Source organism: Halichoeres trimaculatus, unplaced genomic scaffold (assembly GCF_033239565.1).
Source record: "Halichoeres trimaculatus isolate MK-OKI-2021-1 unplaced genomic scaffold, fHalTri1.1 fHalTri1_scaffold_6, whole genome shotgun sequence".
In the NCBI taxonomy this organism is placed as follows: domain Eukaryota; kingdom Metazoa; phylum Chordata; class Actinopteri; order Labriformes; family Labridae; genus Halichoeres; species Halichoeres trimaculatus.
The window spans coordinates 7,836,121-8,846,144 of NW_027437184.1; the positions used below are offsets into that span (position 1 = coordinate 7,836,121).

The 1,010,024-nt window shown below is 39.8% G+C and overlaps 23 protein-coding genes and 3 non-coding genes across 38 annotated transcripts in view; 12 read left to right on the plus strand and 14 right to left on the minus strand.

Annotated features, from left to right (window-relative positions):
* Positions 1-437, minus strand: part of rad51d (RAD51 paralog D) — a 57,700-nt gene extending 57,263 nt beyond the window's left edge. Inside the window, exon 1 of the mRNA XM_074672175.1 lies at positions 342-437. Within this exon, the coding sequence (XP_074528276.1) occupies positions 342-391 (50 nt within the window). The 5' untranslated portion in view covers positions 392-437. The remainder of the gene's footprint in view (positions 1-341) is intronic.
* A 10,995-nt stretch (positions 438-11,432) lies between these two features.
* Positions 11,433-624,393, minus strand: tmem132e (transmembrane protein 132E). 2 transcript variants are annotated; one of them, XM_074671622.1, is made up of 9 exons: positions 623,165-624,393; positions 209,767-210,733; positions 122,514-122,654; positions 107,929-108,121; positions 93,031-93,174; positions 74,041-74,246; positions 55,899-56,178; positions 26,645-26,839; positions 11,433-15,382 (listed from the first exon to the last, which is right to left on the minus strand). In XM_074671622.1, exons 1-9 carry the CDS (start codon positions 623,223-623,225, stop codon positions 14,309-14,311), a joined length of 3,261 nt encoding a protein of 1,086 aa, XP_074527723.1. In that variant the 5' UTR covers positions 623,226-624,393; the 3' UTR covers positions 11,433-14,308. The 2 variants fall into 2 exon arrangements, with proteins under 2 accessions (XP_074527723.1, XP_074527722.1); XM_074671621.1 differs by lacking the exon at positions 623,165-624,393 and adding an exon at positions 211,300-212,012.
* Positions 624,394-661,198: 36,805 nt separating this feature from the next.
* On the plus strand, positions 661,199-683,552 carry dtx2 (deltex 2, E3 ubiquitin ligase). Of its 2 annotated transcripts, XM_074672910.1 has the most exons (9): positions 661,199-661,766; positions 662,450-663,038; positions 665,902-665,960; positions 671,048-671,290; positions 674,501-674,568; positions 674,799-674,966; positions 677,411-677,572; positions 678,445-678,534; positions 682,113-683,552. In XM_074672910.1, exons 1-9 carry the CDS (start codon positions 661,457-661,459, stop codon positions 682,374-682,376), a joined length of 1,953 nt encoding a protein of 650 aa, XP_074529011.1. In that variant the 5' UTR covers positions 661,199-661,456; the 3' UTR covers positions 682,377-683,552. The 2 variants fall into 2 exon arrangements, with proteins under 2 accessions (XP_074529011.1, XP_074529012.1); XM_074672911.1 differs by lacking the exon at positions 671,048-671,290.
* A 4,809-nt stretch (positions 683,553-688,361) lies between these two features.
* Positions 688,362-731,290, minus strand: gtf2ird1 (GTF2I repeat domain containing 1). Its single transcript, XM_074672251.1, has 27 exons — positions 730,871-731,290; positions 721,209-721,338; positions 720,825-720,966; positions 718,471-718,647; positions 718,139-718,322; positions 715,867-716,177; positions 715,397-715,489; positions 714,117-714,200; positions 713,263-713,446; positions 709,999-710,024; positions 707,598-707,724; positions 705,001-705,044; positions 704,660-704,740; positions 702,760-702,921; positions 700,654-700,707; positions 700,283-700,363; positions 699,912-700,095; positions 697,703-697,764; positions 696,914-696,985; positions 696,475-696,742; positions 695,264-695,292; positions 695,105-695,152; positions 694,943-695,020; positions 694,346-694,538; positions 693,983-694,020; positions 693,795-693,904; positions 688,362-691,356 (listed from the first exon to the last, which is right to left on the minus strand). The coding sequence occupies exons 2-27, from the start codon at positions 721,332-721,334 to the stop codon at positions 691,288-691,290; spliced, it is 3,027 nt and encodes a 1,008-aa protein (XP_074528352.1). The 5' UTR covers positions 721,335-721,338; positions 730,871-731,290; the 3' UTR covers positions 688,362-691,287.
* A 939-nt stretch (positions 731,291-732,229) lies between these two features.
* Positions 732,230-784,840, minus strand: clip2 (CAP-GLY domain containing linker protein 2). Of its 2 annotated transcripts, XM_074672060.1 has the most exons (18): positions 784,131-784,840; positions 781,367-781,591; positions 769,951-770,441; positions 761,049-761,173; positions 759,222-759,435; positions 754,929-755,126; positions 754,736-754,839; positions 754,584-754,644; positions 750,804-750,854; positions 747,883-748,221; positions 747,166-747,741; positions 747,027-747,084; positions 746,531-746,614; positions 744,363-744,519; positions 738,301-738,460; positions 737,357-737,545; positions 735,545-735,604; positions 732,230-735,453 (listed from the first exon to the last, which is right to left on the minus strand). In XM_074672060.1, the coding sequence occupies exons 2-18, from the start codon at positions 781,479-781,481 to the stop codon at positions 735,442-735,444; spliced, it is 2,994 nt and encodes a 997-aa protein (XP_074528161.1). In that variant the 5' UTR covers positions 781,482-781,591; positions 784,131-784,840; the 3' UTR covers positions 732,230-735,441. The 2 variants fall into 2 exon arrangements, with proteins under 2 accessions (XP_074528161.1, XP_074528162.1); XM_074672061.1 differs by lacking the exon at positions 750,804-750,854 and having other exon boundaries at positions 784,131-784,837.
* A 3,963-nt stretch (positions 784,841-788,803) lies between these two features.
* cldn2 (claudin 2) lies at positions 788,804-798,050 on the plus strand. 2 transcript variants are annotated; one of them, XM_074672313.1, is made up of 3 exons: positions 788,804-789,027; positions 791,264-791,842; positions 795,252-798,050. In XM_074672313.1, the coding sequence occupies exon 3, from the start codon at positions 795,299-795,301 to the stop codon at positions 796,118-796,120; it is 822 nt and encodes a 273-aa protein (XP_074528414.1). In that variant the 5' UTR covers positions 788,804-789,027; positions 791,264-791,842; positions 795,252-795,298; the 3' UTR covers positions 796,121-798,050. The 2 variants fall into 2 exon arrangements, with proteins under 2 accessions (XP_074528414.1, XP_074528415.1); XM_074672314.1 differs by lacking the exon at positions 791,264-791,842.
* A 1,711-nt stretch (positions 798,051-799,761) lies between these two features.
* On the minus strand, positions 799,762-799,833 carry trnad-guc (transfer RNA aspartic acid (anticodon GUC)). The gene has a single exon. It is a non-coding gene; the product is annotated as a tRNA-Asp (tRNA).
* A 646-nt stretch (positions 799,834-800,479) lies between these two features.
* Positions 800,480-800,551, minus strand: trnad-guc (transfer RNA aspartic acid (anticodon GUC)). Its single transcript has one exon. It is a non-coding gene; the product is annotated as a tRNA-Asp (tRNA).
* Positions 800,552-801,390: 839 nt separating this feature from the next.
* Positions 801,391-801,462, minus strand: trnad-guc (transfer RNA aspartic acid (anticodon GUC)). Its single transcript has one exon. It is a non-coding gene; the product is annotated as a tRNA-Asp (tRNA).
* Positions 801,463-802,112: 650 nt separating this feature from the next.
* uimc1 (ubiquitin interaction motif containing 1) lies at positions 802,113-814,427 on the plus strand. Of its 5 annotated transcripts, none has more exons than XM_074672967.1 (23): positions 802,113-802,166; positions 802,446-802,542; positions 803,831-803,961; positions 804,146-804,233; positions 804,430-804,548; positions 804,627-804,786; positions 804,881-805,047; positions 805,170-805,853; positions 806,488-806,542; positions 806,672-806,784; positions 807,064-807,173; positions 807,257-807,413; positions 808,618-808,722; positions 808,915-808,973; positions 809,231-809,415; positions 809,754-809,830; positions 810,273-810,387; positions 810,494-810,808; positions 810,908-810,995; positions 811,444-811,546; positions 811,917-811,965; positions 812,299-812,332; positions 812,419-814,427. In XM_074672967.1, exons 2-23 carry the CDS (start codon positions 802,503-802,505, stop codon positions 812,588-812,590), a joined length of 3,126 nt encoding a protein of 1,041 aa, XP_074529068.1. In that variant the 5' UTR covers positions 802,113-802,166; positions 802,446-802,502; the 3' UTR covers positions 812,591-814,427. The 5 variants fall into 5 exon arrangements, with proteins under 5 accessions (XP_074529068.1, XP_074529073.1, XP_074529071.1 ...); XM_074672972.1 differs by having other exon boundaries at positions 803,831-803,928; XM_074672970.1 differs by having other exon boundaries at positions 802,446-802,533.
* A 2,308-nt stretch (positions 814,428-816,735) lies between these two features.
* Positions 816,736-834,028, plus strand: LOC141791460 (hexokinase-2-like). Its single transcript, XM_074671968.1, has 11 exons — positions 816,736-816,784; positions 821,383-821,493; positions 828,747-828,909; positions 828,986-829,134; positions 829,235-829,354; positions 829,468-829,563; positions 830,041-830,140; positions 831,350-831,533; positions 831,631-831,786; positions 831,874-832,107; positions 833,605-834,028. Exons 2-11 carry the CDS (start codon positions 821,383-821,385, stop codon positions 833,801-833,803), a joined length of 1,512 nt encoding a protein of 503 aa, XP_074528069.1. The 5' UTR covers positions 816,736-816,784; the 3' UTR covers positions 833,804-834,028.
* A 279-nt stretch (positions 834,029-834,307) lies between these two features.
* LOC141791221 (neuronal acetylcholine receptor subunit alpha-10-like) lies at positions 834,308-858,081 on the minus strand. The gene is made up of 6 exons (XM_074671491.1): positions 857,944-858,081; positions 841,250-841,395; positions 841,017-841,171; positions 840,692-840,938; positions 840,329-840,614; positions 834,308-837,418 (listed from the first exon to the last, which is right to left on the minus strand). The coding sequence occupies exons 1-6, from the start codon at positions 857,999-858,001 to the stop codon at positions 836,688-836,690; spliced, it is 1,623 nt and encodes a 540-aa protein (XP_074527592.1). The 5' UTR covers positions 858,002-858,081; the 3' UTR covers positions 834,308-836,687.
* Positions 858,082-864,361: 6,280 nt separating this feature from the next.
* siah2l (seven in absentia homolog 2 (Drosophila)-like) lies at positions 864,362-885,276 on the plus strand. The gene is made up of 3 exons (XM_074671846.1): positions 864,362-864,924; positions 881,858-882,037; positions 882,133-885,276. The coding sequence occupies exons 1-3, from the start codon at positions 864,493-864,495 to the stop codon at positions 882,502-882,504; spliced, it is 984 nt and encodes a 327-aa protein (XP_074527947.1). The 5' UTR covers positions 864,362-864,492; the 3' UTR covers positions 882,505-885,276.
* A 432-nt stretch (positions 885,277-885,708) lies between these two features.
* Positions 885,709-889,023, minus strand: rbmx2 (RNA binding motif protein X-linked 2). Its single transcript, XM_074671845.1, has 6 exons — positions 888,920-889,023; positions 887,596-887,711; positions 887,448-887,499; positions 887,234-887,363; positions 886,888-887,074; positions 885,709-886,730 (listed from the first exon to the last, which is right to left on the minus strand). Exons 1-6 carry the CDS (start codon positions 888,922-888,924, stop codon positions 886,030-886,032), a joined length of 1,191 nt encoding a protein of 396 aa, XP_074527946.1. The 5' UTR covers positions 888,925-889,023; the 3' UTR covers positions 885,709-886,029.
* Positions 889,024-889,273: 250 nt separating this feature from the next.
* Positions 889,274-899,679, plus strand: ap4m1 (adaptor related protein complex 4 subunit mu 1). Of its 2 annotated transcripts, none has more exons than XM_074673172.1 (16): positions 889,274-889,506; positions 890,248-890,309; positions 890,513-890,598; positions 890,786-890,892; positions 891,237-891,333; positions 891,764-891,874; positions 891,980-892,057; positions 892,674-892,736; positions 893,241-893,307; positions 893,457-893,510; positions 894,484-894,590; positions 894,691-894,782; positions 895,810-895,854; positions 896,125-896,175; positions 898,297-898,414; positions 898,582-899,679. In XM_074673172.1, the coding sequence occupies exons 2-16, from the start codon at positions 890,252-890,254 to the stop codon at positions 898,771-898,773; spliced, it is 1,326 nt and encodes a 441-aa protein (XP_074529273.1). In that variant the 5' UTR covers positions 889,274-889,506; positions 890,248-890,251; the 3' UTR covers positions 898,774-899,679. The 2 variants fall into 2 exon arrangements, with proteins under 2 accessions (XP_074529273.1, XP_074529272.1); XM_074673171.1 differs by having other exon boundaries at positions 890,251-890,309.
* A 3,097-nt stretch (positions 899,680-902,776) lies between these two features.
* LOC141791291 (arrestin red cell) lies at positions 902,777-934,126 on the plus strand. 4 transcript variants are annotated; one of them, XM_074671612.1, is made up of 17 exons: positions 902,777-903,009; positions 920,105-920,135; positions 920,895-920,955; positions 921,153-921,197; positions 922,800-922,897; positions 923,003-923,101; positions 924,323-924,382; positions 925,785-925,852; positions 925,966-926,101; positions 926,236-926,320; positions 926,416-926,488; positions 927,474-927,611; positions 927,707-927,790; positions 928,204-928,227; positions 929,357-929,433; positions 929,764-929,818; positions 930,496-934,126. In XM_074671612.1, the coding sequence occupies exons 1-17, from the start codon at positions 902,987-902,989 to the stop codon at positions 930,581-930,583; spliced, it is 1,245 nt and encodes a 414-aa protein (XP_074527713.1). In that variant the 5' UTR covers positions 902,777-902,986; the 3' UTR covers positions 930,584-934,126. The 4 variants fall into 4 exon arrangements, with proteins under 4 accessions (XP_074527713.1, XP_074527712.1, XP_074527714.1 ...); XM_074671611.1 differs by having other exon boundaries at positions 902,778-903,009; positions 930,493-934,126; XM_074671613.1 differs by lacking the exon at positions 928,204-928,227 and having other exon boundaries at positions 902,779-903,009; positions 930,493-934,126.
* Positions 934,127-934,482: 356 nt separating this feature from the next.
* On the minus strand, positions 934,483-938,449 carry taf9 (TAF9 RNA polymerase II, TATA box binding protein (TBP)-associated factor). Its single transcript, XM_074671615.1, has 7 exons — positions 938,337-938,449; positions 937,842-937,923; positions 937,580-937,716; positions 936,183-936,317; positions 935,995-936,076; positions 935,616-935,729; positions 934,483-934,887 (listed from the first exon to the last, which is right to left on the minus strand). The coding sequence occupies exons 1-7, from the start codon at positions 938,370-938,372 to the stop codon at positions 934,730-934,732; spliced, it is 744 nt and encodes a 247-aa protein (XP_074527716.1). The 5' UTR covers positions 938,373-938,449; the 3' UTR covers positions 934,483-934,729.
* Positions 938,450-942,245: 3,796 nt separating this feature from the next.
* Positions 942,246-950,314, plus strand: cdx1b (caudal type homeobox 1 b). The gene is made up of 3 exons (XM_074672987.1): positions 942,246-942,741; positions 949,761-949,909; positions 950,060-950,314. Exons 1-3 carry the CDS (start codon positions 942,246-942,248, stop codon positions 950,312-950,314), a joined length of 900 nt encoding a protein of 299 aa, XP_074529088.1.
* A 17,808-nt stretch (positions 950,315-968,122) lies between these two features.
* LOC141791909 (histone H2B 1/2-like) lies at positions 968,123-968,696 on the plus strand. The gene has a single exon (XM_074672612.1). The coding sequence runs from the start codon at positions 968,140-968,142 to the stop codon at positions 968,509-968,511; it is 372 nt and encodes a 123-aa protein (XP_074528713.1). The 5' UTR covers positions 968,123-968,139; the 3' UTR covers positions 968,512-968,696.
* Positions 968,697-970,278: 1,582 nt separating this feature from the next.
* LOC141791921 (histone H2A-like) lies at positions 970,279-970,760 on the plus strand. The gene has a single exon (XM_074672631.1). It carries the CDS (start codon positions 970,297-970,299, stop codon positions 970,678-970,680), a length of 384 nt encoding a protein of 127 aa, XP_074528732.1. The 5' UTR covers positions 970,279-970,296; the 3' UTR covers positions 970,681-970,760.
* A 1,067-nt stretch (positions 970,761-971,827) lies between these two features.
* On the minus strand, positions 971,828-972,166 carry LOC141792009 (histone H4). Its single transcript, XM_074672755.1, has one exon. The coding sequence runs from the start codon at positions 972,157-972,159 to the stop codon at positions 971,848-971,850; it is 312 nt and encodes a 103-aa protein (XP_074528856.1). The 5' UTR covers positions 972,160-972,166; the 3' UTR covers positions 971,828-971,847.
* A 4,024-nt stretch (positions 972,167-976,190) lies between these two features.
* LOC141791885 (histone H2B 1/2-like) lies at positions 976,191-976,639 on the plus strand. The gene has a single exon (XM_074672585.1). It carries the CDS (start codon positions 976,192-976,194, stop codon positions 976,558-976,560), a length of 369 nt encoding a protein of 122 aa, XP_074528686.1. The 5' UTR covers position 976,191; the 3' UTR covers positions 976,561-976,639.
* A 16,896-nt stretch (positions 976,640-993,535) lies between these two features.
* LOC141791920 (histone H2A-like) lies at positions 993,536-993,955 on the plus strand. The gene has a single exon (XM_074672630.1). It carries the CDS (start codon positions 993,552-993,554, stop codon positions 993,933-993,935), a length of 384 nt encoding a protein of 127 aa, XP_074528731.1. The 5' UTR covers positions 993,536-993,551; the 3' UTR covers positions 993,936-993,955.
* Positions 993,956-994,717: 762 nt separating this feature from the next.
* Positions 994,718-995,042, minus strand: LOC141792128 (histone H4). Its single transcript, XM_074672936.1, has one exon. The coding sequence runs from the start codon at positions 995,034-995,036 to the stop codon at positions 994,725-994,727; it is 312 nt and encodes a 103-aa protein (XP_074529037.1). The 5' UTR covers positions 995,037-995,042; the 3' UTR covers positions 994,718-994,724.
* A 3,058-nt stretch (positions 995,043-998,100) lies between these two features.
* On the minus strand, positions 998,101-999,041 carry LOC141792066 (histone H3). The gene has a single exon (XM_074672832.1). The coding sequence runs from the start codon at positions 998,628-998,630 to the stop codon at positions 998,220-998,222; it is 411 nt and encodes a 136-aa protein (XP_074528933.1). The 5' UTR covers positions 998,631-999,041; the 3' UTR covers positions 998,101-998,219.
* A 3,645-nt stretch (positions 999,042-1,002,686) lies between these two features.
* On the minus strand, positions 1,002,687-1,003,360 carry LOC141792051 (histone H1.4-like). The gene has a single exon (XM_074672813.1). The coding sequence runs from the start codon at positions 1,003,345-1,003,347 to the stop codon at positions 1,002,739-1,002,741; it is 609 nt and encodes a 202-aa protein (XP_074528914.1). The 5' UTR covers positions 1,003,348-1,003,360; the 3' UTR covers positions 1,002,687-1,002,738.
* Between the last annotated feature and the right edge of the window lie 6,664 nt (positions 1,003,361-1,010,024).

Sequence of the window (1,010,024 nt, forward strand, 5' to 3'; positions counted from 1 at the left end):
ATGTGTCAGTGAATGCAGCTTGTTTTGATGCTGCCTCTTTACTGGCAACCCCCGACTGTATTTGAGCTATTCCCCAACAAACAAATTGATTTCAGTCCCAAAGTACAGCCTCGCCGTGTCAACGCTGATAATTGTAGTCTGGTTAGGATTACTTCCACGTGGTCTATGTTCGGCCCTGAAGGTCTGAGAATAAGTTCTTAATGTCCAGAGAGAAGGAGCTGATTCTGTTAATTTAGTATTTGTTTTTAACCAGAAACAGCCTTCTAAAAACTGAACAAATCCTGTCCGGTTATCTTTTAAGGTGAAAACAGAACACATAAGGAAAAAGAAGTTTGTGTTACCTGTCAGCAAAAACAATGAAAATTCGGTTCTCGTAGAAGGTCCTCAGCATCCTTCGCAGGGTATCAGTGAAGTGCCTGAAAACTCCTGAAGGGAGATAATCCAACAAAACAACAACAAACAAACAGGAAAGAGACAATCTTGTACATGCTTCCTGTTGTTCTTTGCTGAAAATGTGTACACTGCCACCTAGTGGGATGGGGTGCTTACCTGATACCTGTCTTTAATGATGTCTGCATTTAAACCTCAAGTGAAGACATGGTTTTAGGAGGGAAGTTTTATTAACAATGTGTGCAACGTTTTTCCCAAAACTCCCCCCATAGCTAAGGTTTCCAACAGTCCTAGTAGACATTTCCCAGCTTCAGTGTCAACAGATGTCTTTAATTCGTCAGATATTCTTTTAAATGTTGTCCAGAAACAAAGAATTATGCATTTGTCCTTTATTTTTATTTTTCCACTGGCAGCTCATATTTGTGTTTTTGATCCTCTGCAGGATTTCATCTTGTATTTTTCATCTCCACTTTGTGGGATGTCTTCTTTTTGAAATTAAGTAATGTGTTTCCTTCTCTTACTATGTCTTCCAAAGAATTAAGCAAATGTTGCCATACTCAAAATTGATTATAAAAGTTTTCAAGCTTGCCAGTTCCCTTCAAGTTAGCCAGAACTTTTTTCAAACAGCAGAGCATTGCTTAGCCTTGGTGTCAAGGCTCCATACTTCATCACAGATGAACTGAAATTTAGGAGTGATGAGATGATATCTTAAACCTAGGATAGTAGAAGCCTGCAGGTGGATGGTTAGATGGTTGGATGTTGGTGAAGTTAAGACCTTGAATGGTGCAGGAAAGCAGTGGGGTTGGCAAAATAGAATGAAAATATTCTTAAAAAACAAAAGAGTTAATGGCTTTTTAAAAGTAATATTTCTTGGAGGAAACAATAATTAAAACATCAAATATAAAACAAAGATACCAAATCAGAATTACCCATTTTAATCCCTGGTATGCCCTCAGCTGCTTCACTCTGTAGCGCGTAGGTAGATTTTATTTTTTGAGACTTTTAGCTCTTGAGCAAACTTTTTTATGCCCTCAGCAGCTGTCTTAAGATTTTCTAAAACTATTACAATAGGTTATATTTCTCTCTCCTTTCTGCCTTTTCTTTTGCTCCTTTTCTACTTCCTTTCCCGTCCATCACCTATTTGTCTCATCAAACCGTTTTTAGTCATAACTTCAACTTCTTGTTATTCCTCTGCCATAATTTCTTTGTTAATTTTTACAGAATTTTATTAACAAATTGTGTTGTGGAAAAAAAAGAAAGAATCTTGTTATCAAACCCTACACTTGAAGTTTACTATATCATCAAATGGTGCAAAGTTGAATTGAGCTTATTATGATGATTTATCAGTAAGTAAGTAAATTCCATTTAGTATTGCACCTTTCATAGAACAAAATCACGGGAAAGATATAAAATAAGATCATAACAGCACAAGAAAAGAAAACGTCAAGAATTTCATCAAAAACAATAAAAGAAACAAAAAAATAGAAAAAATCAAACATTAATTTGTACATGGAGATTCAAATGCCTGCTTAAATAGACGTGTCTTAAAAAGCGTTTTAAAAATCACCACAGAGGCAGCTGAGCGGATTCTTAGAGGAAGATTTTGTGATGGAGCCACCACTTCAAAAGCACGCGGTCTTTAAACGGTCTAAAGGACAACCAGTAAACCTTGGTCAGAAGACCTGAGTGACCTACTGGTGAGGTTCAGGACCCTGACCATGGAGAGCTCTGTACAAAAAGACAAGAACCTTGAAATTAATCCTTTTTTTGGAGTATAAGCCAATATAGGGAGGCTGAAATTGGCATGACACGAGTAGTCCAGCTGGACCTGGTCAGGTTGAGGATTTACTGAGGCTGGTAAAAAGTGAATTACAATAATCCAGACAGGATGAAACAAAGGCATAAATGATCAGCTCAGAATGAGATACAACAAACCTAAGTTTAGAAATGTTTTGTAAATGGAAGAAACATGACCAGGACGACTGTTTTATGTAGAGATCGAAAGACATGGACTGGTCAAATATAACAAAAAGATTTCTGAGTTTGGTTTGGACAGCAGAAGAGAGGGAACCAAAACATCGAGAGACCTTGGAAGCTACAGTATCGGAGCCAAGAATGAGGCATCCGTCCTGTCAGCGTTTACCTATAAGAAGTTATGAGCCATCCAGTCCTTTATGTACTCAAACATTAAAGTTTCAGTTTGTCTGTGTCACCAGGCTTAAATGACACATACAGCTGTATATCGTCTGCGTAACAGACATTGCGTTTACATGCAGTCAATAGTCCTTTCATATGTGGAATACCGGCTGTGCAAGGGCCATGCAAACACCAATAACCCTTTTGAAAAACTGGAATACGCTCATATTCCGTTTTTTGTTAAAACCCCTAAAACACCCTTGGGGTACTCCTTTTCTAACCTGAAGATTTGGTCATGTTTACGCCATTGGAATTCCCCCATCAAAAGGAACATTAATTTGAGTTCTGCACATGTTCTGATTGCAAGAAATCTTGGTCTTTTGAGTACAGGAAGTCAGCCACGCAGCTGCTGTTGTTGTTGCTATGGATACAGCAAGACGAAGCAGATAAGACGCGAATTGCGTCATGACGTTTTCCATGCATTGAGATGTTGCACGTGCGTCGATTGGGATACCATGTAAACAGGCAGAACTCTGTTTGCTCATGAATGTAAACAGGTTATTCCAAACGTTCCAGAAACTGGAATAAAGACCTTGACCCGAAGATTGACTGGATGTAAACATAGCCAGTGATAAGATACACCTTTGAATGATAATGTGACTCAAGGGCGATAAAAACAAAGCAAATTAAACAGGGCCCAAAACAGAACCATGAGGAACACCACAAGAAAGAGCAGCAAACCCTGACATCTATGGACCAGCTGATGGCAAAAATGAAGAATAGTACAGTCATACACTTTCCTGCCACAGTCTAAACTACAAGCTCTTGAAATGTTCACCTTTAACAAGAGTGTAGTTTAAAACTTGTAAAAAGTTTAACAAGTCCTGAATTTTACTTTTTTTTTTTTTTTTTGGCACAACAGCTTTCCTTCCCTTCCTTTTCAAACTTCCTCACCAGAGAACGCGCTCCAACCTACCAAAACATTTGTATGGATGCAGAGATGCAAACGACACAGCTTGAGCAAGACTTTCATCAGCCACATAAAAAAAGTTGTGAGCCTTCCCAGAAATGCAACATGTCTTTTCTCAGCAGTGCATTGTGGTCTATGGAGGCTGCTGTCAGTGTGTAGCTGTTATCTGTGCCTCTCCTGTGATGGATTTCTCCCCGCACGATTGCTGAAGGCTTGTGAAAATGGTAAGTCTGAAAAGAAGCCTCTCTCTTTGATTCGAAGGGACTGACACAGAAACCTGACATTTAATGTTGAGGCTTTATATAGTTAAAGATATTCCTGCTGTCAAGCTTCATTGTGGCTGCTCTGGAAATATCTTGACACCAGATCACTGTCTTCATGACTGGGCTGTTATCCACAGGAATGGAATAAAAAGATGACAATACAAGAAAGGGGGCTAGCAAAATAAGAAATATCATCTCAGGATGCTTGTCTCAGCACTTTGAAGGAATTTAAAGCTGTTATCATTTTTATTATACTCATCACTCTTCTGTTCTCTTAATGACAAATATCAGCCATCTCAAACTGCCCCTCACATCTCTGGTCAAACAACGAAACAAGAATTTCCTCACAAGTCTTTTGACACTTTTCTTTTTCTCCTCAACTTTTAAGTGCTTCTGATTTCTGCACCTTGCATCTGCATGTAAATCTCCTCACACCATGAGGCCTCCCCCATGAGTGGCTTTCTGCTAACAATAACCATATAACAATATTTCAGGAGTTAAGACAAAGATGGTTGCCAGGCTCACAGACAGCCTGCAGACTGATGCAATCCGAGTCACCTCTGCACTCAAATGATCTCGCAGCTGAGTCCATGCTGAAATGTCAGTGACATGGTTTCAGAAAAATGATATGTTAAAGCAGATGTTTCTGTTATTTCCAGATCTGTCTGCTCATTGTAAGTGCATCAGTTGGAGGAGATTGCCAGTGGAGTAGGAAATGTCAAGAGTGAGAGATTTATTGTTTAGATTTGTGTAAAGTACATTCAGTGCTTTCCTCTTAGCCTGACCAGCCGACTACTGCACAGACCGAAGAGTCATGGCCTGATGGGTTCTACCGCTTATGTTGTGTTTGCCATATATTTATTATTTATATCATAATTATATGTCATTGCTGTACCACAGTTTGTCTTTTTGAGAAATACTTAAGTTTTTATTATTTAGTTTAAAGCCCTTTTCACACAGTATCAGAACTACCAGTGGCCCAATAATCTGTGATGAATAAAGGATATCATTGATTTTCATCCTGTATAAGTTGTCTATTTATTTACTTTGTAAGGATTGATTCTAAGATAAACTAAAAACCTCTGATCATTTTAATATAGCATGTATCAGCAGCAATTTGGGATGATAGTTTTTTTTTAAATCAAATAAGTAATTGAGGCCTTTTCTGTTCCCATGTTGGTGAAAAATAATATTATCTAAGGATTTAACAGAATTTTATGTAAGGTTTTCATAGTTTCATAACTTGGCTAATTAATTGTAGCTCTGTTGTTTTAATTTAACATTTTTGTATTTTTAGTGCTTTTATCTATCTCCAAGTTTGAACCTGTTAGTCATTTTATCCAAATTATTTATAATTGTATCTATATTTAAATATTCTTATTTTTAAGCTTTAATACTGTTTTAATAGGAATGAGACTTTGTGAAAAGTACAATTAAAAAATTACAGAAAAACTGTAGCATTAAAAAAAATTAACACATTTTAATGCAGTTTATGTTATTATTACAGGCTCAGCTTAAGAATTTCAAAAATGTTCTTAAAAACTTAAATTTGTTCGTTAAGCCTAGCAAACATTACATTCCAGTGTCAAATATTGACATGCTATTGAAAAGCGATGAATTGAAATCAATTAATTACAAAACAAATTAATTGATTTTTTTTTTTTTGAGTCTGATTATTTTTGGCCGAGGATATTTTATTTGACATTTCATCATTGTTTGCATTCCTAAAGAATGTACCTGAAAATACTGTTTTACGAGTTTAAGGTTTACAAATGTCCTCAAAAAATGAAGATTCATTAGTTAAGCTTTGTGAACATTACCTGCAAATAATAGTGTAACATACCTTTATATTTAAAAAGAAAATAAGATTGAAAATAAATATGTTTTTGTTGTTTAAGCTTTTTTTGTCTTTTTCTTAATTCAATCATTTCCTAAAAAACATCTGAAATGAAAAATGTTGCTTCTAGAGTCGAATATTGGTATGTGATTAAAATGTGATTAATTACTAGAGCCCAACTAATTACATTATTTTTCAAATCAAAGTCCCACTACCATTTTTTGACATTATTCTACCTTATTTTTATTTTTACTACATTTGATTTTTTTTAATACAAAGAGTGCCCTACAAATAAAAGTTAGTTGATTTTCAGTTTAAATTCAGCTAAATATCTCACTGTTTGAGGACCCGTTAGCAAAAAGAACACACTAAAAATCCATTAAAAGAAAAAAACAGATGCTGGAGAGTGATTAGCTAGAGGACTGGCTTTTAAGTGCTTTCAGTATGTGAACATTAAGCCCAATTTAGTCGACAAAACACAAGGTGAAACATTTTGCATTTCAGAAACTAAAGAAAAGCGGCAATCTAAAAACAGTATAACTCCACTCAAGTCAGTTTTTCTGATGACTGAAAATGTGCTAATGTTTGGGCTGAATACAAACTGATACATTGTTGCTTGTGAACATTATATGGCATGAAGCATTTTTTGCTGAGGCTAAGTGTCACCTGACCTGACCTCTTCCCCTCGATGTCAGCGTTCAGCGTAGCATCAGGCTCTGCTGGAGAAGTTGAAGAGCGGCAGCGAGTGTAGATGAGTTATTTCTCCCTGAACTTCTTCCAGATTCACTTTTTTTTAGGTCAATAAGACAAGATGTTTAGCAAAGCGCAGCAGTCTGAAGCAGCCCAGTCCTGTCCTGTACTGTAAGGATGAAGTTTACAGTAACTGCTGTCAGGAGGCTCCGTGGTACGACCGCTGCTTATGAAGCACGGACCCCTCCAGCACTTTCACTCACACATGCAAATGAATTCAACTTGGCAGCTCCTCTCTGGCTTGGCTGCAGTTTTCTGTTCCAAAATGTTTTTACTCTTCAAGAAGAAAATGTTACAACTTGTTCTTGATATATATATCTTTATATTGCTGTCATGAAATGTGCTATGTGGAGGCAGCTGTAGCAGCTTTTAAAGGTGAGCTTCAACCCACTCCTGTCTGCTGTTGTTTACTGGCTGTGGTGGCATTATAGCTTGTCATAGAAAACAACAAAACAAAAGAAAATTGCTTGAAAACTGCAATATAGTCCAATAAAAGTCATGATTTCATCATCCATAGGATATGTGCTTAACAAAGTTTTGAAAAACAAGCCTTTTCACCTGAAAAACTCTTTTTTTTTTTCCTTTGTAGAAAATGGATGGACTTGTTTCTGGGGAAGAAGGGGAAAATATTAATATGGTTGGAGAAAATCTTGGCAATGAAACTATCCCTTTGTTTTAGCTATACCTTGTCTCCCCTTCTATAACACATTTTTATTACCTCCTTCATGGTGGTTATGTTATTGGCAGAGTTTGTCTGTCTGTCTGTGAATAACATAACTGAAAATCTAACAAACAGATCTGGATGAAATTCTCAGGAAATATTTAAAATGGAATAAGAAAGAAGTGATTAAATTTTGAGGGTGAACGGATCACCGTCTGAACCATAGACTGTAAAAAAAATGGGCGTCCGCTTGCTTGAACTCGATGTGAGGTCTCCACAAAAACTGCTCCCCCTGGTGGCTGGCTGCAGTATAGGTTAAAAAGTCAGGCTTTTCAGCCATTCCAGATGGGCTGTGGTCAAACTTTAAAAAGTTAATGCTCCTCGTAGAAATGTTTCTCACGTCCGATTATTTGGCTGTCTTGTATCCAGGTCCTCTTTTTTCTGAAAAGTTTAGTTTTCATTAGTTATAAGAGGTTAAAAACTAGGTTTTATGTAACGTTTGACGATGACTGGCAGCTGCTGTTCTCATGTACTTTTTTGAGGATTGTAAAATATGTCGGGAGGTAGAGTCAAGCGGTGATAAGACGCTCGAAAGAAAAAAGATGATTATTATTTTTGTCACCCAGGTCCACTCAGGTTCTCCCAGAATCCCTCATCGTCTCTACTGCGCAGACTCTGGCTGCAAAATGCTACAATGGCTGCGCCTGTGACATGGGTATTTTGGTATTTTTTGGGTATATTTGGGTATATACGCTGTCCACTCTATATACAGTCCATGGTCTGAACCCAGGGCTATTTTCAAAGGATTCTTTATCATTGTGAGATAGGGCAGTTTTCCCAATATATGTATATAACTCCACCATAAATGGTTGGATTGCTTTGCAAAACAATACAAGACAAGGTCACCATAACTTCTGACAGATGTAAAAGTATGATTGAGATCCTGGCAATACTCTGGATACCAAGATCTGGAATATGAAATATGTACTGGGTCATCATAATTTTCAACACTGTCAGGTTAGAAATTATGGTACAAACCTGCAACTAACACCAAATTGTAGCAGACAGTCTGCTGAAAGGGAGTATAACATTAAAGTAGGACTAAAGTGTTGCATAACAATCACAATATGCTTGACGAAGGTCTGCGCTCTCTGAGTGCTTTTCTAGTTTTTGATACTTTTGATTTACAATAAAATCATGCATTTGTGGTTATTTCCTAAACATGACATTGCATGTTTCAAAGAGCAGTTTCAAAGAGCAGTATTCGCCTTTCTGCTGCATCACACTCTTTCCTATCAGGTGTCAGCATCTGTCTGCTCAGCGTCGACCTGAGAGTTTCTGATCCCAGCTGCCCAAATGAAGTGAACTACAGCTGTAAACACTCCGACTCCAGCTCCAAGTATAGATTTTTTCGAAGGGGAGCTGCTGGATGAGTACACACACAGAACAGTAGCTTTACACACTCATCTCTCTGCAGGATCTTGCAGAGAACTGCCAGAAAATATGAGCGAGGAGAGCCTTCCGACTCTGCACAGCGAGGGGAGAATGGCAGCGATCCACAGACTTCAAACACACAAAGAACTGGAGCCAGAATCAGATCAACCCTGGCAGTGACACAAGCAGTGGGAGCGACGTCAGATGTGAGCTACGAAGTGCATAGTTAGAATTCATATAATATACATCCTCTCAACCTCGTCACTGAATCTGTTGAGTAAATAAGTTATGCTGTCTAATTGTCAAGAGATGAGTAGATGTTATATAAGTGAGTTTAACTGCAGCTGAAATCTATTCTCAAAATGTATGAATCTCTCAGTTTTATCTCTGCTGTAAACTGAACATGTCTGAATTCTGCTCCAGTCCTCTTGTGAGACATTAGGCACCTAATGAGTCAAAACCTCTCAAGGTCAGAGTGGTCCTTCATATATGAAGCTACCGAGGCTGAAGTAATGATCAAATCCCCACAGACTTACAGCACATAAACAGAGGTGAGAGGTGTCAACAAATAGGTCTACTTTCCTAATGTACTTAAAGTTATTTCTCTGCAGCTGTCGTTCACTTCGGCGCTTATTTTTTACAACTTTCAGGAACAAATATCTCAAGATTAAAGATCAAATACTTATTGCCATGTTGACACTGTCAATTGGAATTTGTTTCAGTGGGCATAATGCACTGACAACACTCACACATTAACAATAAAGACAAAAAAAAAGATAAAATCCACCTGTTATATAAAACAATCTAGTAAACATGATCAGAATGTGAGATATGTTAAATAAAACTAAGGAGGTAAATACGCCCTCTTGTGACAAAATTTAGCACAAGTGAGATACAATAAAATTGCCCCTAAATAGAGATATATAAAAAAATAAATATATGAATGAATAAATAAATTAATAAATTAATGGTCAAATGTATGAATAAATGAATAAAAAAATATATAAATAAATAAATAAATATTGTGCATTTAAAAAAGTCCCAAACTTAAATGAATATCTGTACTAATACCTTTGGATTTTTCCATATGAGCTTGTTAAAACTTTGTGCATTGAAGATGAATAAATGTTAGTTAAGTTTTGCATCAGTGCACACCATCTGACCAACACCAAGACTTTTTTTTAACCAAAACAAATCCTATATCTATTAAAGCATATCACTAACAACAGACATAATTTTACAGAAAGATGCACTACGTTGCAAAAACTCAAATCCTAGCAAATGTAGCTGGCCTTTGCGCACACTGACATGCAGAGCCCAGATAGAAATCCTGTTTTAAGATAATTTCAAGCTCTTAAAAGACACGTATAAGGCCTGATTTGCTTGCAACAAGCAGGTGGTCTACAAATTCAATAAGTAAAGTTTACTTTACCTTGCTTTCCTTGTTTGGCATCCTGGTTAAAGATGTCTTGTACGAAGAAAAGTTGTGTAATGAAGAAGATCTGGCCTCTAAAACGGCATACACGCTTTGCCAAGAGTCACATTCTTACAACAGTTGGTAAAGGTGCTCATTGGATACGCAGTCTTTATCTTAGAAAAACACAAGGGCTGTTTTCCAAACCGCCTACTACACTAGTAGTGCCTACTACTTTGGCCAAAACACATTATGTAGTAGGTAGTATCAAAAAAACTTGCAAAATCTGCAGTATGACAAACATCCCCGGATGTCCTAATGATCCAGGAAAATTTCTCAGTACGCGACAGACCAGTCTACCTGGCATACTGTTTCCACAATGCACAGGGCTAACACTGTTTGTCCATGGGGTGGTAGGTTTTGGTGAATTACCGCCATCTACTAGAATGAGTCTGAATTACAACTACAATACAACAACACTAACTTAGATGGTGCGTGAGATAGAAGTGAAGTGATGTGAAAGAAACGCAAGTAAATCTTGTTACTTCCAGTAATAAAAGAGATGTTTACCTCTACAAATTCACTAAAGCCCATATAAACCAATAATTCACTTTTTTTAAAACCATACGTAGATTATACAGAAGTGTATTTTTATCAGCTGTAAAAATAAAAATCCCTTTCAGATGTATTTTTGGCAAACCATATAACTTTTTATATCAGATTAAAAATCAAATATGATTATTCTGCTGTGATATGAGTAACAAAATAACTTAAGTTTGTTTTGTTTATTTATAATGAAGGCAAAATAAAACCCATCACCCTTAGCCCCATTTCTGAAACTAAAAACCAGAGTAGTATGGTTTGGAAAACAGCCAATAGATTTTCTGTTAAGTCCTCAAGTCCTCAAAGTGCAAGTAAGATTTAACAGATTTCCAAACAGCGTTAGTCAGACTGTGTAACTGAAAATTCTCCTTTTGTTAGGACAGCCCAAACAAGTCGATGCAAATAGATGAGTGTGAATGTATTCATGTGATGTCTTTTCCTGAGGAAAGCGCAGTACCCACAATGTAAATGTGTTAATTTGTTTTCCTTGCTTTTTCTCTTGAGGAAAATCACTATAAATGGTTTTAATGCAAAGAAAATCCTCAGAGGGGGTTTTGAATCAGACCTGGCAACCCTGCTTTTGGCACCATCTGCCAAAAGGAGCTGCTGCAACACTAACGCCATACATTTTTTGACATCCTGGGAACACACAATGAAGTGATAATTAGTATTCATCCAACAGTGGTGATGAGTAGAGCTTTGCAGGTAAAGTTGCAGGTATGCAAGGTCTTTTTTTTGTCCTTAAAAAAATTGCTTTTGAACACATTTCGTCTTCATGGCTGATACTAGAACAGGAATAGTAAAAATATTTTCTGTTCAACCAAGGCTTTACAAGCTACATGAAACCTTTTTTTACACAGGTGTCTGCGTATTTGCGTAAAGACTGAGTGAACTCAAAGGACTCTCAGAACATTCAGGCGCTCCTCTTCAGCAGTCTTGGTGTGTGAAGAAATAAAAGGACACGTTGTCATTAGTATATCGCATTTTCTTTAGTACTTTACATATAACGGGAAAATACAAGGGTTTGATCTCAAGAGAATACAGGAAATTTAACAGTGCTCTGTACAATAACACATTTTTGTGAGTGTGGCGGTTGCTTGGCACAGCTGGCAGAGCCGTGCACAGTTTTCCCACGAGGGGGGTTGGGGCAGGGGGGCATAAAGGTTCGATTCAAGATGGTCGATTCCATGTTGGAGGAAGTTTCTATTAGCAGCTTGAAGGAAATACAAATGAGCAACATGTGCACCTTCACCAAAGCAGCACCACGGAAAAGAAAGACATTAAGGATGGTGTAAAAAATCAAGTTGCATCACTTCCTGGGCAACTATTTACATACAGTGATTAGATCAAGGAATAAAGTAAAACAACATGAAAAGGGTGAGTTAAGCTGCTATTAGATACTTGATCTTTTATATTATCTTACTGGGCTGACCATATTAACACTAAACAGCCAGGTTTAGTAAAGACTCCTACATTCATCCTGAGAAACCATCACGTGAAATCCTAACTGGGTCTCTCCCACCTCGACGCTGCCTCTCCGAGTGTCGTGGTGAGTCATGTTGATGCTGCGGCTAAAGATCTGCGGGCTCAGACTGTCAAAGAATTACATCCCATCTTCTCTTTAGATGTTCGCACAGAGTCATTACAAACCAGAATCAGGTCGATGTTTAATTCAACCACATGGTACAAAGAGAGGGCATGCAGAAACCAGACCCTTAAAGTCCCAATCCAGGATTCATGAATTTATCCACTTCATCTATTTACATGTTTTTAACGGTGGTTCCCTCAAGAAAAATAATCTCATGTCGACTTCAGGATCAAAATGAACGCGCTGGTATTTACAATGTTGTTGTAATTAGACCGTTTTCATCTCCCGATCACATTTAACACGTTTGATTCATGAATGAGGATCAAAGCAAATCAATTCAGTGTGTTTGTAGATGCGAAGGTGTGCTTTTGAATCAGGAGGATTAATCTGGATTGGGTCTTTAACGAAGGTGACAATGAAAGCTTCGAAACGCTCATCATCACATCAGATTTCTCGGCTTAAATAAATCAACACCTAAAAAAAAAAGGAAAAATAAGATCCAAGCCCTTAGATGCATTTCAGAATTAAAGGAATGTGACGCAGTTTTTTGATCATGTGGTTGATTCGTTAGTTGGTCTCTGAAGGGAACTTGTTTCATGAAATCAGAGGAAACTTTTCATAAAAGTCACCCACTTCAGTCCCGAAACGCAAACACGATGAAAACATTGTCGTCTTTCTTTCTGGGTCCAGAAATCTCACTTCTTTTAAAACTTTCCTGCTTTTTATGTTCAAAACTTATGTCGGGAACTTCTCATAACTTCTGCCATCTGAGCTGATTTGTGTCACTTTGATTTGACGGTGAAGCCGCTCAGCATCCTGAGTTACATGTCACACTCACGTTATCCACACAGCCCCCAGGCTAAAAGCCTCTCCTCAGCACATTGTACATCTGTGACTCCATCTCACTTAAACAAAAAAAAAGGGATCACATACATCAGGGAGTGTGTCCTAAAAACAGCATGACAACACGAGATGGTCGCGATCTGAAGATGACGAAGCAAAGCCCATAAATGATTCAGAGATTTTGGGTGGATGGCATTTCCTGCAGAGATCCTGTGTTCAGTAAAAGATTTTCTCAGAGGCTGTCGTGGACAACGTTACTTGAGGAATTCATCAAAAAAAGATCTGATGCATAGCAAATCCGTCTGTTAAAAAGCTACAGTTCTGCTCCACAACCTTCTACTGGACGAGACTCGAATCAGCTGTGCGCTCTTCTAGCTTGGAGTAAACCACTTGTGGGATGTCGGTGCGGGAGGCGACTCTGGCTCTACGCGGTATTTACATATACGAGCGTGGAATGTCTGCGCGTATGTATGCCTGACATGGCATGCGTGTAACTCATGATAACATATTTACTTTTATTATGTGTATGAATGGTTATATAATTACAATACAAACATCTACAAATTTGGAAAAAAGTTGCTGATTGTGCCTCCAGATCCCCGTCCATGCAAAGAACGATACACAAGCTCCTCTCATGCTCGAGATCAGTCTCAGTGTTTGAAATCTTACTACGCTGTCTCTAGCCGTGGTGAGAAAACAGGGTGTCTGCGTTGATATAAGAAGTGAGAGTGTGACTGTTTTATAAGGCATTAGATTTATCCAGGACCAGGACGACTAGTTGAAGGGCACTGCTGTAGACTACCTATGAAATGTAGAAAAATGCACGGGATTAACATGAGTACAAATCATGAGTGTGCTGCACCAAAAAAACAACAATGAAGAAAGTTTCGCCGTTAAAAGAACACTTTTCCTACTTTGGCAAAACAAAATGAGTTTAAACGTAGCTTTCATTAGAGTCTTTGACAGTTTTTTGTTCATCAAAGGCCTCTTTGTTTGAAGTAAGTACAGTACAGCAGGATCCGACCGAGCCAGAAACAACACAGCCAACAGCACACCTCATCGACGTTCCTGTCTCTATCAGGCGCTCTCTGGAATCCTGAATAATAAGCTGGAGCAGCTCTCATGTTTGGCCATGGCTCAGCTTCCTGGTGAAACATGTTTCTGATAGCCAAGATTTACAGATTCCTCCAGTGACTGAGATCCTCTGGTCAAGTCTTTGGCTTCCTTTGCGTTCTCTTCTGTGTGAGCGTGTATGAGATTACAGCACTGTGCAAACTAAATGGAACACACTCTAACAGAAACAACAGTTGGCCTTTTAGTCTGTGAAAAGTTAGCTTTCACTCAGGTGAAAAAGAGAAAAATAGAAAGGAACATTTCTTTAGAAAGCTGAGAGCGTTGGTCCACGCTGCGCCTCTTATCTCAGGCTATTTCTTTTATTCTGCGCATGTAATCGTGCAGTTCCTCGGGGTCTTGAAAGCCCATATCCTGGCAGACCCACTGAATGTCCTCTTCATCTGCTATGGGGATGGAGTTGTAGGGCAGCTCTTCTGTGGGGAGGGTGGTAAAGGTGGTGAACTTGACTCTCTTGCGCTTGGAGGTAGGGGAACTGGCCTCCTCGCCGTTCTCCTTCGTCGAGCCCCCGGAGCTGCCGTCACCCCGACCGTGCACCTGGCTCTGAACGCTAGTCTGGGAACTGCCACTGCTGTGATGGTCCCCGTGGCAGCAAGTCTGTACGCCCTCCAGAGGGTTACTGGGGCTCTCTACCTGCTGTGGGGACAGATCGCACTGGGCCCTCAGTGGTTGGCCGTTTCCCAGAAACACCCAGTGGTGGGAATGGTCCATGTTGGCCTGCCCCTCGGGTGGGATCCGTTTATGTCGGTATTTGAGCACAAAAACAATGCAGTTGATGAGAAAGACTAAAATGGCCAGACAGAAAACTCCCAGGAGCGCGTACATGCCAATCTCAAGGTCGGTCATGTTACGAGGCGAATGCACAAAGTCACCTTCCTCCTCCTCCTCGTCACTCTCAGTCGGCCTCTCTTGGTTGCTAATGGTAGGGAAATTGGTGTAATCAATGGGAACACTGGCAGGTTGCTCATTAGATGTCTCATAAATTCTTCCGCTAATGTTAGGATCAATGATAGGACGCCTGGTGGCAGGAGCCAGCTCGATCTCGCCCTCCGTGGTCGCCTCTTCCTCAGAGTCCTCCTCGGGGCCAAAGCGAACCTTAACATAAACTGAAGCAGATGCGATGACGCTTTTTCGTTTGGTCTTCTGACAGGCCTCACAGATGGTCATCTCTAAACGCACCATCTCGCCAGATCCCTCGCCTTCTGCCACCACCACAGGCCACCGTTGCTGAGGCTCCTGGGATACCGACACAACTTTGTCATCCAGCGTGGAGGCATTGAGGTTGTAGTCTTTGGGATCAAAGTAAGACAGAGTGGCGGCTGTGTTGTCACTGAAAAGCATCCAGATGGACAAACTGGCCTCCTGTCAGAGAGGGAAGGAGACAGACAGATTAAGATTGGTTAGTCCAGTTGCTCTGCAGAAGAGTTGAGCAGAGTTCAGTTTAGTTTGATGCAACTTTCTGAAAATATTTATCATCAAGATAGAGGTTCACCCAACTGTCTGTCTTTCATTTGATAGCAATATATAACCAAGCATATTGTGATTGTCACACAACTCTTTAGTCCTACTTTAATATTATACTCCCTTTCAGCAGACTGTCTGCTACAATTTGGTGTAAGTTGCAGGTTTGTACGATAATTTGTTTCCTGACAGTGTTGATACTTATGAAGACCCAGTACATATTTCATATTCTGGATCTTAGCATCCAGAATATTGCCAGCATCTGGATCGTACTTCCAAAATTTGATCACTTCTTCCTTATCCCATTTTGAACATTTCCTGAAAACTTCATCAAGATCTGTTCATTACTTTTTGAGTTATGTTGTTCACTGACAAACAAACAGACAAACTCTTCCAAAAACATACCGTTCTTGGCAGGGGTAAAGATTAAATACAAATGCTTTAACATTAAGCAATAATTGAGTCAAAATAATTATCTCACTCATAAGAAAAGTTATAAAATTTATAAAGATTAAAAAACAGCAGAAAAGGAAAGAGTTACTGCAACCGCTTGATTTTTCTAGACACATAAAAAGACAAAATGTGAATTTGTGACAAATTCTTGGACTGGAAGTCAAATATATCATGAGATTATTGCAGTTGAAGGCTCTGTCATTGTTTGTCTGTCGGTCAAAATGGATAAGGACCATCTGTGCTCCTAAATAAATGAGCAGATTCACAGATTCTTGAGTCTTAAACAGAGAAATATATCCAAGACTTAAAACTCAAAGATGGCGTCTGAATGACATAAAACTAACAGCAGTTAATTAAAATGTGAAGCAGGAAACCAAAGATGGATATGACCACTGATAACAATACCATCCCCAAACTGCAGCAGTTAGAAAGAAGTTGATCCCTAAGGAAACAACAAGCTGCATGAATATAAAAGCTCCAAAAAAAGTCTAAAAAGTGACTCTGCCTTGTTTGTATCTCCCCAAAGAATGTCTCAGCCGTTCAGATCCAATTCTTTCATGGCATTGACCATCATTTGAAAAGCTTTTCCCAGCTGAGCCTTTTGAAGTTCTGGACTTTCTTCAATCCCCCAAAATCTCCTGAGCTTTTTGTGAACATGTGCAGTACCCATTGCTCAGCGCGAGCTTTGACATGCACACAGACGGCGTGCCTCTGATGTGCACACCAGCAAGCCACTTTCAAGCACAAAAAGGAGGACAGGGTGGCAGGAACGACTGCGGTGTCCTGAAGACTGTAGCACCGCTTGGCTCACACAGATAAGGTTCATACAGCAGAGCGCTCCCCGCGATGAGCTGCAGCCTGTGTGCCCATGCTGGTGTATGTGTGTGATCTTCTCATTTTGTACCTTTTATCACTCCATACTCCCTGATGGAGAAAACGCCTCCACGCTGGTTACCTGATGACATTCATCTGCCAGGGAACAAACCACAACACTGGTGTCCATGTAATCAAGGCTCCTCTCGACAGTCCGCTCTGCTCACAGTGCGCTTTAACATCAGCAACCAACCATGCAAAGCTGACATGGGAGGAAAGTGTTTTCTCTGAAACAGAGTCCGACAGTTTTAGGCCTCTTCTCCTTCTTCTCTTGTCGTCTTTTTTATTTTTTTTTGCAAAGGGCAGCCAGTTTTTTTCAGGACACACATCCCTTTGGTGCATTTTGAAACAAGAGTGCTATGTTTTGATGATATTCCACCATGAGCCAAACCTCTATCATCTCAGCATGACAGAAAGGAGACAGCCTTTGATATGGATGATTTAAATAATACATTGAGTGTGGCATTTCTGTTTTTAGGGGCTGACTCTGCGAGGAAAAAGGCTGAAACCAGGGGAAAAGGGGCAATAAGTGGGCGCTTTGACAGTGATAGAACATTTTGAAGGTGCCTGTTTCTGCTAGCAAGAATCAAAAAGTTATGCATGAAGAGGAGGGGTTTTATTTTAAAGAAAGGGAAAAGTTTTAAGGAGGAACGGGCAACTTGGACATCAAAGACAGGATACAACCCAGAGGGACGTCTGCACTCTGTTGATATTATTCCATACATCCAGCTCGGTTTCAGCTATTCTCCAAGCTCCAAGATGTAAGTTTTACCAGTATATAAAACAGTCCCAGCGGAAAAAAATTAAAAACTTGTTCCTACAGTTTCAAAACCTAGTTAGTGCAACAAAGTGCGACAAGTTATTTGGCTGCAGTCGCTGCCATTAAGTGCAAGAACAATTTTTTTGTTCGTGTAGAATAATGTAGCCAACAACTACGATTAATTGCTGCAACAATATACTTCAACCTTCACGATGATCTGAGTCTTAGACCTTCTGACTCCTTGAGGACAAAGAGGAGAAGGTTCAGATTAAGGGTCTAAGTGTTCCCTGAACAGATGAGTCTCCAGACATCTTTTAAAGTAGAAAGAGACTCTGCAGATCGTGTAGAGTTGGATAATTAATTCCACTATTTGGGCACAACAGAGGAGAAAAGTCTGGCTAGAGATTTAGAGCCACACTGGGCTGGGAGCACCAGGTGTGTTCCTCTGTGAGGACTCCAGCAATGTGTAGTTTCAGTGCAGATGTGCAGCAACATCCGCTGCCATCACCCTGCCAGCTCCTTACACAGTAGTTGAGCTCAGCCTGCATTGATGGTTTTAACCATAGACTGTATAATTAATGGATGTAGTCTCACACGTCTGTTTCTGAAACAGACTTTTAAAGTAGATCGGTTATAGCAGCCATACTGGAAGTGACAGGGGCTTGGAGTACAGCCAAAGAAAAAAATTCATCCCCTGCACAGTGTATGCCAATAGTGCCATTAGTGATTCAGAAAAGTGAGTTTTTTTGAACCAGGCTGTAAATTGGTTAATTTCTGCTGTAAAAATGGCTTTATTAGGCTTGGTGTTTATTGACTTCCAGGACCTCAGGAGCCAGCCTCAAGTGGACACTCGAGAAACAGCAGATTTTAGTACTTCTTTTCATTGTCTCATATTCTTAGACTGGAGGTTGCTGCTTGGTTTTAAGGTGCAGACAACCCAGTGTTGTTGACAGATCCAACAAGATTTGCGCTATCGCCCTCTACTGAGCATGATTGGTCTGAAATTGAAGAATCTTTCCACAAGACATAATCTTGTACCTAAACACAAGAAACCCCCCTAAACCCCCCCCAAGTCAAAGACAAGAACACAGACCGCTGTGTGTTAGACCACGCCAATGTAAAGGATCCAGAAAACTGTGAAGAGAACTGCACCAAATGCATCAGAATAGTTTGATATTATTCCATAGTTTTACCTTTGGTATCAATTTAAACTTCTTGTTATTATTTGTTCTCCATGTTGAATCGTAATTGTTGTATTTGATCATAACCTTGGCTCCAAACCAACTTTTTTTAACTTCAGAAAGTAAAGTATTCATAGTCAAACCTGGTTCACTGAAGTTGGATATAGAGCACATCAAATAGCTCACGGCCACAAATATTTCTGGTGTTTCAGTGTAAATTGTGCCCATATTAATAGGTGACTGTTGCCACAAATCATATGCTCAGCTGAAGGTCTCCAGTTAGCATGGTCACGCTAAACTCCAAAACACCAGTTGCTCTGTTATGGTCCTGATTTTTTAAAAATTCAGTAGAACATGAAGCTCCACAGTGGAGTACCATCGTTTGCTAACTTGTCTAAAAAAATGCTGCTAAACGCCATCTCTCTTTCCAAAATACGTGCCCATCTAAATGATGATGTCGGTTGTGAAGGGGTCCATTGGTAATTTGGGTATGGGATAGAGCTCACCTTTTTGCAGCTAAATAGATAAGGTATGGTTGTTACACTTTTTGCTTCAGCACCTCTAACACTGAATTTTTAAGTCAGAGTTCACACATTTGTTGACTACAAATGGCACCAATTCAAACCTCTGCAAGAAAATCACAGAGCTCACCAGATGATGCCAAAAACATGGTGGTCTTTTGTTGCAACTTACCCCACTACGGGGGTAGATTGTAACACATGCTGGGGTAAGTTGTAACAATGAAATTAAAAAAAAGCAAAAACAGAGATCACGCCCCTCATAAAGAGGTTTATTGAAATAGAACAATCCAGAACATTGTCTCTCTCTATGTAGAGAGAGAAAATCTTGCTGCTGCTCCAGTATGCTTTCTTAAAAACATCTAATGGCACACCCCCGTCATTATTAAAATCAAGAAAATATTCCTAATTGTACAAAAAAGGATGGTTGTAACACTTTTTAAAGATGTGTTACAACCCACCCACCCCTGTCAGCCAGTGTTTAGCTAGCTATATTAGCATAGTGGATGGAAATTAGCATGGGAAAACTGCATCATATTTTGCCTGAGAGACTGCAGTTTATTCTGAAAAAAGTCAAATGTTTTTTTTATCTAGAATAGTTTAAGAACTAAACTAAATATAGTCTCAGTCAAATAAATTACTTTCTAACCTAGTTAAGACCTAGGTTTTTTTTCTGTAGTATCTTATTCCTGAATGGTGGAATTGGTAGTGTTGCAACTCCCTCCATGTTACAGCTGTACCCAGTCTCCCCTACTTGTTATGCCATATCCGTATTTCAATGATTGATAATTAGAGTGATTGTTGAATGACAGTACAACATGGTTACCTTTGCCAGCAACATGTTTGAGATGAATTATTAATCATGTCCTGAAGAAAAAGAATTGATTGAAGCATTTTGAATCATGATTTTCTTCACATCACAACAGAATTCATAATAAAAACTAGCCAATTGCATTTTATATAATGTCATTTATGGTGGAAAAACCTGTTATTAAATTACTCGACTGCAGCCGCAGTGATCAAACTGCCTGCAGTGTCTGCAGACGTCATTAAGTAGTATCTATAATTGGCCTTGTGAGCGCAGGGATCAGCTGATGACAGTAATTTCAAAAGCTATTAATCAGGCTAAGCGTTCAATCAGTCTATCTGTAATGAAGAGTGCTTCTTATACAGTGACTTTTATGGTAATGTAATCTATGCATTCCTGTTAAATAATGTTCATTAGGATGAGGTCTCATACACACACACACACACACACACACACACACACACACACACACACTCTGATTTCTGCTTTATGGCATTTGGGAATGTGCATGGATGTCCATTAAGCATAAATATCTTCAACATTAAAATATAGATATGCATAGAGACACTCCCCTAAAAAAGATAAATCTCATACATTTGCATCAACTTGAGATGCAATAACACTCTGGGATTGATAAAAACCTTATTTGAAGAGCTCATTTAAGCAGAAACAGCGGGTAAATCACAGCAGCAGAATAAGCTTTATGATGGACCTTGGAGCGCCGAAGCCTCTCAGTTGTAGAATTTGGTCAAGCGTAAAAGAGAACGATGCAAAGAGTCCTTGATTGTCCAACTCCCTCCATCCATAGTTTATGTGTTTCATTCATTTCCAGAGTAATAGAGGACATTTGGAAAGTTTTCCTGTGAAACAGAATCAAATGGCTTGAAATAGCTGCAGCGCTCCTCTGAGAGCTTTGCCGGCAGAGGAATTGGCTGCCTTTTATGGCCTGGCCTTGGAGAGCACTTAGGACAATACATTACAATAATTAAATTTCAAGGTGGCCAAGAAGCAGAAAGCAAGAAAAATTGGAATTTAATGCTTCTCTCCCACCCATGCTTGGTGAGGTTGTGGTTGCATTTTTAGCCACTAACTGACCAATGAGAGGGCAGGATGGAAGGAAAAATAACACACACACACACACTGATGTACTATACATGCACATCTCCTCAGGTAGAGGAGAGCTGCAAATTAATTCCCTGCACAGAATTGGAGACATCATTACTTCCTCTCAAAGAGGCAGACTCACAGAGAAAGCATTATTTCCTGATTCTTTTCAACCCGACGTGTCTTCACTCCCTTCTGTGAGCAATAAAACACGTTTCGGGGGGAAATATATGGGCACTTCAGACGTGTTTTGCCAGGCTTGGCTAATATGGAGGTTGTGATAAAAAGCAGCATCAAGGATACTTCTTAGTTCACTGCTGCTGCCTTTATCTGGTGTCCTTGCTAACAATGCAGTCTGGGGCTTAAAAGACTCATCTTAAGAATATTTCTTTCTTCTCTGAAATGAAACTTGTGCTGTTTGTTGATATGGGCTGAGGAGATTTGCAAATAAACTTAATTTCACAGCCCTTGACACTAAAGTAAGGAAGAAGAATCAGAATATATGTGGAGCCTGAACATTACTCAGACTTCAGCTGCTAATTGGTAATTGGCTCATTGCCAGTCTTATGTCTTTATCGATATGTTTGCCTATTCTGTGCTCCCTGAGCGTAGGTGTTTGGTTTGGAAGGTAAAATGCATAGATTTTTGAGAAATATGAGCGTTCTTCTTGATTTCGCTGTTTATTTAGACCCCCACATGGACATGGATAAGTCTTTTTTCATTCATATTGGGCTGTAAAACCTCAAACCTGTTGACTCCTGGTCTGGCTCCGCTCATTATGTCTATTTGTCATCGTAGTCAAGCTAAATACAAACTGATTTTGACACAATCTGTGTTATTTTGAAAGTCACTGGGTGTTTTTAGGTAGTTTCCGCTCATGATATCCGGTCCCGCTTGATCTCCCCTACACTGGATTTATGCATCACAGCTCTGCATCTGTCAAAAAAGGATGGCTGTATATTACCTGCAACATGACGGAGCAGCAGAGATGGCAAGTAACAAAGTATAACTATTTTGTTACTGTACTAAAGCAGCTTTTTCAGGTACTTTGTACTTTTAGAAGTATTTATTTCTCTGAACATTTATTACTTTTACTCAATTACATTTTCAACATAAATACTGGTACTGGTACTGCCACACTGCCCACACATGTTACACCACTAGCGTTGGAGCAGCTGCACGAAATGGACAACGGTGAGGGTCCCACACAGGAGCAGAACCCATGGCCTAATTCAAAAGAGCTTTTTGAGATTGTTGGTGCTAAAAACAACTCCTGTCGTATGCGCTGCATCTTGTGCAAATCAAAACTCCAGGAAGTATTGGCGTAAAAGAACAGTCATCAAGTACACTAGGACAGTAGGCAGGTCGTGTTTGATCAAGCAATAACTTTCCTAAACAAGTTTCCATATAAATTATCCTGTGTTTACAGTCAGTAAATCGTGCAATAGGAATACATTTTACTTCTAAAAGCACTTTTGTGTACATTTCAGAGTCTGTACTTTTTACTTTTTACTCGTGTAGATATTTGGACCAGAACTTTTTACTTTTAGTCAAGCTGATTTTTTACATGGGTATTTTACCTCTACTCAAGTAAGGAATCCAGGTACTTTTGCCATCTCTACAGAGCAGCCACGCAGACGTACTGCAACAGATTGGATCAGTGTAAGTTGACAGATTGACTTGAATGGCAATCGAATTGATCCGTTTGCCGTGACATAGTGGAGACGCACTGCATTTCACCTGTAAGCCAGTGAATGACCAGCATAAGCCCCTAAGTGACCAATATAAGCTGCTAAATGACTAGCATAAGCCCCTGAATGACCAAGATAAGCCACTGAGCAACCACTAAATAATGCTGACAACCAGCATAAGGTGCTGAGCTACCGACATGAGCTCAAGAGCCATTAGTGGCGTAGCATGAGCTACTTTTGGACATGGTGACACTACAGGCCTGGTATCAAACCTGGTATCGATTGGGAATGTCCCGATTCAGATTTTCTGACTTCTGATCCGATCTGACATCGATACCTACATTTTCAGACCCTTAAAGTAATGAAACTAGTATTACATACCGATCTTTTTTTATTTTGCTTTATAAAATGAACAATATTGTAATGAACTTGCTCTCTTAACCAGGTTGTAATAAAGAATGAAATAACAATAATACTAATTAAATAAATAACATAAATCCTGAAAAGTTCAAAATCAAAAGCCATAAATCAACTCAATTTTATAAAAGAAATAAAAAAAGTCAATAGATTAAGAAAAAAAACCTTTAAAAGTGCTGGTGCAAAACTTTGTACACCAAAATACTGACCAAGAAAGTGCAGAGTACTGGGAGATTTACAGCAGCCGTAAAGCGTGACGGTGCTGAAAATACATGAAAACTGGATCGGTCCTGATTACGTAATGAAATCTGATGCTATCCGATCCTCCAAAAATAGCCACCTTGGGCATTGATACTGATTGGTGATTGAAAGCCTATGCTCTGCCTCTGATAGGCCTTCAGAGGGCCGGCCAATCAGAAGGAAGTGGGTTCGTAGAACGAGGAATCTTAAAGAGACAGCAGCTTAACCAAAGCGCTTCAAATAGAGGCTGCATGTAGCTTAAAGTAGCCGAGTGGCTACACTTTATAAGTTAGCAGGGGGCGCCATGGAGCGCCATGATTGTTCAAAATCACTGGATTCATACATTTTTTGCAATGACAATTTCTGGCTAAGTTTGAAGACTTTTGGACAACGCTGAAGGCTCTCAGTTTGGGGTCTACTGCAGACCAGAAAGGTGATCGATCTGAAGGACTGTGTTTATCCCTCTCGGATCATTTAACACCAGCGAAGAGCAGAAATTCAATAGAAAACAGTTCAGATAGATTCAAAACAATGTACCACTCTGTGCGTTAATATCATCCTCATATTAATTCACCTGAGCTTTGAAAAGATTTTTTTATTCTTTGAATTTAAGTGTAACTTCAGGAAAAAGATATTCTGTTTCAAAATGTGTGCATAATATGATTTATTCTACCAGAACAATAACAGTAAACAAGACCTTTTGGGAAAGTCCCCAATTAGGATGAATTTCACAAGCAAAACAGTCCCAGCGTCAGAGGCATCCTTCGATATCTGTGCTGTGGAAGAAACACTAATGCTTGTTATTTACCTCAGGTACACTGCTGCTAACTTCACTGTCTTCCCACAAAGAGACTCCATAAATATGTAGCACTGTTTTGGTGCCATGTGCATATTTTTATTATACTGTTGTGTGTTTTGAAAACTAAAATGCAGCATGAATATTTCAGAAATCTTTGCACATGTTGGAGTCAAAGACTGTCTCTGTTGTGTGGGATTTTATAGAAACATCTAAAGGTGGTGTGTGAACAAGTTCAGCTGTTTGCAGCACACAAACATACACACTTAAATGAACTAGAGGGGAATTTAAATAGCATGATGCATGAAGTGTTCAATAGCTCTACAAGTGATTAACATGTCATCAAACTAGAAATTCATTGGTTTATATCATAGAGTGTTTTCTGATGCTTATAACATAATCTTGATAACATCATGTCTGTTAGTTTATAGATACTATCAGGAGGTCTCAAGGTGGGAGGCATAGTTGGACAGTTTACTGTGCTTGGGAAGTTGTCATGAAGCTCACAGGAAGTTGATCCATGAAAACAGTTTAACTTAATTTGTTAAATTTGGTTTAAGGAGGATCCGTTTTAATTGCACTCGCTCACCACCTTGTAGCCCGAAGTCTCCGCACACTGTCGTAAATTACTTTTTGTGAGGCGTGTGTTTGTTTTGGAATTAAATGGAGATCAAATCATAGCAAGTTTTCTTTGTTCAAGACAACTTTTTACTGCATACAATGCACAGAGGTAAGGGACTTATCAGTACATTTATGTAGTGCTACGGTTAGAAACATGACATCAAGAAAACGTTGTAGCAGCCAGCTGTATCTGTTGGCTGATGTGACAAGTTAACACTGTCAGTTTGTGAGTAGTTTAGTAGCTGTTTATATTTAGCGCAGCTGGCAGTCTAATGCTGTGAGACGTGTCAGTTATGTGTAACGTTAGTGAATCCTGGTTAGATATGTCCTACCAGTCATCTACCAATCAGAGCTAACGTAACCTCACTCTTTATTTTATTGATAGACTCTCAAGTTTGAACAGACCACTGCAGAATAACTGCTGACTGTGGGTTGGAATCATAGACTGTAAAAAAAAATGGACGTAATCTTGCTTGGCTCAAAGTGAGGTCACTACAAAAACTGCTCCCCCTGGTGACTGGCTGCAGTATAGGTCAAAAAAATCGGGCTTTCCAGTCATTCCAGATGGGCTGTGGTCAAACTTAAAAAAAGTAATACACCTCGTAGAAATGTTTCTCACATCTGATTGTTGTGGTGATTTGAAGATACCATTTGGCTGTTTTGTATTCAAGTCCTCTTTTTTCTGAACTGTTCCGTTTTCTTTAGTTATAGGAGGTTAAAAATGAGGTTTTACATCTTGTTTAACGATGACTGACAGCTGCCGTTCTCGTGTATTTTTTGGGGGGATTGTAAAATATGTTGGGAGATAGAGTCAAGAAGTGATTAGACTCTTGAAAAAAAAAAAAAAAAAAATGTCATCCAGCTCCACTCAGATTTTCCCAGAGTCCCTCACAGTCTCTACTGCGCAGACTCTGGCTGCAACTGCTGCCAATGGCTGCGCCTGTGACGGGGGAATTTTGCTTTCAAAACCATACAATGGTAAATGGTGGAGCCACGCTGTTTACTCTATATAGTCTATGGTTGAAATGAACATTATCACACACAGTTTAGCCCCTGTATCACTTTCCTGTTTAGCTTTCATCTGCTCTTCTGTCCTTTTTCTGTCTGACAGTTAGGCTCCTGTGTATACCACCACTATACAATTAGTCACAGATCTCTGTGTTTTATCTAAGCGGCAACCTCTGGTCTGAGAATATGAGACAATGCGGAAGTGCTAAAATCTGCTGTTTCTTGAGTGTTCGCTTGAGGCTGGCTCAGGAAGTAGCGGAAGTCACATACACACCAAGCCACAAAAAGCCATTTTCAAAGCAGAAATTAACCTATTTACAGCCTTGCTCAAAAAACGTCTCCTGTCTGAGTCGGTAATTTTACTACCGGCTCCCACTGTACGGGTTTTTTTTGTTCAAAAATCATAAATTTACAAAAAGAGCAGCATGAGAGGAATGATAAAAAGTTGTCACTTTCTTGTTGTATAAAAACTGACTTGTTTTTGCAACCTCCAGAGTTGCTCCCTGTTGGCCTTTACTGAGAGTTTAGGCAAGACTTTCGAATAGAGGCTAAGAGTAATCCAGTTTCCCCTTTGGGTCTGCATTTATAAAAACCTATATTATTCTTAAAACCAAGCTACTCTTCACTTGTTTACGTGTGAATCTGAGGGAGTGTGTGGATTACTGTGAGAGTGTCTGAGCGTAATCACTGTACCTGCTTGAGAGCGGTGAGTGTTTGGGCTCCTGTTGCCTTGGCCACCATGGTGTGACTGTTTCCAGGGCTGGGCTGCAGCGACAGGGTCAGACCTGAAACAGCTTGAACCCGCATCTCGGTGATGGAGACCTTTTCATCCGTCACAGAGAACGCCGACTCTCCTAACACCGCGTCCACCGCCAGCGGAGACTCCACCTGCAGAGAGAAGATACTCCTTTATTGTTTCTCCACATGACAGAGGGACATCGTTTAAGACCAGAATAGACAACAGCTTTATTGTTTTTTTTCTGCAGCTCATAAAGCCCTGACAGGCCAATTTTGGATTATAGTGCTTTGTGCTGTTGTGTGTCTGCGTCTTGGGTACGTGTCAATGCCTCTCTGTCCGTCATAGTGAAAAGACAAACCAAAAAACCTCGCCTGAGATGGTATCCATCAGCAGCCAGACAAGAAGTTAAAATGTGCAGCAGCTGCTCTCAAAGTGACGGTTAGCAGAAACACTCGTGCCCATCTAAGTGTCACCACATAAAACATCACAAGCATTCGAGGCTGCTCTTGTCTGTTCGGGTAATCCGGGACTGCTGACAGGCCTCTGCACCCGCTACTTTGAGCACTTTTAAAAGATCGTCATTTCACTTTGCAATCTCAAGCAGAGGTCAGGAGGGACTTGAAGAAAGTTAAGAGCCATCGAGCAGAGCAGCAGCCTTGTCCTTTAGAGTCAGATGGGGAAATCTTTTCCACCTTCATGTCGAGCATTTTCCAGCTGCAGTGGGCATCAAATAAAGCGTGCCGTGCTCGAGCGGTGAAGGGTTTGGTGCTCTGACAAGCTTCTCCAATCATCATCAAGTGAAACCTTGAAACAGCAAGATAAGTGCATCACTTCTGCAACAAGCTCTGCTTCAAATAAACAGAGAGAGGAAGAGAAAAGAGAGGAAAGTCTCGTGGTATCAGGCTGATTTGTAATTTAATGTGACATGATCATGGTTTGAAAACACAGTTCAGGGGTTGATGTTTGGAGTGTGAAGTGATTTAAATATTAGGTGGTGTGTCAAGCTTTTTGCTTTCATTGTGAGAAACATGAGACAGGATCATCTTGTTATTTCTGACACATTTCAACCTTAATGTTTCCTCGTTCCTGCATCATTTGAAGAGGTTGTGATTACTTGTTTGGCTCTTACTCATGCATTTATGCAATATTCATAAACATCACCAACTTATCAAACAGTGGTTGTGCAATACTTAACTCCTGCCTTTTGATGGATTATTTGGAATTTAAATTTTTGTTGAACTTTGAAGCTTTTTCACATTTAATTTCAAGATGGCTCGAATGAGGAATTTAATGATGCTTTTTCTTTTTTTGCATCACTCAAAATCTCTAAGATCTGTCTTCAGACTCACATATTCAACCTCCTTTCCTCTCTTTTTTAAAAAACTTTTCTACTTCTTTATAAATATGTTTCCTATTAGTGGCAGTCAGAACAAGCACTAAAGAAAGAAACCAAACGTTGAATTTCTCTTTTAATACCTCTACATCTCTGCGATTGCATCTTTTTCCCCCTCGCCTGATGTCTGCAGAATTTCTACCCCAATATTTCTTCCCCTGCCTTCAGCTCAGCCTCATAAATTGCTGCTATAATTTGTCATGCAACTTGGAGCAGTGTGATTTGTCATGCAAAGGCTTGGGTCATATCATGTGCAGAAACATGCATCTGATCGTGCCTGGTTCAATAAATTTGGTGCCAACATGTTTTTAATGAAACAGTCAATCACGTACTCTTTCTCAGTTCCTTTTAACTCAACAACCTGTAGCTTGTTATCTTCAGACAAAGATGAATTATATTTTTCTGTTATTACATTTTTGGATGAACTAAAATTTGGACAGAACAAAAGTCACGACAAAATCCTAGACAAAGATTTTCTGTCTAACCTTCCTTGGATTTCTACTTGATGATTAGTTACTTGTTACTTGTACAGAAAGCGAAACTGACAGACTTCAGATCTGTTGACCTCTGGCCTGGCTCCACTTTGTCGTTGCAGTCAAGATTATCTGGTTTTGAGATGGTTTTGCTCTTCGTAAATTGACGTCACAGCTCCTTCAAAACGAGAAGTCTTGCGTCTGATGCGGGGGCTCTGACTTGCTGGAGCAGGAGCACAGTGGATCCAGTGTGAGTCGACACACTGGCTTGAAAAGAAACCTGCCTGATCGGTGATGTGTTGGAGCAGAAATGCTTCCAGTGTTTTTTGGCTGTCATGGGCTTTTTCAGCGCTCTAGGAAGAAAGCGTTTTAAGTTGGAGCTCCTGAAACTTAAAATTTGGTACAAAAAATGAGCCTGCAGATGCTTTGATCCCATTTGACCAAATATTATTCATTTGAACTGTTTTAGCTAACTGATTTTTTCTCCCTTTATGTTTTATTTTATTGTTCTAACTGTAGCCATCATCATTATCATTTTTATTAGTTCACTCTGATTATTTAACTAAACTTAAAATTATTATTGTTGCTAATTTAATTTTTGTCTTTTAATATTTTAAGCATAAATTTTATCCACTTATTTATTTATTCATTTCTTGTTCTTATTCTTCGCGACATTTTTCTTTTCATCTTTTAATGACTTTCCTTTGATCCTCATTTTCTCAGTCTGTATTGTTTGGTTCTCTCGTCCTGCTTTTGGATTTTGATGTGTTTGCTATTCATTCTGAGGTTGTGGCCCTTAAATAGGTTTTACTATTTCAGAGTTTAATTGCTTGCTTTCATTTATTTTGTTCTAGGTAAAGAAGTTATTATTACCATTTATGACCTTGTAATCTAGGTTATGTTGATTTTTATTATTATTATTATTATATATTTTAAATCATGTGTTGTACATTTGAATCTTTAATGGAAAGTGCTGCTTCTGGTCTTAATCCTGACTTGCTCGTAAATAATAATGAATAAATATAATAATAATAATAACAATAATAATAATAATAATAATAATAATAATAATAATAATAAAAATAATAATAATAATAATAATAATAATAATAATAATAATAATGATGATGATGACGATAATAATAATAATAATAATAATAATAATAATAATAATAATAATAATAATAATAATAATAATAATAATAATAATGATAATAATAACCTAACATATAGCACCTTTTAAAACAGAATCGCTTTGACAACAAACAGGAACACGCAGACAACAAAGCACAGGAAAACAAAATCAAAAGGCTCGGTTCCAATCAGGCACTCTCACGGAAGGACACGAGGCACAAAGACCCTAGCAAGGGGCAAATATCAAAGAAACCCACACAATACAAGAAACATGCAACATAAAATAAAGACAATGAGGACTGAAATAAAAACTAAAAACATAAAGTCTGTAGGAAAAAGAAAGAAGGACTTAAAAGGTGGTTTAAAACAAAAAAGCAGGACAGCAAATGTGAAAAAATTAAATCCTAATGATGATAAAATAACAATAATAATAATTATATGGCAACATAATATGTCTAACAGGGAGAAAAACAGACATCCAACAAGGAGGTCAAGCTGTTACTAATGAGTCTCCCTTCCAACCTGCCAACACCTGCTTTCAACACCTTGATCATCACTGATCTCTTGTCCATGCAATGTCATCTCAATGCTCATTCATCAACTCTTCTGAGCTTTGGTTTTATCTCTATGACAACACTTTGACATCATAGCTGTAACCAATTAGATTTGTCTCTTTTCAGCACTGCTCCCTCATGTCCTCCCAGCTTACAGAGGTTAATGGCTGGAAACAATTAAGTGCTGCTGTCTGCTATGAAAAAGTTGCTCTGTATCTGTGTGTGCATATGTTCCCCCTACAGCACCTCGACCTCCTCGCCCTTCATACTTATCCAATAAATCCCTTCACCACACGCTGTGTGAGCTGTATTTCTTTATGTGCCGCATTAATAAACCAGACTGAGAGTTAAGAAGTTGGAGAAGTATTATTGAAATTCCTACGTGGGCAGTTGTAGTAAATGCTTAAGGGCAGATATTTGGAGGAAACTTTTCAAATTCTCAAGCCAGACTCCCCCTTGGTTTGCATATTGCTCGTGTGTGATAGATTAATGTGCCAGAAAGGAGAGTTATGGTCCAGTGGCAGCTACATAAACACATGAACATGCAAACTCACACACACATGCACACACAAACACAAGCATACATACAAAACCCTAAGGCATGATAATAAATGAGTGCATAAATAAGCTGATGAAGTTTTCATGAGGACGGCTCAGATTCACTACGGGAGATTTTTCTGCCACAGCTCAAACTTCTCTCTTTGCTCGATTTGAAAGTTGTTTTTTTATTAGCGGGGACAGATTCAGTCTAAGAGGAGAGTCAATGGAGGCAAAGACGATAAAAAAAAGAAGTAAAAAAGAAACATAAATTCCTCTGAGGTCGTACTGAGAACGACTCCACCAGTGAAAAACTGTTTGCTTCTTATCGATTCTCTGCTTTTTCCACACTCTTTTCTGCTGCGCCTGATATTTTCACATGCCAATTAAAGAGACTAAAAGAAAATCTAACGCTATTGAAATCAATACCTGCGACTTTGTGCAAATGTCACAACACAATTCAAAGATACAGCTCGTTGTACATTGATTGTCTGAACTAAAGAATTTAATCACATAGGTTAATCATGTTGGAGGTTGTGATCCTTGCTGAAAACACAGGTTGTGTAATCACTTACTCTCAAACCATCATGTTTCAGGGACAGATCAGCTGCAGAAGTGCAAGTTTGTGATCAAACTCCAACCTTAATTATGTATTTAATGCAGGTTAATGTCAGGTTTGACTTCTTGCAGATCTACCTGACTCAGAGTAACAATGATAATAAACAAATCTTGTTTAAATCAATTCACTGCCAAGCACGCGTTCCTGGATGTGAGTGTTCCTCAGCTGTATTTATAGATGACGGCTCATTGGAGTTCACACCAACAAGTGTCAAAACATGACAGAAGCTTGCTCGTGAAGGAAACACTGAGAGAGCAAATAATAAGAATTCAGTGATGTGATTTATGTGTATTAGACTTACAGCTGCAGCCTCCTTTGTATCAGAGCACTTGCTGCTGGCAGCACATTTACAACTTCATGCGCTGTATAATTTGAGATAAGTAGGAACAGAAGTTTTCTACCTCAATATTCAAGAGCAACAATTGATAAAGATGTTTATTTAGATTATACATCCTCTGGTTTGAGATGTTATCTTGCAATCATGATGGTTGTATTGTTTTAAAATTTGGATTCTCACTTCTGTCCCATCCCACTTTTGGTAAAATGACACCCACTTCTGTACTGCCCCCATTTTTTTCCCTTCTGTTAGTTTTTAGGCAATACATTGAATTTGATTAAATTTTCTCCCCATTTTTTTTTTCAATTTTTTCAAATTATTATTTTTTTTTAGATTACTTTGTGTTGTGCAGCTTTATTTCAAAAGATAAGACAACAGGTTCAGTTCATCTGTGGTAAAATTAGGAGCCATTATTGCCTCAATCCAAACAAAAATGCCTACTTTCGTGTGATAAACCCAAACATATTAAGTTCATTTTACTAATTTATTGACCAACTTTTACCATCAAGCATTGAAAATAGCAATATTTCAGACTTCCCAGCCAGTTCAGTCAGCTTAATAGATAAGTTCTTGCTTCTTACTATGTGTTGCAGAACCATTTTGTAGCACATCAGAGTCCACGCCAGTGTTTACTCCCTTCATTGCTGTTCTTTTTTGAATTCCAGGGGAAGACTGCAGCTGGGAGCACCACTGGCTTCTGGGAAGTGTAGTTCTTTTCATTTTCTTATTGGAAATAAACTACAAGATGGCAGCGCATGTCACAATACTTTATCTTCCTGATAGGTTCCACCTCCTGTCTGCTTCCATTAACTTTTTATCCTGAACCGTCCCAATCTTGTGGTTAATAGTAAAGTTGACTCCTATCCAAGGGCAACATCCGGTAAGTAAAAATGAAGCCTATGCAGAAGTGTTAAAAGAATCCGCTTGAGGTTGGCTGCTGAAAGAAGTCACGTACACACCCAGCCATGAAAACAGACTTTTACAGCATTAAAAAGTATATTTACAGCCTGGTTCAAAAAACGGCTTGGGTCTTAAACACTGATTTCACTATCAGCACCTACTGTATGGTGAGAGAGTTTTTTTCTAACTCGGTGGTTTAGAAGTTATTAGGATCATTTCATTTTTCCAATCAGAGGCACAGCTCATGTCACATGAAAAGCGGGCCTCATTTGTTTTGTTAACCGTTTCTTTTAGTGATTTCTCATCACCAAGTGTGGTCAAACATCCTTGTGTCATCATCACAGGCTGATGACATTAAACCTCACCTATCCCTCAGGTATCTTGATACCAGATGATCGTGCTGCGTAAACATTAGCAAACTCTGCCTTTGACCAAGTGAAATGTTCTCCATTAGGGGGTGACTTGGGGGAAAATATGTCAGGATGTTTTCATGGCAGGATCAGGATCTGGATTTTCTCAGGATTGTCTCTCATATTCAGACTACTTTGACTCGCATTTTTATTTCTTATCCTGTATTCTCTACATCTTTTCTTCACCATTTCACAACTTGAGTCTCATCCATTGTCCTCTGGTGAGTTTTTTGAACTCTCACATTTTCACATCATAAAGAATCCAATCATTTTAAGACGTGAGCTGTAAGAGTTGTTGAGTTTCTACAGAATGTACAGAGCTTTAGCTTTGTACAAGTAGCCTTTGGACAGTCCAAATTTAGTTGTTTTTTTTCCTGAGGTTTTGCAAGGTAGACTTTAGTTTGATTTGCTCACTTGACAGAAAAATGTAAATGTACACAAAATTTGACACTAGATTGGGGCCATATGAAAATAGACCACGGGTCACGATTGGGAGTACTTTACAAGGGTGCATTTTGAAGATCTCTTACTTGCCCTCTTACTCCAGTCTCATATTCAGACAAAATTATTCAAAACTGTATTTTAAGACCAGCCAAAATTATAATGTAGAATATCTCAGTCAAGTTCATTTTGAATTAATGGATTTGAACATACTTTTTATAGTCATATGTTGTGAGATGTAGCTACTGGAGAGTCAACACCAACATTTCCAGATGACGGCTACTTGCATGTAGCTGCAGGCTGTGCCATCTTTAATCAAACATGATGCTTTTAATCAATCCAACAGTTGTTTGGATATTCATAAAATAGGTTCGATTCAGTAAACGGGAAATCAGGCCCAGTTCTTCAAACTCGCACACCCAGATGAGAAGAGCATTGATTTTTGAAGAGGAGAAGAGGAACTGATTGATCAGATATTTTGAAGCTTTTTAGCTGTAAAAATAATCACCAATTTTCCCATCATGCTTTGGTTTTTAAGGCAGAGTTTCCTGAGGGTATTCACCCTGAATTAATTTCTTCCATCATCTACCTCGGTTGGTTTTTAAACAGGTTTCTGTTCTTCAGTTTAGATGTTCGACTCTTCAGATCTTTTCATTTTTCCCTGAGGTTGTGTAAAGCACCTTGAGGGATCTGAGAGTTTATATTCGGTCACAAATAATTTGAAGATATGATCTGAAAATGTTTCAGATTTGACTGAAGGGCTGAAGCAGGAAAAGTTTTGGTTTTCTTGCGAGTGAAAAAGCAGTTTGAAAAGTACTAATGATTAGCTCAGAGGAGACACTTCAGGTCAGAGAGCGAAGAGATCACTTGTTAAAAAGGTCTTTAAAAAATATGAGCCAATCTAAGTCACAAGTTCTGTGCCTCAGAACAATTATACCAGTTCACTGTGCTCACAATAATCATTTCTCCTCTGTCTTCTGTTTCTAAAATACCCCTCGTGTGGAGAGCTGTAGGCACTTGCAAAGGGAAATAATGCTTCAGACAAGCTGTTGTCACATTAAAATGAAAACCCAGGAGAACATTTTCTCTTCAACTGTTATCAATTTGCGATGTTTGTGATGAGTGCCGGGGCGTACTCGCTGATGAAGTGCAGCAATTTGGTTCTTGTCATTTTCCCTCAGATTGGCTCATTTCCGTTTAGCACAGTAGCTGATTTTCATAGATTCCCCATAAAGTCTGAGAAAAATCCCCCGCAGAAGATCCTGGGAGGCTGTTTCTAGTAGGTGTGAGTGGCTTTGTTGAAAAGCTTGAAATTAGGATTCAAAATGAAGCGTTGAGTGCTTGTGTTAAAATCTGCTGCATTTAGGGAAAGTTGTCTTTTTTTTCTTGTATGATGTAAAAATTTCATAAAAATCTGATCCAAACAGTCACTGAAATTCAGTATAAGAGACAGAAACAATCTCTAATAATCTTATTTTGCTATGTGGGTCATGAAGAGGCATCAGTTTAAGAGCGAAACAGTTTCCAAACCAGTTAAAACTCCTCTCGGTGCCTCGGAGCCTCTGTCTAAATAATGCCGACCTTCTCTCTGGGACATTTCAACCTGAAACTGTTGTGTTAGATAAATGCATAACCACACGGTAACCTCAAGGAATCACAACATCAGGAGGCTGAAAATAGGAACACAATGCTGACATTTTGTCTCTCGGGGGACTCAGACCTTGATGGGTTTAAGGCCTGACCTGTTTCACCCACCTGTCACTCCAGATCAACACCTCTGGTGGAGATTATCATTGGCTCTGCTTTCTTATCCAACTTCAGACGTATCGAATGGTTGGAAAACTTTCTCACTTAGTGTTGGAAGTAGACTCAAAACTATGTGTTTATGACCAATAATAGTTTACAACTTGTCTTGAAAGCCAGTTTCCTCTGAGTAAAAAGACAGCGATCATAGTGAGACTCAACCAAATAAAATAAAGTAAAATAAAAAAAAAATGTAGGAAGAATATTGCTCCTGCAACAGGAAAATAAAAATCAAGATTTAAGTTTCTCCACCATGAAGGGGATTAGATACAGATTCAGTGACCCAGGACAGGGGTTCCCTTCTGTTCCTGCTACATGTTTTGAAATATACACCATTAAAAGTGAACGCCAGTGAAACATATTAGGTTATAACAGACAACTTATTGCTCAATGACGTTATACAGGTTTTTGTTACACTTTAGACTACCCAATTCTTTTTTTAAATTAATATTATTTTAATGCGTATCTTGTTTTTTCTAATGTGTGTGTCTACCTACCATTTTTTATTTTCATTTTTTATATTTATGTCAGGTCTCCCATTTCTTTTGAATTTAATTTTAAATTTATATCTAGTCTCAATTTTTCTATTTTTTTCAGTGAGTCTACCTATTTTAAATCTATTTTATTTTGAATATTTTTTTATGTGTGTTGATGCTTGAATGTAATTTATTTATTTACTAATTTAATTATTTATTCATTTATTTATTTATCTCAACTCAACTTTATAAAGCACTTTAAAACAACCACAGCTGAAACAGAGCGCCGTACATAAGAGTAGTATTTATTTATTTATTTGAAGTCTCCTTTTTTAATTTAATTGATTTTTTTTTGTTACAATTTTTTAAAAAATCAGCAAATTTCCTTTTTTCCCCTTTTCTTATTTATTAATTTAATTATTTACTAATTTATTAATCCATTTATTTATTTATTTATTTATTTATCTTAACTTGACTCAACTTTATAAAGCACTTTAAAACCACCACAGCTGAAACAGAGTGCTGTACATAAAAGTAGTATTTATTTATCTATTTATTTATTTATTTATTTATTCAAATTCTAATTTTTTAATTTAATTGAATTTTTATTGTAACTTTTAAAAATTTATTCAGAAAATTTCCTTTTTTTCTGTTTCAATTTCAAGTCTCATTTTTTTGTTTGTCAACTCACCCTATGTCTTTCCACATATTCTTGTAATGTTAAGTCCTTCCAACCTAAATTAATAAAGGAAGATTTTACATGTCTATAAACCTATTTTTTCTCTTTTATTGCCTTTGTATAGTAGAGAGAACAGTGGATAGAGATAAAACAGGGTGAGAGTGAAAAGTGACATGCAGGGAAGAGGCCATAGACTGGATTCAAACCCAGGCCGCAAGGGCAGACCTCACGGAGCGTGACCTAAACCACTAAGCCATCTTGGTCTCATATATTTTTCATACTAGAGTCAAGTCTCGCTCTTTTTTTTCTGTATAAGGCTAATATTATTAGAACTCCCTTTTTCTTTGTTAACCAGGAGGAAAAATGCTTCCATTACAAAATGTAAAGTTCTGAAGGAAAAGATCTGAGTCGCTGGAGTTTTTTAGGATATTTCTGAGTCTGTGACAAAACTGCTACAAAGGAAACTATTTCCAGACTGTGTCTACCTTTTTTTACCTTAAAAACTTTTTTCCACTTCTTACGTGGGTGACTAACACAAGAGAAGAAAGCATCTTACATCCAAAAGTAAACAGAGCTATTCTGAATGGACATAACAATGTGGAGTAAATATAGACTCCAGGCTGTGCTCGGTAATGAATGATAAATGTGTCCCATGTCTATCTGCGAGGAAAGGTCAGTTGTAGTCGTGTCTCTCCTTCCAGCACGGCTCCCAGTTGAATTTGTCATCGCTGCTGCAGGCACTGGAGGTGAAGTGAAGCAGGAAAGTAGTTACACTTTACATGTTCCTGAACTAGGAGCTCCTCCATCAGTCACCGCTGCACACTCGGTTGTGTGTAGCTGTGCGTGGCTTCACGTTGGCAGCTCTCATAGAGTGTTTCATTGATTCTTAATGCAAACAGAAGATCAATGAGGAGTCCGGGCACCGGACTGACACTGACCGGCGCGTGCTTCTGCACCAAACGGGCCTGAGACTCACTCCTGCACACTGCATTATCCTCTCCTCGCAACACTCCACATCGGTCTTTAGCAACCTTGTGTCCAATAAATCAAACATTTATTGAGCACGGCAACAGAATATCTCAGAGGAAGATTTGTTTGTGAGAGCTGTAGATTTCATGGTTATTTAAAACGCACCTGAGGAACACAAAGCATCTTTCAGGCACCAAAAAACAAAGTCTTTAAAATCTCTGGAAAATGTCGAATATTGCTTTGTGTAAACTGAACGGCACTCTCGGCAGGTCTTAAGAAGAGAGCAGAGTCTACACTGAAAAGCACATGCTTTAAGAGCTGTGTGTTTAAACATAAATCACACCTCAGGCGTCTGCAGGATTCATCTGAAACCTTCAGTCAGATGATCTTTGTCATGCGGCTGGTTCAAAGTTGTAAGTTTAGTATAAAAATCCACCCTAATCAGACGTATGCAGACGGAGTTTGTCATTCCAGTTTATGACATTATAGATTCATACTGGATGACCACACGTGACGTCTTCTCTGATTGGGAGCCTGATGGGGAGGTTTTTCAAACAGAATCTGACATCACATAACACCAGCGTGCTGACAGCACTCCATGTTTTCTAAAATTCAAACTTTCTTCTGTTTTTTTTTTTTTTTCTTGAAACCATTTGGGAACGTGCAGACGGAGTGATTTCATCTTTGTTTTTAAGAAACACACACAGAAATGCAAGCAGCTAGTTTTTTCCCTTCGGTGTGGTATTGGAATATGTTTTAAAGGTCCCATATTATGCAAAAAAAAAATCACTTTATTAAGTCTTTTAGTGAAATATGTGGGTCTTTGGCTTACCTCCTGGCCCACAAAATGTGATATCTAATTACAAAACCTGTACTTAGTAGTGCTTGTGGATGTAAAATCCTGACCTAAAATGAGCTTCTTGGATTTTGGGGATTTGCTGATGTCAGTGATTCCCTTTTTTGGAGGAGAGTGCCGAAATTGAAAATCCATCACTGTTTTGTTTTGGCTGTAAGCAGCCACATAGTTCCATGCTCAAGCTTCCCAACTCGGAAGAAGACAAGACTAAGTGTCTAGAGTTCATTTATCAAGCCAGCTACACTTAGTAAAACTGTGCATGTGTGTGCTAGTCATATCACAGCTGACTGCTTTTCCAACTTTGGACAGTACAACAGAGGGCTAGTGAATTGACTGATCCTGAATCCAGGTGCATTACCAACCATCCACCAACAAACCTTGGCCCCTGGAAATGTGAGTATTTTAAATGCTGTGTGCTGTGGAGCAGATGTAAGAGCTTTTCCTCAGTGTCCCCCTGTCTCTGTGTTAGCTTCAGGATGCTAACTGTAGCTGCGGTTAGCCTGTTGTTTTAGCCTGTAACGTTATGGTAAACAAGCTTTGCTGTTTTCTAAACATTGTGCACTCGGAGCTTGTGGTGCTGCTCCCAGTGACGCGGGCGGTATCAGGTATCAGGTGGCTCATTTACATTTGAAGGCCACGCCCACTAAATCAGAGCGTTCTGAACAGAGGGGCTATGAGAGCCTGGAAACAATGCTGCTGTGCTTGATTTATTGGCTTTTTGGACCAAAACATGTTACTACCATTTCATGAAGACGTCAATGATCCATATTAAACTGCAGAAAAGGAGCATAATATGGGACCTTTAATGCATGGGGTAAGTGAATTCTTTCTTTTTTCTTAACCTTAGAGGAAAGAAGCAGAAGCTTTGGGCCCAGTTTTATCGTGGTTTTGGCAAGAAGAGACTGCGAGCTTGTGTACAATGGCAGAACATGAAGAGATCAGCTTGGATGCAGCTGCAGCAGCAGTTTGATCAGAGCTTCAACGTGTGACTTTACTTTCTAAAAAGGTCAAGAATCATGTATTGACATAAGAAAAGCTGCCTGTTATGGGACAAAACTAGAATGAAGCAGAACACGTCTGACCTGAGAAATTTCAAGTGGTATCCAATAGACCAAGTAATACTCAAAGTAAAAGGTTAGCATCACGTAAGTGTGGGTCATCCTCCAAGCACCGTGGTATTCATTTTAAACCTTCAGTCTGAAAAGGTCATGGTGAATTTCAGAGACGTCAACTGTCAATGAATCTCACTCACCCACTGATGTAAACCACTTCAGAGGGATTTTGAACGACAAAATGTGAAAAAGGTTTAAAACGAACTTTATCTTCAAAGTGTTTTGATGATCCATCAATCAGAGATGAAGATTCGTCTTCTCTAAATCTGCTCTTCAATCAGGACAAGATGAGAGTTAAGAGGGTCACTATGATTCATCCTGTGGGCACCAGAAGCGTCTGAGCCTTCACTCTGTTGATAGGGCTTGAAATATTTACTATGTCTTCATAGCAGATTCAGCAGTCTTTTAATCATTTAATCATTTTATATTTGTGCAGGAATACGAATCTCATTGAAAAAATGTGAAAAACTGAAACAGCTGAGCAGCCGAAATCCTGCATCGAAGGACAACGGGACATCACTTTCAGTACGACAGAAATTGTTCTGCTGGATTCTTAAATATTTGTGAGGAGTTGTCAGAAAAGAAGTGAAAATTTAATCCACTTGCAAACATTAATGAATGTTTAAAGGGGCTGTGAGGAGTTTGAAAGTGATCTTGAAAAAGTCTCCCTTCTAGATTTATGCCTGATTGTAATCCACACTTTAAAATGAGATTATCAGCACCAATATAGGTTAATTCGAAATGCTACTTCTAGGGATGGGTACCTTTTACATTTGAACAGTACACAGTACAGATGCCCGGTATCTTGTAATTGGTACCCGTACTCAACGATGCCAATTTTTGGTACTTTTTGCTTTTCTGTGATAAAAAATGTAAATTCATTTAATGATAAAGATTTTTTTTTTCAATTCAACATTTTTTCTTCAACATACAGCCTTGCAATGCTGTGTTTATGTCCAGCATGGAAAAAAAGCCTACTCTTCCACTCCCTCAGTCACAAGGGTGGATTTAGGTACCTAAACATGGTACCTTTTGATTTACGTGAATTGGTACTCTGTACTTTTGACAGGAATCGGTCGGTACCTTTAAAAATACCCATTCCTAGGTACTTTGTAGCTTCCCAGTCAGGTCGAGCACGACTGGATTGATTTAAGGCACGTCCAAGCCTCTACGGCAACACCACGCTGGCTGATGAAGTTTAGAAGTGAGAAGAGAGGTCTGTGTTTTTCTCTGCTGAAAACAATTTCTGTGACTAATTTTGTAGTGATGGTGGACACAGGAGTCTAACTGTCAGACAAAAAAAGGACAGAAGAGCAGAAGAAAGTTAAACGGGAGAGCTCTGTTTTTAAAGAAGTTATTTAGTTGCCATTTTTTAAAATCACGGTTCTATTTTTATGAAAGTTGAATGTTTTACCCTTCTAAATCATTTGGACTTGTGTATCATGTATCTCAACATCAGATGACAGCGTAAGAGGGGGGCTGAACTTGATAAGCTTTGCTTCCTTCAGCCTCTTCTCTAACTTGCACTTTGTCATGGTGTGTCATTTTTTCCCTTTACACTGACGGTTTGTTTTTATGCATGTGCTTGTTTGAGACAAATGAAAATCAAATAAAATCAAATACAACCCGAGCTAAAGGCCAAGACAGGGGCTAATGCCACCAAAAGACAGCAGTTATTCTGCAGTGGTCTGTTCAAACTTGAGAGTCTATCAATAAAATGAAGAGTGAGATTACGTTAGCTCTGCTTGGTAGGTGACTGGCAGGACATGACCAGGATTCATTAACAATACACATGGACAGTTACTAAACTACTGTATTGTTGTATTCAGTAAAAAGTTGTCTTTAACTAGGGATGGATACCGAATAAGGTACTTTTATCGGTACCGACCGAATTCTGTCAAAAGTACCGGGTACCGATTCACATAAAACCAAAAGGTACCATGTTTAGGTACCTAAATGCATCCTTGTGACTGGGAGGGAGTGGAAGGGTAGGTGATTTTCCATGCTTGACATAAACACAGCATTACAAGGTTATATATTGAAGAATAAATATGCTAAGTTGAATTTTTTTTATGTTTTATTATTAAACAAATTGATATTTTTTACCACATAAACACAAAAAATGTACTAAAAATTGGTACCGTTGAGTACCGGTACCGATAGCCAGGTACCATGCATCAGAACCGTATCGTTTCAAATGTGAAAGGTACCCATCCCTATCTTTAACAAAGACAATTGTTCCAAAACCAACACATGCCTGATTAAAAGTCACATCATTGTGACAGTGTGTATTAGACTCCGGGCCAGAAGGTGGCGAGGTAGTCCAATCAAAACAGATCCTCCTCACAGCATCTTTAATATTGGCTGTGCAGAGTTAACTAATGCCACATTATTACATGCATGCCCTTAGAAAAGCAGAGGCATTAAATAGAAACACAACAACAGTCCACATCTGCAGCAGGCAACAATCTCTCTTGGACTATTCAAACTCCAATCATATTTGATGTTATATCAAAGCAGAAGACGTCACTCAGAGGTCAATAACATCAATCAGATCAGCTTGATAGCTCCACTACCAGATTTTTGTTTAAATATGCAATGTGAATCAATCACATGACAGACAGCATCCGTGCAGGATGTCAGAGAGTATGTTTGAGATAAAAAAAGACAACTTTCATCCAAACTTGATTTACTCTCCAGATAAAAAGCTGCAGCAACCATAAAGCTTTCTTTTAGTGTCCTTAAAGTGACAGATCAATTAAGTCTGGTTATGCTTTGACTCGTACAAGCTCCAGCCTCATCGTGGTGAAATGATGGACATTTTTCATTATAATCTCCATCAGTGTAATTAACACTGACGAGCACCGAGATGTCTCCATGCCTCTACATTCTGGTTTGCACACAACATAGAGTGTTGCTCTTTTCCGAAGAGGATGGACTGATGAAACACGAATGTAATCCTCTTTGAAACACTGTGAAAAATGAAAACATGACCCTGGCTTTCACCTTTCACCGTCATGTAAGCTCTCAGGCAATTACACAGTTTACCATGATGCAACAGCAGCAGCAGAAAATGCATCCTCTCCTGCAAGGCAAGGCTTTCCTCGAAGTCTCATGGAAAAACGAGGAACTGGTTCACAGACTACTTAACGTGACAATAAGACCAGAGGCATCTTATAGTTCCTAAACACATGCAAAGAGTTAAATTTACCAAAGCTGAGCAGCAGAGAGAATATCATCTCTGTGTGCCTATGCTGCATGCACAACAAGCCATTACGTATTCATTGGGGAAAAATTGACTCTTTTCTATGCAAATCAGCTCATTGAAAAAAAAAAACCTCCCAACAAACAAACAAACAAAGTTTCCTGACAAACACTATCACTTGTACGTGCTGGGAGTGCCAGAGGCTGCAGATTTAGTCAAATGTCAAAAGTGACAATTCACAGGGTCCAACCATATTTTTGGTGTCCATCCCTGTCTGTCCGTAGACACTCTCACCTGCTACTCTTCATCTACAAATCTGTTCTTGGGCTGCTTCGGTCTTATTTGACCACAAGTTTGCTAGGCGCCGCCCATTTGGCTATGGCTGCCTTTTGCAGCAGCTCTGTCTGCCCTGTCCGTTTCTTGTAATTTTTTTGCGTAATCTTTGTATTTGGAGTGAATCATTACTTTGTATGGCTCATTTGTTGGTCATGGCCACCAAACTTTTTGTGGCTTCAGTGATATTTTAACTACTTTTTCTCCTGTGTTTGTCTGGAGATCCTACATGTAACCATGGCCACATTGTTTACATGTGAACTCAGCTGTTAGCAGCCTGTAGCATGTCAGTGCTAACTGGTGTAAGGCCTAATGTCTTCCCACAAGGTGATGTCGACGTGCTGGTTCTCAGGTGTGAGCTAAGAAGTGACGACATTGACCTGTCCTTCCATCCATCGTTATTGGGAACGTAAGATCTATCTCCAATAAGATGGAAAAGCTAGCCATGCTAACCCAGCAACAGAGGGAATACCAGAAGGCAGAGTAGCATCATGTCATTCACAGATATGACTAACAGAGCTAACATCAGACACCAACGGCATGTTGGAAGAGCTTCACCTGCTGTGAGCAGACAGGATCCAGGAGACAGAGACTGAACAGACTGCTGAAGAAGCTCAGTCCTGGACCCTGTGGAGGTGGAGGCTGGCTGAACTGGACAATGATGGACAAGCTGTCAGCATCTATTTTCTTATGGACTTTTTTGCACTTTCTATACACTTTCTTACTTTTGTTTTCTTGATTGCTGCTGTGACTTCAATTTCATTGTACTTGTTACAATGATAATAAAGTTCTTTTCTATTCTATTCTATTCTATATTTGATTAGTTCTAGTAATTGTCGTGGACTGCGCTCACAGGATTTTATTAAAATGTTTGTCCTAGAGTCAGAACAGAACTGGGAAAGACAGCCTTTAGATATGCCGTCCCCACTACATGGAATAGTCTCTCGGTGGATTTTGGACTAACAGGACTGGTCACTGTTGGTGAATTTAAGACTTTAAGGGACCGGGAGAGAGTTAGCCTTGGACAATGTGACTGTTTTAATTCTTGACTGCTTCAAATTTTGTTTTTGATTGGTGTTTCAATGCGCTTTTTGTTATTTTTATTGTGCAACTGTCTGCTGCTGCCATGCCAGGTCCCTCTTGAAAAATTGATTTCCAGTCTCAATGATAAGATAAGACAAGATAAGATAAGATATACTTTATTGATCCCCGGAGGGAAATTCATGTTGTTTGGGCTCTCTTCCAAGCAAAGAATTGTACACTCTGATGGCTGCAGGGAGGAACGATCTTCGGAACCTCTCGGTCCTGCAGCGCACAGAGGTAAGACGTCCAAATGAGGCTATTATCTGGTCTAATAAAGGATAGGATAATAAAATATTGATATAAAACATAAATATTTGTGATGTATAATATAACTGTTTGTAGTGTCAAACTGCATTTTTTCCCCTGGTAAATCATTCCCAGGAACTAAAAGGTACCCGTGGTCCCTTGTTTGTGTTCCCACAATGGACCACAGAACCAAATAGAGTAAGGAGAAAATATAAAAGTAACTGTACTACACTGCTAGACCAGTAGAGGGCAGGATGGTAATGACAAAGGCCATTTAGCAAAATGACACCACAGTTAGCCTGTTAGCATGGAGGATATTCAGCCTGTGCTGCCTTTGATTTTGCTTTATCGCCCTGCAGATGGATTTTCCCGTTGATTGATGACTGTCTGCTCAACGCACCTTTCTCAACCGGCTTCAGATTGTCATGTAACACCAATGCTTGCAGACCTCACCCTTAAGTCCATAGACATCTGGAAAGTACCAGCCCCCAGGCAGGGCTGTATTCAAGTGTAAGTTTATCAGCCCAGAACTAAATTTAGCATCTAGTTCCTGCAGTGTAAAAGCATCTTTAAGGAGAGATTTTAGAGTTTAACTGTAATCCTGACCCACCCAAACCTGATCATAACCAGGTTATGAGACGCAGTATTTATGCCACACACTCCAAATGTCCAATTATTACATTGTTTGAAAAGACATATCTAAGTGTTTGAAGGTGACTGTCCTGTTTTTTTGCCGCCTCAGATGCCTCAGCTTCTTTACATCAACCATCTAAGTCAAAATGTAAATAGAGTTCACACTATGGAGATAAATTTCATACTGTTTATTAATCAAATTGTAAATATTGAACCATATTCCCCACTGAGACTGAAGATTTTGCAGATAAGACTTAAATCTGCTTCTTTCCTGCTGTCTGTCTTTGGTGGATGTTTGCAGACATTAATTAAATAACGTCTCAGAGGCCCAACAGTGAATGCTCTCCAAGTGGAGCTCCTCTCACTGCGGAGCAGCTCATTGTTGAGTAATCCTTGGGATTAAACCCTCGTTCCCCCCAGGTTTGGTAAATTCTTGGAAAGTCATCATGCTTCTATATAATCACAGGACAGACAGAGCTTCAATGGTAGAGCTGAGTTCTGTTATCTCTATAGTTTAACCCTTGAACCTCCAATATTTCTTTTTGTTTCCCCAATAAAACCCAACTATCCAAATTAACATAGAAATACTTTGTAATTCATGCAGTAATCCTCCACCATCCTCCCAAAAAGGCAAGAATCAAATAGATGTCTGGAACATTGCAATAAGTGGACAAAAGCTGCTCTCTTTCTTTATCCATATTCATGAGCTGGTGGACAATTTGAATCAGTCTCTGAAGACTCGAGGACTCATTCAAATCCTTCAACAGACGAAGAATTTCAGTAAGAGGGCCATTGTTGAGCAGTGCGCTGTTCATCTTCAGAAAATCTGCATAATAATTCCTCTGTTCATCGTTAAATAGTCTGCACCAACCGGGGATCTTTACTGTGGCTGCTTTGTTGGTGTGGTGAATCTGCTGCGCTCTGGGAGCGCTCCTCTCCTTCCCCCTCCCCTCCCTGTTCCTCTCTCCCGCGGCTGCAGCCGGCACAGCTGCAGCGGATTTGCAATCAGGCGCCGGCTACTTAAGACGCTCTTCAGGTGTGGACCGGCGCCAGTGGATTCCGTCTTGCTTCGTGGTAGTTTGGTCTCCTTCGTGTTGAGTATACTGACCTCACATCGTTGTGTATCTTTTTCTGTGAGTTTTTGCTGATCCTGTCTTTGTGCTGCTTTGTCCTAGTGCCTCCCTCGAGCTACTGCTACAGCCCTTGCCACCTGCCACAGCCACAACTCTCGGTGCCCAGCGCTCTCAGGAGAGAGCTGCTACAAACCGGACTCTCATTCTCACTTACTCCCTCTGTGCAATAAAAACCCTTAAACTGCTTCCTTGCCTCCGCCTCGCTTTTGGGTCCAGCGTGTACCTTGCTAGTTCTGCCCAGAACTGTAACAGAATCCACTGGCCAAGAAGTATGGATCCAACCTCTCCAGAGGAGTTTAAGGAAGCCCTCACCCACCAAGGCATGCTGCTTGGAAGGCACGACAAGATGCTACAGGGGATTTTGGAGACACTACAGGGCCTGCACCTCCAGATCAACCAGCTCACCCCGCAGGCTTCCTCCAGTGAGGTTAGAGTGCCCTCTGCTGACAGCAGTCCTGTACAGCCTGCCCCCCAACCCTCTGGCACTGTTAGAGAGCCTTATGTTCCCTCTCCCGAGCCTTTTTCAGGTGATTTAGGAGCTTGTGCTCAGTTTTTGTTAAACTGCTCTCTAGTTTTTGATTTGCAGCCCTCCAGCTATCCCAGTGATAAAGCTAAGGTAGCATATGTAATTAATTTACTTCGCGGCCGGGCCGCTAAATGGGCTACTGCCCTTTGGCACAGTTCTTCACCTGTGCTTTCTTCTTTTTCAAGTTTTTCCTCTGAGTTAAAGAGGGTATTTGATCACCCGGTTAGGGGGAGGGAGGCTACCAGGAGACTCCTAGCGTTAACTCAGGGTTCTCATTCTGTTGCCGACTACTCCATAGAATTCCGTATTCTAGCCAGTGAGTGTGGGTGGGACGAGTCAGCCCTGATGGGGGTTTTTGCTAAGGGTTTATCTGATCAGTTAAAAGATGAGTTGGCTACCAGGGACGAACCAGTCTCCCTGGAGGATTTAATTTCGCTCGCCATCAGGATTGATAATAGACTGAGAGAGAGGGTTAGAGAGCGGGGTGCTAGACCTCGCAGACCAGCCCTTCTAGGTGAGCCTGCAGCCCCAGAGATCCCGTCCTCAGCCTCCCCGGTCAGGCCACCTAATCCCCAGCCCCCAGAGGAACCCATGCAGCTGGGCAGAGCCCGCCTTCATCCACAGGAGCGCAGGAGGCGCATGAACAACAAGTTGTGTATTTACTGTGGCGAGGCCGGCCACTACATTGCCTCCTGTCCTTCATCGGTAAAAGGGGAGGCTCACCGCTGAGAGAGGGGATCACGGTGAGCCAGATCTCTACCCCTGCCAGTTCCATTCCTCGCATGTTGGTACCTGCTCAGATCCTGTGGGGACAGGAGTCCTCTTCTCTTCAGGCTCTTATTGACTCTGGTGCGGATGACAGTTTCATCCACGAAGGACTGGTTCAACAGCTCAGGTTGTCACAAGTTCCCCTTCCCGAGCCCAAGAGAGTCACCGCCCTGGATGGTCGTCTCCTCGCCACAGTGACTCACCAATCTGAGCCCTTCACCCTCATCATCTCTGGGAACCATAGAGAGACTTTTCAGCCATTCATTATCCACTCCCCCACTACTCCTCTGATCCTCGGTTACCCCTGGCTGAAATTGCATAACCCCTCTATAGACTGGTCTACATTATCCATAACAGGCTGGAGCGCTTCCTGCCATGCTAACTGCCTTCAATCTGCCGTCCCTGCTACCAGAGCTCCTCCGTCTTCCTCTCCACCTCCGGACCTGTCTGCTGTTCCTCCCGAGTACCACGATCTCGCGCCTGTCTTCAGTAAGGACCGTGCCCTGTCTTTGCCACCTCATCGCCGGTATGACTGTGCGATCAACCTTCTCCCTGGTTCACCTCTCCCTTCCTGTAGACTGTACAATCTCTCTCGCCCCGAGAAACACGCCATGGAGGCGTATATCAAGGACTCGTTGGCCTCTGGATTCATCCGACCCTCCTCTTCCCCTCTCGGAGCTGGATTCTTCTTTGTCAAGAAGAAGGATTCAACCCTGCGACCCTGCATTGACTTCCGGGGGCTCAACGACATAACCATCAAGGATAAGACCCCACTACCCCTTATCGACCCCTCGTTTGAGCCTCTGTGTGAGGCGCGGGTCTTCTCTAAACTGGATCTACGCAACGCCTACCATCTGATCCGCATCCGGGAGGGAGATGAATGGAAGACAGCGTTTAACACACCTCTGGGACATTACGAATACCAAGTAATGCCATTTGGCCTCACCAACGCCCCCGCTGTCTTCCAGACCCTGATGAATGATGTTCTGCGTGACATGCTGAACCGCTTTGTCTTTGTCTATCTGGATGATATACTGATCTTCTCCCGCGATCTTCAGGAACACAAGCAGCATGTCCGTTCTGTCCTCCAGCGTCTCCTTGAGAACAGGCTCTTCGTCAAACCAGAGAAGTGCGAGTTTCACGTTTCCTCTGTGCACTTCCTGGGCTATATCATCGCCCAAGGTAAACTTCAAGCGGATCCTGCTAAGATCCAAGCGGTTGCCGAGTGGCCCCCTCCCTCCACTCGTAAGGAGTTACAGCGTTTTCTGGGATTCGCTAACTTCTACCGGAGGTTCATCCGCAATTTTAGCCTGGTGGCTAGCCCGCTCACCCGTTTGACCTCTACCTCCTCTCCCTTCCTGTGGACCCCTGAGGCTGAGACAGCCTTCAACCAGCTGAAGGCGCTGTTCACCAGCGCACCCATCCTCCGCCATCCTGACCCTTCTCTCCAGTTCATTGTGGAGGTGGATGCTTCAGACACAGGAGCAGGAGCTGTGCTCTCCCAGCGGGATAAATCCACCCAAAGGATTCATCCCTGTGCCTTCTTTTCACGACGCCTCTCTCCAGCAGAGCGCAATTACGACGTGGGTAACAGAGAGTTGCTGGCTGTGGTATGGGCTCTGCAGGAGTGGAGGCACTGGCTGGAGGGGACTGCCGTCCCCTTCATCATATGGACGGACCACAAAAATCTTTCTTACCTTCGCTCAGCCAAGAGACTCAACCCCAGACAAGCTCGGTGGTCCCTTTTTTTGAGCAGGTTTGAGTTCACCCTTTCCTACCGACCTGGCTCCAAGAACACCAAACCTGACGCGCTCTCTCGCCTTCATTCCCCCTCTATGGATTCAGAGGACCCGGAGTTCATCCTTCCCTCCTCCTGTTTCGTGGGAGCAGCTCAGTGGGAGATCGAACAGGAGGTTAAAAGAGCCCTCAAGGCCCAACCGGATCCAGGGACAGGACCCAAAGATCGGCAGTTTGTTCCCGAGTCCGCCCGTGCCAAAGTCCTCCAGTGGGGACACTCCTCGAGGCTGGCCTGCCACCCCGGAGTGACCCGCACTCTCGAGTTTCTACAGCAGCGTTTCTGGTGGCCCAACATGAGCAAGGACACACGGGAGTTTGTCCTTGCGTGCTCTGTCTGTGCCAGAGGCAAGGCTTCTCACCACCCGCCTGCTGGTTTGCTGCGCCCCCTCCCTGTGCCTAGTCGACCCTGGTCTCATATCGCCCTGGATTTCATCACTGGTCTGCCCCCCTCCGAAGGTAACACAGTTATACTCACCATTATTGACAGATTTTCCAAGATGGTTCATTACATTCCCCTGCCCAAGCTCCCTACTGCTCTAGAGACTGCCAACCTCCTTGTCCTCCACGTTTTCAAGCTTCACGGTATCCCAGCTGACATAGTGTCTGACAGAGGACCCCAGTTCATCTCCCAGGTTTGGAGGGATTTCTGCTCTTCGGTGGGCGCAGCAGCCAGTCTCTCCTCGGGATACCACCCTCAAACCAACGGCCAGACAGAGCGGGCCAACCAGAATCTCGAGTCTGCGCTCCGGTGTGTGGCGGCCCAGCATCCTGCCTCTTGGAGCACCTGCCTGCCGTGGATTGAATACTCCCACAACTCCCTCACCAGCTCGGCCACAGGTATGTCCCCCTTCATGGTCTGTAACGGTTTCCAGCCCCCTGTGTTTCCAGAGCAGGAACAGACTGTGGCCGTGCCGTCGGTGAGGGAGCACCACCGTCGTATCAGGACCATCTGGCGGGAGGCGCGGGCGGCGCTCCTCAGAACGGCTGACCGGAATAAGCGTCTGGCTGATGCTCATCGCTCTCCTGCTCCCATGTATCAGCCAGGACAAAGAGTGTGGCTTTCCACCCGGGACCTCCCCCTTCTCTCGGATGCACGTAAGCTCTCGCCACGATTCATCGGACCCTTCCCAGTGGTAAAGGTCATCAACCCCTCCTGTGTCAAGTTGAAATTGCCTGCCTCTCTTCGGATTCACCCCACTTTCCATGTGTCATTAATAAAGCCTGTCTCCTCCAGTGACCTTAGTCCTCCAGCCGTCCCCCCCCCTCCCCCCCGGATCATCGATGACCATCCGGCCTTCTCTGTCTCTCGGATTCTGGACGTCCGTCCCCGGGGGAGGGGATTCCAATTCCTGGTGGACTGGGAGGGCTATGGTCCGGAGGAGAGGTCCTGGATTTCCCGTAAGTTGATCTTGGACAATTCTCTGGTTGATGACTTTTACCGTGCCAACCCTGGGAAGCCTGGTAGGACGCCAGGAGGCGTCCGTTGAGGGGGGGGTACTGTGGTGAATCTGCTGCGCTCTGGGAGCGCTCCTCTCCTTCCCCCTCCCCTCCCTGTTCCTCTCTCCCGCGGCTGCAGCCGGCACAGCTGCAGCGGATTTGCAATCAGGCGCCGGCTACTTAAGACGCTCTTCAGGTGTGGACCGGCGCCAGTGGATTCCGTCTTGCTTCGTGGTAGTTTGGTCTCCTTCGTGTTGAGTATACTGACCTCACATCGTTGTGTATCTTTTTCTGTGAGTTTTTGCTGATCCTGTCTTTGTGCTGCTTTGTCCTAGTGCCTCCCTCGAGCTACTGCTACAGCCCTTGCCACCTGCCACAGCCACAACTCTCGGTGCCCAGCACTCTCAGGAGAGAGCTGCTACAAACCGGACTCTCATTCTCACTTACTCCCTCTGTGCAATAAAAACCCTTAAACTGCTTCCTTGCCTCCGCCTCGCTTTTGGGTCCAGCGTGTACCTTGCTAGTTCTGCCCAGAACTGTAACAGTTGGAGGACTTTTGTAAGCCATCATTCATTTATGTTCAATGCACAGAGATTCTGCAGGGATCTGTTCTGACATGAGAGTTCAAGGTGCTTTAATTTGCAGATTTTATTAATTCCATCACACCTGCAGGGACTGAAGCAGCAGGAGTTTCAATTTGGACTCAGAGACCAGTGATCATTTGACTTAATGAAGTGATGGCCTGCTGCTAAATCTGATTCATGACCTAGAAAATGAGAAATGGCGTCCACCGTCCGGCTGAAAACACGTATCAAATGTCTTTACTTTAGACGACCGTGTGGACCATTTCTGCTGCAGGTTTGTCCATGTGAAAGTTTAAACTAACAAATGGACTTTAACTTTGTCCACTGGTAATTGAAGATTATGACATTCATGGTCCCCTGATGATCTGACGCAAAAACATGTGACTACAATTTCTTATGTTATATCCAGGAATTCAAGTCTTACAAGTTGTGCTGAAAAATCTCATTGTCAGCTCAAAGTTCAGTTTACATTTCATTTGGCATTCATTGTCTTCAGAGGTTGAATCACAAATGATCTGGTTATCGAGTTTTGTTCGAGAGATGTCTGATTTAATTCATGGTGTCCAGAGAGTGAACTTTGGAATCTTAACTAATGTCTTTAGCTGTTATTTTTCCACTGGAAGATCAAAATTTCACCTATTTGTTGAAATATTTACATCCCTGCTAGATGAAAACAGCAGTTTGTTTATTTGCCAGATAACAGACCCAAAGAAAAATGGTGATGCCCAAGTAACCAAGGAGAAATATCATCTTGTGATTGGAGTTTGATGTCATGACAGATATTATGTTGACTATCAGCGGTGTTTTCCATCTTCACTTTACAAACTTTCAACAGGTTGACACCATAGACATTCACGATACACAGAAGATGAACAAAATCAACATAATTAGCATGTGGCTGTGCAGTTGCATGTTAAATGCACTCACGGCAGAGAGAATGCTAACAGTAAAGAGCCATCAGTGTAAGCTAATCCTATTCCAACATATTCACACACAACTCAACAACAAGGGGAGCAACTTGGGGTTCATTGCCTTGCTCAAGAACAGTATGGCACCTGACTGCAGGAGCTGGGATCAAACCCCTAGGCTCATGATTGACAGATGACGGCGACTCTACCACTGAGCCCCAGCCGCCCTAAGACCAGGGCCTCCTGTTTGCACGACAACATATCATCTTAAAATGCTGAAAGTCAGTGAAAAAGTTTGCGTTTACACAGGGAGGGACTGAAAGTGCTGTATTAAGCATGCCAGGACTGTAGTTGGCGCTATAACTGTCATGTCCAGAAGCCACTTTCAGTTGATCTCCACAGAAGTAGAGTTGAGCCGATCATCTGGTGTATTGGCGAATGCTAAGTGCAGAAGTGGAGCAACGCCCACTTACTGTTTACGCAGCAAAAGTGTCGGCAGCATTTCAGAAAAATTCCACTCCGGAGGACGTTTTCAAAAGTTTGCTTTTCAGGTCAGCTAAAACGCCCTTTCTGTGTAAACATGAGGCCACAATGCTAGAATACTTTTGCGTTTCACCCTAAAACCATTGTTGCGTAAAAGGCCCCTTAATTAGATATTTCACATGGTTTGAAAACTGAGAAACTTATTGACTGACTGCTATGAACCTTTTAAAAGACACTCATTGTAAATTATCTGGATCTTACTGGGCCGCGTAGTGAACTTCTGGGGCAGTTAGCAGATCAAATCATTAAATAATTTTTGAATCTTTCCTGTTTTATCCAGTGGCATCAGCAGGCGAAACTTCACTCTTCCAAAGATTTATCTCAGTTCCTGATAGATGTGTGAGCACAAGGTGTGTCAGATTCCAGAGCTGAAGACTCTGGTAAACATATGATTCCCAAAAGATTAACTTTAGTAGTTCTGACTGAGGTGTTTGATAATGTTTCTATTTGTGCTTAATGGTCAATTTAGCAAATTAAGCTCACTGAAGTAGATACACCTGGGTTTTTTCATTGTGAGCCCACAGTGACTGTTACCCATGGTTTCCTGTTCACAATGACACATGAATGCCTGCTATTGTTTTATTTACATTGATAGGATAAGAGTTTGAACACCATGTGACAAAAGACTCATTCTTTTCTTTCTTGATCACCTTTACACTTGTCTCTGAGTAGCCCAACTTCTCCAAACCAGCTCAGACATATTGTTCAAGATCAATCCCAGATAGAGCCGTTTGATGGATGAAATCATTCAATTAAATTTATTTATTTACAATCACCATGAGCCAGGGTGGCAAGTTCTGTCTGCTGGTAAATGGATGAATAATTATTCATACCTTTCAGCAGATTACAAATGATCCATTGCTCATTTAAAATGATGGATTAGAAACTCAAATCTTTCCTCTCTATTTTTCCATCATCAGACGCATCCATCAGGCAACTGTTCCTTCTCCTGACAGGCTGAAACTATGATCTCTCACTGCGATCAAAACTCTCACCAAGCGTTTCTTCTCTGCGTCCTCATAAATGACCGGTGAAGCGTCTGTAAATCACTGCCCAGGAGTCATAACTTTGAGCCGCTTCTTTTACTGCGACTTCTGAACCTGCCTCGGTTGATGCATTTATATGAGCCTTACGTCAGGGAGCTCTTTAACATGAAGAAGTGGACATCAACAGCTGCATACACTTATTTAAAGACCAAAAGGTTTATGTTGTGTAAAAGTGATGCCCTATTTGAGCTTAAGGTATAAATCAGTCTCATGATCTCTTGGATAACTTCAGTGGTGAACACCTCAAAGTGATCTTTAAGATAAGGTCACATGAGGATCCCTCATCAAGCCAAACATTCAAGGAGGAAACAAAAATGAACAATGACATTAATATAAAAAGACTATCGCAGCTGTCCACCAGCGTTAATTCAACAGAATGAAGGATTTTTTCAGAAAGTTCAGGGGTACACATTCTGAATAATCTTCACCAGCTGATTTTTTTAATCTAATCTGGCTTTGTTGTGGAAACGTCCCCCTTTTCCAATAGTCCCCCAGTTTACAGCCGAGTGAGACCAGAATGGATCACTCTATAGTAAAAACCAAGCTCCAATCATGTGCTCCAGCTTCCATGAAGGTCCCTTAAAGGTTAGCCCTGGTGTGAGTTGACCCATAAGTGAATGAACATTCTTAGAAACCATCTGGAATCCATGTTGAGTAATTGATTATTGCACTAATCACGGGCCAATGTTTGAAGACTTAAAGAGGCTGTGAAGAGTTTGAAAGTGATCTTGAAAAAGTCTCCCTTCTAAATATATATGCCTGATGGTAATCCACGCTTTAAAATGAGATTATCAGTGCCAATATTGCTGGTTACGGGCTATATTAAATGGCAACTTCTTTGCTTCCAGGACGGGTCGTCCAGGACCGGATTTATTTACGGCACATCTTAAGGTCTTTGCACACTGTGTCCATTTTTTTTGTCCAAAACTTTCATTCCGTCATTATTTTTTTCAGAACAGGTTTGATTTCTTGCATTTTTTTGCATCCCCCCAGCTCGTTTCCAAGGTAGTTTGACTATTCAGAGATGCTGTAGGCCACTGACAACATCTCATTTTCACATTTTCTGACCTCCTTTCTCTACAAATTTTGAGAGATCCCTAGTTGATGAATGAAGACTTGTGTATATGTGTGTGTGTGACAGTGTGTCTGCACCTGCCGCACATACCTCAAACATACAGACAGCTACTGCTCAGAATCAGTTGCTTGATGATTCCATTTTTCTCATACTGCGAGTTTTCGCAATTAATACAAAATTAAAGCATCGGATTCAGTGTGCAAGGTGTCTCCGCGTGACATTTTTTTTTCCAGATTACGGATCCAAAAAACGCATCTGAAAAAGAAACAGTCAGTGTGCAAAGACCTTATGTCTCTATGACAACGCCAGCTGACGTTTAGTAGTGAGAAGAGATAAAACATACAGATCTGTGTTTTTTTCCGCTAAAAACAATTTATGTGATTAATTTTGTGGTGGTGGTGGACACAGGAGCAGTTATTCTGCAGTGGTCTGTTTAAACGAGTGAAGTTACATTAGCGCTGCTTGGTAGATGACTGGCACGACATAACCAGGTTTCACTAACATTACACATTACAGACATGTCTTAGAGCACTGGGCTGCCAGCTGCGCTAAATATAAACGGCTACTAAACTACATACAAACTGACAATGTTTACTTGTTGTCATGTAGCCTACAGATACTTTGGAGCACCAGGCTGCCGATAGCTCTACATATAGCCGACTGCTACAACGTTTGCTTGATGTCACATTTCAAACCATAGCGGTTGGTCAATGCATCGTATTCAGTAAAAATGTGTTTCAATTCCATCTCCATTACATTCAAAAATAAACACACGCCTCATTAAAAGTAATTTACAACTGTGTGCGGAGACTCCGGGCCACAAGGTGGCGAGGGTAGTGGAATTAAAACAGATTCTCCTCACAGCATCTTTAAGCTATTAAATGAAGTTGTCAAAACCTGCGTTTCCTTTCAGTCAAGCCATGAAACTGAAAGCACACCTTTGTTTGGCCACCAAAGCAGTCTGAAACTCAGAGGTAATACATTTATCTAAAAGAGTAATGAGCACAAAGTTTGAAATCTCTCTTGCTCATCTCTTAAACTCATTTTCATTTTGTGATGGAGCTGGTGAGGGCAGGTCCGAAGAACACCATGCCTCCTTTTATGTTCCTCACTCAGACATTTCATTTGTCATCACAGGACAGGTAATTTATCACTCCTGGTTTGTGTTAACTCTCAGCTCTCAGGCACAAAAGTTTACCTTCAGAACGGTGGCTCCCAGCTCCAGACCCACCAAGACTGTACGGTCCACCAGCTCGGCTATCCTGGGGTCGGCCACCTTCAGGGAGTCCTGGACCAGGTCAGTTACATCCACCTGCCAGTCTGGCCCAAGCATGGTGATGACCTGGTCTGTTCCCTCTGTGGAGGTGGTGTGGAACTGGGTCAGCACCTTGACCATGGCTCGCTGGTACTGCAGGGTGCAGCCTCGGCTAACACGGCGCTCGTCGTCTTCTTCGTCTGCATCACTATCTCTGGTGCTCCTGTGGGTGAAGGAAATGAGGCAAACAATCATTAGGGGGATGAAAAAAACCCAACACCCCTGCAAGTGCTAACGCTGTGCAGCTGAAGAGCTGTCTTGCAGGAAGGCTGTTTACGTTCAAACCCCAAAAGCTTCATTTGCCAACATTTGGCAAAGTTTCCTGGAACCAGCCACCAAAAAGATTAACCACCCTCCATAAAACTGTTAAAAAAAGCTTGAAACGATCACCAATCATCGCTTGTCATGCCTTTAAAGTGAGCAGCTGCTGCTAAATTATCCCCAGCGCTGTGCCATGATGCGACGTCTCAATTTGTGCCTTCTGTTCTGAAGGGTCTCCACTCATTTCATAATTTGACATCACAACACTGATGAGAAACTCGGCACCACTCCACACGGATTCATGGCGTTGTGTGTTCTGATGTGTGGGGATGAGGAAAAAGTCCTTCAGGCCAGCAGGGAATGGGATAACAGGCACCAAAAAGCAGAAAGTTGGATGTTCGCCCTTTCTATTTCACAGGAGCCTGCATGGTGGGGTTAAACATGCCAGGTGCATCCCCCACCGAGCGCAATCTGCTCCACAATGAGATGTATGAGAAACCCCGGCAGCCTCAGCAGGCTTGACAATCTTCCAGTTACTTAAAAGTCACTCTCCGGCATAATCTTTGCTTTGACTTAACTATTTAAACCACTTAAGATTCGAGAGATTCAGCCTCTGACCAAGACTGAAGATGAGGCTGTGCATCCACACTTTGCTCCAGCAGGTATAGCTGATGTTTAAGCATGAAGCGGCCTCTCATACGGCTCTCATGGGTCAATGGAGGCACCTGTGCTTATCATTGTTCATTCAAGCAGCTCATGAACCTCTTTTACCCCGATTAAACCCGGGTCATGGACTTTAACGTGTTGGGTTGCACGGTTTGATGAATGTATTGCTTTATGAATAAAAAATGCTTTCATGGTTAATGTGTGCTTTAACACAACAAGGAAAAATCCACATGTATAATTCAGGACCAGAAAATACAATGCGAGTTATTCCCTTGACAATAAAAACTGCAGAGGTTGGAAAGCTACTGTCTGATCTTATTAGACAGAAAACTGTGTGCTGTGTGATTTCTGCATGTGTACAATCAGTAAATCAACCTGTGTCTGTAAACATCAGTACACCAGCAGCACATCCTCACTTTGGTTTGATATTATTTCACATTTTCAAACATCACCTCACAGCGAGATGAGGTCAATATTTTTTAAAATAATAAAAATGATCCTGCACAGCTCATTATGTTTGATTTAATTTAATTGGAAAGTTTCTGTCTGAGTAGTCTTATAAACATTAAAGTTGCATACTTGTAAAATGCATGTCCTCTAATAGGTTTTTGAATCTCTGAGTCTGACTTTAAAAACACCTTAAGAAAGCTGAGCACAGTTTTAAAACACATCATTAATGAAGAGTCTGAAGTATTTAGTGCAGAGAGAAAAACACTTTCAGAGGAAAGGTCCAAAGTCCATTTTCATACTGCCCCTCGCTTTTATCTTACAACTTATTAAATAATTAATACATATACATTTTCTGTTGAGTGCACAACAAACTGTGCATAGGCTACTTGTATAAAGCTAAAGATCTTTACATTCTAGAGAAAATTAACAACTTTTACAGCTGGATGGGATGTGAAAATGTGAACGTTTAGAAAACAAGATTGAAGTTACCAAACCTTGCAAGAAAACAGTTCAGGGTGCAGGAACAGAAATATCTTTGTTTACAATATTGTTTGCGGGTCAAGATAGTCTGAGTATGAAAAAAAAATCATGGATGGCCCCATCAGGTTTTTTTTACCCCGTAGTTCGAGTCCAAGTCGTTTCATTTTGAGTATCTGCCAATACTGAGTCCTGCTTGGATTCTTCTACTCTGATACATCCCAGTCCCAGTTTAAAGTTCCCGTCACATTTTGCTCCACTTTAAAACATTCAACCAATCATGTCACTATTGTGATGTCATACCCTGCATTGTTTCCATGAGGAGTTTAGGCGATCTGACTCTGTACCATAGAAACGAGAAACAACTTCATATATACACATATATATATATATATATATATATATATATATATATATATATATATATATATATATATATATATATATATATATATATATATATATATATATATATATGTATGTATGTATGTATATATATATATATATATATATATATATATATATATATATATATATATATATATATATATATATATATATATATATATATATATATATATATATATATGTGTATATATTAGGGATGTTCGATACCACTTTTTATGCAGACTGATACCAGTACAAGTACTCCCTCTGATAGTACTAGTACTTTGATAGATACAATTTCAATTAACAGTGACAGATCGTTTTGATCAAAGACAACAGTCACTCTGCCATTAAGTCCAAATAAAACACAAACAAATCCCTCTGAGTTTAAAATGTTTTAGATACATATTAAAAAAATAACATTAAAAGTGCACAATAAAACTAACAACTGTCAGAGTTTTTGCCTTGAGTATCTGAAGCCTTCACAAGTACTGATACCTTGAAAAAAGACTGGTATCAGCCCGGTACCAATACCTGGTATTGGAACTCGCCCATCCCTAATATATATATATACATATCTATATATATGAAGAGTGCACTGCTTTCACCAATAGTAGTTTATGAGCATGATTTTTAATGACAAACTATGCCAGGAAATACCCCCACTGAAAAACATTGTTTACATCTATAGACCCAGTAAATGGTTACAATCGAACTGACGTCTATAGACGCCAATGGCAGCGAACAAGGACATTTTTATATTGGCCAGTTGAAAAAAAAGAGTGGATTTTCAAATCTTCTCTTCTTTGTGTTTTCATTTGATTGGTCATGCACTGCAACTTTGTAATATCCTAGAATTCAAAATCTTTATTTAGGGACTTAAAGCAGACATGATATTAAAGTGTGATTAATTAGATTAATTAATTACAAATCATGATATTAATTAGGTTAATTTTTTAATCACCTGACATCAATAATATATACACATCCTAATCAGGATGTCATGTGTAATTTTGATCGAATCTGTAGCCATGTGATTGGCCCCAGTTTCCGATCATGTGATCTGATCAGGATATCCCTATTAAAAAAAATAAAATAATAAAAAAACAAATTCTGACATATTTTCCCCATTTAGCCTCCAATGAGGAAATATCTTATTTGAGAAGAAGCAGATTTTTTTGTCGCTTGTGCAGCACGTAACACTGAAGAAAAATGACCTCTTATCATCTGGTATCAAGAGACCATTGAGGGACAAGTGAGGTTTGACTCTCACAAGTCTGTGATGATGGCACAAGGATGTTTGACCTCACTTAGTGAGGAGAATTCACAAAAAGAAAGATTAACAAATTGTTCTTGTGTTCCTTTCACAGTTAATAAATATGTTAGTAATAGCTGCTGGCTCTCTTTTAAAAAAAGATTTTTTACTTTATTTCTTTTTCATGAGTACCTTTAAAATTGGTTCAAAAGAAGAAAGGTGGCTCTTCATCCAGTTGATGTCAGCTTTGTGTCTTTAATAGTTTTCTGGACTTTATAATCTGACTCTTTATGCATCAGAGAAAGACCGAGTAGCTTCAGGACATGCATTCGCTGCTGTATTTAGTTACAGGAGTTAACTCCACAGCAGACTGCACATCATTTTGTTAAAGCAGGAGAAAAGCCATGTGAGACATTAATGCGCTCTCTGTCAAGGAGTTTCACAACTTCTGGCTCAGGTCAGTGAAAGTTTACCTCCCTGAGTCTGCACCTCAAAATAGAGTTGATATTTTTCCTCTTCCAGAAGATTGTTGTCTGTTCTTATTAGAGTCTCTGATACAAAGGTACAAGATGAAGCTTCATTGCACACGGGCTGCCCGCCCGATTACACTCCCCCTCCTTTTTTTAGAGCATGTTTCTGGATAATGCAGCCAGTGAGCAATTCTGCAGCTCTGTTGCAAAGGCCCACTGCAGGCCAGGGGACCTTGGTGTGCATGAAGATTCAGAATGTGTCATGTTGCAGAAGTGAGGAAATGTAGGATGGAAAGACTGCAACGGAAGGAATAAATAAAAGAGTTAAGGAGGCGAGAGGGGGCGTGTGAAGGGTTAGAGGTTATATGAAGGAGAGTCAGAGGGATATTTCTGGAGGAGGAAATAAGGCGGGGAGAGAGGGAGTGATGGGAGGACTGAGAGGAGTTAATGAAAAGACAATAACTCAGGCGAACAATCACAGGGGAAAGCAGCTTTAGAAAAGTCTAGAGCTAATAATCACGGTTACTGGAGTGTGTTTGAAATGACTAACAAGCAGCATTAACATTGTCCTGACAACATTTCCCAGCTTATTCTCAAATATTATTTATAACACTTTGAATCCCATTGACAACACCATCTAATTCATTCTTACACCACCCCATTACATCTGTCAACAAACAACACTGAGGTGGAGACATTTAATATCTCATGCCAAAGCAACTGTCAGCGCACAAACTTCAGCTGATGTCTCATAAACTCTGTGTTCTGCCTTCCTGGCATCTCATGGCTCTGGACTTGGACTGGCTGTGTGCAGCTGTTGGCAGAGCTCTGTTATTTGCTGATATGAAGGTTGTCGTTTTGCAAAACACAAAGTCATCAAAAGTGACGTCGAGTCTGGAGTTAACTTTGTTTGAGCTCCTGATGAGTCAAACTGGAGTTAGAGGGATGTCACAGTCATGTCAGTTAATGTTTATTTCAAGAGAAACTTTATTTTAAGGAAAAAAATGCTGAAATAATAACCATCTTTCAAGGGGCTGAGGGGAACAGAATATTTAAACTAGAGGGATGTCAGATGATTTCTTAAGTAGTTCTGAAATCATGAATATAAGAGAAAAATAACTTGTGAAATAAAAGAATTACAAATTTGTGTTGCAATATCGATAAAACATTAATACCCAAGACATCTTACATCATTTCATCCACCTGAAATTAGGGAGATGATGAAAGTAAAATAAAGCCAGTGGATTTCACAAAATTCACACTTTCTCAAGTTTTGGCCTTCCAGTAACAATAAAAGACATTTTACACATAATGAATGGCTAAACAATCCCCCAAAATAAAAGTAGTTAAAGAAAAAAGTATTGCAGAATTTTATTTTTACCACTAGGGGAGCCCTTGGATCATTGAAAAGACAAAGATAAGGCTCTCAGGGCAGGAGTTCATCTCCTGGTCCTATGGTGCGTTCCATTTGTGCTAAGAACTGGGAAGTTGGGAGTGGGAATGATGTCATCTCCGAGTTAAAGCGTTCCAGTTGCCAAGTCGGAAAAACTTGCCATGACAGCAATATCTGTATATAAAACGTGAATAATACCGTGTATATGGCTGATTTATTGCGACAAACAATAGTCAGAGATTTCTGTTTACCCCTGAAGTCGGAATTTCCTACTGGGAACTCGGGGTGGTGTGGTGCTCCAACTTCCGATCCCGACCTGGGGGGGCGTTCCGGTTGGGTGTTCCCACTCGGAACTCGCAAATTCCAACTTCTGACTACAGATGGTACGCACCACTAAGTCTTTTGGGGTCAGGTGGTCCAAATACATCCACAGGTTGTTTGACTAACCAAAACAAAGGTGGCAAGGAACTGAAATAATCATAATTTACAACAATTTCTCACAGATTGGGTTTGTTTTTGGAGACACAGGGTGCGGGTAGCAGCGGTTATGAAGTACTTGAAAGACATACTTGATCAAAAGTACATATATGTCACTTGAAATCTATTCAAAAGTGAAAGTCATTCATCCATCCATTTTCTTAACTGCTTATCCTGTTTGGGTCGCAGGTGGCTAGAGCCTATCCCAGCTGTCATTGGGTGAGAGGAGGGGTACGCCCCGGACTGGTCGCCAGTCAATCGCAGGGCTGACACAGAGACAGACAACCATTCACGCACACACTCACACCTAGGGACAATTTAGAGTGACCTATTAACCTGGTGAGCATGTTATTGGACTGTGGGAGGAAGCAGGAGGACTTGGAGAGAAACCACGCATGCACAGAGAAAACATGCAAACTCCACACAGAAAGGCCCACAGGCCAAACTGGAAATCAAAACGGTGACCTTCTTGCTGTGAGGCTGCAGCGCTAACCGTTGCGCCACTGTGCAGCCACAAAAGTGAAATTCACCTACTAAAAAAAAACAAATCAAAACAAAACAAAAAAATCACTTGAGTAAAAATCTTAAAGTAGCTCAAATTAAAAGTACTTAAGTATCAAAATTAAAAGTACAATGAAACAAAATAGCTAGAAATAGTTGCACTTCTGAAAGTTAAGATCAATAAAGCTTGAGTTTTATTAAGATTAAGTTTCTCTCCCTCGCTCAACTCCCTTCTCCTCTTGCTACTTTTTTTTTTTAATTTGACAGTGAGTTTTGGAACGCCTACATTTCATTGTTTTTCAGCAAACACTGGAGGAACTTCATCCTGTAGGGCTGATAATCCAGACATGATGAGACATTTATACTCACATTTTATTTTGTAGCGAGTAACCATGGTGACCATGTAAAAATAGTGAAGAAAAAGTAAAATTTTTTCCTTTTTAATGTAGTGACGTTAAGGTAAAAGCTGATATATATATAAAAACTCAAATAAGGTATAGATCCTCCCAAAACCTACTGAAGTACTGTTTTGCTTAGTTACTTCACACCACTGCCGGGCAGTCTGTAGTAAGACATTAAACTTCTCTTCATTGACAGTTTAAACCACTCATTTCTGGCCTTGTTACCTCTCGTTTGCAACACACAGAGGTGCAACTGTAGGGAGAGCTCTGTCCAGTGCTGATCCACAGTGAAGTAAGAGCTGAGGCTTATCAGAGGAGGAACTGTGACTCTGTGGGCAGGCAGAGCTGTGTGTCTGTGCATATGTGAGTGTGACTGTTTATGAGTATTATGCTTCTGCAACACTGTGATGCAATGATCACACACACAAGGCTCACCAGTACTGCTCCACAGTGGATTAACTGCAGAAAAACAAAGGGGTTAAAACTCTGTTGAAGTGAAGTTACAGACTTTAAACATGTAAGACGCTTCATCGTCAAGAGGACACTCACTTTGACACAAGTATTATGTTTGTTTTGTTAGACTGAGGCCGTTCTATGAATATCCTATGGATATTTTCACATCTGATGACTCATATCTAATATGTGAAATGAATGTTTACGACAAGTACCTGTGTATGGATCTCTTCCATGTGATAGATGTGCATCTTTATGGGTTAGTTATTGCTTCTCCAGGCTTTACCTGTAGTGATGGATGTCTCCTGAACTGAGACTCTGGCGTCATGCATTTGGGACTTAAGCAAACAAATACAATCCATAAATCAAGACATAAGCATGGGCATGAAGGGATTTATTTCCTGTCAAGAGTTAAGCTTTTATTTTTGTTGTGTACTTTGAGTGGTTGTTAATATTTGATGCTAAATATGAAGTGAAATAACACAAAGTGAGTGCTACCCTGCTGTGAAACAAATGAAGAGAAGAAGAAGAAGAACAAAAAACTAAAAAAAAAAAAGGTATAAAACATAAATCAGAGGATGAGTCCAGCAGCAGTGATATCACTAAAAAACAAAGACTCCTGAGGGAAGGCCAGTCTAGTCGGTATCAGCAGCTTCAATAGCCTGAGTTTGGCACCGTAAAGAATGATGGGAGCTGCCTTTGTGTGCAGTTCCCCGATGCTGCTAGAACTATAGGGAAAAGAAAATTACATAGACTCTGTAAATCCAAATGACAGCATGCAAGACAGAAATGCTCAGCTGCAGTGAAATGAATTCCTGCGGCCTGGTTGCGTGGCAATCATAGCAACCTCAAATAACTCACAAGGGGTCTTTGATTACAGTTTTCACGAAGCCACGGGGGGCGTTATATGCATAGAGGATGCATCCAGGAGTACGTACTTTAGTCGAACAAACTTTAAAACCACGCCAATTTCCTTGCCCACCTATTGATATTTGTTCCACTATGAATAACAAAGCGAACATTGTTATGCAACAGTTATAACTTCAGAAGCTGACTGCAAACTCTTGGGTGCACTTAACCCTGGACAAACAGCAAACACCATTCAAAATAATGAGCCCTGAACATCTCACAAATCTGATAAAAAGCACATATACCATCCCTCATCATAAGGGCTCCACTTTAATAAGCTAGTCCTGTTACAGTGAATGAATACACCATATGAGTGGTGCTAAAGTGGGGATATAAGACACATTCTGCATGTCAGAATAATGCACCATCTTCCGCCTGTTATAGCCCATCAGGGATCTGTGAGAAACGATGCCATGCAAGATGTTTTCCAAGCACTCTAGGTCATTCCAAATACCTTAATTCTTCAAACAAGTCCTTAAATGCACCATTTGTATTCAGGGTGGGTCGGAGCAGATTCAGTCTGTGGTGATGTACTCCAGCAGCGACGACAGCAGCCACCCGAGAGAGTGTTAATGCTCCCATTAAACATTTCCTAAATGAAGGGTTGCAGGCCTGTTTGTTACCGCTCCATGCATGACAAGAATGCGGGAATATTTTAACGAGCCGGGGTTCCTTAACCTCAGACGACATTTTTCATCAGGTCCTGGCTCCAACACCCTTAATCTCCCACAGGTGCCACTTTATCAGCATTTAAAGTTGTTTTATCTCTGATGCCCGTGGCAACAGCTCAGACGATTTTTTCCATTACCTGCTTGACTCTTTCTACTGACAATAGCTGCAAGTGTAAACCACTGATGTGTGGAAAAGCAGGCCCGCTCTGTTTCACCTCACCGGATAGAGTCTTGGGTAACCAAAATATTTTTATCCCACTCAAAACAAACTTTAAACGACAGTTATTTTCATCTGCGAAGCAAAAGTATGTCAACAAAGTCATTCACAAGAGGTGAAATAAAAGTTTCAGGACGAAATCAATAAATCATAAAGCAGCTTGTGTTGTTTGCAAACAGTAACCTGAAATATTTTAAAAACAGCATATTTTCCTTTTCTTCACATATCTTTTTAAAATGTTAGACCCAGTGCTGTACTCAAGAAAGAGTGAAAGTTCAAAGCATCATGTGCAGGGGACTGCAACCTTTCCTTTCATAGGAGCCATTTTGCCTCAGTTTACCTGGATTAAAGTCATTTAGGAGCCAAAAAATCTCCTTTCTCTTCACAATGAAGACAAAAAAGTGCATAAAAATCTATAAATAGTAAATTCTAGTAAATAATTATCCAAACAAGACAATTTTTTAATTTATAAAATTGAACATGAACATTGTAATGTCTTACTTTTTTATTTCTTAAAATTCTGCAAATATTAAAAAAACTTTGAAATTTATTTTTTTTAATTAAACTGTAATAAATTTGAAAAAAATTTGCAATTCAAAAAAGTTGCAAAATTTTATATTAAAAAAAATACAAATAAATTATTTTTTTTATATATAAAAATATGCTATTTTAGTATTTTTTTTTATCAAAAATTGCAAAAATCTAAAAAATTAAAGTTTCAACATTTTTGGAACAATACTTGTTTTGATATCATATATATTTAATTTTGCTCAACAGATTATTTATCTAATGGTAAATGTTGACAAATGATATTTTGAGTCAATGTCTTGACTCTTTAATTATCAATACCCTTTGAAGGAAAAAAAAAATTCTTTATTCCAATAATTCCTTTATAAGCCATGAGGAGCCACTGCAAAGGAGTCAAAGAGCTGCATGAGGCTCCAGAGCCACAGGTTGCAGACTCTTGATCATGTGAGTGAATCAAGTGAATCCAGAACTCTTAGAGCTCCCCCTGCTGACTGGCTGCAGTACAAGTCAACACCCTGCCTTCCTTGCTAAAGCAAAACCAACAGAGTTTAAAATTAAAAAACACCTCAAGTTGACTTTTCTGACAATTTAGTTTATTATTATCATCCTGATTTATGTCTGAGTGATCATGCATCATCAATCCTGCAGTCAGATCATTTCTGCGCACATTTTGACTTTATAACTAAAATAAGTCAGTGTTTAATGATGTTGTATAAATAGCTTGTAGACGAGGGGAGATAGAGCATGTTATCCATTGCATCTACACTCAATCTGATGGTTGAAAAATGTCCTTGAGAAGTAGAACACTCATGGTGCATTAGGCTGCTTGTTGCCATTATTATCCAGTCTTCCGGTACTAGGCTAATTTCCTGTCTTGGCTTTTCTACTTGAGGATAATTCTGGCTATATGAAGGACGTTAATGGACGGAAGCTTCTTGATTGAGTCGTGGCTTTTAACAGTGGGATAATAAGCTGTACGTCAAATGTGGGAGTTGGATGAAAATGCTTGTGGCTTTAGTAGAAAAACTGCACAAGTTTTTCCTCCATACCAAGCGTGTCAAACTCATTTTCACCAAGGACCACATCAGCGTATGGTTGCCCTCAAAGGGCCAGATGTAACTGTAAGACAGTATAAAATGTAACTAAATGTGATGTAAAAATATGCAACTTTCTAGCTAGCTTTCACTGATGCGTTGTTTTTTGTTTTGGCTTTCTTGAACACATCCTACTGTGATTGCAGTTTGCATTTTAAATCTTGCACTATTTGTTGATTTTCTTGAAGGCTCACTTTGGCATACTTTGCTCCATGTTTGGTGTCAAAATGCAGACGTAGATTGCAGAGCCAAACCGATTAATCGGGCCAATTACAGCCTGTCACCGATTAATCAATATCGGCCAAAATGTTGCCGATTATAAACATTTTTGCTCTGCTGAGATTCTGTCGCTCCTGCTCCTGTGTGTTAATTAATATAAGGCTACTACACAGCGTCTCACTTCATAATGCCATGCAGGATTAACATGGGCTTATAAATTCACAAGTTATTGTCTTTGTTGAAATAAATTTTAAAAATATTTCAATGTATTTTGTTATAATTGTATCTATTGCATGTTTTGAAAGCAGCTACATTGTTACTTAAAATCTAGTTTAGTCCCATGCATTAAATGGAACTTTTCAATAGCTAGTAATAATTTGTGTTCATATACAGTATTTATCATGTGTATATCAATGAATTTATTGTATATATCAGTCGATATATCAGATATTGGCTTCTTTTTGCCCCAAGTATCGATATCGGCCCCAAAAATCCCATATCGATCGGGCTCTAGTAGATTGTTCTCCTTGGCAAACGCCACGGCCTCATAACACAAAAGATATACTGGTGTTTCTCCTTGAAGCACAAAATCATATTTGCCTTACTGTCTTTCTTGAAACTGTCTTCTATCTGCATCAACTTTTCTTTTCCTGGACATTTTGGGATAAATGTTTTGTTGCTCAATTCCACAAGTTGACAACTCGGTAGGCATTATGGGAAACGTAGTTTATGGTCAATGCACCCTTTTGACTTACCTATCCTAAGACAATCAGACCTTTTAAGCTCTCATGGCCATATTAAATGGCATGGCGGGCCACATTTAGCCCTCAAGCCTTGAGTTTGACACATGTGCTCTACACGATCAAAAAAAAAAAAAATAAATAAATAAATAATAATAATAAATTACTCCCTTAGTTGAATTTAGAAAAAAAAAAAAAAAAAAACTAAAGCGTCTAATGCTTCATTTGTGGGCCTGGTCTCCAAATACAAGAAATTACAACCAGCATTGAGGGCCACCTTTTGGGCAGCAGTAGCTACTAAAAAGTGCAGAAGCTGAGTGACAAATTGCTTTTAACACAGATTTGGACCATAAAGAGACGAAGAAAGAGACAGAGAGGGCCTCATTTGTGCGAAATTTGAAACACTATAATGGGAAGAGAAGCGAGTAATATTCACAGAGACTGTTAAAAGCTGAATTAATATTAATAGCGCGGTTCGTTCTGTGCGGAGCTTTAGTCTCACTCGTTTTTTCAGTCACTGTTATCCTTTCACACTTTAACACGCAGGCTGATATCAACATACATGTACAAACATGATGATCTGCATCTGCACCACAGATGATGCAATTCAGTCTCTAGTATGAATATTAACACTGTGTTTTCCAGAGTATGAAGCTCAGTTTTTGGAGATTTATGTTTGATATGACTGAAACATTGAGCTGCTGAAACATTGAGCTGCATTTTTAAGACTGTTGCATCTTTTCAGAAGTTCAACACTAAGAGGACTGCGCATGCGAGTCTGCAGAGTCTGTTAAAAAGCTCCTGGTAAAAACGTGTTTGTGCAGCTGCAGACTAAAGCATATGACTGAGCTGTGTGAGGAAAAATTAACATACTAAATTATTTAAAATCTGCATTCCCTGGGTTTGAAACGATTCAACACAGCAGTTTGAATCAGCGCTGAATCTTGCAGTGCAGACGTAAGCTGGCACTGGTTGCTGTAACTATTGCCTCATGCTCCCCACCTTAACTCTTTCCCTTGAGCAGCTTTTCTAGAAATCAGCAGCGGGTGCAGTTTAACTGACAAAGGGGCAGCAGATCTTATTTACCCACTGTGATAGTGACATATGAACACTCTATTTAACTTTTTCTGTCACCAGTCATTAAGTGTTGCCTATCATACTGTTACAGATTTATGAAAACAACCCTCACCTGTCCCTCAGGTGTCTCTTTATACCAAATAAGTGCTCAGTTTTCTGCAGTGTGACATGCTGGGTCAACATCAGCAAACTCAGGATGTGGATTTTCTCAGGATTGTTTTTCATATCCAGACTGTTTTGACCTCTAAAAACATTTTTATCCCCCTAAAATGTCCTTTTCTACATTCTGAATAATTTTTTACACACCAACTCTTCTGCACCATTTCATAACTTTAATCTGGTTTTGTGTCCTCTAATGTGTTTCCTGAACTCTGGATATTCATAAAGAACATTTTCACATCCTGATATCTAAAAGAATTTACATTTTTGTGTGAATTGACAAGAGATTTTTTGGTACTTTTTGAAACCTGAGGGCTACGTGACACTACAAACAGTCTTACAGCTTCTTGGAAATCACTGTTAATTTTGGCAGCAAATTCTGATTTAGTCTTAGACTTTTTGAATAACACACCATTGAGTTTAAGTCACTTTTTAGTCATCTGTAACCTTTTAGTTTTAATCAAGTTTTAGCTGACTAGTCTTGCTTGTTAGTCTAGCTTTATGGGGTGTCGGTTGTAAAGTTGCACACACTACAAATGACATTTCTCCACATTTAGCTCTGAAACATGACTTTTTATGCAGATTTAGAGAAACATTATTGAATTATATTTGTCAAATATTATATATAAATTGTGTTTTTTTTTTAATCTAAATGTTTAATATTATCCAAAAATGTCATAGATAAATGTCACAATTCTAAATATTTATTCTAATATACTAAGATTTCAGTTTTCATTCTAAAGGTTTAACTAGGATTTCTTTATCTTAAGCAAAGATTTTTAAATATTTGCTATGGTTTCCTGATATTTTGTCAAGATTTTTTAAATCTTTTGCAAAGATTTTCAAATCTTGAGCAACGATTTCTAAATTTTTTTTGCCCCATTGTCTTAAATGTTTTAGTCGTAGCTGAGTTTTAGTTGGCCAAATATTAGCAGATTTTAGTCAAATCTAATGCAAACAACCTAACTCTGTGAAGTTCTGCAAACTGTTCTTGGTTCTCCTCCTGTGTAACTGCTGCTGCTGCAGAGGGGCTTTAGATGAAGACCTTCAGCTATTGATTTGGCATCACGTCATACTATTATTTAAACCAACACCATTCTGTTACAATGATACATAATGCATAAACTTGGACAATGGTTTGCATGCTATGTTTTCTTTTCCATCTTGCCCTACCCATTTCATTCTCTCCATCTGGAGTTTCTTTGTCATCCTGCGGGCTCATCTTCATGAAAAAATTTGGGACGTGGTGGCGTCAGACTGTGATGCTTTTCTTTTGTTATTTCTCGTCTTTTCAGCTCCACCCTTGCTCTTCTTACTTTCTATATTCTTGTGTTTGCGCCATAGAATGTGTAATAATAAAGGTTTGTACTCATTCTCATGATCCTCTGACAAGCACTGCTACATGTGTGCATACATGGACATATTGTCAAGGCTGCGTATGAGATAAAAATAGAGCTGCTGGTGCAGGTGACCCAGGAACTGCATCAGTGATACATTTCAACCCAGCGCCACTCTGGGCCTGCGTTCCTCCCTAACATTTTGGTCTCAACTTTATTCATTGATGAAAGTGTCTGTTAAATTTCGTCACAGTCTTCATCATCATGTCTGACTTTTTTTTTTTAGCTTTTATTTAGTTTTTATCCATGAAAAAGGTTTTTTGACTACTATTTTTTTCTCGACATAGTCTTTGTCAATGAAATTAATACTGTTAGAAATAAGACGTCTTTTGACTCAGGCCACCACTCTGAGTGCTCACCAACAATAACACCTAAAACTACCTGCTTGTTAGTCCAGGAACACTGTTTTCTATCTGGGAGGACATCTTATATTCACTCTCTGTGAAGGTACTTCAAGTTACATTAAGCCTGAGTCTTGGTCTTGTTGTGAAAAGTGGCTTCAGATGAGTATGACACAGCCTTGTAGCTCAATCTGCACTTGAGAGCCTCATTTTTGTGGGATGCTTCTACCCAAAGCACCTGAGACGGAGCATCTAATTGGAGCAAAACAAGCGGCAACACATGAAAATCCAGGACGACAGAGGAAGACTGCAAGGCTCCATGCTCTTTGGATAATGAGTCCTCTGGTGCACATGTGCAAAAATAAGACATCTGAAACACAAATGCATGGCTTTCTGCTGATTCTGGTGATTTTACCAAAGGGTAACAAAGACAAGGAAACAGAGCAAGGAGGCTTTCTAATCCCTCATTGAAATTACATGACACACTGAGTGTGTCAGAGCTTATTTAGGTCAAGGTGTACCTGGACATGAAAGGAGTACTCAGGTGCATGGGTTCTTGAGGAAGTCAAAAGGTGTTTTTTGATATTGACAGGTTGACAATCTCCTACCTGCGTATGTTTGACAGGCTGATAAACCCAGTGACCCACAGTGAGTGTGCATCCTCTGCAGTATGTCCAATGAAAGCTCTTGTTTTTGTCAGTGGCAGGCTCATAATGTGATCAGATCCAGACAAAGATAGGCTTTCTGATGTGAGCTGCTGTTTTCCAGACAGAAATGGACTGTTATATCACGCCTTGCCACCGAACTTCGCAGCCTTGATGACTTGGTTAGCAGAGCTGATGTGTAACTTTGGTGTTTTAATAGCTTGTTTAAGAAAACACACACATACACACACACACACACACACACACACACACACACACACACACACACACACACACACACACACACACACACAAACACACAAAGGTTTTTGTTCACAGAGTTTGGCGGCTTTGAAAAGGATGATGTAACAGTCTTCCTCTGGATTTCAAGAAACTCGTCTTCCTCTTGAACAAAAATCCTATCCCTGTGCTCTTCCCTTATGGAACTGTTTGTCACACACAAAGAAAAACTGAGCATTAAGTCAATAAAATTTAATTTAATTTAATTAAATTTAGTATATAGTAAGATGATTCTTCTGACCAGAATGATTTCAGTTTTACTGCGACAAGTTTCGACAACAAACTTCCTGCGGTTTCCCTAAGAGGGTCACATGATGGTGCGGTGACTTCTCTTTCTGCTGACAGAAACATGGAGCACGCACACTTGGAAGGAACCAAAAAGCTGTTCAAGAAAGTTAAAATAAACCATATCATACCACTTCAGAGTGAAAACCAGAGTCACCCTCTAGTGGACATTTGTGGAACTGCAGCTTTTGCCCTTCTAACCAAGCTCCTCCTGAAGTTAGTGGTGTGAGGTTTTAAAAAGCTGCATTTTTCCATCTTGGAAGTTAAACATGAGTTTTTCAAAAGTTAAATGTCTGAAAGATGCTCACGTACGGTGGGTGGTAGGTGTCAGCCAATTTGCAAAAGCAACAACACAAATGCAAGAGATTAGAAGACATTTATCTTAAAGTGATACTCCGGGATGGAACAAGTTGGGTCCTATCACAAGGTTTAGGGCAGAAATTACCCCTACAGCAGTGTTTTTGTGCAGCAGAAGCCCAGAGTGCACGCACCAAACACCCCCTCCCTGCTCCTCTGCCGGTTTCCTCTGCACTCAGACGGGGCCATATACAACTTGACCAAAAACACAAATAAACAGACTCCCACCAAAAAAATCTGATATCAGTCTGCATTCACGCTTTATTTAGAGAATTTTCAGCGCGTTACTCTCACAGAAAAACACGGCTAAATAAGGCTCTAGTTCTCATCGTGTCTTTTTGTCCTGGCAGACTACCTGCATTTGTTTATATCTGGCACGCCGCGTGCGGACAGATACACTAAGCGGCGAGCGCCTCGTAGCCAGCTGTGGCTCTGCAGCGGAGGTAGCGCCGTTTTACGACACAATGAGAACTAGAGATATCAGATTTTTTCAGTGGGAGTCCTTTTATTTGTGTTTTTGGTCAAGTAAAAAATTGCCCCGTCTGAATGCAGAGGAAACCAGCAGAGGAGCAGGGAGGGGGTCTTTGGTACGTGCACTCTGGGCTTCTGCTGCACAAAAACACTGCTGTAGGGGTAATTTCTGCCCTAAACCTTGTGATAGGACCCAACTGGTTCCATCCCGGAGTATCACTTTAGAGGACACAGAAAAGTTTTGAAAGTAAGTAAATGATTGTTTTCTTTTTTACCTTCAGTTATTGTAAATACAGCTCTAATGCTTACGTTATTGACTCATAGAGCTAAACATAAGATGATGTACTTTTCTGTTAAACAAAAAAAAATATACAAGTACTATAAAGGAGAATACAAGGTGAGGCCCCTACAAAGCTTCTATTATCATAAATGAAGTAAAAAAAAGGTTATCATTTACTCACTTTCAAATCTTTTCTGTGTCTGTTGGGATAACTAACCTCTTTTAACTTCTATTGTGGCTGTGCTTACGTTATGTTGTCACATTTTGCCTTTGTGTTTTTGCTCTTGCATTCATGTTGTGGCTTTTGCAAATCGTCCCCCCCTTTTTTCCTCACAGCATCTCAAGTATAAAACAATTCAACGTTAAAGCAGATGGTTTTGTGAAAAATACAACTTATCTTTCAGGTTGTTTCTATGTTCAAAATGTTTTTTCTTTCCTTCAAGCATAATTACGCAAGTTAAGACAAAGCCACCAAACTCCTAGAGACAAATTCCGTTTTGTCGCTTTTATATAGAATGCAACAGCAGAAAAAGTATGCTATTCAAAATCTTTAGGTATTTGGTGGTACTTGAAACCAAAGCACATTTAAATCAAGACGACGTGTCTCTGTCTCACATGAGCTCAAAAATTTAGTGTGGATGGAAGTGCAAAAAACTTGAGGCTTGCCATTAAACTCCTAAAAATTCCTTGGGGGTTATTTAATGCTCATAGTTGCTGCCAAATTTAAGACTTTTAATCAATGACACACAATCAGTTGTGTTCTCTAGTTTTTTTACACAGTTGTAGAAACTGTATGGTGTTAATTTCCTGTTTTATAAACTCTTCTTTATGATTATATCAACACAAATGACCGAACTGAGAGAGAGGCCCATTGTTGTTTGCAAGGAAGCCATAGATTTGCCCACTTTTCCAGTTCTTCAACTAGATTTTTTTCTAGATTAGCTGGAGTGGGATTTACAGCAGAGGAAACCGCATTTTTTTTGGTCTCACAACAGCTCCTCACACGCCGATATGAGACACCGCTGAGATTTATACGATCTCTGGCTCCACAGTGTGTGATAAATGACGACCCAACCATGAACCTACTGCTTCCTGCCAGCAGTAAACCTGTGTCCTGACAGTATCTCTGGATATTTGACCCTTACCTTCGGTCAGGCAGGATGGGAACCCTCCAGCCTTTGATGAAGCTCAGGTTGTTGTCAGACAGTTCCACCTGCAGGGGCAGTTTGGGCACCCAGACGGTGAGCTCCAGCGGCGCGCTCAGGTGCTCGTAGCTGAAGATGACCCTTGCATTCATGGATCCTCGCGTCTCCTTCCCGTTCACGAACACATAGTCGCAATTCATGGACACCTAGGACAGATCAGGGTCACAAGTCAGACCATCTTTATGGTAATGGTCGAGTCAGCGGCTGTGGATTAAAGTGATGTGTTGTGATATACTGGACTGTATGGATGCAGCTGTCAGAGCCGCAGTTCATCACGCAGCATTTCAAGGTTGACACCCTCAGCACAGCAAATATCAAGAATCTCTCAGGCTGGTGAGTGTGACGGGAAAGTTCAGGGCACAAACCCTCTCTGCCAGTACATTTTGTCTGGGCTCTCACCCAGAACCCAAAACCATGGCTGCAGCTCTCCTGTTGTGGCCTCTTTACTCTGGCACCTGGTTCATTTAGGGACAGATTTGAAACTTAACTCATAATGTAATGCGTCTGATCTCTTCAAACTATATATACAAAGACCACAGGAGGACATAGCCTTTACTATGAAGGCTATTAAACCTGAAATGACCCTGCAAAGCTTACATCTGCTGGTCTAATTCAGTCTTTTATGTTCCCGTCCTGGCTTTGGAGAATTACTAAGATATGTTTTTTTCTTTATTTTAAGATGTTTTCTTAATCTTATTTAGCTTATGCTTTGTTGTTAATCTTTATTTCTTAACTCTATAATTTTGCTGGCTTCAAAGCACTTTAGAATGATAATTCATCAATAGTGGTGGAAAAAAAGCAGAAGTGGGGCTAATAAGCAAGTAGCATCAAGTGCTTGTTAGTATCTCAATGCTTGTCATGTCACCATTTTTTTCTTACTATTTTTGTGCTTGTAAAATCAGGAGTCAAAGCGTACCATGTTGGAGTTGGACCTAATAAACGTCATACAGCAGTTGATCATAATCCAATCTGAGGAGATTGATGACCAGCTGACCTTTCAGGTTCATGTGGCCTCGATTGCTCAGTCGTGTCGATCTGCCCTCTATAACATCAGGAGGATCAGACCCTACCAGACACAACAGGCCACACAGCTTTTGGTACAGGCCCTTGTGATTTCATGCACTGACTACTGCAGCTCTCTCCTAGCAGGCCTCCCTTCGTGTAAATTTAAACCTCTGCAGGTGATCCAGAATGCAGTAGTACGTCACCTCACTGTTAATCTCTCTTCACTTGCTTCCAGTAGCAGCTCCAATCAAATTCAAAGCTCTTCTTCTGGCTAACATAACATTGACAAGAACAGCTCCTTCCTACCTGGAGTCACTCATCCAGGACTACACTCCTTCTTGCCCACTACACTCTGCTTGTGAAAGACACCTGGTGCTCCCAGCCCAGCGCGGCTCCAAATCTCTAGCCAGACTCTTCTCCTCTGTTGTTCCCAAATGGTGGAATGAATTACCTAACTCTATACGATCCAGAGAGTCCCTTTCTACTTTAAAGAGAAGTCTGAAGACTCATCTGTTCAGGGAACACTTAGGCCCTTAATCTGACCTTTCTCCTCTTTGTCTTCAGGGGTAGAATAAGTCAAAATTCTTGCTTGTGTAGTACGTCACTCGGGACAAAAGCGCCTGCTATAGAAACTGTAGAACTATAGAGAGGGAAACAATGCCTGCTGAATCAGTGTACATAATGGATACCATTAATGTTGTGAAGCTGGAAATATTAAGCTACCAAGTAGACCAATCACAGAGCTTGCAATATGCATACTTGATATTTTGAGGTGCACTTAAGGCTACGTACATCAGCTTCTGCATAAACACAAGGCTACACAAATGTACTGCATATTAATCAGGCTAAATTAATCCTGTTAATTATGTCATTCATCTTCAAGAAAAACCTTTGAAGTCATGCTGAGTGCAATCACACAGATTAGTTTAGTCTATTTATAGAAACCAAGTAAACCTGTTGCCTTAAAAAATAGTACTAAACAAATTTAAATAGTGAGTCTGTGAGTAGAATTCTTCACACAACGAATCTATACCTGAGTAGATTTAGTTAATAATCCTCAGTTACTGTCTCAAATCAAGATGAATTCAATCTGCTTATAATTTCAGGACACAAAAGCCTTAAACGAGTCCATCTATCATCTTAACTGCCTTTTGATCAGCCTTATCCAGATGTCTTCAGGCACAGGTAGGGGAACACCCTGGACAGGTCTGCAGTCTGCCACAGAGCTAACAAATAGAGACAGACAACCATTCACAATAACACACACACTTAATGGTATTTAGAGTGACTAGTCAACCCAAGCATGCTTTCATACTATGGGGGGAAGCTGGACCCAGAGTGATCCTTGTTCCAGGATTAGGGCTAGGTATTGCTAAGAACCTCACGATTCGATTCGATTTTGATTCTTTAGGTTGCGATTCGATTCGATATCAATTTGATCAAAATTGATTTAAATGCTTCGATTATTCATTTTCATGCCCTATTTGAACATATGTGGTAGGTCACCTCACGTTTTGGAGCAATAAAAGAACCCAAACGCCAGACTTTACAGCTAAAGGATCAGGCTTTATGCTGTTGCTGCTGCTTTGGCTGACATTTTTATTGTTTTTCTGATCTCTAATGGCCCTCGTCCATACAATGCAAATAACATTCACAGTCCCCCTCACTGGCCTGGAGATTAATCAATTCAGAGGATTTGCTGAATGGATATTGAATTGGGCGGGGAAATATTTCAATGCATCGATTCATCAATATTTTTACCCACCCCTAGTAGGGTACCGAGTTAGGTACTTTTATAGGTACCAACCAAATTCTGTCAAGAATACTGGGTACAGATTCATATAAAATCAAAAGATACCATGTTTAGGTACCTAAATGCATCCTTGTGGCTGTGAGAGAGTGGGAGAGTAGAAGATTTTCCATATTGGACATAAAAACAGCATTGCAAGGTTATATATTGAAGAAGAAATATGTTAAGTTGAAAAAAATATATATTTTATTATTAAACAAATTGATATTTTTTACCACATAAACACAAAAAAGTACTGAAAATTGGAAATGTTGCGTACCCGTTATGATTGCCAGGTACCGGGCATTGGCACCAGATCGTTTCAAATGTGAAAGGTACCCATCCCCAAACTTGAATGTGCAGCAGGTTTACATCTGTAAAAAGCTTCTTTAAATAAAAAGGAAAAGTAAGTATGCCAAGATCAATCTGTCATTGGTATTTCTATCAATTTCTAACAACTACCACACAGAGAAATGATATTAGCTTCAGATATCTCATTTCCAGGAAGTGTTCCACTTCAGGGACAGAGGACATTATGTGCATCTTATTTGAGTCTGAATAGCCTGTAAAATACTGTTAGACTGTTTGTTAACAGAGCCCAGAGTGGATAAGTATTTTTTTATTCTTGAACTGCTGTGGCTCCAGAGTCTGCAGGCTTTCATTCCACCCACAGACTCTCCAGTCTTGATGGCTAAGTGCTGAGAACCACTGCAGCTAAACAGTGCTTATAGGCAGTGGGCTGCTCTTTAATCTAATTTGCATCTTTTATGTAGTCGAACGTTGAATTAGTGCTTCTAAGTAACGCAGACTTGGTTAAGCATGTACAGGGCAAATTAGGCATGCACGCCACGTCCTCACCCCAGCAGCCCTCCTGCCCACCCCCAGCATAATGATCTATGCACAATTACACAGACTCCTAATATGCCAACAGAAGCTTTTAGGCAAACACATAATTCATAAGACATGAAGGCTGACAGCAGCGTGACATTTCACATGAACTTTAGATCATAACACCTACATGGCACATTAATAAACATATCCACACACTTCACCTTTCTCAGGACAGTCGTGTAAAGCGGTTTAATTTCTGCCCCAGCTGTGGAGCAGAGTATGAATTCGATACATAGACATTTCTAAATTTAAGTCCGGGCAAATGCCATTTTTAACTTAAACCCATTCTTTAGATTTCCCATCTAGTCAAAAAGCTCCAGCTCCATTTGAATTACCATAAATACTTGTCCCCCTCTAACAATAAATTATTAACTGCAATGGATCTGGAGGGCTTTGCTTTTGGGCTCCCATGGAAGATTTATCTAGTGGTGGGAGGTAGCTGGCATTGTAATCAGAGGATCTAATCTTCTGCAAATGGAGGTCGGGCTGGCCAGTCTTCTCAGGGCTGGGAATTCATCATAACTGGGAGGAGGTCTGGGTAATATAATTCCCCTCCGTGCAGACAGACAGGAGAGTGTGTGGGGGGCCTTTTTAAGATGTCAGTGTTTTCCCCTGGTTCAGTTAATGCAGTTTTGCAGCGTTTGACCTTTTAGGCTAACACAGTTTCCCGCTCATGTGTGTTTATTCTGTTTGGAGCATTGTTAGCATTAAAGAAGCTTCCGCAGGAATAGTTTGCAAACTAGAAGCTGCTTCACTCCAGGTGAGTTTTAAATACAGCAGAGCAACACACAGTGCATTATGGCAAAAGCTTGCTTGATCTTGATTATCAGAATGAATACAGACTGTGAAAGTGGGGCCTAACCCCTAATTCACACATTAAGCGTGGGTGCCTTGCAGCGCCCCGCACTACGCCGTACTTAGAAACCGCTCCAGTCAACCATTGCATTCACACAACATGCGCAAATCTCTTCATTGGTTATCAAAATCAGTCACTGGCACATGGCCAGAAGTCATCAGCAGATCAGATCCAGAGGAAATCCGATGTATTGGACGAGGAAAAGTGAATCTTGGAGGTGGGGACCTTCAGACATCCTTTCTCTAAGGACGGAAAGAAGAAGACATGGACTGAAATTGCTAAAGTTTTGGGAGGGCCAGGTGATTTTAACATACTAATTAATTACTAAGCAAGTATGTTGTCATGGGTGGGACTCCTACAGAAATGCGGTTCTCCTGTGATCTTATGATCTCAGCTGCTATGGGCACTGTGTAGCGCTCCAGAGGCACATCCGACATCCACAAAAAATGGTGCTGTGCAGCATTGCTTTAACACTTTATGTGTGAATTAAAGGTAATGGTCATTCTGATTGGTTTTAAGCAGGGGATGCCAGGAAAAAGTTACCTTCTCATAACTGAATTAAAGCTGTGGAGAAGAAAATACGTTATGTGGCCTTTCATGGCGCTGATTGGAAATTTTATAAACTTTGTTGCAGCTGTCCTGTCCAGAATGGAAGTTAAAAGGGGACTTGTTTTAATTTCTGAATGTTTTTACCTTGTTATAATGAGGTAAAAGTGGTTTAAAAAGCATTACAAGGAAAATGGATCTAAATTTCCCAAGTCCTGTTATACAACTTTACACAACTTTCTTCTGGTCTTCAGTTCAGCCCCCTTACAGATTTTAAATGGGATTGAAGCCAAGGCTTTAGCCAGTCATCAACATTTATTCTAGTTTCCTGGAGCTGGTTCTTCACCAGGAGCCATGTATGTTTTGGCTCATCATGTTGGAAGACAAAGCCAAGACCCAAACCCAGTTTTGCTGCCGACTGCTTGAGGTTGATGTCTCAAGATGACATCTCTCCCTTCTTTCTCCAAACATAAAAAAAAATCTCTTTGGCTCTCCAATCATCTGACCAAAGAAGACTTTGGCTGCTTCCAGTCTGAGCAATCCAACTCCAGATTCTACTTAGTGATTTTCAGTATGTTGGATTGAGGGACTCACAAACTTGTGTAGTTTGGTAGTTTTTCTGGAGTCTTTAGAGGTACACATATCTCTAGTTTCACCAGTTTCCTCACCAGTCTTTGAAATCTTTGTCTTCCTGCCTTTGCCAGACTTGTTCTGTACTGCGTGGCTCTCTCTTTGAATTTCCTGATGATACTTATCGCTCCACTTCTTGACACTTGGTAAGGCTGTGATCACTTTGTACACCCTAACCCTTCTTTGTAAGAATCAACAATTCTTTTTCTTGAGTCTGAACTGATTTCTTTTGTTTTTGGCATGATGCTTTCTCAGTGACAGCTCAAAGCCTGAGCTGAGGTTTTTGTAGTGTGTGTAAACAAGCTGTGAACATTACAAAGTTAAAGCACATGATTAAAGCAAAACACTGGGTTGTGCTTTGGCTCAATGGAAAGGTCAGTTCTTGGGGGGGCTGATGGTTTGACCCTGGTAGTTTCTAGGGTTCTTTGGAGAAATCATGTTGATTCTGTGTAAGCATCCAAAAATAAAACTGCGATGTTTGGGAAAGCTGTGTTAAAAATTGAATGAGGTATTTAATAGCATTTTGGGAAATTTTTGAAAAAAATGTAAATTTTTATTGGTGGGAAGGTAAATGGAAATCATGGAAACAAGTTACAGACATCCAAGGTGGGTAAAGGAAAAACATGCCAAGGTGAGTAGCCATAGTCTTTTTCTTTCCTTTCCTTTCCTTTCTTTTTTTTACACATTATTCACAATAAAGCAGTACAACAGTGTTTATTAATAGGTACTGGCATAGGGAACAGTTTATTCTGCCATATGAAATACATTAAAGCACAGAACGTCTCTGTGCATATCAAAACAATTTTATTCAGATTGAATTTGATGCATGTGCATGCACGTCTTGATGGGATCACTGTAATCAGTTTAAATCTCCAATTTAAATGATTTGCATTCATCAGAAGAAAAACATGTACATGTAAACACGGCTGTGGCAGAAGAAGTTCATGATAAATACATGCAGGCCATCTGTACGCCATCTGGGGTTAGATAACTGCAAAAGGTGCATGAGTAAGGCCGAGTTTTTTTGTTCCTCAGGCTGAAATTGAGAGTTATATCCATGTCAGTGCAGACAGCTTTTCTTGCCCTTCGACATATGCCCTCCACAAAGATCAGAAATGCCGTGTCCAAATAACAAACATAAAACCCTGATCCTTCAAATAATTCTTTCTCTTAAAAGTATTTTTGCAACATAAACTATCATGCAACTGTGAATATGGGTTAAGTCTTCCTCCAAGCACAGTCTGGCTACATGTCGTCCAATCAGCATTTTATTTTCAGCTCTCACAAGCTCTTACAGACACAACAAAAGAGAAGAAGAAGTAGTAGCTCAACCCATTGACCCCGGCCACCTTGATTAATCACAGCGAGGCTACCGCCATGAGAGTGAGTCGGGAACATCTGCCTGACATGTACTCCCTCCTTCCCTACAGCCACACACAACTTCACAACACACACGCTGAAAAAACACCAGCTAGAGCTGCGGTGTTGCTTCTGCTCCTGCGGCTATTGCTGCTGATAAACTTGGCCGGCTAATTGCAAGTCAAAAGCTGTTAGCGGCTGTGGGTATCAGTGGCCCTGTGGGGGCCTGCTGGGGAGGGCTTTCACATACTGAGTCGCCACATGCCGCCGCACTGCTGCTAATGTGCTGTGGCATCTTCCATGGTGCCAGCAGATTGCCTGGGTGGAGACTGATCATCAGAACAAGTGTCGCCTGCATCTGGTAGTGCTGTGGTCACATGGTGCTCAGCTAAAGACCGCTGAGGTTAATAAAGGTGAAGAGAACCAAGGGCCTCTCACACATTTATTCCATAACATTAACTGAATTAATTTCCCAAACGGTTCCAGTGAAGGAAGCAGCTCCTGTCCTTCAACTCAGCGTTTTATTACATACAGAATGTGAGGTTTCACACCACTAACACGGCCAACTCTGTGTTCTTTCACTTTCTGCATGAACAGCAGTAACATAAATCTACACCAAGTTCAACCTTAACCATGATTTTATTAAATCTGGAGCAGTTCTGTTATTAATTAATGACCTTTACATCCACCAATTATTCACACATGACTTCGGCTATTTACCACCAAATTAAGGATGACTTGAAATGAAACAGATAATTAATGGTCAAGTTAATGCAGCAGAGTCAGTCACCTGACCTTTAGTCAAGAAAAATGGGTAAGAAAAAACAAACAAAACCCAGAACACTTGATTCCCACAAAACCCTCCTGGTAAGTTCTTAGTACTTGTCTTTTCTCAGTGGTAAACACAACATCACTGTCTTACACTGATCTGTCATCAATCATCCGCCCCGTTGCCATCCTTTTTGCTAGGTAGCCAAGATTGTCAAGAGTGAGAACTGCTCAGTGCCAGCTAAGAAATCAAAGTGCATTGCGTTTTTCCATACTGTCAATGCAAACGCATTCGAACGACCTTCATAACCATGATTGCAATGTATACTCACAAGCTCAGCTGTTAACAGCATCTAGCATGTTGATGCTAACTGTTGGCCCAGCTTGGCCCAGTGTTCCCCACAAGCTAAGGAAGAGGAGGTGCTGGCACTGAGGTGCAAGAGACCTGCCCTTCTAACTATCATTTTCGGGAATGTAAGATCTATTTCCAATAAGATGGACAAGCTAGCTGTGCTAACCCAGCACCAGATGGAATACCGGCAGAGCAGCATCATGCTATTCACAGAGACATGGCTAACAGAGCTAACGCTGTACAGGAATGCCAGGAGAATTATGGCCAAGCTGTCATCTCTGATGGACACGTCTTAACTCTTTCACAAGACATTTTACCTTTATGTCATCAGTCTGTGCTCATTTCATACCTGTATGTTGGTCCTTTACATATTTTGTGTGCTTAAATAGTCCTGTATACTTTTTTTTTTTCTAGGTTACATTTACTAAATTATTCTTTGTATTTTATTATTTTAAGGTTTGCACTTTGCACTTTCTCTGCTGTAACTCTAAATTTCCCCATTGTGTGACGAATGATAGGATATCTTATCTTTTATGACTGAAAAAATGTGCCAATGAGGTAGGAAAAATGTACTTGCCGTTTGGTTATAGGATGACAGTACCAAATAGCATCACTAGGTGTTGCTACCTTCCTGTTTTGGTTTGTGTTCAGAGACGTCAGTGATTGTCGTGTCGCCGACAGGTAAAGGACTTTCTTCAGTGACAATTTAATGAAGGCTATCTGTATTTTTCACTTCTTATGTATAAAAAGTGAATATAATGTCATGAAGACCTGGTTTTGGAAGGTTTATGTCAGGCGCCTTTTTTAATCTTATTACGATTAATTACTTGAAGTAAGATGTTTTCTGGATCTGTCAGGTGAATGTAACTCAATTAAGTCCAATAAGATGGTTATTTCTGAAAAATAAATAATGAGCACCAGCTCATATTTCAGTTTTTGCTATAAAGCTTCAAGAAATGTGCAGTAGCAATTGAGAAAAAAAAAGTAATTTTCAGCCAGGTAAGTTGTTTATAAGCCTATTCTTTAATGTTTACCTATCAGATACTATGGTTATGACGTGTTTTTGAGGTAAGGAGTGATTTTGTGGGCTTAGTCTTGGTCCCAATCGATGTTCTCTCTGCTTTTCTGTTCTGGAGGTGAGGACAGGATGCTCATGTGCTCTGACAGCACAGTATATATTTTTACATTTACAGAGGACACTGGACACTTGGCTTTTATTTGACAGCAGTAAAGGTCAGGACAGAAAGGGGAAGACACGCAACATACCGGACCAGAGCCCCTGTTGCCAGGGTTACGTGTTGTGAGTTGCAGCTCTGCAAGCCACCTGGTTACCCTGCAGCGAAAGAAAAGTCCTTACAAATACAGCAAAGGAAGACAAATAAATAATAAAACCGCATGAGGACTAAATATTCAGAGTCCTCCTGTGCTGAAGTCCACAGTTGGTGAAAATAAATTCTCCGCTTGGCCTTTAAAATATGCTTTTATCCAATTTCTGCGCTCAGGGTGCATCAAACATATGACAGAAAAACATGTTTCACTGCCAAAGACAAACACGAGCGTAACCCGAGCAGATTCCTTTGCATATTCATGCTGTTTGGCACATGTCTCCAAACTGAAACCACATTCACACCAAATTTAAATATTCCCAAAAATGAATCACCACATGGTGTGCCAAACTCTGGTTATAGATGACACACAAACTAAATGAACAGTGAATGGAAGCTGACATTATGGCGAGCATCACCGCTTTTGTGACTTAAAGCATATTGTGGAGCGTTTCTTTGTGTGATAAATGTTTGCTGGCTTCAAGAGCAGTGCAACCAGTGAGTTCATTTAGCTCTGTTAGCTAAATGAGCCAGCTCCCATTAGCCTGTTGTTGCTGGATTAATAGTGTTGAGGGTGGAAATGAGCTGATGTTATGAAAATGCTGGGACTTCAGAGCCTTTTTGAAACACTTAAATGTCCTCGTATTTTTATCTGACATTGCAAAGCAGCTCTTTTTTGTACTCCCAAGGGGTCTAAATTATTCAGGTATCACAAAATGAACCATCTTTGTTATTCAGATGAAATTTATTCTGATTTGTAGAACTCTCAAGGAAAGACATCTTCACATGTAAAAACAAGCCGAAGACTGAAGACTAAACTTGACAAGCCACTTCATTTCCAAACATCTCATCTTAACCACACACACCCTGACCTGCAACCACTCTCACAGGGGAGATCCCCATAAGATTTGGGATTCTGCTATTAAGAATTTGGCTCAACCCAGTCACAAGAGGATTAATGAGGTCCAGCACTGATGGAGGGTGATAACGCCGTCCGAAGTCTGGACTTCAGTTCATTCACAGAGCTCCATTGGTGAGATGAGTCATCTCTCTTCCTGGAGTTTGAAGACAGATGGTTTAAAAATGTCCACGCCTCACTAAAGAGAGACTATATATGAGTTTTGTCCCTGACTCATCCGGAAAATCTCATTCTTGTGGAAACACAAAATCCCCCGTCACACTGTCAAGATCTGGGATTCTTCTTTTGACCAATGATGTTGGTCAATTAAAAAATACTCTGGAAGAAAAGGGTTTGTACCATAAGTAACATATGGATATCTGTCATATCTCCTTGTTAACCATTTCTTTTAGTGATTTCTGTAAAATCAAATCAGTCATTGAGTGTGTTCAAAAATCCTTTTTCCAACAATACAGATTTGTGATATCAAACCTCCTACTGCATAAACATCAGCAAACTCTGCTTCTTCTCACAGAAAATGTTCTCCATAAGGGGGCAATATAGGGAAAATATGTCAGGATTTTCATATTCAGACTATTTTGATCTGAAAACATCATTTTTAGCCCAAAAAAAATTCTTATCCACCAAATTTTCTGCACCGGTTTGAAACTTTAATCCAGCCTTGTGTCCTCTTGTATGTTTACTGAAGTCTCACATTTTCCCGTCATGATAAATACAATGATTTAAACACGTCAGCTGTGAGAGTTCTTTAGTTCCTGCAATCTGCCATCTTTACCCATGCACAGCCCAAATGTTGTTCAGTGAGACGTTAAGAGACATACTTTAGTTTTGTTTTTTGCACTCGACAGAAAATGTAAAAGTACACATAATTCAGACTGTGAGTCATTTCCTCTTCATATGAGGAGGCTTTATGCAGAAAGCAGGAAATGTTCTTTTCTGATCTGCTCAGGCGGATGGAAAGCAGCTACGTCAAACACATCCAACAACATCATACTTAAAGTGGATGGAGATGAACATGTACTTCCTGTATCACAATGTGAATAAAAAGCAAGGTATCATCAGGTTATTACGTAAAAATGTAGGACATAGTGATGAAATGGTGTGCTTTAGTCCCTTCTTTTTATTAAGCTTTGCTGGCTGTTGTGTTGATTTGTGTTCTTCTGAATCCGATCTGACCACAGGTTCTCGGAAACAGCATGGAGAAATGAGACTATTTCAGGATCACTTTTCATATTCTTAATTTTTATTGTATTTTGTTTTTATTTTGTTTAATTTTATTTTATTTTAGTACCTCTGACAAGGAGGTTATGTTTTTGGGAAAGTCTGTCTGTCTGTCTGAACAACTTTACTTAAAAAGTAACAAACAGATCTTGATGACATTTTCAGGAAATGTTCAAAATTGGATAAGGAAGGAGTGATTAAATTTTGCAGGTGATCTGGATCACCGTCTGGATCCAGGACTGTTTTAAAGGATTCTTTATCATTGTGAGATAGGGCTGTTTTCACCATATGTGTATATAACTCCATGATAAATGGTCAGATTGCTTTGCAAAACAATACAAGACAAGGTCACCATAATTTCTGACAGATTTGAAAGTATGATCTAATTCCTGGCAACATTCTGGACACTAAGATCCAGAATACAAAATATGTACTGGGTTATCATAATTTTCAACACTGTCAGGAAACAAATTATCGTACAAACCTGCAACTAACACCAAATTGTAGCAGACAGTCTGCTGAAAGGGAGTATAACATTAAAGTAGGACTAAAGTGTTGCATGACAATCACAATATGATTGGTCTGCGCACTCTGAGTGTTTTTCTAGTTTTACTTTCTTTTATTTTATTTCATTTTGTATTTTTTATTTAGAGCCATACTGAAGGTAAAAGCAGCACCCTTGAATAGGAGCTGGACATTATGGAAAGAGCCTTCAGTCAGGTACAGTATGAGAGCAGAATGACCAGAGGCATTCACATGATGTGCCGACACAAGGCCTTATCTCTACCTTCAGATGGCTTCTGTGAGTCACAGTGCCAGGGGGGGAGGATAATCAGTGGGGGGATGCAGGTTTGGTCTCCGTTGTTTATGATGGCTGGCATGTCCCCCCTACCCTGTGACACAATCTCACAGCCGCCTTTTCCCATCCTTACAGCCATGTGCATGGAGGGTGCTTTAATAACTCCTCCTGCATGCGTTCACAGACACACATAGAGGGTTGGCTTATCTGCTATAGGCTCCTGACGCACTCTGCAGCTTATTTATTTCCACAGAACAAAGTCCTAAAGAAATAAATAAGAGTTGAGGTGAAGAAAAATGACAGCATCTCACCTAGTTCTTCTCTAAAAAAGAAAAAAGTGCCTGTAGGCTGGCAAACATTCCAATGAGAAGAATGCTGGTGTGAAAATAAAGCTTTATTATCTGGAAAACACTTTAGTTTAAATGCTGTTTGAGCTGCAGCATCAAGTCACGACACTCACTGCAAGAAGTTACAGGAAAAGATTCATGCTGTATGTATTCTGCAACACTCATCTGTGGTGCTCAACGAAAGACAAAACAAAACCAGAACCAGCGTGCCGCAATGAAAACAAGACAATCTGATTAAAATAGATCCCTGCGACGTGTGCCATGACAGTTTTGTGTAAAAACAATAACAAAAACACAAAATCATGGAGTGCTTCCCGTTTGTTCACTGTTCTGCAGGATGTTTCATTGAACTGTCATGACTCGTGTATTTCCTTCGCCTGAAGGGTTCATTTTAAATTAGCCTCCAACGTTCAATGGCAGGAGCGCTGAAGCAAACCCACTCGATATCACATGGCCCAACGCCTTGTCTTTAATGGATAATGAAACATGATAAACGACGTGCAGCACTGGGAGAGCCATCCCAATGCAACACCTGTTCCAATCTATTGACATTGCAATGCAATACAACATAAGTGATATTCAGCCTAAGCATCCACACAGGACGCTCATTGATCTGTGCTCTGCTTTGTGTTTAATTCATAGTTTAATTTGTATCTCTGCTGCGATAGAGTCTATTTCTTCCCACCAATTTGTGTACGAGAGAAGAGCGTGAGTCAGAGCACATTAGAGACAGATCCATACATCAGAGTGAAAATATATTGGACAGATACTGGTCTTTTAATAAGAACTGATATTGGCCAGTCAGGACCAATATGATTGAAGTCAGTATCTGATTCAGCTTTATGGCTCCACGGCCTCAGTCTGTTAAATCTACTATCAAACCTGCCGTACCTGACCTTGAGGAGCTGCTCAGCCGCTTTCATTAGCCTGAATTGATGTATTAGTTTCACTATTCAATGAACAAAAGGATTTCTCAGCACAGACTGGAGTTGGTGTTGTTCAAATATGAGGAATTAATGTGCTCCAACTTAAAGATTTCTGTTACAGGGAGACAATTTACAACCCAGGGAAGTCAAATTTGATCATCCTGCGAGTCACGTCCAGCCTGCCTCTCCCTGAGTGTCTGTTTCCCTCTGAGTGCTGTAGATCCACATGCGCCTGTTACTGCATGCAGATAGATTTTCAATAGCCCAGCAGCCTTTGCACCATAAAAGGGAGTTTGATAAAGAGTAAACTGTTTTATGTTGGCTAAATCTTCATCTTCATCTTCATCTGGGGAGGGAGGTCAAAACATCCTGGAGGTTTTCTTTTAGATGGAGGAGATGACTTACACTTTGAGAAATCTTCATGCTGTATTTTTTTAAAACGATGACTCCTGAATGAAAAACAATAACGCAGGTTGATCTCACTTGAAGCTACACACAAACTGCATCTTTTTTCAGTGTCATCAGTGTACAGGAAGTTGAGTTTTAGATCAGGCACATCCAACAATGGAACTGAAACCAATCATGCTCTAAATTAAGTCAATATTTACAATATCTGTCAAGTGCACAAACAAATCCAAAGTTTATCCATTAAAGTCTCAGTAAACTACATTTGGACCGTGTACAGGCTACTTGTATAAAGCTAAAGCTCTGTACGTTCTGCAGAAACTCAACAACTCTTACAGCTGACATCTTTAAGTGAACGTATTTATCATTATGTGAAAATGTGCAAGAACAAAAGAAACATATTATAGGACACAAGACTAGATTCTGGCCCGGAGTCTCCACACACTGACGCAAAAATTACTTTTAGCAAGCTGTGTGTTTGTTTAAGGATTAAGAGGAGATTGGATCGCAACAAACTTTTTGTTTCGAAGACAATTTTTACTGTATACAACATGCAGAGGAAAGGTATTTATCAGTGCAGTTATGTAGCGTTACGGTTTGAAACGTGACATCAAGTAAACATTCTAGTGGCCAGCTATATGTACTGCTATCGGGCGCCTAGTGCTCCAACGTATCTGTAGGCTTACCTGACAACAAGTTAACACTGTCAGTTTCTATTAGTGAATCCTGGTTAGCCAAACTACAAAACACTGAAATCTTAATAAGTGTTTTTTTTGTCTTGCCTTCACTAAAAATTGTCTTGTATACTTGATATGAGTCACATTCAACTGGTCAGCCCAAAAAATGTCTTGTTTCAAGTTGTTTAAAGACAAAAATAAGGCCTGAATTACTTGCAACAAGTCAAAAACAATCAGCCAATGGAATAAGTAAAATGTGCTCGAAAATTTGCTTGAAACTCGAATAATGCCTCAATTAGAGTAAATTTTCCCTTGTTCCATTTGCAGATTTTTTTAAACTTGTTTCAAGCAATTCAGGCCTCATCTTTGTCTTTAAATAACTTTAAACAAGACATTTTCCCAGACAGGTCAGGCTAATGAAGCTCATATGAAATCCAAAAAGGCATTTTCTACAGAAAATAAGACAAAAACACTTCATAAGTTTACATTTTCTAGTGTATGTCCTGCCAGTCATCTACAAAGCAGAGCTAACATAACCTCACTCTTCATTTTACTGATAGACTCTCAAGTTTGAACAGACCACTGCAGAATAACGGCTGACTGTGGGTTGGAATGAACATTATCACAAACAGATTAGCTCCTGTGTTAGCCTTAGGCTTGGTCTGTATCACTCTCCTGTTTAGCTTTCTTCTGCTCTTCTGTTCTTTTTCTGTCTGACAGTTAGGCTCCTGTATCCACCATCACTACAAAATTAATCACAGAAATTGTTTTTAGTAGAGAAAAACACAGATCTCTCTTCTCACTACTGAACTTCGTCAGTTACTGTGGTGTTGTCATAGAGACCTAGATGTGCCAAAACAATCTGGTCCTGCTTGACCCGATCGGGAAACTAAGAAGTAGAATTTTTTTGAATGCCTGTAACCAGCAATATTGGTGCTAATAATCTCATTTTAAAGTGTGGATTACAAACAGGCATATATCTAGAAAGAAGACTTTTTCAAGATCACGTTCAAACTCCTCACAGCCCTTTTAAAGCCATGAAATGGGGAAAAAAAAGTGGTGCAGAATAAGAAGTTTTGGATTCAAAATAATCTAAATATGACAATCAATCCTGATAAATCTCCTAAGAAGATGAATGTGTCTATGTGCAGATGTATATTTGAACGTAAGTGCTTACACTACACAGTGTTTACCTCATCTAAGGTCACATCCACACTCACTCCATAACTTTTTATGTGATCAACAGAACACAGCACAGTGACACTCCACTTCGATGCCTATACAAATTATGCAATCTGCCTATAGAGCGATCCATTATGATGCTAATTGACTGGAGAAAATAATAACTGTGTAATCACAGCCTCTAATGTGCTCTGCAACTTGTTTTGATCCCTCTTTAATTTATTTAATCAGTAAACCAGACCTGGTGTTGTGCTCTAAGCTTCCCTGTGAGTCTGAGCGGTGATTGTGTTCCCTGATAGCCCGGGATGCTGGAGTTATATCTGTCTGCCGTGATCGCACCTAAAGCCTTTGGAAACTTGGCATGGAGTAAAAATATGTATCTATTATATCAAAGCAGAAAGTTACCGTTAACATCCGGTGAAGTTTTAGCATCTTGGAAGTAGAATACACAATGGTTTGTTGAGCTATACAAGGAGGTTTACCACCAAAAACCTCAATTTATACCTAAATATCTCACTTCAAAAGAAGAGGTGATAACCCCCAGCTTCATGTGAAATCATTGAATGAATTTATGACATCAGTAAGTAGACAGATTTTCACAAGACACGTTTTCAGTGTAGAAACCCAGCCTGTACCAGAAAGGGGTTTAAACACACAAGTCACTTGATGCCAATGACTAAATTATATGTGAATATGTTCAAGCTGTGAAGTAGGCTTTTTTCCAAACTGTCTACTACACTAGCTACTACAGATTCAGTATGTAGAAGGTAGTATATGAAAACTTGCAAAATCTGCAGGATGTTCTTATGATCCAGGAAAATTTCTCAGTATGCAACGGTCCAGTCTACCTGGCATACTGTTTACCACAATACATGGCACTACTGCTGTTTGTCTGTGCGGTTGGCAGATTTCGGTGAATAATGGCCATCTACTGGATTGAGTCGGTATTATAACTACAATACAACAACGCTAATGTGGGATGGTCCGTGAAACAGAAGTGAAGTGATGCGAAACAAACACAAGTAAATTTTGTTAATTCCAGTTTTAAAGATAAATTTAATTCTACAAATTTATTTAAGCTCATATAAATCGCTAATTCACTTTTTAAACCATACATGGATTATATAGAGGTGTTTTTTCCATCAGCTATAAAAATAAGAATCCCTTCCAGATTTATTTTTAGTCAATGATATAACTTTTGGTGTAAGATTAAAAATCACATATGAAGTTTCTGCTGTGATATGATTAACAAAATAACTAAAATAACAAAATCTTCTCAAACTTTGTGTCGTACATTTATAATAAAGGCAAAATAAAATTCATCGCCTGTAGCTCCATTTACTGAAACTGAAAACCAGAGGAGTATGCTACAAAACAGATCCAACAGGACTGTCATACTACATACTACATGCAAAGGCATTCACATGTAGTATATAGTAGTTGGTTTGGAAAACAGACATAGACTTGACAATAAACCAGAGACCTTCCCAGACTGCACACAGACTACTTGGAGACCCGTGTTATAATAAAGGAGTCAAAAACTACATCCAGAAAAAGAACTACACTGAATATGACATAAGTTTTAGTTAATCATTATTTAAACTTCCTGTTATCATTTCCTCTCCATATTGAGTTCTGAGTGCCGTATTTGGTTATAATCTTGGCTCCAAACCAACTTTTTCCTTAGCTACACAAAGTAAAAACTGGATTTAGGGTTTCTGCAGTTAAGCTAACTTATATACAGTCAAACCTGTTTAATCGTGGTTTATATAGATTTTTCACAGCCACATACATTCTTGGTGTTTCAGTGTTTCACAGTGACCCTGTTAACTGGTGACTGTCGGCAGAAAATCACTGACACATTTGGCTGAGAAGGTCACCAGTTACTATGGTCACTCTAAGCTTCAAAACACCTGTTGCTCTGTAACCGTTGTGATCCTGTCAGAATTCAGTAGACCTTGAGTCCACGGTGGAGTATAGTTTCTGACAACCAATCATGAAACAACACCTTAATAAATGGGGCATTACCAAATTGTGTGTGCATCTTGAGAATGACGTAGGTTGTAAAAGGGTCTGTAGGGATGTGGCAGATACTACAAAATCTGAAAATATTATCAGTTAGTTAGCAGTCAGCATAAACATGCACCTTAAGCTACTATACCCCTTGTTTTGATCCAAAGCTGTGCTGCAGAACTAAATGACAGCTCCGTAGAGTTAGATAATGATATATCATTATGAAGCCAAACTCCCTGAGGTGACACTTACATGAGAAGATAGGTTATCTGACTTAATAAGATGAGCTCTGTGGTCAACACTTGACTCTTGCTGCGATAAATACACCCTACAGGTCAATGCCTGCACAGCTACAACTGGTTTGCTGATTTCTTGAACAGTTTTTAACACAGATGTCTAAGTTTGAACACAATATCCCAAAAGGTTTCAGACTGACAGATAGTCTGGCTGATAACCTCGAGCACATCACGTATGCAGAAGTCTGTGAGCACAGTATCTGTTAGACGGTGACAATATTATACCTGAAAAGCATGATGGAGCTTTTACTGCTCCCTTGTAACCATATTGATTTATTCAGAGACTTTTGTGCCTGTGGTCATCCATCCATTGATTTTATCTGAGCTATAAAGCAAGAATTAAATCACGAGTACATACAGAGTAGTTTTCAGGCCTTTCTGATGTTATGACTGCAGTGCCGGGCCACTCTCGACATCAGCGGAGGAGTAAAGGGATTACATTTTCTAAAATGACATCTCCTCCCAGATGCAGACATCGAGGAAATCTGGTTTGCTGCACCTTAACAAGGTCTTCATTGGAGAAGTTGCACTGTACAGCGGCTGAGAGGCCGGCTCCTGCTCCATTCGTCTTTATAGAGAGCACTTTGACAGACACAGAGATTGAAGAAATCAGGTTCACTGTACCTTAACAATGTCTTCATTGGACGACTTGCACTGCACAAAGGCTGAGACATCAGTGACAGCTCCATTCATCTCTATGGAGACCATTTTGACAGGAATGGCCACGGTGCGGCCGGTGAGAATGGCCGTGTTGATAATTTCAGTGTCCTGAGGAGAGAGGAAATAGATATGATATTCATGAAGCAGCAGGGACAGGTGAAGAGCGAATCCTTCATATTTCATCTGTGTTACCGATGTCCACATTTAACACCATTACTACTGAAGCTCCCGTGATACTCTCAGTGGCAAACCAAAACTCATTTTACCGACATGTCTTTCTCTGAGTTTCATCAACTGAGATTTTCATTTCAAGAGGGATGATATCCCAGTGAGCAGCTGGGAGTAATTCGAGAAGGGGATGAAATGGATAGAAATGAAAGAACAGTGATAATCTGACTCTCAGAGTAATTTAGGAAACATGTGGCTCAGTGTCCTCTTTCCAGGTGAATCACAGCACTGAGCTTTGATGTCAAGACACATAAGAGGCATGAGAGTTACTGTACTATTACAAAAAGCCTGACGGAAGTGGCCCACATGTACGACATGGGGTTGAGCATATCAAAGGAGATGTGACTGGATGTAAGAGTCACATCTGGGGAAAGAAGACCACAAATACCACCAAGATTTCTCATGATTTCACCCTTTTCCACGAATCCTTTTCATACAGGGCATTGTAAAAAAAGAGAAAAAGAAAGCCTTGTTTAAGAAGTGAGGTGTGCTTCGGAAGCATCTTGAACCTGGAGGTTTTATAGAAGTCTGTAAGAGAATTTACCCAACTCCTCACTTAATTTATAGCCTCAGTAAAAATCCACCAACATGTTTATGGTCTCAATTACTGCAGTCAGCTCTTATTTAATACAGGATGATGCTTATTTTCTGAGTCATGGTCATATTAAATGGCTGATAAAAGAAGGGCTCAGCTGTCTCATGATAATGACAGTTAGCTGCACAAAGACAATCTGTCAACCCAAATGATGGGAGGAATATCTGTTTACTAACATGTTTTATCATTTTAACTTGAACTATTCATTATATTGACACTGATTAAATAAAAAGGAATTCCTCCAACAATGATCAATGAAAACTGATGATAAACTTGTTGTTAAATCTTCATTTAAATCATTCCTGTGAGCATCCAGCTGTGTCATGATACTTGGCGATGAAGTAACCGTCTTACCGGAGGATACATCAGAGGGAACACCAGAGATTAACAGCTGTTTAAAACTTCTTTTAATCACATTTGAAATAAAAACATGGAGTTATGTTAGTATTGGGTCTCAGTGGCTCAGTGAGTGATATATGATAGACATTCCATCTCTCCATCTCCTACTCAGGTTTTCTGCTCTTCCTGGATGTAAAACTCCCAAACTTGTTCCCATTTAGTTCTGCAGTTTTCAACATGAACTAATAACACAAAACTTATCTTTTGCAAGTTATTTTGGCTAGCTTGTTTGCTGCTTCTATGATGCACTGTACAGATGTTGAAAGCAAATACAGCCAGAAAAATTTGACCATTGTCTACTTAAAAAAAAATTAAGGCAACAAAGTGACACTTAATATAACTGAAAAGATTTAAATTACTTCAACTTTTATCAAAAACTATTGACTTAATGAAATAAATTCATTTTTCAATTCAATTTTTTCAATAATTGAATTTTTAAATTCAATTACTTCTGTGTATTAAATATCTTGAGGATACAGATTCATATTTACTTATTTTCTGGGTGAAATTGCAGCTAAATCTCTTAATATCTGGATTAGAATGATTTGGATTAAATAAATAGTTAAAACAAGTGTAATCAACTTTAAATTGGTAAAACATGGCTTCAAATCTATTTTATGTTATTAATTGTCATTTAGTTGCCATAATATTTCTTTGTTAAATCTACTGAAAAGCCTGCCCTCTGTTGCAAGCATTTACTAAAAGTAAGCAAGTAAATTACATAACATGAAATAACTGCAGGTAAACATTATCTACGTTATCTAACACTACTTGGTGATTTTCTTATATAATTCAAACAAAATAAGCAAATGCTGTTGACAAATGATTCAAATTTATTTAAATCAGCACAATAATATATTTAATTTAATTTAATTTAATTTAATTTAATTTGACTTAGTATTACAAACATAACATGTAACTGCACGCAGCCATTCTCTTATGGAAAAGTTAGAATTTATTGAAATATGATGCTGAATTATTGAATATTACTTTAGTAATTTATGTGAATATTAATTTAGCCTAGTCACACTTTTTTAGAGTGTATACTCAATATCTGTTTTTGCCAAATGATCAACCATGGTACTACTAATACTACTACTACTAATTATAATAATAATAAATATCACAATTATGATAATAATCATAATTACTATAATAATCATAACAATATTGAGTGCTGTATTTGGTTTTTAATAAATAAAAAGCTGGATTTTTTCCTCTGCATCTTCATCTGGCTGAAACACTATTGAGTCCAGCTGGTTGTTCACTGTTTGATAACAAGTAATCCTTTTATTTAGATAAACTACAGCAATTAACAAGAGGACACTATCATTCCATCCACCTCATCTAATGAAATCACAGCCAATTAAAACTCATGCTGGGCTTCCACTGAAGGTTGCAATCATTCAATTTTGTTTTTATTCCTTTCTTTGAGGTTATGCTGAAAAAAGCTCATCTTGTTTTATGATGTTCAGAGACAAACAGCCTGGAGGAGAGATTGGGTCCAAATGGATCACAACAGTATACAGATCCTCTTTTAGTCTTAATAAGAGTGTTCGCAATGAGAGTCTCTTCTTCTCCTATCCTATTAACCCCCAGTTAATGCACAGCCCTGAATTGTTTCCTTATTGAGATAATATTTAACACAGATACTGCACTGACTTTTCCTTTTCCTGCATTCAACAAATATTAAAGGTATTTTGATCTAAAGTGTCCTCAACAATGACACTGAACATCATCTCTAGAGGATATTTAGGTATTAAAGACTGTGCTAATTTACCTGATCCTACTGCCCTTAAGTTAACACACTCTTTACAACCTTGTTTTACACAAGAGGTCGAGTCAATGCAAAAATACATAACAGAGAAAGACGAGTAAAATCTATATTAGCATAATTGATAATGAGAGGCAATTATCAGGAGAGTCATTTTATAGATGCTGCAGCTCTCATCTCTCCCGCAGGCTACACTAGAAAACACTGAGGCTCCATTGAAACTGAGCTGAACAACTTTGGAGATGAAAATGTAGGCTGACAGCAACTTTGTATCACGATTAGTAAAGTTTGAGCTCTAAGCAGGAGCCACAACACAGCTTCTTAGATTTCTAACAGTGTCCAAAACATGTGTTACAAGACTTCAACACACCCTACAGTTAGTTTTGCCTTGAGGTGTTGCTGACAAAGCTGAGGGAACTGTATAGTTGCATAAACATTGATTCAAGCAAAAAGGAAAGAAAGACAAAAAAAAAAGGACCCGGTATGAGACCTTGTGGAACTCCATTATACTGATATTGAACTGTAAACCTAAACATAGTGAAATATCTCTTTGTCCAACAAGCTTCAATAGATGAATGTTTAAGGCCGCAGAGACAATCAATATCACCATCACAACCACAATGATAGAAAGAGTACAAACTCCAAAAACCATGAGAGTGCCTTGACAAGTTGTGGGATAAATGAATGTTATTATTAAAGAAATTGACAGTCTCAAACAGCCGGAGGACATACTGAAAAGATTTAAGTTTTGAGTAGACTGGAAGTTAAAGTATTGGAAGGAATAGAGAGAAATAAACCTGCAGCCTTGACCATGAGGCCTTCAGTATGACTCATGACCTGACTTTTAAGGCACAACTTTTCCACTTTTAAGTCAGGGCTCATTCATGTGTTTGCCTGCATCTGACAACAGACGTCAAAGCAGGAGTGGTCAAGAAAGCCAACAGTCAATAACTTAACTGTTACATAGCTAATTATAATGTTAATATCTATTCTTTTGTTAATGCAAATTCAGCAGAATGAACATTTCAACCTCACCAACTCTGCATTTCGTTTGATCAGGAATATATATATCATTTCAATGAAGTCCAGAATCCCTGTTATTTATTTTGCTGAGACCAAAGCGAGGCAGAACAGCTCTGATTCTTTCTCCAGTTCTTTGTTATCTCATTTATTAAACATGGCCAATTTATGGGAAGCGAAGCACGGCAGACCTCTGTGGATAATTGTCTGGACTCTGGGGTGAAGTCCTAATTGAAAGACATCCTCCCTGAGCTCTCTTTGCTGTTTTGGCATCTGGTCAGTATTACACTACACCAGACACTTTTACAATTGCATGTGTGCTTCTTTGGGAGTTCTAATTATCTTTACCTGGTTTCGGCTTGGAACAGAAATCAGTCATCACCGCACAGAGCTATCATTTCACTTAATTACCATGTTTCAGGATGAAGCACCAAAACAGTCATTAGATACTACCTTCAACAGGAGAACAGAAATATTGTGGTTTGAGTGTAATGATATAGTGAATTGGCTTTGTTTTGACTCTATTGGATTAACACTACAGTGAAATTAATGCACTGTAAAGCAAACTTCACAGGGCCTGTGCACTATGCAGAAATAATTTCTCAATTCAAATACAACTTACTACAGACTCAGCAGCACTATGAGGATGAGCCTGCAGCATGATGGGAAGAGTGAGCTTCAGTCTGAACAGCATTCTCCTCCTGGTTGCGGCCTTCCTGAGTTTTTTCTGACATCTCAGTGCAGATTTGTTCCTTTGCTGTACTTTGGGCCAAAAGGAGCCGTGTGTTGTGGTGTTTCTTGGCAATAAGGTTCAAGAACTTTTAGCTCCTGGTACTACATTACCGAGAACTACAGGATTCCTGTGGCACACTGTCTACATTTACACCACAGCACTGAAAACCTGGGTGGATTACACAAATTAAGCCTGTGACTTCTGTAAAGAAAATAAGTTCAGTTGTAAGACATTGCTAGATCAGTGGAGGGCAGAAAAACAACTGACCACTACTAATACTACTGAAAACTCTGGCTTACTGTTAACATGGCAATGGTAGCGGCAGTGTTTCAGAAAAATTCCACTCTGGAGGCCATTTTCAAAAGTTTTCGTGCAGGCCAGCAAAAATGCCGTTTCCGTGTCAGTGCCAAACAGAAACGCAACAATACTTTTGCGTTTCACTGTAAAACCATTGTCGTGTAAATAGCCCCTATGAGAAAGGCCACTCAGGAAAATGACACCATATAAAGGAGACAGACAAGCTGGCATTAAAAGACAGAGGGCAAGTGACAAAGCTTTTACGAGTCCAAGTTGTTTCAAAGAGCAGTTTCGACCCGTGAAACCATGGAACGCTCATCTGTTTCATCTTAAAAACAAACCTGTTGAGTGACAACTTTCATCAGGATGCAACCTTCTTAAACAACTCTAGATCACTATTAAAAACTAGGGTAAAATCCAGAGGACTTCTGTGTTTTTAATGGCTGTTGTAAACAGGTTGTAGCAGGTTTAATGTGGTTAAAGAAGGCAGGGTGCCAGTCAGAGTCAGGTCTGACAAATAATAAATATCACTTTGAAATAAAATAGTTCAGTCATACAATCTGAAACCATACAGCAAACATACATATGATCTATATATAATCAACAAAAATCAGCACAGCCAGAATAACAAGACCACAACTCAATTCAATTTTCGCTGAGTGTATTATACAATTTGTGAGGGAAAAAAAAAAAATTCCACAGTCTCAGAGTTCGATCCAGGTTCTTCACAAGCCAAACACAACTCAATCCAGTCCAAAAAGGCACACAGAAAGGCAACTCCACTCCAGGGTTTACCGTGGACCCCCACAAACAAGTCAAAACGGGAAAGCGAAACTGCAATAGAAGCATCTGTGTTCACAAGACAAATACCAAGGCTGTTCAAAACACATTTATTTGTTTATCTTTTATTTGATTTGGATCCCCATTTGCTGTACCTTGGAGCACAGCTAGTCTTCCTGGGGTCCAGGCTATTTACCAGGAACTCATGTACACCAGTGAGTCACAGTATCGTGAGTCTACCAGGGGTCACAGTTGGTCAGACTTAGCTCCGGCACTCCTGGAAACCCTCTGAATGGACTAATATACATCTACTGGATAACTTCTCCTCCAGGTACAGACTTCAGACATTCAGGATTGGATGTGAGGCAAGACGACCTGGAACATGTCTGTCCAACATGAGTCTGGTTCAGTCCGCGTTTTCTGCCCGTTAAAGGAAAGTTTTTCCTTGCCATTGTAACTTGCTAATTGCTGCAAAGTGCTGTACTCATGGTGAGATAAGATGAAATAAAACACCGTATCTTGTCTTGATGTTGGGTCTCTGTTATTAAAATTTTTAACATTTACGGGTCTAGACTTGCTAATGTTTTTGTAAAGTGTCTTGAGATAATATTTGTTATGATTTGGCGCTATACAAATAAAGACTGATTGATTGATTGAACATCTGACTGGTGGTTCTGCATTATGCTGTGGCCACACCGGACGGGAATTCACATCGATGCACATGGAGAATTTATACAAAGTCAATGCGAAGATGTGTTTGGACGCAGATTCGCCCCAGCAGGTGCGTCCAGTGCATTTGGGGCATCAAAGGCCTCTATGCTCGAGTTGAAAATATCAAATTTTTGACGCAAAGTTGCGTGAGGCTGTGCCGCGGCAGCAAATCAGCGATGACATCGCCCCCTCCGATTTGATAACATGTGACGCTCCCGCCATCTCATTAAGTATTGCCAGAGTGTCATTGTCAGCGCCTCGCCCTTTAGCTTGACATAGTCCAGTGTCCAGCCTGGGGTGTTCAAATTCGCCAATTTGTTTCCAGTGTGGCCGCAGTATTAGAACAACAGACTTCCCCCAGGTCAGTTATTCACTTTCCTGGTCACCGGTAACTGTGATTGGGGGACTGAAAGACAGTGGTGTTAATGATGACAAACCTGAATGAACTCTTTGATTGTTAAGTGGCAATGTCAGTTTTACTGTTGGTCGCTACAACTTTCAGCTGAAGGTCTCCAGTTTACAGGGTTGCTCTTTAAAATATGATAATCAGAAAAATAAACGTATTACTCTGGTACTAGATTTAGACCCTGGTTCCTGTGGTCAAAAAACACCTTTCCTCAAGTAGTGAGCAGCTGTGTAACTGTCTTTGAAACTTATCAGGAAGAGAACATTGGTATGAGCTGTGATGGGATTCTTCACTTTGCCGTTAAAGCACAAGCACCTTGTATTCCTCTCCCAAAGAAAAAAAAAAGATGCAGATACTTATTCTAAGTTTATTTTTTCATTCTGAGGAAAAAGTTAAAAACTTATAAAATTCTTCATGTTACCTGTTGATTCTTCTACAACCTGACACATATGCTCAAAAAAAACGTATCATTGTGTGGGTGTTGCATACATCCTTAATATCTGCTCTGCTTTCAGTGGCATCATGCAGGTTTTATGAGTCACTTCTCCACGGTGCAGGTAAAACACTGTCTGGTTAAATCACATCATCACTCATGCTCATGTTAGCTTTGGTTAGAAACATTAGTGCGTGTTTGTGTAATCTCAGTCCAACTGCTTGCATGGTTTACAACAAATGTTCCTCCTTTTGTCTGAGCCGTGTTTACAGATTACAGACAGCAATTTGCTTGTGGTTATTGTCATCCCAAATGTAATCCATTACAGCGGAGCCTCGCTGGAATTGCCCACAGCGTCTCGCTCTAACAAGCGCTGAGGCGAGGTTACTTTGCATGTGAGACTTAAATGCTCTCTACAACATCCACCTTCTCCGCTCCACTTCTGTACGGTGGAAACAATACATTAGGGTGGATGTGTTTTGATGAGTGCACAAAGACATACATGTAGAAATGTATTTCATGCGACACACAACATCATTTCTTATTTAGCATCTTGAAGCTCCCGCAGCACAGAGCAGCTAATGGGGCTGGGAATCTGGTGCAGCCTCGATGTCCTGCTCTGCTTTATCTTTCCTGTTTGGCCTCTTGAAGTGATGTAAGTGTCCTGTGAATGAGGGCTGCTATGGCTTTGTGCTAATAGTGGCCTAAACTGTGTAATAAGCCTCAGGGATGATTTAACCTTCCCACTCTGGAATAGTGTCTCCCTTCACATTGTAAATTCACTCGTAACTCTGCCCTTCTCCTCCGCCTTCCTCCTCTTATCCGCAGTAGGTCAGCTGTAGCTGGCACACAATCTGTGCTCTGCCAACCATAAAAACACTTCTCCTTTCTTTTTACTGTTGCTTTATCAGCTCTTCTTTCTTAGTTTTCTCCTTTCTTCTTCAATCCATCCTGAGTCAACAGATAGGGCTCCACCCGAGCTTTTAGCTTTCTTCTTTTTTCAACAGAATGCATCATGTTGGTATTTTGTCGACAGAAACACCTCCCACTGCTTTAGATCAGCAGTTTCTGAAAGTGCTGATCTGTTCCACAAGCTGTCAGTGGGAGTATGACACCATCTGAAAAGCCGTGGTTGCTTTGAATCTGCCGCTAACCTTAAAATAAAAGCAAAAGGAGCTGAAGCACGTTTGGCTCCACAGCTCGTCTTTTGTTTAAACGTTATTCTTTCTCCTTGGCTATCGCACCTTTCGACACTATTCATCTAAAAGCTTTCACTCCCTGACCAGAGCGGCTCAGACAGCTCATAAAAGCACTTGAGACGTGCTGGTTGATTTGATGAATACGCGGTGGCCGCGCTCTCTGTGTTAATTATAGGAAGTTCTGGTGTTTAACATGAAAACATCACTTTAGCACCGCAGTGCGCTATTGTCTTCTTATGAAGGGCTGAGAGATAAGCACCTGCTGCAGCGTCCAATCCAGCCTTTACTTTAAAGCCTGAACAGCAGTTAATAGTGCTCCACAGTGTAACAATCAATCATGGTCATTAATTTATTCACATCACATTTAAAGAGCCTGAGGAGAAGTTTCAGAGCACAATATGCTGCAGAGGTTAATTATAAGTGGTGTGTATAAAAGAAAAGGTGTAAGGAGGAGAAGTGAAAACATGCTCTGTGTGTGTGTCAGTAGATATCTGGCACTGTGGTGCTCTTCATGTGAAGAACAATGATAGACACTTTTCTTGCATTTCAAGGTCAAAACAAAGACTGATAATGAAGTAAGGAAAAAATGACATTAGATTAGAACTTAATCTCACACAACTACAAAGCCACTCTCATGACAACTGAGAAAAATAATCATTAGTGGCCGCAAAATAGCTTTAATCTTGCAAGTCCAAGTTATATCACTGAAATGAATCATGTTCCAAATTATGTGAACATATACATTTTTGTCAAGGTCACAAACAAAACTGAATAATCTTTAGAAACATGTCATTAAACTACATTTGGACCATGTAAAGTCTAATTGTATTGAGCTAAATCTCTGCACTTTTAGCAGAAACTCGGCAACAGCTGACATGCTTAAATTAAAGTTCCATCATGTTTTAAAAAATGCAAGCACTAAAAACAAACAAAACAAAACATTATGGGACACAAGACAGACGCCTGGTGCTTCCAGCCCAGCGCGGCTCTAAATCACTAGCCAGACTCTTCTCCTCTGTTGTTCCCAAATGGTGGAATGAAATACTTAACTCTATAAGATCCACAGAGTCCCTTTCTACTTTTAAGAGATGTCTGAAGACTCATCTGTTCAGGGAACACTTAGGCCCTTAATTTGACCCTTTTCCTCTTTGACCTCAGGGGTAGAGTGAGTTGGAAGGTCTAAGATCCAGCTCTTAGTGAATTTTCAGCACTGATTATTGAATGTTGTTGAAGGGTGAATTACATTGTTGCAGTATTTAATTGTGGCAAGCTTTGGCTACATTATTATCAAAGTGAAAAAAGCACTTCTTCTGATACTTAATGGTGGGGATGAGTACTGATTTAGATACCGTCCAAATTCTGTCTGAAGTAACCAGTACTGATTCACAAAAAATCAAACGGTACCATGTTTAGGTACCTAAACAGATCCATGTGGCTGTAAGAAAGTGGAAGAGTAGGTGATTTTCTATGCTGGACACTAACACAGCATTGGAAGTTTATATATTGTGATATAAATATGATGAATTGGAAAACTTTGAGATTTTATTATTTAACAAATAAATATTTATCACCACATAAACACACACAAAAGTACAAAAAATTGGTGCCGTTGAATACCGATACCTATTGCCAAGTACCAGACATTGGTACCATATCGTATGTAAAAGGTACCTATCCCTAAATAACTGCATCACCTGTGGCCAAATAACTTGTAGCACTTTGGTGCACTGTCTAAGAATTTCCCTTCTGTCTAAGTTCTTGCCTGTGTTGTACGTTGCTTTGGACAAAAGTGTCTGCCAAATAAAATGTAGAATTGTACAGTTAAAATGATGAAATGGTGCAAAAAGGGGATAAATAGTGCAGGATAAGAAACATTTGGGCTAAAAATGTTGTCTGCAGGTCAAAATAGTCTGAATATGAAAAAACATTCCAGATCCTGATCCTGAAATAAAAAAAATCCTGATATATTGCCTTCTAATGGAGAACATTTCCCTTGGTCAGAGATTGTTTCATAAGTCTGTAATGATTGACACAAGGATGTAAGTTAGAGCTGCTGGCCCATTTACACCATTCCACAAAATTGAATGCTGCCCTCATTCAAAAACAAAACAAAACAAAATAAAAAACAAAACAAAACAAACACCCCTGCTTTAGTTGCTTTTAGACTAATCTAAGTAAGTGAGCTGATTTTTAATTCAAATCTGACAGTTTTGACCTAATCGTTTTCCAAACTGTAACTCAAAGAGAGCCATACCAATCCTGCTTTTACATCACGGCTCCGACAGATGAGACCTCCAGATAAGTAAAAAGTTACAATATTCAGAAGCAAACTTTACCTCCAGTACTTTTAAGGGTTGTTAATTTTAACACCTGTTTCTTTTAGTGTGTATTTTGGATAATAATGGATCTTATTTGGGTTGTTAAAGTAAACCCTGATCATTCAGTGATACCGTAGCTGAAGACACCATCCCATTAGCTCTTCATCAAGCTGACATTATGATAAAGTTCTTCTGTCCTGTCTGCTCTGATAAAACTTCCTGTTTTCACTTCATCAATCACTTTTTCTTTGTGTTGCCGTTGTTTTCCTCGTGGGAACTGGAATGTCCACTTCTTCTTTTGATATGATTTACAATCCAATTAGTCCCCACAACTGAAATGATGGATTAAACCTCCAGTTTCAAAGCACCACAGGAGCTACCTGCTGGACTCTGCCTCAGATTTGAAAATCAATAGATGATGTCGGATGGGAAAAGTTTTCGGGACTCAGAATTTTCTCTCTTTTTTTATGTTCGCCAGGAGTCAGAAAACCTTCTTTCTGTGCCTCTTGGCAGCTCACAGAACAAAATGAGCAGGTTGATTTGATCTAACTTGGGCTGAAATTCTGTTCTGGTGAGCAGTAATTTTGCTGAACATGTTTGTGAAACTTGAAAGTCTAATTGGAAGCATGGACTGAAATCCCAGTGTGTGAAAACTTTCTGAACAGCTCCAGCCTGTCTGGGCTTCATGTGTTACCAACCATTTTCTTTTCTTTTCATTTTCAAACAAATGAAGCTGGGTCTACTTCATCTGTAACAGAGGAGACCACGGCAGCAAGAGATATTCAAGAAATGAGAACGGCAGCTTGTTTTTACGTCCTGTGTCCTGTGTTTGATGAGAGCGGCTAGAGAGCATGAAGCAACATCACTATTAACACAGAAATCCAAATACCAAGCGATACAAGCGCAGAGGTGAAAGACATCAACAGAAAAAGCACGGATAGCTCCTGCCATGGAGCTTCAGAATGTTAATTTTAACAAGGGGAAGTCACACAGGCAGAAATCTAATTTTGCAACGCAGCTAAACACATCTGGGTACAAGAAGCACGCTAATCCCAAATTACAAGGGGACCAGAGATATTAAGTAAACCTTCTGCTACAACAGATGTGCAGAGCACAAAGTCACAACTGCGGCTCAAGTATATTTAATGGAGCTTGAGGTGAGGAACGGGTTTAATTATGCAAATGTAACAGATAACCAAGACTTATCGCTCTGCCAACAGCGTACAGGCCTTCAGAGTTTACTCTGCAAAAACTCAAACCTTACCAAGTGTTTCGGATGTTTTTTTTTAATCAAATCATGTCATCACATTTTACATAAGCCACATTTACCTCGCAAATTAAAATATAAAAATTATTGCAGGATATTTCAAATCAAAAATAAGGATTTGACTGGCTGTATGGGGAAAAAATGGATGCTCATTTGCCAAAAAATAAAAAGTTCTGCATCACTTTCTGGAAACATTTTTGCTCCATGAAATCAATTAGGTCCTTATCTTTAGCTTGGAATATCTGGGAATGAGATGTTTCATCTCAAACTGTCAGGTAAATGTGGATTACACAAAGATAACGGAGTTATTTGAGCTAAGATTAGAGGAAACTTGGTATTATTTTTTTTTTTTATTTTTTTTTTTGCGGTATGCATTGAAAACAATGTTGATTTCTCTGACAGCAGTATTATGCATGGATGAATTAACTCATTTAGGCTAGAAGCAACATTTACTGATTTGATTTGGTAAAATACAAGTGGTGGGAGTGGAAAGTTTGTGTTATTTTTGTTTTTTGTTATGACCAGCTTTTTGACATTGCATCGGGTCTTTTGTATAAAGGTAAATAGTTTGCATGCATGGATTAGCGATAGGCATGAAATAACATGAATCCCGAAGAGTTCTAGTCCGTGTGGATGACCTTTGACCAAGGTTATAATAGTTAACTAAAACAAAACTAAAAACGAAAACTAAAATTTAAAACACATTGCAGTTAACTCAAACTAATAAAATCTAGAAAAGAAAACAAAAACGATAAGTAAACTAAAACTGTATCTTGTGTTCATAAAACTAACTGAAACTAACTAAAATTATTCACAAAATATCCTTAGTTATAGTTTTTGATAATATTAATATCCTTTAGGATTTAATTTAATCTGACACAAATTTCCCAACCAATTTTGCGACAGTTTAAGGCAGTTGTCAGTGCCGTACTGCACCATCATAGCGACGTACTGGCTGTGTGCTGTGCTGCGACGAAACAGCACAGCAGCCAACCCTTCAGTATCAGAAGTGACTGAGCAGTGAGCACTATGTTGGACTTGAAAATAAACAGTATGACAAAATATTTACTCTGACCTTTTTGAATCCTGCACCTGGCAAATAAGGTATGAAAAAACTAAAACTAAACTGAAACTAAACTAAAACTAAACTAAAACTAAGCCGTGTTGCAAAAACCAAAACTAAATAAAAACTAGAATGCCCGCTCTAAAACTCATTAAAACTAAACTGTAATGGAAATACAATGTTGAAACTAACTAAAGCTTAACTTTAATGACAAATCAAAAACTATTATGACCTTGCCTCTGACAACCAACACCAAAAGAGAAACCTCCCCATTTTCCTACTTCTACACTTAACCTCTATCCAGCCTCCTTTTTCTTCAAATCTCAAGCAAAGCTGAATTAGCAAGAACCGTATATGTGTGTTTTATTTTGACTGTGTTTCACTACAACAAACAAGCAGGGCCACCACAGAAAAATCAACACAGCTAAAAGACCTGTGTGCCTTTTACTTGATTAATATCCCTTTGTCCCCATAATCTGGTTTCTAGCCGCACTAATTGCCACCTTTCACAAGGCCTCTGGTTCAAAGAGTAATGGACACTTCAGAGCTCTGGGGTCGGTTTACTTTCTTAACAACCACAGAAAGTCTGTGCAGAGAGAAGGCGTTGATGAGAGGACAAAATACACGTCTGGTTTTATGAAGCTGTAGCACTTTGAGATCTTTGGATAAAAAGGGAAATGTATTATTGTACTATTATTATTATTATTATTATTATTATTGTTGAAAAAGGTGTTTAAACATTGAGAATACAGTAAGACATTTGGAGCCTGTTTTTTCGTTCGCACCAGTCCAAACAGGTTTCAGGCTCCTCAGGAGTCTTGAGCTGATCCAAGCACTTCTTCAGGATCATTAACTCATGTTTATTGTTTGCTTAAGTTACGGCAGCTGCCTGACACATCTAAACCCTGAATCATTTTGGTTTATGCCCTGGATTGGATACATGTGGCCTATGTAGGAGTCTTGATGTACAAAATAAATGACAAATACATGACTAAAAAAAAAGAAAAATAAATATCTGGAAGTGAGTCTTTGTCAGGTTCATTATGCTCCACCATGTCACTCAGCAACAAATGGAAAACGCAGGTTGGCTCCCTTTAAGTTCTCAGATATAGTCTGTTTTACATAAACCAATCAAAATGATTATTTAACAATTAATAATAATAACTGATTATTTCACAGTAAAAAATAAATAAATGAATAAATAATAATAATAATAATAATAATAATAATAATAATAATAATAATAATAATAATAATAATAATAATAATAATAATAATAATAACAGTTGAGAACATACTGTACAAAGTGTCTTATGATTAAAGACCTGAATTGGTCGTTTCTTATTTTTATAAAATGGTTATATTTTTGTATTTCTTATAGATTGTTGGTGAATTCTCAACTCAGATAGTTCTTTTTTTTTATAATGAATAAAATGTTAGAGATACTAAATTTGTCAGTCTGTGTTCTTGGAAACAAAAGTTCATACCCTTTAATGTTTGATCTTAAACCCAAAATAACCCCCAAATTCTCTTTGATCGAAGAGCTTTTGTTCTCAAACTAGGATTTCAGAATGTTGTTTTTTTGTATTTAAGGATCAATGGTGTGTTAAAATAAAATGGAATTTATTCTGCCACTCACCATAGCCAGAGGAATGATGGCCTGAATGTCGCGCTGCACGACTGTCAGCTCCGTCACGACCTTCTCAGAGTCAGGAGGCGGGTTTTGTCCCTTGTAGTCGATGTTCCAGTTGATCCGTCTGGTCACGGAGAGGCTGGTGAAGTTCTCCATCTCAAAATCCAGCTGCATCACCTCCACATTCCCCAACACCTCCCTGTCAGAGCAGAGAAACAAACATGAAACAGAGCCAGAGTTAAAGGCAGGTGTCGGCTTCAGAAACGTGTCTGCGATTGGAGAAGGAATCCTGGTGACTCATCCATTTCTGGTAATTAAACTGATGACAGGATAGTTTTTGATGATTAACAATGCTATTAAGGGAGCTGTCAACACTCTGCGCAAAGTTTTCCAAGTTAGCTCTGGCAATGGAGAAATAATTGATGTTTTCATTAAAGAAGGAGGTACTGAGCTTTTTTTTTTTTTTTTTTTTAAGACATCACGCTGTCCCTCTGGTGCCCCTGTAGAAGCTTTACATAATTTACAACTGAAATAATCCCTATTTTTCCCATATTGGTGTTTGGGAATAAAATTGTTTCAGCATGTCTGAAATGTTTTGATTTAGCTACTGTCTCTTTAAGGCTGCCTACTCAACAAACCCCCTTATATCTGATTGGCCAGCTCTCTGGAGTTTTGTAGGGGGCGGAGCTATGGGCAGACCTTGGTGTTAAATGATTTACCCTATAACCATTTTAGATGTGGATTTGACACCTGTTCACATCATTTTCAGACATTTGTAAACATCTGTGTCAGCACCCATTTTAGCTGTAAGATGTGTAAAAATGATCACTGTATCATCAATGCACAACATTTTCAAACTGTGTACGAGACCTGCATTGAGACAGTCTCTACCTGATGAGAAAGTGACACTTCTTTAAGTTGGATTGAGTCTTCTTCTGCATGAACTAATCCTTGATTTTCCATCTAAAAAACTGCGAAGCTCTTGTCAATAAACAATCACTGCCCTCTAATCTCTTCTGTTTCTATCCTGAAGTCTGAGAGAAGAGCTGCTGCAAGGAGATTGCAAATTTGGTTCAGCCTCTTGATTTCAAATGAGTGTAATTGAGGCAGCCTTTGACAAGTTGATAGCTTTTGGTGGCTCACCTGGTGGTGGTTCAGCTCTGGAGGCCACATGTCAACATTTTAGCATCCTCGCCCTGCAGCTTGGGATCATAGTTTTACTTTCACAAATATGTGTGGAGTGATAACAGTCGCGCTGTTATTAAAATTCAGCTTGTTTAGCTTGTAATAGTCGGGTTCAACAAGCCTTACATGGAACTGTCTCACTGGTGGTGAAGGGGCAAATTAAATCTTTGTCTACCCGTGACAAGAAGCATCCTCCCCAAACTGGATGTACACCTGACAGTGAAACAGTCGCCGTCCTTCCTGAACAAGAGCAGAGACCTGTCCCACCAGTCAGTCTGAAAGGCTTTTAATGAAAGCTGGATCAAACTCCCCGTACGAGCCTCCACCCACTAAAGGTTCCTCTCAGGAGCGCTGTGATGAGATCTCGGACGATTTGTCTCGACATCACTCACCGAAAACAAACACCCCCATTCGTCCGTGACACACTGAAGCTGTCATCAATACAGCCCGCTGGAGTGAGCACATGTGCGGCCGCTCGATATAGTGTCGACTGTTACCCTGCTGCAGGGGAGCAAAAATGATGTTCACGACACACGGATACAGGTTGGAAGGCAGGCTGCTTTATCAGAGTGAGGGGTAGGTGGAACAATAGTTAAGTGAAAGCAGCAGCTTGTCAGCCACAGAGCTTCAGATACCGCTGGGACTTTGGTTCCTCAGAGGTTTTAGACTTTTTAGCTTTCAAATTTCTAACACCTGCTTCACTTTTTGTAAAAAGAAATGAACGGATAACCTCACATGAATAGAGCACAAAAAATATTGTATACATACTTAATTAAAAAAAACAAAAAAATATTTTTTACTAACATACTTGACATCCTGGTTATACTTGGTCTTTGGATAAAGGGTGTGGACATAGAGCCTGTATATACAGATTAAAAAATATATATATATTATTATTATATATAGTGCTTACAGGTGATTAAAAAAATAATAACAATGTAATTATTCACATGATTTGTAATTTATTAATTTATTTAATCCCATAAACATAAAAATATAATATATATACATATATATACACACACACACACACACACACACACACACACACACATATATCTATATATATATATATATATATAAATATATATATATATATATATATATATATATATGTATATATATATATATATATATATATATATATATATATATATATATATATATATATATATATATAATTTTAACCTCCTATCTACTTAAGGTCCCTAAAAAAGAATTAGTATTCTATGACATTATGAAATTGTAGTCATGATTTATCAAATGAATACAGGAAGAAGAGAAGATTAATAAATCCACATTTTTTTGTCGGTGGTTGAATTAACTAGGCATTGTTTCCCCCAAAAATTATATTCTATGATATGTCAGGGTGATTAGAATTTTTTTTTTTTTACCTAAACTACAAGTAACCTTGTTTCTGTTTAGTGTCCTGCCTTTAAGTTTTTTTTTCCCTTTTTTTTTTTTTTTTTAATAAAATTGCCGTTTAAAGGCCCTAAGCAAAAATTTACTAGCCTCACTTGCAATCGCCATCTCCAATTCTGTTGTCACCTCCATTTTGTTTGGTGTAACTAGCGAGGCATGTGTAAAGTGAAGTGCCACTGCCTTATACGGTCCTTTAACTTGCCAATATTAAAATGTCAGTGTGCTATAACCAACCTTGGATTAATTTTTATAACGCATTAAATTGCGGTGTAATTAATTAATCTTATTAACACTTTAAAGTGACAGCCCTAGTAATGTTAATGGCATTTCACTTGCAATTTATCAATAGTGTTACAAACCCTAGAAAATTGAAAACAGAAAATAATGATACAGTTTTAGTAACTTATTTCTACCACTAGGGGAGCTCTTGGATCATTGAAAAGCCATATACAGGTTTCAGAGCAGGGGTTTGTTACCCTGAAGTAATTTTTTTGGTCAACTGATCCAAATGTTTTTGCTAAATGATTAATTGATAAAAACAAAGATTAAATACTTCTGCTCTTTACGTATGACTACATGTGTACAAAATCACAAAAGAAATATCAAAACACAAACCTGTTCACTCACTCAAACAAAATCTCAATCAGGGGACACTCTTGTTTCTTTTAAGATGAAAGGAGAGGAGCCTTAAGAGTCTGATGATCAAACAAGTGAAATGTGCTGTATTGGATCTTTATGCTTAAAGTCAATCATATCTTTGAAACAATCATCAGCCAAAATGACAGTCCCAATCTATTCTCATCCAAATGTGGCCACCGTGTTTCTAAAAGCAGAAAGACGGATAGCCAAAATGCCAAACTTTAAAGACAACTTAAAGACAAGGTAGTCCTCAAACTGGTGTGAAATCCTCTCTTAGTACTTTAATCAGAGGATGTTTTTCTCTCTGCTGCTCTGCTAGTGTTTGTATCACAGTATATCTTATTACAGTTCTCTGGAGACGTCTCAACGAAATTATAGTGTGACCTTTTCATCCAAAACTAAATTATGTATGTGTTGGCTAATTAATGTCTGCTTCCTTAAAAAGCCTGCATGATGTCAGGAGAATGGAGGGAGATGTGGAGATCTAATTTTTTTCTCTTTGTCTTCTATTATTAAAACAAACAATGTCAATCAGCTGCATTATTATTCAGGACATCTTTTTTATCTCAGATTTCAACCATGAGGAAAAAACATCCCTGTTGGACAAACACATTTCAACATGCAAGTCTTTTAGGGGAATTAATGGGCAGTGAAAACTTAAATGTGTGTCTTCAGGGGAAGAAAACGGAGAGATGAACACGACTGAAGGAAGTCCAGCCTTTTTCCCTTTAAGTTAATGATGCACCGTCTTTGCAGCACAAAGTATATGTTGAAAAGATGTAGCTTTGGGCCTTTTTTTTTTCCAACTCAGGGGGATTTCATTCTTTGATCAGAGGTCTGTTTGAACTGATTAACAGGGAGAGTTCATAGCATCAAAGCACTTCAGGGCTGAGTCACTACAGCGGGAGAAGAGAGACAGAACAGAGGGAATGGACCGTCTTTAAGTCTATACTTTATAGTCTAGAGCTCTTTTAGTCTATAACACTGAGTTTTACAAGCAATTAAGCAATCGTACAGGGACCTTCTATAGAAGTAAAGTCATCAAAGAATACACCTGCTTGTTGGATTTTTTAGGCCTGGTCTGGTTTAAAGACAGGAAATGGGTAATCAGGTAACCTGGGGTACCCTGCCACAGAAACAGTAGATACTTGGGAGATAGTAAAAGTGATGGAATCTGCCCAGGGTTACCCCCCCAACACTTAGATTTTTGCATGAAAGAGAAAAATAGTTTCAATATCGAATGTGATGCACGGGTCTAGAAAAGGTGGCGGTTCCCAGCAACCTTAGATAAAACAACATTTGTCCATTTTTGAAAAGGAAATATCACTCTGAGAGCTCACACTGTTTCTCGCACCACTGATTCTTGGGTTTTCACGAGTAGGGGAAACTGGATCATGGGATTGACGGATGCGTCAGTGCAGCATCAGCGGTTCTGAACTGCCTGAAGGCAAAGCTTTCAATTCACCAGTCCCTTCACGTCCCCGCCCTTCACCTGTGAGCATGAGCTCTGGGTAGTGACCCAAAGATGAGATCACAGATACAAGCAGCTGAAATTAGTTTCTCCAAAGGGTTGCTGAAACCCAGTCTTCAAGAGAGGGGGAACTGGGAGCAGACATGCTGCTCCTTTGCATTGAAAGGAGCCAGTTGAGGTGGTTGGGTCATCTGATTAAGATGCCCCAAAAGACGTCAAACTGGGAGGAGAGCAGAGGTGTACCCAGAGCTTGCAATTGCTGCAGGGATTACAGTATTTATCCCTTGTGGCTTAGGAACACACAAAGTGCTTGAAGTGGAGCTAGGGGAACGGAGGCATCGCCTGATATTCCAGTTTCTGGGTGATTCTTCAATTAAGGAAGTACTGTGACTGTCCAGGGTAGATTTCCAAAAAGATTTTTATTTATTTTTTAATGTAAAAGCCTTTGCACACCAAAGGCAAAGCAGCTATTCTCCTCCAAATAATGTCTTTGTAGTTTTTATGTCTTTTGTCGTAAAGAACCGGGTGCTGGGACACAATCAATTCTGAATGTTTTGGTATGTACCTTGTCAACAACAAGCATTTTGACTGGTCGGATGTGTACTTGTCGCAAGCGAAACTTTGGAAAAATTGATCTTGGTCCAAAAAAAATAAAAGCTGCAATTTCGCTCAGCAAAATAACGTTGCTGGTGCTCAAAATAAATAAAATATTCACACGAAAAATACTTATCTGGTGCGCAAAGGGCTTAAGGGTTAGGTTGAAGAAGTTATGAAAAAAGTAACTGTGTCTCAATGATGATATTTTAAAACTTTTTCTGTGTGATGAAAATTCAGATGTGCAAGATTTCCCCTGTTTTGTGCTTGTCACCTGTGTGAAAGTAAAGACAAATTTCACTTTTTTGCAGAAAATGTTGGTTAAGTTTTTGACTTGCTAAGCTAACAGGTTAGCTAGCATACACTGTACACAAAAATATGTAAATAAAGTAAAATTTCCTACCAATTGATTAAAGTATTCAAATAGTAGCGTGGCCCTGTGATTGACTGGCGACCAGTCCAGGGTGTACCCCGCCTCTCACCCAATGACGGCTGGGATAGGCTCCAGCCACCCGCAACCCTGAGCAGGATAAGCGGTATTTTGAATAAATGAAATAGTATCTTGCTTGTTTGGTAAGAATGGGGTCCCTCATCCAGGTCTACACTCCTTCTCGTTCACTATGCTCTGCTTGTGAAAGATGCCTGGTGCTCCCAGCCCAGCGCGGCTCCAAATCACTAGCCAGACTCTTCTCCTCTGTTGTGCCTGGATGGTGGAATAAATTACCGAACTCTGTACAATCCACAGAGTCCCTTTCTACTTTTAAGAGATTTCTGAAAACTTGTCTACTCAGGGAATACTTGTGCACTTAAGCTGATTCTTCTCTTTGTCCTACGGGGTAGAATGAGTCAGAAGGTCTAAGACTCAGCTCTTATGATTTTTCAGCACTACTACTGAATGTTGTTGAAGATTGAAGTATACTGTTGCAGCAATAAACTGTAGCACTGTTGTCGCACTAACTAGGTTTTTCCTTCTGTCTAAATTCTTGCTTGTGATGTACGTACTTTGGACAAGAGCGTCTGCTAAATGAAACTGTACCTATACGGACAATGTCGGTATTTTTTTTGAAAAACTTAATTAGTCTGTAAAATGTTGAGTGTGATGGTAATGACGCAAGTATAAGGGGCAGCAAAATGTAACTATAGATTAATTGCAAATGGAACAAATATAAATTATATAATATATCTTTTTTAAGTTGTTATGAGAAAATGTAAAGTGAAGATTTAAATGAATTTAGCACTTTTATTCCCCCAAAACAATGCCCAAAACAGTGAAATTCTTTCACATTTAGATTTTATAGACACAGAAAAGTATTAAAATATTATCATTGAGGCTCGGTTATTTTTTCATAGCTACTTCAACCTCTTACAAATACAATATTTGTTTTGGTAAAAAAAACTTTTTTTTCTTGGAAATATACCTTTGGGACGTAATTGAAGACTCATCCTTCTACACCCTTGCCTTTAAAAGTTGTTGACAATGTTGGAACATAATGGCGGCATCTTGTAACTGTGATCAAAATGTGCTAAATTATCTTTTGTTGTTCTTCTATCTACCTGATGATAGATTGGTTAGTTCTGTGACAAGTGACCAAGTAACAAGGAAGTGTAGTAGTGATCCTCTAAAGAAAGCTCTCATCTCATCTGTGTCCAAAAGATGCTGATCATCCTATCATCCCCCCATGTATTGACCCACTCTTTCAAAACAGTTTTTAAAATGACTTAAGGACAGAGTTTTGCATTGAAAAGACAGATCACACAACTGTGAAGTGCTCAAACTGGGTATTTTTCAAGCCTTCCTGATGTCTTGTCGTTTTTGGCTGCCAGGCTGCCCCACAAATTGTGTGAAAGCTGTTTTTGTAACCTCACTTCCCATTTCCTCTTCTTTTATTTCCACAAACAGCCGTGATGTGGGAGCAGCTTTGAAAGCGGTGATTGTCAGTTTGTTTTCCTGCTGAAGTTCTTGTCAGGTCTCCATATTGGCTCTGAAAAATGTGCTCTGGCTCCGCTTCCTCCTTCACCTCTTGTTTAACGCTGAATTATTCAGACCACAAAAGAATGAACCAAAGAAGCGTTGTATTAAAATGATCGGTTGTTTCTGCTGTCCCGCCTGTGACAGTGGAACTGCCGCAGCATTTTCCAGAACATTATTCATTTGAAACCCATTGACCGCGATCAATAATGCATTGCTTCATGCGGTGTTATCAACGAGCCGCTGTCAGAACGGGACCGTAACTGATGGAGGGCAACAGAAGAATAAATATCTTGAATAATTCCAGCACTGACTAAAGTGTGATCTGATAAAGAGAGAATCTGAGATAAGAAGAGAATAATAAAGAGAGGGGAGTGATGAAGAGATCAACAACACGGCCCTGCAGGGAAAACACTGTCACCCCATTTCCTCAGTTTCAGGTAATTTTGAGTAAACAAAAGCAGATGTTCAAACAGAACTGGTACTCAGATGTATTCACAATGAGATGCAAAGTGAGACTGGTGTGTGTGTATGTGTGTGTTTGTGTATGAAGATGATGGATCTTAAATAGTAAGCAGCTAGATGTTTGCTGCTTAAATCTTGCACAAAAAGACAAATGAATGAGAACAATTATTGAACTTAGAAAACATATTAGAGTGCTCCTTATTACAGTGTGGAGCGGGGTAATTAGGGGAAGAATTGTCTGGAGAATTCATGTATTTTTGGGCTCATTACCGCAAAGTCTGTGAGTTTTAGCCCACTGCTGCTGCTGCTGCTGCTGCACAGTTTTGTCCTGCAGTCAAAACTCATCCACTCAAACAAGAGAGAAACTAGAGCTGGGAATACTTTCCTGGTAAAACTAAGAAATAATCAAAAGGATCACTAGAAGAAATATAAAGCAAGGTGCTGAGAGTCTGTTTACAGGAGCTTACAAAAGATATTGTAGCATTAACAACCAATGAGTAGGAAGTCTGTCTTTGACATATGAAATTTAGCAGCAAATTTTGATTAACTTTTGTGAAATACTGTAAAGATATGAATATAAGTTACATACACAAGACAGTTTGTTTTGAGGGCTACAAGAGGGGAAATAAGATTAAACTGTCTCCTCATGTGTAGGTCTCTTTTGTGTTCAGCAATGTGTAGTTTCTGTGCAGAAGTGTAGCTTTTTCTAGTTCCACCTGCTCTCTACCACTTGAGCTCAGTAGAGATAACATTTGAAGTTGTGACACACAGGGTGAATCCAAAAGCTCAAAATGCTGCTGGGAGGACGGAGAATCGAGGTGAGAAGAGGGATAAGAGAGGAGACGTGAGGACAGCCTCTTCTGAAGTCTTTTTCGACTTCTTTGAAACCTCACATCACCAAGGGTGAGCCCTGATCGTAAAAATCCTAAAGCTAGGATAAAGAAAGTGTTAGAATTTAGTTCTAACCTCAAAAATCCTGAAGAAAACATTTTAAAAATCAATAAATCAGAGGAACACTGCAGAGTTTTTAATTGTTGTTGTCAGATTGATCATCTAAAATAATTAATGCCGTGCAAAAAAACTGAGATAGAATAAAATTCTTCATGATCAGTTATTTCTCTTTTCATTTTGGTTCTCTTCTCTTTCTTCATGAAGAGAATTAAAATTCAGAGACAACAATTTGGTAGCAAAAATTGCTTTTTATATTTCCTTTAATGTTCATAAAGTTTTATTTATGAGCATGGCGTTTGAAAAGAATAACATGTTTTCTATTCTCCCTGAATTTGACCCTAAAAATCGAATAAATAACTTATATCTAGTGTTCCTGAGACAACAAAAACTAGATTATATAAATAAGATTTGGAGTTCACGGCCAGCTAGCACTGAGCTTGATAATTAACAAGTAATTTAATAATGATGCATTTTCAACGGTGCAAACTTTGAGGGTACTGGTGCTTTAACTTTCAAAAGTTCAAGCATTAAAGAGTGTATGCATGATCACAAAACCAGAAGAGTCAAAGTATTCACATTCATTACACAAATAAAAGTATAGATTCTCGGGTTAAGAAAGATTTTTGTAGAAGTTGAAGTTTCAACTCAAGCTTTTTACTTAAGTAGAAGAGTAAAAGTACTGGTTTCAAAACTACTGAAAGTATAAAAGTAAAAGAAATCAGCCCGAAATTTTATGAAAATTTGGTGAAAATTAGCACATAACTTCTGGCCAGATACTGTTTTGCAGTGCACCTGTACTTGCAGTGTCTATCACAATCAGGTAAGGCCAATTTACAACCCCACTCTTGGTGAATATCACATCTGAAGTCTTCAGTTGTATCATGTAAAACATTATAGGCCTAATCCAGTGGCGGCTGCTGGTCAGTCAAGGAGGGAAGCATTTTTTTCTGGGCTACATCATGAATTTGTTTATTTATTTAAACGTAAATTCTACCCTCCGTTCCTTTTAAAGAAAATGATCTGTGACCCCATCGTACCAACCAGAGTTTTTTTTCCCAGGGATTTTACCAGTGTTCTCTCAATGGCCAGCAGAGCTAGACTGCTTAAACGGCCTTGGCCCATTGTGTTGCGGGTGTAAGACTTGCTTTAAACAGGAGAAGCTCCTCTCTACAGAAGATGCTCCGGTGTAGGGTTACACTTCAAGATCGCTGACTGGCTCATTTCACTGTCAATCAAAAAGGGATTCAGCCTCAGACAGATCATCCAATCATCATGCAGAAGCCCAGCGTCCAGGCCAACCCACTGCCCCATGGATCCTAATACATCATGAGAACGAGGTCCAGCCAGTTACCTGTGATAGGTGGCTGATTCTGATAACATTGTTTTGCACTAAATAGTTATGTTAGACCAATGTAAAGCCACAAACCTGCACTGCTGAGACATTTATTTACACAAAGTTAGCATCTTTTGTTTCGAGCCAGAAAAAGAAATCTTCCTCATGGTAAATTTCCTCTGACAAAACCGAATGCTCCCAATGTTTTAGTACCAGTGACATAAAATGGAGCAGATCACACATTTCTGTCGTGATGTCTCGTTGGAATTTATTACCAAATCTTTCCAAATCCCCCAGTCCGTTATGATACAAATAAGGACTTCATACAGGCATCCAAACAAGTATTACAAACCAATTTCACAACAATATATTCCCATGAGAAAGTCTCAGGAGGCAGAACTGCTCCTGATATAAAAAGATTTCATGCTCAGGTTCAATCAGATTGAAGTGAAAGAAGCAATAAAGCTTGAATCCTTCCGTGACTCCAATCTGCGGATCTTTACATGCTTATTGTTGAGCTGTTTGGCTTCAGGTGCTCTAGAATTGACTGGGTTTCTGATAAAATGCAGCATGACGCGTTGTTTTTCTATCTATGCTTGACCCCCTACTGGACATGTCCCACATGGTGACAGGGTGGCAAAAATTACATGACATGGGTCACTAAATATAGCAAGGAAAGCTGCCAAGAAAGAGCTAAGAGGTAAACAAGAAATGTAGGATTTCTCATTCAGGGGAGGCCACTCTCTGCCTCTGCTGTCACTCTCGTCAGCTATAATGGAGTCCTATAGGTGGGCTGAGATTTAGACCTGCAGCTATGGTGATAACAAGCCTGACTCCGAAAGCAGCTTCATCACACATAAAGACACCGAACATGTTCATATTTAGTGGCTTCCCTTTCGTGGAATTAGCTCAGATGTAGGACAAACTGAGCTTATGTAATAGCAACGAATAAGCTTGAATGTAAAACACTCAAGCTTGCAGATGGTGTTAATTTAATGTAGAAAGAGAATGAAATTGTCAGAGCATCATAAGAATTACTGATAAATTCTTCAATACTTAGAAATCCAGAGAGATATAAACACTATATATTATATATCAGCTAAATAAAACATATAATTTGCTTTAGATCAAATTGTAATTGCATCTAACTTGTCTTATTCTCTGTCGACTGAAATAAAGAGATATTTGACTATGCTGCCAGGCTTTGTTGTACTCCACATTTTCTTAATTAGTTTTATGACTCACTTAAATGGTTTTTCTCAGCTATTACAAAAATTTGATAGTGCTGTTCATGCAGTTTAGGTTGTACTTAAAGAATGTTAGATAATGACAGACTATTGAAGAAGATTGAACGGCTCCCTGAAGCCAAAACTTTTAGAGCTCCCCCTGGTGGCTTGCTATATTACAGGTTCTGGAGTCTGCCTCCTCCATTTGAAGAGTTATAATTTTAAAAAAGTCAAGAAAAATCCCCTCAAATATTTTTTCTGTTACAATGGCTTGTGTCCATCTTGCAAATTGTGCCTGAAAGATCATTTATTTTTAAATTGTTAATTTGATGCTTTAATAAAAGAAGAAGTGTGACATCATAACTGGCAGCTGCATTGATAAATGTTGGCTTCTGAAATGATCTTTGATGGATTAGCTGAGAAGAGAAATACCAGCGAGAGAAAATGTAACAGACACCAACAGGAGAATGATGTCCAATGAGGCATCAGTGATTTTATGTGTTTATGAAATGTGGGTGTCACATGGCACTACCTGCAAGATCACCTCGGTACATGCCCAACTAAGAATAAGTCGCCAATACACATATTACTGTTAACTGCAGAGACATTTTGGCTTCACTTTTACCTTCTGCAATGATAACAGACAAAGCAGCAACCTCTTGGTCTAAAGATATAAAGCCAATACAAAAGGGCTAAAAACCTGCAGTACTTGGAACATCCACTAGAGGCTGGCTCTAGAACCATTGAAAACTACACACACATCAAGCCAGAAAAATAATTTTACAGCCTGGTTGAGAAAACAGTCTGAATAGTTTATTTCTCTATCCATGCACACTGAATAACGGTGGCAAATTGCACTCACCTTAAAAAAAAAAAGGATTCCCTCCATTTTTATAAGAAAGTATCTTGTAAAAACAGAAATATTTCTCTAAAATTTCCTGAGATGATGATCAATTTTCAGATTCTGTTTATGAGATAATATCTCATGAATACAGGAGACTCAAAGATAAATATTTTCTGATTTTACAAGATACTATCTTATGAAAACAGATTTTTTTTCACTCTATTTTTAGAATTTTCTATTTTATGACATAAGATCTTGTAAAAAAGAAAATATATATATTTTTTTAATTTCCTGAGATGATGATCAATTTTCAGATTCCTGTTTATGAGATACTATCTCATAAAAACAGGAAAACCAAAAACAAATATTTTCTGTTTTTACAAAATAGTATCTCATAAAAACATGGTAATAAAATAAATTTAAAAATCCTGTTTTTACGAGATACTATCTCATTATAATAGGAGGATTTTTTTTTCCCCAGGGGAAAGCAGTACATCAATGTCTTGTACAGAGGTCTGTATTTTTTTTTATGGCTGACTTGACTGACAGGTGAACAACCTGTAGCTGTCTGCAATAAGGCTAAAAAGCCACCTTACCTCATGCTAACTAGAACAATGGTAGGTTGGTTTCAACAGTTCCAGTATGGCATCGGCTGATGATTAGCTTCAAAACTCAGCTTCAGAAACAGGCGTGGGAAATCAAAGACACTTTTTTAATGTTTTAAACAGCCTCTGGAGGAGATGGAGGTGTGTGGCCCATACTTACATAAGGCTTACAACAGAGGTTCTCAATATGTCTGGCTTCATCTTACCCTCCATCACCCACTGATGACAAGCCACGGCCGAAAATCCACTTCTTGTGTTTGCATTGTCGTGCTTACATTAGGACATGAAAGCAAACTTTGCAGGTCTTCTATACTGGGAAATAGCAGGTGTCAGCATTAAAGAGCATTAATGCACCTACTGTTAAGGATTGTGAATAGATGGCACCCTACTGCATAGAAAGACCCCTTTAAAATAAAGCAAAGCTTTTTTCACAGCATTTTTTGTTGTTTGGACAAAGGTCAGCCACCCGCTTTTGGGTCACATCCATCGACTGTATACAGAGTGCACAGCGTGGCTTCGCCATTTACTATTGTACGGTTTTGAAGCCAAAATACCCCTGTTACAGGCAATGCCATTGGCAGCAGTTGTTTTTCTTCTATTCTTTCAAGAGTCCAATCATTTTTTGACTCTACCTCTTGACATATTTTACAATCCCAGAAAAAAATCAACAAGAACAGCAGCTGTCAGTCATCGTTTAATGTGACGTAAAGCCTAATTTTTAACCTCTTATAACTAATAAAAACAAAACTTTTTAGAAAAAAGAGGACGAAGGCAGCCAAATGATATCTTCAGGTGTACAAGGTGTATTAATTTTTTAAAGTTTAACCACAGCTCATCTGGAATAACTGGAGAGCCAGATTTTGACCTATACTGCAGCCAGCCACCAGGGGGAGCAGTTTTTGTAGCGACCTCACTTCAAGCCAAGCAAAATGACGTCCATTTTTTTTACAGTCTATGTTCACAACCCACTTGTTGAGAACCCCTGGTTTAGAATACAGTAGGCTTGAATGAAACTATCACAAACATTTTGGAGAAAAAAATAAAATCAAGCACAGATTTTGCCCTGGTTGCCTTGGATTTCAAGAAAAATGTACCTTGATTATGAGTTAGAAGATAAAGTATTATTTGTTAGGGGATGCATTATTTGTAGTGCAAGGCAATAGCTTTCAGAGTTTAGCACCCACTGTGAAGCTTAGACAGTTGGTTATAAAGTAGTTACAACCTAGAGACCTACGCCTCGAGATAATTTAACCCTAAGAAATTAAAGAGGAAAAGGGTTTCACGGGTTCATTTACAGGCTGTGCTCCATTTGGACTGCACTGAGTTTTAAAATCCCTCAGCAGTATTTTTTTTTATCACAACAAGTTTCATTTACAGCAGAATCTGCCCAGACAGACTCCACTCCAGTCTGCAGACAGTCACTCCCACCCTGTGCCTTGTTGTTTAACTCTTTCAGGAAGTTAGTGTAATGACTGCGTTTAGTCAAGATCTCATCCTGAAAGTATTTTAATGCCTGCAGTCAAAGTCGTCCACCCCATCACTCCACATAGGCTGAATTAACAGCAGATGTAGTGAGACCAAGCTGATATCATCTCCCTCATTTAGCTCTGAGCTATAAAGCGCTGGATGCTTTAGTCTCTGCTGAGGGCCAAAGCTATATTTTATCTTCTGCAGCTCCTGAGGCATTTACAGAGAACAGTGAATGCCTTTAAAGGCTGCCTTTAATCAGAGAGTGAACTATGACTGGAACATGCAAAGAAACGTTTTGTTGCTGATTGTTAGGAAGGAAAAATATGGTTGCAGTAGCGAGAGCAGGAATCACCCTCTGCAGCTGCAGTCGTTTGTGAGACAGACGGAGTGTGTTTAGGCCCCGGGCTGTTGACTTACCCCTGTTTGACTGCTTTGTTCTTGTTCACATCGATGGTGGTGATGGAATGCTTGGCGCCCGAAACCACCTCCCACTCCACCTTCCACTGGGCGTTCTTGGACTTGGTGTGGATTAGGTTCACCCCCTTCTTTGCTTTGACCCTGCAGGAAATGGAGAGGGGAGAGAAGCAAGGATGAGTGTATTTTATTAGACGGGATGATTTATGGGCAGGGTCAGAGGTCGGCACCCTCTGTGTGCAGCAGACCTCCTTCTCGCATTGCGTCATGGCAGAGGCAATCCCGCAGATGAATCAATAACAGAGATGAATGGGGATGGCAGTGTGATGATACATGAGGCCAGAAGGCGAGGACTGCTCCAGGTCACGGTGTTCACTAACGCTTTCTATGAAATCAAATCCACCAGGATTTACACTGGACCCGCTGGACATTTACACCATCTTTTTACCCACTGACTTAAAAACCCTACAGTTTTACAGTTCACAGTTTCAACACCCATCCTTTAATTCATATTTACCATAAATAAACTTTATTAAGACACAGTATACGAAGGCTTTGCCATAAATTCTGAGGTGACATCCTTATCCTAGAACCCTCAGCGAGAACAGGCTGTACGGCTTTGTCAGGGTAACTTAAAGAACAGGGAGTCCAGAGATGCACGGACTGCACATTATTTACTCAAGGGCACTTCAACACACAGGACTACCTGTACTTCCTGGCTGCTTCTCTTTTATCTCTCTAGTATTCACATTAAAAAGAAAAAGCAGCGTCTGAGCTACACTGAAAAGAATAAACATTTTCACATATACACTATATACATATACCTGCAGCATAAGTCAGTGTATCTATATCCTCATACACAGAAATATCTGCATCCACACTACTTTACTGCACAGTTTAAACCAACCACTTCCAGCATTATGAAAGGAAATCTATCCTCAGAGTTGTTAAATCTTGGGGCAAATTTTCAACTAAATACTTCTCCATGACTAAGCTATAATATTCACTATTTCTTTAATTTGGTCTCATTTGTAACATTAATTTTATTTAGTCTTCATTGATTTTTTTTTTTACCCACTTTTTATCATTTATTCCCCTACTTCATTGTTTGTCTTCACTGTTTAATTGCTTTTCCAAAACTTTTGAATTGCTGTGTAATTAAAATCTGCTATTTGAACAAAGCTGCTTCTTTGTGCAGCACAATGTTGGTGGGTAGGGGCCTGAGTTCATCTCCTGAGTGCTGCCAAGATGCCCTGAAAGGTGTGTGTAGCATGACAGAAAGCATCGACCCCCTATAGGGGTTAGTGAATTACATATTCTTCTCTTAAAGGTCACACACAAAGTTTATCCAGGTTCTTCAGTTAGTAGAGTCAACTCAAACAAAGCTAATCCTGATAGATTCTTCAACTCAGGTCATTGATACTCAACTTGGACTCAGGTAGGGACTCAAATTAGACTCATATAACCCTTGAACTGGCATCATAACCTCACAGTTTACTTGTTTTAGACACCATTTTGCAGCATCAAAAACTCTGATTTTTTTTTTAGACCATATATGCAAATTCGCCTCACCGAAAAGAGTTTATTACTCCAGTTATATCCACTTGGTGGCACTGCTGTACAGAAACATTACTGTCAAAAAAACTATCAGAAAAAAATGATGTAGTATGTAGTGGCGCAGCTTATCAAAAATGTCATCCACTTGGTTGAGTAGCCAGTTTAAGCAGCCATTGTATAGCCTAGCTAAAGTTGCATTTCGTTAATTCTGTACCAATTTACAAACCATTGCTAGTCATTGAATTTTTAAGCTTCACAGACAAAATGGAATCAAAACGTTTGCCTACTTGTAAACACATTACAGATGTGGAATGGACTTGGTATTTATAACACGAAGCATGAAAAGCCGACAATCTCAATCACATCAACAATCCTGGAGACTGTGTGGACATGTTTTGGAAGTGTCCAAAAATCCAGACTTTTTGGGTTAATGTTTGTGTTACTTTAGAACAGATTTTTGGTTATGAATTGCTTTACAAATTAAAGTTCCTGTATTTTAGTTTGATAAGTGAAAATCTCGTTGTGCAAAAAGTCATATCTGTGAGATCCTGCTCATGGCCTCTAAAAATTGTATAACAAAGAGATGGGAAATACTTGGCCTCCAAATCTCAATGAATGGGCAGAAACAGTGACAGGAATGTACAAAATGGAAAAGATGACTTTTTCTATGAGACTAAGAGGAGCATTCTTTCCTCTTTCTCAAGGAGGAAGGACACTATCTTCCTGGGACCTATTTGTGAACTCCAACAAGAAAAAATCTTCTTCAAATTTGATGTGCCCCACTATTTTGTTTTTTTACCTTTTGTTTCTGTTTTTGTCCTGTTATTCAATATAAACTTGAAATTTCAATTACAAAAAGTATCAAATGAAAAAAACAACAACAGAAAGATAGAAAGAAAGAAATGGACTTAGTAGAGTTTTCAAAGAAATTCCACCTTCCCTTCCAAGGACTTCTTTAGTTCTGGACCAAGCAACAAACAATTCGCCTCGCAGTGTCGACACTGCCAGTGAGTCACACAGAAGAGCAAGCAGTGTTGTTAATGTAGTCTAAAAGTAATTAGCGTCATTCTGAGCTTTTGCCCTTGCTTGTGATACCTGCACATCAATAATGAAACTACTACTCTACGTCAAGGCCCCCAAAACAGCATTTGCTTCTGGCCAGGGACCCCTCTTTTGGAAAAAGATGCTTTTAAAATATGGAAGGAAATATCAACTTTAAGAATGTATTTTCTAACTTTTGTTCATTTTTCAATAATTATTACATTTGTTTAGAACAGGAAGTTAATAAAAAACAAAAGCCAAACTCACAGAAGGCATTCAGGGCTCTGTCAGGACACTCCTTTCTAATATATAGTCAGTGGTTAGACAGGGGAAAAGCCTCAAAGGTCAGTTCAGTTCAGTTTTTAAGATAGCTTAATAACAGGCGCAAACTGCCAGGTTGACATCGTTCATGACATCATGATGCCAAAGTTGCAGCTGTCACCCAAGGTGAGGTTAGGTACAATAAGAAACTTGGGAATTTAGCGATTATGGCTCTTGTTGTGTTGTATGTTCAGGACAAATGGTTCTACAAATAAAATGAAATATAAAAAGTAATAATGAGATCCTATTTTTCCCTTCTCCACAATTTTCTGAGCCCCCCCCTGAAGCAGAAGCTAATATCAGAGAGGACCATCAGTGGTAACTTGTCCCATTTACATCATGCAATCACATACTGCTGACCGTGTCATAGGCTGAAATTTGCAGTTTGGTTTCTTGCCAAAGAAGACCCGGAGATGTTTTTATGCATGTATCTCATTTATTGATGCCCCCATCTCTGACTCATGTTCTTATTAGTGCACTATATAGTGCTTATTTTCTTGTTTTTGTATGTATATATCTTTGGATTGAGTCTGTGAGAATGTAGTAAAAAGTGATAAAATATCAGAGAGGCCTAAAAAGTTTGTGCAGCTTTCAGGCTCTTAAGAGATACACCAAACATAGGATTAGAGTCTTTTCAAGGAAAACTTTCTACCCGCTTTGCTTTTAATGTGAATCTTGATGACAGAGCTGCTTTCTACCTTAAAACCAAGAGCCAGGAGACTCTTCACATCAATGACGAATAATTAGATTTTTCAATCAGCTGGGTAGAAAACCGGTTTTGGCAGCTGTCCTCTGTGACTTTTCCTAGACGTGCTATTAAGGCGTACACAGGCAGAATACCAAACAGCAGAAAAAACACACAAAAACAAAAGCACTCCATGCACTCCAGTTATTGTGATGCTGGTCATTTGAGCCCAGGGCCACGCCCGACTCCTGCAGGATGGAAACAAACAGATCATCCACAGACATGCAGTCAATGGAGGTTATTGATCTGATGGTTTTATTTCCATGAAACGAGAGACAGAGATGAATTATTAACACATTTTTGGCTATTGTTTGTCTGCCATCGAGACAACTACATCAACATTGGCTTTAAGACTGCAGCTGAAGATCAGATGCTTCTGGAAATATGAAAGCAGAATCCTGATTTCCTGCTTGCAGAACTTTGTGGATCTTGATGAATTTGGCGTGTTTACAGAACATCACACTGTTGTTTTTCTCTGAGACCACTGCTTCCCTCAGACAAACAAAAGCTCAGTCTGGACAAACTCACTGAGAGCATTACCCAAATCCTCTTTCCCTTCCCTCAAGTGTCTCATCTGCATATGAGTGAAAGTTTGAGGCTCAGGTGACATCTTCTATATCATCCCATATATTTCTTTGACAGATAAAAATCCCGTAGTCCCGCCGAGGTGTTTCCATTTGCTACGCTAACCTGCGCCCAGAGCAGCGACCACTCATCCATGATTTGTGAAGCAATTGACTTTCAGCTGAGAGGTGTCCTCTTCTTCAGACAGAAACAGGCTCACAGCTCAGAGTCTGTATTTTAATGACCACAGCCCTTCATTTGCAGCTTGAAAAGTGATAAGTAGAAAATATGCATGTTAATTAGAAGCATTAATGTATAATTAGCTGATGAATAATCAACAATTTGCTTCTCTAATGATCTGAACCTGCCTAATAGACACCCTGCTCACAACACTGTTTCATAAATCTCATAAAACTCAAACAATCTGTTCAGTCTTTTGTCATTAAACTGTCCAAAACAATAATTATCTTCGTTCCCTGATCAGATGCTGCTATCAGCAAACCTTTCATCAAAGGCTTCACAAGAATTCATTTCCAGCTCAAAGCTTAGCAAACTACGATAAAGACAGAAATCATTAGTCCAGCCACACGGTAGATGGTTTTAAGGAAAACACAGATATGGACGTTAAAGACATCACAATTCTTGAATCACAAGTGCTACATGATTGCAGACAACCACTAAACCACGCACTGAATGTTTCCAGCAATGATTCTAGAGACACTTGAGTCAGAGATGAATAAAAATGGAAAGGCATCAACAACTTTCCACATCCTCTTAGCTCTGGGTAGAGTTATTCCTGTGCCATGTGCTGTTGATGGAAAGGAGATTGAGGTTGTACACCGTTACAAATACCTCGGCATATTGATTGCTCACTTGTTGAATAGTAAATCACTTGTACTTTGCCTTGTGAAAAAGCTGAGGCTAGTACTGGGTTTTTATTTCAGAAACAGGTTGTGTTTTGTGTTTTGTTGCAACTTTTTTACCTGTTTTAGATCATGGAGATCTTTTATGTACATGCATGCCTCTGCACAGTGTCTCCATATGGTTAATACTGCCTACCATGCTTCCTTGAGGTTCATAATGAACTGTAAACCTCTGACCCACCATTGTGAGTTGTATTCTCAGGTTAGATGGCCTGCTTTGGTGACCCACAGACTCACGCATCAGTAGACTTTTATCTATTTGGCAGTCCTTGGTCTGCTTTCCCATTATTTATGTGTTTTTATAATGCAGAAAAGTACCGGACAGTACTCTCAGTCAGTTACAGAACGACTTGAAGCGCTAGGAGTTGGAGCCTTTGAATGTTTTTAAATCTAAAATGATAGACATGGAGGCAGGTTCAATAAGATGTCAGTGTTTTTGCTCAGTTGTTTGAATAGTTATTTCCTAAAACTAGGGATGGGTACCTTTCACATTTGAAGCGATACAGTACCGATGGACGGTACCTGGCCATCAGTACCAAAACTCAACGATACCAATTTTTTGTACTTTTTTGTGTTTATGTGGTAAAAAAAACATCAATTTGTTTCATAGTATATATATTTTTCTCAATCTTACATATTTATTCTCTAATATATAACCTTGCAATGCTGTGTTCATGTCCAGCATGGAAAATCTCCTTCTCTTTCACTCCCTCACAGTCACAAGGATGCATTTAGGTACCTAATCATGGTACCTTTTGATTTTACATGAATTGGTACCCAGTACTTTTGATAGAATTCGGTTGGTACCTCAAAAAAGTACCTAATTTTTTTTTTTTTAATCTCAAACTACGCCCCCTGTTGGGAATAGTCTGGAATTGAACTTTTTTTCCCTCTCTTCTCCCAATGTTGTTTTTTTTCATATCTATTGCAAAGGGGCGCTGGGTAGCTGGCAGCTCCTAGGTTCATCTCATTTCTGTGTTTCCCCATGGTTTTCTCATATGTCTTGAAAGGGATGTAACTGAAATCAAATTTCCCCTCGGGGATCAATAAAGTATTCTGATTCTGATAATTCGGTACCCATCCCTACCTAGAACCCAATTTCAATCCATAATCTTGTGTTTTATTGACCGTGCTTTGTCGCTTTTGTGCTTCCTGTCTGTAAGTTTGTGTTTTACTGCTGCCTGTCTAGGCCAAATCTCCCTTGAAAAAGAAGTTTTTAATCACATTGGGACCAACCTGGTTAAATAAAGGTTGGATAAATTAGTAAACAGTTTTGTATACATTCGCTGCCATCTGGAAAGTCCACTGTGCACACACAGTCAAACTATAATTCATGATATAACATTATAGGAAATGCAAAAAAGCCAGTGGACGATGCTTCCCAGTCTGCTTGTTCTGTCACAGGCAGTCCAACCTGGAATTGCTAATTTTAAACATGTTAGGTACGCCTCAAATGAATAATTGGTTACTACAAGCCCTGAATCAGGTAATAGACAAGACTTTGTCTTGTGTGATGATCCTAACATAATGAGGTAGGCAGGGCTTTTCTCTTTTTTCCCACAGGCCTCGAAGGGAATGGGGAGCAGGATTGGTCACAGCTGGCTTTGATGTCGGGACAACACAGAAAAAGAAAACCAGTTCGGCTTCAACAACAAGGCTTATTGGATTAAACACAGAGGTGAGATTCCCCACAAGAGTCACATCCAGCCCCACGCCAATCCTGCTCTCCGTACCCTTCTGATGAGAAGTGAAGTGAATATTTTTCTCAGTATAAACCTAAGTACAAGTAAAATACAAAGAATTAAAGGTCCACAAAAACCAAGTCAGTTTTTTTCATGATAGCGGATTAAACTAGTTACTTGCACCCCTTTCTAAAAGCCTTAAAAAGTTGGTTAAGGTTACTCGAGTTGACAAGGAATGTTACCCAAATCTTTGCTTTTTTTCCAGCTTATTATTTGGTTAGTCAAATAAAACTTGTAAACTGGGATTGGCTGGATCAGAGCTGGGACACTGACACACTGACTCAATCTTTAAATCCATGACTTGCGCCTTTGCATCCCCTCTCTTCAGCACGCTGTCTCTGCTGCAAATCCTCCCATCAGAAAAAAATGTTTTCCATTTTTCCAATTAGTCTGAAGCCAACAGAAGCTGTATCTCTCACAGGTTGCAGCTTTTGCAAACATTATTTCTTGTTATTGCAGCTCTCATTGTCTTCCTTTCATCAAACCTTGCACATGAGAGGGAATACAGTAATTATCTGACACGGCACGTGTCGGCGATGAAGCTCAGATATGTAATGTTGAGGAAATCATCCTGATCAGGCGTGCTGGCTTTGATGTGAGCTGAAAAGATAATTCCCTCAGACTCTGACTGAATGAGGTGACCTGGTTTACTTCATTACTGATTTTTCAGAGCTGATCATGACATTTTATCGACAGGTGAAATTGTTTCCATGTAAAGATACACTCCTCATGTGTGGTGTTCGTGGTATTCTTCACCTTCTCTCATCAACACTGAATATTCCACACAAGAGCGTTCACATTGTGCAGAAAGGTTACTTTTAATCAGACGGCCCCTTTTCACCCACTCAGCTTCATTTTGGCTCCACAAATGAGAGAGGAAGGAGCGTTACCCAGGGGAGCGCCACATGAATCGGGCTCCTCGTCGAATAGTGCTAATGCTGATTAATGAAAGAGCATTGCGAATGGAAAATCAGAGCAAAATTAATACATGTTCGAATTCTCAGAATTTCTCAGAGAGCCCTGCTGCTCCTGCTGCTGCCGCTGCTGCCGAGCAGCGAGAAGAGAGATTGGTGGAGCTGTTTGAGCCACTCCAGCTAAGACAGAGCTATTACTTAGTCATTCCACACAGATTCCTTCTGCCATGGCAACACCTATTAGACCCTGAGCTGGCTGACGGACTGCTAAACAGGGGAGTTTTTGGTCAACACACTTCAGGCCAGGTTTCTGAGCTCAGCTCAGCTGCCTGCTCTTTATCTGCTCGGGTAATTTAGTTTCTTTCTCTTTTAGTGGCTGAAACTTAGGCACGGGTGATAACAGAAAACAGGAGTAACTCATGCCATCAGCTGCTGGAATTTTGAACATTAATACTTTTTATTTTCCAAAAGTTTAAGATGCAACTGAGAAGAATACTTTTTCTGATTTGCGTAGTTGTGTTTTAAGCTTCAACATCAGCAGAATGGATTAAAAGTAAGGTCTCAGGACCCTCTATGTCTTTTTTTGCCCTCAAAGTGGAAAAAGGTTAAAAAAAAAAAAAAAAGGTAAAAAAAAAAAAAAGAAAAAAATTCTGCAAACTGCAAAAAAAATAAAATAATAATAATAAAAAATGAAAATAATACTAATACTACTTCTACTACTACTACTACTACTACTTCTACTACTACTACTACTACTACTACTAATAATAATAATAACAATAATAATAATAATAATAAAATGAAAAAAAAAAGAGATAAAAGTTGTAATACCCATTCTCTCCACAAGGAGCAGACATGCATGTTGGCAACATAATCCATCTACTTCCCAAACCTATTTTTACATTAAGAAACAACAATTTGAATAAATTTACTGGTTGACATCATTTTTTAACTTGAACACCTTCACAAATGTAAATCAGGAACTTTTAGAAATGATGCAAGAAAAACAGTTTTATTTCTACCTTGGTCATGGATAATGAGGTAAGAAGTTAGAAAGATGGTGTTGCCAAATAGGACAAAAAAAAAGAAAAGAAAGAAAGATAGAAAACAACATATTTTGGAGCGAAAAATAAAATCCACAAAAAACTTTTTTCCACTTTGCTTTTCAGTCTTTCATTGAATCTTCAGCCTGAGCACAGTCTGAACTCGTATTAGCTGCTTTTAAAGGTCAAGTGAAAGCCTAACTCGCATGTTTGCCGAATGAAATCTTAAAACCTTTTCTCATTACTCTGCATGGCCTCTTCTCTAATTACAGCCTCCTGGTCTCTCCTTCGCAGTTTGCAGAGTCTCCATGGTGTGCTCACATCCCTCCTCTGTGCTCCGAGCCTCACGTCCACATGACCCAGTTCTGACACTTTCAGCCAGAAATCATGTCCACTGCTCACCACACACACACACACACACGCGCTCACACTATCTTTTCCATTCAAACTGGCCACAGTTACTAAATAAAAGATGCAAACCAGGATTAAATCAATTCATGGCTCCCAAGACTTTAATTTTTCTTTAATGGCCCTTTTAAAGAGTCTTTATCGAGCATATTTGAAGAGAGTGTCTCAGAGAGCAGAGCAGTCACAAAACTGGGCTCCGTCTATGACATAATGAGACTGTATGTGAAAAATCGACTGTGAAAGCTAATCAATTTAAATCTCTACAATGAAATAAACTTTAATGGCTCAGATGAGAGCTCAGCAGAGAAGTCAGGGTACAGTAGCTCATATGTTCAAAGTCAAGGAGCAAACAGGACAAAATCAGGCACATGGACATCGATCACTTTGGTAAAGTATCTACTCACATACTTGGTCTTTAAATTAACCCTTAAACTTGCTGTTTAACAGTTTATTAGGGCTTTTTTAAATTTGCTATATTTCAGTAAAAATATATTGAACAGAGTAAAACCTTATTGGGTAATCTCTATGGATTGAAATAACTTTTTTTTTTTTTTTTAAATTTTGTGGTTTCTGATCTTCTTTCTCCAAAAACATAAATACACTTCAAAAAACTGAGATCTTATCAAGTGTTTTTGTCTAATTTTAAGCAAAATCTTCTCGTTTTACTTGATATGAGCCACATTCACCTGATCATTCCAGATAAATGTCTTCTTTCAGATTATTTAAAGACAAAAATTAGGTTTGAATTACTTGTAGTGAGTAAAACAAACAACAAAAACAAAAAAAAAACAACCAATGGAACACGAAAACTTTGTGTAAAACTAGAATAATGTCTTAAAAGTGTAATTTTCTCTTGTTCCATTTGCTGATTTTTATTTTTATTTTTTACTTGTTACCAGCAATTTAGACCTATTTTTTGTCTTTAAATAACCTGAAATAAGACATTTCTCTAGACTGGTCAGGTGAATGTGGCTCATATTAAGCTTAAAAAACTTTTTTTTTAACTGAAAATAAGACAAAAACCCTTAATAAGAGTTCATGTTTTTTCAGTGTACAAAAATATATATAAATTTATTTTTATTTATTTTTTGAATGAAACATTAAAAAGTTAAAATATGAAATATAATTTATATTCCTTGTATTTGGAAAGTAAGGGGTTCTTAAAACCATTTTAGACCACGGACCCCTTCAGATGTGACATTGTTCCAAGGGTCGTAACACAAATTAGCATAATATTGATACTATTTAATAAAGAATTATCTGGTACTTTGCAACGACAGGATTTGGCTACATTTATACTTTCCAAGCAATTCATTTTGTAAACTTTGAGAAAATGTTGGCCCCAAGGTGTTTTTTATTATTAATTCTTTTTTTTGTGTTTCTTCTTTTATTGTTGCCCCCTATCAATAGACATGCCGTGATTATATCAATATTAATCCCATGGCACAAAACTAAACTGGGAAGGAGCCACTGGAGAAATAGAAGATTTTATTGGTACAAGAGATCCCAGTTTCTTGACACGCTTTTTCAGTGATTTTTACAATAATTCTGAAAATATACCACGGACCTCCGAGCTGTGGTTCGCTGACCTCTCACTTTGAGAAAGATGTGATAGGAGCGAAAAAAATGACCAATTTTGAGCAATTTGTCGTGTATCACTGACTTCTGACAAAATACATTTTTGTCTTCGTATGCCATTTTTCAGGGATCTAAAATCTGTTTCTGCAGCAGAATGTGAATCCACTCCCCTGACATCTTCTCCCTCACAGTTGTTACAAGAACTCAAATTTACATTTTGGAAATTGTCAATCTTGTCGCTGAGCTCTTACTTGTTTTTGAAGTTCATAAAAGGTCATCACTCTCATTTCCAGTCTGTATGAGACACGGCAAAAAACTCCTCACAGACGCTTTAATGAAAGTCTGAGTCTGTCAGAGGCAGATAAAGTGGTTTCAGTGGACTGACTTTGATTTGTAAATTTGAAAGATCGCAATGAAGCCAAACTTTGCTGCTATCGGCCAGAGGAATCTCCAAGAGGGGATCCGAATCTTTGATGTCCATAAGACATTCAGAGCAAAAAAATCAGCTGATTTTTAGAAGTCTAAAGGTTTGAAGATACAGAGTTTTCCCTTTAATCAGTCTGAGTGGTTGGGTTTGTGGAGTTTTTTGTGTGTTGTGTCCACTTCAAATTTAAACTAAGACTCAATAACACTTTTATCAAACATTGAATCATCTAAACTTCAACTTCATTACTGGATCTGTCACTGGATTATATCTTTACACATTGTGGTATCTACAAAGTTACTGTCCATCAAACCAGACTTATGCACTATTTTACAGCAGGAGGAGGTTTCTGCTCATTCAGTGTCCCTGAATAACCCTGAGAAGGAGAAATAGGACACTGGCCACCATCTTCCCCTGGAAATACTCGTCCTCGCACAGTCTGCCTCTTTCTTTTCAGGTTGCTTTCCCTAAAAAATATCAAACTCACTCACAAATTTCACAGACACTGTAATGGCTTCAGCGACTCTCCCGAGACAAACACGGCCTCACTCCTGCATATCAGGCGGCAATCTTATCAATCATCTCAAGCACTGCTGATGTTTATCTCCACAAGTTAACAGCTTTGAGGTTTGCTCGACAGCAGCGCCGAGCCGTACAGCTGGAAACCCAGACGATGGGGACAGACCTGCCAGGGACACACTTTTTTAATGGGAGGCGCTGAAAATTAGAATATGAAGCTGGGGAAATATCACGGAGCAGATTACACATCTGAAACTGCAGCTGCTGGCTCGCAAAATCTGATTTATTTCTTGTAGGTGAAAATGAGCCTTGCAGCACAGTGCAGGGGATAAATATGGCTCCCAAAAAAGTCGAGTTAACAACAGCACGTTGAGAGTTTTAACTGCCACAAATCCTGAGAAAACAAGCAGGCTGAATCCCAACCATAACTGTTTGGCTTTCATGTAGCATCAGCAGCACTTTGTTCCAGCTCGCAGTGCTCTGTAATTAATACAAACAATGAAGAGTCGAACTCCGACGGAAAAGATGAGTAAGCCAGATAATTATAGCACGGCTCCAACAAAAACATCCAATGCTGAGGTAAGATATTACAACAGAGAGCCAAAAACTGCAATTACCAAACTGCTTTGTCATTCCCTTGGATGTTTTACCCTCAATGTGTTTGCGATGCATTTAGCTCCTGGACAGGTCTGTCCTTCATTTCTTTGCATCGTTCCTCAGTGTGAGTTAAATCTGAAGGGTACAAAGAGGCCTGCTTTCGAAATGTCTGTTTAAAAAAGAAAATAAAACTGCATCCAAAAGGACAGCATTAAGCATCACTGTTTTCATTTTTTGGATAAAATATCAGTAGCAGAGTTGGGGAAGACGACGAAGCGAAGGCTGAAAGCTGGGGTCAAACTTGTGTCTGCTATGACATGGACTTCAGCCACTTTGATGGGGCAAGTGCTTTTGAGCCCTTTGTCAAATCAGCGGCTCATGTGTTGGCATATTCCAGAAAAACAAGACCTTCTGCCGTTCAATTGCTTCCAGAACAAATGCACACCTTGGCAAGAGTCTTCTCACAGACTTTAACAGTGATGGAATTAACGTCGTTAAAAATAACACCATTACTAACCCTGTTACTTTCCCCAGTAATGGGTAATCTAATTTATTACTACTTCAAGCGTTATAATGACATTGCTGTTACTATTACTGACAATGAAATGAGGCCCAGACAGGTATAAGAGAGGAGCTGCAAATACAATATGGAAAAATGTGCGCAGACACAGAAGTCATAATGAGTCTAATCATGTTGGTGCGTCTTTAGCAAAGAGCTGATGCTTCAGTTAAATTTTCAGCAACAAATATCACACAGCTACCTGTGTGCGTCTGTGTGACCCACAGTCAGAGAAGATCTCCTGCAACGTCTTTGGATCAAACCAACTCGAGGGAGAGGGGTGGATGCTTTTTTGTGGTTTGAATGTAAGGCACAAGTAGCTGATATGTTTTGACTTGAAAAATAATATCAGAAGACTGTTACATGCTCTCTCTCTTTACTCTCTGGCTGATTAGCCTCACTTACTCTGTTTTTTTACACAGGTGTGGCTGAGCAGTGATTAGGAGCTGTGAAGAGGGGAAAGACTGCAGCTCTCTCTTGATCACATTCTTCCAACACAGCAGCAGCTGCAGGAGCGGCTAAGAGAGCAGAGGGCGGTTTCTGTGTGACCTTAAGTAGTTTTCTTTTCTCTTTAATTTCTGGTGGGTCCAGTGGTCCAGTTTTCGGTTTTATTTTTATTGGTTAAATATTTAGGGGTTTTCTTTTAGGTAGAAGGGAGAATCCTGTTCCGCCGGCCCTCACATGGGCTGGACAGCGATGGCTCCCTTTCTTTTGTTCCTTTTAGCTGGCCCACCAGCATTTTGTTAGTTTCTTTTCTGGGGTATTTGGTTGGGAAAATAATTATGGTGTTTATTTTTATTTGATTTGGTCACCAAACCTGTTTTTTTTCTTGCCGATAAAACAATAATACGGTAATTCTTGACTGTTTTTAACTATGTTTGTGTCTCCTTGATGCGAGCCGTTTTGGGGACCGTAACAAAGACACAAACATACTTGAAACTAAGGGGGTAATCAAGAGGAATGACAAGTCGGGAGTGGAGCAAGAGACAGGGTCAAAAAGCGAAAGAATCCCTCCAAAACTGGGAGTGTTAGCAGGTCTATCTGACCTGGCTCGCTCAGCAAGACACAGGAAAGGAGCTGGGAATTCAATACGTGCAAGTCTGGAAGAATTTGTGGGGTTAAAACAGGCATTTTCAGGATGGAAGTTTACAGACACTACTTCAACCTCATAGATGTAAAAGCATAGACTATGTAAAACATGGACGTAGCCTCTGCAACGTTACCCATCTGTTCCTTAAATTGTGAAATGAAGCAAATCCATGGACGCAACCACGTTTGCTATGATGCCGGCTGAGAGCTTCCTTTCTAACACCTATAAGGTGCCCACCAGTCACGTGACCTGTGATGTGGCTCTGATTGGACAATAAAACGATCCTAGTAACTTCTGAACTGCAAAGTCAGAACAAAACTCGCTCACCGTACAGTGTGTGCCAAAAATGAAATTAGCGTTTTAGACACCAGCTGTTTTTTGAACCAGGCTGTAAATATGCTTTTTAATGCCGTAAAGTCTGTTTTTACAGCTGGGTGTGTAAGTGCCTTCCGGTCTTTCTGCAGCCAGCCTTAAGCGGATTCTCAATGAACAGTGACTTATAGTACTTCCACGTAGGCTTCATTTTTGCTAACAGGATGTTGCCCCTTGTGTAATGTCCCAAAGCAAAACCTGCTCAAAAATTGAACATCTTTTGCAAAATTAAAGGTTTTTCAAAAAAGTAACTCAAGAATTAGTCTTCCTGGTAACTAATTACTTTTATGATGGAGTAATTCTGTTGCTGATTCAATTACTTTTTGGGGAAAGTAATGAGAAACTAAAACTAACCAGGCTCAGGCCCTGACCCTAATTACTTTTTTAGAGTTATTTGCCCAACATTGGACTTTAAAGATTCATTATATCAAAGGAAGTTGTTGATGGAAAAGAAAATTCATGAACCTTTCTGAAAAACAAATTTAAAATCCAGAAATCTCAGCTCCTGATGAAGTCATCTTTGAATTACTGGCACTAATCAATAACTATCAAACTGAACAGACGCTGTGAAATCATCACTGAGAAGTTAAATTGGCCGCACTGCCCCTTTAAGTGGGTATTTACCGGCTGGTGTTGTGGTTCATTTCTCCCTGCCTGTGAATATCTTCAGAGGGCCTGAGGGAGCACGGAGGCAGAAAATGAAGAGCATTGTGATGCTGCATGCCTGAACACGGCTTTATCTCCCTCTATCTTCATCACATTCAGACTCTGCCCAAACATGTGTGACAGAGATGCACAAGGGGAGGACTTTTATTCTCTGCTGGATTAAACACCAGCTGCTTTTCAAACATTTTCTCTCTCTGCCTTTGAACTACAGAGATGCTCCCACAAAGCCCGGGCCTCGAATCTCTGAGGAACACGTCCTGACGAAGAGCTGCAGATCATCAGAGTTCACGTCCCAAACTCTTTATTTTAAGCATTAGCAAATAAATAACTGCTGATGTGTGCTTCCATCCTTTTATTAACACTGAGACACAAAAATAAGAGGTTGGTGTGTAAACCAATTAAAACTCAATTCTTTGCTCGGTTTACTTCAATCAGAAACACTTAAAAGCATCTCGCTCGGCTCTCTAACCTCTCTGGCGGCTTTGTTAATAACTCCACACTGATGAAATGTTTTTTGAAAAATTAAATATAAAGTAGTGCTTTTTAAATTCTGGTCTGTTCTGCTTTCATCACACCAAATTAGAAATAATGACTGACTAATATTGCAGGGATCCAAAGAAACGTCCGGACTGATGATAGAACTTTATTCCTGGTGGACGAGGATGTTTTCACTTTCTTCTTGCTTAGATTTTGACGAAAGCTGCAAGCAACGTTTGATTTCACCTCCAGTATCAAGGTTTCATCCCTTTCTGACCCTCTTAGAGGTATCACAGTTGATATCATGTATTGTTCCCCCTGATGAGTCACATGACCAGCTGCACGGAACTCCTGATCAGTTTGTGACATCATCAGCAACTGCTACTCTGTGATGAGTGAAATTCACAAAAGTTTTAGAAACAACTCCTCATAGATGTCACAATTTTGACCAAATCTCTTTAGAAAATATGACATTTTGTAGGAAATTTTGTCATGAATCCATCCATGTCATTTTTATAGCTGTACAACTTTTAATTTTTTGTCTAGAGGCCCAAATGTTGCAGCTTGCGTGGAGCTGATCCATCTACTCCCATTCATTCTAAGGGGGTTAGCTGAGAGGGCTACTTTGGGGTTCACTGACTTTGAGGGCTATTCATTCAAAAACCATTTAAGAAATAACAACTTCTATAGGAACTTTTGTAAAGCAGAGTCCTCTCAGCAAATTTCAAGCTCACCCACTGCGCAATGTGACGTTGACATGATGTACATTTAACGTAATTTTTGACATCCAAATCAGGTCTCCTGAAGGTGCAGAATTAAAGTTTTTATTACGACTTTTTCAGACTTCGTATTGAAGTCAGATTAGTATCTAAAAAAAATGACGTTCAAATGCTGAACGTCATATCAACGCCCAGAAAAAGGTCAGGTTTAGATTCCAAAATTTGCACCCATTTTGCACATTGCTCTGATGTCTAGATATGGTCTTCGATGGACCGACCCAATACTGGCGTGATCTGCATGTCTTTCCGACGTCCGAAGTTTGGTAGGCACACCATTTAAAGCTTCGGAAGAGGTCATTTTTGTAGAAAGGGTAAAAACTTAAGGAAATCTTATTTTGAAAGGGAAATTGATGGCTTCCTGTGCAAGATAGTGCCTAGGTGTCTCAATGAGACAAACATTTTGATATTGGTTTCATCCCTTTATGACATTCCTACTGCCTGTTGGAGCCATTTTAGTGTTTTTTTACTACCTAGGTGGCGCTAGAGAGAAAAATTATGGGATGTTGGGGGGTCAAGTTTGGTATCATATAAAAAAAAAATCTGATTGTGAGATGTGTGCCAATTTTGGTGATTTTTAGAGCTGATAAGGGGGTAAAATTAGAGCTCACAGGCTAGAGTAAGAAGAAAGAAACGAAGCAAAAAATTAATCAATTACATGTTATATTCTATAATGCAAAACTAATTTACTGATGTAGATTTGTGTTTCATTGATTTTTTTGCCAATCTGGTTTAATTTCATTATACATGCCATGTTTGATGGTATGAAGTACGACATGGCTAATGAGAGACTAACACATCTTGGATGAAGACGTTGGTTTAATTTCTTTTCCTGTCGAGCTCCATCCCATCGTTTATCCTCATGGGTCCAATATTTGTCTCGACAGCTTGATATCATGTTCGAGTTATTCATAGAAAATCCAAAACACGATTGTAGTTCTGTTAAAATGAACAACACAGATGGTACCAACACTCCTGGTTCTTATCTTGAAATATCCGCCTGATTATTTTAAGATAAGAAAAGAAGCTTTTCATAACCCTTGCCAACAAATTTGTGACATTTTTACAGCACTGATAACAGAGAGCTGGTGCCAGGAACACTGAAAATGTCCCTCCTCTTGGGGTGAAAATCAGTCACTAATTACAACCCCCCCTCCATGAGTGAGCTACCACCTTATCGTGGTGGAGGGGTTTGCGTGTCCCAATGATCCTAGGAGCTAAGTTGTCGGGGGCTTTATGCCCCTGGTAGGGTCTCCCATGGCAAACAGGTCCTAGGGGAGGGGCCAGACAAAGTGTAGCTCACACAGACCCCTTATGATGAGTACAAACAATGGTTCAGCGTTTCCCTTGCCCGGACGTGGGTCACCGGGGCCCCCTCCTGGAGCCAGGCCTGGGGGTGGGGCTCGATGGCGAGCGCCTGGTGGCCGGGCCTGTTCCCATGGGGCCCGGCCGGGCACAGCCCGAAGAGGCAACGTGGGACCCCCTTCCCGTGGACTCACCACCCGCAGGAGGGGCCATAGGGGTCGGGTGCAGTGTGAGTTGGGCGGCAGCCGAAGGCAGGGACCTTGGCGGTCTGATCCTCGGCTGCAGAAGCTAGCTCTAGGGACGTGGAACGTCACCTCTCTGGCGGGGAAGGAGCCTGAGCTGGTGAGCGAGGTTGAGAAGTTCCGGCTAGACATAGTCGGCCTCACCTCAACGCACAGCAAGGGCTCTGGATCCAGCCTTCTCGAGAGGGGTTGGACTCTCTTCTACTCTGGAGTTGCCGATGGTGAGAGGCGGCGGGCTGGGGTGGCGATACTCGTTGCCCCCAGGCTCGGTGCCTGTACGTTGGAGTTCACCCCGGTGGACGAGAGGGTAGCCTCCCTCCGCCTTCGGGTGGGGGGACGGATCCTGACTGTTGTTTGTGGCTATGGTCCAAATAGCAGTTCAGAGTATCCACCCTTTCTGGAGTCCTTGGAGGGAGTGCTTGAGAGTGCTCCATCTGGGGATTCCCTCGTCCTACTGGGGGACTTCAACGCTCATGTCGGCAATGACAGTGAGACCTGGAGGGGCGTGATTGGAAGGAACGGCCCCCCCGATCTGAACCCGAGTGGTGTTTTGTTGTTGGATTTCTGTGCTCGTCACAGGTTGTCCATAACGAACACCATGTTCAGGCATAAGGGTGTCCATATGTGCACCTGGCACCAGGACACCCTAGGTCGCAGTTCGATGATCGACTTCGTAGTCGTGTCATCGGACTTGCGGCCGCATGTCTTGGACACTCGGGTAAAGAGAGGGGCGGAGCTGTCAACCGATCACCACCTGGTGGTGAGTTGGCTCCGATGGTGGGGGAAGATGCCGGTCAGACCTGGTAGACCCAAACGTATCGTGAGGGTCTGCTGGGAACGTCTGGCAGAATCTCCCGTCAGAGAGAGCTTTAACTCCCACCTCCGGGAGAGCTTCAACTGTGTTCCGGGGGATGTAGGGGACATTGAGTCTGAATGGACTTTGTTCCGTGCATCCATTGTTGAGGCGGCTGATCGGAGCTGTGGCCGTAAGGTGGTTGGTGCCTGTCGGGGCGGCAACACCCGAACCCGCTGGTGGACACCAGTGGTGAGGGATGCCGTCCAGCTGAAGAAGGAGTCCTATCGCGCCTTTTTGGCGTGTGGGACTCCTGAGGCAGCAGACAGGTATCGACAGGCCAAGCGGAATGCAGCTTCGGCGGTCACTGAGGCAAAAACCCGGACATGGGAGGAGTTCGGTGAGGCCATGGAGAACGACTTCCGGACAGCTTCGAAGAGGTTCTGGACCACCATCCGGCATCTCAGGAGGGGGAAGCAGTGCACTGTAAACACTGTGCTCAGTGGAGACGGTGCGCTGCTGACCTCGACTCGGGATGTTGTGGATCGGTGGAAGGAATACTTCGAAGACCTCCTCAATCCCACCGGCACGTCTTCCTTGGAGGAAGCAGGGTCTGGGAATGATGGGGTGGGCTCGTCCATCTCTGGGGTCGAAGTCGCCGAGGTGGTTAAAAAGCTCCTCGGTGGCAGGGCCCCGGGGGTGGATGAGATCCGCCCAGAGTTCCTTAAGGCCCTGGATGTTGTGGGTCTGTCGTGGCTGACACGACTTTGCAACATCGCGTGGACATCGGGGGTAGTGCCTCTGGATTGGCAGACTGGGGTGGTGGTCCCCCTTTTTAAGAAGGGGGACCGGAGGGTGTGTTCCAACTACAGGGGGATCACACTCCTCAGCCTCCCTGGTAAGGTCTATTCGGGGGTACTGGAGAGGAGGGTCCGTAAGATCGTCGAACCTCGGATTCAGGAGGAGCAATGTGGTTTTCGTCCTGGCCGTGGAACTGTGGACCAGCTCTATACCCTCAGCAGGGTTCTTGAGGGTGCATGGGAGTTTGCCCAACCTGTCCACATGTGTTTTGTGGACTTGGAGAAGGCATTCGACCGTGTCCCTCGGGGAGTCCTGTGGGGGGTTCTCCGGGAGTATGGGGTGTCGGGCTGCTTGTTACGAGCCGTCCGTTCCCTGTACGACCGGTGCCAGAGCTTGGTCCGCATTGCTGGCAGTAAGTCGGACTCGTTTCCAGTGAGGGTTGGACTCCGCCAGGGCTGCCCTTTGTCACCGATTCTGTTCATAACTTTTATGGACAGAATTTCTAGGCGCAGCCAGGGTGTCGAGGGGGTCCAGTTTGGTGACCTCAGGATTGGATCACTGCTTTTTGCAGATGATGTGGTCCTGTTGGCTTCATCAAGCTGTGACCTTCAACTCTCTCTGGAGCGGTTCGCAGCCCAGTGTGAAGCGGCTGGGATGAGAATCAGCACCTCCAAATCTGAGTCCATGGTCCTCAGCCGGAAAAGGGTGGACTGCCCTCTCCGGGTCGGGGATGAGATCCTGCCCCAAGTGGAGGAGTTTAAGTATCTCGGGGTCTTGTTCACGAGTGAGGGAAGGATGGAGCGAGAGATCGGCAGGCGGATCGGTGCGGCGTCCGCAGTAATGCGGACTCTGCACAGGTCTGTTGTGGCGAAGAGGGAGCTGAGCCGGAAGGCGAAGCTCTCTGTTTACCGGTCGATCTTTGTTCCCACCCTCACCTATGGTCATGAGCTTTGGGTAGTGACCGAAAGAACAAGATCGCGGGTACAAGCGGCCGAAATGAGCTTCCTCCGTAGGGTGGCCGGGCTCTCCCTTAGAGATAGGGTGAGAAGCTCGGCTATCCGGGAGGAGCTCGGAGTAGAGCCGCTACTCCTCCGCGTTGAGAGGAGCCAGATGAGGTGGCTCGGGCATCTGATGAGGATGCCTCCCGGACGCCTCCCTGGTGAGGTGTTCAGGGCACGTCCCACCGGGAGGAGACCCCGGGGCAGACCCAGGACACGCTGGAGAGACTACATCTCTCGGCTGGCCTGGGAACGTCTTGGGATCCCCCCGGAAGAGCTGGCCGAAGTGGCTAGGGAGAGGGAAGTCTGGGCTTCCCTGCTTAGGCTGCTGCCCCCGCGACCCGACCCCGGATAAGCGGAAGAAGATGGATGGATGGATAATTACAACCCGTCCCTCCTCTCAGCAAGAAAGGTCAAACTGGAGCGTGTGCTTGTCAGCATACAAACAGAATGTTCATTTTGATGAGAATCTGAACACTCCCCTGCTCTTTTCCCTCTGAGACAAAACTCCCCGCTGAGGTTTGAGCATCTCGTCACGACTGGACTACAACTCCCATGTTGCAGTATCAAATGCAGCAGCCTGGACCTTTCTCTGCGAGTGCCAGCCCCATTTGGCATTCAACAGCAGCACATTTTACTGCAGAGTGGGACTTTGTGCACAAACATTTCATCGCCGATGGTTGCAGCCCACAGGACACTTGCGGAGCCACCAATGGTGAGCAAAAGCCCTGATGGATGGACTCAGGCCTTGCAGATGTCCCTTTAGCGATGCACGCGTAGAGCAGAAAAGTAAATAAACAACTAAAATGTCAGCACTTGAACGTCTCGGAGGCATTAGCTGCACTCCCTCTGCATTACAGCAGGAGCGAGGTCTCTACCCAGCAGCTAAATTTGGTCGGCAAAGTCATTTTTCCCGCACTCATCTGCAGGCAGAAGCTCCATTAGCTCCTCTGAGGGGGCACTTTGCAGACGACTTTGCCGTCCGTGCTTCTGCAGACACAACAAATTTCATCCCATAAAGATATGTATAATTCAGAATAAGTGCAGATTTTTATTTGTCCTTGGCCACTCGTGGAAAAGGCTGCAGTGCTTTTATGTTTCCAATGACATGAGATCCAGTTGCATTCTCTGCTGCGCATGGTGGTAGATGCTGTGCTGTGATGTGTTTACAGGGACGGAAAGAAGAATAAATACTTAAGAGGGGAATCTAAGATACATAGTGTGAATGTGTCTGCGACCTTCAGCTGAACGTGTCAGTGGATATCCAGTTTACAACAGCTGTTGAGACACAGAAGAAGTCTTAGGGGAATGCGTCCTAGTTTAGTTTTATATATGTGTCATAACTTCTTCATCAGATAAGTATTTCATGATGATCAAAAGCTGTTTGAAGAGGATGCATCCTGCTAGAAGTTAGCAACAGACAACAATGAGCCACAGAAACCATGTAGCTCCTGGAAATGTTTTCCTTAGAACTAAAAACGAAAAACACCTCATGGCTATGGTCAAACAATTTGTCACATTCCTATTTAAGTGATATGACCCCAAGATATCTGACAGTCACATTAAGAGCTGTTTGAATACTCCAATTAGGAGCTTTATTAATATTTCTATTACCTTCATAAAGGTACTTTTATAGGTACCGATTGAATTCTGTCAAAAGTACCAATTCATGTAAAATCAAAAGGTACCATGTTTAGGTACCTAAATGCATCCTTGTGACTGTGAGAAGGTGAACGAGTAGGCAATTTTCCATGCTGGACATGAACACAGCATTGCAAGGTTATACATTCAAGAATAAATGCGTTAAATAAAAAAAAAATACTTTATTATCAAACAAATCTGTATTTTTTACCACATTAACACAAAAAAGTACCGTTGAGTACCGGTACCGATGCCAGGTACTGGTTATCGGAACCTTATCGTTTCAAATGTGAAAGGTACCCATCCCTAACGGTACTGGTACTGGTACCAATTTTCAGTACTTTTTTGTTTTTATGTGCTAAAAAGTATCATTTTTTAAATCATAAAATATAAACATTTTTCAATTAAAAATATTTATTCTTCAATATATAACCTTGCAATGTTGTGTTCATGTCCAGCATTGAAAAAATTGCTGACTCTTTCACCTTCTCACAGTCACAAGGATGCATTTAAATACCTTAACATGATACCTTTCGATTTTACGTGAATCGGTACCCGGTACTTTTGACAGAATTCGGTTGGTACCTATAAAAGTACCTAATTTGGTACCCATCCCTAATATGGATATTACATTTCTGCCTCTAAGACCCATGATACTCCATTTTTCTAAACTTTGACCTTTTAGCATTTATGGGCACTGGCCACATCATTTTCTGGTGAAATCACAAAAACACACCCATTTAAGTGAAAAAAGCCCAACATATTTAAGTACAATAACACTAAAAACAAACAACTAATAGAGAATTCAAAACAGACCGTACAAAAACCAAGTTTAGAAATCATACTTATTTGGTCTTACTTATCCCAAATAGCAAGGTGAATTAAAAATTGAACACAAAACACAAAGCTTGGGTCTTGACAGGTTAAGGAAGGAGATGAGAGAAAATGAACCTTCCTTTAATCAAACTTCTTCTGTTTTTGTTTAAAGACAAACTTAAAGATCCTGGAGGTCGCAGCTCTGTTTGCAAACTCCAATCCGGCTCCCTCTGACATATTTTGGATTGATTACAATAATTTGGAATAACACAAATTTCAAGTTTAACTCAGAGCGAAAATAATCTGTTTCCCAACAGAGGACCCAAAAATACCATATAGAAACAATAGATGATCAACAGGAAAAGCAGAAATAACAATGTCACTGTAATTGCTATAGCATGGTGACATTTTGACGAGCGTTTGACAGCTGACAGAATCTTTAAATTAGACACAGTGCAGGAACAGATATTGGTGTTAATAAGAGCTCACCATGAATGACAGAGAGAACCTGCTGAACCTGACTCCCACAGCTTTAAAGAAAGGATATTTTTAAAACAGTTAAACTTTGTGGATTTTGTATGCATGTTGACAAATGGAGCACCTCATGGGTCCCTTAGATCCCTACTCAGTCTCACTGATTCAACGTCAGCGCACAGCAAAAGAAAGCTCACGCAGCGTGCTCATCATTACGGCCCTGAGACAACAGAGGTGTCAGTGTCAATATGGGGGCTGCACAACATCGCCAGGCACGAAGACAGAGCAGCACATCCCCACAGATGTTCACTTGGCAGAGTGATGCAAAATGCCACAAAAAGACCCGAATGCTCATTACGAGAGTCAGCCGAGAGACCGCCCGTGTCACAGTAAACAGAGCGGCGGGGCCATGCGAGAGGGCTCGGCCGGCCGGCGGGGACATCATCAGCACACGCAGTAATTCAGTCGTTTCTGAGTGGAATAAAAAAAGACAACAATGTGCAGAGCTGCACGGCTCAGTAGACAGGGCTTTTGGGTCCTAATGTGACAATTCAGTGGAGGAGAAAAAAGCAGAGGGAAGCAGGAAAATCATTTAGTTGTTTTGATGAGAGGCTTTTCTTAAACTGCATGGATAGGCACTTAAACTAGTGATCTAATAACGCTGCATTTAGACACTTTTCTGTTCATGCAGAGAAGACACTGAGGAGGGAAAAGACAAGAAAGTGCGTTAAAGAGGAAAGCAGATTCTTTTTGAAGGCTAAATAAATATTTGCAGCCGCAGGGGAAGATCCCAGTGATGTCTGTTGCTATGGAAAAGACCTAGACAATATAATTACAGTGTACAGGAGAGGGTTTAAAGAGGCTCAGCGCTCTCTTCTTAAGTTTAGCTAGCTTAGAAGTTGAAAATCTCAGTCATGCTCTCACTCGCTTTGACTGGGTTCTGGCTTCTTACTGCAAAACAGAGGCTGTTTGTGTCTGCAGCAGATGAAAGGACATTTTTGAATCTTGTGGTGGGTTTTCCCAGAAAAAAAGGGTTGAAAGGTTTAAAAAGTCTCCCCAAGGTAAATCCAAGCTCCTGTGTGCAATCTGTGGATGTGGATCACAGGCAGTGTGGGCAATCATTTGCAGAGTTTGAACCGCCGTTGCTGCATGCACTGATTTGGGAGACTGTGTGCATTTTTCTGTCCCCGATAAACAAATGCAAATGAGACAGACAGGTAAAACCAGGACAAGACACAACATCAAGAAATTATGCCCTATGCTGCCGTGCATCCAGGACCAAAGAGCCACCGAGAATAGAAATATTTCTCATTCCAAAGACGACAAAAAGAGGAGACAAAGAAATACAGGAAACAACTTGGCTCGTGTTCTGCCTCAGAGATAAAAATGTGTTTGGACTGGTCAGAACCTGCGTGACTGTCCTGAAAACTCACATTTATTCATGCTTCCAAATACAAACCTGCAACGGCAGACAACAACAGTCTTCATCCAACAATAGTCTAGTCTGTAAAACAGAAAATATTCTTCAGAGCAGGGAAACAGAAACTGTCTGAAATCAACAGAAGCTGCAGCTTGACATCAGTTGATACTGGATTCAAACATTTACCGATATTTTTCGTCACATGATGGATGGAAACACATGACCCGCTACATGTAAACTGATACCGTGTACAAATACAAGCAGGCATCATGTTTATCTGCTGCTTTCAGCTCGGTGTGCTCTGGTCGTAACTGGATGTGACCTTGGCAGACGTTCTGTCTATAGTGCTCAGGTTGTCTGGAAGTAAAACAGATTAAGCCATGTTTAATTTAATTCTGCAGGGATGTGTCTGAAGTGAGGATGCAGCCGGACCAAACACTGGAGGAAAGCCTCAGAAAATCTCATCCAATTAAGCTGAATGACTGGCTGCTATTGATCCACTCTGGGGTTTTTAACCTGTTCAACTTTTGTGTGAGACCAGAAAATAGTGAGTTATGCAACAGTTACAATGAGATTTAAGCTGCTTTATGTCATTAATCTGTGTCTAAACTCAAGTATACAATCAAGTAAAATGCTGAGCACCAAACATCGTACATTTAAAAGTCTGGATCATAAGTGGTCAGTTTTCTGCCGTGTTACATGCTGCGTAAACATCAGCAAAATCTGCTTCTTCTCAAGGAAAATGTTCTCCATTAGGGGGGATGTGGAAAAGTATGCCTGAACCGTTCCTGCAATATTTCAGTGTTATAATTATTAATTTGTCTCTTGCGCTATTGTATATCTCCCTTTTCATTTTAAATTGCTTCCCACTGGAACCAGGTTGCTGAAGTATGGGGAGATGGTCACAAGGGGAGTTGGCAGAGTATGAGTGTCAGGTTTGTTTTTTTGTAAATATTAAGAAAGTTTTAAAGTAAGATTTAAAACTTGTATTGTAAAAAGTAATTGTATGAATTGTAAATATGAGGAAATGGTATCTAAATTCGTTAGTTTTGACCTAGTAGTCAAGTTTTCAGTTATAGTTTATGGTATTTAGAAATTGGTTTTGCTGTTTTGGGCCCAATTTACATGACAACATTTCATCCCAATAAAAACGAAAACGCAGTGAAAAAAAATTGCATTTACAAAGAAATGCTGTGGTAAGCATGCCAGGCCTGTAGTTGGTGCTATAACTGTCTTGTCTAGAAGCTACTTTCGGGAGATCTCCACCAAAGCAGAGTTGGGCTGATCATCTGGTGTATTGGTAAATGCTAAGAGCAGAAGTGTAGCATTAGATGCTCATTTTGTTGAAAGACAGTCAGCAGATTCAGAAGACTGAGCAACACAAGCACAACATGGTAGTCTGTGACGATCGTAGCAATGGTACGGTTGCACTGTTGTATGCGCCTTTGTGATGTCAGAGTTTCCACTGAAAACGCCGGCTTACTGTTTACAGGGCAATGGTGTCGGCAGCGTTTCAGGAAATTTCCACTCCTAAAGCCGTTTTCAAAAGTTTGCGTTGAAGGTCAGCTGAAACACCATTTCAGTGTAAATGTTAGGCTGAAACGCTACAGTACTTTTGCGTTTTACCCTGAAACAGTTGTAACGTAAAGGCCCCTTGGTGTACTCCTTTTTTTATTTTGTCTTTGCAGGGTGCTGCTGGGCAGGCTATTTAGTTCCTGCTCTCCGTTCCACTTATGGCGTGGGGCGTCGGTGGCTTTGCACTATTTCTGTTGTTTCATGTTCTTTGCATTTATCTGAGGGAAAAATAAACCTTTTACGAACTGTTTCCTCTGTGCATTATTTGTTTTTGTCAGGCCTCGAGATCCGGGTTGTGACACACTGTAAGATGAAAGCAAGAGGCTGTATTAAAACAGACCCCAGGGCCTGACTTTGAGACCCCCAAATGACATCAGCAGCTCTAGCCTTGACAGTAACCTGAACATCACAAATTGATGTAGAGACCCAGCCACCTCCTGAGAAGTGGTTGGTTATTACATGGACCCCTTTCAGGTCAGACACTTTTCCAAGGAGCACCTTGTTATCGCAACAATGAGTAGCTTCATATTAATACTCTGCAATAATTTACTATGTAGTATTTTGCAATGATAAAATGAGGCACATTTATACTTTCCAAGCAACTCATTATGTAAACTTTGAGTAAACAGTATTTCAGAGGCAGGAGTGTGCGCTCCACTGCATCAAGATGTGTTTTGTTTTGAGTTTTTTTTTTGTTGTTGTTGCTCAATATGAAGTGAAAAACATGCCATAATCACATTAGAATTGATTTCATGGCACAAAACCATGAAGTATCAGAAAAAATAGCCGATTTTATTGGTGCAAGTGATCCTAAACTTTGTATGCTTTTCAATGATATAGAACATTTTTAAAAGCATTTCTGAAATTATTCTGCGGACCCCCTAGCTACAGTTCCCAGACCCATGGAGGTCCTGGGACTCCGCTTTGAGAAACAGTGGGTTATTAACATCAAAGCAGACCAGTAAACTTTCTTTCATCACTGAGGGTGGTTGATATTGGGACATAAAGTATAAAACACACATTCAGGGTCTGATGGACCGGCCGTGTCCTACTGAGGTCAGCTGATTTTAGTCAAAGGGCAGCGATTTTTAAAAATTTTTTGCAGAGTCTCTGTTGAATTCATATTTCCACATGTACAGATCAGAGTAAAGGAAGCACAAAAAGAAAATTTTGAAAGTGCTGCCAAGGTAAAAATCATGTTCCCTTTGCTGCACAACTAACTGACCTGGCCTTTCAGATCTTCAATAACAAGGCAGTGCCAGACGTGAATGCATTAAACACAAATCCTGACACATAACCTTAGAGGTAAATTCCCCGTCTTCTCTCCCCCTCACTCACACACACACACCTAAAGGATGCACATGCAGCAGTATGGAGGCGACAGCAGTGGCTGGGAAGGCGTCCTTTTGGAGGACAATTATTCTAAGTAGTTTTCCCATCAGCTAGAGCCACGAGCAGAAGACCCTCCGGTGAGCCAGAACCTTTGTGAGGAAGCAATCGGGGAAATAGCCACTGTCCAATTTATTTGATAAGGCGAGTGGAGCTCAGACCTGCCAACAGATGCAGAGAGGAATAAAACTGGGCTGTGCTGCAACAAAGCTGCTGACATTTTCTGAGTTCAAATCACTATGCATACATTGTGATTATGATAATATTGCAGCCAGAGTTCAGGGTGGATAGTCAGAGTTCAGAGTGCAATCTGTTTGCCTTTAACTGGCGAAGGTTTGAGTTTCTACTCACTGGAGCATGAGATAGAAGAGCTGCTGCTTGTGAGCAGCAGTGATTACACTATAGTGAAAGTGGGCAACTGAGCTTCCCTTCAAGATGCCGACAAAAGGAGATTAAATTCACAGATCTTTTCAAGCAAGGGAATGGTGTCAGTGCTCCCATGTTCTCAACTTTTCCCCCGAGGAACTTCTGTTTCAAATTGGACAGCTCGGAGTAAAACTAGCCATCTCTGGGGATCCTCACCCACACAGAAGCCAGTGCAGAAGAAATCCCATCCCTCTCCAGGGAAACACACACACACACACACAAACACACACGCCATGGTCCTATTCAGCCAGTAATAAAGATAACGCTTCAACATGAAATGAATATAAGATCACAAAGGATGGTCTGCATCATCTTGTCATCTGAAGCTTTGAAGTTATGTGTTTCACTTCTCAGACTCGTTTTGATATCAACAAAAAATGAGCATTATGTGTTGCCAAACTGAGTTTGAGAAGTTTGAGATGTACAGTTACATCATAATGAATGAATTAAGTCAGAATAGGTGGATTGAAGCTTTTCAGAAAAAGCATCTTAAGAAATATGAGTTGCTTCATGTTGTTGCCACTAAATGACATTTGAAAGATGACGCCCTATGCTGTAATAACAATCACCATTTATGATCAATTTTTTGTTATTGTCTCAAACGATGTTGCTCCACCCATTAAAAAATGTGTTTTACTAACAATCAACCACTAAAAATCAACAACAACAAGCTTCGACCTTTTAGAAAACTGAGTAAAAACCAAAGCGGGGACCTCCTGTCTTGAAAACTGAAGCTAATTTGGATGTGCAGTTCATCAAGTGTCCACTTGGGGCTGGCTTCAAAGCTCAAGAAGCCATGTACAAACTTATACTGAGAAATCCATCTTTGAAGCAAAATTAAACGTGCTTACAGCCTGGTTCAAAGGTAAAATTTTTGTCTAGATAGCCATGTTTCTATCCCCATATACTGAAAAAAAGGATGTCAATCTGGACAGACCAATCTACATCAAGCTAAGGTACGACGTAGCTTATGTGTGCAGCTGCTGAGAAACAATAGACGAACAACTTCAGGAACACGAGAAACAGCTGTGATTATGGCGAAAGACGACCGCTGCTGTTTTTACAAAGTTAACTCAAGAATCAAAGGAACGCTGACAAGTACAAAAGTCTGCTGACGTCACGTCTGCTTGTCACGTCAGCTGCTCCCGCCTCTCTTCCCTGATTGGGCCAGTTAGAATTTAGCTAAGTAAAATCGGTGGCCAAAGGTGCCTGGCAAGATGGATTCTCAGGATTTCAGAAACTACAGCAGGCACATCCATCTGCTCTGCAAGGTTAGGCGCCACAGGTGGACCCAGAAAAATGCAGTCAAAGCATTCTTGCTTCATTTGTCACAGCTGGAGGTTCCCACTTAAAATGCACCCATGTTTTACAAAGGTTTTAGGAAAATAGTGCAAATGCAGATGCCATTTGAGGTGCAATGAGTCTTGATTTTCCCAAAAATTAAGTAAAAAGAAGTCAATCTTGAAAGATTGGAGTTGGGTTGCTAAATATCTGACTTTGTTGCCCTTTTCTATGAGTGCCAGAAAATATCTCTGAAAACATTGTTCTGTAAGAAATCTTTGTTCAGCGTCTCAAACAAAATTTACAAGAAAAAAAAGGCAGTGTAAAGTCAATGACACAAGTTTCCAGAGAGATGGTGAAGAGTTTACTAAAATCTGCAACACTTAACAGTTAAGTATTCTGGAGTCAAACTGAAGGACGTCTCACAACAAAAGTTCACGTCCAGTAATTTGGGCCAACTTGAGCTTTTCAGAGATACAATGACTCTTGATGTGAGGACATTTGGACGTGATGAAGAGGACTATCGTGGCATCTCAATGAGTTTGACTTCTGACTCTGAAAGTCATACATTTTCAGTAGTTGAAGGGAAATATCTGTCCTCTCATTAATGCTGTTAGCTAAAGTTCACAACAAGTTGTACACGTTGAGAAGGTAAAGCTTTTTGGCCACTGTGCCTTGAAAGTCACTTCACACGCTGAGGTGCTCTTTCAAGTAATGTATCTCTAAAAAAAGGTAACCCTGTTTGATGATAGATGTCCTTTCAGGCCATGTTTCTGACAGGATGAAAAGCAGTCAGGATAAGAAGAATCACAGCAGACTCTTATTGAACCTGCAGCTCCACCTACGGCCAGGTACGACCATCTGTCTCTGAGTCACAACGCAGTAAGCAGCCAGCTTTCTTCTGCCTTTCCTTCAATCGATTTTCAAAACATCTTCTGTAATCGGAGGCAAACAAAGCGCTGGCAGCAGCCCCCCTGAATGATGTCAATTATCCTGCAACAAATGACAGCAATACACCTGGGAACAGCTCGGAGCTATCTGACATACCCTTACCTTGCAGAGCTGGCTCTTTCAAATGCAAATCTGTCTTTATTTCCCCAAGGCAAAGGAATTCCTCCCTGAACGCCTACTGTATATCGAGCTGCGAGAAAAAGAGACTGAGACCTGAAGTTTAAAAAAAGCATGAATATATAGCCTATAAAGTCCCAAATAATCTGCCCAAGACACAGAGCAGAGCCCCGTCATAGAGCGTCACCGTGAAGTCTTTGAGCCTGTCGGAGCTGCCTGGGCTCTGAACAGATCGGAAGAAAAGGAATTCTCTGTGAGATGAGTGAAACCTTCCAGACGGCCCTCCACATGGAGCTTAAATGAATATAGGAGACATTCTGAAATGGCATTTCTGGGAATACGAGATTAAAAAGACATCAAACGCCCTATAGCTGTTGCTACCTGCCAAACGGTATACGCTGGCCTGCTTCCAGGTAGACCTGCAGTCTGTGGAAGTGGTTTCCTGGCAGGGAATACATCTGTGACTGTTGGTTCCTTTTACAACCTTGTAAATGTATAACCTCTTCTATAACAGCCCACACACTGCACAAGGGTCTTGCTTCAACATGAAAAACTCTACATGTCCTCAATACCCTTGAGTACAAGTTCACCAAAAGTTTACCAAGTCCAGGCAAGGACTTCTCTTTACTCTGTGGCTTTGTTATTCCAAGGAATCTGATAAAACCATGGGACCAAGACTGCACAAAGAAGACCCTACTCTTTTTAAAAAAACACTTTTTTTCTCGTAAGGATAATTCCTGACATTCCAGTTTGTAGTTAGTTAAAAATTCTGCAGGGTATTTTTTATTCATCATGATCCGACGTCTGTCTTGACAGAAAAAATCCACATTAATGCCGTTTTTGTCCTGATCAAAGCCTTCACTCATCGCCCCCTAAAGAGATCCAGTCCTGATCAGACACTTTAATCAGCCTCACCTTCAACTCAGTTCCAGCACGTCCAAAGAGGAACACACGGATTTGCAAAATGCATTGAAGCAAACGTTGGGCGAGGTGCAGAATGAATGAAAACTACCCTGAGGCGGGTTTGAGTGATGATTCAGAATACCTGAAAATATCACAGATATCATCAAACAAGAGTAAGAACTGACAACTGAGTGAAACACGTACAGATCCACTACAGCCCATAAATATGTTGATCAAACGGTTAGATTTTCATTTTTTACACATCATGCGAGCACTCTTCGTTTATATGACAAGGCAGCGAAAGCATCAGAGCCTCAAAGGTCACAGGACTGTCTTTTCAAACCAGACAGACATTTTGGATCGTACAGTCCCAGCTCTACACCATTCATCCTACATCAAAGCTACAGTGCGTAGAAAGGTGACTCTCAGGGATTTCTACCGTTCAGATTCCCCTCTCACCAGGGAAGGCACATTGGGCCTGTAAGAACAGAAAGCGTCTGTGTTGCATAATAAGTATGAGCCTTCGTTTGTCAAGTTTTGGCCATCAGGACCATAAAAGGATACAAATTATTTTAAACACAACACCAATTCTCTTCAGGCTGTGCCTCAAGCAATCAGAGACGACCTGGGTGACATTATTCAAGGATAGCAACAGAGTAGTAGAAACACAGCTTCCCAATTTTTCAATAAGCCCTAAGGACACACTCAAATGAACAGAAACAAGTAATTTTCTTGTTGTTTGAAATTCAAATCTCAACAAAATAAGTTAAGAAAGGAATAAAATTCTTAGAAAACAGTCAAACTTGAGCACAGCATTAAAGCTAACAAAGCATGATCGGTTTGCAGAGTGTGGCTACCATTAACAGAGCTAGCACCACCAGTCTTAAGTCCAGCATACAGGTTAATGTCCTCATTTTGGGTAGATATATTCCACTTTAATCAGGCACTAGATATAACTTGATCTCCACTCAGTGGAATAATAAAATTCCCACTGAAAACCATTACACGACAAAATACCATCTGCCATCTCTGCTTGTTTACATCTGGGTGGTAGAGCATTTTAGCAGTTAGCCCTAAGGACACACTCTAATGAACAGAAACAATTAATTGTCATGTTGTTTGAAATTCAAATCTCAACAAAATTACCTGAGAAAAGAAGAAAATTCTCAGAAAACAGTCAAACTTGAGCACAACATTAAGACAAACAAAGCACAATCGTTTTGCAGAGTGTGGCAAACATTGACAGAGCTAGCACCACCAGTCTTCATTCCACTTTGCAGGTTAATTTCGGTGGATATGTTCCAGTTTAACCAGGCCCTGCCTACATTTAAACTGATCTCCACTTAATACGCTACAAAATACTGATCTGCCATCTCTGCTTGTTTACATCTAGGTGGTAGAGCATTTTAGCATCATGGCTGTAGCTAATGGAATGTGGTCCCTCTACAGCTTTAAGATGATATTTGAGCTGCATTTAAGGCATATAGTAACAAAAGTATTACTTATTCATTTAACCAATTGGTAATTCTAGGGCTGACTGATGAAGGTGAAGTTGATAGACTGTAAATCTTGAGGAAACACTGCATTTACTTGACTCATATCTTTAAAAAATGTAATGTATATAATGTCAAAATAGACCCAACCTGACATATGAATTGTGTGTTGACAGTCATCCAGGCACAGCTACACAAAGACTTTTAATGTCTACCTTTGACTGACAAGCACTGCAGAAAGTTTCTGCTCGACTGAGATCAACTTTTCCAGCCACTGAGCCAGGATTTAGATTCATTGTCTCAAACAACCACAGCAGTGCAGTGTAATGTTTAATTATTACCTCCTTAACTATGCTGAGCAGCCAATCTACTCCTCCTGTTGTGCTTTTTAAGCCACTGCCTCTGTTTACTCTCCCTCTAATGATTCAGTAGCTAATATTTAGACTGTGTTGTATTTAAAGACACCCAAACTGCTTGCTAATGAGCTGAATGAAAATCACCTTCCTTACTTACAGTGTGTTCAAGATGTTCACCCAGTACAAAGGGATATAAAGACTACAACATAACGGGTAATGGAGTTTTGAGGAGTGCAGTTGTCACTTCAGAGGCAGTGCTTTTTTTTGCAGTAAGAGGCCGGGCCGTAAAGGACCACCTCCACTGCTGTAAATGAGTTTTTTTTGGATTGTTGGGAGTTCAGCAGTAATCCATAACTTCTAACTCCTAAAGTCAATTGGGGGCGAAGCTGTTCCCACATACAGTACAGGATGCTTAAGATGACTCCCTGTGGACAACTCATTAAAATGCAAATAGTGTGATTGTGTACCACTATCTCCCAAAAAAGGCATCGTGCTCTCCCTCCACGATGTGGTTTGTTATCTGAATTCATGCATAATGATCAAATTATCTGTTGCTGGCTAGGTCCAATCTGTAAAGATTTATGCTATGAGAATTCAAGTGCTTTCACATACACAGCTCTCAGAGCAGAATAACTACTTTTGGGTTGTTCTGTTAATTAAGTCGGGCACTGTTCCCACACTGAACTTTACCCAAAGCTCAGAGCAAACAGTCCGTTACTGTAGCCATAAACATCCTCCAAGTATGGCTCTGATTTACGCACTGGCAACTCAACCACTAAAACCAAGCCTCTGGATATAAATCGACACATTCAATATTGATCGGACATTGGCTTTAATTTTGGATAATTAATGCACATTTGGGCATCACTGAAAGCTGAAGAGGTAGAATTGGCCTGGTGTATAAACCATACATCCAGTATAAGGAAGTTATAGGTTAGTCAAAGGTTGGATATGGGTTGAGATTCTTGCCAACACAAACTAAATTTGATTATATTGAATATGAAAACTTTGATCTTAAATGTAATTTTTTTTAAGTAAAATGTATTTGCTTTGAACTTGTTAAATTGAAACTCTAAAAATTATATTATTAATTAGCTCCCAAAAAACGGTGGCATATTGCAGTCAAACAAACTAACAAACAAAAAACAAACAAAGACCTCTTGTTTTTACGGCATAACTATCTCATAAAAAAATGAATGTTTTTATTTTAGACTTTCCTGCTTTTACAAGATACTATAGATACTATAGATACTATGGATACTATTAAAACTATATCATTAACTAGCCCCTAAAAAAAGGCGGCATATTGCATTCACTAAAAAACAATTAAAAAACATACAAACAAAAAAAACAAAAAAACAAAAACAAAGAAAAACTCCTGTTGTTATGACATGAATATTTCATAAAAAAGGAATGTATTTATTTTAGAATTTCCTGTTTTTACAAGATACTAAAGATACTATGGATACTGTAAAAACTATATTATTAACTAGCCCCCCAAAAGCGTTGGCATATTGCATTCACAAAAAGAAAAAAAAAGAAAAAAAAGAAAAAGAAAAACTCCTGTTTTTACAACATGAATATTTCATAACAAAAGGAATCTATTTGTTTGACAACTTCCTGTTTTTACAAGATACTTTCTTGTAAAACCATGAATTCATTTATTCATGTTTTTTTCTGTTTTTACGAGATTCCATCTTGTAAAAACAAAGGCATGGGGTCAATAGAGGTAAGGTAGGCTTTTTAATGTGTTTTATTTAACAGTTACATGTTTCTTTATCAAGGTGAGGGTTAAAGATTTTCAGGAATTCCTTTACTTTTCAGATCCCTGTGTTTACAAGATAGTATCTCATAAAAACATACTCATAAATATAGAATGCTGTTTTCATGGGATAGTTATGTTGTATGTGGTAAAAACAGGAGAATGTTTTATTTTTTATTTTCAGGCAAATGCAACATGCCACCATACAAAAGCTACAGAAGTGCTCAAGCTTCTTCTTCTTTTTTTTTTTTAAACAATGCATGAAGACAGATACAAGTCCTATTAAGTTTCACGTAAACCCGATTAATCAGTGTCTGGTCTTAAGCCGTCGTGGAAGTAGCACTATCTCGGTTCGGCCCACTCAGTGCAGCCACAGATGTATCAGTAGAGGTTGAGGATTTCTATGAATGTCAGGCTGAAAAGCTGAACCTGAATTGTGAGAACTGAAATTGAATTTTCTATCTTTGAATTTAAGGAATATGGGGAGCTGAAAAAAGTTAAATCAGATTTAAAATCACACTTTTCAAATTCAATACAGTAATTCAGATTTAGTGTCGAGTGGCACAAATCTCAGTTGAACTTTCAGCCAGACTTTGCTGCATGTGAAACCTTACTTTCTTCTCCCAAACTGTCTCTCTGCAGCTGCACCAGTGACGGAAAAATTCCTTAAGAGGATTGATGATATGTTACAAGACAAAAAGCTCCTACGAGGAAGAGCACTGATGTAAAAAAGTGGGATTCAACTAAAGTTAATTCATAAATTTAATGGATGTTGATTTATTTTCATCTAAATCTAGACAATTAAAACGTGTGAAGAAAAGTGCATCTCTGGGACTTTTTTGACTTTGTTTAACTCAAAAAATAATTCTTTCTATTTTTCCATCTCTTTTTCCTTTCTTGCTCTGACTTGTCGTTGCCCCAAAAAGAGACTGAATGTTTGAACTAATTCCTCCATAGGCCTTCAGCTCCCTCCACCTTCAGGGGAGGAGGAAAACTGATGAATTTAGCTGTTCAGCTATGAAAAAAAGCACAATTTTCCTCTCAAATCAATCACTCTGTCTTTCTTTCTGTGTCTTTCTAGCTGAGAAATCAAGTGAGCAGACTCAAACCAAAGCTGACCTGGTGACACTACGGCATGAAACAGAGAGCAGAAGCTGGCAATGTACCCAGTAACAGACTTGTTGTTTGCACTAATTACGCAAACATCTCGAACTCAGTGTTGGAGCTGATTTATAGATGTCACATCCTATAAGCTGCATGTGCTGTTTTATTTCTTCCTAAAGCCATCTGTGCATCATTTCTACTCCATATGGATGCCTCCTGAGCCTCCACTCAATCTGGATGTTCCATCTCGCTTTCTCATAGAGTCGTCTTAACCATAAGAAATTATTCTCCGGCTGCTGTTGACAGCTGAGGACATGAGGGAGCTGCCTCCCTGTGGCAACTTAGGTTTGATGAAAACGGCGTTGTTTTGTGCAGTTTATGTAACTTCTGCATGCGGTGGCCTCTCACTTCTCTGCCCTTTCACCAAAGAGCAGAAAGAATGATGCAAGATTAATTTCGAAAAGATATAAATGTCAGGTTGAGCACTTCTAGAAATCGATGAAATATCACGTATACTTCTCTGCATACCGAGTAAAGTGAAGGATAGAGAAAAAAAAAGATTGAATAAGAATGTTTTCATGTAAGACACATACTTGATGCCTCTGCAAGGACGTTGATGAGTGCACGCCGACGTCCTCATGGTATTTACATGCAGGAAATTAAGATGAAATAATGCAGGTATAAGCAGTCCCAGCTGGTATCATTTCCATACAGTCTCCCCTCACAGCACAGCATATTTTCACTTTTACTCTCCATTTACCTTCTCTGTCTTGCTCCAGTGCACTTCCCATTCCAACATGCAACATTTAATTAAACCCCTACCAGACACAGCTGAAGGCTTCCCCGTGTAATCAGCACATGATTGGGAGAGTAAGCACGGACTCACCGGCCTGCTAAAACACAGCCTTTGAAGTAAATGTGGCTTGAAATGCTGTTGCTTTTTGTTCACAGCCTGTACTGACCGGTTCCTACGTCATTAATGATTTATTTGAGCCCCAAAGTTACGTTAGGCCTTCTCTCTGCAGGGACAGAACATGCACAAACAGTTCCAGCACATCCTTTAATGTAATGTTGGTTTTTTTCAGCTCCATAACATGCAGGCCACCTGTGGATGGAACGCAGCCTCCTCCAGAGTGGGAGCTTAAGAAAAGAGGGGATGATGTTTGTGTGTTAGTTCTTTATAATGAAGTCAGCCTTTTAGCTGGTAATTAAATGCTTGTGCCTGTTTTGAAAAGAGTGGAGCATTTTTACTCGAAAGACGGGTTACTATGCTCGTTTTCGGATTCTACACTTCACCTCTTTCACCACGTTAACATGATTTAAACTCATATCAGTTTTGAGTCTTCAAAAACCTCATGTCATCCTGTGTCTAAAATGCTCGTAGTAACTACTGTCTCTTTAATGCTGCTACAAATCTGCAACAAATCATGTGATGTAGTGCCATGCAGCAGTATTTAGCTGTCAATAACTGTTTTTATGATAAAAATCATCCACTTGATAAAGGGAAGAGGTGATAACAGATTTAACTGACCATCTGCAGCACAAGCTTCTCGCTCGGCTGTTTCTGAAAAAGCTGAAGCAAAGCAGCAGTCATCATCTTATAGATCTTGCTCCAGTTCTAAATGTAGGACTTTGATTGGTCCGGGGTATCTGAAGTCAGCCAGAAGTATAACAGAAATTTGCCCACCTGTCAGAAATTTTAAGAGAACTGACTGATTGGTCTGTTGATGCCAGGTAAAGGCTGCCCCTTTACAAGACCACTTTCACTATAAAGGAAAGCAATTACCAGAAGCCTCCTCCACTGTTGCCATACTGTAAAGCTGTAAATTTTACAAAAGAGGATTAGGGCCACTGAAAAATAAAAACGTCCAGTTTTTTTAAATTATTTTTCTGAGAAAAAAAAAAAGAAATCTGATTTTTTTTTTCTCATAAAAAAAAATTAGAATAATTTTTTTTTTTTTTTTTTTTTTTTTTTTTTTAGTGGCCCTAATCCTTTCACATAGAATTTGGACCCTAAAACTGACATTTTTTTTTTTTTAGAAAGTCCTCAGCATCCAAGACAATCGAAAGCTGTTTCTTTTTAAACGTTAACATTTACTAAGTTCTTTTAAATAAGTTAAAGACCTGGTACCGTCACAAATTGAGCAAATCTTCCGATCCAACTTCATTTGTCAAGCACTTTAAAAACAGACACTTTTGACCGAAGTGCTGTACAAAATAAATAGATAAATAAATACATAAATAAATAAATAAATAAATAGATAGATAAATAAAGAAATAAATATATAGGAACTAACATGAGACAAAATCAAACTACATCTAAAGTACAAAAACATTAAAAAAAATAATTTAAAACTATCAATGTAGTTTTCATAACAAAGACGTCCTCAAACAATGTCAGCTTTCCTTAAAGATTGACATAATTGACTAAATGACACTTAATGACAACATTTATAGACATGTCATGAGGCCTACTTCAACTTAGTGACAGATGTCATGTCATGTTAATGACAGTATCTCGCATTCTTTTGTATACTCCTTCAAATAAAGTGTTACTGAAATGTTTAACCGCAGTGTGACTTTGATTTGTCTTACAGGCTCAAACTTGGACTCCAGAAGGCCCAGAGCCTGTAAGGAGAAGAATCTGAGAGTTCACTTGTAGTCTTCATTGGAAGACTTGTGTTTTTTCTTCATGTGCCCTTTACAAACCTAGACTTGACCTGAGAGTGGACTGAGCAGCTCTGCTCACAGCGAAGTTTTATCCTCATGTTTTCAACCTCTTCAACTCAGAAGACTTTATGCTAAATGAGGAGAAAAAAAGTTTGTTTGCTATTTGCCATATTCTGCCACAAGAAACGAATGAGACATCTACAAACACAAAAAGTCACACTCTGAATCCTAACTTTTTTTTTTATGTCAGCCCTACAGAAGAACCAAACACAAGAGAAACTCACTTATAAATATTTGAAAGTAGAGAGAAAACTTTGAGGAATGTTTTTCTTTCGAACGCTACTCTCTCTTCATCTCTTTTTCAGCGACATGGTGAGTCATTTCTCGACTTTCTCATGGAAGCAAATAACGTAAGCTTCCCAATAAAGCCTGTGTGGAGTGAAACAAAAACAAAAAAAAAGTAAAGTTTATCATCTGAAGACACACTGAGCACATTCTCATTACAGCTCTACCTCTACATGACGGCTGGGATACTCATAGACCTGTCCTCACGTCTACCCCACCTTAATGTACTTCCCCGGGCTCCATTTAAATCACTCCGCTCCAATTCCCTTCATCCTGCAGACTCTTACCCCCCATCCCTCACGATGTCTCCATCTCGTTTGTTCTCTCGCTCTTCCTCTTCCGTCGCCCTCACCCAGCCACTCTAATTGCCTTGCTTTGCCAAATGAGCCAACCGATTGTGCCTCCAGTTAAAAGCTGATGAGGAGTCTGCCCTGTCGGTCTCTGCAGCTCGCTGGGCTTAGAAAGCTAAATAAAGAGTGGAGAGATGAAAGGTGCTGGCTTCTCCATGCTGACGCCGTCTCCTCACCTCTCACAACCACAGCCTGGTGGTTTTCTGCAAACCTTGACACAAAGACGGGAAATCAGAAGGAACCAGCTGCACATAGCTTCTGAGACTCAAGACGTCTCACTTCAATCAGTGCATCGAACGAACCTCTCCCACTCCTTTTCTCTGATCACCTGCAGTAGAGCCTGAGTAAGGCCCTGCAGGTGATCGGAGGTGAGGGCAGAGAGTGTGGGGAGCTCATCCAAACCAGAGGTTGGCAAAGTGAGGGTCTTGGTCCTCTAGAAGGTCATGAGACAACAACGAGGGGGTCTTGATATGCCTTCTATAACAGATTTTTGTATTAAAATAAATAATGAAATGAATAAAAACATTTGAAAAATAACATAAAATTTAATTAAATAATAACAATAAAAACAATTTAGATGATGATGATGATGATGATGTAACAGCATCAGTTTTAACAAGTCATAGCACAGGTAACAAAGTGACAACCTTGTTTTCTGTGAATGAAAATGCTTGATCTTTAAACTAAACCTGCACATTTTCTAACCTCTCCATAGTCACAGAAATCCCTGAATCTGTCTGTAAACTCATCAAAACTGTCTGTCCTAAAAATAGCTTGAGATCTTTACCAGATTATTTTAGACTTGCTGAAACAAGGTCATCGCAAAGGGATCAGGTTCATGACACGTTGAAAGGGTTGGGCCTCCAACACTAAGGTCTGCCTATAGCTTTGCCTCCAACCTGAAGAGGAATGACCAACCAAGGGTTGTGAAGGGAAGGAGGTTTGTGCAGTGACAGCAACATAAAATGCAACATCTCAGTGACTGAAAGACTGGTTTTCCAAACATCAGTGTGAATGAAATAATTTGTTTGAGATGTAAATCAAATAGAGCTATTAAGGGGATACTAAAGGGACAGCAGAGACAGAAGATTACTGCTACTTTTTGGGATGTTCAAATCCTACTTTTGGATAAGACAGAGGGTTTGCATTCTAACACCATTATTTTGGCGTCTTACGGGCGAGTAACAACTGCACAAGTGTTATGCAAACTTAATCGCAAGCAGGATAGGATGGGTAATAACTTGAAGAAGTTGTCAGCTCGGCTCAGCTGTAATGGGCCACTAAATTAGGTCATTTGGATGGCCACAGAGATGACCAGTAAAATTCTAAAGCAGATGGAAAATGTTACAGTCTGCCTGACCCAAACAATTCTTATCTCTCTTTTGGCTCCTCCTCGTCAGCTTCAGTAGGCTGATAAGTGCTCTACTCTCCTGGATGGAATTCACACAGATGCTCTTACCATGTCTGAGCTTGTCTTCTTATATGGCTTGGAGGGGATGTAACTAAAATGAAATTACCCCTTGAGGATCAATAAAGTATTCTTATTCTGATGTCTTGAGATACTTTAAACTTAAGTTAACAAGCTGGAGCTGCAGTTCTGCTGGTGTCCACTTGAGGCTGCATACAGAAGCACAAATACCAATGTTTACAACAAAGGGTTCTCTATAAGGGTTGGTTTACACACCAACAGTTTTATGATGAAACTCAAAAGTATTGTTGCATTTCGGCCTCTCACTTACATGGGAACGGCTTTTAGCCAATTAAAAAGCCAATCAAGAACAGAGACAACTCTATTTCGGTGGAAAGCTAACAAAAGCTGCTTCTGGACAAGACAGTTGGAGTGCCAGCTACAGGCCTGGCATGCTTACTACAGCATTTTCAGTGCCTCAGCGTTGCCATATAAACACAGATTTTTTCACTGCGTTTTTCACATTTTGGGGTGAAACATTGTGTAATTGGGGCCTAAGTCATTGGGTACGTAATGGTAAGTCCAAGATTTGTAAAAAGTTAGGGAGTGTCTGGTTTCCAAAGGCTTCAAAACTCTGCTTCCGAAACCAGCAAGTGGGGACTAACACTTGTACCCAGGGCTTGGCATTAACACCGGCCAACAGGCCAAATGCCGGTGGATTTCGGCAGTGGCTGGTAACACCACCGCTCCCACTGGCCACTTTGGCCGGTTGAATTTTATCTCAAACATGGAGCAGAGAGACAAGCAAAAAGATGACTCTGATGATGAAAGCTCTGAGGAAATTTAATTTACCTCTCCTTCATTGTCATTCTCATGAAAAAAGAAATGATTTTCTAATTACAATCGTTAATAAATATTTAAGCAGACAGTGTCTCTTGCTGAGTTTTTATCAGTTCAATTAATCCCCTTTACCATTTTATTATAAGCAATAACAAACTACTATTTTAATTACTATGTCTTAAAAGACTGCATATTTTCATATGAAAGGAGCACAACTTTATCAGAGCTGAATACCTGATTAAGGACCTGTGGATTTTAACATTGATGTAGTCTTGTTTTGAGTGTGCATAGGGGTCATTTACATTTAAAGAGGTTGTAAATCTTTTTAAAGTAAACTTCAGCATTTCATCATTGGCTTTAATCATATTGAACATAATTATCCAACAACAAATTGTGGCCAGTGAAAATACTGAGTGGCTAGTAACTCAGGGATACCACTAGCCACAGTGGCTGGTGAGCAAAAAAGTTAATGTCAAGCCCTGCTTGTACCTCTGACCTTCACATCCACCCTCACCCAAAAAGCAGCTTAGTAGGAGTGCTTCCCTTTACTAATGAAGGACAATAGAATTAGAATTACTTGTTAAGCAGCCGTCTCATGCTTTACTGAAAGATTGAATTAAGGGAGTCTCTAAAGCAATTTTGTGTTCCAAAACAAATGTTCTCAGATAATAAACCCCACTTTAATTTATTATGAAAATTATTGAATTCATAGACAGAATTAATCATCTGAATTAGTTTAGAATTACAGCTGCTCCTCTGCTTCATCCATTGTTTATGAAGCAGCTTAAACACACTTGTCGGACTTTATTTAAAGACATACAGATTTTATAAGGCGAGTATTATTGTCTTTCCTCACACAGATTTCTGTTTCAGTTCTTGCTGAGTTTGAAATGGCAGTAACCAACCAGCCACTGCACATTTTTATGGTCTTATTTTACACACACAAGCTGCAGCTGTGCTGTTTACCCACTTCACCCTGCAGAGGTGTCCTCCTTTATGAAGTCAGGCTGGTGGCAGCCCCGAAGCTCCAGAGCAGCTCTGAGCAGGTGGCTACCGAAAAGTTGATCTTTTTAAGATGAGCCCATAAAGAAAGAACGGGAGGATACCTCCAAAGCATGTTTCCAGCAACTGAATAAATGTTTCACACCTGCCTCTGAGTTCAAATCAGATTTGGACAAACATCTGATGGTGATCCAGCTCTCAAGTCAAAGCTTAAGAATCCTCCTACATTGATCTTTAAGCACTGCACTAAAATGAGGTACAAGAGATCTGACAAACATTTCAATCCGTGTGTTCCCACTCCTCACCTGAAATGCTTGCATGGGTCAAAATATAAAGAGGTACTGTAAAAAAAAATTTCAGCTTCTTAGCTGTCAAATATATCGAACAACAACCTTGTGACCTGACTTGTTCAGGAAAAACTTTTACAGCCTTGCAAACAACCAGCAGAGAGTAAAAACAGAATGAGACAGGTCAGACCGCTGGCTCCAACATGGCTGAGAATCCACCTGAGAGATTCGAGCACAACAGGAAGCTTTTACGACAGGAAACTTATTGGATGTATCGTGTTACTTCCCATGTGGCTTAAAAGAAGAGCAGCTATCCTGTACCCTACAATTTCAACAAGCAGAGCTGAAATTGGTATTGATCTTTCTCTCACTCTGGGTAAGACACCAGAGAGATGGATTGGAACAAAAATGCTGAACTGCTCCTTTAGCCACTCTGAAGATTGGGCATGAAGGAATTAAAAAAAGGTTGTTGTATTACACTGAGCATCCAACAAACATGGATACAAGAGTGGTGTTCATTATCAATGGACTGAGTGGGCAGTAGAGCTGCACGATTTGGGGAAAAGGTGCGATTTGCGATTAGGTGGACAATATTGCGATTGCGATTGTGCTTGCGATTTAATAAAAAAAGTTGTGTCATGATGAGTCTACACGCTTGCTTGGTTATCATGGAGAAAAATCTGAATTGCATGTGCTGACGTTGCGATTGCGATTGCGATATCCTCTTTTGCGATTACATAATTGCGTGTGCTGACATTGCGATTGCGATTGCGATTGCGATAATCGTGCAGCCCTAGTGGGCAGGGCATATTCTTGTGTGCCTGGCTCCGCCCACTGATGCAGAAAATATGACACAGCACAGTTCAATTGTTTTTAGTAAGAAACTCAATATGATAGCTTGTTTTTATCCATTTCATAGTAGACAGCTGACTTATGAGTGAATTAAAATCTAAAATAAAAAATCAATTCAGTCATCAATGTAGGGGTTGTTTTTGTACCTGATTTTTCATATAATTTAAAAAATTTTAAAGACACAAAACAATGCAGTTTCTCAGGCTACTTGCATTTAGTTAGCTAAAAAATAAAGTTGTTCACTATGAAAGCTGGCCAAAATGATGACCTGAGCTCATACTCTCCTCTCTTCTCTATCCTTCCATGTAGTATTTACTGATTGAATATGTATCAGCTATAGACTGTATAATATATGGACTTCTCCCATCTATTCCTGAACAGAGTAATGAAGCCTTTCATCGCCAGGGGCCACATTAGAATTGCTAACTCGAGAAGCAGGCTTTGAGCCTCCACACTAACAGCTACAGGGTGCAAGACCTATCTATCACATGAACTGCACCTCTGATTGGACAAACTTTTGATCCTTATATCTTCTGAACTGCTTAGTTATATGTTTATAAACTAGGCTGTTAATTTGTTTTTAATGCTGTAAAGTCTTGGAGTGTGTGTGGTTTCCAGTCTTGATATAGCCATCCTTGAGTGGACATCCAGTCCACTCCTTATGTAGATTTAAAAGGTTTATTCTAAGTCAAAACCAAACAATATGACTGAAATAATTCTGAGATATATTGAATACTACGATGGCATATTTTTTATATTTTGCAATATCTCTTTTCTTTCTACTTAAAGAGACTTAGGCTGTGTCCAAAATCACTCCCTTGTCACTATAGGGTGAATACCCCGTTTTGTAGTGCTATCCGAAATCTGAGTGAGCATGGTCTTAAAGTATATAGTGCACTCAATGTATCCCACAATGCATTTTGAAAAGTAGTGTAATAGCTATTCTCACTATGTGAGCAATATATACCATCATGCATTGTGGTTCAAAGAGAAGAAATTGCTGACAACATTATTACTGATTACATGAAACAACATTAACATAACACTGAGCTCTAGGGATAAGTACCGACTTCGGTACTTTTATAGGTACTGATCAAATTCTGTGAAAAGTACCGGGTACCGATTCATGAAAAATCAAAAGGTACCATGTTTAGGTACCTACATGCATTCTTGTGACTCTGAGGGAGTAAAATAGAGGCGATTTTCCATGCTGGACATGAACACAGCACTATAAGTTTTTTTTTTGTTTATTGAAGAATAAATATGTTAAACTTTTTAACATAACATTAACATAACATTAACACAACATAACATTTTATTATTAAACAAATTTATATTTTTTACCACATAAACACAAAAAAGTACCAAAAATTGGTACCGTTGAGTACCGATACCGATTGCCAGGTACCGAGCATCGTTAAACTTTAACCTCTCATAACTCTGAGCAGAGAAACACACAAATCTGTCTGAACTGTCAGTCGCGGGTGATGCATTCAGTAGACCTAGTAATTCTCAAACACAGCACAAGTTGCTGTGCAAATATAGGGTTTAAAAAACAAAAACAAAACAAAACATATGATAAAGGTTTTTGTTGTGTTTGGCTGTTGCAGAAAAAACGCCAAGTAAAATATTGGTTAACACTGAAATCAATGCTGTTTTGCAGTGTTTGAGAGAAATTAAACTATAAATACCCAGACGTCCAAGGGTGGTGCAAGTGTAATTATTTCACTGTCGGCGGCTGGCAAGAGGGTGAGTAGTGTCCAAAATGTTGTTTTAATTTAGCTGACTGAGTGGATTTCAGACATAACCTTAGATTTCCTTCAGAAGGTGGCTGGCGTTGGTTTTGAAAAAGAAGAGAAGAGCAGCCCCTTTGCATTCTTGCTTCAATCACATCCCTAAACCAATTAACAGTAAATAAACAAACTTCACACTCCTCACACCTGATATCATGTTGTTTCCAAAAACTTGAAATAACACAATTTCAAACTTACAAAAGGTCATGTTACTAAAATCTGGTTAAGATTGTCCTACAGTTTTTATGAATTCAGTTCCTGACCGTTCCCTCCTTTATGTCTGAGTCCTCATTTGATATGTCATCATTATTGCACTGAGGTGTTCTTGTAATAAGTGTAGCAGTGAGTGACACAGATGTTCATAAAAGGTGTGCAATTACAGGTGAATCCAGGCTGCACACTGGACGATATTCCTCATTGTGCTCTCACTCGGGAGTCCTGATGCTCTGTGAGGCAGAGGATGACAATGTGTGTGTGGTTGGAGGCATGAGGTTTGTGTAATGAATTATACAAAGTAAAATGTTTCTACAACCTCCAGCTCGGCTTTCACAGCAGGAAAACAGGACTGACTCATTATTCGAGTCCCTCCGGTCTCTTCCACCACAAAATGAACTTGAATGAGTTGGAGCATTTGAGCGGAAATAAAATTATTTGTCATTCTGACTGCAGCATCATAATCAGTGTGTGTGTGTGTGTGTGTGTGTGTGTGTGTGTGTGTGTGTGTGTGTGTGTGTGTGTGTGTGTGTGTGTGTGTGTGTGGTGTGTAATCTGTGGTGTGACAGAGGAGAGGAGATGATTACAGGATAGATAAGGGGAGAGGAGATAACGGTAGATGGAGGTGAAAGGGAGTAAAGACAGGCACAGGTGAGGAGTGATGGGAAACACAACGATACATCAAAAAACCTTTTTAGTGTTGGGCAGACTTTGATACCTGAAGAGTGTAAACAATTTGGGCTGATAAATGTGTGTTTTTGAGAGCGAGACAGAGACAGAGCATCCTCCACAGAAATAAAAATCAGAAACTGACACTTTAGAAATGAGATGAAATCACTCAGCAACAAGTTTAAGAGGATTTCCTTCATTCATCAATGAAACTAACAGCTTTGTAGCTGCAGTGATAGAATTGTTCTTTAAATCCATCAATGTTTCCTGCAAATGATGGTGTACTTGGGTGTTGATGAGAGATATATCTCTTTGGACGAAATTAATAAACCTGGAAATAAAACTTTGCTGTAAGTGAGTCTAAAAAAAACTGTCCAGGTCTAATATAAGGAGAGTGAAAGATGGCGTGACATCAACAAGCTTGATGAAAGTAGAACCTGATTTCTTTAAGTAACTCAAAACATCATGAATGCTGTATCAGGAAAAGTATTACATTTTAGTGACTCTGACCTCATTATCTCATCATCTTAGAAAATTTTAAAGGTGATGTGAGGACAAACAGTTTGGCATTGACTGCAGTGACACCTGTGGCCAGAATCAGTACTTTTTTTCCAAAATAAAGACGTGACGTGACTCTTGCCAAGGCGTGCATGAGTTTTGCAGATCAGATCAGATCTTCTTCATAAATCAACTTTTCTTTGTTTGAGACAACATTTCCCAGGGTGCAAAGCGACGAGGTAATCTTTTAATTTGTAGTAATGCAGCTTATGACAACAGTCAAACCTTGTAATCTCAGTTTGTATAAAACAGCCTGTCTGGCTGCCATGTTAGCCGCAAGCATGACTGCAAATAATTGGCTAGTTAACCAATACCACCACAAAAGAGACGCAGGTCTAGATTATGTCATAATTAAGGGGAACCTCCTGGAAAATCTCATCCAACAAAGTTGAACTGCGCATGCCTACCACTCATAAACAGCAACAAACCTGGCAAACGGTTATAGTGCAACTGAGACAAGATCAAGAAAAACAATTTTTAGAAGAAGAAATGGACACAAGCTTGAATACACATGGACGAACAGCGGTTATCAGTGAACCAATCAGGTAAACAAAGAGAAAGAGAAAGTTTGGTGGTCTTGAAAGGAGTAAATATAACTCTTAAAGCAGTTTATGATCTCTAACATTTCTTTACACACATCTTGGAAGGACCCAGACATATAAAAGCAAAGAGGGAATCAAACTTGTAAATTAAGAGCAGCAAGCCTCGCCTGTTAGAGATTTCAATTGTCTCCCTTATCTCAATGGTTTACTGAAAAAATGTTGGGTCTCCTAAATCTAAATTTGCTGTATGGCTACACATCGCCACCTTTTCAAAGGGTTATCCACTGTCTTGGTATATTTTGTCACAAACGGTAACGCATTGTGCAATGTCTACCTTTCAACAGCCAAACAGGTGAGGTACTCCTGCTGTTAGCGCCCGTAATTGGGGGGTCTACCTCTATTAAATTTAACGCTCTTTTGGGTCGTTAACCTGGCTCATGTTAACCAATTTTTTTTTTTTTTGTTGCTGTTAGTACAACCATTCCGTTTTCCCTGTTAATGGCTGGTCATGCATATGGGCCCAGAAGGTGAGCAAACTATCTGTTCAGTGTTACTCACAGTCCTGTGCTCTGGGAGGTGTCCGTATCGTGTAGCGTAAGTGAATCCTGGTTATGTCCTACCAGTGCTCATCTACCAACTCCAACCTTACCAAGCAGAGCTAACGTAACCTCCTCTCAAGTTTGAACAGACCAGAATAACTGCTGACTGTGGGTTGAAATGGACATTATCACAAACAGCTGAACCCGTGTTGTAGCTTGTGCTCTACCACTCTCCTGTTCAGCTTTCTTTTGCTCTGATGTCATTAACACTAGCTCCATCTTGGCTCCATTACGGCACCAGATCAGATAAGGTTCTATTCAAAACAATGTGTCAACTCACACTAAGGCCCCATTTTTGTTGGATGCTGGAGTTGTGATGTGTCAATTTACAAGCAGATTGAGCGGTATAGAAAGTTCTGCACAGAAACCACATAAACACTTGACTTCGACATGAATGAAGAGGAGATCATCAGAGGGGTTGGACTCAAGAGAACTACTCAGTCTGTGACTCCAGCTGTCTGGCGGTCCTGCATGAACATGCAGCTGGTGTGAATTGATGGACGAGAGCACACAGTCAACATGCAACAGAGTAGAGCCAGCACAGAGATGCATCTGGTGTATTCTGGGCGTTACTACAAAAAAAAAAAAAAAAAAGAAAATCCAATATTATCAAATCTCTCCAGCAAGACAAGTCCAAACCCAGTGGTCCTTTGGGTTTAAGGATCAGTTTTCATTATCAACACAAAGGCAGTCATTAAGGACAGACTCAAACACAAATCAAAGTCAATCGATGCTGGAAGAAAAGAGGATGGACTTGTTTCATGTTTTATTCATCAAGTATGATGGTGAAGGATTTTTTTAATCATTTTTGCCCCAACTTGAAATATGAGTGCCTTCCTAAGACTCAAACCCAGATCTAAATATCACATAACAAGCACATTATCAAGGATAAGATAAAATATCTAGGGGGCGAGAATATCTTTATTTATTATTTCTCATCTGCAGCCTAATCTAAATTAGTTTAGGTCTGCAATTCCAAACTCAAAGCATCCCAGAGGCTCCGAACCAAGTTGCATTTGCTTGAAGAGAGGCAAAGTGGATGTAATTGTAACTGACCCTGATGATGGGAGTGATTGCTGGTCATTAAACCGTAAAATACCAGCCTGGCTAGGAGATAATAAATCTCAGACAGGGACGTGAAATTCAGCAGAATCAGCCAAGGCCGGGACTGTAACGACTCTGAGGGGTTTGGTGGAGGGCCGGGTGTGAATTTCAATCATGCATGGCCCTGAACGTCCAGCTAACACACATGTACACACTAAGAATGGCTTTTGTTGGAAGCCATTTCTTCACACATTGCTTCTGTGTCTCGCACCAGTATGTGTGCATAAAGCGTTTGGATATTAACAGTGACAGTGACAGTAACAGCGTCCCTTCAAAGCATGGAAACATGCAGGCAGTGAGCCGAGAGAACATCCCAACACCATCACCAATCATCGCAGCCACAGCCAGGACAATCTGAGGTCTTTGTTCCATCCAGCACTCACCTACTGCTTTGAAACTTGGCAACTAGTGGCCCGACATTTACTTTTCACACAAGAGAGCTGTACTTTTCAGACATTGGGTGCAAAAATAGAACACCACAGTCTTTGCTCTACTCAGACTTCTGTCAAAGACAAGTTCGTGTCTCCTTTTCCTTTCACTCCTACAAAGCACAGTCAACCAGATGAAAGGTACAGGTAAAAATGAGTGTCTGGTGTCCTGACAGGGGGGTCATGCAACACTTGTCTGAGGTACTGTGCGTCACGAGTCGTGGTACAGTAATGTAGAACTCTGCTGCAAGCTTGTTAACACATAAAAAAAGCTGTGACTGTAAACTGCTGCAGAATACATGAAAGGCAAAACAGTGCCAGAAAGACGAGGCAGGGCTGGGAGAACGGTGGCGAAAGTGTCACAGCTGTTTTTTTCCATTTAATGATTCGCCCTCACACCTTGTTTCCACCAATATGTGTGACTGATGTCTACAGATGTGTAAATAACTAGATGTTACCGTTGGCGTCTCTGTGGATAGGCAGAAAACTGTTAGACACTACATGTAGCCAAGGCGAGAGGTGATATTTGTTTGATTACTCGTGAAGTAACTACCTTCTCAGTATGCAGTGACATTAGGCGTACAGTTTTAGGTGACAAGACAAAGAGGGGGTGGTGTTGAGCTCCAGAAAAAGGCAGCTACTTCCTCATTACGTGGAAAAACAGCACCGATTTTTCAGGACCTCAGTGACATCAAAGATAGCCTTTTGCCAGGAAAAAAAGTGCTGAACAAAATGCTAAACAGGATCCATCTCTACAAGCAACACATTGTAGGCTGTGCTGGTAGCTGGTGGCTAATGGGGTGGTCAAAATGATGGTGCCAGAGACTGGTGACACCGGTGTGAAGCGTGAATAATCCTTTCCAACTGTAGGATTAGAACATAATCAAACATAGTGGTAATACACAAACCCCTTCTTGCTGATTAGCCAGCCCCCTGGAGGCCTGTTGGGGGCATAGCTTTGGGCAGACCAAGGTGTTTGTAGCCGGCCCCTCCAACGTGCTCATTAACATTTTAGCAAGATCTCGTAGGTGGAATGTTTTGAGCAGTTGACAGTCAGACTTAGGGTTTTTTCAACAGATGAATATGTTACAGTTTGAATATCTGTCAGCATGTGATCAGGATGTTACTTTGAAAAACTATGGTATGGCAATTAACCGCGATACTTAGACTTGTGAAAAAATATCAACATTTCAACTCTTGATATTGATCTTCCTATTAAAATCAAAAATTATACTGAAGGTGAGTTGGAAGTTTAGTACCTCTTCCGCACCTCCACTGCAGTAGATGGCGCTGAAGAGATACCACAATGTGTGTTGCCCATTAACTGTGAAATAAATAAAATGTCAAACTATACTCACAATATTTTATTCCTAAACTTGATGTTGTGGGTTTTGAGGCTAAAAACATCAATGTATTCTCACTATTCTTGGGTCAGTTAGCTTAAAATCATTTTAAATTTATTTTCACAGTGTAGTAGACAGATAAAATAATAATCATAGTCATGATTTGCGCAATATTATATTTTTTTTATGTGTAATGTTGGTTACACCAAATGACATTTACCAGTTTCACCTACTGACCGTGTCTTTTAATCAATACTTTCTTTTGCAAAGTTAGCTTAATGTCACAGTAGTTTAAGTCGGTGGTTTTTAAAGTAGGGGGGCCGCCAGGGAGCACAGAAAATTGGAGGAAAAGGGCAAAATAGAATAGTATTGTTATTATCATTATTATTATTATTATTATTTTTCTTCATTTATTATTATTATTTTACTATTATTATTATTATTATTATTATTATTATTATTATTATTATTATTATTATTATTATTATTATTATTATTATTATTATTATCAACAATAATAATAATAATCAATTGTTTTTTATTTTTTTTTATATACATAAACATTTGTCCTGAACATACAAAATGTAAAGTGCCGTAATCATCAGATTCATGTTTTTCCGATTTTACCTAACTGCACCCCGTGAGTCTGGCTTTTGTTTGTTAATAGTTTTCTTTTCTAAACAAATCAAATAACTATTGAATGGCAAATAAAAGTAAATAAAATACATTTCTAAAGTTGACATTTCTTTACATATTCTAAGGTCTATTGGTTTCCAAAGAGGGTCCCCAGCCAGAAGTAATTGGGGGGCCTTGGCATAGTGAAGTTTGGAAACCCCTGGTTCAAGTGACAAACTTGACACACTTTATATTTTCAAGTTACGTGTGTATATGAAACATGGCATGTGACTTTTATTATATTAACCACAATACAATAGAAAAGTTGTTCAATAATTAACTGTGTAGAATATCGCAATATATCAGAATATTGTGACATTATCATATTGTGACCCAAGTGTCGTGATGCTTATATCGTTAGATTCTTGCCATCACTCACCACTCCTTTGCTCTTGAGAATAAGACTAAGGTTTCAGCCAATCAGACTACTTTGGAAACCAGAGAGGAAGTAATTACCATTATTGTACACTGTTTGTTTATTGTGCAGCTCAAATTACTGCCACAGAGTTTAATCATGATTCACTCAAACACTAGAAAACTCTTTACATCAGGCTCATTATGCCATGACACAGTCTTAAAAGCTATAGAAAGGCTGTGCAGTTCAATTCTATACCTCTATTCATGATCAGTCTGAGTTTCTTTCCATCACACTCAGGAATAAAGAACAGTTCAGCTTTGTTTCCAAGTATGATGAGAAAATTAGCTTTCAACTCCAATTTCAAGCACACTGCTACAAGGATGGTGAGCTCTTTTCATCTTTTTTTTGCAAAGCAAAGAAAAACAAGTTCACCTGAACATAAATGAAACTAAAAAAAAGAACCAGTGAGAGAAACTTGTTTGAAATAGTTTGAAAGAGTTTGGAGCTGATACTAAAAAAGAATACTTTTACTTTTCATGTTCTGAGAAACATCAACATGTTTTTTCTGTTTCATTTCCCGAATGAAGACTCTTTTTTTTTTTTAGGTTTCCTGAAAGCAGCCAAATAAGATATTTGTTTGCAGTAAATACAGTCTGAAACAGAAAAAGAGACAGCGCTAAATAAAAGCTGCTTTCCGTGCCATTCTCTTCCTCTTGATAGTTTTTGAAAAGTTTTGGTTTGTGACAAGAGATGCACAAAGAATTGATGATTAGCGGAAAGCAACATAAAAGCACTGATGGCAAAGTTTACCGGCAGGTTTTTGGTTTTAATCCCAGCACTCTCCATTTTTTGAGTTTGTGTGTTCTTAGCGTGCATGAGTGGGTTTTCTTTGACTTTCTTCTTGAACATAATAGCGTCACCAGAAAGACCATGGAGTTTCAATGTTTCCTGTTGCAATGTTGAATCTCTTCATGTTCATGTTGCACTATTAAACCTTGAACCTGATCACTCATGACCTTGCTGTGCTCATTATATGTTGTTGACAGGGGTTGGTTTTCTTTATTCTATAGCCTGGCTCACGCTACAGGATTTTAAAAATCTTAAAAGACTCTGAAATCGGGTTGTATCACACACATGAGGAGAATCTTCACAGATCATCTTTTCTTAAATCTCAAGCATGCACAAACTACAAGATTGGAAAATAACGACCAGCACACACTGCAGGATTTCACCAAGATCATTTGACCAGAGAGAGTGATGCACCACATGTGTTCAGTTGTTTGATCTGATGTTTTTAGCGCACTGGTGGGACACGGGGCGAGAGCAGTGGAGCTGTCTTCAGCGGTGCCTTCCATCCATTAGGCGCGGGTTCAGAGGGGCATACATGAAACTGTCGCTGAATCAGTCAATAATAGTGTTATTTTAAAGGCATTATTATTATTTAACTGGCTCGAGTGGGCTAGTAGAGCACGCAGTCAGCTGACCTGGAGCCTTTCAGCTGCACTTTGAGCCTGGCGAGCAGACCAGTTATAAAGTCGAGCTCTGATCTCAGAAGGAAGGAAAAAGCACTAAACACAGAGATGCAATGGCTGTAGCTATTTTTTGCAATGAGAAAAATAAAAAGAGACAAAATGCATCTAGATGAAGATGTGGTTAGCGGACAACATGAGCTGTCTGTGCAGTTGTTGTCTGTTGTACGGTCTCTTGTAATAGGAGCTCTCTTTGATTGGCTGTTGTCATCCTCAGTGAGAATGAATGCCGTAATCATCCCGATAAATATCAAACATCAATCAACACATGAATCATGGGGCTTAAAGGCTGGTACACATTACAGGATTCTCCAAAACGTTCCACATTTAGAGACCACACACTTGATAACAAAAGACAGATTGCACCAGATTTCTCTCTCCTGATCTTACAGTGTGTGGTCTGCACTCCGAGGACACCTCACACTGACAGATTCTTCAGCAGAGCTTCAGCTTCTTTACACTCGATATTCCAAATCTTGTGTAATAAAATGTGACTGCGGTGTAAACAAACATGACAGACGTACAGGAAAAACCAAAGATGTTTGTTTTCGGACTTTAGAACTTTGAAAAAGCACAGAAAAGAAAAAGGATTATGGAAAAGGTTGTGGAGGTGGTGAAGATATGGGCTGTATGAACAACAATGTGAGTTGTTGGTGAGTAAAGTCGTTTAAGTATTACAGATAGATTTCTTACTTCCTCTTTGGTCAGTCAGCTGAGTCAGCTCGCGTCTTGATTGGCTTTGCTCCGGTACACGTGACATTACATTCTGTACCTGCTCAGCTCCCGGAACAAATATTTAACATGCTCATTATCTACAATCTCTGAGTCGGAGGCCTTCCAAGCGGCTCCGACCAGAAGAAATCACTCTTAACACACCCCACACCACAGGAAAATCACACATGATGTCATTAGACAATTGGGCCTTTGCTGGCTTTGATAGTAAGGGGGAGATCGGGGCAAAAATCGGCCTGATTGTCCTGTAGTGTGTACCCGCCTTAAGATCAATCTGTCACCCGCCAACACTAGAAGATAATCTGGACTGAGCATCAGGCCCGACTTTTGTCCTGGATCAGATTTCTCCAACAACTGTCAGGAGGGCTGGATCAGGGTTAAATCAGCCCAAGAATCCTGTAGTGTGGCTTAAGTGGTCTCCGTACACAACTTCCTGTCCTGCTCAATCTGCTCTTTGGAAATTGTTGTTTCATTGCTCCAGCATCCAGTAGAAAAAGTAAACTTCCACATCAGATCAGATCGGGAGGAGGACCCTGACCTGCTGGAGCTGAGACCCAGCCAGACCTCGACAGAGGGAAGCCAGTGTGAGTCGACACATTGACTTGAACTGAAACCCATCAGGTCCAATTCCAAGACAGCTGTAAATCTGCTTCCTCCTGACTTCAGCCTACATGTCTGCTTCAAACTAGGTTTGTTTTAGCACTCATGCTTTTGCAGGACACAAAAAGAAATAATGGTTGGTTACATGAATTCCACACCAGTCCCAGGAGAAGTGTATCTTTCTGGTCTCCCGGTGTGTCCGCTCTTGCTGCCGGCTGTATTTCCACATAAAACTCTGGCTCAGTGAAGCCTTACCTCTGTAAAACATGATAGGCAGCAGACACACACAGTACCCAGGTGTTCAGGCTCTGTAAACACAAACTATCCCCCCTTCTCCTTCTCCACACCAGATAATGCCAAACCCCGAGGGGAGCAGCACACAACAGCAACGACACCGAGAGCTGGGGGTGGAGGGTGTTGGGGACCTGTTGTCAGTTCCAATTGGCTCCTTTTCCCACACCGAGCTCTCCGAGGTCCGCCGAGGTAGCCACACGGAGTGCCTGCTTGGTTTAGCGATAAAGAAAAAGCATGCGTGAGAGGCTGAGGAGCCTCCACATCCTCTTCCTCTGCTTCAGCGCCGTTTTCATTAAGCTTCAATTAAAGACAGCGAATGATAAGAGCAGCATTGATGCTGCTTAACAACTTAATGCACATGCTGTGTTCTTCAGAGTGCCTCAGTTAGTGTAACAGATGACGCTGCTTCTGCACTCTGCAGCAAAAGACTCACTTCGCATCACAGGACACTTTGGCGTCACAGATCATGTTCCTCAATACTCACTTGTGACGGCAGTCGAGCACCAGAATGGCATTAGCTGCACAGAAGAGACTCTGTGAGGTACCGGGCAGCGAGAGCAGGGAGAGAGTCTCCACACGAGCCATCACTGAGGCTGAGCCAGAGCATGAGCTGAAGCCAAACAATCCACTGCTGCTCGCTATGAATTCCAGTTCAACGTGTCAGGTTTCAGCAGGAGAGAATAATTAAACCCTCCTTTGTCTTATTTATCTTAACATGAAGCCATTTCTTTAAGTAAATGAAGTGCTAATATTCTGAACAAATGCATTCGGGCACCTTGCTGGGCTTAGGCTTGTTGCCTGGTAACAGTGTTTTATAAAAGAACAGTTAATCCTGATTTGATCTGGTGTGTTTTTTAGATTTATAATCCCATATCATCTGATAACATGAGCGGTCCTATTCCTTGTCTGATCCTATCATAGATTACATACTGTATATGGATTATATGACTCATTTTAATGGTATTTGAGATGGATAATACAAAACATTTACTGTAGGTAATTTCACCCTCTGGGCTTTGGTTTCTGAATTCAGGCATTTTTGTTAGCCTGTACCAGTCACTTTTCTGTATCATTGGATTTTTGAGGTATGGGCCCTTGAATAAAATAATAATAATAATAATAATAATAATAATAATAATAATAATAATAATAATAATAATAATAATAATAATAATAATAATAATTATTATTATTATTATTATTATTATTTTTATTATTATTGTTGTTATTATAATTATTATTATTAACTTGCTTAAAATAATTAAAACAAACAGTGAAGAAAAATAGAAAACAGAAGTAAAAAAAAAATAGGTTAAAGAGAAATGTGAGGAAAAAAGGCTGAGAACCACCACCAAATAAAGGAAACGAAACATCTCCAAATTAAAAGTAATAAAAGATTAAGACACTAAATACAACAAAAGGTAAAGGCTTCGAAATCCTGCCATGAAACTGTCCAAGAAAAAAAGTTGAAAATAAAAGAAAATCAGTATTGTGATGATTAATACAAACTAAACTCAATTACATCATTAAAAATGTGTTTTTAAAATGATTTAAATTCACCTAGATGTGTTGGGTATACCTTTAAGCATATAGATTTTAATTTTCAGAACAAAAAGGAATCAGGAGAGTCTCCTGAACTGTCACTGCTTATTAAGGTTTGCACCTTCTATGTTGTTCCTTCTCTCCTTATCTACCCCTGTTTATTTATTAGTCTGGTTTTATTTGTTCTTCATTTAATTTCCCCGTTAAGACTAATTCTCCTGTTTTGTTTCTTTATTTTAAAGGCCTTTGAGCTTCTTCTCTTGTGCGAAAGGTGCTTTGTAAATAAAGTTTTATTATTGTAGTTATGAGTAAGAAAGCAGCGACTTAAGCATTCCCATGAGTGCACTTTTTATGCTCCATTTTTCATTAAAATTTGAGCCTTCAGCTCTTCTCCTAAAAAAAAGATTTGAGTAAAAATAAAGTAGGAATCCCAGAGAGGAAAATAAAACTAAACAGGGGAAAAATGAGCAGGATTCAGCTGCAGTTGTTGGATAGTAAATCCAAAACCCTGTTTGTTGCAATCTGACTTTTACAGCTCCTCACATTCTGATCTAAGTTTCTTTCTTCGTGTCTAAAAAATGAAGCTCCTTCTTCACAAACCTCTCTGCGTTTAAAGGTTAGAACAGCTGATCTGACTCCAGCAGTTCGCTGTAACACTCAGCTGTTTGACTCTCTATCACACTGTGTCACCTACTCAGCACAACTTACTAAAAATACTTCTTTAAGTACGAGTCGCTCTCTTGCCTGGCAGATGATTTTCTTGTCAGGATGATTTTTTCGGCGCTGTAAATGTGACACAGCTGTCTGATCTCCAAACTTGGATCTGAAGGATTAAAGGGTTGATGCAAATAGGGTTAAGCTATCGGCTTTCGGAAGCAGTGTCAGGTATTGTGTAAGTGAATGACAAATCACATGTCAGGTTAGCGTGTACGGGGCTGGAGGGGGTTTGAGGGAGGTGGTGGAGAGGTTATACAGAGAGCTGGATCCCTTGAGGAGTTTATACTGGATCACATATCATAATTACTGCCATTACATAGAGTTTCCCATCAGTTATGAAATGTGTCAGATCTGGGCAGGGAACAAGAACACACAAAACCCCCTGAGCTACATGATGGTGGAGGATATTCAGCCTTGGCTGGGGCTAGTGAGCATGCGTGAGCATGCATCGATCAGAGACATTCAAAACAGCCCAAAAAGATTCATTTTAAGCACCAGGACAGCAGAGTCCAACCAGTGTTGATGTCTTTCAGCGGGCTAAATCCTTCTCAAGTGGTTTCAGAATATCATAATATACTTATCTGATGAGGAAACTATAATTTATACCTAAAACCAAACTAGAGTATATTTTCGAGGACTTCTGCTTCTGTGTTTCAACAGCCGTTGTAGACTGGATATCCACTGACATGTCAAGCTGAAGGTCTCCAGTTTACAGGGTCACTCTTTCAACTGTAACACCGGGAGCTGACAGAGACACATTCACACCATCAGGCTCAGAGAAGACCAGTGTTTAGGAGCAAAGGTCTCCAACTTGTGGCTCTGGAGCCTCATGCGGCTCTTTGACTCCTTTGTGGTGGCTCCTTAAGCTTTTTAAAAATATTAAAATAAAGATTTTTTTTCTTTTCTTGCAGAAGAGATTTATGATTTCAGACATGGACACTAAATAAAACCATAGAATTTTGTTGAACTAAATATGCATCACATTTGTCAATAAAGCCTGCCACTGCTCTACTTCACCTCCTACAACATTAACAGCCCACCAACTTTCCATGAACACGTGGCTACCCTCAAGTTTTCCAGCCCTGGTAGGAAAACTAAATCTACAAAAAGACAAATCTAGAAGAAAATACAGATTTAATTCTGTGTAGGTGGATTCGTTTAACTGACAATGTACCAGCTTAATATACATGCTTGATATGTGGCAAGACAAAAGCGCACAACAAAAAATGATTAGTTGAGTGACATCATCGATGTCATGATAATGTTGAACACGATAAATTTCAAAATTCTGCTAATTTGTGAAATTTCAAAATTGTGCGAATTTTTTAAAAAAATTGAAGTTAAATTATTTTTTAATCTTTTAAAATTTCCCTATTTTTTATTTTTTATTTTTTGCAATTTTATGAAATTTCAACATTTTATATTATTATTATTATTATTATTATTTATTTATTTATTTTTATTATTCATTTATTTATTTTTATTTTTTTTTACAAATTTATTGAAAATAATAAACTTAGACATCACATGTGGATCAATTTCATAAATTCAAATTATTTTTTTAAAATAATTTTTTCACTAGATTTTGACTGAGTATAGAATTTTATACATTTTATAATCATTATTGTGAAGATAAAGTCGATTTTGTGGCTCTGGCATAACTTAAATACAGGTGTGCTGAGGTAAAATGGCTCTTATTGAGTAAAGGTTGCAGACCCTACGTTAAAGAGTTATCAAACCAAGTCAATGACAGCTGGGCGTGGAATTTTATCGTAGACAGAGGCTACTCCACAAATCAGAAACTTTCAGCATGTAGCTAACACCCACCAAAGTTCGTGAACCACTGGAGTGCACTGCCCTGTTTTCAGGGTTAAATTTGTTTTCTCTGACTGTGAATCTTTGTCACTTTGTCAGATGTTTGCTCTTGTATTTCATTAAGATATATCTTAATTTATTTCCTTCCGTTTATAGCCAGCTGGAAAGTCCTCACAAGGGCTGTAATGAACTTTAACTGAGAGACCGTGCTGTGCTTCACTCTTAGACTCTACACCCACCAGAGGGGAAAACAATCAGCAGCACAACGTGGGACCAAAGGCTTGAATACAAAAAGAAAGGCCTGTGGTGAGACTAAATGTTATAACACTATGATCATCATACTCCATCATCTCACAGAAATCTGGACTTTTGAATAAATAATAAGGCAAGATCTTTCAACTGAGATAGAAAGTGGTATTGGTACATTTTTTCCCAGAGTGCTCATCTGGCCATTTGGTAGGTTTAATTCTCCAATAAGAGTTAACTGCTCATGTAGCATGGATCTGTTATTACGCCTTTTTATTAGATTCCTGAAATTGCTCAAAGGCAGCGCTTAAACTGTTGACTGATCAGGGTAATTGATGTGTTCTCACCCATGACTTAAACAAAGAAGGTAACCAATCAGAGGATGGTATTCTTTACAGCCATAACTAAAGATGTTCACCTTTAATATGATATAAAGAAAGCTATGTAAATGATATTAGAGACGTGACACCATGTTTAATCTTTCAGTGAGCTCACACCAAACCCTCATTCTGACTTTATCATGCATTACATGACTGATAACAGGATGGATGTTGTATTAGCTGCTGCAGTTTTGCTTCCTGTCTCAGACTTTGAAAAGATTTCTGCATCCACTGTTGAGAAAACTCTAAGCACTGCAACGCCTGAACCTTTGGAGGTGTAAATCTCGGGTCGGAGTCGAAATTTATTTGGAATAGCCTCAGCTGTTAGGGCTGTAATACCCAGTGATTATTGCAGTCCTTAAGTGTTGCTTTGTGGGTGGGTGGCGAGCTAATGAAGGCTATCTTGATGGAGAAGTAATTAACTGTAGTCAATACAAATACTAAGTAGCTGAAAACTTCCTCCAGCAACTTTCTTACAAAGCACTCATGCTGATGAAGGATGAGGGTGGAACACAGCAGCTAACGGCGTCTAAATTTGGGTTTTCCTCTGTACCAATGTGAATTTCACTGTAACAGAAGCATGTCATAAGGAACCACTACTGTACTTTGTGCAGAAGACATACAAACCCATATACTGGCTGTCTTCAGAGGCAGAACTGCGGATTTCAGCAGAATTTGAGTGCTCTTGGGGTGTATTTCCTGCAGCACAGATGAAACTGAATGATCATAGAGGTACGGTAGAATTGTGTCTCCGTGATCCTCCGTGCTTCACTCCCTTTGATCATGAAAGTGACATCCTTCTCTGGAGAGTGTATAGGCTACGGTTCAGTATATACATTACAAACTGGAGGGGTATTGTTGGGAGAATGCAGGATTAAGAGGAAAAGGCACATTTGGGAAAGCTGACAGCTACTTCAGCACCACAGACATTGATTTATCAATGCACAGCACAGCTGGGCTGTTGGTCCTATAGAGCCATGCACAGGACCATGGATTCGAACTTGTGCAAAGCTCTGTTGGATAAAGGATCGATGAGATGGATAGAGTAGACAGACAACTTCACCGCTTTTCTCTGCACTCTCTAACTCTGGAGCTGTATTCACACATGCACAAACTCGCCAATATTTTCTGCACGTGGGAACACAAACAGCAGATTTTAAATAAGTCATTTTGGGACTTTTTACAGAAATTAAAATAATGATAATAACTTTACTTATATAGCATCAACAAATATTTAACACATGACTCAACAGATATAAGCATTGCAGAGATTCAAAGGGGCTACATGATAAGACAGAAAGAGATAAGCAGTCAAAGTGTGATTAAACCATAGACTGTAAAAAACATGAATGTAGTCTCCGTGATGTCACCTATCTGTTCCTGATACCGTAAAATAAAGCAAATCCACAGATGAAGCAACATCAGTTATGACGCCGGCTTTTAGCTTCCTTCCAAACATCTACAGGACCTGTCAGTCACATGAGCTGAGCTACGTCTCTAATTGGACAATCAAACAATTCAAATATCCTCCAAACCGCTGAGTTCAGCGATTTTAGACCAAAGCCTTTTTTTTTAACCAGGCTGTAAATATGCATATTAATGTCGTAAAAGTCAGTTTTTTTGGCTGGGTGTGTATACGATTTCCATTCTGCTCAAGCAGATTCTCAACTACCCGGACGTTGCCCCTTGGATTAAACAAGTGGATGCGCAACATAAGACAAAAGGGGGGTGTGAAGTTTTACACCTTTAGGTAGGACAGATTAGGAAACAGGGTAAAGGTGGGGACTGACATGTGGAAAAGGGGTCGCATGTTAAACCCAAACCCCTGCTGATCACTAAAGAGTTAACTTCATGGGATGCACGACTTAACCGCTTCAAAACAGCTGCAGTATTTTCTTTGTTTTTTTCCCCGCCAAGAAAAATTTCTGTCGTAATTTCTCCAAGACGCTTTGAGTAAACTGATGTGAAACCAGAGTGGGAAATAGTTCACACATTTCTATCATGTCGCTACTGCAAATGAAAACTAAAAGCATCTTGAGGTTGAAGAAGGAGAAACATTTTAGAGATGAGTCATGTCTTTATATCCATCTGTTTACATGTGGCCTTGATATATAAGACACTGTGAGGATTTTCTTTTTTTTTTTTACCAGACTCTGTGTCCCATGAGAACTATCGCCACTGTTTTGAGGATGTGACCCTTGTTTATGAAGCAAATTAATAGTAAGCGGATCAAATGAATAAAAAAAAAAAAATTCTTCAGGAAAAAGGACAGTTCTTGCTTCTCCTGGCTAAACTTAGTTGGCCAGAGTTGTCAAAAGCCACGTTTCCACCAAGCAGTCCGGTTTGCTTCAGTACAGTTTGGTACAGTTAAGCCTGATCCCATTTGCGTTTCCACAGCAAACTGTGCCCTCTTGTGGTAGGCTGTGTGTAAGCTGGATGCTGAAAGTCGCAGCTGTTAAATGATAGCATGACGCCGTAACAGCCCCACACAGCGTACCCTGCTGATAAATCCAATGAATAAGAAAAACGCGACACAGTAAACAAAGAGCATAGATGGAAGACATGCAGCATTTCGTCTTCTCTGTGATTGGCATGTAGCCCTTTGATACAAAGTGCAATCGGGCTTAGTGTCAGGGTAAACTGTGTGCCGCCAGGAGATATGCAGCTGCTGTGGGGTTAGTGATGATTCTTTCAACCAATCAACGGTCTGCAATGTTGTTGCTCCACCTTCCGAGAGCGGATCGGTTCAGTGTGGCACCCATACGAAAGGGTCCGAAAAAGTGGGGACGGCTCGCCTGTGTTTTTTGGGGATCTGTCCCAGGAAAAGTCAGTTGAAATGCCACAAAATGCGCACCGTACAGAGACGAACCAAACCGAACAGGTCTGCTTGGTGAAAACGCGTCCCGCACAGAGTAACTGAGAAATGACATTTAGAAATCGACTAATTTAGCACTGATTGAGTCTTTTTGAATCCTGAATTGTAAACAGACAAATTTATAAAAGTGAGGCTTTTTCAAAACCACTTACAGGTTTCCTCACAGGGCTTTTAATGCAAAAACTGCCGTTACAGCATGGCAAGTATGTATCTGTATTACTCAATTGGTAGCTTTCAGTAAAAGCGACTACTCTTAATGTTTTGTTTCTTTTCCCTGAAAGAAAAAGGAAGAAAACCGCTGACAGTTTCTGCCCTACGCCCGCTTCAAAATGCCTTCCTCTAAATCTACATTAAAAAATCCTGCAGTTCCAGAAACAGGATGAAGTCTGTGTCAGAATCATTTCTGGCCCTCCAATTACGACCTCTGCTATCAGGACTCCATTTATCTGCACTCCTGTGTCTTCATGCCTTCGTAATCATCTAACAGTGAAAACAAGATTTATTTTGTCAAAGATTTTTTTTTCATTTTCTGTTTTAAAAAACACAAAACTGGGAGAGATGCTCGCAGCCTGAGCCTGAAATAACAACCCTGTTCTCCATCTCTCTCAGTCCCTCTGCTGTGGGATGCTTTCTAGTGCAACAAGACCAATTGCTTTCTTAAACAAAACATTTCCCACAGTGGAATAAACAAAGACAACCACACTCTCTAAACCCCAGCACTGTGGGGATTTATTTTCCTTGAATATGGTTACTATTTCTCTTCACACTGAATATTAGAAAAGGAAAATGTCATGTATGCCCATTTTAACTGGGTTGCTCGATATTATCGAACCCTGGTGTGATTTAAGGATGCACTGCCTGTATTCTTCCTTAAATTGAAAAGAAAGAAAGTGATAAATGTGAAAGTTCATGACTCGGAGCAGACTGTGAGGCTTGAGTGCGGCGCAGCCATTAAAGAGCATGGGAGGGCATCGCAAATGGCCGTGACAAATCTGGCCTAGATTGCTGTGAGGCATCAAATCTGAAGAGTGTGCTCAAAATGAAATCAGACTAATGTAATGACCTCGCAGCGGCAGGAACACGACCCCACTCGCGAGGCCCGCTCCTCACCTAGAAGAACAAAGGAAGCAGATGAAAGAGGAGAAAGGTTTCACACGTGTTGGTGTGAGGAGCTGGGCTAGAAGAAGAGGAGGAGGAGGAGGAAGGATACATGTGGGTGTGTGGATGGAGTCTGACCAGCTGCATGCAGCCTGAGAAGCAATTACACTGTTCTTGGAGATGATACTGATCACATAAAGATGCAATTTGTTGATGTGGGATGTCACACCAATACTGTTCAAGATATAGCCACAGGCAAAGAGCAGCGTGATGTGGGGCACCCTTTGAACTCTCTTTAACCCTCCTACATGAGCGAACACACACATAACCATAAACATGTTAATCAAAGAAACTGCTAACACTAAAGTAAAAGCACATACTACATTAAAGTACAAAGAAAGGAAGAATATTAATTCAGTTGGACGACTCATGCTCAAAACATTTATCACAGCAGCAGAACATTATTTGCATTCAATGTAAAAGCTCATCTACCAGTTTTACATGCACTAATCTGCTAAGTGATGAGATAATATCTCAAACCACTGAGCTAGAGTCTGCAGATGCATGCTGGGAAGGTAAAGCTACTGAAAAATTATGCAGGGCTGGTGCAGAGCAGCTGAGGCAATGATAAAGCAAGGAGGAGGACCAGGAATCCAGCAACTTTAAAAGTCAGATGGTGAATTTGGAGGGTTTCTGAAATGTGATCTAGTATCAACAGTCTTATTCTGATGTTTTAAAGTTTGTTTTTTTTGTGTCTGACTTTTTGTTTGGCTTGTAATGCATTCCATTTACATGAGAACTGGGAAAAAAGGAGTGGGAAAGACGTCATCTCCGAGTTATTAGCAGTTGTTAGCATGCCCTGTAGTAGTAGTAGTGTAGTTTGCACATACCACATGAAGAATGTAAATAACACAACAGCAACTTTTCCAAAAACATCAAACAATACTATGTTTAAGGCTGATGTAGTGTGACAAACACTAATCAGAAACGGTAAAAAAAAACAGATTATTTTCAGTTTATACCCAGGGAAGCCATCCTTTTTGTGAACCTGGGGTGGTGTGGATCCGCTGACTTCCCAGTAGGAAATTCAGACATCAGGGGCTATCCCAATTGAAATTTTCCCACCAGATTGCTGGAGCTGAGATGGAGCAGAATGTAACAGAACAAAGCCAGAAGAAGCTCACACACACAGACACACTGGCCAGACTGAGTTGTACAATGGGAATTCTCCATTGGGTCAAGAATCATAAAGTGCTTTTTGACCAGAAGGTCCAGGAACTTTTACTTGCCAGTTCAAAATTCTCAGAACTACATGGTTCCCTTGATCCATCATTTGCCTGTGGTGAAACACCAACACCCTCTGCCATTTAAAGCATGACTGGCATTTTAGCATGAAAAATTAGCCTACTGAAGATGAAGGTCTCAGACAGCGATACATTCACACCATCAGGCTCAAAGAAGATCATTGTCTAGGAGTTATCAAATCAAGCTACCAGCTAGTTGTCATCTCTAGACGCGTTTACACCAAGTGGTTTAGTTTGGTTCGTCTTGGGACGGCACGCATTTGTGGTCTTTCCACTGCCTAATCCCAAGGACAGATCCCCAAATAACCGAGACGAGCTGTCCCACTTTTTGGGAGCCTTGTGTTGGGGTGCCAGACTAAACCAATCTGATTCCAGAGGGTGAAGCTACAACACTGCAGACCATTGATTGGTTGAAAGAATCATCACTTAGTGTGCGACAGCGGCTGTATTTCTTCTCCCAGCACACAGCCTTCTCTGAAACAAAGCTTGATTGAGCTTTGTATCAAACAGCCACATGTCAATCACAAAGAAGACAAATTCCTGAATGTCTTCCATTGCTGCACCGATTACAATGTCACGTTTTTTTTTTCTTCGTTAGATTTATTAGCGATGTACACTGTGTCGCATTGCTATGACGTCACGCTATTATCCAACTGACATGGCTTAACCGAGCCAACCAGTACCAAATCGAACTGACCACTGGGTGGAAACAAGGCTTTATCTTGGAACAAGGGGGGAGTAAAAACACTGTGGGTGCTCCACCAATCAGAAACAAAGTCAGAAAGTTCCTGGACAGCCAAAAGACACTCCAACCTCAAAAGCTAACTTGGTGAAAACAGTCTCATTCAATCTTTTGGTATTAATAACAAAAGTCATTGTAATATTCTTTCATAACTTGCACCGATGTCTTCACTCAATACGTTCAGTCTTCTGCTCTGTATCTGCTGTTATTCTATTTCCTTTTACTGTTTTTAGTTACTTTAGCGAATAACTCTTTTGTATTACCTGTATGATGGTTTCATGGTGCTGCTAGCTGTGAAAAACCTGCCCCTCGGGGATAACGAAAATATCCTTGATGCTTGATTTTGCACTACATGTGACTCCACAAACTGTCCAGACTCGTTTCTCCAAACTCTTTCTGGTGTTCTTCTGAGAAAACATCCATAAAGGAACAGCAGTAATATCAGTGCAGACTCCAGCCGCCCAGCAGAGGAGTGATATTTACCCACAGCTGGCATTCACAGAAACACAGACCTGGCCTATCTCTTAGCTGCAGGTTGGTCCTCCTGGGAAATATTGCAAAGTGATGGGTGGAGTCGCTGGGAGCAGTTTCTCAGCCAGCTAAAATCTGCCTTCCCTTTCAGATTGTAGATGATTACTGAGGACCTTCATTTAAAATTCTCCAGCGTGGATCCAAGTGTCTGTATGCCAACTGGAACTCAAAGTTTCTGGGAGAAAACACAACTGAGAGCCAAATTCCACCAGGCTGAAAGAGATGCAGCTTTTTCTGTTCAGTCAAATGGCAGCGACATCAAACTACTGTCATTTTGTGAGACAGGGAATTTGAATTTCAGGGGATGTGAGTACCCACGTGATTGTCTGCCAGAACACTTGAACAATATGCCACACTCGCAGGCAGAGAGGGCTATACAATGAGTGAAAGCACGGCTGAGCACTGCCCTGTTAGAAATGACAGCATGGAGAGGGTAGGAAATGTGACGAGGCACATCATGCATATTGCTCCGCTAGAAGGGAGCGGAAAAATTCAATTCAAGCATTTACAATCCCTCGATAAGACATCCTGGAAGGCTGCCATCTTTTATGAATATGCATACACCTAATCATGTCTCTATCAGATTCCTTCCATTTAGATTGGCAAGCACTGCGTATGCTCTCAACCTATTAACTTACTCATTATTCATTTATCCGTTGCTTCCATTATGCTTCGTAAAAGGCAAAGCATTTCTGCCAAGGTACATTTGTTTATTGGCATAGAGCAGCTTTTCTTTCATGAAATAAGCCTGACTACTGTCACTCCTGAGCTCTGTTATGACTTCCAGCCAGTTGCTGTTTACAGTCAACACAAGGCTGCAACAACACGTGTAACCTCACGTTGTCCGAACCAACATCTGAACCACCAAGGGTTTCAAGACTGAAGGCAAGGTTTATGGCAGGGCCATTCAATTACCTCCACCAAGGAGGTTATGTTTTGGGGAGAGTTCATCTGTCTTTTTTTGTTTGTCTGTGAACAACATAACTCAAAAAGTAACAAACAGATCTTGATCAAAAATTTAGGAGGTGATCCAGATCGCAGTCTGAATCCAGGATGTTTTTAAAGGATTCTTTATCATTGTAAGTTAGGACCATTTTCACCATATGTGAATATAACTCCACCATAAATGGTCGGATTGCTTTGCAAAACAAGACAAGACAAGGACACCATAATTTCTGACAGAAGTAAAAGTACGATCCAGATCCTGGATATATTCTGGATACTAAGATCTGGAATATGAAATTTGTACCTGGTCACGGTAAGAAATTATCGTACAAACCTGCAGCTAGCACCAAATTGTAGCACACAGTCTGCTGAAAGGGAGTATAACATTAAGGTAGGACTTATGTGTTGTGTTAAACTCACAATTTGCTTGGTGGAGGTCTGTGCTCTCTGAGTGCTTTTCTAGTTAAAAATTTGGCTAGACCAGATTTTCAGACTAAGGATATGCGCTGGGCTGCACAGTTTTAGGTGCCAAGTGAAGTTGCTGTGGCCCTCTCCTAAGGTTTGCAACTCTGCTTTACTGTAGTACAGCTCTGGTTGTCAGATGCAGTAAAACTCAAAATTTGAGCCGCCCCCTCATGAGATCCCTCTGGAAAGTTTCTCTAGAACGTAGCATGTTTTGAAGTGTGGTGCCTTCGGACATTATATTCTTTCAGCACTGCAACGCGCTCATTGCACAGCAAATACATTGGTTTGGTTTTGGACTTGGTAGTAAAATAAATACCTAAATACTTTCCAGTCCACTCAGGGTTAACTGATGATTATCTGTACTGATTTTTCGTTTTAGGGTAGAAAGAGACGTGCTATTTTCACTCGTGTAGGACTGCTGTTAACTTTTCATACGCACCTGCTCAATGACACAATGCATTGGGCTAGTTGCTAGGTTACACTAGGTGTTGCAGTCAGTAGTTGTAATAATGTTGGAATTTTTGTAGGAACTTGTCGTTAAAAGATGTTTTTCTCATCAGACCCAAATTCTAATCACTTGGCCGCTGCTTTCGGGCCACTAACTGAATAACGCTGGTTTAAGGTATTGTATTGAATCATTGAAGTGTGGTAATGCTAAGCATCAGTATGGATGTTTGTGATTCGATGTTTCTTTTAAGACTTCTTTTGGAAGTAGGTGAAGTCTAAAAAGAAACATTTGTTGTTATATTTTAAATGTTGTCGTTTTTTCCCACCCTGAATATACATATCTTATTCAAAACAACATAACACCTTCATTTATCACACCTTTACAGCGACTACAGTCATCACTTGGTACTTTGAACAAGGTGTTAATTCAAACTGAACTTGCAATTTAAAACAGAATTTAACCAACAGAAGAATAAGACTCAACCCTTCTCTATTTCAAAACCCCAGAAGTGCATCCCATTTAGGTATTTGAGCATCCGGCAGATGTTACCTCTTCTTGTAATTGGGAAAGAGAAAAACAAAGTCGTAACACTAAAGTTTCAAACACGCAGAAGACACCTGAGGGATACCTGAAAAGGCCGCCAAAGTATATTTGAAGCTGCCAAGGTGTTTTATTAAAGTTTTATTCTTAAGTTTATATGAGAAGGCCATTCACAAGCAATAAACAAGAAGATTTTCTTCTGAGATCTGTACTGCTGCTGCTTGTGGTGGCTGACAGATGCTCTGGTGCAGGTGATCAGACAGAGAGAGTAAACCTACAAGTCTCATCCTTACATAGATCTCCTGCTCTGTTGACGCAATAAAACAGAACAAAATGAGAGCTGTGTTATTCGGGAGTCTTTATAAACTGGGCAACTGAGGAGTTCTGTGGAAAGGTCAGAGCGGAGAAAAAACAGGAGGCAGGGTGGGAAGGTGGACAAATTCAGGTGGTTTGTACTCTACAATCTCTATCTGAAAGATGCTATGAGGAGCATCTGTTTTAATAGGACAGCCTCGCCACCTTCTGGCCTGGAGTCTCCGCACACTGTCGTAAATTACTTTTAGTGAGGCGTGTGTTTGTTTTGGAATTAAATGGAGATCATATTGAAGCAAATTTTCTTTGTTTAAGACAACTTTTTACTGGATACAACGTGCCAAGGTAAGGTATCTATCAGGACAGTTACATATAGTGATACAGTTTGAAACCTGACATCAAGCGAAGTAGTCGACGGCTATATGTGGTGCTATCCGCAGCCTGGTGCTCCGACGTATCTGTAGGCTAACGTGACAACAAGCAAAGTAGTAGCTGTCTATATTTAGTGCAGCTGGCAGCCCGGTGCTTTAAGACATGACTGTAGTGTGTAATGTTTGTTAATCCTGGTTAGCTATGTCCTGCCAGTCATCTACCAAGCAGAGCTAACGTAACCTCACTCTTCATTTTATTGATGGACTCTCAAGTTTGAACAGACCACTGCAGAATAACTGCTGACTGTGGGTTGGAATGAACATTAGCACAAACAGTTTAGCTCCTGTGTTAGCCTGTAGCTTGTGTCTTAGCCTTTAGCTCGGGCTGTATCGCTCTTTTGTTCAGCTCCCTTCTGCTCTTCTGTCCTTTTTCTGTCTGACAGTTAGGCTCCTGTATCCACCATCACTACTAAATTAATTACAAAAATTGTTTTCAGCAGAGAAAAACACAGATCTCTTTTCTCACTACTGAACTCCATCAGCCGGCGTGGTGTTGTCAAAGAGGCCCAGACGTGCCATAATCAAACTCTCCACAGTCCCTTCAAGCACCAACCTGACCAACTCAGAAACAAGTAAATAAAGATATTATGAGGTTACACCTTGTTATGGTTTATTTCTGAATGGAATGTAGCAAGTAGTGACCATCCAGAAGTGAGAGTCTCGCTCTCTGGGCAGTGAAAACTCTGCATCTTTTGATCTTTGTGGACAGGATTTGATGTCCATCTTTGCAAATAACAGCTGCGAAGAACACTCACTCGTGGCGGAGAGAGTACATCATTAAAATCAAAAAGTTAAGTCGCGGTGGCAAGATGCAACTTCTCTACACCACTGCCTCCTTTGAAACTGCAGCCTACTGGGCAGTTCAATCCTTCACGCTGGCTAGAGCTGTGTCTATTACTACAGATTGGCTCAGCAAATCTCTTGGCAGGCATCGTGAAGAAAAAAAGCAGAGAGAAAGAAGAAGGGAGGGAGGGAGAGATAGTAATAAAACCTCACCAATTTCTGTCTGCGACAACATGAAAGAAGAAGGGACAGGTAAATGGAGGCTGCCTGCAGAGGAAATATGGCTTATCTTAGTGTTGTCGCCAAAAACCCTAAAGGTTTGAAGATAACCGCGTAAGGGGATGTGTGTTGGAGGAGGGTGGCTTTGTAGGGAGGAAATTATCTAATGGAGGAGGATGGGGGGATAGATATTTGCTACTGACAGAAATAAGATAACCTCTGAGGGCAGACGCCTCACTACCTGCCTATCAAACTACACATATCCCCTCGTCTGAGTTCCAACAATATTGCCTTTCCCCTCACTTAACGTCATCTGATCACGAAACCATAATCTGCTACAAGATGAAAAGCATCAGATACTGAGCGCTTTCTGTCTCTCAGTTCTTTAGGGGATAAAAGTTATGCACCAACTGTTCCAGCAACAGTCTAAAAAGCCAATACTTTTCATGAATTTAAAAAAGTGGTTGCAGCATATTTAGCTGGAGAGGCTGCAGCCGAAAAAAAACTCCTTGATGAATTAATCAGTTGTTTCCAGACGTGTGGGGTAATTTGGTCCACTGTTAATGCTGAAAGGCTGTAAATCAAGGTTTATGAGTATAAACAACTTATTTGTTTTTCCTTTAAAGTTAATCTTGTGACTGATCTGTCCATTGAGAGCTGCTTTAGACACACTTTTTTAGAAACTCTTTTAAGTATTCATTTTGCCTTGAAAAAAAAACAGCTACTATGTCAAGAACACAGAGAAATGTGCACTGCTTTTTTGCCATTTGAACCTTAGCAAATATTTGCAAAGGGTTAAGTGCTTCACAAACCACACTACAGGGCAAACAGTGTCATGTGCACCAGTGGTGTTTACATGATCAAAATACCTCCATGTAGGGGAAGTAAGACCTATTCCTATGTAGATTAAAACCCAGCATGTGAGTACCAACTGGACATAGTTTTGGCTCTTGGGGCCACTTTGGTTGTAAAAAGGGAGACTGATTTTTATAGAAATCTATGAAAGAGTTATCATTGTTTTTATTGGACTTCTTGCCTCAAGGAAATTCTCCTGACTAATTAATGGATTCAGTTGGTGCTTTCAAACCTTCTTCACAACAGCTGACACTTTATTTCACATCACCTGTTTCCTATTTAGAGAAGAGCCCATAATAAAGCTTCAAGCTGTGGCTACAAGTGATTGACAGCTCGCTCTCACAGCAAACTGGCACTCAGGATGGAGGTGTACGACAATTAGTATCCACCCTCTCAGCCAAATATAACTGCTTTTGGCACCAAAGATGCAAAATGGCACAGATTCAAGACAAAACGCCAAACCTGAGGACTGAAATGAATGAGGGGGCTGCAGCTATGTCCACTTCACCAGTTAGTGAACACAAATATTTTTTCTGGAGTATTAGAAGACAGTTGAGTTTTTTTGTACTTTCTCATCAGGTTACTTTTGCAGATGTTTTGGGTTCTCATATCTTTCTTCTTATTAAGGTGAATTAACCTCCTTTTTAGATCCCATTTATGTCTTTAAGTTTCAATCATTTAGAACAGAACAAAACAAAACAAATAAAAACACCAGATAATTGCTGACTGAATCAGAGGTCTGGTCAAATTCAATTTACAGTCAGGTGCAGGTGTCAATCATTCAAACACAGCATTTACATTTTCTGGAAGAGGGGGTGCTGCACTTATTTTAGGCTTGTTAGGGCCCAAAATGAAACAAAGACCCAAAATGCACCTAAAAAATGTAATAAAACTCAAATTGTAATGACCAACCCAAAATGTGACAAGTTGTCACATTTTGGGCAAAAAGTGAACGCATTTCAGGTTTTACTACATCTTTCCATTTGACGTTGTTTGTTACATTTCAGGCCCTAACAATACTTGAGACCAAGGGTCAGCAACCTGTAGTTCTGAAGCCTCATGCTGCTCTTTGACTCCTTTGCAGTAGTTCCTTGTAGCTTTAAAAAAAAAAATTATCGAAATAAAGATTTTTCAATTTTTCTTACAGAGGGTATTGATGACATCATGACACATAAATATAATCATGGGTTAACATTTTGCTGAACTAATCAGGCATCACCTCTTGCACTAAGGCTATGTATTTATTTATTTATTTTCATCTTTGCAATTTTTTCACATTTTTTATTCAAATATCTAAAATGTTTGAAGGTTTTGAAAAACTTTTGTAAACTTCAAAAAATTTTGGGACTCCTGTACATTTTTGCTATCAATTTATATTTAATTTTTTTAAATTGCAAATATTTGAAATTTTTATTAATTTCTTGAAAAAACAGCTAAATTTTGAAATAAAATGTTTCATTTATTTTTTGCTCATTTTTGAAAAAAATTGCAACTTAGTGAAACTTCATGAATTTTTGCAAATTTATGAAATACACTAAATAACTTTTTTTCAGTATTTGCAAACTAAAAAAAAGACAAACTTCACATGTACATTTTCAAAACACAAATTCTCATTTTGACAATTATTCACTAGATTTTTACCATGTTGTGAATTTTATACACTTTTTGTCTCAATTGTGAAGATAAAGTAGATTTTGTGGCACCTGAATGACTTAAATCCAAGTAAGGCAAAATGGCTTTTATGAAACTAAAGGTTGCAGACCCCTGCTTTAGACTGTCCTTCTGATACCCCTGTACTAGCTTTAAATGAATAATCTTCTCATGAAGATCTTGTGAAGATCTCATAAAATCTCGAGCAAGTTCTTTTTTTTTGTCATAAAAGACAGTTTTGATCATTTTACAGACAAATTCAGGGATTTGTACAACATATGAACATGTAGTGGTTTGAAAACTGCACACGTTTTAATATGAACATCCAGCAGTGTCACGTTATGTTTGAATTGCTATAAAGCAGGGTACCCCCTCTTTAAGTAGGGTAACATGGCCAGAAACACAAACCCAACCTCCAGTCAAAAAGTAGTCAATGGGATTGGAAGCATGATTGTCTCAATCTTTTCTTTATCTGTGTTCCCGTCTTTATGATCGTTGGATTGCCAGCAAACATGTCTTGGGACATCGCTGCCGGGAAGAGACTGACTGATCTACAGACATAATTGAAGTAACGTTCTGAAACTAGAGAAACAACCCGCAAATATAAACTTCTCTTCAGTCTACACTCCTGTGCTTAGACCCGGCACAATATTTCACAGCTTGAGCGGCAGCACAAGCAAACACATTTTGTGGGAGGCTAAGACGGAACATAAACCTGTCGAGATGAAAACAAAGAAATGTGTTTTGGAAAGTGAACAAACCCATTTGGCGATCGAACGATTTGCAGTTTCATTTGAGGCATGGGGAAATGAATTTACAAAGATAAAGCAGTTAACATAAGCCTGTGCAGTCAAATGAAAAAAAACACTTTTTTTTACCTGAGGCCTGCTTGTTTGATTGCCTTGCAGACCGAGGAAATGAGGAGTTCTGAGCTTTTGTCAATTTGTCTCTCAAGCTCCTTCTATAAACCAACAGTCTGCAGGAGGATCTGCAATATTCAAATTTGCTCCAGGAAAACTGGAAAAGTCTGTCTTTGTGTCTCCATCTGTCAGACCAACAAATATCAGATCATCTGACCTCTTCAAGCATGAGACCTACACACGAGTTTAACATATAGATGTACATGACAGAGGCTGAACGTTACAGGCAATATCCCAAAATGAATGCAACAAATCACTCAGCCAAACACACAATGACATTTTAATAAGAGCGATGGATTCAAATGGAAAATTAATGCTTTACATTTCTGCAGAGACAGAGCTCCGGTGGCCAATTTTTAGATTAACTCAAGATGAAGGGGATTTAAAACCAAACCTGTGCATAAAAACAGAGGGAGAGAAGAGCAGAGAGCCTGAATGGAAAGCACTCAGTACTTTTCCTTATACATTAATTTAAAAGGATTTATGAAGACCCCTTAAACTATGCAAGAGCCTGTTACTGAGCTAAAGAAGGAGAAGATAGAGGGAAACTGTGTGACTCTCTTCAAACACTGAGTTTTAAAATCAATGTGATCAGGTTACAAAATATGTGAAATATTTCTGACAAAGCCTGGAAACATCAGAAACTTTCATGATGTCAGAAACAACTCAGTTAAACAGGCAGTTAAATAGCTACAATGGATTATCTCTGTCGTGAGTTTAAAAAAAATCCAGGTTTTCAGCCTTGTGTAAAACAAAGGTCAACTCTGAGTCAGTCTGGCACCTTTCAGTAGTCGTCTGACGACAGCAAGCGTCTGGGAGCACCAGTGTATTTGTCTGCTCATTGTTTACAGTCTGCTAAGCAACTTTGAAGATGACACAGATTTAGATGGAGAGAGATAACGTCCAGGATTCAACTGAAGGTTGTTAACCGTTTCCTCACAGATACATTCCCTTCATACTAATGTCAAATAAAGCAGTCAGACAATATCACCTGGACTGCAGAAACCAGCAGGCTTGGGACGTTAAAAAACCTTTTACTCTTCCTTCAGTTTATGGGATTATTGCAGTGACTCAGAAGAACTACAGCTAAGCTCACTTGGGGCGGAGTGCTGATTGACAGATCAAACAATAAGGACTTAAACATAAGGCCATGGTTCTAGTCCTGTGTGAAAATAAGTCAACTTAAGATACCATCCTTCACTCCATGATGTTATTCGCAAACTTCACTTTTTACCGAATAAAAACAAAGAACTTGGCTAGAAAAGAGACAAAAAGGAATTTTTTCAAATGGAAGATCCAGGGTAAATTTGTTCCTGGTAAACCATTCCCAGGAACTACATGGTATCCTGTCACCCATTGTTTGTCTGCATGTCCATCACAAGCCAAAGACCAGGGTAGATTATACAAATCATGTCAGTGACATGTCCGAAAAACAAAAGTAATAGCAGCACATCACTATACCAGCAGGGGGCAGCAAGACAACAACAAAGGCCATTTGGACCATCAACCTGTGCTGGTTTTGATCGTGCTTTATAGCATGGCCAATGAATATGGCACTTAAAAGGGGACAAGCGCAAGTGACAAAGCCGACACTGATAGAAGGCATTTCAAAAAGCCCCAAACTGCATCAAGCAGCATGAAGACTGCAGGGATTGACCAGTATTTCAACTTTTCACCTCAACTCACATCTCAAACAGCCTTGAAATACATATCTAATAAGATTTTGACACTTATAAAACTAGGCTAGGATGCATTCCTGAGGACTTCCTCTGTCTTTCAACAGCTGTTGTAAACTAGATAACCACTGACATGTTCATCTGAAGGTCTCCAGTATACAGGGTCCCTGGTAAGTACCAACTATAACTTGATATAGACATTGGTTCCTCTGCTCAAAAATAATCAGAAGAACCAGAAAAGCATTAATTCGCCAAGTATCTCAAGAATACAAGGTACAATACAAGGAATACAAGGAATTTGACCCCGGTTTAACCCCGCTCTCTCTGCACAATTACTGTAAATACACAATAAATATTACAAAAATAGAAAAAAAATTGAGCTTAAATAGTAAGAAAAAATAAAAACAAAATACAAAAATTAAAATAATAATAATAATAGTAATAATAATAATAATAATAATAATAATAATAATAATAATAATAATAATAATAATAATGATGATAATAAATAACTTTGTACAGATAGGGAAAAAATATATACTCATTTAAGTTAAAATAAAAATAAATATAACGGTGTCAAAGAAATGTTTAATTTGCAAAATAAAAAAGAAACATGAATGTGCAGAGAGAAACAGAAAGACTGTAACAGGTGGTTTTTTAGTTTACAGGGTCCCTGGTAAGTACTATCCAGAACTGGATTTGGACCCTGGTTCCTCTGCTCGAAAAGCAATAAATGATTAATTTGCATAAAGAAAGCTGTAATTTGAATCATTGAATAAGAGGTCAGTCTGACAAAGTTAAACACATTTATTTAATGAGGTCACTAGCGGTTCAAACAGGGTTAAATAAGTTAATGAATAAGAGCTGGAGTGACTTTCCATAGTCATAGTGCAAAAAAAAGTGAATAATTGTAAGTGTAATACATCATCACCTTGTTTACAGAAGTAAATATAGCCAAACTGTACAGATAGGGTGGAAAATAATGAATATTCAGATTGAGTTTGTGAAAACAGCTAATGAGTTTACAGCTCTACACTGGACTGAGGTGAACTTTGTGGGTTTTGGTTGAGATAGACAGAATGTCTTCATTAACTGGCTGTGCCGGGGTCACTGCTGGTCTCCAAACCAAGCCGAAAAACTCAATTACATGCTGAGCTAACCAGAGACGCCTCAGTACATGCGGTTTTAAAAGAAGAATCCTCCGAGCAGTTATACCAGAATTACCCAAATAACGTTACTCAGCCGACCTATTCAAGGTTAAAAAAGAGATGAATTACTCCGGCGGTAGCCAAGCGCTGGAATAAACCTGCATAAATATCTTCTTTTCGGCGGCTGGAGAGAGCTGACACATGCAACTTTCTGTAAGCATTAAAAACTAACTTGAGCACAAAACAGCCTATTTCATTAAAATCTTGGCACATACTGTATATCCCCCCTTTGTGCTTTGTGCCAACGGCCTTTAAGAGGAGATCCACACAGATTAAAGTTCACAATGGCAAACGCTTTCCCCCCTGCAGCTTGACCTCAAAAAGCCTGGTCACAGCCCAAAAAGGAAAACAGAAAGGAGGAGAGGAGGAAAGGAGCGAGGAGCAGTGCTGCTCAGTTTGGCCTAATCACTGTTTTTATCCCGTCATTATGATCGCGGAGGAGCTTCCCCTGACCTCCTTCTCTGATATCAGACATGAGACGCTGATAAGCAGCGGTTCCCCATGTCACCCAGTGTGTCGTGACAAGACAGCCCACGGCGGAGTCATCACTACCCGAGTCATATGATCTGAACATGCATACGCTCCGCAGTGAGAGGTGCTGACATTTCCCATCAAAGCGCCGAGAAAAGACGAGCTGACACTGACAGTGACAGGGAGGCGTGGGACACGGAGCGCAGCAAGACCGCGGAGCTGGCAGGAAGCAGAGGCTGAGGTCAGGAAGTTTCCGTGTTTCCTATGAGGCGCGAGCGACCATCTAGCTGCCGGGGATGAAGCCACTGCTGCTGAATGTGGGTCACTCTCTCTGGCTTCCACTGCACTGTCTCCGCTCCAGCCTTTATTTGGAGCTGGGGCATTTGAATACTGCATGTTTTACCCAGGGCTCAGGAGTGCTGCAGTGCTTCCAGGAGCCTGGAGCCATGCACGTAGAGGAGGATGAGCGTTTACTCCTGTGAAAATGTCATTGACTCATTACAGTCTCCATTGACAACTCATCATGGAGAAAACCTACATGTATGTCACGACCTGCCTGCAGTCAAAAGTGTTCTTCAGGTTAAGCAACATATATGACTCTTTCCCGTCCTTCAACTTGCAAATAAACCAGAAACCTCAATATTTCTTACTTCATACAAGCACTAACTTTTTGAAACAACAAGGCAAGAAGAAAAAATAAGCCATTAGAATGACTCATAGGTTTTGAGTGCACATCAACCATAAGTGACCTTGTTTGTACAGAATTTAACGTCCTTTTCACTGTCTGAGTTTTACCGCCTCTAAAACCTTCCTCTCTGCTTCAACAAAGTACAGCCTCAAAAAACCCGCTGACCTCAAGATGCTCCTCATTTCCAGACATACTCCCCCATTTCTCGCTGAGTTTCAGCATATAAACTCACCCACACACACTCAGGTCATCACCCGGCTGCTTGATCACCATTGGGTCTCAGGCAAGCTGCAACCTGTGGCCAGTTTTGCCAACTCTTCAGTGAGAAAAGTAGATATTGGCTGCCTTAAAAGTTGCTAAATGAGGTCATCACCAAAGTGCATCTAATGTAAGGGACGCTGCAGGAGAAAGGAAGAACTACAAATCAATTTGAATCAGGATGGGATCAGCTAGCGTTGAACGTACAGAGGTGAAAATCCCTTGCTCTGACTACAGCAAAAAATAAAAAATAAAAAAAATAAAAAACAGAAAGATGGGCCTAAAAAGTCACTGCATAGTTCCCGAAGAGTCCACTCAAGGCTGGCTGCAAAAAACTACACACCACTTTGATCAAAGCTAGTTTAAGTTTAGCATTTTCAATTTGGCGCCTGATGTCTATAGACTTTAGAACTCTGCTCTATAAACAGATGGGTGACTTCATAGAAACTATGTACACATAAAACACTGTCAATGGTCTAGAGCAGGGGTGTAAAACTCATGTTCACTGAGGGCCACATCAGCATAATGGTTACCCTCAAAAGGCCAGATGTAACTGTAAGACAGTATTAAATGTCTTTCAGTATAAATATAAAAAAGTCTTTCTTTGGCCACCATAAAGCTGGCTTTGAATGCTTTTGGTTGTGGCTTTCTTGAACACTGAGATGTACTTAGCTCCATGTTTGGTGTCAAAATGCAGATGCAGATTGTACTCTTTGACAACCGCCACCACGGCCTCATAACACAACAGACACCCTCTTTTTCTCCTTGAAGGACAAACACATAATCACCTCCCCATCTCTCAAAACAGCCTCCCATCTGCATCAACTTTTCTCTTCCTGGACATTTTGGGATCATTGTTTTATTTCTCAGTTCCTCTTTGGAAAATGGCACTGATGTGAAAACACTGTAATCTAGCAGGATGATGCCATCACTTAGCGGGCAACATAATCAGTAGGTGGCTTGGGAAACATAGTTTATAGTCAATGCAGCCTTTTGACTTATTTATTATAAGACAATTAGACCTTTAAAGATCTTGCCGGCTACATAAAATGGCCTAGCAGGCCACATTTGGCCCACGGACCTTGAGGGGCTGTTTACATGACAATGGTTTTAGAGTGAAACGCAAATGTTTTGCTGCGTTTCAGCCTCGTGTTGACACAGAAACGACTTTTTAGCTAACCTTAAACGCAGACTTTTGAAAACAGCCTCCAAAGTGGAATTTTACTGAAACACTGCCAACACCATTGCCGTGTAAACACTAAGACAGCTGAGCTCTACTTCAGTGGAGATCTCACTACAGCGGCTTCTGGACAAGACAGTTACAGTGCCAACTATGGGCCTGGCATGCTTACTGCAGTGTTTTCAGTCCCTCTGTGTTTCCATGTAAACACAGTTTTTTTCACTGCTTTATAGCTTTTTTGGATGAAAAGTTGTTGTGTAAACGGGGTCTGAGTTTGACACATGTTGTCTAGAGCCTTTGACTCTGGTCTCAGGAACTTCCTCCCAGGAGTCAGCCGTGCCATTGACCCTCTATTTTTAAATCCTACCTGAAAACACATCTTTCTTTCTGTATTGTTACTACTTTTAAACTATGCCTTAGGCAACCTTGAGTGATTTGAAAGGTCCCTTTAAATAAATTAGTGGTAGTAATATCCTCCAAGCTAGCAGCATGCAAACCAACCCAGCTTTTTAAGGTCTATTGGAAAGTGGCTGACCTTGACGGAGAACAGGGACCTCCTGCTGAGGGAATACACTAAAAGGTAAATCCAAAACAAACAGAAAATAGCCTCAGATTGTGCTGGTTTAAGTCACCTTTGGGGTCTTGTGGCAAGCTAATTCCAAACTTCTCTTTACAAATTTTGGAAGTTTTAATCTAAAGCAGATTCCCTTTATTGTTTTCCTTCATATTTCTGTTTTTAACTTTGTGAGACTGGGGACAAGAGCAGCTCTTGGTTTATGCTCCATCGATACAGTTTATGATGATGTGCCGAGCACCTGTCATGACCCCAGTATTGATAGACGGAGGTATTGATATTCAAGCAGTAAATCAGTCTGTGCTTCTAGGTAGAAAATACTGCAGATCATTAAAGATGTGATTTTAAAATGACATTTAAAACAGGAAAGAAACTCATCTGGAGAAGTAATATGATTCTGCAAAATGCCAAGCACCCCATGCTGGATAACATTAAACACAGACACGCACATTTTTTATTGTATCGCCATGGCAACTGAATTTGACACATCACTACTCCCTTTCCCAATGCATGAAATGTACCCATGCGAGCACACATTTCTGACAGCGCTGGGGAAAACTAGGGCAGATTCCACAAGTGGCCAGGCTGTGGCCTCTGTCCGCCTGCCGTGCCATCTTCTGCAATAACAAGTCAAAGAGCTTCAAAGCCGGGCCACTGTGAAAGAGGAAAATTGGAAGAAAGGATGGAGAGCCAGAGGAGGAAAGAGAGAGGGAGGGGGGTCCTCTGATTCATCTTTAAAGATGCTCCTTACTGCATCTTTAATCAGCTTCCTCGATGCGTGGGTATGACTCCACAGTTGGCTTTCAGAACTGTTGAATTCACAACCTATTGAGTGGAGTCACTCAGGAAGCTCAAACTGGGCTTTCTTCTCCCTGCTCCCTTCTCTTTTTTTAACCCTCCTGTTTTATCTCTCCTCATTTCCATCCCAGCGAGGGGCACAAAGAATCTGCCTGCCAAAGAGCTGTGATGCTGCACTGATGCTAACATGGTCAGCTAAATGTTTTAAGAGGCGGGGGATAAGACAAAGATTTCCCCTTGTACTACAAAGCCCTACTGTAACTCTGTCGCCCCACGCCTTGACGGACAGATTCCCACTGCGGCTGTTTTCTCTGATTCAATGAATCTGTTTTGTAATACAGATTTCAGACAAAAGGCATACATCAGTGGAAGTGAAGAGCACTGTCAGGGAGAGGCTCTGTGTTATGGAGGACTTTGTGAGAACAGAATAATATGACTGACACTGCATGATATATTTTACAGGAGATGACGTTAGGGAGTGAAAAATGTTGTTGTGGAGGAGTTCAGGAGGAGGCTTTAGATTCCTGCAGGTTTGGACTCTGGTGAAGTCACATACACAACCCTAAATCCTAATCTGAGTCCAGGTTTCAGCCAACTCAACACAAACAAAACAAACAAAAAGCTATATTACTTAGTTCATTCAGACGATTTTTCCTAAATTAGACTCATTATACTGTGACAGCCTATGATTAAAGCAGAAGCTCGTAATCTTAGGGATCTTTTCGGAACCCCTAAAGTAGATTCTTTTGTTTATGGGGTCTGTTAAGTCAACATTGCAGCCTCTTTGTATTGCTTTCCCAACAAGGAAGCCTACACTCATAGCCTGATGTGCATTTCCTCCCAGATGTAACTACACCTGCGATGTGTAAGCCCTAGGACATTGCAGGTGTCAGAGTAAGATCTCAATGAAAAAGCATCAGGTTTGCAGAAATCCTCCTCAGTGTCTCAGCCTTCAGCCAAAGCTGCCTCAAACTAAACAGGCAGAAGAAGAAGAGAGAAGGAAAAAAAAGCATATACAACCCTACATGTATTATACAGTAGGAAGAAGATCACAGCTAAAACCCTAAAACCTCAACATTTTAGAGCTGTTTAAAGAATGAGCCTAAGGACGACAGTCAAATTGAGAGATATAAATCACAAGTTTGTTTAAAAGAGCGTCAGCTTAGGGCAAATTATAGTGATTTCCAGAAGCGCCTTACAAATAACTTGTTATTTGTATTATTACCTAAACTTTTATTACTTGAACGACTACGCTGAACATGCAGGTTTACTGGCGACAAGCAACTTACACACACTAACCCCTAGTTGCCGCCATTGCTAATTTCAATATAAATAAAAGCCCTGTACATGTTTTATTCTTTCTTTTCTGAAGTAGCTTAGTTTGAGGGACTTTGGTCTTAGGTCTGACAAACAACAGAGGATCTTTCTGACACCTTACTCTGAGACCTGAGGATGTCTGTACTGCTGGGCGGCATTGTGATTCCTATATTTACAACTAGGGGTGCACCAATCACAATATTCTGGCCTATCATCGATCACCTATCTTTAAAAAGTCTGACTTGTCGATACCAATTTCGGCCGATACCGATTTTTATTTTTTATTTCTTATAAGTGACAGCATATACCTTCAATGTTCCAATCTAATTTTATCGAAAATCATAGATCGATATCTGTGAAACAACAAAATCTTTGTGTTTTAACTTAAACAACCAATAAAGTGTCCTGAGTTTTAGGTCTCAGAGCAAAAAGCAACAATGGCTGGCTGTCAGACCTTCCTGGAGGTATATAAGATCAGTTTCATTTGTAAGGATGGGCCGATCACCGATACCTGATCACTGATCACAGATCCCCCAAAACTAAGGAAAATCGGCACTGATCGATCAGTTCATGTCTATTTACAACATTTCTGGAATCACCGTACACCAGCTTAGCATACCACTACCTCTCCCAGGGGCAGCTTTGTGGGTGGGCCCAAGGGTCCCTGGCCCACTCTAAACTTTTTAAAATAATTTTTATATTTTCAAATCAGTTTTAAAAAGCATGGTGAAAAAAATTGTCTCTTCATGTTCATTTTGTTGGGGTTAAATGTTCCGTCTTTGTAAAATGAGCCATGTTTTTTTCTGGATTTTTTTTTTTTTTAGTTATGAAACATTCAACTTCATGTAGGCGGAATCAGAACATTATTTCAGAAAGACTGTAGATTTTTTTTTTTTTTTTTTTTTTACTGTGGTTTATGTCCTGCTTTTCCATCTTATAATGCAAAAATGCAAATTAAAGGTCAAAAAAGCTTCCAAATTAGCTTTAAAACCACACATAGTGTATATTGCCAGTCACTTTTTATTGATTAAATTAATGATCTACAAACTTTTGCAACTTAAGGCCCAACTAAAATTTGTCTGGCCCACCCAGAACTAAAATCCTGACTCCGTCTCTGACCTCTTCTCTCTGCCTCCCTTCTCTTAATAACTGCTTTATGATCATGCATCATGTATAAGCTCCAATAAAACATAATACACATGAAATTGCTGTTAATAAAAATAAATAATTAAGTAAAAAAAGCAAGACCAGAAACAGGCAATCTGACCACTTAAGATACCACAATGCTCACAATGCACAGATGTATACACTGGACCTGAGAGATATGAGTGACTTTGGTCCAGTTTTTGAACCCTGTTGAAGAGCTGGGTAAAACAGTGGACTAAGAGGAGAAGTTTCTGGGCTCTGTGCCTGTGGAGGAGTTTTACACACATACCTTTTTAATCTAATCTTGATTAAAATTTAAAATTTAAGGGTCGTAACCTTTAAAGCCCCTCATGCTGAAAGATATAGAGCACCTATAAATAAATGATTTCCAGAGGGAGAAATTTAACCGGCGCTCTCTTGGAGCTTAATGAGTTATTGAGGCTTAATTAACACCCAGAAAATCTCTGAGATTAGGTCTGAAAGAGATTCAGCTGTGATTACTGCCGTCATATTTACAGTGTGTTTCATCATCACTCCTGTGATTCTTATTTCCTCATGTTTCACTCCCTCCTGATGCCTTCGAGAAAGAATTATTTTCCTACTGCGGCGTCAAAAGCAGATAATCATTTATTCTCTAACCCTGCCTGTTGCACTGACAAGCGAGGGAAGAAGTGCAAAGACTGGAGAGGTGAGCCAAGCTGAGCTGAGCCTCCTGCTCCCTCTGCTCCATCTCGATAGGCAGAGGGTCAAGCACAGGAACTTAACATTGGCAAACAGTATTTACTCTCACATTATAGTCCTTTGGAGAGAGTTTTAATGTCAGAGTATGTTAAAGTGAATACTGTTGCTGTGGAGAAACAGAAAGACCTGTTTAGCTGAGATTTAAGGATGCTAGAGGTGTCTAAACTGTGAAAAAAGCAACAGAAAACATGCTTTGATTGTCAGACGCTTCCCTTACACTTGAATTATTTGCTTTTGCGGGATGTGATGAGTCAAAACCTCTTTTAGCTGATATAACATCAGTCACGTTTATACTAATTTCTCCTCAAGTGTTTGAGGAAATAAAAAAAATCAACCAGATCCTCCTGCAGAGCTGAAATGAGAAATAATGGATCTTAAAGCATATTAACCACAGCTTCATTATTGCATCTCACTCTTGATGCTCTCACAGACACCGGAGCAAGTGTCTGATTTCAGAGAAAGAGCTCTGAAGAGCCTTGTTCTTTACATTCAGCAACTTGAGACTCAGATATTTCCATCAAGAGGATGGAAGAAACCAAGAACAGAGCTGTTGGAGTTTGCAATATTAATTTAAAGGGGATTAATGTAATGAGAGAGGGTTTCAGGGGATGAGGGATCACGCAGCTGTTTTATGCCATTTGGGCCCCTGTGAGGTTGTCCTAACCTTGGTGGGATTCCTTGGAGCACATCTGTTTCCACCAAGTGGGCCTGATCAGTTTCCACAACTGTTTGTGTTTCCACTTCAAAAGCTGGAAAAAGGCACCAAAATAACCTTCCCCCAGCATCCTACTCTTGAAGCAACTTTCTGTTTTATCCTTTTTCCACTTCATCGGTCCTGGTGCTTATCCAGAAATGGTTCAACTTGAGAATAGACTGAGAGCCAGCCTGCTTTTCTCCAGGAAAGCGCCACATAAGAGTCATTGCGCCAGGAATCACTTGCATACCTGCTTTAATTTTCGTGCTAAATTAATGTTGCTTGAAGTATTGTAAGTCAGACTCAGTTCAACAAATAATACTAGAGGCAAAGTGCAAACAAACTTTACAAACTGCAGAGTTATTAATAACCAGAAGTTGGTAGGATGACTTCTAACATATTACCTCACATTTAGCTCAGACAGCATCTTTATTAATTCATTACCTCCGCCAAAGTTATGTTTTTGGGAGGGTTTGTCTGTTTGTGAACAACATAACTCAAAAGTAACGAACTGATCTAGATTACATTTTCGGGAAATGTCAAAAATGGGATAAGGAAGAAGTGATTAAATTTTGGAGGTGATCCAGATCACTGTCTGGATCCAGGATATTTTTTAAAGGACTTTTTATCATTGTGTAATAGGGCTGTTTTCACCATATGTGTTTATAACTCCACGATAAATTGTTGGATTGCTTTGCAAAACAACACAAGACAAGGTCACCATAATTTTTTGACGGATGTCAAAGTATGATCCGGATCCTGTCAACATTCTGGTTACTAAGATCCGGAGTATGAAATATGTACTGGGTCATCATAATTGTCAAAACTGTCAGGTAACAAATTGACAAACCTGCAACTAACACCAAATTGTAGCAGACAGTCTGCAAAAGCAAAGTATAACATTAAAGCAGGACTAAAGCGCTGCATGACAGTCGCCTTGAGCCAGGCAATGCCACAAAACATGGAAGTTGCTTCACTCCAAGAAAAGTAAAAGTAACCTTTTAGCCAAGTTACCACTGGTCAAAAAAGCCAACTTTGCACTCTGTGGCTATATCTTGGGAGAGTTAGGAAGTTATTTTGCAGTTTTCCTAAAAAGGCTACTCATCACTGCTCCTCTGAGAGCAAAAAGAGCTTTGAACCACTCCTCATCAGGAAGCTGCTGCAGGGTGAGGACAGTGCATTGTTGATCCTGTCTGACCAAGTTGATGGAGGAAGGACACTGTAAGTGATCAAAATCATTGTTGCCAGCACTGCACACTCCTTTCTCCCTCCTTTAGAGAAACACAGCATGAACCTGAAATCCTGCTCTGTAGTGAGGCATTTAATACCTGATCCTCCACCATTACCTGTTCAAACAGAGCAGGCCTTGTGCCTCTAAACACAATCTGCTTCGAGCAGCAGTTCACTGCAAATTATTCATACAGTCCTTCCCTAAGAGTAAAAACAAAAATCACCGGATGTTAATCCACCACTTTAAAAAGGTGAACCACGCAGTCTGCTCACAGTTTAACCCTGTCGCCTCCTTTTTATCTTACCTGGATTTAATTACACCTGACACATCACTTGGCTCAGTGAGGGGGAAATTAATGGGAAGGATGAAATGTGTGATTACATGCTCATTTGGCTCTTACAGACCTAAAATGAGCATAAATGGTGAAGCATCATGAGCTGGAAAGCCGGAGACAAAAGTGTTGCATGGTTTGTGGTTACATAATGTTGGCCACACTTACATGCACAAAGTGATCCAACGGCGTCATAAAATGCTGCGATTAATTTCGAGGTTATGCAAAACCTTTACCTCATTATGCTGCTCAGAATGGGGATGATTAGCAGGTCTGTAATGGAGACTGTGATAATTGTTCTGTTAATGGAGGGGCTGTATGGACATGTAAATCCTATATGTCCTTTATGCATGCCCACTGGGGGCCTTGTAAGATGCAGCATCCACAGTGCTGAGCTCTCTTACATGCAGCCTTAAGCCTAAACCGTGGACAAATTGCAGGCTATTATCTACGTGCATAATTATAAAGGGAGATATTAGAGTGCAGTTTATGACAGGATGGGAATGACTTATGTTTGCAGAGGTCTGCTGGGAAGCAGGCAGATAAACCATTCATCAATAATTCTTGTGTACATGATTGCAGGGAAACAGCAACATTCACAAAATGAGCTTCTGCTGTGCATGTAAACAACCTGATCATGTTTTTTTTCCGAAGGGTAAATGTGTGAATATAAACACATTAAATGTGGCAATCCAGGAAGGAAACTGCATGAATGTGGAAGAAATCAGAACAACACAGTTTGGCATCTGTATACATTTGAAGAAGACTTACTTGAGGGTGAATTGTTCCACAGTGGAGTTGGGCATCAAGTAGAGGAAGATTTTCAGGGTCTCTCCAGGCTTCAGGGGCTTCTCCGGCAGCCTGAGGAACATGTTCTTGTCCAGCTGCTTGTCCACCAGCAGCTGCTCCTGGCTGGCCTGGTACAAGCTGATGCTCCCAATGCGCAGTAGAGGGTGCTGTGACAAAGGTTCTCCCCTGGAAGCACCGGCACCCCTATGACCAGAGCCTTCACTGCACTCCCCATCTGGGTTAGGACCATGCAGTGTGTAGTACAGCTCAGCCTGGAGGGTCTCACTGGTTAGCCCATCCAGGAGCCCATCATTGGAGCCTTTTCTCCGTCCCAGAGGGGCCACATTGGTGTTAAACCAGGACGGAGGCAGCTCTAACTGAGCCAAGCATTGAGCAAGGTTGCCTTTCATGCGGCAGGATGTTTTTATTTCTCGGACATCCCTGAAGGCGTGTAGACGGACGCAGGGCAGCTTGTCCTGAGCCTTGAAGTCATCCCAGTCCCGACCGGCAATGTAGAAAAACACCTGAACTGTGGGGTTGTTGGAGAAGACCCGCGCCTGGACAATGAAAGCCCGTACCTTCCAGTTGACAGTTAGCTGCCCGGGGATATCCAGAGGACTGGCTGGCTGCAGCAACTCCTTAGACAGAGCCTGGTCCTGTGCGAAAGGCCCAAAGCTGACGTTGATGGCAGGGAGGTCTTTTGTCTGGAAAACCACAAAACTCTCCGAGCGCTGCAGCGGGTGTCCCGTGCTGGGACTGCTGCTGCTGCTCCTGCTGCCGCCAACTGTTTGTCCTGTGATCTGAGCTTCCCGCAAGAAAAAGGCCAGTTGTGCATTGGACATTTTGAAGTTGGCAGGGAGGTACACATTGGGTGGCGACAGGCTGGCTGTCATTGCCGAGGAACTGAGGAGGGCATCAGAGCTGGTTGGAGAGATTTTACCTGCAAGAGCTGCAAAAGAGGAAGAAGAGAAGTGGTTAAAGCAGTGTTTCATCTGCTGTTAACTGCACAATAATTGAGTGCTAAAAATGCAGGAGGAAGAAAGGGGTGAGTCAGGGGTGTGAGATGTTAGATGAGAGAAAAACAGGGAGTCACAAAGGTCTGATCCACTCAGTCAGCCGTAAAGAGGAAAGAGGAGAAGGTCAGCTCACACTGATTACGCGATAACTGCTGAACACTTGTCAAGCAAGCAGAGCACAAAAACATGATGTGAGAATCATCATCAAAGTGCCACACAGGTGGTGGATGTCAGGGCCACAACAAAACCCTCAATCAATCAATTATTCCGTGTGTGTTTGGTCATTTAACAGTTTGAACTGAAAGAGGCGCCGTCAATAAAATGTTGAAACATGAAGGTAACTCTCAGAGGAAGCATGAAATAGAAGCAGCGCTGTTTGAAAGAGTTGTTATCAGATGCTCCCGACTGCACTTGTTGAGAAAACCAAGTCAACACTGCTCAACATCTGACTTATTACAGAGAAAATCAGCTGAGAGGAAACAGAATAAATGTGACATACTTATCAGAATTACCCAGAGCCGAGCACAGAAACATAGTAGCCTGTCCCCATGGTCCAAATCAGAGATTAAAAGTCCCATATTCCAAATGGTTTTGTCAAAGAAATCTCATCCTTTAAATCTGGAAAAATCAAGCGAGATCTTTTTGAAAGGAAAGCCTCTTCAAAGGTTGTGTGCCTCAGTGGGCACTCCACAGAAGTTTGGGCTTCTTTTCTGCCTTCTCTGAAGAAAATCTCTCTCATGAGTTGCAAAAGCAGAATAAATGGGGGGTGGAAAAAACAAAAAGAAAACAGCAATATCTCCAGCAGTTCTTCACTTAGTGGTCAGGCTCTTGTTGTTACTGGCTACAAAGATCCTTCAGAGCTTCTTGAACTTGTGCTTGTCTAATTCCCCGTGGTTCAGGTCCTGGTGTAAAAAGTAGTTCAACCCCACGCAGCGGCTCTTTCAATCCCAGACTGTGCATGGCTCCGGGACAGACTCTGATAGACAGGCTGAGCCTCCTCCCGGTTGGTGGGCTGTACGGGAACTATAGACAAAGCCTTTGACGCCGCCCCGTCTTGCCACACCTAGTCTCTACTCTATAATCACCATTTTAGCTCCCGGTCAGAGCTGAGACACACAAATCCTCAGAGGACTCCAGCACACACACTCTCACACAGCGGCACACACATGGAGGAGAAAGAAATAACACTCTCCAGCTCGATTCATCCTCTCCCCCTGGACGTGTTCAGGCAGACTCACATGTGTGTGTATAGGAGCTGGGAGTGTGTGTGAGAGCGAGTGTGTGAGGTGGGGCGGGGGATGGATGTATTGCTTGAATGCCTCCAGGCTGAGAGAGAGGGAGAGTGCGGGAGTGAGAGGGAGAAGGGGAGAGGGAGGGATTAAGCAAAGATTATTGATGAATTAGCCTAGCGCTCCTTCCTTCTCCTCCTCCTTTTCCCTCCTCCTTCTCATCCTCCTCCTTCTTCCTCCCGCCCCATTTCGTCTGCTTTAGACCCCATGAGAAACCCATGAGAGTAAGGGGGATACCGGCAACAGTGGGGGGAGGGGTATCTGAGCTGCCTCCCTGCTTCACTTACATGTGCTTGGAATTCCCATAATAAAAGGGAGAGGAATCCATGGATGTGTTGAGAATGTGTGTGCACTTGTGTGTGTGTGTGTGGGCCCCATAAACTGAATGGCAAACAGTGGGGGCAACAAAAGATGAAGCCACAGCCGGGGAAACATCCCGCACTTACAAATGAGCAGTTGTCGCTATAGAGAAGGCTGCAGGAACTATAGTGATGAGAGAAGCTACTAAGAGTCCGTCTAGTCTTTATCGACCAAAGGCTTCTCTATACCTCCCAGGAATGTGTGTGCTTGTGTGTGTGTGTGTGTGTGTACAGAGCTCTTGCCTTGATCACCATTAAAAGCGACAAATACACAACAGCAATCCACAAACTTCCCTCAAGGGCTCCTGCACCAGAACACCATCTGCTTCATCCTTCTGGGTTCAGGATGTAAAGCTTCCATTCAGAAACTACACGTGAGCTGATTTTTAGTGATCTTAACAGTTTTATACTATAAACAGCAAAAGATCTTGAGTCAATAATAGAGTTATGTAATTGTTAGTCAAAAAAGTGTTTTTCAAATTGGGGGCAGCCAGGGAGCACAAGTGGGCCTCAGAAAATTGAAGGGAAAGGGAAAATAGATTCTTCTTACTTAGCTACACCTTGCTAGTACCGGGTTGGACCCCTTTTTGCCTTCAGAACTGCCTTAATCCTTTGTGGCATTCAATTCCTCAGAGAGTTTGGTCCATATTGACATGATAGCTTCACACAGTTGCTGCAGATTTGTCGTCTGAACATCCATGATGAGAATCTCCCGTTCCACCACATCTCAAAGGTGCTCTATTGGATTGAGATCTGGGGACTGTGGAGGACATTTGAGTACAGGGAACTCATTGTCATGTTGAAGAAACCAGTCTGAGATGATTCCAGCTTTATGACATGGAGCGTTATCCTAGTGGAGGCAGCCATCAGAAGATGGGTACACTGTGCTCATAAAGGGATGGACATGGTCAGCAACAATACTCAGGTAGGCTGTGGACTTAAAACCATGCTCAGTTGGTACTAAGGGGCCCAAAGTGAGCCAAGAAAATATCCCCCACACCATTACACCACCAGCAGCAGCCCGAACCGTTGATACAAGGCAGGATGGATCCATGCTTTCATGTTGTTGATGCCAAATTCTGACCCTACCATCTGAATGTGGAGCAGGAATCCAGACTCATCAGACCAGGCAACGTTTTTCCAATCTTCTATTGTCCAGTTTTGGTGTTGCTGTGTGAATTGTAGCCTCAGTTTCCTGTTCTTAGCTGACAGGAGGGTCACCCGGTGTGGTCTTCTGCTGCTGTAGCCCATCTGCCTCAAGGTTGGACGTGTTGTGTGTTCAGAGATGATCTTCTGCAGACCTCGGTTGTAACCAGTGGTTATTTGAGTTACTGTTGCCTTTCTATCAGCTCCAACTAGTCTGTCCATTCTCCTCTGACCTCTGGTATCAACAAGGCATTTTGACCCACAGAACTGCCGCTCACTGGATATTTCCTCTTTTTCTGACCAATCCCTGGTTGATGGTTGATGGTTGTGCGTGAAAATCCCAGTAGATCAGCAGTTTGTGAAATACTCAGACCAGCCCGTCTGGCACCAACAACCATGCCACGTTCAAAGTCCCTTAAATTACCTTTCTTCCCCATTCTGATGCTCGGTTTGAACTGCAGCAGATCATCTTGACCATGTCTACATGCCTACATGCGTTGAGTTGCTGCCATGTGATTGGCTGATTATAAACTTGCGTTAATGAGCAGTTGGACAGGTGTGCCTAATAAAGTGGCAGGTGGGTGTAGATTCATATGTTTTTTATACATAACCTTTTTTTTTGAACATACAACGAGTAAGGGGCCATAATCATCGGGCTCACATGTTTCCCAATTGTACCTAACTGCACCTTGCGTGACAGGTGCAACTTAGATGTGATGATGTCTTGATCTGTGTGGAACTGGCGGTTTGCACCTGTCATTCAGCTGTTTAAAAATCTGAATTGAACTTTGAGGCACTTTCTATGTCTAACTACTGGCTAAATGTAAGACAGGAATATCTCACCTTGGCTGACAGAGCCCTGAAATGCCTTCTTACGGTGGCCCTGAGAGCTCACAGTGCTGCAATTTAAGAAAACACATGCATAAAAAGACAAAGCACAAGCAAACTAAGAAAACATTTTCATCACAAGTCACAGCACTGTGAGCTCTCAGGGCCACCATACCTTCTCCTTTTTGCGACAATCTACTTGTGTGAGTCTGCCTTTTGTTTGTTAATAGTTTCCTATTTTTAACAGAATGTAATAACTATTGAAAAGTGAATAAAAGTAATAAAATGAAATTTGAATTGAACATTTCTAACGTTTTCTGAAGTCTGTTGGTTTCCAAAGGGGGTCCCCAGCCAGAAGCAAATGCTTTCTGGGGGGCCTTGGCATAGTATAATTGGGAACCCCTGAGTTAAAATACAATGTTGATACTGTAAAATATACAACAACTTTTTTAGAGTGTATACTCCAGCACTCATTGGACAACATTACACAATTTAGAGACTAATACCAATCTTAGCCTCAGGAGGATGCAGGATATTGGCCACACAGATGAGGGTGTAAACCTTGTAAGCTTGCCAATGCTAATAAGAAGGAGGCACCTTCCTCTCATAACATCTTGAAGCTGTTTATGATTTAATTTCCCTGTTTAAAAGGGAAGTCAGTGCAGCAGCATTACAGACCACTTTGCTCCTTGCATCTCAGTAGCCTCGAGCTCACACAAACCTTGAATCTCCCAAACCTGCTGGGACACTCAAAATTAAATGTGTAATGTTTCTCCCCTGCCTCCAAAACTACTGTCAAGGTATCCTTGAGCAAGGCTCTTAAAGTAATGCGTCTCTGTGTGCTTCAAAAGCACCTGCTGCTGGCCAAACAGCCCAAACAAAATGGTTTCCAGCTTGCTGCTGTTTTTTAAATGGTAATTCGGTTTGGGAAGCAGCTTGCTCCACACTCTGTACTGGTGACTGCTCCTCCTTCCTGCATCTGTTCGCTTAGTCGTGGGGAGGCTGCAGGGCCGCATCAGGGAGCGCAAGGTAGAAGTGTGACTCCTAACAGCTTGCTGACATTATTTGAGGATGTGATGGCTAACGAAACACAACATGACTTTTCTGTATCATCAGTGATGTGAGATACAACCAAGCTGTTGGATTGACTCCTACATGGTGCAGCAGGAGATGAGAGGAGGTGAACTGGAGGTTACAATTTAGCAATGTGAGGCCATTACCTCAGTGACTGGTGCATTGAATTCAAAGGGAGAAGCTTTCTCCACAGCAGACTGTTGCACACTTTTTACAGTTCAGCTGTTGTATCTACTAAAATAAAATAAACTCTGACCGTGATTCAAACAAACTCTTATACTTTGATCATCCTGGAAATCTTTTTTTCAAGTGTGTGGGTGTCAAAGTTTAGTTATTTGCTTTGCATATTTCTGGGTTTTCTTGTGTTTGTCTTCTGGTGTTTCTTGGCATTCTGTGCTTGTCCTGTGTTTCTGTGTCACCTGTTTTAATCTTAGTTATTCTTGAGTGTTCTGTGCTTCCGTTTTTTTGTCCTTGGTTTGTGTCCCTTGCGGTTTTGATTTGGTTCTTGTCATGTGTATGTCTTTCTGTGGTTGTCTTTGGTGTTTCAGTGTCTTTTATGTATTTGGTCTCTGTCTGAGTTTCCCTGTGTTTGGTTTGGTTCTCCATGTGTTTCCCTCCTTGTTGATTGCTCCTAATGTGTTTCACTTATGTCTTGTTTCACACCTGTGTTAATCACTCCCCTGTGTATAAAGTCTCCACATTTACATTGTTCTCTGATGGGTCATTGTTGCTGTCACTCTGGCTGTCCCGCGTCATGTCTTGTGTGCTCCTGTGTGCTCCTGTCCGCCTCTAGGTTTTGTTCAGTAAGTTTTGTAGCACATTTTTTAGTTCATCTGCATTTGGGTCCTCCTGTCTTGTTTTTCCTGGTATTTATGACAGTGGGCCTGCATACATAAAGCCTAAGTTAAAGATTCTTATGACATGACAACTTTCTGAAGTCCCATGCTCCCCCGTCTTTACATACTGATGGAGTAAAACATCAAGCTTGTTTCTTAAGTGCAAAACACTGCAGTTTCTTGTGTGTCCACTGGCAGATGAATACAAAAGCCAATAAGTCCAAGTAAAGACTGAGTTCAAATGTGCAGAAAGATTTGCTATCAGTGAGTGGTGCATGGATTGGTATTTTGAAACCAAAACACGTATTATGCAAGTTGAAGACATGTTACCATTGGAGCTATTTCCAAAGCTGTGTGCATTTTGACCATCAAAACAAAGGGTCTAAGTTTAGTTTTGGGCTTCCTGTAAAGGCTTCGACTGGCAACGGCTTTGTCAGCATAGACTGTAAACAGAGTGGGCAGCGTGGCTTCGCCATTTACCATTGTATGGTTTTGGAGCCAAAATACCCCCGTCACAGGTGCCTCCATTAGCAGCTGTCATCCACCCAGAGTCTGCTCAGTAGAGGCTATGAGAGAATCTGAGTGGAGCCGGGTGACAAAAATAGTAATCACTTTTTTTTCTTCCAAGAGTCTAATGTCTCCTCAGCTCTTCCTCACGACATATTTTATATCCCTGAGAAAAAAAAAAACACTAGCGGCAGCTGTCAATCATCATTAAATGTGACGTAAAGTCTCGTTTTTAATCTTTTACAACTAATGAAAATGAAACATTTCAGAAGAACAAGGACTTAAATACAAAGCAGCCAAACAATACCTTTAAATCACCACACCAATCAGATGTGAGAAACATTTCTATGAGGTATATTCGTTTTTTAAAGTTTGACCACAGCCCATCTGAAAAGACTGGGGAGCCAAATTTTTGACCTATACTGCAGCCAGCCACCAGGGGTAGCAGTTTTTGTGGTGACTTCATTTCAAGCCGAGCAAGATGATGTCCATTTTTTTTTAAAGTATGTGTTTGCCACTAACACTTATCTCCTTTCATGAGTCAACAAATCTGCAAATGCAAAATCAAAACTAGCACATGCCAAAGATCCTCCATGCTAACAGGCTACACATTACAAAGCCAGCTTATCTGTCTCCTGCTTTGACGTCATTTTTGCTGAATGGCCTTTGTTGTTGTCCTTCTGCCCTCTACTGGTCTGTCACTGTGTTGCAATAGCATTTTTCTTCTCCCTACATCACTGGCCTGATTAACATAATCTACCTGGGTTTTGGACCTGTGTCTGAAACACAAATAAACAATGGGCCACAGGAACTTTGTGGTCCCTAGGTATGTTTCACCAATTCCTGAAATTTCTTGGACCCTCTGGTTTAAAAGCACCTTTAGTGACTTCTTGTTGTTGGGGACTTAGGATATAAGACAGGATGGTCAGTATTTGTATACAAAATGGCATTATCAAGACACCATGGGTTCATTTTGTGTCTGTTTTCCCTTGTATCTGCTGAAAACACATTGAAATCCTCACTGTCCCCACAGCATCTCATCTCTTCCTGTAAACCCCCTGCTATTACTCCCACTACCTAAACAGCAGTGGGAAGACTTGGTCCAGCCATCATGTCTCTGTGACATTCATGAGGTGTAAAAACTGTGACAAAAGCTAGTGTGTAATAAACAATATTTCCCTGTAGTCCACAGTTGTGGTGAGTTTGATGTCTCTATAAAGTTTATACAGTAGTAGCTGTCTCCTCTTTGAAGATCTCTTTTGATGCTCTGTGACAAAGCCTTGTGTCAGCGTACAAATGGAGCATTCCAGCAGAGACACATGATCTGAGAGGGAACTCTCATGTTTAGCCTGAAGGTCACCTGGCTGTGGCCCAGGAGTCTCCTAATCCCTTTAAAATGCGATGAAACTGTACAATGACAATACACACTCTGAAAGCCATCAAACAAAACAAACCCTTGCCCCGTCCGCTCCACCCCGAGGCCTTCTGGTGTCATTTGAGGAGGTGATTACTGCCTACAATGCATCAGGGTGCTCTTGTCTCATTTCACTCTAACAACATCAGTGGTAGGTGGGTTTGAGAGGGAGCGCGGACACAGATGGGCTTCCAGTGTGAAACCCTATCGCCTTCCTCTTCCACTTGATGTCCTATTAGACCTCGGGCTAAATTGAATTGAATTCTCTTCCTGTTGTGCTCCCATTACGTGAAACATCTGCTCCGTGTGTGTGGCTGGGATTGAGTGGGTGTCTAGTCTAAGGGCTCTTTGCATTCATCAGATTACTTTGTCTGATGTCAATTAATGAAGTATCGGGGCCACTTTGAGGCTGCGGTTGTGCTGTTCGACTTCTACTGTTAAGCCAATTACAGTCTACAAAGAAAAGCATTCTTAATTAGAAAAAAGCAAATGATTCAAAGCACAAAAAGGCCAATTTAATTCAGTGGAAAATTTAATCATCAATCCACTTGTCAGAGTTTTATTGTGTTTTTGAATTAAATTAACTTAAAAGCAAGTCCCCAAAAAATGCTTCGCTTTTCAGAAGCTGGTGCAGCACAGTTTTTTCAATATATCCATCATCATTCTCACACAAAGAGAGATTGTTGAATTTTTCTTTTGAGTCTTTTTGTGTTAAAATAATATTACTGTAAAGTGGACCAAAGCGCACAGCTGCCCAGGGCTGTGTCCTGATGACACAGTCTCTTTTTTCCACTGGATGGACCAAATGTCATGTGTATTGATTTTGCTTTGCATCGTGGGAGGTCAGCTTCAGGATGACAACAAATATTGGCCAGTTAACCCACCAATCGCTTGGAGCATTGGAGGTTGACTTAGGGGTCAGACACTGCAGTGATATTTGGGCAGATGAGCCAACTTGACAAATGCTGGACACCACTCAGAGAAACACCCCCTGCTTTGAAAACAACCAAAACAAAACTAACAAAGTTTGACTTCAAGGCAGCGTTCAAGATAGTATGCAGACTTGTAGTTTGCAAGGACAAGTCCATAAAATATATCTAAAAATTGCATTCCATTAGCCACCAGGAGACAACTCCGATGGTTGATCAAGCCTAACAGAAGGTGGATCTGCTCGTCCACTAGCAGATCACGATTTCTCTGATGATACTGTGCTTTAAATCCTGGATCAAAGTCTTTGACAGAAAGGATCAGGAAATTATTCCACAATTAGGGCCTGATTGGCAACTTGCTGTCAAGGCAACTCAAAGGAACTATTCATTTGGTGTTAATGACAGTGACACCTTTGGCCAGAATCTGTGGTGTTGCTCCAGGAAAAAGACTAATTTTTCCATGAACACAAACTTCAGCTGTTATAAAGATGTGGCTCTTGCCAAGTCGTGTATTTTTACATGCTGCAAAGTGACAAAGTAACGTACTGATTTGTAGTTGTGTAGAGCCATTGTCTGAAACAACCCATTTTGGAGTTAATAACTAGTGCTGTCATGAAATAAATCCAATTAATTACAGGATTTGCAATTAATTAGTCTAATTAATCACATTTTAAGCTCATATCTGCTTAGGGTCCCTAAATGAAGAATTTGTATTCTAGGACATTACAAAATTGGAGTGCATGACTAATCAAATGAATACACAAAGAAGAGAAGATTTGCAAACCCACATTTTTCTCAACTGGCAAATATAAAAATGTCCTTTTTCACTGCTATTGATGTTGTGCAACCGTTTACTTCGTCTATAGAGGTAACTTGTGTTTTTCAGCGAGGGGTGGTCTGGTGGAGCTTGTCAATCAAAATCATGCTACTGTGGATGAGAGCGGTGGGCTCTTTGGATGAGAGATCCGCATGGATATGAGGAGAAGATGTGAGATGACAGAGACATAGCAAGACGCTGCAAGTCAGAAAAGTTCAGGCAGCTCACGCTTCAACTGAGGATGTGTCGCGGTAGTTCAGAGAGAAAGAGCATCGCTATCGTGAAAAAAGACGACTGAGATCATGGTGAGGATTAAAAGATAGAGGGCCTGAAATTAATGCGATCAAAAAAAGTATGTTTTGTCAGTTTTTTGGATCAAAAACAGGAAGAGAGACATCAAAGAAGGGAGTCCACTCTTCTTAGGTAGTTTTGGTGTTTACATAGTCATAGAAAACAATATTATTTGGGTCTTAAAAGATTGTTCAAGATGCACCGAAAATAGCTGGCAGCCAATGAGTTAATTGCGTAAATGCATTAATTTGCGGTGTACTTAATCAATCTACTGCTTTGAAGTGACAGCCCTAATAATAACCTTATCTTAAATCTTGGATTATGAAAAGGTAAATATATAAAAGCTAGACTATTTCAAGATGACTTACAGAGTCCTCACTGGCCCTTTAAAGCATCACTGATTTTGTCCACCTTAGTCACCTCTCTAGTTTCTTAAGCAGTGATGAAATAGTTGGCACACATATACCTGTGAAATAAAGCATTTATGGCTGGACATCAACCAACCAATTCCACTCTAAATAATTCACTTGAACTCAGCCATCATCTTCAATACAACTAGCTAGATTCAGATTTAGAAGGGCCTGGTGCCTGATGTGCTGCCGTTTAGTCTCCCTGAAAGCACGCAGCAGGCTGAGTCTGGAAGGCCTTGTCCTGCAGTCAAACAAAACACGTAACTGTGTCTTGCTTTCTAATACAAAAGCTGTCAGACATAAAAGCCGGCTGCCAAGTCGAAGGGAAATATATAGAGAGGATGTCAAAAGGAGGGCAGACATTTGATCTTGAGAATCAGAAGTGCATGAATGTCTCTTCAGCTAAAAAGGTCAGGAGAAATTGTTGAGAGGGTTTCCAGAGACATTGAGCATCCTCACAGCATCGCTAATGTTCCAGTGCAGAGGGTTTCCCTATCGATCTTTATATTCGCCTTCATCCTCTCCATCTTTTTACTGCCTGGAGTTTCACCAAACTGCTATTGCATTCAGAATGGTGAAATTATACCTTTCGGCTGAGCCCACCAAGCACGAACCCATCCCTCTGAGTTATCGTCTGAGATTCTCTGAACAAACACAGTTAGTGCACTTTTTCTTGTCAACTTTTAAGTTCAGCACTCTTTGCTCAGATTAAATTTTTGCTGAGACAAATAAAGAGCCAAATCTAAAGTGGTTCACATTATCATTCAATTAGCTATGAATGCAACACAAAGAGGAGATGAAAAGACACACTAGCCTGAGGATGAAGGCTGTATTAGCACTTGAAACGCTGGTAGAGGCCTATTTTTCACCTCATCGCATAGGAAGTCTACTTCCATCTCAGTCAGACATGGATTACCTCTGCTAACGGACTGCAGCCAGATTATTAAACATGCTCCCACTGTGTGTGGATTCCTACTCATCAGGGTTCATCTATATACATAGGGAAACTCAAATATCAGGTTTGTCCACTCTGTGTGTTTGCATCAGATCAGATCACTTAGACTCAAGTAAAGCTACTCAGTCATTCTAGCGGCTGTACTTGTGTCGTATATCTTGCTACATAATATGTCGCCTGAAACATGGACACCCATCTCACACATTTCCATCAGATTAAACATCTAAGATGAGTATGAGCATGTCAGGAAACATCATGAGCGTCAGAGAAGGCAATGAAGCAGAAACATGGGTGCAAAGTACAGTCAGGGCCGTCAAACACATTTCCAGCCTTTGTGTTGTCAGATTGAGCAATGTCACCAAGCAATGTTTACAGGTACTGATCCAGGTCCCTGGAGGTCTTTTTTCCCCCTATTTGATACACTATTGGATGAGCAATAAGTGAACAAGAAGGTGTAAAAAGTACAATGTCCACAAAGATCATGTCCTCCCACAGTCACTGAATTCAGCAGGGAAGAAAATACAGAAGCACATTTCAGTTCAACCCTTAAGAGCACAGGAAAACGTGTGATTAGAAGCTCAGCAGGGGGACTTGTTTCAAAAGGTTAAAGATATTGAAGTATTATGTCTAATTCAGATTTCCTCTGTGAAAAAGAGTGACGTGACATATACAGTCAGTTCAACAGATAATTAAAGCACTCAACCTGTTTTTCGCCTTAAAATTCAAATGCTTTAGAGACTGTGATGACATTTTTTTTAATGTTGAGGCTTTTAACTGCACATCCACAGTGAAGTGTCCTCACTTAGCAAAGTCACCATCACATCTAAGTGAAAAACAAGGATGCACGGCTTCTTTAGGTACCCTACCCTTCTATGGTAGCTATGTTTGCTGACCAATGAGCAGCGCCTCCTCCTTAAAACAAATGTCAGACACAAGGTCAGTAGTAATTGTGTTCAACCTCTTTAATTTAGTTTTATCCAAAACAGAGCTATGTTGGCCTTTGTGATGTGGTTGATTAGCTGCACCTGCATGCTTAGCTCAAAATCTGATAGATTTTCTAATGTCATTTCCCACAATCTGCAGATCAATTGCACTTACTAATAAACTCATCTGAACCGAATATGCAACCAGAAATTCAGTAGCATCTTTTTTGCAATGATAGTAGTGATTGAAAGTAGAGGGACACTGCAGCAGCACTCAAGCAAACCGACACTGTGAGCAAGTGTGTTTTAGGTAATGACTCATTTATCTTTACGGCCACAACACACAGATTGCGTCTCCGATCCACCTTGTCTGCGTCACTGCACCAGCTCAGACAGGTTTTGATTCAAGTCAGTGTGTTGACTCATACTGGATCGACTGCGTTGCAATGAACCAGACTGTGTAAGCATCTGTTGTATATGTGCCGTTAGTCCAAGCAGACTGTGGTTTAGACTCATAGCCAAGTATCAACAGAATATACTGCTGGTTCAGCGATGAACATATTTCTGACAGTTTTAAGTAAAAATCCTCATTTTTCATGTTGTTAAAAAACATTTTTCTGAAACAATTGCTTCAGCAAAAGGCTTTTTTTGAGTATCAGTGTTTACAGTTAAAGGGACTAAACCTCAGCATCAGGTCAGGTTGTGGGAATACCAAGCTTGAAAGTGTTTCAACAGTTGACTTGGTTGTATTGTGTCGGAAATGATTCAAATCAGGTGACCGTGGCTCTGTCAGATGGGTATTGATCATAGACTGTAAAAAAAAAAAAGACGTAATCTTGCTTGGTCTGAAGAGAGGTTGCTACAAAAATTGCTCCCCCTAGTGGTTGGCTGCAGTATAGGTTAAAAAAATCCATCTTACCAGCCATTCCATATGGGCCGTGGTCAAACTTTGAAAAATGAATACATGTTTCTCACATCCGATTGTTGAGGTGATTTAAAGATCTTATTAGGCTGTAGAGGTGGGTAAAAATATTGATGAATTGATGCATCGAAATATTGCCTCGCCCAATTCAATATCAGATTCAGCAAATCCTCTGAAACAACAAAAAAAGGGCAGCCAAAGCAGTAGCAGAAGCATAAAGCCCGATCCTTCAGCTCAAAAGTCTGACGTTTCAGTTATTTTATTGCTCCAAAAGGTGAGGTGACCTACCACAAATGTTCACATGGGGCAAGAAGATGTATAAGCAAAGCATGTACATCAATATCCAATCCAATTTATATCGAATTGAAGCTAAAGAATCAAAATTGGATCGAACCATGAGGTTCTTAGCAATACACAGCTGCCTTGTATTCAAGGCCTCTTTTTTCTAAAAGGCTTCATTTTAACTAGTTATAAGAGGTAAAAAAACGAGGCTATACATCACATTTAACAATAATTAACAGTTGATGTTCTTGTGTATTTTTGAGGGGATTGTAAAACATGTCCGGAGGGAGAGCCAATAAGTGATTAGACTCTCAAAAGAAAAAAAAAAGAAAAAAAAGTCACCCAGCTCCACTCAGATTTCCTTATATCCTCTACTGCATAGACTCTTGCTGTACAGCATTTGCCAATGGCTGCGCCTGTGACGGGGGTATTTTGGCTTCAAAACCTTCCAATGGTAAATGGCGATGCCATGCTGTCCACCTATATACAGTCTATGGTATTGACTGTACAAATAATAACCCCTACCATTTGTAGCTCAGATGATTTAATGATAAACAGATTTCATTTCTGACTTTTTTTCAGTGTATCTGTCATGTTGAAAAACAATTACTCTGAAACAGTTAGACAAAATACATTCTGTAAATTTAAACAAGGAAGAAAAAATATTCAGATTACACCGCTACTTAAGTCATCGTTCTCTATTCTGAGGCAGAAATATGAACCTTGCATCACATCTTCTCACACAAATAAATAAAGAAAAAAATATACCAATATAGATTTAAGGCCATATTGTCCATCCCTATTCACACATCCAAAGGTTTTTCTAAACCATAGACTGTATATAGAGTGGACAGTGTGGCTCCACCATTTACCATTGGAAGGTTTTGAAGCCAAAATTCCCCTGTCACAGGCACCGCCTTTGGCAGTAGTTATGCAGCCAGAGTCCGCGCAATGGAGACTGTGAGATTTTCTAGGAGAATCTGAGTGGAGCGGGGTGGAAAAAACAATGTATATATTTTTCTTTCCAGAGTCTAATCACTTCTTGGCTCTACCTCCTGACATATTTTACAGTCCCTGAAAAAAATACACAAGAACCTCAGCTGTCAATCATCGTTAAACGTGACGTAAAACCTTGTTTTTAACCTTTTATAACTACTGAAAACGAAAGTTTTCAGAAAAAAGAGGACTGGATACAAGGCAGCCAAATGATATCTTTAAATCCCCATAACATTTGGACGCGAGAAACATTTCTATGAGGCGACCTCACTTCGAGCTGAGCAAGATGACTTCCATTATTTTTACAGTCTTTGCTCTAAACACACATCTTTGCTTCTTAATGTGTAAAATATCTATGCTATCTACAATTCACCTTGCAGTCTTCTTCATCACCTTGATTTTTTTAAGAAGTCCCTGATGAGACGACCTAATGAATATTTTTCCTTCTCTGTATTCACACACATAGCCTGACCTTTACGAATGGCATTTAATCTTTTGTCTACTTGAGTGGAGTTTTGTAGGGGGTGTTAAGGTGTATATGTCTAAGAGTGTCCTGCTCTCATTGGAAACAGTATCATTAAGACACTTCTTCTACAGCACAAACACTGAAAGATGAACTTACTGCTTTGAAGCCCTGACTGATACTTGATACCAAAGGGTAATGAAAGGAAGTGAAGGGTTAATGACCCAAGACTGCTGAGTCCAACTTCCCCTGACTCAAACAATCCCCCTGAGGGGTTCAGGTGCCAGTTTGAAATGTGCCACTATTTAAAATCAATCACTTCCTGTGGGCAAAGAAAATCTGGAAAAAAAAAGATGCAATTTTGTGAATCTACAGGGTCTCAATTAGCGGAAGAGGAATGTTTTCTCTGTTAAAGTCACTCTTTATAAATTAGGCTGATAAGAGCAGAGTATTTCCGTATTAAATTCACAGTGCGGCTTTAATGAGGCATAATTCTCAGATTAAAACGGAAGAATATATAACCAGTGTGACACCATCAGTGGGAAATGGAACATTTCATCATTGATCCTTTATATGCACTCGTAAAATCATCCATAAATTATTTTATCAGCCGCCCTGATCTGCTGCAGCAGAGGCTGTTTTTGAAGAAGCAACAAAGATGTGATGTCGTGGTCTCCTGATTAAAGATCTGCAGAAAATCTATCATTTAGTTACGTCACCACTTCTGACGAGCAGAGCGGATACTAACACAACTGTTCGACATCAAATATTTACCGAGCAATTATACAAAAGCTGAGCTTAGGCGGAGAGGAAGAGATCAGGGCTAGGGATGAGGCATGAGTCTTTGAGGAGACAAAAAAATCAGCACCCACACCTTTACTTTTATTCTCCTCTTTTCTTGTTTTCACCATGAGAGGAGTCGTGAGTGTGCAGAGCTTAGTCTATAGAAGAAGCCCAAACGTTCAAACTCTTAACCTTGTGGCTAATGATTCGCAGTTATCTCAGCTGGTTTATAATGCAATCTAGACTTTAGGTATAACCCCCCGTGCTTAGAAATAAATCTGAATCTCTTCCTTTCATCATTGATTTCAGGTCTTCGTGCTCTCGGCTGAATAGGACTTAAAACAACTTGTGAAATAATCGTGATGACACATGGATGCCCTTGTACAATAAGCCAAAGAACAGCTACTTCTCAGAATGACAAAACCTACAGCATTTATTAAACAAAACTTATTTCCTCTCTGAACTAAAACAGTAAAAGTCTGAAGCTTGAGCCAAAACTTCACCATGCAATACTCTGCCTTTTGCAACTTCTCAGAACAGCTAAAAGTACAGTTCACACTTGTCTGCCTCACCTGTTAGCTGCCCAGAGAGAAAAACTCAAGCCCTGAAAGTAACACGCATACAACTATTATTTGTTGGCTGAATTTTTGGCTTAAGGCTCAGATTTTAACAGCCAAAGCACACTGGGAAAATTTGCTTCTTAAAAAGACATGCGTGAACATCCCTTTTAATGAGAAAGTGACTACAATTCTGGACAAACAAGCACAATAATTAAAGCATCCTCCATTCTTATGAAGCTACACCTCATTAAAATGTTACCCTTGTGTCCAATATGTGTCAAGATCTTGGTTTGTTTGTAAAAGTTCACCGAATATTCACAAGAACAGGCTTCAAAAGTGCTGCTTTGCTGCCTTTCTCATTTTTCCAATGGCAAATTTTATTTTTCTGTAGACCCTGTGAGGATCAGATGCTTTTGTGGAATAAATAAAATGAATATTGTAACCTAAAGTAGTAAATATTGTTGAATTTAATTTTCAAATTTATGTTATTTTTTGATTATTTGTCAGTGTTAACTGAGTTGTATTACCTGTATTGCCGCAAGCCCCCACCAGGGAGTGATTGTTGCTCACTGGCCACTTCATTAGGCACACCTGTCCAACTGCTCGTTGAAGCAAATTTCTTATCAGCCAATCACATGGCAGCACCTCAATGTAGACATGTTCAAGACAATCTACTGCAGTTTAAACCAAGCATCAGAATGGGGAAGAAAGGTGATTTAAGGGACTTTGAACGTGGCATGGTTGTGTGTGCCAGACAGGCTGGTCTCAGTATTTCAGAAACTGCTGATCTACTGGGATTTTAACCCACAACCATCTCTAGGGTTTACAGAGAATGGTCCCAAAAAGAGAAAATATCCAGTGAGCAGCAGTTCTGTGGGCCAAAATGCCTTGTTGATGCCAGAGGTCAGAGGAGAATGGACAGACTGGTTGGAGCTGATAGAAAGGCAACAGTAACTCAAATAACCACTGGTTACAACCGAGGTCTGCAGAAGAGCATCTCTGAATGCACAACACGTCCAACATTGAGGCAGATGGGCTACAGCAGCAGAAGACCACACCGGGTGACCCTCCTGTCAGCTAAGAACAGGAAACTGAGGCTACAATTCACACAGCAACACCAAAACTGGACAATAGAAGATTGGAAAAACGTTGTCTGGTCTGATGAGTCTGGATTTCTGCTCCACATTCAGATGGTAGGGTCAGAATTTGGCCTCAACAACATGAAAGCATGGATCCATCCTGTCTTGTATCAACGGTTCAGGCTGCTGGTGGTGTAATGGTGTGGGGGATACTTTCTTGGCTCACTTTGGGCCCCTTAGTACCAACTGAGCATGGTTTAAAGTCCACAGCCTACCTGAGTATTGTTGCTGACCATGTCCATCCCTTTATCAGGACAGTGTACCCATCTTCTGATGGCTACTTCCAGCAGGATAACGCTCCATGTCATAAAGCTGGAATCATCTCAGACTGGTTTCTTCAACATGACAATGAGTTCCTTGTACTCAAATGTCCTCCACAGTCCCCAGATCTCAATCCAATAGAGCACCTTTGGGATGTGGTGGAACAGGAGATTCTCATCATGGATGTTCAGCCGACAAATCTGCAGCAACTGTGTGATGCTATCATGTCAATATGGACCAAACTCTCTGAGGAATGTCTCCAGTACCTTGTTGAATCTATGCCAGAAAGGATTAAGGCAGTTCTGAAGGCAAAAGGGGGTCGAACCCGGGACTAGCAAGGTGTACCTAATAAAGTGGCCAATGAGTGTATGAATGGAAGTTGAGCTGTCCACCACCGTCAAATGCAGTGTTGAAGGTTGTGGAGAACACCGGTAGGAGAAAGGCCAATTGAATATATTTCAAGCTTAGAAAATACTACTGTAAAAGAGCCTTAAGAGGGGAGTTGATGCAGGAAAGCTCAGCTTTGATGAAGAATGGACTGATAAGTCTGTATTCATGGTGCAAACTTTTAGAAAAGCTGTTCCTCTGTGCCTCATTTGAAACCAAACTGTTGCTGCTGCTAAAGAAAATGATCTCAGGCAAAACATGTGAGCTTCAAGGGGTTATATCCTGAACAGTCAGAGGCCCTTTAGTGAGAGAAACATTTCTACTTTGAAATCCCAATACTCCCATACAAGAGGAATCATTAACTCAACTTAAACTGAACAAGAAAAGGAAACAAGTATTCTGACTGAGCTGATTTTAAGGAATTTACTAACCCTTTATTTATCAGATCCGGCAGCTTAAATTCTTTTGACTTTATGTCTTTGGCAACATCAGAATTACTTTTTCAAGCTTGAAATAATACACATCCTGTTTCTCTATTTATACTTAAAGAATGTATGTTTAAAACGTGTAATGCTAAAATACACATGAACTCTGGGTGTGTGTCAGTTTTGGGAGTTAAAATAAGGAAGCGCCTCAGAGATGAGTTAAAAACGTCTAGTCCTTAACCGACACTATGTTCTTATTCCTTCTTGAGAGTTGAGCTGATTAGATCACCACTCACTAAATGTTTATTTTATAGCATTCAGGGTTCTCTGCTTAAATCTCTGATATGAGTCAAAGGTTGAGATTTTAATGAAGCATTTTCTTCAAATGGGCGAGGAAGGCTGTTAGCATTTTCCTGGTGGAGTTTCTCAGTTAGAAGGTCAACCAGTGATAAGCAGAGGAAGACCCTTCATTAGAGAATACCACGCAAACATATATGGTAAAATAAAAGCAAGGAGATAAAAAAAGAGTATTGACTTGTGTAAGAGATAAACGGAAAGAGTCAAAGCTGATGCTTCAACACAAGTCCACTGTGGCCTGACACAAACTGCACTGTGGAGTGTGTCATCTAATTCATATTTACAGATTAAAGGACACTTTCAAAGACTAATAATTCAAATTTTAACACCTGCAGGTATTTTTCTATGCTGTGTGGCCATCCAGCCAAACCCTCTGCAGGAACCTTGATCCTTGATCCTCCTTCTTTTAAGTCTTGTTTCTGTTTTTCTTCCATTACTGCCTGCAGTCTCCTGGAGACCTTATTCTGACACTCGGTATTCAGCGACTACATTTGAGCGCTGAAGAGGTCAACAAAGACGCTTTGGAATTCAAATTACATTGGCATGGGATACACAAACAATCTCAACAAGTGTGAAGAGGAGAGCAAAACATGCAAGCCAGAGGAGAAAGGCAGCCCTGCAACCATAATCCCACCACTGAGCTGACCTGTGAAGCTGCACATGTTCATTATGTGTGGTTAGAGTGTGCCTCAGCCTGCAGCTTCCATCACGGCCCCTCCTGCCTTCTGTTTCTTTGCTACCAAATGGAGTTTGGTCGGCTCAGCCACCGCATGCATTAGTGGTGTATTGATAAAAGGATGCAAATGCCTCAGGGCAGCATGATCTGTGCCTCAATACCATCTGAGGTTGACGCAATCTATAGGACCCAGGACAACAGGCTTTCCCATAGGGGGACTCCGTGTGAGGTAAACTGTGCCTCATTATAATATTCAGCAGTAAGAAAAGGATTTACGCAGAAATGGTCTATACGAGGGGATTTAGTTTATTACGTGTCGCTTGAACCCTCAGCTCTTCTGTGGCAGTTTTTCTTTTTGAATTAGCTTCTTTTTATTAGCTTAATTAACTTTCAGCCTGATTAATAAACACAATACAGTTATTCACCCAGCTGGGTTGCATGCTTGATTCTTATTGGTTGATTTCTTAAACCAGCGAGATACTCAGAGACACACAAGAGACGGCTCAATAAAAGGACCTCAACTGAGTTGAAGAAAACAGCATTAACCAAACCACAAACCACAACACAGCATGGGCTTTTTCAGAGTTACAGAAGAAGAAAATGCCAACAGAAAAGTTTCAGGAATGAGGTTCTCACACAGGTGCTGCTATTATTTTTACACGTGTTCAGTATGCCAACAGAAGAATGAAACTAAATGTGATTTATAACAGTATCAGAGGCTAAAGATAGGACTTTTTCTTCCCTAACAATTATTTTAGGAGGTTTTATTTGACAGGACTAGGGATGGGTAGTGAATTAGATACTTTTATAAGTACTGAATTCTGTCTATAGTACCAAGTACTGATTCACATAAAATCAGACAGTTCCAATGTTTCAATACCTTTCGATTCCTTTTGAAGGGAATTGAAAAGTATCTAAGAAGTAGAGGTAAATATGTTGAATTTAAAAACTTTGAGCTTTTATTATTAAAAAAATATAATAATAATATTTATCACCACATAAGCACACACAAAAGTACCAAAAATTGGTATCATTGCCAGGTACAGGGCATTAGTACCATATTGTTTCAGATGTTAAAAGTACCCATCCCTAAATCCCCTAAAATCCCCAAATTGTGGTACAAGAAACTGGTGACATCCTACCAGAGGGTACCAAAATGATCAAAGATACTGAATTTAGGTGGTCAGTAGAAAAATTTGTGCTTTTTCCTAAATCAATCTCCTGCCACACATGGAAAAAACAGATCAAACTTTTTCTGTTTGCATGGTTTGTATAAAGTTGAACCTCTGTTTCTGTTTATATTTTTACACTAAAGGATGATACATGCAACTGTTTTTTGATTTTGGAAGTTATGTTGCGACCTCTTCCATCAGAGTTTTTTGACCCCGTCTTTGGGGACCACTGCACTAAATCAGGCCAGGACCAGGAATCAATTATACGACCACTGTGGCCAGAACTAAAACATATGTTAAGGGACACAAGCCCTACAAACTGTGCCAAACTGCTGCCCCATTAATTAGTGAAAATGCTTCTTTCCCCCAAGTGGGCTGGTTTGATTTCTATTGACATATTTTTTCTGCATCAATGCACTAGTTTTTAACCAATAAATCATCTCTGGATCAAAAATGTGTGTCATATTGTTTACATCTTTTGTTGATATCTGAGTGATGGGTAGGAGAATGTATAGTGAGTGGGTTATTGCACAGAACAGGGTCCTTTCAGGGTGGAAAACACCTAACACATCTCCCCTTCCTGTCAGGCTCACCCTGTTGAAATTATACTTAACATGACAACCCATCCACTTTATCTCAACTCAGTGATTTGTAGATTTCTCATCACCAGCAGAGTATGACTTGTGTAACCAACTTATCTATGGTCGAGTTGATGCTGATACACTTTCAGTCCCTAAACTTAGCCTCACTCCACCTCTCAGTACCATAACTTCAAAAGCTGCAAGAACTTTATTTCCCGTAGTGATCAATAAAGCCCTAACTTGTCTTTTTTATGGCGCAGTATAGACATTTTAATCCAAACTGATGAAATGTCTGTAAAAAAACTACTAAAAATGCCACAGGTCCACGAAGGCTCACGGGGAAAAGAGGACCCATAGTGATTTAAATGTGAGAAAATTTATCAAGTTACATCTATAAAAGTGAGGAAGCTTCTTGCATTACACTCAATTTACCTCCATTTTACACCATCAATTTGACCGATCTGTCAATGGCTTTGCCCGCAGGACTGCAAGGACAACGCTGATGCATGCAGTTCCCCCAACGAGGCTCTCACATTAATCGGCGTATCATTCATAAAGTGAAGCTTACTACAAGCGAATGTATCCTCACTTTCTAAACCTCTCAGCTTTGTGTCTCCTTGGCAGGGCCTTTAATTGTAACCACTGTGAGTCTAATTAAGGCAACATTATGCTGATTTGTAGGTTTTACATTGGCACTCTTTCATTGTATTTGACCGGATTCAGCACTGTGCCTCTAATTGCTGCCCTAAGGGAATAATAGAGAGCGGCTGAACATTGTAACAGGATACAACAGTGGATACAGCTACTTTTTATTACCATATATGTTTTCAGCCCTCTGGTGTTGTCCATTAATAAGTCTTTGCAATAAATGTTAACTCTTTCATTAGCACGGACAGGAAAAACAGTAGAAGAAATAGATATGATTCCCTAAAGGAGGAATGCTCAATAGATGATATTGTAATGAGAATAAAACACAATATATTCTGATTTTAAAAACCCACTTAAAATACATCATCTCAAGTGGCATATACAGGATATTCACAGTAGATTACCGTAAACCAAAAGGTTAGCATGGTTACACCCTGGGGGGGATTCCATTTAGCATAGCAACCTGCTAACTTTGCACAACCTGCTCATTAGTCAGCTGTCTAACCTTGAAGGTTAACAGCTCATCCATCATGACACCCGGATACCACGCAGACTAAGTGGGAATGAATTCAGTTGATCTAAGTCAGATATTGATCTGACGTTGAACAGCTGGACTGACAAGGCACTCAGACTCAAACATGTTGCGCTGAGGCTGCAGTTACCCCACTCGGCAATTTAATGGTAGAACAAGACGCAGCTAACTCTTTGCTCAATAAAAGATTCAGAGACTGAAACCCTTTTTTTTTAATCTTCATGACAAAGATTTCCACTTTTTCTGCATGTTTGTGTAATAAAATAATTCACTGTGGGATTTAAAAATAATACAAATTATTCAGGTCAGAACAGAAAACACAAAACAACCATTTTGTCCACAGGGGGTGCCATAATCACACCAGATTTAAAGTTCCTGAAAGGAGCTCCAAGTTCATTTTGATGCACGTTTGATTATTTAGATAAATGGAGTATGTTTGTGAGTTTTCAAAGCTGCAGAAAAACGTCAGCATGACTGATTATAGATACAAGACAAAAAGACTATGAACAAAGAATTGATGACTTTAGTTTACTTAAAAATTTTGAAGAAACCGGTCGCCTTAAAAAAAAAGAAGTAATATATTATAAAAACTTGAGTGTATTTAACCTTACGGGTTTTTTTTTTTACTACAACAAACTAGATGCCAAGTTTATTTAACTTAAAATCTTTTGCATAGGCAATCCTTTGCATAATTATTACACTTATAACTTTAGGTCCATTGCACTAATTTACAAGTTGATTTAACTAAAACAGTTAAATTAAGTCAACTTAATATTTTCAAAATTTTGTACGACTGCTGAGCTGAAGAAAATTCTAATTAGCCCAAAAAGTAAATAAAGTTATTTTTTTATTCTGTTTTATTTCATTCAACTTTAAACAGAAACCTTGAGAAGTCAACAAAAAATAGGCCATGCTTTAAAAGTCCCTGCAAGTATTTACATTGTTAACCTTTTTATTTAAGACAGTTACCACTGATTCACTCATGATGAGTGTGTCTTCTCAAGGCAAAGGAGATAAAACTAAAACTTTGTATTTTAAGGGCATTTATCTTAAATCCATTCACACTTTTGACTATGTCTGCAAAAAAAGGAGAAAATACTTAGTATTTTAAAGTAATGGAATCAAACTTAAATCATTTAAGTAAATTGTAATAAACCTTTTTAATTAGATACAAAGACTAGGTTTACAGTGCAGAATCACAGGCCAGATTTTATAATATTGATCTTTTGGATTGTTTCAAGCTTTTATTTTCAAAATTGTAAATCTTATAGCAAGCTTTCCTGAGCACTGAGCGTTTTAAATGTTCACCACTCTTTGGTTACATTATAAAAGATCTGCTGCGATTATTAAGATGATGCTTGCCATCTAGTTTGGTGAAGGACGAGTCAGAGGCCTTTTTTTTTTTTTTTTTTTACAAAAGTCTTTTTTCTTTCCTCTAATCACAAAAGACTCTTTCAAAGTTGTTTTTTATCAGGTTGAAAGAAGTGCCGACCGCCTCCCTGAGATACATAAGTCTGGCCTCAACTCTTTAAAGTGGTTCTCAGGTAAAGCTTCATGCTAATGACATGTTTAATTGTCATTAGTATGACAGACAGAGAATAATTACAACGAGGCAGAAGACAAATAAATAAATAAATAAATAAATAAATAAATAAATCACAACAAAACTATTGTATTGTATTATGTGCTTTTTAACACTTCAAAAGAAATTAAGCACAAATCTCAGGGAGTTCAGTTTGCTACCTTGCAATCAGGTCCATTTAGTATTGTTATCATGGTGAGAAAACCAAAATCTTTCTTTCCAACACGGTTGAACAAGAAAGAACAAGTTAATTGTAAGAGGAGATCAGGTGTTATGCACCCTTTGCCGTGAAAGTGTGGTATATCGAACAACAAGTGTGCTGGGTCTTTTTGAGACCAAACATGGAAAAAAAAAATGTCAGAGATGAGACAAATTAGGGTCAGTAAAAACAGTGTTAGCAAAGTGTGCTAAACATAGTAACACATTCAAAACTGTTAAAAGAAAAAACAGGTAACAGAGGGAAGTTATACCATTTCTCTGCACAGCGAAGTTCGGAAAAACATTTGCTGACAGGGAAATCATAAAGAAGACTTTCCTACTAATTGCCGACGTTGAGTGTGGCTCTGGATAAAAGTGTGAACGTCCACAATGCCCCACTCTTGCCCATTGTGGCGAGCTGCGATGGTGTAAGACAGATGAGGGAGGAACTCTGCTGTTGTGCAACTTGAAATGCTGCAAAAACAGATAATTTACAAATGATTTTATGAAGGAAGTAGCTATCAGCACTTTGGGCATGAGTGTATTTTAAAGCAAGTTGTAGAAAAGGTTGCCTACCTCTGATTTGTAGTTAATTTAAAACCAATGAAAACCAAGACGCTGGAGGATCTCTATGCTAACTACATTCCACACTAGTTGTATTAGTACTGTTGGGTAAGCATCTGAATTATGCATGTTGTATACATCTTATTTTCAACTCTGATAAGCTCAAATCAAGTTCACTGTGAATTACAGATGTGTTGGTGAGCTTTGATCGAAAAATTCCACCCTTCACTTTTGCACATCTTCTATTTTTTCTTCAGTAATGGCAGAATGAAAATGAGACCTTGTTTGAGCTCCCTGGGAAAAAGCTGTGAGAAGAAAATGTGATTGGTTTAGAGTAATAGTTGCCATTGGCTCCAGGGAGACATGGTGCTGGATATTTCCTCTCTACTTTTGATTTCCTGCCTTCTGATCATTAAATTCCTTTGCCAGCGGGGATACTCGTCATGCCCTCACTGGTATGTGTTTAATGTAGTCACAGTATTCACATTTTTGTAACCTCTGTTTGTTCATGAATGTCATTAGCAGGGCTGCATGCCTGTGGCCTGCCTTTATCCTATTATACACCTGAGAGTCACCTAGTGTGAACACAGTCATAGTCTTCTTGTTGACAGCAGAGCAGCGGGGGAGTCAGTTCCTCGCTTGAGGCACCTTGACAGCGGTTACTTGGAAAGGCAGAGATAGAGGTATTCCCTCATCCACCCACATGGGATCTGAAATGGGACCTTGCAGCATGGTTTCCCCAGACTGTGGAGGCGTATATTACAGAGCTGACTTAGGGAAAGACTTTTGAAGGTTTGTCATGCTGTGCTGTCGACTCACCAAATTAAAATCTGGCTTTAGGATAAAAGACAGACTGTGCCCTCAGGTACATCTGAAATTGTTACAAACTACTAAACTGCAGCAGCATAATGATGTTTCACTATGCTTTTGTCTTTTTTGTACTGTGACCTTGGATGGCTTGAAAGGCGCCTCAAAATGAAATGTTTTATTATTGGTTATGACAGGATAATTTGTCCCTATTAATCCAATTAAAATATACAGAGATGTGGCTAAGTTACATATTTTTCAGGTCTGAACATATTCATCATGAAAATGTTTAAAGCCAACAAAATCAATTCCTTTCAATTTCTGCCTTTGGCTGCCAAACCATGACTGATCTATTTTTTATTCACAGGCCATGATCAAACTTGTGCTTCGTATAGAAAGAGTCCAAATTGACCTTTAGGTTGAGACATGAACATCTAAAGAGGTAGAGATGTTTAAAGAGGTAATGTAGTGCATTTTTTCTTAAAATTTGTACTGTTTCTCTGGTGCCCAAGCAGTAGCTTGACATGATTTACAACTCAAAAAAATCATATTCCTCTCACCCTGGTGTCTTTGAAAACCTTTATTTCAACCTAGCTACTGTCTCTTTAAAGGCACGGTCACACTGCCTACATCATCCTGAGCTCAAAGTGAGGTCCCCACGAAAACTGCTCCCCCTGGTGGGTGGCTGCAGTACAGGTAAAAAAATCCAGCAATCCAGTCATTCCAGATGAGCTATGGTGAAACTTCAAAAAATTAATACATCTTGTAGAAATGATTTTCACGTCCGATTGTTGTGGTGATTTTAAGATAACATTTGGTTGCGTTTTATTCAAGTCCTCTTTTTTTCTGAAAAGTTTCGTTTTCAGTAGTTATGAGGTTTAAAACAACTCTTTTACGTCGCGTTCAACGATGATTGACAGCTGCTGTCCTTGTGTATTTTTTTCAGGGATTGTAAAATATGTTGGGAGGTAGAATCAAAAGAGTTATTTTTGTAACCCGGCTTCACTCAGATTCTCCCAGAATGCCTCACAGTCTCTACTGTGCGGACTCTGGTTGCACAACTGCTGCCTATGGCTGTGACGGGGGTATTCTGGCTTCAAAACCATACAATGAAAAATGGCAGAAGCACACTGTCTGCTTTGTATACAGTCTATGGGTAAAATCTGCTGTTTCTCAAGTGTCCACTTGAGGCTGGAGTACCAGAATTCACATACACACCAAGCCAAAAAAGCCATTTTCACAGCAGAAATTGACCTATTTACAGCCTGGTTCAAAAAACATCTCCTGTCTGAATCGCTAATTTACTATCGGCACACACTGTAGGAGGGTGAATTTTTTCTAACTCTGCAGTTACTGAGATATTAAGATCATGGGCTCGTCCAGTCAGAAGCACAGCTCAGCTCACGTGACTGACGTGCGCCTTATGGCTGTACTTGAAGCACCAGTCACTTCCAATATGGCTGTGATAGCCGATATGCTTCAAAAGACCGTTCCAGAAAGAGACGGGTGACGTTGGGGAGACTGTGTCCATTAATCCTACAGTCTATGGTCCGACACACGTCTCTGACACCCAGCTACTGTTTAAGCCTCACCCCTCTAAATATTAAACTGTTAGGAAATATTGTGTAACAACCTCATCATTTCAGGTAGTCTTGTGAAGATCTCATGAGGATCTTGTGCTTTTTGAACGGGCCAAGCTCTCTGACTGTGGGACATCTGTGACCTTTGTGAATTAGAGGGGGGAGTGATCAATGCCTTAAAAATACATCTGTTCATTTGCTTTCTTGGATGACATGAGAAAGCTGGCATGGTCTACCTTCTTCATCTTAAACATGAATTCACAGAGAGTTCAGACTCTTTTCTTTTGTCCTCTAAAACTTGAACAGACACTCCTCAAGCCTCTTCTCCCACTTTGGTAAAATATTTTCACATGACATCACTCTCTCTTGATTTCCAGGTCAAGAGACTCTCCCTAAACGAACATTCACCTCTCTCCTCTCAGGACCCACGTGACACTGCAGTCCCACAGCTTATCCACTACTTGTGATGCTTTTCAAATGAAAAAAACAGCAGCAGCAGCAGGCTGCGGTCTCTTCTGGAGGAGCTCTTTTGTCCAGCAGTCCTTCAGAGTGTCATGGCCACCTGCATCCAGAGAGGAGCTCATTGAGTGGAGCCCATCAAAGCTCTCGGGAAAAAGAAAAGGATATCTTTGTTTCAAATTTCCTTCATATCACTGTCACACAAACACACAGCTTTTGGTTGTTTTGTTCTCATGGTGATGGGTTACACAACTCTCTGCCAAATCACCATAACAACAAGCTCAAAAGGGGCGTCAGGGAAAGCACTCGTTCGTGCACAAGGAGAGGTTTGAGCACAGGAGCTTCATGCCAGCAGCACACAGCCTATTCTCCAGTGGTGGATTAAAGAGACTGATCAGTACTCAGATTTAGTCTTTAGAGCCATCAGGGCCCATTTAAATGATTTTGTGAAGTTTGCTCTTTTGTGTCTGTTTCTTTTACAAAACAGGAATAAACAAGTAGAGTTCAGATTTAACCAAACTGGGAAAAGGAAAAATAAGTCACTATTCAAGGTGCTAAAGCTATTTGCATGGCCATTAAAGATTTGGCTTCATCATATGTACAAATAACAATGTCAAAGAACAAGTCCCCCATAATTCTCATATACAAAATAATTAAAGAAATGAAAAAAAAAAGTTATATAAAAAAAAGTACCCCTCCAATGAGATCAAACCTATGGAAGCCCATTTCCACCAGTAAAAAAAAGGCAAAAAAAAAGTCAAAACCATGAAAAAACAAAGTCAAGTTATAAGTTAAAAAGATAAAAAAAAAAAAAAAAAACTATAAGAGAAAAAAGTCATAGTTATTAGATAAAAAGTCAAAATTATGAAATTAATGGACACAATAATGAGATAAAAAGTTGAAATTTGGAGATACATGTGCTCCTGCTTGCGTAAAAGTCTTTGCATCACCTTCTTCACCACATTACCCCACTTGCCCAGATGGGAAAAATTTGCAACATAAAACAAGGTGATTTATTCCACCAACTGAATAGAAATATGAATATTAGAGTCCCCCATAACTCTTGTATCCAAAAAAAAAAAAAAAAAAAAAAGGAAAAAAGAAAAAAAGAAACTACTCCTCCAATGAGATCAAACCTATGGAAGCCCATTTCCACCAGTAAAAAAAAAAAAAAAAAGAAAAAAAAAAGACAAAACAAATCGAGCGTGATTGATATTTGTGTCTTTTAATCTGCTGTCATCAGAACTAAACTCATTACATTACTATTATAATGTGTTTACTTTTAATCTCATAATTATGACTTTTTATCTCATAATTTCAACTTTTGTTTCATCTAATAATTATGACTTAATTATTTCATAATTTCAACTTTTTATTTCATAATGTTGACTATTTATGTCATAATTATGATTTTTTTTTATCTCATTATTTTAACTTTTTGTTTAATTTATCTTATATCTTTTTTTCTAATTGGCGGTAATGGGCTTCCATATAAACGTATTGATCCATTCCTTACAGACCAACCAAACCACTGGCTCTGCTGTGTTCGCTTCAGCCCTTCTTATTGTGACTACGTATTGAGCTTCATGACCACATGGATCATCGGTGTTTACTTCTCGATGGTAAACTCAACCACTGAACATCAGCCTTTCTGTAAAGGTCAGAAACCACACGTTGCTGTGTCAGGGTTATACACTCGGCTCAGTGAATCTAACCGCCATCTCCAGGAAATCTGTCTGGATTAACCCAACGACCCCTTCCAGCTATGTAAGAAACATGTGGGATGACCTGTTCACCTGTGATACTCTGCACCAGGACTTTTCAGATCAAAACCATCCGCAGGTCTTACATTACAGCTCAGAAGTCTTGGTTCACAGGTCTCCTATGAGTAGCAGTATTGGAGCAGTGTTAGTCCAATAAACAGATTGTTCTTCAACAATTTCTTGATGCAAATGATTTGAAGGGAAGACTTTGTTGGACCCATCTTTAAGTCAAAATGGTGTCACCACTTTAAAACAGATATCAATTCTGTAAAACTGGAGCTTAGACACACCCTTTATGATGCAGTATGAGGATGTCACCTTTCCTTCATTTGTCTTTTGGTACCAGATGATCAGTGGTCAGTTTTCTGCACTGTTACATGCTGCGTAAACATCAGCAAACTCTACTTCTGACCAAGGAAAATGTTCTCCATCAGGGGTCAATGTGAGGAAAATAGGTCAGGATTCTTTTGTAGCAAGATCAGGATCTAGATTTTATAGTAAGACTGTTTTGACTTGCAAATAACATTTTAAATCAAATATTTCTCATCATGCATTCTAAACTATGCACAGTCCAAATGTATTTTAATGAGACGTTACTAGATAAACTTTAGTTTTGTTTGTACACTTGACAGAAAATGTGAATGTACACAGGATTTTAGAACATGAATATGCTCAGTGTCATCGTAAGATAAAAAGCATGGAGCTGAATGAATATGGATCTCAGACTCTGAGTACCTCGCTGAGAGACTGAAACAAGGAGATCAATACCTGGTCAAATACATCTTTGACCACAGCAGGAAGGAGAGGAAATCAGACATCTGGGTTTATGTTTTATTCCAACAGACTCAGGCTTTCACCATAAAATAACTCCATACCACTGAGCTTTTTAAGGCACTGCATTTTTCAGCTGAGACACAACAGTTATTCCAAAGATCTGATCTGAATGAGACACACTGGAGCGTGATGATTTTTGTTATTATCTTGACACTGTTTAACTTCACCTAAAAAGAGCCGGATACTTATTTCACATTCCTCTTTTTCTTTTTTTTAAGCTTAAAGGGGAATTCACTGAAGACAAAGCTGATTTATTATGTGCATAATATCACACACACTCCAAATCTGTGAACACTTTTGAATTTATTTGTTGTGGCACTCTGAATGAGCCCAACAAAAATGTAATCTGGAGGCCATATTTCCCTTGTAGTGTTTAATATACCTCAGCCAAATTTGGTGTAAACAGGATTAGCATAGCCTGAAGCTCTGGTGAAAGGGAACAATGTGGAAACAAGTTGGTGCTTATTTGTGTTGTCAAAATTTGTTTGCACTTTTGCGTCAGTATAATAATAATATCATATTATATTATTATAATCATAATTTGGATCAAGCATCTTTGAGAGACCCAAGGATGATTCAAGTGAGACAAAAAGAGATATTAATAATCACGGTGTGCCATCCTGCATCAGATCTACAGTCATTCGATATCACAATGGGAGAGTACACCCATAATGAATAAACCAAGAGACCAAATGCTGAGAGTGAATAATGTATTCATAACAGTGCACAGAGACGGAGTGCACATTATCATTTAGGACTAATGACGACACTGGAATCATGGTTTGATTAACAGTGAGTGGCATGGCGTTTGACTTAATCTGCTTTCCATAGGCTAACATGAAAACAAAGAGGTGTCATAATGTGTAGATAATTAAAGGCATTAAGGTCTCATCAATACAGCTGATTGACAAGATACAGCCTGTGCTAGAAGTGGGGCAGAAGATAAATAATTGTTATAGACTACAAGGCCGAAGGAGTGTCTTAATGGTCTTTCTAGTGGACCCCCTCTGAACTGGTTTGCTTGGAGTTTTCATGGCTAAATCTATGCTCGATTACTTTTCCTCACAACATTTTCATACACTTATGGTATGGTTTATTTTCAGCATGGTCGATGTTTTCTGGGGTTGTTGCTGTCCCATGATGTCATCTTCAAGGCTCCCCCTACCTCTCTTGAATTCAGCTGCCCACTTTTTCACATTTGATAATAATAATACATATTATTTGTGGGCGCCATTCAAGACACTCAAGGTCACCTTACAACTTAAAACCCAGAATGGTAACAGTTGATTTAAAATATACTGTCAGAGATGCTGGCATGAAGCTGAAGCATCATCCCCTGATGTAGCAACCATGTCGACGTGGATGTCCTTTGGGGTTAACCCCTTTTTCCTGCAGATATGTGATTGCACCACAGTTTCAAAGACCTTAAACACTACATCAGCGTCAGTTGATCTGAAAGTAAACTATACCATAAGTGTCAGAAAATGTAATTTGATGCATGCCAAGTTACATCACAATGGCGTAATTCCTATGAAATTTTCAGCTCTCCCTTGTAATTCAAATTTAGTTTCCAGTGGCACAAACCTCAGCAACTTCAAACCAACACTGATCTAATATTTAAAATGGTATTACCAGGGCTTGACGTTAACTTTTTTGCTCACCAGCCACTGTTGCCAGTGGTTTCCCAGAGTTACTAGCCACTCAGCCTTTTCACTAGCCACATTTTTTTTTTGGATAATTATGTTTAATATGATTGAAGCAGATGATGACATGCTCAAGTTTACTTGAAATAGATTTACAAACTTTATAAATGTAAATGACCAATAAATAAGTCAACCCCCCAAAGTGGCTAGTAGGAGTGACCGTGTTACCCGCCACAGCTCAAATTCACCCACATTTGGCGGGTTGGTGGGTATTAATTCTAAGACCTGGGTATTACCTCTGTTGCAAATTACTAATGAATGAAAAGAAATATCTAAAATAATTAAAATTTTTTGGCTTGTTTCAATGTTTGCGTAAGAAACATATGCTTGTTTTCCCATCTCTTTCATACCACCATCTGGTATGCACAGCATTCATTAGATGATCTGCGATGGAAACATACAGCAGGCGATATAAGAGGTTAGATGCCCAGGACAAAAGCGCTTCCAACAAGGATCTTCAATCCCTTTGTGACTTGTGGTTCATTGTTTCCTCTCTCTTAATGGAGCGTATGAAAGGAGACAATCCCGAGTCACCCACTGGGAAAGATTTCTTGATTTTCCTTCAGTGATTTGGAAGGGTAAAAGCAAACAAGCGGCAGAATCAAATATTCAGGAACACGTGGAAGCGTATGATTTATTGATTGAGCGAAGAACAATAGAGTCTCAGGTTTGATGTTAAAAGCATTTAGAAAGTGAATGGAAGTTTTACGCACTAAAAACCTCTAAAAACAGGAAATGTGACAGAGTTCTCCCTCCTGAGCCATTTCCCTGCCACGGTACAGAGGCTGAGGTTAACTCTCTGCTCCAGAGGCTAATGGAATACACTGGAGCTCTCCACTTACCGTAGAAGCATGGATGGGGTAGCGCTCACCGTCTGGGGAGATATTATGGCTTTGGGTTTGAAAAATGAATAGGAGGGTTAGACGGCTGTTTGTTTAGGGATCAAACAGCCGAGACAAAGGAACAGGGGGATGACAAAGAGCTGGATGCTGGTAAAGTGGAGGTTGTGAATGTTAGATGGAGCACTGTTCTCTAATGGACCTTGTGTGGAAGATATCAGAGTGTTTTTTGTTTTCAGACTGTTTAATGGAGTACGGCCTACCTGAGTGGCTCCACTACAGATGATAAAGACACTAATGGTTACTTTGCTGGAGGAGGAATCCAATGAGGGGAAATCTCAGAGAGGGGAATTCCTTCGATGGGCTGTTTGGTTTGAGCTGTGGGAAGACTCCAGGTCTAATCCATGAACAAACACGTGCTCTCAAACTGTTTAATTCACAGGCACAGATCACACAGCATGCCAAGAACATACTGTAAGTGATTACGATCGTAGTGAGTTATTTTCACCCACATCTGGGGAAATGTCTCTTGTTGTTATGTTTATAACCTCGTTTCAAAGATGGAAAGATGCAAGGGTAACTCAGACTATTTGTGTCTAAGCTTTGAACTTTTGTCACTTTTTAGCAGCCACACTGGTTACAAACTTGTTCAAGTCTTTTAAGATTTTCAGATTAGACCATGATTGTAAAACATAACGACCAAATCGCACCAGGTTTGTCTCTGTTCCAGGGATGGAATGGTTTATGAAAAAAATCTGAACTCATTCGGCTCGCGGTAAATGTGCTCCCTTCAGTTTTGTATTTTCTTTTTCTCCATTTTACTACCCAGTTTTGAGCTGGTATGTAGCTCCTATTGAACGCATGGGCAAGTCAAGGCAAAGGAGTACAGCAGGACACTTTGTGGGGGAGCGAGTGTGTTGTTGGGAAGACAGGGTGTACATGAGATGTTAAGTCGTTCTGCTGTCTGAGAGCACTTTAGATCAGTGTGAGCTCTGATGACGGCGGTAAGAAAGTGGAGGATAAAACCAAGACTTAGTGTTGCCAACTTAGAGACTTCTTGCTACATTTGGTGACTTTTAAGACCCCTCTGATGAGTTCTTGCAACTTTTCTGGAGTTTGAAGAATCTGATGTGAAAGTGAGTGTTTGATCTCCTTAATGGCCAGCGTCCAAAACACAGACACAAGCTGTGTCCCAATTCAGGGGCTGCAGCCTACGGAGGCTGGATTTGAAGACCGATTACATCACAGCGGTGCGGAGGCTCCTCCAAATGCGGTCGACAAAGTTTCGGGGGCCGTGAAGGACGGGTTCGGTGAATTCTTCATAGCCTCACATATCCCAAGATTCATTGCACATGAATGCTGAACATGATGGACACGGAACTCCAAATGGATGGAACACCAAATGGATGGAACACCAAAAGGAGTCCTGTTTTATCCAGATATGAAAGATATCAGGTAACAAAAATGTGATTGTGTTTCTAAAACATCAAAGAATATTTTGTTTTTCTGTGTTAAAATGTGCCGTTTGGGCTCTTTTCAAGTAATATACTGGTGAAAAGAGTTCTTTATAAATCTTCTCATTATTATATAAAAATATGTTAATAAATGTAAATTCTCTTGAGAAAAAAACTTACTTGGTGTTTTTTTTTTTTAAATTATTATTATTATTATTTTTACAGGGAATTCAAAAAAAGACATGAAATCATTTCAGCAGCTTGTATTTTATAATTTTTTATGTATCATCCCCCCAGCACTTGATCAAATGTTGAAAATGTACGTTGTCACCTTACTCTCATATAAATGGTGGTTCTATACTATATCAATAGGGATAATAATAATAATAATGATAATAATAATAATAACTCAAAGTAATAATAAGATAGTAAAAATCATCCTGTTTTAAATGTTAGGTTTTGGTTTACGTGTTCAAGAGTAATGTAAACCTGACAGGTAAGGGCGGCGCTGTGTGACGTCAAGGGTGACAAACAGGAAATGCTTCGTAGACCAGACCATCTCAATTCAGTTCGGCCTTTGCGGTCTACACAGGCTACAAAGGTCGGGTCTTCCGAAGGCTACAGCCTCTGTAGGCTGCAGTCCCTGAATTGGGACACAGCTAGAGAGTCCTCCTCACTCACAGCAGTCTCCTCCTGCTGAGCAGACAACTGCATTCAATCATTAAAAAAAACAAGAATGGACAGAAGAAAGTTAATTTGAAGTTATAAACATATTTATGATGTTGTGTTTTACCTTCCTTCTGTCTCTCCCACGTTATTTCTCTCTCCTACAGAGTCCATGAAAATTACATGCAAATGGTTTATTCTGCAAATTAGACAGCAGCGTCATTTAGTGGCTTTTAGTGACTCCTGAGACAACCAATAGTGACTTTCCTTTCTGAGGAGTTGGCATGTTGTAACTAGCAATGCTTCGCTCAGTTTTGTTGATGACTGAAATAAGAAACAGCCTCATTCTTCCAGGTTTTTATGACTAAACATAATGTACTTGATTAAAAAATAATCTGTTAATGGTGGATTATTAGGGTATATGGTCATCTGGGGTGTTAAAAACAACAGCAATGTACACCAAACCGAACTGAGCTGAAAACCAGGACCACAAAACCATGACAACAACTGAGCCATGTTTTTTGTGAATCATTACATCCCTACTCTGTTATAGCACAGCTTTGGACCAGACATGAAATGACTTAATTTTTGCTGGATGCCAGAGCAATTTACACTGAGTAGATCGAGTAGGAAAGAAAGTTATGCCCTGAAAAAAGACTAAAAAAGACTAAAACATCTGGTGACTTTCACAAGATAAAATAAACCATATCAAAACCAGATCGTACTTAATTTGACTATGACAACAAATTGACATAATGAGCAGAGCCAGGATATGAGTAAACAAGTTTGAGGTTTGACAGCTCGACATGAACGAGGAGAGTCTCCTGACTCCTGACTCTGGCAGTCTGGGGGACCTGGAGTGAGCCAAACTAGACACACAGCCAGTGTGAGTTCAGTTAAAATGAATGGAGTGGAGACAGAACAGTCCCAGATTTGGTGTGAGTCCAGCATTACTCCTCTATGGGTTTTTATTGAGAGCTGAATCACAGACAGAAGTATCCTTGGCCGAAATCTTTATGATTTTATAATCTTTACAATCTTTAAACTTTATAATCTTCTTATAAATTCTCAGACAAAGGAGACTTTCAAGCATAGCTGCTGCAGCCTCTCTTGGTGCATGGTCAGTTTTGTCTCTATGCAGTCCATCAGTATTATTTAACTAGAAAATCACTCAGAGAGCACAGACCTCCACCAAGCATATTTTGATTGTCACCAACACTTTAGTCCTACTTTAATGTTATACTCCCTTTTGGCAGACTGTCTGCTACAATTTGGTGTTAGTTGCAGGTTTGTATGATAATTTGTTACCTGACAGTGTTGAAAATTGGTGGAGTTATGTACACATATGGTGAAAACGGCCCTATCTCACAATGATACAGAATCCTTTGAAAAAAAATCCTGGATCCAGACGGTGATCTAGATCACCTCTAAAATTTAATCACTTTTTCCTTATCCCATTTTGAACATTTCCTGAACAGATTCAGCAACCTCCTTTTTACCAGAACAAACTAACCAGGTGATCCAAACCAGCATAAACACTGACTGAAGAGGTATCAGGCATTCTTACATCTTCAAAAGCTGACTCTATCCTGTCACTACCTTCTGCTCAGCCTCCTTCGCTTTTAACTTGGGTTGAAAAAAGTCTAAATTAAAATGCAACACAAGAATCTGAAAAGGTATTCAACAAAAAGTGTCTTCTGTTCAGCCAAATGCTGGTATCACAGAAACAAGATTTTAACAGGTGTCTCTGGGAAAGTGAAACTAACGGAGGTGGATATTTCAGTCCAATGAGGCTCTGGTTCAAAAGGAGGAGAACAAATAGTTGAAGCTTTTGGGGACTGAAATGTCATTTTCTCTGGAGCTGGATTGGACCCAAAATAGAGCCACATATTTACTCTGAAATTCCTCAAAGCTGATTGACTCTAACACAAAACAAGATTCATTTGGGCACAGTAAGAAAAAAGTGACATCACAGTCTGTCTCTAAGCCTCACTTTGGGGACAATGAATCAAGATGTTTCCACCCAAGATGACAGCACCCTGCCAAAAACCAATACGTCATTACAGAAGCCAAGGATAAAGCAAAAGAGAAAATGTCGAGGCTGCTGCTGTTCACTGAAATGTGTCAAGGTTGCCAGTGTGCGCTTCCTGTTCGCGATATGAAGCGTCTCTGCTGTGCTGCAGTCAAAGGCGTTGAATAAACAGAGCTTGCAATTTTGTCAGAAGGATTACTCTGGCTGCGGAGGGCTCTATCACAACTCCCCCCTGTCATGGTGATAAAACATGTGAATGGGAGATTAGTGGTGGCACTGTTGCTTGTCTGCAGCCATCGAAGAGAGCTGGCAGAAGGAATGAAGGGAAGCAGAGCAGCCAGATGCTGTGAACATCCAGGAATCTGTATTGTTTGAGTTCATTTCAAGACCACATCATTTTTTTTATGTAGCTGTGAATTCTTATCTAATTTTCCCCCACTTTCAACGAATCCCAGTGACTCTGTTTTAACTCTTTGCTCAGTAAAGATGCTTGAAAGGATTTTTTTGTTTTCATAGCAACACCAGGCAGCCAGTTCATGCAGGTAACTTGAGCTGCACTGATTTCACACCTGACTTGCGTTATTCTGACACCCACATGAAAAACGTATCTTCTCAATTTGGCAGTCTATTCAAGCTGCAAGAATACCAGTCTCTGCCTCGGCTCCGCTGATGCCCTGCACCACCTGCATTTTCTGTCGCGAGGTTAAAGATATTACCTCGCCACTTTTCAATTTTCTGCATGTAAAATAAATCAGCCAGGAGTGGGGAGCTCGGACTTCAAACGCTGAACACAAAAAATGTTAAGCTGCTGCAATAACCGTTTACAAACAAGGAAATAAAACTGAGAGTACCTCACAAACCCAAATCAGTCTGCTGATCCAAAAAGCCTCAATTATTTCTCTCCATTATCCCTCAGTATACTGGCTCCAGTTAGTGCTCTCTGGGTAGTAACAGTGGAACGAGCAGCTGAGTCGACTCATGGAGTCAGGTTCTGGGTTTGTAGTACTGAGCACACTCAGCAGTGAGTGCTAACAGCTACGTTAAGCCCCAAGGCAAAACAGAATTCAGTCAGTCACCACCCACACTGCTTAAAGCAAGCTGTCACACAGTACTGAGCAATTTTGTAACACTATTTAAGGTGCTGCCATTTATAAGGCTGACAGTTAGGTAATTTATAAAAGCTGAGTCGGTGGGCAAAGCCGGGAGCTTTTGTCAGAGCAAACTGGGGAGAGCAGGACTGTTTCCTGAAGGTGGGAGAAACTCAGGAAGTCCCAGTGTGAAATAAACTTGGGCGATTTGAGGGAGTACAGCAACTTTACCGCTCACTCTTCATTGGTTTTGCCTCAAACAAATTGTCTTGACCCTTTTATGGCTGGTAATGAAACCAAATATTGTTTTTACTGCAAGTCAAATAAGGTTTAATCAGCCGATGCTCTTGCAGGCTCCAATCTGAGACCCCCTCTACCGTCAGAAGGAAGTGACGTCAGAATAAGAAACAAAAAAATACAAACTAAAACCGAGATCGTTATCTTCCGTTTTTTCCTGCATTGCCATTACCCCAGTTAACCTGATTCCTCAATAGAATTACATTGAAAAATCAAAGTATAAAATGCATGTCATCAATAAGTCAACATAAATTGGGAACCTAATCTTGACTGTCTTCATTTCCTCCAGAGGGACACAATTGTTTCAATATGATATAAGGCAGTGAATATATTCATTGAAGTCTAATTTTACTAGTGCTGAGGATGTAAATGTAACAAAGAACTGGACTTTCACTCAAATATACATAGTGACTTTCCATCCATGTGATTCTGCATAAGGTAAAACATCTCCCACCAATTTATGATGAGTTACTAGTTATGTGCATTTTATACATTTTTTTTTTTTTAAAATCTTGACGTCACTTCCTTCTGACAGTGGAGGGGATCCCAGAGTGGAGCCTTCAAGAGGGTCGGCTGAGAGAGGAGGTCTGCAGCTGGAGGTTTTGTATACTCAACTTCTTTTGTTAAAATCAGCTGTTGAGCATATTGCCGTGTTGCCAGATAAGAAATGTAGAATTATTGTACCAGAGACTCAAAATTATTGTTTGTTGGGTAAAATTATTGTACGCCCATTATAACCAAAACAACAACCTTACTTTTGTCCAATAGTCAAATACAGCCACAGAATGGTCATTCATCACCCACATCTGATGATTGACCTTTTTGTTGCTAGAATTTTTTCATTGTCTTTGTATCTTTTGGATTTTATGTGGGGTTTTTAGAACTGTAATTTCATCCACTAGCTCTGTGTTGCGACACCAACAAAAGGCTTAACTGTCAGGCTCAGAGCCCACAACAGATCTCAACCATGCATCCAAATTAAACCCCCTTTCAAACTGTTTTTTATAATTGTGGTGGCAATGCTGCTGACTCATTCCCTGCCCATCATTCATCACCCCTGTCCTCTACAGTTGCGCCAATTTTCTTCAATTCAACTTCCTTCCGACTTCTCATGGAGCGTGATTGGCTGTCAATCATGCTAGTTGTTCTGAGACAAACATTACTCGTATCCCACACATCAAACAACCAAGACTGTCTGGAAACATCACGTGGTAAAATATGCCTTCAGGGTTCACAAACAAATCATACAAATACAACAATTATTGTACATCAGGCAACCCTGGCATATTGTTATTCTAATCAGTGAGCAGTTTGTAGATTTTAAACTGAGTTGAGTTTCAATTGGGAACATCTCAAACTTTAAACAAATACTTAATGCAGTAGTATATCCAGCTTACTTCCTGAGGCAAGCAAAAAAAAAAAAAAAAAAAAAGCAAAAAAAAAGAAATAAAAAAAAAAAAGTATATATACATATATAAATGTATATATATATATATGTATGTATATATATGTATGTATATATATATATATATATATATATATATATATATATATATATATATATATATATATATATATATATATATGTATATGTATATATATATGTATATATATATATATATATATATATATATATATATATATATATATATATATATATATATATATATATATATATATATATATATAATTAGAAATAAATAAATGGCAATAAATAAATAAATAAATAGAACAAAACCCAGTTGTGTGTAACATCAAAGCCTAAGTTCAGCTCTGACTGATTCAATCTGTAGAGTGGAAAACTACATCTTGGTGTAATATAAGCATGAGCTCAAATGCTATTACCACCAGCTCTGAGCAAACAGTGAAAATTTTATCTGCCTAAGGCTTTTAGCAAAGGTATATCTGAATTTGATGGTTGTTTTGCAATTAGTCTCATTTGCATATAAATGCACATTTTGCAGTAAGTGAATGCATAATGGCGCTGTAAATGGCTTCTCTATACACCAATCTGTGGGGCATTTATGATATCACACATGTTGTATGAATTAGAAAACGTCTTTCTGGCATCTGTGCACAGAAAGCCAGCAGCAGCTCATCAGGCCTTCACAAGACCTACCTATCTAGATATCCAATCACTTTTCATGTAAGGCTAATTTTTCTTATTTATTTGTGTTCAGCTGAATAAAGCAAGCTTGAGTAGTATAAATCCATCTGCAGCACTCTTTCTCAGTCTTTCTCTTTCTGTTATTTGTGAGTGTGTGTAGGAGAAGGATTCACTTTGTAGAGACTTTGAATAGTATCTCAATATGCTCAATGAATCTATCAGAGAATATCAAAGGCAGCCCTTTGATCCTCCACTATCTGGTTGTGCTCTTGCTGGTAGTGGCCTTCAATGATCCCTCATCTTTAAAAAATCTTTATTCAGGGACTAGAATTTCTGTGACTTGCAGCCAGGTTGCTTTTGGAGTCTTTTTAACAAAGTTTTCAAAGTGTGTTCAGGAAGGTAAACATTTCCTGGAAAGAGAACAGAGTGCGGGATCCACCATGAGGAAAATTTGGCAGCAACAGCCAAAATTTGGTGGCTCTTGGCACATTCTTTTTCCACTACTCGATCATGTTGACTGGTTTTTATTGCATGTTTCATCAAGTTTGTGTACCAAGTTTTTGACATCAATCAGTTTATGACAGAGACGAGTTATGAGCCTTGTTGCTCTTGCCCACACAGTCGAAGGATTTGGACAAATAGCTGCTGATATAAATGAGATATCGGGTGTTTGGTTGACAGCTGGGAACTCTGGCAGGTGAAGTAGGCAGACATGAACATTTCATTCTCCTAACAAGAGGCTGGCAACCTTCCTCAAGTCAGCTACTGAAGTTTGCATATTTAATTGTCAGTTTCAATTTATTTGGTATCATGGCTGTTATGAGGGGAACACTGGCTTTAAAGCTGGTGTTTTATATGAAGGATTCAACATTAAAAGGAAGTTCGCAGTATAATTCCAGATCATACTCAGGCTGCTCTTGCCTGCAGCAACAACTGTTTTCATGGACGACACAGTCCTAATACAATTAGAGAGACCATAAGGCCCATTATCATTCATTGTGTTGTCAAAATGGGACAGATTTCATTGACTGTATTCCTGCTGTCATCACGCACATCACTGGTCTGTTTGGCAAACTCTTTTGTCCACTTTGAAATAATTAATTGATTTCATCCCAAAGTAATTTTCTCTCATGGATCAATTAGCCCACTCCGCCTGCACACACACACTCACACACAGTTTTCTGAGACTGAGCTGGAGGCTGAGCGAGTAATACTCTGCACAAGGTCATAGAGCTGTTGCCTTCGCACTTTGCAAACAATAATTTTGCTCCTGTTATGCAAAAAACTGCTTTGCAAGCTTAATCTACTTGGTCATGGAAAGATTAGCCTCTGCTGTTTCCCCTGCTCATGATAATGAAAACTGTAACACCCGGCGAGCCAGAAGCGCTGAATGAGAATGAGATGAGAAAGCACTGTTAGACTAACTGACCCAAATTTGTCCCCTTACGAACCAATCTCCAGGCAAGTAAATAAATCTGTCTCAACACTGGTATCTTTTGTTACAGTTAAATCAAGCCCATTTCTCAGCCTGCTGTATGGCAATTTTCACTTCACCTCTTCTGCATAAATCTGTCATTTTCTTTGTTCAAAGAAGAAGTGAAGCCAGACTGAGTCTGCAGTGAGTATTTGACTTCATTTATACGATCTGGGAGAACTGGTTGGATTAAAATGCAGTCAAATTTGAGCTCTTTGTTAAAAACGCTTCTCTGGGGCGCAGATAGCCTAGCGGTTAGGTCACATCCCATGAGATTCACCCTGGAAAATTGAGTGGTGTAAATGAATGAAATAAAAGTACAGTACAGTACAGCAACTTTCACTTTCACTTTGCTACATTGAAAAAAAAGAAATGTTACTTTCACTCCCCTACTTTTACATTGTCACCGTTACTCGCTACAAAATTAAATGTATATAATTGTCTCATCATGTCTGGGTTACTGGGACAGTGTGTTCTTGGGGAGTTACTGGCGCTCTTATATCAGGCACCATCAAGCTGAGACTTATCTCAGCACCACCACAAACAGGCTGGCAATATACGGCAAGCTGGTTTAACATGGAAACACTAGACTGGATATGCAATGAAGATATCTAAAATTCATTTTACCCTAGACAAAAACAACATTTCAGAACATTTAGATATAAAGAGACAGAATTAGAATTACTTTTTTTTTAAGAAAAAAAAGATATCTGTAATTCTAATTCTGTCTAGTCAAAATGTTTTTAGAGATATCTTGAAATGGAATAACAGGTATCCACAATTCATTTGCAGATATCCACAATTCATATTTTGACGTAGTAGATATCTTGCACTGGAAACAATAAAAATGAGGTCTGAATTGCTTGAAACAAGCTTAAAAAAATCTGCCAGTCGAACAAAAGAAAAGTTATTTGTATTAAGACAGTATTCTAGTTTTAAGCAAATTTTCTAGCATTTTTTTCTTGTTTCATTGGCAGATTTTTTTTTTTTACTTGTTTCAAGCAATTTAGACCTCATTTTTGTCTTTAAACATCTTGAAACAAGACATTTCTCTGGACTTGTTAGCTAAAAGTGGATCATGTTAGGTCTAAAAAGACATCTTCTACTGAAAATAAGACAAAAACACTTGATAAGATATCCATTTTTTGCAGTGTATGAGAAAGCACATATATCTGCATTGCATATACAGTCTAGCTTTTGAATGTCAAAACGGCTAGCCATAGCACTATTCCACAATGTCTACAGCATGATAGAGGCAACCTTGTCTACTGGCAATAGTTGAGACACCGCCAAACCACCACCACCACCTTCTAGTTTTGCTTTAGAACAGGGATCTCAAACTCGTGCCATGGAGGGCTGAGAGGTTGCAGGTTTTCTTTCCAACCAAAAACTCTAACAGCTGATTTCATTGATTTAGTCCCTGCTCTCTGCTTGAAGGTGAGGTAATCAGTGAAATCAGCCGGTGGAGTTTTTGGTTGGAAAGAAAACCTGCAGCCTCTTAGCCCTCCATGGCACGAGTTTGAGATCCCTGCTTTTGAAGAAGAAGGACACCTGTCTATACCTAAAAAAAATTCTGGCTTTTGTCTGGATTAAAGGTTCATCCCACGGGATGTAGTGCCTCCTGCATTTGCTGTAAAACAAAAATAAAGTGATGGTGTTCCAAATCTCACCGTCAAACCTAAAAAAAAAAGGGAGCAAGAGGAGAAAGAATGAGAGAGGAAGCAGGAGGTAAAGGGAGCTGAGGAAGGAGGGAGAATTAATCATAATATAGCTTGTGAGAGAAACAGCTATTTCTTTTTTTTTTTCTCTTTATACTTTTACTTTTGATTCTTAAACAGTTTTAATTTAAGACTTTTACTCAAGTGATTTTTGGTGGGTAACTCCCACTTCTACAGGAGTAGATTTTAAGTGAGATATCATTACTTTTACTTAAGTTTAGCTTTCAAATACTTGAAACACCACTGCTAAAATTATGAGCATGTGTGAGGCCAAAAATCCTACATTTACTCCCAGACTGACTCATCCTAAAGCTGAAGATCAACCCTCTATTAAAAGTTTCTTTGGAGTTATGACATGGAAGCAGTGTGTTACCATTGCTCTTGTTCATTGTTTCTTTTTAGTGTTTTATATTTTACTGTTTTTACTCAACATCTCTGGTATTTTCTTTTCATGTTTTTCCCCTCTAGGCATGTGTTTAGAGAATCCTGTTGAATGTAGTGTATTGTTTCACCATTAATTAAAGTGGAACCTCAGACTTTAGCTAGCACTCTGCTGCTGTTAAAGCTGTGTTTACACCTGTGCTTAGCTAGTAGCTCTAAAATACACAGAGGATGAAGAAGAGGCAAAAACTAAAAGGGAAGAGCGTTTGTGCAAGATGACAGGTTTTTGGAGAGGAGCTACACTCCTGAAAAAAAATCTTAAAACCACAGAGAAAATGACAAGAATTTGCACTTTGCACTGGTGAATTTTAAGCAGGTTGTGAGTCGAGCTTTGAAATGCAAAGAGAAGAAACAAGAGCAAAAGACGAAAAATATAGAGAGTCAGCATCTTTTTTGAAAACTGCATTAAAACTCAAACAGGCTGTTCATCAGCGGATCAAAAGTTTGCGCTCATAACCTCAAAAAGTCAAAATCTGCAGAGGAATCTCTGTCCTGTCATTTTCAGTTTTAGTTTCCACACTGTCATGGCCTCCTGATAGCAAAAGCAAAAGGCTCTCAATCTTCAAGGTGTCAGGATTACAGAGCTACACAAGTAAGGCCTCTTGCAACACGCCAAGGATTGACGCAGTAAGACAGTTGGTTTACATTTTTACAAGAGTTATTGGACAAAACAGTAAAGTGGAAGACTCAAAGATTTCCCCAGCACCTGAGTGTATAATCCATCTTCCCTCTCTCAATGTCAGTGTGAGATCTTTGCCAAAATGAGATAATCCCTTGTTAGTCCCACAACAGTTACAGCAGCAAAAACAAGAAAATGTACAGTGTAAACATTACAATAAGAATATATCAAAAGTGTAACCTAGAAAAACATATTCAGGGCTTATTAGACCACATTAAATATGTAAAGAACCAATACAAAAGTATGAAATGTGCACATACTCTTAACATAAAGGTAAACAGTCTTCAGAAAGAGATGGGACATATTGTCCATCAGAAACAGCTTAGCCATCATTCTCCCATCAGGCTCCACCTCCAGGGGTCCAGAGGGCTGCCAAGGACTGAGCTGGACTTCACCCCTTTGTACAGTCTTGCTTTCCTTTGTTCTTATCCCCCATGAATGGTGAAATCCTTCTAATGTGGCATCGGTATCTGGTGTTAGCTCTGTTAACCATGTCTCTGTTAATGGCATGATGCTACTCTGCCCTCTGGTATTCACGTTAGTTCTGTGTTAGCACTGCTAGCTCTTCCATCACATCGGAGATAGATCTTGTATTCAATATCATTTCCCAGTAGCCCGAGCATGGCGTCGTTGCCTCTTTCTCTTCAGCTTGGGGGGAACATTGGGTCTAGCACTTGTGACAGCTAATCTCATGTTTAAACAATGAGTCCATGGTTACACCGAGGATCCCCGGACACAAAAGTAGATCAAAAGTAGTTGAAACACCACTGCAGTGACACCATTTTGGTGTTCATGACCAACAAAAGAGTCACAAAAGTCACACAGGCTCCAAATACAGAGAACTGAAAAAGGAAGAAGGAATGTAGAAAAAAGGTCAAGGAAGAGAGGGCTACTGCAATGAATGACCACACAAGTGGTGCAAATAACAACATCTAGATAAAAAAGATACATAAAATGGATAAGCTAACAGGACTAACCAGGAGTCAGATGGAGTTTAAGGAATGCAGTATGGTGTGTCTTAAGATCTGTTTCCACCAAGCAGTCCAGTTTAGATCTGTACGGTTTGCTACAGGTTGGCTCGGTGAAGCCTGGTTCTGTTTGCGTTTCCACAGCCAACCCTGTCCCCCTCGTGGTAGGTGGCGTGTAAGCCAGATGCCGATACTTGCATCAGTTACATAAAAGCGTGAAGCCATAGCAGCGCGACACATTGTACCCCACTAATAAATCCAACATGAGAAGACATCCAGCAACTTATCTTCTTTGTGATTGGAATGTAGCTTTTTGTTACAAAACGCAATCAAGCTTGGTTTCAGAGAAGACTGTGTGCCATGAAGAGAAATACAGCCTCTGTCCCACAGTAAGTGATGATTGTTTTGACCAATCAATGGACTGCAGTGTTGTAGCTCCACCTTCCCGAATTGGATTGGTTTAGTCTGGCACCCCTACGGAAGGGTTCCCAAAAAGTGGGATGGCTCGTATCGGCTTATTTGGCGATCCGTCCCAGAGATGTGGTTGCATCAGGATACTACCAACCGCAACGTCACCATCAATGGCTTCCAGTCTTTCCTGAGTGATTGCAAAACAGATTCACTGTCTGGAAATTAAACTGTTAGCTGAAGGACCCTTACATTTCAATCTCATTTATCATAATTCTGGCTGTTTTCATCCCAACTCTGCAAAATGGACAACTGCAACTGAGATTTTACATTTTATTTTTACTTTTGTCCCCAAAATAAATAAAGTATTTCCCACTCTAATTCTGATCTTAGTGGAGTAAGGGCCCAGATTGCCAAATTATATGCTGATCAGAGTCATCAAGACTTGGCTAATCCGTCCTACTTCTGTGTCGATTTCTCAACGCAAGACTGGATATTACACCATGATCTTGACTCAGAATGTTTACAACACCAACCGCCTGTGTTCTCATACAAGTACATTTCACAATGCATGCAACTGGTGGAGTAAAGAACAACTGTTAGAGCTGTTATACAACACTTTATTCTTAGTGAGCAGCTGGAAAGAAGCACGATATGCTGAGCAGTCAAATGTGGAAGTGGCACTACTGCATATGGCTGCCTCACTATAGCCCTGACTGAAGTGATGTTAAAGGGTTAAATATGCAAACCCATCACCAAGCTGCCTTTAATCATAACCAGGCGGCAATAACAGCTTAACACATATGGAAGTGAGTAAAACTTGTGTGCCATCTGGGCACTGGGATCCAAACTGTCTCTCTTGCCATCAATTCAAGTGGAAATGTCCACAAGTTGTATCATCTATTGTTTTACTAATTGCATTTTTTCCCGGCACTCACCTTCCCGCTCCGGTTCAATCATAGAAATTTACCTCCTTCTGCAACGCCAAATGCAACTGACACAACAATTACGGCCCTCCACCTTTCACAGTTAAACAGCTGTTGCATTGTCTCAGGAGGAAAAGAAGGCCTCAATTTGTCCCCGCCTTTCAGAACTTTATCTCTATATTGATCCTTTTGTAGGAGAGGAAACTAGTTTTCAGGCAGCACAAAGCCGTCAGTAATCTCCACCATGAGGGATTGGTATCGATGGTGCTCCAGGTGGGACAGGTACAGACAGTGCAGCTGGAGGTGCTTGCTCCAGTTTGTCCTCACGTCGTCATGTCAGAGGCCCTCTCTGCTTCAGCGACGAGCAGATGGGAACAAAAGAAGTAGCTGTTTGTTAGAATTACAGAGAAGCTCTCATTGATAATCTCAAAGGATAAAGAAGTTGGAGGCAGGGCTGGAGGAAGACGAGGCTGCATCAATAATTTATGAAAGTGGCATCAAACAGCCACAGAAGTTAATTCAAGTTTGGAGTGTCTGTGAGCATTTTGAGGCGGCGTTCTGCTGCGACCTTACATCACATCAGAATTCCACATTTAATCAGAGCAGGGATGTATCTGAAAAGTGTGTAATCAGGCTACAGTTGCAGATGATTTCCACTAGGCATGTCACCATCAGTCGACATCACGCTGCTGCTTCAGCCTGATGCAGATGCGAGGCGCTCTGATCACTTTTACAAAGAAGTCTTTTGCTTTGTGAAGCAAATTTATGGCGCACCAACAGGAAAACGGGTCTCACCTCAACGTCGAGTCTACTGAGGCTTCTGTGTCATACAGCAGATGTTATTCACTGCGAGATTACAGTAAAATGGCTTGTATCATCCAGTCACCAGACAGAGTACTAAAGCGGTGTCACACACAGCACTGAACCAAATAAATACTCCACACTAAACACTTTTTGCTGTCAAACTGGGTGCAAAAGTACAGACTTATGTCATAAGCTCCTGTGGGTATTGCCAATTAGTTTTGTGACTAATGCCACGAGCGTAATCCTGACGCAGCCTAATATGGAGAAGTGGCTGCAGTGGGATGAATGCTCTCTTAGGAGGAGGAGGAATACATTAGCAGCAGGTGGACTTGGGGCGAGCTTCAATTTGGCTAATCACATCAGCTCCACTCATATCCTTTAAAAGCAGCAGACAGTTGCCAAACGGGCCAGGATAAGACCCGGGGCCTCTTCTCTGTGACGAAAATAGTTGTCGAGGAGGTGACGAGTCCCAGAACGTCACTTTGCTGCACCACAAATATGATTCAGAGAACTTCAAGATTACAGTACAGGAAATATTTATAATCACCAGCACAAGATGGATGTTTGTGTGTGTTGACATTACAGATATTTCAAACCCAGAAAAAACACTGCAATCAACTATTCACAGCTGTTAAACATTATCTTTGTGCGATAGAGAAGATGCTCTTTTCAAAATAAAAACCTTAAAATGATTTTTAGGCTCAGACTGTTCGCACACATTAAAAATTCAGACTTATAGAGTGATGCTGAAATGAAGATGATTGGCTGGGAAAAACAAATATCAAACACAGCACTGTACTAAGGATGCACCAATACCAGTGGGAAGAGATCCATGTTGCCTGGCAAACAGCTTTGAGCCATTTTTTTTTCTACCAGCACTCTTTGCTACTTGATTTGAAATGTTGCCTCTGATGCACCTGCTTTGTTTTTTGATGCATTGCCAATCAATGGAGTATAAAAGTTTACATTTGAAAAGAACTTGTTTAAATTCTGAAGAATTGTTTTGATGGCAAACATTTAAATATTTTATAGTTTAAATTAATGTAAACTTCATTAATTCCATATACTCATATTTTGCCTTTTACCCAGAACATTACCAATCTTATCTCACAGTAGGGCGTGTAAGTAATTATTTAACACTGGTATTGGATTGGTAGCGGTCGATACCAAAGCCCAGGTATTAGTATCAGAACCACAAAAGTTGGATCAGTGCATCCCTACACTGTAGCTCATAGGTCGTTATTGAATATTCTTTATTAACATGGACATTGATGTTAACACTGAAAATAGAGACTGGATGGATACAAAAAAATTAAAACCACGTCAACTTTAAAAATAACTGAATATTTGTTAAAAAATAAATAACTTTATTATAAATGAAGACTTTGATTGTACATAAAAATAAAAAATAACTTGCAATGTCTTTTTTTGGATCATACTAAAGTGCTGCTCCCAAGCTGGAATTTGAATGAATTAATGAATAATGAATAAATAAATAAATAAATAAATACATTTTATAAATACATATTTTTTCTAATTAAAACAAAAGAAAAAAAAAGAATAAAAGTTTTGCTAAAAATAAAAATGCACCTGAAGATGTGCTTGCTTCATGCTACTGTTGGCTAATTTCTCCCTGCGGATTAAAAAATATATAAATAAATAAAATAAATACTAACTTGGATTGGGATGTAAATCCCTTCACATTGTACTCTTTGAAATACTGACAAAATTTTACTTGCTCTGGTTTTGCCTTCTTTGACTTCAGTCCTACAGTGTTTTCAGCAATATTGCTGCTTCTCTTCAGGCACGGCGCCATTATTTGTGTTGTCATGGCAAAAGCCAACCTGTGTCTATAACCTAGACTGTGAAAAACATGGATGTAGCCTCCGCAACGTCACCCGTCTGTTTCTGAAACCGTGAAATGAAGCCAATCCGCCGACGAGCCACATTTGCTATGACGCCGGTAGTGAGTTTTCCTTCGGTCAGTTACAGGGCGCTCGCCAGTCACGTGACCTGAGCAGTGCCTCTGATTAGTTGCAAATGATCCTAATAACTTCTAAACCACTGAGTTAGAAAAAAATTCACTCACAGTGCAGTGTATGCCGATAGTGAAATCAGCGTTTCAGACCCAAGACGTTCTGCAGCCAGCCTCAAGCGGATTCTCGACGGACAGCAACTTGGATGCTATCTTCCAAGTATATTCATTTAAATCTCACATACATCCTGGAGCGCTCTGGGAAAACACATACCCCAATTTGAGGATTGTTGGTCTTCAGTATGTGATAAAGGTTAAATTTGATGTCACCAGGATTTAGACCCAAAAGCCACAGCACCACTAAACAAAATCTTCCACTTCTCCTCAAAGTTATCAGGAATAATGTCAAGAATATCAAAGCCTTAAACCAAACATTTTTGCTCCAATCAAAATAACACAAAATGATTGTATAAGGCATAAAGTTTCAGTTGCATCATCAAAGAATCTTGTTAAGAACATCCAGAAACAAGCTTGTGCTTTTACTTTGAGCTGTATTTATCAGATGCAGCAGTTGTTTTCTCCATTTTTATAAAAGTGTATGAAATTAGTTTTCATTAAGTCATATTCTGTTTCCTCTTTTGGTGAAGTTTCTCCTCTGAGTTCTATCTAAGATAACACACAGTGACAGCTCTCTTCAAATGTCTATTTTTAACAAAAAATATTCTGATTATTCAGGAAAATCTGTGTGCAGTTTGGCATGAGAGTAAAAGCCTGAATAGATTTTTCCAACAGATCCAGTCTGTTAAAATAACTCTGCAGCACCTGATCTGCATAATTAACACCTCAGCAACACATCTCTGCACATTTGGACCGAGCAGGTTTTTACTGTTCATTGCCACAGGGCTGGTTATCTTTGTTCCTGAAGTAATCCATAAAACCCTGTACCTACTTTCCAGATCATTAAGAAGTACAATATGAGAAGGTTTAGTCCATATGTCTGATCAACTCGTCCCAAACTCACAAAGCCAACTCCAGCCACTCAAAGTCTTGCTCACTTGTCTCAGCTTCGTCCTCTCCGAGTAGGAAAAGACTCCAATATTTTCAAAAGCACCAACTGCCTCCATCATTTAAGCCAGTGCTCTTCTGTGGAGCAGAGGACATCCAAGGACCAGATCAAAACCTCTCCGCAAGATCTGCCACTCCATCTGTCCGAGAGGGAGACGTGGTCACAGTTTATTCGGCCTGGCAGCTTGTCTGTCAAGACACGGTCCAACACTCGAGGAGAGGCAAGGACACAGACAGAGGATACTTTACGCGGACTTATTGGTTGTATCCTGAATTCATAAACCTGAAGAGATGACTTGTTTCTGTTGAAAAGGGGCACCCACAATTCCCCATCTTTATTAGACCTGCTATATGTTTTCTATATTTCTGCTTTCTTCCTTTAGATTCAAAAGAGAAAATCCATGTTAACAGCATTAATCCTGCCTCTTCTCTGAATCACCTTCACCTTTCCTCCTTTACTGAAAACAGCAGCATGTCCCCCCTGCCTCCTCTTGTTTCTCCACGGCTGTGATCTTTTGACCGTACTCATCAGCAGTGTGCTTTTCACAGAAGCTCAAATACCACAACTCCTGTCATCGAATGTTTCACTCAATGTTCAGTGACCACAAAAGATGATCTGTGTGTGAATGAGCTGTGAGAACACCAGCAGTGTGAGAGGGTTACATCGAACATGAGACATTGACCTCAATCTTTACACCAACAAAGGAGACAAAGTAAAGAATGTCCTTTTAAGTCTGACCACCAGTAGAGCATGCACTGAGGCATTCACAAGCCATTCAATGAGGAGGCATGAAGTGAGGGTGGGTTATTTAGTTATTGATTCTAGAAAGTGATAAAAACATGTATACAGAGTGTGTCAATAAATATATCTGATCAGCCTGCCCAGGCCTGCTTTATGTGTGGGACACATGGTGCTGTGGCAGCTGCAGTTGGTGTTCTCGCCATAGTGTTATCTGTGGTGTGTAGTCACTCACACACCAGACAGGTAAGGCAGGGATGGGCAATGATTTTCAAATATTCAAGTAACTGATGTGATCTTTTTTATCCTGTCTGCTGCAGATCCCAGTTTTATGCAGGATGCCGGAGCAGTTATGTATCAGTTTCTCAAAAAGCAGGTTGAGCAGGACAGGAAGTTGTACATGGAAACCATCTAAATTACCCAATGACTTTCAAAATAAAACAAACTGAATCCAAAACCAGGTCGTGTTTAACCTGACCACAGCAACAAACTGACACATTGAACGGAGCCAGACCAGAGGTGAACAGGCTGGAGGATTTACAGCCAAAACAAGAACAAGGAGACGTGTTGCGCTGTCCGCAATCAACAGTGTTTGTTTTCGTCACCCAAAGAAGTAAGTTTGATAATCAATGTTATGAGCGGATATCAAATTGCTCTTTTGCTGGAAATACCCATCCCTGATATAAGGTCACACATGATATAAGCTTGTGATGTTAACGTGTCAAATACACAAAATTTGAAAAAGTAAATAAAAAACTGTATCAGTCAAATTTTAAGACTGAGTGATTTCTCAAGTGTCTAAAGCGGGGAGACCACGTTGAGTATGAATCCAAGTTTGTGTTGGTTTTAGCTCAGACTCAAGTTCAATGTCCAACTCAAGCCCTCATCTCAGTTTGATGGCGATAAACAGAGATGATCTGGCTTGACATTGGACCACACTTCAATTTTTTGAAATGTCATTTCAATCAGTCCGTGGATTGGCTTCATTTCACCATTCCAGTCACAGGCCGGCGATGTTGCAGAGACTACACTCATATTTTATACAATCAATCGGTGACAGAGATTTGCAACCTCCTGATGTAGGAATACATTAATAGACCAATCCAAAAAAAAAAAAAAAGCAATCAAACAAAAGACCTGAGATACTTCAATCATCTGAGCAGTAGAATAATCAGCCAACCTATGTTCACTTATTGCTGTGTTTCCTTAATAAATCTGCCCCCTTTGATTTCCTTGTTCTCCTGGTTTAATCGCCTCAGAAATCTGGAAAAGAGATCAAGCATTTTCTACTTGCATGGTTTTATATAAAATGTTACCACTGTTATTGTTCACACTTTTACAATATCTGTATCTGTATAAAATAAACACCCCCCACCCCCGTTCTCAAACCCGAGACTCAGACTGTTATACTAAAGTAATACACAGGAGTTTCAGTGCCCTAATGGTGCCACCCCAGCCACAATGTTTTAACACACCCCTGCATCGCATCTCAAAGAAACTATAAAAGACCTTGAATGCTGTTTGGCTCCAAAGTCTGCTCCAAAGAAACACTTCTTGTTAGAGTTTTTTTAAGAACTAAAGAAAAAAAAACTAGTACTGTTACCAGTAGAAGAGATTTTAATGGTCAGCCATACTATGTACCACTGAATCAACAAAGTGAAGGAAAAGTTGCAGCACTGAATGTATAGAAGAAAACAGTGAAATGTGATAAAAATGAACGTCTGTCTTCTGTCACTCACAGGATATTATGGTACATCCTATTAATATAGCAACAAACCTACAGAAGAATGTTTGGACATCTCCTCTGCCCACGTCTGTAAACACTGGAACATGATTATATAATTAGACGTCTCCTCCTCTCTTTCAGTGCAGCTGCTTGACACTGCCATCTCCTGATGTATGATCATACTGATTAAGGTATTTGATTTGAAGTTTTCCATGTAATTTGATGGGTGTGTGTTTTGCTTTTGTGCCTCCTGTCAGAGGCATGCTGGGAGGCACAAATGCTAATATACTGTCACATAAACTTCAGATGTGTACAGATGGTGTTTTAACAGAGCTTTTTAGAGCTTCCTGTACTCCACCTTGCACCACTCATCAGTGAAACTAATTTAGCAAAGCTTCAGGTTGCATACGATATTAGGATACCTAAGAAATCTTGCTTAAATTGCCAAGATGGGTGAGTGGCCTTGTTTGTCAAGTCATGTCATTTTCCACCGCTTATCCAGGTCCAGGTCCCAGGGGCAGCAGTGCCATCAGCGAAGATCAGCGGCCCCTGTCCCCAGCCACTTCCACCAGCTTCTCTGAGGGGATACCAAGGTGTTTCCAGGCCAGACTAAAGATATAATCTCTCCACCATGTCCTGGGTCTACCTCGGGGTCTCCTCTCAGCTGGACATGCCTGAAACACCTCCCGAAGGAGGCATCCAGGAGGCATCCTCACCAGATGCCTGAACCCCCTCATGTGGCTCTTCTCGATGCCAAGAAACAGTAGCTCTACTCTTGTTCTTGGTCACTACCCACAGCTCAGCAACGGCCATAGGTGAGGAATATGGAGTTGCCTGTTGTTATGGGCTACTCAAGCTCTGTATTTCTGGAGTGAGAGCTTGGTCTATATTGCCAACAGTAAGTCCATCTCGTTCACAGTCAAGATTGGACTCTGCTAGGGCTGCCCTTTGTCACGGATTCCACTCATTACTTTTTTGGACAGGATTTCTAGACGCAGTCAGGTGGTGGAGGGAGTAAGGTTTGGGGGTCCCAGGATCACATCTCTGCTTTTTGCAGAGATGTGGTCCTTGTTTTTGCTGTTGGCCTTATCGAACACTGACCTCCAGCTCACACTGGGGTGGTCTGCAGCCAAGTGTGAAGCAGCCAGGTTGAAGATCAGCGCCTGTAAGTCCGAGGCCATGGTTCTCTGTCAGAAAAGGGTGGACTGCCCACTCCGGGTCGGGAGAGAGTCTTGTGAGAGGAAAATGGAGCAAGAGTTGACAGACAGATCGGTGCGGCGTCGGCAGTGATGTGGGCGCTATGCAGTTACGTTGTGGTGAAGAGAGAGTTGAGCCAGAAACCAAGGCTCTCTATTTACCGATGTATCTATTCTGACCCTTGCCTATGACCACAGGGACCTTGTATGAATCTGTTAAAAGTGGCCTCAAGGAAAACCAAAATTCAGAAATGTGGATGAAGTGTAAATCGCCATCAGATAAGGAAGATGGCAGTCAGGGATGCAACTGGTGTGTGAAGATGGTCTAAAGATGCTCTCTGTCACTCAAGATATCTTGAACAGGCTGGAAAATATAAGCAATCTGCCTGAGCCCATCTGCACATCGGCTGTCTAAGCCCCGTAAATATCTGCCATCTCCTGAATGAATCCACAGATCATATCAGCTATTCATACATTCAGTGTGAAAGGGGTTTTTGATGCAGGTGTGGTATTAGCAGGAAAGGCAGATTCCTCTGGAATGTATTTGCAAACATGTGCATTAGTCTAATTTGCATGCATATTAACACTATTGGTCTTTTTAGGGAGTCAAACAGATGCAGCTGATGGCTCCCTGCTGCCTATGATGATCATTCACAGGGCTGGCTCTCATTTCAATTATTGACAGATACAACCATCCATCCACGTCTCCCCTCCCCCACCATCCTCTCTACAGACTGTGTGGTTGTTTGCCAATACACTGGGTTTCCTGTTAATTAACTGTGGGAATGTTGCCACTTATTTTTTTTTCCTCCAACAGCTTGCTGGAGTGAGGGCTGGTGATGCAGGATGCACTCTTCTCTCTTTAGTGTACCTTAAACCGCAAAGAGACAAGTCTTCAGCCCCAAACGTTCCACTCTGCATTCACTGATATACAAGGATTTAAGGAATGTATGAATTTAAAGGCCAAGAGGAATTAAAGTTAATTCTTTTAGAGGCATCAGTGATTTCAGTATTACGGACTCTAATCTTTATTCTACCTGCTGCCATTTCAATGCTGTCACTGCGGAGCTACAAATTATAAAGCTTTTCACATAAATGTCCTTATTAATCATAACCCGAGTCAAGTTTCATCCACAGTGAAGGGATGTGGTCTTTATACCCATTAATTTCACTCTGAAACGGTGTTAGAATTTGGCTGCTGTTGCGTCATGAAAGACACATTTTAATCAGGAGCTGGCAGCTCGCAGGTTTACACAGGCTTAAAGAATACGTGACCGAAAGGGTAAGTACTCCTGCCTTCCACTCACAATGAAGCACATTTGTTTTAATCATCTCTTTTTGGCAATGAGGACACTTTGTGGGATTGTTTGCTTTTGAAATTGAAGGTGAGGAACTTGGTTTAATAATGCTATGCCTGTAATCCTTGGCTGAGGTTGGATATGCAGAGCTCAGAGCAAGTTTTACAGCAAGTTTGGATGTAAAGCAGCTTTCATACAGGGCTTTAAAGCTTCAAACCAACAAAGGGATTTGATTGTTGATCGACCTGGGAGCGTAGTTTTGGCGTATTAAATAATGGTCTTGGTCAGCTGAGGCTCCACCAACCAAATCGATTTGAGGCATCCCTCAGCTCAATTACAGCAACATATTAGAGCTCAATAACATGGTACTGTGAAGGCAACTGAGTCTAACCAGAGATGGCAAAAGTACCCAGATTCTTTACTTGAGTGAAGTAAAATGCTTACAGTGGAGAAAATAAGAATTGAATGCGTCAACTTTTTTCTCATTGCATTTATTTCCGAAGCTGCAATTCAAACGAAATTTCTACCAGACATTGGCATTAACTCAAATAATCCACACATGAAAAGAAATCACAACATTCAGGTCCATAAATAATGATTATGTGGAATTAAGTAGGATAAAAAACAGGGAAAAAGTATTGAATACGCCATGGAAAGGCAGTAAACTTTGGCAAGGAAATGCAACATACCACCTGAAATCTGTCAGTAATTATTACTTGAACTTACAATTAGTACAAACCAACATCAGCTGGGCTAGAGCAAATTGATGGTCCTATAAAAAAGGTAGTTTTTTCACCAAGCAGTTAAATACAACACACCTAATGATGGGTAAAGGCAAAGAGCTCTCTGAAGACATTCACAACCTGATCTTTGCCCAGCATCAGAATGGAACTGGTTACAGACTTATATCAAAGCACCTGAATATTCCAGTCAGCAGTGTTGGGGCCATTATTCGCAAGTGGAAGAAGCACCACCTTACCATCAATAGGCCACGCACAGGAGCTCCTTGTAAGATTTCTGACCAGGGAGTCAGATAGATTGTCAGAAGAGTACTCAACGAGCCAAGGACCACCCTGAAAGTGCTCCAGAAAGACTTGGAGGCAGCAGGTACAATTGTTACAGAGAAAACAATAGGTAATGCACTCCACCACCATGGCCTCTAAAAAAAGAAAATCAATCTGTTAGAATGGCCGAATCAATCACCTGACTTAAATCCAATTGAACATTTGTGGAAAGAACTAAAGAAACGGGTTCACCAGAGGGCACCAAAGAATATTCAAGATTTATAGACCATCTGTGCAGAGGAATGGGCCAAAATCACACCTGAGCAGTGTGGGCCATTAGTTAAAACATACAAGAAGCGTCTGGAAGCTGTCATTGCAAACAAAGGCTTCTCCACTAAGTATTAGATGAGTCTCAGTTGGCGTGTTCAATACTTTTTTTCTGTGTTATCACACTTAATTCCACATAATCATTATCTATGGACCTGAACGTGATTTCTTTTCATGAGTTGATTATTTGAGTCAATACTGATGTCTGGCAGAAATTTTGTTTGAATTGCATTTTGGAAATAGTTGTGATGAGAAAAAAGTTGGCGTGTTCAATACTTATTTTCCCCACTGTAGTCCTTAAGGCATTTGTATTTAACACTCAAGGTTAAAACATCACACTTCTGAACACTGAATTCTGGACCAGGATTAGCTTCTACACTATGGTGTAACAAATCATGCTCATACACCCAGCTCTTAATCAACCTTTTAATTGTGTGTCATTGTGAGTGACACACCCAGGGACTACAGATGACCCGCTCTGACGCACATGCCACATGCACGCAATACACATAGACAGCCGTGTCTCCTCCTGTGTCTTTGAAAATTCAAAACAGTTGATGCACATTGGTGTTGCGGCACACAAAAAAAATGAGAGAACTATAAAAAGTAAAGAAAGAAACGAAGAGAAAAATGATAAATAAATGAAAATAGTACTAAGTACCTGAAAAATCTACTTAAGTACGTTAACGGGGTAATTGTACTTTGTTAGTAACCTAACCTGAACCCAAAATAAAGTGGTCAAGCATTACTCTACCTTTCATAAAAGCTAAAGTTCAAGCCTAATTTAAAGAGATTCACTGTCACATTAAAACACTTACGCAGAGAGAGAAAACTGCACTTTATTTTTATTGCATAAATAATCAAAGATGATGCAAAGACTTGATTATGTTAAGGTATCGGACAGATGTGGTGAGTGCTGTATGATGCAGATGTGAAGTTTGCAACGGTTTCCAACCTACTTCACTACCTGCTAATTTTCAACTTGACATTAGCTTGCTTTTCCAGTGTGAGTTATTATTTTTCAAGAGCTGGTAGTGGCTCTTATGCTCGAAGCTCCTCTAAACAAATGTGATGCCTAAAGAGGGGACAAGAGATCCTTGTGCAACTGCAGCAAAGGTTTATGGGATTTTTTTTCCCCCCTAGCAAGAGCTGGTGATATTGTGAGACTGTAAATATTTATCAGAAAAGCAGACAAATAAAGACCAGATGAAGTCTATGAACTTAAATATGCGTAATGTCTGATTCTGTATCTCTGCTTTTTGCTTCTCATCATCTGCAGCTGAAAATACATGCAATTTCAGTGCCGCTGCTGGAGAAGTCGATATAGTCTACATGTTTCAATAAAGAAGGCAATGCAAAGAGAGACTACATTGGTTGCGTCAAACAGCAGACTCCAGTGCTTGCAAATGAAATAAACATAGAGGTGCAGTTCCTGTAGTGTCCACTTCAGGCTGGCCTTAAAAGACATGATGACCCCATCAACATCAAAGTTACAATGATAATGAGAATTAGAGAATTAAACAGCAGAAATAACCGTGTTTTCAGCCTGAATTGACTTTCTGTTTGGTGTTGATTGCAGTGACACCAGTGGTTGGAATTGGTATTGTTTTTCCAGGATGAGGCGCCAAATCTTGTTTCAAGCTTTTTTTGAAGAGTTATGGAGTTGCTAAACACCTTGCTGTAGTAGGTTTTTTTGTTTGTTTGTTTTTTTGTTGTTGTTATTATGAATTTGAATGGCTGAAACGCAAAACCTCCTATCTGCAAAATTCACTTTTTTGCGAAAACTAAAAAAACATACTGTTTTCTTGCAGAATACTATTTGTTAAGGATACTCAATGCACGACACACTGATTTTAGACTATGTTATGATATTCATTGCAGACTGAATGTGAGCAGCATTTCTTCTTCTTATCATCCAGAGTGAAATCAGCAAATCTGAAAATTTTTGATAGGAGGCTTTGTGTTTCAGCCATTGTTGTTTTATCTACATTCATGAATAACACTACTTGAAGCTACTTACTGATAACAAATTGGTGCATAAAGAGTCTCCTACAAGCTCAATTATATCCAGAGTACTTTAAACATTTTGGCAAGGAAAGAATCAGAAAAGACCTTCTTTGAAAATGAATTCCACCTGAAATTTTGGAGAAATTGATTGAGACTGGTTGAGTGTTTTTAGAGGACCGGTTTGTGATGAAAAATTGTAGGAAGTGCCCTGGGAATCTATTTACAAATTATAGACACGGCTGATTTGCACTGGATTAAAAACACAGACATCCTCTGCAATTATTACAAATTATAAGCGATTTCCAGGTGATAGTTATTGAATCACAAATTGGGCTGTAATCACTTTCCAAAAGCTGAGCCTGTTTGAGTTTGTATGGGAAAGTACAACAAGGCTTCTTTTGTAGAGAAAATAGTTTTTATCTTATAATTATTTTGAATATTGTGTAGCTTAAACTGACATTCCCTTCATAACCTTACTGCCAAGAGATAGGTGGTTTAATTACACTACCCTCCCTGTATGTAGACTGAGTAAACAACAGTAATATCATAAGCATATTGGTCCTGGTGACAGTGCAGGAGCCTCATTATCCACAGTCACAGTAAGGAATGCCCTGTCGGATATTAATGCTAAAATATGAAAATTGAGTGTACTGCCCTCTGGACAACCAATATGCACCTAAAAAATTGAAACATGACTGTGTTTGGCTTTCACACTTAAAAGGCTTTGCATACATATGCAAGTCTCTCTGTAAGTACCTCGCGGCAGTCCACTACTTTAATTTAGGATTCTGGGGAGCTCAGCTAGAGAGAGACATCACTTAGGAGGGCTCTGAAAATAATTTTCCACATTAAAATAACATCCCATATGATTCCTTATTGATCAAATTAGGCAGCAGGAATCCCCGCTAGGGTGTGGGCACGACGGGCAGATATGATTAAGATCACTGCAAAAGATAGTCCTGTTTTAAATAACAGAAATAATGTTTCTGGATATTTTTGATTTAGCAATAAAAGACTTTGTTCTCAAATGAGCCCCAAGACAATTTTCTTTCCACTACAGTGCTCCTGCTATAAAAGTATAACACCTGATGGCAATCTACAGTGAACCCTGCTATGGATTGTGAATATGATTATAGCTACGTTTCAGACGATAAAACAGAGCCGAAGCGCCACAATAGTCATGTTAAACAAGGATCTCACTGCTGGTATACTTATACTCTTTTCTCTCCTCTGTGTGAGGATGGCTGTGCTTTGTGTAAACACATTTTTGTTGCAGTGACACTGAGCTGGTGTGATGTCTTATTGTCTCACAGCAGAAATGTGAGACTGAGAAGAATGTGTTCATGTTAATAAGCTGAAAGTACAAGTATTAATTCATAAAATCCAGCATTTATGACCTACAGATGCATGCCGTTGCATTTGGCAAATTGGTTCACCTTCAGAATCTGCCAATTCACGTGCAGCTGCTTCACGTGCTCCAACAGCACATTGCAGAGAGCTCTGGAAAAGCCAACACTTCACTTCAACAAGACAGGATGGACTCAGATGTTTCACTGTGTGTTGCCAAGCTCAACAACAACCTGGGAAAAAAAAACTGTCAGAAAAGTGCCAGAGAGCTTGCAGGAAGCCACCAAACACATGTATCTGTGGGAACTGAGGATGAGGAGAACAAGGCCGGTCTTGGCTGATAGGATCCTTCCTCTCCACAGAAATGTTTGAAAAAAGCTTCTACCTCACCTCACTCTGACAAGCAGGATGAGGGACGCCCTCGTTCCTCTGCTGCCCCAAGACAGCAAACAGCTTGAACCTGCTCACAATTTTAAGTCATGTTATGGCACATACTCCAAGTTCAAACCTAAAAATGAGTAGCATCTGGTGCTGAATGTGTCGTAGTGATAAAAGCAGCAGATAAAGAGCCTCATAGTCTTTTAAAACAATTATTTCTGTAGTTTTCTGATAGTTATGCTCAATTCTTCTATTGTATTCTTGGATAATTAACCACTTTTATAACATCCAGCCCTGCTTTGACAGCTCGTGCATCATCCAGAGTCTGTTTTAAGGTTCCCTCCAGCTGAAATTCTGAAGTTATAATCTTTGTGTAATTTTCAAATAACTCTTTTTATGTATTACAAAAGCTTTAGAGCCTGTCAAGCTCTGTTTCAGAGAACACATTAATATTAGCTGGATGACTTTTTCATTGTGCATCCTAGAGTCTGTTAGCAGGTTACAATTTCTAATCCAGTTTAACACCTTTTTAATTATCTTTGTAGTAATGTTGAGCATCTATTTCACGGAACCTCCAACACACCATCAATTATCCTCTCAAAGTTTTTCATGGTGCAAAAGAAAACACTTTAATTTTGTGTGTCTCAAAAAACTACATTTCTGCAGAAACTCAACAACTCTCACTGCTGACCTCTTTAAATGAATGGATTTATCATGATGTGAAAATGTGAGAGTTCCAAAAATACATAAGAGGACACAAGACAAGATTTAAGTTGTGAAATAGTGCAGGAAAATAGTCAAGCAACCAAGATTAAAAAGGGCTATAAATGCTGTTAGCATGTCAAAACAGTCTGTGTCTGAAAAACATCCAGAGAAAATCCAGATCCTGCCCCCCAAAATCCTGAAATGTTGGGTGAACTCGTGATCTTAAAATCTTCTTAGCTGCAGAGTTAGAGAAGAAAATTCACTCCCTGTGCAGTGTGTGCCAATAGTGAAATTAGCGACTCAGACAGAAGACGTTTTTTGTACCAGGCTGTAAATATGTTCATTTCTGCTGTAAAAACAGTTTTTTGGCTTGGTTTGTATGTGACCTCTGATTAGGGGTGGGTAAAAATATCCATGAATCGATGCATCGAAATATTGCCCTACCCAATTCAATATCGATTTAGCGAATCCTCTGAATCGATTAATCTCCTGGCAAATGGGGGGAGTGTGCGTTATTCCTGTTGTATGGACAAGGGCCACGAGGGACCAAACAACAAAAAAATGGCAGCCAAAGCAGCAGCAGAAGCATAAAGCCAGATTCCTTAGCTTTAAAGTCTGATGTTTGGGTTGTTTTGTTGCTCCAAAAGGTGAGGTGTTCACATGGGACATGAAAATCGATAATCGAAGCATTTAAATCATAGACTGTATAAAACATGGACATAGTCTCGCCGACGTCACCCATCTGTTTCTGAAACGGAAAATGAAGCACATCAGCTATAGCGGCCATATTGGTAGTGGCAAGGGCTTCACCTACAGCCATAGGGCGCCTGTTATGCCTCTTATTGGGGGAGCTCGCCATCTTAATGTCCTCCGAACGTCCGAGTTGGATAAAAATTCACCCCCTGTACAGTGGGTGCTGATAGTAAAATTAGCGACTCAGACAGGAGACGTTTTTTGAACCAGGCTGTAAATAGGTTAATTTCTTCTTTGAAAATTGAATTTTTTTGGCTCGATGTGTATGTGACTTCTGCTACTTCCGGAGCCAGCCTCAAGCGAACACTCGAGAAACAGCAGATTTTAGCACTTCTGCATTGTCTCATATTCCCAGACCGGAGGTTGCCGCTTGATTTAAATCAATAACGAATTGAAACACAAGCTAAAGAAACTAAATCAAATTTGAATTGTGAGTATAATTGGATACCCTCTGGCCAAAGTTGAGTACCTTTTGATAGCCTGTTTGGGAACCTTTTAGGGTCTTTGAAGTGTTTTGTTACACTATCTAAGGTTGTGTTGACGTACCCTTAAAGCCTGATTTATCCATTACCTGAAGTAGTTGTCTGATGGTTAATTAGGTCTGGGCAGTAAATGAGTAAAGAAAGTAAGTAAAAAAAAAAACAAATTAATAAATCTTACTTAACACACAGTGCTTCTTGACTTAATCCTTAGTCTTCAGCCGAAAGCTGTTTTTCATTCATCATTTTCGACTGCCGTCCTAAGTGGACTCCATCTTTTATTCTGCTGGCTGCCGCCTCCCTCAGCCTCAGGTGAGACCTCAAATAGGCTCATGATTAAGTGGGTTTTATTTGAAATATAGTGCATTACTTTTTGCAGGTACAAGTATGAAAAGTGAATGAGAAACAGCTTCCCCAAGGAGTTAGTGATTTCCATTATTTCCCATAGTGTCGGACTGAGAAAAGAACAGAAATACATATTCATAGCCGCACACTGCGGTTAAATTTTTCAAAAAGCTCTCCTTTAAATTTTGATATCTGATGTATTCAGGTGGAGTTTTGTCCAGGACTTAAGTGTAGGACAGACGGGGTGATGGGAGGAAGGAGCAGCCAGTGTTGTCCTCCTCGGGCCGGACCGCTAGCAAGTCAGAGAACACAAGAAGTAAATTCTGCTTCACTTGTTCCCTGCATGAAGATGACCCTCAGTTAAAAGTAGATTTCTGCTACAGAGTTTAGTTCTGCTGACAGTGACTCAACAGTCAGGCCTCTGGAGGAGGGATGGCAGCATGGCCGAGTGTGCAAAGAATAACTTTGACACTGCACAAAGTCTTCAAACTGTGGACATGTGCTTTGACCCAGACCGGGTATTTTGAGCTGCTCAGACCAGACCAGATATAATAACAGAGATGGAAAGTCATGAAAACTGGCTCTGGGTTGTTTGGCCCTTAGACTGGACATGAGGTTTTCAATGTTGAGTTAAAATTTGAAAAGTGTGGTTGTGCTTTAACAGAAAAATACACTAATAGGGTGTCAGGAAAAATAAAACAGCATTTTTTTTAATCAACCATGAAAGTAACATATGTCACAAAGTGTGGTCCGACATCATTGTGCCATCATAACAGACTTATGAAATCAAACCTCACCTGTCCCTCAGGTGTCTCTTAACACAAGATAATAAGTGGTCAGTTTTCTGCAAAGCTACATGCTGCGTTAACATCAGCAAACTCTACTTCAGGATTCTTTTTATGGCAGGATCAGGATCTTAATTTTTTTTCCAGACTATTTTGACCTGTAAACAACATTTTTAGCCCCAGATGTTTCCTATCTGGCATGTTGAACTATTTTCCCGCACTATTTCATAACTTAAATCTTGTCTCGTGTCCTCCAATGTATTTCTGGAACTCTCACATTTTCACATCATGACAAATAGGTTCATTTAAAGATGCCAGCTATAAGAGTTATTTCTGAATGTACAGAGTTTTAGCTTTCTTTTAGTAGCCCATGCACAGTCCAGATGTAAGTAAATGAGATGTTACTAGATGTATAACACAAGCAAGAATTTAGACAGAAGGAAAACCTAGTTAGTGTGACAAAAGTGCTACAAGTTAATCGGCAGCAGATGTTGCCATTAGGTGCAAGTTTTTTTTTTAATAATATAGAATAATCTAGCCAACTAAGAATAACTAATTGGTGCAAGAATACACTTCTAACCTTCAACAACATTCAGTAATTGGTGATGAAAATTCACTAAGAGCTGAGTCTTAGACCTTCTGACTCATTCTACCCCTGAGGACAAAGAGGAGAAGGGTCAAATTAAGTGCTTAAGTGTTCCTGAACAGATGAGTTGTCATACATCATTTAAAGTAGGAAGGGACTCTGCGGATCATATAGAGTTAGGTAATTCACTTCACCATTTGGGTACAATAGAGGAGAAGAGTCTGGCTAGAGATTTGGAGCCGCACTGGGCTGGAAGCACCAGGCGTCTTTCACAAGCAGAGTGTAGTGGGTGAGAAGAAGTATAGACCAGGATGAGGGATCCCAGGTAAGCAGGAGCTGTTCTTGTTGATGTTTTGTAAGCCAGAGGAAGACCTTTGAATTTGATTTAAGCTGTCACTGGAAGCCAGTGAAGAGAGATTAACAGCGTCTATCATCGCCGTCAAGGACATCTCACATAGGGCGCATAACTTATTCACTTAAGCAGATGGTGATTAAACCAGTTTACACTCAATCAGGTTTTGTTCTGTTGCTATTCTCTGAGAAAAAAAAACACAATCCTTCCACCACACAGCCTTTTTCCCTCGCATGACAAAAAGTTTCAAGCCCGTTGTACAAAGTGTCTCCTGAGCTAATGTTCTGAGCTCACTAATGTCGTCTTGTAAAATGAAATGTTGGTGCAGTCGTTGGGCTTTCAGCAACTCCCCTCTGCGCTGACAGCCGAACACCTGACAGACTGTCTCTGGGAGCAGAGGGGGAATCTCTTCGGGTACACTGAGATGTGCTCAACACTCTCCCACTACATCTTACAACATCTCTGGTAATGTCACACCAGTCTGTTTCTAACAAGTCAGGACATGGATACACTAAAGATAACCTGTTTTTTGTGTCGCACTGAGAGTTTCATGAGAGAGATGATGACTGAATTATAACATGAGCTTCTCTTCCTGTTGAAACAACCAGGAGACTGAAAATCTGATATTCATGTCAGCACAGACATAAAAAGTTCTTTAAACAGTAAAGAACGCCTTATGTGTAACTCACACTCACATGGTCTTTTGTCATATCAATTACACATGTGCTACTTTACATATAACAGGAGCCCAAATGAAAATAATTCACTGTGATATTCTGCAGCGATGTCTGTCCCGTATTTCCTTGTTACCACGGCTCTGTCATCACCTGAGGACCTCTCATTATTGGTAATTACTGCGTGGGTTGTCTTTGATCTTAATCCTTAGCAAATCTAGCGTGCGCGCTGATTGCAAGGTTTTAATTCTGCTGAAAATTATCAACCTTTTCCACAAAGACAGAGGTCAAGTCGTGCAGCCAGATTTCATTTGTCATGCTTCTAATCTGCTTATTTTATGATCAAGATTTGTGGTTGCATTTTAAAAATAGAGAAAGTTTTGACTGGGTGCACATTGGATGAGTTTCATCTTGCTATTTTTCAAACAGACTGTCAACGCAAACAAGTTTAAATCGCTCAAACGACCAAAACTAACATTAAGTGTCTCTGAAAGATGAAAGCAGGCGGCAGAGTTTGTTTGAAAGTCTGTTGCAGGTAACAGCACACAGCAAAGCAGAGGAGCCACCCAAGCCACCTCACACCTTTTCTAATGAGAAAAAAAAAGAGTATATTGGGTATTTCGATGTTTCGAGATGTGCAGTTTACTCTGCGTGTTCAATTTTATCAAAACTGAAAGCCTGATGACCAGCGCTACAAAATCTGATTTGGACCCGAGGTGTAAAAAGTGGACAGAATCATTCCTCCACACCGTCTGATTGGCTCGGAGCTACAGAGAGCGCTGTCTGATGAGGCCACCAGCAGCCCGATAAGGAAGCATCAGCACGACCAGATTGCTCCCACAGAGCCGCGGGGCTCCCTGGCTCCTCACGCTCCTCATCCTTAATGCAGCTCCGTGTCATGGCTCCTTGACTCTGAAAAAGCTGCTCTGGACAGATGCTCTGGCAGCCATGCGCCATTAGGCCTCTTTCTCCTGCATCACCTGGGATGGGATGGTGTGATCCGTTGAGATGAAGGTCAGAGAAAATCGTACAGATCATGATGGAGGAGATGGGATTGATTCGAAGTTTGCGTCACAGTTTAGGAAGAAGAGTAAATTGGTCCAGAGTATGACGGATTGCACATGCTCACAGATGATAATGTGTGGTTCATTCTTTTGATTTTATACTGCAGACACCAAATACTGATGATTTATGACATGAGAGTTTCTCACAGGCATTAACGAATCTTTCTTTCTTTACTTGTTTGTCATGGTATTATACTTTCTTTTTGAACTGAGGATCATTTTCTCCTTTCTTTAATCAGCTTCTTCTTCATCCTAACTGTCATCTAGGTTGGGTTTCTTTTCTTCTCCAAAAGGGTCTTGTCTCTTTTCTCCCACACGCTCCGCATTCTTGTCGTGCATGCTTTTTCTTAATTCTTCTGTTCTTATAAATAACTGCACATTATGCAAACATCTCAAAACAAGTGAGACATCCCCGTTTTTAATTTGTTTGATCTTCCAGTGGTAGCAGACAGAGATCCTGCCCAGCATCCTTCTCCTGTTTTTTTTGCATATTTATAGAGGAGCATCCAGCGTCTTCCAGCAGCTGAAAATTCTCTTTGCATTTTTGATAGAAATGTGTACTTTGGATGTTAGAAGTCTTAGATGTGGGAGTGAGCAGCCCTGCTCTGGTCCTCGATAATATGTTGTATCCTGACTCTCCCTTTGTGCTAGCTGCCAAACTGTACTGTTGCATCTTCGAAGAGACCAAAATGTTTGGAGGACTGCCAAATCTGAAGCTGGCATCGCAATATAAAGTGAGGAAAATGAAGGCTAACAAAACCCCAACGGCAAGTTAAGTGCACAGGAAGTCTGATCAACCCTGGATATCAAACATCATAGAATCTCTGTTTGGATTTGCACCAAACATTTTTCCATTTTTTTCCCCAAATTTCATTGAATGATCAAAAATATGGTAAAACATGCTCAATGAAAAGTAATTAATAAATGTTTAACTGCATATAGCCAGGGGAACTTAAACATATCCTCCAAAGCTTAACACCTCAGTATGTATTTACACACCTGTGTATACACGTTTGTCTCATTAGTCACCACCTGTAGGGATCAGCCAACAGCTTATGACAGCTCTAAAGCTCTCCTAATTCATGTAAGTGACAGAAGATTAAGATGCTTGATAAACTACTTTCTCTGCTAAGCCTCCAAATGAAACCAAACATACAGTATGTCACGCTCTTACTGCAGGAGTGACTTCCTAATGTGGAGGGATTAGTGTTCTGCCTGTAGTGTGATATCTTGACCCGACAGGGGTAAACTTCTAGCTCTTGATTCTTGTGTGTGTATCTTTGCTTGAAAAAAATGATGGTACGAGTCAGCTCATGTTTTAAATACGATCCCATTTTACATGAGAAGAGCAGACAGTATAAAACACAGGGGTTAAAGACCAGGGGCCGACATGTTACACTGTATGCAGTACATTGTTATGTTGTTGTGTTGTATGTAGTGTTACGCAATGTTTTGATACGCTACATTTGGTAATGTTACATCACATGACTAAACATTGCACTACAGTACATTACATTAGATTCCATTAGGCCACATTTCATGACATTACATTTTGTGACATTTGATTACATCATGTTACATAACCACACCTCACCTTGTGTTACATTTTTTTTAGTATATTAAATTACATTATGTTACTTAACATTAAAAACTGCCAAGTTACTCTACATTAGATTATAAGACAAAACACAAAATTTTATTATGTGACATTACATCAAATCACATTATCTAATGTTACTCCACATTAAATTATGCTAAACATGTTAAATTATGCTACTTTATGTTATGTTACCCTAGTTTTATGCTACATTATACCATGTGACAATGCATTTTGTTACAATACCCCAGGCTGGATTACATTACATTATGTTACATAACGTTAAAATATGATACATTACGTCAAGTTAACTTACGATTTCAATGGGTTATGGTAGGTTGCAACACAATATGCTTATATATGAGTTGATATGATAGGACCAGGCTGTGAACATGTTAGTTTTTGCTGTAAAATTCCTCCTCTTTGAACTGATGCGTGAGTGGCCACCAGGGGCGGGCTGGCCATTGTGAAATTTCGGGACTTTTCCCGAATGGCTGGTCTTTGCGTGACCTTGACCTGGTCTTTTTTTTAAATTGTTGGCGTCAGGGGCGGACGTCATCTTGACGTTCTGGAGAATACCAGAACAGCTGGTGCACAGGAGGTGCTGCCGGTCTACTGATGTGTCCCGTTGTTGTGGCTGGGCCGAGTCAAAGTCCCGGGCTGTTTTTCCAGTCCCAGTCCGCCACTGGTGGCCAATCTAGAAACTGCATATTTAAGCACTCAGCTCAACCGCTTTAATTCTTGCAGCCAGAGGTTGCTGCTTTGGGTTAGCCCACTTTAATAACCAGTTATATAATATGCATGTTAAGAGGTAGCTGACCTTAACATTTATACATTTATGGTTTTCAATGAAACCTTGAAACTGGTAAAATATTTTTAAATTTGATAACTGACAATTAAAAAAACAAAAACAAAACAAAACAAAACAAAACAAAAACAAGGAAGAACCAATTGAAAATCCAGAGGTTGACGTGAAGAAAATGGAGCATGATATTAACAAAAAAAAAAAAAAGAAAAAAAAAAGAAACACTGCATATCTGCAGATATTCTGTGGCACAATCGACCTACACATATCCATCCACACAAAGTCAGATGGTCCCTAAGAACATTTCTTATCAATGCTAAAAAAGAAAATAAGCAGAATTCAGCAGTTATTACTGAATCACCCCAAGTTTGTACAGCACTTCACTTTCCTTTCAAGAATACTTTTATAAAAAAATAATCATTTCTCACTGCAGATGTACAAAGCTGTGTCAAGACCCCAGACAGCATTATGGAAGTTCATTAGGAAGTTAGTCTTGTTGGACCCCTGTCTATTCTTTCAAAGGAGAGGGGGGCACATTGAATTAACTTGCTAGGACCCCCCTCTGTGTGTATACTCTGTAGAATATTTCTCTGCTGGAACCCTGAAAGCCCCAGGTCTGCATCGCTTTCACATGTTTAAATACTATTAATTAAGGAACCCCCCTTGAACACTGGCACAAGACAAGCTGACATAATGAACATCTTAGCAGTAGATTTTGATATAAGACCCTCTTTCAGACGGCGCCAGAAGATGAGGTAATCTAATGGGCACCTTGGGGCACTTACCACACCAGCTGATAGGGTGCTTTAGTGCTGGGTATTCCCAAATTCCCAAGAAAAGGACCAGTTAATCAAATTATCATAAACTAATTGCCACACAGTGAACCTGGGGATTTTTGGGGTCCACTGGGGGTCTGTATGGGGCCACAAGACAGATCCCTGCATCACAGTCGGGAGCTTAAAGCTGTGGGAGGTTAGAATGAAGATGTATGTGATGAGTTTGAACAAGCTGGTGCTTAACTTGAGATATGTCGCCCTCCACTCCTCACAGCAGGGGGCGTAGAGATGAAACTGTGAATTCAGGTTGGAAGGAAGTGTGTTCAATCAGGTGAATCAGGGACTTAAATGTGTCATGTATGCAGTTTTCAGACCAAGGTTACAAAGTACCAAAGATCTATTCAAGCCCCACTTTAGCCTCTCTTGGTAATGCCTGTTAAATCCTGGTTTAAAACCTTTTTTTTCTTCTGCCTTCCTAACAAGCAGTAACATGTTGAAGACAGGAAACGTGTGTGCCTTTTTGTCTTTATACTGTCCCTCTGGTTCTTTGTTGTAGCCATGTGTGATTAACAGCTTAAAAAATTCCTTATTTTTTGCAACTCCAGTGTTTGAGAAAACCCTTATTTCAGCCTCTGTCTGACACACTTTGTTTTAGCTGCTGTCTCTTTAAGACTCCTCACTCCACCAACACCCTTCCCTCTTATTAGCTAGCCTTCTTGAAGCTGTTAGGAGCAGGGTTAGGGGATCTTTATGCAATGACTTCACCATATATATATATATATATATATATATATATATATATATATATATTTTTAACTGTTGAGTGTTTTTATTGCGGATGTTCTCTTTTATTGCTGTGTTGAACTTTTAAACTATTTAACTACTTAGCTATAAATAAAGTTGACAATGACATTGACAAATTAGCAGGTCTTGTGAAAATCTTGTTGAGATCTTGTGCTATTTTCACAACCGAGCAGATTACAGACAGATTTTGGAACCTCTTCAACTAGGGTTGTTACTTTAACCTGTAAATTAGATTAATTAATTACACCGCAAATTAACGGGTTATAAAAAATAATGTGATAAACTCATTGGCTGCCAGCCATTTACAACGCATCTTGAATGATCTTTCAAGAATCAAATAATATTGTTTTCTATGACTATACACTAAAACTACCTAAGAAGATTGGACTCTCTTCTTTCATGTCTGTTTTCCTGTTTTTGACCAAAAAAACAGCCAAACCGTACTTTTTTAATTGTTTGTCTCAGGCGCTTCATCATTTGATCCTCTCCATGATCTCTGTCGCCTTTTCTCACGATTGTGCTGCTCTTTGCCTCTGAACTACCGCGACAATTCAGTTGGAGTGTGAGCTGCCTGAACTTTTCTGACTTGCAGCATCTCGCTTTGCCTCTGCCATCTCACATCTTCTCCTCATATCCATGCTGAGCTCTCATCCAAAGAGCACACCGCTCTCACCCACAGTAGTTTACGAGCATGATTTTGATTGACAAGCTCTGCCAGACCCTGCCTATAAAGATGTCAATGGCAGTGAACACAGACATTTTAAAACTGGCCAGTTGAAAAAAAATAAAGATGGATTCACAAATTAGTCATGCACTACAATTTTGTAATGTTCTAGAATTCAGATTCTTTATTTGGGGACCTTGAGGAGATTAATTAGATTTAGAATTAGATTAATTAATTACAAATCATGTAATTAATTAAACTGATTTTTTAATCGCCTGACAGCACTATCTTCAACATATGATGAATATGTAGCAGTTTGCAAATTTGCACACATTCAGTGTGAACATCCAGCATAGTTATTCCACATCCATGTTTGATGTCTGATTCAGCCTCCAACAGCTTCTCTTTAGGAGAAAAAGGAAATTTATTTCAGTGTTAATTTCACATTCCATAAGTCTTTTAAGTCATGTTGACTTTTTGTTTCAAATAAGATTTAACCTCTGGAGCCTTGGGCTAAAATCCAGGAGTCTTTGACCCAGTTATGGCTGTCAGTGTTTTCCACATTTAGCCTCTACCTAGGTGGGCCTCGAAGTAAAAAGCTGAGCACTTTTACGTTTTTAACCTGTAAGAGCTCACTAGTCACTATCAATCATTCAGACAACTTCTCATCACTCCCTGACCTTGTTGTCACATAAACTAGAGCACCTGGGTAATAAAACTAGGTAGGGCAAAAAAGTTGTGTAAATTAAAGTTTTTCAAGTTTTTTTTTAAGTTCACTCACTTTTTCCAAGCCTTAGCACCTGGGAATCAACTTGCTGTAACCTGTTTATATACAATGAATGAGCAGAGCCATTACTCTGACACATGTATCCTCACAGAACATGACACTTCTGCTCAAAGATGTGAAGAACTCTGTGTTTTCTGTTCGTCTCCACATGAAGGATCTATTATACATACAAGAACATGTACATCACTCCCTTTTAATGATTCAACAATATGAAAAAAAAGAAAACTCTTGAAAGCCTTGTGTTGAATGGCGCATGCAACACAAAGCTGCTTTTGATGTTTTTCGTTGCACCATCTGGAATACTGATGAAACAGCATTCTCTAAATAGGTCATCTTGAAAGTCACAATCATGAACAATGCACATTTGTAAGGGAAACTGAGCAGCATCTACATGTTAGCCCTGAAAACACGTTTTAAAATAGAACTGATGAGGCTCAGCTTTGCAGGATTCCCAGGGCTTCGGCACCTCTGACTGCAGTACAACGTGTGCCTGAGAAGTCAGCAGCTGACTGCAACAGGAAGATTTGTTTCACACACTCACACACCAGGTCCCATTCACAGCAACATTTGGGTCTACTGTCTTGCCCGAGGACACTTCAGCAAGTGGAGCTGGAATTGAACCCCTAAACTTGCAAGAATAGAGATAAGTTTGACTCAAATAACCGCTGTGCCTCAGCTGCCTCTAATATCTATATGATACCACTGCAGACACACTGAATGAACCCATTCAGAGCTGAAATGAAACCTTTCTGCTTCAGAAAACATTCCTGCTGTCAACACCCCTCTGCGTGACTTCAGTATGTCTCTAACAATGCAGTGAACTCTGTCAGATGATAATGCCTCTCCTGGTATCTACCTGCTGCTGCCAGGCTCATGAGCGTAAGTGGAGGAAGTGTAAGGTCTCTGAACGACAGAAAGAGAACACTCGACAAAACAGCCTCTTTAAACGGTAAAGTGCATGAATACCTATATCTGTTTACTTCTATGGAGAAACCACGGTGGCCCTGAGAGCTCACAACACTGCAACTTGAGCAAATACATTCCAAAAAGACAAAACACAAGCAAATCTTCATCAGTTTGACAACACCTTGACAACACATTAGAAAAACACGCTGCGAATACACCACAACAGAAGTGTTTCCAGAGGACACTTAAAAGTGGTGCACACGTCCAGACATGCTTGTTGTTGATGCGGATTTTCGGTCACAGCCATAGACTGTAAAAAAAAAAAATAGATGCCATCTTGCTCAGCTTGAAGTGAGGTTGCCACAAAAACTGCTCCCCCTGGTGGCTGGCTGCATAGGTCAAAAAATCCATCTCCCCAGTCATTCCAGATGGGTTGTGGTCAAACTTTAAAAAATTAATACACCTTGTATAAATGTTTCCTACATCCAATTGTTGTGGTGATTTGTAGATATTATTGGGCTGCTTTTTATTAAGGTCCTCTTTTTTTCTGAAAAGTTTTGTTTTCACAAGACAAAACATAGGACAACATTGAAAAGTGGAAGTGTTGTAAGAAGCCTTGCGTTGGCTCTTTGGGACTAGAAACAAAAATCCTGGAACATGTCAGGGTTCTGCATTCACTCTTAATTTCCACATCACTTAAATAAATATGATCTTTTGTCTTTATAATGGTTTGGTTGGAGCTCATTTGAAGCTGAATAATATCACACAGCCCAGGTATAAACACAGTGATAGTCAGATTTAAGATGCAGACAGAAGAACTTCAGTGTCAAAGTCAGACACACAAAGTCAGACACTTGGCTGACCCAGCCGACACCCTGACCTCTTTTCTAAGAGCCGCTGCAGTCACGCTACATCTGCCTTTGCTTATGGGTGACAACAGCCATTCTTCTCCCGGACTTGTCATAAGGATTTAAAAATAGACAGCATTAAATGGAAGTGAGTGAACAAAGGACTAACGCTGTGGCCTGCAAGAGTCAGACATAGACAGAACTCTGGTGCAGCAAGCCCCAGGACAAAGATAATACAGGGATGACCATAAACTGAGGATATGAAGCAGTGTCCATAACTCAAAGTATGGAGAACACAAAGGAAATTTCAAAGCAAATTGATTTCTGTATTTAATTTTTGACTGCCAACAGGGGGGCTTGGTATCATCTGTTATATCAGTGAGTGTATCTTTATAAAAAAATGAATCTCTGATGAAATGTGTGAAATAATAAGCTCAGGTGATAGCTGCTCCAGGGAACTCAAATGATTGTTGGAATATCATTCATGTGTTACAGTCATTTTGCAAAACTTTGTGCAGCTTTTATTAAGACCCCCTGTCATTTATTTCACAACTGCACATTCAAAAACTGTTTAATCTGTACAATATGTAAGGTAAATACTAGGGACACACCAATCCAACCTTTAAAATGACTTTGTTATTGACTGATAACAATGCTGAACCACACCAATACCAGTATTAAATTTACAATCTCTGCTCCTTAGTATAAGGATGAGACAAAGAGTGATGTTTTGAGAACTTGTGAGGAGTGATCTTGAAAAAGTCTCCCTTCTAGATATATGCCTGATTATAATCCACACTTTAAAATGAGATTATCAGCGCCAATATTGCTGGTTACAGGTTATTTTTAATTGCTACTTCTTGTCTTCCTAATTGGGTCGGGCAGGACCTTACTGATTCACGGCATATCTAGGTCTCTATGACAACACCAACTGATGAAGTTAAGTAGTTAGAAGAGAGATCTGAAGTTTTCTCTGCTGAAAATGATTTCTGTGATTAATTTTGTAGTGATGGTGGACACTGGAGCCTGTCAGACAGAAAACGGACAGAATAGCATAAAAAAGCCAAAAAGAAGAGTGATACAGCCTTAGCTAAAGGCTAACACAGGAGCTAATCTGTTTGTGAAAATGTTCATTCCAACCCACAGTCAGCAGTTATTCTGCAGTGGTCTGTTCAAACTTGAAAATCCATTAATAAAATGAAGAGTGAGGTTAAGTTAGCTCTGTGTGGTAGATGACTGGAAGGACGTAACCAGGATTGCCTAACGTTAGACATTACAGACATGTCTTAGGGCACAGGGCTGCCGATAGCACTACATATAGACAGCTACTACATTTGCTTGATGTCATGTTTCAAAACATATTGCTGTGTAATTGTACTGATAAATACCTTACTTCAACATGTTGTATCCAGTAAAAAGTTGTCTTAACAAAGGAAATTTGTATCAATCCAATCCCCATTTAACTCCAAAACAAACACACACCTCGCTTAAAGTAATTCATGACAAGCATCTTTAAAGCTTTTCTAGCTTGAGTTGAATGGATGATGGATCCCTCTGGATCTGCCCAGCCCTTCTTTGTCACCAATATCTGATCCAGGTTTTTGAGTCTATATTGGACTGATTCTTGATACCAGGACTGCATCCCTGCATCCTAAATAAATACATAAGAAATTATACTGAGGAGTTTTCAGATAAAGTGGTTTTATCAGCACAAGCAAAGAAAAGAAAAGAAAAGAAAAGAAAAGAAAGTCACCGACTCTCCAGCTGACACTCGTGGGTGTATGTCAACATACTGCATCTACCTCACGCTGCTTCATTATGACAGTGACAGACAGAACTGAGAGCATCATCTCCTCAAGAATCAACCAACAGGCAGCAAGCCGAGCTCTGTTTTATTGAGGGCTGGACGTTGGGTTCAAAGGTCTCTTTCTCTGCCATTACATGTTATTTTCAATGATGGGCTATTGCTCTTATGCAACACCTAGTGACATTTACAAAGTCTTCAGAAATGTCTTTGAATAGGGCCTTTAAAGTGACTTCTAAGGAGCGGCAGCCCATTGAAATCTGTCAATATTCTTAACTGTAATTGCCTGTGAATTTCAGCCTCTGCAACATCTGTCTCAGCCTTTATTCCCACATGGCCGACATTATTGATCACGCTCCCTGTCACTGAATCACATTACCCTCCATCTTTACATTTCCCCTACAGCCTGGTGCGAGCTCACTGGAAGGTCAATGAAAATATGAGGTCATTTTGAAGAAAAATCTCAACCATCTGGCTGGAATTTGTTTTTACTGGCAGGATAAAGCCAAGCTACAAGGAAAGGGTGACCAAGTAACCCTCTTGCTGTTGTGGTTGTGACCAGTGGGAAGCACTGTGTACTGTTTGCAAAGATTCTGAGACAGTATTTATATTTTTGCCCAAGAGAAATATATTTGAACAAAGGGGTACCACTCTTTTTCTTTGTATTTCAACATGTTATGAGGCTATTTATATTTGTATTAAAAAAAAATAACTCCAAACTAGTTATCTCTACCCAGTGGGATGTTTTTTCAAGACTGTAATTGGTTGCATTATTGCTTTTTTCTCTCCCAGTGAGTTAAGTAAATAGGTTTGATATCATGTGTCAAGTGTGGGTTTTGAAATTTGTATTTAAAATGAATTACATCAAACTCAGTCAAGGTTAAAGACTCAGAGGAAAACTTACCTTGGTCAGATTTTGGGAGACATGAATTATTATTAATTGGACATGGTCATTACTATATCTGACAATGGCTTCATCATTTCTATCTGACATTTTTTAGATAACTATAATGTGAGCTGGAGATCTGGAAAACACAAATTTGATGACTCACTCTGTAGTGTATCAACAGGCCTTCAACAGAGGCTCACGGTAGGGTGAGCTGGTAGCTAGGTGAGGAAGAGCATTAACAAGTGTAGGGGTGCTGGAATAGGACATAATCTATGCCACAAAAACCTTTGGATGCAATCAGTGGTGTTTCTCCAAGATAAAGACATTGGTTATGTTTACATGTCAATATTTGTGTTTCGGAAACATTTGGAATAACCCGTTCACATGCATGAGCAAACAGGGTTATTCCTGTTTACATGGTATCCCGATCAAAACAGTGACGCACAGACAACATCTCCACCCACGGAGAATGCCATGATGCAATGCACGTCATTTCCACTTCTACAACAACAGCAGTAGCTAGCAGCTAGGACTTTCTGTCCTCAAAAGACCAAGATTCCTCGTGAACAGAACATGCGCAGATCACAAATGAATGTTCCTTTTGATGGCGTTATCTTGATAGGTGTATACATGACCAAATATAGGGGTTGGAAAAGGATGTGAGCATATTCCAGTTTTTAAAAAGGGGTTATTGATGTTTACATGGCTGTGCCTAACCAGGTTATTGCTAATATTTCAAAAATGAAGGAGTTAATGACTGCTCGTAAACGTAGTGATTGTTTCTCAAGAGCACTCTTACCGACTTCTGCACTAAAGACGTGACTCTCAGGCTAGCAAATGTATTAGGAGATTTTCTATTTAACCCTATGTTTATTCATTCAAGACAACTTGTTCCAGCATGCAAATCAACAAGGTAATGTATTTATTTATAGTTACGTAGAGCTATTGTTTTAAACATGAAAACGACCAAACTTTGTAAACTCAGTGTGTAGTATAGTTAATTGTAGCCTACAGGAAGTAAGCAGACCATCTTTTCAGTGTCACTGACAGCCTGGGGGTGTGAGACATATCTTTAACTTTTAATGTTAGATAGATTCTTATTTATGTGATATTTAGGTGGAAACAATAGATTCAGGGGCCGTTTACAGGACAACAGTTTTAGGGTGAAGCGCAAAAGTATTGCTGCATTTTGGCCAAGCATTTACATGGAAATGGCGTTTCAGCTGACCTAAAACGCAAACTTTTCAAACCAGCCTCCAGAGTGGGATTTTTCTGAAATGCTGCTGACACGATTGCCGTAGAAACACTGACGTCATGCTCCTTCACAGTCTGCTGACTGTCTTTCCAAAAAATTTTCCACTTCTGCTCTTAGCATTCGGCAATACATCAGATGATCAGTCCAACTCTACTACAGTGGAGATCTATCAAATGTGGCTTCTGGACAAGATAGTTATAGCGCCAACTACAGGCCTGGCATGATTACTACAGTGTTTTCAGTCCTGCATTTCTGTGCAAACACAGATTTTTTTCGCTGGTTTAAAGCATTCTCGGATGAAACATTGCTTTGTTAGAAAATCTCAGAAATAAACATCAACCACAGTTTTCTGGGGAGCTATTTTGAAGGTCAGTGATGGTGGACGCCATATTGGAAACACTGCCCCAACAAATGAAGACAAAGCCTCAGCCCTCACCTGTCAGTCACACAGCCATGACCCTAATCATGTGAATTTATGCAGAACTCCTGGACCTGAGTCAAATTTCAGCCTTTTGCACCTCTGCATTGGCTTTGTTTTTTCACCGATGGAGGTTGAAGCATGCTTTTAAAACAATGCTTCTCCTCAAGACAGGGCCTCTGGATCATGGGTAAAACTGCTCACTTGCTTCGCTGCATTTTCCATCTTGAAAACCAAGACACAAGTGACCATTTTGGACATGTCAAAGCAGGAAAAGAGGGTTGCACATCTTTGCCCCAGATGTGCTCAGAGGGACTCAAATGTGGTGACTCAAATAAAAAAGGAGCACCACTCCCGCCTCCCTCTCTGTGGCTCTCCTCCCTCTTCTTGCTCCTTCCTCCACCACTCTTATCCTCCCTCTGCTGTCAGGATGAGTGTCGGGCTCTCTGCTCTCCCAGATGTTAGCTTGCAGGAAGAGGCTGAATGTCTGTCATCAGTCAGAACAAGTGACAGCCATGTCGACGGCCCGTCACAGCTGCCGCTCCTCAGGTCGCTGAAGGTGTTGCTATCAAGCAGCAAACGCCATGACCCTGCAGACTGAGCGGAGAGGAGGAGAGCTTCTGGTGTTTACAGTGAGCCAGGAGGGAGGGTGAGGCTGCATAAACATCTTATTTACACAGCCGTAACATTTTGTACCGGTCAAACTTCAGAGATACGATACATAACTCATCTATTCAAATGTCTGTGACACAAGGTGCACTCTCTCTAGGAGCTTATGCAACATTCAGATTAAAATAATCTTCAAATGCCAGGAGAATGGATGACATTTCCATGCACATATATGTAAACACGACTCGGACATGACAGCATCTTTTTCCAGGTGTTCCCCCAAAGTAACAACAAATTCATGCAGACAGCGCCATACACACACCATGCACACCCACACACTGATGTCAGCTGGGGCGTGTGAATACACTGTACAGTAAGACACCACACGTTTCAGCCCGATCCTGCGGGGCTTTGAAGAAGACATTATTTTAAACAGGGTTACATCACCAGGAAGGAAATGTTGTGACCTAGTTTGACTGCGAATGAATCATGAACTATCTTTGAGCAGCTTATGAAAAAAAGATTTCAATATCGTGTGCATCTTAAATTTCTCCTCAGATGACCTCTGAATAAACCTGAAGACAAACCTCATCTTTCCACAAACCTCTCCCCTTTCCCCCTCTGTTCTGTTTCCTCTTAGAAACAAATAACTGCTCTGATGTAAAGATTACAGTCCGAACCATCAGACAAGAACTTTGTTTTGGAGGGTCTTTGAAAATGTGTTTCCCTTATGCTTTTTTAAACATGCACAGACATGTCTGAAGGGTCTCTCTGCACTTTTGAACCCCTATCAGTCCAGTTTAGTAGAATAAAATTCAATAAAAATGACAAATTGAATCTATTTCTTCAGGAGACTTGGAAGAGTATGTTAAGCTGCAAAATTGGTGGATAATTTTGCTGTAGGTCTGTTTTGATCTTAGGTCTCAGGGGCAGGGCCAGGGGTGGCCAGAGGCTGCCAATGCCCCCCCCCCCCCCCGTTCAATAATTCATGACTTGTTTTATTAAAGATGGTAGTTGAGTTGAGAATAAACTATTTTGACCAACATATTGCTCGTCTGTACTTGAGGTTTTGACTTTGACAAATAATCTAAAATTCAGTTCTGAAAGATTCAAGCCAGTTGTTGTTTTTTCCAAAACAGTGTCTTTACTTTTTTTACTTTTAAAAGAAAGATTAAAAGTAAAAAAAAAATCCTCCTTTGGATTCTTTCATTTTAGCAGTTAAAGTATAAAAAGTAGTGACAGAAGGGTTAAACAAATGCTATTCATCATGTGAGCACACATACTTAACACTACCCCTGGAGACCTTAGTGTCCTAATTTGGCTACCCAACTCAAAACCCGACAAGTGGGATGATCCGAACTTTAACCCTTTTAAGTCCAAGAAGGGCATCTCCAACTCCCCCACGCTGTCCAGGCCCTCCTATAACTTTGACACGGATAACTTTGACGACTCTATAGATTGGTCTAAGTCCCCCAACAGGATGGCCAACTCCCCTACTAAAACCTCCGCCTCATTCGAGCTGTCGTCCAATGACTTGGACAACGAGAATGAGGACGACAACATCACAGAGCTGGAGGACCAAAACCAGAACAAACCCGCCAAGAAAAAGAAGACGCCCATCAAATCTAATACTTTCACATACTTCTCACCCCCTCTCATTGAAGTTTTTTATTAACTGTCATCAACTGAAGCAGGACATGTAGTGTCAATCATCTGCTCTCATGACTTCTCCAACCACTGCTATACTGATGACACTCAGCTTTTCCTGTCTTTTCCACCAGGCGACACAACTGTCTCGGCTCGGATATCAGTGTGTCTGGCTGATATCTCCACATGGATAAAGGAACGCCACTTTCAGCTAAATCTGTCCAAAACTGAGCTCAATGTCCTTCCTGCTTATACCTCAGTTCAACCACAAATCAGTGTCCTGCTTGATTCCAATCAACTTCTGCCAGAAATCTTGGTGTCCCGATTGATGACCAGCTGAGCTTTAAGGTTCATGTGACCTCGATTGCTCAGTTGTGTCGGTATGCCCTCCATAACATCAGGAAGATCAGACCCTACCAGACACAACAGGCCACACAGCTTCTGGTACAGGCATCAACTTCTGCAGATCCCTCCTTGCACGCCTCCCTGGGTGTACATTTAAACCTCTGTAGATGATCCAGAATGCAGCAGCACGTCTGGTCTTTAAAAAGCCCAAAACAGCACAGGTCACCCAGCTGTTAATCTTTCTTCACTGGCTTCCAGTAGCAGCTCCAATCACATTCAAAGCTTTTCTTCTGGCTTACAAAACATTGACAAGAATGGCCCCTTTCTACCTGGGGTCCTTCATCCAGATCTACAGTCCTTCTTGCCCACTACACTCTGTTTGTGAAAGAGGCCTGGCGCTCCAGCCCAGCATGGCCCCAAATCTCTAGCCAGGCTCTTCTCCTCTGTTGTTTCCAAATGGTGGAATGAATTACCTAACTCTGTACACTCCACAGAGTCCCTTTCTACTTTAAGAGATGTCTGAAGACTCATCTGTTCAGGGAACACTATAGCACTTAATCTGGCCCTTCTCCTATTTGTCCTCAAGGGTAGAATGAGTCAGAAGGTGTCAGACCCAACTCTTAGTGAATTTTCAGCACTGGTCATTGAATGTTGTTGAAGGTTGAAGTATATTGTTGCAGCAATTAATTGTGCACTTAATGGCAGCACCTGAAGCCAAATAACTTGTAGCACTTTGACCCAAGAAGTAGATTTTCCCTTCTGTCTAAATTCTGGCAAGTGTTGTACGTCACTTTGGACAAAAGCGCCTGCTAAAAGAAACTGTAGAACTGTAGATATCGGTGTATGCTATTACACTATTACAGTCATGAGCATGAAGCTAGCACATTGCTGAGAGATGTGTAACATATTAAATGTATGAATATGGATCTTTTGAGGAAGTAATGTACTTTTCTTTGTATGCTCAGTTTTACGGTAGGTTTTGAGTAACAATTGGGAAACTTTTATCGATATGCTAAGCTACAATAGCTGGGGCATAATACTTACATCTTGGGTTTCACCCTGACAGGTCAGTTTGAGTATTGGTGTAAAATTTGCAGGTGTTTCTATTTTCAAAAACAGTCCAGTTTATCTTAAATGCTTTTCTTTCATAGCTCTATAAGGAGAGCGGGATCTGTATCTTGGTCCTGTGCAGACCTCCAACACCTGGGCATTAAATGATATGGGTGTATGTGTCAAGTCAACTTATTAAATGTCATCATCTTTTCTAGTTAGCACCAGATTTTTATGGTAGTTACGGAAATCACTAAACTTTAATGATCGTCGGCCTGGGAGGGAAGCCATGTGTGTAGTTGAAACTGTAGTGCTGCAACCCCCCACAGCCAGGGCTGTTGCGTCTGTTAATGGCTGCTACAGCGATGCTATAACACAACTGAGCAGATGTCAAGAAGCACATGACAACTATGAAATAAGTAGCTTTAAAACATCTCTAATTACAGCTGTTTACATAGTTCTTTTTACACACAGCTGCATCTCCAAAGTTCACACTTCCTTCAGTTTGAACACAGAATATGAAAGTACAGTAACATGGATTTGCAGCATTTAATGGCACAGTGGGGGCGTTGAAATATGAAATAGCTTCTTCTAATTGCTGCCACTTCAGAACTTAAGCTGTGCAAAACCAATTTTTGCTGAGAGATTTATGTCTGAGAACATCCACGACAACACAGGGAAATGACCAGACATGCAGCGGCTCATTCCAGAAGTGCTCAGATGATGACATGACTCAGAGTCTCCTGAAACTCAAGCAGCATCTTACTGTCATGGAGGTGGATTGGAGAGAACAGTAATACAGGACTCTAAGTCTGCATAATCTTTGAATTGAGGAAGAATGCCACTAAAAGGGAAGTTCAGCAGTTTGGAAAGAAAGGAAAGTGAAGAATTAACCACTCGTGCTCAGGTCATGTCCCAAAAACTGAGAGTGGTAGAAGTAAACTTTCTGACAGATCTTTTGTTTTGGGGCTGGTTTAAGATTATTTACTTCCTCACAAAGGTCGTGTTAGCAAGGTTTCTTTTCATCTTTCTTCAATTTACTGAGCTTGCAGATAAAACTCTGGTGCTTCCTTGTATTTGTTGTGTGTGTGCTTTTCCCTCGTTCTCTGTGGACTGAGCACAAACATGTCTGAAGGTGTGTTTGTATTCCCCGAAGACAATAAGAGGAGAAATATACGGATCACTGCACCGAGGTTGAGGTCGGGAGTCAAAGGCAGCGGAACAACAAGGTCGACTTTGACTTTCTTTGACTTCTTACTGCGACCTTAACTTCCCAGTACACAGGGGCTAAAATTAACGACTCTGATCACCTGAAGTGTAAAAGAAATGATTCAGAGACAATGTTTGAATGGTTATTATGTAACACACTACTGTTATATAACACAGAGCTGACTTTCAAATCATCAACCGCCCACCTGCACATCGTGAAAGAAATTTATGATTAAAGACAACGAGAACAAAAACACGCCAACATGTCAGGTGGATGTCAAAGTGCAGACAATCCCAATTACTGAATGCTGCGCAGTATCGGGTTTGGCTTCACAGTTTGTTTAAAAAAGTGCAGGACAAACAAGCTCAGCCTGAGCAGAGTGAAAAACTTGGCCGAAAAGTGAACTTTGATTCAAATGAGGAGCTATTGTGTGATGAGTTTCGACAATGCTTATTTGATTGGTGCTCCAGGGTTCGCTAGAACTTTCCAAGCACACAAAAAAACCGGAGGATGTTCAGAAAAACGCAAAAATCAGCGATGAAATGTTTTCCCACGATGACAGGAAAAAGCAAATAAAAGATCTGGAAGCTAAGCCAGAGGTGTCAACACTAAAACTGTCCATACTAATTACTTCCCAGAGGGAGTTTCCACTTTATTCCTTCCTCGTCCGCAGAGACAATTCAAGAGCTGGAAAGCCGTCACACTTCCACTCCCGGGGAACGCTCAGTATCCCATTTCCATCCTGATTTACAGTCAATGTATAATACCGCCTTGTCTTCTATTTAAATGTAAAACATGACACTATTCAAGGCGTGCGCTGTATGTATGGAGCTACACTCAAGATGCTCTCCACAGACACTAATCAGGAACAATGTACCTGCAGGGGAGCGCTGACACCCCGCTTAAAACAATCCGATTATATTGATGTGTTTATTTATTGAATGTGCTCAGGGTTATCATAACTCATGCTTGTCATTCCTGCACCCTCAGCGTGCTTCATCTTCACTCCAATTTTCTCCCTTTTTGTTGCCGACCCCACCTCCTCCCCTTCCCCCTCCTTCTGTTAGCAGTTTTTCCTTCTCTCTTCATCCCAGCCTTCATCAGTCATGCGCTCGTTGCTGTTCTCATTGTCGTTCTCATCTCTCCCTCTTCCCTCCCATCCTTTCCGTTCAGATCACTCAGCTTCCTCCTCCTCCATTTGGATCATCTCCTTTTCTTTCTTCCATCCTCTCATCTCTGAGAAGCGGTGGACCAAGGACGTGACGGCTGCACGTCCCGGGTTCTGCGCCACCTTACTCTCCTGTCAGACTCGTAACAAACAGCCTCTGCTCCCGCTGATACATGGCTAACACCTCCAAAAAGTCGAATACATCACATTAACTATCACGGCACAGTATGAAGGGTAGCCGTGATATGTGTGCGTGTGTGTGTGTGTGTCTCTGTGTGTACCAGGATCACTGGAGTAAGGTAGTGTCTGCTGTCTCAGCAGACTGACATCTGGGTAATGAAGTCCTGATGATCTTTCGGGAATGAAAGTGGCTCGACTGGAAATAGATGCATGCTGCCATAACTTTTCGCTGCTCCTCCAATGAATGGCTCGCTGATTGCCTGCAGGCTTGTTGGGATTGTAACTGTCACTTCAGGTTAAAGTGGAATCTGAAACAGGACTCAGACACTGGTTAACCCACTTTCTGGGTGATAATATTGTCACTGGATTGTGTGCAAGGGCAAAAAACGGAAGATTTGCTCAATTGAGCCACCAACAGAAGTTGTTCATTTCTATATTTGAAAAATATGTGTCCAGTTTTCATTTTCTATTGGGTCTATTGCACTATTTGAGCATCATTTTAGTTGGTTTGCACTGTTCAATGTAAATTCTTTCTGTGTGCAAATTAGATGTAAAGGGCTGTCTCAAAATTGTATGTTAGGTCAAAAAATACATTTTGTTCTAACACCAACACAAGTTATCTTGATTAAATAAGGTGTCTTGTGTCAATCCTTGCCTTAGTTTTGTTGATTTAGGCTTGTTAGTTAACTTTTTCAAGTATTTGTTTGAAATAATTAATCTAACAATCTAAACCTTTTAGTTAAGTTAACCTTTCATTTTTATTTATTTAAACTATAGTTGCTAGTTAATGTAACTTCTTGTTGTTTGACATTATGAACCTATTTCACAGACAAATGGCTTGTGTCATGGAGCTCAGAAACCTGGTTTGTGCTTTAAGACACAGTCACATTGGCCATATCACGAAAACTGAACAGTAAACCTGTGCCACATCACTCAAACAGTTTAAATCCACCTGCAAAGCTCTTAAGTGCCTTATGCTCATAGCGTACGCTCTGTACTAGAGGAGACAAAAAATTGTAATTCACAAATGCATTCCGGGTTTTAACTAAGGGGCAACCCCTGGTCATCGAATATAAGACAATGCGGAAGCGTTAAAATCTGCTGTTTCTCGAGTGTCCACTTCAGGATCTGGAAATCCTGGAAGTCACATACACGCCAAGCCAAAAAAAGCTGTTTTCTCAGCAGAAAGTAATCTATTTACAGCCTGGTTGAAAAAACTTCTCCTGGCTGAGTCGCTAATTTTACTATCGGCTCACACTGTAGGGGGCTGAATTTTTTTCTAACTTGGCAGTTCAGAGGATATCAAGATCATGAGCTCACCCAATCAGAGGCACAGCTTAGCTCAGGTGACTGACGAGCGCCCTATAGCTGTACTCAAAGCCACTGTCCATTCCAATATGGCCGCTGTAGCCAATTTGCTTCAAAAGTCAGTTTCAGAAACAGACAGGTGACGTCGGGGAGACTACGTCTATCAATTTTATAGCCTTTGGTTTTAACTTGGAAGCTGTTAATTAACAAAACAGTTCAAGGCTCTCATACCCACTGGGCTACCACCTCGCTCACGACAGGTCTCAATTCACAAAGGCATTCTGCATTCTGGGTAATAACTTGAAAGCTGTAGCTTTACTAAACAGCTAGGAGGGGCTAAGGTGTATGGAAAATCAGGAAATAAAGTGCAGCAGCAGCAGCAGCAGACCCCTGACAGAGACCCTCAGCTGTTGTATTTGACCAGTAGAATAGAATAGAATAGAAATAGAATAGAAAATACTTTATTTATCCCCGAGGGGAAATTCAGGAGTCACCGCAGCATTTAAGAAAACAAAAGCAAGAAAGAGTATAGAAAGTGCAAAAATGTCCATAAGAAATTAGATGACGACATCCCGTCCACCACTCGTCCACCACTCTCCAGCCCAGCCAGTCTCCACCTCCACAGGGTCCAGGACCAAGCCTCCCCAGCAGTCTGTTCAGTCTCTGTCTCCTGGATCCTGTCTGCTCACAGCAGGCGAAGCTCCTCCAATGTGGGGCCAGCGTCCGATGTTAGCTCCGTCAGCCACGTCCGTGAACAGCACGATGCCGCTGGGTTAGCACAGCTAGCTCGTCCATCCCCCGGAGCGAGATCCCACGTTCCCAACAACGATGGATGGAAGGACAGGTCCACGTCGTCACCTCCCAGCTCACATCCGAGAACCAGCACGTCGTCCTCACCTCCTCCTCCTCACCTCGAGGGAAATCATCAAGCCCTACACTAGTTAGCATTGACATGCTACAGGCTGCTAACGGCTAATTTCGCATGTAAACAATGCAGCCATGGTTACATGTAGGATCTCCAGACAAACACAGGAGAAAAGTAGTAAAAAATATCGCCGAAGCCACAAAAAGTTTGGTGTCCGTGACCGACAATGAACCATACAGAGTGATGATCCACTCCAAATACAAAGATAACGAAAAAGAGACGAAGAATTACAAGAAACGGACAAAGACGAGAGAGCTGCTGCAACAGGCAGCTACTTGGGTAGCGCCTAGGATCATAGGCAGGTGTTAATAAGTAAGCTCTATTTTTAAAAAAAGAGTTAATTACTTACATGTGGATCCACCAATAGGCAAACAGTTCAACCCAAGACACACTCAGAACTGCCCCATTTGAATATTATTTTCTGCTGTATTTCATACAGTGTCTGCCACAAAAAAAAGAAAAAAGAGAGAGAGTAGAGTGCTTTTATTAAATTATTTATTTATTGAAAATTAGTACATCTATTTTACTTTTATTTTTTTTTTATTTACTTATGTATATGTTTTTGTAATTATTTTTGGTTTCATTTTCACTTTTATTTATTTTCAATTTTGGCAGCTTTGGTCCTCCATAGCTAACAGTTACAGAAACGTGATGGTGTAGGCGTTTTTAATCCCACCTCAACCCAAATTCCTTCGTTGTCAAGTCGACATGCATTACTGATTTGTTTGGACATGGATTTTCAAGTTCAATATATAGTGTGGTTGAGACAATGCCAACTTATTATTAAGAGTTATCACAAAAACTTCAGTAATATTTTATCATATTGGCATAGAATGGTATGCTAGTGTAACAAACATGCAAAATGACATTTTACTGTGTGAACATAAAAGTTTGGGATGTAAGGGTTTCAATGATGTACAGCAAAAGCTTCACGCAAACAATGACACCACAGTATGTGAAAATGTAAAGATTTGTTCTGATAGACTTGGTATTGTAGGTCATACATGGTTATTGTGTGAAAACACTTGAGGAATTAAGATAAGTAAACATCTCCTATCACCTCATCTCTTAACTCCTGCACATTCAAAACAGAGTAAATGTTAAAAATCTCACGCTGAACTGGCACAAAAAAAGGAGAACAGAGTATTTACAGAAGAACGTTTTTCCATCCTGTACTTGATGTGTCGACTTGTGACTACACCAAAGAACATCCAGTCACAACGGGTACAAAATGAATAACCTGCCGGGTTACATTTTAACATGACAATGTTCCCTGAAATGGTTCTCTATGAGCTGTGAGGGAGAGGAAAAAAACAGGTATATCTCTGCCTGTAATAATGCAAAATAAAGTGAACAATGACAGAATGACATTATCACATCCAGGCTGTTCACATTCAACACTAAATATTCACAGCGAGCTTCACGACAATAGGTAGAATAATTACTTTCTGCTACGCTGGTCAGATGTGTGGTTTGTCAGCGCAGTCGGATCAGAGCTGCTTTTCAATGACAGCAAAGCAAATGAGATAAGGCTGAAAACACCCTTTGTTTTTCAGAGTGTAATAAACCACGCTAAAACTGATTTCCAGTTTTCATATTCAGACGCACGTCGTTCCTGTTACAGTCCACCTCGTTCTCCTCACATGTCGATTTTCCTCAGCTGTGATGATGAAGACCGTGTGCTTCCTCACTTGTTTTCTCATGAATGATGCCAGCAGAGTGATTTTCTGGGGGATGTTTTGAGGGATTTAATGGACTTCCTTTTTGTGCGAAGACATGTGAGGCTCTTCTGACTGGATATTGTTTGGCTTTTCTTTCATGACGCTCAATTTTGCTGTTTTCCACCGTTTCTGATGGACCAAATCAATGTGACAGGAGCACTCACTCCCTTGTAGGTAGAAAATTTTACACTGTCAGTGAGGAATTTTTTGTTCTCTCGGCAAACAAAGGAAAAGTGGCTGACAACGAGGGCAGAGCAGCCACATGAAATGTTTGCAATCAGACTGTGGGGGACACGGAGGATGACAAGGCGAGGGAGAAACACTGCAGTTAGAAAAGAAGTGCTGCTGTTTACCATATGTGCACAAAGAGTGATAAAACAGTGTCACAGAAACATCTGGCTTCTAACATTAAAGTAAGACTTGAAATTTATTTACTCCTGGTGTCACAGCGCAGAGGATTAAGCCAGCATGTTTTTTTACATCCAGCAGTAAGCCCGTGAGGTTGCACCAGGAGTTGACGCTGCAGGAGAACAAAGCTGCTACCCAGCCAAGGGGTCACAAGTCTTTGTAGCTCCCCGCGCATGCAGACAGAGCAAAGAGGAGGAGGTGTGCCCCCGCTCTGCTGCCCTGCGCTTGAAACACATCAGTAAAGTCAATGTTTATCCTAGAGCCTGCTTAGACAGAGCTCCATCCGGCAACCCTGAGCTCAGAGGTAACTCGGGGGCAACTGCATGGCATGAAAATACAGCTGGAGAGAGTCTGCCTTTCTGACTCTCTCCCCAGTCCTCCCAAGTCTGTGGTAAATGCTCTGTTTGTCAGAAAGCAGCCTTGAAGTATTTAGCAGAGGCTTTTCCTACCCTGACCTGACGAGTCAGAGAAAGAAAACAACTTCTCGACAGCTCAATTATTCTTCAAAGGAAGCATTTATTGGAAGAAACATCAAAATCACACTTAATGATACCGAGGTGTGGGGCCACAGAGAACAGAATTACTGGGTTTTACTGGAAGTCTTGAAGCTAGGTCACACCTGGATCAGGTAACAACAGCTTCCAGACCTTAACCAGTCAAAAGATGTTCTGTTTTAAAACCAGCAGTTTGGTATTCAAGGAAAAATATGCAAAAACCAGGAGGGCTTTGGGCTCTTAACGCTAAACTGCGACAAATCTTGAGCTTATGTCTTTTAAAGTATCACTTTGTCAGGCTTTGTTAGCAGCTTTTCTCTGCTCCGGCAGACCAAAAGAGATTCATTTACTACAAACAAATGTGTATGTGTCAGGCTGGTTGATTTAACAATTCGTCACATTATGAAAATAATAGCCTAAGTCATTTATTGATGAAAATGAGTTTTAAATCATCTCTTGATAATGCTGGCCATCTCTGGTAAAATTGCTAAAAGCTTTAGCTAAAAAGGGTCATGCTTTTTAACCCCCCTATAGGACAATGGCCTATGTCAAGAGGGTGACTTATGTCATTTTATTTCTAGCCTGATTCAAAATTTTGGATTATTTAGGACAAAATGTGTAAATTGAGCATTTTAACAAGCTTTCATAATGGCGGCTGCTTCAAGAAGAAATAGAAACTTAAGTGCAGAAGAAGCTGTAAACATGATTCTTGAATCAGTTTCAACTGATGAGTGATTCGGTTCACCATCATAAAGGCCAGGCTATAATGTTGTGTGGTAATTTAGTCTAAACTTCACAAATTATAGTTTAACTACAAATTAAGCTACTAGCTAGCTACCTATTCCTGGCTAACCCACTTATTCCTGTAACCAAACACAAATGAGCACAAGGCAATATTTATTTATTTATTGTTTAAGTTAAAGAGATGTTTTTGCTTTATAGTAGAAGATGTATGAGTATGCCTGCTCAGCCTAGGATTTATCTGACATTTATTCAGTTTAGGTTGGAATTATTTACGTTTTGAGTTTGCTTTATGGAATTAAAGGACATTTAATGGTCAGGTTTCAAATTTGTCAATGCAGGATGTTGGAAATAGGTTAAGTTCAATTAAAAAAAACAACAAAGAAGACCTTAAAAAGTGAGGAAAGGAACTGCCTTTGCACTGTAGAATGAAAGGGCATTTCAAACCAGGTTTAAAGTTGCCTATTCTTTAATGTTATATGATTGACACAAAATGTTCTCTGGAAGTCAACAGTCATCCACTGTGAAGGCCTTTTTGATTGAAATAATTAATAAATGACATATGCTCTTTATTTGGTAAAGTTTTCTGTGTTTTCCCAAAAACTTGAAAAAAATTACTTAGGCCATTATTTCAATAGGGTGGCGAATTATAATATCAGTACATTTAATTAATCAAAGTCAGTGATTAAAGGGAAATAAATAAAGAGGACCATGATCAAATGCATGACACTGTCTTTTTACAACTTTACGGCTCAGCCTTCTGGTGTGAAACTAACTAACTTTTCAGCATCAGTTAAAAAAAATCATACTAAAAACATACTAAAGATGGATGTACAATCAAATAAGTAGCTTTCACTTGTATTTTCTGACAGGTTGAAAAGACAGCCGAGCTTTTCAAAGCTCTGATTGTTGAACCGGGTGCTGCTGCGGGTCAGCGGTTATGAATGTGGTCAGGACGACCATTAATCACAACTCAATCAAAGCGCACCTAATGGTTCTGCAACCTCACCCCAATCGATCAATTTTCCACTAGTGGATCATTCTCCTGTAGACCCTGAAGATCCTACAAATCATGCTTTTACTATGAGGAGATTCACAGGTTGAAGTTCATGTGTGTTTGGACCAAAAGACGAGCTGAGTAACTGAATTGAATAGTTAGTTATGAGTAAATATATCTGTGAAAGATGAAAAGATTGCTCTACAGAGAAAAAAAAATCACCTCACGACTTCAGGGGACCTCTGTCAGAAACAGAGCACTGGGGGTTATGTATCTTTGAGTTCGTAGCTTTGAATGTGGTGCAGTTACTCCTCCATTATCTGAGACTCATAAAAAACGTTTATAGTGTAGTTGATCCAAACAAGTTGAATAGCTTCTGCTAAAGTTTAGGCAGCTCCATGTTTCCATATCAGCTAATAACCCGAGAGGTAAGGTAATTCACTGGCCATTTATCAGTTCAGTTTAATTTGCCAGTTTATTTTCTCGTGTTGAAGAATACAGAGGCTATGAATAACTTCAGTATAACACCTCTGGGTGCTGAAGACGAAGAAATATGCCCAACAGGAAGAGAAACACACATTATCCTTTACTTATAATGAGCACTTTACTCCCTGAATTATGAAGAAAGCAATGGAAATAAAAATGAGTAGCGATCGTTTTCCACCATATAAGTAACCTCGAAATTGTCTCACCTTAAAAATTTGCTGGGTCATAACCCCCCAATATAAAATGAGATTATCAGTTGGTCAGATTGGATATTTGTAATGTTATTTTTCATCGTCCATGGACCAAAAGTCCCTTTGACAAGAGCTCGTGGGTTGGCAAAGTTTGGCAGGTTATGAGTCATAGCCATCCCTTTTCTTAAAGATGCTATAAGGAGGATCTGTTTTAATCGGACTGCCCTGCCACTTTCTGGCCCAGAGTCTCACTGTCATAAAGATGTGACTTTTCACCAGGTGTGTTTGTTTTGGAACTAATTTTCTTTGTTCAAGACAACTGTTAACTGGATAAAACACAACAGATTAGGTATTTGTCAGTACAGTTATGTAGCGCTGTGGTTTGATGCGTGACAACAAGCAAACTTTGTAAGTTTGTCCCATACGTCAGTAGTCAGCTATATGTAGCGCTACTAGCAGCCCTGTGCTATGACATATCCATAAGCTAATGTATCAACAAGCAAACGGTCTGTTCATACAGTAGTTTAGTAGCTGTTAACGTTACCTTTGGTGAATCCTGGTTATGTCCTGCCAGTCATCTAGCAAGCAGAGCTAACGTAACCTCACTCTTCATTTTATTGATAGACTCTTAAGTTTGAGCAGACCACCGCAGAATAACTGCTGACTGTGGGTTGGAATTAACATTATTACAAACAGTTAAGCCCTTTTAGCCTTTAGGTCGGGCTCTATCACTCTCCTGTTTAGCTTTCTTCTGCTCTTCTGTCCTTTTTCTGTCTGACAGTTAGGCTCCTGTTCCCACCATTACTACAAAATTAATCATAGAAATAGTTTCCAAGCAGGGAAAAAACATTGTGAGCAGGCTTGGTGTTGTCATAGAGACTTAGACTTGCTTGACCTGATAGGGAAACTACAAAGAACCTACAAAGTAGCATTTCAAAATAACCTACATGGGCACTGATAATCTCATTTTAAAGTGTGGATTAGAATCAGGCGGAAAGGGAAGGGAAGGGAAACATTTCCAAGATCACTTTCGAAACTCCTCACAGCCCCTTAAAGAAAAAAAAAATCTATAGATTCATTTTGTGGTAGTGGAAAACACTGGAGCTGGACTGCCAAAAATAAAAGAACGTCTTAACAGAAGAAAGCTAAACAGGAGAGTGATAAAGTAGCTTTCTGCAGCAGTCTATTTAAACTTGAGTCTATCATTAAGTGAACAGCCAAACTATGTTTGCTCTGCTTGGTGAGGTTAGAGTTGGTACATGAGCACTGGTGGGATATAACCAGGATTCACTGATGTCACACATTTCAGACACGTCTCAGAGCGGTGAAAAAGAAATTCTTCCTTCCACTGTAAGGAACACTAAACGAATAGTCTGCTCACCTGCTGGACTCTAAACTACGCAACAAACTGAGTTTACTAAGTATGCTTTCGTCAAGTATGTCACATCACACATTCTTGTAAAATATGGTCTTAAACTAAGAAAAGTACCATTAAAAAGGAAATCTGCTCTTCAAAACAAAAGCATGCCTTGGCAAGAGTCACATCCTTTCAACAGTGTGTAATGGTGCTCATGGGAAACAGAGTATTTATCTTGGATTAATAACACAAATGTGATAAATAACAGTATAATGTAATCACACAGAGACTAGCATGAAATGCCCCTGACTCCAACTGGCACCTGTCCAGGCGCTAATCCACATCTTTGTCAACCTATTCAAGCTGGAACAGAGCCACCTGTCAGTCCTGAACCAAAGCTACAATGGACCAAGAAACTGATGCCTCATTTGTACCCCTATAAAAATATTTATGTAAAACAGAAGCTAATATGACGGTTTCTTTAATATTACTACCATCCAGATTGAGTGTTCCACTGGAAAAAGCCAAGCTTAAAAATAACCATCAATCTGCTTCTTGACTCCACATGTTCAGATTATATGGACCACATGAATTATTCATAGATCAGCTCTTAAGTCCCATGCGCCATTTACTACATGCTTCATTACTATGCTAGGCTCAGCTGGTGCAGAGCCCCTTCTTTAATATTAGCCACAGCACTAGTTGACATTCATGTGAGCCTCCACTAAACCAAGGGCACGAGGCTCTAAATCACTGTCGGAGCTGGACACAGAGCTGCACACATAACTTCTGACTCGACTCTGTTGGTTAGGAGCAAGAGCAGATGATCTGAGCTTAAGCTAGACAAATAACTCCCCTCCACTCCCGCCCGGCGCTCAAATCTGCTCCAGGCTGCTTTAGTCAATATCCGGTTCTTCTTTTTTTCTGCTTCTCATTGCATCCCTCCTTCCTGCTCAGCTCTTATCTCTCTTTGTTTTGTGTTGGCCTCTTCATCTCAAGGCTGCGGGATGGATTGAAAGGGGGGTCACTATGGCTGATACAGTCTGGCAGTGTCCAGCATCAAAGCCCATTATTTGATTGTGGAGTTTTAGTCAAAGACAAATTGAAAATCTTTTCATTCAGCCAACTATCTCTGAAACCTAATCAACTGTGTTTTGCATGATCCTGTCAAAATGACCGACCAAACTGACCACTGCTGTCTGTCAGCTGCAGCCCTGCTTCCCCATATCAGGCTGAACACACACACACACACACACACACACACACACACACACACACACACACACACACACACACACACACACACACACACACACACACACGGAGTCACTGAAGCACCAACACGTCAGCATAATGAAATTAGACAGCCCAGTTTGTGACGCCGCATTGTCCTTGTTCATTGGTGGCACCATTCCCACCACACACGGCCTCTTCACCCCATCCAGAGCCCAGCGACCAGGATATTGCTAATCGCTCACAATAGAGGGATTAGCAGGGGAGGACAATGGAGGTCTAAATGTCAGAGCCCAGCACCTGCCCAAAGCCCTCTCTGTCGGACAACAGTTAATGGGCAGCAGGCGGCTGGCAAACGGTGAAATGCTGCACGTCAATAACTGCGCGGAGGGTAGGAGGAGAATGGGGGCCTCTGGGGTAAACGTATATACACATACAGCTCAAGCCACAAGTCTCTCCGTGCACGGTGTTCTCTTAATCTGGACATGGTACTTATCTCATCAAAACGGTGCTGTCAGGATTAGAAAAGCGAGGGCAAGAAATATCATGCTTCAATAGTTTCTATAATTAAAGGTAAACATCAAAAAGGTGTCAGACTGAGTACAGGTTCATAAAAGTGACCCCAGAGTGGGTTTCTAATTAAAAAAAATGAGGATAATCAATTTTAATACTTCAAATTTGACTAGATTTGTTCAAAAAAGGGCTAAATATGAAGTTACCAGAGGAAATACCAGCCTGTTACAGCAGTTCTCTCTTCCTTTTCTGTTTCTTGTATTTTTTTTTTTGTCTTTTTTCATCATTTTTGCATTTGGAGTGGATCATCACCATACTTTATATGGTTCATTTATTGGTCGTGGACACCAAACTTGTTTTGTCTTCAGTGATATTTTTACTATTTCTGCTCCTGTGTTTGTCTGGAGATCCTTATATGTAACCATGGCTGCATTGAAATCAGCTGTTAGCAGCCTGTAGCATGTCAATGCTAACTAGTGCAAGGCCTGATGTTTCTCACAAGGTGAGGAGAAGGAAGTGAGGACGACATGCTGCTTCTCAGGTGTGAGCTAAGAAGTGACGACATGGACCTGTCCTTCCATCCATCATTACTGAAAACGTAAGATCTATCTCCAATAAGATGGATGAGCTAACTGTGCTAACCCAGCAACAAAGGGAATACCAGATGGCAGAGTAGCATCATGCTATTCACAGACATGGCTAACAGAGTTAACACTGGGCATGAACACCACATTGGAAGAACTTCTCCTGCTGTGAGCAGACATGATCCAGGAGACAGAAACTGAACAGACTGCTGAAGAAGCTCACTCCTGGACCCTGTGGAGGTGGTGGCTGGCTGAACTGGACAATGATGGACAAGCTGTCAGCATCTCTTTTCTTATGGAGCTTTTTGCACTTTCTATACACTTTCTTACTTTTGTTTCTTGACTGCTGCTGTGACTCCTGAATTTCCCCTTGGGGATAAATAAAGTGTATTTTGTTCTATTCTATTCTATTCTTAAACAATATTTAGTAAAGCCATTCAAATCAAAACTGACAGGTCTCCAAGTAAAATGTAATATGTTGGTACCTATCCCCCTCCAAAACTTCTAATGCCAGAGTAGTTTGTAACTTGTTTGTAATCCAAGCAGAACCGACTAATCACAACTTAATAGACTTTGTTTGCATGCAAGAAAAACATCCCCAGTATCAATAAAAGTAGAAAGTGTTTGCTGAAATGCGACCCATGGAGTCACCAGCTCGGAACGACAACACCTTTCCGTTTATCTCCGGAACAAAGAAAACTGCAGATAAGTGCAGAAAAGTACAGAGTCACACACACACCACTTCTCAGCTCTTACTTCTGTCTTTGGTTTGGAGTTTGTGCTTAGACTGTGAAGTTCTGATCCAGGTGAGTACAGGACACTGGACCAAGGAGAGACAAGGGGGACCTATCCAATCCAGATTCCGCACCTCAGGTACAGGGATCGAGATTTATGTGTCAACTATGATGCCATAGTATCAGACTTACTCTTGAGCCTTGTATACTTCTTGTTCAGTGAGTCCTCGTTGCTGCGCAATACTCCTCCAAAACACATTGGGGCAGCGTGGTCTGTCTGATCGTCAGATCGCTTTTTCTGGTCCCGCTATGTAGAATAAAACTTAATAACTTTCTGCTCATTGTATTTCTATTAAACCTTCAGAGTAAAACAAGTTCTTCAAACATAGTTCTTAAGGTGTAACAAAGTCCATCTGGCAACCTTCAGAAACTATTCCAGGGCCGAGGTGCAGGAGAAAAAGCCCTGATCGTGGCCTTGTGGAGAGATCTGTTAACATTTTGAGGAATTTCAAAAGAGTTCTGAAATAAACAGAGAGCAAATGAAGGACAAAACAGGTGATGGTGATGTGGAGGCTTTTCTTTGACCTTGGTATTGACCGGACTGCAGCATTTTAAATTAGCTTTTACTTTTTTCTTCCTGATAGCATCAAGAAACACAATGGAGGATTTAGGTAAAAGTATTGTTGATTTACTTAGAGAACACAAAAGTTTAGATTGGTGGCCAATTGGAAACAGAGACAAGAAGCGTGTGAAACAAGAGGGGATAAAATCATCCTGATTGGCTAGGACAAAAGACTTTGATGTCGACTTCTGCATCGAATTGGAGGCTTACCCTATGTCGAAGGTTTTTGGAAGCAGAGGCCTGTGGTGCACCTCCTCCCAAATGTAACTATACACCAAAAATAATATAACAATTGTAAATCAGATTTATACAGCATTTTTTAAAGATACCCAAAGACACTTTGCAAAAAGATATCTGTACATAACAGATATAAGAAAAACAGAGCAAAAAGCGAGATTATGTTAATGGGTGTCAGGTCTTTAATGCTGTCTGGAAAAGAAGGGTTTTGAGTTGGGTTTTGACAGGGAGGAGTGAGCGTAAGTTTTGGAAGTTCAGTGGAAGGGAGTTTGAAAGGGTTGGGGCTAGGGATGGGTACCTTTCACATTTGAAAGGACACGGTACCAATGCCCGATACCTGGCAATCTGTACTGATAATCAACGGTACCAATTTCCAGTACTTTTTTTGTGTTTATGTGGTAAAAATATCAATTTGTTTAGTAATGAAGTATAAGAATTTGATAGGTACCTAAAAAGTACCTAATTCGGGACACATCCCTAGTTGGGGCAGCAGCTGTGAAGGCTCTATTGCCAACAGTGCGGTGCATGGTTCTAGAGATGGGGGTCAGAAGGTTGGTGTCCTATGATCTCAGATGGTGGCTGGGGGAAAGACAGTAAAAGAGGTCTGCAGGTTATGGGGGAGCCAGGTTATTGAGAGCTTTGTAGTTGGTGAGCAGGATCTTGAAGATGATTCGATGCTGTACAGGAAGCCAGTGGAGAATAGGTGTGATGTGTTCACGGGAGTGGGAGTGAGTAAGATATCAAGCAGCTGAGTTTTGAACATACTGGAGTTTTTGAAGGTCTTAGGAGGGGAGGCCATAAAGGATGCTGTTGCAATAGTCCAGTCTTGAGGTTATGAAAGCATGAATAAGAGTTTCAGCGGCAGAGAAGGAGAGGGTAGAGTGGAGGCATGCAATGTTGCAAAGGTGGAAGAAGGATGTTTTTTGCCATGTTCCTGATGTGTGATAGGAAGTTGCTGTTCATCCAGGTCCTTATGTTGATGATGCAGTTTGTGGTGGTGGACAGAACTACGGGAGTGATGTTTTTGCGGAAATAAAGATTTGGGTAAACAGGGAGCAAGCCCTGATTGGTTGGCTGAGTGGAACGTGCCTCCTGTATTGACAACATATCCAGAATCGCCATCAGCTGTGTATATCCCCTCCTCTAAAACGTCCCTCTGTCATCCGTAGTAATAGTTGCTGGATGATCAACTGCAACATGTATTAGCTTTAATGTAACATCAAGTTACATGTCTGTTAGATAAATGAAATTATACAAATTATAGTTAAGATTAGAGTAAGACACATCCCAACAGGAGTTCATGATAAGTTGACTTTCTCCTTGTCTGTTTAAAGATACATTTTTCTCTCTTCTGCTGGCTTTATTTTTGCCCCAGCTACTGCAGCTCCTTTAATTTGTAGCTTAGCCTTCAGCCAAACAAAACACTACCACTGCTACAATTTAATAGGGAAGGAGCAGAACTTGAGAAAGCAAATCTTTCTCAGTGTCACTGGTATAAAAATCATTGCCTCATAATCGCTAAGTCTCTGGAGAAAGCTGCTATTCTTCACCAAACAGCTTTTTTTCAAAGCAAGGGCAAAACTGTTTTCAGAAAAACTAAACTGAGTGTTTTTCATGCCATGCATCCCTGCAGCAAAGGACTTTTAAAGACGCCACACTTGTGTTTTTCCTCCTCACATCTCCCTGCATATATTTTCATGAGCTCGCTAACCCCGGCCTTGGCTTGTGATGCTAATTGTCTCAGCGATGCCATCCCCGGCACTCCAGACTGATCCCCCTTGCTGCTTCGCTTATAGTGCAGAGCGAGTACTGCATGTCTTCCTGCTCAGCAATACTCAGCCTAATCTTATCACGGCACGCAGCTCTCAACACGCCAGACACCCTCAATGCCAGCTTTCACCTTCTGATCAATGAAGATCAGTCCTGGGAAAATATAGAAAGATCCAAGAAAGTCTGTTATCAGCTGAAGGTGATACAAGATGGGCTCTGGAGTGGAATACCTATAGAGTTATTGAACACTCAGCACAGGGTGACAGCCCAGACAGGTAGAGGAGAGTTTATAAAGTCATTCTTATTTGTTAACGGTCGATTAATAAAAGTGAAGATAAAAAATTATGCCTCCTGTGGCTGTGACCCCAGGAAAGTTTGAGCTATTTCATTCCACATTACTGTAATAATAGTTTTGGGAACAGCACCTTCAATACCTAAGAAATAGGCACTAAAGCACCATCCATCTTCATGTCAGGGAAAAATAAGTTTCTTATTAAAGACCTTCAAACCAGAGAGTCAGTCAACCTTGTTTTACCTTCTCTGACTGTAAGCAACTTTCTCTCCAGATTATCGTACAGCACAGTGAAACACACACAAAATAAATTAAATGTTGATCCCAAACAATGCAGCCTTGCTCTCGTAGAACTTGTTGTTTCTGTACAGGAAAAAACAAAAACAAGAACTCTAAACCAAGAGCAGGACATGTCGTGATGAGCCAAGACTACTGGAACCTAAGTGGGAACCTTTGAGATTCAGAGATGTCATGGTAACACATAACTGGGTGTTGTTCAGATTTGATTACATGATGTTTCCTGCAGTAATCTAAATATAGTACTGTCACTTTCTTATGGCGTACGATTGGGGTGAGTATTGGCAAGAACCTCTCAATACCATACACATCCTGATACTTGGGTCAGGATATGACAATATCACATGTATCACAACATTGTGATATGTTGCAATATTCTACACAGTTAACCATGTTAACCAAGTCAACCCAAAAAATAAAGATGACCTAAATGTTAATCAAAATATAGCAAAAATGTAAAAGGATGAAGGAAAGCATTGATGTCGATGGCATACTGACTCTTTCAGTACAACAACCCACATTATCAAGTTCAGAAATTAAATGTTTTTAATATACTTTTAGATGATACTTTTGCAATTTATGGCTAAAATTCAGGGTATTAACTTTTCAGTGCCATCTACCACAGTGGAAGTGTGGAAGTTGTAATTTACTTCCAACTCGGCTGAACTATTACATTTTGTTTTTACAAAAATATCAATAATAAAAGTCGGAATATCAATATTGTATTGGAGGTCAAAGCATCACAATATATTGCCGTATCCATATTGTTTTCAAACCTCTAGCACAGGGATATCAAACTCGTGCCTTGGAGGGCCAAGAGGCTGCAGGGTTTCTTTCCAACCAAAAACTCCGCCGACTGATTTCACTAATTAGTCCCTGCTCTCTGCATGAAGGTGAGGTAATCAGTGAAATAAGCTGGTGGATTTTTTGGTTGGAAAGAAAACCTGCAGCCTCTTGGCCCTCCGTGGCATGAGTTTGAGATCCCTGCTCTAGCGTACGAGGTAGATAAACTAATGATTTAGATCTTTACTCGTTTGACTCTATGAATGCTGCTCTGTCATGTCACAGGTAGTATACAGCCATCATATTTTGCCAGACGCGGAGCTGTGACACATAAATTCAGTGCAGACTGAGCAAGACAGGAAGTAGTGACTGAAAACTACCTAAAATCGCCCCGTGACTTTCAAAATAAAGCAGACCGGGACCAGGAATCAACAGGTTTGAGGTTTTACACCCCAACATGAATGAAGAGAGACTCATCAATGGAGTAGGAAGTGCGGGAATTTCTCAGTCTGTGACTCCAGCTGTCTGTCAGTCATGCAGCTTGTTGGACTGACCACGCAGCCGGTGTAAGTTGACAAACGCAGTCAAGACGCAGCACAATGGAGTCATGCTCCAGACGTATATGATGATGAGGCATTAGAAAGAAATTCACTCCCCATACAGTGTGTGCCGTTTTTGAACCAGGCTGTAAAAATGTTTTGTAATGCCGTAAAAAGTCTGTTGTTGTTTTTTTTTTTTTGTTTTTTTGTTTGGCCTGGTATGTACGTGCTTCCTGGTCTTTCTGCAGGCAGCCTCAAGCAGATTCTCAAAGAACAGAAACTTTTAGCACTTCCTCATCAGCTTTATTTTTCAAACCTGATATTGCCCCTGAAACATGGTGAGAACATTTGTTATTCCAGCAAGGGACTGTTGAGTGATTGAAAAACCGTATGATACTATCACAGAGCAAACAAACACGTGACCTCTGATCCCGGGGTGGAGCCTATAAATAGCCAGTGTTTACTACACTGGGACAAAAGAATTACCAAAGGAGTTTGATATGAAATTATCTTCCCTGTCACATGCCAGAGTCAAGTGATGTCATTGACAATCATTGACTTTTAATTATCCACAGAGTCTAAGTGAAGCTGACACCTTGATAATGAGCTCATGTGTCCTGGGAGCTCATTTGACACAGTGATAATATGTCTGCATAATATGATTAGCTGTCTAAACAGTCACCTGTCAGTCAATCTGACAGATTTGCATCCAAGTGTCCCACTGGGTTCGCTCTACAGTAGACTTTAGAGTCATCTAAAAATAGTCAATGCTAATATGCTAACCAGGAGAGGAACATCTATTAAAGACTTGAATAGAAGTGTTAATAAGAGGCAGTCAAAGGAAAACAGATGGAGCGAAGGATTATGGGGGGTGTTTTCAGGGTGGGCAAACAAAGTTGACATACTAAATCATAATGCAAACACACTCTTCTATTCTTAGCAAAACTCACTCTTTATATATCAGAGGTGATCAATCCAACCTCACACACCATCTGACAAATTGACATAAAAGAGCAAGGCTGAGGAGAAGCCTGACTGATGGGTGACATAGCCCCCCAAATGTTTCCACACATGGACTTAGGAGGGTGCCAAGAGTTGTGTGATATTACTGTCATCTGCCTTTTGTAGTTTGACTTGGGAAACATGTCCCAGCTTTGCCTCAGCCCTGTCTGCAGGGTCTTACTTCTCCGTAAAGAGAAAAAAAAAAAGAGAGGAGAAGAGAGGCTTGCTGGGCTTTAGTTCCAGGCAGATGTCAGATGCACCTCACTTCCTGCTATAAACTGGGATGAGTCTGCAGCTTGCAGGAGAGAGAAAAAAAAAGGTCATTTGGCAGCGCTCTCGGCATTTCACAGCAATATTTCTTGCGTATGAAGTGGTAAATGGGGGCCTTAACTCACAGATGGCACGTACTCTGGTGAGAGTCATAAACCGCCTGCTTCCCATGAGGGATTTGTTTGTGTCAAGCACCTGATACACATCCAGGGTGTCTTTGATAAATCCTGACAGTGGCCGGCGAACTCAAAGTGCTCATGCATGACAGCGAGGTAGACGTGTGAGCAAACATGCCAAACAACACAAGGTTGTTTGTCTCAGATACAGACAATAAAGAATCATTTGTGTACGGGAGCTGACAGGGAGCTGTTTTTGTTGTTCCTGAATGACTCTGCATCTCTTCACAGTCTGATGCAGGCTTAAAAAATATGCTTAAACATTCTAGAGAATATAATCCACAAAGGCTGATCAGTACAGCAAAGCATGGCCAATGTGATTAGAGACCAAAATTTATCAGATTACCGTTGTAATCAGGGCATGACCTTGACACCCACCAACCTGGGGACGAGGACACGGCCACTCTCACTAACCTCTAATAAAATACACTTAACTTTTAACTAGCGCTGTCAGGGGATTAAAATAATTAATCTAATTAATTACAGGATTTGTAATTAATTAATCTAATTAATCACATTGTAATCTCATATCTGCTTAAGGTGCCCAAATAAAGAATCTGAATTCTAGGACATTACAAAATTGTAGAGCATGACTCATCAAAAGAATACACAAAGAAGAGAAGATTTATAAATCCACATTTTTTTCCAACTGGTCAGTATTAAAAAGTCCTTGCTCCTTGCGCAACTGTTAAGTGCATCTGTAGAAGTAAATTCTGTTTTTCAGCGGGGGGAGGCGGGTCTGGCAGAGCTTATCAATCAAAATCGTGCTCGTAGACTACTATGGGTGAGAGCGGTGTGCTCTTTGGATGAGAGATCAGCATGGATATGAAGAGAAGATGTGAGATGACAGAGACATAGTGAGACGCTGCAAGTCAGAAAAGTTCAGGCGTGCTCATGCTCCAACACGCTGATCATGGAGAGGATCAAAGGATGGATCGCCCAAAGTGAGCGTGATCAGAAAAAGTACATTTGTCTGTTTTTTGGATCAAAAACAGGAAGACAGACATAAATGAAAAGAGTTTTGGTGTTTACATAGTCACAAAAAACAATATAACTTGGGTCTTGAAAGATCGTTCAAAATCTAAAAATAGTCAATGCTAATATGCTAACCAGGAGAGGAACATCTATTAAAGACTTGAATAGAAGTGTTAACAAGAGGCAGTCAAAGGAAAACAGATGGAGCAAAGGATTATGGGAGGTGTTTTCAGGGTGGGCAAACAGAGTTGACATACTAAATTATAATCCATTAATTTGCAGTGTAACTAATTAATCTAATTAACATCATTAGATGCTTCTTTATCAAAAACTGAAGGTGTTTGTGTAGGAAGTGAAGCCAGACACACATCAGATCTATGTCCCCTCCATTGTGTGTCAACTCTGTGATCTCACACCTGGCAGCAACTGCAGTCATGAGACCAAGGAGTTTCCACGCTTCCCACGCCAATGATGATCTTCTTGTTCATGTTGGGGTGTATAACCTCTGACCTGTTCAGTCCTAGCCTGAGTCTGCTCATTATGTTTGTCATTACACATACAGGGCCATTAGTCATAACGAACTGTGGTGGATCGGCCTATTTTGCTGTAGCATTAACTGCATGTACAACTGCCAAAAATTGGCCAATTAACACATTTTACAGTGAAGGCAAGGTAGGTACAAAACATAACATGTCTGGGTAACTTCCTGGATAACCTCTGTACAACAAATTTGAATTGTGCATCTGCACTCCACATAAACAGCCATAAAAAATGTTATGTAGCTTAATTTTTAACTTGCTGTATATCTCGACATTGACATACTTTTCTAAATTATTCATTTCATCCCTCAATATCCATTTCCTTCACATTTTTTGTCTAAAACGGTAACGGAAGAGTACAAAATCTGTGTCTTCAAAACAGCTGGACAGGTGTGGTGATCCTGCCATGACATCAATGGTGGGGTCTACCACCATTAAATGTAATGCTCTGTTGAGGTATTAGCCTGGCTCATGCATACTGCTAATCCATGTTCTTTTCATTACTGGTACAAATGATCTGTTTTCATCACTAATGGCTGGATGTGCATATGGGCCCTGGTGCCAACACAGTTTCTTTTATTTTGAAAGTCAGTGGGTGTTTCTTTGTGGTTTCATTGCCTGACTTCCTGTTCATCTTGATCTGCTCTTAGGAACATTTGCTCTTTGTCTGCTCTATTTTTTTTATTTATTTTTTACCGTTTTTGCTCCTGTGTTTGTCTGCAATTCCTAAATATAACCATGGCCGATTGTTTGCATGTAAAATCGGCTGTTAGCAGTCTGTAGTATGTCAATGCTAACTGGTGCAAGGCCTGATGTTTCCCCACAAGGTGAGGAGAAGGAGGTGAGGACGACGTGCTGGTTCTCAGGTGTGAGCTAAGAAGTGACAACATTGACCTGTCCTTCCATCCATCGTTATTGGAAACGTAAGATCTATCAGTAGTAAGATGGAAAAGCTAGCCATGCTAACCTAGCAACAGAGGGAATACCATAAAATAGAGTAGCATCATGCTTTTCACAGACATGGCTAACAGAGCTAAAACATGGGACACCAACGCAACATTGGAAAACTGGAAGGACTGAACAGAGTGCTGAAGAAGCTCAGTCCTGGACTCCTACTGAATTTCCCTTTGGAGATAAATAATGTGTTTTCTATTCTATTCTGTTCTATTCTATCCTAAATTGGTGCATTATTGCTCCGGTATCTGTCACAAATTGAAGTCTTGCAGAGTGAGTTGAAATTTGGTGTGTTCTGGCTGAGAAATGCGCAAAGGATCATGGTAGGGAACTGAGCCATTAACCTAAGGACTGCATTAAAGCTTCCTGACTAACAGACATCCTTGATGTTTAATTCAAAACTTAATTTTGAGCACACGTTTGTCATAAGTAAACAACTTCTGGTTCAAAAAGCTCTTGCTTGAGTAAGACCAAGGTGTGACGAATACAGCAAGTATATTCATGCTTCTGTTTTTTTTTTGTTTTTTTTTTTGCCCTATTAAAATCTGAATGAAAACAAAAAAGGACTCTTGAAGATTGAGAAGTTTATTTCCTGGAAAATAGAAATAGGTATTTTTCAGCCAGTTGCTGCTTATATCAGTGCTTTCACATCCGGCTGCCTTTCACCATCACCTGCCTCTCATTTCAACAAAGAGTCCCCGGATACTGAATAGAATAATAAAAGTGAAGGTATCAGGTATGAATAGGACTGGAACACCTGCGGAGCCAGATGGGAGCTATTTCTGAATGCCATCTCTTTCTCTACCAACAGGTTTGACGGTAAAAACAGCGCCCGCTATTTGAGCGATAAACCAAAAATGCAGACTCATTGAGATGTTTTACGCCTACTCTTGCTGCTACATCTTCAACCATCCCTCAAAGTATGGATCCTCACTATTTACGCATGATATTTTGAGATCACAAGTGTGTTTACCCTCGTAATTATGTCAAAATGCAGGGCCCTATGATTTCCCTGATTATGCACAAGATGTCTAAATTCAGTATCCTGACACTTGAAAACCTCTATTGAAGCTGTATTGATGTTGTAGCGGAAGGGGCGGGCATGTCGTCAGTGCAGATGGCAGCATGTTTTCCACATCTGTGCGAAGCAGGGGGCTAACAAAAGGAAGTTAATGCTTCAGTTTATTTTTATTCATTCGCCGATGAGGAGATGAGAAAATGAGAAAATGAGAAAATGAGGAGAGACAGCCTGCAGGTTTGTTCCTGTTGCTCGGAATAGCTTCTCATCAACAGGAAGATCCAGAATCAAACCCTCCTTCACTTTCATCTCTGGCTGACCCTGACCTTTGACCTTCCCCTGGAGGGCAGCATCAATTGAAAGCTGTCCTCCATCAATAACAGATCAAATTTCTGGTTTTACGAGAGACCGTAAATTTGCCTCCACCTTGCCATCTATGTCTTCTTTTCCAATCAGCGGGCCAAGCCTCAACACTTACACCAATCCACTGGAGTCTCCCGGAGTCAAGATTCATGCACTTAACCCTGGTTTCTGTATTCTAGTTCAAGTCCCTCAGCTCCTCAATGAGACACTCAAAGAGGGGTTTCTTCAGCCGAACTGTGGAGGTGGACAAATTAGAAATCAAGAGAGAAAAAATAAAAACAAGCCCCGAGCAGTGAGCCGAGATCTTGAATTATGCAGAGGGCTGGTTTTGAGGGGAGCCCCGGCTCAGACCACAGAGATGTGAAATGAGAAGAGGAGCCTCAGTTAATGGTGGGAGCCGGTGGATTGAATTTCAGGCGATTCAAAGGCACGGGCTAACAACTCTGGCTAAAATAATCAATAAAAAAATGTGGCTTCATTTTAGTGTGCTGCTGTGTGAGAGGGTAAACCTGCACTGACTCATCAGAGTCAGAGAAACATGACTGTAACCAGGGATTGCATTTTGTTTTGAAAGGATATCTTGAAAAGTTCCCTAAAATGTGGTTCAAGGGTTGAAGAGTCCACCCTTAAAATTTAAATTAGGGTTGTTATTTAATATTTATAACGTATAAGAGACCAAGATTGAACACTTTATCTTCTTCTCAAGGCCGGATTTAGCAGAGGGCAACACATTATCAGAACTCACTGACCTTGGACTTGATGGTAAGAATAATGTTTAATTTTCTCTGATCAGATAGAAAATATTCTCACAGTTTTTGCTGAACTCAACCCAATTAAGTGTTTTCATTATTTTAAAATACATTCGACCTGAAGTGGAGAGGTGAGTACAATGGAGCGATTTAGATGTTATATCTTGACCTTCAGTGAGACGTTAAAAAAGGTCAGATTTAATGGGAAAATATTCTCATTAATAAAAGAGGGTTCATATTAGAGCAGCCCACGCTGACCTGAGGAAGTTACATTTCTTTATATGAAAGGGCAAATTAAGGCTTATCATTTTATCTCTGTGTTTGAAGAAATGCACAGGGTGAATCCCAATGTTAAATATAGCTTTCTGTTTGTAACTCTAAAATACTTTAAAAGATGAGACATAAAAGCAAAATATACACTGCATTTGTTTTACTTTTCACTAGAGTCCTTATCTACATATTTAAAGCTGACTAAGCATTCACTACAGCTTTAAAACAAAAATAGATGCAAGAACAACACTCCACTTTCTTAGAAAGCAAATTCATCTTCTCTTTGTTATTTTTTATTAAAGCAGGCACAGGAAACCCTTTAAACAACTCTATGTAACTTTATTCACTTTATTTACCTCTCCAACTGCTGCAAATAAACTCTGAAAACCTTCATATGATATTCTAGCTGTACAATATTCTCTAACGCCTTCTATCTCATTTTTTACTTCTGTGTTTAGAGTCCTTGTGAGCATTTTATAGTTGCTTATGAAACAGACTGATATTACAGGTGATGCCTTTTTAAAGCCTCCCAAAGAAAGCAAGAGTGACAACTTGCATATATGAATAATAAAAAGAACTGAGTCTCAGATGTAATAAAATACCTTTTTTCAACTTTCCCACGTTAAATATTGACAGTGAGTGATACATACGGCTATAAAAAGACACAGAGAGGGGATTTTTGTATGAAAATATGACTGACATATGAACAGGACAAGATTCAGTATATCCACTACAAAGCTGCAAAGCTGCATACTAGTTGACCAATCAGCATGCGAGGTTCGGATTGGTCCGTGAGTCCATCCAATCCCCTGTCTCCCTTGCCTCACACCATCATGCCCATGGTCCCACCTCATCCTTCCCCACTACCCCTCTCACGTCAGCTAGCTGCTCAGCTACTGAAGCATCATGGAGCCAGAGAAGACCAGGAAGCTGTTGCTGTTATCCTCCACAGGGACAGGAAGAAAACGAAAGAGTTTCAAGGAAAAGGCTGAAGCAAGGAAGAATTATGAGCGATACAGGTGCCAACAGAGACTGAATATTGGAGAAATATACAGTGGAAAAAGCTGCAGAGGGATTTGGGACTGAAGACTGACGCAGAGACAGCTGAATTTCTGTTCAACAGGTAAAGACTCTGTGGGAGATGGAGATGGAGATGGAGATGGTTAGTCTGTGCCTGTACTGGCTAATGACTGGACGCTGCTGGTCGGAACGGGTCCCGTTTGTCAATAGACTGTAGCATAAGTTAGCCACACATCTTTAGCATTGTATACTGACCCCTGTGGATGAACTGATCCCCATCGATATATGTTAAACCAGTGTTGCCAACTCTGTAGTCAGGAAATCACCTCTTGGTTTTCCTGGAAGTCACTGAATGATGTCATCATCCCATTTGCATAATTTTATGTTTAAATGTAATTTTGTTGGACGCTGTAGGAGGGGGGAATGTTGCAGAAGAAACAAAAAAAAAAAGATAAAAAATTAAACAGTCTAGCTAAGAAATTTCCTTCTCCTTTTTTTTTAGAATGTCAACACATGAAATTAAAATTATATTTGATCAATAAAGTTTTATGAATCTAAATCTACCTCTTACTGACAGATGTATTTCACAGATTATCAGGCATGCTAACAGGATTAAAAATTGCTGTTACCGGATGCTTATTTGGCCTTAACGTGCTACAGTGTACATATAGCAGAGTGATGACAGTGCTTTTGGGTAACACTTTATTTTAAAGGGGTATAAATAAGACTCAAATCACACTGCCATTACCATGACATGACATCCGTCATTAAGATGTAAGAGGCCTCATGCACGCTTACTAATGTTGTCACCTCTCATGCAAAGCTGACACTGTTTGGGATGTCTTTGTCACAACAACTTGACATCAACCAAGATAAAATAACACAACAGTGTCTTTATGATGACAACTTGATATAAACATGTCATAACAGGCCTGATTAGCAAACTTAGAGAAACTATTTAGCTATTAGCAATACATTAACCAGTCATGTGTGGTTAGTGTTGACTTTGGCTTTTATTACACCATTATAACAGTAGAATGGAAGTTGTCATCGGCCTCAAGTAACGTGAGACACTTTGGACCAGTAATTAGTATGTAATGAATTGCTATTACACAGACAAGTGATAGTAAATTAATATCTTAACAAAAGCAACAAGAGTAAAGAAAGACAATGACAGGTTCTTTTGTCTTGGTTCATGTCAAGTTGTCAAAATAAAGACATCCCAAACAGTGTCAACTCTGCATGAAAGGTGACACAAATGACCGAATGACACTTAATGACAACATTCATAAGCACGTATGAAGCCTCCCTCATCTTGATGACTGTGTTTTTCACATCCTGTTGTTATGAAGGCAGTACAATCTATCAAAAATGAATGGACATGATATCCCTCCTTAGTGTTTGATAATGTACTTCTACCCGTTTGTCAAGTCCATAAAAAAGTCCTGCATATGAAAATCTGTTGGCCCAATCTCATACAAACCTAAAAGAAAGTATTTTTCTTCTTGGGATCCTGAGTTTGGCTTCAATCAAAATATGCCAGGCTGGACTTTCATATACACAAAGTTACTCTAAATTCATTTACATACAAAGTAACTTCTGAATGTCACTTGAAACTCAATAAAGCAACACTGACAACTGAACTACCCAAACAATCCTGAATATATGATATAAAGTTGAGGTATGGGTGTTATTCCAGGTTTTTATCTCTCCAACAGCAGTTTGTAGAAAAGTAAAACTCCATGCAACTAGAAATATTACTGTGTGACAGTACAGTGTCTTCTGCTCAACAATCCATCACTGAGTTTTATTTTTGGGCTCCTTAAATGGAGTGGGAAAGAGGGTGAAGTACTACTAAAGGTGGAAGGAGACGCAGAGCAAGCATCAGTCCCTAATGGCTCTTACGTAGTGTTTCAAGGAGGGGAGAGTAGGAGCCTGGAGCCCCCCGGGGCCTGGCTGCAGGGTAAACACTCTGCAGGTAATGGCACTGACACGACTGAGTGGTTTCTTTATCATCGCTCTTCGTCTTCTTCGCTGAAGCATCGTAGTAGTGTCTGATAACTGAGACAGCTGCTGCAAAGCTGTCATGATAATGATGAGAGGAGGGGGAATGGAAACTAAGTGACATCCTCATTCGCAACACAATGTAGTTTTTGATAGTTATTTTTGAATCATTGGTCAGAGGTCAAGACAACTACTGCAGTCATCTTGAAAGTACAAAAAAATAAGTTTTTCTTTTTTTTCATTTTCTGATTTAAAGTGGCATCTCTGCCGGAGACTCGGGGATGGCAGCCATGCTAAGTAGAGGTCAATAAATCTGATGCTTTTTCTAGAAAATGGAAATAAATAAGTGAGTAGAACAAATGTTGTTGTGATGAACTTAGAGTGACTTACATGCTGTCTTTGCTTCGCCTGTGCTCTTATTTCGCATGACGAGACTTTGCTGACTTTCTCAAGAATTGTGACATTTTAAAAGCCTTGCCCTCGTGTTGGTTGCACGATGGTCATTTGCCCATGAAATGAAGGACAAACAGGGACCTCTTTTCTCTCTATGAAAAGCATGGTCATGCACTTTGTTTCTCCTCAATGAATCCAAAGGTTTCAATCACAACAGAGTTCTCTTATCTGCCATTTAGGAGCTGGATGGCCAATCATTCTGTCAAAAGAACAAACTCTTTCAGACTGAAGGAGCGGTGATATTCTTTCAATCCTGATAATAAACCACAAACACTTCTCTCTAGACAACTCAGATCTCAGAGCCTGGGACTGACAGGATCCTTTCACCCTTCTTCTCTGACAGAAAATTTAAATATAAATACAAAATAAAATGCGATGTATCAAAGTTGCTACTTCAAAGAGGAGGTACTCTGCTTTCCCACATTATCAACATGGATATACAGTAGCAAAGCTGGACATTTAGACCAAACATGCAGGTTTTCAAACCTATACTTATTCAAATGTTGAAGAAATCCCTAAATCTGTCTGTAAACCCAAGAAAAACCACAAGATCTTCATGAGACTGGCTGAAACGATGAGGTCATCGTATAACAATCTTTTTGTAAATCATGTAAAGCTACTGCAGGGGCACCTGAAGGACATTAAAAGCTTTAAAAAGCACAATACCCCCTTCCCACTAAAGGGCCAAGGAATGATGGGACCAATAAAACTGGGGAACTATTTTGAAAAAAAAAAATGTTGACTTAGATTTTTATGCTGATTAAAACTAAATTTGGCATGCTGATTCCAAAATTGTCCAGTCAGTTTTTTTCGAGCACTTCAAGTTTTTTCTCCACAGCCTACCCTCCAGATAAGCAAAACTCGCTGTAGCAAGACTTGCCAGCTGATTACGACTGGACTCCAGCACAGCTCCCAATAAGTCGGTACTATCAATATTTCCAACAGAAAGCTGGCGTAGTAGGAATTAAGAGGATTTATGCTGCTTTTCTCTTAACCTTGTAACCATGGGCATACCATTGTAAATTCTATTTGTTTTATGCTGTTTTTTTTCTTTAGTTTTCAAACATACATAGGTATATATTCTCTTTGTTACAGATCATGTCTGCTCCTGTAGCTCCTCCAGTAGCCATATCCTTTGTAAAATCATAGTAGTGGTAAATAAACATTACAGTCATTACCTGCTTCTTTCATGTATTTCAATATTTGAAGATTTTTATAAAATAAGCACATAAGAAGATATACTTTATTAAGCCCCTTGGGGGAAATTCTGTTTTTTTTTATACACCTTGAGTCATGCTATATATACACACACACACACATGAACTGCACTTTTTTGCACAGAAGCATGCAACGACTTGAGAGTGATGGCGCTGCACTATCGGTATGCACTTCAGCAGTTGGGGGATTTTGGTGCCTTGCTCAAGGGCACCGGACAGTGCCCAAGTTTGTAAGCTTCCCCAGATATAAGCCCAATTCACAATACTGGTCTGCACCAGTGACCCTCTAATCAACAAACCAAGCTCCCACGAACTGAGCCACTGCTGCCCCCAAACATCTGTTGACTATGCTATCTGTTAATAAAAGTATTTTTCATATTTTCTTAGGAAAACAGGATCTTTTAGTTCAAAAACTTGATGTGATACAGAAAAACTGAGATCAGTTGTAGATTCAGCACCTAAAAATTGGTTAAAACAGCTTTCAGACCTAACTCAGCAAAAATTGTGTTCCACAGAGTAATTTACGGCCTGAGATCTGAGGTCCATTCAGAAACAAGCTTAATACCAGAATCTTAACTGCTTGGTTCCTGATTGTTTGAACTCAAAAACACAAGACACAACAGTGGTCAGTAGGTACCAGAAGTTTAAGAGAGTCAATAGCAACAGCAGGACAAGCTTGTTTGGCATTGGCAGAGAAGATATATATATATATATATATATATATATATATATATATATATATATATATATATATATATATCAAGCTTAAATGTGAATTAAACTTTGCCCTCCACTTGTATAAAAAAGGAAAATTTTACTTGACTTACTCCTCATTATATTTACATCAACCATTGTAAGAAGGATATTAATCTGTGGGGAACTTACACAGGCATTTGTAGCCAAAGATTTTTCCTCAAAAAAGCTCTGGTGACCTTTTGTTTTTTGTTTTTTTTTTCACTTTTGGATGGACAGTGCACAAGACTGATCTCTGGTAAAATTACTCTAAAAACTCAGCTCTTTAAAACAAGTTTTCAATAAAGATGATTTTTTACCGACTAAAATTGCAGAGCATAAGCGTCAGCATCTCTAAATAGCTTTTATTGACCATTAGGAATAAGCGCATATTGCTATTATTGATGCAACACAATACAGTACAACATTAAGTATCCTGTGTTTTGCATCATGATTTCCTGTCAGCATAAACATTTGAGTCCTGAGATGCTCCCTGCCACAGAGAACTGTAACAAAGATGGAGAAGAGCAATAAAAGTGAAGTATAACAAAAGGTCTGTGTTCAGCACTGAGATTTGGTCATTAACGCGAGAAGCATTCATGTGTATCTTTAATGTTACTTTTTATTGCAGATTAGTTGTGTTTTCTCTCCTTTCCCAGTTCGTCTGGTGACTTTATGGATTCAGTTCAGCCCGCGGCTACGTGCTGTTTCAAGGTAGACAGCTAATCAAGATGAATGTCGGGGCAGGACCGGGATGAACCGAGTGGGAAGAGGTGCACACAATACACTTCCTGTCTGAGGAAGAAAAGGATGCATGCTTTATTCGTAAAAGGGTCAGCACACACAAATAAGGAAAAATAGCTTTCGTTTTCAGCACGGCGGCTTCCTTTTTATGAGAAAGGAGGAAGAGGTGAAGGTGTGAGTGGAGTGTGCTGCTCTGGGTTTTGTTTTGGTGTGCAGGCTTTACCAAACATCAGGTGTGGGAAGAGTTTGTGAGAAAGAAATCAGCTAATTTGAAGGAGAAACGTCGAAGAGAACTTGGAAATCATAAGTCCTGTTTTGTTTTTTTTTGTTTTTTTCTATAAGTAAATATATCTTATACTTTAGACAAATGTAAATCTTTACTGTGTCAAAACAAACCAAATCATGTGCAGGTGGTGTTATGATGGGACCTGTCATGTTACAATATTTCATGCAATATATTCTTGTTATAAATGGTAATGTGTGACTTCCTAATGTATCACATCATGTTTTATCACACTGACAAAATATGAATTTAATTATATTGCATTCTATCATATGACATGTTGTCATGTTAAACCATTTGTCAGAGCTAGTTTCACCTGTCAGTTCCAGGATTACATGAGAAAGAAGGCAACAAAAGGTTAATTATTTTGGTTAATAATTTGTTTTTAGTCATATGAAAAATCCCCTTAGTAGAAAACTTTAGCGTTTCATGTCAAATATTATATATCCTGGAGTAAGTAAGAAGTAGCCACATACCCTCACTCATTTAGTAAAAGTTGGTTTAATTATTTAAATTAATTTTTAATTTAATGAAAATTATGAGTCAGGGGTAAAAGAGTTAAATTAAAGTCCCAATCAAAATTACAATTAAAATAAAAAAAAGAAAAAAAAATAATAAAAAAATTAAATTGATTTGGTAGTAAATGAATCATTTACTCTTTTTTGTTCCTTTTTTAACTCTGTCATTGTGTTGTTTAATTTTGTTTCTAATTTGTTTGCGTTGCCAATAAAAGGAAATTTTTATGGTCAATGCAGTCTTTTTCACAGGTGTCTGAGCTCATAAAAAAAATTGAAAAGCCTCATGCCTGAAATATGCTTCAATAAAGGGTAAGATATTGTGCTAGTTATATAAAAAAAAATCACAAAAAAAAAAAGTCCAGATGTCGGTTCAATTTTTGGCATTATCCCTTAGATCTAATATGCTTAAAGACTTTAAGTAAGAAGAAAATTGAGATGTTCATCGGTTAAAAAACGATGATTACCCAGACAGAGTCCAAAATGTGTCCACCTCTTAACAAATGCCACAAATCCAGATTTATCATCCTTATCAATGTAGGACTCCCACATCAAAGCTTTCATCATGTTTTTCTTTTCAATACTGATTCAGGTCAAAATCTTGTTTAATGTGTGAAAACATACAGTGTTCCTCAGATATATTTTTATTCTTCTACTTTTAATGTCCTTGTTACATCAATTTTTTAGACTTGAATCAAGTTTTCTGTTGTTTGAAGGTTTTAAAAGAACATGATAATAAGTGCAAAAACAGTCTGTACTTCCTTTATACAGCTTATTGTATTCTGTGTTGGAGTGTCCCCCCTCAGTCTCTAATGTCTTATTATAATGCACAATGTCAGCTCTGACATCCCTTCTATTAGAAAGACTGAATACGATGAATAAATTAAAGCTGTTCTGCAAAATATTTTTTGAAGAGGATGTCTTCTTTTTAGATTCATGGTTTCTTCTCTTAAGATCTGTTCTTTGATAGACTCAGCAGCTCCCACTGTAAACTGATCTGAAAAAATAAAACCTTTTATTTTCTTATTTTGGGACAAGTGTGGGAAGAGTATTGGAGAGTTTTAGAGTTGTTGCATCATCCTCAATTTCACCCGCATGAACCCAAAACATGTTCCCCTGCTGATGCGATTCTGTCTCATAACCTCATCTTTCACTGTGTCAGCACTTTCTGTAGGAGCTCAGAGAGAGAAATGCACAGACCATCCCTGACTGGGGACTCGTTTCTGTGGCATAAACAGAACAATGAATGCAACGAACCGTGTTATATATTTTCAGGGCTAATAGCGTCCTTTTTTTCTGGTACACAGAGAGAGGTTCAGCTTAGATGGAGTATTTGCCATATGCATTCAGGTTTGTCTGAGGGAAGTCTCGCAGGATGCAGCAGCATGGGTACACTTACTGTACAGATGCATTAATGCTTTGAAGACAAAATATCAGTTTGTTTCTTTTTTTTTTTCTTCTCATCACCAATGCTTCTTGTCCTCTGAGGCCTCTGTCTCTTCACCAGCAGCAGTGGATGAGCATTTTTGTCTCTTATCTGTCCACCAGACATCACCAAATATTCCCATTTCAACTTGCTGCACCTTTAAACTGCAGTTTTCAACATCATCTGACAGAAGCTCAAAGCCCTGAAGAATGTATTCAAAGTAGGATATAGAAACTTTTTCAATCATGCTCCTCTTCTTTTGGATGAACTCCTGCAGCATGCTGAGAATATTTCATCTGTAAACAACATTTTCTACCTTCACTGATTCACAGTATATGGCTTTTTCCTATTTTCTAAGGTCCCTGGAGTTGAAGAAACATTTTAAAGATCAGTTTCTGGGCTGTCCTGTGCTTTTATGTAGCATGGAAAGAGGAGGAAACGGAGAAGAGAGCGTCGTCAAATCGGTGCCATTATACCTATACTCTAAACTATGTAGATTTTTGTTTGATTTTTGCACTTAGAGCAAAACAAAATTAAGGAACTTTGTGTCCAGCAGATTATTTCTTGTATTTCTTATTGTAACACTGCTTCATTACAATAAATTTAACACCATTACAAATTGTGTTTATTTCCTTCTTAAGTAGTGCCATATTTAGGATGAGTAGCAGAGCTAAGGATGTTGGTTGCAGCCATGAAAAATCTTTTCCGTCGATGCCCAACAGCTTTCTCTACCACTGACTCTTCTTCAAAGTTGTTTGATGGGTTGGATAATTGAAGCCTGTAGCCAACACCTGCTGCTGTTATTGTTATCATAATTTTTTCGAATTTATTTATATATATTTTTTTGTTACATCGAATCTTGTTTGTTCTGTCGTCACTCTGATCTGGATGCAATCAGACTGCTGGAGACTCCTGGCCTGGCACTGCTCACTTCGATGGTTTGTGGTAGTAATGTTTATACGATCTAGGATTGATCACGGTATCTTATTTTTAAAGTCATCCTGTTTAAGGTTATTTTGGTGACTTTCTGCCCAGTCTGACCTGTGCCAGTGTTTGTTCAACAAAAATTACGTTATATGAGGGTTATAATTATGATTTATGATCTTTAACTTCATATCATCATAACAACATATGTTTTCCACTCTGGCTTAAAAGCACTCATCATTCTTACTCTGTCGTGTAAGCCGTGAGCCTCACCCCAATTCAGAACAACCCATAGGTGGACAAGTCCTCCTGGCTCACGCAGCAGTCCCTCCCTGCTGCAGCCAGAGCAGAGGATTGCATGCACATGAATCACACATGCTTGCTGCAGCTAGACTGTCTTTTTTGCTGGCCCCAAGCCTAGATGCAGGAGGAGTCTTGATATTATCAGATAAGAATTAACTAAGAATCTGCAGGAGAACGTTCATTTATAGTTCTGAACAAATTTACAACGTTTTTTAACAAACTTTTTGTGTCTCTATGATGTTTTTCTCTCTCCTACAGCATCTATGACATTTACACAATTTAAACAATGATGCCATTTAGGGACTTCTGGAGAAATCCAGGACAGTCAATAGCCACTTTTCTTACTGAGAAGTTGGCATCAGTTTTTTTTTTTGTTTTGTTTGTTTTTTCTTTGGTATCTGATCTGGAGGACTTCGAGCTGCCAGATCTGACACGCAGCCAAAGCAAAACAGAGTGAAGCTGGTGTGAGTTAACACATCCACTATAAATGAAATTCATCAGATCCAGGGCCATGGATCTGATGTAATTTGGGAAAATGTGTATCAAAAATAATCAGTGTCAGAATCATTCATGGCCAGCTAAATGAAAAAAGACTGAAGTAGAGTGACAAATATCACAAGAGACTGACAAACAAAATTTCAGTATTACTGCAGTTGATACCAGTTAGAAGAGCTGTCATTTCACCTCATTGGGTCAGCTGTCAGTGTGTTTTATTCTGGCCTCACATCAATTCACGTTTTTACAAAATGTACAAAATGTACACAGATATGTACAGGTTTTAAATGCTGTTCACCAAAGCTCAATCATTCTAGTTGTGCTCAAAAGAGAAGTTAGTTTCTGACAGACTAAACATTGATTGTTTTCTGTTATTAAACATCAGGGTCAGTTGGCACATTAACACATAACTTGTGCCTACTTTGTCTAATTCAGGGGTGTCAACCTCATTTTCACTGGGGGCCACATCAGTATAATGGTTTCCCTCAAAGGGCCAGATGTAACTTTAGACAGTATAAAATGGAACTAAATTTAATGTTAAGTGCAACTACTGTTTCAAAAATGCACCCTTTGGAAAAAGACTTTGCAGCGCTGGCAATTTCTTTAGCCACAGTAAAGCTAGCTTTCACTGCTGTGATGTTTTTGGTTTTGGCTTTCTTGAATGCTTCCTACTGTGATTGCAGTTTGCATCTTAAATCTTGCTCTATTTGTTGTTTTTCTTGGAGGCTCACTTGGCTGTACTTAGCTCCATGTTTGGTGTCAAAACGCGGACATACACATTTTTCTCCTTGAAGCGCAAACACATTTTCACCTACCCATCTTTCTTGAAACAGCCTTCCATCTGCATCAACTTTTCTCTTCCTGGACATTTTGGGACCATTTTTTTATTTATCAATTACACTAGTTTGGAAAATGGCATTTTTAATCTCTTTTTTAAATTGTTTTGTACCTATGTTTTTTTTCCCCTTTTTTTGTTTAATATATATTGTGAGGTGTCCTTGAGTGTCCTAAAAAGGCTCCATTTATATAAATGTATTATCATTATTAAACTCCATCAGGAACAAAGATTGAATTTTATAGAATCGCCTTGATGAAACATAACACTTGTCCATATCAGGAAAAATCACAGCCTGTAAGTTGAAGTGTGTTGATTAAAAAGACAGAGTAAAAAAAAGATCCTGAGATTTACTTTTTTTTTTTTTTTTTTTTTTTTCCTAGAACTCATCAAACAACACAACAGGTCTGTAAACGTCATTATAAACTATTGATCTGGAGACTCTGAATGACTGTTACTGTGTTTACTCAATCATGCACGGACAGAGAGGTTACAGCTCATCATCCCGAGTGCACTTAGGTCGCCATTATTGCGCAGGTATTGTGAACATCCACTGGCAGGGTATCGTATTGCATGAGCAGTCTTCATTATCAGATAACAATGGCTGGTAAATGGTAACAAATAGAGAGCCCTGAGAGTGGAGATGAGGCCGGATAAGATATAATAAAGTTATATAGGCTATGTGCATTCCCCACTGATTCAATTACAGTCTAATGTTCTAGATTACCCAGACTGTGATCAAATAAAACAGAAGTACCGCTTTCACATAAAAGTACACCTAGTGTTTGTAATTGCTATGCATTCACTGTCACTGTAATTAAGCCTACATAGTTAAACGAGGCGGTGAGCAATGAGCTGCCTATAGCTTGAGCAGCAGTGTAATGACAGACAGAAGCAAAGCGAGAGGCACGCTTTTGTTCTGCTGTTGTTGGAGAGCAGAAATGGAAATCTTGCCAATATCCTCCACATTGTTCATGCAGCTCGTGTCGGGCACGGGCTCACGCAGCCTTCAGTTGTGTAAATTCCATTAGATTGATGGGAGCGTGTGTGTGTGCAAATGAAAATGTGAGTGAATTGTCGAGTGTGCGAAGGAGTGCATCAAACCATGCTGCCGTCTACAGAGTACAGAATCCATAGATGGCTGCCGACGCTGATACAGGATTATCCTCTGGTGGATTTGCACATTATACATCTCATCTCCTCCTGCAGAAGCCATATTGCACAATAGCAAGCTCAGGCTAAGCAAACTAAACAAAATTGCTCAAGCATGGATCCCAGGAGCTGGATAACCATCTCTTTATCCTATTTTTATTCCCCCCTCTCTCACAGCAGCTCTGAGGCATCCTGACACTATGTCTACAGTCAATAACTCGGCATTTATTCATCCTGAATAAAGATTTATCAATTATGAGTCCAAACACCCAAGGAGTGGCAGAATAAGCATTTCAGTCACTTACTGAAGGAGTAGTCATCTCAAAAACCGACTGCTATCTTCTCCTTAAAGCTCTGATAAATCAATATGTTTATGGAAACAACAAATCATGTGACTGAGGAATGTAAAAAGTATCCTAAACCTAACAAAGCTGAACAAATGTGTCTGAATACTTGTATGTCTTCAGCTCCAGAGCTTGATAAACACTCCCATAAGATATCAGCCTCCAGTCTCGTGATACTGAGGCTTAATAATACAACTTCTTCATAGATTTCATGTCCTTGAGAAACATTATTTTAATTTTTTTCTCATTCAAAGTTTTTGTTTTGTTTCATTTTCTATGAGGTTGTAATAAAGCTCACTACAGCCACCCATGACCAACTATAAAGCTAAGTTTTATGCATGTCGTCTCATACCAAAAATAACTAAATAACCAGATAATATTTTGCAGTTGTGGCTCCTTTACAGCTGAGTCATGGTTATTTTACAGCACCTGCAAAGTCAACTTTATGGGTAGATTAGTTATTTTTCATTTTCACTGGATGGAAAGTTAATTCTCAGTGATTTAGTAACTTCCTGATACATGGACGGCACTCATAGCTGCATGATTCTGATTGGGTAAAATGTTGCAAGCTTTCTTTTTATGTTAAAAAATGTTAAAATTTCACATAAACATGATCATATTAAGTGCTCATTAAAAAAGTTACTACTATTAGTTTGTATCAAATGTGGCGCCCTCTGTTGACAAAGTGGTCCCTTCTATGTCTTCGCTGATCTCCTCCTGTCCCAGCCAGACTTTTTTGACTGAGGTGGCATGAAGTTTGTTTGAAAGATGAAATGTATTTTTTTCCTTATTCTTCATACCTTAACTATCTGTTGGTTATCCTTTTTCAATTTTCCATTTTGTGGACACTGACCGAGAATTGAGGTATAAACCTGGAGAGATTGTCAGCCTATCACAGAGCTAACAAGGTGCCGACCAAGTGGCTTGTCTGTTTCTTGTAATTTGTTCATCCCTTTTTATGTCATCCTTATATTTGGTCATTACTTTGTATGGTTCAATTGTTGGTCATGGACGCCAAACTGGTTTTGTCTTCAGTGATATTTTTACTATTTTTGCTCCTGGGTTTGTCTGGAGATCCTACATGTAACCATGGCTGCATTGTTTACATATGAGATCAGCTGTTTGCAGCCTGTAGCATGTAAGTGCTAACTGGTGCAAGACCTGATGTTTCCCACAAGGTGAGGAGAAGGAGTTAAGGATGACGTGCTGGTACTGAAGTGTGAGCTAAGACGTGATGACACTGACCTGTCCTTCCATCCATCGTTTTAGGGAACATAAGATCTACTCAATAACATGGACAAGCTAGCCGTGCTAACCCAGCAACAAAGGGAAGTAGAGTAGCATCATGCTATTCACAGATATGGCTAACAGAGCTAGCACTTGACATGAAGAAGAAGCTCAGTCCTGGACCCTGTGGAGGTGGAAGCTGGCTGACTGAACAATGATGGACAAGCTGTCATCATCTATTTTGTTGTGGAGCTTTCTGCACTTTCCATACACTTTCTGACTTGTTTTCTTGTATTGCTGCTGTGACTGTCAATTTAACTCCATTAGCTGACCTGATATTGCACTTCAGTGGACGGTCACAATTAAAAAGGATAAATATATATTTATATATATTTTTGTATTTTTTCATTAATGAGAACATTCACAAGATTTCACCAAACAAAGCACCAAAACAAACAAACTTGAAGGTGTGGAGGAAGATACTGAAGCAGTTCAGTCTGATGGTGTTCACTCCACGAGATGTTAGAGTAGCTCCTACACCAGCTCTGGGATCTCTGAGCCTGCTGCTTGTTAACAGATCTCTGGTTTAAAAAACATTGATCTCATTATATTCACTTCTCACCCCTCTCCAGTTTCCTACACCTCTGATTAAGTTCGAAGTCCTTCTAAGAAGCCGTCCTCTGAGAAGCGCTACACTTGAAGCCCTTTCCCAGGATCCTCTGAAGAGTTGAAATGTTCTAACCTGTACGTATTTCTGGGAAGTGATTTATATATCATCCTAAACCCAGCATTCGTATCTTCTTACACAGACGTATGTGAGGACACCTGCACGGATGCTGCTGCTTGATTACAGGTGTCTCAAGGGATGAGAAATGCACATGATGTTTTATTTGAAAACCAGAAGGTATTCTCCAGGGAACTGCCTGAAGGAATGTTTTATTCTATTTTGATCATTTTACCCAGGAATCATAGCTCTTTATTGTCACCATGAGTCTCTCTAATGCTTTATGAGCTCAGGGTGAAAAGTCGTTCAACCCATCGGTTTATATAAAAGGTGTGAAAAGGCTATCTAGACTCAGACTATAAAGGTGCATTAGTCCTGGATAAGGCGGTTTCATAAACCAAAATGCAGACAGACAGAAAGAAGAGTTCCTTCTGCACACAGTGCTGAAAGACAGTAGCTTTGCTCACATTCTGTGCCACATTTCCCTGAAACCTAACCATGTGCATCCATGCCAACTGCAGCTGCCATACTCCAGAAAGAAAGCAATGTACAGCAGCAAGCAGATCAGCGCTGGCCCTTAAAAGCCTGCACAGCATTCATGACAAGATGCAGTTAATCTGTCACAACTGACTGACAGACAGAACATCAGCTGCTGAAGGAAGGAAATAATGACGGTGGGGAGGAGAAACAGTCAGCTGGTTTATTTGCTGCATGTTTGAAATGAAGGGAAACTGTGAAGTCCTCTGGAGTCTGAGTGCTGTTCCCTTTTCAAAGCACACTCTTTAAGTGACTGAACCAGCATGACCACGTCAACCTGAGCTGCTGAGGAAACACTGCTGCTTGGCTGGTGTTCAGGATTTGGCATCCATGATCAAATCACTGTTTTGCATTCATGCAAGGGTGTATCGTCATTAAATTAACTCAAAATGTAATCTATTTAAGTCTTAATAAGCGATGACCATGTGACAGTGAGCCAAACCAAAGCTGCTAAGTGGAATTAAGCCACCAACATTACTACTGCTGTGTTTTTAATCCAAGCATTCAGCACAGGATCACATCCTTCTTTCATGTCAGCCTGAACATAAGACTATGGATAATAATGTTAAACACAAACAAACACTGAAATGAGGGGAAAGGGAAGAGTTTAAGATATGTTTGTATTTAACAGGCAGAATGTGTGATGAGATTATATCCTTGGCATTAAATCTAATTCAGCTAAACAAGCAAGCCAAGACCACCAAGAAAAGAGGTCTCAGTTTGCTTCTTGTCAAACTCCACAGGTTCTGCAGTGAGAACTCAATCAAGAGTAACTGGAAAGAAAACTTGCTTTTCTCTCATTGTTTCCAGCTGGAGTGACACCAGCAGGAGAGCTGTCACAACATCACAGGACACACCAACATCTGCTTGTGTCAACTACGGGTTTAGGCCATGTCCACACATTTCTTTATTTTCGTATGTTTACGCCTGTCATCCGCACCAAACCACAGCTTTATGTCACAAAAAATGATGTTTTCTGAAAACTCTGGCCAAAGTGAAGATTTTGGAAAACTGTGTTTACCAAAACCTACGCAAAACCATGAAACCAGAATTTTTGGTTCTCGACATCACAGCTGAATGATGTGGGGTTGATTCTGATTGGCTAGCATAGGTTTTACATCTGAAAAACACTACTAAATATGAGTTTGGCATGCCTTGAGCCGCACTTATCAGCAGATTTGCCCACTGCAGGTGGACAAAAGTATTTAAAAAAAAAAGAATGATAGGGGGGGGGGGGGGGGGGGGGGGGCGGGGGATGTCTTTCGGAACCCTCGGGCTATGTTTTGTGGAGTAACGGCCCTCTTGGTGAAAGGCTAAAAACAGGCCTATTTCACCCTAAAAATAGCCTGTAAAATACAGAGGTTTTTTTTTAAAGTTGAAACACGGTTGTGAAAAAACCCGCTGGGGACGCTCTTAGGGACCTGACAGGGGCACCCCAGAAGTTTCGGAGCCCTTGGGCTACTCTTTGAAGAGTTATGGCCCATTTGGTGAGAGGCCAAAAACAGACCTATTTTGCACTGAAAAATGGCCCGCAAAATACTGCGTTTTCCTGAAAGTTGGACCTGAAACCTGGTTTTGAGAAAACACTGGGGATGGTCCTAGGGACCTCACAGAGGCACCCTAATAGTTTCAGAACCATCGGGCTATGTTTTGTAGAGTTACGACCCATTTGGTGAAAGGCTAAAAACAGGCCTATTTTGCCCTCAAAAATAGCCCGCAAAAGACTGCATTTTTCCTGAACCATATGTTTGGAACAATATGGTTTGTGTTGTGGCCTGTTTTACAGTTTTGCAATGTGAACGACACAAGATAAATATTCCACGATGCATCATTTAAAGAGGCTGTGAGGAGTTTGAGAGTGATCTTAAAAAAGACTCACATCTAGATGTATGCCTGATCGTAATTCACACTTAAAATGAGATTATCAGCGCCAATGTATGTTATTTTGCAATACTACTTTGTTGCTCCTTTGTAGCTTCCCAGTCAGGTTGAGCAAGACTGGATTGAGTCTTAATTACAACACCATGCCAGCTGAGAGGTGAGAAAAGAGTTCTATGTATTTCTCTGTTGAAAACAATTTCTGAGATTAATTTTGTAGTGATGGTGGACACAGGAGCCTAACTGTCACACAGAAAAAGGACAGAAGAGCAGAAGAAAGCTCAACGGGAAAGTCATGCAGCCCAAGCTAAAGGCTAAACTGTTTGTGCTAATCTTCATTCCAACCCACATGCTGCAGTTCTTCTGCAGTGGTCTGTTCAAACTTGGGAGTCTATCAATAAAATGAAGAATAAGGTTATGTTAGCTCTGCTGGGTAGATGACTGGCAGGATGTAGCCAACCAGGACACTAGCTGGCTGCTAGTAGTGCTACATATAGCCGCTACAGACATGCAGTTACTTTTGCTTGCTCTCACTCTCCAAACAAAAGCGCTGTACTGATAAATACCTTACCTCGCCGCATTGTATCAGTAAGAAGTTGTCTTTCACAAAGTTAATTAGTTCCAAAACAAACACAAACCTGGTTAAACATCACATCTTGAGACTCCAGGCCAGAAGGTGGCGAGGCAGTCCAATTAAAACAGATCCCCCTCATAGCATCTTTAATCAACTGAATCAAAACAAAGCAAATGGGCTACAGGTGTGACAGCAGCCTTAGTTTCCACTGTAGACAAGTAAAAAAGTCTGTTATCAGTGATTGGTCACTGGAGGAAATATGTCAGAGGAGACATCCAAGATTTAAAGGGGAGAGTGAAAGTTTAGTGATGATGATGTATGAAAAAAGCTTCAACCAGGTTATAACTGGTACTGCCGTATCTTGTTGTGTTACAGAAATGAAAAATCATCTAATTTTTCTGGAGCCTTTCCCAGCTGTCATGAGAAGCAAGGCAGACTACACCATACAAAAATCGAGATGGGAGTTGAACTAGGAAACATCTTGTTGTTTGGCATCAGTGCTAACCACTGCACCAGTGTGCAATTCCATTTTAAGGCTCACAGTCATTTCATAAGATCAAACTGTCAGCTCTAAGCATACTTTCAGAAAACAATGCTGTAAGTATAGAAATAAAGAAAGGGCAAACAAATATCTCAAATGTCACCTGAGACCTGATTACCTTTTAGTTCAATTCTTCCACGCGTCCTCTGTACTTTATCTTACAGTCTATATGAAGCGAAAATATAAACAAAGAAGATCCCAAAGGTCAGGAGCTCTTCCCTTCTGTTACAAACAAACAAACAACACAGCAGTAAAAATTACAGACATCTATTCTTGAGAGGGGAAAGGCATCTTCCGAGTGTCAGTGTGCAGCAAGGTTAAAGAACAGCATCGTATTATCCTTTCAGATTTGTGAGCACTGTAAATAAGGAAACACTGATGCACCAGAGCTGCAGGAGGAGATGAGGAAGGCATATTCACACTGCCCACATCGTACCATCAAATTTTTGTACCTGCCCACAAAGCTCAGCTCCTGTCTGTAAACAAGACCGCCTCCTCATCCCCTCCGGAGGCTCATTAAAATTTGAGTACCGGCTCCCCTTGTCAAACACAGAGTGCTTTTGCTTTGGAGGGCTAACAGTCTAATAAACATGATGAACCTCAGCTGGAGTGACCTGTGCAATGTAGCAAATGGCTCTGTGAGAACTGAAATGGGAGAGAGGGAGAGACTAGACCACTGGCTTGTCTCTGTGCACCATTATTCAAATTTAAAGCCTTATTTTTTATCAAACAGAGAGATCACAGCTCATCATATTCCTTTCACTCATCATTTAGCATTGCAAAGTGAGAAGAGGAATCTTTATATTTAAGTTATTTTCTTGTGCATGCTCTTTGGTCCAGACTTGGCACATTTCCACTCCATCTGCGTTTTCAAACATAAAGACATGCTCAACTCATGACTGGTGGGATCCTGAGAGCTTTCATTTCTCAGAGGCCTTGACATTTTGCACTCATAGATAGTCCATACAACCCAGTCATTTCTCATTTTTGCACCAGTATTTGCACATTTCATTTCCATGTTTTTCAAATGAATGAATATTCAGTGTTCAATCAAACAGAAAAAAATAAATCAAGTGAGGAAAGCCATGAAGTGTAAGTGGCTGTTTGAGGCAAAGACTATAAAACAAGGATGCAATCTCAGTGAGGCTGCGCTGTAATTGTCCACGCAGCCATGAGCTCTGAAACATCTGTGTCGATGTTTCTGTGTTGCTCTGCAGTACACCTCCGAAACATATGAGGGCAGTGCTGTTTGGATGACTGTCAGATCTTCTGTTTCTGGTCCTGCTGTGTTTTCTACCTGCTTTTCATATTGATTTTTAGAATTTAATGTTAAATTCAAAGTTCATACAAGTTACTGTTCATCAAAAAGCAACAATTATAAGCAAGGGTAGAGAGGTGATTAAATATAAGGCCAATGTGTGGCTGATCTTTTTTTCTCATTTAACTTTTTTTTTTCTGCAGTAACCTACTGAGAAAGGTACGGTGGCCCTAAAGGCCAATGGGCATGAATATTTAAAAAGTGCCAAATTAACTTCAGAAGGACTAATGCATGTCACCAACCACAAATATATCTCAAAAACTCAAATACATTTCACAAGTTTCAATTATCTAAAATAAATTTTACTGATAAAAAAATAAATTTCATGAAACTGGAAAGGGTAGGATCATTCCACTTGTCTCCGATTGGCTTAATTGAAACATGTTCGTCACATCAGACATTTATCATTTCCTGTTTACATTGGATACCAGCTGTAGCAGAGCCAGTGCCAAGCTTCAAGCGCATACCAGGATTGCGATTGGTAAGATTTATTTTGTGTTAGGTGAAATTTATTTCGAGATGAGTGAAAATTATTTTCTGATTGGTGAAATATATTTCGTGATCTGTGATTTTGATTTGCGTTCTGCAAAATGTATTTGAAATATTCATTCCCATTTGCCTTCAGGGCCACCATACTATAGTCTTTATGGTATATTGTTTTAAACAGTTAACGATTGAAGGACAAAAAATGCAATAATGTAACTGTAAATTAAAATACCGTAATGATACTTTAAATACTTTCCCAGCAACATTTGCTACCGTTAAGTTTCTAAAATGTACAGCAAGTTTTTCACAGTGTAGGCAAATAGATGGCTTTTGAGGCTTCTGGTAAAAACAACAAATGTACAAACCACCAGAAGCAAAGATTGAATTTCTGAGACCAAAGATTTGTTTTTTGCAATTACACATTGACACAATCCCCCCATCCATTGTTTTTAAAATAACTTGTTGGAGGCAGTTTTGCATTAAACAGAGAGAAATGCTTTAGGGAGAAAATGGAGAGTAGATCAGAGAGGCCATACAGCAAAGGGTCATGGGTGGGAGTTTGACCAGTGACCACTGCTATGAAGACGTTAGCCTTTAACTGCCAAACCGCCTGGATCCCTGCAGGTCAAACAGTGCCAAAGTTGAGTTGAACTACAAGTCACAGGGCACACAACTTCCTTTCTTCTTTAAACCTTTAAGTCATGTACCATATTTTCACAGAAAAAAAATCAAATTTTTTGATTTTTTAATTGATTTTTTTTACATTTGGTCAAAACTTAGACGAGGTCTGCAAAACAACCTTAGGATGGAGCAGAATGAAACAGTGATGTTGACTTCTGCTTTTTCCTTGGTGAAAAAGGGAGGGAGGTTTCTGGTGGAAACTCCATCAGGCTCCCTGGGTGTTTAATTCTTGCCACCTTCAAGTTATATAACTGTGCTGGCTGATAATAAAAAGCTCCCACGTGAGGCAATTAAAATACATTAGTTTGAAATCTGTTCTTACTGGCAGAATAAAGGAACCTCTATTCAAGACATATACATCCCTCTACGTCTTCAGTGAGAGCCATGAGACTGAGCTGGAACACGTCGTACTTTGACCATAAAGCTCCAACACTGTACCTCTACCTTCACTGAACAGACAAAACACTGTGGAGACTCATTGTTCCCTGTGTCTCTCTCCAGAGTGTGAAGACTAAAATAAAATGTGGCCTTTTGCCCACGAAGATGCACCAACGTGACCCTGTGCTTTCTCATCTCCATCGCAGTCTGCCCCCTTATTACACGCACATGTGCAGCGCTACTTCAGAAACATGTTCCAGCAAAACAAGCCTTTCATTACCTCTCCTGATCACATGGGCATGACCCCTCTATAATATATCCCCTCTTTTCCGCAATCTACAACGCAAAGACTGAGTGTGTGTGTGTGTGTATAGGATTGTGAATGTGTGTATATATGGAGGTCATCCAGTCCATTATGTATCTCCACATGAAGACATTTCAAATGCGTGGGTAGTTGTCAGAAATTGATTGCATGTTTATGACTTACCTATATGATGAAGGCGCCATCAGTAACCAGGAGTCGGCAGCATGGGGAGAGAAGAAAGAGAAAAAAAGAGTATGTTATTAATAGCAGTAAAAAGAGACTTTGAGTTCAACCTTCCACACAGTGAAGAGATTCACGCTCCTCAGGAGAACAGGATTGCCATCTTGAGAGGGGCAATAATCACACACTCGCCTCCTCCATCATACAGTTCTTGAGGCACTCTGTGACTCAGTGGAAAGAAACCACTCAGTTCCACCCCAAACTCAGCCAGTCTGCATGGACCTGAGAGTGTGTCCCTCCAAAAGCATCCATCTGTGAGCAAAGACACGGCTGAAACAGTAGCTCAGCATGAATCATTATTTAGTGGTTATTATAAAGTGAGTGGCTAAACTTCAGGAGATGGTCACCCTGTGCCTCTAACAACAACAACACTTTTATTTTAAGCTCTGACTCAGACAGGCAGCATTTAAATCTAAAATCTGTTTACAGACTTATTTAAGTGGCTATATCAACACAGCTTTCACAACGTGCAGCCAACACTGGCCAGTTTCTATTTTATATTCACAAATGATGGCATTCAGAAGCTCAGTCAGCAGAGACTTGGACATTGCACACATGCCTTGAGCAAGGAACCAAATTCTTTACTGCTTAGACCGTTCACTTGACATCTTTCAACTGGTCACATGATCCTGTTGGTTAATTTATCAGCCAGTGTCTTTGTAGCATGTTAAATAACAAGATCCCTTGATTTCAAAAATTAAATGATAAAATAGAATCTCATAAGTCTTTGTGCACTGTAATGCAGTAAGAGAAGCCATTGTCTTTCAGAATCAGAATCAAGTTTTATTGCCAAGTACATTTGCACATACAAGGAATGTGTCTTGGTGTGTTGGTGCTAACAGTTAACAAGAAAATAATGAAAATGCAAGATAGAATATAGAAAAAGTGAAGCTATAAAATATACAAGTATACAAAAATACATATCAAGAAAACACAAAAAATTAAAACAATAAAATAAAAATAAAATGAAATAAAATAAAATAGAATAAAATAAAATTAAACAAAATTAAATTAAATTAAATTAAATTAAACAAAATTAAATTAAATTAAATTAAATTAAAAATTAGGAATATTTACAGAAGAATTTTTGGATGTATATGTTGCATCTGTAATTATTTATGCATTTTTGGGGAGCTCACAGCAATGTACAGCAAGGAAATTGAAGTAATGATTTTAAGTTATTATAATGTTAATATATATGTTGTAAAAACTCAAGTCAGTTGACCAACTTCAGTTCTCAACTTTTCTTTATTTGCACTGTGTGCAGCAGGGGTTTATTAAAGAGGGTCAGCAAGAATGTTCCGTTTATTAGCCATTTCAGTTAATAATTGTTCTTCACTTGTGTCAACATTACAGACTAATGAAATCACACCTCACCTGTTCCTCAATTGTCTTTTGATACCAAATAATAAGTGGTAAGTTTTCTGCAGTGTTATGTGCTGCTCAAACATCAGGAAATATGCTTTTTCTGAAGGAAAATGTTCCCCATTAGGGGGCGATATGGGGCAAATATGGCAGGACAATTTTAAGGCTGGATCAGGATCTGAAATTTATCAGGATTACTTTTTATTCCTGGACTATTTTGACCGGAGAACAACATTTTTGGCCCAAAATATTTCTCATTAACCATTTTCTGCAACACATCATAACTTTTATCTCGTCTTGTGTCCTTAAATGTGTTTCTAAAACCCCCATTTGGATATAATTTGGTTTTGTTTCTGACAGAAATTGTAAATGTACCAGTGTAAAACTTTAAAAACTCATCTCTGCCATTGACATATGACAGACTCAGACCTGTGGTGCAGGTTGGACTTAAAATGGGTGCAACTGGAGCAGGGATAATAAAACTGGCAACCATTCCGGAGGCAGCACAAGAGCGAGTCTTTTAAAATTGGTCCACAGGTGCTTCCTGCCAAAAGGTTAATGTGGCTTGATACTTTGTGAGGGAGTAATTAGAAAAGAGGAGACTGCACATTAATGTTTGGAAAGCAGAGGGAATCGGCTTCAGAAGTACAGCCAAAGAGAATCAAAGGGATCACACGGTGGAGGAACAAAAAAAAAAAAAAAAAGAGAAAACATGTTTAAATCTTTAAGTGAGTGGTTGTCTTTCTTTAAAAAAAAAAATCAGTTTTGATCAATTTGGGACACTCGCTGAAGTCCACCAAGTCTATACTGCACTATACTGCACATCTCTCATCTTTCCCTCTCAGGATTAGTAGTTTTGGAGTCAAGTGTATGGAATCAGTAACAACCCCTGATAAAATCTCTCTTAGAGAACAGTGAGTGTAACAAAAAGACAACACCACAGGAGTATCACTGCTCCATGTGAATAGTTTGAGGTGTGGCTATGCTGTTTCCAACTGAACAGACAGAAAAAGGACTGACACTTCTGTCCGCATCGCTTCTGTAGATGCAGCTCATGTGAAGCCCATTCACAATGTAACTCAATGGGCAGTAATAAAAAGGAACTTTGCCGCAACACTGGTGACAGGGTGTGAATAGAGGATGACGGAGCTGTCAGTTCATAAAAAGCATCTGCAGAGCCTTTGCTGGAGAAAAAAAGGACATATCTGAGGGAAAAGTTATGAGGATATAGATTTAGAAACAAACAGACTCACTGTGTCTTCAGAGTAAAAATAGAACATTTCCATTGTTAAGAAATTTCTGTGGCACAGCCATTTAGTATCAGCATTCATTTGTCTGTGATAGTAATTGATTTATCGAGTGTTTTAAGACCATTCTGGGTTTCCTCTTGCTGGTCAGCCTGAAAGACTTTTAGTCTTTCTTTTAAGACTGCATCAAATCATAGTTATTTTGGCTTCCTTTTTGACTGATTTATTGCAAGTTAATGGTCTGAAAAACTTGACATTCTGACCATCGGTTCTACAATATGGACACCAATCTCTGTGACATCACCCATTTGTTTCTTATAGAGTGTTTTTGAGCCCATCATCACTGGGGGCCATATTGAAACGATAACTCCACCTAACTTTGGTCTAGTATGGATAAGGTAAAGAAACAGGACTTTTTCCTCTTAGCAGAAAGCGACAAGGCACCCACTTGTTGGCCAAGTCAGCCATGGGCAAAACTAATTTAATAACTTTAAAAAAAGTAAGCTTGAAAAAAAAAGTTTAAAATAAAAAAGTGACCTCTGAACAGTTTGTGCCAATTGATAAATGAGCTATTCTGACCCAAACAGTATTTAGAAGCAGGCTGTAAATGTTACTACCGATATGTAAAGTTCTTCTGTTATTAGCTTGGTGTGTATGTAGTTTTGGATTTTGTCATATTTTTGTTCAACCCCTAAATGCAAAATATACCCCGTTTCATTCTTTGAATAACACGAGGGAAGCAGGGGTAGGCACCAGCCACCCCTGGAATCTGGTTGGCCACCCCAAGCAGAGCTGTCAATCAGTTTCAAAACCTGAACCTCATGGAGTTTTAGAAGACCCAATAAGGAGAAAACACATGTCAGATGGTTTGCAAAAGCTACAACATAAATGCAAAAGCCACAACACGCAAACAAGAGTGAAAAGTGAATGCAAGAGCCACAACACAAATGCAAGAGCAAAAAACACAAATGTAAACTCCACAATAAAACGGAAGCACTGCCAAAATGGAAGTTAAAAGATGATGCTTATCCAAACGGACACAGAAAAGTTGTAAAAGTAAGTCAATTATTAACTTCATCTTTGATAAATATAGCTTCGAGGGGGTGTTACCTTGTGCTATCCTTTCTAGTACTTATATTTCTTTATTTACTTTAGCATTAGGGTTATATTTATCATAGCTTAAGTTATAAAATAGTCATTGACTTTCTTTGACAACTTTTGTGTGTCCGTTAGGCAAACTGTCCACTTAACCCCTGTTGTTGTGCTGTGGCTTTTGCATTCACGTTGTGATGTTTGCATTTGCGTTGCTGTGTTTGCATTCATGTTGTTGCTTTTCCTGTCAACTATCGGTCACCAAGAGTCAGTAAAGTTTACTTTTGATCTAAACTTAATTTCACATGAAATGCTCAATTTTTTTTTTTTGTTAACTCCCCCATAGTTTAACTTGTTTGTCATTGCAATCATTTCCACTGGTGATTTGAAATATCAGATAAGAGTCATCTATTTTAAAGGAAAACAGGTTTCATCTTTCAAGAGTGGCATTGAGACACGCTGACTCTATAAAGGTATCAGGTGGGATGATGGGTAATTTTAATTTGTTTAACCTGCAGCAACTCAGTCTGGGAACATTTGGTGCTTGGCAGATGGTAATGCTGGTCCTTGGCTTTAGTCCGTCAAAGTGCAAATGTCTCAGACAGTGAAATTCATTTTAGAACCACAGGACAGCATCCCATACGGTGGAGTCGGACAGCAGCCTGAAGCCTGGTTCATATAATCATTATTTTTATAATTCATTCATTTTATCAGCTTTGTTTTGAGGAATTAAAAAAACTGCATTTTTTAAGACAGTAAAAAGTATCACATTATGAATAAGACATTTTTGACTTTGACACTAAAGAGTGATGGATAGATTCTGTCTTTAAAAATCTGGATTTTAAAGAAATTATTTTCAGACTGTTTATAAACTTATTTTGGTGAAATAATATCAGGCAGCATTCCCTTTGCCACTGGCTTCCTTCAAACTCTTGTGACTTTTTCACCTTGACCACGAAGCTTTGTGCATGAATTTCCATTTCTTATCTTTTCTTTATTCTTTCCCACAGATCAAATCCAGTGACTCCACTTCCTCTACTTGAGAAACATCTTTTGAAAGTGTTCCAAAAACAAAGAAGCAGTTTTTAAAGAGCATGAAGAAGCAGTATTAACCTGCGAGTGCATCCATCCCTCCACTCACATCCTGTTCTGAAATCCTCCATCCTCCTCCACTTCTCAGCAGCGAAACAAAACATTAAAAGTCACACATTTGGTAAAGAGGACAGCTTATGTAAGTGTTTGTTTACATTTTTGGAACATAAAAGAATAGCAGGTGGATTCTGCTAATGTCCTGTTTCCCATCCTGAAGGCGGAGTGACGATCCCAGAATCTTATTCCAGCCCTGAGCTCCAGACAGTCTTCCACGGGTTGAATAACCACTCAATGGAAGGGAAACAAACACTGGCAAATGATGATGGTGGTGGAGAGATTATGAGGCCAATTTCTTGGCAAATCCATCCTGAGAGCCTGTGCACATTTAGTAAACAGTGATTGGCTCGAGGTTTAACCCAGCCAAATTAAAACTTTTATATTGAATTCCAGCACTGAGGCGGCTGTGGATGAGAGACCTGTCTGCTGCATTACAAGTGGCAGCCAAGTGACCCAAGTGGGATCTTTAATCCGTGATCTACCACAGCATTTGCTGTCTGGACTGGCTTTTTGTTTTGGGGGGGAAGGGGCAGGCAGAAAATATGTACGCTTAGTTTTCAGGCCGGGATTGTACAAATGAGTCCCTGTACGGACACAAACGCATCTAATGGCCTCATAAAAGTGAGCATGCAGAAGCTCAAACAATCTAATCAGCGATTCATTGCCCGTCCTGCAGACAACAATACACAACACAGCTAAAGCACTGTCAGACTGATCATTCCCATGATTCCCCTGTAGTGCAAAGATGGACTTGTGCCTACAGCTAACTGAGGGGGAAATAGGGAATCTGGTGATGTGATAGTAAATAGACTCCACTGCACAATGCAATTTATGGTTTTCTCAGTGGATACAGCGAGACCTTGATTTAGGGAGATTACATTAGGATGTAGTTTGTAAGCATCCAAATACCAAAGGACGGAGGGGAGGGGAACTATGAGAGCAAATTAGAACTGATGCTCTCAAGTCTGCAAGCAACAATAACGCATTTAATGCTTTGACAAACACACTGTACTCTTCCATGTAGGCAAAAACCTGCAGATGTGCCGTCAAGCCCTCTGGTGCTTCAGTTTGATCTCTCCAACAACATAAGGACTTCACAGAGTTTGCGTCCCTGCACATGCTCAGGGACATGCTTGATGCCCCATTACAACACTTTTTTGAACAATTTTCTTTAACCCACTCCACGGCGCCACCACATCCATTAACCCCAAGGATTCTGCACTGTAAGGAAACACAAGTGCAGCATTGTGGCAATGTGACAGGCAATTAGGGGCAGATCGTCTCTGTGCGATGTCCGTGCCTTTGAGGGAGCGGAGTAAGGGGAAGATTGTTAAGAGGAACAGGCCTATAAGACCTGGCATCAGGGGATGCTTGCTTTGTATACTCCAGATGTTGTCCTACTTTGCCATTTAGAGAGTGCTGCCTTTTGTCACGCATGGCTGGAGCATCACTGTGCTTTGGGAGCATTCAGGAAAAGAGCAAGCTGCTTCCTGAATCAAACTGTTTGGGGTTGTGTTATAACTTTTGACCAGGAATCAACCAATAATAAGAATAAACATACACTTTTTGAAAGCCATGTTGTTTCTGGTGTTGGGAGTAACAGCATCACTGACGCCGTTACTTTTACAGACAGTGAAATGAGGTGCGTATCTATGTCTCCGACCTCAGCCTCCCTCAGCCAGGCACAAGAGAGGAGTTGTAAATAAAATGTGGAGAAAAGTGGGCAGACACACAAATACTTAAAAGTACAATCATGTTCATTTTTTTTTTTTTTTTTTTTTTTTAACAAAGAGCTGATGCTAAAGTAAACTTTTCAGCAGCAAATATCACACAGCTACCTGTGTGCGTCTGTGTAACCTGATTGTACTTAAAAGTACAATCATGTTCATTTTTTTTTTTTTTTAACAAAGAGCTGATGCTAAAGTAAACTTTAGCTGTGTAACCTGATTGTACTTAAAAGTACAATCATGTTCATTTTTTTTAACAAAGAGCTGATGTTAAAGTAAACTTTTCAGCAGCAAATATCACACAGCTACCTGTGTGCGTCTGTGTAACCTGCAGTCAGAGAGGATCTCATGCACCTGCAGCGTCTTTGGATCAAACCAACTAGAGGGAGAGGGATGGATGCTTTTTGAGGTTTAGATATTAGGCACAAGCAGTTGACTTATTTTTACTTGTTATTGAGAGGACAATAACGTGCTAAAAGTCGCTGTTCATCGAGCATCCCCTTGAGGATAGAATTTAGAGAGACCAGCAAAAAAGTGCATAGCCTGGAAAAATAAAATAGAATAAAATAAAATAAAATAAAATAAAATAAATAAAATAAAATAAAAACAAGAAAGTAATTAATTAATTAATTAATTAATTAATTTATTTATTTATTACACAAAAAATATATATTTATTTAATTTTTGCTATTCAAGTACATTAATCATCCTGTCTCCCATCAAATACTTTCACAGCTTTCAAGCTTCCATGCGATATTTACAAATAAGGTGCTAAAACAGCATCAAATGCTCTCTCTCTCTCTTTTATTTATTTATTTATTTTTTTACTTTGACCACATTTTTGATAAATAAAAATGTACCCAAGGCGCATTTGTCAAATTTTGAAGCAAGTTTTTCACAGGCCCAACTCATATACTCAGCTCTGCTGCGCATCCTACATGTGCATGCTCCCTACAAATGTGTCTCCATTTACAAGTGAAATAAAAAGCCTTTCTATTGCCAAGAAGCATGGTTACACTAAAGAAATAACCTACTAGCTACAGATGTCTTAACTTTTTGTACCAAGTTTAGTTTGCGTTTTCTTCCGAGCTGGGAGTTCAGTGCAGTGCTTGGTAAACACATCTATAGAACCACCCTTCTTGTATCTGTTTTATCATTAAATACACATAAAGCTACTTCACTTACAGGCGGATGATTCAGCTGACTTGGACTGAAATCCTTTGGAAACTTTGGCCTGAATGGCCCACAGTTAAGAACTCATTGAATATGGAAGAGAGCAGCACCTACAGCCAAAACAAATCCCCATTACCTGTCTGTTTCTCTTCCCTGAGACATGATCTCTCACTGGAGGGCTGTCAGGAAATTCTTACTCTGTGCACAGAATCCAAAAAATCACATAGGAAGAAATCATTAATTCTACCCGTGACTCAGTGCCAGAGCTTCATATATATTTGGAGGACTGTGAGATATGGCTGACCCACCTGACTAGAAACCTTCACAAAGACCTAATTTATCTAGCACAGATCTCTTGGACCTTTATTCTCTTGACAGCTATCCTGATGAAATCCCCATGAAGTGAGTCGCACTTCCTCCTCACCTGCTCTTCACCCTCATCCTCTCCTCCTCCATCTCTCAGCAGGTCCTTTAATCTACAGCGTTTTAAACGTCTCAACATACCTCACTTATCCCGTCCTTCATTTCCTTCGTTGAAGGTGCTCGGGCTCTGTGACCTTGAGAGTCTGTAGTTGTGTTCCCACTCTGAGAGGCTCTGTGGACAGTGAGCTAATATGATTTAGCATACTGTTCACTTGAGAGAGCCCGTGTTGTGGAAATAACACAATATTTGCGTGCTCTGATTAGTCCAAGAGTACATGAAAAATCCTCCTGCAATTCTGCAAAACCTCAGTGGGACCAAAACAATCCAATTACAGATAACAGCACAAACGTGAGAAGACAATGCACGAGTGTCCTGGATCGGGATGGGCTGGATGTGTGCTGAGAGGAATGAGCTCATAATTGCCTTCCTGCTCTGTGCATTGTGAGTTTAGTCGGGACAGAACCAAGACTGTGTGCTGAGTAGATTTGGGGCCAAGCAGCAGTACTTCTGCCTGCTGTAGACACATTTAATTAACATAATGGATTACACAGTGAGTTATAGATTAACCATTGAGCTCTTCTGATGTAAACTTTAACTGGGCATCATTGATCTTTGGGGATGATCTTCAGACACAGCTTCTAGACTGTAAAATTGAGCAGAATTGACCTAACTATGCACAATTTGTGAGTAAGGAGATTGGAGTTAAATAAATGCAATTAGATATATCAATATATCAAATAAGGTGCTACATCTGCTAATTATACCCTCACAGATAGCAATGTTTAAGTCATAATAATAAACAAAGCTGCGAGTGATCTGTCCAGCCTTCATCCCCAGATTCAAACACTAATGACTTCAATAAAGGCCCAGGAAGGATTTTGCCATTGTTCTAGAAATTGTCTCACTTTTAAAAATTTCCCTGATCATAATTAATAACATAATTAATAATTTAAAATGGGATTATCAGCACCGGGATCAGTTATTTCTGAATTATATTTCTTTGTATCTGTGGTCAGGTCAGATTTCATTTACAGCATGTTGACCAAATGTCTCTTAGAAGGTGATACAGTGAAAAACCAAGTGCAGCAGCCAGAAACAAGATACACATTTTGTTTTAATGGTGGACATTGGAGCTGGATTGTCAAAAAGAAAAAGGATCACAGAGCAGAAGAAAGTTAAACGGGGGAGTGGTAGAGCACAGGTTAAAGAGTGAGGTTACGTTAGCTCTGCTTGGTGAGGTTGGAGTTGGTAGATGAGCACTGGTAAGACAAAGAGATGTTCACAAGTCTTCTTTTTGCAAGACCAAGTCAAGTGTCTGGTATTTGTGGGTTGATACATGGTCAAGTCTTAAGTCTTTGGTCTTGAGTCCAAGTCAAGTCTTCAGTATCTAAAACATAAGTCTTGAAGTTTTCATCTGCTGCTATCTGGTCTGCTCAGAATACTGCACAGCTGTATCTATGTAAAGCATTTCAAAGCAGTTACTGTATTATTAGGCCTATCTCTCCTATATATTAGCATACAGTATCAGTGCTGATCAGTCGTTTGTTATATGATCCTATCCGGGCAACTTTTCAGGTGCCTGATAAAATTTGATGTTGTGGATCCAGGATCATTGATTGGGATAATGCAGACTATGAAAGTCAGCACACCTTTTGTTGGTGACGTCCTGTTGAAGTTTTTGTAACCAATTGTAATGACAAATTGTACAGCAGCAGCTGCAGGTCAGCCACCAGTTGCTATTGTCGTAATCCGATGTACAAGTGATACCACTTGATGCTGCGAGGCAAACACCCGATGCATAGAGTGGTTACCAAGGTTACCATGAAAAAAGGAATCACAACAAGCTCATCAGAATTTCTTCAAGCATAATACGCCAGAAAAGGAAGCATGATTGTTTATGAGTCCCAAAACACAACTCAGAGTCTAATCTGGAGTCTTTTGAGCATAAGTCCAAGTCAAGTCTAAAGTCACTGTGTGCATGACTTAAGTGCAACTCGAGTTGGAGTCCCACACTCAAGTCCCCAACTCTGGTAGGAAATAACCAGGCTCCACTAAGGTTACATGTTACAGACACGTCTCAGAGCACCGGACTGTGATGAGCGCGAAAAGTTGTCTTGAGAAAAGTAAAGTATTAGTAGTAGAAAGAAAAGTAGTGCTAAAAGAAGATGTGCTTCTTGAAATAAAACCCTGTTTCCACCAAGCAGTTCTTTTTATAACAGTACAGTTTGGTACAGGTTGGCTTGATTAAGCCTGGTCCTGTTTGCATTTCCACAGCCAACCATGTATCCTGTTAATAAATCTACCAGAGAAGATAAACATGACACAGTAAACAAAGAGAAACAGAGGGAGACTTTCAGCAATTTGCCTCCTTTGTGATTGCCATGTGGCCCATTGATACAAAGTGCAATCAAGCTTTGTTTCAGAGAAGACTGCGTGCTGCGAGAAGAAATACATAAGTGGCAATTCTTTCGACCAATCAATGGACTGCAGGATCAGATCCGTTAGGTCTGGCACCCCTACAGAAGGGTCACAAAAAGTGGGACGGCTTGTCTCAGTTATTTAGGATCTGTCCTGGTATTAGTCAATGCTAGTGATGGGTACTATTAGGAATTAGGTACTTTTATAGGTACCGACCGAATTCTGTCAAAAGTACAAAGTATCGACTCAGGTAAAACCAAAGGGTACCATGTTTGGGTACCTAAACACATCCTTGTGACTGTGGGGGAATAGAAGAGTAGGCAATTTTCCAAGCTGGGCATGAACACATCATTGCAAGGTTATATATCAAAAAATAAATATGTTAAATTGACTTTTTTTAAATATTTCATTAGTAAACAAATTGATATTCTCTACCACATAAACACAAGAAAGTACCGAAAATTGGTACCGTTGAGTACTGGTACCAATTGCCAGGTACCGGGCTTTGGTACCGTATCGTTTCAGATGTGAAAGGTACCCATCCCTAGTCAATGGAAATGCCTTAAAATGCGTGTAGTGCCGAGACAAACCGAACTGAACTGCTTGGTGGAAACGCCGCTGAAATGCACGGCTTAGAAAGAGTCATGTCTTTTTGTGGGTGATGGTGCTCACGGGAAAGGAGGTGACACTGCAATCAAGGTCAAACAGATAGTCTTGACAGAACCTTTAAATAAGCGTAATCTTGTTTCATCATACACAGCATCACAATATCAGATCACCCTGCATTAATAAGTCATCTTCTTTTTTACAGCCTGACAAACTCACAAAGTGTGTGATGTATGGTGTAGGATGTTTTATTCGTCATTACACAGTCCCGTTCCACAGGAGCTCCCATAGGATGGCATTGTGCAGCACGTAAAACGAGTGACAGGTGTTAACTGACATTGCGTTAAGTGAAACAGATGGGATGCAGGTTTTACAATAAACTCAGCGGACAGGAAATGCAAACAGACGTGTTTTTCACTTTGCAAAGCACATCTGTTCATAACATCCAATGCAGTTTGAGGCCGATAACACAATCAGGACTCTCAGATATTTGCAGTCAAATCTGCAGATTGATAACCACCTGTTTCTGTTGATGTGCTCACTCAGAATGCTCATTTCTCACAGAAACATGCAAGCGATGATCAGTGACCGGTTATAAGCACTGCAACAGGATTCCCTCACACTCACACAGATAGTTCAAAAACATGTAACGGGAATCTCATGGAGCCTGCTGCCACGCACAGAGGGAGGCCCAGCATAAAAACAAACCCAAGGAAAAGACTTCATGTTGTAACCAAGCGGGACATCATGTTTTGGTCCAAAGCTTGATCAAATGAGCACGCCTGTGTGATACTTCTTTGACAAGCTGGAGCAGCCCTCTAGTTTACTCGCTGAGGCAGGGTTGCTGAGTTCCCATGTGGTCAGAGAAGGCGCCTGTCCAGCCCGTTCCCTCTCCTGCTCGTCCCTCGCCTTTTTATAGCCTTGGTTCTCTGGCTGTTTTGTTCTTTCACCCATACAGCCTTATTTCTTCACATTTACATCAGTCTCTTCTGTGAAGTTTGCTGCTCACTCATCCTCCATCTCAGACTGCTTGCCCCATGGCCTCAAGGGTGGACCATTAACACAGGGCTGGGGGTTTAGGGACAGGCTTTCCAAGCTGAAGATCCTGGACAACCTGAATGAGTCAGAGCAGGGCTGCTGCACAATGCAGCAACGTGGGATCATGCATGACTGAAATAGACATGGGAAAACGAAGGCAAGGTAACTAAATCAGAATTAGACTGATATAGAAATTGGCCCCTGGTTGAACTTCCTATTTGATCATAATGATGTTTATTTTGTCAACTTCTTTTTGAGTTGAGGTAAGACATCATCCTTACATGAAACTTTGAGTTAACTTTAACTTCAGATGGGTGCACACTGCAAGATAATCAAGATAAATTTAGACACACAGATTTCTGTGGATGAGTCTAAAGATGATCTTTTCTGTTGTGTGGGGGCGATCCTCCCCCTCCCTTGTTTGCTCTGGAGAATGTCAGGGTGCCCTGATTTGAAAACCAAAGTAAAAATAACTTGCTATTAACAACCAAAAACCCTGTAGTATGGGAGAACCACCGAGCTGGCGCTCCATGGATTGTCACGTGTAATTAGATAAAGATAAACAACCTTGGAGCAAGCTGGCTGAGAGAAAAGCACAATAACCCCACTGGAGCGACACAAGTACAAACTCAATGTAAACATAAACGAACGTCTGGTTAGGGTTAGTTACCATTCAAGTTTTTTTTTTCTTTTTTTCTTTGGTAAATAAAATCTCTCAGCATCTGGTGCTCAAATTTTTGGCATCTTTTGATTCAAGTTGAGATTTTTTTTTATTCCATAATAATTTTATGATTTTATTTTTCTTTGTAATTTTGGGGTTTTATTGGTTACTGGTAATTCAATTTATTTTATGAAGTATAATGTATCTTTTTTTGTGTTTTATCATTTATTCTATAAATTAAAAAAAAATAAATAAATAAAACAAAAAAAGATTTTTAAAAAAAAACGAAAAAAAAACAAGAAAAAAAAAGGGAAAACCCTGCTTTTTAGTGTAAAACCAAAACAACCAAAACTGCTGGTCACACTGTTCTGGGATACATCTTTATTTTTGTCCATTTTATTTTATTTTTATTTTTTCATTATTATTATTATTATTATTATTATTATTATTATTATTATTATTATTATTATTATTGTTATTGTTATTATTATTATTATTATTATTATTAATATTGTAATTAATAATAATAATAATAATAATAATTTATTTATTTTTTCTGTTCCTACTCTGGCAAATATTCAACCTCCTAGCTCTGAGTCAAACCCGTGAATCTGTTATTCATTTGTCTTTATACTAGATATAAGTGTGACTTTCAAATTACATTTAGAAAAACTCATTTGTTGTTGTTTTTTTCTAAATTTTTTCTGCGCCTTTATGTCTTTAATCATACAGGAGAGGGCAGTGGATAGAGCAGGAAACTGGGCCTCTGTTGGGCCTTGAGTGATCCAGTAGGCCAGCTGCGCTCTTGAAAAATGACAGCTTTAAAGGACAAAATATCACAAATGTCCAATTTGGTCTTCTGCTTTGGATCGACCCTTTTCTCAAACTGTTTCCTCAAAACAGTATGCTTCTGGCTTAGTACTTGTGTGCTCATGCAGGGATCTAAAAGAGATTCTGAAGACCATAATTATGTAAAACTGCATTGTGTTTGGTTTTGAACCTAAACCTTAGGCTCCCCTTTAAAGCCCCCTCCTCTGGCAGATGTCAAGCTCTGATGAATACCAAGTTCAAAAGATTTACCAAAACCTTTTGAGGATAAACCCTGAAGTATGTATGAGTCTATTACTAAACTACACTTTACACAGATTAAAAAAAATGTTTTTAAAGTAAATTATATCATTCAAAGAAATATTATCGTGCAAAGTCACTCCCTTGCACTCCTGCTGCTCTGTGTCGAGGCGCCCTTGGATGTTTCACCTCTAGGGTAACTCAGAAAGTGTTGTGTGGGAAGAGGAAGGTAGTCAAGAGTCACAGCAAACCCCCAGGCAAACACACTCCCTGTCCCAATTTCTGTTTGTTTGCTTTATTCATTCTATTCACATTCAAAATGGATTCTTCTTTTCTCCTGCCTTCTCCATCTAGCTGTCCGACACAGTATCTATCAAATGGTCTGATCCAGAGAAGAATTGTGTCATTCGGAGTTCAAGAGTGCAGAGCGCCGTGGTAAGAAAAAGGGAACCTGAACAGTGGAGTTTTAGTCACTGAAAGAAAGAGTGGTTTGAGCACGTTCACAGTGCCTGTGGCAATCTCAGGATGCTATCAAACCCGAGTGCAATTTTCATCCGGGCAGAAGACGTAACAGGCATGAGTATACAGTAAATGACTTCATGTACTGATCCAATTTCCCCAAAGGGAAGAGAAATCCATATGTTTGTTTGCATAGAGTTTTTCCTTACAGTGTGGCAAACTATCCTTGGAGAAAAGGAACAGGACTTACACTTTTTTTTCTCCACTAAACCAACATTGATAGAAAGTTATTCAATGTGGTACTAAGACAAAGCCCATATCCTCATCTACTCCTTAGTCAACCCAGTCCTTTAATTTGTACAGTCCCTCAACAAATGCACAATAACTTGTTGGTAGTAAGTGTTGGTGCTGAAAATTCAGGCTGATTAAGAAGTGCCAACTATCACTACCATTCAAGTGCAGGGGCAATAACGAGTTGAACCAGATCCAACTAGTTCAAGCTAATAGCTTTTCTCTTCACAATGCTTTCTACTTAGTTTCATCTGCATAACAAAGCAGGGGAAACAACAAAGAAGAGGAAACATTCACGGCAGCAGGCGGCAGAAATGTGGTGGAAGTTAGCACAAAACGATGCCTTGGTGCCCTCCCTGGGGGTTATTGTGTCTCCATCAAGCTCAGTTCCTCTACCAGAGGCCTGGGAGCCTGAGGGTTCAGCACAGGATCTTAACTCTTCCTAGGAAGGCACACTTCTGGACGGAGATCTCAGATGTTGTTTCACCCAGCTTGAGTGTTACAGCCCCCTGTGTCCCAATTACAACTGGCACCACTGTCACACCCCACATCTTCTCTAGCTCTTCCTTCAGCCCTTGGTATTTCTCCAGCTTCTTGTGTTCCTTTTTTCCTGATGTTGCTATCACTCAGTATTGCTACAGCTATCACAATTGCTGTCTTCTGATGTTTAACGACCACCCCTATGTCAAGCTGATTGGCAATCACCATCTTGTGGGTCTGGATCTGGAAGTCCAACAGGACCTTGGGACGCTTGTTGTTCACCACCTTAGGGGGTGTATTTCATCTGGATTTTTGGGCATCCAGTTCATACTCGGCACGGATGTTCCTGTACACTATGCCCGCCACCTGGTTATGCCGTTCCATGCATGCCTTGGTAGGCCGATGCCACTCTACTCTCCTGGATGGTATGCAGACAGATGCTCTACCCCCTCCCATCCCCCACCTTTCTCCTGTGAACTTGTCTCTGGATCAGAACTCTTTGAGGTCGTATCCACGGCCACCATCAGACAGCAGACATCGTCGAGTCTGGGCGGGGATGGAGTCCACGGGCTTACACATACACACACATGGCACACAAAACCTTGTACTCAATGCCCTCTTTGGCTCCATTACAGTTCAGCTGCAGAGGGTTGATGTGCACATGCCCGAGAAAGGCTGCGTGTGCGCCCCCCTAGTGGCTGAGCAGTGACATTTGCGCAAGTCTTGAAGTTTTTGTCTGTTGCTATCATGTACTTATATGCTGAGGTGTTTTTTTCTTGATCTCAAACTATGGCCCCTGCTGGGGAATAGTCTGGAAGTGACTTTTTTTTTCCTTCTCTTCTCCCAATGTTGTTATTTCATACCTACTGCAAAGGGGCGCTGGGTAGCTGGCAAGCTCCTAGGTTCATCCCAATCCTGTCTGTTTTCCCATGTCTGAGTTTGCCTTCTTGGAAGGGATGTAACTGAAATAAAATTTTCCCTCAGGGATCAATGAAGTATTCTGATTCTGATTCTGATCCTTACACGCTGCTGCAATGTGCTGTACCATCTCAGGGGCTTCTCTATGCAGTCTGCATCTTGGGTCCTGCAACTGCTTTCAACTCCAAGTCTTTATGAAGCGCAGTTCTATTTTTAGAGACAATCATGTAAACAAAACCTGTTTACGGCTGTTCTCATGTTTACTGGAAGTAAGGTTGAGTCAATACAGCAAATCTTAATGTTTGGCTCCTCTCCACCTCATGACACACAATTTGAGTTGATGTTCCTGAGCCAGCATCTGTGGTTTTGTAGTTTATTGAAGTGGCTTAAAAAATCAAAATTATTAGTATTCCAAGTCAAAGACATCTGTCACTCCTAAGTCCTGCTGGAAGCACTGGAGCAGGGTGTGTATCAGGTCACTGAATGTATTCTTTAAAACATAGTTGAAGTAAGAGACATGCCAATGACAAGATCTGGGAATCATAGGAGTCACTTTATTGTCCTATCCGTAAACAATAAGACAATTTCAAACTTTTATTTCATCATTTTAAGCTGACATTTCCTAATTTTGTTTGGAGATTAGCTTTTGGAATTGTGTGTTCCTGAGACTAGGAGTCAGAGAGCAAAAAAAAATTACCTGAAATGATTCCACATCTTAGAGAGTTTCTAAGCAGTTTGTCTCATTAAACCTGTTGGATACTGACTTTAGTTGAGAAAGGAAAGCATCTGTCGTCTGTTTTGTTTTTTAACCTTTGTCATTTCAGAGTCCCAGGATAACCTCTTCATGCTGTCTGAACCACCTGTAGCTGTGTTCTGTTTTTGCAGCATATTTCCTCAATGCTGAGCACGTGTTGTCACTTTCATGTTGTCTTTCTTGTCTTGTCTATTTGCAGGTGTTTTCTTAAATTGCAGTATTTTAGCTCTCAGAGGCACCTCTAATGTGCCATCAGGCTTTCACATATACTCAGAAAAGAGAAGACAGCTTTTGTTGCCGAGATAAAGTGGTAGTTTCGCGTTCTGAATTCATGGGAATTGTGTTTATAATTGGATTTCAATTTGTTGTGATGTCCTCGGAGAAATCCTTGATGCAAGGTGGATTATATTCATAATAACAAAGGGTTAAAACCAGATTCCAAAGTCTTATTTTTTTTTTCCTTCCTCATTTGGTGAACAGTGTTGAAGGGATCTAAGCATCCAAAGGTGAAGTTTCCTCTACATCTGAGAATGATGTGAACAATGGGCAGAAAAAGTGACATTGTTGTGTTTGAAACACTTTGTGGTGGGCAACATCTTCAGAGCATCTGGGCAGCTTGAATCTGCCACTTCAGATTGCACAAGGCCATGTTGTCCACAGGTACAAGAGGACAAAACAGAAGAGCTACAGTAAGAAACAAAAAAAAAAAAAAAAAAAAGGAAGGAAGAGGAACATCCTGACAAAACCTTCAGTTGTACTGTTACTAAAATGTGGATGCATCCAAAGAGGCTGCTGAGGTTGGAAAAAAAGAAAAATCTTAATGGATTATTTAACAGGACACATCCTCTCTGCATGGCTGCTCGCCGGCTGTTACACAGCCTGTTTTTCTCCGGTGCTACCGCCAAGTGTCTCGGTGTGACAGCTGGCACACCTGATCTATCTGATTGGATTAGTGCAATCAGTGGGCAATGTGCTTAAAGCTAACTAGGGTGATGGCGGTCAGGGTGCTGGTGATGTTACTCAGGTATGGATATGACTGAGCTCTGCTGTGCTATACTAAAAACTGTTTTCAAGTCTCATCTTAAACTTTTATGAGACTAGGAATGTGCCAAATGTGTAAAATTAATGTCTGGTTTGGGAGGCAGGATGAGGGATTTAAGAGTTTACAGTGAAGCCCTTGAGAGAGACTATCATTGGACGCCTTTGCAACCTAAGATGCCAGCAGAATTAAGCTCCATTCATTCAGTGAGTTAGGTCTCTATAAATTCTAAATTAAAACTCTAGTTGTCAGAAAGGATCCTCTACGGTGGACTTAAGTTCTATCAAGTTCTGACACAATTGTGAAAGAGCAACCAAGGTTTTGGAGTTGAAAGGGACCCTGCTAACTGGGGTCGGCCTGGAGCGATAGTCAATAAATCAATTAATCATACAATAGATGAAATTAACTAAATAATTTGATATATTGCCATGTGCATGTGTGTTTGTTTTCTCTCTCTTGCCTCCAAACAGGCTGAATGCCTCACTCTGTGCATTGCGGAGTGAACACTCTTGTCAGTCTTCCAAAATCTTTGTCTATGTGGGGAGGCAGGGGCTGCTAGCACCAGGCTAGCATAAACACACAGAGCGCCAAAGGTCAGCTTTGTGAGCTTGTCAGGGGCAACGCAGGTTAATATAGTTGCAATAAGGAAAAGAGATGATTGCAAAGCAAAATACCACAGCCCCAGTTAGGGATGGGTACCTTTCATATTTGAAGCAATAGCTACCAATGACTGGTACCTGGCAATCAGTACAGGTACTCAAAGGAACCAATTGTTGGTACTTATTTGTGTTTATGTGGTTAAAAATATTCATCTGTTTAACTATATATATATATATATATATATATATATATATATATATATATATATATATATATATATATATATATATATATATATATATATTTTTTTTTTCAATTCAAAATATTTTTCTTCAATATGTAACCTTGCAATGCTGTTTCATGTCTAGTATGAAAAATCACCAAATGTTCCACTCTCTCAGTCACAAGGATGCATTAAGGTACCTTAACATGGTACCTTTTGGTTCTATGTGAATCCGTTCCTAGTACTTTTGACAGAATTTGGTTAGTACCTATAAAAGTACCTAATTCGGTACCCATCTCTATTACCAGTGTAGAAATATTTCAGCTTCAAACCATTGAGCAAGGTGAGTCCACCAACACGGATGAGCCAGTGTGCAGCAACAAAAACCCGACCAGGTGCAGAGCCTCCGTCCTAACAGTCAACACTCATTCAGGTATTTGATCTACAAACTGTCAACAGTCCAGTTGCCTAAGTTTTGAGCATTCAGAATACAACTTGTTTTCATTCAAGTGCAATTTTTGACGAGAGCCCATTTAAATCTATTGTTATTCATTTATTTTATTTCTAATATTTGATCGTTAATGATATTCCAGTTATCATAGTAAAAATACTCATAATAAAAAAAGGGGTTATTGCATCATCATCATGATATATCACTTTTATATTAGCGATTAATTTGGTCTCAAAATAATCAATAATATTGATAATTCTCAATGATTGTGGGACAATATATCATCCAGCAAAATTTGTTATTGACCCAGGCCTAAACTGGGGACCTACAGAGAAATATGTCAGTGATCAAATTACAGCCTCATTAATTTATTTATTTATTGTGAAATTTAAAAAAAAAAAAAAACATTAGATGTGATTTTCACAACAAAGCAAAGGTGTTTTTGAGAGGTGCACTCAGCTGCAAGTCGCCAATTAACAGGGCCACACTGAAACACTAGTGATGTTTGTGGCTGTGAGCGATTAAATGTGGTTTCTGCGTTCAACCTTGGTTAACCAGTTTGACTGTAAATAAGCATTATTAACTGTCAGAATTCTAAATCCAGTTTTTACTTTGTGTTAAAACCAAATATGACTCTTCAGAGACAATATGGAGTGTAAATAATAGGAGAAAGTTTAAAGAAACAGATTTCATGTTCAAAGTAAAACTACAGCCTGGTATGAAATGATACACTATTGTAATCATCAATCCTAAAATAATATTATTGTTGTTATTATTATTCTCATATATTTGATGCAGTTCTATGTCTGGAGGTATTTCCCTCGTTCCTTTATTATGACTCAGGTCTCAAACTCAGTGGTCTGTGTGTTTGTCTTTCAGATGAGTTTATGGTGTCATGACTCGTCTGTTATGTTAAGTTTGCAATTTCATGTTTTTCATGTCCTCTTTTACTTTGTAGCCACATCTCTCATTTCAGGCATCTTCACTTCCTACCCTGGTCTTTCCACTGAATATCTAGCAACTTGCAGACATTTTCCTTTCACTCATTAATTTTACAGAAAGTTGGGAGCCACTTATTGTTCATCAAAGTGATTTTTTTTTTGTAAAAATTGTGTCTTTTGGGGGTAGCTTGAGAAACCATTGTACTTTGCAGGACTTCCAATGTGCAGCCGTAACTGTCTACAAAAGGTAAATGGGTCTATACCACACTCACTTTGAAACCCTTAATCATGTGTTTCTCAAAATAAAACCCAAATCAATAAAGATGCGAGGCTGATGAATTGTGTGTTGAACACAATAAAGCCAGTCACAGAAGTAGAAAACCTGATAACGCCATCAACAAGTACAATCAACTTTATCTCTGCAGCAGTACAACACAGGCACACAGTCTGAAGCTTCATGCAGGAAATCAATAGTGACAAGATGATAACAGCTCAGGATGCTGGAGGCAATTAAAGGATAGCTCTTTACACTTCAGCTAATGGGGATGGCAGGATGAGGAAATCTAGGCAGAGCTCAGAGGTGGTGTGATCCAGAGGTTCCTGCGGGAGGGAGTGGGTCACTCAGTAACTGGCTATTACGTGACAAAAAGTTCCTCAAGAGAATATGTATCCATCATTAGCTGCTACAAGTCACCATTTAGTGACCCGGTGTGCTGGACTAGCCTGCATTGAGCATTTCACAGCTTTTTCTGAGGTTAATTAAACAACACTTCTGTTTGCTCAGTGGAGAAAAAATTGCAAAATAATCACAAGTTTCTGTAAGAAAACAGTGGAAACAGAACTAAAGAGTTTGTGTTTGAGATCCTTCAGGGGACTCAAAAGAATCAGTCAAATCTTTCTATTTTATCAGGGTTGGGGAATAAATTGAAAAGTGATATATCAGGATTTTTGTTTGACACTATCAAAATCGGGATTCTTTGTCAAAGATTTTTTTTTATTCAAATTCAAATTCAAATTCTTCATTTCAGTCTTTGTTTATAAACTGAGTTTGAATAAAACAACAACAAAAAAAACACTTTTCTCCAGCAGAGGGTGAAATGTCTCTCTCTGATTCACATGATGTGCGTTTTATGGGAAAATATGGCTCCTGATTTAGTCTGTAGAAATTATCATTTACCTTTTTTCACATGGTCTGGTGTTAAAAAAGCAAACTAAGAATTGCAAAAATCGTAAATACCGAATAATTGCAATTGAAATCGAATCAAAACCCCAAAAACCGTAATCGAATGGAATCGCAAGGATAGCATGTCATCCCAGCTCTACTTTTTTACAGAGCTAAAATTGAAAGCTCACCTCAATTAAGAAAAAATTTGTCCTCTAAATTGTCCTCTACGTGTAGTGCACAAGTACTGTGTCTTATTCTCCCTTCCTTTGACAGTCAAACAAAGCACAAGTATTTTTACAAGTGGAAATAAAATTAATATTCAACCTGAAATAGCAAGCGCTGTGAAATCAGAACAGAAAGTCCTGAAGTGGTAGTATTTGTGCAAATACTCAAGCAAAAGGGGGACAGAGGTCACTTACACTGTTTTTTTTTATCATGAACAGTTCACTTTAGGTTTTGATCACATCATCCAGAACAAGCTGCTCTGTGGAGCTTCTGTTTTTATTATCAACAAGGGAATCAAATCCAGAATCCATGCACTCAAAGACCCTTTTAAACATCAGACTCTAACTCGTGTTAAAAGAGAACATATGGGCACATTGGACTCAGATGAACCCATTGAGGTATTTAAAGCCTAGCTACTGTTGCCCTTTGGTATAAAATATTGCAGCTTCAATAAGGAGCTCTATCTGCTTTGCCAAGCAGTGAATGTTACTGATATTCAACTTCCTTTTGCACCCAAGTCGCTGTTTTTACGCATTACAGCAACACTTTGTTAGAGGAGCAACACTGTCAGGATTGTGTGACGCTGTCCAAGGTGCTGATCACTCAGGTGGAGCTTAAGTTCTCACAGCAGTGGGAAAATCTGCCACTTAATTAACACACTTACCAGCTTAGTGTGAGTGTTTTTTGTAAACTGACACATTTGTTATTTTTCCTGGATATACTATCCATTTTTTTCTGATAAAGGGCCATATTGGAAATGTTGAACTTAAGACTTTAAACAGCTAGAATGCTTGTATGTAAGTTAGGTGAGCTGTCCCTTTGATTGAGCCTACCCATAATCTTAAAATTTTCTATGCAGACTATTGTATGATTTATTTATTTATTCATTTTTCTGTTAAAACGGTCTTTTTAATTGGTGCTAACGTGGTTTCCAGAAATCCAATTTCCAGAGTCTCAAGTGGACACTACAAACACAGCTTAAAGGACTTTCACATCAGCTTCATTTTTCACAGCCAGGAGCAATGCATGCAACAAGTTCAAGTGGACAACTTGAGTTGGTATACATTTGTATTTGCCAGGCCTTATCCTGTTGATCACATGATGGGTATCCTCCAATTACGCAAATGAAACATTTCCTACATGAGTGCTGTGCTCAAACCATAGACTGTATAAAACATGGATGTAGTCTCTCTGGCGTCACCCGTCTGTTTCTGAAATGGAAAATGAAGCACATCAGCTAAAGTGGCCATATTGGTAGTGGCAGGGTCTTCACCTACAGCTATGGGGCGCCTGTTGGTCACGTGACCCTGAGCTGTGCCTCTGAATGGGCGATCTTGCAATCTTAATATCCTCTGAAAAGCTGAGTTTGAAAAAATTAACCCCCCTGTTAGCAACTCAGACAGGAGATGCTTTTTAAACCAGGCTGTAAATAGGTTAATTTCTGCTTTGAAAACAGCTTTTTTTGGTTTGGTGTGTATGTACTATGGTACTTCCGGAGCCAGCTTCAAGCGACCACTCGAGAAACAGATTTTAGCACTTCCGGATTGTCTCATATTCTTAAACCGGAGGTTGCCGCTTGGCTCAAACTTTAGCCCCACCTCCTCCTGAGCATCCTCCTGTAAGCTCCATCTACTTTCATTCCTTGCCCTTTAATCAAGACTGCATTTTGATGCCTGAATTTGGATGAGCAGTGTTGCTGTTGTTACCATCTCTCTCTTTTTGCATGTCCCTCTGTCCCTTTCTACAACCCCAACACAGTCCGACCAGGTATCTAACATGAGTCTGGTACTGCTCAGGGTTTTTGTGTGTTAATGAAAGTTTTTGCTACTGTAACTAAGTTGATAAAGGCTGCAAAGGTCTCCACTCATGGTGGGTTAACTCAACAGTAAACTTAACTAAAGGCAAAGTCTCAGAGTTAAGATCAGCTTTTAGCTTCTTTGCTAACAGCTGTAGCCTGTCAGTCAAGACAGCTATGCCCCTAATCTCTAAATCCACTGGATGAAATGATACAGTGAGACCAAAATCAGTTTTTTTGTGCACAGTGGTGAACATGTTCTGAATAGGTGTGCGGCCCCCAATGCTGCTTAAGGCTGTTTTAAGTGGACACTGTAGAAACTGTAGTTTTCAGCACTTCTATATCGACAACTTTTCTCAACACAGAGGTCGCAAACTTCCAGAGAGCGATCATGAACCATCAAGGATGCTTTCAGTTTGCTCTGTCTCTTTTTAATACACTGAGCCTTTTATTGATTGTCACCTTCATAAAAGAAGAAAATAAACCGTATTTACTTTCCTCTACTGATACTAAAAGAGTGGCTAACAGAAAAAAACAGTGTTTCTATTTAGTACTTCTTTGCCAACCTGGTGTTTATTTATTTTCCCACTGCAAATATCAGGATTGGCCTGAAGGACTGCAGCCCTACAAAGACACAGTAGAGTACACTTACAACAAACCTCCACCAGCTGTACCCCAAATTACTCAGAATGAATCTTAGATGTGTAACAGTCGTTCCAAACCACCAATTTATCGCTTCACAAGACTTGCTCAGCACCAACAGAGAGTAATGAGGTGGAATGACCTACTTTAACCAATACCTACAGCGCGGGTGGCCTCTCAGAAAAGAGAGACTCAGAGAGGAGATAGCGTTCGCCAGGGAGAGTGACACAAGCTTAATAAAGCTGTCGACTGCTTCATGTGATGAGCTGTGCTGCTCCGAGGCCAGGTGTAGCTTCAATTATTCTTCAGGACGTCAGCGTTTCCTTTAATCTGACATTTTCCTGCTAGTCACACTCAGTCATCTGTGAGGCTGACCTTTGACCCTTTGGGAATGAGCGCAACTAATGATTCAATCTGGCGACTCCAACTCAAACCACAAATACTCTCCAGCCGTGTCTTGCGTGACTTATCGTGTTGTTTTCGTTTTAAGCAGCAGCGGTTTGAGTTTAAAATATGGTCGTTCCACAACATACGCTTTAATCGTGTGCCAGAGGTTTGGTATGCAGAGAGTGCCCCTGCTTTGTTTATTTCACATTCATACAATCTGAATTTAAAGCTGCTAAGGCACTTCGCTAACGTGCATTAAGTTGTGATTGAATAAAATGTCAGAGGGTGATTTAAGACGCCTGCACAGAGGAAATATACCTCTTTACAGAGAGGCAGGCATAAGGTGCTCTGCTAAATGATAGAGGAATATATGTTTGTACAATCCAACACACCACCCACATTACAGACTGCCTGCTGTTTGAGGATCCTGCTGATGGCACTTTACGGGGGAATTGTGATGTGTGATACATTATATGCATGAGCACACCTCCCCGGCTGGAGAGGAAACAAAGGGAGTCCCGTGAACAACAAACAGCAGAAATCTGTGTGTTTATGCCAGCAGAACAACAAAGAAAAACACTGATCTGTGTGTCTCGCAAGGCACCTGATGCCCATTCAGACCTGCATAACAAACAGGGGCCATGGAGAGAGCAGAGTGGAATAATTCAGATTTTTTTTTAGGATTTTTTTGGGCCAACAACAAAACATTATTCATCCTCAGAGGGTGATGATGTTTGCTGATCAGTGACTTTGCCAGGTGCTGAAGTGTGTGGCCTTCAAAACTCAATAAGAGCCTGCAAGATTATGTTCAGCAGAGAGACTCCCAAAGTTCTCTGTAGGTCTAAATCAAACCAAACAAAACGCACGGCTCAAAAGCTTAAAATAAACTTTCAGGGTTGTTGCATTCTGTGTCTTAATCTAAGGCCAGAGGAGGCCGGATTCTTATCCCTATCCCTATTCCCTGCTTGTTTAGACCTGCTAGCTGAAACACAATCCAGGTTCAAGTCAAAGTATGACTGAGTCTTTCCCTATGCAGAACTCTGTGCCGACTAGGGATGGGTACCTTTCATATTTGAAACGATACGGTACCGATGCCCAGTACCTGGTAATCAGTACCGGTACTCATCGGTACCAAGTTTCGGTACTTTTTTGTGTTTATGTCGTAAAAAATATCAATTTGTTTAATAATGCAATATGAAAAAATGTCAATGTAACAAATTTGTTCTTCAATATATAACCTTGCAATGCTGTGTTCATGTCCAGCATGGAAAATCTCCTACTCTACCACTCTCTCACAGTCACAAGGATGCATTTAGGTACCTAAACATGGTACCTTTTGGTTTTACATGAATCGAAACCCGGTATTTTTGACAGAATTCGGTCCATACCTATAAAAGTACCTAATTCGGTACCCATCCCTAGTGCCGACAGGCCAACAAACTTTTGGTTGTGTTCTCTGTAAGTGTGTGTGCATGTGTTTAGCTTTTTCCTAACGATGAAACTTGCATAACGACAAAGTTATGCAAGTTTCTGCAAACACAACTGAGCAACTAATCAAGAGTTCTACTTTCTTGAATTTATGGTGATCACTGAAGCTGGACTGTCAAAATAAAAGGAAGTCAGAGCAGAAGAAAGCTGAATAGGAGAGTGATACAGCACAGGCTAAAACAGGTTAAACTGTTTGTGCTAATCTTGATTTTAACCCACAGTCAGCACTTATTCTGCAGTGGTCTGTTCAAACTTGAGAGTCCATCAATAAAATGAAGAGTGAGGTTACGTTAGCTCTGCTTGGTGAGGTCGAAGATGGTAGATGAGCGTAACTAGGATTTACAAATGTTACATGTTACAAAACAAGTCTGAGAGTACCGGGCTGCTGCTCACCTTCTGGACACTAAACTACCCTACAAATGGAGTTAACAAAGTTTGTTATCATGCTTCCGATCAAAACTCTTCTTAAATACAAATAGATGAATTACCTTATTACTCTGTATCCTGGAAATGTTTTTTTTTTTTTTTTTAACAAAGAAAAGTAGTTTTAGACTTTTGAGACCCACCATTGTAAAAGTCTGCTACGACATATTCTTACATTTTCCCATAAAATTTGCAATTTTTTGGGAGTATCTTTATTTGCTTTGTTTAATCAATATAAATCCCAAGTTTTAATGATATGTATTACTTTATGAATTAACTAATAAATTGCTTAAAAGTGCAAAAAAAAAACTAAATAGAATGAAAAATCTTTTTTTTTCTTTTCTTTTTTTTTTTTTTTTTTAGATATTTCATAATACAGAAATTGCAGAGCTGTGTCCCTGAATTTTGAACCACATAAAATTTATTTGGAGTTTTCACATAATTTGCTATTTGAGATATAGTCAATTATGTAACTGGAATGTAAGAATGAATGAATACATTAATAAATAAATACATAAAAATAAATAAATAAATAAATAAAATAAAATAAAATAAATTAGTTAATTAATTAATTAATTAATAAAAAGTATAAAATTTGTGAAGAGACATTATTATCAAAACAAACTATTTTCAGTAGTGCAACCATATTTTTTAAGTGTACCCGATACTTGTACATGTACAAAACAAGTTATCCATAAAAATGTATTTTAAGATAAAAGAAAGAAGATAAATATTTGAAACTTCATAATAGAAGAACACAAATGTTAATTTTGGTGCATGAACTGCTGAAAATACCTGTGGTTTCATTTATGAAGAATTTTGTTATGTGCTCTTCATTGTGTACTTTTACAAACAAATCACTGCAACGAAAAAGCGCTCTGAGACATGGAGAATGTGTGAAATGTTAGTGTCACTCCCCAGATTTTATGCACAAAAATAAGGATTGATCTACCTTATCTGGTTTCAAATCTGCCAAGAGAAAATGAAGATGCAAATTGCCATGCAGCCACTACACTAAGCTAAACAACAACAACAAACAACAAAAGTCACATCTTTGCAACGGTGGGTGATGGAATCTTCATCCTGAAAAAAACCTGCATATTCTGGCCACAGGTCTCATTTCAACAAAGGCCAAAGGAATAGTCCTCACAGTGCCTTTAATTTAATGACCAAACCCTGAATATGGGATGATCACACTTCATTTGTAGATGTACTTTAAAGGAAACCCCCTTTCTCATATTTCTTTGAGACCTTAATGCAGCCATATGCTTAAAGACAAACCCTACTGCACGACTTTGATAGGTTTAACGACAGCCTGTAGAAAAATATAGAGACAGGCATTTCTGCAGCAGCTTGCTCAGCTGTGAACATGTCATTTAATTAGTGGTGTCAATCACAAGCTGCTATAAACAATACAGAGACTTGTTGATTCCATGCATGCTGCCAAATAAGAAGAAACAACTTAATTAGCCATCCTTTAGCTTTCTTTCTTGATGCCAGACTTACACTCAAACACTGAAAACATATGGCCACACCCTCTTTTGTCTCCTGCATGGTCTCAGGATGCAGCAGCAGCTTTGGGTGCTCTTGAATAATACAGTAGGGTGGAAATTTGTACTGAAATTTTAATTGTGCTCTGGTCTGGGGATGTGCATTAGGGAGCATGGATGCAGCAGAGGGCGGGGGGTCATAAAAAAAGGAAGTGGTAGGAGGTATATGGTGGGTGGGGAAGTGAAACTGGAAAAAATAAAAAAGGCAGACCAGACACAAAGAAGTCAGGGAGGGTCTCCACTTAATGCCCTCCCAAGGGAGCCTTCAACCAAAAGCTGCATCTGCAAACACCTTCCTACTCTGACCATCAGTGTGCACCGCAGTATTGATCAAGGGATACATGCACCACCCACTAACAAAAAGTTATGCAATTATGCCCCATTTATGACCCCATGACGGGTGTCTGGTGCCTCGCTGATGCTCATCATGCTGTCATAATTCATAAGTAATGAGACTGCTAAACAGATGTGTCTGACCAAGAGGCTGTGATCTCTGTCCCTGAGTGGTCTGAAGCAGGTTTTATATCGCTACATGATTTATAGAAAAGAAATTACAATCATTACAACTCACTGGTTGCAATGAAATGCGGGTTCATAAAGTGAAACTTTGCCCTGAGGTAAATCTCAGCCTTGGAAAAGCTTACACTGTCCCTAAAGTTGGGTTATGGGAGGAAGAATCATTTATGAGATGAACTACAAAGATTTTTATGACATCAGCTCCCTGCATTTTCTGCAATATACTGTGATAATTGTTTCTGCTGCTCTGCAAATCTCACATTTGCAGGCAGATTATCTGATGACACATGCGTGCAATAATACTTCATTAACATTTGCAGAAATGCGAGCACACATCTTTAGGCTGCAACAGTGTTTATACACACGCACTGCCTGTTGAATTAATAATGCACTTAACCCCCATATGGACCCCATTCACCTTTAAACTGCAATCATCTCAGCTGGAGATTGTGGAGCAAACTGCCACTGTACATCTCAGGAATGACCTACATGTTCATTAGATTGTGTCCTTGGAGGCCCTCTCATCTGCATTGCAAACAAAACCCATTGTTGTTCTGTAAGCGGCTTAGGGAGGCGGGAGGAGGGAGCGGGCAGTCGTATGCTCATATTTCTGTGATACACAGAAAATATGGTTCTTCTGGGTACCGCTGATGTTTCTGTGTAAACCCATAGGACACAGACAGTTTTAACTTTTAATATTTCACTCTGTTTAAAAAGTCAGGGCATTAATAACAGAGATAAACTGGCTTGAATTGAAAAGTGAAGTGGCCTATTCTTACAAACTGAAAATGTTACACTACTCTAATGTTTTTTGCACAAGTTAATTGATTTTTTTTCTGTCTGAGGCTTCATCAAGTAAAATATTTTACAGATGAGTCAGATTTGGTCGATGAATATGAAATTTGTCCTGTAAATTGTTGTTTTATAGTAAGTTCAAGCAATCATTCACTTTAACTATTTCCCCTAACAAATCTTTTCCATTTTTCATGTCATTATTCACAGTCTTTGTAGTGGCTATTTGTCAAAACAAAAAGGAAGAGAAACCAAAAGGATAAACTTGGGGAATAACTTTAACAAACCGCCACGATGCACCTTTCCAGTTAGGTCGTACGCAGGTCAAAAGAAAGCTCCACTCAGAAACCAAATTTGCGTCCTTTACTGAGAAGAAACTGTTCACAAACATTTCATCACGTTACACCAACCTGGTAAAAAACTGTATCCCCTTCCAGGTGCATAACCCTCAATGACACACCCCCTACCAATATAGATTTCCTGGGAGGTCACTGCCTGGCACCGTACTTATTGCCCCCTGGTGTTTACAATGAATCTAATGAAATAGCTCCAACAGTCTTTGAGTGGATTTCCAGTTATTGCATATCCAAATGCTAAGTAATTAAATAAAAAAATGAGCTTGAGTAAGCACCAGCTGTCAGCAGGAAACCAGGAGGATGTGAGGATGGGAAAGGGGCAGCCTGTTTGAGGTGCATATAGCCTCAGTGACTTAACCAGAAAGCCAGACTGGCTCCCCTAAGCGCCTATTCCTAAAGTGAAACTCTTCTCCTTAGTGTCTCTCTTTTAATTAACTTTTTTTAGTTTTTAAAAAGAGGAGGAAACCTCTGCAGATAATTTGGCTCCTGGTAAAAACCCTGTACAGGTGAACAGTAAAAGGCCTTTAGAGAGCTGTTAAGTACAGAAGCTCCTGTTCCTGCATCGCTCACTTCAACAATACACTGTAAAAGGCTTCAGTGTGAAAATTCAACAAGCAAACTGGCTTTTCAACTAAGGATACAAATTAGCCCGTTTTAGAGTCACTTGAGTTACTGTAGTTAGAAAAGACTGTGTGTAGTATGTGTTCGAATGGCGTTAAGGAATTGATTTTGCTTTGAGTCATATTGGATTAAAAAATAAAAAAGAATGGGAGCTCTGACTTTTGGATATCACAACAATAGATTAAAAACTATAAACACAGTCTCAGTGACATGACCTTTTAGTGCCTGAAGATGAGTTTTCATCAATGCCACTCTTTAACAAACCTATAAAGAGAACAGGACATGAGCCAGAAAGATGACCCCCACCTCTGTAAAAGTGGGCAGATCTATTCAAATTACAGAAAACTACACATGGGTACTTTGGACATGGAAACCCAGGGCCATAGAGCTCTGTGGACACATTGTATACATGCAGACACTGTATTGTCTGTGTTGTCCTGCAGCTAGATGTGGGCACTTGGTTACCTGGATAAAAATCACTTAGGTATAAATCTAACACATTTTAATGGACATCCTCTACTTTACTTTCAATTAATTCAACAACAAAGGGAATAGTTTTTGGTCATCTTTGTATTTGGATTGGATCATTACTTTCTATGGTTCATTTATTGGTCGTGGACACCAAGCTGGTTTTGTCTTCAGCGATATTTTTACTATTTTTGCTCCTGTGTTTGTCTGGAGATCCTACATGTAACCATAGCAATGTATACATGTGAAATCAGCTGTTAGCAGCCTGTAGCATGTCAATGCTAACAGGTGCAAGGCCTGATGTTTCCCCACAAGGTGAGGAGAAGGAGGTGAGGATGCTCTGAGGTGTGAGCTAAGTGACGACATCGACCTGTCCTTCCATCAATCGTTACTGGGAACATAAGATCTATTTCCAATAAGCTGGACAAGCTAGCCGTGCTAACCCAGCAACAGAGGGAATACCAGAAGGCAGAATAGCATCATGCTATTCAAAGACATGGCTAACACTTGACACCAACGCCACACTGAAAGAGCTTCACCTGCTGTGAGCAGACAGGATCCAGGAGACCGAGACTGAACAGACTGCTGAAGAAGCTCAGTCCTGGACCCTGTGGAGGTGGAGACTGGCTGAACTGGACAATGATGGACAAGCTGTCAGCATCTATTCTCTTATGGACCTTTTTCCACTTTCTATACACTTTCTTACTTTTGTTTTCTCGATCGCTGCTGTGACTCATGAATTTCCCTTCAGGGATAGATAAAGTCTATTCTATTCTATTCTATTCTATTCTATTCTATTCTATTCTATTCTATTCTATTCTATAAACAAACTATGTGCCACCAAGGGCACCAGAAAATTCCTGGAAATGTTTTCATCAGGAACTAATACATGGCAGAGTTTAGTGTCGTTGGCCATGTTTTATTGGACTGATGGTACATTTACAAGAGTCCCTTTATTTTCCTATTAAGTTAATTTCCACAGTAAACGCCCCATGTATTCTAAAAATTTGTACATGCAAATTCTGAATCTGTCCATGACCTTTGACACATCGTTCCGTTTTATGTCTTTTATCACATATTTTGTGAAGACTCGGGGACAGAGTATTTTGAGAGGGACTGGATATTTCAACACATTCAAAAGTCGCATTAAGACTGTGAAAATGTTTTTCTCTTCTACATGAATTTCCATGAGGGTTTGCTCTTAGAACAGCGATGAATGACAAAGAAGCTCCCAAAACACAAAGAGAAAAGATCAAAGAGTTTATAGTGTTGGGATTATGGCTGAGAACCTGCTTTGTTGTCAAAAAGATAAGACACACAGCTTCCTTCCTTAGAGCTGTTACAGTGCCCTGTAGCAAGCTTGTGCTTCCACTGGGCATCAGATTAACACCAGAACAGCAGAAACGCAGCTGAGAATATATATTTTTGGATGCATGAAACGTCTAACATCTAAACTTTTACATTCTTGAGTTGAAGATTTAGAATTTAAGCACTCATGCATGTCTAAAAGCTCTGCACATCAACTATTGGTAATGATAAGAAGCCGGTTGAAGCCCTGCATAAAGCAAACGCCTCCATGTATAATTGCTGAATATCTATCGCTTCATACATGATTTATACTGGTATTTAGGGCTGATAATGTGGAGGATTTTATTCCCAAATGCTGCGAGCAATCAATGGCTGGGAAGATGAGAAGCAATAACGACTCGGCTACATGATGAGGTTAACCCTGCTGCCCTGTCTCAGGCCATAAAATAAAAATAAGGGGCCTGAGCACATACCTTCCAACGCCATTAGGTTTGATCATTCAGTGCACATCCTGATAACTCCTGCAATCACCCTGAAACCATTGGGGCACAATTACATGAGACCCAGAGCTGCATCAATGAGACTTCAGACATGACCGCTATTTTCCCTGAAAGTTATCTTTCAGTTTGTGATTTTAAAGAATCTTTGCTCCGAGAATTATAATATATATATATTTATAACACTGACTTGATCTCCTGCTGTCACTTTAATAACATCTAGTCTGAACAAAGCAGAAGCTCTAAATAGTTACCAGTTAAACTAGTAAAAAAGAAAGGAAAATATGACGGACCATGTAAATCAGTGCCATAATGTTCATACTGCTTCAATAATAGTACAAAGTGAGAAACTGTTTCTTACATTGAGTGAAATCACAGAACACAGCAGGAAGTTATTCATGATTGATGCAATCAACTCTCTGAATGTCACATTCTGTGGAGCCCTGGACTTCCTGCTTCTATATAACCTCTACATTTCCTCACCTTATGATATGTAATGTATGGATAACTCTGTCGCCTGATTCCGAACCACTCAACAGCTGTTTGAACAGAGTGCAGTTCTAGGGTAACATGTTCACCAGTCTTTTAAACCTAACTGTGACTTGCTACCTCAATACACTTTAGTACATTTCAATTTAACACACTTTGTGCTTGGATAACCTTGTTTGCTTTTTTTATAGATATAGTTCTGAGATACTCAAGTCTTGCCTCATAATATAATTTATTTATTCATTTCTTATTTAATCCTCATTCTCTATTTCTTAGAAATTTTTATGTTTTAAGGGCCTTAGCCTGACCTCCAGGGTTGGGGAGGTCTTACTGAAAACCTCAGGATTATTATTATTATTCACAATTCTACTTTCTGTTCTTCCATGCTATAATAATTATTTGGTCTTGACCCTTCAAGATTATCAAAACTCATCAAAGCAAGGTCAGATCTCTTCCAAATTTGATGCACATGCTCAAAGTCCACCTCTTTACACATCTATGTCTTCATTTATCTACTACTGAAATAAATATAGAACCACCCTCTGTAAAAACATGGTACGATCTTTCTTGTACAATTACCAAAACTTGCCTTAACATTTAACCTGGGTTGTGTCCAAAATCACTCACTCATTCCCAACTCACTACTCACTATAAAGTGAATTAGATGTAGTGGACAATATAGTCCGCTCAATCAGCTAAATCAAAACAACATTTCAGACACTAGTGACACACTCACCAGCCTCTGACAGAGACATTATTACCATCGCGTCACTCTTGGTCAGCTCTGCAAAATGGTGATTTGTTTCAGTGATAACTAATATTATACTTGGCATATTTTTTGCAACAGCCAAATATAATAGAAACATTTATTACATGCTATTTTTTTTCAATAAATAAACCGTATATTTGCACACACTTATGGTGTGCTGGAGAATTACAATGTCCAGTGAATGCATCACCCAGCGGCTAACGTCCATGTAGTTTCTCTGCTCAAAGTTGTGAGACGGGTTCTTCCGAAAGTTAAGTAACTGCAATGCATAATGGTAAATATTGTTTATATAGTGAGTATCACTAATACACTTCTTTTCAAAATGCATTGTGGGAAACATTGAGTGGATTATATGGTGAGTGACCATGCTCACTCAGATTTTGAACAGCACTACAAAATGGCGTGTTTACTACATAGTGAATAGGGAGTGATTTCAGACACAGCTCTGGTCAAATAGTGCCATTAACAATACTTCTTTGATAATCTTTAATAAATATCTATGCAGATAATGACTTTATTTAACTCACAGCCCCACCTCCTGGCCAAAAAGTACTGCAATGTGCTGGACCTATCCATATTCGGTGGTGGCCAAAATTGTTAGAACTTCCGATGAATCTGAAAGTACTGACCTTTTTATTTTTGGCCTGACTATGAAACATGCAGATGGTTGCTCTGAGAACAACAAATATCAGATAAATGGAGTCTTTCTGTTTTATCCCCTTTTAACTTGTTGGCCAGCCTTTTGCAGCAGTTGCGATAGCTCGCCTCAGGCATTGTCTCAATATATTTCCTGAGAACTTTAGCAGTAATGTTACCCCGCACCTTCTGCAGCACAAACCAAAGTCTTTCCTTTGAATGTGCAGTAGATCTGTCCACTTTTTTTTTTTTTTTTACAATTCACTAAAGCTTGGAGGATGGGGTTAAGGCCTGAACTTCAGGGGTCCAGTCCATCATTGTCAGTGTTCCTTTTTTACAGATAAAAGGACAAGCAGATCAGACATTACAATAACCCCATGAGTCAGTTGATCTTATGTATCAACTTTTAAAAATTAACTTCAGCTTAAGCTTCTATTTCCAAGAAAAAAAAAAAGTCTTTAACTAAAATAAAACATACAGCATCGTGAACTGTTTATATTCCTTTTGCTGCAGCTGATGATGACTTAGTGAAAATGGAGCCTTTGAATGAACAGTGTTATTAAAGAACCATTTCCTAACTGATCTACGAATTAAAACTCAAGGAAAGCTGTTCAATCAAAGTGAAACCTCGTTTTGAACACAGATCCGGACTGTATAGAAAATAAAAGAGCCTCATTTGTACAGAAATTTAAAACATTTGAAAAGTCACCTAATTATGGACAATCAATACGTACTTCAGCTCACACAGGCTCTTTGTATTTGGCTCCTCACTGCTGCTATTAAGATGCTCAATGGACCTGAACCAGCACTGTGCAGAGTGAACTACTAACTAAAAGCAGGAAGTAGAGGACGTGCAGTTAGCCTTGAGTACTTGTGTGATTCAGCAGAAAGGAGAGAAGCATCTGTAGCCTCACATTAAGTGATCAACAGGCTTCAGCTGGTTTTATTAACAATAATCTGCATAATGTATTATTGTCTGCAGGGAACAAATACTTAATATGTAAACCAGACATGCATCTCATTCATCTGCTAACACACCGAATCAGCAGACACTATTCATTTTACTGACACAAAAATGGACAAAAAGCATCCCATCATATGACTCTGTTTTAACGTCTCTATGGAAGCGTGACATTCAGTCACAGAGTTGGGCATTTTCTGAGTTGGAGGTCAAACTCAAACAACTCCTGCTTTTCATGCCTGGTAATGACGGGTCACAGCGTGTGACTGGATAAGCTGGCAGAACAGAATAAAAGTGTGACGTTAGCCGTGTTTTTCTATGCCCTACCACTCAGCAGGAAAAGACACAAAAAATTAGCAGCAAATCCTCATCATCTAAAAACAACTATAAATTGGAAAGACTATTCAGGCTGTCCTTACAGTTCTTTAATTAGTTCTTTATTCTTAGCAGCCAATGGATATTTTTAGAAGCAAACCGTTGATAAAAAAACAAAAACAAAACAGTGGCCTATGTTGGTTACTTTAAAGCAATGGGACAAAACCTGCAGATGGAATTTAGAGACTTTAGGCAAGGACAGAGAAATGTATTCAGAGGTGTTGCAGAACTCATACATTGAAAATTAATTGTGATATACGGTGGCCCTGAGAGCTCACAGTGCTGCAACTTAAGAAAACGTGCAAAAAGACAAAACACAAGCAAATCAAGGAGACATCTTCATTAATTTGACTGTCATAAAAACTGACTCACATGTGATGTGCATTTTTTGAGGACAAAAACATGACTCCTGATATAGTCTATAGTCATCATCATCGTCAACATTCAACTTTTTCACATGGTCCGGTGTTAGAAAAGCAAACTACAAATCACAAAAATCGGAAATATCTAAAAATCGTAATTTCAATCAAACCGGCACCCCAAAAATCATAAAAAAGAATCAAATCAAGAGAAAAGCACATTGTCCTAGCTCTAATATCAACCAACTCAATCAGGCATTTTATACAAGTTGAATCCACAAACCTAATGAAGCTGTCCTAGACCTACAGAGGAAGTTAAAACCCTGCTTATGACTTTAAAACTGACTTACAATCTAAACTTGTGCACTTTAAACTCCAAAGATTATTTGACATAGATCAGTGATCATTTTGGTATTCAACAATCTATTCAGTTTTATAGTCAATTTCAAAACAAGCTCGATCACTGAGCATATTTGCAAACTTGCTGTATACACTTAGCAGGGGACAATTGTTTTTTACTGCAATTCAATTTTAAAGATGCCCTGTCTTTAGTATTTTCCATTATTGGGAAAAATACCAAAGTGCCCATTAAAAGCTATTTCATTATGCACTTTCAAACAATTATTTAGATGTGTGTTGACTTTCCAATAATTTTCAGTGGCTCAGAAAGAAATATATATTTTTTAGTCATTAGAAGTAAAATTAGAATGCAAAGTGATGACTCATGTTGTTAATTTACAAAAGCAGCACGGTAATTGTTTCAGCATATTTGCGATATTTAAAAATGCATAATGCATATTTGCACTGAGAGAAATGTTTTATTAATGCAGGTTTTGTCAGTTTAGGGTAAAGAGGGTCAACAAATTCTTCCCCCTGTAGTGAAGCCAGACATGAACCGTTGGTCTACTGACCCAGATCGTGACCCCAATTGTCAAGTTTGCAGACTGCACTGAACCCCCCACTCCCCCCACAAACACACACCAGCAGGAGTATGTGTACATTAGTGAGAGAGATGTATCAGTTTACCCAACTCTCAACTCCACCAGAGAAAGCAATCCTGTTAGCGCTCCCCAAAGCTCCCAGCGCTTGCAGAGTAAGGATTTCACAGCTCTTTGATTACTCTGGAAAATATCTCTGAAAAATCGATAGCGTGAATGCCTGGCTGGTGGCTGGACCCCCGTATCCATTACCATAACATCAGACTCTGACGAGAATCTGATGCCTGCTGTGGGCACTGATAAAGTCTGCCAGCAGGTTTTCAGTTTCCTGTCTTTTCATCAAAGTCTGCAGGACCGTATTTACTGCAGCATCCCTCGGGCCTATCGACCTGCACGCGCTCAAACAGGCCTCAACAACTGCATCCACTAACGTATTAATTGTGTTTACCTCGGGCACAGTCGTAGATAAAATTCAGAGGTCTCCTTCATCAAAAGGGAGAATTTTACAGCAAAGGTTTGGAGAAGACGCTCAAACAATTCCATGAAAAGGTTGTAAAACCTGGACCTGGTGCCTCTCTGGTTGGAGCTCAATGTCAGAAAGATGGATGAGAATAAGCCTCAGTAATAGACTGGCATCCTGCCTCGAGGGAAGAGCCGGTAAACCCTTACTGCCTCGCACCACGAAAACAGGAGATGAGCTGCTGGTTTTTGAGCCAGTGGCTTCTCCAAGGCTTACACAACTGCGCCATCGTTAAGATATCACATTCAAAGACTGCAGCACTCACTGCAGTTGGTCAGCTGTTGAGGTTCATTGAAAAAAGCATACAATACTCTTTTTTCATGGTCTTTCTTATGCTGTCTACCCCAAAATAGAGCACAACAGTTCATTACAGCCCTCTTTTTCCGTTTTTTTTTTCTTCTTCTTTTTTTTTTCAGGTGATTTTAAGTAAAATATTGAGAATCTGAGTGGAGCTGGGTGACAATAATATATATATATATATTTTTTTTTTCTTTCGAGAGTCTAAACACTTCTTGACTCTACCTCTGGACATATTTTACAATCCTCGAAAAAAATACACGAGAACGGCATCTGTCAAAAATAAAATAAAAAAAATACATTTTATTCATAGAGCACTTTTCATAAAACTCAAAGACACTTTACACACAAAAATAAGTAAATAAAAGTAGGTTAATAATTAAGTTAAAAGAGAATAAAAACAGGGGCAAGAATTGTTTACAAGTTAAAAGCAAGTCTGTACAACTGTGTTTTGAGGAGGGTTTTGAGGTTTCGTTAAACGTTACACAAAACCTCATTTTTAATCCTATATAACTACTGAAAACGAAACTGTTCAGAAAAAAGAGGACTTGTATACAAGTCAGCCAAATAATATCTTCGAATCACCACAACAATCAGACGTGAGAAACATTTCTACGAGGTGTATTAATTTTTTTATTTTAAAAAGTTTGACAACAGCCCATCTGGAATGGCTGGAAAGCCAGATTTTTTAACCTTTACTGCAGCCAGCCACCAGAGGGAGCAGTTTTTGTGGAGACCTCACTTCGAGCCGAGCAAGTGGACAACCATTTTTTTTTTTTCGTCTATGACTGGCACTCGAGGAGTGTACTGAACGTTAAAGAGCATCCTCTGGTGTCCACAGTCTCACAGTTTGTTTCCTGTCATTTTATGCAGTCATACTGTTTCATAAAAGCTCTCAATCATTGCATGGGGTGATACAGTAATGAGTGAAGGGTGTGTGTCTGCATCACAACAAACAACAACAAGACCTCCTGTAGAGACCCCTGCCAGCGGCTGAGGGGACAAACAGAAGAGGGATGACTTGAACGTGTTTCCCACAGCACCTCATGAATTCATCAGGAGCCAAATTCAGGTCAGGCAGCTCCTCTTCACCTCATATTGAGTGATGCTCATGTTTACAACAGTGAGTCAGGTTCAGTAACTGTGTGATGAAGTCAAATAGAAGTCCAATATCAATCTAAATAGGAGAACAACTTGTGCCATATGAATAACCTTCAACTGGATTAAACTTGTTCAAATAAAGACTTTCTGTGAGATCACCTCTAGGATTAATGCTCAGTTGAAGATTTTCAACCTTATCTTTACCTCCACCAAGGAGATTATGTTTTGGGGAGAGTTTGTCAGTCTGTTTGTTTGTGAGCAATATAACTCAAAAAGTAACTAACAGATCTTGATGAAATTTTCAGAAAATGTTCAGAATGGGATAAGAAAGAAGTGATTAAATTTTGGAGGTGATCCAAATCACCATCTGGATCCAGGACCGGGACCATATGTGTTTATAACTCCAGGATAAATGGTCGCTTTGCAAAACAATACAAAACAAGGTCAGCATAATTTCTGACAAATGTAAAAGTGCAATCCAGATCCTGGCAATATTCTGGATACTAAGATCCAGAATATGAAATATGTCCTGGGTCATCATAATTTTCAACACTGTCAGGAAACAAATTATCATACAAACCTGCAACTAACACCAAATTGAAGCAGACAGTCTGCTGAAAGGGAGTATAACATTAAAGTAGGACTGAAGCATTGGTGACAATCACAATTTGCCTGGCGGAGGTCTGAGTGCTTTAATAGTTTAAAACTGTGTTTGAGTTTCTCTTGTTTGGCAGAGCATCTATGCAGTCATTACATGCTTTACGAACAGTATTTCATCAAATAAGTGACATCACTAAGTCAAAATTAATATTCAAGTTATTAATCCAGAAAGAAATCTGTTTTTTTTTTCTTTTCATAGATTCACTGAATATATTATTTTCAAGTCCGTGTACCAGCAGATTTTTCTCTTCTTGCCTTTGGACAAATAAAAATTTTGGATTTAAAGCAGATCCAAAAAAAAAAAACAAAAAAAAAAATTCAGTGGGAGTTGAATCTGCTGACCCTGACTTCAGAAAAGAAGAATACAATTTTAACACAACTTTGTTCACCCTGCAAAATAACTGTTTCAGTTGACCACAGTTAACAACTTTTGCTGTTTCCTCTGAACCATTGAAATAAGAAATAATGGAGCTAATAAAATAAATACAGGATTGAACATTTGGGGAACACGTGACCAATCTTGTTTTCTGTAGATGAACAGAAATATTCTACACTCATACGATCCAATTTGGTATGACTGATGTCCCTGAATTGATGATAAGAAAGCACGCTGACACAATTTGTAAATATCTTCCAGTCTGCTGATAAACTCTACATAATTTCCTCGTCCTTTCTCTTGTTTCAATCTGTGAAATCACGAAAGCTGTGTTTCTAAACAAATGCAAACATGTTGATTGTACTGCTGATGTCTGAAAATTCCACTTTGCTTTATTGATATGCAAAAAGGAGCTATTCTAATCTCATCTTTCTACTCATGGAGAGTATTTTTTAGTTGCATAGCAACCTGCAATTATGCATGGTGTCTCGAGAGCAGACACTCACTGTGTCCTTTTTCATCCCCCTCCCTTTAAACTAGCCTCTAGACCCTGTTTTAGAGGAGTGGACATGATAAACACATCATTTAGCCACGTCAAGGACAGATTCACAGCAGCCTGTCACAGGACTGCAAACAAACCCAGCCGCTAAATTCATGAAACCCCCGTTTATATATAAAGTACTCAAACGTCTGAGACTTCATGGGAGCTGACAGTGCAACATCAAAAGCAGGAGAGAGTGGAGTGGGAGAAAAGGCTGCAGCAGAGCACACAAGGGGAGTAAATTAAGCATCCTGCGGGGTGACGTGAAGCTTCTTGGGACTGGCAGGAAAATAGCAAACTGAGCTGGATAGTGTCACTTCAGGGTCATCAAATCTGTGGTTTTTGGGAGGGTTTATTACACCTGCTGCTAATAAATCCTAAACAAAAGGGACCTCATGGAAAACCTTGGGAGTGACTTGGCCGGTAGTATATCAAGAGTGACCTCACCTTTGCTGCATTGGCTTAAGAAAGACGGGAGTGGAGAAAAAAAAAGACAATAACTAGGGAGCAGCAAAGAGCAGAGCTGGAAATAGTTTTAAAATATAGTTTTTAATAGGTTAAATCAAACAAATAAAACTTGTCACACAGTCCCACTGTCACAGATGGTGATTTGACTTCCTGACCTGCTGCACATCACCAGTAAACAGAGGCTTTCTGATAATCTACACTCTGATGCATGATGTGCTTTAAATTTTCCTGTTAGTACAGCTGCTATGGAAATTTAGGTTGCAAAATGTTGCTTATTTTTGAGAGTTAAAATTCATGCTTTACCCTCTCTGCAGCCGCTAAAGAGAATTTTCATCAGGAATGTAAACAGCATCTGTAGAAGCTGAATGGATGCTGATTTTGCACCAATATGACAAAGCAAACTTTAAATTTCCCAGATGGCTGCTTTTAACCAAACAACTGGAAAATTGAAAAATATTTAATAAGATTCAGCTGCTTTCTTCAGCTTCATATGCTACAGACAGTGTGGAAAATAACATGGACCATGTGGGTGAGCTTATGCCAGGACAAACAAATCCTACAAGTGCAAGTAGAGATATGCTCATGAAATTTGACTTAAGAAGAAGTTAAAGTAACAGTTTGCAGATCTATTTAGGTAAAGGTAAGGGAAAAGACCTTTCTTTATAATCTCCTTTAAATCTACACTAAATCTACTGAATATTAGGTGTATGTTGGTACATTTAGGAGTATGCATGATAACTTGTTTCCACACCTGCCTGGTTAAACTGTTTCCTCCTCTCTGTGGGTCACTTTTTGAGCCTTCATCCAAAAGTTCACTCTAAAATAGAGTTTAACAAAATCTGACAGCGGTGCAGAAAATCTTCCCCCCTCCTGAGTGATTTCTTATGAGTTTCTACTACAGTCAGGTAGTTGAGTAATAAAACACAGCGAGACAAAAAGTAATATCTCCAGTGTCTGAGAATGTGGGGAAGAGTACTCCAAAACAACATGGGTGCTATTTACTGGAAAGACTTTCTGCCTTCCTGAAAAACATGAAATTCATGAATAACTTTGAATATTTACACCAGATACCAACAAAAAACTCTGCAGGCATGAAACTTTTAATGCTGAATATCAAGTATTTTTGCTGAAGGGTCAAGTACCTGCATTCAGGATGTGGTTTAGAGCCTGAAGCTTTCTTTAGTATTTTTTCTGAGTGTACAGGGAAACTCCTAGAGAATAAGAGATTTCTGTGTGATAGTAGACTGGTGAAAAAAATGTTTATGAAAAAGCATTTGATTTATCCTGATAGTAATCCTGCTTAGAAACATTCTTCTTAATATGTATGTGCAACACAAGTAGTGCAAAGAAAAAAAGGTTTGCAGTTTTGCTCAGACTTTGTATTGATGGACACCGACATATCAGTATTTAAAACTGCTGACTTGTGTTTAATTTTCAGCATGCTATTGCTCCAAAGTACAGTTCTCCACAGCGTTGCATGATGAGAAACCATTTCAGCATTTTAACTGAGTGTAATGAGGCGTATTTGATAGCCTTTGTAAACGAAAAGAAAACAAATGAAGGATCAGAATGGATCAGACTTTTTCTTGGCTGATGTAGAACTCTCAAAGATGTCTTCATTGATCTTTAAGATCATCTCTTCGCAGCACAGAACACTTTGAATTTCAATGTCAGACTTGTTATTTTCAGAAATGGCACTGGTTTTCAAAAACAGTAAGGGATGATGCTGCATAAAGTGTCCATCATCAGTAATATATGGATATTGTTGCAGCCAGACAAGTTAGATAACTGCTTCTGAGAAGTAAATACATTTCTGATAATGGCCATTCATAAATAAAGGACATCACCCGCTTTAAGAAAAAATGAGACTACTTTGGGAAGAATTAAGAGCATTTGAAACAACAAAACAGACCAAAAAGATTAAAAAAAAAAAACAAAACAATAGAGTAAAATCAAACTAGAAAAGCACTCAGAGAGCGCAGACCCCCGCCAAGCATATTGTGATTGTCACGCAACACTTAAGTCCTACTTTAATGTTATACTCCCTTTCAGCAGACTGTCTGCTACAATTTGGTGTTAGTTGCAGGTTTGTACAATAATTTGTTACCTGACAGTGTTGAAAGTTATGATGATCCAGTACATACCTCATATTCTGGATCTTAGTATACAGAATGTTGCCAGGATCTGGATCATACTTATACATCCGTCAGAAATTATAGTCCGACCATTTATGGTGGAGTTATATGCACATATGGTGAAAACAGCCCTATTTCACAATGATAAAGAATCCTTTAAAATAATCCTGGATCCAGACGGTGATTTGGATCACCTCCAAAATTAAGTCAATTCTTCCTTATCCCATTTTTAACATTTCCTGAAAACTTTATCAAGATCCGTTGGTTAATTTTTGAGTTATGTTACTCACAGTCAAACAAACAAACTCTCCCAAAAACATTACCTCATTGGCAGGAGTAATTCATTAATTTAATGATGAAAGAAGGTAAAATCACATAAAAGCAAGACTGTAAAAATGAGCTTTTAGAAGAGATTTGAAAGATGTCACTGACTCTGCTAGCTTCATCTTCTCAGGAAGGGTGTTCAAAAGTCAAGGGGCCACCTATTGGTTATTTTGATAACAAATCTTTACATGGTTTGAGTTTTTACTGATGTAAAATAAAGTAAACAAAATAATAAGCTCATTTGAGTTGCATATGTTCTGCACAGTCACTCATAATAAGGCTTCAGATTGGTGCATTGGTGTTCGCAAAGTTAAATGATATATGAATAAATTATAAATGGTGGACTCTTAATGAACCACTATTATAGCTAGTCTGCTTAACCTCATAAAACATATGAAGGTTTACTCAACAGATTACTTTAATTTGCTCACAGTGGACATCCGTCAAGTAACTAATGCCCTGAATTATTCCATACATCCCACCCTACTTAGTCTAATGACCTCTTGGTGAATTGGTCCAGTGCACAACGAGACACTCCCCCTCTTAGCAGCCATTTCTCACGCTAACTCTTGTCACTTTCAAAATGTAGTTCCCCAAAGCAGGCCACAGGGATCCACCAGGACCCTTCAGATTATTGCAAGTGAATGAGGAATAAGCAGCGAGTTAAACCATACTGCCACTCCCCAGGACTCAATGTAATGAGACTTTTCATGACAATCTTTGCTCATTAGTCTCTGCTTGCACAAGGACTGATACAGGCACAGTGGATTCCTCCTTCAGCTCTCCAACTGCAGATCTGTTTCCTCTTAATGAGGTCCACAAGGGAGTTTTTCTCTGCTCCCTGAGGTCAGAGGTTGTCATTCTCACTTACGAGGGGAAATGTGAAGCTCTTGGTCAGATTTTATGCTGAACAAATTGACAAGAGGATTACACTCCTCACCCTAATGGCGTCACCTCGCCTACAGAACAGGCATTTTCACCTGTACTGCTTCCATATCCGGAAAAAAATCTCCATGTCTGTGGGTACATGACTTTGTTTGGGTCAACTGAAATAACAGTTCACATTCAGACAAAAATAAACTGCGTGGTGATAGCTCAAGGCTGGCCTGTGGTTAGGTGTCGAGTAAACCTTTAGGCTGTGTATCCTGTGTGGTTTTTCACGATTTACACCTCAATGAAATCCCCTTTTTTCTCAGACTAGTGCTTTAGAAAAACTTTATTCAGCCTATGTCCTCTATGAATCATTTGAGCTGCCCTCCCTTTAAGGCTCCCTACATCCCCTTCCTTCTTATTGGCCAGCCCTTAGGAGGCCTGTGGGGGCAGTGTTAGGGAAAGATCTTGGTATTCAAGTCCAAAGAATGAATTAGGAGATCTTTATGTGATGGCCTCATCATTTCACCTAGGGTAGATTTCTTACTATTTTTAGAAACGACCAATGAATAAATATGTAGTGGTTTGTAAATCTTGTTACAACCCTTGGTCATTTTGCATGTGGGATGTTTGCTGAACTTTTGTTTTTTTCTCCTCCCCTGCAGTGTGCGTGTGGGTATGAGTGACAGATGGAGAGTATGGATTGGGCTGCAGGAGCTAACAGGTATTGGTCCCTGGGTTCAAGAACTAGGATTAACTGGAGAGGGGTTTGTCGAGCTCCAGTTGGAGGTGCTACCTTCAGCTATTTAAGCAGTACTTGGCTGAAGCCCGCCCCTCTTCCTCTACTGCACCTCTACTGCCTTCAACAAAGGTCGCCGTCTGGCAGCAGAAAAGCTAACTTAGTTGTTAACTTGTGCTAATCAAGCAGTTTGTAGGTGGGAGATGCCTTTTTTGTTTAACCCTGTTTTTTCCTGACTTTTTGCATCAGTTAGCAGGTAAGAGAACCTGTCTTTTGTTGTGAAGATTTTTCTTTGATGGGTCAGCTCAAGGAACCCTATTTTAGGCACTGTTCCTGACACAGTTAAACCATAGACTGTATAAAACATGGATGTAGCCTCTGCGATGTCAATCATCTGTAACTGACACTTGAAATGAAGCCAGTTCGTGGACGCAGCCACATTCTTTATGATGCCGGCTGGGAGTTTCATTTCAAACAGCTACAAGGCGCTCAGTCCCATGACCTGAGCTGTGCCTCTGATTGGACAATCAAACGATCCTAATAACTTCTAAACCGCAAAGTTAGAAAACAATTCATTGTACAGTGGGTGCCAATAGTGAAATCAGCGTAAAGACCCAAGACGTTTTTTGAACCAGGCTGTAAATATGCTTTTAAATGACATAATGCCAGACAGCAACATTTAGCACTTCCGCATAGGCTTCATTTTTACTAACCGGATGTTGTCCCTTGAGTTAAATAAACTGCTTCTTTTCTGTTGGCCTTTGTTGGGAGTGGAAGGGTGGAGAGGGTTAAACGTGCTGTGTACCCTTTTCCCCTAGATTGAGGACGTAACAATCTGCAAACAAATAGTTTGGAGATCCAGCATCATCACTTTAAATCCATGTTTCAGTTAGGGATGCACCAATCCGATCCTGGTATCGAGTATCAGCCCTGATACAGCCCCTTAAAGCTGGATCGGTCCAAACATAAAACTAAAGCTAAACTGTGATTTAGTCTACAGGGTTTAAAATGTACAATTGAATTGTCATTTCCATAAGTTCTGAAATTTTGTTTTAACCAAACTACTGTTAAATATTGAAACACTTCTAATTCAAATAAATATTAATCTCAGTGATTCCATACGTACCCATTTTATGCCTTTTGCTCAAAACATTATGGCACAGCAGGGAATGTAGCTTATTATTTACCACTTGTATCAGATCAGTATCTGTATTGATCAATTATCCAAAGCCCAGGTATCTGTTTCTGTATCGGGACCAAAAAAGTTGTATCGGTGCATCTCTAGTTCAAGTTTTATTGTGGGGAATTCCTATGCCTTCAGTTGGATAGAAGAGAATAGAAAATAGAGTAGAAAACAGGGTGAGAGTGGGGAGTGAAATGCGGGAAAGAGGCCACAGTCTGGGTTCAAACCCGGGCCACTTGCACGAGACAATCCTCATGGAGTGTAACCCAGACCACTAGGCCATCTGGGCTCCAACTTCAAATCCATGTTTTAAAATAGGAAAGTAGAACACCCCCTCTTTATGGGCACTACACTCAGATTTCACCTACCATCTATCACTTATCTGTGGCCACTAATTGAGAAAACTACTTTAAACCATCTACAGCAAACATTGCACCCTAACAAACAGCTGACGGAAAGGTTTCACAAACCCTGATGTCTATTCCAGCTCTCAGTTTGCCTTGGCAGTCATCGAGGTGATGCAGAGATGTGCAGAGGATGAATTCAATAAGTTCCTTTGTTAGTCACAAACTCTTCCCAAACACAATCTTGAGCAGCCGCACTTTGTTTTGGCCTGTGTTCACAGACGTCATGCAATGATTTCTTAAGTAATAATATCGATAGAGAAACGTTGCCAACCTCTCCACCCAGCTGAAATAGCTCTCAACGCCCACCAGATGTTTTATCCCAGCAATGATGCAACTAGCTACCACTCAAACAAAGTGGTATGAAGAGGCCTGATCCACCTGTCCCTCCTCTTCATTTAACTTTCAGCTCACTCTTCACACTTGCCCTGCTGGTTCACATTCACACTTTATCTTTTTTTGTTGCCTGGGTGTAACCACGTGAACCACTCAGATCCATTTCTTCTGTTTTTCACTGAATCACCATGCCAACTGCCTCGATCTGTGTCGAACATGTATCTGGGTGTGATTAAATGCAGATGTTTTGATGTGGCAGTGAGTGAGTGAAACGCCAAAACTCCCTGCAGCAAATAACCCAAACATTAACCCTTTCAAGAAGCCAGATATGAGCCATTAATTATTATTCTGCATTGCTATTGTGCTAAGGTCCCATACAGTGCACTTCTGCAATACATTATAAACCCATGGTGATATTTTTTTTATAACACTGATTATTCATGTCATTTTTTCATTCATATTTTATGCAAATTAATTCATCATCTAAAGCCCAATGCATCCTGGAGTTTCCTCGACTATAGAGCAGATGGTGAGGGTTAACTCGGCTTGCAGAGCTGCGAACCCTTCAGGAATTTCATTAGCATGGAGTTTTATTCTAGGGGTTCAATGTCCCATGAAGTGCACTCCAATACTGGACTGGAAGTATGAAGGTTTATTCCCCCCCCTTTATTGGTTAAACAGTAAATTAAAGCTAGTTTAGTCTTCCTGTTTGAATGTAAGATGCTTAAAAGGGCTGTGAGGGGTTTGAAAGTGATCTTGAAAAAGTTTCCCTTCTTGATATTTGCCTGATCGTCATCCAGGCTTTAAAAGGAGATTATCAATGCCAATGTTGCTGGTCACAGGTTATTTTAAAATGCTGCTTTTTGGCTTCCAGGTCAGGCTGACTAGGACCGGAGTGATGTACGGCATGTCCAGGTCTCTATGACAACACCATGCCAGCTGACAAAGTGATTAATTTTGTGGTGGTGGTGGACACTGGAGCCTCACTGTCAGACAGAAAAAGGACAGAAGAGCAGAAGGAAGCTAAACAGGAGAGTAATAGAGCATGAGCTAAAGGCTAACACAGGGGCTTAACTGTTTGTGCTAATGTCCAACCATATGCAGCAGTTATTCTGCAGTGGTCTGTTCAAACTTAGAGTCTATCAATAACATGAAGAGTGAGGTTACATTAGCTCTGCTTGGTAGATGACTGGCAGGACATAGCTAACTAGTATTTACTAACCTTACGTTAGCTGTGCTAAATATAGACATCTACTAAACTACTTACAAACTGACAGTGTTGACTTGTTGTCACATTAGCCTACAGATCAGAGCACTAGGCTGACAATGCCACAATATTAGCCAGCTGCTACAACGTTTGCTTGATATAACGCTTCAAACCCTATCGCTACGTAACTGCACTGATAAATACCTTACCTCGGCATGTTGTATTTAGTAAAAAGTTGAACCAAGAAAATGTGTTTCAATCAGCATTTAATTCCAAAACAAACACATGCCTCGCCAAAAGTAATTTACAACAGTGTGTGAAGACTCCGGGCCACAAGGTGGCGAGGGAGTGCAGTTACAAAAGATCTTCCTAGCATCTTTAAAAACAGAGTTTCTTTAAGAGAACAATTCCATAGATAAGGCTTGAGTAATATTAAACAAAAAATGTCTTCCACTATTTCTCCATCAAGAGGTTGTGAAGGCTGTTTTGTTAAACCATGCACCAACCTTCAATGAGAAGATATGAAGTCTATGGGTTGAAAACTGCAGTTTACTGAGTGTCCACTTAAAGCTGGCCACAGAAAGCACCAGAAAAAGCATACACACCAATTCCAGAGCAATGAGTGCACAGGCATTGAGGAGGACTGGAAGAGGTTGTGCTTGAGTGTGACTGATTTCTGTTTGTTTTCTAACCTCTCCATCAGTCAGTCAGTCCAAATTTCCATTTAAATGAATAGAAAATCAGTTGCTTTAGAAGATCTCTTCCCTTAACCCTTAATGGTGATAAATCTGCTATAGAAAAGCTTTACCAGGAGCAGCCTGATTCTTCATGTCAGAGCAAATCCATCCACAGAAAGGAGTCCAGCATAGTTCACCCATTTCTGTTCACACTATGAGACAAACCTTTGCTTCAGAACTGCATCAGTAAACATGAGCAAAGTGGTAGATATCTTTAAGTTGCTTTTATTTTATTAAAGGAGCAAGACATGTCGGTTTCACTCAATTACTGACCCCGTCTGTAGCATAGAAAGGACTAAGAGAGGAGGAGAGCAGCATGTAAACAGTGAAGACGAAGCTGAATGAAAGAGATGTCAATCAAATTGAAGAAGACAGACTTTAAATAAGCTCAAAGGAACAGGGTATGAGCTTTGTCAGAGGTGAAAAACTGGTTGTTGGAAAATGTATTCAAACCTGTGCTCTGATAGAAGGCTAAGCAGTCACAGGTTTGTTGTCTTAGACTTGGTTTTATTCGGCAGAAGGAAAAAAAAACAGGATGAACTGAACTGAACTGAAGCAGCTGAGGTAAAATTATCTTGACATTTAGTTGCTACTGTAGAGAAACATTTCAAACTTATACATGACTAACAGTTTTTTTAAGGTGTTAGTGTTAACATCCTTCAGGCTCCTACCAAAGCTTGTTGCTAAGGTATCTTGTAAAATGTTCAGTTCAACTGAGATAACCCAGAAGGCGTCATCAAGCGTTCTGTTTGACACTTAACAGAAATAGACAACAAGTGTTAAAACAGTATCAGTACAGCTGCACATGTCAAACTCTCTGCGCGTATCTCTCCTCAACAGTCTGAGATACTGGCATCTGTTCTGAAGTCTGAAGCTAGATGAAGCATGATTGAGTTTTCTTTTGGTTCACGTCATGATTAAATTCATGGAACATTCTTTTACATGAGCACGACTTCCCATGAAACATGAGCTTCAAAATGTTCAGCATGCCCAGAGAGCAATCTGGGAGGATTTATTCAGACAAAGCAGTCGCTCTTTAATGAACAAAAAGTCTGTGGTGTCCTTGTAGACAACAGCTGAGAGGTCATTTTTTTCATCAGTGCGCTTCACCAAACAATGCTGCTGAGTGCTGGAGTGGGACTTCATAGTACACTGCATTTATGCAGCTTTAACAAAGCCAACAAAATCCACATACAAAGCGGGACGCCTGTTGTTTCTGAAGGGGAAAAGCTTTGTGCAGGCTACAGGCCTATCTGCTGGTGTAACCCTGTAGACTGCAGCCACATCTGCATGCATTAGCTTTAGCTGCTCACGATCAATAGTGGAGAAGCTTCAAAGAGGACGGCAGCGTGCCAAAGGGCTCCGTAGAGGAGACGTGCTCGGCTAAACAGCATCAGGGTGCGTGGATCCAGACTTCTATTGTGCTGTGTGTTTTAAATTTGCCCTCTCGCAGGGAGCAAGCAAACACTTTTATCAGCACCTCTGCTCTGGACACAAACAGGGCTCTTCAGGGGGAGGGATGAGGGAGCAGCACAGAGGCATGATGCTCTCAGTTTGAAACAAATGAGTGTCACTAAATTTAGCAGCATCAAGTCGAGTCAGGACAAGTCTGAGCACCATTCTAATGGGAGGAACATTACTAGACTGAATGCAGATAAATATCTGAGGGCATCTCGGTGCAAAGTCATCGGCATTGATCGTCTGCTTTATCAGCCTGTATCCACTGGGTTCAAGGTCTCCAGAAGACTTTGGAACTATGCTTCAGGGATTTGCACTATCCAGCTACAAGAGCATTAGTGGGATCAGCGATGATGTTGAATGATAAGGTCTGGCTCACGGTAAGGTTCATCCCAAGTTCAGGTTCATCTCAAATGTGTTGGATGGGGTTGAAATTCAGGGAAAATTCAGATTAGAGTAAATTTTCCCAAAACTTACAACAAAGTATTTCTGTTATGTCCAAACCAGTAGGATAACTTGAGGCTCTTGTGTGAGGTTATTATGTCTCTATTTTTATCAATTTATTGGCAACGAGTACTGCACACCCAAAAGCTCCTGAGTAGGTTTGATTTACTGGAATAAGAACAGCTTACTGACCCGTCCATGTACTTCAACTCTTGAGAAGTGAGCAAAATTTGCAAGGGATGGTGGATAGAGTGTTGAGTGAACTGCAAGACACATCAACTCTTCAAGAGAATTGCTTATAAGGAAGACAACCATGCACCTTTAACCAATATCTAATCAGCCAATGACAACCCAGCAACCGAACACATTTAGGCAAACAGACATGGTGAAGACAAGCTGCCAGTGTTTAAACCAAGCAAAGAAAGGTGGTTGAAGAGACTCTGAAAGTGGCATGGGCGTTGGTATTTGGTGGTCTGAGTATTTCAGAAACACTCTTTCCACGACCGTCATTAGGGTTTACAGAGACTCGTCTCAGAAAGAGCAAATATCCAACAAGCAGCCGTTCTCTGGGACAAAATGCCTTATTTATTCTGCCAGAGGTCAGAGGAGAATGGACGGACTGGTTGGAGATGATAGAAAGACAACAGTAACTCAAATAACCACTTGTCACAACCGAGATCACTCAATCAATCAATCTTTATTTGTATAGCGCCAAATCATAACAAACATTATCTAAAGACACTTTACAAAATAATTTACAGGTCTAGACCCGTAAAGACAAGATAAGGAGTCTTATCTTATCTTAATCCAACCAGCATTTAGCAAGTTACAATGGCAAGGAAAAACTTCACTATAAAGGGCAGAAACCTTGGACAGAACCAGACTCATGTCAGACAAACATCTGCCATCGCCACAAATCCATGAATTATTTGCCACTCGGTTATCACAATAATCTCTGTGTAAAGAGTCTTACAGATGCCTGTATTTCTGCACTTCGACCACTAGGAGATCCCATTCTTGCCCCATCTTGTCTGTGCATCTTCGTCCAGCAGGTAAGAAATTTTCAAGTGTGCGTGGAGTGGAAATTTTCTGCATGAAAGGGCCCATACGAGGGGGCGGAGGCGTGAAAATGATGTCATTTGTCCGCACAAAACTGTGTGGATCCCAGATGTGCCAAGCATAAATCAGCTTTAAGAGTCCATGGCAAGTAAACATGAGCAATGGATCTTGTTGGTGACCATGTCTATCCCTTTTGGACCACAGTGTACCCATCTTCTGAAGGATACTTCCAGCAGATTAATGCTTCATCTGACAAAGCTCAAATCATTGAAACTGGTTTCTTGCAGTATAACTTATGATTGACAGGTAAACCTGCTACAGATTGCAAATAATGATCATTTGGTGCCAAAGATTTGGCCTTGAAACAAACAAAACAATAATTTTAGAAAACTGTATTTCTGACAGAATATCAGGACGACATCTGCTTCGAATATGGAAATAACAGATTATGCAAAGATAAGACAGGGATAACTGTACTGAAAGAGCAGTAGAAACCTTTATGTGAGTCTGGCTGTCTCTTGTGGAGGGATAATCAAATGTGCCTGCACTTCTTTCATGTTTTCTAACAGACAACATGAATACTGAATTAGTAATTAATTGGAAAGATATGCGATGACCACGTGCAGGAAAATGTGGAAAGGTAACATGACAGACAGAAGGCAAATTATTTCCTCACATACGACAGACTACAGATGGCAGAGGGCTGAAATAAACATGCGAACACTTCAGACTCTACTTGTTAAATCAGCTGCCAATTGTAGACGTATTTGTTTGTAAAATGCTGAAAAAAGAAACAGCCTCCATGATTATAATGCAGTCAAACTGATTGTAGATGCTCAATGACATAGAAAAAGAAGCAGTTATTCTGGCTTAGTTCTGGCCTGATTGCAGCTATTGAGGAAAAGTTGAGAAAGAAAAATCACATTTGGCAGAAGTCACACAGCTCTCCTTCTGTCTGCTTCTCTTTGTGAACTCTTATTTTGAAGACATTCAACACCTGAGAGATCAAACAGACACGAGAGGAGGATACAAGCCCTGCAATTATAATTATAGCAGTCCCAGAAGTATCTGATGCTCGGAGGATTTGAGGAGTGGTTCATGGGTGTTAGCTACACAAGGATCATGCTGTTGATGGAATAACTGCTAATTTGCCCCGAGTGGATGAGCTAATAATGCTAATTTGCGAACTCCAATGAGTAAACCTCGAGCATGAAAGGATCTAGTTTTCATCATACCTCCCACAACATTGCAGAACACTTCTCTCAGGCTACAGATTGGGTATTTGTATTCAAACACAACCCCCTCCAGATTATAAATACTACAGAATGCTGATGTACTGAGGAAATGCTGGACCTCAGCTGAGAGGTGATTTTGTCACACTGGAGGGAGTTTTCTAGTTTTGTGGTAATGAGGCTGGTATGTGATTGACCTTGCTTAAATGGCACTGCTAATAATGCTATAAGGAACACAATCAGGGCAGTATGATCACCGGGTTTATTGCTCTGAAGAAAGCACAATATGAAGCTTGCAGAAGGAGAAGCTTTTGTATTTGAAAACAAAGACCTGAGCAGGTTAAATGAAGTTCAGCCACTTCAAACTAAAGCTCAGCACTTAATGAATTCCAGGCCTTATTATTGGGATTTGTGTTGCACTCTGCTGGAAGCTAAGCCCTACAACAGTTCAATTAGTGACACTCTTAATCCTCAGCAAGTTACTCTGCCAGATATCAAGATTTTGTGACACATTCCTGCCATAATTATCTCTCTGCTTACACGACCCAGTGCCACCAGCAGTCAATGCCAAGTGATAGACTCCAAGGGCTGAAAAATTAGTTTGTGAGCAGTTCCTCAGGTGGCCACTTGAGGCTCACTCCAATAGTAAGTAGATTCTCTTTGGATTCCTTAGAAACAATGTTCAAGGTCTTAGCAGAATTCCACATTGAAATCTTTGAATAAACCATCTCTACAGTCTCTGGTGAGCTTTTGGTTTCTCTAACTCTTTTAAACATTCCATTTTTTCAAGAGAAGAATTTAATCTTACAGTAGCTATAACAGTCCCTTAACCTGATCTCTTCACCCTCTTTGCAATGTTGTTTTCGACAATTTTATGTCTCAGTATTTCATTGGCACTTTAATAAATATATATTTTTCTTAATCTCGTTTTTCTTTCTTTTTTTTTAGTATCTGAGCAATTGTGTCACATTTTATTTTCTTGAAGTAAGGATTTTAGCATTTCAAACAGTAGATTTTGAGTTTGATGTCCAATATGGTTTGTTGTGCTGTCTGTTCTCATTGTTGATTTCCCTACGCACCTTAATTGCCCCTTGGAGATAAATAAATTTTTTCGATTCATTCAATAGCCGTGTCTTAATCCACGGACTGGGGCCTTCAGGGAGCCCATCTTTATTTTATTTTATTTATCTATTTTTTTTTATAACAATTATACAAAAGACAACTTAAGACAGACAGGGCTCATCATGAGTAAGTGGCAGTTTGTTTTACCATGGTATCAAACCATACACATATGCACATGCATACACACACAAGATCACATTCATATCACTAAAGTGAGAAAAGCAAAACACATTGGGAGTTGTGCTATGCGATGGTGCAAATGTTTTGTTCTTAAGTGTCCAAGAATGATTTTAAAACCCTCAAGGGTCCTATCAGTCAAAGGATTTACATTGTGGGAAGAAAGATGGCTGTTTGTTACAATGAAAGGCTAGAAATAAACAAAAGAAAAAACACTAAACTAAACAATATAATTAGATAGCCATATAGGTTATCCAGTTTTTCCAAGACAATTCAGAGCCCATCTTTGGTATCTTGAATCGAATGCAAAGCCCCAGGTAAATTCTGACAGTTTGCTCTCTGTTTACAACATCAACCATTACTTTCCAATGTCAATTCCCCAAACCCTTAATCCTGTTGCCCAGCAATAGTTAATTACCTGGCACCCTGGCGTCACATGAATAACATAACTATCAACAACATTTCCAAAATAATCTCAAGGATCAGTGCTTTTTTCCCCTCCATAACAAGAAGAACACAAAGCAGTATGGATAGGTTAAGAATTCTCCTGTTTTATTCTACACAGCTTGGGTTTTTCTCGACCACATTTGAAGGAACTTTTGAAATCACAAAGCCTTCGAAGGTTGTAGTAAACAAAGCCACATGTTATCAGTTATATTGTGGCTTTATCTCCAAATTTTTGTTTCAACAAAAGGCTCAGGAAGTTTGTGCGCCATTCCTGATTGGCACAATTGTCTGGTTCGTTCAGTATTACTACTTCCTCTAACATGGACTATGAGTCTGCTTGGTTCTAGGCACCTAAGCCTGACAAATAGAACTAATATTAGCCTTGGTTGGAGAATGTGTAGCTTTAATAACTTAAGATTTGCTAGCTCCTGACTCCTCTATGATTACATCTGATGCCAGAAATCAAACAGGGGATTGATGAAACGCTAATCACAAGGCTGCAAGAAAACAGTAACAATCAGATGGATGATGGCATAGATATTAGTCATTCAGTCATCTCTAATGTACCGTTCCAATCAAAGTGAAGTCTTTCTGAACCCTGCTCAGATGGCATATGAAATGAGCAAATCATTGAACTTCCCATGGTTCAACAGAAGCACTCGTCTTCTTTGTGATCAGAAGCAAAAAGACGTTTTGTTACCACTCTAAGAGACAGTCGAACACTCTGGCTGTGCTCTTGAGGCAGGATTACACTGTGAGGAGCTTTCTGTCTTGAAACAATGCAGGGGAGTGAGGAGAGAGCTGCTGAGCCTGTGTTTGGTGATGGAGACTGTAATTGGTGATACGCCTCACTAACCTCATAGCAAAGGTGTAACGATGGGTGATGGAGTGACATATGGTGGCGATGAGGAGTAGGGGGACCAATTTATAACACACGAGGAGCTCTGAGGAAACCAGGAGAGAGGATGAATCCTTCCTGCTGTCAACCAGAGAAGCCGAAGGATTTCTCCCTTTTTTTTTTGTTTTTTTGTTTTTTAAATCCTGTTTTTTTGTTTCTCTTTGGCGGTAAAGGTAACATGATTCTAGTGTAGGCTTCTTGGAACTTCAAAAGCTCAACAGATGCTAAATGAGCTGAAGCATGGTGACTAATCCAACTACCAATCACTTTGGTGCCTCCCAAACTTCATCAACAGCACCATCATGAGGTTGAGATGGACAGGTCAGAGGGAACTATCTTGACTTCATAAACTAAAGTATCATCTTTTATGTAAATTTGAATTTGTGAATTTGACATCATCCTTGAGCCCTGTCTTGTGTTTTGAAACCTGTTTGTTGACTGTTTATTTTTGTTTTTAAGCAAAAACTTAGTGCTTTGGGTACACCCTCCAGAAAGTGGTTCATAACCTTACGTTGTGTTGCTACCATTGACTGTATGAAACATCGATGTAGCCTCCTCAACGTCACCTGTCTGTTTCTGAAACTGTGAAATGAAGCCAATCTGCGGATGCAGCCACATTCACTATGACGATGGCTGTGGGTTTTTCTAGGAACAGCTACAGGGCGCCCGCTGCGACCTGAGCTGTGCCTCTGATTGGAAAATCAAACGAGTGTAATAACTTCTAAGCTGCAGAGATGGAAAATTATTCACTCTTCATACTGTGTGTTCCGAAAGTGAAATCAGTGTTTTAGACCCAAGCTGTTGTTGAACCAGGCTGTAAATATGCTTTTTAATGCCATAAAAGTCAGTTTTTATGGCTGGGTGTGTATGTGACTTCCGGTCTTTCTGCAGCCAGCCTCAAGTGGATTCTCAACGGACAGCGACTTTTAGCACTTCCGCATAGGCTCCATTTTTACTTACCGGATGTTGCCCCTTGGTTGTTACTCAGCTATTGTTAATGTTCATGTTTTTTCACTCCTGGAACAGCTATCTAAATAACAGCTCAAATAGAATAGAATAGAATAGAATAGAATAGAATAGAATAGAATAGAATAGAATAGAATGGAATAGAATAGAATAACTCTTAATTGTTCACCGAAGTGGAATATTTTGGCTTACCAGCACTTGAGACAAACAGCACTAAAATGCAAGCATTGTCATAAATGAAAAAAAAAACCAAACATATTGGACACAATTAAAAAAAGTAGAGATAAAACAAAATCTAGTTAAATAAGTAAGATGTAGTATTAAAACAGTTTTGATCATTTTTGTGGGTTGGTCACTTAGTCGAATTTAGGATTGCGATGGTATTTGGTATGAAAGATTTTTTGAAAAGACCTTAGGCCAGATGAATTCCCATGAGCTACATCATCCAGTGTGTCAGGTCAGAAAGATAAAGTTTGCATTTACTGTCAGAGCACATGCACGGATCATCTATTAAATGTTGGTGTGGAAATTTCAGAAATCCTGACACTTGATGAAGAAGACTCAGAAGACTCAGATGGCTTAAGTCGAAATTGTTTGTATAAAGCTCGGCCGAGGAGAAGTGACAGACAGTGCAGAGCTGATTCTAACAGACCAGTCTGTGTGCTCAGTATTTATCATTCCTGAGATTTGGGATTGTTATGTTTATCCATGACCCAATAGGTTCAGCTCAGCTTGGGGACTCAATGTGTGAAACGGTGTTCAAGGAGACAAGAACACATGAACCGGATCCCACCCAAACTAGAAAAACACTGTCTCTGTGTACAGATAACTTTAAGGAGTTATTGTGACGCATATAGAGGTAATTTAGATAATTAACTAAGGAAAGGCATGAAGCAATATGAAAATTCAACCACAAATGTTACTTTTCTCTATAAGGACAACTTTTGTTATGTGTTGATTTGTAGCTCAGTCGAAGTATTCCAGCGCAATTTCAGCCGTAAGGATAATATATTGTGTTAAAAATAATCAATTGATGGAAAAGGAAATGAAACCTTCCCATGCTTGATAAACAATTTCTATTTGCCAAACTTTATCCATGGAGAAACTTCAGGGTGAGTGCTAAATAAAGACTGAGCTTTTTTTTGTAGAAAATCCAACTCAAACTCAGGCTCAACACTTCACAATGCCTTAAACTTTCCACCGACTGAAACACTGTTGGATTACAATCAAAGTCACAAGAAATATATATTTTAGGCCCATAAACTTAAACAACTTGGCCTTCTTCAACTCCAATGTCAGCCCAGGAATAAGTCATAAACGTTGGTCTTCTTTTTTTTCCGCTTGGAAATAAACTCAGGCAGCTTCTCCGTTTGTTGGAAACCTGCCATGCACACTTGATTCTAATTCTGCATGTCAATTTCAAATTGCAGCTGCACAAACCTCTGTGCCTCGCATGCAGCCGGCTGGTGAACAGCATGACAGCTGTCAGGTCTGGATCTTTCTGACATCAAATGGAACAATATATCAGTCTTTGTCTCACACAAACACAGCCTGAGTACAAGATTGCTCCCGACAGCCAGTCATGTCGGCTGTTCTACCTGGCCTTTGTCAAAGGTACGCACACCACGTCAGATCTGTAAGAGCCCGGTTACATCAACAAAGTCTTCCGCTTATGTCAAAAGCAACCATCCAGTAACTAATACGAGGCTGCTTGTTGCTACGGCTTCAAACAAACTCTGAAGACTTATTTTCCCAGAGACGCAACTTGAGAAAACAAGATTTGTCAATCAGGCCTTAAATTGAGGGCATGTTGACACGTTTTCAGTTCTTTTTTAAGCCTTGTCAAAAATGCTAAGCAGTTATGTCATTTTGAAGGCAGGCTTTCCAATAATGTGTGCTTTTTCCCCCCTCCATTTAATCAACCTGAAAACTGAGGTTATGCTTTCAATTTGTCACATCTTGACTACATTAACTTCCCGTCCTGCCTGTATGATATCTCAAGATTACAGCTGAGAATTACAGCCTGACTTCAGACACGACAGGATATTTAGCATGTTCAACACCAGTAAGACACAGTGATGAAAGGCATATTTGTGTCCTCACACCCAGAATCAGGTAAGACCTCTTAATTACCAATCCAAAAGGTGTTTTTTACTCAGGCCTGAACCACACGTATATGGATATATTCCTAAATGCACATTTTTCTGTCCGATTGGGCCTCTCAACCACATGAACACGGCGATTTCACCCACATGAACGGAGATTTTTGAAAACGGATAAAAAAAGTGAGTGGATCCGTGTAGGGGTGTTAAACGGAGCTGGTTTTGACGCGATGACGTCAAGCACCTAGCAACAAGTCACTGTAGCAACGGTTAATATCCTGTGTTTGACTGCGCATGCTCATAACATTCTTCTATGGTTTTCACATTTTGCTAACCTGCCACTTATCGGCCAGGCATGGCATTGCAGGCTTCAGAGGCAATCGTTTTCAGTTTGGCCTCTTTGTATGGACAGAGATGTTTCTGTGGTGTGGACGGAGATTTTTTTTAAACGAGGACAAAGATATCCAATCAAAAAAATATCCATATACGTGTGGTTCAGGCCTCAGTGTTTGTCTTTATTCATTACATCTAACAGCTACTGTACCTGTCCTCATGTTTCTACACTGAACTCTCTGTAAACATTATGAAACAGAAGAGAGCAGAGATCTCTTTTGACAACAGAAACCGAAAGACCTTCTGGCAGACTTCCTGATGAAGGCTTTTTGAAATGACTCAGAGTGTCGGGGCACGCATAACAACAAAAGCCACAAGCTACAGGCATAATGTCTGCTGTACAGAGTGGGTAAGGTGAGGAATGATATTTCCACACAGCTCAGATTGATCTCAAAACACAGACTCTTGGCCTGGACACAGCTAAGCCTTCTCTTATCCTATCTTCACCCTTGGCACAACAAAGAGCCTCATCCACCTGATCACAGGGGCTTTGAAGGGCTCAAAGCTTTTCCACGCTTCTTGAAAGAGACGCAGGTATCTGTGCTGCAACTTAAGCCTTAACCCTGTAACCCACTGCACATCCTGGACCACTTTGTATTCATGGAAAGCTCCAGCGGGAGACAGAGAACTGAATGTGCTTAATTTATTTGACAGTAAAGTGATGCTCAAGCAACAATCTCAAGATGCAAACTCTCCTTTCAGCAGTTTGAAACCGTTCTCACAATTATCTTCGTTCAGCAGCCTTATCTTTGCTCCTATCTGCCAGGACCAGGCAGCTCCGGCTAAAAGTAAGCACACATCTCAAATGAGATCCCAACTCTGACCTTGATAAGTGCATAAAACTGCCAAAGGCTGGTTCTGCTGGGGCTGTAAATATATGGCAGCAGGAACACAACAGCTACAAGCCTCTCTCTCTCACAGGTACTCAAATGTTGGCAGAGAGCCACTTTGGACAGAACAAATCATAGCAGCAGCTGCACTTATCTACAGACCTGTTTTTTCTCCCCTCTCTCAAAATGAGGTGAATAAAAAGCCAACTGTGTCCCGCACTCCTTCTTTCATTGTATCCATCTTTATCACGCTGCTGCAAAACAACAGAAACATGGACACCTTCTGTTGTCTGCTTCCTGTCCCGGTGTGTAGTTAAATATTCTGTCGCCAGTTTGCAGGCTGGAACCATAATAAGAAGGTTAATGGTTTAGTGCCTGCAATTAATCATCACACTCCAAGTATCCTTGAGTGACACATATGTAGTAGGGATGGTTCAATTCTCGTCACGGTTTTCTGCTCAGTTGTTGTTTTTAACACCCCAGATTACCACAAACCCTAATAATCCACCATCAACTGATTATTTCTAATCAATTACCTCATGTATAGTCATAAAAAGCTAGAAGAATGAGGCTGTTTCTCATTGGAAATATCATTAAAGCTGAGTGAAACATTAGTAGTTTCAACATGCCAGCAAGAAAAATCTTATTGGCTGTCCTAGAAGTCACTAAAAGTCACTAAATGGCGCTGCTGTCTAATTTGTATAATGACCTATTTGCATGAAATTGTCATGGACTCTGTAGGAGAAAGAAATAACATGGGAGAGACAAAAAGCAGGTAAAACACAACATCATAATGGTGCGTTCCATTTGTACTTGGAAGTGGGAACGCCCTCCGAGGTCATAATTTCTGACTTGGAAGTCAGAGCACCCACACCACCCTGAGTTCCAAGTAAGAAATCCTGAGTTCAGGGGTAAACAGTATTTAAACTTCAGTTGGAGACTTTTTTATTTTAATGAAAATCAGCTGTAAACAATTTTTTTTTATGTTTATGTACAGACAAAGTGCTATAATGGCAAGTTTTTTAGACTTGGCAACTGAAACACTTATGGAGATGACGTCATTCCCACTCCCGACTTCCCAATTCCGAGTACAAATGGAATGCAGAATTAATATGTTTAGAACTACAAATTAACTTTTTTCTGTCCAGTTTTTTTTTTTTTTTTTGTGTGTGTGTGTCTTAATATCAACCCTCCTCCTTTACCTGGGCTGGGGACCAGCAGAAGTGACCATGATGAGACACACACTTGTGTGATTCATTTGAATGCAGGAGGAGAGTGCTGTGAGTGAAGAGGACTGCCTGTCAGTGTTTTGGATCAAGGAGGGACTCACACACGCAAACTATGAGCAGATCAAAACACGCTCAGATTCTCCAAACTCTAGAGAAGTCTCTAAGTTGGAAAACAAGTTAACTGAGTCGCGGTTTTATCCTCCACTTTTTTACAGCCGTCAGAGCTCTCACTGAATCTAAAGTGCTCAGAGAGCAGAATGTCAGGTACACCCTCTAACTATGTCTTCTCTGCTCATCATGTAAACAACACACACGTTTCCCCACAAAGTGTCCTGCTGTACTTCTTCACCTTGCGTTGCACATGCTTATGATCAGAGCCACACACTCTCTTCAAATTGAGCTGTAAAGTGAAGAAAAAAATGAAGCACAAACACTGGAAAACTGAATGGTTTGGATTTTTTTCACAAACTGTTCCAACCCTAATATGTTGTAAAACTCTGTGGTTCAGCCCTATGTTGGTAAAATTTGGCATTTTTATGATATTTCATGTATTTCTGAGACATTCCCGGAAGATGCTGATTAGCTGTACTGAGCACCAAAACACAGTTCTATGTTTCTCAAAGAAAAAACATCTGAACCCTCTTAGAATCCAAAAATATTTTTATAAATAAAGGTCAAATGTCACAAACTTTTAAAACATTTTTTTAAGTTTCATGGATTTCTTGAATTCTGGTCTCTGGTTGTGGTGAATTTGGATGATATTCATGGCTCAGATACTTCCTGTTTTCTCTGTGATTGCCTCTGGCTGCTCTCTGTGAGGAACCCACCCTGCCTGTCTCCTCCTGTAATTTACCGACTATCCTGATAGACAGGTTGTAGACTTGTTGCCGTTAGCTGGATAAATCACTCAAAGCATAGACTGAAAGCTTGGAGCACTGAGGGATTGATGCTGTTTACACCCCGGGAGCACAACTTGTGGACTGCCAGGAGGAGGAGGTTCACTAGCTGAGGGCTGAGGAGATGCAGGGAGCAAAATAAGCACGACTGGTGGGCAACGGGACAATAAGATAAGACTCAGCAGCACTGAACGTGACTGAACCAGGACAGGGGCTACAACACTGAGTTGATATACAGAAGAATATAAGGGATGGTGAGGATGGCAGGGCTGTCCACCCCAAAAAAGTCCATCCAAGGAAGCTAAAATCCTTGACATTAATTTATTCAAGAGTGACAGTATGCAGCAAAAGCAACCTGGCCCTTTTGGTCATGGATAAAGGCTTAATTCAAAGCAATGAGAAACTCTGGAAGCAATGGGACTGAAAGGTAGAAGTTTTGGTGTTGAAGGTAGGTGCCATGACCTGCCAGAACATGAAAGAAGCATCTTTGTTTAACTTTTTCAGCTAATGTACGCATGAAGTGCTTTAGAATCTCCTATTATGGCTGCTTCTGCTTTAGTCTTGAAAAAAAACGGGATGCAAACACCAAAGTCCAAGTTTTCTTGACAAATCCCCTCAAAGCTGAGGTCATCCATGTTGCTGATGAAACCTTTCCCATCACACTTTTCCTTCTAGTCATCTCTTGGTTTGTATTTTGCAAACAGCCAGCCTTTTTGTAAACTGGTGGTTAAACTAGACTGGGAGTTATGTGAATTCTGGGAGAAATTTCCCTTTAAAAAAAAACAAAAAACCAAAAAGAAAGATTAACAGAAAACAATTTCATTTAACACTAGGATAAACTTACAATTGCAAAACATATCCACCACCATTCTTCAGTAATTAAATTTCCTTTTGACTGCATCCATAAAGATGCTATAAGGAGGATCTGTTGTAACTGGACCAACTCGCCACCTTCTGGCCAGGAGTCTCACGCACACTGTCGTAAAAATCTGATATTAAACAAGGCGTGTGTTTGTTTTGGAACAAATTTTATTTGTTCAAGATAACTTTTTACCAGATACAACACAACAGGGTAAGGTATTTATCAGTACAGTTACGTAGCACTGCTGTTTAAAACGCGACAACAAGCAAAGGTTGTACGTCAGCTACAAGTAGCGCTACTAGTAGCCCGATGCTACAACATATTCATCAGCTATCGTGACAACAAGAAAACTGTCAGTTCATAAAATAGTTTAGTAGCTGTCCATATGTAAAGCTACAGACAGCCTGATGCTGTGAGACATGTCGATAATGTGTAACGCCAGTAAATCCTAGTTAGTTATGTCCTGCCAGTCACCCACCAAGCAGAGCTAACGTAACCTCACTTTTCATTTTATTGATAGACTCGAGTTTGAACAGACCACTGCAGAATAACTGCTGACTGTGGGTTAGAATGAACATTGGCGCAAACAGTTTGGCTCTTTTAGCCTTTAGCTCAGACTGTATCACTCTCCCGTCTAGCTTTCTTCTGCTCTGCTGTCTTTTTTCTGTCTGACAGTTAGGCTCCTGTGTCCACCATCACTACATAACTTATCCCAGAAATCCTTTTCAGCACAGAAAAACACAGATATCTCTTCTCACTGCTAAACTTCATCAGCCAGCATACCGTTGTCATAGAGACTTAAGGTGTTTTCACACCTGATAGTGCGCACCCTGGTGCAGCTTGGAATGTCATATTGATACTTTGTTGCCATTTAGAAGTTAGTGCGGTTCCTTTCACATCTGCTTTTTGTCACTCGGGACCAAATGCCGCAGTATTTTGAGAGCGTCATGTTTCCATGACGACAACGGCTAGAGCGGGTGCAGCGTACTTTCAGTTGGAAGCTGGAAGCGCCTAGAGAACTGTTTGCTTAAATCAGAGATGATGGAGAGTCAAATAGGCCTACGCCGAGTTTTTATAGTGCTTAAAATTCATTTCTATATTGTTTGTGTGTATAACCATCTGCAAACGATAGTGTTTGAAAATGAAGCGCAGCTGCGGCTTGAAAAAAGCATACAGATGCACTGGAGACGCCGATACTTTTTTTTCTTATCCCCGAGGGGAAATTCAGAAATAATGATTCTTACCATGTACCGTGAGATCCTCATCAGACGGAGATACACACGACCGACAAGGTAATTAATGCCTGTTATATGATAGGCCATATAAAACGATGAGTTTTTGACGTGAGGAGTCAGGGGAGAGCTCTGCTTTTTAGATGAGTATATAAGGGTAGTTAAGGATGTTGGAGTGCGCAGCTGTCCTGCATCACAAACAAAACTCCATGGGAGCCCTCTAATGTCAATTTGCCAAGTTCGCCCGACAGTTGCATCGCACCAGAGTGCGGCTGCTTTCACACCACAGCTGGTGCGCACCAGAGTGGGGCCAGAGCCGAACCGAGATCACCTCCTCTGGCTGCACCAGTTTGGTGCGCACCAGAGTCCGATTTTGGTTTCTCACCAACCCAAACGGGACCAAATATAGGTCGATTTAAATTTGGGTCGACCTAACTCTGTAGGTGTGAAAACACCCTTAGATGTGCGATACATCAATTAGGACCAGATTGACTAGATCGTAAAGCTACGAGGTAGCATTTAGAAGTAACCTATATTGGTGCTGATAATGTCATTTTAAAGTGTGGATTATGATCAGGCATATACCTAGAAGGGAGACTTTTTCAAGATCACTTAGAAACTCCTCACAGCCCCTTTAATATGAAGTTGATGTAGGTCCTGAAAGGTCCTATAGATTTTGAGTTTAACATCTTTGACAGATAAGCTACCAGAACAGAACCTCAGTGTTTCAAGCCACTGGTGACGATTCTGTTTCAATCACTGCTGTAGGAACACACTACAAAGGGAAAGCTATCAAAGGTAAATAATAAAATCCCCATGACTCATTTCTAGCTACATTGAAATATAAAAACCTACTCTTTAAATTGTAAAAAATATCTGTGTGGTTAAATAAGTGAGTGTTAAGCAGAGCCAGGGTCCTAAAAAGGTGCTGATGCTGCTTGTATCGACCACTGAGGGTCGGTCTTGCAGTTCACCAGCAGTTGAATTTGAGACGAGTAGTTTCTTCACTGATAATTTCTCCATCTCTTTATGTTACAAGAACCTTATTTTATTTCACAGTACACCAACCGATATGTGTCATGAACTTGTTGCTATCTCCAGAAAGAAGCCTAAACACAGCAGATTTCCATGTGGTATCAGTTCATAACTCATTACTGAGGTCAAAGTTGCAGTCCACAGTGAGGGAACATAAGGAGGTTAAAATTGGATGTCAGAGTAACAGTAAACTCAAAAACAAACAAACCACACACGCTGTTTGTTGTGTGGTTTGACTCTTGACTGCTGAAGTCAACGTGGTTAATTTCTTCCATCAGTGTGATGCAAACAGAGGAGGATGTGGGCGACCTACTCTTTGTATTAATGAGAGCTCCCTCCATAGAGAGGCTGTCAGAAAGTATTATTTTACTCTGCAGTCTCACATCATTTAAACATTTCAACAGCTCATGCTAATGGATGTATTTAAAACCAAGTTAACACTTGGCCAGGAGACCGCACAGTGAGCTCGTTAATCTGAAACAAGGCAACATATTTTATATTTATGTGGCTCCAACTGAGACCTCAGCTCCTGTTAACTTCATGTCAGCTGGGCCAAATAACAGAGAGAGATCAGTGCTTGAGAATTTAGGCTACTGTGGCCAAAAATCATGTATCATCTCATCAAAAAACTGATCTCAGCAAGCTACTGTTTGCCCTCATGCTGCGTCTGCAATCACTTCTTACAACTGGAGAACATAATGGTGGAAAGAACAATGTCTGAGTGTTCGGACAGGGCACTACTTTCTGCTGTTTGTAGGCCTCTTAGGATGTGTGCTCTAATTTTTACTTCATGACTTGCTGTGAGGAAAGTTTAGAGAACAGGTTGGGGGATTTCTTCACGAGTCGTCACCCTCCAGTGCTTACATCCACAGACAAATGACACCAGTCGCAGTCAGCCGATTCATCAATAATATTTGCCTTTATTTCTAATGTTTAATCTCTAAAATCCAGAGCTGTTTGGAGTATGAGACACACACAGTTTCTTTCCTTTCATCCTCAATCCAGCTGCTGCAGGATTTCCAGCTCAGACATGTGATCCCACCAGAGGCCCAGAGTGATACCACGTTCGTTTGTAGATAAATGTATGATGTCTCATAAATTTCAATTGGAATATGTACCCATGGAAATTTGTTTTTGTTGCTGTGAGCAATGAACCCTCTTGCTATCGCTTCTGCTTTGGCATTTTTCTGATCCTGGCACATCCTGCTGATATTGCTTAGCTGCTTTGTAGTTACCCTCACACACAAATTTGCATCGAATTTCAGCTATCTTCAATGTTTGGGATCATTTGCATTATGTTGTTTGCTATCTGACAGGGTGTGCACTTGACTGTGGCGGGACTTGAAAAGGGTTGGTACATGGAATCAAGGACGGGGATCACTGTGATGGATGGAGGGAGCGGGAGCAATTTGTTCTTTCCTCTTCATAACAAAATAAAGTCTAATATTTTGGTTAGGAAGGCATTTCTCCACATTTACTCAGTGACCTTATCTGAGCTGGCCTGATAGACAGAGCTCCACAGACAGTGCAAAATACGTTTAAAGTGGTGAATCCTTCAGGATGCTCACAGATAGGCGTACATCGGAAATTGTGGATCTACATATTTCATGAAGTACTGGTTTCTCATTTCTGAAAAGGAAGTTGATAAGTGTCAGGGTACATTGAAACATTTGATAATCTATTTCCAATGTGAAAGCACTAAGATAAGCCTGTCAATAAAATGGTATGTGCGTGGTACAACTAGTTTCCCCAGGGAGACAATAACCTGTGGCACAGCTGCACCAAAATCAGAACAGATGCTTACCTGCAGCCAGGAAAATATAAAAGACAATATGAATGTCTCATTAAAGCTTAAACGACTGATGAAAAGAAAGTCAAACTGCTATTGTGAAACTGAATGATATTTTGTAAAGTGTTGTGTACCTGATTTTTAAAGTTTTAAGGGGACTTATTTAATGGAGCGCCATTTTTTGTGGTAAATGTTACAAGAGTTATATATAACAAAGGGAGGTTGATTGTTTTGATTTTGTATTTACTTAATTGTTTTCAAGGCAACATATTATTATTTTATGTTTAGTTTGAGTTAAAATGAAGAAAATGTCACGGTAAAAAATTTTCAAATAATGACACGGGAAAAAAAAAAAAAATTTTTTTTCAAGTTACATTCTACTTGTGAGGAATTATCAACACGCATTAACAAGGTGACACTCATGGCAAGGCTGAGCAGGAACATTTGTGCAAGTCTTCAAGTTTTTGTCTGTTGTTAACATGTGCTTATATGCTGAGGTGTTTTCTTCTTGATCTCAAACTATGCCCCCTGTTGGGGAATAGTTTTTTTTCCCCACTCTTTTCCCAATGTTGCTATTTCATATATATTGCAAAGGGGAGCTGGGTAGCTGGCAGCTCCTAGGTTAATCCCATTCCTGTTCGTTTTCCCCATGTCTAGTTTGTTTTATTATATGTCTTGGAAGGGATGTTACTGAGATGAAATTTCCCCTTGGAGATCAATAAGGTATTCTGATTCTGATAAAAAGGATCAGGGGGTACACAAGACAAAAGGTTGGGAACCATTGATCTAGATTATGTCTACATTTACATTTTCGATCAAGTGCACAAACTTAAGTACATCTAATGATGTCTCACTAAGCTACATTCAGAATGTGCATAAACTACTTGTACTTATTTTGTCCTCATGTAAATAGTATTTTTTTCTACTTTTTTATATTTCTTTAAATTTATAATTTTGAAATCTTCATTATTATTATTATTATTATTATTATTATTATTATTATTATTAGTATTATTTGTATTATAATAATAATAATAATAATAATAATAATAATAATAATAATAATAATAATAATAATAATAATTATTATTATTATTATTATTATTATTATTATTATTATTATTAGTAGTAGTAGTAGTAGTAGTAGTAGTAGTAGTAGTAGTAGTAGTAGTAGTTGTTGTTGTTGTTGTTGTTGTTGTTGTTGTTGTTGTTGTTGTTGTTGTTGTTGTTGTTGTTGTTGTTGTAGTAGTAGAAGTAGCAGTAGTAGTACAAGTAATGCATTTTTGCACTTTGTCTGTGAACTCATGTGACAAGACAATTTCCCCCATAGTAGATCAGTAGAGAATACCTCATTCTATTCTATTCTATTCTATTCTATTCTATTCTATTCTATTCTATAAAGCTTAAGCTCTGTAGATTCTGCAAAAACTCAACTTCTACAGCTGATGTCTTCAAATTAATGGTGTGAAAATCTGAAATTAAAAAAAAAAAGCACTTTAGAAAACATTAGACTAGATTAAAGCTATGAAATGATGCAGAAAAGACAGAAATTGATGCTGGGTAAAAAAATATCTGGGCCTAAAAATGTTATTTCAGGTCAAAATAGTCTAAATCTGAAAAGCAACCCTGAGAAAATTCAGATCCTGATCTTGACGTAAAAAGAAATCCTGATTTTTTTTCCTCATCACCCCCTTATGGAGAACATTTCCCTGGTCAAAAGCAGAGTTTGCTGATGTTTATGCAGCATGTAACGCAGCAGAAAACTGACCATTGATAATCATGTATCAAATGACAACTGAGAGACAGGTGAGGTTTGATTTTATTGGCCTGTTATAATAGTACAAGAATATTTGACCACACTTAGTGACTGTTTTCTTACAGAAATCGTGTAAATAGTTCATAATGCATCATACATATTACTTGCTGTTAATAATTAGTCAGTAAGAGCTGCTGGCTGTTGGTTATTTTCCCAAAAATCAAGTGTTCAGACACCCATTCTCAAACACTGATTACAGATTTGGTGACAAACATGAAAGTTTTTTTTCTGTGTGTCACAGAAGACCTATATTTAGTGGATTGTGAAACCATAGTGAATATTGTAAAACTAAAACTTCACTGCTATTTACAGAAACTGAATAACTAACTGTCAACATTTTAAATTCAATAATAGCGTTACAAGAACAGAGATTTAACAGGATCTGCATCGCACTACTTAGCATCAAATATCCAACAACGACCAAAGATTAGTCACAGAGTTCAAAAGGTGAGGTTACACTAACATCAGCACAGAGGCATGCTGGGAGGCTGCGGTGGTGATGATCATTTGTAAGCTTTCTGTAGGGGAAATCCAGCATTTCTTTTCCTCCTCAAGGTCAAAGATAAGAATAGCAATGGGGCAGTAGTGTATGTGCAAGAAGAAAAGCCACCAAGAGGAGTAATTCTAATCTTTTGAAGCATTAATCCAAACAACGTTTCTGCTGAGCTCTGAGCTAGCTGCTAGAAAGCCCACAGCTGAAAATAACCATCACCAAGGTGCAGCTCATGTTTGCTCAGAAGACCAGCGGGGAGCCAGAAACTATCTGTAACAATAACTGTGATATCGAGATAACTAAAATTAACTGAAACCTTTTCAGATTCATTTGATTTTCCTCTGCCTTGATAAAACCATATTTATCAGCACCCAAGCTGCAGGCTGTAGCTCCCACTTCCAGTCAAACATTTTTGCCGCAAACACACCAGAACAATCTGCTCTCACAGATGGGAGATGAGGTTGTAGAGGAGCCATCAATACATGTGATCAAGTGTCGCTGTCCCATTGTAAAGCACTTTGCAGATGATTTACCCCCAGCTGCTTCGCTCGGCATCATAAACCTGAACACAACAACTGGAATAACTGTGTGTGATCTCATTCATTTCCCATCTGAAATGACAGCAGACTGAGAAGAGGTCGACTCCCATCTGCACTGATAAAGGTGTCCGTCATTAATCTGCACACACCTTTCAGCTCGCTGTCTAATTGGCTTCTGTTGACATGATGGAGTTAGGAATTAGAAGCTGTTACAATGAGGGCTGAATGTTACTGATGAGAGTGTGATGATTTACTGATACCAGGCTGAGATATCAGGAGAACAAAAGATCAAAAAGTTGGGATCTGACAGGTTCTTCCCGGATAAAAGGTGCAATGAAATTAATCAGTATTTCAGGTTCAGAATCAGAATACTGTCTTGATCCCTGGAGAGATTTCAGTTACATCCCTTTCAAGACATATAAGAAAACAAATATGGAGGAACACAGAAATGGGATTAACCGAGGAGCTCGCCAGCTACCCAGTGCCCCTTTGCAATATATATGAAAAAACAATTCCAGACTATTCTCAACAGGGGGCGTAGTTTGAGATCGAGAAAAAAACACCACAGCATATAAGCACATGATAACAACAAACATAAACTCAAAGACTTGCACAAATGTCGCTGCTCAGCCACAGAGGGGCGCGCACCCAGCCTTACATGGGCACGTGCACATCAACCCTTTGCAGCTGAACTGTAACAGAGCCAAAGAAGGCATTGAGTCCAAGGTTGTGTGTGCCATGTGACCTCATGTGTGTATATGTGTAAGCCCATGGACTTCATCCCCACCCAGACCTAACAATGTTCGTGCCGTCCAATGGGGACAAGGCCACGGCTATTGCCTTTGAGTCAACCTCGAAGAGTTCTGATCCAGAGACAAGTTCAAAGGAGAAAGGTGCAGGACGGGAGGGGGGTAGAGCATCTGTCTGCATACCATCCAGGAGAGTAGGGCGCTTATCAGCCTATCCAGGCTGGCGCAGAGGAGCCGAAAGGGAGATAAAGATTGTTTGGGTCAGGCAGACACACCAAGATTTTTCTGTCTACCTCTAAGTCCAAACTGGTCAACTCTGTGGTGTGCCAAATGACTTAATTCGGTGGCCCATTACCACCGAGCCGAGCTGACAACTTCTCTAAGTCATTATCCATCCTGCCTGCAATTAGGTTCATGTATCGCTTGGGTCTGAGTGTTGACAGCCCTGCACAATCCCTCCCCCCACTTATAACCCAAAAGTGCTGCCTGTCTTCTGAAGTTTGCGATAAATCAGGAAACCACCAGCTCCAAACAGCAGAAAGCCTGTTATCGAAATTCCAAATATGTAAAAATCCTCATCATCCTTGACGGAACAGATCGACAGGATTACAGTCTTTAAAGGTATCCCTGGAGTCGATTGTATACCCGGCTGCAAACATTCCATCGGGGCAGACGGACTCCCATCTGCCCAGTTTCCTCGTTGTGAGAGACCAGTCGATCATATCCATGGTTTGGGTTTTGGATAGAATACAAAGAGAGGCTCTGATAGTTCAGACAGAGACAGACCAAGAGCAAGCAGGGCAGATAGGGAGGAGGGAGCTGGAAGGACAACGTCCGCCTTCGTTGAGAGAAGAAAGGAAGACCTTAATGAGGAACAGAGTATGAATAATCCAAATATAAATAAATAAACAAGGCTTTGGCTTCTGGGGTACACCCTGAACTGCTCACTCGCCACACATAAAGACAGACACACTCACACCAATTAAGAGTGACCAATCAACCTAATGATTGTGCTCTTGGACTGCTAGAGGAAGCTGGAGACAATACACACACACACACACATGGGGAGAAAACACAAACTCTAATTAGAAAGGCTCCTGCTCAGCCCGGAAATCAAAACAGGATCCTTCTTGCTGTGAGGAAACAGCACTAACCACCTCGCACACCTCAAGATTCTCATATTTCATAAAAGTTCAAGGAAAAAAAAACATTGGCATTCTTTGGCTTAATGTCCTCTGATTGTGACTTCCTATTTCTCCTTTGTCTATTTTTAATTTCCCCTCTGCTACATACTGGAGTGTCGACAAATGCCTGCATTCTTCAAGAAATCCCAAACCTCTCAAACTATGGGGAAACTTCTTTGGGATTCAGGTAGAGTATCTCACTTTTATCTGTCATCATCTCCATGATTTCTGCTGCAGGAGAAGCAACCCTGCAGTTGAGGCTCGCTGGCTAGTTGACAACCAAGTCTTCTCTGTTTGCTCCTGCTGTTTCTTCTCCGTCTGTTCTCCATTTTTTCAACCAGGGTAAAGAGCCCTGGTCTTGGAGCAGTTTGACATCTCTGTTTAATCAGGGTAGGAGAAAAAAATTGTATCGTAGTATCTGGATTATTTTAGCACCATTTTAATAAATTGTGATTTTTTGTTTTGTTAAAAAATCTTTTCTTTTTTTTTGAATTTGAGTCTTTCATTTTGGTCTTTGTTTATAAGCTGGACGAGGATAAAGTTGGGATGTCAGATCCCCTGAAAAAAATCTGAAAAACTGACTCACATGTGATGTTCATTTTGGGAGGAAAATATGGTTCCAGATATAGGCTGTAGACATCATTACATCCGTTTATCTTTTTTTAACCTGGTCTGGTGTTCAAAAAGTAGGCAAGAAATCACAAAAATTGGGAATATCAAGGAATCACAATTTTAAATTCAACCGGCACGCCAAAAATCGTAAAAGAATCTAATTGGGAGAGAAGCACATCGCCCCGGCCCGACTGTTTAATGTAACTGGCTGAGGAACTTGGATGAGTGCCAAACCTTCTCATCAGGGAACAAGTATCCTATTTTGTTGTTTTTGTTGCTTTTTCTTTAATTCATTTTATATTTATTTCAAGTGTAGTATCATAACCCAGCTTGTTCTGGACACTTGACACTGAAACGTGATCCCTCCTCTTTTAAATTCAGCACAGATTCTCATGCTAAGCTTTAAACAAGGACAGCTGATCTCTTAAACACTCATCTACCTGCTCCTGTGAAGCATTTCTCTTTCTCTGAAAATTGTTTGCCTGTTGATCTCCAGCTCAGCGATTTCACCTTGGTGTAGAAAACCTCACTTTAGAAGAGAAGCTGTCATAACACAACATCAGTAAGAGGACCTCCTAAAACCTCGCAGCACTGAGGAGGACTTAAAAGGTTACGGCAGGCCTCTCAGCCATCTGACTGATTTAACAAGCTTTTGTGGCAGGCTTATGTGCTCCTAAAGTGCATATTACAACTTTTAACAGTTGGGCCTTGAGTACAGAGTATCCTGTTTTACTTTAGAAGGACATGGAGCTTAAAAAGTTTCCAGTGTGAGATGTTATACATATGAATACTCAGGAGAAAAGACACACCTCCACTGAAAAATATAATAAGTTGACCTAACTCAAAAAAAAATATGGAAACTTGTTGCCTCAAAAATTAAGTCATGCTGACTTAGATTCAACAAGTAAATACAAATAAATTTGTTTGAGTATGCAAAACCTTCCTTACATTTTTTTAGTGAATGTAACTTAGGCAATGCTTCTTTTTCTGCACTCTAAAAAGTATACGCTCTACTCTCTGAAATCTGTGAAACATTTTACACTTAATAATAAAGAGTAAATCTGAAAGCTGTGATATCAATAAATTTGCCTAATGAATTAGGTACATGTAATGAAAAAAATATTGGAGCAGATATGAAAAGCAAAATCAAATAACATTTTAAAGTACAGTAGGGCCTCATATACACACTGTTTCCTCCTCACTCCTGGTTACAAATGAAGTCACAACAAAAATCATCTTGTAACCGTGAGTGAGGAGGGAAGGCAGCGGATATGAGACCCCGTTGTACATTGAAAGACTGTTCCTTAGGAGGCACAGTTTGTCTGTGAGCACTGATTGGCAGTCTGTGCTCCATGGCACGGGGGTCTTGTATGTATTAACTTTTGCCAAATGATTTGTATATTAATAATGACATAACTTGAAATTATCACTGGGATAATGCTTTAAGCACATATAGCCGGTCCATGCCATGTGGAGCACAGACAGACGGTCTATGCTGTGACACATAGACAAACAGTCCATGCCATGTAGAGCACAAACAGCCTGTGCATCCACTGCACATCTTTAAGTACAGTACGGTCCCATATCCATTGCGTTCCCTCGTCACTCACGGCTATGAAGCACATTTGCTGAAAAACTGCTTTGTTAAAACTATTGACCGACAATATTAAGTCACAGTTTTTTTGTTTGTTTTTTTACGTTTGGTTGCATAGAATTTTTCATTGAAAAGTATGGAAACTAGGTTAGTCTGACTTTTTTGGGTTGGATTTATCGAGGTGATGATTTGAAAGGAATCAAATTACTAAGCACATGTGACTTTTATTTATATTTTTTTTACTCTAGCTTAAAACAGTTATTTGAAACCCTTAAACTACTTTTTTTGTGCAAGTTGGACCAAGTTTGCTTTTTTTCTGTGTATTTGGACTTGCTCACAAATGTTCCAGAAATGAATAAAGGGCCAAGTAGATCAGATCGCTGATCAAATAAAAACATCTTACTGTTAACTTTAATTTTCCAACTCAGAAAAACTGTTTCTCAACTTTTTTCAACTTCTAGTTACAATAACTTTTTTAATTTTTTAAAAATGAGTGTTTATGACATTTTGATGAAAAGTGAGTTTGGTTAACTTATTTTCTTTCTCTTTGTTAAATTTAAGTCAGTGTTGTGTTTTTTTTATCATATTATGGAACTGCAGCTTATGATTATAAACAGGAAGAGGAAACAAAAAGATCAATCTGATGGATTCTTTTGTACTTCCCACCCACAGAGTTTACACAGAGGAGCCAATGGACAACCTCTCTGACATCACCCTTCAAATTCAGCCCATCTTTAAACTTTGATTAAGCCTCTTAACTGATGAATTGGTCAAAGTCTAACTAAGCTCATATCCATCTTGTCCCATGATCTGTGCGGAACTGCTGCTGACGTCTGGCAGATTGCATCCATGGCCTGATCTCTGTACCGGCCTCCCCTGAATGATTGCCACGAGGCACTGCTGCACTCACGCTTCATCTAAGAAATCCCCAAAGAGCCTTTCATCATCCTTCAGCATTTCCTGGGCTCAATGCTTCGTCCCGCTGTCTCCATCAGACTCCAACGGCTGTCTCATTTCCTGTTTGCTTTCTGTGGCAGTCGTACAACATCTCACTGCTATGGCTCAAATGTTTTGTCCAATATTGTATGTTACAGTAGATTCCATTTGCAAAGCGGTGAAATACAAAGCTCTGATGATGAAATGCTTTCAGAGGCAGCAGGAGGGAAATGAAAAAGTCTTTAGAGCAGATGAAATTCCATGAATACCTACTTAAACCAGGAACCAAGGTGTGATACCAGATTAAAATCAGCATGATGTAGGATACAAGACTCAGGGTCTCATTTGTGAAATAGAAATGTCTTCAGCAGTGTTTGATATGTCAGTGACATGAAAAAAAAACGTCAGTTCACAGATCACATGGGCTACATTAACACCAGCTCTTTCCTTCCGACACATTAAAGTCTCATTATGAATACCTGCACTATTCATGTCTCACCATTATGTTTCATTAACCAGATAAAAACACAACAGTATCCTCATAACTGCACAGCTCAGCAGCTGCACGTCCTATGTACACATCTCAGTATGTACGAGAAACTCATGGCTGAATCATCCATTACAGCTGCTTGTGAAGTTGTTCTGTGCACAATTAGATTCCTTCAAGCTTTGCATTTGTGCACTGACCTCAAACCAGCTGTTGTGATGTATGTGCACAGTCAGGTTAAACGGGATAAAGAGTGGAAAGTGTGCAAATAAAGATGCAGCTTTCGTTCAGGACACAGCAGAATGATTTGCTGGGAAACAGAGGATCTCAAAGACTTCTTCTTGTAAGCAAACAGAAATGTTTCAATGCAAAGCCGAAGACTTTTCCTTTTTTTTAAGCCTTTCTGTTTTTAACTTTTATCCCATTGTGACTCTAAAGCTTCTGTGATGAGATGTATTGTGAAAAAAGAGATTGTGATACATATTTGATTTCTAAATGACACATTTTATGACCAGAGCTCAACAAACCTCTCTTCGCACCCAACGATCAACCTCACTTAGATTAGATGACAAAACAAAACAGACGACAGAGGAAAATCAAGTATACCATCTGTCGCTCAAGAGCAGGGGTCCCCAAAGTGGTGATCACGAAATGCCTTCAAATATATATATATATATATATATATATATATATATATATATATATATATATATATATATATATATATATATATATATCACATATATATTCACGATTGCATGTTTCATCCATTATGAGGAAAACATAAATAACCAAAAAAAGGGCTTTTACTGTATATTAAATCATGTAAACAGAAAATGTTTAATCTGTTTTTTACATTGCTTTGTTGAAAACCCCACAGATGACTTTGACGAGATCAGAGCACTTTTCAGCAAAGTAGATTATTGTAGGAAACGCAGGAGTGTGTGCACAAATGTTGTATTTTTTTTTCTATCTAACAGTGTATTCACATTTTTGTTGGATCATTTTTGTCTGTTTGTGGGGGTCCTTGATCTCCAGCATCAATATTTTGGGAGTCACTGGCTAGAAAGTTTAGGACATACTGTATATATGTGTATAAAAATCCAGACTCCTCCAGGTTGGGTTGGTGCTTTAAATAAGTCGTCTGACTCCTGCATGAGGAGGATCTGTTTTAATTGAACTCCCTCGCCACCTTCCGGCCTGGAGTCTCACACACACTGTTGTCAGTTACTTTTATCAAGGCGTGTGTTTGTTTTGGAATGAAATGGATATTGCATCGCGAAACAAACAAATTTTCTTTATTCAAAGTATTAGCACAGTTACGCAGTGATACGGTTTGAAATGTGTCAACAAGCAAACATTGTAGTAGCCAGCTATATGTAGCGCTATCGGCAGCCTGGTGTTCTGATGTAATTGTAGGCTAACATGACAACAAGTGAACAATGCCAGTTTGTAAGTAGTTTAGTAGCCATCTGTATGTAGCGCTCTAAGACATGTCAGTAATGTGTAACGTTAGTGAATCTTGATTATGTCCTGCCAGTCATCTACCAAGCAGAGCTACCGTAACCTCACTCTTCATTTTGTTGATAGACTCTCAAGTTTGAACAGACCACTGCAGAATAACTGCAGACTGTGGGTTGGAATGAACATTAGCACAAACAGTTTAACCCCCTTTGTTAGCCTTTAGCTCTTGCACTATGTATATATCTAGAAGGGAGACTTTTTCAGGATCACTTTCAAACTCCTCACAGCCTCTTTAATTTCACTACAAATATCCACCGAAAATGACACATTTGGCTGTAAACAGAAAAAAAGGTGTACAGAACAAGATCTGCAGGATTACCACTCTGTCACAGGGGGCGCCAAATTCAACACTAACCAAAGTCCCTCACAGAAGGTTTAACCTCTTGACTTGCTAAACTTGCTTCATCTGATTTCGAAAAGCTCAACTTAAAATTAGTAGATACAAAGTGTATTATTCAAGAGTCAGATCTGCTGTTTTAAGTTATAACAGAAGTTTGAGAGTGAGTAAATTTGGCCCAAACAACATGCAATAAAGTTTTATAATCCCTAACACAGGAGACGATATGTAACCGATATATTAATCTCTCTGTTTGCATTATCACCTTTCCTTTGAGCTTTAACTTAAAAGGGGAAGTAGCCAAATAAAAATTGAAATAAGAAGTAATAGAAAAATGATAAAAATAGATTTAGTGAAAAGTAATTTATTAAATACACAGTCCATATCTTGTGCATTAGCTGAAGAAGGTTATGAACTTGTTTAACTTCACTGCCCTGAAGCTCAAGTAGAAGTGTTGGAGAGTTAACCTACCCTGGGTTGTACTTTAAGACACCGATGGTTCACCGTAGTTCCTAAGCAACTGTGAGAAGCAGAGCATACTTTTCAAACTAAGTGATATTACACAGTTGGTACTTTCAAGAACAGTTTTATTTTATGCATCACTTCCTCTTCTCTGAATCAAAATCCATCTCATCTGCTTACGGTGACCCACGACAGTAACCACAATCAGAGAGACAGTTTGATCCATTCATTACATTAAGAAATCAAACAGAGACAGCATCAACTGCACGACAGCAGGCGCAGAACCCTCAGCCAAACTCTACGAGTCCGTTAAAGTAAGCTGACAGCTCAGGAGTCCCACACAGACGGATAAATAGATAAAAGCTCCCAGCGACAGGGAGCCAGAGAGCTGTATGACATTTGTCTGGGATTTGTCTTGTGTGAGCAAAATAAAGCGACTACAATAAAGAGGAGGAGGGGGAGGCACTGCCATTATTTGTCCGCAGAAGAAAAGCAGGAGTGTTTTTGCTTGAAATATCCGGGAGAATAAACACTTACAACAAATTAATCCTCCAGAGACAGCACTGCAAAGACAAAATGGATGTTCACGGATAATTGGCAACCTGCGTCTTTCACTCTAATGAAGATTAATGTTGACACAAACAAGGGGAAATCAAAGATGCCTGTCACTCCCGAGTCTAACAAAGAAAACAAAAGAGGATGACGCCGGCACCACCTTCAGGCGTCGCATCTTGCAGATTCTTGGTCTGAAGAAAACTCAATTTGGTCAAAACAAAAACTGCACAGTGTGGAAGAAGAAGCTTTTATTTTTACATCTAGGTTCTCAAAGTGTGGTGCTGTCAAATTATGACTGTATGCACGCTTGAAAGAAGTCGATTCAGTCTCTACAGTCAGATACAGAGTCCACTGCAGGCAGGGAGTATTCTGTATACCGCTGCATATAGAGCAGTAATCCATCCGTGTCCCAGGCAGAGTGCTGCCCTCAGGTGACTCCAGCACAGATGTTTAATCACAGACACAGCAGGGAGCCATCTGACTGGAAATCAGTGGGTGGGGCGGAGGATGGGGGGAGATCAGTGCAGCATGATGAGCTTTTAATGGGGCAAACATGTTTATACTCACATGTGACTCTCTATTATCACTTCCTTTTTCAAATATCTACACAAAACGTGTCTGTTCTAGGTCTTACAATCTTGCAACAATCTCAATTAGGGTATTGCAATTACTGTAATGAATATAATATGAGATGATAATGAGGAATATACTATGTTTCATACTTTAAATTACAATATTCGTGGATGATGCCACTCAAAATTGGTTACAACCTTCATGACTGAGGCCACTCATCACTCAAACTCCAGCAGCAGCAGCAGGGCGACAGATGGGACCTGCGTGATTATCCAGAACAAAGTGGCTCAAAAGGAGGCCAAGTTAACCAACAGCTGACTTGTGGCGCGTTGTGACCAGGTGGTCCAGTTTAATTCAGTGGACTCTGGTAAGTTTGGTATGGTAAACCCTGATCTGGCCTGGGTTTCCACAGCCAGCTGCATCCTCAGGCACTTCACACGGAAAGTGGGAGGAACGGATCAGACCAGTGGCATGAGCAACATGTCCTTCTTACAGACTACAAATTAAATTGTCAAATGAGAATCTCTCATCCAAAACAGGCAAAAAAAAAAAAAAAAAAAGCTGAGTTAAGGGCTGTTTGGCTTTGTATCAGATATATCTGCATTAAAAACACGATCCGTTCTTTCTTTTGAGCGACTCCCTTTGGATTCACACATTACTTTTATTCAAAGTCCAGGACAGGTTTTTATTAAAGATATTTTCCACAGCTTTAATGTGAGTTTGTGTTGTTTGTGTTGGCTAGAAAAAAGAAAAGAAAAGAAAAAAAGGGTTACAAGAAATATTTCCACTTGTTTGATTTCCCTCTCCCTTTGCATCCACTGTTCCCCTCTTTTAACTCAGATGCAATCTGAAAATTACCAGCTTGAAGGTTACAATTACCAATGCAGCAAAATATTTGTATAACTACTTTGTATAGGTACATATGCAATATTCTCAAATTCAGCCTGTTTATATTCTTTTTCAGTGTTTTTATCTTAAATGACAGAAAACTGTGAATCCTTAAATACTTGGGTCATGATGCGATATCACAATATAACAATACTGTGATATACTGCAATATTCTATTCAGTTAACTATATGATTGAAAATATTTCCATTTTATTGTGTTTAAAATAATAAAAGTCAGATGCTGTGTTTTATACACATACACTTAACTTGAAAACATAAAGTTCATCAAGTCTGTCACTTAAACTACTGTGGCATTGAACAAATGTTGCAAAAAAAATTATTGGCCATTTGGTGAATCTGATGAATGTCAAATTATTTTAAACTAACTGACTCAAGAACAGAGAGAAAACATTGATATTTACGGAACTGAAACTCACATCATCGAGTTTAGGAATAATATATTTTTAATATACTTTGAGATTAGACTTTTAATACAGTTTACAGGCAACATACAGTGGAGTAGCTCTGTGGCGCCATCTACTGCAGTGGAGGTGTGAACGTATTGTACTTTCAACTCAGCTAAAATATGGTATATCAATATTAAGAGTTGACCTCTATTAATGTGGTAAACAAATCTTTTGAGAAAAAAAAACATCTTAGGCTCATGAAAATACTTTTAAACATCTTTGAACTTACTTGAAATCAACAATAGAGAAATGTTTTACCGATTGATCTGAGTTGATAATGTAGAAGTAGGTGGTTTGAATTTGTATGAAGAATGTTTGGTTTTAATTGTTTCCCATGTGAGCAAACCCATGTGTCTTGTTTCTTTGTTGCTCTGGTCTGAACCTGTAAAGGCTTTTCCTGACAAAAACAAAAAACAAAAAACCTGGACCCTTTTAAAGAGTGAAATGTGTCACTTAATTTGTATTTACTCTGGTCTAGTCTCCAACCCCCTCACTGTTGTTTCAGATATTAAAACCAATGTAAAAATGAGCACTTGTTGACAGTCTTATTATCTTTTAAAGGTCACAAAGAAGCATCATCAGTGTCAATTTAATTCTGTTTTAACTAAAACTCCTCTCAGGGCTTTCACCAAGAGTGGGAGTAAAGCTGCTACCTTGATCCAATGTCATACCTTTGTAATCATTTGAGCAGTTTCTCTGACAGAAGCCAAAACACAAACCTGAACTGTACGCAGCAGCAAGCTGAGCAGCCTGTCATTAATTAGCATTATACCTGTTAACAGGAGACACTCTGGGGAACGCAGTGATGACGGCACAACTGTGATTTAATTAGTTCTGCGGCAGTGGAGTTCTTTGTCAAAGCCATGTGTTGAGTTCAGCAGAAAACAACTTCAAGACTAAATCTAAACAAAGACCAACAAGAAACATATGTCTAGCTCACAAAGAAGTTTAGTATAATGCTTTAAAAGCAGGAGAAACTGCACATCAAGGCCAAGAATAAAACATTAAATGCATCTTGTGTTTATTGGGAGCTGTTTCCCTCCCATGTCCTCGTGTCGCTCCTCCAGCAGCACCTCTGAGTGCAGGCTCAGACCTCCGCCTGCTCCTGTTTTGGCCTCCTGGCTCTGTCTGCCTGCCCCAGGCTGATTCTACCTCCACACGAATCGCTACAACTATTGCTCCTCCTGCCCCAATTTTGTCTTTGTGCTCTTCCAAATGTAGCCAAGTGTACTTTAAGAGGTTGTGACATCAACTATTCATGCATCTTCATTGGCAGAAAGGAAGCCAAAGCTGAGTCACATCGTTTTAAACCCTGTTTGGATCATTCACTGGTGGCATATTTTTCTTTAATTTCCCTGCGTGTGCATGTATTAAAACTAAACTGTGGGTGTGATAAAATAACTTAAAAGTAAATATGAAGGAGTGCAGCTCCTGAAAAATTGTCAAAAATCTGAAGCTTGTGAAAAATGCTGACAACAGGAAAATAACTCAGGATGTCAGAGAAAAGCCGGGCTGTCTGAAATAATTACTCTTTCATGGAGAGTTTTGTAAACAGAGCTGCAAGGCACAAAAGTTCTACAGAGAAACACAAGTAAGGGTGCTCACATGAGACACACTTCTTGAAACAGAGTAAGAGCAGGTCGGCTGACAGGATACACATGCTGATTGGATTAAGAAGAGTGACAGCGGTTAGGAAAATGAGAGTTGATGGAGCAGGAAGAGAAAGAGCTCAATACACAGGTGAGTGTTTCCAAAATTAGATAAGAGAGACGAGAGAGCAGGAAGAGCAAGTGGGCTTAAATACGTTCGATAAGAAGAGTGAGAGGAGAGATGGCAGCTATTTCTGATCAGATCTCTTTGATCGTAAAACAGACACAAGCAGTTAAATAGCATTTACTGAACGTTCAGTGTGCTGATGGTTTTTCATGTTGGAGCTGGAGGCTTTTACGTTGTCAACATTTTGGCTTTTTATCAAATACATCAAGTTTCAGTCACTGTGGGACCAATGACTTCCAGACTGACAATGAAAGTTCACTTCTGATGTAGATAGGCCTGGGCCGATAGCAAATCTCGCTGGACTATATATTGTCCCACAATTATTGACGATAGACAAAATTATTGACAATATTATTTCAGACCAAATAAATAATATATCATAATAGTGCAGTACACCCTGTAAAATGCAATAAAATTTTATTTCTCATAAGTATTAGTAGGAGAAATGTGCCCAGGTGCAGAGAGGGATGCACAGAGTGAACCCACTTATCATCTCTGGGATCCAGAGCCTTTGGTTGCTCTGCTCCGTCTCTGGAGCTTCCACCCAGTGGACATTCATGACATTAGCCACGGTTACATGAGGAGTTTTTTGTCTTTCCAAATGGAATCTTTCTGAATGACTTTTCCAAAAAACAATAGTATACATGGAAAGGAATATTCCAGTCTCTGGTCTACATGTGCCACTATAATCAATCAGAATAGTCAATGGGGCATGCGCAGAAAAACATAAACATCACGTGATTTATCAAAGCTGGAGGACGACAGTTTGTTTATCACAGTATTGCAGTACTCTATATTGGGAGTTTTCTGTCCGTCCAGTCTTGAAATTATGTTCAGTTCCTTCAAAGTTTGGATCAAAAACAAACTTTCCGCAGCAGTCCAGTGCTGACGGCTCGCCGCCATTTTTAAAGTTGAGGAACGTCCCTAGCTGCGTCTTACATCATATCTGAGCATGCGCTGAAAGAACGCACCCTGACAACTTTCCGTTTGAGTGGATACATGATACCTCAATCGGTTTGGGGAAAGGAATATTCCACTCCTGTGAAACCGATTAAATGTCCATTCGGATTGGCACTTTTCTTTTGGAATGAGGTGTATACAAAGGTTAAATTCTTTCCATTTGAGCAAATAAACTAAATACAAGCGGAATATTTGGGTCCATGTAAACATGGCTACTGACTCATTGACTATTATGTTATCCATATCTCTTAAATCAATTTCTTTTAAACTTTTACACTTTTCTTTTTTAAACTTTTGCTGAAGTGGTTAAAAACTATGTTTTGTACTGTGTCCTTGGGTGTCTTGGAAGGTGCCTTGAAATAAAATATTTTATTATTATTATTATTATTATTACCAAGCCTGTGTGGAGACAAAAGACAAGGAAAACAAACATGCATGTACATGCCGATATACTGAGGCCCACAAAATTACTGAGTAAATTTAATTTATGGTACGGTTGATTGATTTATTGACTGATTTATCCTCCAAGGCCTCGACACAGATTTACACAAAAACTTTACCAGCTAAAAGGATGTTTTTTTATGTGTTTTTTTTTTCATTGAAAACAGAAAAAGCCACATGTGAGTCAAGTGTGTCTGTTATGAAATTTGCAAATGTTTACTTACACATAGGGATGGGTACCGAATTAGGTACTTTTAAAGGTAGCAAAGTCTGTCAATGTACAGCAGGGTCATATATCTACTGTGTTTCCTCCTCACTCATGGTTACAAAATGCCATCACCACAAAAAGACTTGATTTATGCTGGCACCGATTTTTAAGTTCAAACATATTTTGTAGTTGAGATGATGCCAACTTATAAGTATGTGTTATCACAGAAACTTCAGTAATCTTTTGTCACACCGAGTTAAAATAATATTTCAGAACAACAAAAGTGCCAAATCACTTTTTACAGTGAAGGTCTCTGTCTATATCAGGTGTAGACCTGGTAAAGTATTTGGAAAACATCTTAAAATAATATTTGTTGTGAGTTGGGTTCATGATACAAACATAACTGTTGAAGACACGCTTCATATCAACTGTTGAGTGTTCTGCTTTCAGAGAACAGAGAATTAAATACTCCTGAGACCACGGACAGGATGAATTAACAAGAGTAATGAAATAAAGCTCAACTTGCCAAACACTAAGTACGACAAGCTTTTAGGTTAGGCATCACTTCAGCAACTTCACCGTTTCATCCAGTGCCACTGCTTTCATCTGCCTTTTCTTGTCTTTGCAACTTTTGCTTGGTTTGCCAGGAGCAGCACTGAATATTTGGTTTCAATCTGAGGTGAGAAACAGAGCCTCAAATAAAAACAAAAGTGGATCTTTGTCCTCTGCATGTGTGAATGGGTAGCTGTGAAGCGGTTCACAACTTGAAGTGAAGACTGTTTTTCAATTCACAGCTTTTTCTTCTGGAATCAAAATGACTTAAAGGTGCAAGTTTAAAGTGATCAGAATGGGAAAAGCAACAGATAATAAATATATATTCACAAAATTGTTTATCACTTTTTAGGAGTTTTTTTTTTAATCCTGAAGCTAGTTTCAGGTAATGGGTTTAAAGCACTTTTGATCGGTCGTCCTGTATAAAGCATGTTTCCTCTTGTGTATCCTTGCTAAATGAAGCTGTGACAGAGAAAGTGATAAAGACAGACAAGTCTCTCTATAAATGAGCTTTTAAATTTGGAGATAAACATTTTGATATGAGATGAAAAGTAAAGGCACTCTTACACCTTTTACATCCCCCTGTAAAAAGTTTTTTTTTTTAGGATTACTGTTTCCTGATAAAGAAGTAATAAATATTTATTCAAAGTAATATCTTCCAGCAGTTTGAATGCTGAGCGTCAGATATAACAAACGCACACTCTTTCTGCATTTAAACATCTGTTTCCGAGTCTATTTTGAACACATTTCAGCTGTCGTCAAATTATACCTCAACGTTGTTTTTCATCTTTTCAGTTTTCCAGCATGCGTGATGAGATTGTTTGCCAAAAAAAAAAACACTTGACTGTCAGCAATGACTGATTTACAAAAATACACCTTTGAGTGCTTTAAATACAGGGAACAAACGCAGGGTGATATCTAGCTTCTCTTTGACATTTTCTGTTTCCTCAACATTCAGATCTCAGAGAGTCAAAATGCAGCCTGAATCCTGTAATTAGCCGTCTAGGGACGGAGAGTGTTTTTAACTCAGGGTGTCAGACAGAAAATGGGCAGCTAACTTTAGTGACAGATTGCTGGAGAGGATATGTTTGACAGAACTTTACATACACCACAGAAGTTATTATTAGCCGCTGATTTCATCTTTAATTTATCTACCGTGTGAAAACGATACTTCTGTTCTCTGCTCATCAGACAGCTGATTATTCCAAGACTCTCGTCTGTCTTTTCAGGTTTTTTGACAAGCGGTCACTCCTCCGCCTGCCCTATGACCGGGCTGCCTTTACATCTCTGCTCTGATGTATGATCCGTGATGAAGCCCATTAGTATGTAGGACAGGCTATCAACATCTGGCTGCCTAATGAGGCAATTAAATCAATCAGTTCTCAGAGAGGAAACGTGTGTCACATACATTTCCAATGTGTGAGGAGTGAACGCTGAGTGGGAGTGTTAATGAGTGTGAAATATGTCCAGTTCTCTGCTTATGGAGCTTCTCACAGCTTAATTTCCCTGCCAAGAATAATTGAGCACTTAGAAGACAATGGCTGGATTCATGCATGAAACACTGGAAATCATGTGAGTGGGTGCCAGTGATGGTGTATAACTGACAAATGGAAATTAAACCTCAAATTAACTTGATGCAAAAGAGGCTGAATTATTTAATTATGCAAGATTTAAATTCTGAAGTTTTGGTGACGTGTTTTTTAAAACTGCCAGTTGATCTGAATCATCCTAGGAAACCACCCTAAATACAGTGTGGTAAAATGTTTCACATGAACCTAAGTTTATAAAAGCCACATTTATGACTACAATGGTTGGCTGGTGACATTTGTTTTGGTGTTGATGTGCATAAACGGCAATGGAGGGAAAATAAAAAAGTAGATGGGTATTAAGTGGCAGTGAGCAAGACAAAATATAAAAGACTCAAAAAACACAAAGAGCATGAGCCAAAAAATCATATTTATAAAAAAAAATGTTTTGGTTTGATGTTCAGGCCTGTGGAAGATGAGCAGAAGGATCCAAATTGAACACATGGTTGTTGAATCAGCTGAAAATATACTTATTTCATCCAATACTTTTATTAATTTCATCATCATCATCATAACAAATTAACTTTTCACTGTAAAACATTTGCTGTAGATTTTATATGAACTTACTGGCATCCTACTGCCATTAAGTTACTGTAAAATATCTTTACAGTAGTATTTCTGTATTTTAATTTACAGCAGCAGAATCATTATTGTATTTTTAAACAGCATCATTACTGTATTTTCATTTTGTTTCGGTTTTGTATTTTAATTTACAGTGTCATACCTGATTTTATTCACAGTCTTCACTGTTTTTTAATAACCGTATAGCTATTTATTTATTTATTTATTTATTTATTTATTTATTTATTTATTTATATATATGTCTGTTTATTTTTTATTCAATATATCTGTTTGTTTATTAATTTAGTTTTCGGTTTATTCATTTATTTAATTATTTATTTATTTTATTTTTAGATTTTTTTTTTTTTTACTATTAATTGGTATTTTACAGACATGATGGTTTCTTGCATGTTTTAAGCTTTAAGAAATTTCCTGAACAGCTAAAAAACACCCTTTGAAAATTTCTGGAATACTATTGGTCAATTTTTCCCGGACAACATAGAAGTACAGTTTTACTGTATTTCAGTATACAGTGTAACAGAATTACAGTAGTAACTTAATATTTTACCATAACCCTTTGCCATCTACAGTAAACTACTGCAAAGATCTTTTAAAGTAGTTTTCTGTAGATATACTGTTGAAGTTACAAAAAATCTGTTACAGTGTATCTAAATCCTCAGAGGAACAGACTTTACTTGCAATAGTGCCAGTATACAAACGACAACTGATTTCAGGCAATTAAGATCAGATGGTTACCGAGGAGTATAAAACATGAGATTTCTAAATTAGTTGCCGTAATGACAAGAATTAGCATTAAGATACTTAAAAGAAATCACTAAAACATTAAAAAATAGTGAGATAGTTTAAGTATCAAAGCATTTTTTAATCAATAAGATCAGAAATCAAAATTTTAAAAGGTCTCAGTAATATGAGTGAAGTCATTCTGAGGCTCTTCTGCAACTTTGAAAATCTAAAATCTCCATGTTTTTACTGTGAGGAGTGATGAGATAGTTATCAACATCAAGCTCTCTAACTTTGAAAACTACAATAAATGTATACGCTGTGGGCAGTGGTGGCACAAAAATAGCACAAATGGACACAGGCCTTTAAATACACAAGTCAACAGGCACCAAAGAAAAAGTCATCAGTCAAAGCATTTACAGCTTGGTTCATCTTTTCCTCCACTGTCTCACTCTATTAAGGCGCTGCCTGCAAGTCAGTCCAGGCAGGAAACTCAAGCTGCGCTGACTTCACCCTGACCTGCCATCCTCTCAGCTTGGCTGTCTATGTAAACTACAAGATTTCAAATCTCTGCCCTGCCAGTCCTTCTGCTGCCCTGCTCCAGTGCTGCCTTCAAACTTTCAACCCTGCCTCAGCATCCACCAGCACTTACAACTCCACAAGGGTTAAATATGATCTCATCACTCCTCAGTTTCTGCATGTAGAGGTTTGGAAACCTCACTACAGGGCAAACAAACAATGTGCTACAGCTCCACTAAACAATATAAAAGAGATCAGCTCCTTCAGATCCACCTCCCAAGAGATTTTAAGAAGCATAAGGAGGGGATCTGAACTTCCTGTTCCTTTTCACCTGACAAAATAAGTCTGAATACCATACCATAATGACTTTATTTAAAAAGCACTTTCAAAAACAACCACAGTGGTAAACAAAGTGCTGTACAGCTAGATTAAAAATAAAAAGATAACAACAGATAATAAAAAAAAACAGCCACATGAAAGAAAACATAGTAAAACAGATAAAAGCAAATAAAAGAAGATAAAAGGGAGTAAGATCGGGCAAAGAAACTAAGTCTTGCTGAGGTTAAAAGCTAAAGAATAAAAATGGGTTCTAAGAGGCTTTTTAAAAGTGGACATTGAAGGGGGCCTCTCTAACATGCAGGGGGAAACTGTATGTACTTCAGAGATGATCCCAGATGCTATCAAGACACTTTTTTTTGGATACATGTGAAACAGAATTGATGTAAGTACAAAAGTACAAAGCAAACATCACCTTTTAACTGACTATGGCATTTATATTGACATGATTATTCTGACAAGAGGATTCATCTTTTAGAAACAGTGTTTCCGCTACCGCTGTATAGGGGGAGCAGCCTGCCCCCTTAAGGGAGGCACCTGCCACCCCTGCAAGTCGAGTTAGTTTTATTTTCCATATAGCGCCAGATCACAGCAGAAGTGATTTAGAGTTACCGCTCTCATAAATAAGGTCTTCACCTTGTTTTTTCTGATTAAACACACTAAATAGCCAAATGATATTCATCTAATTTACATAACGAGATGTTATTTGTACATTGTCATGTTCACATATTTCCTTGTGCTGCATTGCGCACTCAAAGTTCCATCCCAACGCATTTACACACGCAGTAGAGGTGGGCAGATTCAGATATTCATCATATCAGTACCAACGTTACTAATGATATCGAATGATCCCCGTGTAAAAAGATCGATACTCTAGTTTGATTTTTTTTCTCCCGCTTGCACTGACTGCTGCGGTTTTATAAAAGTGGCGACCTGACTGTGTCTGTGTCTGTGTAAGTGCTGCTGTGTCACAGCGCCAGGGCAACAAGCAAGCAGGCTCTGCCAGGCCCCCCCACGCTGCTCTCTCTGCTTTCTTAACTCTCAACCTAAAAAAAAAAGGTTTTATTTCTTCTGAAATGATAATTTCCCACTTTGTTTATTTCAGAAAAAAACAGAAGTGCACTAAAGGACAAAATGTTCCTTAATGTTTGTACTTTTCAATAAACAGCTCTACTTGAAAAAAGAAGCCTGTTCGAAATGTATTATAACATTTGTTTTTGGTGTAATAATTCTTCATATCTAATTATTGAAAAAGAAAGAAAATGGTGCAACAATGGGAGAACTTCTGTTCATTTTTTTTTTGTATTGTAGTCTTCAATTCTGTGCCTCAAAAAAGATTTTGTTTTAATTTTACTCTAAAGTGAAATTTTTTTGCACTTCATTTTCTTAATAAAAGAATTCCACACATAGAAATGTTTTGGGGAAAACTTTTTGTGTTACTGTTGTATTGTTCCTGAACATAAATGTTTATCATGACACTAAAGCATTTTGTAGTCACCTTAAACTTTGCCCAAATTGAATTGAATTCTGTCCTAGGTTTTAACAAATCAAAAGAAAAAATCACAAACACACCTAAAAGTCAGCAGTTTCATATCACATCAGCCTAAAAAACTAGAAAGTATCTGTATTGATACCAAAATTCCCAGTATCGCCCACCTCTAACACATATAGCGGACAGAGAGCTGGGAAAACCACCACAAGAAACTTCCCCCTGGACAACGTCACCACCCTCCCCCAAAGCTGTAAACCTAGGGGACACACTGATTAAATATCAAATCCTGCTGCACAACATTTCCCTGGACCTGCTGTTATCTTTTTTTTCTGTGGCAGAACAGCTGCACAGAAAATAATTTGCTCTAAACTCAATGAGCCAACAGGTTGACACAGCTTAGATGACTATTATCCGCTCTGATCTGCTTAAACAGATTATAAAAAAGGTGTGTACTGCCTTTTTTACACCAAGTTAAAGCTGAGTTGTAAACTCCATGTGCTTAAAGCATTTACACGAGGCATTGTTATTGTGTGTGGCCCATGATCTGCGTTATTGATGGGATACTAGGGGCTCTATGAAGACACTCCTAATGTCTCATAACTGTCTCACTCTCCCAGGAGCCACTTTCCAGACACACACCAGTTTGCGAGATTGCCTCTGCCTTCTCTAGTTCATAAGCCAAATGAGCCAACAGCAAACACAAGCCATTTGTTAGACTGTTGGGTAATCAGCCAAAGTAATGAAAGGTACCGAGCTGTGTAGCTTTGCAAATTTGAAGAACCAAATAGCAGCTCACAGCGGTGTGAAAAGCACACTTGATTTTTACAAACGGTGTGTGCTTCACAAAGAAATGTGAGAAATTAGATTTAACATGGAGAGAAAGTGATGCAAAAAGTTAAACTCTTTCAAACTGTTTAATTATGCTTGAGTGATGGAATTGAATAAACCACACAAAATAATGCCAAAGCCCTCATTCTATTATTCAACAATTAGAAGACAGTGAGATATTTTATGATAATCTGTGAACAACTCAGGTTGATGATTGAAAAACAAACAAAAAGAGCCTGTATGAGCGAATTAATTACACCTGTGCCAAGGATTCATTTTGCGGAGGCAGTGATTTCAATGTGACACCTCCAAAGTACAAGAGTATGCAAATGGTGATGAACAACGTGAGGCACAAAGCAAGAAGCAGTCATGGGTTTCAGAGCTGAAATATTAATGATTTAATTCATCAAGTCAATCAACAGAAAAAGATCTATACTTAGCGCTAAAGAAAAACAGGTTTCATGTCAAGGTTGTGAGTGAAGAGTCTTATGTGCTGTTGTTGAGGAAAGAAACCTGTCAACATGGCCGCCATATTGGGAAAGGCAAGACACTTCCTGGTATTTGAGCATCTATATAAATACAGAGATGTGTTTTTTTTCCTTTTCTTTTTCTTTTTTGTCAGTTTCAGACATGCAACCAATGTTAGATGGCATCCATGATATAACTTACATATAACTCATACTTTCCAGTAATGTTACCAGCGCTGAAGCCTGAAAGGCCAAAACAGCCCATTAAAATATGGCAGTCTCTTTGGAAACTTGGTGTAAGTGCAGGAAAGTCTGGTTAGTTTTTGATCTTTTTAAGGAGACAGATAACTTATTCATCTTCAAACAGCAGAAAAATTGAGATATACAGAGAAACTGACAGTTTAAGGCCAGTGCAATCAGGAATGGGTATCCAGAACCAGTTCAATCTTGGAACAGGTTCTTCATACCCACATCTTTGCCAGAACTTTACTTTGGTGATGTCTATTTCCCTCTTTTGGAGAGTTCTTCCCCTTATAGCACCAACAGAATGAAAGCCTACAAAACTATGCACAGATGTGTGTATTTTGATACTGCTGATGTAATATTATGCGCACCCATGGATTTCATTTCCACTGATATGCGGATGATATCCAAGTTTTTATCTCCTCCAAACCATCTCTTCCTGAGCCATTTTTGCACTGATCGACTGCCTCATGGAAATAAAAACTTGGAAACAAACAATCTTCTTCCAGATAAACTGCAATAAATAAAACATCTTCACCACTGGTCCAAGGTCCCTCACCAAAACCACTCAAAAATTCTCACTCAGGGCTCAGAATACTGCTCTTACTCCATCACTCCACATCTGCAACTTTGGCATAATTCTGGACACTAACCTCACCTTTGAACAACATATCACCCACATCACCAAAACTGAGTTCTTTCACTTCAAAAACACAGCCCATCCCTTCCTACTACTCTCATTCTGTACAGACGAAGCCCTAATATGTGCTTAATGCAATAGTATCCTATATGGTTCATCATCAAAAGTCCTAAATAAACTTCCATACATGCAGAATTCAGCTGCCTGTCAACTCACATGCTCACATGATCACATGATCACATCACCCCTTTCCTTTAAAAGCTCCTCTGGCTTCCTGTTCCCCAATGCATTCAGTCCAAAGTCCTTCTACCGACACACAAACCTGCCCCTTTCTTATCTACCCCAATAACCCACCCTGTTGTCTCTGCTCCTCTAATGCAACACTGAACCTGGGGCAACAGAACGTTCACCATTACTGCCCCCGCCCTCTGGAACTCATACCATTGTTTTATAGTGCCTTGTTTTTCATGATTCTAGTTTTTTTTTTTTTTTTTTATGTCTTTGCAATCTGTTAAATGTCTGAAAACTTTGACAAGTGCATTATAAAAAAAAAAAAAAAAATTTATTCAACTTTTTCGATTTTGACATTGTTAAACTAAAAGTCCCCAAATATCGATTTTCCTTCCACCCCTATAAAATAATTATTAAAATTATTATTATATTAACTTTTTTTATTTTTATAATAATAATAATAATAATAATAGTTATTAGTATGAACTGTATTATTATTATTATTATTATTATTATTATTATTATTATTATTATTATTATTATTATTATTATTATTATAGTACTTGTTTGAGAGGTAGGTGGCAAGAAAGTTTTAATCAGCAAAGGTATCATTCATGTCAACCGATAAAACCATAATGTCAGGAGGAAAAGGACGACATAAACAAAGCATACATTCATTTAAACAATAAGTGTTAACTTCAGCTCACCGTGTATTAAATCTACATTTAATATGTGTGAACAGCAGAGTGTCCTATAGCATTAATACACAGAACACCAATAACTGTCAGTGACCGCAATCTTATTTAGTTCAAAAGTGTGGACAGAAATTATTGTCGATGCTTTCAGTTAATGTGTACACCTATATTATCTAACTAGTAAAAATAACACATCCTAAAGCTCCTTCACTTTTTGTACATTCTGTATTTTCCCCTCAACATCTGTCCTCACAGCAAGTCACCCTTCTCCCAAACGAGGCTCTTGTTGCTAAGTAACAGCTTGATGCTGCATGATTTTTACAGAGCTCCATATTAGGCTCAGTAAGAGGCCATCAAAGAAAACACCTCAGAAAACTTGATTTGAATCCTGTCCAGATAGAGAACATGTTACATTTTAACACACAGCATGTTACTGTGAAGAGAAAGTTCAGCTGAATGTGATTTAAAGTCTAGCCAGACAAACTTGAGCCCCAGTTACCAACTGGCAGAGTTAATGGAGTCTATAACTAAACCCGCATCAGTAATCTAACATTTCATTTCAATTAAAGTTAGTATCATGACTTTTAATTCAGGTCTTTAAAAAGTTACAGTGAGCTCATCATATTTCCTGAGGCTAGTTGTTCCAAAGTTTAAGGGCTCTCATTGCAGTAAGAAAATCGCTTCATCATCTCGTCTTTGATCTCAACTTTGAAACCAACAAAGAGGTCTGTTTGAAAACCCAAAATCTATACCTCCAAAAGATGAAGAGAACAAGTGCTCTGTCCCTGAGTGTCCTCTCCATCAGTTAATTTATGTGAGATATAAAGACTTCTTTTAAAATGTGATCATGAACAGAAAAGACATAAGGAAAGAAGGGGGAATAGAAGGTCTGAAATATAATCTTCATTGGTGGAAGAAAAATGTCATACTTTAGAAATATGATGATCCAAGACACTGTTTGGGATACAGGGATTCCTGATTCCATAACAACAGATGAACTCAGTCAGCTTTCTATAAAGAAAAAATGTAATATTGTATTTATCTATCTGTTTATTTGTTTAAAAGTCAAAGGATCTAAAGGTTTAGGGTTAGGGGAAACCATGCTGCCAAACGTTCAGGGAGTCAAAGCTCTGATCACTGCAACACTGACTACAGTCTTTGTACATGGGGTGCATGCTTAAACCACAGGACCAAATGACAGGAATTAATTGGCTCAAGTCGGTAACGATCAAGCCAGACCTCTAGAATGGAAAAATAATAACAAATAAAGTCATTGGCAGGACTTATATAACACTTTAATAAATAGCTAGAGATGCTTCACATAATGTGTAAGACAAAGTAACAGAGGGAGTTGAAGGCACGTATCACAGGCTCTTTTGAAGAGGTAGGTGGAGTTAATTTTCAGATAAGTGAAGTGAATCAGAGTCGCTGATGTTTGGAGGGGCAGTTCTAGAGAGTCGGGGCGTTGATGTCAGAAGCAGGCTGTTTTCCAAACCACCTACTACATACAATATGTTAATGGCGTATGTAGTAGGCACTGCATACTACCTACTGCTTTTGATTGTAATATGTAGTACGACTGTTCTGTTGGGTCTGTTTTGTAGTATACTACACTCTGGTTTTCAGTTTTGGAAAGCAGATCTACAGCTGATTTTTTTCCCCTTTGTAATAAATAAACAAAACAACCTATGGGTAGATCTTGAAATTTTATTTATTTTGCTTATCATATCACAGCACAAACCAAACTAAAAGCACAGAAATCACTGTTTAGTCCCATGTTTTGGGGCAATTAGTAATACATTTTGATTATACAGAGGCTTACCATTATTCATAAACTTGAACAGTAATGGGCATGGCTGAAATGTTTTTTTTTTCTTTTCAGAGTTATTTATTTATTTATTTATTTATTTATTTATGTATTTATTTATTTATTTATTTATTCATTTATTTATTTATTTATTTATTTATTTATTCATTATTATTATTATTATTATTATTATTATTATTATTATTATTATTATTATTATTATTATTATTATTATTATTATCCCTACTGCTTAAGCTCTATTTTTTCAACTTTTGAAATATTTAGTGAGTGTTTTTTTTTTTTTTGTTATTTACAATAATTGTACTGAGAGAGTGCGGTTTAAACCACAGTCAAATTTCTTGTATTGTTGAAGATACTTGGCAAATAAAAGTAATTCTGATTCTGATTCTGGCTGAACTTGTAGACATTGTAGCACTTTGCATGCTGAGGTAAGCATCTCCAGAAATCAATGGAGACACCTTCAAATATGGATTCATGTTTTATACAATTCAGACTGAGTATATGTGCACAATTCAATGGGACATACTCACCTCTTCTGATCTGTTTTGGGGCCTTTTCCTTATCCCAATGTGATCTTTATACATCTTCAACAACATGTTTCAAAGTGCAGGTATGAGGCTATGTAACCTACCAACATTATCACAGTGAGAAAACTGGCTGTATAAGTTTCAGTCCAACAGCCATCAGACGTTCGCAAATATAAATCATCCAAAGCTTGGACCGAGTAAAAGTGTAGGAACAGAAACCTCTGCGTACTGAATAGTTGAAGGCTGTGTCTCTTTTGCTCGTTAATTAGACTAACTTCTTTGTTCAAAAGTTACAAAGTGTCATTTAAAAGTTAGAGTTTGTGTAATTAAAGCTTTGAATAAAGAAAAAGGGCAGAGTTTTTAAACACTTCATCAGCAGATAGTGTGAGAGAATAATAAAGGCAGAATATGCCAAAAATCAAACACATATCCTCTGTTAGAAATGTAGGCTGGTCAGGTTCAGTTAAAGTACAGTGAAAGAAATAAGATGCAGAACTTGTTACGCAAAAAACATTTTTTGATTAATTTGATTAATTGCAGAAATGCCAGAGAGATAAAACTCAGATCTGGTACATGCAGAAGATAATTTGTGTGGTTTGGATAATGGTATCCTGTGATCATGTTTCCTTTTGTTTAAAATTACACTGTCATGAAATAGAAACAAGTGTTTGCATATAAACTTATATCTGAGTGCTTCGTTACTCTAGATGTTGGTGTTAAGGCCATGGCTGCATATAAACGAGGTCATTTCCTTGGTGAAGATTGTACAAAAAGCTGATGAAACTCTTCATTCATGCCAAAACATTTCCCTGCTTTCAAAAACATACCACTTTTCAGACACAAGATTTCCACCAGATAATTATGTAAATGACACAAACCCAAAGAGATGTGCATGTATGCATGGTTAATGATGTTTTGGAGTGATCCGTTATGCAAAGAGATTTCATGTTTTAATAACCAGGACAGTGTTGAGAAGACAAGGATTGATGTCATTAGAGGAGCTGAAAACACGGACATCTCAGCTCTTATTTGCAAACAGCAGGACACCCAGTGACAGCCAGGCAAACACACACTGTTTACCCAGAATACTGGATGAGTGTAACACTTTTAATAAGTCTTTAATGGATGTGCAGAGTGTAACAGATAAGGTGGGGGATGTTTGCATTCGTGTTTATTACGTATGGTGTCATATCAGGACGGGAGCATTCATATTCATGCACAGATTGTGTTTAACTTGTGCTGATGAAGACATTGTTCAGGTTGTTAGCTGTTGGGAGGGCGGTGCAGTCATCAGCTGTCTCAGGTAATCAGTGTGCAATTTCATTTCATCAGCCTGTATGATATCATGTTTCTGACATGATTTCCTGTGCATGTACAGATGATTGCAGCGATAAAACACGGGTGCATTTACATTAGATGCCTGTTTTGCAGGGGTTTGCTGGTAGTTAAAGTACATTTGTATCCTCATACAGTTTCATGTCAAATCTGCAGCATGCAATTAACTTTAAACTGTTGTTTGTGAAGCTGAACAGCCTATTATTCTGAATCAGACGAGGGGGAAATAACAGCATTCAGAGTGAGGTTACAGGTTAAAGTAAAAAGTCTCTGTGAGAAATAAAACACTGAAATCTTCAAACGACTTCTTGCCTTCTGGCTCGCATCAGCAGTAGTTGGTTTTCTAACAGCTCGGTTGTTAAATTGTGGGTTGTAGCACCGTTAACTGTGGCAAAGTCCAAGGGAGGTGAATACTCATGAAAGGATCTGAATTATTTTGTGGAGTCAAGTTGCCAAATTACTTTTTTTTTTTTTTTTTAACCGTGAACACTTTCCTCCTCTTCTTCGTTCTACCTGACTGCTCTGAAAGCAAACTGAGCCTATTTTAAAAGTTACTTGGCTGACTTGGTGGATTTGTGCAGTGACACATGGAATCAACTCGAAAGTGATTCTGCATTTACTCAAGGTTCCTGACCGTTATATGGAATAAAAGAGTACAGTCCAAACTGGCTCTACATGTAAGATGCGATTGGTCAATTTGATTGCAACCGTTTGCTGTGTAAAATGCAGTAAAATATGTTCTTCAGCAGGGGAGGCGGGGTCTGGCGGAGCTTGTCAATCAAAATCTTGCTCATAAACTACTGTGGGTGAGAGCAGTGTGCTCTTTGGATAAGAGATCAGCATGGATATGAGGAGAAGATGTGAGATGACAGAGGCATAGCGCGGCACTGCAAGTCAGAAAAGTTCAGGCATCTTACACTCCAACTGAGGATGCGTTGCGGTGGTTCAGAGAAAAAGAGCGGTGCAATCATGACAAAAGGTGATGGAGAACATGGAGAGGATCAAAGGATGGAGCGCCCAAGACCAATGGGATCAAAAGAAAGTATGTTTTGTCTGTTTTTTTTTTTTTTAAACAGAAAGAGACATTAAAGAAGAGAGTCCACTTTTCGTAGGTAGTTTTGGTGTTTACATAGTCATAGATAACAACATTATATGGGTCTTAAAAGATCGTTCAAGGTGCTCTGGAAGTGGCTGGTAGCCAATGAGTTGATCTTTTTATAAAGCGTTCATTTGCGGTGTAATTAATAAATCTACTTAATATGTTAAAGTGACAGCTCTACTAAAAAAAGTTTTTTATCAAATTCACCAAATACCTCAATGTGTTAGTTTTGATTCATCAACACAAGGTGCTTATTGGCTGCGGGAACTCTTCCCAGGAGCTGGAGACTTTTGAGGAACTATGTGCTTTTGGATGCAAGAACTAGGGTCTAAATTTATCTCTGGGGTAACTGATCCATCTCTAAAACAGCCCTGCTGTCCAAGATCTGCAAGCTCAACGTTACTGAGGAGCACTGAAACTTTTTTTTTCTCCCACAACAAGATCTCACACAGCTGTGATCAAATTGGTTTAATTAGGGATGGGTACCTTTCACATTTGAAACAATAGGGTACAGATATCTGGTACCTGGCAATCAGTATCGGTACTCATCTGTTCCAATTTTTGGTTCTTTTGTGCTTTTATGTGGTAAAAAATATCAATTTGTTTAATAATAAAATGTAAATTCTCTTCAATTTAACATATCTATTCTTCAATATATAACCTTGTAATGCTGTGTTCATGTCCAGCATGGGAAATCACCTACTCTTCCTCTCCCTCACAGTCACAAGGATGTGTTTAGGTACCTAAACATGGTAACTTTTGATTTTACGTGAATGGGTACCTGGTACTTGAGACAGAATTTGGTCGGTTCCTATAAAAGTGCCTGATTCAGGAGCCATCCCTTAGTTTAATAACTTCTCAACAAACCTTTTCTATGAACCTTTTTCATTGTCTTATTACCCGGCCTGGCCTGATTTTCAGAATCTAATCAGGTCTTCTGTAAACAAACAGTGGGAACTTCTAGTCAAAAAAAGAAGGCTAAAAACTATCCACACTCACACCAGTGATTCAGAATGACCTTAATTGAGAGTGACCCAACAAGCATGTTTTTGGACTGTTGGAGCTGCAGTATAATTTACACCTTTTTTATTTTTAATATTTTGGTGTTTTCTGACTTTTTAACTAAAGTCAATCCTCACCTCTCACTGCTTCTTTGCCCTGAAGAAGAACCCCTGACAACCTGTTTTTGTTGTTGTTGTTTTTTATACTCTGAATACTGAAAGGATTTCTATTTAATCCCTGGCTCTAGTGAGTGTGCCTGGAGACAGGCTCCGTGGCTTTCCCTCTGTTGACCACAAAACAGATTTCTGTTTGTGTGCAATGCAGAGCAAATGTTTGCATAGATGATCAAAAAGTAACATTAAAATCCTCTCTGATTCTTTTGCATCCCTGGTTTACTTTGGTTCTCTCTGTGATGATGCTTATCAAAAACTGGGCGAAATGCTGATTTCAGAAGCAGAAGTTAGTGGGGCACACTGTGTCCTGCTGCTATGGCGTCACACTATTATTTAATTGACGCTGCTATCAGCATCTGGCTTACACGCCGCCTACCACGAAGGAGCACGGTTGGCTGTGGAAACGCAAACAAGACCAGGCTTAACTGAGCCAATCTGTACCAAACCGTACTGATCTAAAGCGGACTACATGGTGGAAACAGTCTAAAAAGAGGGGCAGGTCTCTGTCACTGACCATCAGGAACACAGGGACTTGCACTCTTTGCTCCTGGGAAATATTGGTGCTCCCTGTACTCGAGACGACTTACACAAAGAGCTTTCTCTCAGTTGAATAAATATTAGTTAAAGAATGAGAGCGGCTCCTGCTAAAGCCGCTGCACAGCAGGGTTCCCTCCTTCAACCTCACTTTGTGCTCCTGTAAAACGAGTACAGATCTGCTCTAAAAGGTTGATCCAACCCTGAACCCACCCTGTTGGAACTCCCGCCAAGAGATTGTTGTAAAAAAAGGTATTCTTCTGACTCACATGAACAAAGAAACAAGGAAAAGTCATCACATTTGAGAGTCTAACAGCTAAATACTTTAATAACTGAAGGTTTTTTGAAGTAGCTAATAGATGCATCTTGATTCCAGACTTTGGCGGATTGAAACAACAAGGTTTACACAGAGTCAAGAGTTTCTGACAAGAGTTTTTATTTACGGCCTGCACTCCAGCTCCAAGCGGTAAATAATTATCTTGTTTACTTTCATGATTGTGCTAATTTCCCCCAAAACATTTGTGTTTGTCGAGCAAGAACATCTGTTTGTATTCCAGCTTTAATTTTGGTGAAAGGGGCGAAAGAGGCCAAAGATGAACTGTTGCATTTAAATGTGAGAGTGTGTTTCCTGTGCTGAAAAGACTCAATTTAATTTGTCATGCTGGCTGACCTGACTCCCAAATTTAATCTGGCCAAATGGGGCAAATCTACTGCTTTATAATTAATTGGGGAAGCTTGTTTTTGTCCTCTGTGTTTCTGATGGTTGGGTGTGTTTCTATATGTAAATGTATACAGTTAATTTGAATTAGCTGGATGTCCACTACTGAGCTCTGATAAAGACTGGATACCAGTAATAAAGCTGAAAGGAAGTCAAACTACCAGGAGTGAGGGTAGATATGCAGATATGTGTGGGGCTCATGTTCTCCTGCGTTGTTAATTTAGTGCTGAGGTTTCATGACCTAAAAAACAAAATGTAGCTCTGTCTCAGTTTTTTACTGCAAGGGCACCTGGACTACTCGTCACGTCAGCTCTGCCTGCATGCTGACTCTACATTAAATATTCACAGTAACAGCATGAACACAGTGATGAGATACGCCCCAAGTATCATACATGCAAGGAGGTTGTGTTTTTGGGAGAGTTTGTCTGTGAACAACATAACTCAAAAAGTAACAACCAATCTTGATGAAATTTCAGGATATGTTAAAATAGGATAAGGAAGAAGTAATTACATTTTGGAGGTGATCTGGATCACTGTGAGGATCCAGGACTTTTTTAAAGGACCCTTTATCATTGTGAGATAGGGCCATTTTAACTCCATGATAAATGGTCGGATTGCTTTTCAAAACAATACAAGACAAGCTCACCATAATTTCTGACAGATATAAAAGTACAATCCAGATCCCGGCAATATTCTGGATACTAAGATTCAGAATATTAAATATGTACAGGGTCATCATAATTTTCAACACTGCCAGGAAACAAATTATTGTACAAACCTGCAACAAACACCAAGTTGTAGCAGACAGTCTGCTGAAAGGGAGTATAACATTAAAGTAGGATTACAGTGTTGCGTGACAATTACAATATGCTTGGCGGATGTCTGTGCTCTCTGAGTGCTTTTCTAGTTTTTGTTATTTTGGCCTTAAAAGAGTCAGAAATCATGCCTGGAAAGCTCATCTCTTCTTTCAGGAACACAATTATTGCCTGTGATTGGAACTTTTCCGTGTCACCTTAAAGCTTCTCTTTACTTCTTTGAGGAGCTGTTTGAAATTTATCGCTAGCCCAAAATTTATGTAACCTTTTTTATATGTTTATTCTAACTAAAAATCAGCAGGTTTTTAAGCCACAACATTTTCAATACTTTGTCAAAATCCCTGAATCTGTCTGTAATCTACTCAAAATGAGCAGCTTTAGATCTCAGCAAGAAATTAAAGAGATCGTCACAAGACTTGCTAAAATGATTGGATCATCGGGTAAGGAGCTCCCAATGGACCTCAAACACCAAAGTCTGCCCTCAACAGGCCTCCAGAGGGCTGGCCAATCAGAGCAAAGGGGGTTCATGGAGCAACAAGCCTTAAAGGGAGAGAAGCCAAAATGAAATGTTCCAGACAGAATCTGACAAAAAGGTTTTCCAAAAACACAAGAGAAAGAGAGAAACAAATGAATGAATTAAGATCTTTTCAAAATGTAACAAATCAAAGAAATCATCAAAGAGGTTTATGAAGTCACAGTTGGCTGTTCATTTGTATGGACTGACTGAAAAATTTACCGAGCTCCCTGCCTTCACCCAGCAGTTGGTGGAGACCAAAATCAGAGTTAAGATGAGAGCAGATATCTGATTAGAAAAAATATACTGGGTGAGGGTTCCCTCAAATTCAAAGTTTCTCTGTTATGCTAGACCTGCTGTAATTGTTGTAAAAAGAAAAGTAGCTTGTTTTTGCTTCTTTTAAGTGGTTGAAAAACATCAAAAACAACCACAAAGCTGATAGAGAATCCACTAAAACTCAAAGGTTTAATTTGTAAAACACAGTTCAAACATGACTTAAAATATGACAACAGATCTTGAATAAAGAGGTGCTGAGATATGTGTTCGTACTTTGTGTTTACCTTTGTCTCAGAAACTGAAGGATGTTTCAGTCGTATCTTGATAAAATCATTATCCTCTGGTGTGTTTCCCTTTCTCATTCCCGGAGACCAGAGCTTAATGGATCTTTCGGCTGCACTCTGGCGTGAGCATTGACTCAGGCATGGTGTGGTGAAGCCTCCGGCAGCATGTAGCTCTGTGGTTGCTTCATAAGCTGTATAACACACCGTTTATCCAATTTGTATGAAGACAATCAGATTGGGATTGCTGTGGATGAATTTATGTCGCATTTCAAGTGCCCAGCAGCTCCCTGTGTTTACTCTATGAGTCATTGCTCTAATTGGTTTGAGTATCTCTGCGATGCAGGAGAGCAATGCTGCAACATCTCTTGATACACCAGATGTTTGTGTGGCACACGGAGACCAACCCGCTGACATGTGGCATGTGGAGCCGAAGTATATTTATTTATTTATATATTATAAACTAGCCAAACTCAAATACAAAATAACAAATAGTCCTGTTTTAAAAGCACAGACAGACGGTTGAATAATTGGTACAATCCCTAATTGTCAGTGTCCACATTTATGCAAAAGCCATGTTTAATTTCAGTCCTGCGAGCAGTGTTTTCATAAGAAAAGTCCACAGAGAGGCCCTGGGCTGCAGTGGTTCATTAAAACCGAGCATCCATTTTAATGTGCTTCAGTTTCTACATCATTAGATGGAAATCTGAGTTCACCAAACTCTTTTTAAAAAGCTGAAGTAAGTCATTATCCATGGACTAAACCAAATGCAACAAAAAAATAATAATTATGTGGCCGGCATTTTAAGCATGAAGCACTCAATATGTTTTGACTCTTTTGTATAATTCCAACAAAAAATGATTCCATGCTTTCTCTTTAGATGTGGAAAAGCAACCAACACTCGAATGCTCAAGGAGAGACATTTCAGGTGATGTTTTCATTCAGTGAGACAAATGCATGAAAGCAGTGAGAGATTCTACCTGCAGTGTCAAATCGTTCAGCAGACTTTCATCATCAAGGTCGTTTCGGTGTTTTTTTTTCTCTTTTTTTTATTTTTTTTTATAGAAACAAAAGCCACTGATAAACATTTATCTTCATAATATTAGTTTGTAAAATGAACACTGCATTTAGTGTAGCTTTCATTGTGAAACAGTCATGTGAAATATAGCCAGCCTCTTCCCCGGGCCACAAGTGGTTAATTCAACAAACAATAAACAAACATTTTCAGTTTTTTTTTTATCAGATCATCAATCAGCATGATGGGGTATAATAGTTATTTTCCAAATAGCAGCTGACCCCAAGGAAACCAGCGTCCACTGAAAAGTGAATTCAAGCATATGGAAGCTAGATTTAGAAGAGCAGAATCCATTTTCAATTCATTTGAAGATTTTCATACTAAAGTAAAAAAAAGGAAAACAAAAATCAAAATCAGTTCAACTGAATATTTACTTTAATTATAGATTTATTTTCATTATAACTGGTGAACTGGAGATCATTGAGGACAAGATGCACCGGTGTGTAGGTCAGTCTTTCTTGTATTGGTTTAGCATGGAGCTAAATATTTTTTGACAGCGAAACAATTTTAAAGGGGCTGTGAGGAGTTTCTAAGTGTTCTTGAAAAAGTCTCCCTTCTAGATATATGTCTGATTGTAATCCAAACTTTAAAATGAGATTATCAGAACCAATGTTACAGATTACAGGTTATTTCAAAATGCTACTTTGTAGCTTCCTGAGTCGAGCAGGACTAGATTGATTTCTGATGACACCGTGCCAGCTGACAAAGTTTAGTGGTAAGAAGAGAGATCTGTGTTTTTCTCTGCTGAAAAACAATTTCTGTGATTAGATGGAAAAAGGACAGAAGAGCAAAAGAAAGCTTAACTAAAAAGTGATAGTGCATGACCTAAAGGCTAAAAAGTCTAAACTGTTTGTGCTAATGTTGATTCCAACCCGCATGCAGCAGTTATTCTGCAGTGGTCTGTTCAAACTTGAGAGTCTATCAATAAAATGAAGAATGAGGTTACGTTAGCTCTGATTGGTAGACGACTGGCAGGACATAGCTAACCAGGATTCACTAGTGTTTCACATTACGGACATGACTTAGAGCACAGGGCTGTCAGTTGCGCTAAATATAGATGGGTACTTAACTGACAGTGTTTACTTGTTGTCATGTTAGCATATAGATACATCAGAGCACCAGGCTGCCGATAGCACTACATAAAGATGGCTGCTACAATGTTTGCTTGATGTCACTTTTCAAACTGTAGCGCTAAGTAACTGTTCTGATAAATACCATACCTCAGCTATTGTATCCAGTAAAAAGTTTTCTTTAACAAAGAAAATTAATTTAGATCTGACCTCCATTTAATTCCAAAACCAACACACCTTAACGACAGTGTGCAGAGACTCCAGGCCACAAGGTGGCAAGGCAGTCCAATTAAAACAGATCCTCCTCATAGCATCTTTAAGTTTTCTGATATTTTGATTTCTGAATAATGAATATGGATAAAGATATGAAACACTGCTAAGCTATTAAAACCATCACAAACAGAAGCCAACAATGGAGCAGATGAAGTGAATGGCATTGTGATTCGATCAAGACCTACTGAAGGCTGGTCACCCCTCCATTACTAGAATTATAATGACATTATTAGTGTTTAAAATTGTGTGAATTATTACTTTATAAAAGAAAATCAGCTAAATCAACTGTTGAATTATTCTGGAGCAGGTTGTGAGATTGATTTTAAGGTTGCTAAAATTCCTCCGAGTTGCCAGTCATCCTTATGAAACAGCACCAGTGACTGACTGCACTGACACTATTCAGAGTTTGAATGACTTAGAAAGGTACATTTGGCTCTAAGCTGCTTTTTGTAACTCTGCATGGATTATGGCCCCAAAAAAGAGACATTTCACAATCTATTACACAAAGCTCGATTTTTACAATCTGATTTTACCGTCAAATAAAGCCTTTGCACCGGGTTTATAATTCTTCAGACATACCTGAAAGCAGAGTGCCCTTTAAGTAGACCCTGAGGCTCTGCACTCTGCAGCTGCATACAAAGTTACATCACAGAGAGTAAGCGGCGAAATATGACCAGAGACTACTCCATTAAATGGTTCAAGCTAAAGCAACTGAGTGATGGATTGGAGGTGTGTGTACGTGTGTGTGCATGTGTGCGTGTGTGTGCGTGTGTATTATTTTATATCTTAAAAGACTCTCTTTCCCTGATTTACCATATTACATCACGGCTTGCATAAGTCTGACCTGCGTCTGGCTGCTGTTGGCAGAGATGCCTGCTCTTAGATTTGCACATGAAAGAGAGCAGACTTGTGTGTCATGGCCAGCTGAATCACTTTCATCAGGGTGGGCTTTCCACTCCGGCTGAATTAGTAGTGGCCTGAGATGTGTCGCAGAAGGAAATTTATGTAAATTTGCTTGACACTTATTCCCGACTGGACACCCGTCTGCAGCACCTAATTAATGTCCCGTAATTCAAACACTTTCTGTTTGGTTTTGGTTCAAGGGGGAGGGACTGTCTGGGTGTGTCTGTACTCTCTGTACATTACTCCTGCAGTGGCAGCAAAGATGACAAGCAGCTAAAGTGAAAGATTACACTGGTGGCTAGCTGTAAGTTAGAGCCATTAATGTGATTTTGGGATAATGCCCATTGATTAATACGTCCCTGGAGGCTTTGACATTGAAAGAGTGTGCTTGTCATTTCAGCTAAAAGCCAGAGAGCTTCAGATATCTTCCATCAGTACACAATGGAGGGAAAAAACATCATTACTGGGGACATTTTAATTTATTTCTCCCCAAAGGTGAGCTGATATGAGATCTAAGCGGAGTCTGAGAGGAAGGTGGGTAATATTGCTCACTGTGGGTCTGATTAAAGCCACTACATTGAGACTTTAGATGACAGAAAATGCTTTTTCGTTGTCAGTCACGCAGAATCATTACACACCAGCCAACAGCAGGAGGGATATCACCTGATTTTCAGCCATTCTTTAAGGTTCAAGAGGGTTGGCAGTCTTTCTTCATCAGCCTGCACCAGGCCACCTGCTGCTGGAGGCTGCCGCTGCCACTGCAGTCACAGTGTGTTATCACCATACTCAGGTCTTTTAACGCCATCGCCTCTCTATCTAAACTCTCACAAAACAACAGAACAGTCCTGGAAATATGACGCTGCCCAATTAAAGTCAATCTCCAACTAAATTAGGGTTTTTTGTGTGTGTTTACTTGAAGCTACAGCCGGTTGAACTGTGCATACTGGCAGCTCTGAAGGCAACAAGGGCAAGAGTGTGAGATTAGTGAACTTAATTTCCCTCATGTCAAGTGAAGTGGCAGCGATAAGCCAAACAAGACTAAATATCAAATCTACCAGAGAACAACAATCTGTTATTGTTGAGATGTCATTCACAGTCTGTGTGGGAGGAACATGATGAACTTTCACACTCTAAAGCTTCTCTTTGGGTGAACAAACCAGTGTCAGAGATATCAAATAAAAACTTCCTTTTTTGACATCTTGGTAAACACATTGCAAAGAGACGTGGGTTAAAACACGCAGGGCTTTTAAAAGACATTCATCAAACGGAGTCAGGAACATAAGACAAAGGCTGTTTCTCAAATCATGTATTTCTACACTAAAGCTTATCATTTTGAGTGAATAAGTGTGTACACACTGAGAGTACTGGAAGACATAATGCACTTTGATTTCTTAGCTGTTGCACTCAAAACAGTCAAAGAGTTGAGTGTGAAACTTCTCACCCAGAACAGATCAAACAATTACAAATAATGAAAAGCAGAAGAAAAGCTGTGAACCGTTATGAAATGCAATCATCACTTCCAGTGAGTGCGAGGCAGCAGTGTGTGATCTAAAACAATATCCAGCATTACACTTCACTGACTATTAGCTCAGCAGGTGACACACCTGTGAGCAGTGCAGGTGTGTCCAGGTGGAGTCTGACTTAGAGACCACACAAGTCAGGAGTCAAGGGTTGCCTGACAAAGAGTCTTTAGGGTCAAAGAGAAACATGTAGTTAATGAAAGTAATGGAAACACCTAGAGGGAAAAGAACAGAGAGACTAAAAGAAGCACACTGAAACAAAAGAGGAAAACTGAGTAACGATAAACTGAGAAAGAATGATTAAAAAAAAAAAAAACTTGAATAAAAATAATTTAAGAGTAAGGAATAATGTAATAATATAATTACTATCCAAATATATAAATTAAAACGCTGGAAAAAGGCCAGAGGACAAAAGGGGACAAAAAAGTAGTTGTGGAAAAAAAAATCAGGCAAAAATAGAAAGACAAGGAAAAAAGAAAGCAATGGAAAGAGAGCCTAAAGAGCATGATGAAGTAAGAAAAGGTAAAAACAAGAGAAAGAAAGATGAAAGTAAGTAAATAAAGAGACAGAAAGATAAAGTAAAAGATAAAGTAAAAAGACAGAAAGAAACAATAAAATAAAGTTTTTGGGGGAAAATGGTAAGGCAGCAAGATAAAGAAAAAACATAAAAATGAGGCAAGACAAAGAGAAAAAAAGGAAAAAGGGAGAAAATTAGAAAAAAAAGAAAAGAAAGAAAGAAAGAAAGAAACAGGAAGAGTGTAAAAAGTGAAGTTAGAGAGTAGAGAGAAAAAGAAAAAGAGAAAGAAAGGAAAATAAGATAGTTTAGGGGGAAAGGGCAGTAGAATAAGAAGAAGAAAAAATATGAAATTTGAAAAGGTATATGAGGCAAGGCAAAGGGAAAGAAAGAAAGAAAGAAAGAAAGAAAGAAAGAAAGAAAGAAAGAAAGAAAGAAAGAAAGAAAGAAAGAAAGAAAGAAAAGGAAGACTGTTTAACAGTACTGAAATCCAGAAAGAAAAAAAATGATGTAAAGAAAGCAAGAAAGAAAGCAAGAAAAAAAGCAAGAAAGAAAGAAAGAAAGAAAGAAAGAAAGAAGGAAAGAAAGAAAAAAAGACAGTTTAACAGGGCAGAAATCAAGACAGAAAAAAATGAAGTAAAGAAAGAAAGTTACACAGGGAGACTGAAAAAAAAGACAAAAAAGAAACAAAGGAATAGCCCAAAGCTGTCTAAACTAATTCCCCTGAATGTTTAAAAAAGAAAAAAAAGACCTTTTTAACCCCTCAGGTTTGGTTTTCACATAGTATAACAGGTCAGTACATTACAGGCTGAAAACCTCAGAGCACAGTATGAATGTAGATCTTTGACTCATATCAGACATGAGATCTGCTTTTGTTTCATTACACTGACTCATTTGATCTCTGCTGATCTGCCAGAACATTTGTTCTTAAACAATGCAGCTCTTCAGTCTGTCATTTTCTCTCTGTAAATTGTCCTAAAGGATTATTCTGGATGTTCACCCAGCCCTGACCTTCAGCTGTGCTCAATAACACACGCCTCAGTGTGCGAACATTCAGATATACTGAAGTGGAGAACTTAAATGTCACTGTGAGTGTTTCCTGCAAAGAATACCTTTTATTCAGCTGTAAAGGGCTTCTCAGGCTGCAGAACGCTCAACCAGAGATCAGGTGAAGAGAATACAGGTGATGCAGTTTTACTTTTGTTTCCCTTTGCTGACGTGTTCACCCCATGTACTGAGAATACAATCCCTGAGTTGGACTCTAAACATCAATTTGCTGCATGACATCCCCAACTCTCCCCTCCTGAGCCTCTTCAGCTCTACCATCAATGAAAGCAAGACTACCCCTGAAGTAAACAAACAAATCCCAGATATGCTGCTTGATATTTCAAGGAAAAGCTGAGGCAATAAAAAGCACATACTGAATTAAAAGCAGTCCAACATTTCCAAATATGGCTGCATCCTCTGCTTGATGCAGTCTGATGGTTCCACGCTGTGTTCATTTTTCTCTTCCGTAACTTTAGACTCCACACTGTCTGAAAAGTGAATCTCTGACCATGTGATCACACCCCCCACCGACAAAATCATTCAGTCAATGGGATTTATTTATGAAGCAAAGCTAAAAACAGCACAGAAGACGGAGATGCTGAACGTGGCACAAAAGGAGCAATCACAAGGAATGCTCAAAGACGAGGAGGAGAGCAAGCCGTCTCTTCAGGACATGTGGACTCAAACTCTTGAAAGTGTAATTTAAAGGGGACTTGGGGAAACCCACAGATGGAGTCCGTCTGATCAAGGAGGGAAAGTTGTTCCCAAGTCTGCAGAAAGGCAGATCTTATTAGCATGTTTTTTAAAAGAGTGCAAGTAACTTTTTATGAGTCAATACCATAACTCTTTCTGACGAGAACTCTCTTGATTTATCTTAAGCCTTTCTTTTGCAAAGTCATGTTTCTGTTATTTTCTATAATGGAAACTCTAACCCTGTTTTTTCCTCTTTGAAATAAAGTAAAGTTTGATCAAATGATTTTATAAAGCTCTGACAGACCAATCAAAATTGCCAGCGTATTCTTCATGGATGCATGTTTTCTTTGCTGCGTTGGTCACTAAATTGTAAAGTCAATGCAGATATTTAAACTTTGCTTAACGCCCAAAATACACTAGATGTGTCTCCGGTCCGTCTCATTCCATCAAGGCAAAGACACATAAGATAGGTTTCTATTCAAGTCAATGTGTTAACTAACACAAGGTCCGCATCATTGCGGGCCACCTGCCTCCCAGCTCCGGCAGGTTGCAGCAGATAGAATAGAAAGGAATGGAATATACTTACTTAGTGTCATGGCTCCAACTCTGTGGAACTCGTTCCCCTTGGTTTTAAGATTAGCTGAAACTGTTGATTCTTTTAAAAAACAACTGAAGACCTATTTGTTTGGTCTGGCCTTTGCTTAATATGTCTTGTGTGCTGTGTTTTCTTTTATTGTACCTTTAAAAATTGCTTGTATTGTTTTCATTTGTTTTTATTTGTTTTGTGAAGCACTTTGTGACTTTGCTGTTCTTGAAATGTGCTATATAAATAAAATTATTATTATTATTATTATTATTATTATTATTATTATTATTATTATTATTATTATTATTATTATTACTTATATCAGGGGGAAATTCAGGAGTCACAGCAGCAATACAAGAAAACAAAAGTAAGAAAGTGTATAGAAAGTGCAAAAAGGTCCATAAGAAAATAGATGATGACAGCTTGTCCATCATTGTCCAGTTCAGCCAGCCTCCACCTCCACAGGGTCCAGGACTGAGCTTCTTCAGCAGTCTGTTCAGTCTCTGTCTCCTGGATCCTGTCTGCTCACAGCAGGTGAAGCTCTTCTAATGTGGCGCTGGTGTCTGGTCTTAGCTCAGTTAGCCATGTCTGTGAATAGCTTGTGCATCTTATTGGAGATAGATCTTACGTTTCCAATAACGATGGGTGGAAGGACAGGTCGATGTTGTCTCTTCTTTGCTCATACCTGCGAACCAGCACGTCGTCCTCACCTCCTCCTCCTCACCTTGTGGGAAAACATCTGGCCTTGCACTAGTTAGCATTGGCATGCTACAGGCAGCTAAAGCTGATCTCATTTATAAAAGATGTGGCCATGGTTAAAAGTAGGATCTCCAGACAAACACAGGAGCAAAAATCATAAAAATATCACTGAAGACAAAACCAGTTTGGTGTCTATGACCAACAAATGAACCATACAAAGTAATGACCCCCTCCAAATGAAAAAAATGACTTGAGATGAAAAAATTACAAGAAAAGGAAAAGGAAGAGAAAGCTGCTGCAACAGGCAGTCGCTTGGGTGGCGCCTGGCTACAATAGATAGATATAAATAGATGTGCAATTGTCCAGTTTTTGCCAGATTCTGGGGCTGTGATGCGTCAATCCAGTGTGTCAATTCACAACGTCTCTTTCATTTAGCACTTTTATGTTTAAGCAACCCTTGCAAGAATCTGCACTCTACTTGTCTTCTTTTCTCTGCAGTTCTGTTGTCAGCCATACATCCACAGCAGGATAGAAAAAGGACTACGTGCCTACACCAGAGCTTACAAAAAGTTTAGTTCAGTCAGGAACAGGCCCGTCATAGATTTTAACTTATCGCCAAATGGAACTACAGTTGTAGTAGGCATATTAGGGTCTACTTTTCAGAGTGCTCCCTGGGTTAGCAAAGTATTGCTTAAAAAAAAACAAAAACAAAAAAAAAACAGATGAGTAAAGAGATTGATTTTCTGGACAAACAGTGCCACAGTTAGGGAGGATTTAGGGACACAAACTTCAGTGTTTACTCCAGATAATCAATAATGATTCTTTTTAAATTGTTTTTGCGGTAAGTACAATGTTTAGGGTAGATTAGACTTAGCATCAGCTTTTTACCTTCGGTAACCTTCAGGCAGCAAAACAGCTGAACTCAAAGCTTCAAAAGTGCAGATTGTCACCCACGCCAGGCAGAAAACCACCACAGTTTATCTTGACTTTCCTCAACTGCCAGAGCTATCACAGCCGTAACAAACAGAAAATCACTACCAATCCAAAGTTCATTTAGAAATGCCAACTTGACAAAATGCCACTAAAGGAGCTGCCATGTCTTATCCTAAATTGCAGTCTGGATAGTCCACAGATTGAATTGTGTGCTGCATACAGATATTCTTTTCTTTATGTCACTTTCAATAAGTTGCTCCAGAGTTTAAATCATTTTGTCGCAGGGAAAGGTTTATCCTGTTACAGTCATTGCATTGTTTCTGAGCAGAGATCAGACCGACAGATGCAGAAACAGACACAAACCAAAGCAGATTTGACTCCTCATGCGTCTAAAAATGTCACTGTGTTTGCTTTTAAGATGATAAAGTCGCCAACAGGGACAGGAGAGTTACAAGCCCCTGAATCAGATGATGATGAGGACGTATAGAGAGCAATCTCTGTCAGAGAGGGTCTTTAGAAAATATCCCATCAGTCAGGCACCGTGGATTACATGATCTCCTCATCTCTCTGTTGTTCTTTGCCTCGGATGCGGCTCAATGTATGACTTGCAGAATTAAGGGCAAAGAAATAATTCCCAATCGCTGTCTAGACTTGAGCCTGATGGGATAGGATGGGACATAGGCCAACTGGGATAACATGTCAGGTTGGGCTGGGGTGGAGAGGGTTGGGCCTGGAGAAAGAGAAAGTGAAAGTCAAAGTTCCCAACCTTCAAAAGTACTATATGATGGACCCCACAAAGGATCACAATCATGGTATTATCGGCACGTCATCGGTATCGGCCAATATTGGTTTGAAAATAAAATACCGGATATTAGCCAACACACCATATTCTGCTTATATAATACACTGTTCAAATAATGGGCTGTAGCTTCATGTATTTTTTGCACTTTTTGTGATTTTGTTTGCACAGTTCAGATTGTGCAGTCATATATTTGGCTCCTGTTTAAGTTAAACTTAAGCAGCAGTCTGTAAGGTACATGGAGCTGACTCACTGAGGCACATTTACTATTTATGAAAATAAACCATTTTATTCAGTATAGGTTTAACTGCTAAACAGTTGCACTCCTCACATGTTCCCTGTTAACAGAGGTTATGTTTACTGACTGTCAATTATAAAATTGGGCAAATTTGCTTTGATTGTGTTAGGATTTTTTTTCAGGAAGAGCATCATCCAGCTTTCAAGTAGGATTTTTCTTTTAGATTTTCGATTGTTTGTTTGATAGCCATTGTCATGTATAAATATACAGTTTCATGTATATATTTTTCTCATTTTGCACAAAAAAAGTAAATATCACATTACCAATGGGATAAGAGAATGCAACATAATACAATGTGCTACTTCCAATACAGAAGAGAGTTGATGACCTCTGCAATTATGTGCACAGAAAAGTGTTTGGTATGGGTATCAATATCGGCTAAATGAGTTGTTAAATATCAGCATATTGGATATCGGCAAAAAATCTAACATCGTTCATCCCTACCAAGGATGAGTCCCCAATAACTACACAAATAACTAAATTTCTCTAAGGTTTTTGGTGACAGCTCTATGAGTGTGCTCTCTATCCTTCTTCTCAGGCTTCTCAGGCTTTGCCCTTCCACATGGATGTATGGAAGGGCAGGGAGCGCCCAGAACAGAGCCGTACTGCTAGTTATATATCTTAATGTATTCAGACAATGCATACTTTAAACAAGATTAGGGATGGGTATTGAAATAAGTACTTTCTGTCAAAAGTACCAGGTACCAGTTCACTCAAAAGGTGACATGTTTAGGTGCCCAAATGCATCCTTGTGACTGTGAGGGAGTGGAAAAGTAGGTGATTTCCCATATTAGACATGAACACAGCATTGCAAGGTTATATATTGAAGAAACAAAAATGTTAAATTGAAGACAAATTGTATTTTATTATAAAACAACTTGATATTTTTTACCACATAAACCCAAAAAAGGACAGAAAATTGGTACTGTTGAGTACCGATACCGACTGCCAGGTACCAGGCATTGGTACCATATCATTTCAGATGTGAAAGGTACCCATTTCTAAACAAGACTGGTCCTGACTGGACTGAACTTCCATTTTCATTGACCTAAATCTCAAACACAGTGATGTTTTCACAGATATCCACATATTTGTGGACCAAGATTGAGTTTGTATCCTCAATGGCATTCATGCTTTATTAAGTTGAGTTTCTAAATTGATTAAAAAGGTGAACTCTGCTAGCTTCAACATCCCCCATTGGTGGGCTTGTTTTGATTGGAAACTGGCAACAGTAAATATATTGACCCCAGCGTGGTAGTTTTGCATGGATGTTGCTGCTGCCAGCTCTTGCAGCCATGACCAGGATATTGTTAAGAAAAGAAGCATTATATTAACAAGGCTGTGTGATTGATTCAAGCTGAGGTTTACACATCACCAGGAATGAACCTGATAATCATTTCATTCATTCATGATGAGACATGTTAATCTTATGAACATCTCTGCAGGCTGAGATGAGAATAGGAGAAGAAAACAGCTCTAGAGTTCCACTAGTGGTCGGTATACATCGGTGTAGCGTCTGGAGTTCTTTGAATTCTTTCAGAAATATTTCTTTGGATCCAAACGCTCAGTTACTAATGAATCCAAGATATGTTATGGCTCTTTGTGTAACCCTGAAGCAATCCGAGTCTTAGTCATTCCCAATTAAAATCTATAAGCTCCTCATGTTCCTGGGACGTCAAAACTAATCTTTTTTATTCCCAAGACAGATTTCATCATTAGTAATTAGGTCTACAATTAACCTACTTTTATATATGCTGTGGCATGATTCAGAGTGAGTCATGCTGCTAAAATTAAACCTTTGACAAAAAAAGGCGATATCACGTCTTTGGGTTTGATTGAACCAACACAGGATTCACTCAGAGCAGAATCAGTCTGGTTAAATGCGTGATAAGAATGATCTAGAGTAAAACAGCAGCTCTCATTATGATTTATAAAAACAAGGACTTGCACTCAACTCAGCAGATTATTTTTTGGTGACTCAAGAATCAACCCAGACTCCAGGTTTGGGGACTCGATGGCAGTGTTCTCTTGAATAATGAAAACGAAGATAGGAAAAACAAATGTCCCAGATAAAAATGACAAAGATCTGACTTTTAAATCAAGTCCAGGGCTGACATGCATAATATAACCCAACATGAGGGCTGAAGAAAGAATTGAGTAACAGTGTAATATGAGAGGATGTGGGGAATACATTATGAAGGAGTGCTGCTGAAACATATGTGAGAGCATCTGTTCTCTTTCAGACATCCTTAGATGACTGTGGTTTTAAGGAAAGTTACCCTTGAGGTATCTTTAAGGCAAACTTTTAGCAAAAACCACCACAAACACCCACATCATTTGGAAAGAAGTGAATCTTTTCCTTGTTCGTCGTTATTCAACAAACTTTACGCATGATTGTGTCTGCTTAATCTCTGACAAGTTTCAGCTCACATTCCCTGCCTGATTCCTTCTCATCCACACGCTCTTGGATTTTCTTGAGGATTATGATCAATTTGGGAGTTTTCAACGAGCAGTGAGAAGGTGCAGTGGCGTTAATGCACATCAGACAGTCAAGCTGCTTAGCTTACTCTGCTGAGTGATACGACAAATTAGCAAAAGTCTCTGGATTTTGGGAACTTGGGTGCATCTCTGAGCAGAGTTAGCAATCCTATCAAGGTGCAAGGTATTACCCTGCAACAAAAACACCCTCACACACCCCCACACACACACGCTCATGCCCATATGTCGGCTGCCAAACCCACACCGACGCCTCATTCAATCTCGTAAATGGGGCAGAGAAAAGCTAAACGCACAGTGACTCTTAAATTCATTTGCTCAACCTTGAAGTCTTGAATCTGTGGAGCAGAAAGGGCCAGAGACAGATTGTCATATTAGATTTGAAACCAAATCAAAAACTCTGTAATAAAGTGTTACACCTCTGTCATGGATACATGGACAGCTCAGAGCAGGTTGTCCTGTCTGCTGTCGGTTTGTGGGGAGCTCTGCAGCACAGGCTCAAACAACAAACATGTCACACTGCATTTTATATATCATATGTTAAGTTGACCACTGTATGCAGGACAAGAAAACAGGTCTTAATTGTTTGCTAAAACTGAGTCAAAAGGAAGGAAATCCAAAGTCCTCTGTCTGCAGATCTGCATTCTTGGGAAACTAAACTATCTCCATTAGAGTAAGGATGATCAACGACTAAACCCAAGTTCACGCGTGAAGCACATGGTGTGTGAAACCACTCAAGACAATCACTGCATTCACACAGCAAGCGCTGCGGTCTGCCAGCGCCGTGATCACCAACGGCTGAGCGCAGCTGTGTAGCTACTAGTCTATTTTTGCAGGATAATGCTGCAGAAACGCATCAATCTCTTCAGAGCATACCGTACCAAACAGGAAATCAGACACAAAAACAATATTTCAAAATAAAGCTCCATGTTCTGGCTCCTGATCATGAATATTTGAAACATTTCTACGAGGAGTATTAATTCTTAAAGTTCGACCACAGCCCATCTGGAATGATTGGAGAGTCAGATTTTTTGACCTATACTGCAGCCAGTCACCAGGGGGAGCAGTTTTTGTGGCAACCTCACTTCAAGCCGAGCAACATGACGTCCGTTTTTTTTTTTTTTTTTTTTACAGTCTATGATGTTTACGCAGCAACACTGGATAAAACTGACCTCTTATCATCTGGTATCAAGAAACAATTAATGGACAGGAGTGTAATGATGATATATTATCATCATATTTGACCACATTTCATATGTTACTTTCATGGTTGATGAATATGTCATTAAGAGCTGCTGGCCCGTCGTGATACTTACAAGACTGAATGTGACTTTCTGTGATTCACTCCAAAAACAGGTTTTAACACTGTCCTAAAGATGGACCAAACTGTCTACTCCCGAAGCCTGCACTCTCGAAAGATTCATTCTGCTCATGTCTCCTGTGGCCAATGAACAGCTGGGTTACGTCACTGCTTTAGAAAAAGAATGACATAAAAAGACAGGATAAAGGAAGAGTGATGATGAACAAGGAGAAAAAGAGGTCAAAGAGGAAAAGGGACCAAAGACGACGACATGATTTTCTCTCTTTGTCTGCCGGCCCATTCAGTGTATTTTACATCTACCTCTGCACAGAATGTTCTGTGACATCTCCTTATGACTGCTGATGAGGAGATGGAAGAACATCCAAACACGTGTCCACAAGTCCACTTAACCTACAGTGGCCTGTATGGGACAATTATGACATTATGAGAAAACACAAAGAATGGCTCCATTATTTTACTGGTCAGCTCGTTGGTCTGGCTCGTGGTGTATCAGCAGAGTAACTAATGAGTGAGTGAGTGGGTGGGGTTTGTTGGCATGTTGCAGTGAGGACGGGCGTGGGTGTTTTTACTGGGACGCTTCTTTTTTTTTTTTGAAGTCCAAATTCCAACAGCTGGCCGAGTCAACGCTGAATAATTGATCAATGACTTCAGCCCACATATGCAATATGTTAATGTCTCATGCATCATATGCATTCATGTATCTATATTTATATTGATGTAAAGGGGACTTTGGATGCAGAGGAAGAACTTCAACATGGAAAATTCACACCAATGTTAAACTCCCACTGGGGATGTCTTACATATACAACGAAAGATGGAGACTATATCAGAAATTAAAGTAGGTTTCATTTATGTTACTGTGAGAGCCCATGTTAAATCAGAGATCAAGTTAATCATGGTTACATAATTAATAAGAGATGACAAATATGTTTGATTTTCTGGATGTTTAACAGAATAATTAGCTGTATGTTTCATCATTTCTGATGCATTTTTAAAGGACAAATGAAAAACCAAGAGACAGCCTTCTGATGCGCTTACGTCTACTGCTTAATCATTCATGGGTCATGCTATATGCATCTTAATTGTTTCCGAAATAAAAACAAGTATTCTAGTCATTCAGAATGCACAAAGCCAACCCACAGTTTGGCAGCTGTATCTCTGCACCTTTGTTTTTCACAGTGGTTCAAGGAAAAGTAAACTTTGGAGACTTAAAAACCTCACAAACTGGGTTTGAAAATAATCCCTCAGTGTTCATCACTCACAGACGTTTAAGCTCTATAACCCTGAAGTTTTGTCTCCAAAACAAAAGCATCTCCTAACAAAGAAGGTTTGAAATCACTGAATAAAGCTGTTTTTCAGGTCCCAACTTCTTTATTGCGATATGACTCAAACACTCAAGTTTCAGTAATGATAATAGAAACTAGATGAAACTAGAGGGTGACGACTATATTTCCCATGAGCACTATTACCAAACAGCTGAAAGTTGTGGCTCTTGCCGAAGCATATGATTGAAAGGAAGTTCATCTTTTATATTCTACTGTTTTGGTTTCACAACAGATTTCTGCAAAGTTGTGAGGTCATGTATTGATATGTAAAATTATCCAGTGGTAAATAATGTCATGTTAACTCACAGCTTGAAAACCAGCACCAGCTAAATATTGTCAGTTTAAGAAGCTGTTGACTCAGTTTGTCTTCAGTTAGTTTTCAGCAATGTAGACCTACTATTGCACCCCTGATTGACTGGAGATATCTCGATGTCACGTAAATAATCTTATATTACATTTTAATGAAAAGGTGAGCTACAGAAGGTTAAGTGAGTCCTTAAAAATCTATCCCAAGCAAACACAACTGAATCACAAAAACACTGATGAATATGGAAGCTCAGGCCAGTGAGTCATGTATAGAGTGCATAGACTGTAAAAAACATGGACATAGTCTCACTGACGTCACCCGTCTGTTTCTGAAATGGAAAATGAAGCACATCAGCTATAGCGGCCATACTGGTAGTGGCAAGGGCTTCGCCTACAGCCATAGGGCGCCTGTCTGTCACGTGACCCTCAGCTGTACCTCTTATTGGGGGAGCCCGCGATCTTAATATCCTCTGAACGGCAGAGTTAGAAAAAAATTCACCCCCCTTACAGTGTGTGCCGATAGTAAAATTAGCAACTCAGACAGGAGACGTTTTTTGAACCAGGCTGTAAATAGGCTAATTTCTGCTTTGAAAACAGCTTTTTTTGGCTTGGTGTGTATGTGATGTCCGGTACTTCCTGAGCCAGCCTCAAGCGGATACTCAAGAAACTGCAGATTTTAGCACTTCCGAATTGTCTCATATTCTTAGACCGGAGGTTGTCACTTGATTTCGCCAGAGCTGCCAAACTTTGTTTAGACTAGTCTGCTGCAGCTATCTTAGCTTAGCAGTTAGACAACAGTTTCCCAAAGAAAACTCTGATACAGCATCTTCAGCTTGAAGTTTAAGCAAAAAACATGAAAAAGTGAACTTACAAAGAAATGTACATTACTCTCTAACATGAGATTCCTATTTAACACATAGTGCTAGCTTGATGCTAATGTATATGGGAAATTACATTGAGAACTTCAGCTTTCAGAATAAAGTTCCAACTTCCAACTGTCTTTTTAAACAACACTAAGAACTCCAAATGTCAAAATAAGTACACGTTAATGAAAAAAATGTTGCTTGCAAACTCATGGCTGGCTCCATAACTATGGAAAGGTTCCAAACAGCTCAGCGTGATTCTATAACCACTTTCAGACACTAGATGGCCGTCTTCAATCAATAACGCATACCCAAACAGTACATCAATGTCACATGATGCAATATATTTACGTCCAGACATATTCAGATCCAGTGACCAATTTTGTATATATTTCCTTGTAAACTCAATTAAATGTTGTTGACACAGAAAAAATATGAAGAAAATTTTTGTACAGAGAAAAATTCACAAGAGTAATTGATAAGGAAATCAAAAAAAAGGTGAATCAATTAGGGCAATATTATCAATAAAATCTACTCAATACCCACTCCTAGGTGTTATAAAAGAATGGGGCATACTGAAGATGCGCTTTTATCCTGAGAATAATTGTTGCTGAAGCTCAGACTGAAGCCAACATGACCTTCACTTCACTTCACTTCACTTGAAATGATTAGTCTGGGCCCACAGGATGCACGTCTCCTATCATCTGTAAATCTGAAGTAAACGCATGGTCCAGAGTAATTTAATAAACGCGGCGATGTGGCCGTGCTCAGTCATAATAATTAGTCTGTCTTTTCTGAAATCACTCTCAGTGATCTGTTTCTGTAAGGGAGCCAATTACAAACAGGAGAATATCTGCTGTGGTTAAATGCTCTCTTTCAGAAACCAACATGAAGGATTGTAACTCACAAACTGTCAGAGCTGTTGGCAAACAAGCAATGCCTCCAAACTGCTGAGCCACTGTAGAGATCATCCTTCATGACACAGGCCCCGCCCTGTTGCCTATGGCTGCCTTTTGCAGCAGCTCTCTCTTCTCTGTCTGTTTCTTGTAATTTTTTTCGTCTCTTTTTTGTAATCTTTGTATTTGGATTTTTTGTATTTTACATGTGAAATCAGATGTTAGCAGCCTGCAGCATGTCAGTGCTAACTGGTGCAAGGCCTGATGTCTTCCCACAAGGTAAGGAGAAGGTGAGGACGACGTGCTGGTTCTCAGGTGTGAGCTAAGAAGTGACGACATGGACCTGTCCTTCCATCCATCGTTATTGGGAACGTAAGATCTATCTCCAATAAGATGGACGAGCTAGCTGTGCTAACCCAGCAACAGAGGGAATATCAAAGGGCAGAGTAGCATCATGCTATTCACAGACATGGCTAATGGAGCTAACATGAGATACCAACGCCATGTTGGAGGAACTTCACCTGCTGTGAGCAGACAGGATCCAGGAGACAGAGATGGAGCATGACTGAAGAAGTTCAGTCCTGGACCCTGTGGAGGTGGAGGCTGGCTGAACTGGACAATGATGGACAAGCTGTCAGCATCCTTACGGACCTTTTTTGCACTTTCTATACACTTTCTTACTTTTGTTTTCTTGATTGGACTGGATATGTGATGCAGATATCTGTAATTCAATTTCTTCTCGAATAGAACTTTAATTACAGATATCTGCATCGCATATCCAGTCCAGCTTTAAATGTTAAAACTTGCCATACAGGGTTCAATTTTCAGTCACAAAAAGCCACCAATACAGACTAACAGAAAACATTCCTGCTCCCCAGTGGATGAACCCTACCACTTTAGAGCATTAAATGACTACTAAACATGATCAAGCATGAAGAGAAGTCTCCATGTTTTAAACCCGGCTGCTGCTTAAGGACAAAGAATGAGGAGCCGTCACCTTTCTTAACACATCAGCGTATGGAAATGTGTTCCCATCATCTCCCACGCTTGGTAATCTGACTTGCACAAAGTAAAATAGTTTCAAACTTTTCACAATGAAGCAGGGTGATAACTTATCGGCACCTGGTGCAATTATTTCCCCTGTGTGTCTTTTATTACCACGGTCTGCAGTCTGCTCTCCAAAGTTTCAGACGAGCTGAAAAAAGTCTGTGTTTGTAATTTCATACACCTTAATTTTAGCGTGGATTTGACCTCCACTGCAATTAAATATCAATGATAAACACGCAGTTTTCATGCACAGTTGGTCTACTCTTAAGTTAAGTTGTGATTAATCCATTACTTTTACAGAAATGGGGGTAAGGATGGGTGTTTTTAAATCAAGTGTGCGCTTGTTGACCACAGTGTGAATGATTGCTCAGCGCTTTGCTGTCCAGCTGTGACTCATCAAATCCTGTTGATAGAGGTATCTTTCTATTAAATCTCCGTGCCAATGCTGAGATTGATTCTTTCTCTTCTCAATGCCAAGTGTAGCCTTCCATTTAGTTCTTGCACAGACCTTGTGTTCAGAGCTGGCTTGGTTTTAAATCTACAAAAATACAACTAAAATGTCTGCAGAAGATGAAGATTATTGATCCCACGATGGGGATATTTTTGTTGACTGAACGACTGTCAGGCACATAAAGTTCAGCTGGAACCAAAAATCAGCTGCCCTGTCTGTAAACAACACAGCGTTCTTACAATCTCATAAAGTGATGGCCGTGTCCAATCCCAGCAGGGGATCTGAGTTTGACCATTTGATATTTCTCCCCTTTCACTAAAAGACTGCAGCGTCTTATTAATAGTGCTGTTTTCTTCTCTGAGAGGCTTTTCCAGACAGCGATAGCACTCGGATCCGTGGGCTGTTTCATCATGTTTTAAAGGAGCCTGTTGACAGCACGGCATGATAAGAAACTGTGATAGATGATCCTTGTCAGGTTTTGCTTTCAAACTCCCGAGCCCACTCCGGAGTGGAGCAGATACTCAGGCTTTTATACGTCCAACACCTGCCTTTATGGGAGCTGAGCGCGGCTTCTTAAATTGACGGGGCCAGAAAGGAGAGGCTCGTACCGTGAAAGTCAAGAAAGAGACAAACAAACATGTTTGTGATAATGACAGAAACGATGAGAGCTTCATTTGGAAATCCAGCCCACAAAAGTGGCGCAGCTCTGCGTCATAAAGCTTTGATTGAATGCTAAAAGAAATACGAGGGGACAGTTGTGCAGCAAAAATGCTTTGCTCCACCACACAGGCCATACTCTGCATCCATTATTTAGGTTTTACGCTCCTTCAAAAGACCGTTGCACCCTCTTTATATCCTCCATATTCCCTGTTTTGCCCTTTTTGATGCTTTTGTGTCCCATCACATCTGTTAGCACACACAGAGCAGGAGAATCGGATCAGACAGGGCCTTTGAAGACAAGAGAAAGGGAGGAGAAATTTCTGTTGGAGGAAGTGTTAATGGGGCCCATTGGCCGTGTGCCGCTGCCCCGAGTGGCTTTGATCCCTCGCCTCCAAATCCAGCAGGCTCCAGTCAGGGCGCTGACAAGTCTAATTTCCTGCTTTGGGTGAAGGAGGAGGTGATAGTGCTGACGGGCCAAAAAAATCCCTGCTGTGACTCTGAGTTTTACAGAGCTGTGCTCCATCACCGATCACTCAGAGTGATTATTTCAGATGAGATTCAAAGAGCGTCAGGTGGGGTCACAGAGATGGAATAAAGACCGCAGGTCAGCAGATATTTGTAGTTCATACTGTTATCAACCATTGTGATCATTCAATACTCCTGCCTCGCTTGGCTCCGCTTCACTTGCCGCTCCCTCAGCAAAGAGGCCGAGCCGACCGGCCTCCCCGGTGATTAATACACCAACTATTGACAGCTACTTCATACAGCATCGCTTCAAAAAAGCTGAACTGTCTCTTTAAAAATGAGCACATACAGTTTGTGTGGAATCTGTAATCATGTTTCATTCTTTGGCGCTGCAACATCAAAGGCAACTCTCACCTGACACACAGAGAGAGGCGGCAGGATGTGCCCCCTCTGAGTCTATTCCAGGTGGATCTCACTGTACTGAATACCAAAGAAACACATCCCAGCGTGTGTGCTTTGATAGACGTGCATGTTAGTGTGAGGAGCTCTTAAGCGATGCATTTGACTTTTTTTTTACACTACCTCCTGTGAAGTTCACAACAGGAAGCATGCATCCCTCAAGACTGACAAATGCTCGATGGCATTTCTGATTTATCAGAGATGAAATTGCTCGCAGGTCAGGTGATGGAAGAGATTGATGCGGTCCGCTAAAGCAGAGTCAAAGAACAACAGAGGCTGTGTTTTTTAATTGAGTTATCAGCCCTTCAGAGCGACCACCAAAGCCAATGTCAGAAGGTTTAAATAACAGAAGAGAAGGCTCCTAATATAACCTGAACATTTTAATCTGACTAATAACTCACTTTGTTCAAACTCGACAATATTAAACAAAGAAAGTGTTATAAAAGTCAGCTCTCTAGGAGATTTTTTGATCAATGTGCTAAAAGTCTGATCTAACTGTGCCACATTTCAAAGTTTTGCCTCTCAACAGGCTATATTCATACATTTCAAAAAAACTGTAGTGTACTGTTGAATGCTTAGACTTTGTGGAGCGCTGAGTCACATTAAAAGAGTCTTCAATCAAACACAACATGTGACCAGGAAAGTGTATATTGTAGTGGCAAATTGGTTGCAAGCTGGATACAACAAGAGTCTTCAAAAACAATGTTCAAAAAACAACTTGTTTTTCTTAAATACTGGCACCATTTATGAAAGTTTAGGCTTTACTTTATAACACATGTTCTGAAAGCTCATTAAATGACAATCACACCACTGTTAACAGAACTAGAGAAAGTTTATCAAAATCAGAATCAGAATTGGAATACTTTATTGATCCCCGAGGGGAAATTTCATTTCAGGTACATCCTTTTCAAGACATATAAGGAAACAAACATGGGGAAACACAGAAATGGGATGAACCTAGGAGCTGCCAGCTACCCAGCGTCCTTTTGCAGATGGGAGAGGAGAGGGGAAAAAAAGTTGATCTCGACTATTCCCAACAGGGTGTGTAGTTTGAGATCGGGAAAAAACACCACATGATAACAACAAACAAAACTCTAAGACTTGCACAAATGTCACTGCTCAGCAACGGCGGGGCGCGCACGCAGCCTTACTCGGGCATGTGCGCATCAAATCTCTGCTGCTGAACTGTAACGGAGCCAAAGAAGATGTTGAGTCCAAGGTTGTGTGTGTACCATGTGACTTCATGTGTGTGTATGTGTAAGCCCATGGACTACATCCCCACCATAGACTGTAAAAAAAAAATGGACGTCCGCTTGCTCGGCTCGAAGTGAGGTCTCCACAAAAACTGCTCCCCCTGGTGGCTGGCTGCAGTATAGGTTAAAAAATCCGGCTTTCCAGCCATTCCAGATGGGCTGTGGTCAAACTTAAAAAAAATAATACACCTCGTAGAAATGTTTCTCACGTCCGATTGCTGTGGTGATTTGAAGGTAACATTTGGCTGTCTTGTATTCAAGTTCTCTTTTTTCTGAAAAATTTTGTTTACATTAGTTATATGAGGTAAAAAATAAAGGTTTTACGTAACGTTTCATGATGATTGACAGCTGCCGTTCTCATGTATTTTTTTAGGTAATTGTAAAATATGTCGAGAGGTAGAGTCAAGAAGTGATTAGACTCTCGAAAGAAAAATAAAAAAAAATTAATTTGTCACCTAGCTCCACTCAGATTCTCCCAGAATCCCTCATCGTCTCTACTGCACAGACTCTGGCTCTACAACTACTCAACGGCTGCGCCTGTGACGGAGGAATTTTGGCTTCAAAACCGTACAATGGTAAATGGCAGCACTACACTGTACACTCTATATACAGTCTATGATCCCCACCCAGACGCAACAATGTCTCTGCCATCTGATGATGACAAGGAGACGACCTTGAAGAGTTCTGATCCAGAGACAAGTTCACAGGAGAAAGGTGCGGGATGGGAGGGGGGCAGAGGATCTGTCTATATCAAGGTTAGATCATCTGACTGCTTTTTTCCAAAGCATCTTCAGGATTACTTTTGTGTTTCTTGTGGGTAATGTTGAGCCTTAGAATGGACAAAGAGCTGCCCACGGTGGGTACGCCCCATGAAATCTGATCAGCCAGGGAGTAACTGATTTTAAATTCATGGGTTCGCATATCTCCCAGGAAAGAATATGGACTCTTAGAATCACTAAAGTTGCGATTTGATCTGATATGATTCGATTCAATTCAATATTGATTTGAATGCTTCGATTATCGATTTTCATGCCCCATGTGAACATATGCGGTGTGTTACCTCACCTTTTGGAGCAATAAAACAACCCAAACGACAGACTTTAAAACTGAAATATCTGGCTTTATGCTTCTGCTGCTGCTTTGGCTGCCATTTTTTTGTTGTTTTTCGAGACTTGTGGCCCTCATCTACACAATGGAAATAACACGCATACTCCCCCCCATTTGCCAGGAGATGAATCGATTCAGAGGATCTGCTGAATCGATATTGAATTGGGCAAGGCAACATTTCAATGCATCAATTCGATATTTTTACCCACCCCTACTTCTTGAGGACTCTGCAGAAAGCCAACCTTGCCCAAGACCTACCGCTGTCCTTCTACAGATGTTGAATATGTGCTCTTTCAGGGCATCCTGATGTGGTTTGAAGCTGCTCTGTGGCTGACACAAAGCACTTCAGAGAGTAATCAAATCAGCTCAGGACATTATCAAAACAAAACTAGGAGCTATGAGCACAGATAGTGTGTTTAGTGTCGATTAGGGATGTCCTGATCCGATCACGTGATCAGGATCGGATCGGGATGGGGGCATTTTTAACAATCGGAGATTGGAGGAGACAGAATTGGAAGTAACCTGGGGCCTTAGTTCTTGTTTTTAATTAAAATGTGTATAACAGAACATCATCATTCATTTTAGAATAGAACTTTATTTGTCATTATAACAAGTACAACGATATTGCAAACAAGAAATTGCAACCTTATTGTCACACACATACAAGGTTATCTTGTGGTGCACCACTGAGAAGCTTTATTTTTATTTTGTTGATCTAATGCTGCACTAAGTGGAGAAAAAAAGCTATATCCATGTTGGATAGAATGATATCTACATTTAAATAAAATAAAAAAAACTCAAAGGACAACTTGTAGGAGTTTTTTCTTTTCTTTTTTCCAAATGCATTGCTGAAAGATCGGATCGGGAAATATCGGGGGTCGGCAGATACTCAAAATAAAAAAAAAAGGAATTGGATCGGGAGCAAAAAAAAGGTGATCGGGACATCCCTAGTGTTGATGAAATGTTGTGATGAGTTTCAGGAATCCTGAAATGTCCACACTCCAAAAGTTCTATACCTCATTCATTGCCGCTAAAGAATACTCCACCATAGGTCATGACACTGACTTTTACTCCATTCAACTTCAACTCAGTTTCTTTTCATCGCACTGTTCTGTTAAAGGAGCAGTGAAATATATCCCCATGTGTGTGTGTTTTACTGGTTGAATAATTTATGCAGTATTTGAGCTCTTCTGCACAAAACACAGCTCCAGCTTCATAATCATGGGCCCCATAAGGCCACTAATTCATTTAAATCAAGCTTTATGTGCAAGGTAAGCTTTATGCAAGGTCCTTTACAGTCAGAGGAAAGGTGCTGCCCTATTTTGTACGATTAATGAATTCTCATATTAATCAATCTATAGGTCAATTAAGCGTGGAAATAAAGACAGATGAGCATCTAAATGGCTTAATTACTGCAGAGGCCTCCGCATTAAGGAGATGAATAAAGACGTACATGCTGGGGCACAGTGCAGGAGATCTGACTGATACTGAGTTGATGCATGTAAAGTCGTTTTTATGACGTTGTTTCCTCGAGAGATTTACACAAATGTGCAGGAAAGCGTGAGAAAAAAAAAGAAGAGATATTTTTAACGCGCAGCAGAGACTGATGGAGTTCTACAAAGGTTATTGAAAGCTCAGCGCTCCTTTAACTTGTGTTTTCTTTAATCTTACACACCATGGATTACAAAAGTATTAGAACAAAAAGCAATTCTTTCTAGCTTGACATCCCAGCTGATGCAAAATGCAGGGGAGGTCTGTCTGTTCTCTGTGGGTCAAACCTTTTCATGTGACGCTGCTTTCAGCCCACAGAAAATCAAATTTGTGTCTTTGTTCAACAGTCTATCGTCCAGATAAGAGTGAACAAAATGACACTCCAGAAAAGATGTTTAGGAGAAGCTTTTTTTTTTCCCCTGTGCTGATAAAAAGGCAGCACTGATGGATTACGGCTTTAGATTGACAAGGATTACAGTCAGCAGGATATTTGATGGAAGTTTCCAGTACGTGCAGCTGAAGGTCTCACTATCTGCCTTGCATGAGAACACACACAGAACGCGCTGAGTTCACTCTGCAGGGGCTCACAGAGGATTCTGCATAAATGTGCATAAATGAGTGAAGTCAGTTTATGAGAGTTAAGAGTTAATTTATTTATGAAATCATAATCAAGTCTCCATGGGCTTGTTTGTTGTAATATTCATGATTAAACCTGAATATTCAGCAGAAGGAGATTCATCGAGAAGATGTGGATAGAGCTTGTTTTTCTGAGGTTTGATAAAAAATTCATTTTTTTTAAATAACACGATCTTAAAACTGTGTTTCTGGGGTAGCTAAGGAGAGTCCCGTTAACAAATCTGGCATTTAGACATGAGTTATCAAAGAAGAAACAGAGTGAAATGTTGATGTTGGTTGTTTCTCAGCTTGTTCCAAAATGATGTTTTCCATGTTTTGAGCTTTTTAAGTATAAAATTCTAACGTTTTTTTTCCTCTTAGAAATGTATCTGTGCCCCCCAACTTCCTTTTAACTTTTTTTTTTTTTAAACTTCCATACAGGGAGAAACGAGTTGAGTCAGCTAAATGATTTAACACTGTCACCTTTTTTCCAGCAGTTCCCAAAGTGAGGATTGCTAAATACTGATATGGGGGACTTGGGAAAATCATGAAAAAACTTATCTGTTTTTCACATTTCTTGATTGATTTGAAAAACACAGTACGTGTCTAATATGACTCTGATGTCAACACAAGGCTATTATAGAGAGAGAGCAACAGAGAGTTTACCTTTAAAAGAAAACGAACTGAGTCTTTTATTGAAGTCTCCTTTGTTTTTCTTGCATCTGTTGGTTTCATAAGCTCTCTGTTACCGTATATATCTGTTCTGAGATGACTGGCATGAAACAGAGAGATTAAGATGTTTTTTGTAATCAGCAGATGCTCAGAAAGACTGAGACTATTTTAGCCTCTTCTGGTCATGCACTCTTAAGTGAATTCTGTTTGCTACCATTACGTCGCTGGTACATTTTTTCCTGCCTGTAAAACAAACTGCCACTCAGAATCATTCATCCCCTCTGCGATCAGATTACTGAAAGCTTCTTAAAGATCTTTTTTATCTTTTGCCGCCAAATATCTTTTATCTTTCATTTATTCTCTAGATTGTCTTTGTTGTGTTTTAGTATGTCGTGCATCATTATCTCCTTTAGGTCTTATGTTTTTAACTCCTTATGTTGGTACTTTGTTGTCTTATGTCAACTTGTCTTTGCATTTCTTTCTCATGTGTACGAGCTGCTCGACACTAATTGCCCCAAAAGGAATTAATACCATCTGGATCTGAGTCTGAAAACACTGATCAGTGAAATTAGTTTGTTTTTCAGAACATCTATACTTCCAAGCATGCAGACCCCCTCAATCTTTCCCCCCCTCTAAGTGGTTTAGTGTCGGTGCAATGGTTTGCAAGATCAGTTTTCAGCTCAGCGTTTGATTCATCCGATCTGTTCCAATTTTATACGTTGGAGCTCACAACCTGGATTTTGACCATATTTGAAAGAAACCAGGATTGTTTTTGATATTTTGAATGAATGGATGAATGAATGAATGCTTTATTTAGGTTTAAAAACAAAAAAATAAAATCATGTATATATGTGAAAAAAAAAGAAAAAAAAAAAAAAAGAAAGAAAGAAAACAGACCGCAACCAAAAAGGGAAAGGCTGAAGCTCCAAGGCTTATTTTAGCCTACCCTGTACCACCGTAGGAACAACTGAATAATTTACAGTAAACATCAGAACTTTTACATTATTCCAAGACACATGATGGCTTGAACTGAAAAATCAAATTCAATTAAACTTCATGGTAACCTTTGATAATTTTCAATTTTAAAGTCTTCTTATAAACTAACATAGAATTACAAATCTTTATTTCATTGTTTAGTTCAATACATAACTTCACACCCAAAAACTGACACACATCTGTATTTGAGATTAGTCCTGACTTTGTGAGTTTTTAAACATTAGCAACCCCCTTGAGTTATAAATGCCCTGCCTTTGCGTCAACATTTTTTGACCTGAAACAGGAATCGTCTCATTTACGGCTCAAAAGATAATTTCTAATGTTTTTAAATCTACAATGTGAATAAATTTTAATGTATGTGATCTTATAAGAAGCTGATTTGTAGGATTGCGATACTCAACTTAATTTTTAAGCTAATAGCTCGTTGTATCTATGTTTGTTTTATATGCATTCCCCCCAAATTTCTGCACAGTATGTCACATAAGGCATCGCAAGTGATTACACTTCATTTTAACCATTTTGCGTACAATTTTGATAAAATCCTTCTTGGTATCAGCATAAGATCAGCAATGAGCACTTCTGTCCATGCTTATCTGTAAGAGTGTAAAAGTGTTTGTTACAAGTTTGTCCATTACATTCTACAGTAGAAATATAGCAAAGCAAGATGGCAGCCTGTCCTAAATGTAGAGTACAAAGACGCATACAAAGATATAAGATAAGAAAAAGAAAGTGATTTCGACGTCCATGATTGGACACTGATTTAAACACACTAACACTTCATTTCCACACAGTCTGTTTAGTCAAAGCCAACACACTGTACCTTTGGCTGAATAATAAAAACACTTGTAGCGACTTAAACCACCTATCAGCATTCAGCTGCACACACACACACGATCTTCAGCAGATTCAAACACTCTCACTTTGCCTTCTGGAGATTCGGTGTTCAGCACCACGGACAGTTCCTCAGGAGACTGGAAGTGCAGGTTGCCCAGGGTTTTCAAACTAACGTACAAAAATGTTTCACGCTTGATAAGCATGAAAGGAATCTGACACAGAGGTGTAAAACTGTGTTTTAATTTGTCCCTAAAGCTTTTAAAAAATGTTCTGGGTAACTTTTTTTTTTGAGGTTCAAAGAATACGGTTCTCTTTCTACTTCATTTGATATCTGCACTTCAAGTTTGCCCCTGTCTCTGTGGGACTGTTGACACCTCCAGGATATTACACTTCATTTTAAGCTATTTAGACATTCTCACACCCCCGTGGAGCCTGCTGCAAGGGGACTGGTGACGAGGGCCCACACACACATACACGCACACACACGGGCACTAGATTTCTGACACGTCTGGTGGAAAAGGCTAGATTTGGAAGTAGCTTCACTCAGCAGTCAGAAGAGTGGTGCAGGAAAAAGAAGAGGGCCTCCCAGGTCGGCCGCTGAAAGCTCACAATGCCCGGGGATGAGTCACTGTGTTGCACAGATACAGTCCAACTCCAGCAGCTTATCGTGTGAAAAGAGAACATTACAATCCTTTTCTTCTCTGCAACCAAAGGCAAAAACTTTCTCCAAATACAATCCTGTTTTCAGCAGACCAGAGGGTTCTGTGGGATGGAGAAGACAGGGCTGGATTTTTGAGATCTAAATTCAAAATCATCTTGACAGGCCTTAAAAGGTGAATTAAAAGAGCCATTATGGTGCCGAACAAAAGAAGGAGGAGGTTAAAAAACCTTCATTATGTTCTGCTCTTGTGCCCGTTACCGGGGAGCATGTATGTCAAAGACTGCAGGAAGAAAAACATTTCATTTCAGACCAAATTTTAGAAATGACAGAAAAACTTTTGATCTGAAAGGATTTTCTGTCCCAAGCTGTGCCATCGGACGGATTAAAGCAAACAAGGTCAGCGGAGATGCAACTCTTCAACTCTCAGGATAAAGACGTCAAATGCGCTGCAGATATTAATCACAGGGAGGAAAGACTATTTCATCTTGAAAGGTCACAACTTTTTAATTATTCTGCAGGTTGATGGCTTTAGATTGGCTTTTATTTGATCCTTCTTTGTATAATTTCACCTTGTTGGACATATGAGGGTCATGTCTTTGAGTCTGGCACACTGGGTGATAACAAAGCAGCTTCACAAGGACACAGCGGTCAATATAATGTCATCATTAATCCTAATAGCAAGAAAGAGCCAATTTGCAAGTGAATGACAGAGATGTAGAGGGATGCAGGAAGTCAAATTAGATTGCAGATAGGAAGGGAATATGACCTTTGAATGTATATTGTAATGCTGGTTTTATATGTCTGGTCTGAAAGCTTTGTTGGCCAACGTAAAGCTCCGACGTGACGAGGGATTCCGATGTTGTGGATTTGGTCTTTTTAGAGCAATTAAGATCAATAAATGGAGGATTAGTCTGACTTTTCTAATTTTAAAGACTTTGCACAGCTTGGTGGGAGAGTTTCAAGTCAGTGTTGTAGTCAAGTTGGCCAACCAACCACTGTAACACTTCTAGGGTGGAGAAGCACTTGTTGCTGCAATGGTAGCCGCAGCTGAGTGGAGACTGTGAGACGGATGTGGTAAAGGTTTGGCATTAGATTCACCTGGAGCTGTATGAGAAAATGCTTAAAAAAATAACATAAAGATTGCTTTACTTGTTTTGTTAAACAATACTTACAGAAACTTTTGTCCAAAGCAATGCAAAACACTAGCAAGAATTTAGACAGAAGGGGAAAATTAGTTAGTGCAACAAAGTGCTGCAAGTTATTTGCCTGCAGGTGCTGCCATTAAGTTCAAGAATGTTTTTTTTTTTCATTATGTAGAATAATGTAGCCAAAACTAACCCCAGTTAATTGCTGCAACAAAATACTTCATCCCTCAACAGCATTGAGTAATTAGTGCAAAAAATTAAATAAGAGCTGGGTCTGAGACCTTCTGACTCATTCTATCCCTGAGGACAAAGAGGAGAAGGGTCAGATTAAGTGCTTAAGTGTCCCTTGAACAGATGAGTCTTCAGACATCTCTCAAAAGTAGAAAGGGACTCTGTGGATCGTATAGAGTTAGGTTATTCATTCCACCATTTAAGCACAACAAAGGAGAAGAGTCTGGCTTGTGATTTGGAGCCTCACTGGGCTGGGAGCACCACAAGCAGAGCATAGTGGGCAAGAAGGAGAGTCGACCTGGATGAGGGAGCCCAGGTAGGCAGGAGCTGTTCTTGTCAATGTTTTGTGAGCCAGAAGAAGAGCTTTGAATTTGATTCGAGCTGCTACTGGAAGCCAGTGAAGAGAGATTAACAGCGGGGAGTAGGGATGGGTACCTTTCACATTGGCAAACCGTACCGGTACTAAAAGGCATTTTTAAAACAGATATTTCACTTAGCTTTGATACATTTGTAGGAACTAATAGCCTAAAGTTGTATTTTTGAAGACCAAAGCGTATTAAAACATAACCATTGAGGGGAGGCAGCTGGAGTTGTTATAATTTCAGTTTGTTCAGTTTTTTCAATCTATTCAACTTAAAGTTGAAACTAATGAGGTCAAACTGTACTCCAGATTTGATTTTTGGTTTAGTTTGTACAGAAACAGCAGAAGAAATCCCTCAGAAGGCCTTTACTTTAAGATATTCCATCTCAGCACTTTCAACTTGTTCTCTTGTGCCTAAGACAGAAACTTGAAGCAGTTTTTCTTCTAAGACTAAAGACTCTCGTTTTACAAGGGTCCGTACTTCCACCTGAGTAACTACCGCCTGTATTTTCCACCTCTGATTATTTCAAAGATTCAAAGACATGACCAGAGTCAGCCAATTCAAGTTACAGCCCAGCAGAGTCGCACAGACTTAGTGTGGCTCTTCTTGTTAGCATGTATAATTCAGCTGGTTGCTCACCTCGCTGCCAAAACAGAGAAATTCTTTCAGATTTCCTCTTACATTTTTTTGGAAGCAGTGAGCACTCAGCTGCTCAGCCTCAGCTCACAGAGAAGAACTGCCAAACCAGAAGCTTTGCCGTTTTGTGGCCAATTTCCTCTCCCGGGAGGAAAAATGAGCCGCAGAAAGCACTGAAGGTCAGAGTAGTATCAGCAAAAGAAAGACTAAAATAATGATTGCATTAACATGCAGCTGGGGAGCAACGTGCTCTTTAAAGACTTCCAGGGAGGAAGTCATACAACGGTGGCTCCTTCTTTATTCAGCGTTGCCCTCAGAGGAGAGAAACACACACACACTCACACACGTAACACAGAGGAAAATGAATTCCTGCTCTGTGATGCACTCATGCTTTCAGCTATGATCGCTAATGTAGGAGGTAACATACAAGAAAATGCATTCGGGATGATTGTTTGTGTCAATTTTAGTTTTGATTTACTGTCATCTATTTTCATATTTAATGGTTTATTTCTGCCTGGGTGCACTCCCATTTTTCTGCTTTCCAATTTGTCTTTTTATTTGCCTCAGTGACATTTTCATCTGAATAAATCTGCTCTGCTTTTCCCCCACCACATACCGTCAATACACAACAGTGATTAAACCTGGGAGGAGTTCATAAAGACTTCAATTTTTTCTCTCAGAAAAACTTCACTTCCCTGAAAACTGTGGAGAAAAATCAGCCACCTCTTTAGCACTTTTCTGATTGTAGTTCATAGCTGATTTAAGATCCAGTCTGATGTCCCCAACAGTTCAGATTGTGTGTGTATACATTTCAGATCTGATGGGTAAGGGAAAGTGTTAGGAGCCAGGCTCCAGGGTTAGGGTTAAGCTCAGGGATGAGGGTTAGGCTCTGCGAAGAGGGGTGGGGTTAGGCACGAGGGTTATGCTCTGAGATGTGGTTAGGCTCTGGGGTTGGGGTTAGGGTTAGGATTAAGTATATAGGGGTATGCTTGGAGGTTATGGTTTGGGGGTAGGGATTAGGATAGGAGGTTAGGGTTATGCTCAGGGGTTACGGTCTAAGGGTTATGGATAGGGATGGGAACCGAATTAGTAACTTTTATAGGTACAGACCGAATTCCATCAGTAGTGGCGAGTACCAATTCACGTAAAACCAAAAGGTACCATATTGAGGTACCTAAACACATCCTTGTGACTCTAAGGGAGTGGAAGAGTATGCAATTTTCCATACTGGACATGAACGCAGCATTGCTAGTTATACACTGAAGAATATTAAAATGTTAAAATTGAAAAACTTTGGGATTTTATTATTAACCAAATTAATATTTGTTACTACATAAACATACACACAAGAACCAACAATTAGTACCGTTGAGTACCGATATTGATTGCCAGGTACCGGGCATCAGTACCATACAGTTTCAAATGTGAAAGGTACCTATCTCTAGTTATTGATCAGGTTGTTTTTTATCAACTCATCCGCTGCTAGCCATTTTCACCAAACACCAAACTCCCAAAATAAGATCTTTGATGTCTCTTTTACCTGTTCTTGATCCAAAAAACTGACAAACCTACTTTTTTTTAGGTAGTGCTGGTCTCAGGAGCTCCATCCTATGTTCCTTTCCATGATCCTTGTCGTCTTTTCTCACAATTACGACACTCTTTCTTTCCAAACTATCCCAAAATGTTATTTGTTTGAGAGTGAGCTGTCTGAACCATTCCAACTTGCAACATCTTACTTCTCACTTGTATCTTCTTTTCATATTGATGTTGGTCTCATCCAAAGAGAGCACCGCTGCCACCTACACTAGTTTACAAACCTGATATTGATTGACAAGCTTCACCAGACCCCCTTGAAAAACATGAATGACGTCCGTAGACGCAGTCAATAGTTGTAATCAAATTGACATCCATAGATGTCAATGGCAGCAATGAGTTGTGATCAAAGGGGGTAATTTCAGATCATCAGCACAACATGTCACACTCAATATCTCATGTTAAATGAGTAAATTGCTTTCCACCCACACGTTGTCGGGCAGTGATCCAGAAAGAAGAACTGGCTGATAATTTTTGCATGTTGGGGAAAAAAAGGGAAAACCATGTGTGTACTCTGTGTTTCAGCTGTAGCACAAATAGCCCAGAGTTTGTGAGATGTAAGACTTCATTTTCAGGAGAGCTGAGACTTTAGGTCATGTTTGTCCCAAATGTCACTCCAGATCACTGCAGCAAAAAAGGAAATCCATCTGGGTAAGTTATCCCTCTGTAGGTAGCTTCAGACGAAATAGATCCAAATAATATTTTTTCTTTCCTGCACAAATCAAGTCATTCATCATGTGCAGCTCATCATCTTAACAATTCTCAACCAGGCTTTTATGGACTCTGATTGAGGACATTAATATTTTATGCTTCACAAAAAAGCTTCAGCAGCAGCAGGTTGTTTGGTTTGTCCCATCATGAATACAGAGATGATTTTGAAAAAGAAATGCAGCAATGAAGAGCAAAGGTCAAACTGAAATTATGATAAAAGAACAATGTCTTTGTTTTTTTTTTTAAATATCATGTAGTTACTGGATGTTGATGCTTTAATGTCAGAAATGATCATGGAAGTCGGTGAGTTGGTGAGATATATAAACCAAAATAAGAGCTAAATTTTGTATTTAACTATGCCAACTGAAAATGTTTCACCTGTTTTCTAAAGTCCTACAGTTTGGAAACCCGTGAGTTCAATTATTGATCTGTCAGTTTTGAAGGATGGGCAGTGGGATGATTACTGAGCAAAAACAAAGAGTTGTCAATCTACAGCTTAAAAAAGTAGAAACCTATAGAAATGAGCATAAATCACTTTGAAAATCAATTCTTAGGTCTTTTCCCAGGAGTCAAAGATAAGTGTCAATTCCCTCAGTACCAACCCTGTTTCCACCAAGCAGATCAGTTTAGTTTGGTAGGGGGTTGGCCTGGTCTTGTTTGCGTTTCTACAGCCTACGATGCCCCCTTGTGGTCGGCGCCATGTAAGACAGATGCCGATAGTCACATCTGTTAAATAATAGTGTGACGCCTTAGCAGCTTGACACAGTTTAACCCGCTTATAAATTCAACGAAGAAGAGAAACATGACGCAGTAAACAGAGAGCAAATATGGAAGACATCCAGCAATTTGTTGTCTTTGTGTTCGGCATGAGGCTCTTTTTTTCGAAGTGCTATCAAGCTTTGTTTGCTTTGGTAAGTGACGATTGTTTTGACCAATCAACAGACTGCAGTGTTGTAGCTCCATCTTACCCCCCTAGTGAAGGGTCCCAAAAAGTGGGACGGCTGGTCTCGATTATTTGGGGATCTTTCCCAAGATCACTCAGTGGAAATGCCGTAAAATGCGTGGCATGCTCAGACAAACTGAACTAAACTGCTTTGTGGAAAAGGGGCTTTCAATCAAGGGGTTCATTGAATTGAAACACATCCCTGGTTTATACATTTATCATGCCATGTTGACTTTTATTCATAAACACCTGCAAGAGGCGGCACTAAGCTTATTTTATTTATTTCTGTATTGATTGATTGATTGAGTGATCTATTTTTATACATTTTTTCAACCTTACTGTCCTTTTTATCCAGCTGTCAGGGAGCAACATAAACTTGTTCTTTTTCCATTTTGTTTTTTGGAAAAACTTCTAGAAATAAAAACAGAATATTAAGGACGAGGATTAGAGTGTGGGAGTGGCTAGCCTTCCAGTTTTCTTTGTTTTTCAATGTCTGAGTAGTCAAAGCATGCTCCTAAAAACATCTTTAATAAAGGTTTATGGGTCATTGCAACATGCTCAGATAACAGGCTCAAAATCTACATAGAGATGGTCCCTCTATGTGTCATTAAGAGTGACTTAGGAGTATTTAAAAAAAAAAATGTTACATCAGTTTTCATCTTAAAGTATTCACTAGTGCAGCTGGGAACATTTGATCTTTTTATAACTAGAGGAATATCTGGTCAAGTTTCAGTTTTTTAAGAGTTTTGCTCTTTTAATTTTGTTATTTTGGTGTGCAGTCATTCTGAATCACAGCTACCACTAAGAAGTAGGAACCTTGTCCCTGCTTTGCCCTTTTGGAGGACCGATCTGGAAAAAAAAAATAAAAAAACATACAGCAGCTTCTTTGAAACTCAACCTTGGTGTGTGTGTGTTTAAATACTGTATGCACACTGTGCCACAGAGCTCCATGTTTTCAACCTGTATGACCCCACAAAGGTTCTGCAGCTCCGCGGGGCAGAGAAATGGATAAACAACAAAGCTTCAGCGGCTGCTTGTGTGTTATACGGTGTGTCAAAAATACAAAGGAATAATCCTCTGATGCATTAGCTCAGACAAAGCCGGACAGATACAAGGGATTACATGGGAACGAGAGCGGAAAAGTGTTCAAAGGTTTGGATGAGTAACTTTTAATTGAATCAATTGTTGCAGTTATCACGTTCAGAATGCAATGATCATATCTGCAGCTTCTGTCACCATCGTTATGCTGCTTCTTTTGTACGACTGTGCTGCTGCTGCTGCTTTCTGTTATAATTCACTGAAACTGATGATGAAATTGTTTGAGCTGCAGAAACTCAAACGTGCTAATAACTCAGACTGATGGAGACTTTAATAATAATAAGATGAAATAGAACTGTTAATATTAAAGACAGAATAGTGTTTAACATCATCCTGTTAATGGACTTATAGAAATAAATTATATTGCCTCAGGTCTAATATCATAAAGTTGTCAGTCTTTTAAACTTTCATTCAAATGAAGCTAATTCTAAGTACTAATAACACATTACACATATCTGTCTATAAAGCTGAAATGTAATTTAATTTAAAGATGCACTAATTTACTGTTTACTGTGACAAAGAATCAGTCTCCAAGATGAAACCTTCCAAGCTCTGCAGAGAATTGAAGTCTTTTTTTAAGGGATGACTGGATGCACGGCTTTGACAGCTGGTTGGACGAGAGAATGGACACAGACCGGACAGAACGTGGATATAGTCTTGATGTTTTGGGGCCTTCTCTGTGGTGGTTACCAGATTTGAAATTCTGACTCAGCCTAATTTTGGATTGACCTCACATGAGGAAAAGCTCATCCTTTTTGTTGCTAGACGCCGCCCTGTTGTTGCTGCCTGTTGCAGCAGCTCTCTCTTCTTTGTCCGTTTCTTGTAATTTTTTCATCCCTTTTTCGCCATTTTTGCATTTAGAGTGTACCATGACTCTATATGGTTCATTTGCTGGCCATGGACACCAAACTGGTTTGTCTTCAGTGATATTTTTGCTACTTTTGCTCCTGTGTTTATCTGGAGATCCTACATGTAACCATGGCTACATTGTTTACAACTGAAATCAGCTGTTAGCAGCCAGTGCTAACTAGTGCAAGGCCTGATGTTTCCTCACAAGGTGAGGAGAAGGAGGTGAGGATGACGTGCTGGTTCTAAGGTGTGAGCTAAGAAGTGACAACATCAACCTGTCCTTCAATCCATCGTTATTGGGAACATAAGATCTATCCCCAGCAAGATGGACAAGCTAGCCTGCTCTAGGGTAGAGTAGCATCATGCTATTCACAGACATGGCTAACAATGCCAACACCAGACACCAACGCCATGTTGGAAGAACTTCACCTGCTGTGAGCAGACAGGATCCAGGAGACAGAGACTGAACAGACTGCTGAAGAAGCTCAGTCCTGGACCCTGTGGAGGTGGAGGCTGGCTGAACTGGACAATGATGGACAAGCTGTCAGCATCTATTTTCTTATGGACCTTTTTGCACTTTCTATACACCTTCTTACTTTTGTGTTTCTTGATTGCTGCTGTGACTTCTCCTGAATTTCCCCTCGGGGACAAATTAAGTGTTTTCTATTCTGTTCTATTCTAGACCAGATAACAGGTTCAGTGTGCCCATCAGGTCAACCAAACCTCTGATTGTTGATAATGCAACTAGTAACCATTCTATCTTAAAATCAAACATGTATTCAAATGATTTTGTATGGTGTGTACTGAGAGAGAAAGAAAACTATTCAGACCTAAATACTGGGTATGAACCAGACTGGAAGTGTGTTTAATTTGCTGTGAAGATGTTATGCTCCTTGGTTTGAAGTTCATTGCACTCAAAGACAGCTTGCATTGATGACTTTCAGTCCAGCGTACTATTTTGTAAAAGTTTCAGGCTGCCTACTTTTTCATAAATGAACTGAAAAAAAAAAAAAGACATCCCATAAGTGCAGCGATTTGGCAAAACAAATTCAATCATTCTCTGTGAAACTTTTTGAGCCTTCTTTGTTGCTTAATTGTGGAGAAGAGAACAATTCAGAGACATTAGAATCAGTCAAACAAACAACAGAGCCTGGATATGAGCCAATTATCGTCCTATTTCCTGCTTTCACATTAGGACCTCCATTCTGTGATCCTTTGTGGGTTTCTGAGGTAATTTAAAAATGCAGAAAGAGAAGCAAAGCACAAAATGACCATCAAATGTGTCATTACGGAGACACGGCTCAGAGCCATGAATCTTTAAAAACCCAGTCTTATGGAAGATTAATACATTTATGACTCATTACAGCCACACACGGCAGACAATAAGTCGTTTGTTTATGAATATGTTAAAGAGCAGGTCTGTATTCATGTGAAATGTTTATGGTGCTTAGTTAATTATTTAAGTGTCTGAATGAAGCGTTGGAAAAACACTGTGTGTTGAATATTAATCATATAATTGTTTCCAATGGACGACTACTTCAAATTTTAATCTTAAGGTTTTTTCTTTTTGTTTTTTTTTTCCAATGACAAAATGAAAAAAAAATGGTTTGGCTTTTACATCTGTCTTTTTTAGGGTTTTAAAAAAATGTAAAAAGCAAAAGAAAAAGTCTAATATGACAATGTGGGGGATGCTTCAAGGCTGACATTTTTTTTCTCCACATAAAAACTGTAATAACCGATGGCAATTGCCAAAGAGCTGATCCAAACTAAGGGGATAAATGTGTTTTCAGTAATTTGGTTTCAGTTGTATCAAATGTCAAAAACAAAATGGCACAAAACTTGTTTGCTGAAATGTTTCCCCCTAATGTTTTCTACCTCAGCTTTCCCTCCACTATTTGTTACTTCTATTTTGGTCAATTAATTTAAAAGGTTAATAACAGTTATTTTGATAAATTGCAGGTGTACCTGGGGAAATTAGTCTAGACGAGACAAAGAAGCAGGTCACTTAGAACAAAACATCCAATAATAAAATGTGGTGACACTGGCAACCATGTACCTTGTTTTTAAATAGGATAGTGAATTGAATAAACATCTTTACTTTTTAAGAGACTTTTCAAATAAAGAAAAAAAAACACTTTTTACCATCGCTTTATTAAATTATCAAAAGTGATGGGTTGTTAGAAAATATGGGTGGGATATCTGTTCACCAAGGTGAATGAAAACTTTCACTGTTTTCAACTTTACTGCAGGTAAAACTTTCAAACATGGCTGCACCAGAGGCAAAGATCTCACTACTTCATCTCTTCTGAATGGACTGTAGAGCTGTCGCAAAAGACCTGCGTTGATAATATCAGATAGGTAATATCAGACTCAGGATCAGATCTGCTGCGGTTCACAATTTACACCTCTGAAGAGACCTAGATAAACCTCGAGACCTTGACACAATTGTCCTGAAGGTTCCCCTCGTATTCTTTCCTGTTTTCATCAAACTTATCTACTCAGAAAAACATACTTCATCTGTTTTCCTTCAGTTTCCAATAACCACATGCTTGTTCTTCGAAATGCCTGGTTCCTGAGAAACCAAACTTGTTGGCATTTTTCCACTACAACTACAACACCAGAAAGCCTTTACTGCTTTGTTAATTGATGTAACAAATTTATCCCTGTTTAGGTTGTATATTTCATCAAAAATCAGTCTATTTTTCCCCATTAGGTATCATCAGGACTTTTTTTTAAAATCATATTGGCAACATCACTTCTGCACATTTGTTGAAAAAAAACAAACTGTTAGATTGTGCAAAAGGTTTACTTCATGTTGTCAATGTAGTTTGTGTCGATTTGTTGATATAATTCTTGTTATGTATTTAAATTAGGGATTTCACTTAATGGGTTAATAAAATGTATTAATTACACAGCATATTAATGCATTATAAGAATTAGTGCAAGATCAACTCATTGGCTGCCAGCCATTTTCAGAGCATCTTTCAAGGGCCAAATAATATTGTTTTCTATGACTATGACACCAAAATTACCTAAATAGAACATTATTTTTTTGATCGTGTTTGCCTCAAGCGCTCCATCCTTTGATCCCCTCCATGATCTCTGTCGCCTTCTCTCTGCACAACCGCAGCACATCCTCAGTCAGAGCGTGAGCTGCCTGAACTTTTCTGACTTGCAGCGTCTCGCTTTGTCTCTGTCATCTCACGTCTTCTCCTCATATCCATGCTGACCTCTCATCCAAAGAGTGCACCGCTCTCACCCACAGTAGTTTACGAGCAGGATTTTGATTGATTGTTCCACCAGATCCTGCCTCCCCCTTCTACAAAACATTATGCGCAAGAGATTTTGTTTGGTTGTTTGGTCTTTTGGTAACGTTTGACACGTCATGCCACCTTATTTTTGTCGAGAGCTATTTTTCTTTACGGTTTTCAAAAATATCCCCAAATTATCCTGAATTATTTTGGCTACGATAAAGAAGTGAAAATCACAAATCTAATGCCTCCATTCAAAATCTTATATCATGTTGGTGAAATACTGATGCACAAAAAAATGATCTCTTTTGTACTTCTGGTTATTTCAGACTATTTTTGTCATCCCATGAAACTTTCAGTGTGCAACACAGTCATGCAATATAAACACTTAAGCTTAAAATCTAAGACACATTAATATTTTAAAAATGTCACATCTGCAATTTAAAAAAGAAAGAACCATTTAGATTTTGAGCGTAAGACTATGCTCATTTTAATCCCACAGGTCACACAAACCTTTTAGTGTCTTTTGGCATACATTCGAAGGTTTGTCCTCAGAATATAATACAAAAAGTCTGCGTCATTTTTAGATCTAAATGATATGCTGTAAATGAAACATGTAATATATTTGTCAGCCCTAAGTAAGAAACCAAAGGCACACACAGTTGCTTTATGATGCCTCCATCCAAGCCCCTGTCTCCACCAATCATTTGCTGCAGCTCTACTAAACCAGCTCTTCTTGCTCATCTCCCATCTGCAGATTATCCAGCCAGCTCCTGCTCCTACCTGTGGCATCTGCTTTATTTGATTTGTTTACAAAAATGGGAGCAACACAGAAACAAATTGTGTTTCTCCCCTTGTACATGCACCTTCACAGTGTTTTGCATAGGGTATGTAAATCAACAGAAAGGCCGAATCCTGCATCTGTTCAGCGGTGAGTGAAGCGGTTCGGGCATTTTAATTGGGAGCCCCCTTAAGAATTGAGCCATTAACAACAAACACAACTGTATTTGTTCCGTGTAGTGATTACACGCTGGAGCAGTGAGTCTAATGAGAGAAGAATGCTCACTCAGCAAAATCTGACCTAATGAAATATTATCATAAGGAGGCTTTCTCAGCTTTCTAACTGTGAGGAGGGGATTGTGCCGCAGCGTGTGGTTCAGTTCGCATCCATCACCAGCAAAAACATCACCAATCAGATTCCATCAAGTAAACTGTAAAACATCTGTTGTATCTCCTGTAATACATGCAGATTTTTACATGCCTGTTGCCATTATTCAGTAAATTTGATGATTATTTGTCTCTAAAGTTAATTCAACTTGCTGTATCTGAGGTAATGATTCTTGTTTTGTCAGTCCCAGGGGCCATTAGAGGCTGAGATCCATTTTCATACAGCCCACATCTTATCTAACAATGTATGAATTATGGCACTGAAATTCATCATGTTCTAAATTATGTGAACATTCACATCTTCTGTTGAGTGCACAAACCAAAGTATACCGAGTAACATTTCATTAAACTACTTTGGACTGTGTATAGGCTACTTGTCTGAAGCTTGAGCTCAACAACTCTTTCAACTGATGGGTTTAAATGAATGACATGATGTGCAAATGTGAAAGTAAAACCATTAAATAAGAAATATTTGGGGCTAAAAATGTTGTTCTCAGGCCAAAATGGTCTGAATGTAAAAATGAATTCTGATGAAACCACATCCTGATCCTGATCCTGACATAGGAAAAAAAAAAATCATATTTTTCCCATATCGCCCCCTACTGGAGAACATTTTCCATCGGAGTTAAAGCAGAGTTGGCTGAAGTCTATGCAGCATGTAACACTGCAAAAAACTGACCACGTATCAAGAGACATTTAAGAGACAGGTGCAGTTTGATTTTGCAATAACAGCACAAGTATGTTTGACCACACTAAGTGACTGCTTTTGTTTTGTTTTTTTTTTTTGTTTTTTTTTTAAATCAGAAAACATTACAATACAACAAAATACAACAAAATGTACTTTTTTAACCCCAAAGGGAAATTCACTGTCGCCACAGCAAAACAATTAAGTATAATAAATAGGGATCCACGATATTTCATTTTTTGCCAATATCTAATAAGCCGATATTTAACGACTCATTTAGCTGATACCAATATATTTTCTGTGCTCATAGTTGCAGAGATTATCAACTCTTTTCTGTACTGGAAGTAGCATATTGTATTATGGTGCACACTCTTGTGACATTTGTTATGTCATATTCATTTCTTGTGCAAAATATGAAAAATATTTATTTGAAACTGTATATCTATTTAAGACAATTGCTTTCAAACAACAAAAAAAAAAAAAAAAAAAAAAAAAAAGATTAATCCTACTTGAAAGCTGGATGATGCTGTTCCTGATAGAATAATAAAAAAAACCCAACCAGGGCAAATTTGGCCAATTTCACAATTGACAGTCAGTAAACATAACCTCTGTTCACAGGGAATATATGAAAAGTGCAACTATAGAGCAGTTAAACCTAAATTAAGTAAAATGGTTTACTTTGGTACATGGTAAATGTGCCTAAATGAGCCAGCTACTTGTATCAGACAGAGTGCTGCTCAAGTAACCAAATATGGGACTACTTAATCTGAACTGTGCGAACAAATCACAAAAACTTCAAAAAAAATATCTGCAGCTTCAGCCAATTATTTCATTGGTTTTAGTATATCAGCGGAATTTGGAGAGTTGGCTGACATCTGATATTTTATTTTCAAGCCAATATCGGCCGATACCGATAACGTGCTAATAATATTGCGCATTCCTTATAATAAAGTATTTAGAGTGAAAATATTTCAAGAATATTTAAATAGAATTATATAAAAAGTGATGACGGACTCCCAATACAAAGATGGCAATAAAAGAGGGAAAAAATTGAAAAATGAGACAGGGAAAAAGAGAGCTGCTGCAGCAGGCACCTAGCAACAACATCAGAGCATTCTTCATATGTTAGTTTCATGTTAATAAATATATCTGTGAGCTTCTAGGCTTTGATCTTTTTCTCTTTCTTACCAAAAAAGATACCACTAACAAGCCAAGGTGATTCAACATAAACTAGTCTTTAATCTCAGGTCTCTGAGTATTCTGCTCCAGCTGCTGCTAAAGCACCTGTGTCTGAGTCGACACATTGAACTGAATTGTTAATGCAGTCATGTAGGGCCCTCTTGAGTGAGCCCTTTGTAAAGAGCTGAACTGTATTTTAAAAAAGTCGATATTCAATGATGTCCCACTGAGCTGTTTAAGCATTGTTAATGAGATGAAACTGTGCATGCAGAAAAAGGTTTCCACAGAGCTGAATGGAACGTATAACACAAAATGTCTCTATAACTGGAAAAAATATGGATTGCCACTTTTTTTACTACCACACATATAATGCTCTAAAACACGATACTGGGCAGGTTTCCCAGGAAAAATCTTTGGTGCAAGTTTAGGAAATGATGCATTTTATGTTTCTGGCAGGACCCAGTGCTCCAGCACAGCTAAAAAAAAAAGCCACAGAAAAATAACACCAAAGTGAAATCAAAGGAAGAAAAAAAGGAGGGAGAACTACAGGACACCAGCTCAGGAACCAGGATTACTACAGAATGAAGCCATGATTTCCAAACTGTTTACCCCTCAGCGTAAATCCAACTCTTTCCTTTGACTGATGAGCACTAAAGCTGAGCAGGGAATAAAACCAATTTGAGAAGTAATTTTCAGCTTTTAATTGAGCTACAATTACTTCATTCCTCTGCACCTGGCTGTCCCATGACAGTAATGAGCGCACAGTTAAGCTTCATGTACGCTTGGAAATGGTGCCAATCAAAGGAGCCCAGCAACCGAGCGCTGCAGGGGTTCTCCTGGAAACCTGCTTCAACTTTCATGAGTACAAAGTACAGTCAAAGTTATAATCAGGGAACAGGGACCACTGCTAAACAGCATGATATGTCGAGTGTGCATTTTCCCACTGCTCCTGCTTCACTCCCAAACTCTCAGATCACCAACGAAACATTGGGCTTTTTAGGAAGGCCGCTGGGGAACTTGATAAACCAAAGTCATGCTGATCTGCTTCCCAGACAAGCTTTCAAGTTAATTACAGAGAAAATGCCCCCATTAGTTTAAAGAATTTCCCAGAAGACTGTGAATCATTGATGGTTCAGACCCTGCAGGTCAGACGGATTATTAACTTCAGAGGAGTCAGAGGTAGGATCTATTTAATTAGAACTTGTGTTAATGTCATGTCGTGTGATAAAAAGTGGGTTTTCTCTCATCTCTGGCCTCATCTCAGAAAATTCAGCTCAAATCGTTTGAAAGACAAAAGGTCAAGTTCAGAATCACAGTCAGAGCTGGGTGGGTGACTTATCAAGACACGAGAGAGGTTTGTCAGAGGGTGCTACATCTTAGAAAGTGCTCTCAGTGGACGTTTAAGGATACAAGCCGTGGACCAAAACTCCTGTTACACACTTTTATCAGCTGCTTCTGAATTCAGGGGCTGCAGCCTTCTAAGATCAAATGCGTCACAGCGATACGCCAAAGGCTGTCCCATTATGATGGCTCTTCCAAATGTGTCTGACATCTTGTTCTACTTTTCCTGATACATTCTTTCATATCTCTAAAAGGCATTAGTATAGTCTTGGTCTTGGTTGAGCCCTCCGTGAGACAGACCCTCAAGCAGGCAGCACAGGTGTGAATCCAATGTGCTGCAACTTTCCCAAACAAAGGCATCGATCGTTGAGATGATTTTGGAAATAATGGTGATGGTTGCGTTAGTTACATGACACTAACCATGCCTTGCTGTTAGCCACATTAGCCAGTTAGCTAGATGATACTGCTGGACAACAGAGTCGGCTTTATTTGATGTCAGTGTTTAAGCAATTAACTCATTCATGTCCCAATTTTTTTCGGAGTTGTAAGCAACAATTGTTGCCGGTGGTCACAAAGCTTGTCACTAGGTCACCTAATCATTATATAGAAATAATAATAATTATAATAATAAAGTTATATAAAAATATATATTTAGTCGTAATAAAAAAAAAGAAGGTGAAGTGTGTTTTGTGGTGGGGATGGGGAGTGGTAGGAGTGGGCATTGGCTATGGAAGTACTTGTGTGTCAAGAAAATTGCACCTAATAAGTGAATTATGTGTAATCTTGCAGGCAGTGTTTTCCTTCCTTTAATAATAAGCCCTTGAACAAAAAAATATTTAACCCAGGTACATTTTTGGGTTGGGGTTACTCTAGACTTGAATGATTAAACATGTAATAATGAATAAAATAATAATAATACTTACGATTTACATCCACCATGTCAAAAGCAGAAAGCAGATGATGTTATGTGACAGGAACCACTTGGAAACCATTTTTTTTAAAAACAAAACTGTTGTCTAAGTTGTCTACTAGCATATAAGAGGGACAAGTTGCATTAATAACATTGAGATTTTTTTATTCTGAGTAGAAAGTGACAGTGATACACTTTGGCAACAATTGTGGCCAGTGGGGAAAAACGGGTTACTCCCCCAATTAGAGAATCCCAGCGGACCAAACCATTTCACATCAATTTGGCCAATGCAGGCTACAAAGGCTGGATCCAATGAAGACTGCAACACATGGACTGGACTCCCCAAGGACTCCCCACACTCACACCAGAGGGTTTTAGGGTGAATGTAGGGTCTAATTTTCTACTTTTGGCAATCAGGCAGTGAGGTCTGATTCTAGACTTGTCCAAATGATCTTGAAGCCATTCGACGCCTCCCTGACTTGGAATGCTAAATATCAGATTCTCCAAAGCATGTTCAGGGTTAATGGGAAACAAAACACGTCACCTGATATAAGTGAGTGACCTGAAAACCGTTTTTGTCACACACATCATTCACCTGACCTTGAAAGGCGGGGCTTTATAAATACCATATTACATTATGTAGCATGAAAACAGTGGGGCAGAGGACAGCCTGCAGACTGCATCGCATTTTTAAGTGAAGGACCATCGTCCAAGCTGTCTTATTCAACAAGTCTGAAAGTCTAAAAAGGCTCCACAGCACTGAATCTCCCAGAGAGAAACCTTGTAAAAGCTAACTTGCAGAGCTATTACCTTCAGCATCCAGCTGGTTGTGTGTGGGCGATAGGGGAGTTTTGATTACCGTCCCCACTCAGTGAACTCGAGAGGGCAAAGCACAGAGCTGCCACATCTAGCAATCTGTAAAATTACTTCTGGGCTTTGTGCTCTCATCTGCACATTTAAGCCAGAGTGCTGCTATGGCAGCTTAATCTTGATTCAGTCAATCTCTGTGACCTCTTTCTTTCAGCCTCCTCCTGCTGAGGAGACCTGAGGCTCGACACTTTCAGGGAGATATGTCAGACAAGGATAGAGAGACGGCTGGTGTGCGTTTCTCAGGGATTTGGAAATCAGATTGTCAGACGACCCGACACAGAGCTCCCTGACTTCAGGAGACACGTTACTGTCAGTGTCAAAGACGCCCTGTGGATGATCCCTGCAATGTTCGGCAGACACTCTGAATAGTCTGGTGTGAGGAGGCAGAACTTTGAGTTCAGAATTATGAAGTTTCCAGAGTCTCCAGTTCTATTCATAAGGTGACTTTCACTAATCTGCTTCTAAAGATATGTCAGATTTATTGCAACTCTTAACACATTTACAGGAGATGAATCATTACACAAAAAGATAATGCATTCACTTTAAAGACCTGGATGCTAACAGGTTGGTTCCCAGGGTCCAGCTGCTTTTGGCCTCAATGGAGTTGTTGACTCAACAGCTCTATGGGCAACTGGGGACGCCTGTGTGCAGACTTTGCTACAAACAACTCAGTTTTTTCTCATTTCATTGTAACAGTCATGCTGACACTTTTGCCTTAAGGCGGGTACACACTGCAGGATAATCAGGCTGGTTTTCGTCCCAATCTTTTCCTTACGATCAAAGACAGCAAAGGCCTGATTGTCTGTTAGGGGTAGGGGGAAAAAATTGAAAAATCAATATTTGGGATGCACCCATCCGATCCTGGTACCGGGTATCCTTGCCGTTCCAGCCTCTCAAAGCAGGATCGGGTATTGGTGAGAAAGGATCAGTCCAAACTTGACACTAAGGCTAAACTATGATTTAGTCCACAAGGTATAACATTTTACAACCAAATAGTAATTTCTCTAAATTCTGAAGCATTTTAACCAAACTGTTGTTAAAAATGTAAACTCTTATAGTTTGATAAATATTAACTTCAGTAATTCCATATGTACTCATTTTTGTCTTTAACTCAAACATTACCAGTGTTATCCCACAGTAGAGCATGCAGATTGTTATTTAACACTGGTATCTGATCAGGATCAGTATTGGTTGAGACCCAAAGCCTAGATCTCGGTATCGGTATCTCTGGTATCTCGATACCAGAAAAGTTGGATGGGTGCATCTCTCATCGATATACTGGGATTTTTTGTTTGATAATATCAAAATCGAGAGTCTGTCAATTCTTTTTTTTTTTTTTTTTTTCGAATTCTAATTCTTTATTTCAGTTTTCATTTAAAAACTAGGTTGGAAAATAGTTACCACTTTTCTCCAGCAGAGGGTTAAATGTTTCTCTCTGACTCTCATCATGTGCATTTTATGGGATGCATATATATTTATATAGTCAGTGGACATTATCATCACTCAACTTTTTCACATGGTCTGGTGTTATAAAAGCTGACCAAAAAAACGCAAAAATCGCAATCTATATCAAATCTGCACCCCAAAAACCATTACAAAGCCGCATTTCCACCAAGCAGACTGGTTCGGGTTGCGTCAGTACGGCGCACATTTTGTGGCGTTTCCACTGACTTATCCCAGGACAGATCCCCAAATAACCGAGACGAGCCGTCATGCTTTTTGGGACCCTTTCGTATTCATGCCAGAGTGAACCGATCCACTCTTAGAAGGTGGAGCTACAACACTGCAGATCGTTGATTGGTCAAAAGAATCATCACTTACCCCACGACAGGGGCTGCATTTCTCCTGGCAGCACACAGACCTCTCTGAAACAAAAGCTTGATTGCACTTTGTATCAAAGAGCTACATGCTAATCACAGAGGGCAAAATGCTGCATGTCTTCCATCTATGCTCTTTGTTTACTTAGTCGCATTTTTCTTCTTTGTTGGATTTATTAGCCGGGTTCACTGTGTCACGCTGTTATTCAACAGCTGCAGCTTTCGGCATCCGACTTACACGCCACCTACCACGAGAGGGCACAGTTTGCGGTGGAGACGCAAACGGGATCAGGCTAAATCATACTGAACCGAACCAGACTGCTTGGTGGAAACGGGGCTTAAATGTGTGAAGGTTTGAAGAATCCTGTAATGTGTACCAGCCTTTAGCAGAGGGCTACATGGACTCACAGGGACAGAGTCAGTGCAGAGGTTTGCAAAAGGTTAAGTCCAAAAGTCCATCCAGATTTTTGGATGTTGGTATCCCCTCCCTAAACACTCGTTGAAAAGCATCAACATTACTTTTATATGCAACCCAGACATGATGTATCCATTTGTCATTAAAAACTCAGCTCCAGCTCCTTCAACTCGGTACAAACAGGAAAACATCAGAATGAAACAGCTGCCCTGTCATCCCACAGAAGGCTTCAAATTACCACCAGATGTGGCGCTGAGAGTATTCCAGGTGTGCGTCTCCATGGTTTTCAAGGCAAGGCTGACGCTTGGGACCAAACATGGCATCACATAGCACGACTACAACAGTTTAACACAAGCAAAGCCAACAACCACCCTGAATCTCAAAGAAAAACAGCTGTCTCATTGTGTCGACCCCCTTTTCAACGTCCACTTCATCAACTTCCTTGTCTAAAAAGTTTGTCATCGCTCGAGCTTGCAGTCATCTTCAACATTCAGAGATATTTTGAAGACGAGACAAAAAGTGACATCAAAATTCAACACAATAGAGTCAAATTTATCGAGTTCCTCTTCAGGAAGTCGGCCTCTTAAAAACTGCACAGACAATTACTCAAGACATTAACATTTCTTCTAATTGCTGTCATTTCTCTCCTAACCTTCACTTGTCAGATTAGACACACCGTGGCAGAATTTTAGACATCTCAGAAGTTGCTCCTGACCTGACCAGCCTCTTAACAGGAAGGACTGCAGACTCTCCCAGCATGCACTGGGCAGAGGCTGAGTCATCAAATTACCATAAAAGTCTGCAGCATATCACTCAGAGACAGGCGGATAATTGCACTTGTTGAAACATGAAAACTCCAAACAGAAGGCAAACAGTCTGGGAACAGAGAATTGGTACTGCAGACGTCACAGACATCTGTCATAGCCTTCACATTTATTTTTAACAAGAGCAATTTGTTGCACTCACCTAATCCACAGGTAGAGCAGGAGGGGCATCAGCAGGAGGCAGGGAAGAAAAGAGAGAAAGAAAAACATCAGAAACGTCAATTAATTTCTGTTGTATTAACATCAATGATATGAGATGAGTAGCTTTGCATTTGAAACCAATATGTTCAGTGATTTATGTGTCATATTCTGCAACCAATATTTATGTTATAGATCTAAGTGTATGAGACAGTGGCACCATGTGTCACTAAGGATCTCTAACTGCTTGCTTTTTACCTCTAATGAGAGAAGTGTTAGAGTTAAATGTCGCAACCAAGTCACGTGGATGAAATATCTTCTTCTTCATGGCTTTTCCAATTTTTGGGGTCACCGAAGTGGATTCGGCACCTATAAAAGTACCAAATTTGGTACTTTTATAAGTACTGCCCGAATTCTGTACTAGGAACCTATTCGTGTAAAATCAAAGGTACCATGTTTAGGTACCTAAACACATCCTTGTTACTGTGAAGGAGTAAAAGAGCAAGAGATTTTTCCTGCTGAACATGAACACAGCATTGTGTTTTCTAATCGAAAAATACCTGAGATTGTATTATCAAACTAACTGATGTTTTTACCACATAAAAACAAAAAAGTACCGTAAACAAATTAGGTTCCGTTGGGCACTGATGCCGATTGCCAGCATCAGTACTGTATCATTTTAAATGTGAAATGTAACCCCTCCCTAGTGCTGATAGGTAAATAAGACTTTTAGACCAAAGTCATTTTTGAAACAGTCTAAAAAACGTTTACTTTTGCTGTAAAGATCAGCTTTTTTGTGCTTTTGCAGCCAACTTCTAGTGGACACTTGAGGTACTGCAGTTTTCTAAGGCTTCTGCATTGTCTTCGTATTCTAAGACCAGCGGTTCCTGCTTGATCAAACCAAATCAGATCAGTTCATAAAAATAAAAAAAATAGAGGTGCCCACCCCAAGGTAGAAGGTTTAAAGCTTATACCACAAAAAATGAACACGATTCATGTCTGAAAAAAAAAGCTGAACTCAACTCGTCTGTTTTTTTAGTTGTCCTTGACTGGATGAACAGAGAGGGATCAATGCAGAAACACAAATTATAACAGCCTGCTTCTGCTTAAATCTGCACCAGTAAAAGCTTCTTGATCTTTTATAATTTTCAAGAGAGTTGAAGAAAACAACTTCCCCTGTTTGAAACTCCAAACATGTTTCCACTTCTGACAGATGGCAGGATTTTGTTTGGTCATTAATTAATCATATTTTTAGAAGATTGCTGTCACAGCGGTAATTGATTAATTCTGAAGTGATGAAACAAACTATACATAAAAGCAGATAAAAATACTTTCTCAAGGCCTGATGTACATTATATTTTGTCACAGAAGCTAAAAATGTTAAAACACATCTGTTAGAAGTTTGAAAAGTAAACACAAGGAAAAATTAATTAATAAGAGACTAAATTAAGGTATTGTTTCGTTTGCCAAGCAGATAATCCAACAAGCCTGGCTCCAGGGCCACATTTCCCTGTCCCTGAGATGACACACAGATTGTATGTGTCATGAGTCACAGATCCTGGATCATGCCTGTAAAGATTTTCATGTAATTTCTGGTGAGAACAAACCCTTAGTGGTTCTCTATCTTTAAGCCTTTATCAGACATCCCACGTTTAAAACAGAGCTAAAATTAAATCCAGCAGCTTCTGTAAACCAGCGGGGCATCAGGGTCAAACAGACCAGCTTGTATCTGGTTCAGAATTTTAAACTTGAAGTTCTTTGCAGGAACAAAATGTTCTTATCAGAACAAGAGTATTTTTAAATCCAGACAACAAATTATCATAGCCATCCGCATAAGAAACAGCAGCATGACCTGGCTGGATTACGGGATATGTCACATTCCATCAAGGGTCAGCTGATTCTGTGTGCATGTAGCTGCATTTTACTCCATTTGCACTTCTACGTAAAAAATCTGCAGCCTTCAACATTCAACAGCCAAACAGTGTTTGCTCTCACAAGAATTTCAGTGTTGCTGGACATTAGCTCTGGTTTCATGTGCAATTATTCTTCTGCTAAATTAAAAACCAGTCAGAACAAGATGGAATAAACTTCATTTATCCTCGAGGGGAAACTCATTTCCTTTCTCTTGAAAATGCACCACACTGACTAAGAAACACGCATGCACTAACAGGATCCTATAGATGTGTTCTGCATGGATGAGCAGCCTGAGCAGTTGAGTTGGGGTACAGTGCCTTGCTCAAGGGCTTGTCAGCAGTGCCCAAGAAGTAGAATGGCACTTCTGCAGCTGGTAGAAGATTTTAACACTTTGCAGACCACTAATAGAGGCCATGCATCAAGTATTTTAATCAGATGAATGATTATGACATGTACAGGGAGCAAGAAGAAAAAATGTTCTCTCACATTGTGACTCTTACTTTTCACCACTGAGTTGTTTAACAATCCTGACTTCTTTTGAAACTACAAAAAGATCATTTCATTTAGTTACTCAGCAGGGCACAGCAGATAATCAAGGAAAGCTTGCACCCCGGTTTCCATCTGTTTGACCTGTTGCCCTCCAGAAGACTCGGCAGGTGAATCAAAGCCAAGACAAACAGACTCAGAAACAGTTTCTTTGCAAGAGCCATAAACATCCTAAACTGAAATATTATATGATCGCACTCATTCTGCACTTTACAACAGCTTAGCAATATACTGTAATAATAACCAGGGACCCATTGCGAGTTGCCCTTTTTTCTTTTTCTATTTTCTATATCACATGTTTAACGGCTGTGTTATGCTTTCTGCGCAAACATGACACGCGGAAATGAGACCGCGAAGCTTTTGTGCTCTTGTCTCTTTTTAACTGTATTTTTTAACTGTAAAGTGACCTTGAGTGTCCAGAAAAGTTTGTTTAAATAAAATTCATCATTATTATTATTATTATTATTATTATTATTATTATTATTGTTATTATTATTATTGTTATTATTATTATAATTATTATCATTATTATTATTGTTATCATTTCCAACACCCCATGAAGTGTCCCAAACTGCAGGGGGCAGTGTATCACAAACATACGTCTACTAGAGTACTAAAAAGGGAGTTGAAGAAGTGTGCCTCTGTTCACAACACATTTACATATCTGTCCCAGAGATTTTTCAGGTTCTTTTAACCGATTCCTCTTCTCTACCAAGAGTGGCCGCAATGTCACGCCATGAATTCTTTACCATTTGGTTATCACGGTGATCTCTGTGTGAAGAGTCATACAGATGCCTATATTTCTTCACTTTAACTACTAGGAGATCCTGTTCTTCAAGTGTGCTTGGCGCAGAAATTGTACTTGTGAAAAGGACCGCGCAAGGAGGCGTAGGTGAGAAAATGATGCCATTCATACTCACAATGCCAGGCATATGCATCAAGCATAAATCAGCTGTTATGCCTGCTGTGAGAAAAGCAACTCAGTCTTGATTTGTTATACTTGTTATACACTGTATAATGATTATTGTATTGTATTGTATTGTATTCCATTCTATTCTATTCTGTTCTATTCAATGCTATAAGAAAAGATGTTCCCTCCTGGCCCAGTTTTTACTGGACAGAAAAACAATCAACTTGACGGGACTACATTTTGAAAATTTGAAGAATAAACATAGAGTCTGTCTTATAATAGGCCCTAGTCTGCAAGATTGCCAGGTAGCAACCCCTGTCCTAGAGGCTCCTATCTAGGCTTTTATAGGGGGTAAGCTCTGAAAGTTTGGTTCTGAAGGTGAGGGGGGAGGTATTATTATAACAATTACTTAACTTTTGATGTCACAAGTTGAGCAGAGCATCAGATTGAGCATTATCAGATAGAAATCCAAACTTTAAACTGGGTTAGCTTATTTCACTTCTAGTGGGTAAGTAAATACTCCAGAAACCAAAGCATACATGCAGAAACATTGAAAAGGTAGATTTTTTATAAGTCCCCTTTAACCGCTTATTATACAAATTCTTACAAATCTAATTAAGTTCAAATTACCTTCATACAGTATGTGTGACAATATGCGATTTGTTTCGACCTTCTCTTGTTTGTCTTCACAAGTTGGATTCACCCTCAAGCTCGCTCTCTGTTTTTACATTGAAGAAAGTTTTCTCTGACCCCATGTGACACACATCCCCTCCCACAGCCGGTAAAGTTTAATGCAGTCCGTTTGTGAGCATGTTCTCTTAACTTATGCAGAATCTAGTTATAAAGACAGGGGGCTCTGGGGATAGAAAAAACATCCTCAGTGCAGCACCACAGGAAGGAAACACTAATCAAGTGAGCAAGCTCAGGATGTCAAGATGTCAGACTTCTGCTGGCATACATTATCACAATTTGGGAGTCGACAAACTGGTCGGCAGCTGCCTACAAAGGTCAGGGGTAGGAGAAGAAGGTGTCAGCGTGGTAGTGCTGATGGAGTGAGCTGGCGCAAAGTTCAGGTTCACCTGGGCTGGGAATCTTTATGCCCTTATTGACGAAAGGTCAAGGTAACTAACGATCTGTGGGAAAAGGTTAGGCCTGTCTAACGAATACACCTCATGCCATTTACATAAGCTGCCATCACGCATAACAACCGGCTCTCAAAGAACAGCATGTCCACAGCTCATGCTGCAGATATATCTTCCAGATAAACCTACCTCACAGTTTCCCCCACTTAGCTTGCAAAAGTTAAAAAAACTCTTTGCATTTTTTTTTTAGTAAACACTTGCTGCAGCATGTTCTCTGCTTGAATATTAAATATGCAAGATATCTGATGTTTCTGGTGCAGAATGCATTAATATTTGTTGCCTGTGGTCAGATTACCTTTAAAAATCAATGCTTGAGCAAAGCTTTGAAATCAGCGTCTGAGTCGGAGCAGGGGAGTTGGGGACGTGTGAGGTGCATGGAGAAAAAAGGAGCTTAAGAGGCTGAGGCCAGGATGCGGAGATGTTTTAAACTGCATCCCTCTGGAAAGCGTGGACAGAGGTGAACTTCTGCCGTCCTCGCTGCTTTCAAGTGCCGCCTCTGAATATTCTCAATCAGCATGACTTGAGAAAACTGGGTGAATATCCCAGCTATTCACAAGCTGTCTCTTCCTCAGAAAGTGAGGATCATGCTGGTGTTATACAAGCTTTTCATCTCCCACATAAATAGACCTAGAGGTATTCAGCTGGAAACACTCTCCCTCTGGATTTGTTGCTGAATGTTTCTCCACATTTTTCCCGCTGGCTAAATGAAGAGGAGACATTTTATTTGTTTGGCTCGCAGAAGATAATAGTTTTATTTTCTATGAATATAAAACATGATTGCTTTGTTGGCATAAATCAAATTATGCATTCAAACACCAACAGGGAATGTGGGATTGAAAGGATGGAGCGATGTGACCGAATATTTATCACTTTTTAGGTTAATCAGCCGAGAGGATGGGTTATCTTTGAGATTTATCCTTCAACACAGGAGCTAAGATGAGTAAATATTTGCATGTCAGGCAATTTGAAACAGCCCCAAAATAATGCAAAGTACTCAGATTATGCAGCTGTGGCAGCTGGCTGTGTAGGATGATGTTGTGTGTAACTAGCATTGGCTTAGACGTTTAATAGTTACAAATGTTGGAATTGAGCAAAGGATTTACAGAAGCATTCAGATTATCTCGGAATCCTTAAATAACTCTTATTGTACGGTTGCACACAGCAGATATTATAAATATGACCCGGCCATCTGCATTTGTTTCTGCACTCACCATATTCACAAAGTCTCAAGAGGCACCAAGCCTCCTTTATTATCTCGAAGTATCATGTGCAAAGAAATGTGATTATCTCGGAGAACTGCGCTGGAAAAAAAAGAGTCTAGTTGGAAATACAGTCTTGCACACTGCATCACTGCCTTTTTCCAATGAATGTCTCTGCTTATTCTCTGCTTTCGGAAATTGCTTGGCAAAAAGTAGAGAGCAGACAGCTTGTCGTAAATGTGCCACAGCAGTATAAAAACACCTCATGTATGGTTTTTTAACGATATTGGAGCTCAAATGGAGTCGATGCATGATGCGATGTCCGCCACAAAAGTGTTTAACATGTGTGAAGGGAGAGTGAATGGGATAGAAGAACACTAAACCTAAAATTCAGGTTGGAGTTTGAAAGATTTAAATATTCAAGCTGCACTTTTCAACTCTCCATTTTGGCAGCGACCAAACAAAACTGTGCCCCAGGCTCATTGTACCTCAGATTGGGCCTCAAGACTGCAAATACAAAACAGAGTCTGTGTTCAAAACAGAGGGGTGTGGAATTTGGGGCAACATCCAAACTACCAGATTTTACACAAAAATTTGGATTGATGACAGTTGAGGGAAGATTTAAAGCATGTTTCAGGGATAATCACTATCAAAATAATTTACCAAACATCTTGAATCAGTTGTTTGCTTCTTGTTGAAACAGAAGTTTGGATTATGCTCTGCTTATGAGTCCAAAAGTAATAAAAAACAAAAATTTCAAACTGAGTGAAATTTACTTGAAAAAGCTACAGTGCAATCGCAAAGCCAAGCCAGCAACTTATTTTTTAAGCACTTTAAAAACAGACACTGTTGACCAAAGTGTCATACAGAGAAATTAAATAAATAAAATAAAATAAAATAAAATAAGATAGAATAAAATAAAATGAAATAAAATAAAATAAAAGGGAATAAAATAAAAGGAAATAAAATAAATAAAATACTTGGCTAACATAAGACAAAAATACATTTCATGTAAAATACAAAAAAAAATAAAATAAAATAAAAAATAAAAAATATAAATTATAATTAAAACACAAAACAAAGCACAAAGAAGAGAAACTGAATAAATTAATAAATTAATAAACAGAATCGGGGATTACTGTGTGTTAACAGCTAGAGAAAAAAAGGTGTGTTTTAGGAAGAGATTTTAAAACAGACAGAGAAGTGGCTTTTTTAACATATTACGGTAAATTGTTCAAAGTTTAGGAGCCACAACAGCAAATGTATGATCCTGTAGGCACACAATTTCAAACAACGCCAGGCACCTGACTCGTGTAACCTTGGGGTGCCAGAAGCTTTAAACAAAAGTCAGTGACACAGTAAGTTGTTTGGTATTGGCAGGGAAGATTTGGCAATTTCTTTCATGGGCGCAACCCACATACTCAGCCCACACTCTGGCTTTATCAAAAAATGCTGAAACTCAACATCAAATTCTTCCCCCTGGACTTATTTTATTCAATTTTGTCCAGTACATCTCCAGAGTTAACAGAATAATAGGGGAGTAAAGTACATTGCCAGAGCCCCGCTTCAAAATCCCTGCTCAGCAACAGGTCAGGACGAACTGAACGCAGCAGCTTGTTTTTACTGAAATCATAGACATGTTATGTAATCTAACAGAGAGAATGTGACAGAAAAATAACTGTAATCCTCTCAGTGCTCTTGTGACTGATGATTGAGGTATAGTTCTGCTTTAATATTTACTTTTTTGATCACCAGATTATAGAAACTTCCCCTCTTTTGTACTTAAAATCATTAGTAAAGTGTTTAATATTTTCTGCTGAAGTCCTGTCTCATTTTCATATTATTTTTGTTATTTTTAGGCACTGCTTTGTCCAAAATGTGCTTCTTTCTTAGTCTCTGAACCAAAATATGAAATAATTTAATTGATGCTTAGGGTTGTATAAGAAAGCTCTGACACTCTACAGTCTTACCAACCCAAAGCTAGGTTGAGAGAAAGAGAGACAGCTGTGGGTCATCTTCAATAGAGATTAAAGATGCTATGAAGAGGATCCGTTTTGTGGTCCGGAGTCTCCGCACACTGTCATTAATTACTTTTAGTGACGTAGTTGTTTGTTTTGGAATTAATTGGAGATCAGATCAAAACAAATTTTCTTTGTTCAAGACAACTTTTTACTGGATACAATGCGCTGAGGTAAGGGACTTATTAATGCAGTTATGTAGCGATACAGTTTGAAACATAACATCAAGCAGCCGGTTATATTTTAGCAACATCGGCAGCCCAGTGCTCCAACATATCTGTAGGCTAACGTGACAACGAGTTAACACTGTCAGTTTGTAAGTAGTTTGGTAGCCGTTAATATTAGCCTTTAGCTTGGGCTGTATCACTCTCCTGTTTTGCTTTCTTCTGCTCTTCTGTCCTTTTTCTGTCTGACAGTTAGGCTCTTGTGTCAACCATCTCTACAAAATTAATCACAGAAATCGTTTTCAGCAGAGAGAAAAAACAGATCTCTGTGTTATCTCTCCTCACTGCTAAACTTTGTCAGCCAGAGTGGTGTTGTCATCCAGACCTAGACTAAATCGATCTGTCCCTGGACGACCTGTCTTAGAAGCTAAGAAGTAATAGTTAAAAATAACCTGTATCCAGCAATATTGGCACTGATAATCTCATTCTAAAGTGTGGATTATGATCAGGCATATATCAAGAAGGGGGACTTTTTCAAGATCACTTTCAAACTCCTCACAGCTCCTGCCGCTTTTGAAAATGAAATAGTGAAACAGAAAATATCAGGAAAATTAAAGTTGTCCAGGGTTAGCCCTGTGCTACCTGTGGGCACAAATTATGTGTTTTTTGTTTGATTATCATCAGAATGAAAATGAGGTTCAAATTCTGGTATCAGCAACAACAGTCATATCTACAAATAGACGAATATAATGACTTGACTTCAAAATGCTTCCTCATCCCAGCTAGAAAAAACGAGTCATTCAGCTGTTAACTCCCTCTATTTTGTGGCAGAATCAACACACAGCTTCTCGTCTATCACCCCTGAGAGAAAGTACCATTTTCAGTCAAAGTCAAATTTGTCGCCCTGTCTGAAAAAGGGCAATCATTCAGTGTTAGAGCAATTGGACGGGAACAAAGTGGAACACATGGACATGCAAGCATCCGATAAAACAAGCAAAGCAGCAGAGAGCAGCGGCGGGAGCGGCTTTAGAAGCAGTTTGTGGAAATAGATGTGGTGTTTCCAACCATTACTGAAGAGAAAAAGTTGCATCAAGTGTGAATCTGAAATTTTAATAAGCCATCATCCAGATTTAACACTTTATGGCAGAAAGAGTGGGCTTAAGATAAAACCCCTGCAATTGTTATCTCAGCCAAGAGTTGGGATGCATGGCGAGCTTACTGTATGTTCAGGAACCGGTCCAGTTTTTAATGAGGGTAAGAGGACACAGCTCTCATCTTTTTTTCATGGCAGTGTGTGCATCTGTCGAGTCCTCGACAAAAAATACAATTCTTGGTGATAAACAAGGCCTGTGTGGAGGAGGCCTTGCAGCAGTGAGCAGGCCTAAATCAGGCACTGTTGCATGGCAGATAATATGAGCTGCTGGCACGGGGAGGAGGAGGAGGAGGAGGAGGAGGAAGAAGAGGAGGAGGAGAAGGGTGTTTTTTCTGCAGAGTGGAGGTAGACTCTGCTCCATGGGAGAAAGACACTCTGCCATGGATGTCCAGAGAGGTCCCTTCATTAGCCTCTGTGTCCTCTGTTTTCTCTTCATGCCTCTCCCGGTGTCCTCCTCACCCTCTGCAGAGCGATGGGGAGGGCTCTCTGAATAGCAATAACCCTGCCCAGCATCAATCCATCTTCTACTTCATTAAGGCGGCTGCAACGTTATTGCTGAGCCGTAATGATTCCACAGATCTACCTCCCAAAGGCTCTCTGGTTTCTTAGGCTTTCGGAGATGTCATAAAAGAGAACACATGAGATGTGCCAGAAATGTATGTGAATTATTAATTCCTCCGCTCCCTGGAGGAAGTTTGTCTGCGTGTGTGCGTATACGTGTGTGTGCGTGCGTGTGTGCATGTGCGCTTTATTCTTCATACAGGTTGATTCAAAATTTATGTTGCGGTTCCTTTGGCACTGGAGAGTTATTGCAAAAAAAAGCCCAACGAAAGGCCGCAGTAACAGTAATGCGGTTCAGATATATGGCTACTGCTTCTCATTCGCATCTCGCAGAGGGTAATGCAAAAGAGATGGTGCTTTATGCAGACTAATCCAGCAGAAACACATCAACAAACAAGGCTGTGATGAAAAAACAAGATAGGGTTCAGAGACCTGTGTGTACAGACAGCAGCAGACTTAGATCCTCAACACCTTTTTATGTTTACTATGAAAGAAGTCGTGTTAAGAGCACGACCGGCACATCTGCTAGAAGCCATGATGTGAGCAGTTTTTGTCGGGTTGCTTTTAACATCTAAATATGCTGAGTGTTATTTAACATCATAAACATGATTAGCATCCTGTAGCTCATCTCTGTGGTATATTCACATTTAGTGTTAATCACTTTTAAAATCACAATTTCCATTAAGATAAGACGAGCTACTCCTTTATTTGTCCCACGATGGGAAATTTACAGAATTACAGCAGCAAACAATAAAGTGTATACTTTTACACTACAATAAAAATTTGTAAATAGAATAATATAATAAGTAATCTAAGGGGGAAAACATATGTATATGAGAATTTAATCACAAGAAATATGTAAAGAACAAATAAGCAAGTATGGAATGTGCAGACTGGTAACTTAAAGGTAAAAAGTCTTCTGAAAGGGGTGACACATGCTGTACATTAGAGTAGACAGCTTAGCCATCATCCTCCACAGGGTCCAGAGGGCAACCCAGGACAGAGCTAGCCTTCTTCACCAGTCTGTTCAGTCTCACTCTCCTGTCCACCAGCAGAAGGTGAAATCGTGTCATCTGCTGGTATTCTCTCTGGTGCTGGGTTAGCACCACTAGCTCATCCATCTCATCCAAGAAAGATCACACATTCCCTATAACTATGGACGGATGGAAGTACAGGTCTATATCCTCTCTTCTTAGCTCCAAAGCAACGCTAGCACTCCATCTTTCCCTCTTTCTCCTCAGCTCACAGTTAACACTTGGCCTAGCAAAGGTTAGCATTAAAAAACTACAGGTTGCAAACAACTGGTCTAATGTGTGAACTAGAAAAGCACTCAGAGAGCGCAGACCTCCACCAAGCATATTGTGATTGTCACGCAACACTTAAGTCCTACTTTAATGTTATACTCCCTTTCAGCAGACTGTCTGCTACAATTTGGTGTTAGTTGCAGGTTTGTACAATAATTTGTTACCTGAAAGTGTTGAAAATGCTGATGACTCAGAACATATTTCATATTCCAAATCTTAAAATCCAGAATATTGCCAGGATCTGAATCGCACTTCTACATTTGTCAGAAATTATGGTGACCTTGTCTTGTATTGTTTTGCAAAGCAATCCGACCATTTATTGTGGAGCTATAGACACATATGGTGAAAACGGCCCTATCGCACAATGATGAAGAATCCTTTGAAAAAGTCCTGGATCCAGACAGTGATCCAGATCACCTCTAAAATTGAATCACTTCTTCTTTACCCCATTTTAAACATTTCCTGAAAATATAAAGATCTGTTTCTTACTTTTTGAGTTATGTTGTTCACAGACAACCAAACAGACAGACAAACTCTCCCAAAAACATATCACTCCTTGGCAGAGGTAACAAAGCAATCGTGGCTACACCTGGGATCCCCCGACACACATGGGTACAAGGATAACAAAAAAACCACCACAAACATCACCAGTTTGGTGTCTATTGCCAACAAATGAGCCATAGAAGGTAACTGCAGGCTCTAATAGCAGTTAGAACTAAAAAGAGGAAAAAAAAAGTAGAAATAAAAGACAAGAAAAGAAAGATACTACTAAGCTGCCACTTAGGCATCTTGCAATAAAGTAAATAATTCACTTCTCTTACTGAGACTATGTTTCTTCTTAAAAAATGAGCTAGAATGTAACTACTGCATGCAACTTGCAGGAAGGTGTTTTGTTGTACAACTACTGCACAGGTGTGGAAACTAAAGATGTTTCCACATGTAGCCACTGATCTTCAGAAAAAAGGCTCTATAGAAAATTCAATGCAGCTTAACAAGAGATCGCAGAGTGTGCAGGTGAACTTTATCATGTTTGAGAAAGTGGTCTGAGTTCCAGGTTTCAGAGGTGTATTCTGATTTAACATAACCACAATCTAAGGTCAGCAAAACAGGGAGACACAGGGGCTAAGGGCTGCGTGAGGTTTATATTTACATTAGAGAGCCTGCAGAAAGGCCACATACACACACAAACACGCCTGAATGCAACCATAAATCAAAAGCAATGGCAATTTAATCAATTACCCAACAGGGAGAAGTGAAACAAAATCCATGAACTCCTGAGTCAATGGAGTCAATGAACTCTGACCTTTTCAACAACCTCTCACCGCCCAAGCTAATCAGACAGTCATACATGCATCGACATGCAGCCTAAGCAGCAGCAAGGGAGCTGCACAATCCATCTGAGGTCCAACACCAAAACCGTCTGTCCTTAAATCCAATAAGATAAGAAGAAGTAACTGTGGCACACACCACAGCGGGGGAGAAGGTGTACGGTCTGATCATGTAACAGCTGATACCGTGTCCGACTCCACCACATACATCTGTCAAGCTGGAGACACCCAGTTTCCTATCAAATCGAAAAACCAGGCATCTCCCACATTCTGCGGCCAAAGTAAATAAGAGCAAGGCGTCGCATTATTGATAGACCGTAAAATAACACAGCTGTTGCTTCTCAGCATCAGTCAGCGCTGTCAGAGCTTCTGTCACTTCCTTACACTGCTGTGGGATATGCTCTGTTATCATGACGGAAAAATGGGAGCCTGCAGAGTCAACATGCAGCAAGGAACAGAAATATGTGCTCAGTTCCAAACTCTTGGGACTGAAACCTTAAAATATACCGCAGGGTTTTACCTTTTCACCTAATGATGTTTTGGAAGAACAGGAACAGTTTTTCTATCAGACATTCATTTGCAGCAGATTGCAAAAGCATGCAGTAATCGTGATCAGACACGTGCTGTTTGCAACAAGTGTGATAATGAGATATTATTCATGTTTGTTCGTGTGAGACCTGAAAATATCAGGGCTACTGGAAAGGTTTTCAGACACCACTTAATTTGCAAACAGGCCCCTTGCAGAAGCAGCCAAAGCAAAAGGTATTCAATCCAATTCAATCATTAACAGCACCATTCTCTTAAAACAATAATCAAATGAAAATTAACCACATGAAAAACTAAAAATACTCTGCATGGCGCATTCTTGGGTCTTATCGCAAGCTAAAATTTAGAAGAATTATGGAAGAGTTAAAACCAGAACTTTAATCCTCCAAGGTAGGACGCCAGCATTTTCATGTTAACCCAACTCCTGTGAAGCCATATCAACTCCATGTGTGTATCAAATATCAAAGTAAAATCTGAAACTTCATTCAGAAATTGCACTGCAAATGTGTCCATGTTGAAAAAGTTGGGGCTTAACACAAGCAGAGCCAACTTGGCTCCCTTGGGAATATTATGACTTAGTGCCCCCAAATTTATTGGAGGTTCAAAACTTATTCAAGGGGAATTCTGATGAGAAATTAATAAGAAAAGTCAACAAATTATGTTCTCAGACACTGAAGAGGCAGTTATTTCCCCCCCTGCTGAGTATCATTGTAAATACCATAATGCAACACAGATCCAAAACCCTGATTCAATCATCTGATCTGTATCCTGATTTCACAATCGGCTTAGATAAGAGGATATAAAAGGATTTTAAAACAGAAAATCTCTATTTAATGCTATTTTATGCACTTTGCTCTTCATTTACATCATAGTTATTGTATTTGATATTACTGCCATTTGCAACCATTAGTGTTTAATAGTGTTACTGCCATACTGTTATATTTTTTAGAGTAAGACCAATATGTATTTTTCCGGGCCAATACCAATTATTTTTGATCAAGGAGGCTAATGACTGATATTTGAAGCCGATATTGAGTCAGTCAAAGTGAAAATATTGGAGTCAAAATTATAAACAATACAAACTCCAACACTTAACTTCAGCCAAGTACCTTTAAGCATAAACAGCTCCCAGGCTCAGCAGCATGTTTTATAAAGTTAAATGAAAACTTAAAAAATAATTAGCAAAAGTTTTCAACAGTAAATAAAGTTTTCCAAAATTTCAATGTAACTGCAATAACTTTAATAACTCCACTGCTGATTGGCTGTTACCGGAGCCATGGCTCTGCTTGTAACCAATCAGATGGTACTGTGGGTGGGACAGTGCTGGGGACTGAGTCGTGACTGCTGACAGTGAAGCGGCTGCATCAGAGCTGCAACAATGCTGTTTTGAATTTGTTTCGTATCGACTTTTGGATTAAAAAAGAGGCCGATATCGATTTGCCTCAAAATGCCAAATACCGGCCTCGATAATCGGCCAGGCCAGTATTTTTAATCAATAATACCATGCCTGGTCACTTCTTATCTTGAAGACTTTTGTATTGAGATCAGGTTGATGCAATAGGACTGCACTGTTAACCTGTAAACATTTCCCCTCCAACATTTCCTCATAAAACACTGTGAACTCTTTTTGCCCTCCTGTCAGTCTGCAGACAGCAGGGCAGTAAGATTGGATAAGAACTAGCTCGCTAATTAATCAATTAAACCTTACCAACACGATGATGAGAAATCTACATCCTGTTAATATGCTCCTTTAATTTTCTTTGAGAAGTTGCCCCAAAGGCTCTCTCATTACTCTCCCCTTTCGTCTTTTGTATCGCGACGCTCACATACAGGGGGTTAAACGCAGTGCCCTTCTAAACTGTGACACCCACAAGTGGCCACCTGTGGAGGCTACACCTTAAACAAGCCTTGTGCACTGGGGCAAAAGGTTCATGACGCACACACTGCTGGCTCCAAAAGTCAAGGCAACCCAGTTAGAGTTTATAATATAAGTTACAGATAGTTGCTAGGGATGCTCCTATCCAACTTTTCTGGTTACAATACCAATACCGATACCTGAGCTCTGGTATCGACTGATACTGATCTGATACTAGCTTTGAATAATAGCCTGCATGCCTTACTGTGGGATAAGACTGGTAATGTTTTGGGTAAAAGATTAAAAAATGAGAAGATGGAAAAGCTGAAGCTAATATTTATTTAAACAATGAAATATTAAAATGTTAACCATCAAAATAGTAATTTAGAATGTAGCAAGTTCTTTTCAAATGTAAACTTTTATACCCTGTAGACTGGTAATGCAGCTAAAAACATTTCAAATCAAGTAGCAAATAGCACTGGTATTAAAAAAAAAAGGCAGAGAGCTGTTTGCCTGAATCTGCATCAGGATCAAGCCTAGAGGTGCACCGATACACCGATCACCAATACCATCAATCGGTATGAGAGCATCCCTGATAGTTGCATGCATGGTTCTTCCACAAATTGCCACCAATTCTTGTTTCTTCAGTCTTCAATCATCCAATCCACCAAACCAGAGTCAGAATAGGCTGTTTGGCATAGGAAGAGAAGAGATTTGGCAAATTTCAACCCAAAACACTTAGCTCTGATGGTTATCCCTCAAGTGCATGTTTCTCACAAAAGAAGCACCATTGAAAAGGTAAACAAGCAGCCTTTACTAAGGGTTTATTTATTTTTACAAAGAATTTTATAACAAGAAATAATCTACTAAAGACCAAATTTCTTGTCTTTTTTTTTTTTTTTTTTTTTTTTTTTACAAGAGGTCATTTGAAGTCAGTTTTTCAAATAGGCTTCCATCTTGAGGCTTTGTGACGCATCTTTGAAAACCAACAGCTGACCTCATGAGACTTTTTCCATGCTTATACAGGCCATGATGAAGACCTATAAAGAAAGTGCCTTGAGTGGAGCCTTTGACTGTGGAGATATCAAATACCAGCCTGAGCCGTGAGGCAGCACCTCAAGAGAGGTCGTCTTCCAAGGAGCTGTCGTTCTAAAGGAAAGTCTGATGATGTTGATTCTGAGAATTGAACATCACTGACGCTCAGTACATCAAGCCTTACCAGGAATGTCTCATTTAATAAGCTTAATCAACAAAATGCATCTGAGAAAGTTCAATTAAAGATGAAACAAAACTTTAACTGACGCTTAACCATACTGCTCTGTCTTTAAATATACAAAGGCCAGCCATGATGCTTCGTCTTAATTACTGCTTCCTTTCTCAAACATCAATTTATCTTTTGAAGAAATTAATTACACCTTCTCTTAAAATATTTTTTATCTACTTGTTAGAGTGTGTTTGACCTGCGACAACCTTCTTTCATTCCACCTGCACTAATTTGCATTTGCTTTCAGGAAATGGAATTATTCACGCAGGAGGGACTCTTGTAAATGGGGCCGTCATCACTCACTGGTGCATTTCTATCTTTCTGAACACATTTCTGTCTTCTAAAAGTTGACACCACGGAACTATGACATTAAAAATATCATTAAAGTGTACCATCTTGTGTTTTAATTAGTCATTTACTGGATGTTGTTTCGATTACCTGTTTTTGCTGCCTCTCTGTCAGTAAAAGCTGCTGAGGTGGAGAGAAATAAGAGTTGTTGATTCATTGTTGAATAAAAGCATCTGTAGCTTCATGAAGTGTCCCTCTAATAGTTTAACCAGGCCTCCCAATGTGTTTGTGTTGCAGCTCTGCTGTGTTCATAACCAGGTCAGCATCCTTCCCTCATCCTGGTCGGACTTCTTGATCGATAAATGGTGAATAAACTCATCTCTCTGCAATGCTGACCCTATTGCTTTAGTCTGCAGACACAATCAGGAAACCCTGGCTGGCAGATCAATGGGCTGGTATAGCTAACAGGCTGGCACTCTGTGAGTCCCAAATGCAGCCAGAGTGTCTCAGGGGTGACAGGTAAGAACAGGCAGCAGGGCACCTGTGATGAGCGTGCACTGCCTTATGTTGCTAAATAGGAAAATAAAAGTTCATCTGCTGCCAAAACAATAAAAGAAAGCCCTGAATTTATACATTTCAGTAACATACAGAACTGTTAGACAAATTTAACACCCTATCTGGTCAGGGATAAACAACAAATGCATTTCTAGGTAAAGGAATTTGCCAATTCAACACTGAAAGTTGTTCCTATATCCAAAACAAACACTGAAGAAATTCTAAATAGCTGCAACAGGTGAGACACCACAGCGGTACTTCAATCTAACTCTAAAACAGTTTGGAAATTGTGTACAATGTTGACAAAAACAAAGTTTAATACAAATTATTCAGTTTAACTGAAAACAAAGCAAAATGAATGAATCAGATATTGAATTTTTCAAGCTCTCTGATCTGTGTGTTGCTGACCTCTTGACCAGGTCACCTTTGTAGAAAAGAGATCTTGATCTGAATAGGTCTTTTATCTGGTTAAAAAAAAAAAAAGGTTAAATAAATGAATAAAAAAATCTGTTTTTCAGTTTGCACGGCCTGGTAATCATCACTTTGCATGAAGTTCATAGAAATTGGCTTACTATGATTTTTGATTTTGAGCAAGTGCGCAGTGTTTCCAACTTCTCCGTTTTGTCTCCTTCTCATTTCAAATTTGTATTGTGTTTTTCTCAAAATATTCTGAAAGGTTTTGTCTTTTGATGTTTCTTTTATTTGATTTTATGTCTATACTGTACAAGTTGTCCTGTAATGTGCCTGTATTGTATGTATCTTTGTTTGGGAACCCCTTGTTAGAGATGATTCATCTCAAGGGGTTTTTCCGTCAAGAAGTTAATGTAAATTTAGAAAGAAGCTATTGGCTTTCTTAAAAGTTTCAGTCGCTAACTAGCATGATAGCATACAATGGGTGTTTATCTACAAGGGACATTGAATGAGAGTGGGATAACATCACTGGAGAGACAAAAAATGGGTAAAAAACACACCCTAAATAGGTTTAGAACTGCCAATAAACTGAAGGGTTAAACATGTCCTGCTGATTGCAGCTTGGAGGGACTGAGTACTGAGCTGTTTGAGTGGATCATTCTCCACAGGCCTTCAATAGCACCATAAAGTTGATAGACTTTTTGCTAGTTTTTTTTTTTCAAAGAGTCAAAGAAAAGTAGCAAAATACACCAATTAAGCCACTAAGTTGGCAACACTGCCAGTGTGGACATTTCCACCACAGAGTTAAGTCTGTGTTGGGTAGAGTGCTCACTAAAGGCTCAACGATCTCAGACGTCCGCCTTGTTTCTTTTTGCAGTTTTTTGTCAGATTATCTTAATTGCACTATTGCATGTTGATGTTTTATGTGCAAATGTCTTGCAAATTTTTCAGTTATACCATTTGGTGAGATTTGTTTGCACAGTTTTCAGCTACATATACTTTTCAATAGCTTGCAAACCATAAGCCAGGATACCTCTGAAGAGAAAGTATTTATTTGTACATTGGCTGTGAGCACACTGCACAGGAGCAGGGCCAGAAACACCTATGATATTACTCTCAAAGTTGTGGCTCTAAAAGGTTGACAACAACTGCTCTGTTTAACAAAATGAAACTCAAAAACTCTCTAAGGTGTCTAATGCATCCTCTTGGTCATTTTTAGGTCACTTGGGTCTCTAGGAAAGTGAAATCCAACTTCATAAATTCAAGGTTTATTTAATGTGTTTCACTCTGAACTATACATGGAATGAACTAAAGGGGTGTTTTTTTCTTCTGCAGATAAAGTTTATAAAAACAAAGGGCTAATAAAACAGGCAAATATTCAGTATTCTGTTTTTTTGGGGATTGATAAAATAATTCTAAAAAATAAATAAAAATATTTAAAAAAATTAAAAGTAATTAAAAAATAAAAATAAATTAAAAAATAAATAAATAAATAAATTAATTAATTAATAAATTAATAAATTAATAAATTAATAAATATTATAATAGTTTTATTTTCTGAATTATTGCTGTGGTTCCATTTCTAGTCATCATGTTTGACTTGTTCTCGAATGGATAACAACATGTTGTTTTCCTGTCTGTATGTTCACTTGAAAGTTTCATATCCTTGTTGTGTTTTGATCTGCACTTGAGTCCGTCTTAAAAAATATATCCTAGATCACACATGATGAAAACACTATTAGGGCCTGACCTTACTTGCAGCTCTTGCAACCAGCCAGGCAGTAACAAGGCGAAACAAAAGGTTTTGTTGCATATTTCATTGAAGCTGCTACTTGGGATCTGTGAGGTTATCCGATTGAAAATGCACTCTACCTTGCTTTTCACAGAGAAGAATTCTCTGAGGCTGTGCTTTCATGAAAATTAAACCTGCATAGCATGATAATAAATTCAGGCAGTTAAATGCTTTGTAAAGCCTGACAGATGTCACTCTATGTGACTGACGCAATATACTTTAAAACAAAACATTATTCCCTTTCAAATGTTGTATCTTTGAGTTTGTGCAGAGCGCACTGAGTTAATAGATAATTGCAGCACTGAATTGTTATTAATTTATCATTCCGTTTTTATCATCTGTTCATTAGAGGAGAGAAACTTGAGTGCACTCTGTCCCACTTCCACTCAATTTAGCAAGACATCTTTCCAAACTGCCAGCCCCACAGTCTTTCCCTCCATATGGGTACAATGCCACTAGACAGAAACTGCTGTATGTAATGACTATTTTCAGACAGAAAACAGGAGTGAAATGTCCTCTGTAGGAGGTCAGACATTTGATGACAGCACAATGACAGTGGTGAGGAGGAAAAATTGGAAGTAGTTCTAGGGGCGACAGTTTTTCTATGCTTGGATTGCTTATGTGATGTGACAAAACTCGGCTGTTCTGACCAATCATTTGCAGTTTTCCATTCCCACAGATTTCAATCTCTGTCTTTGTCTTTACCCACAATGTCACGATGACAAAGCAAAGGTAGTGCTTGGTTTAACCAGAAAGGAGTTTCAAAAACAACAACCAAATGTGTTTGGCTTTGCCCAGATAAAGAACTCTGGAGATAACATTCTTCATTATAAAGAAAGTCTGGGACATTGCCTGATTGTGATTCAAACTCTGGCAGGAGAAGGCCTTAGTTCCACCAAATTAAATATGCTGCCTTTAATGACTTTTACCAAAATAAGCCAAGAAGCACAGGCCGCACGCTTAACCTTGGCTGCCTCTTTGACTGCTATCTCTGTTCTCTGCTTCACCCTGGAATTGAACTCATTCTAATGAGGAATACTGATTAATGAGAAACGTGACACACAATGCTGAAGCCTCTATCACTGTTCTAACGCACATCCACCGCAGGAAGACTGGGGCAGGAATGTGTGACTACATCATTGACTATTGGTGAAACTTCACAGTCAACTGAAACTTCTCACTGAAGAAATACAACCAAGGACTAAAGAACCACAGCAAACTAACTCAGAAATCAAGGTTTCTTGCTAAGGGGTTGATCAGGCAGAGGGGTATCAGATTCCAACAAAGAGTGGCTCTGTTTTTCAGGCATCTCTCATATACAATGTGAGAAAGTTCAGATAACAACCTGTTTCTAAATCACAAGGATTCTGTTCACGACACCAATCCAAGTTTAAATTTCACAACATGTTTAGCAGGGGTGGGAGGACAAAAAAACAAAAATCGATATATCAGGATTTTTTTGTTTGACAATATCAAAATTCTTCATTTTAGTCTTTGTTTATAAACTGGATTAGAAAAAAGTTAACACTTTTCTCCAGCAGAGGGTTAAATGTTTCTCTCTGACTCGTGTGATGTGCATTTTATGAGAAAATATGGTGTTCAAAAGAGCTAACTAGACCTTGAAAAATCATTAATATCAAAGAATCGCAATTTAAATCAAATTGGCAGCCCAAAAGTTGTAAAACATTTGAATCGTGAGAAAAGCATAACCCAGCCCTAATGTTTAGACCCATTTATGCTCAACGTTACACAAGGATACAGACGGAGCCTTCTGTCTGGGCAGTACTTTAATTTCATCTGTATTTCTGCATGTTTCCAAAAAGCTTACAGATACGTACCAAACAGAGCAGTACCACCAGAAACTGTGGGGGCAGTGTTGCTGTTACTACAGAGCTTAGTGAGACAAGAAGAAGAAATAATAATGGCAGAACTTTGGGATATGTTTAACTATCTCACTGACTACCACCTCCTACAACACTACCTCCATTTTTGTATGCAAGCGGTACATTAGCAATACCTCTCCCACAGGCGCCGTGCTTGTTTTTTGAGTTTTGTTGTCATAAACTTTTGACTCTGGGCTGCCCCCTGGTGAATGTATTGGTTAACTGTAATGCCAGCGCAAAGGACGTACGGAAGTATGTGAGCAGTAACAGTAACATTGTTTGAAAAGGACAGAAACATTTTCATATATAAAGGACATATAAATGGGCCTTTAACTTTGAGTAGATGTAAAAAATATACACTGCTGCAGTGCACCCTAGTTGGCTTCAGTGTATTTTACTAATGTAGCCTAAGTGAAACTGAGACAATTTTTTAGAGACATTTACTGATGTCGACAGTCGAGGCAGATGTCTGTCTAACATGAGTCTGGTTCTGTCCAAGGTTTCTGCCCATTAAAAGGAAGTATTTCCTTGCCACTGTAACTTGCTAAATGCTGCAAAGTCCTGTACTCATGGTGGATTAAGACAACATAAGACTCCTTATCTTGTCTTGATGTTGGGTTTCTGCTAATGAAATTGTATTTACATTTACGGGTCTAGACCTGTAAATGTTTTTGTAAAGTGTCTTGAGATAACGTTTGTTATTATTTGGCACTTTACAAATAAAGATTGATTGATTGAGTTCCAAATGTAGACAATAGTTCAATATATGGATAAAGTCTTTGTGAGTTTTGGAGCCTATTGTCAACTGGAGCCATATTGGAAATGCCAAACTCAATAACCTTCATTTGAGTTACAATGAGGTGAGAGGCCTTTGCAGACAGCTACAGGTTTCCCACCTGGCAGTCAAGCCAGCCATGCCCTTATATGTGCAAAACTTGCAAGTTTTTTTTTGTTGTTGTTTTTTTGAACCAGGCTGCAAATGTTTATTAATGCTGTAAAATTGAATTTTTGGCTTAGTGCGTTTGGGGTTCCCATGGTTGTGTTTTTTGCCACCAGCCTCTAGAGGTATCTGACAGAACTACAGCTTTTCACACCTCCACATGGGCTTCATTCCTCATATCTGGAGACTGATGCTTGATTCTGACACCTCTTAATATTTTTTGCTTTTCTGCAGGTGTCATTTTGAAAATGTAGCTGTGAGTTGTTTGACATTAATTTACCACAAAACTGCTTCCTTTAGAAATTGTAACCAGAGGTGGCATGTTCATTTTCTGAGCCCACACATGTCAAACTGCTGCTTTTCAAAGCCTGGAGTCTCAGTCTAAGCTACTCTATTTGAAGAGTTTTGGGAGTGAAAACATGGAAAGCACTACTTACCCCACAGGAACATTTAAACTCTCTTTGAACTATCTCTGCTCTGGTCTCTCTAGTAAAATGAAACTGATGTCCCTGGACTCGTACATTGTCAGCATGACAAACAGGCCCAGTTAATGTACAATGCATGAGTACACTATTTTTTTTTTTCTTTTTGATAGAAATATTCATGTCAGTGTCTTTTATCAACTCTTCTGTGAATAATTAGTCTGACATTTCAGTCCTGGCTCGTGTTCAGTTCTCCACTTCAGGTAAAATGGGATTCAGTTCAGAATGCAGTGTAGTGTTAGATACCGCAGCCAGTGACACGTGTCAGCTGTTTGACTTGGCAGTATATTGTGCTGACTGCTGCAGTCCACTGTCAAAACCTAGACGGTGGATCTGTTTATTGCCAGGCTGCTGTCTGAATTTAGTATGAGAAATACTGGGAGCATGGACTTGGGTTTCAGGTTTTCAAACAGGCCAAGAGTTAGCCCTCAAGGCTTTCCCTGATTTGCTGCTACAGCAAAAGAACATAATCAGTGACCATACAAAATGTTTGAATAAGCAAAAAAGAAAGAAACCTGAAAACAATATTTCAAACTTCTGAGAAACATCTTTTATTACTTTACAGAGTAGCAGTGTCAATCAATCACATCTGCAAATGAAAAAAATGCAGGTTATGATCAGTCTGTACTCTATTGTCTAAGTAATAGGGATGGGTACCTTTCACAATTGAACCGATACGGTACCAATCCCCGGTACCTGGCAATCTGTATCGGTGCTCAACGGTACCAATTTCCAGTACTTTTTTGTGTTCATGTGATAAAAAATGTCAATTTAATAAAAGTTAGTAGTAATAAAATCTCAAATTTATTTAACTTCACATATTTATTCTTCAATATATAACCTTGCAATGCTGTGTTCATGGCCAGCATGGAATATTATCTACTCTTCCAGACCCTCAAAGTCACAAGGATGCATATAGGTACCTAAACATGGTACCTTTTGATATTCCATGAATCGGTACCCGGTACTTTTGACAGAATTCTGTCGGTACCTATGAAAGTACCTAATTTGATACCCATTCCTACTAAGTAATACTCCATTATTTATGTAATGTCGCTCACAGTGCCAAATTTTGTGCTACTTGCAGTGAAAAAGTCAAACCTTACTGAAGATGACTGAAAGTGCTTGTCCATGCTCATGAATGGGCGCTTAAGAAAATGGATGTGAAAAAGCCTCTGCCTTGTTTCCATAACCCACCCACTGTGATGACACGGCTTCAGTATTAGTCCCTGTAGTAGCAGAACAACAGAACTGATTTGCATGAATACTAAAGCATCCTTTTCTCTGTTGGGACTTCAGTCCAGAGTTGCAGAGTTGAAGCTTATGACTTTGTGATAATATTCAAATTATTACAAGAAACATTTGGCTTGATTATAGAGCCAGTTCTCCTGGAGAGTGTCAGAATACATCACTTATGTACATGTGCTTTATTAAAATTTCTATACAAATGTGCTTATTGTGTTAATGTACATTGTGGGACAATTGGAGGAAGGTTAAAAAGCTCATGGGAGGTTGTAGATACCCAGGAGAAGGATGAGAGGTGACCACAATTGAAGGTAATGCTAATGCCCAATAACATAAAAGAATAACCTGTGTGTTTAATTCTAATAACTTTACTAATAACTTTAGGAATTTACTTTTGGAGAGTTTGGGAGTATGTTACATTAAGAGCATTTGAGATAAATTAATAGAAGACAGGAAGATGTGTGGTGTGTGGTGCAGTTTCTCTGCTGATAAGTGTAGGAGGGGGACTGGAGGTTAGAGAAGAAGGTCAACATCCAGTGAGAAGGAACATCACATGAAGATGACCCAACTAGCATCCTTAGAAAAAATGCTGTAAGCCTTTAAATGAGTGCTGAGGTAGATAGACGGGGTCAGATTTCATGCACTGCCCCCTAGTGCAAGGTGTGGTCAGGGAAGTGAAGCTGCACCCAGAGATTCTGTAAAATGCATATTCTTAGGTGGGCTTTACACAGGTACGAATTTCTATGACTCCGGTAAAATAAACTATCGATCCAGTGATATTGACATGAGTGATGACATGAGACATGAGACATGAATTTGTCCATGACTCCGCATCTTTTTTTAAAACGAGTCTGCTGGTGGATATCTTCGTATTCGTCTTCATACCGTATTTGGTATAAACAGATAAGTCCAGAAAAGACAGTGACCTCATAGAACCCCTCCTACTCCCCACCCCCCACCCACGTTGTCACACACAACAACAATGGCGGCAGGCGGACTGATTCTGATATTGTTCCAGCAGCTACAAATATTGCTTCGACTGTTGTATCAACATTTTCTCAGAGAGCGTGAACAACACCAGCTACGGCAACAACAACAACAACAAGTGCTCATGCAGAGACGCAGCATGTTACGCGTGCATGAGCACTTGTTGACGTGGAATCCGCCTCAGAGCAGAACCAGACGGGCAACCCGACGACAGTTTTGCTTTGTTATGTAAATGCACAAGCCTATGCACAATACGATGTGTAAACGGCGATACATGTTTTGATGCCGACACCAAGACGATACAGGACCGTCCTCGTGTGGGGAGGGCCTTAATGTTACGAAACTGTTACTAAATTGGTGATCAACTGAGAAGCAGGCCACCTCCTGCTCTTCCTTCTCCATCAAATGATGTGCGCTGAAAGAGGTGAGAGTAGTATGAAGTCAGATTAATAAATTTTGAGGTATTTTGGTGATACATAGAGACTTTACAACCATTGTGTAGTCTTCCAAAATTGTTTGTTTTGGTGTTTTTCTACCTCTGCATCTATCTAGGCGGGTCTGGACCTCACTATGAAAAGTGCTTTACCATACACAAAGTACATTCTATTCTATCTGACAGTATTCAGCCAGCCAATCATTGGAGTGTCTAATTAGCATAGCATCACTGCCTTATTAGGACACAGCATTAATGGTTATTAGAAAGAGAGGCTGCTAACCTCCATAAAGGCTGAAATTGTTTTGTTTTTGCAATAGAATTTTTAAAAATGCCCAAGGACATAGAGTATACGTTGTGAACAGATTAAAAAAAGACCATAACTTTTTGCAAAGCTTTCACAGAAAGAGTCAGGCAGATAAATGTAATATTTGAATTTCTCATATGGTGAACAAGTAATGAGTTAGGATTCGATTATCTGCTTGATTACAAATCTACAACCTTGGTAGCACTCCCTGAAACTTGTTTTAAATACTGTTTCAAACTAATATGAGAAGGGGTTATGTTTTATTTTTGTCATATAAAGCCAAGATTTCTTGCTGAGCACATAGTTAAGCTTTCTTTATTTTTTTTAAATTAGCATGGGCAACATATCACACCTCCTATATTGCATAAAAGTGGAAATCATCCATGAGTGGGCACATAATCTGATAAGGATGTATATTTTTCAATTCTCATGATTCAATAGATACATTTAAAAGCACTGCTTTGTTCTCTGTATGGTCCCCTGGGAATGTATCAGACATGAACAAATTACATTCCAACCTCTTATCTATTCACCGTCAACCAAACTGAAAAATCTCGGACAGTCAGCGAGGCAGAGCAGCATAGAGACAGAGTCAATAAAATCCCACGAAACCCCTCACCCATGAAAGCATTAAACACATGATACACACTACTCCATCACATGAGGGTGCAATAACGCCTGCAGATCACTGCCTTTACACTCCTCTCTGCAAGTACGTGCTACAGCCTCTCCATACGGTCAAAATATTTATTGGCTTTAAATGACTCTCAACATCTCTAATTTGCATATTTATTGTTTCCTGAATCCATTAGTAGTCTGAATTCATGGCCCCGGTGTGACATTATGTTTTAACTGTTTTGCAACTATGGCACGCTTTATCAGCTTGTCAGGTTTTCAGTGTCAAAAACAACCAAATACGCGGAAAAGCAACTAATTAAGCGTCGGCCCATTAAATGCAGAGATAAGTGACAGACCAAAGACTGCACCATTAAAAAATAAACACTGATCGAGTAAATACTGGCCCATTAACGACAAACAGACTGGCCCATTTAGTGACAAGATAGAGTGACAAATTAAAACTTAACCAATACATAATTGAGACTGTACGACAAAAGACCAGCTCATTAAATGTTGGTGTGACTGAGTGAAAATGAGTACAAATAAACAGATTGAATTAAATTCAAGAGCTGGCCCTGAGTGTTTCATCCTTTCTCATGTCTTAACTCGGTGAACTGCTCATACTGAACAAATGCTCTTTGCATTTATTGCTTTAGTTTCTTAACAAATTTAAACTCCAGGCAATCAGATGCAGAGATGCTTTCTCATAAAAATGCATACAGCAACAGATCCTTTAAACTCTCAACCATTGTGTAGACTCTTCCTATAAGACTTATATATTTGGCTGGAGAGTGTGTGTGGGAAGAATTTGCTCTGACGCGAGCCCCCGTGCACCAAAGTAAAAGAAAATAAATTAAAAAATAAACACAGTCCAATGTCTATTTGAGTTCTGCGACCCTTCAATTTTTGTTTGTAAACTTTTTTTCTTGAAACAGTATTAACTTCCATGCAAATCCAAACACAAATGTTTTAGAATCAGGATCAGAATCAAGTTTTATTGCCAAGTACATTAGCATTTACAAGGAATTTGTCTCGGTGCTTTGGTGCTAACTATTAACAAGAAAATAATAAAAATGCAGATAAAAAAAAGGTTGAGATATAAAATAAATAAACAAAAATATATAAAGAAAAAATAAAATAGAATAAAATAAACAAATATACGAAAAAATATATAGAAAAAAATTATAAAAAAAGATGAAATAATACTAAAATAAAAATAAAATAAAATAAAATAAAATAATTAAAAAAACTAATTAAACCCAAATAAAACCTGACCCGCAACACACTGGCATGGTCAATAATTGGTTTGCCTCCGCCTACACACACCTGGCTCATTACCTGAGCTCACTTGAATGCATCTCATAGTGTCAAGCGCCACCTACTGTGGAAATGTAAAACAATGTTATTTCCTTAAAATAAAGTTTAAAAAAAATAATAGAAACAAAAAATGAAACAGAAAACTGTATTTCGGTTCCAAATCATTGGAAGCTTTCTGTTTGGTCCATGCCTGAAGAAGCACAAGGGTTGAGAGTGAAGGGAGAGTAACTAGAGGACTTTTGGATTGATATCACCACATATACCTGCCCAGATAAATGTGAGGGTCCGCAGATTGGAACATTTGCATTCTTAGATTGAGCTCCAGCACTTTATATTCACACAATGTCATGAGAGCAGTCCATGCAGTAACATGAAAGGGTTGGCAATGTGAAAAAAGACAGGGTGCGCAATAATTTCAAAGCAGAATCATTTATCTATATTGTAAATTCATCTTCACACCTTCACAGCAATCATCACTTTGCATGCACTGCAAAAATCAGACTCATAATAAGTCAGTGTTTTCATTAGATTGAATGAAATGATTGAATTGGCCTTCTTATTATTGTGCTTTGGTTGAGTCTGCCAAACCAAAAGAATGACAACCACATTAGCAGAGCCACGTTTTCATCATAATGAGAGTAATGTGCAGCTCTCTCCTGGACTGGTTTTGCCCCATAGCCAAGTCATATCACTGTTACTGTGAGGAGCTTTGATGTTTTATATCGAATTGGATGTCTTATCTGTTACAGGGTTTCCCACACAGAGATGATACCTGGGCATGCTGCCCAACTATGTTTTTGACTGCCAAAGTGGAAAGCTTAATATTTTACATTTCAGATTTTATCTGTAAAAGATGCCCCATTACCAACGACTTACATGACCTCTGGCTGCTCTGCCCCCACAGCTGATAACCTGCAGCGCCTGACACATGCTCTGCAGGTGGATCAGAGAGACAGAGGGAGTCTCTCCTGCCGATGCTTTGATAAAGAGCAACATCTTGTATTGAATATGAAACGTTCTCTTTTTACTCTTTGAGCCGTCAGATGTCACCAAATACATGTTTTGAAAATAAACCTCTTTTTCAAACTCTGAAATATTGATTTCTATCTTAAAATTAAGCACTCTTGGTTCAAGTGGGTTTTCCCACCTGTTAGGTCGCATGCCCATACAGCTGGTGGCCCTCTCTTGGTGTCATCCCCACACTCTATTTAACATTTTCTTGCTCTGTCTACTGGCCTTTTCTCTCCAAATAAAGGTTTTAAAGCTCAAAAATATAACCAAAGTGGAGTGAGATATTCTAACATCCAGCAAAATGTGTGTGTTTTACCAAAAGATCCCCAAACCAGGATTACAAGAGCTTCAGAAAACTGAATTTTTCTCACTTTTCCTTCAGAACTTTATAAAAAATGTAGGACAGAAATATTCCCTATCTTTACATAATCAAAGTCTCTCTGTGCAGTGCACAATTGTGTATGGTATGGTAATTTCTAAGACAGTGATATTGAATCTTTGGAAGTCTGACACTGTGCCCCAGTTCTAGGGATGGATATCTTTCACATTTGAAACAATACAGTACCAATGCACGGTACCGATCAATACCGATACTCAACAGTACCGATTTTCGGTACTTTTTTGTGTTTATGTGGTAAAAGAATAGCATTTTTTTGATAAAATGTTTTCAATTTGACAAATTTATTCTTCAGTATATAACCTTACAATGCTGTGTTCTTGTTTAACCTGGAAAATCACCTACTCATTCACTCCCTCACAGTCACAATGATGCATTTAGCCCGCAACATGGGACCTTTTGATTTTACGTGAACCGGTAGTCGGTACTTTTGACAGAAGTCATTCGATGACTTTAAAGTACCTAATTCGGAACCCATCTCTACCCTGTTCAATACCTGGCTAACTGACCTCACATCTGTACTTCACATTGAAAAAATCTGGTTCTGCTTGACAGGCAATCTTACAATGCTTTTCGGTATTTGGCAGCCTTTTATTGATCATCTCACCAACAATAATTCATTGTAATGCTCACTGGTAAACTCTCTTTATACACTTTCCTTAAAAATAAATACTGAACTATCGATGCAATGAAACATACTATCAAATAAGCCCAGATCTGTATGTTTGTTTTGTTTTTTGTGTGTTTTTCTTTTTGCTTCTTCTGACTTGTTTCTATATATGCTGTAAAATTTTGAAAATACTAATTAAAAAATGATTTGAAAAAAACTCAGGAAAGAAACATTTTACAAAATATCCTCCAAATATTTGATCTTAGATTTCAAACAACACTGAGGCTTACTGAAGGGAACGACCTGGACCATGTCTGGGACAGCAGCAGGGAGTGTTTTCGTGGTTGAGCGCTCATTCAGAGACAGACGTCCTGAACACTAACACATTAAATATTCAGACCTACAATTTAAACACTAGTCCATTTAAAGCAAAGGGCACACTGACTAACTTAACACTGGTCCATTAAACACTGAAGCCAACAGACGGACCAGACAGCAAAGCATCTGTTCGACATTTTCATTCTAGCTGTAGGGGAGGCTCCTGCCATTTGACCCTGGATGTGCCATCTTTACAAGTCCAGCAGCTGAAAGAACAGCACGAAACGGACCACATGCTGGGATCAAGATTTAGGATGATGGGACAATGTCAGGGTTCACCTGATTGGGAGGGAGCAAAACTACAATTTTGCAGCAGGATTGTTTCAGTACCCTCAAAGACTGCTTCAGTCAAGATAGTTTTGCTGGAAGTATTAATGCTAATGTATACTATTGTGGTTCATATTTATGCCACCAATGCAAGTTACTGCCTTTGAAGTAGCTGTCACAATTTGAATAATAAAAGACGAAGTGTTCAGAAGAGATGAAGAGAGAAAGGGGGTGGGGAAGAGAACAAGTCATGGAGAGGGGAGAGATGAAAAAGTGGGAAAGAGGAAGAAAAAAAGCTTCTGAATGAGGGAGACAGACACAGTGAAGTTTGACATCAGCCTACTTTAGATTATTTGCATAACAGAACTGATTTTGACTTTGGACAGGGCCCTTGTTTTTCTAACTCTCTCACTACATCAGGATGAAAAAAAAAACATTTAAAGCCTGCAAAAAGCTCCTGTCAAAATGTTCCCATGGAGGGCAAAAAAGCTGTTGAAAGCCTTGTGATTTTGTCGAGTCCGCTGAGCATTGTGGGGCTTTAAGGGCAACATCAGAATGATAACTTGTGAAGGAGGGGAGAAGGTAATTTAGGTCCGGCCTTCAGGGAAGCAAATGCAAAGAGAGAGCCGGTTTCAGAGAACCAGAGAGATCAATGCATGGGGCTTACTGCAGAGGAGCCGCAAAATAAGCTGTAACTCAGGATGGGCTCTATGACGTTCCCGAGGTGGACTCTGTAATCCGTAATCTGACACTGACTCCCGCAGGATTGCTACCAGTCAAACAAGGCCAGCTTTTGTTGGCTGGGTCAATATGGGAGTGTAAGGGTTTGGAGCAGACTTATGAGGATAGACACTCATCTCACAGCTCCTCATTCATTTAAACCAGTCCTGAGTATCAGAGCACATGTTGATATCCCAAATGGACCTTCATGAAGGAAAACAACACATACTGTAAAACTTGCCTGGTTCAAAGTTACCACAAAACATAAACTAACATTGATGTGGACAAAGGAGAAACTTACATTTTTTTTCTAACCCTGTGATATTTTGTCCCTTCTTGTATACCATAGTTCAGCTCTTCATCTGACTTCTTGCTTTCTACTTCCTAGCATGATTAGGGATAATGCACTTCTAAATGGTACAGCTCACTTTAAAAAAGTTCAAGAGTTACCACCTTTAGGTCAAGCATGTGGGTAAAGCATTTTAGACTGATGTCAGAGGGCAACTACGTCACAAAAGCCAGCAGAGCACTATTTTGAAGCACTAAAGTTGTCTCCTACATCAAAGTAATGGTTTCAGACCAGCATTTATTCAAATAATGAGACATTTTCAGCAGCATTCAAACTATTTCTATGCCTCTGCTAAAGGCAAACTTGAAATAAATGAGCTTTAAGCCAGGTTTCAGTCAAGGGTTTAACACAACAGTATATTTATTCTGACAGTAACTTTGCATTAGCCTGAAGTTCATCTATTTTATTTCTCAAGGACTTCATACTCTCAACTAGAAAAGCAATTTCTGAAGAAATTTCGCAGTGAATGCAGAAAGCTGAATCAGTTCACGCTGAACTGCTGGATGCAGAATGCTGAAGGAGCCTTTCATGAACTATTGGATGAAAGGAAATGAATGGGTGATTCAATGGAATGGATGAATTCAGAAGTTTAAATGGTTGAATGAATTCAAGAATTAAAGGAATGAATTAAACTTATAGGAAAATCTATGAAAATAATGAGCTGATTGAAGGAAAATAGAAGTCTGATCTTAAAAATACTGTTAAAGTGTCATACTTTGTGTACTTTTTATGTGTTAAATTATATATCCCTCTCAGCCAAGGTCAATCTGAAGTCAGATGTTGCCATGGTGATCATTGTTTATCAACTGCCATCAGAGATTTTGTTCATACTGTTGATTTCCAAGACCATACTACTGAAGTCATAGACTTAAACTGTCTGTATTTGTAACAAAACTGTCCGAGCAATCAGAAAAACAAATGGACCATGAGAATCCTGAGACCCCAAGGAAGCTGTGGATGTCACTTTTATGTCTGAAGACCCAGAAATGTGGTCGAGACAGCGAGAGATAAATGAGTGATCCTTTACTGGTCTCTGATAGAGGACCTCAGGAATCAACATGGGAGTTAATAGGGGTGGTTTGTTGGCTTTTCCTGACAGTTGGCCATTTTGTGACTAGGGGCTCCTACCTTTTGTTTTTAAAAACACTTTGTCAGAAGCACAACAAGATTACCTCTGTTTTGGCGCCTTATATGTTTTTGTGGAGCAAAAAAAGTGGCCAAATGGGCAGTTTTTCCAGGGAGTTTCCAGGTTTTGTCTCCCCCTCAGCCCACTCTGTCATTTGAATCTCCCACTCCAAGCTGAAACGCTCTGTCCAATACACACCAATGATAAATGGCTCGAAGGGCTAAAATGCGTCATGACCTTTGAAGGCTCACTGTGAAGAAACTATAAATGCTGGGAAGAAACCCAATGAAGAAAGCCATCTGAATGTTTCTAAGTTTGAATAAAGTTTCTGGGTGAATGCATGACTTAAAGAGAATGGCTTGAATCAGGCTGAAAAATGTCCCGATAGAAGGACTGGACAGTTAATTGGATTTTAATTGTGATTTCAATTTTGCCATCTGACAATCATAAAAACAACATAATCGAAGAAAAACAATTAATATGCCACACAGTGTAGATGTATGCAAGTTCCTGTGCTTCACAGCTCTTCTGTGTTCCATGTGCAGCCACTGCGAGTGTGTGTAACTTACGTGTATCAATAATACTGTATGTGCCACTTGCTGGTTCTTTAAAGTTGTGTTTAAATCAGTACTGAAGTTTTTGAATAAATGAATAATAGTGTATATTAATTGTGATTTCCATATCACTTAAAATAATCAAGATTCTTATTTTTACCATAATCGCCTAGCCCTACCCGAAAGGAAAAAAAATGGCAACAGGTACAGTTGTTGTCGAGGTGAGATGGAAACAGAGCAGCTGCTGTCTCCAAAGACACACCATACCTCCTGCCCCGCTTCCTCTGGTCTCTATCAGGTTTATATCCACATCAAAACCTCTTGGGATTGCCGGTGAAATCAGGATATGTAGCTCCAATGTTGGCGTGCTGGAGAAGAAACTTGAATGTACTTGAATCTTTGAGGTTGGTCAGAATACTACAGAGCAGGTGTGGTCAAAAAAAGTGTCCCACCATCCATGATCAAAAGAAGACAGTGTGATCAACTACTTCTGCTGGTCGCTACCTGCGTGCAGCACTCATGACAAACAACATTTCTAAAAGCTAGGCTTCAACAAGTGGTTTTAATATTCTAAATATGACAATGTAATGAGTACATCATGTGTGCAACTTATGGTAAAGATAGTAAAGAGGTATGATGTCTCATTTCCAAGGTACGTTTGTACCAAGCGGAAACCTCCGGTCTAAGAATATGAGACAATGCAGAAGTGCTAAAATCTGCTGTTTCTCGAGTGTTCGCTTGAGGCTAGCTCCTGAAGTACCGGAGGTCACATACACACCAAGTCAAAAAAAGCCATTTTCAAAGCGGAAATTAACCTATTTACAGCCTGGTTCAAAAAACGTGGGCTGTCTGAGTCGCTAATTTTACTATTTGCACCCACCATTCGGGGGAACAGGTACCTTATGGCTGTATGCAAAGCCCTTGCCACTACCAATATGGCCACTATAGCCGATGTGCTTCATTTTCCATTTCAGAAACAGACGGGTGACATTGGCAAGACATGACATGTCCATTTTTTAAACAGTCTATGGTTTGTACCAATCCATACTGGGCTCATGCATGTGGGAATTTGTACAGTCAGCATCTGCCATTATAGCTAAAAGAGCAGGCTTAGTGTTATGATGAAAATATATTAGCAACTGAACTTTCCCTTCGTCATCTGATATTGAAGATTTTTTTTTCATATCCATGTGTCTTGACCCTCTACAGCCCAGTGAAGGCCTCTTATGACAGTCTGTTTCACAGGGTGTCCCCTCATTCACATTTAAACCCATCTCACCCCTCTCGATGTTGGTTGACTTTTCACCCTGCCTTTTAGTTCTGGCATTTGGGACAGCTATACACACATTTGCCTTCAGACGTGTAATCACACGGGTCAGCCGTTCAGTTTGGGTCAAGATTTATTGCGGTGTTGGAAATGCTTGCTTTGACTTTTCGCCCGACACCTTTCACATCAAGGCTCAGTGCTCCAGCATCGGCTTATCTACATACGGTTGACCTGCAATGACTCCTTTAAACAACACGCAGGTTTGAGACACGACTCAGGCAGGGTGTCCCGGATTGGTCCGTCCAGATGTTTGGTTAACGGACACTTTGAACTTTTGACTGACCACCTGCTGCTGCAGCACCTGACCTGAGCGGGGTTGAAACTTGGTATAAAAGAAACATGAGTCATGAAATGCAGAGTTGGTTAAGTTGCAGTTACACTGATATTAGAACCACTCCCCGGGTGCTACATTTCAGTCAAAGCAATGTGTAGATACATAAATATGCATGCTGCTACCTTTGTAAAACCTACATGAGACAAATTCTTAAGCGAAGACAACCTGCACAACATCCCTCATGTCTTAGTGGGAAAGTTTTCAACTTTTAGGAATGTAATGGAGTTGTTTTTTTCTGAGTGAGCGTTCGTATTGTTTGTCTCATGCACAAACACTTGAAAGAAGAAAACCAGCCGTATTCAGGTCATGGGAGGATTTAAGAGAAACTTTTTTAAAGAGAGTTGTAGAAGTAAACTTAGATTTCGGTTGCTTACAATGAAAACTCCTCAGGGTCGGTTTAAATAAGCTGTTAGCTCACTGGGACTGGAGTATTTGGGTTAGGTTTTGGTGCAGAGAGGGTTGAATGGTGAAGATTAGTTTGTGGTTTAGATGTAAGGTGATGCTTTTACTCCTGCAGTTCTCACTCTGAGTGAACACTGAAACGAAACACTGTACTACCTGGAACACTGCTTTGTTTACTCCAGGCAGTTTAAACTCGAAGGCTGGCATTACTGACGGATGTTTTTGTCACTTTATCATTCCCTCTGTGTCATTACATCTGCTTTGATTTGTCACTCTATAATCCAGCAAAGCGACACGGCTTTGACATTCTCTGCTCTGCTTTCAGAGATAGTTTATCACAAAGTACAAGTGAAAACAGAGATTTGTCTTGGTTGCAGCTGCTGTGACATTAGCTCAGTACTGATGCAGTAACACACCGTGCAGTGACACAAGTCATAAAGACAAAAAGGTAAAAAACAATTGGTGGTATTTCATTTTAACCTTGACATATCTCTAAGAGGCTGACAAGAACGCCCGTTAAATCCCAAATGAAGTGTTTTATTGTTACACAAGTGGAGGTATTGTGGGTTTTTTGTACCACCGAGTAGCTTCAAATGATTTACAGCACACGGCTTAAACACAAATTATCACAACATGAATACTGCATGTTTACACAAGGATTTTGTGTAGGTGTTTTGGTGCTACAGCAAGAGACAAAAAGCAGAATGGAAAAAATTCAGTATTAACTCATTAGCTGCCAGGGCTCGAGACTGCAACCAAAATGGTATGCAATCTTTTTTTCAGCATGTGCGAGTAAAAAATTCACCTGGTCGCGTTTGTGGGCATGCATATGTCTTAATACTTCCTCTATCACACGCACTGTTCGAGAAATCATGGTTTGAATTTGCCCTCTCTTTCACTGGCTCAGTCAGTCCCCTCCACTTCTCTCTTGTTCTGAAGAGAGAGTGCTGTTGCGTACACACGCAGTGAGTGCAACAGGACAAGAGTACTGTTGTTACGATCATCGCAAACTACCCTGTTGTGATTGTGCTGCTCAATCTGCAGAATCTGCTGACTGTCTTTCAACAAAATGAGCATCTGTTGCTCCACTTTTGCACTTAGCATTCACCAACACACCAGATGATTGGCCCAACTCTACTTCAGTGGAGAGCTCTCAAAAGCTGCTCCCGGACAAGACAGTTATAGCATCAACTACAGGCCTGGCATGCTAACTGCGTTTTCACTCCGCAATCGCAGATTTTTTTCATTGCGTTTTAGCGTTTTTAGATGAAACGTTGTGTAAATGGGACCTTAAAAGAAATTTGATTTTTGAATATCCCAGTGGTGAAACAGATGAATTAAACTGTAAAATAAACCGTAAAATAACTAGAAATGCAATTCGAAAGAAAAGACACATGAAGGCATATAGGAAAGGAGCATGCAAGCAATGCAGCAAACTTCAGCGGCATGCTTTTTTACCTGAAACAACTCCAGGTTTGTCAGGTGATTCCATGCCGATTAAATGCTTAATACACATGTGCTGATAATGTCACTTTTGTTGGCATGTCAACAATAAACAGAAGTTGGAATCTGATCAGAATTTTTTTAATCAGATGTGAGGAAAAACTGCACATGTAGCCTCATTTAGTGTTCAAAGTGACACAAACTGTTGCAAATGAGAAAAAGCCAAAGGCCTCTTTAACTTTCCTTCAGTCGACATGAGCACAGCAGAAAGCTTCAGTCTGTGGGTTTAATGAGAAGTGGGAACCTGTTAAAGTGTCAAATAGCTTACCAAGCTGTTGGGAACACTGTTAAGTCCCAGCTATTTAAACATGTGTTACAACAGTGTGAATGTCAGTCACTGTAACTCACACCGATCAATCTCTGTAAACAGAGTGTGTGTGTGTGTGTTTGTGTCTGTGTGTGAACGGTGTCCCACTGTTGGAGCTCTGTGGATGAGCCTGGACAGGAGTATCACCCAAAGGACAAAAAAGGAGAAAGTAAAGTAAACCAGATACAGTTTCTGAGAGTAATTGTGTTTGTTGACAAATTTAGCAAGTTGCAGAGGAGTGTTTGATAAAAGTGGCAGGATTATGCAAATTGGGGATTAAATAATCAATGGCTCAGTGCAAAAGGATTTCTCCCTAACAAGTGCAGTTCTGCCTCAGACTTGTTTCCTCTGGTAAAAGCTGTAGTGCATTTATCCTCACTGTAACGTCTCAGTGAATGGGTGTGTTTTAAGAAATCTAAGTCCAACTGAGTCAGTGAATGCAAATGCTGCAGCTTTCCCACCTCACTGTATGAAAGATGGATCAGACAGTAGGTGGAAATAAAGTAGGGATTGATTAAAAACAGCAGCTATACGTGACGCTGAATATTATTTCCTCCTGTTCTTCACAGACTGCTCTGCATGCAGCCAGCAGGCCCACTTCATCTAAATTTATAATGAAAGCGCCTTTAGAATGTAAAGCATGTAAATATTGTGTGCCAGAAGGCGCAGGGGAGGCGTCACTTTAATCGAAATGACATGAAACATTCAGGCTGTCATTTAAACTCCACAAAGAAACAGAGGTGGCTTCAAATGTGGTCACAGGCTGGAGGGCAGAATGTGTGGGGTTTCATGTTAGAATAAAATCATATTTATGGTTTCAATTTCCCTTCAAGAGGAGTTGTGTCAGTGCTTTAATGCCTCTCAGTGTCACACACACCACTGGTATTTAACAAGGGAACTGAGGAGAAGAAGAAATGATCAGTCTTGAGGCTTTTTCATCAATGTTACCTCAATTGGTTTTGAGCATGGTTGCGCCTGTGTCAAGTTTTTATGTATTGCTATTATTTTATAATGAAATAAAAGGATAACAACAGCTAGACCTGGGGTCTGAAACTTTCACTTTCAAGTCATTCTGGAGCCACAAAATCTACTTAAGGACTATAAAGTAGGGCCAGGACGATATGCTATTCTCACAATTTGATTCTATTACGATTTTTGGGGTGCTGATTCGATTTAAATTGCTATTCTACAATATCTACAATTTTTGCTATTTTTAGTTTGCGTTTTTATAACCAGAAGATGTAAAAAATTTAAATGATGATGATGATGATGATGATGATGATGATGATGATGATGATGATATCAACAGACTGTATCAGGAGCCATATTTTTACATAAAATGCACGTCACATGAGTCAGAGTCAACCTCTGCTGGAGAAAAGTGGTAACTGTTTTTCAATCCAGTTTAAAAGCAGAGACTTAAATAAAGAATTAAAATTTGACATAAAAAATTGATTTTTTTTTACAAAGAATCCTGATTTTGATATTGCCAAAAAAAAAATTCTGTCACATCGATTTTTGATTATTTTCTCCCACACAACTATAAATTGTATAAAATACTTTACTTAGTTAAAATCTAGTGATTAATTTTCTAAATGTTTTTTTTTTATTTATAAAATTTTTATATGATTTTTAAGTTTTTTTTATTTTTCAAAAATGTGCAAAAGAAAAAAGAAGAAAATTAAAAACTTCCAAAATTTGAATACTTGGCAAACATTTCACAAAATTCTTAAATTTCAATTTTTAAAATCTTTTAAAATTTCTAAATTTTGTAAGATTTCAAAAATTTGCGAAAAAAAGGTCACAAAATTGAACTTAAATGGATTTGCAAAACTTTCAAAAATATTTGAAATTTCTAAAAAATGCAAAAGTTGCACAAAATGTTTGCAAGAGAAGACAAGAGAAAACGTAGGAGAAGGGGCAGGTAAGGCTTCTCTGTGTATCAGAAGATAAAACCTGTAGATGTGATGTGACATATGTTCTTAAGTAAAAAATTCCAACATGCTTTTTATTTTTTTATCCTGATGGCAGACAGTTAGCTGTTACTGCTAAATACACAGTCTCAGATGTGTATTGAGACTGTGTATTTAGATGTCTGTCCAATAAGATCTCTTGGCCAGTTCACCATTGCACAAGAGATCTAGATCCCGATGAGTTGTATCTGGTTGAATGAAGGTTAAATGGATAAATATCAAATGAGTTTGATTTTACTAGCAGTTTTTGTCTGTTAAAATACGCTGAACCTTACCACTGTAGCTTGCTGAATGCTGGTGGGTTAAGATGAGATCAGACTCATCATATCTTGATGCTGGGTCTTTAGAAGGTAAAAAATGTTGTTTTTTTAATAATTACAGTAAAATTAATCATTACCATTTTATGTCAGGATGAACTGTTGGTGACTCCATGTAACACTTTTTCACCCCATAAGAAGCTGATACACTTTTGACCCCAACTCCATTCAAGTGTCAAAATTCTCTCCTCCTGATTTATTAATGAGAAGTTTTGCCTTGTTTAAAAAAAAAACTCAGTTGGATATTTAACTTCAACAGCTAAGTTTTAGACTCCTGCTCGATCAACAGGAACTATTTTTAAATGCTGTCCAGATCCATAAGCACCGGCTTGGGTATTTTCTGCTGTTTTCTAACATTTTGTAGACTGAGCATTAATTGATGATGAGAATAAATTCTTATTCAGCCCCAAAACAGACCGAGAAGGATCAAAGATGAAAAAAATGAGCTGTGCCATTAATTATTCCTTTTAATAAAAGTGAGCCAACTTTCCTGAGCAGCACTGACAGGAGATCCAGAGTACTTTCTGCAAACACTCCACGTCTAACTTCAGCCTGCAGCCGGACTTAAATGCTTCAGTGTTATTCCTGATGGGACATGGGCCCCAAATGACCAAAGGGTACAGTCTTCAGGATGTGCGATTCGCTCCACTTGCGCTCAACAAGGAGGATGAGAGAAGACGCAGACAATGAGATAGTGTCCAATCTGGCCAGTCCATTATGGAGGGGCATGGGGGAAAGTAATAGGTCTGGATAAGTCTTCAAATCCTGAGTCCTGGCTCAGAAAAAGTGCTGAATGAAAAGCCTTTCACTTTGGCCCGAAGAGCTCAAAGTACAACTCTTTTATGTGGAGCGCAAGTTAAAAACATGTGGGTATAAAAAGCCTCGGATTTGTTTTCGTCTGGTGCACTTTGTAGGCACGCAACCATGTAGATTTGCCCTACTAGCACATGATGGCAACTGGATCGGAAAAGGAGCCGGTTAGAAGGGGAGTAATGGAATTAAATACTCTTTAAATCCCATTAGGTGACATCTGCTGCAGTCCCAGCTCTTTAAATAGTTTCAACCATTGAAATGGGAGACTAAATAATTAATATCTGTCTTTGTATTCCTCCTTTGTGCTTATTTGGAAAGCTGCTGTTGTGCAGTGATTAGGCCAGAACTCTTCATTAGATCCCAGACTATGACCCAGTAGCTCTTAGAGGTTGCATAACAGCTTTTAAAGCCTCTGGAAATGGAATATTTGACATCAGAGCTGAGAAAATAAACATACATTACTATTAAGAAGCTGCTCATTTTGCTTTCAAGACTATATTTTAAGAGTGAGTGGGTGTTTGAGTGACATCTGCTCAGTAATAGCACGTTATCAAATAAGTGGTGTTGCTTTAAACTGCATGTTTAAGTTTCCAGAGCCACAGGACGAAGAAGAAACTCTGCAATGTAAATACTAATTTCAGTCGATCACAGCAGTTTGAGGTGATAGCTCTGTAAAATTTGCTGTTGTATCGTTTTCATATAACTCCCTCTCCTAACAACACTCGTTACCAGTTGCAGGAAATATTTAATCACGGTCCACTCCGAATCCTGAAAGGAAAATAGGTGACTCTGTTTGACACTCAACACCCCTGGCAGACGGTAACAACCACAGCTGCACCGAACTCGATCTGGAAGCAAACGGCCCAAAGGCTGGTGGGTGACTTTCATTTAATCAGACTGCAGAAAGACAAACGTTGAGAACATCAGAGTGATACTACTCCCTGCATCACGGCAGTTTACAGACAGTTAATGATACAACTGTTAGATACAACCAAGTAATCTTATCAGACAAGAGGCTTCCTCTAGCAAAGAACACCTCAATGAAACTCAGTTGTGTCACACTTGAAAGGCTGCATTCAAAGACTGATGCAAGACAGCAGCACGATGAAGGTTGTGCATTCTCACTGTGGCCCTGAGAGCTCGCAGTGCTGCAAGAAAACACATGCAAAAAGACAAAACACAAGAAAATTAAGAAAACATCTTCATCAATTTTACAAGTGCGCACATTTAGAAAAAAGGGCTGCAAAGACAACAAGACAACACATTAGAAAAACGCTCTGGAAATACACTGCAACACAACGGAAGTGTTTCTAGAGGACACTTAAAAGTGATGCACATGTCCCGACATGCTTGTTGTTGCCACAAATTTTCAGTCACAGCTCTATTATGTTTTTCTTTCCATCAGCTGGGTAGAAAAATGAGATGAAAGAAAGTGTTTTTGATTTATTTAACATTGTGATCACAAGATTCAGATGCACGTGTTGTCAAATTGATGAAGATGTTTTCTCAGTTTGCTTGTGTTTTGTCTTTTTGCATGTGTTTATTTTAAGTTGCGGCACTGTGAGCTCTCAGGGCCACCGTACCCACAAAATACAACTACTGAGTCCTACTTTGACTGAGTGCTGAGAGGAGGGCGGATCAATCCAAATATCGATATCAACGTTGGTATTGATATCGAATGATACCAGTGTAAAAAGATCAATACTCTAGCTTATTTTTTTCTCCTGGATGCACTGACTGCTGCAGTTTTATAAAAGTTGTGACCTGACTGTCTGTGTAAGTGCTGCTGTGTCGCAGCACAGAGCAGCACACTTTTTCACCCCCCCCCCCAACCCCTGTTGCACTGTCAAGCGGCTCAGTGACACCATTTTGTTTTAATTTTACCTTAAAGTGATAATTTTTTGCACTTCCTTAAGAAGAAAAAAAAGAATTCCACACATAACAGTGTTTTGGGATTTTTTTTTTGTTACTGTTCTATTGTTTCTGAGCATAGATGTTTATCATGACACTTAAGTATTTTGTGGTCACCTCTAAACTTTGCCCAAATTCTGTCCTAGATTTAACAACATAATCAAAAGAGAAAAAAATAAAAAAAAAACACCTAAAAGTCAGCAGTTTGATGATACATGAAGCTTAAATATTAAAAAGTATCAGTATCAGTATCGGCATCAGTATCGGTATCGGTATCAGCGATACTGTCCCTGTAATTATTTGGTCACATCAATACCAAAGTCCCCAGTATCCCCCACCTCTGTTGCATCCTCCTCTTTCCATGATTATTGCAAGAAGCCAAACTTTCAAACAGCTAGGTAATACTATAGACTGTATAAAACATGGACGTAGTCTCCTCAGCGTCACCCGTCTGTTTCTGAAACGGAAAATGAAGCACATCAGCTATAGCGGCCACATCTGGTAGTGGCAAGGGCTTTGTGTACAGCAAAAGGACACCTGTCGGTCACATGACTCAGAGCTGTGTCTCTTATTGGGCGAGCTCCCAATCTTAATATCCTCTGAATGGCCGAGTGAGAAAAAAATCCCCCCCCCCCCCGACCCCCTAGATAGGAGATGTTTTTTGAATCAGGCTGTAAATACGTTAATTTCTGCTTTGAAAATGGCTTTTTTGAGCTTGGTGTGTATGTGACTTCCAGTGTTTCCGGAGCCTCCCTCAAGCAGACGCTCAAGAAACAGAAGGTTTTAGCATTTCCTCATTGTCTAATATTCTTAGATCGGAGGTTGCCGCTTGAGTGATACACATTTAAAAGACAGTACTTGGGTTGAAGTGGACAGCAAATGATACAACCATTAAAAAGCCTGGTACAAAAGATGACTTCATTAAAAATATGATGAGTTGACAGGTGGGCACAGTGTAACAGTTTAATGAGGGGGCTTAAATAAATTATTTCCTTATTTCCTTATTTCTAATATAAAGAAAATTTCCTTTAAAACTCCTGACAGGTGACATCATGGATACCACGTCCCTTCTTTATTCAGTTTATGGCTGCATGATGTATGACTGACATATCTGTCACTGAACAAAGTGGCTGCTGTTAGTATTTAATAAAAAGTTATCAATGCCACAGAGTCCTTGAAGAACTGTCAGGCAGCCAAGAAAAACACATGGAGCAGTGTCATGGAGTGACAACAACTGTTTGATGAAGCATGTATTAAAATGACATCATCACATGGCACTACTGAAGTATCATGTTTCATAAAAAAGGATTTACAGCTGATTAGTACGGCTTGTCTGAACTTAATGGGATAAACATAAGACCCTGTCCTTCAAGCTGCTTTTTGTGGATTTGTTTTGTTTGTTTTTTTTCAAGAGACTGGAAAGAAGCACTCAAACATAAAAATTAACTCTGACAAATTTAAATCAATAAAGGAGAGTCATAAATAAAACAATAATCTGTAAACAGCAATAAAGTGCATTGTCCAAGTGAGACACCACCATAAAAATCCTGTTGGATGCTCATAAAAGTGTCACATGAGAATAAACAACATTTATTATACAGTAGGCTGTTTTGGCTAGGTGTCAAGCATGGGTAGCCAAAAAATGAGGAAGGAGGATTCACACGAGCCTGATTTAAGCTTAAAGCCTTCCTAAATGTCAGCAACCTGCAGCAGTGCAGAAATGTATTTTCTAGTTAGGTTTGTGGAGTCGTTAAACTGTGAAGCTTTTTCTCTTTCTGGTGCATTTGGTCCGTAAAGATGATGTGGTTTTCCATGAAAATTCAAATGTCATTACCAAGCCAAACAACAACACTTAAGAGCCTCTTCCTTCCGTTTGAATGTTTCCTCTTCCCGGAAAACTAAAAATGATTGATGTGTCACCCTGCACTCAGCATCCAGTGCTGCCAATCTTTTTCTCTCCTCCTGTCCCGCTCACAGCTGCCCACAGATTCAGTTCATCTTCTGATGAAAGTTTAAAATCTGTCCCACAGTTTCTTTAATTAGAAATAATATCATCATGTTTTTAAGTATCTGCTTCAAATTACCAGCTAGAATGAATTCCCAGGCCTGATGTGAATGTTCCCGTTTATTAAATGATATTAAGGACAAACTAAAAGATAAACACAAAAAGAGGCTGACTAACAGGCATCAGTATGACCTGTGATTAGAAATAAAACAACAGGTGCCACTTGTTGACAGCTGCATTAGTCTGTGATTTTAAAGGCAGGTGCTGTCTGAAGTGCGAGGCTTTGGCCTCCTGTGTTTGCAGAGTTTAGTGAAATTTGACAGAGCAGAAGAAGAGATCTCAAGCTTTGGAGTGATTTTCTGCTGTGAGAGCGAATCAATTTCTACTTCATGGATGAAATGTGCTTTCCAAGCTGTTTGATGTGAATTTCATCCTAAACAGCTATCACTATACACATCCTAATATAGCTATACAAACGTTATGAACATTAAATTGTAATGGACTTGTACACAGATACAGCCTTTCTTGTTTTTCTGACCAAACACAGCACACCACTGACCAACAGTGGAGGAAATGTGGAGTTCAGAGTCTTGCTCAAAAACACAAGTAAGTGTAAGAGCTGGCAACAAGGACCTTTCAATTTAGTCGATGACTACCAGTGAGCCACAGCCGCCTTGATAACATACAAAAACCATACAAACATTGACATACACATTTTTTTAGTCTCCTGATCTTCAGTCACATTGAGTGTACATGACTGTTTTGTTTTTCATCTGTTTTTAATTGCAGTCGCATATTGCTTGCTTCTATTTGTTTCTGTCATTTGTCTGTTCTGCTGCAGAAACACATCAAGTCTGTTTCCAACAAAGATCATCCCCAGAATGCATCAGTGTAAACAGAGAAGATTGACCTAGACAAGAAGCCAGGTGTGCAAACAGTATGATCATCTAGTCTACTTTAAAATAAAACACCACATACAGAGCTTTGTCCATTTGATAATTCAGATAGATCTTACTAATGGATACTAGAAAGTCCTTTATCATGGATGAAATTGTTGATGGTAATAAAACAAAAACGTCATGCCAACCGCAGTAGGATTTATAGCAGAACACATGTTTTCACATCAAACACTTTTCAATTTGCTGAAAAACTGACTTCTTAGTCATTCAACCTATTCAGTAGTGGTTAGTATTGGCAAGATACAATACGATATGATACGCATCACGATACTTGGGTCACGATAATATAATATCACAATATCACAATATTGTGATATATTGCCATATATTCTACACAGTTAACTATTTGATTGAAAACAACTTTTCTATTTTACTGTGGTTAAAATAAAGACAGTAAGATGCAGTGTTTCATATACACACTTGACTTGTCACTTAAACCACTATGACATTAAACTAATGTAGCACAAAACATCACTATGATTATTACTTTATGAGTCTACTACATGAGTAAAATTTAAACTTAAAAAGATTTTTAACTTAACTAATTTTTAGTTTAACAAAAGTATTGAAATTAAGAGTTGAAATATCAATATTTTATCATAAGTCAAAGTATCCTGATGTATTGCCATATCAATTTTGTGATGTGGTGTGAGTGGACTGACCTTTGCTTGCCTAAACTTGGTGAGTTTTTTTAATGTATTTCCAGCTTAGTTCTAACATCGGCTCATAATGACTAACTTAAGTTAGGGGCTGTTTACACGACAAGGGTTTTAGAGTGAAACACAAAAGTTTTGTTGAGTTTCAGCCTCGCGTTTCCATGGAAACAGCGTTTCAGCAGACCTAAAACACAAACTTTAGAAAGCGGCCTCCAGAGTGGAATTTTTCTGAAATGCTGCTGCCGACACCATGTAAACAGCAAGCTGGTGTTTTCAGTGGAAATGCTGACATCCTGCTCCGCTTTGCTTATACAACTCTACAACAGTATCGCCGTTACAACTGCCGCATACTACCATGTTGTGCTTGTTGTCTTTCAACAAAGTTTGCATCTGTTGCTCCGCTTATGCACTTAGTACTGCCATTACACCAGATGATCGGCCCAACTCTACTTCAGTGGTGATCTACCGAAAGACGCTTCTGAACAAGACAATTATAGTGCCACCTACAGGCCTGTCATGCTTCCTACAGCATTTTCAGTCCCTCAGTGTTGGTGTAAACCCAGATTTTTTTCACTGCATTTACACAACGTGTTAGCGTTTTTGGATGAAACATTATCATGTTAACAGGGAGAGAGAGAGGCCTGTTGAGAAAAATGTCAATTGAATTGGGATTAAAATTTTGTTCAGTTTCATTTTGAAACCCTGGTAATTTTGTGCATGTGTGACTGTAGCTCAAGGAAAGATAACTGGCACACAGAGAGCAAGAATGACAAAGATGCCATTATTGTGAAAACTAAATCTTGCAAATGTGCAGCATTTTGAACTCAGGTCTTCTTGAGTCTGAGAAGTCTCAACTCACCTTTAGACTCTTTCAGAAAGACAAACTGTGGAGGAGGAACTACTGAACCTTCATAATCAGCTGACCAGGAAAATTCTCCAAATATACTATCATATTATTCTGCATGTGGTGTTCAAACAGCACTTTGTTGTGTAACCTCTTTGAACTCCATAATCCGCTTGTACACCATGTGGTTTGTCTGTCAACTTGTTTTGACATTTCTCTTCGCCTTTGAGACCCTAAATAAATTATTGCAGCTTTCAGCGAGTGCATAACATTTATCTCTGAAACCTTTGTTTTCTGAGGTTTTCACATAATTTCTTTTGCATCACCAGCGTTTATGCAAAGAGATGTGTGGATAACACAGCAATAACCATCAGGAGGATGTATTAATAGCAGAAGACTGACTCAGAACAATGGTTAAGCATCACATCCTACACAGGTTCAAAATATAAACAAAACAGGGAAATATGTTCATCCGTTGCACAACGAGGATGCTTAATGGAAGTGCTTCAGGAGAATAATCGAGCACAAGTATTTATTTAACATGCTGCTGTTTTAAAAAAGGAGGTTAGTGAGATATTTATCTTAATGTGTGCAGATTTAATGCCCACATCATGCTGCAGGAATCAAAATGAAGCAAGGGGGACAACTGCTTCAACCAAATGGGGTCATAATTTAATTTCCCCGAACTGACAAGCTCTTAGAGGCCCTGTGAGCAGCTGTCCAGCCCAACATGCATGTGATTGAAGTGAGAGATGGGGACTTAGTGTCTCCATCTATTCCACTTTGAACTTTATCTGCTGGACCCCAATAAAAGGCAAAGTTAATTGCTTCCTCATCACAATCTGGACAGCTGCATTCAGCGCTGTCACATCCGCAGTCCATTTACTGCTCCGTCTCCGTCAAGTGAGACAAATATTTACCGAGCCAGACACTTGGCGCCGCACACAGTGATGCGAGGGGGATAAACAAAAAGATCAAGTCCCTGCACAGAGAGCCTGGAGATGTCACGAACTGCCTTCACTGAGAAGATGAATGATAAATAGTTAAGTAGAACATGGCATGCTTTTCCACTGAATGACAGACCAGCGCAGGAGGAACCTTCGTCATTCTCCTGCACCCTGCTGTCTCGTGTTCTCTGTGTCTAATAAATGGCAGAAACAGCCTGTTTTTTTTCTCTCTCTCTACAGTTTGCTGCCTATCTGTACAAGTTTATCTACGAGGTGCCAGAGAGGATGAAAATAACATCAAATCATCGGCAGGAGAGATGCAAACAAGCTGCCAGATAGCATCAGAGAGAAGAGTAAAGAGCATCAGAAGGGGCGCGGGTGATGGAGCAGCTCTGTAAATCCACTCAAGGAGGAGAAAAATACAGACATGGGAACTGACAATCTGTTTAAGCATGTTACTTAAGGCTTTTGTGAGAAATCTGACCCTTACTTAAGAGACATGTCAGTTTGAGAGCCAAGAGTAAATTCCCAAGTATCAAAAGAATCCAAAAGTTGGAAGGATCCTCGATGCATGATCCCATGAGTGTGCCAATCACAACTTTTACCATGATATGTTTTTACAGAAGCATTAAAGAGGTGAGAGGAATTGATTTTGGAATCATGGAGGTTTTGTTGTTCATCTGAAGATCATCATTGCTTTTATGAGTGTGGGTTGCTTCCTTAAACTTAACTGAATTTAAATGGTGTTAAAAAGATCACAAGACTTAAATATGGTGGTAGCACATTTTATATCAATCCCCAACAACTATGGACGCATTTCTTTCAATGGTATGCAAAGTTTTGTGGCAGTAGTTCACTTTTAACGCGTTATATTTTGTGTATTTTCAGTTTATTTTGAATGATCTTTCAAGACCCAAATATTTTTTTTTTTCTCTGACTATGTGAACACCAAAACTACCTAAGTAGAGTGGACTCTCTTCTTTTATTTCTTTTTCCTGGTTTTGATCAAAAAAAGACAAAAAGTACTTTTTTTAGATCGCAATCGTCTCGGGTGCTCCATCCTTTTGATCCTCTCCATGATCTGTTGCCTTTTCTCACGACCATGCTGCTCTTTCTCTCTGAACTACAGCAACACATCCTCAGTTGGAGCGTGAGCTGCCTGAACTTTTCTGACTTGCAGCGTCTCGCTTTGCCTCCGTCATCTCACATCTTCTCCTCATATCCATGCTGACTTCTCATCCAACGAGTGCACTGCTCTCACCCACAGTAGATTAGGAGCATGATTTGATTGACATGCTCCGCCGGACCCCACCTCTATAGATGTCAATGGCAGCGAACACGGATATCTTAATATTGGCCATTTAAAAAAAAAGTTGATTTTAAATCTTCTCTTCTTCGTGTATTCATTTCTTTAATCATGCACTCCAATTTTGTAATGTCCTAGAATTCAAAATCTTTATTTGGGGACCTTAAGCAGATACAAGATTAACATGTGATTAATTAGATTAATTAATTAAAAATCCAGTAATTAATTTGATTATTTTTTAATTGCCTTACAGCACTACTTTTTGCATTTAAAATTTGGACCCACTTTTGAGGGAAAAATACTGCACCATAATGACCTGTATGGAAATACTTACATTAAGGGAGTTAGCCAGGGTGGCTCCAAACGTCCTCAGCTTACCACATTAAATTTGTGACAGCCAAGTCACTGAAGGTGTTCTGTAGCAAAAAGTATCAATATTCTCTCTTGGCTCCACAGAGGTGGTTAGTTTGTTTTGTGAAGGTGTAAACTGAGGTGTTGCGTCTCAATTTGTGTTCATATCAGTGCCAGACCTGTGTCTCTGCCTTTCAGGTGCAAACATTAAAACAGAATTTTTTCTTTCACTTGAGTCACCTCCCACACACAGGGGTAAGGCAGTTCAGTTACGTCACAGAAGAGAAGTCTATATTTAATGGATGAAGTGTGAACAGTGAGTGTCCTTTGCCACAATCTGAAATCTGACCCTTGTGTGCAGCTCAGAGCAGCTGTCACTGTATGGAGCATGATTTATTCAAACCTTTTGATACAGCCCTGCTGACAACGTTTTTAAACTAATGGACCTGAAGGTCATCCACATGTCCCTGAGTGAATTATTATAAATACCTGCTGCAAAGCAAAAAAAAAAAAAAAAAAAAATCTGCACAAAGTGAAGTGAAGGGTGCTTCCACATCTGCAGCTCATTTGCCGTGACTGAGTTCAGGTGCAGGATTGGTTCTTTAATGCATTTGCGTTCATGCAGAAACAACGCCAAGCAGTGTTAAAAACTCAGTCAAGCAGTGTCACGTTAAGGTCAAAAAGTTGGATGAAAAAGTCAGACTGCCTTGGATGAAGATGAAGTTTAAAAGGTGATAAGGATTTTCCATGTTTTGATGAGCTGGACTAAAGAGTCAGGGCTAAACCATGTGCTGAACCAGGAGATCCGTCGTGTTTTATCAGTTATGTTAAGTTAAAAATATTTACTTCAGTCTTGTCTTTCATGTTGGTCAGTCCTGGCTTTATTCTGTAATCACCTCTCTCTTCTTGTTTTGGGTCATTTCACTTTCTGCCTTAATGTTTTTCCGCCCCTTTGGTTGTAATTCCAGTCCCTTAATGTTTCCACCCGTATTACTTTAACTCATGTATAAAAGTCTGCATCTCCTCTTGCCCTGTCTTGTGTCCCTTCATGCCTGGAGAGACCTTCCCTAATATTATTATTATTATTTTTTTAATTATGAAATTCTATTTCCTCCAGTGTTAAATCAAAGTCTCATCTGATCCAAAAAGTTTAAATTACAGAGCCAAATGAACCACTGAAACTTTAGTTGTAGTGTTTTTTTTTTCTACTCAAGAAATCTTCTATTTTTCACCTAAACTTTAATTTCCCTGAAGAAAAAGTTCCCCTGCAGTTCCCCCTATGATAAATAATGCTATAGACTTTCTCTGCACACCATCAGTTCTCCCTGGAAGCTGCAGAGGTGTTGAAGAGGTGTTGGATATAGCATGGGTCAGGGCTTTGAAAAAAGTTCTTCTTGCCACAAGCAAAAGCTACACCATCATAAAATTACAATTAAGTTGGTTTCTACTTATTTTCATAGTCAACTTCTGCATTAAGCAGCTACATGTTAACATTCAGAAGGATCCACATTCACAATGTGCATTTTCTGTTTACACTATCACGCTTTCCCTCTTGGTGGCTCATCTGTAGAAGTGTCCTTTCTTACTCATTAATGGTCATGTTTTCCATCAGTTATGAATCCCCTACCATCTTTTTATGTAGCCCTGGCACAACTATGGGCTGAGGATGGGGGTTGCCCATTTAGACCACAATGGATATCATCATTGAGCATACTTGATGTCGAAAGTCTGATTTACTGGAGCAGCTCAATTTTTCAGTTTTTCAAGTCCAATGTATGGTTTGAAATGGTACAAAACTAAGTGGTGAACTGCCAGAGGTTAAGAAAAACGGTATGGTTACCCAAAACTAAAAAACAATTAACATTTCATAATCATACAAAAATGCCCTTCAACAACTTAAAGCCATTCTGCAGCAATAGCGATAGATCAAGCCTTAAAAGTTGGCCCCAATGAGCATAATTGTACATTACTGCACTACAGAAAGAAGCATAATGCTCTAAAGATGAGCAGGAAAAGACAAATGATAATGAAATACCGACAGAGCATCAGAACATTCATCGAAATGAAGTCAAAGAAAGTCAGGGTGAGCTCAGTGAGTCCAGTTTCCTCCAGCATCCAAAGACACTCAGAAACTGGGACTGGAAACTCAGACAAAAATGGTCTGGCAGAGCCAAAGCCAGAACAGAATCAGGTGGAAGTGTCACAGTCTCAGTTTCAGTTGCTGTGAAGAGACGACTTTGAGATGCAGGTCTGACAGGTCAAACTGCAGAAAGAAAGACTCTGTCACTTTGAGTCAGAAGAAGAAAAAGAGGCTTGCCTGGTTGACTGGGCCATCAAACACCACCAATTGACTACCAAAGATGGCATGATGGTGCTATGGACTAATGAATCCACCATTTGAAATCTTAGCTTCATCAAGCAGAATTTTTGTGCACTGCACATTGAGTAGGTAAAAGGGTGGTTCCTTAGTTTGTGACATCAAATGTAAACATAGAAGAAGAAGTATGGTGGTCTGGGACGTTTTGCTGGATCCAGGATTGGTGACTGTGGCAACCTGAACCAAAAACAGCTCCCTAGTTGGTCAGGGGTTTATCCTCCAGCAAGATAATGAGCCAAAACACGAGACCGAGCTCTGTCAGAATGACTTCAAGAATAAAGGAGAAGAGAGACAGCTTGGAATAATGGAGGGCACTGCCAACACAGGCTCAGTCTGTAGTAAAGTGAAGTAAACCCTATGAAGCTGGTTTGGGATGGACTGGACAGAGAAGGGAAAGAAAAAAGACCTAAAAATGCCCCAAATTTAGAGGAACTTCTACGGGAGCAGAGTTGGGAAGAGCTTTCTGAAGAATATTAGATTTCCACAGTAGAAAGAAAGTCAGGAGTGTGTCCAGCTGTTATTTCTGCAAAAGGTGGCTACTTTCATAAGTCCAGCGTTTAGAACAGTGGCGATTGCTCTAAGACTGCAAGGGAAGCTCAGCTTCCTCTAAAATGTCCCTAAAAAATGGTGATATGTACTGCTGTGTGTACATTTCATTGACAAAATATGCGCTAGAATTCCTTCATCTTTTGTTCAGAATCAGCTACCTATCACAGGTAACTGGCTCCACCTCCTTCTCATTTATCCCCGCAGCGTCTCAGCGCTTTAACACAGTCAGACGCTGAGCGTCTTCCGACTTCAGCGGGGGAGTCTAGAGTGGGTTGTTCCACTGTGGAAACTGGACGGTCGGATAAACGCTGGGCTTCTGCATGATGATTGGATGATCTGTCTGAGGCCAAATCCCTTTTTGATTGACAGTGAAATGAGCCAGTCAGCGATCTTGAAGTATAACCCTCCACCTGAGCATCTTCTGAGTTGTTCTGGACTGATCCAGAGACTTTATCGATCTCCAGTGAGTTTACCTTGCTTAAAAATGACGAGCGTTGAGAGAACACTGGTAAAATCCCTGGAAAAAAACACCTGGTTGGTATGGCATGGTCACTGATCATTTTCTTGAAAAGGAACAGAGGGTAGAATATACGTTTAAATAAATAAACAAATTTATGATGTAGGCCAGAAAAAAATGAGCTTCCCCTCCTTGACTGACCAGCAGCTGCCACTGGTTTAGAATTTATTCAGGTTTACAAATCAAGGGTTGTTTTCTAAGCTGATTGTTAATTTGTTTTGTACTCTCACCAAGAGACATTAAATTGCATCATGTCAAAACAAAAAAAAGAAAAAAAAAGGTTATTCATAGATGTTTGACTGGTAGTGTACATAATGATTTAGAGTAAGGTTGGATGTGAAGCGGAGGAAGCTTATTAGCCTCTGTACCATCTTCACATGATGGCAGAACTAAAGACAGTGAACACTTTGAGAATAAGACTTTTACTGGTTGGTCTAAACACAGAGACTTCAAAAGACACTGTACTTCAGTGACTTCTGTTCACAGCTGGGAAGTTCAGCTTACAGACAGTCAGTCTGAAATAAGAAACCAGCATCTTCTCTTTGCTGTGAGCTGGGAAGAAATAACGGGCTTTGAAAGACATTCATGTGAAAGAACAATAGTGAGGAGACTTTTTAATTCTTAATCCTTTTCACAACCAAATAAAGCCCACTCTCATACACTCCCTACCTGCAAGCCTTTCAGAATGTGAGAGGAAATCATTCAGGATAATGGCTCCTAAATGCAGAGCGGCTCTGATATGATTAGCCAATATGGCTGAAAATGAGAGATAAGTGTAGAAGAATGCCCGTGACGTGGGGGCACAGTTCCTGCTGAGTCCCAGTGGGCTGACCTGCAGCGGGAGCTTCCTGGTGCTACAAGCTACGATGAATCAAAGACTCTCACAGATGGCTTCCTGTTACTTTGAAGACTAAAGAAAACGTGCAGTGGTGTTTAATGTTACGTTGAAATCTTTGCATGATCACAGAAATGCTGCCCACAGACACATTAGCTCAACAACGTTCATAGTGGAGCTGCTTCTTTCTGGTTCTTATGCAACACGCTCTTCCTCTGTGTAGGCACGACGATAGGAAATCTGACTGAAGTTGACAACACGGGCGCCTGTCTTCAAGCTGGCAGAGATCACAATACGGCAAATACGGGACACCTGCTGTGTGACGAGCAGCCGAGAGCCAAGAGGAGGCTTTTCATGTGATTGGAAGCAGAACCATAACGCGGCTGTCAATAGAAGCTCAAGTCCTACATCTTCTGGGAGAAAACACAAACAAGGGAAGAGATATCTGTTTTCATATCAAACACTAAAACACAGGGATTAAAAAGCTTTGGAGCCAAACGATGACAAGTGCAGCGATGAACCCTTTTTGCTGCTCAGGGCGAGCTGCAAAGTCGCACAACAACAGTCCTTCTAAAGAATTTGGGGGCTTTTTTCTTTCATATTCGCTGCACGAATATTTTCGTTTTCAATCTGCCAAAGGAGTAATGACAGAGGGCAGGATAAAAAACAAAACTTCATTTCAAAACAGATGACTAACCTTTCTGGGTGTCGATACTTTTCATCAGAAGCAGAGCAATGCCGGGTCGCGGGATTTGTTTTGGACGGCGTGTTATTTATCCTGTCAGCCACCACATGTAACAATCATTTCCACTGTTCCTTCACTTTCTGAAAATGAACAATTTCAGCTAAGTGTCAGGCGGAGAAAATCTGAGAAAAGACATTCATTCAGTTTTCCACACACAGCTGTGCGACTGTCTTCTGATACCCCAAAGAATGAGCTCTCTGTAATTTGTCAAGGAACGAGGAGTTCTTGTAAAACTTTCTCGAACATGGAAATTGGGAATATGAAACAGATAACTTTCATAAATATGCAATGGGTGTGCTCGCCTCCTCAAGCTTTTTCTCAAACACATGTGTCGTTATTTCAGTCTGACGTGGTAATTTAAGCATGATACTAATGACACCTTTGAGCTTACAGGCACAGAGTCTGTCACTTTCATTAAAAAACTCATCTCTCTGTCCCTTGACTCGAGCTTGAGACAATCATTAATAGATTTTCCAGCTCATCAAAGCAGACTTCCATCTTGAACTTTAATCATATGACTCATGAATCCCAGAATCCCACGCTAGAAGCTACAACAACAGATAGGTTAATTAAATAAATCACTTCTTTCTCCCTTTGTTTCAGAACAAAGAGAAAAAGGAGCTGCGGCACGCTTTTGACGGATGAATGAAATAATAAAATCAATTTTACCCACGGTACAAAGTCCATTATCACAAAGGACAAAGAGCTTTACTATCTCTACAGCAGAGAGTCAGAGATGACAGCACGCACAAGAGGCTGGCAGCCTTGAAATGTTGTTGACTCTTAAAAAGTCTGAGGACCAAGGGTGAGATTAAAAATACAAAAGAGGAATCATCACAAGAACAGATGTTTAGAGTGAAATTAAATTATTAGTTGGGGCACATGCTTTATACAGGGGATGGGTCATAATCTTTGAAACACAAAATATTTATTACTGTCTTAAAAAATCCAAGCAAATATTATTCAAATACTATCTCATTGAGAAGTTACAGGGATTTATCTTTTTTTTTTTTTTTTTACCAATGTCCGGACGTAATATCCCTATCAGATGGCAGCTGAAGTGTGTCCTAATACAGTTTGCTAACCATGTTACGTAACAGAGGAAGAATGCTGGCTGCTAAGGTTGGGTATCTTTGCCTGATTCCAGTTCCATTTATTTTTACAAGAATAATTTTACAAGAATAAAGTTAGCCAGCCCTTACTGAACGGTTGACAGGTTACTATTCAAAGTAAACTTAACTGTGGCAATAATTTTTTAGTAATTAATTAGTGTCATAATGGATGGGCGTCTTCTTCTCCAATTCCCACAATTATTTTAAATGAAGCTGAGCCTAAATTCGGAGCTGATGTTGCAGTCCACGACAGTCATTTTAAGGGTGGAAGAAAGAAATGGATATATTAAAGTATCATGCTAAAATCGGGGTTTTTTGTTCGAAAAATGTTTTCTTTTTCTTTTTTTTTTTGATTTAGATCCTTTAATCCTTTATTCTAGTCCTTGTTAACCCGGATTGGAAAAGTTGAGATGTCAGTTCCTGTGTATTTTTTAAAAAAAATTATTTATTTATTTTTATTTATTTTTATTTGTTTATATTCTATCTATTTTTTGTTTTTATTTTTTATTTTTAATTTCCTTTTTTCCCTTCTTTCTTTATTTTTATTATTATAATATTTATTTATTCATTTATTTATTTATTTATTTATTTATCTTTTATTTATTTTTATTTTATTTTATTATTATTTTATTTTATTTTATTTAATTATTATTTTATTTTATTTATTTATTTATTTTTATTTATTTATTTATTTTTTTGGGGGGGGGGGGGGGGGGGGTATGGCTCCTGATAGAGTCTGTAGACATCATTATCATCATCATTCAACCATTTCACATGGCCTTGTGTTAAAATAATAATAATAATAATAAATAAAATAAAAATTAGAATCTGAATTATCGAAGAATCACAATTTAAATCGAATCAGCATCCCAAAAAACATAAAATAATAACTATAATAATAATAAATTCATAAATTAGGAGAAAAGCATATCATCCGAGCCCTAATCCTTTTCTTGTGACTTTGCTGTATTGCTACGTCATGTGTGACATAATGTAATGCAACATCATAAGTCCTGGCAGAAGAACGAAAAACTTTTTGTGAAGTGCAGAATTCTCACTGACACTTAATCTTGAAAAATGTATGTCCAGTCAGGTACCAACAAGCAGAACCAGAATGCAAGTGCCTTATCAATACCTTTGGTGTGCTGCTGTGAAATTTAGTATCAGAGAATTTCCAAGATGACACATTGAGACAGATACTACCAGCAGCATCCTGTCGTGGTGGGAATTACTGCTACTGCCACACAAACAGACTGTCAACAAGATGGGTCCTCCATAAAAGATTTACTATGTTTGTCCAGGCTGACCAATAGAAACAGAGTGAAAAATTACAGGTGCAGTTGTATGATAGGGTGGATTATAATAATATAAAGCCAAAAAGGCAATACTGCAATACAAGTTTTGTCGGAAGCCAGTGACTATCAAATTGTATTTTAGCTTGAAATATGCATCCCTACAATAAACAATTTTTACCATTACCAATAACTGATTTGATAACTGATGAACTGATTTTCACATTTTACCAACTTCAAACTGAGGAGGACCAGAGGTCAAAGGTCAGAGCTGCTGTGACTCAGTAGCTGTCCTGCAGCTTAAGCCCATCTCCTCAGAGAAGCAAGGAGCACAGAGAGAATTACTAAGGAACGTGGAAACGCCTGGATGTACTTTCGCTCTCTGAAAGAGGATTTTCTGCTCATACTGAAAACTTAGAGTGGATTCTGATATCTCTACTGGAGTGAGGAGTTCATTTCATGATTGATGAGGCAGGAAAGACGAGTGGACGGTAGGTGGACTGACGACCAGGGCAGAACTGGCAGAAAGAACACTGCCCAGCGTGTAGGAAGTGGACCATGGCCTGCAGCTGTGAGTGCTACAGATCCCTTTGAAGTGCTGAGCTGCTGCACTGAGGTTCTGAGTTTGGTATTATTTAAGAAAGACAGCAGAGGAAGGAGTTTGGACTCAAGTTGGGCTTAGGGTTAGAGGGGTAGCTGCACTGAGGATGAGGAGAGAAGCTGGTGTCGTGAAATCAAGATGTCTGAGACTGATTTTCTTTAAATAAAAACACAAAAAAGAAAGAAACTGACCCATCTGTACTGAAACCATCAGACCTTTCATACACACTCCTGAGATCCCACCTCTTCTGGGGATAATACCCAGAAAGACAAATGCTCTGTCGAAGTAAAGCAACCCGATCCATTAAGTAGAGATGTAAAACATAATTAAGAAGTCAGTAGAAATTATACACACTGCCTACTCCAAGTTGCAATCCATCATTTTTCTGCTCGAATGAAAGAGGCTGGAATGACACTGAGCAAAAATTTACTTAAAACTCAACAACTTGCAATAGCTTTCAAGACGCTTTTCTCCTGGAGCAGCATTTTCATTCTCTTTCATGTGGAACAAAACTCCTCTGGGGTGGAAAATTGAAATTTTAACAGGAGCAAATCTCTGTCTCCTCCATCCTATTTTTCCCGCCTTACTTTTCCTCCGTCGTCAGCGAGAGACGGTAAATTGACAAAGCGGCATGTATAGAAAAAAAACAACACAGCCAAACAAGTGGATTTCATAATGAAGAGACACAGTGAAGAAAAGCTTTAACTGACGGTGAAATAAAGCATTATACAAATCCTGATATCAATACTGAGCCACCGTAGGAGGCCTGTGGGTCTATATTCCCTGACAACTTATTTAACTTGACAAATATGCGTGTGGTGGTATCGACAGCAAAAACCCCCTGAGTGAGTGAAATATGAATTTACAGTAGCAGGATTGACACCTGGGCAGGAAACTGCTAATAACTCTCGCCCTCTAATTTCACTAGAGGTGTCTGGGAGTGTGTTTCAGTGTTTGTGTGCAGACAAAGAGTGTGTGAGGATATTACTGTCAGACAGTTGAGTCACGGACGCGAGCGCGTACAGATGGACGGATCTGCAGTCAGGCTTATGGGACAGATGGTTTGAGTCATGTCAAAGGGTTAGTAAGGCTGCACATCCCAAATGAAGCATAACAGTTCAAATCACATGTGAGTGAAGCTATTTTTGGACGTGCGTCTATTACAAAACTAATAAAATGCACCTCAGTTATTTCCCTTTTTTGACGGGTCAAATTATTAAAGCAGTGGTCTTTATGTAACTATGTTTGTGGATTCACAGAGCACACAGTCATGGATTGTGAGCCAGGATTAGGGGGGATGTAACGGCCTAAAACCCATAATGGACCCCCATCATAACCTCCCACAGGCAGCATCAGCCAGCCAAACAGCTCCCGATTCATTTAAATATTAGCTTAATAGCTGTTTACATAATGACAGGATGACAGGCACAGATATGCAAAGATTGTCTATGTGATAATTCCTAATATTTCACCATCTGGTAGCAGAACTATTATCTTAATGGTTGAATTTTGATTGGGATCAGTTTGGTTGATGAAATAATGGAATGGAAATACGCCCGAGGACATAAAATTTAAGCTTTAACTGCCAAAAAATTTCACCAAGAGAGACAGCTCCTGGATCTTGAGCTGCTTTAGCTTATTGAAAAGCCCTGAATCCTTTAATAACAGAGAGTGTGCTGGTGCAAAGGGGATGTTAAGTTTTCTGCCAGACTCCTGGATCCTTAATCAGGTATTTACTTTAAAAGAACGTGACTGATACAGAAAAAGTGTTTGGCACAAGAGGAAAAATGAACAAAGAAAATCATGTGAGGAAGAAAACAGACTCAGACCACTGCAGGAGACTAAAGCACACTATGGACTGGAAACAGGTAAACAGAAAGATAAGGGAGGCAGAAGAAACCAGGAAGTAAGCCAAGAGAATAGTAAACTTTGATGACAGGTCAGATGTTTGTTCAATCAGCATAAGTAATTCATGTAGCATCTACTAGATTATTCCATGTTTAGTGGTTAAATATGCACTCAAAAAAAGAATCATTGGATGAACCTTATTTTATCATGCCACCTATATTCCATCAAAACCATCCAAGTTAAGTCAATTAATCTTGAATGTGTTGCTTCCTACATATCAAATTGCTTTTATTTAGCAAGACCCAAACTCGTTAAACCAACTAATTGTGAATATGTTGTGTAAACATAAAGTATTGGCATTAGTATTACTAATTTGCAATGAGTTTTTGACTGTAGCCTACTGGTGCAAGATGTGTGCTATATGACTGTAGTTTTATATTAAAGCCTGGTTCATACTTCTGTATCAAATCAACAGCAAACCTTACACTTGAGGTCTGTGATTACCTCTTTTAACACAGAAACCTAAAGCGGGGTTATCAGTCTACACCATCATAAAGATGCGTGTCTTGGCTGCAGAAGCAGCGTTTAGCGCCATTCATTCAGACAAGCTAGCGTTTTTTAAACACTAAATTCAACCTGTTATCAGTGGTGTGGTCCATTTTTAGAAACGATACAATACAACAGAGACAACGCCAACAAGTTTTGACCCTCACAGAGCAACCGGTGTTTTTGGGTTAATAGCGACCATGCTAACAGGTGACTCTCAGCTGACGGTATCAGTGATTACCAGTCAAGAGTCACCAGTTAACACGGTCACACTTAACACTAAAACACCAGTGATGTCTGCGGGTAAATAATTAAATGTGCCGTCTTTATCTGCTTTGGTTCTCTGGACATAGTTCTTTTATTATGAACGGGGTCCCAGACTCAGCAGTCTGTGCTATTTTTGGTCTGGGAGGGTTTCTGATTTATTGACACATGTTTACGTTCTGGTCTGTCACAGTCTGGTAAGTGTCTGCAGATAACGCAGTCATGAGCATCAAGTGACAGTTGTGTGTTTAAATTGCTCTCTGGGTACACACTGGATTTCTCTGCTTAAAATGTCTGTCCACCTATTATCTGTCCACTTGCTGATCTCTTCTGTCCACTCACTGCTGTTTCACAAACCTGGGAGCCGTTTACCATCTGTAAAAGTGATGATATTTAGTTTAAAATGCGCTTTTTGGTGCCCCTCCACTTGAGGTTACAAAACATTATACTCAGCAGTGTTCCTGCACCCAAGTTGTGCACGCATCCGTTGTTGATAAGCAAATAATCCCTCTATACGCAGCCTAATGTTCAACTGATTCAAAACTTCAAAAACCACAAGCCCTGTAATTGGTAAAAAATAGCATCTGTGTTCCATTTAAATTATATACATATTCAGGATCAGGGTTTTTAATCGTGTAACTTTACAACTTAAATCCTGTGACATTACAATTTTGGCCTTGGAACATTACAACTTTAAAAATTGGAACATTATAGCTGCAATCTTGCAACCATATGACTTAAATCTTCATTATTACTTTGGTCTTGTTAAATGATGACTCTTATCTTGTTGATTTATGACTTTGATCTCACTAAAACTTAATCTTCAATTAGACTTAATCTGTCAACTATGAGACTTAAATCTTGTTAGATTAAAAGTTGAATACTGCTATATAGCTACTCTGCTGTGTTAACATTAACACTTTGATGCTAAAACATTACGACTTTTATTTTGAGAAAGTACAACTTCAGACTCCTTGTGTGACGTCTTGAATCTTGTAGAATTACGCCCATAATCTCATGAATGTCAACTTTCATTTCATTAAAAAAAAAAAAACTTTTTTTCTTGTAATCTTATGACTTAAATATGGTAACATTAGGACTTTAGTCTTATTACATTACAACTTTAACCATATTACAAAATGACTTGAATTTTGGGATATGACAACTTTGTTCCAGAAACATTAAACTTTACTTCTTAAAAGTACAACTTTAATCTCATTGAGTTAGGCCTTTGATCTTATCAAATGACTTCTTTGATCTTGTGATCTTGTTAAAGAACAACTTTATTATTTCAACTTGCAACTTAGGTCTCACATTACAATTTAGTCTCGTAACATGTTTTGAATCATGTCTTAATATCATGGCATTCTGTATTGTTAAATTATGACTCCGACTTTATTAAATTACAACTTTTATTCTTATACTCTTGTTTCTTTCTCAGTGTGACCCTTGTACTTTCATTTTTAGAGTTTAAATTTGGAGCTACATGTTATATTAGAGGAGAAAGCTGTATGTTGGATTGACTAAAACTTAAAAAAAAGACAACATAGGATCAATAACTCTTGTTGGAAGGATCAATTCTCTGTAGCCTTGGTTTCCCTTTTGGTTCTCCTTTCCGGAGGTTTGTTGATGACATGAAAAATATAGCATATTACCGGACTTATCTGTTAAAAACAGCTTGGACTCACACTTTCCTGCTTTCTGCATAAATACATAAATCAGAAGACACAGCGCCCTACAGAATATTAACGGTGCCAGCTGCTGAGCCCACATGGAGCAGATGTAGCCAACTTGTCATGTTGCTGGATTCTTGTGTTAAAATGAGCTCTGCTGAGACTGGAGACCATAACAATCAATGAGAAATCCACAACCTTGAGTTATGGCCAAACAGCAGCAGAATATCGGAGTATCATCTGGATCAGAATGTTTTAGTTTAGGGCTGAAATAATGGAAATTGAATGAGGATTGTGGGTGCTTAAATACAGATATTTCACTACTGGAGGATTAAAGAAAGCAAGTTGTACATCATCAAAAGAAGATATGGGAACATTTTGTAGTTTTTGCAGCTTTTATTTAGCTTCAGCTGCTTTACATTTCAGACATTAAAAGAGACTGATGAAACATAGATCTAATAGTGCTTGAGATCTTAAACAATCTTTCTGTTTCAGTTTCAACATGACATGTACAATTTAAGTGTTGCTGTGAAATCAAGTGTTTTCTATATCAAGACATCTCAAGAGAGCTGTTCTTGTGTGAGACAGTTCCTCTGTTTTTGCATACAAAGGGCTATAATTATTCATTAGGTCAAGACTTGGGAGAATAAAATAAATTCCTCTCATTGTTCTATTTTTTAATAACTTCACTAGCTATTACGTTGAATCTTTTATAGGACCAAGCTGAAAGAAAAAGTAATGAGTTTTGTTTGAGACAGTGTGTGAAGCTTCATATTGAGCGGGAACATCTGCTCAAACTCAAGCTGAAAATAAAAAGATCTATACAGCCAATGTTAGAGCCAACTGTTTGAGTGCAATACACCTGTTTTATGGTGTTATAAACCCCAGAGCAGAGCACGTATAAAACAAAGCTGATCAATGGCTACATGGTTACCAGCGGTAGATGTGGATTTCACAGAACAACACGTTCAATCAATGACCCCGAGGCAATGACATCTTAATTACAAGTGTTCAGTGGAGGAGATTATCGCACAGTGACAGTCTTTGGCACCACACAGACACAACTTATTTAATTGTCACTAATAGGTGAGAACAGAAGTGCTTTTGTTCTGTCCTCTGAGTGTTTAGTGTGAAAGAATCCGTCAGTGTAAAATATACTCTGGCATTTTCTGTTTTCCTCCCAAAGAGTAAATGAGAGAAAACAGCAGTGAAGCACACACGGAGTCTCTCAGCTCCTCACTTAAAACCAGAGTGATGAAGATGATTCACACAGCGAAAAGAAATTCCAGACAACTTCACACAATCACAAATAACTCAGTTTCAGCATGCAAGGCTCCCATTTGAAACAGATGTTTAAAGCTTTAAAAGCTCTGCTTCGTGTTTATATGACAAACTTCACAAAAATGTGCCTGTTTTGTGATTAAACTAAATGTATGAAATACTCTGAATATGTACAAGAAGATTTAAGATGTTCAATGTGTAAGTTCATCATGATTCAAAGTCAGCCCTGACCTTTTTAAAAGCAAACATATTTGGTATGTTTTTATGTGATCAAAGCGTGATTGATAAACAAAAACCTTGAAGATCTTACGTCATATTTCTTGGTCTAAAACAGGGGTAGGCAACCTTTTCCGTGACTCATACCACTTTGAATTAAACTTGAAGAGCTGAAACTTACTACTTTCATAAAATATTTTGTAAATGATCTGTTTTTGCAGTATTTAAACACACTCACAGCAAAGTTCCTCTCTCATCTGTCTCCCATCGCTGTGTCTCGCCAGATTGGCCCAGCACAGGACATTGTTGACATCCACCCTTGTCTTTATTTTGCAGTCCATCAAAAAAAAAATGACAGCAGTTGATAGGAAAGTCTCCTTTATGTATTTTCCGTCAGCAAATGTTTTTTTTTTTTTTTGTTGGTCTCAAAAAGACGCTGCACACTTGATGTCCCACATTTCACACTTTGACAGCAGTGGATTCATATCGCCTGATCTCCTCTGATCTCCTCTGGGAATAAACCCGTACTCCCTTGTCCAACTATTTTGGAAAAAATGACTAGAACTTAATAACACTATTTAGCTGTGTTATCATGACAAGCTAGCAGACTGAACTACTAGGAGATTTGTGGTGATGCACTTATTTGTGCACTAGAAATGTCATGATTTAAATGTATTATTTAATGTTATTGTTAAATTCTTGAGCAAGAACATTTATAGTGTGCTCAAAAGTCTCATCTCATCTCATTTTCTTCCACTTATCTGTATCAAGGTCGTGGGGGCAGCAGTGCCATCAGCAAAGACCAAAGACCCCTGTCCCCAGTCACTTCCACCAGCTCCTTTGGGGGGATACCAAGCGTTCCCAAGCCAGTCGAGAGATATAATCTCTCCACCGTGTCCTGGGTCTACCCTGGGGTCTCCTCCCAGTTGGACATGTCCAAAACACCTCCCGAAGGAGGCATCCAGGAGGCATCCTCACCAGATGCCCTAACCACCTCACCTGGCTCCTCTCGAGGAGCAGCGGCTCTTCTCCGAGCCTCTCCTGGATGTCGAGCTACGAACCTTATCCCTGAGGCTGAGCCCAGACACCCAGCAGAGGAAACTCATTTCAGCCACTTGTATCCACAATCTTGTTCTTTTGGTCACTACCCACATCTCGTGGCCATAGGTGAGGGTTGGAACGTAGATTGACCAGTAAGTTGAAGCTAACGCTGCCCCAATCTGTCTGTCAACCTCTCGCTCCATTTTCCCCACACTCGTGAACAAGACCCCAAGATACTTGAACTCCTCCACTTGGGGCAAAGACTCTCTCCCGACCTGGAGTGGGCAGTCCACCCTTTTCTGACTGAGAACCATGGCGTTGGACTTAGAGGTGCTGATCTTCATCCCGGCTGCTTCACACTCGGCTGCAAACCGTCCCAGTGCGAGCTGGAGGTCAGTGTTCAATGAGGCCAATAAGACCACATCATCTGCAAAAAGCAGAGATGGGATCCTGAGACCCCCGAACCTGACTCCCTCTGCCGTGCTCAAAAGTGTTAAATGGAATACAATAAAATACAATCATTCTGTTTTTATTTATTTTGTCCTCTTTTCCTATCCTTATTGTGATTTTTTTCTTCGTGCAAACATAAATAGCCTCACGTGCTATCTATGGCACCCGTGCCCTAGGTTGCCTACCCCTGGTCTAAAAACTCAACTTCAAACTCCTCCAATAGAGGGATTCAACGCTCAAAGTGCAGGTTTTCTGTCAACTTCTCAAAACAGTCCAGTTTATCAATAGCACAAGATACACAAAATCTCCGGGAGACTTGCTAAAATTATGACATTATCTAATAAGGATCTCCTGTCTGGTTCATGACACGCCAAGGTCTGCTCACAGCTGCGTCCCTAACAGGCCTCCAGAGGGACAACCAATCAGAGGAAAGCAGGCAGTCTTAGAGAGACAGAAGCTAAATTGAAACATTTCAGACAGAAGCTGAAATAAGGATTTTCTGAAACACCAGTGTGGGACAAATAGGGATTGTTTTGTAGCATGTAAAGATACTACGGTGCACCATAGGGACAATACAAAGCCTAAAAAGGAAATACTCCTCCTTGATATCAAAACAAGATCTGAGCCTGACCCTTAGCAGAAACAAATCAGTATAATTTGACCTCTGCTGATTTTTCTCTGTTGATCATTTTTAAAAAAAACCTCTCTTCTGACTCCTCAAATTTTGAAAGAGCTATTGGAGTGCCTCGTTACTTTTGGTCCCAACTTGACATTGCAGAAACTAAAGGTTTTCAGCTCAGTATTATTTCTAGTTATAAACAAGCTGAAGAAAGAAGGGATATCAACAAAGGTCAGGTTTCCACATTGGATGAGGGTGGATCCAGCCTGTGGCCTTTTTCCTACATGTCACTCCCCAATTTTGCACTGTTTACTGTTCTATCCACTGTCCTTTCCCATCCAATTAAAGGCATAAATAAATAAATAAATAAATTTTTAAAGAAAAGCTAAAAGAAAAATGCATCTATCTAAAGCTTGTCTTAGCTTGATCTAATAAAACATCAAATGCTTCAACAAATTTGCGCAGTTTATTTGAGACTAACTCAGGTTAAAATGTTTTTTTTTTCTTTTAATTTAGTAACCTTTTCAGAGCAAAAACACTGGGATTAACATGACGTGTTTGTGTTGCTGGTGCTCCTCCATAATCAGCGTGGTGCAGACAACATAAGCACTCATCTTAATGAGGTCATTAATCATGCTAATTAAAGTATTCCTTGTACAGTGATTCAATGTCATACAAACATATGACACACGTGCTGAATAAAGGCAATGAGCCGTGACGAGGAAAACTGCAGCTCTAACATGTAAATACACAAAAGAGAAAGCTATGACGTCTCATTAGCTGATCCACTCTGAAGGACATCAGAGGTTTAATAAATGATGCTCCCTTGTGTGTCGTTTTCCAGTTGGTGTTTGTCAGTATGCAGATGACACTGTGACAACACGTCAACCCTCCCCCCAAGTGCATTAAAAAGACTCTAATGCATTGGGCGGGAACCTTCAGAGTCACTTCCCATGTCTTCACTTAAACATATTGTCGAGCTGAGGCATGCTGCCTCCGCTCATCAGTTACCAATCTGAGCATATTGTTGGACTGCAATCATTTAGCCCCAAACTTCAAGCCTAGAGAGTGTCCGCTTCCTCAAGCCTTTGTTCCTTCTGCACTTGATCATCGAGATATAGACTCTGGAATGTGTGTGTGGGTGTGAATGAGAAGCTTTCATCACAATAATTATAATTAAAGTGTCTGGCTCCTAAACACCTGCACATACTCAGCTCTAAGGCTGTCCCATCTCTTTTCAAATCTTAACAATCTGTATTCTTTCAATGCCAAGGAGCAATCCACAGAACATTCAAGGCGCCACAAACCACTTTCTTTAAGGAGGCACTTAACAGCACTTCATAGTCAACACAGATCATGTCTTATACAAGGACTCAAGCTTGGCTCATTTCGGCCGGCCGATATATTGGGCCAATAGTTGGACATTTGTCTCTATCGGCCATCGGCCGTATTTTCTTTTAAAAAGCCGATTTTTGATCCGTTGTATAAAATGACGCAATTTTTGATCAAGCACAAAAAAGATGAGCACCTCAAACTTGTGGAACCACTTGGATACATTACATACTTTTGTTCAAATTATATTAATAAGTTTAAATTTCTTTTTTGACATTTTAAGAAGAGTGTGAATGTTTACTACTGCTTGTTACATTGTGTGTTTACTCAGACAAAATATTTCATTGTTTTGAAAGCTGAATAAATGTTCAGAGGACTGGACATGACTTGTTGTAATAGATTTCTTTTAGTTGCTCAGAATTTGCTGCGTTTCACAAAAATGTGATAAATATATATTTATTTAACAATCGGCCTGAATATCAAATTGGAAAAATTGGCTATGCATATTGGCATCGGCTGCCCAAATTTGGAAAGCATCGGCATTGGTATCGGTCCCCAAAAAAACCATATCGGTCGACCTAATAACGATGTTTTTTTTCTGCTTGGTGCCAAAAAAAGAGAGTAAAATGATGCAGGAAGTTCAACAGGTAGATGGTACTTTGAGTCAATAATATTACGCTGACACTTAGGGATGTCGCAATCTGATACACTGAACGGTATTGGCACCCGGTATGCCTATTTTTGGAGGATCTGATAGTATTGGATTTCATTACGTTATCTGGACCAATCAGGTTTTCACATGCTTTCAGCATCGTCACGCTTTACAGCTGCTGTAAACCAAACTACGTTGCAAACATGTCCGCTGTGTGGGACTTCTTGTCTTTTGAAAGCAATAATAGTAAAACAGTGTCTTTCAACATTTGTAAAGTGAGTGTTCCTTGAGGAGGTACCAACAGGGCTCACTTTGCTAAAACAAATATGATTCATCACTTATAAAGGAATCACCCAATGGAGTATGGGATTTATCAGAGAAAGGTATTGGATCAGATCTGTATCGGCAAAACGTATTATGAAGAAACAAAAATCTGTATTGGGACATCCCTACTGACACTAAGATGTGCTACTTGTACTCTAGTCTTTTGATTATACTACTTACAACAACAAAAAAATAGAGTAACTGTTAAAAAAAATTGACAATAAGAATCAGAAAGGGACCTCAAAGAGGGGGTTTTGTGCTTTTTAGATTTTTGAAAGGTTATATATGGGTGCGGTTTTGGGCAGACCCAAAAGCCTACCCCTTCAATGTGTCATGAAACAAGTGTGAGATCCTTGAATGACACCATCATTTTCAGCAAGTTTTCTGAAAAATTGTGAAGAATGAATATGAATTAGTTTGAAACTAGAAAAGCACAGACCTCCACCAAGCATATTGTCACGCAACACTTTAGTCCTACTTTAATGTTATACTCCCTTTCAGCAGACTGTCTGCTACAATTTGGTGTTAGTTCCAGGTTTGTAGGATAATTTGTTACTTGACAGTGTTGAAAATTATGATGACCCAGTACATATTTTATATTTAGGATCTTAGCATCCAGAATATTGCCAGAAAGTGGATCATACTTTTATATCTGTCAGAAGTTATGGTGACCTTGTCTTGTATTGTTTCACAAAGCAATCCAACCATTTATGAGTTATATACCCATACGGTGAAAATGGCCCTATCTCACAATAATAAAGAATCCTCCAGACAAACAAACAGAAAAACTCTCCCCAAAACATATCCTCCTTGGTGGAGGTAAATAATGCATGTTTGGTCTTTATCAATACTTTATAATAGCTTAAACAGAAAATAAACAGCTTTTCTTTTCTTTTCAATTCATGTCGTACACTGTCCATCAGTTTTTCTTCTGTTTCACTTACACAACATGATCACAGAAGCAGAAAGTCTACCTCTGAAATGGTATAAAGACGGCCTCCATGTGATTGTTCTGCTGACTTCATGTTTTTGATGACTAAATGCATCCACAATACACACTTTAGGGAATCACAGCTAAAAACGACCCAGAACAATTCTGAAACCCTGTAAACAGATTTGTTTCTGGGTAACTGGATGAAGTGCGAGTTGACTTCTGTCATGAACCCCCTGGTGAATTTTTGTATTTATTTACTTGGCACAGTTTGGGGTATGTGTATATGGATGAAGTGTGGGATGTATTTTAAGTGGCGCTCCTAAAAAGTCGCTCCAGTGGGACGCATGAACTCTGAAAATAAACCCAGCTCGACGTAACAGAGCAGTACAGGCTTAATGCTGAGGGCAGGAAGTCAGAAATGACAGATTATGTGTGTATTTCACTTGAGTGGCACTTTGACCTCTTGCACTCTGTTTACTCATGTTTTGACCAGATGGTAGCCTGTGAAGTGCAAACATTTAGCTGTAAAAATGAGCGACAAGCACCCTAAAAATACACCAGCTCAGATGGATCTTACATCACATCAACACTTTAAAGGACACTGAGACAGTCATATACTTTCAAACAGTCCAACTAGTCCCAGATAATGTATTCTACTAAAGCAGAAGCAGTCCAGCTCATCAGTTCAGGCATGACTTTAATGTATAATCTCGCTTTTTTGATTTTCTTTTTTTTTTCAGCCCTCCCTGCTCAGACGGGAGCTGGAGTCTCTGAATCCCAGCAGCAGCTTCAAAGCACTGAACAGCCTGGCCTCCTGAGATAGGTTACTGTTTCACATTGCATCGGTTACTATGTCACACTCCCTGCGGCAGGCCTGCAAACGTGCTTCCGTCGTGGCTGTTTAACCATGCTAAATCATATTCCACTCCTGGGTGTTTTGACATTTCGGTAATTAGCCAATTTCCCCTTTCTATTTGCAGCCCACCGTACAATCACAATCATGTTACATCGCTTTCAGTTATGGCACACTTCACTTGACACCCATTGAGAGACCCACGAGGGTTTTTATAATACCACATAGCCAGAGAAGGGATTACTTAATACCTGTGGAGTGGAGTCATGTGACCACCGAAGCTTCTGGGGGGAATAAGTGCAGGCTGCAGCTGAATATGTGCAGCAAATATTTGGAAGAGCTCCAAAACATGAAGCCTATCCTTGAACATTCAAGATTCACCAAATATGGATTCTGGGAGCAGCATCCAACAAACAGACAATTTTTCTTACAGCAGACATGAGTGAGAGCACATCAGCCCTCCAGGCGCTTTAATGTCCCTGAGTGCCTGCTCTATATTTCTGAATCCCACCCAGTGGATCAAAACACAGTAAATGTTTCCGTCAGTAACTGGAACTTTATAAACACATTAAAATGATGATATGTGTGTTTTGAGGAGGTTTGGAAAGCTGAGATATTTATGCACTTTTATTTTCTAGTAGCAGGATCACAACTCGCGTCATACTTGACAAAATTCACAAAAACAACGTCAGCAAACAGAGGGATCCAGCTGCATCTCACTGTATTAGAGGGAGATGCATTGTGAATATGAAAAACAATCAGAAGACTTCACATTAATTTTTCAATTTCCATAATTATATCATATCTAATCTTATACTGACGTCACTCCTATGGCTGAAATACATCAGATGTGTCTGCAGTCCGGCTCTGCTCCATCACGGCACCGTATCCCATAGGTTTCTATGGTGGCTGGTGGGTGTCAGACGATTTGCAAAAGCAACAACACGCATGCAATAGCCACAACACATATTTAAGAAAAAAACACGAATGCATAACGCAACAACACAACTGAAGTACAGCCACAACAGAGGCTAAAAAGGTTAGATATCCCCACAGATTAAGTCGTGAAAGTAAGTAAATAATTGTCTTTTTTAACTTTATTTATGAAAGATAAAGCCTTGTAAGGGGCTCACCTTGTGATATCCTTCATAGTACTTAAATTTTTATTTTCCAGAAAAATAGGTCTTCTTATATTTGGAATTTATAATATAATAACGTTTGCATTAAAGCTGTATTTATAATAGCTAAAGGTAAAACAAAACAAAAAAAAAAAGAAAAAGAAAATAATCATTTACTTACTCTCATAACTTTTCTGTGTCCATAACAGTCTGCTTAACTTCCGTTGTGCTTTTGCATTCATGTTGTGGCTTTTGCAAATTGAATGACACCTACCAGCCACCGTAGGTTTCCATTTAAGTCAACCTGTCAACTTACAGTCCGACTGCATAGCTGGTTTAGCAGGTCGCAGCTGATATACAACCATCCTGTTTTTTTTTTCTCTGGACAGCAGTGACACTTCAATTCGACATAGGACACATCAAGCAGGACAGAAAGTTGTGCACAGAAACTATCAAAAAACTGGCAGTCAAACCATGTCAAAACCAGATTGTATTTAGTTTGACTACAACGGCAAACAGATATAATGAGCGGGGCCAGACCCAAGATGACTAAAGAGAGGTTTATCAATGGGATGAGATGTGTAGGAACTCCTTGGTCGCTTCAGGTTGAGCATGCAGTGAGTTGACAGAGCAGAGCTGGACTGCAGATGGGACGTTTGGCCATATTTTAAGTGAAACAACATAATTGCTATCTGTTTTACTGCTGTCAGAAGATAGCTAACATTTGAACCGAACTTTTTCCACATTCCTTTCCTGACACCCTGTTTCTCTGAGCTAGGGACTGGCACTTATGCCAAGAGTGTAGTCTGGGCCCCATTAGCTCCCTGAAATCCTGAACCTGAATTAGTGCGACCTGTGGGGAAGCGTTAAAAGGGTCGGTATCACAGAAGATTGGGGGACATCTCCAGAGCTGAGGGCTGGAGAGGTGAGTCAGAAAGATGTCTCTGTGAGGACCTCTTATTTCAGAATGAATTATACCTGCTGTAAAAGCCTGATCTCTGAATTAGAGCATATATGTTTGCCATAACGTGGTCCACATTAACTATTTAGGTTGAGTAGGTCTAAGGCTAAAACAATGTGTCTGCTTCTTTTAGTTTATACAACTAAAATCCTAAAAAAAAAAAAAAAGACTTAATACTAACAGCCAGGAGTTCCTACTGTAATGCTGCATTACTAGAAAACAACCACCAAATGAATAAAGACAATTTAGACAGTGAGTGTTTTAAATTTAGCTGTTTGATGGAAAAAGCAATTTTTAAGATTTGTAGCACCTTTTGAGGTTTTATTTGGAGCTGTTGTAAATTTGTTTGATTCAAACTGTGTGAAAAGCCACAGTAACAGAAACCAAAACCACATTTTGGTGACAAATCCAAGCTGAATTTGTTATTTCTAAAAATAAAAGACTGCAATTGTCGTTTCTTTTCTTTTGGTTCCTGTTTTACAGAGACAGGAAGAGTTATGAGTCAAGGCTCATTCTTTGTTAGGGTTTCTCAGGAAACTGGATGACTAGTCTACAATTTCAGCTTTGGACTTGATCTCATTTTGTTGAACTGTGCACACATTCAATCATAATGTGAACACAATATACCTGAGCGTCTTATGCATGAGTCACAAAGTAATCAAAAACAAAAACTTCACAGGACACAAACAGGAAAAACAACTGCTCTCTGAAGATATGAGTGCATGATGACCGAGCTGATGGCAGCTCTTTGGGGCTCCTGTGAAAAAAGTTAATGTTTGGATAATCCTTCAAAAAGCCTCTGGAGAATTATTTGGTTCATAATAAACCTGAAACAATTTCTGCTACCTGCCAGACTTCAAGTAATTGGCTGTTTATTGGGGTGGTGTGAGGGATCCTGATGGGTGTAGGAAGGAACTTAAAAAAAAAGTTGCCTGTGGAAGTCTAGATGGTAGTTTTGTTAATTGTGACGCCCCAGCAAGAAAGAAAAGCCAATTTAATTGTGACATTCTTATCAAAGAAGTGTATTTCATTAAATCTTACGAAACAAAAAACAAAGTAAAAAGATTTTGAGTTTTACACTTGGTTTATTTACTCTCCTCAGCATTTGTAAAGTCTATGAAAATCCTTCAAATCCTTCAGATCTGAACCACCTATAGAATCTATAAATCGTGCTCCAGCTTGAAGGGTTTTTTCTTTTAGAGCAATGTAAACAGGTTTGTGGGATCTGTGATCCCACACATGCTGTCAGAGTGCGAAACATCACATGTAAACATGTCACATTAGAGATGAATGTGCAATGTAACATGATGAAGCAGAACACAAACTGTCACATCCTTCAGGCAGCAACAGCAATGTGAATCCTTCAACAGAAAAACAAGACAGCAATCAAACAAACAGAACATAATGTTGCTGTAGAGACGTTTGAAAAGAAGGGATTAAAATGTATTGAAAAGGATCATACTCCTTATTCAGCATAGGTCTGCAACTAACGATTACTTCTGTTGTCAACTAATGATGTGATTATTTTTGGATTAGTCGATTAATCATGATTGTATGTTTCAATCTAATTGGCCTTTTTAAAAGTGCAGACCTTTAAAATCCAACCTGCGTGTTGCACTTTCACTCCATTTACCCAGAGTTAGGTTCTCACCTCTGATTGGTCAGCCCTGTGTCATGTGAGCTGGTAACAGGGAAATTTAGTTGTTTGCAGTACTGATTGGTAAACCCGCTTATTAGTGATTTTGAGCTTGTTTTCTAATGTTTAGTTGCTTATTGGGTCTTGCTTTATGATCCCGCCCAATTCTCTCCCAGGTCTCCATGACAACACGTTTAGTTTTGTTTCTCTACATGCGCTAGAGGTGTGCGATACTGGGAACTTTAGTATGGTATCAAACCGATATCAAGTAAATACAGGGCCAGTGTTGCTACTAACGATACTGTTACTGATACCGATACTTTTAATATTTAAGGTTGATGTTTCATCAAACTGCTGACCTTAAGGTGTTTTTGTGATTGTTTTTATTATGTTGTTAAAACCTAGGACAGAATTTGGGCAAAGTTTAAAGGTGACTATAAAAATACTTTAGTGTCATGAAAAACATTTATGTTCAGAAACAATACAGCAGTAAAAAAAAAAAAAAACATTTTGTGTGGAATTCTTTAAGAGAATTCTTAAGAAACAGTGCAAAAAAATTACCATTTTAAGGTAAAATTAAACAAATATATTTTTTGAGGTACAGAGTTGAAGACTACAATACAAAAAAATAAATAAAAATAAATAAATAAATATCTAAAAATTTACCCTGTTATTGCACTCATTTTTTAAAAATAGTATGGTATAAAGAATTATCACACCAGAACAAATGTAATTGAAAACAATTTCAAACCAACTTCTTTTTTTGGAGTCTGCATGTTTGTTTGCCTGGCGCTGCCGAGCCACGTGACGATGCATCATCAAAAAATGGGGGGGGTCAGCGGCACTTACACAAACACAGTCAGGTCGCCACTTTTATAAACCACAGCAGTCAGTGGAGAATGGATCTTTTCACACTGGTATCATTTAATATCAATTCCAATGTTGGTATCGATATTATCCATATTTGGATCGATCCGGCCAACTCTTACATGTGCTACTTCAACTTAACTTATGCGCCTCCTCCTCCTCCATCGGATAAATGTCCTCACTTTTAAAAAGTTTAGGGAGTTTGAACGCTACTGTGTGACTCACGTCCTGAAAAACGTTTTAAAACGGACAGGGAAGAAGACTCTGTTAATCACGTTATCAGGGGTTTAACACCAGGAGCTGTCAGGCTGTCGAAACCGGAGATTCAGAGCCTACGTCAGTGTACAGAGCCGCAGAGATATTTCCTCATCAATATTCCTCATATATGAACTTAGTGATCTTTTCCCACAAAAGTATCCAATACTGTGGCGCCTCATGCAGTGAAGTGAAGTTACAGATGAGCATTTACCACCTGGTATTTAATTTCACCACATGACAAAAACAATAAAAACAATAATACGAAGCATCGACTGTTAAAATTCACACCATTAAATTTTTTTATACTCAACGTAGTTGATTCTGTCGACTAATCGTTGCAGCCCTAATTCATCACAGGAGCAACTTAGGGAATGAGCAAGAGCAAGATTCCCATTTCTACACATTGTGCCTTTAAATGTTCTGTTGCACATGGAGGCAATTTTAAAGTCTTACTCTTCAGATTCCAGGGCTATACTGTTAGGAGAAAAAACTGATACTATTTCTCATCTTCAGCTATTTTTTCATGTCACTCTCGACTATATAAGTCATAGAAGCGCTAATATGCTGCTCGCTGTTTACATAAATTCATGTAAATGCATCACCAGAAGCATGGAAGCTTTAGTTATTTCATTTAAATAGGATGACGCAAAGAGAAATCTCCCACAGCTGCCTGAGGCAGGTCCGTTCCTACAGAGCAAAAAATAAAGCGACATATATTATGTTTATTCAAATTTGTTCCAAAAATAACATTTTCATTCAGGGATTTATTTGCAAACGCTCTCTTGGCCATGGTATTTTTCTGCCGTATCAGTTTTCCTGCCCTTCTTTTTATAAGGTTTTTGTGGTGAAATCCAACATTCAACTGTTTCCCAAAATGAGATGCTAATTTATTCTGAAATTTGACACTGATTGATGTTTGCTATGGATTACAAGCTCCTGACTGGGCTTTAGGGGCAAGTCTTCAAATAAGATACATAATGCTTCATCTCACTTTAAGTTCATTTGTACAATTAAAGAGACTCTTTTAACTGTATTGATTTAGTGTCAACCATCACTTAATATCAGTGCAGCTTATTTAGCAAAGTTACTCTTAAACAGCTCCTCATTGTTGGATCACAAAGAGATCTCAGATTTGACAAAGCTGACTAAATGTTATACTTTCCTTCCACTTTCTGAATTAAACTGGGATTGGGAAAACCAGGAGAGGCAGGGCTGAAGAGCACCAGTACAAAACAAAAAGCTCAAAACCTCCAAAACAATCTCATTGAAGAAAAAGAATAAGCTGATTTGTCTCAAGATTATGAGTGACTTAGGAGATTTGTATCCATCAGGATTGTCGTTCTCCAAACAGTTGACCTTAATACCCAAATTTCTTCCACTTTTCTACATTTTTTGGCATCTGCCCAACATGATCCAGATTAATTTACAGGGGGTAGAGCAGGGGATGCATCAGTAACAGCAGGACGTCATGTGATGCCAGAGTGTCACAGGAGCTACTATAAGCAGTGCGAGTGACGACAGCCAGGGAACATTTGAAATCATGAGTGACACCAGTGAACACAGCTCAAAGTAATCTGTGAGAGGCTTCTGTCAGTGGTTTAGTCCTGCTGTCACTGAAGAGTGGGAGTTATTTTTAAAATATGATATGTACACTGTCTATGGACGGACATTTGCACAAAGACATATTTCAGCATAACGCCTCCAACGTACAGTTTTAGTATTTTAATAAATAATTGCCAGTGCAAAAGGACAGTTGCAAACAAGTGACTCGTCAGCATATACTGAGTGAACCACTTTCTTCTGTCAATTCTTGTTTTTGTTTAATTTTTTTAATTTCATAATAAAAACCCTCTTCCTTTATCTGGGCTTGGGACCAGAGATATTGATCTAAGGGGCAAAAGAAATGTTGCATTTCACGCTTACACTAAAACAGCGTTTTAGCCGACCTAAAATGCAAACTTTTGAAAAGGGCCTTCAGATTGGAGTTCTTCCAAAACACTGCCGCCACTGTTGCCATGTAAACAGTAGGCTGGTGTTTCAAGTGAGTCTGCTGACTGTCTTTCAACAAAATAAGCATCTGTTGCTCCAATTAAGCACTTAGCATTCACCAATACACCAGATGATTGGCCCAGCTCTACTTCAGTGGAGATCTACCAAAAGCCGCTTCTGGACAAGACAGTTATAGCGCCACCTACAGGCCTGGCATGCTTTCTACAGTGCCTCCCTCAGCATTTCTGTATAAAAACAGATTTTTTTCACTACGTTTTAGCGTTTTCAGATGAAGTTTTGTAGTGTACACGGAGCCTAAAAGAGACAAGCAAAAGCAAAATTTATTGTCATGCAGCAGTCACCTGCTCCGGCTGCAGCTTTGAGGGACTGTTGCGGGCGAAGAGAACTTGTCTGTCTGTGAGTGTTTTGGATAGGGGAGGGGCTCAGCACCCACTGCTCATTAAGAGGGAGGGTGCTAGAGGTCAATATATGCTTTTCACATCGGTCTCCAAACTCTTGAAAAGTCGCTATTATCGCTTTTCTGAAACAAAAAAAAAAAAGTCACAAGAGGGGTCTGAAAAGCCACTTAATATAGGAATTAAGTTGCTAAATTTGCACAACTATCTTATATACCTTGACCACATGTAATGTTAAATGTTACAGCCAATCACCAGTGGTGTTATCAGATCTTGATAATATGATTTACCATTTTGAAACCAAAACTTGGCGTCTAAAGATGAGACATATTTTGATACTCGGTACTAGGGAAGCATTTCAATTGGTGCTATAAAAGATCCAAAGATCAAGCTCTAGTCATCACATACGGATCTCCTAAGTGGTTCATAGCACACTGAAGGGTCTCAAACACCAAGGTCTGCCCATAGCTGTACCCTGACAAGCCTCCAGTGAGCTGACAAATTACAGGAAAGGGGGTTTGTGGTTGGGCAAGCCTTATCACCCAAGTATCATACAGGCCACCTGGATCTTTTTTATTTTGATATTGCTCCAAAGCACATCTTTTCCTCTGAAGGAGCCATTTGAATTTTCATGCTAGCCATAACAGCTAAGAAGTTACAGTAATTTAAAGAGCACTTGTAAAATGGGAGCACAGGTGCTCTGATGAGTTTTAAAAAGACTGCGTCAGAGGCTAAAATCAGGGTTTTCTAAAACATCAGTGAAAGAAAAATACAGATTTTTTTTGAGCTGCACATAAACTCTGGCTGTATTACAGAAGAACCAGAAGGTTGCTACAAAGCCTAAAAATGTAAAATACTCACTTCTTAAAGTGTTTATTTCTGGCATGTCAGATGCAAAGAGCACGGTAGCTGGAGCACCGTCAAATTTAACCAGCCTCCAGTTCTCCTCCCTTTCCCATGAGGCCCTGACGGTGACTGTGTTTGTGTGTCTGGGGAATCTGGGACTCAGCAGGTCACAAAATGATCGCAGGATTGGTAGCCTCTCGTATCAACATGTCAAAATGTCCTTCAACAAGACACTGAACCCAAAATTGGTCCTAATGTTCGGGTCAGGAACTCACATGATAGCTGTCTGCCATCAGTCCATAAGTGATTCTGAGGACGGGGGAATGAGAGGCAAACTGTAAAGTGCTTTGGATAAAAGTGCCGTATAAACGCTGCCATCGCTCTGTGGAATTGGACTGCGAGGACCTGGCAGAAGTAATGTTTATGGCATCACTCGCATGCTTTCACCAAGTCTCTCATGGGCGCAGAGGAAGAACCAAAATATATTCTACAGATATATCTCTATAAAGCTGTTCTGATCAGAATTCTGTCATTATATTCATCTTTTCATTAAACAGTTATCTGTGACTGGGCAGAAACAGTGTTGTTATCTATTTTTGTGCATAACAGATGGTTGTTTGGGACACGGTTCTGAGATCTGGCAACTAATTGAGCTCAACAACTCGTTATAACAAACCCATTAAGAAGTCTAACATATTAAAAAAACAATCAAACCAATGTTTTTGGGCTTATGAGTGACTTATGTTGTTGTTTATAATTGCATCTTTGTGTGTTGATAAATGTCTCAAACTGAACTTTCATCTTGTCATTCTGCCCCCTTGAGGTCAAATATCTGTAAATGCAGCTTAAAAACCAAGTCATGTATGATCATAGACTGTAAAAAAGAAATGGACGTCATGTTGCTCGGCTTGAAGTGAGGTTGCCACAAAAACTGCTCCTCCTGGTGGCTGGATGCAGTATAGGTGAAAAAATCCAGCTCTGCGGTCATTCCAGATGGGCTGTAGTCAGATTTTAAAAAACTAATACACCTCATAAAAATGTTTCTCACATCCAATTGTTGTGATGATTTGAAGATATCATTTGGCTGCCTTATATTCAAGTCCTCTTTTTTCTGCGAAGTTTTGTTTTCATTAGTTGTATGAGGTTAAAAACAAGGGGTTACATCACGTTTAACAATGATTGACAGCTGCCGTTCTAGTATATTTTTTGGGGGGATTGTAAAGTAGGTCTGGAGGTAGAGCCTAGAAGAGATTAAACTCTTGAAAGAAAAAAAATATTATTTTTGTCACCTCATTCCACTCAGATTCTTTCTGGCTGCACAACAGCTGCCAATAGCGGCGCCTGTGACAGGGGGATTTTGGCTTCAAAACCATATAATGGTAAATGGCGGAGCCACGCTGTTTACTCTATATGCATGATACATAAGTAATATTTTTCAAAGTCACAACTGTACCATAAGAGGATAAATGTCATCAACTGTGTTTTCAGCTCTTTCTCCCGCCCCCTGGTGGCCAAAAATCAAACAGCGCAGCTAACCGAGCAGCTTTAAATGTCAAACGTCTTGCCGATAAACGCCTTTTTTTCTCCCTCCTAGCCCTGGAAGTCAGTTAATAAGACCTGCCTCTCATACTTTCTGGGCAGATCCATATGACCCACTGTGATGGACACACTCTGCTTCAGGAATTTGATCAGCCGGCTAGAGGTGATATGCGCCCCCGTGGTACATACTTGTGTCAGCGTTTTGGGTTAAATCAATTGTGTTGGTGCCTGAAGTATCCACAGAGGTGGGCCATATTGGGAAAAGAGGAAACCTCTTATTGTTGTCTTAAATGGAAAGCCAAACTCCAGGGGTTACTGTACAGTATCTGACATTCACAGCAAGTGATGCTTTTCAGGAAAAGAATGAATTCAGAGCAGGCTGGGAGCCAAAGCGGATGTTTCTGAGGGGGTTAACTGAAGCAAAAAAAGAGAGGAAACATTATCACACCACCTATTGTAATACCATGAGAGAGACTTCTTGTTTGCTAATTGTGCTGGGATTAAACAGAAGACAGAGCCCTGGCAGATCACATGTGAAGAGTGTGGGAGAAAATGAGAAGTAGCTTAAGTGGGTGAATGACTGAGCGGGCAAGTGTGTGCTTTCGAAAGAGAGTGAGAGATGGAGACGAGGGGGGGGCGGCAATGAATCTAGGACAGGCACTGACTGCAGGGTGAGGGGTGGGAGGGATAGAGAGGTAGAGAGGATTTCAGAGAGAAAGCTGAGCTGAAGGAGGGAGGTAAAAAAAGGGAAGAGTGTCAGATGCATGCTTCTTGTTTTGAGGGAGGATTGATTTATATTCATCAAGCAAAGGGGCAAGAGGAGATCACTAACAGTGCACTATTTCAGGTTTACACCGCGTATCCAAAAATGTTGGCCTGAGTCTGAGCAGTGCTTTTCTTGAGATAATGTTCTTTTCAGTCTTATTTTTATTTCAACTTCTTTTGACCCAAGCAGTCACTCCAGTTCACTCGAGATTTTACTCATCCATCCCTAAGAAGCTGAAACCCGAACAGAGGTAGGAGAAAGGTTTGATGGTCCCAGGATGGAAATGTAGCGTTTCTCCTGAAGTGTAGGTGTTCATTCATTTTAACATTGAAATACTTTTTGAAAACTTCATACTGGCTGATTTGGTCCAGAAATATTCTTCCTTTAACAGGCAGAAACCTCAGGCAGAACCAGATTCATTTTACTAGGTCTTTTGAGACTGTTTTGGAGTTGGAGAGATGCTAATAATCTGATCTATAAACTTTTCATCATTAGAGGCAATCTTAATGCAGAAAAATATCTACATGAGATGTAAGAGACATTGACAAATAAAGCTGTTTGGCATCGGCAGACAAGATTTGGCAATTTTTTCGTGGCATATACTCAGCTCAGCTGCTCATCCCACAAAATGCATGTTACTTACAAATGTGGCTCCATTCAAAAGGTAAACAAACAGGCCATAAAAGATTTATTAAGTCCGCCAAGGAGGTTATGTATTTGGGAGAGTTTGTCTGTCTTTTTGTTTGTCTGTGAACAACATAACTCAAAAACTAACAAACAGATCTTGATGAAATTTTCAGGAAATTATCAAAATGGGATAAGAAATAAGTGATTACATTTTGGAGGTGATCCAGATCTGTGTCTGAATCCAGGACTTTTTTAAAGGATTCTTTAACATTAGTGCCATTTTTACCATATGTGTGTATAACTCCACAATAAATGGTCGGATTGCTTTGCAAAACAATACAAGACAAGGTCACCATAATTTCTGACAGATGTAAAAGTACGATCCAGATCCTGGCAATTTTCTGGATACAAAGATCCAGAATATAAAATATGTACTGGGTCAGGTAACAAATTATCATACAAATCTACAACTAAAACCAAATTGTAGCAGACAGTCTGCTGAAAGGGAGTATAACATTTAAGTAGGACTAAAGTGTTGTGTGACAATTACAATATGCTTGGCGGAGGTCTGTGCTCTCTGAGTGCTTTTCTAGTTAAAGTATTGTGACAACAAATAAATAACCTAACAAACACAAATTCCCTAAATTTGTGCTAAGTTTAGTTGTAGCAGCTGGAGTCTGGCAAGTCCACAGCAGCAGCCAGGGCTACAAGCCTGGGTATGTAGCCTGATGTGCACCTTCTTAGAAATGTAACTATCCAATGAGCATACATAGACCATATAAGACTGTGATTGGCTGAGTAGCTTAATTTCCTTCACAAATTCAGAGACTGTCCATTCCATACCATCCTCTTCATTTTTTGCAATAACAGCAAGATGACAAACTTCTGCTCAGCATTTATAGGCTTCAACTCCCAAAAACTTTACATTATATAGTCAGATTGTCTGATGTTTCCTGTGTGTGCACAACAAGCAAAAATGGAAATGGTGATCAGAGAAATCGCACTCCCCCCTGAGATTGGGCGTGGTATGCAAAGCAATTAAGACTTTCAAACACACAAGTAAATTGGGACTAGTTGCCATTATTCCAAAAGCCCTTTTTCATCACTAATGGCTGGCTGTGCAATGGGGCCCTGAAGTGTATGCAGAGACTAGAGCTAGACAGGAGATTGAAAATAAGACTTAAAGGGTTTCAAGTTGCCTCAAGTCTGCTTCAAGGAAACTCTGAACCATGTCTTCCCGAAGCATGAATTTTTGAATTCTGAAAGTTGGAACATTTTCCACAAGTTAACCATTAATCTCATGGCAAAGTTGGTATTTTACAGGATCTCAGATGATGTACAGGTTGCAGTGGATGGCAAACCAGGTGAGTCTTAATGTGTAAAAAAAAAAAACATGAGACCAGGAAAGAAACAAAGGAAGCATCTTAGCTTAAGATGACATTTTTAAAGTTATTTCAATCCTCCAAAAACTTTTAATTTATGGAAACCTACTGTAGGAAGCTCAAAAAAATAAGGAGACATGGCTTCACATTTTCATCCATTAAAATCTTTTTTATCAATACTGGTGTCAAAAACAGTTTCCTGAGTTTGCTTTTTTAAAAAAAACAATAAGAATATTCTGCACCAGCTCCAGTGGAGAAGTATGTGGGGTGAATTTTCTTCTTCACTTAACCTTTTCAAAACTACCACGCTGGAAATGTTCTTCAATCATCCAATTACATAACTCAAAAAATTATGTCTTTTGGCATTCAAAATAATGGTAAAAGGACTGCAGTGATGGGGGCTTTTTTATTTTTTGCATTAGTAGACAAAGTGCTTTACAATCTGCCCCTCTGCGCTGTTTTTATACGCACTAATGGCGGCAAAGAAGTGACCAGGCCATCAAGACCAATTTGGAGTTAAGTGTGTACATAAGACGTGTGGCGGGGACGGTTTATTTGAGCAGTCACCATGAGCAGGATTTTATTAATAGAAACTGTCAAAAGTCTTACCTCAATAATCGATTTTAAACCAAGTCAATGCAAAACACAGCTGCAGAACCCAAGCACTCAACACGTACACGGGCTAAACTCAGAGGACAGCAGGTGTGTCGGATTAGAGTCCCAGCCAAGCAATTAAAAGAGGTAACACTGACTGATCTCGCTGCTTTCATTCAAGGTGTCCAGTCCTCGGCAGACCTGGCGTGAACACAGTTTATTCCCCGTCTTAATGTCTGCCCAGTTAATTTAACTGTAGCAGCTGAGGCTGTGCTGAGATGCTGCTTAATTAATGGTTCGAGTGGAGATGGACTCTCACAAACACACACACACACACACACACACACACACACACACACACACACACACACACACACATACACACACACACACACACACACACACACACACACACACACACACACACACACACACACACACACACACCCGCTCTGATGACTTGGACAAAGCTAATGGTATTGACTTTGAGCTTCTTTGGCAACAAGTGTGAAGCAGTTTTCAGTTCAATGTGCTTTTTAACAGCCCTGGGGTATAAATCCATCTCTACTCTCCTGTTTTTAATTATATTTTAAATACTTTATTAGATTTAAAGCACTTGAAGGCCATCTCCTATAATGAAATTTGCATGATATACTGTTGAGACAGTATAAGTTGTTTCAAAGTACCTCCCACTGTTATTGATTTATGCCTCCCGGACATGCGTACATATACATATTCTGCACTTATATACTGCTTTTCTTTCTCTGCAGAGTCTCAACTTTCCAGATATTATAGTGTCATCAGACCAAATTCAACTCAACTTTTTCCACTTTTAAATTGATCCTATGAATTAATTTTTCCCATTTTAACTCAAGGGAGGAAGTTGACGATAAGATTTAGTTACAAGCAGAGAAACAACCAAAAAGTGGTTTCTTCAAAACTGTTGCATACAGCTGATGCTCTTTGAAGAAATAAGACATTACTATATTTTGTATTATGATAGAGCAGCAGAACAACATTTCTATAGTCTTGGATTTTAGTTTTCACTTCAGTTCAGGCATCATTTTTTGGATAGAGACTTTATGTAACTTTTCTAATCTTTGTTTAGACATGGCTGCACTTGTCAAGGTACACATCATCAAAATACAGGACCATTGCATTGCTTTCTGCTAACATTTTTCAACAACAGCTACAAAAAAGTATCGACTCAACTTGAATCAGTTATCATCTCAACTGCTCATCATCCTCTGTGTGTGTTTGTGTCAGTGTTGTGCTCACATCGCTGAGATTTTTAGTGAATTGAAGGCCCACTTTGCTCGTGTTTGGGGACTTTTAAGTTGTACTTTTATCTGTGTTGATTTTTGGGTAAACGGTTTAAAAGTCACGTTTCTACTGGCTTTTTCTTATAATATACCAGCGCAACCTTTTTTTTTTTTTTTTTACATTATTTTTGCTGACATAATGGAAAACTTCAGCTTGTTCCCCCACTGCCCCGGGATCAAACGCTGAAGCCTGGTTTAAACATTATTGACTCAACACGGTGGTGGCCAACACACTCATAAGCACAACATACTTCTGAGTCGATGGGTCCACGTCACTCTTCAATACTCCTCTGACACTCATTTTATTTTTTCAATTTTTTATTTAACCTTTATTTTACCAGGAACAATCCCAGAAAGTATCCCACAAATGACAAGACAGAGACAATAGACAAATAAATCAACAATACAAACAAGCTCATAAATAAGTAGCATTCAGCAGTAAAACAAAAAGTGCACGGGCTCATCAGATGATCCTTGATCCTAACCTGATTGTCTAGTTTCAGATGGCCTTGTAGCTCAGACCAAGATGAAAGAGCAAAAACACTAAAAGCTCTTTGACCAAAGACAGAGCAAGTGTGAGGAACCATAAATAGAATCTGTCCATTGGACCGAAGGTTACGGCCAGCGACAATCTTAGGAGTCAGTAAAGAGCTCAAATAAGATGGAAAATCGTGAAGACAGTTTGGTCTGTATAAGCGTCAGATCAGTTACTTCCTGTCCAACTATAATTCAGCTAGCTTTTTCAAAGAGATTTTGAGCAATTATGTTGCATTGAAGCTGAAATGTGTTGGGGTTAGTCATACAGCAACCATAACAAGGGGGGGATGGAGTGGAGATCTCAGGAATGTTGTAAATAAAAGAGGCCCAATCCTGACCAATCACAGGGCTTGTAATCCCCATCACTTAGATTCATAGAACTGTTGTGGAGAGAGGTACATCAGATATGCGAGTAGGTGTTTGCGTAGGCGTCTATTCGACTCATAAGTACCAGGCTTTCGACTGTGCAGGGGCAACGCTGACACAGTCAGGCATTTTTTTCCCTCCTTGATGGATTTATAGCTGAGACCAGCGCTTCTGAACACTGATTTACATTTTTCATCAACCCATGGATCACACTGTCTGAGCTGTGGTTGCACGGATACCTTGTCGAACTGCACCATGTGCAACCTAAGACTCTCAGTGGCCCCATCTGGCCACTCTTGTGAATAATTTTTGGGGGCATCATTGGCTATAATCTAGTAAATTATCAGCACTACCAGCACCAAAGGAGAACTCAACTTTTAGGACAGTAAGCTGTGACCAAATTTTAGATTGGCTCAAAGCTGGGAGTCAGAGAGTCATGGCTCTACGTGTTTTTAACCATTTAAACGGCACTAGGCAGACCATAATTCTTTTTTCCAGCACTCATTAATTTAAGCTTTCAACAACAGTTTTCTCATCTGTTTGGGTCATTTTAAAGGACTGTTGGAGCACAGTCTCCAGACTCTGTTTTCAAGTCTCAAATGCAAACCGTTGGCCGCAGTAAACCATTTAAAGGTGCTTCAAGATAACGCGTCATGGAAACAAAACTCCAACCCGTGGACAGGTTCTTCAGGGAGCTCAGAGAACACTTTTCTAATTACTGCACCTGATTGACTGGAGCCCGCCCAGGTGATTTTAATGTGATTTACATTTTAATTGAAATGGTGTCTTGGGGGTTAGTTTAATTTAATTCTCACACTATTTTTCATCATTTCATCATGGGTCCCAATTATTGCAACTAATCATTTGAATGTTTCTCTCGGAGCAGTTATGAAGAGTGTACACCCAAAGGCGAACCACAAATGTATCAAATGATTTCATTTGTTTCTCTTTGTTTGACAAGAAAGAAGCCATTACAGGAAACATCTCTCTTAATGAAAGCTCACATTTTAGAATTAGAGAATTTAATGAAAGTCATTTCAGAATTTGGAAAAGATACTTGGAGATAAATCCCAATAATTCAGTAAGGACCTTATTAACCACAGTGACATAAAAAAACAAAGTTTTCAAGGCAGCAATGAGTCTGCAGGTTGGAGATTACAACAGCTTTTTGGAAGCTGAAATCAGCCTCTGCATCATGCAAAAAAAACTATGAGAGGAAAAAGAAATGACAAAAAGATTGCACAGAACTATTTAGATGGAAACAGGATTTTTCTTCACCATAACTTAACAACCATGAATAAATTATCAAGTCTTAAACCCCAGCAAATATAAAAATAATACAAGTGTGCTTAAAGTTCTCAAGAAACACATCCTGTTTGTCTTAAAGGTCATATAAAACCTGACCAAAGAAGAAAGTGTTGAGCTTTGTGCTTTTAATTTTCTTAAAGCGGATATGGCCAATGATCTACAGTAAATCTGGCACTGCAGATCATAAAATAAAAAAGCATTTCATAAATGAAAGATAGAAAGTGTTGAGAACTGCACACTCAGCAAAGAGAAGCTCTCCTCAGAGATGGCAGACTGTCCGTCACACGCTCTGTGGAGGTTTGCAGAGGACTGATACTATGAGCAGTAACAGAAAAAACTAGAGGCCTTCTAAAGAAATAAAATATTAATGATTACATAAACTAACAAAAAGTGATCTGCTCAGCAGTGAAGTTTGGGTTTGTGGGTTCTTGTTCAAGTCTATTAATTCCACCAGTGATAGGAAAGCTGACACAAGCAAGAGCCTTTCTGAGTTTAACACACTTTTTATTCCCACAAAGGTTTTTATGAGCTCTTGCTGTTTGCAAAATGAAGTGCTGCATGATTCATAAGAAAAGTTCAGAAACCACCTTGGATTCAGGGCAACATCTTCATTTGGGGCAGATTAAGATATTCATAAAACCTGCTTCACTGCAGGAACTTTCCCCAGGGACCAGTGACCTCTGGAGGAACTTTGGTGGCTGCCACCGCAGAAAGCAGGGTGTAAATCGCACGAGACACCAATATCACACCATTAAGGATCAATATGAGACAACTAAGGTGTGACTCACGATATGGATACGACAGTGTATAAGCTGAGGGCTGTAGTATCTATTTATAATGGATTAAGAATCAGAAGGTGCGACAGTGACCCTGCCTTCACCCCTCCTCCATTTAACAAGTTCAGGAGAAACCTGATCATGTCTTTGATCAGCAATGATGTACAACACTGATCATGTGGTTGGATTAATGATATCTGGAAGGTATTTTGACTGCTTTCTGAGACAAATGGAAATGAGGGACAAATCAACTTGAGGAAGGAAAAGCTGAGGGCTGAGAAACGGCTGCTGGTAGAGTCTGGGAGATTGATGGACAGTCGGGGCTGGTTGAAGGGTTTTGGAAATGCAGCCAAAACTGCAGAGGCCGATTTGTCTTCCAGAACAAAACAACCATATGGGCAGGAAAACGCTGGGCACAACATATACTGGGACCTGACTCTACAGTATGCTTGTTTGTGTGTGAAGGGTACAAGCTGAAGGTGGTGCACAGGTGACATTGTTTAGGATGTAGTTTCCATGAGGATATGGAGCAAGTCCAAACCTCCAAAAAATCCATCAGTCGAGGGAACTTTTTATTCATCATCAGTAAATTCAAGGTCAACTTCCAGTCTAAAATATGAGGCAAAGGGAAAGTGCTAAAAAAATGCAGTTGGTAGAGTGTCCAGTTTTTTCTAACTCAGGGGTTTAGGGGATACTAAAATGGCAAGTTCGCCAGAGGCAGAATTTATTTGACTAATATGCAGGCGCAGTAAAGCCCATAGACTGCAGATAGAATTTGCCATTTATCATTTTACTGTTTTGAAGCCAAAATACACAGGTGCCGCCATTGGTAGCCATTGTGCAGCCAGAGTCTGCGCTGTAAAGTCTATGAGGGACTCAGAGAGAATCTAAGTGGCACCAGGTGTCAAAAATAGTCATAATTTTTTTTCATTCAAGAGTCTAATCTCTTTTTCCCAAAATATTTCACAACACCCCAAAAAATACACAAGAATGGCAGCTGTAAATCATCATGAAACGTGACATCAAACCCCGTTTTTAACCTCTTTTGACTAATGAAAATGAAACTTTTCAGAAGAAAAGAGGACTTGAATACAGGCCAGCTCAATAATATCTTCAAATTACTACAACAATCGGACGTGAAAAACATTTCTACGAGGTGTATTAACTTTTTAAAGTCTGACCACAGCCCATCTGGAATGGCTGGGAAGATTAATTTTTTGACCTATACTGCAGCCAGCCACCAGGGGGAGCAGTTTTTTTGTGGTGACCTCACTTTGAGCCAAGCAAGATGACATCAATTTTTATTTTACACCCTATGGTAACGCTCTTTTACCAATATGGGCTTCCATCAACGGTTTACTTTAAAACTCTGTATCAGAAACAGACAGATGATGTCACAGAGACTACACCCATTCATCATACTGTCTATGATCTTGCCAGGGGTTTCCTTTAGATGCTTTGCAAAGTAAACTTTAGAATTACTCTTTGAAAATGTCTAATTTGATGCTTTTATTTCCTCTAGTGGTAGTTTAGTTGAAATTTTGTCTTTATTACTCAGAGTAACTCAGCCTCAAATCAGCAGGAGGGACTTTAAGGATAGGATGAGCTGGTTTTACCTTGTATCTCAGTAAATGTTCCTCCACTGGAGATGTAAAACGTCATGTTTCATTAAATTTTGACTTGGAGTCCACATCCACTCAAGTAGTATTTCATGATTTTTTAACGAGGCAGCAAAGCTAGAATGACCTGACTCCATTAAACCACATATACGAACTATTTTTATAGGGATATCTCTGCACAGTTCTGTTATAAAGGTGAACCTTTTATTGACTGCGTTTGTTATCAGATCATGCATGCTGCTTAAAATGCAAGATTTGTTTACTGAAGATGTTAACAAAATTAGTCTTAATTTTTCTTTGCTGAGGTTCATGATTTGAACTGAATGTGTTTTTAGCTGGTGAAACCAAAGAAATAGACATCACATAACCTGTGGCAAAAAAGCAGATACTACTGCTGCAATGACATTTCTTTATCAGAAGAGTCAATTAAAAAACAGCTGATTTCATATTAACTAGTAACAAAGTCTAATAAATGATAAAGGAGGCGCAACGCCTCTTAATATACAGCACTGCATGCAGACAGATATCGGAGAGATAAAGTGTGTAGTCGACAGTAATGACCTGATATCTCAAAAAATGCTGGCTGCACTCAAGGATTTCACAGATTATCACTTCTGTGTATCTCTTCTCTGCAGGCAGTATTACACTTGAGCTCAGAGACAAGTCCTCTTTTTAAATCAATGTGGTACTTGAAGTCTTCAGGGACGAACAACCTCCAGCCTCTTATACCCACTGTGTCTCCTCCTGTGTTGATCTCATGACTCAGACTGATTATCTTCTCTTACATCTTTTTCACTCAGCTCAACTCGGCCTTACTAACTTCACAGCAGGGATGCTTTTTAAGATACTGGTGAAGGGAAGCCATGAACAATGCTCCAAACAGCTCAATGTTTCAGACACAATTCCAGCAGCAAAGCAAAGTCTGCTCAAGGTCTCGTCTTTGTCCTTTAAGGGTGAAGCTACAGATAAGCTCACAATATATTGGAATCCACCTCACTAACAATTTCATGCACTTCAAATACCTTTGAAAAACCTCTGCAAAGAAAACACAAGATTGAAAACTGGTTAATATATTCCTCTTCAGGCGTGACATTTGGCAAACCTGTCTTTTCTGTTTCGGGAGTGTTTGTTTTAATCTTTGAGCTCCTCATCCTTTTCCCAACAGTTCCTCTTCAAGATGCAAAAGTGTTGAATTGTTTAATGAATAATCTTTCTTTTGAAGCCAGAAAATGAAGGAATAGATGAAAAAAAAAATACTTCATGTCCAAATTTAGTAGACAGCACTCCAAAAGACAGAGTTAAAGACTGCTTGTGTTGGAAAAATTAACTCGTCCCACAGTCATCCGGCCCACTGGATGTGCAGGCAGGGCCAGAGAGAAGAACATCTGCACAAAGATAAAACAAAAGGGACATTGTGGTCTCAATTTTTAAAGATAAGTCTGAGCTGTCACAAACAGTGTCCTCGCTTTTTGTCACAGCAAACAAACATTTGGGAATCCATCCACCAGAGAGATGTGTCCAAAAGACTGAAAACCACCCCACTGTCCAACAAGCTGAGAGCCAACATGTAGCACAAGTGTTAAGCTCTCAGAAGCCTGAAATGACTCCAACCTGTGGTGTCTGTCCCGATTCTTCTTTCATAATCAACAGGGGAAGGATTATTTGCTGTGGGAAACAAAAAGCTGCAATTCTAAGTTTTTCACACAGGCCTTTGAAACTCTGGTAAAATATCTTGGGGAAAAAATAAACCCTTTGATTTGATGCATGTTGACTCTTGCAACATCAGCTTTCAGCACCATATGTTTAGAATTACCATTCAACCTGATTTTTGTCCTTCAAAAGTGGTTTTTAACCAACCAGTCTTGATGTCAGAAAAAGTAACGAGTCTCAAAGAATTTCGGTCTTGTAAAACCAAACCTTTGTTCTGTTAAAAGAAGATCCGCGCTTCTCTAATTTGCTCCCAAAACAAAGATAAGCCTTGGCAAGAGTCATGTCTTAACAGTTGGTGATGGTGCTCATGGGAAACAGAGTCTTTATCCTGGAAAACCACTACAGACTCTGATCAAAGGTGTCACTGCAATCTATGCCAAACCACTAGTGCTAAAATGTACGTTTAGATCCAAACAATCCCAAACCAAGTCACCCAACAAGAGACCATCTGTCCTCTGTGCTTGTTTGGATACAGGTAGTCGAGCACAATAGGATTATGGCAGCTTAGGGGCACTTTACAGCTCATAGTCAACCTATCACCAGCATTTCAGGCCTACAGTCATAAAATATCAGTAAAAACTTTATCTGACTGAAGTTCTTGTGCTAAACTTTATTAAGTCAAGTCAGTTTTATGTTATTTGTAATTTTATCTTGGTGGATTAAAGCTGGGGGTATTTTACAAAGCTGGCGAAAAAAGGCCGGGCTATCGCCGGTAAGCATGGCGTGAACAAGCAGCCACTTTAATCTTAGCTGCAACTCGTTCCACTGATGAGGTTTAGCTGTTTTTCAGAGACGCTTATTCAAGCCAGGCTTATTCAAGCCAGGCCTTTCAGACCTTCTCTGAGACGCAGCTAAGGTAAGCTTGACTGTAAGCTTGCCCGGGACCAGGCTTGTCGCGCTGGCTAATGTACCACGGTTACCATGTGCTCGTGCATGAAGTAAACCGTGCCGAAGCCCACCTCTCCGAAGCGTGCCAAAGCACAGAAGTGACTCATGCTCAAGCATGGCACGGTTTGCCAGTGTGACCTCGTCCTCAAGTTAGCGAGGCCAACCGAAATAAGCTAGGCTTTGTTTTGAGCTAAGCCTGCTTTGTGAAATACCTCCCTGATGTGTTATTATTAGCTATTATTATTGCTATTATTGTTATTATTATTGTTTTTAATACTATTGTTATAATTATTATTATTATTATTGTTATCATTATTATTTTGATTATTAGAGACTAGAGCATTTTTAATGGCCATATCTCACAGGGTTCTGCATTTCTAGTTATTTGAATACTGAAATATCTAACACATGTGAATAAATCACAGCTGGAGGCAGACATACTTTCATACTGAGAAAAAAAAACTCAATCCTCTCCCCAATCAGATATGAATTTGAAGACTTTACCATCATGGAAAGCCCCTAAAGCTGGCACTTGATGAATCCCATCATGCATTTCACAGAGAATTATGAGGCCTGTGGGAGGCAATTAAAGCTGGCAGCTACAAATCCAGGTGCACCAATTAGAAACTAATAAACATGACACGATTATTTATTTCAAAGTGTGATCAAAGGAGGTCTCTCAAATTCCTTATTGCCACTGGGTTTACTTTGGTCTCAGTTAAGATTTAAATCAGCGATGAAGTGTTTTAACCCTGGGATCACGATCTTTGCTTTCCTTAATGCTCAGATGAGTACACTGAATTTCATCGAGTCCCATCTGTTTTATCAAGGAATAACTGATCATCGAGCAAGAAAACAAACACTTTCCTGAAAGCTGCTCTGAAAAACATTGATGATATATGACAACCTGCCATCACCCGTCCTGCAGGAGTTGCATGTTGTCTCTCTCTGATGGTGACACCCAACATCCAGCCTCCAGGAAAAAAAGGTTCACAGCAAAGTCACATCCCAACACTCTGCTCCTGGCACGTAGCCCCATCTGGAAACACCACCCCGAAATCACACACACTTCAATACACAAACACACTTTGCAGAGACATTGCCAAACAGCAGTTGGAGTTGGTACTTTGTCAGGAGACAACTTTCATTCCAGGCTTTATTAGTCCTGCACCGGCCAAATGAGCCAACAGATAAGTGGCCGGCTGCAATATTTCTGACCACGTATTGGATATTACCGTGACACCCCGTCCAGATACAAAAGTGCTTTTCTGCCACACATTCTGGCATCAGATGACTCAGGAGAAGAGTGGGTGATTAACATGCTCATTCAAATAAACAGCACAGCTTTGGAGCAGGGATGGGGTAGCATCTGGGTAGTGGAGAGGTAAAACACCACCGCAGAGACTCAGGTCCAGCTCTTGGCAGGAGCGGTTCCGGCTTGGCAAGGTAGTTCGACAAGCCCGACTGACAGTTTGTTTGTTTTTTGGAAGAGAGGCCAGTGTGGTCCTCAGGACAAAGGGGCATCTGGGGGGATTAGCAGAGGAGGCCAATCGTGTTCACTGTCTGCTGGCATAAAAGGACGGAAACAACAACTTTGGTACATGACAGCTATTCACTGGTAACCTGCAAAAAGCATCACGGAAAATTCTCTTCAATTCAATGGTGAATGAACTCGTTAAAACAGAAACTGGCAGCAAACAGGTTGGAAAAATTAAGCAAAAGTGTCAAAAGCTGCAGTTCCTCTAATGACCACTTAGACTGGCTCCAAAAGTGAGTCAATCCTTATTAGGCCCCATGTTAAACGTCTAACTTAACAGCTAAACTAACAGTGACAGTTTAAGCGCACCACCTCCTATTTAAAGTAGCAATAAAGAATGTCTTTTTACTGTAAACAGTAAGAATTAAAAAATTCACAGAAACTCTGGACCTCTGCAAAGACTTGAAAACTTCAGTCAAATGTAACAAAAGAAGCACAGGAAACCCAGCTGAAGACTACCTTGGACAAAAGAACTCTCATTAAGTACCTGGATATCAAAGTATGGCTTCATGAAGGCACTTTTTGATGAAATAAGACAGACACAGGACAAAGGGAGACACAGACTACTTGTACACAAGGTATACCGGAAATTATAAGGGAATAGACGCCAACCACAAGAGGGGTAAACACATCAGGGCAGGAAATTAAGTTTTATGTAATGAGTGGGAAGCCATTACTGACATTAAAAATGAAACAAGAAGGGGCAACAAAAGACAAGACCAAACCTGACATGAGACATGACATATCCAAGCTCAAAGTGATAAAATATTATAATATAGTAATAATTTGGGGCTTTGCCTCTTTTTGAACAGACAGGAGCTGTTTGATTTGTGCTAGGTTTCAACTCAGCTTACTGGAGACATTGGGCTATATTTTAATGCATTTCCTCAACACACTGCAACAACTGAAATCCCATCAAGTGTAGTTTTAAGTATCTTTTTAAGTAAAAATTGTCCAATAATACCTAGGGATTGGTACCAAATTAGGTACTTAGGTATAGGTACCGACCGAATTCTGTCAAAAGTACCGGGTACCGATTCATATAAATCGAAAGGTACCATGTTTAGGTATTTTAACGCATCCTTGTTACCGTAAGGGAGTGGAAGAGTAGGCAATTTTCCATGCTGGACATGAACACAGCATTGCAAGGTTATATATTGAATAATAAATATGATGAATTGAAAAATATTGAGATTGTACTATTAAACAAAATAATATTTATTACCACATAAACACAAAAAGTACAGAAAATTGGTACTGTTGAGTACTGATAATGACTGCCAGGTACCAGGCATCAGTACTGTATCGTTTCAAATTCGAAAGGTACCCATTCATAATTATACCTATAGTACTAAAAATGTCTTGTTTCAAGTTATTCAAAGACAAAAGTGAGGTCTGAATTCCTTATAACAATTAAGAATTATATATATGTCAATGGAACAAGAAAAAAATCTCGAAAATTTACTTTATTTTTAACAACTTAACACAAATAACTTTATTCTTGTTCCATTGGTAGATTTTTTAAAACTTGTTACAAGCCATTTAGACCTCTTTTTTGTCTTTAAATAACTTGAAACAAGACATATTTATGGACTGGTCAGGTGAATGTGGCTCATATTAAGTCTGAAAAGGCATTTTCTACTAAAAAATAATACAAAAACACTGGATAAGATTTTAGTTTTTTGCAGTGCAAATAATGCAGCTTCCAAATTCAAGAGTTGTTTTGCTTGAATGCTAAATGATGTGTCTAAACGATAGCTTTAGCTCTAATAATAGTTAATGCAATGCCATAATACTCTACTACCAACTGTAAACCATCAGAGATGACAGGTGGTATCTAGTAGTGTGGCACAGTTTTTGTAGCTTGATTTAGAAAATGTAAATAAAGCTGTTAACTTACAAGGAAGAACAACAGCTGATGGTGCTAGCTCTGCTAGCCTTAGCTATACTCTGCAAAGCAATTTGGCATTGTTCACTCACAGACTGTTATCTTATCATTTTTTCAATCCACTGTTGGCATTACAGTCAGAATTTTGCAGGATTTTGCAGGCTTTAGCGATGAATAGATCATTTATCAAGCCCAGTTTGTTTCATTCACAGGTGGCATGTTTTCCCACTCAACATTTGTGCACACAAGAGGCTCATCTGTCAAGTATCACAAGGTCAAAAACAATCAACAATGCTCCACCAGAAACAGAATCTTCCTCTGTGTAGTTTGTTATCGAGTTGAACAGTAGATTCTGTGATTTGAACTTTTTCATGCACCAGAGAGTGTTCTTTGAGGGAGGAAACTTAGCTTTGGTAAAACCTGTCACTGGTTGCAAAAATTCATATCAAAAGTTTGAGAAAAACAAAATATACAAAGGACTCATACATCAAAGTCATTTTCCTTTCCTGGAATCAAAGCTTGAAACTAAAGAGGATTGAAAGATACTTCTAAAGCTTCTCTATAGGAAACAAACCAAGACAGATGGTTAATGTAAGCCCCTCGGCAGTTTTCTGGGAATATGCACAGGCTTTAAGTTAATTAAACTGGCTGTGATTATGAAATGATTTCATTAATTCACCTTGTTTTGACAGAGGGATGATACTGCCTGGCTCCAAATCATCCCCTGTCCGTGCTCTGGTTTAGATGAAGAACAAAACACCGGTTTTAATGTCATCAAACATGCGCCGAGCATTTGGGAATCATAAACTGAGCAGCAATCCTCTTTAATCCTCATTAAAACCATGGCAGTCATGATGAGTTCACTCGGTCATCTCACCCAGAACACACTATTTGTTCAGATAACAGGCTCACCTCTGGTGGGTTGGAGCAAAGGGAGCCATGCCGGGCCATGAAAAATGACTTTTTCAATAGGAGAGGATGTCACAGAGCAGATGTGAGGTGGACAGACATGCTCTTTCAGTTGCTTGTTTGATTTCCCAGAGGATCAGAAGGCTGGTTTCAGGAAGCTGGACCTCTGATCACCCAGTGTGGAATACACCGAGATGTTAGGCCCAGACAAGTCTTAACACAACAAAAAGATGGGTTCATAAAGTTACCTCTTCCTCATGTGGTGGATTTTGAAATAAACGTTACACAAAAACACCAGCTTTAAAACGTTTCTGACATAAGACATAATCCTTTTAGGGATGTCCCGATCTGAAATACTGATCAGTATCGGTGGCCAATATGGCTATTTTTGTGGGATCAGATAGTATTGGGTTTTGTTATGTGATCGGGAACAATCCAATTTTCATGTCTTTACAGCACCGTCACGCTTTACGGCTGATGTAAATCAAACCACGTTGCAAACATGCCCGCTGTGTGTGACTACTTCTCTTTAGAAAGCAATGTTAGTAAAATAGGGTCTTGCAACATTTTTAAAGTGAGTGTTCCTCAAGAAGGTACCAACAAATACAACATCACTTTAATACAACAAATATGATTCGCCATTTGTAACAGTATCACCCAATGGAGTGGAGGGATTTATCAGAGAAAGATTTCAGCGTTGGATCGACATTCTGTCATGGGATGCTATGGCACCACCTGTTGGCCTTTAAGAAATGTAACACAGGCAGTGGCGTTTTCTCCCGGAGGCCAAGGGAAGCCATGCTTCCTCTCTTTTTTCAGACTGCAGCTGTGTTTTAATGAAAACCCTCCTTTTTAACAGTTTCGATAATTCTTCTGTGTTTCATCACTATCATCTCTTCCTTATTTCTCTCCTCTACTTATTGAGCACTTTACAATGTGTAAAACAGCGCCCTCCTAAATGTTCTGTGGCGAATGAGTGGTGAAAATACGATACTGCACGCTGTTGTCCGCGAGGAAGCCAAGCCGAGTTGGCGTCCCTTGGTGAAAAAAAACAAAAATGATTAACCAATCAGATGAAGCTGGGGTCATGACACTGCTCACCTGTGATTGGCCAAGACAGTGTCAAGGGAAGCCACCCCGTCTTTGGCCTCAAACCAATCAAATCACAGTATCCTCATCATCGTCAAGCCACTGAATGAAATCAGGGAGATTAGCATGTTACCAGTGTGCACGAAGCGGCAGGTTGTGCGTTTGAGTGGGCGGTTGAATGAATTAATAAGATGTTTAAGATAAGTCAAGAGGATCATGTACGTGTGTGAATGAGTGAGAGAGCTAAAGGGCGTGTGTGGGTGCTCAAAGTAAGTAAAATGAGCGCTCTCTGGGTGCTCTAACAGGTCGTTCCATTACATGAAATAGCGATACAAACTGCAACATAGTCTTTTATGTACCCCACTCCCTAAAAAAAATACAGATTAGAGGCTTTGTCTCATTTGGCTTCCTCAAAAAAAATCCCCACGCCACGCCACTGAACACAGGAAGTACATCATCAAAAGGAACCAGGAAGAGGAAACTCTACAAAAGGATCAGGAAGTTGAGGGTCCTTTCTTTTTCGTGATTAGCAGAGTTCACATGTGCCAGCTCCTCAAGAAGCTCCACTGCAAAACTGACATGTGTCCCTTAATAAAGCAACAGCCGTGAGTTCCTGTAGCTATGCTGTGGCAGTCCTTAGGATTTTGTGCAGCATTGTTTTTGAGAACAACATCGCAGGTACAAGCGGCCGAAATGAGCTTCCTCCGTAGGGTGGCTGGGCTCTCCCTTAGAGATAGGGTGAGAAGCTTGGCTGTCTGGTAGGAGCTCAGAGTTGAGCCGCTGCTCCTCCTCCGCGTTGAGAGGAGCCAGATGAGGTGGCTCGGGCATTTGACCAGCATGCCTCCTGGACGCCTCCCCGGTGAGGTGTTCAGGGCACGTCCCACCCGGAGGAGACCCCGGGGCAGACCCAGGACACGCTGGGGAGACTACATCTCTCGGCTGGCCTGGGAATTCTCGGGATCCCCCGAGAAGAGCTGGACTAAGTAGCTAGGGAGAGGGAAGTCTGGGCTTCCCTGCTTAGGCTGCTGCCCCCCCGACCCAACCCAAGATAAGTGGAAGAAGATGGATGGATGTTTTTAAGAATTTGGACTTGCTTATTTAGCATTCAGTTTGGTTTATCTTGGTGCTTAGCTTGCTACTTGGGCTATAGTTGTGTGAGGCTTGGTAGCTCAGCATTAGCCAAGCATTCAGCTTAGCATGTAGCTAAATAACACCTATAGGTTAGTAAGTATGTAGCTTAGCTATTAGTTTAGCCATTAACTTAACTGTTTGAACAATTAGCTTAGCATTAATATCACTTTGAAATACTACTCAATGTACAATGGACTTTGAGATATTCTGTTAGCATCATGCTAATGCTAGCATTATTTTTTCTTTGTTATAGATTTCACTCTGAATAGAGTAATGATGAATAAACTAAGTTTAACTGAGACCTGACTCATCATCATTGAATTGTAGTTTGGCTGGCTGTCAATCTACGTACATTCAAACACGTAGGGAGGACAGTTCCAATCGGTATCGCCAATACATGCCATGAAAAAATCTGCAACATCCCTAAATCTTATGTTAAAGTAACTTTGTTAAAATGTGATCAGAAGGTTTGTTTTTAAACTAAAGTCTGTCTTAATATTCTTACTCTGCTTATTTGGATTAACTTTTTATATCTGGAAGAATAAAACTAAAACGCAGCATTGAATTCCTCCAACAGTGAGAGGTCAGCAGGGAACTGACGTCTGACTTTGACATTTTGGCAGTATTTAATTACCAAGCCTCAGAAAGCACAGTGGGATATCAGCCCTTTATGCAGGACTCCGAGTGAGTGAATACAACATTATATTCATCAACAATATGCCGACAATGGGTGGTGTTCTGATATTATACAACTCTCCTCTGCCCACACACGAGATCAACATCTTTCATAAACCTTTCTGTCTGTCACAGTTTTTGTTCCTGTTGTAGGTCAAGGATCATGTTTGAATGCCAAATTAGTTCTAGTTCCTGCATCACAAACAGGAAGAGTTATATGATGTCCTAAAAGTTGGTCAAAAACAAGACTCTGGGGTAAAATGACAGCACACAACCTCTTATAACTGCTAAAATTATTCACATTACATGTCACATTAACACTTTCACACACAGCTGGAAGAGTAGTCCGTGGAAGGTGGCAAAAAGCAGTTTTTGGATAGTATGGCACTTCATCAAAACAACTTATAGGCTTGTTTTTGTTTATTTTTTGATAAAAAAGGAAGAACTATAGCCACATTAATCTCTCTGGGTGCTTTTCAACACATACTTTTTTCCAGGAACTAAAGACTTTTTGAGAAAATGTATGCTTTTCCTGCTGTCGAGGTTTAAAGAATAAACTGGAGACCTTCAGCTGAACACTAGTGGATATCCGGTTTACAGCAGCTGTTGAAACAGAAGAAGTCTGGGGGGAATGCATCCATTTTTAATTTTATATATGCTTCAAAATATTCTCATCAGATAAGAATTTAATGATAATCTAAGACTGTAGAAGAAGGATGGGGAAAGTTATCAACCAATGAGCTTGTTTTGTAAGTAAAAACACAGATCTATCTCTGCCGTCTTCATGCTTTAGACAGGGTGGCGGTTAAAGCTGTTTCTGGAGCCATGTTTACCTAAGCGTAAGCCCTGTTTGTTTATCTAAAAAAACAGCACACTAGGTGGCTGATTATTGTTTAAACCCCAGGGACAGTTCATCCACTTGAAGACAACTGAAAGCTACAAGAACAGGATAAAAGAGTCCTGCATGAAAGGTTAAAAGTTCGTTAAAATTCTCATACGAGAGAGCACTTCTCGAGCACGCAACAATGAAACAGGCTAGCATTTGTCTCCTTCAAAGTCCCAACACATCTATCTGCAGTGGAATAAAGCACAATCCTGTCCTGGCTGCTGTTATATCACTGCCCTCTACTGGTCTAGTGGTGTAGGGCGATTGTTTTTTTTTTCTTCTCCATATGTCAGTGGCTTGATTTGCCTTATTTTGCCAGGACCTTATAACCTGACACACCAGACAAACAGTTTCATATATCCGCCACGGAAATATTTCACTAGTCCATCTGGGTAGCAGCTCTTCGGATTTGTTTTCAGAGGTGAACCTTTCAAAAAAATCAGCAGCTGGTGATTGGATGACCGTTTTGATTGACACACTCACGACAGACCAATCCACATCAAGCCACGGTGTGGCGTAGCTTCTGTGCGCCGCTGCTGAGAAACAATAGACTAACTACTACAGGAACACGAGAAAGAGTAGTGATAATGGTGTTAGACGACTGCTGCCGTTTTTGTAAAGTTAACTTAAGAATCAAAGGAACGCTGACAAGTACGAAAGTCTGCTGACGTCACGACTGCTCGTCACTTCCGCTGCTCCTGCAGCTCCCGCCTCTCTTCCCTGATTGGGCTGGTCAGAATTTAGCCGAGTGAAATCGTTGGTCAATGGAGCCTGACAAGATGGATCTGCAGGATTTCAGAAACTGAATCAGGTAGGTCCATCTGCTCGGCAAGGTCAAGGACCTTAACCCTCGGTAAAAAAAATGTTGGCAACACTGGGCCACAGGAGCCTTTTAGTTCCAGGAACTTGTGGCTGAAAAGCACCTTGCATCAATGAATAAAAGCTGTGTTATGCTTTCAGTGCGAACGTGACGCCCGGAAATGGGATATAGAGGCGCAACAGGACGCATGAGGCTTTTATGCTTTTAATACTCCGCGCAGCGTCCGTTGGTGTTCATTTCCAAACTGCAGGGGGCGGGGCATCAAAAACGTACCTGAGAACTAAACGAGAGAAAAAGAAGTTTGCCTTTGTTTACAGCACGACATATCTGTGCCGGAGATTTTTCCAGGTCCTTTAAACTGATTTTTCTGCCGAGAATGGCCACAATCATGCCACAAACACTTGGTTGTCATGGTGATCTCTGTGTTAAGAGTCATACAGATGCCTGTATTTCTGCACTTTGACCACTAGGAGATCCTGTTTTCTTCCGCCATCTTGTCTGCACATCTCTGTCCAGCAGGTTAGAAATTTCCCGCGTGAGAGGGACCGCACGAGGGGGCTTAGGTGTGAAAATGGCGTCATTTGCCCACATGAAGCCACGTGGACCCCGTGGATGCGTCAAGCATAAATCAGCCTTGAGTAGCACGAGAGTGTAACCCCAGAAAAAATGAAAGTGTCTAACAGTAAAGGGCCCTGATTTCATATTTTACTTTTAAAAAAAGGGAGAAACAAACTCAGTCACACATCATTAGATTTTCTTTTTCTGCAATCAGTGGAGATGAAAATGCCCAACACACAAACATATGCTATGACTTCCCCTTCAGGCCAATCTGCACAATTTGGAAATGTAACTGCACACAACAGACGGACAGACAGATGAATGAATGGACAGAGGACAGTGGAACAGATCGGGGTTGGTTTATACCCACATCCACGGAGGAACAAAAAGAACAATCATTGAATATGAAGTCCTAAATGTGTTCTCCAAATTCATCATGAGAGGAAATCATCTTTTGAATCAGGACCAAACACAGTAAAAGGTTTTTTCAAAACCCCCCACAGACTTTCTTCACTTCATTTCTCAATTCAAAACTGCGGGAGGACTCCGGAGCTTGTTTGTAACCTCAACAGAATAAAGGCAAATAGAAAGTGAGCTATTTAAAGCCTGAAAAGAGAACAGAAGGTCACAGATCTTTACAACCTTCTTTATCACCCTGTCAGTGTATCCAGGGATGCCTCCTCTGCCTGCTTTTTTTTTATTGGCTACAATGCAGCGCTTATAAACAAGCGGCTTCTGATCAAATCAAAACTGCAGAGAGCAATCAATGGGAGAGTGGCCTCAACAAGGGCTGTTAAGTTTGCAGTTTGGTAAAACCTCTTTAACAGTGAGTGGTTTGCTCTCCCGCTGCAGAATAAAATGCATCTGCGTGAACACAAGGCTGCATCCAGCTCCTGTATTTATTTTCTCCTTTGACTCTTTCTCCATTTCCTTTTCCCTGCTTTTATTATTTTTCATGGCCACAGATATGCCTGCTTTCAGGCCTTTCATTTGTCTACCTATCCAGTTGCATGATGAGTGAAATGTAAATACACTTCCTTTTGCACTATGTGTGTTATTAGAAGATTACCTGCAGAGGACGCACCATAAAACTCAGGCCGTATACGACCACCGGATGTGTAGGATGTAAACAAGAGACACGGTAACACTCAATGGGGTTACTCTCCCTTTACTTCATTTTTTACATCTTCCTTCCTTTTCATACTTCTTCTGCTTTCTCTTTCCTTTCCTCTCTTCATTTCCTTCTTCCTGCACTCCTGGCTTTGCCTTTCTCTCCAGCTTTTGCAGGAAAAAAAAGAGCAGAACTCGATCAAACTCCCCAGGATATCCATTTTGAGACGTCAGGTCAAAGAAGCAGGTGTTTGCACTTTTCAGAAGGGCCATTCATCAACCTTCCCAAGGTAGACTCTCTAACACAGCACAGCTCAATCAGCTGAGTGAAGCTAGTTTTCTCTCACATCGCTGATTACGTGAACGTCATGGGGTGAGGAGAGGTGAGATTACTTGTTGGATGTTGGAGATGTCTAATCGAGCCTCTGAGAGCACAATTACAAAGTCTGTGAACATCCATGGCAAACAACAGTCACACTTTTTCAGCACATCTGCTCTGACACCATTAAACAGTACAGACTCAGAGTCAAATGTGTCTGGGAACAGAGTAACTGTTTCCTGCCCAGCACGCATCAGACCGATTACTCTGCTGATAAGATGTTTGGCTGGCTTTAATGCCCAATTACAGGAATTATATCCGTAATCGGTGGCAGCATAACCCCTCAGTTTGGCAATAACCAGACTGATTCTGGAGGTGACTGAGGCTGGGACCTGGAGGCAGCAGCTGCATGAACGAAATTCATGAGAGCGTGCTGCTAAGAGATCAGCTTCTTTATGAGTTTAAAATACAAAAAGTAGTGATTTTTTTATTGGTTGGTGCAAACCAATCCTGAGCTGCCCTCTGTCCTTTGCGGTACATTTCTCCAGTTCTTCCATTCAGTAATTTGTAATAACTGCACAGGACATCTGTATCTTTAATCCTGTGCGGATCAACCAAAATTCCAGGGCAAATCATTATCATCATATCACTCAATATCATATCAATCATCATAACTCACAGGATATGATAACAACAAATAAAACATTCTACAACTACATGTTTAAACCATTAGCTGTATATTGAGTGGACAGCGTGGCTCGGTCATTTACCATTGTGTGGTTTTGAAGCCAAAATACCCCCATCACAGGCGCCGCCATAGGCAGTTGTTGGGCAGCTAGAGTCAGCGAAGTAGAGGCTATGAGACAATCTCTGTGAAGCCAGGTGAAAAAAAAAATATTGTATTTTCCTTTCCAGAGTCTAATCTCTTCTTGGCTCTACCACTGGAAATGATTTACAATCCTCAAAAAAAAATACACAAGAACAGCAGCTGTCAATCATCGCTGAACACAAGGCCTAATTTTTAACAATTTATAACCAATGACAATGAAACTTTTCAGAAAAAAAGAGGACTTGAATACAAAGCAGCTAAATAATATCTTCAAATCACTACAACAATCAGATGTGAGAAACATTTCTATGAGGTGTGTTCATTTTTTAAAGTTTGACCACAGCCCATCTGGAAAGGCTGGGGAGATGGATTTTTTTACCTATACTGCAGACAGCCACCAGGGGGAGCGGTTTTGTGGTGACCTCACTTCGAGCCAAGCAAGATGACATCCACTTTTTTTTTTACAGTCTATGGCAGGGATCTACATCTCCTACCCTGGAGGGCCAAGAGGCTGCAGGTTTCCCTTCCAACCAAAAACTTCACCGGCTGATTTCACTGATTAGTCCCTGCTCTCTGTTTGAAGATGAGGTAATCAGTGAAATCACCTGGTGGAGTTTTGGGTTGGAAAGAAAACCAGCCCTGCAGCATCTCGGCCCTCCAGGGTAGGAGTTGGAGAACCCTGGTCTATGGTTTAGACAGCTCTATGACCCAGTGTCTAGATGTAGCCTGAAATATGATTTGGAATCCCCTTCCTCCCCTCTGAAAAAACATTTCGGTGTCATTGTGTTATGTTGCTCCTAAATGTTGATCATAAGACAACAAGTCAGAGCTTCTGTCCAATGATTGTTTTGTGTGGACAGAAAAGCACAAGGTGAGCTATATTGTTTTTTGTAGACTTTAGAATCAAAGTAAGAGCTTAAGTGATTGTTGCTTTGCAAACTCGCTCGTCAACTGATGGTTGAATATTGGTAGAGGAGGGGCACAAAAAGTACTGATCTTTTGCGTGGTAGCTTTTAAGTTTTAAAATAATTAAATTTAATAAATAAAATTTAAACTGCAAGTCCTGAAGTTTCTATGCATATTGTTAGACTGAAGCTGAATGTTTTCATCTTTTATGAGAATCCACACCTGGCCATACGCAGTATTTTAAATCAGAAACATCAGTAACACCAAGTTATTCACAGGCTTCACCTATCCTGTGAAAATGCACCACACCAAAAACTGATTGTTTTTGATTGTAATTGTAAAATTACCAGAGGTCCCCACATAATACTAATCCTGTGCAAAGTGAGGTTATGTCAACCTATAAACCTGCACTTTCCTTCTCCTTGTCTTTTTTTCTTTCCCAGAATCCTTTGGTCTCTCTTTGAGCAGATAAATATGTCTTTTCTCGAATCAAAAGAAAGTCGGGTTATTAATGCTCTTTCAGTGCTGGTGCTTGACAGCTATTTGAACAAATTTCATGTTGTTTTACATGATAAGCAAAAAGATTATTTGTAAACGAAACACCTACAACAACTCCATGATAATTACAGGGCATGCTGAAGTACTTGGTGATAGCTGTTAATGAATATTCATGAAGAATATTGATATTTAAAAAGCTTTCTGTAATAACAGGGAGAGATACATTTAAAAAAGACCTTTAATTTCCTGTAAACACATTTTGTTGTTCCACCTGTTGGGTTGTTTCAGGGCCAAGGCTCAACACATGCAGATTGCAGAAAATGTTCCTCTGTTAGGTAAGACGAGAGGAATCAAAATAAGATGAGAAAAAAAGAAAGATATTTTTTGTTTGATTAGTTTGTAGGTAAAAAGAAAGTTAACTTTTTAATTAAAAGGCAGGCCGGTTCTAGCCAGCTTTTTGAACACTGAGCCAACATACCCTTTGTCCATAGGCAGGAGGCCAGTGTTGGCCTCACATGATAATCGCTGGAGATGTCAGCACGCCAACTCTGGCCAAACTCTGGCTTCATGTTCGGTTTATGCAGTTTGTCTTTGTTTGTCCTGCTCAGAGATGTAGACAAACTCAGACTCTCTCACTAATTAGGTCTAATGAAGTCGTTTACTTGTTAACTATTTCTGTTTGTGATTCTTGTAAAAGTCAGCCACAAAGTGTGGTAAAACACCCATGTACCATCCTTTCAGAGTTATGAAATCACCTCACCTGTCCCTCAACTGTCTCTTGATCCAAAATGATTACGTGGTAAGTTCTTTTGTAGTGTTTCATGCTGTGAAAACAGCAGCAAACTCTGTTTCTTCAGTCTTTTTTCAAGGTATCAGTACTCAAGAAGGCTGCAGATACTAGTGACAGATACTCAAGGCAAAAAAAATCGTCAAGCAGGTCGTCCTTGCCACTAGTTGCTGCTAATTGCTGTGGTTCAACACCACTGCAAATGTGCGCCAGGTCCTTTTCAGAAAATATGAATGAACCAGGAAGAGTTCACAGTTTAACTTTTTTATTTTGCACTTTATTTTACTTTAAAAGATACTTAAATTCTGACAGTTGTTAGTTTTATTGTGCATTTTTAATATATATATTTTTAAATATTTTTTTAAAAAATTCTAAACTCAGAAAGACTTGTTTGTGTTTTATTTGGACTTAATGGTAGAGTGACTGTGCGGTCTTTGATCAAAATGATTTGTCACTGTTGATTGGAATTTTATGTATCGAAAGTGCTCGTAGTATCGATACTTGGTATCGGTTACTACTCAAGAAGGAGTACTCATACTGGTATCGGTCTGCAGTTTTCAGACTATTTTGACCGGCACAGAAGTGGTGTCCCAACTCTCTGTAACATCAAGGGGAAGGGCTACACAGCCTTTGAAATGAAGACAAACCCAGACCTCACTTCACACCAAAGGGTATGATGATTGATATTGATATTTTCCATCAGGTATCCCATCCTTTGCTACTTCACGTTAATATTAGCCATGTTTAGAACTGTTGGTTGTATTTTGAAATCGCTTATAGCAATTTACCTAGCATCACTATAGCTAGAGCTATAGCTAACAATAAACAACACCAATGTCAGACTGTGGTGACGGGTTTGCAGCAGACAGATTGCACTGCCGTGGGCTGCATTTCATGAGTAACTGGAGAGATAAGCTGCACTCAGGAACTGCATCAGCTATGAAAAGCGAACGTTTCGGTATTCAAAAGCTACAAATGTTACTACAGCGTTCGCTTTTCATGGCTTAGCTGTAACGTTATTCATTTGGTGCGGTTCATCCTGGTGGTGTCTGTTTGCTGTGAGTTTGTCACCCTGATCTCATGTGTTTTGTTTGGAAGTGAATTAACAGTTCTGTCTACGACAGCCAGCAAGCATCTAGGGGGTGATGATGTAGTGGGGATCAAGTGGCGTCTCGTTTCTAAAGCCACGTTTCAACCAAGCAGTCTGGTTTGGTTCAGTACAGTTTGGCACGGTTTGGTACAGTAAAGCCTGATCCCGTTTTTTTTTTTTTTCTACCCCTTTCCCTTGGCCTTTAAGACAGAGGGCCAAGGAAAAGAGATAAGACGAAGGGGAAGCAGTAAGAATGACAATTGGGATTGGCCTTTAGTCTTGTGTCCTCATATGTGTTTTTGTTGAACTCTCATATTTTCACATCACATCAAATACATTTATTTGAAGACGTCAGCTGTAAAAGTTGTTGAGTTTCTGCTGAATGAACGGAGCTTTAGCTTTATACAAGTAGCCTATGCACAGTCCAGATGTAGTTTTTAAGATCTTGTCCTTTATTCTGTCTGAATTCAGCCTGACGCTCAGCAAACCTCCACCATCCTGCAGAATGTTTTTTTCACGTGTTTGAAAATTAGTGAAGTCCATATAAAACTTTTAATTGTGTAAAGTTCTATCTGCTGCTGATAGACTCATGCATTTAGGCCAAACTCTCCTCCTTCATGTCCTCAGAGATCTCTATGACTAATTCATTATTCTAAGCTCTTTAAGGTTGGCGCTCAAACACTCTCAGAGCAGATACAAAGGATGAGGAACTTTGTTAGTCTAATTAAGACTGGATTTACCAATCTGTTTCCACTTATTGTGTGAGAAATTACATATGTCCCTCTGTCACCCTGGCACTTATTTATATCAAGACATGTGGGCACTTAACTGTTTCCTGTGTGTTTTCAATCTTTGTTTTATCTTTAACCATGATGCAGATAACAGCTGCCAAGTCTCACACCCAGCGCTCTCCGTTTCCAAAGGATGAAAATAGTCACATTTGTCAGAACATTGAATCAAAGAAGTTTACAACATATAATCACGTAATCTTTGTGTTTCTGTTTGAATTTCTTTGTACATGCAATTTAAAAGGCACAATACATATTTCAACATGTCTTGGATTGTGCCAATTTCGCTGTGGTCCCAAGGGTGCAGCAGACAGAGGTTCAAAGTTTATTTTTAAACCCCTCTTGCTCTTATTAATTACTAATCAGTCCAGTGTTCTGCTGTTCAAAGGGGAAATGAGGTTTGCTTTGCCCCATGGCACACTCCCTCTATTAATCTATCTGTGGGAGGCTGATAGGCTTTTAATCAATAGCAGTGACTCAATGATTACTTGGCCGGCAGCTGAGACTTTGTGGCATTCCTATCAGCACTCAAAGCTTCAGAACAAACACACTCAGCTCCCACTCCAGTTTTAGGGTGTAAATATTTCACCTGCTGAAGAATTCATTCCCAAACCTGCTGGAGACTGAATATGAAGTCTCTGAATATGGTTACTCAATGCAACACACAAACTGGCTCTTCTGTTGGATTTAGGGCTGTGATCAGGGTTTCAGAGTTACCTCTGCAGGAATCAGTCTAGACTTCAAAATATATTCCCCCCCTGTACGGCAAAATATTTGAGATACATTTGATGTTTTTAATGATTTGATCATTACTTCTCAAATATAAGTCTTGCAGCTGCTAACTTGAGATAAATGCCAACAGACCTAGCCACAAAGATCTATCTGCAGTGAAAATTTATGATTCTGGTATTTCTTAAAAAAATATATGTTCCATAGCGCCTCATAGGGGCTTGAGACTGCAGCCCCTGCAGCTACTTTGAGCTACAGCCCTGAAATTTTTGTGCATAACTATCATAGGGGTGCTGATCACTGATCACCGATCTTTAAAAAGCCTGACCTGCAGATAACGATTTTGGCTGTTACCAATTTTTTTTTTTTATAACTGACAGCTTATACATTTGATGTTCCAATCTTATTTTATTGAAAATCATAGAACAATACCCGTGAAACAATAAATTCTTTACATTTTAACTTAAACAAACAATAAAGTGTGTAGAGTTCTTGATCTCAGAGCAAAAAGCGACAACGACTGGCTGTCAGACCTTCCCCGAGGTATATGAGATCAGTTTCATATGTAAGGATGGGCCGATCATCGATCTCTGATCACCAATCCCCCAAAGTTAAGGAAATCGACATTGATGTCTAATCATGACTAGACCTTCAAGAAACTGTCACGCCACTATCCTCACTTCTATACAGGAACTTCCCAATTTAGACGTGAAGTTGGGACTTTGACGATTAATAGGCTACATATTTGAGCAAACTAGTTTGTGATTAAGTCAGTGGAGTTCAAAGTTTTACATTGTAGTGGGTAGATTCAGAAATGCATGTTACTTGTGTTCAATCCTGAACACTCAAAGTTCTCCTGATGCAGTACGATGCACTCAGAAATTTACATCCAACAAGATTAGTGAACATAAACCAAATGTGGATGTGTATTTGAGGTTTTGGGGTGTTGACTATTTCACTATTGTGCCTTGTTGCACATAAGAAATTAGCCCTTGATATTTAACAGGATGTTACTCAACAGCTGTTAGGTTCCATGCTTTACACAGTGGGTAACAAGCACAGACTGTACAATTAATGGATGCAGTTTCTTGACATCTTCCATCAGTTTCTGAAATGGATTTTTGAGGCACATCAGCTGTTGCCGCTATATTGGAAGAGACAGGGGTTTTAAGTACAGCTAAAGAGGGGTTATTAATCAACGTTATCATAAAGATGCGCACACATCTTGACCACAGAAGCAGCATTTAGCTCCATTCATTCAGATGAGCTAGCATTTTTTGAACACTAAATTCGACCTGTTATCAGTATAAAAATGTACAGTTGGTCAGTTTTTAGAGATGATACTATACAACAGAGGAAATGTCTATCAGGTTTTGACCATCACAGAACAACCGGTGTTTTGGGGTTAATTGTGACCGTGTTAACTGGTGACTCTCAGCCAACAGTATCAGTGATTAACGTTAGAGAGTCACAGGTTAACAGGGTCACACTTTACACTGAAACACCAGCAACATCTGCAGATAAATGATTAAATGTGTCATCTTTATCTGATTTGGTGCAGTTCTCTGGACGTAGTTTTTTTTTGTTCTCAGCAGTCTTTGTGCTTTTTTGGGTTTGGGAGGGTTTCTGATTTATTGGCACATGTTTACGTCCTGTTACGTCAGTCTGGTAAGTGTCCACGGATAATGCAGTCATGAGCTTCGAGTGACAGTTGTGTGTTTAAAATGCTCTCTGGGTACACACCGGATTTCACGCTAAAAACAGTCTGTCCACTCACTGCTGTTTCACAAACCTGGGGGACTTTTACCATCTGTATAAGTGATGATATCTAGTTTAAAAATCTGTTTTTTTTGGTGGTTTACTCCTCCATATCACTTGAAAAACCATTATACTCTGCAGTGCGTCCGCACCCAAGTTGCATGCGTAGTTGCTGTTGTTGATAAATGAATAATCCCTCCATAGGGTGGGTCAGGGGATAGGGGTCTAGGGTCAGTCACTCTGATTTCAATAAAGAGTTTTTTTCCAAAAGGAGATGTTTGCGCTGTCGGAACGGTTAACCTTACTAGCTGCTGCAGTTTTACACCAGCAGCGACTACAAAAGTCAGGAGTTACATCTTTATTACTCCACTACTCACACCTTTTTTTATTCAAAGCTTAGCCCCATCTAACTTTTCTGACTGTGTGTAGCTACAAAAGACTCTAAAAGGTTGTTCATGTATGCAGCCGAACCTAAAAGCCAATTCTTTCCAAAACCCAGCAATTCACAGAAAAAAAAAACTCGACCTCAGTGTCCACAGTGGACGCTGTGACCCTGAGTGAATCGAAAGCTGGAGGCCATTTTTTACTGCTGATTTAATTTACAAGATAAGTGCCTTTATTAGTCTGCCTCATCAGCATTCAAGGCTCCAAATTTGCTGACCACAATCACCTCTAAAAGCATTACTTGCATCATAATATCAGGAACCCTTGTGTTGTTTATGAAAATATAATACTTGATGCATCTGTTTTGGATAAGTAGTAGAAGATAAACCCCCTGACGTGTTTTTAAACAAGTTTTAAGGAGTCTAAGGAGTGACGGGTTTGTTGTAGCTGAAGTCTCATTGATTCAGTTATGACCTCAGAAACTGCAAAAACACATGCTTATTCTCACACTGACGAGGTTTCTGCAGAATAAATTGCATCAAGTATCTTTTTCACAAATGAAAGAAATTAATCAGTTTTCTGTTTCTACTTTGGCCCCAGGGACTCCTTTAATACCATGCGACAGAAGTGGAAGATTAAACTACTGCTAATCAAACAGGTTCGTATTGCACATTCCCCCGTCATGAGAAGAAAAAGGATATCATTATATGACTTAATAGACAATGTTTCACTTTCTCTAACAGCCAGAAGGAAATGACACATTTGGTCTTCTCACATCAACTTTCCCTCATCAGGTCACGGGCTGAGTGGTCAAATTCAACCTCAGCGAGCAGATTTGAAGCCCAGGATGTAAAAAAGAGCAGCAGAGAGGGGAACAGGGTATTACTAATTTAACATAACTGCTTCAGGACAGGTTTAAGTGCTACAAGATATTTCTTATTCATCAAAGACAGCGTGCAGGGCATGTTTACTGATGATTTAAATCCTAACCTTTATGAACATGTTAGCCTAGCAGTAGCCGGTACCAGAGAAGTGGAGAAGCTTGCAGCTTGATTTTGCTTTGTGTGAGTTAAATCCTGTTTCACAGGCTTGCAGTAAATTTATTATAATGTCTTCTGGACCTAATATAGCATAGCAGAAGCTATTATAACAGTAAGGGATTTCTTTTCTCTCAAAGCCAATGTAGCCTCATAAAGGGATTGATCACACTGGGCATTGCTCAATCTCACAACACGCTCCAGGGTAGGAAAAGGGATTTAATAGACCATCGAGAACACAGTTAAAAAAAATGGTGACCTGTGTCAAACGAGGGCAGAAAGTGAGCTGGTTTATTTATCACTTCATATGTACAATCTGTTTCCATGTAGGGCGGTTAATTTACAGATTGATCAGAGCGAGCACAGATGGGTCTCAGTCTGTTTTTCATGAAGTCTTGATTGCAAAAAAACCCATTAAAATTCTGAAATAAATTGATAAATCGAGAGTGAATAGTGCTCGTTTTATTAATTGCATGGCAAATTAAATGAGATCAGATGGATATTTTAAATGAATCTTAAGATTTTAAATAACCTTGACCTGAGAGTTTTTATAAATACACTTTTATTTCCATATACCGAAGGCCAGAAGTGTAGCTCGAGCTTTTCAATCCTCTTCTCTGGCTGTGAGCGCTGCAGCTTGGAGCCCAGCTTCTGTTGGACACCTTTTTTCTCCCCATTAATTGCCTTCCTTTGCATTCAAAGGGCCTATGCATAAAGTGTAAATGAAGGGATGTCAAAAAAAGATGGAAGCCAGCCTGAGGGATCCTATAAGGAAGCTGGAAGGCTCTGTAAAGAGTGTCAGCAGGCTCGTAACAGCCTTCTTGTTGATGTCTGCCAACAACAACAACAAAAAAATCAGTCTCTAAGTTTGGTTAAACATTCCTGTGCCATCATTACAGACTTAGAAACTCAAACTTCACCTGTCCCTCAGGTGTCTCTTGATACCAGATGATAAATGGTCAGTTTTCTGCAGTGTTACATGCTGGATAAACAGCAACACACTGCTTTTTCTCAATCAAAATAATAATAAAAACAATAATAATACATTAAAAGCCAACACATTACAGGACTCTTCAAACCTTCGCACATTTAGGGGCCGTTTACACGATAATGGTTTCAGGGTGAAACGCAAAAGTTTTGTTGCATTTCGGCCTCGCATTTACACAGAAATGGCGTTTCATTGACCTAAAACGCAAACTTTTAAAAACGGCCCCCAGAGTGGGATTTTTCTGAAATGCTGCCGACACTGTTGCCGTGTAAACAGTAAGTCAGAGTTTTTAGTGGAAACGATGAGGTCACACTCTGCATCGCACTTCACGCATACAACAGGACAACAGTTCCGTTGTTACAATCATCCCAAACTACTGTGTTGTGCTTGTAACTGCTGACTGTCCTTAAACAAAATGTGCATCTATTGCTTTAGTATTCCCCAAAACACCACATGATCAGCTCCACTCTACTTCGGTGGAGATCTCCAAAAAGCGGCTTCTGGACAAGACAGTTATAGCACCACCTCCAGGCCTGGCATGCCTACTACAGCGTTTTCAGTCCCTCGGTATTTCCATGTAAACGCAGATATTTTTCTTCTGTTTTTCACTGCGTTTTAGCGTTTTCAGATGAAACGTTGTCGTGTAAATGGGGCCTTAGAGAGCACACACTTGATAACAAAAGACAGATCACACAAGATCCCTCTCTCTGCTGATCTTCAGCAGCTTCTCCAAGCTCAATATTCCAAATCTTGCATAGCAAAACGTGACTTTTGTGTAAACAGACATGACGGACAAATGGGAAAAAGCGATGATGATTGTTTTTTGACTCTAAAAGAAGTGAGTAAAGTTGTCCAAAATATTACAGATGTACTTTAGGTTTGTTTGTGTACTTGACAGAAAATGTAAATGTACACAGGGTTTATAACATGATTAATTTCAGCCATCATTATATAGTTATTGTACGATGATGCTGGTGGCCGTATAAAAATCCACTTTGGGACATATTTTGCACACTTCTAACATGCCTGCTCCAGGTCTTCCAGGAGAGGAAAAAGAAGTGAAGGATAGCTTTTTCTTGATCTCAGCTATGATCGAACCATTTCCATGAGAAGCTTTTCCTCACCCCTGCATTGCTCGCTTTTCATTTTCAAGCTTTAACCCTCTGTGTCCTCACACCAGCTCACCTTGAGTTTTACAAATTTTACACCGAGGCAAAAGTCAGGGAGTAAAAATAGGATGCTTACACACGCAGCTCACCCTGAAAACATTCACACTCTCTGCTCCTGAGTTCTCTGGAGCAGAGAGTGTGAATGCAGCATATGTGAGCAATCAGCTCTGCAAACTGTCAGCATGGAGCCAGGGTGTTATCCAAAACCTGGGCTAGGTATCACTTGGATATGCACTAGAAAGCAGGTGAAGTTGTTGATGACAGCTGCTGCGAAATGTGCATGTTTACGGGAAGGTGATACATGGATGTTGTACTTTCTGCATGAGTTTATCTTCACATTTCAAAACATTTGGAACTTGTAATTAAAAAAAAAAGAAATAGGTTGTTTATCACCTGATCAAAAGTTGAAGACCACAGGCTATTAAAGCCAAAATCTGCTCAAAATGTTCATTTCCTGTCAGGCATTCACACGGTCACTCCCTCCTGATGGCTAAAGCTAAGAAGCTGTCTCTTTTTGAACGTGCTCGGATCGTCGAGCTGCATAAGCAAGGCCTCTCTCAGTGTGCCATTGCTGCTGAGGTTGGACGCAGTAAGACAGTCATTCTACAGATCCTGAGCATTATGGAGCAAAAAGTCAAGTGGTAGACCCCCAAAAAATTACACCTGCGCTGAGCTGGAGGATCTGATTGGCAAGGTATTTCTCAACCCTAATTAAGGCCCATACTGGTGCCGACTGCAGCGCAATAACCATCAGAGGGCATCTGCTCGAAAAAGGGTTTCAAAAACACCAAACAAATTCAAAGACCTCGTCTCCTTCATACCACAAAACTGCCCATTAAGACTTTGCCAGGGAGCATCAAACATGAGACATTGAAAGATGGAAAAAAGTTTTATTCTCTGATCAGAAAAATGTAACCTTGACGGTCCAGATGGCTTCAATGTTACTAGCATGACAAGGAGATCCCACCTGAGATGTTTTTTACCCGGCACAGTGGAGGGGGGTCCATCATGATCTGGGGCTTTTTCATTCAGTGAACACCGGAGCTTCAGGTGAGAATAACATCACTCTTTTGGACAATCCCCCATGTTCCCCTGATTTAAAGATCCCATATTATGCAAAAATTGTTTGTAATTGATATTTAATGACAAAACCTGTACTTAGTAGTGCTTGTGAATGTAAAATCCTGACCTAAAACGAGTTGTTTGGATTTTGGGGATTTGCCGACGTCAGCGTTTTCTTTTTTTGACCAATCAGGAGCAAGTCTGGCCTGATTGGTCTACCAGAGCAGATACCCCCGAAACCCCCTCTCCGCCCACTCCCCTCCCCGTTGTTGGAGAGAAATCTCTCCAGTAGTGGGGAAGGGAATGCCAAAGTTGAAGAGCCATCACTGCTCTGTTTTTGGCTGTAAACAGCCACATAGTTCCATGCACAAGCTTCCCGTCTCGGAAGAAGACGAAACTAAGTGGCTGGAGTTCATTTATCAGGAAATGTGCCAGCTACACTCAGTAAAACTGTGCATGTGTGTGGTAGTCACTTCACGGCCGACTGCTTTTCCAACTTTGGACAGTACAACAGAGGGCTAGCGAATAGACTGGACTGAATCCAGGCGCATTACCAACCATCCACCAACAAACCTTGGACCCTGGAAATGTGAGTATTTTAAATGCTGTGTGCTGTGGAGCAGATGTAAGAGCTTTTCCTCAGTGTCCCCCCTGTCTCTGTGTTAGCTTCAGGATGCTAACTTTAGCTGCGTTTAGCCTGTTGTTTTAGCCTGTAATGTTACAGTTAACGAGCTTCGCTGTTTTCTAAACATTGTGCACTCAGAGCAGGGCGGTATCAGCAGTGGCTCATTTACATATGAAGACCGTTCTGAACAGAGGGGCTTTGAGAGCCTGGAAACAATGCTGCTGTGCTTGATTTATTGGCTTTTTGGACCAAAACATGTTACTACTAAGATATCAATGATCCATATTAAACTGCAGAAAAGGAGCATAGTATGGGACTTTTGAATCCAATAGAGAACATTTGGGGATAAATGGCAAGGGAAGTTTATAAATATGGCCATCAGTTCCTGACAGTTAATGCCCTTCATGAAGCCATCTTCACCACTTGAAGCAACTGAGAAAAACTTTTTTTCTGGTTTGGAGAGTTTTTTGTCATTTTTGAGCACTGGTCTTACACTTTTGATCAGCTGATAAACAGCCTATTTCAGTTTACTTGTAGTTTTCAATAAATAACTTTTTCAACGTGCTTTTTGTCACACTCCCCCTTTTTGCTTTTGCATACTGTAGCTCTACTTAAAACCTCATTAAAATCCAAATGTGCAAAAGGTAAGTTTTCACAATTTTTCAACTGGTCTTAAGATTTTGATCAGGTCTGTTTTTAATGGGCTTTAAAATAGGTCAGGAAGATGGAAACCTTTTAGCAGGATGTAAACTGATCTCTGAGAATTGCACAAACGACAATGTGACTTTTGCACTTCTGTACACTGAACTAGATATCCTGTCAATTTCAAGCTGAGTGGATGATTCCTATCAGGGTTACACAATCCTTAAAAAAGACTTCAAGGTGATTCATTAATTTTTCAACCACAGTGCAGACTTGTAAAACAAACTGCTGATGTGCATGGGTTTTTTAAAAGTGGGTGGGTTAATATTACACTGTTTAATTGGAGCTTTAATTAGCAATGATTTCACAGATCAAAGATGAAGTTCCGCTCGGCACAGTCTGGATAAAATCGATGGCGTGTTGGCGGGAGGTGGAAGTGGAAATCCAAACATGAACACTGACACCCAGATAGTATTTGTGCATTTTACCAAATCCTGATTCATTTCCTGCCGTTGTTGTTGTTTTTTTTTCTGGATTTTTAACAGTTTGAGCCTTTCAAACTTCCAAAAACCTGTAAGTATGTTTGGTTTAAATTTGAGGGAACAACACAGGACTTTGTTTGATGGGGATTTCACACAAAACACGATCAGTGAAGTCAGACAAATCCAGTACAGTCAATGCTCCGGTGGCCTAATTTGTAAAGCGTTTGTTTCACAGCGTTGAAATCAATACGACTGAGATTCAAACTGTATGTTCAGCAGATATTCACCCTCAACAAGTCCTAGACAGCTTTATTGATTGAGTTCAGGGTTATTTTAGAGACAACTACAGATCATTAATCAGAGGTTTGGGCTCTGATAGAAATTCTTTTTACTTTTGGTGTTTTTTAGAGACTTTTTTAAAAAGTATTCACCGCAGCAGCACACGTCAAGGATACACAGGAATATGATTAAAAGAAAACTATCAAGTTTTTCTTTTAATCATGTTCCTAACTTTTAATTACCTGTTCCTCATTCAGACCAGGAATCTGCTTTAATTGAGACAACTCTACAATGTTTAAGAAAATATCGTTAGTTACATCAATGAAATCATACTTTGAAGGTGAAACATCTCTGTAGTGAACAAACCGTGTCAGCTAAAGCTGTCTAAATCAGAAGTCCAGACGCAGACCAAACTTTGTTTATTTACATCCAATGGAAACAATCTGTAGTGTTCACAGAGGAGGAAAAGCTGTCAGTCATCTTTGTTTAGAGAGACAGGACGATGCTGACGTCTTGTCATGTTTAGAGGAATTATCAAACGGAGCTGACAGCTGTGTTCAACTTCCTGAGGCAGGTATACAGACAGAAACATTCCTCAGGAACTTCAATCAGACTGTCAGCTTTAATTGGTTTACTTTTTATCACCCAAACAAGTCTTAGAAAGCATTTAAACTCAACAGTAAGGCATGAGAAAAGTTTTTATTTCCAATGTATCTGACAATTATTTCCACTGGCTCATTCATTCAGCAAATTGTTGAAATTCTGGTTTTAAAAACTCCTTCCATGATCACCCTTTAAGTCCAACTTCTGTGTTCTTGAAAGTGTTTTTGAAGAAAAGAAATGCGCTGCGCCAAAACTGCTGAAGAGGATGAAAAGTGAGAAATTTTCTGTGGAGAGTCCCTTGGAGGTGAAGGTGCTGCTGTGTCAGAGTGTTTCACACAGATCTCCACTCATGAGACTTGTAGAGGAACACAACGGCTGTCTACGTTTGTTTACAGATCCCAGACTGCAATAGATTTAACTTTACTGACAGACCTGAGAGGAACACCAGACTTTATGATCATAAATTCTGCTACTCCTCTTTCTCTGTTAAACTTTATTTGTCAGCCTTGTCATCACAGAGACTGTCCGTCGACGTGTTGCAAGCGGATTCATGTTCTTCCTGGAAAATACACAGAGCCACTGACCGCTGAGAAAAAGTATTAAAAAATAATCAAACAGGCAAATTAGGGGTCAGTATTGGCAAGAACCTCACGATACAATACGCATCACGTTACTTGGGTCATGATTTGATAATATCACGATATCACAATATTGTGATATATTGTGATATTGTAAAGAGTTAACTATTTGATTGAAAACAATTTTTCTATTTCATTGTGTTTGAAATAATGAATCAGATGCAGTGTTTCATACCAATACTTAACTTGAAAACACAAGTTTGTCACTTAAACTACTGGAACATTAAACTAAAGTTGCAAAACAATTACTAGTTGAAAGACTTTGTCACTTGGTGTAACCAATGTTACTCGTAAAAAAATCTAATATTGCACAAAACATGTCTATGATTATTATTTTATCAGTCTACGACCCTGTAAACATTAAACTTCAAATGATTTAAAACTAACTGACCCAAGAATAGAGAGAAAACATGATGTATGCAGTATCAAAACCCACATGATCAAGTTTAGGAATACAATATTTTTGAATATACTTTGAGATTATATTTATTCTTCACTTTAGGGGCAACATACGGTGGAGTAGCTCTTTGGCGACATCCATCACAGTGGAGGGGCAGAAAACGTATTTTACTTGTAACTCACCTAAAATATAAATTTTCATTTTAACAAAAATATTGATATTAAGAGTTGCAATATCAATTTTTTTTTATCACAGGTAAAAGTTGTCTTATCAATATTTTTCACACCTCTAGGGCATTTTTTTGGGGGGGCTTTTATGCATTTAAACTGGACAATAGAGGACATTTGATAGGGTAAGAAACTGGGTTAGAGTGGGGAATGACATGCGGGAAAGAGACCACAGGCTGGATGTCAGCCCGGGACACCCGCACTCCCCTAAGGCTAATATTTGAAAGCGAGACTCTTTTCAGATCACAGAAAGTCCTCTCTGGGACTATATGAACAGTATTATTGTTTGTGTTGAATACATATATACAGTTTATTGTCCATTAAAAATAGGCAAAGTTTGATAAATAGAAACAGTCAAAAGAAAAGAAAACAAGGACCAAAAAGGAATCTACAAAAAAATAAATCAAACCACTAAATCACATTAACCTCATCATGTCTTTCAAATAATTACAGCCAAATCTGCAAAAGCTATTTGAAAACAACATGAAAATTAAAGTGACACCAGGTCCAGGAAAGGATAAAAAGGCTTCACAAATCCCCTCTTCCATCATCTGTGTTTCCTAGTTACTAACTTTTTTTATTGATTCTATTGTAACTTGTTAACTTTTTTTTTTTAACTTTGTGTCACTTCATTTACTAAACTTGTGCATTTTCAGCTTATTCTGTTGCTTTTTATCTTGTTTTAAGCTTTCATACTCCTATCAAGTGTTGTTGATTTTCTGTCAGTTCTTTAGTAGAGGCCACAATTTAATGAAAGGTGAATTTATTAAAAAAAAGGTTAATTATATCATTTCATCATGGAATACTGAAAGGCTTCTTTTGCTTCATGACTGTGGTTCAGCATGTAGTTTCTTGTTTTTTTGTTTCATTTTGAGTTTCCAGCTGGATACAAACTTCATGAAATCCTAATGCAGCAGAAAACCAAGAGGTGAAGACACGAAGCAGGAAAAAAAAGCAGTAAAATCCTCATGAATCTGAGGCATAAAATCTAAAGTTCATACAGAGATGTGCAGAGCCTCAGGTTTAGTGAGGTTCAAATCTTTCCTAATCATTAAAACCAGATTTTTGTTCGTTTCAAACTTTTAGTCTTCGGCGCCGTTGACTTCAGGCGTTTCAGCAGATTTCATAGAGCTCCCTCTGGAGCCACGAGAAAATCTTTTACACATTTACTTTCACAGAAGATCCATAAACAGACTTCTGTTGTAAAACTGCAGCAGCTCTCCTTTAATAAGATGAAATTCATGAAATTAAACTCCTTGCTGAATTTTTTTAGTAAATCTTTTGACTCTCGTAGAGTGCTCTGACAGAAAGTGACACAGTGGATTTATAGCCACAGCTTCAGAGTGTGTCTACACTTATAACCTGTGATTCTTACACTGGAGCAACTTGTCCTTCTTGTAATTACCACAAGGACACCAGAGGGCCGGTCTGCAGCGTGTATATACAGTAAATCTTATGCAATATGATCTGACACGTTAGAAAATGTTACCAACAACCAGCCCAGAAACAAGCGTCAAAGTGGAACACAGTGTCTAATCTCCAAGGACAAGTCTCTTGTTCAAACACACTCCTACTCCTGCCCGGCTGACAGTGAGGAACAATCGTGAACTTTGAGAACAGCAGCAGGAAAAGCAATCCCACCGCCTGAAAACGATACGGCGCTGTGAAAAAAATTAAGTGTTGGCCGACTGCAGAAGAGGAAACTGATGTTTGTTGCCAGACTGGAGCACGCATGTCTGAGTCCTTTAGCAGATTTGTAGCAGGGGGGGATCACTGCGTGTGTTTGTGTGTGTGTGGGTGTGTGTGTGTGTGTGTGTGTGTGTGTGTGTGTGTGTGTGTGTGTGTGTGTGTGTGTGTGTGTGTGTGTGTGTGTGTGTGAAGGATGGAGGGGGGTAGAGGAGGGAGGAACTGCAAGATATGCTGAAAGCTAAAAATCTGGTCATATTTCTTCCATTTCCTCTGCACTAATCTCAGACAAATTCTTCATGTGGAGGCAAACAGTCCACGGGGAAATACGTCTGATATGCAGAGCAGGAGAGCAAACACCTCTGCAGCTGATGGTTTTTGACTCAAAGAGTCTGACAAATTACATGCGCAGTGTCTGATTCATCTTAAACACACACAGATTATCATCAGTCATCTTAAAGACTTTTAAAGAACACCCTATATTTTCCTCCCAAACCAAAATCAGGGGTTTCAACCCCGTCAGAGGGAATGTGGATACATTAAATCAGCTCTGATATGGTTATTTGCTGCATGCTGGATTCATCCACTCATGTTCTGCCTTTTTATGAAGGAAATAGTGATCACAACAACTTTGTTACACAAAGCCAAATGTATACCAACCAAACCCATGCCATAATCTATAACCTTCACCAGAAAGTCACGAGTTTAGGATAAATTATCAAGTGATGATATAAAAAAATTTGTACTGCAGCTTTTAAAAACATGTATCTTCACTACATTTTGAAATTTGTGATATGAGAGGCACTAAATTTCTGAAGTAAGCTCAACTTTTATTTCTTTGCATTAGAGAGGGGGTGTTGTGCTTTCTTACGCCTTTATACTGTCCCTCTGGTACCCCTGTAGTCACTGAAATGGATTTATAATTTTTTTTTTTAAAATAAACACATTAAATCGCTCACTGCTGTTCTAGAAAACCATTATTTCATCCTCTGTCTAAAACGCTTCGTCTTAGCTGCTGTCTCTTTAAGACTCGTCGCTCCACAAACCCCCTGTCCTCTGATTAGCCAGCATTCAGGAGGCTTCTAGTGGGCGGAGCTACAGGCAAACCTTGGTGTTTGAGGTCAGCTCCTCCAAAGTGTCATGAACCAGTTAGAACAGGGGTCTGCAACTTAAGGCTCTTAGCCTCCTTGCAGTGCCCCCCTTTGGCCTTGAAATAGAAAATCATTTAGATTAATCAAAGTTATTTCTTGTTATATTTTTGTTTGTTTGTTTGTTTACTTTGTTTCACATTTATCTTGGAGTTCAAAGTGATACCTTTTTGTCATCGAGTTTAAAAAAAGAAAAAAGTTCAATAATTTGTTAACTAAGTAGTAGCTACAAAATACCACATAGACTGTCTTTTAGGACTCATTTTGTCTTTTTATTAAATTTGAAAACCACGGGGAGTTCATTAAACTAACGCTAGCATTAGCATTAGCTGCTACAGATCGTGGTAGGGCAGAGGGAGTGTACTGTTTGACCTGCAGGTGAAAAGACTGAGGACACATTTCTATTTATTTGCCTTTTTGGCCCACCAAAGTCTAAATTTGCTGACAAAACAATACCTTTTCTCTTATTTTGCCCATACTGTTGATTCCTTAAGTGAAAATACATACATGCCATTTCTTTAAATTTATAAATTTAGCATCTAGTCAGTGTGTATGTATATAACTTTGAGCAAACAATAGTCATCAACTAAAATAACATATGTTTAATTTTGCAAATTTTACTTTTATGCGTTTCATCCTTTTTTTTCCTCAATTCATCAATTAATGGTAAATTTAATCGTCAGAGTAATCGATTACTAAAATAATCATTAGTTGCAGCCCTCATATTTATTAAAGTGGGCTAGTTTTTATTTTATTAACTTTACACATACACGCAAAGGACTCGAATAGGCCGACATATTTTGGTGTTGAATTCATACCAAAGTAGGCCTACAACCAACACTTCTGTTTGGGGTTTTCTTCTGTTACAACATGTAAAAATAGACAAAGAATAAAACTTATAAAACTTTAAAAACAGTGTTATTTTTTGCAGCTCGAGACTTCATTTTTTTGTCGGAAGAGGGGGCGAAACAGCTCTTTTGGTTGTAAAGGTTGCAGACCCCTGAGTTGGAAGATCCTTATGTGATGACCTCATCATTTTAGCAAGTCTTGTGAGGATCTCGTGCCACAGCTTTTCGATCAGTTTACAGACAGTTTCAGAGATTTGGTATTAACTTTCAACAGTGTTACTTTACAACCATGGAAAGCAAAATACCCTTTCTTTAACGGTAACCAGCTTAAAAATAGTCACCCAACCTTCAGTGCCAGAATAGTGTTTTAAGTGGATATACTTGAGGCGAAATATGCTCATTGGAACTATTCTACAAAATATGTCAAACTGAGAAGACACAAAATTCTCAAGAAATGTATTAAAAAAAAACAGGTAGTTAAGAAAAGTCTAAAAACCGAAGTGAAATGCTCTCATGAAACTCTACCACCTCATTAAATTTCACCTGCCGTCGTGGTCATCATTTCCCGAGTTGTTCTGTGTTGTGAGATTGTAATCGCCAGCCTAATTGCTGAGATCTGAGAACACAACGACATTGCTGAAACAAAGTCTGTCAGGAGGAGATACGGGAAGGTCAGCTGGTCCGACAGGTTGTAAACAAGCTCGCAGAACAAGTGTCCACTCGCTTTCTGTCCCTTGTTTCTACTCATGTCTCTTTGCTGGTCTTCCTGAAGATTCCCCCTCATTTTCTGCTACATGTTTGTATGTCTGATGGCGCTCTCATGTACACACTTATGGCTGATATCAATCTTCTCCAACAGCTCTCAACAGAAGAGCTAAATTGTTCCTCAAAATGTCAGCGTATTCATTAAGCAGACCATCCTGGGAATCGTAGGACAGGTGGGAAGGTTCGGTGAGCACCGTTGATGTATGAACTCAGTTACAGCTGGTCCACATCAGTATCTGCTGAGTAAAAGTTGCTGTTCTCTGTGAGACAAATGGTTTGAATATACAGAGGCTGCAGGCACAGTGAAGGTGACACAGCTTTATAAGCAGAGCTATCACTTCTTCGGATCCTGTAAGAGGTTATACAATCTGTGCTGCGGAGCCCCAAGCAAGACAGTGGAGGTCTCAGTTCCCCCATGGACATGTATTTTCATTAATAAGCGGCCTTGATGTCACATACTATATCACATTTGTATTCCATGTAGTCGTGTTAGAGGAATTTAAGGGCCACCTTCAGTGTCACCTTTTCTACATTCAGATGTCTCATTTTCTCTCAGACTGTCAGGAGAGACCACTCATTAACTGTGAGATATATTACCATTTCATGACAAGGACCACCAGGATGAGAGGAAAGAATTATGTCCTTAAAACATCTCAGAAAAAGAGAGAGTCACAGTCAGCGCCATCACTTATTGGGGACATAAAGGTGTTCCAAAAAGGTGTCCAAAACTTGTTTATCTGCAGGGATAAGAAACAAAGCTGCAGGTTTTGTAGTACCACATGTGGCCACCGGGGGCCTGCTGGAAAAGTGAGTTGATCTCTGTAAGAGTCTGTTTAACTTTACGGTAAATCTAATCCAATGATTCTCATAGTGGGGTCAGCAAACCAAAGCTCAGGGATCTGCAGTATAAACTCAAAATTTTTGTAAAAATGTTCTGTATTACTGAAAAAGAATGTCAACAAACTGGGGTTTTGTGCTTTAATAAAATCTTCTATTTTTCCAGTAGCTTCTGCCAAGTTTAGTTTTGTGCCATCACTTCTTAATTCTTCTTAATGGGCTATGACAGAAAACCAAAAACACCTCAGAGCCAACATTTCCTCAAAGTTTACGAAAAAAATTATATGGATAGTGTAAATGAAACTGAATTCTATCATTGTAGATAGTTCATTATTAAATAGTATCAATATTATGCTAATTAAGTTACGATGATGATGAGAGGGTGCTTGGAAAAAATGTCACACCTGAAGGGGTCAGTGCTCTAAAAAAGTTTGAGAAACCCTGATCTTAGCATTTCTATGCCTGGTACACTAGAAGGATTTGCTTTATTAAGTTTATTTTTCATGATAACTGAGTTTCACAAACGATGCTCCTACTTCAATTCATACTGTGTTAAGAAATTAGAGTTTTTGAAAACATCAGTATTCTTAGACTTTTTTAATTTAATGTGTTTCAAGTGTTTCTATAACAATTACAGAAGAAGATATACTTTTTTAATCTTATTGGGGGACATTCATTTTTTTTTTTTCACTCGTAATCATGTTATATTTACACACACATGCACAAACAGCACAGACACATACACTGATTGGAGAGGACAGAGTGATGCTGCACTCTGAGTACACACCTGAGCAGCTGGGAGTTCATTGCTGTGCTCAAGGGCAACTTGACAGTCAACACTGTGCCAACACCTCTCTAGTAATCAGTCAAATCCCCAGTCTTGGTCCATGTAGGGCTTGAATCAGCAACCCTCAAAGGGGCACTAGAGGCCTTAAGTCCAAACAATAAAAAGCATCAGAATATCTCATTGAGAAATATTCCAAGTTACTAATTTTGACATTGTACAGAACAGAAAACTTTCAAGATATTCTACTTTTTCAAAGTGTAATTGTATCTGAGGGTTATATGTTGTGCACAGGGCAGCGGCCCCTTCAAGTGCCAGGTTATTGCTACAAGCTGTACACTATCACCTGAAGTATCACCTTGAAAAAGAGATTTCAAATCTTAATGAGGCTTTTATCTGGTTAAATAAAGGATATAATAATAATAATAATAATAATAATAATAATAATAATAATAATAATAATAATAATAAAGTAAACTATCTTAACCTAACAGCTGTTGTTAGTGGTGTTAAAATCCATCAGAGCACCAGCACTCTCATGCTTATGGTGCCTTTTGAATTGCCGTAACTCCTCAAACATTTGGGTTTGTAAGAAAATTCAAAAGGAAAACACAAGCTTTACAATCACAGGCAATAGTTCATGTAACTCTTCAACCTTGTGGGTTTGAGAAAAAATCTCAAACAGTTCTTAAAAGAGGAGATGAGCTTTTTCAGGCATGGCATCTGACTGTTTTCAGGCGATACCTGGTTGATGAAGGGTTGAAGAGATTTTTGTATCCAAAGATCAAACGGATAAATCAGGGTTCTTTCAGGATGTGCAGTTATCCAGGTAACCACAAGGTTAGCTTTGAGTTTTTAGGACCACAAAGGTGGTTTACTCCATACTGATTATCAGGGTAAATCACTTCAATAACTTCTCCTGCTCCCGACCAATCAATTCACTTGACTATGGAGCTCTGAGCCAATCAAGAGAGACAGACTGACGGAAAGAGACTCAGAGGACACCTTGATGACCCACCTTGCTACATTTTAAGAAAACTATGAATGAAAATAAAACGGGTTGCCACTGGAGCCTTGAAGTGTGAGCTTTAGCTTCTTAGATGTGCGAGGGAATCAGATTGTATCAGACCATAAGACCAGTTATCTTAAGTTACCCATTTTCTGTCTGGTCTCTCAGCGGACATTCAGGTGAGTAAGAAGCAACTCAGCGACTTTCCATCAGGTTAAATAGTGTCTAAGTGTGTGGGGAATACAATGGTTAGCTGGCTCATGGACCAGCTTGGTTTTTGCCACCACAACATCCAAATAAAGCAGTTTCTTACTCCACCAAGGCGCCAAACTGAAAGGTTCAAAGAGAGCAGTCAACAAACAAATGGCAGACATCACTGTGCCACATTCATTCCTCATTCAGTCCATGCAACAGACACTTTTGAGCATCAAAATCCACTTTAGAGGTGCTTTTCTTACAATGGGAAAGTGAAATTGAGCTGGTAAAAAACGTTTCCAAGTCTGACTCACAATACCAAAGGCTGTAGAGAAAGCTATTTCAAATCAAAGGCACTGCAGAGTGAATGTGTGTGTGTGAGAGTGTGTGTGTGTGTGTGAGTAGTGTCGTGGATAAGAGTTGATTTCATACCAAACATATGTGATCGCCTTATGTAGAAGACAGATTGCTTCCCTGCTGTGCGCAGTTACAGGACTCTAAGACGACCACGCAATCACCGAGAGTGCTTGTGTTCGCCCGTCTACTTCAGTGAACCAAGAAATGCTTTGCTTTCTGCGCGTCTGCCGAGTAAATGTCACGGGTACGTCCTACTGAAACTTTGAAGTGCGTGGGAAAGAAACACAAAATGGATCGCAAATGATAAAATAAAAGCATGGGCTGCAGAAAATTTCAAGACAAATTTCAGCAAATTGAATCCGCATGCATACCATGGGCAGGTGGTTATGCAAGGTGAGCGGGCAGCCTTGCGTCACCTGTGCACGATACATCATTATCCCTCACTGTTGAGGACAAATCAGGAAAAGATCTGCGGTTACAAACAGTAAAACAACGTATTTCTTGAGGATTGAATCATGTTTTATCAGTTTCTGGATGAGGCTGTCAAGCTGCCACTGCTGCTCTGAAAAGCCCAGGGTGCTTTTGAGTATAAGTTTTCAGCTCCTCTGATAAGACATTTCCAATTTGCAGAGTTTACAGAGCATCACATTGTAGGGTCCCTGTCTAAAATACTCCCACACTTAGGTTTGATGGTGTGGGTGAGTTTTTTACTTTATGCAAATCGTTGTATTTCTGTAATGGAGGGCCTCAACTGCTCCGATGCACAACCCTGAGACTGAAACGCTGTATAATCTTTCTTTACATAATTACACTCTGAAACCACATAAACAACCCAGCAGGTGGCTGATAAGTTCAGACTTTCTGTCAGATAAACAAGGGAGAGAGATGTTTGACTTTAATGCAATAAAAGTCTGATTTACATTCACTTATGGGCGGATTTAGACTGTTTAGACACCCTCAAACACTTTCTAACACATCACACAGCATCTGATGTGAGCTTTGAGGAAGTTAGCGATGTTTAGTAGACGCAGACATAAGAAAGAAAAGGCGAACCATCATCCATTGCTAAAGAAATGGCTGTCAGACGCAGCCCAAGAACCTCTAATGCATGTTTTATTTACTGTGCTTAATCCTGCCTCTGCAGAATCACAGCTTTTAACCAGATTGCAAAGCAAGTGGAGGTATATTCAACATGCTAAATTGATTTCTTTCTGAGGCATTCATGTCACGCGAAAGAAAGATGCTTTCATGATTCAAACATTTCAAGATTCTGAATAAAAGCCCTGCCAAGAAAAGGGGTAATGCATTGTAAATAAAAAGTGCACTCCTTTCAGCAAGAACAACCAACAGGCCCTGGAGCCTTCGGTGGAAGTCTTGCAGAGCACACTACGTCTGAGGGGAACCGGGGCTTCACAAAAGGTTGCTTTCAGCGCTGATGAAGGACAACATCCTTAGAATTCACTCCACAACGGCCAGGCAAGAGCAGAAATACGTCTCAGAGCATCGGAGGGATTCAAAGAGATTTCAGAGAGCGGTTTAACAATGAAGAAATCTGCTTCCAACAATTAGAAACAGAAAATCAATTACATCAGAGTGACAGGCCCACCTGCGAGTGTAATTACTGAACAAGGCTGCAAGTAAAAGGACCCGTCTCTCCAGTAACAGCCTCTTTTTCTTATTGTTTCCGCTAGGTGGTTGCCCTGCTGCTCTGACAGTAGATTAATTTTAGCCTTGAGCCCATCTGTCACAAAATATTATATTAAAAAAAAAGAACTTGAAAAAAGGGTGCCACACTCAAATGGGTTTACCATTATCTGATGCTGACAGCAAATGCCACAAAAAGCATCAACTAAGAGCTGCTAGCTAAATATAAAAAGCATATGCTTCATGGATGCGAACACAAACAAAAGTGGCAGGTGCATCAACAAAAATGCGCCATCTTGACATCAGTACAACAGAGAACAAACAGGGAATCACTAAACAGCAGCGCTGACTCATTTGCAGGCGCAGGGTGTTGATGCATATGGAAAGGCAGCGAGGTTTTCTAATGCACGTAGGGGCAGCGGTCTCTGCACAAACACAGCAGTAAAGAGAAGGCTTCATCTCTCCACGTGTAAATCAATTAGGTTTGAACATGAGAGCTGCTGTGTCACACTGCTGCTTTGTCTGCTCTCCGTCCACCATCCACTCTCAGAAAACGAGGAGGCTGCTGCTGCCGCTGCTGCTGGGCACGCTGCCAACTACATGCAAACCATGACTGGGCAAGCACGGCTCTGCAGGCCACGTTATGCAGCTGACTGCAGACACAGCTCCCAGGCACTAAATCAATGCACTCACCACACCTAGTGTTCAATTCAACACAGTTAGTCATAATCTATTCAAGGGGCCATTTATCCAGAATCCAGGTTAACCACCAGGTCCTTTCTGCGTGTCATCGCTGAGATTTCCCAGAGGGGATCATTGAGCTAAAGATGGTAAACCACCGTGGTCTCATGATCAATTTATACAGTGAATAATTGCCTCAACACCAATTAACTGTGTGAATATGTCGAGTGAAATATGGCCTCAGCTCGGTTTGTGACAAGGTTAATGTTTGAAGAGCCGCAACAATTACTCCATTGATTTATTCCTCCCCTCTAACAGAGCATAAATCATAAACTATTTTATAAATAAATTGTTTCAGACTTTTTCTTTGTTGGTTATCAGCTGATTTTCTTGGAGATTGACATATTCTTTTATTCACGTTTTATAAAAAAGGAAATCAACCAATCATGATAGAGATTCTACCCTTCTTGGTTGCTTATGGATGACATTTTGTTTTTATCTCCAGGTGATCGATGAAATTGTCAAGCACAGTGAAATTTTCCTCTACTGGCCAATCAGGTGAGAGCTGAGGAGTTAAAGACAGTTTCGAAAATTGATGCCAGAGGAATATGGTTAAAAAGGTATCGGTAAATGACGACCATGAGGGCTGATGTAAGAAATATGAAAGCCTGTGTCAGGATTTGTGTTTGTTGTGTTGTAACTCTGTTCTGTTTTTTTGTGACTACAGTTGAGGTCAAAATTATTACCCCAACTGCTGTTAAACAGATCAACAATTTTTATCACAGCTTTTAACAAACATCCTCATTTTATTTTGAATTATTATTCAATTATTACAACTATTACTTCGCACACTGAAACAAAATCATTTCAATAAAACTACCAGGTTCAAAATCATTAGCTCCATTTAGAGTTGACCTTTTTTTATTGAGCCAAAGCACAAAGCACTTTGACCAGAGCCCTGCACAGAAACAGACTGCCATGGAGGATGCTGGCCGAGAAAATCTCCACTTCTACAGAAGAGACACCTTCAATCCAACATACTGAAGGACACTGAGGATAATCTGGAGGTGGATTCTCCAGACTGGTAGCAGCCAAAGTTTCTGTGGCCAGATGAGACCAAACTCTTTGATGAGCCATAGAGATGTTGCATTTGTATGGAGAAAAAAAAGGAGAAGTGGTGAAACCAAAAACACGGTGTTCGGAGTATCATGTGGTGGATGCCTAAGGGGCTGTTAGGAAACGCAAAAGTTTTGTTGCGTTTCAGCCTCGTGTTAACATGGAAACTATGTTTTAGCTGGCCTAAAACACAAACTTTTGAAAACAGCCTCCAGAGTGAAATTTTTCTGAAATGCTGCCGATACCGTTGCTGTGTAAACAGAAAGCAAGCATTTTCATCCAACAGTACCATTGCTACGATTGTCACGGACTACCGTGTTGTGCTTGAGCTGCTGAATCTGCTGAATCTGCTGACTGTCTTTCAACAAAATGTGCATCTGTTTGCTCCACTTCTGCACTTAGCATTCACCAATGCACCAGATGATTGGCTCAACTCTTCTGCAGTGGGGATCTACCAAAAGCTGCTTCTGGACAAGACCGTTATAGTGCCAACTACAGGCCTGGCATGCTTACTACAGCGTTGTCAGTCCCTCAGCATTTCCGAGTAAACACAGATTTTTTTCACTGCATTTAAGTGTTTTTGGATGAAACGTTGTCCTGTAAACGGGGGCCCAAACTGCCCAGTCTGGAACTGGGAATCTCCTCAAGGTTGAAGGAACCATGAAGAATTAAAGGTACGTAAAGATGTGGAAATACTTCAAGCAGTCAGCAGCAAAACTGGGTCTAAAAAAAGCCAAAAAGCCAAAAAGCCAAAACATACATGGTTTCTGGTGAAGAACTAGCTTCAGGAAACCTTCTTGACTGGCCGAAGCTCTGACTTCAATCCCATTGAAAATCTGAAAGGAGGTTGAACTGAAGACCAAAAGAGAAGGCTCAGGATGTGTCAGACTTGTTACAAACTACAACAAATGACTGCAGGCTGTTATCTAGCGAAAATGAGACACAACTGGCTCAAGGGGCTGATGATTCTGACCCTGGTAGTTTTTGGTTTTTAAAAAACAATTTTGTTTCTGTGTGCAGTCATCAAAATAAAACTAGGATGTTTGAAAAAAATGTTTTAAAAATTCAGTTATGTATCTAACAGCTCTTAGGATAGTTTTGAAAAAAACTTAAAACTTCTTTGGGGTGTGGATCACTTTGACCTCAACTGTAGGTGGATCTCCGACCCACTGACAGCCAACCAAGGCTTTCATGCATCTGTTACATTAGTTCAGTATGAACACTGTAAAACACAACTAATGCTTATTATGTAAATCTAAATCATGATACAATGGCCGATTAGTGTGTCTTCAACACTGGCGACTGTCCAATGTCTTTAATTAAACATCTGGTGTCATTCAATCTGGTGTCATACATAAATGACTCGCGGATTCATATAAACAGACTGATAGTAATGATGTTAAAATTTAAATCTCATTAATCTACATTGAATCCTTTTTGTTATAATACAAATTTCATGTGCTTAGGTTTAGACATTTTCAAGCACAGCTGCTTCCTGATAAACAAACTATATTAAAGCACAAAAACACAATCAAAAGACCTTCAACCAGCAAATCTTTCTGCTTAACAGTGAGAAACATCACAACACAATGATTAACCAGCAAACTCCTCTTCACCTGCTCTTCTGTCTGACTGAAGTGTCCTTGAAAAATCTTAATCCCTATCAGCTCCAGGAATGCCACTCTGCACCTGACCTCTGACCCCTGGGTGTGCAGAGAAGGATGGTGAGGAAACGGGACAAAAAAGGTATACCGTGGATTTCCCTTTCAGCTCAAACAAAGCTCCACGTTCAGACTGACGAAGCAGCTTTTTTGTTCCTCAGCTAATGTGGTGCCGTGTCGATCAGTCTGTGCAGGTGGTAAACTGTTTGCATGTTAGTCAATGCAGAAATCTGAAGGGAGAAAGTGAGGAAGAATAAATTCATTACAGAGCTGGTTATCACCCAAAGCCCAGGATATTACTGTTTCACACCTGGGGATTTGTCTGCTTAGCTCTTCATCCAGCAAGTCTACTCCTTCCTCCTGAGGTACTCTTACAAATTTGTTTACTTAGCATATGAGTGTGACAAGGAGAGAGTGCTTTAAACTGCTGGGGGGAGAGCAGCAAGGCTCCTGTGTGTGCGCGAGTTCGGAGTATGTGTGCAACTTGAGGTCTCTGAGGCCAAGAGCCTATGAAACCCTCCTCGGAGGCAGCCGGCCATGCGCCAAATCTGTTACTGCAATTACTTCTGACAGCAGCGCCTCCATTGTCCAGGAAGGTGGGTTTCCCTGCGCTAAGCAACGCTGACCACAGGCGTTCGCTGGGATTTGTGTAGGCAGAGCAGTGCAGCACACTCGCACAGAGAAGTAAAGCCATCAAGAAGAGTGTATTCTTTAGTGCAAACGTAGGCGTTTCCTTTTGAGTTGTGATGAAATTGAGGCAAGACTTGGAGACAATGAGTAGGAGACAGAAGAGATGGATATGCTAAGGAAAGTAATGCTGTAAATATGGGGAAAAAATGCACATTTTAACTGTTCAACTTGCTACAAAGTCCACAAAGATCGTCTAGTGTAAGGTGCTGACTTAACCTCTCAGCAGCGCTCTTAAAGGAACAGTACGAATGTTTCAAGTGGATTTCATTACAGCTAAAGAAAATATGAGAGGCCACTTCAAATTTCTACTTAAATCTTTACTCTGCATGAATGAGTCTTTTATGTCTATTGAATTCAAACACTTCATTATAATTTGTTAATCACCCGATAGCTGCTTGAGTTTAGCAGCATAACATTTCTGAACAGCAGCGTGGTGCAGAGCGTGAAAAAAGGCATAAAAACTAGGATTAAAAAGGAAGAACTCTATCAGTTTACTGCTTTTTGTTAACAAGTATTAACCCTATTCTGTTACATTATACACAGGCATAGGTGGGTGAGACAATCCCTCACTGAAGCTACAAAGAAACTATTCATCTACATGTTTTTTTTATTTCATTTATTTTCTTTATAATTCAGAAATACTTGTCCTCCAGAACATTCTGATCACATTATAAAAAGCTGATAAAGCACGGGTCATCAACTACGTTTGTCCGAGGGCCAAATTTCTTTTTAGCAGACACTGTGAAGGCCATATGCTCTTGTGACGCAAATAAAATTAATATTGTATCCCAAGTAATATTATTTTCAGTATCTGTCAGCATTAAGACCCATATTGCCAGTGCTGCAGCAAGCCACCAGGGGGCGATTGCAATATTTTAGGCTCTAAATTTGTGGGGCTGTCAAGCTGTCCATCGTTTCCACCAAGCAGTCCTGTTTAGATCAGTACAGTTTGGTACAGGTTGCCTGGTCCTGTTTGCGTTTCCACAGCCAACCATGGCCCCCAGTGGTAGGTGGCGTGTAAGCTATAGCAGCGCGACACAGTGTACCTCGCTAATAAATCCAACGAAGAAGAAAAGTGTGACACAGTAAACAAAGAGCAAGATGGGAGACATCCAGTTATTCGCCTTCTTTGTGACTGGCATCTGGCTGTATCGGCACAATATCGGTATTGGCTGATAAAAGCTTAAAAACACGTTTATCGGTATCGGCAGATATTTTCATATCTGCCGATAGTCACAGCCAATAAGGTGCTATTCAGTTAGGATTATTATTATTTTCCATCTGAAAAATAAGCTCCTTAAATAAAATGTAGCACTTCATTTATTTGCACTGCAGAGCTCTGTGTCTGTCACCAGGTTGTTACAGTAGCTCCAAAATAATCAAATGCAACTTGGTTATATTTAAAAATGCATTGTACATTTAAAGCCCATGTGATCTAAAGAAATAATTTTTCTGTATTTCAATACTGAATGTCTTGAGTTTGAAAAAATAATACATTTCTTGTTTATGGTAAAATCAAATGTTTTTTGTCTTGTTTTATGTGTGTTTCTTAAACAAATAAGACCGTCACAATAAGAGTAACATATAAATTCCAGTACAGGATAGACTTAGCTTTCTTTACAGTGAAAAAAACAAACAAACTTGTGATTAGTGGTATTGGTATCGGCCAAAAGGGGTTTTGATATATCGGCATATCGGATATCGGCAAAAATCCAATATCGTGCATCCCTACGGAAGGGTCCTAAAAAGTGGGACCACTCGTCTTGGTTTTTGGGGGATCTGTCCCAGGATAAGTGTATAAGCTATTTTACTTAGGTTGCTTTTTGTTTTTGTTTTTTTATTTTTTGGTCACTTACACAAAGGCGAATACTACAAGTAGGGCTCAGGTGAAGTAGTGATTTGGGCAATAGGAAGAGCACACAGTTTTTACCGCTACTCATAATGTCACGAAACTGACAAATGAAGTAAGTTGTCTATGTGTATAAATAAATTGAAGAAACAAGGCTAACTTTGTAACTTTGGATTGGACTTAGGTCTCTTCAAGAAGCGCGTCAAAAAAAACTTACTCCTGTACCCAGACAGTAACTAAAATCCGGCCAGAGTAGTCACTTCAATTCGTCAGTGGAAATGCCGTAAAATGCGTGCCATGCTGAGACGAACTGAGAAAGGCTTTCTGAGCTCAGAAAATGTCACTCTTAAAGAGCCTTGAGATGAAAGTTAATGTACAAAAGCTCAGTTTTAAAGAAGAATGGACTAGGTATGTATTTAAAGAGCTAACTTTTAGAAACCTGTGTACCTCATTTGAAACCTGAAGAATATAATCTGAGGTGTCAACACAACACAAAACTTCAAGCTTCAAGCAGTCATATCCTGACAATCAGAGGCCTTTCAGTCAGAGAAACATTTCTACTTTGAGGAATTATCAACCCAACTTCAACTGGAGAATAGAGGGCAACATGTGCGTCTCTGCAGGCTGTGATACAATATTCTTTTCAGAGGGCTGATTTATAAATAAATAGATAAAGTAACTCACAGTAGTACCTTGACTTGCGAGAGTTCCACCTAACAAGTTTTTCAAGATACAAGCCTTCTCTCTGCCAATTTTTATTCTTTGAGTTCAGAGCTAAAATGTGAGATATAAGCCAGCTTCAAACACTCCCCCACACCCCTCACTTAATATTTCCACTCTGTCACATCTCTCTTTGCAGTGCAATAAGCTCTGTCATGAATCAGCTGTTTGTGTCTGAAAGTGACCTGATAACTGAGGAAAACCAGAGTCTAGCCTGTGCATATTCTTCTTTCTTTAACATTTAGCTTTACCCTCTGCTTTGGAGTGATAACTCCCTCTGACTGCTTTGCTACAGTGAAGTGAAACCTTGACTGTCCCCATCAACACAAAGAAAACTCCACTTCTTGAAAAGTGGACTCACTGTAGACAGCAGCTAAGAGATGAACAAAGTATGGCCCTGTTTGGGTTTTATTGGAGCTTCTAAAAAACAGCTGAGCTCATCTTTTAATGCATGTACTCCAGCTGGTCTTCAGACAGAGGCCATGCTGGCCTTCATTTACTGTAAGTAATTTCCTGCGTATCCAAAAGTGTGTAATGCATCCCTTCTTTGAAAGATCCAAAGCATCTCTTTAATCAATGTACTGCACCGTCACTCAGCTTGTAGCTTGAGACACTGCTGCTGCTGCATGACCAAAGAGTTTCAGATATTAAAGCAGGATTATCGTTTCAGAGTCCAACCAGATCACTGGGACATGTCGGTAAATCATCTTTGGCGTGTTTGATTTGAATCCCCTACACTTTGCAGAGCACACGTCACTCCATGTAGGACAAAGTGTGGTGTTATCTCTTGTGTAAGAGGCGACTTTGTGCGCACACACACACACACACACACGCAAACACAGAAGAAGGAGAAAGCCAGAGGAGATGGTAGACGGTTGTGTAATGTGTTGTAAGTCAGTCTGTCGTTCTCACAAGTGAGCAGCTGTGACGTGATGTAGTATGAGTGTTTCTGCTCCTATCTTATCTGCCCCACACAGGAGAGAAAAAGATTCTTCTTGTGTGCCTGTGGTGTTGGATTGTGAGAGTGAGCATGGTCACCTGGTTGCACACTGAGGTATTTATATCTCATGCTGTTGCGATAGTCTTTTGCTTGTCCTTTATTCCTCCTTTGGTTTTTCTATATTTGTGAATCAATATTAAACAAAATCGTACTGTTGTGCCTGATGAAGCACATTGTTACATGCATTTTTAAATGTGCACATCATTTCTGAGGTTCTCCCACAATCCTTGGTGTAACTCAAAGCATACTTCCTCTTCTTGATGTCTTAAACTTAGAGTGACCTTAAAGGAAAACCACACAATAGTGCCACCACACTCCTGCAGAGCCTTGCAGCTTTTTTTGAGACATGTGTCCAACAAAATCATCAAATCATGCAACAACAAAAAAAAATCCACAACTCAGTTATCTCTGCAGATGCATGTTGCAGAAATTGGCACCATCACTTTTCTATGCAACACAATTATGCTCCTGAAAGCCCGCTGGAGCGAAAGGGGGGGCATTGTGGGAGGTTAGTTAGTAGGGGAAGAGGATGAGGAGGAGGAGGAGGGTGAGGAAGAGGAGGAGGACTCTTACCATATGAAAGCGTCGCTACACAGATGAGGAGAGTCCATCTGCAGTCCCGTACACCTGACATGGTAGAAATCCCAGCGGGCGGATGTTTAAATCCCAGTCGTCCCAGTAGCTGATGGTGGATAAATAAACCTCTCTGCAGGTGGTAGCCTCCACACGATGCTGTTGCAGTTCAGTCCAGGGCTCTTAAGTTGGATAATGCGCGGAAAATTTATGTGAATGCGCACAAATATGTACGGGACACAATGTGCGACGCCTCAGTCAAGAAATTTACAGCCCAGCTCCAGTCCTTGTGGTGTTTTCAACAGCAGCAATCCAAAGGCACGACCGAACCGCGTCTTTTCCAGGCAAGATAGCGCGTTAATTTCCACATGGATTCCTCCACATGACGGGAAAAAGTTAAAGTATCCTGCTCCAAATTACCCGACTGGGGACGCAGAGAAACCCACTGTTCCCTGAAACGCATCCAAGTCTGTGCGCGAAGCTCGATAAAAGCTCCCAAAAATCATAAATCAATGGGCATCAGTGGAGAGATGACGCGCGCCCTGGCTGAAAATACAGGAATCCTGCTTGTTTTTACCCCCCAAACAGGGATGGATTGGTTTAGACAACACGCAAAATAGAAACACCAGTGGATTTTGTCCGTGTTTGACTCAAATTAAGAATTCAGGAATGAAACTCCTTGCGTAAATGGATGGAGAGAAGAGCGAGAAGGGGATTCGCACCGCTCTGCTTCAGCTGTCACTGACTTCCCTCCGCTCTCATTTACAATCCTCTGCCGAGAGAGGAGCGCATTCTGGGCTAAAAAGGTCCCGGTTGGCTGCAGGAGCACAGAACCGCGCTCTCTTTCCCCGCAGGTTTCCTGTGGCTCACCTACCGCAGCGTGCAGAAACGGTCCCTCAGTCGGGAATCACAGTGCGAGCGTGGGGAGCGCAGAAATACCGAGAAAAACTCCTCACACTTTCTTATTCCGTGTCACTTTGTCATGTCAAGCCCTAAAACCGGAGCGAGGCAGAGCCGGTGCCGCTTACCGGGAGTCGGACACACAGCCAAGTCCCACCAACTCTCCGTTTGGTTCCTGAACGCGGACGACCTGACCTCACCGCACCTGTGTGACGCGTTCACTCCCAGAATGGATCCACCTGACCCGCGGTCTGTGGCACAGCTGTGTCGGTCCGGGTTGTTAACTCGCTCCAAACTAAACGTGCTCACCTCAAAATGAGCCGCAGATCGCGCACTTCAAGCCAGATTTAAGGTGAAGGACGCACATCCGGTGATTATTTTCAAAATAAGACAAATTCGTTGACACCTTTGCCAGCCTATTGCTGCAGGTACGATTGGATTTTGTAACCTACAGTGGAAATAAATGAGCATCAGCTATTTAAAAACGTTCAAAAATATTGTATATAAAAAGTATGCCTAATGTCATCATCATAATTTATTAAATAGACCCTATGAGGCTCATACATAGAATTGTGACATTATTTGACAATGTAACACATGTTGTTGTTCAAGTGCACTCCTTAAATTTGTGTAAATCTAATAATCTTACAAGGGATTAAAAAAGGGGGATTAGAAAACAGGAGTTAGAGACTCTTAGATTCTACATGACTTCTTATGAGATTGGATCAAAGTGTAAGTTTAGTCTGAGATTTGCTCATGTATTCAATTTAATTCTATTTATTTATTTATTTATTTATTTATTCATTTATTTTTATTATCCTTTTTTTATTAAGATTCATAGCTCCAAAATGGTCTCTAATCCCCCCAAATGTATGCTTACAGTTAAGGTTCATGTTTGGGTGAGGCTCACTCATTTATTCCCTGTTAGACAAGTTACAGTAATTCTTTTAACAGTTAATATTTTTTCAATATTTTCCCAAGAGGTATCATCTAGCCTCAGCATATATATATATATATATATATATATATATATATATATATATATATATATATATATATATATATATATATATATATATATATATATATATATTTCTTTTTTTCTTAATTTAAAAATTTATTTTTATTTATTAATTTATTCTCTCGAAGTGTAGCACCCAGTTATCACAATTTTTCATGCTTTTATTTTATAAGAAAGTCAAGCTTCATCCGGTTTAGTCCGTATTAATCCTTGTGATCTTGATAAGTCTCAAACAGGGCATCGCAGACCAAAATTAATCACGTGAGTGGCCCACCCGCCCCTTCCTCATCAGGAAACATCCCACCGGTGGATGAGTCTTCGCCCTGCCGAGTCATGGCCTCACTCTAAGTCCTGTCAGTTTTTGTCTTTAGAGGCAGATACTTTCATTTACAGTCTCAGCACACTAAATAGGATACATGTTTAATATTAAGCACTTTAAAATATTAAAAAGGTGCAGTTTATTAAATTTACAATGGCTGCATTCCATTTAGGTGTAGTAGGGTTCTTGAAGTGTTCCTGCTGGCTCAGTGCAGCCCCTAAAAGAAACGAGTTGTTTCCTTATAGACCTTATACATGTTCTCCACTCGGGTCATTCAAAGTGTTGGCTGTCAGTGGACTGTAATGAGGTCAGATAATGAAGCAGAAAGGTTAATTATCAAGCATAAAGACCCTTTTCACAAATGGAATACTAATGTTGCTTTATGTAAATGTTCCACAGTAAGTATGTTCTTCATAAATGACAGGATTGTTATGTGAGGAGGATTAGATTGTACAAAGTAGAATCTTAGCATCAGTGAGTTCTCAGAAAGAGAAAAACTTAAGGGGACAGTTTGTAAACTGAAGTAGGGTTGTATGAGTGTATTAACTACAGAGAAGTTGGTCAACTCGTACTCTTTGCTGAGAAACTAGAATAAAAGCAAAGCTGTCACATGGTTCACCCTCCTCCCAAACACTAATAATAATCAAAGCATGCACACTATTTGGACATTTCCCCTATTTTGCCAACATCATTTTATATTTTAAATGATGTAATACTTATGTACTTGTCACCTGCACTGATAATGACCTTCTCAGTGCTTTAAAAATGTGTTTTTTACATTTTATGTCTCACTTTGACACAGGTTTTCGCATTAAACACCTAAGATTAATAGACCTGCCAACACTCACGATTCGGACAAAGTTTTATGGACTGATGGGACAAAGACCAACCTTTACCAAAATGGTGGAAAGGCAACAGTTTAGAGACATTTATCTAAGATGGTTGTTAAGTAAAGAGCAGGGGCTTCATCAACAATACACTAAACCTATTAAAACACAATCAGGAAAAGAGAAGAGGACAGACGCTTGTCAAATAGCAAGAATCTTCACCATTCACTGAGGATAAGGCTGAAAGTATGCTACAATTCTAAACATAAGTAGTGAACCATAATAAAACAAAAACACACATCAAAAATATTTTACTAAGCAGTTTAAGAGTGTAACCACCAATCTAAAACCCCAGTCAAACTGGAAGATGGAAACCACCCCAGCAACAGCAGCAGAAACACGAGGAGACAGGAGTTAAAACCTAAACTATACAAAAGTAATAAAAGTGAAATTATAAAAACATCATCCACCATTATTTACCATTGTGTTTTGAAGCCAAAAAACCCCCGTCACAGGCGCAGCCACTGATAGCCGTTGTGCAATCAGAGTCTGCGCAGTAAAGACTTTGAAGGACTTTGGGAGAAGAAGAAGAAGAAGTGGAAAATCTCTTCTTGGCTCTCCCTCCTGACATATTTTACAATCCTTGAAAAAAACACACAAACACGGCAGATGTCAATCATTATTAAACATAACGTAAATCCTCTTTTTCAACCTCTTATGACTAATAAAAATGAAACTTTTCAGAAAAAAAGAGAACTTGAACACAAGGCAGCCAAGTAATATCTTCACATCACCATAGCAACCAGATGTGAGGTGTATCAATTTTTTGAAGTGTGACCACAGCCCATCTGGAATGACTGGGGAGATGGATTTTTTTGACCACCGGAGGGGAGTAGTTTTTATGGTGACCTTACATCGAGTAGAGCAAGATGACATCCATTTTTATGCAGTCTATGTTTCATACACACACCATGAAAATACACAGATATGTAAAACTGTGTTTTCGTGTGGATGACGTGCATGAACGTAAAAAGATTTCCTAGATACCCAGCTATGTGTGGACATGGCCCCAGTCAACTGATTACTCCCCACCTACTTCTAATTGGCGTCTCATCTTTATGTGAATCTGCTCATGATCTCAAACAAAAAAGGCTCATCTGTGGAACATAGTGGAGGTAATTTAAGGTAAAGGGACAGGTTCACAGTTGCAATACTTTTGCTCACCTTGAATTTGGCGCTCTGCTACCAACAATGCTTACCTCTTAGCTGTGTTAAAGATCAGGATTTAACCACCTGGAAATAAAAGATGAGATGTTGATCTCTTGTCTTAGATCCATCTTTAGATGTGAAACCTGATTGTTTTCATTGTACTATTCCAATACCTTTGGAGGGGAGTGTGGGTGTGAGTGTTTTATTTCAGGATAACATGAGCTAACATGAATGGGAGAAAAAAAGGAGCCTCTGATTTAAGCTGCCACAAGTGTGGGCAGATCTAATCTGGAGTGGTAAATTGTTCCTCAGGTTTGGAGCAGCAACTGCCAGCGCTCAGTCATCCCTTGTTTCATCCAGGAACAGCTCTCCTGGTAGTCACTGATGGAATAGCTCAGGTGTGATGTGGTCCCTCTTCATCTCTCCAGTCAGGAGGGGAGCGACTGGCTGCAAGCACTGAACAGATGACTGGTCCAAACCCAATAAAAAGAGCTCCAGCGGTCAGAAGGAGAGGATGTGAATACACAATCTGAATCTTCAGGCAGGGGATGTGTCTCTGCCTGAGCTTTGAGTCTACAACACAGGAAGCTAAGCTTTATATTTGCTCGAATAAAATGCTTAACAGGACTCATGACAGGAGAGTAAATCAGTTCAGGATTTCCAAACATAATGAGCTTACTCTTTTTCATTATTGCCAAGGAAATTTGAGCTCATCCATAGTTTCCATCAAGCAGTCTGGTTTAGATCAGTACGATTTGGTACAGGTTGGCTCAGTTAAGCTTGGTCCTGTTTGTGTTTCCACAGCCAAACATGCCCCCTTGTGGTTGGGGGCGTGTTAGCCAGATGCCAATAGCTGCATCAGTTAAATAACAGTGTACCACCATAGCAGCGTGACACAGTGTACACTGCTAATAAATCCAAAGAGTAAACAAAGAGCAATGATGGAAGACATCCAGAAATTTGTGCTTAAGTGACAACCAATCAACAGTCTGCAGTGTTGTAGCCCCATCTCCTGGGATCAGATTGGTTTAGTCTAGCAACCCTGCGGAAGGGTCCCAAAAGGTGGGACGGCTCGTCTCGGTTATTTGGGGATCTGTCTCGGGATAAGTCGGTGGAAACACTGTAAAATGCGTGCCGTACTGAGACGAACTGAACTGAACTGAACTGCTTGGTGGAAATAGGGCTTAAAGGTAGTTTAAAAGGATACAAATGTAGGCTTAATTTTCTAATCTAGAAATACAGAATCTAGGGTTTTTATGTTGAGTGATCGAACGTTTAATATTCCATTATTTTCTGATATTTCAATTATGTCTGTATTAATTCTGTGTCTGATTTTGAGGAGCAATGAAACGGGAGGACCAAGCTAACAAAACTCCAAAAGAAACAAAAACTCAACCAACCCCAAAATCCTTTTTTTTTTTTTGCTTATCCTGTTCAGGATCACAGGTTGCTGGAGCCTATCCCAGCTGTCTTCAGGCGAGAGGCGGGGTACACTGTGGACTGGTCCAGTCTATCACAGGGCACCCCAAATTTGAAAAACACTCACACAGAGGAAAACACTAAAGTACATGATGCCAAAAGAGAGGCGATCAACTGATGAAGACCTGCAGTAACACAGAGACCAAATATTTTCATTTCATTTCATTTTTCATTTATTCAGTCATGTCAACACCAAATATTGTACCCAATATTGACATTTCACACAAAATAACAGTCAAAAGTCATGTGTTGATTAATGACTGAAAGGCATAGCCAGAAGCAGACTGCTTATCAAGGCCTATCCTATGTAATCAACTTTTTAGGCTACCAACCTCCAGAAAAGCTAAGAAACAACAACACAGATGTTTAATCACACTTGTAAGCTTCAAAAATTGCTTTACGATCCTTTTTTATTATTATTATTATTAAAAGCAAAAAAAGAATGACACGTTTTTAAATTTATGCTGGCGTCATTCCAAATTTTAACTCCAATAATGGAGATATATCTCCTTTTCATACCTTTTTTAGCTTTTTGTACAGTAAATCTACAAACACCTCTGAGATTATATAGACTGTATTGAATTGAAAAGAACCTTTGTATTGAGCCAGGGAGCATTTTTGATTTTGCATTTTTTTACAATAAAACAGATCAGAAAATTTCACAATATGAAAATTTAGAAACAATGGCTCAGTGGCTAAATAGACACAGGGTGAGTCAACACAGGTGTGAGACAAGACACAGGTGAAACTCATTAAGGGCAAGTAAGATGGGAAGGAAACACAAGGGCAAGAGATAAAATAATAACAGAGGATAACTAATCACGCATTGAACTACAGGATAAATCCACGAGACAGGTAAACACGAGCAGCACACATGACAAAAAGGTAAACACATGAGATTCTGATTTAAATGATCCAATGAAGAGTTTCTTAAAAATATGTGGTGGCAGCAAGAACAGGTAACATTGTAATTTAAGCTCATGTAAAGGTAGTTACAACATCTCTGTTCCAAAGCTGTGGTTTCATACATTTTCTATGATATTTAATAAAAACACTTTGATTGACCAGAACAGGAAGAATCTTTTCCTCATTGAGGTGCAAGGAAAATCTTAGATTCAGTCAGATTTCGTCGACAGCTATGGCACTGACTTATACAAACCTTTCTTCTTTGTGCATCCTGTCCACAGGCAGTGGAAACACAGGCTGACACAGCAGTATTATTTCAGAGGCAATTAGAAAAACTTCTAAGGGGTAAGACTGCACGCTTATTCGGTAGAAGCCCTCTTCTCTTGGCGTTTCATTTATGATACTGCTGGATGGCTCAACAGTGAATAATGGCATCCCACAAACACCCCCTCCTGAGTGGACCTGGCCTGATACTCTACAACTCAGCAGGGGTCTTGGCTGTACAACTTAAGCCACTGGCTGCTTCTGATGCAGCTTTGAAGGCTGTGTTCTCAATATACAGCTAAGCTCAGCACCCTTTCCACCCATGAAATGATGATAATTTCTCAATAATTTCAGAATCTTCTAGTCCTGGAATAGCTTTTTACACATGTATCTCACAGCAAACATCACTCGCGTAATGGCGACTCTTTCTGTGTTAGCGCTAAAAACTTGTACAAGGACCACTAGAACCACAGTCCTCCCAGAGTAAAGTAAGCTCGATAATGATAAGTGTTTGAGACGAGAGCACTAAAAGAGGGCCTTGGCAGTAAATGTGTCAGGAGGAAGTGCTAGCTGTCGATCATCATGTTGCTAGTTTCACTGTAGTTGTTTGGAAATGTGATGGGTTGCATGGGTTGAGGCACAATTGTCTTCTAAGTGGAAGAAAAGCTCTTGAGTATTTGGCTGGGATGCCATGACAACTCCTTTCTGTGCTGTTTTAAAGTAGTTTAAGAGAAAGAGAAAGACAAAATTAAAGACTCTACTGATTGGTTGTTCAATGTACGCATAAATAAATGACTCATTTCAGTGACATTAATATATTGTAAACTGGAAGCTTGAAATAATGGCTGAACGTTTGATGTTTGGCAAAAGTAAAGATGAAAAACTTGTCTAACCTTTGTTTGTTTCAGCTGGTTGACAAGGAAATAACAAAGCAAGCCCTGGAAGAATTAATATCCATGGACCATGCTGTGTCAAGTGATAATAATAGAGCATCTAATCCCTTTCTTTTAGCCTGTTTGTAATTCAGAGCGATGCAGAGCCCATTGTTTTGCAAGCAGAGGCTAACAAGGTACAATAAGTCCCAACGTGCCCAAAAACGTAACAGGAGCAGCTTTCACATGCTTTAGCAGCTAATTTATCAAGACCACTTATGCAAATCGAGTCAGATGTAATTTCCCAGTTAGAACACCTGAGCTGCAGCTCCGCAGCAGCAGCAGCAGGCAGGTGAAGGAGCAGACTGTGGATCCCCACTGAACCAGGAGCCGGCGGGCAGAGAGGCACAGACTGCTGCAGGTATGACAGGACTCGTAATGCTCTGTGAGTGCTGTGACTGGTTTTTAGTTTCTATTCTGTTACATAAAAACAGGCACTGACTAATGGAAACCTTGTTTTCTCAAGCTCTGGGAGTAAGTGAGGATGTGCATCCTCTGAGAATAAATACCATTAGTAACCACATTTAAAATTGATGAGAGCTAAACTAAAACAATAACGGCTGTTAATTTAAATCATATAACACGCACTCTCTGCACCTTTTTATTACCACTTAATAAAGCTCTTTTAGTGTTCACCTCTTCTGCTCACAAGTTTGTGTGCGCCTGGTTTTGACTTTGTTGGATAAAATCACACCCTTTAACACTGCAAAAAAATGAAATCTTATCAAGTGTTTTGATCTTATTTAAGTAAAAATTGTCTTGTTATACTTGATAAGAGCCACATTCAACTGGTCAGTCCAGAAAAAATGTCTTGTTTCAAGTTATTTAAAGACAAAAATTAGGTCTGAATTGCTTGTAGTGAGTAAAAAAAACTGCCAGTGGAACAAGAAAAAAATTGCCGGAAAATTTTCTTGAATGTCTTAATACAGGTAACTTTTCTCTTGTTCCACTGGCAGATTTATTTTAACTCATTACAAGCAATTCAGACCTCATTTTTGTCTGTGAATAACTTGAAACAAGACATTATTGCTGGGCGTTGCTTTGTGTTGTTCATTTTTTTTTGGTTGTGTCCACCATGCTGGTTGTGTCTTCAGTTGTTTTGCTGTTTTTGCTTCTGTGTTTGTCAAGAGATCCAACATGTAACCATGGCCACATTGTTCACATGTGAAATTAGGTGTTAGCAGCCTGTAGCATGTCAGTGCTAACTGGTGCGAGGCCAAATGTTTCCCGCAAGGTGAGGAGAAGGAGGTGAGGACAACGTGCTGGTACTGAAGTGTGAGCTAAGAAGTGACGACATTGACCTGTCCCTCCAGCCATCATTATTGGGAACGTAAGATCTATCTCCAATAAGATGGACAAGCTAGCCATGCTAACCCAGCAACAGAGGGAATACCAGAGGGCAGAGTAGCATCATACTATTCACTGACATGGCTAACAGAGTTAACATCAGATACCAACACCACATTGGAAGAGCTTCACCTGCTGTGAGCAGACAGGATCCAGGAGACAGAGACTGAACAGACTGCTGAAGAAGCTCAGTCCTGGACCCTGTGGAGGTGGAGGCTGGCTGAACTGGAGAATGATGGACAAGCTGTCGTCATCTATTTTCTTATGGAGCTTTTTGCACTTTCCAAACACTTTCTTACTTTTGTTTTCCTGATTGCTGCTGTGGCTCCTGAATTTCCCCTCAGAGATACATAAAGTATGTTCTATTCTATTCTATTCTATTCTATTCTATTCTATTCTATTCTGTTGTATTCTATTCTATTCTATTCTATTCTATTCTATTCTATTTTTCTGGACTGGTCAGGTGAATGTGGCTGATATTAAGTATGAAAGACATTTTCTACTGAACCTAAGACAAAAACACCTGTCAAGATTTTTTTTTTTTTTTCTGGTGTACACTCAAGGCGTTTGGGATTACTGTGATGCTGACACAAACTGAAGGGCAGTTGTTGTGTTTTATGAGATTTTAAAACATTTATTTTGTCAAAGAAGTGTCCCTATGCACAGATTTTTAAAATGGCATCACTGTTCCCCTGCAGCATTGTGCTTCAGCCACTGCAGCTGAATGTTAAAAAGAACTGTTGGTGTAAATTTCAGCACTTTATGCTGCAGTCTGAGCATTGACTACATGCTTTAAGGTGAATAAAAGGAATGTTTAGTTTAAAATCCTGCAGCTGCTCCGCCGCTATAATTGCCTTCAACCACGCTTTGACTGTATAATCAAAAACTTAATGATGTGAGAGCTAAATACTTTTCTGAATTTATTACTTCTCAGTGGGGTTGCTCTGCTCTGTGTCTATTCATTTCATTTATCATGCATTTGCTGTTTTTCTCCATGCATGGTACATCTCCTCCTTTATGCAAAGAGAGCTGAAGCAGGAATGTGAAAAATGAAATTTGGGTAAAAACGGCACCAACTCTCCTCACGTCCTCAGCATACATCACACAATGCACAACAATAACCCAGTATCCAGTGAGTTTGATGCTAGGATCTCAGTGGATTGTCGTGTTGTGTCAGTAGATTTATGGTTTGACAGCTCACGTGTCACCTGGTGGGCGAGAAGTAGGTTATTCACTTTCACATGAAAAATCTCAGAGTTCATGCAAAAAAGGAAATCTATTGTTCCCAAGCACATTTTGCCCCACCAAGCTCACCTTGTTTGACTAGTGTAGTATCTGTGATGTCCCCCATCTGTTTCAGTCATGCCTGTATAACTGCAAAACTTGTACGTTTAACCCCTTGATGCCTGTTGGTGCAAATTTGAGACATTCCCTGTTCGGTCTTGATGCAGCTGAAATGACCTTTGTATTTTAACCAAATTTTGAGCATTTTTTTTTATTCCATTGGCATTTTTTTAACTTGTTATAAGCAATTCATACTTGTTACAAGCAATTCATATTCTACACAAACCAAAGATCATATCAGATCCATTATGTTGCAATATATTGATCAGGGGATGAACTTCTTTTGTCTATATATGCAATGTAACTTAGTTATATCTATTGTGTGTACTGTTCTCAAATTTACAATCTCCACTTAATTTAACATCTGTAAGAGAGCACAAACACATTAAGACAATTCATTTTTATACTTGTTAATAAATTCAGGCAAAAAGGGGTTAATAATGAGTCATGTTCAAATTCATCCCCTGTATGACTAGTGTTCTTGGAGAAGTAAGGTAGACCCCAAGTGTGAATCACACAGCAAAAAACTGAAATCTTATTGAGTGCTTTTGTCTTATTTTAAGTAGAAATGTCTTATTATACTTGATTTGAGCCACAATCAACTGGTCAGCCAAGAAAAATGTCATGTTTTAAGTTATTTAAAGACAAAAATTAGGTCTGAATTGCTTGTAACAAGTAAAAAAAAATGCCAATGGAATAATAAAAAAAAAAAGATGCTAAAAATTTGGTTAAAACTAGAATAATGTCTTAATACAAGTAACTTTTGGCAGATTTTTTTTTAAACTCAGTACAAGCAATTCAGACTTCATTTTTGTCTTTGAATAACTTGAAACAACATTTTTCTGGACTGGGCAGGTGAATTTGACCCATAATAAGTCTAAAAAGGCAAAATCAGACAAAAACGCTCTACAAGAATTCTTTTTTTTTTTTTTTTCAAGAGTAGGCCTTAGACATGCTTCTTAACCCCTTACTGTCTGAATTAATTAACACTTATAAAATTGATTGTTGTATGTTTTTTTTGCATTCTTTCAGATGTTAAATTATGTTGAGTTTGTAAATTTGAGTACAATACACTCAATAGTTTTAACTAAGTTATATCGTAAAAATAGACATGAGAAGTTATCCCCTAACCAATATATTGTGATATAGTGGATCTAACATGATCTTTAGTATGTGTAGAATATGAATATATTGGTAATAATGAGATAAAAAGGTAATTTTAGCTGCAGAAAGACCTGACAGGTAATGTCTTAAATTTGCGACAACAGGCATCAAGGGTTTAATGCAGTAAGGTCAGCTGTTTGGGTTTGGTGTGTATATGGTTTCTAGTGTCTCTGCAGCCAGCTTTGAGAGAATGCTAAATGAACTGTTGTTTTTAACACCAGAAATTCATAAGCTTTATGTATTTTACTTTCTGAAGTTATTTTTCAGGCTTTTTGTGTCTTTATTTAGAGAGGACAGAACAGAAGATAAAGCAGGAAACAGAGTGAGAGTGTAGAGAGAGCTGTAACATGTGAGAAAGTAACTAAAGGTTGGGCTGGCATGCAATCTTGATCGCAAGCCTATGCCAGTAGCCCTGGTACCTGACATATCTGGAATACATGGGCTACAGCATGGTAGAGTAGCTCATACATGGGTACAAAAATATCTACAAGTTGTACAATCCCTGTGGCCCTGTTCTTGATTATAATTTCTAAACCATGGCAGTAAAGCGTTGGTGTGCTGCATTTTGAGTGTTTGCAGGTTATTTTGGCAGATTCAAAGTTGATTGGATAAAATCACCTCCCCTCCATTGTGCTGATTTCTGAGACCAAGGGTTTTGTTAGAGTGGGGTTTAGTGACATGAAAATGTATTTATAAGAGAAAGGTGTTTATGTTTGGTTGAGCCTGGAAAACTGTGGAGGGGGCAATTGTGCTTTTGCACAGAGAGGGTGAAAAGACCTAGTGCTAGCTAACTTCCAATTGGCTCTGAGTGGCAGCAGAGCAAACCTTGGGGCTTTCACAATGAAACAGAGATAAGAGGGAGGTGAATAATGAGAAACAAAAAGCCTTTGTTACATTTTGGGCCCCATCTAACTTATCGGACAAGTGTAATGATTTTACAAAGACCAAATGATTGTGACAGCTGAACTGAACAATTCACACCATTCTTTTTATACTCATTAAACCTTTCAGTGACTGATTAGTGTCCTATGGTTCCAGGCACTGTCATCCTGAATAGACGACTCCAACAAGAATAAAATATATTTTATTGAGGGAGAAAGGTGACCACTTACTCCAGCTTTGTATTGATCCACTGTGACCTTTCAGTTGAAAGGAACGAGTGTGCCAAAACTGTGCCAGCTAAAAAGGACCACAGTACGGCAGTCGACAGATACTGTTGTGTGAGGGTCAAGCATTCAGGGGACTACTTTATCTGACATCTGTCTGACACCTGTCACTCACTCAAGTTAAACCAAAGGGGAGTGTTACGTCACCAAAGCTACATGGCCAACCCCACCTGACGAGCCTAGCACAAGCCTAGTGGGTAACCTTAGCCGCTCCTCTGTTTCCCTTCATGTTGCAATGGACGTCGTTGTGATGACTGCCTTTCCCTAAATGTCTATATAGTTTCCCTGCTCTGGAGGGGGTTTGTGTGTGTGGTCACTCACCCCAGCCAACCTTCTGCTCACTCAGACCTGCCAGTCCTTGATCCAACTGTCAATCCTTTTACCAGCTACCCTGCTCACTTTGACCATCCTTGTTCAGGTTTTTTTTCCCCCTTTGATCTCTAATTTGACCCCTTTAACCTGCTCAAAAACTCACCAAATCGGCACACACCTTGCAATCAGCAAAAAATTGCGTATGATACCAAACTTAAACCCCACATCCCATAATTTGCTTTCTAACGCCACCTAGGAGCTCTTAAAAAACACTAACTTGACTAGAACAGGCAGTAGGAATGTCATAGAGAGATCAAATCGATGTCAAAATCTTTGTCTCATTGAGACTGACAAAAAAAAGCAGAGGGCATCATGGACTTATCTCGAACAGGAAGCCTACAATTTGCCTTTTAATCAAGATTTTCCCACATTTTTACCCTTTCTACAAAAATTATCACCTACAACCATAAATGTTAATGGCTCGAAGATCGCTCATATGACAGAGTGGACCCTGATTTACAAAAGTTCCTATGGAAGTTGTTATTTCGGGAACAGTTTTCGAATGACAATCCCCTAAAGTCAGTGAACCCCAAAGAAGCAGTCTCAGCTAACCCCTTTAAAATGAATGGGAGTGGAACCTCCAGCTCCATGCAAGCTGCCACATTTGGGCCTCTTGACAAAAAAGTAAAAGTTGTACACTTTAAAAAATGACACACATGGATTCCTGACAAAATTTCCTACAAAAAAGTCATATTTTTAAAGTGGTTTGGTCAAAATTGTGACATCTATGAATAGTTGTTTCCAAAACTTATGTGAATTTCACTCCTCAGGGCAGCAGTTGGTGATGATGTCACACACTGACTAGGAGTTCCGTTGAGCTGGTCATGTGACTGAGCAGGGGAAATAACACATGATATCAACTGTGATACCTCTAAGAGGGTCAGAAAAGGATGAGACCTTTACAGTGGATCTGCGACAGTGCGAGGACCCGTCCGTTGCTTGCAGCTTTAATTTAAAGGTGTATTTATGGTTTGTGATCAAATGTGCTTCGGTCTTCCCTTTCCGTCTCTTGTGCCTTAGTGTATCTTTTCTCCAGCTAGTGCAACAATGCTAAACGCCCGATGCTTCTCTCCTTAGGTCCAGTCCCTTTAAAATTAGCCCTTGAGTTTCAGCACCATGCCACTTTTGCACGTCTGTTCCTGTCACTTGACCTAAACCCCGCCTACGTCTTCCCATACAATGGTAGACAAACGTACCATAACAGGAGAGTTTATCAGTTTATCAGAAAAGTATAAAGCTGCAAATTAGCGAGCTAAGTTCAAAGGCTGAAATCCTGACAACATGATGTGCCACTGCCAAAAATCCATTTTTTACATCTCACTACTGCCCCAAACAATGAGAAAATAATGATAGATCTGAATCCTGAATCCCAGGACACCTTTGTTTTGTGCCATGACTGCAGGATTTTGTATTTTTGCTGCAAGAACAGAGAATGAAACCCCAGTATACGTACCTCCCGATCAAACGCGTGCTTTACAATGCCACCAGAGTCGAACAACTCCATAGGACATCCTTTGATTAATTTGAGGACATTTTAGTATAGATGTGCACCGCTACCCATGAAATCTCTCATACATATGCAAGTTCCTCCTTACATATTTTACAGATATCTCTAACCTCCAGAGAGACCTCCTGAGGAAGGAGAACAAGTGGAAATGTGTAAGAGCTCAGCAAGGATCTTTTCCAGACAATTAACGCAGAACTGAGGTCCCAGAGAGATCAGTAGCAGACCGAGGTGGTAAAAACTGCAGATTCATTCTGGGCTCAGTGTGAGGCAGTGGGTATGCAGCCAGTGGAGGACCTGTTGCATAAATATTGAGATGCTGAGGCTTGTACGGCACCTTTCTGGAGTTATTAATCTCTTTTTTATGCCTAAAACTTTTTTTGTTACTCAAAATAAGATCTCCAGTGAAGGAGACCTCATTCTGTTTGTTATTTCTTTGCTCATTTTACTTACTTCATTCACTGTGCTCACTCCTTCATGCATGCTCACTCCTATTTTCTGTAGTCACCAGATGTTCTCATCACCTGTAATAGCACTTCAACACACCGAGACTGCCAGTCCATTATTTTTGCTACACATCTCTCTCTTTCTTCCATTCATTCATTCATAAATCTATTTTATGCACAACTGCATTGCCCCTGCAAATACTACAAAACAAACCTGGATGTCATGACACAAAATAAAGTGGTGAAAAAAAAACAATGTGAATTCTTGGGTCTGGGTCTTTGAGCCATCTGCACAAAACTGCTTTTGTCAATTTCTCATTGGAGTGCGGAGTGCACCCAGCCCAGCGTGGGTCTAAATCTCTAGCCATACTCCTCTCCTCTGTTGTGCTCAAATGGTGGAATGAATTACCTAACTCTATACAATTAGCAGAGTCCCTTTATATTTTTAAGAGATGTTTGGAGACTCATCTGTTCATGAAACACTTAGGCACTTAATCTGAACTTTCTCCTCTTTGTCCTAAGGGGTAGAATAAGTCAGAAGGTCTCGGATCCAGCTCTTAGTGAATATTGAGCACTGATACTTGAAAGTTGTTGGAGGTTAAATTATATTTCTGCAGCAATTAATTGTGGTTAGTTATGGCTACACTATTCTAAATGGGGGAAAAAATCATCTTGAGCTTAAAGGCAGCACTTGCAGCCAAATAACTAAGGTTTCCCCTTCTGTCGAAATTCTTGCTCGTGTTGTACATCACTTTGGACAAAAGCGTCTGCTAAATGGAACTGTATAACTGTCAAACTGTAGAGATGACTGGCAGCTAAGGAGGTCTGCCCAAAGCGTTGCCCCCAGCAGACCTTCAGACAACTGGCATATTAGGGGGAAAGAGGTTTGGGGAACATTTCAGACAGAGGCTGTTTTTGTCTCAGAGACGGGGTTTTCTGCTTTCATATATTTAAAACTTGGTTATAAAGTAACACGACTGGATGGTCATAGGAAATGTGTGCAGATTCTCAAACCAGTTCATAATGATACATTGTGGAAATCCCTGAATCTGTCTGTTCACTCATCAAACCATTTTAAAAATAGCACAAGGTCTTCACGAGACTTGCTGAAATGATGAGATCATCACGTAGGATCTTCCTGCTGGTTCATGACACAATGAGGGATTGGGCCTCAAACACCAAGGTCTGCCCATAGCTCCATCTCTGAAAGTCTTCTAGAGGACTGGCTAATCAGAGAGAAGGGTTTCTTTCTGGAGCAGCAGCTAAAATGAGGCATTTCAGTCAGAGGCTGAAATAAGGGTTTTCTAAAACACCAGTGTGAGAATAAAAGATATTGTTTGTGACCAATAAATCATATAAAGTCGAGGCAGGTAATACTGGATCCGATACCAAGAAAATACAGGGCCAGCATCACCAAGTCTAAGACAGATACTTTTCAATATTTAAGGTTGATGTATCATCAAACTGCTAACCTTAAAGTGTTTTAATGTTTTTTTCTTTTGATTTTGTCGTTTAAACCTAGGACAGAATTTGGGCAAAGTTTAAAGGTTACTACAAATTACTTGAGTCTCATGATAAACATTTATGTTCAGAAACAATAGAAAACTAACAAACCAAAGTTTCCCCAAAACCTTGTTGCGTGGAATTCTTTCATAAGAAAATAAACTGCAAAAAATGATAACTTTGGAGTAAAATTAAACAGTAAAAAATGATCTATTTAGGGTAAAATTAAAGCAAAATCTTTAAGACTACAAAAATAGAGTTCTCCCATTATTGCACTAATTTTTCAAAAATAGTAAAGTATAAAGAATTATCACACCAGGGCCCTGTTTTACGAAACAAGTTCAGCCTAGCGAGGTAGCCTTGGAGCTACCTCGCTGAACTGAGCGCGGTAGCCGGCGGTCTCGCTACGCGGTTTTACGACGCTGGTTATCAACCTCATAAGTGGATCCAGCTAGGCAATGAGCGTGTGCACAGATATAAGGCGGAGCCCGCTGCATCTGACCAATCGCGAACATGGAGCAGTCTGGAGCGTCAGAGCAGGCCGGAGAGAGAAGGACCGCATACTTCACACAGGAGGACCAGGAGGTGATCATGAGGAAGTATGACGAGGTGAAACATGTAATTAACTTTAGAAGTAACACCGTCGCCGCTGCTAAAGCACGGAAGGAGTGCTGGCAGAAAATTGCTGACAGTCTAAATGCGTAAGTGTAGTGGTGTAGTGCAAAAAAAATCTTTTGTGCCATTATCATCCTGAAATAGCACTGTTCACCATGCACTTTTACTGTAACATGCAACATACCTAATTTATTTCTTAGATGAATTTATTCATTTGTTCATTCCTGTCGTGTTTACATTTTTTATGTGATATGTAGCCCACATGAGTCCTATATGAATTCCTGTCACAATTTTAAGACGGGCAATAAAATATTGTCATGGAACAGAAGTGTTGGCATTGAAGATCTTATTAAGGCAATGAGAGTTCTTCATTCCCTTTAACTACCTGTAGAAAGTGTCATGTATTACCAACCCCTCCCTGGAAAACCGGTAACTTTTATAAAGGTGGTCATCAGAAAAAAGAGAGTGGGTTGAGCTCCGATGTCCACGGGATCCTCTAAGAACGGACAAGACATTTTTTCGTGAGGGCTCATTGGTCAGTGGGCGGGGTTTTTATAATCCATGAGTTCAATCTGGAACCTAACCTGCCCCGGAGCAGGTTAGCCGTTCAGCGTATGTTGCCATGGAGACTCGCCTCGCTGAGGAGTGATCCCGTGTCATAGAACAGGGAATCCGGAACCTATCCTCAAAGCTACCTCGCTAGGCAGTAATCCTGCTTCGTAGGACAGGGCCCTGAACAAGCTTGCTTGTTTCCCTGGTGCCAGGATGGGGAGCGCTGTGACACAGCAGCACAGACACAGACAGGTCACCACTTTTATAAAAAAAAAAAAAAAACGCAGTAAAAGCAGGAGAAAATATTAAACTAGAGTACTGATCTTTTTACACTGTTATCATTTGATATCAATACCAACGTTGGTTATTGATATTATCAATATTTGGATTGACCTGCCCACCTCTAATATATAGCTACAATAAGGGCACCAAAGGCCCAGTAAAGAGCCTTAAAAAGCACAATATATAAGGTGTATTTCCTTCAAAATATTCTTACTTTATCATTTTTCTCTTGTCACTCCGTCATTCCAGGTCTGCATTCACAGAAATAGAAATGTATGCGTGTGTATGACTCACGTTATAAAAAAAGCAACAATCACAGCATAACAGAGAAAGAGTTTCACTTCATTTTAAAGTGACATGAAAGTGCCATCTCTGTGAACATCAGTCCAGTCGTTCACCACTGAGGCTCTTTCTAGCTGCAGAGTTTCAAAAACAGACTTGAAGGCTGGATCCTGCCACTCTGAGTCATATCTGATGTTCAGCTTTAGATCTGGGCTTTGTTTTTCAATGAGGCACCAGCAGGGAAAAAGCATCTCACAGGGACAGACTGTGGCAAAGACTTTGGTTAACTCCCAAAAACAAGCCTCAGGTTGAATCAGGAACTGAAAAGTTGGTCTTCATTACAGGTGGGATTACATATTCTGCCACTGGATTATTGCGGAGTGGTAATCCTTTTAGTCTGTCATGTTTTCGCGTGTTTTGTGTTCACATCTTGTTTTATTATGTAGCCCTTGAGCTCCTGTTTTGAGTGTGTTGTTATTTCCGTTCTGTGTCTCACTTTTTTTTCTCTTCACACCTGAGTATCATTTGTAATTACTTTGACCCGTATATAGCCCCATGTTTCCTCCCACGCTCTGCTGATTGTTGCTGTGTGTTTATGCTCTACAGCCTTGTTTTTCTTGTGTTTACTTGCCTGGTTGTTGAACTTTGTTTGGATTCTTGTTCAGTGGATTCACCCTTGTTGGATTTTTCTCTCTGATGACATTTCCTTATTATCTGTGTTTTATTTCCTGGACTCTCTCTCTGGGTCTAATTCTCAGTTAGTTCAGAGATGAGTGAAAACTGAATGCTGAAACCAGTCAAGGACACGAATGATGAAATTAATGAGCATTTCTTCTCTGCTGCTGAGTCCCATTCATTGTGGGAATTGTTGTTAAATAGAGGCATTTTGTAAAAAGTAAATTTCCCTGTCCTGTCTTTAATAAAATCCTCCACAAATCCTGAAGCAGAGTCTTGTGGATGCCAATATGAACTGTACACTCTGTCTTTTCTTTACCTGATGTTTTGCTGAGAGATATCTGGCCGACCTGAATCCTGTTTGCCCTGATAGCAAGAGAGCACTCTGTTTATTTTTCCCACATGGAGCAGATAAATTCAGCATTAGTTCTGCTTCACATTTTTTCCACTGGACACACACTGACACCCACCCACACTCGCGGGCGGAGGCACAGCTTGAGATTCACGGCCATATCATGGTTCCGCTATAGGAGGCCTCATGAAAGGAGGGAGCTCTGAATTTCCAGGGAGGAAAATGGCAAAGCTGCTGAAGATTGTACACAAAGGACACATGGATGCTGTTTAGTGTACAGGCACAGCACGCAGTCTGCTGCAAGAGAGAAAGCAACTGACAGACTTGTAGCACAGTGTGAAAATTGTGTGAAATGTGTGTTTTCACGGCCAGGGCTGTTTGTGTTATCACATTGACCCATGTTATGCTGGCAGGAAGAGGGGCAGACGTGTTTATTCAGTTTCATGATTCATGTTGGGATTAATTTGTTCATTAATTCAGGGGAGGAAAAGCCTTTAATACATCCTCAAAAGGTTTTAGTAAAGGATTATAAATCTATACCTGCAGGTACAACACTCTACAGCTGCTTGTTTCCTCTCCAGGTGGTAGTCAGAGTTGAGATTTCAGTTGTTTATATTTCATTACTTAACACAGTTTTCGTGGTAGCGTCAGATGATATTACACCATCTAAATCAATGAGAAGATTTCTGCTGCTAAATGAGACTGTGGTCAGACAGTTGGCTTGTTTTTATTAGTGCATGAAGATATTACCGAAAATTTAATGACACACTTCAGGCAGCTGAGACAAAATATGTCTGTAATCCTTTTTTGAGGCAGGTAATAACAGCAGGACTTTATTAAAAACAACTTATCAAGAGTTTGATCCAATTTTGGGGAATAAAATGAGAAGCTTGTAACTTTTTCTGCAGGTAAGAGATGGGGATGCACACAATAGTAATGTGCTGCCCTTTGTTGTCTTTTGGGGAAAGAGTTCATACTATTTGTGTCTGAATGTGCCAAAAATAAAGAATAGAATAGAATAGAATAGAATGGGAAATACTGTATTTATCCCAGACGGGAAATTCAGGAGGAGTCACAGCAGCAATCAAGAAAACAAAAGTAAGAAAGTGCAAAAAAGTCCACAGGAAAATAGATGATGACAGCTTGTCCATCATTGTCCAGTTCAGCCAGCCTCCACCTCCACAGGGTCCAGGACTGAGCTTCTTCAGCAGTCTGTTCAGTCGCTGTCTCCTGGATCCTGTCTGCTCACAGCAGGTGAGGCTCTTCCAATGTGGCGTTGCTGTCTCGTGTTAGCTCTGTTAGCAGGGTTAGCATGGCTAGCTTGTCCATCGTGCTGGAGATAGATCTTACGTTCCCAATAACAATGGATGGAAGGACAGGTCGATGTCCTCACTTCTTAGCTCACACCTGAGAACCAGCACTTTGTCCTCACCCCCTTTTTCTCATCGTCCGGGGAAACATCAGGCCTTGCACCAGTTAACCTGACATGCTACAGGCTGCAAAAAGCTGATTTCATATGTAAACAATGCAGCCATGGTTACATGTAGGATCTCCAGACAAACACAGGAGAAAAAATAGTAAAAGTATCACTGAAGACACAACCAGTTTGGAGTCCATGACCAACACATCAGCCATACAAAGTAATGATTCACTCCAAATATAACGATGACGAAAAGACAGGAAAAAATTACAAAAAAGGACTAAGAAGAGAGAGCAATATGCATATATAACATAAAATGAATTAAAATGTAATATAATATGTGTACAATACAAATATATTCAAGGTGCAATGACTAAAAAACAAAACAAAGATATGTTGTTAACTAAAAACCAAGTTCTTGAGACCTTTGCCAGAAGAGGGTGACAGGCTTTTGAGTGTACTCTGATAGTGTGAGGGAGCAGTGAAGAGCTACTATAATGAACCTTGTTTATTAAAAGCCTCACTTAGCTTCACTTCAGTCCTGTCAGAGCTGTGAAAAACTGTTGAGTCACATCCTCTTTGACACGAATAGATGAACAACACTTGGTAGTTTTTTTTTTTACCAAGTCCCACTGAAGGGGAAAGTTTTCACTCTTACAGTATTCTATCTCTTCTCATGGAGGAAAGATTTTCTTACAAAGAGGAAGAAAGAGCAGCACACACCCTCGTCTTCCACCCTGGCTTTGACCCCGTTTCTGACCTCGACGCTCTGTGATTGGGAGATACAAACAAACCTCAAGGAAACAATCACAAGGTTTGTTTTTTGCTCTATCCAACAGCGAGATGCACCTTCAAAGTTGTTTTCATGATCGCACAGATGTCTGCCATCTGTCTGGAATGATAAAACGTTAGCTTAGAGCAGAAACAGCCTTTATTTCAGCTTTCAGAGGACTTTGCAACTCTGCTCAAACAGGTTTTTTTGCTGGGTGGAGGGAGGTGTTTGTATTAGGAGCTTAGGATGAGAGGATACAGTACTTCAAAAACTCAATATCTTAATAAGATTTACCAACAATGCACAAACATGAAGAGCATTTTAGTTTTTCTGCAACAAAAAAGCCAAAATTTTAAGTCCCTGGAGTGTCCTCTTGAAGTTGACTCCAGAAAAAAGTCAGTCTTATATGTATACCCTCCTGTGGTTTCTAAGCCTTGTGTCCTTCATCCTTACAACTTTGTGGAGGCTAAGTTAACCATTACAATTCCTAAAGTTGTGTATAAAACAGGAAGTGGTCACTTTGAGTGGAGAGCTGTTCGTGTGGAGATATAAACAGGATACAGAGCTGAAGGATAGTGCCCATTTATTCACCACAATTCACTCCCTGCACTTCCACATCAGAAGAGTTCTCCTTGAGCTTCTGCATCTGGGTCCATTAATGTTGTTTGCCAGAAATGGTCACAGAAGTGTCGGCGAGCTTTTTGTAAAAATGATTCAGTGTGCATGGATAGCATCCCATTTAATGCAAGACAACAAAGGAACCATGTGTTCTGTTTTACCTGCTTTACCTTTACCAGTAAGAAGGAGAAGACACTGTTTGTGGCATACACGTTAAATTTTTTGTATCCACACTAAAGAGCTGAAATGTAAGAAAGTTTTTGCCTTATTGTTATTAAAATGCATCTTTTTAGACTTAATATGAGCCACATTCACCAGACAAGAGCAGAAAATTTATTGTTTTAAGTTATTTTTCAAGACCAAATAAGAAACTGAAAAATTAAATTTTACTTTCCCTATTTGTAGATTTGATACTTTTTACATGCAATTTACATCATTTTCACCTTTTAATATCCCCAAATAAGATATTTTCAGACTTTTCAAGTGAATGTGGCTTGTATTGAGTCTATTAAGATCTTTATTTTTCATTTACTGAAGATAAGACATATACACTTGCTTGGATTTCAGTTTTTGGGGTGCCTCTGAGGCTGATTCCCAGTGCGACTCAGTCTATGTAGAACCTTGTGTTCAAATTCCTAGATTTGCAGTGGAGATTAAAATGTTTAAAGCCAGATTGAAAAACAAAAAGTTTGGTCTTTCCAGCTAAGTGGATTGGTTTCAACCAAGGGGCAACATCCGGTCAGTAAAAATGAAGCCTATGAGGAAGTGCTAAAAGTTGCTGTTCGTTGAAAATCTGCTTGAGGCTGGCTGCAGAAAGACCAGAAGTCATGTACACACCCAGCCATAAAAACTGACTTTTATGGCATTAAACACACATTTACAGCCTGGTTAAAAGAACCGGCTTGGGTCTAAAACACTGATTTCATCATTGGCACACACTGTACAGTGAGTTAATTTTGTTTTTTAGCTCCGTGGTTTAGAAGTTATAAGGATTGTCTGATTTTTCAATCAGAGGCACTGCTCAGGTCATGTGACTGACGGGCGCCCGTAGCTGTTAGAAGAAAAACTCACAGCTGGCGTCATAGCAAATGTGGCTGCATCTGCGAATAGGGCTTCATTCTTTCAAGAACAGGGGGCAACATTGCAGATGCTTTGTCCATGTTTTATACAGTCCATGGTTTTAATCAAGCTGCGACTTCTGCTGCAAAAACAAAATTGAAACTGGTGTGGATGTATTCAAAACTGCAGATCATCAACTGTCTACTTGAGGTTGGCTGCAGAAGCACAGAAAACCATATACTCACCAATTGCAGCCAAAAACTTACTTGCTTACAAACTGATTAAATGAATAAATTAATTAAATTTAAATAGCTTGTTTCTCTAACAGGACACTTTGTACTGGGGTGAATTTTCTTGTAACTCAGCTGTTTAAAAGATATTACGATCATCCAATCAGAGACAAAGCTGACTTGATATACAGATGGGAATGCTGCCCCTGTTCATCAGGAGGCTCAAAACCCACTTCTTTAACACACACCAGCTCGACAGAGGCTAAGACTCAGTTCAGCATTACCAATTAGTCACCCAACAACAATGGGCGTCAAAAGTCCTCTGTAAAAGCAAATGGGTGATACCCATGGATTAGAGTGTCTATGACTTCAGCTGTATTTGAGTTGATGCTTTGAAGAACTGAGTGTTGATGCATGATAATATCAAAAAGATATGCATGTGAATGAATTTCTGCTCAGGATGTGAACTCTTGTTTTTTAATCTCAGTGGATTGGAAAAAGGTGACTTCTACATCACATAAACACGACAGAAGAGATCATTACTTCTAGTTGATTTTAGAGCAGCTCTTTCCGGGCTTAACACTTGAACTACAGCTGTTGATCTGTTTTGTTTGGTAAAACTGATTTATGAAGAACTGGGTCATCTCAGACCTGCTTGTTTAAAAAAATCACATACAGAAACATCCTTTTGTTTATCTTTTCCAATCTGTCAACAATGCTTTGATTTCCTGGAATGTGAAACTTCATGATCACAGTTGCCACAGGTCATGAAAAAAATGACATTTATTGGCTCTATGTGTTGATGTATATGTGTGGTGAATATTTTAACCTTGTTTAAATTTAAATAAAAGTTTTATATAGAGAGTAAACCCTTGTTGCTGAGCTTCTGGTGTAATTATTCGCATCAGGAGTTTCATTTCAGATGAACATGTACTCACAGCTCACCTTGTTGTTCTGTAAAATGTGTCTGCTAAAAAGGTGCAGGTCGAGGTGCCTTTGTTTTGTTAATTGCTACATGTACATTTTGCAAAATTATGCCACAAATTCAACACCGGAAAGATTTCCTGAAGCTGTTTGAATTATCGTCAACGTTTACAAGACAGAAATAGTTATTTGAAATATTTTGCAATGAATATTTAACATTCACTTTAAATATTGTTTAGATATTTTTACACAGCCAGGCTTCTTGTGTTAAAGACCTAATTCTTAAGTCTTGGAGCTGCACCATTTTTTAAACTAAACCTTTCTTTATTTTTCAAATTAACAGGTGTTTTTTGGTCTTTAACAGCAAATCAACTTGTTTGGGACCTAATCTTATCACCATTACCTGTCCTCAGAAAAACTTTCAAACTGTGAATGAAAGAAGTGAACCCAGCACCTTTACACATACTCGACCTGACTTGTGTTTCTCTCTCTACTCCTCTCTATCCTCGTTCCCTTCACCTCACCAACCTCCTCGGTGTTGTCTTTTTTATCCCTTGTCAGTCTAAACTCACACCTTCACACACACACTCAATCCAACTCACTACACAGGAAATCTCGAGCCTGCCACCTGATTAAGTGATTAGGAGGCAGATTACATCACCTACTAATACCTTTACATTGAAGGTGCAAAGCCTCCTCAGTAAACCACAGAAACAGTTTGGCCAACCTAGTTAACTACTTGGGTAGTTTCCAGCAGTTTCCACCGGGGGCATAGGGTTCGAGTCTAACCTTGGATGAACTATTTTTACCATCCCGGTCTATTATTTGCAACACGAAATCTACAGGGTATCAAAAAATATCTTTTATTTATTCACTCAGGAGCCTCCATGTGTCAGGTTTCATGGCTTGTTGGGTAAGTCACTGGTATTTTTGTTTGGTCAGAAAACTTATCATACAATTATCTTTTAATTCTTGACTTAAATAAAATTAACCATTATTAGGAAATCAAGTTATTTTTGGAAAGCAAGAGGGATCAAATTTATAAATAGACCCAGCATCAACACACACTTTCTTTTAGTCTTTATTCTGACTCTCTTGAGTCCACTGTCCAGAAAAACTCCTTGGCTGTTTTCCAAACAGCCTACTACACTAGTATTGCCGACTATTTTTGCTGAAATTCAGTATGTAGAAGTAGGTAGTATGCGAAAACTTGCAAAATCTGCAGTATGCCAAAAATCCCAGAATGTACTACTGATCCGGGGAAATTTCTCAGTTTGCAACGAACCAGTCTACCCAACATATTGTTTCCCACAATGCACGGCGCTTACGCTTTTTGTCTATGGGATGGCAGGTTTTGGTGAATTACCGCCATCTACTGGAATGAGTCAGCATTACAACCACAATACAACAACACTAATGTTACAGTCCCTGAGATAGAAACGAAAGTGATGTGAAAGAAACTCCTGTAAATCTTGTTACTTCCAGTTAGAAAAGTGGCGTTTACTTCTACAAATCCATTAAAACCCATAAAAAACACTATTTCACTTTTTAATCCATACTTTGATTATATGGAAGTGGTTTTTCCATCAGCTGTAAAAATAAAAATCCCTTCCAGATTTATTTTCAGTAAAAAGTATAAATCTGTCTGCTGTGATATGATTAACAAAAAACTTAAAAGGCCAAGATCTACCCAAACTGAAATCCAGGGTAGTATATCACAAAACGGACCCAACAGAACAGTCATACTACATACTAAATGCAAAAGCAGTAGGTAGTATGCAGTGCCTACCACAGACTACATTCACATGTAGTATGTAGTTTTGAAACCAGCCTTTGTCTCTTTAAAGCTTCCCACTCCAAAACCCCCTTCCCTCTGATTGGTCAGCCCTCTGAAAGCCTTTCAGGGGCAAAACTACAGGAAGACCTTGGTGTTAAAGACCCCGCCCTCTGGTGTGCCATGGGTTGAGCTAGAAGATCCCTGTGTGATGACCTCACCATTTCAGCAATTTTCATGAATATCTCTCTTTTTAGAAAGGAGCATTTTGAGCAGTTTACAGACATATTTAAGGATTTCTACATCATGTGAAAGTGAAGAGATTTGAAAATCTACACTTTTAATTTGAACATCCATCACTGTTACTTTAAACCCGTGTTTAAGCAAAGAGTCCCAGTATAAGTCACTTAAAAAAAAAGCTATAAGCTAAGATTGGTACATTAAAGAGCTAGTCTGGGGTTTTATTTTCAATTTCTATTTGAGGATTAATAGAATATGTTGAAAGCACAGAGCATTGGATTTAACTGCAGCAGTGGTTTGAAATGTTTCCATGGACGTTTTGACATGTCTTGACACTTTTAACATATATTTGATGTGAATATGGCTCGCCATTTGGAATCCTGCTGTGAATCCATACCGCTGCAGGTTTCTCGGAAAAAGTACGTTCTAAAAGCTGCCTTTGAAGCTTTTTTCAAAGCCCGTCATATCATAGTGAAACTCAAAAGGCTTTGCTGGATCATTCCCTTCTGTATCTGACAGACAGTGAACCTGCACCAAGACTTTGTCAGTGCTGTTGCAGAATCTGAAGCCTGAATCCCACATCAGCTCAAGAGTCCCAGCGGAAAGTATAAAGCTCAGGCCGTTCTGTCTGACATCATCCCAGTGTGGCTCCTGTGGAGCTGCTCAGGTATGACACCCCATTGGCTCCACATATTGAGCTGAGGAGAGGAGATGGATTCGCTTCGTTCCTGATTGATGATGTTGACAGCTGCTGATGACAGGTTGGCATGTGAGATGCTCTGGACACATTCACCCACACTTTCCCTGAGGAGCATCACATCTCCTCATGTTGGACAACAAAAACAACATCCAGTTCCTGAAAATTCAAAATTCTTACACACCTGAAGAGCATATTCCTTATTTTAAGCATTTGGTAGAATTTTTTGGGAAAGAATATTTCAGTTGAGTAAATGCAGAGCAGGGGTGTCCAAACTTTTTGAAAGAGGGCCTCATTTGATTTTGTGAAAATGACCAGCCTGCAGCTCAAACTGACATATTTATTAACAGTTAAAGCAACACATGATTGCTCAATTTGATGTTTGAAGAAATTACCCCCTGTCCCCCAATTGTCTCTTGATATTAGATGATTAGGGATCAGTTTTTTGCAGAGTTAAATACTGTAAACATCAGAAAACTCTGCTTCTTCTCAGGGAAAGTGTTCTCCAATAGGGGGCGATATGGGGAAACATGCCAGGTCTTTCTTTTATGTCAGGATCATAGACTGTATAAAACAAGGATGTAGTCTTCCTGTTGTTCCCTGCTGTAACTGAAATGAAATCCCCTCAGGGATCAATACAGTATTCTGATTCTGATTCTGATTCTGATAGGGCGCCCATGACCAGAGCTGCGCCTCTGATTGGGTGAGCTTAATATCCTCTGAACCATTGAATTAGAAACAAGGGGCAACATCCGGTTAGTAAAAATGAAGCCTATGTGGAAGTGCTAAGAGAAACTGCTTGAGGCTAGCTGCAGACCAGAAAGACCGGAAGTCATAAACACACCCAGCCATAAAAATGGACTTTTAGGGCATTAAAAACACATTTTTAGCCTGGTTCATAAAACAGCTAAAGGCCTAAAACACTGATTTAACAGTACATTGAGTGAATTTTATTCTGTCTGCAGTTTAGAAGTTATTAGATCGTTTGATTTTCCAGAGAGGCACAGCTCAGGTCATGTGACCGCCAGGCGCCCTGTAGCTGCTTGAAGAAAAAATCACAGCCAGCGTCACAGCGAATGTGACTTCATATCATGGTTTCAGGAGCAGACGCGTGAAGTTGTGGATGCTTGGTACATGTTTTATACAGTCTATGGCTAGAAACCACCACCCCTCAACCCACCCCCCGTACAGTGTGTGTCAATAGTAAACTTAGAGATTCAGACAGGAGACGTTTTTTGAACCAGGTAGTAAATAGGTTAATTTCTGCTTTGAAAACAGCTTCTTTTTTTTTTTTTTGCTTGGTGTGTATGTGACTTCTGGTACGTCTGGAGCCAGCCTCAAGAAAGAAACAGCTGATTTTAGCACTTCCCCATAGTGTCATATTCTTAGACCAGAGGTTGCTGCTTGTTGAGGATCTGGATTTTGACCTGCAAACTAACTTTTCAGCCTCAAATATTTCTTACTCTGAACAAATGTGTGTCTTTTCTGCAATATTTCATAACTTTTATCTTATATAATGTGTTTTTTAAACTCTCGTATTTTGATATCATGATAAATACATTCATTTCAACACGTCAGCTGTAAGAGTTCCTATGTTTCTATGTAGAATTTACAGAGCGTTAGCTTTGTGTAAAAGTAGCCTTTGAAGAGTTCAAACTTCATTTTGTGAGATGTTACCAGATGTTCAATGGCAGTAAAGCTTTCTGTTCTACCCTGAAATATCTTTCGACAGTGCATGAGTTTCTTCCCCACTCATTCACACTTACTCAAGTGACGAAGAGCTCCCTTCATTGATACTGATAGCTCCAGTGTGGGCAAGGAGCCATCAGCTAATGGAGATTGTTCTGCTCCTCTGAAGCTAGCCATGGCCCTCTGTGCTGCACTGGGATCTGATTCCCCATCAGGAAATATTTCATTATTTTATCCTCCATCTGAACGCTTCTCCTTGTGGGCCTGGCCCATAAAAGGTTTAATTTGAATGCAGTGGGGCTCATTCATGTCACTGACTCTATTTAAAGTGCAAGGGCCCTGACCGCAAAGTCCCTGTACCTGCTGGTTTTTGAACTGTGGTGCAGAAAATTACATTTCGTCAACGCTCTGTTTCTCATTTTATTTAGGATTGCTGGATAAAAGAAGGCTCTTTGCAATGGTTATAATTTAAACCCATGTTGGGATTGAGGCTGAACAGCTCCAAATGTCCTTCACGACTCATCACCTGCCCTGCTGGTGAAGGAAACACCCATCTAAGGTGATTAGGCTTGGCCGTTGAGGTAAGATCATTGGGTTTGATGATCTTGACATGAAACTGTAGAAATACACATTAAAAGAAAAGGTTTATAGACATAACTTTCCTAACAATTTTAATCCAGTATTGCAAAATTGCATCATTTGAAAGAGAAGCAAGAAGCAACAGTGCGATGCTGTGCTCTTAAGTATTAGGCAGCTTTGTATGAGCAGATTTATCATGAATGAAATGGCCATCATAGATTCATTCAACTGTTAGTGGGTCCTTCAAATTACTGGATAGCCACACCTTATAGATGTGCTTCTGACCCACAAAATGCACTAAAAAAGTTACCACCCTCTGTGTCCCTTCATTATTGAAAGTAGGAATCGTCTGCTCCTCACTCCATCCTGTATTGAATTCTGCTCAGAGTCATGCCAGAAGCACCTTTACTGACCACTGTGCATGAGTGGGTGCTGTCAGATACTGTTCACCAAATAGCTACAGAGGCTTTGGGTAGCAATACAGTGTTGTGAATGAGTTTTTTTTTCACATTATTTAAGTTTGAGTGAGAAAAATGAATGATCTTTGTAGTATAAAGTGCTGTGAAGGTGCTTTCACGCGCACATCATTTGGAGAAGCTGTTCCCAAACATGGGCTGCCCCCCTCCTTGGCACATGTTTGTTTGGACGTGCTTCCAGTTGGATTCTGAAATGGTCTGTTTGCTGTGAGACCGCAGCCAACGCAGCAATTGAGCAGCTGCTGGAACAAATGGCTTCAAGTTTGCAACCTTCTCTGTTTTCCTGTTTTCCAACATTTGGCATATTTACTTCTGTTCAAGTGTCAATGAGACTTCGACCTCATCCCTGCTCAAAGTCAACTAATACAAGCCAAGCAGCAACCCGTGGTCCAAAAATATGAATCACACACAGAAACACTGAAGTCTGCAGTTCATCAAGCATTTACACTGGATAAAAACTGAAATCTGATCAAGTGTTTTGTCTTACTTTCAGTAGCAGTCCAGAAAAATGTCTTATTTCAAGTTATTTAAAGACAAAAATTACATCTTAATTGCTTGTAACGTGTCCTCCAAATGTTATCTGTTGTCTCTTTAAGGCTTGCCACTCCAAAACCCCCTTCCTTCTGATTGGTCAGCCCTCTGAAAGCATGTCAGGGGCAAAGCTTTGGGAAGACCTTGGTGTCTGAGACCCACCCCTCTAAGGGGCCATGTACACGAGATTGGTTTAGGTTGAAACACAAAAGTATTGTTGCATTTTGGCCTTGCGTTTTTAAGAGGAAATGGTGTTTTAGCCAACCTAAAACGCAGACTTTTGAAAACACTCTCCAGAGTGAAATTTTTCTGAAAAGCTGCCGACACTGTTGCCGTGTAAACAGTTAACCTGCATTTTTAGTGGAAACTCTGATGTCACACTCTGCCTTGCACAAGGGCATACGAGTGAAAAGTTACTTGTATTAAGACACTATACTAGTTTCAAGCAAATTATTCTCATTCCATTGGCAGATTTTTTTTTCTTGTTACAAGCAATTCAGACCTCATTTTTGGCTTTGACTAACTTGAAACAAGACATTTCTGGAATGACCAGTTAAATGTGGCTCATATCAAGTATAAAAAGGCATTTTTTACTTAAAATAAGAAAAAAACATGATAAGATATCAGTTTTTTGCAGTGTACTTGAGACTGATTGCAGAAACACCTGAAACCATAGACTCACAGATTCAAAAATGTCATGCTGCAGCAGGTGAAGGTAGATCAACATATTTGCATCCTTGTTGAGCTGCATCACAGACACAGAAAACATACACATCTTCACATTGTAGCTAACTTAGTTCAGATACTTTATCTGAACTGTCTCCTCCTGTTCAGTAACAATGGTGAAAGCTTAACCAGACGATGTGTGTGTAAGACGTGAGGCATCGATCCCCAGGATGAGTGGACTGGGGTCTTCTTCTCTGATGAGTAATGGCATGGCTGTAAGAAATAGTACAAAGGCCTCTGAGGGTAACATAAATGAGTACTCTTTTTAATTACTTTAAGTTCTCATGTGATCTCAGTGTACCGGGCAGCATGCCAGACATTCCTCCACTGTCTCTAAACCCCCTCAACCCCCAACATGGTGCTGATCATGAACTTTCTGTACCACATAGACAAACTGGAACTCTGAGACTTTCTCTTTAAGGTAGGTTTGTGTCTGAAGGTGGTGAAAAAGCTTGAAGAGGGGGTCTGTGTCAGCAAATATCTGGTACTTTCCAAACACCTGCCAGGTATGCACAGGTGTAAAAATGGACTCGGAGCATACTTTCCTCCACATTCCTCACATTCCTGCTTTGGTCACTTTGTTCACGGCTGGACTACACAGAATTAAACCTGTGTTGACTGAGATGGAGGTGACAGACATTTAGAGAAGAGGTGGAGGACTCAAGTTCAGATCAAGTTCTAGGCAGTGGACAAAAAAAATGCAAATTTGCTCTTTGTTATATAAATGCATTCATTTATCACCATTTTTCTTTAAGGGTATGTTTTTATTACAACCAACTAAAACATTTTAAACAGACAAGGGATCCAAATGAAGTGATATTTCTTCCAGGTACAAAGGTCACCATTTCAGGTTTGGTGATCACAAAGCTACAAACTTTTGATATTACTTGAATGACAGACTTGTTGTCCCAGGCCCAGGGTAGGGCAGGGTCCAGAACTCATTAAATTATAAATTTGTGTTATATACACTGCCTGGCTAAAAAAAGTCACCACCTTTAGCTTTGATTACAGCATGCATTCACTGTGGTTTCAATAAACTTCTGCAATGTCAGAAGATTTATTTCCATCCAGCGTTGCATTAACTTTTCTCCAAGAATTGAAGAGAATTGATTGCATTGATGATGGTAGAGTCCGACCGCTGTGCTAAGCCTTGTCCAGCACATCCCTAAGATTCTCTATAGGGTTGAGGTCTGGACTCTGTGGGGGGCAATCCATGTGTGAAAATGAAGCCTCATGCTCCCTGAACCACTCTTTCACAGTTTGAGCCCGATGAATTCTGGCATTGTCATCTTGGAATATGGCCGTGCCATCAGGGAAGAAAAACGTCATTGATGGACTAACCTGGTCATTCAGTATATTCAGGTAGTCAGCTGACTTCATTCTTTGAGCACAGACTGTTGCTGAACCTGGACCTGACCAACTGCAGCAACCCAAGTTCAAAGCACTGCCCCCCACAGGCTTGGACAGTAGGCGCTAGGCATGATGGGCGATCACTTCATCTGCCTCTCTTCTTACCCTGTTGGCCCATCACTCTGGGACAGGGTCAGTCTGGACTCATCGGACTACATGACCTTCTTCCATTGCTCCAGAGTCCAATCTTTATGCTTCCTAGCAAAGAAAGCCTTTTTTTTCCAGTTAACCTCACTGATTAGTGGTTTTCTAAAGGCTACACAGCTATTTAGTCCCAATACATATTTTTATTTGGTGGTCAGGATATAGTACATGTACAATTAGGTAGAATATAGTTCACACACCCCCCCCCCCCCCCCCCCCCCCCCCTTATAACTCTAACAACAACAACAACAACACCCCCCCCCACTGGAGAGTCACATTCACAATTAAATGCAGAGACTAAATAAAGACAAGTATTGATTATAAGCAAATACAACTCTCTCTCCTCCAAAATGAAAAAGAACAGGAGGAGTGAACAATAAACTCAAAAATAAATAAATAAAACAAAATAAAATAAAAGGGACTTTTAGAGGAGTATGTCAAAGTGGTTAAAAGCACAAAAACAAAGATTGACAATGGCAAATTGTATATGTTGTGTCTCACCTCTTACAATAACTGGACTATTTCAGCCTCCAGACTGGATAGTAGAAAAAGAAAAAGAATAGAAAATAAAGAGATATAAAAATGATACCAGTTAAACTCAATTACATCCATCTTTGTTAAACATCTAAGGAGGAAGTAGAGTTAATTAAGTTAAGAAATGGATTCCAAGTTTTGCTAAATTTGTCAGAGCACCCCCTGATAGAATACTTAATTTTTTCTAAGTGTAGGAATGACATAAGATCTTTTAGCCAAGAGTTGGGAGAAGGAGGGTTCTTATCCTTCCAATGTAGTAATATGCGTCTGCGGGCTACCAGAGATGCAAAGGCAATAGAACTACTTTCCCTGTTTGTAAAGTGTGTGAATTCTTCAGGCACACCAAAAATTGAGGTTAAAGGGCTCAGAAGCACAGGTTTGTTTAGAGCTTTTGAGAGTGTCTTATAGAAGGAGGACCAGTTCCCATGTACCTTTAGTTGCTAGTGGGGATGATAACGATGACAAAATTAATTTTACCACAGCTGAAATGAATCCACGGACTGCAGGAAGACAAAGAATTTCTTCAATGAGCCTTCCAGTTTTTAATAATGCATTGGACAGGTCTTTACCCAGTTTTCGTAGTTTCTACAATCTCCTTAGATGTTTTCTCTGCTTGATCCATGCCAATGATTTGACCCTTCTCAAACAGACTAACATCTTTTCCAGGACCACAGGATGTGTCTTTCCACATAGTTGTTTAAGAAATGAGAACTAGCTCATTTCACCAGTTGGGGTTAATTGACTCGTTGCCATGCAGTAATTATCCAATAGGAGGCTTGTACCTATTTGCTTAGTTAAATCCAGGTGGTGACTTTTTTTTGACCCGGCAGTGTATTTCCCAGACCATGGCAAGACATTCAGCTGGCCTGCAAGTACTATGGGTACCTGAAATCGAAGCAATTAGAAGCAGAGTGGACAGGTTAGACCACACTTGGTTGAAAGATCATCTCCAATTGTTTGCCAGTATTTCTCTCTTTCTTTGCCCACAACTGACACATTTTAAAGCCAAGGGTGTTGTTATCAGAGTACCACAAACTTCTCCTCTGGCTTTAAGACTTATCATCTTTACATAATCAAATTTACATTTGGCAGTAAACCCACATCAATAGGAGAACACCTGCACCTTTTATATGCAGAAATTAACTCTCTGCTGTAGTCAGACTTAAGTGCTTGCTCCAAGGTCCTCTCCTGCTTTGTCATTTCAGGTAAAGACTGGAGTGCATGCACCTTGACTTAACCACTCAGAGGACAAAAAGCCGCTCTTCTGAGAGATCTGACACCCACATGCATGAGTGAGTTTCAGCGTTGCTCAGATTCATTTCAGGAAATATTTCAGTGTGTCAGTACCTGAACTTCGATAGCATAAATACATCTGAGTTCTGTTATTCTACTTGTGTTTATTTTTTGTTTTTATCTGATGAAGATGGTTTACAACATCATACTTTTCCTCAAGTTTGGCAAACCTCTCATTCCAGTATTTTGAACACTTTCCCACTGTCTACCAGGATGTTTGATTCTTTTTAGTATGTGACTCTTGGCTAGAATTGTTTGATCAAAATAATCCCTGTGATATCATATCTGAAAATGACTAATGCTACCTTTTGAGAACGTCCTGTATTTTGTCAGACACAGCTTTTGGTGTAAGAATCATTACCAAAACCCCATTGAGTCATTTTGCTCAGCTCAGGCAGAAATCTCATTAAAATCTGGAAAAATGAAACGACTTCTGTTTGAACAGCTTGAGGGAAGTGGGAAAATATGTTGGCTGTTTTATCACATTGGGGTGGACTGAAGCTAAAATGAATGCAAATTTCCCTCCGAACATTTCAGCAGCACACAGCATCCTGCATGTTAATTACAGTGTTTGTCTGTATTTGCCAATGGCACATGCACTGAACTGGTGGAGGAAGTATTTAAAAAAATGGATGCATCCTTTAGAATTAAAATTTTAAATTGAATCCCCAGATCACACGCTCCATATGGAGGCTTAGAAAAATAATAAGCAGTGCTCTTTAGGTTGAATTCAGCTATGTTTTTCTCATTTCTATCGTTTATAATTTGTGTCACAACGTTGTGTCCCAGATGCATTGCAGAAGCAGAGGAAAGAAATGTTCTTTTTGCAACACCACATAATATTTTGTATGGGGCTTATTATTGCATTTGTCATTCTGAGACAACTTGGCCTGGACAGAGTATTGATTATATGTCAACTCACGGGTTAAATGGAATATGCTTTAATCCCCCTTGAGCTTTAATTTAAGCAATGTTCAAACTGGTGTCAGAGCTGTCCGGTTCCATTATTTTTACGTGAACTTAATGAACACCCACCAGATAAACTCCAGTCAGCATTCTCACAGGCCAGAGCTCAGTGTGATGTGATCTTTAATATTTAATATAGTCTAGTATGTTGGGGATTGTGGATGAAGGCAATTTAGTTTTAGAGTCTTATCTATATTTACTGTTGGTAGCAGAGCCATGAATGACTGATAACTCTATGACAGAAAAACTGCCCACTCTTAATGGGCTAAAGATGGAGCCAGAATAATGAGGGACTTTCTTCAGCAGAGAAAACGTGACACGAAGCCCTCTGAGATGCTGATACAATGTAGAAAATGCAATTAAGCAAGATAAAGGGTGCTTTACCAGAGAAGAAAACAAATTTAAGCGCTCTCAAAGGAAGCTCCTTAGTGGGGAAATGACACTACTGTATGATTTTTGCTGTAAATAGAATAAGTTGTATCTTACATAAGCTCAGAGATTGTGAAAATATGAAAAATGTGCTCTGAATTGTGAGATGGTGAGTGTATGTTTGTTATACTCCAAGACTTGCAGCCAATAATGTGCCCAGCAATGTTTGTGTTTCTGAATTTAAGTGTATCCAGCAACTTTTCTCCTGGAAAAAAAAAAAAAAAAAAAATACTAGAGGAGAGCGCTCGAATGTACATTTATAATAATAATAACAACAACAACAACAATAATAAAAAAATAATAATAATAATAATAATAATGATGATAATAATAATAACTATTATTATTATTATTATTATTATTATTATTATTATTGTTGTTGTTGTTGTTGTTGTTGTTGTTGTTATTATCGTTATTATTATCATTATTGGTCTAGATTTATAATAATAATAATAACAATAATAATAACGATAATAATAACGATAATAATGATAATAATAATAATAATAATAATAATAATAATAATTATTATTATTATTATTATTATTATTATTATTATTATTATTATTATTATTATCATTATTGGTCTAGATTTGCATATCGAAGCCAGACTCTGAGGAAAACATAATTCACTTAAACTGATTCAAGTGTTTCCTCAAAATTGAAAAAATAAAATTAAGCTCACAGATTGGTTTTCCAGTAGATAACCCGGGTATAAAGATCTTTAATGAAGACTGTGAAACTGATTGACTGTGATACAGGTTCCCCCTGAATTTAGAGAAACACTGTCTAGTTCCTTCACAGCGAATTGAAATCACAGCGCCTATTTGATTAGTCTGCTTGGTTTATAATTTTACCCACGAAAAAAAAGACAGATTTCTTCATCTCGTTAGTTAACTTTAGTGGCATGCTTGTCAGGCTCCAGTTGGGGGCAGCAACACTTTTCAGCAGTATTTATCCTCCCTCTAATAAAAAGGGAGAGAAAGATCTGGAGGAAGGACAATAAAGCCATCCACTGTAAACGAAGAAGAATGCTGCCTTCAGGTGCATCTTGTAAGCTTCTAACTTCCTAATAAAGGGTATTGTACACATTTGTACATGCTTGGCTGGATGCAAAAATATCAAAACCAAAATATTTGTTGCTAATCGGTTAATTTAGGAAATCAAGTTAAGATTAATGTTGCAAAAGGAACATATACAATTTGTCTTCAACTGACCTGAAATAATCACCTTCTTTTGTGACAGTTCCACAAATAGGAGTATTTTAGTCAGTGAAGTCTTAGATTAGTTTTTAATAGGTATTTCCACTATCTTTTTCTAAAGATCTGTCTGTCAATATGATGCATACGAACACTTTTCTTTTTTTAATCTAACAGCATAACACTTTTTAGGTTCATCTCAACTTCCTTTACACCCCTTGCCAGTTCACTACAAATAAGCTACATTTTTAACATTTGTACATAGAGACTTTGATCCAGCATGAAGAGATTTTTTTTACCCTTGCCTGTTCCTATAAAGAAATATGTTTATGATTCCCTCAGTGGCTGGTGTGGGGACAATAACCTCGTCCTCAGCACCTCCCAGACATTGGGAGTTAGGAGTTAAAACAGACATTTAGCCTCTGCTCATCAGTGGAGACCATCACTTCATTGAGTGTGCTGATATGGCCTACTGAATGTGTGTGAGGGTCATTGCCACAGCCCAAAAAATCCTTGCCTGACCCCTCCCCTCCCTGGATGAACATTTCAATTCAATGCGCCTGAAAAATAGCCCAAAATGTCCACAGAGATCTCTCACACCCAGGGCATCATATGCTTGAACTTGTAATTTATAAACTTAGGGCCTACAGCAATAGTTTGAAACAGTCTGCTTCTTACCTGATTGTTTTTATTTATTTTCCTTTTGATGAGGTTTTAGCACTTTAATTTCTTGCACAATGTGCAATGACGAAAATATATGTAATATTTCTATTCTGTTCCTAAAGCTTTTCACAAATGAACCTTTTTGTTGTTGATTTATCAAAACGTGGCTAAAGTTCCGATTTTCTTGATGGTCCCTGAACGCAGCGGGAGAGGAGGAAGAAACCCTGGCAACGCTGTCACAAAGCTAACGTTATCCTTAGCGCACTGAATACATCATCTTCGTCAGCATGCATTTTAATGATAATTCTGGCTTTCTGTGTTTAACCTTTAATTTATAGCTCTCTCAGAAGCGTGTTAACGTATTTAAAATGGAATTCTTCAACGAGCCGAGCTAGCCTTGTCGCCACAATCACTTAAGCAGATCGAGTTGTTGTTAGCCTGAGCGGGGCTCCGTGAATATGGCGATTGTGTCTGGCTCCTGTGCCAGAGTCAACGGGTCTAGAAATGGGCCGTCTGTGTCTGCGACTCCTTCTGGATCTGTAAATCAATCCCAGCCCATGATCGCGGTGTGGGAATGGCAGGATGATCTGGGTTACTGGCGGCCTTACAGCGGCCAGGTGAGCGCCCACATCGAGAGGTCTCTGGCTCCGCGGGGCCACAGAGGAGGAGGACCCGGCACAACGAGCATCTGCCTCGGACAATCAGACCCCAGCCTGTCGCCGTATCTCATAGACATACCGAGCTTGAAACAGTTTCGGCAGGACACAGGTAAGCCCTTGTTACACATTCCTCCTATAAAATGACATTTTAATAAAGCTGTATTATTTAAATATCATTCCTCGAAACCGCACAGTTAAAGGGCTAGGCTAACGTAAGCTACTTAGCTTAGCTATCATGGACGCTGTTGTTTTGATGGCTGTTTACATTCAGAAAGCCATTAAGACAGTCTAAATTACTCGAATTAAGTAGCATAAGCAAAATAAAACTGTTTTAAGCAAATATTTATGAGATGACTTGTTCAGATAACCCCAATTCATCCTACCACGTTGTTAATGTTTGTCGCTTTAGGATTTAGCATTGCTTTAGCTTGAGCTCAGCTGATTTGTGTTTACGAGTTTGTTCATTTAAATGAAGGACAACACAGCCTAACGACAACAAACATATGGTTCAACGAACATCTGGAAGTTAAAGATTTACTTATAAATGTTAATAATAGAAAAATCAAAAGGCTTTTAGAAATATTGATTTCTGCCTGTCACAAAGGATTAAGCTTATTTGATTGTAAGGATTATCATGTTTACATCACTGACTTCTATTCATCAGGGTTTTTAACTGTAAAACCATGGTGCTGGTTCCCAATTCTCTGCTTTTATATCTTAGAAAGTGTGGAAGTTTTCTTGCAGATATTTTATTTTACTGAATTGACTGAAAGGTATTCTTTCTGTTCCCAGGAAAGACCCGTTCAGTACGTCGGTCTCTGTTCGCCCAGTCCTCAGGCCTGGGCAGTGGTGTTTACTGGGAATGGGTCAACGATGAAGGGGGATGGACTCCGTATGAGACTCGAACCTCTATCCTTTTAGAGCACAGCTACCAAGCCCGCCAAGGCACCGCAGACTTGGGCCCTCATGGATATAATTACATTGTGGATCTTACATCTCTGGCCCAGGTTAACAAATCTAGTGGCTTCAGACGGCAGGTCCGACGGCAGTGTAACCTCCCCTACCCGCTGGCCTCCTCTGGCCCTCCAGCCATCCCCTCAGGCCCAGCCTGCTCCTGCCAGCAGTGTTTGAGCCACAGCAGCACAGGACCCATGCCCAGCCGCTCACGACATTCCTTTTCATCTGGCAGCTTGAACCGGCCCAGTCTTCAAGGGACAGGACGGGCTGTGGCTGCTCACCCCACTTCTGTCTACTCACCATACCCCAGGAGACCCCTCTCTGTTGGGGGGATGTCCTGGGGCAGCCCCTGGCCTCCTCCAAGCTCTGGTAGTCAACTGCCTCCTCCACTTCTGAGCAGCTCGGCCAGTGCCAATGGATTGAGGTTGGTTTTCTTTGCGTATCTCAATGTCAATTTACTGGACAGATAAGAGAAAAACTATGCAATTCATGTGCACCTCAGATAGTGTGGACTCTGACTTTTGTTGTTGTTTTCAATGTCAGAATACAAGTCATATTATGGAAAAAGAAGACTTTATAAAGATGCTTGGTGGTGATGACATGGATATAAAATAAAAAATGCAAGAAGGGAAATATCAGTAAATTGGGCAACATGCCAAAGTTTCATAAGCCAGTACAAGGAAAGTTTAACCATATTCTGTATGGTGACCGATAGTGTCTTAAACAAGACAGAAAAGCATCATGAAGAAAGACAAACTTATATAGGAGAGCCTTCTAACGTTGCAACATAAAGAGAATCATTAAAGAAACAAGAAAGGATGAATAAAATGGTTAAGAAATTTGAATATATATTCTCAAATTTAAGCTCCAAAGTCACCATGCAGTTAAGGGGAATACAAGTTGAAATTAGAAGATATAATTTAAGGAAAGGAAGCAGGAGAAGATTCTTCAGCCTGGATCTCAGTTGACATTTCCTGGGAGCTGCTTCCTTGGTTCGTGCTGTGACATCAGAAGATAACTGACGTATTTTAGCCCTTGACCTTTGCAGACAGGGACTTAGTATTGACATATGTCTGTGTACTTTTGAGTCAATTTTGTCACTTTAGCAAGCCCGTAACATTTTCCACCAGCTTTTCAAGTTGTCATGCTGTCGGGTTTGGGGATTTTCCGAGTTAGATTCAGATTTTTTCTAAATTCCCATTTGGATAATTCTCATTTTTTTTAACTCAGACTGGATAGCTGTATGTCCCAGAGGCCTCTCTCCACCCTTCCTTTCCTCTTGCACTCCACTCTCCTTCCTGTCTCTATCTACGTTGACCCATCCAGTAAAACAGGACTGACACGAGCTGATCTGCCGCATCAGCCCTGTAGAGGCATGTTTGTTTTGGCTCTGACTCCTCTCTGTGTCATCTCTGGGCTTCTTCCTCTCCTAGAGGCACAGAAAACTGCGTTCCTAAACAAATTAAACTGAAGTAGTTTGATGAATATGCAGTTAAGCTATAGTTTCTGCGGGGTCTTATTTTCCTCCACATTAAGTTTAATTTAGTGTTTAGACAGCCTCTGGAATACATAATAGGGCTGCGAAGTACATACTGCTGTGAACTCATCCTCCTCAGGCTCACAGTTTTCAAATTCAAGAATCGATGAGGATGTGTACAGTGCTGCATTCTTCCACCTTTTGCCCATTGATCCTGACATTGATCCAGTCATGTGGGAGTTATGGTTAATGTGGTTAGTGTAGGAGCCCATTAAGTTCATTAGGACAACAGATTTGCCACCAAATTACTTCTTTCTCAGGTTAGCAGATGATGAAAAGGTCTCATACTATCAATGACACATTTCCTCCTATCGTGTGACAAAGTCCTCTTCTCCTCAATCAGAGAAGTGCTGAAAGGATAAGTTCGGTTTATACAGCCTTTACATTGTTTATAGAATGAAGTAGAACAAAATACTCACCCAGAAGGCTTTCCTGATCCAAGCAGTGCTTCGGGAGATATTTAGATCCAAAATCGTGCAGCGGACGTCCGTATAATGGGATCCATCGGGGCATAGACAGCGCTGCTCCTAAAACTGCATTAATCGTCCAAAAACTCATGTTTTTCACCAATAATCCATCATGGTCTGCTCCAGGTTAGTCCTCTGCTGCAGTCTGTGTCACTCCAGACAGTGCTGTGTGGCTGTACTGACCTCTGAACTGACAAAGACTTTGTTTACGTTTGCCCCTTTGTTTACAAAGTCTCTGTCAGTTCAGAGGTCATTACAGCCACACAGCACTGTCTGGAGTGACACAGACTGCAGCAGAGGACTAACCCGGAGCGTACCATGATGGAATATTGGTGAAAAACATGAGTTTTTGGACGATTAATGCAGTTTTAGGAGCGGCGCTGTCTCTGCCCCGATGGATCCCATTATACGGACGTCCGCTGCTCGATTTTGGATCTAAATATCTCCCGAAGCACTGCTTGGATCAGGAAAGCCTTCTGGGTGAGTATTTTGTTCTACTTCATTTTATAAACAATGTAAAAGCTGTATTAACCAAACTTGTCCTTTAAGCACTTCTCTGATTGAGGAGAAGAGGACTTTGTCACACTTTGTTTTGCCTGTTAACATTTTTAGCCCCAGATTTTTCTTATCCTGCATTCTGAACTATTTTCATGCATCAATTTCTCCTTTCTTGCACAGTTTCATAACTTAAGTCTCATTTTAGTCTCTTAATTTTGTGTCAAATGAAGTTTTACTAGATGTACTTTGGTTTTGTTTGTGAACTTGACAGGAAATGTGAATGTTCACATCACTCAGAATATGATTTGTATGAAATTGGACCTGGGGCCGTGATTGTCCCATGGGTCTGATTTGGACATGCCTAATTTAAAACATGCCTCTCTTAGTTTTGTTGTTTTTTATCTTTTAATAAGACATTACATGGGATTTGGGAGTGTACCCCAGAGATCTGAGAACTTCTAAAGATCATAAACAGTTTATCTGCTAATTTATGAACTAAGTTGTTGTACTTTGAACAGTCAGTCTGAAAACATTTTACTTATTTATGAGTTTATTGGAAGATAATCTAATCTAAAATGCAGTTAGATGGAGTTTTGTCGATATCTCATGGGGAGCTTTTGGTACCTTGTTTTGATTTGGTGCCAAAGCCATTTCCCATGTCACTGCACTTAAATGCCCTTCTTCTCCTGTGAAGCGGAAAACATTATTTTCTGTCCCTTCCTGCTTGGTTTTTGTCCCTGTTTTCACTGACTGGATGTCCCCTGTCCTTGTTTCCTGTCCTGCAGTGTTCCTTCCATCTCTGTGCAGCTGAATGGATCCACCAGTGTGAGCTCCGCCCTGGCAGGTAAACGGGTCACTAACCATCCTTCCTGTCTGACCTCTGCACAGAGACTGTTGCAGTTTCTTTCAGTGTTTGCTTCTTCCTCTTTGTGTTTGTCTTATGAGTGTCAGTCTGGTTAGGAAAAGCGTACCACAACGAGGTACAAAAGAACAAAAAAACAAAACTCCCTTAAAGTGATATTTCTGGATGGAACAAGTTGGGTCCTATCACAAGGTTTAAGGCAGAAATTACCCCTACAGCAGTGTTTTTGTGCAGCAGAAGCCCAGAGCGCACGCACCAAACACCCCCTCCCTGCTCCTCTGCCGGTTTCCTCTGCACTCAGACGGGGCCATATTTTTACTTGACCAAAAACACAAATAGACGGAGTCCTACCGAAAAAATCTGATATCGGTCTGCATTCACGCTTTATTTAGAGAATTTTCAGCGCGTTACTTTCACACAAAAACACCGCTAAATAAGGCTCTAGTTCTCATTGTGTTGTAAAACGGCGCTACCTCCGCTGCAGAGCCACAGCTGGCTATGCGGCGCTTGCCACTTAGTGTATCAGTCTCCGCACACGTGGCGTACCAGATATAAACAAACGCAGGTAGTCTGCAAGGACGAAGAGACACGATGAGAACTAGAGCCTTATTTAGCGGTGTTTTTGTGTGAAAGTAACGCGCTGAAAATTCTCTAAATAAAGCGTGAATGCAGACCAATATTAGATTTTTTCGGTGGGAGACCGTTGATTTGTGTTTTTGGTCAAGTAAAAATTGGCCTCGTCTGAGTGCAGAGGAAACCGGCAGAGGAGCAGGGAGGGGGTGTTTGGTGCGAGCGCTCTGGGCTTCTGCTGCACAAAATCACTGCTGTAGGGGTAATTTCTGCCCTAAACCTTGTGATAGGACCCAACTTGTTCCATCCCAGAGTATCACTTAAATTTTTAGAAAACTTGAAAAGAGTTAAGGTAATGTTATTTCCATTTTTATTAGAGAAGACAAGGATGAAAATATGTGATGGTAGGCTGACAGGTTTCATGAAAACAGCCTCCACATGGGCTTTGTTGTATTGAGAGCCTACATGAGTTTCCTCCCACTCTAACAGAGTGTTTTCTCCCTGATGAAAAGCACGATTAACATCATTTTGACTGGATAAGACAGCTGTCGTCCCACAGATCCGCCCAGTACTGGTGACCATACAGTGACTTAAGGAGAACATCACAGTACTTAAAGTATCTAATGTGTACACATTAGACAGCTTTTTAAGATCTGATACATGTCAATTTTAATTTTGAAATGATTTCATTAATCTTTTCATTTTTCCTTCAGTAATGTTTAATTTAGATGCTAGCACATCACTTTACCAACCGTGTATTGTTGCGTAGCAGGCAGCCGAGTCGTAACCATCGAAATCTTGCCAAGTTGACATGCAGTGAGCACTCTTTTTTTTTTTTTTTGCACACTTCTCTAATTATAAGTGAGTTTCTTGGCTGTGATAAGCCAGCTGAATCAATAGAGTCAGCGTGGAGGAAGCTGCTGGAGCAGAACCTCATTAGCGAGACGCACCGCACCGTGACTCTGGTGAGTCTTTTTCAAATGGAAGGTCACTCATGTGGCGTCTTCTCCAAATGCTGACTTTTAATGATCATTAGTCAGTAATGAATATTAGCCCTAATCAGCTCTTTGTCGTTTGAATGCTGTTTATTTTTCCCTTTCAGTATCAAACCCATCAGTTCAAGATTCAAGACGCATGTTTAGTTTTCAGAGCTGATCTGCAAACAGGTTTTTTTTTTTTTTTGCTTTGATCAGGCATTCTGGCTACTATGTTTAATTTCACTTTTAAAATCAGGATAATATGGACTTGATTTTAGAACCACCATCAGATTTCAGCTTGATGGTCATTGTGGCACAGACAAAATAAATGTGAATGTAAAAGTTTAGGCAGTAATAACGGTAAAACTTTATTTTCATATTATCCTCAAATTGCAGCTCAGAGTGTAACACAATAAGGGAGGCCCATGCAGAGAGTGTGCCACAAACAGTAAACCAGGGATGGACTGCCACAGTGATGATAAAAGTAAGATGGTAATAGAAAAGGCTTGTAATGGCTGGAATAACATTTTAAAAAAAGTGTAGTATCATAAAACGGAAAATAAAACCAACAAGTCAACACAAGTTACCAAAAATCAACTTGTTCTGACCTCGTTTCAGTATTTCTTCTACTGTCACAAGTTACATAACGTTCTTAATGATCCCCAATGCTAAGGGATAGGACCAGATGGGAGCTGGAACCAGTCAGGAAGATAAAATGTAATATGTGGCATGCACCACCATTTTGGAGTTTATTACCAATAAGCCTACACTGTGACGTCTGAAATACACCTGTTACGCCTGCAGTGCGACTCCATTGTGCTGCGTCTTGACTGCATTTGTCATCTTACACATCACCCCAACAAGCTGCATGATCGACAGAGAGCTGGAGTCACGAGACCAAGAAGTTCACACGCTTTCCACTCCATTGTTAAGTCTCTCTTCAGCCATGTTGGGCTGTGAAACCTCAAACCTGTTGACTCCTGGTCTGGCTCTGCTCAATATGTCTGTTTATCATCGTAGTCAAGCTAAATACAAACTGATTTTGACACAGTCTGTTTTATTTTGACAGTCACTGGGTGTTTTCAGGTAGTTTCTGGCCACGATCTTCCCTACGCTGAATTTATGCATCACAGCTCCAGGTCTGTCAAAAACAGGATGAATATGTATTACCTGCAACACGACAGACCAGCTACGTACAGGGTGTCCGTGGGGTCTTAAAAAGTATTAAAAGTTGATAAATCAATTTTGGGAAAATTAAGGCCCTTAAAAAATGTTAAAAAGTCTTAATTGTGGTTTTATGAGGCATTAAGTTTCATAGGTATTCAAGCTTTGACCAAAAAAATATCCATGAATATTTATTTTCCTCCTTGCAACTGTCCCCTGATTGGGACATTAAACATTCAGCCGATAAAGTTCTAAAATAGAATAGAATAGAAATGTATAGAAGTACTTTATTGATCCCAAACTGGAAAATTGTTGTGTTAACAGCAGAAATCGATGGAGTCAGTAGAAAAATACAAAAAGAAAAGACTCTAGTTACAATAAAATACAACAATAAGGATTGTGAGCGGTATAAACACCAGCTATAAATTAATGTCATTTCTAGTTTCATAAAGAAAAATTAAATACAACATTAAAGCAAATCACACAATCTCCGGCACATGTCCTAAATTTTAAAAATGATAAAATAATTTCTCATTTTCTTCAGCAAGATGGCCTTGAATAACTCCTGTTTCTTGTTGTGGGAGTGTTGATAAACCTGCCTTTAGTTTCATTTGTTCTTTCAAGCTTTATTCCTCCTTAGCTTAAATCATTTCTGTAAAAATAAAAATTAAAAGTGTTAAAAAGAGGATGCCACCAACAACTGAAAGTTGCGATAAAGTCTTAAAACTTTTTTAAAGGTTTTTGAAAAAGTCTTAAAAAGGTATTGAAATCAACCTCAGGTGTTTAGCATATACCCTGTACGTAGACGTACTGCAACAGAACAGATCCAGCGTGAGCTGACACATTGATTTAAACAAAACCTATCTGATCCGTTTGCTGTTATGGAACGCAGACGCACTGCAGACGCATCCGGTGTGTTTTAGCCATAACGCAAGTAAAAAAGAACTACACTTCCCAGAAGCCAAGAGTGCTCCCGGCCGCTGTCTTCCGGCAGAATTCAAATTAGAACAGCAATGCAGCAAGTAAACACTGGCGTGGAATCTGATGTGCTAAAAACTGATTTGGGACGCAAAGTAAGAAGTAAGAACTTATCTATTAATCTGACATAACTGGCCAGGAAGTCTGAAATATTGCCATTGTCAATGCTTATAGGTAATAATTGCTCAACAAATTAGTAAAATGAACTTCATATGTTTGGGTTTATCACACTAAGGTAGACCTTTTTGTTTGGATTGAGGCAATAAATGGCTCCTCATTTTACCAAAGATGAACTGAACCAGTTGCCATATCTTTTAAAATAAAGCTGCATAACACAAAGTTATCTAAAAGATAATGGGGAGAATTTCAAATCAAATCCAATGTGAGAAGGGAAAATGGGAGCAGAACAGGAGTGGGAGTCTGGCCTGGGATTGGGACGGGATAGGATTTTTTCTGTAGGAGTGGGATGAGACAGGAGTAAAAATCAACTCTCGTGTCACTCTCTAATGGGCAGCGGGAGCCAGCACACCACTGAGGTTATCAAAAAGGCAACTCCCCTCAAGGGTGTTTTGACAGGTTTGGGCCACAACACTTTGGAGGGGCTCAGCATTTAACTCCAGCTCGAGAAAATACGAGAAGAGACTCTGTGCAGAATTTTTTTTCCAACCACATGTTTTTATTTTTGTATCACACAGTGTTTTTCTTGTATTGTACAAAAGAGGACAAAAAAGGAAGAGCCAGGGTGAGCTGTTCATTTCGGCCAGGACTCAACCCTGCTATGTTAGGCTGCACACTCTACCTCCATCATTACACAGGAAAGGAGAAGTAAGAAAAAAACAGAGAGAGGAATCCAAAAAGGTTCAAAAGGTAGAGCCAAGGCAAGAAGTCTGTTTGTGAGACAGCTACCCCATGCAGGGTTAGGCTGCATGAGATCTGCTCTCTGTTCATTCGCTGCCAAAACTCGATGTTAAGTTTTCTGCCACATGGTGGATCGTGGTCCTCATCGTGAGTTTCTGATTAATTGGTTTGTCTTCTGTTTTATTGGCTCCATCACCTCTGTGTGGATGCTTTCCAAACTTTGGGAACAACTTGTCATTTTCACGAAACTTATGCCCACGTTATCCTTTTGAGAAAAAGTGATTCTGAAAATCAGCAGAGTGAGCGTTACTCCTTGAAGCAGCTGATGCTGTGACCTGACTGTATCTGTGGATGAATGAGGGACTCAGTGGAAACATCAGTTGCTGCTACATCTCTCATACCTTTGATTTGTTCCTTTCTGCTCCTGCATCTCTCCACTCGCTCTCAACCCTCACCTGCCCCACTCTGCCCCGCCCTGCCCCATCCTGTCCCGCCTCATCCCAACCCCCACCCCCACTCCAGGCATGGCCTCCATTTTGATGTCAGCAGTGGGACTCGGCGTGCACTTCACATCTGCCCCCCTCCCTCAGCAACAACAGCAGCAGCAGCAGCAGCTACAGCAGCAGCAGCAGCAACAGCAGCAACCTGCTCCTTTTTCTCTTCCTCCTCCTCTCCTCCCCCCAGCCAGCAGGCCCAGCAAGCCCCCCAGCAGCAGCAGCAGCAGCAGCAGTTCAGTTAGGAGAGCAAAGAGGCAGCACAGGAGAGGTAGCTACCACGCCACCGGCCCTTCATCTGCCTCCTTTTATTCTCCATCCTTTGATTTTTGCTTCATATCCACAGGCTTCAGGAACATTTCATTCTGCACCAGCTGCATCCGCTCACTTTCATCTGTCCTCATGAGTTTGTCATGTGTTACGCAAATCCACATGCACGTTTGCGTCCTTACTTTAATTTCATCTGAATTTACTTTCCTGCCTATGTTTTTTTTTCTTTCAGCTGTTGTCTTCACGTTCAGCAGCTTACCCACCTTGAAATCCTGCTTCCCACAGTTATTTTCTGCTCTTAGAGAAGTAACATGCAGCTAATTATTTTTTACCACCTTCCAGCTTCTCCCCGACAGTGTTGGAATAAAAAAGGTGCACGCAGTCTGACAAATGTGGAGCAGTGCAAACACTGCCTTAAGCTGTGTAAACCTCGAGTTAGGACTTATAACAAAAACTTCAATCCTGGGCAGGATTCTCAGCACAAACTAAAAAAAAAACTTTAGTAGAAAGTGCACAACTTCAGTGACAGATCTGGGACAAAGCGTGTATAAAGAAATTGTTAATATCATATTTTAAAAAGCGAATCTAGTGCAATCCCTAATTTTGAGTGTTTTTGGCACGCAGAATGATGTTTTTTTTACGTATATTACACTGCTGTTTAGACTTAGATAAATGATGGAGCAGAAAAAAATGTCTACCACAGTGACTGATACGGAGTCTGAGAACTTCAGGGCTGTGTTGCTCATTCTGTAGTAATACTGAGCATTCTATAATGACTTCTAATTTGTCCCAAATGCACTCAAATCTTTTTTTCCTTCCTCTCATCTTGGTATCTTTGTGTTTTTTCCCAGAGGTCAGAAAATGCCTTTAATTGATCCTGCTGCTGCAGAGCTCAGCTGATAGGAGATAATTATCATGTGTGCACACAGGATTTAAACATACAGGTCAGGGAGCAATCGATTCTCTGACAGTAGTTTATTTTCTCGAGTGTTTACCTTGAGGAAACAAGTTGTGTTCGTTTTTGGAATAAATCCTTGCTTTGTTTCTTTTAAACCCCGCTTCCTCCTTCTATTAATTTTATTACGTATACATTTTTTGATGCACTTGATGGAAACGTTACAAAAATTGGAAGTTGTCACTAATCCAATCCACTTTATTTATATAGCACATTTTAAAAAACATTTAAGTATACCAAAGTGCTGCACAGTTAAAATAACATATGAGAATATCAATAAAAGAAATAAAATCAATAAAAGAAATAAAATCAATTAAGATAAAACATAGAAACAAATAAGAGTCATAAAAAAAGGGGTTAAGACCATAAAAGACATAAAAGGACACAGATCACACAACTCTCATGCTGAGTTGAAAGCCAAAGAATAAAAATGAGTTTTAAGAGGTGATTTAGGGTCTTAAGTCGTCAGGGTGGGGGATGTTTTTATTTTGAGTGGCAGATTATTCCACAATTTGGGAGCCACCACTGAAAAGGCTCGATCACCTCGGGTCTTTAAACAAGTTTTTACTACATAGACAAAGAATTGTGAACACACCCCTAATTTTTCCAAATGACCAATTCCACTTCTAAAAACAAGATGCTAGGGGCATGAATATGGCCTACTAGTTTAGATTGGCCCCATGAGGTTTCGCCTCTGTGGGTGGACTTGTTTTGGGTCCAGTAGGGCTGGGATGAAATGCTATTTTCATGATTCGACTCTATTACAATTTTTGGAGTGCTGATTTTATTTCAACTACGATTCTTTAACATTTATGATTTTCAGTTTGCTTTGTGAACACCAGACTTGTAAAAAATTAAATGATGATGATAATTTCTTTATAAGACTTTAAACAAACAGACTTTATAAGGAGCAACATTTTCCCATGAAATGCACATCACTTGATTCAGGGAGAAACGTTTCACCCTCTGGTGGAGAAAAGTGGGAACTTTTTTCCAATCCAGTTTATAAACAAAGACTGAAACGAAAAAATTGAAGATGAAAAAAAAAAAGTTTTTTTTGACAAAGAGTCACAATTTGGATATTGTCAAACAAAAATTCCCGATATATCAATTTTCAATTTTTCTCCCACCCCTAGGGTCCAGCCTTTGTCCTCTGTCTTGCTCCCTACTCTTGCCCTGTCTGTCTACTGTTCTGTTCTTTCTGACTGAAAGTTCAAAATAGACATAAATAAAAAATTTAAAAAAAAAAAAAACGAGATGTTAACAGCCAAAAGAGCCTGACTTCAGTACAGAGTATACTTTGATTTTGTTTTAACTTTGATTCGTCTCACACCAGCTCTCTGGGTGATCACTTTACCTTTTTCTGTCGGTGCAGGATAGATCATTTATTTACAGCCAGGGTTAGGTTTCAAGGGTTGATGCATCTTAGTTAACCAGTGAGACAACCAACAGCACATAACCGAGCTTTGCTGATGAAAGAGACTTCAAACTTTTATGGCTCCATATTGAGCATTTTATATTTCAGCACTGCAAGACTTTGTGCATCAAACAGGATTCGTTAAACTTGGAACTATTGGTTCACAAAGACTTTAAAACAGGTACAAGTTGTGTTTGAAATGAATAATTATTCTCTGGTAACCATAATAATAAATCATTATGGTAACCACGATAAAGCCCTAAGTCCACTTTGAGCCTCCATTAGGTTTTATCGTAATATTTCCTGTGCTCTGATTGTCTGTCAACAGGTGAGGAATGAGACATAAAAAGCAGGAAAGGTTGGAAATCATGAGTTAATGTGTTTTCTTTGATTTCTCTGCTCTCTAACTCCCGAAACCTAAAGTTAATCTTGTTTCCTAAACAGACGTGACACTCTCACGTGTGTGTGTGGGAGAGAAAAAATATGTTTGTGTTTTATCTTAATGTCCATTCCTCATGCTCTTCATCCCAAACACACTGTGTCCTTCATCCTGTCATTGTGCATTTAATCTGTTTGTTGCTCTGAGTGTTTGCACTTTATGTTCTGCAGTCAGGTGTTTTTTTTTCCAGCGACCTGCACTCATTTATTCTCATAAAGCAGACGCAGCGTGTGCCTTTGTTGCTGCTTTTTGAAAAGTTCAAAAGAAATTGTCGAGAAAATCATTTCAGCTCATGTCACCTCTGCTTCATTATGGTTTGGCACAACACTGGAGTTCCAGTTTTTCAGTATCAGTGCAGTTCCAGCTCATTCATCATAATATTTTTCTGTTTCTCTTTCAGCCTCGGCTCAGAGACCCGAGGAGGTGATTCAGCGGTACATGGAGGTCGTGGCTGGAGCACCAGATGAGGTAAATGTTACAGCCTGCCCTCCCTGCAGACATATACGAGAAAAGATGTGTTATTGGTCTTTGACACGGACAAATGTGTTTGTTTGTGAGGGTCAGTAGTTAATCGACAACACTGCAACAGAAGTGGAGAGACTTCCACACAGCATCTTTAGGGATTTTCTGATAAGATCTGTCAAGTTTTCTGTGTCTACAGCATCGCTAATCAAAGTGATCTCCTTCATCCCTTTCAGGACTGCATTATCTGCATGGATCAACTCTCCAACCCGTCTGGCTACGAGACAGCATCCACAGAGGAGGGGGGCCAGAGCGTCCTGCCAGACACCGTGGGAAAATTCATCAAATGTGGACACACCCTACACATGCTCTGCATGCTGGCCATGTACAACAACGGGACAAAGGTACAGAGAGCACTGCTGCACACTGCATGCAAACTGCGTTTTTGTTATTTGTACACAATCTGTTGGCAAAGTCACTTTGGAATGTAAAGCTTTTGTGGGTATTGATTGATCTGTAAAGTCTGACACTCAGTTTGACAGTCCTGCTGCCTAAAAGTTAAAGACAGATGACGTGTAATAAAAATATCTGCCTGGTTCATCGAGCTTAGCTTTGCAAAATAACCTGAGGTATGAGAATAAAATAAATGATTTCTTTTTTATTATAAGTTATTTTTAGTCCAGACTTTCAGGGATTTTGGGGCTGGGGGCCTGCAAGCTCAACATTTCTGATTGGTGGAGCACCCAGTGTGTTTTAATTTCCCCCTCTGTCAACAAAATGTCAACACCCAACTGTGGTTGACTCAATTTGAGCCAACCACAGTTGTGTCTGTTAGCTCCCAGTGTTCCAGTTTAAGGAGTGACCCAGTAAACTGGAGACCTTCACCCGGATGTGTCAGTGGATATCCAGTTAACAACAGCTGTTCAAACACAGAAGAAGTCCTCAGGAATGCATAGTTTAGTTTTTCATACGTGTCATAATGTATTCACCAGATAAGTATTTCATCCTGAAAGTCCTTGGTCATTTTTTAAGCTGAAACACAGCGCCACCTCTGCTGTCTTTGTGATGTAGATGGGGCATTCAGCTATTTCATTGTTTGAAGCTGTTTGGGGCTTTAAGAAACTTTTTTCCCCTGGCAATAGCTTTGCCAGTGCAATAAAGCACGATCAAAACTAGCACAGGCTGAATCTCCCCCATGCTAACAGGCTAACTGCAGTAATACACAACATAAGGCCCATTTATGCTCAACGTTACATAGGGATACAGATACGGATGGAGCCTTCTATCCGTGCTCTGCGCTCATTTCGTCTGTATTTCTGCATTTTCTTCCATGGAGCTAATGGATGCAGACCAAATGAAGCAATACCACTGGAAACCATGGGGGCAGTGTTGCTGTTACTACCCAATACAAAGCTTAAGTGAGACATGAATAAGTAGTAACAATGGCGGAACTTTCAGAATGTATTTAACTGCCTTACCGACCACTGCCTCCTGCAACGCTGCCTCCGTTTTGGTCTTTTACACAAGCAGTACATTAGCAATACCCCCCACCCCCCTGGTGGATGCATCGGTTAACTGCAATACAAACGTAAAGGACATATAAGCAGTGACGGTAACATCGTTTGACAAGGACAGAGACATTTTCGTATGTAAAGGTAGTATAAATAGGCCATTATCTGTCTCTTTCTATGGTGCCATTTTTGCTGAAAGATCTTCGTTGTTGTCTTACTGCCCTCTTCTGGTCTGGTGGGATTTTGCAATTACTTTTTTTTTCTCTCCACACATCGTTGGTCTGTTTTACATGATTCACATGGGTCTTTGGCCCCATGTCCCATTGTTGAAACCATAGACTGTAAAAATAATGAACGTCATCTTGCTCAGCTAGAAGTGAGGTCTCCACAAAAACTGCTCCCCCTGGTGACTGGCTGCAGTATAGGTAAAAAAAAATCAGGCTTTCCAGTCATTCCAGATGGGCCAAACTTAAAAAAATTGATACACCTCGTAGAAATGTTTCTCACGACCGATTGTTGAGGTGATTTGAAGATATCATTTGGCTGCCTTGTATTCAAGTCCTCTTTCTTCAGAAAACTTTTGTTTTCATTAGTTATACAAGGATAAAAACAAGGTTTTATGTCACGTCTAACAATGATGGACAGCTGCCCTTCTCGTGTATTTTTAAGGGGATTGTAAAATATGTCGGGAGATAGAGTCAAGAAGTGATTAGACTCTCGAAAGAAAAAAAAATATATATATTTTTGTCACCCAGCTCCACTCAGATTCTCCCAGAATCCCTCACTCCCTCTGGCTGCACAACTGCTTCAATGGCTGCACCTGTGACAGGGTGTATTTTGGCTTCAAAACCGTACAATGATAAATGGCGTAGTCACACTGTCCACTCTATATACAGTCTATGGTTGAAATAGTGAGGATGGGATGGGATAGAGCTGGAAACTGGGTGACAGCTGGACTTGAACCCAGGCTGATCTTTGTTTTGAATTTATCTATTTTTTAATCAAGGAGCTACAACATCCAAAGTGGACTAGTCCTTTGGAAGGTGCTCCATTTGGCTTCTTCCTAGGCTCTTTGCTTTGACAGTTATTGATTCATGTTTGGGTCTAAGATGTCGTATAAACTGAATCTTCAATAACTGTATCACCCACTAAACGGACAACTGTCTGTGAAGTCCTTCTGTTGTAACTAGAGGTTTAGTGAGTCGTGCAGGATCGAGGACATGAAACCAAACAAAACTCTCACTGTTGGATCGATGAATTATTGATCAGCGCTTTACCTGGTTTGTATTGACCTGCTGGCTTTTAAAGGCCTCTCTGCTTGTGCTTTTTCCTCTCAGGACGGCAGCCTGCAGTGTCCCTCGTGTAAGACAATCTATGGAGAGAAGACGGGCACACAGCCCAAAGGGAAGATGGAGATTTACAGCATCGCCCAGTCTCTACCAGGACACCCAGACTGTGGAACCATCCAGATCATCTACAGCATACCTCCTGGGTTACAGGTACGCAGATCACAAAGTGCGTCTGCCTCCAGAAAGATAAAACAAAATGTTGAATTCAGAATTGATGCTGCTGCCTGCTGGAAAAACCCGAAAATGTATTTCACATTCAGACTGCAGTTTTTTCTTTCCAAGTTTCTTGTTTTACATTAACTATTTATTCTCCACCAGCTCTGCACAGTCTGAGCATTCGAATATTTCAGACTTTCGAAAAGCAGAAATTTTCCTCTTACACAACAAAGCGTACAAAATTGTTGCATGTCTTGATGGTTACTTAAGTTTTATTCAAAGAACAGTTTCACCTGCAGGAAGCCTCTAAAGGCTCAGTGCTAAATGTTAAAAATGTTAAAGTGGGAGTCAGATGAAAGCTCCAGACGTGTTTACCAACAAGAAAAATGCCATTGAGCTGCCAAGAACTCTCTGTGTGACGCTTGTCTGTTCTTTGTAATGGAAGTATTCTTTGTTTCAGTCCTTGCTTCTCCTATCACTTGAACAAAGTTTCTCCTTGGATCGTCAGTGTTAGAAAAGGAGATGTTTCTTTATGCTCATGCCAACATAATACCTTATAAGACTCCAGTCATTCCTGAAGTGTTTCCAGGTACAGCTCGAGTTTCTTCAACAAAGTTTTTCTCAGATCAACTCCAGAGTTCACAGTCACTCTGTCTTTTGGAGAAAACTTTTAATTTCTTTTTTCTTTTAAAACCAAAAGCTTCACGAATCAGTGCTTTAATGTTTACAGAGCAGGGATCAGATTTGTATCGAGCTGTTTGTCCTCAAGCCACAGTTATTACATTATTTCATCATTCCAGCTTGACCTCCAGTATGAAACTTCTTCATGTTCCTTTAATCAGAGAGTTTATGTGTTTCTCCAACAGGGCACAGAGCATCCAAATCCTGGACAGCCGTTCACCTGCAGAGGATTCCCTCGCTTCTGTTTTCTACCAGACAATGACAAGGGCCGGAAGGTAAGAGCTACCAACTTTGGTTTTATCGAAGGGAAGGTGAGTCGAACAGGAGAAATAAAACCCAAGAGTGGTTCATAAACTAGCTCACATCTTCACTTCCATGGATCAGAAAGGAAAGACTCCTTCATGTCCTGGAAGTTGTGAGGTGAGGCCTCTTTTGGAGTCTTTTGGTAGATCCTGACTGTTCTGGTCTCCTAAAGGAAAAGAAAACCTTTGACTTTTCAACAGAGATCACAATGTATAAAAGGGACACAAAAGACATGAGAGCTCAAGCTTTATTTAAAGTCAGAACCAGCTTCAGATGTCATTCGTTTTGAAATGAATGATAGGAAACAAAAAGGGACCAGCTGAAATGAACTACAGACAGGAAGCTGCTTGGCCAGCTGCAGCAATCAACCATCTGTTCCAGCACCTCCCCGTAAGCTAACCAAAAACAACCAAACTAAACTGAGAGGAAGAAAAAAAACAATTTGTCATAACAAGATGCAGTAACGCAAAGAAAAGTAACCCAAGCCCCCTCGCTGCCCCAGGTCCACCCACTTCTTATTTAGTAGGCTAATGTTAACGTAAAGTAGCATTAAGCTGGTACGGTTTCCACTGACTTATCCCCGGACAGATCCCCAAATAACTGAGACCAGCCGTCCCACTTTTTGGGACCCTTTCGAATGGGTGCCAGACTAAACCGATCCGCTCTCCAAAGGTGGAGCTACAACACTGCAGACCGTTGGTCAAAGGAATCATCAGTTACTGTGCGATAGCAGCTGAATTTCTCCTGGTGGTACACAGACTTCTCTGAAAAAAAGCTTGATTGCACTTTGTAACAAAGAGCTACATGCCAATCACAGAGAGGACAAAATGCTGCATGTCTTCCATCTATGCTCTTTGTTTACTGTGTTGCGTTTTTCTTCTTCGTTGGATTTATTAGCGGGGTAAACTGTGTCGCACTGCTATGGCGTCACGCTTTTGTTTAACAGCTGTGGCTTTCGGCATCCAGCTTATACACCATCTACCACAAGAGGGCACAGTTTGCTGTGGAAACGCAAACGGGATCAGGCTTAACTGTGCCAAACTATGCCAAACTGTACTGAACCGAACCTGACTGCTTTGTGGAAACGCAGCTTAAGTGTTCAGCATGGCACATACTGGGAAGGAGTGCATTTGTCTGTAATCGACTCCCCCTGCTGGTAGCAGGTAGACAGCATCCACCTTAGTTTTCTTTTGGTTTCCATAAACGGCTCTATTTTTTTTCTTCCTCTGCCGTTTAATAAAGTTAGTATTCTTTTTCTTTTTTTAATCCTTTTAACATTCTGCTTCCTCTGTTATTTAATTCAGTTAGTAAACAGCTTTCAGATGGACTACAGCCACCTTCTGGTGGGAATACGGTATTACCACCAGAAATGGTAAAATTGAAAAAAAACAAACAAACAAAATGAAAACGATAGGAAATATAAGATAAGGAAAATGATACTTCCAGAATCACAGGAAAACCTACTGTAATCCCCCCACAAAACATCAGCTATCGCATTTCTTCTTCTTAAACTCACTCTCATTCATATCGGTCATTCATATGGAGGGTTGTCCCTTTTTACACGGTACACTGATCAAAAAAGTGATGAACGGACAACTTCTGGACACACAAAGAACGTCACGACACAATGGGCGTCATTTCTGCTTCTTCTTCCTGTATCCATAGCAACAGCAGTAACAACAACAACAACAACTGGAGCAGCATCGCAGACTCCCTGTACTCAAAAGACCAAGATTCTTTGCGAATAGAACATGTGCTGAACACAATTAATGTTCCTTTCGATGGATTTCCTGATAGTGTATACATGACCAAATACTCAAGTTGAAAAAGGAATAACCTATGAATGTTTTTAAGGGTTTAAAAACTAGAATTGAAATGGAACTTAGAATATGAAAGGGTTAATGACTGCATGTAAACATAGACAATGACAAGTAAACAAGTAAATGGTCAAAAGCCTGGCTCAGGATCTTTTCATCCAAAACAGCTCCTCAGGAACTTAAAGGATAATTTCGGTTTATACAGCTTTTGCATTGTTTATAGAATAAAGTAGAACAAAATACTCACCCAGAAGGCTTTCCTGATCAAAGCAGTGCTTCAGGAGATATTTAGATCCCAAATCGAGCAGCAGACGTCCGTATAATGGGATCCATCGGGGCATAGACAGCGCCGCTCCTAAAACTGCATTAATCGTCCAAAAACTCATATTTTTCAACAGTTTTCCATCATGCTCCGGGTTAGTCCTCTGCTGCAGTCTGTGTCACTCCAGACAGGGCTGTGTGGCTGTACTGACCTCTGAACTGACGAAGACTTTGTTTACGTTGGCCCCTTAAAGAAAGGAGGAAGTGGAGCCAGCGCTCCAGAGAGTACTGCGCATGCGCGGAGGGGCAAACGTAAACAAAGTCTTTGTCAGTTCAGAGGTCAGTACAGCCACACAGCCCTGTCTGGAGTGACACAGACTGCAACAGAAGACTAACCTGGAGCAGACTGTGATGGAATATTGGTGAAAAACACAAGTTTTTGGACGATTAATGCAGTTTTTAGGAGTGGCGCTGTCTATGCACCGATGGATCCCTAAATATCTCCCGAAGCACTGCTTGAATCAGGAAAGCCTTCTGGGTGAGTATTTTGTTCTACTTCATTCTATAAACAGTGTAAAAGCTGTATAAACCGAACTTATCCTTTAAGACAGGAATATAAATATATATATATACGTCCACATGCTTGCGTCTGTGAGAGGTAATGAGCTGCTCCACCTGACTGCAAATACAAATTCATCACATCATAAGAAAGGAACCAGAGCTGTTGGAGCTTCACAGCTGAGAAACATTACCTCCCCACTCTGCGTGAAGCTCCATCACATTGTTTCTCTGTGATGATATTAACAATACTTTGTGCTCATTATGAAGTTGTGTTGTTTCCATGGTGAGTTAGTGGCTCATTTCCTGCTCAGTGGCATCTACAGCTGCACTCTGTAGCCACTATAAATAACCTCTGATGTAATCCATTAACGGAAATTAAGATCAAATTATCCCAGATGTGTGGGGGTTTTTTTCAGACTTGTAGAGTCAGAGTCCTCTGAGTGAGTTTTTTCCCCTGGTGGAAACATCCCGAGGGTCTCTGAGCAGGAAACAGCAGGAGGCTTTTAGTGAAAACTGTTCAAAGGGTTTTCAGAAGGCGTTGTTGATTTCCATCAGTTAGGAAGCCTCTTTCCCTTAATCAACTCAAGTTACATAATCCTCTTTAAGCCCAGTGATTGTTTGTGGACTTAGTTTGGTGTGTGTTCATGTGTAAAAGGCACATACACCTCGTTTCTGAGGGTTTCTTAGCGATGGCGCATAAACAAGCTGATAAAGCTCATGTTAATCAAGATTTATCAAAAAGGCTGAGTTAGGGAACGTACAGTCGGGATAAACTTGTTTTCGTGGGTGGAGGAAGACTTTTAAAATCATGAAGCACCACTAAGTGTTAGACAAAAAAGAGAATAATAAAATTTAAAATATTATTCTGTTTTTCGGGTTTTGAAGTTGTCCCTCTATTCTTTCTTCTTCAGGTGCTGGAGCTGCTGAAGGTGGCGTGGATGCGCCGCCTCATCTTCACCGTGGGAACCTCCAGCACGACCGGCGAGCCCGACACGGTGGTGTGGAACGGCATCCACCACAAAACAGAGATGATGTCCAACCTGTCGGGCCACGGCTACCCCGACCCAAACTACCTGGACAATGTTCTGTCTGAGCTGGCCTCTCAGGGCGTGACCGAGGACTGCCTCAAAGCTCCGGGCGGCAGCGCAGGCGGGGGCAGCAGCAGCAGCAGCTAGGTCCCGACTCCACTCTTGTCCCCCAACTGCTGAGTTAACCCTTTGTTCTCCACACTCCGCAGCTAGGTGGAGCTCCTGCAACCCCCGCCTGATAATGTCAGTTAATATCAACATCTGCCCAAACCTCATGGAGTGAGTGAAGGGGAGGAAACGTGAGCTGAATGGCGAGCTTCTCTAGAGGAACAGAGCGCTTCATGCTCCACTACATCACCCCTCATCATGACTTTCAGGAACTCGGAGTGAACTGAGGCTCCTCAAACGCTGGGCCTCTCTCATCGACCTCCACACACTGGAGATTTAGTGTTTTTATTCTGTTCTTACATCAAAGCCTCATCTGTATCCCTCGTCTGTTTCCATGAGAATGGCAGCTTTCAGCGGGATAAAAATCTCATCAAGCACTTTAGTCGTGACGGTGCATTTAGCTGACAAAATGTGTGGTTTTTATCTGGTTTCAAGGCAGTAAACTTATTTTCAAAATTGGGAAGTTATGCAATTAAAGTGGGATCGTTTGTGTTTAGCACAAAGACACTAAACCTTCTAGTAGCAAAGTGAGAATATATTATCTGATTTCACACCAGGGGGCAATACTTACATGATGTAAATAAACACTATGTGACTGATTAATGAAAATATTAAAAAAAAGGAAAACAAAGAGGGAAATAAACGTGTGTGTGTTTTTTAACATTTAATCCCACTTCTAATTTGAATATATTTTCTTCCCTCAACTAATTTGAAGTCTAATGCACTCACGTAGAGATTTTTTTTATGTTTTTAAAGGGCAGGAAATCAGCCCACAGGCATTCTCTAGATTCTGATTTTGTCACTTAACATGTGTTTGTGTTGCCATGTATGTGAGAAGGGATGAGGTTGTCGTATATATCTTGACAACCTTGAATCTTTTGTCCGAACCGATGGGAAGGACCACTGAGACGGGAGAGAAGGAGCTCTGCAGTGGAGCGATTTTTTTTTGTTTTTTTTTTCAGTGTGACAATCAAGGTCTCGAACTCGTCTTGATTAAACAAGACACGTGAAGCAGCGGGGAGCACGTTGATGTTCCCGTGGGCTGCGAGCTCACCTCCTGTATCCACATGCATTATTCTGCTCACAGAGCTGCAGTACTGAGTCTGACATGTAAACAAGCAAAACTGAAAAAAAGTCTGCAATAAAGAAACAAGGCAAACGAATACTTGTGTGGTCTCATGGAATTTTTTTTTTCATTTCAAGCTGCAAGGGGAAATCGTCCCTTGGAGTTAGCTTTTGCAGTCGCTTACTGAAGGAAAACCTCGGCCTACCATGAAGCTAGATTTGTGGCTTGCAAGTTAACAGCACTTTGAAAGTGTTTCATGTCTTCTTCAGAGACAGACAAAGACCAGAATCTAAAGTTTCTGTCCACCATAAACATTTTGGATGTTAAACAATACACACTCTTCACTCTCTATTAGGGATGGGAGAGTACTGGTATAGGTATCAGGTATTGGGCTGATACCAGCTTATTTCAAGGTATCAGTATACATGAAATCTGCCAATACCAGCAGCCAATACTCAAAGCAACAAAATCTTAGGACAAGTAAGTCCTCCTCACCAGAAGTTGGCGCTACATTGCTGCGGTTTGACACCACGGCAAAAGAGTGGCTGTTTTCCAAACCGCCTACTACACTAGCAGTGCCTACTTTTTGGGCTGAAATTCAGTCTGTAGTAGTCAGTATGCGAAAACTTGCAAAACCTGCAGTATGCTAAAAATCCCCAGATGTCCTACTGATCCAGGAGAAATTCTCAGAATGCAACAGACCAGTCTACCTGGCATATTGTTTCCCATAATGCACGGTGCTAACGCTGTTTGTCTATGCGGGTCTAGACAAACAGTCTATTTGGGGAATTACCACCATCTACTGGAATAAGTCAGCACTACAATACAACAACACTAATGTAAGACAGTCCGTGAGATAGAAGTGAAGTGATGCAAGGAAACACCAGTAAATCTTGTCGCTTCCAGTTATAAAGGAGGTGTTTACTTCTACAAATTCATTACAGTCCATATAAACCACCAATTAACTTTTTAAATCATACGTGGATTATATAGAAGTGTTTTTTCCATCAGCTGTAAAAAGATAATAAATCCTTTCAGATTTATTTTCAGTAAATGATATAACTTGTGGCATAAGATTAGAAATCAAGTATGAAGATTCTGTGTGATATGATTAACAAAATAACTACAAGACAGAGATCTACCCATAGATTGTTTTGTACATTTATAATAAAGGCAAAAAACATCATTTGTAGCTCCGTTTTTGAAATTGGAAACCAGAGTAGTATACTACAAAACAGACCCAACAGAACAGTCATACTACATACTACAAGCAAAAGCAGTAGGTAGGTATGTAGTGTCTACTACAGACTACATTTAGATGTAGTCTGTAGTAGGTGGTTTGGAAAACAGTCAATGTTAGGTTTTGTTCAGACAACAAGAATAAACCAGTTAAACTGTTTTACTTTGCACTTCGGTTTATTTAAATGACTCACTAAAACTCTGACAGTTTTTAGTTTTATTTTTAGTTTTTTGTTTATTTATTTAAAAAAAAAACCATTACTCAGAGAGTTTTTTGTGTTTTATTTTGGACTTAATAGCAACTGTGCTGTCTTTGTTCAAAATTATCTGTCACTGTTAATTGAATTTTTTTGTATCAAAAGTACTATTGGTATTGCTACTTGGTATTGGTTAATACAAGAGGGAGTACTTGTACTGAACATCCCTATGGTTTTATCACATCAGGGTTGTGTCTGAAATATTAACTCGAAAAACCACAACAAAGGGGTTCTCATAGTTGAATAAATGTGAATTGAAGAGGGGGTATTGTGTTTTTTAATCTCCACTCTGTCCCTCTGGTGCCACCATGGTAGCTTCACATGATTTTCAGCTGAAAAAAAGTCAGATTTTTCTCTCACTGCTGTTTTAGAAAACCTCATTCCAGCTTCGGTCTGAAACCTTTTATTTTAGCTGCTGCCTCTTTAAGGCTGTCCAAACCACAAACCCCCTTACGTTTGATTGGCCCGTTGGAGGGCGGAGCTTGGTGTTTAAGGCCCACCCCTTTAATGTGCCAGAAGCATGTAGGAGATCCTCACGGGATGACCTCAACTTTCCAGCAATTTTCATGAAGATCTGGTGTTTTGATCAGTTTACAGACAGATTCAGGGATTTCTACAACATATGAATATGTAGAGGTTAAAAAAATCTGTGTATGTTATGTTTCCAAATGGGGGAGCAGAACACCCCCTCTTTAAATTCAGAGCACCTCTGAAATGAAACACTGTGTGATATTTTTGTGGAGGCAAAACCAAATGGTGTGATGATGGCAGGCAAAACACTGAAAGAGAAGCCAGCTTCAATATCCTGAGCCCAGCATGCCCAGGTGCAAGGCATTAATTCAGCTGGCTCCAACCCCCTACCTGAAGGCAACCTGGAGCGAGTAAAACACAGTACAGCAGGAGAAACACAGACACCAAAAAAGCTAAAATTCCTGCACAACAACAACATAAGGCAGGGGTTTTACTGCTGTTTTAAAGCTGTCAGTTTGGCAGCGATTGTGTTCCTTATCTGCATGAAATCTTTGTTGTCAACAATACTCTGCAGGTTTTGATGTCTGTGATCACTAGCCTGCTTGTTAGCTTGATCATTTGATTGTCTATTCAGCCAGGGAGACCTCTGTTCTCAAAGCAGGAGTGCTCAAACTATTGAATGACATCATAGTGTCTGTATGTATTTTCCCTGTACTGGAGCATCTCTATATGAAACCCTTATTTTATTTGAAAGCATGCATCAAACAATGCAGCAGATTCATCAAAAGTTAGCATAGAGAGCCATTTATAGGGTTTAAACCCACAGGGTATTCAAAATGGCCTTTTTATTACTCCTTTATTGTATGAACATTTAGAGGTGATCACTGAAGTTAATGGCTGCCAGAAGCATCATAGATTAACCCTTGTCTTTGTCCGAGCTGCCTCATCAAAGTGTGGCCTTGAGAGTAAATAGATACATTGACAGATTGGGAAAGAAAGCTTGGAGCCTCCTGGTGAACAGCGACAAAGCAACCCACGAGCCCCCAGTTATGCAAATGTATGTCTAACTTTTGGTCTCAGCGTCTGAGACATAATAAAAATAACCCTGCAGTTTGTAGAAATAAGGTAATGGGCTAGTTTCAGGCTGTAAACATGTTAACAATAAATGAATATTTTAACATGGGTGGTAATGGGGATTCCTTCACTTTTAGAGCCAGCCTCAAGTGGACATTTGAGGAACTGCAACACCAAAGGCTGCCACATAGTTATTCATTACATGTGTGTCGCACAAGGGGCTACAGGGGGTGTCTTCTTCAAATTTAATCAACAAAACATACACAAAAACCAATGCCCCCTTCCTTATTGGAAAAAATATTAACCTGTTTTGCCCCACCGGCAACAACTGTAGCTGAAGTGTATCACAATCATCTTCTCACAATCAAAAATTTCAATGTTACTAATGCAACTTTATCCACGTTTATGCTAGTAGACAACTTGTGCAAAGACTTTGGTTTATTAAGAATAGTTTCCAAGTGGTTCCTGTCACATGACTTCATCTGCTTCCTGCTCCTTCTGGCAGAAGACATGGTGGATGCAAATCGCCCTGGAAAGAGGCAATTTTCATACATTTTTATTAATTCATTTTTTTCCCAAAAACATTCATAATTATTAAATCATTCAAATCTGTAGAGTGACAACACCCCCTATTTAATTCAAGTCTGTACCCCCCCCCCCCCCCCCCACACACACACACCACTTAAAAAAAAAAAAAAAAAAAAAAAAATATATATATATATATATATATATATATATATATATATATATGTGTGTGTGTGTGTGTGTTTGTGTGTGTGTGTGTGTGTTTAATGACTGTATTATATATATATATATATATATATATATATATATATATATATATATATATATATATATATATACATATATATATATATGTGTGTGTGTGTGTGTGTTTGTGTGTGTGTGTGTGTTTAATGACTGTATTATAATTATTTTTACAACTTTATTATAATTAATTATTATTATTATTATTTATTATCATTTCTATATAATTCTTAGGTGACCTAGTGACACGCTGTGTGACTACTGACAACAATTGTTGCCAGTTATAAAAATGCCATTTTCCTCAAAACAAAGTACAAAATGGAAAAAAAATAAATACATAACATGATTCAGAGGGACTCAACTCGTTAAATTATATGCCTTACAACTCTGAAAAAAAAAAACAGGGCACAAAATGGTTTAGGATTAACAAATTCACAAAAGAGCACAGCCTGGGTTTGAAAATGTATCCCAAAGCCTTCAAGGGGAAGTAAAAGACGCTGTTGTTGTAAGCCTTTAGTGACTTCTCATCTGTTTTGCTCCTTGCAGAGGGTGTCACTTGAATGCAACTTTTCTCGCAGAACTTCTGAAGAAGAAACATCTCTTTTTGAAATATTTATTTATAGGACATATGTTGAAAGGAAAACACGACTGGTGGACTGGGAGCAGGGATTTTCACTTTATTCGTCTGGTTTTGGACTTTAAGTGCAAAGGTCTAATGGACCTCAGCAGGCTGAAAAGACAAGACATAAAACCCAGACGGTGTGAGAGTCACTCTGTAGTTCATGTTTCTGTCTCAGTGAGGGTACTGCTACTATTCTGTCTACCTGAATAAAAATACTCCTACCTAGTTTCTTTAAAGTTCATGGAAGTTCAGAGTCTAAATCAAGCCTCAACCCTCTGGTCTAAAAATATGAGGCTGGTGTTGAAGTGTTGAAAGCTGCAGTTCACTGAGCCCCCACTTGAGGCTGAGTGCAGAAACCACTAAATAACATGTTTACGGTCTGAAAGAAATTCATATTGCTTCATTTTTTTTGTAAACATCAAAAAATAAATCCCAACACAATGAAAGTGCAAGGCAACACATTTTATTTCAAAGGCCTAATTGGCGTTAAGGTACAGCATATTAAATATTGTTAGTCCAGAGACAGTCATTGCAGAATAACATACCATTCTTTCCTTTACATGTTACATTCAGGCTGACTTGTAATGAGATATTTTACATCTTGGTACTGTGTAGTGCTAACATAAAGAGGCTGTTTGCTGAATGTCATGTGTTTATTGCAGGTTCTCGCTACCGCCGGAAAAGCACGGGGTTGGTTTTCGTGTCCTTTGAGTGGCTTTTTCTCCTCGGATGTTACAAAGCTCAGGAGTCCCTTTTCACTGCTGTGTTACAAGTTTGCTCTAAACATAAAGAATCTGACAAATGGTTGTTTTTTTCACCACTTCCTAATCAATCAGCAACTGATTAAACAACAAACAGTGAGAATTTAAAGGGATGCTGGGTTATGTTTGAAACTAGAGTATTTTTGCTGACTGTTTTTTTCTTTTTTTTTGTCAAACCTGCACACGGTATTAGATATTACGATATTAGTGGTACATACTGACTTGGCTTTGACTTGACTTGCTTTTACTGCATACCTACTGCATTTGAACGTGGTTTGTGGTAGTTACTGCATACTGCCTACTGCATTTAAATGTAGTATGAAGCCTGACTAGTCTGTTGGGTCTGTTTTGTTGTATGCTACGCTAGTTTTCAGTTACAGACAACAAAAGTGGATAATCAACATATGGTGTGAAAAAAGGGAAGAAGTTCATTTTGACTGGTGTAAATTTTGTAAAAGCAAACTGTTACCTGTGAGACGGTATCAACTCTTTTATGACTCGAAGTGACAGGATTACCGCCGTTTCTTTTGCATCACTTCACTTCTATCTCACAGGCAGTAGGATGATGGTGCTGTAATGTTAACTGATTCCAGTAGGGGGTGATAATGAGTACAAAACTGAGCGCCAACCACAACAAATAGAAAAAGACTAACGGCATTCATACCATACGTGGGTAAACTGGCTTGTTGCATATGCAGAATTTATCTGGATTTTTTTTTATTTGGCATACTGCTAGTATAGTAAGTGTTTTAGAAAACAGCCTCACAGCATTTATGTTGTTTATGCAGGGTGGCACCAAGCAGCAAGCTCCAGTCTAAGGCCCCGTTTTCACCTGAAAACACTAAAACGCAGAGAAAAAAAATATGCGTTTACACAGAAACACTGAGGGACTGAAAACGCTGTAGTAAGCATGCCAGGCCTGTAGGTGGTGCTATAACTGTCTTGTCCAGAAGCTGCTTTTGGGAGGTCTCCACCGAAGAAGAGTTGACCCGATCATCTGGTGGATTGAGGAATACTAAGTTGAAAAGTGGAGCAACAGATGCACATTTTGTTGAAAGACAGTCAGCAGATGCAGCAGCACAAGCACAACACGGTAGTTCGCGATGATCCGAACAACAGTTCTGTTGTCCTGTTGTATGCACGCCTGAGGCGGAGTATGACGTCAGCCTTTCCACTGAAAACATCGGCCTACTGTTTACACGGCAACGGTGTCGGAAGCGTTTCAGAAAAATCCCACTCTGGAGGTCATTTTCAAAAGTTTGCGTTTTAGGTTGGCTGAAACACGGTTTCCGTGCAGACGCGAGGCTGAAATGCAACAAAACTTTGGGTTTCACCCTAAAACCGTTGTTGTGTAAACGACCCCTAAGAATATAAAGCCTGTGTGGAAGTGCTCAAAACCTCAGTTCATTGTGAGCCTACTTGAAGATGGATGCAGAACTACTAGATCCAAAAAAACCACTTGGATCTGAATAGCTCACACTCATCAGCACACACTGTTCAAGGGTTTTTTTTTTTTCAAACCAAGTGGTTAAGGTATAAAAAAGATCACAAGTTTACCCAATCAGAGGTGCAGCTCACTGACCAAAAGGTCTGGCACTCTGCAGGTGTTAGATGTTAATGAAGAAGCTAAAAGCCTGTCTCTTGAGTCAGCAATTCCAACATAAAGTCTGCCAATGAAAGGCTTCACCAGAAACAGGTGAGTGACGTAATAGAGACTATGACCATTTATTACACAGTCTATGGATGGCACTCAGTTTTAAATGCATTACCGCCACCTACTGTTTGTTACATTAACAGTGAAGCGAACATTAGTTCATCTTACTACTATTATTTTTTACTTGTCTTTTCAGTTGCTCATCATGATTTTGCTAAGCTCTAACAGCTTGTAAGATTCCCTATGCTTGAATACATTGAAACCTGAGACACAGCAGCAAAACACTGTAACATAATTAAAGCCTCCTAACTTTAAAACAACAGAAGGAGGAAACAAACGTGTGAATTTGGTTGATTAAGACACTTCAATCCTGCTGTTAAGTCTGACGTCAGCGGTTACCTGTCGTTAATGAGAGACTATTAGTGTTGTGGTAGTTCTTCATGGAGTTGTGTAACAGAATAATGTATTTTACATCCCTGCACATAATGTTATATTTCAATAAATATAATAAATAAAAAGTACAAATATCTGAATATTATGGAACCAGATTGTTATCAAAGACAGTTTTCGTCAGTAATACATTTCAACCAAATGCTGAATCCAACAACATGACTCAGTGGATAGACATTTTGTTAGAGCGAGGGCAAATAACGTGACTATAGCTTTGTAGAAAAACGTTTCACTGTCATTTTTCAGCACTAGGAGGAAATTAAAAGGTGATAACTGTCCTGCTGGCACTGTATGGAGGCAGGAGACCCAAAGCAAGCCACGCTTTTTGCCCTGCGACAAGTTAATCCACATACATTCTGTCGCTCCTGGTCATTCAGAGTCAAACCTTCAGCCCTCTGTGATCTGTCCGGAGGTTGTTTTAGTCAGAGCACTCTGATAAAAGTGTTAGTGTCTTATGTGGAAGAGTCATGAGTATCACTTCTGCGAGACTCCTCCTTTAATCCCTTTCCTGCGGTCCAGGTTTGCCCTTCAGTAATTGACTTTGCCGGGAACCTGCACATTCACTCCGCTGTAGTCCACCATGTACATGGGCCACTGCTGCAGGCACACACACACACAGAAAGACAATGAGGGAGGAAAGTCAGATATAATGGTGGAGAAAATGCTTTCATTAGAGCAAGGAGGTGGCTGACCTTGCCTTGAAACACAGCTTTAAATACTAGCTTTGTTAAAGTTAAATAGAGAACGGGCACAGACACAGAGATACGGCTGAGAGTGGTGAAATTCAGAGGTGAAAGGATAATTACATCCTTTGTTTTTGCTCTGATCAAACATATAAGTCACATTACATTCACACATAAAGAACATTTTACACCTTTACTCTTAAGGTCTAAGATAAAACATATTAATGAGCAAATGGATGCATAGAAAACAGGCTTAGGAACGTAGGATGTCAAAGATGGTACTAAAGGTGCATCTGATTTTCTGAATTTAATGGTGACAGATTCTTTTATAGCTCCCTTTACATCCAACATCATCATAAATTTGCACACACACTTTTGCATCAGAAGCTGCATTTAGCTCCACTCATTCAGACGAGTTAGCATTCTTTAAACTATGAATAAAAGCTGTAAGCAGCATAAAAAAATGTCTGGTTGTTCCATAGTCGGTTGTCAGAAATGAAACTTCACAGTCAAGTTCTCTTGACTTCTGACAGGATTGTGACTGCTTCAGAGCAACCAGTGTTTTGGAGTGAAGAGTGACCGTGCCAATGTGTCAGTCACCAGTTAACAGGGTCACACTTTACAGTGAAACACCAGCGACATCTATCACTGAGTTATTAAATGTGTTTCTGTATCAACACTGGAAAGAAAATGAAATCTTGTGAAGTGTTTTTGTCTCATTTTTAGTAGAAAATGCCTTCTGAGACCCAATATGAGCCTGATCAGTCCAGAAAAATGTCTTATATCAAGTTATTCAAAGACAAAAATGAGGTCTGAATTAGGGATGTCCCGATATTACATTTTCACTTCTGATACGATACCGATACTGCAGCATTGAGTATTGGCTGATACCGATATTAATCGGATACGATATCAGCATTAAACATGCATACTTTTATTACTTATTTTGTAGTATGTCTGTCATGTTAGAAAAGTCTTGATTAAGTGATATTATTCAAACAAAGAAAAGTAGTCAGCAACAGTAGGTATGAGGAAAAACTGACCCATTTATTATCAACCAATGGGTAACAGAAATTTTAACATTTAACATAAAAAATACTAATAATTGAATAAAATAAAGAATAAATTAGAAGACCCAGAAAATAACCTAAATAAATCAAATAAAAACAGCAGGAGCTGAGTCTGGAATGGAGCGCTTATATCTGAGATTTTAGATGCATTCCGATGTAATCCAATAATTGTTTTTTTGGCTGATATCGGACCGATATCCGATATAAATATTGGACTGGGACACCTCTAGTCAGAATTGCTTGTACCAAGTAAAAAAAATGGTAATGGAACAAGAAAAAGCAACTTTCATTAAGACATAAATCTATTTTAAGCAAATTTTGAGCACATTTGTGTAATCCCATTAGCAGATATTTTCTACTTGTTACAAGCAAGTCAGACCTCATTTTCGCCTTTCAGAACCAAACATGGAAAAGCAGCATTCAGCTTCTATGCTCCAAATATCTGGAACAAACTGCCCGAAAATATCAGGTCTGCTGAAACTTTTAGCTCATTTAAATCCAGGTTGAAGACTCACCTTTTCTTAAAAAAAAATGCATAATTTTGCAACTCTGCACTGCAACCCCTATCTTAAAATCTGTTTTAACTTTTTTTCTTCTTCTTTTAATCTTATTTTTTTTATTGTATCTTATTAATTCTAATCTGCTTAATTGTGTCTGTACAGCACTTTGAATTGCCTTGCTGAAATGTGCTATATAAATAAACATGCCTTGCCTTTAAATAACTTAAAACAACGTTTTTCTGGCCTGACCACTTAAGAGTGGCTAATATCAAGTATAGCAACACAATTTTTACCTAAAATAAGACAAAAACATTTGATTAGATTTCCGTTTTTGCTCTGTGTAGTTCATGAAAAAGTTGTTTTTTGAGTTTGGTTATTACCAAACAGGACTTTTAGGATTTAATATGGAGAGGAAACAATCAAAGTAAGTTTCAGAGTAGAACAAAAATATATTTTTAAAATGTAAACTATGATAATAATAAATCCTAGAATACTGTCTGTGTACTCATCTTGGTTTGGGAAGGTTTCTGGTTACTGACTCTGATCTATGTCTTCATAATTTACAGTCTGTAAATGTCCACAAATAATGTCATCATAAGCATTGAGTGACTTTTGTTTAAGCCCTCTCTGGTGTTTCTACAGTAAAAGTTTCCACTCACTGATGTCCTCCATCCATGTAATACTTCCACATAAGCTAGGGAGTCATAACTGTTTGTCAAAATGAGCTTTTAAGGTAAATAAAATGTATTTTTGGCAGTAAACCTCCTGTGTTGCAGACTTACCATTACTGGAATCTGATTGGTTGATAACCCCAGGTCAGAGGAGCTGGGTACTCGGTTGCTCTCTTGGACTCTCTTGCGCTTTCGTCGATTGGTGGAGGCGTTTGTTCCTACTGTAAACACAAAACAAACAGTTCTCAGCGCTCTTTTAGCTTCACAACACTGTTTCTCTCCAAATAACGAACTCTTACCTGTGTTACAAGCTTGGCTACAGATTTCTGCAAAGGGTCTGAGGGAGAGAAAAGAAGTAGGGCACTTATTTACATTTCATTTTCTGACAAAAGGAAACAAGAAAATGAATCAAACCTTTTAAAAAAGATTTTTTTACTTAATTCTTTCATCGTAGCTTGAATATTGTTCACTGTATCACATTATTTACATTTGCTGCTTTAGAGGATTTATTCTTTGACATCTCAGAGGCCGGATTTAAACCCAAAGCATAAATAAACCATAATGAGCTTAACTACAGAGCGGCAGAACCCCAAACTCCTCTGGAAATAAACAGGCAGTGACAGTGAACGGGCTGCTGAATATTCAGGTGTTTCAGCACTCACTGTAGCTGGCTCTTGATGTTGAACGTTATTTCATCGGCAGCTTGGAGGATTTTCTCCAGGCACACGATGTCGTAGGTGTTTGGGTTTCTGAAGGGGATATCATCTGGAAGGCCACTGACTTCTACAGACTCTGGACTGCCACGGATTAGTTTGTACGGGACCACGACAGAGCGGTCTAAGCCCAGAGCTTCGCCTGAACACACAGCGAGGAAAAAAAGGATCAAACACAGACATACACACACGAAAAACACAAGCACACACAGAGGTTAAGCTCTTTAATCACCTGTACAGAGCTGCAAACAGAGGGACAGATGGTGGCTGTTTTTCACCTCTACTAAAAATAACTGCTGAATAAATGAAAATATTTACAACCAATACTGTGAGGAAGCACCTTTTATGTAAAAACAAACCTGTTTGTGGAGTTTCCTTAAAATTTAGATCAAAAATTTCAAATCTTATTTACGTCTAATCTTTGCTCTCAAAGAGTTGAGACTTGCTCTTTAGAGTTTCCTCATAACTATTTTTATATCAAAAATATCTGACTGATAAGTTGATTCCAAAAACTCAGTTTGATGCAGCAAGATTCTGAAGTTTTACCGTATTTCTTGTTGAAGAGTTCCTTGACCTGCTCTCGGAAGACTACTTTCTCCCCCATGCGGTTGATGTCGTCATCATCTGTCAGGTAAAAAGTTCAGTTAATAAAATTGGCAAGATCAAAGCTTTTCATGAACAAGAAAATGTCAAATCATGTCTACTAACCACTTATAGAAGCGTAGGCCTTCTTCAATAAAGTGACGCGTCGAGGTGCTGATTGAGAAGAGACAAAAAAAAACATTTTTAATGTGATCGAGGTTACATTTTTTTTGTCAGAATGACTGAATGTTGATTTAATGAGGCTGACACAAGATCTGATCGTACCTGGTTTTGGAATGAGTCCTTGGAAAGGTCTGGAAAGAAAGTAACAGAGTGATTTCAAGATTTGACAAAATTTGAAAATATTTGAGTGGCTTTTCTAAAACCTGGAAAAAAGCCAATAGTTTTACTCAAATGATACCAAACCTGAGCTAATTTTTTTTAGAATATTATCTGTGAACCATCACACATTACCTGGTATCCAATCTCTGAGCAAGACCCATAAGTGACTCCTTCCTGAATATCTAGTTGTGTTACTGATCAATTATGTCTTTCTTAGCGTCCATATTACCTCAGCAGGTGACGAAAAGTAAAAACTGTTCTCACAATTCAATTATTATCCTTTATGATATTTCTATTATTATTTATACGAGACACATGACCCTCAGTCTGACAGTGCATTATACTGTAAACAATAAACAAAACTGGTTGGTATGTGTAAATTTTATGCACAGGCTAATATGTTAGCATGTTAATTTCAGTGCACAGAAAATGTTAAAATTAAGCTTTTTAGAGCCTACTGTACTTTACTGTACACGGCTCATTTATGGTGCAACTACAGTAAAGTGAAAATGAAAAAATTACAGGTAGCTTATAACGATGCTTTTAAGATATTTCTTAAATTACCTTGATGGACAAGTGCAAGTCACAAGTTTGTTTATAACCCAACCCCCACTTTTTACGCTGTTCTTAGAAAATACAAGTACAGTAGTAGTAAGGAAAGAAAGGGGGAAAAAACGAAAAAAAAAGAAGGAAAAAGAAGAAAAAAGGGAAGAAAAAAAGAAAGAGAAAAAAAGGAAAAAAAGAAAAGAAGAAAAGAAAAAAGAAAACAAAATAGAATAAAATAAAATAAAATTACAAGTACAAAGTCATAGGTTGATTGGTTGATTCAGACAATGAAATAATGTCACTTACTCAGCTTACAATGAGCGACACAAGGTTTACATCCTGTGACTGGAAACATTGGTACGAGTGTCTCTTTGTGTTTTAATTGCTAGCAATATATGAACTGTGATTTCTCTTTTTTCATTTCTTTTTATCCGTTATCTGTTGTATTGTTATTAATATAATTATATGGACCTTAGGGTCTGAAATAAAGTATAAAGTAAGTCAAGTAAGTAAGTAGGTGCACATAAAAATAGGGATATATTATGATAATTACTGCTTTTTCAACCCCCCAAAAAAACAAAGTTCACCTAAGTGTTCTTAACTCCTACCTGGTGATGGTGAAGTTGATTTTGTCAGCTACTGCCAGGATCCTCTCCAGGTTCTGGGAGCCGAAGGTGCAGGGCTTCCTGAAGGGGATTCCAGGAGGAAGGCCTTCAATGATGACCGAATCTGGGTTGTTTTTGATCCTCTTGTAAGGCACTTGGACCGGGTACTTAATGCCCAGTGCCTCTCCATACTTCCTGTTGAAGAGATCCTGGACCTGCTCCCGCAGTGTGTTGGCCAAGTCGATCCTGGACAGTTTGGACTCCAGGCACTCTGGAGATGAGAAACAGAGGACACTTTGAAATTTCCATCCAAACAGAGTCTACGGCAGTGGATTCAGCTTTTGCTGTGTATAAGTGAGGGGGCGATAAATGTCAGCACACAGAGCTGATTCAAGTTAAAACAATATATAGCTTCAAAGCGGTGACTAAAGAAGAAACGTACCTGAGAATCCCGGTCTGTTGGATACAGCTGCAGCGTCCTCTGTCCCTGCCGGTGTGTCCTTGGCGTCCAGCTCTTTGGAAAAACATTTTAGAGGTTAAACGTTTGTATTTGTCATCCCTAAAATTTACTGAACACAACAAACATCCAGAGCAGCTCCTTGTTCTAGCAGCCAGAGCTTTGTGGCAAATAAAAAGTGGAGATAGAGGCCCTGAATCCCCTGCAAGGACTCTTCTTTTCCCCCAGAAGAGATGTTTCAAAAATAGCACATAAACTAGATTTGACCTCATAATTTCATGCAAGCAGAGGACAGTGCAAATAACATCTTAAACCAGCATTATGTGCTGCCAGATGGTGGATTTCTCTCTGCACAGGCCTCCTACAGACTGCCAAGATTACACTTTTTTTCAGAACTGGGAAACGGATGCAGCTTTAAATACCACGGTGATATCTTCTTCATGTACAAAGGGATAAAGGAGGTCTGGCCATCTGTAGGTTAAATAATGTATGTCTAGAAAGGGAATGAGTTAATACTTGAACTTTTTTCATTCAAAAAATATCAGTCGTTGCTGCCCCTGCTGTTCAGGGTGAATGAAAACAAAGTGGCCCAAATTTGTGGTTTCCAAGTTTTCTTGAACCTTCTCTGAACAGACTCTGGAGCACCCAGGCCTGAATGTCAGTGAATTACCTTGTAAATCTTTTCTATCTTGATGAAAAGGGCAAAGGATAACTCAATATCATTCCCCGTTTATTCAAATTTAATCAAATAACAGATAAATGTCACAGACGTACCTGCGTCACAGACGGGGATGGGGGGCATCTCTTGTTTTACCTTCTCAGTCAACAACTCGGGTCTGCAGACAAACAAAGGGAGTCTTACAATACTGACAAAGCTGAGAGTGAATCCATGAATGAGTGATTTTATAATTAGGGGAACATTTCAGGTGTACAAAAAAGTGGAAAAAAAGTGCCTTTTTTACTTTATATTCTATATTTTTCCAAATGATAAACCTGGAATGTACTAAATTCATTATTTGTCAAGCTTAAGCTCTCATAAATTCTTAAATATTGAAGTAATAAAAAGAATTGGAGCATAATTTTGTCAACAGTTGTGACTAATTTTTCAACACATATCCATATTATACCGAATTTAGAGTTAATTAACGTTTCTATGCAAGACTACGCTCCCTAGAAATGTCTCTCATCATTTATATCAAGTGTTTCCCAAACTTTTTTTCAGGTGACCCACATTTTTGGGGAAACAAGCCATGGCGACCCAATCCAAAATATGTCATCTATAAATCAATTGACAGATAGAAAAGGATTCTTTTATCGTGTTTCTGCATCATCTTACATCTTTTGTACCAGCTGACAGGCCTAACATATTTCACAAATGCACTATAGCTCTGTTAGGCTTACACTATGAAAATACTTGCATTTTTACTATACGGGTTAGCCTGCTTGCTTTTCAGAATTGTATCCCAGTCATGTGATTTCAGGACAAGATATTAAGATGCGATGTTCATCCAGAATAAAGGTAGCAGCATCCATCCATGTCTCTTTTTCAGTGACGTCACTGCACAGCTGTAAAAAGCTGTAACAACCCGTTTCTGCAGCTGGTGCCTGTCCAAGATCCATCAGTGACTTTGGACTTTCAAACTCAAAGAAATATTGAATCTGACTGCATATCTTTCTTTTGGAAACTAAAAATCAAAGAAATCAATGGGTCAGCTCTTTCATTTGTGTAATGGTGACACGGTGACAGCGTTTCCCTTTGAGTGCTGTAAAACAGTAGGAAACATACGGTGGTTTGGCTTTGGTTGTTTGGGTAGTGCCAGCTCATGGCTTCAGACTTTTGAAAAACAGTTGCATGTTTCCAGTTACAGTAAACATTGTGGCAATGACCCTTTACAATGAAAACATAACCAGCCATGACAGTGTGAGGAGCCAATCATCAGTAAACAAATCGGCGAGGGGAGACTTCATCTGGTTAAGGAAAGCATGAATTTTGTGTTAACATTTTGAAAACTAATTTAGTGACCAATAAAAAATCTCTGGCGATCCATCTTTGGGTCCGGACCCAGACTTTTGGAATGATTGATTTATATCACAGTTCAGCCAAAATTTAAAGGAATTATGGCACAAAAATCACATGTAACAAAGCTGACACAGAATTGACAGACATTATGGTCACTTCTGCAGGTCCCCAGCCCTAAAGTTTGTGATGGTGACACAGTTGACATTTTCTCAATTTTTCTGTCCCTTGTGCTAACTGCAGACCTTGAACATGCCACCACCTAACCTCCATTAGCTCATATTTCTGCACATTTTCTTCACAGTTTGGTCTTTATAACATCTATAGTAAAAAAAACACCAGAAAATGTTGGTATTACAGTTGGTGAACAATTAATGCGCCCCATGTACAGACATTCGAAAAAAATATTGATGAGAAGGAGTTAAAATATATGTCACACTTGTCTACATGGTTCCCTCAAAAAAAGCTGTGACCTCAATTAGTTTAAGTCATGTGACTTTGGAGCAAACCATTGCTGATTTATAGGGGTTATTTTTTCAATTGGTAACACGGCTGACACAGATTTCGCAGACACACAAAAAGTGTTTTTTTTTTAATCCATATAAACTGTCCAAACTGTTTTTATACACCTTTGCCATGTTTTAAGGATCATTTTGAACAAATAATACTTGAAAATGATATTCACAAACATGTATTTTAGTGTTAATTTTGAAGAGCAGACTTGACATTTAGGAAATCATACAGCACAAAAACTGTTAATTCCAATAAATGATTTGCTTTTTTAGCTAAATAAAATATGGAACCTGTTAATTTTCTGTATTGAATGAAAGTGAAATATCACCAAAATGACCCACTGTAAAAAGAAAAAGTATACCCCGTGGGCTTGAAATGTACCCCTAATTATAGAATCACTCAAATTAAGAGTCAAATCTGTTTAAAAAAAAGCACAACTGTGTGTTTTCTTACCTTTTGATGAAAAACTGAATCTGGCTGCTCACGCTCAGGATTTTGCGCAGTTTGGCTGCTCCAAAGCAGTTTGGCCGCCGCAGTGAGATTCCCTCCGGCAGCCCGGTGACGTATAAATCCTCCGGGTACATCTGGAACTTTGAGTACGGCACCTTGGCTGGTTCAGGAAGGCCTAAAGCTTCAGCTGAGTGAGAGAAGAGAGAAAAAAAAGACTTATTTTACTCAAACTGAACTTGTTTCTAACTTTACTCTGAGGAAGAAGTCATACAGGATCATATACATTTTTGGCAAAGATTTTTACACAAACAGCACATGGAGAGTTTCCAAGATCTACATGAAAACTTGTTGCATAACTTTTTTCTCTTTCCTACCAAACTTGATGCTGAAGAGACTCTCCACTTGTCTCCGAAGCTGCAGAATCATTTCACCGATATCCTCCACCAAACTGCCGGCTGAATGAGTCCAACAGAAGAAAAGACATTTATCCAATGAGTCTACTGCTTCTCTTTATTCTGATCAATTCCATCTGCTCCTTCCTGACCCGGTAATGACAAACAGACTAGAAGGCTATTAATCACAGGCCGGCAGAATAAATGGATACAGAGAGAGGGAGGACACCAAAAAATGTTGCTGTTTTTTATTCCTGTCTACCTCTCAGACAGAGTAATATTTTAACAAAGCAGCATGATGGTCTTAGTGCTCTGGTTCGAGGAAAACACAGTAGTGAGTGGGTCTAGCGTACCTTCAGAGGATCTTCTGAAGCTCTGGGACAACGTGCTCGGGGACAGAGCCTCAGCTGTGAAAGACAAGAGAACCCCGTTAGAAGAACTGGAAAAGTTAGGCTGCTTTTCAACAATAACTCATATTTGAGAAATGATTCAAGTCTAAAGGAAGTTAAAAGACAAACTAAAAAAAGTTCTGGATTTGGACTGATTTTACTTGAAAAATAAACAGCCCCAATTTTAAACTAAGCAATATAAACAGTTGCGGTCTCTGTCACTTAAAGCATATTTCATGACATTCAAGTTTAAGAGGTGCAGCAACTAAGTTTACTTCCAAATCTAAACAAGCACTGCAAAAACTGAAATCTTAGCTGGTGTTTTTGTCTTATTTTCAGTAGAAAATCTGTTTTCAGACTTGATGAGCCATATTCACCTGACCATTCCAGAAAAATGTCTTATTTTAAGTTATTAAAAGACAAAAATGAGGTCTGAATTGCTTGGAATAAGTAAAAAAAAAATCTGCCAATGGAACAAGAGAAAAGTTATTAGTATTAAGACATTTTTCTAGTCACAAGTAAATTTTCTTGCAGATTTCTTTTTAACTTGTTACAAGCAATTCAGAATATTTGTCTTTAAATGAATGAAAATATGAAATTTTTCTGGACTGACCAGTTCAATGTAGCTCATATTAAGTAAAAAAAGACAATTTTTACGTAAAACAAGACAAAAACACTTGATAAGATTATTTCTTGCAGAGAGCCATGAAAAAAAAGGGTCAATACATTTAATCTTGTTTTTAAATTTTTCTGTGATCATGTGCAGAATTTCTTTCTCTGGTGGAAACAGTGAATGCAGAGCAGAGACAATAATCCCTGTCTGGTGTGCATCACTCTTTGCAAAAAAAAAAACCAACAAAACCTTGCACAAAATCTAATGTACTCTGTGTTTGGTGGATTATTTCTTTGTTGTAAACAAAACGTCTTGGCAATGAATCTTGTATCATTGGAAATCCTGTTTCTCCTCTAAATGGTGCCACTTTTTTAAGGAACATGTATTTCTGAGATGAGCAGCAGAGTCCCGATGAAAATTTGCCAAATCTTCTCTGCCAGTATCTGAAAGGCTCTTCTGTTTGGCATTAGCAGAGAAGATTTGGCAAACCCTTTATGGCTCATTTCTTTAAGGGCTAAGTTTAGCTTTATTCACTTATTTCCCTGTAAACTGTAAAACATGTTATTAAAGAAACTGTAATTAAGGAGCATATGACAGTGCAAAAAGCTAAATGTGACATTTGCTCCACTTACCTTCATTTTGTCTCCTTTAGAGGTCATTTGTGAAAGAAAAGAAAACTTAAATAAAGCACAATGAAATCAACAAAATAAATCAAAACCCCTCCTGGAAGGACTCTCAGCTAACACTTAGCTCAAGATCATGCTGAGGAGACCACACACTCTTTAATCTTTCTTTAAATATTATTATCAATAGTGTTTTTAATGTTTGTGTCTCGAAATGTGCCGTGCACACAAATGTTTCTCTGTATCCTTCTTGGTAAGTGTGGCTAAAAACAGAGAGTGAAGTCTCCTCAGATGTCTCAGTCTATAACCCTAAGGTTCATGTAGTATCAAGGGAGGATTTTGGGGAAGTGGAGGGATCTATGAGGGGCGGATTTGTCTCTATAAAACATTTTACAAAACTTGTTTGTGGCTCTGGGCAGCAGGACTACAGGACAGTGTGACTCCAGATCTGTAAAAAGGCAGACTGCACCAATCTCAGCATAAAATAAACAAAGGCAAGAGTTAGTGTTGAATTTAACTGAGTATTTAGAGTTGATCAATCTGCCTTTTTCAGGCTAGAGGAAGTGTTATTAGTAGGACTGGGAGAGGAGGAGAGTTACAGGCCAGAGTTTGGGAGGTCAGGGTTGTTTTCTACTGAGAAAGTATGTGAGGAAAGTGTTTCATACATGTGCCCGCTTATTTAGCTCCTTAAATAAACAGCCAGAGTGTGGGAGTGGACGTGGTGGGCGCTGGGTGATGCTGAGTTGGCCGTTTGGCTCGGAGGTGACAGTCCAGGAGCTGCAGTTAGAAGGAGGAAGGTGTGAAGGAGGAAAGGGTTGGCGAGGCTGAGGTTACCTGCGTGGTTTTCCATTTGGGGGTTGGGAGCAGAGGGAGCGGAGGGTGCAGAGGGTGCAGGGGGAGCAGAGGGTGCAGAGGGTGAGGCTGTGGCTGGACATGGTGCAGCTGGGACCGGCTCGGCCACAGACTCATTGGGCTCTTCCCCGCTTGTTCCAGCCTCTGCAGAAACACAACAGATTTCAAACATCAGGTTACAAAAAATGCGCTCTGTCATGTTTAAACGCTGTCATCTTTCTGTTCTTCATATTGGGGATGGAACAGCTTATGAAACAAACCTGAACCGTTCATTTCTCCTCACTTAGTTCAGGGTGCGTGAGCTCCATTCAGTTCGTGTTTTTCTTTTTTCTTTGTTTTACTACTCAGTTTAAAGGCAGTAGCTTCGATCATATGCATGCGCAACTCGAGGTGAAGGATAAAGCCAAACAGTTGTGGGGAGACGTGTGTTGTTTACATGACGAGCAGAGAAGACAGAGTTAGAGGTTGTACCTATGGCGTTGAGTCGTTCTGCCGTCTGGGAGCACTTGAAATTCAGTGTATGCTCTGATGATGTCAGTAAGAAAGTGGAGGGTAAAACCGCGACTGAGTGTTGCCAACTTAGAAACTTTGTTGCCAAATTTATGACTTTTCAAATGGCGAGTTTTTTTAAAGACGACAATTCTTGTGACTATTCTGGAGTCTGACGTTGAAGTTTGTTTTGCTCTTCTCGATGAGCAGCACGTGTGAGTCCCTCCCCTACCCAAAACACAGTGACAGTTTTCACTCTGAGCAGATGAAATCACGCAAGTGTGTGTCTCATTGTGGTCACTTCTGCCAGTCCCCCAGCCCAGATAAAGGAGTAAAGTTGATATTTAGACATTAAAAAACAAGAATGGACAGAAGAAAGTTAATTTGTAGCTCTACACATATTTATGATGTTGTGTTTACCTGCTTTCTGTCTCTCCCACATTATTTCTCTCTCCTATAGATAGAAATACGGACCGAGTTAGGTACTTTTGTAGGTATCGACCGAATTCTGTCAAAAGTATCGGGTACTGATTCACGTAAAATCAAAAGGTACCATGTATAGGTAACAAAACCTATCCTTTTGACTGTGAGGAAGTTGAAGAGTAGGCAATTTTTCACGCTGGACATGAACACAGCATTGCAAGTTTAATAAATATTGAAGAAATTTGAGATTTAGTTCTTATTAAATTTTATTAAATTGATATTTTTTACCACATGAAAATGCCGTCAAGTACCGATACTGACTGCCAGGTACCGGGCATCGTTACCGTATCGTTTCAAATATGAAAGGTACCCATCCCTTCATACAGAGTCCATGACAATTACATGCAAATGGATTATTTTGCAAATTAGACAGCAGCGTCATTAAGTGACTTTTAGGGACTTCTGGGACAGCCAATAGTGACTTTTCTTACTGAGGAGTTGGCATGTTGAAACTAGCAATGTTTCCCTCAGCTTTAATGATGTTTGAAATGGAAAACAGCCTCATTCTTTCAGGTTTTAAATGACTATACATGAGATCATTGATGAAAAATAATCTGTAAATAGTGGATGACTAGGGCATATGGTAATAATAAAGGTGCTGAAAGCAACAACAATGTACCCAGAATCTGAGCTAGTGGATTTTGTGAACCGTTCCATCCCTACTACATTTAGAAGAAAAAAGCAGGAGGCTTAAAAACCTCAAACTACCAAACTTAAAAAAAAATCCAAACTCTCTCTTTTCACGTCGTACTGAGGATACACAGTTTAATATTTTTTACTGCTGGCACTGAATCACAGAGCTGAGATAAGTCAGTGAAAATCTATGAACACAACACCTCCTGATACTTTTTATAGTTTCAGAAGTGGACCGTGCTCAAAGCTAATGGCTGCCGACCGTGTGCACACTCACCTGGCACCATCACTTGAATGATTTCTCCATCTGGAGGCTCCGTTTTAATCCGTTTCAAAGGAATGCAATCTCCTGAAGGACCTGCGGGGATTGAGCAGAGGGTTCCCATCGGTGTGTGGCACTGTTTTATGGCGGTGTTAAACAGATTTAAGTACGTGATAGAATGTGTTTGAAGTGGCTCGACTGGTAAAACATGATGAGAAATTTTCTTTGGAGGCTTCAGAGGGCTCTTAACATCCCTTTAAAACTTTAATTTGATACCCTGGGCTTGAACTTCAGACGGCAGAGTCTCAGGAATGAAAAGGGTTTTTGTAAAGCTGTGTTCTGTTATTTGCACATACCTGCTTCACAGTCAGCCAGGGGGCTCACGCATGCACTTGTTGATCTGTAAAATTGAATAAAACACATTCACATGGTTGAAGTAATAGAAAATGATTCATAAAAGGAGTTTAATCCTGGAGGGTAAGATTATTGCGCATGGGTCAAACTCACTCCAACCAAACAAAGAACCCTTGAAGCAGTTTTCAAGGGTTGGGTTAAAATCTGTTAAAGCTGTGAAGAGCTCTCATTACCTGGATCATTTGGACTGGGAATTTATTTTTCTTGTCTTAAGACTCCCTCAAAGTTTCACAAGTCTTTCTCTTCACCCCAAGTTTTTATTCTCAGCTCATTGAAGCAGTGAGGACTCTTTATCCGTCACTGTTCAGTAAGTAGCAAATCTTGTAAACAGCTGAGTACTTCCTGAAAATAAGTTGTCTAGCCAGTTGGTAATTATCTCTCTGGGCAGCAAATGCATTCCAACGTAAGAGGGGCAGCAAGTCTGCTCTGTGCACCCTGCAGAAACTCAACAGCTCTTACAGCTGATGTTTAAACTCACCAACCACTTACAAAGCACACCTGTCCAACTGCTCATCAACGCAAATTTCTCATCAGCAACTCAATGCATTAAGGCATGTAGACATGGTCAAGATGATCTGCTGCAGCTCAAACTGAGCATCAGAATGGGGAAGAAAGGTGATTGTTCTGGTCTGAGTATTTCAGAAACTGCTGATCTACTGGGATTTTAACCCACAACCATCTCTAGGGTTTACAGAGAATGGTCCCAAAAAGAGAAAATATCCAGTGAGCAGCAGTTCTGTGGGACAAAATGCCTTGTTGATGCCAGAGGTCAGAGGAGAATGGACAGACTGGTTGGAGCTGATAGAAAGGCAACAGTAACTCAAATAACCACTGGTTACAACCCAGGTCTGCAGAAGAGCATCTCTGAACACACAACACGTCCAACCTTGAGGCAGATGAGCTACAGCAGCAGAAGACCACACCAGGTGACCCTCCTGTCAGCTAAGAACAGGAAACTGAGGCTACAATTCACACAGCAACACCAAAACTGGACAATAGAAGATTGGAAAAACGTTGCCTGGTCTGATGAGTCTGGATTTCTGCTCCACATTCAGATGGTAGGGTCAGAATTTGGCGTCAACAACATGAAAGCATGGATCCATCCTGTCTTGTATCAACGGTTCAGGCTGCTGCTGGTGTAATGGTGTGGGGAATATTTTCTTGGCTCACTTTGGGCCCCTTAGTACCAACTGAGCATGGTTTAAAGTCCACAGCCTACCTGAGTATTGTTGCTGACTACGTCCATCCCTTTATGAGCCCAGTGTACCCATCTTCTGATGGCTACTTCCAGCAGGATAACGCTCCATGTCATAAAGCTGGAATCATCTCAGACTGGTTTCTTCAACATGACAATGAGTTCCCTGTACTCAAATGTCCTGCACAGTCCCCAGATCTCAATCCAATAGAGCACCTTTGGGATGTGGTGGAACGGGAGATTCTCATCATGGATGTTCAGCCGACAAATCTGCAGCAACTGTGTGATGCTATCACGTCAATATGGACCAAACTCTCTGAGGAATGTTTCCAGTACCTTGTTGAATCTATGCCACCAAGGATTAAGGCAGTTCTGAAGGCAAAAGGGGGTCGAACCCGGGACTAGCAAGGTGTACCTAATAAAGTGGCCGGTGAGTGTATTTTCCCCATATCTCCCCCTAATAAAGAAGATTTTCTTTGGTTGGAGGCAGTTTGCTGATATTTATGTGGCAAATAGCACTGCAGAAAACTGATCATCCATTAACAAGAGACACCTGAGGGACAGATGAGGTTTGATTTAAAAGTCTGTGTGCAAGTATGTTTGACCACTCTTAGAGATGACTCCACAAAAAGAAGTAGTTAATCAGAGCATTCATGTGTTAGTGGTTGACTGATATGTCATTAAAGAGCTGCCGGTCCTTGGTCATTTTCACCAATTCAAATAAGTAAGCATGATTGAAGATAGCTGCAATGGACTGCTGAAATTATTAAGTAGTAAGAAAATAGCATAATATGGTGGAGCAGTGAGAAGTGACCCCATGGAAAATTGAGTTGTAGTAAAAGTTTTTAATCTGTGACTTCATCTTTTTGGGCTTTGAGGCTGTTTGACTTTGAAAGACTCATTGAAGTTCCCTCAGAGTCTGCCACTCATAAAAAAGTAAATTTAGCACAAACAGGCCATGAGACTGTATAAATTTTGAGGTTTTCTGCATATGATTAAAAATATCTCACCCTTGTCGGATAAATTACGAAAACATTGAGCTGTCCCCTCAACCAGCCTACATTAACCAACGCCTGATACTCAAAATCAAAGCATAATTCTAAAAAAAGCCTCCAAGATGACGCCAAATCAAAATATGAATCAAGGCTTGTCGCAAAAATTAAGCAAATCACAGCCTGTACTGCTGTGGCAATGCAAATCAACTCTGAAAATGCTAAATATAAAACATATTCAGTCCAGTTTGAGAGGAAAGCCTGGTACTGCAGTAAAATTTGGGTGGATGCCATTTTGTCATAAACAAAGCCTGAGGTTGGTGTTAAATGTGTGTGTGGGCTGTGCTCTGACCTGCTGCTGTGAGGATTGCTGATCAGCTCGGCTGCAGTGGGCGGGATGCACAGACTGTCAGGGAAGCCGTCTTCAGGCGCAGAGCCCAGGTCATGCTTGCCCTCCTCTCTCGCAATCTTGCCAGCAGCTTCAACAAACAAGACACGGGAGATAAACAAACCCTGCATCCCATTAGCAGAGAACATCTGTGGGGTGTAAATATATAACTAACGACCTGACAGGGCACTTCTCTGCTCGCCACTTACTCCCATTTCTTGCAAAAATACTCAAAATTGTCGGCCCACAAAGGCGCACATGCAATCCTATGGAAATAACCACATTTCAATGAAAGTTCCCCAGACTAAGTCACAATAACTTCACAGTTTGAAAGCCCACAACGTTCAGTTTTTGTGATTTAAGTGAATCAAAGAGCTAAACAGGTAAAATAAAACCTTAGTCACCATTTACGTCAAACTTTACAGAATATTTAAAGGTGAAACTCTCCTCCGTCCCTGAAGATTACATTACAACAGCATCACTGGAACACAGCACTCTCAGCAAGAACAGATACTTATCGCCTGAATTTCTTGTTTACTGAAGCATCTTTTTTGCACCACATTGTATAAAACTTATCACAGAGAGCGATAGGCTTAAGATGCAAACCGTTTCTACAAGAAAATATAAAGAAGTCATTAACTACAGCAGGGCATTACATGGATGCACACTATTAACTGGCAGCTGATGTTTATTTTCTGCAGAACAAACAGAAGTTTGTTGAGGTTCAGAAGAATAAACACTTTTCTTTTTCAGGAAAGTCTTTGAAAACCTTCATGTTTTTCTCTTGAGATAATTTGTTCAAAGCTCGAGAAGAAATGAGGCGAAGAATTCAGCCAAAAGAGTCTGTAGTGTCTGATAAACGAGCCTTAACCCAAACCTTTTGAAACACACAGTACACATGAGATAACTAGTCTTTTATTGTATTTATCAACAAATCCCAATTTAATTGTGCCTTGTTAAGATTAAATTATTTTTCAGTCTACCTTTTATTGTTTTAAAGGAACAGTGTGCAGAATGACAAAGGATTAAGGGCATGCAAAAGCAAAGCAAAACTAAGATTTTGAGAATAAAATCATAACATAAGAGAATAAAGTCTTAAGTAAGTCTAAATATTAGTATTGCAATGTCTTTTTCAGGAAGAAGTAGGGATCAATATCGGTATTTTTTATCATTATTTTAATAACATGTTGATATCAGCTGATGTGTAAAAGTGGGTCAATATTTACTCATCAGCTGCTGGCCATTTTCAGAGCATCTTGAACCATTTTTCAAGACCCAAACATTTTTTTCTATGACTATGTAAACCCCAAATCTACCTAAGAAGAGAGGATTTTCTTCTTTTATGTCTTTCTTCCTGTTTTTGATCCAAAAAACAGACAAAACATACTTTTTTGATCATGTTCATCTTAGGCGCTCCATCCTTTAATCTTCTCCATGGTCGTCTTTTCTCACGATCACGCTTTTTCTCTCTAAACTACCTTGACACATCAATTCAGATTGTTTTTTTAAATAATATTTATACTGGTTAAAATTGGTTATCAGCTGTAACAGCAATATTAATACCAGCTATTGGTATCAGCCAAAATTTTCATATCGGTGCATCCCTAGAAAGAAGACTTAATTTCCAATCCATATAAAGATTAAAATATCATACAGGAGGATATCAAAATATTCCCCAGCCTTCAGCATCCAAAAAGCTTAATTTTAAAAATACCCTTGATTAGCATGTATCTTATTTTGAAAGGATTGGAAGATCGGCTGTACAGACTTGAGAGGAGGAATGTGGTGCATCTCAAGTTGAACTCTGATATAAATTTCATTAAGAAATGGCTACAAATTGAATCTGTTGAGGAAAAGCTGTTCGACCTCAGCTGTTAAATCTGACTTCACAAGATGATCCACGCTTGATTATTTTAGCACAGGAGGCTGATGTGTTTCAATCCCTCTTTAGGTTTTTCAGCAATTATAGACTGTGCAAGACTTCTTTCTCATTAAATTTCATCCTAATTCCAACATTATGGCTATTTTTCCAACTTTGATCTCGTACCTTAGTCTTTATGTCGAAATCATGTTATTATTTTTTGTGTTTGTGGCCCTAATCCTGCACTGAAGAGTAGAGACAGAAATATTCAGCCTGATCTAGAGGTTGGCTTGCACCTCTCTTTTGCTCAATCTTTCTGTCGGTGCAGCAAAAGTGGCCTCCAAGGAAAAAAAGCTGCTTTGCTGCATGATAAGTGCACCACTCTCTCCTCCTTATTCTGTCTATCAATTTAGACAATATGGAGGCTACCTTTTATTTTTCTACACAAACTGCAGCTCATATGAGAGTGGTGTTGAAACAGAAACACAACAACCAAAGTCTTACCTGTGAATATCCTTTCATCAAACATTCTGCAACATGAGAAGGAGAAAGAGGCTGTTAGTTCAGAGAGTTTAAGTCATGATGCAAACAGAGAGCAAAAGCAGGGACACGACAAAGTGCACATTATCTACTCTCAGGGAAACTATCAAGCTCCTGAATCCCTCTGACTAAAAATAAACAGGAACTTTTCTTCTGGACTGATTCCTCTTTATTGTGCACATGCTGCTGCTCTCTGACACAAAGACATTCCTCTCATACTGTGATCATAATCTCAGCACACAACTGGTTGCCTGCGTCTTGATTATCTACATGTGATGTTTAGATGAGACTTAATCACTGCAGTTTTAATTTTAGAGAAGAGCTGGATTGTTTAATGCCTCCTTTCATCTAAAATTGTTTCTATATCAGACGTTCCACAGTCAGACGCCTGACATTTTCTACTGAAGGCATCTGTGAGTAAGATTACGCATCTTACACAGTTGATTTAGTCGGTTGTGACTATTCGTGAACCCACCTCAGTCTGAGCATGATCAAGGTTGCAGCTTGAAAACAAAGTTTAAGTTTCATCTAAAACCGCCGACTATTAGAATAAATGATCAGCTAATTTCCGTCCATCAACGTTGAATATGCCAAATGAGAACATCAGGCCCCACATCTGGAACATCTCTCATTTTCAATGACAATGGCAATGTGATGCAATTCCAAATTAATCACAATTTCAATCTTTGCTAATTGTATTAACACTAATGAGCTGCCTGCTGGATCCATCCAGAGATGTGTTATCTGAAAACAAGGCACGGTGGCTCATTTAAATTAGCTTAAACAAATGGACCAGCATAGCAGCAGCAATATGCTGGCGAGGGAAAGTCATTTGGGACGTGAATGGAGACGCTTTAGCAGTCAGTGGGACTCAGCGTGCTGAAGGAAACAGGCGTCGAGCAGACAGATGGTGGAGGCTGGCTCGCTCGGTGGCTGCTTATTAAAAGTTTCAGAGGAGATGCCACGCTGTAGTTTGCAGGAGAGGAGCTGGACGGGGATGAAGCAGCGAGTGAGTGTACTATAATCTGCACTGAGCGACTAATTTAATTAGACAGGAAAACTGAAATGATGTTCCCTTGAAAATCTGCCCAGTGGATTTGGGGAATTTTAGACAGTACTGTCCAGACTTAAAATATTTAAGTCTATTCTCTGAAGCATAATCCCTGAGAAGGTATAAAAGATCAGTGGCATCCAACTCCTCACCCTACACACTTTGACATCAACACTTCATCATCGTATGGAGCTCCAGGGGAAAGGTGAAGGACGGGATGGCTGTGTGGTAAGCATTAAGGCTTATTCACACTCCTCCTTCTTTATGTTCAATGTAAGCTAAATGTTGCAGTTTCATCTCAAATCAAGGGGGCAGTGTTAAGCATTGCAGCCAAAGAAAAACGCTTTGAAAAAAAATGTGCCTGAAACCAGCGAGGACAAAATTGGAAACCAGGTGCGTGATGTACAAGCTTACAGTACATCTTAATCTTTTAAAGGGTTCTGGATATAATACACTACTAACTGGATTATTTGTTAATAGTTTGAAAATGATGTCTAATGTTCGGAAAAGGACTAGGGCCACTAAAAAAAAGGTCCTTTTTTGGTACTACTTTTATAGAGGAAACACAGGATTTCGACTTTTTTTGTCAGAACTCTGACTTTAATCTCAGAATTTTGAGAAATAAATTAGAATTCTGGGATTAATGTCAGAATTTTGACTTTTTTCACCCAGAATTCTGAAACTGACTCTGGTCTCAACAATCTGAGAAAAAAGGCTAAGTTCTAAAAAAAAAGAAGGAATTTTGAAAAAAAAAAAAACAGAATTATGACATCTTTCAACAGAATTCTGAGATTAAAGTCAGAATTTTTAGACCAAGTCAGAATTCTGAGAAAAAAGTAAGAATACTAAGAGAAAAGTCAAAATTCTGACTTTTTCTCAAGAATTCTGAGATAAAAGTCAAAGTTTTTAGGTCAAAGTCAGAATTCTGAGGAAAAATCAGTTCTGTGATTTATGTCAGAATTTTGACTATTTTCTCAGTATTTAGAGAAAAAAGTTGCAACACTGAGATCAATGTCAGAGTTCTGAGATTATCTCACACTTTTGATCTATTCTCTCAGAGCGTGGTCACACTGGCCATCCAATCTGTCCCCTGCCTAAGCACGATTGCCCCCCTGCAGCGCTGTTCCCCAGCTGTAGAGTACGGCCAGCAGTCACACTACCCCTACGTCAACCAGACTTTAGCAGGTATCACACACGCCCACGGCCCGCCTTCATCATCGTGAAGCATTTGTTTACATGAAGCGTGATCTCATCAGAGTCAGCACAATGAGACACAGAGAGCACTGCTACAACTTTAGAGACTTTTGGACTTATATTAAGTAGTTTTTCGCCCGACAGAGCCCTCTAACACCCCTGCTTCGTTTAAAATGATTGTCGAGAGATACGCTCGAGGTGATTATACGTAATGGATTGCACGCGCTGTCTGTGTGCTTGTGCTCGTGCGTGAAGTAAACCGTGCCAAAGCCCACCTCTTCAAAGCGTGCTTGAGCACGGAAGGGAATCGTGCTTGAGCACGGTACAGTTGCGGTCACACTGGCCTTTCCAAACGTGCTTTACGGCTGAGGCGTGCTTAGGCACGGCACGATTGGCCAGTGTGACCGCGTCCTAAGAATTTTACGACTGATCCTGGTCTCAACATTCTGTGGAAAAAGCCAAAATTCTAAGAAAAAAGTCAGAATTCTGTGATTTATGTCAGAATTTTGACATTTTCTCAGAATTCTAAAATTAACTCTAATCTCTGAATTAAGAGAAAAAAAAACTCTGAATTCTCACTTTAATTTCAGAATTTTGTCTTTTTTCACAGAAAAAATAGTCATTAAAAATTGACTTTTTATTATTCATTGGCTCCAATCCTCTCCCGTACTATTGACTTTGGAGTCAAGTGGACAAATAATACTGGAGGATAGATGAATTTTATGAACAGATCTGCTGAGAATAGCAGTAGATTGCTAACTCAAAGTTTATGAAGAAGTCTGCTTCAAGGAGCTTACATATTGGAATAAGGGGGGTGTACCACTTATTAAGCTGTTTGGATGTTTCTGTGGGACTAAGAGTCAGTCAGGGAAGTATTGCACAAAACTGGAAGAAAACATACAAATTTAAAGACCTGAACGACCATCTGATATTGAAGATTTTGTACCATGCTGATATGCTAACAATGTGAAAGCAGTAATTACCTTTTGACGATGAAGCGTATGCCGTGGCGCTCATCTAGGATGCGTTTGAGTTTGGGGACTCCATAGGTGCAGGGTCTCTTAAAGGGGATCTGATCAGGGATACCGATGATCTCCACGGCTCCGGGGTCACAAGCGATTTTGCGGTAGGGCACAGGCACCATGTGATCTAGACCCAGGGCTTCAGCTGCAGGAAAGATGCGACAAATTGTGTTTTAACAGTTTGAATATGTTCCCTGAAATGTTTAAAAGTCACTCTGTGGGTTGAATTGAGAAACTTTATCAGTTCTATGTTCACTTTACCTTCAAAGTATCAGTTCTTTATTCGACTTTGTGCACTTGTTTCTCTCCAAACATGAATTTGCATAAGGAAAAGCAGCCTCCAGTGATGCACACACCCCCATGTAAAGGGTTTGTGAAAGGGAAGATTACTCAAGCTAAATGAGAAATTTAACTTTAAGGGAATGATAATCGGTGCCCTGGGCTCGGATAAAAACAGTCTGGAAACAGATCCCAGGAGCCGTAATGCGGAAATGTTTCTCCTCTGTATTTGTGGAAACTGCCCGTAGACACACAGCATCTAATGATTTAGAGCAACGCAGTCTTTTGAATACGTTTAAATACATTTCAGACAATGCAAATACTGCAGGAGGTGATCCAGGCTCCATTCTCTTTGGAACAGATAACATACGATGGTTACAGAAACACATCCTGTGCAGCTCTCAGGGAAAGACGATCAAACCAAAGCTCTGACCCCAATCCATCAACATCCACAGATACACACAGGATCTTCTCTGTGCATGAACAAAAGCATGAAGAGACATGTTTGTAAACCGGACAGCGAGGACCTTCCTTACCGTATCTGCTGTTAAATAAGATCTGAACACATTCTCTCAGCGTGTTGATGTCTTCAGTTTCCCGGATGAAGGAATCCCATTTTTCTGCCAGAGAGAAATCCAGTCAAAAGTCGACATCCAGTGAAACAAAGACTCACTTCTTTTTTAAAGAGCTTTGGCATTTAAATGAGCTTTACTTCATTGTTGTTGTTCTAAAATTCTGAAATTAATCTTCCCCATCAACTCAATATCAACTTGGGAAATGAGTACAATCTCCTTACAGGATTATTCTTGACATATTAGCAGCTTAGCACTTAATATTTAAGAGTTAGCGTTAGGTAAGCCTTTTGTTGAGTAAACAGCACTTGGCTTCTGTATGAGCCGGGAAACAAGCGCAGAACTCAGGAGAATAAAAGAGAGACGTGGAGCGCAGTGCGTCAAGCCCCGTCTGGGAGAGCAGATGTTAATTTCTATTCATGTAGATGTAACGATTAATCATAGTCAGTTAAGTTTTTGAAGCGAAACGTATGAACTCTGATTACGAATGGAGATCAGAGACATAACTTATATAGATGTTGTGTAAAACCTGTACTGAAAAAGCAAGCCTCAGGTTTCTTTCCCCTATAATAATCCACAAACTAAATTTTTCGTTGGCTTTTAAAACATCAATAAAGTCTCTCGAATCCAGCTTTTCTATATGCAAATAATTTAACCGATCATTTTACTATTTTGCACTCAGAGGCAAGATCCAACACAGCTACAGATTTTAATAAGGATTCATCCAAATTTTTCCTTCCCTTTAAAAAGTAAACAGATTTTTTTTCTCGAGAAATCAAGAAACTGGACCTTCAAAGAAGAAAAAAATGAGATGGAGACTTTATCAATCATTACTTCCATCAAACACCTGGCACTAAATCTAACACTGACATCGTGAAACATTACCAACCAAATAAAAGCCAGATAGAGGAATCAGCCACCAACAAGAGTGAGTTGGAAACCACCGAAATTGAGATCAGTGGTTGGTCAAACATCAACAAAAATCTAGATCTCCTCATCTTGCTACAACAAATAACTTAAAAGCTTCCCCACACGAACCCGAGATTAAAATCTTTGGTCAAATCCCTGAATGGACAATCCAAGAAAACCTCATATTCTCATGCCCTGCCATTTTAGAAAATCAGAAAAATCTAAGTTCACTGAGTGCATTCAAGGTTTAAACTTTTCAGATTATGAAACATAAAATGCACAGAAAAATACTGCATCCTGACTTTAGGTTGTTACTTCTACCACATCACTCTTACCTGACTTTTCGTGCACTATGGAGAAGAGAAGCCTCTTGGAGATGTGGACACCAGGAGGACTCTGACCCTCAACAGGCGGTCGGGTTGACTCATCTGCAAGTGAAAAATGATTTTAAACTCCAGTTTTGCAGAAAAGTTTAACTTTGGATCCATGTAGACTGCTATTAGTTACATGAATATATGATGTTAACTGATGCAAATCATGTAAGTCATATGCAAGGATTTTTTCAATCTTTCAGATATCTGTTCCTCTCTATGATTTCATGTCTACCTGACTTCTTCAGTTTGGTCATCTGATTTCAAAGCACAGATTTATCACATTTCTCTGCACACTGAGAGGAAATAATGACACCCTGACCCAGGAAATAATGCTTCTTTTTACCGTTTGGAAAATTTACCCCCGTTTCCCAAAAGAGAGGAGAAAAGGGTTGACTCAGTATTTGAGGATTCAGCAGCAGATGAAACCTTACCACTGTTTGCAGAGTCCACTGCAGGTGTCCCTAACTTGTCCGTCCAGATGGCTGCTCTGTCTTTCCCCAGGTTGAGAAGTGACATTGGTTTGAAATCCAGCTTCCCATCCGGATGAGGTTTAGAGGACATGGGCATGCCGTACAAGAAGCTGGACAGCACAGAGTTATTGGACGTGGCAGGACTGGATGATGTGACCCCCTGTGCAGCAGATTTCCCCACGCTGGGGCTGCTTGGCGTCATGACGGCTGAGGAAGAGTTTTGATTGACATCTGAGCTGGACTTGGCTTCTCGAGGCAAATCTTCTGTCGGCCTGCGGACAGAGTGAATCGATCAAGTTTTGTTTGTGAGCTGCATCAGATGGCAAGTGTCTGTTCACTTAAATCAACATACTCTGCAAAAACAAATCTTTTTGAGAAGGTTATGACTTTCTCTTGATAAATCTGAAGAAAAGCATAAAGATGTTAAGATGTTTCTCATTTTGAGCTTTTGACAAAACGTTGATTCACTAAAAAAATGAAATCTAAGTATGTCTTAAAACGTCTCGTTTAGGGATGGGTACCTTTCACATTTGAAACAATGAGATACCGATTGCTGGTACCTGGAAATTGGTATCAGTACTCAACGGTACCAATTTTCGTTACTTTTCTGTGTTTATGTGGTAAAAAACATCAGTTTCCTTAATAATATAATATAAATTCTTTTCAATTTAACGTATTTATTCTTCAATATATAACCTTCTAATGCTGTGTTCATGTCTAGTATGGAAAATCACCTACTCTCCCACTCCCTCACAGTCACAAGGATGCATTTAGGTTCCTAAACATGGTACCTTCTGATTTTACGTGAATTGGTACCCGATACTTTTGACAGAATTCGGACGGTACCTATAAAAGTACCCAATTCGGTACCCATCCCTAGTCTTATATGAAGATTTTAAAGGACAAAAACGATGCCTTAATTACTTCTGATGAGTAAAAATATTGCTAATTGGGAAAGAAAAAAAGTTTGAGAGGTTTCTTGAAACAAATACGTCTAAATTTGAAAGACTGAAAAAAGGGCATTTTTCTCACGACATTGGCAGACTTTTTATTTATTTCAAGAAATTCAGGTGACATTTTCAGCTTTTAATACCCTTAAAGTACATTTTTTGGTTCTTGGAAGGCAAATGTGGCCCTTATTAAGTCAATATGAGTCACATTTGCCTCATCTGTTTGAAAAAAAAAAAGACAAAACACTTCCTTAAACTTGAGTTTTGAAGCATGGCAGATAGTTGGTTGACTCTTTCAGGTTTTGTCCTCAATGCCCTATGAGATATCCTGCTCAAAAAACAAAATCAGTGACCTCACTGCAAAAAACTTTAATCTTATAAAGTGTTTTTGTCTTATTTCAAGTAAAAACTATACTTGATATTAGCTACATTCAACTTCCAGAAAAATGTAATGTTTCAAGTTGTTTAAAGACCAAAATTAGGTAAGAATTGCTTGTAACAGGTAAACAAAAATCTGCCAATGGATCAAGAAAAATTTGCCAGAAAAATAGCTTAAAAATAGAAAAATCTCTTAATACAACTAACTTTTCTCTTGTTCCACTGGCAGATTTTTTAAAACTTGTTGCAAGCAATTCAGACCTCATTTTTGTCTTTAAATAACTCAAAAAAGACATTTTTCTGATCTGATCAGGTGAATATGGCTCATATGAAGTCTAAAAACACATTTTCTACTGAAAATAAGACAAAAACACTTGATAAGATTTCAGTTTTTTGCAGTGGTGTCCCTGCAGGAACTTCTGCTTAAAAAGGATAACGCAATAAGTCTTTGTTTCATTTCCAAATCAATCCAGGAGATTTTCCCCCTCTCCTCCCAAGATAAGTTTTGTATTCTGGTAGGAAGATTAAGCCTCAGTGAATTTACACAGCCTCCTCACCCAGCTTATGAACAGACTTCTACAGACTTCTGCTAAATCCAAGCAGGTTTTGTTAAGAAGCAAATTCAGAGCGCTGAGACTAACATGATGCATAAGAGAGTGTTTATCTCCAGCTGAGTTATAACTCAGTCGATCCCTCTCTAATGCATCACAGCCTGTCTGCTACCAGAAACCAGCGGCAAACAGAAAAACACATAAGTGCATATCTCTGCAAAGCATTAGCCGCTAAGATAACATGCCAAACTTCCTTTTCAGAGCCATCCAATTTGAAACATCTGCTCTCATAATCTGATGCAAGTGTTCAAACAGCAGTGTGTTATCCCCAACATCAACGCTGTGCACGCTCACCGTTTTACAGTGAAGTGGATTCTGTGGCTCTGCTCCAGGATCTTCATCAGAGTCTTCGTGTCGTACTCTGAGGGCTTCTTCAGGGTGACGCCGTCAGGAAGGCCGTGAGCCACCACACAGCTGGGGTCCTTCTGGATCCACTCATAAGGCACAGGGACCAGGCTGCTCTTCCCCACAGCCTCACCTAAAAGATTTTTACAGAGCAGAGGCAGGCGGCTATTTCTCTGCTTTTACACCTCAGATTACTCTTCAAATCTGTTATTTGTATCATTTCTGTGCATAATAAAAGAGAAAAAACTGAGCTTAAAAAGTGGAACACGGTGAATCCTTACTGTAAAGTACAGTGAAAACTTCCTCCACCATCTTCCTCAAAACAAAGATATTGGATTGAGCATCTGATGGAGCTCTCTGTTTCCCGTGGTCACCATCTTTACTCGGTTTGCTGTGATCGCCTTCCTGCTCTTTGGTATGGGCATTTGTTGTGGTCAGATTTTGAAGACATGGCGCCCCTGAAGCAAACAGACAGATTAATCAAAGAGCACGTACAGGAAAAATAACGTGCTTTAGCACATTTCAGACACTACTTTAACCAAGAAAGAAGGTAATCTTCACCACAGGAGGTTACAGCCTCTCAGGAGGAAAGTGAAGTCAAGTCTCTAAATCTATTTGCTGTTTTACATTTAGAGTCAAGGTCATCAGGTGAGGCTTCACGTCGGTAATAAATCTCGTCTTAGCAACTTGCATACTACTTTGTTTACAGGAATTGATGCCTGAAGGAGCTTTAGTTTGTTTAAGCCTGGAGGATTTTTTTCATTTGAAGATGAGATCAATTTGGTGTTGATTACAGTGACACCTGTATTAAGAATCAGAGACTCAGTTTCTCATGGGCACCATCACCTACTGCTGTAAAGACATGACTCTTTCCAGTGCAAGCAGATCTGCCTTCTACCTTAACTCTTCTTTCTTCAAGACATATTTTCCAAATTGACTCAATAATATTAGATTAGATTAGATTAGATTAGATCAACTTTATTGTCCTTTGCAGGAAATTTGTCTTAGACAGCAGTACTTCTGGCCAAGGGCGCAGTATTATAAATAACAAAATATAAAACAATATACAACAGTCACATAAGCAAGAGGTTGGCGGCAAGCATGGCCAGAAGTTATTGCACAAGGATGTTAAAGTGCAGTGCTTGTCACAATACGCAGTGAAGATAAGCAGAAACAAGTTAAAAACTGAGTTTTGATGATAAGAACAAAACATGGGTAAAAGTCGGATAATAACAGCTAAAGAACAAGTAGAAGCAGATAATAAGTAAAATATGTAGAAACAAGTTTAAAAAAACAGATAACAAGTAGAGAAATAAAACCATGGATAAAAGTGGAAAAATCAGAACAGGTCAGTGACGGGTGGCAATGAATAGGCTGACAAAAAATATATTTACATACAAGCATTATATGTCAATTCAAGGAAAGAATTAATTAGATTTTTTGTTAAGCAGAGAGATGGATGTTGGGAGAAACGAGAGCTTATATCGATTCGTTTTGTGCTTGCTTGCTCTGTATCGTCTCCCTGAAGGCAGAAGTTCATATTCCCGAGAAAGAATACGGGAAGGATCATTCAGAATTAAGGACGACACTATCAAAGACAGACTGGAGAGAAGGGTGGTCTTTCTGACCTATCACCTTCAAAGCTGATTCTATCAGTCCACTGATTTTTGATTTACTCTGGATGGAATATCATAGCCTGTAAAATAAAAATGGACGTAATCTTGCTCAGCTTTAAGTGAGGTTGCCACAAAAACTGCTCGCCCTGGTGGCTGGCTGCAGTATAGGTCAAAAAATCTGTCTCTCCAGTCATTCCAGATGGGCTGAGGTCAAACCTTAAAAAAAAATCAATATACCACGTAGAAATGTTTCTCACATCCACTTGTTGTGGTAATTTAAAGATACTAATAAGCTGCCTTGTATTCAAGTCTAGTATTCAAGTATTATGTCACATTTAACGATGATTGACAGCTGCTGTTCTTGTGCATTTTTTTTTCAGGAATTGTAAAATCCAACCACCCACTAACTCCAACCCCACCAAGCAGAGCTAATGTAACCTCAGTTTTTATTTCATTGATGGACTCTCAAGTTTAAACAGACCACTGCAGAATAACTGCTGACTGTGGGTTGGAATGAACATTATCACAAAAAGATTAACTTGTGTTTTAGCTTTCTTTTTGGCAGTCTGTCCAGAAATGTAAAGACCTTGGTTTTAACAAACTTCACTTTAATATTTCTATTCTTGATATATTCTAAATCCTTGACTTAAAGCTTGCTGGAGTTTTTCTTCTCTTTAAAATGTTTTGTTTGTGCAGTAAAGCAGTTTGAACGGCCTGTTGTATAAATGGTGCTACATAAATAAACCTTGCTCGCCTAGACACATCTCAGTCACGCTTCCTGTGTGATAAATAACAAGCGATCTAAGCCATGATGTTGGTTATTTTGCAAACATAACACATAAAGAGGTTGTGACAAATGAGCTGTGACGAGGCAGTTAATAACACATCAAAGTGTTTCACAGATATAAAAAGCAGAATGTGTGAAACTGAAACTACTTTCTCTCTGTTGTTGTTTTTTTATGCTGACATAACCTGATATTGAGCACAGCTGTGAACAGCTACGGAGAATAAAGACTTACGGCAGAACTTGTAGAAGTCTGTTTGGATTTCCCTCCTGGAGTTGAGGAACACTCTGCCCTTTTCTGTGCCCACTGCGATCACGCTGTCCTCATGTATCGTGACGCACGCTACCTCAGCATTCAGCTTAGACATGGCCATACACTGCAAGAACAGTTAAAGTCAGAAAATGCAACACATGGAAAAAAACAAGATAATTAATATTTCAGATAGGCTGTCATATATCTGACATAAAAACAGGAAATTTGCTCCATCAAAGAGGAACCTAAATGTAATGGAGATGTTTTTTTTTCCATGCTACAAAGTAGATTTGATTTTCCCAGAGCAGTTACTCATCCTGAGATTATGAGCTAAGATGTTGATTCATGAGTTGTTCTGGATCATACCACAGAGTCCAGCGCAGACACCAGGCTGGTGAGGATCTCCTGCCTGGCGGACACCAGCGGGACCTGCAGCTCGCCCCGGGAGTTGGTCCTGATGCCGTCACATGCCAGCTTCCTCATCTGAGCCATGCCTCTGCAGGAACCAGATGAACACAGTTTAGGCAGACAGCCACAGCGCGACACAGACAGAAAGCAGCGAGTGAGCGTGCACATATGCAACAGCGGCAGCGACCTGCAGGCAAAGCAGTTTGTGCAGAGTTCATTTCCTTTGACTTTAAGCAAATAGAAGCTCAGGTTCACAGGCTCAGGCAGAGATGGGAGGATGAGGGAGGCAGGAAGGGGCAGACAGATATTTGGGTTTGGACTTCAGAGGTGACTGACAAAGAGAAAGCCATGATGGCTTGGATAAGGTTTTAATCAGCGCTTATGTGTCGCCTTTAAGTATGAAAGCCAGGGCTGAAGAAAAATACAGAAGGGAAGTCAAATCATCCCAATCTCATTCCTTGAACAGTCTTAAGGTTGAAATCAAAATAAAATTTCAGGAAAGTGTAAAGTCAAAAGTTTAGATACAACTTCAACATAAAATAGCACTGACTCTCCTCTGCTCTTTGGGTCTGTTTATTTGCTACTTCTAGTCAGTCAAAACAAACAAAATTTGCCCTAATTTAGCATCATTTTCTGGCCATCACTCTTAAACCGTAGCATATTTTGTAAACTGGGCGGCTGATTGATGTATTTGAGTGATCTCTAATCATTTTTTTGTTCACAACTTCAAACTTTGCTCATAAAGTGTTTGATTTATTTGTAACAAGCTCGTTTGCAGATTTACTGAACGACAGCCTACGGTCTAAAAAGAATGACACCTGTGCAGAAGTGTTAAAAACTGCAGTTCCTTCCGTGTCCACTAGAGGCTGGCTGTAGAAGCACCAGAAACCACACACAGCCATTCAAAAAAACATATCTTTTCTTTATCAGCATTAATAAACTTTTTTACAGCCCGTTTCCAAAAAACAGCACCAGTCTAAAAAGCCCATTTCTCTATCAGAACACAGTACGAGGTTTCTTTTTCTCTTATTACTCGTCATTTTTAAGCCATTAAATTGATGAGTTTTGCACATATAAGTGTGTAGCTGACTTAACTTCCACCCCTTTAGCCCTGTTTCCACCAAGCAGTCTGGTTTAGATCAGTACAGTTTGGTATGGGTTCGCTTAGTTAAGCCTGTTCCTCTTTGCATTTCCACAACCAACCGTGCCCCCCTCGTGGTAGGCGGTGTGTAAGCTAGATGCAGATAGCTGCAACTGTCAAACACTAGCGTGACGTCATTGCAGCGCAACACAGTGTATCCCGCTAAAAAATCCAACGAAGGTGAAAAATGCGACACAGTAAACAAAGAGCAAATATGGGAAACATCCATCAATTCGTCTTCTTTGTGATTGACATGTGGCCCTTTGTCCCAAAGCACAATCAAGCTTCGTTTCAGAGAAGACTGTGTGCTGCAAGTAGAAATACAGCCGCTGTCACATGGTAAGTGACGATTTTTTGACCAATCAACGGTCTGCAGTGTTGTAGCTCTACCTTCTGGAATCGGATCAGTTTAGTCTGGCAACCCAAAAAAGAGGGTCCCAAAAAAGAGGGTCCCAAAAAGTGGGACGGCTCATTTCGGTTATTTGGGCATCCGTTCTGGGATTAGTCAGTGGAAACGCCATGATATGCATGCCGTGCTGAGAGGTATCGAACTGAACTGATTGGTGGAAATGGGGCTTTTCACACTTGATGAAGGATAACAGGATCTTATTTAAGATATATTTTCAATATTTAAACAACCACTGAAGGATTACCACAGAGTAACTCCAGACATGACAACACATTTCAAATCAACAACAAAAACAGCCCAAGTCTCAGAAACAAGATGTCCGGTGTGAATCAAAGTAAACGGGTAAACAGATCGGAGCAGTTAAAGGAAAAACTGCTCAGCTAAAGCCAGGCACTATGTTCTCATGGCAACTGAAACCCGTCTCCTTGGAAACTAATCTCGGGGCATTTGAACAATGCAGCCCTGGCCTTTAATCTCTCCAGACACTGGGAACCATTATACTCGCCTCTGGCAAGCCCAAACCACTGACTCAATAGAGAGGACAGAGAGGCAGAGAGATAGGCAGGGAGAGAAAGAGGAGGGTGGCTGTTTGTGTGTGTGTGTATGTGTTTGTGTGTGTGTGTGTGGGTTGTGGTGGGGTTCAGCTGCACCAGTCTGAACGTGCCAAGTCTATTGGCCATCTAAATGTGCCTCTCCTGAGGCCACAGCAAACATTAGCCCCCTCCTAAATGATTAGAGCCTGGAAATAGACGGCCCCTCTCCCTCCCAGATTTAAACAGCAGAAGAAGACGAAGCAGGGGAGGAGAAAGGTGGGGATAAAAAGAGGATCATGGGTAATGCCATGTCAACTGCGGTGCTGGAGGAAGCTTTGGTTATGATTTCACAGCCCTGTTATAACTCTTCTCACTGAATACTGAACAGGTTTACTTGGAACAAAATCAACAAACAAAGAAACACAAGATCCTTTGATGCAAATCCCACGTCTGCTGTGGCCTAAAACTTCTCAAGACATGCCAGAATAATTCAGTCTAGGTTTATCCAAATCATCTCTCTGGTTAATACTTAATTATTCTCAGAGGAACCAAAGTACGGAATGAGATCTGTGTCAAAAAGAATTTAAGTTGCAAACAAAAAATAAAAAATTTGAGAGATATAATCCAACTCAAGCAAAAAATGTATTAGCTGCAATCAAAGTATTTGTGTAATTGTGCAAATGATTAGCTTTTTAGCTTTTTTTTGACACAAACCTCTCAAGTGGGTGGGCAATGTAAGGAATATGTCCTAAATAAAAATAAATAAAATAAATAAATAAACAGTATTTTCTATTTCTATTTCTATTTCTGTTTCATTGGTTAGCTTTTTGGGTTACATCCGTTGCCCCGGATGTTGTTCTATGCGTCGTGTGACACTCTTTATGGTATGTGGGGTGGTAAACCGCTGACATTTAAAATAAAAAAAAAAGTTAAGGATTCTTTTCTTTTTAATTTTTTGCTTGAGTTAGTTTATATCTCTCATTTTTTGTTTTTTGTTTGCTATTTTTTTTTTCAATTTTTAAAAATTATTTTTGACACAAATCTAATTCCATACCAAATAACTTTTAGCCAGTGGTTTCTCTATCAGAAAGCTTCCAGTTTTCTAACATCGACTAGTCCACAGACATCCTCCAGCTCAGACACCTGTGAAACTTTGCCAGCCTTAGGGGACAGGCATTTGGTTTGGAGACTGCCGACGCTGTTGCCTTTTCTTTAGATCCTTATGTGGTATTAAGTTTATAATTGTTTCATGTTTTGATTTTTGTCTGCTTTAATAATAAGTCATTTAGTTTTGATTGTCCAAGGCGTTTTCTGTGGTAATCTTATAGGTTGCCTTAGGCTGAGGTGCAACCATAGACTGTAAAAAAAAAATAGACGTCCGCTTGCTCGGCTCGAAGTGAGGTCTCCACAAAAACTGCTCCCCCTGGTGACTGGCTGCAGTATAGGGTTAAAAATACTGCTTTCCAGTCATTCCAGATGGGCTGTGGTCAAACTTTAAAAAATTATTACACCTCGTAGAAATGTTTCTCACGTCCGATTGTTGTGGTGATTTGAAGATATTATTTGGCTGTCTTGTATCGAAGTCCTCTTTTTTCTGAAAAGTTTCGTTTTCATTAGTTATTCGAGGTTAAAAACAAGGCTTTAAGTAACGTTTAATGATGATTGACAGCTGCCGTTCTCGTGTATTTTTTCGGGGATCGTAAAATATGTCAGGAGGTAGAATCAGGAAGTGATTAGACTCTCGAAAGAAAAAAAAATATTTTTATTTTTGACACCCAGCTCCACTCAGATTCTCCCAGAATCCCTCATTGTTTCTACTACGCAGAATCTGGCTCCAAACTGTTACAATGGTGGCGCCTGAGACGGCGGTATTTTTGCTTCAAAACCGTACAATGATAAATGGTGGAGCCACGCTGTCCACTCTACATACAGTCTATGGGTGCAACAATCGGGCGCCTCCGAGCATCCATGAGGTGTGGTTGGCATCATTTTGACCCAGTTGTGTATGAGTCAGTGAATCAACCCAGACTAGTTCCCAAACATCAATATTTTTCTTCTTTCTCCCAAACAAAAGCTGAAGCAGCAAGAGTTTGGATCTACAAGATTTATTAATTTCATCTAAAGTATCAAACAAGGAGAACAGTCATAATTATTTTCAAAATTATCACTCCGATCACTCTCTTTCAAAAGGAATGTGGGAGCTGAAGTGTTGTGACTTTGTCTGGACAGAGAGCTTCTTTTTCGGTCTGGGAATCCCCAGAAATCTGCCCATTATGAAGGAGCATGCAGTCAGTTCTATTTAACTTGAAAAAAGGTTGTTTATGTATTTTAATTTTTAAAAAAGAACTGTGGATCGCAGTATTGCAGCCTTTTCAGACATTAAGAGTCATTTTTTAAAATTACAAATAAAGGTAAGTATATAGAAATAAGCAAGTAAGCAGGACACACTTGGTAAAAATGTGATATCAAATTTATCAGTTGGATCTGATGTAGCACAGGACAAACTGAGAGCATGTGTTCAGTGAATGGCTGTGCAAAATTTAAAGTGTATTCTGACTTTCTCATCCACCTACTTCATCTGCTATACAAGCTAATAAAAATACTAAAAATGCTATCTGGAATTGTTTCATGTTATTAAATGATGTGCCTGTTTAGTGTGCAGCGATACCTTTGTATGTTGAGAAGATTATCAGCATAAACAAATTTAACCTGCCCCTCTTTACATTTTCATTGATGTCTAATTACAGAGTATTTATCTTGCATGGTTGTTCTTGGAGCCTTAAATCCTGGGCAAACTGCCTGAGCTAATCTCTTAGCCCATTTACAGTATTTGGAAGCTGCATCAGACCTTTTTAACAAGGCCTCAAAATGGTTCAAATTGGTAGTGACAGAGTGGTTTGTTGTAACCATGTCCGAAAACATAAATAATGGATGGATGAAGGTGAGTTTAGTGGTCACTGGAGTGGGGCAAAACATGCTTATAGCTTTAACTTACATTATTGTTTTTTGTTGGACATTTACAGCACTGACATATGATGAATCATCTCACACATACTTGATGGGGTTACTCTACATTAAGTTTTCAGAAGCATGTTTTACTAACTTTAAGCTGTTTTTGTACTGCCTGACTGTTTTGTTCTTCTTCAGCAGCAGATAAGACGTGAAGTTGGTGGTCTCAGTCAGTCTGTCTGTTCAATGACTGTGACTCAAATGCACAACATTAAAGGGACAGTTCAGTTTTTTTGAAGTGGGGTTGTATGAGCTCTATGTGACCACTAAGGACATTAGATACAGTAGAAAGGTGTCTCCTCTCCCTCACACAGACTGTAATCACTGGTGACAAAGAAATAGGCGCTAACAGGGAGAGACGGTACCAGATTCAAAGGCTATTTTCTCTGCCTACAAGAAGTAAAATCAAAAAGTAATACCACAGTTTAAGAGTACGCTACATATAATAATTTTTAAGTGCATTAAGTCTTCGGAAATATAAACATTTATCCGGTCCTCACTAACTGGTCATGTATCCTTCCGCGCAGCGCTAGTGCGCGCCGTCCCCCCTCCTCCTTTTAGCTGTAGGGAATGTAAACAAGCTATGCTTCGGACGCTGGTGTTTATATTTCCGAAGACTTAATGCACTTAAAAATTATTTTAGTAAAACGTACTCTTAAACTGTGGGTATTACTTTTTGATTTTAGTTCTTGTAGGCAGAGAAAATAGCCTTTGAATCTGGTACGGTATTTCCCTGTTAGCGCCTATTTCCTCGTCACCAGCGATAACAGTTTGTGTCTTACTGAGGGAGAGGAGACACCTTTCTACTGTATCTAATGTCCTTAGTGGTCACATAGAGCTCATACAACCCCACTTCAAAAAAACTGAACTACCCCTTTAAGTTACGAGCAATGATTTCTTGGTGGCAAAATCACAGCCTAGTCATAGACAAAGATTTTTCATTAGTGTAATGAAATAGAAATTTCAAAAGTGGAAACAACTGAGGTTTAAAAATAGGAACACATGTCATTCAAAGAGTTTTTGATAATAAAGAGCAATTTATTGTCTCTTTTTTAACAACAGAAATACAAACAGCTGCTATCTCTTATTGTGACTGACAAAATATCTGCTCAGGTTGAGGTAACATGGGTAAAAGCTTAAAAAGGTGAGGTCATATGAACAGACACATATGGCTGCACTGCATCTGGTTGTCACATGTCATGTTAAATGAACTGAATTAGATGCTGCATGCTACCAACAGAATTCCCCTTCCTGTTATCAGCTGCACACTTCCACAGACCTACAGGTTGTTTCAGCTACTAAGAAACAACTCCTGCACAAAAGGTGATGCATAATGCATGTTGAGGGTTTTTGTTGTGTCTGAACTTAAACAGAGACTTTGGGCTCAATCCGAACAGAGATTATGCCTATTTTGTTTGTATTTGTAATGATGCTGTTATAGCACATGTGAGCAGTCTGTGTGTCTAAAGGATAATTCAGGTCACTGTAATCAATACAGGACGTCTTGAGTGAAGAAATGGAGCAGAAACTATCTGACTACATTTTTTGTAGCAAGCACAATACAAGTTATGGACTTATTTAATATAAAGCTACATCATTTGTCTTTAATCCATTTCTCCAACATTTTTAGTTCTTACTCAGAGAGCTTTAGGGTGGAAAAAAGTATAACAATCCACAATACGACAGGGAGTGGTTTGACAGCCAAATCTAACTTCTCATCAAAGCAAACAACAACATAATCCTTTTGTTTACACCCTGTGCCTCAGGCTGTGGCCTTTTGGGAATGTCATCATAACTGCTGTAACAGTTTTTTAACTGCTGCGATGCCAGAGAGGATTCAATACTTCAGAAAGGAGCAGAGGGATAAATGAAACATGGTGGGAGTGAAATATTAAATTTTCCAGTGCAGACTAAAAAGCAACTTATTCTTATTGGTTGCAATATTTTGTTGTCATGTCCATGGTTTTTTAAGAAAGTATGCAAAGGCATGTGCAAATGCTTAATAATTAGATTCGTTTCACCTGTTAAGTTAATTGCAAATTAATCAGTGTAAGTATTTTTTGAAGGTTTTTAAAAACTAACATTTTGTGCTTTTTTCCCCTCAGTGTGACATCAAACAATATAAAAAAGTGTTACCAGAATTTTGGAGGCTTCTATTTGCATGAAACAAAAATAAACAGGAATAATGTATAGAGTTACTGGCAGATGATGTAAATTTATTAAATCACAATTCCATTTAAAAGGTTTACAGTCATAGTTCATAAAAGTGTGAATTAAGTTAAAGTTCACATGATTTCCTTGTATATCTTAAATAAAAGGTCACTTGGCATTATCAAACACTAAAATCCAACTCTGTGCTGATGTATCCGTACTTGTTTTGGTGTGGTTCTGTTTGATTTCATGCATGGCTGAGAGTTGTGTTGAAAGCTCCTTGTGCCTGAAAATGAGCTGCTATTAAGTTTACATCACATGAGAGCAGAGAGAGCAATGACTTTGAAAAAGCTGGGCCCTGGAGAAAAAGACTCGAAACCACAGGATATGAGACCTCGGTGTAATAAATGAAGTCAAGGTCTGCTCTGGCACTAGGAAATGAGCGTGTGTACAAACCTGTCTCTTTTCTTTTATGTCTTGTAAATGTAATCCAGCAGAGTGAGTTTTTAAAATTAACTTCCTATCAACTTCAGTCAGACAGCTGAGAGCAGGAGGAGAATAAAACCGCTCCATAACTCTGCGATACACAAGTTTCTGTTTGTTATACTTTACCAGAGCTGTCAGCATTTTGGTTTATTTAGTTAAGAGCTTTAAAATTAAGTGTAACAGACTGAATTAGCTAAGAAAAGCTGTCAGTACACGCTTTTTACAAGTTTGAAAGTGAATTTGGTTTTATTGTTTACACTGCTACTGAAGGCTTGTAAGTGAAAGGCTTATTTTAGAGCATAAAATAAACATGTTTACAGCCTGGTGGAGGAAAAGGCTTTGGTCTCTGTAGCTTTGCCAAAAACACTGGGAGTACATTACTTTGTTTTGATTATGTTATTCCCATAATTATGAGAACACCTTATTGCCTGTATAATGATCAAAAGTTAGGTAAAGTCTGCTTTTTCAATATGGCATCCAACACCATCGTGCGTACCTGATTAAGAGGGCTCTGACATGCTGTAAATGGAACGCACACAACTGAATGCAAGTTGACACATTGACTTGAACAGAATTCACTCAGATCAAGGGGCGGTGCTGGAATGGAGATGCACTTATATGACCAATCAGTGTGGTATTCGTGACTTTTAGTATATATTTCAAAATGATTAATTTCAGCCTTTGACCATTCCTTTTCACTGTGCTTTTCTCAGTGTTGCCAACTTAGTGATTTTGTCACTATATTTAGTGACTTTTCAGACCCCTCTTGTGACTCTTTTACAAAAAAAAAAAACATAAGGAAACTTTTTCTTGAGTTTGGAGTCCAATTGAAACCACTCACAGGCGGAAAAATCCTCTATTTAAATGATGTCCTACAGTTTATATGCAAATTGTAAATTATGCCAGTTAGTGCCTTATAGGACAGCCAACAGCAACTTTACTTACCGATGAGTTGACAACACTAGCTTCACTGCCATTCATGTTACAATGTTCCACCTCAATCAACACCATTGCATTAATATTGCTGTTGCTGTGCCTCTGAATTGTCCCAAAATGTTACAGTTGGTAAAACTTTTTGAGGTTTTAGCACCAATGCTAACTAGTCGAAGAGCAAATACACAGCCTTTGCTCATAAAGCAATGTGGGATATCACTAATAGTTCATCCATGTTTAATGTAGTCTCACATTGTTATAACAGAAGCATAACATAAATCAAGTAACCAACAAGGCAACAAAGCAAAACATTGCAGTCTAGGGTTTTTTTCTGGGGGTGGAGGGCACCTCGGGTCACCTTTGTAGACACGTCCTTGAATAACAATTACCTGCTTATTGTTTGTGCACAGCATCCTAGTACTGTAGGCTTGAATTAACTAAAAAATGTTGTTTCTTTCCGCTTTAAACAAGTTAAAATGTGTTGTAAGCACTGTTGTTTACACTTTAGTTAGCTGTCTTCGCTGTTGTCGACCAGTAACCCTTGTACAGACTATAATAAAAGTGAGGTTATTAAGGCAGCAGACAGACGCTGAATCCTAATAATAAACACAGGCTAGCTGTCCACTCACAAGGTTACAGGGAGGCGTCTCTTTCGGCTCGTTTAACTGCTAACTAACCATAACCTTTCAGCTTTTCCTCACATCTGTCAAACAAACGAACGCTGGATTATCAGCTAACGGTTATTTTAAGCTAACTAGCTGGATTGAAACTCGTTAGCTCGATGGCGTTAGCCGTCCTGCTAACTAGCCTTAGCACTTTTCCTTTCATCTCCTCCCCCAGCCCTGAAATTAGGTTATAATCTGTAATTTCTAACAGCACGGGAACCGAAACCAACACGCTGAATGCAAACACACTATACAACTATTCATAATTCTAAAAAGAGGAAGCGAAATCTCACCTTAATTAGCGATTAAATAGCCTTGTTGCTGCTGTCAATCCCGGAATAGGTTTATTTATTCCCCCGTTTTAATCCATCAGAATCGCTCACAATTCCCATCCACAATGTTGCTCCGCCGTCCGCTAAAACATCATAATCCGGATCATCACAATGTCGACCTCGATGCCACGTTTATATTCTATTATTTGTGTATATATTCCAAGTTTATTTCTCTTTTCCCTTAACAGAGCAGGGTGTCCCTTTCCCCTTTCTTTGTTCTGTAATCCAGTAAAATTGAAACTCATTCGCCTCCTGCTAATCCCAGCCCAACTCAACAACAGCATCTATTGGCTGCAATTTACATACAGGATTAACGGAGGAACCTCTGGAAAAACCCTCCAGAGAGCTGAATTTGCATGGAGAGGAAATATTCCGAGGGCAATTTATTCTTATTATATTGAGACTGTGACTGTTGAAATCACTGTCTGCTACTTGGCTGCAACTTCAGACTTTCAGCTCGGTTTTGACAAATCCCCCAGACTGCATGAAGGTGGTTTGATGTAATAGTTGTTGAACAGCATGCAGATTATATTTTCAGTGCTTGTTCAGAGTGGATAAATAGCAGTTGCATGCGTTTTCTTACTTTTGCAGCTATGCTATTTTGTCAACAAGGATATAAATTAAATTAAGGGTAAAGTTCAAATCAAATGTGATGATAGAATACATTTTACAAATGTTTGTAATAATTAATTTCTATTTACTCCTTTACTTAAAACAGTAGTTTAACCACAAATTTAACTCAAAACATTACATTTAAAGTATTATTAAAAGAAACAGCGTGTCGCTGCATTACATTTCCAGCACTTTCTCCTTGACTTTGCAAATAATTAATCACTTATTTATATAAATGTCAGCCTCATAACCAGTCTGCCCTCTGGCAAAGAAACTGGGGCATGTGGATAAGACCTGACATTTGCCAACACCAACAAGAAAAGTGATATGTCTGGAGGTTAGAAATCCACGGATTGTAAATAAACACGTAACGCCTGGATGTTTCATCTTCAGAAACTTGGCCTCTTTTCTCCACATAAAAGATTTTCTGCCTCCACTTCGGGTCAACATTTACCAAATATTTACTTGAAATGAGGACAGGATTTGTGAAAGACTTTATTTCAGCTTGTATGTGTAGCTGAGTAATGAATAAATAGTTATGGTTGCTTTCAGAGTCACCTGTAAAACCACCATCCCTTCAGTGGTGTGAAATCCAGCACCACTCTTTTAAAGCATACCTATCCTCTTTGCTTTTTTTCCACAAAAACAAACATACTGAGGTGACACAAGAATGAAAGACAGTGAAATAAAACACCAGCAGCCCTTGCCAACATTGTTAATATTTAATGACTCAATCTCCGAAACCATTGCAGCAATAATCCAAAGGGTATGAACCCTCCAGCTGAAAAGGCCATGTACAATATCCAATGAAAAATTTCAGCTTTATCCGAGCTGACCAGCGCCTGCCCTGCATGTTTTGCTCAGGAAACCCAAGCTTTTCATGCTGCTCACCTCGGTGTAATGTCTTCTGTGAAGCAAAAGAAGCTGCAAACAGGTTCTCTTAGTTTAGTCAACACATGGATGGAACAATACCTGGAAGACTTATCGTATAAATTCATCATTTTGACATGAAATCCAGATGTTTAATGAAACATCTTACATCCATTGTTTGGGTTCTAGCTCCTGTGACAGCCCTTCAGTATCTTAACAAAGGTGAGAAACGTAATCAGAGGACATTTAAATACAGCGTTTTAACGGACTCAAATAGGGCTGCTATCTTGTACCATATGTAATTAATAACACTAGTTTATCACTGGAGTCTGTTGTGTTTTATGGTCCAGCGTAAATCAAACAGCTGATAGACAGAAAAAGAGAGAAGGGTATATTTGCAGAGGGTCAGACAGAAAGGTGAACACAAAAGTCTGGGACGTTTCACTATATTCATTCTATAAACATACAGTCACATGACTCAGAGCTGAAGTCAGAAGCCCTCTTCCCCCCAGGTTCATTCATAGTCATCTACAGACCCAGCAAGGAGTCCAGCGATGTGTGATGGATAAAAACCAACAATTTTGGAAAAAGGAGTTTAGTGTAATACCAATTTAAAGCTCCTGTGAGATTTAAGTGATGCCTCTTTATGACCTACAAAAGCCAAATAAACCATTAGCGAAAACATTCAAAGTTTCAGTTTTCTGATTTTGGATGCCTGAAACAGCTGTGAGGGCTAAGGTGTAAGGCAATGTAACTCACAGCACAGACAAGACTTGAAGACATTTTCCACAAATAATTATGATGAGAAGATACATCAGTGTTTTTGTACTCAATAAAAAAATACAGTATGAATAATTTTTCAATCATCAGTTTCCCCTTTTACCTGCACTTTACACATTAGCTAAACTTTTTTGGAATTGGGAATATCTTGTTTATGTTAAACCAAACTTGCGGGTCAAAATCAGCAAAGGTACAGCAGTTATCACTTTGTCCAAAGGGGGCGCCAAAATTACCAAGGCCATAAAGTTTTCATAGACCGAAGGATCAAACCATTTCAACAGGGAACCGTCTGTCGAATTAGTTATTAAATATATATTAGTTATTATTATTGGTTATTAATTTATTAAAAAGCTGCACAACAGTTCACAACTTGTTAATAAGTTGCACAACAATTGCAAACATGCCCTGAGGGTTGGTTTACTCATCTAACACGATTTGCTTTGTGTAGTTGTGTCAATTTAATCAAAGAATGAAGGAAGTATTTTCATTCTTTGAACCATTTACAGTACCCACGATAGCTCAGTTGGTAGATCACTTTGCTTGGGAACCGGGGGTTGCTGGTTTGAAGCCCGGCTTGTGCTAAGATTATAGGGTAGGCAATGGTTAGTGCTGCAGCCTCACAGTAAGAAGGTCTGTTTGATTCTGAGTTGGGTCGGTGGGCCTTTCTGTGTGGAGTTTGCATGTTCTCTCTGTGCATGCATTCTTTTTGGGTACCCTGGCTTCCTCCCACAGTCCAAAAACATGCATTTCAGGTTAACTAATCACTCTGAATAGTCAGTAGGTGTGAGTGCACGAGAGGTTGTCTGTCTCTGTGTCAGCCCTGTGACTGACTGGCGACCAGTTCAGGGTGTACCCTGCCTCTCGCCCTAAGACAGCTGGGATAGGCTCCAGCCACCCGTGACCCAGCACAGGATAATGAATGAGTAGTTTAGACATATACAAGCAAAGTTTTGTTAAAAAAGGCTCTTTTAAACACAGAGTGTTAATTAACACAACTGCTGTTGAAGTATTACTCGTGCATAAGTAGTGATACCACAGTGCAGTTATACAAGTTAAAGTCCTACATTCAAAATCCTAAACAGCACAAATACAGAGTTATTAAAAAACTACAATCTTGGATCATAAGTAGACTTTTTGTTCTGCTCCACCTAAAACTGTTTCAGAAGAAGGAAATATTTAGTCAGGGTATTAAAGAGTTGATTTTAATCTGACAGGAAAAAGGCTCTGAACAATTTCTGTTCCCAACTTTATAATGACAGAGAGGAAAAAAAGACTTCGGCACTTAAAAAAATGATAATCCAAAGAACTATTTTAATGGCCTGAGAGGGAAAAAGGATACTTCTTTGTATTTTGGTGTAAAAAGTCAAATGTTTAAAACATAATGGAAAAATGGACTCAGTTTGAAAACAGTTCAACAATCAAATTAAGGCCGCTAAAAAGAGTGTTGGTGTTACTTAAAAACATGTTGTCGCAACTTCCTTAGCTCATGTAAGAGAATGTTGATTTTGGCGCCCCCTGTGGATAAAGCGGTACCTGTAATCGCTTGGCAGATCTTGTCCTGTTCACATTTAAGAAGTGTTTACTAATAAAATGTTCTCATTTTCTTTCTGTTTTAAGTGAAAATAAGGCTAATAGTGTCACTGACTCGTGCAGGCGATACAGAAGCATCAGTATAAATTTCAGCACCAGCTGAAACTTTCTCACAGAAGTTTTGATGTCATCAGTAAGCTATTGATTCTTTCACCAGGTTTTTTATTTGAGTGATAAATGAATTGGACCCCCTTAAAAAAAGTTTCCTACCCGAAGAGAAACTCAGAGTTTTACTGGCCAAAACAGCTCACCAATAAAAGATTATTACAAAGCTGAGGAGCAACGTAATCATAATAAATAAAGACAAAGACAAAAGACCCATTTCTTCAGTTCTCTGGTTAGTCATCCAACAGCTGTTTCCGCCCTCCAATCACAAACTTAAAGAGTCACAGAGTCACCAGCAGACTTCAGACTTTCTAACTAGAGTAAAGCATTAGAAGTTGCCATATTGTTTCTTCTCAGGAGCTGTATCAATAATATCTCTCCACGTCCATGTCCCGTTTCTTGTTTATATTTTGTAGTACTTTAAGCGGTCTTCTTGATTGGCTAATAGAAGCGTTCTGCAACAACACGAGATTCACTGTTTTGGTTTTAACTGTAAACTGAAATTTTTCTTCAGGTGTCCATCACAGAATTTGAAAGAAAGGTGTCCCAGTTCAGTCCGATCTCTTCTGCTCGAATCAGTGTTGCTCCTGAAAAGCAAAAGAAGAAATGTTAAAGGCTTAAAGGCAGCACTCATACCACAGTCTTTATGGGTTTGTGTTGTTAGAAAAAAATACCAACATCTTGAGTGCTGTCTGCCTCCTGATGATGAATACCATTGGCTGAATTTGCTCCATGGGACTGAAAAAAAAAACAAAATTCACGTCAAACATCCAATTTTGTATAAAACTATTTCACATAAGTATGTATTTATTCTTTTACTTTTTAAACTGAAGATTTTTTTGATGCTTTGGTCTGCATGGTAAACAGCCTGAGTTTCAGAAAGGCTGGTAAATCGTAGGTGAATAGAGCGTGGTTACATTTTTCATTTTACAACCCACTTAGGAGAAAAACAACACGTTTTTTGCATAACAAAAGCCTTGAAGGACATGTTTTTAACAAGAAAAAAGCTGTTTCTTTGAAATGTGACAACTAATAATTTGATGCATCTGATGTTTGTGTGACTGTTAATGAGACAACAGCCTGGAGATGTTACTGTTACAGACAGTTTTTCCCTTGTACTTGAATGACAGTCAACTATACAACAATATTTTCCAATATAATTTTAAAAATCGCCATTTTCTCTTTTTAGATATGAAACAAAAAACAAAAGGAGGTTTTAATTCTGTTCATAAAATCAGCAAAAAGGAGCACACACACCTACACAAACAAGCAAATCAGTCCGGTCTGATATATTGCAAGGACGTAAAGGTTATTTGGGGAAATCTGTTGTGGTTTCAAAATCTAGGAGATAAACTTGTGTTGTTGTTTTGGAGAATTTTTCAAAAACAGAAATTGTTTTTTTAACCTCCTCCACCAATCCCCTCCCCTTGGGCCTCTGCATGGTAGTCAGGAGGATAACAAACTAAACATTTAGGGGCACATTAAACGGAATGGTGCAATAGGTAAGATGGCGTTTCAACTTAAAGATAAAAAGCATTAAGATGAAGAAAAAAAGAGAAGACAACATCATGTCATAAAATAGAAAGTGATTAAAGGATAGAAGCATAAATAGGATCAAAGGAGGTCTTGGGAACAAATAAATAGTTGAGCAGCATTAAGATAAAATGCAAATGGGAAATATTAATAAGATAGATACCATGGAATTAATTACACTGAAATTAAAACGTCATTAAAAGGTGAGTCTATAAAGGTGATTTTTAATAAGAGATTTGCGAGCCTTATCTCCTCAGGAAGGTCGTTCCAAAGTCGAGGGGCCAGGGTGGAAAAAACATGATCACCTTTTGATCTAAGCCTCGACTCTGGACCGACCAGAAGAGCTACAATTGAGGATCCAAGGCTGCAAGATGGCTTGTATGGTGTCAAAAAGAGGCCATCAAAAAGAGGCAAGCAAATGAGGGAGACATATCATACTTCTTGTGCACACCTCACCCTGTACAGTGTTTTTAGTGCTCTAGTGTTTTCCTATATTCTCTATTCAAACTGTTTTATATTCTTTATTCAAAGTGTTAATATTCTCTATTTTTAAACTGTTTATATTATCTTTTTAAATCTGTTATGCATCTTGACTCTAAGAGAGCCCTGCACAAGATTTCTTTTGTGTCTGGACTGTTGGTCCATGTACAAATAAAAAATAAAAACCTTGAATCCTCATATCCAAATGAGAGGGGGAAACGTGCCTCACTACACGATCTATAGGATCACTACATCCCGCAAACAGACACTTAAAAACAGCAATTTTAGGGGAATTATTCTCACTTTGCTCTGTGTAGAAGGCAAGAAATGTGACATACAGTGCTGATGTATGTAGCTTAAACAGCGCAGGTTTTGTCTACATGCTTAAAACTATCGACCTTGTGTGTGAGCTACTCAGCCTCCAGGCTACATTTCAAAGCTGAATCTGAGAGGGCGAGTATTTCTCTGCTGCTTTACCGGGCTTTTCTCCGGGTGCTTGCGCATGGCCAGCACCAGCTGGTCGACCTGCTGGTTGTGTTCCAGGGCGTTCCTCAGGGCTTCCTCGGTGTTGAGCAGCCGCTGGCGGAGACGGGTCACCTCTGAGTCCAGGGTCGAAGGGTCCAGCATAGAGTACCGCCGGTGGTCCGGTGAGGAGCGTTCACGACCCTGAAACACACAAAGAAGAGGTGGATGATAGCTGACGGCTGCTCTTAAATCATTCACATTATGCTACATGGATGTGATTAACATCTGGATAACAGGTTTTGATACGCACAAGAAGGACATGTTCTCATATTTAAACATGAACAGTTGTCCTCTCAGGGTTTATCTAAATCTGGCTCTGAATTTACACAGTTGAACCAACAGCTGCCTTTATCAAAAATTACCAAGAAGACACCAGAACACTACTTATGCAGAGCGTGAGGTGTTTTTACACAGCATAATGAATGCATATGATACATAATGCTGTACTAAGGCTTCTGAATCATACATTAAGTCCTAAATTCTTACAGATGTATAATCTGTGCAGCAGAAGCAAAGTCATCCTGATTTTGACTCTGACAGCATTTTTTTTTTAAAGATATTCCTCAGAATTTGACAAATTTGTTTTGAAATTTGAGGAATGTGATTGTGTTTTTAATTTCTCAGTTAGATGACAAAATCTGTGTCGCACTTTCTTTTTTGGGGGAAATGAAGCAACAAGCTTAGCTCAGAGCCATAAGCATATTTAAGTATTATTAGACTGCGTATCCAAATTCATGTTAAATATCTTGGCCAAAATTGCCCTCAGATAACAGATTCCCAAGGGAAAAAGCAAAAATACTTCATTTTTAATTTATCAAATTTGGATTGCACAGAAAGAAACAGAAAGAAACAGAGTAAATATCTAAAAAACTAAAAACGAGCTCATCCGTCCTCACCAGCAGAAGTAGCTTCTCGCGCAAAGTCTTGATGTCATCCTGAAGCTTCTGCTCTTTGACCTTCCACTCAGCTTTGTGCACCTCTCTGCTCAGGTCTTTCTCCATGTCTCGGGAGTGACGATGCGATTCTAGGAGTAGCACTCGTAGCTCATTCAGGCTCCTGAAAAAAAAAAGATATAAAATATGATTAAAATAGCAGCTAACCCTTTTACATTCCATAATAGAGCAAAAATTAGAACCAATTTCCCTCAAGAGCTTTCCTGGCTTGGCCGGCCTTGACTTGTTGCGAACCTTAGAGCAGTAATGAAAGAAATGCAATGCCCATATCCATCAGGGATTGTACGAGCTGTACATCTGCTTAGACCTTGTACAAAGTTCATTATCATTTAAAAGCTCACCAAACCATTATGAGAGTAAAATGTTATCCAGTGAGGCCAGAGGGGATTGTGGGGGCCGCCTCAGCTCTGTGCATCCAAAACCGGTTCTTGGATGGATGCTCAGTTCTCACAGTTGAACTATTTGTACATTTCAGCAGAAGCTGTTTGGCTCTTTGCCTGCATACTAATAAAACTAAGCAGGATATACAGAATGCTAGACTACAGTTTTCTATGAGCTGTATGCTATATGCTCCTCAGAGAGCATTAGTAGGTCCAATTTCTGGCCTCTGGAGTTGGCTAATTTCAGATTTCATCTGATATAAATAATAATGCGTGTTGGTTTATAAGTGTAGATTGTTAAAGTTGGCAGATTTCTGAAGTTAAGCTCACCATCACACAAATATACAGCGATAATAAGTCAATGCTGAGGTCATGGCTTGTTTCTGCTGCCCCCTAGTGGAGGAACAGGTTCAAGTGAATCATTACTGATGCAATATCTTTAATTACACTAAAGTTGTGAAATTCTGTGGTGGGTAGGAAAGGAGTGAGAACACCAAAGTTTGCAAAAATATCTTCACACTTTGGTGTGTCTGGCAAGAAAATTTACAAGCTAATAGCTTTTCCATCAAAATTAATGTTTCCCAGATGCATTTTTTAACAAACGTTTCTTCACTTTGCCCAAATAAAATCATGGGTTGTGATTTATAAAAAGCAAATAAATTCAATTTTTGTCAGGTCTGTCCACAAGATGTGAGATAGCTTTTAAAAATTTCTGTTTTTGAACAGAGGTTGGGGAAGTTATTTCTGATACATTCAAGGCAGTCAGGGAATATGGATTAGCTTTTGTGACACTTTGTCAAGCAAATTTGGTACTCCAGTTGAAATTTTTGAAGATATTTGGGGGAGTTTATGCTTTAATTTCGAAAGAACAGGCGAGAGAAAAAAGCAATAGAAAGGATAGCGTGGAATAAAGGAGTGACAAGTGGGACAGAAGCTGCAGGTTGGATTTAAACCCAGGCTGTCTGGGGCCTTATAGGGCTCGCCACCAAAGCTGCTCCATGCAATTTTTTATTTTCAGTTGGAGTTCTGGATCTAAAACAGACTACAAGCTGAAGTTACATGCATATATCAATGAATAGAGATGAATAAATGCAACTGCTGCTGAAAGTGCCTTCTTTTGCCTCTCATACAGACCGTTTCCCTGCATTCACCAAAACCTGCTGGCAATTGCCTGGAACTATTCAGATCATAAGTGAAATGTTACAAGGTTCAGTTTTGAACCCCTTGTTTTTTTAATTATAGGATCATCATTAAAATTTAAACAGTAATACATAAGAATATAAATATAAATATAAACATAAGAACACAAAACAGTTGTTTAGATTTGCTATGAGAGATGCTTAAAGTTTACTGATCAATAAACAAAAACCTGAAATGATAAATTAGTTTTTGGACTTAATGTCTTTAATCAAAGAGGACAGGATAGTGGACAGAGCAGGAAACGGGGGTTGATATGTGGGAATGTGGCCACAGGCTGGATTCAAACCCGCACTTCATGGAGTGTGACCGAGACCATTAGACCATCTGTGCACCCTGAACTGATGAATTAAGGTATTGATGCTTGTGATCTAAAGTTCTCCTGACAGGAAATGTCAGGAAACTCACCTCTGTTTCCAAATGCTGAGGAAACAGAAAGAAATAGTGACCACAGCACTTTCAGTATTAAAATTCAGTCTCTGCACACGCAAGAAAGTAAACATGACCCCTCCCCAATTAAACACATTAAGCCAAAACACAGAGGTGGCCAACCAGTCAGAGACCCAGAGCCACAAAAATTACCTTGGTACTACAAAGAGCCACATCACACATGCGGTCTTACAAACGCGCTTCCTCTCACAAATAAACAAAATGACAAAAAGAAAATCAATACATTTCTATCTATCTATCTATCTATCTATCTATCTATCTATCTATCTATCTATCTATCTATCTATCTATCTATCTATCTATCTATCTATCTATCTATCTATCTATCTATCTATCCATCTATTCATCTATCTTGGTAGATAGCTATGAGCACATGAGCGATTGAGAGGAGCGCATGTAGAGAAGAGAAACCGAAACTTAAGTATAAATCTCATCACTCAAGTATTGATCAGTACTGATCCCAACTTAGGCATCAATATATCAATATTTTAGATTGACCAGCACACCACTACTCATAACAATATATAGATCTGTATATATTTTTTTAGGAATGGACCGAAAGCTGCACACCAAAAGGCAAAGAGCCACACGCGGCGCACAAGCCACAGGTTGGCCACCCCTGCCCAAATATATAACACCTGCAATCAATAGATATGACTGGGTAAACTAAATCATTTTCTTCTTCTAGGAATATTAACATCTCTCCTCTGCATTGTTTCCTGTCACACAGCAGTGGTAAGATTTGGTGTCAGTGTCTCCATTGTCTGCTTTGAGCTGGTGTTCCTGCTTGTTTCCTCTTAAAGTATGTCGCAGACTTAAAAAGCAGCGGGGGCATAAAAGAAAGCTAATGTTGCTCCCATCAAATAGCACTAATGCTTTATCATTTTATTGCACACAACATAATTGCTGTCAAGATGATGCACAGAAAACGCTCCAGCTATCACCAGAGGCACTTATTTTTAGTGCCTTTTAGCGTTTAGTACCATCAAAACCATCAATAATGTAAGAACTGCACCACATTAGATTGCCAGTAATGTAATACAATTAGAGCAAACTACGAGTCCTCCAGCACAGAAAAACACAATGACTGAGTCCAAATGTGAGCTTTATTCAACAGGGCTTGATCCTGTTGAATAAAGCCCTGTGTGTCTGTAATGACACTGTGACAACTTTAACTTCACACCCTGCTGGTTAAATAATGACCTCAATTATCAGAGTTTATCTCAGAGTGGCCAGATTTGGCTGCACAAGCTGAGAAATAAAAGTAGAATTGATGGTTTCAGAAAGGAGAAACTGAAGTGGGAAAGAGCTGAAGACATGAAAATGAAGCCGAAGTAGATCCACTAAAGCTTCACTAAACTACTTTTGGACTGTGCAAAGGTTACTTGTATAAAGCTGAAGCCCTGGACTTTCTGCAGAAACCCAACAACTCTTACAGCTGACATCTGTAAATTAATGTATTCATCATGATATGAAATGTAAAAATTTTGACAGCATTTTCATAAAAAGGTAAATGTTAACTTTTACAGGAATAATCCTGCTTAATTGTCACTTCTGGGCTTCTTTACATGTGCGTCAGTGTCTGTCTGCCTCAACCCACTCCTCAGCAATTTATTTTGATGTTTTGGTTGTCTCTGGACATTTCTGGGTGGAGAGTAGATGTGGTTACCTGCTTGTTGATTAGCAAATGGAAGATGCTATCTTGAGTGGCAACGACAGCAGGGAGGAAGGGAGACTCAACCACAGTGAAACAAAACGTCAAACGGATAAAGTTTTTCCTAAACGAGGGTAAAGCTTGGCCGACTTTCACTTGCTTTCAGGCATGAGAGCAGCTCGGGCTGGAGAGTGACGCGAGTTAGCTTTCTGCTAACCAGGTATGCATCAAATACCAGTGATTAGCTTGTGCTGACATGCTAAATCAGGCACACGGCTCTCGTAGAAACCCAATGCTACAGGTGTTTGCTGGGCTGGTGAGTGTGTTCACATGGTCGGGTAGTGGTCTGCTGCCACTGGCACTGATCCAAGGAGGAGGAGTCCAGTTTGAATTTTGTGTTTACTAACAAGTCACAAAAGTTCCTGCAGACCCTACCTTTAAGCTATAAAATGATGTGGAAAAATAGATCAGAATGCAGGATAAGGAATATTTGGGGCTAAATATGTTGTTTGAAGTTCAAAAAAGTCCAAGAATGAAGATCAATCCTGATCCTGCCATAAAAAAATCATGACATATTTCCCCATATTGCCCCCTAATGTAGATAATTTTACAATTTTTGGAGTGCCGTTTTGATTTAAATTGCGATTCTTCCATATTTTCAATTTTTAGTTTGCTTTTTTAACACCAGCCCATATGACGGAGTTAAATGATGATGACAATGTCTACAGATTATAGAAGGAGCCATATTTTCCCTTAAAATGCACATCATTTGAGTCAGAGAGAAACATTTCACCCTCTGCTGGAGAAAAGTGGTAACTTTTTTCTAATCCAGTTTATAAACAAAGACTGAAATCAAGAATTTGAATTAAAAAAACAAAAAACAAATATTTTTTTGACAAAAAATCCTGATTTTGATACTGTCAAACAAACAATCCTAAATTAATCGATTTTCAATTTTTTCCCCCTATCCCAACCACTTATCATCTGGTATCTAGAAACATTTGAGGGACAGGTTAACTTTGATTTCATTAGCCTGTTATGATTCATTCATTCATGAAGACACAAGGATGTCTGACTGAAAAACTGTGTGTTTCAAATAGAAACCACTGGAAGAAATATCTGGCAAAAGGAGCATTCTTAAGTTACTTTCAGGTTGTTTAAAATGTCAGCGAGAGACGCTGGTGTTTGGTCATTTTTACAAAATCAAGTGTGGCCCACTTTGAAAAAAGTCTGGACTACACTAGCTTGAAGTAATCATGAGTGGAATTTTTTTTTCTCAAAGGAGGAAAAAATGCAAAAAGTGATAAAAATAAATGTTCCAAGCTTAATCATAATGTAGCTTTCAAGGGTTTTTAAAAAATCGACCTGCCAGACACAGAACTGTTGAAGACACCCACAAAACTCTGAAAGCAGACTGCACAGCTGAGAGGGAAGAGAACGATGTGTCAACATAAAGTTACACTTTCCATTTTTAATTTCAAGATATTTCTCTGTCTTCTTACCTCTGTTATCCCTGCTTTATCTAACATTACTTGTTGATAAATTATTCCCCATAGTGTATAAATAATTATTTCTTAAATTATTTTGCTTTACTAATCTTAGGCCCCTTGAGGTCCTGAGTTTGATGCTTTTAATAAGCACAACACATGAACAATGTAAAAGGGAAATATCTCAAAGAGAATCTGGAGTTAAAATTCATCTCCTGCTACAGCTTCAGGCTTCTTCACTGAAACTTGCTGAACTCATCTCATCTTAGAATATATTTATTAAGTTAATTACTTTCTGTTTTTCCTTTTATTATGTGTTTTACTGCAGCTGCTGTAAGCAGAAAACATTTCCCTGAGGGACAACAAAGTTTTGAATTTAGGAGAACTCCCTGCATACCTGCATTTTAGAGCGTCTGTACAGGGCGGTAAAATTGGATTCTGCAAATGCAACACTGGTCCTTGTAAGAGAACAACTCTCAGAATAACAGCTCAACAGAAAGCATCTTTTTATTAACTGTGCTGTCGGCTCCAGTGGAAAATAAAAGCTCTTGTTGTAAATGCTGCTGATTGTAATGCGTCTCCTGGCGAGGCTGATAAGCAGTATAGATTTTATCCTGATGAAACATTACAAAATGAAATAGTGTGACAAACATAATATGTTTCAGGTTGACAATATGAACAATTAAATCAATACTCAGCCTGTGGGTTCCAGGTCCATTATCAAATTGATAACCTGATGTGTTTTCATGCATCGTGTCTGGATGTGAGCAGATGTGATTTGTCACTCCCTGTAAGTGCTGCTGCAGATTGTATAATCCATAAACTATGTCTGCGTACCTCTCCTTCTTCAGCAGCTCCTGGCTGATGTGGACCAGCTGCCCAGAGGCATCATGGGACTTCTTGGTCATGGACTCCAGCTCAGCTTCCACACGTGTCTTCTCTCTGGTCAGGGCTTCGGCTTTCTTCTCCCCCGAGCGGACTTTGCTCTCCAGAGCTGGTGTGAGAGACAGATGAAGTTATTTAGGACCATACAAGAGCAAAATGACACTGACTACAGCAGAAAACCAGGGATCTAACTTTGAGTTTAAGGGAGTCTTTTGGTTTTTTAGAGGTGAGGTTGTTTCAGTGTCTTGTCAATAGTGGATCAGCCACAAGGGAAGCCTGTCAGCTCAGCCTCTTTATTGACAAACCAGTCAGAGACCTGGAACTGGAGCTCAGCTATCAACTCCTGCAGACTTGGGATCTTTCTCCAGTTGACACAAAAGTTTCTTTAATCTGTCTTTTTATGATTTCAGTCTCTTTCTTCTGTTAAAAAAGGTGTCCTCTTGTGTCAGCAGTAAACAGCGTGTGATCATGGCTGTCAGAAACTGCTACTTTTTCAGTTTGATTGAATTCCTGTCTCTTTCAAAGCTTGCAGACCAAACATCTGATCAGAGAGCTGCAGGCGGAGAAACAGGCGTGTGTCGCGTCTGTGAATATTGATAAGACAAGTGGGCTTTCTGACAGCAAAGTTAAGCTCTGAGAAATTTACTAATTTAGCAAACGCTCACAAATACATCAATGGTAAAATTCCCCTTAGCTTCATTTGAAGCTGCAAACATAACAGAGCACAAAGTCTGAAGTTCTCATTTTGTTTGATCCAGGATTTAAAACTAGTAGCAGGAACTTTTCAATCAGGATCCTGACTGAAAGGAAGGTCTAACTTGGTTCTGGGGACATTTACCTGAACTGACAACGCGGGAGAAACCGCTTCGGTTCTTTGAAAGTAACCTAGAGAGCTGACAGTTAAAGCTACTTTTCACTGAAATTATGCTTTAAAAAGAAAAGTTAAAGCCATCAGTGCACAAATACTGAGGGGTTTTCATTTGGCAGTACTGCAAAGCTTTTTATTATTTATCTGTACACACTGTTTTTGTGAGTACTCCGAGGCTTACTCCCTGTATATTAAAACCTACCTGTCTAACACTGATTCCCAGCTTTAAAATATTCATTAAAGAGGGGGTATTGTGCTTTTCAGGCTTTATATTGTCCCTTTGTTAACCCCGTAGAAGCTTAGAAAAATTGTGTGTTTTAGGGCTCTCTGCTCCACAAACCCCCTTCCTTCTGATTAGCTAGCTCTGTGAGGGTCTGTTGGGATTGGGATGAAGGCAATACCTTGGTGTTTGAGGCCCGCCCTTCCAAAGTGTCATGCGATGACCTCATAATTTCAGCAAGTCTCACGAAGATTTTGTTTAGAGCTGTTTCAGGCAGATTCAGAAATTTCTACAGGTTTAAAATTTGGAAAGGCATAACACCCCGTCTTTAATCAAGCGTCTTTAGCCGCGTTTGCACCAAGCAGTCCGGTTTGGTTCATTCCGGTTTGGCACCGTTTGGCACAGTTAATCCTGATCCCATTTGCGTTTCCACAGCAAACTGTGCCCTCTTGTGGTGGGTGGTATGTAAGCCGGATGCCAAAAGACGCAGCTGTTAAACAATAGCGTGACGCCGTAGCAGTGCAACACAGTTTACCCCGCTAATAAATCCAAAAAGAAAAACGCGACAGTAAACAAAGAGCACAGATGGAAGACATGCAGCATTTCGTCCTCTCTGTGATTGGCATGTAGCTCTTTGATACAAAGTGCAATAAAGCTTTTGTTTCAGAGAAGTCTGTGTGCCGCCAGGAGAAATGCAGCTTCGCCTTCCGAGAGTGGATCGGTTCAGTCTGGCACCCATATGAAAGGGTGCCAAAAAGTGGGACGGCTCGTCTCGTTTATTTGGGGATCTGTCCTGGGATAAGTCACAAAATGCATGCCGTACCGAGACGAAACGAACCGGTCTGCTTGGTGGAAACGCGGCTATAGTGAAGTGAGACACCTTCAATTTGTACTAACAATGAAGGTTCTAATTTTAAAAAAATTCAGTTACGGAGCTGATAAAACATTCACTGTGTGAAAAACAAAACTTGTTGCAAGAACTCAAACATTAAGTTAAATAAAAAAACAGTTTAAGATGAAAACAATATTTACCTCCAATCTGAGATTTGAGGCCTTCGACCTGGGACGTAAGAGTTGAGACTTCTTTTTCCCTTTTCAGCAGCTTCTCCATTGTTTCTGGTGAAAGATAAAAAAACACTTAGAGTTCAAGAAAATTCCATAAACAGTCTTTAAATAAATGATGAGCCTATGATAAGAATCAGGAAATTACTTTATCTGCCACCTTAAACCTTAAAAAAGTGTTTCTTCAAACCTGAGAAAACTCAAACATAAGATTTTAAGTTGGAAAACTCTTCTCTGCAATGACACTCTGAATTTGCAGGAATCAAACAACAATATAAAACTTTAATGCATCTTGATGATAGAGACCACACAAAGGTAACTTTTATACTTCTCCTTTGAAAAGCTTATAGCTTTAAAATCGTGGAAGACTGAACTGTGTTTAATTTACCTCTGAGCCATTCCTGAATTCACTGATGTATGACTTAGTATGGACTTATTACATGTGGATATTGTGGGCGTTTCTCACCTTCAAAATTCTGTTTCAGCTTCATCTTCTCGTCTGATATTTCGTTGTCCTCTATCACCTGAAGAGGAGAAAGTGTTAGTAAAGATAATCTTCCCACAAAGCAACAACAAGCATTTCACCACTCTCCTCAGCCTCTCACATTTGCGTCGTGGGATGTGTAGCGGTCAGACTGGATAGCCTGGAGCTGGTTGGCCGTCACCCTCAGCTTCTCCTCCAGTTTCTGGATCTCCTCCTGGCTCTCTGCCTGAGCTTTCTGTAGAGCCTGGTAGTCGGTCATCTTCTTCTCTGACAGCTCCAGTCTCTCTCTCAGCTCCTCTGTGCTTCTGTCCCGCTCCATCTGATGCTTCTCCATCTCTGCCAGCCTCTGCTCTGCCTTCTGTAGCTTATCTGTGGTCTCTTCCAGCACTTGTTTTCCACTTCTAGCCTCAGCCTCAGACCTCAAAGCCTGGCTTCCCTCTGCAAGCTGCTCTTTGGCCTCCTGCAGGCGAGAGCAGAGGTCTTCGCGCTCCTTGGTGAGTATGGCAGCTTCAATTTTGTGTTTGGCTTTCAGATTCTCCACCTCCAGCTGGTGCTCCAACTTCAGACTCTCCAGAGCGGCTCTCAGCTCCTGGGCATCCTGCTCCTGACCCTCTGGAGCTACATGATCACTGCTCAGTGTGGCCTTTAGCTCCTCCAGGGAGCGCTGGTGATCGCTCACTAAAGTGTCAAATTTAGCCTGCAGAGGAAGGAGAGAAGAATAAAAGCTTATGCAATAAATGTCAATCACCCACAGTGATTCATGAGGTAAAATCTTCAATTTCCATTGCACACACTTCTTGTGCACTTTGTATTTCATGTAAATAAACCAGCAGTATACCTTCCAGGTGTCCATCATTTCCATGTTCTCCTTGGTGGCCTGTTGTACTTTCTGCTTCATCTCACTGATCTCCTGGTTCTTATTCTCCACCAGCGCTTTCAGAGACTCTATCTCCTGCTGGCTCGCCACCGCCGCCTCAAGCTTCTCTTTCAGCTCGTTGTTCTCCTTGTGGTGATCTTGCATGGCGCCCGCCTGCGCGTCAGACCTCTGGGCGACCTCTCCGATGTTTGTTGCGTCCGATCCTCCGAGCTGCGACTGGAGCTTTTCAATCTCGGCTCTCCGGAGGCTGAGTTCCTTCTCCAGCTGTGCGATGCGACTCTGCTCTTCAACCGTGGTTTGCTGATGAGAAAGCAAACAACATCCATCACTCCTGCTGGTTCAGCACCGAAAAGGAAAGATGTTAAATTTTCAAAAGAAGAAACACCAGAAACAGGAGGAATGCCCTGAAAGAGAACCAGGTCATTTTGAAGAGAAATCAGGCTTCAGGAAAAAAGGAAACCAAAGAGAAACCTCTGAAGGTCGTTACAAAGACTGAACACAGTCACATGCATTCCAGTAAACACAAAGTGACACATTGATGATATTATTTTAAACTACAAATTTGGAAAACTATTTGTTCATTTATTAGTGCTATGAAAAGTATCTGTCCCCCTAATTACTCATTTCAAATTTTACAGTTGCAATCTGTGAGCTGATGACAGATTTTTTCTGACAAATGCATCTAATTTTAGTTTGTCTTCTGTAAGGGCTAACATCGTCTGTAATAAAGATAGTCTAAGTAACTTGCATACTACTTTGTTTACAGGGAAATGATGCCTGGAGAGGGAGCTTTAGTTTGGTTAAGCCTGGAGGATGTTTTTCACTTTAAGTCTCAGTGAGGATGATCTGTTTGGTGTCGATTGCAGTGACACCTGTGGCTGGAATCGTTGCCAGGGATAGAGACTCAGGCTGTTTTCCAAACTGCCTACTACATACTGCCAACTGCTTTTGCATGTAGTATGTAGTATGATGGTTCTGTTCTGTTGGGTCTGTTTTGTAGTATACTACTCTGGTTTACTGTTTCAGAAGGCAGAACTACAGCTGATGATTATTTTTTGTTTGTTTTATCTTTAAAAAGTACAAAACATACTATGGGTAGATCGTGACATTTTAGTTTTTTGTTAATCATATCACAGCAGAAACATCATAATTGATTTTTACACCAAAAGTTATATCGTTTATTTAAAAAATTGTGGAAGGGACTGACTTTTATTTTTATAGCTGATGGAAAATCCACTTCTATATAATCCATGTATGGTTAAAAAAGTAATTACTGGTTTATATGGGCTTTAATGCATACAAAGGAGGAAACGCCCCTTTTATAACTGGAATTGAAAAGATTTACCGATGTTTCTTTCTCATCACTTTACTTCTATGTCACGGACTGTCTAATGTTAGTGTTGTTGTATTGTAGTTATAGTGCTGACTCATTCCAGTAGATGGCGGTAATTCACCGAAACCTGCCACCTGCACAGACAAACAGCCTTAGCACTGTGCATTGTGGGAAACAGTATGCCAGTCAGACTGGTTCATTGCATGCTGAGAAATTTTCCTGGATCGGTAGGACATCCGGGGATTTTTGGCATGCTGCAGATTTTGCAAGTTTTCGCATACTGACTACTACATACTGAATTTCGGCCGAATTAATAGGCACAACTAGTAGGCAGTTTGGTTCTTCTTCTTTTGTTCTTCTCTTTAACACTCCTTTTCATTGTTTGAGACAACTTTTACCAGGATTTGTCTTTATTTGTAAATTTGTAGCCCTGTTGTTTGAAATGTGATACGCAAACCTTATAAACCTAGTATTTTGTGTAGTTTCGTGTCCAGAAGGTGAGCAGCCTTTCTGTTCAGCATGTAATGTCAGTGAATCCTGGTTATGTCCTGCCAGTCATTTACCAAGCAGAGCTAATGTAACCTCACTCTTCATTTTGTTGATAGACTCTCAAGTTTGAACAGACCACTGCAGAATAACTGCTGACTGTGGGTTGGAATCAACATTAGCACAAACAGTTTAGCCCCTGTGTTAGCCTTTAGCTCGGGCTGTATCACTCTCCTGTTTAACTTTCTTCTGCTCTGACGTTCTTTCTCTTTCTGATAGTCCAGCTCCAATATCCGCCATTACTACAAAATAAATCCAAGAAACGTTTTATCTTGAGGACAAAGGACATATCTTGTTTCTTACTGCAACACTTTGTTGTTTGGTGTAGTGCTATCAAAGGGACTTCTGGTCTGTGTCCGCAAATGGATTCCACAAGAACCAAGAAACAGAACAACTCCTTGATTGGCAATTTTAGGCTTACATTTAAGGTTTTTGTATTTATAAACACAGAATCTGGAGTCCAAACAAACCTTTTTACTAATTTAAAAGTCTTTGTATCGTTTCTATCACTGCTGATCTAACCACAGAGCCAGAGAATCAATGTGTCACTGTCCAAATATTTGTGCAGCTCCCGCTTTATGCAAAGAAGAGTTGAGAGGAGAGCACAGCCAGTCTCTGATCATCTAGAAGCAGCCGAGCAAACATAGGAAAGCTCACACACACACACAACTGTAAACATCCTCCGCACGCTGACACAGCAGACCCACTCACGATTGCAAACATCCTACACACATTTGCCTCCAATTGAAACACAGAAAGAGAGATTAAGAGGGAAGACCCGCTGCACGGTGCACAGGTGTTAACGTCATTCATCTGAAGAGAAACAAAAACAGATCTATCATCTGAAAGTGTCTGAGAAGCATTCAGGTTTCAGAAACACACAGAGGTAAGAGAGTAAGGACAGGTGGATGCCCTCGATGGCACCTGAGGTCGATTTGAAGTCAAGAATTGAGATAGCTCAGCGACGGATCAAAGCCAGAAGAAGATCAAATCTTTTCTTCACCTTGGTTCTCTTACCCAACCTCACGGATGCTGCACCATGAGAGCATCTTCCCTGTTGGCAAAAGCAAACCTTACTGCATGTGTACAAACCCAAGGTTTAAGAATCAACATGTACGGTTTCATTTGAGACTCAGCAGTCTAGATCTAAGGCGTTTCCTCTGTCTTCTTGCTGCAAAAAAAAAAAACGTCTTCAAACTCATAAACATTGATAAAGGAGGCATTTTTGTCGTGTTATATTTACATCACTGCTCAGAAAGATTCACATAGATTTACATAAAAAGACAAAGCACAATGTAAAGAAATGTGACACCACAGAGAGAAGGAGAGGTTGAGGAGCAGATGTTGTGGGCTATTTTCAGAGGCCAATATCTCATTTTAAGCTTGGGTCAACATTAGGAGGATTATTACTGTGATCAAGGACACGAGGGGGAAAGAAATGAAGGAAAGGACACAGCAAATGAAGAGGCCTCAACTCAGTCTTTCTTGCTATGAAAGACATTTTAAGAAGAGAAAAGAATTTGGTCACCAAACACTTTACATACCGATGTATATCAGACATTCTACTAATTATTCCTGCTGTCTTTGAACTTACTGTGAATATTTGTGAGTGAAAACATCCAAAAGTCTGTTTTCTTGTGGTCCTTAGACCCAGACTACTTTGCAGCACTCTGTTTCCTGATGGTCATTTTTGTTTTTGAAGGTTGTGTAAAACATCAGAGTGATTACCTCCGCCAAGGAGGTTATGTTTTTAGGAGAGTTTGTCTCTTTGTTTGTCTGTGAACATAACTCAAAAAGAAACAAACAGATCTTGATGAAATTTTCAGGAAATGTTCAAAATGGGATAAGGAAGAAGTGATGAAATTTTGATAGAGATCCAGATCGCCGTCTGGATCCAGGTTTCTTTTAAAGGATTCTTTATCATTGTGAGATAGGGCCATTTTCACCATATGTGTATATAACTCAATGATAAATGGTCGGATTGCTTTGCAAAACAATAAAAGACAAGGTCACCATAATTTCTGACAGGTGTAAAAGTACGATCCAGATCCTTAACATTCTGGATACTAAGATCCAGAATATGAAATATGTGCTGGGTCATAACAATTTTCAACACTGTCAAGTAACAAATTATCGTACAAACCTGCAGCTAACACCAAATTGTAGCAGACAGTCTGCTGAAAGGGAGTATAACATTAAAGTAAGACTAAAGTCTTGCGTGACAATCACAATATGCTTGGTGGAGGTCTGTGCTCTCTGAGTGCTTTTGTAGTTTTAGTCTGTTTCACACACAGTGAAAAACTTCTCACCCAACACCAAAAACACTGCAAGCTGCAAAAACTATGTTGACCTTATTGACAAAAAAACAAACTGCACTATATGGGGCAGAGATTTTGGGCAGAGGGCTCAAATTTTTTATCCCCCTTAAGTCAAGTATTTGACTTTTGCAAGAGCAGGGTCAAGCTGAGGAAAGCTAGCTCCAGTTTTATCAAGGAGAGACAAAAAGAAGGAGAAAAAGACACACAGAGGAAGAAAAGGAGTCATATAAAGAAAAAACAACTGAACAGTCAAATGGGAAAGAAAGCCCTGAATTTGTAGTGTTAATACAAGTAAAGACTTTGAGGTAACTAATCCTAAAACAAGAGCAGCTGAAGATTAAATCTGTTTGGAGGGCTCTGCAATGAAATACAGTCTACCCTTATTAAACGTATTACAGCAGGAGAAGCATATTGTTTTATTGACTGACTGAGGAAGCAGTGAGCCCTGAATTCAGCCAAACAGATGGTCAAATTTAGCTCCAAGAAACTCTGTTCTTCAGAGACAAATATCTGATTGTTTCAAGCTTCTTGACATCCAGAGTTAGTGCTGTGTTTCCTTCAGATTACACTCTCTGGTAGCTCTCTTATTCAGCAAAAAAAATGACCAAATGGTGCTACTGTTATTCCTGTAAATAAAGATAAAAGTTTATGCAAGGTCATTTTGCAATGTATATCAAACTTCTGATTCTTTCTACGGACCGCATAGGATAGAACAGACATGGTTCCTTATCTTGTGCATTTCAGACTTTCTCTAAAGCTTAAACACTTGATACACATCTCCACTCGAGTAAACCATTTATTCATGCTTTTTAAATCTTTGCATTTTGCTCGAAATCTTCTGAGTGTCATGAAATGTGAGTTTTTCTGGGGTCAGCAGGCAGCAACAGGACTGGGGGAGACTGTCAGTCTGTTGAAAGGGTTCAAGACCAAATCCTCTTCCTCAAACCGTCCTCTCATCTGAACCCTTTTTAAAATGTTTGCTCTTACCGGAAAGCACCGGGAATTCCGCATCTAGTTACATCACATCACATTAAAGTGACTCCAGTGCATCCACAGCGATTCTACACAACCTGGCTAAAAGAAAAAGTCGCCACCTGGATTTAATCAAGCGGCAACCTCTGATCTAAGAATATATGACAACGCGGAAGTGCTAAAATCTGCTGTTTCTAGAGTGTTTGCTTGAGGCTGGCTCCAGAAGTACGGGAAGTCACAGACACACCAAGCCAAATAAAAAGCCGTTTTCAAAGCAGAAATTAACCTATTTACAGCCTGGTTCAAAAAACGTCTCCTGTCTGAGTCGCTAATTTTACTACCGGCACCCACTGTACGGGGGGTGAATTTTTTTTCTAACGCGGCCGTTCAGGTGATATTAAGATCACAAGCACCTCCAATAAGAGGCACAGCTTAGGGTCACATGACCGACAGGCACCCTATGGCTGTAGGTGAAGCCCTTGCCACAACCAATATGGCCGCTACAGCCGATGTGCTTCATTTTCCATTTCAGAAACAGACGGGTCTGCGTCCATGTTTTATACAGTCTATGGATATAACTGAGAAAATCAGTAGGAGCCTCCTATTGGATAATTACTGCATGGGTGATAATCTTTCAGCTGGCAACAAGCTATTCAACCCAAACTGGTGAAATGAGCTGCTTCTCACTTCTTATGGTATGGCCACACCGGACGCAAATTCATGTCGAGATTACATACAAATTCAATGTGTTTGGACGAGGATCCACCTGGATGGGGCATTGGACACGTTTGGGGCGTACGGCGGATTTGGGGCGTCAAATGCCTTCAGCTTGAGTTCAAAATATTGAACTTTCAAATTCGCGCAAGGCTGGGCTGCAGCAGCCAATCAGCGATAACATTCCCCCCCCGACATCATTGATTTGATGATGTGTGACCCGATGAGGTCGCCGGGAACAGCCAGTTTGCCAATTTGTGTCCGGTGTGGCCGAACCATTAAACAACCGTGTGGAAAGACACATCTCGTGGTCATGGAAAAGATGTTAGTCTGTTTGAGAAGACTCAAACCATTGGCATGCAGAGAAAACACCTAAGGCAATTGAAGAAACCACTAAAATTGGGTTAAAAACTGTTAAATGCATTCCTTAAAACTAGGGGAATAGTGGTCTGATGAGTCCAGACTGACCCTGTTCCAGAGTGATCGGCCATCAGGGTAAGAAGAGAGCCACATGAAATGATCACCCATCATGCCTTGTGCCTACTGTCCAAGCCTGTGGGGGCAGTCTATGATCTGGGGTTGCTGCAGTTGATCAGGCCTAGATTCAGGAACAGTCTGTGCTCAAAGAATGAGGTCAGCTGACTACCTGAATATACTGAATGACCGGGTTATTCCATCAAAAGATTTTTCCTTCCCTGATGGCACTGCCATATTGCACAGCAGCCAGACTCTACCATCATCAATGCAAAATCTTGGTGAAAAATGAAAGCAAGTGATACCTCCAGGTCTCCTTTGGTGATGGATTCCTCCTCCACTCTGAACTGGAGATCCTCCACTTTCCTGAAAAAGTCACAGAGGATCAAAAAATTGATGAATGAGCTTAAATGTTGTAGATATGAGTGAAATGTGTTTATTCAAAATGATAAATCACCTCTTTTCTTCTTCCAGCTGATTGGCCAGCTCCAGTTTGTCTTTCTGCGTGCTGGCCAGCATGGTTTTGACCTGCTGCATGGTGCTCTCATTCTCCGTGACATACTGTGGGTAAAAACATTAACCACTTTATTATAAGACCAATAATGAAGAAGTGCATTTATAGGTAAGTTAAGCAGAAAAAATCTCTGTACCTGCATGTGCTGCGCCTTGAAGACGTTCAGCTCCTTCTCTATCTCAGAGATGTGACTTGTTGCTTTGGCCATCTCGGCTCGCTCCATGTCCCGCTCCACCAGCAGCTGCTCGATGTGCTGCTGCTTCTCCTTCAGGGCTTCCTGCAGAGCTGTGGTGCCGGAGATCTTACGGGCGTAACGTGACGACGTCTCTGTCAGCTGAAGAGGAGAAAAATAACAGAACAGTTTAAAAGAGGGAGAGGTGATGAATGGTTTTCTTTAAGATCAGCTCCATCCCTGTATGTCCTGAAAGGTGCAATATCTTCTTTTACCACTGGAGTGTGCTCTCTGACAGCTTTGGCTCATTTCAAAACAGGAAGTTGTTTCTGGTTTAGAAGCAAAGTGGGGCGCCGGTTTGCCTGGTGCACGCCCCATGTACTGAGGGTTTATTTCTTGTCTCAGAGGTTGCTGGTTTGACTACTGTCCTTAATTATTTCCATGTCATCCTCCTCTCCAGTCCCTGTTTCCTTAACTCTCTTTAGTTGTCTCATCAATAGGAGCAGAAATGCCCAGAATAACTTAAAAAAGACAGAGAGGTCTTTGTGACATCAGAAATTGCAAACAGAAATAAAACGATATCCTCTGGTACTGACTAAATGAAGCAGGCAGCATAAATGCTTACATTTTTGAGGGCACAACTGCAGACTGCGTACAAGTATAGCTATTTTAATGTCAGTTATTAACATTTTATGCCCTTGTCTTCCACGGTATTGGATGCATGACTGACCGCCTGTATGTTTTTGCCAGAAAGTTTTTACGTCTGACTTTCAAACCAGCTTTCTGTGCGATCCGTGGTTAACTCAGTGTTCACGCTTTATTTACATCCTATTTTACTATCCTATGTCTGATGAAAATCTCAAAAAAAAAACCCCATCAAACACAGCATCAGACATGTCCTTTTCCCACAATTTCTTGTATCTTTAGAGCTAATTTTTCTGCAGAATATACAGTTTTTCTTTTGACTCCTTTGTGACAAAGAACTGAAAAACCAACAAGCACCACACTCCCAAGTTTGGGAATCACAGGATTTATCTGAGGTCTGATTTGGACTGAAGGGTTTTAAAATTCAAACAGATCTAGAGTGTGTTGCATCAGGCACATAAGGAAAATTGGTAGAAAAAAAGCACCATAAGGTCTGTCTGTTTGGTGTTATTGTAATTACACCACTGGCTGAACTTTTTGGTGTTTTTTGAGATGAAGACTTGGGTTTCCCAAGATCACCATCACCCACATGACTTTACCAAGGCGTGCATTTGTTTGAAGAGCAGATCTTCTTTTTAACTCTATTTTTCGATGTTCAAGACAACTTTTCCTGGGATATAAAGTGACAAAGACAAGTCTTCATTTTTATTTTCCATCACTCTCCCATTGAGCTTTTTTCTGCTCTTGTTTCTTTTTGTTAGCTCCAGTTCAAGTGTTCACCATTACTACAAATTAAATCTAAGAAATCCTCCTGGAAAAATAACTGATCTTAATTCTCTTTGTTAGACTTTGTTGGTCAGCGTACACTGCAAAAAACAAAATCAGTTGTTTCAGACATAATATGAGCCACGTTTACCCGACTAGTCCAAAAAAATGTCTTGTTTCAATGTATTAAACAAAAAAATAAGGTCTGAATTGCTTGGAACAAGTGAAAAAAAATCAACCAATGGAATAGAAGAGAGAAGACATTATTCCAGTTTCAAGAAACTCGATGAGCAGATGTTTTTTTTTTTTTTCCTTTTTATTATTCTATTGACAAATCTATTTTACTTGTTACGAGCAAATCAGACCTCATTTTTATCTTTAAATAACTTAAAACAAGACATTTTCTGGACTAATTGAGTGAATGTGGCTTATGTCAAGTATAATAAGATGACATTTACTTAAAAATAAGAGGAAAACACTTAATAAGATTTCAGTTTTTCGCAGGGTAGAGTCATCCAAGGGATTTTCGTCCCACATGCCCCAAATGGATTCATGCTGTCCCGGGAAAATCTGACGTGATCACAGAAATAGAATTTAGAAATAACCAAATTTGGCGCTGATAATCCCATTTTAAATTGTGGATTATGAACACGCAAATTTATAAAAGTGAGGCTACTTCAAGGTCCTTTCAAGACCTTTAAATCTAAATATGGAAAAAGGTGTAATATGAGAATGATGGAAATCCTACAATGCAGAATAGCATTGTTTCTATGTTAAAACAGAGAAATTTAAGTATCCATCTAAGGGACAGATGTGGTGCAACAACCAGCAAATAAAAACAAAGCTGAGCATTTAACACTTCTGAATGAAAGAGTGTTGGACACTGTCAGCTTGGGTTTCTCTTCTTCAGCTGGAACAAGGAGTGAGATTTTCACTGTCAGATATAATATCTGTCAACAGGGTTATGCTAGCTTTGATGGCTTGTGTGGCCTCACTGTCAGACTGTCTGAACTAAATGAATGTTTGATTTAATACAGACCCCTGGATGAGTCTGCAGAATGTTTGGAAGATTTCAGGCCTGAACTGAAAGTAGTTGTTTTTTGGAGAAGCACATTGGGTCTAAATCCCATTAAAACTCCTGTAGTCTGGAGTAATCTGAAGTTAGAGCTCAGCTCTGTCAGGATGAAGAAGTATTCAGCGCAGCGCTCAGCCTGATGATTCAGTTCCTGCTCTTACTGCGATCTTAAACTGCTGCCAACAATTAAGCAGAGTACAGGGGAGTGTCCTCTTTCTGAGCTCTGGCCAACAACCTGCAGCTAAAATCAATCTGAGACAGCCTGAAGTCCCATTTATATAGATCTATGCCAATAATTCCTCTGATGCTGGTTTTAAAGGCGCAGCAGCTTCTTTCATTTGCTGCTCTGCACGTTTTTCACACGGGAAGAAAATGTCGAGTCAAAGAATCGGAGCCTCACACAGCTCATCAAACTAAATGCTAATGATCAACAGCTCAGCAGATAAGAGACGGTCGAACACACAACGAACCCATTCATGGTCCTGATGTTTGAAAGTCAAGAACAAAAAGTCAAATTGTGAATCACACATCTGGAATGTTTGGCTCTCTGAGAGTTTGAAACCAGTGATTTTTATATTCAGAGGGGAAAAAAAGGTGAAATAATAAACTGCAGGTTGTTGATCGGTTGGCATCCAACAATAACATCAGAGAGATACAGATGAATTTGTGTCTTGCCTTTCAAACTTTCATCTTTTCTTTCTTTTTTAAATTTATACTGAATATTTGTCTCTTTTTGACTTGATCTTTTCCTCCTTTAACATTTAGTTGAGCCTCTAATTTGCTTGTTATTGCCCTATTTTCTTCCTTTTTACATTTCTATTTATGCGTTGTCTCTCTTCTTTGACACTTTGTGTTGCTTCTTTGTTTCTTTTTTTTTTTTTTTTACCTCTAATCCTATTTTGGGGTTTTCTTGCCTTTTATGTTTATTTTTTATTCTTTCCTTTTCTCAATTTCAATCTCTATTAGGTCCTTTTTGGTGTTTTCCCTTTTCAATCTTCTTTCACTCCATCTTTTGTCTCACATTTTGCTTCTACTTGACCTGAGATCGTATTAACGTTATTTCCTATTCCTATTTTTCATTTTTTTCACTTCCTATCCTCCTTTTTCCTTGCTTCTTTTTTTTATCTTTCTCTCCAAAACCTTTTTTATTTTCGTATTTTTTCAGCTTCTTGTGTTTTTTACACAACTTTATCTGCATTTTTTCTCTAATCTTGCCTTATTTAAACTTTGTTTTCATTTTATCTCACTTTTATATCTCACTGATGCAATCTTATACCCTTTCATTATTCAATTTCTAAACAGTCATCCATCCCTTTTGCCATTAAAAAATTAAACTTTTAAACATTTTTAAACTTTTAAATTATTTTTTCCAGCTCTTGTACTGAACAGCACAACAGTTTAAATAACTATCTTTGTTTATGTTAAGGAATACTTCACGAAAAAGTGCTTTCATGATTTTAGCAATGAGTTAGACTAAATCATAGAAACCATTTCCATCTCATGTTGGTTAAAAAAAAGAAGGTGGATACAGCTAGCTCTGTCTGAATATCACCAAATGTGTCCGTCAGCAGATATAAAGCTCTGCAGTGTTTGTATTTTGTATCATATATATATCAAATCAGAACAAAAGTTGAATAAAAGAAAAGCTTACATTTCAGGGTTATAAGCTCCATTATTTCTATAACAACTTAAATGGCAGTGAGGGCATTATCTAAGTACAATAAAGAAACGAGTCATATATCTTTACTTGTAGCCTACAGCTGACGTCTTACCAGTCCAGCTCGGCTCGGCCGTCCGCCCACAGAAGACGCCACGGAGCTGACCGAGCTGATGGAGGAGCTGCTGGGGCTGTGGGCCAGAGACGAGACCCCCATGGCCACCCGCTTGCTCTTCTTGGCCTTGGCTGGGCTGGTGGACGGGAAGCCGATGCGGATCACTTTGTGGATTGGAGCAAACAGGCCAAACTTGGGAAGACACTGAAAGTATCTGCAGGGGAAAGAAAGAGAAGAGGCTGAATATTTTCTAGCATAATCTCAGCGCCGTAAAACCAGTTTTAAAGAGTCCCATCAGAAATATAAAAAGGTGGATGGTCTGGGGGATTTCTGAAGCAGTTGTTATCTTCTCCTCCCTGCTGCAGAAAGATTAGCTTTAAAACAGGTGCACATGTGCCTGAGAGCTCCTTCTGCATCACCAGTTTAATAAACAATAAAATTTACGAACTATAAAACAAACCCAGCAATAAGAGCGGAGGATGGCTGAAGTCAGCTTTAGCGTTACAAAACATGAAACTCATTTAAAATACAATAAAACCCGGTTCAATCCTAGCTCCTGAGCTAATAGATGCTAACAACCACACCTGAAATGATCAGTGGAGTGACAGCAAATATTTTAAAGATTTCAAATCTTTTTTTTTCTTTCTTTTTTTTAAATAAGCTGATGTTAGTTTGTTTTTGTTTGCCTTTTTAGTGTCAGTACGTTCTTTTTAGGTGATGATCTTTAGATTTTTGACTGTTTTAGTGACATAATGAGACTTCAAATGTAGGTTTTCAGTGTTTGGACACGGATAAGAATATTTTTCAGATTTTAATGACATTTTTCAGACCATGTACAGCAGGATTCATTGAAAAAAAAAAATTAGAGAATGGATATTTTTGAAAATAAGAGTTCAGTGTACTAATATGAATCTTTAGGTGACAAGGTCCTGCAAACAGATCATCTGACTGGTATTTTTTCTGGGTATAGAAACATTTTTTGTGTTATTTGTGAAGTAAAACATGCAATTAGTGAACTATTTCAATATCCTTAATAGAGAGGTTGATTTGTTTCCTTGGTTTAAATACTGTTTGTGTTTCTCTAATGGAGCATAATTGCTGTATTTTTCCACTTTGTACAATTTTCTTGTGTTTTCTCACGGTTTGAGGCTGTGTTTTTCACTCCTCAAGGCTTCAAAACTTTGCAACCTTGTAACTTTTTAAAACTGTTGTCGTCACTCAAAGTTAGTCAAAAAACTTAAAATCATTAGATATTTTTTATTTACTTGATAAAACTGTTAGAAAAGCTATTTTTGAAAAAAAAAAAAAAAAAAAAAAAAAGAAAAAGTTAATTTCCCCTTATATCTGAACAATCCAGACAAAAAAAGTCAGCGAGTGGGCTCCTGTGTGCTATTCTTTAAATTTTTAACGATCTTCAAGGATGCCTGAAAGCATCTTCCACATGTAGTTTTTCAGTGGGGAGAGAGGAATGTGTGTAGCACCTAGAAAAATGTCCAGGAATAAGAAAAACACGAAGAAAATGGGATTGATGCATAGTTTGAAAACATCAAATCCCACAGAGTAAATGTCAGAGACCAGCTGTGGGCTGAGAGTTGGTCAGAGTGATTTCACGGACAAACACACCAACAGACAAAGAACAAACAAACTGAACAGATGGAGCCATAGTCTCCTCCTCGGTTTCCTTTTAGGGGAAAAGGCACAGGAATTTAGGGAGCCTGAAGCATACATAATGTGTGTGTGTGTGTGTGTGTGTGTGTGTGTGTGTGTGTGTGTGTGTGTGTGTGTGTGTGTGTGTGTGTGTGTGTGTGTGGGTGTGGGTGTGTATACCTTGTACCAGCCACTGCACCGTCATTCTTCCCCAGGGGCTCATCCAGCTCGACTCCACACCATTCCCCCTTCGCAAAGTCTGTCTCTCCCATGTAGCGTATGACTCCCATCTTTGAGCCTCCGACCTACAAACAACGGAGACAGAAATGATGACAGTCACTCCCTTAAACAAAGAAATAACAGACAGAAAGATATACAGCAAGCAGGCTCTTTTTTAAACTTCTAAACAACAAACTAGAAAAGCACTCAGAGAGCACAGACCTCCACCAAGCATATTGTGATTGTCACGCAACACTTTAGTCCTACTTTAATGTTATACTCCCTTTCAGCAGACTGTCTGCTACAATTTGGTATTAGTTGCAGGTTTGTACGATAATTTGTTACCTGACAGTGTTGAAGATTATGATGATCCAGTACATATTTCATATTCCAGATCTTAGTATCCAGAATATTGCCAGGATCTGGATTATACTATTATATCTGTCAGAAATTATCCTGACCTTGTCTTGTATTGTTTTGCAAAGCAATCCGACCATTTATGGTGGAGTTATATACACATATGGTGAAAACGGCCCCTATTTCACAATGATAAAGAATCCTTTAAAAAAAAAATCCTGGATCCAGACGGTGATCCGGATCACCTCCAAAATTGAGTCACTTCTTCCTTATCCAGGAGGCAATCAAAAAGTCTTACTTCAATGAACAAAAACCTAGACATAGACCATCCAATAGTGGAAAAACGCCCCCAAATACACAAAAAATAAAAGGGAAAGGGAAAGACTCAGAGTTAATAAGCACATTTTGGGTAATGTATTTATATATAATATGTTTATATTACATGTATATAATGTCTGTGGCATCCAATTGGCCAATTCTGAATCAAATTTCCCATAATCCTCCTCACTTTAGTAGAACAAAGATGTTGCTGGTAGTCCTTATTGTGACCCTCTCCTCAGGGCTGTGTCTGAAATATTTTCCTCTTCACTTCCTCACTTTCCCCTCCGTAACAGACACTTAAATATTTACTATATTAAAGCATAAAAAAAGAGCTCTCAAACACTTCTGTTGCCCCACAGGGGCGATGTTGTCATGCCATATTTTAATGCCTTTTTAGGTTGATTATTTTACCCCAATTACTGTCAGGAACTTGCACGAACATAGAGTCTAAAAAAAGCAGAGCGCACGCTCTGCTCTTGGGTAGTTGTCACCAACTGGAGGTCAGATTTTTTCCTTGTCTGCAAACCAAATGGGTTCTCAATTTTTTTTTACATCTATTTACTGTTGAACTGACAAAATAAAGTTCAAAGACTATAAATCTATTAGTTATGACTTTGTGATTTGAGGTGTGGAGAGAAAACCATCTGTTTTCCTGAGCTGACATATTTGGAGACATACGGTCTCATCTTGCAACACAGGTTCCTTCTTATAAAAGCAGACACACACACACTGAGTTGTTGGCTAAAATAGAAAACCCTCTGTCTTCTGGATGTCACTCACACATGCTGACCACATGTGCGAGACAAAAACTCCTCAAGGTTCAGAAGTGCTTTTCGTCATCAAAGAGGAACACGGCGCCGAGCAGAGATGAAATACCAACACAAGATCAACGAACTACAACCAGACTCTGTATTGTGCTATTTTAGGCTTTAGTCTGTCCGTCTGGTGCCCCGTAGTATCATTGCATGATTTATAGCTCAAATCAATCCCTATTTTTATCTTACAGTTTAGAAAACCCTAATTTCAGCCTCTGTCTGAAAACCTTGATTTAAGCTGCTGTCTTTTTAAGGCTCCCCACTCCATAAACCCCCTTCCTCCTGATTGGCCAGCCCTCTGGAGGCCTATTGGGGTTGGAGCTATGGGCAGACCTTGGCGTTTGTGACCCTGTTACTTTATAGCTAGGTTCAAAATACAGGAAAGAATAATATGTCCACCACAGAGTCCTTGTGCAACAATGTTCAAATCACAGGCAATAACTTCTGGGGATGCACGATATTATCGGTACGTTATCAGTATCAGCTGATACTGGCTTAAAAATGAAATATTTGGCCAACACTCCAAATTCTGCTGATATAATAAACCAATAAAATAATGGGCTGAGGCTGCAGATATTTTATGAAGTTTTTGTGGTTTTGTTTGCACAGTTCAGATTGAGCAGTCCCATATTTAGCTCTTATTTTGAGTAGGGATGGGTACCGATTTAGGTACTTTGATAGGTACCGACCAAATTCAGTCAGAAGTACTGGGTACTGATTCATGTAAAATCAAAAGTTAACCATGTTTAGGTACCTAAATGCATCCTTGTGACTATGAGGGAGTGGAAGAGTAGGTAATTTTCCAAGCTGGACATGAACGCAGCATTGCAAGGTTACATATTGAAGAATAAATATGTTAAATTGAAAAAAATAAGATTTTATTATTAAACAAATTTATATATTTTACCACATAAACACAAAAAAGGACCTAAAATTGGTGCTGTTGAGTACCGATACCAATTTCCAGGTATGGAGCATCGGTACCATTGTTTCAAATGTGAAAGGTACCCATCCCTAGTTTTAAGTTAAACCTAAATTTAAGCAGCCGTCTTTAAGGTGCATGTATCTGACTACTTTAGGCACATTTACCATTTACTAAAGTAAACCATTTTATTCAATTTGGGTTTAATTGCTGTACAATTACACTTTTTATATGTTCCCTGTGAACAAAGGTTATGTTTACTGTCAATTATGAAATTGGCCAAATTTGCTTAGATTTTGTTACAATTTTTTTTCAGGAAGAGCATCATCCAGCTTTCAAGTAGGATTGATCTTTTCGATTTTTTTTAGTTCGAAAGCAATCGCCATAAATAAAGAGTTTCACGTATTTATTTTTCCAATTTTGCACAAGAAATGAATATTATATAACAAATGTGATAAGAGTATGTACAATAATACAATATGCTACTACCATTAAAGAAGATAGTTGATGATCTAAAAAAATATCAGTATCGACACTGGTATCGGCTTAATGAGTTGTGAAATATCGGCATATCCGATATCGGCAAAAAATCAAATATTGTGCATCCCTAATAACTTCTACGGTGTTCTTATTATTGTAACTCTTCAACCATTTGAGCAAAAGAAAAAAATTCAAACAGATCTTGAAAGGAGAGAATGTGAGTTTTCCAGGCATGATTTCTGACTCTTTAAGTCAAGTCCAAAATAACAACAAAAAAGTCCATGTGGCCTCCATGATACTTGGGTAATGTTTTATTGTTTCCTACAAAAACAACAATATTATGTTTTGACTAAAGAAGAGTGATGAAAGCAAAAATAAAACAACACTAAATGTTTGAAGAGCACAGAAGTTTTAGAGACACTTTGTGAATAATTATGAGCCTGAAAAACACTTGAGGGCATTTGAATGACTCATTTTGACATCAAAGCTCGACTTTATCTTTCCTTTTCCGGTCTCTAACAGCTGTGTTTTAACAGTTGTGATTTGATGGTGCAGAAATCAGACAAGTGCAGACCACTTAGCACCACTTCTGATTTTCTTTACAAATTAATATTTCATTTTAGTTACCATTCATTCTTACAAGGCCCATGACCTCTACTTGAAAGCTTGTTTTTCCTTGAGTGTTAACAGGTCCCAGTTATAAATACTGTCTACAGACTTCTGGATTTAGAAAGTGTGAGTCACCCATCAGCCCCGTGAAGTCCACTCCTCTGACTCCAACGTCTCCTCACCCACTGAGGCCAGAGAGGAGAACGTGGCAGGAAACACTGTGGTGTCACAAACCATTAAACTGGGATGGCTGGATGTCAGCCTGAGTGTGTCATGTCTCTGGGACTCAGTGTCAAAGTCAGCCAGTGCTCGGCTCCTGCGGTGGCCAGTTTGTCTGAAATCTTGGGTTTAAATGACTTATAGGTAGAAAGATCTGGAAAGGATCCAGGAGATGGGCTCAGCCAACTGACTGCAAATTCAGTGACTCTTCAGGGGGATTTTTTTTAAGTGGCATCAAAAACATTCAAGTAGTTTAGTAGCCGTCCACATGTAGGGCTACTGACGGCCCAATTTTGTAAGACATGTCTGTAATATGTAACGTCAGTAAATCCTGGTTAGCTTTGTCCTGCCAGTCATCTACCAAACAGAGCTAATGTAACCTCACTCTTTATTTTATTGATATACTCGAGTTTGTACAGACCACTTCAGAATAACTGCTGCATGCGGGTTGGAATGAACATTATCGCAAACAGTTCAGCCCTTTTAGCCTTTAGCTCTGGATGTATCACTCTCCCGTTTAACTTTCTTCTGCTCTTCTGTCTTTTTTCTGTTTGACACGCAGAGAAAAACACAGATCTCACTTTTCAAACTTTGTCAGCCGGCGTGGTGTTGTTCAAGAAACTCGGAGGTATCATGAATCAATCCGGTCCTGCTTGACCCAATTGGGAAACTACAACTAAGCTAAAAAGTAGCACTTCTAAATAATCTACATTGGAGATGATAATCCCATTTTATAGTGTGGATTACGATCGTGCATGTGGCAGGGAGAGTTTTTCAAGATCACTTTCAAACTCCTCACAGCCTCTTTAACTCAGCTCCTGGTAAGACTCACTGTAAACATCTGACTAACTACCAACATGTTCATCTTCATCACATGCAAAACCACTGAAAGAGAACTCCCTCTTAACCTTTCCAAACTCTCTATTAGCAGAGACAGCCTGGGGTTAAGTACAGAGAATTAAGCAGCAGGTCTGCCTAGACATCAAAAGGCAAGTGGAGACACTAATCATGTGTTTAGCCCTGAAGGTTCTCTCACACTCACAGTTTCAGCAGCTCTTATGTTTTCAAGTTTTGAGAGCAACATCTTCAGGCAATCTCAAGACGGATAGTTTTTAGTTGCTTTTTGACAAATCCTTAAAAAGTAACACCTTAGTGTATAAATAATCCTTCATCTTGCCTACATGAGCCAAGCACCATCTTAACTGAGTGAGCCTGTAGTGCCCTGTTAACCCACAGACAGTAGTATGGGAAATGTAGCTTTTAGAACTTCATTTTGTCTTTTCGTAACCTTTGAATTTGGAGTGGATCATTACTTTGTATGGCTCATTGTTGGTCATGGACACCAAACTTTTTGTGGCGTCAGTGATATTTTTACAACTTTTTCTCCTGTGTTTGTCTAGAGATCCTACATGTAACCATGGCCGCATTGTTTGCATGTGAAACCAGCTGTTAGCAGCCTGTAGCATGTCAGTGCTAACTGGTGTAAGGCCTGATGTCTTCCCACAAGGAACGTAAGATCTATCTTCAACAAGATGGACGAGCTGGCTATGCTAACCCAGCAACAGAGGGAATACCAGAAGGCAGAGAAGCATCATGCTATTACCAGACATGGCTAACGGAGCTAACACCAGACACCAACGACACATTGGAAGAGCTTCACCTGCTGTGAGCAGACAGAATACAGGAGACAGAGACTGAACAGACTGCTGAAGAAACTCAGTCCTGGACCCTGCGGAGGTGGAGCTGATGGAGAATGATGGACAAGCTGTCATCATCTATTTCCTTATCAACCTTCTATTCTATTCTATTCTATTCTATTCTATTCTATTCTATTCTATTCTAAGAGAAGAATCTCTGTACGAATAACAGTAGCAAAACCAGATCACAGCTAATACGCCTCGAGGCCTGTAAAATGTGTGTGAAACCAGTGTGTGCAGCTCCTGCAAACACCAAATCATTCAACACCCGGTAGGAGGAGTATTTCTTTTGTGTCCACAAAGCGTAATCCAAGTCTCACACTTTTTGCTCATTTCACCAAATTTTTGAGGTGGCGTCGTGTTTCCAGGGGTGAAGGAAGGGGTGTGAGACGACTGCACGGCAGCACATCCAGACCCCCGCAGTGAGATGGATTACACAGGAGAGGCTGGGAAAATAGATGGATTCACTGATCAATGTGTCAGCATCGTCTCTCCTCTCTTAAGTGCTGAAAGTAATCCGGAGCGATTTACAATATTGACCAGCAGAACGGCTTCTTGAGCAGCAGCACAGGATCTGATGTTACGATCCCCTGTGCCCATCAGTTAATGGACAGCAATGTGACCCAGGGCCAATAACTCCATGCACTGAGCATTGTGTTCACTCATAGGGGTCAACGGGAATATAAGCATAAAGCAGATAAAGATGTGACTCATAATGTAATACACTTTATATTTGTCATCCAGGTTACACAAGAGGATCAAACTCAAAAGAAGATTTTCAGGATTTTAGTGATGGATGGGAAAAAAGAAAAGCGGACTTCTCCCTTGGGATCAACCATGTATCAGATTACACAGCATGAATCTATCATCCATCGTAATTAATCTTCCACTGGGACAAAATCCAGCTGCTTTTAGTTACTATAGATCCTGACAGACTCAAATTTCAAAAGACAATCAAGTGGAAAATTAAAAAGTACTGAAATCTTGCACGGGAAATGATTTTAGTAGTCTTCACATTTACCAATGAAATTCTTAGGGGGAGTTTTCTGCCTGGTAAATACAAAATTGTTTTAAGAAACCTGTTAGCTTAGCAAAATCTTGGACTTCTAATACTAAATTGGCTGATCTTAATATTCTTCTATAGCCGCTCCACTCTTTCTCTGCACTTTTCACAGCCAAAATACACAAGATCTGTCATGACAGCAGATCTGATAGATTTCCATTAAAGTCAAAGAGTTAACTCACTACTTTATGTTCCAGTTGCATCCTTGCTCTGCTGAGTCAGAGCCCTCTAGATCAGATACACAAGAATCTTATTTTTACCGAATGCCAGAGCAGTGACGGGTCAATTGACAAAAAACAGATTAAGCCGTGAAAATACTGTTGACCTTCAAAATAAAACAAACCATGTCAAATCTATAGACTGTATATTGAATGGACAGCGTGGCTCTGATTTTTACAAATGTAGGGTTTTGAAGTCAAAATGCACCTGTCACAGGCGCCCCCTTTGCAGCCAAAGTCTGCGCAGTAGAGACTGTGAGGTACCCTAAAAGAGAAACTGAGTGGAGCTGCGTGACTAAAATAATGTATATTTTTTTCCTATTCGCCTCTTGGCTCCCCCTTCAGACATTTCTCACCATTCCTGAAAAAAATACACTAGAATGGCAGCTGTCATCATCAAACGTGACGTAAAACCCAGTTTTAAACTCTAATAACTAATAAAAAAAAGAGACTCTTCATAAAAAAAGAGGACTTGAATACTATGAAGCCCAGTAATACCGTCGTATCACCACAGCAATGGGATGTGAGAAACACTTGTACAAGGTATATTTTTAAGGCCCCATTTAAACGACAAAGTTTCATCTAAAAACACTACAACGCAGTGAAAAAAAACCTGCGTTTACACGGAAACGCTGAGGGACTGAAAACGCTGTAGTAAGCATGCCAGGCCTGCAGGTGTTGCTATTACTGTCTTGTCCAGAAGCAGCTTCGGTGAGATCTCCACCAAAGTAGAGTTGAGCCGATCATCTGTTGTATTGGGGAATACTAAGTTGAAAAGTGGAGCAACAGATGCACATTTTGTATGAACACAGTCAGCAGATACAGCAGATTGAGCAGCACAAGCACGGCACGGTAGTTTGTGACAATCGTAACAACGGTACCGTTCTCCTGTTGTATGCGCTCGCACGGGACAGAGTGTGACATCAGCGTTTCCACTGAAAATGCCATCTTACTGTTTACACGGCAATGGTGTCAGCAGCGTTTCAGAAAAATCCCCCTCTAGAGGACGTTTTCAAAAGTTTGCTTTTTAGGTTGGCTGAAACGCCGTTTCCGCGTAAACGCAAGGCTGAAGCGCAACAAAACTTTTGTGTTTCGCTCTACAACAGTTTACGTGTCAACGGCCCCTAAGTTTGACCAAAGCTCATCTGGTATGACTGGGGAGACAGAGTTTTTGACCTGTACAGAACCCAGTCACCAGGGGAAGCAGTTTTTGCAGTGACCTTACATCGATCTGAGCAAGATGACGTCCTTTTTTTAAGGGTTAGGGTTGTCAAAACCAGATCATGTATGTAGCTTGACTACAAACTGACAAAATGAGTGGGGCCAGATCAGGAGTCAACAGGTTTGAGGTTTTACAGCCCAACATGAACAAAGACAGCATCATCATTGAGGTGGTAACTCCCTGGTCTCTGACCCTAGCTAGTCCTGCAATGGTCCAGACTGAGCAAGCAGCTGGTGTTAGCTGATGTATGAGAGAGCGCATCTTCAACACGCACTGGAGAGACATTTTTATGCTGTCACTAATGCTCACTCTTTGTCTTTTCTGCTGCTCTCCCTGCCATGGCTTTTCATGCATGCACAATAAATGGAAAGGAGGTGTGCTCCTCTCTTGGCATTCAACATTTGCATGAAAGAGCAGGGAACTCTGAGAACAGAGTGATACCTTCAAATATAATTAATTGTCTCTGTCAACTCTTCAGTGTTTCCTGCTTTAATTCTCAAATTCTTGTTCTCTGTGTCTGGTTCAGTTTTGTCAACTGCTTTTGGCTGTGCATAAAGTCTCTGTTTGTCCTTCTATCTATATTAATTTGAAGCATCTTTTCATATCACATCATGTCAGGTATTCCTTGAGCTCAAGTGATTTCTCTCCCAGTGACGTGGTTTTTCCAAGGACATGTTATTTGAACTTTTGAGTGAGGTTCAATAAATTTTCTGTTTTTCTGCCCTTGTGTCCAACTTTTTGTTTGGTGCCGCCAAGATGCGCATTCAATCACTTTTATCCACCAAAAAGTGAGCTGTGTTCTGAAAACAGGTGTGACAAAATACTTCAGTACCAGTTAAGTGGTTTGTGGCACAGTAAGGCACTATAAGGTCAGTAATTCTGATGAAATGAAATTCCTTAGATGTAAGGCTTCAGTAAAAACCTACACTAAGATACTCACCAACACTCGATCTCCAACCTTCAGGTCCTTCTCCCCTCCCTTCTTAACTGAACCACTGTCAGACATGTTGGATCCGGACTCATTCCCCGTTTTCACTGCACTGTTGAGCAGCCCCTCTCTCAGAGGCACCACCACCCTCTGGGGGGCGCCCTGCTGACTCTGATTGTGAGCAGAAACTGAGTCGGTGGAGAGGCTGTCACTTCCCTCTCCGACCGGCTGTCGGTTGAGCTTGGAGGGCCGCGTGAAGATGCCCTGGAGTGGCTGGCACTCAAAGTAGCGCACACCGCCCACTGAACCATCGTTCTTGCCAACTAGGTCATTCAGGATCACGCCTGCCCACTGTCCTGGGGCAAACTGGGTCTCCCCGAGGTAGGCGATGACTCCTGGTTTGACCCCGTTGACCCAGACCTGTTCACCAACTGTGTAGTCCCCCAAAACGTCATCGCCCTCCTCGGTTAGTTTGGTCGGTGTGGTGGGCTTGAGTGGACAGTCTGAAAGAAAGAAAACGTGATTTATTATTCATCTTTGATCTGCCATGTGTCACACATATTGGCAGTATTGGTAGACATATTAAAGGAGAGCGACAAATTAAAGGAAAGCGGCAGAAAGGAGGGTTTCATCTTAAACACTGCATACATTGTAACAGCACCTCATTCAGAGTCCAGTAGTCATGCCAGCAAAGAAGAAAAACTGCTTGTGTGGCAGCATGCACACAACAGTGTGGTTTGTGCACGATTAGGCGTTACTCTAATTCCTCCTGAAAAGTGGGTCAGAGGGAGACGGTATCTGAGACGTGCCGGTGATTAACCCTTCTCTGTGATATCGCCTGTTAGACACATACATGAGCTGGATTCTGCTTTTTATTCCACAGCAGTCTGTAAACCGAGCAGGGCACCATTAGCACGCGGTCTGCTGCACCGCACTGCCAGTAAAAGCCTGTGTTTATCTGTGTATGTGTGTTTGTGCGGGCAGAAGAGGCTGGTGCCAGCTCTGTCTGTCTCTCCGACACCCTGTGAGAGGGCCCGAGGCTTTGTGAGCACCCAGTGCTCGCTGTTTTTTTGCCTAAATCGCTCACATATGTTGTGAAGTGAGACGTGCTGAGGAAAAAAAACGCAAATGGGTACAACTTCAAAGGAATTTAACTTCACGATAAAGTTAGACTATTTGAATAAATGATGTGCTCTTAAGAGAGAAACTAATGCTGGTTATTCAACTTGATGCAGACTGATTATCTGAGCCAAACAGAGCAGGCTTTCCAGTGAAACATCACAAGTATCTTCATAGAAGCATCCCACTTTTAATTTTTTTTTTTTGTTTCAATTATTGCTTTCTTTTTTATGAAGAGCAAACAGAATAGTAATACCTCGTATTAATCATCTTGCATGAATGGATATATAAATAAATTAACAGGCTGACAACCAGTTATCGACACCCTGACTGTGGCAGAGCTTAGGTTATTCATTAATGTGTCAAAGTGAAAGTCGCTTGAGGCAAAACGTCAAACAGCATCAACATCAGTGATAAGTCACAGTGTGTGTTAGACCCACAGTATCGCACGCTGCAGCTGGACTCACAGCTGGAGAACAATTCACCCCATGACAAACAGAGATGTTTTAGAGCAACGTTCAAGAAATCTGTCTTCGCATCAGGTTGATTCAGTGTCAGAGGAACACCATGTTGAGTGTAGTGGGTGTTTAGTTTATCCTTTGGTCTCATATATGCAATGCTACTACTGCTTAAAAGAACCATGGTGCACAAAGTGAGAATATAAATTTTATAATTCATTAACATAGTCTCTGTGATGTCACCCATTTGCTGTTGATTCTGAGTATTGTAGCCTACTGTTGTTGGGAGCTGTGAAGACATACGGAACGCAACCTAGCTTTGTTTAAGTTAGTGTGAGGTTAAGAGGCAGGCCTTTAGCCTCTTTGCAAAAAGCTACATGGTCCCATCTGTCAGTCAAGTCAGCCATGCTTTTATATGTGCAACTTAGAAAGTGACAAGATAGGGTATATGGAAGGGGTAGGCAACCCTTTCCATGACTCCTGCCACTTTTAAAAACACTCAAGCCTAAAGTGCCAAGACTTAGTTCTTTCATAAAATCATCGACAGTTGATAGGAAAGTCTCCTTAAATGGTTTCCATGCTTAGATCATAGACTGTATAAAACATGGACGTAGTCTCGCCAACATCACCCGTCTGTTTCTGGAAAATGAAAAATGAAAATAAAGCACATTGGCTATAGCGGCCATATTGGTAGTGGCAAGGGCTTCACCTACAGTCGCTCCTGTCGGTCACATGACCCTCAGCTGTGCCTCTTATTGGGGGAGCTCGCAATCTTAATATCATCTGAACGGCCACGTTAGAAAAAAAAATATAAGCTGGGTGAAAAAATAACTTCAGTTTGAATAGCTAATTCTCCAAAGCCCCCAAACACTGTACAGGGATTTTTTAATGATTTTTTTTTTTTTTTGTATTTTAAAACTCAGCAGTTTGAAGGATATAGGGTTCACATTTAGTTTGTGCCACATCAAAATGGTAGGAAATGTAGACATAATATCCCAGCCTAGGATGTGCACATCCACTTTGTTTACATTAAAATACTTCAACAAATATTCCAACATTTAATGTTAAAGTTCACAAAAAGCAACAACAACAACAAAATATATTTTAAAGAATGCTGAGCTGCATGCACAGCAAAGACAGAAGAAGAAATAGAGTTATTATTTTGTGGTGAAACACCGGATCAACCACTGCAACATGTGATCCTGGCCCTCAGACCAAGGGTAGTCTTTAAAAACCTGAGCTAACCCATGATTTGGGTTGCTGCAGCAACAGGCAAGCGAGGGTAAAAGGATCCTCCGCAGAAGGAAGACTGGAAACACAGCCCTTACTTTCACTATTGTGCCAGGCCACCTCCCACCACCATCTGAATCCCACTATTCATCAGCTCAGCACAATGAAACCTCCACAGCTTCCTCCCCTCCTCCCTCCTCTTCCTCGTCCCCCCAATTATCCCCCCGTCTCTCTTCTACTTCTGTTACACACACACCTCTTTCTCTGGCCTCTTTGGTTCTGCTCATTTATGATCATCCTCCACAAAAGCAGTCGTTTTCACTCTTTAACTTGTTCTTTTTGTTTTAAATTGGGTTTATCAGTGAGTCAAGGCTCATGTTGTACTGTTGCTGCTGTAGCAGCTGCGTGAGGTCGAACTGAACAGATGGAAGGGGCCGAGCTTCAGTGATTCTGATTTTTAACAATGAGTTTCTTTCACGTGTTTGAGTGACTTTCCATGAAGTGTCATGTTCTCCATTCAAGTTTGAGAAATATACAAAACGATCAGCAGAGAGGAGAGAAGTACTCTTTGGTCACAGCTTGACAAAGTTAAAGCTCCTCTCATTAGCTGTGAATGATGTAGTTTGCTGCACTGTTATAAGGTCTAAGGTTAAGCAGAGGCAACTTCTAAGTAAGTGTTTTTAATAAGTGCTGTTACTCTGAAACAAGAACCACCTTTATTTCTGTGACTGTTATAACATTTTAATTAGTTGCCCTTCTCTTCTCTATAATTACACCTGACCAGTGCCACATTTTGTTTTCAATACAGATGGATATTAGGTTAGCTTCATTGTAGCAAAGTCTAAACAGCAGGTTACTTGTTATATGACGCACAAAAAAAGAAATGTTCATCCTTCATTTTACCGGGTAATTCAACCTTCAACTATATGCGAGACCTAAGACATGACGAATGCTGTCAACAAAAGAGTAGTACTGGTTTACCTGAGGTAGTTAAGTGAAACATAGGACCATTAGATCATTGTGATGAAATTCCTTCATTTGTCAAGTTTATTTTATTGGAGAAATCTAAAGCAGACACTTCTTTCTAGCTATCTACTTTTCTCAATTTAAGTTCCTCAAAAAATGTATGATCTAAAGATATACAGCATGTAACAGGGGTGGTGTCATGGGTGGGCCCAACTGTCCCAGGCCCACCAACTTTCTGACAGACCCACCTCAAACTTAAAAAAAAAAAAAAAAAACCCTTTGTCTTTAAAAAAAATCTGTTTTAAAGAGGAATATTATTAAATTATGTCACTTACGCTTGTTTTGTTATTGTCAGATGCCCTGTCGTATAAAATGAGCCAAGTTTGGCAATCTTTTTAGCCAATCAGTAAAAAAAGTTACGAAACACTCAACCTTGTGTTATTCATGTAGGTCTAGAGAATGATTTTGGGAAAGATTGTAGATCTTTGTCTTTTATTTAACTGTGGTTAATGTTGCTGCTCTAACAATACATGGAAAGTTGAGGTGGCACTCTTTGGCCATTGCTGTCTGATGCACTAAAATGTTACAAAATTGTATCTATAGCTGCGTTTCCCCCAAGCAGTCCAGTTCGGTTCAGTACCATTTCGCATGGTTTCGTACAGTTAAGCCTAATCCCGTTTGTGTTTCCACAGCAAAACTGTGCCCTCTCGTGGTAGGAAGCGTGTAAGTTGGATGCCGAAAGTTGCAGCTGTTATATAATAGCGTGACGCCGTAGCAGTGCGACACAGATTACCCCGCTAAAAAATCCAATAAAAAAGAAAAACGCAACACAGTAAACAAAGAGCATAGATGTAAGACATGCAGCATTTTGTCCGCTCTGTGATTGGCATGTAGCTCTTTGATACAAAGTGCAATCAAACTTTGTTTCAGAGAAGTCTGTGTGCCGCCAGGAGAAATGCAGCCACTGTCGGGGTAAGTGACAATTCTTTTGGCCAGTCAATGGTCTGCAGTGTGTTGCTCCACCTTCCGAGAGCGGATTGGTTCAGTCTGGCACCCATATGAAAGAGTCTCAAAAAGTGGGACGGCTTGTCTCAGTTATTTGGGGATCTGTCCCTGGATAAGTTAGTGTAAAGGGCATAAAATGCATGCCATAACGAGACGAACTGAACTGGTCTGCTTGGTGGAAACGCAGCTAAATATTAAAGGATCAAAAAGCAACAAAATCTGCTTTAAAACATTATATATATATATATATATATATATATATATATATATATATATATATATATATATATATATATATATATATATATTATATAATACTGTTACTAACTTTTGTCATTTAAGGCCCACCCACAATTGGTTTGGCCTACCCAAAATTGAAATTCTGGCTCCATCCCTGGTTTGTAATATTAGATTAAGATACCTATCAATAATAGGGATGTAATAGTGCACTTTACCCAACAATGCAATACAATATAATAAATTACGATACCACAAGAAAATAAATTGCAATTCTATACAATGTGATGCACTGCAATACAATGCGATATGAAATAATAAATCTGGTGGACATTTGAGCACTGCGATATCTGTTTGATATTCTCCAGGCTCATTTCCTGCCTCTGAAGTTTCCACTAAAAAAGAAAGCCTTTGCCAAGGCGTTCACTGTGAAATTAGTATTTAGAGAGATAAATCTAGATAATGGTGTGGTTTCATCTTGTGATGCCAGCATTGACGTATCAGACATACGTTCAGGTTTGAAGCAAATAATGACGGAAAAAGAGGGGCGTTTGGATGCAGTATGTATCGCTTTTTATTGAACATGAAGCATGAATTCTGCAGCCTGTGTGTGTGACTGAGATATTTCTGCTGAGAAGCTCACTTCCAAGGTCACTAGAGACGTGGCACAGCAACAGCTCGGCTATTTTCACATCAAAAGCAGCCTGAAGGAAGGCTCGGATACTTTCCACAATTCGCTCATTGACTGAGGCTTTCTTTGGAAAGAGTTCTTTAAGTTCAGAGCATAAACTCTGCCAGCTTCCGACAAGGTGGCTCCTTCTCACAGTCTTCCCAGATAAAACCAACAAACAACTTGGAGTACAAGGCCAGGTCGGGGTTAAAACTATCAGAGGCAGGAAACTAATCTCTGCATGAACTCAGTGAGGCTTCAGTTGTCCCAAAGCTAAGTGCGCTAAACCAGCTGGAGACTTATCTTAAAAAAAAGATAATCAAGATAGTCAGGGGTCCAACATTGGACATATCTTGAAAGAAAATGTTTGATTTTTTTCAGAGTCTTATCTGCAAAGTGATGTAGACTCAGAAATGTTTGAGAAAAACATGTTTTGATGAGTCCAAATAAGAACATGAACAATGAACCATAACACACACATTGATGTTAATTATAAATGAGTAGTGATAATCTGCAATCTGAAGCCATTTCAGAAAGTGCAAAAAGAGAGGAACATTAGAAAAAGCTTTTCTACCGGCAACACGACTTTGTTTTCTTTTGTGGATGAACAGGATAAAAGCAGAGTGAGGATGTGTTTTTTAGTCTGCTGGAAACAAAGAGCGAAGAACTCGTCTCGTAAGGACAGCAGCTACCTAACAGCTGACCAGCTCCGGGCTAAAAGGTTCAGTCCTGCATGCAACATTAAAGGATTAGCTTTTTGAGCTCATAATGGCTGAGTTCAGGACGATTTCAGACTCAATTTGAGCTGCTCTGCCCTCCACTCTGAGGGAAACCAAACAAACAATAAGTTGGATGGACAGGAGAAGACTCAGGGGAGATTTCCATAGATAAACACATCTCTTATTACCAGTGAACCAGGCCTAAACTCCAATTTTCAGTGATGTTGCAGCTTTTAGTATAAAGTGTCATAACTTTGAGAAAGACTGTTTTGAGAAGGGTTAAAAGCTCAACTCTGGTAAGAATCCCATTAGGGATGGGTACCGAATTAGGTACTTTTATAGGTACCGACCGAATTCTGTCAAAAGTACCTGGTACTGGTTTATGTAAAATCAAAAGGTACCATGTTTAGGTACCTAAATGCATCCTTGTGACTGTGAGGGAGTGGAAGGGTAGCCAATTTTTCATGCTGGACATGACCACAGCATTACAAGGTTATCTAATGAAGAATAAATATGTGTAGTCAAAAAAACACGTATTTTATAACTAAAGAAAATGTTATTTTTTTACCACAGAAAAACAAACAAGTACTGAAAATTGGTACCGCTGAGTACTGGTACCGATTGCCAGGTACCGGGCATCGGTACCCATATCGTTTCAAATGTGAAAGGTACCCATCCCTAAATCCCATTGTAAGGCTGCACATCATGCAGCAAACACCAAATATGTGTCTGACCTGGGCTTCACCGGAGCTGTGAACTTTGGAGTAGGGATAGACAGATTATTGGCCAGGCTGATTATTGGGGCCGATATTTGGCATTTTGGGGCATATCGGCATCGGCCTTTATTTAAAATTAGACCACTGATATGAAACCCATTCAAAACTGTGTTGTTTTGGCTCTGATGCTTCTCTGCACAGAATTTCTCCCTGTCTAGACTATGGAAGCCCTAGATGGTCATTTAAAATCTGTCATGTAAAACCAAACAGAAAATCAATTAAACTGCATTACATACCTCTTACGTTATATTCTGACAGTTTTATTGCAGTTACATAGAAATTTGGGAAATTTTCTGTCGAAAACTTTAGCGATTTATTTTTATTAAGTTTTCATTTAACTTTATAAAACATGTTGCTAAACCTGGGAGCTGTTTGATAAACATATGCCTGAAGGCATTTGATTGCAAAATTTTTTACGCCAATACTTTCACTCAACTGCAAATGAATATCGGCTTCAAATATCGGTTATCGGCCTCCTTGCCTACTCATAATTAGTATCGGTATCGGCCCCAAAAAATCGATATAGTCTATTTCTACTTTGGAGCTTTCACATTGTAGTTTCTGCAATTTGATTGTTGTCTACTCTGATATTATTTTTGCAATGGATCACAAAAACCACTATTCTGATTATTTCCAGGTTTTGATCCCCTGAATGACACAAAAAAAACAGGCATTCACACCTTATTTCACACTCCTCAGCTGACTCAACTGTTACTTTATATCTTTGCTGCACACAATGCATCCCGTGCATCTCAACAACAGATTATATCTTCAATTCTTCCAGCAGCAGGATTCATGCTTTAGCAGAATCAAACGCATGTTCCCAAATTGGATCCACAAATCTCAGAAATTTAGAGTCTGTTCTAGGAACCAATGACTAGTGCAGAAAATACTGTTGTGATCGTAGATGAATAGGAAATATTAATAGATTCTCCCAAGTTATATTCTTAACACTGTACAATCATCAAAAATAGGGTTGTTGGTTGTATTAATGTCCCAAAAACATATTAAGTCAATGACATGTAGTGTTTTTTTGTGCTTCGTTAGCATAAAAGGAGCACTTTTGTGATTTATTACTTCAATGGACATGTGCACACATGGGTTACTGCAAATACAGATAACAGACACACATAAGATGATTATGTGATGACACCATGCATAAAAATGCCTCTGGGGATAGATGCCAACTTTTTAGATTATAGCAGCGTAACCATATCCAGTTGTCAGTTTTTGATAACTAGTTGCACCAGGGGCTTCTTTTTCTTGTCTTCACAATTTTTGCAACCAAACCCTGTCTGCCTTTTGCTTCTTCTTTTGTGCACCCACAGTTTTAAATAAGAAACCCCTGCCATGTTTTTAACTAACCCTGCTGGAAAGGCACAAAGTGTTTAGAAACAGTTTAAGATTTACTAAAGGAAGCACTTCCTGTGTACACTGCTCTGTTCTTTTTCTCCCCTTGCTCTCATAAATTCCTCCTCCAACATGAACCGAAACACATTAGTAAATGCCTCTGATAAACAGCCTCACACACACACTCCTACTTAAACCAAACAAGCAAACTATTTGACAAAGAAGGTTGGTAATTCTCCTGTTGGGTTCCCCCGGAGCTGGGAGTGAAGCTGTAATTTAGTGGAGACAGATCTCACATGTGCGTGTGAGGCCGGTGGGATGTTTCTGTCATGAGAGCTAAAATAGAGGAGGATAAACAACAGCGCCCGCATTTAAGGGCGAGGACAGCTGTGATTACTTTCTGCAGAGAGGGGATTGTGATTTTGATTCTAATGTTTTACACAGATGTTTATTCCGGATGATAGTCGGATTTTCAGTGGCAGTGAGGTCAGAGGTGTCCACGTGTCCCCATTTCTTTTTGCATTTATGATACCAGCTTAAACAAATCCCATTAAAAGGCAAAAAATAGGTTGATAATTATAAATAAATAAAAGGAAAAATTAATGTTTTTTACAGATGTTTATCAGAAAACAGAGTAAATCCCTGTCAGCGAGATGAACTCATTTGTGGTTTTGTTTTTTAAATTGGATTTGTTGAAGCTAAAAATTACACAGTATATCTATAGACCTCTCCTTTAAAGTAATGGTTTTACATCAATGTTCTGCATCTTGATCATCATGAAGCCGTGTTGTTGTTTTTTTTTAGATGTCCCTGAAAAAGGATGATTATGTTTAAGTGCTGAAAATAAAACCAGAACACATTCTCAGAAAATTACTCATTCTAAAATCTTCTTTGCTCCCATTTCTCTCTTAAAGTCCCATTTAAAATATTCAGTGTGCTTTTCAGCGAATAAGCCCTTCCGTGTTTTTAAAGAACAACCAGCTCCAAACATCCAGATATTTTCTTAGTCTCTACACCAGGGGTGGCCAACCAGTCGGAGACCAAAAGCCACAAAAATGGCCGTGGTGATACAAAGAGCCACATCACACATGTGGTCTTACAAACACACTTCCTCTCACACATAAACAAAACAACATAAAATGAAAATCAATACATTTCCAATTTTCAAAGCGAGATTTACTGTGTTTCTGTGTTTCAATTCGTAGAGAAGAGAAACTGAAACTTAAGTATCAATCCTAACTGATCCCAACGTTGGCATCCATATATATATATATATATATATATATATATATATATATATATATATATATACAGTTTAGATTGATTGGCACACCACTACTCAAAACTATATATATTTTTTAAAAATGGATCGAAGAGCCACACACCAAAAGGCAAAGAGCCACATGCAGCTCGCGAGCCACAGGATGGCCACCCCTGCTCTACACCAACAGATCAAACTTGTCAGCAAACAGATGTTAGTCACTATACAACAAAACAATGCAGGGCTGTCTATAGTTTGTTTAGCCAATCAAAAGCACTGTTGGTGGCATTAAATCCAAGAAATGTTGAAGATGCCCTTGAAATAGGTGTAAGAAAGAGGCATATTTTTGTTTTAGGCTGTAAGGTTGTTAGCTTCAGTGCTGGTTTTTCACTCAGTGGAAATACCTAAAAAGATATCAACTGAATTAGAAGTTTCATTTATATAAAACTACACAAAAAGAAAATGTTTCATCTGTTTTCCTCATTTCTTTGTTGAAAACCCCAAAGGTGACCAAACCAGGGTATCGATGGTCATCAGTGGAGGCAGGTTACTTTGGGAAACAGCAATATGTGCACAAAGGTAGTCTGATTTTCTCCCAATCAGCCAAAGTAAGGATCTTAGACCTTTCTTGTTGTTTTCTTTTCTGTTTTTGGTTTTGCAGTTTGCTGTGCAGCTATTGCAGGTGCTGGAAAGTTTGGGAACCCCTGTGCTAGAACCTCCAGCTGCCACAGAGCAAAGCAACAGCATTTCTAAACAGCTGCACCAATTTCGTCTTATTGTAGCTTTGTTTTGTCTTCACCAACTCTTGAAGGAAACTGCTGATCATTTTTATGTCTACATGCCCAGCCATGTTTGCCTGTTGGTCTGTTATTGTCTTTATCAGCTGGATGTGTTAAATCAGAATTCTGATAGAGAGGAGTCTCATTCCCCCTCTGCCTGTTAACACCATAGCAAAAACATCAGTGCCTGAGAGCAGGGGGGTAATGACAGTTAGCAGCACAGATGTTAACTACTAGAGCTACCCCAAACATCTTTGATAGAGAAAAGTGAGACAACATCCTGTCCTGCAGTCCAGACACAGACAGCAAGGCTGGTGAGAGTTATGATAACTAAAAAGTAACTTGAACTATTTGTGCTATTGTGTGGTAGAGAGGATAACGCATGGTGATGGTGACTATTTGGATAAGAATCTGCTTGCATCTGGGTTTTGCTCACTCTTTGATACTAAAAGCTGTAAAAAAAAATCACTACACATGAGAAAACTGCATGAAAACCACAAACTATGAGGGGAACAGCTGTTCATTCCTGAAAACAAGACCGATATGATGAAAGTAGCTCTGTCTAAAAGATGAATGTTTTCCATTTAACAAATACATTTTTGTTTTTAAACAGAAAGTGTCTCCGACAAGGCAACATAAAAAGACGAACTCAGCAATGACTTCTCAAACATGAATAAACAAGCCAGGAGATTAAGTTAAAGCATACACTTCCTGTCTGATGTGTGTGTAATGTAAAGCAGCTGTGCTGTCCTGACTCACTGACAGAGAGAAAATGTCTGAGAAACTTCCGGTGATGAGGGGAATAACTGGAAGACAGAATTCCTTATATTTTCCAGAAGCAGGAAGTATATAACTCACTGTCTTTGGGGACGACAGGGCTGGAAGTTCCTCCCGCTGAGGTCCTTCCCACTGGGCTGGAATGTTTGGGCCCCCGGCCAGGGATCTTCAGTCCGCTGGACTTGAGCATATTCATTCTAGAGAGGCGGGGAAGACGGCCAGGACCTGAGGGCTCCTCCCTGGTGATGAAGGCTTCTGGATCAGGCACTAGATGTGGGAGTGGGGGCTGTCACTCTCCATGTTTAGCTGGTGGGATGAGAGGGGAGGATAAATGGGCTGAAATGGAAATTATTCAGCAGGTGACAGAGGTATCAAAAGTGGAAACAGTTCTGTGAAATCGTCAACACCCTTTACGAGCTGAAGATGTTCAACAGAGGGCATTTAGTCACATGCTAAGGCCACCGAGTGCTACAAGAGGTCCTTTATTTCAGCTGCCACAGACAGTTTCATACATGCTACAGTTCACACTCATGTAGACAGTATAAAAATATCTAAATATTAGTGCACTGTAACAAATTTCATTATCATTTATGTTGATTTCAGAGCTCTAACTCCAACTACTATGATTAACTTTTGCAGCCCCTTTATTATAACCATTGCAGGTGAAACTATCATTAAAACTTTCCACTGTTGGGACTATTATTATCAGTGTATCACTGTTATTTCACTGGTCCTACTTAAACCACACAACTTTAACCATTATTATTACAACTGTGGCTATAAATATGCATCATTGGTTGTTGATGTTGTTAGTTTATCTCTGTCCATCTCTTTCTTTCCAAGCTGCACAGTCTCAGTCAGCTCAGCATCGCAAGTCTTGTTTGTCTTGAGTCTTAAATCTAGAAATAAAGGTTAATTTCAAGTCCAGCTCATTTTAAAAATGCCTTGAGACAACATTTATAATGAACTGACGCTGTGTAATCAAAACAAACTGCACGTGTATGAAGGATCTACTCAGATGTTTTTCTGTAAGAGGAGGCGCTACAAAACTTTTTACCTTGCATATCCCCTGCACATTTCATATTGTTGCATAATCTTTATTTTATTTCATTATATTTTTTCTTTTTGCAGTAGAAGGAATCATATCTTTATCTACTTTGATTTTTTCTGTACATAAGCAACTTCTTGTATAACTTACTGGACAATAAATTACCCCCATACATTTGTAAGGCTGAAGACAGTGTGGTCTCTTAGCATTGTTGGAAACAACCACATTGAAAGTGACAACATATTATGTAGAAAAAAAATACTGTAAAGGCATCAAACCAGGTAGTTTAAGAACTTAAGCTTTATCAAAATGTAACCCTCCCATTTACATAGTTACAGCACATTATTGTAAGAACATGAATGTGCTAAATGACTAAAATTGTATGAAATGATATATGAGCAATCACAAGGTAAAAAAATTGAAAAAGCTTGTCAGTATTTTGCATGTTTCTGTAAGACCAGGATTCAGATTGATGCCTTTTTCCCCACATGTAGTCAAAATGTCCCATTTTTCCTTCCATACTTTGCATGTCTGCCTTTTTATATCCTTTAAATTATGCAGCATGTGAAGAAAAGACCACTTTCTTTGTAGCCGAACTGCTCCAAATTAATATTTGAGCTGCAAGTTACAGAAAGACATTTGAAAGCACTGACTTACAAGAAGTCTGCATCGCCTGATGTGAGTTTTACAATATGTGACTGTCTTTTATTTTAACTGTCTTCATTCCTACTTTGATCTCTGCTATCGTGATAAAAACAAAGGACCGCTGGGGGATTAGGGACTCTGAAATGCTCAAGCACACCACTCCCAGCTGGCTCTGAAAGAACAGTGCAGCAGACTTCACAGGTAACGGTGACAGAAAGATGTCCAAACACTGTGGTCCTATTTCTGGCTCTTGTGTGTGTTGCTGAAATTAATTAGAATATGACTGTGCTCCAAAAATGTAATAACATTATCACACTTGCTACAGTTGGTGCTACAATTAAGTTAAGTCCACACTGAACACAATTTAAATCAAAGATTCACATTTGAGATTAGTTGTGTCTGTGCTTCAGTTTTGTAAACACCTGATGGCTCTAGCGTGAAATTTACAGGTATTTCAATAGAATAAAGCTACTTACATCTCTAACAGAGAATTTATCATAACTAATAAGGCCTCATATACCCCACTAAGGCTCAATTTATCAATTTAACAGAGTAATAATAAAACACAGGCTATGTAGGCCGGTGCCCAAGCGGAGCATGGCCTACAAATCATGGCCCAAAGCCCATTAAGAAGATCTAATGCTGTTATATCCTACAATAAACAACACACATCTGGTTCAGGCATTTAACTAGGCAGGGTGTATCAGGAAAGAAAGCAAGAAGCTTTTGGAAATGGGCAGTTAATGATTTTCTTTCTTTTTTTTTTTACTCAGATTATTTAAAAAAATAATAATAATAAAACAGGTTGGCTGTTTTCATTTGAGAGCAGTCAATCCAAATAAAGCTGTCGTGAATGATAGTTTTGCTGTAATTGGAGTCACAAATAAGGCCCTAAGCTGTGATTTTAGCCTGAGCTATCCCCCTCCTAAACCTGGATTAGCTCTCAATTTGAGTCCTCATATTTTAAAGGAAGCAGGATGAGAGAATTTGAGATGATAATGCGCACCTTGACAAAATGTAACACAACGCCAGTTTGATCTATTGTTGTAGCTACTGCGGCAACGTGGTTCAGAGGCTGCCCTTCACTTCAATGCAGAGTCCCTCCCTCAACAAAAATGGCACAAAGGAACATCATTAAATGAAAATCCTCACCTTTCTGTGTGTAAATAAAGCGTCCATCCAGAGGATGTCCGGCGACCGGCGAACTTTCAGTTTTCTTCCCAGGCAGAGGGAGGATTAGTGGTTGCCACTCCCTGGGATGCAAATATGGATGCTGAGCAGAAACTGAAAGGGAGAGTCAGCGTGGATCAGCGGATGATGACTGCACAGTGTCAGCAGCAACACACCGGTGATGGGTTAGCTGCTAGTCTCTCGGTTCATCTCAGTCAGGATGAGAGCTACAGCAGCCTCCACAGATAGACGACATGTATCTCTGTTTGACTAGCCGAGAACTAAGCATACATGTCCTGATGGTTTCCGAAAATGAAATGCAGCATCAGCAACACAGAACGACAACTTTTCTAGTCTGGGTGAAATTAACCACGTAAACTGTCTGGGTTGAGACAGACGAGCTATTTTTCCGGCTCCCCTCCGTGATCCCACTGTGGTATGGGTTTGTTGGGGTTAGCACAGCCTCCCTCTGACTCAACCCACCGGCTAGACTGAACAAAGGGGCTGGGAAGCAGAGCCTCCTGGGGGTATGATGAGTGCAAACTAGGTCTGACGCAGCTCTCTGACGATCTCCATAGAAAAACATAGAGATTTAAATTACTCATAGATTCTTGGGCTAAAATGGTAACTAAAGTGAGCGTGAATCAGTCTTATTCAAAGCATGTTTTTTACTTTATAAATCGGCATTAGTAAGTTAGTGTAAATTCCACAATTTTACAACAAAAAGCCAAGTTAAACACGCGATACCTTGTGTTGACTCCTCTTGTATTTCTAGTTCTCATGACCCGAAAACAGCTGGCGTACCTACAAGTAATGTCAAAATATCAATCATATCAAGCTCTGTTGAATTCGTTTTTGTAGCCGTATTAACACAGAGTGAAATGTTTTTTTTAAACGTGTAGATTAATTTCAAGCATTTAAATATATAGTTTCAAATACGTAAAAACAAACAAATTGAGCAAAAATTTAACGCAGTTTGGTTGAAGATCCTGAGCCATAGCACAAACATGATGGCACATAACGTAAATTTATTAGTTAATTGATGTTAAAACTAATAAATAATGAAACGATCAGTGTCCGAGTTTCCCATCACCGGGGTCACCACGTGAAGCTATGAAAACGCGTAGGAGATTCATTCTCATATTTCTATGATGATGTGGGCGGGGCCACCGGCTTCACAAGCTTTAGTGTTCCCTGTTGAATATGAAAGACTCTGATTGGTCAGTGGTGCACCACGTGAATACTGTGGACTCCTGTGATTGGTTATATTGAGGCAGCTGGGTGTGAACCAGTTCAACAGCTGAGCCGCGAAATATAAACTTCTAAAATACAATTAATGCATTGTCCCTACGTTTTTGCATACTGTTAATTGTTTAATGTTAAAATCTTACTGGGAAAATTAAGACGTTTGTGCTTTGTGGTTATTTGTGGTTATTATTAATTTGATTTTTGTTTTTTGTTTTTCAAAAACCCTGCGATTTATGGCAAGCATATTTCGTATCAGGGATTTCCTGGATTTGCAAAATTATTACAAGAATCAGTCATGTGTGATTTCGTTGTATGAGTGATAAAATATTGTAGAACAGTGATAAAAGGATGAATTATCACAGCCTTTGGACTGAAAGTGTTTTTTTTTTTTTTAATTAAACATGAGAAGAAAATGTTTTTCCAGTCCATCATTCATTCTTTTTTACGTCTTTTATCACATACATTTCATTTTTTTGTGTCTTCATTGTACATTTCTTTTTTATTATTATTATTATTTCATACATCATTTCATTTATATTCCTATTCGTATCCTTTGTTTTAATTGCATGGGGTTCATAGTAGATAGTAGAGGAAGTATTGTATTTCACAAGTCAACATGTTTCCATTCTATTCACGTGACAATAGCAACTTTGAGTCTTGTATGACTCAGCACTAATCCTGAACACAGCCTGTATTGAGAAATTTGCAAGAACAGATAAGTCTCCCAAATCCAGTCACCTTATTCACCTTTATTTACTTTTTGGCAAGTATTATTTTATTTTTTATTTTTAGGATTTTTTTTTCACCCATAACAAACTCAAATATTGCAAAATATGTCTTGTCAGTCTTTAAACAAGTACTTCTCTTTCAAAGCACTTGTGATGAAAATCTTGTTTCCATCATTGGCAGCTGTTCTTTCCAACTGAAATCAGTTAAGTTCCTTATATTGGTTTAAAACAGAGTAAGATCTCATATCTGGATTCATCACTTTGCTGTTTTATTGTTATCATCAGTTCCTGCCACAGGAGGTAGCTGTTTGACAAATAAAAAGCTTCAACCTGTTCTCTCCCGACTCAGACAGCAGGGCATTAGATGCAACAGTGGTTACTCAGCATCTAAGAACAGTTGGTAAAGTTTGTGGGTGCAATTGTTCTTTTGATGTGAATAAGTTCAAACCCCAAACTTTCTGAGGATTGTGATTTTCCACTTTAATTAATCTAGCAAATAAAGTCTCAAGTCAGCAAATAGAGTTGTTTTACAGCATGAAGTGCAGCACATTACACAAGTGGTGCCCTGCTATAACACAAAGTAACACTCAGCAGGCTGGTCATGCACATAAAGCTCATTTGGCTGCTAAAGCAGAGAGCACAAAGACCTTCTCAGAATGTCCCAAATCCTACGTACTTTCAGTATATTTAAAACTCACTGTTCCATGAAGCATCTCCACACAGAATAAACTCCTGGACAGATAAGCTAAAGCAGGCTTTGACTCTAACACCAAATTTTAAGGATAGAAGGGGAAATTTATTTTTCCAGCCAACAGTGAGAGAGCACGAGACAGATTCTAGTGATGAATAAATGTTGATAAACATGGGAGAAATTAGTTTGGATAAGATATAAAGTCAGATATCTGCTTTAAAAAGATTTGGAACAGTGGCTCTTTTATGAAGGAGTTTGTGTGGCGCAGTTTCTGTTATAACCACTAGAGGACTGTAGGCTTTCACAAATGAGTCTGCAAAATGAACTGTTGCTCCATCTCTCCATTAGTTTTAGGGTCCTTGGTCTTTCTGTGTGTAATGATTTTCTTTTTTCTTTTCTTTTTTTTTTTTTTTTTTTTTTACATGCATCACCTGTAAGAAACAAAAGGAGGCATACAGATAGCCTACTATGAGATCTGTATTAAAATGATGCCTCAGTGACACAGAAGCCTACACATTACATGTGAAATCAGCTTTTAGCACCCTGTAGCATGCCAATGCTAACTGGTGCAAGGCCTGATGATTTCCCACAAGGTGAGGAGAAGGAGGTGAGGACGATGTGCTGGTTCTCAGGTGTGAGCTAAGAAGTGACGACATCGACCTGTCCTTCCATCCATCGTTATTGGGAACGTAAGATCTATCTCCAATAAGATGGACGAGCTAGCTGTGCTAACCCAGCAACAGAGGGAATACCAGAAGGCAGAGCAGAAATATGCTATTCACAGACATGGCTAATGGGCTCCAATGCTACATTGGAAGAGCTTCACCTGCTGTGAGCAGACAGGATCTAGGAGACAGAGACTGAACAGACTGCTGAAGAAGCTCAGTCCTGGACCCTGTGGAGGTAGAGACTGGCTGAACTGGACATTGATGGACAAGCTGTCATCATCTATTTTCTTATGGACCTTTTTGCACTTTCTATACACTTTCTTACTTTTGTTTTCTTGTATTGTATTCTCTTGTATTATTGTGACTTCTTGGTGATAAATAAAGTATTTTCTATTCTATTCTATTCTATTCTATTCTATTCTATTCTATTCTGTATCCTTATTTTGAAATGTTGGCGCCCTGTGTTGGAGATTGCAAAACAAAAGGGGGAAAAATACATCTTGTAAAAAAAAAAAAAGGTCCAAACGCTTTAATTTGGGGAATGGGCCCTGTTGCCTCCAGAGATTTCGTGCTTCTGTTGTATTCAATGCACTCAGATTATTTCTATTTTAAGTTAATCTCATTTACGTTTCTGTTTATTCAACAGCACTCTACATGTGTTTTTAATACTAGAGTATTTTGAAAAGGGTCCTAATTTTTATTTTTACATGACACACTTTGAGAGGCTTTGATCATTTTCTAAAATTTGATGCGTGAGAAAATTATAGGATTGGGTTGGATACATATATATATATTTTTTGGATCATTTGAATTATAGATGAATCACATATTTTTCTGTCCTCTTGTCTCTCAGTGGTTATTTTTGGTGGGGGATACTTTTAGAGACTTGAAAGGTTATTTTCAGGCAAAAGTTCCAAGATTGTCCTATGATAAACTTAAAGTGAACTACATCAAACACATCTAATGCTGCCAGTAAGGCTCAAACATCTTAATTTCCCAGAAGGGTGAAGGCTTTAAACAGTCACAGATCAGTGCTAATAGTTGTGGGATTATGTGTCCAATAATCACATGAGGGTTTAATGTCGTAATGTCTGCATACTTTGGCCATTTGATGGTGCATCTGTCAGAGTTGTGATGCTTAAAGTGGCGTCGGCAACATTATATTCTGATTTCCTCTCAGCCATCCAGCATAATTCACCGAAGCAGGAAAACAAAGGAGTCACAAGCCGACCTGAGCTGCCTCATTAATATGCAGCGTGTCCAGATAAAGCCTCTCTGTGGTTTATAATAATGGCTCAGTGTTTCTGAGTGTGTGGACGTTGCCCCCTCAGTTCACTTTGTTGGGGAAGTGACCGGATTACACGTTAATCCCATTATGATGCTGCTGCTATGTGAGGGATTAGAAACTAAAGGCTCAAGCTTCAGGAATGGATCAACAGTAAACTGTGTGACTGTAACTACAGATACACACACACACTGATGGAGCATGTCAACAGCCTGGATCACGCAGAGGGACCACAGGGAGCACGTCTGCATCTGACATGGTGAGTGTTGTTAGTGTGAACAGTTTAGGGTTTTTGTCTCTCTCAGCAGTCCTCAGACGGACAAGCAGTCAAATAGCTGATTGATGGTGACGTAGAGGAGGCAGCCAAGTTTGGAGTCAGCTTAATTGAGCAGTATTTCATATTATGTAATGACAGAAGGAGAGACGTGTGTGTGGAGTTTAAAATGCGGGACCAAAATAATTAAAGATGTTTGAAACATTCAGCTAACTTATAATGTATGAAAGCTTGAATTTAATAAAAATGTGAAATTTGGATTTTAAAAAAGTTTTGTTTGTGGAAAAATATGTTTCTGTCTTCAAACCTTGATTCATATATCTATTGTAAGATCAGAATTATCCTTCACATACAACATGTTTAACCAGGAAATGCAGAAAAACACAGTCTAATGCATTTGGATGCAACTGTTTATGTTTTTGTTTAACTATACTTTGACAATGGATGTGTTATCATTACTAATACATAACTAAAAGAAGAAAAAAAATGTTAGGCTTCAAAGTGGAAGCAATATTTGTGATTTTTTAAAGGAAATTTATCACTGGAGCTTCTCCAGACCCCGCATTGTCAATGAAATATTGTTTAGAAGTTATATTTGAAAAAGTTTATTTTTTTTATTTTTTATTATTATTTTTTTTTTAATCCAATTGAAAAAAATGGATGAGCATGCTTGAACATTTGTGTAGAATCCTTTTTTTTTTTTTTTTTTTTTTTTTTTTTTTTTACTTTAAAAAGAATTTATTTTGGTTTAGTTTCTACAAATATGTTAAATGAGATAAATGAGATAAATCAGATGCAAAGTATCTATTTTATTTAAGATTTTAACAACAAAAAAAAGGTTGTACATAAATTTTACATGGAAAGATCTGGAGACTAGTTATACCATTTCACACCCTTCATTTTGAGCGTGTATGGTCAAAATTCCTGTCACTAATATGACAGAAAACCGCTAACTGATTTCGATAAAAAAAAATCACAAAAACTGCGTTTCAGTAGATCAACAAGAGCAGTGATCCAGACAGAGCTGAAATGTGTCCTCTGGGTGAATGAATACTAATTATTTTACTGACAATGATAACTTTATTAATATATAACTTTTTAAAAAGTATGGTTTGACAGGTATTTTGACAAATAAGCAAAAATAAGCTTGATGGCAAAACAAAAACCCAGCACACAAAGGAACTCAAACAGAACTCAGCCCCTGAAATCCAAACTGCTGTTGTTATTTTCCAGTAACATGAAGAAAAACTCTGAAATATAAAATCCAGGTGACATATTACCCCATTTCAGGGACCAAACATCATGAACTGAGACCAGAAGGGCTACGAATGTCAGTATATTTTTGCATTCTTTCAGATTTGTGTCAGAGATACAGGTTGCAACATCACTACACATGTAATTTTGCACATTAATGCACCATTTAGCCTGGAAAGTGTGGTTTCTGATTTGTTTTCCTGCAATGTACTTCATAGAAATTCATTATTCATTGAAAAAAATAATGAAAGGATAAATGTTGCCCCCATGTTGCTCATAATGTTGTATAAACTACAAATTAATGCAGGAAAAGTCATGAGTAATTCACAAGAAGCAATTACACTCCAACACTGCAGGCTCTGTTATTTGGTGTTATAAACATCTCAAATCGTTAATATGTCTTATGAAGCCAAACTTTCCAACGGCGTGATTTTTTGGTCTTATTTTGAACACAAATGGTAAAAAATGTTGAAGTTGCTTTTTGTCTCACTCACTCAGAATCACTGTAGGATGTAAGAGACACTGATGTATGAAGCAGAAACAGTTGTAGTTAAGTCAATGTGATTTAATTGAAACACTGAAGCTCAATGAGTTGTGGTTGCACTGACTAAAGAAGTGAAAGTGTAAGAGAGTAACCAAAGTGCACTTTATTATTCTTTTTTCACACCACTGCTGCTCACTTGTACTAAGAAGACCCAAACTAAAAGATGTACAGTTGGACAGAAAACTTGATTAAAATGAAATGAGATTGACTTTATTCCTCCTCTTGCTTCAGGCGAGTTTATTCCATCACTGTTTTAATTAAAAACACAAAAAATGCTCTGAAGCAACTTTTTAGCATTTCTGCAGACTGATCATAAAACTGTGACTGTTTTCGAGCTTTTTTGTTTTCATTAAAGTTGCTGAATTGAACATATTCACTCGAATATGCATTAAACTAACACCCTGAATATTCATCCTCTCGCAGGGGTCTGCAGGAAGCCGTGTTTCTGCTGCCAATGATCTGTTTTTGGGGAAACGAGGAGAGATGAGGGAATGATTAACCTGTGTGTGTGTCACCATTGGAGGTGACAGAGTGTGTGTTTGTGTGTGTGACAGGAGGTGAAGGTCTGAATAAGGGACAGAGATCACTTAAACAAAGACAGATGAGCATCTGACACAGAGACAACATGCAGGATCACGGGCTCTAACGGGCTTTTCTGATGCGTTATTGGTGATTTAAGTAGGTTATGCAACAGGCGGTATATCAAACTCAGAGAATTGTAATGCATTTGTTCTAAAAGAGTTTTTATTTTTGGCTCGCTTAGTCGATAAAGCAGCCAGCAGAGTTTAAGTGCCAGAAAAACAGCTGCAACTGTGTCAGGGTCTGAAGAAGCAGTCTGAGTCTCAAACAGCGAGGACACAGTTTATAGGAGAAGAAATTAGAGCAGGTGCAACAGTGAGGGATATTCATACAGGCTGCAGGCTCTGCTGTCGACTCTTCACCCTCCTCATCCTCTGCTCCTGCTGCAGCGTCTGGATCTCTCTTAACCTGCAGCGTTCTCAGGTAATGCATGAAAGTGTGCAGCATGTTGTGTGAGAATTTAAATGCATGTCTGTACTTTTTTTTTTTTTTTTTGGGGTGGTGGTGGTGCAGTTCTCATGATTCATTTTTATAATAATAGGTATTCTCTTGTTATCTTTTATTTTCTGCAAAAAAAAAAACCAAAAAACATTCCTGCTATCAGCCATAATAAACTGTAAAGGCTTATTTATATACATGGCCCCCTGGCATGCAGCAGATAAAACCCCAAACAAGAAGGAATTACTTTAATCTCACTGTTTGGGGGTTTAAATCTTTATTTATATAAATACGCTCATCATGACACTGATGTCAAGGGAGGGAGGCAGAGATTCAAGTAAAAAAAAAGGTTTTTGTCTTGCAGAAAGTCAAAAATAAGTGAGTGTTTTTGTCTGATTTTTGTAGTGTGGCTTTCATACTTAAAGGCACAGTGGTATAAGCAGTCGCACTTTTATATGTTTGCCTGTTCATAATCCACAATTTAAAATGTGATTTTCATTGCCAAAATTGGTAATTTTTAAGTATCGGTGGTGAGGTTGGTTTATTTTGAGAGAACACGAACCTGTTTCAGGCACATAGACCAAAAGTCCCTTTGGTGAAAACACTTCATCGGCCAGAAAAGCTGATAAAGTGAGAAGTAAGATCTGTCCTTTTTCTTGAAGAAAAGGATTTCTTGGATTTATTTTGTGGAAATGGTCACTGGACACTGGGGCTGAAAGGATGTCAGAGTAGAAGAAAGCAAAACAGGAGAGTGAGCCATTTGTGCTATTGAAAATGTCCAACCCACAGTCAGCAGTTACTCTGCAGTGGTCTGTTCAAACTTGAGAGTCTATCAAAAAAAATGAAGAGTGATGTTTCATTAGCTCTGCTTGGTGAGGTTGGAGTTGGTAGAGGAACACTTGTAGGACACAACCAGGGGTCCTTAACGTTACTCTTCTCAAAACACCAGGCTGTGAGTAGCACTAAACCGAAAGTCAGGCAAAAGCTCTATGGTAGCTTTGCATCCTGGGAAAAGTTGCCTTGAAGACAGAAAAGTAGTGTTAAAAAGAGATCTGCTCTCCAAAACAAATGCACAGCTTGGAGAGAGTCGCATCTTTATGACTGTGGGTGTGGTGCTCATAACTGTGTTTTCATCCTGGAAAGTCAGTGCAAAATCCTTCAACTTTGACAGTACTCTATCTTTCAAAGCTCAATTCAATACATTACTCAGTCAGCATATTTCCACCTTTGTAATATCAACCAGCCCATCTCTCACACCTTCTCGTTTAGACTTCTGCAATTCCCTTCCCTTCTGCATATCATATCACTCCTGCCTGCTCTTAACTGCACTGGCTATCAATCAAATACCACATTGATTATAAGATTCTCCCCCTCACCTGTAAGGCTCTTAATAACCCCGTATCTTTCTGATCTTCTTCACACCTATACACCTTCCAGGACTCTCCGATCTTTTTTCTCTCGCCTCGTCTTCAGTGGGGTCCCGAGCTTTCAGCCCCCCATCTCTGGAACTCTCTACCTAAAACTATCTGGGACATTACCCGTCTTTCCACTTTTAAATCTTTTTAAAGCTTAAAACTCATTTGTTTCATCTAGCTTTTTCTGGTTGACCTTGCCATCCTTACTTCTGTGGTTTGGTGATTTTATGTAATTGATTGTGTTCTCGTTTTTATACTTTATTTAAGGTGACCTTGAGTTTCATGAAAAGCGCCCACAAATAAAATGTATTATTACTTTAATTATAATTATTGTTATTGTTATTATTATTGTTAGTAGTAGTAATAGTAGAAGTATTTTAGCCAAAGTCTTGGTTGTGTTTTTCTTCGTAAATAGTTCAGGGTTGGGAAAGTATTGTTGTACTTTTAGTTTTTGTTGGGGTAACTCTGAGTCAGTGTCAGAAAGGTGGACTTTGCTTTATAGAGCAACAGTTTCCAGGGCACAGACCGTACTGCTTGAACTTCTCCTCTCACAGAATGTCACTGAGTGCTGCAATCGGGTTGTCTGCCTCTTTTGTAACTTAAAGGTCCCATACTCTGCTCCTTTTCTGTAGTTAAATATGGATCATTGATGTCTTCATGGAATTGTAGTAACATGATTTGGTCCAAAAAGCCAATAAATCAAGCACAGCAGCATTGTTTCCAGGCTCTCATAGCCCCTCTGTTCAGAACGCTCTGATTTAGTGGGCGTGACCTTCATATGTAAATGAGCCATCGCTGATACCGTGTCACTGAGAGCGGCGCCACGAGCTCCGAGTGCACAATGTTTAGAAAACAGCAAGGCTCGTTTACCACAGCATTACAGGCTAAAACAACAGGCTAACTGCAGCTAAAGTTAGCATCCTGAAGCTAACACGGAGACAGGGGTACACTGAGGAAAAGCTTTTACATCTGCTCTACAGCACACAGCATTTAGAATACTCACATTTCCAGGGTCCGAGATTTGTTGGTGGATGGTTGGAAAAGCAGTCGGCTATGAAGTGACTAGCACACACATGCACAGTTTTACTGAGTGTAGCTTGCACATTTCCTTGATAAATGAACTCTAGCCACTCAGTCTTGTCTTCTTCTGAGATAGGAAGTTTATCCACTCAGATGGAAAGTTGTCAGGGTGCGTACTTTCAGCGCATGCTCAGATATGACGTAAGACGCAACAAGAGACGTTCCTCAACTTTAAAAATGGTGGCCAGCCGTCAGCACTGGACTGCTGCGAAAGGTTTGTTTTTGATCCAAACTTTGAAAGAAATGTACATAATTTCAAGACTGGACAGACGACAAACTCCCAATACGGAGTATTGAAATATCATGATACACAAACTGTCTTCCTCCAGCTTTGATAAATCTCGTGATGTTTACGTTTTTTTGCGCATGCCCCATTGACTATTCTGTTTGATTACAGCGGTGCATGTAGACCAGAGATTGGAATATTTCTTTCCATGTATACTATTGTTTTCGGAAAAGTCATTCAGAAAGATTCCATTCGGAAAGACGAAAAACTCCTCATGTAAACGTGGCTTATGTGGCTGTTTACAGCCAAAAACAGTTGGCGGGGAGGGGGTTGGGGGTATTTGCTCTGGTGGACCAATCAGGTCAGACTTGCTCCTGATTGGTCAAAAAAGGGACTCGCTGATGTCGGCAAACCCCGGAAATTCCAAACAGCTCATTTGAGGTCAGGATTTTACATTCACAAGAACTACTAAGTACAGGTTTTGTCATTAAATATCACATTTTGTGGGCTGGAAGGAAAGCCAAAGACCTACAAATTTCACTAAAAGACTTAATAAAGTGATTTTTGCATAATATGGGACCTTTAATAAAAACAACAAACCAGTAGATAAAACATTGGCTGCTTAAAAGAAGCCTCCTCTGCTGAAACAGATGATCCTTTGTGTCTTTTACAGGAGTTGATTTCCCTGTCTCTTTGGTCACCTCCACCCCAGCCTCAGCGATGGCGTCAGCAGCTTTGGAGCTGATGGGCTTCTTCCTGGGTCTGCTGGGGATGCTTGGCACTCTGGTTGCAACCGTACTTCCTTACTGGCAGATTTCGGCCCACATCGGCTCCAACATCGTCACGGCGGTCGCTAACATGAGAGGCCTGTGGATGGAGTGCGTCTACCAGAGCACGGGGGCGTTCCAGTGTGAGACCTACAACTCCATGCTGGCCCTGCCTGCCGACCTGCAGGCCTCCCGCGCCCTCATGGTCATCTCTCTTGTGTTGTCCATCCTTGCCATTGCTGTATCAGTTTTAGGGATGCAGTGCACTCTCTGCTTGGAGGGAACAGGTGCTGTTAAAAGTCGTGTTGCAGGCAGTGGAGGGGGGTTATTCCTCACTGCTGGCTTCCTGGCACTCATCCCGGTGTCGTGGACTACTCATGAGGTGGTCCAGACCTTCTATCGGCCAAGTTTACCAGCCAGCATGAAATTTGAGCTGGGGGAGTGTCTGTATGTTGGTCTGGCCTCTGCGCTCATCTCCATGCTGGGAGGAGGGATGCTGTGTGTGTCGTGCTGCGATGAACAGGAAGGTGGTCGTGCAAGACGTCACGGTGGAGGGTATCCATATCCTGTGCCAGGCGGTATACCGGGCCCAGGGATGAGGACAACTTCACAGACCTACCGCAACCCCACCCTGCAAGTCGGGGGTGCCAACACAGCCAGCAGGGGGCCGACTCTGGTCCGCAGTAACACTGGTAGCTCACAGTCGAGTAATCAGGCTGTACTGGGAGCAAAGAAGCCAGCTGCGGCAGGATATGACATCACAGGATATGTCTGAGGTTTATGGCTTGGGACACACAAATCAAAGATGAATCTAGTTTCAGTATCACAAGAATCTGGAACTGTGGCGCTGTGTTGGTGTCCTTTCTGCATCCTGGGAAGTCCCTATTTTTATGCTTCTTAAAGGATTTTTGACTACAGCATGGACACACTGAAAGAGACTATTTTACATCTTTTCTCTTTAAATCTTTGACTTAGCATCACTTCCAATACCTCCATGCTGAGAAAACTTCTCAAAAATGTGTTGTTAAAATGAAACCACCATTTGATTGAATTTTTAATCATTTAAATACCTGCTACATTTGTACACCTGCATATGGTTTTATATGTTAAAAAGTTCAAAAACCAAACAAACAAAAAATCCACATCCTGGTGCAGAAATCAACCCAAACCAGTGTACGAGTGATGTTGTTTTACATGAAGCCAACATAATCTGTTTAATTTGCTTGATCTTCGGTCCATGTGGAAAGTATGGCAGAGTGTAAGGGTCACATTACATGGGGAATGTGTACTTTTTGATATAAAAATGAGTGATTAAGTAAATTCGTTGTAAGAACCCACATTTAGAACAATGTGCTAATAAAGTGCCAAGAGGTTAAACAATTTGTGGAGAGCTAGTTTGACCTTTCATTCATACCTCAGTGCCCCAGGTCCAATGGTTGGTGCTTATGGTGTGTTCCATTTGTACTTGGAACTGGGAAGTTGGAAGTGGGAATGATGTCATCTCTGAGTCAAAGCATTCCAGTTGCCATGACAGCGGCATACCTTTATATAAACATTGAATAATACTACGTATGCAGATGATTTATCGAAACAAACACTAGTCAGAAATTCAAAAATACACAGAATATAACAGGAGCTTAATGTTACCTGAAGTTGTAATTTTCTACAGGGAACTCAGGGTGGTGGGGATGCTCCGATTCTCTGGGTACAAATGGAACACACCATTACCTGTCAGTTAAGTCAGCCATGCCCTATATGGGCAAATCTCACCCTCTGTACAGTGTGTGTACAGGACTGAGTCATTCAGACACAAACTGTTCTTTTTAAACCAGGCTGTTAACATGTTTATTTCTGCTGTAATCATCGTCTTTTTTGAATAGGTGTGTGGTTTCTTGTATTTCCTGGTGTTTTTACAGCCAGCCACAAGTGGACACTCAGAGAACTGCAGTTTTTAGCACTTCAAACTTTTTTTTACCTCTTGGTTCCAGCCTATGGCCCTTTACTGAATATTGATTTTTTGTTCTATCTGTTGTCCTATCACTCTGTTAAACCCAATATATACTTCAAAAGAAAAGATGGAGAATGAGACCTATTTCAGAAACTTATAAAATATCCTGCTTGTAAAAAAAAAAAACATTGAGGCCAAACAAAGACTAACATGGCATATTCATTCTCAGAATCTGAATGTTTTCTCTTGCTTTATCTGGGAATTGTCCTTGGTTAGAGTAAACTATTGAAAAATAGGACAAAGCAAATTGGAAAGAAATGTTTCAGTTGGTCTGTTTGAAAGTACCAGTATATACAAACATTGTATTAAGAGTTTCTGTAAAATGTGACTACATTTGTGAAGTCCAATAACTGTATCTGCCCTTATTGAGATTCAACCTTGAGATTTTTACCTGGTACTGCATCTTCTTAAAGTCAGACATTTCATCAACACTTTATACTCTCCTGGTTTAAAGACAGTAGATACATCAAACATTTGTCAACATGAACTCTGACTTTAAAAGCATATTTACACTGTTTCCCTCCTTAATTCATACAGTGCCTTGTTATATTTACCATCATATAAAATTGTTTATATTTTGTCTGGATGCCTGTTTTATATCACCTGATGAGGGTTTTACTCTGCATGTCTGAACTCTGTATAAGTTAGATTTATATTTATACATCAGGTCAGCAGTGTGAAGATCTCTTGTTTTACTTTTTTTTTTTACCACAATTTAGTGAACACGTTTATCTTTATGGACCACGGTATAAAAATAAACTGAAAATGACTGAATCTGTCCAACTCTTCATTCCACTGCCTGCCAACAAAGACAAAGCTCTGGAGTGATGGTGAGATGCCAAGGGTTTCCCTGAAAGGAGCAGGAGAAAATAAGGAGAGTGAGTAAAAGAAGGAAGGAAGCGAAAGCAAAGAAGACAAATGGGTGATGGATACTTGGATAAGAAAAAGAGCAACTGTTTGTCAAAACCAACCTAACAGAACATCAACATCCAGGTGTTCTTTTAACTTAATATATCGTGTTATATGTGTGTAAGCCCAAACAAAATGCACAACTGCAAGGTGAAAGAACATCTTGTAACCTACAAATGCTGGTATGGTAAAGTAGGAGCATGCCTTTTCTGACTCTTGATGGCGCTATGATGGAGCAGCTGTGAATCGATAAAGAGTGTGTTTGTGTTGGAGCAGAGTTTCTGTTGCTGTTTTTACAGTCTGGGATGGGAAAAAGATCACAGCCCTGAACTGGAGGCAAACAGCAGGACGACACAAACAAACCAGAGCAAACAGAGCAAACAGCTTCAGTGCAATCAATACACAGTTTCAGTTTAACTTACAGGCCGACCATGAGACTGGAATTCAAATGGTTACTGGGTCAGATTACAGTGACAAAGTACTTTCAGATTTGACCAGAAACAAACATTAAAAAACAAACTAGTGCTCCAGGTGATGGGTTTATCTGTGGGATGTCACATCAAGTTCACATCACAGCTGTCTTACAGAGTTACCCCAAACCACAAACTGGGTCTATCAATTTCTATATATAATGTCTTTAGAAACAAAAAATTGCATATGAATGCCGCATAATAAATTATACTGATATACTGATTTTTCTTAATAATACTTGAGACTTTCTAGGCTACTTTGAAAACAAGTTTTCCCACCAAACTTCAACATAATGTGACAAATATGGTAAAATAAGGCTACAATGTCAGGATACTAATATGAATATCCTAATATCAAGGTCATCTTCTACTGCTACAGAAAAATCAAACTCTGCTTGGGGGAATCAGTCAGGCTGCAGTTCCTCGTGATGTAGCATTAACTGGCAGTTCAGACTTGAATGTCTGGTATGGAGACTAGAATCCAGTCAGAAACAGAGCTGGTTCAACTTTTCCATGTTTGACCGAGAGAACACGGGAGATAAGTGGGTAGGGACACACACTGTGAGACTGTGGGAAACACAAATACCATAAAGAGGATAAACCTGTGGGGTTTTGTGGCTGAATCTCATGTGCATGCAGAAACACGTGACCTTGTATTTCCTCTTCATTTACTTTATATATAGTTTGATAACCACTAGCTATAGAAAGAAGCAGTCAGTCTATATATTTACAAAGTTTAGATTAATTATTCAGATTTCAAATTGATAAAGCTTTTTATAACTCACTTCACCCATAAGTATCAAAACTAACATGTGAAAATAAGGATATACTTCTTTGGACCTATTTGTGCTTGTGCCGCAAGCAATTTCCTTAAAAAAGAAATGTCAGTAATATTGCAAAATGCTGAATCTAATTGGGTGAGTTGGTTCAGTTAAACTCTGCTAATCTGTTGACAACTTTAAGATGAATAAAATATTTTTCTGTCAAGTGAAAAAACATGACACCCACGTGTTGCGAAAAGCTGCGAGCCTCCCCGTCGGGGAATCGAACCCCGGTCTTCCGCGTGACAGGCGGAGATACTGTCCACTATACTAACGAGGAGTGGCTTGTACTCACGCATGACGTCATCCAACCTATCAATGAGCTCGTTACATTTTTGGAAACCTTGATTCGTTTCGTACAGGGCCTATGATTGGGTCCTTGGTCCCCAAATGAAACTGACGTTCACGGATAAAAAAAAAATCGATTAAAGACGAATTTCGTGCATTTTTGTACGTTAGAAGATATCCATATTTAATCACCTTTCAAAATATCTACTATATCATCTCAGAGAAAATGATTGTTTTTTTCAGGAAGTGGTTGTGTGCTGAAGCTCAGACCTCATTTCTTATATTATCCAAGATAAGGTCAGAATTACTGTTAGGCATCTAATGATGTAGCTCCAATCAACCTAGTTAGTGTAATTTAGCTCATTGTTAAGAAAGACAGAACGCGCTTCAGCCTTAATCTGAGGTTATTTCATGTTTCTCGAAGTAGATTCTGAAATGGGATGTGTACACACGTATGCATTGCTGTCTTTTTTTTCTCACAGGGATCTCAATGCACGTCAAATCCCAATCCTACACCATGATGAGGTGAGCTGGTTTCGTTAATCTCTATTTATCTGTTGTCAGCTTTTTAAAAACAGTGAAATATTTTTGTGTCAGTTGAAAACCATGACACCTACATGCTGCAAAAGGCTGCGAGCCTCCCCGTCGGGGAATCGAACCCCGGTCTTCCGCGTGACAGGCGGAGATACTGTCCACTATACTAACGAGGAGTGGCTTGTTCCCATTGATGACGTCATTCATCGTATCAATGAGCTCGTTACATTTTGGGAAACTTGAATTCGTTTCGTACAGGGCCTATGATTGGGTCCTTGGTCCTCACATGAAACTGACGTTTACGGATAAAAAAAAAATCCATTAAAGACAGATTTCTTAAAGTTTCGTAAGTTTGAAGTTATCCATATTTAATAATCTTTCAAAATATCTACTATATCATTTCAGAGAAAATGATTGTTTTTTTCAGGAAGTGGTTGTGTGCTGAAGCTCAAAGCTCATTTCTTATATTATCCAAGATAAAGTCAGAATTACTGTTAGGCATGATATAGCTCCAATAAACCTACTTAGTGTCCTTCAGCTCATTGTTCAGAAAGACGGAACGCGTTTCAGCCTTAATCCGAGGTTGTTTCCTGTTTTTCGAAGTTGATTCTGAAATGTATGCATTTCAGTCTTTCATTTCACAGGGATCTCAATTCACGTCAAATCCCAATTCTTCCAGTGAGACAGGATAAAACTGTCATCACACCCAGTTCAATTTGCCACACTGCAGACTTGAATGTCTGGCATTGAATCCAGTTAGAAACAGAGCTGGTTCAACATTTCAATGCTTGACCGAGAGAACACAGAAGATGAGTGGGGTATAGTGATACACGCTGTGAGATTGTGGAAACACAAACTTAATATTGAGGATAAGTCTTTGGAGTTTTATGGCTGGATGTGGTGAGTTGGTTCAGTTAAAGTCTATTTATCTGTTGTCATCCTTAAGAGCAGTAAAATACATTTTTTTCTGCTAAGTGAAAAACACGACAACTACATATTGCAGCAAGATGTTAGCCTCCCCGTCGGGGAATCGAACCCCGGTCTTCCGCGTGACAGGCGGAGATACTGTCCACTATACTAACGAGGATTGACTTTTGCCCAACGTGACGTCATCCATCCTATCAATAAGCTCGTTACATTTTTGGAAACCTTGATTCGTTTCGTACAGGGCCTATGATTGGGTCCTTGGTCCTCACATAAAACTGACGTTCGCGGATAAGAAAAATCGTTTTAAGACGGATTTCTTGCGGTTTTGTACGTTTGTAGAAGTCTATATTACATCAACTACAACTTGTGTTATATGTATATCTTAGAAAACCCGATTATTTTCCGTGATGACCAAGGTACGTTCTATCAGTCTGTTTCCAAGGCATCCTGGCGAAATGAGCAAGACTAACATCCGGTACGCCAGATACTTTCTTTAGCATAGTGACATCATTCAGCAAAAATTTTAGCCCAATCATTGTAGTCCAACATTTATAGTTTGATTTTAGTTTTTTTTTATAGTTATTTCTGACAAGATGTGCCTAATTATATGGTATTCAAAGAGGTACTTCAATGATCGTAAAATTGATAAAAACCTTAATATTGGTCGTACCTTGGTCTTTTATCTATGATCTTTATGTATTTGTCTGTTTTCTTATTTACTTATTACATACCTCCGAATTCAACATCAAATCGTAGCTGACCGAGTGCACCTGAAGGCAGCATGAAAGACACGCCTTACGTCTTTGTCACGTGGTTGCGTAACAGAAACAAACATGGCGCCGCGAAAGTGAGGGTAATTCTACTGTGAGTTTTCTTAAACTGCAAAAAACGTTTGATTTATGATTTTTTTTATGTATCTTTTTCAAGTAAACGCACACAGGATGGATTTAGTTGATTAAATTGTATTATCATTGAACCAAGAGGGATGTATGAAAACTTTATTGCCTGTTTTACTGTGTTGTGTCCTTAGTTTGTTGTCATATCAACCGTTGTCTCCTCTGTTTCAGGGCTAAGTTAATGAATTTATGCACTCTCGGTAACATCACATTTCGCATTTTCATCTGTGTTTTAATTTGAACACAGGCTTGCTGGTTTGGGGTCCATTCTCCTGTCATCGCGTCACACTGACAGTCCGGACAGATGAGAGGAAGAAGAGGTCAGTCTTCATTAGGTAAATCAGGTAAATACACTGTAGACCGAGCGAGGGCGGGACTGAGGCTTTGGCTTTTCTGTGAGTTCATCTTGGATACAGCTCTCTGAGAGCAGCCAGATTCTGTTGCAAAAACCTTAAGTCTCTTCTAAGCAACTGTCAGGTCAACAGTCTTCATCATGGTTGTGTCTCCTCCTGATCCAGGCTAAGAGATCTTTTTAAGGCTCAGAAAACCTCTTAAGTTGATTTCGGTTCACAAGATGATTAGAGAGTGATATCATTAAGTTTAGTATATTACAATTAAAAAGATAAAATGCTTTAAATATTTAACTCCCTGTAATTTGTATCTATGTGTTTAAGTTTTTTAATCAAACGACAGAAATCCACTTTTCACAATATCCTGATACAACTGTACTCAATAGTGCTACGTTTTTATTTCTGTCAGTGGAAGATTAGGTATTTAAGATTAATTAGTTGGGTTATTAGCATGTGAATCTCAAGGGCCTGGGCTATTCTGGGGGTGGCTGTAACTCCTGAATTTGTTTTGTTTTTCTAACCTGTTAAAGAGAACCTTATCTCTCATCTCGCCTTAAATTTAGATTATTTGTGTGCTTTTATTTCATTGGAAAGTTATACCTAAAGTTAAACTTTTATGCTTTCCATACATTTTTTTCTCACTATCAAACTTTTACTGAGTGATTTGTTATAATGCAATTATTTATTCAATTCATTTTAGTGTTTGGTGTTTATGTTACCACTTGGCTTCCAGTAAGAAACTACATTGGTACCTTTTCAATGGTGATGATGAATATGATAGTAAGACGATTATGATACAACTGGAAAAATAAAAATGTTCACCTTAAACTCTTTAAAATGTGGATTGGATGCGCAGTACAAAAGCTATTTAACATTTCATAACAAGAGCTATTTTTATCCAGCTGTAATTGTCTTGGGATTTGAGGATTGACGTCTGCGAAATAACGTGTTTTGGTCAGTGTACAAAAAAATTGACCTACTTTCATGCAATAGAAAAGAAACTTGACAAGTTTGACTTTTGTCTTAAAAATGTTGGTGAGACAACCAGTAAATTGCTTTTTATTACAGATATTTTTAAACAGAAATAAAAACATGAGTCGATTCACTGACATATTTAAAATCCAGCAGCAGCAAAAAGAAACTCAGTCAATTTCGTATATATGTTGATTTTTCTTTTGGATATAGCAGCGGTTAAAGTGTGGAAAAGTGCTTTTGAAATCTGTGAGATTAAATTGTATTTTTTATGAAAATGAAATGATTTTGTCTCTCTGTTTTGTGCCAGTTCTTCAGCAGCAGAGCAAAATGTCTCTGAGGAAGCAGATCATCAAAGACGGCGGTGACGTTTTGTCTGAAAGTCAGCAGAGCGACGAAAACACGCAGGTTGATGGAGATCTAAACGACAGAGATGACAGCGTAAAGAAATCTTATTAATAATGATTCAGATTATGTTTTAGATTATGTTTATATGTTCGCTTATGAGACCAGCTACTTTAAACATCTCATACTAAGAGGGTCACATTTCATTAACAACTTTGGAACATTTGTTTGCAGCAGCCTTTCCTGAAATTCTCTTCACATTGTCTTTTTTTTTTTCAAGGATGAGCACTCCACATCGCTTTTGCCTACGTTAACCTTTAGAGAAAAACGAAAGAGAGAAAGGGAGAACAAAGCCAAACCTAACAAAGGTGAGATGTATCTGAAATATTGAGGATGCTAAATGAAGAAAGAAACATTTTAGATTAGTTTTTTTAAAGGGTAAATGATGGAAAAAGTCTTAGAATACAGGCTTTGAATCAGCTCTAAATAAGCGTAGTTTTCAGCTGATCAAAAGACAAAAAACTGTTGCTTAATATTTTGTTGCTATATCTGTTTTGTTTTCAGAGATGACAGAGGAGGAGATGATGGACTTGGCACTGCGTCTGAGTGAACAGGAAGCCAGCATTACAGCGCTTAGGCTGCAGAAAGAGGAAGAGGCTGTGATGAAAGCCATCCAGGAGAGTGTGAGTAACCTGCTGTGGCTCCTCAAGTTTTTAGAATTACAGTGAAAGCAGTAATTTTCTTGTTTGTTTCTCTCATAGATGGTCAGCCAGACACAGCCCTGTGCTTCTCTCCAAAGTCAGAGTCTGATCTCTGAAGCTGAAGCTCCTCTCAGGCTCTGCTCTCGACGGAAACTCTCGTACTCAAACAGGAAGCAGGCGTTAGAGGGCCGCTGCCCACCAGAGACAGACCTGAACGGAGGTGAATCACTGTCTGAGTTATTGCTATAAAATCCTAAAATGCTAAGTTTCTATCTACACCAACACTGAAAAGTAAGTTTACTTTCCCTCTTCAGGGGCAGAAGGATCTGAAGATGAGAGTCTGAAGAGGAGTAAAAAGCGTAAGAAGAGAGAAGAAAGTCCTCTCCTGGAAATGCCAGATTTATCTCAGACTCAAAAAATCACTTCTCAGGGTTTACCCAGCAGCACTGAGCCTCTGGACCTGCAGATGGACTCACCTCAGGTTCTCCATATTTCTGAATTCTCCTCCCTCTGACTTATCAGCAGAGCTTTGTTATTCTGTAATCAAACAAACCTGCATGTAATAAAGTAATAATGATGTTTTATCTCTCATCAACACATTAGAGCTGTGACTCCACCCAGATTGAGGACTGTAAATCACCTGTCTTCCCCTCGACTGGCTGCAGAGCGGAGGTCCAGGGCTCTCATCTGAGTCAGAACTTGCCTGACTCCTGCAGGACTTCGGGATTTGTTCTGTCCTCACAGGGCAGCTCACTCCTCCCTCAGAAGTCTCAGCCATATCAATCCAAGAGTCCTACATTTCCCAAAAGCCCCCCAAACTCCAGAGACTTCACTTTATCTAAGAGTCCCATGTTCTCAGAGACAGATCAGGGGGAGGACTCAGAGACACAGCTGGATCTAGAAGGCTTTAAAAGTCCAGTGTTTGGGCGGACGACCCAAAATGAGAAGTCTCCCAACGCCTGCAAACCCCCAGACTTCAACTCTGCATTCATGTCTTCCTCTCAGGAGAGTTTATCCTCCTCTTCGAGGTCCACATCCATTCGGCCTCAGAGTCCTGTGTTCCCAGGAAGTACCGGTGTCCCAGAGCCTGACTGTCCCCCTAAAGGTTCAGGAGTCTGTAGGAGTCTTGAATCTTCTGAGGGTGTTGGGACACAGACTGAGGAGAAAGGTGTAGGCAGCACAAGTCCAGTGTTTGACCGTGAACAAGGACCTCAGAATCACGTGGACATAAAGGGTAACTCTGTGAAGTCTGCAGAAATCCGAGGTCCTTCTCAGAGTCTGGAACAGGTGAGTTAAAACATGATTGCTTAGTGGGCTGAAAGTCTATGATTGATGCTTCTGCAGAGTTATAATTTACATCTAAAGCAGTGGCATCCTCCTCAAACAGCTTTCGATAATTATGAAATACTTATCTGATGAGGATATTATGACGGTATATAAATATATAAAACTTAACTAAGATGAATTCTCGAGGACTTCAGCTTTTGTAAACTGGATATCCACCGACATGTTCAGCTGAAGGTCTCCAGTTTACAGGGTCACTCTGTAAACTAGAACACTGGGAGCTGACAGAGACACATTCACACTATTAGGCTCAGAGAAGACCATTGTTCAAGTCAATCATAGCTGGGTGTCATCTTATTTTGGACGGAGGGAGGTGGCGTTACAACACAGTGGATACTCCACCAATCAGGAGCATTAGCTTGCAGGCTCCGCCCCCAGAATCTTGCAGAATTCCAGCTTCATTATAAAGGTTCTTGTGTTTTGCAGAATTCTTTACAATTATTTTGAATTTACAAAGTTTAAAATTTGCAGATAGGTATATTTTTTAAACATTCTTAACTTATTGTTGGTTAAAATTGGATTTCTGGAGTAGTGTATTCATGCTAAGTCCTGCTATGATTTCTGCTTCTTAATTTAGGACAACATGACCTATGATGACCCAGACGTTAGGGTAAAGAAGTCACCTAAAGCAGGTACGACCAATGTTTCTCATTGATGTTTTCATTCTCAAGTTTTCCTTAGTTTTCATTAGTTTCATCGATTACTGAATGTAGAACAGTAAACCAGAAATGCTCATTTTTGTTTTATTGATTTTATGACAGATGACCTGGAGGAGGAGCTGACAGAAATATGTAAAGACTGTAACACAGCAGACTTTGAGCTGAGCAGTGACATGAAGCTGCGCTGGTCTGAAGATGATGAGGACGACGTCATGGTGAGGGATGAACAACTTTAACCTTAGCATTGTCAACCTTTCTGCTTCAAGTAGAAACAAGATCGCTTCATTTGGATTCATATGGGCATCCACAGTTTGAATAGTTTTTGTTCAAATCTGCACCTTTGGTTCCAGCAGATGGAGCAACTTCAGACAAAAACTTTCATCAACATGAATATCATCTATATTTTAGACTTCTTATTGGTTCACTGAAATGGACATGAATTAAACATAATTTCTTTGAAATAATCTTTTATTTTCTCCCTCTGTGTGCTGCAGCCGGCTGGCTCACCCAGTCCCGTCTTCCCAAAAGAGAGGACTGACAGCCAGACAGTCGCCATGAATCATGTGACTTCAGCTTCTTCGGGGCTGAGCAGATCAAAGTGCAGGTAGATTTCTTCCAAATGTATGAAAATTAGTTTCATTTTACCCCTGAATGCTTTTCTGATCAGAGTCTCTCCCTGAACGTCAGACGGCAGATCTCCAGCTCAGAGCCGGACTCTGAGCCTGCCAGCACTCAGGGTCAGACCGCTCAGTCACATGGAGAGCCTGGATGTCAGGCGATGGTGCATTACTACTGGGGGGTTCCCTTCTGTCCCCGAGGCTTAAATCCAGACTCCTACACACAGGTGGAGATTTTCTTTCATACATTTTGAATAAGAAAACACACAGTTTTTCAGTTTTCTGAAAAGCTTTTTGCGGATGAACATAAACTCAGCAGTAATTTCAAAACTACTTTAAATAACAACTATGTCTGACTGATTATTTCAGATTTTTTCCAGTGTTTTGTTTCACTCATGATTTTGTAAGTTATTATGACTTACAGTTTTGCAATAATGGTTCAGTGTTTAAGCTTTTGTCTTCGGACGAGGGCTGTCATTTTAATGCATTAATTAGATTAATTGATTATACCATGAAGAAGTGCGTTCTGAAAATTAACACGATTAATCCATTGGCTGCCAGCAATTTTCAGAGCATCTTGAACGATCTTCAAGACCCAAATAATTTTGTTTTCTATGACTATGTAAACACCCAAACTACCTAAGAAGAGTGGACTCTCTGCTCTTATGTCTCTCTTCCTGCTTTTGATAAAAAAAAAATAAAAAAAATAAAAAAAAAACAAAACAGAAAAAACAAACTTTTTTTTGATCTTGTTCGTCTCAGGCGCTCCATCCTTTGATCCTCTCCATGATCTCCGTCATCTGTTCTCACGATCCCACCCCTCTTTTCTCTCTGAACTACCGCGACACATCCTCAGTTCAAGCACGAGCTGCCTGAACTTTTCTGACTTGCAGCGTCTCGCTATGTCCCTGTCATCTCACATCTTCTCCTTATATCCATGCTGAGCTCTCATCCAAAGAGCACACCGCTCTCACCCACAGTAGTTAACGAGCATGATTTTGGTCGACAAGCTCCATCAGACCCCGCCTCCCCCCTCTTGAAAAACATAATTTACTTCTATAGACACAGTAAACAGTTGCACAACATCAATGGCAGTGAATACAAACATTTTGTATTCACTGCCAGTTGAAAAATCTTCTTCTTCGTGTATTCATTTGATTAATCATCACTGCAATTTTGTAATGTCTTACAATTAAAATTCTTTATTTTGGGACCTTAAGCAGAAATGAGATTAAAATGCCATTAATTAATTAATTAATTATAAATCCTGTAATTAATTAGATTAATTTTTTTAATCACCTGACAAACAAAATCAAGATTCTTAATCCTAATTCTTTCTTGAAGATTGGAGTTTCAGAGTACTCAATTTCTGATTTTTTTTTCACCCTTTCACTAAATTTCCTCTCCGCCTCTTTGTGTCCTCTGCTCCAGGTGATTCTGGCTCAGATGGAGGTGTATGAGAAGAGTCTGAAGGAGGCTCAGAGGTGTCTGCTGAGAAAGGCCGAGTGGGGGGAGGGTGTTCTGCCACAGATAGAGGTAGGACCTGAAAACAAAAAGAAATCATTTCGGATGTAACCATAAACCCAAAATATTGTACAATACATCGGCACAAACATCTGCTCTCTCTCAGTTTGACCAACAATGTGATGTTTGTCCTGTGTCCAAGGGGAAACAGAAGTCTGATGATTAAGAGACAGAGTTTAACAAGTCTTATTTTGTTTTCCTCAGAAATCTCCTCGACCGGAGTCACAGTCCCCTGAATCATCTCATCAAGAAGTTCCTCAAAGGTAAAATCATACACCTGTGACAACGCAGTACCATGTTTCTGCCACAAGATGTCATCACTTCTTCTCATGAGAGCTCTTAGTTTGATCTGCAGCAACACTTCAGATTCCGAACTCTTTTTAAAGCTATGTTTTTACTGCAGAGTTATTTCATGTCACTTCACCAAATTAGTTAGGCTGATTTTGTGTTGCCGAAAACTTAAGATTAGAAATAACTGCTTATTTTTGAATGACTTTATCTTTTGTACTTCTATTTATAGGCGTGGACTCAGTCTGAGACGAAAACCACTGAGTAAAGAAGCTGAAGATGAGGAAAAGGAAGAAGAAGGAGAACAGAGAGCAGAGGGAGAGGAAACACTGGAGAATGAGCCAAATGTAGAAGAGAAGAAGAATGGAGAAGGAGAAGAAGGAGAGGTGGATTCTGACGGCTGTGAGATTTGTCCAGGTGCTCAAGCTCCGATTTGTTTAAGTATGATTATTGTTACTGAAGTTCAGATGTATTTGTTTTCTATGAAAGCCAGTGGAGGAGTAGATTCACAAAGTATGGATAGCAGTCGCTGACAGGGCCATGGGTTTTGTGTCATTTTTCTCTGCTCGCTGTTACATCTCAAGGTCGGCCGACTCCGCAGATGTAGGAAAATGTGCCTGTATCTGCCACTTCTGTCTCAAATGACTTTAAACTGCTATTAGATCACAAAGTGGTCTTTACTCTGGTCGCTCCCTTCTTCACAATATATCTTTTTTGACCCGAACACTAAAGTCAGTGTGTCTTTGTATCAACAGAAACTCAGCTAAGTAACCCTGAAGACGACGATGACAGGACGCAAGACTTGTTGATGGACACTGATGGTGGAGAAGATGTGAGTTTGAACTCTCTAATCACCGACGTTTTTTTCAAAAAGGGCCAAATTTGATTTTGTGAAAAACGACCAAGGACTAGCAGCTCTTCCTGACACATTTATAACTAGTGGAAGTAACATGAATGCTCTGTGTTTAACTATTTCTTTAAGTGGTTTCTGTAAAAATCAGTCGCTAAACGTGGTCCAACATACTTGTACCATCATTACAAACTTGTGAAAGTTTTCTGCAGTGTCATGTGCTGCATTAACATCAACAAACTGCTTCTTCAGGAAAATTTTGTCCATTAGGGGGCGATATGGGTAAAATATATCAAGATTTTTTTAATGTCAGGATCAGGGTCTTGGTTTTATTTGGATTCTTCTTTCCTATTCAAACTATTTTGATTTGAAAACATGATGTGCACACCCTCAGTCTCCTTAAGCTGTTTGGACTTCTTTGTAGCAACAATCTAAAAGCCCCGAGGATCTGGACGTTGACATGATTCTCCGAGACGATTCTCCAGTCGACGAAAAGCCACAAGAGGAGGGTGAGCTGGAGATAGAGATGGAGGTTGAGGGTAAGACACGCTGAAGTTTTTAAAAGCCCAAAATGTAAATCATGTTTTTCTGGGAAGTTTTTTTTCTTCTATCAGGCTTTCAAAAACTGTCTGGTGCTTGTTTCAGCTCTAGAAGGAAAAACCACAAAAGACAACACCCCTCTCAGCAGCAGTGATGTTGGAGATCAAAATGTAAGAACAGAAGATGCTGAGGAGTCCCAGAAGGAGTCAGATGCAGAGGAGGTGAATACTCGCAGGCTTCAGAGGTCGAAGTCTCCTGAAATTGAACCAGCCGTCCCTGCTCGGAGCTCAGAAACCAGCGTGGACTGCCCCATCTGTCAGGGCTCCTTTCCTGTGACGGAGATTGAGATGCACGCTGCTTACTGTGACGGAGAGGTTTCTGTGGTGCATGAGAGGAGACAGAGAGCTGACAGCTTACAAAGTGAGAGATACTTTGATTTTGCATGTTATGAGCAGAATACACAAGTTTTATGAGGGAAGGGTTGTTTCAACTCTTTCTGTATGCTTTTATCTCATTCAGTGTCATCGAAGCCGCGCAGGAAGAGAACAAGAAGAGGAGAAGTGAGAGAGGAAACTGAAGACACTGGTGAACCCTTCAACACTGGAAAGTAAGTATGGGTTTTCTTTATGTTATAAATAAATCTCTGTAAAAAATGGACAGATAGGATATTGGGTACTTGCTGTCGTGTTGTTTGCTGGTTTATTTAAAAAAAAAGGAAACTAAAAGACAAGATGATAAAAGGAGGACGTGGCGTCAAGGAAGAGGCAGAGTGGGGGATCGCCAGGAAAAGACAGAATGAAACAGACATGCCTGAATAGTAAGGGCCTGGGAAGAAAGAAAAGTAACACACTCTCTGGTAAAAGAAGCAATAAAATGTGAAATAAACAAACCAGAGTGTAGTTTACGTGTGTGTCACAGACTGACACCTGATTTTTAATACCAACTTTGAAAGGTTGTTTCAAGTTGGTATGAGCTGAGGTAGTTAAGGGGAGTAAAAAAAGTGTTTTCAGAATCATTTCTGTTTTGATAATAATGCGATGGTTTTACTTTCACAGAAATCAGGAGAAATGCTACATCTGCCAGAAAGCCTTTCCTCTGAGAGACTACAGCTCACACATAGAGCTCTGCATCCAGATGCATGCATCCAAAACTTCACGGGTGAGACTTCCTGATGGCTTCAACAAGGGAGCTGTGGGAAAAAGCTTTTGGAGTCTGAAAGGACAGCTCCAGATGAGGAGTTACATGATTTTGCTGGAAATTAGACATTCAGACTTCTATTGTTTTAATGTAGGGGCTCTGAAACCTAAAATGAAGATTCTCCTGCAAGAGCGAAGAAGACAGAAGCATCAGCTAGTCTCAGAAGAAAAGGAGATGCAACAAATATTAATTTAACTACAGCGTGTTGAATTGACTCTCAATCAAAATAATGTATTATTACAAGCTTTTTACGCAGCATCTTGATAGTTTGAGGACTGGGATTGTACTTTTTTGGAAATTAACTTATTTTTCTTCATGTTTAACCCCACAGAAAGGAAATCTGCTGTCAGCTCTGGAGCAAACAGACAACAGAGATTCAGGTGAGTAAGATTTCTTCAGAATTAAATTCAAGATGCAGAAACTCCAAAATACAGAAGAAGAAGGGATCAGAAGTGGTGCCAAGTGCTCAGTTTTTGCTTGGGTTAAGGAAGTATCAGGGAGTCAAAGTGTGTTCCTCTACATTTCAGAGGAAACTTAGTGCCACTGTGATGAAAAGAGTGATTTCAAAAGAAGCTCTTGCAACATTTTCAGCTCCACAATGAACCCTTTTCTCTTATCTCAGTAGTCTTTTTTTTACTTTCTGCCAAGCATTTTTCATTCACAGAAATAATGTTCAACCCTTAATTATGACAATATTTTTCTCTGTCCAACAGAGGCTGGACCATCTGGAGCCAGAATTCAAACAGAGTAAGGGAAAACTTTTACATATGTTTCAGAAAACCACCCCTCTTTGAGACTGTGTAATTGACAGGTGTGTGTGTTTCTTTCTGTAGAGAAGTTATTGATCTGCTAGACGACGAGGAAGAAGGAGGTGACACAAGGAGGCTCCCCAAGATCAGCGACTCTCCCATCAGAGCATTCACTCCCATCTCAGAGGCCACCGACTGCCTTATCGACTTCAAAAAACAGAGACGAGTCAAGAAGCCGAGCCAAAGACGGAGATGAGGACGGCTGGAGACTGAAAAAACTGGAACCCAGAGCCTTAAAATGAGGATTTATCAGGTCAGAACTGTCACTAGACTTGATTCAAACATTCAGAGGTCATACGGATTATTCTGCAGGTAACAAAACACAAACTGAGCCCCTGAGTGTTCAAAGATCTCACTTTTAGTCAGCAGTTCATAATATTTCTGTTTTAATGTCGCAGATGTTTCAGACTACCTCTTCCTCAAGTACACGTGTTTCATTTTGTGACTAAAGCTTTGTTGACTTTGTAATCACACACAACATGTATCAGCCGTCATAGTGGAACAACAAAACGTCCTGCCCTTCAAAGTGTTATTTTCTCCTCCATGTTTGATTAGATACATCTCAGAAACTGTCGATTATATTGCCATGAAATCTTACACTGACAAATCTCTCACTCTGGTGATGCTTTGACCCTTTGCAGACCCTATCAGCCAGTAAAGCACTGAAGTTTCTGACGAGAAAACCCCAGATTTGTACTGTGGGTATAACGCTGGCTGAGCTTCCCAAAACAACAGCATGCACTCTGCTAATGCTGCTAACGCTATCGGTCATGTGTGTGCACCCTGAAGACTGCATTTCCCATGAGCACTCTGTTGCTAACTTGCGCATTTCTTGTCAAAACAACCAAATACTAATCTCTATTTTTAACACTTAACGTAACAATGACAAAACTTTGTCAGCTCTGAAAACAGCTCTTACGGTTTGTTGGATTACAGCCTCTGTGTCATGATTTGTGCTTCAGTTTTAACATTAAATCATCCATTTTGCTCTTTTAATGACTAGAGCTGTAAGTTTCTCCATCTACGAAGCATCACTCTTTTTGGTAACCCTGCTCCAGCATCAGTCACGAGTACAAATATTATGTACAAAGAAAATTTTCTGAAGAAAACAAACTTGGTTCTCAGTGCCAAACTTCTCTGACAGACACTTCAATGTAAGTGAGTGAAGAATATTAAGAATCTGATCTGACAGCCACTAAAACTCAGTGTAAAGGAATAATCTTACATCTGATAATCTCATATAATTCAGGTCACGAGGAAGCTTCAGACTAAGAGTGACACCAGTTTGGACGTGGTGACTTTCACTCCTTTTCATCCTGAATGCAACCATCATACTGTTTTTTCTAACTTATATTTGCACTAAATCTGCTCAAAGATATCACCACAGTTGTTTCATCACAGCACACTTTTAACGCTGATGAGTTTTATTTTTCTAATTTGACTGTTTCCTCAGAGTTTCAGCCTTGAATACTGTATCAGCACTTGGGAGAGCACTTATTGGTATTAAAGTAAACTCTTTCCACAAACCAAACATGACGGTTTATTAATATATCACATGGTCTTTGTCTTCCTCTTCGGTGACTTTCGGTTTTTACATCTATCTTCAAATCAATGCTCTGGGGGTTCTTGTTTCCTGTGAGACTCTGCAGACTGTTGTTTTGTAAGAATCTGTCACAATATGTTTCACCCTGTTACAGCAACAGGAACGAAAGTTTAGGAGAAAACATTGTTACTTATGTTCAAACCTTCCTCTCGCTGTTGATTATTAAATCTGAGAAGAAAAGATGGACAAATAGATGTGTATGGCTGTAGTTTGGGCTTTCATGAAGCTGTAATAAAGTCAAAGTGTGGCATCAGTGTTAAAAGTACTTCTTGCATTGAGGATCTCATGAACTAGAAGCAAAGCTCCTTTTTTTGTCTGAATTTCCTGTAAATGTCCCTGAAGATTGTTTTTATTCTGCACTTCTAAGATTTAGGTTAATCTGATTTTTTACACCTCAGATGTCGTTATTTTTGTATGTATAATAGTAAAATGCAGCATAAAAAAATAAATAAATAAACCTTTGTCAGTTTTTTCTTCATCTTATGGAACAATTTTTCCAAAGTTTTCTCAAAAAGAGAGCCACATTTGACTTGTGTAAATGACTAAGGGGCCAGCAACTCTTACTAACATATTGCTTTTGATTTCTCGCCACTACGTGTGGTCAGACATCCTCGTGACAACCTTATGGACTTGTGTAATCAAACATCACCTGTGCCTCAGGTGTCTCTTGATACCAGATGATAAGTGGTCTGATTCTTGTAGTGTTATACTCTGTGTAAACATCAGCAAACTCTGCTTCTGACCAAGGAAAATGTTTTTACAGGGGCAATATGATATAATATGTTAGGATCTGGATTTTATGAGGATTGTTTGTCATGATGTTTTTAAAAGTATTTTGAAATGCAAACAACTGTACAGCCCCTTTTCTTCATACTTTTGATCTACCCTTGTGTCCTCGAATGTGTTTTTTGACTTCTCACAGTTTCACGTCATGCTAAACACATTCGTTCAAACACGTCAGCTGTAAAAGTTGAGTTTCTGCAGTTTAGTGAGATGTAAATGGATTTTCTGTCATAAAGAAAGAGGATTTGTTTTAGAATATTAACAGTGATAAGGAATTTCTGGAAGTCCTCTACAAGGTGATCCTCTTTAGGATAAAAGGAGACAAACCTGTTTGTCCAGGACTCATTTACACTTAGCACACTGAGCATGCTAATACCACTTAAACATTGTTACTGTCATTTGTAATTCAGGTGAGAAAGGAGACATTTTTTTCTGAGGTGAAGCAGCAACTCTGAATCATTTTTTTCTGTCTTTTTGTTATTTCAGTCACAGGAGTTTCAAATGAAAAAAAAAACAATGACTTTTTAGAATCAGGATTCCTTCGTCCTTTTTATTTTTTTTATTTATTTATTTATTTTTACCCTAAAAGTGACTCAAGCTGTCATCATAAATGTTAGATACTAACTGTTTGGTTGAGCTGCACTTAAATGGTCTGTTTAGGAGAGGAAATTTCAGAATTGTGTCATAAATTTCATCTGGTAAAGAAGGGAAATAGTAGCTCAGAGATAAAAGAGTCAAGTTACATTTCGTCACCCTATCAAAATAATGACCTAAGTCATTTTTTTTTTAGTTTTTGGGACACAAAAAACTTTACCAAATACAGAGTATATGATATATACTCGTCACAGTGGATGACTTTTGACATGCATAGAGCAATATGTGTCCATCGTGTAACATTAAAGAATAAAGTGTTTTATAGGCAACTTTAAACCTTGCTTTAACTGCCCTTTCATTCCAAAGTGCAAACTAAAAACCCTGAGTTAAATGAAACAAATCGAATAGGAGGCAGTCCCTTTTCTCACTTCTCTAGGTCTAATTTTTCTTTTTTTTTATATGAACTTAACCCATTTCCAACATTCAGTTTTGACAACTTTTTGAAACCTGGTCATTTACGGTGCTTTAATTCCATAAAGCAAACTTTATAACCCACACATCTCTTACTAAAAAGCTATAACATTTCTTTATTTTAAAACTTTGAGGGGTGTTATTGCCTTGTGCTCATTTATGTTTGATTACAGAATAAGAGGGCTAGCCAGAAATAGGTAGCTAGCTAGTAGCTGCATTTGTAGTTAAACTATAACTTGTGTATTTAGACTAAATTACTACACATTATACCCTAGCCTTTATGATAGTGAACCTAATCACTCACCAGTTGAAACTGATTCAAGAATCATGTTTACAGCTTCTTTTGCACTTAAGTTTCTGTTTCTTCTTGAAGCATCATGAAAGCTTGTTAAATTGCCCTAGTCACACGTTTTATCCTAAATAAACCAAAATTTAGAATTAGGATAGAAATAAGATTAAGTCAACCTCTTGACATAGGCCATTGTCCTACAGGGGGGTTAAAGAGCATGATCCTTTTAGGTAAAGCTTTAACAATTTTACTAGAGATGGCCAGTATTATGAAGAGATGATTTCCTCAAAAAATGACATAGGCCATTATTTAACACTGACGATTTTTATCTATAAGCAGTGGTAGATATTGTACTCTGTTTCTTCTCTTTTCGCGCGCCGTTACGCACAGTAACCCACCGACTCGACTGTTCCGCACCGTCTCGTGAAATCAGCTGTTTGGGGTCGCGCGCAGAACATGACAGCACACACGTCCAACATCCTTCACCTCACGCGCTCAGGAACCAAACAGACGGGGTTTCTCATCGTGTTGCGACACAACCTCTCTAAATGAAGTGGGTGTGAACTCTCCCAAACTGCTTCTACACTTCTTCTGCTTCATTGAGGAAGTTGACTCCTGTCAGAGAGAGCGACGAAGCCCAAGACGCAAAGGTGAGACACTTTATTCATTTCTTCCAGTGAAATAATATGTGAAGAGAGATGCTGTCAGCTGGGTTTTACTTTTAAATAACTTTTTTATGCCTAGTTTAAAGATTTTAAAGTTTTATTCTCAATTTTGTTTTATCTTTGGCTACTTAATTTCTCCCAGAGACAATTTGCTAAATCTCTGAGGGGACAACAGACCCCCATCCCCTAATTTTATCCTTGCCTTGTCTCTAATTTACATTTTTTAAAGAACTACTTTCATGTCAGTCCTAGAACTGGCTTGTCCAGTGTCATTTCAACAGAATTAAAACATACTTCTCCAAATCAAGCCTGTGCTTGCGTTGATGGTGCAGTGTACAGGTAAATCTTTTACCTTTATGGAGCCGGAACAACCTTCTCTGTAAAAATCCTGTCAGTTGATGCTTGTGACCTTAAAAGTAAATTTGAAAGTAGAAGAGTTATTTTAAAGTGTCATTTCACACTTTAAAAAGCTTCAGCTCCAAAAGTTGTTTCCATATCTTCTTGATGTAAAATTGAATGGGCTTCTAGATGCTTCTTAACAAACAAACAAAAAGCTTAAATTTGGTCCCTGCTCTAAAATGACTGATAGTAACAGCCAATAAATGTAACAGTTTGTAACTCCTAACTGTGACAGTGAAGTTCTTCATGTGACAACAGCTTTAAAGTTGATGAATTTAAGTCTATTGAAAAGTTTTTAGGGGTAAAAGTTCTTTCAAAGCTTAAAAAATGACCAAATATTAAGTTATTCCAGATGTTTTAGTCATTACAGACTGTTTGTTAGATCTGAAGAGGCAAAACAGCAACAGAAACATCCTGAATCTTTTTCCTTATCCCAAGTTTTAACGAGATGGTTGTCATTCATGCTTTCACGCTTCTCTGATGACGTGTGCACCTTAAACTGGTCTATGACTTCACCAGCAGGTTAACTGTAAGAGCCTTAGGTGTTCAGTGACAACTCCACCCCAAAGGGAGACGGGAAAAGTCATCCAGAGTGTTGTCATCAGGTGGAGCTTCCCTTAAAGCCACAGATTTCATAACTTCTGTCTTTCTTCAGGGGAGTTGTCATGATGAGTATGTTTCAAATGAAAAGTAATTTTTTTTACGTGTGTTAGACAGTTGAAGGGTGCTTTGGAATCTTGAGAACAAATTCACCACTGAAGACCGACTGTATCAGCAGCTTTTGATGTTGTACTGCCACAGAGAAAAAGTAATCACTACTGATACAATGGGGGGTACAAGGTACAACCTGCCCTGATCTAGCTTGGGGCCACTTTAACCCAGGTATAGTGTGGACTTGGGTTACTTTAGGGGGTTACACCTGTGCGCTTATAAACAATTGTTGATTAATTGAAGTAAGGATGGAGTTTGAATTTGGAAACAACATCCTCCATCATGATTCATCTTAGTCTCATTCAAGGTTCAAAGGAATCTTTATTATCCGAAACGGTCAGTTTAGTTTGCAGCAAGCACACACAAAAAAAGGGGAAGCAGAACATATCACACCAAACAGGATATTAATCTGAGTATCATTCATCTTAAATGTCTCTGACAGAAAGTGGTTGTTCTGTCAATCTTACCGCACAAATTTTTCAGTTTTTGTTCTTATGGTTAAGCTAACCATGTCAGCAAACAAAGGTTAAAGAACCTAAAATATTGTTTAATGCTCGCTGATTGGTTTTCCAGTCAAATTCTGCATCTTAAGCATCTCTTTCTTCAAGAATTCTTTTTCTAAAATTCACCTCGTGAACTTGGTCTGAAGTTGTGTGTCCACGGTCAAGTTTGGGTTATGACTTTGGGGACAGAAAGTGAAAGCAGCTGTCCTCAGGAATCATATGCCCTCTTAAAACATAACTCCTGACCACAGTCTGGGGAAGTTTTCTGAGGTCATTGTCTGTTCAAGCCTGTCTCAAGTTAGAAAACGAAACTCAAGAGAGATGATGTTTTTGCAGTCTGCTGATCGAAACAGTTGAAGTAAATGACCCCCTCACCCTCCACCCCATAGGCCAGTGCACTTCCCTCTTTATAAACTCTGCAGTCCTTCTACTTCTGTTTTATCTTAGATTGATCGTGTGAATATGGCAAATTGCTGACACAGTGGCTGATCTGAAATGTCACATGGAAGTTATAACTTATCAAATGAGGAACATGGATGCTGGATAATAGTTTGCTGTGCAATATAACCAATAAAAAAAAAAAGATGATCGCCATTTTTATCGAGCATGAACCATGTTGGAGCTCCTAGACCTTGTTTTCTCAGTTTCAAGATTTTGTAATTAATTACATTTTGATGGCGAGTGGAATGGATAAAAAAAAAAAAAAATCAAAATTGAACAGATTTAATCTGCTGAAAAACAGTCACACTGTTTCATCACAATCAGTTTGATTATTTTAACATATTTGTGTGTGAACATAAGTGTCAGCCAAACCCACAATCATTGCTAACCGCTAAAATGGCTAACAACATGACAGATCGCACGTGTGTGCTAAAATGAGAACAAAAGCAGGAATGGAGTCTCGTCCAGCAGGTTCATACCAAACATGCAACACTTAAAAGCCAACTTAATCGGCCTTAAGCGCAAAAGCCAATATTGAGTTAAGGTGAGTCCAAACACAGCTGATGGAGTAGTGCAAATATTTGAGTGTCATTAAAGTTTGCAGTATCTGAATGAAGTGACGGATGTATCATTACAGTCAGGGTTTTTGTATTGTTCTCCTTCAGGATCCAGTGTGAAATGTTATATTGTTTATTAGTTTCTGTTCCTGTTATAAGGTTTAAGGGAGGCAAGGGCGCCAAAATTCAGAATCACAAAACACGTCTTTAGTAAGTTAAGTTAAAAACAATACGATAGTGTTAGGTGATTGCTATTTTATTTCATTTTATTTCATTTTACTAGAAATCAATCCTGTTGTGATGATAATTCTCTTTTGTTTCAGGGAGTCATGGCCGAGACAGCAGCATTAAAAGTTTCAAACAAAGAGTGAAACTAAGCAATAGACAGTAACAAGTGAACTTTACATCAGTCAAGCAGTAGAACATGTGCACAAAGGTGAAAAATACACTGAAAATACTTTGACAAATGAGTATTAACAACATGGTAGAGCATGGCCTTTAAAAGAAAGATATACCAATGATCCACTCTTCTGTTAAACCTACTTTTCATACAAGACGCAGTGATGTGTGCAGAATCCTAAAGGAGGCTGAGATAGCATAAAAAGAATATCACCAGAGTCCAGTACAAGTTAAAAGATTGCTACCTCAAAAACTCAGACAGAAAAGAAAAGAAATATAGTAACGGTGTCCAGGACGTTTTTACTTTTGGAAACTCGAAGTTTAGTTGAGCCAAATAAAGTTTTGTTTAAAGAGCGTGCACGCCCTGGTGGATTAACCATTACAGAAACATAAAATGTGCTTTGGTAGTCAAATGTATACTGTTTATTTACGGCAACAGTGACAAACACATTACGCTGGGTGGCGGTCTATTAAATTTGTTCAGCGCTGTATAAACTTTATTGGGTCTGTTGACATTGTCAGTGAGTAGAATACATTTGCAGGAAAGGCATTAAATACCTCCATCCCACACCGTGGTACCCTTTACTATTCGAAACTACTATCTAGGGCTGAACGATTTTGGAAAATGAGCTAATTGTTTTTTTGTTTTTTTGTTTTTTGTTTTTTACCAATTTTGCGGTTGCGATTTAGCATGCGATTTGTTTGGGGGGACATTTATCTTCTGCGTTATCCACTAAACAGAAGACTTAGTCATTCTATAGTATAACCAACATGATTAAGAATACTGTCGACGTTTAAACAATTCTTTTCTGCAACCAGTTGTCAGTAAGCGTAACAAACAGAACAAAGTGAACAAGGGGTATCACAGAAGGAGATTAGGGCAACTGGAAAAAAAAAAGTCCACATTTCAGAATTCTGACTTTAATATCAGACTTCTGAACTTTTCCTTATAAAGAATAGTAATAAAAAATGGAATGTTTTTTTTTTCAGTTGCTCTAATCGTCGTCGTCGCCATAAAATTCATAATTTAATCTCAGAATTCTGGGGAAAAAAGTCAGAATTCTGACTTTAATCTCAGAATTTTTCTCATAAAAAGTAGTATAACAAAAAAATATATATATATATATATATTTTTCTCATTGTCCCTAATCCTCTTCTGTAGGTTATGGTTCCACCAACCACAGTCATTATGTTGCAAGTCTGTGTAGCTCACAGGGTTTTTTTTTTTTTTTTGCCAGAATAAGCATATTAACTTTTGGAAGTTTTGAGGAAGAACAGGTACAAGTTACAATATTTCCTCTAGGTCTGTGTACATGAAACTTTTTTTTTTTTGTAAATTGCAGACTTTGCGATTAAAAAATTGCATTCTATCATATTACAGTATCATATACAGTTTCAATTCGATTAATTGTTCAGCCCTACTACTTACACACCATGAAGTTCAGCTTCTTGTCATTCGCTCTGATACCATTTTTCTTAGAACAACAAAAATATCTGCGAGTAAGTGATGAGAGGGAGGTGTCAAATTTTACAGTTTGGGTGAGCTAACGCTTTATACCTCCTGTGTGAACAGATGAGCAACACAGCAGCAAACGGTGTCAAACAGATGCCCAAAGAGACCGAAATGAGTGGAGACACAGCACACCTGCACATGGACGGCATCCCTACAGAAATCCTCAGTCAGGTATGTGGCACTGAAGGAGCAAATGACGACAGGAACAGAGTTTCATTTATTTTGCACTGATCAAAAAATGAGACTTCAAAGAGAGAAAACAGAGACTTCACTTTTTGAGCTGTCTTAAACTTTTCAACAAAAAGTGTTTAGTCAGCCACTGATTTTGCAAGTTCTCCTACTTGGAAAGATGAGAGGTCTGTAATTGTCACCAGAGGTTCACTTCAACTATGAGAGACAAAATGAGAAAAAATCCAGAACTCAATCCAACTCAGTACTTTGTAACAACCTTTGTTGGCAATGACAGAGGTCAAACATTTCCTGTAAGTCTGGAGACTGGCGAGGCCACTCCAGGACCCCGAAATACCTTTTACGGAGCCACTCCTTCGTTGCCCGAGCGGTGTCTTTGGGATCCTTGCCATAGTGGAAGAATCAGCCACGTTTCATCTTCAAGGATTTCACTGATGGAAGGAGATAACCCTGTTCATTCTTCCCTTAACATGGATCAGTCATTTTGTCCCCTTTGCAGAAAAACAGCCCCAAAGCATGAGGTTTTCACCCCCATGCTTCACAGTAGGTTTGGTGATCTTGGGATGCAACTCAGCATTCTTCTTCCTCAAAACACAACGAGTTGAGTTTCAACTGACCACATGATATTCTCCAAATCCTCTTCTGGATCATCCATGTGCTTTCTGGCAAACTCCAGACGGCCTGGACATGCACTGGCTTGACCAGGAGGACACACCTGGGGCTGCAGAATTTGAGTCCCTCTCGGCGTAGTGTGTAACTGATGGTAGCCTCTGTTACTTTGGTCCCAGCTCTCTGCAGGTCATTTATGAGGTCTCTGTGTAGTTCTGGGATTTTTGCTCACCGTTCTCATGATCATTTTGACCCCGCAAGATGAGATCTTGAGTGGGGCCCCAGACAGAGAGGGATTATCAATGGTCAGTTGATTTATTTACACCAACCTGCTCGCCTATTGTAGATCCACTCTTCCCAGGCTGGTGTAGGTCAACAATTTTCTTCCTGGTGTCCTTTGACAGCTCTTTGGTCTTGGTCATGGTTGAGTGTGGGGTCTGACTGTTTGAGGCTGTGGACAGGTGTCTTTTATGCAGATAATGAGTTCAAACAGTTGTCATGAATACAGGTAACAGAAGAGCTTCTTAGGCCATGTCCACATGTAGCGGGGTATTTCCAAAAAGAAATATCTACCCCCTCGTTTGTATTTAAAACTACTTTCGGCCACACACAGTGAGCAAACCTGGTGCTAACTGCGGCTGAAGGCATGCCAAACCCACATTTGGCAGTGTTTTCCAGACATAGAACCCGTGCCAGCCAATCAGAATGAGCCCCCATCATTCAGCTGTGACGTCTGAGAACTGAAAAGTCCTATCACCAGCATCCACAAGAAACCATGAAACTGGAGTTTTCCAAAATCTTTACTTTGGCCGGAGTTTTCAGAAAACACTGTTTTCAGTGACGTAAAGCTGTGGTTTCGTGCAGATGACTGGCGTAAACGTTGTTTTCCCAAATATGCAGCCACATGTGGACATGACCTTAAAGAAGAAGTTACAGCCATAAATCTTGCTTGTTTGTTGGTGACCAAATACTTCTTACCCACCATAATTTACAAATGAGTTCTTCAAAGGGGACATATCATGCTTGTTTCTCCTTTTCACTATGCCAGACTAGGATGCCTGTAAAGCATTTCTGCCCTCAGTACAAGTCATTTAGTTCCTTCATTGCCCCACAATAGCGTTCTCAATATCCTCAGTTTAGGCCATTCTGAAGATCTCATTGAAACGCTCCGTTTTGAGAATGACCTCCAGTAACCTCGCAACGTCACAGCCCTTTGTTCTCTGATTGGTCAGTTCTATCAGAGGGGTGGAGGGGGTAGAGCCAGGGGGCGGTTTTGCAGCATGGCAGTATTTACAAAATCTCCATATTGAATGGGGCAGACCGAGCGAGTTTGCTGTTTGCCAAAACTTCACCGTAAGGCATTGATAGCACTAATAAAATGGCAGAGTGTAGGATACGTCCTTTTGTATTGGACCCTGAGTCAGACCCAGACGGTTCTGTAGCTCAGGAGGAAGAAAATCCACCTTGACACAGATCATCTCAGGATGCTTCAGTGTGGTGAGTCAAACCGGTACTGTAACATGTATAGTTTATACTTTATACTTGGCTCTCGGTGGGTGACATCACAGAGGAGGGGCTGCTTTATCAGATTACTCCAATTAAAATAAAGGACCCTCGTGTCGTCACGACGTTTGAGATCTCGTGGCCAACTGGCAATGACCTATTTTCAGAGGCATCAAATCTCGTTCTAGGATATCAGAAAAAATACAATATCTAATTTTTTTAAAATTCAGGGGGTGAAAGGTCTTGTTTTCAAGTTAATTATATTTTATGTAAGTATTAAATCAGGGATCAGCATGATATGTCCCCTTTAAAAATCCTACAATGTGATTTCCTGGATATTTTTTCTTATTTTGTCTCTCATAGTTGAAGTTTACCTCTGATGAAAATTACAGACCTCTCTCATCTTTCTAAGTTGGTGAACTTGCAAAATCAGTGGCTGACTAAATACTGTATATTACTGAATGTAACCACAGTTACTATAAACAGAGAAGTGTTCTGCTGTGGAAATCTCCTTGTCTTTGTGAGTAATGTCTTTCATACTGTGTGAAGAAACAACATGTATCAGAGAGACACAGCTGCTGCTGGGAGGATTCCCTGATTAGGAAATCATTTAGTTTATTTCAATCTGACTCATTGAGGAGGATCAGTCATCAAACAGTCCATACGTTTACAGTCACAGACTTCCAGTTTTTAGAGCTCTCCTCCTAAGTTCATAAGGTTAAAATCTCAGCGGATCAAATGGATGACGCATAAAATACCAGCACTGCTAATACTGCTGACGTGCAGAGAAAATGTTAAGTTCAATATGATAAATAACTGCTCAGTTAATGACAAAATAGTCAACTTTTTGGAATCAGTGATGCAAGATTTTCACTTATGTAACAGACTTGAGTTCTTCTAAACCATTAGTTTGTCACTGTACGTACCAATTGTAAGTGTTTATGTTGCTAATAAACAAAGCATGCTGTTTTATTAGCGTCACGATGGAGGAATGAAGTCAGCCCTGCCTCCTCTCAGGTACATGAGCATGTAGAGACAGGAAACCAAAAAAAAAGAAGGAGAGGAAAGAGTTTAACGATACAGAGAGAGACCTGAGCAAACACGTCTCTGGAAATTTACTGCGACTCATGAGAAAGACAGAGGGACAAAAAGAGGAGGAGCGGTGTTTATTTGTACCATGACTTGATTTCAAAATCTCATCCCAGTCCGGCTCCTGATCCTTGGGCTTTGAGCCAAGGTTGACTCATCGAAGGAGGTGAAGTTGTTCTGCAAACCGTTAGATTTTGAGCCATAATCACGATAGTAATGAAACTTTTATGGTATCATAACCCAGGCCCTGTTCCCTTTTCTTTCTACCACCACATGAATGACACTTTACCAGTGCTTCTGCTAAAAAAAGCCACAAACTGCCCTTCAGATGATACATTTCAGCTTACGTAGCTTTGATTTGCAAGCAACCCCTTAAAAAAACTTCAGCAGTTTTCATCATTACTGACTTAAAATGGGACTTTTTGCTTTTGCGTCCTGCTCTTTGAAATAAAAACACATGCCAGAAATTGGCATGGTGGATTATTATTGCATAACCTTTAACCTGACTGTAGTTGAACAGGAAGCTTCATTTTCACAGAGTTCCTCCCTCATCTCCTCCTTTTATCAGACTCTTCAGGGATGGCAGCAGCCGCTCTGTTGAAACTTGCATTTGTTGTGTAAGTAAAAACTCTGCTGGCTGCCAAGCAAAACATAATCCATGATACAATCACAGTGATGAAACTGGTCTTTGGTGATCCGGTCTGAGCCTCCATGTTGAATCCTGGATGTACAGAAACACAGACACACCCAAACTTCCCAGACTGATTTCCCAAATATTCCCTCACAGTCTAAGGGTTGAGTTCTCCTCAGGTGTGTCCTGTCTACTTGCATTAGATTTAAGGTTTGGTTTAACTCATTTGAATGTGGACACAGACATGATTTGCCTGTTGCAACATAAGAGTAGCTGCTGGCAGCAGAATACAAACACTGGTCAGAGTTTTTCTGGCTCCAAAGGAAACACAGAACAGGAAGAGGAATGTTGATTGTTGCGGCCATCTCCAGAGGATCATTACATGTTGTACCAGCCCGGCCTCTTCCTGTTAAAAACAACAAAGAAACCCCTACTTTAACAGAATCACAGGAGTTTTCCTCTGCTAAGAAATGCCTTGATTTATATTTGCCTTTGCCTAGATTTTGTGTTTGTAGAAGGTGAAAATTCAGTTAAGATAACACAAGTGAGGTAATAACATGACGCTGCCGTCAGTTCCTCTTGCACCTCAAGAATCTGAAATATCTTTTATAAACACCACAAATAACTTTTAAAACCAGCCAATAGAGACTGGGAAAAGATTATTAATCTCAATGTTGACTGCAGATTAAATATTTGACTCACTCTGGAACATTTACCTTGATCTTAATCAGTGTAGATCTGTATTTCTAATCTCCGCCTATCCCCGAAGCCATCACTGCTTGGTTCAGAGTGAAGAGACTGATGTATAAATTTAAAAAGAGGGGCACAAAGTCTGTTGGTTTCTTTCAAACCTTAAAATAGAATATATCTTAATTGCCAGTTTACATCAAAATTGAAAGTGGTCAGAACGAGAAGATATCATCATTTCTCGGACTCACTCCACCCATCACATCACTCCCATCCTGCAGCAGCTCCACTGGCTCCCCGTCACGCATCGCATCCAGTACAAAATCTTACTTCACACATTCAAAGCCATCCACAACCTCGCCCCCCTGTACCTCTCCGCCCTCATTGACATTCATGTACCTGCCCGTACCCTTCGTTCCTCTTCTTCCATCCACCTCTCTGTCCCTCTGCGCGCCTCAGCACCATGGGGGGCCGAGCATTTAGCCGCTTGCAATACTGACTCCTTACCACTCTTCAAAACAAGACTCAAAACTCACCTATTCAAGCTCGCATACTCCCTTCTGTTAATTTACACTGTCTTTGTTTTGTATGTCTCTTTTTGAACTTGCTTTTTACTCTTCTTTTAATGCACTTTTACTGATACTCTGTGTCTCTGCAACTGATGTAAGGTGACCTTGAGTGCTATGAAAGGCGCCCTGAAATAACATGTATTATTATTATTATTATTATTATTATTATTATTATTATTATTATTATTAAAAAGATGTTAAAACAAACATAAAACATTACAGATGGTCTAATTATAGAACAGAATAAACTTGAAAAGAATAGAATTGAATAGAATAGAACTTTATTGTCATTGTAACAAGTACAATGAAATTGAAGTCACAGTAGCAATCAAGAAAACAAAAGTAAGAAAGTTTATAGAAGTGTATAGCCATGTCTGTGAATAGCATGATGCTACACTGCCCTCTGGTATTCCCTCTGTCGCTGGGTTAGCACAGCTAGCTCGTCCATCTTATTGGAGATAGATCTTACGTTCCCGATAACGATGGATGGAAGGACAGGTCCATGTCACTTCTTAGCTCACACCTGAGAACCAGCACATCATCCTCACCTCCTTCTCCTCACCTTGTGGGAAGACATCAGGCCTTACACCAGTTAGCATTGACATGCTACAGGCTGCTAACAGCTGATTTCGCATGTAAACAATGCGGCCATGGTTACATGTAGTATCTCCAGACAAACACAGGAGAAAAAGTAGTAAAAATATCACTGAAGCCACAAAAATTTTGGTGTCCATGACCAATAAATGAGCCATACAAAGTAATGATTCACTCCAAGTATAAAGATTATGAAAAAGAGATGAAAAAATTACAAGAAACGGACAAAGAACAGAGAGCTGCCACAAAGTCTCCAATCTCCAACAGTCTCCAATTATAAGACTCATGTAGACATTGTATTCTTAACTGTTCTTACACCTTTATTTTAAGGAGGCAATGAGTCTTGGGTTGGAAACAAACCAGGGCTGCATGACACTTCACCACCAGGCCAAGTCTGCACACAGACATGGATAAAAAGCAGGAAAAGTAACACATTAGCCTCCAGATGCATGGATGGAGCAAAGATGGAGCAAAATTTAAATCAAAAGTGAAAGAAAGAGGGCATCTCCAGACAAGGACTACCAGCAGTTTACTTGGCTGACTTGAAAAAATGCCAATTTGCAGCGACAGTATATCCAAAGTGTCCCTTGTGGCTTATCTTAGGTGTTTTGGTATCTCAAAGTGTCTCTTCTAATACATGCAGTAAACCCTCAGTAGAGAAGAAGTTGTATTGTTGAGATAAGATCATCAGCTTTGTTCTGCAAGAGGCTACAGATTCCTGAAATACTTTGAGCAGCGTCATTACTGGGAGAACGACATGACTCAGGTCTTTCAGGTCTTAAGTCACTGTATCCAAGGTGTGACTTCAAACAGGTGATCATTAGAGTTGTACTGATTACTCAAATTAGCCTAATTTCACAAACCAAGGAATTTTAATTTCATAGTATTTAAGTTTTTACTCAGTTAAGTTTGGTTTAGTTTCAGTTTGGTTGGGTGGGCAAAGGGTGGTTAATGGCCTGTAAAGCACTTTGTGTTACTTTTTTTTGTTAAAGAAGCACTTTATTTTTGAAGATTTGATTGATTAGATTTGAGTTAAAGCAAAGGCTTCTGCTAATTTTGAAAAAAAAAATGCTGCCATCTGGTGGATAAATGAAGTAAAATCTGTTGTCTTCAATTTTTTTTTTCATTTGTTTTTGAAAGTCTCTGATTTTCTGAGTTTTATTTAATGTTTGAAGTTAGGTTTGACTGCTAGTTAAATTATCTGTTCACCAATAAATTTTTTGTTTATGTAAAACTTCGACTTATCAAGTTTTAGATGTGACAATAAAAGATGTATATATTTTTTTAAAACTCTCTCAGACATTTTTATAGAATGAAAGTGACATGAAATAGCTTCGAAGTATTTAAATAACTTCTGAATTTAAAAAGATCCTCTCAAAATGAAACTCTTCAAAAAGGGACAATGCACTGTTGTGTTTTCTGCTTCAGTTTCATAAAAATTTAGATTAATAGACAAGACTTAGATGATTCAATGGGAAAATAGGACTTTGTTTCACTCTGTAAATCCTGTTTTTGCTTGTATTAATCATTTTTCCTCTGCCCTGTCTCCACAGGTGCAGGAGTACCTGGACTCCTTCCGTCTGTCCCTGGAGAAGCTGAAGCAAGTTTCTACTCGGCTGAAGAAAGACATGACCCGAGGTTTGGGGAAACACTCGCATAACAAAGCGTCAGTTAAGATGCTGCCAACCTTTGTCAGAGCCACACCTGATGGCACAGGTAATAATTCTTCTTTTACATTACATACAGACGTTTTTGACTTACAAAACTAACTCGTCATTTGATCCTCCTGCAGAAAAAGGCGACTTCTTGGCGCTGGATCTCGGTGGAACAAACTTTCGTGTTCTTCACGTCCGTGTGGTGGAAGAGGAGCAGAAGGTGCTGAAGATGGACAGTCAGATCTGTGCCATCCCAAAGGAGATGATGCTCGGGACTGGGGAGCAGGTAACACACAGGAAGTTAATGTGTTTGACAACCTTTATATCTATAAATACTGTACGGTTATTATGAAATTAACACTTTCTCTTTCGCTCTCTGTTTGTAGCTGTTTGACCACATTGCTTTGTGTCTCAGTGAATTCCTTGAGTCTCAGGATCTGAAGGGAAAAACTCTGCCTCTGGGCTTTACTTTCTCCTTCCCGTGTGAACAGAAAGAAATTGATAAGGTCTGACACACAAATAGAATTTTTTTCATCAAAACATTTAACCTCAAATGTGTTCAGGAGTGTCTGTTATCTTTGTGACATATAAGTGGAGCATTAATTTATTTCTTACTCAGAGCATCCTGATTCGTTGGACCAAAGGCTTCAACTGCTCTGGAGTGGAGGGTGAAGATGTGGTGAAGTTACTGAAGGAGGCCATCCACAGGAGAGGGGTGAGCTCTAAAGATATTTCTCTGCAGGTGTATAATGGGTGGGTGGTTGTACCATAGACTGTTACAAAAAAAAATGGACTGATTTTTGGTTTTAGGGTAGAAAGAGACATGCTATTTTCACCTGTGTAGGACTGCTAATGTTAACTTTTTAAACGCACCTGCTCAATGACACAATGCATTGAGTTAGTTGCTAGGTTACCATAGGTGTTGCTGTCAATATTAGTAATAATATTGGAATTTTTGTAAAATCTTGTCAGAATTAGTAAAAGGTGTTTTTATCATCGGACCTGAATCCCAATCACTTGTCAGCTGCCATTGGGCCACATCTGGCCCGAGGGCCACTAAGTAAATAGGCTCCTAGGCATCTGCTGCATGTCTTCCCACATTTTGTTTTTCTCTTTGGCTGCCCTTTTCCAATAAGAGCAAAAGTGCCTGAAGGTTTAACTTTATATTTCTCTCACACTCTCTGTTCTGCAGGACTTTGATATTGGCTCAGTTGCGATGGTGAATGACACAGTGGGCACCATGATGAGCTGCGGCTACAGAGACCAGAACTGTGAGATCGGCATGATCATCGGTAAGCATTCAGTCAGGATGTAGTGAAAGGTCCCATATTCTGCTCCTTTTCTGCAGTTTAATATGGATCATTGATGTCTTCATGAAATGGTAGTAACATGTTTTGGTCCAAAAAGCCAATAAATCAAGCACAGCAGCATTGTTTCCAGGCTCTCATAGCCCCTCTGTTTGGAACGCTCTGATTTAGTGGGCGTGACCTTCATATGTAAATGAGCCACCGCTGATACTGTTCCGCTTTTCCACGTCACTGAGAGCGGCGCCATGAGCTCCGAGTGCACGATGTTTAGAAAACAGCGAAGCTCGTTTACCGTAACATTACAGGCTAAAACAACAGGCTAACTGCAGCTAAAGTTAGCATCCTGAAGCTAACACAGAGACAGGGGGGACACTGAGGAAAAGCTCTAACATCTGCTCCACAGCACACAGCATTTAAAATACTCACATTTCCAGGGTCCCAGGTTTGTTGGCGGATGGTTGGTAATGCGCCTGGATTCAGGACCATTCTATTCGCTAGCCCTCTGTTGTACTGTCAAAAGTTAGAAAAGCAGTCGGCTGTGTAGTGACTAGCACACACATGCACAGTTTTACTGAGTGTAGCTGGAACATTTCCTTAATAAATGAACTCTAGCCACTTAGTCTTTTCTTCTTCTGAGATGGGAAGCTTGTGCATGGAACTATGTGGCTGTTTACAGCCAAAAACAGAGCAGTGATGGCTCTTCAACTTTGGCATTCTCCTCTCTCCAGCAGCGGGGAGAGGAGTGGGCGGGGAGGGGTTCAGGGGTATCTGCCCCAGTGGACCAATCAGGTCAGACTTGCTCCTGATTGGTCAAAAAAGGGAATTGCTGATGTCTGCAAATCCCCAAAATCCAAACAGCTCGTTTTAGGTCAGGATTTTACATTCACAAGCACTACTAAGTACAGGTTTTGTCATTAAATATCACATTTTGTGGGCTGGGAGGAAAGCCAAAGACCCACAAATTTCACTAAAACACTTAATAAAGTGATTTTCGCACAATATGGGACCTTTAAGCTTTTGTGAAGTGTGTGGTGGGCATCTAACCCAACTTTAAACAGACTCAAGAAGATAAGTCACGTACTCTTTCCACCATTGGTCACATAAAAATAAAAGATAGGCCACCAAATCAAAGAAACAGCTAGAAAGAAAAAGAAAAAGATAGTTTCAATAAATATATGTTTGTTTGTTTTTTAGGTACAGGAACCAACGCCTGCTACATGGAGGAGATGAGGTGCGTAAAGCGGGTGGAGGGTGAGGATGGGAGGATGTGCATCAACACAGAGTGGGGAGGCTTTGGAGACAACGGCTCCCTCAAAGACATCTTGACAGAGTTTGATATAGAGGTGGACAAGACATCCATAAACCCAGGCGTCCACACGTAAGACTGATTAAAGAATATAAGAGAAAATGCTGAAAATTAAATGGAACAACAGATCAATATCTTTTTTGTTTTCTCCTATATGTGTTCTTTCTAGTTTTGAGAAGATGATCAGCGGCATGTATTTGGGAGAAATTGTTCGGCTTGTGCTGCTGAAGATGACGAAAGATAAGCTGTTGTTTAAAGGACAGATATCCGAGGCACTGCAGACACCAGAGAAATTTGAGACCAGGTTTATCTCTGAGATTGAAGAGTAAGAGACTATAAACAAACTCGTCAAATTTTGTGTCCATATTTGGTAGTCTGAGTTAATCTGACTCTCTGGATGTGTCTGTTTCAGGCCGGAAAGCGGTTTGGAAAACACCCAAAAGATCCTCACAAAACTGGGTCTGAAGTGGGACGAGGTTGACTCGCGCATTGTGCGTCTTGTCTGTGACACCATCTCCTCTCGCTCCGCGCGTCTCTGTGGCACTGCCCTTGCTACCATCGCCGACCATATGAGGGTCTGCCGTGGGCTGAGAACCCTGAAGACCACTGTCGGGGTGGATGGGACAGTTTACAAGAAACATCCAAAGTAAGAAAACAGAACTTCATAAACTCAATATTTTCTTCATCTGCCAAAAGTGAAGATTGGTCGTTGGGTTTTTGGCCACTTAAAGAGAGGGTATCGGGCTGTTTTTAGGTCCCATTTACATGACAACTTTTCATCCGAAGACACTAAAACGTAGTGAAAAAAAATCTGTAGTAAGCATGCCAGGCCTGTAATTGGTGCTATAACTGTTTTGTCCAGAAGCTGCTTTTGGTGGATGTACACTGAAGAAGATTTGGGCCGATCATCTGGTGTATTGGTGAATGCTAAGTGCACAAGTGGAGCAACAATTTGGGGGCTCAATTTGTTGAAAGATATTCAGCAGACTGAGCAACACAAGAGCAACAGGGTAGTCTGAAATGGTTGTAACAACATTACTGTTGCACTGTTGTATGCCCTTGTGCGAAGCAAAGGGTGACGTCAGGTCGGCTAACGTGTAGACGCAAGACCAAAACACAGCAACACTTTTGTATTTTCACCCTACAATCGTTGTCATGTAAACGGATCCTTAGTCTTAACTCTGTCCCTCTTGTACCCCCTGTGGTATCTTTACATGACTTCGACACAGCATTTACACCACATTTACACCCCCTTCTCTCTGATTGGTCAGCTCACTGGAGGGGCGGAGCTATTGGTGTTAGAGGCTCTGCCCCCATCAAAGTGTCATGAACCAGACAGGTGATCCCATGGAGATCTTGTTTTGTATTAGCATTTTGATCAGTTTACAGACAGATTCAGGGAATTTCTAGAACACATGAAATTGAAGATGTTTGAAGCTTTGCTACTTTAGCCGCGTTTCCACCAAGCAGATGGCGGTTTGGTTCGTCTCTGTACGGCGCGCATTTTGTGGTGTTTCCGCTGACTCATCCCGGGACAGATCTCCAAATAACAGAGACGAGCCGTCCCACTTTTGGGACCCTTTCGTATGGGTGCCAGACTGAACCGATCAGCTCTCGGAAGGTGGAGCAACAACACTACAGACCGTCGATTGGTCAAAATAATCGTCACTTACCCTGGGACAACGACTGCATTTCTCCTGGCGGCACACAGACTTCTCTGAAACAAAGTTTGATTACACTTTGTATCAAAGAGCTACATGCCAATCACAGAGAGGACAAAATTCTGCATGTCTTCCATCATTGCTCTTTGTTTACTGTGTCGCGTTTTTCTTCTTCGTTGGATTTATTAGTGGGGTAAACTGTGTTGCGCTGCTACGGCGTCACACTATTGTTAAACAGCTGCGGCTTTCAGCATCTGACTTACATGTCGCCTACCACCAGAGGGCACAGTTTGCTGTGAGAATGCAAATGGAATCAGGCTTAACTGTACCAAACTGTGCCAAACGGTCCTGAACCAAACCGGACTGCTTGGTGGAAACGTGGCTTTAATATAAATCTTTACAATCTGGGAAAGCAAAACACCCCCGCTTTAATGTATACCTGCATGTAATGTACGATATTTTCCTCCTCTCCTCTTTCACAGTTTCAGCGAGGAGCTCCAGGAGACGGTGCACCTCCTCGCCCCTGACTGTGACATCTCCTTCCTCGTCTCGGAGGACGGCAGCGGGAAAGGCGCCGCCATGGTTACGGCTGTGGCTCAGCGGCTGGCCAGCCAATCACGGCTGTTAGAGGACAGTGAGGGGACCGATGAAGAGGAAAACGATGAGGACGAAGGTGTTTAAGAGCAGAGGATGTAGATGATTAAGAACAACACTGGAGTCTGAAAAATGTCTGTTCTCAAAGCTTGATTATGTACAGCAAAAAGATTTTAGCTTATTCATATCACACAGCTGTCTGCAGTTATTTCAGGTGTTATCAAAGTGATTTTATTGATTTTCAGATGTCATTTTACAGTTTTATGCTCTAATTATTTATAATTTTGTGCTTTGATGGTTTGTTATTTTATGTGAGAATGCCAAAGAGAGTATAATAATAAAGAGATCAAAATGTTTACAGATGAGGATTACTGAATGGTTTGATCACACACACCTGATTTTGCCTGTACGTTAAGTCAAACACATAACTTTGATAATGTGTGTTTAATAAGAATACAGTATACGGAGCTGTTTTAATAACAAACCTTTATTGAATCTTATGGCATTAACAGTGTGTTATGTTTCAGTGCATCAGTAGAACGATGTCAACACCACACACACAAGATGTAAAACATGTAGCAACAGTGATGGGTTTGGCTTTTTTCTCGTTTCTACATCGTGAAGTCTGAGAACACTCAAAAAAGATGCGTTACACATGACGTGTCCAACTCAGACTGTAAATGATGGCTTGGCTGACAGGCTTGTGTAAATACCTTTCATGAGGATCGAGAGGTGTCAAACAACCATCGAAACACACACACAAGACAGGTGAACAAAATCTTCTCACTTTAAATCACTATGTTGAGCTTAAATGTGCTGTGAGGGCGAGTTGTTTGGTGTTGTTTACAGTGACACCTGTGGCCAGAATCAGTAGAGTTTTCTGGAATAAAGACTCCATTTCCCATGAACACCATCACCCACTATCATAGAGATATGACTCTTGCTAAGGCTTGCACTTGTTTTGGAGGACAGATCTTCTTTTAATATTATTTTTCTGTTTTCAAGACAACTTTATCTTGCACTTTACAACATTATCACAAACACCTCAACCTGTGTTTTAGCCCGTGCTCTATCACATTCCAGTTTGGCTTCTTCTGCTCTGACGTCCTTTTTCTTTTTGACAGTCCAGCGCCAGTGTCCATCGTTAAAACAAAATGAATCCTATAAATCCTTTTCTTTAAGATAAGGACAGATTTCTCTTTTCATTTTGCCTACCATCGCAGTATGGTCAAAAGGAATTTCTGTCTTTGTGAAGAGAAAGTCCTCACAGGGCCTTTAAATGAAGAAAAACAACAAGCATCTCACTTTTACTTCTTTTGTACAACTTAACTCCAACTTTTCCTAACTACATGGTGTTTTTGGATAACCATGACCAAGGTATTAACATTTAAGCACAGGATCTGAGCAGGGAGTTCAGCTCAGAGTGTGCCGCTTCAAAATCTTCCTTTTCTTGGTTACTTCTTTAAACCCTCCACAAACTTTTAAAGACATTTGTCTCTTCTCATGGTTCAATTTCCTCAAGCAGTTTTTGTAATTCTTGTGTGAACAAGTCAGGATGAACAGCTTAAGTGGTTCAAGTCTGTGTGAGTAATGGGGGGCTGTAATACCAGTTCAAAACAGCAGAGGGTGCTAGCTCCCTTCTGCAATATAATGACACAACATTTCCTTTTTTAACTAAATATTTGTACAAAAAAAAATGTAATTCACAACACATGGATTGTATTTTTTGTGATTAACATTGAGTTCATATGAAGTCAACATCATGTGTCAGATTTATCTTCAGTTTGAATACTTGAGGATACACAGAAATAGTTTACATTTTTACAATTTATACACTTTGCTCAAACATGAAAGGATGTAGTGGTTTCAGTGTGTATTACATATCTGCAATATGTGGTACATAAAACAAAATAATAATAATAAAAAAAACTCTCATGCGTTTTGGTTAAAAATGGAAACAGTCACACAGTAAAACAAAAATATATGTATAAAAAAGTGCAGCAAGCATAATGTTTTAAAACTGTGACACACTGCGGCAGCTAGGTCGCTCATTCCTTTGTGTAAACAAATATATTTTGATCATTACAGACACACAGAAGTCAGAGAAATAAAGCCCAGTATCACACTCATTGCCTCTTTTTTATCTTGAGGTGTAGTTTTCTATTACTGATAACCTTGGGTTTGGTTTTTGATAAATCTAAATGTCCAATTGAATGAAGGGACAAAAAGTGTTGGAACTGCTCCCATAGTTTGTTATAACCAGCAGAGAAAGAGACTAGATCAAAGTGTGTCCACTGAACATTCTAGTTTTTGTCCCTGATGGGCTCAGATTGTAACTCCATGAGTATGAAAAACATTATTTTAAATGACTTAAAAGGATGCAAGAACTAAAAAAGCTGCAGTTACATAAGTGTCCACTTGAAACTGGCCCCAAAAGCCAAGTAAGTCCCATTAGAGTTTAACATAAGGTCCAATACACAAATTACATGACAAATAAGGTGTTGGTAAAAACTTTAAAACAAAAGCATTGTGTGACAAAAACAGATTGGGCTTTTGTTTTGAAAAGCAAACCAGAAAAGTTACTTTACTTTGTTTTTCAAGCCTGTGACAGAGATAGAGTAGATAACAAACACACCTCTCACAGCTTCTCATTTTTTTGTCTATCCTGCCCCAAAATCTATGGCTTAGAGTATTAAAACTGTCAGGCTTTTGATTCTCCAAGTTTTTGGCACAATAGATCTGCTCCTTACTGTGTCGTTGAAGCCCAAGCAGCAAAAACAAGCTTGTTATGTGGACACACTTTGATGAGAATATGTTTCAGCTGTCACAGATTGTTCCCTGGCTGTGAGCTGAAGCAGTTCCAAAACTTTTAGAATAAATCCATCAACAAAATATGTGACGCTAAATTGTGGACTTCTCTTTAAAGGACATTCAAGAAACCATTTCATTGCTGGACCGACCCTCCCCTCTCTCAGATGGCTTTACCCAGGATAAGGATGCTCATGAGGAAGACCATGATGAAGAAAAGCCACATGAAGAAGCGATCCATGACTTTGGCGACCTTCCTCCACTCCCCGATGCGTAGCTGTGCGGCTCTTTGGTCCTGGTACGAGTTGGCAATGTACTGAACGTTCCTGCGCAGCCCCTGATGCTGGCACACACACTGGGTTCTCACTATGATCTCCCTCCTGCACCCCCTGGATCCTCCTCCTCCTTCACCTCCGACACCTTTCTTCTCCTCAACGTCCTCCCCTTCTCCTCCGCAGGCACTGTCTGACTCCTCCCTCTCTCCTTTACGTCCTCCTGCAGCTCCCTCCTCCTCAGAGTGGTCAATGTTCACAAATAGATCCTCCTTCCAGTCCACCTGGTTGTTGGGATCCCGCCCCGGTTTCTCCTCCTCCACCTTGCCCCCCCAAGCCTGTCCATTCACGTCCCAGTTTGTCCCCTTGGCGTTATTGCCGTTGGCTGAAGGGGCGTCAGAGTCTTCCTTGGACTGAGGTTGTTTTTTAGACGACGTCCCGCTGAGGCAGTTCTCTCCGACCTCGTAGACGAAGCAGATGCGAGCCAGGTAGTTGAGGATGAAGCGCTCGGCCCACTCTGGGACAGGGCGGGCCTCGGCGCCGCAGTGGTGAATGTTCATGATGAAGATAGTCAGGGCTGTTGATGCAGTGACCATCGTCATTGTGGCGATGTAATACTTCCCTGTGAGAAAAGGCAAATTTATCATCATTATAAAGAGATCAGCATCCACGTAAAGCTCTGAGACTAAAGGTAAATTTATAGCTTTGTGGTGTCAGGCAGTGCTTCAATCAACTGTTTAATTATTAGCTCAAACAGCCAAACATTTCCAGACTTTTTTTTCTGAAATATAGTATCATTTTTGCTGTATGGCCTTTGTCCTTGTCTTGCTGCCCTCTACTGGTGTGGCAGTTTGTTGCAATTCACTTTTTTTTTTTTTCATTCTTTGTACATCACTGCCCTGATTTACATAATCTACCCTGGTGTCTGCAATCATACAATGGGCCTCAGGAACGATACAGTTCTTGGGAATGTTTTATCAGGAACTTTGGCCCTGTTTACACGGAGACTCCCGCAACGATTCTTCCTTTGCGTTTTCAAAAGCCACCCGTGTTTACATGAGGACGGCGTGAAAACGACGTTCATACGACTCCAGGAGGAGAAGTCTCCTCTTCTGTTCTTTCTTTTTCTGCCGTTTTGTTGTGTGAGACGGTCGGCAATCCAACCATAACGCGCATTACCGCCACCTACTGGCTCAACTGGAAATGTGGCTGAGCGCGGAGCCTTCACCTAAAACTGCGAGTGTGCATGCGGTGACGTCAGCGTTTCACCCTGAGACGCTCCGCTCTGTGTTTACACGAAGCTGGATGGAGGAGCGGATTCAGATCTTTCCACTCTGGGGAGCGTTTTCAAAAGTTTGCGTTTTCACTGAAAACGCAACGTGGTCTCGTCTAAACGGAAGGCCAAAACGCAACGAAATGTTTGCGGAATCGACCGTTTTCGGCGTCGTGTAAACGGGGCCTCAAAGTGCCTGGGCTATCTGGTTAAAAAAACACTTATAAGTAAGAAAATCAAGCAACTGCAGTGGATAGAATCGATCACGCTTGTGCGGGGGCACAAAACACTCCTATTGCCTCATAGTCTCTCAATTACATACGAAGGAGGGTCGGAAAGTTCGTAGCCTGACTAGGAAGGAGTTAGGCTATGGTGATGAAACTTGGCATGCATCAAAGTCATAACATATTTTCAGACTAACTGACGCTGATGTAGTGTTTGAGGACTTTGAAAAGTAGAACCAGAGACATTTTGTGAATATGGATACAATTTGGCCCTGTGGAGTTATCAAATATTTGCAGAAAAAGGGGTTTACCCCAAAAGACATTCACGCTGACATGGTAGCTACTTTAGGAGATGATACTCCAGCTTTTTCAACTGTGAAAAAGTAGGCAGCTGATTTCAAGAGAGGTAGGGAGAGCCTTGAAGCTGACCCAAGGTCCGGACATCCTGCCACAGCAACAACCTAAGAAAACATTGACCGTGTTGCCATAAGCATGCCAAGTTTCATCGCTACGGGATAACTCCTCCCTAGTCAGGCTACGAACTTTTCAGCCCTCCCTTGTAAGACAATTTTGGGCTAAATCTAGCTCATGTTTTGCCTTTCCCAATGATCGTGTGTCAACACAACTTTTCACTCCTCTCAACAGCCTCCCCCCATCTGGGATTGTATATTTATGGTTTTTATGTATGATTTCAGGTTGAACTGCTTCTGATGCAGTTGCTATAACCAGTAAATGGAGTAAACTGAGAAGTATAAAAACACATCAGGTGCCAGAACAACAGCTGATGTTGCTCGCCCTACATGATTGTTCATCTTCTGAAGTCACAAGCATCTGTACAAACTTGTGCCACTGGGAATTAATCAAATCTTTTCTTGTGTACATTTTAGGTGCATTTAAAGTGTAAAAACGGCATCAATAAATAAAACTATTCAGGTGATCCCTTCAAAATTCTTAAAGCAGACCACACTCACTCTCAGATCTCAGCTGGAGTGAACCGTCTATGTGAACAAACTGCTGAGTGATCATTGATTTCTAATTGCTGTATTTTAACCTCTGCTGGCCTCCTCCTCATTACAGCCATTAAAATATAAACACTGTTTACTGCAGGGCTAAAAATGCTGCTCTCAAATCTCTACTGCCTGCTCAGATTATTAGTTACACATACACACACACGGATTAGCTTGGCTTGCAACTTTCCGCTGCTGTACTACAATAAAATGGACCACAGCAATTTCTATATTCATTTAATATTCACAGTTCTGCGTCTGATCTGTTTTCATGCTCTTACATCCTCTGCATTGAGTTGGAAAAATTGGGATGCTTGGCGACTATTTCAGCAGGTGTCCAGCCAACAACAAAAGAAGTGATTAGTGCTGTAAGAACATAATTTACTAACCCGTCTTGTTTACAAGACGTTTCATCTGAAAACGCTGAAACGCAGTAAAAAAAAAAAGGGTTTACACGGAAACACTGGGGGACTAAAAACGCTGTAGTAAGCATGCCAGGCCTATAGTTGGTGCTGTAACTGTTTTGTCCAGAAGTCGCTTTTGGGAGATCTCCACCAAAGTAGAGCTGGGCTGATCATCTGGTGTATTGGGGAATACTAAGTGCAAAAGTGGAGCAAAAAATGCACATTTTGTTGAAAGACAGTCAGCAGATACAGCAGATTGAGCAGCACAGGCACAACATAGTAGTCGGTGACAATCGTAACAATGGTACAGTTGAACTGTTTTATGCGCTTGCGTGAAGTGGAGTGTGACATCAGAGTTTCCACTGAAAAAAGCCAGCTTACTGTTTACACGGCAACGCTGTCGGGAGCGTTTCAGAAAAATCCCACTCTGGAGGCTGTTTTCAAAAGTTTGTGTTTTAGGTCGTACACCGTTTCCGTGTAAACACAAGGCTGAAACGCAACAAAACGTTTGCGTTTCACCCTAAAACTGTTGTTGTGTAAACGGTACCAAAGACATCAGCCCAGTCTTATTTCCTCATACAGAAAAGCAAAACATGAAAATCTAGGAATCCTTCATCTCCTCACCAATCAATGGGACGCTCTCAGAGGGCGGCATGCTCTCTGCCACCAGCAGCTGAAACACAGTGAGGGCCAACAGCACCGTAACCCCTAGAGACACTTTTTCCCCAGAGTCAGCCGGCAAGTAGAAGCCAAGCGGAGCCAGGAACGAGATCATCATGCAGGGGATGAGGAGGTTAAAGATGTAGAAGGAGGCACGTCTCTTCAGGTGGAGGCTGAAGGTGATGTCTGGATACGGGTCGGAACAGCAACCGTACAGAATTACGTTCTTCTTTGCTGGCATGCCCAAAACCTGTTGGAAAGAGAGATTTAATGAGAGTATCTTTTGTTAGTATCACACATCTATGGAAAGTCAAGACAACCACTCACCTCCCATTCCACATTTGCAACAAAGTCGGACAAGTCAGCGCTGTCTAAGGCGTTGGATAAGTCCATCTGATTTCCGTTGTGAGTCCAGGAGCCAAAAGTTAGGTGACACTGCTGCAGGTCGAAGGGGAAGAAGGCGACATCAACGGAGCAGGAGCTTTTAGTGATGGCCGGCTGGTCCCACATCACCTGCCCATCGTAACGGAGAACCACATTGGTCTCCATGGAGCTGGAGAACTCATCGTCCGCGCTGTGGTAGAGAAAGTACAGACAGTGATACCAAAGATGAGAGAGAAAAGATTTCCTACCACTACTCTGCCAAACAAACCTGTTATACAGGACTATGTCTGGTCTCCACACATAGCTGCTGGGGATGCGGATGGTGTCCAGACCGTCATAGTCCTCCTTTTTCCAGGTGAGGAAGGCGTCCATCCAAACCTGGCGGATCCACAGGTAGGTGGTGAGGATCTGGTTCCGCTCATCCTGGATATAAACGAATAGGAAAATCAGCTTGGGTATGGACTTATAAGCAGTGTATTTATCTTTGTTTAAAGGGGTTACCATGTCAATAATCTGGGAGAGAGTGATCTGCAGAGTGACGTTGATGATGTGGTCGGTGTCTTCCACCGGCCGCAGAGCGTTGGTGTAGTTAGAGAACAAGTCAGTCAGCAGCTTCTGGGCGTAGCGACCATGAGCGGCGAAGCAAACTGAAACAAAGAGAGATATGGCTTTACTGAGACAGATTTGGTACATCCATCCAAGAGCTATTTCATATAACTAGTTTCCAATCCCACTCATGCTCCCCAGAGGACTCACCATTCAGACTCTCATTACTAGGCCTTGTCAAGTCCAAGAACATATATGACACCATTTCAACAAAGCAAACACTATTGTTACAACTCAAAATTGTACACCATTATGAGATCAATTAATTGTGTGTTTTGGTTATTTTGCAAATTATTTTGACGGTGGCAGACTGAGTCTTTTTCGCTGCTGTGATTTCTTTTTAAACCTATAAGGTCTTGTATCTCCATCAGTGAAGTCTTTAGTCTATGTCACAGTAACACACACATACACACATGCAAACCACATTTCCCCGTTCAATTAACCCGGAGATCACCTCAGGCTCTGCACGCTAATCAGAAAACGTCTGAAGAACGACACAAGATAAATCCCTCTAATGTAAATGATGGTGGCACTGTACTCTGGGCTGAGCCACGTTTTTATTATCCGAACATTTCACTTCAGTGTCAATACTTAAATGAACAATAACTCTAGAGAGACATAAATAAACTGTTTAATGACTCAATCAGCTCTGTTATTTGCCTCATTGCTGGTCAAATTATGTCATCACATTCAATACAAAGCACTTTCATCTGACAAATCTTTAAAGAAGATTAATTTCAAGAGATTCAAGCAAAATCAAAAATCAGCAGATAGGACAAATTTTCTTGACAACTCTCTTCTGGATCTCACTGGTGGCATTGACTGATATTTTTCGGCTTAAATGTCTTACAATAAGGTTAGAATCTCATCTTTCCAGGTCACTGTTGTTTCTTTTGATCATAAAGAATTATTTTGACCAGGAATTAGACAAATGCTTTTAGAAAGATTTGAGTCATGGTTGGTGAGTCAGATTTCATTTTTTTGCAGTGTACTACACTGCAAAAAAATGAAATCTTATTAAGTGTTTTTGTCATTTTAAGTAAAAAATGTCTTGTTATACTCGATATTAGCCACACTGAACTGGTCAGGCCATAAAATGTTTTGTTTTAAGTTATTTAAAGATGAAAATGAGGTCTGGATTGTTTGTAACAAGTAAAAAAAATATCCACCAATGGAAAAAGAAAATTTTGCACAAAATTGGCTTGGAACTAAAACAATGTCTTAACACAAGCAACTTTTCTCTTGTTCCATTGGCAGATTTTGTTTTTTTTACTTGTTACAAGCAACTCAGACCTCATTTTTGTCTTTAAATAACTTGAAACAAGACATTTGTCGGGACTGGTCAGGTGAATCTGGCTTATTTTAAGTCTAAAAAAGAAATTTTCTTGTGAAAATAAGACAAAAACACTTGACAAGATTTCATTTTTTTCTAGTTTGAAAACATCCTCAGTCACAGATCAAAATTAAATTCACTGACCAAAACTTGGAAACCAATAAAACATACTCCAACAGTTACAATTCAGGGACTTTTAGCAAAAGAAAAAAGGAAATTCATCCAAGAATAGCCTGACATGAAGAAAACATGTCTTTGTTAAATGTATGGATATTTATAAAACCTTAAAGAAAACAAAATCTTGGAAGTTCGAAAGGTACCTCAACTGGACTAGATCCCCAGTGGACATTAAGGGACTCGTGTCTAACAGCAACATTTACCTCAACTTGAAGACTGAGAAACCTTTAACAATCAGAGAAACCTACAAAACCTTGATTTTTACACAATAACTCTTCAAATAAACCAATGTCAGCCTAAAGAAATCATCCTCAAACAAACACACTCAAGTGTTTCTGTTTGACTTTGGACAACGGTTAGATTTATGAGGACAAAGGTGCTGGTGAAGTTCAGCAACTTTAAAGAAATCGTATTGAATCAGACGCATGATAAAAGAGCTGAAAGGCTGACTTTATTCACGTAACAGATGAACCAGGAAGACATCAAAGCTTAACATTTATCTTACAAACCAGGTGATAGATGCAGACAAACCTGAATCCCAACTCCTGTAACCATATAAGTAAGAAAAAGGCCCTGAACAGCCGACACTTGACTTGTGTAAATAGTTTATAAAATCCTTTTAGGACAAAGACTTCTCTATTAGCTGCAGTCAGTCTTCTTCAGACAGCTGTGGAATGAGGTTTAGAGCCAAATACATCCTGGAGGGCCTACGGTTAAAAGCTTTGTTTTCCATCATTTGATGGCTGGGATGTGTTATTTGGTCTGAGGATGCTGCAGGGCACTTGTGTGGTTTAGTTTTGTTTCAATGTAGTACAGTTCATTCAAGATTTTGCAAAATTCTGGTGTTAAAATCATTGTAAGGTCAGAGCAGATGTAAATAAAGCTGCAGTTCCTGGAGCGTCCACTTGAGGCTGACTCAAAAAGCTGATTCCATTTAAAAAAAGATAATGGGCTATATAATAGAAATGGACCCTTCTACAGAAACCAACGTGTTGAGCGTTGGTGTCAGCTATTGGTTTCTGTAAAAGGCTTTTGCAGCCAGTTGTTGGTGGTCGTTGGTGATTCATGATGCAAAGAGGCCGGCCTGCAGCCTCCACACTAAGAGCCAAAGTGCCCCTAATTATGCAAGACTCATAATCCTCACATCTTCAAATCTGATGAGTAATAAAAGAAAATGTGAGCTGATAGAGAAATGAATCAGACAAGAAATACTCTTTGAACTAGGCTGGTTTAGTTGTGCTGTCAACATTGTTGTGGCAAAAGACCAAGCTGACAGGAACCAGTTTGTCCTGAGATGATATTCTTGACAGTTCATAAGTGTCAGGTTTTTTGGGACCACATACGCAGGGCAACCTGAGCTGAAAATGTTTGGGGAAGGCCAAGAGTTGATTTTCCAGCTTGAAAAGCATCTTCACAGGAAGTTTCATTTTAGTGGTGAGGGGTGATCACTCAGAGTTTGGCCACAGTTCAACACAAAAGTGATGAGCTGGCCCAAACAAAGCACAGCGACATTACTGAAAGTCTACAGAAATCACGAGAGAGTAGTCGTGGGAAGTCCGTCAGTCTGTCAAGAGATGTGCAGCTGAGTTGTGAACTGAACTTGTAATAATCCTGCAAAGGCCGCCAAGCTGATTCTGTCGTCTCGTCATTCATACATCTGTGTTTGTATTAGGGAAATCCTCAACAAGATCGGCTGGTTTGGATGGGCGTTAATGTGGTTTTCGTGCGTACAGCACCACCCTCAAGTGGACACTTCAGGAACTACAGTTTTTAGAACTTCTTTGTCAACTTTGCATTTTGAGACCATTAGCTGCAGTTTGGCTTTGTTTATGTTTTAAGATTTTGTACTGATCAATATCTTGTGTTGGATTCTGTGTTTTCACTTGCATTTCCTGTACTCCTTGTGTGTTTCTAGTTTAGTTTTACTTCCTGCCCTTGTGTTTCACTCCTGTCTGATTGTCGCTCATCAGTTTTACCTGTATACTGAATGAATACCCCCCCCCCCATTCATTTTTAAAATTACTTTTGGCCACACACAGCAGGCAAATCCGCCAATAAGTGTTGCTCTAGGTATGCCAAACCCATATTTGGCAGTGTTTTCCAGATGTAAACCTGTGCCAACCAATCAGAATGAGCCCCCGTCATTCAGCGGTGACGTTTGAGAACCGAAACCGTGAAACCGGACCTTTTCAAGGTCTTCACTTTGGCATGAGTTTCGTGGAGATGACATGGGTAAAGATATAAAAATAAATATGTGGTTTCCCAGATACCCAGCTACATGTGGACATGGCCAAAGTCTCTGTGTTTCCTTGTGTGTGTGTTAGTTTGTTGCATCAATTCCTCATCATGTCTATGCTCCAATGTTGACTTTTTCCAGTAGCTTTGTTTTCCAAGGAAGTGTTAATCTGACTTTGGTTTCATGTTTATTTCTAATTGTTTCCCATTCGGGTCCTTCTTCTTCATTTTTTTGCTTCAGTCACGATCTACTAGATGCTTAAAGGTAAATAATCTGGCTGGTTACTTTTCTCAGTCAATTTACTGACTGTCCAATGGACCTAATGCTTTCACTGTTTTCACCATTAACAGTGTGCCAAAGTCACCTTCATGTGCTTCATATTTCAAGACTCTAAGTTGCTGGCTAGAAACGTTTATAACCATTTCTGTCACTTTCAATGTTCATACCAAAAGAAATGAGGGTATAGTGTCCATACGTGCGTATTTTTGATCTACAGACTGTTGACCAAACTGTCCAAGAACTATGTTATCATGATTTAACTCTAACTGTCAAAATATCTCCTGCATTTACGTTTTTCGAATTGTTCTTATCTCATTATTTTTGAATTTTGTTGTTCTTTCTTGCTGTTGTCTTTGCTCACTATGATGCTCACTATGGCCAGGTCACCCTTGTGAAAGAGGTCTTGATCTCAATGGGTCTTTTTACCTGGTTAAATAAAGGTTAAATGAAAAGTTACTTAAAACGTGAAAATTGAATGGACAAACCTTAAGCCTCTCAGTCGTCTTTGGCACCAGAGATCCAAATCATTGATTGTGGCTTTGATCTCATATAGATAAAAATAAAAACTGTCTCAGGCGGCCAAAAACACTCTTGGGCAACCCTCCAGTTATCATCTCTGTGAGGGGAACCTGGAAGTTTATTATCCTGAATAAAATCAGACATGATCTGTTTGCCAACCCATCAACTGCTCCAAGACGCCTCCCTGTTGAATCCCTGAAGAAACGATCCACAAGCATTTGTGTCCATGTGCACTAACCCTGCCTGTTTCTGATAGGACAGATCTGTTCAGGAGAGACTGTTTTAAGGTTTGTACTAATCACTGATCTGTTGGTTAACTTTCTAGTGATGCAGCAAGAAAGAAGCTAAAGAGTAAAACATTGCAACAAGACCATAAAATGTTAGAATACCTCTGATACTGCACCTACAGCAGCAGTAATGTTGCTCTGCTGCAGACACACTGCAGAGCAAACATCCCCCCAAGACAAAGAGTAAAAGAAATAAGAAACTGCAGCCACAGAGCTGAACTTCTCCACGAGGATTCATTCATTTGACCGATTCCTGTGATTTATCAAGAAAAGATACAGAAAGTAAAGAACATTTTTCTGTATCTATTCCTTAAAGAGCCCCAAGATTTATTCTGATCCCACCTGCATCTACAGCAGAAACATGCTAGCTGCTCTTAAAGCAACAACACCAAAGGTCTATCCAGCAGGAGGGGACACTAAAGATAAAAATACACCGTCCTAATCACTCACAGGAAAGAAGGCAGAGGTGCAACAACATGCTTTGCACAAAAAAGGAAGAGTGGTCTGTTGTGCGACCTTCAGACATGAAGAAAATAATAAATTAGTGAATTCCAGCCTGACGGTCGAGACACGCAGAGGGTTTGAGCGTTAACACTGTTTGTACTAAAATGGGAATGTAGAGGAGGAGCTGTGAATCTGTCTGATGAACATAAAAACTGGTTAAAAAGAGACAGTGATGGTGAGATTTCCTGCTATTTGAGAATCAAATTGAGATTATTTCCATCTGAAAGAGACAGATTTCGACACAAGATTAAAAATGCCCAACAAGCACCACAAAAGTCAAACTGGGCACATCATTTTTGATGGATAGGGCAGCCAATAATGTCTTTGTGACTGACTCACAATATAGTACACTCTCTTAAGTCATGCTGGTGTAAACATTCAGTTTTAGCACCTTGTTTTTAACATTATGTAATCAATATTTGCTCCTCTAGCAGAACATTTTGCCTTTTTCCATCAACACCTTCATTCCAGTCAAAGCTTCTGCAACATCTCCTTCATCCATTAAAAATGACATTATTTATACACAGAGATGACAAATGAGAGTAAAAGTGTTTTAGTGGGCCGTAAAGAATGACTTTAGTGATCTTTATCGATGGTTGAGTCCACGTGGATCTCTTATGGAAAGATGATCGCCATTTTACCCCAAAGGTTATTTCCTTATTTGGTGTTTTGATGATGGAGGATATCTCTTTAATGTCTCCTCAAGGAAGAAGAAGAAGAAGAGCATTTCCTTCAAAGCTGGCTAAAACCAGATACTTGATTCAAACATTCAGCTACATGTCTATAAGAGGGACCCTATGGACTTCCTGGGGGATTTCTCAAAGTCTCTGGATGTCTACAGAAACCTTTCAAGAGTTCTAAACCTCATTTATAACTCTTATATCTCCTCAACCAAAAAATGTCCCCCACATCCTCTGGGATGACAACTTGATCCTCTGAAACCTCCAACCTGAGTGGCTACAGAAACAATCTGCAGCTTTCCAAGTGACAATCTGAGCAACGGACCACCTGAGACCTTTTAAACATCCGGCATTTTACAGCAAGTAACACCCCTTAACTCCAGATCTGATCAGTCCACAGCCTGAGGTGGTCTGGGTGGTATTTTTCAACATTGGTCCTGTGTTCCAGGACCGCCCACTCTCCCTGTATCCACAACAACAATCACCTGCAGCACGGTCTCTAAAAGCAGACAGAGGCCTTGAATGGTGTTCATTTGCATCTGAATAAGAGTAGTAAGATCCCATCAGTGGAAACCCAAGGATAATACAAAATGTGAATCCTTGACGTGAAAGCTTGGCACTGAAAACTACATGATGCTCTCAAAGAGCCTCCTCAGCAACATCCAGAACGTTTTGAGACTTCTTAAACCTCCTGAATAACATTTATACCTTCTCATTTATTACTGGAACCTCCTCAACAACTTCTGACAACAACCTTCGAAACACCACCTGAACTCTCACCAATCACTCAGAATTATTTTTTTCATTAGCTGCATTTCACAACAAGATGACACCCCGCTGTGATTGACTTTGCTAATTACTACTAAACAATGGTCAACTTTGAGCCTGATAGTGTAAATGTGTTTCTGTCAGCTCCTGGTGTTTCAGTTTAAAGAGCGACCTGGTAAACTGGAGACTTTCAGCTGAATGTGTCAGTGGATATTCAGTTTACATCATCTCCTCATCAGATAAGTATTAAATGATGGTCTGATGATGTTTGAGGAGGGTGCATCCAACTCAAAGTCCTCAATCAAAGGGTTGTCTCTAGGCTGGAACACTGGTTGATTTCTGCTGTTTTCAAGCTTTAGACGGGGGAGCGATCCAGTGTTTCACTTGTTGAAGCTGTTCGTGCCAAAGCTTTGGCTCTAGATATGGGCTGTTTTCCAAACTGCCTACTACATACTATATGTGAATGTAGTTTGTTTTCTAGTATACTACTCCAGTCTTCAGTTTCACAAAATGGAGCTACAGGTGATGGATTTTATATTGCCTTTCAATGTTCAACACAAACTTTGGGTAGATCTTGGCATTTAAGTTATTTTGTTAATCATATCACAGCAGAATCATCCATCCATCCATCCATTTTCTATACCGCTTATCCTGTTTAGGGTCGCGGGTGGCTGGAGCCTATCCCAGCAATCATTGGGCGAGAGGCGGGGTACACCCTGGACTGGTCGCCAGTCAATCGCAGGGCTGACACATAGACAGACAACCATGCACGCACACACTCACACCTAGGGACAATTTGGTGTGACCAATTAACCTGGTAAGCATGTTTTTGGACTGTGGGAGGAAGCCGGAGTACCCGGAGAGAACCCACGCATGCATGGGGAGAACATGCAAACTCCACACAGAAAGACCCACCGGCCGAGGTGGGGATTTGAACCGGTGACCTTCTTGCTGTGAGGCTGCAGCGCTAACCGTTGCACCACCGTGCAGCCCCAGCAGAATCATCGTATTTGAATTTTAATCTTACACCAAAAGTTATATTGTTTACTGAAAATAAATCTGGCAGGGATTTTTATAGCTGATGGAAAACAAAATATGGACCGTCTGAAGTAAGTGTTGTTGTATTGTAGTTGTAATTCTGACTTATTCCAGATGGTGGTAATTGACCAAAACCTGCCACCCGCATAGACAAACAGTGTTAGTGCTGTGCATTGTGGGAAACTGTATGCTAGGTAGACTGGTCTGTTGCATACTGAGAAATTTCCTTGGATCAGTAGAACATCCGGGGATTTTTTGCATACTACCTACTACATACTGAATACGAACCAAAATAGTAGGCACTGCTAGTGTAGTATGCGGTTTGGGAAACAGCCATGGTGCCATTTTTGCTGAATGCCATCCGTTGTCATCTCACTGCCCTCTACTGGTCTGGTGGTGTTTTTTTTGTTTTTTTTAATTACCTGTACTTTTTTCCGAACATCACTGTTCTGTTTTGCATAATCTACCCAAGTTCTAAGCCTCATGGTTGGACCATGGGTACACTTTGGTCGTCAAAACGCAGCTACTGATGTCAAGACCCTTGTTAAAGGGACCCAAAAAATTCTTTAAACCTTCTCAATTACACCTCCCCTGCAGGAACATAACCAACTAACCCACCTAAAACACCTCCTGATGCTCCTCAGTGACCCTTTAACACTCCACTGTGTGTCACCAAGTGTTGTGAAAGACAAACTCCCTCTCCCTCTCTGAAACCCCAACATGGTCTCAGCAGATGTCTGTCTAACATGAACCTGGTTCTGCTTGAGGTTTCTGTCTGTTAGAGGAAGTTTATTCTTACCACTGTAATGTACTAAATACTGAAAAGGTCTCTACATGTGCTGGGTTCAGATGAGCTCAGACTCCTTATCCTGTCTTGATCTATAAAACTTTTTTGACACAAAGAATCTGAGATTTAGGAAAGTTCATTGATGACTTTGAAGCTTGTTTCCAAGATGCAGACCGAACCACCCACTAAGAAAGCGCCAAAAATTATTCAACCAGTGAATCAAAAAATCAAAACATTGATTATTTTGGCTCAAGGTGAAAAATACTGTAATTACCTAAAGACTGGAGCTGCAACACTCATAGGCTGAGGCGGACAACCTCAATACCACACAGGAAAGATCATTTAGTCTGCCTACACAGATCCATAAACTTGGACTCCTGTGTTGATTTTCTAGCTGCTGGAGTCTCTCTGTACCCCGACCTGCAGCTCTGCCTCTCATTGTCTCTGCTCTTTGTTCAGGAGTCTTCACGGCTCGATGATCAGACGAGTCAGCAGTTTGTGAGGCAGCAGCAGCATCGACTCTCAGAGGAGGTGAAGTGTTAGCGCTAACAGCTCTGGTAGCAGGCCAGCTGGCACAAACACACACACACACACACACGCACACACACGTACACACACACACATGCACACACACACACATGCACACACACACACACACACACACACACACACACACACACACACACACACACGAGTATACAGTATAATGCAGCACATATTTATCGTCATCATTTTAATCATCCCCTATCTCCCTCCTCCTCCTCCTCACTACAGTCATGGTAACAAGTGAGGCCATACATTGAGGATGCACAGATGGTCGGAGTTGTGTGCATCATGGCTAAGTGCAAAGAGCAGATGATGGCATGTTAAGTCAATATGAGCTGAGCGCAACGTGTGTATTTATCATCCTGACCTATGGTTTTTAATCCCCTGCGAGAAATTATTCAGACACATTGAAATCTTTTGTCACAGCTGGATAGTTTCTGTCATGAAATGTAGCTTCATGCTAGTTGTGCCTGCCTATTTCCCGGTGAGAACATTATCCTCCATTTGTCAAGATTTTCAGCAACAAAACCACTGGTCAAAACAAATTTTGTGCACAAAAACCTCTCTTTCCTGAACCACCAGTTACAAGAATGCAAATGCAACCAGTTTGTTCATCCACTGCTACCGTATAAACATCGCAGAACAGGTGGATGGTTTCTTAGCAGCCTGATATAACCATTTTTTCATTGGCCTTTAATGTAAATGATGCTGTCAGTCCTTAAAGCACAAGTTTGATAAAAAAATCATCCTGAAAAACATTTAAGCGGCAAAAAGTGGGAATAAATTCACACCAAGAGTCACAGAGCATGTCTCCCTGCAGGATTTAGATCAACAGAGATTATAAACACATTCAGGCAGGGCTGACATTTACAGAGAGAGAAGGAGAGAGATGGTTTGATGATCTGCTTTTATGATTCCCTTTTTTATCTTCAGGTGAGAGAAAAACATAGACTGATCTGATGTTTTCAATGCACTGTCTCAACACTAAATTGGTTGCTAGCCGCCGCCCTGTTGGCTATGGCTGCCTTTTGCAGCAGCTCTCTCTTCTTTGTCCCTTTCTTGTAATTTTTTTCGTCTCTTTTTTTGTAATCTTTGTATTTGGAGTGGATCATTACTTTGTACAGCTCATTTATTGGTCATGGACACCAAACTTTTTGTGTCTTCAGTGATATTTTTTCTACTTTTTCTCCTGTGTTTGTCTGGAGATCCTACATGTAACCATGGCTGCATTGTTTACATGTGAAATCAGCTGGTAGCAGCCTGTAGCATGTCTATGCTAACTGGTGTAAGGCCTGATGTCTTCCCACAAGGTGAGGAGAAGGAGGTGAGGACGAGTACAGGACAAGTATTATAAAAATAACAGGGTTTTTTTTTTGTTTTTTTTTTTCCTTACAGATGGTATTAATGATATCTACACAGCAACTAAGTAAAATCATGATACAACATTTTTTAACAAAAATACATTGCCTCTTGAAATAAAGCTTTTAATTTTTTTGGATTTATTTTTATTTCAATTTTCTGACATTTTTGCAAATTAAGAAAAAAAATCCAAAAGATTAAGCAAATTTTTGAATGCTTTATAAAAATCTCCCTTTTTTGGAAATTTTAGAAAGTTTTTCCATTTTTCGGAAGTCAAGCAACATTTTTGAAATTGCATTATTTAGTGTTTTTTTTTGTTTGTTTGTTTTTTTTTGCAAATTTCAGCAAAAGTTTTGAAATATCAAAATTTTTCAATTTTTTAATTCCTTTTTTATTTTTCAAATTTTTCATTTTTTTTCAATTTATTTAAACTTCATAAATTTTGCAAATTTTTTAAATCTATGACATTACAACGTTTTTTTTTCTTAAATTTGCAAATTTATAAAAAAAAATACTAAGAAATCACAAAACACACACACAAAAGCTTCTAATTTAGATAATTATTCACGAGATTATACACCTTTTGGTCTGAATTTGAAGATAAAGTGGATTTTGTGGCTCCTGAGTGACTTTCATTGAGGCGAGCTGAGGCAAAACGGCTCTTTGGAAAGTAAAGGTTGCAGACTCCTGCTTTAGTATAAAAGAAGATGACAAAAGAAAATCTAGCTGAAGCTACTGTGCACTGCAAAATCCCCAAGAGAAGAGCAGAAAAAAGCTCCTTCAACACCAGCAATTCAATAACACGCTGGAGTGGAGGAGTTTTCTACAGCTAGCTGCAGGAAACAGCTGACTCTGCTGCAACCACCGGAGAAAAGAGTGATATTGTCAAAAGCCAATCCACTGACAGTCAAAATCACAGGAGCTCTTATCCAGCGCATTGCTCTTGATGACCAATCACTTTCTGTTGTGGATGATAAGGGGTTTCATCGTCTCGTGTGTGATGGAGCCAAAGTACAAGATTCCCAGGCATCATCACATAACGGATGTCATGTGACCAAAGATGCATGACTTTGCAACAACACAAACATTAAGAAAATAAAGTTTTTTTTCTGTATATATCCATAAAGTTTCACACAGTCCTTCCAAATTCAGACTTGAACACTGAGGACACAAGATGTAACTCTGATTTGAAGATTTGACTACCACTCTGCTGAGATCATGTTGCCCAGAAAAAGAAGAGCCACCTCAGCTGCCTTAAGAGGGAAGTTAATGTGCACAAAATCCACGACTGTAAATCAGAAGTTAAAACCTGAAACCACCTCTGCTTCACAGTGTTTGTAGTGGGAGATAGTGTATGATGTGTGTGATCCAGCTTGTATCTAAAGTGTGTTTGGATTATTTCTGCTCCTTGACCTCCTCCTGTCTGTGTGGACAGCGTGATTGACGGACTTAATCCTCACCAACATCGATGCTTATCAGTCTGTCTGTTCATGACAGACACAGCATGTGAACACACATCAGGAGCAAGCCACACACATGTACTTTCACACGTCTCCATTTTACCTCTGGTATGACCTCTGAGGAAGGATCAGAGGTGGAGCAACTTTGCCCCACCGTTCTGCCTTGTCTGCAAAGTGCAGCGCACAGAGTCACAGTGGTGGTAATTATCTTGCCTTGAAACAACAGTGTGCATGAACATTCAGAAAGCATAAGACTGGAGATACACCTGCTGTGAAGTACAGGTGTGCAAATACACATCCTCAGCATAGACTGTATTATAAATGGACAAAGTCTCAGTGACTAAAGCTGTGAAGATCATTGGGCCTCATTTACTAACAGTGAGTCCATACACAATAATATGAGTGTGTACAGATGTTTGAAACACAAATCTGGGATTTGTCAGTGTACTTGTATGAGCTATTTAACTTTGGCTGTTTTTTGTTTTTGTTTTCTAGTCACGTACACAATCACCACAGGGGACACTTAGGTAAACTGGTGGGCGAATACTACAAGAAGGGCACAGGTGAAGTAGTGTTTTGGGCAAAGGGAGGAGCACACGGTTTTTACCACTACTCATCACGGTTCGAACACACAAATGAAGTAAGTTGTCTATTTATATGTGTCTCATGTGGATAAACAAGTTGAAGAAACAATGCTACCATAACATTGGACATTGACCTCTTTAAGAAGTGTGTCAAAAACACCCTACTCCCATATCCAGACTGTGGCTTAAATCTGACCGGAATAGTGATCACAACTTACTTTAATTTGTTCTTGCACTGCGAACAAAAATATAACTTCCTTAGACCATGGGTACACACAAATGATGACAACCAACTTCCTCAGAAAATGTGAACTAGGGATGGGTACCTTTCACATATGAAATGATACAGTATTGATACCCAGTACCTGGCAATCAGTACCGGTACTCAACGGTACCAATTTTTGGTACTTTTTTGTGTTTATGTGGTAAAAAATACCAAATTTTTTAATATAAATATAAAGGTTTTTTTTCAATTTAACATATGTATTCTTGAATAAATAATCTTACAATGCTGTGTTCATGTCCAGCATGGAAAAATGCCTACTCTTCCACTCTCTTACAGTCACAAGTACCCTAACATGGTACCTTTTTGTTGTACATGAATCGGTACTCCGTACTTTTAATAGAATTTAGTCGGTATCTAAAAAAGTACCCATCCCTAATGTATACTCATAATTTTTTAAGTAGATGCAAGAAAAAAGCCTTCAATAGAATTCAGAAATAGAAACTGTGAATTAACTAAATGTATTAGAAAACCATAACAACGCCTTTTCACTCTTATCATACTTAAAACATTCATTCATCCATTCAGGTACTTTTAAAGGAACTGACCGAATTCTGACAAGAGTACCAGGTACTGGTTCATGTAAAAACAAACGGTACCATGTTTAGGTACCTGAATGCATCCTTGCAACTATGAGAGAGTGGAACATTTGGTGATTTTTCATGCTGGATATGAACACAGCATTACAAGGTTATATATTGAAGAATAAGTATGTTAAACTGAAATTTTTTTATACGTCATTACTAAACAAATTGATATTTTTTACCACAGAAACACAAAAAAAGTACAGGAAATTGGTACCGTTGAGTATTGGTACTGATTGCCAGGTATCAGGCATCGGTACCGTATCGTTTTAAATGTGAAAGGTACCCATCCCTTGTGTCAAAGTCTTTCCCAGCTGTCTTGGGCGGAAAGCGGGGTACACCCTGGACTGGTCGCCAGTCAGTCTCAGTCTCAACCTTAACCTAAAATATTGAATCCTAAAATAAACACTTACTTTACAACTAAGAATATGACAATTTACATATTAGGATTAAAATTTAATCAACATAAAAGTGTCATATTTTGATGTAAATGAAATCGTAGGCCACTCCCACCAACTGGTTCACTGATGTACGCAAGGTGGTATACATGTGTCATGAATCTGAGGGTGAGGTGAGTTTGCATACGCACTTATTTTACCCACAGAGTAAGAGCATTTTTACACGTTTATCAGTGAATGAATGTATGTAGTATTACATTTATCATCATGTGTATTAGGTCTGATGGTTGACATTGGAAAAACAATCTGAAACTGCATCTTTATATGGAGAAATGAACTTCAAATGCAAAAACAGTGCACCTTAAGAACATAAGAAGCCCAAATTAAACACGGCAGCTAAACCCGAGTCTTAATTTGAAGCACAGTTTCTTGCAGATCATTATGATTTATGTGTATTTCAAGTGTGCCAATACATGTTTTTTTGTTTACAGTACGAATTTACATCCCCAGTGTGTTTCCATTGTTTTGACTCATGTGTGTTTCTCTAGAAATGAATCATTTTCATTCAGAGCTTGTTTCTCCTCTTGAAAACCATTTGGGCCATTGCAGATTGTCTGCCCTTTCACACACCTGGGTAACTACAATGCCAACCTTTACTTTTAAAAACACACTGAAAACTGGTGGAGTATTTATTCCCTCTTGATGTTTTGACCCAGCATTTAGAGATGATTATAACAATTAAGATAAGTGCTGATTATAACTGTAATTTTTCTATCCAAACCTTCACATATACATTAAACCCTTCAGCGTGGGAGCTTCACTGGCTCATTATTTCACTCCTGAAAAACAGCTTTTATTCTCCTGCAAAGAGCACTTTATTTAAATAGCCACCTTATTATCGCTCAGGTAATTCCATCACAGTCGTAACGCAGCTTTAATTTCACTGAGCGACCTTTGACCTCTCCCTCATGGCTGTTAAGTCCTGTTTTGTCTTCCTGGTCTTATCACTCAGACACACACTGAATCCTGGACACCTCCGCTCTCAACACTGCTCAATAAATACAAAAATAGGCTGAACGCATGAAGGAAACAGATAAAGGCTGGATTTAAAAACAAATTACAAATAAGGACAGAAAACAGAAATACTCTGCAACTTTTGAAAACTGGGATTAATGAACAATTAAAGGTGAAATCATCAAGTTTAGCTGTTAAATTGATTGGGATTCATTTTCTTAGTTTTATTAAATGTCAGACAACTGCGAAAAAGGTTAATAAGTATCTTCAAACATCAAAAAATAATATTTACAGTTTTCTTGTTGAGTCAGCAACATAAACATGTCACTTTTGCTGTCATTCAGGAGGGAGCAGACTGGGTTATATTCTTATTTTAGAGGCTGGGATACAAGACAACTAGTTTATACTGTAGGGATATGATAGTGTGTACTTTGGGAGGAAGCTTAGATTAGTCTTTGTCTCAGTGGGAAAAAAAAACATTTATATATAGTGACATTTCAGTCCTTTTAGCTCTTTATAATCTAGTTTTTGTCATGTTTCAATCTCTTTTTGGCCATCAAAGTCTGGTGTAAATCACATTTTCATCTTTTTAGCCTTGTGTAGTCTAGTTTAATTCGCATTTTATTGGTTTTTAGCTAAAACAATCTAGTTTTAGTAACATAAAGTCTTCTTTTTCCCCTTTGTCACCTAGTGTGAGTCACATTTGAGCCCTGTATTATCTCATTTCAGTCACTGTCAGTCTTCTTTAGTCTAGTTTTTGTTAAAGCTATGTCTACATTTTTTTTTTTCAAAACATCTCATGTCTTTGAATTTATTCATTTAGCAATCAGATATTGTTCTCTGGGTTGCAAAATATTCTTAAATCCACAACATCTGAGAGTTTATCATATCTTAGATTGACGATTCACCCTCGACTCTTCTAATGTATCGCTGATATGCTGTTTCTATTCATCAATAAGCAAAGAGCATTACACACAGATGACTGTTAGCAAAAAGAAAACACTCCCTCGAGCTCTGTTTAGTTTCTTAAATGAACTAAGTTATGGTGGAAACACTGTAGACATAAAATCAACAAACCAACAAAGACTGACTCTTTTAAAGCAACGTTTTCTGTGTCCTGCAGTTTTTTTTTGCACAATTTAGCAATACTCTCCAGTTACAGTTTATTAACGCTGAGGGACCAAGAGAGCATAGATGTGTTGCACAAGATCCAATGCAATTACACGTAAAAAAAAATAAAAATAAAGGCATACAGTAAATGATTTAAACCCGTATCCACCTGAGGCTTATTGCTCACTAGATACCTGTTCTTTGTCCTGTGGATGTTGAGAAATTTCTCTCTCAGAAACATGAACCTTCCCTTCACCTTCTTGGGAGTGATATAGATTAAATTTAAGATCAGTTTAGACTTCCATGGAGTGAAATCCAAAACTGTCTTAAATGTCTACACCACCAAACAGATCGATAGCTTTAATCCTCAGTGACAGGTGTCAGTTATTCAACAGTTTAACCTGAGTTTGAGGTCATCTGTGCAAAGACTACAGCCTTTTAACTCTGAATTGATTATTTGAAAACATTGGTAAGGATGTGAAATCACCTCTATGGTTCAAAGATTAAATAATTTCGTAAAAACACAACAAAATGCGCACACTCCCAGCCGTCTGTTTTTAACTTCTGATGCTGAGTCTAAATCAACATGTTCCTTTTTTAACCTGTAAACTACGAAAAGTGAAGAAGAAGAAAATGTTCTCACCTGGAAGGCAGAAGAGCAGCAGGGGGTACGGGATCGATCCGCTGCAGAGGAGCTTCATCCCGCTCCGATAACTGTTATTGATCCGATACACAACAATCGATTTCAATACTGTGATGACAGATCAGCTTCTGAGCACCGAGCGGAGCGGAGCAAACACACACACTGAGAGAGGCAGAGAGAGAGAGGGACACACACACACACACACACACACACACACACACACAGACACTCACAGAGAGGGAGAGAGCAGCTGCCGGTGTTTGCTGTAGTGCGGTGGTCTTTGATGTATGAGGGGTCATTAGTGCCACAACCACACAGGCTGCAGACCAGTGACCAGTCATGATCCTTTTCCTGCGGTTTAGGCGCTATACCCATGTGAGAATCCCACTGTAAACCTACAGACCTGTACAAATATGAAGACTGGTCAGAAAAACACACATTAAGGAGGTTAAAGAGGTGTAATGTACAAAAGAATATGGGTAAAAAAAGCATGTCTCTGAAGCCTGACATGTTGTCTGAAAGCTGTTCCTTCTTTCTTCACAAACATCTCCATTAACACCCAAATAAGTGTTAAAATAATAATATATTTTATCTTCCCAGATCACTTAACTGTGTTTAGCATATTTTTGCTCATCGCATTGTATTATAATTTATGACATCTTGCCACGTTTAGCTGTATTTATTGTGATATATACTCTGCAAAAACTGAAATCTTATCAAGTGTTTTCATCTTATTTTAAGTAAAAAAACGTATTGTTATACTTGGTATGAGCCACATTCAACTGGTCAGTCCAGAAAAATATCTTGTTTTAAGTGACTTAAAGACAGAAGGGGGTCTGCTTGTAACAAGTAACAAGAAATCTGCCAATGGAACAAGAAAAATGTGCTTAAAACCAGAATAATGTCCAATGTTCCATTGGTAGATTTTTTTTACTTGTTCCAAGCAATTCAGACCTCATTTTTGTCTTCATAATAACTTGAAATAGTACATTTTTCTGGACGGGTCAGGTGAATGTGGCTCATTTTAGGTCTGAAAATAAGACAAAAACACTTGATGAGATTTCTGTTTTTTTTTTTTTTTTTTCCCCAGTAATTCTTTCATTGTACAATATTGACCACTTATTAACCATATGTTATTTGTTGGAAATAGTGATATTAACACAAGATGCAATTTAGACTGTAGTAACATTCAAAGTATATCTGACAGCCATAGAATTGTAATTATTATTGTAATTTATTACTTACTGTTGCTAGGCGCCGCCCTGTTGGCTAAAGCTGGCTTTTGCAGCAGCTCTCTCTTCTTTGTCCGTTTCCTGTAATTTTTTGTCTCTTTTTTCGTAATCTTTGTATTTGGAGTGGATCATTACTTTGTATGGCTCATTTGTTGGTCATGGACACCAAACTATTTGTGGCTTCAGCAATATTTTTATTACTTTTTCTCCTGTGTTTGTCTGGAGATCCTACATGTAACCATGGCTGCATTGTTTACATGTGAACTCAGCTGTTAGCAGCCTGTAGCATGTCAGTGCTAACTGGTGTAAGGCCTGATGTCTTCCCACAAGGTGAGGAGAAGGAGGTGAGGACGGTGTACTGGTTCTCAGGTGTGAGCTAAGAAGTGACGACATGGACCTGTCCTTCCATCCATCGTTATTGGGAACATAAGATCTATCTCCAATAAGACGGACAAGCTAGCCGTGCTAACCCAGTAACAGAGGGAATACCAGAGGGCAGAGTAGCATCATGCTATTCACAGACATGGCTAAAGGAGCTAACATCAGACATCAAAACCACATTGGAAGAGCTTCGCCTGCTGTGAGCAGACAGGATCCAGGAGACAGAGACTGAACAGACTGCTGAAGAAGCTCAGTCCTGGACCCTGTGGAGGTGGAGGCTGGCTGAACTGGACAATGATGGACAAGCTGTCAGCATCTGTTTTCTTATGGACCTTTTGCACTTTCTATACACTTTCTTACTTTTGTTTTCTTGATTGCTGCAGTGACTTCAATTTCATTGTACTTGTTACAATGACAATAAAGTTCTATTCTATTCTATTCTATTCTATTCTATTCTATTCTATTCTATTCTATTCTATTCAATTCAATTCTATGTAACCTAGTTATCAAAAATGTCAGTAACTTTGAGGCTGCTCATGAACCTGATGTGCTGTACGTGGAGCAGCTTGTAAAGACTGTTGCTCTTGTGTCTTATATCCAACTCCTCTAGTGTTTGTCAATACTTTATTTCACACATTTGACTTTTCCATTAGTGACTATGGTTCTCGGCTGTTTCCTCCAACAGATCTGAGATGAGAGATAAATCCTGTGAATGAAGCAGATAACAACTCGCTATGTAACAGGTGGTTAAATATGTAGAATAAAGTTTACCAAGAAGAACTTGTGGTCAAAAGTCGTTGATTCAGCATTGACAGTTTTTGGATAGTTTACCCAGTCATAAAGAGCCTGCTATTCGGGGCTCTGTTAAAGAATTACACAATTTAAAACAAATGTTTGGGTAAGCAAATCATAGAAAGGACACTGTTATGGGAACATCAAGATGCCTTCAGGGAGGAGACAAGATGAGACTTTTATGGACCAGACAACACAAAGGAATAATATTATGATAATATTACCGACAAGAAGGATGGACTAACAGTGCTTCTCCTCAGTGAGACATCTGTCAGTCCGGAGGATGTTTCCTACACCAGGTTTTTAAAAATATATCAGTAGACGTGTCCAGTCTATCAATAATTAACGAACAGGTTTGGCCACTTTTCTGATTCCTTTGTAACGGGAGCCAAAAGCTTCTCGTACCTCCAACACATGAGGTGACGACTGTTCAACTCCCCCACTCGACCCTGAGCACCAGAATCCATTGTCTTTTCAATTTTAACAAATGTGCTCATGAATTCTTCATGGGACAGTCAAAGTAAGCCAAGAAACAGCAAGTTTTAAGTGTTTGAAAGAGCCTGTTGGAGTGTTGTCCTGCTATATGACATTTGCACTCCCTTGAACATCTATCTGCTGCAGCCTCATGTCTCTGAGTGATCTCACGCTGAGCTGATAAACAGCACACCATCCAACCAAAACTAAAGGTTTGAAAAAGGGTATTTGGTCTAGCCTCATTTCTCCTGTTCCTTAGAGCAGTTCTTCCTCAGCATGGTGACAGATTTATTCTGTTTTCTTTCAGCTTTGGACCTTATCTTTCATCCTCTTTGCGAAAGTTTGTGAGCCTCTACTGCCCCAGTGAAGTCAATTCACGTCAGCCCTTTGTTTTGAAACTATCTGAACATCACAGTGGAGAGAAAGTTATTGTTTTCTGTATCTGAAGAGAGATGATTCATCTGAAACACCTGAGTAAGAAACAGTACATTATCTTCAGATGTCAGAGTCCTCCTCTAAGATAACATCCCTGTATCTCACTGAGGATCGTGAATCATAATGAATACCTTCACTTTTATCTCCAGATCCTGAGACAAAATGTTATCTCTGTTAGTGTTTTTGCTGCCCTCTGTCCTTTGAGTCTTATATTGGGGATGAAATGAGACTCCCTCACAGAGAGCATTGGCCAATCAGAAAGCAGGGTGAATAAATAACAGTTTGAAGTGAAGTGAAGATATTAAGAGGAGATTAACGGATTAGGAAAAAATAAATTAACCGAAGAAGATAAAGTCATGGAGTCAAAACCCAAACACAGCTCTCTTTATTTCATTTTGTGATGTCATTTTATTTTCCTGTCTCATTTGGTTTGATATATAGAATCAGCAATGTAATGAAGATTTCACTAATTCAAAGAAATAAAGTCAGTTTGTTTTCAACACTACAAATATTTATTTTGTAATATACCAAAAAGGTTTCAAGTATTTTCCATTGTGAACGAGAATTATGCCTTGTGTGCGAAAATAAAATAAAATAAATAAAATAATAATAATAATAATAACAATAATAATAATAATAATAATAATAATAATTATTATTATTATTATTATCATTATTATTATTATTATTATTATTATTATTATTATTATTATTATTATTATTTTAATATATATATTTTTTTATTTAACTATTTATTTATTCATTTATTTTCGTTGTTGTTCAGATATGCAGAGTTCAACAACTTTTGTGGTTATGCTTTTCCTCTCACTCTTCCATCCAGCAATCAGAGTTGCACAAGCCTCACTGGTCAACAGAGCTGTCAATCATAGGCGATGCTTTACATGGAAAACATTTTAATTAAAAAAACAATCATCACAACACTTTCCCTCTCTTGGCATCAAATGCCTAATTCAAACTGAACTTGAAAGAAAAATAAACAATTAAGACATAAATCAGTAGAATAAAAACTACATGTAATGGGAACAAACTATTTTTGAAAAGTAGATCTGAACTGTGATTCAAATATATACACAACTAATATCAGTTAAACTTGACAGCTGAACTGTAAAAGGCCTAACACACTTTGGTTTTACTCTATGGACAGCAGGATGATCTGATTCTATCCCAGTGGGGAAACCTAGGGCTTCACAGAAAAGCAGCAGATCAAAAAACACACATACCCCGGCTTGTTTTACAGAGAGTACTTGAGCACACAGGCCGCTGCTGCAGTAGAAATGTGCAAACCGGTCTAATGTGATCCTCCACCTCAGCCTCCCTGCTGTCTTTCTTCATCCATTTCCTCTTTTCAAACAGCTTTTGTTGAATGAACTTGAAGGCGTCTGAAGGTTAATTGAGTGGGGAAGCTGCTGTCAGCCGATTCTTTAACTCCTCCTGGAAATAAAAGTAAGAGCCTCTCAGGCGGGCCGGGGGCCAGAACCGGACTAAACCAGCCAACAGGAACAGAAACAGAGCCAAACTTTAACAAAACACACTGATACCGAGAGAGAAGACGCTCTCAGTGCCAGCATTACTTTTCATTTTCATTTTGCACACAGGATGTGCAGCAAGAAACTTGAGAACAGGACCAAGGTGAAGTTTTGTGATGACTCGGTTGCTGATAATGAGACCTGCTACGTGTTTTTTTTTTTTCTTGTGAGATGAACTTTTCTGAGTCAAAGGAAACAAATCTTCACGCTGCGATAAACGGGCTCTTACTGTTATGCACATGGTGGCAGTTATGATTTCACAATTTTTAAGTGTTTATTAGAGTAAGTGTAATTTGTGTCCAATAGATGGCACTATCAGTGTTTCAAAAATGTATGTAGATGACTTCAAGTTAAAAGTTTTGCTGTCACAAGATATTCAATGCTAGATTCTTGCTGCCTTTCCCATGTCTTCCTTGTGCACATCTTGTTCACTAACTTACAGCTGTCTAATTAAGGAAATGCTTCTCAGATTTAGTGTCCAGCGTCTCAAACCAACAGGATTTCTCTGACCTTGAACCAAACAGTAATGAATGCAGCCTGCAGGCCAAAATGTCCTCAGACTTCCTGGATTCATTCCTCTTCAGGTGAGTTATTACTGCAGAGAGCTCAGAGTTAAAGGCAGGAGTTAAAAAAAAAAAAAAAAAAAAAAAACACCACCACCAACAAAAAACACCCCACATCACATTAATCTAGTGAGCAGCTTACATTCGTACAGTTTCAGACAGAATTATTATTTTTCCTGGACTGAAACTGCAGGAAAAGTATGGAGATAGTGAACCTGGGTGTTTACTTGTCATATGTTAAATTCAGGATTTATTAGAGTAATCTGTCGAAATAGTACTAGTGTAGTGTTAGTTGAGTCCTGTGACTGTAATGACTATTTGCAATGGATGTTCAGTAAAGTAATCAGGCAATTTCCTTAAAATACAACAAACCAGTTATGAGATAAGATAATGGATGTAGCTGCAAAAAAAAAAATCATTAAAAACCAGCATCGAATAACTACAACCATCTACACAGGCTGCAAATAGTTGCTTCCTGTTGCAAATTTTGAGGAGAGAAAGTGATAAATTACAAACATTATTCGATGCAGTTACAGGTCAGCATCCACTAGGGAGCGTCAGAGTTCTGTATTAATTAAACATTCACATAGCTGTCCTGTTTGGTAAAAACCCATTCAAATTTATCAATGACAGTGATCATATAAACAAATATATGATAAAAAACTTTACATTTTCATTAAATAAATATAGTAAAACTGTTTTTTTTATTCATTATTAAGAAACTAAAAAACTACAGATTTATAAAGAATACTAAAAAACAATGAGTGCAAAATTTGGGGAACGATATGGCTAAATAATATGCTGGTTTGAATAAAATACACTACCGTGCTGAAGAATATTGATCGAGAAAAATGTAAAAACTGTTGCTTTTTCAGCCCGTGCTGCTGTTTTGTTGTTTCCATCTTCGCTCCATCGCCAAGCATTACATAACGACACGACATCGCTCTCTGATTGGCTGCGAGAGCTTTCAATCTAATGCTCAGTGTCCAATGAGAGTGAGCGGCAGGCGATACAAACTGGCAGCCGCCATGTTGTGTCTCCGGGGGCCTGGAGCGTCGTCCGGTAGTAAACAGTAGATGACGATACCGCCCGCTCGGCTTCTTGTAGGAAACGGAGCTGGAAGCCATGAGCCGTCCGTCCTCAGCCGGAGCCGGAGGAGGAGGACTCGGGGCCGGGAAAGCGAGCGGAGGGAAGCATGGAGTAACTGGAGGCTCTGCTGCCGCCGCCGCAGCAGCAGCCGCCGCAGCCGCTGCAGCGGCAGCAGCTGCCGGTGTGGGCTCTGTGGCCGGGTCGGGGTCTGCTCCCCCTTCCTCCGCGGTGTCTCTGAGCTCCACCGGCCTGCCAGCGCAGTCCCCGGAGCTCACAGCGCTCTTCGAGTGTCCGGTATGCTTCGACTACGTCCTGCCGCCCATCTTGCAGTGCCAGGCGGGTCACCTGGTCTGCAACCAGTGCCGCCAGAAGCTGAGCTGCTGTCCGACCTGCCGAGGCCCGCTCACCCCGAGCATCCGGAACCTCGCCATGGAGAAAGTGGCCTCCACGCTGCCGTTCCCTTGCAAGGTAAATCCCGCACAGCCACACCTGATCTCCCACTAACAGAGGACCGACACGAACACGAGCTAACTGCTCACTCTTTCTACTTTTCTCACAACTTCCCCATCCTGCAACGAGCTAGCTGACAGGTGTGTGCGCGTGTGCTGTTACGTCACAGGGGTATCACAAGAACCAAAACAAAAGCTTCGGGTAGCTTTCCTCTGTGAGCTTCATCTGTAACATCCTCCTCCTCATTATATAAATAAATCTTTGGTGCTACTCTGAAAAATCAGTGTAAAAGACTGTGCAAAGCATGCTATCCTGACGTTTCCTAAATCCCTGACAAAGACCAGATGCATCCAGTTTCCTCCAGGATAACTTCAGCATCCTGCAGTTATGCAATTCCAATGATAAAACAGTGAGATGCATGAAACATGTGGGGAAAGTGCATCGCCTTGTTGTGATGATAGAAAAAAGAAGCTTTGCAAGTATAAGCTGCATTTGGTTGACTTGTTTTGCATTGATATATGACGACATTTATTAGTAGCTTCCCCATCACTTTGCAGAGACTTCTGTTGGCTCTTGGCGTGTGTTTAGCTGTGTGTGCAAACCATCCTGTGATGCTATTCCAATTACAGGAGATGCACCATTGTCATACTTGTGTGTTTTTGGATTCCAGCCTTTGCAAAAAGCAGTCATATTGTTTTTTTTTGTGTTTTAGGGGCTAATGGGAATTTTAAATAGACTTCCCTCTTCTTCCTCCTTCCTCAGGTCGCATCACTTATCTTTTAACTCTATCATAGGTTAGTATTGTCAATGAACATCATCAGGAGGAAGTAAAACAGCTAAGTAGCAACTGATGTTTTGAAATGTTTCATTATATGTTGCATTATCCCCCAAAATGTTCGGTGTATAGAAAAGTTATGTTCCATTTTGAAGAGGCAGATTCTCGTCAGTTTTTTGGTTTTGTGCCATCTTACCTCGAACACACCCATAGACTGTTTCTGATACAGGGAAATGAAGCCAATCCTCGTACGCAGCCACACTGGATATGATGCGATTCTTGAGCTTCCATTCTGACAGCTATAACAGGGTGTCCGCGCAGTCTTAAAAAGTATTAAAAGTTGATAAATCAGTTGTGGGAAAATTAAGGCCCTTAAAAAGTATTAAAAAGTCTTAATCGTCATGTTATGAGGTATTAAATTTTATCGGTATTCAAGCTTTGACTCCAAAAGTATCCATGAATATTTATTTTCCTCCTCGCGACTGTTACAAACTAACCTGACACGCCAGACAGACAGCTCCATATATCTGTCACGGAAATAGTCCACCTGGCTGGAAAATGTTTTCAGGGTCTGAACCTTCAAAATTAACCACTCCTGGTGATTGGACGATCATTCTGCTCGACACACTCATCACAGACCAGCGTGAGGATCTAGAAAAAGCTTTAGCGTCTCAAAATATTTCTCTCTAAATCATCAGAGTTTCTCAAGCCTCCTGAGAAAATTTCTCAGACTTTTGACGACCTGGGATTTTGGATTCTTACGATTTAGAGAAAGCTTCCCCCAGCTTCAGCAGCTAGTTTAGTAAATGTAAACTACAACTGTCAAAGATCGGTTGCCGACAACAGCTTAACGTTGCGATAAGGTCTTAAGACTTTTTGAAAGGTTTTTAAAAAGTCTTAAAAAGGTATTGAATTTAACCTCAGGATTTCAGCATATACCCTGTATAAGACGCCCGTCTGTCACATGAGCTGAGCTGTGTCTGTTTGGAAAATCAGAGGATCGTAATATCTTCTAAACTGCAGAGTTAGAAAAAATTCATACATTTTGTGCTGATAGCGAAATTAGCATTTTAGATCCAAGCCAGTTTTCTGAACCAGGCTGTAAATATGTGTTTTAATGCCATAAAAGTCCAGTCTTTCTGCAGCCAGCGTCGTGCAGATTCACAATGATCAGCATCTTTTAGCACTTCCGCATAGGCTTCATTTTTCCAAACTGGATGTTGCCCCTCGAACACACCAGAGTTGTCTGCAAGGTTATTTTAAAGGCCATGGCAACATCTTTATTTGAACATCAGCCATACATTTATTCTACTGTCACTTCCTTTGAGTTGTATCTACTGTCAGATGGATGGACTCATTTATCAGCTCTAATTTAGATCTCTCTGGAAAAGCAAGCAGAAAACAGTGCAGGACCAGAAACAGGTGTTCTCATTAGCATAAAAATCACACTGCTTACAAATGTTGTGGTGGATTTTTGCAGAGCGATGGGAATTATGTCATCTGACACTACAGTTCAGAGTCAGTGTAGAAGCATAAATCAAATTTTTATATGCGCAGAGACGATACACAGGAAAAACAATCCTTAGAGAATGAAAATCAAAATATCTGTCAAAGATATATTCCCTCTTTGGCAGAAACAGATGCATTAGTTTTTACTTTTCATTAGACTGAAAGTTTAAAGGGGTTTTACTGTGTGATGCAGCCTCATGCAAACAAATCAGTTTTGCCTCTGTTTGTTCTGTTTGTAGATAAAATGTTGGTAGAACTGCTCCTCTTCTTCATTTTCATTTCAAAGATGGAAGAAGATCTCATCTGCATTCATACACACTCGCTGCCTACCTGCAGCCATATGTGCATGTGTGTGTGTTATGACCCCTGATGTTTTGCTCCGTGTTCAGCCTTTGCTGTGTTGATGTTTTTTTTTTTCTTGCATACAAGATCAGAAGGTTTCTGCAGTTTTTGCAGGTATTTCAGGTTTTCGTTGCTCTTCTGGTGGTCTGTAGCGTTGTTCACTCCTGTGTGCTTGAACAGAATAACCTATAGACCACCTGATGTATTGATTTTCCTTATCAGTGTTTTCTGATTGATATTCAGGGCACAGAATCAGAAAGCGTTGGAGCTCCAGAGATCAGACGGCTTTCTCTGACGGGCTTGAATCTTCAGTATTTTTATGTGAAACGATGAACTGGCACTGGCATCATGCAGGACAGACAGTGGTTTTTAATGATTTATATTTTTTTATGTGAGGCAATGAACTGTGTGAGGTGTTCTCTAAACAGACTCCATCTCTTTCGCAAATGGTTGTGTGCTGACTTGTCCTCTCACACTCTTATCATAACATTACCAGAGCAAGCTTGGGCTCAGTCACAGGCAACAAATAAAAACCTGCACTCATGAGCAGCTGTGGCCAAAATCTGTGCCATTGTTTGGTTTTCTTCATGCTGTTTTCAACCAGGTGCATGATGGGAAATAATCTCAACAGGAATCTTTCCTTTGTTTTGTAGGTAGTGAACCTGCATGGTACCCATATTTTGTGATATCTGACTGTCTTTTATATGAAAAGGGAGCCAATGGATGAAGTAATACCCTCTGTATGACTAGAGGTTAAAGTCAAATTATGAATACATTTGATCTTTTCATTTTAGTTTTCTACCAATAAAACTGATACATTGAAGTAGGAAAAAGATTCAGTAACTCTGGGCTAGAAACAACTAAAACTGGACTTAAGCGAAAGTTTGACATTCTTTTTGGACATCATGGACACTGCATTCTTCACTGCACAGAGGTAAGGAACCACCCAGCTCAAAAGCCAGCATCTGTGTTGGTATGAGGATGCACGAGTGCCCATGGCATGGGGAGCTTACACACCTTGAAAGGCACCATAAATCCTAAACAATATAGGTTTTGAAGCAACACCAGTTTTTCCTTTAGTGGGTGTTAGTAAATCACTGATAGGGGTCGAAATGTCGTCCAAAATCGTAACAGTGTACAATTGCATATCTCCTCCAGTATTAAAAAACACAAACAAAATAGGGGCCACATCCATCTAAACCACGCAAAAAGAAAATATTTGATCTGCTTCCTTGATATCTTTGTTAAAGACCCCTGAGGTGACTAAACCAAGATAACAGCGGTATCAGTGAAACAAATCAATTTAGGAAACACAGCAATTTGTGTACATAGACAGTCCATTTTTTTACTGATCAGCTAAATAAAGTATCTTAGGTTATTTTTTTGTCCTTTCTAGGATTGGCTTGTCAAGGTTTCCCTGACAGGGGGTTGCATGTCTCTGGCACTGCTATTTTGGAGGTTGTGGGCTAAAAACTTTGGGGACACCTGATCTAGACAATAATTTTTTCAAGGAAGACCTGACATATTTTACTCATTTAAAACGCAGCATGCATATACCTGCAACGTGTGGCTCATTTCAGACATTCTAATGTTTGAGATGTGACCAACGAATTGCGCTACAATTTGCTGAAATACACATGGAATGAGTGGAAAGTTTGTGTCATTTTTCTTTCCAAGACTGGCTTTCTGACAGCTAAGGTGGATGACACTGTCTGAAAGTACCTTCACATCAAGGGATGGGTACTGAATTAGGTACTTAAGCCACGTTTCCACCAAGTAGACCAGTTCGGTTTGTCTCGGTATGGCGCGCTTTTTAAGGCGTTTCCACTGACTCATCCTGGGACAGATCCCCAAATAACCAAGATGAACCGTCCCACTTTTTGGGACCCTTTCGGCCCATGGGTGCCAGACTGAACCGATCCGCTCTCGAAAGGTGGCGCTACAACACTGCAGACCGTTGATTGGGCAAAAGAATCGTCGCTTACCCCACGACGGCGGCTGTTTTTCTCCTGGCGCCACACAGACTTCTCTGAAACAAAGCTTGATTGCACTTTGTATCAAAGAGCTACATGCCAATCACAGAGAGGACGAAATGCTGCATATCTTCCATCTATGCTCTTTGTTTACTGTGTCGCGTTTTTCCTTCGTTGGATTTATTAGCGGGGTAAACTGTGTCGTGCTGCTATGGCGTCACACTATTGTTTAACAGCTGCGGCTTACACTCCGCCTACCACGAGGGAGCACAGTTTGCTGTAGAAACACAAGCGGGGGTCAGGCTTAACTGTACCAAACCGTACTGAACTGTACTGGACTGCTTGGTGGAAACGTGGCTTTTTATAGGTACTGACCGAATTCTGTCTAAAGTGCTGGGTACTGATTCACATTAACTCAAAAGGTACCACGTTCAGGTACCTAAATGCATCCTTGTGACTGTGAGGGAGCGAAATAGTGGGTGATTTCCCATTCTGGATATGAACTCAAGCATTGCAAGGTTATATAATGAAGAATAAATATGTTAAATTGAAAAAAGATACATTTTACTATTAAACAAGTTGATGTTTTTTTTACCACACAAACACAGGACCAGGTACCGGGCATCAGTACCGTATTATTTTAAATGTGAAAGGTACCCATCCCTATACACATCACATCTGGTCTTAAAGGGAAAGTCGTGCATATGAGAAATCCATTCTTAAAGGTATATGCCTAAATGCTGCATCCCGTCCAAATGGGTAAATCACCAAAGCTTCACTTGCTTCCCAAATGTTGTAACAGTGACCAACATATGAGACATAATGACACCAAAGAGGAGAAGCCCGTGCAGGTAGAGTCCTATAAAAAAGACAATTGCAATAAATAAGGAGTGAGTGACTTTTGAATATCTGATTAATCATTTACTGACAAAGAATGAAATAGTTTTATGTAAAAGTGATCTCATTTAGAAAAAAAAAGTGTTTCATTCGATTGTTTTCAAGCCTGTGGGTGTAATGTGATATAACTGCCAGTCTGTGCTTGTAAGGCAGATGAAGCAGCTTTGCTTTTTGCCGTTAAATAACCAAAAAATGTTCAACTAATTAGCAAATAGGAGTGACTATGAAGTCATATTTTTGCTTGAAATGCCTATCCCTGCCTTTGATTTTGTTTTTCCCTGTTAGTTGAAACAGTCCCTTGATTGTACACACTTGATGGCTGCTGTTTTTACTGTGTAAAGCATTTTATGGTGTATTCTCTGAGGCTCTTTTTTAGTGAGGTTGGTAATAAAACCTTAATTCTTGGTGCTTAAGCTTTGTGGTTTGTCCCACGGCACAGACTCTGTGACACCTTTTTGTGTTTGCTGGTGTAAAGTGATGAAGTCTTCCTGGCATCCTGTTTCTTTTACTGGAGAAGGACAGGCAGACAAAGTTGGAGAAACCATGTCTGTTTACATTCCTACTGGTGTCAGCGGCCAAGCAGTGAGCTGCGATTTCTCCGAGACCCATTTACAGCAACTGCATGACTCAGTGATGATCTAATCTGACAAAACCAGCATCTTTAGATAAAGATGTGCAGTGTAGTCAAATTAACCAGCCTATGAATGAGTATTTCAAACGTCGCTGAATGTTAGAAAAACACAGCTCTCTGCCAAGAGAAATGTTTCTGTACGTAGACGTGTTTACAAATGTTCAGTTTTTACAGGAGGAAAAAAACATGTTTTCATAAAATGAGAGTGCTGCTTCTCTCTGCAGCTGTCACTTACACACACACACACACACACACACACACACACACACACACACACACACACACACACACACACACACACACACACAATGGGTGGTGGTACACAGTAGAGTTGAAAGGAAGGAGAGAAAGAAAACAGTGTGTACCACTGCATGTGTGTGTGTGTTGGGGGGGAGTCGACAGATGCTGAGAGGAGAAGGAGGAGGAGGAGGAGGAGGAGGATCGCGCTCGGCTGAGCGATACCCTCCTTGTATTCTCTCTCTCTCTCTCTCCCTCTCTCCCCGCCCCCACTATATATATATATGTGTGTGTGTGTTGTGCTCTCTCTGCGTGTGTTTGTTCACATGTGCGTGTGTGCGCTGCAGCGGCATCTCGTGATGGTGCTGCTCGGTCGGTTGGAGGGTGAATGTTTTTCTGCTGCTCTGTCAGAGAGGAGGAGAGACATTTACTGAAAGCACTGTGTGTGTGAGAGAGAGAGTGTGTGTGTGTATGTGTTTGAGTGCTGCTGGTATTCTCCGCCAGTTGGACGGACAAATGCCACATAGCTCAGGAGAGAGTGTGTCAGCATCTGTGTTCCAGCTCTGAGATCTGTGTCAGTGTGTGTGTTCGGAGCGACGTCTTTTTAACCACAGAAGAAGAAAACAGTTTGTTGTTTTTTTTTCTTCTTCTGCTGCTGCAGCAGGAGAAAGAGAGCGCGAGCAAGGTTCAGCTGCATTACTGCTGCGTCCGTTCACGTTCACCAACAGGAGCTGGTATGTGTGTATGTGTCAGAATGTGCGTGTGTGTGTGTGTGTGATTGATTATCTATCAGGTCTTGTTTTGATTAATCCTTAATTACAGTTGCAGCCAGTTTGATGTTTTTGTATCTCAATAGGCTTCACAAATTGATTATAATGGATTGTTTTCATTAAGTTAAACCAAAAAATTTAAGGTAAAGCGCGTGTGTGCATGACTGGGTTTGTGTTTGTAAGCTGTCATCTTTTATTGATGAATCTGCTGATTTTATCATTGATAAGTTATAAAATATTCAGAAAAACATCAAGTATTTGGTAGTTTTTTTGTCTTAACAAAAAGCTAAATCTGACTTTGATGGTATAAATTAGTAGTCTTAACTGTGAAGTTTCATTTTTATCAAAGCGAGTTGCTGTTTTTGGGGGATAAGGTTGTGTTTAGACAATAATCTGGCAACGAAGGCAAGAATAGGATTACATTTCAGGATGCAGAGGTATCAGCACAATGCATTTCTGTTCTATTATAGTACTACAGTGTTGGTTCAAAATCTTATTTTTGGGGAAGCTTAGATTTTTGGTGCAGATTTTTCACTTTCTGCTGTGGAAAAGAGAAGCTGGAATAAGAAGCCTGAAGCCATCTAGTACTGTTTAAACAAGCAGATCAAAACTAAATATTAATCATTGAATTCTAAGTTAAAGGGCTGAAAATCTAAATTGTACATTATATTCTTTGGAGTGTAAATGATCAGGTGTATGAGGGCCTGTCTCCATTGACAGCTTTTTTGCTCTTGCATCGCTTTTTTTAACCCTTTAAAACCTGTTTTCAAATTTATTTTTAAATTACCCTAACTCCACTACCATTTAGACTACCAAAAAATTCACAGAAGACATGAAAAACTTCACAACAATACCCAGGGTAGGGATGTCCCGGTATTACATTTTCACTTCCGATACGATACCGATACTGCAGCATTGAGTATTGGCCGATACCGATATTAATCTGATACGATATCAGCATTAAACATGCATACTTTTATTACTTATTTTGTAGTATGTCTGTCATGTTAGAAAAGGCTTGATTAAGTGATATTATTCAAACAAAGAGCAGTAGTCAGCAACAGTAGGTATGAGGAAAAACTGACCCATTTATTATTAACCAATGGGTAACAGAAACTGCTTATATCAGAGATTTTAGATACATTCTGATATGATACCGATACTTGTTTTTTTGCTGATATCGGATATACGAGCTGTTTCTATCACCTTAACTCTTCAACTGTTTAAGCAAAATAAATAAAGAAATAAAATGGCTCCGAAAAGAAGAGAAGAAAAGCTTTCTGGGCACAATTTCTGACTTTTTTAAGGCCTAAATAACAAACAACAGTCCAGGTTTCTAGTTCTCAATCAGCTAAGCACAAAAGACTCCACAAGAGATGTTTTTGCTGCTGATCCCGTTTAATAGTACTCTGCCCCACCCTCCAGCATCTCTAACCGATCAAAATAAAGAAGGGCGGGACATCTGACATCAACTCCTTAAACAATAAAGGCTGAGGACGAACTATTTGCTTGTTGGCAGAGGTACAATTTCCAGATCTGGGCTGCTAAAATAATTAAACTGGAAGTTCTGACTGATAAACATTTTAGACACAGTCAGTCTTATTTTGGGTAAAAGCTCTTTGTCGAGACGACATTACTACACAGCTCTAAAACTAAGGCATCATATAAATACTTTCCCTCAGTCATAAAGAAGATTTCATGTTGTTTCATAGAGATAGTCTGTTAGTTTCATACGATGGCTTCATGACTGCTCATTACAGGAAGCTTCGCTGTAGAACAATGCGGTTGGATACTGCTGCTATTTTTAACTGCATGCACATTATTTTGAGAGGCTTTATGAAAATGGTGCTCGAGTCGAGTTTATATTGTTGTCCTGGAGACAATGTGGCTTAACTCACATGTGGACATTGTGAACCTTGGAGTCATTTCATGTGTTCAACCGTGGCCTCTTTCTCTCTGTTTGTGGAGTTTTAATCTCTGATATTTGATCTCCACGTGGCTCTGCGGTCTGTCTGAACAGCTGCTGACCGCCTGCTGTCTGTTTCACTCCTCTGGCCTGTCTGTGGATGTAGGGAGAGCAGAGAGGGACAAACTACTGCTATAAATCCACATTTGACTTCAAAGCTTGTGCTTTAAACTTAATGAACAGCAGAGTCAGGTGAGAATGATTTCAGTGGCAGAGAAAGATAAGTGGGGATGTAAATCTTTCATGAAAGAGTATTTTGATTCAAAAAAATATATATATAAAAATAAATTAAAACATGATCAAAGAGAAAACCTTGGAAGTGAGAATTCTTATGAGAGGAAAATATCTTTTTTTAATCCTCAGCGCTCAGTAGGTGATAAAAACAATGTCTCTGGACTCAAAGTAATCAGGTCTGTTTACGTGTGCATGTCTTTGCGTGTGTGTGTCAGCAGAGTGTGTATGTTCGATGCTGTGTCCGGCTTCCTGCCTGCCTCTCCTCAGGGAGCTGGCTCAGTGGCGCTGCCTGCTGGGCTGGCATCGCCACCACGGAGTCGGAGCAAGTAGTGCCACAGGGCTAACCGCTAACACAGGACAACAACATCAACAACAGCAACAGGGGTCAGAGGTCAAAGGCAGAGCGGGCCGACCTGTAGGCCGCACCAAACCGCTGCCGGGCAGCCAGGTGAGTCCAGGTCTGAAATGTCAGCGCGCTGTGAGGCTGCTGGAGTGAACAGCAGTCTGTGTGGATGAGGTGCATCTGTTCAAGTCGTTTTCAAACTCGCCTTGAGGCAGATGATGCATTATTAAAGAGCAACAGCTTCTAATCGTACAATCACTATACGTTCATCATCATCTTTATTCTGCCTTCAGCAATGTTGGTCGATGAAGGAGATACCAGCACATCTTCAGCTGGTGTATTGTTTTGTCTGATGCCAAACGTTTGATGTTCCAGTATTTAATAATCAGGTGGATTTTGTGTGCTGTGAGGAGAGAAAAAGAGGCAAAACACTTGGGCTGAGATGATATGCCTCTCTCTCGATTCGATTCTTTCCGATTTTTGGGGTGCCAATTCGATTAAAATGGAGATTCTTCTATATTTCTGATTCTTGCAATTTTAACTTTACTTTTTTAAAGGTCTCATATTCTGCTCTTTTTCTGCAGTTTAATATGGATCATTGATGTCTTCATGAAATGGCAGTAACATGTTTTTGTCCAAAAAGCCAATAAATCAAGCACAGCAGCATTGTTTCCAGGCTCTCATAGCCCCTCTGTTCAGAACGCTCTGATTTAGTGGGCGTGGCCTTCATATGTAAATGAGCCACCACTGATACTGCCCCGCTCTTTCCCGTCACTGAGAGCGGCGCCACAAGCTCCGAGTGCACAATGTTAAGAAAACAGCGAAGCTTGTTTACCGTAACATTACAGGCTAAAACAACAGGCTAACCGCAGCTAAAGTTAGCATCCTGAAGCTAACACAGAGACAGGGGGGACACTGATGAAAAGCTCTTACATCTGCGCCACAGCACACAGCATTTAAAATACAGACATTTCCAGGGTCCCAAGTTTGTTGGCGGATGGTTGGTAATGCGCCTGGATTCAGGACCAGTCTATTCGCTAGCCCTCTGTTGTTCTGTCCAAAGTTGGAAAAGCAGTCGGCCGCGAAGTGACTAGCACACACATGCACAGTTTTACTGAGTGTAGCTGGCACATTTCCCTCATAAACAAACTCTAGCCACTTAGTCTTGACTTCTTCCGAGATGGGGAGCTTGTGCATGGAACTATGTGGCTGTTTACAGCCAAAAAACAAAGCAGTGATGGCTCTTCAACTTTGGCATTCTCCTTCCCGCTGCTGGAGAGATTTCTCTCCAAAACGGTGGTAATCTGAGGATAATTTATCTCTCTAGATACTCTACTGTTATAGATAAAAAGGAAGTCCCTGTGGATGGCCAGTGACTTGGTACAGTTGGAATAAATCACGTTTATTATCTTCCCAGAGCCAGCCATCATTTTTTTGTACTACGATTGGTCTAATATTTACAATTCTCTTTCCCTCGTTTATTTTTCTTCTTCAAAACTCTCCTCTGCTTTTTTCACCTTAGTACCAACTTCCTGAAAAACTTAAGATCCATTGATTGCAAGTAAACTTGGGTTTTAATTCAAGTTTGGGAGTAAAGCCTTCTTGTATCATTCTATTCACAGTGAAACTGAGACTCCCCACAGTCACATTAACCCTCTACCACTCATTAACCAAACTGAGAAAACTGATCTTCTTCTTTTCTTCCCCTGAGGATCGAAACCTCACAACCCGAGTTATATGAGACCATCAGGGTCTTGAGAGGGAAGAGAAGACGCTTCGTTGTCTCCTAACCAGAGTCATGTGACGTGATCTCATCTGTTAAAATCCCCAGATTAATCTGATTATTGATCCGAAACTAACTGACTCCACTGATTTCCCGCCACAGAAACAACAGTGTGATGGAGGGCATCTTTTACCTCATACCCATTTACCAAGCTGTCTCACCACACACACACACACACACACACACACACACAGAGCACCCCTGCATGATGCTTTTAGCGTGATTGGTATTGATCGTGGCTCTGCAGAGTGTTTTTCTTGCCGTGCTGCTGTGATGGATCTGGAGTGAGCTGGTTGATATTTAGCTCAGGTTAAAGGTGTTTTCTGCAGCTGTTCAGCCTCAGATCAAATAATGTGTGAGTGTTAAAGCTGCGTTGTAAAGCTGATGAATGTTATTGTTCAGCTGACACATGAGCTATTTATACTTGAATCAGAAATAGATGGATTGTCACAGGATGTTTTTTCTCAGGTGTATCAGCATCAGAGAAATGTTTGAAGTCATGTTGAAAAAACTCTCCTGGGAGAAGTTTATTTTTACACCATAAAAGTCTCACTCAGTATGCATCTGGGTCGGTATTCTTTAAAAATAGTTTTTTGTATGTTTTCATCTCAGCTGCTTTGCTCAGTCCATACAAACAGCTTCAAGAGATCTGTTTGTATAATCCTGTTTAAGCTTATATTCAATACAATCTTTAGGAGCTGGAGATTTTGTTTTGTTCTGCGGGGAATCTGAAGCTTATATCTTAATTCACAAACTTGTGGCTCTTCATGTCATAGTTTTTCTTAATGTAGACTAAAATGAAACGACAACAACAAAAGACAATGTGGCAGTCTCATCTGGCTGATAATGATCCTTGTTTAGATTGTTGCAGGGTCAAAATGAGGCCAAATAAAAGTTGTTATTGGGAGAACATCATCAAAGTTGTAAGTTATGCCTGCTTTGACTGGATGCTGTTGTGGCCAACACACTCATGAGAACTAGAGATGGGCCGATACACTTTTTTACATTCCGATCTATTAAATTTAATTGTTCTGATATCCGATTCATACCGATACAGTGGGCAACATAGTACAAACATAAAACAAACAAAACATTGGCAATTTCAAGCCATTTATTACATAGCGTTGCAACAACTCAAGTGCAATCTGTAATGGCATGGTATGTAGGGATGCACCGATCCAACTTTTCTGGTTCTGATACCCATACCGATGCCTGGGCTTTGGGTATCAGTCCATACCGATCCTGATCCGATATCAGTGTTAAATAATAACCTGCATGCCCCACTGTGGGATAAGACTGATTATGTTTTGGGTAAAAGGCAAAAAATGAGTAGATTAAAGAGACTGAAGTAAACATTTATTTAAACTATAGAATATTCAAATGTTTAGCACTATTTTGGTAAAAACAATGCTTCAGAATGTACAGAAATTCTATTCAAATGTAAACTTTTATACCCTGTAGACTGGTAATGCAGCAAAAAAAGTGCATCAAAGGTAACATTTTAAATCAAGTTGCCAAGAGCGCCAGTGAAAAAAGGTATGGAGCTGTTTGCTTGGATCAGCACTATGGATAGGCCCCTTTCCCACCGATGCCAATCCAGCTTTGAGGGGGACCAATACCCTGATACCAGGATCGGTATCGGTGAATCCCTAACAAGAATAAGAATTCATATTTTACATGAGTTAGAAATAAAATTCATCTTCTGCATCTCTACTGTAGTAGATGGCGCTGAAGAGCTTCTCCACTGTATGTGACCCATAAATTGTTTATATATTCAAAATATTTTATTCCTGAACTTGATGTTTTTTTGTTTTGATGCTGTAAACGTCAATGTTTTCTCCTTGTTTAGGGTCAGTTAGTTTTAAATCAATTTAAGTTTAATTTTTATAGTGTAGTAGACTGGTTAAATAATCAGTCATGTTTTGCACAATATTAGATTTTTTTTTTGAGTAACTATGGTTACACCACTTCATGTTTTCAAGTGTATGTTTGACATGCTGCATTTGGCTTTCAGTATTTCAAACACAATGAAATAGAGAGTTGTTTTCAATCAAATAGTTAAGTGCAGAATATCACAATATATCACAGTATTGGGATATTGTGATAGTATCGTAAGGTTCTTGCCAATACTCAGCCCTAGCATTCACTCCGCTCTACAATAATTGTTGGATCACCTGATTTTGGGCCCAATACCTGCTCTGCTTGCTTTTTCACAGCAATTATGAGCTCGTTGCCTTTTATCATTCAGTCACTGTAGTATAATTTTGTTTATTTGCTGCATATTACTTGGTTTTATGGAGTCAAGCACAAGGTTGGCAGATGGAGGAAACTTGTTTTCTCTGGGATGATGCTTAATTAGATGATTTGTGTCATTTGGCGATGCTATCACCCTTTGAAAAACTAACTCTGCAGTCAGGGTAAGAAGCTCGAGAAACTGTTGTGCGAAAATCATCCAGAGCGCCGAACCTTTGATGTAAGTTTCCTCCATGCTACGTTGGCTCTAAATGTAAAATCCACAGCCGTACCAGCATGCATGAAACCAGCTGTTTGAGCCAGTTTTTTTAAATCAGGATGGAGACAAGCTGAGAGTTTTCTTTTCCATGAAAACAGACCTCAGTCTGGAGTAAACGAAGCAGTGGTTGTGTCTCAGCCTGCTGCCCTTTTTCAGGAAGCTGCTGCTGCGTTTTGACCCACAGATGATGAATATTTAATGAGACGAGCAGTAAACCCGCTGCTGTGTCACCTTCCTTTGTTTCATCATGTGACTTCTACTTTATTCTGCTTTTATTTGTTTTTACCATTTGACTTATCAGTGGATTTAATGAAGTCTGCAGGTTTTGGCAGATGTTGAGGAATTGTCTTTCAGGTGTTGTGTCTCTGCTTTTAGCAGATTCTGTGTCAGTGCCTCTGCTGCTGCTGTAAATAAGAAATGTGTCACCATACCTGTGACAAACAAAACCAGAGAAAGAGGTTAGGATTTATTTTCATCCATCATTCCTCCTCCTCCTCTGTCTGCTCTCGTTTCCTCCTGGACGTGTGGAGGCGTTCATCACTAAAACAGATCTCTGCTGCTCCTCCAGGAGATAATCCTGTCGTCTCTCTGTCAGAGATAAGTCTGTCAGTGTCACTCCTACGACAAATCCACACATGAGAGGAGTCTGTTTTGGTGTTTGGAGTAAAAACTATAGAAACTGAAAGCTTTTAGGTTCTTCAGCTCCTTTTATTTTGTAACTTCTCTCGCTGTTTCTGCACTATTTTCCTTCTTTCTTCTTGGTTTCTTTCATGGTAGTCGGTCAGCCGTTCATCAAAAATTTCTGATATTACGGTATGTTTCAATATTGCATGATTTAAATAACACTATCTGCTTATTTATCTAGACCAGGTGTTATGAAAAAGTATAAGAAAAATCCTCATTTTCAGCCCAAAGGTGCTGCTGTACGAGATGGTCAACTTAGACCAGATTGAGTTAGATAGATCCTGAACTTCCCCTCTGGGATAAATAAAGTATTTTCTATTCTATTCCATTGTTAAAAGTAGTATATGTGAAACAGAGAACTGTGCTGGACCCAGTCTTATTATTGTTGCTGTGGTTTGATTATTGCATTAGTTTGATATTATTTGATAGTAGCTGTATCAGGTTGTCTTTGGCACCTTTGTAGGGGTTTCGACCAATCAGAATCAAGTACAGCCTTGTGATATAAATGTTTGTTAGCAGAGGAAGATTTTGTGTGAATCACTTTGCGTGTTTGATTTTGGTGGTTACTGTTCAGTGCTGTGCTGTGATGTCACAACAAACAGACCAATCAGCAGCCATCCTTTTGACATGCTGCAATCAAAGTGAAACTGATTGAAATTTCTGCTCATACCGCTCTCACTCTCTTTTTTTTCTCTCCCTCTCTCCCTCTTTGATGTTCAAACAGCATCCCTAACATTGCCTCCTTCCTCCCCTGAGTCTCTAGCCTCCACAGCTCCTCATCGCCTCGCTGTTTTCACACCTCATTACCCCCCTTCCCTTCCCCTCCCCTCCCCTCCTGTAGATGCTGCAGGGTCCTCATGTCTCTCCCTCTCACACGCGCTCTTCCTCTAAAGGTGCTGTGTTGTTCTGGGTAGAAGAGGAGGGGGGAGGAAAGGGGGAGAATCCCATCACTGTGACCTTCACAGCATCTCAGAAAATTTCAGGAGAAAGCTTCATTTACAATCTGAAAGAGCAGGAAAAAAAACCCCAGAGGATGATTTTATTCCACAGCATCGTCTGGATCAAACAGATCAGAAAAGAAATAAAAATATGGTTAAAGATCAGAGGGAGGGGGAGGATAAAGGAAACGATAGAAAGAAAATTGAAGAGAAGAAATATGAAAGATGCGAGTACAGAACAACTAATCCACCAGTCAACCGAATCTCTCTGTGATAGGAAATGTCAAAAGCTTTTTTTTTTTTTTTCTCATAATAAAAGATTAAAAGAAATTTGTATCAAAGTATTTTATAATATTTTGTTTTGTTTATTTGTGGAAATATTAAATAAAAGCCTTAGGAGCTAAATGAGTGTCAAAGGGAACAAAATTAAAAGATAAACTTAAAATAAATAAATAAATAAATAATGATTTATTTCAAAGTTAAGTATGATAAAGTAAAAAAAAAAAATTAAAAAGTTTAATGGAAAACAAATTAATTCAATTTTATTTTGAATTTATTTTTTTTTCAATTCATTTTTATCCAGTTACCTGTGCATTTATTTGTTTTAATTTTTAGTCTTTTTTATTTTTTGTACTTATTTTATTATATTGTATATTTGGGTGTTGACCTGACTCCATTGATTTTTATAAAATGTAAACAATGAAAAAAATTTATGAAAAAAATATGCAGAAGTGCGACTGTATTTACAATAATTTAAAAATTCAGCATTCATTTACCAAAGTTTTGAAGCATTTCCACTGGATTTGCCTGTTTTCTTTCCTGCTTTACCTTTTCCTTTTGATGTCTATCTCTTATTTTAAAATTCTGCCGTATTTTGAAGTGTTTTTCTTTTTTTCTATTTAAAAAAATAGGTAATATCAGTATGGAAAACCAATGTAGATAAGTTATTTTTTCTGGCTTTTATGTCTTTATTAAAGAGGACAGGACAGTAGAAAGAGGGAGGAAACAGATTGAGAAGGGGGAGTGACATATAAGAAAGGAGGTTGGATTTGCGCTGATCACTCAGAGGCTTGAAAGACAAGGGCATGAAACCTTTATGGGGGCCCCTGAGTTTCATTGATTTCTACTCACAAATGTCACAGAGGTTTTGGTTCTTGTGCTTTTTCATTTCTCTTCTTCAACACTTACTTTATTGACTTATACATTCAATGAGAGCTGTGATATATATTGTTTTCTAACCCTGTTATTGCACGCAGCACTATGTTTGATTTTCTCTTGGGATCAATATAGTATCCATTTAAATTTTCTTGAAATGTGTCTTTAAGCCTACCCTCTGTCTCCCTCTGTTCTTTCTCAGTACTCGTCGGCCGGCTGCCTCTTGACTCTGCATCACAGCGAGAAGCCCGATCACGAGGAGGTTTGTGAGTTCAGGCCGTACACCTGTCCGTGTCCTGGAGCCACCTGTAAGTGGCATGGCTCACTGGAGGCCGTCATGCCTCACCTGATGCATGCTCACAAGTCCATCACCACACTGCAGGTCAGACCACACACACCCCTGACAGGGTACTTTTAGTTTACTCACAGAGAAATCATCAGCTAAGATCAAAACCTTGAAACCTTCTCTGTCCTCAGGGGGAAGACATCGTGTTCTTGGCGACAGACATCAATTTGCCGGGTGCGGTCGACTGGGTGATGATGCAGTCGTGTTTCAGTCACCACTTCATGTTGGTCCTGGAGAAGCAGGAGAAGTATGAAGGCCACCAGCAGTTCTTCGCCGTCGTGCTTCTCATCGGCACCAGGAAGCAGGCCGAGAACTTTGCTTACCGCCTCGAGCTCAATGGAAACAGACGCCGGCTCACCTGGGAGGCCACGCCGCGCTCCATACATGATGGCGTGGCAGCTGCCATCATGAATAGCGACTGCCTGGTGTTTGATACTTCCATCGCACATCTGTTCGCTGACAACGGCAACCTGGGCATTAATGTCACCATCTCCATGTGCTGACAGAGCGGCACAAGTATGGTTATCGACACAGAGACATGATGCAGGGTCAGTTAAGGTACAACAGGGACCTCTGCGTTACTATTGTGAAACATCTGGAGCTGTTTGTAGGAAGAAATTGGTGTTAAGCGCATTGTTTGACAGAATAGGTTGTCCCTCTGTCCAACCATCAGACTCTAAAGGTAAAAAAAAACCCTCCACCTTCTGCCGAGGTCGTCGCCTGTTGTGTTCAGACTGAGCTGGTTTACTCTCCTGAAATAAAACAAATACAAGATTGTTAGGCGGACGTGGTTCATGATATTTTGGCTTTTGCAGCATTTTTATATCTGGGGTCAAGTCTTGCATTGGATTATTTCTACAACTCTTCAGGTTTCATTGCATCTGCAGTCAGATTTCTTGTAATTGATTGATCAATTAGAACAGAGAAGAAAAAAATAGAAGAAAAAAAATGGTTTTGTTAATATATTTGGGCTTTTTAGCCCTAAATCAGAGAGGATAGGACAGTGGATAGAGCAGGGAATGGGAAGAAGGTTGAAGTTAAACCCAGGAGCTCTCCTTTTTTTCCCCCTCTGTATTTTCTCTGATGATTGTCTAGTCAGTCGCTGAATAATTTGTAAAACTCAAATGATGATAACTCTCCAGATTTTCAATGTTTAAAAGATTTGATTCCCTTAAAACAGCAGCAGCTGATGTTGTTTTAAAAAAAGATCTGGTGTTGAGGCAAAAGTGAGCTGCAGATCCTAGAGTGTCCACTGGAGGCCATCTCCAAAAGTGAGTTTGTCTCCATTAAGCTCTATGTTTCAGAGGCTGCTGACGGTTACTTACTTAAAGCTGAATATCATGAACACACCCGATCACTCTTTTTGGTCTCTGAATGAGTGAGTAGTATGCTGTGTGAGAGGTTGCTGGTTCAATTCCCTGCAGCATCTGTTAATACATTGTTGTTTCGGACACCTTTTTGACATTTTGGAGACTCGTCTGTCACATTTTGGACGTCGGTGTCTGACCTTTGTTGGAGCAGCGGAGCTGTGGAGTCCGGTTAATCCTCAGACCTTCTTTAATCTCAGATAAAAGCAGTGAAATGGAGGACTAATCCTCCCGCCCTCTTCCTGCAGTCTGTTTAGCCACCAGCGCCTTACTTTTCTACCGCCGACCTCCTCTTCTTCCTGTCTGAGCTCTTTGTGAGGGAGTCTTGGTGCTGATGTGGTTTTTAATCACTGAAACTGTCCAGGGATAAAATAGCAAAGACTCCTCTGTAAAATGAACATGTAATTAAACAAACTGTTAGCTCGTTTCAAGCCGCAGCGACACGATGGACTCGCTTTGTTCTCATCAAAGACTCTTTTGGGTAAAATAAAGATCCCCTGACATTCCTTGTCTTTAAACCTCTGTAGCAGCTGACCAGGAAACCAACCTCACCTGATACCTCTGACAACAGACACGTCTGTAACTCAACCGCTAACCCCTCAGACTCCCGCGGTGTTTCCTCTGTGTTAGAAAAACTACAGATATGGAAGATTGAACTAGAAAACTTAGGATTTATTCTCCAAAACACTGACTTTGCTGTCCTCTCAAAGATAAAGGTCACAAAAACTGAAATTGCTTGGCTTAAAGTTGCATTGTTGGTATGAAATGTCTAACATGGAGACACAAAGCTACTGCTTTTGACCGATGAAATGTTAGCGAATAAAGGAATCTCTTCTAGAGTGGAGCTTTTCTTAGCTTAAAGAGCAAACAACTTTCCTCTAAAATTTACAGGAAGCTATTTTTCTGTTTTCTAGAAGCCAGGGCATCAGTTAGTCTGGTCTTGTTCAGGACATATTGAGAAAGTAAATAAGAAATGTTTAACGGTTAAACAACTATTTAACAAGATTACCAATTCTTAATGAAGGTGTGGTACCGTTTTAGGGCGGTAGTCTTCCAAGTCTTCTAAAAAGTCTGAATTTTGAAATATATTCAAGTTTCTGTGGAGGAAAAAAAAGCCCCCAAAAATCTGACCTTGATCTCAGTTTTCAATATTCAGATTTCTGAGAAAAAAAATGTTTCTGACTGAAGTCTGTTTACTTCGAGAGAAAAAAGGAAGATTTCTGAGATAAGAAATTTCTGGGAAAAATGTCAGAATTTTTCCTTTTTTCTCCTTCACATGTTAAATATTTTCTGGGCCTTCACTGACATGTTTTATTGGCCGTTATTCTCTGCCATTCTCCAGTAATCTGGGATCACATTCCCCCAATTTGATAAAGTTACAGCCAGGGTTTATATTTTCATGTACTGTAATATCCTGTAACTTTACCCTATCAGTAACTTTCACTACTTCAAAACTTACAAGAAACAAATTTTAGAGCATTAATTTGAGAAGGAAATTGTGACATTTATGAAACTAATTGACAAATATTAGAGATTTTTTCAGACACATGTAATTTATGAGCTCAGAATGAACACAGAGGAAACACTGCTTTCTAATAATCACTTTCACTTTACAACCCGCTGACTTTCTATGAAATGTTTTAAGATATTGTAAAAAGATATATTGACAGTATATATAAATATATTTTCTATAAACAGAGACTGCTGCATTTATTCCTGTGCTGTTTTTGAACATGTATTTGTGTTAACGTTTGCTCGGCTGTACAGAGATTTTCAAGGTAATTTTCTAAAGGTGTTTCTGATATCCTTGTTAACTCTCCTGTTCTGCTGCTGTAGTTTGCTGAAATGTCGCACCCTCAAAATGTGTACTGGGATTAAATAAAGACAAGGAAGAGAAAAAGGGGCTGTCATCACAAACTACTGCTTGTTTTTTTTTTCCAAACACAGAACAATAAAAAGAGATAAATTTAGATCCTGGGTGAAAAATCGAAGAAAGAATGAGAAAAGGTTCTATTCAACTACAACTCCCAGGGTGCATTTCATTCACAGAAAATAGAAATATATGTTGTGAAATCATGAAATGTTTGATTAAACTAGTTACTAATTTCTCCAAAGCAAAGACAGCTAAGCCTCATGGGTAAAGTAGTTTTAAATTAGTCTCATCTGCCAACGTAAAAGTCAGAATTTATGACTTAAATCTCCTCTTTACTTTTGTTATTACAGTACAATTCATATTTATATTCAAGAGTTTCCTGTACAACTTGTTAAAATTACGGGCTGACTCTCTACAACCTGTAAAAAGATACTAATAGATTTCTTTGTTTTATTACAAAACATATTCAGAGATATGTACAAAAGTTCACAAAATATGGAGCACTGAAGCAAAGAAAAACTCATTTACAACAAAAAACAACTTTTGAAGTGAGAGATGTAAGGATTGTAAATCTGTTGTGATGTTTCAACCCAAAAAGCTTTTAAGACAAAATCTTCAGATCATGTAACGAGCGCTGCAGCCTCCTTTTGGTTCCAGCAGGACTTAGAACTACATGTTCTGTGTAACTCACTCATACAATTCTGAAAATAATGCAATGCTGACTTTATATTTACATATTTCTACACAATAAAACACACAGTCACATTGTAAGTGTACAGCAGGAAATCTCAGTGTCTATGGGAACGATCTCTGTCTCTGTCCATCTCTCGCCTTCTGTCGTTGTCTCTGTCAGTCTCTCTTCTTCTATCTCCATCTCTGTCCCTGTCTGCTTCTCTTCTTCTATCTCCGTCTCTGTCCCTGTCTGCTTCTCTTCTTCTATCTCCGTCTCTGTCCCTGTCTGCTTCTCTTCTTCTATCTCCGTCTCTGTCCCTGTCTGCTTCTCTTCTTCTGTCCATCTCTCTCTTCCTGTCATCGTCCCGATCCGACTCTTTCCTCTGTTCACCGTCTCTCTCCCAATCCGTCTCTCTTCTTCTTTCTCTGTCTGGCTCTCTTTTCCTCTCATACTCTCTCTCCATCTCTCTCCTCCTGTCTCCTTCTCTCTCTCTACTCCTGTCTCTATTCCTCCTCCGCTCCTCCTCTCTCTGCAAATCCATCTCTCTCCTCCTCTCCTCCTCTCCCCTCGGTCTTTCATTCTCCCTTGCCACTCTCTGTCCGTTCTGTTGTCCTCCTGGTGGTGCTCCCCTCTGGTTGTACTTATCGTAGGCAGCGTCCTGCTTCTCCTCCTTGACTCTGACTACAGGAGGAGGAGAAGGAGGGGAAGAGGAAGAAGAGGAGTGTCGTACTCTGCTCCCCCTCTCTTTCTCCTTCTCTTTTTCTGCCTTCTTCTTCTCTTTCTTTTCTTTCTTCTTTTTCTTCTTCTCTTTCTTGTCTGCAAAAGAAAAAGCAAACATGTATCACAAATTGATTCATGTAGTTGGAGATTAACTGAGCTACACTGCCTCACAGTGGAAAAACACAGTAATTACATGCATAATTACTACCACACAAAAAAAAAATCCTAAAAATGCCACTTGAGGCCATTTCACCTTTCTTTGCTTTCTTCACAGGGATGGCGTACTGCTCTTCCTCTTCTGAAGAGGAGGAGGGTGGTGGGGGGACTTTGGGGGCACAGCCCTGCTCTCTCAGCTGTTTGGTGATGTCATCAATGTCCTCTGAGTCTTTGGGAGGGCGGTAGTCTTTGACATGGTCCACACGGATGGTCCTACCTTTAATCTGACAACAAACACACAACAGAGTGAGCTTGGACTGAAAAATGAGAGGAAAACAAAGACACTTTAATGTTTCTCACACAGACAAAATTATTTGGTTGATGTTTGGTGTATGAACTCAAGGAATTAAACAGTGCCTGTAAGATGTTTTTAGATGTATCACCTTGATGCCGTTGAAGTTGTCCACAGCAAGGATGGTGCTTCGCTGGTCCTCGTAGCAAAGGAAGCAGAAACCTTTGGACTTCCCCGTCTTCTTGTCTCGAACTAAGTTGATGTTAACGACTTCTCCGTACCTGCAGTGAGGAAAGGAAAGTCAGTCTGATGGTATAATCTACAGGCGATTCAGTGTGAAGCAGTGTCAGGATGAAGGAACTTACTGAGAGAAAACACAGATAATGTCGCCTTCAGTCAGCTCATAAGGGAATCCTCCTGTAGGAACAAAACACCATGTGTAAGTATTTGTCAGCTCTCAGAGGAAGTAAACAAAGAGGAAATACTCATCAAGGCAGGATAGTGTCACTTTACCAATAAAAATCCAGGCGCTGTCTTTGTACTCAGTGTGCCAAGACACAGACTCATTCACACCGAGGTTGGCCTCCCGCTCGTTCAGCTCATTTATCAACTTCACCTTTGTCAGTGGACTGAAAACAGAGAGGAGGGGAAAAGGTTGTTTTCTCGTGTTATAAAACTAATTTGATCAGAAATACTCTCGCTTGAAGTTGGCTCTGTTCTAGGAGTTCTCTGCCCCTTCTACTTGGAATGCCAAAATATGTTTGGGGGAAACCACGCCATCACTCTCTTTGTGTATTCACAAAGCAGGGAGAGCAGCAGCAAAGACCCTGAGTTACAGAACTGAGCGAGCATAAGTAACACACATATATGTGACATTTGTAAAATCAGATGCAGCCTAAAAGTAGAGGCTTTGATGGAGGTGGGTGGCAGTAAAACTTGTCTTTATGGCCTGTCTGAGCAGGCTACACTCAACATTTATCATTAATCTGACTCTTAGAGGATAAAGCGCAGTGATAATGTCGTAAAATTGTACATAAAAGTGTTAGTTCTCATTTTTTTATCAGTAATTTTTATAATTTGGTATGATCTTTTGTGAAGCCCCAAATTCAAGAGCTGGGTTACAATACATGAATTTCATACTATATGTATATGGGTAAAGTGCTTCCCGTTTTAGTTTCTAAAAGAGCACCACGATGAATTTTCAATATCTAAATTATTTCGTTCAAGTTTTAGGCAATGTTTATTTGATATGCAACACTATTGTTTTGATTTCTATAAAACTCTCAGAGTGTTTCCTTGCATGCACAAACTTCATTGACAACAAAAAGTATTAACTAAGGAGTGGTTATAATATTACATTGTATATTCAAACTTTACATTAGACTTCGTACAATTAGATGTCACTTTTAGGCTCTAACCTACAAATCGTCATAAATCCAGCATGTATGGAGGATAATAACGGAAGACATCACGCGAAGCTTATTGAATTTTGAGGATAAGAAGAGAAGTAGTCACAAGGAAAGACAGCAATACAAATTTCCCCCTTTTCAAATTAACAAAACAAACAGTGCCGAATTTTTGGCCTATACCTAAATGTTTAGAATAAAGCTAAATGTAAGCCTTATGACGATTGTTTTCCCGTTACTTCAGTAGAAACTTTTACTTGTAGCATTCATATACAAGGTTCGGATAACGCGCGCCAGACAGCCGTTGGAGCCGTTTAGCATGTTAGCATCGTAAAGAATAGCACTACCATAGTGGTATGAATTGAAGCTAACTCACAGATATACTTAAATGCGTTTACGTCATATATTTTTAAATCAGAACTCGTACTTACTTCATGGTGAGGTAGATTGTATGAGCAGATCAGATACAACAATGTTATAGAGGAAATGTCGTGCTTGACGATATGAACTACTTCCATGTGGTATATCCCCTCTGCTGCCACCCTCTGTTTGGATGACAAGTTACGGTCATCTAACTTTCCAAATAAAGTTATTGATCAGGAGGTGAAAAATGTTTTTGTGGGGAACCAGCACAATAATACCAAGTGATACTAGATTATGCAAGAATCTGTTTGTGAACGTGTTCGAGTTAAGTATCCCAAGAAAAAAACGTTCAGTTTTGTTGGGCAGTCCGCCCGTTCAACAGGTGGCGCTGTAGGCCTTTTCCATAATCTGCTGACCCGGATTCTAAACATCTTTCACTGACAGAAAGATAGCAAGTCACATATTGAAGTATATTTCGGTTGATTGTTTTATGTTTTAGTGAAGTAATATGTACACCTAATGATTTGATAACGTCTTTAATCTTGTAAATAGCTCTGATGTGCTTTTATGCTCGCTTTCGGGCTTCCACCACTGTTGTACAGTTTTGTTTTAGATATTAACACTACCGTCCATGGATATATAATCTACTGTCAAAGTAAGTAAGCATTTTCTCTCCATTTCTTCAGCTGGAAAACAACGTAAGGTAGTTTAAATTTTAAAAACGGGGTAAATTTTCTTGCAATTTCATTTTATTGAGATCCTTTTCACGTCATTAAACTTATTTTGCATGTTTTAAATTTGTTTTTATGCATAAATGACACCTTTTTAACTAGTTTTTGAATTCGACCATTGACAAAGTTGACTACATGCACCATATGTTGTAGTTTTGGTTTGATTTGTTCTTTTGCTACCCCTCTAACTGATAATTTTACAGTGACTCACTGCATGGTTAAACGAAAACTACGAGTATTCATTACTGAATACAAGATCAATGATACAGTCAATGTCCCAATTTGTCTTAATATAAGCATGCCCACTAAATGCTTGTTGGTGCAAGAACCTTTTCATGAACTGGAAGAGCCTAAATTAGTTGTATATAAATGGAATTTGGTTGGAGATTGCTATTGCACTGTTAAGAAAAAGGCATTTAGCCTGGCTGGTATCAGCTCTCTGTTCAAGAATAATTTAAGTCAACCACAGTGAATTTAGGTGACTATATAGATTAAATTACTCAATTGATGGTTCATAAACAATTGCAACCTACAATCGCCAACAGAGGGAGCAAATGTACGACAGACGCTTGTATCAAAGAAACAAAAATATGAACATTGCTCATTTTAGCTTGTGTTTAGTGATGCAAGCCTGTTTCTGTGTCTCTGTCTTTTCTTTGTGTCAGCAGGATGATCTCTCAGGTCTTCATCTTGTCTTCAAAGGGGGATCACCTCATCTACAAAGACTGTATCCTTCATTTTTTTAAATCCATGCATTAGTTCACATTAATAGCCGTGGTTCTTCACAAGGCCTCCTGCTTTAGAATTTCAGACTTACAGAATAAATATTTTAAAAAAAATGGATAAATTAAATCCTGCATTTGCAGACAGAATTGTACTCAAGGTGTTGATTATTATTATTATTGAAAACCTCTTTAACTTCCCTATTAGTCAGAGGAGAAGCAGGAAGTGATGCTGTCAATATTTTCTACGAGAAGGTCACAGCATTGACGGGAGACCAGCCTCCTGTTGTCATGGTAAAACTATGCTAATGTGTGTATTTGATGTTTTTTGGCCTTCAGAGATCCTCTTCCTGCAGCATCATAAATAATGTCAATGCTTAATGGGTTTTCCACATTAACTTCACCTGGGGCCTTGTGTCGTTATTTACATCTTGAAGTCTGCACCCTGAACGCACCATGAGCCCTGTTTTTATTCTTACAGAGTCACAAAGATCTGCACTTCGTCCACGTCAGACAAGGAGGGCTGTACTGGGTTGCCACAACATCATATGATTCCTCCCCATTTACTGTCATCGAGTTCCTCAACAGGTACACCACACTAATCCTTATAAAGAAGCAAAACATGTAACAAATATTGAAATAAGTATAGGAACAATGTGAAAAATCAGTTTCTCATAACAAAATAAAACATTAAATGAATATTTTTTTTATTAATGATATACTAAATAACTGAGACAGACAGTTAAACTGGAATACGTATTACAGGACTGTTAAATACAGTATATATGAATGGTAATTCTCTTAAAGTGTTTGTGAGAATCGAAGGTTCTTGCTATTTCAATAACTACCCGAAAATTTTCAAACACAGGGATCAAAAAGGTGCAGTATTTCATAAATGGATTAAATAATCTGTGTGTGATTCTGTGTTTCAGGCTAACAGCTCTGGTGAAAGATTACTGTGGCAGCCTGTCAGAGAAATCTGTGCAGATGAACTTTGCTCTCATCTATGAGCTGCTGGACGAGATTGTGGTGAGTCTCCCTTTGGCAGGTCACTCTTCTGACTCAGAGCAGGACTGAAGCTGCAGTCAGGAATGCTGGGGGAAAAGTTGTTATAGGGACTGCAAATGTAAATTATCTTTAAGCTAACTTTGGTACATTGCATCAAATGGTGACATTAATGTTAAATATTGTACATGGTCCTTTAATAAATAAATAAAACTGAATTAAATTTTACTGATGATGATTTTTTTAGTTTTGCCACAGCTGATTACACATCATTAGCCTCAGAACACTACACTCACTATTTTAATAATTTATGTCATTTCTGTCTCATGGACATCTCCAACTGTAGGGGTTAAAGAAGTTGAGTTTGATGTTTAAGAAAGCTGCACCTCTGAATGATAAGCTAACTTTAAGAGGCTAAAATAACTCTCCTTGTCTTTTTCTTTGTGTCTGTCAGGACTATGGTTACATCCAGACGACATCCTCTGACGTCCTGAAGAACTTCATCCAGACTGAAGCCGTCTCCTCCAAACCATTCAGCCTGTTTGACCTCAGCAATGTCGGCCTGGTGTGTCATCTTAAAACCTTAATGTGACTTTGAAGTATATTCTATTAAAAATTTAATGCAATGGTGCAGTTTTTAAAGGAGCTCTGTTGTTTTTTATTTTCTCAGTTTGGAGCAGAGACGCAGCAGAGTAAAGTAGCTCCAAGCTCTGCAGCCACCAGACCCATCCAGTCCAGTAGAGAACAGGTACACAACCAGCTGGTGTAGGAAACCTTTCAATGTTCCTTGTTTTAAGGGGAACTGTCAGATTTATAACAGAAGAAATAAATAACAAGGAGTGTGACTCAAAAATTGAGATTCAGTCTTAATTTGTTCAGTGCATGCTTGACTTAAACCAAGTCAAGTAAGTTAAAAAAATAATAAAAGCCTTGACAGGCAAATGACACCATTCTTGACTCCTTTCAGAGTTTATTCCAACAAAAGAGGAGCATGATGATTAATTGAATGTATTAAACTTTACTTCATTCTGATCTGCTCTATGTTTCAGTGCACAAACTAACATTTAAAGTTGAGGATGTATAAACCTTCTCAATTCTGCAAAAATTGTAACAAACATCTGACCACTCATCTATAAATCCATTCAAGCCTGAGTTGTTTTGATTATGTATCATCTATATTTAGCTAGAGTTTGACCGTGGATTGAAGGATAATGACAATCTGTCACCGCCAACAGATTTCAATTGTTTTTCAGAGTGTTTCAAAAATAACCAGTCAATGTTCCAGTAAATAGTCACGTCCCTGCTGGACAGCAGACTTCCTGAAATACAGTGAATATTTTCCATGAATATGTTTTTTTTTCCAGGGAGGAAAGAGCGAGATATTTGTGGACGTGATTGAGAGGATGTCAGTCGTCATCGGCTCCAATGTGAGTAACAAGAACGGGACACAAACGTCAGTCAGAGCAGAATTATGATTTTTAAAATATCCTCTTATCAAAACCTGAAATTATTATGAGGTGTTAAGTTTTTCCAGTCTTCAATCTGTCATCAAACTTCTTAAAGGCCATTAACTGTGTTCATTTTCATTTTTACTTATGCCAACAATGGCCTGATCAGTTCCTCTTTAAACACAAACACAAACAAATCAGAAAAAACACAGAAAAAAAGAGGAAAAATTTAGAAAAAGGCAGCAAAATTTAAACATTAAAATAATGATTTCTGACATAGAAAGGCAACTTGAGTACAAGTGTGAAACAGAGTTTGAATTTAAAGACCATATTTCCAGACAGTCGTCCAACAGAGGAGCAGATGTACTTTGGGACTGTGCTCTATAAAAAGAGCTTCACCAAACAAACTTTAATTACTTATAATCATGATTTTGATTACTGCCATTATGATGGTGATGATGATGATGTTGGTTTGTGCTGCAGGGAGTCGTGATGAAGGCCGACGTCGAGGGAGAGATCAGAGTCAAGTGCTACATGCCAAGCTGCTCAGGTTAGATTCTGCATCAACATTTTGTTCCCTGATTCTCTTTCCTGGTTTGATAGTCAAGTATTGAATTTTTAAACATTGGTGTTCTTGTGTGTTTAAACTTGATAAATGTCAAAACTCTACTTTCTAACACGGTGTCCTGATTTGAGCAGAGATGAGGATCGGACTGAATGAGGAGTTCAGCATCGGCAAGTCGGAGCTCAGAGGTAACGCTCCCACACACGCAGTAGTCTTATCACAGATTTTAATAACACTTCCTGTATCACCTGAAGTGAACTCTAGATCAGCTGATCTGATGATAAAACAGTAAATATTTTTTTAAACCCATCAAAGGATACAGGACCCTGGACCCTGTTATAAGTTCAGATTTATCTAATGTAATATGTGACTCAAGGTGCTGTCAGAAAGTCAGCAAACACTGGATCATGTTACTACTTCTTCATGGTCACATTTTCTGTTGGATACATCAACACACACACACACACACACACACACACACACACACACACACACACACACACACACACACACACACACACACACACACACACACACACACACACACACACACACACAATGTTTTTATTCTGTCAGCTTTATTGAACAGGTGAACATAATTTCCTCCACTCTTTAATTTCCTGCTGTTGTGTTTTCATGGCGCCAGACAGCAGCGTCAAACAGTCAAACACGCACGTTGAGTCAGTTTTGACTGACAGATACACACTGTTTATCCTGTACTTCACTGTTTGTCAATGATAAGCTTTTTAGAAGACTTCTTAAATCTTAAAGTTCTTCTATTTTTCGAGATAAATCAAAATAAATTTTCTTAGAAAATACTTTCTCTTTTTTTGAAGTTATCTTAAAGATATATTTTAAATCTTTTTTTTGCGGAGCTGATAAAGCTCTATAAACAAAGGTCAGCTTTGTGCTGATGATGTTAGATTTGACATCCTGAGCTGTTTTGGTTTTTGTTATAAGTTTGTTTTTTATTTAACTGAATGATCAAAAAGTCTGGAAAGTGACCAATTTGAGCAACAGTTTGACACAGAGTCTGCCACACACATGCTAACACCTTTTAACAGCTTAGCATATCTCCTTTTCTCTGCTGCCTGATCTATGTGTTTTTTCAGGTGTTAGTCAGTCTCACACTTAATAACTTTGTGTGTTTTTCCTCCTCAGGTTACGGGTCTTCTGTTCGAGTCGACGAGTGCAGTTTCCACCAGGCAGTCCGACTAGATGAATTTGACAGCAACCGGATCCTGAAACTGTGTCCCAGTCAGGGAGAGGTGCTTTCTGAGTCACTGGATTCCATCTTGTTTTGTTCTGTTGTGTCTGTGCTGACTGTTTTTTTATTCTTCCTCTTCTCTATCATCTGTCATTCTGCAGCAAACGGTGATGCAGTACCAGCTGAGTGACAATCTTCCCTCAGCTCCTCCTTTTAGACTCTTCCCGACTATTGAGAGAGACAGCGGAGGAAGGTAGAGTCACACAGAAATCATGAGCGTTTAAAGTTCAGCAGAAAAGGCTGAGGATGGTGTCAGAGGGGTGTCAGTGTAACTGCTACAAGTAACCGAGCAAAACCACAGAATTAACAAATGAGTCTCAACTCTAATTGATGTTTTTTCATGTTGCATCTCCAGGTTTGCACACGTCTTCTATCCAGTTATAGCTTCCTGTTCATGCATAGATTCAGAATCCCTTTCATTTATCACTACTGGAAACATCATTTTATAGAGATATTAGTCTTTCAAGACATGAAATGTGGAGAGTAGTGGTGGGTTATGAAGTGATTTTGCACAGGGAGCATTATTTGATCAAAAATATTGGTGTATTAAGACACCAGTTTTATAATAGATTACCAAAACATGCTCAATCTATTCTTACAGCGCACTAAACTCCGCTTGTTATTACAAAAAATCATGAATAAAGAGCACAAACTGACCACCTCTGCCAATAATTCCCATTTTGGTGGCGTTTTTGGACATGGCAGCAAAATTCGACAGAACACCAGGCTCATAGTCTAAACATTGCAAACTATAAATATCGTCTTTAATCAAATAGAATTTCCAAATTTTATTTGAGAGTATATTTTGCTTGACTTTAACTGTTTATAAAATGCCATAAAAGTCTATATTCCTTAACCAGAGTGTCTATTTAGAGTTCTAAATTGATTTTAAGCTCCTCAAAGTATGTTATCTTTTCTTGTTCTTGCCTCTGTGTGGTTTTATGACACTCCAGTTTTATTTTTCTGCCAGTGTAAAGCACTTTTGCGCTATAAAAATGAAGTTCTTAGTAGAATAGATGAAAATTTGGGTTCATTCTTTGATGTGGTAGAAAGATTTTTAAACCATTGATTGGTTTCCTCACCCCCACTGGGAATTATTTGGTTATAATTGTAATTGTTCAGATGTAAAACTATAATCTAAAGGCTTATTACCCAATATCAGAATATTAAAACTCTGTCAGAAATGGTTAAAACTCAAAGCTTTGTTTTGTTCTGTGTAGGCTGCTGATGTACCTGAAGCTGCGCTGTGATCTGCCACCAAAGAGGTGAGCTTTTATTTTAAACACTTTAAACATGGAAGAGTTGGGAATAGATACTAGTGGTTTGCAAGTTGTTTGTCACGAAACAGAAAAGGGTATTCAAATATCCAAACTTCTGACTCAAGTCTGGGGACAAGATGCTGTTAAATGCTAATTCAGTCTCAAGTAAAACTTCTTTGTAAAGGACTGTACAAAGTTAATCACGTTCCTTTGAAATGTGTCTACAGTGGAAAAACAAGATGATGAAATAATGTCGTCATTGTTTTCTCTCGACAGCGCTGCAATCAACGTGTGTGCATCTATCCCCGTCCCTAAAGGCTCTGTGAGGTCAGTCGCGTCATTCAAATCAGCTGCTGCTCCCTGTGTCTCATGTTTGTTATTTAAACGAGTCCATATGCAAAATCTCCTCCTGAGGCCGTTCTGCTTCTCTTCTGTTGGTTTTTATTTGAATATGACTCTGCGTTTTTAACTCTCTGGAGCTGTCTCGTCTCTGACTTTATAAATTCAGAAATGCTTCAGTCCAGGTGGAAAGTCACTGACAGAGAGTCACGTGTCTCCATCAGAAAATCGAATGTTAAAAGCGGATAATGGGGGGTGTTTGTCCTTAAAAGACAAAGAAATATTGACAAAGAAAGATAGATTAGAATGAGGCGCTCCTTTATTTGTTATTTAAAGTTAGGGAAATGTGAGTCAATGATTCATGAAGGGTTAGGTGCTCTGACATGTGAGCTAGGTTTGCGTTCTGATCTGTCTCTGCTTGAACCCTCCATCCAGAATAAAACAATGACAACTCTACACATTTGTTCAGTTTTAGCTGTTCTTAAATGAAGAATAAGGATTGATACTCATTATCATAAAGGATCTGGCTTTGTGCTTTTCAAAACTAAAAATAAAGTGGCCCCGGCCATCAGGCTGTGGGTTTTGTTCGACCCTTCAACATAAAACAAAGGACCTCGTGCTTCACAACACACAAACTGTAAAATTAGATTTGTAAGTTACATTTTCCATCATTCAAGATCATTTCCTGGATCAGACACAGCTAAAGGAAATAGTCTCAGTTTATCTGTATTTACCTCACATTACATTAGGGAAAACAAAGACCTCACTGGATTGTTTGCAACCAACAAGGCGTTTAGTGAGGTGGAGAAGAGCTTTGAATCAGCTTTGTGGGTGGTTTCAAACAAAGTGGCAACAATCAGCTGTGAGAGATGAAGCAGATGCAGAAGTGCTCAAAACTGCAGTTCCTCAAGTGTCCACCTGAGGCTGGTTCTATAAGCACTGGAGACCCCATACACACCAATTCAAAACAGCTCATTTTTACAGCAGACATGAATGTTTGAAGGCTGGTTCAAGTATGATGTCAGTCTGAATCTTTTATTTCTCCATCTGCACACACTGGACAGTGATTATTTTGTACAACTCAGCAGTTTTGAGGATATTAAGATCACGTTTCAGAGGCCCAGGTGAGCACCCTGGGGCTGTTAATGAGGAGGCTCAAAGCCATCAAACATAACTCAGCTCATACTGAAAGTAAATAGACTTTGGTGTTGTTTATTGATAAGGTAAACCTTTTGAAGCTGAACTTTCCATTCAAATGATCTGTTTCTTTATCCATTTCTGCTTTTTGATGAGTTTTTCCGCTTGCCCTAAACAATAAATTTGCTGCTGTTTCCTGCTGTAACATACATGAGAGGAAAAACTGCCTCGTTACAATAGGTGGTGCTATGAATATGACACAGTCCTTGAGGGCAATTTTGAGCGGCCACTATCCAAGAACAATAATAATTCCTTACACCATGGAAATTTTGGTCCAGTAATTTACAATTACTCAATTCATCTTATCTACAAGGAGTATCTTTGTGACTTTCAGGATGAGGATGCATCTTTGCCACACCAACAGATCACTCACTCTAACATGGGTAAAATGTCCCTCCACTCTCCTCACATGAATCACACGTAAAGCTTCCAGAGCGGCTGCTTTTATTATATGCCGGGGTATAGCAGCATATACTGAAACATGACGCATAAAGAACCACTCTGTTGTTTGCTAATGTACAAACTGACAGGTTTAAATCACATGAAAGCTCTCAGAAAGATTAACAATCAAATCACCTCATGTGTGTGCATGTGTGTGTGTGTGTGTGTGTGTGTGTGTGTGTGTGTGTGTGTGTGTGTGTGTGTGTGTGTGTGTGTGTGTGTGTGTGTGTGTGTGTGTGTGTGTGTGTGTGTGTGTGTGTGTGTGTACATGTACATGAAGGCTTTTCTACATCACTGCCTCTCACATTGTCTCTGCAGCACTGCAGAAACATCTGCTTGTGATCTTTGACCTCTTCAGGGGCCACCTGGAATTTCTAACAGGAGTTTAATCTTTCACAGCAGGTTGTGTGAAGAAGCTGAGGTTATTTTTTTTCTTTGTGCGTGTGTGTATGCGGGTGTGCGTGTGTTCAGTTTGTCTCAGGAGCTCAGTAGTCCGGATCAGAGCGCAGAGCTGAAGCTCCAGAGTCGAGCCGTTGAGTGGAAGATCCCTCGATTTACCGGAGGAACGCAACTGTCTGCACTGTTCAAGGTGACCACATGCGTAAATGTCTCCATGATGCTTCAGTTTCTCACTCAGAGAATATATAGTTTTATTTCAACTCTTAACAAATCACATCAGTTCAATGGGGATGAGGCAGTTTGAGACTGAAATGAACAAACCTTCACTTGTCTCTTTTTCCTTCCTCCCGTCTCCAGCTGGAGGTTCCTGGTCTCAGCTCGGCCTCCATGCTGGAGGTTGGCCCTGTTGGTCTGAGCTTCGAGCTGCCTAAAGTCACCGTCACAGGGCTCCAAATCCGCTTCCTCCGCCTGTCACCTGTCCAGCCTGGCCCGTCGCAGCGCTGGGTCCGCTACGTCACACACTCCGACTCCTACATCATCAGAGTTTAACCTTAAAATCTCATCAGTTTCATGATGGAGCAGCAGAGCAATTAAGTCTCATAGACTGGTAATAGCTCTTATACGTGGTCTTTATAAATGGAAGGTCTAATCTGTGCTGTGATTTTTGTGTAGTGACATGCTGGCTGTAAATTCTTACTTTTTGAGAAGCTGGACTTAAATTCAATTCTTGGTAAAGACAGAAAAACACACTGTCTTCATTCTGAGAAATCACATTCAGAAGGACAGAGCCAGGGTACCTGAAACATTTTTATTTTTAGTCAGAGGAGGAGGTTGCTCTTCACCAGTAAAGACTCTCAGTAGAGTGCTTATGCTGTCTTTTTGGGGTCCACCTGTGTTCCTGTGTGGAGACTTCCACTGAGTTCAGCAATGGGCAGTTTCTATGCAGATGTGTATCTCTTCCTGGAACCATTTAATATGACAACCCTGTCAGCTATTGTAGCCTTCATATTTATATGGACTATTCTGTTGGTAACTTTGGGTTTGAAAAGAGGAGTATTTGATCAAAAAACAGCTCTAGGCAAGGTTAAATTACTTCATACTAACTATATTTTGCTCAAAAAGCACATCTATGACCTAATGAGGGGGAAAGAAACAGTCCACACTGCTGCTCATCTCTTTACAGGTCACTTAGGTTCTCTTAAGGTTGTCTGTTTCCAGAGGAGTGTTACCTGGCTGCAAAAAAAAAAAAATTACCACATGAAACACATAACTTAGGGGGAAATTAAACCTGTTATTAACCTTGCTTCTACCTATAGTGGGAATTCTTAAGTCGTTGAAAAATTCACAGAACCAAACTCAACAGCCAGCTGTACAAATGTATGTATCTATACCATGGCATTTATATGTTTGTAAATAAATGTTTGTCTGCAAATAAATGTGAAGTGAAATATTGAATCCATCAGTTTGGTCTTGACTTTGGGAGACGTGTCTGGTGTCTGTTTGTTGTACGGCTTTGTCCAAATAGTATTGACCATTCAGGGTTCAGAGTTCTGTTTGGAGAGCAAGAGTGGGAGGAGGCCAGTGTTTAGATTTCCTAACTTCCTGGAATCCATCAGAAATGGTGGATCCCACCTCTGTTCATCAAACAAAAGTTTGAGGAGTAGTTTTCTTCTCCTCTTTATGACAGACCTGACAAAGTTGGACTATTGACTTTAATCTGCATCATGATGTTTTTATTAACAGGAAGTAAGTAAGCCTGAGAAAAACCTCAGTGTAACTTACTACTTACAGTAAAACTGAGACTTGCGACAAACTGATGAACAGACACTTCTCCAGACAAATGAACCAAGATATGACAATTTGTCTTTTTTACATACCTGGGAAGACACTTCTTTTCTTTTGATGCAGCACACAGAAAATGAGGTCTTGTCTGAAAGTTTTTTTCATCTGCAACCCCTGGCTCCAGAGAAGTTTGCCAAAGTTTCCAGAAGCATTTGTCAGCGTCACATGATGGACTGTTCTTTCAGTGAGGAAGCATGTTTACAGTTTCAGCTCCAAAATTCATGGACACAGACTTTTTAGTCCAGCCAGCAGTATTTATCAAACAGAAAGTGGAAAGCAGAAATTTAAGGGCATTCTAAATTACCAGTGATCTGTTTCACTTCTCCTTTTTGGACTTCCATTTTGGGTCAGTGATTAACTTTTTGTGGTTTTGGGCCTTTGCGAAACACACTTTGACATTTAAAAGGTGATAAAAGTCATGTTACAGTTAAAGAAGTGTCACCCACAGGGAGTGTTTCAAAAGTCAGCTGAAAAGAAGGATGAGGATGGTGAGAAAAAGTCTCTTCCTGGTCTGCTGAAACCTGCAGTGACAGGATTTGGAGCAGAGAAAACATCCTGGAAAAAAGAAACTGTACAAACACAAACTGCACCTCACACAGTCTGATTAACATCTCACATCCTGTAAGAAAGCTCAGCCTTTACAAAGTAACTTAAACCCTATGTTGTTGAGATAGGATATCCCATTTGTGCACCTTGACTTGCAGTCTGTACCTTTCTTTAACTCTCCTTTGGAAAACACTGACTTCCTTTTCACTGTGACAGCTGATCTATCTGAGGTTACACAGCAGGTTGTATCAAAATGATGAGCTGAGCTAGATAAGAAACAGCTGCACCCTGAGGAACATTAGTGTTAAACTTTGATTAAAGGTGCATTTGGGATGTTTATCCCAATTCACAACTAGTTAAAACAGCAAACCAATTGGCAATGACATTTATTGACATATACAACTCACTGCTGCAAGTGAGGTACGTTGCTAAGGCTTTCCAATTGTTTAAAACCATGACTGGGATTCAAAAACTTCATTGGCTACCCAATGGCTTCTTCAATGCAAGCCAAAGGTTTTACTTTGAATATGAAATAAATCTGCTCAGTTTATTTTCCAACTCGCCTCAGTTGAGGTTTGGACTGGTAGGGACCATCCATCATTTTCACTGTTCCTTTTAAAAAAGGACAAAGACCTTGTCTCCTTATCATGGCTCTCTTCTGGGTAAATTTAGCATTATGACATACTGATAACTTTTTTATTTATTTTATATATTTTGGGGGGTATTTTACTGACCAGTAGTATAAAACCAATACTAACCAACCAATGAAACCTCTTAAATATGCCAAGCATCCTTATAATTTTTTTTTTTTTTTACTTTATTTTTTTAATCAGAGTCAAAACTCAACATTTATTGAATTGAATTGTCAAATAATAATAGTAATGATAATAAAGCAAATAACCAAAAGAAAAAAAAATACATACATTTATACATAAACACTCATACATACACACAAACGTATATTAAAAAATAAATAAATAATAAAAATACACTGAGGAGGAGATATACATACCTATGCGCATTTGATAGATAGGCTTAATTACTGTATTCATCCATTTTAGTCTTAGTCCTTAAGTAGTTCATATTTTTCGGTAATTGGTTATTTCTTTTTTAAAGAAAAAGAAAAACCACAAAAAGTCTATTTATTTAAATCTGAAATTTTGCTAGCAAGGACTATGACTAAATCTATTTTTTTTTGTTTTTTCCTTTCTTTTTTTTTCTTCCTCTTCCTTTTTTTCTTTCCCTTTTATTTGATTTTTATGTTAAATTAGTTTGCAGCCAATTTCCTGCATACCACCGTTTATGAAAAACATTTTCCGTGTTCCTTATTTTGTGTGTAATCTTTTCTTTCATCTGTACTTCTTGTATTGTAGTTATCCATTTTTTGATATCTGGTGAATATTTTTTTTTCCGGTTCTTAGTAATCTTTTTTTATTGTTGTTACTCTCAAAATTTGAATTAAATATTTTTTTATCTGGACTTAATGTTACTGGTATCTTCCCTAGTAAAGCGTTCTTATAATTTTGGCCACCGATGTACGCTGAAATAAGATAAACATATGTGAACAATACTTGCACATTGGTGATGTGAATGAAGAAATAATGCACAATGAGTGAAAAAGAGAAAATGAAAAACTATTTTTCTTACAATACATTTATAAACTGCAACAGAACATTGAAGGCACAGTCATTAATTTACACTTTTTTACCAAATAGCATGTGGCAAACGTGAGTTTATTAGGCTGGTTGGAAACCAACAAAGCTTCAGGACAGTAAATAAAGCTTCTCCCTTTTCCATTTCATCATATTGAAGGTTCATCTGAGCAGATAAGGTGGACTACAGGTGTATAACAGGTGCATAACAGGTGCACAAGGTCTCAGTGAGCAGCAGGTGTAATAACCACAGTGTTTAGTTTTTAATAATCCACAAACATGTTCGATCCTTTCTGACTCATTCTTTCTTTACGATGAATCAACATTTATCGCTGCTTCATGCTGTCATGTTTCCAAAGACTGCGTTGCGCAACGTGATCTCTGCAGCCGCTGCGCGCACACACACACACACACACACACACACACACACACACACACACACACACACACACACACACACACACACACACACACACACACACACACACACACACACACACACACACACACACACACACGAGCGAGAGAGAGAGAGAGAGAGATCCTGCCTTTGCGGAAGCCAGAGGAGCCGAGGCGGCGCTAAATTAAATTAGCATACTGACTAGTTAGCTGTGGATGGACGGGTGAACGGAGCTGCAGCACAAACACGTCTTCTCAATACAACACACCGCCGTTCCAGGCTCGTTTTGTCGGGATTTTGCTGCAGTCCGCCTGCCGAGGAGATGGGGGACAAGGCGGGCACCAGGTAGGACAGCTAGGCTACCCCTGCTAACAGCCAGTTAGCATCCGCTCTCACGCAGTTTGCTAACGTTAGCCGAGCTGCTGTTGCTGGCCCGGGCGGGGGAGTTTTTCTTCGCCTGTGCAGCTTACATCTACCAGCTTCATAACAATAATCTAACTTAAAGATCACTCATCAGGGTATGGGGTCGTGACTTTATCTTTGATGGGATGACCTCGTTCATAGGAGGCGAAGTTAGCCCACCAGCAGGGTGGGGTTAGCTCCAACCTCCGATCACATATCTGTCAAATCTTCACATCAGGCTGACCAACACATTTCATGAAAACAATCAGAAATGTTTTACTAATTAAGCCATGCCTAACAAAATGAAGGCAGCCTCGTATTTTTGAATGCGATTTAGTGTTGTAGGTGGGAATTCCCACGGTGCCTTTCCAACAAAATACGGCCGTAGTGGGCGGTATCGATAGGAGGAAATCTGGTAAAACACCCGAGTTGATTGGTTTTAAGAGGTGCAGTGTGGATGATATGGAAGCCGATTTGACCATTAGATTAAAATGACGCGTTAAAAACATTAAATTGTGTATTATCGCTATTATTGAATGGAAATTATGGAAATAAAATATAATGTGAATACAGTTTGGTGCTAACGTGCAGACTGAGGGTTGAAGTGGGTTAGCCTGCTTCTGCTTAGAGGCTAATTTGGGGTGATATGGTTCCGCAGGCTTATGCTAATTAGCATCACTATTATTTTGTTGATCATTATGTTTGGTTTTTATTTATCAAAATGAGGCAGAATTGTTCAGGTGATTACACAGTTAACAGAGTCAAATGACATCTCTGACAGTAAGAGATGCTGTGTTGACATACTTTACAGAATACTGACCTGCAGCTTATTACGACACTGAAGTTAGCATCTTATTCACAGCCTCCGATTCCGCCGTGAAGGAAAGGTTGTTGAAACAAGGTCCTTATCCAAACCCGACCTGTTTTACTTTATTAAAGGCTTTAGACAGTTTAGAGTTTATTTTTAGTTTTGTTAAACCTTAAATGTATGTATGGGGAAAAAGTGCTTGTTTCACTGCTTATTTCTACAAAAATTGAATAAGACCAGGTCCTAATATTAAAATATAAACTGTCCCAAGACTCAGATCTGTTCTGATATACTGTATGGAGGCTGCAGTTTTCTTTTAAGCACAGTTTCAGAATTGTGAGCCTTTAATTCTGTGTGTGAAAATACTAAGAAAGGGTTGGTTTCACTGTTTTTTTTTTGTTTTTTGTTTTTTGGTCTGTACCACACAAGACCAGGTCCTGATCTAAAACCATTTACCAAAGCTCCTCAGATCTGACCTAGATTTTTTCCAGAGAGGTTACAGTCTTTACAAGACAGTTATAGATTTGTGAAACCTTACTTCTATATGTGAAAATGCACAAGAAAGAAAATGAAATATAATTTTACTGCTGTATTTTTATTTAGAAGACATTGAATGTGAATCTTATCCGATCCCCTATTTCCAGATTACCTGCCTTTAAATGAAAGAGTGAAGTGTATCAGCTGTGTTACAATATGTCTGAAGGCTCTCTTAGATAATCTGGTCCAGATTGCTTGGTTCTTGATTGGGCGCTATGAACAAGATTCATACCGAAGCAGCATCAGCAGATTGAGAATCCTCAGGCCTCAGGATGCCTCTGCGTGGTTCTTGTGACAAATATCAGGCTGGAGCTGTGGTGCATGAGCTGTTTTTGTCTCTATTGTTGATCCAGACCCTGTACGGATCCTGATCAGAATTATAAATCCTGTTTTCAGACTCCTTAGCTGAAATAAATCTACAAATGCTCTCCAGTCCTTGAATCAGCTCTGGAGGGTTTAAAGGCTTTCTTTGTTTCTTGCCTTGTTTACATGCTGTTTTTCTGTGTTACAGCTGAGCAGGAGCTTTTACAGTCCAGTCCACTGTGTTGTTTGTTCTGCACATTTTAATAAAAGTGTTGACTTTTATGGTAAAGCGCTGACTCAGCTTTAATCTGAGGTTGTTTACATCTTACATGTTTGGTGTACACACACACAGGTTAGTGAGTTTCAGACTACACTGGGCACAAACATCTCTTTGTTTACACGTGGCGCTCTCAGGCTGTCTTCTTCTCTGCTTCTTAAGTGATTGAACTTTACAATCAGGGCGGCTCTTCTTCTGTGACGAAGGCTGACATTTACTGAGATTTAAGTAAACAGACCTGCTCTCTCCTCTGCGCCCTCCCTCTTTTTTTCTCTTCCTGTGAGGAAACAGGTGGGAAACAGGGAGGAGAGGAAACATGTAGCAAACAGTGCAGACTGCAAAACGTAAACACGGTTGTGGAGTGGTAGGTGGACAGTGATCAGCTGTTTGCTGGCTGCCCTCACTGGTTAAAGATCAACAACCAGCAGAGAAAGTTTCCAACATTACCTGCTGATTTCCACGACTCCACCAAAAGTCTGACGGAAAAAAAACAGAGTAGTCTAAAAGCAAAAGCTGCCATTGTATTTTTAAGGCTACAGCTGTCAGAGATGTGGTTTCTTTAGGGCAAAAACAAATTTTCATTGTCACTTTTCTGCAGATAAAATTCTCCCTAATCAGATTTTCTTGTTGGTCTGTGTAATGCCAAAATATCAGAGTTTCCCAAAGGCTTGTCATGCCATTTTCCATGTGTTTGCAAATATTCCAAATCTTTTTTTAGTTAGGCTTGCAAGTAAGGAGCAGGCGATGTGGAAAAAAATGTCACATCATGATTTTTTCTTTTGCAAAACCACAACCAAAATTTTATCATGTTTTTTAAAAACTTAGATTTTCTTAACTATTTTGCATGTCATTTAGCAGTATTAAAAAAATTACCTATCTTAAACCAACACTCTGAATGGGAAGGATGAAAGATCATTTACGATAGTATTGTTCAAACACTTTTTTTAGTCAACTCAAAATGAAAATCAACTTGAACACAACATTAAAGTAAGGTGCACACTTGCTACATAGAAGCTAGATTATCAAGGCAGCATATCAGTTTAGTGACTTCGACTTGCTTTTTTCAAGTAGCACTCTCATGTTATTAAAATCCAATAAATATGAAAAGTGCAATAAACTGAACCAAACATTAAGAAAATCAAGTTTTAAACAACACTTCTATCAAATACAAATGTCACATCTTGTTATAATGCACTTTAGCCATGTAAACTCAACTTCTCTTTGGCCAATTTTCATTTGAAGTTGTGCAACAGATTTAACTTCAACAAGGTAAATATCAACATACTGAAAAGCATGAAATGGAAATGTAAACTTAAAGGGATAGTTTGAGTTTTTTGACATGAACCTATATGGCATCCTCATCTATAGTTATGTACATCAGCGCTGTCTTACCCCTGTCAGCGTCCTGTGGCCCGAGATCTGCTGTGGTTTTGGTCCAGACGAAAGTAGTCCAGCAACATGGCTGGGGTCACGAAAATAAAGCGTTTTTCCTCTCAAAACGATTTGTGTTCAAAAGAGAGATAAATTTGCATCACAAAACTGCAAACCGGAAAAAAGCCAGACTCTGTTATGGCTTGGCACTACTTTCTGGTGCGTATCACTGCGCCGCGCGGTGCATCCAGCTGACCGGCGCGGGTTGTCACAGTCATTACAACTTAAAAAAAGTTAACGATAACATGTCTGACTACAACACTGATGAAGATGACATTACATTTAGCACAAAGCCAAGGGGATTTCTTTATGAACCCGAATATACTGATGCTGAAATTCGTCAGATGTAGTTAGAACGGGTGGAGAGAGAGAGACAAGGCACAGTCATGTCGCTCCTGGAGCCACAGCTGGAGTCGTGAAAGAGAGAGTGACAGACAAATGGTGGTGCACTTGTCTGAAGTGTAAAGTCATGCCGATAGAAGTGGGGTGCTACTGCTGCCACGAATGAAACCTCATCATGCCACAGATGCAAGCCCTTTCAATTGATGAGGAGGCCAGCGTTGCAGCTTCTGTCTGCATCACAAACAATAATGACTTCCCTGCAGGACTGAATGAGGGTGTCTTAGGACGCGGTCACACTGGCCAATCGTGCTGTGCCTAAGCAGGCTTCAGCCGTAAAGCACGTTTGGAAAGGCCAGTGTGACCGAACTGTGCCGTGCTCAAGCACGATTCTCTTCTGTGCTTCGGCACGGTTTACTTCATGCACGAGCACAAGCATGCGGACAGCGCGTGCGATCCATCACGTATAATTACCGCGAGCGCATCTCTTGACAATCATTTCAAACAAAGCGGGGGTGCGAAAACGACTTAATATAAGTCCAAAAGTCTCTGAAGTTGTAGCAGTGCTCTCTGTGTCTCATTGTGCTGACTCTGATGAGATAGCGCTTCATGTAAACATATGCTTCACGATGACGTAGGCGGGCCGTGCATGCATGTGATACCCGCTAAAGTCTGGTTCATATTGAGGTAGTGTGACCGCTGGCCGTACTCTCCAGCTGGGAATCGGCGCTGCGGGGGGGCAATCATGCTCAAGCACAGGACGTTTCGGATGGCCAGTGTGACCGCGTCCTTAGTTCACAGTCATGCTTTCAAAAAGGGGAGGGAGATAAACAAACTGAGACACTGCCTACAGCTCACTCTGGTTGGTTTGTTGGTGTGTCTTTGGATCCAACTGTGCATGGGCACGCAGAATATGGCATAGACAGTATTGTGAAGGAATGTGTACTCCAGCCGGTTCCATGATATCCGTGCTTTGGCAGATCGTCATCACAATCTAATCCTTCACGATCTAAAATCCTGCATGCCCCTACTTGCAAGGGACGATAGCTTTAACATGAGACATGCTTGTATTTTGACTTTATCCTGCACTACTCTGCAGAATCAACTGCCATCACAGCATTTGCTTGTGTGTCAATTTGGAGTTAACCAATTGGAAGATTATTGTAGTTGATATTTCAGCATTTGGGGAATAATCTGCACTGGTGTTCATAGCTCTGAAGTTTGTTGGAAAATCTTTCACATCTGCTCTGAATGTCAGTTATCCATCTCATAAAATACCGATAGTCTGGATCTTTGTTCACCTCGAAAGACAATACAGGCCGACCCCTTGTATTGTCTCTGTCATGTGCATTGATGCTCGTATTGACATGATGATGGATGGAAACATCAGATTGTTTTCACACAGTCCTAATAGAGGATGTCCAAGAGGATTGCAAAGGATATTTAAACACTATTGTAGTAGTTGTCTTTAATCATAATCCATATAAAGTTGACTTCTACTATCCATAATCCAGTGGACGATTTCTCCTAGGGCAGCAAAAGTGCAAAACAAACCTCTTACAGATTTGGGTTTTATGAGTTAATCTGAACTAAAGGGTGAGTTATGACTTCAAAAACATCTCAAAAAGTTTCTGAGTTAAATGTTTTGTCATATCCCTCGTGTTTCTGATGGTGCGAAATGACAAGGCTAATATTGTTTTTGTCCTTTGGCCTCTGGCTCACATCACAGACAATCAAAGCACTGTTTTCTTACTTTAAAGCATCAGGTGTCCAAGGCTTTTCACTGTGTGTTTATTTTATGCACTAAATGTCACAGAGTCATCTCAATTTGCCAAGTATCTAGATAAACATACAAGGGATTTTACTTCATTTTTTAAAACCATGCTCTCTCTAAACTCAAAAGGTGTCTTGTTGAATCTGTGGCATTTGAATCCATATGCGTGACCTGCTTTAATTTCACAGAAAAGCTGCGTATTTAATCTAACAAAGTGCTGAAAGCTTTAACCAAGTGACTTACTCATTTCAGTCTTTTATCAAAGATAAACATCAAACTGTGGCAGAGAGCAGCTTCAAAACAGTTTGTGAGCCTCACCACAACCCGACAAGTATACAACTGTTATAACTGAGTAAAACCCACAGCTCAGTGACTCCATTGTACCCTAAATATTATTGAGTTACATTTATTAAATACCCGAGGGACCCTTAACCACAAGCAGCTTCTTTCTTATTCCGAAAACAGAGATAAGCTGTGGTTATGCTCCGGGAGAACAAGGGCTACTGTTCACTGGTATGGGTTTTCCTCTGAGCTAAAGGTTTTTTTATTTGACTCAAAGCTTGTTTTTGATGATCTGAAACTCGAAGATGTTCTGATTATCTCCCAAGATAAATATATTCTCAAATTTCAAAGAATAGAAACAGACTAGATGTGGCTTTATTATTATCTGTTATGAATGAGTTTCTGAACTTTTAGTCTGAATGTGTTTGAATGCTTCCAGGGAGTTACTGCACAAATAGCATTTTGAATTTCAGGGTATTTCTATGACAGTTATTACAGGGTGTCCGTGGGGTCTTAAAAAGTATTAAAAGTTGATAAATCAAATTTGGGAAAATTAAGGCCCTTAAAAAGTATTAAAAAGTCTTAATTGTGGTTTTATGAGGTGTTAGGTTTCATAGATATTCAAGCTTCGACCCAAAAAATATCCATGAATATTTATTTTCCTCCTTGCAACTGTCCCCTGATTGGGATGTTAATACATTCAGCCGATAAAGTTCTAAAATAGAGTAGAATAGAAAAGAATAGAGTTACTTTATTGATCCCAAACTGGAAAATTGTTGTGTTAACAGCAGAAATCGATTGAGTCAGTAGAAAAATACAAAAAGAAAAAAGAATAGAATAAAAAAAAATGCATAAAGACACTAGTTATAATAAAATACAACAATAAGGATTGTGAGCGGTATAAACACCAGCTATAAATTAGTGTCATTTCTAGTTTCTTAAAGAGAAATTAAATACAACATTAAAGCAAATCACACAATATCTGGCACATGTCCTAAATTTTAAAAATGATTAAGTAATTTCTCATTTTCTTCAGCAAGTTGGCCTTGAATAACTGCTGTTTCTTGTTGTGGGAGTGTCAATAAACCTGTCTTTAGTTTCATTTGTTCTTTCAAGCTTTATTCCTCCTTAGCTTACATCATTTCTGTAAAAATATAAACGACAACTGTTAAAAAGAGGATGCCACCAACAACTAAAAGTTGCGATATAGTCTTAAAACTTTTTTAAAGGTTTTTGAAAAAGTCTTAAAAAGGTATTGAAATCAACCTCAGGATTTTAGTATATACCCTGTATTAAAAAATGATAAGTTAGCTATCATCCAAAAGAATAGGTAACTGGGTTTGACAGTACAGCTGTGATAAAACCTTATGGTAATGAATCTTAGGATGTTAAGTTGTGATAAAATATCAGTTCAGAACAGCAGCCAGTGTGACGGTGGGACATTAAACCCAAAATGAGGACAGAAGATGGACATTTTTAGTCATTAATGTGTAAGCATTTTGGGTTACCAGCGAAACAATAAACTTTGACAAACAAGACACAATAAATATGTAAGCACTTTTTGCTGACTGACATCACTTTTTTAAGGCTTATAACTAGTTACAGTGCAGGTTAAAGCAGCATTACCCATGTAAAATCTTCCTCAGTAACACGCCAGAGTTTTGGGTGAACACCAGGTGTCAGATCAGTGCGCTACAGCAGTATTTTATAAAGCATATTTTATGAAAAACACCAGACAGTATAGTTATGTTTTAGTTTTGATATTCTTTTATGCACAATGTAAAATTCTTGCTTTTTAATCAGCTGATGCCCAATAAGCATAGGGTGAAACGGTATACTGGTGTTGTCTGTGACATTCCCAGTAATACAAGATAAAAACATGGCTGCTTGTTTACATTAGAGTTCACCTGCAATAACACTGTTGATGTCCAAGTGACTCACAGTTGATGTCATTTTGGGAAAAATGAAGCCACACTGATGACAGCTGACCGCCTCTCCCAATGCATGACGTCATGGTTGGAAAATCGATAAAGGAACTGTTCAGTGTGAAGGCAAATAATGTCAATGGCTCTAACTTGTTGGAGCTGGTTTTCACCTGGAACCAGTTCTGGGCCCCCATCCCTTATGGTTACACCCCTAATAAACAGTTTTGTCATCTCTTAGACAAACCTCATGGCTCCTCAATGACCTCTGGTGTTTTTTCTTGTACTTGTTCACAGCGGCAAATTTAAGAGATTTTGTTCAAACCTGTCTGACAGCGTCTGTGCCATTTTCCATTTATTATTATTGTTATTATTATAATTATGGTGATGTTTTGAGGTCTTAAAGCTGGGAAATTAGATATAATCAGGCTGACAGGAGGGGTAAGCAAAACTGCTAGAGTATGATGTTTGCTTTGAGGAATTTTAGTTTTGTAGCCTGTGCTGAATTATTTTGTTACATTTTAACGTGAAAGAGTATGCAAGTACAAATCCTCGGTGTTTGCACACACATAAATGAGGCGAGTAAGTGACAGGGGGGCTGTGATGGAGGGAGGAGCAGAGACACACAGCAGGCAGCTGAAGATACCGACTCTAGCAGCAGAGAAACCAAATCTTACACCTAGGCCTTAGGGCTGGACAATTAATCGGATTTTAATTGTGATTTCAATTTTGCCATCTGACAATCATAAAAACAATATAATCAAAGAAAAACAATTAATATGCCACACAGTGTAGATGTATGCATGGTCTTGTGCCTCATAGCTCTTCTGTGTCCCATTTGCAGCCACAGCAAGTGTGTACACACTCACACTAAATCACACACTGTGACTTATGTATATCAATAATACTGTATGTGCCACTTGCTGGTTCTTTAAAGTTGTGTTTAAATCAGTACTGAAGTTTTGAATTAAATGAATAATTGTGTATATTAATCGTGATTTCAATATCACTTAAAATAATCGGGATTGTTATTTTTACCTTAATCACCCAGCCCTACTAGGCCTGTCACTATAACAAATTTTGCTAGACGATAATTTTCCAAAATATTATTGCTGATAAACGATTATTGTCAATATTATTTTGTTTTTTTTTCCATTTTTTCATTGATGTAATTATGATAAATGGGATAATAAAGTGAGTACACCATATCAAAAGCAAGAAACTTTAATTTCTTAAGAGTATTTAACTGTAATTAAAAGGTCAGGATCTTTGAAATAAAATAAATTTAACAAAAAATGTTATAAATTTAACAAACAAGAAAGAGAAAAAAATAAAATGAAAATGAAATGGACTCTCTTTTAGAAGAAAATACATGTCAATGAAAATAATTAATACAAATCAAAAACAATATAACATAGACCCTGTCTCTAAAGAAAAAACAAAACTCCAAAAAAACAACAACGATAAAAACTATAGCCTAAATAAAAGGGAGTTTATACAGTTCCTGAATTGTTTGTAACATGTACTTTTTCCCAGTCAATCCGTACTGTCTGTCAAACATTTTTAACATTTCTGGATTTCAACCGTATTGAAGGGCCGCATTTCTTTGGCAATGTAGCTGTCTTTGAGCGCCCACCATTTGGCGCTTTTATTTTAATTTACTTTGCAGACCAAAAGCCTCAGTAAGAGCGGATTGTCAAAGAACAAAGCTCCGCTGCACCTCCCCTTCTTCTTCTTCGTCGCCACTATTTTCAGACAAATGCGACATATCAGCTCGTTGGTGTTCATGAGCTCACACTTTGTTCATTCTGATAAAAAACAAAATATTCCCACACTGGGACTGTGGCAGGCGGCTTAAGAACCGTATCATTTGTGCCATCACTCATATTAGCGTGTGTTTCCTCCTTACCCCTCAGGATGCTCGCTTCAGCTCTCTCCGTGTGTACGCGCAAGCAGCCCCGTCTTCACCCCAAAGATCGCATTTTTGACAGATGCTCACTCCGCTATAAATCCGCTAAATCCACTAAATTCACTACAGAACCTATGCACCCTGATGTTAGGAAAGATAGATGTAGTGAGCCATCTTCTCATTCAGCCTCTTTGGTCGAAAGAAAGGAGGAAAACAAACATGCATGCACGTGTCAGTTTATCGAGGCTGGCAAACTTACCAAGGACGTTTTTATTTATCGTTCGGTTATTCGATTTATTGATTATCGTGACAGGCCTATGCTGGCATGTGAAAAAAATCTTCTTGAACGAAGAAATCAGGGATAAAACCAAGAACTTTTCTGGACAGACTTTGATAGTTGTCAGAATGAAATTGCTGCTACCACTATTTCTCTGCTGCAGGCTGAAGAAGTCTACTAGAGCAAAAACTCCCAAATGTTGTGTTCCTATCATTCAAAAAGCCATAAATAGAAGAGTTTTCCCTCTAATGTCATATAGGCAGGCAGGAAGGTAGGGCAGAACATCCAAAATAAAACCCAAGCTACGAGGGAAGTGGAAATTTCTGGCCCCAGCTGCTGTGTTTAGGGAGTTCCTTTCCGTTCTCTACTTTAGTTGCATTTAAATGTTGTTAAAAAATGTGCACCACCATGTTTACTGGCTGTGAGACTTGTGCGTGTTATCATTAATGATCCACTCTGAGGCAGAGACCTGTTTGAAATGATGGTGGAGTATATGTGGGCGTACGCTTAAGTGCTGCAGAGGAAGTATAGAGAGGAAGCAGAGTGGTGAACATGAGGAAGTACTGTGGACTAGAAGTCAGAGTCAGTGTCTGTTAGTCACTGTTTAGGCTGAAGTCCACTCAGGTTGCTGGTGTTGTTTAGCTAATATGTGGCTGTGTTTGCACGTTGTTTTGGTGTTTAAGTGTCTGATTCAGCATGTGGTGTCACACTGAACCGTGACAGAGGAACGATGATTCCTTCTCCTCATGTTTATGTATCATACAGTCTGCCCTGTTTTAACAAAGCCTGGTTCCCTGTGTGCCATGATCTGCTTACAAACAGATTTTTATCCAAGCTGCAGGGAGCGGGTGCAACAATTGTACGTCATTGCTGACAAAATGAGTTGCTGGTGGATTTCTATTGAAGATTATTTGTCAGTGATGCTATTGTAAGGATAGATCATCATTTTCAGAGCTGTGTTTGGCAAAGAGTGAGCCATCTTGCAACTGTAATGTCTCTGGTTAGAGTTGTGCATTGAAACAGCAACCAGGAAGTGAGAGGTAAAAGAAGTGTAGCAAGATGGTGGCGGTGGGTGTTGCATCACCATTGCATTGAGAGACCTGTAAAGTCCAGAGACATTTCCCCTTCAGTGCAAGGGAGAAATTGTGTTGTTGGTAGGCCCATCATGATAACAAATTTTGCTAGATGATAATTTTCCAAAATATTATTGCTGATAAGCGATATTATTGTCAATATTATTTTGATTTTTTTTTTACATTTTTTTCATTGATGTTATTATGATAAATGGGATAATAAAGTGAGTACACCATATCAAAAGCAAGAAACTTTAATTTCTTAAGAGTATTTAACTGTAATTAAAAGGTCAGGATCTTTGAAATGAAATAAATTTAACAAAAAATGTTATAAATTAAACAAACAAGAAAGAGAAAAAAAATACAATGAAAATGAAATGGACTCTCTTTTAGAAAAAAATACATGTCAATGAAAATAATTAATACAAATCAAAAACAATATAACATAGACCCTGTCTCTAAAGAAAAAACAAAACTCCAAAAAAACAACAACGATAAAAACTATAGCCTAAATAAAAGGGAGTTTATACAGTTCCTGAATTGTTTGTAACATGTACTTTTTCCCAGTCAATCCGTACTGTCTGTCAAACATTTTTAACATTTCTGGATTTCAACCGTATTGAAGGGCTGCATTTCTTTGGCAATGTAGCTGTCTTTGAGCGCCCACCATTTGGCGCTTTTATTTTAATTTACTTTGCAGACCAAAAGCCTCAGTAAGAGCGGATTGTCAAAGAACAAGGCTCCGCTGCACCTCCCCTTCTTCTTCTTCGTCGCCACTATTTTCAGACAAATGCGACATATCAGCTCGTTGGTGTTCATGAGCTCACACTTTGATCATTCTGATAAAAAACAAAATATTCCCACACTGGGACTGTGGCAGGCGGCTTAAGAACCGTATTCTTAATGCCATCACTCAGCGTGTTTCTCCTCCTTACCCCTCAGGACGCTTGCTTCAGCTCTCTCCGTGTGTATGAGCGAGCAGCCCCGTCTTCACCCCAAAGATCGCATTTTTGACAGACGCTCACTTCGCTATAAATCCGCTAAATCTGCTACAGAACCTATGCACCCTGATGTTAGGAAAGATAGACATAGTGAGCCATCTTCACATTCAGCCTCTTTGGTCGAAAGAAAGGAGGAAAACAAACATGCATGCACGTGTCAGTTTATCGAGGCTGGCAAACTTACCAAGGACGTTTTTATTTATCGTTTGGTTAATCGATTTATTGATTATCATGACAGGCCTAGTTGTTGGGATCATTTCTTACCCTGCTTCTATTAATTACAGAGCATTCATTTGTTTAAGACTGCAGAAAATAAACTTTAGAGAACCTGGAGGGGAAACCTCAGAAATCTCTCATGGCCATATTCAATAACAGATAAAGTTATTGGTGAATTTATTGTTTGCAGAAGCTGATGATCAGTGTCACCACTATTTTTTTCCAAATCAAATTTAGTTTAAACTAAAAACATTTCAGATGATGTCTTCAAGTAATTTTGTTCTCCTCCAAGAACATCTCATCCTAAATCTGCTGCCCTAGGCTGTCGTTTCCTCACAAATTAACACAGCAACCCAAGCATTTCTAAATCTGCAGCCAGGTTTTGAACATGATTAAAAGAGACAAATCCTCTTCTGGACACAGCTGTTCAATGACAGCATCACTCCAGGCTCAGGTGAGCAGTCACAGGAGGCTGACGCTCTCCTCTCCTCTCTCCTGTTTACCTGAAGTGTTCCCTGCAGACCCGTCTGCTGCAGGTGGATCAGCTGCTCACTGCTCAACAGTGTGATACGTTTATACGCCTGGAAAGTTTTGGAAGCAGCCAGCCGAGCGTGTAGATGTGTTTACAGCAGACGGCTGTTTTCTCACTGAGTTTTCCCCTGATGTTTAAAACCTTAAATCACAGCGACAAGATGAGAGAGAAAGGCAAACATCCGATGCTCACTAAAAGAGATGAAGAAGAGAGCAGATCGTACAGGTTAACATCCTGAATCTCTCTGTCATCTCACAGGAAATACATTTCAGTACACACCCATGGCAGGCTGTGAACATGTGGGCTCATAGGCCTTTTAGTAAAGGAAAATAAGATGTGTTTATATCAAACAACCAAGAGTCTGACCTCAATACTTGTGACTAAATAATGACTTCCAACAGTAGCTGCAGCAGGTGTACTTGAGGCTGTTCAGAGGCAAGGATTGCCTCTGAACAGCCTCATATGTGAAGCTGATTAGTTGGATTTTATTGATTCTGGTGCAGATGTAGCAAAAACACCAACATAGCAACAATGGGCTGTTGACAAGCTGATCGAACAGGCTTGAAAGCTGCAGGGTTTTCCATGTGCCAGTCTTATTACAGGCCCCTTTTGTTTATTTTTCCTGTTCAGTGTAGAATTATAAATTTAGAATAATTTCAGAAAGAAGTCGTCAATTAAGAGGGTCATTCTCCCTGACAGCTCTCTACTCTTATGAGGGTTGCAGTTTTCACTAATTGATAACAGAAGTGTCTTTAAGAATAGAATAGAAAATACTTTATTTATCCCCAAGGGAAATTCAGGAGGAGTCACAGCAGCAATCAAGAAAACAAAAGTAAGAAAGTGTATAGAAAGTGCAAAAAGCTCCATAAGAAAATAGATGATGACAGCTTGTCCATCATTGTCCAGTTCAGCCAGTCTCCACCTCCACAGGGTCCAGGACTGAGCTTCTTCAGCAGTCTGTTCAGTCTCTGTCTCCTGGATCTCGTCTGCTCACAGCAGGAGAAATTCTTCTAATGTGGCGTTCATGTCCAGTGTTAGCTTCGTTAGCCATGTCTGTGAGTAGCATGATGCTACTCCGCCTTCTGGTATCCCCTCTGTTGCTGGGTTAGCACAGCTAGCTCGTCTATCTTATTGGAGCTAGATCTTACATTCCCAATAACAATGGATGGAAGGACAGGTCCATGTCGTCACTTTTTAGCTCACACTTGAGAACCAGCACGTTGTTCTCACCTCCTTCTCCTCACCTTGTGGGAAGACATCAGGCCTTACACCAGTTAGCATTGACATGCTACAGGCTGTTAACAGCTGTTTTCACATGTAAACAATGCAGCCATGGTTACATGTACGATCTCCAGACAAACACAGGAGAAAAAAGTAGGAAAATTATCGCTGAAGCCACAAAACCAGTTTGATGTTCACAACCAACAAATGAACCATTGACACAAGACTTTTGGAGTCCAGGAGTCATAGCTGACATTTCTGCTCCTCTCGCAGCTCAGGAGGAACCTGAGGGCTACAGTCTGTTGTCATTTTTCTCAGAAAAGGTCAGAGATGAAGGAACGAGTGCAACAAGTTTAAGGTTTCCTGTTTCCCAACAGAGAATTGCAGATAGAACGCAAACATCCAGTCAGTTAATCCTTTCACAAAGTCAACTTTAACAGAGAACATTACCTAGAGAATGCTTCTCAACATGCAATTCGACAGCACATTTTAAGACAAAACTCTTTCAGTAGACATTTTTAAAGCTATGATTTAGGTTAATCAGGATTTTTTAAACATTTTTTCCCAGGAAAAATAGCGGAGAAAGTACAATAGCTGTATTATTTCTTTAACTAACATTTTCAGTCATTGGATTTTCTGTTTAATCTGTGTTAGTTTTGGGGATTTCCTCCAGACCTTCTTACTGCTGCCTATTTTCAGAGCTTAATTTCTCTGAACCATTGCAGCTTATTCACAGAATGTTTTCTGTATTTTCTCTTTTTCATTTGGTCTTCATATCTGCAGCTGAAAACACCCAAGTGATAAACAGTCACTGGTGCCAAATTTGGAGCCACAAAACCCCGTAAATCAGTTTAATGTGAGCTTTGAAGTGATCTAAATATAACTGTGGGGGTGTGGACAGGAAACAGTCATCAGTTGGAGCTCTGCTGGAAATCAGCAAAATCAGCAGCAGAAAGTTTGAGATGTCCATTTGTCCTTCAGAGGCTCAAAAACTTCATTTTCAGACTAAAGATGTGACTTTGAGCTTGTTGAAGGAAGTGACTGTTCTTTCAACCTGGATGATCCGACCTGCTTCACACTCTTCATCTCTCTTTGGATGAAGCTGACAGGCTGCACATTGATCCATACTGTCTTCTAAAACCATAAAGTCTGGTTTGGCTTTAGTTCAAACCACCAGCCTCTTAAACTCTGACAGACGTTATCAACAACGCTCAAGTACTCTGACATTTAAACTACTTTGATCTGCTCTGCATATGACCCAATTCTCTATTTTTAGGTACGTAGCAGGGATGTTTGTTTGATAGGCCTTCTCTAGTTGGCATCAATATTGCTAGTTATTTACGTATTTTGTTGTTTGAGGTCTAAAGTGCTAGTCATATGCCTCTAACTGTAGCTCCTGCTAATACCCACTGGTATAATGCTTTAGTGCTCTACAACCTGGATGTAAACAAACACAGAAGACAGGTGGCGTCTGTAGTGTGGCATGGTTTGTTTGAGTTTTGATCAAATATGGAGGTTAGACTATATTTAGGCTTCTTATGTGTTTCAGTCTACAATGCACAGAGTGTGGAGATGTTAACATTTCAGAAAGACAACAGGCTTGGGGTGCTAGCTCTCCTAGTGTTAGCCACACTCTGCTAACCACTTTACTGTTTTCTGAGTTTTCTAAACGTGTCACTTGTCGTAAGACAAGTCAGTTAGCCTGACTTTAAATCTCTGCTTAACTTCTCTTTAAAATCTCTGGTGTTAATTTATGACCTGAAATCTGCTTTTTTGACAGATGTGACTTTACAAAAACTCTCTTAAAGCTTCTCTTCCCTGACAAATATGTTCTAATCAGATCACTTAAGGCAGGGCTGAAAGTTTTTCTTTCCCATCACTAAGTGTGGCCAAACATCCTTGTGCCATTATTACGTACTGATGAAATCAAACCTCACCTGTACCGCAGGTGTCTCTTGATATCAGATGACAAGTCTTAAGTTGTCTGCAGTGTTATGTACAGTGTAAATATCAGCAAACTCTGTTTCTTCTTAAGAAAAATGTTCTCCATTAGGGGGTTGATATGGTGAAAATATGTCAGGATGTTATGGCAGGATCAGAATCTGGATTTAGTCAGGATTGTTTTTCATATTCCGACTATTATGACCTGCAAACATGTCTTAATCTGCATTCTTTACCTTTTTCTGCACTTTCATAACTTAAATCTAGTCTTGTGTCTTCTAATGTGGTTTTTGAACTCTCACATTTTCACATCATGATAAATACAGTCATTCGAACACACCAGTTGTGAGAGTTGTTGAGTTTCTGCATAACGCACAAAGCTTTATTCAAGTAGCCTGTGCACATTTCAGATCCAGTTTAGTGAGGTGTTAACAGACATACCTTGGTTTGGTTTGTGCACTTGACAGAGAATTTTAATAATTCTTAACATGATGCATTTCAGTGTTAAAATTAACTTATTGCAAGATGAAAGCTAGGTATTATATTATTATTGATGGAGAAACGATGTTAGGACAGAGAAAGAGCTCAGGTGGGCGCAAACACTTTTTTCAGCTGTGGTTTGTGGATTTACAGAAACTTAAGATGAGTTCTCTGGTGAAAGATGAGACGTGTGAAACAGTACAGCCGCCATCAGCTCATCAAGCCATAAATGGCTTCACAGACAAATGCTTCTTCACACAGTCTAAAGTGGAAAGTTTGATCGAGTCAGACTTGCAAGAAATGAAGTCAGAGTGTTGTCTGATTTACATCAAAGGGAAAAAAAATCTTTAGAAAAAAAAAAAACGTATCAAAAGAACCTAAACTTCTACCTGCTCTCTTTTAAATTCTGCGGTGACGTCCACTAATAACCCATCTCATGCACACGGTTTGTTTCTTAAACCACTTCCTCTTCAGCTTCCTGCTGTGTCGAAACAAACAGTTTGAGCCTCTGATATTTCCTCTAATTATTTCTTTAAACATTCATGATTGTTGTCTTAATGATTTCACTTTCCAGCTGGAAAAACCCCTTCACCACTTCTTCTTTCTCGCTGTTTTAACTGAGAGAAATAAAAACTTAAACTATAAATGAAACTAACACTAATGTTTTGTTTTTCTTCTTTCTTCCTTTTCTTCCTTGTCTTTACAAACCTCTCAGAGTTTTCAAGAAGTCGAGCCCCAACTGTAAGGTGAGCCACACTGATTACTTTTTCTGCTCTCTTACACACAGTTAGGGGCGTTGATGCTCTCTCTGCTGCAGCTGAAATATTAAAATATATGATCGGAAATGTTTATTACAGTAGGGATAACACAGAAATAAACTTATTCCACCTGTACAAGTACACACAGAGTTTTAACAATATTTTAAACACACACACACAGTCCTGCTGCAGCAAATACTCATTGCACTGTCCCAGCATATACCTTTCTTAGACAAAAACTACAGTAACAGCTGTTTTTGGGGTTGATTCTCTGTGTAAGAACTCTAGAGTTTGTATTCTTAAAAGGTTTCCAACATATTGTAGAACAACTGACCTTTTGCCAAATTTAGCCTATGTAACATTTCCTGCTAGCACTTCATTGCTGTTGTTATTTTGGCTCAATAAGCCTCTTGATTTAGACTGATAACGGTATCAAAACAACTCCTTTACTCTACATCCTCAGTATGGTAAAGATTTTCCTTGCAAAAAAAAAAAAAATCAAGATTTAATCCAATCTGAAAGCTTTCATCTAACCAATCCAGGTGTGCCTGCGTAAATATAGGACAGCTAAATTCAGAAAATCACGATAATATGTCAGAATATTTAAAAAATGGGAGTTTATAACAAACAACTAATGCTTTAATCCTAATCTGGGGTAATCTCTTCTGTATCTGATCTAAAGTTTTGGTTAGTAAAACTTACTTTATAACAGACAGTAACTGAACTGTGGCTGATTGATCTCCACAGGTGACAGTTTATCTCGGAAAGAGAGACTTTGTGGATCACTTGGACCACGTCGACCCCGTTGGTGAGCCAGAACACCTAAATGTTTTGATTTATAAATATTGTTAGTTGGAATAATGTGACAGGAGCTGAACGGTTTAATCTGTTTGTTTGTGTGTTAGTTTGTGATCTAAAGGTTCAGCAGCTGAAGCAGCTGACTGAACTCTGAAATCTCCTGTTTTTGCTGACTCTGCGGTTTCTCTTCTTCCTTCCTGCTGACAGATGGAGTGATCCTTGTTGACCCTGAGTATCTGAAGGACAGGAAAGGTAGGACAGCTTCCTCCTCCTGACATCAAAGTGTTTGTTAAAAGGGTTAGAGCGAACTCCAGGGAGGGGTGTGGATAGATGGCTACTTTAGGATCCAGTGGAAACATCTGGGTCACATTGTTCAAGAGTAATCTCTTTGGATTAGAACTTTTAAACTAAAACACGCTCTAACTGAAAACAGGAAGTGATAGGGTGAGATCTGTCCAAAATAGAAAACCTCTGAATCTTAGTTTAATTTTAGAGTTTCTATTTAGTTAGAATGTTTGAAAGTCAAAAGTGGCAAAGTTTATGAAAGAATTGATCTAAAGTCATAAAAAGACAAAAGGTGGTGATTGTGGAGTGAAAGAGAGCAAGGGCTGCTAATGAAAATGAAGTCATGAAACAGAAACTAACAAACTAGACTTTTGGACGGTGGCCACAGTATAAAGAAGTACTGAAGTGGAAGGAGCTGGATATTTGAAAGACTTCTTTTTCTGCTTTCTGCTTTTGGCCATTTTTTGATGCTATGAACTAGCGATGCACGATATTATCGGCACAATATCCGTATCGGCTGATAAAAGCTCAAAAACACGTTTATCGGTATCGGCAGATATGAAAATTTCTGCCGATATGCACAGCCGATAAGGTGCTATTCAGTTAGGATTATTATTATTTTCCATCTGAAAATTAAGCTCCTTAAATAAAATGTAGCACTTCATTTATTTACACTGCAGAGCTCTGTGTCTGTCACCAGGTTGTTACAGTAGCTCTAAAATAATCAAAAGCAACTTGGTTATGTTTAAAAATGCATTGTACATTTAAAGTTCATGTGATCTAAAGAAATAATTTTTCTGTATTTCAATACTGAATGTCTTGAGTTTGAAAAATAATACATTTCTTATTTATGGTAAAATCAAATGTTTTTTGTCTTGTTTTATGTGTGTTTCTTAAACAAATAAGACCGTCACAATAAGAGTAACATATAAATTCCAGTACAGGATAGACTTAGCTTTCTTTACAGTGAAAAAAACAAACTTGTGATTATCAGTATCAGCCTTCATGATCTAACGTTAAAAATTAGGGATGGGCATAAGCAAAATAGCTGTTCGATATTCGCTCTTAAGTAATCAAAAATTATTCAAAGACACTGCTCCTCACTTTCATTCATTTTTTTGAATAAGTTCTCGCACTTCCCAATCCATTTCTGAATGTCTCCTCGTTCTTGTTTTTGGCTGTAAATCCTCCAACTTGTTGACTCCTGGTTTGGCTCCATTCATTATGTCATTATGTCAGTTTGTTGCCGTGGTGAAGTTAAATACAATCTGGTCTGGACATGGTTTCTTTTATTTTGAAAGTCATCAGACATTTAAGATGTCTGCCATGCACGACTTCCTGTCCTGCTGGAGCTGTTTTTATTTAAATGAAAAAATGAAAATGAAATTGACGCATAAAACTGGGATCTGCCACAGACAGGACAAAGCAATCGTCACATGAACTGTCTGATTTTTTTATATTAATGACCATTCTAATATTCTAAAATCATTGCCCATCCCTATTAAAAATCCAAAACAATGCCGAAATGGAACTTACACACTTTGTTTCCCTTTCTCCTCCTCCCTCCAGTCTTTGTCACTCTCACCTGTGCGTTTCGTTATGGACGTGAGGACCTGGACGTGCTCGGTCTGTCCTTCAGGAAGGACCTCTACATCTCCACCTTTCAGGTCAGAATCCACTTTATATCCTCCTTAAATCCTCCTAAGAACAGGGTCCAGCTTTAGTAGATTACAACACCTTCATCACCTCCTCCTCCTCTTCTTCTTCCACAGGCGTTCCCCCCGGTGCCTGAGGAGCGTAAACCCAACAGTCGGCTGCAGGAGAGGCTGCTGAAGAAACTGGGCCAGCACGCTCACCCGTTTTACTTCACTGTGAGTCTGCATGTCTGGTTTCTGCTCAGGAACTAAACCTGCTTTTATACAACAGGAACCAAGAACCCTGAGTACCCTAAAAATAGTCTTCAGCTCATCAGGCAATCCCTGGTACCAGTGAAACAAGGAAGGACTGACATTTCTGAAACGTTTCCTCAAACTCTACACAGTCCCGTTGCCTTGTTTTTGAGTTTTTTTAGTCGTCAGGATGACCATGACTTAAATGAATGAGAATCTGCATGGAATGATCTGTCCCAAAAGTAAAGAAAATGAGAAAAACAAAGAGAGAAATATGTCTGACTTAGAGGAAAAACACTTAAATTTCCTTATTTTATCGGGTGTGGAAACAGTAAAATGGAAAAACAGGGCGTCTCCATCACAGGAAGTTTCCCAGGAGACGGAGAATTTTTTTGAAGAGCTCTGAAACTGTGTTTTGATTACAGGAAAAAGGAAGTGAGTAGTAGTTAATGAAGAGCTGCTATTTAAAAAGGAAGGGGGCTGTGATAAGAGAAGAAAGTGGGAGAGTTCAGCTGAACTGAAACAAACTGTTGTTGTTGTTTACTGAAGTTTGGCATTTAGATCCTCAGAATCTGGTGAATCCGATCCATCCTGGAACTTTTTAACTTACAAAGCTCCGAGGGATTGACAAGATTTCCCCAAATCTTCCCTCTGTCATGCATTTCTGCAGACAGATGTAAATAAAGATGAACAGAATGGGACTTTTCCTTTTTCTGTTCCTTTTTCTCTGTTTTTTTTTTGAACTGATGAGGTTTGAAAGCCGGTTTCTTGTGCTGCAGATCAGAGCAGTGAGTAATGTTTGTGGTTGATCTCATTCAGTTTATGGTCCTACTTCTCACTGTATAAATTAGCACTCCGATGACGTCAGCTCCACCTCACAGCTGCAGGTTTCAGTCTCTGTGGACGAGCTGCTGCTAACAGAGTCACTGAGAAGAGATGCAGAGTGCTAAACCCTGCAGGTGTGCCTGAGTCAGATATTAATCTGCATCACTTTGAGTTTACTCTGGAATCCACTTTAGTTTTACTCAGACTCTTAATGCAAAGAACAATGAAACTGTTCAGGACACAGAGGAATGCAAAAGTTTGAGCTGTTTTGTTTATCAGTGACGTTTTTCTTGGAGTGCAGGAACATAACATAAACATTTCTACTTCCTTTAACTGCTGCGAAGTTCGTCACTTAATGAGCTTTGTGTTTGTTTTCAGATTCCTCAGAACCTCCCCTGTTCAGTCACTTTACAGCCCGGCCCAGAGGACACTGGAAAGGTAACACACACACACAAACACAAACACACACACACGCAAGATCCTGTACTGAATATGCAAAACTCACTCTGTTATGTGGATCAAGGTCTGGGACTTTATTTGACTCCTTTTTAAATATGACGCAATGTCAGACTTTTTTTTTTTTTTTTACATCTGTGAGTGCCAGCCAGGATATAAACAATGACATTTGGTTAAAAACAATGAAATCAGGTCTGCACAACCTACAACTGCCATAAAGCTTGTGTGAAAACTGAATTTGAGTTCAGCGATGTGCTCCTGTGAGTTTTATGTTTGCACACAGGCTGTGAAGTGATGATGGGATGGCTCAGAGACATTAAAAGAGCAGCTTGAAACCTTTCCTGGTCCAGATGATTAGAAATTGATGTCTGTGAAACAATGTTATTTTTACTTTTTAACAGTTTTTAGCTTCTTTTATGTTATTTTTCAAAGAACCTGTATCATAACGATCTGCACATTCCTCAAACGTAGATCATGTTTTCAGGTTTAATTTTGAAATTTTAGAAGTTTTCATCATTTAAACTTCAAACCTCAGAGGATTTGAAGCTTTTTACAAGTGAATATAATAGATGAAAACTCACACTGATAACCAACATAGAGTAGTCTTAAGGCTGCAATATACAGTGTAAATCTGTTATAATCTGCAGGTTTGGTGTCGGTTTATGGAGTGAGAGGAGACCATTAAAGGACTTAGAGATTTAGGCCCCGTTTACACAACGTTTTATCTGAAAAAGCTAAAACACAGTGAAAAAAATCAGTGTTCACACGGAAACGCTGATGGACTGAAAACACTGTAGTAAACACCCCAGGCCTGTAGGTGGTGCTATAACTGTCTTGTCCAGAAGCCGCTTTTGGGATATCTCCACCGAAGTAGAGTTGAGCCGATCATTTGGTGTTTTGGGGAATACTAAGTGCAAAAGTGGAGCAACAGATGCACATTTTGTTAAAGACAGCAGATACGGCAGATTGAGCAACACAAGCACAACATGTTGTATGCGTGTGAGGCAGAGTGTGATGTCAGCGTTTCCTCTGAAAACGCCGGCTTACTGTTTACACGGCAACGGTGTCGGGAGCATTTCAGAAAAATCCCAGGTCGTTTTCAAAACTTTGTGTTTTAGGTCGGCTGAAACACCGTTTCCGTGTCAATGCGAGGCTGAAACGCAACAAAACTTTTGCGTTTCACCCTAAAACCGTTGTCGTGTAAACATCCCCTTAGAAACAACAAATATAAAGATGGGTACCGAATTAGGTACTTTTATAGGTACCAAACTCTCAACAGAGAATAACAAAATCTTAGCAGGATATCAGATCTAAATATCAGTGTAAATGTAGTTTTTTTTTGTGCTGGATGAAGCTGATCTGGTCCCTTCTTGCCCCCCTGCAGGCCTGTGGTGTCGACTTTGAGATCAGAGCTTTCTGTGCCAAGTCGATAGAAGAGAAGATTCACAAGAGGTGAGTTCACACCTGCATGAGCATCCATAGGTTTCTACCTGTGAGGTGGTTCATTCAGGATTAAACTGGCTTCAAAGCAGATTCATAAAACTGAAGTCTTTATTTGTCATCAGGAACTCAGTGCGTCTGGTGATCAGGAAGGTTCAGTACGCTCCAGAGAAACCCGGTCCTCAGCCCATGGTGGAGACGACCCGAAACTTCCTGATGTCTGACAGATCCCTACACTTGGAGGCCTCTCTGGACAAGGAGGTATACACACCACGCACACACACGTGGCGTTATAAACAGCTTTACAGAGCTGCCATAAAACTCGAGCTCATGAAACAAAAGTGTTCTTTGCTACCTGCCGCTGAAGACTGTTTTCTCTTTATCCATCCATGAAGCTGTACTATCACGGAGAGCCCATCAGCGTCAACGTTCACGTCACCAACAACTCCACCAAGACGGTCAAGAGAGTCAAGATCTCAGGTAAATTACACTCCCTCATCAACTTCTTTTGGCTTCATTCCTTTTTTCTTGTTGAACAAAAACATCTGGAGTAAAACCTGTCTGTGTCTCTGCAGTGCGTCAGTATGCAGATATCTGTCTGTTCAGTACTGCTCAGTACAAATGTCCAGTGGCCCAGCTGGAGGCAGAGTAAGTACCAGTTAAAATCTCCTCTAAGGCCTTTGTTTTTTTTGCACATCATCACAAGGTTTGACCCAGTTTAAAGCACAAAAAAAATGTACCAGTTTAAATTAGGAAAAACAACTTTCCTCCGTATACACAGACATATTTTAATTTGTTTCATTGTTTTCTTGTAAAATCTTTCTTTATGTAGTTGTTGTTGCCTCAGGTTTCACATTTGACCCTTAAAGCCTTTTTAAATGATTTAGCTTGGAAAAAAACTTCATTATGTTAAGTTTTAACTGTTAGTTTTAACAGTTAGTTTTAAAAAATCTTTGACCATAGACTAGGATCTGGAGCTTATTTAGGCCTGGACAACATATATGGATATTTTTTGGGACCGGATATCATTATCCTCTTTTTTTTTTTTTTTTTTTTTTTTAAGTCCACATCACAGAAATATCTCTGTCCATACAAAGAGGCAAAACTGAAAACGATCCCCTCTGAAGCCTGCAATACCATGCCTGGCCGATAAGTGGCAGGTTAGCAAAATGTGAAAACCATAGAACAATAATGTTACGAACATGTGCAGTCAAAAACAGGAAAAGAAGCAGTCAACAGAGTCAGGAGATGCCGAAAAAACAAATACAAAAACATTCATTTGTAGAGCTGTAATGTGAGCAAAAAGTGCAAAGAACACAGAAACAGCGCAGTAAACGTCTGCCATCGTTCTCGTTGTTGGCAACCATTGCGACAGTGACTTGTTGCTAGGCGCTTGACGTCATTGCGTCAACACCAGCTCCGTTAAACACCGCCACACGGGTCCACTCAACCGGATATTTTTTTATTTCTTCACTTTTTTATCCTTTTTAAAAATTACCGTAGACAGAAAAATATGCATGTAGGAATATATCCATCTTCGTGTGGTCCAGGCCTTAAACTTCTTGGGACAAGTTTTATGCGGTTTAAATATGATCTGAACAGTTTGAGTGACAGGAGTGTGATGTTTCCATAGCGACCAGGTGTCGTCCAGCTCCACCTTCTGTAAGGTTTACACCCTGACCCCGACGCTCGACAAGAACCGAGAGAAGAGAGGACTCGCTCTGGACGGGAAACTCAAACACGAAGACACCAACCTGGCCTCCTCCACCATGTAAACACACACACACACACACACACACACACACATATAGGTGCATCAAATACATGTCCAGTCACATGACAGCGCTGCTCTGTTGTGTGTTTCAGAGTGAAGGACGTCACCAACAAGGAAGTCCTGGGAATCCTGGTGTCCTACAGAGTCAAAGTGAAGCTGGTGGTGTCACGTGGAGCGTAAGACACACACATACACTCACACTCACATTCACACTCTCTGCTAATGTCACTGTTTCCTGTACATGAAATAAGGGGAACGGAGAGAAAAATTCACACCTTACTCTTAATAAATTGGTGAAATAAACCCTGATCCTGTCCATCAGTGACTCATGTTGGTGCAGCTCAGCTTCCTGTTTCGTCCTCTCTCCTCTTGTCGTGGAAACAGTTGGCTTGTTGCTCCTCACTCTGCTTGCTTCCACTGTAGGTTGTGAACGTGTTGTGAACGTGTTGCCTCCTGCTTTTCATTTCACCTCCCTCCCCTCTGTTTGTGTTGCTTTTTTGTGCGCCTCCTCCTCCCTCCTCCACCTCCACCTCCACCTCCTCCTCCTCCGCTCTGTGCCTCCCACTTCTCCTCTCCTCTCCCCCTGCAGGCTGCTGAGAGGCGTGATGGAGAGGTAAATGTGTGTGAACTGAAGCTGACAGCACACAAGAAGCATCAGAACACAGAAAGAAATCTGTTTGTCTCTGAAAACAGTTTGAATTTTTTTTTTATGACACGAAGATTCAAAAAATTAACCTGCTATAGTTGAACTTTTATCCTTTATTGAAGACGTTTTCAATCTCCTTGGAGTCTTAAATACTTAAATACTTTGTTCACATAGCTTACAGATGTGTTAATCTGATTTATTTATTTATTATTACTATCGCTTTTATTATAATTAGTATTATTATCATTATTGTTTTTTCAAAAACAGTTAAATAGTTTTGGCTTTAAGGCAAGAAAAAAGCTTAAACTGTATAGAATAAATAGAGATAATAAATAAATAGAGATACAAAAATTTAGATTTAAAATCAGTTAGATCCACTGAATAAAAAATGATTGAAACAGTCTTAAAGTTGTTTTTTATTTATTTATTTTTTTCTGATTTAAAACAGCGATGAACATTTTTATCTACGTATTCTATTTTACATGAGATTTAACTAAAGTTAATTATTCTAAATGGGTTTCAGTAGGTTTGAAGCATTTATTTTTTTTATTATTTTTATTTATTTTTTTTCCATTTTCTAATAAATAAAAATCAATACAAAGAAAAAAAAAGATCCCAAAACTGAATGAAAAGGAGCAGAAAGGAGAAAAACTTTTATTATATCTGCCCCTATAAGAAATATAAGAAAATAACAAAAAAAAAAAAAAACAGCTGCAGGCAAACATGCAAATGGACATGAAGAGATAGGAGAAATATATTTATTTTTTTATTATCTTGACCCTCGAAATCATATATTTAAAATACATTAAAATTATTCAAACATAAAAAGGGGGGGAAAAAAGTTATTTTTTATAGCTTAAAATCTTATTTAAACATCCCCCCAAAATTTTGTAAAATAGTTTTAAATGGGATTTATTAATTTAAAATGAGTTTTAGTAGTAAAGGTTTAAAATGAGATGAACTTTATTAGTCTGTTTTGGATGCTATTTTAGCCACTGGTTAAACATTTTAATGGGCACTTGATCTGAGTAAATAAGTCAGTGTGTGTGTTGTGGTCTTAAGACTGACCTCCTGTTTGTGTGTGTGTGTGTTTCAGAGACGTGTCGGTGGAGCTGCCTTTCATCTTAATGCATCCTAAACCTGTGGAGCCTCCTGTGTCCCGCCCACAGTCAGGTGAGTCTGCACATATCACACTAATCACCTGCAGACATGTAAAGGTCAACAATCCACCAAAACAACCACCTTGAAATCATAAATACTGTGTGTTGTTGTATCAAAGAGTCAGAGGACACGCACATTTCCACTGTTCTCACACTAACACACACACACACACACACACACACACACACACACAATGCTGCATCAGTGGTTATATAACTCTCCATTCTTGTCCCTTCTTCATGCACTGAATTTCCATGGAGACAAGATTCAGTTTCCATGGCAACAACTGTACGACATACTAACGCACATGTGTATTGGTGTGTGTGTGTGTGTGTGTTGCAGCCGTGCCAGAGATGGACCCCCCCATCGACACCAATTTGATAGAATTCGACACAAAGTGAGTATCAAACGTCAGGTTCACGTATTTAGAGGAGAAATGTTTGTTTTTGTTTGTTTTAAAGGAACAGTCTGGATTTTTTTTTCCAACAACAATAACACAGTGGAGAAAAAAAAACGGATTGAAATTTAGGTCATAACTCCCACTTCTACTCCACAGTGAGTAGTGGCTGATTTCACACACAGCTTTAGAAACAAAAATCCTGCTGTGCTTCAAAATCAGATCCACGACAACTTTGACTTCATTTTAAACATTTGTGGTTTGATCAGTTTTTAGCTTTCTGTATGATTTAAAAATTTGATGTTTTATTGAGTGACAAATTCCACAAATACTTTTAATTCACAATTTATTGCACAGTGACCCATAGTTAACTCATGATTCACCGCATGGTTTTCTATGGATAACTCATAGTCCATTACATGATTTTCTACAATTCTAATTAGCAGACGCTTTTGTCCAAAGCGCTGTACAACACAAGCAAGAATTTAGACTGGAATTGCAAAATCAGAGAAGACCATCACTCAGAAGACAGATTATTTCTATTAAGTTATTTCTAAGACCTGTAAACTCTGCTGCAGGGCAGATATCAGACGAGATGATGGCGGCAGGAAAGAAGGGTTTTTAGCGTTAGTTTGAGTTTTCCTTATAACAAAGTGTCTCCATCTTGTTCTCAGCAGCATCTCCCAGGACGACGACTTCGTCTTCGAAGACTTCGCCCGCTTGCGGCTCAAAGGCGCCGTGGATGACAAAGACGAGGACTGCTAGGAGCTCGCTGACCTCTTCATATGCTCGCTTCAAAACCAACACACATGCACACGTACACACACACTTACAAACACATACACAGTTCACGTTACATTCCCCGGTGGAGGGGGTGGATGAGGGCATGTTTGGAAGGAGGCCTCGCAGGGGCGTCGGTGGTGTTCTTCCTCTCTTGCTTCAATCATTCGTCACGCCGCTGCCATTCTTCGCCACCGTCTTCTCCATCCGTCTCTGTTTCTCTTTTTTGCTGAAAAACTTGTTAAGTGTTGAGGACAGATTTTGGTGAGAAGGTTAAACATGTGAAGGAAAAATCTTATCAGCTGAATTGTATGAAAAAATAAAAAAGACGAGTAGGAAGCTGAAGCGTCTTTCATTTCGAGATCTCTTTTGAATGTCGATCACCGTCTTGTACAAACAGAATATATATTTGAAACATAGAAAAGTAATCTTTTACGAGCTGTCAGGTCTGTGTTCAGTGGTGATCTACAGTTTATTTCTTTCTTTGAGTAAAACCTGTTGATGCTTTTTCCATCGAGGCTGCGAGAGGAGGACACACACACAGGAAAACACAAACACACACTGCAGTCTTACAACAACTTCTCGATTTCACCAGCATCCACTCGTTCGCTCAAGTTATCCATTTTCTACACCGTTTGTCACGTCATGGCTGCATGTTCCTCTTCGTCTTCATTAGTAATGTTTGAGAGCTTTTCCAGTGTGATCAAGCCGTTTCACTTTTTGTTTGTCTTAAAGATGTTCGAAGCCACTCTCATTTCAAAGGAAAACTACATTTCAGGTTTTTCAATTCTCTGTCTCTTTGGCTTAAGTGAATCAGTTCTTGCAGACAAAAGTCTCTCAGTCTTAATTTTCACAAATATTAGATTAAATTTCTAAAAGATCTGACCATTTTAAGGTCTTACATGTGGATCTGTTTGAAAACTTCTACAGGAAAACAATTTAAAGTGGAATCACAAAACTATTTTAAACGTCTTTTTTGGGTGTCAAAATGATTCAAATCTAGTTTCTGATCCTTGTCAGACATTTCAGACCGAGTTTATTCAATGTATTCTTCCTTATAAATGATTCACAGCTAACAGAGTCACTTAGTTTGCTTCACAGATGTTGCGCAAAGATTTCACCTTCCTCTTCATGTTTTTTTAGTATTTTAGCAGTACTGTAGGTGTGCACACATGATCATGTAAAAAACAAAAATGAGCACACGCTCTGATCACACTGGAGATGTTCTCATAAACTTAAAACCCGTGTCGAGCCTCGAGTCTTTGACGTGTTTGAAGAATCTAAAATTCTTTCTCGACAGATATTTCCCCTCCGTCTGGTTTCTGTTGACACCTGAACGACAGTCAAACCTGTTCCTTTCCCTCTTTTCGCAACACTCGATCTTTTGCTTTTGAAATGTCGATGAACTTGTCTTGACTTTACTTTGTCAGGTTAAAACCATCAAACCGTCGACATTTAAAGGGAAACACTGGAGTCTTTCTGTTTCTTACCACACCCTCTCTTTATTGAAAATCCTTCCTGCCTTTGATCAACCCACATTAAGAACATTTTTCATACTTAGTTTATTTTTGTGGTTTCTGTTGACATCGTGCCTTTTATAACTCTCTGTTGCCATGAAGATGATACCCCCTCTTTAATTGCCAATCTCATACTTAATTTTTGACACTGTGGCTTAATGCAGTAATTCTTTACATGTTTGGCAGGTCAAAAATTCAGGGATTAATTAGGAATATATTTCAAAAATATTCCTCCTTTCAAACTCAGAATGTTCAAAATAGAGATAATTTAATCTAAATTAATTTAGCCTGTGATCGTATTCGTCTACAGTTACCTTCGACCAAAGTTTAAATAAGTTCTAATAAGTTTGAATGTAGATTAAAAAAATTGTATTTTGTGCTTTAAAGCCCCAAATTTTTTTACAGTAGCCTTTATTCTCCCCTTCATAACTACAGATATTACCACAAATATTTTACAACTAGAGTCTCATAAAGTTACAAAGTATTTCTGACCTCATCTCAAAGATGAAAAAAGTCGGACTTAAAAAAAAAACTATTTTGATGAATGTTGAGATGCCATATTTTATTAATATTTTGAAATAACTATGTTATTTTTTACCCCCTAAATTGCCAGTGAATTCTGTCGTGGCTCATCCTGTTCCATCAGTTATGCGATAAAGCATTGTATTATGTGATCCTGAAGCATTATGGGAAACTTTTTTACAGAGAATGAATTTTTCTTTCCTCCCAATAACTTAGATTTTTTTAATTATTATTTTCTGATAAAATTGCAACAAAGATCCTAAGATTTGTGTTTTATATATTATTAAACTGCCCTCAAAGTATTTCTGAAGTTACTAAAAGTAATTCCAAAGTATCCCTTGGTTTCTATAGGAGTGATTTTTTCCAAAAATATGAAACCGTTGCAACTTCTCCAGACATTTTTAAATCTCCTCTCCATGTTAAATTTAAAATGGTAAAATCACAACTTAAACCTCTCTCTTCAGGATTTTAAAAGTGCCATAAAAATCTCCTTGGCCAATAAAATCTGTTTGAGTATTGTGGTTAAAATTTTAGAAACAGCTCCAGTGTTTCCCTTTAGATCCATCATGCTACCCTCCTCCTCTTCATCGTCCTCCTCTTCCTTCTTTATGTCACCTCCTTCACCCAGCCTCAGACATGTGAAGGACTGCAGCAGCTCGAGTTTATCATCCTCTTTTTCATAGTTGTCATTCTTTAAAGAAACAAGCGTTCAAGAAGAACTCTGGGCGCTTCCATCATATCTTTCTCTTTAAAACGTTTCGTGTTTTTGCCCCTAAAGAAAAAAAAAATGCACGAATCAACATTTCACACGGGAGCACTGCACTTTCATTGGACAAACGAACCCACAGAACTGCAGAAGTTTTTGTTGTTTTGCTCATTTCAGGAGACAAAGAAGAAGAATGTTGATCTTTTTTGATGCTTGGCCATTTTACAAACTGTAGGTTGTGTTCTGTCAAGTTTTTAGACTTCACAATACTTTTTTTTTTTAATCTAAAAACTGCCAAACTTCCCTCCCTTTGTCTTTCGCTCCATCAGCCACCCAGAAGGAAAGAAGAAACAAACTCAGAGCATGTTTCAGACTCTTTGATTTCTTTTCTTTTGTTTCCAAGCAGTGCTGTGAATCGTACGAGCTGTGATTCTGTCCTTATTTTGTCGTGCATATGTGGGGTATCTTTGCTAAGTGTGAAAATATTTTGACAAGTGCCACGCCCCGGCCTGTGCGATGCTTACCATAATGTCTATAAAAAAACAGGCAGTGATTTCTGCTGGTGGCACAGACACCAGAAAAGATAGTTCTGATTATTATGCTTCTGATTATTATTAATATTATTATTATTATGGTGACTATTATTACTTCTACTGTATCATCATTGCGACCATGATTATTCTCATAATCATTTAAGAGTCTATTGTTTTGCCATGTATTTTTTATTTTGAGATTTTTATTTTAGTTTTCTTTTTATTATTAAAGGCAAAATGAACTAACAGACCCTGAGACAGTGTGCTGATTGTGTACATATATAAACTGAATGATAAAGCTGTTTTTGGTGTTTCACAGCTACAACAAGATCTTATTGCATTCATAGACATTAACATTTCTGTTAAGGCAGCTCTTGAAGCCATTCAGTCAGTTTACAGATGTTTCAGTGGTTATATTAACAAAACTTAGTATGATATACATCTCAGAATATTGTTTAAGTATCTCAGGCTGGCGTCTTTAATGACTTCATATCAGGTTCTTTCCCTAGAAGAGCTTCAACATGCATAAATCTTCCATTCTACTACGTATATGGCAAGATTTTATATCAACAGTTTTGTATTTCTCAACAGAAGAACAGACAGGTATGATTTTAACACATTTTATTGTAAACCGGTGAAACATCATTTTTCGTCTGCTGCTCTGAACCTTCTCACAGCAGACTGCTTGTACTGGTCCCCTCACAGTACAGAACACGTATCCTCTCTCTGGTTAATTTAATCGTCTAGAAAACCTAACTATCATGACCCAGGTGAGTTTGTGGTGAGAACAGAAGTGGGGATCAATCTGTTTTTCAGATTGTTATGAAAGTGGGAGCTGTGGTCAGTCTCAGCGTCATAAAGCGTCATAGTCGTCGTCGTCTTCGTGCTTCCTCTTCAGCGACTCTCCTCCCGAGTTCTGGGACACCATGTTGGTGGTGATTAGGATGTTCTTTGAGCCAATCAGAGACGGGTTGATGAGAACGTTGGAGACGGCCGGTGTGGATGGCGTCGCTGAGAGGAAAAGAGAAACAGTCAGGGTTAAATGACTCTAAGGTATGTAGGGATGGTTACCGATTTAGGTACTTTTATAGGTACCAACCGAATTCTGTCAGACGTACCAGGTACCGACTCATGTACAATCAAAGGATATCATGTTTAGGTACCTAAACGCAGCCTTGTGACTGCGAGAGAGTGGTAGAGTTGGTGATTTTTCATACTAGACATGAACACAGCATTGCAAGATTATCTATTGAAGAATTGATGTTAAATTGAAAAAAATTGTATTTTGTTGTTAAACAAGTTGATAATTTTTAATCACATCAGCACCAAAAAGTACCAAAAATTGGTACCGTTGAGTACTGATACTGATTGCCAGGTACCGGGCATTGGTGCCATACCGTTTCAAATGATTAAGGTACCCATCCCTAAAGGTATATCTGGGTATGTTTTTAAAAAATGCATTTTTTGTAATATGTATAGATGATGCAACTTATAACATTTTTATTTTCTATTTTTCCTTGTACAATTCTGACTGTCAGAAATTTCTGGTGTGGTTTTCCTTTTTTGATAATTAAATCCTTCTGTTAATGTGTCCTTTCTTGTCTTTCTTGAACTGAACAAATAAACACACTGGAAATCATGTATCAGGTTATTCCCCCCAAACTTCTCTCTGTAGTTGAACTCTGATTTTGAACTTGTATCAGACCTAAAGTAAAGGATCAGGAGGAAACAGGTCTTACTGGTTTTGGGGGTTGCTGTCTGAGATGGTGGTGGTATCTGTACGGTGAACCTCTGACCTGTCAGAGACACTGGAGTGCCAACCTTAGTGGTGACAGACTGCACGGATGGGGTCCCTGTGGAGAAAAACAAAGTTTTTATTTGAAATTAGAAAAAAAAAGAGCAAAAAAATGGTCTAGGCTCTTAACATGCCCAATAATTGCTTAAAACTTCACTTTCAAAAACTGAAACTTGGGAGAGACTCTTGAATCAGGCTTTATCTGTGCTGAACTCTGGGTAATACAGTAACCTTTCAGCCTCTGTAAACCAAAACTGACAGTTTCTGTGTGCCTTCAGCTCCCTCTACAGGCTCTGAGCTGCTTCGCATGTTTTCAGACTAACCAAGGGTTGGTGTGCTCGGCCTGCTAGAAACTGCACCGACACTGATGCGAGGCACTGATATCCTGCCGGCTGATGATGACACCTAAATGGGAGAAAAACACATCATTGAGTTTGTTTTGGATGGAAAACATGAAATACAATGAAATAAAAAACAGATAAATACTATTATCAATTACAGTTGTTTTTACCTTCTTCTGTACAGTTTTGAGTCTATAGTTGGGAGCAGTCAGACAGTAGCGGTCTGGAGGAAGCCGTGGTCCAGTGTAAGGTTTGATTAGAGGAAGAGGAGTCTGGTTTTTCTGCCGTGCCACCTCCAACAAAAACTAAAAACAAAAGAAAAGGAGATTAAATAAAACAGTTACAGTGGACATATCATGCTTGTTTCTCCTTTTCACTATGCCAGACTAGGATGCCTGTAAAGCATTTCTGCCCTCAGTACAAGTCATTTAGTTCCTTCATTGCCCCACAATAGCGTTCTCAATATCATCCTTTTAAGCCATTCTGAAGATCTCGTTGAAACGCTCCGTTTGGAGAATGACATCCAGTAACCTCGCAACGTCACAGCCCTTTGTGCTCTGATTGGTCAGTTCTATCAGAGGGGCGGAGGGGGTAGAGCCAGGGGGCGGTTTTTGCAGCATGGCAGTATTTACAAAATCGCCACAATCAATGGGAAAGACTGAGCGAGTTTGCTGTTTGCCAAAACTTCACCGTAAGGCATTGATAGCACTAATAAAATGCAAGAGTGTAGGATACGTCCTTTTGTATTGGACCCCGAGTCAGACCAGGACGGTTCTGCAGCTCAGGAGGAAGAAAATCCACCTGGACACAGATCATCTCAGGACGCTTCAGTGTGGTGAGTCAAACCGGTACTGTAACATGTATAGTTTATACGTAGAAATATAGGCAGACTTCACCAATAAACTATTTCTATTATAGGGCTCCATCCTGCTCCTTCACTTTTCTCTGTCTGTTTTATCCATCATGCTGAAAGTGTAGTGTAAAGATCGCCTCTACCGTCAGTTTGTCACTATGTTATTATCGCAGTATTATTGTGGTCCAGGTTCACAGTGCATGTCAGCACAAGCATGCAAATATCACAGTCTCACAAGTATAAGGACGCCTGCTAAAACTACAGTGTTTTAACTGCTAATTCACCATGTAAAGCCGAGCAGCTCAGCAGAGCAGAGTCCCTGCATCCAGCACTCAGTCAAGTTAGCCAGAGCTAGTAGGGAGCTTTATTTATACTCGGCTCTTGGTGGGTGTATCCCTCGGTGGCGGTTGTGTGACTAACTGACATCACAGAGGAGGAGCTGCTTTATCAGATTACTCCAATAAAAAGAAAGGATCCTCATGTTGTCGAATCTCGAAGCCAAATGTCAATGACCTATTTTCAGGGGCATCAAATCTCGTTCTAGGATATCAGAAAAAATACAATATCTCATTTTTTGAAAATTCAGGGGGTGAAAGGTCTTCTTTTCAAATTGATTTTATTATATGTAAGTATTAAATCAGGGATCAGCATGATATGCCCCTTTAAATATGGACACAAACACCAGCTGAGTGTTGGCGGCAGGAGGTTGCTTACATCTCGAGGAGGCGGAGAGGTAAACGACTGGTCCATGCGACACTGAATCGCTAGCTTGATGTCATCTGCATCCACGTTGGACTTCTTGGCGTGTGTGGAGTAGATTTTTGCGTCCTCAATGATAGTTGTCACATATCCTGATCAAAGAGAAACAGCTGCTGAGTGCTTTCACAAGTATGATGCTGTCATTTCAAAAAACATTATCTCCATCCACAGAATCAGTTACACCTTATGAATAATACTATAGATGTTGCAGTCTTACTGTAGGTGAACTCTAACATCTGGTTGATGACTCGGGGCTCGTACTCCGTGATGCCCATGTCCTTCAGGATCTGAATCATCACCTAAAAACACACACAGGTAACAATAATGAGAGGGTTATGATATGTAGAGTCAGAAACATCTGTTCAATGATGCGCATTATTTTCTTAACAGCAACCATCAACGTCTATTTCCACATCTGATTTTTTAGGTTAACTTATTCCTGACAGCACCTGAGGAAATTCTAGGTAGAACGGGTAGAAATAAGTAAATTTCTATCCGTTAAACTAGGCTAATATGCTATCTGGTGGCTATTGTTGTATATGGTTTACTTGCGCTAACGTTAGCTGTTATGCTAACTAACGGTTGAAGATCACGGAAAAGCTTATTTTTTAAGGGTGTTAACTGACTCATTCTGAGAAAAATCAAACAATATTGGCATAATTTGAGGCAAAACTGAAAACGTGCAGCCTAGAATCAGTTTTAACAGAGTTACCTGAGCATCTTTGGGGATAGTTTTTGGCGCAGACATTTTGATTTTCCCCGTAGCGCCTCCACTTCTTCTTCTGTGGTTTCACGCCAGATAAACAATGAATGGTTCCACAGCGATGCCTACTGGCAAGAGTCTAAACATTCAATGACAATAGGCTTAACAGGACACGTCAAAAATTAGAAATGATTTTACAACGTTATTCTTTGAGTGATACAATACATTAAAATGTACAAATTGAGTGATTTTCAAAATATTCGACAGAAATCAGAGAACTCAAGTTTTTATAGATACATTGATTAAATCGGTGTTTTATGAGAAGAGATTTCTCCAATCAAGTAACCTTACCAGCTAATACGAAGATGCAGTCGTCTTTAGGTTAACAAACGGCATGTAGAGCTTTACCGTCAGACAGCCTGCAGAGGGGGCTGCAAGGAAAATACACCATAACGTAATGACTGCAGCTCAACTCTGTTTCGAGTCAGACGAATTTATATATATATATATATATATATATATATATATATATATATATATATATATATATATATATATATATATATATATATATATATATATATATATATATATATATCAGATTTCGCTGTAGTTTTTTTTTTTTTTTTTTTTTGCTGAAGCAATTGATGTGTGTACTTCCTTTATACAAAACAAAACATTTTTTTTTCCAAGTAATGTGATTATTTTAAGTACTCCCAAGTCTGCAATCATGCTGAAAGAGTGACTAAATCTGTTGCATGATAGATGAAATGCCTTCACTATAACTTCAACTTTTTATTCAGCATTTATTCTAGTGAAGACTTGAACTTTATCTCTGATTTCTATGGCTCAAAATAACCAATAAATCTGCCATGTAATCTCTGAATGTTTAACTTTAATAACAAGTAACATGTAATCTCCCCCCCCCCCCCCCCCCCCAAAAAAAAAAAAAAAAAAAAAATCCTGATTGTCAGTCATAATAAAAACCTCTTAATTTTCTTTTGAGTTTTTATCTAATAAATCAGCCTGTTTTTAATTTTTCAAATTCTTTGCCTCAAATTCCTATTTCTGCATTTTGTTTAATTTCTAAATAGTTTACATATTATAGAAATAGAAATAGCAATAGAAATAGAAAATACTTTATTTATTATTATGATGAAACATTTAATGTCCCAATTTTGCCAAAATTTCCCAGCTTAGATTTTAAGTTTTGATATTTTGACCTTTCTTTTTGTATGGCTTTGACTTATCATATCACATGAAAAGGTTTTAATTTACACACATGTGAACCAATATATGACTTTTCCCCCCTGTCAAGTCTAGTTCCATATTTCTTTTGTTGGTTTTACAGGTGGAACTGGGCTTCCATGGTTTAACTTTCATATGCCTTTTACTTTCTGATTGATTTGCTTTGGCAGAGTTTTCAGCAAAGGTTGATGGTGTTTGTAGTTTTTGTGGCTATGCACAGTGAACTGGTTTTTCACTGAGACTCGGAGAGAGTGTGGCCTGTAGAAAAATAACAGAGTAAGCCTCCTTACCTAAACACTAAGGAGATATACTGGAAAATATTTCTGAGCAAAAGGAGAGAAAAAGTATTACAAAACATGAAACTTCAGGGGAAAAAAAGGTTAAAAGGGATAAAGTAGAGTAACTTATCACATATATTCTATACAAAGAAAACTAAGACGTGCTTTTAGGATCCTTTTAAGACCTTTAACTCTGGCCTTGGTTTTCAGGGGATTCAGGTGAGCTCCTTGTTCTGACAGACAGACAATTCCTCTGTCTTCAAGGAGACGAAGCTGCTGCTGACCTTTAGGTGACCTCGATACACTTCCTTTGTGTGTGTCTGTGTGTGTGTGTGTGTGTGTGTGTGTGTGTGTGTGTGTGTGTGTGTGTGTGTGTGTGTGTGTGTGTGTGTGTGTGTGTGTTGTAACCTCTAACCTCTGACTTCTTTGATTCATTTTCTCCAGACAAACACAGCTTTTAACTTTTTATTTGTTCTGGTAATTTTTAATAAAAATAACAAACTTTAATGAAACAAATCAAGAGAGAAATTATGTTATAGTATTTTTTTTTCATATAAAGTTGCATGATTAACTTCAACTATGCAGTAAGAGCATGTGAAGTTTCCTTTGTTTTGCAAAATTTAAAGCTTTGAACAATGATAAATCTTCACTTTTTTTTTTCTTTTTGTCTAGCAGTAAATGGACTCATATTTAATGACTGATCTAGTTTTTTTTGTTTTGTTGTACACATTAAGACTGCTTGAAAAAAATGTTTTTTTTTTTTCTTTTTAAATCATAAATGAGTGCTGTAACCTATCCATTATGGTTTGGAAAATGTAGTGATCATTCTGGGATATATCATTTCTTTCTTTCTTTCTTTCTTTCTTTCTTTCTTTCTTTCTTTCTTTCTTTTTACTAAAACAGAATAAAAAAATAGGGAAACTATTGAACTTTCTCATAATTACAAAAAAAAGTGTTGTCAAATGGAATAGAATTAAAATTTTCAAGAAAAACTAAAATGAAAAGGAGCCAAAACAAAACCATAACTTTTGATCATTGAAAAGTAAAAGAAATTAAAATTACAGTTTGAGAAAAATGGAACAAAAAAAAACAAACAAACAAAAAAAAAAAACAGAAATGGACAATGGGTAAAAATAAAAATTGGCAATCCTTCTTTGTTTGGCACACAGTCCAATTTAAATTGTTCTCACTCTTTTTTTATTAACTGTATCTAAAGAGTTTTACCTTGTATTAACATGATCAAAAGCTCAAACACATAAACCATTTTCCACATCCGTTTTAACCGATCATTAACCGATATTATGATACAGATTTTTGTGATGAACCTGTCTAATATATTTCGTTTTATATTTACTTTTTAGACTTATAACAAAAGTGAAAACAAAACTCGACCAAATGTGTTATTAAGCAGACTTTACCTGCAGATTTTCACTTGCCTTGAAAAATTAAATTGAATGTCTAAAAAGTTTTCGATTGATTCAAAATTTATTATTGTTAATTTTTAAGTGAAATAGTTATTGATTTTAAAATATTCGGCTTTTTTAAATGCTGTTCTAGTTTATCTTTGCAGGTTTGAACGTTTTTCCAGTGTTAACGAATAAGTGGACGGAAATTATCGTTATTCCCCAATGGAACTATTATTATTATTATTATTATTATTATTATTATTATTATTATTATTATTATTATTATTATTATTATTATTATTATTATTATTATTAAAACGAGAAACGAAACGTGAGAGTTTTGAATTTAACAGAGTAAGAGTTAGATCCGTCTGAATTAATGTATAAATAAATGTTCTGATAAATAACTGACAGGAAGAAGCTGTCTCTCTCTGACTGACCACTTGTTTGTCCTTTCTGTTGTAATTTGTAACTCGGACTCCTCTCCTTTGATGGATCCTTTGAAATGCAGCAGCGGACTGTCATGCAAATGAAGGCTTCAAGAGAGAGACCATGGGCCGGGGGAGGGAGGGGGAGGACCAGGAACAGGGATGGATGGATATGTGGGAAACCTGAGGATGTGTGTTTCAGTTTGGGCTGAATTCACAGGATCAGAAATTAATAACAACAGGTGGGTTTGGTTTGTGATCGTAAGAGGAGAGGCAATGAGAAAGGGGCAAGGAGAGAAAGAGGGAGAGGAAGAGTGGGGGAGATAAGAGCAATAAAACGTCCCATGTGACCGCGGCGGTTTTAACGTGAAGCTGATGGAGAAACACACGTACACACTCTCTCACTCACACACTCAGAGGACAGGTGGAGGTGTGGGCAGGTAGACAGCAGGAAAGAGAGCAGACACAGCACAGCTCACTTTACCTGCAGCTCAGGTGTGAGAGGGGAGAGGCAGGCTGGAGCCGCAGAGAGCAGAGGGAGCCCCCTCACTTGGAGAAATGTACGTAAGTTACCTGCAGCTGGACAAGGACCCAGCCATGTACCCGCACCAGACCTCCGTCACCCGCCACCCGGGGATCAGCATCAGCCCGCAGAACTTCGTTCCGGGCCCTCCCCAATACTCAGACTTCGCGGGGTATCACCACCATCATCCCGGCCTCAACAACGACCTCCACCCGGCGCAGCAGGCCGGGCCGGGCGGTGGTGGCTGGAGCCCGGCTTACCCGCCTCCACCCCCGCGGGATGAGTGGTCCTCGCATCACTACGCTGCTGCAGCCGCGGCCGCTGCAGCCGGTGGGGCTCCTACAGCCTCCACCCTGCCCGGGTCGGTGGGTCCTACACTTGGGTTTAGCCCTCCGGAGTTCCCCGGACAGCCGCCCTCACTTCTGCCCACCTCATTGAACGCGTCAGCGGGGCAACTATCCCCTGGATCCCCGCAAAGGAGAAACCCGTACGACTGGATCCGACGCAGCTCCGCACCGCCCACCAACCCGAGTAAGACACTTATTAATTTAACATGAAGAAAGTTTTTTGGAAACTTTTAATCCACTGTGCTTACTTTGAAGTTTGCAAATTTTACAAAACACCCCTCACTGGCTACTAATCCTACTGGTTTGACCTACTTGGGCATGTTTTATAACACCAGTTTCTTCTCTATAATAAAAATGATGTCCTTTTTTTTATTTTATTTCTACCAATCGAGCTTTACTACAACAAACAGAGCTGACAGACTGCTTCACATTTTAATATGAGCAGATAGCAACTCAGAGATACTCAAATGTCTCATTTGTACTCAGTCAGATAATAGAAATATTTTTCTTTTTAATGATAGAGATTAAATATCTGAGCTGTTTTATGTCTTAACGTTTATCAGGCTAATATTTATTTATAAAATAAACGCCCTTGATAATTTTTCCCCGGTTAAATTAACATTTTATGCCAAATATCTCAATAGCTGTTTGTCTTTAGCATCTCTATACATCTGACTTTATCTCTTTTTTTTCCCCTTAAAACTTGTCAGAGGAAGTTTTAAAGCTGTTTGAGCATCTTTTCCCTTTTTGGCTCCACTGTTCTTTGGGGTTTGAAATGGCTAAGATAAAATGTTAAAAACCCAGGCTGATGGAGGTGACATATTCCCACGCGCCCTGTCTCGTCCTGCCTCGCGCGGGGGGGGTCAAACGTGTGAAGCCGGTGTCCTCGCGCTGTGAAGCCGTTGTGATGTAAATGTTCCCCCTCTGGATGTGACTCCGGGCAGCTCGGCTCGCTCTTTGTGCTCCGCTTGTTTCTGGGCGGAGAAGACACGAGTTTACAAGACAGGTCCCACTTTGAAGTGTGAAGTGTGACCGACCCTTGTATGTGCGTGTGTGTGCGTGTAGCCTATGTGTGTGTGTGTGAGTATTTGACACCATGATCTTTGATTCTAACGAGCTCACCTGGATTCAGCCAGCCAGGTGCATCAGCTCATTAAGAAGGGGAGACTGGGGCTACAAAACAGTTAAGTGTTTTTTCCCCCATATTCCCTCATATCTTGCAGAGATTACATGTTATATTTATCAGTTAAAGGTTGAATGAGGAGTTAAGTGTTTGGGACCAAGGGCTGAGCAGATGGACATAAAGCAGGCCTCACTTCTCTTGGGATGTTTTAACATTCTTTGGAGCGTAACAGCAGTGAAACCATCAGAAAGGAATGTTTTGATTTCTAGTTTTCTCTAAATTTATCAAGATATGAATATAATATTATTTGGAATATAAATATGAATACATATTATTTTGTAGCCTACATTTTTATTTAGAAAGAGACAGTTTTATTCAAATTTATGACAACGATTTGAACTAAAATGGTCTCACTGTCTCATCACCGAAGACTCTTCTGTATTTTGGGTAGTGTATTAAAAATTTGCAGACAGCAAAGGAAAAAGTTTGTGTTAATTTTGTTTAAATTACTTCAAATGTAGTATTTCAATTCACATGGCTATACAACAAGCTATTATGTAGACAATAAATGTTATCAGGTAAAAAATAGCATGATTTTCCAAAGTAAATAGTCCAACTTATACAACACATGAGTGAGAAAATAACAGTACACTGTGTCATATACAGCCCTAAATTAGTCAGCTGGTTCTTAACTTACTGTCCTGCTGCCCCAAATAATCACTAGAGCAAAACATGTGGATAACACAGCTAACAAAGTAGTCTCAATACAGATGACTCTTTATAATCTGCGAAAGATTCAGAAGATTTTATCATCGTTTTTCACCTTCACGTATGCCATGCGTTGAATTACAACAGCAGAAGATGGATCAATACTTATTTCTTTCCAATTGACATTTCACCTTCAAACCTGTAAAATACGTAACACACTTTATGAGTTTTGAAGTGTGAACTTTTACAAACTGTGACTGTATTTACAGTAAAAGGGTTGTTTTTAGCAACATATAGCTACGACTGGAATTGGTTTATGGCCGTAAAGTTATCTGCACTTTGGCCTGGAGACACAGACTTTTCATCTTTGTGAATGTGCTGTCACTTTGAGGAAACCTGAGTTTCCCTGTTCTCATTTCAGACTTCAGGTGAATTAATTACAGCACAGTTCAGATGATAAGAAGGAGTGAATATGGGTTGAGCCACTATTATTCTAAAGGACAGTGAGATTGAGTTTTAAGGGCTTGTTTTGATTTTGAGATTCAGTCTGGTAGTTGGTAGTTTATTTATTGACACCCTGATTTGCTTGGGTTTCTGTGTCACATATATTTCTGAGGTTGTGAAGTTTTCTGGACCAACATTAGGGCCGGACTTGTGCCTGTGCAGAGTAAACCTGCTGCTTGGTTTCAGACAGGCTGAAGAGCTTTTTGATTTACGCTCCTTCATTAGCGTCTCGACTCTTTCAGCTGTTGTTCTTTCTTTATTTGTGACAAATGAAGCAGAAACTGCAGTGGTCGGACAGATGTTCAACCTGAAACTAAAATGTTTGAGCTTTTAATCTGCCTGGTGAGTGTTTTGAAGACAGAGAGACACATCACTCATTTAAGTGATGTGTGTTTAGTGTTAATACTGAATCAGAGCATGTTAAAGACCATTTAATTAACTTTAACACCATCACCTGCTGAATGTTCACTTTCAGTGTGTGTTTAGTCAATTAAATGTTTCTAATGCGTTCCTAGGTTTGGATTAAACTGAAAACATTCGGATTTGTGTTTTTGGCACTTGTTGAAATCATTTTTTACCCTAATTTAAGGCTCCTTCCTTAACCCTCCTATCGTCCTCAAATATTGCTCACACATTTTACCCTTGGGGTCAATTTGACCCCAGGGATATTTGCCCCCAGAAAATGATTTACAGAAAATAGTTGACCAAGTTTTTGTGCCAGGAACTTTGTTTATTTGTTGACTACATAAATAACCCCCTGATTATGACACCTTGACCTGTCCACTAGCGCCACCATCAGGCCAAACTTTTCAATCAGAAATAATTTATCTTGAAAAGTTTTTTATCCAAATCTTCTCAAATTTACTGACAACATTAATGGCCACAAGAGTATAAACCCTATTGGTTTTGGTGATGATATGACCTTTCCTGCTGCACCACCATCAGGTCAAACTTTCAGTTTTAGAGTTTGTGTATCTTTCAAATCTTTCATCCAAATCTTTTGTGATTGGGGTGCACATTCATGACTCTCACAGAATGAACCATATTGATTGATGTTGGTAACCCCTCCTTTACACCCATTAACATTTTTATTCACTTATTTTATCTACTTTTTTGTAACATATTTGTGGTCACTATAAAGTCTCACTAACCCCTCCTCTTTTGTTATCCGGGCTTGGGACCGGCAGTGGCAGAGTTTGAGCCCATGTCGTACCCATACCGAAAAAAAATTATAAAAATTCAATTATGATTATTGATCTTCAATGGGAGTAGGATAGTCAAGCCAAGTTTTGAGTTGATAAGTGAAAAAACCTAGGACTAGTTTGTTTGTTGGCCAAAATTGCTAAATTACGATGTCTAGGTCCACATAGCGAAGTTCGTAAAGCACAAAAGTCGTAAGGGACTTTTTTTTGTAGGGCTGGGCATGCTCATTATACACACCAAATTTTAGGGCTGTGGCTCAAAGTCGCCCAAGGGGCTGCAGTTTTAATGCCCTAGGGGTCGCTATGGAGCGTTCATTTTTGTGCAAGTTGCAGATTCATAGATTTTTTTCAGGCATGTGAATTTTGGGGCTAGGGGTGCTCGCATTTTTTCCAAGCGAAGGGCACACAATTTGGCAATGTTTTGGCAGAAACAAATAATAAAGAAGAAAAAAAAGGCGTAGAAAAATAATCACAAGGGTTTCAATAGAGCTCTCGCCCAACCTGCGGTTGGCGGGCTCGGGCCCTAATGATTTGGACATAGAGCTGCAATGCAAGCTTTTATGTTTGCTCCTCCCTTATTTTACATAAACTACCAATGTCCTTGCTGGAGTATCCCACCTTCCACCTTCCAGCGCGGGAAATATCAGTTCTATTTGGCAGGTGTGAGTAGTAGGTCACACACACACACACACACACACACACACACATTCATTCCCCCCATGTCCCCCCCTCCCCCATGACATGTATCAACTCAAAAGAATCAACTCTGCACCTGCAGGTGTGGGAATATAAGGTCACACATGTTTCACACATAGACACACAAGTTTTACACAGCCAAAACAGCTTGGGGTCAAATTGACCCCAGAGGAACACCGATGCGTACAATATGTGTACAGCAAAATGAAAAAATACCATCATAATAATTTTATGCTAAATCAATAGTTCCCATCAAATTAGGAAAAGTCATGAAATATGAAGCCAAAATAAAAAAGTTAACTATTATTTTTTTGAAGGATAAACATTGAATGGGGTCAAATTGACCCCAAAGATAACAGGAGGGTTAAACACATTTAGTTTGTAGTAACCTGTTACATAGAAGACTTAACCAGTTGTGTGTTCCAAGTAAGAATTTAGACCAAGGAGACTGAGCTTAGGGTCCTTGTGTAGCCACATTTTTATGAACATGTTCTCAAAGTGGAGGTTGGGAAATGCCTTGACAACCAAAATCTAATTATAAGTGCTTATTTCATACATTATTGTGAATATAAACGCAAAAATAGAGGTTAAATTTCTTACACAACTGTGCAAACACAACGTTTTTGATCAGTTTTTCCCAAAAAAACAACCAAGAAACAAAGCAATATGTGCACATAAGTGGTCTAGATTAAGTATTTTGGACCTTTTCTGTCTGCTCTTGTCTGTTTTTGGATTGGCTTATTAGTGATTTCCCACAAACTAAAGTTTAGCCATGGAGTGCAGGTTCCTCAACTAAGACTGTTTAATGAGGTAAATCATATGTTTGTCCATAGTTCAACAATGGGCCAGTTCCCTTTTCAATCCTAGCCAACAGCAGCATAAGAAGGAGTTGGTCTAAGCCTGATCCAGCTGTACATATAAGCTTCATCAGGAAGAAAAATTTGTAAATGTAGCCCTAAAATTAGACAGTGTATTCCTCCTGGACACTGACAGGTATATGATTTCAAAGAGGAGGAGCCCGATCACTGAAGGCTTGACCTCCCATACTAGCTTTAGAGGCCATTTACATGACAATGGCTTTAGGGTGAAAAGTATGGTTGCGTTTCGGCCACGGAAACAGCGTTTTAACCAACCTAAGGCCTGGCTTACACGACAACGCTTCATCTGAAAACACTAAAACGCAGTGAAAACGCAGTAAAAAAAAATCTGTATTTATGCGGAAACGCAGAGGGACTGAAAAGGCTGTAGTAAGCATGCCAGGCCTGTAGGTGGTGCTATAACTGTCTTGTCCAGAAGCAGCTTTTAGGAAATCTCCTTTAAAGTAGAGTTGGGCTGATCATCTGGTGTATTGGTGAATACTAAGTTCAAAAGTGGAGCAAACAGATGCACATTTTGTTGAAAGACAGTCAGCAGATTCAGCAGATTGAGCAGCACAACACGGTAGTTCGCAACACTCGTAACAACAGTACTGTTGTCCTGTTGTAAGCGCGCGTGAAGCAGAGTGTGACGTTAGTGTTTCCACTGAAAACGCCGGCTTACTGTTTACACGTCAATGGTGTCAGCAGCGTTTCAGAAAAATCCCACTCTGTGGGCTATTTTCAATAGTTTGCGTTTTGGGTTGGCTGAAACGCCATTTCCATGTAAACGCAAGGCTGGAATGCAACAAAACTTTTGCGTTTCACCCTAAAACCGTTGTTGTGTCAACGGCCCCTAAAACGCAAACCTTTGAAAATGACCTCCAGAGTGGAGTTTTTCTCAAAACGCTGCCGTTGCCATGTAGACAGCAAACCAGTGTTTTTGGTGGAAACGCTGATGTGATGCTAGCGCATACAACAGTACCATTGTTACGATCATCACGAACTACTATGTTGTGCTGAATCTGCTGAATCTGCTGACCGTCTTTCAACAAAGTGTGCATCTGTTGCTCCACTTCTGTACTCAGTGTTCCCAATACATCAGATGATCAGCTCAACTCTACTTCGGTGGAGATCTACCTAAAGCTGCTTCTGGACAAGACACTTATAGCACCACCTTCAGGCCTGGTATGCTTACTACAGCGTTTTGAGCTCATCTGCGTTTCCGTGTAAACACAGATTTTTTGGGTGAAATGTTGCCATGTATACGGGGGTTTAGAGACTTCTAGAGGGGTAATATGACATGATGAGCTCTTTAGCATATGGTCGTGCTCATCCATTAAGAGCTCACTGGTCTCTCGGTAGACAGTACAGTATGTTGTCTGAGTTCTTGGACTTGTGTATTTTGGGGAAGCCAAAGAGATTTTTTAGTCTGATTAAAGGTATAGCAGTTTGAATTGATTTGTTATCCCAGCTGTAAGATGTTCATAAAAATAGCTCCAGGTCTGCAACGGCCCATAAATCAGCTTAAACATACTCACATTCACAATGATTCAAGCACATTTGGGAAACTCTTTTATCCTGGGCAGTGAAGGAATGAGGTGTGATAAAGTACATATCGTCTTATTTATGGTATGGGTCAGTGCTCTGGTGTCTTGAATGCAGTTCATCCAGCCGTCCCATCCAATGGTGTTGAGGTTTAACAGTAACATTGAGTTGATAAATGAGCGAGCGCAGATAGAGCTGAGTTCATGCAAATCCAGCAGCAGCAGGGAGTCTATTTGAATACAGGCGATGGTGAGAGCTCCATCAGTGAGTCCAGGAACGGTGACGCCGGTTTATGAGAGCGTTTTATAACACATAATATAAATTACTATTACTCTTTACGCTCCATTCATGCCTTTACACAGGGACAGTTCAACTGTGATTTTTGTGCCGTACAACAGACTTGTGTACTCTTTCATCCCAGTTTAAAAACACGTTCATGGGTTATTGGTGGCTCTTAATTTGCTTGAAGCGTGTCTTGTGATAGACTGGCAACCTGCTCAAAGTGGGCCCCATCACTCAAATTGCTTTTTCGATTTTTTTAACCTCGGCTTGATTTTCTATTTTACAGATGGAAAGACGCGGACCAAAGACAAGTACAGGGTGGTTTACACCGATCACCAGCGGCTGGAGCTGGAGAAGGAATTTCACTACAGCAAATACATCACGATCAGGAGGAAGGCAGAGCTCGCCTCAACGCTCAGCCTATCAGAGAGACAGGTACGACAACTACTAGATCCAGAACGTGGGGGCTTGTGCTGCATTTTCATTGGACTTCATGAAAGCTGTAGTCGCAAGTGTATTATTGAAGTAAATGACTTTGTATTGTTGTAAACTAGTTGAACAGTCGTATTTTCATCTTTGCTTCAGGTGAAGATCTGGTTCCAGAACAGACGGGCAAAGGAGCGAAAGATCAACAAGAAGAAACTCCAGCAGCCGGCTTCTTCCACCACCACGCCAAACCCTGCAACCGGCATCAACGGCAGCAGTGGAGGAGGCGGTGGCAGTGGTGGTGGTCTTCACGGAAATGGCGGCAGCAGTGTGGGCATGGTGACGAGCAGCAGTGGGAGCAATGGGCTAGTCTCGCCTTCCTCCCTGCCTTTGAACATAAAAGAGGAGTACTAAAGGTAAAGGAGGAAGTCATTAAGTGGACAATGACATTGGGGATAAGGACTAAAAAATGTTCCCTGATGGACTTAAGACTTGATGCGTCAAGTCTCTGACACTTGCCAGCTGAAGCTTGTTGAAATTTGGTAAAATGTTAAAAAGAAGGTGCCATCAGAAGCAAGTTCAGCCTCTCCGGTGGCAGTTTGAGGCCCACCATGTGGTCTTCTCTTCTCCACAGATGGGTCCATTATGTTCATTTCAAATATATCAAATGATGTTTAAAATGATGCAAAAAATGCATCGTATGTTTCCATTTGATGGAGCTGATGCAGCCATGAAAAACACGTGTTTTGGCTTTGATACCTGACTTTATATAAACCTTATCAGGCTTGGTGAGAGCTGCAGATATAGATATTGAACCATGCTGTCAGACAGTGTGGAGATTATGTTATTCTTTTTTTTTCTCTAAACTTTAAGGCTACTTAAAAAGGGTTCAGAGGTGTTTATTGTTGTTTAGTGATGCATCATAAGAAGATGAAAATGTAAAAAGTTTGATTAAGAAATATTTTCTTAATCCTGAGGACAATAAAACCCAGAGAAAGTAGCATTACTATTCACGATTTTGTGTGTTTTCTCCCTGCGGCTGCAGAAATTATGAACAAAGACAACTGTGATCTCCTAAAAGTCTAATGGAAACACCAAACAGGTTCTGAACTTTTGTTTTCTCGATTTACTTATTTATGTGTTTTTTTTGACCGAGACAAACTGAAGAAATTGCCAGCCATGGCTGATTAAAAACCCCTGTCCCCTGGTTAGGCCAAGACTGAACAAAAGAAACAAAGTGTTGAGTTTAAGATACTGCAACCATCAAAAACAAACATGCCAGAAAAAATCTAGGACTTCAATAAACATGGAGATTAACTTAAGTAATGATAACATTTTACAAGTATGGCTGACAAACATATCCCACCTTTCCTTGCGGTGGAAGATACAACAGAAGCATCCATCATAGCCAAATGGTGCTGCCAACTTCATAGTAAGAAAAGGAGCTATTAGCTGTGCTAGAAGACATCATCGCCCAATTTGGATAGAATAGAGTAGAATAGAACTTTATTGTCTTTTTAACAAGTACAACGAAATTGAAGTCACAGCAGCAATCAAGAAAACAAAAGTAAGAAAGTGTATAGAAAGTGCCAAAAGGTCCATAAGAAAATTGATGGTGACAGCTTGTCCATCTCTGTCTCCTGGATCCTGTCTGCTCACAGCAGGTGAAGCTCTTCCAATGTGGCGTTGGTGTCAGATGTTAGCTCCGTTAGCCATGTCTGTGAATATCCATCTTATTGGAGATAGATCTTACGTTCCCAATAGCAATGGATGGAAGGACAGGCCCATGGTCCACTTCTTAGCTCTCACCTGAGAACCAGCACGTCGTCCTCACTTCCTTCTCCTAACCTTGTGGGAAGACATCAGGCCTTACACCAGTTAGCATTGACATGCTACAGGCTGCAAACAACTGAGTTCTCATGTAAACAATGGAGCCATGGTTATATGTAGGACCTCCAGACAAACATATGAGGAAAAAGTAGTAAAAATATCACTGAAGATAAAACCAGTTTGGTGTCCATGACCAACAAATGAGCCAAAAAAGTAATGATCCACTCCAAATACAAAGATTACAAAAAGGAGGCGAAAAAATTGCAAGAAACGGACAAAGAAGAGAGAGCTGCAGCAAAAGGCAGCCATAGCCAACAGGGCGGTGCCTAGCAATGAATATAGGATGATTGACTATTTGCATGTAATATTCATGGATGCTTTATCAGAGATGCATAAAATCAGAGAAGCAGAAATATGTCTCTGGTTCTGGCTCTGCTCCATCACGGCACCAGTTTCTATTCAAATCAATTTGTCAACTCAAACCAGCTCTGCTCTGTTGAGTGGTTGGACACTTGATTGTATTTAGCTTGACTACAACAACAACATACGGACATAATGAGTGGAGCCAGGCCAAGAGTCAACAGGTTTGAGGTTTTACAGCGCAACATGAACACAGAAAGTTGATCATTGGGATATGAAATGAGGGAACTCTTTAGTCTGTGACTAGCTGTAGTCCGACTGATGTCACCCACTGGCTCCTGGAGAGTTGTTATGAAGCCTAAAGAAAGAGGTTGCCATATTGGAAATACACACTCAATCAAACTCTCTTATTGATATTCATGTTTTCTGTCAATTCTTACTGGCCAAAGAAAAAAATAAAACTTTGTTAGAGAAATAAAAATTCAATGCAAGAGAGAAAAAAAGAGAGAAACAGGTCACTGACAGGTAGAAATGGAAGAAACACACACACACACACACACACACACACACACACACACACACACACACACACACACACACACACACACACATTTGCTAATTGATGCAGCAGTTGAGGTGTGGTGTCCAAAGAGCAAAGAGGAACACTCGGTAAACAGAGCACGGATCCTATCTTAACTGGCGTGTGTGTGTGTGTGTGTGTGTGTGTGTGTGTGTGTGTGTGTGTGTGTGTGTGTGTGTGTGCGTGCGCAAGTGTCATTGTGTAGGTGTATGTTCATTTGTCTCCACTTAGACCTTTGTCCTCCTCAGTTCATTTTTTCCTCACACAACAGTCCTATCTTAACCCTGATAGGGATTATCAGTAGCGTGTATGTGTGTGTGTGTGTGTGTGTGTGTGTGTGTGTGTGTGTGTGTGTGTGTGTGTGTGTGTGTGTGTGTGTGAGCAAGTTGTTCAGAAAGGGATCTTGAACTTGTGGCTCTCAGTTCAAGCTGTATGAAACACACAAACCCATATTCATAAGATAAAAAACACTATCGTAAAGAAACAAACAGTTTATAAGTATTTAAACGAAAGGGGACCCAGATTTGAGCCTTGAGGAACTCCACACGTTTGTTTCCACTTGTTGTGTTCAATTCTGTGGTGTCTTGATGCAACTAACTAAAACTAAAAACTATGTATAATTCAAAATTATCTTTTCTTGTGGTTGCACAATGAGCATTTAATAAAAACGTTCATTATTCAGAATGAAGACACTTTAATTTTTAAAAATAAATAAATAAATAAGGCTCAACTGCACCTCAGATTTCACTGCAGAGTAAATCACATCTCTGTACTTTTTTGCACAAATTCAAAGAAGCCATCAGGTATTGATTTGGCGACACTTTTCTGTAAATTCACCTGATTATAAATGTCAAAAACACTGGTGCCATCAGTAAAGCACAGTAAGAGAGACATTTTTATCACCTAATTAGGACTCCTGACTTTTTACACTTTTTAAATCAAATTTAATTAAAAATGTGTTGTAGAGGGACGTCACCTCACAGTTTTGTCTGATCTATGCTACATCTTCATCCAGACCTGTACTTCTGATCATGTTTCAAATGTTAAAGTAAGAGAAGTAAAAGTAAGGATGTGTTGGCTTTAAGAGAAAACAAATATTTTCACATGAGAACCAAACGAGGACAAACAGAAAGGATCCAGCTGGGCCGTGCTTGCGCCTCATTTTTGGGTAAACAGAGTGTAATGAGAGCAGTTCGGTCTCACTGCCATAAACTTTATGGAGGGGTGGGTGCAATAAAAAGGTTTCACCACAGAGACGCAAATATGTTTGTTGAGGAGGCGTGATGAGCTCTGATAGTGGCGATGGACGACAGCCAGTGGATTCATCGCTGGAGTTTGGACATGAGGATGATACAGACGTAAGTTTGTACGTGCCGTAGATAACCTTGCTAGCACGCACAAGAAAGTACCATTAAAAGATGTTCTTCACTCTAAAGGCTGAGTGGTATTTGATGGAATAAAATTTACACATTTTTATCATAAAAATAACACTTTCAAGATGGTTCACATGACATTATTAGCTGTTAGCACTAGTGTTACTGCCCTGATTGGTTAGAAAGTAAAGGATATCTTTCTCGCATACAGGATGAGATTAGCTAGAAGACACAAATTAAAGTTCCTCAAAAGAGCTGTTAAGCTGTGTGGTAGTATTTGGTCCAAGACTCTTTTTCAGGACTCATGGCTTAACTTTGACTCAAGCAACGATGACTTAGACGTGGACTTTGACAGGAACATCGACGCCTCCAGTCAGTTTCTGTCAGAAACAGTGGTAACTCATATACAGGCAACATTCTGTCTCCTTTTGGAGATCTCTAGGTTGTGAAATTAGGTTTCTCAAAACTAATAAAGGCTTATTGTGGTCTTCAAGAGTAGGAAAGGAGGTTTACTTGCACAAAGACAAAAACAGCAAAATTAATACACTAGATGCGTCTCTTCGGTCACGGCTCTGGGTGTGATAGATTTCTGTTCAAATCAACGTGCTAGCCCACACCAGATCCATTCCCCTGTGGTCCGGCTGTATTTCAGCTCTGGTTTCTCGTCAATCTACGTAAAGAAGATGGAATGGGACAAGAAGCTGTGCATGAAAACCACATAAAAAACACCCAGTAACCAACAGAATGAATCAAACCATGTCAAAACCAGATCATTTAGCTTGGCTACAACAACAACAAACAGACATAATGAGCAGAGCTTCACCAAGAGTCTACAGGTTTAAAGTTTTACCGCCCAACATGAACAAGGAAAGGATCATCTTTGGGGATGTAATCAAGGGATATCCGTGGTCTGTGACTCCAGTTGTTTGGAAGAGTTGACAGATGAGAGTCAACACGCAGTCAACATGCAATAGAACAGACACAGATCTGAGGTCTTCCCAGTGTAATACCTATCCTCCATTCCATCGCCAACTTAGCGACTTTGATGCTGTACTTAATGAGCTTTCAGACCCCTTTGGTCATTTTTTTTCTCAAGAAAGCAACCAGGTACAATTCTAGCATTTTTTTCTGATGTGAAAGCTCTTCTCAATAGGCAGGGCGTACTATCCCCCTTACAAACCACCGGCGGGCAGACAAGTCCTAGTCCTCCTCATTTGACTGTGCAGCAGTCCCTCCCAGCTGCAGCCAGAGCAGGGGACTGCATAGCCCACAAATATTTGCAAAAGTCTGTGTGCCCCTTGGGGGGGGCCTTTGTTCCCACATTTTGAAGGCTCAGATTTTGGAAAAAAAATTGTACAAATGTGGGAACTTAGAGCTGTGGGAACATAGGCATGCTCCCCTTTTTGGACACCTTTGCGGGTCCCAAGTCTGGAAAAAGAGTAGGAATGTCAATTACATGCAAATGATGATGATGAAGATATGATGTAATTTAGCAACTTCTAGGACAGCCAATAGCTAATTTCCTTGCTGAGGAGTTGGCTTTCCTCAGGTACTGGGCTAAGCTCAAACTGGTGACTGGACGAAAACACTGTTGTCTGTCGCAAACTCATCTATATTTTCTACAAACTGTTTTTTATCCTTCGCTTTATACTTTTAATTTGGCAATGAAAATTAACTTGTCATTTCTTTAATTACTTTAGATGATTACAACATGTTGTGGAGAGTGAACATTTTGCCGATGACTCAGGGATATGTATTCAACCTGTGTGCCTCTCTATGGTTGTAAAAAGTAAACGGTTTGAGTCCAGGTCAATAACCTAAACCCTTGAAGTACAGTTTCACTTTCATTGAAAGTTTTTGAAAGCCGCTCGTTCTGTTGCTTCACAATCATGAGGTCAAATAATATCAAAACAAAAATAAAGCATGGAAATATTCACGGTAAAATCATATCAAAGGTGTTAGGTCGAAATGTATAACACCTAAGAGAGAAACAAAAAGTCAAAGAGTGGTTTTATGATTGAGACCTTGCTGTTCTGCTCTCTGAGGGAGCGGTGACGCCGTTAATGAGGAACAACATCCGAGACTGTTATCATCAAGGTCAAATGTTCATGTGGCAGCCAGCACAAGTGCGAGGCCGGCGAGGAGCAGGATGTCGAGGACGAATCTTGGAAATAATTGTTGAGTTGTTTGCAATCATCTTATGCAACACCAGGTCAAAATTTTGAGTCAACATCCCAAAACGTGGTCGAAGTTTTGATCCTGTAGAGATGTTTTTGAATACTTCCTGTTTTTTTTTTTAAGTACTGTTGCCCGGAAAGGGTATTTATCAATACAGGAAATATAACCAGTATCACTTTGTGCTTATGAATCAGTCTTTCCTGGAACAGCAGAGTCTGTGTGCGTTTAAAAGGAAGCTGCAACTGATGGCCTGTTGGGGCGGCAGCCATTTCATGGCATATCTCACCTTGATGAATCAAAATGGTGGCCAGTAAAACACTTCAGTGATGACTTTAAGCATGTTCCTAAATGTTAAAGATTTAACATAACACTGAAATAATCTAAAATGTAAGCGTATTGTCAGTGGGTCACTTTCGGCTGGATGTAAAAAGTCTCTTCATTTGAAGGCCCCATGATGTGCCTTTAGCTGACTCAAGTTTCAACAACACAATCAAAAAGTGTGTGGAGCATCTTCAAAACAAACAATAATTAGAGCAAATACTACAAAAAGACAATAAAGACTGTAAACAACTCTCACCTCTCGCCAGCAACTATAAACTCTCCAGGAATCGTCTCTCGCAGGGCCTCATTCAGACTTATACAGCCGCGTGTTTATGGGCCATTTTACCATAAACTTTCATTTACAATATACTTACTGCCCCTAATACGCCCCTGTATTGGTCACATTGATTGTGGATAAACACAGGAGCTGTAAAGGAGCAGTGCTAAAACGGTAGTAACGCTGTAAAGAGCAGATAATACTGAAGACATGACGGGACTACTGGTATTCCCCCAAGAGATTCTTTAGAAGGTTTGGTGTGTTTGAGAAAATGTGACAGCGTATCTACAGGGCTATTTTTATTTTTTATTTCATTTATTTCTTTACAGAAGTAAGCCCACAGGTAAAGAAGAATATATAGAAACAGGTACAGAATTAGGCAACAAAACATACAATAAATAATTATAATAAAAATTTAGTATCAAGTTTTAAAATTACTATATATATATTTAAAATTTATTCAAAATTTTCATTAGGATAATGAGCAAACAAAAAAAAAATCCATAAGTTGAAAAAAAAAAAAGTAAATTATATTTGAAAAATATTCTCAGAAGTAAGCTAATAAACAGCTAATATGTATAAATGAATAAATTTAATTTTGAGTTTTACTAATAAACACAAAAAAGAGGAAAATGTGATATTCAGGATATTTCATTATCATATACAGTGAACTGGCATTATTATAACTATTATTATTATTATTATTATCACTACTACCACTACTACTACTACTTCTGATCATTATAATAACAATATAATAATAATAATAATAATAATAATAATAATAATAATAATAATAATAATAATAATAATAATAATTATTATTATTATTATTATTATTATACATCTATTTTCTACACTGCTTATCCTGCTCAGGGTCACAGCCTATCCCAACTGTGTTAGGGCGAGAGGCAGACTGCTCACCAGTCGATTGCAGGGCTGACACGTTGAGACAGACAACCTTCCTCTCATACACACACACACACACACACACACACACACACACACACACACACACACACACACACACACACACACACACACACATGCATGCACATATTATTATTAATATTATTAATAATAATATCAATAATAACAATGATAATAATAACAACAACAATAACAATAATAATAATAGTAATAATATGTACAAAGAAAATTTGGTGTTGACTCTGTGTCATGTATGGTATGTGTGTAATATAATTTTAAGATCTATTATTCTTGTCAATTTGAAATATAGAAATGAAATAGCAAAATATTTTTGAGGATTAAAAATAAAGTAAAAAAAAAGTAAATTTAAAAAGTTCACCTTTACTTAATTTTTCTGTTAACCCTTAAGACTTGAAAAGAAGAAAGAAGACATTCTGTCGTCATTAAAATAGAGCACTATGGAAATTATAAAAGTAAAACAGATTAAATTTGTTTTAAATATTTTAGATGACTTGTTAGCTGTGTTTGTTCGAATGTTGTCTGTGTGTGTATGTGTGTGTGTAATAAAGTCTGTGTTGTTTTACGGCAGCTGTGTATTCAGGTGAAACGAGGAGTTTTATGAAGGCAGTGATTACAGTCTATCAGTCAGACAGATCGTTGTCTCAATTACAGCTCATCATACAGTAAACTGCTGCAGCCCCATTAACCTACATCACACACACACACACACACACACACACACACACACACACACACACACACACACACACACACACACAGAGCCCCTTATCAGCCTGACAATTTCAATTAAGTGAAGTTTATATAGTATTATTGTATTGACTGTATGGCCGACAGTTTATTATTATCAGTTTACTGCCTTTAATGAGACGAAGCACCATGTGGTTTTCATTTTCTCGTTTTATTGCACAATAACACAGATTTCTTGTTGTGTAAGTTGTTTCATTTTGTACAGATACAGTCACTGTCATGCTAGGAAAGACCAATGACCGCTATAACATCACAGTGTAGAGATTTGTTGCTTTAGGATATTTTTCAAATTATTTATTCACCAGGCCATTAAAACAACATCAATTGAGTTGTGAAAAATGGCTTTAAAATATTTTTGTGCTTTACTTGGCATCATGTTTCTGTAACTGTCCTGACAGCAAAATAATGATGCGAATTTATTTTTGAATTAGGATTAAAAACTACAATACCCATAAGCTCTTTTTAACAAATGAAGAATTCAAAAAGAGGTACAGAGAGTTTAAAACATTGTATCTGTGGTCACTACAGCTAACACCTGGAACGTCAAAGACATGCTTAATTGTGGATCAAATATTGTTCCCCAAGTGCATTCTGGGAGCTGTAGTTGAATCTCTGGTACGGAACAAACACAGAACCAGTTCTGGGAAGGAGTTGTTCACTTTGACCTGCTTTTACCTGTAGTTCATAAAACCTGGTTCACCTGGGTTTGGTGTGTGTGTGTGTGTGTGTGTGTGTGTGTGTGTGTGTGTGTGTGTGTGTGTGTGTGTGTGTGTGTGTGTGTGTGTGTGTGCGTGTCCTTCCCGCCTTACCTTTCCCCCTCATTAACCTTTGTCCCGTTGATAAAGTTTGAGGTTTCAACACGACATTGCAGAACACTGATTCCTCTTCAAGTTCATGTTTGGCAACAGTGGAAAAAGACACACAGGCTCTTATTTGTCCTCTCCTATATCTTCAGTTGTGTTGATTTCTATCCAAGCTCTCAGTTTCTGTGTATTTTTCCTCTGTTTAAAAGCTTTTTTTCTTGTTTTCCTCACTTAAAATAAATGAAATGAATTTATAGATTCGTTCTGCTCATCAATGGGATTATAATCCTTTAGAGTCTTTTAAAAGAGTAGTATCCAAGTAGTGGTCTGTTCTTCACAGTGCTAGGAATGTTGCTACGGAACGTTGCTATGGAACGTTTCTATGGAACGTTTCTATGGAACGTTGCTACGGAACGTTGCTGTTGAATGACCAATCAGAATCAAGCTCTTAACATGGCCATGTAGTTACTGTATGTTTTTTGTTTTGCTCTTCTACTTCTAAAAATCAACACATAATTGCAGATAACTTTATTCATCAGGGTCTTCATCCACACTTTAGCCCTGAGTCTTGCCTAGCAGTGGGTAATTTTGGCAACACTCCCCACGGACAAAACATGTACTTGAATTTTATATCAACTTAGTTTTTAGTTATCTCAGGAGCAACACATATGGTTGATTCTCTCTTTTGAAATCTTGCAAAAGAAGAGTAAGTTGTTTTTTGTGTGTATAAATGGGTTTATTTTTTTCTTAATGTTTATGTTGCCTTAGAGAAGCATACACCCTTCTCCTCGACCCACGACCCCTCGCCTGAGCTGCGAGCTGTTACATGAAGTCAATAGTTAACCTATGAAAAAGTAAAAGGAAGTCATGAAACACTGACACCTCTGTCATACTTTTATATGACCAGTGTCCTCATTCTGACCCCAATAAACATACAGATTTATACCTGAGAGCTGCAAACACACATGCACACATAGAACATTCAGTGCGTCTCATATATGGAAATAAAACATCACAGTCTTGGTAAAGAAGAGACGAAGAGAAACCAAACACATACATTTGTCAAGGTTTATTTTCAGAGAGTTATGAGAGAAGAAGATTGTATATTCCAAATTTTGAGATAACGGAAATGATGTTTGGAAAAAAATGGCAGCACCAAAGTTGTATATTTGTGAGATACCAAACCAAGTGGTGCTATTCAGTTATGAAACTTTTATTAAAGGATTACTTCACTGGGCACTTCAAGTTGCTTATTTTGGCACTGGCAGTTGCTCTGCTGACAGTTCCTTTGTATTGACTGCGTTTATGACATTCTTCCCGTCAGCTTATGACTTCTCTAAATCTTGCTTCTCTATCATCTTCAATCTGGCTCTGCTGCTCCAAAATAATGTTGATCAATTATTGTTATCTTTTGATTAAAAAAAAAAAGTAAAACAGACTTTTTGGTCTCCTGCTGTGAGTCACTATTTGCTCTGTTATAATCTAATAATTTGACCTTTGACCCACGCAGCTTGATGACATTTTAACAGCCATCTTGACCCTGTCTTACATCGCTGATGGGGTTAAAGGTCATGACCCAGAGACAACCCAGGACGACTCGCACCACCTAGCCTCCGAGTATGCTAAAAATGCTAATCCTCCTAAAGCATGCTAATGGCGAGGCGGTCACCTCGGCTCTTCCTGGTTCCTGACCCCTCCCTCCCTCCTCTGCTCTATTGTTTACCCAGAGTGCATCTGTGAATTCTGACACCAGGGCTGTGTCCGAAATGGCATACTAACGTACTACTCATACTAAGTATGACGTCAAAAATAGTATGTAGTGCGTTCACATTAAATAGTATGAAAAGATTGTGTGCGCGAGAAATACCCGGATGTATACTATATCGGTAAAAATTTTAAGTATGGGAGGTGGGCATACTAGTCGTACTGACACGCCCCATAATGCATTGCGAACCCCGTATTTATAAACGTAAATACAGAATGAGATGACAAGATGAGAAGCAACTAAAATGGACTTAGCTCTACAGGGAAACCTGAACGTAAGTACAAAGAAATAAAGTGCCTGAGGCGACGGACGGATCGTCTTCGGTGTCTGCGAGCAGTAAACATTTTTTTCACTTTTTGAAGAGTGATGAATCCGTCTTGAGACTGGTGTTAGCTAAAAATCATCCACTATCCCGTTTTCAAAATAAAAGCACCCGTTTATCTCCTTTAAGTTCTTTAACGTTTTTGTAAATTGGGCTCTTGTTTTGGAGCGGACCGGAAGTTTCTTCGATAGCATATTGGCGCTCTTAACAGAATGTCCGAAATGTCGAAATTAAATTTGTATCCGTGCGTTTTGTGGCCCAAATGACCACATTTTGGTTTTCTACGTGATGACTTTCTCGCATAAAATGTTCTTAAAACTTTCAAATGTGGCGAATCAACAGAGATATTTGATAGCCTGGTGTGCTTCCATAGACTTATGTGTGCTTCCAATTTTTGTCGTCGGAGGTTTTGAAATGCATCATGGGAAATCGAGTAGTATACTACGGTGTAAACGGTTGGCACTCTAATCATACTTTTAGTATGTAGTATACAGTATATACACAACGACCATGTAGTATGTAGTATGTTAGTATGCCATTTCGGACACAGCCCAGGAGAGAAACAGTGAGGGAGGAAGGACAGAAGAACAGAGAGGAAGAGGAAGAACTAGTCGGTGGAATAAAAGAGATGCTGACTCTTTTTCCACTTTAATGAGACAAAAATCTTAATATGTTTCTTCCACCTCATCATAAGCAGGAAAATAAACCAAATATCACCAGTGCCTTTTTGCTTTGGATGCTGACCCAATTTTGTTTCAATTTTAAATGTTTTAGAGAACTAAAAATGACTTTGAGCTCAGTCATGGCTAGGTGTTTCAAATATAGTGAGCAGGTTGTCTTAATATGTTAGTCCGAGCAAGCAGGATGAGCAAATTCCACCCTGGAAATGATTCCTAAACAATGTGAAAAGCACCATTTATCCCCTTAATTAAGAAGTAAATGAATGCCAAAATATTTGTGTTTCCCCGCAAATAACTTGCTGCATCCTCAAATTTTTGCCTCATTTCAGTCAGAGTCTGTTACGTTTTCTTTCACATGCATCAGTCAAGACAAACTTCATCAACAAGCTCACAACAATGAAGTCACGCTTTGGTTGTAGCTATGTAAAGACATCAATGAATGTATTTCCTGAGATGATTTTTGAGGAATTAAGCAACAGAAAGGCTCCTCCGAGAGAAAAGCTGGAGCCAGAGGAGGCTGCGAGCTGTAAAGGTTAATCATTTTAAACACACGCACGCATGTACACGCAAACAGAGGCTTATAGACAAACATGTATTAGAGTACAGTTTGCAAGGTGTTGGGTTTCTCATGACTTTATGGCGTAGATGTGTTTGAATGTGTCCATAAACTCTACAGGTAAACATAAGACCGCTGCAGAAACGGGCTGATCGATACTTCTTTTGAAAACTGGTGAGTTTGAGGAGCTCAGCAGAGTAAAAATATAACACTGCTAGTTCCTATCTCTTACAAATCCAAATATTTACACCTAAGACAAAAAGATTTATACTCTTTATGAGCAATGTGAGTCCTAGATAATGACTTTAGACCAGTGGCGACTGCTGGTCAGTCAAGGGGGGGAGGCTCATTTTTTTCCGGCCTACATCATAAATTTGTTTAAATATTTAAACGTAAAGTCTACCCTCCTTTCCTTTTTAAGAAAATGATCTGTGACCCCGTCGTACCAACCAGGTGTTTTTTCCAGGGATTTTACCAGCGTTCTCTTAATGGCCAGCAGAGCTAGACTGCTTAAACCGCCTTGGCCCTTTGAGTAAGACTTGAGCCGCTTTAAACAGGAGAAGCTCCTCTCTACAGAAGATGCTCCATTGGAGGGTTATACAACAAGATCGCTGACTGGCTCATTTCACTGTCAATCAAAAAGGGATTCCGCCTCAGACAGATCATCCAATCATCATGCAGAAGCCCAGCGTCCAGGCCAGCCCACTGCCTCATAGACCCCCAGAGACGCTGAGCATCTGATGGGCGGGACAAAGCCCAGCGTTTATCCAATGACCGTCCACTTTCCACAGTGGAACAACCCACTCTACGCTTCCCCGCTAAAGTCAGACGGCGGTGTTAAAGCGCTGAGACGCTGCAGGGATGAATGAGAAGGAGGTGGAGCCAGTTACCTGTGATAGGTAGCTGTACAAAAGATGAAGGAATTCTAGCGCATATTTAGTCAATGAAATGTACACACAGCAGAACATATTAACACTTTTTTTGGTGACATGTCAGGGGAAGCTGAGCTTTCCTTGCAGTCATAAAGCAATCGCCACTGCTTTAGATCCCCTGCTAAAGAAAAATACTATATTATCCTGTGTCATACATGAACCATAGACTGTGTATTAAACACATGACTATGGAAAACCTTAGGCATTTAAGAGTTAAGTTATTATACTGTTTGTTTTAAAGATACCAAAATTGGCCTTGTAAACTGAAACCTCATGCATTAAAATAAACCCCCAAAACAAAACAAAAAAATTGAGCAACCCCCCCAAAAAAAAGAAAAGAAAAAAGGAAAAAAAAGAAACAAAACAAAACAAAACAAAACAAAACAAAACAAAACAAAACAAAACAAAACAAAACAAAACAAAAAAATTAATTAATTAAAAAAAAAAAAAAAAAAACAGAAAAACCTGCAGTTCCTCAAATGTCCACTTGAGGCTTGTTAAAACCTGATTTGCTTTTTAAAAAAATTTTTTTTTTGGTAATATGTCAGGAAGGAGAGCTAAAAAGAGATTAGACTCTTGAAAAAAAAATAGTCACCATGCCCCACTTAGTGTCCCTCCGAGTCCCTCGAAGCCTCTACTGCACAGACCCTGGCTGCACAACAGCTGCAAATGGCGCCTGTGACAGGGGTATTTTGGCTACAAAACTGTTCAAACTGCGCTATCCACTCTATAGTCTATGGTCTGAACACCTGCGCTCTTTATGGATTATAAAGTTAAACAATCAGTAATAAAACAGCCCTGATCAGACCACCAACCAATGCTTCAGTCTTCTGTAACACGATGTCCCGACCTAAATTACGATGAATGTACTGAAGGGGTTTCAGTCACTGACGGGGCATCAGTCCCTGTCCTCTGGTCCCCTAGTCTGAAGAGAAATTATCTGCATCTTTATGGATTTATGGGAGATTTATTGTTTTACACTGATGAGTATTTAGTTTAGTCTGCTGCTGTAAAATCACATAAAAGCCACAATAATTCCCTCCTTCACAAACACACACACACACACACACACACACACACACACACACACACACACACACACACACACACACACACACACACACACACACACACACACACACACACACACACACACACACACACACACACACACACACACACACACACACACACACACACACTGAAATATCTGTTTTCAAGTGTTTGATGGATGTTATATTGATGTTATGTGGTGTGAAGAGCTTCTGCTGCTGGTTGTAAATGATTTCACACGTCTGATTCATTAATATTTTGTCTTAATCTGACTCATTAGATTGTTTTCTAATAAAACAGTTTGGCTTTGCAGGATGAAGTAGGGTGTTTATCAAAATTAAAACATATACACACAGTTCAAGAAACGCACACACAAAGGCAAAACCGGTCAATTCTCCTGCAAAGTGAAACTCTACTGTCAAAACAATGTTATGTCCAAAACTTTTTCCACACATTTTTTTCATTTTGGCAATCAGAGCTTAAGCACAAAAGGGGAAAGGATGAGCTTTTCTGTTTTGGAGCAATGGATGGCAGCTTTAGAAACAGAGGCAGAGCCAGAGGAGTGAGAGTAAGAGGAGGAGGATGGGGAGGACGAGGAAAGCCAAGGACCGTAACCTCTGATGAGATCTGAGCCACTTTGGTCGACCATGTAGTCAACCATGGTCTAACAACGAGGCTAGGCAAAGGGTACAGCCAAATTTAAGTAGGTACACTTTCGCATCAATCATCTAAACTGAAATGAAATGAGAATATGTAAGAAATCTACACACACTAGAAAATTGCAGTACAGCATATTAGTACAATACCCAATGAGAACAATAGTACACTATTACCTGTGGACTGTTTTGTAGCACTGTAAAAATGAACATGTTTATTTGGGAAACTGAAATTATGAGAAGATAAAGAGAGGATGCATCATACTTTTTTTTTCTTTAACTGTAAACAGTAAATTCTTCTGTTGCTCTGTATGTAGACTGCTCAATATGCAACTTGATGTTGGTTTGGATGTAAACTGTGTATATTGTTTTTGTGAGAAAAATAAATTATTTTTGTTACTGTGTGTTTGTGTGATTTGAGTATTAAAAACAATATTCTAATATATTTTACAACACACTTTTGTCTGTACCATCTGTAGTAAGTGTAACACTGAACATAAAAAGGCCTAAGTCATCATGATAAATGCAGAAGAAGTGTTTTTCATTTACTTTGAGTACATCAGTGTTTAACTGGTTCTTATAAATGTTGATTTACATGGTGCTTTGTGTGTCAATTGAAAACAAAATACCATTTTGAAAAAAAAGTAACACTGTTTTTAGTGTAAATTTTCATTTTGCAGGAGAATTGAGGGTTTTGCCAATTGTGTGCGTTGTTTGATTTGTGTGTGGAGTTCTGAGAGTACGAGGCATGCTTTCAGAAAATGTGTAAATAATTAAGAAAAACCGTAAAAACAATAAACTATAAAATGGTTTGCATTCCACTCAGACGTCTAACCTAGAAAATCAAAAATCAGATGCATCGTGCTTTCATTTTTAGTCATCTTCTTTTCAAAGACCAAAGTTAAAAAGAGCGGCAGAGACCAAGAAGGGGGAACCAGAATATGTCAGAAGAAGAGATAAGGAGGATCCTGCATGTGTGTGAACAGGGCGTCCATCTTGTTCCTGTTTCCCCCTGTCACCTGTCTCCAGGTGAACCATTAACCCGCTAACAGCCATAAAACTCCACTTTATGGAAAGTTTGATGATGCGGCAGGTCGTAAACGCTAAAGCCTTTTATGGCCTCACCGGCTTTGCTGCTCACCTTGACACAGTCTGCATGCGAGAATAAACGTCAGCGAGTTAAACCCCCAAAAAACTCCTGTATGTCCTCCCCAGAAGAAATAGCTGAACTTGCTGACGAGGTTAAGTATTCAAACTTGAGGATCATAATGTTATTTTGATGACAACAATCTAACATGTATAACAGTAAATAAAAGGCAACTTGGTGAAAGTTAGTTGTCAAAAATCATTATGATGGATGTAACATTTGTGCTTTGACACTTAAAAAAAATTCCCTCCCCCAGATTTAAGCAAAAAAGCATTTTTTGGGGGTTCATGTCGTGTTTTTGGGATTTACATATTTCAAAATAATAACAGTTTAATGCCTTGATGAAGATGTATATTTATGGATTTTAAAGCCTTATTAATCATCAGTATTACCACTATATAAACACCATTTACAGCCCATTTATCAGTCCATTTACAGCATACCAGGGGTGTAAACATTTATTTTAAGGGTTTGCTATATGAACCTGTATGTAACTTCAACAATTAAAGTGAACTGTGGGTCATTATGTCATATAAATGGTAGCCTTTACAGCCACATTATGGCACCTGTATGATCTTTAAGACAACATAAATAGTAGATGTTAAGAGCTTGCTCTCAAGGGGCTAAATGACAGAGCCTAAGAGGAGTCTGTAATAAAGTTTGCTCTCTTCTTGACATATTTAGATTTACATAAACCATTTATTACTAACCTAAGTTTACATTAAAGTAAGTATTAAGTAACTAAATACTGACTTAAAAGTGACCTTTTTATTGCAACAGTCTGACAGGTTCACCCTGATTTGTTCAGGGTGTTCACTTTATATTTATATGTTTTACTGCCACCTTGTGGACTTCAATGGAAAAGTTACCATACATATGTAAATGTTACTTCATTTAACTTTTAAACTTAGAAATTTTAACTTAATTTCTACTCCCACCAAACTTAATTGAACTTAGCATATCTTCAATTACCTTATTGGTTATTAGTGGGCTAATCTTCCACTGGTTTTGTCACAATGACATGCGCTAACAGGACATGAGGACAGTGGAGACAGAAAACCAGCAGAATTGCATCGATGCAATACTGCTGGTTTTCTGTCTCCACTGTTTTCTCCTGTGCTTCAAACTCATGTGGTTAAGCATCAGTCTCATATTTCTATGATATGCAATTTTAAAGTCATATATCTTGCACTGCACATAACTTCAGTGTTTTTTTTGTCTAAATACTTCCAGCCATCACTTTTTTCGACAGACATGATGCAGGCGTAGCAGACGGTTCTGTATTTGTTGTGCTACCATCAGTGTAGTAACACGTTCCTAGATAGTTGCTTTAACTTCTGTAAAACTTTTCGTTTACTGAAATCTGGCCTGGAGTGTAAAGCTGTGGTTGGAGAAGTTAAACGTTTGAATGAGGTTAAATATCTGTTAATTTTCTCTTAATATAACTCCTCGACTCCATCGACTACAACACATTTACAGAAAAAATTAGACCTCATTTTTTTTCTTATCATGTACATAACGGTCTGCTCTGTTGTCTGGGTGGACATGCGCACATCTAACAAAGGGCCTCTGCACTTTGCAGTCACGCGTCTCCTTTGCTCACCTCAGCCAATCATAGCAGAGCAACAGCACAGTGCTATTTGCAATAAAAGCTTATATAAACCCCACCTCGACCGGAAAGAAGGTTTCGAATTGGAGCGACGCCAAGATGCCTGACCAAGTGAAAGCACCGAAGAAAGGCTCGAAGAAAGCCGTCTCTAAGAGTGTGAGCAAAAGCGGCAAGAAGAGGAAGAGGACCAGGAAGGAGAGCTATGCCATCTACGTGTACAAGGTCCTGAAGCAGGTCCACCCTGACACGGGTATTTCATCCAAGGCCATGGGTATTATGAACTCTTTTGTGAGTGATATCTTCGAGCGAATCGCTGGGGAGGCCTCTCGTCTGGCTCACTACAACAAACGGTCCACCATCACTTCCAGGGAGATCCAGACCGCCGTCCGCCTGCTGCTGCCCGGGGAGCTGGCCAAGCACGCCGTGTCCGAGGGAACCAAGGCTGTAACAAAGTACACCAGCTCCAAGTAAAACCATCGAGGCCCGGATTCAACCCAAAGGTCCTTTTAAGGGCCGCCCAATTTGCCTGAAAGAGCATGTCTATAACTATATAACCAATTTGATGTATTTGCATCTGATAGTCATTTCCTAATGTGTTTGAATCCGTGCATGCTAACAGTTTGTCCTGGATTTATTTGTTGTCAGCCATGAAGCTATACCAGATCAATGTATTTATCAAATAACATTGAACTGAGTGTAATTCTTACCTTGAATAAATGTCACGTCTTCTCAAGCTTTGTGAAATCAAGTAATTACTAATTGCAGGGCCCGCGGGGTCTTAAAAAGTATTAAAAGTTGATAAATCAATTTTGGGAAAATTAAGGGCCTTAAAAAGTATAACAATGTCTTAACTGTGGTTTTATGAGGTATTACGGAAAATTGTTATGTTACAGCAGAAATCGATAGCGTCAGTAGAAAAATACATAAAGACACTGGTTACAATAAAATACAACAATAAGGATTGTGAGTGGTATAAACACCAGCTATAAATGAATGTCATTTCTCGTTTCATAAAGAGAAATCACAAATCCCACAATCTTCGGCACATGTCCTAAATTTTAAAAATGATTAAATAATTTCTCATTTTCTTCAGCAAGTTGGCCTTGAATAACTGCTGTTTTTTTGTTGTGGGAGTGTAGAGAAACCTGCCTCTAGTTTCATTTGGTCTTTCAAGCTTTTTTCCTCCTTAGCTTACATAATTTCTGTAAAAATGTAAACGACAACTTTTAAAAAGTGGATACCACCAACAACTTGAAGTTGCGATAAAGTCTTTTGACTTTTTTTTTTAAGGTCTTAAAAAAGTATTGAAATCAACCTCAGGATTTTAGCATATACCCTGATTTGGAGGTATAGGGAGGTAAAAATACAATACAACACTGGGATGGTTTTGGACAACTAATAATGGGAAAGTGAAGTAGCTGATAATTTGATATGATGTTGCACAGTTTTTTTTTGGAAGCCTGATAGTTATTCAAAACTAGAAAGCTGAAACTTGTCTTAAAAAGAAAATAAAATTTAAAAGGGAAAGAAACAATGGAAGGGAAAACAAACACCACAGCCACTGGAGCTACAGGCCAAGGAGATTTGAAGGTTTTCAATAATTGAAGCAGAACAAAACTTGAGGAAAACGAGAAAACATTTGGGATTTGTCCACTTTTATAGAAGAGTAAGCCACAACTCATCTGAAAGTTGTGAATCAAAAAGCATGAATCTTAACAACCTAACCACAAAATTTACCAAAATATTTCTAAATGATTTGTGTGAAACCATCTACAGACAATTCTCAAAAACCAAGCTAATTGAATTTTATAACTGAGATTTTTCCATTGGTAGGAAGACCTGAAGTTGTGAAATAAGAATTCAGGTTTTAAAATTTCTTTTTTTACATAATCAAAAGATGAGTAAAAATTGAATCTGTCATGATGCCTTTATCAAGAACGACTTGAAATAAAAGTAACATTATATATGTGAGCCTGTTATATCTTCCTTTAGGACACTGAAAAACAGCCTTATTTTATTTGTACAAATGCATCATAGGTGATATGTTAATAACTCAATGATAGAATATACAGCATGATTCATTTTGTAGGGATGAGAACTGTGTAATGGAAAAAAAGAAACGAAATGCGCGGGTCGTTTTCTGATTGGCTGCTTCCTCTGACCAATCAGAGCAGAGGGTTTCGACTATATAAGCGCTCATAAGCGTATGCTATGGCATATTTTTCTGTTAATAATTGACAGAGCGAACCATCAACAATGTCTGGACGTGGAAAGGGAGGCGGAAAGGTGAGGGCCAAGGCAAAGACACGCTCATCCCGTGCTGGGCTTCAGTTCCCCGTGGGTCGTGTTCACAGGCTGCTGAGGAAAGGAAACTACGCCGAGCGTGTAGGTGCCGGAGCCCCAGTCTATCTGGCTGCAGTGCTCGAGTATCTGACAGCTGAGATCCTGGAGTTGGCTGGAAACGCTGCCCGTGACAACAAGAAGACCCGTATCATCCCCCGTCACCTGCAGCTGGCTGTGCGCAACGACGAGGAGCTGAACAAGCTGCTCGGCGGTGTGACCATTGCCCAGGGAGGTGTGTTGCCCAACATCCAGGCTGTGCTGCTGCCCAAAAAGACCGAGAAGGCCGCTAAGAAGTAAATCGACTCTATACATCTCCAACCAACGGCTCTTTTAAGAGCCACCACTTCTACTAAAGAACGTCCTATATAGATAACAAATGATTAAATCATCACGAAGGAAGTCAACGGCTTTTAAGTATCTGTCTCTAGGTAATTGATTGAGGAGATCCCAACACTTATAATATGGGCAGATCAATATTGTATACTAAAGAGTAATAAATGTTTTTTAAGGTGGGAAACTAAAGCTGCTAGTATCTTGAAGCATGCAGCAGGCTTGACAAGACGATTAAATAATTTCAAGATGTTATAACCTTTACTTTCACATGGACGGTTTACATACAGGAACAATTAACACATTTCAATATAAATCTGGAAACATTAATATCGGTTAGTACAATTTTAACATCACAGTGTGATTCTGTGTTTCTTTTCCATTACTGGCTGACACTATTAAGCCTTTTAAGAAAAGTCAAAATTTTATTCTTGTTTTTTTTTTCCCATTTTGCCATTCGTTGTATTAAATGTTTAACAAATGCCATGACTGCTTAAGATTTTTGTGTATCCTTTCATTTTGTTGAACACGTGTGTTAAGCATTTCCTACACCTAACAACGCTTTGAACTACCGGTGTGCCTGGTTTGTTATGTAACTTATTTAACAAGTTCATGTTTATACGTATATTTATTTTATTATAAATATGTTTAAATGCATTCCCCCCTTTAATTCTATTGTTTTCCCTGGTATTCGTCAGATTAAAAGCATGTCCATATAAGCGTTTTTTTTTACTCCATCCCCATGTGTTAATGTGTGTTATACAAAGCATTTTTTGCAAATACTTTTTTTAAGGCTGCTATCTAGACAGATATGCTACTACATTGTAACGGCGAGAAGAGGAGTTTTGTGATACAATATTCAGGGTCAAAGAGAAACGATAGCTATTACTTAACTGTTTTGAAAATCAATCTGTGGCAAGTATGGGAAAAAATTGCTGAAGGTATACAGAAGTATTATATTTTAAAAGATCCTATTCTCCTGAAAACTGGATTAAAAAAATTGATCCAAACACTCAAGTGGACACCTTTCACACATTATTACAGATTTGAGGGATGTGGGAAGAGGCTCTTTAGATGGTTGTGGGTGGCTCTTAAAAGAGCCTTTGGTTCAGTATCAGTCAGTCGGTGTCAGGTTTAGCCGCCGAAGCCGTACAGGGTGCGACCCTGTCTCTTCAGAGCGTACACCACATCCATAGCTGTGACTGTCTTTCTCTTGGCGTGCTCGGTGTAGGTAACGGCATCACGGATGACGTTCTCCAGAAAGACCTTAAGCACACCACGGGTCTCCTCGTAGATGAGACCGGAGATACGCTTGACTCCGCCACGGCGAGCCAGACGGCGGATAGCGGGCTTAGTGATACCCTGGATGTTATCACGGAGGACTTTGCGGTGACGTTTAGCACCTCCTTTTCCGAGTCCCTTTCCTCCCTTTCCGCGGCCAGACATTGTTTGTCGTTCGAAAGCTGCTTCGTCAACTGTGAATGACGCCACAGCAGTCGTAGTCTCTATTTGAAGGCTGACTGCGGACGTTGGAGGAGAATGAAACGATCACGTGGTCAGGTCAGGCATTCCCATCCCCCACTATTGTTTTTAATATATCCTTTATTGTTATCACAACCGAAATTTATGAAGTCCGTTATGGAATCATTCACATTTTTTTCGTACACTACACTAGTGAGTCGTTCAAAGAAACCCTTAGTGTCCCCATTGTGGTTTCAATCGCGCCTTTCACACCTCTTTATGTGTCCTTTTGTCCTTTGCTGGAGGACAAAGGGGCAGTGATCAGTAATCCAAAACCACACCGCCAGTTACCCCAGTGGAAAATGAAATTTTAGAACCACAGAACTGTTATATAGAGTGTATCATTTTGTGTATTATTTGTTTTGAGATACTTGGTGAATCAGGCTATTCTGATTGTGTTTATTAGGAGTGCTTGGTATTAGCTTACATCCGACTCTCCAGTATTATCCAACGCTTTATTTCTGATATTGACATCACCAGATATTATAAGTGTGTGTGTGTGTGTGTGTGTGTGTATGCAGGCTTTTTACACTACAACTGTTAGTAAACAACACATCGCCCCTCCTGCTTCAAGTGCTCCACCATCATCCCCGTCCCGAAGAAACCCACCATCTCTGGACTCAGTGGACGACGCTGTCATCTTGGGGCTGCATTACATCCTGCAGTACCTGTATCGTCCTGGGACCTATGCACGTGTCCTTTTTGTGGACTTCAACACTGTGGTCCCCCCCTCCCTCTGCTCCAAACTGGCCAGGCTCACTGTGCCTCCTGTGCTCTGTCAGTGGATTTACAGCTTTCTGACTGACAGAAGTCAGCAGGTGAGGCTGGGGCAGGCCACTTCGGACATTCGGACCACCAGCACAGGGACCCCCCAAGGATGTGTCCTTTCTCCACTACTCTTCTCCCTCTACACCAATGACTGCACCTCCACAGACGCCTCTTTGAAGCTGCTGAAGTTCGCAGACGACACCACCATCATCGGTCTCATCCAGGACGGTGATGAGACTGCTTACAGACAGCAAGTGGATAAGCTAGTGCTCTGGTGTAGTCAGAACAACCTGGAGCTGAACAGGCTCAAGACGGTGGAGATGATAGTGGACTTTAGGAGACATCCCCCTGCCCTGTCCCCCCTCACAGTCCTCAACAGCCCGGTGTCCATTGTGGAGAGCTTCAGATTCCTGGGCACGATCATCACGCAGGATCTGAAGTGGGAGCAGAACATCAGCTCCATCCTCAAGAAGGCTCAGCAGAGGATGTACTTCCTGCGCCTCCTGAGGAGACATGGACTACCCCCTGAGCTGCTGCTGCAGTTCTACACTGCAGTCATCGAGTCCGTTCTGTGCTCCTCCATCACTGTGTGGTTTGGAGCTGCCACCAGGCAGGACCGATTCAGACTGCAGAGCACCGTGAGGACTGCTGAGCGCATCATTTGTTTCCCCCTCTATCCAGGACCTCTACTGCTCCAGGACTCAGAGGAGAGCAGGAAACATTGTGAGGGACTCCACTCACCATGCTCATGGACTCTTTAAACTGCTCCCATCCAGCAAGCACTTCAGAGCTCTGCGGACCAGGACTAGCCGGCACAGGAGTAGTTTCTATCCGTCTGCAGTTTCCATATTAAATAATAAAAACTGTAACTAACACTGGCACCTTTTAAAAACAGTTCACAGCTGCACTATGGACCGCACAGTTGCACTTTCCTACCTTAAAATGTAAATATCCCAGTATGCTGTAAATATTCCTGATGCACATTTTTATCCCAGCCCTTTTTTTACACCTACATCTTTTTATTTATCCTTTTTATTGTCATGATTATATGCCATGTTTGTGTCTACCTCTTGTGCTAGAGAAAACAACTGCCAGAGTCAAATTCCTTGTATGTGTTGCATACTTGGCAATAAAACCTGATTCTGATCTCCAAATTTGGAATTAACAGATTATGCCCAATTGCTTAATTTAATTGTGTAAATGTAGAGAATTTCTGTGCAAAATAAGTAAACAACCTTAACTTAAGTTATGGAAAACAGTGCCAATGGCACAGGCATACTTATTACTATTTTTTTGGCCAAAAGAAGTAAATGGGTCTGCACCTACATACATACTTAAATAGTGCTTTCATAGTCTTTCTGAATGCTCAAAGTGCTTTTACACTGCTGAACTCATTCACTCATGATAATGATGATGATGATGATGATGATGATGATGATGATGATGATGATGATGATGATGATGATTTCCCTTGAGGTGAGGAGTAGGAGGTGAGGACGACGTGCTGCTTCTCGGGTGTGAGCTGGGAGGTGAGGACGTGGACCTGTCCTTCCATCCATCCTTGTTGGGAACATGGGATTTATCTCCGGTGGGATGGACAAGCTAGCCGTGCTAGCTCAGCGGCAGAGGGGCTGCCGGAGGGCAGAGTGGCATCGTGCTGTTCACAGACGTGGCTGACGGAGCTGACATTGGACGCCGGCGCCACATTGGAGGAGCTTCGCCTGCTGTGGGCAGACAGGATCCAGGAGTCAGAGACTGAACAGACTGCTGAAGAAGCTCAGTCCTGGACCCTGTGGAGGTGGAGGCTGGCTGGGCTGGAGAGTGGTGGACAGGATGTCAGCATCTATTTTCTTAAAGACCTTTTTGCACTTTCTATACACTTTCTTACTTTTGTTTTCTCGATTGCTGCTGTGACTCCTGAATTTCCCCTTGGGGGTAAATAAAGAATTTTTTTTATTCTATTTTCTATTCTATTCTATTCTATTCATCCACACTACATTCACAAATTGTTGGCATAATGTTTAATGTAAAGCATCAGAGTTTTGAATGAATGATTATCATTGAAAAACAAAACATGCTAAAGAAGATTATTTTGAATTTCAATGAGTAATTGGCCAGTAACTTGGGGCCAATCTGCCCGGCTCTTTCATGTGAGTAACAAAATAAAACAACAAGAAAGAAAAACACATGTTAAAAAAATCGAACACAGCCCTCCTTCATTTTGCAACAAATGAAGCTCCAAGAAGACTGATGTTGACAGGCCTAGCTCTTTTTCCCCATGTCCTCATGTGTGAGAAGTCGATGTTTTCATATTGAAATAAAGCATCTCAGCATTGTTGCAGTTTACGTGATTTCTCTTCCCATTAATGAGATTGCTACGGTTAGCAGTCCCCATGAGTCTAGCTTGTTGTCATATGTCATCAGGCATGTACCTGTAAAAATGTCCCATGCTGCATTTATGCAGCTTGGGAAAGCTGAAGCCTACAGAATACACATTGTTTATTTCAAGTAATATATTATTTTTAAGCCATTATTGGCTGATAATATCAAAGGGCCAATATCATCCCTGCTGTTTTACATTACTCTTTTTTGATGTGGTGCTGGGGGTTCACATCACCTTTATGAAGAGTCTGTCCATGAATAGTTTTTTTTTAATGCTTTCTGCAACATGAGAGTACCCATTTCTGTACATTTTTTATTTGATCATTGACATTTTAGAAATATAAAGCTAATGATAAAAAAGCTCATTACCCTTTACATTCATACAACCTCCTTGTCTTTCTCTCTAAATCTAAATCTATTAAAAACCAAAACAAAGTATGGATAAGATAAACATCAACACCAATATCCACTTCATCTTAAGCTTATTTCATGGATATTTTTCCAGATACAGTGTGTGTTAGGAGTTTCACAATGAGCTGCTTTAAATCAGAGTAGCATGTTTAGGCCAGTTGTTTTTAATTGTGCCATTCTTAACTTTAAAAATACGATCAGACACAGCAACCCTTTGTGGTCAGGTTGTATTTTTCCCAAAGCCTACCCAGCACAGCTGGACACAATTTGCTGCACAGACTCACTTCGATGTACAATTCAGCCAATGAGCTATGAGCGGCAGCACAGTGATTTTTGCATCAAGAGGCTACAAAAGACACCGCATTACCATCTGGCATCTTTTCATCTGAGGAAACCATGCCTGATCCAGTGAAAGCACCGAAGAAAGGATCAAAGAAAGCCGTCTCCAAGGCTACCAAGGGCGGCAAGAAGAGGAAGAGGACCAGGAAGGAGAGCTATGCCATCTATGTGTACAAGGTTTTGAAGCAGGTCCACCCTGACACCGGTATTTCATCCAAGGCCATGGGTATCATGAACTCTTTTGTGAGTGATATCTTTGAGCGCATTGCTGGAGAGGCCTCCCGTCTAGCTCACTATAACAAACGGTCCACCATCACTTCCAGGGAGATCCAGACTGCTGTCCGCCTGCTGCTCCCCGGAGAGCTGGCCAAGCACGCTGTGTCTGAGGGAACCAAGGCAGTAACAAAGTACACCAGCTCCAAGTAAATCTGATTGAGACTTAAACCAACGGTCCTTTTAAGGGCCACCCACTTCACCCTGAAAGAGCTGTCACTGTCCTGTTAATATTGAAAGAATATATAGCCTATGTAGACATGTTTTTATTAACAATACTATACAGATGTGCTTTTACTAACTTGGTTGTACACATGTGCTTATTGTTGTTGGTATGCATTGCAGGACACTTGAGGGGGGCTGGGGACTCCTGGGATTTTATGGAGCACCCAGAGTAGAGAGTGACCACAAGTGAAGTTAATGTTTATACCCAATAATAAAAAGAAGTAACTGTGTAACACTAATAACGCAAGTCAGCAATTACTTTATTAGAGTTGAGGTGTTTCAGTCGAAGTGAGGAAGGTAAACAATTAAAGGAAGGAAGGAAGCGAGATTTGTGTGTCTAACAGTTTCTCCACAGATAAGTGAAGGGGGGCTGATCACCCACTTGATGAATGCCAGTCACAGACAGAGCCAGAAGACGGCCAGCAGCCAATCAGAGGGGGACAACACCTGGAGAGCCAATAAGAAGATGACTCAACCTACATTCTTTAGAAAAACTCTGTTAGTGACTATATATTGGTGCTGAGAGAGAGGGTCGGGGTCAGTCTCATGAACTGTTCTATTTCGTATAGGCTTCGCCCTTTAAGGCTATCGCTAGTGGGTTCACCCTCGCGCGTCAGCGCAGCACTGAAAAAACTTAGTCCACGCCCACCCACGTGATGGGCCTCCCGCGCTACTTGCCTATAAATGGCCGCGGGTTCATACAATCTGCTCCCTCTTTTTCTTCAGCAGTCATGAAGTAGCACTAGAAGAACAACAGTAGCAGCAGGTATAGCGTCGTGGGAGACCGTCGGAGACCGTCGGAGACCAACGGAGACCACCGTAGACCGCCGCAGACCGTCGCAGACAGTCGCAGACCGTCGCAGGCCGTCGGAGTCCTGCCCTGACCCGACCCGGAGGACACCGGACAAGTGCCAACTCTGCAGGAGAAGTCTCCGTGCTGCAAGCTGTTATCCCCAGCAGAAGAGCGGCGTCGAGTGGATTTTGTCACCGACGCTGCTGAGGATGTTTTTCCGTCGCCGACGCTTGCAGTCTGGAGGAAGCCCTCAACCTACTCGCAGGACCGGGTTCGAATGACGTCGGCCCCGAGGAGGCACTGTCAGTATCACTCCAGCCGGAGGAGACCAACTTCGAGGATGAGCACGTGGGGGCTCGCTCAGGTATAGCTGGGGTCCCCCTGTGGTCGATCACCTCTCTGCAGGTCATCGGAGCACTCTTCCAGGAGCTTCCCGGCATCATCGAGAGGGCGGCAGCATACAGCCCGCAGAAGAAGGCTTCCTGCCGGTTCTCCATTGGATCCAGACCAAGCGACCGTCTTCGAGTTGAGAAGCTGGCTGAAAGAGCAGAGGAGCTGAGCAAGGCAGCGAGCACGATCATCCCGCTCTGCGGTGGCTACAGCTCGCGTCATGGCCTGGCAGCATCAGATATACCGCAACATGTGGCTCTGTCTGTCCTCTTTCATCCCAGAGCCAGTCCAGAAGAGCTGCTGGATGGCCCCATCTCCGCGGACGCGCTGTGCGGCCAGCAGCTGCACTCTCTCATGGAGCACATGCACAAGACGGCAGAGGAAGAGGAGAGAATCTGGAGGCATGAGGCCGGCTTTCAGCGCCCAGCGGGTCACGGGCTGATCCGGTGGGACCACCTGGACCAGCTCCAGAGGCGACCGCAGCGTCCTGCGGCGTCTGTCTCTCGCCCCCCCCTGCTCCAGCTCCTCCTCCACCTCCTCCGGGGTTTGTGTGCAGCGGAAAAGGGAAAGGAGTTGGCGTTGCGACACCAACAACACCAACAGCTCTTTTAAGAGCCACTCACAGATCTCATATGTTGAGCTCTCCTTTTTTTTCCTTTCTTCCAAGTCCGACCCGCTGACATGGCGGCGGACGGTGATCACACAGCCCCCACACAGCGAGCCTGCTGCCGTTTAACTCTTCGGTTAACGAGCAGCACGGCCGCGAGTCATCAAAGCAGCACACCGCTCCTTCACACACGGAGCGCTCCCTGTTTGCTCCGGCTGATGCCAAATTAAATATTCATGAGCCCACGGACAGAGATTCTCTGCTCCGTGTGGACAAGTTGGCTTCGCCTTTTTCCCTCTCTTCTCAGTCAGTGGAAAAAGAGCCTGATCGGCCCTTCAATCAGAGCCCCCCATGTGCTGCAGCTCAGATTTCTCTGGCGCAGGCAGCGGCGGCTTAAGCTGGCTCACCTTTCTCTCGGAGGAGGCGCCACACCACCATGCTCGCCGCTCTCAGATCGCTGCTCAGAGTGGCGACAGTTATGTTCGCTGGACAGGTAGATGGACAGGCTGATCGCCAGGGGTTATACTCTGCAGTTCGCTTCGTCTCCTCCACCGTTCAGCGGGATCCTGGCTGATGCCATTTTGAATATTCATGAGCCCACGGACAGAGATTCTCTCCTGTGTGGACAGGTTGGCTTCGCCTTTTTCCCTCTCTTCTTAGTCAGTGGAAAAAGAGCCTGATCAGCCCTTTCAATCAGAGCCCCGCATGTGCTGCAGCTCAGATTTCTCTGACGCAGGCAGCGGCGGCGAGGGCTTTAAGCTGGCTCACCTCTCTCTCGGAGGAGGCGCCACAGCAACATGCTCGCCGCTCTCAGAGCGCTGCTCAGAGTGGAGGCGCGTATGTTCGCTGGACAGGTGGATGGACGGGCTGATCGCCAGGGGTTATACTCTGCACTTTGCTTCGTCTCCTCCACCGTTCAGCGGGATTCTGGAGACACACCTGTCCTCACAGGATCAGTGTGTGTTCCTACAGAAGGAGGTGCAGGAGTTTGCCAAAAAAATGTCACCTCCAGAGTCCCACAGGGAGAGGAGAATCAGGGTTTTTACTCCCGTTATTTCCTGGTTCCCAAGAAAACGGGAGGGATGAGACCCATTCTGGACCTGTCACTGTTCAACACAGTGATAATGCAGCGTCCGTTTCACACGCTGACGATAAAACTAGTACTGGAATGCGTCCAGGAGAACAATGGACCTGAAGGGCGCATACTTTCACGTCTTTATTATTCTGAAACCCAGGAAATTGCTGTGTTTCTCGTTTTCAAAGGTCCAATACCAGTACAATCGTCTCTCCTTCGGTTATTCTCTCGCTCCCCGCACGTTCTCCAAGTGTGTGGAGGCAGCTCTGCAGCCACTACACAGGAGAGGGATGAGAGTTCTCTTTTACCTGGACGACCTGTTTTTACTGGCTCGATCCAGGGAGGAGGCGGCAGCTCAGACTCAGGTGCTGGTTTTTCACCTGTTGAAGCTGCTTCGCTATCAATTTGGAAAAGAGCTCGCTTTTTCCGTCTCAGCAGATAATTTATCTGGGAGTGGAGCTGAACTCAGCCACAATGAGCGCGCGGCCATCTCAGGAGAGGTCGCAGACTCTGACAACCCTCCTCAGACGAGTTGTCCCCAGCAGGGTGGTGACAGCATTTTTATTATGCGGCTGCTCGGCATGATGTCAGCGGCTCATGTGGTAGTACCGTTGGGACTACTTCACATGAGACGGCTGCAGACATTGTTCATCCGTGTGCGCATCGACCCGGTGCGTCAGCGGAGACGCATGGTTTTAGTTTCCCCCTCAGTGTCTCCCGTTTTGGATCACTGGAACGACCCGAGTCCTGAAGTCGGGGTTACCGTTAGGGAAGGCATCATGTCACGTTTCTGTGTTCACGGATGCTTCTCTCTCGGGGTAGGGGGGCACGTGTCTCTCTCAGGTTGTGGGGGGACAGTGGTCAGCTCTCATGTCTCTCCACATAAATGCGTTGTAGCTTCTGACAGTGTGGAAAGTGGTTCAGCATTTCACTCCTTTTCTACAGAAGCAGCATGTTCTGATCCACACAGACAACCAAGTAACAGCGGCTTATATAAACCGTCAGGGCGGCGTGCGCTCGGCGCAGCTGCTGGACATAGCCAGAAAGCTGTTATGTTGGGCGCACAGACATCTCCTCTCTATCAGAGCGGTGTACATCCCCGGTGTGCTAAACAGGGGGCGGACATCATGTCGAGGGGAGGTCCTCAGGCGAGAGACTGGAGCCTGCATCCCGAGCTGGTGTCTCAGATTTGGTCAATGTTCGGGCAGGCAGAGGTGGACGTGTTCGCGGCGCGAGAAAACACTCAGTGTGCTCTGTGGTTTTCTCTGAGCGCACGAGACAACCCTCCTCTGGGGGTGGATGCGTTCTCACACCACCCCTGGCCCGAAAAGCTTCTTAATGCCTTCCGCCCGTCCCTCTGATTCCTCGGTTCTGAGGAGGATTCAGGAGGAGCAGCTGTCAGCTGTCCTCATAGCTCCGGAGCGCACGGGAGCGTCATGGTTTCCATGGTTACAGCGCCTGCTAGTGGGCCTGCCATGGATGATTCCGTGGCGGGGGATGCTCTCTCCCAAGCAGGGGGAACGATCAGGAGTTTCCCTGTGATAGGTCAGCGTCTGTGGACCTGGCCGCTGAAAGGGAGCGCTTAGAGAGGCTCGGACTCTCTCCCGAGGTCGTGCGCACAATCCAGAGCGCAAGAGCTGCATCCACGAGAGCAGCATACTCGGGGAAATGGGCAGGTTTACAGCGCTGGTGCATGGAGTCAGGCTTGGATCCAGTGTCTTGTCCCCTGCCTCGCGTGCTGTCTTTCCTCCAGCTCCTAATGGACAGAGGTTTGGCTTTTAGCACGGTTAAGACTTATGCAGCTGCGTTTTCAGCTTGTCATGAAGGTTTTGGTGACAGAACTGTGTTTAGTCACCCACTGATGAAACGCTTCCTCAAAGGCGTGAGGAGAGACAGACCGATTTCTCGCCCCTTTGCTCCTCAGTGGGATTTATCTCTGGTTTTACGGGCGTTGAGCAAGGCTCCGTTTGAACCCCTGTCTCAAATCTTACCAAAGTTTTTATCACTCAAAACAGCTCTGCTTTTAGCTCTTACTTCAGCTAAGAGAGTGAGTGATGTGTCAGCCCTCTCAGTTGCTCCATCTTGCCTGCACATTCAGGGAGATTGCAGCTCGGCTGTTTTACGCCCGAATCCTTCCTACATGCCTAAGAACATAAATAGCTCTTTTAGATCAAGAGTTATTAAGTTGGAGGGATTTTTCCCTCCTCCGCATGACTCCGAGGAGGAGGCTGCATCACACCTTCTTTGCCCTGTGCGCGCTCTGTCTTGTTACGTGGAGCGCACGGCCACGCTGCGTCACTCTCAGCGTTTATTTGTGCATCATAGAGAGCACTCGCAGGGGCGCCCTCTCTCTGCTCAGCACCTGTCACATTGGTTGTGTGAGGCTATTTCACAGGCTTATGTGTCAGCTGGCTGTGTTCCTTCTGAGCACATCAGGGCACATTTTACAAGAGGAATTTCCTCTTGTGTGGCTTTGCACAGTGGGATGTCAGTGGAAGATATCTGCGCTGCAGAATCTTGGTCTTCCCCATACTCATGTGTGCGGTTTTATCTGAGAGATGTCTCTCTCTTCTCTATGTCCCACTCTGGTAGGGATCCTATCAGAGTGATGGTTGTGACATGAATGGATTCATTCTGTTTTCTGGATGAGACAGGCGTGTTGTTGGGTCTGTTCTGTTCATGGTTTGACTGTTACAATGCGTAACGATCGTCTTCTCTGCTTTTCAGCAACAGACATATGTGTTTTAGGTCTGTTCTGTTCATTGTTTGACTGTTACAATGCGTAACGGTCGTCTTCTCTGCTTTTCAGCAACAGACCAGCAGAGTCAGCTTCATGGATCAGGAGTATTCCTTATCTGGAGGCTGAGACGGATGTGTTACTGGGTCTGTTCTGTTCATTGTTTGACTGTTACAATGCGTAACGGTCGTCTTCTCTGCTTTTCAGCAACAGACCAGCAGAGTCAGCCCTTATGATTATGAATATTCATTATCTGGAGGCTGATAAGGAACACATCATCAGGCAGTTGGGTGCGCACGTTTTGCGCATACAGGGCACAGGAGTTCACATGATACAGGATTCTGTGAATGAGCTTGTGTGCAGACCTGAGTTTATTGGAAGCTTTGTTGCTGGGTTTTTCGGATGAGGACCCAGTGAGGCATTGACTACATCCTGCTTCGCCTTTAACCCACTAGCGATAGCCTTAAAGGGCGAAGCCTATACGAAATAGAACGTTAGTTACGTATTGTAACTCCAGATTCTATGAGTATAGGCGCAGCCCTTTAAGCTATGGGCCTCACTGGTTCCCCTTATCAGCTGAAGAAAAAGGCTGTTATCGGGAGCAGATTGTATGAACCCGCGGCCATTTATAGGCAAGTAGCGCGGGAGGCCCATCACGTGGGTGGGCGTGGACTAAGTTTTTTCAGTGCTGCGCTGACGCGCGAGGGTGAACCCACTAGCGATAGCCTTAAAGGGCTGCGCCTATACTCATAGAATCTGGAGTTACAATACGTAACTAACGTCTCTGCAACATGTAGGGAACAGGGAAATGAGGCTGCACCAGAGATCTCTGTAAATGCATATTCTTGACATATTGTTAATAAATTTGTGTTCAACTGAGAACCAGGACGCCTCCTGATCCTTCCCCATCAACGAACTGCGCGGAAAGAGGTGAGAGGAGATTGGAGTCAGATTAATAATTTTAGTGTATTTTGGTTAGATTGATAGCATCACATTTCCAATAAGAAGTAGTTTAAGTATTTGAGGAATTAAGAACAAAGACATCATTTGAGAGTGACAAACTATCTGTGAGGTACCCTGTCAGGATCGCAGTATGGGAAACTAACTGAGGTGAACAGTAAAAAGTACCCTGTAAGGCAGTGTGAAAATGTACCCTGTCAGGATAACAGTGTGGGAACATGACTTAGTGCACGGTTAAAGGTACCCTGTAAGGCAGCGTAGAAAAAGTAGCTCTGTCAGGATAGCAGCGTGGGAAGATACTGAGCACCCAGTTAGAGGTACCCTGCAAGGCAGTATGGGAAAGCAGAGTAGGAGTGACACTTAGATGTATGTCATACAACTCACCTCTTTTCCAACAATATGGAATCAAGTGGTTGAGTATATCAATTTGTGTAATACTGTGCATCTTGGGTATTGAAAACTTGAGTCAAAGTACTGATACAAGTTAGCTTTTGAGTCTTTACAGACCTTTATGTAACTCCTCATAAGCTCGTGTAGTTCTTTCTGACCTTTATAGTGAGAGGGTTACCTCTTTTTAGAGAGCTGATTCTTTCAGATTGACTTCATGCAAAGATGCAAACTGTTTTGGCCCCTAAAGACACTTTATTTAGTATTGTTTCAAGTCTCACATTTTAGCCTAACCGGACACATATAGATTTGTTGTATACTGAAAATATTCTGTAAATGCTTTGGGGCTGAGCCCCTATGGATAATGCAGAACACCAACGTGTACCATTCATGTAAATGCAGCAGTCATTACTTTTTTGGTGTGTGTTGCTCATAGACTGCATAAGTAAAGGTTGTAGTCTCCCCAATATAGCCTGTCTGTTCTGAAAACATTTTCAAGCAAATCTGTGTCATGGTTAGAATAAGTGGGATAAAGTGACTGTGTGCGTGTGGGCATTTATGCCAGTTTCTGCTGTATTGTCCTTATTCTAGTCTGTGAACTTAAAGATGCCTTTAGGAGCATCTGTTTTAATTACACTCCCTTGACACCTTCTGGCATGGAGTATCACATATTTTGCTGTAAATTTCTTTTTAGTGAGGCGTGTCTTTGTTTTGGAAATAAATTCATATCGCATGGAAAAAAAAATCCTTGTTCCAAGATAAGTTTTTACTAGATACAACATGCCGGGGTGTCTTGTCAGTCATCTACCAAGCAGAGCTTACTAAACCCTTGTATTGTGTTAGAAAGCTGCTGATGTCTTTAGTGTTAGCAGGTCAAATTTGACCCATGGTTAAACTTAGCTTGTTTATATTTAAAAAAACAACAGCTATCACCCAATACTGTTTTTCACTTCATTGCTAACATATTATGTATTCATTTCCATGTAACCAATGTTTTAAATGTTATAATTTTTGTCCCTATACTCTTTTTTTTTATCTGAAAATATCACTCATTGCGAATAAAATAAATGTTTTGAATCACTTTTTTTAATTTCCTATAGTGAAGATCAAGAATGAGCACATTGTGCAAGTCTTAAAGACTGATATTAGAGTACACCTACCAAAAAGTTAGTTGTGTCCTTTGTTTTTAACCTAACCTAAATAACAATGGTAACATCTATGGTGTTGACCCTTAAGGATTTATGTTAGAGGGAAGGCAAAAAACAAACAAAAATATTCTATTCTATTCTATTCTATTCTATTCTATTCTATTCTATTCTATTCTATTCTATTCTATTCTATTCTATTCTATCTTTTTCTTTTTTCTTTCTTTTTTTTTTACTGATGTACTTTATGCTTGGTTTGACAAGTGGTATGGTTTTTATTTGGCCATGAACTATACTTTTGTTGCTTAGTGTGGTTGAGAAAAATAAATATCAAATAAAATCTAATTTTTCCTCATTCATTGAATCCACGCCCGCTCTCTTCCTCTCAATCGTCACATGAGCTTACCTGTAACACACGCCACTGGTCTTTATACAGTGGCAGAGAAAAAGGGCTTAGACACCCTTACAACTGTAGACAATCTCAGATATTATGAAATACAGGTAGTCTTATTTTTTTTCAATTTCATGTTTTAAAAGCTGTAAAAAATTACAAAATTAAAAATTTAGTCATTAGAATGAAGACAATAAGTTCACTTTCTTTAGTTATCTATTTGTTGATTTGTAACAGGGGTCACCTGGGTGCCCTCAAGACCCACATTAGGTGCCCACGAGTCATGTTCCCCAGAACTGCTCTGGTTACCGTGGGGCCCCTGACTACCATCATTCTTCTGGAAATCATTAATTAGGGGCTCGGGCTTCGAACGAGCCCCTCTCCTGCATAGCAAGCTATGCAGGAGAGGGGCTCGTGGCGAAGCCACGAGCCCCTAATGCTCTTCCGTTCGCCTCTTTTTTTTTTTTCTTCTTCATCTTCCGGCCAAAACTTTGGCTCGCTACTCCTCCAAGGGCTTTGAGAAAACCCCCACAAATTATACATCAAAATGTGCGGCTCGGCCGGGAATGGTGGGCTATTATTTTTTTCACCGATTCGCCAAATTTTGGCCGACTTATTGGCCAAAAACGGCGAAAAATCCCTCATAGAGAATGAATGGGGAACCTAGGAATCTCTCCCTCTCACTGCCCAAAATTTCCACTTACTTTGAGATGCTAAGACTTTGGCATACTTCCACTTACAGGCACCATTTTTGCTTTAAAATGTTCACTGATCTTTCAGCTCTACGAGTATGACCTTCCTTTTCTGATATCTATTACAGTTTTTGAGATTTGACTGTTTAAGCAACATAAACTTTTTGGTTTTTGCCCTGAAACCTCAGCTCCTCCAGTGCGGAATGTCTGAAAGTAGAGTGAGAGAGGCGGCTGATGACAGGTTGCAGCATTCTCCAATGAATTGTCATAACTTCCAAAATCTTCACAGCAGATAAATAAAAACTACATTTTGAAGTTCCCTGACATCTCCTACTTCTTACAAAGGGAGTATTTTACCCCAAAAATGTACAGTTTTGCCAAAAAACGCCTCAGTGTGAGTGAAACCGTCACATCCCTGTAATCTGAAGTAATGTTAAAATCTGACCTATATTTCTCATCAACTTCATTCCTAACCACTTTTATACATCACCCTCCTGCGGTCAGTTTCCATCCTATAGCTTTTTAAACCACATCATCTTGTTCATCAGAGTCTCCAGATTCTCACAATGTTTTTGTTTTTCTTCTAGCCCTTAGGGTTTCAGCATAAATGCAGTTTGTTTGGACCTATGTCTAGACCAAAACTCCAGCTGTAGATGTGTGGTGGATTCAAAGGAGTTCCAAAGTGTAACTGACAGATCACACTCACTGTGACATCATCATGATGATCACCATGGTAACCACACAGCTGTGTCTACTGACTGATGAGGTCATTGAGGGACAGAGAAACACAGGTGTTTCTTTATTATGCCTAAACAGCCAACCCAAACTCTCTTATACACACATACACACATACAGCCAACCCATACACACACAGGCGCATGTGCGCGCGCACAAACACACACACACACACACACACACACACACATACAGCCAACCCATACATACCCATGTGCACACACACACGCACACACACACACATACAGCCAACCCATACATACCCATGTGCACACACAAACACACAGACACACACACACATACACACACACACACACACACACACACACACACACACACACACACACACACACACACACACACACACACACACACACACACACAAGTACTTTAACAAGTTCTCAAGAGCTTATTTGGGGTTAAGGCTTTGCAACCAGCCACTCTACCATGTCTCATGACATGTAGGTGTATATTTGTGACATAATGTTTTAGGGCTAGAACAGTAAAGATATGAAAGTGTGCGCGCGAAGCGCGCTTCATTGTGCATGGGATAATTTGACACCTATTCGATCAGACGTCAGTACAAAACAAGGTCTGGTCACATCGGTGTTTCTAAACTATTTAATGAATGCAAAAAGCCCGGCCGCCGCCCGAGCCCCTCTCACGATTTCCGTGGAAATTGTCTAGTAATAGTATTACTACCACTTCTTCTATGAATAATGTTATTAGAAAGTGATTCCTTCAATCTTGTTCAGATAGTTTTATAAGACAAGTAGCCCTTTCTACTACTTATTTCCTGTGAGGTAACCCTCTGTCTCAAAAAGGTTGGTGGCCCCTGATTAGTAAGTACTTTTCCTTTTCCTTTTGTCTCTTTTTCTTGAAATCAGTATCATATTCTATTTCGTATAGGCTTCGCCCTTTAAGGCTATCGCTAGTGGGTTCACCCTCGCGCGTCAGCGCAGCACTGAAAAAAACTTAGTCCACGCCCACCCACGTGATGGGCCTCCCGCGCTACTTGCCTATAAATGGCCGCGGGTTCATACAATCTGCTCCCTCTTTTTCTTCAGCAGTCATGAAGTAGCACTAGAAGAACGACAGTAGCAGCAGGTATAGCGTCGTGGGAGACCGTCGGAGACCGTCAGAGACCGTCGGAAACCGTCGAAACCGTCAGAGACCAACGGAGACCGCCGCAGACCGCCGTAGACCGTCGCAGACCGTCGCAGACCGTCGGAGTCCTGCCCTGACCCGACCCGGAGGACACAGGACAAGTGCCAACTCTGCAGGAGAAGTCCCCGTACTGTAAGCTGTTATCCCCAGCAGAGAAGCGGCGTCGAGTGGATTTTTTCACCGACGCTGCTGAGGAATTATCTACTTCGCCGACGCTTGCAGTCTGGAGGAAGCCCTCAACCTACTCGCAGGACCGGGTTCGAATGAAGTCGGCCCCGAGGAGGCACTGTCAGTCTCACTCCAGCCGGAGGAGACCAACTTCGAGGATGAGCACGTGGGGGCTCGCTCAGGTATAGCTGGGGTCCCCCTGTGGTCGATCACCTCTCTGCAGGTCATCGGAGCGCTCGTCCAGGAGCTTCCCGGCATCATCGAGAGGGCGGCAGCATACAGCCCGCTGAAGAAGGCTTCCTGCCGGTCCTCCATTGGATCCAGACCAAGCGGCCGTCTTCGAGTTGAGAAGCTGGCTGGAAGAGCAGAGGAGCTGAGCAAGGCAGCGAGCACGATCATCCCGCTCTGCGGTGGCTTCAGCTCGCGTCATGGCCTGGCAGCATCAGATATACCGCAACATGTGGCTCTGTCTGTCCTCTTTCATCCCAGAGCCAGTCAAGAAGAGCTGCTGGATGGCCCCATCTCCGCGGACGCGCTGTGCGGCCAGCAGCTGCACTCTCTCATGGAGCACATGCACAAGACGGCAGAGGAAGAGGAGAGAATCTGGAGGCGTGAGGCCGGCTTTCAGCGCCCAGCGGGTCACGGGCTGATCCGGTGGGACCACCTGGACCAGCCCCAGAGGCGACCGCAGCGTCCTGCGGCATCTGTCTCTCGCCCCCCCCCCTGCTCCAGCTCCTCCTCCACCTCCTCCGGGGTTTGTGTGCAGCGGAAAAGGGAAAGGAGTTGGCGTGGCGACACCAACAACCCCAACAGCTCTTGTAAGAGCCACTCACAGATCTCATCTGTTGAGCTCTCCTTTTTCCCTCCTTCAAAGTCCGACCCGCTGACATGGCGGCGGACGGTGATCACACAGCCCCCACACAGAGCGAGCCTGCTGCCGTTAACTCTTCGGTTAACGAGCAGCACGGCCGCGAGTCATCAAAGCAGCACACCGCTCCTTCACACACGGAGCGCTCCCTGTTTGCTCCGGCTGATGCCAAATTAAATATTCATGAGCCCACGGACAGAGATTCTCTGCTCCGTGTGGACAGGTTGGCTTCGCCTTTTTCCCTCTCTTCTCAGTCAGTGGAAAAAGAGCCCTATCAGCCCCTTCAATCAGAGCCCCCCATGTGCTGCAGCTCAGATTTCTCTGGCGCAGGCAGGGCGGCTTAAGTTGGCTCACCTCTCTCTCGGAGGAGGCGCCACAGCACCATGCTCGCCGCTCTCAGAGCGCTGCTCGGAGTGGCGACGGGTATGTTCGCTGGACAGGTAGATGGACAGGCTGATCGCCAGGGGTTATACTCTGCAGTTCGCTTCGTCTCCTCCACCGTTCAGCGGGATCCTGGCTGATGCCATTTTGAATATTCATGAGCCCACGGACAGAGATTCTCTCCTGTGTGGACAGGTTGGCTTCGCCTTTTTCCCTCTCTTCTTAGTCAGTGGAAAAAGAGCCTGATCAGCCCTTTCAATCAGAGCCCCCCATGTGCTGCAGCTCAGATTTCTCTGACGCAGGCAGCGGCGGCGAGGGCTTTTAAGCTGGCTCACCTCTCTCTCGGAGGAGGCGCCACAGCAACATGCTCGCCGCTCTCAGAGCGCTGCTCAGAGTGGAGGCGCGTATGTTCGCTGCACAGGTAGATGGACGGGCTGATCGCCAGGGGTTATACTTTGCAGTTGCTTCGTCTCCTCCACCGTTCAGCGGGGTTCTGGAGACACACCTGTCCTCACAGGATCAGTGTGTGTTCCTACAGAAGGAGGTGCAGGAGTTTGCCAAAAAAATGTCATCTCCAGAGCCCCACAGGGAGAGGAGAATCAGGGTTTTTACTCCCGTTATTTCCTGGTTCCCAAGAAAACGGGAGGGATGAGACCCATTCTGGACCTGTCACTGTTCAACACAGTGATAATGCAGCGTCCGTTTCACACGCTGACGATAAAACTAGTACTGGAATGCGGCCAGGAGAACAATGGACCTGAAGGGCGCATACTTTCACGTCTTTATTATTCTGAAACACAGGGAATTCCTGTGTTTCTCGTTTTCAAAGGTCCAATACCAGTACAATGGTCTCTCCTTCGGTTATTCTCTCGCTCCCCGCACGTTCTCCAAGTGTGTGGAGGCAGCTCTGCAGCCACTACACAGGAGAGGGATGAGAGTTCCCTTTACCTGGACGACCTGTTTTTACTGGCTCGATCCAGGGAGGAGGCGGCAGCTCAGACTCAGGTGCTGGTTTTTCACCTGTTGAAGCTGCTTCGCTATCAATTTGGAAAAGAGCTCGCTTTTTCCGTCTCAGCAGATAATTTATCTGGGAGTGGAGCTGAACTCAGCCACAATGAGCGCGCGGCTATCTCAGGAGAGGTCGCAGACTCTGACAGCCCTCCTCAGACGAGTTGTCCCCAGCAGGGTGGTGACAGCATTTTTATTATGCGGCTGCTCTGCATGATGTCAGCGGCTCATGTGGTAGTACCGTTGGGATTACTTCACATGAGACGGCTTCAGACATGGTTCATCCGTGTGCGCATCGACCCGGTGCGTCAGCGGAGACGCATGGTTTTAGTTTCCCCCTCAGTGTCTCCCGTTTTGGATCACTGGAACGACCCGAGTCCTGAAGTCGGGGTTACCGTTAGGGAAGGCATCATGTCACGTTTCTGTGTTCACGGATGCTTCTCTCTCGGGGTGGGGGGGCACGTGTCTCTCTCAGGTTGTGGGGGGACAGTGGTCAGCTCACATGTCTCTCCACATAAATGCCTTGGAGCTTCTGACAGTGTGGAAAGTGGTTCAGCTTTTCGCTCCTGTTTTACAGAAGCAGCATGTTCTGATCCACACAGACAACCAAGTAACAGCGGCTTATATAAACCGTCAGGGCGGCGTGCGCTCGGCGCAGCTGCTGGACATAGCAAGAAAGCTGTTATGTTGGGCGCACAGACATCTCCTCTCTATCAGAGCGGTGTACATCCCCGGTGTGCTAAACAGGGGGCGGACATCATGTCGAGGGGAGGTCCTCAGGCGAGAGACTGGAGCCTGCATCCCGAGCTGGTGTCTCAGATTTGGTCAATGTTCGGGCAGGCAGAGGTGGACGTGTTCGCGGCGCGAGAAAACACTCAGTGTGCCCTGTGGTTTTCTCTGAGCGCACGAGACAACCCCCCTCTGGGGGTGGATGCGTTCTCACACCACCCCTGGCCCAAAAAGCTTCTTTATGCTTTTCCGCCCGTCCCTCTGATTCCTCGGTTTCTGAGGAGGATTCAGGAGGAGCAGCTGTCAGCTGTCCTCATAGCTCCGGAGCGCACGGGAGCGTCATGGTTTCCATGGTTACAGCGCCTGCTAGTGGGACTGCCATGGATGATTCCGTGGCGGGGGGATGCTCTCTCCCAAGCAGGGGGGAACGATCAGGAGTTTTCCCTGTGATACGTCAGCGTCTGTGGGCCTGGCCGCTGAAAGGGAGCGCTTAGAGAGGCTCGGACTCTCTCCCGAGGTCGTGCGCACAATCCAGAGCGCAAGAGCTGCATCCACGAGAGCAGCATACTCGGGGAAATGGGCAGCTTTTCAGCGCTGGTGCATGGAGTCAGGCTTGGATCCAGTGTCTTGTCCCCTGCCTCGCGTGCTGTCTTTCCTCCAGCTCCTAATGGACAGAGGTTTGGCTTTTCGCACGGTTAAAACTTATGCAGCTGCGTTTTCAGCTTGTCACGAAGGGTTTGGTGACAGAACTGTGTTTAGTCACTCACTGATGAAACGCTTCCTCAAAGGCGTGAGGAGAGACAGACCGATTTCTCGCTCCTTTGCTCCTCAGTGGGATTTATCTCTGGTTTTACGGGCGTTGAGCAAGGCTCCGTTTGAACCCCTGTCTCAAATCTCACCAAAGTTTTTATCACTCAAAACAGCTCTGCTTTTAGCTCTTACTTCAGCTAAGAGAGTGAGTGATCTGTCAGCCCTCTCAGTTGCTCCATCTTGCCTGCACATTCAGGGAGATTGCAGCTCGGGTGTTTTACGCCCGAATCCTTCCTACATGCCTAAGAACATTAATAGCTCTTTTAGATCAAGAGTTATTAAGTTGGAGGGATTTTTCCCTCCTCCGCATGACTCCGAGGAGGAGGCTGCATCACACCTTCTTTGCCCTGTGCGCGCTCTGTCTTGTTACGTGGAGCGCACGGCCACGCTGCGTCACTCTCAGCGTTTATTTGTGCATCATAGAGAGCACTCGCAGGGGCGCCCTCTCTCTGCTCAGCGCCTGTCACACTGGTTGTGTGAGGCTATTTCACAGGCTTATGTGTCAGCTGGCTGTGTTCCTTCTGAGCACATCAGGGCACATTTTACAAGAGGAATTTCCTCTTCTGTGGCTTTGCACAGTGGGATGTCAGTGGAAGATATCTGCGCTGCAGCATCTTGGTCTTCCCCATGCTCGTTTGTGCGGTTTTATCTGAGAGATGTCTCTCTCTTCTCTATGTCCCACTCTGTTAGGGATCCTATCAGAGTGATGGTTGTGACATGAATGGATTCATTCTGTTTTCTGGATGAGACAGGCGTGTTATTGGGTCTGTTCTGTTCATGGTTTGACTGTTACAATGCGTAACGATCGTCTTCTCTGCTTTTCAGCAACAGACAGATGTGTTTTAGGTCTGTTCTGTTCATTGTTTGACTGTTACAATGCGTAACGATCGTCTTCTCTGCTTTTCAGCAACAGACCAGCAGAGTCAGCTTCATGGATCAGGAGTATTCCTTATCTGGGGCTGAGACGGATGTGTTATTGGGTCTGTTCTGCTCATTGTTTGACTGTTACAATGCGTAACGATCGTCTTCTCTGCTTTTCAGCAACAGACCAGCAGAGTCAGCTCTTATGGATCATGAATATTCATTATCTGGAGGCTGACAAGGAACACATCATCAGGCAGTTGTGTGCGCACGTTCTGCGCATACAGGGCACAGGAGTTCACATCATACAGGTTTCTGTGAATGAGATTGTGTGCGTGCCTGAGTTTATTGGAAGCTTTGTTGCTGGGTTTTTTCGGATGAGGACCCAGTGAGGCATTGACTACATCCTGCTTCGCCTTTAACCCACTAGCGATAGCCTTAAAGGGCGAAGCCTATACGAAATAGAACGTTAGTTACGTATTGTAACTCCAGATTCTATGAGTATAGGCGCAGCCCTTTAAGCTATGGGCCTCACTGGTTCCCCTTATCAGCTGAAGAAAAAGGCTGTTATCGGGAGCAGATTGTATGAACCCGCGGCCATTTATAGGCAAGTAGCGCGGGAGGCCCATCACGTGGGTGGGCGTGGACTAAGTTTTTTTCAGTGCTGCGCTGACGCGCGAGGGTGAACCCACTAGCGATAGCCTTAAAGGGCTGCGCCTATACTCATAGAATCTGGAGTTACAATACGTAACTAACGTTCTTAATATATTTCCATTTATACGCACATTCATTTGACCACAAGTACAAACCCTGATGTAATACACAAAGAGAAACCAGGTGGCAGTGTGCACCAGCAATGTTTATTTCATGATGTTGACGGAGAAGAAGAGGCGCTTTGTGATTGGTGGACCATGTTCCGTTCACTACAGGCGGGGTCTTGCCTCCTTATATATAGAGGAAACAGCGGCTCCGACATTATTCTTGTCTTCGAACCAGAAACTTCTCATCTTACATCATGTCTGGACGCGGAAAGGGAGGCGGAAAGGTCAGAGCAAAGGCTAAGAGCCGCTCATCCCGTGCTGGGCTTCAGTTCCCCGTGGGTCGTGTTCACAGGCTGCTGAGGAAAGGAAACTACGCTCAACGCGTCGGAGCCGGCGCTCCAGTTTACCTGGCTGCAGTGCTCGAGTATCTGACAGCTGAGATCCTGGAGCTGGCTGGAAACGCAGCCCGTGACAACAAGAAGACCCGTATCATCCCCCGTCATCTGCAGCTGGCTGTGCGCAACGATGAGGAGCTGAACAAACTGCTCGGAGGTGTGACCATTGCTCAGGGTGGTGTGTTGCCCAACATCCAGGCTGTCCTACTGCCTAAAAAGACTGAGAAGGCCGCCAAGAAGTAAATAATCAACCCTCACTCAACCCAACGGCTCTTTTAAGAGCCACCCACTTCAACTAAGAGTTAATTATCCTTCTTATACTCAATTATGCAAGCCTTTGCATATATTTATTGGTATATATCAAGAGGTCTGGTGTCCTGCAGGGGCAAGTTTCTTTCGTGAAACTGTAAAACACTTCCTCCCCTTGTCCTTTGTGTACTTATTCATTTCACAATGCGACAGGTGCTGTTGTGACAAGGCTGAGTGTGTTTATCGGGCAAGAATACGTATAATGCGTGCACATGCACCATACAACGCACAGAATGCAGGGCTGGAGTACATCAAAACGGTGTTTCCCAATCCTGGTCCTGGGGTGCCCCTGCCCTGAAGGTTTAATATGTGAAGACAGGTTTGATATGCTCCCTGCATATGTGTCGCGAATACATGACGTGATCTCCTTCCCTCCATGTGTAATGATCAGTCAAGCAATATATATATATATATATATATATATATATATATATATATATATATATATATATATATATATATATATATATATATATATATATATAATTAGATTTGATAGATTCAATTCTATAATTACATCTGCAGTCCGCCTTAATAGCAGAAACATGGTGATTGAAGATGACTAGAACAGGCTAAAAATACTAGTAATGGGTACATTTTAGTATTATTTCCATCATGAAACAGACCATGTCATGCGTTTCGAAGCTGGACAAACTCTTTAGATAGTTGTGGGTGGCTCTTAAAAGAGCCTTTGGTTTCAGTATCAATTAGTCAGGATCAGGTTTAGCCGCCGAAGCCATACAGGGTGCGGCCCTGTCTCTTCAGAGCGTACACCACATCCATAGCGGTAACGGTCTTCCTCTTAGCGTGCTCGGTGTAGGTGACGGCATCACGGATGACGTTCTCCAGGAAAACCTTGAGCACACCTCGGGTCTCCTCATAGATGAGACCAGAGATACGCTTGACTCCGCCACGGCGAGCCAGACGGCGGATAGCGGGCTTAGTGATACCCTGGATGTTATCTCGGAGGACTTTACGGTGACGCTTAGCGCCTCCTTTCCCGAGTCCCTTACCTCCCTTTCCACGGCCAGACATTCTCGATTTGCAGGTTCAACCGGAGTTGTGTGAGTTTCCGCAGTTCCGTTATCTGTATTTGAAAGCTGGCTGCGGACGTTGGAGAAGAATGAAGAGGCACGCGTGGTTGGCTAGCACGGCCCATCCCCCTCGCTTGTTTACAACATTCCTTCCTTTTTCTGTTTGTATGAAAATTATTGTATTACTTTTATGATTTACAGTTCTCTAGCAGAGATCCCATACGAGATTTCCTCTTAAAATTGTTTTCTTCTAGACGGAGTATATGTGCCCATTGTTGCAATTGGCACTTCACACATTTTTATCAGGTCCTTGAAGGACAAAAGGACACCTTTCAGTTTGTCCAATTCACAACCTTTTCCACTGGTGTTACATGTTAAGCTTTAAGCAGTGAATAAGTGTCAGACTACCTTCAGATAAAGAATAGAATCCGGCAAGATAACTCTAAAGTATGCGTCAGTAGAGGGCAGCAACATTATGAAAACTCTACATCTAATTTATTATTTGTGTTGTAATAAAATTGAGGGGAACATTGCATGTCCATGTGGTATATTAATCAATTTTAATAAATTTACATCAAGCAATGACAATTTCACAGTGGGTCATATGGCTGACAAGTCACTTTAACATAAAGCAGAAATTGAACAGGGTCCATAATTTATTCAGCAAAAATGCAGATCATGCATCAGGAATGGCAGTTTTTGTGGTGCATTTTTCAGATATCATGTCTGCTCTTCAAAATAAACACTGAAATACATGTTTGTGAATATTATTTTCAGTATTTTTGATTCAAAAAATTCACTATTGCGATTGTTTAATTTGAAAAATACTTATGTAATCTTTGTAAACCGTGGTAACCATTGAAAAAAAGGCCTATAAACCAGCACAGATTTTTTTGCACACAGTTTGTCCAAAGTGACATACAACACAAGCAAGAATTTAGAGCAAAGGAAAACCCTAGCTAGTGTGACAAAGTTCACATGACATTAATCAACTGAGGTCACATCCTTTTTGGCGGATATCATGAAGAAAGTATGGCATGTTTGGCAAGTTAGCAGCAGGGCCAAAAAAATGAAGAAAATGTCAACTGTGTTACCAATCACAAAATTAAGTGTTGTAGACACAGGTTTGTCCCTTCAACTGTCATACTCTATCAATAGTATTACAATGTGTTTTCAACATTGTTACATGTGATTTTGTATGCCATTGTTTTAATTTGACCCAACTGTTATATTAATGATTGGGGACATTTCTAGGGAGCATAGTCTTGCATAGAAATGCTGAATAACTCTAAGTTAAGCAAAGAAAACTTGACAGGCAGTCCTCTGCATTTTTAAACAGTACTTATTTTTGTGCTTAGTGTTCAGGGTAATTTGAATGGTGCATTACATTATGAGTAGTAACTGCTTCACTTTTTTGACTTAATGCAGTTGAGTGCTAAGGTCCTCAAAGTAGTATGGTCTGAGATTGTTACTTTTCTACTGAAAAAACAAACAAACAAAACAAAAAAACAGATTCATCAACAAGCAGAGAATTTTAGATAAATTCCAAACTTAATTTAACTATTTTGTCATTAAAAGTGGAACCCTTCTTTACTGGATAACAGACAAAGTTGATAAATATCCTGTTTTTCTAGCATTTGTTCACTGCAGAAGAAAACCAATTCCTGCCCCTGCATTCTATGTGTATTTCCTGAGCTTTCTGCTTGGAATGGATGAATAAATGAATTTATTTTGTTTTACAAATATTTAATTGTAGTAGGTGTTTACAATACTTGTGACTATAAGTTTAAAATAGCACAGAATGAAGCCTATGCAAAAGTACTTAAGGTTGGTATTCATCAAGGTTTTGCTTGAGGCTGGCTGCAGAAAGACTGGGAGTCACATACACAACCCAAAAATAAAAACAGAGTTTAACGGTATTAAAATATCCAATTAAAGCCTGTTTAAAAAAAATGGCTTGGGTCTAAAACAGTGATTTAGCTGTTTGTACACACTGTACAGGGGGGTTCTTTTACTGCCCATAAGACAGGGAGACACAGGTCAGCTGCCATGACTAACAGGTGATTTGCAGCTGCAAAAGAAAGTTCAAAGCAGGCCTCATACCCAGTGTGACTGCGACTATGGATTGACTTTATTTTGCAATATCATGAGACTTTGTCCATTTTTTTATAGTCTGACAGCATTTGTTTGACATTCTGCATTTTTACTCTTAACATGTATTATTTATAATTTCTATAATTCTGTTTCAGTGGACATCAGATATACCTCAACTTTGTTTGCAAGACTGTGGCCCTGTGTAAAATGATAACTATAAAGGGACACTCCATGACTTAAATAGACATAAGAAGTAAAGGCTTCCTCTTGATCAAGTAGGAATTCCTTTCCGCCAAAAATGCCTTTTCTTCTCCCATGTAAAAATTTCAGCTCTTAAAATGATACTAATACATTTTACACATCTCAGTATGTGCCATGACTTGTTCAGTACCCACTTTACTGACTCGTAAATCATGATTCATCCTCACTACTGACGCATTCACTGACTCACTACAAAGCTCAAGAATCCAAGCTCAAGAGAATCACTCACAGTACACAAGCTTGGCTCGACTCAAATCATACTTTTTTTTTCATTTACATTTTTTCATTTTTTTTTTTTACAAAAACAAGTAAATAAATGTTAATAAATACTCAAATGAGGTTAGGGTTTTTTTTTATCAATACTTAGCTTCTGTCTGTACGAGGCAGAAAAAAAGTGTTAACCTTGTGGCCTGATAAAATCTGCATTCCGTGGGTAGCTGAAGCATGGTTCACTTTGGTGAGTGACTCAATAAGGCAGTTGAAAGAATCACGTTCACCATTATATATTATATATACATACACAAAATTAATATTGAGAACAAAAATATATCATAGTATTGTAGATATTATCTATATATATATATATATATATATATATATATATATATATATATATATATATATATATATATATACATATATATTTATAGTGCTTTTTTAAATGCAACACAGGGCCCTCGTGCAGAGCAGTGACATAATTGATCCACACCTTTAAAGAAGTACATACGTTGATACAGATACCACATGTATTTGGGAACGTGCTTATTAGTTCGTGTAGGTGGCTCTTAAAAGAGCCGTTGGGTTCAGACAATGTACGTGTCAGGTCGCTTTATGCCCTCTCGCCACGGATACGGCGGGCCAGCTGAATGTCTTTGGGCATGATGGTCACCCTCTTTGCGTGGATGGCGCACAGATTGGTGTCCTCGAACAGACCCACCAGGTAAGCCTCACTTGCCTCCTGCAGAGCCATGACAGCAGAGCTCTGGAAGCGCAGGTCGGTCTTGAAGTCCTGAGCGATCTCCCTCACCAGGCGCTGGAAGGGCAGTTTGCGGATGAGCAGCTCGGTGGACTTCTGGTAACGACGGATTTCTCTCAGAGCCACGGTACCTGGCCTATAACGGTGAGGTTTCTTCACACCGCCGGTGGCTGGGGCGCTCTTACGGGCAGCCTTGGTGGCCAGCTGCTTCCTGGGGGCTTTGCCTCCAGTGGACTTACGAGCTGTCTGCTTAGTTCTTGCCATAGTTTGCTAGATCTCTTCCGCGTGTCGGGAAAGAAAAGTAAAGCCGGACCGCCTGTCAGCAGCGCTTTTATGGCGGAAAGCCGGCGCGAGGTGCTCTGTGATTGGGCAAGGCAGAGGGGCGCGAATTTCAGCTCATTTTCTATTGGATGCAGAAATTCAAACATTAACGGGTGGCTGGCAGGTTTATGTTTGAGGAGAAGGTAGAGAAAGTAGGAGTTGATTTGTGTAAGACAGTTTTTAAATTCACCGTCCTTATGTCTCTGATTTTCCAACATCATTCTCCCGCTACATGTTATGTGATATCCTGGACTGAAGCATTTTAATTCCTGACACTTAACCCGCAACTGGGCAAACACTTTTTGCAGAATATTTTTCTAGAAGAACAAATTTGATTAAATGACCATTATGTACAAATCAATGCTATTGTTGACTTTTTATCAATACTATCCCTCTCAATATAGCTTATTGTATGAATGACAACTAAAAAATGATCAAACAAAGATACTGATACATTCTGTTGAGAATAACAGTTCAAAATGCTAACCTGCAATAAAATTATTATGATTTATATATTAAAGTTAAATCACACATCAAGAAAATCTCCAGTATAGTTGTGATACTTCCCTGTATTTTCTTTTATGACACTCAGACTCAGTTGCTCACATTAATCCCTTGCAACTGACACAAATAAATAGGTATATTGTTAGCTAGTCAATTTCAGTCATTGCCATGTGTTGTATTGACAAATCTTGAGACATGTAGATAGAAGAAGATAGCTTTGACATGTCAATGAAAAACAGGGACTGAAGATATCAGAATTTTTTTTATACATTTCAATAAACACATTGGAAATCTATGTGCCAGTTTGCTCTGGTTAATTGTCAAACTCCAGCTACAAAGGTGGCTATACTCTGGTGATGCATCCATGCTTGGTGATGAATGGAGGCTATAAAGTGAGGATATGAAACCTTAACCCTCTATGGCATAATGTTGCCCTCAGGCAACAAACCACATAACTCGATGTAACACTGTCCTTTTAATTTTCTGGAGGGATTTTTTTTTTTAAATATCACTTCACATATATGTGTCCAATAATAGGGGCTTTGAAGGTCATTTGACCATGTGTGGAGGGAAGGGCAGCCATTTCAGGAAGCAGAGGAGCTCATTGCTGTAAATTGGTAAGTTGAATATCACTTTTTAACATGTTTAAATTACCGGTAACTTTAATGAAAAATATATTAATGTGCATGAGCATTTCTGTGACTATTTTTGATAATTTTAGCACTTATTTTAGCATTATTTATATTATAAAACTGTGTTTTTCTGTTTGTTGCCTCAGGGCAACACTGTGCAGTTCGGGCACTTTTGTTCCAACAATATAATTATTCAGTGTTGACATGTTCTTAGTTGCAAAATAATGTCTAGAATCAAGTTTTTATCATTCTAATCTATTAACAATTACAGGAGATGGATGCCAGAATGTTTTAAGGGTGGAAGCAGGACCTGTTGCCTAATTCCAGTGTCAGATGTCCATCTGGATGTTACAGGCCACTGGACGGTCATGGCTGAGCAGAAGAGGAGATGCAAACTCCCAGGTTGCACTGGTACACCAAAGGTCAAGTGCCAGAAATGCAACATCCAACTCTGCTTCACGTCAGCAAACAACTGCTTCTTGCAGTTCCACACAGAATAAGACTTCAATGGCACCCTGAACTGCATCACCAACACCACCAACCAACCACATGCCCTGGCATCAGCACCACCCATATACCCACATCAGTGGCGGATGCTGGTCAGTCAAAGAGGGGAAGCTTATTTTTTTCCAGCCTACATCATACATTTTTTTATTTATTTAAGCATTAAATCTACCCTCCGTGTCAGCTTGTTAGCAGCTGGAGCTGCTACGTGAGACTACAACAGGCTGTAAGTGTGAGTGACAGGGGGAGGAGCTCCACAGCTGTAGCTGTAGCTGCTCATTGGTGAAAAGCGAGAGGAGCGATAAACCCTCCGGATCAGTACAGAACAACTAACTGTACAACTCTGGAACTCCGGTGGAGTGTTTAACTTCAAGATCGCTGACTGGCTCATTTCACTGTCAATCAAAAAGGGATTCAGCCTCAGACAGATCATCCAATCATCATGCAGAAGCCCAGCGTCCAGGCCAGCCCACTGCCTCATGAACCCCCAGAGATGCTTAGCGTCCAATGGGTGGGACAAATCCCGGCGTTTATCCAATGACTGTCCAGTTTCCACAGTGGAACAACCCACTCTTCGCTTCCGTGCTGAAGTCAGAAGACGCTCAGCGCCCGACAGTGTTAAAGCGCTGAGATGCTGCGGGGATGAATGAGAAGGAGGTGGAGCCAGTTACCTGTTATAGGTAGCTGATTCTGAACAAAAGATGAAGGAATTCTAGCGCATATTTTGTCAAAGAAATGTACACACAGCAGAACATATCACCACTTTTTTTGAGGACATTTTAGGGGAAGTTGAGCTATCCTTGCAGTCTTAGGCCCCGTTTACACGGAGACTCCCGCAACGATTCTTCCTTTGCGTTTTCAAAAGCCACCTGCGTTTACATGAGGACGGCGTGAAAACGATCCGCGTTCATACGACTCCAGGAGGAGAAGTCTCCTCTTCTGTTCTTTCTTTTTCTGCCGTTTTGTTGTGTGAGACGGTCGGCAATCCAACCATAACGGGCATTACCGCCAACTACTGGCTCAACTGGAAATGTGGCTGAGACGCTCCGCTCTGTGTTTACACGAAGCTGGATGGAGGAGCAGATTCAGATCTTTCCACTCTGGGGAGCGTTTTCAAAAGTTTGCGTTTTCACTGAAAACGCAACGTGGTCTCGTCTAAACGGAGGGCCAAAATGCAAACGAAATGTTTGCGGAATCGACCGTTTTCGGCGTCGTGGAAACGGGGCCTTAGAGCAATTGCCACTGACCCACATTAACATAATGTTCAAAGTTTCTAAAAATAAAATAGTTTTTTTGTTGTTGTTTTGTTTGTTCTCACATTTGTGACTTCAAAATCACACACTCACGCACACACGTGTGCATGCACACATAAGCATGTGCACTAACATGCACACGCACAAGGACACACACACATACACTTACATACACAAACACACTGAGTAAAAATAAAGTATTTTTACAATCAATATATAGTTTGTTTTACTTGTATAACACTTCTCATAATCACATAAAAACATTGCAGTTTTAGGACCCCTATTGCATAGTGTTGCCCTGAGGCAACGCACTCAAATTTGATCTGGGGGTGGGGGGTCAGATTGTATGATTGATGTTATCAGGAACCTCAAAGCTCCCAAAAAATGGGGTGAATATATATATATATATATATATATATATATATATATATATATATATATTAGATACAAGTCATGCCATAGAGGGTTAATATTATGTGAGGAAGTGGAGTCATACATATACAGTGTGTGTTGTTTTGCTACGATAAAGTCGCACCTGGATATGCATGTATATGCATGTCTTGAAGTTGTTTGTTTTTGCACAAAGGGTTGATCAAAATGTCAAACAAAGGAGCAAAGGCTTTGCTTTGCAACAGTAAAAATGCAAAATTCAGACAATAATGAGGCTTCCTATAGAAGCACTGGGTTTAACGAAGGTAAATTTATGAGTGAACTAATTACTCATATTTGTCAAGGTGGGGTAAAATGTGAGTTGTTTGACACCAACTTAGGAGCTTTAAGGATTCAAAAGCGCCTGGTCTCTATGAGCAGAGCCAAAGAACCAGTTTTTCCAAAACTAGCTGAGCTCCCCTTTACTGTTATAGGCAGATCAGTCATACAACTTGCATACCACTGAGGGCAACTTACCTGTGTAAAAACCTTTCTTTGGCATTTCGGCCCATTTTTATGAAGCACTTGAAAATTTTAAGACAAAATCATGCAAATCTATCACCAACGTGCACGGTGAAAGTATCTTAAAAGCAGAATTAATATTTTCAGTTCTACCTTACAGTCACCTCAACTCCTGGAATCTTTGTAAAGAAATAGAAAGTGCTCTATAAGGAGATATGTGGGTGGCTCTTAAAAGAGCCTTTTGTGCATTAAATGCTTTGGCTGAGTTTACTTCTTAGCCTTCTTTGGTGCAGCCTTCTTCGGGGCTTTTTTGGCAGCAGGTTTCTTTGCTGAAGTCTTCTTGGGGGATGTCTTCTTAGGTGCTGCTTTCTTGGCTGCTGGCTTCTTAGCTACTGTTTTCTTTGCTGGTGCTTTCTTGGCAGCGGGTACCTTCTTTGCTGACTTCTTAGCTAATTTCTTCGCTGGTACCTTCTTTTTAGGTGAAGATTTCTTGACTGCTGGCTTCTTCGCCTTTGCTGGGGCTTTCTTTGCAGACGCCTTCTTGGGCTTAGCGGTCTTGGGCTCCTTCTTAGCGAGTTTGAAGGATCCAGATGCGCCAACACCCTTGACCTGAGAAACGGCACCCTTCGCCACCATTCCTGTCAACGTTGCATTGATGCGTTTGTTGCATTTGGTCACGTCGACGCCCTTGCTTGCAATATACTTCTTAATAGCCGCCGCGGACAGCCCTTTGCGCTCCTTGGAATCCGTCAGGGCGTTGGTGATGAGCTTCGGAATAGGGGGTGCATCTGATTTGGCCCGAGATGAAGATTTCTTCTTGGGTGCCTTAGCGGCGGGTTTCGCCGGAGCTACTGATGCTGGTGCTTCTTCCGCCATGTCTCAAAGATATGTTCGCCGTGTCTGTTCCTCACACCCCGTCTGAAAGCTGTATTTATAGAGCGAGTGAGAACCGTGGAGACTCAACCCATGCAGGCATCCTGCATCCTGCCTGTGAAGTGGTAACACTTTGTGTTTTCTCCTCAACATTTCGGAGTTAAACCTCCGCGAAAAATGCATTCAAACCAACAAAACTTACTTAGGAAAAGGTGAAAAACCTCCAACACTTTGAAATGAAATACATTTTCACGGTGGGGATATTTTTATTTGATTTCAGGAACCTCTGAACCCACGGAAAGCACAGCCGATCAGTGCTACTCGTCACGATATCTCTTCACCTTTTGTAACAAAAAACGGTAAAAACGTACTCATTGCTTTCGGATATATTTAGACAACGCGAACGCAGGCCTTTGTCCACAACATTTTAACAAAATTTGTGAGAAACATATTTTCTATTCTTTTGAATATGGCAGTTTTTCAGTGGCTGTAAACACACGGTGGCTGTAGAGGACTCGGGCTGTTTATAGACTCTTGACACAAATGTTATTACGAATTAGACATCCAGGTTCAGACTAAAATTTACATAACACATCAAATAAAGTATGATACAGAAATAATTAACCAACGTTACACCAAAATAACAATGATTTACAAAATAATTACGATGTAATCAATGTTTGGATTTAGTTTGAACATGTCTGGGATTATCTCTTTCGGCGTTAGTGCAAGTGTCTTTTTTTAAATGGTCTACTGATATCATTTTCTTTTGTTAATCAATATCCAAATCAGAACTACCAAATTGTAAATATAGAGGTATTTATTAATGTATCATACAAAGTCTGCCATACACCTACTATTCACCATATTATTTTAATACCAGAACATTTCCCATGCATTACTGAACTCACATAAAAATACAGGAATTCTGTCCATACTCAAAGGATGCAAAAACAAAACACAAACAAACAAACAAAAATATCCTTAGGCATTACTGTGTAAAGTGGTGGCTTGAGTGGCTAAATGATATTTGTCATTGCTTTGAAACTGGCCTTGCTGTATAGTATATAACAGGATCATAGAATATGTGAGTGTATATATATATATATATTTACAGTTTAAATCATGTAGTGTTTGATGAAGACTTTCAGTACATGCAATATGTTTTAAAATTTGAGGCATTCAACTACCACACACAAGTGCAACAAATGCATGACATCTGATGGTATGAAAACCTGCCAAATTGGTAATTGAGTAACTCATGACACCTGCAGCCTTAGGTCTCTGCCCTAGATTAATTCGACATCTTCAAGTCACACAGCTATACCTGTATAAAATGTTACGAACCCACCAATGAGACATTTAGGTAATATGCACATGTGAGCCTTGTGCAACTGGACAGCATTTTGAAGTGTATCCATAGTACCACATAACCTGCGGTTAACTTTAACAACCACTTTAACCTATCTCAGTTCTGACCCCAGCAGACAGCAAAGAAAAGTCCTAATACTTGACTGTAGTGGTTCCAAAGAAGTTAATGTTTGTCTGTTCACAACAACATCATATTACACTTCTGGGTAACAGGTAAGGGGACTTATGAACTGATGAGGTCTATTTGGTAAGATAAACAATTGTCAGACTGGGTTTACAGGGTAAGACGAGAACATAATTTTATCAGAAGAAAACGGATTGTGTGTTCACAGCAAAACGATTTCGGGAAGAGACTCTTTAGATGGTTGTGGGTGGCTCTTAGAAGAGCCTTTGTGTTCTGCATCAGTGGGTCAGTCTCGGATTTAGCCGCCGAAGCCCATTAACCCATTTTGAATTTTAAGTTTGTGAAAAGTTCCATTTACATCTTTGTACCAGCTTCATCTAATCCTTAGACACAAATATGTTTACACAATGAAATGAATTTGGCCAAAATAAATGAATTAATCAATTAATTAAACACACACACACACACACACACAGAGACACGCACAATACACTATACATTTTCAATGTGTGCCCAAACTTTATTGCAGATATTGATACAATTAAAATGGACATTAGCATTCATATCTATAAAAATATTGAAATAAAATAAAAAAATAAAATTAAATTAAAATTGAAAGATAACAGTGGCTCCCCTGAACCTGAGCCTCCATTAGTTTGATGAGAGAGCTTCAGGCTACACCCACACCAGCATGCTGCACAAGGAATCAGTCCTAAACCAGATGGACTTAACCCCACCACATTTCAGAAGCCTAAAGTTTTTCAGGAGTTAATCAACTACTACATTCATGACTTAGAGGTGAATTTCAGAAGGCCTTTGGATAACCAACTAGAATGGGACAATCTTAATGAAAGTGTTTTGGTTAATGACTTCTCTTAGAAGTATTCCAGCTTTCGATGAAGCAGTTTCGGGCAGTGAAATGTCAAGTACACTTTACTGCTCTTTCTTTTACCTGACAACTCATCACAGGCTGTACATTTGCTCCGTTGCACGACACACAACCATCTAATTTACATGCATATTACATGCTGTCTGGGACTAAGAAAATGCACATTTCTTCAGTGTTAGCTTCTGGCTCCCCATAAAATCCAGGATATCATTTAGAACCCTCCAACATACATAGTTTTTAATGGTCATATACTGTCTTATCTTAAAATGGATCATAGTGCCCTGTTGCCTCTATGGATCACTGTGCTCCAATGAGGCAGGCTCACTGCTGCGTTCTTAGTATGGGAGAATAGAGTTGGATAAATCAAATAACTCACAACAAACAGGTAAGTGTAAATCTGCTTAATCACCCTTATGTGTCCCAAAGACTAACACTTCCTGTGGTGTGTTTTTTTTCTTCCTTTAAGTTACTTTTAGGAAACCAAAACCAGTCCAGGAAGTGTGTTAAATGCAACAAACCTGCACACTTGTAGCAGGTAAACTTCACATATTTAATTTAATGAAATAGCTTGTTTTGTCATCACTGTGACATGGCAGCGTACTTTTAGTGTTACAATGAGATCTTGAATGGTTTCAATATAAGCCATGGCCATATGTTGGGTGTCTGGTAGGATCTTTTACAATTTTTGGGGTGCCTTTTAAGCCCCAACTAAAGAGTGTGGCCCTGTGGTGCTAAGAGCAATCCATAAATGATCCATAAAATACAGAGACACACCTTCAACAAGTATGAAAGGAGATTTATTAATTTAACAACCAAACAATTAGAAATTAAACCACACTAATACAAACAAGAAAACAAAATCCCCAAGGAGAGGCAGCAGGGCAGCAGTCCCCAGCTCAAATGCTTCTCCAGACCAGGTGAACCCCGTCTGTAATTGGTCTCACCTGGAAACAAGGAGAGAGACAGGGAACACACACACAAACACACTGCAACTTTTAAGATTAATTCAGGGGATCTGAAATCACAAGTTTTTTTTTTTTTTTTTTTCAATCAAGCTTTAAAAAAACCCACTAAAATGGGGGACTTAACTTTGGGGGAAAAGAATTTTTGAACAAAAAGAAATATGATTTACAATTGTGAAACAAAAAAATCTTCATACTACTATACATCATTATTTTCTCCCATCCCGGTATCTCCATATGTCTAGGCCCATCATCCACACCAAACCACAGTTTTACACAGGGTGTCCGCGGGGTCTTAAAAAGTATTTAAAGTTGATAAATCAGTTGTGGGAAAATTAAGGGCCTTAAAAAGTATTAAAAAGTCTTCATCCTAATGTTATGAGGTATTTAATTTTATTGGTATTCAAGCTTTGACTCCAAACGTATCCATGAATATTTGTTTTCCTCCTTGCGTCTGTTACAAACTAACCTGACACACCAGACAGACAGCTCCATATATCCGCCACGCAGATAGTCCATCTTGTTGGGAAATGTTTTCAGGGTCTGAACCTTCAAAATAATCACACCTGGTGATTGGACGATCATTCTGCTCGTCACACTCATCACAGACCAGCGTGAGGATCTAGAAAAAGCTTTAGCATCTCAAAATATTTCTGTCTAGATCATAAGAGCCTCCCGAGAAAATGTCTCAGACTTTTGATGACCTGGGATCTTGGATTCTTACGATTTAGAGAAAGCTTCCCTGGATCGCAGTTGTTTTGGAACAAATTTTCTTTGTTTAAATCACCTTTTTAGTAGATACAACGTAATGAGATAAGGTATTTATCCGTACAGTTACATAGTGCTGTTGCTTGAGACGTGACAACAAGCAAAGTTGTAATTTTGTGAGGCATGGGCCATATGGAGCGCGAGCAGCCCAACACATCTGTAGGCTAATGTGACAACAAACTCAGTTCATACAGTATTTTAGTCACCGTCTGTATGTAGCGCTGATAGAAAGCAAATAACACAATCTCAAGCACATGTCCTAAATTTTGACAACTATAAATTATTGTTTTTTTCTGCAAGTTGGCTTTAAATGACAGTTGTTACTTGTGGGAATGGGAGTGTGAATTAACCTGCCTTTGGTTTCATTTATTCTTCAAGCTTTATTCCTTCTTGGTTTACCTAATTTATGTTAAAATGCAACTGTCAAAGATTGGTTGCTGACAACAGCTTAAAGTCACGATAAGGTCTTAAGACTTTTTGAAAGGTTTTTAAAACAAGTCTTAAAAAGGTATTGAATTTAACCTCAGGATTTCAGCATATACCCTGTTACATCATCAAAAAACAATGATTCCTGAAAACTCAAGCCAAAATGAAGATTTTGGAAAACTCTGAGCCGCATTCCTCGTACCTTGCTAACCCAGTTAGCCGGGTAATTGCAGGATATACCTGAAGTTAGTCACGCTTGTTACATTCCTTGAAGCAGGTTAAGCTAAATCACTGTTTGCTGTTCAGTACTAAAAATGTACCTTGCATTTATGAACATCCTCATTACGTTCCTTGGCCATGTCAGAGTGAATTTTATTAAGTTGGGCTTTTATGGTATGTCATAATGGAGTTAAACTAATGTGAAAACAAAACTATTCCTATTATTGTATAAAATAGTTTATTTTAGGGCAGAGTTGTCTGGTGTTGTCTGCATCCCTAACACTATGAAGACGTGCCAATCGCAAAAATCCACAAACAATCTTTGATTGACAGTAAGTGTACTGCTGTGCCGGGCAGTGTTGGCTGACCCTATCAGCTGAAATAGTAACCCCAATAGCAAGAAAAAAAAAAAAAAGACTTCATAATTTATTAGGATTGGTTCAGTATTTCTCAAAGGGCGACATCAGGTTTAGAAAAATGAAGCCTATGTGGGAGTGCTAAAAGTTGCTGTTCTGTGAGAATCCACTTGAGGCTGGCTGCAGAAAGACCTGAAGTCACGTACACATCCAGCAAAAAGGAAAACAAAACACGGACCTTTGCAGCATTAAAATAAAACATATTTCCAGCCTGGTTTGGGTCTGAAATGATGATTTTGCTATCAGCACACTCTGTATGGTGGGTGAAATTTTTTTTCTAACGTGGCAGTTTTTACAATTTTGGGGATTGTTCGATTGTCCATTCAGAGACACAGCTCAGCCCCCGTGACTGACAGGCACCCTGTGGCTTTTCTAAAGGAAGGTCACAGCCAACGTCATAACCAATGTGGCTACGTCTCCGGATTGTCTTTATTTAACGGGAAATACTCACATTGGCTCTTACTTATTAATCTTGTGAGGAGATTGGCACAGATCTGTGTGTAAAAATGAGCTCATAGCAACATTTCACGTGTGATTTATGAAATATACGTTCCAGGGCCACCACGGCGTACGCCTGATCAAGTACAGATAAATTTGACTGCAGTAAACAATCGTAAGTTAAATAACAGGCCCCTAAATATTCAAGTTCTTCTGGTCAAACCCATGGCACATACAACATGGAGGGATGCATGCTAGAAAAACAAAAGGGAGACTTCTTTGAGCTGGAGATTGACAACACCACAGAAAACAAGGTAGACAGAAATTGCGCCATGTTGTTTAGCAGCCAGAAAAGAAGTATTACTGCGAATCAGAAAAAAACTTGTTTGCAAGGAAATTACTACAGTGATTCAGCTGCGTGGATGTGACAAACTAAAATACAACAGAGTTTTAAACATTTCATTTCCAAAACCCTTGTTTATACCTTGATTGATTCATCTGGCTAATTAATTCAGGTCCAGAAATGTAGGAAGTTGTTTTTTTTTTTTTTAATGTGTAACAGCTCTGAAAGAAGCTGCAGACTCTATCAGAAAATTAATCTATGAACATCTGTTTGTCTGTCTGAAAATGTTTTGCTCTCCTATTATCTAATTAATGTCATGTTTCAAGTGTCGTTTTGTATCCGGTAACACTGGTTAAAAGTCACATCTTCATGACAGTGTGTGTGAGATTCTGGGCCAGAAGGTGGTGAAGCAGTCCACGCAAAGCAGATCCTCCTTACAGCAACTTTTTATTTATTTATTTATTTATTCATTTATTCTGCACTTTTAGTCCTGCTCCTTGGAATGGGATATTTTTTTTTTTTTTTTTTTTAATACCCAGCTACGAGCAGACAAACCCTCAGTAAAAGTGTCTGGTTAACAGGTTCCCCTCACCGCCAGCAGTTATTTGGCACACCTGTGATGCTTTACTCAGGTGCTGGTAATCGGCTGACAGAGGTTATGTAAAGAGGCTGAGCTCTCCCTGCTCGATTTGGTTATACTTGAGAGGAAGTCAACACCATCAGT

Excerpts from the sequence above, each read along its gene's own strand:
- LOC141792128 (XM_074672936.1), bottom strand. The coding sequence starts at position 995,036 with ATGTCTGGCCGTGGAAAGGGAGGTAAGGGACTCGGGAAAGGAGGCGCT.
- cldn2 (XM_074672313.1), top strand. The coding sequence starts at position 795,299 with ATGGCGTCAGCAGCTTTGGAGCTGATGGGCTTCTTCCTGGGTCTGCTG.
- LOC141792009 (XM_074672755.1), bottom strand. The coding sequence starts at position 972,159 with ATGTCTGGCCGCGGAAAGGGAGGAAAGGGACTCGGAAAAGGAGGTGCT.
- gtf2ird1 (XM_074672251.1), bottom strand. The coding sequence starts at position 721,334 with ATGGCTCAGATGAGGAAGCTGGCATGTGACGGCATCAGGACCAACTCC. Across the intron at positions 697,765-699,911 it reads ATTCAGTTTTTCATCAAAAG|ACCCGAGTTGTTGACTGAGA; the intron begins GTAAGAAAACAC and ends GTTTGTCTGCAG. Across the intron at positions 694,539-694,942 it reads ACTCTTCAACAAGAAATACG|GCGAAGCTCTGGGCTTAGAC; the intron begins GTAAAACTTCAG and ends CTGTGTGTTCAG.
- LOC141791920 (XM_074672630.1), top strand. The coding sequence starts at position 993,552 with ATGTCTGGACGCGGAAAGGGAGGCGGAAAGGTCAGAGCAAAGGCTAAG.
- LOC141792066 (XM_074672832.1), bottom strand. The coding sequence starts at position 998,630 with ATGGCAAGAACTAAGCAGACAGCTCGTAAGTCCACTGGAGGCAAAGCC.
- ap4m1 (XM_074673172.1), top strand. The coding sequence starts at position 890,252 with ATGATCTCTCAGGTCTTCATCTTGTCTTCAAAGGGGGATCACCTCATC. Across the intron at positions 891,875-891,979 it reads ACCTCAGCAATGTCGGCCTG|TTTGGAGCAGAGACGCAGCA; the intron begins GTGTGTCATCTT and ends TTATTTTCTCAG. Across the intron at positions 892,058-892,673 it reads TCCAGTCCAGTAGAGAACAG|GGAGGAAAGAGCGAGATATT; the intron begins GTACACAACCAG and ends TTTTTTTTCCAG.
- taf9 (XM_074671615.1), bottom strand. The coding sequence starts at position 938,372 with ATGTCTGCGCCAAAAACTATCCCCAAAGATGCTCAG. Across the intron at positions 937,924-938,336 it reads CTATCCCCAAAGATGCTCAG|GTGATGATTCAGATCCTGAA; the intron begins GTAACTCTGTTA and ends GTGTGTTTTTAG. Across the intron at positions 934,888-935,615 it reads GACAGCAACCCCCAAAACCA|CGACGCCATCCACACCGGCC; the intron begins GTAAGACCTGTT and ends TTTTCCTCTCAG.
- LOC141791221 (XM_074671491.1), bottom strand. The coding sequence starts at position 858,001 with ATGAAGCTCCTCTGCAGCGGATCGATCCCGTACCCCCTGCTGCTCTTC. Across the intron at positions 840,939-841,016 it reads GACATAGTCCTGTATAACAG|CGCGGACGATGAGTTCTCCA; the intron begins GTTTGTTTGGCA and ends TCTCTACCACAG. Across the intron at positions 840,615-840,691 it reads TTGCAAATGTGGAATGGGAG|GTTTTGGGCATGCCAGCAAA; the intron begins GTGAGTGGTTGT and ends TCTTTCCAACAG.
- cdx1b (XM_074672987.1), top strand. The coding sequence starts at position 942,246 with ATGTACGTAAGTTACCTGCAGCTGGACAAGGACCCAGCCATGTACCCG. Across the intron at positions 942,742-949,760 it reads CGCACCGCCCACCAACCCGA|ATGGAAAGACGCGGACCAAA; the intron begins GTAAGACACTTA and ends TCTATTTTACAG. Across the intron at positions 949,910-950,059 it reads TCAGCCTATCAGAGAGACAG|GTGAAGATCTGGTTCCAGAA; the intron begins GTACGACAACTA and ends TCTTTGCTTCAG.
- LOC141791885 (XM_074672585.1), top strand. The coding sequence starts at position 976,192 with ATGCCTGATCCAGTGAAAGCACCGAAGAAAGGATCAAAGAAAGCCGTC.
- uimc1 (XM_074672967.1), top strand. The coding sequence starts at position 802,503 with ATGAGAGGAAGAAGAGGTCAGTCTTCATTAGGTAAATCAG. Across the intron at positions 811,547-811,916 it reads ATGCATCCAAAACTTCACGG|AAAGGAAATCTGCTGTCAGC; the intron begins GTGAGACTTCCT and ends TTAACCCCACAG. Across the intron at positions 811,966-812,298 it reads AACAGACAACAGAGATTCAG|AGGCTGGACCATCTGGAGCC; the intron begins GTGAGTAAGATT and ends TCTGTCCAACAG.
- LOC141792051 (XM_074672813.1), bottom strand. The coding sequence starts at position 1,003,347 with ATGGCGGAAGAAGCACCAGCATCAGTAGCTCCGGCGAAACCCGCCGCT.
- rbmx2 (XM_074671845.1), bottom strand. Across the intron at positions 887,500-887,595 it reads CAGCGCCTGGATTTTTATTG|GAGGATTCCCTTATGAGCTG; the intron begins GTAAAGTGACAC and ends TTGTTCCTACAG. Across the intron at positions 887,364-887,447 it reads ATTATCTGTGTTTTCTCTCA|GTACGGAGAAGTCGTTAACA; the intron begins GTAAGTTCCTTC and ends TCCTCACTGCAG.
- LOC141791291 (XM_074671611.1), top strand. The coding sequence starts at position 902,987 with ATGGGGGACAAGGCGGGCACCAG. Across the intron at positions 920,956-921,152 it reads GGACCACGTCGACCCCGTTG|ATGGAGTGATCCTTGTTGAC; the intron begins GTGAGCCAGAAC and ends TCCTGCTGACAG. Across the intron at positions 923,102-924,322 it reads CTCACCCGTTTTACTTCACT|ATTCCTCAGAACCTCCCCTG; the intron begins GTGAGTCTGCAT and ends GTTTGTTTTCAG.
- tmem132e (XM_074671621.1), bottom strand. The coding sequence starts at position 211,378 with ATGGGACTTTTAATCTCTGATTTGGACCATGGGGACAGGCTACTATGT. Across the intron at positions 122,655-209,766 it reads GTGGAACAATTCACCCTCAA|GGTCAAAGCAAAGAAGGGGG; the intron begins GTAAGTCTTCTT and ends CATTTCCTGCAG. Across the intron at positions 26,840-55,898 it reads TGGGAGCCACCGTTCTGAAG|GTGGAGTCTCCGCTGGCGGT; the intron begins GTAAACTTTTGT and ends TTCTCTCTGCAG.
- LOC141791921 (XM_074672631.1), top strand. The coding sequence starts at position 970,297 with ATGTCTGGACGTGGAAAGGGAGGCGGAAAGGTGAGGGCCAAGGCAAAG.
- dtx2 (XM_074672910.1), top strand. The coding sequence starts at position 661,457 with ATGGCGATTGTGTCTGGCTCCTGTGCCAGAGTCAACGGGTCTAGAAAT. Across the intron at positions 661,767-662,449 it reads ACAGTTTCGGCAGGACACAG|GAAAGACCCGTTCAGTACGT; the intron begins GTAAGCCCTTGT and ends TTCTGTTCCCAG. Across the intron at positions 674,569-674,798 it reads TGGCTGGAGCACCAGATGAG|GACTGCATTATCTGCATGGA; the intron begins GTAAATGTTACA and ends CATCCCTTTCAG.
- siah2l (XM_074671846.1), top strand. The coding sequence starts at position 864,493 with ATGAGCCGTCCGTCCTCAGCCGGAGCCGGAGGAGGAGGACTCGGGGCC. Across the intron at positions 864,925-881,857 it reads CGCTGCCGTTCCCTTGCAAG|TACTCGTCGGCCGGCTGCCT; the intron begins GTAAATCCCGCA and ends GTTCTTTCTCAG. Across the intron at positions 882,038-882,132 it reads AGTCCATCACCACACTGCAG|GGGGAAGACATCGTGTTCTT; the intron begins GTCAGACCACAC and ends CTCTGTCCTCAG.
- LOC141791909 (XM_074672612.1), top strand. The coding sequence starts at position 968,140 with ATGCCTGACCAAGTGAAAGCACCGAAGAAAGGCTCGAAGAAAGCCGTC.
- LOC141791460 (XM_074671968.1), top strand. The coding sequence starts at position 821,383 with ATGAGCAACACAGCAGCAAACGGTGTCAAACAGATGCCCAAAGAGACC. Across the intron at positions 829,135-829,234 it reads TGCTCGGGACTGGGGAGCAG|CTGTTTGACCACATTGCTTT; the intron begins GTAACACACAGG and ends CTCTGTTTGTAG. Across the intron at positions 832,108-833,604 it reads GTTTACAAGAAACATCCAAA|TTTCAGCGAGGAGCTCCAGG; the intron begins GTAAGAAAACAG and ends CCTCTTTCACAG.
- clip2 (XM_074672060.1), bottom strand. The coding sequence starts at position 781,481 with ATGAATATGCTCAAGTCCAGCGGACTGAAGATCCCTGGCCGGGGGCCC. Across the intron at positions 761,174-769,950 it reads AGGTTGGAGATCGAGTGTTG|GTCGGAGGCTCAAAGATGGG; the intron begins GTGAGTATCTTA and ends CGTTGTTTGTAG. Across the intron at positions 748,222-750,803 it reads GGTTGGGTAAGAGAACCAAG|CAAACCACGGTTGAAGAGCA; the intron begins GTGAAGAAAAGA and ends CTTTCTCATCAG.